Source organism: Calliopsis andreniformis, chromosome 12, assembly GCF_051401765.1.
Source record: "Calliopsis andreniformis isolate RMS-2024a chromosome 12, iyCalAndr_principal, whole genome shotgun sequence".
Classification (NCBI taxonomy): Eukaryota; Metazoa; Arthropoda; class Insecta; order Hymenoptera; family Andrenidae; genus Calliopsis; species Calliopsis andreniformis.
The window spans coordinates 13,846,543-14,828,014 of record NC_135073.1 but is presented as its reverse complement, the minus strand read 5'-3'; the positions used below and the strand labels follow the sequence as shown (position 1 = coordinate 14,828,014).

General features: G+C 40.6%; 71 protein-coding genes, 2 long non-coding RNA genes and 1 other non-coding gene across 121 annotated transcripts; 32 read left to right on the top strand and 42 right to left on the bottom strand.

Annotated features, from left to right (window-relative positions):
• The first annotated feature begins 8,510 nt into the window (after window positions 1-8,510).
• Sim (bHLH transcription factor single-minded) lies at window positions 8,511-16,891 on the top strand. The gene is made up of 8 exons (XM_076388984.1): window positions 8,511-8,700; window positions 10,219-10,301; window positions 10,544-10,633; window positions 10,829-11,035; window positions 13,540-13,751; window positions 14,351-14,457; window positions 15,606-16,091; window positions 16,170-16,891. Exons 1-8 carry the CDS (start codon window positions 8,526-8,528, stop codon window positions 16,889-16,891), a joined length of 2,082 nt encoding a protein of 693 aa, XP_076245099.1. The 5' UTR covers window positions 8,511-8,525.
• A 6,021-nt stretch (window positions 16,892-22,912) lies between these two features.
• LOC143185959 (uncharacterized) lies at window positions 22,913-26,082 on the bottom strand. Of its 2 annotated transcripts, none has more exons than XM_076389295.1 (3): window positions 25,945-26,082; window positions 24,425-24,546; window positions 22,913-23,662 (listed from the first exon to the last, which is right to left on the bottom strand). In XM_076389295.1, the coding sequence occupies exons 1-3, from the start codon at window positions 25,945-25,947 to the stop codon at window positions 23,467-23,469; spliced, it is 321 nt and encodes a 106-aa protein (XP_076245410.1). In that variant the 5' UTR covers window positions 25,948-26,082; the 3' UTR covers window positions 22,913-23,466. The 2 variants fall into 2 exon arrangements, with proteins under 2 accessions (XP_076245410.1, XP_076245411.1); XM_076389296.1 differs by having other exon boundaries at window positions 22,913-23,644.
• Window positions 26,083-26,957: 875 nt separating this feature from the next.
• Window positions 26,958-28,033, bottom strand: LOC143185958 (transmembrane protein 267). Its single transcript, XM_076389294.1, has 2 exons — window positions 27,653-28,033; window positions 26,958-27,509 (listed from the first exon to the last, which is right to left on the bottom strand). The coding sequence occupies exons 1-2, from the start codon at window positions 27,938-27,940 to the stop codon at window positions 27,177-27,179; spliced, it is 621 nt and encodes a 206-aa protein (XP_076245409.1). The 5' UTR covers window positions 27,941-28,033; the 3' UTR covers window positions 26,958-27,176.
• Window positions 28,034-28,291: 258 nt separating this feature from the next.
• LOC143185664 (c-Myc-binding protein) lies at window positions 28,292-29,750 on the top strand. Of its 2 annotated transcripts, none has more exons than XM_076388849.1 (3): window positions 28,292-28,433; window positions 28,847-28,968; window positions 29,052-29,750. In XM_076388849.1, the coding sequence occupies exons 1-3, from the start codon at window positions 28,431-28,433 to the stop codon at window positions 29,194-29,196; spliced, it is 270 nt and encodes an 89-aa protein (XP_076244964.1). In that variant the 5' UTR covers window positions 28,292-28,430; the 3' UTR covers window positions 29,197-29,750. The 2 variants fall into 2 exon arrangements, with proteins under 2 accessions (XP_076244964.1, XP_076244963.1); XM_076388848.1 differs by having other exon boundaries at window positions 28,324-28,674.
• A 3,842-nt stretch (window positions 29,751-33,592) lies between these two features.
• Sev (receptor protein-tyrosine kinase sevenless) lies at window positions 33,593-58,454 on the top strand. 2 transcript variants are annotated; one of them, XM_076388690.1, is made up of 20 exons: window positions 33,593-33,801; window positions 41,431-41,490; window positions 46,342-46,401; window positions 46,527-46,617; window positions 48,006-48,238; window positions 48,342-48,581; window positions 49,219-49,366; window positions 49,452-49,948; window positions 50,041-50,330; window positions 50,404-50,760; window positions 50,833-51,136; window positions 51,206-51,529; window positions 51,605-52,206; window positions 52,394-53,029; window positions 53,108-54,513; window positions 54,595-55,017; window positions 55,104-55,324; window positions 55,384-55,854; window positions 55,934-56,297; window positions 56,859-58,454. In XM_076388690.1, the coding sequence occupies exons 1-20, from the start codon at window positions 33,649-33,651 to the stop codon at window positions 57,770-57,772; spliced, it is 7,794 nt and encodes a 2,597-aa protein (XP_076244805.1). In that variant the 5' UTR covers window positions 33,593-33,648; the 3' UTR covers window positions 57,773-58,454. The 2 variants fall into 2 exon arrangements, with proteins under 2 accessions (XP_076244805.1, XP_076244804.1); XM_076388689.1 differs by having other exon boundaries at window positions 55,101-55,324.
• Window positions 46,735-47,975, bottom strand: LOC143185922 (cAMP-dependent protein kinase catalytic subunit 1). The gene is made up of 3 exons (XM_076389251.1): window positions 47,942-47,975; window positions 47,845-47,903; window positions 46,735-47,802 (listed from the first exon to the last, which is right to left on the bottom strand). The coding sequence occupies exons 1-3, from the start codon at window positions 47,973-47,975 to the stop codon at window positions 46,735-46,737; spliced, it is 1,161 nt and encodes a 386-aa protein (XP_076245366.1).
• A 376-nt stretch (window positions 58,455-58,830) lies between the features above and the next one.
• On the bottom strand, window positions 58,831-60,518 carry LOC143185570 (uncharacterized). Its single transcript, XM_076388691.1, has 3 exons — window positions 60,409-60,518; window positions 59,156-60,310; window positions 58,831-59,074 (listed from the first exon to the last, which is right to left on the bottom strand). Exon 2 carries the CDS (start codon window positions 60,218-60,220, stop codon window positions 59,156-59,158), a length of 1,065 nt encoding a protein of 354 aa, XP_076244806.1. The 5' UTR covers window positions 60,221-60,310; window positions 60,409-60,518; the 3' UTR covers window positions 58,831-59,074.
• Window positions 60,519-61,003: 485 nt separating this feature from the next.
• LOC143185764 (uncharacterized) lies at window positions 61,004-65,761 on the bottom strand. Its single transcript, XM_076389006.1, has 3 exons — window positions 65,744-65,761; window positions 61,920-64,852; window positions 61,004-61,346 (listed from the first exon to the last, which is right to left on the bottom strand). Exons 1-3 carry the CDS (start codon window positions 65,759-65,761, stop codon window positions 61,181-61,183), a joined length of 3,117 nt encoding a protein of 1,038 aa, XP_076245121.1. The 3' UTR covers window positions 61,004-61,180.
• Window positions 65,762-68,508: 2,747 nt separating this feature from the next.
• On the top strand, window positions 68,509-70,738 carry LOC143186048 (methyltransferase-like protein 25B). The gene is made up of 8 exons (XM_076389428.1): window positions 68,509-68,628; window positions 68,817-68,926; window positions 68,997-69,258; window positions 69,324-69,472; window positions 69,531-69,833; window positions 69,904-70,057; window positions 70,125-70,234; window positions 70,305-70,738. Exons 1-8 carry the CDS (start codon window positions 68,509-68,511, stop codon window positions 70,579-70,581), a joined length of 1,485 nt encoding a protein of 494 aa, XP_076245543.1. The 3' UTR covers window positions 70,582-70,738.
• LOC143186050 (uncharacterized) lies at window positions 70,028-71,126 on the bottom strand. Of its 2 annotated transcripts, XR_013002991.1 has the most exons (3): window positions 70,850-71,126; window positions 70,625-70,774; window positions 70,028-70,564 (listed from the first exon to the last, which is right to left on the bottom strand). It is a non-coding gene; the product is annotated as an uncharacterized LOC143186050 (long non-coding RNA). The 2 variants fall into 2 exon arrangements; XR_013002992.1 differs by having other exon boundaries at window positions 70,028-70,774.
• A 15-nt stretch (window positions 71,127-71,141) lies between these two features.
• Sm (heterogeneous nuclear ribonucleoprotein L) lies at window positions 71,142-196,757 on the top strand. Of its 2 annotated transcripts, XM_076389430.1 has the most exons (11): window positions 71,142-71,331; window positions 89,124-89,167; window positions 91,653-91,722; window positions 118,074-118,159; window positions 118,986-119,082; window positions 154,958-155,021; window positions 191,818-191,910; window positions 193,109-193,407; window positions 193,846-194,069; window positions 194,879-195,138; window positions 196,493-196,757. In XM_076389430.1, the coding sequence occupies exons 1-11, from the start codon at window positions 71,269-71,271 to the stop codon at window positions 196,630-196,632; spliced, it is 1,440 nt and encodes a 479-aa protein (XP_076245545.1). In that variant the 5' UTR covers window positions 71,142-71,268; the 3' UTR covers window positions 196,633-196,757. The 2 variants fall into 2 exon arrangements, with proteins under 2 accessions (XP_076245545.1, XP_076245544.1); XM_076389429.1 differs by lacking the exons at window positions 89,124-89,167; window positions 91,653-91,722.
• An 11,684-nt stretch (window positions 196,758-208,441) lies between these two features.
• Stum (mechanosensory transduction mediator stumble) lies at window positions 208,442-230,189 on the bottom strand. Of its 2 annotated transcripts, XM_076389427.1 has the most exons (9): window positions 230,164-230,189; window positions 223,553-223,614; window positions 222,637-223,012; window positions 220,560-222,336; window positions 210,781-211,041; window positions 210,236-210,452; window positions 209,873-209,999; window positions 209,569-209,763; window positions 208,442-209,382 (listed from the first exon to the last, which is right to left on the bottom strand). In XM_076389427.1, the coding sequence occupies exons 3-9, from the start codon at window positions 222,992-222,994 to the stop codon at window positions 209,255-209,257; spliced, it is 3,063 nt and encodes a 1,020-aa protein (XP_076245542.1). In that variant the 5' UTR covers window positions 222,995-223,012; window positions 223,553-223,614; window positions 230,164-230,189; the 3' UTR covers window positions 208,442-209,254. The 2 variants fall into 2 exon arrangements, with proteins under 2 accessions (XP_076245542.1, XP_076245541.1); XM_076389426.1 differs by lacking the exon at window positions 230,164-230,189 and having other exon boundaries at window positions 223,553-223,662.
• Window positions 230,190-234,024: 3,835 nt separating this feature from the next.
• On the bottom strand, window positions 234,025-237,443 carry LOC143185866 (uncharacterized). The gene is made up of 4 exons (XM_076389157.1): window positions 237,040-237,443; window positions 236,372-236,767; window positions 236,224-236,307; window positions 234,025-236,140 (listed from the first exon to the last, which is right to left on the bottom strand). The coding sequence occupies exons 1-4, from the start codon at window positions 237,055-237,057 to the stop codon at window positions 234,035-234,037; spliced, it is 2,604 nt and encodes an 867-aa protein (XP_076245272.1). The 5' UTR covers window positions 237,058-237,443; the 3' UTR covers window positions 234,025-234,034.
• A 3,927-nt stretch (window positions 237,444-241,370) lies between these two features.
• On the bottom strand, window positions 241,371-243,889 carry LOC143185642 (uncharacterized). 4 transcript variants are annotated; one of them, XM_076388813.1, is made up of 3 exons: window positions 243,806-243,889; window positions 241,954-242,658; window positions 241,371-241,858 (listed from the first exon to the last, which is right to left on the bottom strand). In XM_076388813.1, the coding sequence occupies exons 2-3, from the start codon at window positions 242,398-242,400 to the stop codon at window positions 241,505-241,507; spliced, it is 801 nt and encodes a 266-aa protein (XP_076244928.1). In that variant the 5' UTR covers window positions 242,401-242,658; window positions 243,806-243,889; the 3' UTR covers window positions 241,371-241,504. The 4 variants fall into 4 exon arrangements, with proteins under 4 accessions (XP_076244928.1, XP_076244930.1, XP_076244929.1 ...); XM_076388815.1 differs by lacking the exon at window positions 243,806-243,889 and adding an exon at window positions 243,664-243,759; XM_076388814.1 differs by lacking the exon at window positions 243,806-243,889 and adding an exon at window positions 243,595-243,641.
• On the top strand, window positions 243,774-245,441 carry Ak6 (adenylate kinase isoenzyme 6). 2 transcript variants are annotated; one of them, XM_076388819.1, is made up of 5 exons: window positions 243,774-243,918; window positions 244,038-244,105; window positions 244,474-244,547; window positions 244,732-244,883; window positions 244,947-245,441. In XM_076388819.1, exons 3-5 carry the CDS (start codon window positions 244,505-244,507, stop codon window positions 245,286-245,288), a joined length of 537 nt encoding a protein of 178 aa, XP_076244934.1. In that variant the 5' UTR covers window positions 243,774-243,918; window positions 244,038-244,105; window positions 244,474-244,504; the 3' UTR covers window positions 245,289-245,441. The 2 variants fall into 2 exon arrangements, with proteins under 2 accessions (XP_076244934.1, XP_076244935.1); XM_076388820.1 differs by lacking the exons at window positions 243,774-243,918; window positions 244,038-244,105 and having other exon boundaries at window positions 244,411-244,547.
• On the bottom strand, window positions 245,388-246,963 carry Hsc20 (iron-sulfur cluster co-chaperone protein HscB-like protein, mitochondrial). 3 transcript variants are annotated; one of them, XM_076388816.1, is made up of 4 exons: window positions 246,832-246,963; window positions 245,994-246,473; window positions 245,676-245,932; window positions 245,388-245,607 (listed from the first exon to the last, which is right to left on the bottom strand). In XM_076388816.1, the coding sequence occupies exons 2-4, from the start codon at window positions 246,354-246,356 to the stop codon at window positions 245,478-245,480; spliced, it is 750 nt and encodes a 249-aa protein (XP_076244931.1). In that variant the 5' UTR covers window positions 246,357-246,473; window positions 246,832-246,963; the 3' UTR covers window positions 245,388-245,477. The 3 variants fall into 3 exon arrangements, with proteins under 3 accessions (XP_076244931.1, XP_076244933.1, XP_076244932.1); XM_076388818.1 differs by lacking the exon at window positions 246,832-246,963 and adding an exon at window positions 246,652-246,774; XM_076388817.1 differs by lacking the exon at window positions 246,832-246,963 and adding an exon at window positions 246,551-246,643.
• Window positions 246,964-247,311: 348 nt separating this feature from the next.
• Window positions 247,312-248,302, top strand: Mrps6 (mitochondrial ribosomal protein S6). Its single transcript, XM_076389204.1, has 4 exons — window positions 247,312-247,456; window positions 247,644-247,783; window positions 247,889-248,053; window positions 248,123-248,302. The coding sequence occupies exons 1-4, from the start codon at window positions 247,412-247,414 to the stop codon at window positions 248,229-248,231; spliced, it is 459 nt and encodes a 152-aa protein (XP_076245319.1). The 5' UTR covers window positions 247,312-247,411; the 3' UTR covers window positions 248,232-248,302.
• A 1,089-nt stretch (window positions 248,303-249,391) lies between these two features.
• Chd64 (transgelin calponin-3) lies at window positions 249,392-259,963 on the bottom strand. Its single transcript, XM_076389203.1, has 4 exons — window positions 259,800-259,963; window positions 249,935-250,071; window positions 249,648-249,852; window positions 249,392-249,564 (listed from the first exon to the last, which is right to left on the bottom strand). Exons 1-4 carry the CDS (start codon window positions 259,854-259,856, stop codon window positions 249,394-249,396), a joined length of 570 nt encoding a protein of 189 aa, XP_076245318.1. The 5' UTR covers window positions 259,857-259,963; the 3' UTR covers window positions 249,392-249,393.
• A 3,798-nt stretch (window positions 259,964-263,761) lies between these two features.
• LOC143185975 (dystrophin, isoforms A/C/F/G/H) lies at window positions 263,762-695,696 on the bottom strand. Its single transcript, XM_076389324.1, has 54 exons — window positions 695,606-695,696; window positions 680,025-680,086; window positions 679,822-679,914; window positions 679,368-679,445; window positions 679,201-679,293; window positions 679,002-679,091; window positions 678,711-678,909; window positions 678,493-678,641; window positions 678,024-678,419; window positions 676,528-677,924; window positions 676,075-676,442; window positions 675,644-675,996; window positions 675,130-675,564; window positions 674,899-675,051; window positions 674,321-674,482; window positions 673,681-673,983; window positions 673,454-673,597; window positions 673,214-673,384; window positions 672,959-673,141; window positions 672,779-672,895; window positions 672,564-672,683; window positions 670,311-671,744; window positions 669,883-670,110; window positions 669,297-669,812; window positions 668,576-669,213; window positions 668,093-668,240; window positions 667,542-667,655; window positions 667,291-667,467; window positions 667,109-667,216; window positions 666,651-666,765; window positions 606,995-607,206; window positions 598,082-598,180; window positions 581,638-581,743; window positions 562,175-562,426; window positions 542,537-542,748; window positions 539,997-540,151; window positions 539,460-539,653; window positions 514,189-514,215; window positions 368,990-369,003; window positions 353,963-354,135; window positions 330,866-331,010; window positions 325,390-325,513; window positions 320,436-320,602; window positions 269,788-270,047; window positions 269,077-269,235; window positions 268,298-268,434; window positions 267,428-267,628; window positions 267,227-267,337; window positions 266,817-267,144; window positions 266,612-266,723; window positions 265,794-266,432; window positions 265,460-265,574; window positions 265,039-265,146; window positions 263,762-264,495 (listed from the first exon to the last, which is right to left on the bottom strand). Exons 1-54 carry the CDS (start codon window positions 695,694-695,696, stop codon window positions 264,395-264,397), a joined length of 12,786 nt encoding a protein of 4,261 aa, XP_076245439.1. The 3' UTR covers window positions 263,762-264,394.
• Window positions 695,697-697,135: 1,439 nt separating this feature from the next.
• Nop10 (Nop10 ribonucleoprotein) lies at window positions 697,136-698,893 on the top strand. Of its 2 annotated transcripts, XM_076389332.1 has the most exons (4): window positions 697,136-697,266; window positions 697,456-697,498; window positions 697,567-697,679; window positions 698,773-698,893. In XM_076389332.1, the coding sequence occupies exons 1-3, from the start codon at window positions 697,213-697,215 to the stop codon at window positions 697,662-697,664; spliced, it is 195 nt and encodes a 64-aa protein (XP_076245447.1). In that variant the 5' UTR covers window positions 697,136-697,212; the 3' UTR covers window positions 697,665-697,679; window positions 698,773-698,893. The 2 variants fall into 2 exon arrangements, with proteins under 2 accessions (XP_076245447.1, XP_076245446.1); XM_076389331.1 differs by lacking the exon at window positions 698,773-698,893 and having other exon boundaries at window positions 697,567-697,717.
• Window positions 698,894-699,293: 400 nt separating this feature from the next.
• On the bottom strand, window positions 699,294-704,830 carry Sidl (SIDL trafficking protein particle complex subunit 10). Its single transcript, XM_076389325.1, has 12 exons — window positions 704,523-704,830; window positions 703,914-704,131; window positions 703,597-703,790; window positions 703,321-703,516; window positions 703,132-703,243; window positions 702,866-703,053; window positions 702,571-702,789; window positions 701,690-702,453; window positions 700,950-701,616; window positions 700,413-700,871; window positions 699,954-700,275; window positions 699,294-699,843 (listed from the first exon to the last, which is right to left on the bottom strand). The coding sequence occupies exons 1-12, from the start codon at window positions 704,599-704,601 to the stop codon at window positions 699,719-699,721; spliced, it is 3,543 nt and encodes a 1,180-aa protein (XP_076245440.1). The 5' UTR covers window positions 704,602-704,830; the 3' UTR covers window positions 699,294-699,718.
• Polr2m (RNA polymerase II subunit M) lies at window positions 704,710-706,694 on the top strand. 2 transcript variants are annotated; one of them, XM_076389328.1, is made up of 5 exons: window positions 704,710-704,730; window positions 705,340-705,518; window positions 705,588-705,843; window positions 705,917-706,288; window positions 706,348-706,694. In XM_076389328.1, exons 2-5 carry the CDS (start codon window positions 705,367-705,369, stop codon window positions 706,567-706,569), a joined length of 1,002 nt encoding a protein of 333 aa, XP_076245443.1. In that variant the 5' UTR covers window positions 704,710-704,730; window positions 705,340-705,366; the 3' UTR covers window positions 706,570-706,694. The 2 variants fall into 2 exon arrangements, with proteins under 2 accessions (XP_076245443.1, XP_076245442.1); XM_076389327.1 differs by lacking the exon at window positions 704,710-704,730 and having other exon boundaries at window positions 704,967-705,518.
• A 49-nt stretch (window positions 706,695-706,743) lies between these two features.
• On the bottom strand, window positions 706,744-708,566 carry Rpl13a (ribosomal protein L13A). Of its 2 annotated transcripts, none has more exons than XM_076389329.1 (6): window positions 708,450-708,566; window positions 707,869-707,999; window positions 707,607-707,716; window positions 707,278-707,423; window positions 706,948-707,070; window positions 706,744-706,868 (listed from the first exon to the last, which is right to left on the bottom strand). In XM_076389329.1, exons 1-6 carry the CDS (start codon window positions 708,468-708,470, stop codon window positions 706,785-706,787), a joined length of 615 nt encoding a protein of 204 aa, XP_076245444.1. In that variant the 5' UTR covers window positions 708,471-708,566; the 3' UTR covers window positions 706,744-706,784. The 2 variants fall into 2 exon arrangements, with proteins under 2 accessions (XP_076245444.1, XP_076245445.1); XM_076389330.1 differs by lacking the exon at window positions 708,450-708,566 and adding an exon at window positions 708,232-708,250.
• Window positions 708,567-709,611: 1,045 nt separating this feature from the next.
• Mo25 (calcium binding protein Mo25) lies at window positions 709,612-712,458 on the top strand. 5 transcript variants are annotated; one of them, XM_076388598.1, is made up of 8 exons: window positions 709,612-709,750; window positions 710,638-710,750; window positions 710,813-710,980; window positions 711,247-711,365; window positions 711,465-711,633; window positions 711,712-711,876; window positions 711,965-712,069; window positions 712,243-712,458. In XM_076388598.1, the coding sequence occupies exons 2-8, from the start codon at window positions 710,658-710,660 to the stop codon at window positions 712,423-712,425; spliced, it is 1,002 nt and encodes a 333-aa protein (XP_076244713.1). In that variant the 5' UTR covers window positions 709,612-709,750; window positions 710,638-710,657; the 3' UTR covers window positions 712,426-712,458. The 5 variants fall into 5 exon arrangements, with proteins under 5 accessions (XP_076244713.1, XP_076244710.1, XP_076244714.1 ...); XM_076388595.1 differs by having other exon boundaries at window positions 710,638-710,759; XM_076388599.1 differs by lacking the exon at window positions 709,612-709,750 and adding an exon at window positions 710,104-710,140.
• LOC143185525 (uncharacterized) lies at window positions 709,970-710,321 on the bottom strand. The gene is made up of 2 exons (XR_013002935.1): window positions 710,261-710,321; window positions 709,970-710,117 (listed from the first exon to the last, which is right to left on the bottom strand). It is a non-coding gene; the product is annotated as an uncharacterized LOC143185525 (long non-coding RNA).
• A 448-nt stretch (window positions 712,459-712,906) lies between the features above and the next one.
• On the top strand, window positions 712,907-715,614 carry Dnz1 (DNZDHHC/NEW1 zinc finger protein 11). Its single transcript, XM_076388600.1, has 4 exons — window positions 712,907-713,494; window positions 713,773-714,054; window positions 714,505-714,663; window positions 714,765-715,614. Exons 1-4 carry the CDS (start codon window positions 713,376-713,378, stop codon window positions 715,036-715,038), a joined length of 834 nt encoding a protein of 277 aa, XP_076244715.1. The 5' UTR covers window positions 712,907-713,375; the 3' UTR covers window positions 715,039-715,614.
• A 39-nt stretch (window positions 715,615-715,653) lies between these two features.
• Eif3k (eukaryotic translation initiation factor 3 subunit K) lies at window positions 715,654-716,919 on the bottom strand. Its single transcript, XM_076388601.1, has 4 exons — window positions 716,752-716,919; window positions 716,371-716,590; window positions 716,039-716,258; window positions 715,654-715,961 (listed from the first exon to the last, which is right to left on the bottom strand). The coding sequence occupies exons 1-4, from the start codon at window positions 716,802-716,804 to the stop codon at window positions 715,804-715,806; spliced, it is 651 nt and encodes a 216-aa protein (XP_076244716.1). The 5' UTR covers window positions 716,805-716,919; the 3' UTR covers window positions 715,654-715,803.
• Window positions 716,920-719,404: 2,485 nt separating this feature from the next.
• Window positions 719,405-726,152, top strand: Gat-a (GABA neurotransmitter transporter-1A). 4 transcript variants are annotated; one of them, XM_076390074.1, is made up of 9 exons: window positions 719,405-720,054; window positions 721,675-721,930; window positions 722,330-722,630; window positions 722,709-722,889; window positions 723,158-723,425; window positions 723,658-724,032; window positions 724,106-724,408; window positions 724,519-724,686; window positions 724,767-726,152. In XM_076390074.1, the coding sequence occupies exons 2-9, from the start codon at window positions 721,787-721,789 to the stop codon at window positions 724,854-724,856; spliced, it is 1,830 nt and encodes a 609-aa protein (XP_076246189.1). In that variant the 5' UTR covers window positions 719,405-720,054; window positions 721,675-721,786; the 3' UTR covers window positions 724,857-726,152. The 4 variants fall into 4 exon arrangements, with proteins under 4 accessions (XP_076246189.1, XP_076246187.1, XP_076246188.1 ...); XM_076390072.1 differs by having other exon boundaries at window positions 721,661-721,930; XM_076390073.1 differs by having other exon boundaries at window positions 721,595-721,930.
• A 179-nt stretch (window positions 726,153-726,331) lies between these two features.
• Window positions 726,332-728,318, top strand: LOC143186400 (uncharacterized). Its single transcript, XM_076390080.1, is given in 3 exon segments — window positions 726,332-726,734; window positions 727,106-727,819; window positions 727,822-728,318. Coding segments are annotated over 3 exon segments (852 nt in total). The 5' UTR covers window positions 726,332-726,632; the 3' UTR covers window positions 727,858-728,318.
• Window positions 728,319-728,856: 538 nt separating this feature from the next.
• Window positions 728,857-732,957, bottom strand: Sms (spermine synthase). Of its 3 annotated transcripts, XM_076390079.1 has the most exons (9): window positions 732,747-732,800; window positions 732,080-732,127; window positions 731,666-731,958; window positions 730,815-730,926; window positions 730,011-730,133; window positions 729,779-729,933; window positions 729,594-729,683; window positions 729,326-729,517; window positions 728,857-729,252 (listed from the first exon to the last, which is right to left on the bottom strand). In XM_076390079.1, the coding sequence occupies exons 3-9, from the start codon at window positions 731,945-731,947 to the stop codon at window positions 729,106-729,108; spliced, it is 1,101 nt and encodes a 366-aa protein (XP_076246194.1). In that variant the 5' UTR covers window positions 731,948-731,958; window positions 732,080-732,127; window positions 732,747-732,800; the 3' UTR covers window positions 728,857-729,105. The 3 variants fall into 3 exon arrangements, with proteins under 3 accessions (XP_076246194.1, XP_076246193.1, XP_076246192.1); XM_076390078.1 differs by lacking the exons at window positions 730,815-730,926; window positions 732,080-732,127 and adding an exon at window positions 731,210-731,318 and having other exon boundaries at window positions 732,747-732,957; XM_076390077.1 differs by lacking the exon at window positions 732,080-732,127 and having other exon boundaries at window positions 732,747-732,957.
• A 41-nt stretch (window positions 732,958-732,998) lies between these two features.
• On the bottom strand, window positions 732,999-735,579 carry Atu (Another transcription unit). Its single transcript, XM_076390071.1, has 7 exons — window positions 735,433-735,579; window positions 734,917-735,301; window positions 734,734-734,849; window positions 734,262-734,644; window positions 733,604-734,194; window positions 733,314-733,515; window positions 732,999-733,242 (listed from the first exon to the last, which is right to left on the bottom strand). Exons 1-7 carry the CDS (start codon window positions 735,476-735,478, stop codon window positions 733,073-733,075), a joined length of 1,893 nt encoding a protein of 630 aa, XP_076246186.1. The 5' UTR covers window positions 735,479-735,579; the 3' UTR covers window positions 732,999-733,072.
• A 269-nt stretch (window positions 735,580-735,848) lies between these two features.
• On the top strand, window positions 735,849-752,103 carry Naus (cortactin binding protein N-terminal like nausicaa). The gene is made up of 9 exons (XM_076388998.1): window positions 735,849-735,989; window positions 743,443-743,697; window positions 744,381-744,482; window positions 744,604-744,825; window positions 744,921-745,542; window positions 745,697-745,792; window positions 746,241-746,350; window positions 748,455-748,823; window positions 749,834-752,103. The coding sequence occupies exons 1-9, from the start codon at window positions 735,921-735,923 to the stop codon at window positions 749,846-749,848; spliced, it is 1,860 nt and encodes a 619-aa protein (XP_076245113.1). The 5' UTR covers window positions 735,849-735,920; the 3' UTR covers window positions 749,849-752,103.
• Window positions 736,116-741,917, bottom strand: LOC143185921 (chitin synthase chs-2). The gene is made up of 18 exons (XM_076389250.1): window positions 741,689-741,917; window positions 741,343-741,639; window positions 741,055-741,276; window positions 740,624-740,959; window positions 740,102-740,538; window positions 739,777-740,020; window positions 739,388-739,662; window positions 739,097-739,307; window positions 738,783-739,030; window positions 738,524-738,716; window positions 738,299-738,453; window positions 737,924-738,221; window positions 737,631-737,841; window positions 737,231-737,552; window positions 736,977-737,153; window positions 736,726-736,893; window positions 736,396-736,627; window positions 736,116-736,318 (listed from the first exon to the last, which is right to left on the bottom strand). Exons 1-18 carry the CDS (start codon window positions 741,876-741,878, stop codon window positions 736,116-736,118), a joined length of 4,419 nt encoding a protein of 1,472 aa, XP_076245365.1. The 5' UTR covers window positions 741,879-741,917.
• A 544-nt stretch (window positions 752,104-752,647) lies between the features above and the next one.
• Thw (chitin-binding domain protein thawb) lies at window positions 752,648-777,284 on the top strand. The gene is made up of 7 exons (XM_076388992.1): window positions 752,648-754,782; window positions 768,959-769,014; window positions 769,513-769,553; window positions 769,836-769,989; window positions 770,079-770,126; window positions 770,989-771,104; window positions 771,540-777,284. Exons 2-7 carry the CDS (start codon window positions 768,963-768,965, stop codon window positions 775,839-775,841), a joined length of 4,713 nt encoding a protein of 1,570 aa, XP_076245107.1. The 5' UTR covers window positions 752,648-754,782; window positions 768,959-768,962; the 3' UTR covers window positions 775,842-777,284.
• Trnaf-gaa (transfer RNA phenylalanine (anticodon GAA)) lies at window positions 768,729-768,801 on the top strand. The gene has a single exon. It is a non-coding gene; the product is annotated as a tRNA-Phe (tRNA).
• LOC143186277 (transmembrane protease serine 9-like) lies at window positions 777,175-784,137 on the bottom strand. Its single transcript, XM_076389851.1, has 18 exons — window positions 784,111-784,137; window positions 783,810-784,062; window positions 782,549-782,799; window positions 782,178-782,467; window positions 781,701-781,980; window positions 781,609-781,625; window positions 781,420-781,553; window positions 781,206-781,358; window positions 781,052-781,102; window positions 780,964-780,996; window positions 780,764-780,907; window positions 780,537-780,706; window positions 780,257-780,484; window positions 780,107-780,215; window positions 779,860-780,048; window positions 778,396-778,664; window positions 778,019-778,314; window positions 777,175-777,696 (listed from the first exon to the last, which is right to left on the bottom strand). The coding sequence occupies exons 1-18, from the start codon at window positions 784,135-784,137 to the stop codon at window positions 777,402-777,404; spliced, it is 3,189 nt and encodes a 1,062-aa protein (XP_076245966.1). The 3' UTR covers window positions 777,175-777,401.
• Window positions 784,138-785,264: 1,127 nt separating this feature from the next.
• LOC143186276 (transmembrane protease serine 9-like) lies at window positions 785,265-793,527 on the bottom strand. The gene is made up of 21 exons (XM_076389850.1): window positions 793,225-793,527; window positions 792,893-793,138; window positions 792,248-792,448; window positions 791,839-792,089; window positions 791,468-791,757; window positions 790,991-791,270; window positions 790,913-790,928; window positions 790,824-790,843; window positions 790,711-790,755; window positions 790,588-790,598; window positions 790,477-790,500; window positions 790,369-790,431; window positions 790,035-790,234; window positions 789,889-789,990; window positions 789,739-789,828; window positions 789,509-789,683; window positions 789,425-789,462; window positions 789,139-789,330; window positions 787,089-787,342; window positions 786,712-787,007; window positions 785,265-786,402 (listed from the first exon to the last, which is right to left on the bottom strand). The coding sequence occupies exons 2-21, from the start codon at window positions 792,978-792,980 to the stop codon at window positions 786,075-786,077; spliced, it is 2,964 nt and encodes a 987-aa protein (XP_076245965.1). The 5' UTR covers window positions 792,981-793,138; window positions 793,225-793,527; the 3' UTR covers window positions 785,265-786,074.
• A 1,964-nt stretch (window positions 793,528-795,491) lies between these two features.
• On the top strand, window positions 795,492-802,983 carry LOC143185757 (uncharacterized). 4 transcript variants are annotated; one of them, XM_076388997.1, is made up of 12 exons: window positions 795,492-796,029; window positions 797,829-798,474; window positions 799,406-799,568; window positions 799,717-800,033; window positions 800,820-801,016; window positions 801,248-801,416; window positions 801,479-801,708; window positions 801,792-801,900; window positions 802,040-802,105; window positions 802,188-802,291; window positions 802,384-802,605; window positions 802,705-802,983. In XM_076388997.1, the coding sequence occupies exons 2-12, from the start codon at window positions 797,938-797,940 to the stop codon at window positions 802,853-802,855; spliced, it is 2,265 nt and encodes a 754-aa protein (XP_076245112.1). In that variant the 5' UTR covers window positions 795,492-796,029; window positions 797,829-797,937; the 3' UTR covers window positions 802,856-802,983. The 4 variants fall into 4 exon arrangements, with proteins under 4 accessions (XP_076245112.1, XP_076245110.1, XP_076245109.1 ...); XM_076388995.1 differs by having other exon boundaries at window positions 802,381-802,605; XM_076388994.1 differs by having other exon boundaries at window positions 802,040-802,111.
• Wda (will decrease acetylation) lies at window positions 802,974-805,881 on the bottom strand. Of its 3 annotated transcripts, none has more exons than XM_076388999.1 (10): window positions 805,460-805,881; window positions 805,201-805,358; window positions 804,791-805,130; window positions 804,485-804,717; window positions 804,200-804,382; window positions 803,978-804,130; window positions 803,747-803,894; window positions 803,488-803,656; window positions 803,219-803,402; window positions 802,974-803,150 (listed from the first exon to the last, which is right to left on the bottom strand). In XM_076388999.1, the coding sequence occupies exons 1-10, from the start codon at window positions 805,526-805,528 to the stop codon at window positions 803,018-803,020; spliced, it is 1,770 nt and encodes a 589-aa protein (XP_076245114.1). In that variant the 5' UTR covers window positions 805,529-805,881; the 3' UTR covers window positions 802,974-803,017. The 3 variants fall into 3 exon arrangements, with proteins under 3 accessions (XP_076245114.1, XP_076245115.1, XP_076245116.1); XM_076389000.1 differs by having other exon boundaries at window positions 805,456-805,879; XM_076389001.1 differs by having other exon boundaries at window positions 804,791-805,123; window positions 805,456-805,878.
• A 204-nt stretch (window positions 805,882-806,085) lies between these two features.
• LOC143186275 (uncharacterized) lies at window positions 806,086-809,252 on the bottom strand. The gene is made up of 13 exons (XM_076389849.1): window positions 808,861-809,252; window positions 808,633-808,762; window positions 808,289-808,473; window positions 808,005-808,183; window positions 807,779-807,920; window positions 807,666-807,707; window positions 807,459-807,603; window positions 806,996-807,363; window positions 806,639-806,928; window positions 806,459-806,545; window positions 806,362-806,391; window positions 806,200-806,317; window positions 806,086-806,139 (listed from the first exon to the last, which is right to left on the bottom strand). Exons 1-13 carry the CDS (start codon window positions 808,930-808,932, stop codon window positions 806,086-806,088), a joined length of 1,842 nt encoding a protein of 613 aa, XP_076245964.1. The 5' UTR covers window positions 808,933-809,252.
• A 530-nt stretch (window positions 809,253-809,782) lies between these two features.
• On the top strand, window positions 809,783-814,190 carry Mfe2 (peroxisomal multifunctional enzyme type 2). The gene is made up of 16 exons (XM_076388403.1): window positions 809,783-810,143; window positions 810,223-810,360; window positions 810,860-811,012; window positions 811,093-811,365; window positions 811,447-811,563; window positions 811,626-811,756; window positions 811,826-811,885; window positions 811,967-812,027; window positions 812,099-812,262; window positions 812,329-812,452; window positions 812,537-812,712; window positions 812,793-812,969; window positions 813,149-813,266; window positions 813,374-813,580; window positions 813,652-813,749; window positions 813,823-814,190. Exons 1-16 carry the CDS (start codon window positions 810,080-810,082, stop codon window positions 813,940-813,942), a joined length of 2,181 nt encoding a protein of 726 aa, XP_076244518.1. The 5' UTR covers window positions 809,783-810,079; the 3' UTR covers window positions 813,943-814,190.
• Window positions 814,191-814,333: 143 nt separating this feature from the next.
• Window positions 814,334-815,584, bottom strand: LOC143186274 (uncharacterized). The gene has a single exon (XM_076389848.1). It carries the CDS (start codon window positions 815,582-815,584, stop codon window positions 814,334-814,336), a length of 1,251 nt encoding a protein of 416 aa, XP_076245963.1.
• Window positions 815,585-825,164: 9,580 nt separating this feature from the next.
• Window positions 825,165-827,175, top strand: LOC143186273 (DNA primase large subunit). The gene is made up of 7 exons (XM_076389845.1): window positions 825,165-825,321; window positions 825,392-825,729; window positions 825,805-826,029; window positions 826,109-826,246; window positions 826,319-826,697; window positions 826,772-826,927; window positions 827,027-827,175. Exons 1-7 carry the CDS (start codon window positions 825,165-825,167, stop codon window positions 827,038-827,040), a joined length of 1,407 nt encoding a protein of 468 aa, XP_076245960.1. The 3' UTR covers window positions 827,041-827,175.
• An 83-nt stretch (window positions 827,176-827,258) lies between these two features.
• Emc8-9 (ER membrane protein complex subunit 8/9) lies at window positions 827,259-828,647 on the bottom strand. Its single transcript, XM_076388554.1, has 5 exons — window positions 828,432-828,647; window positions 827,950-828,026; window positions 827,807-827,876; window positions 827,651-827,745; window positions 827,259-827,574 (listed from the first exon to the last, which is right to left on the bottom strand). Exons 1-5 carry the CDS (start codon window positions 828,639-828,641, stop codon window positions 827,403-827,405), a joined length of 624 nt encoding a protein of 207 aa, XP_076244669.1. The 5' UTR covers window positions 828,642-828,647; the 3' UTR covers window positions 827,259-827,402.
• Window positions 828,648-828,878: 231 nt separating this feature from the next.
• LOC143185713 (uncharacterized) lies at window positions 828,879-830,295 on the top strand. Its single transcript, XM_076388921.1, has 6 exons — window positions 828,879-829,000; window positions 829,260-829,393; window positions 829,483-829,615; window positions 829,688-829,811; window positions 829,884-829,995; window positions 830,175-830,295. Exons 2-6 carry the CDS (start codon window positions 829,261-829,263, stop codon window positions 830,192-830,194), a joined length of 522 nt encoding a protein of 173 aa, XP_076245036.1. The 5' UTR covers window positions 828,879-829,000; window position 829,260; the 3' UTR covers window positions 830,195-830,295.
• A 1-nt stretch (window position 830,296) lies between these two features.
• On the bottom strand, window positions 830,297-834,398 carry Twy (fas-binding factor 1 twitchy). Its single transcript, XM_076389844.1, has 15 exons — window positions 834,395-834,398; window positions 834,280-834,288; window positions 834,196-834,233; window positions 833,976-834,147; window positions 833,242-833,879; window positions 832,636-833,145; window positions 832,331-832,551; window positions 832,097-832,259; window positions 831,716-832,007; window positions 831,409-831,641; window positions 831,191-831,334; window positions 830,947-831,111; window positions 830,706-830,863; window positions 830,504-830,636; window positions 830,297-830,430 (listed from the first exon to the last, which is right to left on the bottom strand). Exons 1-15 carry the CDS (start codon window positions 834,396-834,398, stop codon window positions 830,380-830,382), a joined length of 2,931 nt encoding a protein of 976 aa, XP_076245959.1. The 3' UTR covers window positions 830,297-830,379.
• Window positions 834,399-834,504: 106 nt separating this feature from the next.
• Atg3 (Autophagy-related protein 3) lies at window positions 834,505-837,091 on the top strand. Its single transcript, XM_076388457.1, has 6 exons — window positions 834,505-834,724; window positions 835,456-835,644; window positions 835,860-836,114; window positions 836,190-836,339; window positions 836,426-836,553; window positions 836,632-837,091. The coding sequence occupies exons 1-6, from the start codon at window positions 834,653-834,655 to the stop codon at window positions 836,792-836,794; spliced, it is 957 nt and encodes a 318-aa protein (XP_076244572.1). The 5' UTR covers window positions 834,505-834,652; the 3' UTR covers window positions 836,795-837,091.
• Window positions 837,092-837,862: 771 nt separating this feature from the next.
• Window positions 837,863-840,449, top strand: Apc7 (anaphase-promoting complex subunit 7). The gene is made up of 6 exons (XM_076389158.1): window positions 837,863-838,125; window positions 838,252-838,575; window positions 838,641-839,050; window positions 839,134-839,548; window positions 839,637-839,911; window positions 839,995-840,449. The coding sequence occupies exons 1-6, from the start codon at window positions 838,057-838,059 to the stop codon at window positions 840,215-840,217; spliced, it is 1,716 nt and encodes a 571-aa protein (XP_076245273.1). The 5' UTR covers window positions 837,863-838,056; the 3' UTR covers window positions 840,218-840,449.
• A 125-nt stretch (window positions 840,450-840,574) lies between these two features.
• Window positions 840,575-843,583, bottom strand: LOC143185868 (uncharacterized). The gene is made up of 5 exons (XM_076389159.1): window positions 842,705-843,583; window positions 842,537-842,600; window positions 842,030-842,430; window positions 841,801-841,944; window positions 840,575-841,729 (listed from the first exon to the last, which is right to left on the bottom strand). The coding sequence occupies exons 1-5, from the start codon at window positions 842,818-842,820 to the stop codon at window positions 841,390-841,392; spliced, it is 1,065 nt and encodes a 354-aa protein (XP_076245274.1). The 5' UTR covers window positions 842,821-843,583; the 3' UTR covers window positions 840,575-841,389.
• A 959-nt stretch (window positions 843,584-844,542) lies between these two features.
• On the bottom strand, window positions 844,543-846,031 carry Selt (selenoprotein T). Its single transcript, XM_076388864.1, has 4 exons — window positions 845,790-846,031; window positions 845,235-845,364; window positions 844,975-845,158; window positions 844,543-844,895 (listed from the first exon to the last, which is right to left on the bottom strand). Exons 1-4 carry the CDS (start codon window positions 845,921-845,923, stop codon window positions 844,783-844,785), a joined length of 561 nt encoding a protein of 186 aa, XP_076244979.1. The 5' UTR covers window positions 845,924-846,031; the 3' UTR covers window positions 844,543-844,782.
• A 504-nt stretch (window positions 846,032-846,535) lies between these two features.
• On the bottom strand, window positions 846,536-850,105 carry LOC143185891 (ankyrin repeat domain-containing protein 13C). 3 transcript variants are annotated; one of them, XM_076389190.1, is made up of 10 exons: window positions 849,269-850,105; window positions 849,059-849,187; window positions 848,945-848,986; window positions 848,765-848,869; window positions 848,563-848,694; window positions 848,270-848,481; window positions 848,066-848,197; window positions 847,822-847,983; window positions 847,363-847,763; window positions 846,536-847,291 (listed from the first exon to the last, which is right to left on the bottom strand). In XM_076389190.1, the coding sequence occupies exons 2-10, from the start codon at window positions 849,174-849,176 to the stop codon at window positions 847,276-847,278; spliced, it is 1,320 nt and encodes a 439-aa protein (XP_076245305.1). In that variant the 5' UTR covers window positions 849,177-849,187; window positions 849,269-850,105; the 3' UTR covers window positions 846,536-847,275. The 3 variants fall into 3 exon arrangements, with proteins under 3 accessions (XP_076245305.1, XP_076245304.1, XP_076245303.1); XM_076389189.1 differs by having other exon boundaries at window positions 849,059-849,200; window positions 849,269-850,104; XM_076389188.1 differs by having other exon boundaries at window positions 849,059-850,104.
• A 353-nt stretch (window positions 850,106-850,458) lies between these two features.
• Btbd9 (BTB (POZ) domain containing 9) lies at window positions 850,459-853,634 on the bottom strand. Its single transcript, XM_076389181.1, has 10 exons — window positions 852,883-853,634; window positions 852,661-852,813; window positions 852,403-852,592; window positions 852,013-852,268; window positions 851,818-851,950; window positions 851,595-851,732; window positions 851,386-851,516; window positions 851,195-851,323; window positions 850,934-851,123; window positions 850,459-850,850 (listed from the first exon to the last, which is right to left on the bottom strand). The coding sequence occupies exons 1-10, from the start codon at window positions 853,195-853,197 to the stop codon at window positions 850,650-850,652; spliced, it is 1,836 nt and encodes a 611-aa protein (XP_076245296.1). The 5' UTR covers window positions 853,198-853,634; the 3' UTR covers window positions 850,459-850,649.
• A 387-nt stretch (window positions 853,635-854,021) lies between these two features.
• Cdc10 (cyclin-dependent kinase 10) lies at window positions 854,022-856,331 on the top strand. The gene is made up of 6 exons (XM_076389182.1): window positions 854,022-854,205; window positions 854,626-854,780; window positions 854,862-855,462; window positions 855,538-855,834; window positions 855,909-856,042; window positions 856,116-856,331. The coding sequence occupies exons 1-6, from the start codon at window positions 854,196-854,198 to the stop codon at window positions 856,149-856,151; spliced, it is 1,233 nt and encodes a 410-aa protein (XP_076245297.1). The 5' UTR covers window positions 854,022-854,195; the 3' UTR covers window positions 856,152-856,331.
• Csp6 (chemosensory protein 6) lies at window positions 856,279-858,359 on the bottom strand. Its single transcript, XM_076389183.1, has 2 exons — window positions 857,996-858,359; window positions 856,279-856,752 (listed from the first exon to the last, which is right to left on the bottom strand). Exons 1-2 carry the CDS (start codon window positions 858,177-858,179, stop codon window positions 856,562-856,564), a joined length of 375 nt encoding a protein of 124 aa, XP_076245298.1. The 5' UTR covers window positions 858,180-858,359; the 3' UTR covers window positions 856,279-856,561.
• Window positions 858,360-860,219: 1,860 nt separating this feature from the next.
• Window positions 860,220-860,741, bottom strand: LOC143186271 (allergen Tha p 1). The gene is made up of 2 exons (XM_076389843.1): window positions 860,579-860,741; window positions 860,220-860,359 (listed from the first exon to the last, which is right to left on the bottom strand). Exons 1-2 carry the CDS (start codon window positions 860,739-860,741, stop codon window positions 860,220-860,222), a joined length of 303 nt encoding a protein of 100 aa, XP_076245958.1.
• A 1,355-nt stretch (window positions 860,742-862,096) lies between these two features.
• On the top strand, window positions 862,097-867,980 carry Mute (gon-4 like protein muscle wasted). Its single transcript, XM_076388744.1, has 15 exons — window positions 862,097-862,211; window positions 862,321-862,764; window positions 862,842-863,141; window positions 863,231-863,502; window positions 863,577-863,752; window positions 863,842-864,041; window positions 864,124-864,441; window positions 864,499-864,691; window positions 864,750-864,875; window positions 864,961-865,614; window positions 865,676-865,832; window positions 865,900-866,455; window positions 866,578-866,806; window positions 866,908-867,642; window positions 867,709-867,980. Coding segments are annotated over exons 1-15 (4,413 nt in total). The 5' UTR covers window positions 862,097-862,209; the 3' UTR covers window positions 867,760-867,980.
• A 551-nt stretch (window positions 867,981-868,531) lies between these two features.
• Window positions 868,532-870,609, bottom strand: Phax (phosphorylated adaptor for RNA export). Its single transcript, XM_076388765.1, has 4 exons — window positions 870,484-870,609; window positions 869,625-870,240; window positions 869,260-869,535; window positions 868,532-869,186 (listed from the first exon to the last, which is right to left on the bottom strand). The coding sequence occupies exons 1-4, from the start codon at window positions 870,532-870,534 to the stop codon at window positions 868,921-868,923; spliced, it is 1,209 nt and encodes a 402-aa protein (XP_076244880.1). The 5' UTR covers window positions 870,535-870,609; the 3' UTR covers window positions 868,532-868,920.
• A 163-nt stretch (window positions 870,610-870,772) lies between these two features.
• On the top strand, window positions 870,773-872,172 carry LOC143185762 (putative oligoribonuclease). 3 transcript variants are annotated; one of them, XM_076389004.1, is made up of 5 exons: window positions 870,773-871,164; window positions 871,311-871,378; window positions 871,463-871,624; window positions 871,705-871,925; window positions 871,999-872,172. In XM_076389004.1, exons 1-5 carry the CDS (start codon window positions 871,095-871,097, stop codon window positions 872,111-872,113), a joined length of 636 nt encoding a protein of 211 aa, XP_076245119.1. In that variant the 5' UTR covers window positions 870,773-871,094; the 3' UTR covers window positions 872,114-872,172. The 3 variants fall into 3 exon arrangements, with proteins under 3 accessions (XP_076245119.1, XP_076245118.1, XP_076245120.1); XM_076389003.1 differs by having other exon boundaries at window positions 870,786-871,164; window positions 871,996-872,172; XM_076389005.1 differs by having other exon boundaries at window positions 870,791-871,219; window positions 871,996-872,172.
• Window positions 872,173-872,507: 335 nt separating this feature from the next.
• Nd-b17 (NADH dehydrogenase (ubiquinone) B17 subunit) lies at window positions 872,508-873,778 on the top strand. 3 transcript variants are annotated; one of them, XM_076389316.1, is made up of 4 exons: window positions 872,508-872,606; window positions 873,066-873,329; window positions 873,405-873,506; window positions 873,586-873,778. In XM_076389316.1, the coding sequence occupies exons 2-4, from the start codon at window positions 873,081-873,083 to the stop codon at window positions 873,721-873,723; spliced, it is 489 nt and encodes a 162-aa protein (XP_076245431.1). In that variant the 5' UTR covers window positions 872,508-872,606; window positions 873,066-873,080; the 3' UTR covers window positions 873,724-873,778. The 3 variants fall into 3 exon arrangements, with proteins under 3 accessions (XP_076245431.1, XP_076245432.1, XP_076245433.1); XM_076389317.1 differs by having other exon boundaries at window positions 872,597-872,727; XM_076389318.1 differs by lacking the exon at window positions 872,508-872,606 and adding an exon at window positions 872,863-872,970.
• A 306-nt stretch (window positions 873,779-874,084) lies between these two features.
• Window positions 874,085-875,533, bottom strand: Rrp42 (exosome complex component Rrp42). 4 transcript variants are annotated; one of them, XM_076389312.1, is made up of 6 exons: window positions 875,400-875,533; window positions 875,137-875,333; window positions 874,853-875,018; window positions 874,584-874,778; window positions 874,313-874,468; window positions 874,085-874,242 (listed from the first exon to the last, which is right to left on the bottom strand). In XM_076389312.1, exons 1-6 carry the CDS (start codon window positions 875,454-875,456, stop codon window positions 874,138-874,140), a joined length of 876 nt encoding a protein of 291 aa, XP_076245427.1. In that variant the 5' UTR covers window positions 875,457-875,533; the 3' UTR covers window positions 874,085-874,137. The 4 variants fall into 4 exon arrangements, with proteins under 4 accessions (XP_076245427.1, XP_076245430.1, XP_076245428.1 ...); XM_076389315.1 differs by having other exon boundaries at window positions 874,384-874,468; XM_076389313.1 differs by having other exon boundaries at window positions 874,313-874,449; window positions 874,616-874,778.
• Window positions 875,534-876,200: 667 nt separating this feature from the next.
• On the bottom strand, window positions 876,201-880,095 carry LOC143185433 (outer dynein arm-docking complex subunit 4). Of its 3 annotated transcripts, none has more exons than XM_076388423.1 (3): window positions 879,472-880,095; window positions 879,157-879,301; window positions 876,201-876,580 (listed from the first exon to the last, which is right to left on the bottom strand). In XM_076388423.1, the coding sequence occupies exons 2-3, from the start codon at window positions 879,286-879,288 to the stop codon at window positions 876,278-876,280; spliced, it is 435 nt and encodes a 144-aa protein (XP_076244538.1). In that variant the 5' UTR covers window positions 879,289-879,301; window positions 879,472-880,095; the 3' UTR covers window positions 876,201-876,277. The 3 variants fall into 3 exon arrangements, with proteins under 3 accessions (XP_076244538.1, XP_076244540.1, XP_076244537.1); XM_076388425.1 differs by having other exon boundaries at window positions 879,552-880,095; XM_076388422.1 differs by lacking the exons at window positions 879,157-879,301; window positions 879,472-880,095 and adding an exon at window positions 877,197-877,442.
• LOC143185438 (uncharacterized) lies at window positions 877,428-878,110 on the bottom strand. Its single transcript, XM_076388434.1, has one exon. It carries the CDS (start codon window positions 877,770-877,772, stop codon window positions 877,428-877,430), a length of 345 nt encoding a protein of 114 aa, XP_076244549.1. The 5' UTR covers window positions 877,773-878,110.
• Window positions 880,096-880,232: 137 nt separating the features above from the next.
• On the bottom strand, window positions 880,233-881,256 carry Nd-b17.2 (NADH dehydrogenase (ubiquinone) B17.2 subunit). The gene is made up of 3 exons (XM_076388433.1): window positions 881,103-881,256; window positions 880,846-880,928; window positions 880,233-880,617 (listed from the first exon to the last, which is right to left on the bottom strand). Exons 1-3 carry the CDS (start codon window positions 881,195-881,197, stop codon window positions 880,376-880,378), a joined length of 420 nt encoding a protein of 139 aa, XP_076244548.1. The 5' UTR covers window positions 881,198-881,256; the 3' UTR covers window positions 880,233-880,375.
• Window positions 881,257-881,956: 700 nt separating this feature from the next.
• LOC143186270 (uncharacterized) lies at window positions 881,957-882,821 on the top strand. Its single transcript, XM_076389842.1, has 2 exons — window positions 881,957-882,210; window positions 882,442-882,821. The coding sequence occupies exons 1-2, from the start codon at window positions 881,957-881,959 to the stop codon at window positions 882,707-882,709; spliced, it is 522 nt and encodes a 173-aa protein (XP_076245957.1). The 3' UTR covers window positions 882,710-882,821.
• Window positions 882,822-882,951: 130 nt separating this feature from the next.
• LOC143185434 (uncharacterized) lies at window positions 882,952-889,133 on the bottom strand. 3 transcript variants are annotated; one of them, XM_076388427.1, is made up of 6 exons: window positions 888,975-889,016; window positions 884,746-885,124; window positions 884,198-884,256; window positions 883,850-884,014; window positions 883,572-883,699; window positions 882,952-883,492 (listed from the first exon to the last, which is right to left on the bottom strand). In XM_076388427.1, exons 3-6 carry the CDS (start codon window positions 884,230-884,232, stop codon window positions 883,326-883,328), a joined length of 495 nt encoding a protein of 164 aa, XP_076244542.1. In that variant the 5' UTR covers window positions 884,233-884,256; window positions 884,746-885,124; window positions 888,975-889,016; the 3' UTR covers window positions 882,952-883,325. The 3 variants fall into 3 exon arrangements, with proteins under 3 accessions (XP_076244542.1, XP_076244541.1, XP_076244543.1); XM_076388426.1 differs by lacking the exon at window positions 884,746-885,124 and having other exon boundaries at window positions 888,975-889,133; XM_076388428.1 differs by lacking the exon at window positions 884,746-885,124 and having other exon boundaries at window positions 884,198-884,278; window positions 888,975-889,008.
• A 59-nt stretch (window positions 889,134-889,192) lies between these two features.
• Rheb (Ras homolog enriched in brain) lies at window positions 889,193-892,743 on the top strand. 4 transcript variants are annotated; one of them, XM_076388432.1, is made up of 6 exons: window positions 889,261-889,619; window positions 890,431-890,549; window positions 890,816-890,887; window positions 891,732-891,939; window positions 892,024-892,153; window positions 892,217-892,743. In XM_076388432.1, the coding sequence occupies exons 2-6, from the start codon at window positions 890,501-890,503 to the stop codon at window positions 892,304-892,306; spliced, it is 549 nt and encodes a 182-aa protein (XP_076244547.1). In that variant the 5' UTR covers window positions 889,261-889,619; window positions 890,431-890,500; the 3' UTR covers window positions 892,307-892,743. The 4 variants fall into 4 exon arrangements, with proteins under 4 accessions (XP_076244546.1, XP_076244544.1, XP_076244547.1 ...); XM_076388431.1 differs by having other exon boundaries at window positions 889,193-889,374; window positions 892,024-892,743; XM_076388429.1 differs by having other exon boundaries at window positions 889,248-889,619; window positions 892,024-892,743.
• Window positions 892,744-893,282: 539 nt separating this feature from the next.
• On the top strand, window positions 893,283-894,262 carry Cox7b (Cytochrome c oxidase subunit 7B). Its single transcript, XM_076389070.1, has 3 exons — window positions 893,283-893,438; window positions 893,844-894,004; window positions 894,083-894,262. Exons 1-3 carry the CDS (start codon window positions 893,393-893,395, stop codon window positions 894,149-894,151), a joined length of 276 nt encoding a protein of 91 aa, XP_076245185.1. The 5' UTR covers window positions 893,283-893,392; the 3' UTR covers window positions 894,152-894,262.
• A 51-nt stretch (window positions 894,263-894,313) lies between these two features.
• Sec3 (exocyst complex component Sec3) lies at window positions 894,314-898,225 on the bottom strand. Of its 2 annotated transcripts, XM_076389066.1 has the most exons (13): window positions 898,159-898,225; window positions 897,934-898,090; window positions 897,561-897,846; window positions 897,321-897,475; window positions 896,962-897,189; window positions 896,648-896,884; window positions 896,321-896,561; window positions 896,034-896,251; window positions 895,774-895,964; window positions 895,333-895,700; window positions 895,113-895,258; window positions 894,841-895,035; window positions 894,314-894,755 (listed from the first exon to the last, which is right to left on the bottom strand). In XM_076389066.1, exons 2-13 carry the CDS (start codon window positions 898,006-898,008, stop codon window positions 894,603-894,605), a joined length of 2,493 nt encoding a protein of 830 aa, XP_076245181.1. In that variant the 5' UTR covers window positions 898,009-898,090; window positions 898,159-898,225; the 3' UTR covers window positions 894,314-894,602. The 2 variants fall into 2 exon arrangements, with proteins under 2 accessions (XP_076245181.1, XP_076245180.1); XM_076389065.1 differs by having other exon boundaries at window positions 897,561-898,090.
• Window positions 898,226-898,660: 435 nt separating this feature from the next.
• Veli (L27 and PDZ_signaling domain-containing protein veli) lies at window positions 898,661-900,323 on the bottom strand. Of its 2 annotated transcripts, none has more exons than XM_076389067.1 (6): window positions 900,248-900,323; window positions 900,135-900,173; window positions 900,022-900,063; window positions 899,685-899,797; window positions 899,183-899,428; window positions 898,661-899,016 (listed from the first exon to the last, which is right to left on the bottom strand). In XM_076389067.1, exons 2-6 carry the CDS (start codon window positions 900,169-900,171, stop codon window positions 898,858-898,860), a joined length of 597 nt encoding a protein of 198 aa, XP_076245182.1. In that variant the 5' UTR covers window positions 900,172-900,173; window positions 900,248-900,323; the 3' UTR covers window positions 898,661-898,857. The 2 variants fall into 2 exon arrangements, with proteins under 2 accessions (XP_076245182.1, XP_076245184.1); XM_076389069.1 differs by having other exon boundaries at window positions 900,135-900,191; window positions 900,248-900,264.
• A 688-nt stretch (window positions 900,324-901,011) lies between these two features.
• On the top strand, window positions 901,012-905,663 carry LOC143186269 (uncharacterized). The gene is made up of 7 exons (XM_076389841.1): window positions 901,012-901,533; window positions 901,612-901,734; window positions 901,806-902,014; window positions 902,107-904,739; window positions 904,808-904,941; window positions 905,021-905,233; window positions 905,315-905,663. Exons 1-7 carry the CDS (start codon window positions 901,012-901,014, stop codon window positions 905,516-905,518), a joined length of 4,038 nt encoding a protein of 1,345 aa, XP_076245956.1. The 3' UTR covers window positions 905,519-905,663.
• A 4,816-nt stretch (window positions 905,664-910,479) lies between these two features.
• On the top strand, window positions 910,480-911,748 carry LOC143185938 (uncharacterized). The gene has a single exon (XM_076389271.1). It carries the CDS (start codon window positions 910,480-910,482, stop codon window positions 911,746-911,748), a length of 1,269 nt encoding a protein of 422 aa, XP_076245386.1.
• Window positions 911,749-922,186: 10,438 nt separating this feature from the next.
• LOC143186268 (uncharacterized) lies at window positions 922,187-923,472 on the bottom strand. Its single transcript, XM_076389840.1, has 3 exons — window positions 923,006-923,472; window positions 922,456-922,948; window positions 922,187-922,333 (listed from the first exon to the last, which is right to left on the bottom strand). The coding sequence occupies exons 1-3, from the start codon at window positions 923,470-923,472 to the stop codon at window positions 922,187-922,189; spliced, it is 1,107 nt and encodes a 368-aa protein (XP_076245955.1).
• Window positions 923,473-973,590: 50,118 nt separating this feature from the next.
• On the top strand, window positions 973,591-977,014 carry LOC143185902 (leucine-rich PPR motif-containing protein, mitochondrial-like). Its single transcript, XM_076389205.1, has 3 exons — window positions 973,591-976,381; window positions 976,446-976,599; window positions 976,673-977,014. The coding sequence occupies exons 1-3, from the start codon at window positions 973,673-973,675 to the stop codon at window positions 976,870-976,872; spliced, it is 3,063 nt and encodes a 1,020-aa protein (XP_076245320.1). The 5' UTR covers window positions 973,591-973,672; the 3' UTR covers window positions 976,873-977,014.
• Window positions 976,864-979,050, bottom strand: LOC143185903 (intraflagellar transport protein 74 homolog). The gene is made up of 2 exons (XM_076389206.1): window positions 978,493-979,050; window positions 976,864-978,387 (listed from the first exon to the last, which is right to left on the bottom strand). Exons 1-2 carry the CDS (start codon window positions 978,822-978,824, stop codon window positions 976,869-976,871), a joined length of 1,851 nt encoding a protein of 616 aa, XP_076245321.1. The 5' UTR covers window positions 978,825-979,050; the 3' UTR covers window positions 976,864-976,868.
• Window positions 979,051-981,472: the final 2,422 nt, after the last annotated feature.

Here is a 981,472-nt window from a genome sequence, read left to right as displayed (position 1 = left end):
CAAGAACACAGTCTGAGAGTACTGTACCAAGAAAAAGAAGTAAAAACAGTCATCCATAAAACCCGTGACGTCAACGAATCACTGGACCCGAATGTCGGGACAGCTGGCCAAAAGCCAAGGTGTAAAATAATGGTATGTTAGTCTCGACACTAATCGTCAGATCGACGCGCTTTAAATTACGGCCTAATAATGCTCTCTGCAATCGAGGAAACTCTGAACCATGCCAGACACCTCTAACTTCAATATTTAAGTAAATCTTCCCTTTTCACACATGGATTGGGAGAGTGCAAAGATAAAGCATTGTGAATTTCCATGCAATTAGACACCGCTCAAGAATGTTTTACCCAACGAGTTCGCTACGACGATGCAGCGATCTATGCAGTCGACGAAGTATGTAGGATGTTATACTTTGCAAGAGGACGACAGTGTGACGTCATTCAACGCAGTGTACGTGTCCAAGTGGAAAACACGGTCGACACCAATTATCCATTTTTGCACGGAATTATCGCAGCAGACCGAGATAACAGTGTCCAAGCTCGCGTGTCGCACAAATCGTTTACAAAGATTACGTACAAATTAGACCGAGAACAAAACTTAGACTATGAAGATCATCCCACGTGGAATTCCATGGCGATGGCCTTGTCCTGTTATCGGCGGAGACTCCTTGAAATATCTCTCGTATGCATAACAATAAACGAATTATTTCATATAAATGAGTTTATAAAAATATTTACTCGTTTTTGTTACTCTTTAGCTCAGTGTTTTTTCGTGGACCTTGGAATCGAAACAAATACATCAGGTATTTGAAAATAATGAAAATGGACTTTGAATCTTTATTAAAACTGACTACAATTTCCCTCACATGATGATTTCATTTTTAGAATTAGTCACCACAAGATCTAGGAATCGAGCACTTAAAGCTTCCTTTAAAATTTTTCTAAACCAACCCTTAAAAAAAAGCAAAAAAGAAGATGAAAGAATACTCATCAGCATACAACCATGGATGGGCGCATTTATTTTCCTTCCCGATTGTCATCGGGACCGGAGATGACGTCGCGTACGTTGGGTGGCCATTTTAGAGGCACGCCTGGACGATCAGTCACACTTAACGTCAGGATTGAAGTGACTTAGTTTAGGGCTGTTTAAGGGCGGGCTGTTCGCGGATGAAAAGCCTGGGGGCCTCGCCCATTCGAGACCGACACGGGGGTGCGAGGCTCACCCCTCGTCTCTCTCCCAACCGTTTCTACCCTCTCTATCCCGTCGACGAGGTACCAACTAACAACGCGAAACGAGAGGGGTGACTGTTCTGCTAGCCTTCGTTCATCCCTCTCGTCTTTTTCCAAAACCACTTCGAAACTGTGTATCTGTTCTTTTTGCCCCCGCAAGTACCTAGAATTTCCCCGCGAAAACTTTCGCCCACGCATGTCGACGTTCGCCTCGTCTACGCGCGTAACAAGGGTGGCTTCTCACGCGCGACGTTTCCTCTTCGAGCACCAGAGGGTTGTTAGATTTTTTCCTACGAGGGAACGCCGAGGGAGCAGATTGTCGTTACACTAATTGTTACCCCCGTGTACGTTGCAGTCCGTCAAAATACGCCCGTTTTGCTTCCACCCTCTGTTCGGGAGAAATTCATTCAGAGGATGAATTGTTTCCCTCTATTGTCACTGAACAGCACGAGTCGCGCGAGTGTACAGGGGATATCGATAAGCAAGATTTCTAAGAAAATACGACGGGTCGAAGTGAGGAGAGCGAACGATATAAATTGGACTGTTTAGAGCTTAGAGCTACAATCTCTGGGCTACCACGCGCGATTAATGATTCGGTTGTTGATTGCCTACGGGGTTACCGACTTCTCACGTTTCAGCGCCGTGATTCTGGCGTCTAAACACGGTTTCGAATTCATGATCGATAACCAGCCCATCAACCATTTATGATGCAACACTAGCATTAAGATACTCCAAAATATTTTACTAAATACCCATGAATCGGAACGAAGAGAATGTTATTTCCTTCCCCAGAAAAGTAGCTTCAAATTAACAACTTAGAAGACCCTAAAAGAAAGACGCAACACTGTTGCACGAGGAACGACTCAGCATCGGCGAGAGTGTGCGCCGAGGTGGGCCGAGAAATCGGGTTACCATGTTTCTCTTAAATAAACGCTTGACCAACGGAATGAGATCAGCTTGTCGCGGGAGTGTATCAACGTTGGTTAGAAGACGCGGAGAAATCTGAGGTGGCGCGGTTATGGGGAGGATGACAGGGGGAGGAAAGTGTAGGATTACCGACTATATATACGTTCTTGGGTTGGCTCGCGGGTGTTGTTTGTTGGGTTCACGAACAACATTGTAAGTAAGTGGAGTACGCAGTTATGGGCGAGCTGGGGACCCAAGCTGATCGAGCCACGTGTTATACCGTCTAAATGTCAGCCTACGTAAGAGCGCAGATATGTCTGCGACTGTTGCCTCTACTCAGGTCCCGTGATTACATATGGTCAGCATAAATGTAATAGAAACACGGGTCGTAGCGCAGTTTAAACGCGTCGCGATTCTTGGTATCAACTGCTCCACGTGGAAACACGCGAGATCAACGATTTCAGCTGTAGCTGAAGATGACCTGGAGTGACCTGCTTCGATGCTCCAGAAATTGGAAGTGAAGACATCTTGAACCACGTTACAGAATATGGCAGTATGGATTTCTTTATCAGAAAAAGATTTGAAAATATATAGATACTTCTTGGTACCCAGAGAATTGACAATACTTATGGGCACAATACTGATTCGATTAAAATAGAGATTTCTTTAGACTTCAATGAAAATAAGCAAAAAGACATCAAAATATTCAACACAAAAAATGTATACATTTAAAAAAGAATTAAAATTGCAAGACGCAGCGAACTTCATTGTTTGTACATCTTTGGAACGACATGGTACAGAAGACAGAGAGAGTATTCGATTCGAGAATGATGGGATTAATATCGAGTGTACCCAATAGTTTTTGAGCAAATATGCAAGATCCGCGCGCCCAGCGAATAGTGACAAAGATAATATTTGTTGAGATTTACACGCGTGCTGTACCAACGTTATTTTCATATCCGTAATATCACTTTACGCACGTGCACGGTCATGTGTGTGTAGAAAATCGCACAGTCGGCGCATCGCGCATGGCATTGCGCTACACTGCATGAAAATGTTGTACTCTACCGATATGAAAATGTAGGATGATAATTCTGCTGATTTGTTTCACTAATTTGCATTAATAGATGCGGTTTAAATGCAAACTGAAATTGTTCGATGCAAATTTTACGCATTTTCCCTCGGTCATTGCAAACTATGCATGTCTAACTACAATTTGCAATTTCAATGAAGGAAATTGACTGAATTTTCAAATATAGTTTTGATAAAAATACAAGAAACCAAGATGAACAAATATTAAAAACGTAGACAGTCACAATACTCTTAAATTGTCGAGGTGACAATAACTGCAGGGGTTAATTTGAGCAATTTGATTATCTCTTCGTTTTTGGTAGGCATATCTAACCATCGTGGTTTATGCTTCGACACGCGATATGCTAATAATTTAGGCTCTACTAATCTACGTCACTATGGGGTTGTCTGGGTCCAGGGAAGTTCAATCACAATAAACTCAAAGCATCGATTTTTCTCAATAAAAATCCCTACTCATTTTAGCATTTCAATTCTACTAAAAACCTAAATTTTATGTGAACCAAATGCCTTCCACAACCAAAGACTCCAGCATCTCGAAACCTCGGCACACCAAATCGCACGGACAGCATCAGGCGAGCCAGAAAGAAACGTTGACGACCTAGAGCAACGACGAGAAGCCAACCTTCATCGGGACTGTTAAAATGCGTGAGCACACTCTCGCTGTCGTGTCGTGAGATCAGTGAATGGATTTTCTGGCCAGTCTGAGGGGGATGATGAATCGCGCGTGTACCGTGTCCCCCCTTGTCTTTTCGCCAGGCGCAGAGGCGTTCTCGAGGGGAGGAGGAGCGTAGCACGGGGGTGTAGGCGACGAGGAAAAAGCGTGGCCGGGGGTGGTTTATGCGTCTGGCGACGAAAATGTAGGTGAGCCCCGATGTTAAGCCGCGACAGAGTTGCAGGCTCGCGCGCCCCCGAAAATGCATTGAGACGGTCACGAACGGCGAGGAGCAGGCGTTTCCTGGCTTCGCCGCGTGGTGCACGTCCTCTGCGTGGAAACCACTGTCGACGAACGACTATTCTGCGTGCTCTGACCCGGTATCGCGTTACTGGTTACGCTCTGGACGGAACAAAATCGATTTGGCAGTTTCCCCGAAGAAACCCCACCGAAGGTGTTCATTAATTCCGATCGCTAGGTCGCAAGGAGCATTCAGGTGTCACGATTCGAAGATTTCCACATTCTTAGATCTTCCTCCGTGATATTCCTTTGGAAATGGGGCGCTGGTTTTGGACAGTTCATCCGTGGACGCGTTTGAGGGGAACATAGATGTCCTGTCAACGTAAGTTTCTGGGAAATCAGAGATTCTTGAATGGAATCGAATTTTGTATATCAAAATTGTTTGTATACAAGTCTCTAAGTTGTCGAGTGTTGATAAATATTGAAAGTATATGTTTAATAATTTTTTAAAAATTGCTTGCTCTGTAATGAAGGATTCCATCGTGGTAAAAAACAATGCTCTTTGCGAAACGTGGAAGAGAATACGAAAATACTTGAGTCTGTATTTCCATAACAAGGATTTTGTTAGTAGAAAAGCATAAATGATCAAAAAGAATGTTTCATGCTTCAGAATTTATTTTACGCGATCTGAGAGCAAGGTACTCAATCAATCACAATCGATTTTTATCACCATCGACTCTTCCTCATTAGTATACAATATCCCAGAAGCGCGAGGGATTCGAGGGAATAGATGAAAATTTTCCATCCGTTTCCGCGCGAATCGACGAGATTAGAAGAAAGATTCGTTAATTGGACGTCGGGTTCGGGCAGCGACGAGGATAAATTGGATCGCCACCCTCCATCCTTCGCTGATTACTTATCACGGATATCGATTATATTCGTAATAGTATATAATGGCATATCCTGAGCGAAGTCAGAAAAAAGTGAAGCAGATTTTATTTATCGTTCAAACAGCTCACGTCAAACTTTACCAAAGCTTCATTATCGCTACAACCCTGAATAAAAAAAGGGTTCACAATTCGATGACCCCGGGCGACCAGTTTCCCACTTTCCCAAAAACTTTTTCTCTGCATCTGGTTAATCCTAGCCAAGTTAAGGTGCAACGTCGTGGGTGCACGTGGGCTCGGAAATAAACGAACCTTTCTCTCTCTCTCTACCCTGACCTCGAACCGTTATGTCGCGTCTTAGCCCCCGAAAAGGTGCGAGGATGACGAGACAGGGAGGACGGAACACATGTTTCGTATTAGATCTTTTCTACCTGTCGACCCGAGCCAGGGCGCATAGAAAGTGTTTAACGAGGAAATACGACGGTAGGAAGAAGGTAACGCTACGGGAGAAGAGAAACACGTGTTCCCAAGCTCGGGTCGTGGACATTGTCCATGGGGTAGCGCCTAGGTCACGGCAGGTTCCTTCCTTTCGGAACATATTGGCAACACATGTTTCCAATTTCGGGATGCACTTTGCTCACGGCCCAAAAAGGTGCATGGCAAGGTGGTTATACTGCCAGTCGTAAAAGGCAGGCTACAACCTGTCAGTTTCGACGCCTCGAGGTTTTTGCTTGGGCCTGAACTCATGCACCAGGGTCACAATTTTTCCAATTTCTTGGCTTGGATCTCCCCTTGAATTATGTGAATACCTAAGAGCTTTCAATTTTACTTTCAACTTCTATAATTAAGTCACAAAAGTATCGAGTAATATTTTATCCTTCCAAAAAATTTCTATTCTCCTTAATTTCCTAAACAACAGTCCTACCCTTATGAACATGTACAGAACTCTATTATTTAAGTCTCCATGGAGATCCAAAGAGCAATCTCCACCAAGTAACCCCAAATCACAGTACATAATGAGAGTAACCCTTTCATCAATTATCACTTCGTCGTTCGCGAAGTTTCGAGGGCCGTCGAAGTGCGAAAATTCCCAGGATTCGAGGGCAGCGTCGGCCGCTGGGTAAGCTATGGTTATCCTATGGTGGCTCGTCAGGGGAACAGTACGGCCACCAGCAATCGCCTTTGCTGTCGATTTTGCCACCCGCCGACTCGTCGTGTATACAACCGTCCGGCACGACCGTCATTCGAATCACTTGGGCTTTTCCCGGCAATCTCGCCTACCACGACCTCACCGTTCGCCGTCTCCTTCGTTCCTTCGCTTCCTTCTCTGTCCTGCGACCACCTCTGTCTGTCCCCTTCTATCTCCCTAGATCGTCCGTCTGTCTGTTTCCCTCTGGGGGAGCTCGCAGACAGCGACGTTCGCACGTGCGTGTGCAGAGGGGTCTTTCCGACTGACCCTGCTCCAAGGGTGGAGCTTAAAATAAGGGTGGTACCTCACGGCTTACCTACCCCATCGAGAAACAGCACTGGGGATGAGATGGAAGCGAAGGAGCAGCGGAGGAGGAGAGACACGCAGACAGAGAGGAAGAGAGAAGGACCAACAGCAGGCACGAGGTCTCCCCGAAACGAACAACTCCGTACGCTGTGCACTAGTCGTAATTTAAGTGCGACAGACACCAGTCGCAGTACGTGCCTTCCTCGTCGACGTTCGGTTCGGTGTTCAAGGTCGTGACAGGAATCGAAATTCGCAGATCGAACCTTTTTTTTGTGCCCCCGTGCCCGGAAGTCCCTGCTCCTGCGTTGCGCTTTCGGTCCAGAAGGGGTGTCGTATGTGGACGCGATCGAGAAGAGATCGAACCGATTGGACACTTTGGGGTGGTCGGAGGAACTTGGCGGAAAGTTTCCATACCCCACGCGACACGTGGTTGATGAGATGTTGTGAGCTGAACGTGGTGCTCTTCGAGTGCCCAAGTGTCGTCGAATTTCTATGGTAGCGATCGTCGTGCAATTTCGTCGAATCAAAGCACGCTCCACGGAGGGATAGAAGATGGCGCCCATGGTTGAGAATCATGGTCGCGGACTTATTTTAGCGAGTGATCCTTATATTGGAAGCTGGAGGCGCAAACAGGCACAGAAAGGTACTTGGATCCAGATGTCATAGGGATTGTCCCGTTTCTTTAGTAATACTGTTCAGTGGTTCGCGTGAGAGTAGTTACTGTGTGTTTTTATCTACTTTGTAAGCAAAACGATAGCGTTTTTTATGATTTAGTGTTGTTCTGTCGGTATTGAGACGTTTTGGTTGCTGATAGGAATTGTTGTTCCTTGCCAATTACAAGCAGAGTTTATTCTGAGCCTGCAGAGTAGCTTTTTCTGAAGCCAGTTGGTTCCGCAATCGCGGTACGGGAGAAAGTTTCACGGTTTTCTAAGTACCGCGTGGAGAACAAACGATTTTTAAACGAACGTTCTGGGAATGCAGAAAATAGGCACGAGCGAGCTATTTCTACGATGCTATGCATATTAGCTTCTCTGTGGTACTTCTGGGTACTGCCTCAATACGCAACGACTCTTCCACGGTTCTCCATCTTCCTTAGTTTTCTTTCTTCCCACTACTGTACAAGTGAAACCAATTAGGACTGAGAACTTTGAGGATGGTTTCGTATTGTTTACCGAGCGAAACGCGATACTCAAAGAATAACATTCAACATTTTGCATAGAATTAACTTAATTTTCTTTAATTTTATAAACATTGAGCAGACAAGATAAGAATAATTTTTGCCAGGTTTCAGCGAGTTTGAGTACACTTTTACAAGCCTCCTGGAAAGATACTGCAAGCAAGTCGCGCGATTGGTGGTTGAAACGACGTAGGAGGAAAAAAATGCATTATTCAAGCGAATTTCCATCCGTGAGAAGTCTCGGTAGATGGGTAGCTACGTCGTTAGGTTGCTCTCTTGCCGGCGTTTTAATGACGGTTTGCTCCCTTTGCTTTCGGTTCTTATAACGAGGAGCTTCGACGTCGTTACGCCTTTCGCACTGTATCATTCCTCGCCGACCTGGACCAGGCTTCCATCGATTGCAATATTGGCAACGTTACTCGATGAATGTATTTCAGCCTCTATATTCTACTTTTTATTCTACAGTATTAATATTAATATTGAAACGTACCATGATCCACGCAATATAAAAAGAGAAGAAGAAGCAAAAGTAAAAGCACACGTTAACTATACATTTGTAGCAGCCGTGTCCTACTTTCCCAGTCGACTAACAGCTTCACCCTGAAGGAGCAATTAGTGGGTTCTGTTTCTGCCTCTTATTTTTATGTGCACGACACTTCTAATCTTCCCTTTCCCCATTTCGACTCATTAGCAAAAGAAATGTTTCACATCGATGGATCTTCTCAAAGTTCAACCTTCTTTTTTTTCCACAGGCAGAAGTCCTTCTGCAGATACATTAGATCTGAGCTCGAACAATCATCATCTAAACAACAATTCGATCCTCGGCAACAGTGGGCCGCAGGAAGTCGTAATGAAGGAGAAAAGTAAAAATGCAGCGCGCTTCCGCCGCGTCAAGGAGAATCAGGAATTTATGGAGCTTGCGAAGCTGCTGCCACTTCCGTCGCCCATCACATCGCAACTGGATAAGGCTAGCATCATTCGATTGACGACTAGCTACCTGAAGATGCGATCAGTATTCCCAGATGGTAATGTTTTAACAATAATAATGATATAACTAGCTTTCTAAAATTTATCACAAGAACCCGAAACGCATAGAGCTTAGAGAATCCTCTGGACTTGTTTTTCACATTTTATGAGAGAAAGAATTTAGACATTCTATATCAATCAAGAAACAAAGCACCAGAGGTAAAAGGAAAATTTAAAAAAGTAGAGCAATATTGCTAGTTTCCAATTTATTGAATGATAACAAGAAACAGATCGATCGGTTTCCCTAGAGTAAAGGTACCACGTGCCGTGTAATAAGCTTCACTTAGCGGTAAACGGATGAAACGGTATTCTTTGTTAATTCAGGCACCGGACACTTACGCGCAAAGGGCAAATAGTATCGGATGAGATGGATGTGATTGCGCACTTAATGCATTGTTAGTCCCTGGTGCTTTGTAAGCAAAGCATGGGGGCTGTTATAGTGTTACAATGGCTTCTCCCGTCTCGCCCCCTCCCCTCTTCTTACGGCATCGGTGAATTGAATTTCAAGTGGCTGCATCCCTCTAGAATACCGCCGCGTCTTTATTCTTCCGACAGGAAAAAAAGGAAGAGGAGGGCAAAAAGACGCGATGCCCTCCCTGCGACACTTTGGGGTCGCTTTCCTCTTTCGCGCGGAAAATTAAAGGGGGATGGGTAAACGAGCGTGAAATCCTATTGAGAGAAACGATACGATTGAATAAGTCAGTGACAAAATACCAGTGGCACCTAAATGAGAAAATACTTTTCGATACTAATTCCTTCTATTCTATAGAATTATAGAAATAATCAGCTGTATAGATCCAGGAGATTTGACGAAAGCTCTAGTATTACTCTCAATTAACTAAATAGTTATGTCATAGTCAATCAATAACTGTTTCTATAGTCTGTATCAATAAATGTTTCGGGCACAATAGTTTACTCACTCGCAAGTACTTAACTGAATAATTCTGTTATGGACACCTCGCAAATGCGATCAAAGTGCAATATAACTAATCTACCAAACCTATTAATAGTAACATGCCCACACACACCGATAAGAGCGGTATCTTCTGCAATTTATCGAACAGCTCAACGAGGTGGCAGTGATCAAGCCATTTTCCGCGAAATTCCATGCGGCTGCAGAAAACGCTCCCGTAGCTGCACGGGCGTGGGTGTATCGTAATTAATGCGTGGACACGGAATACTTGGCTATAGGCTTAGTTACACGTCGAGTACGAAACATCGCTAGAAACATGTATATCGGATCATCGGGATAAGAAGACGAGAGTCGGTACGATGTGTGCTATGTCTGTGGATGTCTTGTTTCGTGTTACCTTTGACTCGTCTGTTTCTGGAATTTGCCGCTATTTAGGGGCTACTGTAATCTCTTCGTACCAGAATTTTTGATAAAGTCTATAGAAATAGTGGTACTCGAGTTTGTGTAATAAAAGTGAAATACAACGTTGATTTCGCTGGCAGCACTTCAGAAAATTGGTCCAGCGAACGACACAGAGGCTGACGGTTGCAAAATAATTTTTCAGGTCTCGGAGACGAGTGGGGCGCCGCTCCGCCACCTATCAACCCCCTCGAATCCATCAAGGAACTGGGTACTCATATTTTACAAGTAAGTGCTCATCGTTCTTTTCGTTACACCACATAAATCAATGTAGCATTTTATCAGACGAACAACCCTTAAAGATTAATTTTGTCCTGCTCTTCTTTAAATTTGAACACAAGTAAAAGCTACAATTTTTCGCTGTTCTATTTAAGTGAAAGAGATTGGCTCTATTGAAAAGCGATCCTAAGATCGACAACAGGGTTATTTTTAGCTCTCATTTGACTCTGAACGACGGTTTCTTGTTTCAGACCCTGGACGGTTTCTTAATCGTCGTGGCGCCCGACGGCAAAATTATGTACATAAGCGAGACGGCCAGCGTGCACTTGGGACTGTCGCAGGTCGGAGATATCCCTTCATTTATTTCATTATTAACTAACTATTCGATCTCAACACTTACATAAACTTTTACCTGTTTATTCGCGCAAAAATAACACACTATCAACGAAAAAACCAAGATTTATCTAATAATAGAAGCAAAAACACATTTTCGCGTAAATTCAGACTCTGCTGACGAAAATTGTTGACGCGTGCAGGTGGAGTTAACGGGGAACAACATCCTTGAGTACATTTACCAGAAGGATCACGAGGACATGAAGTCGGTCTTGAGTCTACCACAGACGGGATTCACATTCCCGCCACCGAATTCGCGAGGCGAGATCTACCTGGAGTGTGCCTTTAGTATAAGAATGAAGTGCATCCTGGCGAAGAGGAACGCGGGCCTTGTCACGGACGGATACAAGGTAATAAAAAAGTTTATTTAAAGTTGATTAAAGTCATTTAAAAAATTGAGAAATTGATCTCAATAAAGTAAACGTATGGTGCCTCCTCATTTAAAAGTGTAATCGAAAAAGGCGCGTGGAATAAATCACATCTTGATTGACGTAAACAATTCACTGACGAAAAAATATTGACTCGTGCAATATTTGCAACAAACAATTGGCGTATAGAGACCGGAAGAGGAGCCAATCGACGATTAGCATAAAGGTGCTTGCACAGGAAATCATAAAACGAATAAAAATTCAAATGCTAAATAAGAGATAAGAAGTGGCGAGCTAAGTAGGGACGGTATTGTCCTGGTCACGTGCGAGTCGGAAAGAAGATGGCCACCAGGTAGATGCGCGTTGCTTAAATTCACCTCTGCTGCATCCGTTCTGTGCAATAAAAACAACAAGCGTGTTTTCTATCCGAAGTATTGAAGTTCAGTTCCTTCTAACTTATAGTCCTTTTTATTTCTGCTATATTTTAATATGTCTATACAGCTCGCTAAGATTCTATCTCCCTTCGAAAACAGAAACAGAGAAATCGAGGGGTACAGATCCGAAATGACACAAATCAATTAAGCTAAACCGAAAACACGTCATCGACTATTTAAACACGAGTAGCATTGTTATTCATGGATCGTCGAAATTGCCACCGTCGATCCGATTAAGCCCATCGCCGTGGCCCTGCTCCAGATTCCACGGGGCACTTGCTAATCTCAATCTATGGTCGTTAATATCGTCGGCGATTCACCGAAATCGGGAAACCCTCGGACATTTCCGCGAATAGTCTCGTTCCGCCAAATGTTCGACATATGTTCGACCAATAACGACCCGATCGTTCTACTTAACTCTGCGCCGAAGGGGTGGGAAGTATCGGGCGACAGGGACGGGAGGAGAGAAAACCTGCGACACTTTGCACTTGCCAAGGAGAGAGAGACAGCACTCGAGAAGGAAAATGTTTGGCAAATAGCTCGTTCAAGCCCGCAGAGCTATGATGACCGTGGCTCTCGACAAAATCGCACACAGAAAGACCCCAATAGGCGTTGAGCAAAGTCATGAATGCAACCCCTGGTAAGCTGTTAGGCGAGCCCCGAGGCCGACCGGGGAACTAAGACAGGTTTTTGTATGGCACTTAGACGCACAAAGGCCGTGCCCGTAGTTGGCTTATCTTTGTGGAAGTGCGAGCACGCGTTTTGTCGGATTTACCACGGACTCGCGCGCCTGGACACAGTGGACCGAATCGACGATTGCGCGACCGTCTTTGAAAGGAGGAAAGAACCTAACAAGGGGAGAAAGAGCGAACATCAATGCCTCAATAGCTGTGATTCAAAGTATTTATTCTTCATTCTTTTATGTATTCTATTGGGAGGAGATAAAGATGCTTAAAAGTAGAGAACGAAAAAGGCGTAAAAATTAGAAAACGTATGAGACTAATTTAGTAAAGAACTCTCAAAAAAGTAAATTCAAACGAGTACATATATCAAGTTAATAAAGAAGGCTGCGGTTACAGTGGACGAGTTTTCTGACGAATATGTTCAAACTATTTATCCTACGAACGAGACGAGTTCAGGCATATTCGTCAGAACATCAGTTCGCCACGAAACATCCACTGTAATCGCTAAAATTAGATATTTGGTCTCTGAAGCTCGCTATTTTATTCCTGCGGGTCGTGCATCCCTCGATCCCGTTCCCAGAGCGAAATCGAGCGTGGTTCGCGCGCCCTTGCCTCAAATTATTTTCTTTTTGCACGAGTTTCGCGGCACCCTCGTGTTCCCGTGCTCGCGCGATGCAGCGGGAATCGCATATATGAGAGAAGAGATATGCAACGCGGGCATACGAATAAGCCTATTTGCTTTACAAATTCGCGGCCCACTCGAGACACAGCCAGGCTTCGAGCGAGGCTTTTTTCCGTTTCATCGGCCATTTAATTAAGCAGGAATTGTTAATTTGCCCCCCGAAGCAGCGTTGTTCCACGCGAAAATCCGCACTTCAGCCGCCGCACAGGGGACAGCCGCCCTCGAGTGTCGCACTTACGCTCTATCACGATTCCTTGAATAACTTTAAGAATAATCGCGTGCACACGTGTAACTAACGATAACGCGCCCGTGTCAAGTGTCCCCTGCTTTAATTGCGGCCTTCCGTTTGAATTCCGCTGTCCCTTCATACATGCTTTCCACCCTTTAACTACCCCTTAGACCTCAATTACTGTTTATTCCTCGGGAGGAGAGAACTTATAGAACAGGATACAGGAATCGAGAATCACGTGAAACTCGAGATCCCGTGGCTCGAATATTTCAATTAATACTACTACGTACAGAATCCCTTATCCCTTGTAATTAAAATAATGACTAATCCAGAGGGTAAATGAGAAGCACATCATTCCAAATAGAAAATTCTAAAATAGTTATGTACTCTTTAAATTACAAAATTGAAAGAATAAAGACCCATCTCCTCCAGCTGAAACCAATCTCTCCCTGTTATAGGTCATACATTGCACAGGTTATCTAAAGTGCGTCGTCGAAAGTCCAGTGGGGACAGACTACGAGAACGGTTCCGGTAGATTCATCAGGAACCTCGGACTACTGGCGGTGTGCCAGTCCCTACCGACACGATCCATCACAGAAATGAAGCTGTACCAAAACATGTTCATGTTCCGCGCATCGTTGGACATGAAATTGATATTCGTCGATGCAAGGTAAAGAAAAAACCAAGTAGCCGCGATCCCGCGAGATTTCGGTGAATCACGTTTATTTGTCCCGCGTCTTTGGGTGAAAGGCAGTCGAGGAACGAAGGGGGGTGAAAAAAGTGGACGTCGATGGGAAGTCGTGGTACGAGACAGATCATTTCTGTTGGTGTAATTACGAGGCGGTGTTGAATTGCATCGGCGATATATTTCGACGCGAGAGGGTCGCCAGCCATTAAAATCAGTTTCGTGTTACCACGTACCCGTAGACGCTTCGTTCGTTTTTTCCTCTTTTTTTTTTTTTTTATTCGCGTCAAATAAATATCCAGAGTGGACATGGTTATATCACGCGTGTTCGTCGTCGTGCCTGTACACGCTGGGAAATGAACACGTGACGAAGTATAAATACAAGGGGGAGGGTACGCGCGATGGAACGCGGGATGAAATTTTATACGCGCCTGGAAAATCGATTTCACCGATGTGGACGGTTATGTAAACGTCGAATTGTGCGCGGGCTACCTTGTAAATCCGAGGAAAAACTAATAGTCTGCGTATGGTTGCTAGAATCCAGGCAGCACTGTATCCATGTGGCATTTTTGATACTGTTACAGCGTGGCGCAGTTGACTGGATATAATCCGCCAGAACTGATTGAGAAAACTTTGTACCATTACGTGCATGGATGCGATGCTTCGCAGCTGCGGTACGCTCATCACATATGTAAGTATTTATAATTGATTTTATCACTGACAGTAAATAGTAAAACTGTGCGACTAGGAAAGTCAGATATTCCATTAAACGTTACGACAATCTGAAAGCTCGACAAATTGAGGACACACGGAACCTCGTCACCCATTTCCCCTCGTAATCAGACAATTCCACTAACTAGAATTTCCCACTGTCACCGAGTTGCATCTCAGCAACTTCGTTTTATCGCCCGCCGCGATCTTCTTTGCTCTCCAAAGACAAGAGGACACACGCCAAGTCTAAGAATCTAAAAATCTCGAGTAGGTAGGTGTCGGTCGAAATACATAGGCCTTATTTTGTCTCGCGAAAGTCCGAAAGCGGTCGTCGGAGACGTCGACGTGGTATCAGAGTGCTCGAAGAAGAGGCTCTCGCAAGGCCGAAAGCAGCTGACGCTGCTTAACGTCGGCGACGCCCTCGCTGACGAAATATCCTTTGATCTTTCCTTTCCCTCGCGCCTCGTCCCAACTTTCGAGCCGAAGCAGCTACAGTGTAACAGCATTTCCCTTTTTCTACTCTTTTTCCTGCCTCCCGACGACACTCCGCGCGCCAACACGTTAACGTCTAAGTATGTGCATACGTAGTACATACAGGGTGTACATTATTGATTGAACAATGCTGCCGCGCCACTATGAGCAGAGAGTAAAAGAGAGGCTGCTCTATCTGTGTCGGTGCGCGGGTTCTCGTGTGTGGGGGGGACGGAGGAGGGGATGGACGTCAGCGTGAGAGTGGATGGAAGGAAGAGGGATGCAGGGGATAGGTGGCGGAAGGGGGGAAGGGTGGTGGAAGAGGGCAAGAGAGGAGGAGGCTGTTACTGCTATCACTGTTTGAACAGACTCGCAGTTTCACGAGCGCAACTCGAAGGGAGCCTGACATAATGCCACTAATGTCTGCGCCTGCGGATTGTACGATCGACGTTACGCCCAAAAATTTTCTTCCGCCACTCTGCCCGGCTAACCTCCTCGTAATCTGCATAGAGATCTAAATCCCGCTCTAAATTACCTACCGCGTTGAATTTCTGTTTGCATCGAATAAATTGCGAACGAAGATTGCTCTGCCTGAACGATAAAAAGATCGTCAGCAGCCGTATGCTAATGTATTTCGTTCTTTTTTCATGTTTGCAGTGTTGCACAAGGGTCAAGCGACGACTAGGTACTACAGGTTTCTCACCAAATCGGGAGGGTGGGTGTGGATGCAGTCGTACGTCACATTGGTCCACAATTCCAGAAGTTCCAGACCACTTTGCATCGTCTCTGTCAATTATGTATTGACTGAACCAGAGAACGCGGATATGGTGCTGAACTGCGAGCAAATATCTTCTTGCTCGAGCCCCAGCAACCCGCCTAACGCACCCCTTGATACCCCAGCGGCTAGTGGAAGCACGAACGATTTAGAGAATCACAGCCCTAGTCCTCCAGCCTATGGAAATAAGACGAAAGAATCGTCTGAGAATGACTACGCGGACAGCATCGCTTATACTAATCCAGAATACATCAATTCGACGAATCATAGTCACTACCTGTCGTCGCCGTACGCGGCTCAGAACTTGAATGGGAATACCCATGACGAAAACACGTATTACAACTCTGGCTTGTACTACGAATATGGAGGTAAGGATGACTAAGATAGTAAAGCCTTAGATTTGATAGTAGACTATTGAAATTGATTGTATGTTGTGTTTATTGCAGATATGCATCAAGACCCTCTAGCACCAGTGCAGCAGCAGCAGCAAGAAGCGCCACGCTCGCACCTGCTGCATCATGCCAGTTCGTTAACGAACCTGCAACAGCACAGTCCCCAAAACGCCCAACAGAAGCGTCAATATCCCCCTCAGATGCTGCACCACGCGACCTCCTTGACGAACCTGCACTTGCAACTGCAACAGCAGCACAGCCCCCAGGGTACCCAGCAGAAGAGACCTTACTCGACCTCGTCGAGCTCCTGCGGCAGCACGGACGCTATGGACACTCATTTACCCAGCCCACTGAGTCTCCACTCTCTACCTCCCAGCTATCATCCCCATCACCGCCACCAGATCCCCGACTCCACGACGTCGAATCTCAACGAAGTCGGTGGCGTGATCATGTACCCTAATTGTGGGTTCAATAACAACGATAGTTACAACGCTGCAGCCACCGCTGCTGGTAACCTCCAGCATCACGAGGCTCCGTACCAGATGCACTCTGGCCATCACAGCACGAATAATACGCCCGTGAAGCACTCAAATCATCATTTGGACACAGCGACTGGCTACACCAGTGTGATCGTGGATTCCCAGCAGTATAGTTTAGGATCGGCGCAGGATTTACACGGACATCCTCATCAGTCAGCGCCAATCAGTGGTGGCACACCGCCACTAGTGATCCACCATCAACATCATTACGAAGCCCATCACCAGTTTGTTCACTGACACCAACTGGAGGTGCCATGCGCGTAGCACCTTGACATCGATTGCGAGGACGAGTCGTGCTACCGAGACGTGACAGGGAGTAACGATCGTCGTGCTGGCAACGATTTGGAGCACCCTTCGAACGACTGCGCGGATCTTGTGATGGATTCGCAACAGTATGGCGGTTTAGGAGATGCGCAAAATGGTGCACAGGTTCACCAGGTGTGCGCTGGGTTAAGGACGTACGTTCCAGAACGGCCTGTTGCCTACGTGGCACCGTATAAGCACCGGTTGCGTGGAAGGAATAGGGTGGAGTGAAAAGTGCGACGATTCAGATGGAGGAGAATTCAACTTCTGAGAAGTTTATATTCTGATTCCTCTGATCTTGGGACTATTGTTTCGTGGGGCGAGCCTGAGTCTCTCTTTCTGGGGTTATGAGATTAAATTCATTTAGTTTTGGAGCAATTGGGTCCTTGGGATGACACCTTGTGTTGAGGAATGTCTAAGGTTTAGAATTTGTAAATTGGAAAGTTAGTTACTGTGAAACGGAAGTACGAAGACGACATTCGAATTTAAATATTGAAGTTTTATTATAGGGGAAAGAGAACGAAACCCACTGAAGATTCGTATTTCAATTTCTCTGTTAAAAAAATTAAATGATGATCTATGTTTTCTAATCTATTGCTATTAGATCTGTTGTGTATACTTTATTCACATATCAGAGTACTTCACTTTTGGGGGTAATATTAATTACGATCGTGTTAAAGTCTTTCTGACTTTTATTTTTATTAAGATCAGTAACATATCTTTGTAATTAACTCGTTATTTATATCCAAGTTTGTTACACTTATTTTATTACTAATGGTATTCATCGGACGAAAAAAAGATTACGTTGTCGTCCTAGTGTATCCCCTATTTAATCAAAATTTTAATTTAATCGCGTAATATAACTTAATCGATGGAATTTGAATAGGCGGTTCGAAGTAGATTTTCGAATCAAGCCCAATTTGATACTCCATCAAAGTAAAAACAGAGATGTTACAGGTTCGAATTCAAACGTAAAAAGGAACGCACGAAATTCACGCTGGTCGTGATTAGTTGAGAGTCCTTTGCTTGTATGAAGCAAGCATAAAAATGTAATTACACGATTTAATAAAGAGTGTGTTTTTGTAAGTACGACTAAACGTAAGCTTGCCAATGTCCTAATTACAGGCATTGTAAATTAAAAAGAAAAGAGAGAAAGCAAAATCGGATTGTTTTTGAAATATCAGTGTAGCACAATGTACATAATCGTAGGACATGTAAATTATGTAGATCATCGTAGTTCTTAAGACATGTACATATTTGATACTTCTTACATAGATCCGAAGACTGACCGGTGCTTGTACCAATCGACCAAAGACACACGCCCTTATCGACAAAAAAAGAAAAAAGAAAAAAAGAAACAGACGAGTATGACCGTTGCATTATATTTTCACTCACGTTTATTTAAACACGTGTGATTTCAACCAATCGAGTTATTATACTTCTTGTATATAGTGTGCCCTGAAGATACCCAGTACATTTAACCACCGAAATATTTTATGATAAATTTCTTAGCGACCTCTCCTCCCTTCCGAATTTTTTCTCGTCATACATATCTTTGTACGAGGAAACCATGTATAAAAAAGCGTGTACACACCCGTTATTATTTATATCGATGTAAATAAAACGCGGTACAATTTCGCGACGCGATCGGATCGTCGCGTTGTACGATAATTTTAATTCTAAGCGATGTAAATATTGTAAAAGTATAGCGCGCGTCGCATACCCATGCGAGAAAATATAATCATATTTTCCTCTGAAGATTCAGTTGACTGTTCATCATTCGTCTCACGAGAATCCTTTTCAGAAAAACAATAGCGTCAGAATTTGTTTGCGGTTGAAAATTATAATTTGAAAATGGAATTGGAAGAAGTTGGAATAAACCAGTTAAACCGTAGTTTTCTTTTGTTTTGAAGGAGACAATCGTTAAGAAGAAGTTTAAATAATAGAATTCGTTGGTTGCTCGAAATCGTTTCGAGCGACCTTAGAGTAAACACGCTTTCAATGGTTGATCGATGGCTCGAATACCTGCACGCAAACCACTCGACCATCGCCACTTTACAGGTGGCGGAGTTTTCCTTTCATTGTGGGGATTTCCCATTACCTTCAATCTGCTTTCCTACAGGTACCGGCGAGAGGCAGATAAGGTACTGGGAGTGCGGCATATTTCCCACCTCACTGAATTATGGAGATTAAGCCGAAACATATGGTGTTCTTCAGTACCTTACGCGACCCGTTAGATGATTTACATTCACTATAAACCGTTTAATTTCTACGCGAAACGGTCGAGGTATAGACGAAAAAATATATTTGAAGAATATGTAGGAAAAAATGGATAGCATCGTTAAAAAAATTCAGGGTACAAAAAAACTTAAAATATGGAATTCGATCCACTTTAAAAATTGAACTGATTACGATTGCAAATAAGACATATCTACAAACTATTTACTCAATATCTAAAAAGAGAGTAGGATCTCTATTGTCTGAGTTTTTGTAACCACAATAAGTATCTGTCTACTAAATATCACTTCTTTATTATTTCACTTGATTCAATGATTTCTTTGGCCAAGAATATAGCATGCTTTTTTATTAAAACTTCTAGTTTAGATACTAGAGATTCTACTCTATTTCAAAATCAAGATATACATACAGATGTAGATTCACCGCACAGGACAAATCGCTGGTTCCCCGATGACAAAAGCGAGGACCACGGGCCAGCATCCGGAGCAGGAACCCCTTCGTTGAACACAGAAGAAAACAACGATCCTGTTTTTCTCTAGCGTTCCCTCGATTGTCAGTAGGACGGCACGAACAATAAATTAATTGTGCCTTGTACGATTCCTGGGCTAGCTTTCGGTGGTCGCGTGCTCGCCTGCATGGGGTCGTTCATGAAGAGAGCCACGTGCCTCTTTATAATCGCCGCCCGCCTAGCTGTCGCTCCTCCATTAAAGCCACTCTGCAAAAAGACAGGTTTCGTCACGACGAGTCACTAATTTTCAAAGACGAAGTCATACCACGAACGAGTAGAAAAATCTATGAGTAGAAAATTCAGAAAATTAACTTCAAAAATATATTTTCATATTAAAATACAGGCTGTACCATAATACGTGGACTTTACTTTGGCAATGAAGCCAAGACGTACAAATAATTGGGTTTATTTCCAAAATACGAGTATTTCTGCAACACTATATGAAGGGTTCGCCTATTTTTAGAAGAATCCTTCAAACTTCCACACGAAATACTATCGATAGGTAAAACTGTACTCGTAAGATACTGAAACATTTCCCCAAACATTGCTCACCTACTAAGCTCATCCTGTACATTGTCTCACAGAGTGCTCGAACCCTTTCACAAAAGCAACGGAATCCCAAAGTTAAATTTTGCAGAAAAGTCTCTAAAAGGACTCGAGCAGCAATCACGACTATTAGCTTTGTCCTCGTTGGACAGTTATAGACGGATCTATGAATATACATCAGCAGTGACGTTGGTGTAACGAGGACACAGCGGCTAAGGGTGTTCACGTTCACGAGGGCCGCTATTATCGGTCGTGTGTGACTGGGACGGTGATCTCGCCAGAGGAGGGCCAGAGCCGCGTGCGCCTCGTTAAATTCTTCGGACGGTGAATGTGACGCAGCCACGATTCTGTGAAATTGCGCGATCATTCATCGCGGGATGCGACCATTGCTGACGGCGACGTCCAACGCTACCCACGATTAAAACCAATGAACCCTATGGAAAGGAAATCGGTTCAAAGAAGTTCTGCGTGGCCCTTAATTCGAGACGTGGATTCGACTCTGCGGGGGGTGTTCGTGAAAATAATTAAGTTGAACAGTTTTCGTAGATTTAAAGAAAAAAGTATATACATAATTAATCCTGGAATGGAAATACTCCAAATTTTTACAGGACTACTCCGAGTAATTTTGTATTTCAAGAGTAATGGTAATTTAATTCAGACCGTATCTGGAAGAGATTTCCAAAGGATTACAGTCTCAGCGACACGTGCAGTGTGTCTCACTGTATTTTCTAGAAAAATTGCAGATCAACAAAATGCTCGAAGAATAACATATGCCTCGTGCGGTGGTTTATGAAAGATAGGGGCGAAACTATCCGTAATCCGGACCGATTAGGAACATAAACGGGGATCCACTGGGAGTGGTTAAGTTAAACACTCGACAAGTTGCGTGTGCAATGGAAACACTTAGGTGTATCCAAATACGAGGGGAGTGATGTTCGATACCACCAAGTGAGCCACTATACAATCTGCTATTTAAAACATTTCCCTCAAATAAAAAGAAAGCAAAAAATGTCTAGTTCAAACCTATAAGAATGAAATCCAATATCATCATTACAGAACCTCGATTAATCGCCTTAACACCAGATTCAATATTGAAACGCCCTCTTAATTGCTAATTCTTTTATTCCACTGCAGACCATTATTAAATCAAAGTCCGAGTTTCAACCAGAGTCTTTCTGTACTCTTATCCTTAATACCTAACCTAAATAAAAGAAAATCATGAATACCTAATTATAACTCGATTAATCGAGCTCCTACAAGAGTAACCTAAAAAATTCTCCATAGTAGGTTACCAGAAGGATTTACAGAAACCACTAGAGCAGAGCATTTCGCCATAGCAGCAGAAGCTCCAGATATTTCCCAAACGATCTCACTTGCAGTGCTACCGGTTGCAGACAGTTTCACGCGCAGCTTGAACGCTACGTTCCACGAAGGACCGTGTGTACGTATTCGTAAATCTGGCGCATAGATGAGGCCAGGTGGCGCTTTCGCGGCTCCACACATACGCACGTGCACACAGTGACGCGTGTTCGCCACACACACGAAACTGGGATTGCACGTATACGTATGAGGGGTAGGCAGGTAGAGGGGATGGACCTGTGCGCAATCAAGACGAAGGGGTGCTTTAGCAGAGTCGCCCCACGGTAACCAGGACGACGGCACGTAACGCCGCCCACAACCCTCGGGCTGTCTTGTCCGATGTGTTTGCTCGATGATTTTATACCAATTACGGCCTATCCCCATGCTATTGCCTACTCCCCGTGGCATAGTCTGTATCCCTACCTACGTCCTCATCGCCACCCACTCCGACGCTGCATGTATCGGCTGGAAGATGCTCCACTTCCGCTCCAACCTGTCGCGATGCTCGCACACGAACGCGAGCTTCTCTGATGAAACGTGTCGCTGTGGATAATTCGCTGCATTTTTCTGTAGAGTTTAACCTCCTGCGGGGAATGCGAGGAACGAGAGGAATTGTCGTGCGTTCTGATTTAGGGTTTTCTTGATTTTTGGTTTTCTACTTACGGTTAATAATATGGCGCCATCAGGAGAAACTGAAGAGCGGGACTAACGTGGCGCCCTCTTGGATTCGATATTGATTTCCTCGATCGATTGTTCTTAGCGAGGGTCGAGTGGGCCTATATTCGAGAGCTCGAAGGATTTAAATTATAAACGAGGTTACTTATGGGATAGATTTAGTATCTTATGAAATTTCGTGTTTCACGTTCGATGTAAATACTGATTTCTTGAATGATTGCGTGTTATTTAAATAAATTTACCATTGAGTGTATAAAATTGAAGACAGAATATAATAAATTCATTGAAAATATAACAAAAGATTAAGCATTGAGCACGTTCTAAATTTTTAGTTTTAAGTCTTAAGTTTCCTGCCCCTCAACACCTAGAAACTGTTAATATTTCTGTTTCTTAACATTTAGGAATTTTTATTCCATCTATTTTTCTGTAGATCCCCACAACATTATGAGTATGTAATTTATTAATGTTTTTTTTATCTGTATTAATACAAACGAGTACACGGGAGTGTTTATTAAGATAGGTGTTATCATCTGTTGCTTTAAAAGTGCGTGGCCTTTTTGATAAGGAGGAACTGAATTCTAAACAATTTTTTATTAGTTTTGTCGAGCCATAATAAGATTTCAGAGGAATATTTAACATAGTAACATTTATTATAAACAAAACAGACAATTCTTTACAGGCGATTACATGAGTTCAATCACTGTCGGTAACTGATGTAAAATAAATAATTGAAATAGGAAACGCACCAGGTGCATGTGTCCCTTAAAGTTATGCAAATCCGATGCATACAATATTACTTGACTATTATAAACTGCTACGAATACCCTTTATTTTTAACATCTTTTACCTGCTGACCGAGACATACAGCGACATCTATTGGTCTATACATATACTATTTTAAAGCGATTGATTTTCCGCGATCCTTAGCGCTTATCTATACGTAAATATATACTAGCGCAATATCTGTTAATTACTCTTAAATTTTTCATTAGCTATTCTAATTAGAATGTTTATATAAATAGACTACGCTCTATGTATATAAATAGACTTTATGGCAAATGATGATTGGATTATCGTGAGTCTTATAGTTATAATTAATCGCTTAATCCTCTTTGTTAAATGATTGGTCAATGTTACATGAATCACGCTTTCGATGAAGTTTCCTGAAACTTATGATCCTTCGTCAGAATTTCGATCGTGCCTCGTGATAGGTCCCAAATTGACAGTCTTTGTTCTTCACTCCATAATCTTCATTAAAAGCGTCGGAGCCACTGTACATTGAGAATCCACGGCGAGATAATAATTCTCCTGGCACAATCGTGGGATTCGTGTAACAAAAGTCTGCCATCATGCTCGCTTGCCTATTTAATTGATTGGACCTGGATAATTTCATTAGTGTAATACAATATGTAGCTCCCATTATACTTAAAATGAATAACACGAAAACAATATGAAATGTATTCAATAAATCGTTTAATATCGATGATACTTAATTTAATCCTTTACAGTTCCACATTGAAAGCAATTAATTGAAGAATATTTTCATTATTGAAGAGAATAGATACGTCGAACTGTAAGGGATTGAAAGGTACCTTCTCCGAGAAAAATAATTAGAAAAAATAAGTAAGAGAGAATCTGGTCGCGTGCAAGCCTCTATTAACTCCTGTATCCATCTCACATTCTTGTACCGAGATAAGCTAAACAATCGTGCCGACTCGCAGTAAAGATACGATATCAATGGCGGTCATAGTGACTCAGATTTAACATAAACGTAGGTACTTGCGTATGATATCCAAGAAATCATGAATACTTGGCGATTGTATTTACTCTTTAAAGTGTAAATCTTACGTGACTTATGTCGACTTTGGGTATATGTCGTCGAGAACGTGGCTCGTCCCAACAAAACGAAACTCCTGCTATGCTACTGATACCCATCATTTTCATAAGAAAAAAACTGGTCAGAGGTTAATAAATAGAAGCTTTAAAAAGAAGCGAAGCTTTCTTCGAAGCAAAGCTCTACAGGATCGACATAAAACAAACTTGAAGGGGGGTTTATTTTGAAGGATCTGAGGAGGAGTTTTGCGTGCGCCAAATTAACAAAAACTTAATACTACTTCAGCTTAGGAAGAAACCATACTCACCCATCGGCAGCCAATCGTTTCACTTTGACAAACAGCACGCAGACCAATATGAAAAGTATTAAGATCGCACCAGCTGCGATCCCGCATGCTATAATGAAATACAGCAATAGCTCATCGCTTTCCTGGAAAGTTGAACAACTGCCGTTAAACATGCCGTGCTGATAAACAATTTCATTCGCTCTGAGTCCACTTTTGTTCCAACTTTAGCTATGACAGTCATCAAAGGATTAGACTGTATTAGAGTACGCGCTCATCTGAGAGATTTCTGTAATTTTTAATCTCTCGAGTTACTCTGCAATTATGTGTCAATCTATAATTTAGCAAAATAGTCTCCACACTATGGACAGTGATAAATTTCAATTTCCAGAGCAGCTTGCGTTATTTCTGCTCTCAGATGGACACGTATCCTCAGCCAGCCCACGAAATTTGCGAAAGGTGTTAATAGACAGATCGGGGGCGTCTAAGAGAACAAGAGGCCGATGGGACGTCGGCAAAGCGAAATGAGAATGCAAGAATGTGAAAGAATCTTTGTCACGCACGGCTGCTTTGCGCTTCCTCGAACCAGCGTTTCGCAACCTGCATTTAACGCGGATGTCAACACACGACGAGGCCAAACAAACACACCGTGCCCTCCGCGACAATTTCACGACCCACGGACTCGTTTCAGTCGTTTCGCTGCGAACACGTTCGAAAACGAAAGGACGACACTCGCGGCTCAATTAGTCAATCCGCCCATTCCTACGCGAATCGTTTATGCGTCCCGCGAATCGCTTTCATCGCACGCTTCTCCGTGATCCTTCTTACGCCAGTCCAACCTTGAAGGCGCATAGTTGCATCTCTAATAGGCGTCCGCTCGAGTGTTCGTAATTCGCGTTACAAAACAAGCTTTATTACGACTCTATGATTAGCCTCGATTCCCTGTGAAAGCACTCATACAAGCGCGATCCAGCTGCATCATTAAAAAGAATTCCTTAATTTTATCGGTCGCCTGCGAATAACCGAGAACAGGAATTAAGAGTCAATTAGATCGAGTTAGAAGGAAGAATCGAAATGCATAGTCGATCGATGACTGAGTCATGGTTCGTAATTATTGTTTGAAAAAGTCATGATTAGGCGAAACGAATTGCACGAATTATTAAAGAGTGCATACGCAAATAAAACGAATCCAAGAGTCGCTTTTCACATTCAATATTTATTAAGTCCTACTGGGGTTATCCTTATCGTCGAACTGCTGACACCCTAAGTGATATCATGCGTGTTGCGATATTAAATAGCTTACCAGCTGAACATAATATCTCTAGAAATGAGACGCGACTGATTCACATTTATAAAAACTGATTTCTTGCTATGGATTCTCTTAAACGGTTACACGATTCTGAAACATCCTAGACGCTCAGAGAATCTATGTCGCGCGATTTGTACACATTAGCAGGTGCGATTTGCGGTCAGGACTCGCACCTTTCGACCTCAAACTTAAACACAACAATAGACAAAAAAAGTAGTAAACAGAGTGTACTTACCATCGTAAATATATGAAGAAGCGAAAGTGACACGGGACTTCTATAGAGACAATACTAGACTGGCACAATCAAGATACCGATATCAGTACGTTATCGTAACCGACTTGATATCTGCGAAAATCTGGTGGCATTGTAGAGTTCTGACTCGTGTTCAACGAAATGGTAAAGTTCTTTCTTATGTCACGTGCGATACGGGAGATTGCACAGCGTGACGAATCCACTGACCATCGCACAGTTACAACTTCCAGTAGAATTTTTTCTCACCGATCTGCTTCTTGATCAGAACGATAATCACTGAAATCGAACGTCGCGCCATAAATGCAAGTTTCCAGTGAAGAAAACGATCGACATCATCCGACGAAAACACGGAAGACACCGCGAAGGATAATAACACGCTTGGTACTTCCGGCTGTTGAATGGGTCTCTTCCGCGGAGAACTGTCGAACACTTGCGTCGGTTCCGAGTGAAATAGGTGGCTAGGTAAACGAACACTAAGGACCTGGTAAGAGAGTGAAGCAAAGTGTGTAACAGTGCCAGCAAAGCAACGCTGAATGCTGATAAACCCCTCCAGACTATGGAAGGTGTAACGTACACGCGTGTGTGCGCACGGCTGCGACTTCTCGCAAGGGTATTCGCGTCCTCCGCGTTCACCGACAAACTCCAATAATAAAGTATGCGTCTTTACGTGGGTATCGTTCAATTTTTGTATCGCAATCGAATACGGACCTGTCACGTAGACATAGGGACAAAAGACGTGAATGACAGACGTCTAACGGGCACACCTGTCTTTGGAAAGAACTATGTAAACAGTTTCGACGCAAGGCTTGTTTCTGTTATGCAAGTAGTTCGTATCTGACGAGTTATCGGTTAAAAGCAAGGAGGAAAACCTTTTTTTTGACCATTTTTTTTTAATTTAGTGGACTTATTTATTCATTTTGATATTTTGCAATTTTGTATTGTATTTGTATCGTGAGTTATCAGGTATGATTGCAAATAAAGAAGTATTTGGGAAACATTGCTTCATCCATGGCATTTATTATGTTCTTTAAAGTTATAAAATTAAATATAAATTTATTTACGCATAACAACTTTCTTTAGTATAAAATAATAATACTAAAGATTCATTAAAAAAATAAGAATGTTTCACAATATTTGTACTCTGACTCATCGTTAAAATTTTATATACGTATATACATATGGTCACATACAATTTGTGAACATCTTTACATTATTTACACAACATCTATCAATGTCACGTTATCATAATCCTTGGACTCATGAATAGATGGTATCATGAGCCATTGCAAGACATGAGGAAGCATCATACTCATACACAGATATAAATAATAAGGAATGGGTTGCGTAGAACCTATAGGATAGAACCATAAACCCCTTCTCGTACCATCTCTTATGTGATGGCTCAAAAAACTTGCTAAAGTTATCCACGAATAATAACTGACTTTTGGATGATTGAATAAGGTTGAATAAAAATTTAGCATAAGCCACAGCGCAATAGGAAGTGTCGTACAATGCATAAACGGTCGTTTCTTCAAATGCGTTGCATCCTATAAAAAAATAAACAGTAATTTAGTTCTTCAATAAAATATAGTAGTCACGAATGAACTAATTACAGATTCATCAAAATGACTCTTACATTTTACGAAAATGGTTAACGTCAAAACAAAAAGAAGGTTATGGTATCACTTACACTTAACTTCCAACTCCAGGCCTCAATAAAGTGATCTGCATCGATAAAAGACGATAAAAAAAAGCACCACAAAACACTTGAGAAGTTTTGGGCAAGAGACTTTTTGGACAAGTTTAAAATAACTGTCCACGTAAGACCTCCAACAATCGCGTGAGTGACATTGTCAAAAATCGCGCGTCTTACAGCGCTCTTGCTATGTTCCAAACCTTGGTCACCAATGTACGAGCAAATACCTATAGCACCAGTCAATATCACCCGCGAAAAAACTTCTCTTTTTCCGAGAAACATTACAATAAACTAAATAAAAACCTTTTCCTAATTAATCTTCTTCTAGGGAAGCTTGGAGGAAAGAAATTGTACTACATAAATAAAACCGCACCATTTTGGCTTATGAATACACTACGCCACACACTGTATGCATATGTATAATCACTGCCCTATACACCATTTCAGCTAACTCTACAATTACAAAATCTTATATCTTCAAATGAATTTTACGATAATTAAAACCATTAATTTTATTTATTACTCTTTACTTTATTGAGTAGATTTTATAATCGTGTAGCTTTTTCTACGATAATAAAAATTCGTAATGATATTGGCCTTTGGCCAGGAGGACGCTTTTTTGACAACATCGATGTTAATCAAAATAAACTATTGTGACACTCGAAGTTTACTATCGAGTGACATGCACAGTGTGTAAAGCATTCCTGCGAAAGTAAGGTGAAAGAGGGAGAGTGCTTTCGTTCGTAGCCACGCGTTTAGTTTACATTGCTCAATGGTAAATTTCTTTTTTGCCTAAGGATTGTTTCGAATATGTGTTGTTTTGAAAATCACATTCGTGACGCGGCTTTTGTTTCAATCGAATGTCACTACGGTCCGGTTATTTACGCTGGACGCAAGATTTGAGAAGCACGTGTGAACTAGATTTCGTTAAACTGTTTAATAAAGTAAAGCTTTCGGAATATTGTGCAAAATAGTCGTGTAAGCGCAGTTCGATAGAAAATATGTCGAATTATAAGGTAATGCTTGTTCTGGGTGTAGAAATGATAGTGAATGAAACAGATGGATCAATTTCGATAATGTGTTCTACGTTCAAAATGTTGTTTTATGACATTTATACAACTTATATATGTTAGATTTTCAGTGTTTTTATGTATTTTTAATGAGCACATAAAAATTCTTTTATTTTAGCCACCTGATTCTAAGAGAGAAGAATTCCGCAAGTACCTTGAAAGAGGAGGAGTTATGGATGCCCTCACAAAGGTACTAGTGTACCTTTATGAAGAACCAGAGAAGCCTGAAGATCCCTTAGAGTATCCTTTTTATAAAATCAAGGGTTATATTGAGGAAACCTTTCGGACAGAATATGTAAAGTATTTCTTTAACCATGTCACAGATACATTCGCCACCATTTAGGAGGCATCACAGAACCTGATGTAGAAATGGATACATTAAAGAAGGAACTGGAAGAAGCTAAAGCGACAATTGCTGATTTGAAAGCAAAGTTGGTGAAATATGAACCAGACGAGGGAGCAGAATAATTACACATGCAGTCAAGTCTTAAACCATAACTGGATACTAGTCCCTGCTGGACACTGACTTTCAGGGAAAGTCAGACTGACTATGTGCCTTAAAAATAGATATAGCAAACAACTTCTATGATATAGTTTAGAACTTAAGACAAATTAAGTGTTGTTTTAAAAATTACATTATTATTTCATCGTAAGTCAGTGTATTTCTAGATCATATTTGCAAAAAAGCACACAATTTTTTCACATATTTGGTTTTCTAAACAAAATTAAAGGAACTTTAAATATAGGATAGTTTGTAATTAAAATACAAATGTAGAATATGATAAATTAGAGAGTGAGGCTCAAATAAGTTTTTTTTATGTGATACTGCTAAAGATGATGTGATATTATTTTCTTTTTTTATACAAGATGTATATATTTTTGTTTCTTTATCAATAAAAGTTGCAAAACTTAGGCAAGTTTAGTATGATACGATAAAAGATCTGAATATACGTAATGTACTAACTCAAAATGTATATCTAGTTCTAATAATACACGTAAATAGAGGAGTATTCAGCTTAGAATGTAAATGTACTTGTCCATTTATTTCAATTCCATTCACATTTTCTACGTATCTTTTTCAATCACACTAGAATTTTCTCACTAAATTTTAGTATCATGATGTCATTTTGAATATTAAATAGTTAAAAAAAATCGTGAGTTAGATCTCATTGGTCTTGTGGCGTCCTCTATGTTTAGCTTACAGTTTAATTTACCTAGTTGACCGCTAGATGGTCATAGCATATCGATTTCTATATAGAAAGAGTAGATTCAAAATCACAGTTCCACACTGAAATGCATATTTTTTAAAATTTGTATTTTATTTAGCAATCCACATTTTCTTAAACGATAAATATACTCGCTTACTATAAAAATAATGGAAGCCACACACTTCTAAAAAAAAAGTTTATAAATACATTTCGAGCATCTCGATCCCCCATGGATCTTACCCTATCTTAAAATTGCTATCCAATACAAAAATTGAAACCGAATTTGCCACCATCATGGAGCTTTCCCCAAATTTCGACATTTTCTTTCTGTAGTCTCCCCCACGCCTCTATTCCTTAACGCATGTCATATTCAATCTAAATTGGCTATCCACCCGCACCCCGCATGTGTCCATGCATCGCCACGGACAGACAAACCGACGTTACATTTACGATTGACGCAGGGCGCATTCCTCCTCTTTGATACACTTTATTGGCCTAATAGAGCCGAATTGTTGCCGTATCGTGTAAAGCAGGGTAAGCCCTGGACTAGCCGTCTAGACGTCTTACACAAAAGATCCTCCCTTTTGTACAACGATTACGTTGTATGCAAAACAAACAACGAAACTCAAGCACGTGTGAATTGGACTGTGCTGCATGGGAACCACCGTTCTTCTAATTAATTCCTCGATGAATCTATTACGCTAGTAACAAAGTAATTACTATCTTTTCAAACAGTCCCTCTCCATTTCATTCGTGGGACTCTTCTTGGGCGCGGTTTACAATACAATTTACCATGGAAATTGATAACGCTGAAATAGGAAAGATCGCAGGTCGTGCTATTATGTTTACATATTGTTTATTACAGAAGATCGTACGAAGGTCTACTGACTCAACTACAAACCAAAAAGTTCAGCGAATGCTCGTTTTCTGCCAACCGAAACTCGGTCTAATCGCGGCGCAAAGTGGTCCCGGGTCGTGCACAGTCGCAACGAAATAATGTCAACTTTCTCGTTCAGCACGAGCGTAGGATTAGCTGGCTAGGACAGATTAAGGATGTAACGTTTGTTGTAGGCGCATAGATCATGATGATGACCCGTAACGAGTACGTGTCGAGCGGCAGGGCGATCATATGGGTACGGGGTACACCAAACAGGAGTGATCCGAGTGAGCGAGTGACTGAGCGAGTTGGAGGTCGGAGGAGTATATTGGCCATTTCCGCAGGAAGCCCTAGGTAACCTGTAACCGCCATTGAGGTTGGAACTAACGTGCCACAGATCACTGCCGTTTCATAACAAGCTGTTCTGAATTCGCCTCTCCATAATCTCTGCTGTTAATCGATCGATCTTTGCTTTTCACCATTCTACGCGAATCTACTTCGCGAGACGCGCGACTTGGGGACATCAACTTGGCAATCGATTCTAGTTGGGGGATAGAACGTATCAGGATAGCACTATATAGCAACGTACAGAGATGCTTGGCTGTGCAGAGATTCTAAAAAGAAATAAATTTCAAGAGGAGAAGGCTGTGAGAAAATGTAAATAATGGAGGCACTTTTTGGATTTATAAAAGCCAGTCGATCCACGAAACTTCGTAGTTTCAGCGCTAAAATAAAATGAGTTCGACGAATCGAATTTTATTTTCATATTTTGGGATGTTTACGCGGGTTGCGCGTACGGAACGCGTTCAAGAGATGTTAATCTAGCGACGTTGGCGAAGGTAAACCGAAGTCTCCTTTTGATCCAATAGATACGCTTTAGCGTTGAAGAATGGATTCCTCTCGGGTCATCGGGAAAAAAGAATCGATGCATGGCTCCGTGAGCGACAATGCCAGCACAAATAATACCGACTGCCTCTTGTCGGCCGCAGATTTAATCTGTCGAAATGAGTCACCGTTTTGACTTGGTCGCGTTTAAAAAAGGCTTAGAAGTAGCACGGAACGAAAAATCGAATTTTTATCTTTTCTGCACCAATGAAACTGACACAACATAAAAGTGAAGAAAATATAAAAAATTTGTAAAGTAGAGGCAAATTTTGGATTAACATTTGCCATTCTTTTTAAATGTACTGTCAATAAAATGGTACCTTTTCCAGTTGTCAAAGCGATGCGTGTGTGCAGAAGTGTTTAGATGGTTTTGAAGGAAGAGTGCATTCTTTCCCGAAATGTCAATATAGAAGATATTTGTTTGATTCTCGGTTTCGAATTTGCTTTGTACTATCCGGCTCGAGCCGAGGCGAGAAAAGAGGGTAGTTTGCTTAACGAAGCGATCTTCGGCCGAGGTGCAATCCAAATTCAATCCTACATTTTCGAGACTAATATTTATTTTCTGGTTCCTCGGAGGAATTTGAAATTTCCTTCAAAATACTTCTCCTACGTTAATTTTTCATAATGTCTTAACTTTATTCTTGTTTTCATTTTCTACTTAAATGTACAAAAAAATTATAGTACCTATATCTACCTATTCTCGAAAATGCATAATATAAAAATTCACATAATAGTCCAACAAAACATTTTGCCCTCGTACCTCCACACTCTTATTAAAGAAGCCTGTACTAAGATCAGTATCACACGAAATTTAAAAAAAAAGATTTTGAACCCTTTTGTTCGAATCGATTTTCCCCCGGCTTCAATGGCACCGACAACGTGGACGGTCGGCTGAAACGGCACGTGCGAATGTATGAATGAAAGTTTACGAGGATAGTAAGAACAGGTCAATCTGCCAATTGACCATTGGTCGGTCGGACCTGCACGAACGAAGGTTCAGATCGTTCCTCCCTTCTGTTCGTCTTCGGGCGTCCACAGGCGCGGCAGGGGCTCACGTGCACACTCGAGCGAAGTACCTACCACCACCGTAGGCAATTGGTCAAGCGGAGTGCAACAGATAAGGGTGTCGTTGGTGGGGGATAGTTGACTCTCTAGTGGCTATTCGGAGTCAGTTGCTCTTATGCTTGCCAGACATTAACAACAACCACGCCGGGCTGTCGCTGCGCGTGCCTCGTGACTCGAACGTCACAGGTGATTCGATGGACTCGAATTTTTTATTACTCGATTTGCAGTTTCAAAGGACCATCGTCCAGTGATCGTACCTCGTGACTGTTTCGTGACTGAAATAGTGCTGGAATTACTTTTTTTTTTATTGACACTCGTACCTGTGGATCATTTCAGTGACTATCGCGTGTGCAAATGAGGAGGGTGAATTTATATTGAACAGGGTGAGTTAAAGGAGGTAGAGTTTAATTAAGTCAGTGGATTTTGCTACCAACAACAGAATATTTTGCTACCAACGACAGGAGACATTAAAGATACAACTGGATGGAAGTAACGTCCCTATGAAAAGTATCTTCACCCCTTTCTACTAAGAGGGCGAGACTTTCGAAGAAGTGTCATCGTGTGAGCTTTCAGCGGAAGAAGGCAATCTAGTCGTTTGACTTCTTTATGTAACTGTTCAGTGCGCGATTCTGCGAGTGATCGTGATTTGAGGCCGTTTCACTGGCAGAACAATAAGAGACCTAGAGAAAAGTGTTGGAAATCCTCGAGCTCGGGGATCGATGTGGAAGAATGCGGAAGAAGCAGGCCTAATTCACGCGCCGTGTCTTTTGTTGAGGCGGAGGTCGTTGGGATCGAGAGAACAATGACGAATGATAGCTGAACGATTTTCGCGAGAATTCTGCGGAGGGTGATCGAGGGCTGGTCTCAGGGGGGGTTGTGGATATTATGTTAGCAACAGGATTATGCGTGCTTCTGAAGGTGCTGGCGTTGGCGGGAAGCGTCTCGGCGCTTCTGCCAGAGGACTTGGAGGACCGATCTGCTCCTGCCAACCTCCAAGAGGAGTGCGCCTCGAAGTGCCCCGATCTCGACTTGAATCAGGTGAGTTTATTGAGTAAATTAGATAGTCATTTCGTTGCTAGGGAACCTGAAGACACTTTTAGTATAAAATTTCGACTATTCAGAATTTCAATTGTTAAATAGTAATCTATCAAAGATAGAACATTTAACAAAGTATTATATTTCGGTTTTGAACCTCGTGATAAGTTAGTCAGGACTCAACTGTATTTTATTTAAAAAGGTCCTCTTCTAAAATGGAATTTGAATACTTTTTTCTCTAGTTTCAAATTTCCCGCTTCTTTAGCTTTACTGACAGTGTCCTACCACTTCAAAGACACTACCTGTTGTGTTACCAACGTCAGCCTCTGTCCTTCGCCCCCCACTATCAAAACACGAAAAACGAAAAAAAAGCAGCTCGATAATACAGATAACTCAGATCTGTGGAAGAAGGTGACAGGTTATTTACATGGATCCCGTGCAAACCGATAAGATCGAACTTTCGTCCAAATAAATTGAAAAGCTGAAGCGTTCTCCTCTTTTTAATTTATCAAGGAGCATTTTCGTGAGCCTTATCGGTCGTCTCCCTGCGATTATACTACGCACGCGCTTATTATGAAAGTAGCAAATAGATAAAAGTCACCGAGAGACGATTGCGTGCGAGCCTCGTCCCAGAAAAAAATCACGCGCGCGACGCGAGCTGGTCGTCAAATTGCCCGTGAAATGCGCGCCTATTTTTTCCGACGCGTGTTTTCCTAACACTGGCAACGATTGTTTACAGCAATAAATAATCGCAATCGCGGGGAAATTTCTTTATCGCGGGGTCGATTCCTTGCGCGAAGAGGTCAACGCAGCCGCGAAGAAATTGGCCCCTTCGATGAGAGTCGAAGCCAGAAATTGATCGCTTCAAGGCCCATTGAATAGCCTTTTTTCGCAAAAATTGTCGATTATTTTGCGCCACGATTTCTGCGCGCGAAGATCGCCTACTCGAACCACAGCTTTGACAACGTCCAATTTCACGGCTCATAGATTAGGAACGTTCTCCAATCGCGTGCTCTGTCGGAAAGGATGACGTAATTTTTGGCAAAAAACAGAGAAACGAGAAGAGAAAAGTATTCGTTCGTTGGAATCGCGAGTGGCGTTGCTGGAGCGAGGCGAGCGTGGCACAAAAATGGCTCCGCACGAAGGACGTATCAATTTAAGTCCACTCTCCATCCCGACTATACCATTCATTAATTAACTTAACTACACGACGGCGCATCATCGCAGTCCATAAGCACGATCTCGAGGATGAAGGAGTCGTAACAGATACAGGAGTTTCTAAACGCTTTCCCTCTTTTTTGTGCCATTTTCCCTTAAGATCGTTATGGTTCGAACTTTCATCGTGCCACGAGTCAGTCTGAATTTTTTCTAAATACCTTTCGAAGTCTCTCGAATAATCGCTGAGTAGCTGATGGTTTTTTTTTCTTTCGTCTTATTCCACGGCTCCCACGAAGAGCGGGGACGATTGAAAGGATGCATCAGGAGAGATGAACGGAACAAAAGGCGGTCTGGAGAAATGATTAAGCCGATCCTTTCGTGGAGACTTAAATTGATAATTGGTACCAATTCCGTTCACGCCAATTGCCGAAGACACTGATTACGAGCTTTTTACATGGCGCGAGTTCGCACGCTAACAGAGAATCCTATTAACAGAAATCTCGAAGAAAAAGAAGGAATCTGTTTGAACGCTCTAAAGAAGGGTCAACGATATTATCGGTAGCCCGTTGGAGAGAGTGATTTCTCCAAACCGTTGCATTTCAATTACCCGCGAGTCAGATAAAAGAAAGGGGTCCAGAATTAACTTGTCCCTTATCTTCTCTTCGACAGCTTTCCTTAATCTAGGGCCCATTTCTCACGTTTTCATGATTTCGAAATTGTCAGTGGTGAACAGAAATACCTCCTCAAAAACATGGCGTAAAAAGTGGCAGATAAGTGAAGCCATGTCAGTGAAAGTACCTAAGTACAATGAAAAAGCACCGAGCGATTTATTAAAGCAGGGAAATTGGTGTTTACGTTGCGTGGTCGACGGTCGACTGGCGCTTGTGTTATTTACTAAATACGAGTCTGTAGTAGCGAAGTCGTTATCGTATCTCGAGGTGATGCCTAGGGTGACCTTACTATGCTTGCATAATCGCGATCGTGCGCTTTCTAAAACTCTGGTTGTGGGCCGGCACGATTTCGACCCTGGCCGATAATTTATCGTACTTTGCCACGGGATGATTTAACGCGCTCCGATAATAATGTTGCTATTGTTGCCAATCTGTCACAAAGAGACGGGAGCGTGGACGGTATGGACGTGGACGTAATTTAGAGTATTGCCCGAGGCTTGTCAATTAGCGTTTAACTGGCGCGAGTCTTCCGCGAGCCGTGGCAGCGCCGCTGAAATTCCTCGATCCTCCCAGCGACGCCGCTGAATTTTTCTCTTTAATTGGAAAATAATTGCTTAAACGGCGCGTGTAATGGATCCCCTAGCCCACGCGTTAACCTACATACGATCTCGTTTCGCGTGAACGAGAACAGGGGACAGCGTAACTCGACGCATACGACCTGTAGGGGTTCGAAAATCTGGCCCAGGGCAACCTGCAGAATTCCCCGAGCTGGCTGGATGCATCATGGTCACGATGGACGCGTCGTGCTGCACGAAACTACGTAGAATCCGCAGGATCGCTCGACGTGCAATATTATATGTGGAGCCGTACACAATGGACTTCCTGCCGGCCACATCCTCTCACCTACAACGCGTGCCTCGTGACTTGCTACGGGTTCGCCTCCAAGTGCATCGATAATCGTGTGAATTTCGAAATCGAGCGAGCACCGTGAGACACTGTTTGCATCGGTGAGAATAAACTGGAAAATCTGAGATGCAGTGAAGTCCCTCTTTCATTATTTATTTACTGTAAATATCTGTGGCTGTAAGATGGAACAACTTAAATCACATTTTTGAAAAATTCTCTCTGCCCTAGTGGAAATCTCCCAGAGGAAATTTTTATTTTTACAGGAAATTGAAGCAAAGGAATTTTCCTCTAAAAAAATCAGAATATAAGACACAGGTCCATAGCACAGTACTGAGATTCAAAACTTTAAACGTCAATATCTCGAAAATAGGAAGAGTAGGATATGTGACCTATACCATTTGGCTTTGCAATCACAAATACTCCGTTCCGTAATTAAGCTTCTACTATATCAGTTAGAATAATTTGAAGTTTTTCTGGTAACGCTGAATTATATTTCAAATAAACAAGCTTTCTTGTTATTTTGGATAGTGGAAGTCTAGCGCGACCGTATCATAGGAAAATTACGAATATTCGTATGACTGGGATCATTACAGCGATACTAGGATTAATTTTAGTTACCCAAAAGATACGCTATCGCGTAGAAAACGAAATCGAGTGATCCGAATAAACGGGACAGTCCGCAGACGATCTTACTAAGTCGATACACATTTAAACTCCATTTGAGTGAATCACACGGCGGGAAAAATTCTGCAAATTCAACTGAATAAGATGTCAGAGTTGCGAGATCGATGATTGATGGTGTCTGAGTTTCTTGAACGAAATTCACGATCAATTGACTGAACTACATGAAAAACTGATAATTCGTGCTAGAATAACGGTCTGACCTGATTAACTATTTAACTGAACGATCTGTGTTATCTCCAACTTTAACTAGACCCAGAAGTAGTCAAAGTGAGATTGGCATGAATGAAACGCTTTCGCGATCCACGATAAGCGAATAAAAGATTTATTGATACCGAGGAAGGATCTATAATAAAATCTAGGGGATGGTCTCCGCGTATTTTAAGACTGAATTCGACCCTACAACTCTCGTGAATCTTGTATATACGGGTGAAGCCCACATCCACGAAGATTTCAAGCGTGAATTCGAGGGAATTTTCAAAGGTGGAAAAACTGCTGACTTTCTCTCACGATCACCAGTCATCCATTACACGAAGACAGCATTAATTGATGGGTACTTCAAGTGGAAAGATCGATCTCTAAAAGGTACTTATAATTTCCTCGTAACCATTGCAAATTGACGACAGTTAGCTCGGAGGTAATTCCTCGAAAGATAGCCATGTTGATGCCTGCAAACAAATCCTGGGAACCAGAGTTTCGGTGCCTTTAGATGACGTCAGATCAATTAAAAGGCATGCACGTTTTACGCACGCGTACAGACCAGTGGTGCACAGTACTTTCAAGATCGTAACGAGTGGCAGCTGATGGCAGTCGTTTTTAATTCGTCCAGCGATCTTGAAGGTAATTAACGAAATTAAATGGCGACAGTGTGTCCGAGTGTTTAGAGACTGTCTGACGAGACTACACGACGACCTAAACTACTGAAGAACCTCCTAAAAGTCACCATAAATCTAACACAATTTTCTCCAGACATTACAACTCCCTTTATACTAAAAAATAACGAAATTGAAGAAATCCATCACGAAAAATTGAACCTCGAAGCTCGAAGAACACTGGACATTACGCAACGCTTACAAGACATGAAAATGTTTTTCCACCGAGAATGCTATCCATGAAAATTACTTCCTGTTCCCCGAGCAAACGAGCACGATCCACGATGCTGGGCGATGTGTATCTTTTTAATTCCCCGCGTAACGCGAGAATAATTGGAAGAACGAATGCAATGTTTGCGCGCGGCAAAACGCTGGGACGTCCGTTGCATCGCGGTTGGAATGAGCCGAGAGAGCGTGGTGGAGAGACACTCGTTAAAGTGTTTGCCAAAGACAAACCTCAGACTTCAAAGGTAGATGTTCCATCCCAGTGGACACCGTCCGGTATACATTCAACACCGTGCGACCATGGCTCGTTCAAGACCACACGAAAAAACCTGACACCTTTTGCCTTCAACTTGAAACACCGTCGAGCGCTGTCAGCGTGTCAAAGGCCCCTTCGTTGCGTCGATTTCAGATAGATATCTGTGGATCTTTGTGGTCTTGCGCGGTATGATTGGTACAGGTGGAGGTTTGGGTCTCCCTTGAAGTATCCATGGTGGTGTCAAGGGGAATGTAGATGAATAATGGAATAATGTAAAAGTAAAAAAGGGGGTGGAATATTTTACTCCAAGGACCTTCATAAAAAAAGGAAATGGAGACTTGGGTATTATAGATGAATGCCATTCTCGTTGCAAAGAGGAGTGTGTAGAGTGATTCAAGGGTAAAAGTCAATATCTATCTTAAACTGTTCGAATCTATAATAAAATTATTAGGAATAACTGGTATGTATCGACTTTTTCTCCTGAATCATCCTGTATGAATATATATAGCACCGATAAACAATTAACTACAGATGAGTTTTCATTTAGACATCTGTAGATAATTAATCTCTCCCTGAGACCACGTGAAATGATTGGCATGGATAGATTTGGACAGAGTCGATAACTTGACGACCTCTTCGATGTCAGCATACACAGCAACGTATAAACATATAATCAGTTACAAATGACAGGTTCTCAGCGAGAAACTCTTACATAATATTCTCCAGAGTTTCATATCGTCAAGGTACATGCTTCATGAGTTGAGAATATCACAAGAATCGGTAGATATGAATAAATAAATATAAAATATCAAGAATCCCCGAAGACCTTGAAAAGGGGTGTCGATCAGAATCTGTCTCGTGAGCATCGAGTCCGAGGGAAGACGGAGGCCGGTCATTAGACCCAATCATCAACGTCACTCAGCGACTTGGAGCGGAGCGCAACAGTTGGCGAACGCTTCCGAGCGTGACGAAGACGTTGAACATGACGGAAGGACGTGCGGAAGGACGAGCAGGTACACATTAGACGATTACCTTAGATCAGATAAAACAGCTCTTTACCGGCTGATTTCCGTCTTGAGAATTCAGCCAACCTCGTGTTCCTCAAAGTGGGAACGGAAGCAAGGATAAACCTGCTGCAATAAAATCGAGTGACTGTGGGAATATTCGATTGAGCCTACCATCTCGAAGGAACTAAACGCTAAATTAAAAATTAACCAACAGGTGCGTTAAGAAAAGTCAAAGAAAAAGCGTGCAAGAGTGCAGATAGGAATTCTACATTTCTGAAAATTAATTTACTAAAACATGGAGTAGTGTTCATTATCGAGAATATTTACAATGTTGGAGACTCGTGTTGTCGCAAGGGTACTCGTTTCACATGGTGTGCCTGTCTGTACGGTTTGATTAATCGGGTGCAAAGTTAAACGAGCTTCGTGTCGGAAGGCAAGGAACGGACAACGAGATGCGTTTTCACATCACAAAGAAGAAGAGAGATGAAAAAATTCATCGTAAAATTGATAGATCCACGCTGGACGGCGATAGTCGCGAAAACACTGCACCGTCTTCTCTTTTTCATTATCAGGTTACTCGTCACTCGCTGTGATCTCTGTTGTTCGCGGGAAAACAGAGAACAGTGGTACCCGTTAATGCTTTCTTTACGTGAAGGCTACTCGTCAGCAATTTCCATCGTGACTATGGACAGAGGCATTTGAAGAGACTTTGGAACATTGAAATGTTGAGGGTCATGTAAACAAATTTATATAACAGAAATGAAGTTTTTCTCTTTCTTTATTAACACGGTGACTACCGTAGAGAGATTGCTGCCTACCAATATTCTAAATTTAGACAAATTGTGACTTAAAACATTTCTTCTTATCAGTTTTCAGAAAGTATTAATATCTTCGCAAATAATGCAAGATAATAACTCTGTACCTGGGAGTCAGATTAACCCAAGTTCATTTTTAAAAAAATTGAGGTTCTTACAGGATCTTATTGCTTTTTTTCATTTTATTAGATTAACAGGTATTTAGTTAAGTTACATTATAAATAAAAGAATCTTAATAGTATAAACTACTTCGAATATTAAGAAATGGATGATCGCATATTTTTCGACTCTCCTGAAAAATGATAAAACACGACTCGAGTTAGTCTGGCTCTCAGGTATACAACTGTATCACTGAATAACAAAGCGTAAAGAGACAGTTTTGAATCCAGTTTACATGCACGTACTGCGTTGAAAAAAAGACAGGGATTCGAATGGCGGTAACGTGCGGTCGCGTAACGCGCAGGGGCCGCAGAAAATAAATTGAATCGCTTGCCAAGCTTTAAAAGATAGTAAATTGTTTCATCCGGTTCAATTGACACCCCCCGTGTCCCTAAGCCTTGTCGCAAATGAATCGCCGAATAATCGGCAGCGAGTCCCAGCTTTTTTCCTATCATTTTCGGGTAACACACTCGTTACACCGTATGCACCTGTACGTTACGTGTTTCCGGTACACAGGTGCGCGTCCGGGTTTTAATGGAAACGAAGGCAAATAGTTGAGGCCTGAAACGTGGAGGGGGTGGCTCGAGGAATCAGCAGAATTCGACTCGCCGATAACGAGGGTGTGTAGCCATGCGTATTTCTATGGGAATTTTCGGAGTCGACTGGCTCCTATGCACATTTCATTAACCGTAGGTCTCATGTTTATGTAAGAAGGCCAGTAGTATCACCTGCCTTTTCGTGAATTTAAATCAACACGCGTGAAGAATATTGCGATTCTATAATAAAAATATTCCCATGGTTTCTTAAATTATTCATACATTAGGGTCAATTTCTACGAGCCCCTTTTTTATATTGACTCGTAACACTCTGTATTGTTTTCAGAATCGAACAGACGACTCAAGTTCAGAAGTGGGCTGCGGTGTCCGATGCAAGATCGATCAGGTGAGATCAGAGACACCACACTAAACTCTCAGCCACAGCTCTCGAATTTAAATTCCCTTTACGAGTATCACATAGTTCAGCAGATAAATCCGACAATGAGATCGAATAAAAAACGACGCCTCTTCATTTACAAAGATCCTGAATGGATCACGTGAATGGCAACGGACTTCCGTCCGAAGCCACTCGTAGATGGCCCAATGACTTAGGACGAGGCTAATTCTCGGGCCAGTCGCAGCGCGAATTTAAAGCAAGTTCGTCGGGGAGCATCGACGAACGTTTATTAGCGTACGCGAACGTCGGAGACGAAAATAAAGGGATGCCGGCCCCCCGTCACAATGAAAGTACTTCCGCTGCCGTCCCGGGGGCCCTGTTCGCTCGCTCGCTCGCCAGAGAGACGGTAAACGGCAAATAAAAACAAAGTCAGGTCTCCACTATTGCCCTTTATCCATCCTTCTCTCTCTATCTCGCTGTCGGCCCATGTAGGTGACCAATGAATGGATGAACGCGTGTACACGTAGTATTGCGCGTATACGAATGAAAGAATGGGCTCGTACGGCTTCGTGACTTTAAATTGGATCGCGTACAAGTGCGGCCTATGGCGGATGTCGCCAAATTGCCGTGCGACTCCGGATTCGCTCTCTCCGTTTGCTCGTCTCTTTCCGCCCCCGTGGCCCTCTCTGTCCCTCCGACCTGTTCCGGAAGTCCCAGGGAAAAACCAGGGAAACTGGGGATGCTCGCGAATTGTCGCTGTTTTTGCTACGCTCGCCGCTGCGGAGATGACATTTTTAGCTTGAATGGTGCAACGAGCCACTTGTACTAGTTTACGGCGATGAAGATTGGGCCATTTTTAGCGAAACTTCCCAAAGAGCGAACCCATTAACGTAATGGAAGCGAACTATCCTGTTGGAAGAAGCAAACTGAGTCTTATCGAAGTTATGGATGATTATTACCCTTTTTAGCTAAAATACTGGTAATTAGGGAGCTTCAAAAAAGAGGATAGTGGGGTAAATGAGAAGGACCCCCGATGTAGCCGGAAGGATATCCAGCAACGCGTGTCTCCAGGCTAGGAAACGAGACCAGCAATTAATGCTACGAAAAGGACAAAAGGGCCCCGATCCGCTTAATTACCACGTGTCCCCGAAAAAAAGAAGCACAGTCATTAAACCGCGACCCTACCTCGTGTCCTGCCACGAGGACATCGCTTCCCTGTGCCTGTGACAGTATTTCATTTTATACAGTTTCGTGGCACGAGATTGCGTGCTGTGGAAGAGCAGCCTCGAATGCCATGGGTCGGTACGTGAATCGCGCTTTAAAGCGATTTCCTCCCTCGCCTCATTTCACGGTTCGTACGTTCCAGTAACGCGCACGAGTAACGGTTAGCCGGTGAGCGACACAATTTAAGAGGAAGACGCTCCACTTTTTGCTAAACGCAACCCTAATTGCCTTCCTCTGCGAATCTAACGATTTACGGTGGAGTTTATTAAATTCTGGGTTAACTCGCCCGTTGGATGACAGAGAAAAGTAGAAATAATGGACGCAGTTATTCCATCAAAAAGACTAATAATTTTCTATAGAAACGTTAAATGCTCTAAATATCGCTTGTGAACACTTGATAGAGTTAAGCTCTTACTATTAGTGTCCTCATTTTATTTACTCCATACTTTAAACACGTTTTAATTCTAATAGAATAGATTAATTTCTAGAAGGCTACAGTTCTACGCAAACTCTAATATCATCCAGGAGAAACGTTCGTGTATATTAATTTTTATCGCAGGCACCCTTGCGCAAGTACACAGTTCAGCTTTGATGCTTCTTCCGGTAATTTCACGGCTCGATAGCGATGAGCCAATATCCGTGGAATTCCTTTTGTACGAAATATCGCGTGTTCAGCTCCCCACACGGAAACCGAAAAAAGAGTAGTAGAAAAACCAGTACATAGTTGATTTTCGAGAGAGCCATTTGTGGCCGAGCAAAAATGTTTCCTAACTCGAAGGATATCTCGAGCACTCGAGAAAAAGACAACCCCGCCAGACTGACTCCAGACAGTCAAGGGTGTTTGGAAAGTGGCGGACCACCGACAGTGAAAATACCCATGACAAATGCAGCTACTTGGCTACCAGAAACACACCACTCATCGGTCGTCTCTGCAAACGAAACTTTCAAGATCCACCCTCTCCTCTGTTTACTAGTAAACAGGCGGAAGCCATGATATTCGATGTATCGAAGAGTTCCTGGGAGCTAAACAGGAAAATTAATGAGCAGAGTCTCGAAGAACATCGTCCTTTCGAGAAGCCTCATCACTCATGGTCCATGTAGCCTTCCAGTGGAAGGGAGCAATCAGCGAACAGGGTTAAAATGAAACGAGGAGAGAACGGATAGATCCTCCAGCACGCGGTAGGATGAAGATCTACGATCTACGGGGAGCCGAGTAGAGCGAGGGCCTGGCTGGGGCGTAATGTGTGTTGAGGTTTTAATGAGGAAGTGAGAAATTAGCGGGCGCAGTGTCGAGCCGTCGCGCTTCGGCCATTTTCCATCGTCTGATAGTTTTGTCAACCCCCTATTACTCGAAGCTGGATCGTTGAAAAATACGGCAATTTAATGGGCTGAGTCGAATTCGGCCCATTACCAGATGGACCCTTTCGCAGCGAAATCGAAGAGGAGCGACGCTGCGTTTTGTACGAGCTAATTGAAAAAGAGGATTCAGCTTGATAGGGGCGGATTAATGAAATGTCACAGAGGAAAATAATTAATTGAGATGTTAAAAATTATCGTCGACTCGGTCGTTAGAGTAACAGTTTCCACTGTCGTACACGGCGTAGATAAATGATCGTTCGACGGCTACTTCGTCTGCGTGTTAAATTCCTTTCTACTTTTTTCTCGCCGGAGACTGATAAGGGAGAGCGTCGTATTTTTAACGCGATCGTGCCTCAAACGAACTCTACGTTCCCCCGACGTTCTGATTCGTTCCGTGTTCGATACTCTTTATTATTTCAATACTGGTATAGTTGTAAACGTGGTTAATAATTGTCGCCCTCGTCAGCCCCGACGACCTCGCGCACCCACTGCGCTTTAAAGCGCCATCGTAAAACAGAACTGCCACCAAATGTTTATTAATAACGTTTATCTAGCGCTGGAGGTCCCTTTCCTTCTAGACTTTTCAGATCATCTGACCTATGTGATACCCTCGAATACCACCGTACGCGTGTATGTAAATCAATGTTGTACAGCGCGAAGTGAATGTAGCGCGACTGCTACAATCTCTCAGTATTTATTTTCGATCTTTTTCGATTGTAGTATCGAAAAAAAAAATTATCGCTGTTTTGGTTATGACTAATCGGATCTATCCAGGAATTATAAATATAAAGAAATTTCAGAAATCTAGAGACCTGTTGCTTTAAAATGATTTAAAAAATAGCGTAACATTTTCTTTATATGTTTTAATAACTTTAGTGAATATAAACTGCTTTGGAGTGCAGTGTACGATGTCTGACGCAGGTGTATCATTAATCCTCTCGAATGAAGTTTTCCGTGTCGCGCTTATTACTCTAAAATGTCGAGAGTGCCATTCATGTGCGGCGCCTCTCGAATGCGGTAGAGTGTCGATCAGCTCGACAATTGGTAAATAGCTCTCTCGTATCTCTATGTATAATGTTGAACTAGAGATTTTGCAGCGTGTAGCATTACGCTGGAGTTGATTGAGTACCAGCTGGAAGTATTCGAAAGTAGCTTAGAAGGCCACCAAGGGACACTTAAAAACAGGAGGAAGGAGTTGCAGCTGACGAACGAAACGTCCCATTCAAGAACCACATATTACAAACTTACTCTTCCTGAAGTCCTCGAGACGGTCAAGCACGCCAAATCGCTTCTGTATATTTATGTTTCGCGTTGCGAGCGAGCAAGATTTCTTTCAAGATGTTCTTAAGGAACAAGATCGTGACTGTCTCCTCCTTGGCTACGAGATCTCTTATTTATCCTAAAGCGAGCATCGGACTTCCTGGACGACCTCCAGCCACTGAAATCTCTACTCCATCTCGTTTCCGTTATTCGATTTATTGGCAGATCGTAAAATCGCGTACAGAAAACAGTCTAATAACTATGTCAAAGTAATAACGCAATTTTCTTTACGATAACATCGTTGATCTTGGGCCTCGTTTATCGCTAAGAAGAAGACGGCTAGACTCGAGGCACGCATCAGCAATATTTGCGCGTTGATTTGAGGGAAAAAAGACTACTTTTACGTATGTATACTACAGACGATGGTGATTCCCTGTTACTAGCAAAAACAACGCGTCTTGGTCGAGTCTCGAGCCGATTCGTTTCCATCGTCCTCTGCTAGGCTGGCCTGTTGTCGCCGACAAATGCCCACATCCTCTCGTGCAGAAAGTTAATGCGTTAAACTTCGGTTCGCAAATCCATGCTCGGCACGAACCAAGCAGACGTCTTATGAACGTGGGCGTTACTTGAGGCACGTGCCATATGTTCTTGTCCGTATCTCTCGAACAGTTCGCCTCGCAGACGTTCCAGTTACTTCAATGCCAAAATAATGCGACACTGACGCTGTGTCACGATTGATTGCCTCGATTAGTGGCACTGCGCGCGAAGTTTGGCCCTCGGGGAATATGAATCGAAAGGGAACATAATAGACTGTATTAAGTTGACACACTGTGAAGGTAAAAATCGTGAAGGAATTTACGAAGAGCTTAGTAAAGAACGAAGTATGTTTTTAAATATCTGGTAGGTTGATACATCGCGTAGGATCGCTAAGTTAGTTAACATTGATACGTTTCCATGCTGGCAGAACTTCTACGGGGAACATCGTATTGTGTAACAAGGCTTTTGTGTCTGTTTCAGTGCACAAAAGGCTGTGGAGCGTGGCAACGAGCACTCGACACGAGCTGTCAAGCCGTCTGCGTTAGTATAATTTGCTAAATCAATGCTACTCCTTAACCTAGTGCTTAACATTGCATGCGTCTTTTTCGTAATTCCACTGAGCATAACTGTCCGCGGAGCCTTAACGTTTGCGATATCGTTTACAGAACGGAACACAAGAACTGCTGCCGCCCAAGGAACTGTACTGTGTTCTGGGTTGTCACGACGCTTTGAATCGGTACTTCCAGCAGTTGAAAGGTAATCTTGCTAGCTAACATTTTGTTTGAGTACTTTACTGTATCCTTGCAGCATGAGCTTTCCTATAACTATCCTAAAAATCTACTTCTCTTACATCCAAAGTCCTTAATACCTCTACTAAAAATTCGCGAACTCTTTAGCATAACGATCAATAGGGTCAATCTTCAGCGGCTCTTCATCGTAGTAATCGAAGTTGCTCGTGTCATCAGGGGTGTTACATTTAGGTACAAAACTAGGCTGAATCTTCTGATGGTAAATTTGATTCCAGTCTGTGGTCGAGAACCACCTGTGCGCCTTTATGTCTAAACTACCATTCTTGAGGTTCCCATACCGTCTAGTTAGATCCACTTGGAGTATATTCTTGATGAGGTCTCTAAGTTCCTCTCCAAAATGGTGAGCGTATTTGTATTTGCCCGAGACGATCTTCTCGTATATCTTCATTGGGTCTCGAGAGTAAAATGGTGGGTATCCAGCATTCATTTCGTAGATGAGAACTCCAAAACTCCACCAGTCGACGGATTTGCCATAACCCTTGGATAGAATGATTTCAGGCGCGAGATACTCAGGCGTTCCACAGAGAGTCCAGGTTCTGCCTTCTACCATTTTGCAGAAGCCAAAGTCTGTCATCCTGATGTAGCCAGTGCTCTGGATTAAAATGTTCTCTGGCTTCAAGTCGCGATAGACTAGGCTACAGTGATGTAAGTACTCGAGGGCGAGTACCACCTGGGCGGCGTAAAATCGAGCCAGAGACTCGTCGAATTTTCCCATTCGTCTGAGGTGTGTGAACATCTCACCACCATTGACATATGGTAGCACCATGTAGATGTATGAGTTGTCTTTGAAGAAGAACTCCATATAGACGAGGAAAGGGAACCTTACGCATTGGAGTATTTTTTTTTCATTGTATGTATGATCCACTTGCTTCATCTTCACGATTTTAGCCTTGTTCAGTATCTTCATGGCGTAGAAGACGGCGGTCGGTTTGTACTTAACGAGGATGACTCGACCGAACGCGCCAGTTCCGATTGTTCGGTACCGTTCGAAGTCATTTAAAGAAACAGTATCCTGTTTTTTAACCTTCCACCTTTGGAAAAACGCTGCCCTTAGTTCGTCTAGAATATGTTGATACTCTTCGAAAGCTCGCTGCTTTTCTAGATTCATCGTTTGTCTCAGTAACATTTGTTGCTAGAAATTCCTTTTCATTTAATACCAACGCAAGCACGTCACTATTATAGGCCAATTCTGGGAATGATTGTGGTTATGGATCGACTGCACGATCTTCTTTTCTTTGATTTCTGTCGCTTTCGAGACCTACACACCTAACCAAGTAATATATCTTTGATGATATTAGTTTTCATGGAATTAACATTGGACGATTCAATTATCAGCGGAAATAGGCATTCCTCCGGCACCAGCGCTGGTGGCGGACTCCTTGACCGCAACATCTCTAAGGCTAGAATGGAATGGAATAGACATCGAAAGACGCGGCGGCGGCATTTCGTACCTGGTGCAATGGAGGTACGAGGAATTAGCTGAAACCTGGCAGTACTGCAGGAACCAGTCCTGGGGCGAAGACGATCAGATTCTGGTTGAGAATTTGCAACCGTACACGAAGTATAGAGTAAGTCACTACATTTACGACTGTCAACTACTTCCTCTCATAAACCTTTTTTTGCTTTCTTCTATCTTAAATATGAGACTTTCTATCGTGTTTTAAATTACAGTTTCGTGTAGCGCTACTCTTAAAATCGTCTCAACACAATCCTGAGCCAATCGTGTCTGCTCCAAGTGTAGTGATAAGAACGTTGGCGGCAGGTTTACCTACCTCAGCACCGGTAATTGTAAGAGCGGCGGTAGTAGACAGCTGCCGCGTCTCTGTGTCTTGGGAACCAGGCCCTTTTCCGAATGGGCCACTTTTGTCTTATGTCCTGCGTCTGCAAGGGGCTGACCACTCCCAGCTTAAGGTATACGCCACGCCAGAACTTCAATACATCATATATCATGTGACAATTCTACCTCTTTCTCACTGTCTATTTTGCGAGAAGCACAATTCTACGTCACAATGTTTCGACTCTTCTGTTCTATGTTGCTCACAAGATATCTATCGATATATTTGCTATTGTTTTACGGTATTTTAAAGCCGATTGCTTTTCTATTCTCTCTAAGCGAACTGCTCTGTGAAACGTCAACTGGTTCTACAAGATCTCCCTCCCTCCTTAGAAGGGATTTTTTTCTAAATGATAAATTGCGAGGGTTGTAGGCATGTTTGGGGCCAAATGCACGCTGTAACTTTTTTTTTTAGGACATTTAGTCTTTTTTATTAATTTAAACACAAATTACTTTAATAAATTTTTATGCTAACTCTAATATTTGTGAAGTGCCTGTTTTAAAAAATGCTCGCTGCTTGAATATCTCTATTAATTTCACCAATATTAATCCCGTTAACACAAGGTTGTTCACTTGTAAGAACCAGATCTTCCATGAAATATGTTTCTGGCATGGCGTTTCTTTTCCTATATTCGCATACTGACTTCCTAGCAAGGGTCGAAAGGGAGAGACACACTGTCAGTGTTTCTAACATACTTTACAATCGATCAACAGGATATACCAGCCTCTGAGAATACGGATCATTACATGTTCCAAAATCTTGAACCGAATAAGAACTATTCTATAAGCGTGACGATGAGGAACGGAGTTGGCGAGGGTCCCCCTGCAGTGCACTACATTACTACTACCCCAGAACCGGCTGGTATGTCTCAGGATATCCACAATTCTTATCTTTACATCTAGATTATGAATTAAACAAATTTCCCACGAAATTTACTATATTTCAGTGAAAGATACGCAACAACCCATCCTAATTCTCGGCGGCCAACACGTAGTCATGAAACAGGACGCTGACATGTTGGATGACCCGAGTGTCGTCTACGAAAACACAAGTACAATTCGTGGTGTCGCAATTCACGTCGCCTCTGCTCAATTATTCGTTTCTGATTCCCTGGGATACGTGTACAGAACATCTATCATAAAACGCACCACGCCAACAGTCATACTCAGCCCTAGTCAAGCAAATTTCAAACCTCTGAGCTTATCAGTAGACTGGTTAAACCTCCACTTATACATTCTGGGCGAAGTGAAACACGCGACGACAGTTTGGCAGATAGCGAGATGCAATTTGGACGGAAGGGGCTTGACCGTGGCCGTAGCTGGCTTTCTAACGAGACCTACTCACATCGAGGTGGATCCCTACAATGGGTACCTCTTCTGGGTCACCAGGGCTGGCTTGTATAGGCTTGACCTGGCTGACATAAGCAACGGAGTGAAGCACGAGGTAAACTTCAGAAAAAGTATCATCTCAGCAATGAGAACTATGTTTTATACTACTTGCAGCATTGGAATAAACGAGTTGGCTTATAATTATAGGTTCAACCATATCTAATCCTCGACGACATTCACCTGGGTGCTTTCACTGTCGATCACACGAACTTCCGCTTGCTAGTTCCCCACCACAGTCAGAACACTGTCATGTCGGTCTCCTTGGATGGTCGCGAGATCTTGGACCTCCGCAAGAACACCCAGCAAGCGAAGTTCAAGAACGTAGTGTCTTTAGCTATGGCGAACGGTCTGTTTTATTGGACGAATGGCGAAGAGGTGCTGATAGAAGGATACCATTCTGGACAGAACAGATACTTCCACAACGCGTACCCTGATAGGTAAGATTTCTTCATTTGGACCCGAGGCACGCTGCTATTGGTATAGATGGCTCGATAACCCTATCCCTTTCAGGTCGAACGGTTCATTTGTCAGTGTCAATGTACTTATGGACGCGAGCCAGCCTGTTCCTGTCCCAGTGAATCCGCCCACGGGCGTGCAAGCTGTTCTGGGGGTGGAGAGGGCGAAAGTTTCTTGGCAAGCGCCTCATTTATTAGGGGGTCAGGGAAAGGGCGCTTGGCAGAATTGGTCCTACGAGCTGGAGATCAAAGACGAGTCTACTGGGGAGACGATACATCAGAAAGATATCGCTGGCTCGTCTCACACTGTGCATAATCTCAGAGAGAAATCAGAATACTCGATCAAGGCTGCGGCCTATACCAGCGCTGGTAGAGGGCCGTGGTCCACTGAGTTTAGGGGTCGAACGTTACGGTAAATTCTCGTCTTTAATATGTTGATGAGTCAACCCTTTGTCATTGATTCTACGTTGCGTTGGCCCTTTAGGGATGGATCACATGCGTCTATTTTGTGGTCTGCAAATGAGGGTCTTCTACGAAGTGACGTGACTGGAGAAAATATCGATACTTTGATATACAAAGCCAGTTTGAAGGAAGCTGAGAGCGATTACCATATCGTCGACGTGAGCTGGTACAAGGATGTCCTCTACATTGTGGGAAATAACTCTGCTTTATATCGGTACAATATTACTAGTCACCAGAAAACTAAGATGAATATTCACTCGGTTGGGAGCGTCGCTGTCGATTGGATATCGAAGAAGCTGTACTGGGCTAATCCAAAGCAACAAATTGTAAGTACAATGATCACTTTTTTAGAGCATCTTTAGTTCTACGAGTACTTATTGTCTAACTATTTTCAGATAACTAGGGCACATTTGAATGGATCTCATCAAGAGCCCATGTCGATCCTAGCCATAGTTAAAGAACTGATGATAGACTCTTTGGAGGCTTATTTGTATTGGTCCACGGGGCACGCGGTAGAAGTTGCGCGGTTGAATGGACAGGACAGGAGGTACTATCACTCGGACGAGATATTTAATGGCAAACAGGTGATGGGTTTAACCCTGGACACAGAGAACAGATACGTTTATTGGATCGTCCGAAGCTACGAAAGTGGATCGATCGTATATCGCGCGCCGACGTCCGAGCGAATCCCTATGAGCCATAAAATTATGCCCGAGAAGGTCCTTATCAACGCTAAACCCTATCAAGCATCATAGATAAATCAGCTCAATAGTTTCTAATATCTTTATCCACAGGTTTCGGCTCTACAACATCCAAATATGCAAGGACCACTCTGCTACTTCTCAGAACACCTTCTATGGCTCCAGGATGACCGAAACGCCGTGATAGGCGATCTCTCTGGTCAGAATACAGCTATAATAAATGGTATCACTTTATCTGGCTTGCACATGGTAGCTGTCATGGACCCAGCACTTCATCAATATCCAAAGAATCTCACGTCAGAGACCGCAGTGGTCTTGCCAAATGCAGTTAATTATAGCAGTATTAGAGTCGAAGGGACGTGGAGGAACTTCAACATATCCTGGGATCCCGTGGAGAACATCAACTATGGCACAGTGTTCTATGAAGTGAAATTCGCGGATTATATTAACACAAACTCGAATCCAGAGATAACGACGGAGACCTCGATGCCTTACAACAATTCCGAGCAAATTGTACCCTACTCAGTTCTGGAAGTGAGCGTGAAGGCATTCACTTATTGGGAAACAGCTCATCACACAAGAAAAACGTTAAGGTCGCCGCAGAGTGTTCCCACTCAGCCAACGAATCCCAGAGCGTTCATAGAGTTTCACAAGGAGCCTCTGAGCGAGAACGTCGATATATTTGTAATATTCAGGTAAGCAAGGGAAATTTTTTGCGCGAGTTACAATTGCGAAACTATGTAGGTAACCAGCAGTGAGAAATCGAAGGATAAGATGTTATCGAATAAATGAATTGCGAAAGTCCTTTCACTTTTAACTTTACATGGGATTTAACTAGCTGAGTTATGCGACATTTAGCGTTACTGTTATCGTGTTTTACAGGTGGGACAGGCCTGAGTTTGCGAACGGCCTGATCGTGGGATACACTGTTCAATGTTGGTTCATGGAAAACCATGAGGAGATCCAGGTCTGCGATCAGTCGCTCATTTCTGATAAACTGCAGCACACTGTTCACGACCTGCTGCCGAATACGACATACTATTTTCAAGTTCGAGCTCATACTGAAATAGGTGCAGGTCCCTACACAGATGTGATCAACGTGTCAACAGTATATGAGAACCCTGTGCCACAGTTGTTGGTCGCTACTATGGATGCAGTGAAGATATCAGACCTGGACCAAGAAAAGAATAACACTATCACTAGGCATATCGCGGTCGAAGTGACTTATCTGGGAGCAGAGAATAAGATCTACTGGATAAACGAAATGCAGGAATTGGTCACGTCAGATTTGGTGGGAGTGAACGCTACCAAGATGTTGACTCTGAACAACAGTGCTTTCAGCATCACTGTCGATTGGGTATCGAGGAATTTGTACTGGTCTGAGTCAGGCTATCATGAGAACGGTAGCCACATCTTTAAGTTAGACTTGACTATGTGGCAGGCTAGGATTTTGAAGTACGAGAACATTGTGACGACCAGCAGACGCATTCTTAATCTTGATATACTACCATCCACAGGGTAATTATCAGTTCTTCAGGTCTAGTTTCATGTAATTAGAGTGTAATTGGCACTCATGGGTATTGTCTATTTTTACAGATCATTGTACTGGATAGAGGTGACAAAAAATGACAGGAGCGTGATAATGCAGTCTGACTTAAACGGCAAAGCAATTCAACCCTTCTTCAATCATATCGACGATTGCTCTTGCCCTTATAGACCGTCTGTGATTCCCGTGATGACAATCGACAGCACCATCCTTGAAAAGCCAGCCATGTATTGGATCTCCCTGGAAGGACACTTGAACATCGCTGACATCAATGGATGCACGTGTAGCTTAATAGTGAGCGCAGACTTTAATAAAGGTCTGCCACCGACATCGCTGACTGTCGATAAGATGAATATATATTGGTCCAACGTCGCGGAGAACCAAATTTACTACATAAACAAGAAATACCCCGAAGATGGAGACATCAAGCACTTTTATTTAACATCAGTGCGCAGTATCAAAGCTCTCGGGAAGTCTCTGCAACCTTACCCAATCACCAATTGCTTGATACCCCATCAAGTGTCCTACAACGTCGAAGAAGTCAAGAAAACTGCGAACAGTATTACTGTGAGGCTTCCTCAACCAGTTCCTCATTTCGGCTGCAAAAAGTACAATCTTCCTACGACTCTGTACACAATATACGTGTCCCAGTGTTTGGAGAACGACCCTACTAAATGCGAGGACACCGAGAGAACAAAATTGCAGACTTATGAGAAAGAATATGAGATAAAGAATTTGAAGCCTTTCACGAAATACAGATTGAAATTGGCGTTGAGTAACTATTATGCTGATCTAGAATCGATGAGCTTGGAGTTTGGCTCAGGGGTCGTTTTGAGAACAGGAGCAGGCGCCCCCACTGCTCCTGAGAACGTGACTGTGGAGGCTTTGACACCAACTTTGGCTGTCGTGTATTGGATGCCACCGAAGATATTAAATGCCGCAGCAGTTAGGTACGAGGTGCACTGGAGGTTGGATACGTTAATCAATGGAGTACGACAGAAAGGGGAACAGTGGATAAAGGGTACTGAACGCACTGGAGATGGTAGATTCTACACTCTATTAGAACCATGGCTACCTGGTCAGGAGTACCTAGTGTTTGTCCGAGCGTATCCTGCTCATTTCAATGACGTTTATAGTGAGAGTCCTGGACACGCAGTGAAAATGTTCCCAGAGCCTAATAACTTAACTTTGACTGGTGTTAGTGTGAACAGTATGAACGTGTCTTGGATACCATCTATTAACTTAACAGTTAAGTACACTTTGGAGTACAAAGACGTTGCAGTGGAGGACTGGCAGGTGGCAAATGAATCTAAAGTGGATAAAGACAGAGTAACTTATTTCATTCGGAAACTGCAGCCGCGTACTTTGTACAAATTCCGACTGCTTTTGAGGTATCCAAGCTATAAGAAGGACTTCGTATGGCCTACAGATGGGAGATTCACATTTCAAACGCTGGGTGAGCGAGGCCACGATTTCTTTAAAACTTAATTTTTTTAGTCTTTAGGGGTAATATTATTTTTAATTATTTGACAAATAGGTGATGTACCAAGTGCCCCAGGAATGCCCACGGTGACTAAACTTCGCGATTCCGTGTATCAATTGAACTGGGAACCAGCTCAAGCTCATGGTTCCCAGATTACCCTCTATCGCGTCGAGGGAACGAAGATAAACGAAATCAACGAAAAAATCGACTCTACGGAGAACGCCAGCTGGAGGCTGTATTATAATGGAACAGATAATTACTGGATCATCACTGGAGACATGGACGATAAATATCGATTTCGTGTTCAAGCTAGAAACGCGTATGGATTCGGTGCTTGGAGTAGATCGAGCACTATCATTGATTTAACACAGACCACAGGAGGGATATTGGCGGCTCAACAACACTTAGGATTAGTGTTAGGACTTAGTGTTCCTATTATTACCATTATCCTTATTTGCTTCTGCTATTTTCTTTGCCGTAAGTATATAATTGTGAAAGTGAACTAGTCTACTCATGCTGGGGCATCGATAGCAAAGCAATAAATAAAGTTTATAATTCAGCAGTGTACAGGCAACGCAAAGAAGATAAAAAGGCAGTCTTACCTCCCTTAGTGAGTGATGTAGAATTAGCCACCCTTCGAGAGATACCACGAGGAAATTTTGTTCAATCCAATGCCTTGTACGCGTCTACTTTGCAGAATGATCCTGATGACTCCTCGCTGCCTAAAATCAGAAGGGAACAGATAACATTGGCTAAGTTCTTGGGTAGTGGAGCCTTTGGAGAGGTAAGTGAAACAAAACACGCGCTAATGATGAATTTGTGATTAATAATAATTGTTTAAAGGTATTCCAAGGTAACGCGAAAGACCTGGAAAGGCCAGGAATCACGCCAGTCGCGATAAAGACGCTTAGAAAAGGAGCATCAGCGCAAGAGAAAACAGAATTCCTCCAAGAAGCGAGGCTCATGAGCCACTTTAGGCATAAGCACGTGCTCAGACTTCTGGGTGTCTGTTTAGATACAGATCCACCGCTACTAGTACTAGAACTGATGGAAGCAGGAGATTTATTGAGCTATTTAAGAGCAAGTCGATCTCTACAACCCACAGACCCACACGCTTTACGTTTGCAAGATTTGTTAGCTATGTGCGAGGATGTGGCGAGAGGATGTCGTTACTTGGAGGAACTCCACTTCGTACACAGAGATCTTGCATGCAGAAACTGTTTAGTGTCTGCTAGAGACCGAGAAAATCGTGTTGTTAAGATTGGTGACTTTGGACTTGCAAGGGATATATATAAGAATGATTATTACCGAAAAGTAAGTATACCCATTATTACAATTTATTGAATAGATTTGTATAGAAGTTGTGATTTATTTAAAACATTTCTCTGTGTAGGAAGGGGAAGGATTACTTCCTGTTCGTTGGATGGCCCCAGAGTCTTTAGTGGATGGTGTGTTCACATCACAGAGTGATGTTTGGGCATTTGGTGTATTGATGTGGGAAATCACATCCTTGGGACAACAACCATACCCTGCCAGAACAAATCAAGAAGTATTACACCATGTACGTGCAGGAGGAAGGTTGCCTAAACCCCTCAATTGTCCACCTGCTTTACATCAGTTGATGTTATGCTGTTGGAGCGCTGCTGATGCCAGACCAAGCTTTAAAGTTTGCCTTGAAAGAATAGTTAGTCTAAGAAGCACTATAGAGGATGCAACACTGAGCCCAGTACATGCTGGTCATTACTTAGCTAGGAAAGGTGAGTTTAAATTGTAATCAAGCAAATACATTTAACAGATAAATAGTTACGGATAGTTAAATGCTTGTGTCTATACATGACTCTTACATTTCTTCAATTACAATTCAACTTCTGAACTTCTAGTCTAATATTAGCTGCTTCATCACCTAATAGAACAATCATGGTCATGAATATCTTCACTTCAATGTTAATCTGTTTACTAAATACAATTTATCTCCATGTGTCGCAACATAAGCATGTTTTTCTCAAATATGAAAACACAATCTTTTCAATAATCATATTCACAGTTTGTCTATTCATCATGACACAGCATCATGAAATGTGTTCAATATATAAATGTAACAATTTGCTTGAATACATATTTATCATTGCATGGCTCATGCTTGCAGGCGTGTCTAACATGGCTTACTTTGCTGACGAGAATCAAAATCATAATAACTCAGGTAGGTTCTTTGTGAACATCATCTATCTATGCTGCTTTCTCTATTTCTTTTTCATTGTGCCTTGTTACAAAATTTAAAGAATAGAAATGTATAGAATATAATGAATTCATTTTCCCAGGAAATTCATGGAAATCTAGCAGTTCAGAAGGTAGCAGGGACATGCAGCCATTCCTTCAAAATTCTCACAATGCTGGGCTTACATCGCATTCTGGTGAAATACCAAAATACTTAGAATTATTAGCAGATAATGAGGATATTATTTTAAGGGAAAATTCAACAAGTGGATATGAAGTACCTCGATCAATACATATTTCTGATCAAAATTTAAGTAATTTAAATAAGGGTAGTACAAATCTTGATTTAAAAGATACTCTGCAATCTAATACTTTACAAGAGCAGAAAGATCTATGCAGTGATAACAGAGAACAATTAGAAAAAATAGGTGATAAGAGATCTTCAATATCTAGTTTGAATTTGCCAGACCGTCGAAGAGCGTCAACTACAAGTATGACTGAAAAATGTAATACCTTAGATAGCGCAAAATTAACCGTTCCAACGATTAAGGCGATGTTAAAGAGAGATTCTTTCACTTTGACTGATCAACGAAAGAATAAACGGAACATAGTTGAGCGACGAGGGTCCGAAGTAAGTTTAGAAGGCAGAAGTTCTAGTTCTCTCAGTTCAAACATTAGTTTAGCCCCACCTACCCGACCAAGCTCATCACTAATCAGTTCGCAAAATGTTCTTCCACTGAAGAGTAGTGTCATTGGTAGCGCAGAAGAAACAACGTTGAATGACAGTAGTGTTACGAAGAACACGTTGCCAAAAATCCAAAGGACTCATTCTAATCTACAAAACGGTAAAGCTAATATTCCTTTAGTGATAAACAGTACATTATTGAATTTATTAAGGCAAACTCCAGTTGAGGATAGTAACAATATTGTTACCTATACAAACATTAATGCAGATGCTGTTAGAGTAAATGGGAGTGACGCCGTTCGAACAAGTCATATTTTTAAATTGCAATTGTAATTTCAGTTCTAATTACATCTAAACTGAAAGTACGTGTAAAGTTCCATAGCTTTAAACTGCCATATTAATGTATGTACATATTTAAATATTAATATCGGAAATTGATTTCACGTGAACCGTGGCAGAATGTTTTTGATTATAAAGCTGCTAGTTTTAATTAATAATCATGGACTTGTTTAGCATTTAAGAAACTAGGATAGTTATAGAGTATTATGTCGGGATTAGAGTTATTCGCGATAGTTTTATACTTGTTATAAAAGCTAATGTATTTATTTAAAGAAAAGTATGATTAAAGTCTCACTATTCATTGTACAAATTTCATATTCGGTGATATAAAGTATGATCTTGAAATTGATATTCATGTTGCATAAGGATTTGTTAAGTTTTGTATGTAAATTTAGTAATTTTTATTGAAATGGTACAACTATGAATAAAAGTCGTCAATTACGCTGAATTTCGTATGAATGGACTGATAATGCTTGAAGTTTATTTTCGAGCTAAAATAATGAATTCGGAATGTACTGTAAATATTTTATTGATACAAATTTCGTATTTTTTTAGTCTAATTCATTATTCTTTTTTACGAAAGTATTAAATTCAAAGAATGAACTAAAAAAGAATGTAGCACTATGACTGGTAGTAGTAAATTTGGATATATACTATTTGAAAATATTTTGATATTAACTATGATAAAAAAAAATGTTTTTTACAAGGGACCAACATTTTTATAAAATTGAAAGGATTGTTTCTAGAAGTCAGATGAAAACAGAGATATTTATAGTCTTCCTATTTAACGATGCTCTAATATGCTATTTACATATTGTTAGTTCCTTAAAAATTTTCCAATTTTTAATTATTAAGCAGGAATTTGTAAATATCTTTTATTGTTGTATTAAGAAATATATGGCTAAGATAATACCTGTATGAATTTTGTATATTTAATATATGCATGTCAATGCACTCATGTGAACATCACTTTGCATAAAAATATACACAATACAAAGTTTGTCAGAGTTTGAGGTAAATGAACTTCCAAAGTGTAAATAAATAAACTATAATGTATTTCAAAAGTGATTTATTACAATTAATTTTCATCTCTAATTTACATAGACTGTAAAACTTATATGCTGATGATTTGTTGCTCTAGAGATTTAATAATTTTATCGTGAATACAACTTACAATATAACTTACAGAAAATTATGTGTACATATTGTTAATGCTAGAAGGTAACATTAAATATAGTCACTAATATATTTAAAATATCACATACTCCATTTCAAATATTTTACAAGAAAAATATCCTGAAACAAAATATGTAAAGATCATAAGAATTTTTTTTAACAAGATTATATTTTTATTAAAATTATAAACTGTTTTATTACCTATGCAGTAGTGGTGGTGGTAGTAGCAGTTGTAGTAGTAGTGAGGGGAACGTCATCATCTAAAGAATCATCCTTGCTATGTTCATGTAACAAAACGTATTCTCTAGAGCTAAATCCAAACCGTACGACATCCCTTTCTAATAATTCATGAAATCTTCTTGGTTCTAATTTTACATTATTTACAAATGTACCATTCGCAGACTCTAGATCTATAAGATATGGGCGAATTCTTCTACCTTCACCGCCACCTTCTCTTTGAAAAGATACCAAACGGTATTGTAAAACAGCATGTTGCTTGGAACACGAAGGATGATCCAAAGGAATATCTGCTATTTTGCGGTCTCTGCCCATCAAATACGCTGACTGTCTATGAACATACAATGTAGGTAGTGCTTTCTCTCCCTTGAAGGGATATAATCTCCATCTGCGTTTAGGTTTTCTAGCATCCGATGGTTCAGCATATTTGATAACTACTCCATTTACAGTGTTCGTGTCTTCTGTCAGTTTACCAGATAACTCAAAGTTTGGCTTCTCTTTTTCTTGCGGTTTTGGTTTAGACTCTGTCTTTACAGTTGGTTTACCCCATTCTGGTGAGGGTTCATTCTTCATCTTCATCTCCTCAAAATTAGTCCTTCTGTCTTTATTTGCAACATCGTGTTTCCTATAGTCTTGAGTTGCATCTCTGTGCTTTTTACCTTTATCTTCGTAATCTCTGTATCTTGAGCGAGTGTCTTCTCTTCTCATAGGAGATCTCTCATACCTTCTTTTACCATTTTGTCTCTCATCATCTCTCCTTGGATGATCATGTCGACTATCCCTATATTCTCTATCCCGTTCACGGTGTAATCTATCACGATGCATATCATTATTGTCTCTTCTTACTTCTCTGCTAAATTTGTGAACGTCCCTACCTTCTCTGCCATCTCTATAAACTCTACTCTTGCTGGCCAATTCCTTTCTCGATCGTTTGTCTTGGTTAGGACTCTCTTCGCGCCTGTGCTTGCGCTTTTTCCGTAACTTTTCGTGACGGCTGTCGTCACTGCTTTCCGAGTTGCTGCTGGACATTTTCACGTTTTCATCAATCGAATTTCTCGAAAGTAATGTGTAATTACACGTTTAACATTTTGATACGTACTAACGCTAACGCAAGATAACCTATAAGAAAAAAGAAATAGCTCGTTATAAATAATCAGTGTAAAGTTATTCAAATATAATATATAAGATGTAGTAATTTATTCAATCAATGCTTACACGCTTTCTGATTCTTGCTTGAATGTCTTGTTATGCTTTAAAGCTTCGTAAAAACACAAAGCAGTCGTCAATGCACGCTACACGAAATACCGCCATTTGTAGCAAACTTAAAGTGACGAATAATGTATATGCAAACTTAATTTAATATGGATATACTCAAATAATTGAAGTTTCAATAGTAATAATAGTAAAATAGAATTTGTAAAATAGATATTTTACAGTCTATTTTAAATTATTATTAGAGATAATTTAAGAAGAAATACATATTAAGTGTTTAAGCTTTGTAGTTGACATTTCAATCAAGTGTACAGTGTTTTTAGAAAGTTCAAATAATAGTTGGATTGTATTTTCTCAATACACGTGCGCAGAACTTTCTCAAAACTTAATTAATGTTTTAATTGAATCGTATTATAACTTCCGATTCTTCAAAAAAAAATATTTTTTATGCATGCACTTCCGGTGTAGGATATCAGAGGGAAACAAGGTAAACAATTTAATCGTACAAAAGAATTGCGTTTATTTTTGTATAAAAAAGTATAAAATCAGTAGATATGTACATAATAATACATAATTAAAATATCTACAAGGTTGCTTATAGTTTTATGTCCTTTACCTCTCTTAAACATTGTTTCGTTTTCGTTGTAATTCTATGATAAACGATGTGGGATGACAGAACGTTTTACGTGTTATGTCCAAACTTGGCACGCTAACACATTTTCTCTGTTGTTTTTTAACATTTCGCTATGTTATGCCGTAGGGTTCGTGCAATACAACTTAGTGCGATGGGAAACTGGAGTCATCGAAGGAATCAGTACTATCGGAATTACTTTCTGCAGCGTCTACGAAGGCCGTAGATAAGTCACCCGAGAGTTTGCTCACGGTCTGCGAAACTACATCATACATGAAGATCTCCTTCTCGCCTCCATTCGTGTCTTTCGGCCTGTAACATTGTGGAATCAATTAATCCCTTAAGTAAGTAAAAGGCTTTTATAAATATTCAGTTAGCGCGAGGTGTATACTGAAGGTTGATGGTCTCTGCAGATTTAGAGTCTCAGAATTAGTGGTACTAAAGGAAACGTAGTGGTTTCATTTCAAAAAATAAGGAGAAAATGTAGAATAAGTTTTGGAGAAAATTGACTCTGAATTTCAGTCGAGTATGTACAATTTTAGTGAACTCGAAGTTGTTAAAATTCAAACTCCACTAATTTTGGGATATCTCTCGTATTCACGATATTCGATAGCTATCGAGTTTCAAAAATTGGAAATATGTATATATCTACTTAAAAAAGAGCGTTAGAAGCCGATGAAAGTGAAGGCAGTCGATCTCAACTCGTTACCATAAATGCACGCGGAAGCAAATTAAAGCGTTCGTGGGATATCGCGACGTAGAAAAATATGCCTCGTTATAGGATAATTGCGCGCGTCGTTTGAATCAAGCGGGTGAGTTAACGAAGGTAAACGACTATAAGCAAGCGTGATTTAGTTATGGCATCGACGCGCGTTTACCACTTACATGGTTACCAGTAGCACCACAGACTGTTTTTGCGGCTCGGTGCGGCTCTCCTGTTCCAGCCACTTCTTGTAGTTCTCCGCGCTCGGCTTTTTCACCAGTTGCTTCAGAGTGTCGCCAGCGAGAAACTTGACAGCCTGGACATCGCTGACCCGTCTGCCTTGTCTCGACTCGATCTCCTTCTCTTCTTGAAAGTTATAGTCGACAGGTGCCAGAACGACCACGTTAGAGATCTTCCGACCGCTCAGCTGAGGCACGTCCGGTATAGGGAAGGAAGCACCGCTCACTTTGAGCGGTAGATAACGATTGTATTGAGCCTCGTCCCTCGGTCCCACGGTCACGGGATCCAGCCTAGTAGCGTCGTCGCGTATGTGCTGATCCGCCAGCGCCTGGCCTTGCTCCGTATTCGGATCGAAGCGTACTACTTTCATCTCCACGCCTCCCGGGCGCAAGGTGGCCTGCTCGAACTTAGTCGAGCTACCAGCAGCCGTCTTCTTCGTCAGAGCGACTGAAGAAGACGCGGTCGCGATGTCTGCCGTTTTCGGCTTCTTCACGATGGACGGTACTGGTTCGCTCGCGGCTACAGCGGAAGCGCCTCCGGCGCCATAGAAATTCACCAACGCTTCGGGCGGTAATTTCTCGATTGGTATGTCGCCGACCTTGTCGTAATCCAGTATCTGTATATCAGCGTTTCCCAAAATACCAGAACTCAGCAGCTGCTCCCTGATATCGTCGGGAACCTCTTCAGGCAGGTTTGCAATGTTCTCTCTGATCTTCGCCTCTTTCTTCGGGGAAAGAGTTGTCGTTGTCGTTGGCGCCTCCGTGGTCGTCGTAGTTGTTGTCGTGGTAGTTGAAGGAGTTGTGCTTGAAATATATGGCCTGACAGTGGATATTGCGTTGAAGTCTTCCGTGTTGGTAACTGGAGTCGCGTAAATCTTCTGGGAAGGATTTGTGTTAATTGCGGAGAAAGATGGACGTCCCCAGATGGATGATCTCTGAGATGACGGTGGGAACCGCTGCTGCTGTGGCTGAGGGGGTTGTTGTTGAGGAGTCTGATGGTTCTGGGAGAAGAATCCTTGTTGTTGGTTTTGGTAGATCTGTTGCTTCGTGTTCAGGTGTTGATCGTTTATGAATTGGCTGGAAGGAGTCCTTAGAATCGGTAGACTTTCTGGCGATGGATTGGGTGGTTGGATAGTAGCGTACTGGGTTTGAGGCTGCTCTTGAAATCCTGTTGGTGTAAGGACGGGGCTAGGTGGGAAAGGGCCTGGGTGAAGAGGGTTTTCTCGAATGGCATAGTGTTGCTCCAATTTCGGAACAGCTTTAAAGATCTCTCCTCCAGGTTTCTGAAGTTGAGGCTGAACCGATAGCTGCGGTATACTTTGCACCGATTGCGGCTGACTATACTTCAACTGAGATCGATACTGCTGTTCTTGCAACAGTTTCTGTTCCTGTTCCTGCTTCCTCCTTCGTTGCTCTTGTAATCTCTGTTGCTCTTGCACTCGTTGTTGCTCCTGTAGCCTCTGCTGTTCCTGCAACCTCTGTTGCTCCTGTATTCTCTGTTGCTCTTGCAACCTCTGATGATCTTGTTGCCTCTGCTGCTCATGGTGCCTCTGCTGTTCCAGCAACCTCTGTTGCTCTATATGCCTCTGCTGTTCCACTTGCCTCTGTTGCTCCAAGAACCTCTGATGTTCCTGAAGCCTCTGCTGCTCATGTTGCCTCTGGTGTTCACGATGCTTCAACAATTCCTGCTGCCTACGTTGCTCGTGATATCTCTGTTTCTCCAGCTCCTGTTGCTTATACAGCGGCAAAGACTGCTGAGCCTGCTGCTCTCCATTAAAGGGACTTCCCTGATTCACCGATAGCCCTGCGTTCTGTATCTGCACGCTCTGATGAGAAACCGAGAGCGTAGGAGGAAATCCTGGTTGTTGCGGGTGATTGATGTTCACGCGGTGAGGAGGGCCGAAGCTGTTGAACGGCGCGCGTTGCTGCACTTCCGGCAAGCCTTGGATCGTTATTGGCAGCCGTTGGGGCCTCGGCAACGGGTTTCTCGCCTGTGGCGGCGATGGAAACGGCGATTGTTGTTGCAAGAAATTTACAGGCGGTTGTTGCGGCAGTTGCTGCAATGCCTGCTGCTGGGGAAACGGGCTCGCGATCCTCTGTTGCGGAAACGCCGCCGGCACTCTTTGAAGCACCGGTTGAATCGGCTGGTAGGGGCCGTGTTGCCGTTTCGGGGAACCTGGGGCAATGGAGGTGGGCTTGGCGTGCTGGGTAGGCGGTGTCTCCAGGTCGCTGCGTTTGTTGTGATTGTTCGGTGGCACTTGTTCCGTGCCAAAGGTGACGCGGATACCGCTAGATCCCGAGTGGTACACTTCGCTGTCGGGTCGTATGATCGCCCTGAGAGTCGTGGAAGGCTCTGACGGTGCTGGCGTCGCTGTATGGACAGGTTCTTCCGGGTAAGGCGCCGCGTTATCCGGCTTGATCTCCTCGTGCTCCTCGACAGGTGTCAGCGCGGGCACAGGCGGGTCGTAAACGACACGGGGCTTGTCCCCGTAACCCTTCTTCTTCTCATACTTCACGTAGAACACTTGTATGGGCTCTTTCGTGGGCCTCGGTGTTGGGGGCGGAGACGGAGGTACTGGGGTTGGTAGAGATTCGTTGGATTCCTTGATGATTATTTCGATGATAGGCTCTGGTTCAGTAGGGTAGTAATTCAGAGGACCCTCCTCGTAGAGATCGTCGCTCTTGGAGCTCGCCAGAGGATTGTAGAGTGGGTCTCTCTGGGAATATTGAACGATCGGTTCCATCTGAACCGCGTAAGGTGGCGGTCTGGCTCCTCTCCTTGGGTAGAATGCCACCTGTTGTCTCTTATCGCGGCTTTTCGAGGACTCATCTTTGGCAAAGGTCGCGACCCCGAAGGTCGCTGCTAGTATGACGATCTGGAAAGACGAGAGGGCGTTGGTGCTTCGGGTGGAGGCGAATCGACCGAGGCGGATTCCCCGTACGACTGCAAACGTGTTTATAGAAACAAACGGTCTCGCGTGTGGTTAACCGAGTGACCCGATTAATAACGAGAAGAAACATCCTGTAAGACCTTATGAGGCCGATCGATTGGTATTCTAGCGTCGCCGAATGGACAGTTACTGGTACCTTGATAAGCGATTCCCAGCCGCGATCGTGTTCCCGATATGGCGAGGCCGAGTTACAGCACGCGTCGGATATAGGATGTTTCTCGCGTTTAAATTGCGTGGTTAGAACAGAAATTCTCGCCGGTCGCTTCACATGGCCATGGAGAAAGAAGGAGAGAGAATTTAGGTTTTAGATTCACGGCGTGCGCGTTTCACCTCGAGAATTCGGTGACTCTCCTAAAGCGGGGACTTCTTAATATTCTTTGAACAAAAAGGAAACCCGTTTCCCAGCGAACGCGATCGCAATGGAATTTACTTGCACGGTTTTAATATTGAACGTCTACCCAATTAATCAACTCCCCGATGGCGTAGATTTCTTTCTTCTTCTCAAAATTTCTGTGCCACACATAGAATAATCTATCATAGGAATTATTTACTTATTAAACATACAGAAACGCGTCGCTAATTCGATATACTTTCCCTGGCCAAGTAGCCGAAGGCGATACGGTGACTGATTACAAATGATAGAACTCCGCGTCGAACGTTTCCCGTAGCCACGAAACGAGACACGCTTATTACGATGAAAGTACAAGCGAGCACCTTCTCCTAAATGAGATCTATCTATCCTGTTAACAGCAACACTAGCGGGAATTTCTCCAGAGTTGAAGACACTGGAACCAAGACGATCTCTCGCATAATTACCAGTTTTAGGAATCGCATGGCGTGGCCAGATCGGTCTCTCGAAGGGCCTCTCCTGTCCGATGGTCAAAGTCACACTTCACCGACTTCACGTGCGTTACTTTATCGAGGGTGGCTAACTCGCGATCGGCAACATGATAACCATCCAGGACCGGGCATGTACTGAACGATATTGAATGGAGCTTCGCATGGGTACTGAGGTACAGATTGGGCCCAGAGGCCCGTTTCTCCCTACCAGATGCCACCACCACTGGACTCTTCAAGAAGCTCCTCTCTAATATCGAATACGGTGGGGCACCTTTCTCTGGCTGGTGCTACCGTACACGTTTGTGGCTAGTGGAAGGCAACGCTGAAGTCGATGCCGTGCAGGACATACAGACGTGGTGGCTTGAGACGAGAAGGAAAAAAAGGAACGACGTTCGTAGCACACGAAGAGACCACGGGAAGGGGAAGGGGAAGTGAGCAAAGTCGTTGTCGACTTTCTTTAAATCCGTCTACCGATCGAAAGGAAAGGAAGATGATTATATTAACCGGGCAGCCTCACTTTTCTGCTGACCTCCAAGGCCTATCGAAACCGAAACCTACCTTTCTTCTAGGAGAAGGCCGTGTCCGCGGCTGGCATGGCACTCATCGAATTATTCGGTGAAAGACTGCCGCTTTATTAAACACAGCAACGCGCTCAACCGATCGCCGGCATGCACTTATCATTACTTTCGCTAAAGCCTTATAGCGGTTCCAAGCGAATGATTTCTCGGGAACGAATCATTTCCTGCGTGTGTCTAATGACCTTTTCCTCTATGACGATAAGCAGAATTCCGTGAGTCTTTCTTTTGATTTATGGGTTCAAGTTTCATAGCTTGGTAGTCTCTATCTCTGTCCCATCTTCTCATTAATAGTACCTAAATTTATCTTTTTTTAAACTCTCCACATATTTCAGAATAATTAATTTAACCTGTTACATAATTTTCAGTTTATGACAGCAAATATTAATTATTGTGACAGTCTAATAACCAGTGAGAATCTGCATAATTGCTCCATTAAAGAACTTAGCTTCGTTAGCGTTGATCTCTAAATGAACATCACTGTCGCATTTCTCTTTTCTCACCGTGACGAAATTGCCCCAGAGATTTTCCAGCAAGTTCGACCGCTGCAAAAAGATCGCGTGCACTGTTTTCCGTAAATCGCGTTCAGCTGCTGTGAAAGGCAGAAATCTAGTATACCAGTTAAATGAGGATGACCTGGTAAAACCCTTCGTTGCAAAAGCTCTCGTGATGCAAAGTTCTCATACTTGCGTAACACGCATACTAAACTGATCTATCACGCAGCTATGTAAGCCTGTGCTAGTGATATGCCTCGGTCTTCCTGGTCCTCCTTAAGACTCACACTTGAACTTTACAGACGTAGGCTGTACAAAAGAACCGCAACGAGCGTTTTCTCCTTACGTATGAAAGTTTACTCGGGGGTTTTTCAGCTTAAACATAAGAGTATTGGCATTTGTCAAACCGAATGGACCAGTGTCCAGTACGTTGCCCGAGGGAGATGAGCGTTTGGCGAATAACGCACTGTTGGGACTCGACGTCGCTCGTCCTACTTGGAAACTTTCACTTACGTTGGCGTAAGAGGTCCAAATAACCACCGAGAGATTCGAACATGATGAGCAAAGAGTCCATTCGAACGGTCAGCGATTTCGAACTGTACGGTCGCATCATTGGCAAGGAGGATCGAAAAAAGAAACTGGTTTCCCGTGGAATAATTTACTTGGTTCTTGACACCGAAACATGGGACAGAGTCCTAATAACCATTCGTTTCACAAAATCCACGAACTGTGGCAAATTGTGCGCGATCTTCGAGAGTTGATGACTGTGTTTGCAACGACCGAGAATGGATTAATAAAGTAGGTGTAAAAAGACAGCCTTATTATAACGTTTAGCAATAATTGCGACAGCCGTTTGTGAAACAACGCTCTAGAACGGATTGCACGAATTTCAGTCGCCCAGTTCTCATGAAAGTCCGAGACATAGAACGGCAGATGATACGGTTCTCCTACGACCGTAGTGTTTGTAGGTATATAGTCCTCGGAGAGCAGTGCGCTCATGAGCAATAACGTAACTGTTGAAGAGTGAAAGTACTGTAAAGTGGGACACCGCGGGAATAGCATCCGATCTTTTAATTAATAAATAAAGCAAGCGAACGGTTCTCATTTTCCCTGTCTTTTGTATTGAAACAACGGAAGATGCGTGCTTCGACCTTGGCCGATGCATTAGAATTTCGGATCGCATTGTGATTGAGTCATGCTCGTCCTTCGACGATTCTCACTACTTTAAAATTTTCTTTGTTTAAAAAATTTGTGTTACGACATTTAGCTGTGCTTTATAATATATGGATAATTCAGTATGCTCGGTTTCACTGTTAACTTTCCTTCAAGCAAGCTTTATTTTATTGACACGTATTGCTACGTTATATAATTGGATAGTATGTACAGACGGTGTTAAACAAAAAGTATCTTTAATCGACGTTATGCTTGCTGTACTTTCTATTTCTGTCGTAGAGAGTAGATTTTGAAATATTAAGTAGCGTGATGTTTCGCGAATATTGATGGGACGAGGGCTTTTGAACAATAATAGCTAGGAACTATTTCATATGCATTTATGAAAATGATTACTTCCGCATAATTGCGTGAAAAAAATTGGATTATAGAATTTCGAATGTTGTTAGATAGGAGGCAGGCTGTAGCGTAAGTCAAATTTTCGCGGTCATTTTGTACAATGATGGCCGCACCTACTGACACTCGGTGCACATGTAAAGTCTGCACAAGAATCCGTCTACAGATCGAACAAATATTTCGCGTTCTAGATATATACGGTTGGCTATTAAACTCCTATGTCGTGGTACGTAACATAACATCTTGCACCTGCGTTTCATTACCGGATTACAGTGTCGTATTCGTTCGGTTGCATTTCAGCATGCACAGTATGCCCTACAGATCTGTGTAATTTGAACACTTAATCTGTGTTGTTACTTCCTCCAAGTAGTGATTTCGATCAAATATAGAAGCTGCTTCTATTTCCTACTGCAGGACGTTTTCGAAAACAAATTGTGGGAAAAATTACCGGAAAGCTGGAAGCTAGCATTGCATGACACATCTCCTCAAGAGTTTGGTGAATGGTTGTCAGGTGACATCTCGTGGTGAGTGCTGATACTACACCATTTAAAATTGTGATTTGCATGCTTTTATATATTTTTAATTGTATTGCAGTACACGTGTCTGGCCGCTGTCGTTAATTACACTTCGTCAAGTGACTAATATTCTGCAGATCAATAGAAATCATGACGATCCTGACAGCATTTTGTCTTGCGAATCAAAGAAAGCAGGAGCAAATAATAATAATAATGAGAAGTTTGAGGAGGGTAGAAAAGATGTGTTCCAGGATTTACAGTCTGAGGATAATAGAATTAATAATTTGTTCTCTAAACACATAAAAAAGAAAAAGAGATATGAGATACAAGAAATAGCTGAAGTAATGCTTTAGCTTTATTCAGTATACATATTTATCTATGTTTTATACATTGTAAACATTTATAGGTGTGTTCAGACTGTGCCTATAAATCCAATTGCAAGTGTATCGTCGATATTGGTTCTGGTATGGGTCACTTAGCTCGTATCTTAGCCTTTCAATATGGATTATGTGTTACCTGTATTGAACAGGACTGTACACTGTTGCAACAAGCTAGGTAGAGTTCTCGTAATAAGGTATTAATGTTACAAATAATAATTAAATGCTTATTACAGGAAATGGGATCAAGAGTTGCTGAAGTCTATAAAGAAATTGTTACCCAATTTTTGTGGAGAATGTCCACAGCATTTTACAGCAAAATTAGAGTCATCAAATTTAGTTGAATCAGAATTGATTGACCATTTGCAACATTTATTTCGGAATGGTTTTGATTTGAGCGATAGTGATATTAAATTTGGTCTTGTGGGACTTCATCCTTGCGGAGACTTAGCTCCATTATTATTGAGGCTTTATTCTTCTACAGATGAAGCTAAATTTATTTGTATCGTAGGATGTTGTTACATGAAGTTAACTTTGAAGTTTGTATATTTTTTAAAACATTTATTTTTATCAAGCTTTTCATCTTGTATAACGTAATTGTATTTTTAGGTCAGAAATAAGTGGATTAATGGGTTATCCACTTAGCAAGTACCTGTTACTACATAAGAATCATACATTAACTTATACAGCTTTAGAAGTGGCTTGTCATGCTATTGAAAAATATTGTGATAAGTTGAAAACTGGAAACTATGATGATTTAATAGTTAAGTGATCCAATAAATACATGTACGGTTTTATATTGTTACTAAGTGAGGTAATTTCTTTTTTAGGTCCACACATACAGAGCAGCTCTAGAAACAATTTTAATTAAAAAAAGTGAAAAACTGCGGCACAGTCAGTTGAGAAATATTAAAGTATCAAAAGGAATGACATTTCAACAGTTGAGTGTTTCTGACTTTAATCAAGGTTTAAATAATTGACAATAATGTAAAAATTATTTTATGTTTCAGGTACTGTGCCACAGCCACGTCACACTTCGACGCTCATTTACAACCACAACATTCCGATATTAACAATGAAGAAATTACTGGCTATTTGAATCGATGGCAACAAATCATACTATTCGGATCATTAAGAATGATGTTGGCACCATTGGTCGAAACGATCGTACTGTTCGATAGATTTCTATTCTTATCCGAAAAAAGTCTATCGCCAACACTGAAACCAGTATTCGACAGCAGACTATCTCCCCGAAATTTAGTGCTCATCTCTAGAAAAAATAATTAACCAATTAATATCAAAATATCTTCCAATGAATTCCATCTCAGACCTCTCCAATGGAAAGCCTCCCGCTCGCAGTTCCCGCGTCCACGAATCAAAGTCGCCCAAGCAAAACCTGTGCCTTTGATTGGACAATATTATCTAATTACAACTGTTGACGAACGATGCATTTTACTTTCCTCTCCCGCGACCGAAGCCTCTAAACCCAGTAAGAGATCAATTTCCAAATAACCATACAATCAAACCATTTCCATCTCTCTGAAATAAAACTCACAATAGCGTTCCTCCAGTTAGCCACGAAGGTTGCAGGAGTGGGCCACAGCCAATGAAGAGGCAGCTCCTACCGCGGGCGGCGCGTGCGCGCGATTCCGCCTTAAGGATTCGTCGGTGTTCGAGTCGCGGCGTCGGTAGGTAGCGCTGCGGTGGCCGGCTACTTGGCTCGAGGCAGAGACGTTCCTCTCCAGCAACATCGAGATCCAGTTTCCCTTAAGCCGCTCTCGCGCGTTTGTCTGTTCTCGTCGCGTTCGCGTCGTGTCCTACCGATTATTTTCTCCTTCCTCCCCCCCTCCCCCGCCCGCGCACGAGATCGTCGACACGGTATAGAGAGCCGCGCGGTATACACACGGACGTGTCGTCGCAGCACCGAGTGTCCCGCTTGAAAAAAAAAGTAATCGCCCGGTGCCCGAGACCAGGATGGCGTTCAACGGAGACGGACCACACTCGAAGAGGCAGCGACTCGAGGAATCCGGTCACAGGGTGAGTAAGTTCACAGAAACGCTCCGACGAGGGTATATCCGGTCGTGTTCAGTGCGTGTGTGTGTTTTCTTTCTCCCCGCGAGGGATCGAACCTCTCTCTCGCCAGTTTACGTCCAGCCGTCCATCGGCCGCGTAGCTGATTTCCGTCGCGGCGCAAAACGCAGCCCGTGGAAGGCGTACTGGGGCGAACGCGTGCGTTTCGGCGTGTCGCGGCGAGAGATTTACAACCCGCGAGGCGTACGGGGCAGCGGAGGGGGGAAAGTCGCCATTTATCCGGTCGCTTTTACCCGTATCACCGCCACCGCGTCGAAACAATGGGCGATGCGCGCGCTCTCGAAAGGAGATTGTCTCGTGTCGCGGTGTCGCGTCGCGTTTAATACGAAACGCCCGTGACGGCGTTCCCTCGGCCACCTTGCTACTAAGCCCGTGCATTTCGCCAGCAACCTGTTATATATCTCTCTATGGACGGTGTGCCTGCGTGCCTCGTTTCTGGTGCTTGTGCGCGCCCCTGCGTCCTTCCCTACGGTTTCGGGATCGTCGTCGACGACGCCGCCGTCGCCACCGTCGTTCGTCGAGAAGGACCGGCTCCATATCGTCGTTATTGGCGACGGCTGGTGCGCGAGGATGCACGGTCAAAACAAACCCCCTGAGGTGAACCGGGGTCGATAATTTCCATTCGCGTTATCAGCGCGAGACGAGGCGTTGTCGCGATGCCCGCCGCCTGCGATCACCTCGATCAGCCAGTTTCGTCTTTGCACCGCGGCCCATGAGTTATTGGGAGATACCGATCGGGGTTTTAACAACGGAGTAGCGGCCGTGCGAGTACCGCGGACTAGAGATATATAGAGGAGCCGACGGCGCCTATGCCCTTGTCAAAACGTTTCTTTGGAGCGGCCTTTTCGTGCTGAGATCGATTCCTGCCTGTACTCGGTTAAGATTCTATATTAACCGAATGTATCCGGCGAGGGTCTCGAAGGTACGAGAAAACACACATTGGTACTTGCGTCTTGATGGCGCGGCGTATGCTTTTTCTTTTGTACCAAATTGTTCGTATTGCTTTGGTGCAACAAGGTGTATCGACGCGCTCGAAAACGAGCCTTGCTTTCGGAGTAGGTACACGTGCTTTTGTGACGTGACTTCGATCATTTCGAGTGTGTTTCTACTGTCGTACGCGGCATTCGAAATTTAGTTTTACTTCGAGAGTGTAGAAATATAGTAATTAAGGGGATCGGTATAACAAAGCTCGGGGCAATTACAATCGTGTGAATTGTTTATAATTTTATTCGATCGTGTGATTCAATCAGAATACAATCATTAAACTGTCATTAAAGGTATTAGCATACGCTATGTGCATTCATGAATAAGAAACCGGGTGCAATGTATTCTCGCTTAGGTGAATCAGTAGTTCAAAGTTCTGACCTGGAAATTGATAATCCGCGATGCGATTGTTTTGCTTTGTAAACTTTTTGTATGGAGCTATAGTTTGCACGCGTGTTATCGCCGCGTGAACGAGCGCTCAGTCGCCTTGAACGATTCGTGAAATCATTGTAAGGTAAAAGTTACACACGCCGTGCAGGAAAGGTCATTGTCACGTCAACTACTTCGCGGCCTTCGTTCCACGGTCGCTAGCATTGCATACGGCTGAGAAACACATGCCACGGATGATGTAACTCTGGCCGTAATACGTTACATATGCGTATAATATAACATTAATATTTTCGTTTTATGTGCGTCGACGCACCTTGAACCAGATATTGAACTTTCGCTTCTTTCCTTGTGTATGTTACTCCATGAAGTCAACAACCCCCTCGCTTGGCATTAAGAGAGCAATGACATTGGAGTAACGTAGACATTAAGTATAATTTCATTGACATTTACGCGATAGTATGATTGATTAATTTCTGTTTCTGTTTACTATGATTACTATGTGCTGCTATTATTAGCATTGCTGTGGTTGATCTTTACTTACTACTTGGAGAATCATTCCTCTTCGTTTTAAGCGTTTTATTAATGGAATTTTAATATACATAGTTATGCTATCACATGCTATAACGATCTTACAGCTAGACTACGATATTTTTACTGGCTCCATTTTTGTAATTAAGTTTGTCATAGTAGACTATTACAGCAATGCTGTAATTGTAGCATGGTTCCATTATAGTACATTTATTTGTGGCTTATAGTATTACTTCACATTATTCTATATTATATATTCTCAATGGTGTTAGGTACTATAGTAGATAATAATATAATATACCATACAAGGTCACAACATTCATATACATTACACACATGTATATCAAACACTATCATTACTTCATAATCTGTATGGCAGAACACTGTAGATACTAATATTCCAAGAAACTCACGAGTCACTTTATATGAAAATCATACATTATGAGTCTCCCTGCTTGCTTTTCGAAAGAACCCTGTTTCATTTATGAAGGATCGATCTCCATAAGGTCAACGTTACGACCAACTTCCAAGCAACTCCATGATAACGGAAGCCGTGGTTATGGCTAGTCTATAGGTCACTATTAAAATATGTATCGACACGTTTCCAAGCCTCGGCTCGTATGTATACCGTGTCCCATTCGGCGGATCGAGTGATACGTATAAAGTCATCGAGCATAGTTAACGAGAAAACGTTTCCATTTACGTTACGACAGGCGAGGATTTCTTGTTCCCTCGCAGACCGTTTCAATTTGCTTCCCGTCGTATCTGACGGAAAAAGGGCGGCCACTAGAATCGCTGTTAATGTTAATTAAGTTGCTACGACCAGAGACGAATCCACGTAACCGGAATATCAATGCGTCCACCTTTGCCGCGGCCACCCTTTGCCATGTCGCGTATAATGCATACAGATGCCAGGCAATCTCTCGATTTCGGTCGCTGTTCTATTCTCACTCTGGATCAATTCGATTCGTCGTATATTTTCGAAAAATTGTCATCGTGCTCGGTCGTTTGACGATTTCTAACACGTGAGATCAAAGCGTTTCGCCTGTCCCCCCTCTTCGCCCATGAAACATTCAACGGGAATGTGAACACAAAAAAAAAAACATTCTAGTAATAGTGTTTGGGCACGATTGAAAATCCCCTTTGCCCGCGATCTCGCTGGTGGCACGGGTTCACCTTGTCCCAGCCCGTCTGTTATTGGGATTCACCCTCGTGGAGATGGGGTGTAGAGTAATCGTGGTTGAGGAGAAAATGGAAAGCCGGCGGAGCACTTTAAGGAGCGTTATCTCGATCCAGGCTCGAGATCCATCGTTCATCTCGTCATTCGTCGCGGCGGGAGTAGGATTCTTCATTAATCTCATCACTCGTCGTGATCCTCGCCATTAATCTCGTCACTCAGATATTTCTCCTCGAATGAAACCGCGTCGGTGTTTGTCATAGCTCCGAGCTGCGTTGAATGAACGACATCAAGGTGTTCATGAAGCATTACTCCGTAATGAGTGGCTTTCAAACGCGAGAATATCGATCAAACTCTGCACACCTGATACTTTCGCGAAAGTTACTGTACAGATTACGTGGAACTTGAAAATTAATGGATTCGAGAGAATCGATCAGTTGGAAAATGGGATCGTATTTTAATGATAAAGAAATCAATTTGCGTCTTCAGCCTATAGCTATAATGGTAGTATAATTACACGCGTCAATAGTAGAACACTTGCAGAATTAGATTACACTGTCGATAGTGAGGCAATTGCATTTGCGTGTCATTCTAGGGGGTATAGGTATCTGATACTAGATACCTGCTGCTCCGCTATCAAACTTAACACCTCGTAATTAACCCTGAGCAAATACTACAGAATTATGTTATCGTCTACATTATATCAATTCCTTTGGCAATCATAGTTCCTTTTATCGCGATCAGAGATCCTTCTCCCAGCTTTTTCGTGGCACTAGTTAGACTTCGAAATGAAGGTTCGTTTGAGCCTTGCCAAGGGGAAGTCAAGACGTCCCTCAAACTTAGCGACACTGTCCGTTCGCGTCTTGGGTGTGTCATACCGACCGAAATATCTTCACTCTTGGTATCCTTGCGACGTAACGCGCACGTGCTCCTCTCCTAACTGGAATGCCTCTTGAACCGACTTCCGTCACCTGTGACGGTGTGTATCCGTTGTAAAAAGATCGATACGCTGTCTGTCGAGTGGATACTCGAGAATCGCAGCGAGTGGATGAAATTCATGAACGCTGCATGGTCGACGGGTCGACGTTTTACGAGCTGCGACCGCCCGTAACGGACGGATATCGCATGCAAGTTTAATCAGTCGGCAGTTAGTTCGACGCTTTGCGTGCTTAAAACGCTCCCGAATCTCGCGTTTTTGGTTTAGGAACAACTGTACAACATCATATTAACGATTTATCTGTTTGCTTTTATGAGCACTTTGACTGGGTCGATAAATCCTTCTGCCTTAAGCCGCGTTTCCACGTGAGCAATGTTGTATCTGCATCAGGTATTTGCTTTCTGCATCGTTTCAATTTCAAACGACAATAATTGTCATTGAATTATAATAAATTACAAAGCAGAAAATTTTCCTGTTATGGGTCACAGATGACCCCCAGCTTTACACTTTCATATGTGTCGCAAATAGAATATTCTGCACGTAGAAACGTGGCTTGCAGTCTCTTCATTCTCCACCCATAATTTCTTGGTGATCATTTTAGCCTTCCCAGTGTCTAATAGTTAGAAATATTGGCTACTTTATTAAGTGACATATTCATCTAAGCACATGCAGTGTAGCTAGACCCGCGAACAGAAATTATGTTCGAATACGCCGTTGGGATGACGGAAAAGTGACGCAACTCGAAAGCTGTAATTTGTCAGCGAAGTGGTTTGAAGCCGTTTATTTCAGGCGGTATGATTTAACGGTAATATAATCTCGAAAGCCTTGACTTTTCGGTCACGCGTCGATTTCCGTGCGCAGGAGCCCTGTATTGTATCACGTACCTCCAATTCGAAAAGTTTCGTCCATGGTAGCTAAAGCACACCCCTGAACGAATAATCGAACGTTGGGGTGGATTCGGCATTCATGAACCGCGATAAAAGGTACTTAAATAGAAAACGCATCGTCCATACAACATTAGCAGGGGAAAAGAGCCGTCGAAAAATGCGCTTGGAAAAGGAAAAAGTCAGTTATACTCTGCTAGAGTAAACTCGATGAATTTCATTCCGAGTTATTCCGCGCAAATTATGTTCGATTCAAAGGGAAGCGTTATTAGCTGTTCAACTGATGCAAAATACACCGCATATGTATACATTTTTCTCGTGACTATATCGAATTGAATTACTCGTCTCGCTGCGAGCACGAGGGCAAGCATCGCTCTGAAATTGTGGAACGCTGTTCATATGCTCGATATAAATTGCTTTTAATATATTATATAATGGAATAATGTCTGTCGTGGATGGGTAAGAGTATTGAATACGGAATAAATTGTCATCGATCATAATGTCATTGTTTTATCAATCACGATGATTATGTTGACGCGAAAATAAACCGTCATTTGATACATCGTGGCTGCTTTGAAAGCCCATTGTTCTCGTTCCCTTGTAAATTTCATTATGACACCTTCACGCGCAGCGATTACTTGTCCGAAGGAGACTCCATTTCTCACCTTCGTCGCTCCTTATATTTCCCTCGAAATTATTCAGTAATATTTTCTGATCGAAACGATCTCTTTCGTAATTAAACGCATTGTTTCAACAATTGAGAAGTGTATTTTTTCGAGCATGCGCTGGAGGTTCGTTCGACTTGCGATGCTCTTTGAAATTTTCTTCCCTCGATGCAAAGCTACGCTGCATTTACCTCGGGAAAAATTCGCTCTGAAACGTATGGATTTTGCAGAAGGTCGACGCGTTCCGTGTTCGTTCAAATGTATTCCAAGATTACAAATCCATCAAGGGCGATTGTCGAAGGTGTGGAAATCGTTCGTCGTTCGAACATTATTTCCACGAGGAAGCGCGTACTTTTTTCCCATCGTACTCGCCATCCGTTATTTCTGTACTCCCGCCTCAAAATAACCTCGCCGAAATGAAAGCTTGTTCTCGTTAGCGTGGAACTTCTTTGAAGGGCGAGGCTGTCAAACAACGACGTTACGCAATGTGTATTCGTAAGGTATGCTGCACGCGTACCGCTGTAGCCTTTGACGAAGTATTAAAGGAGGATGACTCTTAATTGCACGCCAAACCTCGAAGAGGTAAATCTAGAGCAATTTAGAAGGGATCAAAGCGGGATAAGCGCTCTATCGATGTAGGAGGCTTTATTTTACGAGGTGCAACGAGTTGAGGAGCAATGCCTGTTAAGCCACATCTTTGTGTGCGCGATTTGCGAGCTAAAACACATACAGAACTTAGAAAGCGTTAGTTTCCAGACATGTTGCGCATTAAAACGGTATTTTAAGCTACATGTGTATGGGGATAGTGATTTAAAGCGTACTGTAGTGTCTGGTATAAAACGATATCTATCAACTTAATTAAGATTATTCATCTGTCAAAGAACAAAAACAGAGATATCAATATCTAACGTCTCTCTTTATAAAAACCACGGATCAAGTGATAATCCAGCTAAAGTATCAAAATACATAAACACGATTTACGATCTCTCTACCATTGCCTCCTCTATATCTCTAAAAAAGAATATTTTCCATTACCCCGGTGCAGATTTATTTCCCAAAGCATGCAACTCGATCACACCACACCTGTGTCATCACATAAATCCCTGTTGCACGATTCGGTAAAATAGATTTCAGTAAAATTACCGGGTCGCTCGGAAAAAGCACCAATCTCGTGAAAAATGATCGGTTCTTGTCATTCCATAGATACCAACATGGGGTCACAGTGTGTTGTGTTCCTCGCGCCTCAACCCGAGACACAATATAAAACAGTATTTCTTTGGTAGCAGGGTCGTATCCCGAAAACCACCGATTTGTCACTAGGATAGAGATGCGCAGGGACACGATTCGTTCGCGATTTCCGCCAGCAGCCGATTCGTTGACTAGGATGTTCGAGTTAAAGGCAAAAGGCAGTCGGGGAAAATTTATTGGACCGTCCGCGGTCCTGGGACGCGTGATTATTTGCTCGAGGCGGAGAATTTGTCGGTCTCTCGTCGTGACAGAGGAAGGAAGGGAATATCAATCGCCGCGAGGAACTCTCATGGTTCTCTCGTGAAAACTTGCCTAGTCCAAGATCCTGCCCGAGTTCCTGGCCCGTCGCAAACTTATCCGCCGCGTCACGAATTACTCTCCTCGAGGATCGATTCAGTCCTCGTCCCGCGCCAGTCGATTATTATACGATTAATTAAATAGAAAGAGTTTCGACAGATCGGGTAATTAGAGGGTCAGTCGGGGATGAGAGGCTGTCTCCTGACGAGCCTTGGCATTCACTTAGCCAAATCGAGGGCCTATCGATTTGGCATAATTAATAGACAAGTACCAAGTGCCGCGGCAGCACAGAGAATTCTGATTACGCAAAGGGAACGTGCCGCAAGGTTGCAATCAGGGATTCGGTTGCGAACTGAAAGGAGGGGGAGTGTATATTGCAAGGAGCTTTCGATCTGATGGAGTGGTTGACTTGTATTTACGAAGTTTTCAGGAATAAGAAAGCTTCTCGAGTTCTCCGTGAATAGTTTTATTGAGAATTTCGAATAATTCTTACCACACATTATTTTAACATAGTCTAATTTTTGCAGCGTTGGAATATTAAATTATTGAAATTATTTCAGTTCGAGTCGAGTGTTCTACGATTCTAACAAAATTCATTGCAGTGTTGCAGTAGCTCCAATTCCATGGAGTGGAACTTGAGTATTAAAATTCGCTCGGATTTGCGAGCACATATCCGCTCCTTGGGAGCTTCCTTTATCGCGGCTGAATCTAGATTACGAAGCCCGTCCGCGATAAAATGTTTCCGTTTTTAAACGGTACGTTATCGATTCCCCGAAGCGGATGGGCACACGTGTCGGACACGAAAGGTTTCAGAGTTTTTAATCGCGCAAAGAGCACCAGGTTTTTCATATGTGAATCGCTCTTCCCTCATTTCCAGCAAAAAGTAGCTTCGATACGTTCGTGCGCTGTGCTTCATGGGAATCTGTTAGCTGTGCTTCCGCTTCCCTTTTGTTCGCCGACAACCGTCGATTTTCGATATGCATATTCTTCACGTGCCACGTTTTGCTTTCAATTATCGATGTTCCGTATGAACATTTCTTCTATGTATACGACGAGAGCAGAGTGGTGCTCTTTCTTGTATTGATATTAAACCTGTGACGACCCTCTGTAAATGGTCTCAATTTTTGTATGGGCGAGTTCGAAACTGAAATCTTGGAGAAAATTAAGCTGCTGACGGAAAATTGAATTCGTGCAAATATACAGCTTCCTCGAGTAGATTCTCTTAAATGCTTCTCGCTGCGCCAGCTTTCTGCTGATTTGATCCTACGAGTGGTTTCGACTTTGAGGACCATTTTAAATAGCTTTCCTGTAAGAAAGATTCTGTAGGAAATTGAATGAAGTAGATATTTGTTGAACACGGGATTCACAAATATTGAATTTGTACCTGTATTAAGAATTATAAGCAGATATGTCGAATAAAAGTACGAAAAGTCATACTTAGAGTTTAGTCGATAAATAGATACGTATATATTGTTTTACATATCGTTGTAGAAGGCCGCCTCGGTATCCAAAAAATCTCTTTAGTGTGTCGTAAAAATGTTTGCACTCCCCGAAGTGCTAATCTCAGACTTTCTGTCCACAAGACAACGTCTTATCTATTTAATAATTCGCCACGTAATGTTCACAGTAATCCAGCGTGTAACGTGCCTTTGACTTCGAAATTCGAGTGTTATCAGTGACCTAGAATTATTGCGAATCTATCCTAATCAAAATTCTTCGGTGAATAACACTTAAGTCACATTCTCGTGTAAAACATGCAACATGGAAACAGTAATATATCAATCATAACGTCATTCATAAATTCGAATAAAAGTGCCACATTAAAGTCCATAGTCTATAGATAAGCAGATTGCTATCTCGTGGAAAGCTCTATATTCTCCTTTCTCATCCATCACACTCAAATCTTATCAAATCTTATCAAAAGTTCTAAATACTTTTCACAATTCAAAACAGTTTTGAATTCCAAAAGAAGTCTCCACAGACAATTCTATAAAACTTAGCGTCTAAAACACATCCCAAGTCGCACGTGGGAACGTGACTTTAGGCTCCACAATAAACCATTTATAGTGGCCACTTATTTCACTCGAATATCGGTGCTTATCGAGGAAAGCCGTGAACTCCGGTCGTCGCGGGGCATTATCTCATTATCGCCTGTTTGCCAGCCTCGCTGGGAGCCTTCTCGCGGCGTTCGCACTTCCAGTGGTCGCGCGAGCTCGCCTGAAAATTTACAGCGAGCTTAAATGCGGTCCTCGTAGTTCGCAAGACGGGTAAAGCGAAATTAGAACGTCTGAGGCATCGACGATAGGAGGAGGATGGTCGTTGGCTTCCCTTTTACCTTCAACTCTTCCTGCTTCCCATTTTCAGCAGTTTTGCTCGGTCGTAATGAGTCTGGTTGCGTTAGGAAGGCAGAGGTGAATCCTCGCTGAAAATGACCCGGTCGCTCGGAATCGGAAATAATGAAGAGACCATTATTTTCTGCATAACGCGAGTGCGCTGATTTCCAGGGAAACTCTGCTCGTTACTCGGAGCCATGCAAATGCGATACAAAGTAGATACGCGAAATGCAATAATAGTGAGTCACGCTCGCGCTTGATATAGAAGTAGAATCCAAACACGTGTAACGCCCTTGCGTTCATCATAGAAAGTTTGTAATTACGTTGCAAACTTTATCGAACTGGAATTGAATTTTTGTCAGGAGTAATAACAAATTTTCAACTTTTCCGATTCAAATGCACTCTGTAGTTTAGCAAAAAATGACTTTCGAATGAGTTGTCTAGATTCTGTAGCTCCAGAGGTCTTAATTAACTAAATTGTCTTCCATTGAAGTCTTAATCAAGTTTCTCTATTCAAAGCCACTCTATCGATTTACGATAGAAACTCGAAGATTCCACGTCCCCGACCCAAGATCTAAATGAAATTATATTTAACTCACCGAAAGAATTGCATGCATTCAGTGGTCACAGGATTCTCAACCACAAACCGCTACAAAATTTTAACACATAAAACTTTCACACCAGTCCTTTACTATTTACTTCCCCAGTGGTACACCACTTTTCGTTGATCACCGAAGTTGAGCGGTGTCAGGCTTAGTCGAGTGGCTATCGAAGTTCGAGTGCTATTGGCATCAATGGTTTCAAAGTCCAGCTGAAACCGTGAATCCCCAGTTAAATGACTATACCAGCGACCACAGTAAACTACCGTAACAAAGAGAAAGAAGTGAACTTGCAGTTCCATTTGGTGGGTCGCTTGTGCCGCGAGACGTGGAGCAGATTTCACAACCGAAGGTCTCGCAAAACTACGACACGACAATTAAATTCCACTTGGTGCTATCGCGATGTTTGGTCTGTCAAACCCCATTGCTCCAGCTACATTGGCTCTCCCTTTGATCTCATCCTTGTTTAGAATATCCGTATTCCGTTTGTCTCGCCAATCCTCTTATTCGATACATCGCTGCCCCCTCTGACTAATGATTCCGCGTCCATCCTCGCCTGTGCTCGGTGTAAATCTGTCCTTAGGCTGAGCCAACAGCCTAGAAAGAGGGAGGCAGACAGTGACGTTGGACTGACTGATACTTTGGATTCCTCGAGCAAAACACAAAAGCGTGTCGCTGTTCAAGCGAGATGGGAAATTAAGTTGGATCACCGCGTCGCGAGTACTGTTCTGGTCTAATAATTCCGTGCCGATTCAATTAACCACAACCGGCGGCATTCCTGCCTGGCTGATTCTTATTCGGGATCGACCTATCGTGAAGCGAACCCACGACGTGCTAAAGAGCGCGCGGACGCGAACGTTGAATTTATAGAATCGTCAGACGCGACTCAGCACATCGTAAATCGCGCTGTCTTAAAGGGAGCGACTCTTTGAAATTAGTCGAAGGAAAATATTCACTCGTGGTGGAGGTGGAATTTTGACGCTGTGTTCACCGCGCTCGTCTATGCAATTTCCCTTGTCTTGATAGTCTCCAGGAAAGGACAATGTTAAGTCTCTAAGGTGTGAACAGGTCAAAAGAGTGTGCAGTAGGATCATTAGAAAGTAGTATGCATCATTAGAAAGATGTGGTTAAGAGGAGTCGAGTTATACAATTTTTAATTCCAAAATCAGATGAGAACACCGCGAAAAATGGTCTCGAAGTTCGTAGTCTTGTAAAAGGAATCACTAGTAAAGTCCCATCTGGCTCAGGGGTCCAAGGCTTGACACTCGAGGGAGATTCGAGGGTGTAAGTGATACTCCACTGCAGGTTAGGTCACCAAATGTGTCTTCCAATCTTCGATTCATGGTCATACTGGACCTAGAAACAATTTTATACAAGTTTCATCGTTTCCATCATTTTGAATTTTGGAGTAGAAAATTATATACCTGAATCGATTCGTCTTGACGAGACCTTCCCAATAGTGTACAGATTTTACGCAAGTATTTTGATCTCTGTTCACACCTTAGAGACTCAACATTGCCCTTTGTTACAAAATCGATACTTTTTTCTGCCAGCAGTGCAGAGGTCACGTTTTATCCACCGTGAAAAAGTAATTCGAGTTTTCCCTCGGTATTATCCATCTCCCAGCGAAAAGTGATGCGAGCGTTGGAGGAAAATCCGTTACGTTCCTCGCATATTTCCTCTTCGTTGGGACCTTCGTTGAACTAACTGACTTCCTGTGGGTATTAAACCGACCGTTGTTTTGCGTTCGTCGCGCAAACGAAGAAATGAAGATGACTGTACCGGCAGCGCGCATTGTTCTGCTCTAATAAATACGCTCGGAATCAATTGGACGTAACGAAAAGGTTCTGCTACGCCGACAATGATTTAGAAGCCGGCTGGATAGCTGACTCCGACCAGCTCCCAGACGTGACTATGGAATGTTCAAACGTAATGAGGTGACAGTTTCGCGTACCGTGGCAATATTGCATTGTCCAAAATCGTTTAGCTCCGATTCGCCTGCTGGAAATACGAGTACGCTCCGCAGACGGGCATAGAGGGAATCGAATTTGCGCTCGCTGTCTTGGGTAGTTGCTTGTGAACCTGTGTTATGGGTGCCTCGGGGAGAGTTGCTGAGAAAATTGCGTTAGTATTCTATAGGGGCAAGGTAAAGATATTAATAAATAATAGGTAGAGTCAGATTGAAATTGACAATTTGGTGTTTTAGAGGAATTCTGTTCGAGTAAAAAATTGTTGAGTGAGAGATGTGGGTGTAGTGTTCTCTCATGCTGGTAAAAATTGTATGACTCTCCTGCGTGACGCAGAAGTTGATTTTTTTATCCCTCTGACAACACACAGAGGCAAAAAGGAGCCTTGACCTCGAATTTCAAGGACCAGAGAAATTTCTCCATCAGCTCAGACTATTCTGTTCTTCTGTCTACTTTTTCTATATTTCCACGGTCCAATTACTAGAAGATTTCACCGAGTATTACTCCGAAACGTCTTGCGAATGGATTCTCAAAAATATCACGATATTACTCAGCAACCCATACAATAATTGCTTTCCCAAGCGCCAGTTGTATTAGGACACGATTCGTATACTCGAGCTGTTGCTCGCGGTGCCGTTCTTGTCCCTCGAAGCTCGTTCTTTTTTCCTCCCTATCAGCCATTTCGTAACAGCGATACTCCATTGCCTAGAGGGATCGATAAGACACATCAGCAGGCGACAACCCGCGAATATGTAGTTTGCGTTTGGTACAGCTTTCACGACAATCGGTAATCCAAAGTGACGAGACTAATCTCCTCTATTAGGGCGTTATTGTTCGCTTCGGTGGGCGGGAGGCAGCATCCCCGTCTGCCTCGGTATCTTTCGCCGTGGCCTGGTATGCGGCCGTGTGTTTGCGCGCACGAGTGCACACACCGACGGCCTACGGAAACTATAATGCAACTAAATGGATCGTGTAAACACGATCTAACTTGGTGCATGCAATTCCTTGGAAAATTCATGGGCAAAGGGGCGATACGTTAAAGCGATCCGCCGTTTCCGTGTGCAACGCCCCCGCCACCCTCTGCGCGTACGCGGTACGGCTGATCGTGTGCGGTACAATCGCGGTGGCCCAATTATCTTGTCGGGTATGAATTACCTACAGGCTTCTACTTTCTCGTTGGCATCCTCGCCTGGGCATTGTGAGACGAAACTTTCCGTATATTTCGCCTTAATTTTGTTGGGGGTCGCGAGGAGGGAGAACGCGGCAACGCATCGGGGATGGCTCAAGAATGTTCATCTCGACATTTTCGTTGCAACACGTGGGTGGAAGTTTCTTGCGACCACCCTTCCTCGAGGGTAATGCGTTTTCGGGGAACCATGAAAAATGGCTTTCGGTATTAGCGGCTTATAAAAACTAACCGAGGGCGGTTTCTTGTGGTATAAAAGGTGGCCTGAAAAAGACGATCAACAAAGTTCCTACTGTGCTGAGGGGAAAATGGGGGTCGTTGGGGAAAGAAATTAAGTTGTGGTGAGCGGTGAGCGAATTAGGCTGCTCTTCCATGTTGCAGTGTGGGATACAAAATACAATTATAGTACCAGAGGTTGTGTGGTTTTCTTTGTGTTCTGGACCGAGGACGGAAAAACGTCGCTTAGATCGTTTTTTTGACGTACATGGCCTCTATAGGTGTCCAGGGTCCCGATGTCGTGTAAGTAGGGCATACCAACAGGAAACTTATTCAGGTTTAGTCACTTTTTGTTGCGATTTTTTTTTAATCACTTGATCCAATAATAAGACCATGTACCTGCTTGTGGTTCTATTAGAATTACTGTCACTTGTATATGTAGGACCGTGGCTTAAGGCAGAGGACCCCCTGCACCTAAGATCCCCTCTAATAGCCAAGAAAGGTTGATACCAATAAACAAAAGAATGAAGGGTCGAAGATTCAAAGGCAAGTAATGATCCTGAACCTAGGGTCAAATTATCAAATCAACAATAGAAACATTGAAACTTGTAGGGCGTATAATCCCTATCCATAAGTATGGCCGAGCTAGAGTTCGACGAATTGGGCTCTCCAAACCCTTTTAAGAATTGTAAAAGAAATATGTATTAGAAGAGCGACACACTGAGTCATTAGGAGGCATAAGCATTGTTCCTAAGCTTAATATCTTTATCAGCGCGTGGCTGGCGCGCAGCCAATCGACTTTCTGTTCAGCTTTGAGACGATCTACGACAGACACCCTCGCCTTGTTTTGATTTTACTTGTTTGTAGAACTTCTACTCAACCTCTGAATTTCAGCGATGCGACGTTGATCCTCCAGTTCTGATCGTAATCTTCTGTTCAATAGGTTGAAGTGATAGGGCTAGATGCGCCAAATTAGGTTCGACAATCCACATCCAGCCCCTGTAAACTATAAACTACAGTTTTGAAGACATTGTCTTTTACTCCAGGAAATGTATTAATCACAAAATCATGTAGCAAGCGTGAGTCCAATTAATCCATTCGCCTCAGATTTAAATACTTGATAATCGGTAAATACTTGATTGTCCGAAAATCAGAATTATTTATTTTATACGCGCACAGTGTGAGTTGCGGTAGTCATTTGAGTTTATGACCTCGCGACAGTATAACGACCTCAGTTCGTCAAATGAGGCAAATAGGTTAATAAACGACTCCTCCTCGTAAACAACGTAGCATCCAACGTGTATCTAAGACTTAACCTTCCCAAGACTTTAAGCCATTAAGCCTCAAACCTGCATAAACGCATCATTTCATTCACTACTTTTTGTAGTAAATTTACATTATTGAATTCTTCTTTTTCACATTGCTGTTATGCAAGGGAATACCAGAGATCAGCTCAATATGTTTCTTGTTACTCCTTCTCTCTCATCAAAACTTTACAACGCTTTAAAAACTGAAAAAACTACATTATTTAAAACACTAGAGTACACCAGTTGTATATAAATTAAAGACTTTTTTTGTGGATCTTTTTCTTTTAATGAGTGTCTATATAGTATCTATTATTACATATAAAATGTCATTTTTGTCTCGGCAAAATAACGAATAAGATGCATAATGCATAAGGTATACATTTACAATTTTAAATAATATTGCGTTCGCGTAGTTTTTAGCCTTAATGGGTAAAATTATCCCTTCTACTTCGCTTTCCCCTCCCCTTCCAAAGATATGGAAAGCAGGCAAGTGGCGCAGCGTTCTCCAGAAATGAAAATCATCGCGGTCGTGGGAAATTGATGCGTTCAATCGATCCACGGGAAATTGATTGGTGCAAAGCTCGGTCGGCTGCGATATTTTTTTCCGCCAAGCCGGTTGGGGCGTGATCCATTGAGCGAGAAACCACGTGGCTGGCGTCCAGCCAATGCTGAGTTATGTTTATAACAACGTAATTACAGATTCTACGCGGGATTCACCTCGTGTGCCTCGTAACGGCGATACTATGCGAGGCTTCTATACTATACGATGCGACACACTGTCAAGAGATCTTGGACCGCGCCACCGCCGCCAGGCATTCCGTAAGATTCCGTGTTCTCTCCTTTTTCTTCGACGTCGGCGGAGGTTTTGGTTGGCCCGCCGCCCGACAGAACTCTTTCTGCATTCGCTGTTTCCTCACGCGCATCGTTGGAACCCAGGTCCACGCTGGCTAACGTAAACAGGGGACGATAGCGTTTGATCTCGCCAATCGACGACAGTTGCTTGTTTCTTCGACTCTCATATTTTACACTCTTTTTGGCTTGGATTGTTTTTTAGGTATTTAGAGAATTTTCAGGAATTCGTATCGTTAACCCGTGGTCTTGTTACGTTGTTTTTAATCTTGAGAATTTTATAGAACAGTTTGAAAGTTTCGTACACGTAAGATTCGCGAGCAGACCTTAACGACCTGTTTGTCGGTGCATCGACACCAGAACCTCATTTTCTTGCGAAGAGCCGACTTCTCAGCCTGATATATTCTTTGCCCAGCTAATCCCTGAAAGATGCTTAAAGTTTATTCACGAGCAAGTTTGACTTTAATCCTATTAGTCAGTCTTACCGTTTCACCTTCCGACTACTTGGCACCTTCTTCCGGCTCGCTCGGATCCTCGATGGATCAGAGTGCACTGGAACTGGAAATTATCGAGTGTCGTTCACGTCGATGACAATAGTGTTTCTCCATCAGTGTACTTGTTTGAAAATCGTTACACAAAGCGCTCGAAGTTACAGAATTGCATTAGCAATGGCTGCAGTAAGAGCATGGAGGTACGATTAATTATCAATATGCGCTGCGGTCGCTGGAAATAGAGGGGAGAACAATGACGCGTGGAGAAAATTCCATTGAAATTTAAATGACATTTACGAGCGATCTTTGAATGTAAAGGGCTGACTAATTACTGTTCGTCGACGAATAATAATGAATGTTAATTTCTAACGGCGGCTCGTTGTTCAATTAGGATCGTTTTTGCTCTCTCTGCTCTTTTTCACGATTCGCTCGCTCGACAGGTACGAATTCCGTGAGCGATCGAACGAAACGTTTCTGGAGTATCGATTCAAATTATTTCGGCTCGAGCTGAGTTACGTAAAGGAATGGGCCATCAAATTTTGTCGCGTTACGGGGCTAAACAGTGTTTCCGTCAAGTGCGCATGGAACTACCGTGCCCTCGTAAATTATGAAATTAAATTACTTAGGAAAGGCTATCGGAGCGAGGTTGTCGGCGACGCTATTCGTTACATAAAATTTGCGTACATTGAGAATATCGTGGCTCCTTCGGTTTTCCGATGTTTTATAGGTAATATAAAGTGCGCTCGATTAAAGCTTGATTCATCGTGGTCATTATTTACAAAAGATTCGCTGTACGACTAATTTAGCAGGTCGAAGATAAACGTTGTGGGATACAGAGAATTGTGAAAAATTTATATTGGAATTTTTATTGTGTATCTCCATAGATTTAGGAAGGATTCTGTTGCTACTGTGAATTTATTAAGTGAACAGGTCATGGAGGAGATAGATATTTGATTGCACTTAGCAAGCATAAACATGATTATAAATCTCCAAGACAGTCTTTTGAATATATTGCACACTGTGTAGAAAAGTTGGACACTCTGACTACTAACATCTTTGACAGAGGTTCGTTCTCAGAAATGATGATACTGTCGTTTTAAATTCCACGAAACTTTTATGCACAGAAAATATCTTTGTGCATCTCTTCTAAAATCTTCCTGTTGACTAATCAATTCAATAGAATTATATCGTGATGCTTGACGTAATTTGACGCTTTCTAGTAATTTGACGTTTGAAGAGCCCGAAAATTATTTTCCGATAATCGATGGCAGCGGAATCGAAATTCTACGTACGTATTAAGGATTTACCTAGGGTCCGACACCTACCCGCCCCTAAAGTGTCCCGCTGCACTATTTCCGTCGCTTTGGGTGCTGTCGTAAAAAGACGCGTGGACGTGTATTAATAGATTGCCCGAGTACGCATCCCTGGTGACATCGCGTACCATCGAAATTCAGCCAAAACTGCAGCATGAATTTCTCTTATGCAATCTTCGACCACTAATACGAGAGACCATGGTGTGTATTGATACACGGATGACTATAGTCTCGCCTGTCACTCAGAAATCCAAGAAACGTTCGTCCATTATCATCAAAGAACACAAGAAATAAATAATTTTCCTTTCTAGCGATCACAATTTTTTATTGAATTTATTACTGATTTTTTTATTTGTGTTTGTTTCAGAATCACGAGTATGGCGGGTATGGAGATGAACCGCGACGCAAAAGGTATGTTTCTGAAATTAATTTTAATTTTCGTACTTCTAGAATTGTATCCCTTTGCTCAGATTAATTGTAAAATGAGATTTCTATAGAACAGGTTATTTCTGAGAACCAAAAGAAAATCACTTATTTAGTGAAATAATATTTTCACTGGATCTTTAATTTGTGTAGCTATTGGATAGCTTAACGAGCCATAAAGTCACCGGACTAGGCGGTCTTCCAATTATTTTGAGTGGCGTACTAACAATGCCGCCATGAATTTCGCGGTATTTATAAGCACAATCATACTTGCGCCCTTCGTTTCAGCCTAGCAATCGTTCTTACAGTATCGCGTTGCTTAAACCCATTAGCTTCTATAATAGCTCACCTTGTTCGACAGCGCAAACCGACTCGCGTGCTGAAAACAATTTATTGCTCTTTGCCAATCCCTCCGTCTCGGTGGATACATTAAGACAGATTCCTCGTTTGACAGATTTCGAGGTCTAATAATAACATTGTCTACTGAACGGTCCCCCGATTATCCACATAGAGAATAAAAGCCATCGAGCAGGGAAAGAGGGAGGCAAAAGCGCTCTGCGCAGATACTGCAGCGTGAGAGGCGAGGTGCAGAACAGATTACCGCCATGAAACTGAACCATAAAAGAAAAGCACATACTTAGCTTGGAAGGGACGCTCAAAAGACATAAAGCTGAACCTGAAAGTGCCATTCTTTTAAAGGGGGAGTCCACTGGCGAGGGAGAACGGTTATCATCACGAGTAGAATTCAAGTAATTACGATGAAGGGTCAGAGATCAGGTTGGGACCAAGGTGCACGCTACGTCCAGGCCGTTCGGTGTCCGACGCAACTGCATCACCTGGGTTCTATCGTGAGATGCAGCGGCGTCGATCGCGCTCGGAGGAAAGTTACCGCTCGCAAGTTCATAGAGCGGATATCGCTCGATATCAAATTCCCGCCGCTCTGAATCACGCTTAACGCTCGAGTTAACTTCTTATTATTAGACTTGGCCCGAGCCGAGGAAGGAGGCGGGTTCGGATCGGTCTGAAACTTTGGTCACCGTCTGCGACGTTTTAATTAATTTCGATGTATGCCTCGCGAGCGCTCTATCTCTCTCCTCGTTATCACCAGCCAATTCCACGCTCGAGACGTCGTTGTAACGATGTTACCGCTTCAGAAACCGATACCAGCAAGCCAGGAAACAAGCTCGTCGCCCTCGACCGAGGGAAACTTCGTCAGGATTTCTCGAATGAAAATCTGCTGAGTTTTGCCGCTTTAAATAATCGAAGAATTCGTACGCTGGTTATCTGTCGCTTCCTGGGAAATGGAAATAAGGAGACTTAATTTAGTGTTATTTTAATTTGCTAGCGTACACAAAGGGTGCAAGTTTTGCAAGAAGGTTGCATTCAGCACGTAGAAATAATAAAAGTCGAGTCGCGGAGGGTTTCGTGTTGATATAATTGTTGTAAACTCGACCCCGTGCAGCACTTTCGTGGACTCTGTCATTAAAAGTTGCCTGCGTTGCGCAATGCCCAACAAAGAACAAAATTAATGCAAAATAGTATATTAGGTAGTATAATAGTAAAAAGAAAAGTATGACAGTACAAAAAGAGGGTAAAAAAGTATCAAACATTTGGAAAAGCACAGAGCTCTTCAGAAGACCCGCGTCACTAGTTTTGAATTAGAGGATTTCGTGAAAGCAAAGGGGTCGAAGTTCCATAATTTCGAGTGGAAGCAACAGATTCGCGGGGAATTGGTTATTTTGAATTGCAAAAGGACGAGTGCTGCAGCGTCGGGGCTAGGTCTCTTTGCCTCTTCGCGGAAAAATGGTAGGCAGTTGAATTTCCGATTGGTTGCAAAGCGAGACGGAAGAGAGAATGGCATCGACGCCGGCCATGAAAAATGTATAGCTGGCCATCTATCAATAGGTGATTCCCTTTTCGTTGTATCGTGCCTGTCGCGTCGAATCTCGGAAGGAAATTACCGTAGCTACAATTTTTCCTTCGTCTCTCTTCACTTGTAATCGAATATTCGTGCCCTGTGCCCCTTTTTCGCGCGCCAGGCTCTGATTTAATAAAAAAATTTCGCCAACTGTGCCCTGGCTGATGCAATTTGACTGCGATTCAATGTTCCGCTACCTAGCGAAAGCAGAATTTCGCGCTGGCCCGAGAACGCGAGTGCTGCAGCCGAATTAAATCGTTATAATTGTACAGGTCACTACCAAATTACGGAGCAATGCTTATATGGTTGATGAAACTCGCGATAAATCGTGAAAAGCTTTGAAACATTCTGTAGAATAATTGTGTAAATGTAAAATAACTGTGAAAGTGGTCTCTGTCCTTTGACGTCTATTTATCATGAAAATTTAACGCCAGTATTGTTATGAAATAATAAAATATAGAGTTAGTAAAAGTTTCAGCTCTTGATTAGTAAAATATTTAGTCTAATTGAGAAGTAGCTCGAGTAATTCATGTTTTCTATTTTTCTCTGTTACAGGGAAGACAATAATACACCAAATCACGTTCTCCTCTTCACAATTATCAATCCAGTCTACCCCATCACTGTGGTAAGTGTACCTACATAAATATCTCTACCATTTCCGCGATGTCGGAACACGCCTGTTTCGAGTACCATCGAAACGTCATATTTCGTCCAGTGGATCTCGCAATGCAATTTGGTCTGATTCACCGACGTGGTCTCGCGAATGCAAATGTTTGTGAACGTGTTCTAGGCGACGTGACGCTGCATTCTGCCGCGATATCGTTAACCAGAATAGAATAGTACAAAAGGAAAGGCGATAATACAGAATCAGCAATAACCGTTATAGAAAGAAAAGGGGTAGGTAGTTAGGTAGCCAGCGCGCTGAATAATTACGCGTAAACAGAAGCTAAACAATCTTATCGCGTCAAAGAAACTTCGATAATAGAGCACTTAAATCGAAACGGCCCAATACACGACCCTTAAGCAAGCTGTTTCACCAAAGATGCATAAAGTACATTAGCGTGTGCACCGCTGGCGAACGAGAAATAATAAAAATTTCGATCAGAATCGGATAGGGGGAGGTATTGAAAGGAAATGGGAGGGGAGGAAAGTCGTTGGCGCAACGCGAGCACCATACAGGTTTCACAGGCCGTCGCACTGCATTTTATTTCTGTTTTGCGCCAATAATAGATGAGCTCTGTCGCTGTTTCTGTCCCTCCGGATGGTCGATGCTTGCACGATCTGGCATTGTTCGCGCTCCGTCCATTCGCGAGTCCTCGCCTCTCGCATACCTCTCCGGTCACAATGCTTATATTTTTTTTCCTCGCTTTCTCCTCTCTTTCTTTCTGTTTCCTTCGCGTTTGTTTGTCATCTTCGCGACAGACGCACTAATTAAAGAGCCTCCAAACTCTCTGTTGCCTTTTCTACCACGCACACGCAAAGAATCGATGTTTTTTCTCATCCTCTATTTTTCACGAGTTTCGCGTCCTGTGGTCGTCTCATCGACTCGGTAATGGAACCAGCATCGGTTCTACTTTAATTATGCTCGATGATATCCGACGACTCGCTAGTCAATTGAAATTTTAATCTGGCGACGACGTAGCCTCGATTCACGCCTCCTAGAAGCGTCGGGTTGGCGGTTGGGAGGTGATCGTGTTCCATGGGATGGCTTTTCCACGTCGAATCCTTTTACCACCGTTCCCAATAACGCGAATTAATGACTCGTGACGCAGCCGCGCGGGGAATTCGCGAGATGACGGAGGCACAACGCTGAGTGGTCTTGGCGATTTTTTTCTTCGTGGAAAACTCCTTTCAGGGGAATCGTTGCAGCTCGAAAATACGAGAATGTGAAACGACGTAGCCTGATTCTTCTGCGTTCGTGACTCGCAAAGTATTTGTATCATGAAGGGAATTAGAAGGGAATTTAAGCTTCTTGCGAGAAATTTGCTCGACAATAAAGGCATCGTAAAGATGTTCTTGGTAAAATACCGAAAATATCCTTCGCTTCAGCTCTATTGCAGTATTATTGCAGTATTATTGCCACACTGGCGAACACTTTGCATACCGATACCTAGTTACTGTTTCCTTAGGAAATGATTTCTTGCACTTAATTTGTCGTGATATGCAAATTATTCCAATATAATTCCGCGTGTTTAAGCAGCACCGCGTGTCCGTGGCCCGATAAACGTCAAAGGTGGCACGCATCAGGCATCCGTAAATCGTCCCACTAAAGAGCCAGGTACAGCTTGAATTTCCAACGATTTGCTTCATTTTGTGAAAGTACATGGTCGGTTCGATGGACGACCTCATATTGTACGAAAGAAAATGTTTAGAAAAGCGGCCACGTCGCGCGAAAGCCGACCTATATATCATTGCACCGCGTGGAATTTATTGGAAGTGGCGCGTGTGACGTGCGACGCTTGCATTAAGTGGTTGATACACGCTCGAGCGCGTGTGCTTTCCGTCTACGCGATCGGGAGCCTCTTCACGAGGTATTCGCCATTTCTCAGAGGACCAGTCTTCCTTGGCGAAGTATTTTCAGCGCAATTTGAGTGATTAAATTGATCCATCAAAGTATTACCTGGAATTCATCGAAATGGCCCGTGATTCGAGAGCTTTAGGTTTGATAGGCACTTGGTTCCTTAACTGGAGAAGCTGAATTCATTTATTATTCGAAGATTCTGTCGCTTCTGTAGCTACTTCTTCAGATTCCACAGATTTCATTGTTTCACCTTTAACCTTTCAATCTTGAAGACTGGATGTATTGACACAACTGTCTCGGCTGATGGCCAAAGCCCGTATATGGTACGAATCTCCTTGTTTTCACTCAGACCACTGAAATTATGTATATGAATTTTATAGTACACAGAGTGGAATGTCCAAAATTTTAGAACAGTCTATTTCTGTCAAACTACAATTCTTCTTTTTCCTAATTCAAAATTAATCGATTTTATTACATCATGACTTTGGAGTTCTCCACTCATTTACGACAAATTTCCACCTCGACCAGTAGCAAGTCAGTCGTTGCCAGGTTTCCAAGATCGTTCAAAAGAACGACACCATCAATCACGCGCCTGACGCACGTGCCTCGTATACGAACCCACATACTTATACACATACAGAATCGTTCGCACGTATCCACCTTCACCTGCAAGGTGCAGGCATCGAACTATAACAACTATATGCACGAGATATGCGCCAGAATCTTCACATTAAACCAGCCAGCTTGGTGAACTCGGATGCTGCATGCAGCCATGAATTTTCGCGCGTTTTAATCTCCGCGATATCTCATCCTCCCCACCGTTAGCGTCTGAGGATTAAGATTAACATATTCGCCGTCTCGTGAACTCACGTGCATTTCTTCGCCCGTGGTCGTGCTTGTATTTCGAATTCCGTCGAACTATATTACTGTCGACCACGTGATACGCTCTGTTGGATTTAAGGTCCATTTATACTACTGACGAGCTGAGCACGAGCCGAGGCAATATTACGCATACCAGCGAGTAATCACAAATAACGATAAGACACTATCAATGCCTAACAACACATGAGACGCTATCAATACCAATACCTACTAATGCGCAAGACACTGTTAATATTAACACCAGTACTATGTTTCATCAGTACAGTCGTTTCGCTCGACTCGTTGGTATTTAGTATAAATGGACCTTTACGCAGCGCTGTTTGCTGGTTGCGCGTCACCGATAGCTACCGGGCTCCTGCCACGCAATGAAAATATTTTAATTGGCCGTGGTTGGGGTCCGATCGTTTCTCAGACTCAGACTAAACGTACATTAGTTGGAGTTACTCACTGTGAAGTGGTTAACGAGAGAGCTGGGCGCGTTCCGGTGATTTGCAGCTCCGAATTCTATTTAGAGCATCGATGTTTCACTGTTATAGAATAGTGAGGGTGATCTCTGGTGAAGTCTGTGGGGCAAGTCGATGGGAATTTAAGATGTAGAGGGATCGATTGATCATGTCGTTTTTAGCTTCAGTTTTCTATTTGCACTGGCGTACTCTGTGACTTTATTTGTCCATTGTAATTATTCTCAATCTGTACTTGTTTGAAAAAGAAGAGGCGATTATAAGTATCAGTTCAATCGCCTTGGTAGTTTCTAGTTTCTCACTGCAGGCGAGAAGTGTGTAGAAATCGTCGCACACGACAAGACTACAAATCAGTTCGATTTTATAGTATCTTCCTGAGCTCGTAAAACAGTTAATTAATGGTGTACCTTAAAACGATCTTTCCTATTGATCGTGAACTTCTTGCATGTTCTCCAGGAACTTTCACAAACGTGTTCTCATATTTTGCGTATACCAGTAAAGCGAGCCATTAAATCGTGTCCCTTATTAAAAGGCCATTTTAGCCATTTACCCTCTCACATCGGGCCGTGACTTTTCTCATATCTCATCTTTCGAAAACTCGGAGCAACTTAATGATCCGTTTTATTTCCGCATACATGAGGGCAATAACGTGCGGCAGTAATTGTTGGTTTATTAAAAGCCCGTTTACCAGCATATTTCTCGGCGACACCGATTCCAGTTCAGCCGAGCGCTAAACTTGAAATTTATTTCGTGATATCAAGTGGCATTTAAGGCGCATTAACCGAATCATTAAGGCTCGTTCTTGGGCTGTTCAATTTACTCGTTTTGTCCGTAATTCGTGCGCCGCGAAATGAAGTTCTCCTCGAGCCGCTGTAAGTCCTCTGCCTCGTGCCAGACTGACACGAGGGCAGAATTATGCTCCCACACGCCACGACAGAACATTTTACCGCGGTTTTCGTACACGTATAAACGTCTGACGTATTTAATGCCCGCGACCTACTTCGCTCGTCCTCGAGGAGAAAGGCTGTCTCTCGGATTGCTATTTCTTATGCGCTCCCTGCCGATTCCTAACTAACGCGGATCCAAAACTTCCGAGAGTAAATCCTTCGAACACCTAAATGCACGGCCGCGTTGTCTCTTGGCTTTGCATCCTGGGAAGAGCTTCGCAATTTAGCGTGGATTTGAGCCAGTGACAGAAGGCGAATGAAGAAAACCAGTAATGGCAAGTCTGTCGATGGAAATCTTCCTGTAGGTGTCGATAAGGGAAATTGGAAAATTTTTCTTGCAGAATTATTGAAAAGTCGGAAGAAGGTGCAATAAGAATCATAAATCGTTAAGCTCGATTAATCTTAAATACGAGTCTTAAATGTACAATAAGATAGGTGCAACGAAGACGTATGGTTTCATTTAAAGTCCATGAAGTTCGCCGCAAAAAGCTATGATAAATGATCGAAAGAAAATTCAATTATCCTTAACAGCCCGTGAAATAATTCAATGTACACCCCGATGCGGTACTTTCGAGCCAAAAAGCGTCGATAAGAACGGGGAACAGTTTCCGAATCAAACTCTACTTCCCCTCGGCGAGTTCTTTGCCGATACGAACTCGGTGCAGTTCCATGGTATGTAGTTTAAAGTTCCCCCGTTGCTTTTCTGTTCTTTCCCTCTTGCGCGCGGTCAATTGTCGGAGGGGAGCTAGTTTGTAGCGGGGAACATTTTCCACAATTTAAATAGAAGCGTACGAGTAGGATCCGGTTACCGTGTGTAACCGTATCGCCTCGTTTCAATGGCTGTTCTAGAGTTGCTCGATCAAGAAAACTCGCGCAAAATCAGCGTGTGTACCGTTACCGCGAACCTCGGCTTGCGTTTAACCGCTTCACGCGACTTTCGTCTTGTGCTCGACGTTTACGCAATTTTCTAAGGTGACGCGAAAAGAGATCGCCTCTTGCGTCAAGCTGATATCCTTCAAAAGGCGAATGATGCCGAGGAAAATGGGAGAAGGAGAGGGATGTCTCTGTGTTGAGGGTATCATCGATCAAAGCGAAGATTTTGCGTTCTGGATGTCGAAATGCGGTATCTGAAGATTGCTCTGTATCCAAATGGAGCAATCGCTTTAAAATTTGAATATTCAAAAATTGAGAAATTAAAGAACTTGAATGTTTGAAAATTTGGTTGTTAAAAGTTTTAAAATTTGATCGTTACAAAATTAAAAACTTTTAAACTTTCAAATTTATTTAAATGGGACCGTTAGGGTTTCAAAATGTAACCGTTACAAGTTTAAAAATTTGAAAATTTTACTGTTACAGATTTGAAAATTTGAAAGTTTGACCGTTGCGAATTTGAAAATTTGAATATTTAAGGATACCGTCATTTTTTTCAAACTACTCATCTTTTCCCGTTCTATTTCTTCGTTCAATTTCACCCCCAACTGTGAATTCCGCAGTAACTTGAAAGAGTTTATACTTCCGAGGAAATTTTATATAGAACAGTGTAGTATCGTTTTGACGATGGGAATCACTTACGGGAATTGAAGAATCAAAGGCGAATAGTATAAAACTTCTTGTACTAAAAATCGTCTAATACGGTCGATCGCAATTTAAAAGGGTGCACGGTATTGTGGAAGATCGAGGGCGTTCTCATGGACTTTCAAAGGATCGAACTTTTGAGGACAGGCTCGGAGCACTTTAAGAATGTTCGGGGCAAATAAAACGCGAAAGAAGGCTCTTTCCTATGTTAGGCTCTTCTGCTTCCTTTGCCCTCCACTTGTTTTCCACTTATAAAGTACTTTCTGCGGGCCGATTCTTCCATCCGGCGAACTTATGACGCGAGAATCGTGTTCGGTTTTTGAAAACGATGAAATTTCGTGATACAGATACCTCGATCCTTTCTCATTATTACTATTATCTACTATTTTCAAAACATATCTACTATATCTAATTTCTTATCTTTAATATATTATAAAATTTAAGAGTTATTCAAAATTCATAATATTATTTAATCGCTACATATTTGTTTCTACTTCAGTTAGAAAATATTTTTTAAATCATCAGTAGAATTATTATCAAATATTGACATAAAAGCTTCTAAGGTATCCCCCCTATTATGAATGATGTTAGTATTGAAATCCAAGACCAGTCGGCGTGTTTCGAAGCGCTTTTTACGAGCGTGCAGCAAGATTAGCACGGTGCTGGCTCCTTAGAACGGATCACGATTAAGATAGATAGCCGCTGCGACGTGCCGCCCACGTGGCTCGTAGGTCCAAACCACGGGGGAGCTCCTGTGTCGGTATCGAGGCGTTCTGGGAACAGAGGCGCGCGACAATCGTTATGACACACGACCGAAAGCGACGAAACGTCTTCCACGCGTCTAGGTGGCTGAGATAATTAGGAGTAAGCTGGCGTTATTTTATAGTCGTGCGCCGACGTTACGTCGTAACTCGAAACATCGCGATAAATTGTCGGAGCTATAAGATAAACGAGAGACCCTCGAAATAATGAAAACCCCGGGAAAACGAGGACGCTTTCTGCCATGCGGAAATTTATTACACGCGGTAATGAATTTCCGCGAGCCAGGCGTCTTCTTACCCTTCGTTTTGCACCCTTCTCTGGGATTTGTTTATTAAGCCATTAGGTCATTTCCTACGTATAATTGTTCCGCGTTGTATTTCTCCTGCACACGCGAGGCGCTGCTGAGAGCTTATCGGGTGAATAGCTTCCTTTGTTTTCTCTTACCAATTATATAGTAACAATTTGTACTGGATTCTATTAAGATCCGAATACACCAGAGTTCGTAAACTATTCGCGAACAATACGGAAATTAAATGTCCTAGAAATCGCCTATTCGTGTATCTGTTCGCATACTGCTTTTGGTGTTCGCGGAAAGATCGAGTTAGGATAATGAGAAATTTGCAAACAGTGTTCATAAACTGTTCGCTGATATGTAGACCCAGCTTTACATTGCAATAAACACTGTGAAATTAAAGAACCCTGTACCCTCAACAAACCCAATTTAAAAAGACTAATTTTAATTTTCCCATTCATAATTTTGCCCTTTTTTACATTTTCAAAGCAAATAATAAACTTCGTCAATTAGTACCTATTTCGTTAAAGTAGGTACTACATTATCACTACCTACTCTTCATTAGGGATATCGCTCTGTTAGTGCTCCATATACCGCTAATTGCATCACTTTACGAAGCGACCCAGTATTTTCCCCGAAACGTCTCCCCCCTCCACCAGTTACGCAGGATCGCGTTAATTCACCCGAATATACGATCAGGCAGCGGCGTGTTTAATCACACCGGGATGCGCGATTAAGCGACAAATTCGCGTCGACCCGCGTCTTGGCGCGATAAGATTCAATTACAATCGGTCACGCGAATCACGTGCCGGCCACGAAGTGATCCGTGCGAGCTGCCAATCGTGGGGTGGGACAAATCGGTCTCAAGTCGAGCAGATATTCGATGGAATCGTGGGTGGAAATTAAACGACAGATTAGTTGCATCGGTCGTAATTGATACGCGCTGGTGGGCCAACTGAGTCGTGAATATTCGAATATAATAATTGCCACGGTCGCTGGCCGATGGAATCGATTAAAAGTGATTGGAGCGTGGAGGCATGGACCGTGACAGTAATAATTCGATTCCCGAAGCATATTATTGCTTTCGTTTCAGCCGCGCTAAACGGTTTGATTAATGCTTTCGCCGATGTGTCGTGTCCTGCGAAAAAATTCTCGTTGTGAATTAATCATTAGAGTGATATAAGTACCAGCTCGTCGGGAGATCAGTTTTCTTCTTCTAATTAGAAAGAAGAAGAGTTGCCACTTTTTTCTCCATGAATATCCAGGACGCGTTGAAGTCGAGGGAAAGACAAATTCGATGATACGCGAAGTAGAGAGGGTGTTGCGTTGCGATTCACGATGCCCCTAGTTTCAGGAAGCGCGGAAATTTTTCCTCGTCCAACCCCCTTCACTGACCCCCCCGATACTCGTTCCATTTTAACGACTCTCCAGCAGTGTCCGAGGTAGGGTGTGGTTGAAGTAGCAGCAGTCGGGAAAAGTGGTAGGCCGTGTTTGAATCCATCAAGCTGTGCTCTTTTTCCGGCTCTAGTCGATAATCGATAAAGCGACCACCCTCTCTCCCCACCCACTGTCTTTCGCTACACCTCAGGCGGATGGGTGTGGAGAGACAGAGGCAACGTGCCCACGCGTATCGTGGGTGCACCCTACTCCTCGTGAATCGGCAACAAACGAACGAATCCCTCGTAAATCGTACATTTACCACGGCTCCCCTTTCGAGCGGGGGTGGACACACTCGAAACTTGCTCGAAATTCTGATCGATCGCCCTGCCAGCGGTTTTTCCTTTCTCCGTTCGTATCCTCCACTTCAGAGGCCTTGGGTCTCCTGGTGTTTAAGCGTGGGTGAAAGAAAGAGCCATCCGTATTTCGTGGTCTGTTGATGGAGGTAGAGTAGCGTGGGGTGGACACTCTTGAATTTTCCTGGGGAAGATGTTTGATCATCCTGAAATCGGTTTTTCTTTTCATGAATCGAATCCACTTCGGTGTTGGTTTTTCTGCTGGTTTGTTTGAGAGTAAAGTGTACTTGTTGGAAATACTTGGGGTGGAGAATTAATTGGATAGGGAATGCCCTTTGAGTTTATAGTAAGCCACGAATTTGTTCGAATTCTAATAGAATTCTAAATTAAAATTCGAAGAACTGGAGACGAGAAGAGATACACCATAGTAATTTCCATAATTACCACTTTCTGTTTTCAAGGACTACTGCTTAGGAGCAATCACTTTTCCACGTTCCTTCGCCGCAAATATTTTCCTCGTAACGAGTTACCTTGTCAAACATTTCAAACCATCATATTCTTCCCTCCCTAGAGCCAACATCAATCTCACCAACGATTCTCCCAATATCTAAAGTAACTCCTGCTCCCAGTCTCCATCGAGAAGGCGAGTCTTTCATGCTCCTCGTTCCATTTCTCGCATACGCCACGAGCATTTTCGACATGGCTGATTTATGTCCGTGAACTCGGTGTCTCCAGTTCTAGGAGGTTTCCAGGTGGCTGTCTATCGATTAGCCGCCGCGGCTTTTTTCCCCGACCACCCGTGGATGCATTTGTACTCGTCAAAACTCGATTTCGAGAGGTCGACACCCGACGGAGGCGACGTCGGAGGATCGGACCTGCCACCGAAATAGACCGCCAATGAGGAGGCGACAAGGAAAGGGGGAGCAGTTGACACCGTGCCATAAATATTGATTTTTCCGCATAGCGGGCCGAAAGTTCGTGACATAATGGTGGGATTCCTGAGCGTGTGCACGTCGGGGCGAGCGAGCCACGACCTCTCGCACGTCCCGTCGTCGTTTCGAAAGATATATAATCATTTGAAATTTAGGAGACGCTCGTGTTGTGACAGCACTGACCGAAATCATGCATCACGTCCCCTGGGCTTCCCCTGACTCGTGGCGGGACGCATCATCGCGCGTGCTCGTGCTAGTGTCCCGTCTCGGGTGCCTCCTGCGAGACACAAATGTTAGACGTTGGAACGTTTGATGTTAGACAAGGTAAACGTGCCATGTCCCCTAGTATCTGTACACTGACGCTGATTCTAGGGTTTCACTTTAAATTGAAATTCGAGTGTTCATAATGAAAAAAAGGAAACAAGAAATAGTATCTGTTATAAAATAGTATGTTCAGCTACAGGGACATAATTCAAGTTGGAGACATACATCTCAGGTTGTCCATTTACTACCACTGAGGCATTTAACATCTTAAATGTTCGGGTATTGGGACAGTTACGTTCATTAATCATGGCAGGACATTTGTTTCTTCGGAGACAAGAAACAGGATACTCTAGAAATACAGAGCCAGTGTTCGCGGGAAGTAGTAAAAAATGCAATTTTCTGCTCGCTGTGTTCGAGATGATTTATCTGCTTCTGTTAGTCCAGCGAAAATCAAGGTGTCTCGATTCAAGTTCCCTGTATTCTTTGTCCACTGTGACATTTTCAAAATCTCTGCTATATTCGCACGCAATAAATTTAGTTACAGTGGACGGAGAATGCGCGTCAAACGACGCGAGCCAAGCCATAAATTTTTTAAACGACATAGAACGTTCATGTCAGCGATGTCGGATTTGTATTGAAATGGGAGGGCAGTGTGAAAAGTACATCTTTCATAAAAATAAATATGAGGAGGGATGCAGGGATTCCATATGGCTGATGGTAATAGCTACGAGTAAATCACTGCTGTTAATGGAGCACAGTTGCTTTTTACTCGAATGTAGGTCTGTTTTACATAAGAGGATATTCCCTTTTGCAGGTCTGGTATCAAGGGAATTATTTTTTAAATCGTGACCACTGGAATTTTCAAATTTTCAATTTAAATTTATTTCGAATTCACAATAAATAGAACTTAAAAAATAGACAGAATGTATGAATTTTCTGCCTTTACAGAACGTACTTCAAACCTGTCTGAAAAGATAAACCTGTCTGAAAATTTTAAAAATACCGTGCGTTCCAGTGTCCCTAGAAAGTAAATACCACCTCAACTATTCCATTCTCGTTTTTAAGCTAATTAAATTCTACCTTTGTAGCCCTCAAAGCATCCCAAAAAAAGAAAAAATCCCAATTCCTGTTTGAGTCTTCTCCGAATTATTTCTTATCAGTTATGCACGGTTTAATGCATCCAATATGAGGCGCGCAAAATGTATGCAGTTAGGAAGTTCGCGAATATATCGGTCCGTGGCGTAACAATGCTTGCCTACGCCTTCGAAGTACCATTATACACAGTTCGCGAGCAAACGTTACTTTCTCGTTGTATATAGCACACGCTTAAACGTTGCTGCTCTCTTTTCCTGATCCTTTTACGGCTAAAGCTACATGAACGTTCGAAACACGAAGAGACAAACTGGACGGAGTGCATCCACTACAGATGTCCCTTGCACCAAGTGTGTTTGTACGTGTAGTTAAGACCGCATTTCTATTCCCAGTAACGAAATTGCTCTTCGTTAGGAACTACCGTCGGAGTTGCTGCTCTCGATCGTAACAGCGGAAACGTGTTTGTTCAGTCTGCCCTGGACTACTTTAAAAAATCTACCGTTGATTTCGTGTTGTCGAGAATTTTTATCTTCCGTCTGTTCTGTTCTGTTCTGTTCTGGCGGATTTGATACTTGATTGTGAATGCTTTGGAGTAAACCTTGCAAAGCGTCTCATTCTACGATTGTGGTTCATTCGGAGGATAGGAATGGGGGGTGGAGAGATAGGTGCTTCTTGTATAAGGAAGTTGGAATAAAATCTATAGCTTTGTATGGATTTCAATGTTGTTATTGGAGTAGTCAGTTGTCAGTAATTATACTGAGAATTGAAAATTTCGAATATTTGAAAATGCGACCGTTAAAAATTTGAATATTTGAAAATGTGACCGTTAAAAATTTGAATATTTGAAAATGTGACCGTTAAAAATTTGAATTTTTAAAAATGTGACCGTTAAAAATTTGAATATTTAAAAATGTGACCGTTAAAAATTTGAAAATTTAAAAATGTGACCGTTAAAAATTTGAATATTTAAAAATGTGACCGTTGAAAATTTGAATATTTGAATATTCTTACATTGAGACTCGTTTGCCTTGAGGAATTAATAAGAACTCGGGATCACCCAAAGGCAAGCGCAATAAAATATGACTTAACTACAACTTGGGTTCCGAATCCTAACTATAACCGGTCAACTCTGCATGTCAAATACCAGTTCTCCGTATATTCTCTCGACGCCATATCGTAGAACCGAAATCTCCTCCACGTGCATTCCTAGAACTCATTCAATCCCTCCAAACTAATTAGTAATCCAACCAGCTGCTAGATCTCCTTCGCAAGCAGCCAACACACACCAGGTTCATTCACCCTGCACCTTCCTCTCGCACTGTTACGCACCACGGCACAGGTACAAATTCATATAAATTCTGCGCATTCCCGTCTTTTCATCTCTTCCTCCATTCTCCACAGCTCTACCCTCTTTCGTCTTCCTCCAAATGCAGCTCTGCGTCCCCAGGTGCCATTGCGTCACGCTCAGCACGGCTGCTCTCGATATTCCTCCAGAAAAAAATCGGTAAGGACGTATTTAGTGGTGGGCGCACACCTATCGCTTCTAATTTTACCCGTGAAGAATGCTCGAGTGTCTGACTCGCGTCTGGATTACGTCCGCACGTAGCCAGCGCTGTGTGAGGGAGCAGGTTGCGTGACTGCATACAGATGCTCCATTGCATACGGCAAGGCCTGAATTCGCGAAACGCGGAAAACGTGTTCCGTTCTCGCGGCGTCCAGCAGCGAGCTCAGAGTAATGCCCGCGTTACCCGCCATGATAAATCTTTATCAAGTGAATTCCCCGTCGCATTTGCCGTCGATTAATTCCCTCGTGGACAGATTTAATTGATACACGCGTGTAACGCGCTCTAGCCGCGCGGTTTTTCTCTTCTTTTTTCGTGGTCGTCGTTTTCTGGCCGAAACGGTCTCGCTACGTTCATTTAGGAACCAATGGTGCCTATGAATAGCTGCCTGTGAATTACATCCGCGCGTTTCGCGCTGGAAAAATCTGTATTCGCCATTCATATGCCAGATGTTTTCATATGGCGTTCAAATAAGCAATTGAACTGCCTCGCCTAGCTACCTAGAGATGGTCTAAATATACTTGGCACGGTGAAGTAAGTGGTATCGAAATGAACATTTTTATGAAGGTGGGAAGTGGTTCTCAGTAGAGAATTTGGATGTTTAAACGTGGCGAGAGGATGTTGCTTGGTTTTCGAGGAGATTGTGGACTAGGAATTACGAAGTCACGAGGGGGAGAATTGGGAGAAGGGAGTAGAGAATGTAGGTACTTCCTTAGTGGTTAAGGGTCGTGGGATTAGAGTAGAATGTCGGTAGAAGTCATTAGGAATGACAGAGTAGAGAATAGAAAGAAGTAAGTAGGGGTTGGGAAGGGAGTAGAGCAGTGATTACTGAGGAAGGATTAAAAAGGAAGTAGAATAGCGAGTAGTGAGTAGAGCTTAAGAAGAGAGTAGGAATGAAAAAATACACAGAAAAAAGTAGTAAGACCTAATAGTAGGGAGCAGAAACTAAGAAGTGAGCAATAGCAGGGAATAGGGACGATAAATAAAAAACGTAGAACTCATTCAGAAAAGACGAATAGCTCTCTCTTGTCCGTCTACACATCGACTAGAAAAAATTCTACCCGTATTTCTGTAGTCGTACTTCACGGAAGACCCGAGTAGAAAAAACTAGCTTTAAGCTTGTTCCACGTTCCTCTTCGTCCACGCGTCAGACGTCAACCTTTTTTTGTTACCGTGCATTTTTTTATTCCTGGCGTCAGAAAAATCCGACGTTAGCCACAGCTAACTGCGCCCAGTTCCAAGAAACGTCGAGCCCTGCGGCAAGGCTTTATCATACTGTGAAAACAGAATTTACGTAGAAAAATGCATGATATACGTGAATGAAAATTAGAATGTTTAACCCCTGTGACATTTAATATTCAATAACTGTAGCGATATCTCAATATTCTACTGTTGAACGCAATTAAACTTCACCTATACCTACTATGTATATCTGGCACAAACATTAACCAGAATTTTGAATGCAGATTACTAGAAAAGTAAGGCTTTTGTGCAAAATTATTCTCATTTAGAATGCGAATCAGTGTGCACGTTCTAGTCAAATGTTCAGGAAATACGTCTAGCAATCATTGCGGAGTAGCATTCATTAGAATACATTGTGACATTAACGTCTTTGTATCCCCCGTTTATTCTCGACAAACACAAAGGCCTAGGTTAATCAATTTCCCACGCTAATTGTCCAAAAGCGTACACTGTCGCGCTCTACTGTTAATAGCGCTCCGTTCTCCAAGAATATTACTTTCTTCAAAGCTTTGGTTCCGCCAGGCACGATCTGTTATTCGTCAAAGTGTCAGTCACAGGGAGATTATTGCTGCCGACGGAGACTTCGCTTCTGACCATTAACGCTGAATCATTTACGGAGCGATACGATTCGCTCGGATGGCATCGACCTCGGCTAACTGTTTGTGCGTCATCCTCGCGCTCTTCTGCGCGTTCTTCTCGCGAGATTACGGCTCTTGGCTTCTCCTAAATAGACGCGCGATAAATCCAGCACGCGTCTATGCCGCTCTCGAGACTTGAATTCTTTCGTGCACGCTTTTACGAGAATCGTCGAACGATCTGTGGAAAGTATTCGCGATGATGTAATGTTCCACGCTCGAACTATGTATCGGGTGTTCAGAAAGCAAAGATAGCGGCTGAATTAGTGAAAATTTATCAAGAGAATGTAATTGCGCTACTCTTAGAAGATTACAGTTTTTCATTTCTGAGTAGTCTGTTTGAGAAAACAGTGGAGGTTTCTGAAAGAAATGCTCTGTGCCTTGGCCAATAGAGTTAAGGGGTGTGGTTTTCATAGGCGGAACGTTCCCCTTCTCTGACTCCATTTGTGGGCGGTGCTGGTAATATATAATGAAGAAGGGGAAATGTTCTGCCCACTGAATAGTCTGTCGAGAAAATGATTTTTTTTTACTCGAAGAAGTTAAGTATTAATTTTTTACACATTATATATCAGTTTTGTAGCCTTCTTCCTCCGTTTGTATCCTTCTTCCTAAGTCAGTAACATTTTCGAAAGGTCATTCTATTACTGAACCTCAACCAGACACGAATTTATGTTCCATCCGACCTTGGAAACGAATCCATATGTGCAAAGCCTCGCGTGACATAGCACTAGGAATGTTTATACCCCCGAAAAAAAACAAACTCAGTAACGTTTCTCGGAATTATTTATTATATCAAATCACGTGAGCAGATCTACAAGCCTCAAATGCAAATACACAGATTTGATAAAACCTTCGTGGCATTTTTAACCTCCTCCAATTAAATCCGTGTCGTTACAAATAAGATTAGGAAGCAGTTGCATCAGAGGTACCCTTCATGTCGTGGAAGTTCAGGCAGCTTGTTTGTCTTGTGAATAATCCAGCGATATTCTTTTCCCCTCGCCGAAACGAGTTCCGTTCGAACAGCTTCCCAACGGCAGTTGATAAAAGTTCCGACAAGTTCCGCGAGTTTCACGTGCCCGGGAGTAATTCTCGGGGAGACCCACTCTTTTGTCTTCGCAGTGACTTTTTGCCACAGTGGTTCTGGCCTACGTTGACGAAAGCATGAATACATTACTCACCTCCCCGTGGATTTATGAACAGCGCGTAATTAATACCGCGAAGTGGCCCGCGTAGCCAGAAAATGCTTTGGAGGAGGCACACTTGCGCCCTGCTTTTTACTCGGCAACACGTTGCGCAGTTTTAATTTGCTAGGAGCTGACGACGAAATTCGCTCACGTCGAATTAATCCTGCAATCCAACGCGTCAGGTGGAGCTCTACTCGTTTGCAATGTCACTGTGGATTGTGAGGTATTATTAATCCTTTATGATCCGAGCACGACTCCTAGGGACATTGAAATTTGCGTCAGTACTATTTTACACTTCCCTAATTATCACTAGGATTTTCTTCAGACTTAGCACAGTGATTTACACTGCTTTCCAAAAAAGGAATTTGTACCTCGTTTGTTTTACGTCTTAGGATTCTCTGCGGCAGTGGATTTATCTTTCTTCTTCTGTTTTTTCCTTTTTAACTGTTAGTTGACCCAGAATTTCTTTCAGACCCAGCACAGCGGTTCTCAGGCTTTCCGAAATTAATTAATTATTCTACTGAAAACCATCGCATGAATGTATAAAGCGTTACGTTCTTAAGATCCACTATGGCAGGGAACGTGTTAATATAGTAGTCGATGCAGATTCGACATCGTCTCTTTCCACGAACAATACCTTCCTGTCTTCTTTTCCTACCTTCAAACGGGAACAATGTTCCCTCCAACGGTGCTGTCGTTTCTTATCGATGCCTGCTCTCGCTCGACAATTACCCTGCAAGTTTTCAATGGGAAATTTCCATGAAAGTGCGACTGACTGCACGCCTCAGCGACTCGGCTTCAATACGAGCGTAGATTGCGCGCAACTCTGTTCATCGGGGATATCGCTCATATTTCTCGCGACTGTATCGAGAGACATTCAAGGGGAAACGCTTAATCTTATCCGTGGCTTCTAACGCCTCGGACGATGACTTCGTCTGTCTATCGGGCAAGTTTGTATAGCGACTGGAAGCAGTCTAGTGAGATCGTAAAGTGAAGTTGTAGAACCGTTTTATGAGCCTTGGTGTATCGAGAGTATCGAACACACAAAGCATATGATATTTCGTCGGGTATATATTTTTTACTATACCTTAGTGTAGGTGCTTCTTTTATCTTCAATGTTACTGTATTCTTAAGATATTATACTGTTTTTGGTATGAAAAGCTTCTGGTCAGTATTTCAAACAGAATAAAATGCAGTGGATATAAGCTGAATATTCGAGTGAAACTTTTATGACGCATAAATTTAGTTTCGAATATTTTCGAGCGCGTGTGAGTCGAATTTTAACTCCAGGATAAGCAGGAATGGGAATACCCTCGACTCAGTATAACCCCATCGGTATTTTCGTCGCGCTATACCAGGGATTTGCATTCGCTTCGGAATAACAGTGGAAGATATCGAATAATGCCGACGATAGTCCCCTCTGACAATCGATATTTGTCGCAAAACCGTCTAAGCGCTTTGCATCGAGCACTCAAGCCACGAGGATTAGGTCGGATGAGTTTGAAATCCGGATTTAGGATAGACCTTTCCACACGCGCGTACTCCGCGAATCCACGTGCGCATTAAATCCACCTACACACGGTGTACGAGATGGTTCCCACTTGCCACTCCGCGACCAGCGAGCGGGCTCCGTTTTATGGGTCCCTGCCCGCTGGAACACGTTGATGAGTTTATGCACCGTAACGACCCTGGTCGTCGCTACTTGTTGAGGGAACATTGTCTCTGGTGGTTTGGTTCGTTTCGACTGTTCACTTTTTCAACGGTTCTGTTAACTGTTTTCATAGTGGATGAACCTTGATGTCATCTTATCCTGGATCGATGCTTCAGAGAAGGGGTTGAAAAAGAAGGATGAAGGATCTTCTTAACAGGTTTTGCTAAACCTTCAAAGACAAAGGTTCTTCTTTACCTGTAGAAGCAGTGATAATGAGCAAAGGAAAATGAAGATTACGTCGCTAGAAAATTTGTGTTTTTTAAAGAAAAATACTAGGTAGAACAGGTCTTAGTGTATTTGATAGTGATGCAGAGAAAAATGGAAATCCTAGTATCAAAAATTGTAAATTTCAGATTCCCGATTTCGTTACAATCCCCCAAAAGCTAATTTTCCGCCACGGTGGCTGCGTTTACCGTTTCCTTCTCAAACATAAACCGTAAGTCATTCAATATTATCGAGCGTGTCGCGGTTTACTCGCGTAGTTGGGCTCGAAGGGTGCCTTAGTCGTCGGCAGCTCGGGCTTAAACAAATATTGATTTTTGCAACTTGTTGAACCAGATAAACAACGCAGGAACACGGTGGCGACCTGTAAAAACGAGCAAATCGTGTTAATACCCTATGCTCGGCGCTCCCGTTTCGCCGCGAAGTTTATTAAAATTGGATCGACCGAGGTCGCAACAGAGTGTTTGCCGTGGGTTACTAGAATTTGGCGCGATTGAATCGCTGAAGCATCGCTGGCTAAACCAGATTCGATGGCTGGCGTCGCGAGTTGCATTTAGCGCGATGAGCTCGACGCTACCTTTGTTGATACGGGCTCCATTCACGATAAGGTAATGTCAGCCTGAAATACGTAACCATTTTCAGATAAGCTTCTGTGTATCAACCGCGAGTACGACGCTCCAAGTGTTATCGTTAGATACAGAAACGTGGCCATTCAGGAAGCGCATTGTTAACCCTCTTGGAGGAGCCACCCTCTGGGTACAGATACGGCGAGAGACGATTTTCTGTCAAATATCTTGCCACCGTATGCCTCCTTAACTATCAGTGTATTCGACCGTGTTCTCTTTTTCGGTACTCAGCATGGAAGGAAGTGCTCTCGATTCGATTGTCTGGGGGCTCCTCGAGGTTTCCTTGGCTCATGTTTTCCCTGAAAGGGTTGAATGGGACAGATGGGAATACAGAAGATACTTGTACTGAATATTGAATTTATTAACTAGCCTGCAAGGACGTCGTTATATTGGAGAAATGTATAAGAAATCCTCGACAAACACAGTTACAGTATGTTCGCAAAGTTTGACAGGGCCGGTCTTGTATACCTCTACCTAGCTTGTTGAAAGTTTAAGATACTGGGTGGCTTACTAAGTGATAATATCGTTCGTGCAGACGAGTTTCTAACTGCTCTGAGCAGCGCACGTTCTTCAGCACTTAAACTTCTTCATCAGCGCGGAGCCAATTAACGTTGAGCACAGAAACGAAATTTGCTCAATGAATCGATGTAATCACAAAGACAGAAGCTAATATAACTTTCACCAGTCCCTATTTGAAATTCAAAATCGAGCACCTCTCGATTTCCCTACCGTGATGCAACGAGCCCTCGACGTCCAAAAGGATGCCGACAGCTTCCTTATTGCTCCCACGAAAATTCAATCTTCGCGATTCCCCGACCGCGCAAGGATTTAACCTCCCATAAATTCGCGTCCTGGCGCACAGTATAAAATGGAAACGTGATCACGCGCAGCTTTCGCGGGCACTGTGCGATCGCGGAGCCATTGTAAATAAGAGGAAGGAGGGTGCAGCGATCCGGCTGCATTCGAGTCACGCGTCCCCATCACAGATTTAAAAGTTTCCTGGGCCACGATTACATTTCCGTTCGATTCGGTGTATCTGGTTTCCCGGGGACGTGTTGCGCTCTGGCTAGACCTCGATCCCAGCCTGTTACGCGTCCTATGTCTCTGTAGCCTCCGCCCAAGGGTCCCCTCGATCACGTTCCTTCTCGCTGGCAATCGACTTCCTCGTCAGCTACAGCGATGTAGGTACACAAGTAACGACGATTAAGGTCAGCCTGTGCTCGAGTTTTCGGCCCGTAAGCGGAACGATCTTTCCACGGCGGAGTCTCAATGGAATTAGGGGGAAAGCCGCGGTGGATACGGCGGTTTCGACGGCGGTCGAGGTATATGCGGCCTACTCTGAAACTTAGCCCCGCCGCGGTTGTGCTCGCTGTCGTGGCTGGTTAGGACAATGAGAGGAAATTTCGTAGCTGGCCCTCCAGGTCAAACGGCGGTACAGCTTTCGCTCTGAATGGTAATGAGGGACCCGAGGAAAGGTGGTTTTTTCTTCCTTCCTTGGAGAAAGACTGAGGGAACATTTTTGGAACGAATGAGGCGCTTGTGGCCTGGGCGAAACGGAATGGAGGGATTAAAGGAGAAATTCGAGCTGCCTTGGCTTGCGGAGTGTGATATATCGCTTGGATGTTGATGAGCACTCGGTTGGTTGAATTCGTGGAGTCCGTTGTAACGGCGTGGTATTAATGCGAAGGGATACAAATTGCTTGGCCTTTGTAACAGAGTCCTTTCTGTAATTTGAATTCATGGATTCATGGATTCTACACTTTATACATATTTCAACGTTGCTAAATATTCAGAAAACTCGTCTCTATGGTAGCAGTCTCTCATTATAATTGACGTAGAAGCTGCTCGTCTCTCTACGATATTTTCCTTTAACAGAATTTTCGTGTTTGCGGCATATCAATTTTCTGTGATAAGATGAGAAGCGGAGTGAGGAAACGGATGGCTAAAAGATAGTATAAAGAAGCTAATCGCCCCCTTCCTGAAGATAATTAAGAACCCTCTGAGTAGCCTTGAATATCTACTTCACCCTGATTTAATTACCTCCAGCAATTGGATCTCTATAAAGATTTTTATTTTAATTTGTCTCTCCTACAGCAGTATTTCCTTCTTTTTTCGTTTCTCAGTGCTTAATCGGGCCACCATTACATGTTCCCTCCTATTCATTTGAAAAACGTGAACGACACTTGTGCACAAAACTTTTGATCATCAGTGTATTTCTTCAAAGTTACGTTTAATGATTATCGCACGAACGGTCACGTTTCCCTCTGTGTTTTCGGGAAATAATGCCGCTTTTGAATTCCGGTGCACGGAGTAATCTTACGGTGGAAGTTTCTCCGGAATTAGGGGACACCAGGACTACCGGTGCTTTTGGCGAGCGCAGTCTTTCGAAAGTTGGCTTCAGTGTTGCATTTACATGGTTCCTGCAGAGGGGAAATGAGCAAAAGTTCGAAACGAGTGTACCCTATAAGAAAATATATTTGGTAAAAATGTAGTCTGTTGGAAGAATGTTTTTCATCGTTTTTGTTCGAAAGTTAGCTCCAATGCTTTATCATCTTTTCTTCTATTTGTAATTTTGAGCCTTCAGATGCATCTGAAATCAATAATATTGAAGTGGTCATTTTTAGTTGTGCAACAAATCATAGAGCAAAATAAAAAGACACCATTTTGCTTGCAATTACATATGCAGAAGCGTAGTACCATCAATGATCTCGTCGTCAGCGTCAATAGAAATCTATTCCTCGTAAATAAATATTCTCGAGGCATACGGTTACATCTCGTGTCTCTTCCTTTTGCTTCTGGTTCTCGTTCTCTTCCTTTTTAATCACTCTAAGCCCCGTCATTGATGTAGCAGAAAGATCCACGGGTCTCCAGTTACAGAATGGCAAGCTCCGTGATTAAAGACTTCATAGGAATTATGAGGGATCCAGTTGTCGTGGTTTTCACAGCTGCGGCCCGCGTATACACACGTCCTTTGATGCTCCCTCTAAAGTTAACCTACCAGTTGCGTTTATATCAGTCACGGCGCGAAAGAAGATGAAGGGAAGGCGAAGGTGACTGGTACGTGAGGTAGGTCAAACTCGTGGGCTGCGCGAGGCGTGGAATAAAAATGAGGAACTGGTCTAAAGATCCCTCGTGTACCGATTACTTACCTCCGTCTCTTCAAATCGGTCAACGTGGAGGATGTTTTAAGAAAAACTGGTGGGGGACTCTATATAAAAAATACTCTGAGCCCTGCACTCGTTTTATGAAGAGAAATTCTTAAATGGAGATATTCTTAACGACATTTTTACTCAAATTTCAGTGTTAAGATTATAGTAGATCTTCTTTACTATTCTATTTCTGCAACAAGCTTTTTCTGAACCACCCACGGCCGTCTCAAATTCTCTGTAATATAAGAAAGCTTCTTTATTCTTAGTCCCACAATAAATATATTGCCATCTTCTTATCTACTGTGATTTAACAGTCCGCAAACATCACAAAACCTCCAGCATCTTCCACAAGCATTAGAAACAGTGGCCACAGTTGTTTGCTTTAGCTTTCAGCGGTCTCTTTGCAGCGACCCTCGAGAGAATAGCGCCGCCTTTCAAGATAATTCGTCGCCGATATTTATATCGCTTGTAGGAAGAAGCAGGGGAAAAACACGCGATCGGGCTCAGCGTGAGGCAGGTCAGCCACAGAACCACGGGCTCGATGAGATGAAAAAATCAAGTGTAGCTTCAAGGCGTCTCTTCTTCTCATCTCTTTCACAAGATTTTTTTTCCTGTTACTCGCATCTGTATTCGCCTTCCAACGTACAACGGAGCAGCAACGCGTACCGCGTTGGTGATGATGCCCATCGAGGTGGCAGATGCTAGCAAGTGTTTTTCGCCAATTATGAAAATTCCAAAGGCATAGTATTCCATGTCAGAGAGGCGACGAGTCCCAGGACACGTATCTCGCTGCAGATGTTCCGCGCTTCGACGGGAGTTTCCACGTTTCCTGGCGTTCAAATTTCCCACGAGAAATAAAAAGAGTCGAGAGATCTGTCTTGGTCTCCTGCGCTGCGTTATTCCCTCGGCGTGCTCGTCGGAGACATAATACACGGCTCGTCCCTTTATTTCTGCGCGATTGGTCGTACGCGGAGGGAAGAAAACCTGGGAACTGCTGAATGGAGGCTCGAGCTTTAACAGGATAAACGAAGAACTCGGCCTTCACGGCTTTCAATTTGCCCCTTTCAATTCGCCTACTCGCAGATGCGACTGACGGCGTGCTTATTGCGCTGCATATCGCCGAGTTCGAGGCTTCTTCCACCGAACACTCACTTGCATGTTCCCCAGAACACGACGGTATTGTACTCGAGGGAAATACTCCGTTTCCAGGTATATTCTTGGCCACTGTCTTCGAGGAGAAGGTTTCTCGGCCCGTGTCGAGCGAATTCGCGTCGTAATTGCTACGCTTCATCACTTTTTCACGTGCTTCGAGCCGGCTGAATGGAACTGGGATGAGATTACAGTTGTAGCTGGAGAACGAGAACCCCTAATAATAGAAAAGGCTCGCCGACGGGCATCAATCAGAGGGTGAGGGGATAACTACGAAAGCTAGCTTCTTACTTAATTCATCTTCAATATAGAGGATGACTCGAAGTGGTTAGTCTCGGGCCGTTTGGAAAACGACCGATATCATGAAACAGAAATACGATTCACTGGTCACAATGGATCGAGGAGAGCAAGACTGGTCTTTTGGCTCGAGGATGCATGTATATTACTACCTCTGAAGGCTCGTGAATCTTGCAGCCTGTATCGTGAGGTCAGATCCTAGATCGTGACTGCGGCTGCATTAAGGTTTGAGCCTGGGTTAGAGATCCTCGCGGTGTAGGATGTTGGTGAAGTTGTAAATCCTTCATATGACTCTTGTAGTCGAGGATACGAGTCGTTGGGAGTATTAGAGCGAGTGTACAGCTTCAAATATTAACTAATACTGGGCTGGAGCAAGAGGTGCGGTTTATGGACTGGGGCAGAGAATTTGACGCAAATCTGAGACACTAGGTTACTGTCAAGGTTGAAATAAAAGTCGTGGGATCTAATTCTGACGCGTTAGGAATTCTGCTGTTGGTAATGAAATTAGACTAATACTCCAAATCATCGATACAGTGTTGCCTCGATACAAGTTTACAGAATATAAAAGGCTGGTCTTTAAGATCAATCTATGCACTAGAAATCAGAATTTGTCCTTTTAGAATCTGGGGCAAGGAAAGTGGAAGAATAGTTCCAAGAAATCATGAGTGCATCGCTGAACTTATTTCAAAACTGAGGTATAATAAAATGAAGAAATAGCGGAGCCTTTGATACGCCCTCTTCTTCAGTATCTTTGATCTATACTCGTCTCTTCCATTAGATCACTCTAGGTGTCTTTCCCTCTCGTCAGGCAATATTTCCCATTCCTTTCCTCAAGATTTTATTAAGCAATAGATTCCATTACCCTATCTGTCCCACGATAACCGCCGTTTCTGCGAACGAACACGTTTCCGACGAACAAAGAGACGTCGAGGGATTACCTATACCTATATTCTTATCGCGATTCCTGGCCGCTTCTGGTCGTATCGTTTAAGCGGAGGGCGCCTTTGTTAAGATCGACGAGAGACGTCGCGACGGGCGAGAAAAAGGGAGGGAAGACGGTCGTATTGAATTTACACCGCGCTATACAGAGAGATGCAACAAAAGATCTCCTATTCAAGTTTCGGACTGCGCACAAAGGAGCTTTACTTTCTTCGACCCGGATGGAAACACCGGATAATTAAGTCCGCGCCTCGGATACGCGTGCTTCTCGAGATGCAAACAGTGCGCGAGGCGATCCCTGCGAATCTATGCACCAGACATCGTCGTTTATTTGTACGCGAGAATCTTCGTGAATGAGTAACAATCACCCAAAGCCACCGAAGGCCTTCCTTCAGTTTGACTCGAGCAGCCCCAGGTCCTTGCGAGTTGAAATTCTATCGAGTTTAAATTAGGTGGCAAGGCTTGAAATATATGAGCAACACGAGAAGTGGAACCCATGTTGGCAAACTTTGGTAAATGCAACGAGATACTTGTAATTTTCATACGTACATTCGTCTGTCTACGTAATCGAATTTCCAATACAATTTAGAGTAGAAACATAAGCTGCGCGTAATTTGTAGGTAACGCAATCAGCCAGAGAGATCGACTCCAAATATGCTCCTCTGGGAGCCGGAAATCAGATTTCTATGCACGCACCGATTACTGTACACACAATCAGCAGAAGTTGCGCAGCTTGTTTATCAGAGAGATCGCGGGCTAGTGTAATAAATGCGCGCTATTTTCCTCTAGAGTGGCGTTCCGCAAAGCGGAGGAAAATAGAATACGTAGGCAGGCATATTTACTCTTCCTCTTTGAAATGGATGACGCTGTGAGTGGAAGCTCGCCGACTCGAAACCCGAGTAGTTTTTCCGGTGTAAAAGGATCCGTGGGAAGCTCCAATTTTTCATCGGGCAAACGTTAGGATTCGTAAGTCAACTGCCTCCCCCGCGGCTGAACGCAAAGCGCCTCGCGGAAGAAGTTGCAGCTTAAAAGTGGGTTTGGCATGGCGCCATGCTGCGTCATCACGCGAGCTTGTCGCGCGCAGCTACAGGTAAACGTACACCTGGTCCTTCGGGCGTTTTCAATCGCGAGCCCCTCTTTGGGCCAGCGGGTCGACTCAGGGACCCTCCATTCAAACCATTTCCATGTTTCTTTTGGGTTCTGTTTCATTCTGTTGCTGCCTTGCGTGGAATGATGGCTAGGGAGAATTAGGACTGAATTTTAGACTGGAGGTGGAGGTGAGTCTAAGTATTGGAAATTGATCTAGAAATGGAAACATGTAGGTAGTTATATATAAGGATTTCAAAGATTTGAAAATGTGAAGATTTGAATTTGAATTTGATTTGAATTTGAATTTGAATTTGAATTTGAATTTGAATTTGATTTGAATTTGAATTTGAATTTGAATTTGAATTTGAATGTATGCAAAAATTGAAGAGGATCAAAGATTGACCAAGACCTGGATTCTTACAGCAGAATAACCTCAGAGGTCTAGAAAAACATATCTTCAGAGAATTTCACGTAGCAGTCAGTACCTCACAAATGTATCAACACAGATGAGTATGTTCGGAACACTCAGTGTTCACACACATAGAATCGTAACCGGTTTCCATGTTTATTAGTTCTATGATCGACGAAGGGTAATGGATATTAAAATTCATAAACATTTATATAGGCGAGCGTGCCGCGTAATTGTACCGTAACTTCGACTCTCCGCCACTTTGCTGGTTGTGTAGAAATCGAGCATTTCGCAAGCTCGATCGAGCAATTCGTAAACATTTGAAACGTAGTGCCGAACTTGTTGATCGTTTCGCGAGATCGACTCCCAGATTTTCCATCTCGTCCCTGGCGGAACTGCAGCCACGGGAAAATTTAAAAACTTTATCGGTCGTTAAACGTGGATTATATTAACCCTACTCTCCATTCCCTCTTTTTCCCCAGCGAGCTATAAATTACCAGGCGTTGTTCGCTCAAGTACACTCTCTTTTTAGCACCTGCTCAGCATTCAAATTTTGCGAATCCAGAAACGGGACGATAAATTCGCTGACCATTTTTGCAAGATATACGGCGCGTCGAGGTGAACATGCTCGGGAAATGCTAGATGCGAAGCTTTTTAGAGCCTTATTTTGTATGCGCGCGGAATAAGATGTGCACGAGAATGTCCGATTTAAATTTGAGACGCCGCGGGAAATATTTCACCGTGCTTTTACGTGCGATGTGCACGCAGCTTGAGCATTCGTCCTTTTATTATCCCATATGGAGGGTATTTATTCGCGTTGTGAAACGATCCTTCCAACGCCTGTCAGCGACGGAACGATGGACATGGAAATAATGTCCGTGGAGATGATCCACTGTAGGATACGTTTCCACATCCTTGAAGCTGCGTATATTTTGAAACAACGTTACGATGAAATTTCTATTGCAGCCGACGTGAAATTATGGAAACGTACACAGTAGCGAATTTTCATTTGCAGGGATTAAATATTAAAATTCCAAAGCTGTGACCTCCTTTCATTAATTTGCCACTTGGGATATCTTTCACCGCGTAGACGAAAGTCTGCACACTTGCCTCTATACGATACGAATGAAGTATGTAGCTTTAAATGAAATATGAGAAGCATTTCGCAAAAATGTGCTACAGGTTTTTCAATTTCTTTTTTCTCCAGGACATATATGTATAACGTACTCTGTAGATAGAGACATAAATTCCCAGCTCTGCCTGGCAACGTGCTAAAATACGTTTTACATTTTCTGTTGCAGGAAGTATTGCACACGATCAGCGCGCCTAGCGGACAAGTGCGGCGTATCGTTATCTTCAAGAAAAACGGCGTTCAGGCTATGGTGGAATATCCTTTTGCAATACACCCTGCCCATTCCTGGGTGGCTCGCGTTTCATGTACGAGTCGCGAGCTCTCTGCTTTTCGGATAGCAGGATAGATGGGCTTAAACCTCGAGGGGATCTCCATCGCGTGGCACACTTGCCTTGAAGAGATTCAACGCGAAAGTTTGTCGGTCACGTGCCTCCGTTACAATGCGATGAAGATTTATAAGCAGAAGTTGCTCCTGACGAGACCAGGTTACGGGATACACTCTATCTCGAGCATCTTCAGCATCTTGATACTTTGAACCGGATAGTCCCGCGAAGTAACTCGTTTGGCATCTTCAGCGCCCACTTAGCAGACTGCTTTCACGTTTTATGGAACAGCTTCCGAGACTTCAGAAATATTCTTCCTTGAAGTTGTGATTCATAACTTTCCGGTTATTAGATGCAGCTCGAGTCTTCTCGGAGTAAAATATTTATTTTCTTTTATTACCAAATACTAGCGCGAGCAAAGAAACAATATTTCTCTTGGAAAGCACTTCGCCTGCAGCTTTCGAACGCTCCAATGAGAAAAGTTTGAGTGCCAGTATTCTAGAACTATCAGTAGCTTAATTCTTAATTCATCGCATTCAAATCAGTCACTTTAAATTCCCCTTACTCAGAGGGCGCGAGATTTGAAAGTCTCTCGCAAACATGCTATAATATCTCCATTAGAAAACGGAGCACGTTAAGTAGATGGAGATCCTTTCCTGTAGAAGCCAGTTGCTAATTTTTCCCGCAGTAAATGATTCCTATAGCACCCCACGAAACGCAGTGTCTATATATCCTTAACTGACCCTTTCTGGATCCACGTTCGACTCGGTGGAATCAGCAACGAGAGCGAAGGAGACGCTTCACGGAGCAGACATATACTCCGGCTGCTGCACACTGAAAATCGACTTCGCGAAGGTGAGTGCATAAACCTGATTCTCTTTCACAATCCTCCACCCTCGAGGTTTGCTGCGAGAGTGGCACTAGATGGAACCGAGGGTCGGTTTTATTATACGAGGATGGTCCGCGAACGATTGTTAAAGGCGACGAAAAAAATAAGCCTCTCCCAGCGTTAATATTCATGAGAATGAATCTTACAGAGAAGTGGTTACGCAAATAACGAAAACGGTCTAAATTCACGTCCCTCTTACGTAACCGGGAGCGTGCTTAGGGAGCAGCATAAAGCTTGAGGAAATTCGCTCGTTTCATTCATTTTATGTGCTCGTTACATATTCCAATTACAACGCGCGAGCCACGGTGACGACGTTCTTTTCAATATTTCATCCGGCGTCTAATTAGCGAATTCGAAAAAACTCCAGCTCGAAAAACCGCTCCTTATTGCATCTCCCTCGTCCACTTTTTGGAAGACGAATTTCAGAAGCGCTTTCAGGACACACTTGTCCATTGACTCGACTCGCGCAGAGGGAAAGTAATGGCTTCTAATTTCGGTAGAGTCTGCAGGCTCGCTGGCACCCATGGGCGAGAAATGTTATCTTTTCATCGTTAGCGTTATCGATACACGAATGCGACAGCTCCTAGGCGCCTCTTTCACGCCGCCCTCTCTTCTATCGCGGGCAAAGATCGCGAGCGCAAACAGCGACGGTGTGAGGGCGCGAGGAATGAAAAGGAAAATCGCGTGCATTAACGTTGGGCCTGAGGCAGCGAAGCCTCCTGTGTCGTTTGAGCGTGGAAAAAGGGCGATTCGTATAGCGAGTAGCGAGATCTCGCCTTTCTCGTTTAACGAGCGAGGTCTTGTTGCAGGCTCGTCGAGGTGCAGATCGCTCGAACGCGTTTTCAATTAACACCGACGCCACCGTCCTCTTTGCTGAATAAAAGCCTCGTTATACCGCATCGGGGATTGTTTTACGTCGAATATAATTGACCTGGGCTGCGAAGAAGTGCGTTTCATTATCTGCTGGCTTCTAGTAACTTCGTGCGCGCACTCAGGGCTTCTTTGCTTCGATTCAATTTGGTTCAGTAGGTTGTTTCTTTCGGTCTGGCTATTGTCTGGCTTTTCCACTTCTGATGAGAAACTGAAGTTATTTATGAGGGGATTCTTTCGTAGCTCGATGCACCCTTTTCATAGCTAGTTTTCTTATCGTTGCCACTCTATTGTTAAATAATTGTTTAAATGTTAATCAATGCCGTACTAATAGGACTAGGATATTTATGGAATATCTATAATTTGAATAACAGAAAGAGAGAATAATCGAGGTTCAGTTAATGGAAATTCTACTGTCACTCTATAGAATATGTAACTTAGAAAGAAGATAAAGAAAAGAGTACTAATGAGAATGATTGAAAATAGTGACTGTTCCTTCGTTATTTAAGCGTTGACTCTGGAGTCATATTACCCTCCACATTTTTCAGAATCCACCCCTACGATTTCTCCATCCACTGCTTTTGCGTCTGATTCCATACATATCATTAATATCGTTCGGAGCGTAACTCGCACAGACGCGTTCGCACCCCATCTAATTACCGATAATTGCTCACTTCGTGTATCGCCTGCGGTAATTAAATAATCGTCGTGTCTCGTTGGCGGTTGCAAGAGCACGTACGCAATCGAGTTTGCCTGGGTCCTGTGACCCATAAACAGAGCTCATTACTCGTTCCAAAAAGTCTCTGGACAGCGTCGATTTCCAGGCTGCCCATCATCAAGAGCCGCGTGCATTATCGCATGGCTTACGGTGGCTGGTGCAGCTTCCACGATTTTTCGCACACGTAGCGATTGTTTGGCAGATCTTTTCATTGGCAATAGTCGTACGTAGGGTGGGATCGCGCGGCCACGCTGGCTCCGCCTCGAAATCCAATTTCGAACTTTGGGCAGTGGCTTACGCTCTATTTTCATTAGGCGGACTGTCGCTCTGGCAAATACCTTGCATCGCGCTGATCGCAGCCCCCTTCGAAACAAAAGCCCCCGACGACGATTTCCCGCGTGTGTTTCTGTTGGGATCGAAACTGGGGGATCTTTCCTTCCATTTACAGGTCGATTTATAGCGTCGATCGTCGACGTTACGTAACAGAAATGACTTGCATACGATGCAACGTCGGACGCAATTAAAATGAAATTTCCTACGGATCTGAGCGGATCGATCGACTGCAACTCGTTAAACAGACGCACGGGAGATTATATTTAATTCTTGTGTCGTGTCGCGTTCGAGCTGCGTTGAATAGGAGCGCGGAGTGAATGTAGTCGAGAAGGCGTATCCGTCGCGGGTTTAATCTGTTTCTCAATAGCGCTCCTGATCGATTGTATACGGACGAGGGTTTTAAATTATAGTTTGAAGAGTTTCGAGGAAACCTTGACGATGAATAGAATCTTGGGTGAATTCCTTCTCGAGTTTCTTCGTTTAATATTGCTATTGTTACATTATCTCTTATCGATTTCTGATAATTGCCGGTTGTAGCGAGACATTCGTGTTTTAAGTGAAAAGTTGTTACTGTGATCAAGGTCTACGATTCTTAAATTGTGTTTGCAAATCGTTCTTGATGGCTGAGATCTGATGAGACTTTGATCGTTTAAACTGCGTGTTATTATCGATGGAATCGATTACTTTTATATTAAAATTTCATATAGATAGATACTTCCATACTTTCCTCCCTTATGCTATCACTTTCTTCTCGTTTTAGGTTTGATGCAATATCCATTCCCTAGCATCTTCTTAAATAAAATTCTCTCTCGTAAAAAATTCACCAGCGAAAAATAATTTCTTAGGTTGAAACTCTGTGCAAGCTTCTCAAAATTTCCGACAAGACTCGTCCAACACAAATCTACTCTCGGACCAGAAACGTCGATCATCAATAATGACGCGTGTGTAACTGGTAAATAGGTGGCAGGCACGATGGAAATCGCTTGGTATGCAATAAATTTGCACGCTCGTCGCCGCGAGGAAACTGAACGATAAGCGAACACGTAGCAATGCTTTGTCAACCTGTCAGCGTCCCTCGCGATATTTCTCGAATGAACTTGCCATGCAACAGCTACCAATGCACACGTACTTTGTGCAAATGTGCATTAGGTTCTCCCTTCGTACTCTATATAATACAAAGAAAATCATGCGGCTAGGAAAAACGATTAAGGAGATGAAAAATTGCCGTGTAAATCGACTCGATCGTCCTTGATATCATCCACAGAGGAATAAAAAAGAAGAACTCGCGGTAACTTCTGAGAGATAACGACGGGGAGTTTTATGGGTCGCCGATGAAAATGAATGTTAACTGACTGATTGATTGCTAGCTCGGAGGATTGAAAATGAGCAAAGCTTTCTCATATAATGCAATGTAGACAGTAGTAATATTTTAGCATCAAAGTTGAGTGAAATGAATTTTCGCAAACGCAGAAGCTCCTAGACCCACTTACCCAATTTCTACTCAATATCCAGCAAAATACGAAACTTCGGCGAAGGAAGTTGATCGAGCCAATCAGCCAGACAATCCACGTTCAAATATCAGATCCATCAAATCCCCTCCCCGACACGATCATTCGAACGTTACGGCATTACAGGCTTTGATGTGGCCATCAGAGATTGTCGACGGTCAGAATAACCACGCAGTGCGTCCGTTATCGATCGCGACAGAGTCAACCAGCTAGTTGTGCAAACCGATTACGAACATTAACGGCTCGCAGCTGGTTCTTGGTCCGCCGGTATGTCGTGTTCACGGTGGCCATTTTGGCAAGTACGGTAGCTAATGATCGAGTTACCTCGATCCGGGGCCGCCTCTATAATTATACCTCACTTTATACCCAATATTCGCATTAACCGTACGCTGACAATGAAAAACGGTCTGGCAATTATTTTCTACCCGTCTCGCTATAATACTGTCCGAGTGTCCCATGCCCGCGATTCGTTGATCGTTTTATCGTTCGGTTTCATCCCCCCTCTTGCTCCCCGAGCCCCTCTTCTCGTTCCCTCTCTGTTCGTCCAGGTAGTTCAGCGTTATTGCTCTCCCTCGGGGGAACTCGAAAACTCTTTTGTCCCGATAGCGTCGCGTCGGTCGACGAGAGAAAATTAAGAGTAGCGCCAGGGTTGATTACCGGCTAATTAGAACGTCGTTATCTGTGACGTTTTCGGGACGGCGTGGGACACGAATTCACGAGCGAAAAATTCTGAATACGCGGCACACTCGGGTCCCCGTTCGATGGAGTGTCGGAGATTAAAGGGACGGGGCGTGAAGTAAACAGGAAATTAGTTTCGGAGCCTGTCGTGGCAGTGTTTCATTAGCTCTGTCACCCTTTTCTCTGGCTGTTCGCCTTTTTCGCGATGCCTCGTAACGAGCCGTGGTTAGGGTAATACGCTCTGCGCTTCGTGGCTGACTTGTCTAGCGTTCGCTCGCGTTAAGCTATTTTTCAGATCGGTTTTAGGAAATCGCGGGGACGATGTAGATTCTGGAGGATCGATAGTATCTCTAGCTGATACGTGAATGAATGAAACGAAGGGTTACTATGGAAGGATCAGATTCAATTCCGCGACATCCAGGTCGCCGGGGATCGTACTGTTCTCTTGAACTTCGACCCCCCAGTGATGTAACACAGGAACAAGTTTGAAGGCAGAAGTAGCGAAGCTCTCCTATCTCTGCTTTTGCCCTGAAGCCATAAAAGTCTGACGAATCGCATTTGGTATTCCCAAGAACAGGGAATGGTTCAGCTCGTACCAAGAGCTCCATTTCACTCCGAGTTCATGGGTGACCCAAGAGGAAACGATCCGTCGCGTGATTCGATTAATCACCTTCAGGATGTATCGCGTTGCGATTTTATGGACATCGACCGTAGGTTTACCGATTGTACGCACACTTGGATGTAATTAACGGCATTAACGAACTGTGTCGCATAAATTTCCTCGTGCTGTGTCCAATTAGCGCGCGGGCGCGCAGCTACGAAACTGTATGGAACCTTCGTATACAATATTCCTCCCTTTCCAAGCTGTAACGTATTCAATTAACGTGAAACGCGTGGATCGCCAATCATAAAAAATTACTGCGTCCCTCCAATTTCTCGGTGGCTGGACCTGCACGCGCTAGATCTTGATCATCCATGATTCACGCTTATAATCCGATTTAGCGCGCAACGGGTGATTTTGATAGTGCCGTTTCATACGATTACGCTGCCGCTAAACGTTTCGTTTAATTAAACGAAACGATGCTTTGGTAGAATAACGACTTTGTGTTATGATAACGGGGCATTGTTTGGCTGATGAGCCCGAGTCTAGTTCACCCTAGATTTTTTAACTCCAAAATGGAGATTTAGTTGTTAAAGGGATTATTTTTGTGTAGTTTGTAGGTTTCTAGAAAGAAAGCTGGGGAAAATATTGGAGAGGTTAGTGATTCAATAATTGATTGGCGGAATAATTAGTTAATTGGTTAAGTGATTTGATGGTCAGTTGGCCTAGTAGTTAAGTGAGCAGAGATCAACTATGTAGACAGTAGTCAATTGGCCACCTGGTCAGAGGTCAATTGATTATGGGTTATTGATATATGATTAATTAATCAGATAGAGAATTAAGTAATTGATTATTTAAGACTCGTATATTTGTAGTAGATATAAATGCTACTAGTTTGTCTGAATTACTTGCGTTTATTTAACCCAGAGACGTGTCTTGAACCACCCACTCCAAGGGATCCAAACCGCAACACGTCCTAAGCCTAGCGAGTAAATCTCGAGATCTAAGCAAGCCCATTGTTCCTTTAACTTCTATCTCAGCACGCCCCTCAGAGATTACAAATATCTCCCGTTATTCGGTACCTGGCTTAACCTTTCGCCAACGACTCTCGAACAATGAACTTTCCTCGATGCTGTCCTTTACAGAAGCGATTTCCATTACGATTCAACGATGAACCCTGTTACGGAGTTATCGTTGGTAAATTTCTGAAATTTCTGGCATCTGCCAGTCACCTGTGTAGCTCTCTCACACGATGTACCCTCCTCTCTCATTTGAATTGCAAATGGGAGGAACGATTCCGCCGTTCAACTCGGATGGAGCTTTTCTGCAGCGAACTGTTAGAACTCGCTCAGCCAGGAGGGCTGGTGTTCGCTTTGTAATTACACTTTTGTGCTAAAAGATCCGCGAAAGTAGTGCTCGCTGGCCCCGATTATACTTTCATTAGTGATTTAAAGGGACATCGTAGATTACCCCTGCCCAGGTGCAAACTAAGTGTTTCAACGCCAGATTTTCGCGGCAATTATATCGCGTAATTGTTCAATTACACCGTGGCATCCCCTCAGGCTCTACCCATCGCGACGTGTCTCCAACTTTTTGAAAGAACTCGTTATTCCTGTCATTACCGTCGCAAAATGAATTTCCTGCAAGCTAAACTGTTTATGAACCTTCCCTCTTTATCAGGAAAGAAAAATGAAAAATTGTAATCTTCTCAAAATTCTCAAATATTCAAAATCTCCCACTTAATTTATCAATAATTCACCTCTCACTTAAAATATTTTCCCAAAGGTTCGAATTCTCCAACGTAAGACCTTTCTCATTAATTTCCCATCGTCCACGGCAAGAATCTTCAACTCGACCGCTAAATTAAAAACGCCCACAAGAGGAATGCAAAAAGTCGATTTATCCCGCTTTCATCAGAACTTGAAATTACTTCCGACAAGAATAACAGCAATTTTTTTCCCATCAGCGACAACCGTGGTTATAACAGTTAACTTAACACTTCCGGGGTAGGCGAGCAGAACGCGCTCTCCGTCTCGTTGCACCTCGTTCGTAGCTTCGGTGCGATGCACTAATTAAAGGTGGCGGATAAAAGTGGCAGCAGGCGTGTGGAGGAATCCCGATAGTTCAACCAGGGCGTTATCATGAAAGTTTTATCGAGTTGCCTCGAATAAATAGCATTCGCGTGTCGAATCGTCTCCCCCATCTTCGTGGAACTTCCGCGCGGGCGAAAGAGACGAAATCGACGCGGCGACACAATTAGAACACTTGTACCTAGGAACACTCTCGTGTTCTTACCACTGTTTTTGGATGCATTCTAACCAGCCGACCGTAAGCCACTCGCGCAGCTGTTTCCAGTGTAGCTGAAACGGTTGTTGCGCGAATGTTGGCCGAGCGTATCGCGTTTTTAATGGAACGACCGGCGATAGTCGACAATGCCGTCGACTCGTTAACATTACAGCTCAGGATTATGCATTGGAATTATAGTAATATGGAAAGAGCGCCGAGAAAACGCGAATGTATGGGTTAAACAAATGGGAACGGTTATTGGGGCCCTCGTATACTCGCTGAATATTGCGGAATCATCAATTGCGTTTAATGAGTACAATTAAAATTTCAGTCGAGCGAAAAAATGGAGTATTAATGCCGCGATATCGGGGATATTTGCACCGTGCAACTGTGAATTTATTTCTTTTTTTTTGTTCTTCAGCGAGTGAAGTTATTCGTAATTTTCTTTCCATCGATCGGGGATTAAATGTTGCTCGACGTTCTATTTTTCTCCGATCGTTAATTCTCTAATTGATCGAATATCGAGGCTCGTTCGTTTCTGTTTAAAGAAACAGCTGCGTGGTTATTAACATAATCCCCAGTCGCATTTCACAGTGTGTCGTATAGGTTTTCATGGAGCTATGACCAGTATATGTGTAACTTTCGACTAAACGCTCGACCCGTGAAAAGTTATTTGCAGTTCGAGTGCTGATGCATTTTACTCTAATACATTTACGTAATTCCCGAAGCGTAGACGACCCTGTCACGGTGGAACTGTTCTGCAAATTTTCCTGAAAATTCTTCCTTCTCTGTTCGCTACGTTTGACGTGGGTGTCGAGTGTTTCGACACTGTCAGATCCTTTACACCTCTGAATATTGTGGTCCCCAGGGTAATCGGGGTGTCGTCCATTTTTGGACGGTGTGACGTTCGATCTGTCATTTGCGTAACATGAAGGATAGGTTTCGATGGAGCTTTGACCGACTTAGCGAGAAATTAGAGCAAAAGGCTTCAAGTTGCAATCGTTACTTACTGGAAATGTAAGCTGGCCGCCTTAGTATAATCTACTTTAGTTCCATAATTGTTCCAGCAGTTCCATTGTTTTCTCTTTACTAGAGAAGTAATAGTCATTTCCTATTACTTCATTATACATTCCAAGCGCTGAGTCTATGCCATGCAGCTACTGCATATAAGCGCATTTGGTTAAGTAGTTAAACTCAGAAGTCTGCAGTTAAAAAAAAGAAATTAAAATGTCCTATAAACAAGCCACAGAAACCCTGTGGCGATTAAGCCCACAAACCACCTATAGTATCGTTCATTCTACACCACCATAGTGGATTCTCCTTCTCGTGTAATTCCAGTATCGAAAATCCTGCAAATTTTACGACATCGGTCAGGTATAAACACCGAGGTTCCTATCCTCTGGGTCGACCCTAGCTCGCGTGGTTTAGGGATCAAGCGGTTCCCCGGAAACCAGCCACGATCGACGATCAGGAAATTAACGCACACGGTAGTTCGCTCGAGCGTGTCGAACGATTGCGCATAATAAAAGTGAATGGTCTCGGTTGCAGGTCGACACATATAACTGCGACGACGAATGCTCGCTAGAGGTTTCGATTAAACTCACGACTATTACATAAGTAGCGCGTTTCATAAGCATTTCCACTGTGGTATCGGACCTCTAGGAAGCAGTGATCCAGTGTATCTCTCGTTGACAGTTTTCCTTGTCAGACAACTTGTTTGTCCTCGTAGAGGTCTAAAACCACTCGGCATATACCCAAGAATCGTGGTATACTTAGTGGATTGGGATACTTTTAGACAGACATCTTCAGAGTTAGGATTCTATTTCCAAGTTTGTATTATAAGGAATGTCTACATCTATTTATTGAATATATAGGTACTCTAGTATGGTACAGACTACAACATGGACAAGATTGCGTCTGACTAAATACTTATTCTACTGTCAGCGCACACCCTGTTCATCAAACACCCTGCATCCCTACGATTAAACAGCTCCCCCAATATTTTAGAGCTCTCAAAAAGTAGTATTTCTCTGCGCTACGATTCGCTCCAGCAGCCTGTAGTCAATAACTTCCAGACGAATCGCTCTCAAACGTTCCCAAACGTTCCTAAACGTTCTCGACATTCTTGAGAGCCTTCAACGTGACCAAAGCATTGTGCAATAATTTACGACGTTTATGTTCAAGCGGGCACGCAACGTTTTACGAGCTTGTTTCCCGCAAGTTTCCTTGAGAGGCCGCGCGCTCCAGAGTCCTCCGTGTCCCGATTTGTCGAGGGCGAGTCTTTTACGCGCAAAAACTGCGACTGGGGCCGTGCTCGATATGGAGCCGAGCGATGTCGAGCGATTAAAACCGAAATGGCCGCGGTTAATATCTTCCGCCGTGCGATACTCTTGACTTTGTACTTCCTGCCCGAGCTCCGAACGATTTTGTTCTTGGGCCTCGACGGATTGCTGGTACGAGCGTGTTTGTTCAGTTAGCTGAACGCTCGGCAAACACGCTAACGAGACTGCGCCGTTTCTGGCTGAAGACGTTATTACGCGGCTTAATTTGATGAGGTGGTTGGAGGACTCTTTACCTGTCTCTGATTTATTTTAAACATTGTAAGAGTGCAGTCGCTAACTGTTTGGTTTGTGTTCTGGAGCAGCTTGCTTCGGCGAAGCGTTCCTTCCATCCCTCAGCTGTCTTTCTACTGTCTATTTTGGACTCTGGCTTCTTCTGTCCTGAAGACAGCCAGTCCCTGTGGACCTGGGGTTCTACTTGATGACATCCTCTTAGTGAAATGGATCCCAGGAAGTCTACCACTCTGATGAAACTTCAGAGTTTGAGCGTGAATAGGGTGTGCACAAGGAAATCAGAAATTCTTATTTGGAACCCTCAGTTAAGTCCAAGCTAATAGAAATTTAATCACACAAGAGTTGTATTGTATAAATTTCGAAACGAAGAGAAGGTTGAATCCCTTAAGTATCCTAGTATCGTCTGATCTTCAAAGCTCATTTGCTCTGTAGCAACATCCCCATATTCACCCCAGAATGTTGATTTACTTTGCTGACTCCTCAGTCGACTAAACTCGAGTAAATATTTAGCAAACATTCACGATATAGGGACTCGGACAGACCATTAGGAGCAGTAGGGAGTAAACAGGCTGACAGACAGCCTCAGTGATGAGTCTAACCACCTCTTCTGGGTGTTTTAATTGGTAACGAAGCAGCTCGGCAGGGACGCTGCCAGGACGATTGGATGATGACGTTGGTAACTTATTTGTATTAAGTTGCAGCGTCTGTGGCGACGATTAGCCGAGAGTCTCCTCGTAGCCGAGCGATTTTGAGACGAGGATTGTTCACTGAGTCGGTTACTTTCGACCGATTTACTTTTTCCGCTTAAAGAATTTTCGCGTCGGGGATCAAGAACCGCTTACCCGGCGACGACGGGCTCAGGGATCAATCGGACGTGATTCTTTCCTCCTGTTATTTTCCGACTTTCGATTTATCTTTGTCTGGTCGACGGAGGAAGAGTTTTAGAGGCGAAAGAGCAGTTTGTGTTTGGGAAATTGGTCCTCGAGGGGATTGGATAGAATTTCTTTCTTTGTAGTGGCGAAGAATGTATAAAGTGTGTTAAGTTTGTGCATACAAAATTGCAAGTAATCAGCTTTTTCGCTATTTAGGTAACCATATTGTTTATTCCATTCACTGTTGAGGTAGTTCTGTACAAATTTTTCTTTTTTTCTTTTTTGAACAGGACATGTTTGAAGATATAGCTCTTTAGGTATGAATGTTTGTCATACATAAATAACGAGGTCCATGATAAAAAGGGATGTCATAGTTGGAGGACACACATATGCAACGAGTTAATTTGAATACTGAGTATTATATATATAAAAAAAAACTAAAAATTAAAAATTCCATTACTCAAACTTCTCTATTCCAAACAGCTATCTTGTACGTATAACTTCAATACAATTTCCACGTATCACTGAACCCACATAAAAAGAATATTTCATCTACATAAAAATCTCCCCAAATTGTGTAATATCTTTCCCAGTTTCCCGCTGCTTCGAAAAGAGTCTGTGGCCCATACTATCCATCGGATTTCCATAAAGCAATCCGTTTCCGATTCTCCAAAGGCCGTTGGCAAACTTACGATCGATATTAAAATCGAAACAATCTCCCGCAGTATCGTCTCCCGAGGAAAGTTTATGCAAGCAGACTCCCCATTGTCTCCAAGATTCGGTCACCCAGTAAGTTTCTCCTTTATCTCGACACACGTTCGAGGAACTCCGCGGCAGGCTGTCTATCATAATCCCGCGAAGATTACCGAGGGCAACTTTTAATTCACGATTACCAATCCCGAGGCGTTGGGTTCGATCGATATTGCGCTCCATTCTCTCTGTCCAAGGTGAGATCGTCTTGTATCGATCGCGGAGCGTAGGTCGAGCGTGTCGCGGTGACATCAGATCGCAAGATCAACGCAGGGAAAAAGGGGGTCGGCTCGCTCGGGGGTGTTGCTTGCTCACGGTGGAGAGAAAGTCATTAAAAGAGAGAGGGTTCGTTCTAAAAATAGCAGCGCCGACTCAAAGGACGCGGCGCTCGCCGAGACAGTAATCAAGGTGTTTGAATGTTTGACTCGAAAATACCGTTAAAGCTGGGACACAGTGGAGAAGAGCGTCTAGGCGCGAGGATGGCTCGCGCGAGCGCCATACGACCAGCCACCGTATAAATACGCCCGGGCTTAATAACTATCCGTAATTAAACGTCCCCTACGGCTCATTATCCGAAGGACCCTGCTCCATTCGACGTGCATTAATGTGTCGCGCGCGACGTGCCTCGACCGCCCATCAAGTGAGCACGCTCGTGTTCTGGGAAAAGGGAAACGCGATACCAGCGATTTTCTTCTGCTTTTGTACAGTGGCTTCTTCGAATTCCTTCGCATTATCGCTGGAGTTTTCACTGGGAGTTTCTCTTCTTGGCGCGATTCGCGGTAGCGCTTGGAAGAAAATGGATTTTCCAGGTGAAAGGAACTCTGTGCCCTTTTGCGGTATTCGGACTTAGAGTCGTGGTGTCCAAGGTCCTGCCTCGTGAACGGCTCGGGAGCTGAGTTACAGCGGCTCTGAATATGGAAATAGCTATTCCTCTATGGACTGTAAAGGGAATACAGAAATAGGCGAGATAATTTAGTATTGCAAGGGGTTAATACTTGGTAATATCATATTAAAGCGTTTCACCTCTGGCTAGCCGCTGGGGACGTGCTTGGAAAATTGAAATTAAGGTCAACAGTCACGACTGTAGCTCCTTGCATCGCTGGTATTCAAGTGTCTTTTCTCATTTCCTGATGACAAATGACACATTGCTGTGTAGTTCTACTTGAAGGCTGTCTTTTGTTGGGTACTGTACCTTGGGAGGCAAAGAATACACGACTATTCTTCTTTATTATGCATAGATTACAAATGCATTACTTTTGAGCGTCTTTTTGAGTAATTCCAGAAATTATCGAGACATATATGTATCAAGTATTTCATTGTTGTATTATATTTTAGAATAATCATTTCTCATTTAGGCAATTCTTCACAGAGTCAACACTGTCTTTTAATACTCTCTCCAAGGCATCCACCGATTCGATAGTCCCTTTAAACGTATTTTCCATTGTTTCTCTCAGATGGTGCACGTGGAGGACAGACGTGGCCAGCGAAACAAAGCATAGTTTCAGTGGTTGGTTCTTTGTCAATCCGATCACGTACGTATCGACTACAGGAGAGGGTACCCTGTCTTCCCTATCCGAAACACCCTTCGTGCTCTTCTGCCACGCGTTGACCCCGTTCGTCCCAGCTGAATTCGAGAAAAGCTTCAGTTAATTTAAATACCTGTTGCCCGACTTGTGTGTTCCTGCGCAGGGATCGTGAGGATGCTCGCGAAGTTGGGGTATTCAAAATAATATTCTCGTTCCATGAATTGCAGTAAGCGCGAGTATTCATGAACTCCGCTAGGACCGAAAAATAATTGAGGTTCAAGTAACCATTTGAAACACAGAAGACGAGGTCGTTGGAGCAGGCAAATGGAAATTCCTCACACTTAGGGTCGTCTCTTGAGATCCGAAATTTGTTCCAAAAGTGGAAAACGACTTCATCAACTATGTGAATCACGCGCGAACCTTAGCCGGATTAGAGAACGTACGTGCGCAATGGCCTTAACAGGTTGCTGTGATTTTGAAGGGTTCTTTTATCATGCAGTTTCTGGAAAACGGAAACTGACGAAAAAGTGTGATAAGGTAGCTTACAATATGGAGAGTTTCGAAGGTAAAGTTTGATGATTTCTGAGATTTCATGGACTCCACCTTTTTAGAGTCCATTAAGTGTATGATACAATATTACAAGCTTCCATTTTGTATTTGAAGTCTGTTTATTATTACTTTAATATATATTGAAAAGGAATCCATAAAACATAAAATTAATTATCCACTGGAAACATTACTGTTCGGTCACGGAATAATTCTGTATTTTTAGTGACGCTGATTATCTGCGGATCGTGGATTATTCAGTTCCTTCTGTTCTAGCAGACGCATATAAATTACGTGTAACTGTGCACCATTTCAAAGCTAGAATTATACTTGACGTCATTCTACATATTAATTAAATTTAACGTAATTATTCCTTGAAGTTCTCTCAACTTCGGACGAATGATCCTCATAAATCAACATCACTACTGTACAGCTTCTCTAAAGAATATCTTAACTACCCACGAACTCCCACTATCAATCAACATAGTCCGATCTTATTACACCGCTACTTCAATCCCCATTTCACCAGAATGGGTTCACAATTCCATAATTCCATGTTATTCTTGTTTCCTTGAATCAAAACTCGCGAAGCAATTGGCCCGTAAAAGTCGCCAGCGACTCTGAAATTCGAGTCGTGCGAGCGATAACGATGAATCGTCGGCGATCCATATCGAAAATTCCGAGCACGCGAGTCGAATCGCGATCTCCTCTGACGCGAGAACGAGCGTGGGTCGAGCTTCAAAGACAGGGGCGAAAGGAAAGCAACTACCCGCGGATTTAATGAGGAAACATTAAGGATCGAATCTAACGAGCTTCCGGTTTACTGGTTCCCTCGGTTTTATCCGCAGGTAAATAGGTCGTGTCAGAAGCGTAACCGGGGTCAAGCGCTCCGTAGGCAGCCAGCCCGAGAGAAAACCAGTCGTGGTCCTTTTTGCTCGTGCACGCAAAGTCGCGGAGAAAGCTCGCGTGCGCCGCTTTGTTCTCTCCTGTTGGCTGGCCGAGAATGGAGACAGCACGATTGGGAAATGCCCGACCCGACGAGCGAGTGTTCGTTGCCCGTGTGAACGTTCAACTGGCTATTAAATGCTCTGTGCACGAGCTTCGAGTTTCAGAGTGCGTTTGATATTTCGTTTTCCTTGGGGGTAGGTACAGTGTTTCGGTTTAAAACACCGCTGGAGTTTATGGAAATTCTGTTCATTTCGTTTGGAGTAGATTACCTCTTTTAGCGGCTGAGATTTGGAGCAGTTATTGGTTATTTGATTGTACGATCAAATTGTTTACTAGGTGTATTCTTGGCCGCCTGCTTAGAGTTGGTTTTCGTGTTAGAAACTGAATATTTTACATGATGTAGAAGACACTCAAGACGGTAGTCAAACAAGCAGAGCGTGTTTCTGCGGACGTTGATGAGGATGGAATAATCTGAGGAATAAAAGAAAGGAAAACGGTCGGCGACGAGTTCTAGTTCCACGTCGAGCTGTGGGTGCGCATTCGAAATCGCGTGCCGTGACATCTCGACGAGGTATCCGAGTAAATTGCACGCAATTACCTTTGGACCCGTGTCTCGTCACTGTTCTTGAGTTGACGGGAACGTTCCTATGCTAATTTACATCTTACGACATTCCTACTTGTTTCATTCATTTTTCACCGTGTAGCCTGTCGCTATTTTTTCTTCATTCTCTCTGGGAAGCAGGAAAATAGGAAAAAATATACAAGAATGACGAGTCGTCCCATTGGTTCGGTGATTAATCCTTTCTTCCACGTCGATCCAGTTCAGCTATCTTCTACACGGAACTCCATGAGGATAACAATGATTTCGCCTTAATCCTCGTAATAGCTGTAATGGTCTTCTGGCCGCGCCTCGGCACGCGATACGATTTTTCCCCTGCTATTTATTTTTGTGCAGACACACACGTGACCCATTAGCTGCCACCGCTTTCCTCCCCGGCTGCACGGCCGAAAATAGTCGATGCGCCGATGCATCTATGCGCATTGGGAAATGTCGGATGGTGATAACGCCAAGGGACCGCGATATGTGACGCCTGCAGTCACGTATAATCACGAGCCGTTCTGCTACCAGTGCCTGCCCTAGAGATTTTTGGTTTATCGCTGCTAGAGATACAATACACGAACTCTCACCTCGGTAATTCGGTAATTTATCGACGGGCGAAGGAAGCTGCCATTGAACCCATAGATTCACTGGTTGCGGTCGATTGTCTGGGCTCCCTGGGTGTCATTAACGTTTGCATCGATTGATGCTTTCTGTTACTGAAACTGGAAATCGCATTATGGTGTTCTATGTGGGTATTATATGGGTCTGGGTTTAGAGGCTTTGAATCTTGTCCTTGTTAGATATTCTTGAAGTATGTAGGTACAGGGTTTCTAGTTTTGATTTAGAGAGCTGTGGAAATTAATACAGAGTAGGATCTTGATTAACCAGTCTGGATTGAAAAAGTAATAAATAAGTATGAACCACTGGAATTGATAAAATTGGCAGTCAAGAGAATACTTCAAGTTTATCACTTGTCTTAAACTGGTTAATCAAGGTTTCACCGTATAATATTATTAGAAATTGAATAAAAAAGAGTGTCACCTACATTTAGGCAATGCCGCGCATGCAGTGGCAAGAGAAAGTTTAAAATTAGCGTTCGAGTATATGGATATTAGTGACTTTCATCGGATATGTAATTTCATATTGATAACCCATTTATTCAGGAATATCTCCTCAATTCCATCCGACATACATATTCCATAGTTTCTTCTTATAAATACAGTGTATTTTACATTTCCTGAATCCTTTAAGTATCCCTCTCATCCACCTACTATATCTCCACCTATCACCTAAATTTCGCAAATGAATATTTTATTATCAACTCATGAATACGAAACATCCCAGACATCAGAAATCACATTAGAAGTCGACCAAAGCTCCCATCAAAAACAGAACAGTCTTCCCAGCTTCGCTGCCATAAATTCTTGAAAGCACATTAGCATCACCTATCGATCACCCGAGCACCCATCATATCCAAATCGATCGTCGCTATCATACGCACGCAGAGTATCGTTTACCAGGAGAAAAGCAAGTCAATTCAGCTCCGATCATTTCCAACTTACCCACCTCTATATTCCTCTGCTCGATCGAAAACTGATCCACTTAGAGCAGGCTAATGCATTCGCGGGTGCATACCGTGGATAGCTTCCCGATAGAAATCTACACGGGCTCGCGAAAAGGCACGCCAGAGGGGGGCTCGACGCGGGAAAGAGTCCCAATTATCGACAGCCACGATTCGATGGCTACGTCAGCGCGCGGCTAAATTTTACGACAGCCTCTGGCAGCGTGTGCCCACGCCGAGAGAGAGGAACACGTGGACGCCAGCCATTCTGCGCGCGATTGCTCGCCGAAACCGCCGCCGCATCCGCCGCGGAAGTGCACGTGCTTCTGACAGCACTGACGTCAACCAATTGAAATAACGAACGGCCCCTCGTCCCACCCCCTCGACATTATGCATCGTGATTTGCCCGCGGCCTCTGTTTTTCTCTTCCTGCATTCTTCCTTCCTTTCGCTGTTTCGGAGGCCGACTGACTGCCTCCCCTGGCCGCTCCTCGGAGCCCGATCGATCGCGCGAACGGAACTGAATGGTCGTTAGCAGCTTGTTGAGCCAATCGCACGGTACACCGATTCGTGTCGCTTGTTGTACGCGGTACACGTGTTACATCGATTTACAGTTTGGTCCCGCTGTGGCTGTCCCGAATCGACTGGAATTTTAATTTTATATGGGATTGGTGACCACAGTTTTCTTGGGGCTTTCGAATTCACTACGTATGAGGAATTCATGGGCTAATAATTGATATCGCGGAATAGTATTAGTGTTCTAGGTGTCAAGTGAGACCCTAAACGTGAGACATTTGATAATTGTGTCTCTATTTTGTAGGGACGAATTGTGTTACTATTCGTGTGCAATGAAAAGTTCTCTGGAATTTATTAAAGGCGACTTTTCCTGGGACACGAATAGTACCTTATTTCTCGTGTGGGAAGCTGTCTTCAGTGTGTTTCGCATGAGAGAAGAGAGATGTCCAAGAGGTTTAATATAACTCCAAGTAACTTCTAGTAATCCTTTGCTTTTAGACTGTAGGTAATAGATAGAAATGAATGATTTACGATATCGATACGAAGAATCACTGTTCAGCGTGGCAGATTGATTTACAGATCGATATTGACGAGGACTCAGAGTATTAAGTTCTAAAAGTCCGTGAAGCTTTGAACCGCCTTTTTGCTGTGCGTGACACTGATTTATCATGAGGAATCGAGTGCCAGGTGTGATATTAACTTTACAGCAGTTCTTTAGTCCTTCTGGATTCAATCTTACTCCTATTTCTTTAGAAAGTACTTTCGAGAAATACGCGAAGAAGTTCTTTGTAATTTCTTTGTCTCTTGTCTCATGAGATTCAGCACGCTCTGCTGCTCTTCGCGCCATATTTTATTTATATGGTATAATATTGCACGAGCCAGTGTTCATATGCATAATAGTAGAACCAGAGCCAGAGTCATATGCTCACGAGTGGTCGTGGACAACTCTGCATTATATTAATATCATGTACGAGCATATAGTAGAGTATTCAGCCCTCAGTAGTATTACATGTATACCTTCTTCACTCCGAACTTAGGATCACAGTCCAAACAATTCCACTCTACCCTGTCAGCTTGAAAAATTACGTTTCAATAATCCCTCAAGCAGTGACTCTCCACCGAGTCATTATTCACGATCTGGATCGATCCATATCGGCTGTCACGTAAACGAGTAATCGAGTAAATTGCAAAAATCCTCGGTCATAGGGTCCTTCTAGCAGTTCGACGCGTCCCGAGATTCTCGAGCGGCTTACGGGGCAATCTTCTACTTGATCGACGATGTCGGACGCTGGGTAAAAAGCCTGCCGAAAAACTCTCTGCTGAGTGACGAATTGCCCCCGATACGGACCCTCTTGAGGAGATCCCCGAGGGAACGCCGAGTCAGTCTTACCCTTTAACCTCCCTTATTCACCTTAAACGCCGTATCGAATCCAGGGATCCTCTATCTTCTTCTCCCGCGTTGCCAGGGGTATCCCGTGCTGTTAGCAGCGCAGCAACAACCAGATTTATCGGATCACCGACGAGACAAAATTCCATTATTTATCGTCAGCGGCGAACCTCGAACGACCGTGGAGTTTCCACGCGTCGTCGGTTATTCCTTTGCAAACCGTCGAACGTGTACGTAGCGTATAAGCTGCATCGATCCGATCTGTCCATGGCGTGCATCGATCCGGCGCACCAGACTCAGGCTGCATCGTCTTTCCAAGGTATAAGTTTTCTGAACAGTGGTTTACATGTAACTTGATGGTTGGCTTTTCCGATACTACCGACTTGATTCCCTGTTTTCATCATTGCCCCGGGCACAGCTACGTCTGAGGACTCCAGGAGTGATCGTAAACTTTATTCGAACGGTTTGAAGATACTGCCATTTCTCACCTTCGCTGCTCCTCGTAAAATCCCATAAAACAGGGCTGTTTTTTTACTGGGGGATGGTATTCGATAATGGACGCCGTTTGGGCTCTGTTATTCACAGTCAGAGATGGAATTTCTTATTCAGGTCTAGTGGGATTCACGTGGCAGGTACTAAAAATCATAGTGTTGAAAAGAAGATACCGAAGTAGGACCTCCAGTTCGTATTATAAAATAAAAATGCTAATAATCTCGTCATTCGCTATTCCTGACTAATACACTATTTTTCGCGTCTGACCACGACGTTCTTCCTCTACTGTAGACTCGTACGTAATCTCCGCGATCAATCAGAAAATGCATAATCGAGATAGCGAAGTTCCAGGACACTTCGTTTCAATTAATCCTCAGTATCCTGGAATCTCGGTACAAATTAATATTCGATCCCTCTGTCTCGGATGGAGCGATAAGTCCCCCATGGCACCAGCGGATTATCTACGCAAAGATTCCCTCGCCATTACCCTGGCGGTAAGACCGATGTTGTAACAGATAGTCATCATCGGCGCGCGTCCGTTCGTTAGCTCCCAAGAAATTACCCGCACAGATGAGGTGCGGCTGCGAGGCAGGAAGATGAATACAGGGGCGTGCTCTCGAAGACGTATAACCTGCTAAGCCGGGGCTCGACTCGTGCATACTTGATTCGAGGCTTGTCCGTGTTTCGGCGGCTGACGAATATAGCCCGAGTATTTCAGAAACGTGACGTTGATGTGACAGGGCTGGGGGCTCAGGGTTTCGTTGCTCGATGTTTATACAGCGCATCGGCCGCCAATTAATTCGAGATATTTATGCAGGACGTCGACGGTGTACTTAAGAGGCCAGGACTTTCGGGTAGCTTGGAAACCTCGTTCCCTCTGAACGCCTTAGCCGCGGTGTTTGGTTTGGAAACATCGTCGTCGAGTCCCACTCATGCCACACGTTCTGCACACCTTAGAACTGCGCGCTGTTCCTTCGTATTATTAAGAAAATCCCCTGGCGGCGCCTGAGACTGCAGAATCGTCGTGGCTCGTTCAAGCGTTTCTGAGATTAGACGTCTTATTAGAGATCCTGCTTGGAAGAAGTGTATTACTGTTTCTTCCTGTATTTGTCTGGGAGGCATCGTTATCCTTTTCTAGGGGCGGTCAGAACGCTGTTTCATGGTTCGGATAGTATAACTCGGGTCACTCGTCATTTATGTCGACCTCCATAAATGCCTGCTTTATTGCCAGCGATTGTAACGCGGACGTATAGATTCTTTTTCGATTAAGAAAATTGGATGTGGGATTGCTGGCCAGTTGTACTCGCTGAGTGGGCCAGATACCCCTGTCGGTACCATGAACCATACCCATCACTGTTTATACAACGCCATTAAGAGGCTCGAGCTTAACCACTCCCATCACTCTGGACTCCTCAAACAAGGGAACAAACATGTAGTAAAAGATTAGCTGCGTTTGACGATATTTGCAATTCGAGTGGCCTTCAGTCGACATCCCATCTGCATCTAAAATTATAGTTCCCCTAGCAAATGACTAACACTACCACTAAAATCTTAAAATCCTCTTCTATAAAACCCACAGTCTCTTCGCCAAGATATTTATCCCCACAGATCTTTCAAACCCTCTGCCTCTGACACGAATTAATTAACTCTCTTCTCCTCGGCTCCTCAATATTCATACTCCCCGAGAACGTCGCTTTTAGCCACGAGGTCCTCTAGAAACTTCGAGACTTCTGGGTAACGAGAAATCTTTCATACTCTCCGCGAGACTCATCGTCGCCATTTCTCCCACTGTTCCTCACTTTTCCACTTTTCTCCTCGATCTATCAGTCAGCTGAGGCGTGGACAGGAGATGAGGCCAGCGGGAACTGCTGTTAGAGTCTCATTCTTCGAGAGCAGGGAGCGCGGAATAAGGCGGGGATGCTGGGTCGCTCTGGGATTGCTCGAAAATACAGAACGCTGGCCGTCAGCGTGTTAATCGACCATCAGACAATGGACTTCATCGACGGATTTCGCTATTTCCAGGACGACCTATATCCGTCGAACGATCTTCGCCGTCCAACACCTCGCGCTCAGTGGCGGACTGGCCTAAAGCCAGGCGAGAGTTCGAGCTTTGCCCGATACAAAAGGCACCGAGCCTGACTTCCAAGATGGACATCAAAGGAAGTTGGAGATAGATAATAGGATTGTTTGAGTAACGCTTCCTCGACTTTGAGTCTTGCCGCCGCGACGTGTCTGACTACCCTCGCGTCGCTACTAATTGGTTATAGAGCTATTATTACTTACTCGTTCGCTACTGCACCCGTTTATTTATAAAACTCTTCGTGCTGTAATCCTTCGTAGTTTACGAGCGCTCAAATGCTGAGATCCTTCTTTTAGGTGAATCGCGAGGCATGAATGCAACTTCTGCGCGAGGTCCTTGTTTTTTCCTGCGTTTTCGAATTTCTCTCGTTTTCCTTTGGGGATTGAGAAAATCTCGGGGGGTTTAATTTTGCTATTTGTCGCTGAGGTTGGAGAGGAGTCCTCAGTTCCTAGAGGAATTGTGATACTTGGAATTTATCGTCTTCGTATTTAGTTCGTCGTAACTGTTTCCATTTCATTTAATAAAAATATGAAATACGAAAATTTGAATATTCAATTAGTGAAAAGAAAAATTGGAAACAATTTGAAATCCAAAGTGTTTAATCACTGGCTCTCTTTCCTTCGGGACGAAGTTAATTGAACTGGTCGAGGTTGATAAAGAGAGTCGAAACGAACGATGTCGATTTGAATTGTTAAGCGAACTCGTTTGCATACGTGACGCAGTATTAAATTAATAATAATTTTCAGCGGCGGTTGGATTATTCGCTCTGGATCCATAATACTGTCTCATTATCGTATTTTTCTATTTCGACGCAATTTAACGGCTGAATTAAGGCGCGCTGAGAATCGGGGAGAGATTAAATACAGAAACTATCGGCTCGATCGACCGCGAAACTATCTTTCGTCGGCGCGATCACGAGATCCTCGAGCAGCGCACTTTCTATCCCTGGGAAATTTGTTATCACGAAAGCTGACTTCGAAGGCGCGCCTAATGCCCGCGGATCGATCGAGAGAACGAAAGAGATTGTTTTCCTGCGATCCTTACGTAATCCGACTCCGCCCGACTCGTATCTCAAGCGGCAATCCGATTTGCATATTTTCGATCCCACGATAACCCGTCCACTCGCGATTTCGCGCGTTCTAAGTGTTCCCCAGCTTAACTCGTACGGCGATGCGTGCAGCGAATCAAATAGACTTATTTGCAAGCACAATCAGTTATTTATCATAATGATAATCAAAGATGACAAGTAGGATTTGAATACTGGTTGCCTTCGATCTGCATGACAGAAATACGCAAATTGATATGGAGAAAGAATCGTTGAAACAGTACGAGATCAATTTACAAGATTCGTCTTATTAAATTTTTAAGAGGTATCCAGTTTTTCTGCAAAAATGTAAGACATACTTTTTTAAGAAATGCATTCAATTGCCAATTAAATTCCTTTGAAGGCGCATAGCTTCTCTCCATCGTCACTGACACGTAACAAATTTCAGAATGCTCAGATAGTTCAAGTTCAGAGTCAGTAGATTCTTCCGTGCATAAACGGCCAGACTCAAGGGAACCACCTCGCGTTTGCTTGTTTTTCTACATTGAAGAGCTCCTTCGAAGCTCCGCGCCGAGGCATCTTCCCTCGCAAGCCGTGGCTCAAAGAAATTGAAGAACCTTTATCGACGAAGGCCACGCCACTTACCGCAGCCACTTTTTTCCCGACCGAACTCGCGGAGAATATTTCATGAAGGCTGCTGCTCGTCGGTACATCGTTCCTCGTGCCCTGTCCCAGCCAGGTCGACGTGTCGATACGAACGACGACAGCATCTATTTTGCTGGCCAATGAAATTTACGACGTCGATCTTCTCATCGTAGATGAAACCACCTTGAGGCTCACCTACACCGAACGATAAATTTTTCTCCGACATCGAGAAGGGGATGGTGTCCGCCCCCTCGAGTTACATAAATTGTCTTTATCGGGACGATGAAGGTTCTGTCCCTTCAGCGCGACGGAATTATTGAATCTTTAATATTGGACTTGAATCGTTTATTAAAATGCGATACAAAAGAGCGAGCTGGGAATCGGTGCCGCGCGTCTTTCGCTTCCTGGGCAATTTTACGTTCAATCGATCGGATCTGCATACGAAATAGCTTCCATAGGGATGTAGCTCGCAAGCGGCGACCGTTCGGGGATATATTTTTTTAATAAGCTTCGTGATCGAGCAAGCTGGCATTGTTCTACTTTTCCTGGTTCGTGAAGAATAACTTACTGGAAAATAATTCCTGGATAATCCACTCTACTCTACACAATATTAGTAAGAAATACAAATTCTAATATAAGATATTTTCCAACCCCTTTTATCATGAGGTTTTAGATGTCTCGATGAACTCTTAAATATTCACGATTCTTTAACTTCAGCATGCTACTGTCTCGCTACCAGCTTATGACTTGAAATCAGTTAGGTAATAAGGCTGCTATACCTTTCAAAGGTATACTACCTCTATCAGCAATATCAGTTTCTCTCCTCAAAGATTTAGACCAGGTAACGTGAAAGAATAATTCCAAACCGACATGAGCGTACCATCGAGCTTGTATCGAACCAACTCCGCAATTTATGAACGCCTGCTCCAATATCTAGAGTACCATGTATCTATACCTCACATGGACGATACGTTCCCGTTGTTCGAGCCCCATCATCAAACTCTAAAAAGTTCCTCCGCGTCATCAGGTCGAGCAGCGCGCAATCGTAGGCTGCTACGCACGTAGACAGTAAATCAATTATCATCGAGCGGGAACACGGCCTGGAAGGTTTCTGCAAATCTTCGTTAGCGCCATTGTTCCGTGGGGTATATGTGGGTTAATCACCGTTCGCCAAAGTTCGTGGCCATTTCACGGCTGTCCCGACGAGCGAGCGCAACTTCGACCCACCAGTTGCTGGTCGAATCGAATTCGAGACCGATCGTCAACTGGAGTTGACAGCGCTCGAGAGCCCTGTCCACTGTCTCTTTTTTGCCGACTATTTCCCGTGTCCCCCCCACACCTACCACGTTTCTTCTTTTTTCGGCCTCCCACCGTGACAAATTTCACCCGTGTCACGAGTCACGTTTTTGGCCTGCTCCAATTGGGACCAGCAATAAAATCGCTCTAATCCCTACGCGGGACGAGTCTCCGTTCCATTCTGCGGTGTGTCGGTTTCCGTTCCGCTAAATTGACTTCGCGATCGCTCTCGGCCTGGCCTGCCTTCAATTCGCCGTGTATTCGACGCGCTGCGCTTTCTGGGGACATTTGTCGCCCTTTGGAAGCTCGTTTCTCGGGAAATCGTTCGTTTGGACGGACAGAGACAGCCTGGAAACGAAGTGGATACGGTGCTAAGCCCTCCGTGGCGATCGAAAGCGAATTTTCAACTGTGAGCCCTGTAACAGGGTGATCGACAGGCCTAGGGGGAAGGGAAATTGAGAATTTAGGGATAACTGTGAGCTGAAAGATAAAAGAAGTTATCGCGAAAGAGGAGCGATAATTTAATTGAGATTCCACATTGCGAATATTGTATCAATATTGTATTGAGTTCATTCAATGTTTCAGTTCTTCAATCTCAGTAAATTGTCCTCGACTATAGCTTTCTTCACTTGTGAATATTTAGTCCATTCTCGAATGAGCAAAGAAACAATTCTAACGTGCTTCGGAGTCATTATCCATTAAATAGCATAATAAATTCCCAGAATTTGGCAAGCAATCCCGACTATATCGAATTAACTTGCAACCCGAAAGCACTCGATCAGAATCCCAGGGAAGCACTGATCTGCGTGAAACGTACGCCGAGTGCGTCGACCCTGCACACGTTTCTCGCGCTACTCCACGCACGTCCCTATCGATTTTCGTCCAGTCGAGCGACCAGTCCTTCCGAATCGTGACATTTCCTGCCCCGACGAGGGTGTCCCGTTAGCGCGGCGTTGCTTTCGAAAATTGGAAAATTTGAATAAGAAGAAGCGGGGAAAGGTAATTTCGCGGACGAGCCAGCGGGAATCCAATTTTCGTAACGTCAGTCAGAGATTGAGTTTATAATTGGCCCCGCGGCGTGGCTCTCGCGATTCGATTAACGCGCACTTCATTAAAATGTTTATCGGCGCGTTTTTATCATTTCCGCGGTAGACTTTCTAAAGCAGCTGCGTGTCGCTCTCACCTCGATCGCAATGAAACTCCCGAACGAGATCCCGCTACTCCGTCATCTCTACGCGAAAATACACAGGTTCCATTCGTCCCAGCGCATTCCCTTATTTTTAGTCGCGCGTTTCCCGCGTCGTAAACACTCCTCGACTTTATAAGGTTCGCGGAATTGGACGTGCAGGCTGGTTACGGCTGGCTGTAAACGCTAAAACATTGTAGGCGGTCGGAACGCGGGTTAAATGTAGCGCCTTAACTCAACTTCGCCTAACGACACGACGATTCAACGAGGTTGTCTCTTTTGTTGTTCCTGTCCACCTTATTCTCGCCTTGCCATTTCGCGGCGCGTGTTTACACGCGGGCTTACGACATCGCGAACACCGGCAAGACGAAAAAGAAGCCAGCGACGAAATTCTAATGGGACCCCACGTGGGTGGCATTAGACAGCTCGCGCGACCGCTGTCCGTGCGAAGCGTGATTTAGTATCTCCTCGAGGTTTTGATATTCGAAGCGATTCAGAGATACGGGTCGATGAAGCTGGCAGAGAGAGGACACGAGAGAAAGATTTTTCGTCCCTCTTGATTTTTCTACGTAAGCGTCCACTGATGAGCAACCTGTATTTCTGAATGCCTCTTCCTCGTTTCTTGAATTTTCTGAGGGAGAGGTTCGGTGGTCGGTCGATTGAATTATAGCGCCCGGGACTTTGGAATTGATTATGAGGAAAGTAAGTCATCAATGGAGCAGAGATGCGCTTAACTGCCTCATTGAAATATGCAGACCGTCTTCGATTATTCATGGTTTCGCGGCAAGTGCGGCCAGCCGATACAACTTTAAATCCATTTATAACTCGTAAATGTCGTTGAAACGGTTCGCGACATAAATTTTCCGCCGACGCCGTACCCGTGAGAGATACGGTCCTAGTTAGCGTGACCATAAATTCATATTATATCTGAACTGGGGAAATGTCTCTGACTGTTTTAAAAGAGGCTTGGAGATTTTGTAATAATTGCAAAACAATGTTGTTTATGGTTTTGCGAGATTCGAGATGGGAAGGAGCTGTCGAAAATAATTAGGTGAATCATGTGGCACTTGTGTACGGTATTTTTCTGGGGACAGTAAATTCTGGTATTCGTGGAGACACGTTGTGCCATACACGATTCTTCTCCAGTGACTTTGGCACCGTGTCAACGGTCGAATTGGAGTGTGGTTGAATTGTGCCAATCTGACATCTGTTTAGTACTATCAGCTCGAAATATAAGGTTCCAGGTATGCAATTTGTCATCAGATTTTGGTACGTCGGTGAAATAGAACTGAATTCGTGAGAAGTGACTCAAATTTCGAATAGATGAAATGGTGCATATTCAGAAGATTTCGTCTGAAGATATAAATTAAAAGGAACGAAAGTTAATCTCCTGTTTTGAACTACCGAAATGTTTTTATTATCAAATTTATTAAGTCTTCATATAACTCTGTTAAATACTGCTTCCATACCTCTGCTCACCAGTTTATGTATTCTGCAGGTTTATTGTGCCTGTATACCATATCGTTTAAAACGTATACGCTATGCAAAAAGCTACTTGTTGAGATTCAACGCATTACAGTTTTCAGCAAATATTTGTTCGAGTAATCCAACACAAACCTAATTCAATTTAATGAAATTCTGTGTGATACAAATACATAGAAAATAAATGGCTCCTAGGCATGACCAAATTGGTCTGCACCTAACCGCCAGCTAGTACCAAAAGGGCAAATGGAGCAATTACGATCATTCGGACGGACATTTGGTTGGAGCAACCACGCCACAATGCTTGCCGAGGCACGATTATTTTATTAAAGCGTGTCGACAGCTGATGTAATAGTATTGACGTAATATGTTACGCTGAGTGGACGCGTGGCCAGCGTAAAACACTCGGAAATCGTAGGAATTAATGCATTGGTCGCTAATGCTCAGTCGGTTAACCGCACAACTATGCGAACGCGGCCAAACGCTTTGAATCGCGTCATAAATCACGCTACTGAGGATCAGACTGCTTTTCAAAGCCTAATGAATTCTCGTTCGACTCAAACGTAACGTCGACGATCAAGATTAACAGCCTAGAGACTCCCCTTCTGTTACGTAAAACCGATAAGAATGAATGCAATTAACTGATCCAGATCGGGACCTCTTCCTTGCGCTCTATCTTTGACTTGATATCGCCATTATAATTATCTGCCACCCTAATCATTTTCATCGCTGCTGAAACTCCTGATGAAATCTGGAAATCGAGGGGAGATCGAGCTGCAGGTGTTTTATCTTGACACTGTGCAAAATTAGATTTTTGATGAAAGATGATCAGGTACTGTATGCTTCTTCGTAATGGAATTGTAGGTATAATATGCAAAGTAAACATCTTGATATGATAATGTACTTTACTTGTATACGAGAGTGACTTAACACTTATCGTATCAAAGTATAGACAGTCGGAGTTCAAATATGTATAGATTTCCAAGAACTAAAATTCAGGAAATTGAAACTGATATGTACTTAGAAGGATTTTGAAAATTTGTAAATTAAGGATTTGAATATTTGAAAATTTGAAAATTTGAAAATTTGAAAATTTGAAAATTTGAATATTTGAAAATTTGAATATTTGAAAATTTGAATATTTGAATATTTGAAAATTTGAATATTTGAATATTTGAAAATTTGAGTATTTGAATATTTGCATTTATTTGAGTTGCAGTTAATTTACCAGTTTTCCAATGAAGACATAATGTTAACATAAACACAGTTATCGATAGATTCATTCATGGAGTGAGTGCCCAAGGATTGGCGACGAAACCGAGCGTCGACATAAATTCGCCCGAGATTACGACAGAGATCGGCTGCACGTACGCAGACTGCGTGGGCGATCTGAAATTTCGCGAAAGCCGCGTATATAACACCGCGACGGTTGATTCACAGCTGATTCATCGCTTGTCGCTTCGCCTGATCCTCGCAAAAGTATCATAGGTCGCACAGGTGCGACGTCGTTGCAAAAGTTGGCATCTCCCACGCGACTCCGATGCTCGCACGAGCTATTAGAAACGTGCAAGGACGGTGAAATATTGGTGGATGTATAAATTCTCTGGCAAATTTGCACTCGCTGACGAATCGACCGTGAAACGGCAACAAGATTGCAATTAGCACTGCAATCGTAAATACTCCTGTAACTGGCTACATTTTTACGACGAATATTTTAGGCTGAACGATGGGAACAGGCTAAAATCCTGTTTGCAGAGCTCTAGATTACTCGATGCAAACTAACCACTTTGCTATAAAATGTTTCGTACCATTTAATTTAAAATTTCGCGATATAATATTCCAATGGGGGTAAGCACATATGATTGCACATCTGTTCAGACTAATTCCAGTATTGATTGGTTGGTAACGTCACGAGGTAATACGGCAGGCTAATTAATCGAATATGTTGAACGCTTAATTAAAATTAATGAAATCGTACGTGAACAAGGTTGGGGAAATTACGAGACTGTATTTTCATGTACATATGAATTGCAAAACGATACGGTGTTCGTGATTTCAATTTCATCGAGCTAAAAAAAGTTGCCAATTAATGCGATTGGTGATCCGGCAGGAGAGCCTCTTTTCCGCTTGCAATTTACGGGGAAATGTTTGACGCGAATTAACGAAGGACACCTGCACGCAAATACTCCTGCCGATACCCTTTTAAATTCGATTCGGTTCGGTTGTCCCTTAAATTTTTGCATAAATGCCATGGGCTAATCGTGCTGCGCAAACAGGGAAATGAATTTGAAGGGGGATGCAATTTCCGGGGGGTTTCTTTTTTTTTTCATTTTTACCAAGCCCAGTTCAAGCGATGAGAAAACATTTATTGATCACTGATTGAACATTTATTAAAATTTTAACTAGTACATATATGACTTTTAATGAACACTTATTCTATCTTTTAATTATTTACACTGCTCCCCTTATCATGCTAAAAAGACAGAAAGTGCATATTTGTAGTCATAAGAATAGCTTAAAAAGTCCACGCGATTTTGTTTGGACTGTAGTACACAATGTTGGTCTAAGTAGCCTTTGCAGAACATTATTATAAAGAAAGCACTTAGTGAAACTGTAACTAAGATTAAAGAAACTCTGCACTAAACTTAAGGGCGTAGTTCACAACGTTCTCCCATCTAGATCATTCAAAAACTAAATCCGCGACACTGCAGTTCCTAAGTCTAATCGGTATGTCCATGCAAATTAGTTTCGAAAAGTACAGAAGGTGGCAGATGCAGTCAGAGCTTCGAAACTATAATTTTCAATCCAAATACAACTGGAACAATACATTCAAAACCTGCTAGAGACTTCAAAATTACAGCGACAGTTCAAGACAAAATTCATTGCTAAACTTCCGCGCTAAACAGACTTTTATTATTCTATGACAGTATGGAAATTGTCTCACCATTATACAACCTAAGTCTCTCCTGATATAAAGACTTTCGAAGCGCTCGCTTACGCGTGAAGTATCAGACACTTCAGAACGTCGGATAGTCTGGTATTAATTTATGTAGACAGTAACGTTCTCATTAACACCTCTCCGCGTTCGTATGGAAGCGACGGCGCGATGATTCGCGAGAAACTCCCCCAGAAACAAAAGCATCTTCTTCCTCCCCCTCGGTTTCACGCCAGCTCCGATCCTTCATAAGGGAGAGATAAAAGTGGATCGGTAAGAGGCGTACTGGCAGCTCGTTCGAGCTACGCTCCGAGCACGGGTCGTTTTATCATGAAACAAATACTGAAAAATATCGCGCGAGGTAACGACTATTCCCTGACGGAACGGAGCTAGATAACAAGGATTATTTCCCGATAGGGTCGCTCGATTTCGCCCTCGCTCGGTATTTAGATTGCCCCGATAGTCACAGATAACACGTTATCGGGTCCGAATAACCGCGATCAGGCCTCGGCTGGTTTCGCCTCGTCGTAACTCTGATATAAAATCGTAATTTCGATCGAGCTCCGTACAAAGGAAGAAAATAGCAGCCGAGTGGAGAATGGGGTTCGTAAAAGTTTCAGCGTCGAGGAAGTGAAAAAATCGTCAGCGTTTTACGAGAGCAGAGACGAGCAGAGCAATCGTTTGCTTGAAACGAACGAACGAAGATCCTCGCGTGGTTTTACGTCCTCCAGCGCGCTTCGGCGAGATTATACTTGCGGGTCTTCGCGAGGGAGCTTACAACGCGTTGCAGCCTTTCTGGCGGATTTCGAGTTCGCTCGGTTTTTCCTCTCCGCCGTGCTTCGCGGCACGCGCGAGAGAATCGACGAAATGAACTCCCCGCTCCGTGATCCTGTAAATCATGTTACACGAAAATCTCGCTCGTATTTCTCGATTGTCGATCGGCGGCGTTCGTTCAGCTGTCGAGGAGCCTCGTATCGAGCGAGGACGCGAGCAGGAAAGGGGGGCTGACAAACGGGAATTAAACGAGCGCCGGGCTTAAATCGTTTTTTCCGCGGCGACGCGAGATTATAAATCCATAATTCAGCGTCCGTTCGAGAACGTCCGATAAGGCAGCGTCGCTCCGCGCTGCTCGAAGCCCTTTCACGCTGCTTGTCGCCACTCCTCGCCCCGCGAGCTCCACAATAACTCGTCTCGTTCCTCCGTCCCTAACACGGCCACTCGGAAAAGCTTTCTCGAATCGAAGCTGCGCCGGCTGACCCACAAGAGTCGTCTTACGGAGTGCAGTCGCGCACTTTTGTCGCCTCGCCTTTTTGTCGCTTCCCTGTCTCTTTGTGTCTCGCGCGCCCCTTTCGTTTTCTTCCTCTGAAAGGTGTCGCGTGATAAGCGTCCCACCAAATGAGATTTTTCTTCGTCGATTCTCGTTCCAGTCGGAGGGAATTTAGTTTCGAGAGACAGCATTGAAGTATTTCATCGAGGAATTGTAGCTACAGGTTTGGATGGGTATATAACACTGATGGCCGAACCCTGGCGTCACAGAAGTTATATTTCATCTGTCGGATATACTCGAAAGCCACGTCCTGTATTGAGATCACTAATTTTAGACCGAAAAATTGTTGACCTTTCAGCTGCTGTAACTTTGTGAAAAAAAATCGTACAATAGTGTGTCTGAGTTCATTTGAAAGGGTAAAGCCTCTACTTTTTCATCCCCCAGTTGAATTTTTACCGAGGATCATTTTTTACTCGCTTGCATGACAGAGAGGTGAGGGTCACCTTTCTTCACCGAAAAGTTTGCTAGGAGGATTTCTAAGAAGCCATTGTATAAAAAATATTGATTAGGGAAATTTAATTACTTTTCGATGTACATGTAATGAATGCTTTTGGAAGTAGGACGCCAGGGATTTCTGGAGAGTTAACAGAACGTCTGTATCTAATGTTTCCCGTTCTCCTTAAGGGACCGAGTCGGAGCAATACAACAATGTGTAAAGTTAGTGCAACTCCAGTATTGAGTACTCTTTACCCAAACAACACTGTTTGTTACCCGCTGAACAAGTGGACTACATATTCACGACTGCATAATCTTGCATCTAAATTCTCCCCACTACCATTAGATTTGAAGGAAAAAGCGACAGAGGAAGTTCTCGTGGGCCAGCCATTCTTTGAAAACTACTTCGCTGTGCCTTGTAGTGGCGTTTTGTCGCACTCTGAAAGGTTGAAAGAGGTTTCAACTTTCGCCACTTTGTACTTCCCTGTTTTCTCCTTCAGCCAGTTTCCATGTTTCTCAGCGCCTCTTTTAATTTCACCGACATCCACTGCTGTTTCTTCCTGCAGCCGCCTAATGCACGCGAATTCCCGATTCCTTAATTCAGCTTCCGTCGTGAATTCAATAAGAGTTGGAACAGGGGTCGGTGGGAGGCGTGTGCATCCGTACACGGACCTTCTTGCAGCGCGAAATTAGCGTTTTCGAGCGCTTGAATAATTCTGTTGCTACGAATTGGCGCGCCGTATCTCCCCGCTTTAATAATTTCACTTAGGACGCCGCAATTGCGGGATATGCAATATCACGTAAACTTATGTACCAGCTCGTAGATATTCTCTGTTTTTAGCAGCAAGACCGTTTACTGTGGATATATAAGACTGTCTACTGCGATGTATTTATTATATGTATACATTTTCGCTACTTAATTTGCTCTTGGAATATGAGCATCTGTACGTCTAAATAGTTTGAATATTTATCTCTGCTTCTGTACAGATATATCAAGAGGTAAAATTGCTTTGATTTTTCAGAGTAAGCTCTGAAATTACTGAACCGATTTGGAAAATTATTTCACTGTCTAAATGGTTATTTCTTCTCGAATGACATAGGCTATATAAAAGTACAGTTTCTGTCAATTTACTCTTCGCAAAGCACAGATCGATGAGGCCGTATCGACATTCACAGTCAGCTTGCACAAGAATTCAATGAGAATAGAAACCACGAGACGTCGCGAAGCTGTGAAATCTCTTACCAAAAGTTCCGACGTGACGGCTATTTTCGCGTCGAATATTTTCCGCTGCCCCTACCCTCTCTACCTCTGTTTCCGTATATTCTGGTAACAGCACGAAATTTTTATCCGTTAAAAAAGTGTCCCGACAAAAGGGCCAACGTTGCTCCTTTTTTTATCCGCCTCCCTTTCCGCCAGCCGTCACCGCGATAAATCACGCGAAATACCGCGGCGAAAATGCATAGGCTCGGCAGGACGTATCAACTCCACTACGTCGAGCGCAATTACAGTTATTGTCGAGCCCGTGCACGCAGCTGTGAGACCAGATACGCGTGTTTTCTTAATACCACTTTCCTCTTAACGTTTTGATGCGATGTATCGGGAGATTTACGCCTGTTGTTGCTTCTCGTCATTTCGATACTCGAGCATTAGGTGGGAAAATATTTTATGAAGTGTTTGTGGCTTTGAAATGTTCACTGTTTTATAGCTTGTAAATGGGTAACATCAAGATGAATTATTATAATTTTTTTAAAATAGTCTTTTCCTTTTTTTAAGGAGAGGGAGGGATACTGTGTAAATTGAAGAAAATTTCTGCAATTTTTCTTGTTTTTTACTTGCTGTCATCCCTTTCTCAAAACTAAACCACCCCCATAATTCATTCCTGAAGGAGTATAAGAGGTGTGGATTCGATTCAACGCGATCTTTGATTGCATTAATAAACGCCACACCATTGGTCCCATCAGTATATCTTTTTCTCTTGCTGGCGGAGCGTTTTACTTTCTCGTGTCAGGGATCGCTGGAATTATTCTTATGAGAAATAAGGGGAACGACCAGAGGCATTTGTTAAGCGGAGAGCACGTCTGGACGTTTTTACGATCGTTGAAAGCGTGGCCAGAAGAGACTTTCAAATTTACGGCACGCTTCACGCCGACGCGTGATCCGATAAATTTCAAGCGGAAGATCGCCCACCAGTGAACGGTTAATTACGAACGCCTAATTTCACTGCGTTTATGCGACTCCAATGCTTCCCGTGCCTGATCGATCTTTCTCGAGGCGTTTCTCACGACACTGAGTAAACTAATGGCAAATGTCTTCTGGTTTAAAAGAAGCATTCAAAGTACATCATTTATATAGCGCTGTGAATATTCTAACGAGAGTAGAATAGTCGAGTAGCCTGTTCATCTATTTTAATAGGTTATTTTCTGGTGTATTTTAATCCCAAGAAAGTGTCAACGTAGGGTTTGCAAATTTCCCAATGAATACTTAGGTTTCAAGATCTGATTCATCAGCAAAGGAGTTCCAAGTTTCTGCTGACTGTATGCGCTTCCAGTCGCCTGTCCCTTCACCCTGAATAGCGATCAACGTGTGGTCGCCAGAGGACTTTTCATCAGTCCCTGTTCCTTGAAGTTCCTGCGGGGTCATCGATTCCTTCGTGCACAGATCCCCCGTCGCCAGACCGAACCTTTTGGAATCTAAGATACGGGACTGCTAGGTGATCTCACTGACGAATTCACTGAGACCTGGGATTAACCGTGATTCTCTTCCCTTTGCCTTCTCCCTCACCATTCTTTCTCAGCCACTGAGGACATAATCGTAAACGCGCAAATCTGCGGGATCAGTCGGAATTTCGCCAAGTTCAGTCACTTTCAGTCACATAAAGGGCTGCTTTAAAACTGCTGCAGAGATAAAAATACTAAATAGAAATCAACACTAGTCGTATATGAATATTCAGAGACACACAGACTTTCACCTCAGTAGAATACAGATTCACTTCTGAATAATACAAGGCTTTCAGCTACAGGTGAGGGAAAATGGGGAAAGTGACTGTGATAATCACTGCTTTTCTTGATATGGTCCTTGCCACGAGCTTCATGCTGAATTTCAGAGACTAATTTTACTAATTTTTTAAGTGCCTATCATCATTGACAAAGTCTCAACCCCTATTTTTTCTGTCTGACGTTTTTTTTACTTTGATATCTTAAAGCCATTTCTTAACTTTTCCTTACCTATGGAAGAAGAACTTGTACAAGTTTCGAAAGTCAGACAAGTTGCCAAATGCAGCTTCCTTTCGAGTGAGCTATTCCCCGTCAAACCCAATTCAGACTTCCCAAAAGACACTCAACTAGACACGATTAGGAAACTAGACAAACTTCGTAACCCGAAATTCACCAGTCAAACGTAAGTCAGAAGTCAGAGTAGACTCAGCTTGGCAATCTACTGTCAGCGCCAAGTCTATAGACTTTTCCAGACTGCGTGCACAGTTGTAAATAATGCACTTCGTCGGTGAACTCTCCGCGTCGCTATTTGCACAGCAATTTGTCACCAAGTGCATTAGATGAAACCATCTTGCAAAGTAAATTTTCGATTCGGACGTACTCTGAGAAGTGACGGGGACTCGATTGCTCGATGAAAGTAAAATTTTCGGTGGGACACACAGAGGGACGAAAAAGTGCTCCCCCGTTGGGAAGCCTGGAGATTATTCGGGGAAGCTTCGCCGAGCTTTACCGAAGAATTAAATTTTTTGTTCGGGGAACAAAGAGAGCCTGCGTTCCTCTCGGCGAGGACCAGGGGACGAGGAAAGCGGGGGGAAAAAAAGGAAAAAGATCTCGGGGAAACTAGAGAACGCGAGTGCGTGGTCGCGTCAAAGAGGGCTTTGATGTGCACGAGTGACGTATAATAACGTCGAGCTGATTGAAATTTAATAGAACAGTCGTGGGAGGATATGGATTTCAGGCTGCAGCAATTCCATCTGGGATAAACAGTTAAATACCTGCTTTGATATTAAAACGTTTTGCCCCGTGACCCATCGGCCTTCCGTATAACTCCTGCGATTCATTTCGCGCCACCGACGACCGCGTATTTGTATAATTTATTTTGCAACGACACATGCATACCTAATCAGGGATTTACGGGAGGGCGCGCGTTGAATTCTCGCGTTAATGATTCCGTCCACGGTCGCTGAATCACGACTGCATATAGAATATGTTAAATTCAAGTGAGCTCCAAATTGTGGGAACCCAATTTTTAATGAAACTTCCGCGATCGTTCGTGAGCCAAAGAATATTGCACGTTTGTCACACGATAATATCTGTGATACTTTTTCATCACAGTTCTAAAGGTTCACCTGTGAAAGTAGAATTTCGATTTTGGGATATGAATCAGCTTCTGAAAATAGACTTTTCAGTCGTTCCAGAGAAAAATCCAATGGGATTTGGAGTGCATGAATATCTCCATGTATTCACGATAGGGTGGTAAATCACATTTTATGTGTTTTCGATGGTGTCCCGATTCTTTTCAAAGCTGGCTCTAAAATAGAAGCTGGCGAAATAGAAAAATGTGCAACTCAATAATTATTAATACATACACATATATTTTTACACTGCTAAAATTTCTTTTTAATTAACTGTTGATATTTTCTGTTCGCAGCCTACAAAGCTGAACGTCTACAAGAATGACGCAGAGAGTTGGGACTACACGACGCCCACGCTGGGTGAGTTTCACCCCCTACTTCTTACCCTTCTCTATCTCTCCATTTCTGATTTATTTATCTTTTTTTTGGTTATTCACGTCGGCGTTACAGTCGCATACATCGAAAGACGTACACCACGGACGCGTTCACGTTGAAGAACTCTTCAGCCATTGGCGTCACGTACAGTGGCTGCGTAGTACGTGCGTGCATGAATTTCGCCCGAAGTACCAGGAATCGTTCCCTTTCGCGCCTCTGCCTTCGCGATCCTCCACTTCGAAAGGCGGACACGTGTTCCTCCTAATTTCACGGCTTTTCGACCTCTTTTCCCCGTCTTTCGTCTTCTTACCACGCGCTCGCCCACCCACGAGAGATGCTAATTGGATAAAACACGTAGTCCAAACGCGAGCTTGGAGGGTTTCCGTAAAATGCATCCCTCGTTGAGGAGGCAACGCGCACCCCGATCGAAGATCGCGCTGAAATACCAAAAAACTCAGCTGAGACCAAGCTGCTATGAATGGAAGTAGAACGTGTTTTCATTGGAACGAATTGAGCTCGGGATTCGTGTCACGCGAGATTGACACTGGGGTAGAATTTTTTGGCAAATGGAAGATAGTAGATGGACCGAGTCTACGGAATACCTAATCCCTTTTTCGATTTCTGTAGCAGATAAGTAAGGTGACAGTGTTCAAACTTAACCCTTTGTACTTCTAATTTTTCTTAATCCTCTGCACTTTCAAAGGTTGATCATTTTCTTTCCCTATTATCTCAAGTCAATGTAAAAATGTCGAGTCACACTCAGTATAGAAGTGCAGAGAGTTAAAGTTTCAGTAATTAGGTATAGGAAATCAATCCCCCTTTGAAATTTCGATTCCCTTATCGTGAATAGCTATAGAATCTTCAGAAATTCCACCTAAAATTCGCCAGTCTCTATCGTCCCCTGAAATTACCCCGTAATCGACGGCCATTTCGCCGCGTTCCTCACATAAACGAAACAATGGGAACGCTCCTGGTACATCGAGGCGAGTTATTCGGCGCGCAGCTCGTATCGATTCTATCGCGATCAAACGAACAAAACAATTCACGCAGCCGGGCACGTTTAACGCGGTTCACGGAAAGGCGACAGCAAAGGGTACGGTCGGCGCACGCTTCGCTCGAAAGCTCGAGGGATGCTCCGAGCGCTACACCAAAGCGTCCTATCAACGCGTGCGATCCATTGTAGCGAGCGATAAAGGCTGCTCGGTCGGCAGCTGCCGCGATATTTTCCATTTTAAATCGCGATCATTCGGTGACCAATTTGTTCTGTCGTCCATCACGGGACCGACTGGCGCGGGGGGTGAACTTGGATGGAAATGCAATTGCATTCCCCAGCAGCGCGCGCGAATTAACGTTTCGCGCGTGAGAATCTTTCTCTTTGACCCAATTCGAATTTCGCACGCGGCCTGCAGCCGAATCCCAGTTTCGAAACTGAATTTCTGTTGGAACGAAGTTGCACGCGACTCTTCACGCCAGTTACCCTCGTCTGATGGTAATATTGTTTGCTCGAAATAGTTTCGAGCCTTTTGTTCGGGGTGAAAGAAAGGTTGTAATTACTTAGCTGCAGTTCATCGAAGTAGGGAAGCTTGCCGTGGGTGGTTCATTTTGATGATTAATTCTGAGTGAAATTTCATTCCCTGGATCTCTGGCTTGCTGTGTCTCAATTTTATAGGATTTTAGTAGATATGTAAGATTCTCGTGTTGAAATCGCAAATTAGGATCTGAAGTCTCTCCAAAAGAAGACGAACAAGGTTCCAAATCTGACTTCAATCCGATAATGAGGTGTTCAGTGAGCTCGACATCAGGACCCTATAATTGTCCCTTCATCCCCTGTATCTCAGATATGCTTCTAACTTCGTGACCATCAGCCCTTAACCCTCATCAAGATCTCAGGACTCAGAACTGTCTTCATCCTCAACACCCTTTATCATCGACACCCTCCCACCTCAAAATACGATAACCCCCATTGCTCCGAAGTCCCCAGTCTCATTCAATTTCGCCCATCAAACGGTCGACAGGGTTTCATCCCCTAAAATATTAGCAATTACAATTTCCCAAGCATCGAGTACACAGCACCCTCAATTTGCACACAAAAGCGAAGGGAGTCCGCCAACTCCGCGTCGCTTTCGTTTTTCGCCCCTGATCTCTCTCAAGTTTTCGGCCTGTCTCAGGGTACAATTAATTTAAGTACACCGCGGCTGGTTTCTCCGAGTTAAGCGATTCGAAGCAATTAAACCGCAAGAAGTTGAGAGTGAACGCCTAAACGGAACGATCCGCGAACCCCGTGCCAGGTACAAAGCTTCCTGACGCACTATTCCACGTAAACGACAACCGGCCACGGAACTCGAGGAATTCGGTCCAATTACACGCGGCTGACGCTCTCGTCTCGTTTCTGCTGCCTTCGAAATCTCCAACTCCCCTCGAACCAGACGAATTTCCTTTTCGCCGATAATTGGTGTCGACCTACGACTCGTTCCGCCTCGAGGACCGAGTCGAAAAATTTCGCCGATCGCCCATTGTCCGAAAAGTCGTCACGCGTCGAACTTCGATCGCTGTGATTCTTCCTCGAGTTTTTCGGTTGACTACAGCGAGGAAAAACTTTTAGAATCCATGCCTTGGAAGTTTCCAAGGGGGAGGAAAACTTTTAATACGTGACTAACTGGGCTGATTCAACTATTCGCGAACTGGCCGAAGTTTCGGCTGGATCGATACAATTTTGAGCGAGATGAGTTACAGTGACGTTTTTGATGGGACAGCAGAGGTGGTTTTTAGAGCTTTCTCAAGATGAAGGAAAAATGAGATGGAATTGTGTCCAGGAATGAAGTTGAAGTTCGTAATTTCAAGCTTCATGGCAAAGGGAAGTTTGTAGCAAATCCTTGTCTGGTTGGAGGAACTTCAAAGGCACGTTTTATGAGCATCATTGCACGTCGGCAGTCTTTGAGGATTGAACAGGTAAATGTGTTTTTCGTTACTTGTTAGGGGAATGAAATGACAAGGTCTTTTGTTAGCTGGCTCCAGATTATCAACTTTGAGATTGGACTTTATGATCCTATTGGATAACAGATTATTTTACAGACGTAATGTTATCCTGTAAAGGACTCTTTGCGAGATCAAGATTCTGTGATCTAAATATCCTGAATCTACTAAGTATTACAAACTACAGTTTTTAACATTAATATCTCAGTGTTCCTATTCTATTATTAATTGCAATTAGAAATTCTTTATTATACTTGACGTGGCTTCCTTAATTGTTCCAAAATAATTAGTATCTCTAAGAAAGCTCTGTACCATAAATCTCTTGATGAGAACAATTAAGTAATTCGTCCCTGAAATGAAAATCTTCCGCTCTGCCTTTTGTGCCATGGGCTAGCTCGTCTATCGAAAAGGTGCTCGAAAGTTGACCTCGAACAGTCGGTCCGCAACTAAAATTCGAGAATCAAGGAGCGCCGCGTGTAATTTGAATCTCGTTACGCGGAGGGTGACTTGAAGGTGCTAATTTTTCGTAACTCCTCGCGACTCGCGTGAAGTAACCTTTTCGAGTGGTTCCACGAGGAGATCACTAGACCAATTAAGCCGAAGGTAGGTCAGGTCGGCTGCTGCACTTCTAACCTTTTGCTCCGCGCATCTACATGAAGGAGATGAAAGTTTCATTAGATCTAGAGGCTCGGCGGCGAGGCTCGAGCCCACCCGACCGCCTTCATTTCCGTGAAAGAAACGCGTTTTCGAGTGCTCTGGCAACTTTTCGTCAGTAATTGCTCGCGTTCGTCGCGATACCGATCGGCTGTGTTTGCCTTTCGAGACCGACTCGCTTTTTATGACTAGATAGATGCATTCTCTTGGCTTCTTGTTTTCTTGGACCCTGTTCAGACACTGTCAACTGGTCACTCGAGACCACTTTTCTCTGCTGTGAATTGAGTAGATGTGACTTTGAAATAAGACCGATGAAATTAGAGATAATATAAAACAGAGAGGAAACTCCACACTCGTGAATGTAAAATGTTTCAAATAGTCTGTATGTAGGTAGTTTCAAATAATTATACCTTTCTGTCATATGTTATCAATCGGTAAAGTCGATAGCCAAAGACTATTACTTCCCTAACGTCATCATTTTTCCTCGTTGAAGCTTCCGATGATTCTTAAATTTCATCCCATTCTGTAAATGGCAACGATTTGTCTCCCGCGGTGCCAGCTCAATAATGTACGATCATCTGGGTAATCTCCCTCAATATTTCTGACCAGCCCTCTAGGATTACATTAGAGGTGACCAAAAGGTTCCAAATTCAATCATGCTTCAACTTTCCTTGTAATGAGATCGAAGAGGGACTGGAAAGGGTTTAACAAGGTTAGTTAAGGGAAAAAGCAGCGGGAAGACAAATTGCAGCGACCCTTGTATGCAAAAAGGTGATGGAAGAGTTAGATGCTATAAATGTCACGGGAAGTAAAATAGGAGAAGACTATGAATATTAATCTCATTTTTCGCATATTTCATCGGCGTATAATTTTCTTGGGCGAACATGGTTGCATAAAACTAGAGAAACATGGAAAGACAATTTAGATACCGAACACGTGCCTGACAATTTGGATCTTCTATTGTAGATTATCCATACGTAGATGTCTAGAAAGTAAACGGTGGAATATAAATAGGGAGAATACCTCAGAGCCATTTGTCACGGGCACGAATATATTTAAGTTCGCTGTCTCGTGTTCAGCGAAGTTGGATGAAGCCATAAAACCGGAATACTTTTACGGAAATTTTGTATTCCTTCCCTTCGCAACGTCGAGCTATTTGGAACACAACATCGCGTTGTAATTGCATCTGAATGAAGTTCCAGTTGGTCTTGAAGTAATTTCCAGGAAGTTTGACTCTTAAAGATAATTGAGTTTTCTTTAAAATTTTAATGTGATTGGTTTGTGGTGACCTACTACTTGGATTCTCTGGTTTCGTAGTTAAGGAAGAATAGACAAAGAATTCATTTCAAAACTGAAGTATCTAGTAGGAGGAAGTAGTCCAGGGTGAAAGAGTAAACCAAAGAAAAGGGTCCAGAGAAAAAGGGTAGAACCAGAGTGAAAAGGTAGACTAGAGAAAGAGGGGTGGGTAGTCCAGAAAGAGAGAGAGGGAGAGAGAGGTAGACCAAAGACAGAGGGATGAGTGAGCCAGGGTGAAAGGGTAGTCCAGAGAGAAGGGGTAGACCCGAGAGAAGAGGTAGACCAGTGATAAGGGGTAGTCCAGAGAGAAGGGGTAGACCAAAGACAGAGGGGTGAGTAGTCCAGAGGAAGGGGTAGTCCAGAGAGACAGGAGTAGACCAGAGAGAGGGGTAGTCGAGGTTCAGTCCCAAGAGTCCCTCCAGGAGATCCCCAGGACGACTCGCTTCCTCCGGAGGCCCCGGAGCAAGTGAGAAATCCATCGTTCTCCAGGGGTATTTATATCATTCTGATCAAGAGAGGGGGAACCAATGATTGGAATAGTGAAATTAATCGAACGAAGAATAATTTGCGCAAAATCGATATTACCCATAAAATAATCATTGCAACAACAACTTCTGCTACACCTGTTATTAATAACAATTGCACGACGATTACTAACATTTAAAATTATAAACAAATTCACCTTCTTCTTGCTTTGTAATATTTTACAACTAAAATTGCTCTAATCATCATCGATACCGATCGACACTTCTGCATATCACGTTCAAAGCATTGTCACTCCTCCAACAATCTATAGACTAATTAGGGTTTCAAATGTTTCCGAAATTATGAAGTCTCCATCTGCAATTTCTCGGACGCCCTCGAAAATCTATACAGCATCAACTCTAAGATCCAAACTCACGAGGAAACAACTTAGACGCTCCTCTCCTAAGTGCTCCAGGAGTTACTCTCGTGTCAGCAGTGACACGAAGGAGCCTCCAAATGCGATACCTACCATCTTGGTAACGAGGAACGAAATAGCGCCTCTAATCGACCCGATTGTCAAGCTGTCGCAACGCACAACCCTCGAAGAGGCCAGGCGTCGCGGCGTCCACGATACTCGCTGGAGCTCCAAGAATAGCGGCTCCTAACGAGGCTAGTTAATCTCCCGATCGCAGCTAGCTCCAATTTTCTGTCGTCACGTAAGTGTCGTCGATCCAGTGCATCGCTCTGCCAACGATTCGAATTCTCGTCGGCTACATTCTTCCATATAAATGTCGCGGAACGTCGACGTCCTGAGGAGCGTCGATAGACGAACGAACAAAGCCGATGCACGTTGGCCTCTAGGCGAGTAAAAGCGGAACAAAGAGGAAGAAGATGTTCACAAAGGGAGAACTGGTCGCAAAGTATAAATCTGTCAGTCGCCGCGGAGGAGATTCAAGTTTCGCGGCGCGACGGGGCTCGTGATCGAACGACGAACGTACATACGAGAATAAACTTGGTCGACGAAGGGGGATCGATCCTTTTTTGCATGAAACTTTACGCCTCGGCTCGGGGATTGGCCTGCGGTTCGAAGTTCGCCAGATAAATGGCGCGAAAAATCAAAACGAGATGGGACATGGTTCGACTAACTGGGAACTGACATGGGTATCGAGAACCTTGCGGCGTTTTACTTCAGATGGCGAGCAGAGATGAGTAGACGCGCGTACGTGTGCATGTCCCGGTTACAATCGAATCCACGGAGGTCGTCGGGGGTTAATAAACTATCGATTATATGCTCGGCCGAAGGCAAAGCTTGTTTCCTACGCCCGTGGATTTACCTCGTGATTCTTATACCCACTCCTGAGATGTTTCGTCGGGGCACGATTGGATCGGTGGCCATGTTGATTCTAGTTGATACGGTCGTTCGATAGAGGAGAATACAATTTTCTGGGAAATGTTTGCTGAAGGAAGTTTCGATAGGGGATGAGGGCAGACGTGGGCTTACTCGAGGATGCGACACTTGTTCTAACAGTCTATTCTGTTCTTCTATTTTTTCCCTTTTTTTGTCGTGGTAAGAGCATCTCTGGTTTATTCATCAATTTGTAGGGGATTATTTCTCATTCATTTAGAATCATATTTCAACATGATAATTATGCCCAAGGGTACAAGTATCGAATAAATTAACGTTTTAAGATAAGTAGCTTATTAATTCTAAAGCATAGTAGCTTCTTCAATATCTCTGTATGATGCAATCAATTTTTCTATACCTCCCTAAAGGTTAATGGTGGGAACACCCTACCACAGAACAGCCTAATAACTCTAATCCAGGTATCATAAAATATGTAGAAGAAATATCTGCACTTAGACGACCACAACGTTAAATATTCACGGTACACTGCCCTCAAATTCGATTCTGCCAGTCTGCACAGTAGCCTTGTTCTCTGTCCGTGGAAAGTATTGAAATCTACTAGAAGCAAGATGAAGCTCACTCGCGTAAAATGAAATTCTGCCCAAAGCTATCGAATCCCCCGTTTCCCTATAGATTCAATATCCGCCAGCGCTAGACGTCTGTGAAAACTTATTCCCGATAAGCAGCGAGTTTAATAACAGTTTAATGCCAGAATAATTCGCTCTCGACGAATAGACTCGTTTCATTCTGTTCGAGTCTAGAAACTGTAGCACAGAATCCTTCTTCGATCTTGTTAGCTTCGTTTCACGAGCGTCTTGAGAGAGATCATTGATCTAAAGTAGGAATCCTAGTGACGACACGCATGCCTCGGCTTTTCAGTTTAAGTGGCGTCCTTCGTTCCTGAATATCTGGCACGCAAATGCAGTTAGACAGACGGTCAGTCATAACAACACGTGTTGCGCGTCTTATTGCGTTCTGTTGCACGAGCACCGCTGCCCGCGGATTACCACATTGTTTCCTATTTTCGCTTTAGAATTTTGTACAAGGTAACCGTATTTGCCGAGAATCCCAAGGAAAGAGGTTGGGTCAACTACTGTTAACGCGAACAGTTCTATCCATAATAGCCTGCAAGTACATTTTGTACTTGCGTTAAACTAGTGAATACAACGTACACAATTTTCTACGCGAAGAATTCCTACGTCGTTAGCGAATGTACAGTAGAAAATGAGCGGAGTTCTATATTCGCTTCTCCTGCAAAAGCTTAACAAAGATTCTCGAAAAAGAAGAAACTAACACTTAAAACTAGATAGCTACTAAAACTGCATTAACATGCATCTATTTCCATATTCACTTCTTCTAGATGTAGGTACACATATCCTTAACAAAAAAGGAGCCGAAAACTAAATTAATACACCTTTATTTCAACAGAGTCAGATTCTCAGATAGTGAGGTCTCTCTCAAAATTAAAAAAATTCGGCAAAAATTCTAATCCAGCCGCTTCGAAGACTACAGTAATTCCACCCGTAATGAAATGTTCCCACAACCACTTGGTTTTCTGCGCTGTCTCCCTTTTTCCCCATTGGAGACTGTCCCCCCTCTATCCGAACATTTCCAAAAACCATTTCTCAAGCGTGACAGCTAGTCAGGCAACAGGTGCCCGACTGAGTTTCTTTTCGCCGAGCTCGTCTCGCGAGCGATTAATTAATTTGTCAGGCGTGTCCTCTATCGCGTGCGCCCGCGCGCGTCCACGAAACACAATGAGAGCGGTATTTCCGGGATCGACGGCGGTTGTTCGAGTAAACTCTCGACGATGGCGGTGGAGGTGGTCGTATCGTGTCGAATTGGGATTCCTCAGATAGAGAGAGGAGGCTTCACGGAAGATTTGCAGCAGCCCGTCCAGTCAGTCACCATCGTCTACGTCAGACGAGCTGCGTGGCGTGCATCTTTGCTCGATTCGTAAATACACGCCAATGTATGCACGGAACCTAGGAGCAGAGGAGCCGAGAGAAGGAGCCAAATGCGAGCTACGCTCCAGCGTAAAATGAATTTTTGAATGTTTTATCACTCTGCCTGTGGTATCTGGTTTCTTACCACGTTTCGAGGGGCTGCGATGTGCTGTTTTATGAGGAGAGGAATTGGGGAAGGTTGATTTATTAATTAAAAGAGAGACTTTATGAACTTAGGATGAGCTCGATGAGGGGAAATTTGAGAGATTTTCTTGACATTCTAGATTTTTTCTCTCTTTTTTTTTTTAGTGTCGGTGTAGTGGTAATATTGGATCATTTAAAGTTGATTTGCTGTTTAATACTGATTTAAGAAGAAAGAGATACAAATTATGGTAGACAAAGGGCAGACTATACCCTGACTCGTATGAGGCTTATAGAATTCTAAGCAATTTAAAATAGATATATTTTCACTGGGTTTATCAAAATGAGATGTATTAAAAAAATTGAAACTCCTCGTTTCGTTCACCGTGAATTGGAAACAGTCGCAACATTAGCAAAAAGTAGACAGTATCAAAGAGACCGCTTCGCTAGTCCCAACAGTAAGTTTGCTTCGACTAAATATAAAGCTCTCTCTTGTTCCCCTTGATACAGACACATTCATCTCACTTAACTTCAGCATCCAAGCACTCAACTCGTTCCAAATACTCCAATTTCAGTTGACTTTCAAAATTTCCTTTGTTTCGACCGCCATCATAGGTCCCCTCTCGCTAACCGAGGCCATCAAACCCTACATCGACGATAAAACGTTTGCGTTCGCTGAACAAATTGCCAAAGCCCCGAAATGCATCTGTAAACGAATCGATAAAGAGTTTACAGTGGAGATCCTTTAAAAAAACCCACGTGTGATGTAAAATGCGGTCTGTCGGATCCAGGGGCAGGAAATTTCCCGTTTTTTCGCTCGTTCCGCCGCGTTCTTCGCCTTCCGGGGCCAGCGAGAGGACAGCGGGGATGAAAAACGAGCGAGGGTGGCAGGTGAGCGATAAAACGCAGCGTTCCTCAGCTCTACTGTAAAACATGAACGACTCCGTCTACCGCGACGCGCGGCCGTGAAGCAACAGCTTCCGCTCTGAATTCGTTATCAAAGTCGTTCGAGAGATTAGGATCTGCTCGGCGGAATCTTCGTCACGTAGAGAAAATGAGATTGGAAGGACGTCGGTGAGCGGCGCTCGTTAGTCTTCGAGAAGTTTACTTTGACGGGGAAGTTTGGTGAACAAAACAGTCCGCGTCGACGGAGAGGAAAATTCTAATGAATTCCACTCGAATCGTTCCTCTAGTAGCTCTTCTTTTTCCGCTTTTCCCGCGATCTTCCTTAACTCCCCATTCCCTCTTTCATCCCCCACGTCCAACTCTCGCAGAGAAATTTACTTTATCCTGCATTATACTTTTCCGTTCATGGTTACAAGTGGCAAAGTACACGCCCCTCGTAAATTCACTTCGATCTTCCCCTCATGCTCGGCGGAAGTTATTCTTCGAACTTCACCTTACTTCATCCTGCCTCCGATAATAGGTTTTATCGTTCCTATTACCCTCGACGACAAGCACTCGTATAAAATTTGTCTCGAAGCTCCGACATACGATCGTCGAATGATTTTTACGACTTACGTAATTCCGTCGTTCGTTAGCAACGCCACTCGGTACTGTCTCTGACGTGTCCCAGAGTCGACAACGCTAGGTAATAACCCTGCGGCATGTGTTGGGTAATCTCAGATATATTTTTCAGTAATTGGATCGTTTACCACCTGGGCTCGCGTTCACGCCTCCGGGCCCTCTATGTCGACCCTAATGCTCAATTACTGGCTGGACGTCTTCATGGAGTTGCTATCAGGGTAGCCTCTCCAGCCTCTGTAGCCAACCACCGCGTCGAGTTTGTACGTCCGTTTCCCTGGTAAATGCGACGTACGTGCCACACCAGATAAGGAGGAGGGAAGCGTTGCTTCCGTGGCTGTCTTCAACGCCAGATCGACCCGAACTACTTGCTTCCTACGTTTAATCTAGGGCGAGGCGATTTAATTAACCCTTTTGGAGACGGAGCTGTTTTAGGTAGCTAAGTCGGGCTGAGTAGGAGAGCTTTGGAGTTGATAGGGTGATGGTTAGTAGGAACATCATTTCGTTGGTCTTGAGAATTTGTTCCTCTGTGGGGTCTAGAAGTTGGAGGTTCAGTTAGCGCCATTTCATGCTGGAATTTGGGGTTTTTTTTATGAAATTCTAGACATTTTTTTAGGAATTAGATTTTCAACACTTTTTCCTCCTTCATAATATCAAATTTTGAAATAAAAGCATAGCAGTGTGAAATTTTGCTAACATATTGAACGTGATGGACTTAAATCTAGCTCTCTCTCCTTTACTAATGACACACTCACGCTGGGCCACATCCCGATAAAAGTCGAAACTTCCCTCGAAGGAAACGCTCGAGGAACAATCAGGGTCGAACTGATAACTCGATGGATTTGTACATCACGCAGCTATATATTTATCGAGTACGCGACACGAAATAGGCGGTCCGTAATTTTCGGTCGTCAGGCCATTACCTCGCCGGGCCAATCCGTGTGCTGAGACCTAGTCTGATGCTGGCAAATTGCTAATTTGTCTGAAAGTTGGGCGGATAGGCGGCGGAGGAAAGCGGACGGTGGGAGCCGCGTGGTTGCCGATGGGAAACTGGCTCGAAGATAGGCCTCGATCTTTTCCCAGCTCTTGCCAAGTTAAGATGGCGACGGGGGTTCCTGCGCTGCTCCCCAGACCTGTAGAATCTTCTCCCCTGCGCCGTGGCGTTCTATTTTGCGAAGCAGCCGAGGCAACTTCGCTTCCTGCGAACTTCAGAGATATCGAGGCCCTTCGAACGCGAAGATTTTTAATTAAGATAGGATTCCACGTCGGTAAATTAAAAATTTCGTCGGCGCGAGTCGATGAGAATAGATGGAACTTCATCCCCTTGCAGTCGCGAGACACCTCCACTCCAAGCGTCGAAGAAGCCGCGATCAAAACTTCAGACTTGGCAGCGAACAATGTAAATAATACAGGCGAGAGCACTCGAGGGACTTTCCTGCGGGATCAAACAGAGAAAGGGAGGTCTATTCACTCGACTTCGCCTCTTATCGCTTCGAGACCTTGTTCTATTTAGGATCACTTTTCTACTCGTTTCCTGTACATAAGGAGCCACCTTAAGTCACGTACACGTACGCGTTGCACGCTTCGAGTCCTTGGAAAGGACCACTTCGACGAGATTTGTCGTCTTGGCATCATCAGCTGCTTTTGTTGGGAAATCCCTTTGAATTTCTTGTTGCAACTGAACCCGAGCAGCTGGAGTAATTCCATGTTGACCAAGATTGAGGAAAGTGGAGGAGGGACCTTGATTTTCTTCAAAAATTCTCTTTGCAAAAATAAAATCCTTTTCCTCATCCTCCTACTTCTTCCATACTTTTCATCCATTTCCCAAGAAGCTTTTGACTTACATCTTGCGAGAAGATTTCTGATTTTCTGCTTAACCAGTTTTATATCTCTTCAATGACTTCTTCATTTGAAGTAAAATGTCTTCTCGACCAAAAGCGTGAATATCACTTAGAATTAGTCCAGACTATAATCTCTGATAGCGTCACTTTCTCTGATAGAAGAAAAGTATTCACACTTCTTCCTTCATGTAGCTATGTACCCAGCAGAGTATTCATAAATTATCTTGAACCACCATTTCAAGCACACGCAGACTCCACAAACTTACACGAATAGCAACGAGGAATTCGGGTAGGTATTTTCAGCCCCCTAATCGGCAAAATAAAAACGTCACTTAACTTTACGACTCCTCCTAGAAATTGAGAATATCACGTAAGTAGGTTCTCGACGTTTCAAGCCTCTGCGTTGCTTAGAAAGTTGTGGAAAAGGATTACGCGTAACATGAGTAACTTATTGCTCATTCTAACGTCATCTCGTCCAGCATGAAGCCGTGACGCGACGCTCCGCTCGATTTCAACGTTCCTCCGTTGGTCGGCTTCGATCCCCTCTCAGTTTGCACGGAATCCATTTATCTGTGCCGTTTCGTCTCGCGCGAACTTCGCGAGAAGCGGCTGGCAATACAAGTCGTCGCAAATTTCCCATGAAGACAATCTGCCGACTCCCCAAAGCCGTGGCCTGGCGAAGTCGGAGGCTTCTTCGCGTGGGTCGGTCTAGTCGACAGTTCTAAAGCAGCGTCATTAACGTGAGACGTCAAGCTCCTTCGGGATTCAAGGCTGACGTGCACGCGATCCACCGGTCGCACAGGTGCCACGAATTTGTTAAAACCAGCTCGACTGACGAGGGACGTCGCGAGATGTGCAAAGAATCCAGGAGCCAATTAAACTTGGCAAATATTAAGTAACTTTGAGGGAGTATTTTCGTATTTCCCTTTCGTTTTAGTAGAATTAGTGGTTAGGTTCAAGAGAACAAGTTCACTTCAATTACTGTGGATGATGGAAGTTTGAGGTCTGAGAAAAGAAACTTTGACTAACTTTTCCGTTCTGGATTGTAGGATATTTTAGTTGGAATGGCGGAGGGTTGTCTCGAAATGGGGATAAATATTGGAGAACTGTGGACGTTTCGAAAGCTTCAATATTTTCCAATTCGAATCGGACTTCACCGAAAGAGCCATTCGTCTTCAGCAGAGAGACACGATGAGCTATGGTTTCCATGGGACTCGACCCTCGGTCACGCTCGAGTTTCTCCCTAATCTATTTACTCGTTTTCCATACGCTGCACCAAGTACTACAGAGACTTCACGGTCCGTGGATGACTTCCGTGAAGTCGAACCTCGAAACCCGTGAAATCTGGTTAGCTTGGAAACTTGACGCTCTTCGCATCGATCATCCGGTTTTCGCGCTGGAAAAAACGCTCCTTAACGCAATTAATCGCTTGAAAGGGTGAAGTAGGCCAATATAGTCTCAGGATCGAAGTCAAATCTCTCTCGATAACGAAGCTGACTCCGTGCTCGCTGTAAGACTGCGCTGACCCCTTTCCTGGGTCGTTTTTACCGCGAGAAACTGGTTGCGCCGCGAGAAGGCCTCCGCAGGCTTGATTGCGCGAGTGATTCATCCGAGTTGTTGTTACACGATGGCTAACCAGTCATTTTAACCGATGATGCGTCGTTAAGTTACCGTGACAGTCTCGTTGAATAACTGCACAGGATGTTGACACATCGCTCATTTCACTGAGTCTCGAGGGCTGACGGCCCAAAACGCGGACGACAAAGCTTTGTGTTCGGTTAACATCTCGGCGACTGATTGATGGAAGACCAGCGCTGCTCTGATTTGGTTCGACTTATAGCTCTTCCTGGAAAGTATTCTTCTTGCTTGGAACACCAGGTCTGACTTGAAATAGAGTTCACCTATTATAGAAACTAGAAAGAAATCCATGTCTATCTTTAATTGGTTGTTTTCAACGTTATGTAACTCTTGCTACATTTTCCTAAGTCGAATTTATGGTAAAGAAATTTAGTGCAAGATAGCAGTTCCACTCGATGTAATTTTCTGAGCCATATTTCTAGTCCAACTATGCTTCCCAAAAACTGATGTAATTTACGAGCAGTCTTAGGGTATTCAAAAAGGATCCTCCCCGAGAGTCGAGGTTGATGAAAATAGCCATCTTGAATAAATTACCCAGAGAAAGTTAGGTAAAGGGTACCTCATTCAAAATACGAATTTCATTACCCATCACTGCTCGAATCGATTCTGCGGTGATCTCCCAGTACCCGCGGGGCCAGATTTTCCCTTACATCATTAATTCATCGTCCTCGCGATAGTACTCCGAGCGCAGTCTAATTTCTTCCCTTGAACGATCGTGGGGCAGGACGACTTCTCATTGGCCCTCGAACGCGCGAGTTCACCTCCGATTATCGAGGAAATCAGCAGCGCCATGCTCCGCGATGTTATCCCAGCGACAAGGTCGACGGTTCTGCTGGAAATGAACTATGCAAGAGAAGGCTCGAGAGAATGTGCGTGTGTATTGGTGCAGAGTGAGGAAATTGCGCCCAGGAAATGGAATGGCGTCTCTTCTCGAGCGCATCCTCAAATAAGCCACGAAAATGTGCGTTTGATGCAACCGAGGCTGGTAATTGAAAGCCACGGCGCTCTTCAACCGCCGTTTTTCGAACAACGCTTCTTGCTCGCTTGGAGAAAGACTTCTGAGGGAAATAATTTTTCTGCTTCGCGGCTGGGTCATTTAATGAACCGCTTCTTCTGTTTCAGACCGTCCTTCGGTCTGGCGAATTATGCTCTGCTTCACTCTGGCTCGTTAGGATTTTCATAATTTTTCTTCCTCAAATAAGTTCGTCCTATTTTAACTGCGAGCTGCGGGTCCTCGAATGTGTGTTCCTTGGTCCTTATTTGAATTTCAGAACTTTCCAGGGGATCGTTGTGTAGAAAGGATGCAGGGAAATTGTTGGAGAGGACGCTACTCCAATTCCGAGATACGTTTCGTTGCATTATGTGGAATTACAGTCTCACTTCCTTTTATAGGAAGATAAAAGAACATTCATCTGATTCACATCATTAAATTCAGTTAGAGAGCGGTTGAAGTGAAGTCCTGTGCCAAGTTCGCTGCGCATGTATCGTGAAGTTTTATTATTCGTTAGACGATGAGCACCCGACAGGAACCATTTTAATTCGCTTTAAAGAACAGCGGGCGCATTGAAAATAACAGCTATTTTACATTTATAATTTAATTCGCAGTAGAACAAGAAGGTAGTTCTCTTGAATGAAGTAGTAAGTAGAATGAGACGTTTTTGTAGTCAGCCACGGGGGAGTCGGTACGCCAACTTTTCAGAGTCAGCCTTCTCGAAACGAATCCTCTCACGAAATGGAAACCCATGGAAATCCCATTTCACTATTCTTCGACTCATCCCTCGCTCCCTCGCCGAGAAGGTGGAGATCATTGAACACTGTTTCAAAATGGAGATCGAAGCATTCGCGCTCAGTTCCCTCGTAAATCAAAGAAACGAGCGCAATCACGGCCATTAGAACGCTCTTCTATCCAGGACGAAACGAAAGTAGCTGTATTTTTAGTAACGCGAGAGCGCACCAATCACCGTCGATCTGTCCATAGGACTATCGATCTCTCTTACGACGATTATTCCCGACCCATTTCCCGATACATCTCTGCCTGATGTGTTTCCCACGTTCGTGAACTATGTACATGCCAAATCCACCCTCTCTCCTCCCCCTCTCACCGCCCTCTCTGGCGGCTGTGCGCGGCCAGGTTGCCCCGATAAAGGTGTTCCACGGAACGAAAACCTCGGAGGCCACGTCCAAGGAAATCGCTTATCGGAGCTCCCAACTTTTATTTTTTTCCCCTCCCCTTCAGCCACCCCCTCGGCCGTTCTACTCCCTTCGTATCGCTGAGCGCACTCAGAGTTATTGCCGATTCGGAAAGTTCTCGCGCCCCGAACTGATCGCTCGCCTCCGTTTCCAAGACGTTTGACCTATCCGCGATAATGTATCGCTGGCTGACGCGAATTGTATCGACTGATCCAGGAATAAATTGCTCCGTGGGAATGCATCGTCCCGATCCCTTTCTCTTCACCCTCTTCCCACCCCGGGACAATTTCTTGATACCTACATACGTTATCATTCGCACGTTTGAGGTCACCCGCTTGAAATTCAGAGCAAGATACTTCGCGCGAGAGACATTCTTCACGGGCGAGGAAAGGTTCTCTTGGTGAAACCTTTCGAAAGGAGGGATTTCGAAAAGCAAACGTTCCTGTGGAATAGGAGTATATGGGAAGACGAGTGTGATCTGGGTCTGGGAGATAGTAGGACGAACGTGGAGGATCTAGTCCTGTCTGCGAGGTGCTGATAGTTTTAGGAATCCTTTCCATCAAGTATTCTCCACGTCAGTTTGTGCTGATTTTTTTTCAGAATTTTCGAATATTCTAAAATTGGAAATTTAATGCTTATTCCTTCGTGAATTCTAGCCTTTAGAGAGAAGCTGTGGTATTCTATTTTAGAACGATTCAGCACTTTCATGCATACAAATGCACCACACAGAAATCTTCTTTCTAATATTCCTCAGATTTGTTTCTACAGTAAAGTACTCTACAACATGAATATTTGGAGTTTAGTATCCCTCAATTCTGATCTTCAAAAGAAATCCATGAAAAGGACCTTCATAATTGAAATATTCCTATACTAATCTACATTGATAAGTAGTGTTTATGAAAGGCTTGAGTATCTCTAAAATTTGCTGAACAACTTTTTCAATATCCTGAACTTCAGCTGTTTGATGTTAGGCTGTAGAGAAATCCGCGAAATATTATTCAGTAGGTTGTTAATGGGCTGCGTGACACATTTACTTGGACGGTGAAAGATTTACGAGGAATGTTGATGACTGGTCTTAGCGCAAATCTGTTGTCGCGACGTGGTATTTTAATGCACGCCAGGACGAGCGAAAGCGTAAAGGGATTTCGGCGAATGGTAAATCGTCGTGTCTGGAAGAAAATAATTTCTTCGCGCGGGAAAATCAAGGACGCGACGGGATAACTGATTTCGAGGGTAGCAAAGGGGATCAGATGATGCCATTAAATCATCTAGAAAGTGTTGTTGAAATTCGGTAAAGACGCAGTGATGTATGAAACGAAATCTTCAGGCGACGCCTGGCATTCTCGCGCGATTATTAGCTCTCGTGAGAGCTACTAACTGGATCGCCATTGTTGATAGAACGTCAGCTACATCGTGCGCGATTAACCCTTTGCACTCGTAGCAATTTAAGCCCGAGCTATCGGGCTTCCCCTCAGATAACTCAAATTTCTCCTGAGAACGAATCTTGAAGCACAGAAATTCGCGTTTTATCGACAGATGCTTTAGAAAACGCTGGAAACTCGGGCGATATTTTGCTTTATAATTGAGAGTAGCGTCAACTCATGGCAGCTGGGAACACACGAGAGGGAATTTTCATTTCCGGCAACTGACAGTAGACGTTCCCAGCGCGAAAGGTTAAACTTCCATCGCGATAAATTGGAGAAAGAGAAAGACCCTTTCCGTGAACAATAACGATTCGTTGTTTCGCGATATCGAAAGCTTAGAATGTTCGGTTCATTTAAAATTGAAAAGCGCGCTGTACGAGGGTGTAACGAAAAAAAGTGCGAGCCTCCACAGGCGAACGTCGATCCGCGGGGAGAACAATCGAACGCGACGCCCACGATGGGGTGGCTCATGAAGTTCCATCGTTTTGTTTCTCCTGCATGCACAGCCCCCATAGTTCGTACTATATTTTTTTCTGCTTTCCTTCGCGTTGCATTCAATCGTTTCATGTTCCTGTTTGAAACGTAACAGACGCGCGGCGCAGTTTCACGCCGGGGCTGCAAAGATTACCGTCCTCTCGAGCCTCTCGTCCACCAAGAAACCACATAACGACACGTTTACCCTATCAACGTTCCGTTCGACGATTTACACACATTCCACCGAGGATTTCCCGCCGACTGGTTGGGGCCTCTTTGCGCACTTGCTCGAATCGCAGGCTTTTAAATCGAAGACGAGTCGGGGCGAGGTTGCTCGAGCTGCCGAGAGTGGAGGATTCGAGGCAAATCGAGTTAACTTTTCTAGAGGATTAAGGGAGTGCTGGACGAGTGGGTGTGAATTAAGCAGCCTCGAATTCGACGTATTTTCGATCTATAATACTTAAGTAAAATAGCGTCAGAGATTTCAAGGGAAAATGAATAGAAATGACGTGTTTTTAAAAGAGATTGAAAATTAGTATGATCGTATACTTGACGTCATTTTTCCGAGATTTGATGACCACTTGGAAGGCTCGTCTCGGGCAGGTGCGCAATTGGAAAACTCGTTTCCCAGTTTTCCCTCGACTTCTTCCCCTTTTCACCCTTTACATCACACTTTTTATTACATGACCCATCCAGACAGGGAACGTATTAAACGGGCTATATACAGATACGTTCGTTACACTACCCTGTCGCGTAAACCTCGCACAATACAACGTTAATTTAACTCATTAGAGGAACATTATGTTCGCGAGCAAAGTCGCGTAACGACGATAAATTCATTAAACGCCGGGGAGAGGGTAACACACACGACGTGCAGAGCCTGTTCCACTTTGTTCGGTTTCTTCTTTTACCCTTTATTTTTGTTCCGGCGCGAGCCAACGTCACGCTGGCGACCTTCGCCAACATATTTCGCGGCGCACGCGAGGAAGGAGAGCCTGTTTTTAACGGCGAACTGTTTGCGTCTGATCATAATGGGTGCATATTACTGAAAGGTAAATTATCCTCGTCACTTAGCGGGAAGGTAAAATTGTAGCGTTGTAACGGTGTAATTAACGGGGGCTTGGCCACGTAATTGCGTTCACCTGCTGTCACGTATGCTCAGAAAAGAAATCAAGGAGGTCTTGCATTTATGCGCAATTCGCTCTGTGAAAGTTGCATTTTTATTGGTAATTGTTTGCACGGTACATTATTCACAATGAGTGATTATACAGAGACATTTGCATAATTATGTTCCAATTAACGTCAGAATTATGTACCAAAACAGGTAGAATACTGATTCGGGATTCCTTGTGCATATTTGCTCGGTTTTATAGGATTTTGTTCTTGGATATTTATTGAGATTTTTATTGCGATATATGGCTGACTAATTTTATGAATTTACTTTTTCTCTGGAAGATATTGATATAGTAAAGCTAGAGCAAACGATAACTCTAGTGTTAACCTCTTTGACGACCATGTCAGTATCGTGTCATATTCGCCTAAAATCACCCGGACGATTTTCATGGGTAGTAACCTATCTACCGTTCCATAAAATTTTATTGAAATCGTCAGGTCTGGCAGAGCTCCTCCGATAAGAGCAATAGTGTCGATAATAAAAATGATGGGGTTAATACATCTCGTAAAGACATGAAATCCAAGATCCCATTGAAGTTGTGAACGAGTAGGTACACGCACATGTGTTAGAAATAAAAGGTTCTTTGGAGAATTATGTCGGTCTAAATATTCATCTACACCATAGTCTAAAACATAGAACGCAAACAGATTATCCTTCCTCGCGACAACAGGTAACTCCGCCGTTTTCACCGAGCGAAATATGCGTGGCGAGGCTTCGACGATTCATCAAAATTCCGGTACACCATTGTCGAACGTTTCTCGAACCATTTATTATATTGGTGCACCTGAAACGTCATTATTTCAAAACCTGATAGTGTTTATCAGTCACCTTAAAAAATGAGCCATTTACTAATATACTGATATTTCTATGCGTTTAAACTTGGAAAGTGTGCAATTACTGTAAAAGCAACGTTCATAAATTTTTCGAATTCCGAAACGCCTTTGGAACAATAATGAAAATAGTTCTTGAGAGAAATTCATAAAATCAGCACTTGCTCTGATTAGTGTTTCAAAGAAACGATACGTATCTAAAATTCTATTTAAAAATACGACGTTGCACATGCACCAACCTAATATTTTCCACGGGTCTATAAGTATTTCTGTTTCGTCACCGTCTAAGAGAACATCTCGAACGACGTCACATGCAACGCTCGACGAAGCCCATAAAACGCGGGAATCTCAATGCTTCGTCTCTATCCATCGCGCACCATTGTCCCTGTCGCATAATCGGTCTGCAGAGAATCGTAAATGTAGACATAAACGCGTCGGTGTCTAATTTACTGCGGCTTGAGACGAGCTACGGAAAGTAATGTCTCACTGTCTCTGCCGCAAGATTATCAGCGTTTGGTGTCACGGCATAATCTGCTATCGATATTTCGGGTTACACTCGGAAGAGATGCCCCGTCTGGTTCAGAACCCCCGATTTGCGATTGACTAGTCTTGGTTACATTTAGTGAAGTGAAAAGTTGGGCTGATTTTGCTGGACGAGCAACGTGGAGACTTGTGAAATTTATAGCAAAACTGCATGGAGTAAATTGTAGGTAAATGGGGGATGAAATGGATGAGAAAAGAGGGTAGTTAATTCATTTCTTAATGAGTCTATAAGGTCTGAAAAGTGTGGAAATAATTGCTAGATAATTGATAGTAGAATTGGTGCAGACAAAATTTAAGTAGATTGCACCAGTCATTGGTCAGACGCGAGGTTTTCAATAGAGTAATGGGGCGTGGCTGTTTTAGGCGGGAGGGGTGAAATATTTCGCGCGGAAATTTTGTAGAGCACTAGTTTGTGCATGCAAGAAGCGTTTGTCGACAAAGTTTATGCCAATTTTCGATAACTTTTCGCCGTCTAGTTGCGCGGAGTCTCTTTAAACGCTCGTACGCTGCGTTGTTTGATCTTCTAATTATGTCAACAATCTCTCGAGACGCGCAATGTGTTCAGTTAACGAGAGAAGGTGGTCTGTAAAAGCGTTTCTCGCGGTTAAGACCAAAATTGCTGGGTTTTAAAACGGCGAAACCACTTGCGCGAAGTTTCTTCACTAATGACAGCATCTCTGCACATAACAAGGTGCCTTTATCAGCTCGTTCGGTATCTTTTAACTTGACCATAGTAAAAAAGCCTTAATTTCTAAAATATACAGAATCTTAATTATTTGTTAAAGCACCATTTCAATTATTCTGAGCTGTCAAAATTTAAAAAAAAAAAAAAAAAAGATACCATTATTTGTATCAAATTAACACTTCGTATAGACTATAGACTATCTTTAAGAATTATCAGAAAGCAACACGTCTCTGCAGATTTCGATATCACTTAGGCAGTAACAGCGCAATCGATGGAGTTCAAAGATTACAAAGATAGATCAACACGTCGCTCGTTCAGGATTAAAGCCAGCTCGATAGCTTCGATATAGTCGTGTTAAATCAAAGATTAAATTTAATGTGCCACAATTCGGCTGGGTAATAAGAGCAATATCGGGGGATTATTCACGGAACACTGGATTCGTCGTATCGCGGCCGGATAACGTGTTTATATGGAATTAATGGCGACCAGATGGGCGCAAAGGCGCGCTCATCGACCTAGATTTCCTGTTTCCGCGTTTCTTACGTCTCCCCTATTTACCCTACCAATCGTCGTGCACCGGCGAGTTTGTTTTCCCTTTCAATCAGATATTCGGCCGAGGTCTATCACGACGACCAGACGAACTAATCGCGGCTGTTCGACAGCAGTCGGGGCCCGTGCACCAAATTGTCGACAACGAAACACGTTAACACTGTTTCACCATCGCGAACAGACCAGCTCTCGTAGCCATCCGACTATTCAGTGCAACGTGTTTTAAGTGACATCATTATACTGTGCCTTCTCTTCATCCACGCAAGCATCACACCAAGACTTCGACCAGCCACGAGACACAAATCGCCCTCGAGGTCTCGAGAAACAATAGTTCAATAAAAAACATCGACAAATACGTCCTACGAAAAACACCGTGAATCACAAGACAACTGTACCCGTTTTATCGCAACTGGGATAGGCGACATCCATCGAACATCCCGACAAATACGCAGCACAGAAACCAACATAACACCGACCTGATCGATCTACACATGATCTACACGTCGGGCCAGATCGGCCCGAAATGCAAATAAACGAACCAAAGTAGAAAAGGACTGTTCTGTACATCCACCCACGTATGGGGCAAGGCCCAAGCACGATTGCCCCTCAGCACACGCTTGGCTTGCCTCCTCGTCAGTCACTATTTGCAGCCAAACAACACGAATATATCGTGCAACAAACATCGTGCGAGACAGCTACATCGACACGAAACAACCACCGATAAAAATACAGTCTCAAAATACAACCACAGGCTTATCGGTTCTATCGTGCGATCGGAATCGAAGGGAACAATCCATCGACATTAACATGGCCGACGAAGATTACAGAGCCCCGTCGCACAGACTCCCTCATTGCATCAAGATGTTTCTTGTATACGAGTCAAGGTGTACCTAACGAGCGTAATCATCGACAAAGTATGCGGCCGACAGGCGGATCGAAGCTGCCGCGAGACACGATCGCGTTTCTGCTTTTCGACGAGAACTCTCGCGTGAATCTCCTCCCTACCTCTTCTGTGGTCTGTCTGCAGACTCGTCTCTTACTCAGACGCTCCTTTCGCACGTGATCATCGGCGCGATCTCCTTGAAGCACGGTGGCAAATTACGAAGAATTAGAGGGACCGTGATTGTATGTATTCTGGATTCGAAGGAAAGGGAATTGGTTCTCGTTTGGGCTGTTTGATGTATCTGTGGAAAGGTGGAGATTGAAAGGGACGATTTGATCAGCGAGCATAGGTGCCCTGTTATAATTACGTCCATCAAGTTTACGTGAAACTATTCACCTGAAAACGAAGGATTCCGTTTCGAAAATCACTCGAAAGGAAGAGTGGGAAAAGGAATCACAATAGCTCTCAACTGCTCTCGCGAAAACTCTCAAATCTGAAGTAGTATACTCTATAACTGGGCACCTTTGCAGTCAGTTTTTCGATCAAAACCGACGAGCCTAATCGTCGCGATCGCTCATTACCCCTCTCTGAATATTTGAAGGAGCATTGAAACAGGGTTTCGACAAGAGCCCCAATTCGTCGATCGGTGATTCGCGTGGTTTATTCAGCCCGTTTAATAGCGTCTAGGTAATACAATAGAGGGAACGTGTGTCGTAGTCGTCGACTGAAGTGGCGTGTTCACCGAGCGACAGCAGTTTATCCTACTTTTCCGATGAAACTAGATATCGAACAGGTTCTCGTCTCTCTGTCTTCCCTTGTCGTAGTCGCGTTTCATTCGTATGCCTCGTCGCTGGCGGCATGTTAACGATTCTCAGTATAGATGAGCCGTCACGGGGCGCCCTTTTTATGCTCGTTCCAGAGGCTACGAGCGCGTAATCCAGGTGGCGGTTTACCCTCGCGAGGAAATAAAATTCATGAGCACGCCTGGGGATCCTGTATCGTTATCGTGCATGGCAGATTTTTTATGCCGAGGATCGCCATTCGGAATAATATACTAGACGATACCCTGTAGCAGAGTGGTTTAAAATGTAAGTAGATTCAGACATTATAGGAGGCCTGAAATCCGAAGTCCTCCGCTGTTCTTTCGACATTTCTTCGAATCGGTACTGCCACTGGAAAATTGATCTGACTATGTCTAGTGTTGTCTTCCAAAAAACATCTTACGTGGTATAAATGCATCATCAATTTGACCAACTGATTATAGTCAGACGTATCAGTAATCGCGTAGAATAATTTTTTGGTTGAGTGTACCCTGACCTTCAGCCCACCCCTTCACCCACAATCACCCCTCTCATCATCGCTTTCATCATAACGCTCGTTTTATTCGTGGCTACTTGCGCACGTGGTGTTCCGCTTCAGCTTTCCGCAATATAACTGTGAGGACGATGTAGAGGTGTCTCCTCGGTCGCTTTCTGCAGTGTACAGTTCTTAAAACGATCGGGACGAGCTTGTCGCCTGGATTCCAACCGTCTTTTTGCGGCACCCGACGAAGACCGATCGCGATCAAGGTTTTTAGCAGCTTTTAGCTTCCAGCCGTGGCTTTTTCTTCGGCGGTCGTTAGCATCGAAGTTTTATTCATTAGTCGTACGCGGACGATCGATTTATAGCGGGATATTTAGTCGAGTACTTTCTGTTTTTGCACGGTATGCCTTGGGAGCACGGTCTCTTAAGAAATTCTTGGACCCGAGGAAGACGTGAAATGCAGAGCTGCTCTTCTGCGTTTCGCTTGGGATGAAATACGCGGGACTGAAGTTCTTTAATTCCTCGCTGAGTAAACTTGGGAATGCGTAATAAAAATATGCAACCATCTGTTATCATAAAAAAGACAAACAGCGGTGTTGCTCTTTCCAAGCATAATATTCATATCTTCAACGGTCCAAGAAATAATAACATCTGTACCAAGTCACTCGAGAAATCTTTCTAGACATTTCCATGAATTTCATTACCGAACCATTTTTCTCACGATTCGATAGATACCTGTATCTCGTACACTATACAGGGTGGTTTGCTTAAGTAATACCACCAATATATCTGTTCCGAGTGTGATGATATAAAAAATATTTAACTTGAAACTTTACTATTTCAAACTTGTCCCTTCATACTATTCAAATTGAATGTAAGATATTTTTTGTGTTGTCACAATTAGGAAAAGAGATATTTATGTGGCCTTACTTAAGTAGACCACTCTGTATTTACAATATACTCTTACTTTCGAAACGACTTAGTATCCCAACGAAAGCTAATTAATTAATTCAATTTCGCGAAATCGAATCATCGACGAATATAAAAATGCAATCATATATTCAAATGAAATGCCACGTTAAAGATTCCACAGAGTCGGTGATTCGATGGAAACGTAATTAATCATTCATGCATGCGCGCGAAAAGGGCATACCGTGCAATTCAAAATACATTCGCCAATCGTGTTCCTTCGATAGTCGCTCGAAACGTGGGTTCAGTTGTCACTGGCGTAAGGAATATTTCCAAAGCACTGCACCGCGATGTCGCGTTAAAGGGATCAACCAGTTGCCCCGGAAAAGGGTGGGCGTGGAGAGTGTCGCGTAATTGAAAATCCCACGAGCAGGTTTTCCCCGTGTCGCTGGCCTTAATTGCATGAAATCGGCCAAAATTGCATTCGAACGGTTGGAATTCCTATCGAAATTAAGCGATCCCGGAAACGTAACTTCTTTTCCCGACGCGGAAGTTCGTGTTTAATGTCCCTCGATCGTTTAATCCTGCTGGCGGAGTTTATTTCATTGCCGCGAGCGACGATTCGCCAATCGGGGTGCATTTAGCCAGTAAATGAGATGAAAGTTGGGAAAAGGGGATAAATTTCTTGCAACCCTATAGCTGGTTCGATAAGGTGTTCCTGGAATAATATTGGAAAATGAAATGCCGTTGAAAGTGTTCTTTCTTACGTAATAAAATAAAGATTCTAAAACAAGTAGCTTCTATTATGGTTACAAATGAAATGTATCTCGACAGCAGGAAATTTACGAGTCTCGATATTGAATTTCCAAGCCATCTCTGAGCGTTCGCTACCGGCGTTCCAGGAACACCTTGTATATAAATTGGTATCGATGCGACCGAACTGGCAACTGAAACCGTACAAACGTTTAGACAAGCCTCGTCCCGACGGTGACACGCGGCTGTGACAGCCAAAGCTTTACACGCGTTCTTTCATCCCCCCGGACACGCCAGCTGCGCGCATCTGAGAATGCAACATAGAGGCAGACACGGCTGAAGCATAGTGCAAGCAGTAGTAGAGATCTAGCATTAGGAGTCGCCCGTTTTCTGTCGACCTTTGCTTTACGTTGGCCTCTTGACGGAAGGCTGCGATCTCAACGTCACGATGTCGATAAGAATATTCTACTGGGCTATGAAATAATTTCCAGGAAATTCAGATGGAATTCGTACAGTCTCGTTTTTCGAGAGACCGTATTTCAATGTTGGACATTTTCTCGCTTCTTTATGATTTCTATGAATTTTGTGAAAGTAGAAAGGCGTTAGAGTTTTCTTTTTATTTTCGTTCTTGTTTATTAGTAAAAGGGACAGTAGAATAGCAGTTTCAGATAGAACAGACAAAATATAGGGTGATTCTAAACAAGTGTCACAAGACTCCTGTGTTCTACATCCTGATAAGCTCCTTAATAAACAAAAGTACGAATATACAAGGTAGATTCCAGAGACACCTGCTAAGGAATATCCTCTCGAATTTATCGCAAAAACTTCTGCTTGAGAGGAAGCTACACATGACTCATGTCTGACGGAGCACCGCCACATTTCACTTCCGTGGACCGAGAATGCCTCAACCGACCTTCTCCAGAAAATGTTCAGATTCTCTCTGACAGAAGTCTCTCTGATTCTCCTAACTGGTATCCTGAGATCGTTATCTCCAAAATACGACAAGAAGTGACACAGCTTTAAAGTCACCCTATCAAACATTCAAGCTTTCCAATACTCCATAGGAATCGAGAGAATTTCTCTTTCCGTTATCTTCTTGCGATACATCTCCAGAGACTCTTAAGACAAAATCCTCTCGCCCTCGAACGGTTGCTTCGGCGCATCTGAAGGTCGACAGCGAGATCGCAGCCCTTCCCGAGGACACGAGCTAAGAATGCTGTCCGTCGAGGTTAATCAAGAACCGAGGGGAGTCGTGAAAAATCCAGGTTGCTGTAGAGGTCGTCGAGAACTCTCGAACACGGGAAATGAATTCCGTTATCGGCGGGGAGCGTTTTAAGGGCTGCGCTATCGATTACGAGACGCGTCCCCTCGCCTCCCCCTCGTCTTCCCTTTTCTTCCCAGCCCCTCTGACGTTCGTTCTCTCTTGTCTGCCCTTATCTTTCCGCCATTCTTCCCACGCCGACCGCGTTCCCTGTCGCTTAAACGTCGCCGTCGATTCCACGATCGCGATAACGCGTTCACCTGGAGAATGGCTCCTCGCGGCTAACACACGGCCACGCCAGTGACGCCTCTGTCGTTTCGCGACCGAGGCGGCTGTTCGACGTCGGTCGACGGAGGGAAGATTCTCGCACGCATCTCGTTTACGACACACGACACGAGGAATCGTTGGGAAAAGCGGAACAGCGACGGACAAAAGGGAGAGAGAGAGAGAGAGGGAGAGAGAGAGAGGGAGAGAGAGAAAGGGAGAGAGAGAGAGAGAAAGAGAAAGAAAGGGAACGTCTAGGATGAACATTGATCTATCGACAACAGTTACATCCCACCGGTAACAACATGAACAAAAACAACAATAACAAGTACAGTAACAACCACGACGAACATACACTACAATATATATACATATATATACATACATATATATGTATATTTTTGTATACCAGTCTCTCGGTACATGTGCATCCATAGAGAAAGTCTCACATAATTCTCACACATTTATACGCCGTAGATCTGCCGATCGTCGGGAACTAGAAGCCTGAAAATGTGCTCGAGAAAAAAAAATATACAGATTACAATAAAGTAAAGCATAGAACAACAGTATGTAAAAATGTATGCAAAAATGTCGACAGTAGCGCCACAGTCTATAATAATAGAGAGCACCAAAAATACGACTCAGAGTCAACCCTCCTCAAGTATATATATATTTTAAATGCTCACCACCACAACGTTTCGCAAAGGCTACCAGTGCACTCACAGACAAACATTCGATCGACCACTGTTACCGCCCCGCAAAAAAAAAAAAAAAAAGATCAAAAAAATGTTTATATAGAATGTGTACAGATATGTATGTATATATGTTACCACCGTCCACGTCGTGATACGTCGAGGCTCTCGGAGAGGCCACCTACTACCACTCCGGTCACGAACACGAGAGAAATCAGAAATACAAAATGACCGCCCTTTGTCGTCCACCCGTCGGAAAGATATATATATGTATTTCTCTTTTTTACCGCATCTGTACGTCTATATGTATATGTGTATATATATACCTGTCGTCTATACACACCTCTACGTGTATTGTACGTATTACGCACACCGGCCTAGTTAAACCGTCTTCTCGTCGTTCGTTACCATATGCACACCACAAAAAATATATATATATCTATATATAACATGTACATACATACCGGAGGAACGGGATATCGGACCTGCATAAAACTAACCAAAAGGAACAGAGGGAAAAGACACACCCCGGATTCGAAACAACAGAAACAAAACTACAAAAACAACAACATCAACAACAACAAAAGTAACAAAATTCCCCCCTCGAAAAAAAAGTCAAGTGTCTATGTATATATACAAGGTGCATAGAAAAAAAAAAAAAAAAAAAAAAACATACACACGGGACGACCGGAGAGGCAGGACGATCTGCGTCGCAGAATACATATATATACATATAACGATCGTTTCGAGACGAGGAGAGATCGGAAGGATACGTGGAAAAGCGGAAAAATGATATGATGATGATGATGATGGGGGTTGTTATGTTGGAATGTTTGTCTGTGTGCAGATGCAGCCTACTACTCGTTGTTGACTTGACGGTGATGATGGATTCACACGTGGGAAGCGAGATCAGGGCCCGGTGAGAGAATGTGGGGCTTAGGCAGGTCTACGGCTCTTACCTTCTTCCCCTACTACTACTACTGTCTGCGAAGAGTGAGAGTGATAGCCCGGTCTCTGTGAACGCGGACCAGAAGGTCCGTGTTTCTCGTTCGGGTCCAAAGGATCGAGACACGCGGGGGTCGATCACGGTAAGTCTGTCCATAAAACAGTGCCTAAGCGAGTTTGCCGAGAGAGCACGGCGTCTTTTCGCCTCTCTTCCTCTCTGTCTCTTTCTCTGACCACGGGAGTCCAACAGCCGGAATTGCTCTGTTTACCACCCTAATGGGGCGGGCCGGGGGAGGAGGAAGAGCGAAATCGTAACAGTGTAATGTACTTTGATAATAGTTTTCGCTGTGACACTGGCAACGACTATAGCGGAAGCTGTTTAACTGAAGCTGTTGGATAACAGCTCAGTGGATTGAGTATTATTTTGTATTTGAGATTGTTGTTTAGTAATAGTTATGGTGAGTCAAATAATAAAAATGTGTATTGTTAAGGGGAGCAGTTTCGCGAGGCCTTCGGAGTCAGACGTCTGTTTCTACTTTCATTGGTCAGACCTCTATCCTATCCTGTTTTTGAGACATTGAAGAACACTATTGGATCGAAAATTTGGAGTCGTAATTAAACTTGATGTTGAAACGTATTTAATAAATTTTCAGTAATTTTATTTATTAACAGTCACAGTTTTAATATTTTAAGTCAGATATTGAAGTAGTAAACCAGTGTCCTCCCCCACAGAGAATGCTCAGTGAACTCTATTACTACTTTGAAATCCTGCAAAGCTGCTCCCCCAGCATAAAGCTTCACTGTTCTCCACCCCCGCCGAAGCTAATGAGCAAACGAGCCATCGCTAAAGGAAATAACAGCAAACATACCCGCTACGTGAACCCACCAGCTTGCAGAACGACACATTTGACATAACTCAAGGATCCCATCCGAAGCGATGATGTATAACGCGTGCATCGCGGCTGACGTGGAACCCGACGTGCCCGAGGAGCTCGAATCCAAGCACGATTTTTCACGATCGATAATAACCACAGCGACTCTATCAGAAGACAGAAGAGTCTCGCTGCAAGGGCGGTCGATAGCCATCGCGTGAACCGATCGCCAGTTTCTGCTGTCGGTTATATTATCGAAAACAACGGGGGTGATCGATGGAACGTCGGTCTGCTGGGAAGAGCGATGGCCAGGTCCGCCATGGAGATTAAAAACTGCCGCGGATTAAGAAAGTTCCGATGGCGGGATCGTGCCTCCCGATTCGTTACTCGACGTCAAAAGTTCCTGAACGTACCTCGGAATTGTACGTTCCCCTCCAGCCCTCGTTTAAACGACAACGAGCCGTCGAGCAATCGACTGAAGCCTCCTGACTGCAGCGCGCCTTGATCGCTGATCGAACGTCCAATTTTTCAGCGAAATTTTTTACTCGACGCGCGACCTACATCCGTTTCGATTCCTCGCGCGAGGGTGGAACAAGAGGGATGGTCCGATCGAGCCGCTGGAGTGGAACTCGAACCCAGGATTTTCCAGGCGGAACGGATCCTTTCGCCTTGAGTCTCGTACTCCGCCTCCTTCGTGTTTCTTTTATAAATAGAGCTGTGTAATACAGGCCGGCTGGCTGGGCAGTAATTTGTCAAAGCGGGAGGAGATCGTAAGCGGAAGTACCTCGAGCTGTTCAGAAACAGAAACACAGGGCGAGCACATAGAGGCACGCCGCCGATGAGTTAGTACGTACACACGAGGTTATTAATTAACCGCAGGGGGTGGGATCGCGACGCGATTGGCCACGTTGTGTAATCGACAATTCGAAACGACGACGAGCGTGCGCTTCTAATTAGTCGCCGACGTGGTAACCGACTGGGTCACTTGTATCGTTTGGGGATATAAATCGCATCGAAGATCAAGAGCCACGTTTCTGCCTTTGTCGAAATCGACTAGTGGATTCTGTAACTTTTTTACTTTTTACTTCAAGACCCTCATTTTTCTGCGACCCAACGTTGCAAGTTTCATAGTTCCATGAAAAACATGAAATTCTGAGAAAAATACGAGGGAATTCTGTCTGGACGTTTAATCAAATTTCAGAAGCTAAGCATCGAAGTCTCTGCGTGTAAAGATAACCTTACGAGCCCAGAAATGTCAGAGAATCAAAATCGTTGCTCAATCCTGCGAGCTCAGAAGTTGATTAATTTGAATTTCGTACGTATCCGCAAGCCTAGTTAAAATAGTCTGCTAAATTTACCACGCGCGATGTAAATTCGGTCGAAAATAATTGACGCGGCTTCAAACAAACTTGTATTGTTTGAAAACGTTCCAAGGCAGGGGCTTGTCGAGCTGCGCCAGAGGTTCTCCTCGTTATCAAAAATACTCGTTAGGCTTATCCCAACGTCGTTAAGAGCGACCATGTTTCTGGAACGGTCGCGTGGCTGAACGAAATTTCGTTCGTTGGATCGAACCTGTTGCTCCCTCTGCAGCAGCTAAAAACTGCGTGGAACGTCGCGTCTCTGGAGACCGTGGCAACGATCCATGCTGGGAGACTAATTTTATGATTATCGCGGTCGTTGCGTGAATCTTACAGACGTTTTTGAAGCAGGCACCATAAGGCAGTTCCTAGATTCAGCATTGATAACCCAGTGAAAAGGGTAATTATGAATGCATTAAATTCTGAGATGTAGGAGCACTAAGGAGAACCGCCCCTAATTTAAGACCCTTTTCTTTTAGAGGGCATAACTCAGAGGGTACAATTCCGAGGACAGTAATACATGGTCGTGTTGCAACTTTGCGCAGTCGTAACTTTTATCGTGCTAGTTTTTAATGGGATCTTTTTTTACAACACTGAAGTCAGTTCTGATAGAGGAGTTAACAAAGTTGTACAGCTTCTTGGAGTTTAGGACAGAGTTTACGATTTTCTGTAGAACGCAGTTTGTCATTAAACGCTCCGCTCCTTTTATTGTGATAAATCGAAGTACAGGGTTTTCTTCATCCACTCGTAAAATAATTCCACCCTGTCTTCGTTCGTCTCGAGAAGCTACTTACTCTAATGCAATCAAGCAACACTGAACGCACCCTCTTCAAAATGAAGCCTTTGGAAGACTGCGTCAAACAAAACTCATTTGCAGAGCCGCATTCGTATTAGACGTTTCCATCGTAACGGTAAATAGAGCGAATCCCCAAAATGAATGACTGCTAATTAGCGCTGGGTGATTAACTTTTGGTACATGGAGGGAGGGTTACTATTTCTAAATTCTCAGATTTTAATTTTCAAATATTTTAACAATATTTTAAACATCTCGAGCTCTTTAAAACGCCTTCTTCTTCTAATATTAAAAGAAAATACAGCAATAAAATAGATATCGTTAGTGCACAGTGAACATACCAGCAGATTTGATTGTTCTTGATCATCCAATTCACTTACGAACCCGTATTTATGGTTCCGGTTGCGCAACAGTGGAACAGACCCATGCGGTGGCCGTAGCGTTTCTCCATTCCACTGCTATTTTATGGGGTGCGCGATGGTAGTCTGCGTGGCGACTGGTGTTGGTCGATACAGCAAAGGGAAGCTTGTCGTCATGCTCCCAGCTGCGTCCTCCGCAAAACCCTCGCAGGAAATTCGTTCTGACCAGCTTCAAAAAGAAACAATATTACCCACGATCGCACGCAACGTATATAATTACTCTTTCACCATGTAATGGGAAACGAGTGTTTTTCAGCATCGCACTTTCTTTTTTACAGGGTGATACTGCATCACGCGATGATAGGTAAACTGACGTGGTTCACGCGTGTTTTTGCTTGCCCCTAATTGAATACCCTGACAAGCAAGTTGAGGTGAGGTTTCCTTTAGGCGAAGCAAGAGGAAGTATCACTTTAGTGTAAATGCACGGGATGTTATAGAAACCCTTTTTTTCGTAAACCAATTTTAAAACAGATTTTGTGGGTTTAAGTGTAGGTATAGATACTTTTTGAGACTTTTGTAGGTGATAAAAATTAACTAATTCTATATCAAAGTGTTGTATTGTATTTTTTGTTAAAATCTTGTTTCATGGCCAACGAAGTATACTCGTTAATTCGCTCAATACTATTATAGACATTATAATTCTTATTACCAGAGTATCTTATGTGTTCGAAGTAAACTTATCACTCAGATGTCACTCTTCTCACCTCCACTAAAACAACTTTTTGAGACCTCTGAGAAAAGAACGAATAGCAGTATGGAACTTCCTACCTCGTTAAGAAGGAAAAGTGTCAATCGATTTCCCGTCATTCCTAGTCAGCTGTTTCCCCTTAAATCCCGCTTCCATGGCCATAGCTGGCACGGGTATCAGAATTTCGTTAACCTACCTGAGAAGCCATCGGTTCCAATATCCGATTTTAATAGTCTCCGAGGGGGCTGCGTAAGGCAATTTATAAAGTTACAAGGGACGTTATACGCGGCAGGTAATGGATCGTTAGTTTCACGGAGGACGGTAAAATCACGTGGAAGGTTGACGTTTATGGGGGCCGACCTCAACTTCCGGCCACGCCGTGCCTTTTGTCTCGTGATTTCTGGACCAATCAACGGGAAATCGACGACCATCTAGAACTCTCCTTTTTAAATTCTTCATGGTCCTGAGGAGCAATATCGATACCTTCAGCTTCCGACAACGAAACGAAAAGAGAAAAAGGGACGCTCTCCTATACGAATTTCTCGTCGAGCTATCGACGCTCTTTCCAGTTCAATTCCATCGATCCACCGTAAATATAAACTCGCCCACGGTTTACGAGCTTTACTTTAATTTATCGGTCCTGGTCGAGGCTTTATTGTTCCTCCGTTTCGCTCGCGGAATGAACGTTCCAGAGATTAGAGCAAAAAACGGGCGTCGAGTGTAGCTCGTGAGAAATATATTTCAGCAAGTACACGGACACCGCTTGTTTCTATTTTTCTTCGTTTTTTTTTTCCACCTTTTTCGAGCTGTTAAAAGTTGAGAGGGAGGGGATGGAACACCGTCGATCGTGGAACAATGGCGAAACGTTTGTCCGTCGGACAGGATATCTGGAATCGCAATCTCCGCGGTCCTCGGCGAGACCTACAAGTGCCAATATCCAGTTTCATGGACTTGTAAGGGCCTCCATATGACCTGGATGTAACCGTTTCTCGGCTCGCTGTTAAATTCAGTTCGGTGTCCCTGCTGCCTCCGTTATTAAAATGCGTCTGGCTCTGACACGGCTTTTACAAAATTTCGTTCGCGTCGTGAAATATCTGCCGTGTGGCAGTGGTGGGATTAAACGTGTAAGGGAAGACGGAATATTAGCGTGTTACGTGCCGAAAGCATTTTCCGCGCGATGAGTTATCTTTCGTCTATGGTTATCGTTGTAATATCATGCACGTTTTGTAATGACCTTATTTCGATAGTCAGTGGAAAGTTCTTCACGGGTCATTAAATAGCAATCGAGAGGATATTATTAAATATTTCACGGTGACCTATGATATTCTAAGTACATAGCGCAAGATAATTGCGTCTGGATTAGTGACATGATTGAGTGTTTAATGATATTCTGCTTTTATAGCGTTAATATGAAGCTTTCCTTGGGGTCGCCAGTGACCCTCGATATCACGCTACACGATAATTGTCCCTCTGATTGTGCTGTATTTTTAGAACACAATGTCTGCAATTTCTAGAAGAACTCGAGAACAGCAAAGGAAGGGAAGCTTGCTTGAAAAAGTACCATAAATTATGAAGATCGTTCTAAGACTATAAACACCTATACTCCCTCCATCAAATAATAAATTTCTCTCTGAATTCCGATAAAAGTAGTTAGCGAGACCACCAAATTCAGAAAGCCACAGGCTCTAACAATTATTCACAAGAAAAAAATAAACTATTACGGCAATGCAAATAATCGTGCAGCCATGACGTAAACCCACAAACCGTTCCAAACATTATCCATCCACGCCAGATGAAGCAAACGACCTAGAAAATCAGGATGCTTGTTGCGGTCCTATCAAAATTAACATTAAGATCGATGGATCTCATAGGGATCGCTCTAATTTACGATCTATCCAAACTGTTGTTCCGAGAGCTTCGAGATTCCTCTTGAAGTAGAGGAAGAAGATATACGAACAGACATATCTCGTCATGAGACTTAAATAGGCTCCTTGCCTCGAGTGTATTCAAATTTATCCAGCGAACGATCTGTGTCTCCTCGATTTAAGGATACTACTACTGGAGCGGTAGTAGTCGAAGTCGTACAATGAAGTATCGATTCTATTTCGGATGATTCTGTACTTCATAAAAAAATTTGCACCTTGTTCCCCCTAATTTATGAGTTTCATATTTTTCTATCAAAGAGTAGACAGATAATATGTATTTGATTGGTTGGAGCAGGTAAATGCAACCAAATCTCTAATCCTGCACAAGTCTTCAATATTAATTTTTTTTAGAGAATTTAAACCAAAAAAATAGTCACCTAATTTCCCCCCATCAAAGTGTTAGTACTCGTCACAAAATCTCCGTATCCCACAGGGCATCCACTATTTCCCAACCAGAAAAGCCCAGCACGGTACTTCGCAACACATTAACATCGTTGTATCGATCAAATCGTATCCCACAGGCGCTCGTTCCCAAATTTGCATCCGAGATACCACAAAGCAGCCCCTTCAATATGGTCATTTAACGCCTGAAAAACTGGCCAGTGAAAAATTCCTGACACCCTCGGGGAGCAATGAAATAATCGCGATAGGGCCCTGGGTCGACGTCTCTGTCCCCGAATGAAGATGCATGGTCCTCGGCGGGGCACCGATGCGTCGAGTGTCGGCACGCGATATCGAATATTCGAAATCAATATAGGTTACGGTAACCTGGCCGATATCGCTGACGTTCCTGCACACGCCGACGCGCCCTGAAGCCCGCGACTCCTCCTGCACGCCCACGCACACGGGTGTACGTAATGCGGTTTAATATAGACCGATTGTATACGGCGCGGCGGTTTCGCCGCTGAGAGATTGTATCTCGAAGCGACAGCGAGCAGCAGGCCCGAACGAAAACATCTGACAGGCCACATGCTAGCCCCGTGCACCCGTAAGGCGAAATGCTCTGGATGCGTTAACATGAAGTATTTCGATTAACGAAGTCGGCGAGACGGAATTGAACGTGAAGCAATACTTTTGATTATGCAACTGTGGATGCAGCTTTTCGTGTGAATTGTATTTCTTTCTTCCTGTATATCGTTGGGTAGATTAATGATGCATTTGTGTGTATAAAAATGTGAAGATTGAAGAATAAATAGAAGGAAGTTTGTTGGCACTCGGGTACCACCAGGTACCGCAGATCTTTTTTTATTGGTAGTTGGAGCAGAGAAGTTGGAACCTGATTGACACCAAGGGATGAAAAAGAAGGGTTGTTTAGTTTAACTTTTGGTGGCTCAGATTTTATACAGGATATTTGATAACGCTGAGAAATTCTATAGAGCGGTTCTATATGCCAAAATAAGGAGAAAATCAAGAATAGTGAAATTTTGTTTAAGGCTTCAGTTCTGAGTAATTAATTAATGAAGATATATCTGAAGTTCGCGTGGAATGTGTCTGACTTGGGACTTATTCTACTGCTGGCGTGCGTCAAGCAGGAAAGAGGGCAGCGACCTCAGTAGATTGAGCCCCTACATGAGTCAGACATATTTCCTGCACATTTTAGGAGTTTCCTCAACAATTAGTAACTCAGTAATCAAGCCTCAAACGCAGGTTTTTTACATTTTAGCTAGTAGAATCACTGCTTAAAATGTCTGACATTTGTCATCAAAACCCCTGTGTGTTAACCAGGTACAAACTAAACTGCCTCCAACTGTGTCTATGTTCTTCATTACCTGGAACTGCTGAAACCTCTCCTAGTAAAATTCTTAGCGGATCTGAGACTCCGGGAACTCTATTCTATGGATTAAGACCTCTTAGAACTCGGAGCACGTAATCTGAAGACACTTTAATAAGAACGTAGGAAACGAAGTTCCTCTCTGTCGACATTTACGAATAGGAAATAAACAGGATACTTTCGTGCTGTTACAGGATCGAGTGCACACAAAAACGACGCGACAGGAAATGGAAGGCCGGCTCCCCTTTTGGCGGAACCCAGATACGGCGCTGCGCCCCAGCCATACGGTAAATGTCTCCCACTGTCTCTCGTTTTATCCCTTTAATAGCCGAATTAAGGAGACCAATTGCGAAAACCTGGGTGGTTCGTCGGGTCGAGGACGATTATAGATTTTTTCCTGGCTACACGCGAGGACCGTGTCCCCCTAATTACGTAATCGCCGAAGAAGTTTGCGAATGGCTATTCTACATCCCTGTCAGCTTCGTGCGCTTCGTGAATGGCTCATTAATACGATTATTATGTTGATCGACCCATTTCGTAGTTACTTTCAAAGGTGCTTATTTGAATGATTCTGGAGACGATTCCTGGAATTTTTAATCAATATCGTATATGCGGTAATTAAGGGTGTACCGTATCGCGACACAGCCTAATAATTATTGTATTCCGCGTGCATTACGTAATTTGCAAGATTAATGTTAGGGGAGCACGTTTCCGTTACGCAGCGATCGGAAGTTATTACCGCGAGTCGTGGCTAGGGGTAACGAGACCGAAGGAATTTTGACAGGAAACCGATGACGTAATTGCGGCAGAGCTATGTCACGATCGAACTATCGGAACTACAACTGCGGATGAAGTCTAGTCTCCGGCATCGCTACGTTGAATTAAAAAATAGCAGCCGATACGCTTGATAACGAACGGTTCTCGATCGATGACTAGCTGATTGCTAGTGAACAAGTGAACCGACTTAGTACAAAGAAAAATTATTTCTCGATAGACACTGTCATATTAACAAATCGAACCCACAACATAATTCTCATTTTCCAGTACTGTTTCTTAGTGTATCTCTAATCAGATGATAAAACCTGAGATGTAAAATTTTTCAATCGAGATATATGGTCTTCCATATGTGTTTAACTGAAAATGTTGAAAAATTAGAAAGTTATGACATTAGGTTTTGCCATTTGATTACCATACATATCCTAGACCATCAATGATCCATGTGGCCCTCAAAACATGTTACCTCGCGAAACAACGCTACACAGGGACCATGTTCTCTTGAACCTGTTAGCCAGTAACGCGTAACAGAATAATTCGCGTCTCGATTCGTCGCGAACGACAAATATCTCTGTGTGCTTAATGGGAGCAACAACGGTGGCTCGATTTCCATAATTAGCGCGGCTGAATACGGCCCACGAGCCGACAATGCCAGCCGGAATGAAATCTGCCCTACAAAAGACATCAAGTATCCTACCCTTTTGTTCGCAGGATCCACGCCACAGGTAACTTTCCCTCCGGGTGCTGGTCACGATCGTTACGAGGAGAATTTCAATGGACCAGCAACGTATGCGGAGCCGTACGTTGAACGTTATGGTATTAAGAGTGAATTTAGCGGTCGAGAGCCTTTACACCCCACGCCACCGCGGCCAGGTTACGTGCCCACCCTGGGACAGACGCCACCCTCTAGTACGCAAGGCTCTGTGATGATGGTGTACGGTCTGCAGCCGGATAAAGTCAACACCGACAAGCTCTTCAACTTGTTCTGCCTCTACGGAAATGTAACAAAGGTACGTGCTACTCTTTACCTACGTAGCCTTTGCATTTTTGGGTCGTGGATCAAAGGTTACCTAAGAAAAAAAAGGAATAATAGCTTGTTAAATAAGGGAATGCTATATGAAGAACAGTGGAGCAGATGGTGATGGAAACGCAAAGAGAAGCTTCTTTTTTATTAACCTATCAGTGAGATACCTACCGTAAAGTTTCAGAATATTAGAATACCACTATTCAGAGAAACTTCTCAAAGAACAGGTTCCTTTGAATTTAATACTTACTTTGAAAAGTATTGTACATTTATTTGGAAGGGGTTGAACATTCTCTTGGGATATTCTCTTCTTTTCTCGTAGTTTCCTTGAGACTCTGTCAGCTTCCCTAGTAATAGAATCACGCAATCTGACCCTGAAACTGTGTCCAGCGTTTGTTAAACATGGTTCACATGTCTGCCTCAGGTCAAGTTCTTGAAAACGAAAGAGGGATGCGCGATGATCCAGATGGGCGACAGCATAGCCGTGGAACGGTGTCTACAGAATCTGAACAACGTGACGATCGGCACCGACGGCAGGTTGCAGCTCGGCTTCTCGAAACAGGCTTTCCTCTCGGACGTCACCAATCCCTACATTCTGCCCGACAAGACGGCGAGCTTTAAGGATTTCACGGGAAGCAAGAATAACAGGTAAAGTTCAGCAACGCTGTCTGCTAGAATATTCTAGCCCCTGTTTGGAGTGGTTTTCCCTTCTCCCTCCGCGTTCCTATTTTCAGAACGCCTTCTTTTTCCTGGTTATCTTCTTTGTTCGTCGACTCCTCGACCTCGTTTACAATTTTCTCCCATCGTGTCACTATCACCGCCCCTCGTTCCGCCCACCTTCGACTCTCGATTCCCCTGTGACAGAGTCGAAGGGGGTGACCAGCTGTTTCCTGAAATCGTATCGATCCGACGAAGGATCCGCGACGATTCTAATCAGCTACCAGGCGAATGCTTCGACGTTGAATGAACGTTAATGAGAAGCCAGATTCTACGCGGGTGCATCTCTATCCTCCCCCTCCCCAGAGGGATCGCTCCCTATCGGTGAAAATTCTGTACAGAACGAAATTCCGATGTACAGCAATTAATGATGTTCCTCCTTCCTGGAGGCTACCAGCTATTCCCCACGCGCCGCGTTTAATATTTACTCGATGAAAACTTAATTGCGTCCGGGTTTTTGAACGCTCCCGCCCAGCCAACTCGGCGTCCTGATTGCGAGAAATTAATTACGACTATTCCCAACCCTCCACACCGACGCCTACGGACGTTCGAAAAGTTTGAGTGTGTGCAGAAAGCTCTCCTATCCCGATGAAATTCCAGTTTCGATTATAGGACACTGTTTCCAACGCCGAAGATTTGTAATTTAAAGTTTTAGCGAAGAATAGTTCAGTTCTGGTTAGAGGCGAGAAGATTGGGTCTACAGTGCTTGTCTAACGAGTGTCTTCTGTTGTCAATTGCAGGTTCCTAAATCCAGCAATGGCCAATAAGAATAGAATACAACCACCCTCGAAGATAGTCCACTTTTTCAACACGCCCCCAGATTTAACCGAGGAGACCGTGCACCGTGTGTTCGTCGAGCGTGGTATCGAGGCACCGACGACAGTGAAATTGTTCCCCCTTAAATCGGAACGATCGTCGTCCGGTCTTATCGAGTTCAGCAGCGTCGGTATCGCGGTAGCTGCAATCATGGAATGCAATCACACAGCACTGGAAAACAGCAGTAAGTATACTTTCTTATCAGCGGTTCGACAATTACTCGTTGCATGCTCGTAATTTTTCGTACGGAATCTTCGCCATGCGTTGTTTAGTCTGAAACAAATTAATGTTTATATCGTACTTAAAGTATCATGGAGGTAACAAAATCACGGCATTTCATAGAACGAGTCGCAGCAATTTCATTTAACTACTTTACCACCTGTAATTTATGGCAGTGCTGTCCCAGCTTTACTCGCGAGTAAAACGGTCTTCTTCCATGTATATGAAAATCAGTTGATGTCACGTCGAGCGTGTGTTCCCAGACTAATGAAATGCAAGGATTTTCCGTGGACAGCACTGATTTACAGCGAGACAAATAGTCTAGTCGAAGTGTATCCAGTCGTAAAAGTAGCGATTTAGGAAACGAGTCACTTAAAATTGGCATTTAAAAGTACTTGAAATTATTCGTGTTCAGGATTCTGATACTTATCTAGGGGTACGTCACCATCTGAGGAGATGATTAAGATATGTTACTCTCGAGAATTAGGTTTACTGTAATTAAAATTACTGTATAGTGATATACAGAGTGTTCCTGATAGGAGTTAGGAACGTTGAGGGGCGATTCTACACACTAAAATGAAACGAAAATCAAGAATGATGAAAATGCGCCTATGGCTTCGGTTCATAGTTATTAATAGTCCAGAAATCGTCTAAAATAAGTCTGACTGAGGACTTATTCTACTTCCGAGTTCCGTTAACCAGGCCAAGCACAGCAGAATCAATAGAATCAGCCTCAAGTCAGACGTACCATTTCCCTCAAATATTCAGCGCTTTTTCAACATTTAATAATTCTAAAACAAAGCTTTAAACGCAATTTTGTCAGCCTTGATCTATCGTCTTACGTTAAGATATAGAATCACCCTTCAAATTTCTGATACCTGTTGTCGGCGCGCTTGATAAAGTGCATTCTTAAAAGTAAGTATCACAAAAATTCTCAGATGGCATACCACCCCAAAAATCATGCAAACGTGAGCGTGCTAGGTTGAGGGAACGAATTATCAGCTAGAGTCGGTACAATAGCTAAACTAGTCTATAGACCAGGGTTGGCTAACTTCTTTCGTCCGCGAGCCACATGCTCACACGATCAGTCCCTCTTTCTCCCCACTACTTGGGACCCACTGCTACTACACCACAAACGCTGGCATACGTGTGACTGGTGCCTGACGTTGTCTAGTGGGGACAAGCTACAAAGCAGTTAAGTGGGGGAAAGAGCCACACGTGTCTCGCGAGCCGCCAGTTAGCCAGCCCTGCTATAAAGCATAAACGGCCTGTACAGCACAGTACCCATTCTACTAACACTTCCCTCAACTCTGCTTCAGACGGCAAGTTCCCGTACATCATGAAGCTGTGCTTCTCGTCGTCCCGCACCATACCGACCAGCTTCCCGCCCAGCAGCGGCAGCACGTCGAGCAATTCCGCCGGTAACGGCCACGTCAAAATGCAGCAGGACTCGGAATAGAACGGCGAGGTCCAGGGCCAGCAGCGTCAGCGTCAGCGCCAGCGTCCCTCTCTCGCCCTGCACCCGTTGTGTGCCCCGACGGGCACGGCCCTGCACCCAGCCGCAGCGATAACACTCTCCCCGGTCTTACCGCCGCCCGTGCCGCCACCCTTGCCGCCCGCCTGCGTCCTGATCGCCACCCCGACCCTCTACCCGACAGTGCCACCGCCGCCGCCGCCCCCGCTGCCTACGTTCTGGCCGTACTGAACAGGAGGGAAGAGGAGCGGGCCTACCCAGCGAGCAGGCCCAAGGGGCCAGGTTCGCCACTTCCTCCTCTTCTCGTCCGCCCCCTCGTTACGTGACCACCTGCTGAGGATCAGACGCTGGTCGCTGGAAGGCTCGAAGGCTCGAGACGTGAAGGGCGCAGCTCGGCCTGGCGGGCCCGAGGACCAACGTGACACGTTTCAATCGTCGTTCTGCCGCGGTGTGCTCGAGGACTCGTTTGGCAAGGATCGGTGCGACGGCGGGGATGACCGACGCAGGGTGGAGAACGCGTCACCCACGGGCTGGCTGCTCGAAGGTCATCGAGGATCGTCCAGAGGAAGTGCGAACACCGAGAGGCAGCGACTGTGTTGCTTCCGATCGCAACTCTCTTGCGTCTTCTTTTTCCTTTCTTTCTTTCTCGTCTTTCTTCCGCTTCCTTTTCGGTTCTGTTTCATCGTCGCCGCTTCGCCGGGGACCCGCGCGCGATCGCTCGGCGCTCGATCGCCGGGGGGACCAGCGTTGTCAGTATTAAGCGCGCCGCTGCGACGCGACACTTCGCGGAGAGGATTCTCGCCCCGTCGTCTTCGCGGGAGCCTCTTTCCTCCGCGCGTGGAGGACCGATCGCGAAGGATTGACTTGTAAATAGTAGCTCGGTGTAGCGTCGTCGGGCACGGATTACATATCAAGGGCTCGGGGAAGCGAGAGCTGTTCTTCGGGGGGCTAAGTCGCTCGTCGAGGGCCAGAGACGATTCTGGGATCGACTGAGCGTCTCCCGCTTCCGCGATCCAAGCCCACCGTCTGCGTGACGGTTTTCGAGTTTTCGCGGCGAGCCATCAGTTTCCCCTTTCCTTCGTCCCCTGACACCCTCACTCTGCCCTTCGTTTTCGTGGCACGCGCGTGCTGTCTGCATCCACTCTCACGGACACTCACATACACACGTACACTGGTACACACTGAGAAAGGACAGACCTCCACGATTTCGAAGCCGAGCGCACCCCCGTTCCTTGTTGACCATTTCGTGGGATCCAATTTCAGAATCGGAGGTTCCTCATCGACCATATTTAAAGAGACTATACGCGTACTTGGGATTACAGTTTTAAGAGAAAGAGTGAGACAGTGAGAATGTGAGAGTGTTCGGAGGATCTGAATCAATCGTGCTCCGAGACCAACCGCAATATTGATAGCGATCGTTGCTCTACGATCTAACATTGACTCGCGAGAATCTTCCGCTTTAGCCATTTCTGTCATCCCATTCAGTCGTTCTTTCGTGTATATCGATACTGTATTCAAGCTTCGCTACGTATTCACAGTTTTTTAAGGTTCAGACGTTCAGTTCAGAGCTCGATGATCGTACCACCGAATCTCTGGTCTTCGCGGTCCGCTTCTCGCTGATCGGGTCGAACAATGACACTCGCGTGCCTCGTCTCGAATGATTCAACCGCCCCTTGCTTCTTTTCATAGCTTCTCGCGAGTCTCGGCTGAAATGGAACAAGATAGCAGGAAGTCCCCGACTGTGTTTATCGACAAGAGGAATCGAAAATCGTTGCGTTGTCCCGCCCACCCCTCGTCCCCCTTTTGCTTCTTTGAGAAAGGAAAAAGAGAGAGAAAGAGGAAAGAAAAGATGGAAGTCCCCCACCCAAGCTGTAGTGTTCAGGTTGCGACGACGACTCGATACCACTCGTGTGCTGCACGTGTTGCTGATGGACGAAGGAAATTAATGAGGGATTAATTTAAAAGTAGAGGAATAAAGCGATAAGGTTTTAGAGAAGGAAACGAAAAAAGACAAAGCTACCGGAAGGTATTTCTCTTCAAGCGCTCGTACACTATTGATCAGATCGCGGACTGTGAATTGAATTTTATACGAAGACGATGAAGTCGACGACACGCATACACACGTATACACACACGGTTGACACGCCTGAATGACACACACGTGAACACACAGAGACACGTTGAACACACACGATATATTAGCAGTCCCTCGGCAATATTTTGTCGGGCCGGGGTGACGTTTTTATAAAAGAAAGGTTTTAGATCTCCGATTTAAGAAAATAAAAAATGAACAAAATGCTAAGAAAAAAAAATGGTAAATAATAATAATAATAACGATGTTGCGTTTTGCGAAGCGAACCAAACGACTCTACTCTAAATAAATAAAATATAATAGAGACTCGTGACTCGGCCATACGTAACGTAAGATAATAAGGATACATAAAAAAAAAAAGAAATGCACGTACATACACACACGAGAGAATTAAGGAAACAAAAAAATGGCTGCAGTGTTTACCCTAATTAAGATGCGTGAGAATTATCCGCTACACTTTTGTCCATTTGATCAAGTGAGAGAGAGAGAGACCTAAACGAAACGAGATGATGTGAACTCTTAAATAAGCGAACGATAGAGAAAAAAGAAACAAATGTTTATATTCGAGGCAATATTTGTTACAATACAACTAGAGAATAAGTTGTATACCGTTTTAAGGGGCTCAGTAACGCAAAGCGAGGATCCTTGTTGATGATTGCGAAATGGAAATGAATTTAAAATAAAAAAAAAAAAAAAAACGTGGAGAGAAGGGTTAATAAGGGAACGATAAGTCGAACGAAGAGGAAAAGACGAAACGAAGACAGCGCGCGACTTGTAGACGATAAAATACACGTTGTGCGTTGTCAATCAAGTGAACAATTTCGTTCGAGGGCTTATCAAATCGCATAAGGGTGATATATAGACATATATCGGCGCGAATGAAATAAAGGTACTAAGCTAAGAATTTAAGCAAACACAAAAATAAAACACAGATGTAAGGGAAAAAAGGTAAACGAGCAAATGGAAAAAGATGCACGTCAATCGACCTGTGCTCGATAATCGTTACGTTTGAGATCATTCAATAATTGTTTTTTAAATTCCTGTTCAGATTGTGTTCTGTTTCCACAATTTATAGATTTACTCATATTCTTCGTTTCTTTTATCCATCCAGAGCTTCTGGAGGGCTGTAAAATTGTTTTTACATCACATTCTCATGTTTTTATTATCGATACTATTACATTAGAAGGACTATTATTATTATTATTATTAATTATTAATAATTATTCCTATTAATTGACGCTATATTGTATAATTATATATATATATACATACGTATTACAACTGAACAATAGGTTTCACCGTAGAGTAAAATGATGCATCACGTTTTATCTGACGAACCTTTGGGAAATCTCGGTTTCGAATAATTAATATAGTGAGCAGGACCTAAACGCGTAAGGTAAAATACGACGAGAAAAAAAGAACACACACAGACACACAGATGTAGATCGATAAGAGCAGCTAGGACTTATAATCATATCATAACGTTTTGTAGATATATATATGTAACTATATGTGATCCGCGGAGTATGGCGTTTAAATCAATGAGCGTATCGTCTCGTAACCCCCCCGTGATTACATGACAAGAACCATGTGGTAGAAGAATCCCTCGTTCGAACACGACTCGGCTTCTGGCAAGTTCGACTCGTTTCTTTTTCGTTTCCCGACGATCGAATGCATGGTACGCGATTTTATCCTCGACTAATCCGCGGAGCCCAAAGGCAGAGATATTTCGGTCTCTTTTCTGTCTTAAACGCTAAAATTGGACATCGATTTCGCACGCCTCGACACACGAAACTCTCTGTACGTGCCCATTCCTAATCTTATATTCCACAGAAACGGAACCGCAGACGTTAGGTGAAGGGAGAAGGAAAAGTGTAAAACAAAAAGCAGATGCAACTCATAACTAAACGCCTCTACTTTGATACCTGTTACAGGAGACAGAATATTGAAACGTCTATACATATTCGAAAGAGGTCAAACACACACGACTATCGTTTCGCCTGTACAAATTTTTGAGAAACACATTCTACATGTCGTACATCATTAACAACTCACGTGCATACCCCTTTTCCGTTCTTCCCTTCATTTCTCGCTGAAATAGGTCAACGTTCTTTGCATTTAGCTCTTCCCACCGTCGCGCTCGCTGTCAGTTAACTCTAAAACGGATATCAAACTTTGCATCGAGCCTACGAAGATCTCTCTATATAACTACGAACACAATGACTGCATAGCGCGTTGCTCTATAGTCTGTCCAAATTCGACTCTCTGTTCAAAGTTGTCTAGAGCTCCCTAGACTGCCCCATAGCTCACGAGCTCAGTGTCCAGAACAGACAAAGTAAAAGAAAAACTCGGTGGATGTTGGGCTGACTGACTCCCAGAACCTAGACCCCTTCGGACCTTCGAGAAAAACTATCTCTCGAAGGTTGTCTTTCGCAGAGTTGGCGGCCAGTAGGATCGACGACGGGAAGGGTTAAATTTAAAGAGGCATCTAACCGGAAATGCCCACGAGCGCTGTGCCATCGGAGGATGACGGGCCTCCAGGAACGCTTGGAGGCTCGCCAAGACGCCGTGCGTCGTGTTCTAGGCGATGGAGGGACGCGCAAGGTGATTGTTCGTCTTGCGTTTTTCCTTTGGTCCCACTGTACATAGCTTTTTTCTCCATTCGGCGCGTGGACTATTGAGCGAACGCTCTCTTTAGCTGATACGCAACACCGACGCTGATAATCGTCTCGCTTTTCGGAACAGGAACGATGTACAAAGCAGCAGCAGCAGCAGCAACGTAAAGCCGCGTTCCCACGAGTGAAACGCGCAACTCGAAACAGGATTAACAAACCATTGACACGCGTCAATTTTCAATGGCGTGACTCTCTGGAACCTGTTGGCTGGTTTTTGATCAGAAATTATTTAAAATTGGCTATTCTTGGTGAACTCGTGTTAACTGTGACAAATATTGCGCTGACTTTTGCGCAATATATAATATCGTTAAATTCTTGAGACGAGTTAGATTATTGTGAATGATAAGTCGACTCGACTGCTCTGGTTAACAGGTTTATTACTTGTTTCACGTTTAGCGTTCTCGCAGGTGGATACGTGGCTTAAGACTGTCGCCTGGAACACGGTCCAAGGCGTGCGCGCTCGTCCCGCAATAGGAACAGAGATTCTTCTATGTACAAAATGATCAAATTGTAATTGTAGCGTGTAGAAGAGAGTCTGTAACGAATATACAGTATTCCAGGTAGCGTTCTAGCACTGTGTAAACCACGCGATAAATAGACATTATTATTATTATTATTATTATTATTATTATTAATATTATTATTATTATTATATAACACTCAACAATACGAAACTCGAGGTTGTAAAGAGTTTGAGAGAGAGAAAGAATGAGAGAGAGTGCGCGAAAGTGCGAGAGGGAGGGAGAGAAGCCATCTGTGTCGATAATTAGTTATATATTATATAAAGAAAAAAAATAACAAAGAGGCGAACGAGTTTGTTTAAATCTTAAACACGAGAATTGTGAATACATATCCCATCTATATGTATATATTTGCAGTCGCATGAGAATTTCAATTATATCGATGATTGATTGTGTAATTAATTAGTATTATCGCAATGATGATGGTGATGAATTATTATTATTATTATTGATTTATTATTATTAATTATTATTTATGGATTCCGGTTTTGTGAAAATCGGAATCGGATAAGTATGTTACGATCGATATTGCGTTTAAAAGCGTTAGGTTTAATGTTTGTAGTTAGGAGATTTAGGTAGATCGGAGAGTAGGTACATATCGTTAAATATTGTTATTAATTAATAGTATTGCGAGAAAGGTGTTACTGCCGGGTGCGCTTTGGTTTATTTTGTGTACCGAGGCTCCGTCTTGTCGTTTCAAAGCATTTCACTTTTGCGAGATCGCCTCGACTCCTCTTTCCCATTCACCTGATATTAAAATAGGAGAAAGAACCTTCCTTAACTTTCGAAAGAAATAAAAATCAGTCTCGAAGAGGTGTCATCCTGATCTCCTACCAAACTAAATAACTCCTATATTTTTGTGCGGTTGTATGGTGCCGAGAACATGCTCCAAGTCGACTTTCGAAACTTCAGCAGACAGCTAAGCATTGCTATTCAATTTATTTCTATTTTCCGCGGAAGAGCTCGGAGCACGTCGAGGCACTCGTCGATTCTGGTACGAAAAATCAGACAAAACTGGGCTGGACAAAACGAACCAAAGCGCAGTAACCTTTTTAGCCATCGCTCCTTCCCCTCTAAGTATTACCAAGTAACATATACCTGCCCCACATATCAGATCTTACGTATCCCAAGCACCACCATGCGTCATATCAGTGTTTCTAAGCGTTAAGTCCAATAATGTAACCCTTTTAACAATCGTTTTCGTCCCCCCAACCCTTTTTGCCTCTCTTTCGGCGACCCTTTCGTAATTTGTACCCCGAGAATTTTTCGATTGTCCCATCCCTGTGGAACAAACCTGTCCCCCTTTACATCGTTCCTTTCTATATCCTTTCCACCCCCGCCCTCGTTATTGTACATCTGAGCCAAGAAGGGTCTCTATGCTCTGTCTTCCCATCGCTGCGTCAAAAGACAAACTAGATGTAATAAGATTTGTTGACTGTATACATTATTATACATTGATTGTACACGCATCAGCCAACGTCACACGAAACCCAGTCACACTTCACACCGTACACGAAACATGCACACATCGGGAGGGAACATCCTCGCGACATCTTCGACGAGGAACAGACACGACCAACACATCCAGCCACTGCGTCAAGATAGTCCAAGATGGATCGGTAATGCTGACACGGAATCCTGGTGCGACGCCGTGAGAATCGTCGCGATTTCTGGATCGATATGGGAAACGGTTTCGTGGCCCTTGGGGGATGATTTATTTATGTAAGTGAAGTGATTTATTTATCTTTTGTAAGTGGAGTCTTTTATTTATCTAAGAGACTAAAAGTTTAGCGGAAGCAGATATTTTTTATCAGATGGAGATTTTTATTCGACTTTAAGTATTATGTATTTTAGCTATGCTAAATTGTTATTTTTAAGTTTGGTGTTTTGTGTCATGTGTTAAAGAAACATGGGAGGTGTAAATGATATTTTTTGAAGGGATTAAGTTTTAGTACCGTGTCGATCCAAAATGTTGGTATTCAAGAAACGAGCTGTTTGAGGTACATTTCTAGTTGGACCAGTCGAGCATTAGCCAATCCATGATTAGTCTGTGATGCCGCATGGCACGATCATTTCGAGACATTCTGTACATCAAACACGACATGGTAGTGACGATCGTAGATAATACACACCTTGTCCACGCGCCATCAACCACTCAGAACACATTAAAAGCAGACACAGAGGCGAATTGAGCAGAAGACACGTACACACATACATTGTACACACTCCAATTACGATTACTCTTTAAAAACGAAAACAAAACGACAAAAAAAAAAGGAATAATTAATTAATGATGTAATGTGTATATTAATACTTGTATGTCGTACGCTCTAATGTTGTTTGAAGAGTTATTTGCGAGTCAATTATCTGTGCCTAGCAGCCCTGTGCACCCTATCAAATGTACCACCGTTCAGAATGAAGGAATTAAAAAATAATAATGGGAAAACAAGTGAACGATACTGATTGAACCAACAAGCACTGAAACTATTTAAAAAAAAAAAAAGAAAAACAAACAAACGAACGCAAATAAAAAATCACACTCACCATACACGTATACGCCAAAAAGATATAAATGCTAAACATATTTTAAAGCAGACCATGCAGAGTACATACACGTGTGTTTCTCATAACGAAAACAATAACAACAACAACAACAACAATAAACAACAACATATGTTAATCAATCGACAGAAGGGAAAAATGAACGAACAAAAAAAACTACAATGAAGGAAGATGAAACAAAAACAAAAAATACTTGCACCCTGTATACATAGTTCGCACAATGATCTGTTCCTATTTTGGAATCAGTTTTTTCGGATTTGCCAAGAATATGTATATCTACAGATTCTATATAAAAAGAAAAATATATATATATTAATATAGAAAAACTGACTATAAAATATAAGTATTGAAATCCATAGGTCTGGAATTGTTACCCTTTTCGATTATCCGAATCGTGTGTGCACCCGCGTCTCTCCCCTATCAAGGGGAGGCTGACTGAGAGCGAGAGAGAGAGAGAGAAAGAGCGAACGAGAGCGAGAGAAAGAGAGAGAGAGTGAGAGACAGGAGCAACCAAACGCGCGAAAAAAAGACGCTTCTGAAGCTAGCAGCCTAAATGTAACCAAAATATAACGCATAGAAGTACGTCTTCTCTTCGTTTCGTTGCGATCGAACGAGAACTTCGGTAGTCGCGCCTATAACTCGCCCCGTGCATCGAGATTTTATCGCATACCTGTAATCGTGCTCGAGGTCCACTAGAACGGTCCACAGATGTTTCTTCCCCCGACTTTAGGGACGAGGAGCGTTCACGAGACCAAAAAACCTACGATTACGAAAAGGGAAAACACGCTAAACGAAAGGGGAAGAGATACGTGTACATAGAGGCACACAGGCGAGGGTGACAGCTCGTTTCTAGTGGCACTTGGACGACCTCGTGCCCTTCGCGCGCGACCCCCTCTTTCAGGGGGTGAGAACCCCTCTTTTATCACTTTGTACGATGCCCTTTGTAAGCGTAGCACCGTGTCACCGCCTTTAAACGCCGAGAATCCTCGAGGAACCGGACGATTCGCCCTCGTGGTGAAAGAATGCAGAGAATACCGCAGAAGGGGGTGAACGAGACGACCGCGCGACCTCTGGCCCCGCGAGTCTCTCTGCCCTGAAATGAGATACAGATGAGACGAGCACCGAAACTTGAGCAAACTTATGAGCCCCGCGATTTTCCGCTCGACGGTTCGAGTAATTATATTGAAGAAAGGAACCAGAATAAATGAAGTAAAATTAATTAATCATACGTAGACCGTCACACACTGAACACAACAGCACAATCACATCCACAACCACCCGCCACTACCATCACATCCACGCACATCCATATTTATATACGACTAATTATATATATGTATATGTGTATAAATTACGACAGAAGGGAAAAAAAAACAATAATACACCCACTCATTTTGCGTGCGACATCGAACGCTCGATTAGCACGGCCGTTAAAAGTATGTGGGACGCTTGTATGTGTGTCTAATGGGAATCAGTAGAGAACAAAGTCGATGCTTCGAGCTCTCTGTTCCACGAAACCGCGCGAACTTAGGAGACACGCGCATCATTTTATCGAGCCTCGTAGCGAATTGTATTTAGAAGAGAAGGGAGAACAATTAGAGACAGATGAGAGTTGTACACGTATTTTGTCTGTGACTTTTTTATCGCGATCGCTCGCGTACGATCCCCTTGGTCGAGTGGAAGTACGCGAGGGGTCACCTCGCCGCAGCTTGAGCGTTTTTGGTCGACGAGGGAACTCGCGGGACCGGAAACGCGAGGGGGCTCTCGTCGATCGTGGAAGGCGCCAAGATCGGCGAAAGTAGTGGACAGAGACCGTGAAGCGGCCGAATTGTGAATCGATCGATGTTTTTTTGTAGAAGCGACAGGTTGCAAGGACACTATTTGAGAAACAATGAAGGGAAGCTAGATATAGATGGCAGAGACAAAAGGAAATATACAGGAAAACAATAAATAGGGGATACAGTGGGGTACGAAAGGAACATCGAGCACAGAGGAATAATTACACAGTAGACAAACAACAAAAAGAGAGAATGAGAATATGCGTGAGAGAGAGAAAGGAAGAGAAGAGTGAGAAACAGAGAGCGAGAGATTGAGAGAAAGGAATTATATATATATAAATATATTAAAGAAAAAGGAACACACTCACTGAAGCGCCGCTAGTAAAAGACATGGTAGGCTATTATTATCGCTAAAATAGTCGCTAGCCGATTAGTGATGTAGTTTTACCCTTTAGAGTTATTTTTAAGTTCTTAATTATAATGTGGTTACTATTAAATTTATTATCGTATCACATTACACACTGTAACACTTCTATTATATATGATAACAAGGAATATTTACCTGTGCATATTGACATATTGTGGAGTCACATCATTAAAAACATATACTACTCAATATATTCAGCGTCAACGACTCGATTCATTGACACCCACACCATACAACCTCTGCTCGATGATATCCATACATCTTTGTTCTCTTGGAAAATGGAAAATTCATGTTTTTGATTACTGCTATTTTGTTTTCGTTCGTTTTGCGATTTCAATCATTCACATCTTTTATTTTCTTTGCATTTTACTTTAATAGAAGTTAATGAGAATCAGTTGTGAAAACTGATGAAGGTAAAATAATTATTTTTTTTCGTTCTTATTTTATTGAAGATCAGCTGAAATTGGTTATATTTAAGAGGATTCAGATCCCAAGAATTTCTTTCAATGTTTCTGTTACGATTATGCTCTGAAACGTTCGCAGAAAGTTGATTTAAATTCGTTCGAATGCAAATCCTTAGATCTACGTTTATTTAAGAAATTTCTTTCCAACATTCGCAAGTCGATATTTTAACATTATTTTTCTTTTTGAAAGCAATTGCATGTTCCTCGTTATCGAATTATTTACAATACAAACATTATCGATTAACATTTATCACCAATAGAAAAAGCAAACAATATACTGGGTTTATCTGAAACTATCCATTAATTCCACAAACTCATGGAGATTTCTACATAAAATTACACCACTGTAGATCTGTGTTATATAATGTTTATAGGTATTTGGAGAATTTTTTTTATTGACATAATTCACGATTCTTTTTGCAAAGATTAACAATGCATTAAAAATTCAATAAACAAACAAAAGCTAAGCTAACAGAAAACATAGTGTTCATAAAACAACATAGAGGTGAGAAAATTATTCCTCATCCTATTCCTTTTTGCCTCAGATGGAAGCGTACAAGTGAGGGATCGGGACAGTCCAAATGCATGTGCAAGGAACTGCATTTTTCAAACCCTAATCCTTCTTTGCTAAAAACTGGACGAACGTTAAAGTCTGGACTTACCTCTAATAGTCTCTGTAAATGAATACCTACCACCACGCGAGATTTCATTGAATTGAGTGTAAGACAGTCCTGAACCTTCCTCGTAAGACGTTCAATAAAACGAAAATAACGGGATCTTGATAAGGACTGCCTGAAATAAAGCGGCTTGAGCATGCAATCAGTTTGTGCGAGCTTTTATTAGAAGTTTTTGCTAGATGCTGCAAGCATGGCGCACGTTTTTTTAGCAACGAGCATCTTGCTCCCATTTGTCGTTATCCTGGATGTAGTTCGTTGGGAATGCAGCACTTGAAAGGAAAAAGAACTAAAAGTCATTTTATCTATGACACACTACATTTACTGATTTTAAAATCTAAACGTAACACAAAAAAAACACAACTCTGATGAATTATAAATTATAAACTTTACAACTTACGGTCTATGGTATCTCACGTAATTAAAATTCTAAATTATTAAATGATTTCCTCAATTCCTTGTAAAAGAAATTACCCCACAAATTGGTTTACTTGCGTCACTCGAGCAAAATTATTACGACAATAAATCGCAGTTTTAGATAAGGAAAATTCTTACCAATTATTAGGGACTGAGGAGGAGGGAACAATTCCAGAAGCAGCGATTAGATTAAAAACCGGTGTAAGTAATATATTTTCATATTTACAAGGGCTCTTTAGCTTGTAAGTTATAATAATCGGATAGTTGAATATATATGGATGTAATGTATACATATATATGTGTGTTGCGCTTGTAAAAATATAAAGTGCGTTTTTTCAAAACGTATTTATTCCATCGATCTAGAAAACCTTCGTGGAGGATGAAAAAAGGGTGTTCAATATTCAACCAGCGAGCGTTTGGTCGACTCGTTTCAAAAAACCGCGGAAGATAAAACAGAAAAATATTTGTCCATGAAATGTAGAAGAAAGGAAGAACATAAATGAGACTCGATATCGACGCAACGAGTACATTTTGAAAGAACGCCACGAATAGGGATGCTTTCACTGAAAGCGATTAATTTTCAAGAACTTTTTCTCGTTCCTCGATCGCGAGCCGCAAACGTATGGGTTTCCCCGTTTTTCTTTTTTAATCGCGGAAAAAGAATTCACAGATTTGCTGAATCGTGAAAATCCTCGCGAAAGTCTGTTTTAAAAGCTGCTGCGAATTCGTGCAGCCACTTTCTTATGGTTCAATTTTTCTACAATGCCGCAATGGTTTCATATTTAAAACGAAAATCTTAGTCTTCTCACAAAGTAGCGACGTTAAAATGACTATTTATCGTCTTCGGCGCATAATAGAGTTCCTCGATCTCCAAAAAGTACGATTTCTACATTCGCAGCTTTCGAGAAGGCACGTGGTGAAGATATGTAGATATCGAGCTATATAAAAACGTTTTCGCGAAGTCTAGCAAGATCGAATTCATGGATTCGTGACTCGATTATCGCCCTCGTTCCACCCCCCTTAGAGCCTGACTCGGCACTCCAGGAGGCAAAGGAGCTCCATCTCCTCCCCTGGCTTCTGGGTCATTGATGGCCGCTTCAGACGCCTTGAACCGCTTGTATTTCCCTGGAAAAATAGTCCAAATGTTATTTAACATAATACTTTTTATTCCTAGAAAAACAGCAATCGAACTGAGATTATTATACTAGAGAATTTTGCACCCTTCAATGGGATTGTCCTATTTCTAAGAGATATCTAGTTCTCTAAGTGTGGAATTCAATCGATTTCAAATCGATAATTAATATTACTTACTAGCTAAACGGACCAAAGTGACGCCCCACCAAATGCTCCAGCCCCACCCAACCAGGCAGAATAAAACGGTGAATAATTGACCCACCCCAACCACCAGGTTCACTACGAAAGAACCCAGCCTCGATTTCAGTCCAGCTACTGCTGAAAATCTCGGCTGGCCTGTGCACAAGTTGAAAATTCCACTCCAGACGGTACCTGAAAGCAACAGTTCACTTGTAGTCTGACATAGCAGTTCCTCTTTCACTGAGGAAATGCTTTTACGAGAAACTTGAGATTTCTAATGGATAAACAGTCAAGTCTTTACCAGAACCAGGCAGTAGGACGTTCCACACTAGACAAAACCAGGCAAGAGGAACTGGTAGACAAGGGATAGCGCCACGCATTAAGGAATTGTGCTCCACCAGGACATCTGGTATCTTAGCCTTTGGTTCCTAGTTATTTGACAGAAAAGATTGTGTAAAATATTTGAGAGAAGTTTAGAATTCCTCTAGTAAAAGTAATCAAAGAGAAAACAGAGTCTTCTTCAAATATTAGGCACTTCTAAATAAATACTTCAGAAATAGCTGAGTCTTCTTCTCGAGAAAAATAGAAGAAGTCTAATTTAAAAAACAAAGCAAGTGGAAAGTTTAGAAAGAGTATAAAGCAACCTTTTCCAGAAGTTGATTACCTCAGATAAAGGGGGTGGCGCTACGCTGGTAAGACTGTGCTTGGCACGTATGCTTCTTGTGCGTTCCGCTTCAGCGCTCCTCCTGCATTTGCAGTTGCCGAACAGCCGCCTGCAAATCGCGCCGAATCTCCTCTCAGGGGGACAGCAAGTTGTGGCCTCAGCTGGCGCGATCCTCGATCTTCTTGAGCAACATCTGATTTCCCTGAGCCTCTTGCACCTGACAGAAAAAAACATATCTGTATCTTCCAACCCCTAATAAAGTTACATCAAATCAATTTTGCCTTTTGATAAACCTAAAAAGCATAACGATCGCGTGTCAATAAAAGCGCGATCGTGACAGGATTCGGTAACACTGCGTTCTCAAGTGAAAGTTGATCTTTCGACACACTATACTCCCTCAACATGGAACTGTATTAATTGGTCTGTGTTCAACACGCAAATCTCCGCATAAAAATATCGATTACAAAACACTGGGGAGTCTCAGTGTTACCGTATTTTACAGCAAATTTTATTCTCCGATTCATTTATCAATTTCCAAGTGGTACCTGCATCTGTTCTTGAATTTAGGCCAACAGCCAGCAGGTGCAGCGTCCCTCGCCGCTGGCTGTTGACCAGTCTCGTTCCTGTTCGCCACGAACGTGGTCCTGGTATTGTTCCTGGGCCAAGGGAGTCCCTTGGGGTCAGTTCGACAAGCGAGACACCTCATCCTGGGGCAGCACTCGCAGCAACGACTCAAGGACCTCTTCCAGCGAGCGAGAAACTTCTCAGGTGGCCGTTCACCAACGCCGTTCGCAGCTGCTAGCACCCTGCAATCGAAGGGCAGCCGCGCCCCCGTGCTGTTAGTATTATTAAAAAACGCCCAGCCAACCCCCTTCATCGATCCCCAGCGATAAAAGAACATTCAGCGTCGATTAGGAGGAGATGACAAGCGTCGATGGAACGCGATTAAAGGTACGTGTCCCGCGGCTGATTGGGCGATAGTCGGTACAGGGTGCTTCAAGGACGTGGTATAATTTGGGTCGCGAGACGAATGGGAAATGAAGGATTCGTGGATTTAAGTGCCAGGAGGGTGAAAGTGATAATCGATTCGAAATCGTGTGAGATTTAAAGCGTGAAAGACCTACATTTTGCGATTTGTAGAGTACAGACATTTCTTCACAGTAGATCAGTGATACCAACTTCAAGGCACTAATAAAGAAAGTAGACTTCTACCCACTTTCACCCATTTTTCCTAAATTACCCACTTCTCTCAAATGTCGCCTCAATTACCATTAATCATTATTCGCCTTTTCTTGGAATACAACTACAGCCTCACTTTTAAAACACCGTCACCTATCACTCTCTCAAATCAGCCTTCCAAGCAACTCCATTCCAACTACCTCCACTGACGTCGACACCAATGAATCACCAAATCCGCCGACCAAGTCTACCTAAAAGGGAATCCCAAAAGCAACGATCGCGTAGCAATTAAACCTCATCGATTTCTCGCTCTTCGCCAACACAGTCGCCCCATTCGCCATAAATTCACACATTTTGTCGCACGAGCAGCATACAGAAATGTCGCGCAGAATTCCTATCGATCGACCACAGCAACGTAGTACAAAATTCCCACGTGTCTTTCCGCCCTTCTCTACCATCTTCAGCATTTACCCACCCCCATGAATCTCTAAGACACTACTCGAAAAGACTCTTACCTTTTGGTCCCAAATACTGTTGAACCGTCTGGAGAACGATCGAGTGGTCCGTGGTTGAGCAAAAAGTTCCGAATTCACGGCGAGCGGAAGTGTGGAAGGATGATCTGCCGGCAGATCGATTCGAAGTGGTCGCGGACAAGAAGGAATGGTACTGTTTGGCGAGCGAGCATCGCGGCTCCGCTCGTGTCGCACGAAGATTGCAGGTGCCGCAGTCCTCGAGGGTTGGCCGGACCTCGGAGGACGCAGGGTGGCGAAGCAAAGAGGGTGCTCGGCCTAGGAGGCCGTTGGTCACGCAAAGATTTTCTCCTTCGGCCACCTGCATGCACGTACGCCACGGACCTCCTGAGGTTGACCGCGAAATCGATAACCAACCACGCTGATGTTCTTTACCTTAACGTTGCCTTTTTCTTTTCCATCACGCCCACTCGTCAACCCCTCTTCAAAGGATTTTACATCCCTTTTCCCCTGTTTTCCCTGGATTTTTTCTTTTTTCTTTTATATTGTACTCCTTATTTTAGAGAATTCTGATGATCTTTGGGAGAGTGTCTTAAGGACCTCATTCTATTGAATTTTTTAAATAGATATTTGTATGTAACTTCTTTTAAGGTAATTTAGTTTCTTTTTTTTATAGTAGAGATGTCGATTTCTCGTTTTTCTTAGTTCTGTTTTATTGTGATGGTCTTGTTTCCTTGTTTTTCTTTCCCTATTTCGTGCTCTATTTTCTAGTTTTCTTGTTTAGGGAGTATGTACTGTGATTGTAGCCTCCCATTCCTTGCGGAAGGACACTTCTTTCCTCCCTATTCTCGTGACTCTATTGTTTCCCTGTTTGATGCTTTTCTTCGCGTTTTTGTCTCACTGGACATTAATGTCGGAATTTTTATCGAATCGATACATTACTAGAATATTATGCATGCCGTGTGCTTTATGCAGAATCGTGTTTTGAGCCGCGGATTACTGTGATCAGTGTATACATTACATTTTATTTCCGTCTCAAAATAATTTTATTTTATAGAATAAAATTTGATTCGTTTTAAACGATACTCTACGCGATTTTAGTTATTTATTTCGATTATGAAACAAGTGGAAGCCTAACTTGGAACACGAAAGCAAACGCGTCATTTTGCGAGCTGCAAACTCGATGAAACAATAAACCTCGATACAATCTCTGAGCGACGCAGACGAGGAACTTCCACAGCATAATAGAAACGCGTGAATTCATGGCGAACGTTTCAATGGCGCAAAGTTTTAATTACATTTACTTTGACTCCCTTCGTGAACCGTGCGTTCGAATACCATTTCGAATGGAACGCTAACTTTTCCCTTTAAGCGACTATTTGAGGAGTACTGTATAAAATAATGTCTTTTCCTTGGAAAAAGCGCATAAAATACGACCACTTATTTCTTCTTTATTTTTTCCCTTAATTTACTCTCCTCGTAATGACTCTTTCAATATAGGAAGCTTAGGCTCATTTGTTCCCTTCACCATAACTTAATGAACATTAAGAACATGCTTCTTTGCAGAGAAACATTTTCTTTTATGTACAGCGATCAAATGTTCGACAAAATTTTAATGTTGTCGTAAAAGTGCCACCACGTGATAACACGTCTCGTAACTTAGTCGCACGACCGTGACGTCAGAGAGCATATTATTATGCAGTCACAGAATTATGCGAAATGTGGTGTAACAGTATTCTGATGTACATACGCGCTGATATACTGCGCTGGATCACGTGGTACGCCATGGAAATTACCATCTTCAGGCTTTTTCACCTAGACTGTTCGCGACACTGATTTCCATCGTTTTTAAAAACCAGGAAGAAGACGAAAAAGCCTCATCTATCTGCATTTTTCACCATTGTGTTATTTATAGGATGGAGAAAAGTTTTGCTCCAGAATGAAAAATAATTTCTTCTCTCCGAGAGTACGATTTTACGCTTTGTATTAAACACCAAGGCTCGATAGGTGAAACTAGAACCTATTTACCGACATTTCAGGGACTTTCACGCGAAATTGCTTTCTCAATCGCGCGATGAGGCGCGTGTTTAAAGTTGCCGGGTCGTCGCCGCGCGGCGCGTTGAACAAAACCATTAAAAGTCGGCACAAAACGCGAAACTTCGTACATTGTGGCTGAGCTGCAATTTCCCGGTAGCGATTATGGTACGAACCCGCCAAAATCGTGCAACCAGAAGTTCATGGCACGAGGATAGGGCATCGTTAACCCCCCGAGTGTGGAGCAACTTTTAGGGACGCAATTACCTTGTTATTAGTTTCACTCGCTTGCCAGGAGAGAACAATTAATAGCGATCTATGAAACACACGATTATGTTTTTGACCCTGTAATTATCAATTATAAGCACAGTTATTGTATAACACGATCTTCTGGGATAACAGTCTTGCCGAATAAAATGAAATTTGAATCGGTGAGTGGAAAAATAATAAAAAGAGCTACATGATTCCAACATGTACATGCTTCTGTGGATTTTATATATTTGAACCCCAGAGCCACAGTGTATTAAGTCCACTTGTTTTCTCTATAACATAATACACTTTGGCTTTGGAATCCAGATATAGCGAAATTACTAATTTGAAAGTGGCTAATATTAAACTTGTACTGTGCACCTTAGTGATTCATTTGTACTGTATGTTTTATGCACTTGGCCAGAAAAGTTCAATTTCACGGTGATGAGCAAAATTATTACCCTTGAAGTTTCTATTAGACATTTCGCAAAGCAGATAGTAGACTTTCTCTCGTAATTGTTTGCTCAATCGGGTCGTATTACGGTAACTCGGATGGAGTAATTAAAGTAGCGATCAGATAGATTCAACAAAGAATGGAAAGGAAACTAGGGAAAATCTGACACTATATTAAGAAACAGATCGCTTTCTCGATATTCTTTTTCGATCGTATATTTATTTTGCAAATTTTACGTAATTCAACTCCCACCTAAAACCTGGATTCATGCATTTCGGCTATAATATCCTGGTAAAAAATAGACTAAATTACCGTGTATTGTTTAATGTTACGCAAATGTAGCACTTTAGTTTAAAGTTACGTGACTGACACGTAACAGGGTAACAGAACGAATTATCATAAAAAAGAACTAAAACTTAATCGCCTTGGAAATTCAGGTAACATTCGATTACGTTGCGATACTGCTGTCATTCATTTCGGTAGTAAAATTACCTTCATCCTTGGGGGATTGGAAAATCGAAAATAGAGACAAAACGTGCGTAATTTCGCTGTGCCAAAAAATCGATAACGCGATTCCTTGGAACCACTTGCAATGGTCAAAGTTGAGGGTGGAAAAGAAATAAAGGAACTGTGGCATGTGGAGTATTAAAATTTAATTACCCTGATTAAGAATAATTAGAAATATATATTCTCAGCTTATAATACCTATGCCTCGCGTTGCGGCTACCGTGACGTTCTTATCAGAAAGTTATCGCCATGCCATGACTCTGTTTTGGAATTACTACCGCGAACTTTTGAGACAGACGTACTTTCAATTCCTTATTAGAAGAAATATCCTAGATAAGTGTCTAAAAACATTGAGATATTTTATTTTTATACAAATTACGCACCACTTCCAAAGTCCTCAGTCTTCACCCTCTTTTAACCTGAATCTTGTCGAATAAAAATTAGACACCCTTTATATTATTCTACAAAACAGCTCCACTGGAATAAAATTAGTAGATATTGCATTCACACCAGAAATAACTTCACAAACAACCAATGGAACCCTAACACCCCATACAGATACCATATCAACCCCCTTGGGATCAGAACAAGTGGAAGCACTGTGCCAGCAGTACAGCTCCACATCAACAAATAAAAAGCACCAGGTAAACGGTTTTATAAGCGTCGAGTTTGACGTCAATGTCGCGCGAAACTGGGCCAAACACGAAGGGCTAGTTCATCCCGAGCGCCGTCGAGCCACCCCCTCGTCACGCAACTTTTCACCTTCCCTTCCCGATTCGAGAATTCGGCGATTAGGCCAATAATGGCTGGCGACGAGAATAAACAGTTCGTCGAACGGGGTAGCCAGAGGACCGAGGAAACAACGCGAAGAAACGAGAAAATCGGCTGGCAGCTGAGTGAAATATACAAAGGGGTGGTTGGGGCGCGACCTTGGCCGCACGCGACGCTGACCACTCGTCGGTCAATCCACGCCAGCGGTATTACACGTCGATTTTTGGTTATGCCAGCTCCCGTGGCACAGAAGAATTATCCGCCACGGCGATCTAGCATTATGCTGATTACAGGATACTGACCAACCACCATCATTCGTCAGAACTTGATGGGAGACCACTGCGCGGTTTCTCCCTTTAAAGCTACTTTCACGGCGCAGATGATTTAGCTTTGCCGTGTGTTTGATATCCTATTTTTAGTGCTGCGGTAAGAGGAACAGAACTGCAACCCCTAATTAATGGAGTGGGATTGGGCTGAACTGCACTCGTTCATTTTTTTTCTTTTCACAACTCGCACCTTTTATGAGCAGTCTTATACTACTAGTTACTGGGATTATTCATGAGTCATGACCTTGTTTCTAGGGATTATGAGTTCTTTTCTCCGACCCATTTCCTCTTGTGCTCGTCAGCAGGAAGTCTGATTTAGTATTTCTACTACTACTTAAACTAGAAGAGTCAGAATATGGCGACAGTGAAATTTTCTCGTAAAACTGGAACACCTAACATAATTTGTATTCTTTATCATTAGACCTTATTCTGTTAGTTATTAGAACTAGACAAATTTCTCTACCAATTGAGGATTATTCTACAGCTCTCCTCTATGGATTATGAATTCTATCTCCGATTAATTCCCTCTCTTGCTCACCAGTAGAAAGCTTGATCTAGTATTTCTACTACTATTAAAACCAGAAGGGTCAGAGGAAGATAAACACAGCGATGGTGAAATCTCATAAAACTGGAACACGTCGTACACCTATTATCCGAAGCAATTATAACAGCGTTTAAGTATCACACACGACAACTTTCGTCGCAACCTAGAATTCATATCAAAGATCCACGTCCCGTGAAGACATCCTGGAATCTCAGTAATTTTGAGAAACGAGGGGAAAGGGGTACCTTGCGTGTAACATGCGCTTGTTCGCCGTGTCTTCTATGTTAAACGCGGATGGAACGACGCAAGCAACGCGGATATCGATGTTTCGAGCTCGTCCCAGGGGTAAAAAGCGCAAAAACGATTACGATGGGAACCGATGGAATTTTAATACGCGAATAAAATAAGAGGCCACTGGGATCGTACTGGCTCGTGTTTATGCATCGAGAGCCGGAAATGGTGTGCACGTGCAACGGTGTTTTTAGAGGAATCCCGTTCGGCAGGCAGACGATCGACTAATAATAGACGCGATAATATTTGCTCGCTCGTACGGGGCTAGCTGGACCGCGATAGCGCCTTGCACATTTCGGGATGATTATTTTAAGTCCCAGGGTACTCGATGGCTAATTCGATTCCGAATGATTTAGGGAAATGGTTCGTTCAAACTCGGTGAATTAACTGGAGGCATAGTCGATGCGAAAGAGCACTTGGAAAGTAGTCTTGGAAAGCTATTCTGAGACTTAATTCATGGCGGAAGTTAAGAAAATGAAATAATATGGAGATAAGGAAATTATTACGCTATGCTTCTAGTGACTCTAAAAATGTAATTAGAGTCAAGTGAAATCGGAGGATAACGTAATTGGAAACTCGCTTCCTATGTGAATTGAATTATGAAGATATTGATTAAATATGAGCGGGATAAATAATTTATCTTCAGATGGTTCAGGAAAATCTGTCGCAACATCGCTCTGTACGATTATGCTTGTAAAGACGCTTCAGCATTCGAGCACGATATTATACACCATCGTCACGCTATTGCGGTTCTCAGTGAGTCACTTTTAACGCGACAGCCCGTAATAATATCTCGCGAAATTGTTACGGTTCCACGTCGCGTAAAAAGAATTTTATCTCGTTAGAATTTCCGTTAATAACAGACCGTCCACGGGTACACCGGCGGCGTACATCGATACGCGTCGAAGTCACGAGAATGATAGATTAATTATTCCAAGGCGGCCTGAGTCAGCGTTACGCTAGACCCTTTACAACGTCATTCTTGAATACGCAGATATGAATAAAGGTATAACAAATTCGAGAAAGAATAAAAAGAATATCGAAATTAGAAATTGTTAAAGCCTTGTCTATAGAAAATTTGGCTGATCAACAAATTTACTTAATACCATTATCATACCTGATTATACCAAGCTATAGTCACTTAGATGTTAAATACAAATTTCTAGGAATTAGTATTTAAAAAATTGAAAAAAGGTATATAGGGAGACTGAAGATTTGTAAATTAAATATTTGAAAATTTGAAGGGAAGATTTAAAAATTTAAGTTAACCACACCTGGTCAACTAAGTGTTAACTCATATGTCACGCTTCCCCAAAAAACAAAAATAATAGGTATGGCACATGTAACACCTAATTCATTCTATCAATTGAAACTCAAATTCCCTATCGTGCAGGTTACATAAAGAACAGCTAAAAAAGCGGCGATTCATGCCCTCATCGACGCCTCAATGTCACGAGCACGATCATTAATTAACCTCTCCGTTCCGTAATGTTCCGATTTGCATCCTGGTCGATTTTATCGCAGCGTCGAAACGAGCCCCGTCGCAACGAAACGAAAAAGGAAAGAGTCTCGACTCGACGGCGTGAAAGACGGACACGGTCTATCCGCCTCGCCTCCTTCGACGTTCTCCTTTTTTCTCCCACCTCTCATCCCTCGCTCATTTTTCCATCCCCTCCCCTTCTCCTCCCGATTTTCCCTTTCTCTCTCTTTTTTTTTTTTCGTTACCGATTCGAGTTAATTAGCGACGCTCGTATAACGAGGCGATTCGAAATTCTGATTTATAATCCCCTTGAGCGAGGCCGCTGCAACAGCGTCGATGTAAATCTCCGCGGGATCGATAAACCCAGGCTCGGTTGCATCGACCACCGGCGAAGGGTGGGTTGCTTTATAGTCCTACCCGGGGTGAAGGAACTCTGGATCTTAACGCGATGGGCCAAGTTTTCTGCACGACCCTGTCTGCGATATACACTGTAGGAAGCGGCTCCTTGGCAGCACGAACTTGTACAACAATTTCATTGCACGCGGTTTAACGACAGACTTCCGTTCTCAGCTTTTTTCCTACCCTTCTTTCTTCCCTGAGGAGGAAGTCCAAGGAAATCGCACGAGAACCCCCTAGGAACGTGTTAAATGGACGTTCTTTCATCTGATGAGTTTGGGACCTTCAGCCTTCTTCCTTTTTGTAATAGACAGTGACATTTTGGAGAATAAATTTAATTAAGAGCATGTCTGATGAAGGTTATAAATGATTTCCATTTCACACTTGTTAATAAAAAAGTAATAAGCATTTGCTACCCTTGGGAAGTCTATATCGTCTCGAAACACAGTAAACAGGCGATCGCTCAACCCTCTTCAGACTTACGCTTAAATTAATATGGAAGGATTAATTTTACTACTAAAGGGGGAACACACTCTGTCGAGGTTAGATTGCAAGGGTGGCTACGATCTGGAAGATATAACAATGAATAACTACAGTCATAACCCAGTGATACAGCTTATTTGTGATAATCTGCGCTTGATAGAATGCAGCACTTCGTATCGACGATATTTGAGGGCAAATAGTCTTCATTGTCTGAGAGCGTGCCTCTCCAGATAATGATAGAACGCAGAAGGGGTAGTTTCGACGAAAAATGGCGGGTCGAAGCGCAAAACGACGGGATCACGAATTCATAAAAGAAGCATTTCAGAGATTCCGTGTAATTTTTCTGCCGGAAGTGGCGAGCAATTCTTTTCGGGCTCGACTCATCACGAAAGTGATTCGTTTAATTGAGAATGATGCCTCCCTTTCGTGTCACGCGGCCTCCGCTTATAATTCGATTTTCTGATCTGCCTTGCTCCCTTTGCGCTCACCTATATGCATTATATATATATTCTGTGTCCTTTAACGCGGATTTAAATCGTTTCTCGGGGAATTTATTGTCATTTCCGGAACATAAATAGCCCTCGCGCATTCTAGATCCTAGCAGATTAATGCTCGCGATCCTTGCTTGCAGTACAAATATGATTTCGTGAGATTGGCCGATTGCGAGGTACGCAGAACGCTTGAAATCTCTATTCTCGATAAAAACTCAAATTTCTGATGAATTTCGTGGCAGCTTTCTTCCAAATCCTGCGATTCATCAAACCTTTTTTATTCTTAAACATAATCACCCTTCTGAAGTTGAGTTCTATTTGTAGTACCTAATCTTCGACTAAAATCTCCCTCAATCTCAAGATACACATCTACAATCTATTATTCCAACAAATATCTGCACAAGAATTTTACTTCCCCTGCTAATTCTAAATGAATTAACATATAAAATAGCACAAAACAATTTTTAATCCCACCCAGCGTGCCATACGGAGCACAAAAGGACTCTGCTCCACCATTCCCAGCACCGAAGCAGCAACTCTAACCACTCGACTCGCTCCCGTACGAGGGAAGAATCAAAAGATGAGACCCTACAAAAGCCTTCTGCAGCCCCTTCACCAGCAGACAATCGAATAAAAAATTCCTACTCACGCTGGATCGCCGTTCTGCTCCAGGTGCACCACGTTCCCGCTTAGGGTCTCGATCTCCTGGGGCCGTTTCACCACGTGCATACCAGTTTTCTCCCTCGGCGAGGACACACCCCTGACAGTGTCCACGCTCACCCCCGTGTCTGTGGATCGCACGCTCCCCACCGACCCAACAGACATCGCTGTTGACGATTTCACAGACGTACCACTTCCGTGATTATCAGGCCGTTTCACTCCAGCGCTGTTCACGGTTTTAGAGTCGTTCACTGCACCAACCATCGTTGTCACATTGTTCGTTTTCGCGGATGTCGATGACTGGTCGGCGACTATATTATTCGCCATACTTCCAGTCATATTAGCAGCAGTCTTTGTGTCTGAGGCAGATTTTGAAACAGTTTTCACGTCCTCTTGCTTTAGAGTGGTATTTGAGATCGAGGCACCAGGCTTCTGTGGTTCTAAACTGGGAGAATTTTTGATAGAATCGTTTACAGGTTCAGCTTCGTTAGGTTTAGTTGGATTCGTCGCTGGGACAGGTTGCACTGAGCCTGGGTCCTCGATCTTCTGATCACTCGGCTTGGAATTCTTCGTGGATTGATCGTTCATTGCATTCTGATTCCTGCTGGATCTCTGGTTAGCCGAGCCAGTGTTGCTGGTAGTGCCATTCACTTTGCCGAAGTTCTTCACTGACTGACTGATACTGTTGTTCTTCGAGTGTCCAGTAGTTTCTGTAGGTATCGGTGAATCTGTCCTACTGTCTGTTCCACCTTTAGGTCGAGTGTAGTTGGTAGGTTTGCTGGTCTTGGAGCTTTGAGGATTTCCTGAACGCTCATCGCCAGCAGTTTGGGAGTTCTGCATTTGTCTCGTAGCAGAGTCATCGTTCGGCGAGCTGGAAGATTTGTTGGTGACAGGGTCCGACTGACTCTTCGCCTTTTCAGAAGGGTTCCTCTTGTCAGAAGCATCTTTGTCCAAGTTAGCGTCGATGTGCAGCGGCTGTACAGCTGTAGCCGCTGTCGTGGTCACCACGCTGGACGTGCCAGTGGCACCTGACGTTTGCTTCAGAAGGCCTATCAGATCCAGGTTACTAACCCCATCGCCGCTGGAAGAGTTCTTTTCGGCAGATTGGGACTCCTTTGAGCCTGCATCCGTCTGCTTTCCACTTTGGCTAGAACCATTCACTTGTCCATTTCCTGTATTACTGTCTTTGGACCCTCTGTCACTTGCCTTTTTACTTTTCTCAGGTTGACTGGGAATAGTAATGAACCTAGCTGGATTCAGAGTATTGGAACTAACCCTGTTAGTCTTTAGGGGGATTTTCGATGGAGAAGTCACGCGTTCCTTGCTTGGCGTCTTCCCTGGCGCCTTCCCTGGCGTTGAAGTCTTTCCTTGGGTCGCCTTCTTTGCGTTCCAGGCATTCTTCGTTGGAGATGAAGAGACCTTTTGTAGCTTCGTTGATGGTGTCCTCGTTGGATCCTTGGAACGATCTCTCTTCACGAACTGGGGAGTCTTTTCAGGCTTCGTTGGTGTTCCCTGAATGGGCGAAAGTTTGCTGGGTGTCTTGATCACTTGTCGACGAGAAGCGAGATTCGTGGTGCTGTTACTGTTTCCATAAGAATTCATACGATTCCTCGAGTCTGTGGTGTTCAAGCGGGTCCGTGAATCCACTCGACGACCCAGCTTCGGGGAAGAGAGGCGCTCATTCGATTTACTGAGGGACGTCGAGCGCTGTCGTGTTGGCTGGGGTATCAGGCTCCTCCTTGGACTACTCTGTTGCGATACTGAAACTAGGAACCAAAGTAGCGGAATATAATAACTTTAACTGAAACACTGTACACAAAATCCTGCTTAATCCCATCTCTATCAAAATTATACTACAAAATTCCTCCAAACATTTTTTAAGGACACTTAACACATCAATACAAAAGCCTAAAAAAAATTACCTGAAACCTCATACTCTGAAAGAGAGTAAAAATCAAGAAAACAACCAAAAAAAGTTCCACTTCAAAAACAGAAAGAAAAGTTAATCAACTATTAAATGAGAAAATGACTTATGAATCACCCTGTATAATGAAGTAACAATTTACCTCTCCGATCGGTTCTGGCTCTCCTACGTTCCCCATCCGGGGACTGAGGCCTCGATCTGGACCGAGGTGGCGGTCCCTTGAACCCTCTGCCACGGAAGGGCGACGTTCTGCCAGTGGCCAACGTCGGTGAAGGGCTCCTCGCGTCCGGGGAAACTGGCCTCGAGTCCGCGATGATAACGAAGCTAGAACGTCGATGCGCCCTAGAGGACGACGTTGAGGAGGGTGCGATCTTGTAGGGCTCGGGTGCACGCGGCGGGGGTGGCGGCATCGTCGGGGGTGCCAGGTAGTTCCCGTCGGGTGCCGCGAGCACCCTGAACGGAGGCGGTCGTTGAACATGGCCGTCGTCGATCCGCCTCATCCTTTCGAGGCCCCGAAGCTGCAACAGGAACACGCTTTATAGTCAGGGCAAAAGATTTGGCTGACTACAAGGTTACTCTTTCTACTGTGGAGTTAGAAGAAGAGGATGAAGAGAGCTGGCAATGCTAGTTTTTTTATGACAATAAATCACACCAGTGTGTAGCTGCACTGTAACTGCGACCTGCAGTGGCCCAAATCCCTGCCTCGACTAAAGTGACAGTGGGTTACTTGGATGATCTCTAAGAAGATATTCAACACACCCCCCTCCGATTTTGACATGCCTTAGCTTGCCTAAGTTTGCCTAAGATTCATTCTACTGCATACCATAGCCTACTTCCCCAAGAACATTACAATTCCATAATAATATTTAAACGTGATACCGCGTTATCGCTGGATCGCTGACGCAAGGCAAACTTTCTAGTCTTTTTATCTCGATAGTGTGTCACTGTTGCCTGGTAATTTTTGAAGTTCCAAGCGATATTAAACGCGTTAATCGTAGCTGGATAATAACTAGGTTTATAAATAATTTCTACTGTATAAATAAAACGTAAATTTATACCTTGAGTCCTTCATGCAGACCACCAGGACGCGGAAGACGCCGACTTCTATTGTCGCTCTCACCTGGAAACCAAAAGCCACAGATCAAAACAACTGTTATTAATCTATTTTTACATATCCATTGTTCCAAGAAAACTATTCAAAACATGTTCCACAATCTCAGGAATCTACCTAACGCCCCTACACTTATCCAGATCTACCCGAACACGCTCTTATCTCTTCCTTCATGTTAATTAAGTAGTCAAGCAATCCTCGAACAACAGTTCCCCTATTCATTAAGGACTGCCAACAGTGTGCTGATCGAGCCAGATCGTTCCCCCCAGATTAACTCGAGATTTTTAACACCCATTCAGTATGATTACGCCAGAAGCTGGCCAGTCTGCCGGAAGTTGAGGCACGAAGAGCTCCTTGGAGCCACGGGTCCCGGCGAGAAGGGCTCGCTTTCAGCTTCTCCTTTCTCCTGTTTCCGCCCGTGGGTCGCAGCGTAAACTCGACCGAGGCACAGCCGTGTTCTGGCAATTAACAGAGCCGAGTGCAACATCCGTAATTATTCGTTCACTATTGCAATTACTCACTCCAGCTCTGTGGTCTTCGTACGCGCGTTTTGTTCACGCTCTCATACGCGGGAATGCTCGCCCCGATCGCGTCGGTCTCGCTACGCGCGCGATGCTTATTACCGCCATACCGTGACGCTGAACTACATTTTCTAGGCTCCCTCTGCTCGTACTCTATTTTCCTTTATGTTCTCGTATGCGTGGAATGAAGTGAAGAATGAGGGAACTTCCTTGTGTCTTCGGAAAGTTTCAGATTTTGATGTTTGGTTTTTGAATTCTTGTTTTAATGGGCTGATCTGAGGCCCTTGGAATCTTGCTTTTATGGGGTTGTTAAAAGTGTTTCTTCTTGGGAGTTCTTGTGCTTGTTTTATGGAAATATTTTTGTCTTCGATTGCTTAGTGTCTTCAGATTTCTTCGTGAACCCGAAGTGCATGAAGTTAATAGTCTTCCTTATGAAAGTAAAAGGACTTTTTATTTTTTTAACGTAGGGAATTTTTTAAGTATTGCTTCGGATAAATTTTGTTGCTGTTTTTAAACCTGAGATAACATTCTTTCTTAATTATTGAGATGAGATATCAATCTTACTCGCAAATCCGTTACACTGATGCGCGCATTACAAAGTATTATTTTTATGTCTAAGCATATTGTTAATGCAAATGAACAAAATCTAGATAAAATGGGTTAACAGAATCGTACGAAACAGTTATTAGCGGAATAAATCTGTTTGCACAACTTCGCCACTTTTGTATTTCGTTTCCTTCTATAATTAACTGAATTAACAAATAACGGGCTCCTGTTACCAGCCTTGAAATATCAGTAAAGCCTAATTCCGTTTTATTGTTAGCTCCGCCAGGCTGCCTGTTTTATCGTGGCCCAAGTTAATCTTGAACCTTTACGACTGACAAACTACCGAGAGCCAACTCCTACACGTCATCGAAAATACTAAATAAAACCGAATATTTCTCACAATTATAACATTTATCGTGTTTGTCACATCGTTTTCTAAGATCTAAATCATAGCACACAGGCGATGAATCTTATCTACTTTCTAATCGCAAAAGAAACTTCAAGTAATCTAATACCAATTATTTTCGGTAACTAATATTCCTAATCACTCCCACTGAGAACCCTCCAAAGTTCAAATTTCCCACACCACTGTAGTCCTACATTCTAACATCACTTTCAACAAAAAATTCCCTTCCCGATACTCACACTATCATATATACTTCATTTCACTGACACTACTCCATTAAAAAAAAATCATTATTCACAGTAATAATCAAATTAAAAAATGAAAGAATAATCACTGCGACGGTAATAGCGAAGGTGCCATCCAGGAGTGACGATGCCGATAGATCGAGTCGACCTTTTCCGCTTAAATGTCCCTCTTCTGAAGAATCTCGTCACCTCGAACATCCCTCAAACTTTCATGGAACACACGTCTGTCGATAAAACTCGAGGCTGGACGAGAACAGGAACGACCTCGTACGAAATCTAATTCACGAAGGTCCTCTGGCACGTACGAGACAGCGACGTGTTGATTTACGGTGGCTGCTTGTTTCGAATTAATGAACAACCCAATCGAGGCACGATTTGCGAGCTGCGAAGCCGTACGACCGTTTCCAGAGAATTATTGCACGCTTTCTAAAAATCTGTCTCCCGTGAATCGCGACGGAACGCACCACGAGAAGAGAGTAAGGAAATCGAGGAAATGTGAAGAAATGGGTGGGAAATGTATTTTCCAAATGATTCCCTGTGCAGTAATGATGAAGAGTCTTCATCTTGATGGTGTTTGGGTCCATATTGTCACATTTTTCTGGGTGTCTTGTGTTATAATTTTGAGGGAAGAATTATGTAAAAATATGGATAATGGTTATTCACAGCAAAACCTTATTTAATTCGCACAATTTTAAGAACGTCGAAGTCTCAAAGAGAGTACGATTCGAACTGTACTGTTCAGCTACAGAAGCCAACACGAGCGTGTACACGAGATAGTTTCCGCTAATTAGGTTTCAGAAATTCATAATGGAAGATCCTCGTTGATCCTCGAACTAGGACAACCGAATAAAAAACTACTCCATCACTTTTTACCAATATACATTCTCAAGTCTCCTTTTCAAAACACTCCGTTTGCAATTCCGTTCCCAATTGCCGTTTCTCAATCACATCTATCAGGATATTGGCAAACTTTTGATCGCTGGAAGGTAACAAGAGGAATGGAATCATCCTTCCATCTGGAACGAGTAACATCTTTCCCCATTGTTTCATTGTTATTCTACTGAACAAACGTTCTTCGAGGATATTTCAACCTGAGAGCTTATCTGAAATGATTGCCAGGGACAATAGCGCCACTGTCTGTAGCCGTAAAAGTAACACGATTTTCAAGCTACGAACGTTCCCACTTATACCTCTGTTATAGTCGACAAATGTTCAAGCGAAGTTTCGTTATAGCCTCCCCTCCAATCGCAGTAAATTCTGAGAATCGTTGCTGGGATCCGTTCCTGACCTTGACACCGTAGAAACTGCTTATGAGATATGAGCGCGGGGGCAAGTGGCGTGATCGACGATTTTCCAGCCGCGTTGGTGCACTCTATCTAATTGCAATCGGAAATCGAAAACGCTTCGGAGGTATTAACAGTGGGGAACTTCTCAATTTTTGAAAACACGGAAGAAACAATTCCTCTGATTATTCGTGACAGAAAGACTGACACTTTAAGAGATACATCATTTACATTAAGTATTATCAAAGTTCAAGTATAGAAAAAATAAGATCACAGTGCTTGGTTTGAGGAAGCCAAGAAGATAGGATACAAATCTTACTCCAGAGAATAAATTAAAGCAGTAATTCAATAAGTGAAACACTGACCCATGACTCCACGACCCTCTTCCCAACAAAGTACCTACCCATCGCCCAAGAAGAGCACAGCCAGACATTGTCACTCGTCTCGCTTCGACCCATTAATTTTACAATTAGGCACAATGTCCTTAGCCCCGAACGAACACGTCGCTACAAATTACACCTCAATTTTGCACCACCTTAACGCCTGACAGGTTAACGAGGCTCGCTTAACGAGGCCCGAGTTGGAACCACGGCGAAGCGCAACGTCTCCTCATGATCAACGGTTATAAATAACGATTTTGCCGTTGATGAGGCGCGGTAAAGGATGGTCGTCGGTTTAATTAGCTTCCGTTGCGCAACATTTAATTAACCGCGCCCGCCGAGGAGGCAGGAGCGCTTTCTACGCGCGCGAATTTTCCTCCTTATCTGCTTAGATCGAGCAGCGGTCTGTCGTAACGCATTTATCGGTTGGCGAGCAACAAATCGTCGGGCTGGCAACGAGAGTAGAAAACGTAAATCCTCTTCCACCGAGGGGTCAACAACCCTGTTCGTCTGGTCTCGTCGGCCAAGGAAGTTCCGCGCGGCGTAACGATCATGTAATACCCGATTATTTCGAGGGGCAGTCGAGCACGGTCCGTCGAATTAATTGTTACGCAAAGCTAAGCGATTCTACATTTGCATCCTACCGCAACCGTCGCGGAAGAATGATGGCCGAGTCCTTGGAGGAGGATTCATTCGCAATGGATGTAACACTTGTTCATGAAGAATGGACCAGAGTGCGTTGTCGTTTAGACAAACTGAGTATTTTATTTTTAATCGTTCCTGCGATTTTTTTAAGTATATCTACTATTTATTTTTATTAAATTTGGGACCAAAAGAAAACGGAAAAATATTTTTGGTTCATTTGGGAAGTAAGAGGAAACTTTTGTACGAGTAGGATTTACTTGGGGAAATTGTTTTCGTTTCCTTAGAATTTTCGGCACTCCTTTTCCTAGCTCTTTTGAGAAAAGGTTTCTTTTGTAGGAAAGTGTTCTTTTATTCAAGTCTCTCGCAGGAACCGCCTCCTCATATAAAGTGCTTCTAAAATAGAGTCACGAAATTTGTAGATGTAGCTATTCTACACCTGCAAAGTGAGCAGAGATTCGTGAATATTTTGTTTCAAAAATGCGAACGATTTAAATTTCAGAATACGTGATTAAGTTTTTATAATCAGATAAGGATCAGTGGGCTGAAGTATTGTAGTAAATGCACGAAGTAGTTCGATTTAAAATTTTACTACACAGTAAAACGAAGTAAAGCAGTTACCCTATACTACTCCTAAATTGCTATAAATATTGTATCAATATTTAAAAAAAGACGAGTGCATCGAAAAGTAGATTTTAGGAAAATATACCCGAAAAGGAGTTCAAACGACCTGTTTCCAATCGAGCATGAAGAACCGCGAAATCGAATTTAAAATAAGAAAAGGAGGTGCTCTGCCTTTGAACGCGACCCACGTATGCACAGCGAAATGTTAAAGAGCCCAGACGGCAAACGGAGATTGCGGACGAAATTATGCCTCAGTGCGTCGTTTCATTACAAATCGTTACTTCGCAGAGGCGATGAAGTACACGCTTTCTGTCGCCCCACATAAGCCCGAGTACAACGTTCAACGCGGCGCAATTGCAGTTAATTCGTAACAATAAATTTCGACATAGCCGAGATTATACGTCTCGCGTCGCCCCTTTATTCTTTCCCTCTCTCCTTTTTCACCCACACACGGAAGCGATGAAACACATATTTCCCAACCGCGGAACGAAAGTTCTCGCGTGCAAGTCGCTGGACGGTCGCCTTAATCCAAACGTCTCCTCGGCCGTAAGCATCGTGTTGCTTGACAATTGTCATCGATCAGCAGCGAAATACAAGCGCGTGCATGCATATTAATCTGTTGGTTCCGCGTGCATGCCGAAAAGTGGCGTATAATTGAGACAGAAATATAATTCGTAGATCTTGAACATTTCCCTTCTACTTAGGACAGTCCAATGGAATATCGTTTAGTGTAGGAGGACCTATTCCAGGAAGGACTATTCTCTTCCTGCTAAAATTTCAACCTTCGCCAATGAAATAGAAGGTGACACACGATCGAGGCGATATCGAAGGAATCTGTCGCGAAATCACTGAACGCGAGATTCTATCGCGCCAAGGGAATTCCCGAGGATTTCGCCTCCCCGAGTGAAACAGTCGGAGTTTTATCGATCTGATTCGAATCCAAGCCACGAGGGACGCGCTCCCAAGTTTTTCCTCCTCGGAGCGACGACTCGCGAGGATTTACGCGCCAGAGTGCGATCCATCGATCATGCGAATTCACTTAACTTAACTTAAAATTCACTTAACCCCAGGAGAACTCGCTGTAATGAACAGCCATGGGACAATCGGCTTCAAGGTGGTTGCTATACAACAATCGCTCTGGTTTCGCGGCAGATGTTATCCAGTCGGGCCAAAAAAAACGCATGACCCATGAAATTTCAAGTACGACCTCGTGCGCGAGTCACGACAGCGACGCCGAAGCGCGAATTCTGTCGATGCATCGGGGATTTGAAACGCTCGCTGCACCCTCGCGGAAAAGGGCAATTAAAAATCGCCCAGGGGGGAGAAGACGAGAGGAGGATCGCAGAAAGGTCAAGATGGAATCAGATCGTCACGCTGAGCGCGAGTACAAAGAGACGAAAATAGTACTCAAGTACGATTCTATATCCTGGAAGGGTTTCACCTTGATTCGAAGACTCAGAAATTAATCACAGCTGTGTTCTCCAAAAACTAAATTACCTAATACAACTGTTCTCCACTATGAAAACCCATGAAGTGCCAAAGCAACCCCGACCAAAGAAAAAAAGAAACCTAATTGAATGAGTGAATCGAAAAGCAGCACAAGTCCAAAATTATCCACTTTCAAATAATCTCAAAACTATCTACTTACATATAAAATGCATAGAGGGACTTATACAGTCCCTCAACTCTAAGCTCCACTATAGCTCCTGAAAAAGAATCCAGAAAACAGGCCCTGAAGAGACACGAATTATTTCACCTTCCTCGATCCTGCTCCATAAACAAAGTACTTCCTGTTCTCCAAAGAGACTCAGTACAGTCTAGGAAGGACTACTCTCTTCCTCCTAAAATGTCAACTTAATCCCAAGCTACAGCGAAGTGCAAAAGCTGCAGGACTCGACGAGTGCATCTTACCTGTCTACCAGGTGGACAGCGAAGCGTGGCCGCCGGGCAGGGTGCATTTACGAGGGTGCAAGCCTCAGGGAAGGGTCGGCAGTCGACATCGACGTGGTCGGCCGCGGCGTCGGTCCGCGTCTTCGCGTGAGCACGAACGCGTCCTTACTGCCGCGGGGTTGGCCGGCTCGGCAGTTCGTCGAGAAAGCGAGGGTACGAGGCTGGTCACTTGGGAGGCGCTGGCGCGATGACCAGGCGTCGGGAAAAACGTGGACGCGCGGCGATGGGTCTGAAATCAAAGGAGGAAACAGCGGGAAGAAACCGAAGTGAACGGTCGAAGAGAGCGCGTGTGTATAAATAAAGGCCCTGGAGACTATGCTGACCCTATCAACAAGGAACTCGTGGAACGAGCAGTTAATGAATATACTGTTACTTTGTTGCAAACCGCGAGGAACCTATTGACATTTCTAAGCGAACGCTTGAACCCGGAGATATTTCAAACGCGCATCGAGTCATTTGACCCGTATGCGTGTCATGAATAATACGCGCTGCTACCCCCTTTTGTGGTTCGACGCTTGAATAGGTGGAGAGGTACTTAGACTATAAGTACAGAGTATGGGAGTTCACTTTTGAGAGTGGGATAACGTTTCCGATTTGAGTTCCCTGACGCAGAAATATGAATTTAATTCGTGTGACTTGAGAATTGCGTATGTATTATTTATTGCGTTGTTCAGATATCTTTTTAGACACGTAGAAAAAGCATTTATATAATTGCTAGTTTTTGCTTCTTATCGGAAAATGAAATATTGAGTCACAGATTGCCTTGATTTCTATTGTAGTTCTCCAGGGAACTGAAAGTGGAATTTAAGAGAAAGTTTTTGATATGGTGGAAAATGGAATTCACAATATCGATCGTCCAGGGAAATGTGGCTACTTCGTCTACCCACGCACTCGATCGTACACTCTGTGAAATGTACCGGAACGATTGTAGACAGAGTCAGTATCGTCTGCGCGCGTATTGCACTACGCGAGCGTTGCATGTGTGATACAGGCGAGGCCGTTCATTCATCCATTTGGTCGGCCAGGTCTGCTGGATCCAAATTATTGGAACATTAGCTTGATTTAAGCGAGCTGGGCTCGGCCCGATCGTACGATCAGCTTCACACATGCATGTTTTCAATAGCGAACGTGTGTCAGATTTTTTAAGGGGATTACGTATGGCAATCAATCGCAACGAGGAATTCTAAAAATAAAATGATGCATTGAATAAAAATAGTGCTGCAAGTATAAAAATTCATTTAAAATTCAGTGGAAAGTAATTTTCTTGTGCTTGAAATTGACCAAATAAGCATTAAAAATAGTGAATACACTTAACTCTTTTGATTCATAGATTAATATGTAAATTAGAACACAATGTGCCCCTTTTAAACACATTTTATTCGGTCGTATATGTACAGTTTATATAATAATCACCGGTCACGTTACAATATAGTACACCTGACTTCGAGTTTAAACGGGTAACTGTTACACGTGGGTTTATTTCCTGTCGAATCGCTCCGTTTCGATTAGCTTTGGCCGAGATAAATGTACTTTAACGCGAGATCGTTTTCACGCTTGGGAAATCCAGGGAACTTGGTCCTTTCACAGAGGTTCTTTCTCTTCTGTTCCTTTCCCTTCCTTTCGTTAGAATGATTAAAGGAATGCAACGAGGTAGTTGAGAAAGTCGAACATCCCATTCCTACTTCCGGTGCTTACGCTATCGGTATACGTGTTAAGCTGTCGTTTGAGAAATTTTCGTGACAATTTCTTTAACAATCTATATTTGCTTGAATCGATAAAACCTCTGAACGACCCGCGCTAAATTTAATTCACCAATTGAAGTTCTTTTTTCAAATTGACAAACTTTGATGATTCGGTTACTCTTTGGGATACGAATTTTTCTTTGTATATGATAAGAATTTTAATTTACTAACTGACGGAGAGATGCTTCACAGTCTGTTATTAATCGATATTTTTCATTGCTTTTCACATATTTATTTCTAGCGCATTCTTTTAATTAATTAACTTAAAACGCGTTATACGCGATGATTGAAATCAATAAAGATTCAAAACTGGAATCACATAACACTTGACCATAATTCTCAACCTTCTTGATGACTATCTTATGCTGTTCTGTTGAACAGAAAATATGTGATCTCTTCGATCTTAGTTTACGTCGTGAACACAGAACACGCGCAGGTGTTCATACTTCGATTGGCTATTTTTCATTTTACACGCATACGTGTATTATAATAGATAGGTATTTACACAAATGGCTCGTAAACAGTATCACCAACACGATGGTTAATTTTAATTAATTTTAATGAAACAGTATAACTTCCACGTAACGTAGAACTTTTCCCACTGCGCCAATTTCAAGATATGGAACACCAGTGTCCCACAATATGCACTTTCTCAATGTGCATCGAAATGCAATACTGTATTAATCAGAAGAACCTGGATAATTATTTCGACTGTGGATCAATACGCTTATTCAATTCTTTTGTCAGTCGCTGTGGTGGTCATCAGATATTACCTCAATAAATTTATCAGCACATTGATTTGCTCAGAAAGAAGTATTATAGAATATTAAAGCTGAATAAGTTGCCAATCTAGGATTTGCCAGAATACAGTAAGATAGATTCAATTCCTTCCGGTTTCTCGATAAAAGAACGTCAAAATTCGTATAGATATTTAAGGTATAATTAGAAAGATCCATTTCCATGATCTTAATTCCATGCCCATGTTATAATTAGTCCTATTTTCTCTTTTTCATTCTTGGAAGCGTTCCTTGAAAGATGCACGTGTAAAGAAGCATGCAAATGAAACTTTTACACGGTAATTACGTTATTGCAGAATAATTCAAGCGGACCATTAAATAATTACTAAACACATTAACTCTGCGACGATTGCTTTCAGCTTTGGTACCGTGATTATACGTTTAACATGGATAATCTCTGCGCGAAGGAAATTTTTTATTCATAGACTTTTCCCGTTGAATCTCGTAAATATTCCGCATACGTACACGCAACGAAGTTCCTTGAAACAATTGCTTCACAGATACACTTTACGATAAGTTAGATCAACTATTAGAATATTGTCACCTCTATGTCCTGCCGTATCTGCACCAGTACGCAAGGAAAATAGATATATTACTCGTTCTATCGCTACATCTGCGAATTGTTTAAATAAAACTTCGAAATTTACAGTCACAACGCTGTCAAACACCATCCATCGATACTTCCCGTGTAGAACGTGAGCTCAAAAGATCTCACATCGGAACGCAAACACTTTTCCGGCGAATCTCCGAATATTGTCTAGGTTTTTAATACTCGCGAACGTAACTCGTCCTATAATATTCAATCGCAGTAACAAGAATAAAAGTTTAGTTCATCTAATTCAGTTTAGACTATTTCTCTCTATACAAAACTGTAGAGAATCGTACGAACAGAATTCGAACATCTGTTTCCTCTGTTAAAGCAACCCGATCGCTTATAAAATTCAATACGAAACCAATCTTGGTGTCCTTTTGGATCCAATTACGTACGTTTACTATGAAAGAATTGACTAATACAATCGCTAAATAATTTACACGCCAGCAACACTCCGCGACCATCATGCAACCGAGTCTCACTCACCAGGCAATTAAGCTGCAACGCTAATACCGACTATACAAATTAAATAAATAGAATCCTATGTCTGCAGTGGTGTATAGAATGTCATCCTCTAAGCTACTGATCTTGGTACAGCCTTAGTTTCGTATAGTTACAAAAAATAACGCTCTGTTATCGTTAAAGGAACTCCCTGCTGAGATATCAGTAATAATTTCTCTCGAAATATCCGCTGAAATACTTTACATCTTTGATCCCGCCTTCTCGTGGCTCCTTTGAAGTCTTTTGTGGTCTTTCCTATATTTCTCGATCGTCAGATCCGCGCTGTCTGTGCTAGACAGACTTAACGTAACAGGATCTAGGCTCGCGGCGAGCTTTAGGTACGTTTCTTCCATCTCTTTAGTGATTTTGACTTCGTAATCAAAATCCGTGCTGTCCATCTTGTTATTGGAAGCTTTAGGCGAGGTTTTCTCCTCTTCGCTTGGGACGTCGAAAGATATCAAATCTTTCTCTTCCTTCTCTGGCTCCGCGTTATTTACACCGATTGAAAAATTATTTACATCGTTATTTAAATTCCCCTCGCCAAAATCCTGGATGTCCACCACCACGTCTTTACATTTATTCTCTTGAGTATTTTCGTGCAACACCCGCGCGCCTTCGAACAACTTCGATTTGCTTGGCTGCTCGTTTAAATATGTCAATGGACTTTTGTCCATTATATTCTCGACAGGTTTTAATTTCGTATAACTGGCCACAGAATTGTCCATATGCACGGACGACTGAACCCATTCAGCCACTCTCTGCAACTGGTTATTGTCGTGCAATAAGATCGGAGCACTTTCTTCGCTGCTGGTCGAAACTGACCTCTCAGATCCAGATCGAGACAATTTCTTCGAGTGCACCAAGGCAGTATTAGCTTTGTTGCTTCCGCTAGTGTATAATACAGTTTTGTAATGGCCAGCGTTGTCTAGAAGAATGTTCTTCGAACCAGGTGTGACTCTCACGAGACAGTTTCTTGGACCAGGTACTCGATTTTGATTGCTCGACTTCGTGTTGCCAGTGCCGTGCAAGTACGGCCCAGTGAGCGAGTGAACGACGTCACTGGAGCTGCTAGAAGGATCAGACGTGGAGATTACCATGCTATCGCTGCTAAAACTTGGACTAGTGGCCACATCTGTCTGCGGAGAATCATTTTGACTCGCGATGTTGTCGATGTTTTTCACTTCTATTAGTGTCAGTTGTGTGGGGTGCTGAGTATCGTGCGTAGATCTATCGTTCTTCCAAACTCTATCATTAATAATATCAAGTTCAATATCACTGTTGGTCTTGTCCGTATTTTTACCCTCCTTTTTATTGGTTTCCGACTTCAACTTCGTCCACTCGTTCTTCCACAGTCTATCGTTAATAATATCAATGTGACTCTGCTCTTTCCTATCCGAGTAGGGTTTAGAATCTTCAGGAACTATGTGACTATAATTAGAGGACTTCTTTTCTAATCTGTTCCAGTAATTCGAATTGAACTTACTATCGACTTGCGATTCGCACTTTTTATGCAACTTTGCCTGCTTTCCTTTATCGATGTTCATTTTACTGTTGGTACACATGTCGCCGAGTTTCTGAGACATAGCTTGTTTGGTCATATTTTCGCTCTGATTTTGAAAAACGCTTGGCGCTTGCAAATCGTTACGACGCATCGAATTTTTTTTATTCAAACTACTTTTTATATTCATGCTTTTATATTCACGATTATCCTCTTTCGCATTCTCCACGCTCTTACCATTCCTACTTAAAAATTTGTCCCTCATACTTAAATGTTGACTATTCTTTGTACAATTGTTCTGATATTGCATTTTTCCGCTATTAACATTCTCATTCGCTTCGTGGTAAACTGTGTGCATTATAGAATTTTGTGTTTCCTTATTTTGGCAATTTTTATCCATAGTTTTCATATTATCTGAATACTTATCTACGTTTTGTGCATATTTCATACTACATTCGTTGCAAGAAAAAGAATCTTGCACGTTGGTTTGAGTTTCAGCATCAACAGTTAAAATACTCCTATGACAAGTACACGTATCACAATGCTTGGCGAATATTCTTTCCTTCTCCCGATCTTCGAGAACTTTGGCCATTATCGCAGCCGAGACAATGTCTACTGGTGGCTTGGACTCGTCGCTGTCATCGTCGCTATGTTTTTCACTTGCTGGCTTAGTTACATTGTATACCATTGCTGTTGGGGGAAAGGTCGAAATCGGCACTGTAATACTTTTTACATCGGGAGGGGAGTCGTTCGACCGTTTCTTTTGCGCAACATATGTTCTAACTTTGGCTTGTACTTCAGAAGGTAACTGAAAAAAAATAATTATTATGATACAAGAATGTTTCGCAAAACAAGCTATATTTTAATCTGTAGTAAGCAGAAATTACTTACTGAGTCATATTTCTGACCGACAAAATTAGCAGGTTTACATTGAAGAAGCTGTATTGCCAAATTCACGTCATTTCTGTATTTTTCCTAAAGAAAAAAATAATGGTTAGATAATTTCACTTTAAAAAATATTTTTATAGTTGGTACTTACATTATCTTGAGTTAAACGGTGTATAGTATAATTTGCATCTGCTAATCTGTGGGACAAAGTTGCAATATCCTTGGTAAATGCACTTTTCTCAGTTTCACATTTGTCTACTATCCTCAATAATTTATCCTCAAGATTTTGATTTACTTTTTGAACACGTTTATGAGCCTCATACAATCTAGAATATTTGTCCTGCCAGATTAAAAGCTCTTCTTTCATGGAAGCCAATTCTCCATTTGGAAACTTATCCGCTTCATTCAAAAACTGTGTCTCCATACTAGCAATATGAGTATCCCTTTCCATCAGACGCTGCCTTAAATTCTCTATTTCTAAATGCAGATGCATTTCTGCATGTTCCTGATCATTCTGAGTACAGCGGGCGCATTTGCAGCCACATTCCTAAAAAAAAAACATACAATTAGAATTGCTAACATCTGTTTCACATAAGCTAAACAATGGACTTAAGAGGCTTTATTAGCAAATTATTAAGAGGCTTAAAAATCGATCAGATAACACTAATTATAGCTCCTCTTTGCTATCTCCATTGTTTTTCTCATTGTATCAGTATTAAAATCACTTCTATTCCCTATTCCTTATCATTTCACATAAATCTAAATTTTCACCCCCTGTCATTAATATTTGTTTACAGCTGATTATGTTATGCTACGTACCTTACATTTCTCAGCCATCACGTATCAAAAGAATTCTTCTAAAAACACTGAAAAAATATTGACTACTGTCGAGACTTCGAAATTGGAGCCTCATAACCCTGTCGTTCGGTATGTAGCAGAAATGTGAACAGTTTGTACACGTCACACCGCGATTTATTTCCTCAGAGCATTGTCGGAGACAACGACCATGAACGTGGTGAATGTGTTCGATAAAATTCGAGCGATAAAAAACGTTCGAAACGACGGGTCGCGGATTTCCCTGTCGTTCGTTGCACGCATCGAAGTCGTTGGAAGTAACTCAGTTGTCAACGTTCAGGTCGCATCGCGTGCGCTTTTTAACAGCCAGGGAAACCGTGACGTACCACTTCCGGAATTCCCTCATGATGTGTCACAAATTCACGCGAAGGAAAAAACAGTTGTCGAGCAAAAGGAAAAAAACACTTGATAATAAATGCTCGATAATGAAAATCGTACTTAATACAGCACTCAAGCGCGACCAATCAGTTCGCTCCAAGAAACAATCGTATCTCTTATTGGACGCTGATAGGCGGCCATGTTACATGTCAAATTTAGGCGGATAAAATGATAGGAGACTACGCGGTCTGAATTTAAGATAATTTAAGTCTTTCTTTTTTTGAATTTGAATTTGTAACTGAAAGTCGAAAAGAAATCGAGATAGTTTGATTTGCATAAGTATTTATTAAGTATTTGTTGTACCCTATACAATAATATTTGTGGTCATAAAACTGTTAGTAGTTGTTAATATAATAATTAGGTAAGTTTGTAAGGTGTTCTTAATACTTGAAAAATTGTTTATAAAACCTTGTTCCGTTTGAAAATGCTTTCAATGTAAGTCATGAATTAATGGAGATGATTTGTAAGTTTCTGATTTTTTAATTGCGAAATATTAATGCACTAAAAATTTGAGAAATTACAGAAATACTATTATAATTTCTTTTAGATACACTGCAGTCAAATATTTTCATCTATAAGTAATAGTAATTAAATTCCTTGAATAAAGGAAATATATTTGTTGCTAAAAAGCAAGAAAAATGGTCTTTAATTTGCAATCTATCATTAACATGGTTTATTATGATTTCTTTAATTTTTAGTACAAGTATGAGTCACTCTAAATGTGCCATAAAGTTTGATTTATTGTGTTGTAGTAAATTGGTAAATTTTGATTGTGTACTGCTAAAAGTAAGTAGGTTGTACAATTAATGGTCTGTAAGTATTTTTGCTTGAATGTGTAATATATCTTTTATTGTATAACACGAAACAAAGTACTAAACAGAGATATATATTTGAAGTTATGAAAAAATGCGAAGATCAGTATGGTTGTAGAACAGGATAATAGTTGTCATTGCATATTTATGCAAGTATTCTTATAACATATGACACAGCTGTGATAGAATATATGTATATGTTTATATAGTGCCTTACCCTACAATCGAAATGATCCAAACATTAAGAAGATCTATGAAGTTAATCCTTAGATATCAAACCTGCTCCATTTCTGAATAAATTGTTTTTTACGCGGTTGTAAAGTACAGTCTTACTTAATAATACAATGTACAATAATGAAATATTTAAATTTGATCTATGCACCGGTTGTACAAAGAAAAGATGAATTTTTATATATTGAAAATTGAAATCTTGAATTTCTTTTTCATGAAATTGTAAATTCTTTGTTTTACATCTCTCGGAAACGATACAAAGAATTTCAAGTTCCATTCATGGCGTTTTCGTCCCACCTAATGTGTACTTAAGAAGTTACGAATATAAAAGAATACTTTATATAAAAGGGAATATACTTTTTAGCTGAAATTTATGTAACTTTTTGTAAAGTATGCAGATGTTCGTTAATACTACGCATTTTATCACATATTATTTGAATATAGATTTCATATATAAAAAAACTGTATCTGAACATTTTCAGAATAGTTTAAGAATGTTACCATATGAAGCATAAAGTATTTCTTTTGATATTTCTTTATACATGAACACAATTATAAAGTTTGGAACATTTCAAATGTTGAGCTTCATATATATAAATATATATGAAGTATGTATGTATATATATGAATCTTTTTATATAATTATATTAATAAAAGAATATGTCCGAATGCAACATTGCTTAATTCTACATATACATTATATCTATATTGATATAGAATTTTCATATCTTTCATAACAACAAAATGACTCTTTCTGGATAAGTTTCAACAAACTGAACACAAAAAATCACCTATAATAGAGCAAATTTCATGCATATATTAAACAATGTTAAACGTGAAACATGAAAATTTGCAAAATTTATATTAGATATTTGATTAAAATTTTCTCTAATACAGTCTGTTCAATAATATTTATGCAGCATCTGGTTATACTTTTTAGAAATTCATCTAAGGACACTAAGTGTATGTAGTGACAACAATATTCTAATTTGCATCAGAATTAGTTAAACTCGTATTAAACAACGAATGGTAACATTTATGCCACTCAATTTAAATTCTCCACATTGCTAACAATTTTAATGTTCTAAAATACTAATGGAAACATCTTTCAAATGTTCCAATCACATAAATTAATCGTGTAGTATTAAAATTTACTGTGTAAGAATGAAAATCTGTGCCACTGGACCAATAACATACACGTATAAATGTGATTCTTAAAAGTAACCATCACATTAAATTTGCATCTATAAAATGATAGCTACTTTTATGAGTAACCATATGTTACAATATAAATTAAAGAAATTGCACATTTGAAGCACTAACAATACTATAACACTCATGCAGTGTATGAAGGGCGTGAAAACCAAAGAAAAATATTTAAGGACAAGGATTTTCTAGTTCCTAATTGCGGTATGTACATTCACACTATTCTTGTGTATTTAACGTAATTAACTTGTAAATTAACTTGTAATGTTCAAAATAAGGCATTTGACAATTGGAGAAAACAGTATATATCATTTAGTTTTCAAGTCCTTCATACATTGGTAATTCCAGAATAAAGATAAGGCATGTATGTACGTTTTTAACAAAGCCAGAGGAAATAGATTAAGTAGCTATAAATTACTATGGTGTTATAAATTGTCTACAATATACAAGATTGAATGTACATGACACTAGCATTAATATGATAGAATTAAAGTTTCAACTCCAGTGACCTATAGATCTACCAACATCAATGATATATATATATATTTCTTAAATGCTAAGATTATTAGTTTCACTTAAAAACATTAGCTCAATTTATCTCCATGTTGAGCATAATTAAAATAAAGATTCATTTTTCCATAACTGCACATTAGCCATGAAATCCATGCACTTTTTTTCAATAAGGTTCTAGCATAACTGATTATTAACAGAATCTCTATGGAGGCAGTATGTTTACACGTAACAGGCATAGTGTGCTCTTTTAAAGTAAAAATATTACAAATTTCTCTGCACCACAAACCTGTGAAATCAAATAAAATATCGTTGTTCTATCAATTAACGCAATATGATATATAATACAAATAAAAGATGAAGTTATTAATTTGAACTTGTCGAAGATCATCAAATCATTGCCTCTAAAACTTCAAAGTTCGCATACTTTACCAATACTGTTATAGAGTATAACTATCTGAACGACTTAGCAGATTATATCGCTAAATTCTTTGTCTCTCTGCTATGCGCTATAGCAATACCAAAAGATGAAAGAAACTTTGAAGTTTTAATGATCACGAATACATTATATATATACATCAAAGAAAAAGTTATGTGAAACTCTTTCCCTCTATTACATGATAGGATTTAATACATGAAATATTTACTAATGAACTGAGATCGCCTATGAAAGGCATTAAAATTCAATACGTACAATTTAATGAGCAATTGTATCTAATTTTGTGAAACCCGCTTAAAATCAATACTGCTCCCTTTTGAAATATATATTTATATATATATGATTTATCTCTCGCTAAATCCTTTGTCCGAGGATCAATTAGAAAGACTGTCACAAATGATATGACATTCATCTCTTTCTGTCCTACACACCAATGACTTAATTCGTTCTAGTTAAATTCTCACTAAATCTAATATTTTACAAGCAACCTTGCATCCGGAATTAAACATCTATCATCCAATTAATTATTTATACATAACATGTAATAATGCAACATCTCTCGTCATAAAAAATCGTAAGCCTTAGTCGTAATTCGAACAAGGTCATTTGTAATTACAAAATGGATAATTTTCGTCACTGAAATGTTAATAAATCTGTTCCTAATATAAAAATTTTCATATCCAATCTAAGAATATCATGTACCATGTTATTTTCAAAATTGCTAAAAATGTCGAGTACACTTTTAAATTGAAATATAAAATTTTCGAACCTACACAACAATTTTGTTTTTCCTTTTTTTTCTGTTTTATAGACAGGAACAGATTTCTTAACTACTTTCATAAGGAGGGTTTGTTTATACTTTAAGAGCAGCTTTGGGAGACCAATGGTGGAAACGGGCAGGTCCTGTAGGATAAGAAGGTGGATGAATCCACTTATTCCCTCGATGACCCATGAAAGGAGGTGGAGATGGACCACCCAAAAAGTGGGGAGGCATAATGTTATACCATGGTTGATTTATAGGATGAGGACCGTAGCCCATACTGAATGAGTGACTGAACCATGAACGATTTCTATTGAGGTGTAGCCTGGGGCTGTTCAAATTGCGCCTCCTACCTGTACCGTTATTGCTATGCTGTTGATTTTGATTAGCAGAGCTTAATGGTTTTGATTTCTGTTGCTGTTCTGTGTTTGTGGTCAAAGGGGATTTCTAAACAAAAAAAGAACAAAAAGCGCACATTATTTTTGAATGCTAACAAGAGGAAAATCAGAGATAAATTTGCATAAAAAATAATATGTATGAACCTGTATCTTATTCTGCCCCTCAGATTGTTTATTCTCTTTTCCTAATCCTTCGTCATTGTTATGGAAAATTGGTACAGTATTTTCTTTATCATCAAATGACGCCAATGTGCAGTAAGATCCTTTACTTTCTCCAAATCGACAGCAAACTTCGTTGGGATCGACCCACAGCGTTAATTCTACCGGTAACGATAGATCTTCGTACTTCACTCCAGCAGCATTGGCAGCACTCTCCAAAGTAGCATCCCTCCTATTATGACCATTTACGCGAATACATCGATAGCCTTGACCTTTGAACGGCTTGTCGGGGAACCAGTGATTTTTAAAACGTTCCGTCAATAATTCGACCAAACGTCGCTTGAAACACTCCAATTGATCAGGACTAAATTTTTCGTTTTTTTCTATCAGCTGTACTAAGAATAGTACTGCCGCAGTGATTTCGTTGCGCATACTGCTTTTGTCGTGTGCCAAGTTTACGATTCACAGATGACCGTTTCCTCTGATGTCGTGATACAATATTCTTGAAAACTAAAGTACCATTCGCTGAAATCGATGTGGAGCACATAGAGCCCTTCTGCACCGCTGCAATGCTCAAATTTTTTATGATCTATGTTGTTTGTTGTTTTGGTAGAGAAATGTTCGTTACAATATCTTGCTCCTTCTCTGGTGTACCAATGCAGTTGTACCAATTTTCTCTATTACTCTTTTCTGAAACAACAAAAAAAACATTATTGTTAAAAAAAAGTTACTGATTACATCTGTATTTGAATTTTAAACTCTTTAAATTAACCCTATAGAAAACTTTCAAAATAAGCAATCCCTCTTATCTACAGGATGTCCTACAGTTTTGTATTTGAACTTGGCCTCTGTGTTCTATACGTAAAAGTAAGATTAATATAATATTCATACCATCACATATGTTCTAAATTGAATTTTGCTATGATTTTGTATAATTTGTTTAAATGTAGATAGTTTTGTATTACAAATCCCTTCATTTAGGGTGCCCCATAAAGTTCTGTGACCTAGGAAGCCAATGCTGAACCTCCTAGGTCAATGCATCCTTGTGATATTACCATATACTTCGCATTTCATACTTTTAGTACAACTTCTTACAAAGTTTTAAATATTTAAAGTCTTTAAAGTCTGTTTATGTATTTGTTATAAAACTCTAGATTAGATCTCTAAATGGTTAATCAGATGATTCTACTTTCCTACAATAAAGATTAACAAAGCATTTATGAACTTTTTGTTACAATATATTCTCTTACTTTTCCTAGAGAACACACTGGTGAAGTCTGAACAGAAAACTATAGAACACCTTGTATATCAGTACCTACAAGTACCTTGTTTGTTTGTTTCTTTAACACTCAAACTGGATCAAACATTGAAATACGAAAATTTCGATCATATTATGCGCACACAATTTGTTGCATCGTATCATTTATGTATAGACACGCACGAAAACCGATTGATTTCGTTTCACACTGGAACCAGATAACAATATGTTATGGGTTTTAATTAGGTTATAAACCATAATAACGCAGGTTAGGAAAATCGTGTCGAGAAGCAGGGCTCGTAGTTTACATCAGGACCGGGGCGATTAGTAATCAGAAACAAAGCAAACGGCACCATCGTGAGGCGTACTAAATTTCGAGGAACTATCACTTCGAAATAATGAGCGCAACGAATTATGCCAGCTCATTCTTGTCGTACCAGGTCGTGCCGTGAGCGATTGTTCCTGAAATACCACAACTTGGAATCCCTTTGATTATTTATTTATTCCAACGCTCCACTGTCCTGGCAACCGTGCTACCGTCCGATATGTTTAAAAGTTTAATATCAATGTTAAATTGACCTTACGAAGCAGTGACGAAAATTCCGTGTTTCTGGTGAAACTACTACGTCTTCTCTCTCTTTAAATAAACGTACTCAATCCAACACGTGTTACGTTGCATCAATGTCCATGAAGTATGTAGAAAAATATAGACCTTTGATGGTTACTTTTATTTGTAGCTTTCCAAGCGAAGATAACTTAATCTTTCACGAGATAGTCTTCGAAAATATCGATAAATGGTAATTTGTTTTAGGTTCGAGTAACAAATGCTTCAAGCAATATTGAAATCGTGGAATAATATGATCTAGCTATATATCGAAGGTAAAATAATCTGTTTAGATAGATGTAAAATATTTCAATAAATATTTAACAGATTTCTCGCGTCCATAGTTAAATATTTTGAAAGATAATTTTTAGGGAAAAAATTGTAGTTTCTGATTAATACGCAGTATACGAATAATGTAGCGAATGTAGATGAACAATTTTAATTACGGGATAAACGATAGAAATAATTTTTTAAATATTCTGGGATCTATCAAAATTTCACCTACTGCTTACTTCTTGTTTTATTCTTATCTCTTTGACAATATACAGCGCCCTCGTGTTTGAAATTACACATGTGCGATCACCCCTGAAAACGTGTTAGCAATGTTTACAGTTCGTAATTAGGTTCATTTTAATAATTACAGAAGTTAAAAAGGCCGAGTAGGTTGTTTAAAAATGGTTAACATGGATAGAAATTCTCCAAATATCTTAGTGACAGGTAAATATAGAATTTAATATTTTGGAATACATTATAATAATTTCCTTTTTAACGATTGCTTAATGCTTCAACGAAAATACATCGTTTGCCGCTTTTATGAAAAGTCGTGAAACTTTATTTTCTACTTTATGAATCAAGTAGATGAGATCAATGTAAGATCAGACAATAAATTCCTCAATTTCAGGTACTCCTGGTGTAGGAAAAAGTTTAATGTCTCGTCTTTTATCGGAGAAAACGGGGTTAGTTTGGATTGACGTTAGTAAATTTGCAATTGAAAATAAATGTCTAGAAGAATATGATGAAGTATACAAGTGTCCTATTTTAGATGAAGACAAGGTAAATACTTTTACTGTTATAGTTTTCTGAAGGCTGAATTTATAAAAGAAAATTTAATTGTAGCTGCTAGACCATATGGAACCTCTCATGTGTGAGGGTGGAAAAATTGTGGATTACCATGGATCAGATTTTTTCCCAGAACGATGGTTTGACATTGTTTTTGTGTTACGAACTGATAACACAATTTTGTATGACCGTCTGAAGGATAGAGGCTATACAGGGAAAAAATTAGAGGACAATATAGAGTGTGAAATATTTCAGACAATTCTTGAAGAAGCCAAATCATCCTACAGGGAAGAAATAGTTCATGAATTGACAAGTAATAATTTAGATGAAGTTTCAGATAATATAAATAGAATATGTCAGTGGATTGAACAATGGAAAATAGATAATGAGCAAGAATAATATAATTTCATGGAGTCTTGTTATTGTTTTTATCTCATATTGATAGAGAATGTTTAAATATTTTGTAAATAGTGAAGTACTACGTTATAAATTTTATACTGACTATATATACATGTAAGCATATATTTATATATTAAAATTAATTTACAGTTATTGCTGTGTAAGTATATACATAAGTAGAAACTATATTTAGTCTACTATACCTAAGTCATGCTTCAATTTTTTTAGTCTAGTATTTATACTGTCATAATATTTCATTCGTATCAGGAGAGTTTCTGCTTGTTTTATATTATTTTGTCTAAATGCATCCCCAATTTCCCTGAAAGCAAAAGATAAATATTAGCAGCAAATTATTAGATATTTTTTAAGTCAAAAAAGAAGTATTACATTGACATATCATTCAACATTGTCTCGTTTTCCTGCATTATTTTCTTTATTTTTGCCACATCATTCAGTGCATCATCTATTTCTTCATTTTTTTCCATGATTTCCATTAGGAATTCAGCATTCATATTGTCTGTTTCTTCAGATATTGTTATACCATTTAATTTTAACATGTATAATCCTCTTTTCAATGGATGAGATAATGTGCTGTAAGCTTTATTTACCAGTGATGATAAATTTTCAGATAATTGTTTCTCCTTCTGCAGAAAAAATCCACTTTAGAATTGTTAAATAATCTTATCAGTATCAATAATACTTCACCTCGGTTTTGTTGCCAAACTTGTCAGGATGCAATAATTTCTGAAGTTCTTTATACTTTTTTTGAATTTCTGTGACTGTTACATCGTAACTTTTTGGTATGCCTATTATATCAAAATAAGTTAAATTTTCTGGTGGTTCTTGTAGGACTTTACATTTAGAACAAAATAATTCTGACTTATATGCATAATTACAATTCCAGCATTTTAAAGGACTGTTACTTGAATATTGTAATACATTAGGTAAACTTAATGAAGGATAGTAATTATTTTCAATTTTGCATGAATATAAATTTCGCTGTTGCTTTATAAAATTTAAATACAAAATATTATATTTTCTGAGATTCAATAATGATCTTAAATACATGTTTCATTACGAGTGTAATATAACCTATAAATTTGTTAACAATTGATAAAAATTAGAACTGGCGCTCAGCGACTTTTTTTATAATTTGCATATCGCACACAATGTTGTCGATTCAGTCTGAAACAAAATTACAGCAGTATAAATGCAAGGAATTAAAGTAAACTATTTCGGGGAAGATTAAAGTTTAGATCAACCTAAATATTACGATTAATTTCAAGAAATTTATGCTTCTGTTTAACAAATTTACAAGTTCGTTGGAATTTTAGAGGTTATACAATCAATAGTTTGTTCATACTTTTCTCCAAGTAAAAACAACTGATTTTATTATTAGTTATTATTGCATAATGAACTGTGGGGTGTCTTTAATGATTTTGTATCATCAAATTACTTCAAATAAATGAATTTTAACTTAAAATGTGTTGAAACTGAAGCACTGCTTAGTTTAGAATTATTATTTATTCAATCCATTAATTACTTAGTTATTTATATATTTGATAAGCTTTGACTTCTTTCTAAACTATTTCGAACGATTTTGTAAAACAGTATTGCTATTTTATTACTTTTTTACTGATTTGAAAAATGTAATATAAAGGGGCACCGCTCCCTAGAATACGGTCCTGATACTGATTGAGCAGTGCTGCCGCCATCTAGTGGTGACAATTTTTTTGAGTTTCCACCCGCGCACCCCTCACCCTAGTTCTGAAACGGGTGAGGGCCATAGGCGCCGCCATTAAAAATTTGTAGATCCAAAGGCGTGGCCTTCTTATAAATTTCCACAAATCGTTTTTTCACTGTAATTATGCAATATTTCTTCATAGAATTATTATGTAATAAATTATTATGACTGTAAAAGTATTCTGGATGCTTAAATAACGAATAAATTATTAAATAACCAATTTTTACTGATTCCGTGTTTTTTAAATGGTACTATTAGTTCATCAGTTTTGCCGCTAGGTGGTTATAGTGTTTCGTAGTCCATATTTTCGTCAACGCGTTAGAGTAGAATATGTAATTGTGTATTTTTTAATTTCTGAGAAAAGAAATAGTATACGAAAATGCCGACTTACGAAATGCCAATACTATTACGAGTTATGAAAAAGGTATCGTTCTATAACTGACAACATTTAATGTTAATTATATTTTATGCCAGATACACCTAACCTATAAATTATTTACACAAATGTAAACATTTTATACAGTTATTAATAATTAATAGTGCAATGTTTTTAAACCACGTTGTTAACGTTCATTTGTTTTTATTTATTTTAATGCTTACTTTTTTTACAGTCCCAAACTGCAGAAGTTTTGAAAAGAGTAGCAAATGGAATATTCGGAACCGGTGGGTTTATTAGGAAAATCGAAAATTGGGGAGAAAAACAACTTCCTGTCAAAACAAGTAGCCATGGTCAAGTTCATAGAGAAGCTAGGTAAGATTACAATTTGTGTTTACAAATGTTTTTGATCGGTCAATAAGATACTAGCTAATTACTGTTTTGTGTAAATTAATCACAAAAGGATCTTTCTTTTTTCAGTCATTTTATGTTTTGCTTTGATGTTCCACCAGTATCCTTAAAAGAACTTCAAGATGAATATCTCAGGGATATAGACATCATCAGAGTAAGAATATATAAACAAAATTTACCTACTACTCAACGGGAATGTACATTAGAAGAAGAATTACTACCACCACCCTTTAGGTAACTAGTTTTTATTGGTATAAATTAGCTCCATAGACTATAAGAGTTTTATATTCCCTTGTTTTACAGGCCAAGTGTTTTGAATATCATAAAACAGGCTGAGAAACAGAAACTCAGGAGAGATAAATCTAAATTTAAGTATAATTCTGGACTTGATTACTATCCTTTCCTAAAATAGAATGTTTCACTGTAATTTGTAAGATAGTTCTTTGTATACATGAATCCAAAATAAACACTCATTTACAGATAGTTTAGTGTCTTCATTTCTTGGCTATGCATTATAGAGATTTCAAATAAAAATAGTTCTATAAGCAAAGCAATGGTGATTTACTTATTTGTCCATGGGTTGTTTATTAACTCATATCACCGTTACATTATGAAAAATTTTCTTACAATCATCAAAAAATATTTGTACAAAATACTTAATATAATTGTACAGAGTGGGTTAAAAATTGTGGCGGAATTTTATGCTTCAAATTAAATTAAAATATATCTTTTCCAAGTGAAACATTGCCTTCAAAAGATATTGGTCTTGAAAATCGTCACGTGATTTACTCTAATTTCTCCCTTAAAAGCGAACCTTCATTCGAAATAAATTTCTTCTATAGTTTTAACTTAATCTGAGGCATAGCATTATTCCTACTCAATTGCACCACAGATTGCAACCAACTCTGCCATCATCCATCATTACACAATAATTATAATAGCTCATTTATCAATAATTATAATAATGTTCATTTCACGTGCAACATGAATTTTTAATGTATAATCTGGTTACACTGTAACTCGTAAAGGATTTCACAGTAACAGCAACAGAACAACTAGTCAGTCAGCCCAGTCGCTCAGTTTTCATAGTCTATATGAAATATTTAACAAATACACGAGCCACATTGTCCAAATGTAATCGGTGGCTGCAACTTTGTTCTTTACATTTGTAAACAAAAATTGGCATCTCTTCGAAAACGGGACGATATTTTTAATTGCTCCCAATACATTAACAATAATAATGTACTCCTCGAAAATGTATACACATATAAATTTTGAGTTTGAGCATTATGTAACATTTGAGACTGCTCACATCGCCGAAAACGGTGCAAAAGAATTTTACAGCAGATATATTACACGTACTTTCTATTGACTCCTAATATAAATGCATTCAAAGTCATCAGGTTTATCGTACAAGCTCGACTTCCTTTGTGCATCATTTTCATGAATTTGGACCACAACAAGAGAGACACAAATCTAGTACCATCATGGAAATAAAATAAGAGGAAAAGGATGGAGGAAAGGGGGGCGAGTGGAATTGGAATTTCTTCGAGTGACATTAACAACGAACGAGTTTACATATGTCTAGTGTTCCCAAAGTTAATACCACTCTGATTAGCACCCTTGTTACTACCATACTGTAAGCTAATTACACCCTGACCAGCCCTTAATTGCTCCTCAGTGAAGTTACGAATATTTTTGTCCGCCTCTTTGGGCCCAATGCTTGGTTTGCCATAGTTACCAGCCTGGAAAATATTAATAAATAATGAAAATCCATAGCAACCAGGATTTCCATCTAAAAAAATTATTAAATAAGTTGCTTTCATACTTTTCTACCGAGGGATTGTAAACAGATTACAACAGAGTTAAGATTTTGCCTCTCCCAGAGATCGACAGTCTGGAAGGTCTCCTGAGCTGGGACACCCAGTGCCCTCGCAGCTTCCAGAAAGGCGTTTATGTTCTCCATACACTTAAACGCGAGACTGGTTTTGTTAACTTTCTTCACTGAGCCCTCTTTGATATCGTTCACCAATCTGCAAGATAAAAATAACGATCGATATTCAAGCAGGTGTTCACACAAAGTTAACAAATATTAGTCTATGAAGCTCTAAGTACTTGCAAAGAAGCACCCCGTCCTTCAGGGTCTCGTAGAAGTTGTCCATGTCTCCGTTTGTGTTTATATTTTCGCCTGTGATGGTCTTGATCCATTCCAGACACTCTTGCGCCAATTCCTCGCTGTATTTACTGTTTATCTGCAACAGAGGTGATTTGCGATCGTCAATCAATGTGATTCTTTTTAAATTAATCAATAATTAATATTATAGCAGTAGAAGTTTAAGAATGATTATTTTTTAACTCTTTGAATGAAAAAAGTTTTAGTTTTTCTTTTCTTTTAATTTTATTTCATCAAGGGATTCACGAGATTTTCATCGATCTTCCAAGCTCGAAGGGTCAACGAGTCTCGAGCCGCTTGTTATTAATTATGCGGTGTGCCAGTGATCCAAGTAACACATCCTGTAGGGTCTGTGACACGAGTCTGTTCGCTCGAGTCACTGACCCAACTTGTTCGAACACTTCGTTCGTTGTTCCTTCTGCCCACGAATCTTTCCTGTCGTCAACGAAAGCAGCGTCGTTTCGGAGAAGGTTTTTGTGTCGCTCAAAGCCACTGACGACGCACTTCCGCCTACGCTCCCTAAGCCTAGAGGGTTTCCAGAAAGTGGATAGGTCTCCTGGCTTCCTTCTTTCGACCCCAGCGACGCTAAACAGCGTAGGTGTGATTTTAAAGCTGGATTTAGTAAACAGGAGTAATAAAAACAGTCTGGCTTGTCATGTCTGACTCTACTTCCAAGTTATGGGCGCTTCTGAGTCACAGATGATGTTCCTCCATTTTCTGGAACCGATTTGGGTCAAATTGTACAGGGAACTTAGGTTGTAGAATAAAGTAGTGTATATCTTCTATTCCTTTTATATATTTAGTTAGTTAAATAGCTGGCCCTTAGTCAATGAAGTGTCAATGTCAAAACGGAAGTAGTGCAGTCATTGCAGAGGGGTCATTGTAACCCTCCTGCAGAAGATTATTCAAGTCACAGAAACTGTGCACTGCTTCATCAATTTTAGTGGAGTATCTTTTGTAACAAAATGGTACAAAAAGATTTTGTAATACATTGTGAGAGAATAATGTATAAAATATAAAATATTAGAAAACAGGAAATGTTCTGTTCCTACTACAGCTGCTATTAAGACCTGACCACCTGTTTTGAAGCATCCTGTAACTATCTCATCACTTTGAATACCGATTTCGCCTACGTATGGTCTCTAGTCTCTGCTATTGACTTAAGCTACTGAATTACAGAAAGTTATGAGAAGATGTTTGACAAGATTTCTATTCAGAACTCCCTGGGGACTGCTGGAGAAGGTGCAATGGGCGCACAGTTATTCACGTGTACGGCTGCCTAAAAAGGAGAGGTTTGCAAACTCGGACCGTCGCATTCATCCCGGTGCAGTATGCATATTCCGTTAGGCATACGGTGTCTCGATCGTGATGCATTTCGTGTCGTAAAACGTTCAGCATCGTAGCCCCTTGCATGCAATTAGAATAATATACGACCTACATGGACCATAAACTGTTTCCTCGAAATGGAGTCTTGAATTTTCGAAGAATCTACACGAATAAATAAATTGTGGGTTGCATGTGCACTTTTCTTGGTTCGTACATTTTCCCCTTTTTACAGTTCCTGCTGTAATATTTCATTAGAAATTGAATTCTTTCGAATATAAATTTTTAAAGCAGCTAATTTCGGGATTTCTAATTGGTTCTTTACAAAAGCCAGGAAGTCTGCAGGAAGAACAATAGAGGTTCGTATGTTCACTTTCACCAAACGCATAGACCCATCGAAATTGCAGCTCTACAAGGATGTGTACACAGTGATTGTTAATGGCTAATGTGAGTAACAAGCTTTCACAGGAAGAGCCTCTGCCTACCTAAAACTTTGGTTCCCATTGGAATATTTCACGGCATCGTTGAGGCTCGCTCTCTACGAGTTAGTGAAAGAAATTGCGCCAGTGGCTCTGTGTACAGTTATTTCTTTCATCACTTTTTCACCTAAGTCCAAGTACGTTTCTTAATTATATCAATTGTGTTTACAAACGCGAGGACCTATAAATATAGCTTAGTTCCACTCTCTTTTCAAGCAGGAGTGACTAATTTCCTAATTACTCTTGAAAGAAGAAGGGACCTCTTGAATGGCTAGACACTGCTTCAACAAATTTCTTTTCTTTTTATTTGGAGCTAGTTTAAACACTCTACCACGTCAGTCATGCATAAACAACAGTCTCATTTACACGGTTCTAGATAATATTAATTTCCATAGGAGTAAAAATACTGACAAGACCTTTCAGAGAGTTTACGAACAGAATAGCTCTGTGTATAAAATGAATAGAAAAACAGCTTTACTTGAAACTGAAATCACTCTGCATATACTGAAGAATTTGTAGCAAACAGCTTGACAATATGTTTGCTCCACATTCGTATCTACATTAATCAGCGTGCATAATAGAGTCAAAATTATGATAATAACAGCCACTCTAATGAATGAAACGATGGCCACTTGTTGATTTCCTCATCAGAATGCACAGGTGCTGCACAGGGTGCTCTAACATTTAATTATGCACTCGTTAATATGTGTTCCAAGCTTTTCCCATGATTTATGAACATTTACGTTCAGAGAGCGATGCTAGGTAGATAAGGTTCAATATTGTTACAAGTGTCCTCTTGCAAACATTTTCAACGTTCCACGATAATCGCCTGGTGGTCTGCTATCTTCTCTGATACAGTGGCTACAATATAGAACACGATGCGATTTCTATATTTAGGTATTAGGTAAGCGTACGATAATTTCATTAACAGAAAAAGAGTGTGCGTTAATATGGCATATGTTCGCTGGGAAATATTCGCAGCTCGTGGTTGTCGAGTGGAATAAATACTGACTTGAGGAAAATGTGCTGCTAGGTGACTCGTAATACCTATTTGGTACTTAGTGAATTAATTGACAATATGATCTGACGTGACTTACTCGAAAAGAAGTCTCTGATTAGTCCTCATTGATATAGGTATTAATCTGTGGGGTCAATTTGGAGCAATTTATCTTTGAAATTTAGTTGAACTCTAGTAATGGATTCTCGTAAGACACTACAAATTCTCCAAAAATTCGAAAGCAAACAGAGAAGCTTGGGTACAGGGTCTGACACCTACTTATTCATATGTAGATTCCATTGCATGCCAAGCAATCTCGAAACCAACTCTGGAACCGGCTTTTGAAGTTCGAAGGGCGTGGGTGAAGCCCATTGTGGTCAGAATTGTGGGGGATTAACCCTCACCTAAATTTTTTTCTCAGTCTGTCTCTCATGGGACATACCTTGACACTAAAATGATAATTTTCTGATCTGGGACAGTAGAATTGAACCACTGAAGCAACAAATCGACTTTATCATTTATTCAAAACTTATTTATATATTTATCCTCATGAGCAGTGAACCTAATAATAAAAGTAGACAGAGTTGGCATCAGAGTGATTCAGTGTTACGAGTTGCAAGTGGAACCACCAGACCTAGACTCTTCCTGCCACTATCTCCACTTTCGTTTATTAACATAGAAGACCATATGCAAATTGTACTGATTACGTGATAAACGAAGGTAGATTGTGTCGAGTATAAGAGGCTCGAGCACGTTTGAGGGGCAAGTGTTCACGATTAAAGGATCGCCTTGTGCTCCTCCAGCAGCACTCGCGATAGCGAGACGCTTTTAATGGCACGCTCGCTCGTTCACGGTCATGAAAACTGGGTCAGAGGCCTGGGCATCGTTGAACCCATGAACGAACCGAAGGAATCGCCCCCAACTGCACAATCGTTTTCCTCGTTACACCAAGTCATTTCTGATTAATTTATAGGCTCGTAAAATTAACGTTGTTAACAGACTCGTTCATTGGATTGAGTACAAATCTCGATAGACGTTCAATCGACACGAATATTGCCTTCAGCTTTATTTGAAGGAAATCGAGCATAAAAAGATCAATAAGAAATTTTTGAAGATTTTCAATTCTGCGATAATAAAAATTATGATTGGCAATTATATTTTTTAGCAATTATATTTTTCGACAGAGATAGAAGAATCAAGATAAGTAATAGCCTGTAATAAAACTAGCAGTATTTGATCATGATATCACGCTTATTTAAAAAAACTATTATCAATCGAACTAATACATGAGTGATACGAAATCAGTTACACTCGATCGATTTCACGCTGGAGATATCAATAAAACTATTCATTAATTCACTTTCAGTTTCAATCATTCTTATTTCTGGTCTTCCTGAAATAGAACACACGTCTATCTAAAGAGAAGCACTTTGCATCGATCTACCTTGATCGTGGATACAAGGCGAACCACGCTTAAAAAGAAGCCCCCAGCTCGTCTGACCAGTTTCCATTACGGTACAGGCTCGCGTCAATGACAGAAGATTCCCTTCTGAAACCATCTCGACGCCTTCCATGGTATCCGGATTTAACGATCATCCCTTAAAAGGTGAGTCACTTTAAAGGAAGGCTCGATTTGATATGGGCTTAATCGCTGACCCACTTTCCAGGGATTGTATAACATTTTCGAAGCACACTTCAACGCGACACGAATCGATTTTCCATATTTTCCGAACTACAAAATGCCGTCAAACCACGAAACACTTTCTATATAATTCTGCGTAATTCAATCAGTCATACTGCAATTATGGAACACTCGAGACAAATCACTCATAGTTTTGTAGGTCTTTAATCCGCTCATCCTCTTAACAATGCTGTCACCGTGAGCGATGAGGTATCTTTGTCAGAAAAATCGTTGACCCACTTCGCAAGAGGCTTGCATTGAAACACCACATGGTTCGTCCACGTGCACGCGACAGACGTTTTCAATTGAGCCACCTTTCCGAAGGTTGCCCGCTTGCCATCGGCCATACATGGGCCTCTAAACGAGACGAAGCCCGAACAGGTAAGCCATCGCACGTGGAACTTTGCAAATTGAATGAAGTCACTTACTGCTACGCGTCACGGTTACACAATCGCTGCACAACTTTGGTTTAATCCATTTCACGGCTTTACACGCTCTTGGGCAGAATTTGTAATCAGATATGCCAACTGAGCTTCTATTGCTGTTGCTTATTCGAACGTGTAATTTAAGGCACTTTGCCTTCATTCGTAGAACTACGAATTCTGTCTGTGTAACTACCGACTACTGGCTACTGAAATTATTCTCTATTGAAGTTGAAGTAGATTAGGTAGGCAATGAAATTTAAGCGTGAGTCTAAAATGTAAGAAACTTGAGTTTGTTACGAGAATAGTCGTTTTGTAAAAATTGTATTAATTCTATGCTTTTTTATCAGTCTTTTTTTAGACGAAGTAAATTTTATAACTTAATCTTTTCGAGAGTGAATAAATAAATGGAACAGGAAAGACTTGACCGCTGATTCATGAATATTGATGAGAATCCTAACAAGATTCTGTTAGATATGAATTTATTGCATTCAAAGTGAAGTTCACGGCTGCTCCTCGACCGTGAAACGCGTTCTATCAATCGTGGGAATTTGCGAGTGTTAATTTAAAAGAATGCAAGGTCGTGAGGGGGAGATCGTGTCGAGGTTGCCACGGAATCTTGACAAACTCGGTCAGTCTTTGTCGTTTTTAATTGACTTGGGTGTATTCCTGAATCCCCTTAGGATAGACTGCACTTATAGTGAGCGAGGTTGTAGCAGTAACGGTGCATCTAAAACTGCATCTAAATTGCATCTCCACTCAAAATTAAATCGACTTTGTTTTATCACATTTTTCAGAATGTTTTAATTGCAATAATTGGAGCTACACGGAAGCTTAAAAAACAATGGTTTCCAAACACAATTCTCGTTCTACCTCAACATAATCCCTAGTCAACTCACGTAACAGGATAAGAGTGTATTGTTGCGCACAGTAATTTTAACAGAAGACACGATTACCCAATGTTTCCCAAACTTTTCCATCAATGAAGTACTTGAAATACACTCCAAAAAAATGTATGCTCCTGAAAAATGACTGAACCTCTAAATCCCTGAATTCGATTAAGATTCATCCAAAACCATTGCGACATAGACCACTTAAACTAAAACTTGAACCTTCTACTTTTTGGCTCCTCCAGTCAGACACTTTTATCATAAATTTTCTCGAGAGCTCTTCATCGAACTTCATCACCATCGGTTACTCAAGATTCCTCCAAGGCGCCCCGATGAATCACTGCGATGGAAGGAACCTCGTTTTCGCGAGGGGATCGCTCAGAAAGCAGACGTTGGATTCCACGTACCATGTATCTCGACTTACTTTAACGGAATTCGTGCTGCACGCTCGGTGTCCTTCGCCTCTATTGCCATGCTTGGCCTCGCCACGTCAACTAATGATTTGTGTACAAATTTATGTCGGTTCGCGGCCGCGGAATTTCGCGATACGCGGTTGCAACAGCGCCCAAGGTCCTACCGAAACGATTGCCTCGAGCGCAGATGATTTCTTCAAATATTTGCGCTTGGAATCTTTAGACAGGCTTTACACTCCAAAATACGTGCTAGGTACATGATGGTTCTAGATACAAGAACGCTATGCGCAAGAAATAGAAAATTTCAGGAATTAGAAATTTCTGGTGAAGGTGCAAAATTTAGTTTTGGTTTAGATGGCCGAGGCAAATTCGGTGTTTAGAAATTGAAATTCAGAGGAATTAGCAGTTAAAATTAGTCTCAAGTAGTAGTTGACAGTTAAATTGGAAGAACTGTTCAATTTTGTCTCAAAGAAATTAAAATTTTAAATTTGAATTTGAATTTGAATTTGAAATTTGAAACTTGAAATTTGAAATTTCAGTTAAAAATTGTGGCAAATATACTTCTAAAATTCCTTTGCATTTTCGTTCTACTGTACAGAACCTCTCTGCGCGGAGACTTGAATGAGGGAGTAAGACGATGAAGAGCGGAAGTCAGTGTATTTCACGAAAACGATAGAGAGCTCCAGGACGACTGTTAATTGGACGCCGATGATTGAACAGAGGAGAAAAAATTGTAAGAAGAATGGGTTCCCCGAAGGTGCCTTCAGCTATTCGCTCCTAAAACGGAAACCACTTTACGCTGCTTCCGGCGGCTAATACAGATATCCTCCTCGGGGATGAAGCACGCCTATTTTTAGATCCAGAGCATAATGCTGCACATTCATGGCAGCCACGTTCACGGAAACACATGGCTGTAATTGTTATCTCGATTTTCTAACGAAATATCCTTCCTGTATGTCCATCAGCCAAGAGAAATTACATAGATACTATTAAATAACAATTACTAAACACAGTGTCAATTACCTAGGACTACCATAACAGAACATGTTCTAATCGAATTATAATTGACGGTAGGTTAGCAAAAATAGTTACGTCACAGGCGACAGAAAACGATAAAAGCGTGACTCGTGGAAACGAGGCTCGAGATATGTCCACGCAGTATCAAATTCTTGACACTGTCGAACACGTAGACCACAAACTTATTTCGTTCGATTAAGCTTTCTCAGAATTATTATAGAGACTGATAGACCGATAACAGAATTCCTAAAGTATTATATTTCTATTCCCTGAAGTACCTGATAAAAAACTCAACTTCTCACAGTTCAACTTCCCTTTCTTGTTTGCAACTAATTCTAAAAATCTTCAACTCCCTTCATAGAACAATTACATTATAATTACAATTACAGTAAACACGAGAGGGGTCTCAAAAGGGGAATTGCATTACTGTTAATTGCCCCTAAGAACAGCTGCTCCACAGACCATCTTCGAACCTAGGGACCCAATAATTAATGAAAAGTGGTCATGGGTTACGCGTGCCCCCAAGATATCGATAACAGTATTACCAATGACCTCTCATCATCTCGAAATATGCAAATGATCACAGCATCGACACGTTGCATAATGCTCTGGAATCTCTAAAACCAGAGTGCATCGCACTTTTATTACACTTCCACGTGCCCCTCCCCTCTCCTCTTTCGACCTGGCGTCTAATCGTGGGACGAAAGGCGGACTCGAGCGAAATGCATCGGGCGAACCCGTTGCATACCGATGACGATAAGCGTATCTTCGTAATGAGCATGAGTTTCTCCGCTAGTGCCATAATGAGCGTCCTTCGTGCTTGTTACTCGTCGATTGTCTCGCGGGAAACAAAAAGAACCGGTTTTATATTCGAACCCTATACACAAGGAGACCCTTGTGTCCAAGTCGCCCCATTTTCCTTCCCTTTAATTGAAAGATGCTGGGGTCTTGTCTTTCGCGATGAAACGGTGCTCCCCGATTGCAGTGTTATCAATCGTCTGACGTGGATATTTATGTGCTATTTTAAATGTGACACAGTTTTGGCTTTTATCTCCCATCAGGGGAGATTGGGACTCTTTTTATATTATGCGGACCAGCTATTAAACCGAGACATTACTATTTTTGTAGTAAAAAGGAGGGCAAGAAATGATCTTTCAGCAAAAAATTGATGAAGGATACAAATACATGGAGAGCCTCGTATTTATAATCCTAATAATTTGTGTGCCTGGACTATGAAACTCAGACATTAATATTTTTCGTGTAGAAATAAGAGCCTGAAATTCTTTCGTTAAGAAGAAAATTACGAAGGATAAAAATATACGGAGATTTTAATATACTGGTGTTTGCACTTGTGAAAACATCGAGGCTCGACTTGGGCCCAAGAGAAACCGTGACTCTATCGCACAGTAACGCAGGAGAAAAATATTAGGGGGGCCACGGTGAAGCCATCGCGAAGTGTACCATGGCCAGCGAGTTTCGTGAGGGACGCTCCCTTCTTTGGCAACCGAGTCTCATTTTAATTCCCGGGGCCGAAAGAAAGGATCGCCCTGCAGCTGTTGCTCGGCGCGCGGGTTCGTCGGAAAGGTGGGCATATCTCAGGTGTTCATCGGGCCGACACTCCTTGCTTGGTTATCAAAATATTTTGATAACGATTCCGTGGAGCTTTCCGTCTGCACTAGGCTTATCTGCAACGCGTTATCCATTGCACTATTTCACGATTCTTTGAAAAGGCTACAGTGTTCGATAATCTCGTTTTTTTTTCTGTTTGGGATATGATAAGTTGGTTTTCTTGATTGATAAAGAGATTCGCTTTTGATTGGTGAAAGCGAAAAATATTTTATTTTTGAGAGGACTGAGTTGTTATAATATTAATATGTGTTGTATTTGGTGGGTATTTGAAATTGTGTCTGAATTATATTTTAATTGTTTTCGGTTTCGGTATTCCAACTATGGGATTACTGTTACTCTGAGATAAACGACGTATCTCTGACAGTCGTCTTGTAACCCGCAAGCGACTCGTTAGGAATGACATCCAAGAGACACGTGAATCGATCCTACGTTGCCCGCATCACGAAGCGTCATAATATTTACTAGCCATAAATTCTTTGCACCACGTTTCCATACGAAGCAAAATCACAGGGGTATCCAAACATTTTGAAAATATTCAAGAAACGAAATTATTCCTCCAACCCTGTTCTAGTTAAATATAAAATAACAAACTTTCCCCCAAAATAAATTAGACGCTTCACGAAACATCAGTAGACACTCTGCCCATCGAATTCACACCAACTCCAGTATATGTTTCAAAATTAATTAAATACGAGCATCGACAATTCCCCATACACAATCAGAAACACCAATACCAGTTGCACCTCAAACTAGAGCATCGATCCCCCAAATACAATTCCATGCCCTATCCTTTACACGAGTTCAGGTGCAATGAACCCCAGCCACAGCGCAGGCGCTTGCACCCTCACTAGGTCGAATTCCACGGGGGGTGGTCCGCTCACTGGGTCACGGTGGCACTAAGCGAACGTGAAAGGCGAACACCCTCGAAAGAAAATAAAAAAACAGAAATGTCTCACCTTCCTCTGCGCCTCCGCCGCGAAGCCAGACTTGGCAGCTCTGTTGCAGGCCATCATGTGCACCTGGTCGGTCCTCACCGGTTGAAAGAGGGGTATAAAAACGTTCCAACGAACTGAAGTTACGATAATAGAGATCGTAGTCCTCGAGGGGAAACCGAACGACGTTCACTGTTTGACAGACGCGGCTCGACTGACGCGTCGCCGAGCGTAGCGACGATCGCGCGCCGCGCTGGAGAGAGTCCTTTCGTCGCTTATTGGTCGCTGGGTATCGAGTTTTCGTCTGACGCTGTGACACGTGACCTCCGTTCTCCAGTCTGGCACGGGGATGACGTCAGGCGGCGTCCGGCGAATTCCTGGAGCCACTTTCGTGCCGCCTTCGAAAAATTCTACTGTGCAGCCGGTTACGCGTAACGTTTACGATGTAACGGGAGGAACGATGATTCCCTGTGGTAATATGAGCTGTAAAGGGAATAGGATGCTTTTATAGGAGACTTCTCTTGAGGAAACATCAATTTTCGGGTGATGAGAATGCATTTTACTGGCTAGATGAGAAAATAACTTCTTTTTCTTTTTTTTTTGAGATGGTGGGGGGAGGTTTGAAGTCTAGTTAGTATATGTTCTACTGATATAGTAAATGAAATTTTTTTAAAGAGAAAATTGAACTAAAAATTTATTGAAATTTTTTATTATGCTTCCATGTGCCACTTTATATTATACCAGTTTTTATTTTTCTTATCTATCGATCTCCTAACTTAGTATTCATAAAAAGAAGTCACGCTAAAAAAGAACTGGTCTGGTTTTCCTTTTACACAATGAAGAAGCATTTTCCTTCAAATTACAAATTCAAATTCTAAATGGATTTTATCGCGAGTTGGGTACCGCTCATTGATATACCAGCTTTTTTATGTATCACTTTTTTACAACCGCTGCTTTGTTAATTTCTTACCACATGACCGGCGTCCGCTTGATTTGTGTATACCGATGACGCCAGCTTCAGATGTAGACCGATGAGTTCTTTGAATGGCACTCACGTCGAAAGTCTAAAAAATCGTCACTAAAGATTGTGTTATCTCTTTTTAAGGCGTTGAATTATCGCATGCGAAACGATTTTCGTATCTTTTATTTATATTCTGTTTCCCCTGAATTTGTGTATAAATTTTTTTCTTGGTAAAGGAGTTTCTGTCAGGTCGTGGAACTTTGCATGAGTGTGGACTGTAGGGTCCTTCGAGCAGCCTTATCCTGACTGCTTTCTTAAGCCCCTCTGTTGCTTTAGGTCGAGAACTTGTTCTGGAAATGGAACTGGCTGTAGGGCGACAAGAAACTTTTTATGAGCGTATTTTTTGTTATTTCTGGTCAAATAAATTTTAAATTCCTACTATGGGTAGCAATTTTTCCTGCTTATTTCATTTTTATATCCTGGATGTGTATGAAAATTTCATAATTCTTTCTTTTTAATATTCTACTTGAGTTTCTTTTTTAACGTTGAATACTGACTGAAAGGTTTAAACCAAATTTGAATATTATAAACTGTGTCCCATATAAGCTCCTTGCCCCTGTTCACGATAGCACATTGGCTTCCTCACATCTCTACTGTATTCTAAGGACGTTCAATGCCCCGTGAGAAAAGCATTGCCGTAACAGGAGGAACGCATGGAATTCACTTAATAAGTTCTTCGAGAGGCACAGGTTTCACATAATTCATGTAAAACACTGCATCGTGTTTTTTCTTGAGTTGGATTTGCCATTCCACTGATTTCATGCATTTACAAATCGTAAAACTGAAGAATTCAATCGTATGCTTGATGTAATAAAACATGATGGAACAAGGATTAAAATTGATATTTACGGAGTAAAATGTAGTACACTTTCTATTTGGTCATCGAGTAATGAGTGTTCAATGAAACCTGCCATAATAGGGAACGATTACGATCGACCTTCGACAATCTTAGCGTACGCTGAAATTTCTGCTTACGTATTTTCGTATACATGTCACGTATCGATGACTCAATCGGCTGTACTCAGAGCCAAACGAATGTATGATCCTTAAAAGCACGAATATGTTTACTTCCATATCGAGTGACTGGTTCATAGCGTTCAAAAGTTATAACTCGCAGTAAATATCCATAAATTCTATAAAAAGAAAAATTATAAAAAAAAAACAATTCTGTGCTACTCAAAATAAAAATACATGAAACATTTAAAAAATGTATCGAAAAAATTGTAATCATTTTTAACTTTTTTTACCCTCTTGGAAGATGCACTATGCAAAGAATTTTGAAGAAAAATTAATTTAAAGGAATTGGGGAGAGTTCGATAGAAATTGGGTTTCCTTTCGGGGGCACTGTCAAGGAAAAAATTCATCTCACCTGGACGAGTTACGCCACTGCGTGGGACGATGCACAGTGCAGTCGAGCAATGCACCAAGGTCGAGGCCACGCCGGTACCTGAGTAGAGTGCATCTTGCCTGTGTACGCGTGCGACCAACACGCGTCCCCTGTTCACGCTATTCGCCACACGCAAACCAGTGTTAAGTGCAAGGACCTCCCCTTGCGTGTTTCAGAGATACTTGCTAATTTGCCGAACGCGACTCCCTCGAGTTTGCTATGCAATTTGCGCAATAGAGGATCTATTTCTATTAGGCTGCAACCTAGAAAATCTAAGATCGTCATGCACGACTAGTTATGCACAATTAATGTAACTTTTACAGAGTGAAATTTTTTAAGATTGATCAATATTGCTCAAGAAAGATAAGACAATTCTAGTAATCAACCTGAAGTGTAAAAAAGCTTGTAGCCTCTAAGAATTTGTTCTCATGATCTAGGCCTACTAGATCAATTATAAAATTATCAGTTCTATTATCAAATAATTAATATTTTATCTATTTCACATGGAATCTTAATATTTTAATATTCTTTTCGTATATCATTTTTGCTTTGATATCTTATTTTTTCTTATGTATCAAGTTTCATCAAATAAGCTCAAACCGCGGGGAAACGATGTGCAATCCGATTTCAAAATCTTGATGACATTAGTGGAATTCAAGCCACTGGAATGTACTTCGCGACGCGCGAGTTCTTCGACTTCGGTCTTTATTTGTTAGATGATTCGCTTGATATATTCTTGATTTTTTAGCGAAAAAGATAAGATAGGACTATTTTTGTATTATTTTCCAGGGGAGTATCGTCTTTCAATATTTTACGACACTGTCGCGCATTCCAAGAGCAATCATGCTTGACCACTTCGATCCTTTCTTGCTCGTCGATTCACTTACGGTTTCCATCGAAGGATGATTAAAACCGGATCGAATTAAAACCGGTCAAGGTGACGTCCTTGCTATCTGGACAGTCTCCTGATCGAGGAATTCGGTTTTCTGAGAGCTCGTCGATCAATTTGAAGCGACTGAATAATTTTTATCGAATTTCCAGAATTTTTCTACAGCGATTGCTTGAAATTTGGAACTTGAAGTTCGGTTCTTGAAAACTGCGGGAACGAACGATATTATTAGTACTATGGATAAAAATTGAAGGATATTACGATCAAGGATATTATTTTCTAGACAACTTTATTACATATCAGAATACAGCCTACAGCTTGTAAATTAGATACTTATCGATATACTCTTAAATATAAGTAACATCCGGCAGGCTTAAATAAGAGACATTGCCATCTAAAATCCATTAAAAAATATGAAAAAACGATTGTAACCGGATAAAAAATAAATTTGAAAGTCATAATGCACATTGCTTTGCTTCGTTATCGATTACAAAAAGTCCCCAGTGTACGAGTGTATGTATATGATGTATGTACGGGTGCGTACGTGTTATGCGATGATATGTCTGTGTACGTGTGTGTATGTCGATGTAAGATTTAGGATTTTTCAGCAGATGTACGGAAGGGTATAATGGATCTCCTCTCACATTCCTCTCCTCTCTTTCTCTTAATCTTCGTTCTTACGTGTCGTCTAGAATCACAACATGTACATCGTGTTATGTCTGAATAATGTCGAGGAAGAGCCCGTGGCAGTGAACAGAATGGGTATGTAAATATATAACCTACGGTCCTATAATAGATTATGTGATTTGATACATTGCTTTTGCATGCATTTCGTTAATGATATTTCCTTTTCGTGTAATTCTTTATAATTCATTATAATCCATTCTTCGTTCTCCTCTTCGTAATAGTTTTTTTTTTTTTCGTTAACTAGCAAGCATTAATAACAACTGATTTCTTTCATCATACGATTAGTTTCTCAATGATATGATGTGTCAATATGTAGTAATGTTTAGTCCCAGGGAACCGCCCGAAGCCAAACCATAAGTCGTCTTATTGATATAATTTAGCTATACAACGGTGTATATCAAAACTTATAAAATACCCAAAACCACTTGCGGCGGTCCCCCTGACCCTGCATTTGCGCGATAATACCACCTCTCTGATATGCGTTAGAGCCAGACTCTTTATTGGTCATTGATTATGTTTAAAGTTCGTAAAGTATCTCATATGTATGTATTCATATGATCGTTCGAATTGATATTTCGGTGACACATTCTCGGTTATCGTTGAAACTTAAAGTATCCTCGAGTATGGTCGCGTAGTTACTTAAAAGCAGGTGGTGGTGCCCTTTGTCCATTCGTTTTCGCAGAATCCTCGCTGGTCATGACTGTTACCAGTTCACCGACAGCTTTTCCTAAGTCTCCTAAAAGGAGAAAGTTGACATCAGTCTCTCTTCCCACAGACTGCAAATTTCTTAATCATCCACAATTACTTATCGTTAAATACACAAACACAGTTATTTACACTCAGGCGCTTGCTTCCAATTCACCACATGCACACACATGAATAGCGAGAAAAGTGTCTGGCAGAATATTTCAGACATTTATATGACTCTTCAGACGTGAAGAAGCAATGAAACGAGAAAACGAGGAGAAATTTGAACGCAACATGTTATATGATATTTAAATTCCTAGTTCCTAGTTATTCAGTGATTTTGATGTTAAACACTAAACGATTCCCGATTAAATGAAACTAGACACGTTTTATAGTGACTGTGTGGATAGGAAATCCAGCAGGAAAAGAAGCGTTGATAGTCTCACCTTACATCCATCCTGTGGCGTGAAAAACAGGAAAGCATTGTTATTGTTAAGCAGAAATGAGTCGTGCACTGAACGTTCGACGTTGCAAGTTTGATACACTACATGAATGATCAGACAATTAAATAGTACACGAAGAAGGAACGAACCTGCCATGTGTAAGAGATTACCCACATTATGGGCAACGCTGTGAGAATGCGGTGGCGGTGGTGGCCTCTCTAAACTGCTCACTCTTCCCTCGTTCGAGCCTCCACCACCTACGCCCATACACCCATACCGATAAGCTTATGCTAATTTCGTTGGCACATTGTCAAACGCGCATTAATATGCAGTTAGTGTAGCGCTGGCAGAGTTATCCTGCGTCCCCTTATTTTGTATACGATTCTATTTTAAGTATGCCCACATTGTTTTCTCCCCGCGTATGATATGTGTAGCGAGGGATGTTTAAGCTATGTGTGTGGATAAAAACTGAGCGAGTGTCGTGGACTCGAATCTTGAAATAGTACTGGGTTTGATCCGTGAGAGTGTACCAAAAGTATAATACGTAAATTTAGAATAAAACTGACGTACCTGGAGAATCGTGGTAGTGCCCATTCATCTTCGCGGGAGAGTCAGTTGCTAGCTGAGACGCCGTCACGCTTCGCGTCTGCAGCGTGCCCGTCTTCGATGGGGAAGAAGCGTTTGGCTGTAAGAAATATTCAATATTATAGATTCTTTGAGAAAAATATAATACTGTGCAGAGATGAAAAGAAATTTAGCAGGGGCACAAAGCATCAGATCCAATTATTCAATTAAAAAACAACGAAGAGATTCTACCGGGTTCAGACCTCTATTCCTTCCACAGAACTTATCTCTGCACGGAACACTACTTAAATAATTCAAAGATCCATTCAAAGGACGTTACCTCATCAAGAAGTTGTCTAAGTCTCTGCAACTGAGCCTCCAGCTGACGATTATGATCCTCCAGTATCTGCATGCGCGCCTCCAGTCTCCCCTTGTGCTGTCTCAACAACTTCGCCTCAGCGATCATGTCGCAATCAGGTTGTCTATTCCCATGTCCATCTTCGGGCGTCGAACCCGGCGTCTGTTTCGAGCGTAATCGTTCGTACTCCGCCTGCAGCGTCGCGTTCTCCTCCTCCAGTTCGCGGATCATCGCCTCCAGCTCTTCCCTCTGCTCGGCGTCGATCGCAGCCATCACCTGGACAGGACTTCTGGGCACGTTCACATTATCGCCGCCGTTGAGGCTCTGACAGTAATGGGCGATCAGCTGGTGCTCGTCGTCACTGTCCGGCGTGGAGTTGCTTCTTGTGCGCGACAGCTCGACTTCCGCCAGCCTGGAGGCGTACATTTCCAGTCGAGAGTGCATGTCCTGGCTCAGAGAGCTGTGCTGAGGCGACGGAGCAGGACTCTCCAGCGCGTCACCCTCGAGGACAGTCTGCACTGGGAGGTAACCGACTCTTGGGTGCTTCTTGAAATATCTTTTCGACTTGAATTTGTTCCTGAGAGCCCTCGTGAAGTCGCGCACGTCCTCACCAGACGTGGTCTGTGAGAGAAATAAAGGGGTATTGTCGAGTTTATGCACGATGTTATTTTGTTAGATTGTAAACTAAATTTCAGCACATATTTCACTTTAATCGCAATTTTGATGAATATTTACAATAGTTCTGAAATTTAGCTTGCAATCTAATATATTGCAAAGATATATTACGATTCAGGACTCACCGCTGTGCAGTATTCCTGCATCGGATGTGTCAATTTGTGGTTCTTTGCCTTGCGTCCCGAGAAGAAGCAGTTCTGGCACATGTCAAAGTTGAAGCATTTCAAGCATCGGTACCTGAAACAAAAATAAAGGATTGTATTCCAGGTACATCCGACTTCAAACACTTTAACTATGAAACTAAGGTAGAATATACAAATTCTGCTTTACCTGAACCCAGTGATGGGATATTCCTTGCATATGTTGCATTTCGCTTGATGCTTGGCGCTCTCCGCCGCGGAGAGTCGATGAAGCACAGGCAACCAAACCATGCTCTGCGGCTCTTGCTGCAGCCAGCTCAAAAAGTGTACAGCCTCTATTTCATTTTTGTCCTTTCCAGCCTTCTCGAAGCAGCTACGAACGCTGGGCTCGATGTTCGACCCACCGAACGCGGCCACTTCACCCAACTGCCTCGGCACTTGAATGCAGTCGTGCAACAATAAACCCAGTTTCCGTTGATCCACTAGTCTGTTTGGATCGGCGATCAGCCGAAACAGATCTGGAACAATCCCATGCTCTATCACACACCTTGTAGCACTTGGGTTTGCGATAAAAACAAGAAGCACGAACGTGAAACTTACATCTATACTTTTCTTCCAAGTGACCCTTGCATAGCAGAACCAGACCCACTTTGAAAGAGAGCACGCGAATCTGACCAGTTCGTTGACTGAAACAGAGGGAAATGTTTTGATAAGCGTGATAATGTTCGGGGAAGGAAGCTATCTGATTGCACAAGGCTTGAGTTGACTGACAGACAATAATGGTCGAGTACACTCACCTATCGTACACGTTGAGGAGCCAATTGATGGCCAAATCGATGCACAACGGCACGGACACCTGCGTTGGATTGTCAGCCGTTATCACTTCGTAAAGAGATGTTAGCACTGTCACCATGTCGGGAATGTCGATCAGCTTGTCATTCTGAGCGCGTAGACCGTGTGAGTCGAACTGCTCTAATGCGGTGGAGAGACTCAGCATATCCACTGTAAAAGAGGACGTAAAGATCAAAATTGGGAACAAGATTCTTTATTTCATTGGATATAAAAGTTAATTGAATAGAAGACAGAGTGGAAGTGTTTTATTATAGTGTCGCGTCGGTAAAAAATCTGCAAGGGTTGAATTTATCACTCACTTGACGTTGCACAGATTTAGATCACAAATTAGTGGAAAATTCAATATTTTTAAAGTTTGATCTTAGACCACTTTCACATAATTACAGGCACTGATTTAGGAGGACCAAGACTGTCATTCAGAATGTTTGATAAGATTAACGTGGGATGAGCCTAAGTTGACTTCGAAAGATATCACCCGCTACAAGCTCACCAGAGCAGAGTTTACATCAAAGAAACACTGTATTGGCCTAGTAAGTGGAATACTGTTTCCACTTAATCTTACAAGCAAGAGTATTCAAAGACAAGTAAAAAGAAAACGATCTAATCTCTTCAGAAATAAAAATAAGTAATCGGTGTCGACTAATAGAGCAAAACAGAAGTACACGAAAGACTGTATCCATCAACGATGATGCATCGCGTCGTCACAGCCAGACACGTGATTAATCGAGAAAATTATGACGATTAATGAACGCGCTGGCTGGAAGAGACAAATCGTCGTCGATGATGGCAAATCAACGAACAAAACCGGCTGGTACTCACAGCAGAGTCGTTTCTGCACGGTGCGCAGCTTCATGGCTGTCCTGTACGCGGAAAATCGTACTTCGTTCAGGTCCGCCAGAGAGGACATCAGCTCTATCATCTTCGGATGATCCCAATGGGTGGTCTCCGACTGATGGCTGCAAGACGGTTCCAGGGATTAGGAAATGAAACGTCGCCCGTGAATCGCGGTGGCTTAAGAAATTAATGAAATTCGGTAACAGGAAGGGTCGTCGTCCAGATAGAACTTGGGGAAAGTCTAGTCGCGGTGAAGTTTGTTTAATCTTTATTAAATCCTTGGCACCGAGCTGCGTTTTAAGAATTTACGACCCGGCGAATGGGTAGACTCATGGGATCTGGGATCTTCAAAACTACTTCAACCGAAATTAAATTGATTTTAATCCTCCCCTGGATGGGGCATGGTCGAAATTCGTGAAATTCTTCCAAAGCTTCTTATCTGAAGCTCTATATGTTTTAGATTCTACCTGATAAGCTCTTAACAAATAAGTAGATTCTACTGTCGTTCGAGGGATCAAGTTAACTATTGCATGAGTCTTTGTTTCCAGTCACAATCTCCATCCTTTCGTCTCCCAAACACGTCTAGTTAAATATCCTCTCTTTGGACGTTAAATTTAGATTACTAGCGAATTCTCCTTCTGTTGTCCCGAATCACAATTGTCTCATCAATTATTCGTTTGCTCGGCCGTTAAGATCACGCTGGATCCGGCAGGTCCTCGTAAATTTAAGGGGGACTGTCTGAGGTGCAAAGGAAGATCGATTACTTGATATAGTAAGGCACTTTGGCGGGTGTGAGGGCTCTCTCCCATGGTGGTTCCACGCTGCTCGCGAGGAAAGCCTGGCTACCCGGAGTGCTGCCATCCTTTCCAAATCCGCTTAGCAACTTGTAACGCTCGTCAACCGCCACTTGCAGCACCTTCCACCTGCGAAAACACATGGAAAAGTTACCTTTCGTCTCCGCCATCCGAACGACGTCGCGAAATCCGCGGAAAAATAGGCACTCTGCTGGGACGTTGAGCGGAAAAAAGTCCTCGAGCTGTGGATGTAGGACTTGGTGAAGGTAAATAATGAAGTGAGAAAGGAAATTTCGTTGTAATCTACCTCTGACTTCCATCGAGATATAGAGTATTGGAACTTTTTTAAAAAATAAGGGAAGTAGTTCAATTCTCTTTGATTGGAATTTTCATGGTATGGTAAAATACTCCTTCATTTTTAGAATAAATTTGACCCTGTCTTACAAATTGAATCACTCACTTAGAATGAACTTCAGCCCACAAGAAGTTTCATACTATAGGTACAGTAACTTCGATCATTTTTATCTCCAAGAATTCTATCATATAGGAAAATCGAAGGATAACGCGTGTGTCCCAACTTTCTTGAATAAAGAACGTTTTTCCTTGAAGCCCGAGTCTATGGCTTCAAGAAAAACGGGACGATAAATCTCGGTCGACAAAAGGTTCGAAAGTTGTACGTACCTGGTGTTGAGATCTTCGAGTTTCGCCAGCAAAGCATGAGAAACGATGACGCTGCTCGAGGCGAAGACGCTCGCCTGATCGTTGGCGTCCTCGATGTTCCTCTGGATGGGGACTAGTCGTTCCCCAAATTTCTGCAGTTGCTCGAGCAATTCCGTCGCCTCGTTCGCGTCGCTGGGGTTCTGCCAGCCGCTCTGGATCGCCTCTGCGGCGGCCATCCGCGAGGACAGGTCCTCGAGCAACTTTTGGAAGACACATATTTTCTGCAAATGGAAAATCATCTCTCTTTTCATCCGTCCCCCACGAATTCTGCATCGATGACTCTCGAGCCACTCTCCCCGAGGGTTCTACGAGGCGGAAAAATCCTCGTCCGTGGTTTCTCGTTTTTCAAAAACCTTAAACGTTCTCGCAGCGACGCGACTTTATTACAACGTTAAACGCTCTTTTTCTGCCGGTCCTCTCGCGGGGAAATTTTCCCTTAATCCCCTCCCACCGTGTATCTCGCAAATTCCGTGGAACTATGAGAACTAATTTTTCCTCTTGAAAAAAAAGGGGAGAAGAATGTAGAGGAGTAGGTAAGTTTGAAAAAAAAGAGGATGTAATTGCGCGCTGCAGGTGCATCGCTGCACCTGAGAGGGGAAGAAGGTCGTAGAAAGTTGGACCTCGTTAAAACGTTCAAGTTTTTCCCTCAGCGCTTTATTTTCTATGTTCTGCTGGGAAACGAGTATTAACCGCCTCAGGTTGAATGAATCGCTTTGTAAGCTTGTTCGTTCACAATTTCATGCACTGACTTCCCTAGATTTTCTACTCCCTGGGTTTCAAGTAGGAGATGGGCACTGGGAGACTCTGATGGGAGAAAATTTCGAGAATACTGAAACTTTGTCTAATGCTACATTTCTTGTCGCCTTTGACGAGTTATTTTCATTTAAATGAAATTCTAAGCATTACAGGTCTTTGCTTGAGTTAAACTGGGGTTATCTATTTTTAAGGAAATTTGAACTTGCAAAAAGTACAGAATGGGAGCTCCAAAAAATGTCCCAAGAGTCCCAAAGAGATCAAGTTAAACCAGACTAGTAAATTTGATTGTGAGTTACATCTCTACTTAGTCAATAAAATAAGTAGAATAAGAACACGTGAACAGACATGTTATGATTCTTCTCACTATCTTACTATTTACACATGAAATATTCGGGCAATTTTTATTACTCAAATAATCATCTTGGTAAAATTTCCATTCGAACCAGTTTGAATAATAGGGTCCATCTCTGTTTCCACCTGTGACGTAATCATAATTCCACTTGAACGATACCAAAGCCCACAGAATAGCAGCCTGATCAAAGGGAAGAGATATTTCGACGAAGACAATGAACTCGTTCTCCTGTCGGCTCGTTCCCGCGGTCAGGTTTGAAAATAGTGTTTGCCAAACGAGCAGACACAGTTTCTGCAAGAACTCATGTTCACGAAAAGAAAGTTACAAGCGTAATTGTTGGCCCAGAAGTTTATGGTCATGAAAACCACATTTATGGTTTACCGCGTTTCGCGCGCCCGTACCTATACGGGTCAGCTGTGAATAATCGCTGCCATTAAAATTCGTTACAAATTGCGGAGAAGTCGGTTGTACTTTGTCGTCGGTGAAAAGAAACTCCGACTGCATCACGGTAAATATAATTTTGATGGGCCCGACGAGAGTGCCTTGGCTCCCAATAAAAATGCCATGAATGGCGGAAATGGAGACTGAAATTCTCTCCAAAATTCTCCAGCTTTTTCTCTCACTTTCAACAGAGATCGGGAACGAGATTACCTCCAAACTTGTAACGAAGCAGAACAAGGCCATTTTCGAAATTCCCTTTTCGTCAACTCGGTCGCCGCGGAAGTTATCCCAACTTTTAATCAGGGTAATTCGCGAGAATCGAGTTTGCTAAGTGCTGTTTAAATGCAATTTAGATAGCAGACGATGAGTAGCCAGTCTATCTAGTAGCTGAGTGTCCCTTAGGCCTGTCCGATGAGACGAACGAATGCGAATATTAAATCTCTCGCGATGGGAAGGGACACAAGATTCTTCCCCTTGACTGAATTTTTCAACGCAGACGACTCGACTGTAAAAATATGCTTCATCGAAGGTAACGTCTGTTTTCTTCTCCCAGCGAGAAAAGGCGCGAACGATTTTCCTTTCAACGTGTCGCACAATGAGACAGGCTCCAGTCATCAAGGGACGCGCCCTTTTTCCACTCTGATAAATTACATCTAACGCCAGGAACGACGAAACGGATTGCATCATGAAGTCGGCCAGGACAAAAGGGGGATGCAACAATGACCCTTAAACAACACCTAACATCCCTTTCAGCCGGTTCCGACGACTCGAAAGCACCCAGTCGCTCTTTCCATTCATTCGATTACCTACTATTCAACTGTTCCGCCCCTTCCGCCGAGCGTTTTCCTGGTTAAGTCGCCACCCTTTCGCGGTCGTAGCCCGACACGGGAAACGGAGGGGGCTGCGACACGAATGAGAAGCGAGAGGAAAATGGGAAAATTGCAGGGCTGCTAGCGCATTCGCGCGGACCTTTCAGCTGTCGTTTACTGAAGGGGGGAGAAATAATTCTTGATTCTGCTTTGAGATGCAATCTTTGCAGCGGTGATTTTTCTTGGGATTGGAAGAATTTTATTGGATAGGAGAAACGTGGATACAATGGGGAGGTTAATTAAGGTGAAACGTAGAGTAATGGGGGTGAAAATGCTCCAGCAAACCCGAGCAATGACCACTTGCTGCCCAGATTATGGATCAGTGGTGGTCAAACTACATTTGGTATATTCGAAATACAACAGAAACGTAGTCTCCATGGAAATGGTTTCATATAATAGTATAGGTTGTTCAATAACAAATATTGGAAATTTTAAAGGGTGATTCTACTTGCCAAAATTGAAGAAAAATCAAGAATGAGGAAACTGTATTTGAGGCTGTGTTCCAGAATTATTAATTTAGTCAAAAATGCTTGAAGTGCGTCTGACTGGGTAGGGGCTTATTCTACTGACTTCGTTATACCTGACTAGGAACTTAATCTACTGATTTTTCGGTGTCTGGCTCATGACTTATTCCACTAGCTTTACTTTCTCTGACTTGAGACTTATAAAATACATTTCATAATAATATCTTCAAGGGGTAACAAATATCTCTATTCAGATACCATTTTGTTTTCATCCAACTGATAGAAATATAAATTTACATAGACACTCGCAGTCTACTAACAATCGTTACCACAGTCCACATGTACCAAGTATACAACGACCCAGGAAGCGAATACTACGCTCAAACGACTCAAGAATTTGCGTTTCGAGGTTAAGGGGGTTCTCAATAAAGCAGCGCAGAGCAGCGAAGAAAGCAGGAGTAGGTAAAACTGTGGGGAAATAAGGGAACGGGGACAGAATGAGCAGCGAAGAAGAGAATAAAAGAGTGAACGACAGACAGAACGAATAGAAGAAAATGGGGGGAAAGTGGAGGGACAGAGAAGTAGATGCCTAGAAGAGGGAAAAGGGCTCGGTGAGGAAAGAGCAACGTAGAAAGAAGGGAGCCGACGAGCGAACAGTGGAAAAGGGTTGGTAGAAGTCTGCATTTGCATTCCAAATAAACGTCAACGACGGACGCTAAATCGCTCTAATTAGTCGTCCCGCTATGAAAGTACTTTTAAGCGGCGCTTGTTCGGCATCCAGAGCGTGCGCGCGCGAGCGAGCGTTCTTAAAGCGGAGAACGAAGAAAACGGTGGCGAGGGAAGCCGATGCCGGAAGTTGGTTCGAGTTGACGCGAAACGTGAGGCTGATAGAGACCCACAAGGTCGAGATAACGTAGATTTTCTTCTTGACTCTCCAAGCCTGAAAAATCAGAAAGCACTCGCCAATTGATCGAAACGAAATTTGCACTGTGTACACAGTAGTCATTTAAAACACGATATAATTCATTTGAATATCAATCTTTTAGTCTTCCATGCGCTGAATTTGATAAATGTTTGTTAAACGATCTGAAATAATTTAAACAAGACCTTGTTTGCATATATCATCCTTAGGGCAGCAATAAATCTCTCGTGACGCGAAATGTTCGCGGAATAAATTTTATACCGTGTTCAACTGCGACTGAAAACGAACATCGTAAAGCACGACGTTGAGTCAGCATCGACGCAGGGGCAATGAAACAGAGACTCGCATTCTTATCTATAAAAGAAAATCGCTTGGTGGAGCATCTTCTTGTAAAAGGAGGACAGCCAGCTGTAGACAGACCGTCTAAAGCCATGAATATTACCTCGAAGCTTGCAACTTCTCAATTTTATAAACGTTCGGAATGGCTGGCTATTCGAGATGGTTGAACACGATAACTCAATTACTTGTTACTATTATACGTTTCAAAAAGAAGTAACTGATAAAAAAATTCAAACACTATTGTATACATATATTATTCTACAAACTATTTCTACTAATAATGGTATACAGATCGTCGTTTAAAACCCACCAGAGGATCACAACTTTCTAATTAATTCCAACAGCGCGTGAACACAACATGATAATTGTTTACTCCAATTTACTCCTCCCGTTACGACAGTCTTCATACCGTTCTTCCCTGACACCGTTCCAACCGCAGGTGTCAATAAACCTAATTAGCAATGCACTTAGCGACGCAGTAATTGCAACCCTGGCTGTGGTTCAACCCGTAAGCAGACACTAGTTTCATTCTGGGCCACTGTTCTCCACAAAATACCACATAAGTCACTTTTGGCAACAAACGATGGTACCAAACATGATCTCTCCCACTTGGTACAATTATTTCAAATTTATCAGAGCACAATACAAACAGGTCCATTCACGTAGCTATTTATCCTCCTCGCCTACATTAATTAAATTCCTTCTGAACGTTCCAATTTGCAAGGTACGCCTCGACAGGCGATGGCAATCGAAACACACGAGACAAGAAGTCGACCAGCCGATCGAGAGGCGATCTCGCTGGCGGATGGGTGGAGATTTAATTCACGGTAATAAATCCTGGGTGGAAAGAACGCAGCGTTGAAAGTGACGCGGCCAAGATGAATGTACACACCCCGGAAATAAGATTACAGAGCCATCAATACGTCCCTCTCGTCTGGTGTGCGAAATCGTTCCAGCAAACGACTGGATGAGAGCGGTGGAGGGGGATGGGGAGCGTGGGAGGACGAAACAATTTTTCCCCTCGTTGCTTGGCCGTCTGCAATATCATTTATTATGTAGCCAACCGGGCAATTAAAGTTAACTCGACCGTGCTTTCGCTCTTATCCCGTGCCTTTGCTACCCCCGCCCCCGCAGAGGCTCCGAACCTCGGTGTCGCGTCCTGGCGAACTTCTTCGCGGAATTTACTAAGCTAATTGTCTGCCGCCGCCCAATACTCTGCTCGCTGGTCCACGGTCCATTCGGTAATTAGCTACGCGTCGCGGAATTTTCTTGGCTGGATTTCTGCGAGCAGAAATCACTGTCGGGGAAGAACTTTTGGGGATGGTAGAGGGAAACAGTAGCGATGTAATTTTGGGGAGATGTTGAAGTTTGAGTGGAGGTGAAAACGGGGAAGATTGAAATTGTAGTAATTAATGTAGTAATTAATAAAGTAAAATCAGAGGTAGAAGGCATTTCTGTGATTTTGTGGCACCACATCTTGAATTCATTTGTTCTCAATTTTAGTTCTGAGATTCTCGAGAAAGATTGAGATGTCCTCGAAGAGTATTTTTAAAATGAACAATTTTTGTATGTGTTCTCCCATTCTCTGTTCTAAGGTGTGACACACTGTCGAGCTTCTGTCGTCGTATCGATGACGCAGGCGAAAGGTGTGATTTATTATGCGTGTCACGCCCTGAGTAAATCATTGCTGCATTGTTCTTTCCACGTGATCCTAACAGAGAAAGTTCTTGACTGTCTCGAGAAGAGATTCCTTTGACACTTTCAACGAGTTCCAGAGCACACCCAAGCTCTGACTATCACGCACAATTAAATTACAAATGTATCATTATCTTCTCCAAGTGCTCAATCTGTTAACCACAAAATCCTCAGTTACCCAAGTTTCTCAATTTAACGTCAACTTCGAACATTCCACGAGTTTCAAAGAATACACCAAAGATCAATTCACTTTCACCACAGACTGCAAGAATAAACAGAATTAACGAATTAAAAAAAATACCCATAAAGCTTTCAACAGCGCCAGTAATTCGTCAAGTCACGAGTCCAAACGACAGAGGGGATATAAACATCAAAGTGACAACGTCGAAGTCGACATTTTGGTCCCGACTGGCTTAAGAGAAATAAAGAAGATTCAAAGATGTCTACCACCGAATTCTCTCATAAATATTCAGTTTTCCCGTGGTCGTTTCTGTTATTTATTACGTCGCCAAGCAAGAGGACAAAGCAGAGGCCCTGGCCGAGGTGACTAAGCGGCAATATTGTGGCGCCCGGCTGTTGGCAGCACGCCATGCGCATCTATTATAAATCTGGCCTCGTAGCCTCGTCGAAGTACCCTAGACCTTCACCTTACGCGTCTTCGCTGTGATTCTGACCCGCGTTCCATCGGTTCCACAGACGAAACAGCGCTCGTCAGTTCGAGTCACGTCGAGGACCTATCAATTTTTTATTTTTATCGTGGCTGCGTGTCCTCTGGGTCAGTCAACTCGACGCGTTCACCGGAAGCGAGAAAGTTACTAAGGTTCTTCTGGTGGCTTTTGTTGAGGTATAATTAAAAGAGAAATGAATGTAATGTAATTGAGGAGCTATATATGTAGTAGGATCTCACTGAGGTAGAATCTCCTGAAATTGAAGTAGTTACAGAATTGGAGGAATTCGAATTCAGAACATTGAGACAGATATATGAAAAGAGTTCGAGAATTTGACGATTTGGAAATTGCACAGGTTTTCTGTAAGCACAGTAGCGTTTATTACAAATTTGCTGTTTAACAAAGTTTTCGAGGGTCATTAAAAGCTCCGAATAAATTGTTTTGAACATTCAGGGCAATTCAGTAAAATACTGCATTGTGGGAGCATTTCCACGAAAACAACGTCCCAGAACAGAAGATAAATTCATTATACTAATTCATGTGGATAAATTCTGATGGTGTAATTAGTTTAGAGGGTCCGTGACAAGCTGCATAACGAATGATTAATTTCTCGGAATAATCGTTCGACAATTTATCGGAATTATTTGCATACATTATTACGAGGGGACCAGCGTAACGCTGGTGAATCGATGCATGCTGACGAGCTGCATTCATCAATTTTATGGTTAATAAATATCTAGAAGCCCGCTGATTCGGGGAAGTTCACTGAACGAGCAGGCTCGAGGCGTGTCCGGCTCTTGAACGTTTGCTTCGCGCGTGCGGAGAATTTTAAAATCGTCTCGAAGAAGGCTACGCGTTTCATCTCCTCTTACATTTCCGAGCAAACAAAGAATTACTCTAAAATAATACCTAAACTGTCCCCAATCCTATGACACCAATTTCAGAACCTCGTAAGAACACCACGCAACTACTAACAGAGCAAAAATCGCGATCGCCACATAGCGGGTTCCACTCTAATAAATTGAGGCACGTCAAAGTGGTATCTATCTCTCCTGGCAAATAAAATGAAAAAAGATGGTAATAAATATGATTATACCTCATTTACTCGAATTCCTCCTCATGGAAAATGGATATTCATCAGCTTCATTTCCCGAGAATGATTAAGACCGTTCGCTAGGCAGACTTTGTACGCGGCTGCCGCGCTCGGGGAGCGCTGAAATATTCCACGGCGCCGCGGGCAGAGATACGAGACGCTCGGATTGATAAAAATATTTCGCGCGACTCGCAAATGCACGCTCGCCCGGATACGATGGAACGCTTTTTGCCCGCCGCCCTCGTCCCCGCGGCCGGAGACGAAGTATTCCTGTCCGTTCTTGCGTGAAATTCCATTGTACCGACAGATGCTCTTAAAACGAGCATCCGTTTTAGAATACACGTTCGACTGAATGGGACCAGACGCGATCGAACCGCATCGATGGCAGACGATATCTTCGCGTCGAGACGCGCCTTGCAAATATTTATGACGGAGATGGGCACGCGTGCTTTCTACTTTGCGGTAATCCGAGGCGCGCTCGAGTGCCTGAAATGTCGTCTGCTAATGCATTTATCATTTTACACTCTTTTTTATTCAGCGTGACATCGGGGGATCCTATGGTTCGCGATATTTTCTATGAATTTAATATTTGGAACTAGTCAGGTCAGATACATCGATATCAGTAGAATGAGGCAGTAGAACAAGACGAATCAGACACGCTTCTTGTCTCACTTTAGCAGATGAATTATTATATGGGTCGACACCTGTTGTCGAACATTCTATATGTTCTTATATTATATCATAAATTGTAGGCGAGCAATTAGCTTACTAACTAAGCTTTTCTGAAGGTGTCAATTGCTATAATAAAAAATGATATCCATTTCTTGAAACAATCTGCTGAACTTACACGAGAAAATCGAACTTCAACGAGGGATGAAAACTCGATTGCACAGATCTGCGTATTATTAGGCGGTGTGCCATCAAAAGGAACGCGGTAATCGAACAGAGGTTGATCGACGAATTAATTACCGAGAGGTGATCATCGCGATGGCGAAGGATAAAGAGAAGGGGGGCACTCAAACACGTGATACCATGATGATAAACACGACTCCTTGGTGTAATCATGGGTGCCTGGGATGCCTGCCGCAATATCAGCGTTATGAGGATCGTTTCCCCTTTAATGTCCGACGTTGACGCCACTCGGGGCGATGCCGACCCGACGATCTTAATATCGTCCCTTGGATGCAATAAATGCGTATTAAAATTTATTACGCAGCCTCGATACTGTGTTGTTTTATTCCCAGGGTAATAATCTATCATTAGGTTTTATTAATGAAGTTGTGTGTTATTACGCACCCTTCATCTGTCCCTGCTTCGAGATCAAAGTTTGCGCCTAGCGATAACACTCGCACGTGATACTCGAGTACCTAATTATTTCTAGGATTATAATGGCTTTATTGGGTATGTAATTGTGACACTTGAAGTAGAATTGTTTTATTGATTTTTTTAATCAATTTTGGAGCTTTAATGTTAGATTTGGAGTACCCTGAGGTTTTTTCTCTATCAAGTTTAAAAAATAGAAGTAATGAATATTTCAAAGCCTATCAGTATTTAAAGACTTCAAAGGTACGTGATGTTACACAGGATTAAAAGTATTCTAATACAAGTCTCAATGACTCAGCGACCTCGATCAAAGAGCAACCTGAAGAGCATCCATCACGATTACTGTCAATGTCTCAAAACCACGGCGTTACGACACTACAAACATTCAAGTCTCCATGACGCAACAGAAAAATAACACGACAAATAACAGAATAGCCATCGCTCGCTTTAAACCAGATACTCGTTTCAATTCCCCCAGCATCGAACGTAAAAATTTCCTCGTCATCAAAATCCTGTCACAACCTCACCGCTCGAAAGCCGCGACCCAAAGCAAATCAAAACCTGCTCCATCAGCGAGGTTCCACGATCACCTTCATAACGCCGCGTTCCAGCTTTCAGCACGCGAGATCGCAATACGCTTAGGTCGCGTGTACCAGCGTTGGGGCGAGAAGAAAAAAGGCTCGCCTTTCCACGCGCTGCGAGGCGTTTCCTGAAAGGCGAGCCAACACACGGCTCCAAGGAGAACCGTACGATCCTGTGGTAGCAGCGCTGTATCATGTCCGCCCTTATCGCGATTCGGTCATCTATGCCTTATCTGGAATCAGTCATCTGGTCTTAGTCGCAGCCAGGGGTCGCCGCCGCCATGGGCAGAAACGCTGCACGGGAATCGGATTAACAGTCGGCAGAGACGGTAAGAGCAATTTCCGTGATTGTATCTACGACACGAGGGAGGCAACACGAGAGATACCGATACGCCAGCTGCTTTTCCTGCGGGTTGTTCTGCTGCTTCCTCTCCTCCAGAACGCGTGCCACGGTGTTAATTACGCTCGATTGTCCGCTAAACTGACTAGTCCGCGTCTGATTGAGCGCGCCTCGAACTCAACGTTCCGATAGCCCTCGGTCAATTAATTTATCGCCGTGTCCTCCACCTTGTTCTTCAAGCTGGCCTGTGAACCGACTACTAAACTGAAATAAATATTCAAACTTCCTAGGACTCCCAAATCACAAACATTACACCATGTACCTAAAACTCGAATCCTCTATCCATTAACAGATAGATATCTACTTCGAGAAATCTCCCTGCCCCTCCCGATCGAGCCTCGTTCCTCAACCCCTGTCTCTCCTTCCTCTGTCCCAAATTCGAACTTGCTCCCGATACATCCCTCCTCGAAGTGCAATCGGATGTCGAGCTCTCGGGGTACGGTTCCAGCCGAAATTGCCTGACTGTGCTGCCTGTTCGCCGTCATAATACCCCAGCAAACGCGTTCCGATCTTGGGCGCGCCTTCGTCTCCGCGGATTCACCCTACGGGAATCGGATTAGCAGACGCAGAGGTGGTAAGCGCAATTTCCGCGATACTATCTACGACCGCGTGGGAGGGAGCCAGCAACCGATACGCAACTGCTTGTCCCGCGACCGTCGAGACCTGGGCACTGGTGTTAATTACGCGCAATTGTCTACGAGATCACCGGTTTGGTTTCCCTTCCTTCCCTTGCGCCACACTTGCCGAAGCTTATAACAGGCCTGCCAGCCGCCTGGTGTACGGTAACAATAATTATCGCGCTTGTGTTAACGCAACGCCGTGATTACGAGACGAATCTGCTTCTCTTGTTGCTTATCCCTCGGCTTGGATCGCTATTGCGGCGGTCCTTTGGTAATGGTGATACCGAAGGGAGGAGGGCGAGGGGAGTTTCTTGGGAAGAATATGACGCGAGTTTTGATGGGGACTTTTAATGATGATACTAAGAAAGCTGGATTATGAGTAGACTGCGGATGTTTATGCAAATTCTTGCTTGCGCTGGAAAAACGATTAGAAAAATGAAATCCAATTGGATATCTGTTTCGCTCTCTGAAGATTGTAAAGTGTATTAAGCTTCCCATATTTTGTACATTTTTGTAAGGTTGATGGATTCTGTACAGTTTGATTATTAGTCTCACTCGAAAATCTGACTTCATATTCGATATAAGTAAGAAAACTGTCTTTAAATTTAGAGAATATTGCAACCTCGAAAAATTCTCGGTTATGCACAGCTATAAATGTGTCTATATCGAGTAGCCACTGTAGTCTTCCAAAGATAGAGATAGTTTTAACAATTTTTCTACAAGAATGTGGAGTGTGAAGATCGTGGAAATACTATGAAAATTCCAGTATCCTTGGGATCATAAATGTTCTCATTATACTGGGAACTAGCTGTGTAGGCATACCGAAGGCCATCTTCCAACCCAGATGTTCCCCTACGCGTCTTTTCATATGACTCTCAATATACCTCTCATGATTCCTACCTTTTACGACAGTAGGAACTACGTTGCATAAAACTGTCCGCCTTTTTCAAATCAAACCTTCCTGCCAGTGACATTATTGCGCGATAAAAGAGAAGCTTTCCAGGCAGTATTGAAACCAGATACTTGAGAGGGTGGCTTTGATCAAGGGACGTTGCTAAGTCAATAACAGGCCAAGTCGATCACAATGTAAAGAACAGTGACCCTTCGATGTACACGTAGATAAGTAGATCTACTCCCTATGTACACTGTACATACAGTAAAATCCTAAGATCCAGAATAATACGTAAGGTAAATGTCCTTATGCCTGGGCACGTAAAATAGTAAATATAACTTATGACAATAAACGTCTCAAATAAGAGACTTCTTAGAGAACTGAAAAATAAATTCTCGAGACTTGAATTGCGTCTTAATAGTAGAACAGACCTACCTACTATTTTTCCACTACATATATTAGAATCTAAGCTTAAAATTAAATAACATTGGAATCAGTGCTCCAGCATCAGGGCGACATGGTCAACTACCGAGGCATTTACCTCACTTTCCTCAATTTCCCTTCTATCCCTCGAACACACCTCCAACCCAGTGGACACGATTCCTACCCAAAGAATACGCGATGGCCACCAGCCAGAACTGCCTGGTTTGCAATTAGCAGCCACCTTCGAGCGACTCATGAATTTTCCAGGGTCCAGTCGTGTCATGTGCGCACGTAAGAAGGGAGTCAACGATCGCACATGTGTCGGACACGTGCGCAGGAGGTTTCACCGTCTCGTGGAAATGGGGAGAAACTGGAGCCAGCGGGGATGAAAAGGGTCAAGATGGATGTGGAACATGTCGTGGAGGAAAAGGGGGCGGTGACGCGGGGGCGAAAGACGCTAGGTGGAAAACGTCGGATAAAGGATTCCTGCAGTGGACTGCGAGGAAAGGAGAGTTACTGTGCGTCTTCCTGAGAGGGCTGAAGAGCGTGGGCGGAACTTAATTACTTCAGTGTTCTTCTCTTTCTCTCTATCCCTCGTTCTTCTCCCTGAGGATAGACGAGAGCGCGAGCGTGTGATCATTACCAAACGCAATTAAAATCTCGTGTCGTCCAGCAAATTAATTTTGCGGCTAACGGATTCCGCCGCCCCTCAGTTGGACGATCAATTAATCGTTAATTTATTTCCGCAGAATTGTGAAATAACGCGGAAAATCGGTAACGAGCCCGACGTCTCTGGCAAATGGATGGATAGATTTATTGGGTATCGTGTGAGCAGATGTGAGGGAAGGGAGATATGGATAAGATTGGTATCGTCTTTCTCTGTAGTTGGTATGTAAGTTGAGAAGAGAGATTTCTGTGGTCATAAAGCGAAAGAGTGTAAGTCACATATTCTTGGTTTTGAGATATTGAGGTTTGAAGTTTTGTATCTGAGTGCTGGTTTGAGGACAAGTTCTTCTAATTTAATCTCCGTTTATTAGAAATACGAGTTCTGTATGATAGATTTTAATTAAGGCATAATATCAAATCCTTTGCTCTTTTCTATTTTTTCATTGATAAATTTCTACAGCAGGAATTCACTCTGTAACTGATTTGGTTTAATAAAACGTGCTTGATATTAAACAGCCCTCGAAAATCACGAGCAGCGCGTGTGTAATATCGGGAAAACGGGACAGTTAGTTTTAGCTTCAGGGTCGTCTAAAAGGATCCCCACGTTTCGAACAAAGAACTTCTGATCGCTGAGGAAGATGTAGAATTCCAATATTCCCATTGCAAAACTCAACACAAGAGATAAAACCTGCTAATTGAATAAAAATAAAAATACTCATCTCTGACTCTAAGCCACTCGCTAAAAAAATCGAAACACCTGGAAAATAAATATGTCTCTGTACCACGATTTCAAAGTAGCATTCTTATTTCCAAGCACCTCAATATTTCGTATCCAGCAGGATAGATTAAATTAATTTCAGCTAAGGAAAAAACATTTTTAAATCCTCACGGGTCACATAAAATACTTGTAAGTGAAACGAGCCATTTAAAAGCCACGCTCTCAGAAAGAACACAAAAAGAACAATTTTGCAGGGGACACAGTGGCATCCTGATTAGCGACGCTACGCGGCGCGTTTAATTAAAGATTCGGCCCCAAATGAGTTTCACACGCCCCTCGTAATTTCACTCTCGGTCGTTTCTCCGATTCGCAGGAACGTCGACCCGCTTCTCTCTGTCCAGCACGCGCGAAATCGAAACGATCGACGAGGCAGCGAGGAACAGGGTCACGATGCGACCGCAAAAAGTTCGCGACTTGCCAGGAAACGGCGAGCCGTAATTGCGATTATATTAATTTGCCCGACGACCGATGGTAACTCAGGACTCTCAACTTTTTTCCTAAACAGAGCGACGAGCAACTACGCTTTATATTCACCGTCCAGAAATTCAGTTTCGCGAAACATGCGTGTTTTTAATGCGATGCATGTCGCGCGAGCGGAACTTCATAAAAGTTCAACCACTGTCACTGCTCTGGGCGGAGAGAAAAAAATGAGTTCGTTGTAACTTTAACAAAGCGTGGCGGTCGTCAAGGGTGGCCTCCCGATTCATCAAACTTTCGCGAATTCCGCTTAATGTTTTAACGGGCTTCAGCTTTTTTTAAGGGAAGAAAAATTTAACAATGCTTCGCTGGGAATTTTACATTCTGAGTGGCGAGTAATCTGCTGAATTGGATCGATGGTGGAGTTGGGTTTTTTAATTCTGAAATAGTGGACTGCGTTAGACATGGATATATTTTACAATCTTGAGTGGTATTGTCAGTGATGTTGAACTTCTCATTATGAAAAATTTAGAAATATTTTCTTAACTCTTCATGTCTTCATGCCTTATTTTATCAAATATTAATACATTATATAAAATTAGGATTCTAGTTTTACCTCTCACAGGACACAAAGGGTACAGCAAGTGAAACTCAAAATTTCCCTCAAATTCGAAAACTCAAGAAACTTCAATCCCTCCTAAATCAGTGCCTCTATTCCTCAAAACCTCCAACAAAATTCCCTCTTCACCTTCAGACATTAATCAACGTAATATACCTTCCCTCTAGCAGAAGCGTCACAGTAGCCAAACCGTTAAAGGAAGACACCAGCAACTGCAGAGGCAGAAAGCCCCAGTGGCATTTAGCCGAGACGCGAGTGGCCGTAGCACGAATCCAGTGGAAGTCGATTTAGACGGCGGTCTCGACCCTGTTCGCCATTCATCGCGTTCATCCAAGTTGAAGAGCCGAGGTGTAACGAGAAAACAAGGGGTCCAGGAGGCCAGAGTCAGCGGGAGCAGAAGGCTCCTGGGCAGCGAGGGGTGTGGGGCATTTTAATGGGGCAGCGGGGCTGGTCTTCTCAATGGGAAAATTGTACCGGAAGTCTCCGGGGCGAGCGCGGCAGTGGAACGAACGCGCAGGGGTTAAAGGCCCATTAAGTACGCCGCAATCTCGTCCTGCCTCGCGCTATCTGCTGGCGAAAGAAGGATGGCGTGAACGAGGGAAAGGGAAAGGGTGCCGCGTAGCGAGTTCAAGTGTAAAACGCGCGAATGTCGCAGGCTGAACTTGCGCGAGCGTGAAAGTAGGTTCGAGCTCGCGTATGGCCACTTTTCCCTATTTCTCGACGTTATGACTCGATTTTCTGCCACACGCTGCACCCTTCTCGTGTTTTCCACGGTTTCCTTTTTGCACGAGTATTCGCTGCTCCTTTCCCCTGGAACAGTTACGCTTGAACGAGCTTTAATGCTGACATAGGTCCGCGGTAATGTGAAAGTGTGTTGCCAATGGCTCTGCAAATGTGGGTATTCCTTTACCTTTATTGGAGTTTTTACTTTTACTGTTTCATTGAATCGAATTAGGATTTAATTGAGTGAGTCAAGAGTCTAATGAGCCAAGTGAGTGCTAGAGTCTAGTTCAGGATTTCTCAACCCTTTTCCCTTCTTTTTTTCCTATGTTTATTTTTTCTTCTTGTCTCCATCTTCGTTTTTTTTCACGTGACCCCGACAATTCGGTGTCGAGACCTCTACAGAGCGATATTACTCTTGTTGAGAGACCCTGGTCTAGTTAAATGGAAGAAACTTAATATTTCCCATCTTCATGTGACCTGATAGCAACTTCTGACCTCTCTAAGTACTATCTTTCGTACTACTCGAGCTAACTCCAAAAAGTACTATTCAAGTTTACTGTATAAAGTCTGATAAGCGATTATTAGACTTAAATTCGAGATGAAAACTACAATGCTAGCAGTGAATATTCATGTTCGTTGACCAGCAACACGAGGGTCTGAGGAGGCAGACCAACGACGCTCTTGTTCCACTTTGGCGTGGAAAAATGTACTCGCGAGCATTTCTGCGGTGTAAATCTGGAACGAACTCGGCTCTCTCTGCTGTAATACAAGTTGAAAGGACGTTTGAAATCGGAGATCCTTAACACGATTGTCTATCTGTGTAATCTCTGGCCACTTAACCGACGGGCAACTGCTGTCGCTCAAGATAGAACGTGTAACGCGTATGATTGCAGCAATTAAGCGTTTCAACGTCGACGATTGAACATATATTTTCGTATCTTTAATCAAACGCTGCTTCCCTTGTCACGTTAATTGACGTATCTATTAATGTGATCCTTCATTTTTGTGGGTTTTATCTTTGGGAACAAGTGTTGAGGCGATAATGTTTGTCTTATTACTCAGGGACATCTTCTAGAGGAATTAGAGAAGACTTATCAATCTTCTATCAATGGAGTGATTCCATATCATTAAAGTGGAGTTCATTTTTATTATTTTTCAGGAGAGTCGAAAAACAAATGCAATTACTCAGTGCTTAACACAGTATTTGAAGTTGGTACAGTATTTATACTATTAAATTTCCTTCACTAATATTATTATTCTACTAAAACGAAGAGAAAGCAATAAAATCCTGTAAAAATCTGGCTCTGAGGTACAAAATTGATTTAAGTAGCACAAGAATATTCTATTCTTCGATCAACCTAGTAAAACGCAAGGTTACATATCTATCCTGTAATAGAAACCATCTACTGCTCGAACTTGAACACCCACGAGCCATTGCATACGTATTCCAGCGCCGCAAGATAAGAATAGCACAAGTTTGCGAACGTGACTGCAGACATCTTTCTTAACCAGCTATATCAGCGTGTTATATTCGACTTCTCACGGCTCTAGAATAACCGATAACGTCAATTCCTGAAATAGTACAGGCAAAGAGTCGCGTGACGACGTTTTCTGCTCATCAGCAAAGAGTTTCCTAGCGCAAGCCTGACCAGCGTTGGTTCACCATTTTCACGACCAAGAGCGAACCTTCCTTCGCAGCGATGATAAACGCAATCTATGAATTACACGCGATAACAACGACGTTTCCTGCTAATCAGCAAAGAGTTTCGTAGCGCAAACCTGACCAGCATTGGTTCACCATTTTCACGACCAAGAGCGAACCTTCCTTCGCAGCGATGATAGACGCAGTCTACGAATTACACGCGATAACAACGTCGTTTACGGCCACAGCCGATATCTATATCCAGCGATCGAAGTGTCCCAACAGGTTTCGCGGCGCGATCCACATTCGCGAAAGGTCGTTGCACCGACCGCGCTACGACAATGCTGATATTTCGCTGGAAATGCCGAGGGGGTGAAAGTATATTCGCAATATTTTAGCGCGTTTAAACGGAGACTCCGCGGCTGGCAATAAAACGCCTAACATTTCGCGCGGTTATTGAAACGCTTCAACCACTGCGAGCGGTTTCTAAGGGAGTAATAACAAACGTTGCATTCCCTTGTAACAGGTTATGCCCTCTGCATGAATTATTTGCATTTTCATTTAGGGACTACTGCGCATGTTTCTGTTAAAAAATGTGGGTGGTGAAAAGGTATCACTGTTCGGTATGTTTATGAAATGACACAGTAATATAGGTAGTACTAAATATTTTGGTCACTGTGGAATATGAAAGCAAGCACTTGGTATGTATGTACAGTTTAATGCAATTCAATCGATTTTTTATCAAGAGGAAGTTGATTACTGTTACCAATAAAATGAATACAAAAATGTGTGATCAAAAAGTTTACTAAAAAGCTAATAAAGAAGGTAGGAATATGCGATACTAATTCTAAAAAGTTAGATGAATAATTTTCTGACAAGTTTCATGTAAAATGTCCTGCTCTTTCACTATCTCCCAATTCCCACCCTCTCAATCTAAAAACGCAGATCACACCAAAATCAAAGTCTCCTCTGAACAGCCGTAATTCCAGAGTACAATATACTCAATGGCCCCCATCAGGGGTGAAATTTCCGAGCTTTCGAGCCGCGAGACGTCGACTTTCCCAAACACTCGATTTTCTCTGCGAATGAACGCCATTACGCGTTCCGTAGGAATTATATTAACATCAACGATGCTCCCCCTCGCGACAATAGCCGGAGAGCATTTAATCCCGGCAATTGTGAGACTTCGAGGGCTCGTTCTCGCTTCTGCGTGTATCGACGGTGCAGCGGGGTAACTGTTCGAGCGCGACGAAGAGGCGAGATGAAAATGGGGGATGAGAAAGGGGGGGTGGGACAAGCTGGTCCATTGCGAACCGGGAATAAATTATTCATTGTTTACGAGCGACGCGCGCGTTGATCTCGCTCGAAAAGCTAAATGCATCGACAGGGATCGCGACTTCCCTCTCGCTACGGATCATTAAAATCGCGAAGGGAACAATTACCCTGCTGGACCCAGTCACCCTGCGAAATTTCACCCTATCCCCCTCCACTCTGGAGAATGTTAGTCGGAGTTGCCTCGAATAGCTCGCAGCTGTTGATCAACGAAACTGTGAATAACGCGAAACGAGGGCCCTCTCTCTCTCTCTCTCTCTCTCTCTCTTTTTCTCTTTCTCGCCCCCCCTGGACTTGTTACCCAAGCGTAGGTCCGTTTTTCAGAGGGAGCTCGAGCTTTCCAGGGGCGGGGGACAATTAATTTGCGACTGGTTCTACGGAGAGCTTAGAGAATTTGTGCGAAAATCGCTGAACGGTGTTCGCGTTAAGACGCTGTACGACTGAGCGACAATGCTGCCAGTTTGCGAGTGTTAAGGTAAGAAAGAGACGGACTCTGCGTCGAAATCGTCCTGTTCCGGGGACTACTGTGCGGGTTAATTGAATTAAAACCGTGGTCTTTAATGAAAACTGCCTGGGAATTGAATTCTCTTTGGGTGGAGGTTAATACAGAGTGTTTACGAATTGTCTGTATTTTTTCTTCTGGATTTGCGAGAGCGCGGTGTGTTTGAAAAAACAGATGCAGAAATTGAAGAACTTTTTGTACCAGAAAAATGAAACTTTTTACCACGAGTAAATTTTCTATGACAAATTCAGTAATATCGTCCAAATCCCAGAGAACGTAGAAACTCAGAACCTAACCAAATGTCCCATATTTACCTCTGGTAGAAAAAATAGAATTTTTTACCATGTGTAAATCTTCTATGATAAATTCACTCATATCGTCCAGATTCCACAGAAGAACTTAGAAGCTCGAGAAGTCTCAAATACCATATTTACTCCTACCAGAAAAAATCGAATTTTTCACCGTGTGTAAATCTTCTACATTAAACTCACTAACATAGTCCAAATTCCAAAGATCCTGGAAACTCTCGAAACCCCAAGTACCATCATATTCACTTCACCTAAGTTCAAGCCTCGAATCTAGAAATAAAATACTGTAGTGTCGTAGAAGTCACTAAAGTTCTGTAAAATCCCTCTCCAACAGAATTTAAAAAAGGTAGAACAATCTCTTCCCATCCAAGAGCAACTTCAAGTCTAATACCTAAATCCCCGAATTATCGAAAGTGCACTCCAACAGCAAAGTAGTATCTAAGCTTATCAGAAAAAACGTCGCGACAGGAGGCAGTGACAATAATTCGACTCGTCTCCGATCGATTCGGCGAACGCAGAAGAGCGAAAAGCGCGGCGGCAAACAAAAACGAGCAAGGAAGTCCCATCGTCTAATTATCGCAAGACACGGGACACGGGGACGGGGTGGCCTCGGCTTTGCTCATTATTCTGATTACACGACGAGACCGTCTACCCTGCCGCGTAACATCGTGTAACGTCGTATCAAGGATAAAAAGCGGAGAGAACAAGAGCCCCGAAGCCGATGACCTTATAAACCTTAAGAGCCCAGCGAGAAGATCGTCCCCTCGCGCAAAAGTGTGCATCGGCCTTATTACCGCCTTCGTAATTAATTCTGATGTTAAACGGCCTGGGGGAGCGGGGGGGACGAGCACTCTTCTGGGAGAAATCTTAAATTGGGCGTAAGAAAGACGCGTCCCGCCTCTTCCTCTTGTTCTCCGCTTCGATGTCACTACCTTCTTTTATTTTAACTGGAAGATGAATTAAGATTCCCATTTTTCTTGCTACTCGAGCTGTCTTGCTAAAGGGGTGTGTTAAGGTGTTTGTAAATTTTAGTCTAGTTACAGAGAACATTTTTTTTCTTAGCTGCAAAAAATTCTGTATCCGAGAGCCAGACTAAAAGTCCTTTTTTTTAAAGAATATATATTTTATGCTGTATTATTATGGAGTAATAAAGTAATAACACTCTGTATAATAAAAATTCTTTTTATCTTCATATTTCTAATTTATTTCTTCCTGTAACGTAACATCGCTATCTCTACCTTGTCTACACTATCCTCTCTCATGAAGCTCCAGCGCAGTATCGGAAAGCTCGATCACCCGATACGAAATCGATCGTTAATTTCCACGGTCTACCGTCGAAATTCCCTTGTTTTCAACCCTCCAGGCTGCCTTCTGTAGCGAACTTCCGGCAGGGCGGCCTGCCTGGACAGCGCTGGTAACGATTTCACCATATTACACGTCGCATCGGGCATCTCGCCCGTGAAAGACTAATCGACGCAGCCCCGACGACTACGATCGCCTGTTCCGGACACGTCCACTCGATAATTATCCACGGATAATTTATCGCGACTCGTCAGGAAGCTGCGTTTCGCTCTCACCCCCCGAGGGACGAGGCTCCACGTTCCCGAGGTGGCCTCGATACCCTCCGATGGTGAGAATTTCGCGCGAGTTACACGTTTACACGCGCCCCAGGTGAAATATTAACGTTGCATTATGCGGGACGACAAAGTTTTGTGTGCGCGATGCACACTGGAATCCCGCTCGGCTGTTTATCCACCAGCGAGTGAAATATCGACGTAATTTCGAGCAAGATGATAATGCCTCGGTTACATTATCGAGATACGAGGCGGGGCTCCCAGGAATGTTTATGCAATTTCTCGCGGGGGTGGCAAGAGGAGGGTGTCCCCTGTCGTGTAGGACAAGGGGTTCCTTTCGAGGATCTGAGGGGGCTGGATAATGAACCCTCGGGAATATTTTTTCAGAGGGATCGATTTCATGAGGATGTAGGTGGTGGGTGATACGAGAGTGGTAGACGTCTGAGGATGATTAATTATGTGGAGTAATGAGAAGAACGAGGATAGTTATTGATACAGACGGCTGAAGAAGAGGGTTATTGCATTCCTTGCAGTTGATGACTGAATCAATTGACTGCAATTGAAGGGATTGATTAGCGAAGGTCGATATTCTTGCTCTGAATTATCCCTTTATTAATCATACAGAATTTCTACTTGTCAGCTAGCATAGCTTCGACAGAATTTACACACAATTTCTCCCTCGCCCAGCTTCGACTAGACAAGCAGAGTATATCATACAAAACCCTAAGCAAACCCAGCGAGTATCTCCCCTACAAATCTCCTCAATCACTCAGGGCCCCGAAGAAAAGCCGAGAATAAATTCTCCCCTCCAAAGACAAACCCATTCCCCTAAAACCGACAACACTCGGCTATGTCCTCTCCCGAAACACCAACACCCGATCTGTCCCTCATTTCCAAGTCAAACGCTTGTCCAAAGACAATTCATTTCTCATGGCGAGTCCTTCGCGTTGACACGTCACCTGTCCACCTCGAGATACCCAAGGGGACCACTCCCACGAGTCAGACGTGTTATCTTCGCGAAGCAAACAGGGGACACAGAGCGATAAAAGGAGCAGGCGATACGATTAACAGCGGCGTTACACTCGCGATCTGCGGAGCAGCGAGGAGTCGACTGGAACGACAACGGTACTAATTATTACAATTATCCGCGGACAATTACGACGTTAAATTGCATTCCCCTCGGCGACGCTGCGCCTGGGGAATGCCTCGAGAGAATCTGTTGGCCGTGCAGCCTGCAGCTGCACACCAGGGGAAAAGCAGCGAGGCTGCGCCTGTGGTGCGACAGCCAGACCGCTGCCTGGTGGCTGCAGCCTCCGTGACAGTTTGCTGGAGGTGGAGGACGGGTTATGCATACAAAACACGGGAGCCACGCGGCCGGTAGCCTAATGTCTTGCATTAGTTCACGGGTGCTGCGTGTTTTCTCTGATTTAGTGAACGACGCTCGGGAATCTGGGAGCCTTGGGTCGGGGCAAGCAGAGACTGCGGGAGCGCGATTTTGCGGGGTTCTCTGGTGACAATTATTAACTGTGGAGCACAGAGAATCACTGATCTTTGAATCTCAGGGTTTGATGTTTACTTGTTGCTGTGGTGGATGAAAAAAAATGTGAACAGTAAATGGGAACAGAAGACAGTAATGTGGAATAGAAGCTTTGCTATGATAGATATTAAAATGGGTACTAGAACACCATTGTATCTAAGTGGATTTGAATACACAATAACTTGGCCATTTATTATCTTGCAGATGCTTCGAAATATATGAATTTAGAATCGAAGTTCGGAGCAATATAATTGTACTTATGCTCAGCGAGCTAATCTTCTAATATATTGTTTGAGTTCGAGCTGGCGTAAGCTTCCATATAATTGGAATAATGCCCCACCATAGATTAGGTAATAAGGTCTGATCAGAGGTTCATAGAATACTGAATGGAACTCTGTTACAATACATAAGGTTTCAGTGTATTTGAAGATAATTTGTGAAATTTCTTTAAGAATAATTAGAAATATCTACTCAAATAGAAATCGTGGAACTCCTATAATCCATCACTGGAATTTGTTAGTTGATTGAGCAGCAGTGTTCAGATAAATTTACGAGGCATCATTATAGGGAAAACACTACAGGACAACGTGTGAGTGGGTGTCCCCAGATGAAGGAGATAAGGGTCCACGTCGTGACACACAAATAGCCGGCGCACAACCTGTCTGACTGTCTTCGTATGACGAAAGGGAGTGCAGTACGATGCATCGAACGAGGGAATAGGCTCGCTGCATCGCCTTGCACATTCCACGCGTACCGACGCGTCCCACTGTCGAATGCCTCGCTGCATTTTAAGCTTTTGCTCCGTCCTAGCTAATTAAGATCATTTCAGATTGTCGTGGGGAAACATAGCAATCATTAAGATACACCTACGACTTCTAATACGCTATGCAATCTCTCTTGTAATCTCTATCCCCTGTTCCTTCAAGTAATATTACACTTTGAATTCTTAAACCATTTTTCGAGTACTCATACACTAAGTTAATTAATAATTAATTATTTCAGGTGTCCATATTTCACCACTTGACGTATCTGGAATCTAATTTCTCTTATGCAACGATTCAGAAAAAAAGCATCACTGACTGAACGATAGAAATTAAGTCTTTAAAAGCAAACGGAAGTTAACAGTGAATTTCCTTTTCTTTTATTGCAGAAGAAATGCGTCGTTAATCAAATCACTGTCACTCACAGAAAAGGAGTTCTCCTATCGTCGAGCGCGACCAGACGACGATAAATAATCCAATGAGTCAAATTAGAATCATGCTTTACAGCTGTAGTACACAGGGTCGAGGAAGAGAGAGCTAGCGTCTCGCGGTCGCACCATTTCGTGGGCGTTCGTGTACTTGCATTTAAAACGATAATCCTTACAGCAGTCGCGTTACTGCTAACATTATTTATTACGTCGTTTTATCGGCCAACTGGTTCGCCTTGAAATCTAGGCGCTCATCCAGCAGCGGGTTCGTGAACTGTGCGTACGCACTGTGCGAGGTGCAAACAGGGAACAACGAATCGCTAATCGTGGATAAAAGACAGCCTACTTGCCCTCTACCTCGAATCTTTGATACCTACTGTTGCACAGAGACAGCGTGTATCGCGGAGGTAATGCTTTTAGCAAATGTTTAAAGGCTTTTGATAACATATCATTAGCTTCTAAGTGCTATCTAAAGATAGCAATGTGTTGGATTAATCTGTTTTAGTTACCATATAACATTGATTTGCCTTTTTCTTGTTGAGAACTGAGATAAATTAAAATGTATTGATTGATAATACATCTATAATCCTATTTCTAAGTTGTGTTAATTTTCAGTTATATCTATGTAATTATATGCTTTTAGCGAATATTGATTAATGGATTTTATATCTTTTTTTTAAATATTCTTATTCTTAGATTTCTATCTTTTTTATGATGAACATTTTTCTGTTCAAGAGAAGGTAGAAACGAAATTAAAACTTTTTTTTTTATGGTTACTTGCGAAGATTTCGAGGTCATCTTCATTCTTCGTTAATGAAAGTAAGCATTTTTACTGCTCTCAGCTTTTTGCAATGGATTCGACAAGCTAATAATACGTTCCTTTGATCAACCGTTCGCGAGACATCGTCGGTGAAATTGGGGATAAATGCGAAACGAAACTGTGAAGGCCGAAGCAATTGTAACTACGTTCTACGTTGGAAGTCGGTGGTTAAACGTGGTGTTTATCGTTGGATAAGAAATTTCTGGTATTTGCCTGGGTTGGTGGGTTTGGCTTCAAGTGTACATTAAAATGATAGCTTTCGAAAATACCGAGCCTTCTCTCTTAAACTAACTTAATTGATAGCTATACAAATTAGCACCAATCAAATTGGAGTCAAAGAAACTGCAGTCTATACAGGTACTACAAATTTATCAAGTTATTAAAGAAGCTAAAACGCTACTAAATTGTTAAATAATTCTACTAAAGTGGACTGAGTATCCAACAATTTCCCTGAAACCCCTTCTTTAAAAAATTAAGAATCCTTAAACTAAATTCTCCATGAAAATAATATAGCTCATATACTGAAAAGGTATTGTATTATTAAACAAGCTAAAACTGTACTAAATTACTGAATAATTCTACTAAAGTGGTCTAAGTACTCAACTCCAAAAAGTAAAAATATAATCTTCTTTAATCCCCTCTTTAAAAAATTAAGAACTCTCTAACTATATACCCCATTAAATTAAACGACTATTACTGAAGCTACTCAAAGCTCCGTGACACTGAAACGACTGAAAACCAGCTCCCGATCCAGCAAACGCCTCCAACAGGCCTGGATAACACGCGTGCAGACGTGATCGCGAGAGATTAGCAATCGGAATGGCGCGATTTATTAAAGGCATGTCAGCGCGTGTGTAGATACCTCCTCCTGCTCGAACGACGAGATCACCTCGTAGTAGAACTGCTCTGCCATCGAGAGATCGATCTTCAGAGACGTACGATCACCCTCGTCCTGTTGTTCCTCCTCATCCTCCACCCCGTTCTCGATATCGTAATCCTTTATCGCCACGCTCCTCCGAGACAGGATCTCGATCGCGTTGTTCTTCACCAGCTCCATGTTTCCCTCGAGTCGCTCTTTCACACTCCTTAATTTTTCACCTCGCCGCCATCCACAGAGCCTCGGCTGTCTTTGAACGTCAATGGATCGGCCTGCACGAGAAGCACATCACGAAGAAGCACTAGCCACACACGCAACTCGGTTATACAACTTATCACAGCTGATTCACTTTTGGTCGGCTTTCACTATCGTCGCTCGGTCACGATTGTTCGCGTATCGGCAACGCCACCCGTCGTTTTACATCGCGGGGACTCTTGTCACATCGTTAGCGACAATAATACTAACAACGAGGAACTAAGTGTACCTCGGAGATCCTTTGTCTCATATTTTTCTAGGTTCCACTCTCGAACCTCGACTCTCTCTTTGTCTTCGTTGACAGAGTTCGATGTAGATCTCGTGATGAGAATCTGGATCGTTCGAGCGATCGAGTGATCTGATGCGGGTCAAAGTCATCGTTAGCTTTGGAGAATTTTATTCACTTTTTTTATGGTGATCACTGAGTCTTCATCTCTTGAGATATTTATAGTTTGAGGGATTTTGAGATTCCTGGCTCCATTCTGTGGGCTCCTTTAATGGTACGAGTCTCGTTAGGTCGGCGAGCGTCGAAGAAAACGCGAGGAAAGCGAGGCGTGCGTGAGGCGTTCACGCTCGCGGGCGAACTGAGCCGAAGCGACGAAAGAGCACGTATAATGCCGCTTGTGTCGGTCTCGTAACGCGGTTGTCAACCAACACCGACGTTAGATAAGCCCTACCAGTCGACCAGTTCCCTCTGCAGAAGCGGAGCGACTTTCGATGCGAATGGGACCACCCCAAATGGATTAGGTTCCTTTTTTTTTTTAATAAGGAAGGGATGTCGAATTGCTTTATGATTTGTTTCTGAATTCTGACCGTGTTCTCCTTATCTACATTACTTCGGTTTTGGAGTAGTAGTGATATGGAAGCGATATTGATTTATTTAATAATAGAACTACTAAAGCAGAAGATATGACTGGTTCGAATTTTTATATTGAAATTAACTTTTAGATAAGGAGATAAAGACTTGGGCAGAAATTTCATTTTTAGAGTTTTAAATAAAATTCCTCTTTCCTTTTTTCTGAAAATATTTAATTACATCTACGTATCTAGTATAATTAGGTGTAATGAAATGTGAAAATATGTATACTTCAGTTTCTGCCTTCACAACATTCCAGCATCAAATTGAAATAATTAGCCATATAAAAAATTGTAAATTCATACTCCTGTTGCAATTTCTCACTCATGAATGATAAACCTAATCTACTCCAATTTTCAAATCTAATAATTTCGATGGACAAGTACCACGATAAACGTGAAGTAACAGTGGACTCTGTGCTGCAGTGACCAAAAAACAAATCACTTACGAATAGAAGGCGTTCATAAACGATATTCTAAGAACGATAACAGGAAGCGAACGTGAAACGGTCCAGACGCGAAATACGCGGACAGAGGAGTAGATAGAGCACGATCTCGTGAAAGAAACACGAAGAGGGTCAAGCGTATGAAGAAAAGACGATGGAAACGGGTGCAGCGGGCTAGGGACTGTGTTTCTGTATGCTGTCGATTGCAGCAACAAGGGGAACTGGTTTTTAACACGAAAAGTGAAAATGTACGCTGTTTCACGCAACGACGGAGAGAGTAATAAAGTATTCATTTACATACAGTCGGCGCTGTAGTGTAGGAATGTCGAAACGAAAAAAAATTATTGTTGATTTTGCTGTACTTAAAATTCTCAGGGATATTGGAACATGTATGTCTTCTTAATTTACATGGTGAAATTATGGATGCAAATGTATAGGTAATAATTATTGTAATGAATAAACATTCGAGAATTTTTTCCAGAAAAACTGGAATCCTATCTCTCCACGAATAGGTGTGTCTATACCTATACACAAGTACTACTATAACTTGAAAAAAATGAATTACAGTATCCCCAACTCTGAGAAATCCATTCCCCAAAAGACTCACAGTAGAAAGTGGTTTTTCAACGACGACTAGTCCTGTTATGAAGGGCTTAGAAGACCCTAGCACACCTTAAGAAGCCTCTTCCCGCTTGTTACGCGACACCGCACGCACCGTCTGCTCGTCTTTTTGCGCCGCCCACTGATTTCCTTCGCCGATACCACGGATGTTTTTTTTTCGAAAAAGTGGCAGAGTTAATTGGTCGCCGATAAAGTGACCGTAGATCGCGGCAGCGGCATTAAAAATAGAAGCTGATCGCTTGGAAAAATGGAGTTGATAGAAAGTTGGCGAGCGACTAATGAAACAACCGATTTAGAGGACTGATTGGGGCTTTCGCGACCGATATGGTGGCGCTACGTTTTGTTGCTTCTGGGGAACTGCAAGTTCAGCACGTGCTACTAAGTCTTCGCTAGGTAAGAAGTTGGGAAACTTGAATATGTGTGTCTTCCTACCTCTTGTTTCATTATCGTGATGAGTGTACTTCAAATTAATTAAGTTACTAATTTTGAACTGAAGTGTATATGTATAGATAGGGTATAAGTGGACGTGAATTTTTGTGGGAAAGTAGTAATTAAATTGGGATCGCTCGAAGACTCAAATACTACTTTATTAATAGAATTTTCAAATTTTCAAATTTTCAAATTTTTAAATTTTCAAATTTTCAAATTTTCAAATTTTCTTAATCTTTGCATATCTATATTTATTTCAATATTTGGAACCTCGTATTTCAGCTCCGAGTGATCCTCAATACGAGATCTCATCAAACAGATACGTAGCCCATCACGAATTAAATCTACTGTACTTTAACTACGTCAGAGAACTTCCAACTACGAAGATTCTCATAGAAGAGTTTCATTTAAAATGCTCTAGAGGAAGTAAACGGGGAAATAAGAATCGCAACAAGCGCGTAAAGCGTATCAGCGAGTCGTAAAATGGCGTCGTTGAACGGGTGCGTTTTCTCGTAGGAAATCCACAGGCAGCGGGTACGAAAAAGGGTGGAGAAAATACGGAGAAGAGAACATAGAGAAGAGGAAGCGATAAAACAGTCGCGCATCGGCCGCACCTTGCCTCGCGATAAAGCGTTTTCAAGGAGGTGCAAGAGTGAAGAAACAAACGACGAACACCAGGTGCAAGGGGGTGAGGAAACGCAAGACGATGCGTTTGCGAGTCATTGGCTGGGGTATTCACCCTGACATGGTCGATCACGAGATTACGATAAAACACTTGGGGATGATAATACGATTTGAAGCTCTTAACATTATAAAAAGGCTACATTCAAACTAAAAGCTCGCCAGTGAAGTGTAACAATCGCTTTGGATTATGTATGAAGAGATCATTAATTCATTTTTTGAATAACCTGTTGTTTTGAAGAACCTTATAAAATTAGAAATAATAGAAGTTTTAGGTCACTTCGAATATTATTCAAAATTAGATTAAGAAAATTAATAATCTTAAAATTTTGTATCTTTCAGAAGGGTTTGATAATTTTAATAAAATGTGATAGGAGTAATATATAATGTATATGGAGTGTACTATGCCTCAAGACACTTGAAGCTGCTACATTTATTAGAATGAAGTTTCCCGAAGTTTTCAAAGCTTTCACGAGTTTGTGACTTTGAATAATTATTCAAGTGATTCGAAATTCTACGGTGATCGAGAAGTTGCAAGAGGGTACATATAGAATGATCCATCTCTATTAATATGCAGATCAGAGCACTGATCGATTTGTCGTTATTCGAGGACGATAGAAAATGCATTTCCCCTCGTGGAATTTTTAAGATACGCTACGCTTTGATCAGATTTTCCCCAGAAAATATTTCACGAATTTTTGATCACGTTTTTCGGACACAGATGCCAGAGACTACCACCTCGTTGCCGTTAAATTCCAATTTTAATTACACGGGATTACAGGTCGCAATATACCGAATTCCGTGGTTGCACCTTGTCATATATACCATTACACGCTGGGTGTATTACATTATGCACCAGCTGCGTACCATTTTGTAGCTCGTATTCGGGACTTTGTTGTGCGTTTCCCTCGTGACGGGATACGGTCGCGAGAGGGAACTGACGCAGCAATTATCATTCGAACTTCGCGAATGACCACTGGGTTGTTACATCGATATTCAATAGGTACGTTCCTTTCTTTTATTCTCTCAATTTAATTCCTCTCCTATATAATCAATCCCTCCCATTTCTATCAATTAAAAGCTTGAAGTTTAATTGGTTCAGAGTCCACAAAAAATCTACTTCTTCCTACATTCAGAATTATTTTTTTTCACTTATTTTATTTTAAGAGAATACCATAAGTAATCTCCATACCTAACTGAATCGGTGATTTGAGAACATCACAAGTCCAAAACTACATTTGAAGACACTTCAAATCTTCTGAGTGAACACTCCATTCTTCTGAGCCCACTTTTTCCGTGTGACTTAATACTTGCCTCTGCGGTCCAGGTAAGTACAGTTTTAAGATTATTTGACAATGACTAAATTTAGACTTGCACTGTTCTCCAACTCATCAATTCAATATTCACATCTCACTTTCTCACGTCGCGTGATTCATTACCAGCAACCATAATCCATCAAGTAGTATCAACAATTACTTAATCAGCCATTCCCCCAAAGGAGAACGTTCCCTCGTCAGCTATTAGTTTACCAGCTTACTTTTGTGTCAAGTTTCAAAACAGCCTTTGCCTGCACCTATCCTTTACGCAATAATTTCGCGTATCGAATATACCCAGCTAACGTATGACTCTACGTAACACAGACGATATAATAATACTAGTAAGGAGAATTCCGAGCGAAAGTACTGCCAGTGAATGACAACGAGGAGGGGAACAGTCGTGGCGGAGATGAGTCAGGACGGAGCGCAGCGGAGCCATTTATGGGCAGCAACAAGCTAGAAACGATGCTCTTTAACCCCATCAAGCTTAATCGAATCAATTCGTGAAGAAGACTGAACGATCCTCGGAATTGAAGAGCGACCGAGCGCGAATTAAGATCGACGGTCAACGAGAGGACGCGACGGAAGCGAAAAAAAGTCACGACGCTGGCGCACACGTCCCTGACGAGTGGAACGAGCCGCGATTACGACGTGGCTGATTCACGGGCCTGTGGTGAACGCGACTAATCACGAAAATGAACCGACTTCGTAATGACGAACTGCCGGGAACGGTTACGGGCTTGTTCGCTTTATTATATTCAACCACCGCGGCGGGGCAACTTCGCCAAGTTCTGCAATTAGGTTACGGTACACGGTGCGACGTGAATCGAGCTAATAAGATGAATGGAACGAGATTGTCCGTCTGCTTGTAATTAGCCCGAACGAGGATGCGTCTTTCTGGTTGCGTAATTGCGCGGCACGGGACCGTAAATCGACCGATAAATGAGCTGACCGAGGGGAAAGTAAATTGTGAGATGGAAAGTCGCTGAGGGATGTTAAGTTTTTAAGATTCTATGGGCTGAGGGAAAATTTAATGGAGAGTAGTTCCTTTCCAAAGAACTTGGGTTCTAGGTGGTGAGAGATTGAATTACCGATGGAGTAATTATGGTACCAAAATATTCACTATTTGAGAATTCACTAAGAGTTATAATAGGTCCATGATTGCACAAGTTTACTTCTAATTATTTTTTAAATTCATTATGCAGGGACACTTTTCTGTTACCTCTATACAAAATTGACTAACCCTACTACTTGGAAAAGTTGGAGAACTAGGCAATCTTCGTAATAAATTAATGTTACTGATTCGATTTCGGGAAAAATATAGGTCAGTTCATTTTTGCCTCAATTATGGTCCACATCCGTAAATTATACCAAATAGTTAATTACAAACCCAACACATACGAGCTTAATTACCTCGTACACTGCCAATACAGAAAGTCTCTAATTATTAGCAACTGACGCAATCTCCGCCCCCATTCCAAAAAATCTGCCAACTAATAAGATCCACGTTCCCCAACAATCCTCACAATCTCCAGAACAAACACCTACCCCAGAAAGAGTCTCCAAACACAGCCGATCCTCAAATAAAGTCTCCCGCCCGTCCCGTGGACCCTTAACACCTCCCCAGAAACTTCCATAGGATCGTTCGCTGGGAAATCAGCGATAACAAGCAACGAGCGCGAGCGGCGGCGATCTCAATTCCAAAACGAAAAGAGCGAGGAACGAAGGGAAAAGGGGACGATCCAAGACACCTAGTTATCCCCGATACAAGCAACTAGGTGTCCCTGCAGCGTTAGCAGCTCGGTCGGATGCGCGTGCAGGGCTTATGGGCCGTGTGGAACAGCCACGTAGAAAACCATTTGACTGTTCGGCCAATTCCATTTAAATCCCCGACATTTCGCGAGCCGTTATCCCGGATTTGCCGAGATCCTGCGTACACGTGTTTCCGTTCGCGCCTTTATCTCGTCCTGTGCCCACACGATTGTCGTTCGCGAGTCGCGATACGCGAGCAGAGATACGGAGGAGCCGAGGCTGGAATATCTGGGCACTTTTAACGAGTACTGACGTCTAATCGAACATGGAGACACGGTTGAGACTCTCAGCTTGAGAGGCTACAGACTGAGGAACGCTTCTAGGGGATCGTGAGGGGGAGCTTGTAGAGAACAAGGTGGTTACCAGGAAGAAGGAAGATTGAGGTGGGTAGGTGCTCGCGTAGGTTTAATTGAAAGGGTTGTTGTAAAGATATAGTGTGTTTTTTGGATAAAGTGCGTATGAGTGTGCACGAAGTGCGGTTGGATGACGCGAGTGTGAGTACCAGTTGGTCGAGTGTTGGTATTGGGATCTCTGTTGGTCCTTTTGCGACGAAAATAGATGGAGAAATGCGTTGAACCGTGGTGGTTTCATTGGATTTTGTGGGCTGGGCGACTGGCGCCGGGAGGATGAAGGTGTTAAGTTTTAACCCCTTGGCTGAGGCTTCGAATGAATATTCAGCGACCAGTATACTGTACCACAGAACTAACCACGTTACTTCAAACAGTCACATATTTCTTGCAATAAAATAGAGATATAATTTCTGATAAAATTCTACTGTGTCTAAAAAACCGAGATAAATGATTTTCGTAGCTTCGATTTATAATTCGAATGTTTTAACCTGATACAAAATTTAGTAGCAAAAGAAGCATAGTGATCAGTTTCGTGATACCCTCTGTGAAAAGTAGTACCTACCTAGGGTTACTACTATTTTTGTGAGGGGATGAGAACCAGGAAATAATCGTGAAAAGGTTCACACGAGAAAAAAGTTAGATGGAGGGGAATCGAACAGTGTTCCATAACGGAGCAGGGCCAAGTTCTACTTCCGATCAGGTTTCCAAGAGCTGCTTCTCCGTCGCGGGCCCCGCATAAGCGATAAATATGCAAAACTCAACAGGAAGTCGTTTCGAAGGGGCTCACGTTAAACACAGGTTCGTACGAGAAAGTACTCGGAAGACTGAATACGCCCGTGTAAAAAGACCACCGAGCTGAAACGTGACACGAGGCCTAGCGGTATTCTCGAAACTTTGAAGATTCAATTTCAAAACTATGAAACATATGCAGGTTTCCATATAACTAGTATCTTCTATCCCTACCAGTTCAAGTGCCCTTAAATCTATGTTAGATAAAAATGCAATTTCTGCAGAACGTTTTTAAAAGATCAGTTGAATCACTCTTATATCAAAGATATCTACAGTATACTCAAAATTAGATACAGGTATCTAAAGACAGATTACTTTATTTCTGCTATCACACATATTGTACCTGACCCAATACCTTATAATTAAATTTCCCCAGAGAAGAATCTCTTCCAACCTCACTTTGGAGTTCTGTCACACGAGTTAAGAACCTAATCCTTAGAGCAACACCCGAAAAGCCACGAATATTCAACAGAGAGGCTTTCAACGATCCAGAACCATGAACGCAAGACACCTAGCTGAGGGCCTGTTAAAATTTTTATCACAAGATACCTCGGGATTCCCAAGGGACAGCGAACAAACACGCTCCACCCAGCTCGGCGCAGCGCGCCTGAGCTCGTCCTCTTTCATCCGCCTCGGGGAGAGGCAGCTAATGAAAAGCGCGCTCCTTTTGCCCGTGTATTACGCGTTTCCTAGCGGGGTTAGTCAAACACGCGGCATTCTGGACGAAACTAGGCGAGCTATCGGTTTCCACCTTCTTCCCCGTCAGCTCGTCTCTTGACCCAGCCAGTTAATCGGACGCGACATGACAACGGCGCATCAGCTGCCACGAATGGACTGTAACGTAATTAAGATTCCAGCGACGGCTGGATGCGAGTGTCTTCCTCGGTCTGAGGGGAAAACGGCGACGTGGAGAGGAGGAAAAGAGAGGGATCCCTTGGAGCATGCACAGTCGTATCCTTTGTCTTTCCAGAATGATATGCATGCAACGCTCGCTACCAGGGATTACGTGGCCCTGGCGATTAAACCGCAAGAATTGGACCGCGGTTAATGTATTCGTTGTGCAGGATCGCGGAGTTGCTGATCAGGGAACAATAGGGCGATTGAAAGGCTCAAGTGTCTTGGGCTTCTGTTGGGTACTGATTCGCGATGGCATATGGCCTGTTCGGTCTTAGTTCGCGACGCTGTCGTTCCTGTTAACAATGCCTGTCGGGGGGTTGAAGCCTCTCGGAGAGGGTGGTTGTGTTGAAAGGAGCACTAGCGCTCAGTTTTGAGTAATGCTTGAAATGGTAGGGAGGTGCTAGGATCAGGCTTTGATGCTGCGTTTTGGGGGCTGTGGAAGTGGATTATTCTAATCAGATGCTGAGGATGAATTTTGCTACTGCGTTTAGGGTTGAGTCGATATTTGAGCAGATGGAGGAAATATATTCTGAAGGTGTCGAAAGTGGACGAATTTCACGAGGTGTTGAAATTGAATTTTAGTACTGTATGAATCTCGTGTGAAGTCCTCTGAAAAAACATTAGGGATAATGATTGTACGTTTAGAATGGACTCATTACTTTAAGTAGATAGAGTACATTCATACTCAGACGACTTTAAAAGAGTTTCCAAGTTTCCAATCTAGAAACTGAGCTCTGTAAATACAGTATCTCGCGTGTTCAAAATCTTAATGCTGCATTCAGAATGCACTTACCACTCTACCTACATGGAAATCCCCAGAAACAAGGAATACCAAATCCCCTCACCCAATTTTAAAAACCACCAGGATCCCAAGAAACCCAGTCCATGAAATTATAATAGGACAATCCGAGCTACCGAGATTCCCAAGCATCCTGCATGCTTAATTCGCGGCAGCAACAGCTTTTATCAAGCACTTTATATACCGAATGGAGTATTACCCGTGGAATATTCATGGCTGCCCAGGTGCCCCATCGCGCGAGGTGCTACAAGGCGGAAATCACGAAATCTTGATTTACCAACTCGTCAAACGTTCCACGACGATAAACATTAACGAAATTACCTCGGCAGAACCTGCTGCAGAGCAACAGGGGGCGAGCAATCACCGAAACTATCCTGTTGGCGCGAATCGAGGCCTGCTGGTGGTTCGATGGGGAGTCCTCGCGCGTTTGCTTTACGAGAATCATTTCGCTGGCATAAACGCGAAGAGGCTAGCGCGGCAGAGACGAAAGCCAAAAATAACCGAGGCTTACGACGTTAAAAGAGGAAAAAAGAGAGGAACGACGAAATCTCGACTTCTCCCTTCTTCGCCGACCGCTTCCTTCATGCTCTCCTCTTTTCGCCGATGAGTTTCTCGTCTGAGCACGCGGCCTTTCCTCTTTCGAGCCGCTGGAATGCTCCGCGTCGTCAAAAGTGTCTGAGAGGAAGATGGATTCATAATGGTACGGGTCAAAACAATTCGGAGGGTTGACGAGGGCTTTTTTCATATCTCTGATCAAAGGGGAATACGAACGAAGGTGTTTCGAACAGGAGATTGTCAGGCAGGCGAGGTATCAATTAACTGGTTAAGTTCTGGTGACTCTGTTTTTAAGAAGAATTAAGAAGTATTTCAAAGAAGGGGAAACTTTGGGTCTAATAGACAGTTTAAGTGACTTGACTTCTGGGGGGTGGAATATTAACTACTCTATGCTTTTTGGGAGATATTACTATCACTGAGATACTAAATTAAGATAAATGAAGAATCATGAAGATTTTACAAGCGATTCTAGGTTTTAGAGATCAACTACTACTAGCTCGAGTTTCTAATTTTTCAATTTAACTTTTCACAGCTGCCTAGATTAAGAGAAGCTGGTCAAGGGGATAAATATTTATGAATTCCTCAGAGTAGCACCTACTTTCAGGGAATGTTTCACATCATGGAGCGGAAGGAACTGCGAGCGTGTCCAGACGATTTCAGCTCGGCAAGTGGAACACGATGGAGTAACGCGAGATACAAAAGACCGTTATGCTCTCGGAGCATTGCGAAACGACGCGAGGAAGAAATGGGTCAAACGATTCAGCTGTCAGTCTGCTGAGTACAACACGGGATGAGACGTCGAAGGGAAGCTGCCAGACGTATTCAATGCGTCTACATCGGCGATTCCACCATGTCCGATGTATGATCGAACTGAAACGGAATCTGTGTTCAATCACGCGTTTACTTTCAGTCGTGTCGAAAAAGGTTCACGATTTTTCATGGTTCGAGGGAAGAACTCCCTTTTTCAGTCTTTTAGAAAATTCTTCATAAGCGAAAAGATGCTCAGATTAATAACATCGATCATTGATGAAATAATTGTTAACAAATGAATTTATGGATCAGGGGCTATTTAAGAGATCATTTAATGAAAAGATTCTGATAAATATTCTGGGGAATTAGTATGAAATAATAGTATACACATATGAGATAAGTATTTTTCATTTTTTCCAAGTAAAAAATATCGAAATGCTTCGAAGATTCGTGTAGAGCACCATTTTTAGAGCTGCTCGCTGTGGAAGCGAAAATAGAGTTGCAGCAGGCTTTTAGCGATAAACGATGTGTTTCGACAGCTTTTTCTCGAAGCTTGTAAAACGATACCGCCATGGGACCATCACGTTGCAGCGCAAACCGATAGCTGCTGGGCGTACACGATCATGCCTGAGAAGTGTTTCAATGGAGCACACCCGTGAGTATTACTATGAAACAGTTTTACTTATTGATTTATTATTCAATACTTTTTTATCTGTACCTGAGAATATTGCTATAACAATATTCGTGACGAATTTCAGAGTAAAATTTCCTACAGAAGAACAAAAGAAAAATGAGACAGTTTTCTCAAATAATTCACAAGTTACGTATTAGATCGTACACTAATTAATTACTCAGTGTTTCATAACTCACTATTCAATAATCTAATTACTTTCCCTATGCATTATCTCCACCATTGCTTCCCTGCGATCATAAACTCTGCACCACCGCTGGAACTATTTACCTCCCAACAAGACCGTTCGTTACCTTGGACGACAGAAGTTCGTTAATCCGTACTAATTGGGGCGCAGAGACTGTCAGAATTGAAGGAAAATCAGGCTCAACGTGGCTCGAGGATTAACAAGGTTTTCTCGCCAACGATATTCAGTTCTTAACTACCTATCTTCTTACCAAGGAGACCACCTTCTAAAACGGGAATATTATCAAATGTAGCGCCGTTTCGCTAACAAGGAATGAAGCCAAATGAACCAGGGAAGAAAAAAGAATGGTACGAGGGGAAGAGCTGCCTTGCTTGGAATGCAAGGAGCAGGGCTGGAAGATACATCTGGAGGCTAGTTTACTGCGAAAACTGAATTCCGCGTGGGTGGACGAGCAGCGAGGAAAAAGTCACCTCGTCAAGGTAGTCAGAAAGTTTCTGAATTATGAGCAGGCCAGAGTTCACCGTGGCTCTGGATGTGCTTGGATTATGAAGCACAATTAAACCAGTATCCTCTTGAAAGAACCTTATAAAATTTTGACACGGTTCTACGAACTACAGATACACTTGCAGCTTGTTTGTAATGTGCTGTGATGCGACAAGAAACCATCTTGGATGGTGATTGAAAAAGTAAACTTTGACAAATAATTCCATACAAATTCTATATTTTAAAATAAAAACCTAATTTACGGAAAGAATGTAATAGATTAAATATGGATCTATTAACTTCCTGTTAATGAATGCTTTAGATATTTGCCTACTTAATTATCCCAGTGGATCGATGAATATTAATACTATTGGAATAAAATTGTGACCCAATTTCAAAGGTTCGACAAATAATGATAAGTTCAATTAATGTACTCAATTAATCAGAAAATGTTAGATTCTGTAATCCATAATCAACTCATTAATATTGAAATTAATTCATTCCTTAATCTATCATATCCAGAATTTTCTCTGACCATATAGATAAGTTTCTTTTCAAAGGATTAGCGATAATAGTTATCATCAAATTTCGACAGCATTTTCTGATTAATCTTACATTATCTCCGCTCATCTTCCGATATTGCAGTTCTTGCAAAATGGGGGCCAGGAAAGAGCCTAATTCCCAGCCACGAAATTAGAGGGGGAAAAAGAACAATCGAGCGCTTCCGTTCGAGGACATTTCACGCTGATTCAAGGGGATATCAGCGTTTCCGAAGTGTCGGCCATTAAGGAGGAATTCAAGTACCACGGACAAACTCGATGGCAGGGAAAAAACGATGATCGCCTGGACGTTTACGATCTGTAAAGAGATCCATTTCGTCGAGTGCATTTGAACGTCGACAAATACCACGAAGGAGGCGAAGGAACCTCAAGGAGGAGCAAACTCTTAAGCGGTCGAGGAAGCCTGGAAGACTGGAAGCCTTGAAACTTCACTTTTCTCCTTTTTCCTTTGCGCGATATGCCCGGGGGAGGCGACTTTGACTAGGCAACGCGTCTAACCAAATTACTGTCATCCGTGGATAATCTCATATCGGAGAACAACTTCGGTAAATAAGCACTCAATGACGATGCGCTGCGTTCCACGCTCTGGTGAAATCTCGTGGCGCTATCGATACTCGGGTTAGTCATAGAACAAGTTCAAAATGAATAAACCTCACTAATTGTGTAGGAGAAACAACACTGCAGAATAGTGTAGAACACGTACTTTGACTCTAACTTAAATAAAACTGAATTAAGAATGGGGTGCTGTGGTAAAATATTATCAAAATAAATTGTTAAAAATTTGCACGAGGGAGGATACAAAAAAATAGCAACGCGTAATCGCTGTGACAGGAAAAAAACGATCCACGTAAATCGAATTGTTATCTTCACTTTCGCTACTAAAAACTAATGGAACACAAACAGAGCGCCTTTTGATCGTTCCCGCGTGGTATGCAAATCGCGTCGATGGGGGAGGAACAGAGGAGAGGGCAGAGGGTCCAAGCAACCGAGGGAAGTTAGTTTCGCATCGAAATCGGTCGTTTTCACCGCGCAATTTCGGTCGTGTGTCTGTCGCGAGTCCACGCGCCACCGCAGCGTTCTTTGATCGTCGCTCTAATTAGCAGCGACGCGACGCGCGGCGTCGCGACGAGCGCAATATCGCGTTTCGCGGCTACGTTTCAAGGCTTATTTAATCTGTCGCTCGAAAGGCTATATTATTCTTCTTGCACCCCTCTTTCCTGCGGCCACAGTACAATTTTGTCGAAATTTGCTTCTTAGAGAAAGACATCCCAGCAATTTTATTCTTTCGGTAATATACTTTGAACTGAAATAAATTGGAGGTTCGAGGGAGAAGTAGCTGTTAATTGAAATTTCCGGTGACTCACGACGCGACGATTCAATTTACATTTCACCCTCGAATTCTAAATGAATCTATAAATTATTTTACGCGGAAGTTACTGTCGTTGGAATCTCAGAGGAATTAGGGTTTGGTGTGTCGATTTTAAACCTAATTTCTTTCTTAATACTAAATAATTGTATTCATTAACAAGTAGTTAAAAGATGATGCCTAGTAAAAGTCTCTTTCGTAAAAGAACCGAGCCAATCGTGGCTGATATGGTTTCCTCAAGCGATCGCGTTAATTTTAACGACTTATTGAATCGTCACGGTAAGCACGCGACTCAACGCGACTCGAGTCGTCTGCCACCGCAATTAACATTAAATCCCAGACGCGGCACACACGCGTTTTATTCGCCCCTGTGCCCGATCTGCGAATTTACGACGAGCTCTGCCTAACGCGTGCTCGCGTCTGTGTCTTGCTTTAACGGCGCGTTCATCGCGCTATAAAATCATCGATTTATGCGTCGAGCCCCTGGGCTAAGCTCGATCTCCCGCGTCGAGAGAACGAACGCTGGTTCAGGCCCAAGAGAACGAGAAACAACGCGTCTAGCTACAATATAAACGCGATAGCCGCTCATAGAGATCGGCCCCTAACGCTCGGCTCCGTTCGACTCATTATAACGTGCTCTTTCGTCGTGACTTCAGCTCGCGTTTATTACGCTCCGATGATCATTGGATGATTCTCGATGCCCTACCCGCGCTACTGTGGCTAATGGTAAATAAATATCTGGACTCTAGAGATTGAGTATATTCAGTACACTTTCTTACAAAAATAATATTTTAACTCGTCCCTCTTACAAATATGTCTACTCTTTCTGGTGATAAAAATTATCGTGTTCTGAGTGGTGTAATTTCTGATACAAAAGAATGAAAATAATATTGAATTTACAGTAATGCACGCTAAAATTCTAATTGAGTTGTTCTACTTAAATTCCAATAGCCTAGTCGCACTACTCATTTTCTTGAGGATCAGTGTAATTCAAGCTTATTGAAACCCACTCGAACTCAAGCTTCTCCTTACACGAAATCTCCATGCAGGCTGTAATACAAATTACAATGCAGATCTCTGACTCTACTGAAATTCAAGCACCACTGTATAATAATTCACAAAGAAACCACTGTACATGTCTTGATTCAGTAACTCCAAAAACACAAGATTCTTCCACTTTACAATTACTCTCCTCTAAAGCCTGAAAAATGCGACTCAATACTCCGACTCTAGGGTCCAGATATAGAAACGGAGCAATATCGACGCCAGAAGTCGGGCTACACAGTAGAGCGAGAAAAGAATAAAGGAACAGCTGTTTACATGGTCCTCGTTGCAGCTCCTTGCTCGCTGCTCCTCGCATAATCCTCCAATCAGATCCCATCGAGATCCTTTCGAACGGCACGCAATCGACAAAGAAAACTCTTGCGTGTCGCCAGACACTAATCCCACACTTGTTCAACTTTTCTTTTTACGCGTGACCTCCCACACGCATCGGGCGGTTGAGGGACAGAGACGGAGAGCGCGCAGGCGCGATCGCCTTGCGACTAAAATCGCGGCGTTTCTCCCCCTCCGGCCTTTGGAGCCCTGCTGCTGTCACATTTTTCGATCTGAACACTCTCACGTGCACTGTTCTCACTGGGCTGCTGGAGCTGGACAGGAGGCACGAATCTCGCGGTTATCGGAGCCACACGCGGGTCGCGATAAACTTTCGGAGGAAACCGATCGAGAAAGGACGAAACGAGAGAAAAACAACAGACGAACAAGCTCCGCTGTTCGCGCCGGACGAAACGGAAGCCGGCTTGTGCAGCTTGCTAGAGTCTAGAGTCCCCTCGTGCAGAGTCGCCGGCCTTTCGGCCGATCTCGGCTCTCCTCGGCTGATCTCGGGTCCTTTTGCTTCGGTTGGCAACGAGGGAATCGTCTCTATCGATTGCTGGTTCGTTATTGAGTATCAAAGGGCGGGAAATTGAGATTAAATTTGAACATTTGAAATTCGCGCCCTTTTGGAAAGAAATTTTCGTTGTGAGCTGAGATCGCTAAGTTTATCTGAAAATGTATTTTATAATATTCACTCGCTGGAAGTTCGTTATTATCTATACTAACTCCTAGAAGTATTAGACAATTTCTTAATTTCCAGGGTTAACAACTCAGTAAACTCTTCCCTACACAGTAGAAAATATAAGACCACAGCAAGGTGTTCAGTCCTACGATTTAAACGTACTCACCCAGCATAAACACTTTATTTATTCCCACAAAAAATTTCGCAACACGAAAACGCATGTGTAACCAAAAAAAACAAACAGCCTCCAGTTTTCCAACACTCACGTTCCCTGGCGTAAACGATGGCGTGGCGCCGGTCTGGCAAAGGGAAAGCGAGCCGGATAGCAGCGTGTGCTCGAAGACTAATCGATAATTAATTAAAGGTCGATCGAACGTAAGCTAGTTACTAAAGTAATAAGGGTTTAATTAACTATTAATTGGCCGACGGTGGGTGAACCAATTAGCGGTGTTTTATCGGGAGACACGCAGAATGGCTGCGGAGGCGTCGCGTCGGCTGCCGCTATCGCTGTAACAGCGTCACCGAATACAAATTTCCCTCTCGGTCACTGGCTCGATACCAGACCAGTCCAGTGATTTTTTCCGAAGGCTTCCTTTTCCTTCGAACGGCGCCTGTTATTAATCTGAAGCCCGTAAAACGAGAGAATAAAGCGGGCGGATATATACGAGCTGGCTCGACAGGAACAGGCGATGAGTAATGGTTCATTCGTCAATTATAAATACGATTCCCCTGGCTGGCTACGTAGCGAAGTTTAGTATTAACAGAACTGTTCATTTATCTTCGGACGGTTTATTTTATACACAACACGTAACGCATCGGCCGCCTGGTTTTATCTATTGTTGAAATTAATCCGCCGTTTATTATCAAGCGACGCTGCTTATCGCCACTCCTACGCGATCAACGGTCCGGTTAAATTCTATTACATGGGGATGTGCTCGAAGCCTTTCACCGTTTCCCGCCGTTTCATGGCCTGCGCTATTATTAACTCCCGACACGCCATCACGTGCTTTTCCTATTGCGTGGCGGGTTTAAATTTTAATGCGCGAGGGAGAGGATCCTTCACAGTGGAAGCAAGAGGTACACTTTTTTGGGTAGAACACAGAAGTGGCTGGTGTTTTAATTTTGAAACTCCCTGTAGAAAGAAAGGACGTTCTGTAATTTTTCTAGTATATCCCCGTTAATTGAATCTACAACTGATCGCATCACAGCAATAAAAGAGCAATATTTCTAGCAAACCTACCAGAAGTATCAATTACAGTTCTCTGAACCTATTTCCACACGATAAACTGATTTTCAAAAATGTAGCGTCATCGAGTAGGCCACACGCGCTGGATCGCGAGCCTTCACGCGAGAATAAATCCTCGGGGGGATTTTTGTGTCTTCCGCTCGGTTTCAGGGGGGAAACGGCCACGTCTACATTTTCGAACACGATACCGAGAGAAACCGAAACGTGAGATGGATCCAGTTCACAGAATTATGGAGCACGCCACCGTGACATCGCTCGGAGTTATTGCGATCTGGTCGTTCGGTGCTGCGTTCTCCGACCGGATACGGGCATTCGACCCATTCGCACAGGGCGAAGAGCAGTCTGATCTATTTATTCAGCCGTGCTGAAGGTAATCGCGATACGAGATAAGCGCAAGCGACGACGTTGTCCCCGATAAAAGGCGATCCACCCTGTTTCGCCTTCTTTTCCGCTTCGTTTCGAATCCTAGGACTTTTCTTGCTCCCTCGAAACTGGTTTCGTAGCCATCGAATAAACTTACGTACTCCCTACGCTGGTTTCAGGCAACAAATTTGTCTACTCGCAGGCTCTTTCATTTCGCTAGTTCGATCTGGGGATAGAGTTTCTTCCTGAGTTTCCAGGTATTTTAAAGGAACCGATCGATAAGGGAAGAATCGTTTCGAGAGAGGGGACTTTTCCAAGGCGATGGCGTCCCAAATCCGTCGTTCAATAATTGCTCACACGAGCATAATGTAAATTTAACAGCGCCACGGCTTTGTATAGGACACAATGCCGACACGTAACTCATGTTTAATGCACGAGTCAGAGGCGTCAGCGTGCGATATTACAATACCGGTCGAGGCCGATTCCGTGATTTCCGACGGTCTTTTGGAGCGATCGTTCAGCATCGCCGCGCATCCTGCTCCCAAATCGCGGCTCCATCGTCGAGCCAGCTCTGACTTATCGCCATCTACCTTGACAATACCATACTTAGCTCCTGCATCCAAAAGAACACCGCCGAAACATCCATCTCCACGTTCCAGGCTAATCGATCTATCAGTTTCCAGACGACCATCGCGATGAAGAAGATGGAATTAAGGTCCCTTATCGATAATCAACCCTCGATCGCGTCGTTTAAGCCCAGTCACGCCTTTCGTTTATTCAGGCCGTGTCAGAAGCTGTTCCTCGGGACCGTGGTCTTGTCGGAATGCGACTTATCTGGTTATCAGCCGCGCAGATCAGGGACTGGGAGGTTTATTACACCTTGGAAGTATTTGCACGGGAACGTGGAAAGGCGTAGACGTCGCTGTGCGCCAGGGTGCGTTGAACTTGAAAGACGGGACCTCCAGGTATATTTGGCCACGCGGGAATTTCACGCGCGGATGAACTTGGGAGGGCGAATGATAGTCGGTAAGTGCTCGTTTCCGGTTGTGGTTTTAATTCGAGCGCTCGGGATGGAGGGCCTTTCCTGTCGTCAATCCGCCGATGCTTCACGCGTCATCGTTTCGGGACGGAAATGCCGACGTCCTGCGGCCTCGTCTTCGAACAATGAAATCGTGTGGGTGTCGTGGACGTTGTGAATGGGAATTCGTGGGATACTGTAACCATTAAATTATGGATAATTCTAGGTATGGGAATTTTAAAAACGTTGAGTAAAAAGAATTTTAGGCGTAGTAACTTCTGTGGTAAGCCACTGGGAAGTTGCTTCAAACCTTTTGGTTTCAGGTGAAGTTAACTTCTTTAGTATCTGTGTCCGATTATTTTTCATTCTACGTTCATGCTGTAGAAATAAACTATGATTGATTGTACTGGGAACTTTCAGTTACAAAGTGAGATAAATAGTCCTCCTTTTCAGTAAGATTTCAGAGTTACGTCGTAACAGATAATTTGACTTTCCTCGATTCATATGCAAAGTTTTATTCCAGGTGCGGTTTATGAGGCGTCGGCGAGATAGCAGTGTCTTCAGAATGATTTCCTAGGATTCTGTCACATGTAAGAGTGTCTTCCCGTTCTCTTCTCCATGTTTCATCGTAATGTAAGTTAGGATGACTCGAATAAGCTGTAAACTTACTCGAGCATAGTTTATGTGCATTATTCATAACCGGGCACTATGCTTTACTTATTCCTTCGTCTACCGAAACAGCAATACTTCACTCTGCGAAAGATCCTACACTTTTGTCCATTCTTCTGCACACGATGTTGCGTTGTTCACTTTGCTCGACGTTTTTTATCACGAAGAGTGATAGTCTGATAGTCATGGAGAATGGAAGATTTAAATTAAGTTTGAAATTTTCAAGTTTTCAAATTTTCAAATTTTCAAACTTTTAAATTTTCAAATTTTCAAATTTTTAATCTCTCTATTCATTCCTTTATAAAATCTTGATAATTCCTCTTAACTAATAAAAGTCGAAAGATAGAATTGAGAACCACGGGGACCCGATACACGTGGTTTCCCATAAAAATGGTACTGTGTCACGTTTTCCTTACACCCACAACTCTGAACAGACTCGGTAGTTGTAGATTCGTCGACTCTCGTATCTAACTGATCGCAAACTGGTTCATTATGCCACAGTAGCCATAGATCACGCAGATAAATACATCTGTGTCTTAATGCCAGGACAACCGAGGCTGCCCGCGTACCTTTCACCTCCCTCACGTTCATGATACACACGCATAACGTCCCCGATGGCGCAATGGCGTGCTGGCTACAAATTTGCTTGGTAATTAACCAATTAGCGGAACATTGCTAATTGACTGATTAAGTACCCACTCGTCGAGAGCTAGATTGATACGGATGCGGTCGCTGGCTGTGCATTAGCATCGCTGGAAACGGTACCCGTTGGCTTGGGACCCGAAAATATTCATGAGTTGTCTCATAGATCGATACACAAAGGCTTCTTTCTGATATAAGCAATACTTGTAATAATTTTAATAACTATCTCTTGTTCAGTCTCTTATTAAATAAGTAAATAAGAATATCTTGTACCTTGCATCTGAAAATAATAGATAGATACCATATATTACGATATGAAACATAGTTGTCACTTGGATAGGTATCTTTCCATCATTCCAAATTCAGATCTGTCACCTAGTATTATTCAACTCCATATTGAGAGAGGTCAGTAGAAAAATCAATTTCCTGTTCTTCCATGTTGCGAACAGAATAAATTCGTGGAATTAGCTTCGCGGGCATTGTGTACCGGCTGCGACCTCGCATCCGCGAGAGCCACGCGGCACAATCCGGAATAATTCAAAAGATAATCCGTTAGCGTGGTTATAATTTGAAAGATGGTGTTTGAGTTTCTCGGTGGGGCTGTGTAGGCGTTCATTCATTCAGCTGGCACAGCTATAGGAAGCTCGAGCAGGAGCACGTGTGCCAACGTATGCCGCATGTATTTGGACAGAACTGCTGCCGACTATATCCTCTGATTGGGGCTGGCCAAGCTTCCTCCTCTCACGCTACCTTGCTTCCTGCTTTGCATACCTAACTACGAAGGTGAATTCCTCGACGAGACAACCCATGGATCGCTCCGTTCAGCTTAATTTCCACGGATTTAAGCGTGCTCCTATTTACTAGGATGATTATAAGCTGAATCTTTGGGAATTTTTAAGGTGTGACTATAGTGTGTTATATACTTTGAGATTCTTTTGTATAGATTTGTGGATATCTGAAGGATACTCTGGAGTTCTTTTGGTTCATGATATTTTTTGATACTGGAGATATTTAGTTTCTTGGGACCTGTCTTTGCATTGGTGATAATCCAGATGAGTGTGGCTTGTACTCTAGATTCTGGATAGCAGAAAAATTCTTTTACAGAGGAAGCTTCAAAAAAAGAAAATTACTGTCTTCTAGTGATTTCTCAATTCTTAGGTCAGGATATCTAGGATGACCTGTGTATGAGTCTAACCATAACCGAGTACCTATGTTACCTGAAGCCAGAGAAGAAATCGTCGCTGATAAACCAGAAACATTTTTCGACGCACAGCAAAGCGTTTTATCTCTCGTCGACGTCCGTTACCGAACGAACACACTTTTTACTCGGAACCAGGAATCCCTCCATCGTTCTTCCCTTTTGTTCCTCGAATCGTTTGAAACGGTGGCACGCGAGCAAGTATTTACGCGCTTCCTCCGAGCCTCAGCCGTTGTTTATCGTCCGATGCAGTCGCTTTTGACGTTTCACGGAAACAAAGAGAACTTTCGATGATATTTTAGCTCCCCCGGAAGTGCAGCCGCCAACCACGGCAAAGGCGAATCCGCGGCTTGATTCTTCGTAAAAATACACGCTTGTTTTCGGAGCAAACACTGGAGTAGCGTTTGCGCAAACAGCAACACTGTTAGATGCAACTTTTTGCGGCTTTAATTCCTGTATTTTTCGAAGGACCAGTTCTTTGTGGCCTTTAGATCGTTGTAGGAGATATTAATCGAAAGTGGTGGATGTTAATGGGTTGTCTTTAATGTTAACAACGAACGTCATCGTTTTATCTACTCCCTCGACGCGATGTTCGCTGAGGGTGCAATTTTCCTGGTTAAGGATGAAGAGACTTCAGAGGTGGAATTCTAATACAGAAAGAATTCGTGTTAACATTTCTCGCCGCGTGTGTACTTCTGTCGCTGGGTTGCAAGCAGTAGTCCAGCTGGACACACTAACTCCCACGTTCAAATTTATCTGAATTCGAAAATTGTCCTCTCAGCTTTGGCCACATACAAATCTTATAATCTGTGTCTATCCACTTCTATCTTTAGTAGAATGAAATTCGCACCCGCGGATTAATTCCAGTCAGATTAATTCAGGGAAAGGTAAAATACAGGTGTCGTTCGTAATTACCAGACAGTCGATAATTAAGACAGGGAGGAGCACGGGGGCGAGGCATTTAAAAGTTAAATTGTATTTCCTTCATGAATTATGCATTCGCGAGCAGAACCACCCGATCTTCCGTGTATTTCATATCGATCAAACGATCGTAAAAGGATGCACTTTTAATTGCTCCCCCACCTCCCGAGGGGATTTTCATATTATATTGTTTCGGTTGATCAAGCCAGAAATCTTAAACTTTCAGGAGGGTCGACAGGCAGAGAGTCAAGGGGTGGTTCGATGGCGATTAAATACCACGAAACGCTGCTCTTCCGGGAAAAGATTCGATTATTGTGCGCGTTAATTTCGCTCTGAGTGCTTCGGTGATTTCTCGCGTGCACTCGTCTTGACGGACCCAATAAAGGCGAGTAATTAATGAAATGAGAAAGCTGGAACACGTCTGTGTTATAAGTTCGACTTGGGTGCGCTCGAGTTCTGTCACAGAACGAGTAAAATGCAATCGAAACTTGAGGGGAATTGTTCCGAACTGAACAAATTAACAAACTGTTACAGTCTACAGGGTGATCCATTCAAGTTATCTATTATACAAGTATCTCCACTATTTCTAGATACGAGGAAAAATTATTTGAACTTTCTTCTTAGCAATCCTACCATACACCTACAAACACTGTACATATTTAACTTATCCTATTTATAAAGTTCACCCTCTATATAAAATCGAGAACAATAAACGTATAAATACTCTGTTATAAGGATAATTATTCAAAGTGGAAATCGAAGAAATTCATCCCTGAGGCTGTAACGCTCTCCTAAAAACAGACCCACTTCTGATTCATTGAGTTGCGCAATCTCTTTAATTAAGCGGTCTAAAAATCGCTCTTCATCAACGAGAAGGGTTTTTCCATTTTAATTATAAATCCTTTGGCGAGGCTGTTAGGTTCAAGTGCGTGGAGCCAAGAGAGGGAGCATTTTGTCATTATCGTTTCAAATTAAGGCGACTGCTTCCAGCTATGTGTATCGACTCCGAGAATCGACGAAGATCTGCATGAACTTTCGAGGGGAATGGTGAGTGGCCATGTCGGGCCAAGGAAGGATCGCAGAGTGACTCTCGTTTCGACACGGAATCGTCGACAAAGGATGAGTTTTGTGTACACGGATTTCGTTCAAGGGAAAGCTTAGAGACTGTTCCAGTACTTGAATTATATTAAGACAGACTTTTGGGTCAGCCTGACCCGAGGTTATTTAAGCACTGTTGAAGAGAATTATCTTTGTCGAACTCATTAAATTCCAGGTTAAGCAGCTGGCTGACCTTTCAATGCGATTTTCTGTGTTAAAGATAATGCGATGCGATCCTCTCTGAAGCTAAAGGCAACTCTTTTTGGTGAAACTGTTCAGCGACATCGTCCATGTCACGGGGAAGTCTGTATTTTCTCTTGAGCATTGACAATGCACATCTCTGGTGCATTTGTGGTGTAACAAGCGCATAGGAGATCAAAGTGTTTGAGTTTTCAATGCAGCTTCACTTGGTCTAATGCTTTGAGCCGATGGAAATAGTATTTCTGAATAAGTATCTTCCCTCCTTTTTTGAGAAAATCACGTTGTGTGACTCGATGAAGAATTTAATATCGATGCATTTTGCAGTAAATTTTATCTATTCATTTTATGACTCTCAGAAGATTTGCATTTTATATCTAACTGGAAATCTGAACACCTTTCGAATTACTAATAAAATTCGTCACCCTATTACCCTCCCATCAAATTCTCACAATTTTCTCTAAAGATGATTCCCATAAATTCCTAAAATTCACCTTCAAATTATAATAATCTTGTTTAAAGACTACTCATTTTTTTCTGGAAGATTCATTTCCGCAAAGACAAAACTTCTCAGAGAGATAAACGACGGCTTCAAACGGTTCTACATTTTCACTGAGGACATTTTCGATGCTATCGACACGATGCGTGCGATGGAAGCTGCATCCTGCGCACGCATCAGGAATTCCATTGTACATTGCAAACGATGCCCACGACATCCCATTGACGAGCCATCCTTCACGAGCGAGATGTAAATCGTGAAACTGTCTATGAAATCAGGATTCACTGCACTGAAAGACGGAAAGGGAAGAAGGGAGAAGAGATGCAAAAATGCATTCCACCCACGGGGGTGGAACCGACGACAGCATAGGGCCGATTTACACTTCCAGTTTCGTTGGAGCTGGACGCCAGCCGGATGCATCGTTCGCGATTATCGATGCATCGTGAACGTTACCTCTGTCGTACTACCATAAATCCTGGTTTACTGAGAGAACTGACGAAGACTCGTGTGTTCGACGTGTTCATCGTTTCGAGCAGGAATTCCAAAAATGGAAGCTTTACTATAACTGTATTTCAAAATAAAACGAGAAAAAGAATCGCTGAATAGCCAAAATTGATATTACTACAATTATTTAAAGACTCCTCAATCCTTGGGCCACAGTATTCACACTAATTGAATTTTCGGTCTGCTACCAAAAATATATTTCTCCTGAAGGATCCCATCAACTGTACTAAAATTACTATCAAGTCTAAAGAGCTCCCAGGTTCATTATCCCAACCCGAAGGGAAATCCTATCGAGATCAATAGACGGAAGCATAATCCATACCAGAAACTATCGACCCTCGAATAGGGAAGACGGAAGGAAAAGAAGTACCCCGCGACGTCACGCGGGCAGAATTACGAAATATCCATTGAAATCGCGCGGTGGAGCCGCGGACGTGTCGATAATCACCTGGTTTGTCGACGCTGACGAAGCTAATAACGTGCACTCGAGGTCCCTATTGAAGGTAGATCCCAGGAAACGAAGGTAATTCGGTGTACAAAAGAGGGTGGGTGAACCTCGGAAATTCGTCGTCATTAGGTGCAGAGGCGGATTTTGTTCGGAACGAAAAATCGCCTTTGCCGCGGGGACGGTCTCTTTTTCCATGACGTCTTTTCCAGCGCGCGCCAATACAGGGGAGGGAACCTGGCTAGTTTTCCCTCCAGGGCAGACGGTCGTTTCGACAAATGGAACGTCCCCGCGATAGAGAAAATTGTGCCCAGCAATAATAAAGCGATACGACGGAAGGGCTGGGGGATGAATTGGAGCACGAAACGGGATCTATTCTTCTGATACCAGCCGATAAGTCCAAATGTTACATCCACTTGTTTATCCCCCCGCGATGTACCGTTTCATCTGATCGTGTCCTCGCGGGGGTGGGTGCTGTAGCTCGAGAATTATCGTCCACGACTCTTTTCCCTTTACTACGGGACCTGGAGAAGTGGCTCGCTTTGGGCGAGGGTAATGTTATTTCAAGGTCTGGCGAGGGTGTCCTTTGGTTGGTACAGGGACACTAAAATTCTGGGGAGGGTCAATGACTGTTTCCACTTTGGCTCTATAACAGTCACTTCCATGTAGAACTTCATTTTTTAATACTGAGACTACTTAGGTATTTTCACTGAAGCAATCAAAATGATAAATTTATGAAGGAAGTACTTAATTGAAGGAATTTGGAAATATTCTGTCACTGTAATTACTTCAGTAGTTTCAATGTTAATAAATGTACTTTCTACTTTCAAGAATATCGAAACTATTCTTTCCTGTGCTTCTTATGAAAGGGGTATTAATTATAGAAAAAGCTAGCAGTGAGAGGATTGTGACACGATTTCGTCAAAGGGTTGTGAAGTGTCATCGCGAGCTAGGATCGAACAGGTCTGTGGCTGAGGCTGTCTACTTTACGGTCTTTGACGAAATCAAAATATTTGTATTCATATCGGGTAGGACGCTTGGAGGGTAAGTGGCCCTCTGTGTTGGCAAAAGGAGGGTAAAGTACTCACGTTAGCGGTGTCGTCGAGTTTCCGCTTCCACGCATCGCTACGTTCGATGAGGGCGTTCCATTGCTCCGAAAGTTTGTTCACTTCCCGGCGAATGCTGCGCGTCAATTCACGTGCTTGTTCCTCTGCGCTTCTGTAGCCCCTCGAATCACCGTCCAATTCTCTTCCGGCTGGAAACGAACGGTCAAACGTGAATGCTGTGTCCTCTGCTTTTGAAGCACCTCTTAATGGTATCAGTTCAATACGAAGCGGAATTATTTTGTAGGGGTATTGTAATCCTAACTATTTCTAAGTTTGCAGACCAAGAGACCTTAGAATCCTCAGTGGTGACCTCTATAAAGCCTAGTGGCGCCCTCTAGATCTCCAGGAATTACAAAAATCAGACCCACTGATTAAATCTAAGTAATAAACATAAATATCATTCTTCGATTCGTAAACGTTAAATCTCACGTTCATCGTGTGTCACAAAGATCTATTTTTCTTGCAGTGACAACCACAGGCAGTTTCATTGGCAATGGAGAGGGTAACGAAGCATGGAATCGCTGTCCGCGAGTAACGTCCGCGATACCTATGTTGTTCTATCGCCAGGAATTAATTGTCCTATGAATCACGTATCATATCATGCGGTGCAGTTTTTACGCGCATGTTTAGCATTGATAACGCCTACCTGCTCGTTGCTGTCCTATCTGCTGCGTGTTATGATGATTTATGTTTATGGAACCGGCTAGCCTTTACTCAGCGGCTCGTCCCGTGTCGGTTAATCACTCGAACCCGGATTCAGTTGATCGATATGTCGCGGGAAGAAGAGAAAACGAGTGCGATTTTACGACTTCGACTTTTGTCATGATTGCAGGATTTAGAGGTTTAGACGAAGCCTGAATTTATTCATGCGTTATTTGGATTGGTGTTTCGAACATTTTAAGGGAAAATGCTGGAAAAATGTAGCCAGTCTGCACGAGCGACAGGTGGATGGGAAAATCGAGTGGAGAGACGCGGGTAATGGAGAAATTGAGAGAAGTAACTACGTCGTCTACATCGAGGCTGAATGTGACCCACTAAAGAGAGACTTCGTGATTGCACCACAGACGAAAACACCTAAAAACTATTTCCGCCGTATTGAATTAGGCGAGCGTGTTCTTCATTGGTAAGCCATCCATTCAACAGTTGCCGCATTCGATTTCCAGTCACGTACACCTTTCCCCCCCTCAAACCCCCTTTTTACCTTCTCAAGCAGTTTCCCCTTTCCGGCTTTCAATCTCCAATTCTCTTCAACCACTTCTCGCCCACGTGGCACACAATTTAGAAGCTTGTCGAGAAATTTGTACAACTTTAACCAACTTCTACCCTCGTTAACAAACAGACGTGTCTACGTCGACACAGATCGTACCATCGAATTACAATTTTTCTCTTTGGGAAAATCCCCTGTGCAGAAGTCAAAGGGAATTTCAGTGACACTCCAATTTTCTCTCCCCCTCGCAGTGTCCCTTTCATTCTCATATTTTGGAAGGATCACGTCGGAGGTTAAAGTCAGCCAACCGGGCAGATTGACAGCGTTCCTATCGACGAGTCAAAAGCCGCGAGTAACGATTTCGAGTCGACGAACCGGCGGGTTCGATTCGATTTCACGGGCCAAATCCGAACACCTGGTCAGAGGATTCGATAGCAGAGGACGCATCGGGTATGATCTAACGCTGGGACACGGCGTTATATCGGTTGAAATTTATTGACGTTACGACAACGCCCGAGACTGCTCGATGCAGTGCACGTTTCATCGAACGTGACTCCCTGCGGAGTGACTGAAATCGTGCACCGTGAGACGCGGGTTGTCTTCGTGCAGGAGTCCCTCTAATGCCGAGGTCAAATTCAAGATCCCTGTATATGCGCCTCTCGATGACCTCTTTCGATTGATTATCGTACATTCGGGACACCTGCACGTGTGGCAGGCTTGCTGCAGGGTAATATGTCTACTGTTATTAGTTTTAGGTATTTCTGTTAATAAGGATCTTTAGGAACGTTAGTTTGATTGAACGAGTTAGGGACACAAAAATAATAAAATAATTCTTTAGATATATTTGCCTCTCTTAATCTTCTTTTCTAAGTTTTCTAATTTAAGAATATTCTCATTCTAGTCTGACCTATTAGTACTAATTCTACTGTCAATTATTCAGGATTTATTTCTGAAGAACTTGAAGGCTTTAAAATGCTTTGGAACACCCTGTGTATTTAATTCACTTTGTGCTAAAAGATCTTTATCTAAAATAAATAAATGTACTAGGTACTTTACATAAATTTTTGCATACACAGAAACCGTGTCGCAAATTTGCGAATCAATTTTCAGCTACGTTTTCATGGAACTCGAACGATCGGATAATTAAAGCTTGAAACATTCAACAGGGTCTTATGCAAGGAGAACGTCAAAGAGATAGCTACAAGCTAAAAGGGAAATTGCATTGACATTAGGGCGAAACGTATTTTCCTCTAGAGCCCTGTGAGCTCTCCCTTCTAGTTTCCGCTGTCCCTCGGGAAGTCTCTTTTAACCCTAGCAACTTCCGCTAGTTTCGGCATGCTTCGACGCTCCTAACTCGATTGATACCGCTCCGTGGTTTCTCTCGAGAGGATTTCGTTAGCGTGGAAGTTTCTTTTCGACTATGAATTATACGAAATTTGATCTCCTTTCTTCAGGATAAAAATGACGAGGATTATATTAATAAAGATGAATGGCTAAATTGACAGCCTTCTAGTCGCAGTCTAGAGAGAATTAAAGCTCGGTCATTGTTCTTTATTCCGTGAGCTGTATAGCGGACAGACTTTGTTTTCCCGGGTTTTAATGGACGAGCCCATTTTCTGGCAAGAAATCTCTGGCTCTGAATGTTTCCCGGTCAAATAACCATAAATCCCGTGTTTCACTTTTCTTAATAATCCCGCTTTCGAGAGGGCGGAATTATCTAAATGAAATATTCAAGAGGGCCCCCGCGGTTACCACGTTCGCCGCGGGTTATTGTACGTGAAAAGCAGTGACAAGAACGAATGAAGCTCGTTTTCCAAGGGCCGCCCTCTTGTTCCGTGGGTTAAGTAAAAGGAGAACGAAGGAAAAACGAAGAGGAAAAGGACGACGACGAAGAAGCGAAGAGAAAACTTCTCGTATTTTATCAGTCCACTTAACAATCCCCTTCATTTTCAGCGACGAACTCCAACCCCCGGAGGAGCCACCCTTTGAAGCTACGACTTCAATCAATCTCACCGCTTCCAATCCTGAACTCTGACCCCGGAAGTAAAGAGACTGTTGTATGATACATGTGTTACCTTGATTCTTATTTACTTTTCAAGCTTGAGCTACAAAGGTAACGAAGGTATGAAACGTCTCTTTGTAATAGAGGGCAATGTAGTATTTTGTTAGTACATCGTCAGTGAAGAATATAATAACCAAGACATGCTGGCCAGAAAGTTGGGATCACTTTGTGACTTAACGGAAGCAAGGACTTCTTCATTGACCATTTTTTTAATTGCAGGAGAATAAAGAGAATAAAGCTCGTATTAGCTCTGGATCAAAGGAGACTTTGAAGTATAAATACAGTTTGAGACAAAACTACCCAGCGGTTCCAGCCTTCTATAGTAAAATATCATCACTACGCATAGCCTCTTTAATTTCTGCTTTAAAAATTAAGCTACCCCTTTGAACCAATTTCCATCAGAGGTTAAAGACCCCAATTCACTAATGCTTCGCTACGGTTCTTTGCAAAGGGCAGGTACAAGTACTCCAGAATGGAATATTTTTCAACATTCCAAGAACGAATTGTTCGCCACTCTCTTGAACTTTGACGACTACTTGCCTTGCCGAAACTTTTCTCGCTCGAAATCCCGCGCGAAGGCTCAGGGAAGAAAAAGCTGAATTCTTCGAACCGATTCGCCGACTTCTCGCGTTTAATTGGTATGAAAAATCACGGAAAGAAGAATGGCGCGAATTACTGGGATTGAAAGCTCCGACGTCGGCCTCTTAATTACTAGGCCTGCGCTATTGGTGAATTCAGTCGCGCGTTGCCAACCAGCTTCGCGGGGAAACTAACGATTGTACTTGGCCGACTTTCTTTACTCTCTCGCGGAAACTTTCGTCGTCACCCACGCCCGATGGGCTTCCGCTATTCTAGCCAGTTTTTCGGTTCACTGACTGCTGGATTTTACGCGAATCACTCCTCGTTCTATTCTATTTTTTTTTTTTTTTTTTTTTTCGTAATAACTTCACCCTCGCGAATACGTACGCATCAATGGAGGCCTATTTAGCGAGTTTATAAAGGACACGCGTGCGATTCTGTTCCAAAGAGGCATTCAGCGTAATGATTGAGGGCTCCTGATTACAGGAAGGTGATGATTCATCTCTTTTGTTAGGGAGGTATTGAACTTTCAATTGAAAAAGGATTTTTTTTATATCCTTTGTAGAGGATAAATTACTTTTCCGAGAATGAGGTGTAAGAGATATTCTAGGATCGCACTTGAGACTTTTAATTGAGAAGTGGTGCTAGTGAAAGTTCCTAAAATGGGTATATCGTGAACATTGTTAAGCAGGAAGCTTACTTAGTACTCTCAGTAGGATATTCCTCTCATTTTTAAGAACTGAAGAAAACCTGTCTGAATAGAGATTGTAAAGAGACAGTCCTCACTAATTACTCCTCTTTCAACCGAAATCAAATTTCCCTCGTTTCTCCTCGAATCACCAGATATCGCCCACACACAAGAAACACATACACAGAACCAGAACATAAATACTCTTTTTCTTAATTCCATAACTTCTCAAATACTCCTCATCTCAAATTCCTCATCTCCCTTAAAACAACCTCACCTGCTTCACAAACCCTGCCACTGTTATCTCAGAAAATAATTCCGCTGCTATATTCACCTCGAACTGCTCTTCAACCTCCATCGTCAGCGCAACCACAATAAAAAAGCAAAAGGCAAAACTCACCTTCAGAGTCTGAGGTATCAGAGAGCGGTGGCTCGTTGGCGATGTACTGTCGGCCGCTGAGCAGGTTGTTCTCAACGATCGGTCGTTTGTCCTCGAGCTGCCTCCTGAAGCCGCGATGGTCGTCCTGGAACACACAAGGACGGACACCTGTTAAAACGTGGGACAGTCGGGGGTCCAACCAATGGCACTCGAATATTTTTTCCGAGACGAGAGGAATGACTCGAGTCTCGTTCACGACCGAGCAGGTGCGCTCGGCAGGGCAAATAGGCTAATTCGTCGGGCTTTAAGCGGTCGACGACGTGCAGTGCCATCGACGTCGTCTTCATCTCGACGCGTGCATCCGTAATTCCGTTTGGCAAGGCGAAAAAACGGTACCGCCTCGAGTGACTGAAACACGGCCCTCGCGATATCGCGCGGCCTCTCGTTAACGAGATTAAGCCTCGGGAATTTAGACACCCGTAGCGTTGGGGCACTTTTTATTCCCGTTTCTTTTACTCTCGTTTCCACGCGCCTCTCTTCTCGTATCATCGTCGCTGCTTCGCGACTTTCCTAGCCTCGGAGCGAGAGGACGAGGCTATCTTTCGAGTCGCGCGAAATCCCTTCAAAGAGCCCGGAATAATTCACCTACTTTCGCTGTTGCGACGACCGGAAGCTCTTCAGCCGAGATGATGACGGAACGCGGGTTTATTAGGTGGAGCTCGTTTCTTGGCTCTTTGGGGATCTGGTTTTTATGTTTAAGGGTTTCTGGGACCAGACGGAGTTAAAGGGTTTCTTATTTTAGCTTTGTGATGTGGTGACGGTGTACTCGTGCGAATGCTGAATTTATTATTCACACTTTGCAGAGTGGTACAATTGGATTACAGTAGAAGCTCGATTAAAACTCTTGCTGTACTCAAGTGGAGATACTCAGAGATTCTAATACTATTTCGTGTACATAATCAAATTTACAGATTTCTATATTTTCAGCCAGAGTTTCGATGGTGATAGTAGTAGCGCAATCAAGCAATGAGTGTTAAGCATTCTCTGAATGTTACTCGTCTTATGCTACACTCCAGTATGATGAAGATTTTCTGGTGCCACGAGTCGCGGAATAAGGTCGAATTATTAGGAAATAAATTGGGAGTAACTGAAGCATTATTCATCCAATTGAAGCTCTGGACGTTTTCTAACTGCTGACGTCGAGGTAATAGTCTTATCGACTCTGTTATCGGAATGACGGGTTAATTACCAAGTGCGTTCTGTAATGATATACCATCGCATTTGGTGATAATATAGTAGAACATCTATTAACTCCGTCTATGAGTCAAGCTTGATATGCATCGCTACTAAAAAATATAACCTTACTAAACCAGCGATTCCAAGAGCATCATTTACAGTACACTATAATTACGTGGAACACAAGAAAAAATTGGTTCAATTTCCACTAAATTATAATAAAAAAAATTGTCGAAATTTACTTCATCGGATCTACGTTGAATTCTAGAAATTTCAGTAATTAAAAAATTCCAATTCCCTGTAACGATCGAAGAGAAGAGAGTCGTTGTTCCATGCGATCGAAAACGCTCGTCGAAATCAATTTCGCCACGCGATAATCGTCGTCCCGCGCTAATTTCTCGTCCCAGCCATTTCTTTTTGCTAGCTGGCCGTAAGGCCGATCGATTTCGCGTTAAGCTGCATTCGAAGGCAGCCGAGGGTTGTTACGTCCAACAGCAACGACCCGTTTACGACGAAAGCTCGTTCTACGTGCGCAATATTCGCGCTCGCCGTTTCGATTCCACGCACCAATATGGCAGATAAAACGTCCCGCCGATTTCGTGCGTGCCACCGACCCTGCAATATCGATTTATCGCTGTGCAATTTCGCGATGCGTCCCATTCGAGACGAATACCGACGCGTGACATGTCGTCGACCCTTAATGCTTCTCCGCTCGATTTCGTTTTTCGAATCCCTCGAAATGCGAGGCTTTAGTGTTGAATGATTCGAGGCTGAATGCAGTTTTGGTGCTCGATATGCTGTGCATAGTGCATTGTGTATTGTGCACAGTGCAATATGCATTTATAGAGTGCAGCTGCGTGGCGCACTGTGCATGGCCCATCAAGTATCGTGCATCCTTCAATATGCACTTCAATGATGTATAATACATGGTGCATTCTGCCATATGCATTTGCATAGTTTACAGTACGTTGTGTATCTTTCGATATGCATTCCCACAGCGCATAGTGCACTGTACATCCTTTAATTTGTATTTGAATAGGGTCACAGTGCAGCCCGAAATGTGCATTTTTGTAGTGCATCCTCCAACGTGCATTTGCATAGCACATAGTGTATTGTACATCCTTCAGTATGCATTTCCATGACATACTGTGCGTTATGCACCCTCTAATTTGCTTTTGTATGACCGTAGTGTACGGTGCAGCCTAAAATATGCATTTCTATAGTGGCCAGTGGATTGTGTATCCTCCACTGTGCATTTGCAGGATGCATCCTACAACACGCAACTACAGAACGTTCAGCGCGTGTTAGATTATATCACAGTGTCTAAAATGCATTCTATTTCAATTTATTGCACTGTTTTCCCACATGCTATGGAAAACATATACATATTTCGTTTCTTGTTATGTGAGTCAGGTCAATCTGGATGGTTATTTTGGACGATATTTCTATCAGCTTCTTGGATAAAATATTTTAGAAAAAAAATGTATAGATCTAGTTTGTCATTCCATAATATTCTCACTAATTTCATTCGACAGTTTCATTAATTTTATGAAACTAGTGTCTCATTTCCTTAAACGTCGAGGTGAAGTGAATTAGTACATTTTTAGTGGATTGGTGTGTAGCATAATTTACGATTTCTAATAACCTCGAAGCAGCCCGGCCCAAGACTCATTTCATTATTCCCATGAATTATTACGTCGCGCGGCTCGTTTATGCGCAATTATTTGCGTACGAATTAGAGCAGCGTTTGTGCTATTTCCGGAAATTCCAGCATTACGCGGGGCCAGTATATTGTTGAACTACAGTATCCAGCCTGCGGAGTTCTGTTGGATTAACTCCTGGCGCGGTCATTAGTCGGCTGCATTTGGGTCTCCCGTGGGTTCTTGCGCGACGCCGTTAGCCCGTAACTTAAATTTGCGCCTCCAGATTCCGTGGAATATTTACGCCGCGACAAAAATAACCCGTTCCTCGAGCTTGTGACAGGCGTTCGTGAGTAATAGAGAGAAACTGCAGCTATAGAAAGCGGAATTACCGATCCCGTGGAAATTTCAATGGAATCACAGCGGAGCCTCGAATGAACAAGGGACTTTAATCGCTCTCGTAGACGGTCTGGTAAACAATTATATCTAAACGGTCCAGAATGAGATTTCCTCGTTTTGCAACCGGCTACTGCTTGAATACCGTTCTCGTTCGGAGGGCTGCACGGCGTGCAGATAGTGCACGTGTTGCAGCTGTCGTTGCATGTTGTCACGTCGCAAACGACGAGGACCCCGTGCAAAAGCGCTCGAAACGACGAAGAGCAAAAGAACCAACAGAGGACACCGCGCTTTAAAGAACGATATTTGAATTTCATGCATCGCAGATGCGACATTGGCACATCACGTAGACCCCGAAACTCGCTTATTGTTCGAAACACCTGTATACCACGAGCTTTTTGCTCGGTTTTATTTGTTATTCGTGTACGACAGGGGTGGAGGGGATGGTAGGAGCCAACTAACTGATATCGCGTGGAATACATTACGTTTTATTGGCGAAATCGTTCCGATAAAAATTGAACGCCGCTGGTTTTTGCGTGTGCGGAATTGTTTGCAGCCTCTTCGGCCTTTTGGGAACGCCCCGCCACTATCGGTTTTAATTGTGCGTTGTCTGATTTTAAACGATAACACGGGGATGCGATAGTTCGGTTTTCGATGGTGGATCTTTTGTACATTAATCTCTCGACAATTTAGTGGGCTTTGAGAAGAATTGGGGAATACTATTTTTAGGGTAATTATACAATTTAGTTGCCCCAGCTGAATCGAGGATTATCTGGTTTACAAAATATTACTGTAGGTCCTCGATTAACTAAGTGATATAATTCTCCATGATATCTACTATTCATATTCTTAATATTGTATTATATTAATGATTAGAGCATTGGCTGAAATTGAGACCACGTTTGCAAGAAACAAAATGATCCATTTGCAAAGTGTGTCAACTTTTAATTTCATGTTCAATCAGTACATCGAAGTTTCACAGCATTTGTGACCGATGCCTTCAATCATCCCGAAGTCAAAAATTAAACCGAACTATAGTCCCTTATCAGAAGCTATCAACTCCAGGCGAACAACAGTTGCCCTCGCCCATCAATCTCAAAACAACATCCATCAATTCCCCTCAAATCGCCCGCATCTCACATTTCAACCTCCTTCGAGCTCGCTCATCAAATAGATCTACCTCAACCCCTTCACTACGACTATCAATTTCTCGTTCCTATGACATCGATATCGTTACGACTTTATTTATCCCCTAACTAATCCACCACCATCATAGCAACACTATCTGCATTTTAGAAGACGCGGAAACGTTCCCAACAGCCTCGAAACTCTCATCTCGGAACAACTGGGTACGATCGTGTGGGTGCAATTCGCGATAAGTAGTGGCGCAGGTGTCGGGCGTCGATGATATCCAGTGATCAGGATCGCGCGTTACATGCGCCTTATCATCCCTGTACACTCGGAGACTGGACACAGAGAGGTAGTAACGCGCGTTCTAATCTGGATTAGTTCGCGCTAGTACGTCTTTGTGCGTGGAAACTGGGCCGATGGGGGTTGCGTCCAGCCCACCCCTGGCCACCACCACTGACGCGCGTGCCACTTCGTCGTCTGTGTCCACGTACACACTCGTGCCCCTAATTGCGTCATTTTCGTGTAATCCAGTCCATTGCAGTAGGTTACGGGGGTCGCTCGAAGGTACACGAGGCTATTTGCCTGGGGACAAGATTGTGCATAGGCCTAGACGCATACCAAGATGCTAGTGTTCATTTCTTGGGTACAGTCGAACTGAGTTTGACGATGATGGGGTAGATTTGTTGAGGTTTTGGATTTTGGGAGTTTTTAGGATGAAGTAGTGGGATTTCTGTTAGCTGAAAGATATATCTCTCAAAGGAAAGGGAATATAAGTAGACTGAGGTGAGTCTGAGATAGTTTGAAGGGCTTTTAATAAGTTTCAGAAGGTTTGAAGGGGGTTTGAATAAGTTTGAGAGGGTTTGGACAAGTTTGAAGCTATTTGAATAGACTCAAATGAGTTGGAACATATTAAAGAGAGGTAGAAAGGATTTCAGAAACATACTTCTAAGGAAAAATTAATGTCAGCCCAGAGTAACATTGTAACTCGAATAACCTAGGTCCTAGGCACTAGATACTAAACACTGTCCACCGTCCAGTAATCAAGACATTTCTTAACCCAATATAAATAAGGAAAATAACTTAAATAGACTCACCTGTTGTTTTTGCAAGGCAGCTACATCACCGCAGACGGGTCCCAACCCAGTCAGCTCGGTGTCTTTTCTTATCACCCACTCGATGAGCTCTCTCAAGGATAGCAGCAGAGCATTCCAGTGTTCCGCGTTACTCTCCAGTCGATTTCTGTGAACAAACAGACACCACACAGTCAGACCAACAATTCAACCACAAAGACTAACATACCACGACACACAATTTTTCCTCTTATCAATAACAATCGCTACACAGCATCTCCATCAAGGAAACTCGTAGCAAAGAGTCAAAGTAAAATTTCAGACTATCCAAAACGACAGGCGTCGTCGCAGATCAAAGGTGCAGAAAGGCGAAGGGGGAACGCAGACTGCGCGACTTATGCATCATTCGAGGAAACGACTCCGTGCGTGTCTCGGCTGTAAATACTGATAAGGGATGGCTGCGGGGGCGCGACGCAGCAAAGGAATATTTATTCTCGGGAGAAAGTGAAAAAGAGCGAGAAAATGAAAGCGAGCGGTGATGCATAGCCAGGGGAGAGGAGAAACACAGATTCCACATCGGGCGAAAGGGGAGTGGAGCTACCGGAAGCTCGACGAAAGGTGGAGCAGACGAGGCGAGCTTCAGCGAGGGAAACGCACGATGCACAAACGCGGGATAGTGGAAACCTTAAAAATGTTTCGGAAGAGAAACGACGCTACGACACGCTCCATAAAAAAGAAGAAGGAACTAACTCCGAATACGATATAAAAAATACAATTAAAGGTAATCAGAAGCGACGCAGAAGAAACTCCATCCCTCCACGACATCGGGGCGCAAAATAAATAAGCAAGAAAACTAGGGAACATTCCGCGGGGACTTAACGGAGGACAAAACGGCGAGGGGAAGTTATCGAATCGGAAAAGTTGCAGTTGAGAGGTCCGGAGAATGAGAAAAATGAGCGTCGACGTAAATACGGGGGTCGTGGGGATGCGAAATAGGCAAGCTGAATGAATAAGAAGAGGAAGGAATAGAGGGGATTGAAAGGAGTGAAGATCGAGGCGTGAGAGATGGCTGGCAAGGAGGCCAGGAAGGATGGCGCGCGGGATTTAGATTTATATTCCGCCATTGTTGTACCGTCGTCGACGGAGCAGTCTCTCACACCCTTAACATCCAACTCCTGTCTTCTCAACCCCGTCGCGTACAACCCTCCTTTTCATCCTCGAAAGCCGTGGACTCGTCGTCTGGTATCGCGAAGAAACAGCCCCGCGGCCGGATATATTGCAGTTATTGTAACGTCGATGAAAGTCCTGCGGAATTCCGCGAGGCAGCTGTATACTTCCGGCCGATCCCCGCTTCCGTATATACGTATACATGTACGCGTCGAAAGGTATTGTGCTTTCTTCTCCCGCGAGATAAGGAGACCCGGATATATCGCCCAGGGGGGAACGCTGTATACCCCTAAGAAGGATAGTTTGACTTTCTTTTCCTGCTTTTTCCCTTCCTCTACCTATCTCACAGTCGAACTGGACACATCGGATATTCGGGATCTACGATTCTGCTGCGTCTTCCTTGGTTATTCGGACGAAGAAATCGATGTGGGGAAAGGTTTCGGAGAGAATTCTTGTAACAAAAGCGAACCGATGTTGGGAGATCTTGGGTTTCAAGTTTGAATGTGGTTTTATTGATTTGGGGGCAAAGAGAGGGAAATGGCGTTATTTATGGGCTGATATGTTACCTTGTTTGAGCTACCTTCGGCAATGGTATTTTATACTTGACGTCATGAAAACTGAATATATCTTTAAGTCATTTTGCGGAATATGAAACTTTGAGATGTTGAATATTTGAAATTTTGAAAATTTGAAATACTGAAGCTTCGAAAATTTGAATATTTGAAAGTTTGAAATTCTGTAATTTCGAAAATTTAAATATTTGAAAGTTTGAAATTTTGAAATATTGAAAATTTAAATGCTAGAAATTCAAATACTGATATTTTGAAAATTTGAATATTTGAAAACTTTACTGAAATTTTGTAGAATTGAAATCATTAAAGTAGAAAATCGTAACAGTTACCAAGTACCTTCGTAACCAAACTAAAACCTAATTCGTTCAAAGACGACAGATTCGACCAACCAGGCGATCTAACCCCTAAAAGAAAGCGAACTAACCCCATGTAATGAGATCCCAAAAGGCAAGGGTGTTGACTTTAACTGCAGCCTTTCCGTCGCAGGGAAACAAATAGCCCGTCGATCGATAGCGACGATGTCGGCTGTTTAATCGATGCGGTCGCTGGAACGATTAATTGCTCCAAGTTCGGCGCACCCTGATTACCACAGGCTACAACGGAGGTTCCTCGGGGTTAATGGAACATCAACGTAATCCGTGTTCGAGGCTTAGGACACTGTAGTCACGAAAAACATCAAGGATGTCGATTTTCTACTACGTTCTGCAAGTCCCACCCACGCAAGGAACTTCGACGCAGACACTACCCGAGGAAAGGCATGGATTGGCGTTCGTGCAATCGCATTCCAATTGGATGTGCTTCTGCGAATAGAGTCGCGCTATGGGAAACACTGAATGTAGTAGTTTCACTGGGTTCTACGACACGCTGGTCTAATGCAACATAAATCACTTAGAGATTCTTTACGGGGATACGCTTCTCGTTGTGCTGAATGGGAAATGCAATCCTCGAAGAGGATACTAGAAGGAATATGCGATTGGAAGAATGTGTGTTATCAAAATTGACAATAAAAGCATTCTTTTTGATTCTGGGTTCCTTTAAATCTAATTTCTCGCTTAATACACATTTACTCTGGCTTTACTACATTTTTAAACTAGAAATTGGGTTATTTTGATATTTATAAACAAGTGGATATCCAAGAGGATTTCTGGATTTTATCCAACAGAGAGGCGGAAAATATTGGCGCTCCCTAAAATCTGGAAACGACGCTCAGGAGGGCACGAGGAAATAAAGAACGGGATTGGATCAGCAGACTTTGGCGAACGATAACATAACGAGGACGAAATTTCTGATTATAGCACCATCCCCTGTGTTGCTCGACATTTGGGATAATTAAAACGACGAAACGAACGCGCGGAAACAAAACAGACAGGGGCAGAATGTTCCAAGCGAGAACACGGATAGACACTGCCGATTTCGAAGCCAGCTTCCATCTGGGAAGTCGAGCTCTTTTTTTTGGCAACGTCCAAACGCTAATCTATAACTTCTCGCAAGGACAAATATCGTTAGAGAACTGCTGTCATCATTTTCTGAAATTTTCTTACATTTTATAATCGGAGACGATTTAAAATACAAACTGAGGAGTCTACTACTAAAACCCTTTTTCTTATTTCGTAATATAATTAGCTTTTTAGGGACTGTCTTCTACAAAATGAAATAGAATAATTTTTCTCTAAAAAAAGTTTCCATCCAAGACAATGAAAGAGTCGCCACGGCTTTGAAGTTAGAGAAATCAGATTTAAAATATCCCCCTGTAAGAGAAGCCCCGTTTATGGTGTTTTTTAAACGTGCACGGGAATGTTAACTAGATTTCAGAATAATTTACAATGCGGATTAAAAGTTGGTGCGGATTCTGCTGGGAGGACTGCACAAAGGGACTCTTTCTCCCGTTTTCCATCCGCTATATCACTTCCCATTTAAATCAAGGTTTCAGGACACCTCGAGTATCCAGATAACGGTACTAATGAATTTAAAAAGGAAGTCGAGTCTCGCTAAAGAGTGAACAGCCTCGCAGAGAGAATGAGATGACAACAGGGAGCTTTATGTGACAAAACCTCGTATGTTCTAGGTTTGCTTTACGAACATAAAGATCGGATTTATTTATGTTACGTAAAGGACGTTTCAAAATAGGTGACCAGAAAGACAATAGAAAAAAGTTCGATAAATGGTTGTCATATTTACGTTGTATCTGTGTTAACTTATATGTTAGCGTGTAAATTTTTATTTAACAATAAAAATTGTGAACGTTACCGTGAAATGCAGTTGACAAAATGGCTGACTGGAATATTCTGGCTTTTGAGGCTCCTCCATGGCACAATAAACACAGTTCTCACACAAAAATATTAAAAACCGAAAGATAGAGGTTACAGACATAGAAATTTAGTTGGTATAACAGAGAATTAAACGTTTTTTCTACGAAAAAGTAAGGAAAAACCGAGAGACAGTCCTCGCGTCTGAAGGTACGCGGAGAAATTGTCAAAAGCGCCACCACGCATGCGCAGTAGCAGTCATGTGACTAGGTGCGTGCGCAGGAGCGATCACGTGACTACGGTTCAAATATCTGTAGATTCTCCAGGTAATTATGACTTTTTTATAGAAGACGTAGCTAATTATAACAACAATTAGAAACAAATTCGTCGTATAAATTAATAGCAAACATTATAAGTTTACTGTTACTTGTAAAATTATCTCTAGAAAAGTGTGACATAAAAAATTGAAAATTGCAAAGTTTGGCAGAATACAGGGACTCGCTAAAATTTTTTTTGGAGATGCAGTTTGCAGGATCATATAGCTTGAACCTTTCTCTTCAATTTAAAAAAAAGATCAAGTCGCTGCGATTTTTTCTCGCGAAGTTGCAGCACTTTAAAATAAACCTTGCATTTCTGCTATGTATCGTCCGCCTCGATGTACTGTACAAATACAAGGGCTACTTTAAAATGCTGTAATTTTGCGAAAAAAAATCGTATCGTCTTGATTCTTTTTTTAAATTAAAGGGGAAGGTCCCAACTTTATGCTACTATAAGTGAAATTCCCGAAAAAAATTTTGCCAAGTCTGAGCATCCCGTCAAAGTAGACAATTTTCAGTACGACAAATTGCAAAGTTTGGCAAAATACAGAGACTCGGTAAAATATTTTTCGGGAATATCATTTATAATAGCACAAAGTTGGAACCTTCCTCTTTAATTTAAAAAAAAGATCAAGTCGCTGCGATTTTTTTTCGCAAAGTTACAGCACTCCAAAGTAAACCTTGCATTTTTGCCATGTACTGGCACTATCGCATGTGCTACCAAAATGCAAGGGTTACTTCGAAGTGCTGTAACTTTGCGAAAAAAAATCGTAGCGACTTGATTCTTTTTTTAAAATACAGGGGAAGGATTGCGCTATAAGCTCTTGCAAACGGCATTCCCGTAAAAAATTCTAGGAGGTCCGTGCATTTCGTCAAACTTAGGAATCTTCAATACGATAAACATATCTTCAGATTTAAGACACTACAGTACTAAAAATGCAATAAACTTAAAATTGAGGAACAGTATCTTATAATCAAGATTTCAAGCTGTAATTTAAAAAAAAGATCATGATCCTACTATGATTTTTCGCGGAGTTATCGTCAGTCAAAGTTTGCCGATTTTTGCTCAAAATTTTTCTGTGCCATAATTTTTCTGACCATAGTATGTATCTACATAAATCGATGGAAAATGACAACCTAGATACTTTAAAGACTATGTACAATAATCTTAGACATTTTGAACTCTACAATAAACTCGCTCACAAACCCTCACAAATGGAGTCCTCAAATTCACCCTTCGATATCACCCTCTCCCAGAAATATCCCCCTTTATCGCTCCTCAAATTAATTCCCCATCCAACTTACATACCAGAAGGGAGTCCTCGAGTCAAGTTCGATTTTTCGCTCCGCTTTTCGGGACGCTCACGGAATCGATTCGCGTTCACCGTTCGCGTGGATCTCTCGAGGCCATTGACAGACCGCAGACGGGTCCCAGTAATCGACTCTTCGCACAGAAGCGGAAGAGGCGGCGAGAGAGGGTCGCTCCCGACAAAGGCTTTTGATCTATCGTCGCCGCTTCTTCCCCGGCGTTCTCGTGGACAACGGTGCTCGTCCTGGCCCGGTTAACGCAATAAAGTCGGCAAATGGAATTGCCGCGAACGGGCGGAGCGTTATAATTCAACTCCAGGGAACAATTTACCGGCGCAATTCCAATCTGAGCAAGGTCGGACCCGCTTCGCCGCGCAAAACGTCCCCAAACTTCCGCGATAAACAACAACAACGCGACTATTAACGTGCCAACCGCGAATGCTTGTCGTTTACCCCCCTGAAACCATCTACGAGTCCTCCTGTAACTCGTTTGGGGTAATGTAAGAATGCTATTGTCTTATATTTTGAGTCTGTAAGCTTGTTGGTATGATACGTGGGATAGAGGTTGTGCTTGATTCGTATTTGAGCTGTGGTGAGTTTATTACTTTATTAAGTGAGGCTGAATTGATCGAAGTTCTGAAGCTTCAGAGGTTTTGAATTCTGAAGCTGAGAGGGTTGAGAGTCTCTAGAGTTCAGGATTCTTAAATTGATAGAGTTTTCAAGTGCATGAAGTTTCTCAGTTATTAATGGTCTTGAGTTGTTTGAGGTCTTGAGTTTCTAGAGGGATAGAATTCAAGGAGTATAAGATTTTTTAGAGTTCTGGTGTTCTTGAAGTTCTTGGGGTCTTTAGAGGTCTCGAATTTTTTTCAGCTTCTGAGTTCTTCAATTTCTTAATTTCCCACGGTGTTAAGTTTCTAAATATATACTACTTTTAGAATAAAAATTCCCAAGTTCACAAAATCCCTAAATTCTCAACTCTTTAAGTTTCCAATTTCCCAAATTCTACTCTCTCAAATTCCCAAATTCCTTAAATACCTCTAGTACTCTAGTTTCTAAATCTCTTCAGTTCCCAGCTTCTCTAGTTTTTCCCAAGCTCCAGCATAATTGCAGACCATAATTAATCCAAAGAAATCGCAATTAATCCACCGTTCCGATGCAAGGCACTCCATTCTTCAAGTAAATATTTTACGTTCTCTTTCGTTGCTGAATTAAAGTTCACCTGCCTCGCGTTCAGCGTAATCGGTGACCCTAACAGCTACAATTTTTCCAATTCCAAGGTATCTATATACAGCGAAGGCAACTTAATTCTTGGCTCGCTCTTTTCCAGCGGGAAGTTTTCATTTGATCGCCGACTTTCCCCGCCGCGAGAACGAGACGAAACGATCGCCGCGCAGTTTCGCGAGGTTAAAGCTTAAATAAAATTAATCCGCCTCTGCTCGCCCTATTATTCTGGCTGTAATAATAACGGGCGCAGTCGTGGGCGTTTTATGGTGTGTGACGTTATACCATCGATAAACTTGCGTACGTACTACGACCGAAATCAGTACGGTTTTATGGGACGCTCTAATTCCATAACTCCCTCCTTTTATGGCTACGTTTTGTGTATCAAATTAGCAAGGCCGCTGTACCTATATATTATTCCAAATTAGTGTAACAAAAAACCACGTCTATTCAACAGAATCCCTGCATTCGTAAAAACAAGCTCTTTCTACGAAATAAAAGGAGACAAGCCTGAACATCCTCAATTATATCACGACTACTCTTCATAAAACCCTCCAGACTATTTCATCTTTCGACCACGGAGGGTCAAGTTATTTTAACTGCGAAAAACAATACCATTGTTACCGTAAATCAAACAGAGTACAGTGGTTTTGCCAGCTGTGTATACACCACAGGACGGGCCAATAGAATTAGCACGGTGTACGTTTGGTCAGACTTTGTTCTAGATTCGGTGTGACTCAATAAGCTCCCGGTTGGTTTCTATCGTGCTGGAAATTCCGTATTCGTCGGTTGAAAATTCAAATCGTCGCGGTACGAAGCACAATGCCTTTAAAATAACAGTATTTCGACGGTATTGGACCCTGCACGATTTCTCGTCATTAATTTTCCCTTCCTAGCACTCGTCTCATTAGCGTACATTTGGGCCGATATCTCGCCTTGAAGTGCATTCCCCCGATCAGCATGGCGCCAGCCGTCCTAGTATCGATTATATCGTGACCAGGGCAGGATCGATCCACTCGGACGCTGATGGAAGGTCGAATTCATTGGGATCGGTTTGCGGCGATTCCTAATGAGAACGTAAATACTCGGCTGTTTACTGGCGTCGTTTCTGTCCACGTTTAACTCGTCGCGCCGATAATTTGCTCTTTTTCCTATCATCGTGGATCGCGTATCGGCGGTGCGGTCGAATCGATAATTACGTGGGCTCGCTGAACTGAGCTTCATATCGAACGGATACGGTGTATTTATAATCCCGCTAATTTATTGGGTTTCGTTTAATCCGATGATTAACGTCACCCAACCACGCCTGCCCAATGATTTTTCCCTTCCTCCTCCTTTTTTCATACACTGGCTGGATAATTCGGAAATCGAGCGTGCCTGATAGCGATTAATTCGGCGAGGAATGTTTAGTCGATGGAACATCGTGTGGCGGCTTTGATGATGAGGAATTGATGCTTGGAGTTAGATTAATTTTGTGGAAATCAGAGATTCTGATCGTCACAGATTTTACTCTTAGACTGACGCTGGGGGTACAGAGTTCAAAGTTTCACTGGTTTTAGGTGACAGCTTCGAAATTGGGAGGCTCTTTTTTCAGAGATGGAAAGTAACGAAGTTCGTGGAACAATGTAATTGAAGCAGCTTCGTAGCATCAGCAACATAAATTCTGAAGCACTAACACATAGCGATCAAGACACTGAGTTTATGAAGCGCTTCCGCAGTCGGTTATCCCCCTTAATCCCTCTTTCAATGTTGTCTTAGAAACTCTGGCGCAGTACAATGGTCATCTGACAGTAATTACATATCAGACCCAAGATATGACAGTAAGCAGTGAATGCAATGAATGAGTTTTAACCAGACAGGGGATTCAATTGTTCATGTCAAGTCTCTGAATTCGTCTTTCAAATATTTTAAAAATATATTAGCGTATAATTTCATTGAATAATTACCACTGCAATCTACATCAAACTGTGCAGCTTATAGAAACATTCATTTTCTCGAAAATCAATTAAACCAAGTATACGATATTATTCATGGGATGATCTAATAGTAATGAGTTTATATCGAGGGTATAATAAACTTGAAATATTAGCTTTAATAACGCGGTTCGAATTTTCTCAATTCACTAGAGAAGTGATTAATCAGAGAAGGCTCATTTTTGCTCGAAAATAAAGTAACTTCAACTAGGTATACTATTTACGGGATAATTTAATTCTAATGAATTTGTATTGAGAGTATGCCAAACTTGAAATATTAGCTCTAATAACATGTTCCGAATTTTCTCACCTCAATAGGGAAGTGATTAGTGAAAGGTAGTTCGTTTTTGATCGAAAATAAAAAATAAACTTCACATAGGTATACTATTTATGGGATTGTCGCGGCAACTGCACAGCATTCTTTGCTACTAAAGGGACTGTCTCCTATTTACCTCTTCCTCCAAAGTAGTCACCCTTTCCTACAAATACAACTTTCATACCTGATCTAACCATCCCCGTGTCTAAGACAGGGTATGCTAAGTAGCTTTACTGATGAGTCCACTAACAGGTCCAGGACGAAACAATTACCTTTACTCTTTCCCTTTCTCCCTCTTTCACACTCTCGTGAATTACCTCAGGGTAATTAACCATTTGAATTCTCTCACCTCACTAGAAAAACGATTACTGAAAGAAAGGGTCTCGCAACAATTTCTACGTTTCAAGCATCCAGGCGAGAAACACTCGTTCCCCCATGGCGTGCAGCTGAAGACCCCGCCAAGGGTTGAATCGCGGCAGCTTCCCTGCTGAAGAAACACGCCAGCCGCTGGAAGAGGCAGGCCTTTTTCTCGGCTCGCCTTTCACCGAGCGTTCTGAATATTGAATTAAAATCGCGAGATCGCGACGACCCAGTGACCGAACGTGGCGCAGCCTCCTCGGCAGCACCGCGAGCGAGCCCCTCTTTTTGTTCCCAGGAGAAACTCATTTCAGATCTCCCTTTGAGCCATCGAGACCTCACCTCCGGGCACAAAACCATTCTTTCATTTTTTATCAGCGCGCGCCCCGACGCTCCCCTTTTGAAGCCGCGCGTCTCCTTAAACGCTGGAGTACGCGAAAGACACGTCATTTCCTCCGACTCGTTCCGCGCGCGCGCTCCACCGCGGCTTCCGTCCTCCGAGAAATATTTCGGAATAATACGTTTAACAGCGAGCGCTGCCTCGATCTGTCCCCAGGGACGAGCGTCTTTCCGAGCGGAGGAACAATTTCAAGGGATCCCCGAGACGTCCCGAAGACAGGAGACGATACACCCTGAGGACCCTATCTCCCCTTCTTCTCCTCCATTTCCTCCTCTGGCCAGCAGCATCCAGCTGCCTCCTTTTGTTCTCACGAAAACCTCATTTCTGGGATTTTACTTTGAACGTCAACCAACCCTAGAGATCTCGGGGGAGCAGGGTTTTCTTCGGCGGGGAGGGCGACGTGTCAACTTTTGTCTGCAGGCGACGCGGAGTCAAGTCTGAATTTTCATAGACGCTTTTCTCGTCTGCCCCACCAGCCAGCCGGAAATTAGAAATTTCGAGCAGTGTCATCGAGTCACCTGGACCGACTTCACGCTCCATGGGTCGACCCTTTGTTCCTCCTCCAAGGTGTATCGATGAGATCGCCATCGATCCTTCGTGTCTCTGAGATGCTTGAAGCTTGTCCCTTTAGACGCACGAATGCGCCTCGCTGAGCACGAATTTGTCCCTCCATCGCAGAGACCCTCGCACTCGATCGCTTCCCTGATGCGTCGCTATTTGTTCTCCAGATTTTTTCCAGTTGAATATCGAGTCAAAGATGGTGGAATATATAGAGAAGAGGGACGTATGGGGTGTCTTCGGGCGACGTCGAAATATTTGAGGTGGATGGGGATTGAGATGATCTTCGATTTTGTATTTTATTTTATGGTAGAAATTCAACCAGAGTCTAATAAAAATGGAAATACACTCTTCGAGAGAATTATACCATAGACAAATTTTTGAGCGAAAATTGATCAACTTTGACTGACGATAACTCCGCGAAAAATCATCGTAGGATCATAATCTTTTTTTTTAAATTACAGCTTGAAGTCTATATTTTAAGATAATGTATCTCGATTTTAAGTTTAATGCATCCCTACTACTGTAGTTCTTTAAAAATAAGGGCATGTTTGTCACACTGAAAATTGCAAAGTTTGACGAGATGCCCAGATTTGGCAAAATTTTTTTCGGGAATTTCACTTACAGTAGCATAATATTAGGACCTTCCCCTTCAATTTAGAAAAAGAATCAAGTCGCTACGATTTTTTTTCGCAAAGTTACAGCACTTCGAAGTAACCCATGCATTTTGGTAGCACATGCGATAGTGCCAGTACATGGCAAAAATGCAAGGTTTACTTTGGAGTGCTGTAACTTTGCGAAAAAAAATCGCAGCGACTTGATCTTTTTTTTGAATTAAAGAGGAAGGTTCCAACTTTGTGCTACTGTGAATGATATTCCCGAAAAAAATTTTACCGAGTCTCTGTTTTTTGCCAAACTTTGCAATTTGTCATACTGAAAATTGTCTACTTTGACGGGATGCCCAGACTTGGAAAAATTTTTCTCAGAAATTTCACTTACAGTAGCATAAAGTTGGGACCTTCCCCTTTAATTTAAAAAAAGAATCAAGACGATACGATTTTTTTTCGCAAAATTACAGCATTTTAAAGTAGCCCTTATATTTGTACAGTACATCGAGGCTGACGATACATAGCAGAAATGCAAGGTTTACTTTAAAGTGCTGCAACTTTGCGAAAAAAAATCGCAGCGACTTGATTCTTTTTTTAAATTAAAGGGGAAGGTTCATATTTTAAGCTGCCGTGAACGGAATCCCCCGAAAAAATTTTAACAAGTCTATGAACTTCGTCAAACATGGCAATTTGAATATGACAAACAGGCCCTCAGATTTAAGAAGTTACAGTGAGAGCAGATGCATTAAACTTAAAATCGAGACATGCTATCTTAAAGTAGAGAGTTCAGGCTTTAATTTAAAAGAAGAATCATGATTCCACAATAATTTTTTACAGAATGATTGTCAATGAAATTGTGTCAACTTTTACTCAAGACTTTTTTCTCAAATAATGTTGTTTAGCAGCATATTTCTATTTCCAAAATGTTCAAATCCAAGTTCCTATAATTCCTAAAATGCTTCTCCCTTTATTAGGCAATCCCCCATGACTTCTCGTCAAACTTGGCAGCCGTCGTCCAATATACAAATACCATTTCAGGGGGGCAAGAGGTAACGACACGGCGCGATAATTCGAAATCGACGTCGGTCCAAAAGGGGCCGTCCAATTCATCGGCGGTCAGATTTGATTACAGATCGAATTAATCTATGCAGATTAAACGCTTACCGCCGGCTGGGAACTGCGAAACGCTTTTCCCCCGAATGACTCGAACCGGCTTGGAGTTCGATTAAACTCGCCGGCAGGGTTACGTATGAGTTACGGTTCTGTTTGGAATAACGAGTGCTTTAAATCGGTATTAATAGGGGAGATTTATTAAGGAGACGCGGGCCAGCTTCGAATGCCCGCGATAAATCGACTCGCGCCGCTGTTACAAGCGATACTCCACCCTTTCTCACCCTCTCGCCCTTGCACCCTGTAAACACACGCGCTCCTGGATTTAGTCTGGCTAAGTAAACTGCGGCTCGTACATAATTCTAAGAGAACGTTACGTCTCGGAGAACGTAATCCTCGGAAATCCGTGTACACTGTGAGAAGCGACACGACAACGAATTGTTCGTATGAGAGAAAAGTGTCCTAAGTGTTTTCGATGCAGATGCTGGGAATCTTTGGATATTGTAAGCATAGAGACGACTAAGTAGATGAGATTTAGCCTGGGGAGATTCTTTTTAGAGATAGTTCTGAGAAGGTGTTAATGCGAGAGAGAGGAGGCTCGTCAATTTTCAGTTCTCCAATTTTATGACAAATTACCACATTTATATTATGATTAAATATTTATACTAGAGTTCTACCTTTTGTACGTGGTGGATAGTGATGATTCTTTACTGTCAGAGGCTTCTCAGTATTTTACTCATTAAGTTTGTCACAGCTTTGTGTTGATATAGAAGGATATATGCCTTCTAAGTAGTATAGATCAAGCTTTAGTCAGACACAGTGGTCTACAAATACATATTTTCTACTACTCTGGTCTACAAGTTTCTCCAAAAAAGGTTCTTAAGACTGAAAAGAAAGATCTTTAAATGACTGTATAAACTCCCCCTAAACCTATTTCCTATCACAAAAACTCACCCCCTTCGCCTAAAAGAAAGTAACATTAGAACCACAGAAACAGTCTGATCCAACTTTCCAGCCAACAGAGCACCCCAAGAGCGATCTATTTCCCAATGCACCTGAACCAGCAAATACCGATGCATCGAAATCAAGCTGTCGCTCAGGCCGATGCATCCTTCCTTCCTTCCGGTCCACTGGGCAGTCGTAACTCATTACAGGGGCACGATGCCGCGTGATACCAGCGGTGTATCGGATGCACGATAGCGGTACGAGCTTAAAGTATGATAAGGTGTGGCTTAACGTTAATCTCCGGAAGAGCTGTCGGTTTTCCCGCGCTAAATGCGCCTCCTCCTCGCTTACCCGTGTTCCGCCCTATTCACCTCGTCTATATTCTCCAGGCATTACGTCCCGTTTGTGCCAGATGCGACCCTCCGGTTTACTTAGCCGTCCCTGGCTCCTTAGGAGCTCGTGTACATTGACGCAGATCGCTTCGGGGTTGCCAGTCAGCTCGACGACGATACACGTGCGCGTGAAGTTGCGAAACGGGGACAATAAAAGCTGGAAGCGTGAAGCTAACTTTCCGCATGCGATTAGAAACTGCTGAGGTAACTTTCTTGTAATTTTGTGACCTTTTAACTATGGGATAGTGAGGTTTTGTGGAACGAGGGAGAAGATAAATTAATGAAATTAATGATTTAGATATTATATGGGGTATTTTCTGAAAAGGAGCTATTTTTGAAGAAAGAGAAAATAGTGTAATTGGTTTCTAGTCAGAGACTCTGACTCAGAAATTGCATCCTCAGTACCTGCAACTCTGGGACAATCAATAATCCTCTACAGAAAGAGAAACAGAGGTTATGAGTTAATAAAATTGGTAGCCTAGATATTGTGCTAAGTATTAAACAAAAAATCTTTAATAATAGAAACTTCTAAAACTGACTAATCTTCGCGTCAAAATTTCTAATATTAATAATTCTACTTAATCCCAGCTTCAACCCCCTAAATCCTCGCTCTCCAAGTTTCTCTCCGAACCCAATAATCCGCACACTCCAACCCCCAATAATCACGACAATTACTCGTTCGACAACTACGCAATAGTTCCCCCATAAATTCGAAAGCGTTTCGTCGACCGTGAAACAGAAAATTCTCCAAGCATTTCGCGCCCCGTCTCCTGGAACGCTCGCAACAAATATCTCTCGGCAGGATGGCGGTCATTCGTCTCCCGTCCCTTTTCCCAGCCACGTTTCTGTGTCTTCGCTTCGCTGGTCGCCTGCGCGCCGACGACGTCACGTAAAAATAACTTCGATTTGCCCAGATCTGGTGGAAAGAGCGATGGAAAAGGGTCGACGATTCAGGGGGTGAAAGGGGGGTGCGCGTGACCGATTTCGAGGTGCATCTGTGTGTGTATCTGTGTTCGTGAAACGAAAGGACGACGATGTACAGGGCTAACCGATAAGGGGGGTACGACTGGGCGATTCATCACGATCCACGATTATCTACCTGTCACTTCCGGTTCGACTGGCCCGCGACGAATCAACCGCCGCGACTCTTCGATATCTGTGGACACTATTTTTGTGAAATCGCTCTTTCGATATCGTCGCGAATTCAACGCCCCTTCTTCGATCGTTTCTGAATTCATTTGCAGTTTCGCGATGTATAATTGAACGGTTGACAGTACGGTTTTTATTGTGGACAGTTTACGTGACGTCGAGGTCTTGTTTCGGTGCAGCGGTGCGTCGTGCAGATAGAACGCGTTTTGCATTTTAACTGTGCCACAGAATATGGTTTACTGGGATCGAAAGATCGTAGATTGTAAACTGTGACGAGCTCGGTTTGCTTTTCTTCTGCAGGTCACCACGCCAGCCGGAGTTCATATCTTTTGATGAACATTTTTCTCGAGCAGCTCGAAAATAACACGATATTTCGACGAGTCTGTTCCTTTGGTACGCGAAAATAAATTAAAGGGCGAAGTTTGCCAAACAAGTAGAATCACGTAAGTTCCTGAGAAGCCAGGACGAAGTTCCCGAAATATTACTCAGGAACGTTTCGTTGTTCTTAGCTCCCTCTAAAATGTAATTTAGCTTTACAGAAATAAACCCCCGGTTCTAATCTGGAAAGAAATTGCGAACAGTGCTTCGAAGTTTCAATGAGACGGCGGAGGAACAAAAACTGCAGGAAATTGAAATTAGATGCTTTTAGTGGAAAATGAGAATGGCGAGAACTTCAAGCGAACCCTCCAATTTTTAGATAATCAACCTCAAATATTTTCACAATATAATTCCCTTTAATTCTCTCGCTTCGTTATACCGCGATCATTAATTTTTACGCGAAAGCTCGAATTCATTTTCCACGAGTGTTCTATTCCCCTCGTTCCGCTCCGAAGAATCGCCTCATTGTCCCTTCCTTTCCCAGTAGCTAAAGTAAACTATCATTCATAACGCGCGAAGCTCGCAGAAAACGGGCCTTATCGCGGAGCTTCACCCGGGAACCGCCCCCTGCAATTTCTCTCGCGGAAGCATTGTTCGTGAAGAATGCAACAGACGCGGACTGCTCGCACGTAACTCGATTACGACGGTGTCGAAGTCGTCCCTTCGACGAAGCGAGGCTTCGTAACGAGGCCTCGAACGATCGCTTCCGGCGGAGAGCGTTCGAGCTTCCGGGAAAGTCGCGAGAGACGCTTCCACGCGAGAACAATTTCCACGAGGAGCAACGATGACGTAGAACGACGACATTAAAGGAAACGGCGCGCAGCCAGCCCGGAAACGGCCTTTGAAGTCTTTTTCCCAGGAATCACGGCGTAAATGCGAGCCTCTGCAAGCAGCACGAGGGCTTGTGTGTGTCCCCGCCGCCACCCACTCTGTTGCGTTTTGTACTTCCGATGATTTCGTCCACTTCGCCGTGTTCGACGATGCTTCGCGCGAGCGCGACACTCCGACATACGTGAACGCGCGAGTGCGTTAATCGCGTCGCGAGCAGTGCCAGCTATGCACGCGAGTGTACGAGTATATCTTTAATTATTCCTGCTGATTCATGCTCCCTCGACTAGCAACCGTGCGCGCCTTTGCTTCGCAGCGGGAGACATCTGTCATTCCTGCGACTTCCTGCACGTATCTGTATTTCAGGAAGAGCTTGTACTCGCACTCTATGCCTGCGAAATTCTCGATTTCTGGAGCTTGTGTGTCTCTTTCTCTACTGGGTTCAGAGCTTGAGATGTTTCGATGGTTTTTGATGATTTTGGGTGGTATTTCAGAATTTAGAATTTTATTTTCGTATTGGTGAGTTGTTTTTTAAATTCATGGTGAAATTGGATAGATAGTTTTTGGGTAAGGAAACGTTGGAAACTTTGTGAAGTTGAATCGTTCATTAGTTTAGAAGCCTGATAGAGATGGGAGTCCATGTAGCGGTTTCTAAGTAGTACGAGTCAAGTACTGAGAACAGACTGTCTCGCTGGATCTGGTGGACACCCCTCCACCTAGAACACATGCTAAAGGCACAGAAGAAGGGGGTGCCAAAGCAGTGGGAAACTTCTTGAGTCCTCCAGAGGGGGGGAAGACCAATCAGGAAGCCTTGCCCTTTCCCTGACGTCTTCTTGGATAGTAATTTCAAGGGTACACGTCAGAACAAAATTTATATTGAAATAATCAGCAACTCCAGAATACCATAAGCACAAACAAACATTCTCTTCTTTTAAGAGAACTGATCCTTCAACTTATTTAACCTACACTAGGTGCAAATACCATCAAACCTGATCATACATAATTAAAGGCTTATAAACAATTAAAAGTAAATTCTCGCAGACACCTCAAACCTACTAAAATCTTTCTAAATATCACTCTTCCAGCGAGCCAATGAAATGATTTTCGATCCGTGTCCCAGTTCGTGCCTCGCAAATTTCTATTTCGCGGACTTTTTCTCTCGAATGGGGGTTCGAACGACCACGGAGGGTCGAAAAAAGCGGCGGCCGGATGTTGAACAAGTCCGAAAAGTCCGCGCATCCGACTCCCGGATACAGTTCCTGCCCTTTTCGCGTGCGTGCCACGGTAACTAATTGCTCCAGCTATTGATTTTACCTGCTACCGGTATCTTGTTTGCGCGAAACCCGTCGGATGGACTCGCCGACGAAGGTCGGAATCTCCATTTTTTTTTTCCCCTCCCATTCGTGGCCAGACTCCCCTCGTTATAAATCTCCGTCGACGGTCGAAGAATGAAGTTTCTGCGATTTTTATTGTCGTGTACGCGCGACGTTGAAGTTTATACGTCTGACAGACGCGTTGACGCGCGGACGTTATTTATTTTAACGACGAGTGGGCTGTCCCTCTTCCGGTATTGTCAGTGAGATGTTCCGCGTGTCGTCGAAATGTAATTCGGTGGTCGATGATCCGAGAATGGGTACATGTATTAAGTTTCAATTATCGAGGTGGATGTGATGTGTTCTGGGGAAGCATTTTTTAGTGAAACAATTTTAATTGTGTATGAGAAGAGTAACAGAGAAGTGGTGTGGACAGAAGATAGCAGGACTATATTTACCTTTCGATTTTTAATCTCTTAACTGGGTTATTTGGTGATTAGGAAGTTATCAGTGTATATAAAAATTGTATCTATGTTTAAGAAGACTTGAAAGTGATTTAATCAAATTTTAACACGTGTGTCATACTTGGAATTCTTGGTGGCTGATTTCAACCCTCGAATGGTGAACGGTGAGTCAAAAGTGACCCTGAGTTCGCTGGCTGTGCACATAAATGTAAAACAATCCACTGTCCGAGGGTTAATATGTACAACAGGTTGATAAATCAAGCTCTAAATTTACATAGTATTTATTTTATGTTAATTCCAAGGATCGACACTGACCAACTCATCAAGTTTAAATAAGACTAAAATTATGTCTAATAAAATCCAGTAAAATTCAGCCACTCTGGCGACGTTTGTTCCACTTCACTTTAGCTTCACTGAAAAAGTTCACTGTAGCGAGTCATATTAGCAGGAACACAATTGTTACGATGAAATTCGCGAGTTCGAGTGCCTTTCCCCAGGGTTCGCGAAAAAGCTTCGAGCCACCGAATTCGTTGTTTGCTCGCGACGACGTAGTTTTGCCTGTCCCCATGTAAACCTCCTTGAAACACTCTGGTTCCGCTGCGAGAGGGTCGAAGGATTGTGTAATTCGTACGGCAAACAACAACCAGGCAGCTGTTGCGCGAGCAAAAAGGTAACGACATCTGCGAGCGAAGGCTGCCGCTGCTGGAGAGGCGTCGAAATTAAGCTGAACTGTTCTTTAAATGGGAATCAGATGGATGGTCTCCATCAAACGCTGCTTATCGAGCTGAAGGGAGTCAAATTTCGAGGATTAATTTAACTCAGCGAACTCTGAAAAGAGAACGCTGTTAAATGGCGCTTAAATTACTTGACATGTATTCTCAATATAGATTCGCAGCATCAAAACCCTATTTAAAAAAGAAGACAGCAGCTGCAAAAAAAAATCAACAAATCTCATTCTTGTCCTTCCACTAATTCCACTCACGACATTCCCTCTAAAAACCAATCTCGATCCACGAGAGAAAATAAAGACCAGAGGGTGGCTTCCCCACTGCCACACTCGTCCCAGACTTTAACCAGCAAACATAACCTATCGAGTTGGTATCGTTGTCCACAGCCTCGTGGAGATCGCTGCCAGAAACGATCGTCGAATTATCGGGATCAGTGATTCCAGCGGTATTTGTGGCCTGATTGCGAGCCACGTTAAAACCCTGGCCAGAACGATTCGCGGAGACAGAAGGGGCGGAGAGGGAAGACTCTGACTGATAAATATGGCTGGCGTTCCAAAAGACGGATAAGAGAAGGGGATATATAAGCACGCAAGAAGAGGGGAAAAACGAGCAAGAGTGATGGACTAACGAAAGACGAAAAGGCGGATCTCTGAGGGGTAGCTAGGGAAGGGGTGGCTTCCGCTCGCAGCGGAAGCTGCGTCCTGTCCCTGCCCCATTGACGAATACGCTCTTCCGGTAATCAAGCCCCCGCGAGCTGGCTGAAAACCACGCCGAACTAATTAATGGAGACTGATTGCTCGACTCTATCCGGGTTAACCCGCTGCTGACTTCGCTTTTATCGGCGCTACTTAAATTTTCGAGCCCTTCCGCGAACGACGGAACCGTTCCAACCCTTTCTGCGATCACTTGCAGAGGCTGAGGGGTGGGAATTAAAATTAATTCCCCTGGCAGAGGGTTGCTGCCGTTATCGGAATCGCGGCGGGGATTCTGCGCCATTGAGACTGTTAGCGAGGCGAAAGATTCTGGTTCTTTGGTTTTAATACGGGGAACAGTTTTGGTAATAGCGTTCCAAAGAATTTGAGATATTTTGAGAAGTACGAGATTGAGCTTTAATAAAGGGACAATCGTATGGTCTGAAAAAATTGTCGTCGAGGTATTTTTATTTTAAAATACCTATTAAGAATTCTTTACTTATTCTAAAATATTCCAATTTGTAGAGTATATACAACACCCTGTAAGTCACCAGATACTGTACTGTAATTAAAACAATCATTTCCAGCTTCAGTAAATACGAAACCCGATTTCTTTAACTAAAAGAAATCGGCTTAAAGTAACTAAGAAATTCTTCCATTTATGAAGAAAATTCCAGCAGGACACCGACTCTTTTGTAACTCCACCCCAAAGATTATTAAACCATACCCCCCCTGTAGAATCTCAGATGCCTTCTGAGAGTACACAGGATACCAATAAGACACTCGTAGGTATTCTTTAATAAAATAGGGCCGTTTACAAAGCTCCAGAAGGCCTTCGTATAATACCGAAGCAACAGTCTCCGCGAACAAAGACACAAACAGTGGGTCGAATCTTTATTGCGATCCTCGACAAGATTGGAACGTAGAAAACGTGGCCGCTTTACGCAAGCATCGAAATTTCCCTTGATCACCGTCAAAGCGTTTAACTTCCCTCGAAAATTTCCGACTAACTAAAGTTCACTTCCGGTTGAAGGGTGGAATTAACATCCCTATAAACTTCTCTCGGTGAATCCGATTACGGGCCATCGTAGCAGCCGACCGACGGGATTTCCTGCAAGCACTGCCGAAAGTATAAGAACCCCTTACGTAATCGAGCTCCCTTGATGCCTCAGGACACTTTTATTCCCTTGCAGTAAAAGGAGCCCCGATAAAAGCGCGTGCAACTCGTGCGTGGCGTACTCGAGGCGTCACGGAAACAAGAATTCGCAATTTTCACGAATGAAAATTTCAATGGGGGCCGCGGGGTAATCCGTAAGCACACGTAGCTTAGCGCTGAGGGGCACAGATAGGAGCGAGTCTCTCAGAGTTGTTTCCGCGGATTTGAGAAAGTTCCCGCGAGGAAATCCACGAGGGATTTATTATAAACTAGCTGGATGCAAATCGATCGTGACCGCGTGGCCGAGATTCTGGCTACCTTTCGCGTTCCTTCTACGACGCTGGCTTTTATAAAAGGCAAATGGGAAATCGATTAAGCGAACTGGGAATAATAAATGAACATTGACGTTAGGATTCGCCTTCGTTCTCTCTCTCTCTCTTTAACATCGTTCTTCTATCGGAGCTTTTTTCTTCTCCTTGTTTCGGGTCACCGTGATGTAATTTTTCATCTACGAATTTCAGAGAATCAGCAGTGCTTTCTTTTCATACCCGCTTTCGAGAATCGAAAGATAAATGGAGTTTTTCAGTGGGAACGTGAAAGAGTAGAACTTGGTAATTTTTCACCTGCAAGCTTCGAGAAGCGATCAACGTGTTTCCCTTTTGTTTCTCGCTGCAGATGTGGGGCGGTATAAGAATCGTTTTCAAACTAAAATTCTGTGTTTCAGTTTTCTGTTGTAAATTGATGGAGAAATGATTGGGGACTGGATTGATCGAAATGATTGGAACAGAAATTCAGAATTTTTTGACTTTGGGGCAAGTAGAATTTAGAAATCATGAATATCTGTGCAGGCAGAATTCTACAGGTTAAACTACTCAGACTTTTAAGGCATCACAGTGAAATATTCTCAATCACTGAACGATACAACTACGCATGATTATAGAGGGAAACCCGCTGCGTCCCAGTCAAAGCAGCTTTGTCGATTTCGGATCAAAGCTCCGCGTGAAATCCCACGAAGATTTATCCCGTATTACAGACACGAAAATCGAGTCAAAGATTTCACAAGGACCTTTTGAAGCAACCCCTCCCCGTTTTCGCGCCGACAATTTCTGCTTACGAAGGGTATTACCGCGACGCATAACTGCTGCGCTATCAAAGGAGAATGGCGCGCTGAGAATTTCTGGGTTCATAGTTAACCTACTGCGTGTGCACACCCACTGTCCCTCCGCCCACCTTGGAAATCTTTGGAATTGTTCGCGCGTCAAAAGCCATTGGTTCAGCGATGTTGCCACGGGAATAATTTTCTGTTCGTTGCATCGAGGATTTATGAATCCTATTGTAAAATTTCCTGCAGTCCTGCATATTTTTTTATACTTTTCCATCCCTTCTCTTGTAATATTAAAATATACTTCATTTATTCCACTTCAGTCCCTTTTTGTATCTTCTATTTTTTCAAATTTTTATGAAACGAATACCGAGCTAAAAAGAACAGTTTTTACATACATAAATTTAAAACTGAAGCAAGCACAGTTAGCGTTATTAACAATGTAAAATTTTTTGTCAACGAGTCACAGTTTTTTTAGGCGAGACAGTTCACTGTACGCTGACATTTTCCTCTGATTTTTGTAAATCGACTGACACTGGCTTAATGTGTTTTTCCAAATGCGCAATGGATTAATAAATCGATTCGGACACACGGAATGGAATTCAGAATTAGTTTTTTCGAAATGAAAAACCTGGATGATAGGAAAGGAGGGATGAAAAAAACAGAGAGAGTCACTTCGATCGAGGCAGGGTGAAAATTTCCGCCCGCTAGCGTCAACTCGTTTTTACCATTTCCGCGAGATCGCTCTCGCGAAAATACGAAATGTGTTTTGTATGTTGCTCCTATGCCGTCGGTCGTGTTTAAAAGAGACGACGAGGAAAAATATATGGGTCGAGCGTTAAAGTTACGTTTAAAACAGCCGTGCCCGTTTACGGGGGCGTAATATATCAATTCCAGAAGAAATCTAGGGAAACAGACACCCTGAGAACCTTATACAATGCATGAATCTCAGAGCTGCATGCGTTCGCTAAAACCTAGCAGTATTTCAAAATCAAAGCCATCTTATTCTTGTTCCTTTTTCCTGCATATTTTACGTTTACCTATTCCACGCTCCATTCTCTTCGTTTCTCTTTCAAACTTTACTTACGGCCTGATCGGGTGGCAACCATCTGGGTTTCTATTGCATTTTAAAACAGTTCGACAACGAAAGATATTCTTTTGTTTATAGTTATCTGTCTAGACAGCGTCTTGAATAATACAGTATTGGGGGAGTTAATGTGAACAGAGGTTGTTTCATAGAATCTCTCATTGATCCACCCACTTGGGTCTGAATTTTGATAAATTGGTACCCTGTTAAAAATCGGTACTAAAAATTCCACAACAGTTTCTTCATTCTTAATTTGTATTTTATTGTACTATGTAGAACCATCCCTTAATTTCTTTTCTACCCACTTTTTATTTTTTCCATCTCCCCTTTTCTTCACACGCTGTTCTCCTTCGTTCTTTTTCGTTTTCCCTGATCCTGCTATTTTTCAATTTTTTTTCCTCCCTGCTATTCTCTTCATTCTCCCTTTCTCGCCTACCCTCAACTTAGCCCACGTAATTCATTCTTCCAGCCCGATCTCTACGTTCCGAATTCTCGTCAGCCACTTTTCACCGACCACGGTCCCCTATGCACGCAGAACAGAGCGTCCGTCTCTCGAAAGCGGCGCACCTGTTACCGTTCACGGTGGCTGAAAGCTTCGCCGTTCCACCTGTCATCGTTCTCACCGCGAACGTTAATTGGACCGAAAAGGAGGCAAAAAGGGCAGCGGAAGAGGAGAAGAAGGACGAGCGGTGAAAAATAGAAGGGAAGAACGAACGATTTTCACCGTCACTCACCTTATCGCCATGCTTTTCGCCTTCAAGTGATGCCATCTCTGGTTCATCTCGTCCAGACGACGCTGCAGCATAACGGCGTCATCCTGGCTGGCCAGAGAGCTCAAAAGCTTCCGACCAGTGCCGTTCAGGGACGCGTAAACGTCTCGGTGGGTCTCGATTTCCGATTGGAGGTCCTGGAACAAGGGTAAGAGGAACGTTAATATTGGTGGGGCGAAGGGTGAAAATAATTAACTGCTAAAATTAAGAGTATTTTAGTTATATATCTTAAGGTTGCAGTTACAGTGGATGCATTTTTTGGTGAACTGAGGTTCTGACGAATATGTTCGAACTATTTTTCGTACGAGCAAGGCAAGTTGAGATATATTCGTCAGAACATCACAAGACTTGGCTATTCTTCAGCTTATTCTTCATCACTAAAATAATACCATTTATACACTAAATTATGTGGCAAGTCGAGAAGCTCTAACTAGAAAGACGCCCTAATTTGACACTGCTATTTTTTTTCAGTATATGCATGGATTCGCTCCACAGGAACAAGGGGAAGTATTCTCGCGGCGTAGGGAGAACATTTACGGTGTTCCGTCATCACGAAGACATGAATTGCGGTGAACGCTTGGGCCAGAAGTAATTTATGCTTGGTTTCCATGTACATCGTCGTTACGAGCCTCGGCGGTGACGTACGCCGTCGGCGACCAATGAAAATAAATCGAGGCCGATGCAAGCGTATTAAGAAATATTCTCCAACAAAGTTGCAGAGTCTGCTCACCTTGGGGGTAGCTCTGCGTTTCTCTAATCAATATTCTAACAGTATGTGTTCTCATAAATTGGAGAATATATTTTCAATCTGTAGACACTATCTTGTAGGTACACAATTTACAGACGCTATTTTGTAGAATCTATAAGTGCTTTTAATGGGTCGACTTACTACAGCTACATGAACAATAAAATTCCACCAAGAACCTAAGAATAACCTCTTTCAAGTACCCACTGAGAAATATATAGCATTTTCAGATCAGGAGAATTAAAGATCGATAAACACCCTGAAATTCTCCAAAAATAAATGGAAGCTTCCTGCGTTTCCGATTCAAGAATCACTGGCGAAGTTACGTCGGAAAGCGACTAATAATTCAAGAGCTTTCTTCCCGCGGTTCGGGACATTAAGTTCTATAATTCAGGGAAGCAGGAATTGAAGCTCGTCGCGGGATTGAATGCACGAGATCCGGGAATGCTTCATATTTCTCGTCGCGACGAGCAGCGATGCCGCGGCCTTAATCCGACGTCTGCTGCCAGTTTCACGCCAGCGGCGTCTGTTTTCTGATTTCTCGATTTTAAAGGCACACGCGAAGCGATCGCAATCTAGGCAACGATTCGATTCCCATCTGGCCTCGGTGTGGATCGACGGGTCACGCCATCGCGATATTTTTCTGCTTCCAGTTTCCGCGTGAATTGACGCCGTTGACAGACTGCGCGAGCTTGGAAGCTACGGGGTGTGCCAGCAAATGTGATCGAGGTAAGAAGGTGGACTTATGCTACTGGAGACGAATAGAAAATTTGACAATTTTTTATCCTGACTAAATAAGAACTGATTTTGTATTAAAGCGTAGTTAGAGGAGAAGATCTCGAATTTTAATTCAATTTTTATTAAACGACTCGAAAATGGAACGAATTTAATTTACATGAGAAGTATCGTACCCAATTTATATTATTTAATTTTAATCTAAGGTATTCAGCAAACATAGCTTACTAGACTTTTAAAACAATAATGGTAAAAATGGTAAAATAATAATAAAATAAAATAGTGTAGTGAAACATAGCTAAAATGAACCCTGATGATTCTTCCATTAACTTTAATCATTCCATCTCAATACCGTCAGAGAACATATGAGATAGAAATATATTTGTCTCACGTTCCTTCTTAAGAGCCTCATCACACGGAAGGTTAATATATCAGACTTTATAACGTCCATCGTGTCTTTCCTTATTCTCTCAGTTGAAAATAATGAAGACACGTGAAATTGTCCATCAAATTCGACGATCGTCAACGTTCGTGTAACCAGGTTCTAATTGTTACCTTCATCCGACGGATTCACCTCGGAAATTATGTTCGTGTTTTCATAGCGCACACGGTGTACACGAAGGAAAAACGAGCAAAAATGGAGAGAAAATATTGTGGCATGTGGCGTGCAACCATGCAAGGAACTAGCCCCGAAAGCTGCTCGGTACATCCATCAAAATGCTTTTCGTCGGCATCCCCGTGGAAAGTGCGAATCGGTGACGTTTAATTGGAACAGCGGCGTATCTGCGTCGCGGGCGATGAAGTCTGATCGCTGACGTTGGATTTATCGTTCGACGCGCGTGTAGCCTCTGGCGTGTTTCTCGCGGATTAATCAGAGGATTCCCGGTTTTATTGGCTAACGAAGCACAATTTTACCTAACCTGCGCGAGGAGTTTCAAGCATTAAATGCACTGCTCTTGGGAAATTTTTATAAACGAAAACGACTCTACACCTCTACAGTCTAAAAATGAAATATCAAAGTATACTTTCTGAAAGTTCTCTCTATCAAAAGAAAAATGTTGTCGATCAAGAATCACAGAATCCAGAAGCCTTCTGTAACCCCCATTTTAACACCCATTTTATTTCCCACTACCCTCGTACCACATCCGCCTTTCAATTTCCCCATGAAAAACAAAAGCTCCCAGAGAAATGATCCCCCACTATCGATCGCGATTCAGGATAGAATGATCGAAGGCTCTTCGCAGCGAGCCGTCTTAAAAGCACACTTTCGATGCAGATTAGATTCGCCAGGTTAATGAGTAGCTGTGAAGCTGACCCTAGACAGCCAGCCAGGAAGGAAGCATCGTCGGAGGGAAAATTCGACGGGCTCTATGGGCCGTGAAAACACGGGAAATCGTTTTTCCTGGGTGTTTCTTATCGCGGTTACCGCCTGTGCAATTACGCAAATGCAGGTTATCGACGATGTGTCTCGAGCCCGCCTACCCGCAGCCTTTCTCCCCCATTTTTGCATCCCCCTTCTCTCGTCGTCGATAGAGGGGCATCGTTGAACGAGAAATCGGGCGACGTCTCGTTCGTGCGATTTCACGGTCGATTTGCTTGCAGTGCCTGGTCACTCCTGTGGTCGAGCTGAATATGTATTCCGCGAGGACGATAACGGGGCGAGTGACGCTAATTGCGCGACGCCCGATCGTCTACGCGGGCTTTATCGTCTATGGTCGGGGCTGATCGTTCGTTGCCGCGATCCTGGTGATCAAGCGTAGATCGACTATGGTGAACGGGGACATTGACGATGGTAATCTTCGTCTGTCGCGTGTATTATTCTTTGGAGGGTTTAAGGGTTAATTTGATAGGTGAGTGGGGGACTGGTTTCTCGTTTTCTTTGGTAGGTAACTTGGAAGGTTTTGAATAGGTTTCAAAATGGTGTCTGACTTAGAAGGCTTATTCTACTAGGGTGAGTACTAGCTAGGTCTAGCGCAGTGATGCCAGTAAAATAGGTCAACTCATAATCAGACATATTAGACGTTGCTTTAATAATACTAGTAGCTCTGAATTGAAACCTCGAACAGAATGTTGTTACTCTTGAGTTTCGTCTTATTTTGGCAGGCAGAGAAACCTCTTCAAATTTTTGGCACTTGTTATCGAATATCTTCTATACTCTCCTCCATAAATCACATAATATTTCTATTATAGAATATCTTACAGTATCAAATAGAACAAAGCCACACTGACTATATCGTAAATATAAATACAAGTATTAAAACAAGGGAGTTAAAAAACCCCCCAAAAATAAATAAAAATCAGAGCTACCCAAAACTAAATTGAAATTTTTTTACAAATAAAATGAAATACATAAATTTACATCTCCACTATCCTAATTCCCTCTATTCCCCCACTCCCTAAAAAAAACAAAAAAAACAATTCCCTCAGCCAGCAAGCAATAAAATATTCAACGCAGCCTAGACATGAATTTGAAGGGGCGTTTGCGACAATCTTGTTGGAATCGCGCAAACAGTATTAATTAAATCGATTTCACGGGCGTCCGTGCACAGTTCTGATTCAATTACAGCGACGAATACTTACGCTCGAATCGAAGTGCACGTTCCGCCAGCGGCGAGAGGCGTATCGCGTGTTTTGATGCCCCGCCGTGCGCCACGACGTTGACGTAATATTACGTCTCGGGTGGCGGAGGGAGGCTTTATTGCCCGAGCGTCATGGTTCGTGATAATATTCGGAGCACGTGGTATACGTAATTGGCAAAGGGAAATACGGTCGCGAGCGCGACTCGCGAATGATACCCGACGTTTCATTTATCATTAACCGCGGCTGACGAGCCGCGCCGTTCTAAAACATGACTAACGGCTTTGTTACTTAATTAGAGCCCTCGCGGCCGAGGAAATCTCATGATATCACTTTTAACTCGAATATTTCACCCTGTCGCGGAATAGAGAATTTAATTACGCAGGAAACTGCTATAGCAAGCACTCGAATGAAATTAATCTCCGCTCCATTTCGTACCTTTCTGCCCCGGTTTAGAGGGCCTTTACGTTCACCGAGTTCTAATTACGTTGATCTCCAATTCCAGCCGCGTTACACCAGACAATTTCTACTGACTCGAACCACTGAACACGATTTTTTATTCTACAAATTTCACTTGCCCACTTAGAATTTAAATACACAGAGAGGATAGAGTACTTCAAAGCGCTTGCTCTATCGATTCAAGAGCTATTAGAGATACAAGTAAATCGTCGTTCAACGTATCGAGGCTCAATTCGAAGCTAAATAGAGCTCTTTAAATTTTCAAGATTCCACTTCCCCGAGAGCACGGATAGTTCTTCTATCCCTAATAGTTCTTGCATAAATAAACAGTAAACACTTATATAACTCGCTCCGATTAAGCGCTACAGAACTGAACAGCTTCGAACTCTAAACTCGCTGCAGTGCCATGGAAATATCCTCTCGTCAAAAAGTAACTGAGCGATCGTTAAACGTTAGTCATCTTCCTCCTTGAAATTTCTGTTTCCGCGCTGATCTAATTCAGTCGAGGGGAGAATCGATCCCATCTGTACGATGAACATTTTGGGACACGCCAAGGAGCGAATCCTCCGGCGGAAGGGTTCGCATAATTCAAGGGGTGTCGTCTTTCGAACGATTCCCTGTTCCACGTGACGTATTTAATCGGCGGCGCTAGGCTTAATCAATGTCTGACACTTACGCGGTCGCGCACGGTGACGTGCATACCGCCGAGGATTTCTAATGAGGAATTGCCGATTACCCCGTCGGTACACCGAGATTTCACGACGACTCCGCCTCGCTGCGCCTCCCTTACCTTCACCCCCATGAGGACTAAGCCGGCGAATTTACGTGATCTATGGAAGATACCAGCCGAAAGGGATGCACTCGGAACGGAGAGCTCCTTAACAGTTTGTCAGGTTATGGCCTCGTTATTCAGGGGGATTCAGGTTGAAGCTGGACTATTTTTGGGTCCTATAGGCTTTTCAATTTCCGAGAACAGTAAGCCATGAATTTGCAGGAAATTATTTCTATTCTTCTGTACATAATTTTTCTAAATTTATACTTATGAAGTCGTATTATCAGAAAGTTATTTAAAAAAATTGTGGACTAATTGCGTTTAGATTTCCACTTGTTTAACCTACGCTATGGATGAAATTGTTTATCAATCTATTTGTACTCCTTCGCGTTTAATTACTGGCGAGTTCGTTACACGAAAATATCTGAGCTCGGGGTTGTTAAAAATCCGCTGAAGAGGTGCCTTTAATGAACAAGCAGTATTGGAAAAATGTTTTGCCCTTAATTACTCTACCCTGCTTCACCAGCAATATATGACGTCATCAAATATTACTGTTTATTCAATCTATTATCACGTGTGCACCTTCAGAAAAAGATACGCTGAATCTCTCAATTTTTACTCTGTATACTCAGACACAAGAACATTACAATAATTATAGAAATTCTTCCCATGAAATATCCAGTTAAAAGTAAAATAAAAATCATTCATAGTGGATGTTCGCGATTAAAGAACCTCAGCTGGAAAAATACTTGTCACTCCATATAACGTTTCTGTACAAAAACAACACTTCCAGATTTCGCTGATTAATCACGTGTGTTTACCTGTTCAAAGAGATGCAGCTCCGCCAGCAGCGTGTACGAAATGTAGATGTACCGAGCGTCGTCCTGTCTCTTCAGGGTACGTACCCCCCTTGGGGGATACCCCTGTAGGGTGGCACGCCCCCCGGGCCAGGTGCCCCCCTTGCGCGCACTTTCACGATAATCCACCGTAATTAGGTACCCCCTTGCATCCTCATCACCCCGACCAACCCCCGACCCCAGTCGTCGTCCTCCTCCCTTCCCCTCGACCTTCACCTTTTCACCTTCGACGCCGCGGCACTCGACCAATATCCGCACGCACTTACGCCATGGCCCACGCGAGACGAGCGTCCACGGTCCCTCGACACCCCTCGACCAGGCATTTTTGCCCCTCGTGATTCCTCGTTTACACGCTCGCTGCCACCCGATTAGCTGTGGTTTTTAGCGCAATCGGCTCTATGCAAATTCACCAGCGTCCGCGTCAATCATTGATCACCCTTAACGATCTTGTACACACGGAAGGTTCGACGAACGGCTGGAGGGGGTGACGCGTGCAGAGTTTTCAGCTGGGTCGCGTGGCTGAGGGAAAAATGCGGGGTCACGTGCTGCGATTAACCGAGAGCGGTTTAAACGCGTCGGGCTAATGAGCGTTCCGAGTTTCTTGTTCATTGGGGGTGGATTGCTTGTTCGTGACCGACAGCGACTCTGGGTTGAATGTTTCTGTAAGTACGCTGGTGGGAGTGGGGGGGATGGTTTTGGGATTCTGAACTGGGTGTGGGAATTAGTGACGATTTTTGTGTAATCATTCGTATGATAATAGTTGGATTTTTTAGGGGAGTTAGAGAGATGCTTAAAAAAGAGGGATTGAGACAGATTTGTTTTTCTTTCTTCACATATCTCTGGTAAAAAGTCTAGAGGGCTAAGCCAACAAAACTACTATTTTAAAAAATATTTATATAATTAATCAGAATAATATTTTTAAGCAATCTATTTTATTCCTTTTCAACGCTGGCTTCAAATAAATGCGATATTTCTAAAAATATCTTAAGAAACAATTTTAAGTAGATTCAAAGTGTTAACTTTCCTTCAGGCTCTCCTTCCTCCAAATACAAAGAGTACTCAGTGCGACTTGATTCTACAACCTCGTGGGAATTGCAAATGATGAAAATAAAGAACTAAAGTTTTCGTTTCTCTTTGCCATCCCCCATATGGATGGTTAAGAGTGATACAAGTGGGGGCATGTTAAGTAGAACCGCCGCGGCGATATCGCAGGTAGTCCAAGCAATGTAAATTTGCGCCCCTAATGAATTTAAGGGTTGCATTCGGCAAATTTGCACTGCGGCGTCGCTCTTTGATGAAATTTCTTATTAGGGAAAAGTTGGCTGATAAAGTTTCGCGGATGTAGAGCTTACATTGGGTAGCAGACCGTTTGGATAGTTTCAGCGGAAAGTTACGCTAGCTTTTCACGGGTCGATCGGTCTATGTTCTTGTGTAATCGAGAATTCTCTAGGTATTTCGATAATCAGATAGCTATAATAATTGTGGAGTGGAAAATGACTGAGTGTAAGATCCACTGAATGCACAGGATGGAATATATCGCTTCTATTGTTAAAGAGAATCAAATTCCAGGAAGAAAAATCACCCTTCTTCTTCAGAAAAGGTCAAAGGGTGAACAAATTATAGCTTTCATAAAGAAGACCCAAAGAAAAACTACAATCACAGTCGAGTCTCATCTTTTTCAAATATTATTTGCCTCATTTAATAACATTAACCATCACAATTATTTTACTAATATACCCACACGAATTCCCAAGAATCGAAGCTCCTAAAACAAACCAAACCACCACCCCCATAATTTTCAAAGCAAGCACAGAGCCATAGCAGCATCGAATTCCACTTATCCCAGAAATATTGAGTCCCACGAGCAACTTACAGCGCATCGAGCAATGCCAAGGCCATTGTTACGGAAAATCCAATTCCTCGAAGAGGAATTATCCCCTTATCCTCGAAAGGGGTTGAACAAACGACGTTCAGAATAGCGGACACCCTCTATCTTGTTACGAAATCAATGACGCGTGTCCAGCGCTCGCCAACAGAGCTGGGATAAAATGTGGCCGTGAAAAGAATAGCAGACGCATTCCGTCGGATTAGAAATCGAGCCTGGATCTGATTGAAGCTGAGAAGTGGCGAGGGCGCGGAAGGTGGTGGCTCGATCGAAATAAAATATACGAGGCGCGGAAAGGAGCTGCTGGGGGATGAATAATGCATTGGAGGGGGTGAACAGCTTGTGGTAAGTAACGAGGCGGATTTGTAAAACAGCACCACGTCCCTCTCGATGAACCGCAAATAATTTAGTCCCTGAGGCTGCTCGGAGTTGGAGGGTGGACAGGATATAAAGAGAGGAATCTCTGATTTTCCTATTCCTTCGTTCGCTAGCGGTATAAGTAATTTCTCGATATTGGATCCTCGCGAAGAAAAGGTGGCCACAGCGATTACGCGCAGAAATGCAAACGCGGATTTTCTTGGCGACCCTATCCAACACTTTATTGGGTTATTACTATTCTTGAATATTCTTTAGTCGGAAGCTGGGAGGATTTTTGGTAATTAAATTGTTTGGTAAGCCTTAGGTGTGTACGTATTATAACTTGTTGACATATTAATTCTCTTCTTTATTAAAAAAAATATTGTGAAGGCAATTTCGAACGGGGGAAGCTAGAGAGATAGAAAGAGAAAATGAATCTCATGGGATAAATATAATAGAAATTTCCACTGAGGGATAGTGGAAAATAAAGAGCAAATGTTTATTTAAATTTTTAGGATTATTGTAGACATCCCAGTAAAATTTTTAAAGAATGTAGTGGTGAATGCGACAATCAGGTGTATCGACTTCTTGAATAGGAGTTCTTCGAGATGACATCGCGGTTCAAATGTAGCCCATACTTTCACAATCGGAAGAAGTTTTAGAATCAGATATTCCATGGAAAGAGGTTCCCGCGAATTTGAGGAAATTTCGTGAAGCATAAGGCGCGATGTTCTTCTCAGATTGATAACAATTTCCTTCCTCGAATGAAATGCAAAGCAAGCGTTGTACTTTCAAACGAGTTTCCAGGAAATCTCGTCGACTATTTCCACCTTGTATGGATTCAGCCGCGAGAACGTCTTTTTTCTCGAAGAGGTGAAAAGTTGCTGGAGAAACGACTCAACTTCGACAGTCGACGATGATTTTTTTGTTCGATCGCCGTGAGTATTTTCACATAAAATTACCTCGCGCTTCACAGATTTGCAAATTAAATTGATCGTAGGAGGCAGAGCTTCGCTTTTTATTTTAGAAAGTGAACCTTCGATACCTTCCAGACAGAACTTTGCATCCCCCTCGCAAAGACAAAATTCCTTCTCTGTCCCCCTGCATCAAGACCAGAATTCGCGAAAATTTCACCTCCCAATATTCAAAGCGTGCTTTTTTGACTGGTGGAGATCGAAACATGCCCCGTCACTTTTCGACGCGCCACGTCGCACCGACTGTCAAACGCGCGTCGTTCATTTCTCGCGTCGTCGGGGACGAGAGCCACGGATTGCCGTCGACGGAACCCATTAACGGTGTCCACGTTTCGACACTTCTTTCCCCTCCTCGTCTGGAGCCCTTTCTGCGCCAGACGGGGCTGGCCGTCAAAAATGGAAACGCGCCTCGCGACAGGGGAAAATTTCATTTTAATATCGTCTAAATGTCACGCCGCGGGACGCTGGCTCGGGAAGCGCTGTCGTTTGTCTTCTGTCGACAACACGCGGCTGAACTTTACGGTCGAGGGTCAGGTACTGGGGAAATATCGCGTCTTGAATAGTCTCTTGCTTGAGAATGAAAATTCCAAGTGGAAACAGTGTATCTCGAGAAGGGGTGACGAAGAAATGTCGAGAGAAAGATCGATTTTATGTTTCAATAAAAGAAGAGAAAAAAAATAATGAAACTCTAGATTCTAAATAGAAAATTAAATCTGAAATAAAGAATAAGTTTTTTTCTAAGGATAATCTTTCTTACAGCTTCATTTACTGTGATAGTAACTTTATTGTATTACTGAGGAAGGGAAGTGACTTCTACTCTCGTGACGCGATTCCTCAGCGAAGACCGGGTTCAACGCGAGAGAAAATCAAGGCGGATGGTAATGCCAGTGGTTCAGGGTCTGATGGAGAAATTGGTGTACCAACCGCCGCCGTAATGTTACCGAAAGAGGCCGATGCGAGGAAAGGGGTTGGGTTAAGCGGCTTGCGGACGATTAGAGAGCGCCGCAGCAGCCATCGTCGCGCACTAGCTTCATCCCCATTGGCGATCAAAACCCAACTACCTCGTGGTCCCGTTAAATACGAAGTACCGAAAGCCAGGGTCTCCACTTTTCTTGATTCCCTGTCTGCCTTTTCGTTTTTGCCTTCGAAGGATTTACAGCTACGAATCCACGCTTAATGGTTAGTTCATTGTGCTTCAAGTTTTAATATTATCATGGAAGGAATGTAGAAAGTAGTACATGAGTCACAGACGTGGTATTTGATCTTGAATTATTTGTTACAGAATTATTTCACGCTCTTTTTAAATTATGGAATGAAACAGTAGCTTTGACGCGAAAACACGTATTTTCGAGAAGGGTGAAGGTTTTAGGGTGAAAGATGTTAGCACGAAACAGGTCTATATCGGATATGAAACTTCCTCTTGGAGATGGAACGCAGGACACCGTCTAGTGACCGCATAGTCTGGATATCTTCGAGGTTGTGGCCAAGGTCCCTAGTAAAAGTTTCATGGAGGAACGCCGACAAAGCCCGCGGAAATGTCCAGTAAAGCCTGGTCAAGTGACTCGGGAAAGTGCGGGGGCATGCCTTCAAAATCAAATTTCCTGACCCGTGTGGAAATCTCTTTCCAACATATTCTTATTTCCCAATATCTTTGACTTTGAGAAACGTTCAACACTGTTTTGGGAATAGACATATGAAAATAGATGAAGACACAGGGTGACAATGGAACACAAGGTGATTCTATAAGTAAAGATATGACGAAAGGAACGCATGAAAAAATTATGTTCTAGGTCTCATTTTAGAGGTATTAATTATTGCAACTATGTACACTTGAACTGCTCAGGCGTTGCCTGACTACTACTCGACTAATTCTACTGCGACATATGACAAATCGAGCTAATTCGCACTGATAGTAGAATAAGTCCATAGATAGAATAAGTCAGACACATTTTCAATAATCAATAATAACTCGAAAAGGGAGACTAGAATTAGAACACTATTTTATTTTTGATTCCATAAATTCTTCTTCCAAGAATTAAATTCCAAGAATCAATTAGTCCAAAAACTATTTCTAGAGATCTCAATCTCCTTTTTTCAGTATACGTCAGCAAAAGAATCGTAACTAAGGAAGTCAAATCCCGTCCCTTTCATTACTTCTGAGAACGAACTATCGAAGTGATCTAAGTGGATGATAAAACGGAAACAAGACGTTCCCCGAGCACAGTGATTGCGTATCAGATGATCAGCAGGATATCGATGGAATCCTAGTCAAGTCAGAAGTGTTTTTTCGTTCCCCACGGATCACGAAATCCCATTAGCCAGCCTCATGACCATGATGATCAACGATCAACACTTCCTTCGAGCGACTGGCGCCCAGGATTTCCCTTTTTACGATCCCCAGCGAACGAAAGGTTTACGATTTCCTCGATCTCCCGAACGTTTCACGTCCATCTCATCCCAGCCTGGCTGTCGTAAAAATCGCACTGCGTAGGACACGACTCGAGAGGATTTCGCTCCATTGGTCTTCCCTCGGCGCTGTCGCAGCTAGAGGGTCTAATAACGTCGCGTCTTTAAAAATATGACCGATTTAACGAAGTCGAGGCCCGTGGACCCAGCCATGGAGACGAGTATGCAAATGCTAGAAATACTCGTGAGAATCTCAGCCAAGCTCGAAAATCGGGTTCAATTTCCTCGTATCTTTCGACTCTATGACGTTCCATATAAAAATGCTGGAGGAATCCAAATCAAGGCATCCCAATTTTTCGTTAAACATTTTCTGTAAGAATTTCGCGTGAGTAAGAGTGGGAACACATTACTATCACGTCAAGTGAAATCACGTCACACATTACAGCAAAATCGATCTAAAACAAGGGAAAAACCTCAGCTCACACTATGGATTTGCTATAGTTTGCAACGTGATTTCACGTGAGATGACAATAATGTGCTCCTACCATAATCGACAAAGAATCACGCAGCATAATCGTGATGAAATCGAACGTTTCGAAGCATTGAAAGGCTTTTGGCACGCTTTAAACGCTTCGTTAAATGACAATCTATTTTGGAGAGAGGAAGAGAGACAGGGAGGAAATTCAATGGCAATTGTCGACGAAAGCGGCGCGTGTCGCCGGAAATTTCAAGCGTGAAATTTTGAAATTTGACAGCGATTACTGAATCGTCGAACCGACGGTGTTCTTGTTCCTGTGCACGATCGTCAGGGTAAGCTGACGTTAACGACGTCACCCCAGTACACGACGGAACAGTCGACGAATTAACGCCCCATCGATGTTCGCGGAGAGACGGCCTAACTCGAATCAACCATTTGACAGCTGTTTGTTCGACGAGTCTGTGCAATACAGGAGAACTGAGTGTTGGTTGTTGGAGGGAAATGCTATTGTTAGGGGGACTGCTTGAGAGGTGGGAAAAGATTACGCGAACGACACGAGAATCTGATGAAAGCTGGAGCTGCTCTGCATTTAAATGAATAATTAAATAGGAGGTGATTTTCTAGCAAAAATAGAAAAAAGTTGATGGATGATAAAAATATGTTAGAGATTCAGTTTCTGAGTGTCACTGTGTGCGATTGTTAATAATAATGTGTGATCTAGCTCTTGGTTTAACCCTTGAAGTAGCACAATTACCCTTTATAGTGAAGCCTTCGAGGGAAGTTCATGTTCGACAAGTGATACGAACTTAAATAAGTCAGGCATTACTTTCGAGTGACAAAGGGGACTCAAATGTCGTGAAGCATTAATGTAGAGCTGAGAAATTCTCTATTATATCTCTCTCTATTGTTACTTGCTATTATATCTACCTCCTAACCCAGAAGAATTCTCTCAGCTCTAGAATTACAGCCCCTATTTCTTAATACCCACCAACAGAAATAAAAAAAGAAACCTTAGTTCTTGATACGTGGTACAGACTGTAACCTGGAGAACTACTATTTTAAGACGCACATGAACTTAGAACAGCGTGACGTTACCTTGCACTAACAAGAAACAACCTCGTTTCACTTAACTTTAATGACGACCAGTAAAAACCTCCATTATATCCGCCCCTACAATTACTTACTATCACAACTCGTCACGCTCAGGAAACAAAAACTCTTAAAATCCCTATGACAGCAACTGAAACCTAGAAGAGAACCTCTAACAAAATTACTATTATATCTTAATTAAAATCTCCCTCTTGCAAAACCCGTTCTATCTGAAAGCTATCCAAAGACAGGGTTTCTTGCGACTTTGTCTCGCATGGAACGCGATTCGAAGCTGCTGGGAATCGAACGTGACGCAATGGCGCTCGCTCACGTTCCACCAGCACGGACAGTTTGCAAATAAATGAAAATCCGCGGGCGGCAATAGGCCTCGATCGCATTACCGTGTACTCGAACAGAATAAATAGTGGCTAAAACGCGAGCGCGGGGGCGGCGGGGCGAGGGAATTGAATCCAGCCCAGCGTAAAAGCTGTCGGTGATTCACGGAGATGCGAGTGTTTGAGCGCGTTTTCCGCGCGGATCGCTCCGCGTGCAGCCGCTTCGCTACGTGACCCTCTGTAAATGCGCATCAAATATGCCTTTTCTACTCTCCCCCAGCTTGTCCCCCCTGGCCCACCGACAGCACACAACCAACGATCCGCTCCTGGGCTCGTGTTCATCGGCTGATCGATAATTAATCGAAACGACGATCGTTCGTCATGTGTACGAATCGTTCAGAACACTCGAATTCTTTCTTTTCCTGTCCCGCTGGAAGCTGTGGCAGGGGAAATACATCGAGGGAGTTTTAGAATGAATTTTGACGGCAAGAATTTGGCCCTGTGAAAGTTTCGCTATTCATGCGGGGGATTATAACAGTTTTATCATTCAGTCTGAGTGGAAGACCTGTTTCTCTTTTTATGTTTGAAATCAGAGAGAATAGGAGACGGTGAGTAGCTGCAGAAACAACGAGAAGGGTTAATATTGAAATAGCTGACGAATTTTGGAAAAGTTTCTGGATTTTGCTCCACCAAAAACTGTCTGTAACATTTCGAGAATCTTCCTCCGGTTTTCATAGAAATAATTTAATTCAAGAGAAATTTTTTCTCTTGAATTTATTACCTCGCTCTTACACAATTTACTGCAAGTTCAAGCCTGAATTCTGTGGAATTCTTTCATATAAAATACAGGCTCTGCTCCACTCCGTATTTCCCTCCACATACTCGTGTAAAGATAATGCTTCTTGCTCTGCTCAAACTTGAAGAATTTCCCGTGGTTAATATCAGCGAAACTCTCACAGTTCTTCTCTCCAATTTTTGTATCGCTTCGAGTCTAGCACCGCCACGACGTCTCTCCCCAGAAGAAAAGCGGAAAGAAGGCCGCTGGAAGTTCTCCTAGATTTTTGGTCAGGGCAGATTTAACGCCACTTACTCGAGCTACAATTTATCACTTCCCTGGAACGTTTTCATTTTCCGGCGGGCAGAGCCGCTGGACGAACTTCGCGCGAATTTCATTTCGCTCGGCAACGCTGCTCGTAAGTGGAACTTTCTGCCGTAACGATAGAGTCACCGTGTTAGTTGGCCGTCCCCTTGGCATCGGCCCCGAGAGCTTTAGATTTTACTGGAACATCGCGGCTTATTTTTGCGTTATTTTTTTTTCCCACCGTGAGACGAGAGCCTCCGTAGAATCACAATTTTTTTTCTGTTAGCTATATTTTATGCTGGCATTCAACTTCACGTTCAACCTCTATTTTTTCGCCTTCTAACTTCTGGGAATAACTCTAGCTGTGTTTAGGCAAAATTTGTGAGATTTGGAAAAATTCATGTGTGTCTCTTTTTACTACCTCTAAAATTTAACATACACTCTCTATTATTTACCTGTAACTTCTGGGGAATAGCTCTAGCTGTGATTACAGATAAAATTCGTAAAATGAAGAAAAAGGCAACAAGATCCTGTAAAAAATCTGATTTTGAAAAAAAAATCAACTTAGGTTTATCTGTCTCTGAGGTCCAGAGTTTATTACAGAAAAAAGACTTCTCAATTTCCCAAGGTTCTCAATCTTTCCAAATTTCCAGCACACAACCGAGTCCTAATTTTTCGAATCCCAGGCCTCAAGGACTCCCCAGTTCCTTGTCCCATACGGTAACCCACTATCCACGAGCCGCAGCACGCAAACGCGCTCGCGGAGGGCAGCATCTGTCACAGCGAGTGCCGAATCAGCAAGGGGCGTTCGGGGTGCATCAGCAGGGTCGTTCGCCGTTCGGCAACCATAACCAGCAAATGTGTCGGCTCCTCGTCACGTATTCAGCCACCTTGCGCCCTGTTCCTAGCCGCCTGGAGTAAGTAAACTCGGGATATACAGTGCGGAGGCAGCGCAGGCGGAGAAAGATAGCGGCGTGCCGCGGTGAGGCATGACTCTGGCTGCCCATGAATATTTATCGCCGCCACTCAGTGGCACACGGCACACTTCTCGTCAGCAGGCCGCTCTAAGCGCCCTGTTGCGAGGGTACACAGGGTGCTCGAAAAGTATCGTAACCCCGCGAGAAGGGGTGAACGAACCTCGACTGGACGATTCAGCGAACGCTGCAAAATCGCTGGGGAATCTCTGCTGGTTGAATCGAACGCGAGCGAATAAGCGAGAATTATGGGGAATTATAATTAGCGGCGATAGTTTGGGAGCATGGTAAATTGAATTGTTGCGCACGATTTTGTGGAATAGATTGAAATACGAGCCAGACCCTTTTCACTTTGATCCCCGTTATTCGCGTTCGTGAATGGCGTAATGTGTTATTGGGCGCTTCTGGGATAGCCTGAGGGGGCTTTCATAAAAATCATTAGCGCTATTTGTTGGATGCGTGGTTGGGGGGAGATGGGTACTTCGTTGGAAACATTGTGGGTGATACTGTGGCGCCAGTTTGAAGGGTTATTGGTGCTGAAGTGGTGGAATCGGTACTTGATCAGACGTACAGTAAAGTTGCTACTATTGTATGCTTCCTATATAAATAGAATGAAACTGGTGCTGCAGTAATAACACTCTGGCAGAAAGTATTTGACTACATACAATTTAATTACTTTTGAAGTAGAAAAATCAGTACTTGGTCAGACACAAGAAAGAATGCCCATAAAAGACGGAGTACATTATGCATACTCATTCCAGTAGAGGAAGTGTAGAAACTCCATTAACCAGACAATAAACTATTAAACTATTATCAGATCAATAAGACGCTAAGTCACTTCCCTTACTCAGCCCTGCAGAGGAAATGTCCATGCACTATTAAACGCACAATAGCCAATCCTATTAAGTCAATCTCACAGTAGAAGAGACCATACGTGACCAGACATAGAAGCAAGTAGTCAGTAATGGCCCAGCCACAAGTAGTTGCGTCTGTATTTATTCAGACACACACTGCTCTCTATTTCTCTGTCCGTGCTCGCGACAGGCACTGTACAGGTTCGTGCCTGGTCAGACATGCAGTAGACGAAGCCAATATTTGGTCGAGCACACAGGAGATAATTTCGTGCCTCGAACACACAGTAGAATGATCTTTGGCCTGACAGTGCCCAAGAAGACTGGCTAGGTCCACGTACCAGTAGATAAGTCTGTATTTGGTCGGACCTACAGATCAATACTCGATCGGGCACAAAGTGGCTAGGGTCAGTGGTTGGTCAGTGACAGCACTCGGCGTTTGATCAGGCGGAGAGTGTAAAGCAGTATAGCTTGGCAACGAAGCTGGCCTTCCCTTCGCGGAAGTGCACCATCGTAATAAATAATGACCCATCGAAGCCAAGCGATATCTTCTACCTCATAAAGTCGTGTCAGCGGCTGTTTAGAGCCCCGTAGAGGCTGCTTTATTATTCCGAGTGTGGAGGATGGCGGTTTATAAAACTCTGGAGAAACGCTCGTGAAAGTTTTAATTTGTATTCATACTCTTCAGCGCGCTCGTAATTAGTTGGAACAGTATTTCGTGTGTCGATCCTTGGAGACTGGAATAGAATAACCACGAGCCCGCGTCAGAGTTCCTGGCAAGATTAGATCCACGATCCTTGCGTTACGACGTGACCGAGTTTAACGCAAACCCTTGGCGTACCCTGTTTTACAGAGGGTGTTAACAAAAATATGGGATGTTTCCTGGAGAGCGCGTACGAGCGCCAAAATGCTGGGGAAAGTTTGCGTTGGAAGTGCTGCGAGCGGAAGATAAACCGAGGATCACTTTCTATAGCGAAAATAATTAAAAGGCAGTGAACCCAGTTCGCCTATACTAAATTCTACATCACTATATTTCTCTACTAATATTAAATAATACCCAAGCTTCCAGGTCCAAGTAAAAGAAATTGATTTATCAATAGATATCGATTTAATTTTCTTGCATTACGAGCAAAATACTTGAAAGATTTCTGCCCTGACAGGTACTTCATGGGCAAAAGATCCCGAGCGAAGGAAAGGAAATTCAAAGGGCTGTGTAAATAAAGATAAAAAGAACGGTTCGATACGATCGCCATCCATCATACCGCTGCTCTTTTTTCGCCGATCCATTCTGCGGCGCAATAACGTCAAGCTTCGAGCTGGATGTAACATTTCTGGAACACAAGGGTTCCCGTATACTTAATTAATTACTATTTCAGCCACCCTTCGGCGAGCTGTATGACGAGAACAGCCAGCCCTCGGTCCCCGTTCCGAGGATGAACGTACACAATCATTCATTGCGATAACGGGCGATTCATTACGGAAAAAAGGGGTTTTAATTAACGCTCGACCGGCCTGGAAATTCATTAAAGTTTCCACGGAGGGGAGCGGTGTGTGCACCGTTCATCGTCGGAAACTTGAAAGAAAGCCACTGCTTACGATACACTTAATATTTTCCTCGCGGATTTTCTAACTTTCGCGACAGGGGAATTGTTCTTGCCCCGTCGTTACCTTCCATTAGCGAGGAGACCATTGCTTCTACTAAACAGTATCGAAACAAGGCTTGCAAGCTCGATAACAGGCGGCCATTGTGGAGTTTCGAATCTCTGGTAATGGCGACGAGGCATTTTGTATATTAAATGCGCAGTTCTGGACATTAAAAATTAATTTTTTACGCCTGAAGTTTCTTCTCCCTTCATAACTTTGCAAGGAGTTATACTTTCCTTCTTTCAGAAGCTACGCAATTTTTTCTATCTTTATACAGTTTCTTAGTAAATTTTTCTATAGCCTGTTACACTATTTTTCTAGAGTCTGTTAGCAAATAAATATTATAATTTTAGAATCTTTTGTGGTTTTGAAACATCCTTCACACATTTACGAGTTAATAGTGCAAATATGGGATTAAAAATAATGGTTTTGAAAATTGAGGTCGTAAGTATTGTAAGCTCGAAGAAAGAGGGTGATTTCGTGCGAGGCTAAAGGGGCCACAAAATCGAGGACAATCTTTATAGCTGAAAGCTGCAAAGTTCAAGGTGCAAAATCAATAGCTCAGACGCTTGAAGGGTTGAAAGGTTAAAAGCTCGAAACTCGAAGCTCACGTGTTGAGGTTCTTTATCCACGTTTCCTGGAATGAGTTCTTGCTTCCCTAAATGCTACCTTTCTTCGCGCCCCCATTTTCTCATTCTTTATGGAGCGAGGAGATCAAGAAGCGTAGTTCCATGGACGAGTAAAAGCCTATACTTGCAACATTACTCGCCACTCGTAGAATGCTATCAATCTTATTCTGATTCAGATAGCACTATTTATGTTAACTGTTGTGGAACATTTGTCGGAAATTGAACACAAGACATTTTTCAGTAATCACAGTCTTACATCCCTTGGCTATTAAATTACAAGTTTCAATATTTTCTAGTTAATATATCTTCCACGACAAATTTTTTTTCATAAAAATAGTAGTTCTCATTACCCAATTACCTCCTTTTCATAATTGGATATTAAGATAGGTAGTCATGCTTAGTAATTTACAATTCGTTATTTATAATACAGTACTGCAGTTATAAAAATGTTCTATGTAATATCTTTGTAACTCTCAATTAACTCTTTCACTAATAACAAAATTTCGTTATGTTTACTCAGATAAATCTATTTGAGGCTTCTTTTTAATTTATTACACAACCCCCAAGCTCTGTTAAAGTGTGGGAGTGAAAAGGGATGATACGAAGAAGCCAGAATATATGTAGCAAATATTTTCCAGGGTGAAACACGCTCGCTGCCAGCTTCCATCGACGAGACGAAGCCGACTTAGTGGCCCCGACGATGCGGTCGTATTAGATTACAATTTTCTAATTTCGCCCCTGACAGCGCGTCGCGTTTAACGAGGTTACATTACATTACGCTATAATTGCCAGCCCAGCCACTGTAATTCCTTTACTGTGCACCCTTTGCGACGTACTCTTTCGTTTCCACCCCTTCTGTCCTCCTCCGAAGATAGCCCCCGTGCCCCTCATCCCCTAACGGGCCAGACGTGTCAATTAGCGTTCATTTTGCGCCACGAAAATATGGAGAATTTCGCAGTCCACCGCCTCTGGTGGCTCGAATTTAACGCGCCAAGGTATCCCTCTGGAAATTCGATGAAACGATCGCGCAGGATTGAGATAAAACTCGAAGGGGTAGCGTAGAGGGTGTTTCAAGATTTTAGAGGGATGGAGCGAGCAGCTGGAACTGTTTCAAAAGCAGTCACGCGACTTTTTGAGTGTGTAAAGAATTTCTGGTATTACTGTGAAATAATGTACATAATATTTAGTCGAAGTTAGTTAAATTGAGGGTTTAAGGAACCTTGTGAAAGCGATTCTGGATCCCCAGTTTATTTGGTTCATTTCCCACGATCAAGATAATCTTCTCGACACACCGAATCACGGAAAGGAGGTCAAAGGTTCTACGTTTCTGGAGTGTACACGAGTAAAACTGGCTCAGAAGAACAATTCCGCCGAGTACCTCAATTCGAAGGGAAACCACGGAGGATTTTTTTTAAAAGAAGTCGTGTAAATTCTTTAATGGACAATTAGGTCAGAAAAACAGGAGAGAAAAGTACTGTAATATCCTGATAATATTATTTTACAATAGTGAAGGCTCCTCGTACTGAAATACTACGATAAATTCGCCTGGCTGTGCCTCTGTTCTGGAAATGCAATTAAAACTGTCGCTGTAGCTCAGGGAAAGTTTAGTTGTTTGGTTCTCTGAAAAGCCTTTGACTATTAGCGAAGATGACCAATGCTGGAGATGATCTCTGGACTCCTGCCAGGACGGAGGCTGGCCGTTTCGAGGACGTTGGATGGCTTCTGTGCTGAGAATATCGTAAAAACCAACGGCACTCAGCTAGCTCAAAAGATAGGAGATAAAAGATGAGCGATTCGGGGGGTTGATCCTCTTACGAGGCTTGAGATAAAAATGTTGAAAATTTGTGGAAGCTTCATGACACGAGAATGCAGGTAAAATATCAAAGAAAGGAGGTCACGGTGAATCAAGAGCTCAAAATAATCGAGTACAATATTTCAAAAGAACTTGAAACGATGAACCATCGCGTAAGAAGTTTCAGAGAATTCGAAGCTAATATTGAATACCTAAATCGAAAATTTAGGAGCCTCAAAAATGCAGTCATATAAATATTAAATATTAAATATCTCTAGTCAGTGATACAAGTCCAAAAAATTGTTTCAAAACAACTTTAAAAAATCCAGTTGCATCTCAAAAAAATCCTGTTCCACAAATAACCAGGAAAGCAATCGAACCGAGACTGAATCACCTCGAACTCATGTTTCAAAAACCTCCCCATTCAGATTACACGTGCACATCGAGACGTAGTGGTGGGTCCTATTGCGCATCGGGCGCGTCGCGATCCCGCGCGTCGATAAATTAAAAAGCCAGTAATCGATTGTCACGCGAAATTAGCAATTAAGCCGCGATTTATGGGTCGCGCGTTACACCGTGTGCAACAGCATAAAGAAAAAAATATTTGATTATGCAAACGCGGGGCAGGCATGTCGGGGAGCCGCTTTAAAAGCGTCGAATAAACCAGCGAGGGCGGCAGCAGCTTTCCAATTTGCCGCAATCAATAAATTGCGCATCTAATTTCTCGTCCCTTTCGTTTTTCGAGGATCGAGGGACCGGATGGCGGCCATTCGGCTCGCGTTTAAAGCGATACCGCGCCATTTCGATCCACGAAAGCACCATAACCGTAGCCTGCGAGTAACTACGTTATTTTCGATCGTTAGAACAGTCTCGCGAGTTTCGCTGGGCCATCGTCGTTCGCCGAAATTATCCCGTTCGAATTCAATGAAAATCACTTCAATGATTACGTGGTCGTAGAAATTTACAGTTGCAAGGGGCAACAAAAGCTAGTGCAGGAACGTAAACCAGACGATTAGTCTTCTGACAGTTCAATAAGCGGAACTAAACCACTCATTTTTCTTTAGATTTCAGAGAAAAGAGAACAGAGGCAAAGAAATGAGGAAAATTATAGAAAAATCGAAGCACGTAGATATTAGCAAACTTAAATAAAGTAATGAACTAAAAACAGACCTCTGCTTTAATATCACTGAACCATCAGACGGTTAATCAATACAGAGGGATAACACAGTTAATTTTCTCGTAAGCGTCTGCCCCCAAACTCGCAAGAAGTTACTCGCCTGAACCGTGGTCTATGATCGCGATAGGAGAATGGAAAGTTCACAGGTGACTCAAGTCGCTGTTAATTGTTAACTCCAAGGATCGATCGCGAGACTTCCCTTCCGAGTAATTAACATCTTCCTATGGAGGATATAAAGCTCCATCGATCGCCGATTTATCAATACTATTATCTCGACGTTTCTCCGGCTCTGGCTTCCATCAGGACGATCTCGATGATGCATCGCCGTGGGCAAATGCAATTCCTCGGTGCATAATTGCGACTGCACCGTTGCATCCGAGCCCTATCGGTTCGCGGTGCAAACGATCGTCTGCGCGCGCGCTCTGGGCAAACGGACCACCTCCGCACGTTCCTCGGCCACTGCATCAATCATCCTTGATATCTGCGACTGCTAGTTGAGGCGAAGTAATTTGTTGGAGGATATGCTCCTGATAACCGAGGAAACAACCGAGGAAATAGGGGAAGATTGAGATGTACTTTGTAAGGTAACAAATAAACACAGAGTGGAGAGATTAAAAATATGACTGAAGCGGGTACGATGATAGAAAAGGTTGTAATTAAGTCTTGTAATTAAGCTCGTAAGTCTACCCTTATTTCCCACAATTGGAAATTGAGGACTGTCCTCGTTGCTGCAACGCACTGCGACAAATCGCCATGGTGGCAGAAAACGCTTATATGCAGCAGGCCTTCGAAGAGGGAATAACAAATTTGACACAAAATGTGGTAGGACAATTTGTTCCCCCAAAGGTTAACTTCAATAACAAATCTCTAAACCCTATTTCACACCACTCCAATACCCCAAATTCCAGGAGCACCTCTCAGAGAGTTCCCCAAACTCTCACGCGTCCCCCAGAACCATATCCCTCGCCTATAGACTCCCCAGCGCCAAAAGCGTCATAGTTCGCAACACCCCCAATTTCACATCCGCCGCAGCAGTCCAGGAGCATATAAAGCCAGAACCGTAACAAGGCTCGAAGTCCTAAACTATACAGAAACAGGATCCCAACTAACATCAAACTACCTCTCTGTCCATCGGATAATCGATTGCCAGAAAGGCGATCCGAAAATCGGCATGAGCTCGCGGTCGTCCCCGAAACCACACAGTACCTGACGATCATCCGCGATCCGTCATCCGTCGAAGGATCCATCACCGTCGCAATCTCTCGTCGCATAATTGCAATCGCGCCCTCGACAAGCGATACATCGGATACGGAGTGCGCGCGACCGCATACGCTTGGGGCACCCTCTCCGAGAGGATCTCAATCCCTATTAACAGCCGGATAGTCGGGCCAGAGGATGGCCTCGGGGAGGGGAGGATTTGGCAGCGCCAAGAGCCCCGAGCCTCCCTCCATCGAAGGGGCGAGGGAGAAGGAGAGGGAGAAGGAGAGGGAGAAGGAGAGGGAGAAGGAGAGGGAGAAGGAGAGGGAGCGCGTCCATACCGCCACCGCAAATGATTACACTGCGGCCGTCCGCTAACTGGCCAACGACCCTCCGCGGCCCCACGTATCTGTCGATCAACAGGGCGATACCCAGCGAGGTGTTGATGCCCGTGGTCGGAGTTAGTCAACCCTGTACGCCACCGACGATCCACTTTTCGACTTTTCGGTCTGGCACGCCGCGCTGCGGTTTACCCTGTGGGTCCACCGACTCTTGTGTTTTCTTCTGTGAGGGTGCTCCGCTGAGGGTTGACAGTAGCTTTCGGGGGTTGTTTTGGGGCTCGTTGATGGTAGGTAGTTTTTTTTGGATTGGTTTTAGTATGGAATCGATTTACGTTTTATTTTTGTAGATTAAAATTTCGGGGATATTTGTGGTCATTAGCGCTTTGCACTTTTGAGACTTCATTTTTATGGTATAATTAGAATCTTGAGTATAGAGAATGAAGTGGTACAGTGTTTTATATTGACTCTATGAAGCTTGGAATTTTGGAAAATAGAAAGGCCTATGTTGCAGAGAAGTTTTGATTAATAACAATATTATTACGTCCCACGCGCATAAAGCCAATTAGAGTCCCAGTTCTTTCCAAGAATCGAACAACATGAAAAAAAAGTTTAGGAGACAGAGTAGTCAAGTCGCCAGCATCTTTCCTCTTTATTAAAAATTATATACGAGATAGGGGAAGTTTGATGGAAACCAAGTACCAGCGGCAAGCTCGAAGGAAACTCATCGGGTGGAATCAAGAACTTTTAAATAAAGTTCTAGTAAGTTTGCGCGAAGGTTAAATTGGTAAGCGGGCGGACGGCCACGCGTCTCTAATTTACAATTTTAATACAATTGACCGCGTCACGATCAGCACGTTTCCTGCTGTGCCATTTTCCTGGCAGGCTTCGCCATGCTATGCACAGTAATTGCGATTTTGGGTACACCTGTTCCTAATTACCATTTTTATCACTTTCAGTAGCTTTCGTTGGAAATATTGGCCAGCGTGATCTATAATTCGCGAGTAAACGCGACGGGAAGCTTTGAACGACGTTACGCGTTAAGCGACAGGTTGTTAACCAAAGTAACACGTTGCCACGCGATGTGACACGATCGCGTTCAATCTGTCCCCACAATTCCACGTTAATCGCGATGAATCAGTGTCTCTATTGATGCAATGATATAATTCAATTCCCAACAACGTTCAACTGATTTCGACGATTATTATACGATACAGGTGGGAAACATTGGGTTTCAAACACCTGTTCTACGTTCGATTTACTCAGCGTTCTCGGAATCATTCACACGTTCTGTGGTTTCGCGAATTTTTCAAAATTATTGGAAATAATTGCCTAAGGTAAATGCTTCATAACCAGAACGCGTAAGATGGTAAATGTCCCTATAAATTAGTATCGTTAGTGTTCAGCTATCGGGACATGGTCAACTACTGAGATACTTGACTATCTTCTATCTATCTTCAAAATCCTATAATCATTTCTTTTGGTTCAAAAGCTTACCAAAAATTTAACAAAAATATCCATCCCCAGAAATCACCCTCAAAATTCCTCTGACTCCCCCATGGATCAAGAACCTCATTCGAAACCAAATACCTAAACCTCACTCTTCACCTGTACCAATCAACCCGAAAGGCCTGCAGAGGAATCACCAAAGGCTACTCACGATTTCTCATAAGCCTCAGCCACAGAACCAAATAGCAGGTGTTCACTCCGCAGGATTAAATCTGCAATTTCAACGAACTCCTTCCCGCCGCGATGGGGGTCACGGACCTGGTCGTTAACCATTATCTGTGCATCTCACCGCTGTACAGGATGCAGAACAGGGTAGCGTTGCAACGGTTCCTCGCGACCGACGTGCCCCGTGAATTATTAATAACCCCGAGACGGGTCGAGAGAGCTTTCTCTGAAAGCGAATCGGTGTTCGAGAGGGCCGAAGGAAGAACTGTCGGCTGATGGATCGCTCCGCGGGGGTGGAAAACGCGCTGGCTGCGATGATGGATTGCCAAGGCGACCAACTAATTCATAAGCAGCCGCTTATTGTGAATCCGTGGCTGGAATTCTAGCCCCGAGGCGGGGACTGGTAGGAGAAAAACTGGCGAGAGGGTAATTTCAGGGGGGAGAGACGAGGATGTACAGGGTCGCGCAATTATGGCCGTGGTTTTCCAAACTGCTGGCGAAACGTCTGCCGCGGCAGCTATGGGGGCACTGCGCGGTGTTCTTGGGCATCGGCTGGAGTTATGGCGCGATTATGGCAATGTTTGACCGCAATGTTGGGGATATTGTGGCGCACGATGTTATGATGCATCGTTACTGTTATGGGCCAGGCCATCGATGGGTTTCTGTATCGATATGTATATGTGGATACTAGTGCGAATGATTTAATGGGTTATTATTTCGAAGGATCGTGACAGGATCGTGAGTTATTTGGAGTGTGCTGATTGAATCGAGAATTTGAGAAAATTTTGGGTCCTCTGGGATTCCTTTGAGGATTTTTAGAGGCTGTCTATGGAGCAACTGTTCAGTAATGCATAGTAGATCGTAGATAATTAGGTATCTTATTTCTGATCTGCCATAGATGGGCTGATGAGGAATTTTTTCGTATAAATATACTGGTTATGCTATGGAAACTTATAAAATAAAATTACCTTACAATTTTAAGACACTAAGTACATACATTTAAAAATTGTTTTTCAATAAAAGTAAAATAAAGTACCTGTAAGTAACAGCATTTTAACCTCTTTTCTAAACAATGAACTCACTTCCGTCTTTTATCTTCGTAATGCAACTACACCCTAAAAAAAAAATGTGCAACAACTTGATGCATCTCGGAGAAGCTCGAACGACATTTATGATTCACGACGTTACGCAACTATCATATCATGCTGCAGAAGACAGCCGTAAGTCGTAGACGATATGCTATGCAACCGTTCCTTCCTATCGCACTTTCGAACGGAGCGAGTGAAAAATGTGAGGAGCACAGTAAAGCAAGCAACGACAAAGAGAAATTGCCCTTGTTATATCGCATTCTTCACGTCACCCTGTTGATCCATCAAAGGGAGCACGGGATTTTTATTTAACCTGCGGCTCTTTTATCCTAAAATAACTGTTGTAATACAAGGACTTTCAAGCTGTTTTAAAGGACCTCATTGAAATTAAACCAGAAAGGCTTGAAATAAATCTCTTTTGAACCTACTGAATTCTTAGATTGGATCAACTTTTTGGTACCTGGAAAGGGGACGAGTGTATACGGGGGTACTACTCTTTCTGCTTTTCATCGAGATTTCCAGGGAAAAGTAATCACTCAAGCCAGTGGAGCCAGAAATCAGTGGATCAGAAACCGAAAGATTCTTTCGGGGAGAAAAAGATTGCTATATAAAAAGGCATTGAGGTTTTTGAGAAGTTGTAAGATGTAACTGATGAAAGTTGAAACACAGATGAGGTCAGTTTTTAGGAATCTACATCCCAGAGTGCACCTAGTGGTTTGTGTACTTAGGACCTAGTGTATTTAGTACTGAGTACCTAATCTACTTACTTTCTAGTACCTAGTATACCTAGTTCCTAATGCCTAGTACTTAGTATACCTAGTTCCTAGCACCTAGTACCTGGTACCTAGTACCTAGTAGACCCAAGTCCCCAGTAACCTAGTACCTAGTACCTAGTACCCAGTACCTAGTACCTAGTATACATAAGTCCTCAGTAAACCTAGTACCTGATATACATGATACCTATTACCTAATTATTCCTCTCCTTATTCCTCTTCCCACTCCCCCAACCCTCCTAATCCTCATTCTCCCACCTAACACTTTTTCCAGAACCTCTCTCCTTTCTCCAATTCCCACTTTCCCAACCCCCACTTCCCACCTTCTTCGCCTAACTACTCCTCAGTCCTAAAACCGCATCGAAACCCACAAATCACCCTTACGTTTCCCCAAAAACAAAAATCTTCGACAGTATTCGGTCTCTTTCCCCTAAAGGCGTGGCTCGCAAGTGGCTTCCCGCCCGTTTTCCTCGGATTACAAATGTCACACGGCGGTTCCAGCCCTCGGCGGGAGATTAAAACGAACCGCGTGGACTGGATATAAATCAGGGGGTACGCAGGTGCGTTGCATCGATCAACCGAAACAACGGTGGCGGTCGTTCGCCGAGCGGGTAATCTGCGATTCGGCCCCGAAACGAGGTCAGAAACTGCAGCCACCCACTGGCGCGACAATGGCCAGCCAGCTAGCGAACGAATGCAAAGAACACCGAGCCAAGATCGATAATTTCAAAGTGGAGAACGTCGTTTGCTGGATGCAAAGGGAGGCCCGAGGCCAGCCAGAAAGAGTCAGTCGCATCGATGAGAATACATGGATCCGCCTCTCCAGCTTCCTTTCAGGGATCGTTTCGTACTTAGGTAGATGGAAAAATGTCTGGAAGGGCGGTACGCTGACGCGGTTCGTTGGGAAAATATAGCGGGGAAATTAAAAGATGGAAAGGGGGCTGGCTTTTAGCTGATGCGATTCGATATTTCTCCTTTCCCTCGCGGCCCTGCCACCGTCGCGTTTTCCTTTCCCTCTTCACGAGGAAGCTCCTCGAACCGTGTCTCTGCCTCGTGGCTTGCTTCGTCGTGTCGCACGGTGTTCCAAAATGATCGTCTAATCGCGAAAATGAAAATATAAAAATGTTAACTATTCCTGATTATTGAATTCTTAGCGGTGTTAAGTTCCTAAATCCTTGAGAGCCATTACTTGATACGTTATGTGTCTATAAAAATCTCTACTGTCTTTAAAGATACCATTCACGCTTGGTAACCTTCATACAGCGAGACCTTAAGCAGTGTTTATACTCTTTACTTTATTTTTGCACTAAAAGAAGTTTTCCAAATTTATGATACCTAGTTCCCACTACTTGCACCGAGAAATACCTAATTTTTCATTGCACTTATTTCAATTTTAGGAATACAATCCATAGTATCGATAAATCCTCGTCAGAAAATCATTGTAACGAATACCAACACATCTGAGCAAATTCTATGACATCGACTTCGACCTCGCGATCACGAGGGATAGATCGGTTAAATAAACTCGGCTGGAAAATTGAAACGTCCGTCAGGCCCCTGGACCCACACTTTCTGGCTCTGACTGATGGAGACGAATCCCGAGACGTAGATTGATGATGGAAAATATAGTTTACGCGTTTCAGAGTCGTGGAGTCGTGAAAAGTGTTCGATGTTCTTCGAAATTTCCTGGGAACAGTCCTCTCGAAACTCTCTGCCATGACGCAACAATGTTTGCTGGGCGTAGGTGGAGGGCGGTCTCGCGTCCCTCCATCAACGAATCCTTCCCTTTGTCTGGCGCCGACCACGAGGTACACACCAAAGTGCTCCCGTTAATTGCCGACGTCGGAATTTCCTAGCTCGTGGCAGTCCGACGAAAATTCAATGACGACGCAAGGTGTACGAGGCTTCTTTGCTTTGCGTCTTGGGGACTTTTGATCAAAGAAGATGGTAAAAGTGATGGAGGGCATATTTGAAGATGATTGAAATTTGGGGTACTTTTTTCATGGCTGCTGGAGAATTAATTAGTGAGCTGGGGGGCTGGAAGCTTGGGCTGAATATTGATCATTGGATATATTGTTAGTGTTAAGTTCACTGATTGAGTAAAATAGATACTTGAAAGTATTGTTAGTGTGGTTAGAAGAGTAACAGAATTAACAAAGGTAAATTTTTTAGAAGGCCTGTGTGAAATATTTTGCGATAAAAATTATTAAGTAGTCAAGCTTTTAAATATAAAAGATTTGTGTAATAGTCACTGGAGGATTTCGAGAGTCTCTACTACAATATTATTTAGGTGTATAGCTTATTTTAAAAAAAAGAGTTAAAACAGTATTAAAGTTGGAACAGTTATTCTACTTATACTAACAATTTTATTAGTGAATGAAACACTTCTACCGACAATTAATTTGTAGAATTATCTCTAAACTGACAATTTTCACGATATACCACTCTTCTACCAACCCAACCATTATGACCCACTTTACTCCACAGTTTACCAAAATACCCTAGAGCAGTCAGCATGATAGATGAACTCCATTATCAAAGCTACACAAGTCTACTCACAAAATTATAATTCCCATATTTTTCTTTGACCCTACTATACATTCTCCGCCACTAGGTAAACACATTCCACTCTATTCCCATATCCCACATTCTAAACACCAAAACTATTAACTCCGCCTAAATGAAACATTCCCAACAGTCCTAACTACGAAGACGATCCAACTCCAACAGTGATTAAAATTCCTCCAGCAGAGCGTCTCGAAAAGAAGCAGTGGTTCCGCAAGGAAAACAGACAGGCTCTTTCCTCAGCGAAATCTTGGGGTTCAAAGAGCAGAGGGCCGACAACGAGCACAGAATTCCGAGGCTCTTCGAACGGCGTTCACGGGCCCGATTTAGCAAAGCAGAAGTACCAGTCAGCACGAGGCTCGACGTTATCGCGGCTGGGATGCGCGTACGCAAACATTTTCGTTTAATGCAAATGTAAAACAGGCAAGCAGATATAATGAAGAAGATTACGCGGCATGTGGTCAGCATAGATAACGAAGGCACGAGCCGAGCAGCGTGTGTACGCGCGTGTGTGCACACGTGAAAACGATGAAACTATGCTAATGCCACTGTAACTTTCTATATTATCATATTCGATGTACCGCGCGAAGCATTAAGGCCGTGTTCCCATCGCGAATCGATAAAAACTGGATCGAAGATCGAGCTGCTCGACCGCGACGTACACGCACAGAGGACTAATATAAAATCAACGATGACCGTAATTCGAGATCCAAACTACGACCGATGGACGTTTATAAATTGGGAATTTGTCGAGAACTTGTCCCCTGTGACCATATTGGTCGATTATTTAGGAACGACGCCACGTTTCTTTGATTTATTCAAACGGGTGCTCGATGGCGGACCTAGGTTTGCATAGTGTGGCCGATTCGAAATGCTCTTTGAGATGGTGTGTAAATTAGTAACGTGGAAGACGGTAGAGGAGCGCTGTTCTGAAACTGAGAATTCAGTTTTACATCTCGGTGCAAGCTGCGGTATTTTGCGGGTGCTTTATGCCTGTGGAAGCAACATTAATTTTAATTTTTGATTATTATAGTGTTTCCGTGTTGTAATCTTGTTGGTAGATTCACCATGTTTTAGGGTTATTTAAAGCGAATGAAGTTTACTCTGAAATATATTTTCACTTGGACCCTTCATGACAGAAATATGAGCTGTAATATATGAACTTGAACAACGATGCTGCAGGGTATCGTTTACTATGTGTAAGCTCATGATCTGTGAGCCACGAGGCGAAGAAACACTGTGCTGATTCACGTTAGAGAATTGCTTGATTAAAACTATTTAACCCACGATAAAAAATAGAAAAATAATTTATATCGCTTCACCTCCTTTACAAGTACTTCTGTATGCTTCTTATATCCAATTTAAACACTTCCATAATCTTTGTCTCCCGTCGAAAGTTCAAGCTCCTACTCAGATATTCATAACTGCACACCCTGTATATCTACACAAGATGTACCTCGTTATATAGCACATCTACTTTACATCGTCTCGAGGACACGACTGACTCATATTAATTTTATTGGCTGCTGAACTTGTTAACGACACAAGATAAATTATTGATACTCCCAGGCGGAGCGGTCCAGATGTTCTCTTTGAGCGTCGCCACGCGGCTGCATCGGCGCTTTTTACGATCGCGTTAATGGCTGCACGTTCACGCGCGGAACGATTAATCAGCGTTCGTCGAAACGTTACGAGGGAAGTTTACGCGAATGGACGTTAAGCGCACGCAAGAGGAAAAATGCTAGCTGACGTGAGACGTAACGCGCAATCCGTCTTCCCCGCGCTCCTTTTCTTCGAAGAATAAGACAACGGTGCGTTTCTTGCGGAAATTTATCCGTCAGAGGGCAGGGGTGGAAATTGCGAGAGGAGAGACAAATAAATACGAGAACTCAGTAGATGGAAGGGAACTGATGATCGAGAAAAGAAACCAGATCGAATGCTGGAAACAGAGATAGCTAGGGGGAGTGTGCAATAATGATTTACCTGGGAGACATCTCGCATCGATTTCGTTCCTTTCGACTCAGACCGTTTTTCTGAAAATCTCCCTCGCGACAGGGCATTCATTATTCTTTTGCGTGACGGAGGCTCAAGACTCTGCGCCACTGAGCGTCTCATAATACCATTTGTAATTAATCAGAATAGCGATCGATTTCCTTCAGCTGCTATGCTTGATCTAAGGATGGAGGATCTAGGATTTTTATGGCTCCCTGTGTGACTTATTTAGAGTGATGGAGGATTTTAGATGCACTTGAAATAAATAGCTGACGCAAAGTTGAACGATTTCTGAAGTTGCTGAAATTCTGAAGACTCAAGGGACTTGGAAAAGAGAACTACAGAGGTGAATTAAAGATATGAGTACTGAAAGCTTAATAGTTAAACTTGTGGAAGCTATAGTTACACTTAATATCCAAAGGGTTAGAATAATTGATATCCTCCCCAATTTCAAGCTACATATTCACGATTTTCATCCCCTAAAAATCGAATACTATTTTTCTCCGAATTTTTTTCAGAAGGAGCAAACCTTCAGCCAAAATTGTCGCACCATGCACAAACACTCACAGAAGAAAGCACACGACAGCTCCTCCCAGCGCAGCAACTGCGCTCCCTCATTATGTCGACTCGTAATGGATCCGTAATTAATGAAGCATCGATCGGGCACGCAACACTGGTCGGTCGATTTGCCAGGGACTGGATCAGAATGATTTTAATCAACCCAGTTGCCGGCAGCTCCCGCTGAAATTCCCAGGCTCCCTTCTTTCCTGGTGCCGGAAATTCTGCTCTCTTTGATACCGCGCGGCTAAACTTTTCGCGGACAACCTTTCATCGAGTCAAAGGATCGTCGTCTCGTCGCGGGTGATCAGAAAAAATGAAGTACCTGCACATTCTGCCCTTTGATGTCGCGTCTCTGAGTAATTAACGAGTGTTTGAGTGTGACTCACCCCCTCGACGGGGGGTCCAAGCTCCTTGTTACCTCGTCTCGCACAGAGTATCGATACAGTCACGGCGTTAAGCTTCGACTGTGTTTCCTCGAATATTGAATAGCGTCGCTAATTGAAAGCTCGAAAGGAAGGGGCATTAATTAAGACTTCATCTACGCTGCTTTCCACACGATTCTCGTCTTAAGATTTTTCCTGTTGCCCTTTACGATTCTGTGGCCGCCACTCGCTCGTGTCGGATGAAACTGGAACGACTTCCACTGAAGCGTATTACACCTCTGTTTGAAGCTCTCTTTTGACAGTAGTGAAGATCAAGCATACCTGAGGCTAAGAGATTACTGCTCTACGAAGTCTTCTGAATTCCTATGAAGATCAGAACGCTGAAAAGTCTTATTAACTTAACATGACACAGGGACTTCCAGCTACAAAATTCCTGTTAAATAAAGATACAAGAGTTTCCAAGCAAATAACTCTGGAATAGGGCTTCTCGTTCACAGTAATCGCGTGCTCAGGGACCAGTCGCAAGAGTCGATGTGATTACACTGAATTAATTGATCGTGAAAAAAGGAAAATAGGAGACATCGATGGAATATGAAATTTCTGCTCCGTGTCATATATCTTCGTGTTCACAGAACGTCGAGGTTGGCTCATCGAGTTTGCATATTCATAGAAACTGTGGCGCGGTTTTATTTGGAATTTTAATTCGGCAAGAAAGGAGCGGAAACATTGGAGCAGCTACAGCGAGATTTTTCACTCGCTGGATCCTTAGTCTTGGAATATTATTTCCCAGAGACAGCGTTTGGCCCGGGGTGTTCGTAAATCGAGTTACTTTCAGCTTACACGCCCGCGAGTTTGTTAGCCGTATCAAGGTGGAACGTGTGCGTGCTTATTTGAGATGAATGAGGGTACACATTTCGAGGGCAGTCGGGCGAGAGTCAGTTGCTGCGGGAGTAAAAGCGTACGAGTATCAACTCGCGAGATACAGCTGGCGGATTAGAATACGAGGAAGCTCGAAAAGACTGCACGGTTGTTTTGTGCTCCCTGACTCCTGTTTGATCATTAAATTTTCATTCGCTAACACTCAAAGATACCAGTCACTATTATCCTTTACGCTCCACTTCGTAGGAAACGACTGCTGCGAAACAGGCAGCTTGACTCAGAAGCTAGTAATTATAACTGAAAGATGAAACTTTTCAGGAGAAATATCCCCTTTATTTGAACAAGTAAAATGGAGGAGCGAAAAGGTCAATACGAATAAAACTGTTCATATCAAATCGACTGCTAGTTCTGTTGCTGTTGCATGCGTCATGCGTTCTGACAAGTTGAAACTGTGTCCCAAACTGGCGACCGCAGCGCGCTAATCCCGATACGATTTTAATTTGTAGACCCATAAATCGAATCGCGATTCATATTGATGTCATCGAGTTCGAATTTCGCGAAACGACCACACCAGCTAATGTCATCTCGCGATATAAAACGTATGATGTGCCAGAGCATAATTAAACTTTAATTCGAGGCAATTTTTTTTGGCACTCGTCAGAGGGGGGGAAAATAGAGGCAAATGGAAAATCTCTGCAACGCCAAACAGTTGGGGGGATGAAAAAGAGGGGAACCTAGAATAATTGAACGAATATGATGGTTTTCATTTTGACCAATTATAGTAGTGTTACGTTCAATAGTTTCAAACAATTTTTCGATGGAGGATGAAATTTTTCACAGAAAATACGCGCACACAAATGTAGAATTGGTAACTGTATTTTTTCATTAAACGCAGCCTGCTTCGGGCGAACATTTCACGCAGAGAGTGGCTTTAATCTTGCGAAGTTAAACATTCTATTATAGAAGGGAATTTCAGAAAAATAGCACAGAGATGAATTCTACAGAATGGTGATGAATAAGGTGTCGTATATTTCCAGACTATTTTAATGGAACGTTTTAACGACACAGAATGCAATAAATAAATTTGGTTACCTCAGAGCGTTACTACTAATATTACCTCCTTTTTTCCTCGTCCCTTTTTACCTTCACTATCCCTTCTATCTCTTTCTCGTATCCCTTTTACTTTTATTCTTTCTGCATCACTTCATGCAGATCGCCTCATATACGTTCCATAGTAATGAAATGAAATTCCCCACTAAATGAATGAATTAATAAATAACGAATCTGCTACCCCTCCCTTTTACAATTGGGCTGATTTGCATCAGAGTATTATCCGAACAGAAGTCCACTGCATTTCATCAAAGCGAGCAACGCGTCAATCAGGGACAACCCACAAAGCATCGACCGCTCGCGGTGTTTATTTTAATTTGCGAATAAACAGAGGTCTATTCAGCGCGGGGGTGGATCCGATCAATTTTTTAACCAGCCTCGACGAACACTTTTTCGCGATCACGCGCGATTCGCTCGTCGCGCACCGCAAACACCGCTCGATCCGCGTTTTTCGACAAATGTATGCAGGCGCGCGCCAAGTGCGAAACTCTAGAGCAAACATTTCACTCGTTTCACTGGTTCTCGGCCGAAATTTGTTTGCCATTACGTTCTCCGTTCACGCGCCCCCTTGGCATCATGACAAATTTGATACGAGACGATATAATATCTTCTCTGTTTTAGGTGGCATTGATTCTGAAGATTTGAATGGATATTTTAGTGAGGGAAGGATATCTAATTTTTAATCTTTAGTTGCTATGGGGTTCAAAATTTTTAACAATGTAGTTTAGATGAATTAAATATGGAATGAGTTAATCATGATTGCGTTGGTAATATAAAAATGGTATAAGTAAAAAAGTTTGGATTATTTCAATTTTTTTTAGAATGTTGCTTACTGAGATCACTATCATAATTACTGGCACAATGAATTATATTTAAAGTTAGAGTCACTCTCTATGCGATAAAAGTTGCAGTAAATATAGTGCAGAACTAGGAAGCCTTCAAGAGAAAATTTATATTAAAAAAGTTTAATCTAGAACAGTTTAATCTTTCCTATGTGGATTCCTTCGTATTTCAACCACCCTGAGATAAATTTTTTCATTTGCAGTATCACGTGATGATTGACACATTATTAAAAGAAAAATACGTGTAAAACGTTTGAAAATTTCACGAGTTATAGTTCCACGCGAAAAATATTGCGCTGGGTCCCCCAAATGGAAATATTCGTTTAATTCTTATGGGAAAAATAGCACAGATGGTTGACGAGGCAACGCGAATACAATGGAAACGAGAAATTGGCAATTCGGCGTGCAGGAACGTTTAATTGTAATACCCAGTAACCATTAATGAAAAATTATTACTGCCAGATCAATCTGTTTGAAGCAGTCGTTTACGAGGGTCGCATATTTTTCGAGCGCTCGGTAAAACGTGAACAAATTTCCGTTTCAGCTATAATTTACCCTTAAAATTGAACGTCATTCGTATAATTTCAATTAGGTCGAATGACACGGTTCGCTGGCATTTCAAAAACGCTGTGACGCGCGAGCCGGGCTTCAACTCTTTACTGGCGAATTTCACTGGCGTAATGAGTCGGCATCGAGGCCTGCTTGATCAGAATTTACACTAATCAAATTTATACCCCGCTAACAAGTACCCTCGTGCGTGTATTTAATATCCTTTAACACCCTGCCACTGCGCAAACTAGTCAAGTGATGGCGATCGAAGATATTACACGCGCATTAACGAGACTTCAATTTAAGACCCAGTTACGATATTATGCGTGCCACGTCAAACAGGAATAACTCCCCAACGAAAATACTGCATCATCGAAAACCCAACAGAACGGATTTCTTTTAACAGCGGCTCTAAATCAGTACCGAGCGAAACGACACGATCCACTTTAAAAAACGCTTCTGATCGGTGCATCGACCTTAACTTCGCGTTGCAATTTCAGCAATCGCGACCCGTGCGAGTCCTATTCAAATCGAACGACAGACAGGGAGGGAGAATCAGCGGCGGAGGGGAGGAGGGGTGGTCATCGAAACTGGCTCAGATCGTAAAGCATCGGAATCGGGACGATCGGCTGGATTCCAGGGGAACGGTTCCCGGTCAGCGAACTTTCATTTCGTACGTAACGCAAACGAAATCAGCCGGTAGCATCGCGTTTGCATGACTAAACAACCGGTTCAATTTCCTTTCAATGGCGCCGCGCAACAAGGAGCCAGCCATGTCGAGGGACTTTTTTTCGTTGGCCCTCCGACAAAAGATCGCAAAAGCTTCGCTCTCCCGCCATACAATTCCTGCCTTTCAATCCTGCCGCAATCGCTCGCGTTCCTGCAACCCCACACACACCACGTCCCTACTTTTTCGCCATTTTCTCGCCTAATATCTTCTACGTTCTTTCACCCCTGCCGTTCTCCCCGATTTTGGATAAGGGGAAATTAAATTCCTTGATTGGGGTGCGTCGAGCGCGACTGAGTCTTTGAGTAGGGAAGAGTTATGTCAGGTGGTCAGTTTTTTATACTGAGCGAGCTTCTTTTTAATTTCTGAGGAATACTTAAGCTTCAGGTGGTATGCGCCACAGGATCTTTATAGTACAGTAAGACCTTGATTAATTGACATAAGAGCAAGTTCGGAATTATAGTATCCTCTTAAGAAACAATTTCCTACATTTCCTTAAACTTGTTAAAATAGCTATACAAAAGCTGTAGAAATCCGCGAATCTTTAAGTACTTATTTGTACTATCTACATACAATTTCTGAACTTGAGTTTAATATGCTGGACCAAACAATATTGTGGTCTGAGTTACCCCACTTTGCTATAATAAGAATTAACTACTTTCCCATCTGGAGTACAATTTAATTTAGGACCCCACTGTCATGAAGTCACAGAGGAAACAAGTGAACGTAATACACTCAGGTTTCAGGGTCCAAAATTAGAAGCTGAAGGAAATGCAGCTTTACGAAAAGACGTAAAGATGGAGACGGTGGTAGAGGGGCTCGTTAAAAGCACGCAGCAGGTACCTCCCCAGCATCGATCAACTTCCCGAGCGGAAGTGTACGCAGCGAACGCGGAAGACACGGGCCATTGGCAAGCCTGAAATCATCGATACGGCCGGGGGCGTCGCGCGATAAAAGTCCCCCTATTTGAACGTCGGCGTCGTCGGGCTGCTCGGTTGTCTAGATGAAGGATCGCCTCGGTGTTTTCCGCGGGGCTGGAGCACGCGACCCGCCCCCTCCACGTGCACACAGGCATCGTCGACGTGTACAAGAATTCCTTTTGTACGTCCACCAGACTCCAGGACGTTCGATTCAGGCGGATAACGTTGCTCGATCACCGCCGGCTATTTCCCCTCCGAGTTCTACTCTTCTCGATGGCAATGCATCCTTCCGTCTTCTTATCTTTCTGTTTTTTAATCCTCCAGCTTTATATCTCACTTTATTGAATATTTTTTCTGAGTTAACTGAAGTGGGGTCTGATTGAGGAGGGGATATGAGGTATTGAGAGGAATGAAGGACTAACCATATTACTTGGAAAAATAGGTATCTCAGAGCCAGAGTAACCCAAGTCTTCTTTGACTTGAACAAATGCGATTAACCATCTACATATCTATTTCAATTATGATGGTGGAAACAATATTTGATTTGAAACTATTTTCTTTGAGACTTTGAAAAAAACATTCCTTGCAGTACATTGGAGTCTCCATTGTATTTAAATTGCGTGTAAAATATTTTCTGTGTCATTATAGTTAGGAAAAGAGATATTTAAGTGATCTTATTTAAGTGGACAACCCTGTATACTAACAATAAGTAAGAAATATCTTTCGCAATGGCAAGCCTCTACTCAAAATATCTGTGACAAACTTGCAAGGTGTTCCACCCACACAATCTATTACTCCATCCTCTCTCTTCTGAAACATAATTTCTCTTCCTAGTCATCTATGATCCCCTTCATTCATTCTTCCTCACCCCCTTCCCTTATCATCTAAATCAAAATTTTCTCTTTCTCAGACAGTACTTAGCCTCTCGTCTATCCTTTCCTTCTCCCTCCCATCCTCTCTGGTCCTTGCATTAAAGTCACCATCGATTACTATTCCTTCCTCTAATCTCCCGCTATCTGTCTCTCCCTCAGTTCTCCTATCTCATTCTCTATCTCTTCGCTCACATGATCTCTTCGGTCCTCTCGCAGCATTCCTCTTGAATTCCAAGGAAGACGTAGAGGAGCGGTCCTCGAAGGAGCGTCGAAGAAACGGTACACGCGACGTCTTTCAATTTATTAGGTGGACGCGGACCGACAAATAAATCGCAGTGTTTCTGGGATATTGGACCCTCGAATTATTGCGTCCCGCGAGGACGGGGCTTACTGGTATATTTATTTTACGTCGACGGAAGGCTACTTAGCGGCTGGTTAATGGAGACTCGAGATACGAGCCCCACCAAGATTGCTAGTAATTGGCTTAAGACGGTCGTTGGAGCAGCCCGCGACACTGGTACTTAAGGGACGATGAGAATCGTGGCTTGCTGGCCCTTGACGTGTGCCAAGGATATTTCGCTCTTTAATTACCTTAGGCTCTTCGAATTTATTTTGGACCTGTGTTCTCTGCCTCCTTTGGCTGTTCATTAATTTGTGCAAAGGAAAGAGAGATTCCAGATTCTAGCACAACATTCACAAATATGTAGAAAATTATTTTATATGTACTTGAAGGTAGAATCACAGTAGCACTCAAAGTGTCAAAGATATTTGAAACGAAAATTGAAGAACAAATTTTAAGAAATTTGTATTTTCTATTTTTCTAATATTCTATCACATGAAAAACCAAGTTCCTTTTAAAAAAGACAGAAATTCGAATACTGATAAAATATGAAGAAAATTCTTAGTATCTCTCGCCTTTTTTTGTTTTAACTTGCAATAATATTGCAGCTATAGCTGTGAGGTTCCTCAAACACCAGCCTTTAAACTGTCTTTAAAAATTAAATTTTCGAGCTCCCTGCCTCGCGAATACTTCCGCCGTAGACCTCATACAGTGGGGCAAATATTTGGAGAAATTAAAAAACGTTCGGGATCGTTACTGAAAGCAAGCAGAGTCGGGAAGCCTCGGAGGAAGTGCAGCGAGGGTGCAGCAGACAGTTCGCCCACCTCGAACAGGGAAATTGTGTCAGCAGCTTCCGTGGGATTACTTTTCTTTAATCCTCGAGATGTTTTTAATCGAGAGGAAGGAAAACAGGCAGAAGTTACAGAACCGAGTTCGCTGTGGACTCACGCGATACCTGATCGATTGCTTTCAACTCTTTCGCCCTGCAGCTGTTCCCCCAGCTTCCTGGGTCTGTAGAACTTCCAAACTTCTGATGTAATTGCAGCAAGAAGAGGGAGGAATTCTTCACATACAAATTCACGATATTAAGCAAGGAAATCGGATCTTTTGTAGCTGGGGAAAAATTGTTAGCGAAAATCGATAGGGGCGAGACGCTATATTGAAAATCTTTAACTTTACTTTCAGCTGGAAGAAGATGTCTGGGATATCAAGATACCAAGAATACCGAAAGCTGATAGGGTCGAGTGTCAAGAGCACAGCAAAGGCGAAATTCGAAAGACCTTCCGCCTTTTACGAGCAGGACAACGTCAAAAGTTTGTACGATGTGCTGTCAGCTCTGTCACTGGGCAACGATTGGCCAAACAAACTGTGTTCGTGGGGGCGATAAAACTCGACATAAAAGCTAGAGTGGATCCCCTCTCAGTTTCGATCCTCATTCGTAGGAAATGTGTCATTCGAAACACTGATATGAGAAATAAAAATTCTAATGAAAGCTACGGGCACGTGATTGAATTACCATGTACAGACCCTAAAAAATAGAATCTCCTTCACTGAAAACGCCATAAATATACTATTTTAAATACTGGCATAAAATTTAATATAAAATACTTTTAGTCTAAATCGATATTAATCAGTAATATAATTTCCTTTTTATATCTCGTTCTTATTTCCATTTTTAAATCGTAGGCAGTAATAAATCCCATGAATCTTTTAGGTAACGTGAAATCAGAGATTGAGCAATTTCCAATTTAGAAAATATTCAGAAAACTCTGAATTACCTGAAAAATATTATTCCTACTGTCTTTTCTGATTTCCTCCACTGCAGGAAGAATACAGACTTGCTGAAGCATCCTTCGAAGAGGCAATTCAAATGATGAAGCGAACAGAAAGCAGGGAACAATGAACAGCAACCGCTGACACGCGGCCGATAAGCTTAATCGGCAAGCAGTAGCTATCGGTTTTCGTTCGTCGATTTTTACTGGTCGACTTGCGGGTGTATCGAGCCAAACACGCCACGAATAAATGGGAAAAAGGGCCAGGAGGGTTTGACATGCCACGCGGAAGGGAATCGAGGGGCTGCATCGGGGCATTCCGTCTGCCCCGAAAACGCCAATCACTACTGGAAAAGGGGAGGCACAGTCGTTTTCTCCTGGCAATCGATCATCCCTCGCCGGGAGAGCTTCTCCTTTCGGAGAGTGTTTCTGCCAGGTGACGGGGAATTCTTTGAAACTACGTGACAGCTTTATCTCGATCGAAAATAGAAACAAACCCTCGGTCGAGCCACTTGCTACCGCCTAACTCTTTCCTGACATCACATTTCCTATTCTCGTAAAGGGATTTTTTGGTCCCTTTCATGTTTCAGTCTCTGCTGTATACCTATATGAAGATATTGAGAACACTGTTCTATATAGTATTCAATTTTTTTGAGGTTTAGTATGTTATCAGTAGTCTAGTCTGTTTTACATAGAAAAATGGTGTAAATAGTATTTTACATAGTATTCAATTTCTTGTGAGATCTTTTTAGAAACGAGACATTCTTAGAATTCTGTTTACAATTCTTTTTTAGAATATTTTAGAATATACTCGTGCCCAGAAAATAAAGAACTGTCCAACACGAAGGTTAAAGATAGCAAAGAAGATGAAGGTCCAAAAATTGGAAATTATATTATTTGAAAAAATGTCTAACTCTCGCCTACTATTTTAATACGTTATCTCGTTTCCAAATCGCAAAGCTTCCTGTTTCGGCGAAGTTCACGCGGGAGAGCGCAGTCCTCGAAGAGGTACGAAAGGTCAAATTATGCAATCGAGTGGCTCGCAGATGGCTACTTCCACGAGGTTGCCTGGAGAGGACGAAAGTCGCGGACGAATTCAGCGGGCGGGCGTAATTGCACGAGCACGAGCACAATGGGCGGACTGCGAGGCAACGAGAGTGGCGAGAGGAGGATTGACTTCTCGCAGATTAATAACTTCCCTTCCTGGGCGAAGTTAGAGGCCCGTGACTAAATACCGACGGGAAAGAAAGTTTTCGTCGTGAAACATTCACGAGGACCACCACCCACGCCCTCCCCGCGCAGCAGGAAACTTATTTTCGATCCACTCGAGCTTTTTGCCTGGGCGGAAGTTATGAAGACTCTGTTTACTGGTCGAGTGTTTCGCGAATGGGTCTCGGTTGAAAGTAATCCTGAAGACAGGACAGAATCGATCCTTTTGAGTTGTGAGGCGAAATAGGAGGGAATTAGTGTGCTGGAGGATGTACGATGGTTGACAAAGGTTTCTCGGGACGATATTTACATTGCGATATATAAAATTCCATGCATGTGGAATGACTCGTCGAATGAGAGACCGATTCGGAAGCTTGGAGCTTTTTCCAAAGCTGCGTTGATGATTTTTGGGGGTTGCTGGGTGGAGTTTGAAGTATGATTACATGGGAATGGACTTTTGAATGAAGTTTGTGTAGCATTTAGTGTGAATAAAATGTACTGAGTGATGGGAAGTCTTGAGAATCCTAGCACTAAGTGAAAGTACTGACAAAAGTGGTAAATGATTCAGTAGGCACTTAGGAATGGTTCATTACAGTGACTCAAATTTATTCAAAATACTCTGGGGTGGATCTTTTTCCTCCATTTGTCCTATTTTAAATTTTTGTCAATTTGCTGATATAGTGAGAGAACTAAGAAAAGAAAATTCTCCAGAATATTCACAAAATCTTCTTTCTATAATTCAGCCAATAGTCTACATTTAGAAGATTCTCTAGTGAAATAGCTTTTAAATAGTTCCAGTTGGAATTCTGACACTCTCTTAAAATAAAACAATTTTGCTCGCTGATCGTATCACTGTCTTCCTAACATCATTGCAGACATCTCAAAATGGAAGACTTCAGAAGAATGTTACTCTTCTAGCAAACTAAAAATACAAGTAACTCTTCATCACAAAATATACGACTGAACTATTTGCTCGCGACAGTGCAAGTAAGCTACTAAAGCTTCGAATACCAAAAAAGGTATAATTCAGCTCCACAGAAGTACCTCAATATTCGAATCCCTCTTGTAGCCTACGTAGTCAATCTTCCATAAGACGTGAAATAGAATAACTGACAGGGGCCTCTGTGCGTGATATACGTCTTCGTTCGCGAGAATTTTCATTGAATCTGTTCACAATTCACACGTGAAACGCGGACGCCGCATAAATTCAGGAAGAGCAACGATTCTGACCCGAAACGGCGCCGCGATAACTTGGCCCAGGGAAGCGCGAGACTTAATAAGAAAGTTATCGGTTATCGAGCTCACTAAATCCAGCAGTTAGCGAGTGTCACGGCCCATATTGGCTCGTTTATCTTACATGCTCGACTGTCTCCGCTATCGGTCCTATTTGATATTCTGGCCGCGAGCAGGAGGCGTCGCCGGTCGTGCTGGCGGCTTCCTGAATGTTTCCAGAGTGCTTTGTACGCAGCCATTACACCCTGGTCCAGAATCTGCTGTTTTGTTCGTTCCTGTTGCAGCTGAACCGACCATTTGCTGTATTATCGATAGACCAAGATTTTTACTTTCTCTTCTCTTGTTTAAACAGAGAGATTTACGAGTCTTCTACTGAGTGGTTACGTTAAATCAAGAGGGAATTTAAATTGAGTATGTCTGCGGAGTAAAACGCGAATTCTTATTTTTTATTATCGCTGAAACGCTCAAAAATATGGGTACATTATTCTGGAGAGAGTTGAACTATGCTAATGTATTATAGAAAGAGCACTAACAATATAACTCCAACTTTCACTTAAAACTTGAATAAACCGGGACCTTTACTACCATCAAGAAATTTAATTGATCCAGTGCTTTTAATTACTCCCTCCGCCTATGGACCGAGAATAATCAAGCGCGAGACCTCGACGCTCGAAATTACAGTTCAATGAATTTCCATTGCGGAAATCTTTTAATAAACAGAAAGAAATTGCGCAATTACCGGGGATTTAATTCGTCATAAAATACGGCGACTGGGCCCTCAACAATCCGACGTTTAAAATCCATCGTTTCGGCGCAGGTTTGTTTGAGCGTTAACGAAAAGAATCTGAAGTCGGACACGGTCGCCGAAAAGGATGGCTGTAAAATTTAATTGGCGGCGGGGGCTCCTTTCATCGCGATCATTCTGCCAACGAGAACCATCGGCGTCGTCGAGCAAGGATTACAGTCGCGAGAAGAACGACCAAGGGGGTCGTTGGCCGCGCGGCAAACCGAGAAAAATAAGAGCGGAGGATATTCGGTTAATTGAGTCGGAACCAGCCTTCAGGTCGCTGATTTCGGCAACGAGAGAAAGAGGGCGGAAAAACGAAAGTCAGCCTGCCGTGCGAAAGGCCATTCAGCCTTCTTCTAAATTGCTGCACACACAACTGTTGGGGGGAAAAAAAGCGAGAGGGGGAGAGGGAAGGAGGAAGAATGGGAGAGAAGTGTCGCGGGGGGTTGCTTCGAGTCTTAATAGGCCGACAGGAATTAAGGCTAGCGTTTTACGGACATTCAGCGGGCGAAACGCGCGGAAAAGTCCTCCTCTATTTCTGCACCCGGAAACCACGAAAACAAAGAGGCGATTACGCGAAAATCGTGCCTTCGACGTGGCCTCGGCGGCCAGTGAACTCCCGACGACTTTGACTTCACCTGAAACTGCGATTATTTCTTGATATAGAGGATTGGCAAGTGACTCGTGAATGTTTCAAGGGATCTGTGGCTTGATTTGGATACAGGCAGTTTTATGTTGGTACAGACGTGTAGACTGATTCCGAAATATAGGTCGAACGAATTGAAGGGGATAAGAGGTAATAAAGAGTTTAATGGGGGACGATGAGATCACATTTTATGTGGAAGTTTCTCTTCGATTCAATGGAATAGAAAATATGCATGTTTATGGACATATTAAGTTCGGCTGCTTGGGGAGAATGCTTGCTTCAATTTGAAAATTTGAAAATAGAATATTTGAATAGTTAAAAGCCTTGGTAGGTATTTGAAAATTTGAATCTCTATTTGAACTTTTTTAAATTTGAATATTTTCAAAATATAAATATTTGAAAATTCGAATATTAAAGTATCTAGAAAGACTTCTGACGTATTTCAAACTCCTCGATAAATACCCACATCAGCCAACACTTGACGACAGCATACGATTACCCATGGTCGTTAGGTTACCAAGTGGCGCCAGTAGATTACACGCCGAAGTGCGATGTTGGCACGAACCTAGTCGAGAGTAACCAGCCCTGAGGGCTTCATATGTTTACGTTGGTTCAGAATCGAATAAACCATCTCCGCACGCAACAAGAACGCCAGCCTCGAAAGGGACCCATCAATTTTCTCACTGTTCCCGACTGCAGCGAGTTGCCCCACTCGCCACTACAGGTAGCCAATTTTTCAGGGATGAGCAGCTATTTACCGAGCATCAGACGAGCTCATCATCGAGTGCAAGACGCGTCGTTGGATCGGCACTTCCCATCGACTTATCCCCCGCGGCAAATCCTTGGACCCGCGAGGAAATAAGCCGAGGGAACGAACCTGTGTGGCGCCTATAAATAAACCGTCTCTCTCTCTCGCTGAGTGCCGTTCCCTGTTCGCCACCTTCGCGCGTTGCCAGCGTGTTGGTTCAAGGTGGCCAGCCGATTCCCGCGAATATGGAATTTTGATGAAGCCCCGGATATTCCCGATTGCTTTTATCGATTCTGCGTCGCCGAGAATGGCGACGCCGACAGGCGAGAGTGTGGCGTGTACCTGTTGGAAATTGTACTTTTTTGAGAGAACTAGGAACGATAACGATGTGGTATCTCTGGGGAGAGTGCTTTCCCACACTCTTCTTATCGGAAGACACGCCTCTGGCTTGTACCCTGGGTGGGAAGATTCTGTAGGAATGCAGATTCTAGTCGTTAAGCTTGCACGAAGTGATTGTGGGCACGGCGGAGATAAGGATTATTTTAAAAAACGGGAAATGTGTGTAGAATCTTTGTTTGAATTGATATTTTAGAGACAGGAATAAAGGAGTAGAATATATGGAATAATAATTATAGGAAAAATAAGTTTATCACGATTTATTTCGTGAAATAGTAATCCGACAAGAAACGGACAGCAACAGCACAAAATTCAAATGATCCAAATTCGTTCTCGAACTATAGTATCAAAAATGTATCAGCTAGTCTGCAGCGAAGAGCCTCGTCGAAGTTGTCATAAAGTAGAAAAAGTCTCCTGTATCCAGACAGATGCTCCCAGGTCTGCAATAATTAGCTGTTCCCAGCCAGATACCGTCGATCGTCGGAAACGATTAGAGGCTGACGGAAAATTTCCACGCGGGGAGATCAGTCTCTAATTATTCCTGCTAATTAGTCGGTGGCTGGACCAGCTCTCTCGAGTCACACGCGCCTCTGCCCTGATACCTTTATCGAGGATCGCCGATTATTCTCCCTCTCTCTCTCTCTCTCTCTCTCGACTTGAAGCTAGACGCGTCGTCTAAGGATCTCGCGCGTAATTACACGGCCAAGGGGGTCGACGGGACGGGGGGCAACTTAAACTTAATCGACTATCGATGTTGCCTGTAATCCGACCAGCGGAGAGAGCCACAGAGACGTCTAAAACCGAGGGAAATTATACGCGAGACGTCGGTCGGTAGCCGTGTATGGGGGCGTCATTAATTAAAACACGCTGCCGCGGTGCACTTGCCTGTGGAATGCCTTAATAGTTCGCTGCATTATACGGACAGTCCCCCTGGCAAGATGTATTACTAGCGAGCTCTATTATGCGCCACCGAGAGAGCTGCTCGATAAAAGCGAGCGGCAGCCGCTGCTGCGACGCGCCGCGATTTTTGCGCGAGCCTCTGGGCTCGATAGAGGCTCGCCGACCGGTTCTGTCGAGGGATCCACGGGGCTGACTTCTGCTTGGGGAAAATGGACGCGAGTGAAGCTGAGGATGGCTCTTGAATGTGGAGGTGCAGCGAGGCATCTCCAAGGCTAAATGCTGAATTCGTGTTGAGTTGCAAGGACAATCTTCTAGTATGTGGATGTACTATAATTTTTATATGTGATAATTTTCAAAGACAGATTCTTGAGAATTTGCAATTTTGTAAATAGAGATTCTCTTTTCAGAGTTTTCTAGAATTATATGCTTTTGACTTGTGATGATTTTCTTGGAGGAGTTGAGGGTTCGAGAGCTAAGGTGAATGAGGAATGCACGTGATGTAGGGTTTTGAGAAGGGTAGCCTTGATTTAGTGAGGGGTAGTGTTAGCTTCTAGTGTGAAATAGGTTATGGTGAGTATCATATGATGAAGTGATGATAATTGTATCGTAATTTTATTCATGGGCTAAGTAGAATTAGGGGTCTGACCATAGCGGGACATAATCTACTGAAAATAGTCATGTTACATAATGTCTAAGTCTATAGATTTTATTTAAGCAAGCTAGGCCTTAGAATACATATAAATAAATTTTATAATAATTATGAAACGGGAGAAAAATATTAGAAATACTATGCTATTCAGTGTAATCAAACTTTTTGACCAACCTTATACAAGTTTTATCTAGTGATTACACTTTCCTGGGAAGTAATTACGTTCATGTTTAATGAATGAGATCACTAAAGCGATTCTACGTGCTTATAGAAAATGTAACTTTAACATTATGCCATCGACATAAGAGGAAACAGATTTCATCATCAATAAACCCATCCTGCTCAAAGTATTTGAGGGTTAAGTGAGCGAGTTTCGAGACAAATTTCAGTAGAACATGCATTTACTGTAGAACACAGAAACAGCTTGAAATCGGTTTAGTTAGTAAATTACTGCGAATACTAGAAACTATAATTACGAACGAGTTCTTGAATCAAAGTACCCCTAAATGTCTCCATTTCTCTGAATAGGAAGCGCAGAAGTGCATTTAGCATTCTGTCACTCGAATGGCAAAGCTAAATAAGTCTATTTTGATACCTCATTCTCGTTACAATCGTTGAAATAACGAAAATAATTAACGACTACGAAAATTAACTCACCTTCCGAGTGTTAATTCCTAAGAAAATGAACTTTAGTTCCCCCACTATAATCTTAAATCATGAGAATTACTTTCCTACTTGCCTCGCAATTTTTCTTAATGCATTAAATTGCATTGCTCTTATCTCTCTATTAACTATACACATCTATCCCTAACGTAAAACATAAGTATTCCATAGAATACTAAACGCAAGTAGAAGTTCCAAACACCTCAAAGCTTCTACATACCTATTTCATTTAACTTCTCTCATGCTTTGACTTCTCTCCACCATTTCAGACGTACCCAACCATACCACAGTTCGCTCGAATGTGATTCATTGCTGCCCAAACTCCTCAACTCAGTCCCCCCATGACAATATTGTCCTCGCCGAAGAAATACGTCCCCTTCGAGGGAATAATTCGACCAGCACGTCGATGGGAGACGAATGGCAGTGAATAATAACGTTTCGTTGACCCAGCCCGACTCTGTCTGACACGTTATGAACTGCGTCTACTTGGCGCGAGTTACGGCCTGCCAGGAGCGCGCGTCATCGCATATTAAACGCGAAAATGACGACGACGCACGTGGAAATGCACCCTCGCGGCGCGCCCCCAGAATTCCGCGGACAGAAGCATTTCGAGAATTCCGTGGAATGTTCGAAACGCCTCGCCGCTGGTGGAGCGTGTCTCATCACGCGGCGGAACTGTCATCGGGTGGTCATCCTCGTGAATCCCACGGATTAACGTGTCCCACGCGATACACGCCACGATGATGCCTCGAGAGCTTCTTCGGGGCTTAACTCTTTTCTCCACGCTTCTGGGGGAAAAGCGACAGGTGTAATTAAAGCTGTAGACTCGGTCGATGAGAATCGCCTTAAGGTTGGAAGAGAAAATGGTGCAGTGTTTACTCGATATAGAATACTAGCCGAATGACAAGTTATACATAGGGTGAAAGAAGTACTGTGCTTCGTTGAGAAGGAGAAGACTTGAACCAATAACTCTGCATTGCTTCGAGGACTTTTCTTTTCAGAGAGATATATTTATCAATAATAAAAAGTGTCCCCAATCGAAAAAAAGACGAAAGCAAACATTTCAAATACCAAAATGAATGTCAAAACTGTTCCTTCAAAACCCTCAATAGAATCTTCCCAATAGAATCCCAATTCACCTTCTTATCCCAACAACAGAATCCACAAACAGTAGAGACATCCATCATCCCAGCCGCTCGAACCCAGTCAGGTGATTGACACAACCCAAGCGCAGCGAAGGTCCCTCAACCCCGAAACTCTTCACTGCCACCTCCCCGTGTCAATAAATCCCACCAACATCGTGCAGCCGTCTCCCGTGAAGAGGACCCGAGTTACCCAACTCCTTTCACGCAGGCCATCACTGGTTCCCACCGAAAAACGATCCCTGTCCCCGCGAGGGCCGCTGACAACGAAAACCATCAGCGAGGCACGTATCACCAGAACGTTTCGAGCACATTTCGATATCGCGCGCGGGACACTCGACAGTCTCTGCACGCACACGGAGAGACGGACAGGCTGCAGTTGAGGCTGGACTGTGCTGGATGCAGCGACGGCAGCAGCCGACGCCGCAGTGGCGTCGTTAACGAGAGGTAGGGCCATTGTTTGCGGCCTAGTTCTGCCCATCCGACGGCTTTCCATGCCAAAGGGCCCTGTGTGAGCCTGTCGATACTCGGCTGCAGCACGTGGACGCAATTTAAGTATTACCTCATTACGTCACGTCCCCAGGCCACCCCTCCATCCGAGAAACTTGAAAACGGCTAATGGACAGCGTCGGGACGCGGGGACAGGCGACGCCGACGTATTTGTTATGCCAGAGGACGCGGCCACCCCACCGTGGCTGACGCGTTAAAATGCACCAGGCGAGGGTGGATCGGAACTCGCCCACCAGAGATACCAGGCTACGTGTTTTTCTTAAGGTCTGTCTTCTCCCAGCGTGAGAATGGCGTCAGTAAAATTGTGTTCGTGACAGCGGCGGGGGTCCATGTTCTGAGGTGAGGAGAGTGAGTTTTTTTTTAAATTAGGGGAGAAATATGTGAGCGAGGGGTAATGGGTTTGAGGAACTGGGGAGCGTGATTTGGAGATGGGGAGGTCGAAAGTTGGTGGGATTTAATGAGATAGAAGTCTAGAGATTTAGAGATCTGAATACCCTGATTTTTAGGGGTTTATACATTTGTGATAATATAGAGATTTGGAGATTTTGGAAATTTATTGGAGGCTGGGGCGATAGAATCTAGAAGTCTAGAGGTCTAGAGATCCTGAAATCTAGGATTTCATGTAGAAATTTCAAAATATAAGAATCTAAAATCTAGAGACCTAGGTATTTAGAAAATTTGTAAATCCAGACAATCAAGAAATTAAGAAAGCCAACGATCTAAAAATTTATAGACGTACAGATCTCTGCAAGACACACAAAAGTTTCAGCCAAGTACAGTTTACTTTCCTGCTGACAATAGAAACCAATTTTTAGATTCCACAAGCAATCATGAGAACTGACAATCCCTCAAGTTCTCAACCTCACTGATACGATTTGGTAACAGAGTAAAAGCTTGAAGAGATTTCTAGGACCCATCCCAGGTTCTGAAGTTAGCAACACTGCACTTCTGAACCTTGTCGCTCAATCTTCCCACAGCAGTCAACACTCCAGACGACAGAAATGAAACCGATACTCGACGTATAGCCCAGCGCTACGAGTATTTGTACCTCACGCACAATCGATTAGAAGGGGAGAGCTTTCCTCTCAAACCGTCGACGAATAGGTCTTGTTAGGTCCCTAACCTCCTCAACAACAGTGTACCTTTACAGCCCTCAGTCTGGAACGAAACGCACGCAATGTATGCTTCAGACATCAGGCCAGACTGGTAGTTTCATCATCCGAGAGAAAAACGATTCAGAGGTCTGTGCGTGAAAGGTCATTTCTACTGGAACTCACGTCTCGATGCCTTCGTCCATTACATCTCTCTCTTCTCGTGATTCTTCGACTCTATTCTTCAAGAAGACGCTACGAAATGGTATTTCGCAATTTTTAATTGTTAGTAAAACGATTTTCCCCCACTCTGTCTCTATACTGCATACATATAATAACTCATAATTTGTTATTAACTTATGAAAAGAGTTGTACCTGCATTCTCGAATTTAAGAAGATGGAAGGAATAATAGTATCTACAATTAACTGATCTCCCAAATTCGTCTGAACAAATTTCCGAGTTATGCCATGCAGTGCCCCACGCAATATTTACGCTCTATAAACTCCCAAATCGCTAGAAGCAACAAGATCATATAAAACAGAAGACATCGTTCAGGACCGAATTTATGCGTCCATATAACACCATTTATTCCTATGTTTCGACAAAGATAAAAAGGAGATAAATTGAAAGAAAAATTGCCCGCAATAAGGGGAAATAACGAAGAGATCAGACCAGGAAAACACAGTAGATTGAGCAAGGAGAGGGGCGAGCAAAGCAGTATCAGAAGCTCCATCCACAACGCTGAACCGAAGTCCCCGAAAACATTTGTTGCGACATCGTCCGCTCGTAATACGCTTTGGCTGTCGACTGAGGATTGAATTCCGAGTCGGTAATCCGTCAACTGGTCTCGAGGCGGAAAGGTTCGAAGCGACGGCGTCTCGAGAAGTCGTCTCGAGACGTGGTCCTCCCTCCCTCAAGGGAGCTACGATTTTCTCTGTTTTATTTGGTCTCAAAACACTCTTTGGCGAGCTGGTTCGTCCTCTTTGCATTTCCATCGAGCTACGCCATTCCACCACCATTTTGTTCTCGCACCTCCCTCTATCTGTCTCCCTCTCGTCCCACCTTCTCTTCTTACCCCCCTCGGTAACAAGTTACACACCGACCGTGTATCTTCCTTTGTGCCACGAATTTATGTATTTTATAGGATGGTAGCTGAGTTTTCGCCGCAGCACCAGCTGCTGCTCGGCCGATTCTTCATTACGTGTACGTGGCACTCGACAAATGGAGCGCGATGATAGAGGTGAACGCTTGCATCCGCGAATTCATCGACGATGCGCAACATTGTTTCCGGTCTTGCTAATGCTTCTGCTAAGCTGTTAATGTGGGTGTGTTCACATGAGGTGAGCCATTTTTGTTGAAAAAGAGAATTTTCTCGTTCTTCGAAGGTTTGATTTATTTTCCAAAGCTGCAGATATGTGCATTTAACTCATAAAAATATCATATACAAGAATCGCGAAATAAAATTTAAGAAGCAAAACTGAAATATCATCTTAGACATTGCATCTGTATAAATCAAAGATATTCACTGTATCGATGATTCTTCGGTGAGCGTTCGAGGCTAAAACCCTTCGATATATGGAAGAATAGGAGGATATTATGGGAGAATAGGACCCATTCAGATTTAAGTTCGATACAGAATAGAAAATCAGATACAATTGTACATTCAAATATTGGAAAGCATATACTGAATATAAGCCAGACGAAATTTTGCAGGAAAATCTTCGAGCGACAGATCACCCACGCAATTCTAAAATTATTCATCTAAACTCTAAGAATTCTCAAAAACTTCTACATCTATACAATACCTATACTTTTTAATCTCAATTCAACCCAACTCTTCACACTATAAGTTTTAACCATTATCAAATTAAAATCAACAATTCCACAAATTGGCACAAAAAAAAAAAACACCTAAAATTAAAGCGAAAGTAGATAGAACTTTTTCTAAAAAAAAATGGAGCACAAATTCTCCTACAATGTTCGCCACGTCCCACGAAATGTCACTGGATTTATCAGAGACCACGCTCACAGGATATTCGGTAGAAACCAGAAGAATAAAAGAGCGAGTCCCATCCTCAAGAAACAAGAGAAGAATGTGTTTAGTCATCCTTGGTGCTCGAAAGAAATTTTCCTCCCAGGAGATCCGAGAATAGTGGAAAGCGTTGTCCGAGAGTGGAGCGAGTTCGCGAGAAGAATGACGACCAGTGTTTTTCGGATAACTTGCCACGCTTTCGCCCCGTTACTCCCCCGTTTTTGTTAATTCCTTCTCCATTTTACCTGGCGACAAAAGGTAATTACTACCGCTGCACTTTGTCCCCGCGCGATACGCATCAACGTTTCTCCCCTCAGGACCGAAGAAACGGGACGTAAAACTTTTTAACGATCAGATATTAAAAATTTAAAGCTTCCGCGTGTTCCCTTTTTTTTTCTGCTTTTCGTTCGACACTCGCGCGAAGATATACGGGCGACAGAACGTTCCTCGACGCTGGTGCGCCGCGGATGGTCGTATATTACGGATTTTCGCGCGCTCGCAGGGCACACAGATACGCGCGATCGTTAAACGAAAGTGAATATCGATCCTGGCGGCTGGTATCGCGAGAGAAACTCGGCTAACGAATTCTGGAATACAACACCGTCGGCCTGTATATTTTTTCTCTCTCCCCAAACCTCCCCTACCACGATTTTTTCCCCCTGCTGGATCCAACGGACCGTGTCTAAATCAATTTTTATGCAAATAAGGGCGCATCCGCGCGACGCGACACGGCCTTTCCGAACCCCGAGCCCGAGGATTTTTCGTTCATTGATTTACACCCGTTTACACACGTTTAAAGCTGCGCCCGTTGATTTTTCACCGCGAAAATTCGCGCGGGATTTCCCTCGTTCGTTACCCGTATACGCTATCGTTCGACCCGTGGAAAGGTATTGATTTCAGTTTCGACAAATTCTGCGCCGCCTTCTTTCGAAGAGGGACGATTTATTCGATATCAGTTTTTGGCTTTCTGTTTTGGGGCTGCGTTACGACGAATCGCTGGATTTGCTTTTTGGGAATTATTGAATATGGTTTATTGCTTGAGGGAAAAGAAATATGCTGTATGATTGGTATGAAAAATTGTGGAGAACATGTGAGAAGCTTGGAAATTGATTTATCTTGAGAGTAAAGCGATTTTTTTATTGAGTTAAGAGGATATTCCCATTCGGAGGGGTTAATAAACCGAGTTTTGTTATGTTATTTGGGGGATGAAATTGCTTTGTTTTCTATTCTCAGTTACTGTTTTTTAAGAAATAATTTTTCTTGATTTATTCCAGTGAAAACCACTCCTACTAATTGTTTCATCAGAGATAAAGATAACACCCTACACAATGGCAGTCATTAAAAATAGGTTGTAAAGAACAGTATTTCTTCGCGGCAGAAGTAAATAATATGAGAAAGGGAATTGCTAGTGTTTCATTACAGAAAAGTTTCTACTGTCAGTATCTCAATATACTTCTAAATGAGTAGATGGAGGAATAAAACTCTTAACTATAGTTTCGAGCGAATAATGGATGCATTCTGAATTTCGTAATAATAGAAGAGAAGGGAAGAAGACTAAGAGGATCAACGATGCTATTAGAAACAATGGACGTGTCAAGATAGTAGCGTGATTTACGCTCATTATTCTTATCACGTGAATATGAAATTTCGTTCATTATTTCATGCACACGAAATTGCATGTGAAATTACAAGCAGTGCATTTATTTTCTCGAAGTCAGGAAAATAAAAAATTCTATTATCCAAATTTTCACATTAAAAAACACAATTTTAAAAAAATTATTCAGTTACACACAGAATTAATTATATTCTACTAAGCACACCCATCTCCTAAGCGCCAAAAAAGCAATTTTACCCAAAGAAATCCCGAATTCATTAATCCCCGTTTCTATACACCATGCAACCCCTCAGACACAAATGTTTCCTCGTTCGTACCCCTGTACTACACCTCAGTATTGTCCCACAATCGCATTGTTCCCCATCACAGTAATTCACGTTGCAGTTCCAAGATTCGCGAAATCGTCGCCCAAAACAAGAGCCCACAAATACTTCCACACAATACCTGCACCTCAGCCCTGCAACGTCCCGAAGCGCCTCGAGGTCCTCGTAGCATCAACGACCCAAGAAAATCCCCCACCGTCATAATCCTATTTCCGCCTCCTTAACAAGACATCCCCTTAAATCATCGCCTCATTCAGAACACCCAATAACAATCGAGATCCTGCAACAGTACCGCGGCAACATTCATCACCTGCCCCCTAATTAGTTCCATTCACCGACTCCACGATAATCCCCACTGGGACACAGCGATCAGAATCCAGCGTTCGGTTTCCAGCAACGACGAAAGAGCGAAGCGTGACGGGCAGCGTGCTGGCGAGGACTGCATACATTAGCCCCAGCGAAATAAAACGCGAAGGGATCGAGGAAATCCCCTGCAATAATCGTATCGCGCTCGATGGCGGTCGTGTCGCGATAAATCCTCGCGCCATAAATACCGATCGAAATTATGCAACCGCGACGTGGCCCGTTTAAAAGCGTCTGCCCAGGAGCCGTGTCGCAGAGGAGGATGGGGAGCTGCTGCTCGCCGCGCTGGCTGTGCTCGTTAAAATGTAGCCGGTTGATTTGCAATTTCCTGCGCCCGAGATCGCGGCCAGCGCGTGTCCGCGTAGAGGTTCAGCGGGGCCAGGCGTGTTTCCAGCCGTGTTTCCATGCGTCTCACGTGCCGACGCTTTTTCTCGCGTCGCGCAGGTAGCGAGAGCCGAGGAGCTGTCTCTCTCGCTGCCCGACTCGACCGCTTATTGGAACGAGAATATATTGCTGGTTTCGCGGCTGGACAGCAACCTCGGCACGCTGACCGGCGCTCTCTATCGTAAAACGATTACTATACCTCCCAGGCCCGCCCCGCACAATGGCTTTTGTTATAATGGAACGTTTGTTTCGCGCATTCGACCGCGAGAGGGGGAGTCTCGGATTTTTCGCCTGCCATAATTCATCGCGGCCCACGCGGGATTCTTTTAAAGGAGAGATCTACGGGCGGTTCGCTTCTCCGCTCTGCTCGGCCTCGAACGTTTCCCGAGCGTTACAATTTGTTGCGGATCGCTTTTAGGCGGTACGTAACGCTGCCACGCGGAGCCTCTGCTGGAGGGCTCTGGGCTCGATTTATGACTGCGCTCCGTTGCTTTTCTAATGAATACTGGGATTCGAGGTTTGGTTCATGGCAAGGGTTTGGTCTCCGCGGTGAGAGATTCGGCGGCGAGAGCTGAGATTGCGCGGGGAAGTGTGCCTGAGAGAGCTGAGATTCTTGGTGTGAGCTTCGAGGTGCTGATTCTAGGGTTCTTGAAGGTGTAAGAGAGTTTTGGGATGTAAATTTCTTTTAATACTGTATTAAAATTTGAAGGTACACTGTTTCAGCCTGGACACCTTATATACAGAAAATTACTCCTATGTTAACATATATCTCACGTGCAACCTCGCCAGCTCTGCACAGTGCTCTAACAGAGATTGAAAATATACAACCCCATTCATCTACCATCCTGACACAGAGCCATTCAACCACCCCCACCTAACACCCTCCACAAATATTCCATATAATGTGTCTCCCCCGAAGATCGACGACGATCAGCCGAGGAAGCAAAATGATTTGTCGCGCGGCGATAGCAAGGTTCCATCGGGAGCGTCTTGCGTTCCCTGGATCGGGCCTAGCTGCAGGCTGAGCAGACACCGTAACGCAATTACGGTCGTTTACGGTTTTGTCACGGCCATTCATCCAGGGATCGCAGAGCAATGAGTTGACGAGCTCCGCGTATTCGTAGCCAGCAATGATTTCTCATGGGAGGCGAGGCTCGACGACGAGAGGTGTGTATCCTGTGTCGCCTCGATGTACACTCTCTTCTCCTTCCCTCCGTCTTCGTCCATCTGACACAGGTTTCGCCCAGGTTTCTCCTGGGGCCGCACACAGCGCGACGAATCAAGTCCAAACCGCGCTGCCACTGCTGCGGGGATTCCGCTGCTTTGCTTGCCAAATTAATAGGAGAGGGGGCGAGAGATTGAAACGAACGGTTATCGTTATGCTCGAGTAACCATCCCCCAGGAGGGTGAAATGTTTTTCACTCGTGGGGGTTCTTTTCTGAGAAACTCAAGCGAGGGGAGGGGGAAACGAGGAAGGCTTTTGGTGGCAAGGAGGTTCTTGAGGCTTTAAGGGAAGATCAGTTGGTGAGTGGTTGCTGAAGGAATTTAAATTAACTTCTTAATCTAGCGCTATACATTGATGAGTCTGACTCGTGCACTTTTTATACTCGTGAGGATCTCTTCCAAGTAACCGATCACGCACCATCGCGTAAGGGATCCATGCTGGCATTCTCTTGATGGCAGTTTGGAATAGTCACACGTTTCAGATCGAACGAAGGTGATAACATTACGAAAGAAAATTGTATGGGAAGGGGTTAGAAACATTGTCCACGTTCACTATTTTAACACAAAACGTCTTAGCTAACAATAAATCAGTGAATCCAGGGGTACCAACTGATGGTCCACGTTGACAGGGTTTCCACGACGAAGAACAACGATCCTGGAAGATCATAGCATTCCAGAGAAGATGGAAAACGTCTCGCCGCGGCTTTGGTCTCGCGATTAATATCCGTGCGAACGCAGAAAACCGTAAAATGGGAGGAAGAGCTCGCGACTAACTTCTTGCCAGTCCTTTTTCCCCCTTTTCGCCGTGGAAACGTGGGTCTCGAGTGTCTGCGGGTATCGAGTGTCTGTGTACGTGGACGACGTATTGGATTTCTCGATTTCATGCGTGCAGCGTGTCGAGAAAAGAAACGACATTTTCGACGGGTTTTCCAGGACTCTTCTATATTGGGCGGCGCTGAGCGGTTGACACAGCGGTCGAATACCAGCTGCTGGGATAGAGAAGACGTTCAAGCTGAAGCGGGCAGATTTCGCGGTAAAGTAATCCTCGTCCTGGAGGTAAGAGGACTCGATAACGATGTAATTTCGCGGATGTGCCCCCGGCACAATGCCACCGACGGAACTGTGCGATCATTGTGCGAGTTAAGCTTCGGTTCGCGTGCCACGAGGCTGTAGATTGCCTTATATGGAATTATGGGAAATTTGTGAAAGCGCAGTTCCTTTCGCTTTTCTGGGAATCTGCTAATTTATCATTTTGGAAGCTTAATGCCGCTTTCCAAGTGCTCTGATCCTCATAGGTTTCGTTTTCTGTATTTCTTGGGGGATGAGTCACCCTCTTTACGAGCTTGTTGCTGCACGTAGTATAGTTAGAGGAAATCAGTTCCTCTTATTAGGTACTATAACATCTGTAACCAGACTACACTGGGTTACTGTATACGAGAATCAAGTTCAGAAAATTGTCCTTCGCTGTGAAGTTGCAGCTCAATGGAAAGTCTATATTGCAGAGAGCAGTCTATTAGAAAACGACGTTTAAGTATACCAACCTATACCTATGCTGAACGAAAAAAAGCAACATTACAAGAGTACTCTTTCTATCAACTGCGAAATCGAAGGGCTGTCTTTCGATCAGTGTGCTTAGTACTAGAGCCAGCTGTGACACAAACCAACGAGCAACGACGAAGACAGCATTGAATTTACCTACAAGGCGAAACAATTCCCAGCAGTGATAACAATTTCTATATAAAGAACGCGAGTCAGTCACGCACTAGCTCGTTCTCGCGACATAGACGTCGCTTTTTTCTCGTCTTTCCCTACGAGCGCGAGTCCTGCGCCATTGTCGCCGGAACAAACGATCGTCTTCATTCGTGCGGCGCTTCAACCGTTTCGCGAACAGACTCCTTTTTATTTATCCCGGAACAAACGGCCAGCAGACAGCTGACGTAGGCGGACAAAGACGCCGGACAACTTTACCTCGTTCCGCATAAAAGGGATACACGGATCGCCGGAGCGCGACTCGCTTTGCCCTTCGCCCTTGTCGCCCTCCCGCTGCGACGACGAGCACAACGCGCGGATAAGAAGAGGAAACTGCATAAAGGGGAACCGTTGCGCGAAAAGGCCCCGAGATCTCGGTCGTTCCCAGCCCCCGTCTTATTGATTCCTCTCGACAGTGTATTGTAGAGTGTCGTTAAGGTTGCATCTGGACAAAGTGCGGGTCTACGCTGGTCAGAAAGGCATAGAAAAGATTTGGGCAAAATTGGTTAACTTTGACTGAGGATAACTCTGCGAAAAATCATTGTAGGATCACGATCTCTTTTGTAATTACAGATTGAAGGCTTGATTGTAAGATATTATGAATGAATTTTATGTTTAGTAAACCTCTTCTGCTGTAGCGTATTAAATCTGAAGGCATGTTTTCGTATTGAAAATTGCAGAGTTTGATGAAATACATGGGCTACCTAGAATTTTTTTCGGGGATGCTGCTTGCAGATGCGTAAAGGCCGATCCTTCCCCTGTAATTTAAAAAAAGAATCAAGTCGCTGCGATTTTTTTTTGCAGAGTTACAGCACTTCAAAGTAACCCTTGCATTTTTACAGCATATCGGGTAGGGCCAACACATGACAAAATGCAGGGATCACTTTGAAATACTGTAACTTTGCGAAAAAAAATCGTAGCTACATGATTCTTTTTCTAAATTAAAGGGGAAGGATTGTATTTTATGATACTGTAAAGGGCATTCCTGAAAAAAATTTTTCCAAGTCACTGCATCCTGTCAAAATTGGCAATTTTCAATACGGCAAATTGCAAAGTTTGATAAAATGCAGCGACTTGCTAAAATTTTTTTCGGGGATATTATTTACAGTAGTATGAAGCTGGGACCTTCCTCTTTGATTTAAAAAAAAGATCAAGTTGATACGATTTTTTCTCGCCAAGTTACAGGACTTCGAAGTGACCCTTGCATTTTTGCCATATACCAGTACTATCCGGTCTGCTGTAAAAATGTAAGGGTGTCTTTAAAGTGCTGTAACTTTGCGAAAAAAATTCATAGCGAATTGATCTTTTTTTTAAATTAAAGGGGAAGGTTCAAGCTACATGCTACTGCAAGCGGCGTTCCTGAAAAAAATTCTAGGAATTCCCTGCATTTCGTCAAACTTTGGAATTTTCAATACGAAAACATGCCTTCAGATTTAAAGCGCTACAGTATTAGAGATGCACTAATCTTAAAATTGAGTTATAGCAGAGAGATTGAAATCTGGGAGTTTTCGTTTAAGTGGTGCTGAACGGTGATGAGTCCTCAGATTTTCTAGGATTTATGCAAACTAGAAGAAATTGAAGTTGATGGAGCAGTTCGTAAATTTTTTGCTCCAAGTAGAAGGCTAGATTTTGGAGTCTCTAATTTCCTGGGTGATGAGAGTATCAAGTTTTTCTTGGAATTTATACGAAGTAAAGAAGATTGAAGATGGCGGTATAGTGTCAATAAATTTTTAATCCGAGATTGAGGGTTAATACTTAGATTCCTCAATTTTAGTGGCGATAAATATTTCACGATTCCCCGAAATTTACGCAAAATAGCAGATACTGAAATCGCTGAAGTAGTTTATGGATTTTCAATCTAGAATCCAGGGTTCAGCTTTAGATCTTTCAATTTATCGAGCGATGAATGCCTCAAGGCCTCCTAAAACTAATACAAAATATAATAACCTAAATTAATATTGATAAGCAAGAAATTTCTAAACTCAAAACCAGAAATTAAAGTCTACTGCCTCCGATTCTTTATTTCCCACCTAATGAGTCCCTCAATACCTCTCCCTGACACTTCAGATTTTTCACCTTCCCTATTTTAACATTCCCCATTCTGCCATCAATATTCAACAAACTCGTTAAAAAATGTATACCACATAAATCATTAGTCGCAAAGTGGCAAGTCTTTCTCCACTACTTAGTGCTTGTCAATCACCTCGACATTGTCGACCGCGTCCAGACGGCTGCACATCCGGTCTGAAGAGGGCACGCTGGCTATTACTCTCAAATGCGCGTTGTCTAGACGCATCGCAATTGACAGCAGGCCCGCGGCAACTAATGAATAATTTATGGGTTCGACGCGTAATAAGGCGCGTTACACCACGAGAACGGATGTACGAGATAAGAAAAGAAAAGATTCACATACGTTCTCATGGCTTCAATCACCCAGCGAAAGAGACATTGCTCAATCATGGAATGAGTTTACGATCGATGAGACTGCAATCGGCCCGCGTCCTCGCGCGTTAGGGTCGAGTTATTATCGCGCGTGATACGAGATGACGCATCGGTCTCGACGATGCATGCAAATTGTTTTCTGCTGGACGAACTGTTAGAATAATGGAATTATCTGCACGAGCATCGGAGCGGCTGGAGCCACAATGCTCCTCGTGATTTCTTTCATTACGAAACACGGATCGCGGAAGTGGTTACGTAAAGGCGTGTACATGATGTCGACAGTTCGATGGACTGGCTGGGCATTGTTGTTGAAACTCCGCCCGTTTGGGTAACAATGCCATTGGCTGCCATTGCGGATGTTAATTAAGAGTAAGCTGGGCATTGATAAGACGCTTGATATTTGAGGGACCTTTTTTTAGAATTTCTTTACGTATTCATTAGGGAAATTACTGAGTTAGTGTGTCAATTTTTGGTAATTTCGAGGTATTTTTTTTTAGGTAATTTCTCTGAAGATATTTCTTCATTTATTTCGCTTGATTTTTTGTACTCGGTTATTAATGTTGTACTTTTTTGTTAAATATATTGAAGATATGGATACAGAGGCGAGTCACAGGGCTGAGAATCGTTCCGTGTAATTCATCGTAAGCGAGCTTCTCTTCGAGATGAAGGATTTCCTTCGCGCGAAGAAACTTTTTGTATTAACACGTCGAGCCACGGTGAAATATGGGCCGGGTGAAATCTCGACGGAACGAGGGAAAATCACGCAAGAAAATGTTGGCCACATCATTACCAAGTGTATGATTTGTGCTCACGGTAATGGCGACGGTCATTACGAGACTCGTTTACCAGGGAATTATACATTGTACATCATTGGCTCCGCTGCTTCCATTGAAACTGCGAAACTGCAATTAATTGCCTCGAATTCAGAACTATTAGCTTACAGTGGATGAAGGAAGCAATTGAACGTTCATTGACGAGGATTTCAAAATTAACAAGCTAGAGAAGTATCAACAATTTTTGAACAAAATTTCTAGCATATTTATAGAGCTTCCAGCTCTAAATAAAATTCCTTTTGATTCATTTTTATGTTTATTTTATAGTATCTCTTTTTTTTAGCGACTTTCGCTATATCTTTTTATTACTATCATTCATAGTTATGAAAATTAATGTACTCGTATATCACTCGCGAGTGATATGGGACCTAAAAAGTGTCAAAGAATTAGAGAAACTAGAAACCATGGATATTTTCATAAGTGAAATTTATTCTCGACTGCAAACATGTTTGCACATACGTGCTGGTAATTAGGAAAGTGGTTTAAGAAAGTAAAAAACAAGAGGCAATTTAATTTATCCCTCACTCAGTCTAAAGCAACGCGACAAGGTCCCAATTTTTACTCAAACCATTATCATAATTACGACTAGACATAATAATATTTTACATATTTCCAGCTCAGATTAAAACCAACACGTAATTCATTTATCCATTTCTCTCATTCCTAAAAAGAAACAACTTCCATATGACAATAAATCCCAGCAATACACAAAAAACCCCGATCAAGAAATCCCCGACATCCCCCCAAAGAAGCCACGATAAAAAGAAATCAGAAGCTTCCTCCCATCCCGCGAATTCCTATCCCACAGATCGCCAGACAAGCCTTCCTTCCTGAAATTCGAGCGCGGCAGCCTTCCGTTTCCGAAACCGATTTACAAACTCCATATTCAATTCCCAAATAATGCCTTCGCGCCGTCGCCATAGCACGAGCTTCCTGTTCCCGATGCAAACAGAAGAAACGCCAGCGCAAATATCCCTCGTTCGTCTATTTGCTTTCCAATCTTTATCGCGTCGTCGGTCTCGCGTTCCACCCCCTGCGTCGCTTCTCGCGCGGGCTGTCTCGGCGCGCGGGGCGTCTCGCCGTCGACGGACGTGTGGTTCTTTCGCGCGCGAGCTTTCTCTCTTAGAAAACAAAAAGCCCGTCGTCGCGAGCGCGAGAGCCCGCTCGCTCGCGGAGGGTTGCGCGAGCTGCATTCTGCCACGGTGCACGAAATATCGATCGAGCTCTCTTTTTTAGACCGCAACGTCGACACTCGAGCAACCCTCTCCCCCTCCCCCGCCCCTTCTGCCACGCCACCTTTGTCTTCCTTCAACCCTGCCCTTCCCGCTGCTCCTCCGTCTCCCTCTGCCGCGCAACCCTCTGCTACTCGTCTTTGTCCCGTTTCCACGGCATCCTTTTCCTCCTCCCCTGTTTATGTCCCCGACTTCCTGCCGCCCCTCGCCCTATCTCTCAACCCCCCCTTGCCAGCGGTGAACGCAACCCTCGAGGCGTGTAACGCGCGCGCACGTGGTTTCCACATCAAAGAAAGCTATTTGTTAATGAGGCATAATTATCCCCCCTCCTGTTACACAATGCCAGACGGCGACACGCTGCTGGCGCGGGGGTTGAGGGGAACGAAAACAGCGGGAGTGAGAGATTTCGACAGGGGTGGAGGACGTTTATGGGGATGATGGGGGCGAGGCGATTTCTTAACGATCTGCTGGGAGGCTTTCGAGGGTAACCGCGCGGATGAACTTCGAGGTGAGAGATTCTTGGGACACGTGGCGACTGGACAGGGAAATGTAGCGGTGGATGGAGTTAGGGGTGAGGGGGAGGAGAAATGGTTACAGATGAAGTATTTGATTATTATATGGGAGATGTTAAATATGTTGCATAATGTATGCGCGTTTAGCTGTGGGAGAAGCGAGTTTGGAAGTCGGTTCTTATTGTTATCAGAAATTCAAAGCGGAGTTCACATTCCTAATTTTCAAATATCGAAGTTTCGAAGTGGTAGATGAAAGAATATTATAATTTCTGAATATTAATAAATCTCAATTCTGTGGAAACGTACACAATAAAAAGAAACGTGATTCAGGTACTGTGACTTCATGTTGAGGATTCCTTTATATAGCAGTGACTAAAAAATTCACAATTTCCCTGTAAATTATACCTGAATATTTTCCACGCCAAATTTCAAAACCTGAGTCAGTACCACTCTGACTCCACCACATCAGCTAAAAATGAAAATTCATTAAGCAAAAATTCCCTCCACAGACCACCCTACGCAACTAATTTTCCAGCAACTCCAGTCTGCTTAAAATCCTCCACTCAAATATTTCTCTCTTCAAACAACACCCAACAACATCAAATCCCATGTACAGAGAAACAATTCCACAGAACATTCCCAGTAAAAAGAAACTAGCGAAACTACCATCAAGCAACCCTCTGTACGCCCCAACCCCTCGTCTCAATACATTCAGAAATTTTCGCAGCCACGCCAGGGATGGTCGAAAGAGAAAGACGATGAAAATCGAGCGCGTCAAGGTTGAATTAACCGATCCACAGGGCGTTGCGACGCGTTATATAATAACGAGAACGTCAGGTTGGTTCGGGCCGCAGGTGATCATCAGGCGATAATAGTATTAATACATCATCGCCGTGAATACTATGCCTCAGCGCTTTCTGATTGCGCGGTGAGCGCGCGCCGCCGCAATATGCGTTTTATCAGCGGGAACCAGGCCGATAAATAAACAGGGACGAGAAGGATGACCAGCGTCGACGGGAAGATTAAGATGTTACAGGCAGTGACAGCTGTAATCATCGCGATCGATGCGCGCGAAAACAGCGCAGCATGATTTTATTATCTGCTACACGAGCCATCGCATTCTTCCTCGCCACCCCATTAAGCAACTTTTGGTCGGGCAAATGAGTTGATCAACCTGAGACTAGTTAAAATTGTTCGTGCAAAACACAGACTTCCATAGAGAGTGTAACAAATATAGCCTTCGATATTTTAAGAGGTGGTACGAGATTGAAAATAAGAGCACTAAAAATCGTATTACATGGTGTCCGATTTGCCTTCATTATGCTTTATTTTTTCCCTAGTTTGACATAATAATGTCTCAAAGTTAACGTATGTATGTTCTAAATTTTCAGAGAGTTTTGTAATTTTGCAGATACACTGAGGAGCAGAAATAGAGCAAATGAGACTTAATATATTTTGTTGTATCTCTTGTTTGTAACAAATGAATCGCGGATTTTTAGAGAACACAGAGTTCTATATAATATAGAAATATTATACATATAGAAGTCTGTGTATGTAATACACTCTATGTAGTTAGGTTTGGGTTACTTTTCGGATATACTTTGGTACATACTCTCTAAGTAGACTCGTCTTGCAGCCACACATGAGTAGTTATCAGTCAAGTGTATTATACAGAAGTCTGCGATACAAACCCAATTTTAACCAAATTGAAACGACAATTTCGATCAACTCAGTTGTCAAACCAAAAGATTCCTAATAGAAACGTAGCTTAAACTCGTCAAACTTTCGTCGATTCTGAATACCATCCAGCGTGCATTAACGATTTTTACGTAACACAATTAACACGCTAGCGTTACGTTACTGTGTCCCTCGGTATTGCGCCAGCCGATGCTCGATCGAACGGATTTGTATTATCTGGCGACTTTAATTGACACGTCGGATTACCGATCATAATGCGGCACGTTTATGAAGTCCTTGTCACGAAAATATCGGAACAACAGGGGCAACTGGCTCGCATATAACTGGCTTATAAAGTCACCATTATCGCGGGATTACGTCGTGACGTGGGCAGCATCAAGATGGATTCGGAATCGACGGACAATTAATTGTTAAAATGGGAGCGATATCTGTGCAGCTGCAACGACATGCATCCACGATCGATCGGGGCAATAAAAATAATCGTGGACTGTAGGGAAATTGGTCCAGTGATCGAGAGGCTGTCGAGTGGGGAATACAGTGGTTCCGCGTTAGTTAGCTATGGTTCGGGACCAGATATGGCCCAACTATCTCGAGAGATCTACTTCTAGGAATTCCCGAGTGTTTTCTTTCTCCGAGTCGTTCGTCTCAGAGTGGATAAATTATTAATATAATGATTCCTATAATTATAATATAAATCAAGCCTGTGACAAGCTTCAACTTTTCGCTATACTTTCGAGAATATGATATACTCTTGCACGCTACTCGTATCGTTTCGTAGTATGTTGGCTCTTCTTGGGGACGTAAGACGATCAGAGATCAAGTGAAGGTGAAGACACTAGGCCAAGTCACTTCCAAAAAGTGGTAGGGTTAGTAATGGCCAACAATCTTGGCGAAATTTCGGTCAATTAATCAGAAGTTACTGTAGTTTCAGTGTTCCCTGAGGAAGAAAGAGTGATCCGATTCGACGATGTAGTTCGCAGAATTTTTCTATTGCGTTGCGTGTTTACAAGACACTCGGTATGCCAGAATGCATCGCGGTTATCGCGGTCAGGGGAGCAGTATCGCGTTCGATACCGAAGAACCGAACTGGAGCAGCTAAACCTGTCACTGGAGTCTGGTATCTCGCGGCGTGAATCAAGATTCCGTGGCTGCCTTCTCTTCCTCCCCCTTTCGTTGCCAAGACGATTCCTCTCGCGAATATTTGGCTAGAAAGCTGGACCTACAAGGAGAAACGGGTCCCAAAATGGGTGGGTGTAATTTTTTTCAACAGTACACCCAGGAATGAATCTCTAACGTGTCGAGATACAAAAACGTATCTCGTGTAGAACAGGAATAAAAAAATAGTGGCTATTTAAGCAACAATCAACAAGTTAAAATGTGCACTCGGCTGCACAAAAGCTTGCGCAGAAATGGGAGTCCTTGTTTCTTGCACTCACGAATTTATCTCGCTTTATACGAGGATTTTAGCTACTTTTTCAGCGCGTTATAGGAGGGTTACCGCAAATTTTTTACCACCTTGTGCTAGGGCAGTGTTATATGTTTATAGTACACATTGTTCTGCTGCAGCCACCTTTTAGATTGAGAAATTTAGGAAAATAGTGCAGTGGTCCTGGCATTCGACAAATCTTCCCGAGAAGAGTAAAAAGGAAAACTAATGGGGACGTTGGAATACATATTATCGATTAACGATTAACAAAACGTCGTTCGCTTTCGTGCAACGAGCGAAATTGCTGGTAGAACGATGCAATATTTCGCTGCATGGTACGTCTGTGCCTATGCAGTGAATTATCTCTGTTACAGATCGACGATGATCGTCCCACGCCCACGCAGACCGGTCGTGCAGCGGCTCCAGGAAAAGCGGCGACCATAATTTCCATGGAGCCGTTCGTTTCTTCGATTTTGCGCGCGGATCGTTATTTGTTGACGCTGTACGTTCCCCAGCGCGTTCAAATCGAGGCTTCTCGGAACGTATGGCTCTAAAGATTGCTTTGACGTTAAAGTTTCTACCTCGAGGCAGTGGTAGTAGGATTTATTAATATTTTTAAAAATCCCGCGCTTTGGAAGCCCTAAAACAACACTTGATGAAATTTTTGTTTCTTATACTTGTGTGTAAAATCTATTTTAATATAGCAGCTACTATTATCATCATATTTTCTTGTTCTTAATGTACCTATATTTCATTTGAGAATTTTTATTCAGCCCAAAGCAGAGAAATTTTGTTCTAAAAAATTGAGAAGATGGAATAATTGACAATACTTATTTAAAAGTCCATAAAAAGAATTTATATTATTTCCCAAAATTTACCCAAATGTTCCTCGTGTCAATGAAACAATATTGCAAAGGAGACATCTCACCCGAGGTGTGCTTGCTACTGTAAGAATACTAATTTTTATTCACAAAGCAAGCGAAATTATTTCACCTCGACACTCGAAGAAATTACTGCGACCAAGGATAACTGAGACCTCCGAGGAAGTCTCTAATTAATTGTCAGAGATGAGTTAATTTCGTTAAGTCGAGTCCTTCGGAGGAGTGTAATTAATCTCGAATGACACAATTTCCAGCGACTCTAGGGTTCCTTTGCGCCCAGAGAAGCAGACAGCGAGTCTTCCACTCCCTAAAAATGACCAGATCCTAGGAGAACGACGACAGTATTTCTCGCGGAATCAAAAAAGAGATCTGTGGTCTACATTCGAAGGATATCAAAGTCCCGACGCACGTGACCTCGTATGAATTGCTGTCTCGGGCAGATTCGTTACCATACAGCCGCCGAGTCGCTTGATATTTATACTTCACAAAGCACCATGATACATGTCGAGGCTGCATTCATTAGCGTTCAAAGGCCTGGCTCGTGACAGACATTCTTTCTCTGTGTCGCGGTCTCGATCGTTCTCCACGTTGGATCGGCCTCGATTTTCAACAGTTTTCGCAACGATTCAAGTAATGCGTAGTCATAGGAGGGAGTTTCTCTGAATTTTATTCTTATCGAGGACTGGTCGACGTTCGATACTTGGGCGTCTATGAAACCAGGAGGATTAAAGAGTCAGTAGAAGTGGTCTGGTCAATGTCAGACACGGAGGGGGAAAAATGGGTTATCCTTTATGGGATCGGCGAACCTGGCTTCATCTCGCTACAAAAATACGCGGGGTGCTTTAACCTCTGGCATTTGTTATTTTTAATATCTTCGAGAGCGCTGTCTCTCGAGATTCTCGATATGGGAGAGGTATCTGCTTTGGGAGGGGCCGAGTGTTAGTACTCTGCTGGGTCACTTGTATGAAATTAATGATTTTTAGTGGCAGGTATGGGAGGAAGAAGAACACTGTAGATATTAAAAACCACTGCAACCGAGGTAAAGGGAAAATATTATTATTAATTGAAATTGGCACTTTCAATGTTAAATTGTTTTTAAAATCGTTTGTGAAAAATGGAAAATGTACGAATTTATTCTAGCGAAAGTGGAAACATAGGTATATATGTGCTGCAAAAGTGAAGTCATTTGTAAAAAGTTAAAGCGTTGTTTAGCAGATTACAATTTTGTAGCTCTTTCGCGTAATTATAGTAGAGGTTGGATTCCAGTCCCCATATTGACTAGGTTCATTTAAATGTTATACGAGAGAAAATTGCTGTGCCATTCTGGGTATCGACATTCAAAAATGTTGCAAATACAGCCGAGAGAATTGGAGGAATTCGAAAAGCCTCGGCTGCCCAGAGCTGAATGTCCGCGGTAAACGATATTCACATCGAGCTAATTCGTGCAATCAGCTTAAAATTCGTTCGAATCACAACACGAGTAATTGGCCTCGAATTTCGATCGTCTAATTTCATTTGGTGGGAATGCTTGTTGATCGAATCAAGCAACCCGTATGGAATTCCTTTTAAACACAAAATCTGTGATAATTCTGAAGTGGTAAACAAATCAAGTAAAAATAATGTTCTTTAAGAGAAAATTAAAAATGTATGGTATTAATAATGAGAAACACTGTGCAGGAATATTCTCGATTTTACTGCAATAAAATAATCATTAATTGGCACTTTGACTGGCAGGTTACATTTATTGAAAATTATACGAGAGCCACGCACAGTGGTTCAAGTTTTAAATAAAGAATCCTTCAATTAATTTTTCTATTTATTTTACAGAATTATTCCTGCCTCAATAAACTCCACTGCAAATCCTCATTAATATTACCCACGCTCGCGCAGACTAATATTATTCATAATCGCGTAAACGAGAAAAAGTGTTAAACGCTGGAACAGAAGTAAACTTCAAACAACGAAGCTCCCGTTTCATAAACCACACATTAAATTCCATTTTTCCGAATAAAACAGCCGCGAGATGAATCCCTGGAAAATTCAATTCTACCACTTAACAAGTACAAAAGTTTCTCATCGCAACAGCGAACGTCGCAGATTGTGTTGCGCTTTACATTGTGAACAAATCGAATCACTCTGAACTCCCTACCAAGGCAGCAAACAGCAATCCTTGGCGAGCTTCCTCCCTCAGCTTCCTTAGAAACTGATTATCGATTAAAAAGCTCCACGAGTCAGTCATAAAGTTTTCCGTGAAGCTGGCCCGGACGTCTCTGAAAACCAGACTTCAAGCGCATTCGGGATTATCGATCCGCCTTTCTAAAGAGTTTTAAGCCATTCCTAACAAGGCTGTTCCCCAGTACACAAAACAGGAAGAAAAGGGGCACGAAACTTTTAAAAAAGATCCCGCCAGATTCCTAAGATCTCTCAACAGTTGCTGCAAAATTCCTGCCAGCTCGTGGAGGAAAAAACGTATCGACAAGAAGTCGGTCGTGGAAACGAGCTGCAGCTCTTGCAGTGTCTCGAAGGAAAGACAATACCTCCGAGTGCTTCTGGAAAGATATCTTGCTTCTTCGACCGTCCTCGATTGGAAGAAAAAAAAAAAAAAAAGAAGAATAAGAAGAAACGAGGGAAACCGAGCAGAGCAAACTATTGCTGGAAAAACATAGAAGTCTCGGGTTGTTCCACCAGAGGACGAGCCTTAAAGCCAAGAAACCGAGCGATGTTTGAATTCGCGTCGAAGGTAAACGGTGGCGCGGAGGATGAAAATTCGGGAGGTACGCGAAAGAATCTGTTTTCGATCTGGCGTGGAGGAAAGCTCGAGTCGACTGTTCGATCACCGTGTACCGAGCCGTAACCGCCAACCACCGCGCAAAGTTTGGCTTCGACGATCACTGATTGCGTGGGCGACTGTTGATTACTCTCGTCTCGCGCTCTCCTCATGCAATCGATTGCGAAACTTTAATTAAAGCCTGCACCCGTGACCGAAACGACGAAAGCCCACCGATAACGCGCCGCCTGTTCCTTATATACATGCGTTTATCGACCGACTTCACTCGACTCGCGCTGGTTTCGTGAGATAAGGAGGCTGGTCGAAGGCGACAGTTCCGATTGTCTGAATACTTTCACTCGTGTCTACTTGGTTTTAGGAGTCAGTGTGGAGGTGGCACAATCTTCAAATATAAATCCAAGTAAATATTCCTTTATTAATTTATACAAACGTACTTAAACAATCAGGCACATAGAAAGTGTATCCTATAGTGACTTCTTTTTTAACTTGTTAGATGCTTGTAACATTTCGGAAGAATGCTATGAATTTGAAGAATGTTCCCCAGACTTCTTGAAAACTGCTGACGCGCAAGTGTTCTTGAACTCTTTTCTTGACTTCAACTTTGTTGAAGCGACGCGGTTCTTGAAATAAAAGCATCTCTAATTTGAGGCGAAATTGTAATTACACCTAAACGCAATAAGACTAATTATCATCGCCAGTGTGCAACCTAGAATGAGTTCTTCGTTATAACAGAAACTTGAAACAATTTCCCTCTGAATATGAATCGTATTATATCGCGTGCAATTAACATTTCCACGTAATTTCCATCTCTCAGTGAATACATTGAAAGTTGCCACAACGATGGGGAAAATTTTTCATTCTAGCGAGAGAAACTGATTTATTAATTTTCCGCTATGCAGCAGAAAAATCTCGCCGTATTTCGACAATCGTATTATACACGCATTAAACACCACAAATACTAAGCAACACTGAATCTGTTTATTCTCACTTCTCACACATATTTCACCTGTAAAAGCTCAAATAAATTTATTCAAATCCTCCTCAAAATATCCCTTGAACCTTCTAAAACCCAATACAGTCTCTCCTCCCCAAACCAATTAATTAAAAACCGTGTCTACAATACACTGCAGAAAAAGGTAACCGTAACGAGATCTGGAAACGCTTGGAAAAGCCCCAACACAAATCACGGAACAAGTGTAACGCCATTACACGACATATCGCCAACGCAACGCCCCTGCAATTTCCATTCAATGCGAAAAACTGAATCGAATGTCCAACGACAGAGAATTTCCATTACGCGGGTTCCTTCTATCCAAACGCCTCGCGTAACATGCAGGAAACGCGGTCGAATAACTGAAAGCTCGGTGCAAATTATTATATCAGAAACGGGGGGGAAAAAAGAGGGAAAAAGAAACAGAAACGAAACGGAGAGGGGGCGAACAATGGTGAGCGCGTAATAAATTGCGGCGCGCATTTAAATAGGATTCGTGACGCTGAGATGGAAAAGAAACTGTAACGAATCCACACCCACGCGTAGACACAGAGGCAGAGATGGTGGGGAGAATTCGAGCCTCGCAAATTAATCATTGAGATTCGTTTTCACCGCAAATTCTATTTGCACGCGACGAGGTAGAATGCACTCGGTTGGCTCAGACTCCGCGGGGGCGTAAAACAGGCCGAGAGAGGGGCGAAGGGAAGGGATGGAGGGAGAGGGACTGCAAGTTACACCGAAAAGTTTCGAGCTGAAAGTTTCATCGGCTTCTTAGCCCCTCCGCCTCTTTACTATTAACCAGCTCGCCGGGTGTAAACTTTAATAGGTGATTAGTAATAATGAAGACAAATCCCCGCGCGAAACCGCGCGGTTACGCGCCAACTTTTACATCGACGCCCGAAAACTTTCGCCGAACCCTCGCGCAGGCAACCGGCGCACGAAATCTTCGCCTGCTTGTAAAATTTTTAACGAAGCCCCTCTAATTAGACGAGACTCCTCCCTAATTCAGCGACATTGTCTTTTAATGTCTCGCTGCCGTAACACCCAGCGACGATCGGTCGAACCTCTCGTTCCAGGGAACTCCAGCCGCGTTAAAATTCATTCTTCGACAGGGACGGTGATATTTTTTAGGGAAAATTGAAGCTGGGATTTCTGTGTTATCTCTTTCGAGCCTTTTGTGATGGAGAAACGGAAGGGAGTGAATCGGGGAAGATAGTTCTGAGTTCGGGAGAAAATAAACGCGCTTTGAAGATTTCGTTTCTTAGGGAATGAGCGAGCGAAAGATTGGGAAAGGTTCTATGGATAACTAGATGCTGAACTCTGGGTGAATTCATTCGGGGAGGACGTTAATTGGGCGACTCGAACCCTTTTCTGGTTAGGAGCGGGAGATTTGAGTTGAGTTTTGGAGTGATGGAGGAAGGAGGTCTTATGGTGCTTTGATTTTTCAATTTTTTATAAATCAAAATTGTCTATATTTAATTTCCTTCATTTTATGGAGAGTATTTTTATTTAACCTTTAACTATGGACACTCAGTTTTACGATAAAAAGACTTTCATCAGAATTTATTCATACTAAATGTGTTCAAAATTAATGTGGTGTTAATTGGAATATGGAAACGAGGTGCGATATACACACTCAACTTTCATTATGGAGTCTTTGATATTTAAATGAGAGCAATAATAAAAATATGTCAAGCGAAGTCTGCTGGACTCCATTACACAATAATTAAGTATCGAACCATATTTTTCAATTCAACACTCTACAACTGCAGCAAAGAAATTTCTAACAAAACAATTTCAAATTCAACTGAAGCCTTATTCCACCCAAACAGTAAAACATCTTCCAAGTTTTCAATCAGTGGAATACAAATTCTTTTTCCTGCATAATCGGTATAACAACGACAACAAGAACAATGATCATAGTAAGTAATCCACGAGCATCGAGTTTACGAGGCCGCAAATATCGTTGAAAGATCGCGAATCGACTTCCCATTTAGGGAGAAACAGATTCCCTGGGGATCGTAGCAGCAGACTGCTGCGTGAGCGGAAAGTCGACACGAAGGAGCAGTCATTTCCTGAGAGGAGGATCGCGGAAACATTATCCACGGTTCGATAAAACGCGGCCAGCCGCGAGTCGCTGCGGGGACACGATTTTACGCTGCGGGGAACGATAAAATCCTGGGAGTTACGAGGGCTTAATGCGTCCGCGGCATTTTTAATTTGCAAACAGGTAGCGGCGGTGTCAACTTCTTACGTAACCCAAGAGACGACAGCGGCGAGCGCGGCGAGCGCGGCACGCCTTTAATCGCGACTGGCGAGATTACGGGAGGCGAGTTATAGGCTTGTAATTTAATAGGCGAGCACCTGCGGCCCGATTAACCTTGCGAAAAATGCGGCAACGCTTCGACGCTCGATGCTGGAGTCCTCGCGGCCGCGCTGAAAGTTCGCGATTCGAGGCGCTGATAAAATATGACGGCCGTTTCCGCGCCGTCGTGCGCGATCTACGCCGTCGATCACACATTTTTCTCTTCACGCGTCGGGCAACACTGTCACGAAACGACCTGGCTGCTGATTAATGTCGAGTCGACTTCCTGTCACGCTGGACGATGGGGGGTATCTCGTTTTTGGGCTGGACCAATTTTTGATCGTTTTTGATAGGAAAATGAAAATTCTAAAGGTGCTAAAGGTGTAGAGGAACAACGAGCAACGTTTGGGTCTTGTCTACATTTGTTGTCTACAACAAATTGTTCAGAGATAGACGTATAAAGTGCGTTCAATGAAAGTCCCAGTGAGTAATTGTGGAAATGTGAATAGTGGATGTAGGTACTGACGATAAATGATTCAAAAGAAGTAAGTACAACCTCTGCTCAATTAAAGGCAGAAAAGAGTGATGAAAAAGTTGAATGATATATTCATATTATCAATGGAATACGAGGTTCAGAAATAAAAGGGGAAAGGATATGAATCATCGAAGAGAATCGATTGGAACGGATTCCGATAGACATGGGGTTAATAAACCCCATACAGTCTCCTCAAAATACATAGCTATATATATCTAGACACAAATATGTAAAAGCTCTTATGCTAAAGCAAAATTCCATCATCCATTGAACGATAATAATCCTCAAATAAACACTGTACTAAATTAGTCATCGCTTAAGACGAAAGGAATGGCATAAAGAAACTACTGTCGAGCGTAGAGTAGATAATTACTGTATGGTAGTTTTTCAGTCGCAATAAATGGTGCGAACGATAGCGTGAAGGACAGCCGTCCCTCGCGTTTCATTAGAGACTCTCTGCTGAACCGTTCGAAAGGATTTCAAGGGAAAGTTGGTTCACGAGTAAAAAATAACGAGCATCGGTTTAATCTCCCTAGTAATACGATGTCGGTATAGGGAAAAAACAAGCAGGAGGATGAAAAGTACGAGGGAATTACCAGGGAATTTGGAGAGGGAATCGCTGGATCACTGTTGGCTCTCGAGGATGAGTTAAGCAGAGGAGATGCCAGGAATGATATAAATCCGCTCATGAGAGGCCTCGTGGCAGCCCTTAGATCGACCGATACGCCGTGTTAACTTAATGACCACGATGTCTGCCAAGACGAATGGCTTTCCCGGTATCTGGAAGATTCTTGAATGCAGGTACTTGCCTGCCGACTAAATAGCTCGCGAGCCATCGCTAATTCCGCATCCACTCGCCATTTTCCCGATTAATCGGGATCTCAAGTCCAGTCGATTGCCTTGAATCGGTTAAATTGCTCGCCGATTACGATAAACGCGCATCGCGTGCACGCGCACGAGGAAACGATGCCACGAGCACCGCGAAATGAAATTTTATCGCGTTCTTTACATGCAACTGTGATCCAGACGTTTTTCTGGGACGCTGAGGAATGTTGTGGCGATGTTCAATTAAGGGTGAAGGGTACTTAAAGAAATTGGAGGGATATTTGCGGTTTACATTTTTAAGGTATTTTTTAATTAGAATTCGGGAAAGATAAAAATCACGTTTTCTGAGTTACGTGTATTCCTAGAAGAATCTCATATCTCAATAAAAACATCATTTTACTTAACTCCTATTAAACCTCAGTGAAGTCATTTAGAGTTTAACTAAGTACAGATTTTCAGGAATTACAATTCAGAACATTAAAAATAGTATATAGGAGGACTCTAAAAATTGTTTAATCAAATACTTGAGAATTTGCAGGGTTTAAAAATTTCACTTGGTGTGTCAAGAGTTAATCAGCGAATCAAGGGACACAAAAGGTATAACAGTCGCTGTCGATCCAACAATGTCTCCAATTACAGAATCAGAGTCTCAATCCAAAACCCCATTGAATAAACAAATCTGAATAATTACCTCTCACCATTGTCCCCGAAACTGAACCTGACAAAACCACTATTCGAACACTCTTCTCGTATTCGTCACGTCTACTACCGATCCATGGAAGAACGTCGCGTATCCAGCATTAGAATCCTCGCGCAGCGAATACACCAACACACTGTGCACACACGGCCGACTGGCCGTGAGGATCACCACGCGACACGGATCGTTTTCAAGATCGCACAACAGGTAGGATCGAGCACGCACGCGCGTCGACGAGCGTTCGAAAACTGGCGGCGGGATTTCCGCGCGAATCGGCCCCAGCCGCGGAAACACGAACCACGTGCCTCGTGGACCCCACCGAGGGATTTCGTTTTCGCGATCCGCCGCCAAGGGTAAACCGAAGACACTGGCCACGCTGTTCAACACTCGCAATTAGCGCGTCACGCCTGCGCCTCGAGGCTCCAGCTCGCTTGCCACGCCAGAACGATGAGCTTTTTCGCGCACGACTCGAATATTTCGACTGCCACTTCGACCGAGACGAGCCTGTCTACCTAGCCCTCGTCCCCCTCCCCTCTGTCACTCGTCTTCCGGCACTCGACATTGTAGGAAGTGCCGCGCAACGCTGTTGTGTTTGCATGTAGGATTGCACAAGAGCGTGCGGTCGAGAGTGACTCGTGTTTTCGCGGCGACGAGACGGATGGTACGAGTAAACATTCGGCCTGCCTTTTTCTTTGATCACGGGTTTCTGGCTTCGGGTAATAAGCCTTGTTACGTCGTTCGGGGGCGGGCTCGTTACGTGCTTTCGAGCATTGGGAACGGCGCTGGGGAAGAGGAAGACGAGACTTCGATTCGCGGCGTGGAGGGAGACAGTTCTTCGTTGGTTCTGTTGATGAGTTTAGTCTTCTGGTGGCATTTATTTTGATTTTCTGTGAAAGGATCTTCTATTCGTTTTAGATGCCACTATAGAATATGGTAGTTACTAGTTTAGAGGGCATTTTTGAGGATTGCAACTTGTATGCGTGTGCCAGGGGGTCTATGGAACACAAGCTTTCTAATGAAATAAATTGAGACAAGTGGAAGGGTTCTCCAATATAATCAAATAATAATATAAGTTAATCGTGGTTTTGCAAGAAGCTGAAGTCCTCATTTTCCAATACTTTTGTCACTGCACTTTTCATAGTGCTCCAAATCTCTTTTACTGTTTTACGACAATTTTACGACTATGTTTTCTTTCTGGACAAACTATGTAAAGGTTCTTATATCTATTTGCATAGTGTATCTCCAAGGAAATCTTCTCAGCCTTCGGAGGACTAACAAGGCTAATACTCTAGGTGTCCACAGTATTACCTAGACTGGGTACACTAGTATACTGGAATAGAACCAAAACCACTGTGTAGACAAAATCACCACTCACACAATAACTAAGAATCGCCGAAACCAGCACAAACCTCCCATCTCAGAGTCACGTCACAAGTTTCCTCCCAGAACATCACAGCACCCTAATCATTTCACGTCGCGTCACTCCAGCAGCCCTCAGTTGTCTCCACCCTAGCCAAACAGTTCAGCAGCAGGCAGCCCCCTAATCACAGCTCTTTCACACTAAGGAAGCCACTCCCCAGACGCTTCACGTGGCTCCCCAAAACCGCGTCACCACCCTCTCCAAACCCCGCATGCACTTCCCTAAGATCACGTGCTTCAAAAGCAACTGAGGACTCTACTTCCTCTCCACGTTTCCCTCGAACTGATCAGCTGATCGAAGCTTCACAGCGCCGACAAGCTTCCCGAACGATGTCTCAGAGATTGGGAGCACTCGAGAGGGGGTTGCAGGGCTGAACAAGCTCGAAATTTCCAGCGACCTCTTCGAGGACTCGCGGCTTCCAGCGATCTCCTGGCTGCCTGGCGAATTCTCGTCGCAGGGACGAAGCTGCAGCCAGCCTGCCCCGAGCTAGAAGCAGCGTCTATCCAGTCCCTGTCGATCTAGCGAGATGCCAGCGGGCGATCTATCGCGCGAGAACGCGAGGCATGAGTGCGGAACGCTGTGGTGTGTACGAGGCACTGTCGTCCGTACCCTGGCTTCCACACTTCGGCCACTGTGGCGGCTGTGCCACGGCCGTGTGTGCCGACACACGCGAGCGTGCACGTCCGGGAGAGCGTGTACGTGTGCCCGTTGCACACCCACGTGCCACGTAGGCGTGTGTTCGCTGGCCAAGGGAGAGAGAAGGGAGCGGACTGGAGGGAAGGATGAAGGGAGACACGTGGAAGATAAGAGACAGAGAGATCCGGGGACAGGTAAATGGCGAGCGTGGAAGGGAATACGAAACGAGGGGAGGGTACAGGGAGCTGGGGGGATGATGGGGGACGCGGAAGGAAGTTGAAGGAATGCGGCGTGGTGAATGGGAGTTTATTTATTTACTAATGGGATATGACATAAGCCTTTGATTCAGATATTAGAGTACGCGAGTGGGAGAAATACTTGTACAGTGTGAGGTGAAAGATGCAGAATAATTTAAGAAAATAGGGAAGAGAACATGTATTTACAGGGATTAGAGGGGAATAAACTATATTAAAATTCGGTTTAAAGAGTTGTGGGAGGATTAAATGAGATGGAGTGATGGTTTACTGAGTATGTGGGTACAAGCTATATGGATTCTATAGTCTTTGGTAATTCTAAGGTTATATTAATTAGAACATCTTATTCATTTCCTGAAGGGAACATCTGTGTGTAGTTGAACCTGAATGGATTCAAGAAGAATCGAGCTGAGATGACTTAAATTGAATTTCAACAAGTCTAGTTGAATCGAGTTAAAGTGCAATACAGTACAACCTTGACTAACCAGCCTTCGATTATTCACTGTTTTTGTTATTCAATATTCCGCCTATTTCAGTGATCTACTAGTCGATACCAGTGATCTACCAGTAGCACACCGAAGCTCTCAAAACTGGATACTTGAAATCACTTCGGTCCCGCTCCAACCCTCTCCAAAATTCGCCAGCGCTGCATCAGATTCCCCCGACTCCCATTTGTCTCCCCGAACAATGGGAAATAATCTCGTACGAATAACATCAGAGCAGCTTTGAACCCGACCGAACGCATTCGTCACTGTTCCCCATCGGCCAAGGTATCGGCGTCCACGCCGAGGAAAAATTCGTCGGAGGCAAATGCTCGGCTGGTCGACGCGTAATTGTATTGTATCGGGCACCGTGACGCGATAAATAATTGCGGGGAAACTTCGATCGCGTTTCGCCCAGATTGAAACGCCATTGTTCTGTCGGCGATATTTAAGATAACTCGAGATAAGTCGGCCCCAGTATGGTGTACCCGTGCGGAGAAGCAAACGACACAGAACGGTGGACGTTGGGCGAAGAGAGCGCGAGGAACGACGGGGAACAAGGGATAGAAGAGCGGAAGAATGATGATAGCGCGTAGAATACAGAAGGAGAGGATACAGAGAGGGGAGAGGAATGCACGAGGGGAGAGAGAAACGGGAGAGGCGGACTGGGATATGCACGAAGTAGCGCGGTGCTTCGCGTGCTCCAAAGCGATCTTACAAATCAACTGTGGATTATCCTCTCTTCGGAGGTTGGCTTTCGAAACGAGTACCTTGGCGCTTTTTAATTCCGCTACTGAAGTATCGCGTGTGGTTCATCCGTAAATTCTTGAGGGAATCTTGAATGGAACGCGCGGTGGGTTCCTATCTTTTTTTGACGCTGAAGTACGTATGGGGTGATAGTGGAATATGTGGACGCAATTTTTGAGGTGCATAGAAGACAAGGTACCTTTTTTTATTTAAGTAATTATGTGCTTTTTTTCGTTTTTGAACTGTGGGGTAGTATCTAAAGGTGATTCAAAATATGTGGACATAATCTGAAGACCAAACTATAGGCAAATTATTTTGAGGGCTTGAATAGGTATATGAGTCGACCAGTATAAAAAATTGTTTCAAAATAGAAATAAATATTTCTTGTTCTGAGTTTCCAGATCACGATAGACATAAATTCTGAACAAGTATCGAGTCTCAATCATCATCGACTACTATTTGCAATCACAGTATAAAGAAAAAACGTGATTTATCAGTCGGAGAATGGAAGACACAAGGATAGCCTAGTACAATGAGTACGTGACAAAGAATGAGTAAGTGGAACATGAATGTAACAATGCTGGTTCGCGGGTACAAACATTCCCTACAAATCAGAGATAGCAGAGTCCTTTATTTCTGCTCGTCCCCTTCCCTTGTATCAATCTTTACTCTGACTCCACACTCGTGTTCGAATTAACTAAACCATCCTGTTCTTATGCAGCAGCAAATATCTCCTCAACTCAAAATGAACATTGAAGTTATTCCATTTCACCGAGATTTGCTCGTGTAATCCCTGGAACCCATTTAGATGCTTCAAGGTTGACAAGTAGGGCGTTCACTTTCAGTAATTAGCGTGGCAAAATTTGTGCAGGATTGACTAAACGATTTGGAGACTGTAATTTTATTGAAAGGAACGTGCAGAAATCAGAGAAGGGTAATTTCGATAATGATCCCAGGAAAATGATTTTCGATCACACTCGATCGCTAATAGCGTCCTCCTTGTGCAATTATCGTGTACGCGCACGCAATAAGCGGTTTACGAAATCAATGATTCAGTGATCAAATTACGCGTCCGCATTAACTGACACAGGGAATTAGATGATCACCAAGGTATTACCCAATACTGAGTTAATCCCCATTCAATCCCTTTGCTACCTCTGCCATTTAACGAAACTGTTACAGCTGCCATTTGTTTTGCACTCAAATCCGTAGTTTAATTCGCTTCAATGAGAGCGCAATTAATCGACGAAAATATCCTAGCAATGAGAAGACAGAATATAAAATTTAATTCAAGTTCCAGGACTGAAATAGTTTTAAGTGGCACTGAAGGTAAAAAATTCCCAAATTACAATAAAAACCTAAACTAGTGACACAAATTAGCTTTTAGTAGAACTACAAAAAATATCTTGCATTCTAAAAACAAAGCTCTGCATATTTGAGAAAGAATGTATAGAATCAATGACAATGAATTTTTGGCAAATAATTTTTCTAACAAATTCCTCTGCCTCTCTCTGCCCTCAGTGATGCGCAATTGCACTTAGCAAACAGCTACAACACAGATGGAAATGCACACGATGATAACGAAGCCAGAGTGACGTGCTGGGCTCCGAGGCGAAGGAACCACGAAGTCCACTCTGCGTTTCAAGTGGGTTTCGCCTTCGCAGAGGGAAGAAGGAAGAACTGGCTTAGCCCAAAGAGCAGTGAAAAGGGTTTACTTGAAAAAGGAACTGAGACAAAGGAAGGATTCACTGGTCTGAGGGTCGAAAAGGACCCGCCGAAATAATAAACTCCCCTTCTATGCTAAAACGTATTCTTTCCACGCTGGCTGGCGTCGCGAGAAAAAAGACTAGCCCCTTCCACTGCCACCCTTAGCTACCTCGCTTCTTTCAGCCCTTTTCAGGTTTCCATACGTTGCGAATCTGTGCCTCGTATTGCTTCTCATTCTTTGGGTTTGGAGTTAATTAGGAGGTTGACAGTAGGATAAAAGTTGATGAAATGACTGGATTAGAGCTTGTTAAATAGTAGAAGTTATTTCATTTTAGAGTATTCTTTTTCTTTTAAATTCTCTGTGGCTTTAATATGAGAATATAGTACATTATACATACGTGGTGAAAAATAGAGATTTTTGTGTGATATGGAATCCTCTTTTCCATGCATCAAGTATGAGAATAATTATATTATTCTAGCATTTTGAATTACCCCTACCCTTGCTGCAGCTTCCGAAACTTTAAAATGCAGCAGCACATCATCATTATTTTCTCAGTTTTTATCATTATTTAAAGCACGCGCATATAATATCACTTAAATTACCATTTTTATCTACCTAAATCATACTCGGTTCTACATGCCCCTAAACAGCCCGTTCCGAAATATTTATGCTCCGTGACAAGATATTCTAGAATACAATATAAATTACGAAGAAAAAAGTCCTCCGATAATGGAATATTCATAGAACCACCAGCGCTGAATTCGCGAAGTAAAATTTTCACGTTCCTGCAGGATTCTAGACATCCTATCGGTTCTTCAGCGCGAAACGGATCGAGATAATTACTTTATTATCTTAATCGCTGTTTTGCCTTCGACTCGAGAGGCGGGATTTTCATCGTGAAAATCCGAGGGAATGTTCACAATCTTATCTTCGTTCGCGATTTTAACGCCGAACTCCCCTCGTTACAGTTTAGATTTCTTTCTGATCTCCGCGTTGTATCGCTGAAACGAGCCATCGTTGGAACAACCATTCCGAGGCAAACGATTTTTCTGCCGCGCCCGAGAGCTGTGCAACACAGAAAACAAAGAAAAACCAGCCTTTACAGTGACGGGGTTACACGATCCTAAAACTTTCTAACACCCCCATTAATTTATCAACAGGGCGAAATCACACGGGATGCCTTTGCCAGAGGCTCTTTTCAGCTTATCGTGTTTCCACAAAATCAGTTTCACCAGACTTGCAATACCACCCTTCGATTGTGTCGCGCCGTTTCGACGAATCTACTTCCAGAGGACCATAAACCGAAGGTTTATGAAGGGCGATAGAAATCTGTGGTTTTGAGAGACTTGGTATTTTTTGGGGAAGCTTGAGAAGAAATAGTGTAATTACTGAAGATATTTCAGAGGTTTCAAAGAAAGAAATTCTTCAATAGATAACCATGAAGTATTCAGAATGAGTCACACGCGCAGTGAATATTTAACCCTGAGTCATATAGCGAGTTAAGTATTTTTATAACTGTGAATTAAAGAAGATAAATGTTTACGAGTTATTAATTGACAAGCTCCTAACAAAACACCTCTTGTCAATATCTGTTCCTTTCGAGAGAACAAAAAAGAATGCTGTAGCACCTACATTTAATTCTTCTTCAATCGAGAAGTTGTCTCACGCCTGAGAAGTTCGCTCACAGATTTATTCAAGAATCCCCCGAAAACCGACACGAATGGCCTCCACCAGAGTGGCTCGAGCTCCCACCTAATCGATCCAGAAGACGGACACGGCGGAAAGAGAAACTGTGTAGATCGCAACGTGTATACTGTCGCGAATGGCGGAGGTGGTTGAAGCACGGATTCGAGGTATCGTAACCAGTTTAAGGGGCCCGAAACTTCGTTGATATATTACGGACGTAACTCGAGACACCGTCATAAACGGCGAACGACATTTATGGGACCACAGATTTCGGTGCGCGCGAACGACCGTAACTTCGAACAGTTCGGCCTCGTCTCCTGTCGAAACTGAGCGCGGGTGAGCAGCTGGGGGGGCGTGAACTTCCCGAAGCACGCAGGCACAAGCGAGCTGGTAATGAAAATAAAATTACGCCCGGTGTCGTAACGCCGCGCGAATTTGTTGAGAGTACTTCTCGCCCTGTGGCCCGTACAAATATTGGATTTCGCGTGTCTGCTTGGCCACTTAAAGTATTACGCTCGCATGAAATATTGCGAACAGCGCGGGGCTGTTCTTTTGAGTGACGTTTAATCGCTGATAACATTCCTACGTAAGGGGAGGGAAATCTGTGGCATAACAGTGTGGGTATATAAATTCGCGACTGCGGAGAATTTATGGGGGGGTCGAGAAGAAATTAAGGACTCCGCGAAGGAGCTGTAATGTAGCTTTCGGGGGTTCGTGAGTATTACGTACTGAAAGAAGAAATGGATTTCTCGTTGGCGATATGAAATCGAGAGAATTTAGGTCCTCCATGTGTGACTTTGATTTCGTTTTTATCGTCTGAATAGGGATTGCCAGGTGAGATTGAAAATTTAAAGGCTGAGGCTACATGATTCTAAGAATAAATTCTAATGATAAATGTAAATGAATCTTTGAGTCAGTGAAGGAATAAATAGCACTAGAATTCAATGAGCAAATCTTCCTGTAATCCTGCTACAAGAAAGTTGCAGGGAAAATGCAGTTATCATTGGAAAAATAGAGAGAAGTGATTTGAAAAATTCAATTGCTAATAGTTGGAGCAAGTTGGAGCACCCTATTAAGGGGAGCATCGACTAAAGCGGTGGACAACAGTTTAGCCCATTTACGAGGTTCGATATCACGTAACGTCTTCCAGCACAGGAAACAATAATTGCCATTTAGTAATTGTAAAAACAAGCTGGGAACAGGAAGTTTGTGAACAGCCAGCCATCGGTAAACAGGACGTATTAAATAATCCAATTTATGCAGCACAGGGACAAGAAGTATGTTCGCCCATTGAATATGATAATGCTATTTCGTTCTGCCCTCGACTCACGTCGCGATGACAAAAATGATCGCATAAATTATTTACTTACTCTTATTTGCTACTGGCTAAACGTTCTCTGGTTTACGTACCTGAAACAATAAAATAAATCACACGTCAGACAGGGTTGCTTAAATCCACTTGAAAAATGTCGATTATGATTTACGTTTATCAGAAACCTACATACACTCCAGATATTTGCAGTTTTAAAAAAAAGAGAGTTGTGAGAAATTTATTCTCTCGAATACTAAATTAATATATTCAGTCTCTAGTGTTTCAGAATTTCAGTAATTCATTTTCTGCAATAACTACAGATGGTCGTGTACGGTATATATAGGCTTCTGAAATTCTGTAATTAGCATACAATTTAATGCTCACGCAATAATCGTAAATCTGATACGCTTTATAATACTACAATCTGTAAATTCTGAGTCGGCTTTGGAGATTGATTCTAAATAATAGTAGTTCATTAGGTCAGAGTCGAGGAACTGATGATGTTTGCATACGAGATACTGTTTTTGAGTAGATAATTTCCAAAGTCCATCGAGAGCCCGCTTGTGTACTATTTACAGTTCACTTTAGTAAACACGATCGTAGTATAGTAACATTACTGTTTGTATTCAGTTTGATAACGTAGTTTACGAGGATTTTCATTTCCATAAATTCTACTGTGTTAGTTATCGGGCTCTGTCAAGGTATCGCAATACAAAATGATGGTGTCCTCCCGTTGGGAGCACATTGCAGTAATTTATGTAATGCAAATCGAGGTTGAAAATAGTACCACTAACAATATCGTAACTCTTACAATGCTGGAATTAAATAACATCAAAGTAAATCCACACGCATAAAGAATTCATTTGGCATTCACGAATTGAACGTCTATCCAAATTGCTGTACTGAATACCATTAACACGGTCCATGACACCAGCAGTTCCTGAACAAACATCATCCTTTCTCGACAATTTTCTACCACTAAAAACGAGGTCAAAGCATTGTACACTATTTTTTAAAAATTTAGTCATAAAAATTGTTCACATTTCTGTTTGCATAGATCTATATTCCATGGATGTTGAACAGATTTTATCTAGATTTTTAGTAGTGTATAAACTGCTGTCACTATGTTTGTGACTGTGTCTATGACTGTTATGGGTCTGCCCCAAATATTGGAAATTTATAATGCCTATGTTGGTCCCAGTTTTAAACATTTATGGTTCACAGGAAGAACGACAACTTCATTCAATAAATTCAAGCCCAATTGCCGAAAGAAACTGGTTCCTCCTACTTGCTTGCAAATCAAAACCGAGTTCACGAATTTTCACGAGCTCACGCTATAAAATGAGACCAACTCTAACTCTCTCTCTCTCTCTCTCCAGCATTTTCCACGCTTCGTTCCTCCTTCACGTTCTTTTTTCGCTCCCCTCTCTCTGTGCCAGCACTTTTTTTCCCGCCAACGGCGGTCGTTGTCGTCCACCTTGCTGCGAGCGAGCCGAAAAGTCGATCGATAACGAACTCGTTGCCACCGTGACCCGATGAAGACGGAAAAGGGACGAGAACAACGTGGCGTTGAAGTTCGGCCCGACTAATCGAGGCCAGGATCTTTAGAGGAGAGCTCATCGAGCAACTTCCGAAACTGATCGAACGTTTATGGTTTTCGGATAACAGCGAACTGTAATGGAATCTTTTACGACGTTTTTGCGACTGTTTCAAAGAGTTCGGGGCGTTCTTGCGGCGATACTGTTGCGCGGGGTCGAAGTTTGAACGATAGCCGCGGGGGCAAGACTTTGTGTACTTTGGGAGACGCGAAGACAACAGCTGGATGGAGAATAAACACTGTTCCCGATTTTCGATGGTCGTGGAATTGTTGGGCGGAAATTTGCTGGGGAAATGGACGAAACCGAAATAACCGATTTCGAGTCGATACATTGTGGGCTGACTTGTTTTATGCTATTCCACTTCAGGTTAGAACTGTCTGACCACTGACGTACGAATCTCCTGAGAGAATCAGAGTTCACTCATAGGAAAGAAAGCCTAAATTTCCTAGATTAGATGCTTCTAAAGAAGCACATACCTAAGTCGTATTATTAAACAAGCATGAAAGATAAAAATTAAGTTTCTCAAAAAATGAATAAAACTCCTTTTCACAAAACCGCTGACTCACGACACCGAAACAGTCACAGAAAGATGTCCACTCTAACCAGATATCCAGCCTCGAATTTCCCCACGTCCACCCACAAATTATTTAAAAAACGAAGACAGCTCCAAGAGAGAAGGTTTCATGGGAATTTCTCTAGCGTAGAGGTCCTCTCCCCCTGTGGACAGGAAATCTAGGAACCCAGAGAAGAAATCTAGAAGTCTCCCCGAAGAGGGAAGAAAAAAGACGAGCAAAGGGGGAGATAAAATGAGCGGAGTAAACGGAATAATGAAGGGACATCTCTTTAAAGTTCCCTTATCTCGTTCGCTCCCCAGAAAATCATGGAACGTTTAACTGAATCTCCCCTGGTGTGCTTTCAATCCGAGCACAACCTCGGAAACGTTCGCCTCGCTCCGTGTTATTACGCTTGAAGATCCCCGCGTGGACCGAGAAAGGACCGAGTTATTTCCCCTTTTTCCACTGCAGGGAGACTAGTATTGCACGCGCGATTGCTGCGCGAAACCGGAAACGAGATGCAGCCCTCGCACGCTCGTTTTATTAACCGCGGGATCTCGCCAGCCCTTGTCGGAAGAGCGTACAGGCTCTGCTTGTAAAACGCGGAATTAGATGGCTCGTTTGAGATGGAAGGGACCACGGTGGTATACCCTCGATATAAGCTCGTTACTATATTCACCATGAACTGAGACTATTTAGAATCTGGAAACTTTTAGTTGGGAGCATTGAAATTTGTATCTGTGGTGACAGAAAAAGTGAGTCTCTGTTAGCATGAGTTGATTTCAGAAAAGTGTCTTTTCAGTCTTAATTTGTTACTAAGTTAGGAGAGTACATTCGTAACTTGACCTTTTATAGGTTAGCACACCAATGCAGGGTTCAATTAAACCGAGAATTTTCATGAAAAAAGAAAAGAGAAAACGAGAGGCACTTATTGCCTAATACGAACATTTATTTTTCCACTGACTCTTCAAACTCCCTCAACCACCTCTCAACAACAGCCTCTCCAAAAATTCGAGTGGCTTCTGAACTCGTAGCTCAAAGACCTAAAGCTCAGACACCGATACACCGATTATCACTGGCTTTCAGCCGCGACAAGCGGAGGATAATCCAGTTAACGGGTCAAGGAAAGTTTCTTGAAGAGCAGAAACATTGGTCGTCCAACTGGATCGATCAACGTTACAGCGCCAGCCCCTCTCCCCGCCCTCGCGAATCGTTGTTTTACCCGTGGTTCTTTCGCCCTGCTGCTCTCTCTATCTCCGAGAATTGCTTCCCCCGCTCGGAGCGTAATTGTTCGATTCGTAGACGCCCCCCTCTCCCTATCGCGATTAAATTCTCAGCTTATGACGGGACCTTTTTATTCCACTTTCGATCGTCTACATTATCCACGGAATATCGCGAATCGATGATCCCTCTCGGCCGAGGGCCGCGTCGAGGAAACTCCGTCGACGCTTAATTGAAGTTCCGACCCCCGGCGACGACACGAATTCTCGAAGAAGCTTTCACGTCGACTTTATTAAGGACGAGGTAGTATCGCGCGGATGTCGACGGCGCAGGACAATGCCGTTCTTCTTTCTTCCCGTTTCCCTCCTTTCTTGTCTCCTCGGCGCTATTTTCGCGAGTGTAACAAAGAATCGCGGCGCGGCCACGGGGGGCGTGAGTTCGCGTCGCGAAGGAGCCTGGGAAGCGGCACTGGGTCACAGACCAGGACTCTGATTAAAAAGTCGGGCCAGGACATCCGCGGCGGGAAGCTCGAGGGTCCTGAAAAGACTTCGAAGGGGGGGAGAATCTTTTTAGGGCTTCGGTTAGTGTGTCGGTTCGCAATTAGACGGTGCTGGAATTATTATATGGTTGTATGGGCGCCTATGTTTGGGGAAGGATGCTTTTTGAGAGGTTGGAGGATGTAGGTTGTCTGACTTCGAGGGATTATTCTACTTGGCCTCAGGGGAGACAAGAAATTTTCTAAAGATATTATTCTGTGGCGAAGTATGATGAGAGCTGGAGTGGGATTGTGTAATGTTGGTTATGTGTATCTGTTGGAAGGGGGTTTAGGGTCACTTCGTGGAGGAAGAAAAGGGAATTTTTCTTGTTGAATAAATGAAATGAGGGAGGAGGAAAGAAAGTGTGAAGAATAGTATAATAGCTATTCGTATATTTTTTATTGTGGTAGGTTGGAAAAGAGTGTAAATTATATTATTAGGTACACAGGTTGATTTTTTTTATTAAAAGTGATAAATGATCCTCATTTTCTTCGAGATATTTCTTGGAAATTAATATCTGAACTCTAAGTGAACCCACCTTGTCAGAACAAGAGTTAAGTACCTATAGCTACTGTAACTCTCATTTCTGTCTAGTGTATCTTCAATCGTAACCAATTTGTTCCCCTAACGAACAGAGAAACATTGGACAACGCGCTTCTTCCTTCACGCAACGCTAGTGATCGTCGAATTAACGCTTTCGAAGGGTCGCGAGAGGAGCTTTGTTTTCAACGCGACGATTTAGAGTGAGCTTGCCTCGTTACGCTGGATCTCGCGAATTCGCGTCTCTCCACAACGAACTTCCTCCTCTCCTCTCTTTCTCTTCTTCCCTTTTTTCATCTCTCTCTCCCTCTCTTTCCTTCGTCGAGCACGAGAAACCGCACGAAAAAAAAAAAATAAAGAGAACTGGAGGGAAAAAAGGAAAAGACCGAGCCATTACCACTTGACTCGAATTGCAAAGAACTCCTTCGTTACTCGGGATTCCACTTGACCCAGTAACGAAAGGTAACGATCCTCGATTCCTTTTCGCGAGCCCCAACCACGTTTCTTCCCGTTTATTCAATATCTCGTGAATCCTGTGCCGCGATTTTATCATACGTTCTACTAACACGTGGAGGGAGCTTTGCAGCCAGATTCTGGGCACGAAAGGAATTCCGCCTACTATAATATTTCGTGAGCTGGAGTTAGTTTCGTATTTCAGATCACGCTTCAGCCATCTGAGTTGATGTTTAAGAAATGTTCAGTTTTGTGGATCGCTGGTGATAGTGGAAATATTAAGTTAGGTTTCAGGGAAAAAGAAATTCAACAAAATTAGTAAGACTTATATGAGTTAAAATGTATTGGAATTTTTTGAATAATAAACTTACGAAGGATTTGGGAATTAGATCCAATAGTAAAATGATAATTCAGTACTGTAAATTCACTGTGTAATGCTTCTCGTTTTCGGTGGAGTAGGAACATGTTTTCAGGAGCATGTATTAAAACAGAAGAACGTGTCAAGTGTTTAATGGGGGATCGATAAATTGAGGGCTTGAAATACCTGGAACGAGGGTAAACTGATCCGACAATTGCCTTTCTTTGAGGAAACACACAGAATCGCATTAATATGTATCAGCCAGTTTGAAGCAATTTAAGCTGCAGAAAGCACTTTGCATACCAATTCGGACGCAAAACGGGTTATTCGTATCCAAAATTGGTGAACGTGTATCCGGGGTGAAATTAAAACGGACAGGAAGCAGACCTTATTATGAAATTAGAAAACGTGACTGGATAATTGTAACCTACAGTACCTTCCAGAGAGCTTCATAGGTTCTGAGGTTAACTCTTTACATATGCACTCGGTTCAACCCTTCCTACAATACAGATGACTATATTCAATACCTCTGAATATTTATTCCACACCTAAGGATAATTATGTCTATCCAAGCCTACAACATACCTAACTCTAAATTTTCTCAATTAATCAGTCCAAGATTTATGTCTGTTTTAATGAAGAAAGACATAGGTAATCACCAACTCTATTACCATTACATTTTCCCTTAAAAATAAACATCAAAATCACTTCATTTATCTTACAAACACATTAAAATTCTCTCGACAATGCAAGGAAAAATTACAAAAACTGTTCCACCCCAAGAGATCTCAACCTATTTCATAAATCCCAGGATCTTAAGAAATCCAGGGCACTAAATACTCGTTAAAAGGAATAAACACAAAATCCTGTCCGTGTTTTGTCCACTTCTTATTAGGAGATCAATCCTAATAAGTCTCACAATAATTCACCGTGTCCAGGCACCCAAAGACGCAGCGTGCGCGTACGTATCCGCGACCAAACCCCCAGACTAACGGGGGTTGATTACAATATATGAATATTCAGTGGCGAGCTCGCTCTCGGTGTTTCTCGTTTTTTCAAGGGACGCCCGTCTGGGACCTAACTACCTGGCCGCCCACCGTTCGGCCAGCGAACTTTGGAAACCGGCTTAATTAATTCCCACGGACGTAAAATCTTCGTTAACGCCGGTTTGCGCTAATTAGGACAAATTAAGGGAGAGCACGCGCCCCGTTGCATCCCTATGGACGCTGTTGTTGTTGCCCCACAGTCTCGAGTGCTGGCAATTAAAGAAAAAATTCGTTCTTTGAAGGTTCTCTGTGCTTCTCAATGTCTGGGCAAATTTGGGAGTTACTGTAGGAATAATTAATTATGATGGATGGTGTGGTCAAATTATGAAGACTGCAAAGTTAGACTGTGGATCTTCTGATAATAATTGTGGAGAAATTGCAGGGTGAATTTTATATAAATGATAGTAAGGAGAGTCTAAGGTTGGTTTTGTGGGGATTGTAAGTTAATACTGGGGATAAAATTGGAAGACGTGGTAGAATTGAAATGGAAGATGAAGCTTCATGGATGCTTCCAAATCCAAAAATTGGGAAAAATGTTGGAACTCGGAAAACAAATCAGCTGTGGCCTCGGGTCAGGTTCTGTTAAAACGTTCAAATACCCAGTGAACAACAGAAATTCTTCGCCATTCTATCTCTCGCTTATCCGAAATTCCCACAGCGCATAAATCTGCCAGCGGAAACGCAACAAACGCCAGCAAATAGTACAAGGTACCCAGAACGACCGCATGGTTCGCGCATAACGCATTCCCAGCGAAATCTGAGGAATTCGTCAGGCGAAGTCTTCATACACGAAGGAGAAAAATCCAGCAGAACTATTTTAATATACCCCTTCACCCTCTGTGGCTCTATAAAATTCTTCTGGAGGAGACACATGATAAAAAGGAGATGGTAGCTAAATATGTATTCGGAGAATGGAGGCTCAAGGCCCCACGACTTGTCTAGGCTATCCACCATCCACCCTTCGATGCCCGCCCCAAAGAATAAAAGGGCAGCGAGTGCACTGAGCAGAGATAACCAATTGAATTTGATCCCTTCGCCAGCGAGATTCCCGAAATAATTTCGCGACTCAAACAGCCCGCTGGAATCTCGATTTTTTACTTTGCTCGCCAGCGCTGCAAACGCACGTTAAACAGGGAAGTATGCCGTGGACAAACGGAAGCTCGGAATCCAATCAACCTTTGATGGCGGTCCCGTTCGACAAAAGCTTTGACCAGCCACTGGCTTCGCGCAACCGAGCTGGGTCTGGAGATGCGCGCAGTAAACGGTTTCTGAATGGTAAATTCATGGTGGCAAGAGAGATCGAGGAAGACCAGCGGTCTGATCTCGTAACCTGGTTCGAACTTGTAACCTGGCCTCTGAGAAGAAAAAAAGGAGGCAGGCTCGAGAAGAAGCGGCGCTGATTGAGCGTCGAAATGGAATTTAAGCGTGTCTGGAAAGTCGGAGAAAGCTCGACGCCAGAGACGGGGTTATTCTGAAAGTTCCTATTAAGCCAGCGGCGGTCGCAACTTCATTTTCCGCCGCTGGGATATTTTGTTATCGCCTGACAAAGCTCGCCCCCGACGTCTACCCTGAATGGGACATGAGTGTGAACGTTCTCCCTTTTTTTATTTATCAGAGCGTCTAATGAAGTCCAAGCAACCTATATAGCACAGAGATGTCTTAAGAACGTTCTAAAGACGGCAGTGAAGTCCTAAAAATGTCTCTAGGAGACGTCTCAGTATTAGAAATCAGTATGTCTCTAGAATATCTTAAAAGGCATTCACAAGATGTCTTAAAAACGTCTAAATTAGTCTATAAAACGTTCAAACAAAAATTAGATGTCTTTAAGACGTCCAAGTAGTGTCTCTTTAAGGCGTCTTATGGGTGTAAATTTCCCAAGTCTTTAAGACCTCCGCTGTTCAATCTTTTTAACGCGTCCAAATGAAGTTGTAAGACGTTCAGGCATAAAATGGACATAAAATAGACGACTTCAGAACGCCGTGTGCTATCTGGAAAAGGGATCGAGAAACTGGTGGACAGGTTTTGGTCGAGAGGATGTTGATTCAGGCTGACAGCTAACGCGAGGATAAACCAGGAGAAATTGAGCAACGGTGGGGTGATTGTGGCTGGTCTAGTAAAATCAATCGAATGAAATTCGAATGGATTTGCCCAGCGCGAGCAGCGGGAATTTTTAAAGCGAGCGTCGACCACCGACCCAGCCCGATTTTCGATAACTCACTTTCGGATCTGCCGCGTTAATTGTCGCAATGTAATCAACCCGTTCGACGCGCGTTAGCGCCGAGCCCCCTCTCATCTGTGTAATCGTCTGTCCTATTGACGGATGAACGCCCCCGGTGAACTGCACTTTGTTAAATTTGTACGGGACGCTTTGTTCGCGCTCGATAATGCACGCTGACGGCCTCCCTGGAAAATATGATCTCCATAAAAACCTTTAATCGTGGCTATTAACGCGATTATCGCTCGTTGCCGCGAATACATCTCCCGATTGTTTATTTGTGTGTTTTCAAGAGTGATGAGGGGATGGAAATATTGAAAGAGGATTATGGGATATTTTGATGGTCAAATGAAATTGAGGGATTGAGGTGGAGTTGATGGGGATGTGGTCGAGGTGGGTGTAATTGTGTTAGGTGGAAGTTGGAGACTAGATTATTGAAGGCTTGGAGATGGTACCTTGGAGTACTTATAGACAGAAACTTCACACTTTGGTTCTTTATGTAAGTTTGTTTCTTCGTATTTCTTTATGTAAGTAGAAGAAGAATATTTAAATATTATAATATTTGAACTTTTTGAAAATTTGAACATTTAAAAATTTGAATATTTAAAAATTTATATATTTGAATATTTGAGTATTTAAAAGTTTAAATATTTGAATATTTGAAGATTGAAATATTTGACAAAATTTGAAACTTTAAATATAACATTGAGAAGTGTCAAAACTTGAATACGTATCAAGATTAACGTGAGTATTTCTAAAATCACCACAAACTGAATACCAGGCCTCACTAAAATCTGAAACCACCGCCCCAATAAATCCTCGCAACCCAAAGAAACCCAAAACTAAACCAGCCTTCCCCAGCATCCCAGCACCTGGGACCAGAAAACTCCATTCGAACCAGCAGCAACAGCGGTTACAACACTTCTCACTCAGCCCGCCAAAGATTACAGTCCCTTTCTGCCTCTCAATTACCACCGGCCAAATAATTATCGTGCTTTGCGGGGTGTCCCACGCAGCAACGACGAAAAGCACTTCCCATCGTCCCGCCATTTTCTTCCCCCTACGCCTCCACGTTGCCTTTCCCATTCATCGTCGCTTTATCCCAGCCAGCAGACGTGGAACCTGGATAAGTGAGGGAGAGCACGCAAAGCGGCCAACGAAATCATAATTCGTAGTTCGTGAGCGGATTTTGGTCCACGACGGGGCGAGACTATCGACTGCAGAGCTTTCGTTTGAAGGGGCCGAGGTAAGCTAGCCCAGGATTCGAGGCCCTTTGATTACCTTCGTGAACTCCGTCAGCCCGTGTGTGCTCATTTGCATAGGTTTGCCGCGGCGCTCCTCGTTTTCAGCGTAGGACTTCTGGCGCACGTCGACGCCCGTTCACCCGCCCGACGCGTCCCCTCCCTATCCACCTCCTGCTCGGTTGCCTCGGAATAGGTTATTGCGCCGCGGATTTAACATTCCCGAAGCGTTTATCGGAACGCAGCCGCTTACACGGGAACGCGGCGGATATAAAGGTAATCAAAGGGCCGAGGATCCGGTGTTGGCACGATTGATTGCATTCCAGGACCGACCAAGCGGGCCAGGAGCCTGGATATTTCAGAGTTCGTTATTGGAAATCACTGTCCGTCTCCTGCTGCCCGACGGCTGTTTTATTGCGCACCGATCGTCCCGCGCCGAAACAATCGCGGCTGTTTAATCTGATGTTCCTAGGGGCTGGGGGATAATGGTTGCCGCGGTGATCCTGTGGAAGCCTTCTCTTCCTCTGGACTACAGAATATGGAGGAAGATCGCTGCCGAAGGAATGTGGGAAATTTAGGAAGAGGGTGGTCAGGTGCAGGATCGCGGAAGACTCTGCTTGAGCTTCTTTCGGGGATTACTGCATTCTCTTGAGGTGATCTCTTGAGGGGTGGAATGGGTTATTAGATTTCGTTGGGGCATTGTGTAAGAGGGTTTGAAGGCTTGTGGTGTTTATCAGAAGCTTGTGGATGGAGCTGGGAGGGGATGGTCTGGGCTAGACCTGGGTTAGGTACTGTGTTCTCTTGAGGTGGTCTCTTGAGAAATGGAATGGGTTATTAGATTTGGTTGGAGCACTGTGTAAGAGGGTTTGATGGCTTCTTGGTTTCTATGAGAAACTTGTGAATACAGTTGGGAGGGGATAATCTGGGTTAGGCCTTGGTTAGGTACTGTGTTCTCTTGGGTTGATCTCTTGAGAAATGGAATCGGTTATTAGATTTCTCTGGGGCATTGTGTAACAGAGTCTGAAGGCTTCTGGTTTCTATCAGAAACTTGTGGATACAGTTCAAAGGGGATGATCTGAGTTAAGCCTAGGTTAGGTACTGTGTTCCCTTGGGTTGATCTCTTGGGAGATGGAATGGGTGTTTTGTTGGTGCTTTTGGAGCATTGTATAACAGGGTTTGAAGACTTGTGATATCTATCAGAAGCTTGTGGGTGGAACTAAAAGACTATGGTCTTCATCTCTTTAGTAATAACTTCTAATATCTCGCCAATAATCATGAAAAAGTGGACACAGTTCTGTTTCCCTACCCATTCAAGACTTCAAAGCAGCTAGAACCTTATAAAATATTTTAGAAAACTCAATTTTAAGTCAGTTTATGTAACAAAATCTTAAATTTCTTTTTTAAAGATAATGACCAGGTAAACTATTAGTACATCATCGAGCTTGTATCAAGGGAAGTTTAAAAAACCACTGAAATTATTTCACGAGATAGAAGTAATAATCCAAAGAGCTTACGATCTTCTTCCCCACGGATGCTGTGTCGTCCGTTAAACTTCTCTCGGCGTGCGTTATTAACAAACATGGCGGGTCGATCGATCGCAAACTTTACCCTGTACAAATATCATTTCCGATGGTAAACGTAAGCGCCCGTGTCAGGAAGGCAAACAGGGGATGAATGTTAACCAGTAATTTGACGAGGCAACGTTTTCGTTCGATTTTCTCTGTCTTCTCCCGCGCGGTTTTTCGCTTTTATTTCTTTTAAAATAATTTTGTTTCGTTCCGCTACGATTCAACGTTTCGGGCTTTCCGCGGCGTTTCAAATGTAAATTCGCCTCGGAGTTCGCCCTGTTCACGGGACAGAGGTTTCAGTTCTATTTATGGAGAGTACGGGCCCAACGATTCGCGATAAATCGCGCCTCGGCGAGCGCGGCCAACGCTCGTTTCACGTGGAGAGCCCGCGCCGAAAATCGCGCGCCGATAATTAATCGCGTTACCGACGATTGTTCGTGTCCCGGATATTTGGCAGTTTGTTATTGAAAATTGTTACCGATCGATGCTTCTGTTCTGTCGCGACGCGAGCGTAAATTAATGCACACTGTGGCCGAGAAGTCGCGATGAGATTCGTAGCTAGAAACCATGAAGGTTGAGGGACAGTTTTATTGTAGTTGGTATCTTGAAAGTAAACCTTTTATTTTTTGATCTTATGTATGTGTATTTATTCTTTACTTGATGCATCCCCCTCAGACGTTTGATCCATCAAGATAGAAATTCAAAATATAGTAGTCTATTAGAAATTAAATTAGTCGTTAAGAGAGTCTTTTAGAGTTGAGTGTAGCGCTAAGCTGGTAAATTGAGGGTCTATTGTAATCTCCTTTTAAAGGAAGTTACTTTTCTAGGTGCCAGGAAATGGACGGAAGAAGAGATATCAGCGAACGTCCAGGATTAATCGATCCCTAAATTCCTCCTCGAATCAACCCACTCGGACGTTTGAGTCATCCATTTAGGAATTTAAAGTTTCAAGGGGTAAATGTGTTAATTAGATTCTCATAGGTACAGAACCACTTGGATACAAAAACTAAACTAACAAGTGTGTGTATATTTAAACTATAAAGTGTCAATAGCCCCTCAGTACTCTATTACAGTACAGTTTCCAAAAAGATCTCTATTCCATTAACTCCTGAACTAGATACCACTTCAAGAACACAGTCCACCAGTTCCTATCGTCAAAAACAAGAGAAAAAGCAACGAACCAAAAGGAAACTTGACTCCCCCTCTATCTGCATCCTTTGATCACAGCACCGATCAAAAGAAAACAGTGGTAGGACTCCGAGTGTCTTCGCTAATTCTCTTAAAACTTCTCAGAAAGTCTTTGGCCGAAGGAAGCGACATCAATTGAAGCTGACGAGGCCAGGGCAAACAGGAAGAGAAACAGATTCCTCGAAGCACCTTTACTCCCTCGATACGCGTGCAATAAAAATTCTATTTATTAATATCCCGCGATTGTTTCTTCAATCCTCTTTGCCTCGGGAGCAATCTCGTTTTCCAATCTTCGAGCAAGGAACACTATTCGGATCGACATCGGGCGTTTTCATCGTCGGGGCCAGCCCCAGAAGCTGTGCTGAATCATGCACAAGCGGAGGTGCAAAAGGAAGGAGATGGCGTCGACAATATCGAGGAAAGGAGAACGTCCGTGGAAATAAAACCTTCTGGCGAGGTCTGGGCGCGGTTGTCGGCCAATAGGGGGCTCGAGGTGTCTGCAGGAAACGATACACTCAGGAAACAGAAAAACAGCTGGTCAAAGAAAAAGCAGAGAAGCTGGTCAGAGCCTGCTCCTAATTGTAGAAAATTACCGAGAAGGAGCCTGTTCCCACGACTCATTTTCGAGGCTCCGCATTACCCAAAAAAGGAGGAATAAAAAAGGGAGTAAAAAAAGCTTCGAAAGGACCGTAAAACGTGAAGGACAGGAGGCTACGAAAACCTTTGAACAAGGCGAGGAGCGCAAATAAGGAGCGACGATTCGGCAAGAAGAGGTGCAGATTCTGTGGAGAGCCGACAAAAGCCTCGAAAGACGAATGCGAAGGAAAAGTCGAACTTCCGTTTTTATGGCTGGGAACTGCTGTTTCCCCTAGTGCACCCACTGGCATTCTTAACGTAAAGAAGAATCAAGGACCATTCAAGAGACGAAGGAGCAAAAGCTAGAGAGTGTAAGTTTTTCAGTCCCACTTTAATCGGTCGAGGGGGCTGTCGAAACAGAGAGAAGGAATCACGATTTCTCGTGATTAAGACTGAGGGTGTCTTCGAGTCGATCGCAGGCTACTGAAAGAGAGCAGTCGAGCCTCGAAATTTAAGGAACAGTGAACAGCTAACAAAGGATTCCCCGAACAATTCTCAACGTAACGATACACCCTCGAAAATCGGGGCGACAAGGAGGAGTCGCTGGAGGCTCGAACGAGGATGGAGAGTTTCCCTTCCTCCTTCGACCTAGAAGGAAATTCGCTCGAGTGTCCTGTTCGAGGAGCGAAATAAATCACGGTCCTACAACCACCTATCTCGCTTGCATCCTGCACGAGATGATATATCGTTGCGTGCAACACGCGCGCTTAAAAATCGATCCTGAGTGTCTCGAAGAAGAGTGTTTCCTCGAAGGGATGGGGGTGGTGACGCTCGAACGGGGATATAAATTGACCCATTCAACGGGACGTGACTTCTCGGATCGTTCGCCGAGTGAGAAATTCATTCCTGAGTTTAGAACTGAATCGCTAACACTCTAGAGAGTTGCACACGATCGCTTAGATCACTTTGGGGAAATGTAGCCTTGTATTTAAAGAATTTTATGGAGGAGTACTGTGGTAATGATGAGTGTGAGGATATTGTTAAAATTTAGGTAATTAGTGTCAGTGTGTATAAGTAAATTCATTTTTAAGGGACAGATTTTCACGAATAATGTAGAAATTAAAAAACTTGAGAATAGTATTGGAGTTTCTAAGTGACCCAATCTAGGTACAACGAAGATTAATGTACACAATATAAATTAATAGACAATTGCCAAGAATTCCAGAACTATTTTCACCAACTACTTCCTATTAATCAGGCTGAAATTTCAGAACGTCGGTTGAATGGAAGATACTCTTAGCAACATGGAATAAATCGAAGTTCCATCGTAACGAGCACGTACGATAGGGGATCGCTGCAATTGAAGTGCTCGACAGTTTCCTTTCCCGAGCCTCGAGGTTTCCCCGTGTATCGGCCAGTTTTTCCACCAGGCCCAGCGAAACTTCATAATGACGGGGGTATCCAATTTCTAATTGTAAGTGCACGGTGCTTGAATAATCAATAATGCGTAATGTTTTAACGACGGTGTAATTCAATTATAACGAGGCTGCCAGCGAGAATGCTTATTACAGTTAACTGTTCCCAGAGTGCAGAAGTGCCCGTCTGCGGCAGCCAACGAACTCGTTCGAGGAACTAACCAGGGATATCAATGCGCGCTAAAGCCTACGTGCACGTCGAGTTACGGATAACAATGTTCGAAAGTTTACCGCGTAGGTGGACGCCACGTGGAACGTAAAACTGGCAGGAACGACGAAGAAAAAAGATGGCTACGGTCACTGTGAATAGAAAGAGACTCATAAATGCGCGATGAAGTCTGTCAATGCTTGTTCCCAATTTTTAGTAACCCTTTCGGCCCTCAGTTCTATCGATTATTGTGAACAAGGTCTAAGTGAAGGATCTGTAAAAATGAATTCATGACTAATTTTGCGTCGTGTTACTTATGTGAAATAAGTGATGAACTGAATCTGGTAAAATAATTTACTTGGACCATTTTCGTGATTAAAAATACAAGTATTTTCTGTTAGTTAAAAAAACTACTCGAGGGACTTCCGTGGTTCTGTCATACTTAGAAAATTAAATTCCTGCGAAGTACATTCTTTTTATTTATCTTGACTCTAATCAAGATGTCCCAATTCTGAGTACTGCAGTTCCTGAAGGTACAAAATTCTCAAATATGGCACTACGAATGTAGTGAAATTTCTGTTTAATTTTATGGACACGAAAAGGGTTAATAAAGAAGATACTCGGTGCTGATATCCCTCATAAACTTCTCTGAACATATCTGCGCTATTTCGTCATTACTTTTTTGGATGTAGCACAGACATTTTGTCATTGAAGACACTTTTAGAATTTCGCACACTACATCTTCCCACATCGAACTATCCCAACAAGATTATTATTTCCCATGACACGGTAATTTTCCTAATTAATAGTCTGGATAATTTGTCAGGCGTCGCGCCAGGAGCCTCGACGGAGAAAAATTGTGGTTCCAGCTTCATCGTGAGCGTTAATGGGTCTTATTACTGCTCGATCGAGGTGCATTAATTACGACCACGATAGTCGTGATTTAATCAATCAATGGGGGATGATACAGCGCGTCACGAAGACGTATCATCCTTTGGGGACTCAACGATCCGATTAAACGTGCTTTCGAGCTTAAAGTAGTCTACTTGAGCTCCTCGACTGAGGGAAACATTTGAATGGCCGAAAATTGAAAATTAATTTAGAAGAAAATTGGTAAAAAGAATGTACGTATAGATAGATACTGCTGACTATGTAAGAGAAAATCTTGTAAATATTTTGATCACATAGATATTACAAAAATTCTATGGTACTAAATATATGATTATTTTGCAAATTGGTTTTTTAGTTTTTACTTTTTCTACATTTTGTGTGGCTGGATAGTAGATTAATTCTTCAACCACGAGCTTCTCTAAATATTTTGACCAGCATATCTGTAATTTCAGTATCTGAATTCGATTACCACGCGAAACCTTACTCAAACGTCATTGCAAAGCTTCAATAACTCTCCTCATCAGATTGTTACGAGAATCAATGGAATACAAAACTACATGTATCCCGAAAACAGAGAGAACTCAGAGAAATGTTTATACAAATAGTCTTCGTTATTCATACGCCCTCGATTCTCCCTGAACAAACGCTTCCATAATTTGGGATACTCTATACAATCACATCTCGCGAAACTATGAAACAGTATCCAATAAAATCCTTAAAAATGATTTAAAAGAAAGAGCCACCTCCTTGCGCCATTGTAAGCACAGCCGACACGTCATCGGGAGCCAGTCGTAAATTCGACTGGCAAATGAGTTTCACTAATTTGCCAGTTTTACGGGCAACGAGCATCGCCTGTTGGCGTTTTACTGCCTCCAACGCTTCGTCCCCTCGTCCAGGCACTATTTTTTATCGACTCGTGCCATTTACTCGCGCGAGATAATTAGAAAAAAAGTCGCTGGTTCGGTGCAATCGGGCGCGTTCACTGTGCTTCGAGGCATGCGCGTGGAATATCGTGTTCCCATCGAAAAAGAATCATTACTCGGGATTCGATATTTTCCTCGCGGACAATGGGGGCCTCTGAATGCTAGAAAATTGGTAATGTTACATTTTCAATGCGCACGAGCCGCGGGCACTGAATGAAAGGCGCGAGCTCGCGGCCTGACACGCGTTGTCCACGCTAATCAGAAAGAATATGTCCTGAAAATGTCGCTCTGAAAACCCGCGCGCCAGCAAATTATGCGAGCTCGTCGCTGGCGAGGCGGCTGCCGCGATATTTATTGCGAGTGCTTGCGAAATTCGGGGATTATTCGTTCATAATGGAAACGATATTGTCTATAGATTGGACGCTGGTTTTGAAGAGCGTTTCGTGCCAGAAACGGAGGGACATTCGTGGATGGGGACGAAATTATGAGAAATTGTCGGGAAATTAAATAATACAGAAGTGGAGGCATGACAATGTGATTAAACGCTAGAGGTACTGAACAGACCATAGTATTTTTGTTGCTAATTATACGAATGATTATGAAAATTACTCAAGTCAATAATAGAAGAAAATTGAATTCATCACTTATTCCGTGTTGCGTCGATTTATATTAAAAGAACATAGTAAATTCGCCTTTTTAAATTAAACTTTATTATTAGAGGCACAATAGATTTCTGAAAATTCAGTTTTCAATAGAATCAGAATGTTCATTCGAAAGGCTACAGTATCCAAAAAAGTGGAATTTATTTGTAATCCCGAGCAGTTTTATTCTGCTGTCGAAAGTGTGCATAGGAATATTAAAAAATGAATGGTTAAAGTCCTTTCGATGTCAGTTCTAATATTCCATCTCTCTTCGCGAAAGATTGGCAGGGAGAGATCTACGCTCCCACGAACGCGGCAAATCGTTCCAATAAACAAAAAGCCTGGAAAGTGTAAAATATTGTCAGAGGAGATCGCAACGAAGGGAGAGGAAAGCCCCATTTCTCCCCCCAATTTTTCCACCTTCTATCGATGTCGTGCATTGGATAACGAAACGTTCGGTCCAGCGGTTCCAGCGAGTGTCAGCCTGCAATACGTTCGCGTTCTGAAATATCGTCGCCATAAATCACTGGCCGCTCCAGTCGTGCCGCGATTGCATTATAAAATGCAAGTAAATTAATTTCGATAGAGGGTGGAGGAGGGTGCAGGGCACGGATCGCGGAGACGAGGGGAGAATCGAGAACGGGAATCGGCTGGTCCTGCCCTGCCACGTAGATGGGACGCGGCGATTGATCTCCACGTGAGAGTGTTAGTCGCAAGCACGTAGACACCGAAATGGAAATTTATCGCCAATCCGACACTTAGCCCATGCACGCGAATCGAACGATATTTAATGGTTTCCCTGTGATGCAAAGTGCGTCCAGATTTGATTAAATTTCATACGATTGCAGGACACGGAGGTATCAGAGCTACCCTTCACTTCGTACACCAACATTCAAAAATATTAAGACACTTGCTCAGTCACGTCATATGTATTTGGATAAAGTTCTAAAATCAGTGACGAATAGCACTGAAAATGCTTAAAATTTGCGTTAAATGTGTCTGACTTAGAACATATTCTACTACTCACGTGCACTAGCCTGATTAGGCACGCTGAGATCAGTAGAATATGTCAAAAGTCAGACATAGTGAAACCAGTAAAATAACAAAACAAAAATCTCCTATCTAGTCCATGGACCTTCACTCATGATAAATGTATGCATTAAATTAATAGCAATCGAGCAGGAATAAAACTCACAAATTTCTTATTGACTGACATAATTTCCACCATGATCATTTTTCCTAACTCAGACTGCATTGCAAACAGTATTCGATCCCTCTCACTCACAATTGGAGATCACAATCTCAATCACAAGTAACCTCCCAAGCAGAACTCCACATCTCATTTCCTCCCTCAAGTACAGGCAGACATCCAATTGGAAGAAGTCTTCGAAAAGCAGACTCCTTAATTTCGTTCTGCCGAACAGCGAAAGGGTTGAGCGGCAAGCCACGCGCTCCGATTAAAGAGTTATTTCCGACAACGACCTCGCGACGTGCTGGCCCAAGGAAATGGAAGGAAGATAAGGTTCCCGCGTCCCGTGCAAATCCGCAAAAAGCGCGATGATCCAGCATTTCATCCGGGCCAATAATGGCTCGCGGCGTTCGTCCCGTTTTCTCCGATTCCACCATTACCCCGACCTTTGCCTCTTCATCCTCGATTTATCCGACTAATTTTGCGAATTAATGGCCGCCACCGCCGACGAATTACATTGTTTAAGCGGCCGCCCCTTCGATCGTCCCCCGCCCGCGAATCGCCTCGCGTTATTTCGATGCCCCGCGACGCGATGGAAATCTCTGTCCCGGCCAATTACGCCCGCGAGTTCGTTTCAGCTTCCGCGCGGATTCCCGCGCACGTCAGCATGTAATCACGCGAAATTACACGCTGGAAAAAGTTTCCAGCCGAACGACCGCGCGGGTTCCTCTGCTCTTAAACGCCCCTCGCGCGACTACCCTTCCGCGTGGAATTTCGGGCGAGGCGAGAACCTGGCCGAAGTACGATTACCCGATCGGCCCAGAGATGCTGAGGTCTTTTCGGAGATAGGAAAAATAGGGGTAATTGATTCGGAATGGGTATGCTGGATTTCGTGGATTTGATTAAGCTCGAGAGGTGTTTGCTCGAATATTCTTCGACGGTTTTGCGATGATGAGATTCCTGGTATCTTGGAATAATTAATTGTGTAATTAACCCTTATCGCGCTGAGGAATCTCCTAGATTGAACTGTTGGTGCTTGGATACAGGGTTTCTAGAAATTGGAATCTGGAAACAGGGGTAAATGGGAAGGACTTAGAGGATTTGAATATTCAAAATTTGAATGTTCGAAATTTTGAAGTTTTAAGAATCTAAATTTTTAATATCGACCAATTTGAATATTGGAAGATTTATATTTTAAATACACGTTTGAAAATTTGAAAGTTTTGATTATTCGAGAACTCAACATTTGAGAATTTGGAAATTTGTCTGTCTAATGTTTGAAAATTTGAAACAATTTTAGACACTATCCAGAAACTACTATATATCTATACGATAGTACATGTCAGTGACCTACACAGGAAGCTCACCTAAAAGTTCATATAGTAAAGGCTGGCCTCAAGTCGTTCGGATAAACGAGGTTCCACTGTACTCTAATCTCCTCAAGAGCCCGCCTGAAACCCTCACCGCCCATCCCGAGCGATACTCCAACAATTAAACGCAAGATCATCCAAATAGTTATATTGCTCCTTCAAAGCAGTGCTCGTTACCTTTAAAAAAAAGAAGGAAAGAAAAGAAACGGGGTAGTAGATCGTGCACAGAACTTCCTGTTCGATTCACTGTCCTCGACTCAACACGCAGCTTGGAATTCCCCGCGAGCGTCCCGCCTCTGAATTCCCTCCACGATGATACTTTATTGAAATTACAGAATTTTAATTGGGATCTCATGCCCTGGCCGCTCGAGGGTCGCGATCTCTCTCGTAACGGGCGTAAAGTTAATGAACCACTCGTAATTTAAGTGGTCCCGCTATGTGGAGCACGTTACTAACGTCGAGACGCCGCCATTCGCGCAATAATCGCAATGATTTCGCGTCTAACATTTTTCCCCGTGTTCGCAGGTGAATCCTGGCCGATGGGATCGCGAACTAATTTCCGCTCGGCGGTTTTGTTTGCCAGCTCGGCCCCTCGAGCTGACCAGCGATCGTACTTTTCCATCGTGGATTAACGTAATTTCATTCCAGCCGCTCGCAGGAATCACGGGATTCTAATTGGCCGCCGCGAATTTCACGGGGTTACCAGCCATCCCGTGATCTTTGCCCCAGTCGAAGCGCACCGGCTCGTAATTTCGGGATTACGCGCAGCGTGAACGCCGTTACACTGAATATCATCCTCTAATGCGTTGGGAAACCGCTAACGCGTCTGTTTCTTGCCACGATAATTAATTTATCGTATTCGACTTTCGACGAGATCGCTGCTGCTCGATGGTTTATCGTGCTGAGAGTATGGATCGCGTGGGAGGTAGAGAGTAAGGTACTTGATACTGTATTGGGTTGTTTTAAAGGATTTTGCGAGGTGCATGATTTTCTGCTTATATCGTGGTGATTAGGTAGATACTTGCTATTGCAGTTTTGGTAGAAAATCATTATGAACGAAGGAGTTTCAATTTTTAATTTTCTAATTGTGGAGAGTAGCTTCTAATTCGTAAATTTGTATCAGTTTTTAGTTTAAATGGGAGGACTCACAGAAATATTAGTAGAATAAGCTCTCAATCAGACACAGAAACATCAGTAGAGTAAGTATTAAGTCAGGCAGAGTGTATCAGTAGAATAAGTCCCCATAAAACATAATTTTTGTATTGTTCGATTGCTCAGAGTACTGAACAGTATTTCTCCTACAGAATTCATGAGCTTCGCAAAGCTGACAGAACGACTCCTTGTAACAATAATAACGGCAGGAATGATTTAGAATTGGAATATCGGGAACGATACCTACACCAAGGAGAAAGACACAAGAGAAAGAAAGAAAGGTGCGCTGCACAAGAAATGACAGCACGTATATTCTATAAAATTTCTCTAGCATTTTCTTTAACGAGGCTCTTCAATAACCCCGCAATATGCGCGTGAAGAAAATTTTATCATGAAAGGAGCAGCTGCAGCTGTGCGACTACAACGCCCATTATTCGACTTCCCAGCGATTTATCTCCAGGTTTCTATTGACTGAAGAAAATATCGTGCCGTTTGTTCGGGACGAGCGACAAGATGGAAGGAGCCTTTCAAGAAAACACAAGTTATCTGACAGGGGAACGTTACCGCAGATCTCCAAGATGGTCCACGGTTTGCACGGGAGTTTTATCTCTGCCGTGAACCGCTCAATGAAAGTTATCGTTGTTATTACAGCGCGATATAATTTCAGATAGAAGTAAAACGGGCAATTTCGCTGCTTGAATGGACAGTCAGTAATTAAATCGTCCCTCTCGAAGTTAATTGTTTCCAACGATTCGGCGATACGAGACAATCCACAGTCCCGATTTTTACAGACACGACCCCGACGCGGTTCATTGTTTGATAAAAGTTTAATGCTAGGAAAACGCCGAGGATATTATTCTACTATCGGGGATTTAGAGGCACTCTCGTTGGGTGAGAGTTGTTTTCGCGGGAGGAAGTACCTCTTTCGCGAACGAACCGATGAAATACTTAAAATAATTCCACAAACGAGCAACTAGAACGCTCGAATCAAAGCCTAAACCGAGATACTCCATGGTTTCAACAAATAAGTTCCACGCATAGTTCGAGAATAGTTGCGCTATTATGCGCTGTGGTATTTGTTTCCGTGGTATCTGGCTTCCTTTGTAGCTCCTCTGATGCAAGAAGCGTGTCTGTTGAGGTGTGTGCCACTGAACTTCATTGGGGAAAAAATGAATTAAAAAGTTTAAAGATACTTAACACGAGCGTTACATATACTGACGATGTAGGATATTCATCGTGAATGGAAATTTCGTGAAATTTTTGTGAATACGATACCATTCAAATTCCACGTAAAATATTTCTAGTCTCGTCGCAATTAGAAAAAGATATAATTAAATAGCCTCACTTAAGTTGACTGCCTTGTATAATAGAGAGATGGATAAGATCGATAGAGATAAGGACACCAGCCAGCAAGGCTTGAGAATTCGATTAAACACAGGATCCCCCGATTCCTCTCCGATCTGCAAGATGTCTGTCGCGAGGCTGGCCTACATAACGCCGCCCTTAATATTTTATCGACGACATTCCGGATTCCAGGGTGGAAAACAGCCGCCGAGTGGGATGGTACGTGCATTGTCATGAAGTGGCGCGGTAGACGATGCCGACCGAGGGGATAGCTGAGAATCCAAGGGCTCGCGGTAAAAGGGAAGGAATAAGGGGGACTCTGAAAGGTGCGATATCTCGCTGGGCGTTCGAGTACCATCGACCCCTCGCGCGTCTTGCTAAAAGGTGATACGACACGGCTGCATTTAACAATCGGCTGTCGTCGCTGTGACAGTATCCGATGCACCGTTATTATATTCTCTACTTTCGCTAATTTTATTCGCTCCTGACGACCTGGGGTCATCGACATTCATTACTTCAACACTGGTTCCGTTTTAACGATGTACTTAATAATATGTCGAGTAATTAAGCCATCTCATAATATCGTTTCTCGTTTCAAGTTTTCTCTTAAATAAATAGGAATTTATTGAAATGTTATACGAAAGATGGAAGGAAATTGTAGAGAGTAATCAATGATTGGGCGTAATAGAGAATATTAGTCTGTTTAGAAGGAAAGGAATATTCAGAGATATTATTTATGAGATGACTGAATTACAAGTACGGACTGTAATTCAGTAAGATACTTAGAGAAACGTAGATTAACATAGTCTAATTATTGTAATAATAGCGAAGTGTGATACACAGTGAAACACAGAGCAGAAGAAATTGAATTTCAGATGAAATATTTAAATAAATAATGTGTAAGTTATCTCGAAACGTATTCCTCCATCAATTTCAGAAACATTAAAACAGGAAACTCACTGAAAATATTTTTTTAGAAACCGATTTTTTGACAAGTAAAAGTACTTCAGATCGCGCGGTACAAATTTGCATAAGATGATAGGTCTGTGCTGTATCTCGCTTATAGCTGAAGTTCCATTCAATTTGATTCAACTCGAGTGTTTCTCGCGCCTCAAGCACCTCTCATTCACTGAAAGTATCGCAATAGCCAAGCTCGTTAGATTAACTACGCTGCAAAATGGACTTACCGGTCGCTGTGAGGTAGCAGAGGGAATGGATCCTGGTCTACATACCTGAAACAAAGAAAAAGAGAATTTAGCTGAAAGATCTTTAAAAGAAAAAACTTGCGACTTGTCGAATGAAATGTTTATAGAATGTAATTAAAGCGACATCCACTCCAGAATTACTGCTCTCTTTTTCTATTTGCAAATCGAACCCCTATTTATTTCTAGTCCCCTGCAGAATTAATCAAATCCCGATAACACGAATTGCAAACGAGAGAACAGTCGATAGTTCGTCCACTAAGCGGATGTGATCCACGGTGAACAATTTGGGTCCGCGCAAACGTCGCTGCCCCGTTGTTTAATGGCCGTTGAATCCTGTTGCAATAATAATGTCTACGGGTTCACTAACCTAACGATTCGTTTCCTAACTGGGCCAGGTAGATGCGCTAAAGATGTGAGCTAACATGAATTACGCCACAGGGCGGAATAAGAGATCGTCTCTCGTTTCTCAACCGTGGGTATCTTTACTCTGGAGTTCTTGCGTGAATATATTCTGTCACAGTAAAAGAGAATATGGTTTCATTAAGAAACGCCAGAAATCTCGTATGCAAAAACTGAATTCCAGGATATTTTATAACAGATCCCCGTGAAAAATCCTGTTACATATTTTTGGCTAAGTTATAAATAAGTGTTAATTTAAACCTCTTGGTGCCAACCCTTAGTCACAGGTGAATCGAAAATTCCCAAGCCAATATTTAGGTAGGTATATATTCTCCATGTATCAAGAAGAAAATTTTATGTTCACCATAAACGTTGTACAGGAGAATAAATTTTTGCCCACGCATATAGACAAATACAAGTACAGTAGATCAACCAAAAGAAAATTGATTTTTGCCATACATTTATCATAATAAAAAATAGTGAGAAGTTAAAAGAATTTTAATGCAGCGCACTGTTACAGGTAGATCAGTGCCCATACACTGAAAAAATCAAGCAAGAGACTATTCTTGTCTCCACGTAACCTCGTCACTTTTCTTTTCAGGTCTCCACAGTACAAAAATTTCTCTCTCAAAAAAAATCGTCGAATAAAACACAATTTTATCTCGCCACTGGCTCATCACTCCTCGATCTCACCCAAACATAAAGACCCACAATAAAGTAAAGAAAAGCGGCCGCGTGGAAAGAGCAAGTAATTGAAGCATCCCAAAGTCCCAACAACTAATTCCACCTCGGCGTCGCGAAAGACAGAAATTACCCGAAGCGGCAAGCCAGAAACGTTATCAGCCATCCGCGGTGACACTTCGGTTATGGCGGTAATGGCACCGTTTAGAGACGAGTTTTGTCACGGACGGCGGTTTCGAGAGCTTTTACAGGGGCCTGGCGTAAAATCGTGTACACGTGACCGATCATGTGTGGGTGCACGGCCCTCTGTGTTTTCGTCTGCGCGCCTGTGTGGGAGAGAATTGTCGAGGCGCTCTCTCCACGAGTGCGCCCGGTTCGCCAAGTGGATCCTGAAATATGCAACGGACTATCATAGTCATATACCACTTCCAGGCTCAAATCCCGTGACTCTCCGTCCCTCCTTGGCTTCCACGCTGTGACTCTGTCCCACCCCGACCCCTCCACGTCCCTAGTCCCTTTATTTTCGACTGTATCTCTTGTCAGGAGTGCTCGAAGGGGGATTGTGCACGGTTGCGCTCAGGATGTGCTCGTACAATGGATCGGGGGCGAGGGAGGGGAAAAGTGGACTAGTCGGGCAGAAGATGACGATGTTAGGTTAAAGTGGAACGGAATACTGAATTCTGGCCGCAATATACGAGAACGGGGTGTGTTTCTGTGGACGAGGCTGTTGGGTCGCCTGATTTTTGGATTGCTGAGAGGGAGATTTTGCTCGAGGCACTACACTAAGTGTGTCTGACCAGGCTTTTCCACTGGCTTATTTTACTGATGCCGCTGCGCCTGGCCTGGCCTGTGCTCGCTGGCAGTAGAATAAGTACTTGACTCAGGCATGTAGTTTACGCTCGTTTTAGGTCTATTTTATATAATTAATAACTTTGATGCGAAGGTCTCAAATAGAGTTTCATTATTGCTTTGCATTTAGTACACTGACTTATGTATTAATATCTCAATCAAAAGAACTCTAATTAAAATAGAAACCACGACCAAGCACAAGCTCTAAAAAAATTCATTTCCCTTCAAGTAGAAGACAAGTATCTGAGAATTCTGTGAAGACAAGTATTTGAGGACCCTATGCTAATTGAATTCTCCATACATTAAGTATAAAATGTGTCCAATTATCCCGTGGATTTCGTTTAGCGACCAACATACGACAGGACAGATTAATTCGAAACTCGTATGCGGCACCGATATCATCGACTTGTCCTATATGCTTGGAATTCGTCCAACGTTTGCGCGAGAACAAGCGTACAAACGTACGCATACATTGGACACGTAACAATATCGCTATCAAAGCTCCCCAATGGCATTAATTTCACGAGCGTTTCGTTCGGCCAGAGGACGTAACGTTTAGAACGACGAGAGCTAATCTCAGGGTCATCGGTGGCTGGCCTGAAAGCTCGTTTTACGAGGAAAATTTCGCCACACTGTTGATGGGCCATCGTCGATCACGAGATCGAACGCGACGCGAGGTATCAATGGCTTTGACAGACATCAAAGTGTGTTGCAAATTGTTGCAGAGAAGGAACTGAGTAATGGAGGATAGCTGCAGAACTCTGCATGCACTTCGATTTTATAAGACTATAGATAAATAGATTAGTAGAATAAATTACGCAGAAAATACAGGAGTTCCTTTGGATTATAATTTTTTCTCTAAATGTCTCTCACTAAAATGACAAAAAGTCCAACATCCAGATCATAATTAAATACTTTACTAAAACTTGCCAGACCCTAGACTAATTTCGTTCTTCTCGCAGCCCCATCTGTACCATCACTCAACATTCACCACGAAAAACGTCAGACAGGAGACACCAGCCATCCCGCCCCACCTATCCAATTCCTTCCAAACGCAGACAAGGGTGAAAAGAAAGCGGAAGATTCCGTCCCAGCAAGGAAGGCTCGTCGCTTCCAAGAAAATCTCAATTAGAGAGTTCCGCTGAACGACGATGGCCAGCGCGAACGTGACACGCGGCTTTTGTGTCTCTGGACCGTCTCAGAGTACGCGGGGAGAGGCGAAGAAGCCGAGCCCCGTGAAAGGAGGACAGGCACGAAGAAGCGGAAGCGCGTCGTAATGGAAAAAGGAACTCGATCCATTTCGTTAAAGTCCCTTTCCCACCGTCGCCGCCTCTTCCCTCGACTATTAAAATTATATCGAGAGCTGGTTTAATACGATTATTCGAGTCTCTTTGATACGCTCTCGCTGGCATTCGCCTCGAAGCCGGCGCGATGGCTTCGTAATGCGATAAAAATCCTTGCCAGCGCTTTCCCCTCGCAAGAACTATCCAGCTAATAAGATCGGGCACATTTGCAAGGCCAGTGCTGCCTTTTGTTCCAGCCACAGTGACGCTTGTAACATTATTGCGAACATTCCGGGAAGATGCTGGAATCGTCTAATGGCAAGGAACGCCGACGTGGCAAGGGGTGAGCGACGAGGGTGGGAGGGGGAGAAGAGAAGCAAGAGGATCCTTTAAACGTAAGCTGCCCTCACGGCAGGCGCCAGGAGATAGGTGCACGGGCACTTAAGATGAGAAAACCGTCATTTTAAAGGCTCACGCGAGCTCTCCCTCGCCTCTCGAGATGGTAAAAATCCCGGATGTACTTTCCTGATAGAGGAACGAGGGGATGGGGAACGGGGGGAGGGGCGAATTCGACGCAACGAAGCGGAAGGAAGCGGTGGTGGTACGCGATTACGAACAAAAGCGTTTGGCGTTTCTAACTCGACGCTCCCTTTTCTTGCACTTCTCTCGCGTGAAGGTACTGGCGCGTTTTCAGCTGCCGTGGGCGTGATTCGCGAGAGCTAGAGTTGGTTAACGAGTCTGGGCCATGTACCAAAATCTCACTTTTTAATTATAATAGAATTTTGTGATAAATAATAGAGAATAGGGGGAATCTACGAGATATACAAAAATAGACGTATATGACTGGTCTGCTCAAAAGTGGAACTCTTAATTATCTTAAAGGTAGTATATTAAGCAATTTTTCATTTTGAATCGCTCATTCTATGGAGGAGAATATTTCACAAAATATTTAAAATTATGGTAAAGCAATTTAACTGAACCAGCGTCGCACAACGATAGCTACCAAAAATAACATTTATTCATTCCAAGCAGATTAATAGGGGATCCACAACCACAAATGGTATCCAGTTTTTTGATACACGAAAATTCGATGAATTGTACTCGATTTAAACTACAAACGTGGAAATATTCTCGTCTGGAGGTCCACAGAGCCACGCGCGCTGGAAAAACGCACGTTCGTCGAGTCTATATGGAATTTTAATACGCGATTCGTAAATTTCGTATTTCAACCCAGCATGATTTATCGAAGGCATAACTCGGCCGAGCGCGCGCGATTTTGCCATGGAAAATGCATTCGAGTCGGCCGAAAATGGAATGAAAGAATGCAACAGATGCATTACGTTCCTCCTGCCCGACGACACGCTGAATTTCGAGTTCTGTCGGCGAGCGAAGCTCCACCGCTGATGACATCTATCTCGTCTGTTTTCTCTCTGCACGCCCGCCCATTGGAGAACATTTTCCCCCTTTTTAGCTGACGCTTAGTTACACTGCTCTTCTAATTATTTTCGAAAAAATGCTGATGAAACTGTAGCGTGTTCTCCACTGACTCTTCAACAATCGAGAACCACTAGTCCCTCTCCTGTTCCACAGCTCCACTCTCCCGAAGGAGCCACAAAAACCAAAAGACCACAAGCCACAGACCGTCAAACTTTCCACTTGCGAGGCTTCTTCAGGCGACCGTGACATCGCTGAAAACACCACCCAGTCGCGGTTTTCCGCGCTCGTTCACCCCCAAGACCCAGGGGGGACCGCAGGTTCAGGATCCTCGCGAGCCACGCGCACAGGTCTCGAGGCTCCTCTCCAGCGGAAGGGCGGAAAGGGAGGAGGCGAAACGAGGGACAGCGAGGCATAAAATTGCATTTGCCTGGCAGATGGTCGACGCTGGCATCGATGCGCGACCGTGGCGAACCGCCACCCCAGCTTTTGTTCCACGGCTGCGAACGGTCCGTCGTCCTCTGTTTGCTCGTTTAAAGGACTGTCCCTCCAGCCTGGCGATTTAATCAAGTTTAGCCGCGGAAAAATATTACCCAGCTGAGTTTCAATCCGAACGGCGATGAATAGCCGACGGCGGGCCGATTCATTGTGCATTCATGCCGCGTGCATCAGCAGCGCGTGCTGCAGCGACGAGGCTCCGTGTCGGGAGGAAAAAAAGAAGACGACGTAACAATTGAAAACCAGAGGGAATCCGTCGTTGGTATTCACGTCGCGTCGCGTGTAACGTTTCCCGGGTAAATATTTGGGAGATTAAGGGGAATGATGTCGGCTGTCGCTACCTGGCCCGTCTTTTCAACAGTAATTGCGATAGCGGATTAGGACTTCAGCTGGGGCAGAATGGTGTCTAATTAATTGATTCGTCAGGTGTTTTGTGCTTATTGGGAGGAAAGTGGGTTTCGAGTGAAATGCTTGGAATCTTTGGGAAGAGGTGTTCAGTTTTATTGAGGGATGATGAGAAATTGTGAGGGCCTGTGAAATGAAGTGTTGATACGAAGTGTTATGGAAATCTAGGGTTGTAGAAATAGGACCTATATAGATCTAGGGTTGCAGAAACAGGGTCTGTGTAGAACTAGGGTTGTAGAAGTAGAATTTATGTAGAACTAGGGTTATAGAAATAGGGTCTATGTAGATCTAGGATCACAGAAGTAGAATGTATGTAAAACAAGGGTCCACGTGGAACCAAAGTCTACAGTGGGTAATAAAATTACTGTGAACACTTTGAAGTTAAAGTGAAGAATAAAAGAAAATGAATAATGTTGAAAAAGATAAACCTGTGGTCAAGCACGAGGGATGATAAATAGATACACGACCAATATAACAAGATGAGTTAGGGCTTGGGGCCAATAATGGTTTTATGATACAGCTTAATGATAAGCCAGATCGATGGGTCCTGGATGGGTTCATCGACACCGACTTCATGCTCAAGCAAGAATTGACGGTGTGACTCACGGTTTCATCAAGAGAGTTACCTGGAAATCCTTCATCGGCGTAGACAATTAGACTGAAGCACCCATCTGTGACATAATAGGCACAAAAGAGGGAACGAATTGGAATCGTTGATGGGGAACTGGAATTAGGGATTGACAAGCGACACGACCTTCCTTATTGGAGTCTTCGGTGGGGAACTGGGCCTGATGACTGTCAAGTGACGCATCCCCCCAGATCCCTACTCCCCACACATGACTCCAATTTATACCCTCTCTACTCCCCACTACACAACGCCTGTGAATAACGAGACGTTATGTCTGATATATTGTGTCTAATATTTTATGTCTATAACGTTATGTGAATAACGAGAGTTCTGGATGCAGTGAATCGCACTATATTGTTTTCTCGTAGTTGCGTTCACACATGTGTATCTTAGCTGTACGCCCGTCAGTGAGAAATAACGATCGAAGTATATCAAGCTAAAGTAACTGCCTCGCATTTGAAATTATAACATATATCCCAGAATCTCATCTGCAATAAAATATTCCCCAAAACCCCATATTAATTTACGACAACCACGAGCGTATCCTCATTCCTAGATATTAAGTCCCCTCACGTGTATCTCTCCTCGATTACCCATAAACTCAAAGAGCAAGTTGCGCGACACGCGCAAAGCTCCCGTAGTTCCCCGTGAATCTGTGCGAAATCGCGAGTGGCTGCAACCCGTCGCATATTAATGGTAACAAGCACCCATAACAGGATAGCACTCGAGGCAACGACCGACTCCGTCTGGAGCGTCACTTGCCTCGCGGAACTGCAAACCAGATGGGGTGGGGACGGTGCACGAAGGAGGAAAGTTAGGGTCGAAATTCACCTTATATTGTTTGGGAGGCGAGGCACTCCGCGAGAAGTGGCATCGATCGTCTCATGCATTCTGCAGCGTTCGAGGCACCGCGACCGAAGGAAATTGATATTGGCTCCTTCGACCAGTCTGACTAACTTTCAGCTCGTCGAATCGAGACGATTCTATTATCTTCGACCGCGGGATGTTTCGAGTATCGGCGGGCCAGGGGATCCCCGCCGTCGATCGACCGTTTAATCGCGGCCACCGACTGTGGGAAACTTTCGAGGTTCCCCGTGTACTCGTTTCGGATTCGAGTCCCTCCGCTGAGGAGCCCGGTTCAATTAAGATACTTTCGCGAGCACCGCGTGGGATTATGAAAGGGAGAAAGCTGCTGGCCACTCGCTCTACCTATTCACTCTTCAAACTTGGAGCCACGAAATTCCCAAGTTCACTATGACCTATTGAGCCATACTTTCCTCGCGGAGGCTCATAAATATGGAAGAAGGAAGCCATTATAGCGTTGTAATAAAATACGTGTAGAATAGAAGGGAGTGTAATGTGTGGGCAACGAGAGTTTTAGGTTTATGTACGATATTCTCTCTTATGAACGAAAGTCTCACATCTCTCACAATATTGTCATAAAATTGTTGTTAAATTTCTTCTCTATATTGCTTCCCGAAGTAGAATAGTGATATAGTAGTTTCTGATGCACTATGAACTCTGAATATATTAATTTCATAATTACAGAATCACAACATAGTTTGATTAGCTTCCTTGTCTGGGTAGAGATTTGATTCACTAGATATAGAGATAATTTTATTTCAAGCCAAACCTCAAAGAAGAAATGTCTAAAATTCCATCAGCACTATCCCAACCCCTCTAACATCTCAATCACAGTTACTTTCGATACTCGGTCCAACTGGTAGCCAGAGAGCAACGCGTCTATTTCTCGCCAGACGGTTCCTTGTTTTCAACAGACCGCTTTATCTCGTTAAAATTTTCCAGGTCGAAGGGACTCTTTCGGCGCGAACAACATTTCCGCCGCTTCTCGACGAGCGCGAGCAAGACCGCGTTGCCTTTCGAGTTCCCCCTCGTTCCCTGTTCCTCTGGCTCGTGGATGAACTCGTCAACGGGGTTAAGTGCGCCTTTCACGAAATTCTTTCGACTTCCGCCACGAGGAAGGAGGCTCCTCGAGGCGTGCGCGGTTAGACGGACTCACAGGATCGAGCCTCGATCACAGCCGACGTCTAATTAACACAATGCCTGTAATTGGTCAAAGTTAAGGGACGCTCGAGGGTCTCGAGAAGCGACGGCGCGACATCAATTCGCGAGGAAAGGATGGGCCAGAGTGAGGGAGTCGAGGCACATGTGAAGACTACTGGGAAGGATTTCATGAAGGTCCATATTTTTGGATTTTTAAAGAGTTTATGAAATTTTTTTGGTAGATAAAGGGAAGTGCTTTGATATATCTGGGTTGGAGAGTGATAAATTTGATGGGTTGTAAGGATATAGATAATTTTATAGTGAGTGTGAGAGGAAATTATTGAGAAGCTTAGTGGAACAGGAAAATAATTTTGATAAAGACGCAAAATTGTTGAATAGTAGGCACACATTAATCTTACATCAAGGAATAATATACGAAAAAATGACTAATAGAGGAAAGTGTTGATACATCCAGGAAGGGAAGGACTAGTACATAGAAAATCAATTACTTTCACACTTTTAACAGAGAAGAATAGATATGTATGTAATCTAAAACCCAAAGAAAATCCCAGTTTCATTAACATAAGATTAGTTTAGAAGATTTTCAATTTTAAAATAGCTCTCCTCTAAAACCTGAAAATATGGCTTATCGAATTCCTCTTCTCTAGCCTTCACATGTTATTATATTTCCACAGTCCGAACTACTTTTGCCTCGCCCAGCCTTTGAAGTCTCCCTACATTCATCAGAACTCTTCCCCTCTATTTCCGTCTCCAACAGCGACAAAGAAATTCCAGTCGCGACTTCTGCTGTTACTTTGCTCTCTGCGTCGCCTATCGAGTCGACATTTCCAACTTCCAAGCCGTCGACTGTGCGTGAATCGCGGAACGGAAATAACGAATCGGTTCCACGAGGTCGCGAATCGCTGGCCGCTCCAGGGACGCGTCCCGCGGTAAACGAGCACGTAGGGTGAAAAATCGTAGTAGTGACTAATGATTTCTCGCTTGACCCGCTTTCCATTCTCTGTAAACACACGCTGTTTTGTGCCCCCGCGTGTTCGTCTCCGCGTTTTAACTACGAGGGCGTCCCCAGCCCCCGGGAGAAAGGGATGAATTGCGAGGAAGAGGGGCGAACGCTCTAAGGGCCATCCGTGGAGGTTCATCATTATTTCGTGCACGTCGCTCGCTACCAGGCCACGTCGAAAGCACGCCTCCTCTCGCTTCCATTCCTATCTCTACTTCGGATTTCTGGCTCATAAATTACAAAGATTTTTCGGGGTCTAAGGTTAACTCGCGCCCGCTCGACGGATTATACCGTAGGCTGGAATTTCCCGAGGTCTGCCACTACACTCGGGGAGGCCCTCGAGGAGGCAACGCTTCAGAGAATAAAAAATTACCCGCAGACGCCAACAATGGCGCTGCTCTCCACTTGTCTGGACCGGGAATAGAAACGGGCTGCGCGAAAACCAGGACCAGAGACACGTTCTAAGTCCGGTTATGTTATGCGGAATTTAGGAGCGGATCTGCGCCAGCGGTCCTGGGTATGAGTTATGGGCCGCTGTACTACTTGAATCGCTGCACAACGTGTACCTTTCTACTGACCCTCTGGGCGGAGCAGCGTTATTGAGAGTGAAGTCAGGCGAGGTTTCTGATATTTTAACAGTGTCTAGGCTCCTTTCAAGACTCTATGTAAAACAGTGTTTATAGTGTTTGTACGAGAAATGAACTTACACTGAGATCTTGTTCAACTTTCAAAAATAATATAGCATGTATACACTAGCATACATATGTATTTGGATAGTTCCACATTATTATAGTTTTGGCTAGAAATCTCTTCTCAGATGATTATATAAGGTTTACAAATACTGATGAGAATAACATTTGATATTGAAGACTGAGAGAGCTCTTTCTACTACATAAACCCTCTCAACAGATCGCAGTTTAGTCTCTCTAATATTGTCTCCCTGTTACAAAGCCCTTATCCAATGTCAACAATTTGTGTCTCCATCCTCCGAGCAACAGATGAAAAGAACGAGCCCAGAGGCACAGGCGGAAGATCAACAGTAACCAAAAGGCAGCGATGGCTAATGCAGAGGGTCTCCCCTGGCAATCTTTTTAATCTAGGAATCCTGCTCGACTGGACTTCGCTCAGAGAAAGCAATCACAGTGGATGTTTCCAGTGGATCCCAGCGATTCCCCTCGCGTCGCCTGGAATCCATTCGTCATAGTCGCTGGCCCGCTTCCAAATACGACCGATAAGGAGGCACTTAAGTGCGAACACAAGGAATCAATTTGCACGTGCCCACCCTCGGTGCTTTTCTCCGCTCGAGGAGGAGCCTCGCGCGGGAGACGATCGAGGCCAGGATTTCGCCGCGCGAACGTGTCCTCCGAAGGCGGCGCCGCGTCTCCTGGATTATCGATCAACCGTTCCGAGGGGCGCCGTGAAAAATGAAGGCGTGGAAAGCAACGACCGAAGAGAATCGTATGCACTTGTGCCAGCCGTGAGAGAATTCTTCCACGAGTCACTCTCCTCCACGGCTCGATGCACTTTTTCCCCGGGAATTTCGACGATTCCTTCGCAAGCCTTTCTCCACCTCTTTCTCTTTATCGCTCGAACCCGTGATTTATGGAGGAGATCGAAGAGGGAGGCAGATACATTTGCCTCTACTAACATTTCGTGTCTGCGTGATTTGCTCCCTCGAGCGGCGGTTTAAGGTCACTTGTCGTTAATGTTGGGACTGATAGCTTGTTTCAATACTTACTTATGCTTCCCAATGAGTGCTTTTGTAGCGAATTGCTTGAGTATCGTCAGTAGTATCGGTATCGATCTTATCACTACTTGTCGCTAGAGTTCAGTTGTCGATCTAATGAGGCATTAGGTATTAGATATTTGAGATAACGATGCTTTAAGTGTAGTATTGTTTGGAGAGTCTCGAATTTCAGTCTCGATCTTCCCTTCTGCTCGTTACTGTATACTTAATTGTAAGTGTTTCCATTTTGAATGAACTGAAGTAGATTTTCAGCACTGCGAGACTATACTTTAGACGCGTAGCGCGAAGCACAAAGTAGATTTTCAAGTTTCGCAACACATATTACGGTTCAGGATAGGGAGTAGATGTTGCTCTTGTGATAACTTGCCTTGAATGCTAATTAAAACCGAAAGCGATGTAACGATGAGAGGGGATGCACCCTTAAGACACTGCTGCAGTCTGAAAATGAGTGTAGTATGTTTGCAGACGTGTAATAAGATTGACTCTGAACTTTTAATTCAGTTTAATAACATTAGAATACTATTACCCAAGAAATCTTAATTTCCTAACCAGCAGAAGCCCTAACTAACACCACTATTGAATTAATAATAAAGTCACAATAACCTACATTCAAGATTCAAAAAAGTATGTACATAATAAGAATATGAAATATGTGCATAATAAGTTTTAAAAAAATTCATAATAAAAAAATCCACTGTTTCACTGAATACTGTTCAAAGCAAATCTGTTTCCAAACTGAATTAGCTACTCAGTAGTCCACAAGCTATTATTACCTTTCGTAATACAATAACCATCATCTTTAATGGTATTCCAGAGATTTATCGCCATTAATTTTGAATGATTTATGCGACGCAGCGCGTCACAGGGAAGCTGGATCTGAATAGCAGGCAGGGTGCATCGTCGGTGGCGCGCAAAAGGGCACAATGCCGCGAACTATCAGTATCCTCTCTATCCTAGAAAACTCTATTATATTCGCGACAGCCCGAGGGCACAATACGAAGAACCGGGACTTTTTTCTTCCTGCGTCCTGCAGCGGGACTGCCTCGTTACTGGAAATGTTCCGTGTCGTATATTCGCCAAATTTCCGGCACGTTCGCCGATAACCGCCGAGTAGAAGAATGAAAAAACATTTGTCAGCAGCGGGAAGAAATCTCGCTACGCGCTGCAAGATTTATACCCGAGATTCTGTTGAATACATTATGAAATAACATCGATCTGCTTTGGAATTTCTATTGGATATTACAGCAGTGATTCAATATTCGAGATGAGTTTGAGAACTTCCTTACGAGATGTACTAACATTAAGAGGGTGAACTAATAGAATTAGTCAATGATTGAGTTTCACGTATTCTCCTAGCCTCTAGATTTTAGTTCTTATTTGATCTAGAACGAAGTTAATATTATGAATACTAAACGAATGATTTTCTACGTTCAGATACTAAGGTTTAATATTAAGAATCTCTGTTTTCAGAAAATTCGTATTTGTTTCTCATTTAATATAGGACTCTACATACTGGTTCAGAAATGAGTTTTGAAAGAATCCCCTCCCAATTCACAGCGTAGAATATCTGAATAGTAATATTCTGATTATTTCAGCCAAGAAAGCAGAAAAATAATGAAAGAAAATATTTCTCCTCTAGCGAGCTTCCCAATCCTTACGATAACACTTGGCGCTGATCGATACTTCAGATACGCCTGCGAAAAGAAAACGTATATTCAAGTAGGGGGTAACTTTCGAACGTCTCTTATCGAAGTTAGATGGAGGACACCATCCAGCATGGAAATGACACAGAATCCACGATCAACCCAATGAAAAAGGGGGAGTCATCGATATTGAGTGGAAGTTTGAACCATACTCTTGATCAAAGGGAAGACGAGATTCGCAAGTTCCGTTTGTCTTGCCTAGCAAGTGCAAGAGCCAGATCGATGTCGAATATCCGCAACACGTGGCCCGTGAATCGAGGGAGAAACTTGCACTCGAAGAACTTGCTCGCGTTTCGTTGCCCAGGGCCGTACCAACTCTCCAGACTTCCTGCTTCCAACACGAGAACAACGAACCAGCAAGCTACCCTCCTCCAAAGATTCTCTGCTCGAGATATTTATTTCATCGAGAAGGAACACCCGTGGCCTGGGGGAGTGAAATTCTTCACGCGTTTGGAGCTCCTTGAAATCAGAGCCTCGTGATAAGGAATTTTCTATGCTTGCTCACGTTAATTTAGAAATTTAATGACGCTACGATAAGTGGTTCTTAGTAAGAAAATGGAATACTGAAAACAGCTTAAATTCTTCGTATATTATCCACTAAAAATTTGGAATCATTTTCTAAGTTAACGAAATGATAGAAAACAAAACTCAACGAATCTGTTAAAAACACAATTTAAGTGTCTATAAATTCCTTACATTGTACTACAGTAAAAGACGTCAAATGTCTTTAAATTTCTCCTTCAAAAGGCTCTCATTTCCGAGGCAAAACGTGGAACCAGATACACTGCTTACGAGATATACTCTGACACATCTACATACTTAAGAAATGCGAAATAATGTCAAGCCCCCTCGAGAAAGGCGTATCAGTAACACACCTCTCATTTACCACGCAACCGCAACCAATTACATTACCCAAGTCGTTAATAGTCTCTTAGGTCCGCGGCACAAACGAGAGCCGACAGAAACAAAAGGGACAGTGAAGTAGGTCCAGGAAGAAAGGAGTGCTGAAACAACGTGGAAAGGTGGAAGAGAACGAATTAGCGGACACAAACGAATAAACAAGCGTCGAGAGAGGGGCCCGCGCTAAGCGTGGAGCGTGGAAACGTAAGAATTCGCAACAAATCGCACTCGAGGAAATTCCTGCCTCGGCGGAGGTGGAAGAAAAAGTTTCGACAAGAGGAGTACGAGCGGAAACGTTCGACGTGGAATTAGTTGTATTCAGAGCGCGTTTCGAAACTGAAGGATTTGATTCGTTCCCGCCGTGGGAGCGGAGTATAATTTATACGCTCGCTCCAGTTAACTTCGCAACTTACGTCGAACACCCGTTGGATACATTTTAAATCGCTCTCACGGAGAACAGGCAACTTTCCGTTCGCGGGGCCGCGTAAGCTATAATCTAAGTTAGGCGAATTCAGCCTCGTTACGCCGGCCTGCGGAAAGAAATCCGAAAATTTCTGCGAAACTTATTGAAAGAAAAGAGGATTACCTTAAAGCCCCTTGAATAACGAGTAATAAGATATAAGTTGCAGATACCGACCGTCATGAATAAGAATCACGCATAATTATGCTTTTAATTTGCCTCCGTCCTCCATCCTGGACCATCCTTCTTCTCGTCCTTTTCTTGAGAAGCTTAATCCGAAAATTGCACGATTTTTTAATACCCTTGTCCCAACCGAGGTAAAATATTTTCTGAGGAAACTTTTCTGGGGTATTTTAATTTCAGTCATTTTTAGGGGATTCTAATTGACCAAGGTGGGAGAATATGAAACTGCCAGGAAGATTTATTCATTCATTTTTTGGATTTATTAGATTCCCTGTGTAGGTTTATCAACACCTTCGCCTATAATTTTTCTTTCGTAATGGTATCACTTTCGATGCCTATCTGAAAGGCACCAGTCAGACTCGTCAAAGTATGGCAAGGGTTTCAGGATTAATTTATGCATTTAATGTATTTTTGTTGAAATCCAGATATTATAAGAAATGGTATCCAAAAGAAAATACTTTCTTTCAACATAATTTTCTTAAAAATATTGATATATTTGATTGAAGACTTACTGCCTATCTAACAGAAGATTAACCACGGTCAAACAGTCAGCAGGTCGATGGAGAGAGCTCCAAAAAGCGAGCATTAAAATTGGAGAAGCCCAGACACAGAAGCATCGCACATGGCAGAGCAAGTCCCCGAATCCCAGCGCTCTGACCGAAAATGATTGCTCGAGCGGAGTTCTGGCGGCGCGTCAGCCGATATTCCGCGATCATGAATATATCAGCGAGTCCACGGGCTGACGTTCGTCCCGCCGTCAGAGGAAACGAGCGTCTTCCATTAGGCTTATTGGCTAATCCCGCTCGCTGCATCCGCGTTCGCAAATTGTTCAAGGATCGCAGTCCAGTGACCAGCAGCTAGACGAATGCAAACGTTCCACCTGCTACCGCCCAGACTGTATCACACCACCAGGGATATGGGTCTGCCCATCTGGACAAGGAGCAGCTCCTGTTTTGCCCTCATCCATCTCGACGCTAATGATGCTCTACTTATCCTCCGCCTCGTCTTCTCTCTCGCTCGCCCTGCCACGTTTCACCCACTTCAATCCCCCCTCGTGCTCCCCTCGCTCGCTCTAGAACCTCTAGAAGCTTGGACTGTCTCTGTTCCACCCATCACCGACTTCATTTCAAATGGAAGTACAAGGGAACCGATGGAAAGTTTCTTAATATCGGATGGAGCCACCTCGGCGTAGGGAAAGTTCACGATGCATTGGATCCACCCCCGCGAGCATTCGTTATGAGGAGGCTGATGGCTGTTCTCGACGTTAGTTGGGATCATTTTTCGGTGTTACGTGTGGGATGGAGTGGACTAGGGAAGGATTGATAAGGGGCCATATGAACCTCTACAGGGGAAAAAATGTTAAGCTGAAGTCAGTGAAGTCTCTTGTAGGATTTGCAGAAGTGCTCTAACTGCTCTTACTGTAGACTATTGTTAGACTATTAGATTGCTAGACTATTCTAGCTATCTTCGTTAATTTTTTAATGTTCTTTAATAGATACTACAGTCTACCCTGTTTAAATGTATTTAAGAGACTTTTGCAAGATCTGTAAGGCCATTTTTTCTCGTATAGAGGTCCCGATAGTGAATTTTTGAGGCCACGTGAAAGAAAGAAGATGGAGTCATGAAAAAAATGGGGATAGGAAAAAAGAAAAAGAAGAAGATGAGACTGTAGAGGTGGCTGATGTTCTGAAAAGAGCCACAAGCCAGAAAGGGTTGAAAAGCCTTGGACTAGGGCAATCTATGGGAAATTCGGGAATTCTGGATTTACTTGAGGATGTTAAATAGGAATGGAGGTAAGACGATGCGACGAAGCTCCTTGTTACACTAATAAGTTATGTTTTAAACTTGCAAGACAGTAAGAAAAATAGTTAACCCCCTCTAATTATGTTTCTCAAGGCACATGCCATCAATTAAAATTATTTTAAACTTTAAGATAGCTATCTTCAAAAAAATAAAATATCTAATGCATCAACTTGCCCCTTTTCGATCCCCTTTTAAGAAACCCCATTTGGCTACCTTCAAAACTACTCGTGAATAATATAAAATAATAATTAGCCAGGAAAACTTGAAAAATGAAGCTTTTAAAGCGTCGCGACAGGAACGATGAGCCGTTCATGGGTATCAGGGTTCATGAAAATTAGCCAGCTAACTGCAATAGGATAAGGGCTGCAGGGGAGGAGCAGAGACGTGCAGAGGCTCTTCCACGGTGCATTATTTAGTTACTCGCGGCGAAAGATTGCGGTCATAAAAAATGTGCACGCGTCCGGGGAGAACGATTTTTCAGAGTCATTATATAAGGGGAATATTCATTGCGTCCATAACTCTTCTGTAACGTTGCATTTTAATAATACACGAAAAGACTCTCAGAATTGAAAAATCGCGCCGCTTAACTCCATCGCCAGCCGGATGGGCCGAAAGCGAGCCTCGACTCAGCTCCAGTTCCCTCGCGCTTCCGTATCGCCTTGTAATATTTATAAAACCGTGTTCCTCGTCGCGATGCATTTATTTCTGCTCGGTGTAAAAAATGCGACGAGCTCGCGTTCGAGTGTAAAAGCGTAAAACTGGGAGGGTAACTTTACATCGACGTGCGCCAAGGAATATCCTTACAAGAAGAAAATAGACGGAAGTATCGATCGTGCTGAAAGCCAGACTGATTGACTTTTAGTAGCACGTGACAGTAACACATTTAATTTCCCACACAGCGAGTACGTGAAAAACGAAACCTTTCAGCGCACTCGCAGCTCTCGACTACTGTGCTGACTCGGGAGGAACACTTTCGGCATGAACGAGGACCATTGGGACCGTTCAGAAACATGGCAAGGAACGTGTCCTCTTCGTTTGACTTGCCCCACCCTTTCAGCGAAGAACCGCAGACGGGAACGATAAGAAGCGTAAAACGGTCCTTCGCCAACTGATCGATGCGAGCGATTGCTGACTGGAATCGACAAGCGCTAAACTTTACAGAAAGAGGAGCTTGTAAAATTATTTCTTCTTCAGAAAATAATAGGGAAAGAATGAAGAAGTAGAAACCAGAACCATAGAGAATTATAAAAATAACACCGATTCTCTTGGGACTCCCCAGGTCGTAAGAGGTAAAGAGACTCGACGACATTCCACGTAATGCCATATTATTGACTTACCAGCAAACACCATTAAACGAGACTTCGCGGATGCCGCTGTGGTATATCAATATATTTGTCAGTAAATATCGTCGAAGTAAACAAACGTCAAACAGTGTTGGTGCAGCAGCCTAAACTCGTCAGTACCCTGAGCTGCCTCCCACGCGTGGCGTTTTCTGTCTGCGCTGATAAAACAAGTGGAGGTAAACGAACAACTGACATTACTCGTTTATCGAGCCCTATAAATCTGTGAATGATCGAATACATTAGTATCAACTTCACAACGAGCGAATCCATCACCCGTCTGACCATTATGCACCTGTTTCTACTTGCATGGCTGACCAATATCACTCTATACTACTTAAATCTATCTCCCCTCAATCATTTAAAATTAAAGCCCAGCTGATCAATACCTAATCCTACAATACAGAGATTTACAAATCATATTTCAAACTATTATTCATAGTGTCCCACTTGGAATTGAGCCTCCAGCAGGCAGAGAAAAAGAAGAGGCGAGCCGTCACGCGAGAGAAGCGGCTTTCACTGTCGCGGCTGACCATATCCGCGGCGATTCCACTTAGGTGCAGGAACGCGCAAAAAGCACATGTGCAGAGAGAGATGTAGGTCAGTTTTCTCGGGCCACCGCCTATAGGCAGGCAGGCACGAAATAATTTAGCGGCGATCGATGCCACCTTACTGAAAATAGAGCCCTGCTCGCGGGGATGTAATACCACGTGACAATCCAGCCACCGATGTGTGCACACGTTACTAATAGCTATCTCGCTTTCTCTAGCGCCAACCCTCTCCTACATCCAATTATGCTGACATCCGACGTCCACATTCTCTCTACCCGACCCAGCACGCACGTATGCGTGCATAGCACACACGCGAAGTCCTCGAAGTAATACTCGCACGTTAAGTTGTCCACAAGCGCGTGAAAGGGCTAGAAAGTTGACGTCGCCGATGGAATTTTCATCCTCGTGTTCTTGGGCGTTTTGGAAATTGAGTTTGCGATGGATCACCGTAGTGGACGCCACAGGGGAAGCTTTTACGCGCTTGTTTTACCCTCTGACCCTCTCGGCTTGTCTGGATTCCACATAAGACTGGGATATATCTGCAGCTGCGACACGCGGGTTATGGCCCAGTTTAACGAAATTTCCCTGACTCAAACTCGCGTCGGATAGATCCTCGCGGATTTTGTGCGTGATGAATTTCGTGATTTTGTTGGTCTCTGAGGAGAGATAATGTGATGAGTATTTGTCAACGTGACGAGGGTGGAGGAGATGAGATTGTGGGGAATTTGTTTTAGAAATTTCTTTCAGAGGGTCCTGCTGCTCTTGGGGATGTTTATTAGTGGATCCTGCGTTTCTCAGAATTTCTCTGTTGCTTCTGTGGTTTAGAATTAGAGCCCGATTTTCTTAACAACGACGCACAATATCAACAAACTTAATTTCACATTTTTTACGTGGAATCACTATAATTGTTTTCTTCTGCAGTTAATTCTAGGACATTCTGTACACAATCGTCAACTTATCTCTGTGTTCCTCAGACTTCGACTTTAAGTCCTGTGGTTTCACTAACCTTCTGGAATTGAAGCTCAATTTTCTCAACCACAAAACACGTCAACAAATTGAATTCCCCCTTTCCTACGTATACAAACTTTTATCACGCAAATCGTCGTCTTTCTTCTTCTACCATTAACTCTGGAACATCCTATACACAATCGTCAACTTGTCCAGACACCTAGATGGGCCCAATAAATTCAAGGAACGAAGCCATCTGGAACGAACATTCGGATCCCGAGTGGACGAAGCGGCGACAAGTGCCGCTGAATATTCATCGGCGTCAGCTTATTACGATGCAGTCGTCGGCACAGTTATAACGAACGCACTAACGCCATCATTACCGTCATAATAATGCACGCGGGCCCGCGGTTTATCAATTGCGGGAACGTCGTCGTCCCACCGATCGGGTCGCTCGTGCAACGACCGAAGAGCATCCTTCTCCTCCCAGACTGAGCCATGGTGCATCTCTTTCCTTCGACGAGGTGTAATTATTATCCCGATAAATTACAGCCAGCGAGCGGGCTTGATTGCGTGTGCCAATTAGCAGCGACGACAACCAGTGAATCGCGCGAAGGCAAATGCGAATATTTAAACGGGACGCCCGCGCACAGAGGGCAGGGGCAGTATTATCGGTACGATGGTAATCAATAATAAACATTACGTTAATTGTATCCCTGCGAATTTCACGGGAGATAAAATGCATTACGAAAATAATTCTCTTTTCGAGGAATTTGTAAGGCATTCTCGCGCAGTCTCGGCGTTCGACCGTTGCAATATTGACCTTAATTTTTCGTATAAATATTCATAAAGAGGAAGTATCGACCGTACCACTGGTAACCTAAATACGAGCCAGCTATTGGAGATCGAAGATTATACTAATTATCCGTTTTCGTTATTCCATGGTATTAGTTTAAGTACTTACAATGGGGAAGGATAAATAAATGAAGTAATGGTTTTTAATAGTGCTTGTATGGATCTGGTGGGATTGATAGATGGAGAGGGTGAAGGGAGAATACGGGCTTGGGGAACAGGATAATTAATCTTGTAGAGAAGGTGCCTGTGACGTTCTGGGCGAGTGTAGAATGTTCCTAAACGAAATTAGTCTAGTGGTATCTGCTGAACTAAAAATCAAGCATTAGCACTCCATTACAGAAGTGGTCCTCAATTTAGAAGATATTCCTTCTCGGGTAAAGACAGCAGCTTCAGTAAAATTAATCCTGCAAAATTCACACACGTTCATCACACAACTAGCTGTGTCATTACAATCTACTGTTTCTCTGTAAAACGAAGGCTCTGATAAAGATGGAAGTTTTTATTCGAATAAAATCCCGACATTCATTTAACAAAACTAACTCACAATTAAAATAACCTTCAACCACTTCTCTGAAAATAATATAAATAATAATTCTCTGATAATAAACATACAAAACAAATAAAATAATAATTCTCTGAAAAAAATATACGAATAAATACACAAACTTGTAATGAACTATGAACATTAATACAAATTTTCTGTCTCACAAAATCGTTAAAAAAGTTCATAAAAAATCCCCCAGGAACAAACTTAAATGTACGAACAATAATCCAAGAGAATTTTCACGAGCATCGAGTCCCCTCGAATTCGAGATCAGCCAGAGGGAACACCCTCGCGCATCCAAGCCCCAATTACTGCGATTCGCTTCATAGAAGCCGACAGTCATGAACTACCAACGATTAAACTAATCCAGGAAGTCTCTCAATATATTGTCGCGCGATAACTCGGTTCCAGGTAGATCGCCGCGTGGATAACCACGCGCGGAATCGGGCGTTCCGCTTCTGGAACTCCCGAAGTCGGCTCAGGGCTCGCGGCGGCGCGCGGCTCCTCGTTTTCACGGGGCTGAATCGCGAACGCAATTGGCGCCGATTGTTTGGCAAGTATTATGCAAGCAGTACCACCCAGCGGTATTAACGCGTCGTTCCTCGTCGAACCAGACGATCCCGACGCTCTCATCTCTCTGTCCTCCGCCAGAGCCTCGTCTCTCGAAACTTGGAAGACGGAAATGCAGATTTAACAGGCAATGTCCAACTTGCCGCGGAGGGTAGACAGAGTGCTTGGGCAGAGAGAGCAAGGTGTATGGAGCAGAGGGAAGCAGAGGGAAGCTGAGAGAAACAGAGGGATGGCTAAGGTGGAAGGAAAGAGAAAGACAAGGGGAGAGTCCACGGAAATGCGGCTGGGCTAATCTCCCGTTAATTAAATGAACTGCTTCCTCGAGCCGAGCCTGGAACCCTTTTCCCCGCAGACAGTGGATCGTCTGTTCGACTGCCACGCGTCTGCGTCGATGGGGCGACTGAAAATATCCCTGGCGTCGGGGAAGTGTCTCGCTGAACCGATCGTTCAGACGTGAGAACCGGAAGACTCGACAATACATCCCCAGCGTGGGTTGTAATTAGAAGGAAACTTGACGATTTAGTAGCCGTTCGCGCTACGCTTCGTTGGCTAACCAGTAACTGCGAAAGACACTTTAAGGACCCTCCTAATGCACCTGACTACAGTGACTCTGCCAGCTCCTCGCCATTACGCAACCGTGTCGGAGCGGAGGTCCCTAGGATGAGGGCGAGGAAGATTATAGTCTTGGTGGCTCGTGGAGCTGGGGATCCAAGGGCTGGGAAACCACTAAATCGTTCGTTGGGAATTCTGGGAGAGGTGTTAATGAACACTCGATGGAAAGTTAATGAGACAACAGGTCTTTAGTAGGGATACGGTTTGGTGTTGAGAAGGCTAGTGATTTATTATGATGACTTTCAATTGTACAGTATTTTTTATTAGAGATTTGAGTTAGAACTTAAGTTCAAATAGAGATCTTCTTTTTTGTAATAAATTTGGAGATGTTGAAAAAAATAAGGAAAGGAAAAAAGAAAAGAGGAGCCCCTTTATAAAAAAAAAGACTGCAAGCCAAAAAGAGATTAAGAGACTCTAGTCTAAGTACTCTGAAAAAATTACACTTGATTTATCTAGATATGTCACATAAATCATAAAATAAATACACTTTTCTCTGGAAAAATAGGAAAGAGTAAAATTCACCCCCAAAAAATAGAATTTAACGTGCACCATAATTAATAATTATCAATTTTAAGCGAACGTTAAAGGGTCCACAGCCACAAATGTATTCAGAGCGCGAGGGGTAAGTGAATGAGAATAAGGGAAAAATGTTCCATGAGATGCGTCCAGGTTCTCCATGCACACTTAAGGGGCATTCTTTATTCAAGGAAGAGCTGGCGGGCCAATATTCATTCTTGTCTACGTTGTTCTGGCATGCATCCAGCTTCTCCGAGCAAGGTTACGTTCGCGAAAGTCGCTCGAGATTTATGCAGCTATTATTTCCACCCAAATGCGCCGAGCTCTCCCTCTAAACATGAACACACTTCATAACCATTCGTTTCCTCGTTCGCCATCTTCGCCAGCTAATAATACACCATTAACGCAACATCGCGACGCGAAAATGTGGAGGCACGCAACGAGATCGAGCATTACCAACGAACGTATAAAAAATATCGTCGTTTAAAGCACAAAATGCGCACTTTCCCAGATTAAACTACTCTCGATTTTCTTCCCCTCAGAAAACCAGAGGACATTAATATAAAGTATATTCTTTCCAATCGAATCGAGGAAAAAACCTGCGGAGAGCTTTCTATTTGCAGAAGAAATTTCAAATCCCACAAATTAATATGAAAAATCGCTCGGGAGGGTAGACGGGGCGGAGGGGGGATGAAGAAAAAGCGAGAAGTGGAGAAAAGAGGGAAGTCAATTGGCGGAACGCGAAAAAGGAAGGATTCGACGAGTCAACCGAACGAATTAATTCGCGGAGCTCTCGACGGAGACGGTCGACCGCGTTTTAGTGCAGTTCCTAAGCCCCGAAAGCCCGAACCGTTTCGAAAAGTACGAAGTTCGACGTGCGTCGCGACACGCCTCGGAAGTTCGAGCCCTTCGGGAATTTCAAACGAATCGAGGGTGGAGCAAAGGGGGGATCGTTAAGTACCAGCAATACTTGTAACACTCTCGCGAAAAATTTACCCTGAAACGATGCACCTGTAACGAAAGTCTCCTCCCTCTAAATTAAGCTCTAAGAAAATCGCCCCCAAATTGAGCAACTGTTAATTGCTTTCGATTAATGGACGGAGAGTCTATGAATTTGCCTCTCGAATACTCTCGATCAAGAAACAATTTCTTTACACGCTTTACTGTGTTCGAAAATCCCCAACGTAACTTCAAGGAAGTCTTCTTCCCAAGAACGAAGTTCATCGCAGTTTCAGAGCGCTTGTCGAGTTTCCCAGTAAGCTTCAACAAGAGACGTTAAAGATATAATGGTGAACTCGTTCACTTAATAACTTAACGCATCTCTGTTGTGATAGGAGGCTCCTGGAATTCTGGGGTTAATGTTTCGTCATAAAATATATCGTAGAATTTGATATTTTGAGTTGTTTAAGACTGAGGAGCTGGCGAACGGAAACGAGGGAACCCAGCGCGAAAGAAACCGCAACGAGAGTAGTAAACTCTAAACAGTAAAACAGCCACGAGTTCCAGGCAGAAATAACTCTGCAGTCGTTAGAATCCTTTAGAGATGATAGGGCAGTAGGGCGAGTGTCATGGGCGAAAGTTTTACCACAAACTATAGAATAAAGTATCGATCATTACGTTTGATTGTTTTGGTATACGCAAGTAAGATTGCTGGAGTAGTTTCCAGGGTAATGGTCAAAGAAGTTGTAAAACATGAGTACATGTAACAGTAGTGTGTGTAGATAAACTATGATTTTAGTTTCAAGAAATCTGTGTAATTATGGTTTGAAGAAAAAATGAAAAATAATTATTTAGGTTCAACATTCTAAGGAAGGATTTTAGGTGATTATGAATTACGAATGACAAGTAAGGTAAAAGACCCTATTACTGTATTTAAACCTGTCAGTGTGCTTTTTCATATAAAATCTATATAATAAAGTCTCTTAACCTAAGTTAAAAAATTATGGGTAAATGAACTAGGAGAAGAGATTTACTATAAAATGAAACTAGAAATGAGGCAAAAAGAATTTTGTTTGAGGTACTCAAGATGCCAAAAATAGTCTAATTTACGAATTCAAGTATCTCATAGATATAGTAAAAAATGCAAACTTTCACACATATAGAATATAACAGAGATAAAAATCTGTTAAAAGATATCTTCCTAGATGGTACCACATAAACGACCCACCCTGTATATTCCCCCGAACTTGCGACTTTTCACGTCTAAACCTACCCTTCATCCGCAGATCCCTCACAATCGAAACTTATAGCAGTTCCACCCGCGGATCAATATCCTGTTTTCACCGCGAGCTTAAAAATCATCCCTTCGAACTTCCGCTCGGTGTTTCGTGGCCAATAGGAGGCCGAAAGCGGAGAAATCTCGAGGAGGAAGAGGGTTGGAAGGGTTCGACGTATTTCTGGCTCGAACGCGACACGATATCCAGCAGTCGGTCCAAGAGCGTGGAGAACTGTGGCGGTCGTGGCTCAAGGTCCCACGGGAATTCCTGATTACTGATTTACGAGGTCCCGGCCCTGAGAGGAGCCGATCCCTGTTCGAGAAGGCACAGGCTAGCCCAGACCCGTGGGCGCAGATGCCACGAATGCGCTTCGAGAGAGGTAAATCCTATCAGAAGTACTTAGAGTTCGGCATTGCCACTCTCTTGCTCCGTGGCTCGTCGTCCGTAACTGGCAGCGGTTCCACCCTAGTTAACTCTCCCTCGGCTCGTCCTTTATCTCCCCTCTATCGGGCTTGATTGGGCTATGACCGAGAATTAACTTGGCCCCCTCTGCATCGGTGTTATGGCGGCTGTCTGTGTGACAGGTGTAATGGAAAGGAGAACTCGTCCAGGAAGCGGATCTTAAGTTTACGGGGTCGTGGAAAGAAGAATGAGTAACGAAGGCTATGCTGATCGATGGAATTCTCATTGAGAAGTGGAGATTTGGAGATTTATGACGCTTAGGTAGGTATATGTAGAAAATTAAATATTCAAAAATCTCAGTAGCCAAATATTTCAATTTTCAAAGTTTCAAATATATGAATCTTTGAAAGTTCATAATATTCGAAAGTACGAATATGGTAATTTAAATATTTTCTGATTTTCAGATTCATTTGATTTTAATCAGTTTCCGAATTCTAATTCTTATTTTTCCTCGATTCCAATTTCACATCTCCACGAAGAGCCTCTCGCGTAAACCCAAAAAGTGGTACTACAATGGAGCACCTGTATACAAAGGAAACAAGGTTGTTTCATCACAGAATCTGAGCACAGAGAGCGTCTACAAATTAACAAAAATCTCTTCACCTTCCCCTTAAAATCAACAACGAAACAGGGGTGCAATTTATACGCGCCCTATACTCAACCGTCTTCATTGTCGGTACTTTCTAGTACGCTAGTTGCGGTTAAGAGCGAACGAGGCCACAAAAAAGGAACGAGCCCTTTTATTCTCGCAGCAGCAGAAACGTTAAAGAAGCGTGTTCGTTATTCCCGCGCGGCAACAGTGAAAAAGGAACAGAACGCAGCAGCAATGGCCCCCAGTGACCATCTTATGGACCTGGCCATGAATGGTCAGTACCTAAACCTGTACGTGCGCGAGGCAGACACACGCGACAATGAAAGAGGACGATAAGAGGAAGGGAGCAAGAACGTCGACGTGCGTTGAGAACCCAGTAAATGGTGCACCGTGTTACTTGGCTTTTAACGAGAATTAATACGAGTTACGGGCGTCCAACAGCGATGTTGTGAAATTCCAGAAAACTTTCCCGTGATTACTATTCCAGATTAAAAAGATACGTTCGGAACAACTGGACAACAGTTATATTTAAAAGTTGAGAACTGGCGGAGATTAAACTGGAAAATTCATAATCGCAAATCTAAAATAAATTGGAACCGCTGGGACTGGCTCTGTTTCACCTCCGAATCCAACGTGAAATTAAATTGATTTCCTAATGGCGAGAGATAATGTGAACTGCAAAGTGGAACGGAGACGTAAAGTGTGGAGCAATAAGAATAGAATCTAATCAATCAACTACTGTGCAAGAAATCCATGAAATCCATGAAATCTGGAAAATGCAATCGTATAGTTTGCTAAGAAATACAGTGTCGTAAATTGACAAAAGAGACTGAAGCCTTCACATTCTAATACATCTGCCACTTAGCTTATCTTAGTGCCTCGAACATGTTAATTCCACTGTTTGATTAATTTCACGCCTACGCTATCTATTCATCAGTATATCCGCGAGACCTGATCCACAGGTTAAAAATATTCAAGTCTTTGAAATATTCTCCATTTCTCGCAATCTGACATTAAGATGGATTACTTTCCTGTCGCTAAATCAACAGAAAAGAACCACTGTCGAGCACGCATTTCTAAACAAGCTCGGTGCTACAGTATCCCAGCGTGAAATTGTTAAACGCGCCACGTTGCGACACAAGAAGCCGCTTCCTTCTCCGCGTTAGAACTAAAATATTACAGCCACACCGCGAAAGTTTTCGCTTTAGAGCGGAAACGCCAAAAGTTCCAGGGTAACGCGTGGAAAACCAGCACTAGCTGAGCAAAACGCTGCGCCGCAGAGTCGCGAGAGCATGGTCAACTACTTAGCATTATTTGCAATTTAACGACTAAACAGTTATCGTCCACTTCGCTCTGTAAAAACGCTCGCTGTGTATTTGTTGCCTCTCGTCTTTGGCACTATCAGAGGGTAGACGGAGAAATATCGAGAGCTCGTGCAAACACGAGGGGATGGCAGCGGGTTCGCTGCTCTTCGTTCCAGTTGCTCGTGACACGCGCGAGAGGCAACGCTCCCGCGTACGTGTCGCTGAGACGTCTGCGATATCCCCGGGATATATCGACGTGACGCGTATCACGTCCTATATTACGCGTTCCCGCTAGAACTGACGTTTAAAGAATGCATTAGGAGCTTGCAAATAAGACTCTGAGTGAAGACTGTCGAGGCAGAGCGATCGACGTGGTTTGGCGAATTCTTGTCTCCTGTAGCTTGATACTTAAAGTGTACACTTGCGTTATTTAATGTACTACCCTTGGCAAAAAGCTTTCGATGATTCCTTCAACTTAGGGATTCCCATCACAATTATTATCTATTTCCTATGACTGCAACCTTAATTTTACTGACGTCTAAGTGACTTAATACACTTTATTCCTGGGTTCCAGAGAATTTAAAATTTCAAGAATATTTAAAAGCAATTAATTTTGAATTTGAACCGTTCTTCAACTCACCGACTCAATTTCACCCCTAAATATAACATTCATAGAATTCTGCTAATCTCATAGGTTTCCCAAAACCCTCACCTGCGACCACCCCTTATCTCGCGTAAAAAATTGAACAGCCTATCAATCGTCGAAACGAGCGCGTATTTGTCAATGCGTTTGAAACAGGCGCAGTCTCGCCAGTGCAATTGCCCGTAATTTCCCGGGGGCGCGATTTGTCACCTGATTTTACAGTCGCAACCTAAACTCCGAATTACTTCTGAAAGGGACGCATAATTTAGTCTTAATCGATGAGCACCGACGGCGCTCGCGAATTCCAGCGAACGGTGGAATTGTTTAATTAAATCGTTCGCGCCTCCCTCGAGGAGACCGACCACCGTTGGCGCCGCGACTGCTAATATTTTCGCACACGCGGAATTCAATTCGAAGTTTCGCGGTTCCGCGGCGCGCGATGGAACGAAATCAATTCGGGCGAAACCAGATTGCAGCTATGAATTTTTATGGAGGGAAAATAGGGCGACGCGCGCTCGCTCGCCGAGAGAATCTGATGGGTTTGTTCGTACAGATTTCAGGGGGATGAATGGTCTTGGGAAGCTGCTTGGCTGTGTTACCCTGATCAGTTAGTACTCAGTGTGGAGGTTTTCTTGCTCTTGTGGGAACAGCAAATTGGTGTGACTGGATCAGTGGATAGTAGAGAAGAATTTTGAATGACCAGAGTTTGAAGTGATTTCTCACTTTTGTTAGAAATTCTAGTTGCCTAGTGCTGAAATTGTTATAGGAGGTGTTGAACAGAAATAAAAATTGGAGATTTATTGTGGAGGAAGTACTGTGGCATGTTTTACCTCTTCTATAGGTTTTTACTCAAGAAAGTTGTCAGACACTTCGTGTCTGACCACATACGTCTGGAACTACTTACTCCTCGATCAGCTTCAGAGGTGACCAAATCAAAACATTCTTAACTAAAAATAGTAACCAGATAAAGTCGTTGCAGCCCTTTAGCGAGTAAAGTTATCATTCTCTTTGCGTCTGACTATATACGTCTTCAACTACTTACTCGTCGAACAGTTTCTGAAATCTGACAAGATTAAAATATTTCTATCAAGTTTCGTATCGAATCCCTAATTGTAGCATCCAACAGCAAAAGAATTCCCTCGAGAAATGATGATGAAACGAAACGATGCGAATCCAACCGGTGAAATAACTAAAAACCCAGACCACGTAGGCGGCTGAAAAACGCTTGCGCAAATTCTTGGTCTCACGGGGGGGAAAAACGAAATTCCAGCGAATCATCGATTAATCCAACAGTGAGGAATGCGAGAGATGGTTAGGCATGCTCGTCGGCGAACGGATATTTGCGGCCACGATCCGGAAGACTTCACGTGGCGAGCGCAAATGTGGTCGGCCAATTAGCGGCGTTATTTTCGGCCTGAATAGCAAGAGAGGCTGCACCCCGAACCGATACATTATAATTATCTGTTCATTTAACGAGCGCGCATTTTTAACGTTCCAACGATTCGACTGGTCGTGATATAGAAATTGAACGAAATACGTACACCATGCATTTCAGACGATAATTGAGGTTATTTTTGGTAGACTATCTACTATTAAATCAGAGTTAAAGTCTCAATCTGTATTCTCTTATACTCTTACTGTTGTTCATTTGGAGACTCGCAATCGTGAATAAACGAAGCTGTCCATAATTGAAACTTCAGTTAACACGTCACAGTTCCATGACACATGTACAGGCCATGGCAATTTCTGAGAGACTAATAATTTCTGAAAATACTTTCATTAAATTCCTCTCGAATTTCAGATAAAATAATACATAAATCCTGTTGGAAACACTACCTTCTCGTCACTATTTTTGACTTGACATTTCTAATAATTTCGCGCGAACGTGATAATCTAGACTAATGAAGCAGAACGTGTATAACGCATTTAACTTGTATTAAAAAAACACAAATTTTCCAACGATAGAATTTTCACTCACGTTTGCACAGGGCTTCGTCGTGAGGGAAAAACAACAGGAAAGAAACACAAACGTTGAAGGGTTAATATCGCTCGGAATCGGATTATCGGACGCTCAGCCATCGAACAACGTCAGCAGATACCACGACACGGATTCTTCTCGTCCTAAAACATTTCCGATCGTGACTCGCAGGTTCCACGAGGCTGCAACCGGCCGAGCAGTCGATGTATCGATAATTTCAGCGGCGATGCTCTGCGGTCTCAGGCGGCGTGCAGAGCTTTCCCTCCTATTATCGGTCGCCGCCCGGAAAAACGATAGCGACGCGCCATTAACGCCACTGATAACCGTTATTTAAGGGGAGCTCTGCCCCTGTCGCGAGCGGCTTTTATATTTAACGGAAGAAAAAGTTTGTAATAAAAATCAATTGGGAACGGGCGATGTCCGCGCGAAACCGCGCCAGCTGACTCCGGAGGGAAGCAGCCTGCTGCCAGCGTGGAAAAGCGCAATGAAATACGGCCGTACGACGTTTTACACCGATAGGCCGCGATTATTAGACTGGAACAAATGAAAATGCATTATCCCCACCTTGCTTTTCGCCAGGGGGGGACCGCAAACGACACGTGTCACTGATAAAAACAAATCTACGGCTGTCGATAAAATTCCACCGTGTTTGGGAAAGGTTTGGTGGACGTTTGAAAAACTGGAAAATTGGGAAGTGGAGGAATTTTAAAACTGATGGTCTGATTACGCCTAATCGTCTCTGGGAAGGTCTTTCTTAGTTGTGGATCATGAGGGAATTTGAAATAGAATGTATTCCAGGGGAGATTGAAGGTGGACGATTATTGGTCAGATATGAGTAGATATAAATAAGTAAGTGTGAACAGTGCAGTGAAAATCAAGTGGACACACAACAGAACAGATGGGAAAATCGAAAGTTACAAAGTAGGTTTATAATAGGATAGAGAGATCTTTCAGTTATTGCATGAAATAGATTTATAAAGTCGAGAGATTCTGACCACAAAACTACGGTCACGAAACGGTACAAAAACACTGCCAGCAACGTGTCCCATGATTGCAACTACCCCTTTCTTCCAATCCAACAGTCCCTCGAATTGACAATGCGTTTGTATCAGAGGGCAAGATATTTTCTGGCCGACCAGCGACTGTCCGCATCCACTTTGGGGAAATAAAACACGGAAGACGATCCCTGGTCCCGTCCACGAGGGATCGTTTTAAAAAAAAACAGCAGGCAAAGGAACATCTGCGCTCATTCATGTGGGTCCATCGGAATTCGAGTCCAGATGCACTCGAAAGTGAACGAACCAATTTCCCGGTGCGTTGCAGCCGACACGAATGGCGCAGGTGCGGCGCGCCGCAACAGCGGCTTGAATTAATCACCCTGATAAATAATAATAAGTGGTGGCGTTCTCGCGCCTAGTTAGTTCGTTATTAATACGCAATTCATATTAAACGAACCCTTTGCTCAGCCATAACGACGTCCCCGCCGACCCTCCTAACGCGAGGGCGCGAAACGCGCTTAACCTCGTCACGTCCATCCGCGTCCGCCTGGAACACGGCCGCAAGCCCGCCGCCGAAACGCCACCATCGCGCGTGTTTCATAGTTAATGTCTCGTAATTAATCGATGGCTGATAGCTGGAGAAGCTATATCGTCGCCGCGGGACGCCCGAAACGGCTGGCCCATTACAAGTTTTCGACTGAACTTTCCACTCCTTCGTCTGACCCTGCCGACTGTTACCTACTTGCTGTTGCATAAAGACCGAACGCGGGAGAAGTTGGAAACTGTCTCGCGCGACGCCTGACGCGAAATACACTCTTCCTTTTCTGGGGATATTGCTGAAGGTATATTAGCTTGTCCATTAAGTAATGAGGTCGCGTTTATCACGAGTGTACAGATACAGTACTTATTTCTGGATTGTTGTTATATCGTTTGGTGATGTATGCAGTGGAATCAGTGGACGTTTTCTGAGCGGAATTCATTAGGGATTGGTTTTTAGTGACGCCCTCTTCTCTGAGAACACTTGGAAGAGTTTGTCCACAGTTTTTCTCTTAGCGTTTGATGAATCTTAATAGTTTCAGTGAAATTATCCCACATATTGGTGACACAACAGTCAACGTGCTAAAACCTGAGCCTTATATTCGCCGACGTCTCCTCATTAATAACAACCATAGAACTAATGCCCCACCCAGGTTAATACAGTTTCAATTAAAAGAATGGCCAAGCATCTGACCCTACATAAAACGCACAGTTCAAGGAAGCCACGCCAGCAGTAATAAAACCTTCAGCCTCTCCACCACCAATCCTCAAGAAGCATAGTTACCCTTATCACTTAACGAACAGACCACGTACAATAAACTTCTTTCATTCTCTCCGTTCATACAACTTCGATCCCGCTATGGAACAAGCTACATAAGAAAGTCACGAAAATTTCTATCCGACAGAGCAACCCCAGCAATTGATATCTATGAAAACCCTTAACATCCTGGAAATACATCCGACCGTTTCCGAGAATTTGTTACACGTGGATCCCAGCCACTTGTTTGGCGCAACGAGCGATTCAATTGGCGGATATTGGACAATCGAGACAGGTAGCTCTAAATAAACCGCATTGACGGGAAACGATCCGTAATATCGAGACGAGCTGAGTTAAGAAAAGAACGGTAATAACGTTCGGGGTATCGTGCAAGTGGTCGTAGAGCGAGCGTCGTTCGGATGAGGAAGACGAGCGTCTCCGTGCCTATGGATCTCTGACAGATTCCCTATGGTGCATAGTATTCCAAAACGACTGCTTGGTAAAAATTATTTCATCTTAAAAATCTGGAAATCGCTGAGAATAGTTTAGTTTCCGAATTGAAGACTGAAATTTCTGTTTCTAATCAGTTTTTTCATGGGAAATACTTAGAGAAATATGGATACAATAATTGTATATTATATGCAAATTATATGCAAGTGACAGATCTCCAGAAAAGACCCTCAAAATTTCATTTTTGTCTTGATAACACAAAAACTGAAATGAACTATACAGTCTAAATTTTCTTATCTCGAAGCCAAATGACTACAGAATACTGCGTGACGTATCGATTTCGAGATTACCCTGCGCCGTCCATCCACAGGAAACTACATTTTCCTCGACGTGTAGCGACAGCGAAGGGACACGCGTAATGCTCGAGGAAGAAAGCGGCTGACTAACAAACAATAGGGACGGAATCAGCGTTCAAACAATTACTATCTAGCAACATCGTCGCCGCTGTTGATAATAATTCCGCGACGAGACAATGGCGGGCTCAGGCGTCGAGTGTGCTCCCCGCGTCGCGAGCAGCCGAGGGGAAGGAAGGAAGGAAGGACCGAGCGAGATAAGCTTTTAATTTTCCCAGGGCCTGACAATGCCTCCAAATTAAAGCACCCCTTCGCGAGCCGCGACGCCGCGCTTTGCATAATCATTTTACAGAGCCGACAAGATCCGCGGGAGCGGCCGATTTTTCCAAGCCGCGGCTCGCGAGACGAATCCACGCGATTTCCTCGATTTCATGCTCGATCTGCTCGGTTCGACCGACAAATCCTACGCCGCGTACGCGGGTCCTCTGATGTACGAACGACTCGCGATTCCTTTTCGCTTCGACGCAATTCCACGGTTCTTTGAGTATTTCCTGCTCAGATCGTTCGAGGGATGATGGGGGTGGATGGGAAACTTGTATAGTAATTCGAGTTTTAAGAGCACTTCGACGACCGTTTTACGGGCACAGTTGATGGCAGAATGAAGGAGGCGATAAAGAATGGTGAATTATATGATTGAGTGAGGAGAGTGAAATAGAACATTCTAGGTCAGACTATTCAGATTTGGGGACTGTAGAAGATATCTCGGATATACGATCGAAGTGTCAGGAAAAGTTTTCAATTTTCCTTTCATTCCGAAAAATATCCTCCGCTATCAATCTCTTTCTAAACATTTGATTTTACCAACTCGAGGATTGGACACTAAACCCGCGACAGAAATCAAATCCCTCGACTACCAACTACCTCCATCAAAAAATTCCAGAAGCTAGAGATTACTTCTCCCCGAATAAAACGAGCAAGTCTCCCTTTAATCGTTTTTAAATATGTACACTCCAGCTGTTTCCAGGTCGAGAACCGAGCCCGTTCAGGCGGTTAATTAGAATTTGCATTCGTTTAGAGGGAATTCCGCGGCAACCGTGTCGTTCAAGTGTTTCCATTCGAAGGAAGAAAAAAATATTTCTATTTAGTGTAGCAGACCGAGGCGTGCGGTGCCTTGAAACGGGACCAGCGATGCCTAGTCGCGGCAGGGGGGTGAGAAAGAGGGACGAGAGAACGAACGTAACGAGTTAACAAAGATAAAAGGCAGCGAACAGGAAAGCCTCTATTTTTTACTCGACTCGCGGCGACAATGGACTGGAATTAAAGCGAGGCACCGAGCTTGCGTAATTGTTTTACGACCGGATAAAATTCATGAACGTTCGCGTAACGCGACTGGATATTTTCTTTCGAGAAGGTCCGCGCGAAACCTCGCCCTTTCGACCATCGAAAATCCCATGGACGCGCGACGAACCGCCTCGATTCGATTCGTCGGTGGAGGACAGGGCAGCTTCGACCAGTAATTAAATACGCGAGAGGATATTTCTTTGCGCAGGCTGCTCTCGAGCCGTCTCCTTAATACGCGGAACGCTCGACGGCGTGCAGTAATTCCAATTTATGGAAGTTCTGGCCAAGTATTCCCGCGTTCGGTTCGTTACTTTGTTAATTGCGTCGCCATTCTAGCCGCAGCATTCTACCCTCGAATGAGAGCAAAATATATCGTCCCCGATATTCCAATATTCAGCTTAAACAATCTACCCTCCGCTTCGCTGTACTTTCATCGTTCGAATCGATCTCGCGCTCAGGTTGCTGGATAGAGAGATCGCGGAGAGCAAGGCAACCTCGAAATTTCATTTATTTTAATTCATTAATGCTGCGTCGCGAGTCTACTTTCACGATTCCACGGAGGCAGGTCGGTATGTACTGCAATGGTATTGTTTTTTGGATTTTTTCGAAACAGATGAAGCTTAACCTGATTGATGTCATGAGATGGGAGGAACGCTTCTAGACTTGAGCCTTGGTTGCAGAGTTATTATTGTGGAGGATATGTGTCAAATGTGGCTGATATGTTCTACTAGTGCTGCTGTGTCTGACCAGTGGCAGTAGAATAAGCCTACGCAGTAGAATACGTCAGTCACTGGTCTGACATCAGTTGGACAGTTTTGTAAGCTTTCTCAATAATTAATAACTCTGAAACGAGACCTTCTACATACATAATTTAATTATTCACGGTTTTCTAACAAGAATTTTGCCTTATAGAATCACATCCTAGGTTGCACAATCTGCCCTGCAGCCACCCAATCTTAAAATTCAAAGCAACTAAATTTCCCCAACTCTATGCACTCTAACCCACCACTACATAAGCCTCTTTCGAAAACGTGTCCCTTATTATAACATATCTCCCCTAGTAACCCACAAGCCTGCATAAGAAACCACTGTACCCCAATTCAAACTTCTCCACCCCCTGTACACCCTCACCATACCCCCTCCACGCTCCATCGATCCACCCTCTCACATTGACTCCACCATCACAAAACAGAGCATCCCGATAAACCTGCCCTATCTCTCCCTCATCTCGTCTCCTCCCACACGCAACACAACCATGCGCAACAGTACCGCAGACCAAGAAAAACGATCTTCCCTCTCCGATCCGCTTCGAAATTCGATGGACACTCTAGCCAGTGTCAGCGTGGAGATTTATGAGGACAGGGTCCTCCTCGGTGCGTGATTCGAGCTGCCCTCCCTGTTGCTAGTAACATCGTAATGATATAGTGTCTCGCGGCGAAGTTCACGTTAATGGGACAGGGCCGAGGTAAAATGTGTCCGAAGTTTGGACGTCAGCGGCGCGGCTTTAAGAAGTTGTCTCGGCCGACGCCCGACGTCGGGATAGGATCCATTGTGCGAGAAAGGTCGGCTGGTAGGTGGTCCGCTGGATGAAGCTTCAGCAGGATGTCTGAGGGTGACGGGGACGTCGCGGGGGCCTGTATAGGCTTTTGTCGGCAAGTTCCTCCGCGTTGAACTTCGCCGAGTATATTGGCTTAGTTTCGAGTGACGTGCTTGGATACACGGGTTAAATATATTCGCGGACATCTTCGTCTAAGCGACAACACACCCCCTTCGGCTCCTGCGACGCCACGCGAAACTTGGAATGCTGCGGGCTGACTCGTTTCGGGGCAAATACGAATCCGTCCTGTTCGATTCGGGACGTGTTTGACGAGAAACTGGGGAAACCTCTTGAGGAACTGCGCGCCGAAGTGGTTTCATAGGAATATTGATCTTGAAGCGCGCGTTGTGCGAGGAAAAGGTCCCTGGAATCGGGACTTTTCGTCGGTAGAGTTTTCAGCTAATAGAGAATCCTGGAATGAGGACGTTTAGGGGGTGGGAGAAGGGAGATCGATCGATGAGAGTGGATATTATAATTGAGGTGGAGGTTTAAATAGGACAGTGGACTTGACTTTGTTCAAGCGAGTGTGACATTAAGAAAGTGGCCCGCCTCGAGACAAGTACTAAAAATGGTAGGGGCTGCATGTTGCATGCGCAAGGTTTCACGTTATTCCTGGCACGGGCATCAGCTGCTCGAGCCTGCTAATTTCCTTCCTGTCCGACTACCTCGACAACCTGCTCTTATTGATTTCGATAGAATTATCTGGGGAATATGTATTGAACACATATCAAGTGCTGTTCATTGTTTAAGCTGAAAGTCCAATGAACTATTTTTATTTTTATACTGAGCATTTGCTTATTTTTAAAGCCTGAAGAGGAAGGAAAAATAGGAAGCTTATATTAAGAAGATAAATCCAATTGCTTCGAGAAATTGTAATGACATCACAAGTGAAAGGAATGTCAGGATATAACGTAACTGAGGTTGCTTAACTTCACAGAATTCCTCAGGTACTAGAATCATACTACTTTTAAAAACTACTTTCCAAAACTACTTTTATCAAAAGTCACTACTATTCATTAAACTACAATGCCCATACTCGAATCACACAAGTTTCGCTAAAAAAAAAAATTCTTTCACTCCTCCTCACATAAAACACCAATCATACACAGAGACTTCCCAAGTCCATAGACCTGAACATCCAAGGCTGACCACAAAGTGCCATCTCCATACGCCAGCATCACGCATGAAATTCTAACAAGCACTTCATCCCTCCCCAACCCCTCCACCCCAGAGCTCTCTACTTCCAAACATCGTTGTCTAAATCAAATTGAGACACCCCTAGCAAGCAAGCAGGCTCGTTTGAACACAAGTCCCGCGAGCAAATGCAGCGATCAACGACAGGTCATTCGACAGTTGATGGAGTCATTCGCGCTGAACTTCAGCAAATGAAGATGAAAATACTCGATGGCAGTGGAACAGAGACAAATGGAGAGGAGGGTGGATTCCCAAGGAGCGACGAAGCGGAAGTAGTGTCGTTACAGCAGAGCCATGGCCCTCGAAAAGTTATGGAACGACTCAGACGTTGTTTGTAAACTTTTAACGCAACTCTGGCAGCCATACTCCTCTGGTTATAACCCTTTAATCCAGCCGCGACTGAAATGCATCCGAGCGCCTCGCTGCACAGCCGGGATATACATATTTAATAACGGAAATGCATAACAATGAGCACACTTCTAGACGCAGCTTCTTCGCCGCTCCCAACGCCAACCCCGTTTGCCTTTCCGCGTCTTAATCCCCTTCGCGTAAATTACTCCTCCCCTCGACGCCTCTTTGAACCTTTACCTGGCGTCTTCGCGTTCCATCGGCTGACTTCCTTTGTCATCGACGCGTCGAGATGCCTCGGGGTGACGAATCGAGCAGACACAGAGGGAACAGGTGGAAACATCGAGGAAACACGGCTGTGAACGCTCCTGCTCGAGTGGAAGTTAATATCTGTCGCGGTTTCGAATTAACTTTGCTGTTTAAACCTCTCTGGATAAAGGGATGTAATAGTCTCGGGAACTCGGAATGCTGCTGACTCTTGGTGAAACAGGGGGTGATTAACTGTATAGGTTTGTGGTTGTGAATGAAAACAGTGTAAGTTAGAAGCTCCTATTTTTTGAGATATAGGTGTTTGAGGTTCTGAGCCTATTCAGTGTTCTAAAATTGTAGTTCATTATATTATCTTTTCGTGAAAGATCTTAAATTCAATCTACCTTTGCAAATTTTCAGAGTGAAAAATCTACTTCATCGCTAACCTTTGCAAGTATATTAAAATTGAAAATTGTCGAGGTACCATTTTTCTGAGGGAACCGACTAGAAACTTAATCTCAGTAGTTAAGTGTTGGACAAGTGCGGCGAAAGGATAGCAATTCCGCAATCAGCGGTTCAGAGGATCCTATAATAGATGAAGGGGATGGTGCAGGCTTGTAATGGGCGATTAACATCGTATCGAAGGCGATTTGGAAAAAAAAGAAGAACAGGCGGAGGAAGGAGAAGAAGCGTGCCGTTCGTTTTAGCCGTTTTAGCTCGCTTTAATGATAGCCCTCTTCCCTTGCCCCTCTGATAGAAATTTTCCAGGAATTTCCATTACCGGGTGGACCTGATTTCGTGCCTGGCATAACATTCTCGGTAACCGGTGCATTGTTTCGCGTTAACTCGCCACTGTGGCGCAAAACTTTCCTCGGGCCAATAACGGGAAATAGAATCCGAAAGTACGAACCGGAGGAGAGTTTTCGTTCGACTGCTGCGCGAAAGCCGGATGTGTTCTCGTTAAAATAACGAAGCGATTTATTTTTACGCGCTCGCGCCTCCTAGAAATTCGCGTGATCACGTGAAAAGAGCGAAGACTGCGAGGAATGCTCGTCGATGTGCTCGTGCATTCGGTTATCGAATTGTACAGAGTGGTTCAGGATTATAGATCAGGGGAGAAGAGAGTACCTTTGATGAGACAGAGAAACTACATATGTATAACTGATTTGCTGCATTAATGACATACCTAAGTTCATATTCAGACATTTTGTAATTTTAGAGCAAGTCACAATCGATCTTTGATTGTATGTATGAGGACTAGGTTGCTAGATGCATACACCTTGCATTTAGATATTAATAAAAATAAATAAAATCCAGAATATATACTTTCCTATTTTCTACTTGTCCCTCTAATTTACCTACAATTCTGGCATAACCCATATCTCAATTTCTTCAAGTAATCTCCAAGATCCTCAAGCAAAAACTATTCAGGTATCATAGAACTTAGACATCCCCTCTCCAGGAACTCTATCATTAAGTTCGTCCAGCACAGTAGGAACGCATAATCTCCACATCGAAACGGTCCATCAGAGGTTCTTGCTAGCCTCGCGATCCATTACACCCTCGTTAATTTGGTACAAGAGGTGTCAGCGGTGGACTCCGCCAAAAACCCCATCCTCGTCCTCGTGCCGAGATCTCGTTTACATTTATCGTGGGCGAGGAGGGGCAGCGTGTACAGACGAGCCCAGAGCATACAGCACAGAGTACAGAGGGAGCATGAGTATGCATCCTCGTATTCATGTTTCTTGCAACACGGTGCGATCTTGTTGCTCGACTATTCGTGCTTTGGGACGCGATATTAAGACTTCAATTAAACACGACCGCGCCGACTTGGAAACTAATATGCCATTGCGTGACTTTGAAGGATTCAAAGAGCACAGGGAAACTGGCGAGGAAGGAACGCGACTTCCCTTTCCCCAGGCACAACCAACAACGTCTCATCGAGCTGGTATAAGGGAGCGGGCATCGTCAGAGCGCGTGGCCTTTGAAACTGCCAGTGATAAACACCAGGCGCTGGGATCGAGGCGAACGCGAAGAATCTCCTGGAATTTCTGTACACGGCGGCCAATCTGAACCACCGACGATTTTCGTGAAATTTAATCCCCCGAGGGCACCAGAAACGACGAGGAAACGATTTCTCTTGGAGAATAGAGAAATAACAGGAGGCGAAAGAAAGCGGGGATGATCAAACAGTGGCGAGGGAGTGGAGAGATGGCTCAGAAGGTCTGAAGGATCTGGAAATGCTGTCTTCTCTTCGTGTTGCTACTACTTGATATTTGGTTTCGAGGAAAGTTGACTCTCTTCTTCTATAATAATAGTAGAGTTATGCAAAATAGGTCTGTTCTTCGGGGTAAGGTGAAATATATCAAGCTTCGGTTTTTAAATTCTTATCTCATTGTTTTGTGGACCTAGACACTTCTTGAACTTTGTCCAACTTGAAAAAAGTATATGAAAAAAATTATATCTGATCCCTACATATTAAATGCAATTAATATTCCTTCTACTAAAATTACAATTTCCATTCTCTAGTTCTCAACTAAGGCAAAAACTCAAATTTTTAAAAATCTATTACCTACACCATATACCTTTTCGCCACGGAGTATATTTTCCAAGAAGTGATTTGGATTCCTCTGTTAAGGGCTTCAAGCAGCCGAAGGATTCGATTTCCTGAGCCCACAGGGAGAATATTTGTCGACTGCATCTATTTTTATAGGAGCTACAGGATCTCTTTATAACCCTCCCATGTCTGCTTTGCAACAGAGAAGAAAGAAAATGCGACGCAGGTTGTGGCGGAGTATCTAAATAATTGTTCCACGAGATACCTCTTAAAAGCACTTACCGAACAAAAGGAACGTACAGAACGGGCATCATTTTTTATTCCGCCTCTATTGTCGGAGCGATTCGTTTACAACATTCCCGCGACGCGAGACGTTGGAACAATTGAAAAGGGAATCGCGAGAACGAAGAAGTTTTAATGATATCCCTCATTGCCTCCTCCTCCCAGGAACCAAGTTTCCACCTTTTAGAAGGAATCAAAAATTGAAACCACAGCGAGACTTCGGAGTAGATTACTTCGGGACACGAAATCCGTGCTGTTATTGCAACTCTGTGATCGCTGTTGCGATTCCACCAACTCTGAATCCTGAAACCGCGATGATAAACGTGGATCATGCAATTGCAGTACCGCGCAAGAGTAACATCGCGTCTGCTTGCGAAAAAGTAATGGAAAGACAGAAATGGGGTACGAATGAATACACAGAATGTTCCATCTATCAAACTCAAGATCTGAATCTCTACGATGCTTATGACAACTGCGAAATAATATCTCGAGAAGAGTTCGCCTGGAAGGAAAGACCATTACGATTGATTTATGCGCTTTCTTCAGATTACACTCTACCACTCTGAACACGCTACAATAATCGACTCTGCGAATTATTTATTCACAATTGCGGAATTATTTCTCTATTACAGATCCTCAAAAACGGAATAAAATTTCAAGCTCGCAGGCTCACGAAATGCATAATGAACATCGCTCAGACCCCATCGCCGATTCGGAATTCCATGAAGTCCTGAATCCCGCTAAAACCCAAAGCCACGGTATCAACTTTTAAATACCCCGATCGGAATAAATAAATTCCTGCGCGGGAACAGTAGAGCCGCAGCGGCGGCACATACCACGGTGGCTGGGCAGGAAGTCGTTTCATTTTTCAGCAACGATCGCCAGCCAGCGGCGTTCAGCCCCAGGAATGGACTTTCCACGTGTTAACGTCGCAATTTCCTCCTGCATTATGCACCACGCACACGCGCGTGCACACTCATCGCGGCGGAAGCGGCGGTAAATCGGATCCCGAAACTAGCGATACATCGTTCACGCCGTCTGCCGCTCCTCCCCCCTCCTCGACACCCCTCGAACGAACCCAGGAGGAACGCGCTTCAAGCTTTTGCATATAAATAATATCGCAAGATGGCGGCGCGAAATCATAAAGTTAGCCGCGGAACGAGGAGTTGCGGTCTCTCTCAAGCCCTCCTCTCCCTGGCTGGCTCTTAGCCTTTCGATCGATCGCCCGTAAGCGCGCATCGTCGTCCCGAAACGCGGCGAACGCATTTATTTTTCAAGGGCGAAATTTATGTATGACTGGCACGCGATGGATGCCACGGGGAGGATGGGATCCTGCTCATCGTCGGCCCGGCTGCATTATCGATTTAAGGCGAAAGCTGACACGGACAGGGAATCGCTCCTAAATTCGGAGGGGAAGAAGGTTTCGCGATCAGACAATCGACCCTCGATGCCGCGCTTTTAATGCAGGGATAACGGAGACCGAGGGAATTTCCGCGGTGAAACGGTGAGGCGGATCGACGTATTGAAGCGCGGGACGAATAGTGATTCTGTGTCTGGACAGGGCGTGGAAGAAGATTGTGGCGAACTTCGAGGGGTGTGTACAGTGTTTGGCGATGCATGAGTGTTCTTGCACTGGGCGAAATTCGTATCGAGGCTTCGAGGTGGGATTCGAGGATTCGACGAGAATAGGAACCTAAATGTTACGTCTATGGAAGGTAATTGATATATCGTTCAGATATCGTGGGAATAGTTGGAAACGATTCATTTCTGTATCTATCATTATTAATCATTTCTTTGCTATAAAAAGGCAGGAAAGAGAATTCTTTAGAGAATCAGCTCTGCCTCTCATTTGTAACCCCCCATTCACAAACCTCCAATACCTAACTCAAAAGGAGCACATTACTCAATCTCCCCTCCCACCATCCTGTCCCATTCCACCATCTCCAGCTCCTCCAGTTAAAAATAAATCGGCCGCGACCGCCTCTGTAATTGAGCGGACACCGAGAGTCTCTACCCGCTTCCCGAGTCGATCTAAATATACCTGGCAGTGTGCATGCATCGCAGACGGTATCAGGGAGCAGCCACTGACCTTGGCGAACCTCTCCTGCGTGTCGAGGATCTCTATGAAGAGCGAGACCTTATCGTCCACTATCTTGAACCCATTCCGCGGCTGTGCCAGCAGCTGCTGTATCGCCTGCGAGGTGGTGAGCGGCGTGGCAGGGCTGGTCGCAGGCGTGGAGCTTCTGGTTCCGGTGCTGGTTGTTCCGGAGCTGCTGTTGTGCAGATGAGTGCACCCGAGAAAGATAGGGTTGCCATTCGGCGAGACTCCGCAGCTGAACGGGCGAAAAGGCAAGCCGTGGAAGGTCGGGCTGGGTCTTGGCGCGGACGCACGAAGCAGAGACTGAGCGGAAGGCAGAGACAGCCGACGTACAGCGCTCTGTTGCTGGTGCTGCTGTTGCTGCTGCTGGGTCTGCGACTGGGACCTCGACGGAGACTTGAGAATCTGATAATCGCTGGCTGCAGACGGCAGAGATCGATAGCCAGAGTCAGATGGAGAAGCAGGCGGCATCGGGGCAGTCTGAGGCGTCGTCGCGATGCTGTGAGGCCTGGGTCGTAGAGCTGCCCCAGGGGTCCACGTGTTCGAGTTCCCTGGATTAGTCAGGATGCTCAGAGCGGGCCCTTGTGACGTGGGCGTAGGTGGCTGGGGATGTGGCAGGGTCGAAGCGTACGCCCTGCGAGGTATGGGTTGGTGCAGCACCATTCCAGAGGAGCCCCACTGTATAGGCTCGCCTGTTGTACGAGCGGACGATGGTACGCTGGTTGCTGTTGTTGCTGGAGCTGCTGCAGGCAGGCCTGCTGCAGCTGTAACGGGTGTCGAGGCGATGCTGTGAGGCCGCCTAGGTACGGGTTGCTGAAGCTGCCCGTTCCATAGAGACTGGGGTGGTACAACGCTGCGAGTCGTGGGTCCCACTGGACCGTTGACGGGTGCACCGTTGCCCCGTGGCTCCTGTTGCCCGTTGACACCATTGACGCCGCCATTGTTGTCACCGTTGGCGGGTAGAGATACTGGAGTCCCGGCGACCGAATGGGCGCGCCGTTGTACCAGCCCTGGTACACCTGAGGCTGCGGTTGTGCTTGGTGGGCCAGCGCCGCTCCACGGTGACGCTGCTCCTGGTGGGGGGCCTGCTGGTGCTGGTGCTGGTGCTGGTGCTGGTGCTGGTGCTGATGGTGCGGATAGGGCTGACGTTGCGTTTGCTCGACCACCGAGCTGACCAAGGGAGTGGTGGACACTTGAGACATGGTGGTATGGTGGAGCGGTAATACTATGAGGACGCCTCGGTGCTGCTGGCTGGGGTAGACCGTTGGGAGTAGAGCGAATTTTATTTGCGCCGGATGCTGGTATCGGGGCTGGTGGGGTGTACAGTGGGAATCCGTGACCATTGTGACTCGGGCTACGGGAGGGCAGCTGGTTGACCGGGGACGACTGTACGTTGTTACGCTGCTGTTGTTGCTGTTGCTGCTGCTGCTGCTGCTCGTGATGCTCGTTGACGCTGGCTGCTCGAGGCGTGGTCGCGGGATGTGCTGGGGCCGGTGGAGGCGGGGGTTCCAGCAGATTTTCAAGTTCTGCTGACAGCGACCACGCTGAAGATAGTGCTGATAGTGGTGGTACTGGTGGTAGAGCTGGTAGCTGGACGGCTGCTGAATTGCCAGCGGATTCGGTATTGTTGACTGAGACGGCAGGGCTTGGCGATGCAGACTTGTTGACGCGTGCGGCGCGCTCACCGCCGACGACAGCGGTGACGTGCTGTAGATGACGATCATTCAGGCTCGCACGTCCGTTGACATTGCGATAGAAACCGGGAGCCGGCGCGAGGTTCAGGCTGGTCGGCTTCTGTTTCACGCCGCCGTTGGGCTGCGGAGACGAAGCGGGCTTCGGCTCGCCCATTTGGGTTTTATCCGCGTCAGGACACGACCGACTAGGTGCCCAGCTGCACGATCATCGTCGTGTACCCTTACACCAGAAACCTTCCCTCCCCTCTCACCCTCTCTACGATCCTCGATCCTCCAATTCAATCCTCGACCTTTCAACTCTTATTGTCAATCGTTCCAACAACGTCGGGGAAACGCATGCTTCCGACAATCCAATCTAATTCTAGTGGTTAACGCGTATTATCCTGAGACGCGAAAGACTCGAGCTTCAACGTCCTGGTTACCGTGGTTGCATTCTCTAGTTCGCGAAGTAGCTCGAGCACATTTTACGCGCGACATGTTGCCGTGCGTGGATGAATCGATAACTTTCGTCTAGAAGTTTAAACAGTTGCTGCTTCGTCTTCGTGACACTGTCGCCCGATCATAGCCGTATGCCACGACGATTTCTTCTTCATGGTTATTCGTTGAGGAATGCTTCTCTTTGGGTTCGCGATTTAGGCTCCACTTTATTCGCCAGTATCGTTCGTTGCATCGGTCGATATAGGCCGTTCGAGCTCTACTCCTCGTTCCCAGAGATATAATATTTTGAAATAACACTTGATTAATTGTATGCCGACGAACGTTAATTTAACGGGCGAAATTCTCCCGCGAATCGATCGTTATTAATTATTCGTCGATTGTTACTCGAATCAAAGTGCGAACTCATGACCATTATTGTATTTAGGAGTGCTGGCTCGTTAGCCGGGACTATGCTCCGACAGATATCCGATCCTCCGAGCTGGCGATATTTTTTCAATAAATCTCTCTGAACTAGCTTCACACTGACCGTGAACAACGGCATAAATCTCTCAAATATATATATCTATAATAATATATATCGAAGGATCCTCGATTAATAAATTTTCACTATAACGACAACGATCACTAAATCCTCTAATAAATGACTTTAATAGAACCTCGATCTAAGACGACTGCTCGGGGTTTACGTGCGCCCCAATGGAGACGATTCTTCTATAATCAACAATTTACTCCTCTATCAGTCAAATAACGAAGACCAAGCTTGCAAGGCGTGTTCACCCGAACACGTGGCCGATCAACTTCGATCAACCATCAACCGCAGCTTCGCACCAACACTCAAACGCTCCCTCTAACTCTCTACCATTTCACTACCTAACTTCGATAACGATACAGGTCGATGTGCTTCGTCGAATCTCGCGGACTTACGGTGAACGCGCGCACTGAACACCACCCGGAGACACGAATTTCCACGGTGTAAACGTCCGAAAGAAAGACTGTGCACGATCCCCTCGGCAACCACGCGCTCCACACTGTTTCCCTCCTCGTTGACAAACTCGGTCCCCCTACTGTGCTCGAATCTGACGCGAGAAAGGCTCGTCAGGCACCGCCGATCTTTGGTACGCTTCCGTCTTCTGTACCGTCGCCTCCATCCTCTCGCTGCTCAATTTCTCCTCTGCTCTTGTTCGTCTGTCGCTGGCACGTCTACCATCGTCCTCGAGCACCGATCGCGTAGCGTTGATCTTCCTTCATCTCGAGCCCGTCCAGGTGGTATCCCAGCGCGGAGCGAGCCAGCGTCGCCAGCATGGTTCCAAGGCGGTGTCAGGCGGTGTGTCCGAGCGGAGTCGAGCCGAAGGGAGCCGCGCGGCGTTCACGGCCGGTGCTCGCCGCGTGTGTTGAATGCGCGCGGGTCAGGAATCGAAGAGGGAAGTTAGGGACAGGAGGTCAGTCGGTTGAGACTGACGCGTGGCTGCCGTGCCGGGGGCGGAGTGGCGTGTTCCTCTTTGGAATACGGCGGGATTCGAGCCGCGAGCAGCCGCACGCCTGCGCCTCGCGACCAACTGCTGCTCTCTCGGCCTCTCCCCTGCCTCCTCTTCCTCCCTCATCCCTCCCACTTGTCCTCTCTCTTTGCTGTTCCTGAGGGAACATTGGTACGGCCCTGCTGTACCTTCCCATCCCTCTCCTCCTCTCTTCGGGAGGACAGAGAGAGAGAGAGAGAGAGAGAGAGAGAGAGAGAGAGAGAAAGAGAGAGAGACAAGAGGTCTCTTGGTCTCCGTTACTCTTCCTGTCTCTCTTTGGGAGGCTGTGCTGCCGTCGACGACGACGACAACGACCATGCCGATCCTCGCGCGCCTGTTTCTTCTCGCCGCTAAGCCGACGTGCTAGCGTTTCCCCGCGCGCACCGTCAGAGGGAGGGACGGCTGCAACAATGGGGAAAGGGGTGCAAAAACACGGGGAGCAAGAACGACTCTCTGTGTTCGTTTGTCTCTTTGTGGATGCACTCGGTGCGACGCGGAGGACACCCCTCCCCCGTTGCTGTCTTACACGCGTCGCGGCGCGTCTGCCTGCGTGCCACCTTTCAACCCCCGTTTCGGTGGAGGAACGGAACGGATCCAGTTTCATTTGTGGGTCCTTTGGCTTCGTGGCGCATTCACTTTAGGGTGGTTTCGCTCAAGGGTCTGTCTACCAATTAGTCAATTCGTACAATGCCTACTTTGCCGTCTTGTTTAAACGAACTCTGATAAATACAATCAAAGAAACATTGCCTGACGAGGGGTCGAGCATCACGGGGGATGGTGTATGCAAATTTTCGCTCATTAGACCACGCGAAGCGAAGAGGGAGCAGTTACGCGTATCATCCCCCAACTGTTTCGACCCAGCTCGCGTAAGCCAGAATTGGTCCCGTGTTTCTTCCAGGCTCGCGATTCGTCAAATTGGCAATGCGTTTGTGTTGGAGCGCGGAATACTTTCTGGCTCGCTGTACGTAATTATTCGCAGTCGGCGGAGAGATAAAGCGAAATAACGGGGTGAAAAAGAGGCTTTTCCGTGTCTGCGCGCGGGTCCACGGCGCTGACAACCGGCGTTTCAACGCGAAGACGGGCATAAAGGCGAGAGAAATAGACAAAAAAAAAAAAAGGGAACGGAGATAGTATCTTTCAGTGGAGGCCGTACGCAGGGCACATTGCCCTCCTGCCATCTATTCGCTGCCACCCCCTCGCCTCCCTCTCCCTTTCTCGTCATTGCCCGTCATCCCCCTCCCTCTGTTTATCTATCCACCCCTTCTGCTGGTGTTTGCTGTAATACGAGCAGCATGCGTCGACCGACAACCCCCTTTTCGCGATCTGGGTATGTGGGCCTTTGACCACGCTGCCTGAAGATGCTTGTGGATCAATGATAACGACCGCGAGCAGGATAACGATACGATTATCGATAATGCTGCGATCGATGGACAGAAACGGAGCACTGTATTTCATAGGAGTTGTATTACCAAGAAAAATGACACTTTGGTTCATTTGTTAACATTTAAAACAGAATACAATCCTTCTTGCTGACAGTATTTAAACGAGTGGATTCTAATTGTTAGGGGTGGAATTCACAAATCTGACAGTAAGTGCCTTTGGTTTCCTTTCCACGGCGAAAAAGTGTCATAGAATCATCGAAAGCGAATAATGCTCGTGACAAGAATTTTTGCAAGCAGGCACAGTAGTCTCCGTGTTCGTATAAACTGTGAGCGTTCCTAAAGTCGGAAATACATGGAGCACAAGGATAAAGCGGATTAAGAGACATGTTTGTAATGAAAGGAGGGAGTAAATCCACGGTAGAATGTAGACACGCTGGAGACACTGGAATTTCTTAATTTTTTGCGGGCGAATTTATCCGCGTCGAAGAATTCTAGCAAGAAGATTCTCTCGGATAGGAAGACACTGCGCTTGTTCGAATCGTGGATGAGACGGGGAAGATTAAAGGAGAATGAAATGTGTAAATAAAATGCAGCTTGGTGAGGCTATTGTCAACCTGCTTTTAACCGAGCCAAAGCTATTGTGAAAAATAATCCTAACATTCAGAGGATGAGATGAGAGTTTTAAAAAAATACAGTACTTCTCTCGCATTATCGTAACAGAAATTCCTCGCTGCTGTGCAATATCCAGCATTGCATTATGTCAAATTTAAAGAAAAGTGAAATAGGATTTCCAGAAAGCAACAGATTCCGCGAAACGAACTGTCTTGCCTGTAGGTGCTCTCGATATTTCATGACTCGTATAACATTTTTCCGTTTTCAATATAACCGCGCATCGTTGTGCTCGACTTCTGTCACCGCCACGATGTAACGTATCCCGCGAGCAGGAAATGCATTCCTGCACCACCGATATCCAGAAAAAGTTCCGCGGACTCGCCGTCGGCGTCAAACTTTTCGCATAAAGGCATCGCCGACACACGAGAACGTCTCGAACTTCACCGACAACACAGAACGCAACCGAAAAGAAACATATACTCGCGTCCCGCGCACACATCGACATACCCACACTATCTTCTCGCCAAATCCACCTAACATATTTCCGAATCTGAACAAGACGATCGAAAATTCAGAAGAGAGTTTAGTATTGCATATACCGCACGTGCAAAGTATTGTAACGCTGATCTTTTCTTGGAGGTTATTTTTCTTGAAGGCCGTTCGTGCAAAATTAATAGAGAGGTTCTTTTAGTGTTCTTCGACCTCAGCTTTTCGTGGAATATCTACTTCGGTGCTTGAGCATATTTTCAAATATTATAGGTAACTAGATTTAAGGAGAACAGAAAGTTTCTTGAAGTAAATTCCAAGAGAACAAGAAGGTTAAACATGCACTTCCATTTGAAAGCTACAAGAGTTACAACAGTAAAGTTTGCAAATTTTTTGCTAAGAAACTAGAGTAGATAGCGGGTAGCTGCGTGAAATTTTCTTACGAAGACTTATCAATATTTAATGCACAGTATAAATTTTCTCAGCTATTCAGCTTTCTCGTTTTACAAGTCTTGCATAGCACAAAACGCAAAAACTTAAAAGAAAGTCTCAATATTTAGCCCATAAAACAGTTCACGATTATTCCCCAAAATTTTAGAATACCCCTCTCACACGTGTCTAAATAAATACAGAAAATTTTAAAAAACTTCCCAAAGCTCCCACCCACAACAGTCTCAAAATATGAACACTACTTTACCACCAAAGATTGAGGAACACCGAGCTGTCTTCCAATCGCAGAAGGGAGTTGGTCGCACGCCAAAATCTATTACATTCCGCAAATTATGCCGCGAGACGACATTTCCGTGTGCCTACATTATCCATGATATCAGGCTGGCGCGAGATGCTAGACGCAACTTCCCGTCGAGGTGGATGGATACAAATGGAATCGATGCAGGGCCTCGAAACTTATTCGATCTAGCGGCTCCCGTCGAACAGAATTACTGCAAGTTCCGATGAGAGACAGCTACGCGGTTCTTGTCGGCAGATAAATCATTCGCTATAACGCGGGACACAAAGCGAAGTAATAAAAGCGCGTCGCCCAGCAAATTGGCCGACTGCGAAAAAGGAAGTAAGGAGGGAACATGCTCGACGAATTTCGTTTTGGTGCAAAGAAAATTCTGGCAGTTTGAAGACGGAATGCAAGTGATAATAGATAGCGTGAATGTGTTCCACTAGACTATTTTGGGAATAGAGAATGACACCGAGTCGACCTCGTGGCACCCTCAATAGTCGATGGAAATAGGAATCTAAATGTGACAGAGGGAAGTGGGATACTTCTGACACTTGTCGATTTCTAGCAGAGAATCTTATGTTCAGTGATGTTGTCTGTAGAGAAATGGTAGATTTTTCTGGGTGTCTCAAAATTTGAATATTTGGAAACTTGATAATGTGTCCTGGTTAAGAAGAAATTAAAACTACTTTTAGAAAGGCTTACACTTTTGTAACTCTACCTAGTTAATCGTAACTAAACTTTTTCACAGGTTTCAACACCTCTACTCCCAAATTAAATTATTCACAAGCAAAGTTCCAAAACCTGTTCACTGATTCCTATCGACGACCCACAAAAAAGTGAATACTGAATTCTAAAGCTACGTTCACATTAAGCAATCTTTTATCGAACAACCAAACTGATCAGCCTCCTAAAGTCGATCAAAATTGTCGTTTCAATTAAACTGACCCGAAATTCACAGGGACAACTTCGATCAATTTGAGGTCGAACAACTCGATTATTTGTAGCAAAAATTGGCAAATATGAACGTAGCATAAACGAGCCACGACTATCGCCTCCACAATCATTTAATTGGGCACCAGTGCTGTTCAGGACGAGTCACCAATTTCGCTCGGTCGACAAAGGGGCAACAACAGTCCCGGTGGAAAAGCGATTGCGCGTTGCGGTGCGCAGCGTCTGCAAATAAAGAGGAAAGGAAACAACGTAGGAAGCCCTGTGAACAGAATCTACGGTGCAAGTTACGGTAATGGCGCAATGCATTGAGACAATCCGAAGTACTAGCAAAGTCCTCCGCCGTGCGGTCTGCGGTTCGAGGACGGGAACGTGGGGCTCGTAGTCAACTAATATGATGTACTACCGCTTTATTACGTTGCAGAATCAGCAGGAGCCCAGTTCCGTCGAAATTCGAAGGCATCGTCGCGACGGGCTCGCTATCTTCTCTCTCCCCCTCTCTGTCACGTGCCGCACACGTACCTTCCATATTCGAAACAATATTAACGTAACGATGTTTTCCACTGGAATGGATGCGCAAATTGTACCACGCTAATGCAAAATGGTCCACCGAGATCCATTTTCTCGGTGGAACTCGTCACAATGATTCATATCAACCGACACTTTTGGGAACCATGCTGCAACACACTGTTTCTGGGAGACTGCACGCGGAATGCACTTTGTAATTATCGAAGTTACTATTTATCTGTGAGACTTTCGAAAGCGTGGGGATTTTAGGCGCTACGCGGGTTAAATGATTCTTGAGAGATAGAGCCCTGGGAGGCGAGATGAAATGCAAACTAACGTACAGTGTTTCCCTTGCTATGGGGTTACAAATTGTACAGTGGTTTCCTTGTTATGGGATTGCAAATTGAATGCACAGTGTTTCTGTCGCTATGGAACTGCAAGCTAAAGCTGGGTTTACACTATATGTTATATAACGAAGTTATGTAACTTTTTAGAAAGCAGAAAAAGACATAGGTATAACATTTCACTTTCTTCTTTAGGGTAATACCTAAGGCTCTTCTCTGCTTTCTAAGAAGTTATATTACTTTGTTGTATAACATGTAGTGCAGACTCAGCTTAACAATGAGTATACAGAAACTCCTAAAGATATATCTACACACACTACATGTCATATAATAAAGTTACATTATAACAAAGCTATATAACATGTAGTGTAGACCCACCTTAAGCACTGAAAATTCTAATCGAAACTCGAACTCTGATTTTTCATCTGAACATACGACTCTAGCCGCGAACCCAGTGACTGGATTCCCACCTTCTCAGTTTAATTCCAAAAAAATGCCAGCGGCCCATCCCGCGTCTAATCCTCGAGCAGATGAATTTGGCAAGCCACCCCGACGAAAAAGCATTTTTCCATGGGCCCGAGCCGGCCAGTAGCCAGGCGCAAATTGAAACGGTGACGACAAGAGGGACAAATTGGCGGGATCCCGGCGGAGAGCCCGAAGACAGAACGCACTTCGAAATTTTGCATGCGCGCCATTGTGCGCGGCGGAGTATTAAAGCTGCAAGTAACACGCGGGGATTAGTCGAGCAAACGTTGGCCGAGTTGCCACAATGGGTTCGTTAGCGAGTACACGCTAACCGTGGCAGAGACGGGAAGCGCGAAATGAGGAGAACGAACAACAAGCAGCCATCGAACTCCAACTCGATGCGTTTTCTCCCTTCGACAGACGCGGCCCTTCCGACTGTCTGGCTCTCCCTCAACTTCCTTGGATTACGACCGCTAATCCCGATCCTCTAAATCTGCTTCGTTTGCTCGCGACCGAGATTCCTGGACATGGACAATGCTTTTGTCGATACCAGTGTGGACGCTGCGGCTGTTCCCTTAATTATGTTTAGTTATGAACTTTCGTTTCATTGATGTTACTTTGGGATTCTGAACGAGGGATCTGTGGAAAGGGTTATTGATGAAATTTTGGGGGCGATTGGGGACCTCAGAATAAGAGGAAAATTAATTTCTTTAGTAATGCTGCTGCTGTTCAAGTCATGGCTCGAGCGCTACTCTCAGTCGTATAGGATTTTTATTGTTTATACATTGAATCATAGAAATCCTGAAATTCTGATTAGTAGTAGGTGAATACAAATAATTGCGTGCTAGTGACAACGCTCAAAATCGAATCTGAATGTATTTCATGTTAGTTTCATAAAATTCTCTAAACTTATGCATTTCTACTGTTCTGAAGGGTATCACGCAACAACGAGAGCACTCCTCAATTTACCCATAAACACTGACACTAGACAGCACATTAACCAACTGATGATACTGTTCCCAAATACCCTATTCAGATCAATAGAACCAGGTCGCAACTCATCTGCCCCCAACAGCGTTATGCGACCAGAATCAATTGGACTGTATCATGAAGGGACCCGTATCGGTAGCCTAAGCAAACAGGCTGCTTTCCAAATATGCATCACTAAATATACATCCTCAAGTGCATCGTGATCTTGCACCTAACTCGCAACTTCTGTGATTGGTTAGGAAGACCAGAACCATACCCATCGACATGACAATACATCAAAGAATTTTATAGAGATACTTTTAGCCAATGGTGTATACCTAATAGCTATATTTAAATCGACAAACAAACAAAAAAGATCCTACATGAAAGATTGATCTTCCACGATATTTCTCCTTCGAAAGGATTCAAAGAATGACATAGAAGATTTTCATGTTACTAAGAACAGAGAAAATATTTAGGTGTCCCTGCTTCAGTATGGAAACCCTATACACTCTGGCTCTGAGGTCCAGAACAGCACAATGCCCAGAACTGCAATCTAGGGTCGAATACCTCAGAATGTGGTATGTGGACTTGCCCTGTTCTTCAACTCGCCGATTCATTTGATACTGCTTCCAGCAGACCATGGTCCCAGGGAAGAAGGTAGCCTAGGTAGGAGGTTACGCCGCGACTCTTCGCGAGGTTAGGAGTGCCCAGGGCGGCGGCGACCTCGGCCGAGTATTTTTGCGCGGAACGAGTGGCTTTGTGAAGGAAGAATGGCCGGAGTAAGTGCTCCCGTGAAATATGGGTTACCGAGTTAAGGGCGAGAGGGGACAGGGGAGGGTCGCGCTCGCTTTAATGATACATCCGGGCTCGCTTCTTTCGCGAAATCCCCCTCAATTAAATTTCAGCCCAGATCTTCCTCTCCACCGCCCCTATCCACGCCTCTACCCTCCTGTCCCCTTCCCATCGCGGATCGACCCCCTCCTCGAGGCTCGTGGTCCTCTGGAGGCGCCCCCCTCCGCCAGATAAATTGACGCGAAGAGGTATCAGTTCAATAGGAATCCTGAAAGCCAGTCGAGCTTTCTATCTTACGCCCTTTCGACGAGTGCCCAGGGCGGAAAGAGGGAGAAAGGGGGACGGAAGGTGCCGTCTCGACGGCCTCGATGGAAACATTCCTGGAATATGACGCCCTGGGCTGAGGGACGGCCCCGTGACCCGGTGCAGAGGAACTGCTGGGTGATTTGAAGGGTGATTCAGCCGATTGTTTCACGCAGGGATGTGACGGGGACTATTGAAGCGAACGTCGAAAGGGGAATCGCGATTTTTTTGCTGGCCATTGTGAGAGGGGTTCCATTAGGAGGTGTAATGACGAGGAGAGATAGTGTGATGTTCGTTTTCTTTTTGTAGGTCTTTGTTGCTTTGGAGGGCTACTCGAAGTTGATTTTTCGATGCTTTAGGGGTGTGTGGATAGTGGGTTATGAGATGTTTGCGATTGAAGTCAGTTTACCTTGGTAGAAGATTGGGAGATATGGTTAGTTTAGTATAGGAACACTTATTTGAAGTGAACACGTACTTGAATAGTTGAATATTTAAATATTTGAGAATTTGAGTAATTCAGTACTTGAATATGTGAGCACTTGAAAATTTTTAAATTTGAAAATTTGAAAATTTGAAAATTTGAAAATTTGAATTTTTGAACATTTGAAAATTTGAAAGTTTGAACATTTGAAAATTTGAATATTTGAAGATCTTGAAATCTTCCACAAAGGTAATCTAAAAATTCTCTCCCTTACCCTCCTAGTAGCTCGCAAACTCAAAGTCAATCTACCCTCATTAATAAACAGTCCTATATAAAAGAAACAGTTCCAAATCCCGTTGACACTCCTAAACTAACGACGAAACTTCGTCGCAGCCCAACTAGCAGACCCAAAGGGTTAATTTCGCTCAACGACTCGCGCTACAAAACGACCGACAAGTTCCTGAAACGGCCCATTCTTTTGAAGCTCGAAATAGCGGATTTCTTTGACGCTGCGCAACGATACTGAAACCTGCACATCGCGGATATACGTGAAAGCATTTTCGAAAAGGGGATGAAACGACAGCAGGCCGGTCCAGCCGTTTCGAGTGATTTGTATAGCAGCGATAGGGCGTTCCACTTTAATCCACCGGAAATCTCATATCGTCCATTAACGCCTAATTGAAATTCTCTTTCGGCTGGATGGATACGGCCAGCTCGTTGCAATCAAATACGCATTCCACGTCGTACTCTCTTGTGGCGATCGTATTTTAGAACAGAGACAACGTCTCCCCCACCCCCGCCTTTCAATTACCGATAAAACCAATTAATATTCACGGCTAGCTCGTAAGAGTTAACGACTCGTGACCATCCGCGGCCACTTGCTCGCGGTTTAACGCCTACACCCGCCGCGACAAGATCGAAGGTCCTCGGTTCCACGTCGCCAGTTCCTGGCTGCCTCGCGAAAAAGTGTTTCTCGACTTCTGATTCCATGGAAACTCTATCCTCTACCCTCTGTCCCGATGGAACGGACGGTCGTATCGAATTGAATTAACGCCAGTCGTTATTCGGATTACCTCGTTATACAAAGTGCATTGGAAATGAAGCGGCTATTAATTCGACACCCGCGAGAAGCCGCCTGAAATATTCGGTGAGCGTGTCGGTGACGTGTTCGACTTACCGATTCGAATTCGATTCTCTCTGGGCGAAGCTGGGTGAAAGAAATTGTCTCTTACCTGTAACAGAAAGACAGAGGATTGTTAGAATAGAATTCAAAATCTTGTTAAAATAGAAGTATTTTACAGCAAGGTAGATTCAAAATATATTAGGTATAAGTTACTCTTTATTTCTTATCCTTCGAAGCTTCTTATCTATTTTCGTAGATCCAGGTGAGTGCAATCCTCTATCCAAATTGTATCCAGATCAAGCGACAGATACTTGAAATATGTATCTGAGCAGTTCGTATTTAAATGGTTAGAAAATGATATGGACACATTCCACTGTGTGCAACTTCATTAAACAGACAGGTTTGTATATTTCCTCTTCGATAAAACAATTTTTCTCGACGCCCCTCGATACCTTCAGAAATAATTGCGAGCACACTTAAGCCAGACCCACCGTGTGTCACTTAGCGTGAATTATCGCTATCGAAGAGCTACTAATTAACTCGCGAATGAACAAAAAACGCGACGAAGCGAACAGCCAATATATTCTACGTTTCACCAGCGGCGTCGAGCAATAAATTCCCCGTCCGTGTTCCACCAGCTATTGGACGCAACGTGTCGGGCATATATTAACGATGTATGAAAATAATAATGTAATATCAATGTTATCGCCGACGCTCGCGGTAATACGCGTCGCGCGTCAGAGGGCTAACCGAACCCGAACGCCTCCTGGCGATGCAATAATCTAATCATGTCCCTGACGCGATCGTGATTGAAGACCACCGAGCTGTTTGTTCGAGGCTACCACAGCCTCGAAAAACCGCTGCCATTTTTCTGGCGAAGCAGCCACCGAAATTCGACGCTCATCAACCGACGACAATAGTTGACACGAGTCGAAAGAATCTGAGAGCGAAATTGCCAGCATTTTCGTAGCATTTCGCGTGTGTGGCCTCCACGGTTCGCCAAGTCGATTAACACGCTTTTTAGAAAACTGTTCCATCTGGCCATTCATTACTGACCATCTGGATGGTAAGGTAATGAAGTTGCCAGTCTAGCTAGTGAACAGCCATATATAGAAAAAAAGTGATTTTAGGGAACAATCTCGTAGATTGAAAGGTTTGGGAGTTTCTTCATGCGAATTTTCTGTGATAGAAAAGACAGGGACACAATTTTTGTGAACTGCAAAGCTGCAGCCGCTTGTGAGCTTTAAATTCCCGAATTTCCAGATTTTCAGATTAATTAAACACTCAAATCTTTCAGAAAGAGGTAATCCACAAAAGGCAACCTTAATTAGGTATTAATATGTCCTGAACCACTGACCATACGCTGCCAAAGTACAGTACTGACATGCTTGGCTTAATGTGTTTTACAAAGTAGCAAAGATTTTTCAAAAAAAAAAGTACACTTTACACTCGAGCAACTACCCTCATTAGTTTTCCTGTCTTTGTATACGTGCAGCCCATTTGGAAAGAGAAATTGTAGAAATAGCTGAAATAGGGGAAATTTCTTGGGATCTGGATATTTAAGAAAAATGATTGTTGCAGAGCAGAGGGAACGCGCCATAAAAATGCGGTGAAAAGAAAACGTTGCTCGATGCTACGTCTCTGAAAGTTCCCGGGGACCAGAAGAGTTTTAACGATAGCAAAAAGCGATTTCTCCGCCTCCGCCCTCTTGGTACGCGCACGGCCGATCGGAAACTACTTCGAGGTTACGCAAAGTTTCTCCATCGCTCATCAGCCGTCCCTTTTCCGGGCGAACCATTGAAACCTGGGAGTTGGAGCGCGAGAATCGACGCCAAGAATCGGGGGGAAAAAGAGCTAAAAACTCTGACGATTGGTAGGAAAAATAACGCGTAAAAAAATATTGACCTTTTATACTGAATGAACCATTCCATTTGGTTTCATTAATATTGGAGTAATATGGTAATGCAAAGCCAACAGCATCGCGATACAAATTAATATAAGTGGCGATGATTACGAAACTGGTCTCTGTGAAAATTTACGAATATTGAATTTTTCATCTTTTTCAGGTAAATCGAGGCAACGTGATTTTTTTAGATTTTCAACTAATTAGATTACAGTCAGAGTTTCTAGACATATATCTGAGGTTGTAAGGTCGAACGACAGATGCCAGATTTTCGAAAAGTTCGAGTTAAAGTCTTAATTGAGATATGAAATGTAGAATTAATATTTGAAGAAATAAGAACTAATAAAAATAAGAACGAATAAAAATAAAAGTTCGAAAAGGCACGACTCCATAAGACAGTACTGAATTTGAAAACTTTAAATATTAATATCTTGGAAACAAGAACATGTGACATAAATAATTCTGCCTTGCAACCACAGATATATTTGCGAACAAGTGGATTTAAAGTAGAATAATATGCAATTTTTATAGCCGTACAGTGAATTGGAGAAGTATATTCTACAAATTGAGGACTAAAATCGACATCTGAAACTATAAATACAAACTAGAAATAGCAATCCATGTCTCATATGAGCCGCTATCGAGAGCAGATACCTCAAAACAGTCTCGTTCAGGCAGTAACTGAATTTTTCTGCCAGCTAGCTGCCGGGGGTTTCAGGTTTCGCATAAATTCCAGGCGTAGATACGCGTCGGATAAGGAGGCCGGCGGCCGTGGCACAAATCTCGTTTGGAATTTTTCATTTCCTCGATGGCGATCGGTTTCACACAAAGATGTCATCCGTATCCGACATAAACTCTCGATATAAGATTTCCTACCCACGGGGACGATAATTCCGTCGCTGGATCTTCTACCATTTAATTCCACGCGCAAACACGTCGGACGATTTATGTACAGCGGCGTATTTTAGTGAAGGTAAATTTCTAATAACTAAAAGTCAACTGATAGGACGCCTGGAGCGTCGATCACTTCCAAGTAGAGTAAACAGTAATACGTCAGACGCTGCAGAAGCGATATTCTATAAATTTTTCAGCTTCCAAAAAATGTAAATCTGTCACTAATATTCTTATTGATTTCTTCACGCTCACCCAGAGTCACAAAATAAAACTTAGTTGCAGAATGTGATAAATCAACACAGCTGAATTTTAAGATAAAGCTCGATTCCCGGTATAAAAAAAAATATTGCACTGTGTTTGAAAGCTCTGTGAACACTCCTCGTCCAAAATGTTTAAAAAAATACCATTGAAATCCCCTAAAAATCAGCAAGATCGTCCAAACGCCCAATAATCGCTCGCAACGAGCTTTCAAAGGGGAAACTTTGTCGGGCGAACGCAAACAAATGAAAAGACAGAGAGGGAGCGGGATCGCGTCGAAAAATCGCGGAATTTCGCGTGCACGGGCACGCACAGGATACACGGGGCAAAGCCGAAATAACAAGAGGAAAGGGGGAGGTACCGATAGAAAGGAAGGTCGCGTTATCGCGTGCAAGTACAAAGCTAAGCCCTTTCATCGATATTCGCGGCGATTGTTCCGCTCCCGGCAGTTCGCTGGAACGCTGATTTGACAGCTCATCTGACCTCTTGATTCGTTGTTCCGATTCCTTTTTTTTCCCCTGCAACAGCCTTTGTCGAAGCTTGCCATCCTATCGAGCTCCTATTGTAAGCGCGCAACTATGCCAGCGCCATTACCGTAGCCCACGTTTCCACACGCAGCCAGGCGCAGAGGTAGACCTCGAATGAAATCATTAAAAATGAAGAACCGCGAACAAAAATTTCTCTTCTCGTTCATAATTTACGATGTACGAAAATGGTTCGATGAACCATTCGCTTATTTTTCAGATCGTAGAATTTATTTCATTTCCTGCTGTAAGGTTTAATTAAAATTGAAGTCGGCAGAACAGTAGCAGCACTGAAGCTTGTTTAATTTTATCACTGATTGAAGAGAGGAAGTGGGTGTTACAATGCTGTAGATTATAATTCAGACATACTTTCTAATTTATTTATGCCAGTAGAGGTCCATTAGAGCGCAGGTGCACTTGAGTGCATATCGTATCGTAGTTCAGAGGACTACCTGTTTCTCTAATTTTTATCATTTTTCACCTTCTCCCACGAAAAGTGACACTGTCATGTGGCCATGGTCACTAAAATTCCAGTCGTCTCTAGAAATTTGCCTGATATTCATCGTCCTACTCGTAAATACATAGCAAGTCGAACCGAACTCAACCTATTCAGCACGTATCGTTTTAATGACATGCACGTGACGCGAGTGATGGTAATAACTAAATGAACTTTGGATCACGTTCTCCTATGATCACATCCTGCTCGGGGATCTTCTTGATAGCAAACGAGTTTTGCTCACTCATATCTTCAAGAAGACTATAACAGATTACCAGTAGTATATGTGTATTCGGAGTGTTCAGTGATACAGAATTTGCTTCAGAGTTCAGAGTAATGTGTCTGACTCGAGACTTGCACCTACGTCCAACACGGAAAAACCAGTAGAATATACCCCGAGTTAAACACAATAAACACAATAAAGCCAGTAGAATAAGCCTCGTGTTAGACACAAAAAATCAAGCAGATTAAGTCTTGAGTCAGACACAAAAAATTAAGGAGAATCAATGTCGAGTTAGACTCAGAAAATCTAGTAGAATAAGTCTCGGGTCAGACGTAAAAAATCCAATAAACTATGCCCCGAATCTGACTAAAAAAATCTCGCAGAATCAGTATCGAGTCAGACATAGAAAAGCCAGTAAAATAAACCCCGAGCCAGACATAAAAAATCCAGTAGAATAAGTTCCTAGTCAAACACAGAAAAGCCAATAGAATCAGTTCCTAGTCAGACACGCTTCACACGAATTTCAAATACCTTTTAAGCAATCAATACCTCTAAAACACAAGTTTGGCATTCCCAAAACTTCTGACACCTGTTATCGAACAAACCATATAAATAGAGCTTGATCTATAATATAGATCGCCCTCAGCTATAAACTCATCACCAAGCCTACACCAAAAAAAAAAGAGAGATACTACATTTCACAATAAAGATCAACGACCTTTTGGAATTTTTATATCGAAATAACCCGCGGCGCAAAAACTGTTCACATTTTTGAACGTGAAACGCAGCGAGGGCAGTCAAAAACAGGATCATCGAAGCGGATTTCGTGAACGTTCGGCGCGCAAATAGAAGATGACACGTCAACTCGTCGCGACGTCGCTGGAATAATTCTGCCCAATCGCATCGCTCGCATATTTCCCTTCATAAATTAAAAATGCATGGAAAAACGTGAAATATCTTCGGCGATATGTGGCCCCCGAGGCTCGAGGCGCGCGGGGACAGCGAAACGTCGATAGTTTGAAAATTAAAATGTAACCCTGCGCGCGGCACTATCCAACGGTGGTGGGTAATCAATCCTCGAACGGCATGTATAGAATTCGTCGCGCGTTTTCGCTCCACAACGAAACGGCCGCGGCCGACTGGCAATTAAATCACCGACGAACGGATTTCATTACCGTGAGAATTAAATCTGAAACACGAGCGCGTGATCAAAAGTCGACGATCGTTGGGAACGCGCGACACGTTCCTCCTGGTCGCTGGGCAAAAATTCTATATACCTGTAACTCGATTCCGTGATGGTTATTCTACGGCTGTTATGAAATAGTCCTTAGTTCGAGGACGAATCGAGGGCTGCAACAGTGATTGATTTTATGCATTCGATTCTTCGCGGTGAATACAGAAATCCTGCGTGCTAAATACGAAAGAAATTTCGACCATTTCGAATTTCGTTTCGCAGAATTCAATATTAATGGAAAAATGAGTGAATAACTGAGACGATAGGAACTTTTATTTCAGTCTGTATATTATGCTACAGTATCGAAGAATAAAAGCTGCGGAAACGGAATGCGAAAGGAATAAAAACTGTTACTGTCCCTCAATTCTCTACCTTTTTCTTTCCTTTCAATTAGGCCTGAAGCATCGGCGATGTTACGTAAAAATTGCAGGAGATCTGAGGAAGAATCGGATCGAAAGATGAACGTGTTTCGTCGCGAGCGGAAGGGGGACAATTTCTCGTGTCAGGGACGAAGAAATCCCGCGACGAAGTGTTTTTCAATTTAAAGCCCGACAGAATGGAACAAGACGAAAAACGACGACGGAAAAAAGAGGGAAACAGAGGGAGGCGGGTGGAGAGAAAGATATTGGGTAAACGAGGGAAAAAGCGAGTGGTGGATCCTCCAGTCGTCGGCGGCAAGATAAACGACGGAAAGGCTTTAAACCTCGCACGAGAGATAAATTAGTCTGTCCGGCAGGTGGTCCCAGTTTTTAGAAGCTACCCACCGACAGGAATTGCGGATGGGAACTCCTGCTCGCGAATCAAGACTGCCAGTAGACCATTGATCGTTCTTGCAGGGAGAAGGCACAGCCGTGACGAGCATATGGAAACCCTTTCGCAGATGCCTCAGGCTCGTCTGGGATCGTATCTACCAGACGCGTGAACTGAGAGCCTGGAAAAGGGTTGCTGCAAGCGAATCGCGATAAGAAAGGGATCCCTTCAAATATAACACGTGTGTCGGTGGTGATCCTAATGCTTAGGAAGGGGGTTGTACGGAAGTTAGGCTGTGCAAGGTGGTAGATAAGACGGGTGTTAACTATCGTCGATGAAGACGCGTGAAGCTGTTTCTTTCGAGGTGGTAGGGCAGACCATTCGAGACAAATTTCAAAAATTTAAATATTTGAGACACTGGAATTCTAAAAATTTTAATATTTGAAAAATTGAAATTTTGAAAATTCAAATATTTAAAAAATTGAAAATTTAAATATTTGAAAAATTGAAATTTTGAAAATTTAAATATTGGAAACATTGGAAACTTGAATATCTGATACCAAGGCTTTCCTGAAAAAGAGGAGTTGCTCCTGTCAGACGTAACTGTCCCCTTAAGTGAAAATCTCAACCATAAGTCAGACATTTCTGTCCTACACTTAACACCTAAAAATTCCTCAAACTCCCTCTGCTGCACTTACACCGTAGAACCAAATGGACCATACCTATAAATGATCGTACATTGGATAGGACAGAGAATCGAAGGCTAATTCAACAAAACTGTAGACAAACTGTCGGGCGAAAGCCCAGAAACGGGTACAAATTGAGCAACAAGAAAAGGAAACCATTTCTCAGTGGGATCGGGGCGAAGGATCGTCTACAAGGGCTGGAAACGAATCTGAAATTACAGAAACGACATGGGCCGACGTGTTAAGCAGAGCAACTGAGTACACAAAAAGAAACTGGCGAGTGTCAAAGAAAATATTGAAAGCGGTGGGCGGCTTGTCGGAAAAGCTCCAAAGACGTGAAACCAGCGAGACGAATAACGAATCTCTGGGCGCCATTAGTTTCGTATTGCAGACGATTGTCGATATCGAGGAGTCCGTTTCGTTTTACGTCAGGAACGAGAAAGGAAACGAGCGGCTGGGCAGGGGGCGTAAAGGGTGAGCGAGTCGACTGGGCTGGACGAAGTCTGAAAGTAAAAGGGGGAAGAAGGGAAAGGGAGAAAAAGAGACGCAGGAATACACAGGCGGATGGCACGGTTCAATGACGACCGCCCAGAAATGGCAGCTTTGATGTCGAAATAATTGAATCTATTTTTCTCGATTTATAGAGCAAGCCTGCGCGAACCTTTCCCTTTACACTTTCCAGTAACGCAAATTTCTATAAAATTACTCACTAAGGAAACAAATTCTACATATCTGCAAAATACTCAGCTGATAAAATTGTATCTATGATTTTCAAATAATCTTTTCACCATTGCACATACGAATATATAACATGTTAGAACTTTCCAAGTAGTACAGCTCAAGGATATCGCAAACTCGATAAAATATAAAGCAGAATAAGTGACATGTAAACGTCCAGACTGTATACGTACACTAACACTAATAATAGTCAGTGAGTCAGTGCCCTAAAACTGGAATAATAAATGAACTCTGGAAATGATTATTGATTCAGTAAGTGTCTAAATTTAAACCCCTTCAAAGCGAGATTTGCTTCAGATTAAAATGAAGAACTTCGAGTTCAGTCTCGACACAAAGTTGCACAACTCGTACCCTCATTTGTAACAAAGTTTTTAATGGTATCCTATAAAGAAGCCTGTCGGCTCGAACTTCGAGACGTACTGCTTCGCGTCTAAAGTCAGTCGAGGCATTGATTTGCATAGCACGAGGTCAATCTTCAGGGTCCAAGATGGACGAGCGAGTCGTGTTTGCAAGTTGAATTTTACGAGGCGATTTTCGCCCCTGTAACGGATATTAAAAACAGTGTACCCTATGGTGAGAAATCCATTGGATACAACTGGGCTCTCGCGCAACTTGCGCCGAGAATCCTTAAGGCGTCCCGACAATGTCGACGGGGCATGATGGATGGAAGAGCGATTCCAGTTCGACGCGCGTAAAAGAGGACGGAAATTGAAACGCTCGTGCAAGGGAGCATTGGCTATCCGATTTGCTCTTTAAAACTGGCATCAGAACTTCGCGATGAAGTCATCCAGCCGCGAAATGTACGGCCCAGACGTGCTGCCAACAACCTCGCAATAATGGAGTTCGCGATTTCAATTGATATATTCAAATATTTAAGTTTCCAGTTTACTAGATCCTCCAGTATTCAAATTTTGAAATTTAAAATTTTTTATACTTTTAAATTCTCAAATTTTCAAATATTTGAACTTTTAAATTTTCAAATATTTGAATTTTCAAGTATTTGAAATTTCAATTGCATTCCATAATACTGTAATTTATAGAGCAATATTTAGTCTCGAAGGTTTCCAATGAAGTTTACGATACCTTCCTCAGTAGAGAATCTCAAAAACAAGTCAGACATAAACTCCCTGCATGTTCCATCATCCCACAACCCTGATAACCAACACGATGCCCCAGAAACCCAAAATCTCTATCCAAATCGCGTCTCCTTTTTTGATCTAGGATACGTTCCACAACCCTGACCTTATTCAAATCACGATCCCAGGTTCAGTATCCAACGACCCAGGTCTCCCCAAATTACGCTCTACGACCTCGAACTCCCCAAAACTGCAGAGTAGGTTACCCCCAATAAATTATAAAAAATTCTATTCCCTTATTACTGAACTATCAAAAACTTATCCTAGTTATTAAAAACGTGACATAAGGAAGAGCGTGGCACAACTTTTGTGTTACACCCTCCAAATCTGTATACTCAGAAACTTATAGAATGCAATCAATGGGGAATCGACGATAACCGACAACGATGTAATTCAGTCTCTTCTATCGTAGTCGCTCGAAACGACGCAGAGCAATTTTCAGGCGCGCTCTCCGGGAAAAACTGAGTATGGTAATACACATGGAATGCGCGAGGAGGTGATGCGCGTCCTCCGGCAGTTTCCTTTTAACCGAAACCTCGCTTCCTTATTTCGGTGCATCGCTCGGAGGGACTGGCCGACGATGCAGCGAGCGTTTTTGCCGCAGCGTCATCGCCGATAGCTACACGCTGCATCCATTCTCTTTACCTTTACACCGACACCGAGCATTTCTTCCTGGAATTTAAATAAAGCGACAAGATTCAGACGAACGCCCGCGGCGTCGTTCAGCCTCTGGCGAACAGATTGGTCGCGTGCCCCCTGTGAGGACGCTGTCCTATCTTTCCTCGTTTCACACGACTTCGACGCAACCCTCGACGTCGTTTAAAGACCTTCTCCGAGGGTGTGTTAACCCTCCACTTGGAGGAAGGAGGATAGGGTTTATGGCAGAGAGAGTTAGTTGGGATGTTGGATTCGGGGGTGGTGGATCGTTTTGAGTATGGTGAGAAAGGATTTGTCGAGTGTAGGATGGGGATTCTTGGTAATATGTTCTGGGGGGATATTTGAGATGCTGGTGACATTGCGTGGAGTACTGGGGAAGATTTACTTGTTTTATGAAAGGTGATTGAAGGACTAAGCTGGATAATATGAATATGCTAGACTTACTGGAATTTTCTCACGAAAAATGATTAATAGTAGTATGTAAAAAATTCACAATTCTTCAGATAATAATTCTCAGAAAGTTGAATCAGTATAAATACTATAACCCTGCCATGTCAACTAAGGGTTAAAAATTACGAGTCTTCTCTCCAAGTTCCTCTACTCTCTCACTTCATATCCCACTTCAGTTGACACGCCCAACCCAAGGAAGAAATATAACAAAACTCGAACTTCACAAGAGAGACATTCAAATCCAATGCAAAGTTAATAATCCCTTGGACAGTAAAGCGAGCCATGATTCAATGACGACCGTAAGCAATAATACGTCGCCAGGTGGTCGTCGTAAATTGTAAGAGTTTCGAAAGTGCGTTGAGAGAAGTTCAGCCCTTCTCGAGTAATCCCGTGCTTCGGCGAGTCAGCTTCACTGACGCTAATATTTTCCCCGTATAAACTGGGTCCATTCCGCGGCAGCGTTTTTCGCGTTGAATAACAAATGGGGAACGAAGAATAAGGCGACTACGGAATACGTAATACGCGGGAGGGAAGAACGCAACGAAGCAATATTTACGCGTCCACGAGAATCGCGTCGGTGAATCTATATTCAGCCTTTAGAAAATACGTAAAACGAGGGAAAGCGAGCGGTCGGTCGCAGACGTAACGCCGTCGCGATGGCCCCTCGGGACACGTCAACGTCCATATTCAGACGAACCCCCGCGATTTTTCCACGGAATTTCTTATCTTACGCCCCTGGCCGCGGGAGTCGCCCAGGGAGTTCAAAATGTCGGCGTTTCAAAGAACGCGACTGACCTGCTTCTCGCCTCTTCCCTGTGCGACGCCTTTGTGGGCCAATTTCGTTTTCTGCGTGGCAAATAACGAGAAGGTGAACACGAAAAGGGGTTTGTAGCATTCAAGTATACAAATGCCAGTTGAATATTTAAACGGTAGTTGAATATTTGAACACTCAAATCTTCAAAATCTTAAATATTAGAATTTTATATACAATATTCGAGAATTCAAAAATTCAAAAATTTCAAATATTCAAATATTCAAAATTTCAAAAATTCAAAAATTCATAAATTCAAAAATTCAAAAGTTCAAATATTCAAACATTCAAATTTTGAAATATCGAAGTCTTCAAAAGCCTACATCTCCAAATATGCAAATTTGTAAATTCTTGAAGATCGCCCAAGGGATCCAAAATATCAACATTCCAAAGACCACGACTGACCCCTTTGACACATTTCAGCCACGCAGTCCCTTTGTGCTCCAATTTCGTTTTCTCCGTGGTAACTAACCTGAATATGAGCACAAAAAAAGGGGGTTCACTACGTGAAATTCCACGTCGCTAAGCGTAGAGCCTAGTGTCCCAATTATTTGAAATTTTTGGAGAGCCACCAGAAGTTCGAGAAGCGGAAATCAGGTATGTCCCTTGGGAAATGACGTCGATGGAACCGTGTGTGAAATTTCTAACTCGTGGTAAGTTATGGGATTCAACTTGTTATGGAATGGTGAAAAATTGAGAGTCGGTTCCAGGGGAAGTTGGATGAAATTTTTCTAATTTTGGTGCATTAAAATGTGTATGGAAAAAATGGCAGAGCAATTGCTTTTTTTCTCCTCGCTACGGTAATTAAACTCTTTTTTACAGTACCTCGAACAGTTATCCGACAGTTTTGCGGGGCTGCTTTGTCCCCGTTTTTGGACGACCGTACAAAGACCTCCTGCCACGAACATACGGACTGATATCGTCCGGAATGCACTGAGAGCACTGTCCCGTGTTGGACGAAACTATATAGGGTGAGTCGCTCAAGAATATAGGAGTACTCCAAACCCCTTTGACTGTCCTCGAAAATGCCGCTACGTTATAAGATTTCAAAGATTTTAATAGCTATGCTCACCTGACAGAAAAAATAACAAAAATTCTACAGCTAAAAAAATGTAAAGCACTCAAAACTTTAAAACAAATTTTCTAAAATTACCCTCTCTAATAATCACTGGTAGACGAAGGGGAATATTATTTGCAAAATCATGGCTGACACAAATTAGAAACCAGAACCACAGTTTTCAATTACAGTAAAACAATTACTGTGAGTCTAACGTGCTGTAAGTTAAAAGAAACTTCGACTTACACCTACAGATATAGCGCAATAGTGAACACATTAGAGGAAGGAAAGAACGCCACGCAACATCAGAGTGAAAGTCGGTGACTACTATGCGCCGTGCAAAGTGCATTTCCTTCACTCTGTATTTTTAATCCAACCACAGCAATCGTGGTTTCTAAAACTGCACTTTGCCACAATGACCATTACGAGAAAATTACGAAAATACAGGGGGTTGGAGGAGGGCTTCAGCAAGGATTCAGGCAGCAAGTTCGACTCACCCTGTGTGTGCGCACGCGAGCACGGTATCGTTAGGTGGAAGCGGCGAGCGGCGACATCTGCTCGCAACGTTATCTCAGATATCCTCGTTGTATGCCCTCAACCCTCCAACCCCCTCCCAGCAGAGAGCTACCAACTATTGGATTTGTTAAGTCGCCGACAGACCGAAAGGAGGAACAGGAACTCGGCGACTGTGTAAATTATTGCACAGCGATTGTTTGGTTAATCCTAAACAATACCTTCCCCTATCGCGGAACCGCAAACGATTTTCGCGTAGTCGAGGACTTCCGCTAAATGAGCCTCGAGAAATTCTCTGATGAAAATTCGCTCGGCGTGGCGTTCCGTGTGGGTGAAATTGCGAACAAGAGATTCGGGTATTAGAATATAATATTCAATTAAGATCTAATATTGCATTGTTTTGCAGCTGATCAAGAAGTTAGACATTTTCACAAAATATAAACTTCAATCAGTTTGACTCCTGAGAAGATTGATTTCGTGGAAAAGTGTTTCTGAATTTACGTCAATTTTGTGTCGTTTAAAAAGTATTAAAGAGAAGCCTTGTTTGCTGTAGATTTCGTTGATAAATAAAAATGGACGAGGAAGGGATTTCTCGAATGTGTCGGAACAGCGATCTACAAACGACTGTCTAATTACTGGTGTAATTTGCCGTGGTGCTAAGTATTATGACTAACAGTCCCTCCCCTCGCGATGTAATTACATGAGTAATTAGAGCAAATAAACGTTGCTTTTACAAGCCACGACCGCCTACCCAGTAGATCCAACAAAACTAATTTTCCCAGGGATAATTTCTGCGGTCACGTAGAAGCACGAGTGACGAATTCATTAGCACACAAGCATTTGTAAGCGACCACCTTTTATCCTTATCCTGCTGGAGAGATTTTCCGAGGGAACCTTTAAAAATGCATTTACCCCTCATAAAAGAATTATTATCGTATTAATTTCTGAAAAATAGTTTAATAGTCGTTTTAATTGACCTATCTTGACCTCGTAGATACGATCGCTTTGAAAGTTCCGATGGGCTAAGTGGAAGTTTAATTACAGACATAACGACGTCCAGGTTCATTTTTTCCCTTGATCTAATCGAGCAGCTACAGGATCTTATATCGCGAGATAAAGGGACGCAGCTGATGGGATGTTCAATGGTTAATCCAATGAAGGGCGAAGTGCTTTTACGTGAAGTTTCGTCGTAAACCGCCGAGGGAAACAGAGTTAAAAAAATATTTTCGAAAACACGTGAACGCGTTGCGCTGCCCTATCCGAAAATAGTGAAATATTGCTGCAGGTGAAAAACGTCGAAAGCAATAAAAGCACGCGTTGTAATTGCAATGATAAATGGGGAATTTGGTCTGGTGAGTTTCAACAACCTTCGAAAAGAGGTTGGCAACGTTTATTTTAATTACCGCTTGTTAGAGAGGCGAAACGATCGTCTATTTCGCTTGAGTAAAATTTAAATAACACGCGTGTTTCCTAAAAATAAGAGGTAAACGTGAAAAACTTTTTCCAGCGAATATCACACGCGCGACGTAATGAACATAATCTTCCTTTTAAAACGAATGGAACAATGGACTGTTATTTATCGCGGCGGCATCAATGAGCCTGGCGGAAAAGCTGTGCTCAACCAATTGGCGATTTATTGTTGACACTGGAAGTTATCGCGCGAGGCGAGTTCCGGAATTATTACTAGATTGCTTTTTCCGAAACAATGAAGATGACAGAGTGTCGTGTTTAGTGATGTCACTGAGACCGTCTGCGAATCGATACAATCTTTAATAACCGTAAATCCTCGATTTTTCTGAAAATTCTTGCGAAATGCTCGATAAATTGTGAGGAAGTAACACGCTCTAGAAATGTGGATAACGTATTTCGAAGCAACGTAGAAAGCTAAATATAAAAAGGTAGAAAGAAATAAGGTTAGTAAATAAATAGTACTAAAATTGTAAGTATATGAAAACTTAAAAAAAGATACTAGCATTCCTATAACACTATTTGGTTTATAAAAGTCAATATTAACCCAAGAATTATCTACTTTTAACACAGTAGAAGCTTGTGCACTATGTACCTTCTTAAATTTCACAAATAAAAATGTCAACTCCTTCAATATCTAGCGAAGAGAAATACAAGAAGCCACTGAGATAAGTGATCCTCTAGAAATAATGAAACTCCTTGCAATATTGACACAAGGTAAGCTATCGGCAACTATGGCACAAAATTTTAGCAGAGCTCCTGTTCCTTCCTGACCAACAATGGTTAAACTTCCATCCCCCAGATACCCCAAGAGATCCACCCTTGTGTATCATACGAGCTGCACCCTCTGCCTGGAGAAGAACCAGTGGATAACGTTTCACCACCCATTGTCGATAAAAGAGAAAACTGGCTTCCTGTGAAACTACCCTTCCAGGAAGGGTAGCATCCCTTCTACATTACCGACCTCTACATTTTACGAATATTGTAGACTGCTGCCCTCTGAGAGGACCGAGAGCGCATGCGCGTACCGTTTCGATCGCGAACAACCCCTTCCTCGCTGAATTCGAGGTAACATCTGAAATCGAGGGGGTGGAGAAACTACATGAAAGAAGAGACCGATGGAAGGTGGAGATTGGACTTTTTTTATATAAAGGAAACTGTAATCCTCAACGTGGCACACAGATATTGCTATATCTAGGCAGATGAGAAAGTATCAGCGTTTCAGTGAGACGCAAAAACTAAAAATTTCTGTAGGAATACAGGAATACACTCTTTTAAAACACTTACTGAGATTGGTTACCTCAAATAGTGTATCCCTAAAAAAAAAGTTCAAGAAAAATCAAACCAAGTGGATTGAGTAATAAGAAAGGGAGCACAAGTATCGATTCAAGGTCCCCTATTTATCTTGCAACCCCCAAAGGGGTGGGCAGAGATGCGACCGTGTCGATCGCAAAATACCGCCTCTCGAATTTTGCCCTTAATGGAGAAACTTGCCGCCACCCCAGCAGGAGCCTTTATTCCCTGCTTTTTACGAGATTTTCCCTCGACCTATCCCCTTCCTCCTGTCAAGGCTCCCGCAACACGTTCACGGCTTCCGCGTTTTATTTCGCGCCCTGGCCACCCCCTCGCGTGGTCCACTACTCCACGAAGAACGAGCCTGTGTTTAGTCCACATTGGCGTTATGCAAAAGCGAACAGAAAGCAACTCCATTAGCAAACGCCGCGCGGAATCCCCATCGCGTCGAGGAGCTGCTTAACGCGGCGGAGCGTGAAAAGAAAAAAGGCTACAGGACCAGTGAACAACCCCCTGAGCGGTCATTATCCGCTCACCGATTACACGTGCGACGATCAAACAGCGGATACGAAACATTCGTTCACTGCAACCCCGTGAGGCTGATTAAGCGATGCAAAACGTTTCTGCTTGGGCGCAATGGAAGAGGGCGATCTGGGGGATGCTTTGGCGAGACGTGGAATATGGCCGATTGGAAGGTCTTAGAATTGGAGAATTGAAAGTCTGAGAGGTACAGGGCTGTTCAAAAATTTCGAAACAGAATTTGGTGTCAAGCTGAGTCTACGCTACATGCTATATGACGAAGTTATATAACTTTTTGAAAAACACATGTCTTTTCCCTCTTTTCTAAAATGTTTTCTAACTTTCTTGCATAAGAAGTAGTGTAGACTCAGGTTAACACCAGATTCTATCTCCAAATTTTAGAACAGTTTTAGAATTCCAGAGGAGAAATTCGAGTCGACCGAATAATGTGTTATACTACTAGAAATATTATTCTGCTGTAGTAACAGGAGAGTAATTAATTCTAATTAAAAATAAGATAATCAGAGACAGAGTTACAAGCCAGATACTTCGTACAAAAAAGTCCTTTTCTTATCAAAACAATCATTTCTTCTTTTTAACAATCACAAGGCATAAACCCTACCTTTTCATAACCACCAACCCTCACCCCTTTACTTCACTCTGCTCAAGTGATTTATAAATCTGCATAAGAGTCCCCACACATGCGCCTGTCCCGCACAATATCAGAACCTGAATATGAATATCGTGACTCGACCGAGCCAGCTAAGAATTAATTTTAATTTTTTCAGAATCCCCGGCAAATTTCGCAAACGAGACGCAAAAAAGGGTGAAAGAATACGCAAGGCAGATGATTACGCGAAACAACGAGGCAAAAAACTACCTTCCTACCGGTGGCTCTCGCGGCTTTCGGGTATAATTTCTGCAACGAAGTAAAAAAAAATTCCGCGTCGTGATTTAGTGGCGCGTTTGGCGGGTTCGCGTACGCCTCCCTCTATAAATTTCCGTTATGCGATGTCTTTCTGGCCGCTCGCGCGAACCGGAATTCGCCGAGTACGAGGCAGAGGCTCCCATCGGGCAGAACTACCCCGCGCTATAATGGAATAACGGCTATTACGAGCGGAATATTATCGTCGTGGCGCTCGCCGCGAAGGCGTTCTATCGATCGGCGTTCGGCTGCGTTTAGCGCGGCTGGCAGAGAAAGGGAAAGTGGCTAACTTGCTTCGCCGATTCTTTCGCCTTTTCCTGACCTTCGTCGTCCCACCCCCGAAAACTCTGGCTACGGTTTCTGACCCTGCGCCATGTGCCCCGTCGCGTGAATGAAACTTTTCGCCACTGAGAGAATTTCTGCCGAGGAACGGCCGGAGTTTCGAAACCCTGATTGATTATTGAAGTATAGAAGCGCTTGTGGGCTGGAGGGAAATATGATGGAATGGAAATCAAATTTGTGGGAACTTTTTTCATTATCTTCGGAACTTTTTTGGAGTCTTCAAGCGGTGTGTAGGGTGTTTCATGAGAAGAAATGGAAATTTTAAGAAGTGATTTTACGTTTTAAATCTTGAGAATGAGGTCTTAAATGGAGTTTTGCGATTTGGCGTATTGAAAATTGGAAACTTTAATGGGATGCACAGACTTGGAAGAATTTTTTTCGGGGATGCCGTTCACGGTAGCATGAAACTCGAACCTTCCCCTTTAATTTATAAAAAGAATCACGTCTCTATGATTTTTTCTCGCAAAGTTACAGGACTTCAAAGTAACCCCTGCATTTTTGTCAGGTGTTGGTACTACCCCATGTGCTAACAAAATGCAAGGGTTTCTTTGAAGTCCTGTAACTTCGCGAAAAAAAATCGCAGCGACTTGATTCTTCTTTTAAATTAAAGGGGAAGGATCGACCTGTATGCTCCTGCAAACGACATCCCCGAAAAAAATTCTAGGAAGTCCGTGCACTTTGTCAAAACTTGGAGTTTTCAATACGATAAACATACCTTCAGATTTAAGGCGCTACAGTAGTATAGGTGCACTAAATTTAAAACTCATGCATAGTATCTTACAGTTAAGACTTCAAGCTATAATTTAAAAAAAAAATCATAGTCCTACGATGATTTTTCACGGAGTTATCGTCAGTCAAAGTTAGCCGAATTTCACCAAAAAATTGTCTACGCCATAATTTTTTTGAGCAGTGTGTAATATAAAGCTATCCAAATATTTATGCACAGTATTATAATTTAAGAAAAAAACAACGTAGTAGTTCATGACATGTAAGCTTCCCTACCCCCAAAAACTAAAAAATGATAACACACCGGTTCTGTCATCCGACTCCAGTACACATAAACTCTGCTTGCCGCTATTCATCGACAAAAAAAAACGTAGGAATAAAAATTCGCAGAGATTGTTAGTTTTCCCGAGAAAAATAAAATTGCCTGGTTCCCGTAGCTGGGTGTCCACCAAAGGGGACAAATTGATCGAATGAAAAGGTTACGTCGCCGCGGGCGAAATTCGTTACCCTCGGCCGACAGCAATTTTGCACATCCCATTTGCGACTAACAACGAAAGGGTGCCGCGGACGAACAAGAGCGCATTTCCAGCGCGTGCAGGGGGTTCGTTCGCATGGCTCGTTGAAAAAACCAAGTGAAATTGCGTTAAAACGAATTAGCCACGCTAGGCTTGACTTAACGAGGCACGGGCCACGGTATGTTTACCATGAATATGAGAAAGGGCCAGCCTCTTCGTCCAGCCAAACGCGAAACGAAAGTTCAGGTCACGTAAGCGGCTACCCCTGCCGATCGATGAACTCTACTTCCCGTGTAAACGGTTCGCAAAGCCATCGAACCCGAGGTTCACGGTGCAACAGCGACGAGAAGCCTAAAACGACACCCGACGCGTTGCACTCGGGGATAGTCGTGACCCAGTTCCCTCCACGCCCACATACCGCCATCAAGGTTCTTGTGTCTCTTCGCAAGGTAAACAACATTTCGATGAAACAGCGGGCGACAGAGTCTGCTCGCAAAGGAAGTAGGTGTCGTTACTACTTTGCGTGGAAAAGGTTCGATATTGTGTCTATCGAGGGAATTGGAGTGCAACAGATTGTGTTCTTGTGAGCTGGGGTGGACTGAGGTCTGAGATCGAGGAATGTTGATATTCTGTATCTGTAGAGATCCTAAGAAAACGTCACTTGATTTTTTAAGGAAAAATTTCTGTAATTATTGAATTTCCTTCTGAAGAATACGACAAAAAAGACTAGAGATAAAGAATCCTATAACACAGTATAATTTTTCCACTGATTTGTGTTAAATTAATATTTACTAGTAAGATGCAGTATTTTCCAACCCCTTTCTGGTCAAGATCCCCCTTTCTTAGAGTCCTAGAGTATTCCTCAGTTTTCATAAAAAATTCGAGAAACTTGGCCAGCACCATACCTCATGCAAGTCTCATAAACCATCCTCGAATTCTGACCAAGAAAAATCCCAGATCCCCAGGCTCCAGTGAGATCTCGGGTGTCACTCGAGGAAGTTTCAACTTCAAAGGTAAATATTAATATCGTAAAAGAATCACGGTCGCAATTTCCTGGGGCGTACACTTATTTTCATCCCGCGGGGAATATATATCAAGGCAGGTCGTTCGTCCTATTTCGATTTCAAGTAATTCTGCCCGCGATTCAATATCGGGGAGCCATAACTCGAGCCCGACAAATCGCAATTCATGCGCACCGATACACGATTCCGCCGTGGACCGAGGTATTAGGGAATTCCTTCGAATGCACATACTCAGGGAAGACGACGACGCTATGTATGCATGAGTTAGGGTCCCAGGCCCGGTTAGGTCGATAAGTCATTAGCGGAATCGCGTTGGCAAGCGTGAACCGCGTGCAGAAACACCTTGTTACGAGCATTGCCCTGGCTACAGTCGCATCCAAGAGTACAGGATAGCTCGATAGTTCGATAGTTCGATAGTTCGACTGTAAACGTGTATTCAAAGGCCAGGACATGGCCATTTGCACCCTTTGTGCGGGGGAAACCCAATTTACAATAGGCAGATCGAGGCGAAATTGACTGGAATTTTTAACCTCGAAAGAAAAGGTACAGGATGGTTCAGAAATGGAGATCCTAGGTAGAAGCTAATAAGAAGAGGACACAGAGAGATAGAGACTAATTTTGAGGAAGTTTTAGTCGAAGAATCTTTGACGAAAATAAGTTGACGAGTATTTGAGCGTTTATTCGAAGAAGTCTTAGTAATCGAGATATTTGCGTGTAGTTTGTATGGTTATGTAAAATGAGGACTTACAATGTAAAATAAGTAAAAAAGAAAAAATCATTTTACATATACTGGAAATCGAATTCACGAGTATGAAGTGTTTAAGACTTTACACGCAGATATCAATTTATTTCCGATAAGAAATCACCATCTAAAGGTTCGTCAAAAATGGTCTCTATCTTCCTGCATCCTCTTCTTGTAAATCAAAGAATGCAAAATAACATTTTCCAGTGAAAGAATTCAATTTTATTTTGTGTAATTAATTTCTAAGATTTCTAGGTGCCAATGCTTTACTTATACTACTGCTTGCTAGATATCCTCTACACAGATTCAAAAGAAGCATGAAAATGAGAATAATTTCCTCCCCACTGTACTCTTCAGCCGCCAGGTTTTTCGCCAATCAATACCCTCGTTGCTAGTCAAAGTTTAATGAGCGGGAGCAGCTGTCCAAGTGGCATTAGTCACCAGAATGTAATTTGTAGCCCACACCCTATTCTACGTTTGCGTATTCTCTGCAGAGTTTGCCCCCACTTGAATAGTTCCCATCATTTCGTAGACTCTTTTGCAGATTCTATTGCTCGGTTCTGTTCGAGTGACCGTAGAATTAGTTTCAGGAGAACGAAACGACAGAAGGGAATTATTCCTGGCCTGATCAACACACAATACGACAGCACAGCGGTGGCGATAGTGCAACGCTGATGTGCACAGTCGAAAAGCCTCGCTGTAGTGTTCGAAATTAATTCCTTTTGCAATCGACGTTGCAGTAGTAACAGGAGCGCAGTTGCGACCGCAATGGTTCGCGATACGAGAATGAAGTTTGCAGACTCTGCGTGTCTCGATAACTCGAAACCACTGCTCGTTCTGACTCCCCCAGTTATGCACGCAAATATGAACGACTTCTCGGTTACCCAATGTCGCGGACAAATGAATAAGCGGGGTCCTAAGCTCTGGTTGATTAAATGAAAATCTGAATATAGAAATAAGACGAAGTTCAGAGAAAAGGATGTATAGAAGATACTGTTAATTGTACAGTGTATGAGAATTTTCTGAGGTAGTATATAGAACCTTTTTACTGCTACAAATTTTAAGGGAGTATTAAAAATTCAATACGAGTTTGATGAGAATGTCATCCGAAATATTTGTTAAAATGAGCCTGGACTACGCATGGGACGTAAATAGAAAGAGTTAAAAGTCGATGTGGAAGGGAATAAAAGGGAAATACTTAAGCTGAAGAACAGAGCAGTATATTTAAAAACGATGAAAAGTGAGATAACTCGCCAATCAGTGATGGAACGATGGCTGTTAAGAATGAAAACAGAAAATTGGAAGATATAATAGAAGCAGAATAGCTAGCTGTTATTGTACAGTGCAGAACGTCGGAATAATCAAATTTTCTGGCAAATATCACTGATTTTCAATAGCCAGAGCTATCAGGGGAGTGACAGAACAGTGTTAAATTAGTTGTTGCGACTTTTCTCTGTATGTCTCTGATTCTCGGAGCTCGCTGGCTGCCTATTCCAATCAGCTGCTCAACTGTTTATCGAGCAATCAATGTCGCCGTCTACTCTCTAATGAGATGCACGGAAATGATACTTGCACACTGTTCCTCTATAGACAGCGCAACTAGTCCAAATTTCGGCAAAATTGTCAAACTTCCAGTGACAACAGAGATAGAATACCCAAACTACATCTATAGGATGAACAATTTTAATATACAAATGTATTTAACTACGGCAATAGAAAAAATCGAAGAACTAGTGTCGTTATTTTTTTATTCTACAAATTTCTACCCTCAATATCAAATTTTTATACCCTCAATATCAAATAAATTATTTAGATACTTCACACACGGCCAGCTAATTACTTTAACATTACACCCTCACCGCACGTCAACCAATTATCCCTCATTCTCCAATTTTAAATATGAACCGTAATTCCACTCCAACCGGAACGTCAGGTCAAGCAAAAAAAATACACGACTCCTCATATTACAGTACGCTCCAAAGCCAACAACATCCGCTCCTTTTTCAGTCAACAAACGATCCACGAGAGCAAGCGTAAAAAAATACGGAATAAAATCAGAGACAGAGCGTCCATCGACTGGTTACACGCTACTATATAACACGACAAACAATAATTATAAGCTAATTTCCCAGCGTCGCGGTGACGTGTGTTCGTTACGCGATCGCCTGGGCCGTGGATTAATTTCATCGTGACGGGCGCGATAGGCCGAGGGCTGTACACGGGAATATCAGTTTGGTTACGTCGAACGGTCCATCAGTTACAACGCTGCATTGTAAACAAAAGCAACGCCCATCCCAGGGATACGCGTTCTGATCAGTCTCATGAATTCGTTACGCCGAACCGTTTAACTTTCTCATCACCGTCGACGCGGTTCGCGCCAGATTATTTAAACAATGCCGCCCGCGTTTCCGCGTCATTTACCTTCGCGCAGGCAATTATTGATACGCGAAAACTTCTAACGAGCCGCGGCGCGTCACGATTTCGCGCGAGCGCGAATATTCGCGGAGTTTCGGTCGAGGACTCGTTTGCATGCGGGAAAGAGCGTGTACCTGCGTCGCTCCAAATTGCGAATCCCGCCGTGCCTTCGCTTTGTGATTTTACAGGGCCATTCTTGTGGAGTGACCGACTGGATTAGCCGCAAAGTTCGAGCGCCGGCGGAAAAGCTGTGTACGGAGGTGCACAGTTATGGTTATGGTTTACGGGTTCGTACGTGAAAGTAGTTCGAGGAGAGGTGAGAGACTTTGTTCTAGGAATTAGGGCTTTCGGAGAATTTCTAGGGGTGGAGGGTTTAAAATTTTCAATAGCGGGGAGCTTTGGATAGCTACAAATGTGAGGGTGTGAGAATTTGAGATTTTAATATTGGAGGGTGTGGAATCTTGGACTATTGAATTTCTGAAAATCTCTATATTTGAGAATCTGAATATTTGAGCATCTAGGTATATGAGAATCTGGATACTTAAATATTTGAAAGGCTGAATATTTGAAAATCTGAATATCTGAATATTTAAATATTTGAAAATTCGTATATTTAAATATTTGAAAACTTGTGTATTTAAATATTCGAAAATCTGAATATTTAAATATTTGAAAATACGAAAGCTTGAATGTTTGAAAACACACGTCGAAAGAGGAAGTAGAAATTGATGGACTGCCAGCACATTGCACCGACATCCAATATCATACTGCTATCTTTTAATGGATGCCACTATATGTCGATTGCTGTCTTCAACAAGCTTTTATGGCAATCAATCGAAGTCGTAAAACCTTCACCAGATCCGGTTTCCCGACCTGACCACCGTTAGAATGTCCGAGAGAATCTTACGACTTTGCTGGTCGCCACTTCGCAGTTATCGCGTTTGACTTCGATACGTGTTGATCTCGGCGACACGATACCCTGATCTATAAAACGAGCAGCACGTTCGTTCGCGATTTCTCAGGTCTCGAAAAATTCAAAACGTCATCGGCAAAAAGAAGAAAGGGTCTCGTTTGCCTTGCTCGTTGCTTTTCTGCGTCTCTCCTCTGGGCGAGAGAAATTATTAAATTTAATTTGCACCAAAGCCATTAACGACCTTTCAGACTTCAAGGGGACTTTTTCCTTGGAATTCGAAGTCGTTGCACAAATATTTCTTTTAATTCCACGGGTAAGGGAGACCGTTTGTCCGCGAAAAGTTGAAACGTAACGAGAAAACTAGCGGTAACTACAATTTAACTTTTTTAGCTACTGTGTACATGAAATTGGAAGTGAACTTCTGATACTTGTATTCATTTATTTATGAACACTACTTGGAGTCTCGTAAGACCTTATATTTACAAAAAAAGAACTGACATTTTAATCGAGATTAAAAAATAACATTTAACGTGACAAGTTTGCCAAATACCCTTCCAAGGAATGAGAAATAATTCGAGATCTCAAAAAGTTCAATTATAGTCACCAACATGTTCAATATCCTAGTACAATTTTTGCATACTTCCAGTAACGAAAGTGAAGAAAATAAAAATCAGAAAGAGGCGATAAAAATGTCGATAAATCGGCATGCAGAAAAATGGAACTTACCTTTAGTTGATGCTGAGGTCGTCTCAGCGCGCCCTGGTCCCGTCGTCCTCCCAGTCGATCAGCATCCGCTTCCAATCCCTCCATTGAGGACTCAGCTTCGCTCAGCCAAGCTAAGAACTTGTCCAGGGACCGGTCGAAGTTGTGGAGGGAGTTCATCGCGGAGTGCAGCAGTTTTCCTCGATTGATGATACTATGAGGGATTTAATAGACACAGCGTTACATGACCGCCCAAGGAATATATTCAATGCAAATACTGGCTGCCACAGCTGAATAAACACAGCGCTCAGAATCTCGGCGAAACGCTAACATCAAATTGCAGAAACAACAAATTTATGGAGGAATAAAATGGCATTTATCAGTAACAAGACTTGTTCAATTTTTTTAATTATTTCGAGTATTCAAGGGATGAAACTACTTGCGGTAAAAATGAGAAATAATAGTTGACATTTTCTTCACGTGTGCACTGAACCAGCTCGCAAGATCTCTACTTAATATGCAACAGGAAATGGAGGGTATCTCTTTAGCCAACGTACCTGGTGTTCAGATTGTTGTATCTCTGATTAATGGTCTCGGTCATCTTTTTCACGCGAGTCGTGTCGTCCTGCTGATAAACGGCTATCAGCTTCTGCGTGAGCTGATTAAACAGTTCGATCTGATGCTTGTACTGGTGCAGATCCGCGTGGAACGACTGCAGGAATGAAATGAGATGAAAAGGGTGGGTAACCATCGCCTCTGGGAGAAACTTATCTAAGTCAGACTTCGTATCAAGTTAAAAGTCGCGCTCGTGCTTCGATAACTTAAAGAAGTTAAACCTTCGGTCGGGGGTGGCTCCAAGTTTTATGCCCACCCTGGAAACTTTTATTCGACCACCAACCCTACGACTGATTTATGCCGATAAAACTTATAATCATTTAGATTATGGTAGAGTAACAACACGTCTATCGAAAACGCTGTGGAGGCATTATTGGGTGCATCTGATTTAGGTGAAAAATTATGGTCAATAGAATCACAATTTTTAACTGTTACCTAAGGGCTAAATATTCTAATCATTTCTAGATACACTACACTTCAATACTACTTTTTCTTCAAGACTATAAGGAGATTCTATTACCTACGCTCCTTTCAAATCAACTTTTACCTACTCTCAATATCGAAGGATGATAAATATTCATGTGCAACAAAGAACAATCTTTAACTATCAGCTGAGGGTCAAAATTCTAATAATCCCTGTATACACTACACTGTAACACCCCCTTTCCCAAAACTATCAACTGAACCTACCTCCTATGCTCCTCTCGAATCAACTTTCACCTACTCCCAAACATCAGCCCAGTTTCACCCCCAAAATCCCCACGTCCCTTCGAGATTAAACGTCGAGGCCAGTTAAAGTAGCAAACCATTCGATTCATGAATATTGTAACGCCAGTGGGAAAAGTATCCCTGGCTGATGGGTCTGTCGAGGTCCAGCAGAGGAAAGACAACATTCGGGTATAACCGTGAGAATCGAGGCGAGCTCATAGGATGCCAGGGATCCGGAAGATACAGTGGTCTCTCGTCGAAATAAATTATTCCATGAATATCTCATTCGGCTCTTTTGAATGTAAACAGAGTTCCAGCCGCGTGATGTACCACGTCGCGACCGCGATCCCGTTGATTGGGACTTTGGTCGTTCCCCGAACCCTCCCTCCGTCCCATTTTCCACGGCCAATTTTTCCCTGGGTCGCGTTATTCCCGTGCACAAAGCGTGGCGTGGCTAAAAAGAGGTTAGTGGTTGGCTGATGAATACCGAACCGTTTCGTTCCTTCCCTTTAATCGCGACCGCGGTTGTAACGAACTCCTAGCCTATTTCTCTGCACAGCCTCTTCGTTCGGTATTTATTCCTACAGAGTATAATAGCAAGAAGGAGCTTTCAATTGAATTACACGAGGGCAGGTACTTCGTTCTGTCGTTCGCGTAATTGCTTGCTTAAAATTAGATCTCGTGACTGTAGTCCTGGTAACGGATGAAACTTAATATAAACGTTTGAGAAGCGAAACGGGGCGCTTCGGCGACGAAAGGGAGCTTGTGTGTGATTCAGGGGACGAGAGAAGCTCCGCGGAATATTTATTGAAGGAATATATCAGGAAATGTGTGATATCAGGAAGGAAGGATAGAGAGATGAGTATTAATAATTGTGATATGTGCTCGTGTAATGGGTGTATTAAATTGGGGGATTTTCAAGGGGCGACGAATTGCATATTTGAGAATGAAAATCGTGTGACTGTTATTGAGTACGAAGCGATTTATTGATGGTCGGTTCAAGGCCACTTAGTACTTGCTGAGCTTGGATAGGTGGTTTAAATGATTAATTAGATGTATTGGAGAGATGGGAATTGAATGGATTTGCAAATTAAGGATGAGTGGAGTATTTTCTGTAGCTTTTATTGGTACAGCGACCCAACTCTCAATTCTAGCTTCGACACACCTATCAATTCTCTGAAACTCATTCTACAAAAAGAAACATTAACCAAATGATCAAAAATTAAAGACGCTATAGTATTGTCTTGCTATCATAGTCAATCCCCCAATTCTACATTTCTCCAGCAACATCGAGTCACACAACTTTTCAGCTGTTTCAATTAACCCTCGTACGACTCACTTTTTCAGGACCACTTTGTCCCTAAATACACTACAAGATGTCAAAAGTGTAATAAAATCTTATCTCATATATCAGGTATATAGAAACCAAAAAAGAAACAAAATGTTACAATATTCAAATGCGTTTTCCCATAAAATTCCTTCCCAAAACTAGCCAGCAATACAATTCTACTACGAGTGAAAGTAACCCTGCCCTCGTCCGCCGCCAGTTAAGAAACTGCAATTCTATCTCGAAGTCGCGCGATATTAAAGCACAGTGTCGCAAGAGAAGTAACCCGAAGTAATCAGTCCGCGAAGGGAAGCGAAGGGCAGATAAAACCTGCGATCCCCGACCGATGGGAAGCTCGGTTAACGCGCGGGGGTTAATGCACAAGTTCGAGGAAGAAAAGGGGGCGAGATAGGACGAGTCAGGGGGGAGGGAAAAATTCCAGCGTACCTTTTGTTCGCGGAGCTGCGCCTCGAGAACGTCGGCGGTGTGCCCGACGGCTCGCATTTTCTCCAGCCGAGTTTCCATTCGCGCCAGCCAGAGTTCCACCTCGCTCCTCTTGGCCTCGTATCGCTGGCTGTCGCCGAGCATCGCGTCCAACTGCGTCTTCCTTTGCATCACTTTCGAGTTCGTCTCGTCCCAATGCTCCCTCAGCTTCGTAACTGCAACAACAATCCGTCGGACGCACGTTTCAGATTATCTCTCACCGAACAGCCTTCACTTCTTCCACGGAATCGCGACCAGTCGACATGATTATGTCTCTTAACGCGTGCACTCAGGGAAAATCGCGAATGGAATGGTTTTTGTATTTCAGAGCGAGCTCTGGTGATTCGAGAATAAAATATTTTCAATGAAACACGGCTAGGGGTTGCTGAATTTATATGCCTGGAGGTAAATCGGGAATTTAAAAGTAAAGTGTTTAATGGATTACTATTTTTCGACACTCAGAAATCACACACAATTAGGAGTCACTAAAGATAGGTCCTTGAAGGATTTACTAGACGAGTATTTTTCAGAGATCGGAAATCACGAACAATTAATGGTCACTAAAGTTAGACACATGTCTTTTAGTAAAACTGTGATTTAAAAGTAAAATATTTAATGGATGGATATTTTTCGAAGCTTAGAAATCACACAACGAGTTAAAAGTCACTAAAGTTAGGTGATTGGAAATAAAACTGTGACCTAAAACTATCTATCAGAGTTCAAAGATAGCACACAGTTAGGAGTCACTAAAGTTAGGTACAAGTTGCTAGTTAAAACGGTGATTTAGTAGTAAAATATTTAATAGAGAACTGTTTTCCAAGACACACTTGAAAATGGAACTAAATTACACACGAGACACAGGGCACACACGGTCAGAGATCACTAATATTATTAATGATATGCCTGACACATGATGTTCACTCGATAAGGTGTCAGAGGTGACTGAACGCTCGTGCGTTATTTTGGTGGTGACCAAGTGTCCTTGCGAATTGGTAGGGGTATGTTATCGTCTCGAGGAAAGGGAAATAAAGTTATGGAAGGTTCTGTTACCTGGGGCACTGTCTAGTACAAAAATTCTTGATGTAAAAACGAATATTCTTAATTAATAATATTAACCCTCGAAGTCGGGTAATTCCTGACTGAGATCTTGAGGGTTCACGTTCCTCAGCCGAGGTTTAATGTTACCTTTCTCAATATTCAAGTCTATTCACAACCCAATGAGTTTCAAAGCAATAAAATATCTTAAATGAATATTTACTCATCGGTCTTTAATTATGCTGCAGAGAAGTACTCTTTTAAGCAATTATACTCGTTCGAAAAGGTCTTGCCAGTTTATACAACATAAAATATTACAACTATACCTGAGTCAGACCGAACGATTCAAAGGAAGGCTTAAAACAGATTCAAATGTTTGGAACCGACCAACTGATCATTGAATTTTCATCACATTATGAGGTCCCTGACAGAAACTGTATGAATAATGCATCGGAGCTTTTAAAGAATTACTCCAATTAATGGTTGGTTGAATTTTCTCTCGTTAAGAGTTTCATTATTCATAATGAATCTACCAGAGATTTTAAATAAACTGAAGAATCGTACAATTGATGTAGGTCAGGAGATTAAAGGATGGAATGGTTCAGGGAAAATGGAAAGACAGTTTCGAATGGAGGTGTATGGATTCAAGCGTAGACAGATCAGATGTCGATGAGAGTATTGGAAATTTTGCTAGTATTGTCCAATAGAATTTCGATTTAATTAAGAATCAGTCATTTTAAATAAATCGAGATTGTTTTGGATGCTTACGAAATATAATATTCAGATAAATTAAATCCCACCATTGAACAAAATATAATTCCCTCTCTGTGATACGTAAAATGCATTGTTGTAAGTCATTTAATCGAATAGGACGCGAAGCAAGGCACTGGCACGTGTTCGTTGTTTCAAGGAGCACTTCTGCAGCTGGGAGCAGGGGCTAAAATCCACGTTGAAATTCGCGCCAGGCGCGAGGAACCACCTGGAAGCTGTCCAAAGCTGGAGCAGCTTAGCGAGTGGGACGCAGCTGGAAAAGCAGGCGTAAAGCACTGGCAGCGTTTCAACGACCGTAACAACAAAATTTGCACGCGTGGACACACAGTTTAATGTACCTTTTAGAATGCATCGCATGAGCTCGATGTTACGCGAGTGCGTGCCCTCGAACAGCACCGAAACTAAAACGAAAACAACTCGAATGAAAACGTTCATGTAGCTCTTAATAAGTCGGGTTCTCGGTTTCTGATTAGTTAAACGAAGCTTAGAAGAGCTTTCTATATTTGAATTTTTGAAGTCAAAAATATGTGTAATATAATATAAACAAATATCAGATTCACGGGATGTGAGATATTAATTTTGTCAAATAGTATTCGTCTTTGTGGTTTTCGAGTGATACTCAGGTAGAAATTGTCGACTCGACTTACAATTTCGTCGAGAGGGTTGTCAGGAAATTCTTCACGCGTCAGATAGAAATTGCTAACGCGACCCAGGACTTTGTCAAGAAGGTCATCAGGAAATCCTTTATCAGTGTCGTCTCCCTCAGTGCGACGGAGTCGTCGGTGGGGTACTGGGACTGGGGGGAATGCGCAGCTTGGCAACCACCAGGCCCAGTTCCCCACCAATGACTCGATTACTCCTTCTTCTCTACTCCCCACTACGTCACATCGATGACGAATTTTCGGATAACCCTGATCGTCAGTCATTTCTGAGCCTTCGAGTAGGTCGAATGGTCTTTCGATCTGAGTCGAAAGCTCGGTCATCCCTGACCCTTGACCATCTCCCACTGGTCTTCCCTGACCCTTGACCATCTCCCACTGGTCATCTCTGACCCTTGACCATCTCCCACTGGTCTTCCCTGACCCTTGACCATCTCCCACTGGTCATCCCTGACCCTTGACCAGCTCCCACTGACCAGTGGTGACCACCCTCTACTCTTGACCAGCTCTCAACTGTCAACCTCTACCCTTGACTACCTCCTACTGGTCACTCTCTACCCTTAAAGGATTTACTGAAAATGCAAATGGAATACTCCACAATATCTTATCATGTGATTCTACTGTGGGGATTCTAAATGTGTCAATGAATTGTGACCAAGAGTACCTTGGTCAGCTGTCTACAAGAAAAAGTGACAACAATGACAGTTATGTAATATGAACTGTGCGATAGTCAATGGAAAAAAAACAATCGAAGAATACAGAACTCAGATAAGTTTCTTGTATTTGAAATATATTTCATGTAAAATACTGTGAAATTTGTGTAGTTTATTACAATCCCTACGAAACGTACACACACTGCGACCAAGTTCGAACTGCATGCGATTATCGTATAACGATTGATCAAATTATTAGACAATAAATATACTATAATAGTGAAGTATATAACTAAAATTTAATTATATTTTGACATATTCGCAGCAGTGTTTTGTTTAATCAATACGTACTATACTCATATTTGCGACAAGCTATTATTTTACGTTACCATTGATCATTCCCGAGCGTGGCGAGTTTCAACCGACTGCCTATACTATTTCGTATTTTATTTCGATCCCATTCCGCCCCAAATCTCAATATAATCCAGTCAATAAATATTCTCTCCGCTCAGTTCGAACCAATGGCACAACTAATTTCCTCGAAGACGAGCAGGAAAAATTACGATCAGAGCGCGTTCACACGTAACCGGAAGGGTATGTGCCACGTTCGTGGACTGATATAATCCGACAAGCCACGCATGGCAGACTAATGTTGCGAGGCTGAAGGGGTCGGCTAGGTGCTCGGCCTACGTGCATTCGGATGTCGGGACCGGAAGTGAAGTGGCTTGATCTATCACCTCACTTTCTGAAGAGTGTACCGAGCAAAAGACGAGGACGACGTTGTCTCCCAGTGGCCTCCTCTCAATGACTTATTACGAGAGCAATTCGCCCCCATCGACCCCTACAAGGCACATACCCTCGTGAACTCTAGACACGAGCGTGACAAGTGTTCGACGGGGCATTAAAGACGGCACGTACACTCTTCATCCTCGCCACCCAGCCGATCTTGTTACTTAGCTGTGGACAAATGGCCGATTGACGAGGTCTTTCGCGTTAAATATTGGCTATTAGAGATTATAGTATTTCTTTATTAATCGTATTTCATCCCCTATATTCCCTATTTAATTTGTCTCTTAGTATTAAAGTGATGCAATGGTGAAAGCATTGGTATAATAAAAGTATAAATAGGTAAATGTGTGATCTCTTTTGTTGGGAATTAAAAAATGGATATTGTAGATACATTTTTCGCGTTGTTCACAAATAATAAAGCAATGTGTGGAGTGTACGACCCTTTTTGTAGTTATCTATAGTCTACAGCGAGGAAGCATTGTAGTAATTACCTTTGTGAGTCAAAATTATTTATCTTCTCGAACCTGAATATGCATTTATTTAGATAAATTTTTGGAAATGTTTTCAGCTGGCAATATTTATGAATGTATAAGGTAGAATAATTTGTGGCACAGCTGAAAATGATTTTTTAATTAAAAAATAAACTAGCAAGAAGTATTAACCAGCGTAGATTTATTTTTCATAAAGAAATGTTTGCAGATATCTCTCTGACACTGATCACATCTTCGTTTTAAATGCTGTTTGCTTATCTCTAGCTTCGTGCATTACGATTCTCGAAATTGCAGTCACGCCGACAATAGAAACGTTCAGTAGGTTAATGTACACGTCAATCAAAAGAAGTAAACGAGTTACACAAACGCATTACATGCCGCGATTAATCCGCGTACAATAAACACTCTGCGCGCCAATCGAATCGACAGCCATCTCATATCCTCTGGAGTCGTGTCTAGTTACAACCAACGATCGTGATATTCCCTGCAGGCAAACAAGAACATTTCGCGAATCGACGTACGCATGAACTTCGATAATTGTGCGTTTGCAGAAGCAATTTCACGGAAACACGGGAAACATTCCATCCGAAATGGAACTAAACCGAAGTGCATCTTGCTTAGAATACAAAATAAATGTTTTGGGCGGAGAATAAGGTACGCTGCATTGACAAAGGGGAATTACAAATTACCTTCTGCTGTAGACACTGTACTGTAATTTCTCTAAGTGAATTGTAGCCAAGTTAGTAGCGAGCTCATAGTTCATTCATTCTATACAGTACACTATGGGTACATAATAAATCAGCAGAAAATGGACAAATTTAGTCTTTCAGGAGATACAATTGTGGATTCGAAAATTAAATGCAAAGTAGATTCTTCGCGGAATCAGTCCCAAATTTTTTAGTGAATTTTCTAAAATTCACTTATTACTAAAAAAAAGTTCTTTAAAGAATTCCAATTCTTTTTAACCATCAACGATTTAAAATACACACAGAAACGAGTTACCATGATATGTCGACAACCCACCAGATGGAAAGTGGTGTCTGTCCCTCCCTCGCGTGTCTTTTATTGCGCGGATGCCTAATGCACCTCTATTAAATTCAGATGAATCGCCTAATATATTCAAATTGGCGCCCTCGCGCCCCGACAAAGTGAGCGGAGAGAGGTATTTGGATTGAAATCGATGAAATACGGAAGGCAGAGTAGGAGCAGGACACACAGGGACAGCGAAGGGGGTGAACGAAGCGGAGGGAAGTATGGAAACGAGAGAACGAGAAAAGGTAGGGGTAGGTTGCTTCTGTCGAAATGAAAATTGAAATCGAGCAAAACCCTCCTCGAGCGTTATCTCCCTTCGAACTTAGGACTCTCCTCGTTTGCCAGCGATGCGCTATTTGTCAAACGAGCCGCGGCGCGATGCATGGAATTTAATTGTGCAATCGCGACGCCAAGACAAAACGCTGGTAACCTCGACCAACGATGAACTCTCTGCCCTCGTCTAACCGCGAGCTTAGTCTCTGACTCCCGCTATGAGAGGCAACAGTCGGTCAGCGTGGTTACAATCACCTGGAGCAGTTTTACAGCTGCTTGGATATACATTTTGGATCTTATTAGCTGGGCTCCGAGGTCGAAGTTTGAAGAGGGTCGAGGAGAAATATCTTGAGAATACGACGTTAAAAGGTTGTAGAGGAATTATGGTGAAAGGGGTTGAAATCTGCCTTGGTGTTTTTTTAGCAGCGAGGAGAGAGTGTTATCTCGTGTTAATCCTCTGAAGGTGGTTGAATCTCAATTAGGAGGATGATAACAGGGGCGAAAATAATGAAGATGTATTAGGCTTGTTACTTTCGAAGCAGAAAAAGGGTTCAGTATGTATAATAAAAACTGACAATTATGATGAACGTCAGAGAGGAGGAAGCAGAGAACAATATTTTTCAGAATTTTTTCGCTGCCAGTATTGGTCATTAGCGATCCCAAAAAATATTTTTCATCAATGATTATTAAAACATTTTAATTACTCTAATGGTTATGCGCGACCAAGAAAACCCAAGTGGAAAAATAATTGTTACTGCACGATGTAATATTCTTGAATGAAGGTCACAATATTTCTAGACTCTGCTAAAAATAAATTGCATCAAGAACGAAACTCTGAAGAGACTAAAAATACCACTTTCCCTTGTTCATGCACCTGCATATTAAAACTTTTCTCAATTATACGTTCTCAGAAACTCCCACCCTTCGCCGAGACACCTTTCTCAACGATTTAGTTATCACAAATTCACGGGCAAAATATTCCTGTAAGAATCAAATTACGCAAATACCCGAGCTGAAAGCAGAGGTTCCAACTTTTTTATAGCGGCATCAAACAACAAAATCCCCGAGCATGAAAGACGAGTAACACACGTACAACGTGCACACAGCAGCCGTCGTTTCGAATAACGTTCAAAGTTCGACCGAACTTCGTTAAGCAGAGTTCCACGAAGATTTCCAGGGACCCTCGGCAACTGGATTATGTTCGAACGTGGCTGGACAAAGTTGGTCGAAAGTTGTGCGCTTTGTTGTCCCTGTGACTAAGGGTGCCTGGTATCCGAATGTCCGAGCAAATAAAGAAAGTCAGCCGACGAATCGGGCCGAGAGAAAAGGAGCATAGAAGAAAAAGTACAGTTTCGGCGATCCTAGCCATCGTTTCTCTTCCGTGCAGCAGGTATCTCTTAAAAAAAAAAAGAAAAAAACGCCGAGGGTTTTTTTCGAGTGTCGGTAAACAGGCAGCAACGAACCAGCAGAGTATTCGAGTACTACTTCGAGCCGCTTGGGGTTCGAGAAATTGAAGAACTTCTACTTGTTAAGATTCTAGCGCGCTCTGGAAAACTTCGCCCTTTCGCCTCGCGGGAAAAACTTCAATTAAACTCAAAGAACGCTCCACGCCCAAGGAAGATGTACATAGGGGTACTTAAGCATCTTTAAATTATTGAGGAAAATCTGCGGTGTCGTATTTGCGCGCTGAAACTGTTAATCCTGGGAGCTAAAGCTACGCAAGGGTCCTTTAAAAGTTTAGTCACACTTTTCTCTGCGACTAGGGAGATGTTGATTTCTGGAACTTTGTTAAGTTTAAGGAACTGTATTTCAATATTTTTGGTACTGATTTTTCTTAGATTAAATTGTGGAGTTACGTGCAGCATCTTACACTGTGTTAGAATCTGAAGTTTGTAATTACTTACTTCGCAAACTATAAGAAAGTTCTTGATACTGAGGCAAAAAATATTGCATTTTGAGGCAGGAGACATCTGTATACCTAATTTAAATTTTTAATAAGTTTCTAGTAATAGTCTAGTATCCTAAAATTTTGAGATATGATATGAAATTTTTGCTCTGAAAATTAAACAGATTTTACTCCAGCGTGAGATTCATAAATCGCGAAGTTTTAGATACCTTTTTTGATAGCCTCGTTACATTACTTTAAATTTCAGAAACTGGTCGAAACTATGCTCCTTCACGAGTCGTAACTCGTTACGAAGTGAAGGAAATTACAAAGAGACTATACTCGCTTGATTTGTCTCCGTAATTTTGTTTTACTTCCTCGAATAAAAAGGGCGATAAAAGGAACGCATTTTCAGTCATTTTCTGAAATTTGAAGTAATGAAACGCGGGTGCTAAAGCAGGTAACCTGAAAGTAAGTGTCAGAAAAGTTACGATCAATGGTTTCAACTTTAAAATAACTACCTACGTCGAAAATTAGGAATTAATTACCAGAAACCTCTGTCTAAATTTCAAAGCACATGATTCACGAATGAGTTCCAGGGTTAACAGAATTACTACAGTATTCTATAGTAAAACTATTTTAATATAAAACTAGTTTAACACCTAAACTACTAAAACTCCCAATCTGTTACTCCTCCTATATCTATGTAACCCTCCAAAAGTATTCATCTCTAACTAGATCCCCCAAGAAGTTGATAAACACCACCACTCAATCCATAACTGCACTCAATAACACATGAATTTTGCTATGACAACGTTTCATCGTCAAGTGATAAAGATAACGAAGATCCATCCGCTGAAAAGAGCAGAACTAGCCTCTAATGGAACAGAACAGGCGTACAGAGACAGAAGAACAGACAACAAGAGGCAACGGTATGAAACTTTACACGAGCGAAATGGAATTTCCGATAAACTTCGGACTCGACAACTCCGAGACGACGTCTGCCTCGCGAGATCCTTCTCTTCCATTTCCTGTCTGGCGGACGAGTTTCTTTCACTCTCTGCTCGACCGATTGAACCCCAGGACGAGGCAAAAAGGAGAACGAAAATCGCGACCGCCCGAATGGGGCAACGACGAAATACATAAGAGAAGCTGGAGAGAACCGTAGAGCCACGGGATACGTGAGTCGTGTGCAAAGCGTGACGTTCGTGAGCCTCTTTATAAGCGATCCGAAAACGTACAGTATCGTCTGGAAGTATTGAGACACTTTGTGGAATCTGATCAACACTGAGTGCTACGCTGAATTCATTAAACGTTTGATCGTGTAGTGACTATGTAAGTGTCAGCTAAAATTGTTTTTCATTCATTTTTATAGTTATTCTAAAGTATCCTCTTTGCTTTTTGATTGTAGGTAATAGTAGCACTCATAGTCGTGTAAATCATGATGAAATTACTCAAAGCTCAAATACAGAGTTTCAGAAATTAGAAACCAGCAATGGGGAGCCAGACACAAAAAGGCTTAAAAAATTTGAAACTTTCAGACTTCAAAAATTTGAAAAATTTGAAAAATTCAAAACTTTGAAAGCATTCAAAAATTCAAAAAGTTTAAAAATTCAAAGGTTTGAAAATTTCAAAAATTTGAATAACTCCCCATGAATGGTCACCAGCAACCACCCTGACAGTGAGCCTATGAATCAAGTTTCCACAAGCGGTCAAACCCTCATGAACAATACTGTACATCACCTCTCACCACCTTTGCATCTCAGCCCCGTCTGTCTTCCATATCCATCTCCAAAAGGATAATAAAGAGGCTAACGGGTCCCGCGTGCCCGCCACTTTGCCAACCGCCTTGGAATTCAGGACGCTCTTTCGCGAGCCTGTTTTTCGCCTCCCTTTTTCTCCCCTCGTTCCTCTGGAGATCTCGACGCGCTGGAGGTTGCTCGTGAAGGGTCTGTCTCGCGTGAAAATCGTTGCCCATGGCCTGTTTGAGCCCTGTCATTGTCTAAAACATCGCTGGAATCGCTGTCTGTGAGTACACGTGTCTCGTAACGGTCAACGAGCCGCGCGACACGCAGCTGCAACGGAGATTTCGTTAATGAGATTCGGATTCCATTTGCGTCGCTGCACGAGACGACTCGGCTTCCCTTTGTCTTTGACGCGTTCCGTTCCCCCTTTGCGAGCCACGGCTACACGGAACTTTCATTTTTCTCCCAGTCGTTCTATATTATTACACTGAGCACCGACTCGAGAAACTTCCTAGAAACTTTTATTAAGCATCCTCGCGTGTTTTTATCATCCGTTCTTGCGCTGTTCGACCTTGTGAATTATTTTCAGTATCGTCTTGGAACGAGGACAACCGATTTAGAATGTTATTTCGATATGAGCTCAGAACTTGACGAAGGGAACTCGCTAAGTCTGAGGATCAGTTTTCTATGAGACTTTGAAAATGTACAGGGTTGATTGGACTGCATGATATTCTTGAGCCTACAGAGAGACACTTAGTTCTATACCACCTCAACTATCCCCAAGATCCTCCAAGTATTACAGTATTTTAGACGCTTCAGGTGAATGTGGGATAAGTAGAATACTCGGAGTCTGACCACTGACCTTATCTACTGCAAAATGGAAGCGCTCCTTCGCCCATCGCCTTACGTCTGTCTAGTCATTTACAATTCTACTTCGATACGTATTCGACTAAAACTAAGGAACGACTACTTAGAGCCAGAATAACCCAAGGCAATTTTTTTTCTAAATTAAGTTTTTTACAGAATCTTATTGCTTTCTCTTCGTCTCATTAGAATAATATAATTTTAGTTAAGTTACATTGTAAGAGAAGGAAATTTAATAATATAAAGTACTTCGAATACTATATTAATAAGTTTTCGACTCTTCTGAAAAATAATAAAAAAGGACTTGGGTTACTCTGACTCTGAGGTACAAAAATAATCTCCAATACTTTGGATAACAACCACAGAATTTTACCACACATGTTCAACTTGTTTGTACACACGGAATCACTAGCCTTCCACTAATATAACATTATCGATTCTGGAACACCTTGTGTAATCAATGATTATTTTTGTTAGAGATCGTCGAAGGTTTGCTGAAATGAGAATAACGTTGTTTTGGAAGCGTGGGAGGAGTAGGCAATCAAAATATTGGCTGGTGTTGTAAACAGCATGTAAACAAGAAGTTCGATCGGGAGCGTGCGTTACACACGTCCCAGCGGTCTCAAACTCTTCGAACTTTCGCAGGGATTCGCGGTGGTATTTCATTAAGCAAACACGAGCAGAACGAAACTCGTTAGACGAACCTTATTATCGTGGCTTTGCTAGGACGTGGTTGCTTCGAGGCTCGCGAGGATCACGTTGAATGCAAACGAAACGAGGGAGGAAACAAAAACTTGCTCTAAACAATGAGCAGCAAGAATTTAAAAGTTTACACCGAGATAAGGGGAGTTGAAATACCTAATTATTTCTGCAAACTTTCCTCAGCTTTTGGAAAAAAGTTGAAGCAAACGGGGACACTAAACTATTTATGCACTTGGCATGTGGTCGCGTTAAGACTAGAAGTGAACAAATATTAATTAAGAAGTTAATCAAAAGTTTGAAAGCACTTATTAATTTCTATTTGAATTATAAATATGTCGTTTACTGTAATTGGAAAATATCGTCGAATTTTTTCTGTTAAAAAACTTAAATTATTTTGCATTCTTTTAATAATATAAAAACAGAAGTTTCATAATAGATGGAGAACAATCTAATAATATAAACTAATGAATCTATATCGAGAAAATTACTTATCTATAGAGGCGACGTTATTTCACTGTAGTTGAAAGTTCCTCTCGAAACGCCCCAAAAAAAAATAACCACTCGTTTCCTCCTTTTTCTTTCTCGCGCTCTATGATTGATCGATTTAACCGCTTCCCCGTCACGCGTTCGACGAAATTACCCGGCAATTCCTGCAAATTGTTTGCAAATTGCGATCGATTTCAGGACGTGGAACGAAACGAATGGAAATTGGAAAAATGGAAACGAATTTGACGACCGTGTCGGCGCCGGTCTCGTGTTGGCGATTTTTGCGACTACTCCGTCTAGTAATTGCTCCAACTTCAAAGTGGATTTCGTGGAACTTAAACGATCCCGAATGACAGAGAACCGAAACTCCTGGTCCAGGTTGAAGTAGCGCGCATGGGAATTTGTCGAAACGCTACGTGTCTACGGATTTCCCGAGAATCGGAGACGATCCACGGCAGTATTGCAAAGAGAAGCAACCCTGAGAACTTTCAGTTGGTTTTAATGCGATTAAGTTGCGAGATGGCTGAAAAGACAGATCAACCTACCCCCTCAACCCTGTCGCCAATAGTCAGAGGCGACGGACTGGAATACATAATTCCTTTCTAAATAGTAAACTGGGAGGAAGAGGTATCATGGGGATTATTCGATGAGAATCCCCAAGTGTAATGCTGAAAATTACGCAAGGTGAGCTACAATTTACAATAGTTAGAGAGGGAGGATTCTATGAACCAAAAAAAATTAAAATAATAGAACAATGTTCCTTACAGTGACTACTGTAGCTGTCCCATGAGTAGACCCTTGGAAGGAATGCAGGTCGTATTGGTCAGAGTGGAAAGAGCACGCCTAGTTTCACACGCATCTTCAGCTGTGGCGTATTATTGGCCAAAAATGTCACATGTACTAACTGGATTGAGGGACAGGTGGAGCAAGCGAGAGACTCCTCTTGCCCCTGTGTCGTCTCGAGAAACTACTCATGGGACAGCTACGGTACCTGTTTCTTTACAGATGACTTAAGAAGAATAATTGACCTACCATGCTTCAGGAACTTAAGTAGCAAGTAGTTTTTATAGCTCTATAAAAATAGTAGATCGATTGATATTGCACAAAGAAAAATTAAACAGGTCTGCTTAATTGGGTTTTTCAATGATTCCAGTCGAAGAAGTTCGCTCGCTGTTCTCTGAAGCTGAATGTTATTCGCTAACGACTAGAGACAGTGGATCACGAAATATCTCGCGAGAAACCATTCGAACGGTACAAATTGAAGGCCCCGGAACTAATTAACGCGGTGTCGTCTTGGCTTCATCGAAAGTCTGGCTAAGAAAAGTTCTAAAGTAAATGGCTTAACGAGAATCCCGTATTAATTTATCCAGTGAAGAATTTCAGGGAAATTGGATCAATTAGGGCACCTGCGAGTGCTGAATTACAGAAATTAACGTCGGAGATAACATCAATCTTCCCGACCAATTGCAAAGAAGGGCAGTCAGTTGAATCATCGACCCCTTCCACTGTAATAAAGCGAACATTTACTTCGGTGTAGAATCTTTTGCTCCAGGGCTTCAAATAGAACTCAAACTTAACAAAAGGACTTCACCTTTACGTCTTCCTACTCAGTCAGTAAAATTAATTCCAATCGTGTTATACTCTACTTTCTTAATAACTTAAATTCAATATGCTAATTATAAGCTTCTGGAAGTCTCAATTCAGAATAGAAGCAAGGCGCAAAAAATCTCCAGCAGATAAACTCCCAGTAACAGAACGACTCGAGAATTTCTTAATAACTTAAACTCAACTTAATTCAACTACACAGGAAAAAATACTAAGCTGAAGCTATTGAAGTCTCTTGTAGAATTTACAAAAGTATCCAAACAGGTCCGAGTTTAATAGAATCAATAAGAGTCGATTTTATAGATTTAACAAAGCAGCTCTGACTCTGGTCAAGCTACATTTATTAATTTTACAAAATCCTGTAACAGATCCTACAAAAATCTACCTTGCTTATATCCACTTAGGAGACTCTTGCAACGTCTGTATGACCATTTTTTTCCATGCACTTCTTTAATAATCCAAATTCAATATAGCAGTTTCAAATTTCCAGAAATCTCAACCCAGAATAGAAGCAAGGCGCAAGAAATCCCCAGCAGATAAACTCCAAGTAACAGAACGACTCGAGTACTTCGATCCTATTGCCATCAAGAGAAATATTCCAGCAGCAGGAACTCTTATCCGTTTCGAGAACGTTCCGTCCAATAGCGTTGGACACCCGCTGCCAATACGCGTCTCTATCCGATTTTCAGGTCGCAGGTTACGTGGCCGATTCCATGGGACGTGTCCACTCACTTTTTCGTTTCTTTTACGGTCAGCCGAGGCGGGCACGGAGCGAACGACAGACGACACGAGTGTCGGAGCACCGAAATTGGCTGGCTGGTCGAACGACCAAGCGCCAGCTGGACCGAGACATCCAAGGGGAGCGAAAGAAGCATCTAGCCGAGGAAATCAATGACAGAAATCATCAGCTGTGGCTGCTCCTACGCACGTTGCAGCCAGACGATTTTTCTGTTTTATTGTCCGCGTCAACGACGCTGCTCACGACTTTTTCCAGGAAAATTCTATGGTAACGAGGTCCAGGGACTCCTCTTTTTTCGGGTCGGATCGAACGAGGCGGAAGTCGAGGATCGTGGCTGCGGAAAATGCGCACGGTATACACCTGAGAGCAGCCAGTCGTTAACTGCTTACGAGAGATTCGAATGTTTACTGGACCGAGACCCTCGGGAAAAATGGGATAACCGTGAATAACGAAGAGAAACAAAGAGGAGTCGAGATCGTTTCAACCGCGTCTGTCATTCCAACTTTGCTAGTAAAATTGCTGTAGAACAGCTGTTTGGGCCAATCGTTGATAAAGTTTAGAACATAAGCATAAAGAACCTTCTATTTCTGAATTACGGAACTTCGGTTTTTGATGAGTCAGTAAAATGTCAGTTTAAGCTAACTTGTTTGGAATAACGAACTACCTCAAATCCCTAATCAAGCTTCATCGTTTTAATCTGACTAAGAGGCAGACAGGAAGAACTCGGTACTTAGAAACAGTGATGAAATATGCTCGAATCAATGAGAAGAGAATCAGAGAGTAATCAAGTTCTAGAGAAGTTAATTAAAAAGCACTCAATCTTCAGCCACGCAATTATTTAAAAAAATGAGTGCAAGAAGAAACTAGGATAGTATGAGAAAGTATGCACAGTAGTTCTAACTTCAACCAATAATTCCGTGTCCTCCAATAATTATATGTCCTGTTGGAAATTTTACTACAGCGCTGCTTGGCATGGGTAAAGGGCGAATTGTATAAATTGTACCGAGAAGGAAGATTCAAGTGGCGGGTTTTTTCCATGTTTTCCACGATTGTCTCTTTAAAATGGAGAACGCGGGATAGGCATGTCAGCAGAATGAGATGAAAACGGTCGACTAGACTAGACAGAACTGGATCGCTATTTTAATTGGCTCTCCTTGCCCCGCGCAGATCGTACGTTCTTTCTGAAGCTGCATTTCTACTCGGAACGGACACTTTCTATGCAAATCGATACGAGGCTAAGGAGCTTCTCCGACTCTCTTTCTTGTGTGTTCAGCCTCTTGTTCGGCGTCTTAATACTGCGCACAACAGTCACCGGAGACGGAGACAATATTTCTGTGTTGTGTCTGCGATAATGGGACGTTGTAACAGTTTGTCGCTGGATTTTCTTAAGTGAAGAGAACTGTACAACTTCTGTATAATTAATGATACAGAATTTCAGGTGTCATTGAAATTTGTGGGAGTTGCTCGGAGTTGCTTCTTATCTTCAGACTTTTGTAATTCGAGATAAAAATTCTTTATAAAGTGCTCGGTGATTCTAACACTGAGTGAAATTAGTTTTAATTTCTTTTATATTCTGCTTATAATTCTCCTTTTCTTCCTACAATTTTTGTGAAAGATTTTTGTTCGTGATACTGAGGCATCACTTATTATCATATAATATAAGTGTTAGAATTCATTATCATGCAAACAACCTATGCAAGTGTAAGGTAGTGTATATATATCAGACAATGTATCATAATAATAAACACCATAGGCCCTAGATAATATCTAATTTACCACTAAATAAATTAAGAAGCCTCACTACCAATACCCTCCCATCCTAAATATATTTAATACTGCAGCTCATGCACTACCTTCAGGTACTTAAGAGTTAATTAACTCGACCTTAAATTCTAAATACAACGCTGAACCCAACAATGAACCCAAAAATCCACAAGCCTACGGTTTGAAACCCACAAGAAGCTAATTCATCGGATGACATAGGGGTTTAATAAGGGCGCGTCAGACGCAAATTTAATACAGGCTGAGGCCACTATTTATTACTGCCATCTTATTAGATTTTTATCCCTTCCCTCGTTCCCTCGTTCCCCTTAATAATCCAGAGAGTAGACGACGGATCGAAGAGAGACGAGCTCCCTTTTTCTGTTTCCTCCCCGCCAGTCGGTGATTCGAAAGGTGGTAAATGACCTCGATATTGCAGATGACTTCTGTCTAAGCGGAGCTCTCATTCGTCTCATCGTAATTTATCCCAACTTTTCGCCCTCCTTTTCTTTCCCTTAGACAGACGCCCCGAACGTGACAGGAAAACGGCATACGTCTGCGTGCACCGACTCAGTCACGTGTATCCCTCGAAAGGAAACCTCTGCTCGGTGAACAACCTTTCGTCCCTTGTCAGCGAAGGTCGCACAATTTTTTTCTAGCATTTTCCCCGAGTCCTTTGTAATGAAATCCCGGGTATGAGCTCAGGCTCCGTTTACATTTCACGGAGGTTACAACGCGACGCTTTACCTTTGCCCTTAGGAGACTCGACTTTCAGGAACTGGCACTTCAAAACTGTTATTTGATACGAGCTTCAATTTATATCCAATGTACTGTATATTAGGGAAATGAAGCTCTTCTTTAATCAAATTTTTGAAAAATACTGTGGGACATTGATGAAAAGTTCAAATACATGAAGATTTCTAAGAATTAAAATTCAGAAAATTGGAAGTATCATTGTACTGACTAAAAAGTACCTTATTATAATCAGATTTCTTTTGTATAATATTTTCACGGACATAGAAACTGGGATAGTAAAAAAAAACTATGTTATTTGTTGCAGATTTCCTCACAGCATCATTTCCAGGCCAACCTACTATTCTGTCTCTATACTCAATACAAATTCAGAGAGAACACTGTCTACACAGAGGCAGCGAGTACATACGTGTCACTACACACATTTCTGCGACCTTATTCGAAGAAGATTCATTCACAATTCTGGATCTCCCTTTTAACTACACTAAATATGTCCATTGTTCCCCCTAACAAAGAGGGGAAAAGAAAAGCTCCACCGACACAGATATTTAGGGTGGTCAGAATAAAAGATGCGCGCCACTGTCTTACGAACAGGCGAGTTTACTGAACCTGGTGTCTCCGTACGAGGTTCAATTAACCTGATTCTGTTTATGAATGAATCACCCATGCTTCCGTAGCAACGCGACCGAACGCATCAACTGGTTGAGTGGCAGCGAAAAATGCAGCTGGATGCAAATGGACGTTGCACCAGCGAAGCAACGGAAGACAGAAAAACGTGCAGACGGTTCGGTGCTCTCTGCGACACTGTTTACTGTCTCATTACCATGCCTGACAGTGATAAACTCACTCTACTGTGAAAGCAAGGCCACGCGAGAAGGGTGGCTCTGCACGCAATCGTAGCTACGAGTTACGACGCCCTCTTGCCCCCTCCGCTGGCTCTCGTGCGTGCGATTCTACGCACGGACACCCCCTACCCTCTGTTACTCAACCCCTCATTCAACCCTTTGAAGTGTAGACGCGGATAGTTTTTTGTGGAATGCCACCGAACAATGGGAATGAATGACACTGGAATAAACGGCGTTCTCAAACGTGACTGAGGTATGCGCCTTTCAGCCAGACCACCTTCGAGCCCCTTCTTTCTGACTCCCCAGTAGGTTCTTTCCCTTTTGAAGGTTTGATGGGCTGGTGTATGATGCATCGTGTTTCGAAACTTGTGTGCACTTCGATATAAATCTATCATTCAATAGCTGGGAATTTTATGAGAAGTTAGCTTCGATGGAGTTTTGAAAAGATTTATGATAAATATTCTAAGGAAAACTAAAAATCATAATTTTGAGAAATCAGCAATAATTCACCAACTTCTCCCATATGTTCCACCTCGTTTCTTCACAAGAAACGCCCTCATCTTTGAATATTTATTTCGAATACTTAATAGAATATTGCACAGAGAAACGTCGAAGCGAAGAGTGTAATTAATTATTCGAAACTTAAATAATTGAGATAGTCGTTTGTCGATCGATGGAACGAGTTTACATGTTCCATAACAGCGCGTGTGTAACGTGGGTGTGTACCTCATCAATAACTTCGATTCCTCGCTTTGTTCTCATCGGGCTCGAATCCATTCCATTATGAAATATATTTCCCCCGTGACTGGTAAAGGGCGATGACGTAAAATATAAGATAGCCACTGAATCACGGTTTCGGAACTCGTAGTCACGCGACGATTAATTAACCCGGAAGTATCTAGTCGAATATTTACGCGAGCTTTCATGGCTCGCCGTTCCGCGGGCGCACTTTTATTTTATTTTAATTCTCCGCCTCCCAGCTGCCGTCCATTCGCTGCATTACGAAATGAACGCAGGAATTAGCGTTCATCAACAATTTGGTGCCTCCACATAGGCCTTTATCGCGGAACGCTTTAATGCCCTGGTATTTTCACGGTTGCGAGACAGGCGAATTTTCCCTGGATGATTTTCCGACAGAATTTTCCGCATCCGTGCGATCGTTTCATCCTGACCGATTCTCGAAACCTAGAAACGTCACTCGTCAAAGGAAGGCTCGCTACGGACGCGAAAAAAGATTGCCAACACGCGAATTGGAAAACCATCTCCCGAGCACTTATTTAAGGATTCAAAGAGAGCCTCGGGACGAGACGGGATGAATATTTCAAGGGAAATGCCGAGCTATTAAATTGTACACGCGATTCGCTCAAAGTCACCGCGAGATTTCCTTTGACAGCCAACTCGGCTATAAGTCGTCGATACCGATTCAGACTGGGTTGCAGAGTTGTTACTCGGTGAAATTATTCTTGTGCCCTCGACGTCAAGAGTGGCCTCATGCGGAAGGAACGTACTGAGGGAAGATCGTGGAAGGAACTTGCTTTTGTAGCTGACGATAGTGACTATTAAATTGGAGATGTGCTGGGAGTTGTATCTTGATCAATTATTTCTTTCTGCGTTTGTGACAGTGTGATGGTGATTACATGAGATTTCTATTACTAGCATTGCAGTTTATGCTTAGACCACAAGTATCAGAGTTAATTTGCGAAATTAAAAAATACAGAAATTCGCTAATTGGTGAGCGAACCGTAAATGGCTTAAAAATTCTACGATTCTTCTTTTTTTTTTGTTAATGATAAATTCGACAATGTGACAATACATAGGAACGTAATTTAGGTCACAAGTCTAGCTATGATGAATTTTTTAACCTACCAGAAAGCAGCAGCTCGACATTTCAATAGGAGAAACAGATATGAAACACCGATAAAAAAAATACAAAATTCTAAGCCCTTCCAAACAATGAAGACCTCAAAGGAACGTCTCTATCGTCATTCCTCCCATGTGCACAGACCCTGCATCGCCAATGCCCACCAGTCACGTATCGCCAGATCAAACGGAGGATTTGAAAACGCTGCAGAAAATTCATACCCAACAGTTGAGGTCGAACCGACGAATTCGCGGTCAGGTCGGTCGTGCATACATAATACGAACAAATAAAACGGATCCTGACTAAATCAACTGAATTGAAATTGACTCCACAGAAAATAAGCTTTTCGTATCTAAACACTAACCGCGTCTCACGAGAAGTCTCCTGGACAGCATTATCCCTAGTGCTTTTCAGAGGACTTCTCACAGAACACGCAAGTAGTCAAATCAATAATTCAGACGCCAAAAACAGAACTATGTAACAGAAGCAAATTGAAATTAAAATATTATTGGAATATTATTGGAATTCGTCTCCAGAATAATTACTCACTATTTGTAGCACTTATACGAGGAAATAATCCCCATTAAATACCCGCTGAGTTGGTGGTTCCCAGCTAGATCCCAGCTTTACGCGAATGACAAAAGAAGACATACCCTGATGAGGACTGTAGTCCGATCGTCGACGAGCTCGTCCGTCCGGCGATCCAGAGGGACCTTCCGGCAGAGGCGAGACGACGTCCGACGAGCCTCGCCTCGAGCCAACGCCAGACGAATGCTCCGAGTCCCTGCGATGCCTGGCGACGTGGGGCGAATCTTGGGGCGTTCCATGACCGGAACTCATTGGCGTTCTCAGCGGAGAGCCGTGGGACGAATACGGAGAGCCTGGTGGCTGGATCTTCTCGTTGCCTTCAATCGAACGTCCGCGTGAGGGATTGCCCGCGAGACTGACGACCTCGCCGCGACCGACGAAAGACTGGCGTGGAGCGGACAGTCGACCTGGCATCGGTCGCGAACGTAAACAAAGCAAGAAGCATTCGAGGCTACCGAACAGATGCTTCAATCTACTGTTCGAATGCATACTCGCGGCTAGCAGCGTGATATACAGTGGCTAGAGCTGTTCTGGACCAACAAAAAATCGCAATTTCATTTTCCCACCCGACCATATTCCCGCGCTGACTTTTAGGATAATTGAAAACGACCGAAGCCCGTGTAACGCTGAGTAAGCTTTGAGGTGACCCTTTCAGTCGAGATTGGCCACCCATCCACCCACCTTGGCTCTTTTTTTATAAATATACTCGCGTTGAAAAACTAGCGCGCTTCAAAGAATTATACCGCAAACAGCGACAGGGGATTTGATACTTTTGCCAGGGGATAATGGCGGCGGTTTTGGTGAGATGAAAAGTGTGGTGGAGAGTGGGTTCGTTTAAAATATGGGAGAGATTGTAAGATTGAGAGCATTGTGTGGGTGAATGTGGGTTGCATGCTGAGCGTTTGGATATCTTTTAATTAGAGACACGTCGGACACGTCCATATCTCATCCATCGACGCGGTTCAATTACTCGGACCGACGATCACCGCGAAATCAATGAACGTCCAATGACGGATTTCACTCGTATCACCCGACACGAGAGCTTTGATCCATCCCGCCATCGATGGATATTCGAGCGGTTTCACCGAAATGCTTCACTTGCCCGCGGATCAATTTCAGATGACCGTATCTATTACTTTCTTTCGAAAAGGGAAATTTTATAGGGAAAATGGGACAAACCTTGATGAGAACGAAAATACAATTCCCTTTAAGATTGAACCAAAATTGCAATTTTAATTTATCGTTTGATGTTCGACCGATTTAACTGAAACGCTTCAAAGATTCTCAGATCAATCTCTTCTGACCGTACTAATGTATTATTTTCCTCCCAAATAGAGAATAGCTTGCACAGGACAAATACCGAAGACCTCAATGTAATCTAAGGTAAAGTTTCCTCCAGAATCCAACTAAAATTGCAACTTTAAATTAGGTACTATGTGATATTCGATGGATTTGATCGAAATTCTTCACAGATTCACAGATCAATCTCCCAATGACCGTATCTCTATTACTTTCCCCCCAGAAAGAGAAATGCTTTCCCAGGACAGACACTCGAAACTCTCAGTGCAATCGAGGCCAAGATTTCCCTCAAGTCGCACAAAAATTGCAACTTTACGTACTCCATTTCAAAAATGCATCCCCCAGACCAAAGCTTCGACCCACGCCACAACCCTCAGACACTCGACCGATTTGCCCGAAACGCTCCACTTCCCCACAGATTCACAGATCAATCTCACGCGACCGTACCTATTACTTTCCCCCAAGCCCAGGGACAGCTTTCCCAAGTCAAACAACAAAAATCAAACAACCCAAGACCCCCGTCGAAATCAAACTAAAATTGCAATTTTAATTCACCCTTCCTAAAAAATCCACCCCCATCCCCCTCGCGCCGAACAGCTCCACGTTCCCACCTTCGACGGTTACACTCCACGCAAATACGCCGCCGATAAAACGAACCGCAAACACCCTACTCAACCGAGTAGAACGTTCTAAGTGCAACTCAAACATGGTCTAGAACGGGTCGATCTACCCCGAAATCACTGTCAGAGAGCATCCCTCGGCCAGTCGTTTCTTCAAACGCGAAATCCTCGCTCCACCGCCAATCTTTCTTCCCCCAGAACCGAGGGTACCACGATCCCCCCCCTCGATCGTTCTCGGTTCTCGGTCGCAGGATCAAGTGGCTGGGTAATACCTTGGTGAACAACCGACGAGTGATGAGAAATTCCGGACAGGACCGCTTGGTGCGTAGGCGGAGCATGAACGAGACCAGCCGGGCCGAGAGGGTTGACGAAGCCGTGAATCGGATTCCCGTGCATGGGATTGCCGTGGATAGAGCGCGACGGTACCATTCCAGGCAAAGGTATCCCCCTCGTTTGTACCTCGTGAGAGGCGGAGACGGGCACGCTCGTGGCTGGATGACCAGGAACGGGACTACCGCCATGTATGGAGCCTCTACGGTGCTGCGACATAATTGGAATTCGATGACGGCGACGAGGACGAGAACGGCGAAGCTGCGTGATGGAAGGGGACACCTTAATGTTCCCCCGAGATCGACGACATCTGTACGATCGAATTCGCCGTGATGATCGCTCGGGGCTCTTCTCTATTTATCGCTCGATATCGATGGAATCTGCGCACCTCGATGCTCCAGCATGCGATAATTCTGGCGGTAAATTGGTCCTTGATGCGGGGTCCCTTCAAGCTCGACGTATTATCTCTTTCGATGTTGGTGAATGGAAAAAAATGGTCCAAAGTGAATCCTCGGGGATGTAGAAAAAGTGAGGAAATTGGTCGATGTTTGGGAGACTTCAGGTCGACTTAGATTGTTGTTGTATGATATGTGAGAAATGGAAGCTTGTTAATTTCCATCCAAAGTATCCAAAATGAATGAATCCTCAGGGGTATAGAAAAATTGGTCGGTGTTTAGGAAACTCGAGTTCGAGTTAAGTAGTCATTGTTTGATATGAGAGAAGTAGAACCTTGTTGATTTATATATTTGGTGATTATTAATAACAAGGTCCAGAGGTAGCTCGTTGATAAGTGGTGTCCAACGCGCAAGGATTACCATGCATCCTTTCGCGAGAATAATTAACGTCGCTCGGTCCTGCTGGATGATGGTCCCTCTGTGTGACACGAATTTCACGGACTCTGCGTGCAGAGATTTATCGCGAAGCGTTTACTCCCGTGAAGAGTCGGGCTACGCCATTTACATCGCCCTGCCGCGTAGCAAGGCAATATAAAAGCTAGGGTCAAAATCGATATGTCCTATATGCTCTCGTCGATCTATCGTTGCATCAATCTCGTGATAACTCGTTTATCCAACGAACGCAAGCTCATAGTAAGTCAGGATTGTCGGCGTCGAGCTTCGTTAAATCTACTCCCTGTTGCCAATATTCGACAAAAAGCGACAAACTTTCAGTCTCCCTCTGAAATACTTCAGCCTTTATCCGAGACTTTATTCCAGGAAGTTTTCGGTACACGTGACACAGAGGGAAAGAAAAAGCTCTAGATGTCTATCGACTGAAAGCTTCCCTAAATTCTCAAGTCGAGGCATAAATTTCTCTCCCTTTTCGCGGGGTTCCCAGTCCAGAGTAGCTCGCTCGGAGCATTAATTATTAATGAAAGCAGCGCACGCGTTTTAGAAACAGGTCGCCAGCACGTGTTGGCACCTCTCTGCGTGGCTCTCGAAGCCGATTGTTCTGCCACCGACAACAGCTGCAGCTCGTTCGATCGTTTCCTTATTACCCGACACGTCGTGTCTCGGTCTTATCCGCTCGGCGAGCTTCCTTATCACTCCCACTGTTCGTTATCCCACGATCAACCACTCTCCATTAGCGGCACCAACGAAAACTTTCCCAGCTCCTACTGTCCGCCGTGACCTTGCCACTCTCGACTTGTTGATTTAAGACACTTGTTGGTTTCGACCGTTATCGCGGTCACTCTCGATATGTACTTCGATCTTCCAAGACTTCGCGGAGTCGACGCGAAGAGAGTCAGACGAAACGAAAACGCGGAGTCGGAACAGGTACTGGGGGAACAGAGAACACTTGGAGCGAAGAAGGTATTCCCACGGAACGTAGAATTTCCAAGCTCGCTGAACACTCGTAGAAAATTCCTCAAGAGAAAATACTCAAGTAGAAAGGGTAATAGTTGGGAGAGAAGGCGAACGATACAGCACAATAGAGAATTATCCACAGGTGGAAACACTGACCCTCGCCGCGAGCAGAGTGCACTTCCACGGAGCCACAGAGAGTCCACGTGTCGGGCGACGCGAGAAAAAGCGGACGAGCGAGTTGTGGCAGCGGAACGCAGCGTTTTCCACGTAACACCTGGCGCACTGTGCACGCTTTCCGCGAAGCCTTCGCGAGTTTGTCCGACCGAGGGACGCTGGTCAGAGGTCCGCTGGAGAGGCGCTCGAGTCAGAAAGGAACTGGTCGTATTTTCCGCGGACACGTTTTTGGCGGCTGCGGGAGCGTCGCGACGCCGGTAGCGTCGGGGTGACTCGTCCGTGTGCGACAGGGAGCGGCCGCGCGAACACTGAAACCAACCCATGCCTCCTCCACCGCCGGCAACACAACCACCATCGACGATGCCGCACCCTCCACCGCCACCCCCCGCCAGCAGCGTCACTGCCAACCAGCCACTACCACCACCGCGCCGCCGCCACCTGCCTCTCTCGCGCCACCACCACTATCACCGGCCACCGTCCTTACAACCACCATCAGCAGCCCCGTCGGATTCTCTCTCTACCCTTCAACCACTATCCATTGCCACCGCCACCTACCGTTTCTCTCTTCCGTGCAGCCGAAGCGCAACCCCTCGCTTCTACCCCTCGGCTAGCAGCGGTGCAGCAGGTAGATACTGACGACGCTACTACTATCTATCCCCCGTGTCTCTCCTTCTTCCCAGGCCCTCCACCTTCGAACTCTGCCATCCAACGCGATATATACCGACAGTCTACTGCTCCCTTTCTCTTTCGCCGCCACCCCCTCTCACCCTCTTCAGCCCCGCGAGCCCGCAGAGCCTCTATCGTTTCTCTTCGCTCTTTCTTCCCGCATCGAGGCACGTCGAGGCCCGGCTCTCGCGTGCACCATTCGCCTCTCTGTGTGTACAGACGCGCGTACACGCGAGACGGTTGAAGGAGGAGGCGGGGGTGGCTCGTACACGGGGTGTTACGGCCACCTCTCGGTGCCGCGATACACAAGCGCGTTAGGCGTGCGTAATTACTCGTCGACGTCGTTGCGCCCGCGACGATACCGACGACGGTTCTATGTTAATGAACGAACGAGCTACGCTAGTTTCTCGCTCTGCCGCGGGTCGATGGACTTCGCGAAGTAGTCGAGCGGAGAAGCTAAGCGGCACGGGGTGCTGGTGATCGAGGAAGGTTGACGAGCTGCTGGGCATTTGGTTTGAGGAGGGAGAGGGTGGTTTTGGTTGATTTTTTGGAGATTGCTGTGGGGGAAAGTAGGGATACAGGATAATTGGATATGAAATTCTATTTTTAATTTTTTTTTTAAGTGTTTTAAAAACACCTGCAGTAGAATTAGGTGTAAAGTATATTTGCATTATCTTTGCCTCAGGATCAAAGGATAGGCAGTTGTCCATATTTCTGTATCTTCCTTTTTACCATACGATTTTATCTGTTTTAGCAGCACTTTTATTCTATATCGAACAACAGCAATCGGGAATATACTTCGTGCTATTGTGCATGCCTCATAAATGCACCTGATATACGAATGTATTTTTAGGACCTCGACCTTTGTAGGACTAGCACCACAATGATCGTTAATTATTGCCCGTCGACGCGGAGCCTCGACGACGATTCATTGTTGTCTCGGGAATATCGTCCCGCCCCTTCCTCCCAGTTGTCACGGGAATATCGTCCCAGGGTTATCGTTTCAACGTCAATCCTGGCGTTTCAATGGACCGTTTTGTAGCTCTGCATTAGCGCGGGCTTGATAAATCGAGCCCGAGGAAAATGGAGATTTGTTTTTCAATTGAATATTGATGGCGTGGGTTAGTAATGGGTTGTGTAGTTTTTGGCAGCGATTCCGCGCGGAAGTTTAATGTAACGGTCGGTAAATATCGATTCCCTTGTTTTCGAAAGTCAATCTCGATTTCGAAGGGAGCCGAGGGCGACGATACCGTCGGCAACGCGAAAAGCTTCCCAGGTGAGGTAAATTTAAATATCGATACGTTTGTTGGAAATTAATCCGCGCCCTTTGCGTGCTGGATGTTCCATCGAATAAATTAAGGAGACAACGAGGGGGGGTGGTTGCACTTACTCGCAGCCAGTAATCTCTGAACTGTAATTAACAAGCAGCAAGTTTAATTCCATCGAGGACTGACTCGCGCGATTAATCGTCGTAACGAGGATGAATATTAAATTTTCCGCGAGACGGTGACAATGACTGTTGCGTCGCGGGAAACAACGAGGGTGATCTGGAAAAAAGGTGGGAAAAAGGTGATACGCGTGGGTATTGATTGACTGAAACGCGTCGCGCCGTGCTCGACTGAAAAAGCGCCATTTTGCGGCTGTCGAGGCTGATTTCCGTGTTAAGCGCGAGCGCAGCGATTCGATCGACGATCCATGTCTTCCATCAACCACGCGGACAGTCGTAAAGCTTGGCTAGAAAAGGAACGATGCTGGCACCCGTTTTGGTAATGTCTTTTTACGAAATGGCAGGAGAATATTTCGCAGCGGCGCGAACTCCAGAGTACCAAGACGAGCCAAATCCCCCAAGTAGTTTATTAGCCGTGGAGAAAGCACATGAGATTGCCAGGGGCTTGAGAAATGTGAGTACCCAATTTTCACGCAATGAAATAGTTTGTTTTTATTGTGTGGGAAGAGTGGCACGATTTAAAGATAAAGAATATGGATACGAGTATGATGCAGTAAGAGGAATTTCGAAAAAAAAAATGAGACAAAACTAATTGAGGATGTTCTCACCACTTTGGAAAGCACGATAGATGCTTCATTTGCCGGACGTTTTGTGTCCAAGGTGGGATATTAAGCATTCGAAATTGGATATTACAAGTTGGAGGTTGAACACGGTCTAATAGAAGTCGGACGTTCGATGATAACATCCATGTAGCTCAAGCTACAGGTGAAATATATCGTGTTCTGAAGAGACTAAAGAGACACCTGAAGCTTGGAAAGTGCAATCTGCTGGACGTTCTATGTTAGAGATTGGATATTAGGCAGCAGAGATTGGATGAAACTTCAAGTACCGTAACATACGTATCAGACACTGCTAAATTCAGCTAGGATATAAATCAGAAAGTAAAGGTTTACCACGCGCTTTCAGATTTAACATCCTTCTCTTTCGAGTCCATCAGAACATTACCCCCTAATACAACTAATTTAAAATTCCTTTCTCCACGAAGGCTAGGAATGTTTCGTAAGTGTACACAGAATTTTTCCACCCCGTGATTTACGTTTCCTTGTTCCACAGAGGCGTTGCTTTCATTGAAAGAAGCACAAACGGAATGGAATAAATGCAATCTTCTATCGCGTCTGAGTCTTTCTGTCTAAAGGCAGCGAAATCGCCCACTTACATGAAATATACGGCCAGGCAATATTTTAAGATCTCCAACCGTAATAATACTATCGTACCTTCTGGGGCGTTACAGCTGCTACGGCGAACAACCATAAAAATTCAACGAACGAGGATCGTTTCCCGTTGGTGTGGAACGTTATATGGAAGAAGTTAAGCACTGTGCCTATACGTAATCTACCCTTATCTTCGCTGGCAGATTCGAGGATACTCCTATTCCGCAAAATGGCTTTCCTGTAAATCGTGGGGGAATCGTTTCGCCGCGCTTGGATAATCTTGTCCAGCCGCGACATTAATTCACCCTGGTACTACCATCATAAATACACCCCCTATCGAGCTTTTACTTTCAGCCAGTTCATTAGCGCCGACACTGCTGACCAGAAATGGGATTTGCAAAAGCAATAGACAGAAGAAACGCGAAATAACTGGACGATTAACACAGCAAAAATTGCTTCACAATTTCCACGTTTACTGCTTCAAGCCTATACTTTAATAATAATTAATATCTAGGACACTTGGAAATACTGCTTCGTCGCGTCGCATAACTTGCACTTTTTTTTTTTCACCCCAATGTAATTACCTTCTCGCGCCCCGTATATTCGCTTTTCCGTAATTAAAGAGTTAACGCTGCTAAAACGATCCTTTATCAGGGCTATACGCAGGATATTACCAGGGCACTGTGATGAGTCATAAAATGACAGCAGGCGTTGCTGGGTCTGTCGATAATCACGTCGACGAAGCCCGCGAGCGCAGCATATTTCTGCGAATCAGATAGGAATTTGATAAGAGAGGATTCTGGATCAAGCGTCTCTGACGGGGATGCCGACGCGCATACCGATGGCTCATTTGTCCAGGAGAAAATCGTTAGCATTATTGGAATTTTCAACGAGTTTTGGGCGAGTGCTCTCGTTCGATCTCCTCCGCCGCCCGTAAAACTCATAACCGGGACATTCTCATTCCTTAAACATCCACCAGGGAGTCATTTCTAACCCTACGTGCAAAGAAACTTCGATAACTTTCTCCCATGAAATCCTTTTGCCTGCCCTTAACGAATGCTCCACCTGGTCTTCGTAGTTCGTGCACGAACTTGCTCGTTAGCATGCGATTTTTCTTCAACTATATTTCCCGAGTCTCGCTCGCGGAGGAAGGCATTAAACAGAAGAATTGTATAGAGAGTGTTCCGTTCTCCCCTGGCCTCTTGGAAGAAAATGATAAGAGAAATAAAATTCAGAGGAAAGATGAATAAGTACACCAATCACAGCGCCAGCAGTGCGCAAAGGGCGCTAGATTGGAATAATACCCAGCTCCGCGTTAAGAATAAATAATAAATAACGTTAAAGATAAGGATGGAAGAGTCAAGAGAAAAGAGCAGAAAAATGAAAAGCTTGAGGGTGCTCCAAGAGGCAGAATAAATTGAAAAATTATGGATGCTGGAAAGAGAGAAAGTATCTTCTTCGAGTTTGAGTTACCGAAGTAATGTCCTAGGAATCTTAAGGAACTTTTAAATAAATGAATATTTATTAATGTAATCGCTAGCTTCTACACTGAGTATGACTAATGGAAGGAAGAAATGACATCTCTAAAATGACTCCTTCAAGTGGGAGTACCCACTGAAGGATTGTCCCAGTTTCATAAGATACCCAAATATACATCAACCATGCTCCAGCCTCCAGATTCACCAGAATGATCAAGATAATCGAACCATCGTCGAATAAACCGCGCTACCGCGCCACTGATCCCCCGATCGGCCATTCATCCTGATAAATTTACGCGTGTAAATGCGGCGTAATAAATTCCCACTTACATATCGTACAGGGTTATTGTAATTTCACCGCAAATGCGATGTCGGCATTCGAAATCCGACTAAGCGAACGAACGGATGGATCCTCCATCCCCCTGCCTCTGCCTTCCCCCTCCCGTGGATCGCGGCGATACGAATAATCGGATTTTCCACGGTTTTCAGCCACGTTTGCGCCTGCCGGAAGCACGGATCGCGATACGTCCCGGTGACGACGATGGTATTGTGTTCGCGTCCCGCGAACAGCCGGCCCAGAACCGTAATTACAAAACGCAACAATCTCCAGCGTGGCCGCGATTGTTCGGTACGTCGACCGTCTCTACTTGCGACTAGGAAACGCCAAGTATAATCGGGACGATAAAAACCAGCCGCACAATTAACCGAGGAACGAGAGGGGTAAACGCGTTCGCGATTCAATTCTGGCAAGAATTTCTCCCTTGAAAATTGTCTATTGCCTTTTGTCGGTAAAAAGGGGAACAAAAACCGACTTTCTGTCGGGGAATATTGCGGCATTTTTGCGATGTCAATCTGGCGGAAAATTGTTACGCGACAGAGAGTGGGACCGTGGAATGTCTCTATGGAAAATCGTGGGGGTAAATGAAGTGTTTTATAAACGAAAAGCGCTGATATATGGTACTGAAACGTAAATATATAAGTGAAATTAATTTCAGGTAAATAATTGCTACGATTACGCTAATTTGTATGATACTGTATTCTTGGGGGTGTATGTGATGCGTAATTGTTCAGTATTTCCTTCAAGGGTTCCTGAAGTTTCTATTGAGGAATATTGAAGCATTTCCTGAAAGTCGGAACACGAAAGAACTCCATGTAAGAGTCACTGCAAGAAGACCCTTCCCAGTGAAATTAATTTCTACAGGAGTAAGAGTATCTACCTTCTTTTTAATCCTCACCAGAGAGCAAGATCGAGTAGTTCCCGAGGACGAGACTTCAGCGAAAGGGAGTCCAGGTTTTTAGCAGCGCGACAAAATATCGTCGCGAGGGAGGCAAGAGATAAGTCGTTTCTCGCGGGGAAGAGATTGCCAGAGGTGGGATCAAGGTTAGCTCAAACATCGCGTTCGACCCTTTTTACGCTCAGACTCTTATTTCTTCCAGCGAGGTGGAAAGAGGAAAAAATATATAGACGATGTTACGTCAGAGGATGCAATTTATGGCGGAGGGGGAGGAGCCTTCGTCCCAGGAATATGTGAACGAAAATGAAACGGCCAAGTGCCGTGTCATCGCGAGGCGACTCGGCATAATAAGAATAAGTGGCAATCGCGAGACGCGAAATGAAAAGCGATTGCGGGACGCCTTCGGTCGCGACTTCCTGCGCGGCCAAGGATCCTCTTCCCGTTTCCCTCGTCTTCGAGAAGCGTAAAGCATCGAGTCGAGCGACACGATTTACAGTGCCTTCGGGGTAAAGCGCGGAAGAATGAATGCGCGCGAGTTAAGCAGATGCCGAGGAGTGCTGGAAGAAAATCCATAGATCTCCGAGTGACGAGGAATCAATGGAAGAAGGAGGGCAGTAAATAAAATATATCGACACGCGGCCGCTATCCGTCTATCCCAGCCAGATTCCCCACGAGTATTTCCTTCGACCGCGTATCGGGGATTGCGTGACGTGAAATATTAAACCCGAATCCACGGGAGAAGCCCAAAGATTTTTTATCGCGAAAGTTGCGGCTGAATCGAAGTCGGTTTCGTTTAACTGGGCCAGTAATTGTGAGAGTGCTTTAAATTTTATCTTGGAAAATGTGAAACTATTTACAATTCCTTAGTTTCTAAAATTTTTAAATGTTTGAATTTTTAAGCTTTGAATTTTTAAATGTTTGAATGTTTGAATTTGTAAGCTTTGAATTTTTTAATTTTTGAATGTTTGAACGTTTGAACGTTTGAATTTTTGAATTTTTGAATTTTTGAATTTTTGAAATTTTGAATTTTTGAATTTTTGAACCTTTGAATTTCTGAATTTTTTACTTTTTTCTGGTTTTCAATCATAAATTTTCAAATATTCCCGTTTTCAAATATTTCAACTCTGTAATATTCCAACACTCAAATACTCCACTCCTCAAACATTCCAATTCTCAAATATTTAAATTGTCGTAAATTTGTATGTTCAAATTTTCATATTTCCACATTCAAAAATATACAAATATTTCAATATTCAAATCATCGAACCAAGATAATAGAATAATTCCAATCTCACTGTAATTCTCCTGTGGCTACATAATCATAGATAGCAGAAATTTATTAATACCTACTATCCCGAATATTGTTTCCAATGGCCCAGAAGCATGGATCAATCCCCAGCATCGAATCACCCCCACCCCTGCCAGTAATTCTGCGCGCACCAGAAGTGGACGTATTACAAATGACTGTTGTGGATACGGGTGGTAATGGATGTGTGCAACTTTAGCAAACTTTTCCCCAGAATAAAGGATCTTCTATCTGACCAGGAGAAAAGTCACGCAAAATCATCCAAGCCCCAGACTTATGAAATCATTCAACGATAAACAATTTTCCAAGATTTCCAACCCCCTCACTGCCCTAATTTAAATACAGCCATGAAAGAACGAAGAACCTTGCTGTCTACCACGTTTCTTATTCGGCGTATTTTCATGCTGTTTTCATTCTCTTTTTAGCCTTCCACTTTCCTCCATTCAGTACCATTCATTCCTGATTCCTCAGCATTCAGTGAGGATGAATGACGTATGAATGCTAACTACCCGAGCATCCCGTAATTAATATCGCGGCTCCTTCCTCGCGTTTATCTCATGAAAGGTACGCGGATTTCTTCTCGTCCCGCGACTTTTACCTTCGCGTCGAAAAAAGACCGCGAACAATGTAGCCGAGACGCAAGACCGCGGAGATACTTTCATACAAACAAGGGCTGTGTGGGAAACGTGTAAAACGTCAGGTACACCCATGATTTATGACACGTGCAACCAACAAAATGGTTCTACTGGAATACCGAGTCTAAAAATGAAAATGGCTGAATGACGCGTCCGTAAAATTGCTTCAGATGCATCTACTACGTGACGAGAATAAAACCTGGGTCGCGTCAGTTTTTTCCTTCAAATATCATGCCGATGCAAAAGGATCTAGAAATCAGCTCTGCAGAATTTCTGAAGACTGGCTGTGTTTCTGGTACACGAGCAGATATCTACAAGAGTGCTAGGGTAATTTAAATGGAACAAAATTTCGCAGTAATGAGGCTTTGAAGTTAAAAAGAGTTCCTAATTGGGGCCATTGAAATGGAAGAAGTACGATTTGCTCGAAAGTCTATCTTAAATCTCATGGAAGAGGAAATTTTTGCAAATTTAGGGAAGCTTGGAGAACCTAGAAATAATTAGAACACATCCTTCAGTTGTTCGTAGAAACACCAATTAGTCTCTAATGAAAGAAGAGAGTTCTTCCAAGAAGAAATGCAATTTTTTCAAACACTGTCAGCCCTTGAGCAGCCCATTCTCATCGTGTGCATTGGACGAAGTATAATGTCTCCATCAACGATTTCCCATTATGCTTGTCGCGGCGGCTTCTTTTCCACCCCTTTTTTATTTCGACCCGTCTATCCCACTGAGTAGCTCGCGCGATTCATGGAACAAAAGCAGAACGAAAGCACTTCCTCCTCGGAGGAAATAAGTGTTTTTCGTTGAGAGTGTCCTTATACTGAGCGACGTACATACCCATCGATCGATAGACCAGAGGATTCTGATAACGAAGAAAACTTTTATCAGGTCCATTCACCACCTTGCAACTTCTGGGGACCACCTTTGTGCGCTGCAAGGGTGAGAAATTTTGGCAATCGATCTTGTGGGTCACAGAGATATCGAAATTTGAAGAAATATGAGAAAATGAAATGTCTTTTAGTTTTAAAATTAAAGAAACTCTATCTTTTAGAATCTTTCCCACATTTTCTTATATTCTTGACTTTAAAAATAGATAAAAATTCTGGAGAAAGATATTGGTCTTTGAAGTTCTCAGAACGTATCAATTCTATTCAAATTTCACTTCAAGCAGGTACCTAAAACTCGAAACCTATTCCAAATAATATTCCTCAACAGTTACAGAACATGATTCAAACTTCCAGAAAATCAACCACACGTCGCCTTGCTCTGATTTCACAGAAATTACCCACTCTCGACAAACTGCATACCATTCCCTATAAGCTCGATACCTCCACGAAGCTACAGTGCTCTAATTCCAAGCCCTCGACTCTTTTCTCCCTGGAAAAGGGTGAAGCAAGTCTGCGCGCCGGCTGCCTCCCATTAATTGACATAATTAAGCAATTTGGCGAGAGGGCTGGGACGTATCCCGATGCCTAAGTTGCAGTAAGTTACCCGAAGTACGTATAATTTAGGCGATATGCAACGCCTAAGTCGCCATAGATTTGGGGTAATTGCCAAGTGCCAGGGCGATGGGACCGCGTAAGTTTTGTCTGGAAAAGTACGCTGGGCCGCGGGCAGGACGTTCTTGGGAACGGCGTTCGCGTTTGGGAAAGATAAACCATAAGTAGCTCGCGGAAAAGTCCAGATGCGCCGAGCTCTGGAACTTATTAGGGAAGCACTTAAGGAAATAGAGCGGCTCGAGACGCGTACGAGTTGGGACGATGATATTTTCTTACCGTCCTCCGCGATTATGCTCCCTAATTGGCAAAACAACTTGCGAGGGTTTGTTCTGGGAGATAAGGACGAATGCTGCGCCTGGAATTTGAGAATTTCTTACTGTCTGCGTGAGCCTATGGAATATTCAGGTTTTGTGCTTAATATGTGTATTAATGACTAATAAAATTAGAGCTATCTTTCAGAGGTTATTAAATAAGCAATTATCCATGACCCTTCACCTTTAATTTGCAATATTTCTTTAAAATATGCTCACCTGAAAATTGGGTAATTTTTGGGCAAGTTTAATACGATTAAGGATAATCAAAATTAGAAGATTATAGAGTGAAGAAAGTGCAGTATTTCATGAGCACTAGGTACTCATAATTGATTCTTACGAGATTTTCAATCGTCTTCTCTTTGCAAACTCAAATCAACTACTTGAACTTCCATGTAACCTGAAGTATCTATCCAATAAAAGTCGGCTGGTGGATTAATTAAAAAGGTAAACATAATTATCAAGTGTCCACTTCAAGGGAATATTCGAAAAGCAAAGAATGCCAGGCTCATCGAATACTTCCGCTCCGCGACTCGTCAAAATTGAATAACTCTTAGCTCAGAGCGAGTGGATTTCTTCCAAGCCTCCCCGTGGCTCATCGGCTCCATTATGAAACATCATCCATAAGAGAGAATGCCAAGTCCCGAGTATACCGCAACAGGTTGCACTTCTCGCGCATCGATACCTCTAAGTAGATTTCCAAAAGACGAGGAATCTAAGAAAACTCTGCAATTCATCGCCGTAAAACGAGTACCTCCTTCGAAAATGCACCAAGTTATTGAAACACAATACGAACCGATTCTCTGCTCGCTGAACCCACAGAAATCTAGAAGAATCTCGAAGCTTCCTGTAACTTTATCGAACGTCGCGCAAGTACAAGTTTCTATCGAGCTCCTGTTCTCGCATTGTGCGGCTCAAAAACCCGGAACGACTGGTGCATCTATGCGTTGACTGCGTTACGCGACAAGAATGGGGTGCGTTATTGGCACGGTTTATCGCCAGAGGCTGCGCGCACGTGTATCCATTCGAGTGTGGCGCACATCGTGCCGTGCACAGCTACACGCTCAGTCAGCTTTGAAGTGGCTGTTACCTGCATTCCTAGGGTACAAGTCGACTGCTATCTCCCACACACCGTGCTATCGCCAAACGCGATGGATTTGTGTGCCAAAACTCGCACGCCTGGACGATGGCTTTCACTGCGCCTGTCTTTAGAAGGCTCTGCCCAGTCTGTGTTATCGTAAACCAATTTGAGGGTGTACTGGTTCTATTAGCCCTTTCGCTCAACCCACGGTGTTTCAGAGCGTATGCATAGTGGTCTGAAAGGGGGTAGTTTTTGGATAAAGGCCAAATTTTCGAGCTCAATATTTTGGGCAAAGTTACATTTTTTAGTGGTAAGGTAGACTTCAGGCAGAAACTATGTAGTAATTCAGAGACAGGGTATTTAGAATCATGATTATTAGAAAAAATTGATGTGTTAAGTGATTTTACAGAAAATCTCATTAAACTGGAACTAAAAGTAGAAGCTTTTTAATTTTTAATTTAATTGCTTCACCTTGCTGTGAAAAATAAATTTTGATGTAAAATAATCGTCATGAATGTGTTTGCTAATTTTGACCAAAAACTATAACGAAACTATAATTAAAAGCTTTTTCAGACCACTGTCATGGGAACAATTTTAGAGAAGCATTGGAACGAGAAAAAAATGTCTATCTAGGAAAAAGGAGCAGTCACGTACCAATTCTTCGACTATATAATGTTTTGCCTTCAGCAGGGTCCTAAAATTATTCTTAAGCACCCTCATCTTTTACAAGCAGCCTCTACATAATTCAAAGAAATAAAAATTCATTTACGAGAACTGTCTGTATCTCCTCTAAACTATCTCTCACATTTATTTTTTACGTTTCCTCATAGTAGCCACCTTCAAATCATAAAAAGGAAATCAAGCAAGGAGTTATTGTACAAGATACGCCCCAGCCAAGGGGTTATCAATCCAGGTACCCTCTACAGTCGAGAGACACAAGCCTCGAGAACGAATGTCTCGCGTAATTCCTCTTCAGGGTTTATTTAAGGCGACATAGAGGAAAGTACAACGTAAAATTCAACGAGTTACTGCAACTTAGAGAGCCCTCCGACCCCTTGCGCCCTCGAATTAACTGAACAGGGTTTAATTAACGGGCAAGGGAAGAATTTAATCTGGCAACGAGTAGAGTCCCTGCAACAATGCCGAAGAAGATAAAGTATTCGATTAAGCGACGTCAGCCCCGCGGGCACACCTAAGGACAATGCACGGAATTTCACTCGAAGAAAGTTCCCTCCGCGAGTGCGTTACCTAGCGTTCGAGACAAAGGCAAGACGATGGCTTATCTCGCGACATTTTCCACCGTATCGTCTCGTTCCACGACCATTCGTCAGAAGTCGCTAAGGCACCAGCGACGAATACGAAATCCTGTCCCAGAAAAGAATCAATGCGAGGGTATACGCCAGCCAGTTGCATCCATCTGCATGCATCTTCGGAAAATAAACTAGCGTCGATGCGGGAGATTGAACGACTCCGTGTTGCTCGATAAAAGAATGTCTCCCTGAAACATTAACTGTCGGATATGTGCCTTTGCGCGAACGGGACCCTTCGAATGGAAAATTCAAAGCGTCGACAGGGAAAGGAAACGTCTGTCCAAAAGAAGAGATATTGAACGACGTGATGTAACTTTGAAGTTTGCAATTTTGTCGGTGCAGACGGTGGATACGTGCAGTTGCCACAATTTTGATTAAAGTTTCAGTGGGTAGAATAATATCCTGCACTACTATTGGGAAAGATTAATCTACGTGTCACACTTTTCTTTATAAGATCAGTTAAGGAATAGATAGTTAGTGGTAAATTCTTGACTTGCCTTAAAATTGCTATTTGGTATTATAAGATACTTATAATTTCCTTTATGATCCTCATATAAGGGTACTATTATATCTAAGTATTGAGAAAGGCAGTAACTACAGAAAAATGTGAAATTCAGTTTCCTGGATTTCTAGATAATTCGTAAAATTTTGCATCTCGTTCTAGTGCAAAATAGCAGTAAAACATTTTCAGTAAATACTGCTCTTTTTTATTCAACACTGACTGTTCGAAGCCATGTGAAGAAAAAGAAGATGAGGGCAAGAAAAAAATAGAGAAAAGAAGGAGGAGTGGCAGGAAGCCACACTTGGTCGATGTTCAGAAAACAACCATAAGCCAAGAGAGATTAAGAAACCCTGATCTAATAATAAGATCAGTCATAAGAAACTTACAATTACTCTCGAAATTGACTTTTCAAGTGAGTGAAGCAGCATAAAACAAGCAGCGTCTGGGAAATCAAGGACAGGTTGAATTGCCAGGGGCGAAACGCGAGATAGCATGCGCCGCGTGTTTCGTGCTCGTAATTAAGGCCTGGAAGGGAACAGCAACGCTTCATCGTACGTGCACATTTACCGCGGCCTGATAACGCGACCGTTATGAAAAATCTGCACGTAGAGGCCGAAACACGACCGCTTCTCAATACAGGGAGCGGCTAGCTTCCGTGTCGAGCCACTTCACCTCGGTTCAATCTCGAGGAGACCAATGCACGCCAGTTCACGACTAAAAAGTAACCGCCAACTTCCCGAGCCGTGAAAGCGGCAACCTGCGCGGGCCAGCGACTTTTAAATCGATAAACCGCGCTCGCTTATTTTTCCGTTTCCCGCGCCGGGAACACGGCTTGCTTTGAACGCTGAGGACCATTTTTCGCGACTTTCGACCTCGTTAAGAAGTGGAGTGAACTTGGGATAGAAGGGACTTTGATTGAGGTGGTTGCATCTAAATTTCAGTGTTCCAAGATTTCAGTTAGGAAATTATCAGAGTTGAAGATGGGCATGCATATTGTCAGTGTCGGAGGTTATGTAAGTTAGTACTACTTTGATTAGTCTATTTAAGGAGACGCCTAATCGATTTGTACAAGGTGTTCGGTAAGTGACAGAAATTTTAAGGGATGATTCTATATGCTAAAATACGACGAAAATGAAGATAGATTATTAAGTGTTCAAAAAACGTATGCAAGGTACGCGTGAAATGTACGTCTAAATTGGGACTTGTTCTACTGATTTCTCTGTGTCTGACTCATGACTCATTCTACTAGATCCACTGTGTCTGATTTGAGACTTCTTCTACTGCTTTTCTTATGTCTAACGTGAGACTTATTCTACTGCTTTTCTGATGTCTGACTGAAGACTTATTCTACTAGTTTTGCTACGTGTGACTTAGGGCTTATTCTACTATTTGAGACTTCTGTATTGCTTGTCTTTAAATGTCCTTTAAATGTCACAAAACTTCTACCACTTGACAGCGTTTAGAACAGACCACTGCCATTCAGCCTGCATCGTTAATTACGCGTAAAAAGACAGATTCTGTAGTTGCTAGGCATATTTGAATAAAGGATGCAAGCAGCGATACATTACGCAAGGGATGGTCACAACCGGTTGATACACCTCGGTACAGGAACCCTTTCCCCCTTTCTCCCTTTCTTTATTTTCACGTAGAATAGGGGTAGACTGAAAACAATGGAGGAAAGAATCGTCTGGCTGTAATACACGACCGTAGACGGGACTGACAAGTACCTGCACGCTAATACAGAAGGAACAATGCGACATCGACGGGCGAGAGTTTTCCAGTGCTCTTGAAACAATTAACGGCACCGCTGTTAATCTCCCGCTCAACCCTCTATTGCGTCAATCCGCGCCAGATTCGCGGGGATTTCGAATAGTCGTGAAATCGAGCGAATTAAATCCTTTAACAACTTCAATTTCGAATTAGCTGAAGTTCCAGTTTGTCTTAATACGTTGAAGCAAACGTTCCCCTTTCTCTGGAAAGATTTTGGATTCTGAAATGAAGACAGGTACTTTAGAGTCACCCGTTGTGTATTCGAAGAATACCATGCTAAAGCTGGAGATCCTTTGCATAGGATCCATTCAATCAGAGCTAAGGGACGATTCAAAAGGACAAACCAGCAAGATACTTCCGTAATGGGTAGCTGTCTCGAGGAACAGATGGTTCAATTTATTAGAGACTGTGGCCGAGCAATCAAGGCCGATAATTAAACTTGTGAAATTTGTTCGGGCCTCGAAAAGTGCTTTGCAAGCGGAACGTCGGTCCAATATCAATTACGAGGATAAAAACTTATCAGGCTGGTTAGATATCGATGCGAATATCGATCGCCCATAATTCCATATCTCCATCAGGAGTTTAATTCGCTATGGAGCTCCATTTAATATTTTAGGGGAATATTTCACGATCCTCTACCAGGTCACATTTTATACGTGGTCATTATCAGTGAGTTGTCACTAAAATTGTTGTATTAAACAATTCAACTACAATTCCTAACGATAGTGAGTCGAAGTCCATGCAGGACTCGAACTCGCATTAAAATTCTATCCAACGACGCGAAACGCCGAGTGGCGAATTCGAGAATTCGCAAAGTGCTGAGATGGAAAAAGAATGAGTGCACTAACTTACCTTTACCGTGCAGCTGCTGTCGGTTCGTGTCCGCGCGAAGGTTTTCCGCGGTGTGGACCAGTTCGTCCAGCTGCGGTTTTTTCTGCTCCAGCTCTCGTAAAACATTCTGCGAACACCAAACATTTTCGGATCAGCGTGGGCCACTCGAAAGTCGTTAAATAATTTTTTAATCCCTGAATATAACACACTCACGCCCGACAGTATAGAAGTACTCATTAGGTTTCATTAAAATTATGCTATGAAAACAGACTGCATATTTCAACGCAGTTAAAAAATAATTACGTACATGGATGTAAAAAAAAAAGTAATGTCAAGCTTGTGGTTACTAATATAGACAGAGGAAAAAGGGAATTGCTGTAAAATTCTTATCGCGACGTGAGTTCTAATAATAGCAAGTAGAACGAATCGAAAACGAGCAGCCAGTAAGTAGTTAAAGTCAGCATTGATCAGACATATAGGTTGGGAGGAAATATTGAAGGAAGTATCGTTTGATTAATTCTTCTTCCTTTCTGTTATTCAAGTGGGTAGACTGATTGAGAAGCTGGGACATTATTATTTGGAATATTTTCTTTTATATTATATAAAGACTGAATAACATTCCGAAACCCCAGACAAGCATGAACGTTCAGCGAAAGACTCAGGTCGATCACCTGTTTCTGGCTCTCTGTTGTAGCTGCTTTCTACTGCACGGACCTATCGATCGGTCGTAGGCATTCTAGAAACCAACCTACCATTTTCACAGTCCATTGTTACGAGTGGCTTTTTCGGCAGCTTATTAACATTCAACAACCCGAGACACATATTATCCGATTATACTGTTTCATGCAATCGTATGCACGATAAAATAATGTGAAAGCCCAACCAATTAAAGCTTTCTGCCCCATAATTGACAGAAGATAACAATGCAGAATACATAATTGTAATCCCATTGTTTTCTAGCGTCCCTACAAAATCATTACCATAATTTCAAAAATTCTCTCCTCTGCTCCCACGACAATAATCTAGAAATAAATAAAGAAGAAAAATGAGGGGTCACTGTTTCAAGAAGAAATCAAGTTCAGTCACAAAGCAAGAGGAAATCAAGCCTTCCACAGATTCTATCGCTGAAATCAACGCAAATTATTCGTTCACGTGATAAACAGCTATTCCCCGCTTCCTACGCACTCGTCGTTCCCTTAAAAGTCTAATCGATCGCACGGAAACGTCCATCACAATAGGAACAGCACGATATACGCTCGTTACGCTGTCGACGGCCCTGCCCTCGGATGTAGCAGCCGAGAAAATGTTTGCCGAACCGGCGATTCCAACAGGATTACGAAAACAATAACCGTGTTAAGTCTCGCTAATCTGCAGCAGCCCGAGATAAAAGGACACCGAACAAGCATCTCCTTCTCGCCCCACTACACCAGATCCTAATCCCATTCTCGCGCACGCCTAACGATCAAATTAATTTTCCCAAAGTCGACTAACCGTGAAACGTCCTCCCACGCCGCCTTTCATTTCGTTTCGTTAGCGTTTCACTCGTGACAATAGCAAACAGTGAACCCAGATAAATCGACGGAAGAAAGGAAAATCGTGTAGCGACACGGTGATGCTGTGAAACTTCTACGTTGCTTCTCTCGTGGATTAATACTGAAAGGGATACTTTGGAATTGACAGCTGAGGGGGATGGGAACTGATGGTAACAGTGGTATTTATATTCTGGGGAAAAGTAGAGTAATTCTTGAAGATACAGTGCAGACTAAAAGCTTAGAATTGTTCAAAAATTCTTAAATAGTAAGAAATGTAGGGGAGTGAATTAAAATATTTTTTTTGCTTGAAATTGGTACTTGGAAATTAAAAAAGGGAAAAATTGATCGCTTTGAAAATTGTCTCACTGAGGTCATTATTTAATTCTGCCTTTTCGTACCTATTCCATCTATAATCTACTGTGATCTTTAAAGTGTTTGATAACAAGTGTCGCGAATTTTAAGGAATAATTTTACTCGAAAAAGTAAAATGAGAATTAAGGATACGAAATTGAAATAGTGAAAAGCACACCTAAAATTCGCGAAAATTGGCTGCCTGAATTGGGACTTATTCTACTGCCAGCGTGCGTTAGACAGGTCAGACGTAGTGATATTAGTAGAATGGGTTCTCGAGTCAGACACACTCACGCGTGTAGTCTAGACGTTCATTCAACAGCTAATAATTTAGAAACGAAGCCTGAAGCACAATTTCAACATTCTGTTCATTTTCCTAAATGAATCATTTCTTAAAATTATATGTTCCTGTTGTTGAACACTATACACTCACAATATTAATTTTACTTCTAATTACTCATACACCACATATCATACTTTATAATTAACTATCTACTGAAAGTATACTCAAAAGCACACCGTCTCGAAATAATTTCCATGTCCCCAGGATTATCCAACCACTCAAGGCAGAATTAATTAAGCCACCTACCCCATCGAACCCCCAGATTTAAAGACTACTATATCAAACATCTTAATGGTACCCAAAGAGTGCGGTTTTTATCAGAGTTCGGTCTGATCCAATTTCGCTGGAGGATGAACCCAACCCGACAATGTTCGAAGTTACGAGTCATCGAATTAGCCCGATCTGGGCCAGAAGTCTCATCAGATTACTCCGTTAATCTAGATAATCCATCTTCCTCTCCCTTTTTCGCGATTTCTCTCCAACTGCGCCACTTCCAACGTCCACGTTCGATTACCAGCTTCGCGATGTCCTCAAGCATTTATGTCACGAGGACACGTCGTCGAAATATCTTTGTGATCCTGTCGAGATCGCGCCGCCAGGAATTCTTAAGAGGCTCTCCCTGTGCCTCGATCTTTTTCCCCGCCTCTTCTAATCCCAGCTACGTATGGGCCGTGCAAACGAAGTTATTTATAAGCCTCTCGTGTAATCGATCGTGCGTTACTTCCGTGTCACCGACGACTCGGAAAACGGAATACACGCGCACGCTCGGTCGAGAAGGCGCAACGAAGCGGGACAGGGAAACGTGGAACAGTCAGCTCTACCATCCCACGATTATAATGTATGTTGATGCATCGCGTCGTTATGTAAATACGAATTTAAATACGAGTGCTGCCTACGTGGCTGCAGACGGGGATAATGGCGACTGTGCGTAGAAAGTCGAAGTTTCTTGATGCAAGGGCGAATCTGGGGGAATACTTTGATGCAAGCGTTTGGATAATGTATTAAAAGTAGGGTATACAGTAATGCTCGTAAGTATTCGAACGATGTCGCGTGTTGAGAAAAATACAGATTCCTTTTAGGTAACTGATGTGTGCTCTTTACATGTGTTAATATTTGCTGTGCAGCTGTCCTCGTGGAAGCAAATTTATTTAACGAATATTAATTACATAGTGATCATTTAATTCCCAGAAAGTGTGCCTCCCAAGAGGGTACCACAAACGAGTGGAAGCATGATCCGTTCCGCAAGCAGAGGTAGTTGAATTGATAAATAAATACTCTTCATTTATATGCAAGCCGCTCAGCGCGCGATTTCAATTTTATAAATATTGAAATTTCGAAATACATGCTGCTAAAGAGCAGCGTTAAATGCATGTGGCTGTTTATTTTTTCAGCTTCCACGCTGACGTTCAATATTTTTTAAATCGCGATCCGAGGATGCGAGAAAAATACGCAATGTTGCAGAAAAATTGTTAAATTATTTCTACAAAAGAATTTCAAAATAAAGTAGAACATATGAGGATCGAGATTATCTCACGAACACTGAAGAAACAGCAGAACAAGTCATAAAAACAAAAAATAAGTATAAAATACAGGAAAATCATGATGCAAAAGAAGAAGAAAATTCCTGAGAAGTGTAGATACATCTACTTTCCCTTGCAAGTATTACATTCGCATCAATATCAATTCGTATGTCTGTTTTCCCAATTCGCCGCGAATTCGCTACCGCTGCAGAGACTTCACATTGCCTGTGGGAGCCTCAATACTTTTTTAAGAAAGCTTCAGGTCTATCTCCTACATTCAACTATACTTAAAACTACTATTCACTATTTCCCAAAATACTCAATTATAAAATACTTAATTCAAGCTCTGATTATGTTCGAGCCTACTCGCCACGCACTCGATTCCATCCCCACAAAATGGAAGATTGAATTCTTGAGTAACCGCGTAAACGAGAGCAGCCTTTAAGCGTTAACAAAGCACTCGACGGAAATCTCGTTAGTTTTCGCGGTCATACGTTCACCGTTCTCGTTCAAGGTAACCTCGTTTAATTCCGCCCGCACGAGCACGAGCCATTCGGACATCCTTCGGTGCTGTTTCGAACAAAAGAGATTCTCGACGGTGAATGGAACGGGGCCGACCATAGGTGGAGCGCGTTAACCGAGCGCTACGCTCCAATTCATCCGAAAGAGGCAGAGGGGCCAATAGGCTGTCACATTCTCATTCCCCAGTGATAACCATTCGAAATCCCGTAGGATTTTGCCCAGTGAAACAGGACTCGCGGGAATTTCAATAGATACTCGTTGCCTCCGACACGCTGAATGTTATCGTTTAACGCTGGAAAAGTGATATCCCAGCTAGGCATCTAGGCGTCGCGTCCATTTTAATCCCCTCGGTCAACGGACTTGAGCTTCCAACATTCCTTTTCCCTCGGCTGTACACGCTGGACGTCGTAGACATAATCTTAACTAGTGCTCGCGAAAATGGAAGCACAGGAATCTTTTTTATCATGTGTCAGCGACGATGCATATTAAACAGAGTTTGGGGCAGGGAGATCCTTAGATTGTATATATTTATGGAGACGGCTTCAGATAACTTCCTTTAGGCAGAGATAAAGTTGTGTACGTGATGTCACAGACGGGCAAGATGTATAAGCTATGCTAGTATGACATATCTGCAATTTGGAAAATACTTAAGGTAAATATCCTAGTAGTTGAGCATGTCCCAATGTCTGAACACTAACATTAATTTTATCCAATTACAGGCTTAAATACTAATGTATTAGGTAACTTAATTAAAAATGAAACTAGTGTCTTAAAATAGTATCCACAGTTTCTCGAACCTTATAGTTCGAATATGCTTCAGAACTTTCGAGGGATGTACGCCTTGAGCAAATTTCAGCTACTTTTTTACGGTTTTTCTGACACATAGGACAGCTCCGATTCAGATTCATTCAACGAAAAAAAAGCATCGTCGTGGCATGGTCTTCCGTCGCGTTTTGAAGCCATTGAGCTGACTAATCTTTTGAAAAATAAGGCATTCAGGCGCTCTGGTAATTGCGTCCCTCTGACCTATACTCGCGCGGTGCATGTCGTTGCAGATAAGTCGAGAGCAATTAACGTGTTGCATCGACGACCGAGTGAAACAGAGGAAGGTCTACTTTGGCGCGATAACGGGGTCCAATGTGCTGATAAAATGAAACGTGTTGCGCTGTTGTTGAGTAGACTACATTATTTCCGGGCTTAATTGGACTGAGGAGTGGTGAGGTCGAGAGTAAAATATTTTTCAAAAATAACTAAAATGAAACTGGCCCTCGATGAATGTGCCTCATAATAGACACGTTAAATGTACAGAACTATCGAGTAATATTTTAAGGAGTTAAGTACGTATCTTTAAAATGACAACGAAAGCTGCCCACCAAAACGAAAGCAAATAATCGCAGGAATTGTATGGCTATGAATATTTTCGTAAAAGGATAAAAACGACTTTTGTTGATGCTATAAAACATTGTTAACCAAGTCGATGGCAGCTCTGAAGCAAGAATCTGAAAGAGCAGAATCTTGACGATGCTGATAAACACAATCGTGTAAAGTAGCAGGGAACTATCTCGAGATTATTCTCCACTTGGGTAAAAATAACTGAAGCGAAGTTTACTGGCGCATCAGCGATGCAGCAGCAACCTCTCTAACGATCCCCTTTCCCTGAAACTCCAATTCCGCTCGAATAATCGGGCTGACAAAGCGACGACGTTTACGTCTTTCCCTCGAAATCCAATTAAAAGGTGATTGAAAAGAAGGAGAAGCTGCCTTATCATAGAGGATCTTATCCTACCTCTTTGTCTCTGAAGAATGCCCCGAACCCTATGGACGGAAGATAAATTGCCGTTTAAAGTCACCGTCCTACCTGCTTGCTCCAACAACTTTTCCAACTATGAAATATTCCCTCATAAGCGACACGACGCGTCTTACCCCGTAATATCGTTCATTACCGAGAGGTGGCGAAGATAACCGTTGTAAAGTATGGAAACTTACTCGATCAGCTCATGAATTATTCAGTGCGTCCTTCTCTGAAACAAACACACAGAATCCCCAGATTCCTCGCGCTGAGTAGAGGCGAGTGCCTCACGCCTAACACTGTTCGGGATGAAAAGTGTCAGTGGACCTAGAATCATTTGTTCTTGAACAGTGACGGGTCAAGAGGGACTTTCTAAATGTTGTCAGAATGAAATATTCGCGATCTCGAGCGGGAGAACGACGAACGTGGCAGCTGTTGCCTAGTCAGCTCGTCGGTCTGATTATATGGTTATTCTACTGCATATCCTGCCAAAAGGTGCTGTATACTACTACTGGACTGGACTGGATAGAGTAAGTTAGAAATTTAGAGTTAGTTCTAGGTATTTCTGAATAGAGAAAACTTCAATTAATCGTGTCTTTATTATTCACAATGTTTGTCATTTAAAGTGCATATTGGATAGTAATAATAGGATGGTTCTTGGGATTATACAAGGTGGGCAATAACTGGTGGTACAACCGATCAAGAGGTGACTACGTAAAAAAAATTCCTACAAAAACAATATATTTAAAAAATAAGTTCAATCGAACAGGAGAAAAAGGTGTCTCTGAGACCCTAAAGCTGTACATGTAAAAAGAATCCCATAATCCTAGTAATAACTAGTGCAATAACGATAAAAGTATGCTAATAAGAATATCGATTAAGACTTAAACAGTGAAGTACATAATAGCTACTCCCTTCGTGCTGAACCCATTCTTATTAAGATTCCCACGTGTTAAGGAACGCCCTATGTATTTCTTTCTTAATGCGTTACTATCTCAGCCACAGGCCGACGAAACTAACGATCACAGTGACGAAAATAACGAGGCATGCTGAGGCCGCAGCATAAGAAACTTGCATTACACGATATGCGGGCAAGAAAAAGTACCGCGTCTCTGACCGGACGCAGCGTTGCTTTTACGCGAGCTGCGAGGAAGAGGGAAGCTTAAAGAAAATGAGGGTGGGCGAAGCTGTAGAAAGGAGCCGAAAGAAAGGAGAATTACGACGTAACAAAGGATATCCTTCTAAACCGAGCTAACGTCTTCAACGAGGGAAAAAAACTCGCCGCTTTCCCAGCCTCGGTGTATCCAGCAAGGTTTTTGGTAAGGAGATTTTCACTGACGTCGTTAATTTTCTTTTCTATTTGCGCGGCAAAGCGGTCTCTGTCTCTCGTGGAACGAGAACAGCGTCAAAGGCTGCACCGAAGAAGGATGTTATCGCATTCCATCTGGTAAATAAGCGAATGACACGGGAGATGGAAAAATTGAAACTATTGGGCAACGTTTGGAATTTATTCCAAGAGGATCGCGAAGAAAAGTGACGCGTTCACGTCGGACAATATTCGCGTGAAACTCGTTTTGCGAGGCGTCAAAGGGAACGTTCTATCTGTTCGAGTCGATAGGACGTGAAGTGAAGTCGAGCCGTGTAAGATTGCGGCCTGTGCTTTCGATTCTTCGTCTTCTTCGATTCGAGGGGATTAGGGGCAACCAGGGACGGCGAAAAGTGGAGGGAACTGGAAAGTTTAACTTCAGATGAAATTCGTTTTGTGAGTAATAGAAATCTCTAAGTTATACTTTCCAATTTTTTCAGTCACAAATTTTTCAACCTTCCGATGCTCAAATTTCCAAATTGATATTTTCTAAGCTCACTGAAATTCTCTGTACAAAGCATTTCAAAAAGAAAACAGAAAACAGCTAACACTTTACGAAACACACTTGATACTAATCCCCCGATTCCCCTCTTCTCGTTCACTTATCGCCAGTAGCAGAGTCGCTTAGCGTCCAACCAATAAACTCTTGTTGCCAGGACAGTCATTAAGCCCGTTAAATGCAAGCAAATATTAGTAAGAGGTGATTCCACGTTACTGCGAGCCAGTCTCACAATTTCCCCCTCGCTTTCTATCCTTGTACTTACATTGAACCGTAGCTGCAAAGTGCCAGAGTACACGGAGGTGCTCGAAGTGCTCGGCTGAGCTCCCTTTCGATCCATCGCGAGGAGCTCGTGCACAGACACACTCGAAGCCGCGGCTAAACTCGTTCCGCGTGTTTTTCGCTGGCAACAGACACGACTACTCTGTTGTGCGAGGGTCTCTCCGTGCTCGCTGCGGTATTCATCACAGCGCACTAATATTTGTTTGGGTCCCTTCGTAACTCACGCCCGTGTTTGCCCTTTTCAGAGTCGCCCGACAAGAATGCACACACCGTCACGCAGCTACGATGCTCCTGATGTATTTTTCTGCGATACTTTCGCCACCCACGTACGACAATTTCACGCGAGTTTATCGTAATGCCCCTAAAAACGATGCTCCTGTTTCTGGCTGCACTCTTTCCTCGTAAACGTGGAGATATGGGGAACAAAGGAGTTCTGGAGAAAAGAGGGGGTTCGGGGGCAAGTGAGCAATCGTTCAATGATATTTCTTTGTGCTGCTTTGGAACTGTTTCCCTATTCTATGGGGAAGGGAAATTTGTAACAATTTCTTTTCCTGTGCTGCTAGTGGTGAAAATCTAATTTATGGATTTGATTGTTGATTTGATTTATTGGAGATATTACTTATCATCTTTAACTTAGATTAACATCCAGATTAACAACATCTTTAACTTTATTTAAAAAAAGGAGATACTATTTTTACATCAATTTTGCCGCGCTTGATTTCAGCTTCGAAAGGATCTAAATTGGAAAATATGGATTAACGTAGCCGAATATGTGGGCAAAAAATCTTTCTTCCTGGGTTAATACTCGAGGGGGGTTCGAAATGACGAGACGTCAAAGCAACGTCTGTCAGCCTGTCAAATTGCGCGCGCCTCCGTGGGATCAGCGGAGGCAACGGATAATGTGGCCTGCCGCAATGTCAAAACTCCTAAATGAGCAGTGACAAGACGAGAGAAAGGATTCCAGACAGCGCTATTCTATGTAATACAGTAACTACAAACGAATTTATAATTAACGTTTATTTGCCTCGATAATTTCATAAATTGATGTTGATCGACGATGAATCGTGCCACGTCGAAACAGAAAGGGTGTTTATCTGAGAGAATTGCCTGAACAGAACTTCAGTAATCAATCATTATTGAAATGGTTTCTTTTTCAAACGTGGAGAAGATGAAAAGAGAAATTCATTTATTAGAATACACAAGGAAAAAATAATAGAATTGCAAGACCATTTGATGAAACTGCAGAATGCTTAAATATGTCCTATGGCGTTCCTCGAAGCTTTCAGAACTAATTAGAGCCATCAGAATAATGAAAAGAGTTTCTAATACCATTTCCAAACAAACACATTTTCCTTTCACCTTAAACTTCGACAGGTGTCTTACCTCCACCCTCTACAATCTCAATTAATTACACATTATCTACAACAATAACTCATTTCCTACACAAGGGTTGAAACCATGGAAAAACACTGCACGCGTCGAATCCTCATTTCCCCAACTCCGAACTATCTCTAATCCCCTTTGAGAAAACCGAGAAGCCAATGGCAGCTCGGTGAGGTAAATACAGAGGCAGGACGATCAGAACAGGCAGCCACAATCCTTTTGTTACGAGCAGACATCCCGAGGAGTAACGCCTGGCTCGTTTCGCTCCATCTTTTTACGAGCCCGCGAAGAAAGACACCGAAGAGCAGGGGCAGAGAGAAAGCCGAGCAACGCTGTATCGATTTTCGTTTCGTTTGGTATTTCGCCGACTGCATCAGCGGCGAAATTCCATTGGGCGTCCTCCCGTCAAAATCACATCGCGGAAATCGCGTGCCGATAGCTTAACCCCAGCTCTTCGTCGCGTCAGAAGCGGCGCGTCGACAGAGATTCGCTAACGATTTTCAAATTAGAAGAACTCTGATCCCGCGCAAAACCAAACACCGCGCAACAGAGGAATTCTCATTAATCTAACGTAACGAGTACCGTCGATACGAGCGTCACAGGTCTCAGCTCTCAGCTCGTTTCTTTTCCCAGCGGCTGGCAATTTTCGTTCCGCGGGAATGTAAATTAATTAAAGAGACGTTCCAGCGCTGGAGACGCGAGAACGTTTACCATTTACGAACCCTGTCCCTGGGAATAATTCGATTCTCTCCTGTTACGTCATCGCGGCGCCGAGTAAATTGAAAACGACGAACGTTTCAGAGACGAAGGTTACGAATCTTCGAACTGTGATTTTATCAAACGTTAAATATTCACTAACAAATTTGTACAGAGTTATTCCTTGTGTTGAATAATATTCCTTGTAGAGAATTAAAGGGAAAACGCAGTTCCATTGACGAACGAACACTGTTTGGATAGATGAGGCGTAATTAGGCGTAAAAGAATCACGCAGGCGCACGAAATAATTCACACTGTTGTAAAGAATCGTGGATGAGAAAGGATACGGAGGTAGATAAAAAGAATGCCAGATAAAATGGAATCGGTACGGCGGGCGAATAATTAAAATTTAGTTGAACATGGCTGCATGAAATTCGACCGCGTGTACTTCGCTGGAAGCACGTCGAGAAACTGACGGAAATTCGCAGCTTCATGGGTATCCATGGTAGCTAGGGAATGGTTATATATCGTTCTCTCTCCTCTGTCCTATGGGGTCTGGAGCCCACGGGGTACGAAATTCGCGTGGCAGAGGGTGCCGTTCAGTAAACGCTTTAAACCGTTTTCAAAACAGAAGAGACGAGGTCCTGACTTATGCTGGATTTTAATTAAATTTCGGAATGTTTTCCATAAGTCGAAGACAATCTAAGTAATGTCAAAATCATGCTGTGAATTTGAACTGATTTTTGAAAATTAAACATTTTCCAACTCTGAAAATTTAGAGGATACAGTTTCTACAGAATTACATTTTTTAGAATTTTTTACGAGGAACTGAATTTTTAAGTAATCCTCCTCAAAGTATGAAGTTTTGTGCTTTCACCCTGTGTTATATATGGTACAGAATAAATAATATATTTTAAACTGAGTAGATGGGCTGTTTCTCGTAGTATTCCCAACTGAATTTGACGAGGGTATGTTCGTATCTATCACTGCTTCAGTGCTTAATCGGATGTCGAAGGGGCCGACAAAGAAGATACGCACTGCGCATTCGCGATCCACCCTCCGTTGTAATTGCTGAATACCAACGTTGACGAACCATTTCTCCTTCAGGAAGTCATCTCGAAAATTATTAATGAGGGAAACCCACCTGGATAATGCGTCATAAATATAAAATTTTAAGTGGAGCCAGAGGGATAACGCGGAACGAACCTCCACCATTTCGCCAGAGCGGAAACAGTAGCGGGGATTAAATTCAAATATCTTCGAAATTATTATATTCGAGGGTATGGAAATTCCGTGAGCGCTTATCGCGACGCTTAGACTCGAAAAAGCAGAATTTTACGTCCTCTGTGCATCTCGTTGGGTCGTCAACGTATTATCCCGCAACGCTACGTCAGATATCATTTGCGCATCGCTCGACGCCTTCAGGCTACATGGCAAGGGGTGCGAAACGCGATAAAGAGATGGTAGGAGTAAATATAGATGCAGGGAAGAGACGGGATCAAACAGTGAATCGTATAGTTTTCTAAATCACAGAAAAACAAGTGAGTTATGAAGTTATGGGTGGATTAAATTTTAGTATTACCCGTAGTGCGAAGAGAGCTTCAAACTTTTAAGCTTCAAATTTTTCAAGCTCTCAAATATTCATATCTTGCAATTCTATACCTTTAAAATTTCCTAGACTCTGTCAAACATTTTTCACAAAACACTGAAATATTTAATACACCAACCATCCCACCACAAAACGAAAATTAAACATTCACCAAAGCTACTCCCACATGACCACATGCCCTCTGTCCTAATACTACATTCGCCTAACTAAATCATTCACAGACATAAACCTATAATAACTTGAAGAACCCAATACCCACCAAGAACCTAATTTTTTCAAGAACTAATTTCCACTAATTTTCTCTCCAAACAAAATTAAAAAAATTCAAGAATCCAAATAAACATAATCTACAATAATCCTAAATCGATTCTCTGCAGACGATCAAACCTGCATCCCTCCCCTATGCACGTCTATATGCGCAACTCGAAAAAAAGAAAAGTGAAAATAACGAGTGAAACAAACAAGGAAGCCAGATTCCGTGACGCAAGGATACGAGGACAGATTAAAATGGGTCGGGCGGTTACGAGCGTGCACGTGACGAAAAACGATGATCCGAGGCGCGTTCCATCCTTGATATTACTTTAATGAGCTCAGCGTACACTGTTGTCCCTACGTCGACGCATCGTTCACGGCCAGAGTCACAGAAAATGATCGTGAAAATGTTGACGGGACGCTAACGAGAGGCGACAATTAAATATCCAGTTACGAATGGCAGCTAGACTCGAACTTGAAACTTCGACCAGACGTGCGCGACGCGCGAAAGAGGCGATCACGTGCAGCAGGATCCTTTCAGACGGCGAGGCGAGGCTCTCTCGCCTCGAATCGAAAGTAATTCGAAAGTAATTTCAATTTAACGGGCCAACTCGCGAGACACTAATTACGGGAATCGTAGCAGAAGTTGGGCGGGGAAAGTTCGTCAAAACTCGGTATAATTAAATAGCGGACGGTGCCCGTCTCTTTAAGGGAATTTCGCTCGACTCGGGGACGAAAGTGGAGCGACGGGGTCTTCTGATATTGGGGAGGAGGAATAAGAGGGGTGGGAGAGTGTTGTTACATTGTGGACGAATTGGAGATACTGATAGATTTTGTGGAATACTACCAAGAAAATCCACTAGGTTTTAAATTATCTCTGTACCATATTCAAATATTTCTTTATTAAATAAGATCCTAAACTACTAGATATTTTACGATTCTGTCACAGTCTCATATTAGAGAACAGAAATAGATAGAGGGAGCATCCCCTTGTTTCGATTTATTTTTCCTCTCGTCTTTTGTTTCTTTTTTAAAAGCAATTTGTGCAAGATGAATCCTGCGAATTTACTAAAACTACTAAACTCGTGTAAAGAAACCTTGTCCTTCCTACTGCCATTAGCGAATAGAATGCATTTCATTTTAATAAGTACACCCTGCAAACGATAAACAAAAGTAACTCTCCAGCTTCCTGAAAGTCCCCTTGCCTTTATAATTTACTAACACAAAACTTCAAACTCTCAACAAGCTACCATATTAATCTTGCATTTTGCATAAATTTCCCTCGGCAAAAATTACAAACGCTCCCTTTCCATCTTTCTTCCCTCCAAGCCCGTATCAAACAAGATTTAACAAAAAGACTGAAAAGAGAAGATGAAAAAACTATCCCGCATACACTTCGTAAATGGACTGCACAGCATTTCGCGCGATAAAAATCCTCGTCCACCGCGGGGAACCTGCTCCACTCTAAATGTGCAGAAGCGTGGAGCATCCGAGATGCATCGCAATGCGCAGCGGCAGCGTGCATCGTAGAATGGAATGGACTGTTCGCCGAATACCGATGTAACCGGGAAATTGCGAAGTCGAGGAAGCTTCCTCATAGCTACGACTCTCCGGTGTTATTGCTCGGCAGCTTCCGACAGGATGTAAGGAGCAAGCGCGGTAAGAGAGGGGTTGGAATTCGCGTTCGTCGAGGAGAACCAGCCGAAAGGGGCGATACGATATGCCAGGGGAGTTATCAGAAGTCGAAGAACAAAGGAGTGGGACGAAGGAAACTATGAGGAGGACGTTTATCGATGCCTTGTACGCGGCGAGTGTTGGAAAGAAGAGTTTCCGCCTTTGACAATGGGAAACTGTCGTTCAGGCAAAGGGAGGCCCAATGTTTACGATTTCTTTTAATATTCTCTTTGCCAGCACGTCTGATTACGAAATGACCGCTCCCCTGAAAAGGTCTTGATTCTTTCGTTTCGTTTAATGAAAAAGATGCCCCGAAGCGGGGCTCCTTTAAGCGTAGGAAAACGTAATTTCGCTTCGCGTTTTTACTCCCATCATTCCGCGAGACGTTCGCGGAGGTATGGGTTTATTATGCAAATTCGGCAGAGCTGAGGGTGGGCTCGTGTAGACCGTTCTGTCAAGCTTACGTGGAGGACGTGGGCTTTATTCAGAACGGTGATAAATTCGAATTGAATCACAGGTGATTTAGGAAAGTGCTATTTTACTACTGACGTTCCTTTAACATCATATTGAATGGATGTTCAATTAGAAGTTCGAAATGGAATATAAAATAGGATATAAAAATAGGAGGATCGATGGCAGATGGGAAGCTGGAAATGGGATATAAATGCAATAGTTTTTACTGCTAGGACTTAATCAGCAGGATTGAAAATACTGTATGCACGTTATGGAAGACATCCTCTATCTGTGCCCTTCTCTTCCACGGTTCTTTCATTTCCCCATATCTTTTGCTGCAGCTTCCCAATCGGAAATCAATAACAACACCGCCCCGTAACAAACCCATTGTTTTCGACCGTCCCTTGAAATCGTATTCCAAAAATTTAGGACCACAAACTGGGTTGACGATTCGATACAGGAGCTCTGCATGATCTCGCAGAGTTTTCATTAGTCAATGAAAAGCGCCATAGCTTCTTCGCAGCTACTGGTAGGAATAACGACGAGCAAAGTAATCGAATTCCCTGTTGAGAGTCTGCAGAGTGCTTCAGACAACTTTCGAGCAGATGAAAAATTTGAAATATCATCGACGGACAATTATTTCCTCGCGAGAGTTCGCGACTCGGGACGAAGAAAGTCGATAAGGACAGGTAGAAATGGCAGACAGGGGAAGTGATCGTTCAGTTAGGAGGCTGCATTGAAAAGGTCGCGAAAGGGTTCTCGATAAGTCTTAATTCATTCACTACGAACTTGAACAATGTAACACATTGTGATTGCAAAGGTTCCCTTAGTCGCGCAGAGATCCTCGTGTATGATGAAAGATTCATGAAGTCTTCGACCCTATGGAAAACGATACCTCTGTATGCTATACATACTTCAGGAATGGGGTCTGAATATGCAAGCATGATATTTAAATTGTTTATGAAGTCGGAGATAAAGCTTCTTGGTTAACCTCTTGTCATTAAAATAGAATATGAAGTACTGTGTGAGAAACCCAAGTGTGGATATAATAGCTTTCTTAATTTCTAGACATTCAAATGAAGCAATGCTAATTTTCCAATAAAAGCAAAATCATTAAAAATTATTGTATGTAAAAAACTGTAAGAAACTCATCGATAGACACAAGTTGAGATAAACATCCAAGATCTACAGTCTCCTTAGATTCAAAGGAAGGTGAAACTAGGATCAAGTCAAGATCAACTTAAGTTCAAGTCAGGGTCAAACGAGAATTACGTCAAGGTCCAGACAAGGTCATTTCACGTGACCTGGAGGTCACTAAGGTTACTCAAAGATTATCCAAGACCACTAGAAGGTCACACAAGATCACTTTAGAGTTCTTGGACGCTACACGCCTGTCCTAAATAACAAAATCGATAGCCTGAACATAACTATTGCGCGAAAAGCAACAATGTATCGTCGACGCACAGAGGAAGGCGTGGCTGCGTTCATTGGACCCTTAATGCCAATGCCAATGTCAGGGTTTTCCCGGTCAGTAACCTAGAAACCCCCACCCTCGACGCTTAGAAAACTGACACGACGACATCACCACCCAACTTTGAGAACCGTGCCAAGACTTTTCTCGGAAGAACCCGCGGCTGATAAGGTTCTGAGAAAACCGAGGGTTGATAACACAGGAAAGTTTAATCGACTTTACCCACTGAACGTACAGAGGGGTTGGAAGTTGCAGGAGCGGTGCTTACGACCCTTGTGGATATTGCAGATCGCAGTGTTATCGACTTGAGAGGTTTCAGCTTCAGTACTGGCGAGGTATAAAACAGATCTATCGTTACAGGATTTTGTATCATAGGGTCTGTAATATTTACCTTGTAAAACATAGTTAGCTTTTTACACTTCCTGCTTTTAGAGATTACATAGACTTTGGAAATTACACACAAAGCAACCATCACAGTGGGTGAAGTTAGAAAATTTCTACTTTGTTTTTAAGCAATGAAAGCAATTTAAAATTGTCAAAGCTGTTAAAAGTGGTCAAGTTGTTCTGGTTAAGACAGTTCGAAAGATTGCATTTAGATCAAGGGCTAGACCAAGGAATAGACCAAGGGCTAGGCTAAAAGCTAGATCAAGGGTTATAGACAAATAGATCAATGGTTAAATAAAATGAGAAAAATTAGAGACAGAAGCAGAATAATGTTCTTACCTTTTGCTTATCGAGCAGCTGCATAATTTCGTCGACATCGCCGACAACCACTACCTGTTGACGTAACATCTCTTCTTCGACTGTTAACCAATCTCGTATCTGAAGCAGACAGACGCTACATTAGTAAAATGATATTAAATACATCATACTTTATTTTTTATTAAACATAAATGAGATATTATACTTTAAATTCTGAATTATTTTTCATTGAATTTCTGTGGTCCTACAAACCTACAATTTCTTTTTCTTTAAATTAAATTTTCAATAATTAAAAATAATAGCAATGCAAATTGCAATGACAGATATGTCTTGAGCTCTGAAGAAGTGATAATGTGATATAACAGAGAACAAAAGCTACATTTCAAAGCTCAGAAGTATCGATTGGAGCAAAGTGTCCATCGTCGAACGTGATGGAATAGAAACGGAAAGAAGTCATCGATCAAGAGGAAAAGGGGGAGCAGACAGGATAGGACCGAATCGAGTATTTACAGCCGGAAATTAGCTGGGAGTGTCTGCCCGTAAGTGGCCGACTCTGTATCCTAATATCACAGAAGAGACCCTTCGATCCAAACGCCAATGCTCAATTGTCACGAGGAAAATATCACGAGTGTCACGCAATATTCTCGAATACTATTTCCTCAATTATGGTCCACTATCTTTTATAACGCAATCATTTTGTACGACTGCGCGACACGATCCACCAAAAATACGCTTTTTCATATAAAAAACAACAGGTTTTTTTACGTTTAAGAAGACCCATCGACGCGTGCAATGAAATATCGCGCGTGGTCCATTAATTATCGTCCCGTTCAAACGAACAGTTGAAAATCAATCAATGCAATTGAATACCGATTCGTCGGCACAGTATTTTTTATTGAAATAACAGAGAGCCCAGCCCATCAATTCTTTAACTACATCAGATTTGCTTCACGCGAGGTCAATTCACGGTAAATATTTATCGTAAAATAAAGTAAATTTTCCTTTCGCCTTCTAATTTAAATACAGAAATTAAATGAATGTGAAACGTCCAAGATCCCGAACAAACAATCCCCTAAAACAAAGAAATAACTTCCTGCAATAATTCTTATCTCGACTTGCCTCCCTATAAGGCGATCTATAAAGACAGCAGTATTTACACACACGAGCAGTGGGACAACTTCCACACAAAAGAGCTCTCACGCTCCGCCACTTACAGCTCAATAAAAACAAGTCGCAAACAATTACGACCCCGTCGCAGTAGAGCAGAGCCAGGAAACGGGTGCTCGACTACGAGCAATGTTTCCTCGTGCCGCGAGCGTGTAACTTTCGTGGAGGTCGATAAATCGCGAAAGAGATAAGCCGGAATGCTACAGGAAATTAAGGTCTCGCTCGATTCGACGTCCCCTAAGTCACCGCCTTCCGAGTCTGAGCCAGTGTCCTTCCCTCCCCGTGCTTTCACCTTTAGCCCTCTGGCCCCCGACATAAAGCAGGCCTGATTAAGTGCGCGTTGTCGAAGAACGATCATATCTCTCGTGTGGTTTTCTTCGCGGCGGACTTTTCCCTCTGAAAGGACTCGACACGGGGGCGAGAGGGGGGTTGGCTGAGGCACGATGAAAATGAAAGGCCTAGAGGTCCCTCGGCCCCCGAGGGACCACCGCGAAAGAGGGTGGAAAGAATATATATTCGAGTAAGAAAATATTCCTGGGAGTCCTCGTATATATGCCATGAGACTTTTCACGCGACAGTAAGCTTGATACCTGACCCGCTGAAATATGACTGGGATGACGATTATCGTCGCGTATCTGTCATACTGAACTTTGGAGCGGAGGAAAATTCTGTGATACCCTGGCGGGGGTGAGAAGCGAGTGGAGACAGGAGTAATGCTGAGGAGTGGTTGCTGCAGTTTTTGTTGATTCGTAGAGATCTAAATGAGCTTGAGAGATAAGTAGATGCTGGTGAGGGTTGATACACGTTTTTATGGGGGTTCGATCTCTGAGATCTTTGCAAAAATCTGGACATGATCCAGACCTAACTGAGAGCTTTAATAAACAAGCTTGAATAATAAGTAGAAGCTACTAAGGGTTGACTTAAGTTTTCGGGAAGCCTCACACGTACGTGGATTCGATCCCTAAGGCCCTTCAAAAAATTTGAGACAGTTATGGAAGGATAGTAAGAGCCAACTCACTACAATTTAATTAAAAATATCGGGAGTCAGATAATGGGCCCAGGTCTGGCCTATAACACGCCTCTTCTACTTACTCCATGACTCCACTTGAAATAAACGAGCTTAATTCGAAACCTAAACGCAGCTGCGCTGAATCGATACAGACTGAACGATGATGAAAAGTAGACAGGAAACACTTCACCATCAAGGTGACTGGATAGAGCAGATTCCACAGAAAGAATTCAGGCATATTTTCAAGAGGATCGCCGTAATTAAAGCTTATGTCATTAAATGATCAATCTGGAATCTCTAAAATCACAAACATAAAATACTATCAGCACGTAGGATATTAAATTCTTCCATAAATTCGAATAGTTGCATTTCCTGTCTCTGCTTCTTTATATTTTATTCTCCTTCAAACGATTCACCAAAGAGCACTCGCATTCAGGACGCACTTCGAACGAAGTCGAGAACTGTGCTTCAATCTCCCAGCTGAGACGAGTGGCTTCCATTTGCGTCCCGTTGTTTCGCTTCCCTTTCGAAGCGTTCGAAACAACCCCCGCGCGTCTACCGTGACTTTTTTCCTCCCCTCGGCTTCATGGGAACGCCGAAGCACTCGAGGCAGCGCGGCGATTGTCGCGGGAACGAGGTCCAGAGAAACGAAGGCACAAATTTAATATCAAAGGACACGTGGATGGCCACATTCTGCCAGGGCGCGTGGACTCGTCGAATGAGGAAACAGCTCGCTGCAGCAGCCAGCAAGAATCTAATAAGCTGGGTACCATGACCGAGTCAAAGGAGCATGGAGTACGAAATAGTTTCTGCGCCTGGAGACTAGGTGAGGGGCTTCTGTAGGTGGCACGAGGCTCAGGGAAACTAATCTCGAAACGTGACCCTCGATCGAGACAAAACAGATGAGTTTGCCGCGAAAGTAAATAACGCGCTCTGATGCCTCGAAAGGGCTGGGTATGGTTTCACCTTTAGTGTCTGAAGTGTATTATTTCTAGCTTTTTGTGGTGTATTTGTCTTGGGGACTTGAAGGATTTGTCGAGTACATGCATACAATAATAGAAATATTAAAGTGCACATTTTTCCATAATAATAAGTAGACTGTGGGTGTTTGTACAGATTCACGTATCTTTGAGAACTGAATCTTTATGAAACATGAGTTTGGTCAACCTGTGTGAGTATTGAAGTGGAAACACTGGCAACTAGCAACACTTCCTCCTGAAATAATTTTATCAACTTAGAGAAGTATATTACTACTGTAACACAAAGACAAACATGACATGTTACACCCCTATCTTACATCCCTATCGAGATAAGGTTCAGGTTTCCCGAGGAGGCCCCTCCAGAGATTAGGAATTTCATTTTTCCCGTTCGTTTCGCGGAACTTCCACAGGTAGCGCGTACATAAAACGCGGCCCCAAGATGAGGCGAAATAGAATTTCATTGGCAACTCGATTCCTGCTCGAGTCTCGTTACCTCGAAGCCTCTCATCGCTTTATGCAAACAGCACAATACTTGTCAGCAGAGACAGCATAGCCGGAAATAGAAGGAGGGAGATAGCTGTTATGACGTCGCTCTGACTGGCTCGAGTCAGACTCTGTTGACTCGGCAAATAGGAAAAGCGTAGCTGTGGAATCGACACGATACACCAGACGACGATGAAACTTATCCGAAGAAGATAATTGGTAGACTTTTATCTAAGCCCTGGGATCAAGACTAAATTGCTTGTGAAGGGAAATGGCTAGAATAGTCGATTTTGAGAAGGAACCATTAAAATGTAAGTACAGACGTCTAAGGACACTGAGAGGAACTAAGTTTGACAAATAGGGAGGTTCTGTGGCTATATTTGAAGATATTGGATTTCGTTTTCTAAAACGAGGTTCACTGACCTACTAAAAGAGGAATCTTAAATCTGTTCCTTCTTTAATTAACAGGAGTATTGAATTATGAATCAGCAACATAAAATTCAGCTTTACACGATTTGGTATTTAATTTGATTAACTTCGTCACAACTTCGGAATTATTAATAATAGAGGAAGTGATACCTAAATTGATATTTGTTTGAACTCTGAATAATGAACAACTGAAATAAAAATCCGCTAAAAACAGAGAATGTTAAACGACATTTGAGAGCACTATAGCTGCTTATTACGCTCCATCGTCGTTTTCAAACACGTACCAGAAAATCATCAGAGTAACAACATTTCCGTCGAATGCGTAAAGAGCCGAGGGTCCACCAGTTCCAAACATATAGGCGCGCTGCGAGGTTTCGTACTCTGAGCACCCTCAACAAGCATGAACAATGTGCCACACGCAAAGAGTTAAAAGGGGCTTGATAAAACGCTGCACAGCTCGCTGCACAAAGGTTTATCCTGAAGGAACATCCGAGCAGGATGCAGTACCCAAGAAATTACGTGGTAAGAATGAGGTAAACGAAAAGGATACACCCATTTTATGCGCTAACACGATGTCAAAGAAAACAAAAAAGAAAACTCTGCTGTGAAAAGAAAAAAAAATATAGAGTGATTGACTTTTTCTCTATTGCTGAACTAATTACGTGGTTATACTACTGAACTCAAGACTGACATGTTTTGCTCGCCAATTCGTCGTATCTACATTGCTTCGGAGTACTATAAAGCATACTGTACAATTCTACGATTGTAACTTCATTGTCTGGAGTTCCTCTTCAAAGAATTGGCTTGCAGAACTCGCGAAGCCCGCAATAACGAAACTTCGAACTGTCAACAAGAGACTGTTCTGGAACTAAAATTCTATTTCTCAATGTAAATAAGCCCTAAAAGTAATCCCGCGTAAGTAAACAGCAAACAATAATCCGAGAAGTCAAGCACGAGGAGCCTTTCGACTGTTTACACGCGAAAAGAAACTCCACAAAGAGTGTGCGTTTTGTGCAAACGAAACGGAGGAGCTGCAAGTAGTAGAACCGCGCAATAAGGCCGACACTGTAGGTTAGGGCGCAACAAGCTGTAACCTGGGCGAAAATTTTGCAACGAGACTGTGGGAACTCCCCTCACACAGAGTATACTTTTTATCAATATTAGATATGAAATTGACACGCCTTTATATTAAATGTAGAATATTACTTTTACTTTATATTAAACGTGACATAAAATACTAAATGTCAAATGTTTCGTGACTCTGATACCTTGCTTAATTAATATATCTACGAGCCTAAAACTCGTATATGGGTCAGAGCAAACTGTAGAGCTTCCACCAGATTTTTGTTTAACTTCAAATAAAAAAAATTTGTGGATCTTGTTTCCACTTTTTTCATTCAAGATTTCTCGAGTCATTTTATGTAAGCCAAATTTTTTTAGTTTTCCAAGCTTCAAACAGACTAACAAAAATTATTTAACACGTATCACAGTGTGTAGTGGATTTACACTCGCTCATTAAGTCGAATTTTTGAAAGCTTTTTCATTAAAAATAGAAATTCGTAGGAAAATTCTGGAATATACACAATTTCGCTAAGCAAGGCCCCAGATTGCACAAATAAAAGAAATAGACTCAGCTCTTTAATATGATGTGATTCTAACATTATAGAAAATAAATGCAGGGTGATATAAAAATCCAGCCCTGAAACTTCGCGAATTTCGATCGGCCTCCACACGAACCCCTTCCCTCAGCCAGAGCATTTGGGCTCGCGTATGGGATGAATGAAGATCAGGGTGGCGCGAAGGCAGAGAAACGGGAGAGTAACTCGATAAAATTGACCGAGTTATACGGCTGCATGAGCGAGCGGTTCGGCCTCACACGCGCCAGTTTCCGCGCTGTCCACCGCCGTCACACAAATCTAATTCCTGTCCCTGATAACCGAGAGCCGACGCCGACCGTGGCAGAATATTCTGCCAGGCTCGCGTCCCGCTTCTTCGGAATTTTCGCCCGACGACGTATTTCAGGGCTGCGCCTGGCTGACTGAGTAAGTCGATCGTGAAACGTCGTACGACGGAATCTCCTTGTCGCAACAAATGAACGCTGCTGATGCTGCGGAAACAAATGCGATTCGATGTCGAGACCTGGCTGCGCGGAAAAATATATGTGAGGCCTTTCACTACAGTTCACTTCGATCGAATTTTTAAAGAACAACTGAGTCCCATTGTAGTTGCGATCTTCTTTAAGGAGTGCAGTCTATGTGTGATATAGAAATGGAATCGATAGAAGAAATAATTGTAGAAAATGCTAATTACAAATGGCGACTGACTAATCATCCTAACACGCTAGTTAACAATGTTTATGTTCAACTTTCATTGTGAAGATTAATCAAAAAGTATATCATAGATCTAACGTAATAACTAGTGGTGACATAAATGTGTGACATAGCATAACATTTAGAAACCTTAAAATTTTAACTACAATTTGAAAACGTAAAATTGTAGCTAATATTCAAATTCCCAGATTTTCTAATACTCAAACTTGAACTCTTAGAGCTTCCAAATTTTTAGAACCAATGTCATCTGTAATATATCTGACGATAAATTGAATTATAAATGATGAAATATTTCCAACATATCAGTTAAGGATTAACCACGTAATTAGTTGCCAAATCAATCATTTAATTACCTTAAGCGACTTATTTGCTTGGAACATGTTTTTCGGTCGACCAAGTATCAATCGGTGTCCGAGAACCGAATATCGAAGGGGAATTAATTTCGCCGACACGCTAGGTAATCTAGTTAGATCGTCCCCTCTAGTTGGAGGAGCATACAGCGAGCGTTACCCCTTATTTCGAGGGGCAGATTGCCCGATGCCACGGCGTGTGAATTTAAATGTCCTCGACGAGCCACAGTGCTCTGAACTAAATTCACCGGTAGTTCTCGAAACGCGCGCCAAATCTAATTCTAAGTAACGTTCGCCTGTATGCTCGCCGACTCTCCACGAAGCAAGATCTCGACAAGGCTCTCGGTCAGATCTGGGTTAAGTTGCTTCTAGATCAAGAAAAATGGGATTAGCTTCTTCCATATGTTCTTCAACATTTTCAAACAGTTTCTTTGTCAATTCAGTTCAAGTTTTATTCAATTCTCTGACTCCCACAATTTTAATTTCTAGAAATTCTGATTTTTAATTTTATTTTAGCTTCAATTCTCTCTATCGTTAGTATTTTATGCAGAGTACTGTACAATTATTATTTAAATGTAAGTCAACATTCTACTCTAATCTAATCGATAATAGAGAGTATCCCAGAATTAGCAGAACTGATGATCTCAGAATACCCATAGTCTGACCACTGACTTTTTCTACTGTAAACTAAAAACTCCTCTCCCTGACTAATCTCCAAATTCTAAAAATTATATTTCAGTCCTCTCAATCCTGGCTAAAATTTAAACTCAAACTTTACTCTATTCTATATCTTGGACTAATTTTATCACATAAAATCACCATTCTTCTGCTCCTATCACCAGTTCTACGATATCCTGTACAATAAAGAACCAGTTAACAAAGCTTCTACTTAATGCAAATCAAAATTCCACTTCACCCTCCCGCGTAATTTACCAGCTCCTCTCCAATTACATAACAAACGCGAAAACATATGTAACAACCAAATATTATGAGAAGAGGAGCTCCATAGGAAATGGTGCAGCCGTCGAGGAAATTTAGAGGCTCGTACGCGGAATGCGCTTAACGCGTTTTTCGTCGACGTTCAACTGCTCTGCGCGTTTCGCTCGCACCCTCCGGCACGTTCGTCCGTTCTTTACCATATTCTCGTCAGTCTCTTTCCACGTTCGCGTAATTTATGAACTTTAATTAGCCAAGATGCCCTGGGGTAGACCAGCGCCCGCACTATCGTAACTAACCCTACCGCCATTGCTCTGTGCCGCCCCTCCCATCTCGCCCCCGCCGATTGCTACAGTGTCCCCGGTCGTTGTCGTCGCTATTAAAAGACGACGAACTTTTACGTCGTATTTCACGGGCGTTGGACTTTACGTCGGATTTTCGCTTCGGGAAAGAGGTTTAATGGCGATCATTATTCTTCGAACGTTATCGTCTCGATCCTGCGGGACGAGTCAGTGACCCTTTGTTCAGCGATACAGCCTGTTGCTTGGAAGGGTCCCCTCGACGAGCAAATGCACGAAAATTTTCGAATCCCTCCCCCTCTGGCGTGTGTAATAAGGTAATACTGAAATATTCGAGATGCCTTTGAAGATAGAGGAATCTTATCAAAAGGAAGGTTCACGAAGTTTGGGAGACTAAACGTTGCCTTCGGAGACACGTTTCAGCTCTCAACTTTGATTCTAGATTAAATCTTCCTCTTGATCAAATACTGATAGACTTCCTCCTCGAATTTTTCAGTCGAAATTTAAGTCTCTGCGGTCCAGGGGGAGAATAATCGCGAGAGAGATTTATTCTACCTTATCTCATGGACAGACTGCGAATTTTTATGCAATTACATGTTTTGCTAGACAAAACTAAACGCAGTTCAAGATATGAAAAACCAGGGAAGTCGAAATTTGACCCATCAGAATACTTTCCCTCTGTTATTATATTATAACATTGACGAAAGTAAAATCGAACCTAAATAAGAATTTCCTTCATCTTTCATGTACTACAATTTGCACTTTATTCTTCACATTTCCTATATTTTTGAATATTACATGCATTCTCTACCCTCTTTACGTATTCAAAATCTCCATAAATGCATAGAAGTCTGCAGTCTATTCATGAACGTTTTTCTAGCCACGAGGCATTTGTTGTACACTCCTGGGCAAAAATTTGAAGCAGATGAATGGGGAAAAAGTGAGACTTACCTGTAGCACCGATTTATCGAAGCCCGCTACGAGGGCAGAGGGCGAGGAAGAAGGTGAAGGTGAAGACGAAGGCGAGGCGGTGGAGAACGAGGGACTACTGGTAGCGACGGGGGTCGAGGGTGTCGAGGGGGCAGGGGAAGGTGTCAACCCCCGAGGGCCCCCTGCAGTTGCACCCGCCGCCCCCGCTGCAGCGCCTGCACTCCTGTCGACTTCTGCAACAAAAAAATAGTAGCAACACGTTAGTGGAGAATATTACACTCTGGAAGAATTTTAACTTCATTTGAAGACGATTTAGTATGATAGAATTAAAGGCTGACTTGACGCTGGAACATTCTACTGATGGATAATTTCACTGTTTTTAGGAGAATATTATTAGGTAAATCAAAATTTCGAATATTTGAAAAGCTGTAAAGAAATTTTCATTAAGAAATAGTGCAGGGGATAGGGATGCTATCAGCAATAACATGTATATATTGGTTTTACCTAAAATTCAAGAAGTCATTGTGGAAATTTTCCTCAACCACATCTATGCAGGAAAAAGTACATTTTCCTAGAGAAAGTAGAAAATTAAAATTCATCTACCAAATAATTGCTCTTAACCACAAGAACTCACATGATTCCTCTAAATAAGAAAAGTAAAAAATTCACCTCGAAGGAGATAGAGAATTCACGTTACTCTAGATACACTGATTCACGACCCCAAAACCCGCAACCAGTGAAAATCGATATCCGCCAGGCAAACGGAAATGCCACTCCAAAGATATCGAGAGAGCCGTACCGAAGGTCTACGCGTGAATTATGCACGATAGGCGTATTAAAAACCGCCGTGGCCTATTTGATCGTGTCAGGAGAGATCCGACTGGGGAGTTCGCCAACCACAGCGAGAGAGAACTTGCAATTTTCCGGTCGGTCGGCAACATTGTATTCTTTCTCACGCACGGCGATAGATAATAAAAACGACGGAGGGAACTCCTGAAAGAAGTCGAGGCGGAATGGTTTCGAGGCACGTACCGAAGAAGGCGCACGGTCAATTCATTGAATGGAAGAGTAACTTCCATAGTTTATAAGTTTACCCTCCGAACTCGCTCTCTTCGAATCGAGTTAAAGGGATGGAAAGGAAGAAACGAACGCCACGAAGAATCAACGAAGATGCGTTTAATATGCCTCGCTCTAATGCAATTGGAAACTTGTAGACTCACTTTCGACGTAGTTCATTCGTGACGAGGAGGGTAGCAAACTTCTCGGGGATTTCAAGTACCTCTAATTTCGAATTATGTCTAATGCGATTCGATGCTTCACGGTTCAATTGATCGTCGAGTTACAAATTTAAAATACATTAAAATAAAATTTTAAGTACTACCCTGACGAAAAGTCTTCGATCAAACCCAACAATATTAAATTACTAAAAAATGAAATTAAAAACTAAAAAAAAAAATTATATGGATTTATATTGTTGACATATTGTTGCATTTGATCGAAAACTTCTTACGAGGGATAATATCTCTGATTCCAAATTATTATATATTGCTCGGTAGAGATGATTTAATTACTTGAAAAGTTTCTCTCGAGTTGCAAAATTAAATAAGTGACTAGGTAGGATATTTAGATGTCAGACGTTCTTGTAAACACAAGGCAGGATCTCAATTAGCGTAGTGGAGTGACAGTATTTACTGGAGATACTACTGGATTTACAGTGGTAGTTATTCTACCACAACTGTAGCTCTGTTGAAATGTGTTAACGCAAACTGAGTCACGATCACTCATCAAAGAGGTTCGTTCTTGCTGAATCCTCAACGTTCAACAAGGACACCTCTCGAAAAGTCGAAAGCCCGCGAGTACCCCATAAATTACTGTCCTCGATAATTGCGAACGCCGAGGATATTCTCTTGGCCCGTTTACTTTGCGCTTTCGACAAGATACAACGTCCTCGACCGTCCAATTAGGAACGATCCCCGATCGTGCCCGACGTCCTCCTGATTTATTATCCGTTGCGAAATTTTCCATCCGCTAATAATTTCGGGGCACGTTTTCATCAAAGCAAACGTATTCCTCGGGACGAGAATGGTATTAAACCAAGAATAAAGTCGGAAAGGAAGCCCACCATCCCCTTTCCCAGTTTATTACTCCTTTCAGTGAGGGAAACTCTGAAGTCAGTCTTCCATGTTTACGATCTTCATATCTGGCTACGTGTTTCGATGGATTAATCTCGTTAACGTTTTGCTACCTGAAATGGCAGACGTCGGGTTACAAGGGCTAGGCAATGACTGCTATACAGCCGTATAAGTTAAGTCTATATACGCTGCTTTTGATTACAAAGTGTGAACCTGTTTATGAAGTTTGTTGAGAGAGTGAATGGGAGTGAGAGATCTTGTACATAGTATAACATAGTCAGTGATATTACTTGAGATATTTCTCTGATGTCTATTTTGTGGATTTTAGCCCTTCCAGAAGTACAGGTTTAGTTTCAACTAGTAGTAGAATAGGTACATGGTAGGTGACAGTGAGTTTGTTGTCAGACAAAATTCCTCATAAATTGAGAACTCTCATCACACAATTAAATAGTACACTAAATAAAAAGAAAGTTAAAAAACAGAGATAAGTAGAATATTCCTTCTCGGTTTAAATAAAATGATACTTAAAAATATTAGAAAGGGTTTCCCCTCGAAAAATAAAAGGCAGAATAAAACTCAAGTGTCTAATATAGAATCGAGGCTGCAACCTCCGAATACCAATACCTCTAAAACGAAAATATGATTCATAGCGCGTTGCCTTACAGCCACAGACATAAGGCAGCGGTGAAAGTGTTAAATCAACCACTTTGCAGAATAACTTTACTACCCGGAATTAATCATAAAACATCCCCGTCACCACTCTGCGCCCCTCGCCGTGGCGTTTCAACGACCAAGAACAAATAGCACGGTGCGCTAGGAATTCTGAACACGCGGCTGATACTCGAAATACGTCTCTGGAGATCGTAACTTATGTAGGAAGGCTTCGTGAATCCAGTTTTACGGAAGCTATTATATTTTTATTCCCGGGGTTTCGCGCTCGCGACAGCGCCAGAGCCGGGACATTATCTTAACAACCGTCGCTGGCTTTCGTTTTATTGCTGAATTTCGTTACATCCCTCGCCCCCTGCCAGAACAGCCAGCAACAGGGGGACAGCGTGGGCGGAAACGGTTAGGGAGAGGAGCACGAGGCGAGGAGAAGCGAGACAAATGGCAGAAACTCGTTTGTCTCGCATAATTACTCACGAGCCGCGAAACTTTCACGGACAAAGAAATATTTCTGGGAGAACGACGATATATCTTAATGCGCTCTCTAGACTTTCTGTCACGAGGGCCGTGTCTGTGTCCCTAAGGCGGAAGGGATGATTCCTCCTTGGCGGTCGACGAGATCCGGTTAACCCTTATTATACTACTGTAGAATCACAGTAGGTCACAGGTGAAATATAGAGGTCTAGTGATTGAAATTTGGAAAATTGAAACAGATGAGTGTATGTGGAGAAATTTTGAAAGTTTAAATATTTGAAAATTTGAAAATTTAAAAATTTGGAGATTTGAAAATTTGAAGATTCAAAAATTTGAAAATTTAAAAATTTGAAAATTCAAAAATTTGAAAATTTGAAAATTTGAAATTCTGAAAGCTTTGAACAGTCAGTAATTCAAAATTTAGAAAATTTCAATATCATCATAAAGGAAAAATAGTATCGACGGCACTGAATGGTCCCAGCTAAGTGTACTAATTGTTAATCGAGAAAGAAAATAGTCATGCTAACTTCCAGTGTTCCCAGCAAAATGAAGCTCGAATTTATCTTCCAAGGGGCCCGAATTTCTCCGCGGAAACTCAAATATTTGCCGGGATCCCTGGACGCGTAATTTATTTAAACTCACGGCAACTTTAAGGACACCCTTCATGGATATTTTAGATTGTAGGAATGTCGAGTGGGACGTGGACGTTCCGAGATGGAACAGTGGACGATTAACAAGTAAAATAGCTGAACTCGCCGGTGGAAGAGATTCTCTGGAAATACTGATTTGAATAAAAATAACTTGGATGAATATTGTGAAATTTAATTCTGGAGATCCGAGATGTAAAGTTTCATAAATAAAAGCATAAAGATTCGACCTTTTACGACCACAGAAATTTGAATATTCAGTAAAATGCAGAATGCACAAAATGATTAAAATCAAAGTTAACACTAAATACTGTGACCTCCCAATACCAGCTAAGGATCAATTACCTCTCTCTTATTTAGCGACAATCTATTGCTACAGGTGTCAGCTGAAGTTATCCTCGACTTGAAAGTTGAACAGCCGAAATACCACAGCAAGTCAATGTCACGCGATTTATACAGCGTCGCGAAACTTCGTGATACATCGTACCCTCGTATCTCACATGCACGCACCTGTATTCGAGCCGGATGGGACAAAGTTTCCAGGCAGGTGAGACGCAAGGCGCGTTGGCGAACTTCTATCATAAGTTGGCCCAACTACTAAGTCCTTCTCGCATTCTAGAGTTGGATAGTCTCCGAACTAGTCGGCCAACTTGAGTTACACACTAAATACATAATAACAATGCTCGCATAAAGCCTGTGCACCCCATCCACCCTAACCACCTATCCCTTCTCTCATATCCCGTTAGATTATGCTAATCAAGAAGAAAATCCTGCTGGTAGGCGGAAACAGAACGCAAAAGGCTCCGCTTAAAATTCACCTCGGCTTTTATTCTTTAAGGGCTTTAGAGGCTGACGCGAAGTCATACGTGACCCGTGTTGCAAGGTGATTTTTTTCCAAAGAGTGCTCGTAGAACAGAAACAAATTCCTCTCTACGATGGTGGCCTGTGTTATACAGGGTGTTCGACAACAAGTGTCAGAAAATTTCAGAAGAGATTCTAGACGAAATCTAAAATAAGATGAAAATGAAGAATAATGAAATTGAATTTAATGAAGACATCCAAGATTCATGGAAATTGTGTCTGACTTGACTTATTCTACTGAAATCGCTTCGTCTGATTGGGTTAATTCAAAGTGACAGTAGAATAAATCCCCTAGTTAGACACACTGCATTCACATTATAGATACAGCTTTAATAATTAATAACTCGGAAACGACGACACAAGCGTCCTCTGTCATTATTAATTTTAGTCTTATTCTAACAAATGAAGTCAATCTACCACATTTCTGACACCTACAGACATTTCATGAAGGATTTATAGAAGTTTGCATTTTAAGTATTCGAAAATCTGAAGACATAAAAGTTTGAGAACCTAATCAAATAAAAATAGCTATCTAACTTAATACGAATCGAACGTATGAAGAGTGTTCAAGTCTAACAAGTGTATCACAGGATCCACGTTCACCTTTAATTTAGAATCCATAACGCAGAAGCTGGTCCATGGAGCGGCACCGAAAGCGAGGGTGCTCCCTGAAGAGGACATTCGTAACACTTGCCGCCGCAGCAGCTGCCAAGAGGGAGTTATTGCTCTCGTAACAACGGCAACAGGGGGTGGAACTTTTCCAACGACACATACACGTCGACGGGAATCGCACGCTTGCCCACCGTTGGTCTTTGAAAACGCGTCAGCTCTTTATCAAAGCTAACAAGAAGCGTCGACTCCCGTGTCGCCAGCACTGTGAGTGCTTGTCGAGAAATCCATCTTTCCTTGCCGCTCTCGGAACCTCTTCAAAATGAATCGATCGAAGAAAATGAGAGGAATGAAAACTCTGATAGCATTCCTTGGCCTGCATACGTAATTCTATTCAGAATACATTTCTCCTTAAGATCATATCTTTTGGACGTGGAAATAAAATAAAATTTATCGTGAAATAAAATGTGGAATATTTGACGGACGATTCTTCAAATCTTTATTGAAGACTTTTACTACCTTAGACTCTGCAAATGTTATATCAACATTTGTAGAAATACTTAAATCCCCATATGATGAAAAAAAATAAGAGATTTAGCAACTAATGCGAACACCTCTGCACAAAACAGTGAACCAGAATTAACTAACCAATTTCAACCCAAAACGTTCTTCAGTGGCTCGCGCAAGACCCACGTAGGCAAGAACTATGCAACGCTCATCTCAAACTAATTAACTAACAGCCAACAACCGTCGAAGGCAACAGCGGTGCGCCATACTCAACGTCTCGAAACTGTAATACCGAATACGTTTGGGATTTCACGAACAACTGGCCGCAAACAATGCCCCCAGAGCTGTGCAAGAAACAAGAGGAAGCTCGCGCGATTTATTCCACGTACGGTGGCGGCGCAGGGCGAAAGAAGAGCCCGTGGCTAGGAGAAAGCAGCCGAAAGGGAGAGACAGGGAGGGTAAGGGAGGCAGAAATCCCTTGTTAGCGTCGGCGTGGGTCCGTCGAGACAAGTGCCGCGGGTGGTTCGCGGTGAAAAATAGGACGAATTTGCCGCGAGAAACATCAATTCTCGGAGGCAGCAGTTTTATTCCGCCGAGACGGCGCGGCGACTGCGCCCCAAAGACTGAGGGAGGAAGAAGCACAGGGGTACTCGAAGCCCACTTTCTTCTGAAAAATAGGAAACCGTGGCGAGCTTAGCTGGGACACGTTCGTCTGTCCGACTACTCTCGCGAGGGGATAACGGTCGCATCTGAACCCCGAGGCGAACAGCTACGTCGCTTTTCCACATCTGCGTCTATTCTTGAGATGCGGGCAGGAAGGCGAACTAAGAGATTACTGGCTCTCTAAGGGAGGGCGTAAGCTGCCTCTGTACTATATTACCATGGTGTATTGTACGTTAGAGAGAAACGTTAGAAAATTGGTAGAAACGAGAGAGGAAAATGTTATACATAAGTTATACAAATGATTATACACAGTGTGAAGTATATGATTAATATTGTTAGAGAAAATATGTTGCACATAAGATGGTGTACGTGTACAGTAGCATGAAAAATATCCGAAATAAAGATCAAAGGTCGAGGGTCCAAGGTCGAAGGTCCAAAATCGAGGGTCCAATATCGAGAGTCCAAGATCGAGGGTCCAAGATCCAAGGGCCAAGGTCGAAGGATCAAGGGTCCAATGTCCGAGGACAAAGGATTTAGGATCCAGGATCCAAGATCGAAGGGTCCAGGATCCAGGGTCCAAGATCAGAGGTCAAAAGTCAAAGATCAAAGATCATAGATCCTTAATTTCTTTTAGAGGGATTTTAGAACCACCATTGTCTGCATTACATCCACCACTGTTTTGTTCTACAGACATAATATTATCCCCCCGATTGTTCATTACTTCCAGATGGCAAGGAAACTATTGAACCATCCGAAACCTCTACACGCAATAAAAAACCTCGAAGGTACGATACATTTATAGGACGTGCGATTGAAGGGACAATGCCAGGACCAGGATCGTGGGGGACGAAGTGCCTCAACGAGAGGCTTCCTCCAGATCCAGAACAGCGCGGCAGTTAGGTGGGTAGGTGGGCACAGCCAGTGAATGAAAGTGATAGATTGCGCGACGCCATCCTCTGACACTCTTCCAGCAAAGGGCAACCCGCCCATTGTACTCCACGGTCCGGAATCCGACCATTGGAGAATCTAGACTTCCGTTCCGCTAAACGCGACGATCCCTGCCCAACGCTCCCGCTTGTTTCCTACCGAGGACTCTGTATTCGAGACCAGGGAGTGGAATAAAACGTCGACCGACTTTTCTCGTGGAAATAATATCCTTGCGGCTGGCTCCTCCTGTGATTTATGTTAATCGTCAGTCTGTTGCTGTTTCAATATCGTTCGATTCAACTGCGGGGGAGTAGTTACTCCGGCGTTTATGTTTTTTCCCTTTTGTTCCTAGCAGAAGCTACAGCAAAACGTGATGAATTTACAAGGCGTGGCGAACAACACCTGTCACCAGTACGAAGTCCGTATTTTAACTCCAGCTGAGATTTACTAGTTCGATATCGCTGTTAAACCGACGCGGAGCAATATATACATCCCGATTGTTTAAAATATTGTCGTCGAAACGCCTGGTACCGTCAGTTCGATTCTGATGGAGAGATAGAGACGAGACTCGACGTTTTAAAACGGTGTTTAAGGGAGGAAAATAAAAATAGAAAATTCAGAAATGCATACGAAAATCGTCTGAATTACAGTCCTACTTTCTTCACCGTCTCGTAATCGCGTCGAGAACAATGCAATGGGAACAGCATCGAAAGAACCGCGGTTTCGCCAATGGAGCGTGAAGTGGAACGACTGTTACAGAGTCATTAGCGAATCAGAGTAATTAGGGGGAGACGAGCGTCTGGTTTGTCATCGGCGAGAAACAAAGCGCGTAAATCGTCGTCGGTGAAAAGCGTGTCCGCGAGAATTAGTAACGCGCGGTTGTAGCCGGTTCAGCCAGACAAATCGCTGTCAATAAAACAAATAGATTGCCTGCGTCGATACGAATGTAAATGAATCGATAAAATCTTGACGAATGAGACGGGCCCGACAGGATTAAAAGATTTCCATGGATAAACTGGCCTGAGCTCTTTTTCCCTACGCGCCACGTAACAAACCGCCCCGACAAAGCTTCCCTGGTGAATTAAAATAAACTGCTCGACCCCTATGAAGAATACTAACTTCGCGGAAGCTTAAACCGCCTCGGCTTCCTGTTAATACACTTCCTCATTTCCCGGCGAAATCGCACTGGCTGATTCAGAATTACACGGCGAGCAGACAGATAGCGGGGAAGGTCTAAAGAAATGCATAGAGGGTGTTTCAAAATACGAGGGCACTGGAAAGGGCACAGAAAATGTGACTTGGAAAGATAAAATATGAAATATAAATAGCTAGATAATAGAAAGATAGTGTTTCTTTGTAAATACTTATGTTCATATTTATGTAAATATAATTAGAGAAAGGGAACCCAGAGAGAAATTTATTTCAGCCTAGAAATAGTATAATTGATGCTATGTACCTATTCCCTACCTTGTTTGTTAATTTAAAAAGTCCTATAGTTTCCCTTACAAATCTAAATTGCTCTACTACTCAATACTCACTTAAAAACAAATACCTTATTCTTATATAAATTTTACGATTGGGATAAATAATACCACAACCAGTAATAGATAGCTGTACGATACCAATTGCGTGTACAGTTTCTCGCGCGAACGAAATCTGCTAACTATTCCATCGAAAGTAAGAGAGGAAGAAAAAAAGGAGGAAAAGGGAGCGTGTTTTTTCTCCCCGTGGAACCATCACAGCAAAGGACGAATTAATCTGGCTTCACGCAGAGCGAGGCGGCCCTTTTGCCCCGCGTTTTCGATGTAATTGAATCTCTCGTCTTTGCCAAGGCAATTGTTCCGCCCTTCTCACCCCCGAACGAGAATTTCAGGGCTGCTCTCTTACCGCGAGAAATTAATCTTCTCTTCCGCAGAAACGATCCCAGCCGCTTCTGTGGGAGGGTAGGAAAAAACAGAACTAATAGAACTTGGTTCGATCCTCGATCGCCATTCGTGCTTTCCCAGGCTCGATTGGAAATAGATTCCTGCCACCATTTTTTTCGGTCCTTGCACGAAATCGCGTGCCACTTCTGCTTTGCTGATTCTGATATGGCTAGTTGTTTTGGAGAGGGGGACACAGATAAATTAAACATAGGAAGCATGGGGTGATAGTACTAATGAAAGAAGTGACAATTTGAAGACTTGGAAACTGAGAATATTTCAGAATTCTGATATTTGACAATTCCATAATTTGAGAATTTTAATACATGAGAATTCCATAACTCAAGAATTCCAATGCTTGAAAATTCCTACATTGAAAGCTTTAAAAATGTGCAAAATTCGAACATTAGAATCTTGAAAACCCAACAACTTCACAAGGACCTGTTGAAACAGGGGATCCCAAGTTACAATACAGAATTCATCCATAATCGCATAACAGTGATTAATGCAATAATCAAAGGCTAACGAGCGTTTGATGTACGAAGGTGTTCGAAAGGAAACGGCGTGTAACAAGGAGGCGTGGGGCAAGGATCGTGTTAGGAAATCACGATTACCTTCCGAGAGAAGAAAGGAGGATCCCAGCTACCGACCAAACTCCATTAAACCTTATCATATTAGGATAATAGGATTGCTTTTATTACAATGTCCTCGAACCAGGATTTCTGTTTATCAGCGCAAGACACTCCCTTCTCGTTCTTCGGGGTGTACTTCGCTCGCGAGGAAGCTTGGCGAGACGATGAGAACGAGCGACGAAGCGACGAGGGGACGGAGAAAAATTACTTTCGCGGCAGGACGTGACGGAAATGCCGGAGCAAAGATTGCAAAATTACGGGGCGTATTTAAATATTGCGAGAGCACCGTCGGGGAAAGTTTATCGGCCGAGAGACTGGCTCGTCTCGAACGACAGCGACGCAGTCACAACTTTTAACGTAAAAGATGGCAGCTGTAGGTCGAAATTGCCGGGATTTAATAAATCCTGGCGTCTTTCGAAACGCTGGAAAAAGTTTGACGGACTCTCGAGGATGCAGGGACCGAAGAAATATTTCAAAAATGAAATTCACGGTAAACGTGGCACTTAGGCGAAATTGAAAATATTAGTAGGTACTTTACTCTGATGATAGGAAGCAATTAACCCGAATTTCATGTCCTGGTTTCACTAATGAGTGAAGTTCTTTACATCCTTACTAGTAATACTTCAATTGATATACTCGAAAGTATGTACGAACTAACATTTATATGCAAGCTTTAATATTCCTGAATAGAATGAATAATTCTGTACCTCAGGACCAGAGTAATCCAAGTTCTTTTCGTTATTTTTCAGGACAGCCGAAAAACAAATGCAATTACTCATTGTATAACATAGTATTTGAATTGTTTCATCCTATTAAATTTCCTTCACTTGTAACGTAACTTCACTAAATTCCTACTATTCTAGTAAAAAGAAGAGAAAGCAATAAGGTCTTGTAAAAAACTTAATTTTGAAAAAAAAGGACGTGGGCTAGTCTATCTCTGAGGTACAGAATTTTTGAGCACACGATTTTGGCCAATGTGTCTCAGTTAATAAGCGACTCCCGCGAACATGATAAAAGAAAGTAATTTTTGACATTGAAGACATAGGGCTGCCACAAAATTTTTACGAACCACCTCGCGGTCTCTTTGCTGCCAGGAAAGTCCGACGAAAATGGCGCACGTCAGGAAGCACCTACCTCGCGCCTAATACATCTTCCCGCCGTGTTTCATAAACGATAAAAGAAAATGAAAAACGTTCAGGGCCGGCGACGTACGAGAGAGTAAAAGGCGCCAAGTGGAACTCCTTCATCTCGTTCGTCGACAAAGAATATAAATCATATGCTTAAGGAAGTAGTTCGGCGGCACGCTGGTTCTTTTGTAAAGAAGATTACGGTGCAAAGGAGTTTCCTCATTTTTCTCCACGCCCGTGGCCGGGGCAGGGAAATTAACATATTCATAAGATATTTATCAAAAATATACCTTTGACACCTATTTTATGAAACGTACCCAGCCGCTTATGAAACGAATAAATTAGGCGCATCAACACGGGGACAGCCTTCACGCCGACGCGTGAACTCTGCTAAACACTGTACTCCGTCTGACGACCGACTCTTTTAGTTAAAAAAATGGGGAAATGCAAAACGGCGTGCACAGAGGAAAAATTCAAAGGAAAAAAATCTTTGCAACGGTGTTTAACAGGATAATGTAGTCTACGCTGTGAGAGTGTGCATGTAGTGGTCTATAGGGTGTGTCAGGAAACAAGGACAGTGTGTACCTCCGAACCCAGGTTGCGGGGAAGGAAAATTCGGTGGCTTTTAAGGCTCCTAATTTTGTATGGAAATTGACACAATAGAGAACATTAAAATATTCAAGTTGTTTTACTTTTGAATATTCCAGTTTCTCAGTGTTCAAAGCTTCCAGTACTCAAATTTTCGAATGTTGAAATATTCAAATATTCAAATATTCAAATATTCAAATTATCAAATTTTTAAATTTTCAAATATTCAAATTTTCAAATATTCAAATTTTCAAATTTTTAAATATTCGAATAGTCAAATTTTCGAACTTCTGTACCGTTACATAGCAATAACATCACACAACAGAAATTATCCAAATTTTCCCAAAAACGAGCCAACGCTCTCACGTAAACACACTCACTCCTCCTCCTGAAAAATAATCACAAAAGCTTCTTCCAAGTCATCATAAAAAAATAACAAGAGAGACATACAGCTACATAAGACAGTAAATACCCTTGAACCTTTAATGCCCCCGCACCCCTTTGTAAAACACCAAAATCCACAACCCACCTGAACCCACCTCCCCTTCACATCCCTCCTTCGCGTCTGCACCGCTGCGTTTCCCGAGACACCCTGTACGTGCACACAGAGACGCATACATAATTCCACAGTGTTGGCGGAGTCCCGAGATCTCGAACAGGTCGTGTTACGCAGTCGTCTTAAACAGGCTACGTAATGGAACCGTGGATCTGACGCGATCGCCAGTATCGCGCTCCCTCGTGCACAAGCTCGCCTGTAGACGCGTATACGCTCGCCTGTGTTCAAACACGAGCCTCGGTCGACGGGGTATGCATAATTCAGGAATGCGCGTGTCGTCGATACGGCAGGAAACGACGCACGATAGTTATGCATATGCTCCACGCGGCCTCTGAGCGGCACATCCACCCACACAGCCTCCGTGCCTCGCCAGCCCCTCGCTCGAACACGCCCCGCTGATTTTTTGGCCGCTGGCCAACACCGACGCCGCGGAAGAATCTGTTGTGTTACGCGGTGGAAGTTGTTTCCGAGCGTTCGACCTCTCTGGGGAAAAAACTTGCCCTCAAAAACTTTCGTTGGGCTCAGTGGAATGCTTTCTCTGGGAGGGATTAGAATCGAGGGTGGTACTTGTTGAAAATCTAAGGGTAGTTTTATGGGTGGGTGAAAGGTCGTATGGCTCTGCTTTGGTTTGATTTCGGGGGTACTTTTTGCAAGTTGTGGTTTTGGGATGTTTCATTTATGAGAGATTTGGAGGTGTTGCTTGTTGGAAATGTGTTGGGTGGGTTTGTAGGTGGTTTATCGTGGCTTTGATGTTTTGTGGATCAGTGGTTTTAGAAATTTTAACTTGTGAATTTTGAGCATCTTTAGGGTCAAAAAGGATTTCAGGAAAGAGAAGAGTTAAGAGTTCTTCTGGAAGGAAGGATGAAGAAAATCCTCAATTTTTTCACGACCCAAGCGACAGATATTTTCAAACCACCCTCGTAGCAGTACATCAGCGAGAGCTTAGCGAAGCTGAGACCAGAATTCTTATCCGAGAGTATAGCTGTGTTCATTTTTTGTACCGCTCGGTAATCGTCTTAAAGAATAACTCCAATTTCTCCTTCTTCTACTGTCGAAGCTTTGTTTCTACCGTACCAAGCTTTCTCCAGGACCTCAATCTCGGAAATTGCTAGACTCTCATCTCCTACTAATAATAGTTATCAAAATTCTTGAGCCACTTGCCTGAATAGACATATGGCTGAATAATCCCCAGGGTGTACTACTTGCAAACTGTCTGACTGTCCACAGGGTTATACTACTTGTTTGATGTCTAGCTATGCACGATATTTTACTACTTACTAAGTGTCTGTCTACATACAGGAGAACTGAATATCTCATTTCACGACCAAAATCTCTCCACTGCTTTTGATAATAACACTTTCTAAAATCTGACTCAGATCAAATTGTAGTTTAATCTAACGCAGAGTTTTCACAATTGAAAGAGTCGAGACGTCGAATGAATAGGAAAGACTCGTATCTCAGATTTTTACGGTTCAACTGAAAACTCAAAGATAAAATCCACATTAAACGCTCGAGAAGTGTCTCCTCTCAATTCTAGAGTTTTGTACGCACCAGGGAGTAGGGGGTTGCATAAAGATTCCCAAAAACTTCTGACAATATTCCAGCGTCAGTGGCGCGACATTTAACAAACCACATAGGTGACAAAGTTTACGATCTCCTCTCGCCAGCGTTATTTAGAAAGTTTCTGGATCGCGAGACATCGCCGCAGTCCTCAAGTCGATGCACGCACACGCACAATGGTGCACAGGGCTCAAACACACCATAAAAGGGAACTCACCCTCGGCACTTCAGTAAATAATTAACCGTATAGCTGGGGCTCGAGTGTTCGCTCCTCGAGTGAAGGATTCCCCTCGCCACCATCTTTCGTCGGCAGACGTTACCTGACCGAAGATACGAGCAGCCCCTCCTCGGGATTCTCATTAAAAATACCATCTGAATTCTCTCTCATTGTACACGCGCGGAGACCTGTGACGCCTGATTTGCTGGGAGGACCAGAAACTAAGGCAAGACTGAAGAGTAGATTTTTGTCTTTAGACTTCAGAGGTTCTTAAGTCTTGAGTTCCAAGACCTTTTCGATTATAAGATCAAAGTGAGTCTGCGTTGCTGAGATTACAAGGAGTCTGACCATTTATTTTTGCATTATCATTGCAACAAGAGCTACAGAAGAGATGGAGAATTCCACCTAATGATGCATTCAGAGCACAGAGATAATTCTATGGACATTGTTGAAGATGAAAATGTTAATGCATCCGCTGTGGTGTCAATCCAGTGAGTGACATTGTTCTATTGAATCATATCGCGTCATGTAACACCGTGAAACAGATATTCCTTCTTTACCAGAATTAATATAACGACCATTTGACGGAGATACAAATAACATACTTATAACATAATAATAAGAAGCGGAATTTCTGATTATCTCCAGTAATGAACATATTATATTAATCCTGGAAAATTTCTTATTCATACTACATGTTTCAAGCAAACAGTAATATAAATAAGAACCTACTGGAATATTTATATAATGTATTACTTCACAGACTTCTACATAAAAATTGAAAAATATTAAGTTCGTCCTGAAAAGCAGTGATATAAATAGGAACCTACTGAAACATTGATATATCTTACTACAGAACCTTCTACATAAAAATTTTACGCAGAGCTACTTTCGTTCTATTAAAATGCTAATTAATAATTCCCTTCGACAGCAGCGATCAGAAGAAACCCTGAAATGAACGTCTGATGACGGGCCCCGAGACAGAAATGACTTTTAGAGAAGCAGCACTTTAAGGAGATGAAACCGTGCCTGTACAGACATTACGCGATCCCATCGCTTCGCCGAGCAGAGCGTACAAATACGAAATGACGTCGTTCCTATATTCGACAGCAAAGAACTCGGCATTTGCTCGTGAAATGCCGAGGCGAGCAGGTAGTGCTTTTAGTTTACGGGTCTCGTTACTATTTTATCGTGTGTGTCGAGATCGATAGCGCCCCGAATATAACGATACATTTTCCCTTGGTGATCCCTGCACCAGCTTCGATAAATCTCAGCCGACGAACGAGATCTTCTTTACTGCTCTATCTCGCCTTACATCATTTTACAATTTTCTATGCTGGGTTCCATCTCGTGCCAAGACATGTAGTAAACATAAATAAAATTGAAGACAAAGTTAAAAAGTCTTAAGTATCCTGTATACTATGAAGCCTGATTCGAGGCTTGCTTCTCGACTGGTAATAAGAGTAGACCACTTCGAATCACTTTGACTCTCATTCGATCTTTGAAGAGACAAAGAGATTCAAAATAATTCCAAGTGATCTCAAATCCATCGCTCGCCTGGAGACGTGTCTCGAGATAAGTCTCAACGTGTAGGGGATACTTTAGACTTTAGGTGATTATACTTGTCAGTATTGTAGGACACTGGAATGGTGCTACATGTATTTGTGTGGGTAATGTGTGTGTATGTGTGAATAAATAGAGGCGAGTGTTTGCCGATACATGATTAGTCAACTGAGAACGAGAGCGATAAGGGTCGGTGCACACAAGTAATATTTTGGCGTACGATTTCGTTGCGATCGTACGATCGATTGTGCGTCAAAATATCGATCGTGTGCATTGAGCTTAAAAGTAAATATTAGGGTAAAGAGCGTATGACGAATGCTTGTGACAGAGTAGAGTGTGGTGTGCTTTTTTCTTGCAGTGGCGTGGTGTGTGTGGCTCTTTAAGACGAGTGAAGACAATTTGTAAAAAGCAGCAGTAAAGCGTGGTTGCTTTAAAAAAATACGTCCTAAAAGAAGTATATACAAATGAATTTTCTTTGCAATCCCTACAGTATTAAAGATACACTTTTGCAAAATTGTGAATGAATCATTCCGACCCGTCTGCTTCCCCTCCTCCCAAAAATGGAATCAAGTTGTTCACCTGCTTTAGAAACCCAAAATGTCGAGGAGATCGAGCAAGACGAAAAGGAAGGTTTTTTAATCGTGGTCCTTACATTCCACTTCTGCGAGCGTATTTTCCACAGTGCGGAGGAGAACGCGATGAATGCGAAACTCGGTAGCTTTCAGAGTCAGGGGGAAAAAATTCCTGCGCTCTTTCTGCTGGTTGCCTTGCTTTCCTACCGATTTCCTGCCTCGGCAACGCGGAAAATCTACGGTGAAAAGGCGGCTCCTTGAGTCCCCGATATCCCGCGGAAATCAATGAGCCTCAGAAACAAGAAAAACCGTATTTACCTCGAAGAGGTACGCGCACTGTAAAACCCTGGCTAAACGTGGCTCGAAGGATCCCCCAAAAGGGGGTGGAAAAGTAGGAATCTGTATCGAAGTCCTCGAGTCCCCCTCGCGAGGCGAACGAGGTATAATATAAACTTTTTATGGGGCGAAGATGTTAAGTGGATGACTCCGTATATTAAGTTTGCTTAAATCTACCCGGAAGAGTGGCAGATAAGGAAACCTCGCAGTAACTAGCCGCTGGCAGCCTCTCAATCTAATAACGCTCATAAACGACAGCGTTACTGTGTGCACGTGTTCGAATATTAATGCTCTGTAGCATGGGGACGGGCAGGGGGAATGGGCTGCTCGCGTTTACTACACAGGGGCAAATAATACGCAATGGCGTCGACTCTGGAATATTGTCGTTCAAGTGATTATCGACATTTAGGCATTCCCAGCCACCGATAGCAATTTCCGACCACGCGTGTACATGAGGCGCAAGCGGTGTGTTCTGGAAACTCCAGGTGTGCTATTAAACTGATCCATGGTGGCCTGGATTGACTCGTCTGGACGGAGGAATTCGACTGGGAGAAAGGGGTGCAGTTTCAAGACGAAGACTTCAAGGCACAAGAAATATCTACGAGACTGATAAGTGAAATGGTACTGTTTATGCGTGGGCAGGAATTTTTAACATGCAGAAGTGTATAGAATCATCTAACATGCTAAAATATGTCAAATAAATCTCGATGTAGATGGCCTTTCTTTGGTTCTCTTGATAAGACTGTGAATTTAAATAAACTTTCTAAGTATACTGATAAGAAATACAGGGTGAGATTTTCATTAAGAGATAGCCGAAGATATACTTAAGAGGAGATTTATAGAAAAACTCTGCAATGTAATAAAGTGATACTAAAATGATTTCATTCGTGACAGAAGTGACGAATTGGTGCAATTATTAAAATAACTGAGAAATTCTCGCCTATCCATTAGAAAAATTCCTGTAACTCTTCGTCTCCCGTGTCTCGTCCCCGGGACAGCGAAAAATAACTTCGGTTAAGGGAGGGAAAACAACCCCAGGAAATGCTATTGTCGATTCGAGGCCAATTTAAGTCCGAAAAAACTTTTAACGACTTTCACCCCATCGCTGAGGCAAGAACAGCGAAAGGAGCAGGGAAATGCAAAGATCCAGGGTGTGAACGCAATTTATTCGAACACCATCTTAACGATATTCTCCTCATCTGATGCTTAATATCGCGGGGAGGATCGGGAGGTTCAGCCTCTGCAGGAATATATTAAGGGAGCACGTGAAAAACGTACCAGTCGAGGAGACGTGAAAGACAAGCTGCAGAGAAGACTGAATTAATCTTTGGAACCAGTGAGCATGTTGGCTGCTGAAGAGGAAGTGGTCTGAAATTTTGAGCACTGCTGAGAGAAAATTAGAGAGAGTTTGGAGTTCGTATCTTCATCAGGAATGAAGAGATGAAGAGATGAAGAGATGAAGAGATGAAGAGATGAAGAGATGAAGAGATGAAGAGATGAAGAGATGAAGAGATGAAGAGATGAAGAGATGAAGAGATGAAGAGATGAAGAGATGAAGAGATGAAGAGATGAAGAGATGAAGAGATGAAGAGATGAAGAGATGAAGAGATGAAGAGATGAAGAGATGAAGAGATGAAGAGATGAAGAGATGAAGAGATGAAGAGATGAAGAGATGAAGAGATGAAGAAAAATTGAAGAAATAAATAGTCTCCAAGGGAATGAAGAAATCACTAGTCTTCAAAGAATTAGGGACACAACACTTGTCCAAAGAAATAACATCTATACGAAGAAAAAAGATCATTTCAAGAAGTGAAAAAATAAAGTACTCAATATTACTTGAAGAAACAAAGAAATGGCCATTCTACAATGAAACACAGAAATTACAAATATCTGAAAAAGTCAAAAAGAAAAAAAGGAAAAAAGAAATGACAAAAAAATATAAAACAAAGAGTCTCCGTTCCACAAAAAGAAAATCGATTTCCAAGTGACATCAACTGTCCAGTTTTGCAACAATATATAAACCACATAACACGTCCCAGGGGCTAACTAATTCCTGAGCGGTCTTTATATATGGTAACTCGGAAAATTGAAAAAGAATCCAGTCTGTCGGGCGTTCATGTGACACACGCTAGCCGAGGAACAAAGGGGCCGCTTTGAATAAACGAGGAACACGGTTCCAGCGTTGTGTATCGTCCGTGGGATGATCGAACGCGGTCGAAATCCAACTTCCGCTGGAGAAACTACTGCGTTCGATGCTCGGTTCCACGGTTCGCAGCGAGCCGAGGCAACCACTGCAGCCGTGTCACATAAGAGTGACGAGAGGCGGGCAGAAAGTAAGAGGCAACGTGTGTTCGTGCATGCCAGTACGACGGGAGATGCATTCAGAGAGGAGCACCGTCGTGTATCGAGCAAATATTGATTCTGAAGCATACCTGTTTGCTTGACGGCCGCTCCGTCGTATTCCCGTACGTTTCTCTCGTCTCTTCGACGATTTCGGATCTCTGACTCGCGCTGCCGAGCACACATGCGCGCGTGCCTTTAGAATAGCCATACGAGCGGGGTATTATCAATGTAAATACGCGGAATTGTTACTTTGGAGCCGTGCTGACTAAGATCATGGGCAAAAGGTCGAGTCTAAGAGATAGTTGCTGATCATATGATTCGAGAAAAGGGAAATTATGTGGAGAATGAAAAAGATGAGTGAATTGTGAGGACTGTGGAAGAAGAAGAGAAATCGATAGATATTATATAAATTTGTTCATATATTGATTAGAATACTTCATAATTTTAGATACTGATATCTTTTGAAGTGACTAGAATATAAATCTTAAGTGAGAAGAAAGATATCCTAATATTTGAATGAATTAAGAAGTCTACTAAACACTGTTTAGAGTTTGAGATACAACAGGGCGCGTGATTAAATTTGTAGCGAAAAGAGAATAACAAAGTAGTCTCGCCAAAGGGCAAAAGCGTCTTTCACAAATTCCTGCCACATGCATGTCCAGCATGCCTTCGCGGTACACAGGAGATACCTACAGTTTAAATGAACGTCGAACAGACGAAAAAGTGGATCGACGAGTCCCAAAGCTATTAACTCGTTTAACCGCGAACATCAAACGAACCACGGAAAGCGATCGCGCAGCTTTGTGTGCGGGAGGAATCGATTACTTGCCATTGCCAACACTTTAAGCACGTAGAATCCGACAGTTGCCTTATTGACGAGGGAGGATCCATTAATTGCGTTTATATCCTCCACCGATTCCTGCATCTCTTTTATGCAATCTCACGCGCGACAGAACCGAGGTTGAAAAAAAGTAGCTGGAAGGATTCGACGTAAACCGAGACCTCGGGAGAACGTGCAAGATGTACCAAGCAGAAGGTAAAAAGGAAGAAAAGAGAGGGCGAAGAAGGCGAATAAAAGCTGAGAGAAAGCGCGAGTGGAATCTTCGAACGACGTCCCAGGCATGTGCCGGATGAACGAATTTATTCGAGTTTTTACGATGCCACTGTTCTCCCTGCGCTCCCTCTTCACCTCGTATTCACTCTGGCTCCTTTGCAAGCAGCGATGCACAGCGAGAACCCGCCATTAGACCGAGGCCCGCGTATAAAGAGAAGTATCTCCGCAACGTAAAAGCACCTGCCGCGGACCCGTACAAAAGCCTAAAATGCATATTTCACGAAATCCACAAGACGGGACAAGACGCGCGTATAACCGCCCGCGCTTTACTTATGGATGCCTATTCTGCACCACCTCTCGAACACAGGTTACTGGTTCAACCCTGGGACATCGAACGTTCGGAACAGAGCCTTGTACTCGTTTCTCTAGAAAACGGGATTCGGAAGAAACAGATTTACAGTGGAATTCGGACTTAGAGTTGTGTAATAAAATTCAGAGTAAATACCTCTAGCTCTAAAATAAAGTAATTTACAAAATAAAAGACTGATTACTGCAGATAAAAATTGTTGAATTTTCAATTCTTAGAGCTTCTCAATTCATTGTTCATGTCACTGTAGATGGAGAGAGCATCTACTTTCCATAAAAATTTGACTATTCCATCTAAAAGTAATTTTCCTAAAATGTATATCTCAAGAAGTGAAGAAAAAAGAAAAAAAATTGCATTGAAAGCATGGAGATAGGTTTCCTAGAGTCTCCTCTTAAATTAAAGTGAGTTCCATACTGTCACCTAGCACAGAAAAATGGTTAATCTCAACAGGAAAACACTTGTCAAGGTCCACGAGAAGAGCAGAAATCCCCGACTCCGAAACAGTACTTGAAAGTGAAAGAGATTGAAGCGCAGACTACGCGAGAGAGCGGAAGGGTCGACGACGTCTTAACACGAAGCTCGAGCTTTCCCTCCGCAGACGCGCGAAGCTTCAGTGTCAGCGGTGCACAAGTGCGGGGCCACGTGTGGATGGCGAAACGTGAAAGACAAGAATGCGAGGGATTTTACAGCGCGGTTTCTACGATCCCCTCGTGGCCTGCGGTAAAATAATCCCGTGCGGCTCGTATCACATGCGTAACAACCCCCGAAGAGATCGAAAAATCGAATCGTGGACTCGTAAAGTTGCTTGGCTTCGGTGGCCTATGAAAACCAGAACCCGCCCATCTCACGTGACACGTGTTCCCACCACTGCGATTGACACTGACTAACGAATGCACGTGCAAACATTTACTCGAGGCGATTTTATTTTATACCTCGCGCAGAAATGTTTTAGAATTGGGAATAGAATTTTATATTACTTAAAGGAGTTTCTCAAGAAGGTGAAATTTATATTATCTACAGATTTTCAGAAAATTTCGACTCGTATCTTGATTGAAGTCTAGTGAGCAGGATTTATACTTTTAGTAAAGAAAAATTGTAGTGAAGGAACTATTCCCTTCAAAATAGACGATATATGTGAAAGAAGTGGAACTTCTAATCTTAATAATCTGGAAAATATTCAGTAGAATAAGTCTCAAATGAGACACAGTGAAGGCAGTAGAATAAGTCCTAAGTCAGACACAGAGATATCAGTAGAATAAATCTCAAATGAGACACAGTGAAGGCAGTAGAATAAGTCCTAAGTCAGACACAGAGATATCAGTAGAATAAGTCCTGTGCCAGATACAGAAAAATCAGTAGAATAAGTCCCAAGTCAAACATATCGAAATCAGTAGAATAAGCCTCAAAAATCAGCCACCTTTCACGCAACTTATAATTCACGCTGTTTTGCTATACGATCACAGATTGAAATATAAAATATTTTCTACATTAATGAAAAATATTTAATGATAACACCGACTTTCAAATTTCTCTTCTACGTTGCTTGACCATGAATGCTCAATTCTAGAATGTCCGAGGTGACTGAAAACCCCGTGAGTGAAGTCCCAACGACGCAGATAAAGCAAAAGATCCGCCAGGTCCACGAAAACGACGCTTTAATGGGCCTGCACGGACCAAGTCCACACGACGAAGGGTGAGCGATAAAGAAAGGGGGCTAGTGCATCTGGTGCGATTTGTCTCTGACATCGTTCCAAGAGGAAAAGTCTTGTTCCGGTACTCCTGGTCTAAGCTACTTCACTCGAGCTATCCACTAGCCACGCGGTTGGACGTTTTATCCCACCGACGACAAGGGATGTCTACCGTTGACATTATTCTGGACCGCCAGCTTCACGAGCAAAAAACTGGGACACACTGGCTCGCAAGAACGACGTGAAAGAACGTTCAGGTTTGAATCTTACATCGTGGCAAAAATGCGTGTAATCGATTGTCAAAGGGGCAATGAAACTCTATGGGCTTTGATCAATCCTATTCATTAGAATCCTTCTTCTAGGGCTAGCATTGTGAGATCTTTTAAGCAGCGATTTAAAATTTAAGGGTAGTTTTCAGCATTGAGTAGTGTGATGACTTGAAGCTTAAATAAACTTAGAGAAATAATATTCTACATTTTAATATTGGGAACACAGAAGTTGTCAGTAGACCTGATTGGCACCGCAGAAAAATACATAGAGATGGCACACATTTCCCTTATCAGCAGAATTGATCACACCTCTTATTACTACTTACAGAGACCTGAGCACTTCTCTTGCTCCTCTGTCGTCTCACTGACAAACTTCTAAGCTCTCAACAGTACCTAGTTCCTAGTCCCTCGTACCTATCTCCTATATCCTTCCCAATTCCAATCCCCCAATCCTTCCTCCTCACCCAGTTCTTCCCCAGCGCCTCCCCAGTTTCTCCTCTAATTTTTTCCTCCGCGTTTCTCCTCGAAATTCAAGCCCAGAACTCGAGACCCAGCGACGTCTCGAATATTTCCGCGCCATCCCTCCCTCTGGTAACGTGACCCAAACAATCAGAGCGGCGCTCCTCCAACTGGCGTTTTTCATCTTTCAGTTTCCGCTACCTTTTGTATCCCGCGAGCGCGCACGGCGCAACCCCTCTTTTCATTCTACCCCAATTCTGGAGAATACAAGAAACCCCCGCTCGAACTCGCGCCACCTCCCCTCTCCTCTCGAGCCCCACCACGATCGCGCGGCGCTTTGAATCCGATGATGATGCTCCAGGTAAGGCTCGCCGGTGCAATAACGAGTTCCAGCCTCGGCGAGAGATCTACCATTGATTTTTATATATGTAGCCCCGGATATCCGGGCAGCAACCGCCTACAACACCTCCCCAGCCGTCCCTTTTCTCTCGCCACCGATGCTCGTCGCCCTCTTTCGCCGAGTTCAACCATTGTTCGCGGATTTACCAGCCCCCGCCATGGGGGTACTGCGGATTGCTTCGTTCCAGGCTCCGCACACTAAGTAGCCCCCGTCCTGCTTTCCACGTCCATGCTCTCGCCTACCACGCCGATAAATTACTCTAATAGCTCTCCTCCAGTTAATTAACCTACCGTCCCCCCTCTCCGCGCCAGCTAGTCCCCTTTCGACGTCCATTGTTCCGGGACGTAAGAAATTTCGTTGGACAACGGAAAGACAGCAGGGGAAAACGGAATCCGATTGATTTCCTCGACAATGCTGGCTATCTGCGCGAGTGTATTGTACGAGACTGCTTTAGTTCGGACGAGCTCGATCAATTCGATGGACGAGGGATCGGGTAATTATTCGGAGGGCACGGGGGGTTGTAATTGTTTAGTAATTAGCGAGTGGGTTTGGGGAACTGCGAGAGCAGTGGTGGAATATTATAGTTGGTATGATTATTAGGTAGTTGTGCGTTGAGAGGTGGATTTTCGGGGTGAGCTTGTGTGGGGGGTCTCAGTGTTTATTGTGATTTAGGTTTTAATATTTGGTGGGAGAAAAATATAGTAGTATGGAAGATAATATTGGGATTACTAGGGATTACTTGCCTATGAAACGATTTGTAGGTTTCTTTGAAAATAAGTAAAGCTGTGTACAACTAAAGAACTATGTAGGTGAAAAAATATATATTTTCATTTTCAGGATACAGTCTAAGAATTTCATCTTCTAGAAAAAATCTAGGAATTTCATCTTCCAGAAAGACTGTAGGAAATTGATCTTCCAGAAGAAATCGAGGAATTTTATCTTCAAGAAAAAATGTAGGAATTTCGTGTTCCAAAAGAAATCTAGGAATTTCATCTTCCAGAAAAAAGTCTAAGAATTTCCTTATAGAGACTCTTAGAAAATTTTAAGCACGCCACATCTAAATCAATTAAAAAGAATAACTATACACCTCTGATTGACTACTTTTTTAGGAACCTTAAGTAGAGAATCGTCGACAGTCCCACTTTCAAGCAAACTGATATTTTAATACGTACGTACATATTAGAGTAAAGGTTAAAAGGAATGCAAGGAACGACTGGCACTACCTACTTCGTCGGGAATTTCGTCGACGTAGCAACGAGGAGAATTTTGTATACGAGCGAAGTAACTTGCCGCGTATACCAAGCACAGCACAAACAGGCCTTAAGCTGTGCAGGGATGCCCGCGTAAGCGTGTAACATATGTGAAGCTAACTGTAGGATTACAGTTCGTGGCAAAAAGGGTTCAAAGATTTATTGTTTAGAACCGCTTAAACGCGGTCATTTTGTACTGGTCTCTGTTAGGCTGTCTCTCCCCTTCGAATTTAGTTACACCAGCTCGAATCGATCAGAGTTTAGGAGCATCCTCCCCAGAAAACTATTCTCCCTCGATTCAACGAAGTCGTTGAAAAATGCAGACAACGAGGCGCTCGTAAAAACGATTTGAACGTCCTCGTCGTTCGTCATTTAGGGCATGGCGGAGATAAAAGCTTCTGCAAGATATTCTGCGTGGAAAACGTCGTTAATTGGGCTGAAAGAAAAATGCAGATGCATTCTCGCCAACGTTCCCAACGACGACGTTTGTCCCTCGTCAAACCGTTTATCGCGTAATGTCCGTTAACAGCCTTTCCTGTTCGTAAACGAAGTTGAATGAAATTTCAAAACGAACCGTCGTCCATGGTAAGCTTATTAAACTTTCGAACGAGCGACAAATTTAACGGGACACCATCCATCAGGACATGAACTTCGAATCCCGATACATGCTGCACAACCATTAACGGTAAATCACGGCCAGCTTCTATCAATCCACATCAGCCATTATCGTTTGCGCGTATAGGGCACTACTGGCGACTCGTTCCACTGAATCTCCTCTAAATCCTTCGTATTGGTCATCAGCTAATTAAGAGGTCCCTTTGATGAGACTGACGGAGGACCAGATGGAATTAATAGGCAGAGAAAGAAACCTGCTCGGTTGGGATTATTTCTTGAACTCGATTCGATACAGTCACTGGGTTTTGGTTTTGTATTCAGAGACGAATCTTCGCCCAAGGGTACTCTGAACATTTGATAATTTAAGTACTCAGATTACTGCAAAATTTAATAATTGAAGAATTAAATATTTGAGAAATTGAATATTCGAAAATTTGAATATTTGAATATTTGAAAATTTGAAAATTTGAAAATTTGAATATTTGAAAATTTGAAAATTTAAATATTTGAATATTTCAATACTTAAAAACCTCTCGATTCAAAACTGCGATAAATTGAAAACTTTAGGTCCAGAAAATTCAAACCTTCAAAAATAAAAATATCTGAATATTTAGCAGAACACTGAAGCTTCAGAGAACGTCTAATTGCACTTAGAAGAGAAAGGTAAAAGCGGAGAAAACAACGCGGAGCAAGCGTAGACATAAAACTAAAAGTATTTGAGTTGGAGTTTAACATCGTTAAGCGTCTTGTAAGGCTGTAAGAAGGGGGCGAGAAATCAAATAGGGCAGTGAGATCAAAGACGTTATACCCTTGATGCCCAATTAACGCGTTTGCCAAGCTCACAAGAATCTACGAAATTCGAAAGGGCCGTACAGAGGGAGGTAGAAGTGCGTTCGAACGACACGAAAAGAGAAATCAAAAGGTCGTTTTAACGTGTCTAGAGAACGCGGGGTTTGCCTAAGGTTTCATTAACTGAAATCCCTGTTCCACCTGGAGGTTGTAGTCGGTAATTAAAATGTCGTCGACAGGGACGCAATTTGAGCTTTTAATTCCAAGTGCTTACTGTACGATTATACGGCCTAACTCTGCTGTATTTAAGCTAGATTCATACTTTCCCTTTAACTACCTACTATTAATATTTTATAGCTTCACTTTGTCCTACATCTACAAATACAGAATTCTACGTACATTAATCCCAAAACTATACATTCTACCAGTAACAGTCTTTCAAATAGTACATCAAAAAACACAAACCATTCCAACCTACCAAAGCCATAAAATTATCTACCAACTAGCTCTAAGTATATTTCAAAAAAGTACCAACTAAAATTGAATCAATTCACCAACAACCTAGACAAAATAAAACTGACTTCACCAGCCAGTAGATCAGGGACAGCACCCAGTCAGACGAATGATGTGAATCCAGCTTTAACGCTCAAACTTGGCCCTCGCTGGCCGAAAGCTCGTTAAGTGCATCGCTACAGACGCGTACACGCGGCGATATCAAGGGAAGAAACTTCCAGCAACGTGAACACGTCACTTCTTGTACGATGCTTTCGATGCGCCTCGTTCAAGCTCGGCCCGCGCTGATAACGGAACGCGTTGCTTACGATAACGAAGGTTCCAAAGTTCAGGGGGATGGGCGTTTCACGCCGCGAAACTTACTCGAAACAGAGAAAACAGACGGACCGATGAATGCAGCCGCCTCGCGTTCCCTGCACGCTTTCGCCCCAGCGCGTGAATAATGCCCGCGCGCAGCTGAACACCTTAACGACTCACTTAAGCAGCGCACCAGACTATTTGTTTATGTTAAGTACGCGATTTATGGCACGCTAACTGGGGCTTAATTTATTTCCTCCAGCTTAACCCCTCGAGGACTTCCGCAGTCTTTCGGCCGACCTCATGACACTTCCGTGTTACTTGGAACGCGCCTTCTTTCTTTCCGCTGCCGGAACTTTCCCTGCTGTCTGCGAGAAGTTAAGTGGAGCTTATTTGGAGGAGCTCTGTGATAGATTTCAATTATTCCTGGAATTCGCTCGTTGCGAAGTTCGTCGGGGTTGTGTTCAAGTTGAAAGTTATTGAGGAGGTAATTTCGTTAGACGCTGTTAAAGTCGTTTATGGGCGAAAACTTTCAGGGCTTGCAGTATTTAAATTTCCACTTATCTACGAACATTCTCTAAGTTAAAATTTCCACGGTATTAAACACTGATGCTTGATAAGTTAACGTTTAGGAAACCTCGAAAATATTATCAAGATGATCTATCATCCTACTAAGCTTCAAATTTTCCACGAAGTGGGACAGACTTTTAATAGAAATGGCCTTTCCACCTGTGGACCTCTTCTCGTTAAATCACCTTCATTAAGTGACATAAAAGTCAGAGTCCTCCTAACGAAGAAACTCCAATTAGACCTACTATAGAGCTTCTTATAGCTGAGGTGACTGCTGCCAGAATGGCCGCTCGCTAATTGGTGATCAAATCCATGACACGAGGGCGCGAAGCGCAAAAACGTCCCGCGGGAACTAGTGACAAGCCTTCGCTTCGACGTGAAGTAGAATAGAGCGCGATAGAAGCGACTGAGGCAGAAGCCAAATGCTGGAAATAGGGACGGTTCATCAACTAAAAGCAACAGGGCGCCATTCCACTGGCCCACATACGAGACGAGAACGTAGGAGCGCATCGTCTCCCTGTAATCATTCTCCAGCGCCTCTGCCGAGAAAAAAGGCTGGAATATTAATGGGAATACGAGAACCGCCGTTGGATTTCTGCCGTTCTCCCTGTCCCTTTGACGAGCGACCCAACTCTCGCTCCACAAAGTACCTTCGTTACCATTCACTCGACCGCGCAACGCTTCGAATATCCCCGCAACTGTGCCTACTATGGATAATTGAAAATACAGGCTATTCAATTCGAGGGCTCGATATCGTAATAGAACTCCAAGTATTGTTATTTCATTATATTAATTGTACCCTTTGTCGACTGACACAATTTTTCGCACCCAATCGTTACAATTAAAAAGAACCATTGAACTGTTAATTTTCTGGGGAAATAAATCGACAAAGCTGCAAGCTCGCGGGCGATCGGTCGTAAATCTGTGCTTAATTAAGAGGCTGCGGATATTTGTATAGCTAAAGTGTAGTGGGATATGCAAACAATATGTTAAAACTATATAGAATATTTATATATATATATATATATATATACGGTGCTTAATAATAGACGCTAAAATAAAACGAGAATTAAGAATCACTGACTTGAGGCTAATTCTACTGTTCATGTACATTAACCAGGTCAGACAGAACGAAGTCAGTAGAACAGGTATTAAATGAGGAATAGTACAGCCAGTAGAATGAGACGCCCTAAGTCAGACACAGAGAAATCAGTAGAATAAGTCATAAGTCAGACACAACGAAATCAGTAGAATAAGTGCTAAGTCAGACACACTGAAATCAGTAGAATAAGTCTTCAATAACATACATTTCTCCTTGTATAAAAATTTCTCTAAATTCTTCTGCCAATATTATCTACTCGATAACTGCTTCCCTTCCAAGCCCATAAATATTTTACATAAATATCCGCAATGAATCAATCACCCATACACTCCATACGAGCATTCAATATCAAACCAACGTCCCGAGCAGAAAACTGAATTCGAAGCTCGCAAACCGCAAGAAAAATAACCTCGAAAGAATAAGGTATTACGGTTCACAAGTTCAGCGAGGGGCAGCGGGAAGTCACAAACAGGTCCCTGGGAAGTCGGGGGATGCTCGCCTTTGAACCGTCGCCCCCTGTCTCGATAGGCCATTGCCGAGTTCCGGCAAGTTTTCGCGCCGTTTGCCCCGTTGTTTCTTGCGGGAACGGTCGAGAAAGAGATTCTGCGCGGTGCGTTCGGCTTTTTTATGTAACTGTCGTCTGGCGTCCACCCACATCCATCCCGATTCGCACGCACAGCGGAAATAAAGCCGCGAATAAACGTCCCCCGAGCAGATGGACCGAACGAACGCGTCGGGAAAATACGATATTAGCATGCCGAGCCTCTACCCGCCTAGTTCGTGTTTCTTCCCTCTTCGACCCTCCCTTGGCTCCTTCATCCCCCTCCCCCGTGGCACCGACGCGTTTACTGCCGACCCGTTTTTCTGCCCCTCTAATTTCCTTCTCCACTCGGCCGCCTCTATCGCTTACTTCGACGCACGCGGAACGGCCCTGGATACGCACTCGAGCATCCATAGAAATTGCCCCTTAACTACCCGCCCGTATTACCATATACCAATCAAGATAACCTGGTGCCTACCTTCGACCCACACTCCACCCTCGCCAATGCTACTCTCTTTTACCGAGAGATTTTCGAGTCGTAAATAGACTCTCGCTGGTGAAAGTGCGAGACCGGAAGCTCGCGAGAGAGTGGAACAGTGGAGGCGAGAGTGGAGAAGATTCGGCGAGGATCATCGGGGAAGGCCTTTGGGATTTTTAGATGGTAACGAGGTTTAGAGCGAGGGAGATTAATTTAGTGTTCTGCGGGGAATTTGGAGGGGGCTTCTGGGGTAATGGTAATGAAGAGGATGAAATATTCGGTTCCTAAGGTTTTATGCGCAAGTTTTAGAGGAATGATGCGACGGAGTTGGTTTTAGAAATTATTTAGAAATATGGATATTATAAGTGTTTAAGAGATAAGATGTTAAAGGTGGGTTTTAGTAGTCTATACTGTATCGATCCACGAAAGTTACTCAGAAAGCAAGAAACTGAAAAAATTTTTCCTAGCAAGGCTGATAAGACAAGGTGCCCCAGAACTGATGGTACAAGTAGAAAATTGTCTTTCAATTTTGACCAAGTACAAGTCTACCGAATTACAGTTTTAGGCGTTCGAGAGGTAAACTAGGAAAGGGGAATGCTTCTAACGTACCATAGAGACAGACAGTGGTCAGACCAAGTTATTTCCCTTACCTCGTGTCCCCTTCGAGAACTACCCTATATAGAATAACCACCTTTCCGCTTGTACCATCAGTTTTGGCACACCTTGTATACTGACTACAACTCTTAGTACTCCTTCTCACAACTCCTAGACCTCACAAGTATATTTATTCCCCAACTCCTAGCAAAATTCTCGCGTATAACCAAAAATCCAATTTCCAGCTATTCAGCCTTCTGCGAAGAAGCCTGGAAAACAGCAAGTTTTTCCTATCCCTGGAACACGTGGAATTGTCCAGAACGAAACATTCGCAGGATCGAAGTTCGCGAAGGATCTCGATGTCATAAAACTTTGGGAATGGTTCCCCGACCCCAGTCCCCCCAGCGACCAGATAATTTCCACGGAGTAATGAAATATGGATTTGGAATATCAATACCAGTTCAGGCGAATCCTGGCAGCAGCGGGATCGATGAGAGCGCGCAGTTTTCGACGCCTCTTCCTCGCCAAGGGTCGTAACTGCATACACACGGAGGGATTAGGCGGAGCAGAGTCTCCAGAGAAATTATTATACCGCGTCAAAACAGCGTGAAGTTACCATTTCCCTGACGACGAACGCTGGGGAATACAGAGGTATCGACGTTCCGCTGAGATTGTATGTATTGCTGCATATTGCTGATGAAATCGAAACGGAACGTGTTACCTAATCGCATTAATGCTTGTCCCTTGTCAATTCGACGTATCTTGATATTAGCGGATAATATTTAGTCAGAACTGATTCTCTGGTTGAGTCAGAGTTAATCTAGAGTTAATTCAAAGGTAATTCAGGGATAATCCAGAACTAATCCAGAGTTAATCCAACTTTAATTCAGGGTTAATCAGGGATTAATTCAGAGTTACTCTAGACCTAATCTAGAGTTAATTCAAAGTTAATCCAGTACTAATCTAAAATGAACCCAGAGATACTCTAGTGTTATTAGCTAATCGACCGTAGTGTTGTGTCTTCAAACAGCTAAAGAGTGATGTATCGAAAAGGTTAATTGTAGCTTAAAACACTGAGCCTCTATCGATTAAAAGTAGAAAGCAGAAGGTCGACCAATAACTCGATACAGACAACCGAGCCTAAAAAGGCATCGAGGCAGTATATCAGCAGCCTGGGACAACGCAACGCTTTTCAAAAACCGATCACGCACGCAGGTACGCGGCCGTGGAGCAGGTTCGCATTCTGTGTATCCTAAAACCCAATCCCCGCGCAATATCCACTGTAAACAAATGATCGACGCGTGACAATGCCGACTCCCGACTGTTCTAGGACGTCTAAAACCCACGGAACAAACAACCCCCGTTGTTTACTGTTCCACCGATTCGAAAACGATCCGATCGTCCTTCGATTTAATTGCGTGACACTACTGTCCCGAGATAGGAATAGGTTTGCTCTACCCTTGTGATCACACTATTCTTAGACACGTGTGTTTACTTAAGCATTTTCAAGTTCAGATAATAGGAAAACTGAAAAATTGGAAGAATTGGAAGAATTAGAAAAATTAGAAAAATTGTAAGAATAGTTCTACTGTTGAAGATTACAAAAAAATTTTTTTTAAATGTAGAAGAATTTAAAAAATTCATAATATACCTTAAAAACGGTTGAACTCTAAAATTCTACACTCATTCTAGTTCTACACTCTCTCAAATTCTACACTCACTCAAGTTCTACACTCCCTCAAGTTCTACACTCCCTCAAGTTCTACACTCCCTCAAGTTCTACACTCCCTCAAGTTCTACACTCACTCAAGTTCTACACCTCCTCGAAGTTCTACACCCCTTAAAGTTCTACACCCCTCAAAGTTCTACACCCCTCAAAGTTCTACACTCCCACAAAATTCTACAGTCTAAACTCCTACATCCTCAAATTCTATCCTCCCGAATCCCACGTTTAAAAAAATCCTTCAAGCCCAGAATCCACCTCTCAAGCACCAAAGGTCCCAAATTCTACACTCCGTGGTGCCCGAAAGGAAAAGTGCGGGAAACCTTGAAAACCTCCTCCTGTCGTGCATACCGCCTTAATTACGCCACAAGACCGCACGTGGGCGGGCGTATGCATTACGCAACACGCGTTACGACGTCTCGCTAGACAGCGTAGGTATGCAGTTAGGTGAACACCGTAGGACGCGGAATGGGGTCGGAAGGCACGCGTGTCGGGGTGGTTTACGAGGAGCAAACACGCTCGGCTATTTCGCACGATAGGGTCGAATGGACAGACACGCGTGATTCCCTCTTCGTCCACCCTTCGTCCCGCCCCCCCTGTCCGCCTGCCCAGGTCGGCTATCTCTATATCTATCTGCGGCCGCATCCCGACACGCATTATCTGCGGGACGCACTGATAACGCCTGCACCGTCCCCCTCTGCTCGATTAATCCGCCAGCTACCGAGCAAATCCTCCCCTAAAAACGGATACACAGAGCACAAAGCCGTTCGGTATTCGGATCACAGACGACGACTGCATTTGGTAATTAAACGAGTCGACCGACCATCGTCTGGGATCTCTGCGCCGAACGATAGCCCTCGCCCTTCCAGCCGCGCTGCCTGTTTTAATCGTCTTCACTGCGAGTTACTGGATAGCGCCGCCGATACCGAACCACCCTAACCTATGCCGTGCCACGGTGCGTTCTTGCTTTCTCTATGTCAGTGAACTCGCGTGTTCAACCACGTATTGGGCTTAGCTCATCCCCCTTGTTACGCTGGGGAACTTGAGGGTTGATTATGTGCTAGAGCTTCTGAATTTGATTTCTTCTGGGAGATGCAATGTAGTGCGGTGTATACTACAGGTTAAATGAGTATTTAGAGTCACTTGCTAATTTTTCTGTAAGTAGAATTATAGAATTTAACTATGTTACATTGTAGTGTAGTTAAAATTCTCTAGGCTGAAAAGCGAAAGTGTTAAGTGGACCTCTAGTTAGTAACTTAGGTGATTTAAGGATTAATTTGCTTGTTTTTACTTAAGTTCCTCAATACTATTTTCCTTCAACTGGAATCTGTTCCTTGTATTATCCACCTTCAACCACCATGCACTTCCTGGGAACTAGCTTGGGGATTTGAACAGGAAGTTCACGTGGGTTGACCAGATACTAAATGTAATTTAAAACCCAAATGCGTGTGTCGCTTTTTCCCTGGTTTCCATAGGACAATGAACCTGTAGGCTAAAAGAATATCCGAACTATCCATCATTGATTTTCTGGGAGAGCACACGGGGCCGTGGAATAGTGGGACCATTGTTTATGCCGTGTCTCGGGTGGGTGATTCCAGGGAAGAATCGCGCATTGTTTTAGCCAAGGCCTGGGAGAGGAGGCCGCAAAGGGGATTTGTCGTGTATTGTCCCTAGAACTAGCGCGAAACTAGTCTATTCGCCCTGCTTGTTTTCAGCTGGAACTGCTTAGTTCCATTAACGCTCCTAATTTGCACGCGGAACTTGCCCCTGTCCGATCCGAATCGAATTATGCGTTGCTGTGATAAATGAAGGTGTCAGTCGGCGAATTAGAACCTACATCTGGGTGTTTCGAAGACTTAATAGAGAAACTAAGGTATGAACAGGTATTTTATTACTTTAATGTTTTGACGAGAGTAGAAGGGTAATTTATTTAAAAATTTGGTGTGGGTCATTCTAGTTTATCTTTAGAGCTATGGAAATTATATTATATATTTGTCATACAGGGTGATCAGTGTAACTGGAAACCTTCTAATGAGTGTTGGTAACACTTCCAATGCTAACAGCGTTCACAATAAATGCTGCCAACACTGGGAGGGTTTCCAGTTAAACTGTTTCTCCTGTATAACATATAGTGTAAATCTATAACCCAATACATGTTTTTAAAGCTCACGTTTTCTTCAACTTCTTCGACCCTTCAAAATCTGAATTCCTCAAAGTCCTCCCTCGGCCACTCTCAAGTACCAACAATCCAAAATAATTCCCCATGTGATCCATTTCCCATTCAAAATCCCTAAACAAGCCCTCTCCCATCTCCCGTCTCGTTGTCCACAGCGGATATAAATTAATTGCCCTTTCCGAATCGGCGACTCGGTTGGCAATTAGCCACCGCGGGGTGTAATAATTAGAAGTTACGTCGAAATTCCCCGGCAGGAGTCATGGCTGCTCTCAAAGTGTAACGCGATGCGTCAGTGTGTGCCAGATATATAGGAAGCTTTCATCGGGCGCTGGGCGAACGTTTAATTCAACACAATGGCACACAGGGAAGCTGGGCCCAGCGAGCGACGCGACGCGGGTGTGTTGCATTCAACGAGAACGAATCGATCCCGCGCTTCGAATCGGACGAACTTTGAATAAGACCCGCTCTGCAGAGAGATGATGAGATGATTAATGGAAAACTCGTCATAAAATTCGCCCAACTCGCGGATGGCCCGATTCACGCGCCCGCATCCAATGCCCGCGGCTCTCGCGACGAGCTGTTTTTATTTCCAGGTCCTCTAATGACGCGCTTGGCTAAAAAAAATCGACGACCCCTTTTACACACGGCAGAATTAACGAATCTCGGTGGCGAAGTCGGATTATTATAGCGATTATTTAAAATGAGGAAGATTCTGAGGGTGTAATTAATGGATTGATTGTTTGGCTGGCTGGGGGAGAAGATCGAGGTTTGATAAGGCTTTGGTCTTTTGACGAATTGAGGTTTTCATTTGAGTTGAACTGGGATGAGCCTGTCGCGAGGTCTTTTTATCTGGAGGTTCTCCAATGACACGGTGGGTTAAAAAAAATTGTGAATCCCTTTCACAGACGGTGAGATTATTGAAAATGAGAAGGATTAATAGATTGATTGCCTGCGTAGACCTTCTGGTTTTTTTTACCCTTGATGCAGACGGCTGAACTTTCGTATTGCTCTTCTACTTGAAATAAAACGAAGTTGACTAACTATCTCGATCTTAAATTTTAACTATGCCTAATTCTTAATATGGAAAAGGTGCGTACAAAATGCAAACACCAGAATATGTTAGCAGTTGAAACATGTGTATACTGCTAGTATGCAGCGAGGTTTCGAACTTCTAGCTCAGCTAGTTTCCCAGAGATGTGTACCTAAAGTCTTGCATGTAAAGCAAACTTTTTCTTACACAGCTCCCACAGTTGAAACCGCCCAAAACAGAATATTAAAATAGTCTGTAAACACCCACTCATAAGTATGCTCCAAAGCATGTGGACACAGCTTCCTGCAAAATACTTGACTTTACATCACACGAATTTTATCTTCCCATTAATTCAAACTCTACTTACAACTGCGCTAAAAGAACCCATAATACCCTCAAAGAAACTCGCCAATAAATCCAGCAAAAATTCGAAGGCTTCATAGAACTGGTTTCAAGAGAAACCCAAACTGAATCAAGAGACAGAACTTAAGCTCGAGTAGGATACCTAAACGTTTCCAGAGAAACGCACCGCGTGATCGTCACGTGCGAGCAATTTCTCCCTCGTCTTTGGTCCGTGACTAACGTCGCGCTTTGACTCCTGACATGTGCCATCGTCCCACGGAATATTTTGTTTCGAGAGCCTCGCTTCGTCCCTCCAGAGCGAGTTGCGCAAACACCGCCATCAGCGAGAGTCTATACATGTGTACATACACTTTTTGGGGAATTGAAAAGGCGCTCGTCGAGGGACGAAGGTTCAAGCTCAATGAAAGTGACCACTCGCCGCGATTCGCAAAGCCTCGTGGTAACATATTAATACTGGAGCCTCGATCGAAGGATTTTAGGCCACCCAGAGAGCACCCGAGCCAGAAATAAGCGTGGCCAACGCTCACAAATGAGGCGGAAGAAAAGGGATTCAGGGTCGTTTAAGGAGGAAAAGGAAGAGGGAGCTGTCCTGACATTAATACCAGAAGCTCGGGGTCTTGGGAAGTTACGTTCCATTCCTCGCTTCTTATCTATGCATGGAGAACAGGGAATAAATTTAGTTCCATGGTTGGACAAATCAGGCAGAGCTTCGGTGACCGAATTGCGGAATAATTCATTGATTGGCGCGGTACACATATATGGGTCACTGTATTTATTTATAGAATCACGAATAATAGTAACCCTCTGCTTGTATTGGGGGTTCACAGCTCGTGACCGCCATTTAGTGGTTATTGATGATCGACGATGGTAAAAATGGGTGGAAGTAATTGTTGAATAAACTGAGAGGTACCAGAAATAGCTGAATTTGAAAGTTGAACTATTGTGCTTGTTCTTAGAAAATTTCTAATAAATACGAACCATTGAAGCGACTAATTTCTTTCTTGCCACTGAACTGACGACAATTTTTCAAAGTAATATATCGCACATGCACATCAAAAGTGATACAACTCAAACAAGTTATGCACACAGATTCTCCATCGTTCCTAATTTTCCCAAATAGATTTCCCAAGTGCGACAAGCACTGAAAGAGTCCCTCACATCCACAGAAAGGGCTCGAAGTGCACAGTGGACGCTACAACTCGTCGCGATTGTGACTCGAAAAATCTGCCTCTCCCAATCCACCGCAAAAATAAACAGCAAAACGAGCCCCGAAATTTCAGCGAAATTCCACGCGTGACGCAGCTCGTGCAGAAATGCGTTCGCTCGAGCGCAGCGGCGATAGTTATCGGCGAATTCGAATCAACGCGTCGCGTGGCTCGTTTAGCGCGTTAAGTGTGAAGCTAATTGCGCGGAACGCGTGTCGCTGTCCGCTGAAATTTCGTGTTCGACAGACTATCCAGGTCGGCGAAGGACCGCGGGAGGAGCAGACGCAGAAAAGGACCGATCCCCGACGAGTCGAGCCGAACGATGACGTCCTAATTTCCGCGCTGGTAATTGAATCGACACGAGGCTTAACCGATAGCGAGGACCTGGTCGTTCTCGTCGAATAAATTAATTTCGGGTTATTACGACAGCCGCGTGAATAATCTATCGAGCCAGAAGCGCGGTTAATAATGCAACCACCGTCGTCGACGAGCGAAACGAGGTATATCCGTCGGGGCCACGGTTTTACATGAGCGCGCGGTGTTGGCCCTGCTCGTCGACGGGGAATTTTCAAACGTAATCGATTGAAGGCAAATATTTTATCTGGCCGTTTAGCGACACGCTGGCGTTGAAATTCCGCGCGGAGAACCGTCACGCGCTGCTCGCTTCGACCGAGCTGCTGCGCGGTAATTAGAAGCTTCATTTCAATCAATTAATAGGGAACAATTACCCCATTACAAATATTAGTCGGCAGCTCGACGTCTACGATGCGATATCGAATGTTTGTTAACCGGTGTACCTGGCGAAATAAAACGGTACGAGGTAATGTGTATGGGGAAATATCGATTGGCTTCGACTTCTCTTTATGAAACAGGAAGCCACGCTGATGGGGGATCATTTTGAAAATATGCGTCCTCGGGAAACTGCGAGAGAATCGTGAATAACGTATGGATACGTGAAATTGGGAAATCGTGTTCGTCGAGAGATAAATATTCTGCGGAAAAATAACATGCATTCTAGTGACCACGAGCTTCCTGCTTTTGATGAGCGTACACTTTAGCGAATGAATTCTCTGTTCAAGCGGTTGTCAATTAAGAGTGATTTCGAGAGGAGCTAAAAGGTGGGGGAAGAAACTTAATTAACTGTCAATAATTGTGTACATATATTTGCAACCTATCTGCGAAAATGAAATATCGATCGAATAGTGTTCAATTCTCAATTTTGGAACGGCTTGGGAAAATGTATGGATGCAGCGTGCTGGTATAACTGGCGAAGATTAACTATTGTCTTCGAGCAGGAGACTAATCGAAGGTTCGATAGCGCGAGTCGTGCATACGAATCGTCGAATATGAGCCTGTGGCGTCTATTCAGCTGCCTCGATATGCAGAGAGAGTCGTGAAAAGACCAGTGAAAGCGAGGGCAAAAAAAAGCACGGGAAATCAGCGTCTTATTCAGGGTAGGCTAGTAGGCCGAATTAAACCGATAAGGTTGGGTCTATTGAAGCCACGTATCCTCTTTTTTGTGCACGCTGCCCTGCACCGATACACCCATTATATCGTAAATTACCCCCGTTTCGAGATATTACATTATGCACGTACACATCGACCGAGAAATTGTACGATAAAAGCTATCGTGAATAATTTAACTCTTTATCTGGCCATATGAATACTCGTGTCGATATAATAATTACTCTTCGATTATTTATTGGAACCAGGAAATGCTCATTGAATATACACGAAATGACTTTTCAGGGCCTCCAATAAGTTCTTTAATCATCAGCTAGTGATTATCGAGAGTAATTTAATCTGTAGAATCCATGGAATTGGTTTATCAATTTCAGTATCTAGGTTGGTATGTTCATGGCACTGCACACTTGTATTATGTTACAGTCGTTTGCGAATTAATGCGAGTATAAAGCAGTTTAATTGAAAATACAGTATTTTAATTAAAAAGGACTGAGAGATAAATACCGCTCAAAACTGACTACAGAGTTGAACAAGTTTAGAGATTTACAAGACCAATTGACATTCACGTTTACATATGTAACTTGTGAATTTAAATTTCTTAGAAACATATTCAAATCCACAGTCCACTTATAAAATCACTTTAAAATTGAAATCAAATGCACACTGCACGGCCACCATCTGCAGATCTTCAATTTATTTTAAGATTATTGAACTATGATTTGAATTTATTGCTCTTGAGAATCCCCAGGTCTGCCTACAAAGAAACTTTAAAATTTCCCAAGTGGAGAATTCCATATAAGTCTCCTCAAATATTCTCCTTCAAACTTATTATAAGAATCTTACAGACACACACTCCTCAGTCCTCAATTACACAAAAGGCTCAAAGCTCCCCTCAAAGAAATAAACAAACCACACCTATCCTCAAAAGCTCCTCAAACAAATACCCACCAAACACACAAATACACGCCGCCCATTAAAGAACCCACCGAAACGAAGATCAGTTCAAAACCCCCAACCACGAGGTGTCTCCTCGCGCCCCAGTAAACACGAGCCTTCAAGCCCCGAACACGCATCCTGCGCAGTTCTACTTACATGAAATATTTCATACTAAAGCCATGCAGCTCCCCAGGAATCGCTGGCACCGGTACCACGCACGTCGACACCACAGTCACCCACCAAAGGAGAACCGACACCGAGCAAGGTAGCCCTGCCTTCGAGGACCAGCGGCACGACCTCCGCGGGTCGTCCCGTGAGCGGAACACGCGCGTGAGTGGACGCGGAGGAGGCACGCGACAGGAAGCAGGCCGCGCACACACGGGTCCACGCACTTGGAGAGGCTCGAGCGACCAGCGAACTGTCCGCGGGAACCGTCGGGCGAGGGAAGACTGGGGGGGTCGTCTAGCAGACGTGTCGTTACCCCTTGGCCGTCCGGGGTCGTACTGTGTTTTACCCCGTCGCCCCTTCCTTCGCGAACCCGGCTGCACGAGAACGCGGCGTGCGCACGCGCCGTTTCCACGCGCCAGCGAAAACCTCGCCGCCAACCCTCCGCGGGGGTTGCTCCCGCGGTCAATGTCACCCGACATCCCTGACTCCGGCTCCTGACACGGAGATATAGCCACTTTCCAGCCAGACGGACCGAACCGTCCCATTTTCGAAGTCGATTCCTGCAGGATTCTGTGGGAGCCTCGGCGAGCCTGTGTTTTTCATGGGGAACAGGAGGATATGGTTTTGGGAAGGGAAGGGGACCGAGGGTGGGTTTCGAGGAGCCAAGGGACAGTAGTTGGTGATTTTGAGGATTGGGGGGATACTATAGTGGTGTATAGTTTTGGTTGGTACAGTGCTGAATGAGTAGGGGTCACGTGTTGAGAAAAATAGAGGTTTCTTTAAGTCTCGGTTGAGAGAGAGTTAAATTTGTTTTTAATGAGAGTTTCATTTAATTATTAGTAACTGATGTATGTTAGTTACGTTTGTTTTGTATTTCTATTATGGCTTAGAATTAGGTATTTCTGGCAGGAAATTATGGGTTCTTTAAGGAGTAAATATTAGTTGTTATTAATGAATTTGTAACTTTACAAGTTTGTGAAATCGTTCGGGTACTTATGAGTGGATACTTTTCTTGGAACTATTCTGAAGATTGTATCTCAACCTTGGTTTTGAGAAGATACGCTCAAGTTATGTTTTAATCCTAGAACGACACCCTGCGGTCGCCAGTGACCCCACAAAATCACCTACAATCCCAGTATTATACCGAAAAGTAGAAAGATGTCGTTCTGAAATTAAATAATTAGACTGACTTCTAACTTTCGGTAAGAAAACGAAAAAAGAAGATACTGAACGTAAATAAAAAGTAAACTTGTAAGGTCTTGCAGATCTCTATAACCGTGACTTTCTTACAGACACTCGATTTTCGCAAAAATTATGGTGAAAAGCTGCGTAAAATCCATCAGAATGCAACGAGAGCATCATATGTAAATGAACGATCAAGTTTATAGTCCAGCTTCAACGAATAACACGTGAGATGGAGGTAAGCGGCCGCAGATATTACTTCTGAATGTTAATTCGTGCATTTAATATCAGCGGCTTGAAGTTGAAGTAATTAATTCCATCCTCAGAACAGACTATTAGACATTAATTCGTCGGACCGTGGCGGACTCAATTTGCAGAGCGTTTCTAGCGGAAATGATCCCAGTCGGAGCGAAGTGCTTGCAGTCGATTAACGGGATCGACATCCTCCCGGTATTTCTCATTCGTTTTAAACTTCGATGACAACAGCATCAATTATGCATGCAATATACGAGAACTGTAAGCCATCTTGCATAATCATGGGTATTTTGATGAAAGTCAAATCGACAACTGATTGGCATTCTGATAATTATAAAAAGTGTTAATCAACTTTACCTCGGGGAACTCGAGTTTTTTAATTATTCAGTGGTAAATTGTTTAATGAACTGCAAAATACAGCAGTAGCATAGAAATCCATAAGTCAAACATTGTGAAAATCAAGCGAAATGACAGACACTAATAATATTAGTATATTTTGTCTGCAAAATGTTTCATATTCCAGAAATGTAAAGAACTCCATCAGCACGTATAAAAGATAAACTCTGACCTTCGTTTTATACTTTGCACATTGCGAAGCTTGAAATATAAAATTGGTTTATATACTGTGATAGGAAAATCCTTTCATTTTTTGATAAATAAAACCAACATAAAATTCTCAAACACCATTCATTTATTTAGTCAATATACTTTCCTTGATTATTTATAACAATCCTCTATCTTTCTACAAACTGATTTACCCCACCGTCACAGAAGTTTATTCAAACAAAAAGAACAATCTCTTTAGAAAGACCAGAGTAAACGAAAGAATAAACGCAGACCAGAAATTACAATTTCAACGAAAATGAAGTTACTTTCTCACTAACCCAATAGAAAGGTCCAAAGAATATTTGCTATTTTTTATCCCAGGCACTTTACTGATATCGTTACGTGACCAGAGCGATGGGCGTCAAAAAATAGAGTTAATCCCCGATCGAGATTCGTTCAGTGAACACAGTAGTCGAGATATGCAATTTTCCCTTGAAAGGGGGCCAGATATCGAGTTCCTTTCAATACCTCCCCCTGTTGCTTGCGTCCTAACAACAGCCACGGAAGGACTTGAATTTGTATCGAACAATAGACTATATTCTACAGCGACAACGATACACGCGCGACCCAGATTACCTCAGTCCCTCGATGAAAAATTCGATTCCGCTTTCCCCTATTGGAGCAGCATTGCTCCCGTATATCGGAAGCATCTATTTTTTCACGATCAATATTTGCAAAAGAGCAGACGTTACCCACAGCCGGCGAAATTACTCGTGCACACACGACGAACGCCGCGAGGAAAGACGCGCACAATGGGAAGAATCTGATGCCTTTACCCCAGATTCGCGGCTATCCTTATTCGAGCATCGCGGCTGCTCGCGCCGCCGAAAAATCAGTCGAGGCGATGAGAGGGCCGACACGATGAGGAACAAAACGAAACCGACCTGTCCTCAGAAGCGAACGTGGGGTCCCCTGAAAGGCTTGCTTCTGATGGAGGTGTACTTCGCTGTGATGCTAAAGGGAGCAGCTTTGAAATATCCGGATGGAAGCAAATTCACAGAGAGCTGAGAGCTGGCGGAAGTCACGGACATTAGTTTGGAGGAAATTGAAGACAGAGGAAGAGATAGGGTGAAAAAATGAGATCTAGCGGGGGTAGGGGGATTTACTTAAGGGAAAATACTTGTTTTGTGGAAAATGGAATCTTTTACGTTTACTGGGACAACTACTAAGTCAAATATCTGGAGATTTTTTATCAGATACTCTTTTTTAGCTTCTCAATCTTAATATTCTTTTCTCAATATTTTGTACCTTACCTCTCTTCTGTTCCAAAATTCAGATCACCTAGTTTTCCAATTTTCTACTATAAAAAATCTCCCTCGGAAATAATCCATACCCAGAAACAAAGAACACGCGTCTCCCTGCAAGCGGGAAGTCGTAAAAAATGCACCATAAGCCACATAATAAAAACAGGTGGTATGAAAAAAAAATTATCCGATTCAGTGGTCGTTTCCACGTTGGCCGATAATTCCAGAACGAACGATCGTCGTATCTCAGGCTCGACTATAAAGATCTGCTCGGACGGAGAGGGAAAAAATAAAAATGGCAATAGCTCAGAACCACGTATAGGAATGCTTCTGCTACTGAGGGGGGGTCGAACGTTCTAAAGTCTCCTTTCTGTTACGACTTCTGTTTCACGGGTTAACGATAACGCGATTTTTCTCGGATTTCCACGGATTTCGCGCGCCAGACGGACAAAGACGTCGAGATAGCGAGACGCAGAGGAGACGCAGAGGAGACGCAAGGGCACGGAGGCGAAGGCGAGGGAAGGAGCACGTGGAAAGGCGCCAACAACGGGGTGCACGATTTACGAGGTGTCCCCAGGGGGAACGCACTGATTTCAAATGTTTCCAACGTCTCACCTTTACTTCCCTCCCTTCTTTGACCGTGCCAATATCGGCAACAGTCCTTGCGCCAAGAATATATCGCGTTTATGAGCGCTGGCGTCGATACACTCCCTCTACTGCGTGTAGATTTGGCAGCGGCCTTCGGGGGTGACTGTTGCTGGGATCGTACTGTGGTTTCGAGGTTTACTCACTGAATAGTTTCTAGTAAAAGGGAAATATATTGGAAAATTAGAATATGAGAAATTGTTTTTGCTCCTATTTCCAACAAATCTACCCCAGCAGTGGGCTTAGGAAAATAATTTTCTATTTTATTTCTAATCAACTGAATGCTCAGAAAAGTAGACTATACTAAAGAAAATTCATAATAGCTCAGATTCAGGTACAAGACTAGTAGACATTATACTACTATCTACCAAAAAGTAGACCATCTCCCAATATAGTTTCATCCTTCGTACATCCCCCAAAACCTGAATCTCACGTTCAGCCTTCCCACCCTTGCAACCAGCATCCACCTCTGAATTTAATACCTCGACGGAGCATATCACGTTTCAAGTGTATAATAATAGAAAAAAAGGAAATTATGTTCTCCAGAGGACTTTTCCTTCAGGAGGATCGCAGGGAGCTCGAAGGAATCGATCATCCCTGATGAAGAAAGAACATTTCGATACCCATCTCGCGCCTCTCCTTGCCACCCAGGAGTATCGATCACTGACCGATGGGAGGGGTGAACTCTTTCGGGCGATTCAAATCACAAGCAGGGCTCATAAGTCGAGCTCCTTCGCCGCGATAAATTCACAGGGCGCACCTGCTACCATTCGTGGCACCCTTGCACGCATTCATCCTCGGCTGCCGACCCAGGGGGCACGAACGAGGAAGAGCAAAGACGAGAAGGCAGGAGCGTGTCAATGTAAGGCGGGGATTTTTCAATATCCTATTCTCTGGTTCGTCATAAGCGCGGGAACCGCATCATCAATGGCTCCTCTTCTGAACATGGCCTTGGATATAGCTGAATTCGCATTATGTGGACTGTGTGCACTTGAGTGAACTAATCAGGTCCTTGGGACCTTTGTTTCAGGTGAATTAGGACAGAAGAAATTTCTGTGGTATGTATTATAATAGAAGTGTTAAGCTTTGAGCAAAATTCCAGAATATATTTCAAATGAATGAGTGAGTTGAAGTACAGTACAAGTTCAAATGTATAAAATTAGGTACACGCTGAGATAAAATATTTGAAAATGTGGTTTTTGGACTTGCAATGTTCTTCACCTCACCAATTCAAATATAAATGAACCTTTGAAAAAAAATTCGAGTTACTACACATTCTATGTTTTCATAAAAAAGAAACTTCCTTTTATACCTGAGCCTTCATTAATGCAAATATTCCCCTAAACCACCGAACGTGTAAAATCACAAATAGTTTATCCCTTGGTTCCTTTCGTTTGCGTGCCAATTCGCCATCGAGATTTCTGTCGGCAGATCTTTGACAAAGAACCATGAAAACCAGTGTTCAATCAACACGGAATTATAGTCACCGATTAGAACTCTCGGTTTGCAAAAGGGAGGCAGTTACAACGATTCGCTGTAGACATCGACAAATCGTTTGAAGCCATGCGGATAAAACGAACGTCAATCTCGCGCGATCAATTTCCGCGTTCCTCGCGGACGGAGGAACGTAAATGGGAAACCAGAACTTTTTTCGATAGTCCATTTCAGGGCTGAGCGAAATGCGTAACAAGAACGAGTCTTTTTTTTTTAAACAAGGAAGTAAAACAAGCACTTGCAGCGTTCTACTACAGTAATCCAAGAATAAACATTCTAGATGGAAACGTTCAAAATTCCCGCGTTAAGGGTTCGATAAAAAGTATGAAATACTCCACTCATGATCAGGTCTCGAAATGGGAATAATCTCCCTTAATTAAAACACTTTTATCTCTGGGCGTTGCAGACTGCTCCATCTCTCAGTCGCCATTAGAACCAAAAATTGTTCGTAGACGAGTGAAATATGCATCGAGATGAAGAGGATTTTCAAAGTGATTCCGAGGATCATCCCCGTGATATCAAATTCTCTCCATAAATGTTCCAATAATCCCGCGTCGCGATGCTCCCAGCAATACCGCAAGACAGATTATGCAAGACCGACCTATCGTTATGCTTGTGTTAGGATCCTCGGAACTGCCTCTCCGCTCACGCCATTTGCCATTAATCTTGTCCATTGTTCCCCTCGTGCGAAACTCCGGATTCTGGAACGCTCGCGTATTATTCCCCCGTGCCCTTCTCTCTAGCCCTCCGCGGCCACAATCGCGCTAACTTTTGCTGGGATCGTCGTGAATCCGAGGGAAGTGTCAACCAAAAATTAGAAGGACCTGCGCTTCCTCTGGGTTCGATCTTCGATCGCGGTGAAAGCAAAATTAAATTCCATTTAGTGGGAGTGGAAAGTCCTTGCAAGTTGGATGGAACTGAGATAGAATTTCAGATACTTTGAGGCGGAAGTTTGGAGGAAGATAGTTATTAATTTTTGTGTGTTTGGATGTAAGTGCACTTCAGGAAGCATGCATTTTGGATCACAGTGTATTTTGTGGTACGGTGCACTTTGGGACACTGCAGTTTGGGATATAGTGCAATTTGGAACTCGATGCATTTTGGGACTCCGTGTACTTTAGGAATCGATGCACTTTGAGCACTTGCAAACACGGCAATACAATTTAAACGATGAAAATTCTTCCCCATCGCAATTCGGAGGAAAATCAATGGAACAGAATCGGTAACACGTGTTCCCAAGTAGAAGTTCAGATCGATTTCAGCCGCAGACAAGATTTCTAATTCCAGAGGGCCACTATTACCTGTTCGATGATGAAGCAGCCCCTGTACAACTTGCAAACCGCAGCCTCGTGCGAAAGCGGTCGCGTGCAAGTCAAATCAAAGTTTCCCCTCTAACCCGATGCTGCCTCTTCAGGAAATATCCTTTTCCACCCCCTCTTGGGAACTTGGTCTCGGGGAAGTTCTCTCAGCGGACACCAGCGTTCTCGAATTAATTACGTCGTCGGTTTGGATGAAGACTGAAACGATACTCGTCGAGCATGAAGGAAAATAAATCTTAGCGAAAATTGAATGAACACCGAGTATTTGAGGAATACAAATTATAAGTCCCGCGATAAGACTGTTGGAATGAAAAAGCATAGCTGGACGACATGATTAATTGTAGTTGGAGTTGCTGTCAACGCGGAAGAAGGGACTCGTTATATCGTCACGACATATCGACATTACCCAGATTCGTAAATGTTATCGCAAATGGTGGTAGGAGGAGCTCAGAAATAACAGAATGAATAGGACATTTTAAGGTAACCTACTAACCAGAACAGACTAAGGCTTCCTTACCCTACAAAATTATTTCTCGCCAAGCAAAAGGAATTCATTTAAAGACCCTACGACTTTCGGCCCGAGGATAAAGCATCCCAAAGGAAATTGAGGAAGACGAAATGAAAAGGGAAGAGAAGCCAAGACAGTGTTACGTCTTTTTAATGCCACCATGAAAAGGTCGTCATCCTTCCGCGACAGACCTTTTCTACAGCGAAATGCTTACAGAGATCTATTTCAAAATGATCGTATACCCCGAGAAACGACCATACGAGGACACTCATACGTAATTTAATACTTTCTAAACACAGATACACCACAGATACAGGGACCTAATATCAGCCTAAATTTCCAGAAAAATTTCAAGCTTGACACTACACCAAGACAGAGCAGACACGTGATACCACGTAATGCAGACAAACGATGCTAATAATGAGAAAATCAATACACGTGGAGTAACCTTACCAGTAAAATCACCTGCTACGATGATACATAGTCTGTCCAAAGTGATTTAGAAACTACACTAAGGTATCTTCCTCAATAATTAATTTTTTCCTCGCGAAAAGGGTCACTAAACACTCTAACAAAAATTCCTAGAAATCCTTAATGCAAAATCAGGAAAAGGTTCGCGAATTCCACCATCGAGAACGTATCGGGTTCGCCAGAACTGTACGAATTGCGCTTCAGTCGTGGTTCCACAGCGAAAACAGTAATCAAAGTTTGGTTCGTGAAGGCGAGGCACCCCCAACCAGAGGCAGACGCGTTTAAGGGGTGTTCTTCCCTCCGCATCGGTAACTTCTGCTCACCCTCCCCACGTGCACGGCGCAGCCAGTACGCGTAATTTGTTCGAGCATACACACGTACCGATAACATCGTCAACCTGGTGTCCAGGCGTTCAGGTTACGCCAGGTCGAAACTTCCCGACGAGCAAGGGTTACACGCGAAAACGATTTGGCGATAATTCGTCGTTAAGGCACGCGCACCCCTGACGATTCTGGGGCGAGGGGTTCGTTATTTCGTAACGATGGAAGTTCGTAACTTGTCGAATTAAGTGGAAAGTATGGCGTCAGGCTTGAATCGTTTTGAATATTATTTGGAGCTAGGGAATTTTAAACTGTCGAGGGGAGAAATGAACTTGACGTGCGAACAGTTTTGGATGATGGGTGAAATGGGGTTAATCTGTTAAGGAAATTTAAGTTATCAGCAAAAGGTGAGAGGAAACGAGGTGAACTGTTGAGAGCTAAGAAGTTGTCAGTGAGAGGGCATAGGGGCAAGAGAAGTGTTTGGTTCGTTGCAAGCAGTAATAATAGGTGTGACTAATTTGGCCAATAAGGGAAATGCCTGTGAGCCATCTCTGGGTATTTTTCTGTGGAGCCAATTGGATCCACTGACAACTTCTGAGCTCCAGATAGTAAGTAGGGCATAACCTGAGCAAAGTGATTTAATACAGTAGGGGTAGGTATTATTACAGTGTAGGACTGTGTTATTTTTTAGGGACCCTAGAATCGAGGAAAATTGAAAACACATTTGTACCTATATTATCAGAATTATTAATTAAAAAAGGATTCTTTTTCTGTACACTTTTCAGATTGTGAATTCTCTGAGATAATAGTTATCTAATAATGTACCCAAGTACCTACAGATTTTCTACTACTTCAATTACAAGGTGACTCAAAATCATCCTTCCACAGAATCACTAATTCCCCGTAAATTTGATTCCTAATCACATTACAGTCTCCAGGCAGGAGGAATAAACCCTAATACACCCTTTGAGAGGACACAAACCGACGCATTAGAATACCCTCGAAGACACTGCATTACCCACCCCATGTCCAAGACGATATGAAGCATGGCCGTTCAAAGGGACAAGGGAGGAACGAACGTAACGCAACGAAATTCAACTTTCGCGAGGGCCAGGTCACCCTTAGGGCTGACCTCGGTAACGGCCCTTGCGGGGATACCCCCAAACCCTGGCATTAGTAAGCTGGCTGCTTCCTATAGCATGCCCACTAACTGCTACCCAGTCTTAATGGACCGTTTTACCCCGACCAACCGAACGACCCACCACCGTCAGATTACAAGCCTGACCGCCGTGGCTACACTCGCTTAAACCACCCCTAACTCCCTTATCACCCCCGTGCCGCCCTGGCCTGCCCTTTCCCGCCCTCTTGACCATGGAGCAGCTCGATTGTCGGTACAGTAATGAACGCGGCTTAGACGCGCGTCGACCAGACGAAACCAGAGACCAGAGGACCTCTTCTTCTCCCCATCCCCTCTCCGCCACACCCACAACCCCCCTGGTAATTGTTAAGGTCTTCTCGCGGATCTGGAGCGATACGATCGCAGTCTCTTATCTCACTGCGCTGAGTCCCTTGGTAAGATGTTCGACTTTGCACTGAAGACGATTGCATTAACCCCTTGCCTTACTTTGACGAGTCTGGCTCGTGTACTTTCTACAATATCTTCGCTGCCGATTACGCGGTAATGCGTGATGAGGATTCTTCGCAAGTAACCGATCACGCACCATCGCGTGAGAGGTCTATGTTCGCGCAATGGGAGCTTTACTGTTGGCAGTTTAAGATAGTTACACGTTTCAGATCGGCAGCAAAGGTGATAATATTACGACAGAAAATTGTAAGGGAAAGGGTTAACGCTTTGAGCGTGACGATGATGGAGACGGTAGGGCTCTGATTGTTTCAAGTATCGCGAGATTCAAATTTGAAGATCCTTTTTAGTGGCTAGTTTTATAGTTTCCTGGGCGAGCTAGTATTGTTTCACTGTTTAAGTTCTAGGTCAACACGCAGATTTCATAGATTTGTCGGTAAAATGATGTTGAACTTGAAGCTGATATCGATAGACAGAAGAAATTCGTTTCCCAAACCTCGAGATACAATTTACACTCCCCAGAGGCATCGAAGTTAAAAGATTCAGCGAGAAGTGAAGCGTTTGAGAAATGGTGCTCGTGGATGGGGGGACGATGGAGGGGGAACGATATTTTCCATAGACAAAAGAAGAACGTGGACTGGAATGCTCGCGTCGAAATGAATCGACGTGAAACGGGCTTCTGCGAGAAGTGCATACAGATAATGCGAAATTGGAAGTGAAATCAGGAGGTAAAGCTACTCGTGATTGCGAAGGAATTGTGATTGAATGAACCGGGAAACGTGCACTAGATGAATGTTGATGGCAGCGCAGATGCAATACGGTGAACTATTATAGGTTATTCGCGCCATCAATTTTTTTGAAACCTCTTTTTTTAACCTAGAAAAGCTGGGAAATTTGATACACTAATAATACATGCAATTAATTACAGTTTCATTACTGCAACTGTAAAATAATATTTTCAAATTAGATACAAAATTTCACCCACTTCGAAATCCCAACTATAATCAAACACTAATATACACTACATCCACTACACACACTAATCGAATTGAATAAATTTTAAAAACCTACCGACACAAAAAGGGAAACAAATATAAAAGAAATCTAGAATAACACCCTATTCCTCACAGCAGCGTTCTGGGGTTAAGAAAAGCTGGAAAATGATAAATCCCCGCGCATCTCGAACAGAAAGCCCACCCGCTCGTAGTCCCATGAAACGAGATCACGATCATTGTCGCGTGGAACAGTGGGGGGTATTTAGAACCGCGAAAGCGTTATTATCATTGAAGTTGCGTTAATGAGGGGGGTCCCATTGTTTATGAAGCACCCGACAATTCACTAATGAATTGCAAGAATAAGGGTGGGATAGAAGAAAAGGTGGAGGGATGGGCGAATGAACGAATAAGCGTCGGGTAACTCAATAGGTTCGTATGAATAGCGGTGGATCAGAATGGAGACGCGAGAGCAGGGCAAACTTGGCGACTTGTCGAGCGATCGTGTTTGCGTAATTTATCAATCCGCGACGGGAGTCGAGCCTCGGTGAACTTTCGCTGGAAAAGAACGTATGGAAATTTGCAGTCAATGAAGGAGAGCGCGGAGGTGACGATCCTCCCGTACTGCTGGTTGGCCGTTTGCAAAGCGTTCTTCAAGCGCTACCCGAATCCGTACTCCTCTCACGTGCTATCGGAGGACACGGTGCACCGAGAAATTAAGGATGGCAAGTTCCTGAGCACTAGGCTCTTCTCCAAGTCCGCCACGACCTCGATACCATACTGGATCGAGAAGATTGTTAAGAAGCCTCAGGTACTGCCTTTGAGAAATGAACTCATGGGCCAGAGTGATTGACTCTAGCTTTTAAATTGTTGAATTTTAGTTCAATTTTAGTGTTTAATTTAATACACTTGACGCTTAACTTTTTGTACTTGGAATAATATTTAGAATAAATGTGAACATTTTTCACCTGTGGAGTTAATCGGTTTGGCAAGGAGTAGCTTAATTGCAGGTTTTAATGGGTAGTGCACTCTTAGCTGTGGCTTTCCATCAAATTTTTAAGCCTCTTATACTCCTTAAGTAGGGTTTCAGAATCCTACTTTTAATTAAAATTGAATTTGGCTGGAATTAACAGGTACTGATACTAGAGAAGGCCATCATCGATCTATGCACGAAACGTTTGATTTCACTGACGAAGAATCTCGATCATAAGAAGATTGTGATCGCCTCGGAGACCACCGAATACACGCCAAGCTACTTCGATCCGAATAAAACTGTGATGACTCGACGTACCACCGTTCGATCGCCACTGAAGGGTCTCACGGGGCAAATGGTCGAAAGGGTTTGTCACGTTGGCGCGATCAGGAACGCCAAGAGAGCAGTACAGGTGAGGATGGAATACTTTCAGGGATTTTAGTAGAGTAGTTCGAGTTTGCTCGACAGATTGACTATATCAGGTCGATAGGAAAGTATCAACTGGATGTTCTATTGAAAACTATCAATTTTTTATCAGAATTTTCAATTCTTCCTTCCAGAAGTAGTTAAATAGAAAAAATAGGATCCTTGATACAATAGATAGAAGACAGAGAAATACATTGAGAATATACAAATATAAATAACGAAAAATTAAGAAACCCTAAAAAATTCACAACCTTTTACTTCATTAATTTCGATAGATTACTTAAGAGGTATTTTTTTATCTCAAACACCAAAAACTGAGTCATATAATAAATACTTTGAGCCCACTGATTTTTCACTCAATAGTTTTCCAGTATTTTCTAGCATTCCATACTAATTTCTAACATTTTCAGGGATTTTTATTCGTTCTCGCTGAAGACAATGGAGGACCTGCAGGACAAGACATCGTCTTCGGTTAATTTCGTACTATGGATCTACCTGATCTACATCTCACTCCATCTGATCGTCTTCTTATTCGATTATTTTTTATGGAAGATTAAATTCTAGTGAAATATGTACTGGTGAATTGTAAATTACATACATGTATCTTTACGACAATTATTTTAAGTAAAACGTGCTTCCATACATACAAATATCGATCGAGCATTTTACTCAGTACTTGGAAATCGACATTGTCATCTGGTAGAGAGATGACAGCGTTCTCGCGAACATTTGTATTCGTTTCGAAATTGAACTCGTCCAAGAGCCGAATGTACCCAGCGAACGAAATGGAAGCGAATATAAGGGAATGCAAAGCTCCCTAGACCAACGTGTCCCAATCGGTTCACGCTGAAAGAATCTATGCTCTTCATCTCATCGTAGACACGAAATTGTATTTCTACGTTGAATCGAATCATCTTTTCTTTGAGAATGCGACATACCATCGTCGAAGAGAGATCAGATGAAACGCTACCTGTCTGGAAAGTGCAGGTGTCTTTGCAGAGACACGAAATTAGAAAAAAGAAATTATTTATAACACTGATATTGAAACTCCTACACGGATCATACATTATATTCGCTAGAAATTGAAACAGAGTATGCCAAAATCCTAATTCTAACTAAAATTATTTTTAAATTATTGTTACTTGCTTTCGGAATATCTGTGTTAGAAATTTTGATTAATACCAGAGATATTCGGAAAAATTAATAAATTACTGAGCAGTGGATAACGTGTAATACTCAAAGTGTTAAATAAACAGAAAAAATAGGAAATACTGAAATCCACGAAAATACTAAACCTTTGCACTGTTATTTATAATACAGTAGATACATGGTCGATTTCGAGAGCATCAGAATGCATCGAGGCTTATGAGACACCCTCATATGGTTCCCAAAGCCAACGAGAAACGAGCGAATAAATGCATCGTTCTAGATTAATATTCAAAGTAAGTCTCGAAACGAGAATTTAAATGACAATTTCACGTCGGGCTTTAATACGAAATCTCATTCCAGTAATGTGTGGCCACCGCAAAGTTACATATTTCAGCGTCCAACACACCCCCCAAAAAACCATTATTTCGCTCATCCGTCCACCCCTCGTCATTCGTCCTGTAGAACCTGGCCAGGCCAGTGTTGTACACCGCTGTCCCATATTACGCACCACCCACGCGTGTATTCTACGAGCATTCATGCGTAGCAGTAACGTATGGCCCTATACGAAAATCATCCCCGACCCACTACCCTCCCGCAGCCTGAGGCTCTCTCCTACACCACGATAAAATTTCACGGCTAAGCTGCCTCTTATTAGATCCCAGAGAAGTGCCTCTTCGTCTTATTTTCGACGTAAATCCTCGACCATCCTTTTACTTCCTTTCCCGCGCGTCGATAACGCATCCCTGATATTGATTCGTAAGTCACGATACGTGGGTGGAAAACGCAACAACCACTGACGAGGAATTTTCAAGAGTCTGGCACTGGTGGTCTGTTGAGTCGAGGATGCGGTGAATAAATTATTCTGATCGCGGAAAAATGATCGATGTGTGTAGATTACTGTGCATGAGTATTTTGGGTACTTTTATATTATGGGAAATGTATGATATACACTTCGAGTACAGTTCTCTAATGTACACTGGTGAAAAAAATTGTGGCATAGAAGAACTTTGGGCAAAAATTGGCCAAATTTGATCGACAATAACTCCGCGGAAAATTATTGTAGGATCATGATCTTTTTTTTAAATTAAAGCTTGAAGTCTTGACTATAAGATACTATTACGAGATTTTAAGTTTAGTGCACCCCTGCCATTGTAATTCCCTGAATCCAAGGACTTGTTTTTCATATTGAAAATTGCAATGTTTGACACAATGCACGGAGTTTCTAGAATTTTTTTCGGGGATGACTTTTGCAGGAGCATACAATACGATCCTTTCCCTTTAATTTAAAAAAAAGATCAAGTCGATACGATTTTTTTTCGCAAAGTTACAGCACTTCAAAGTAACCCCTGCATTTTTGTCATGTGTCGACACTACCCCATCTAGTATCAAAATGCAAGGGTTACTGTAAAGTGGTGTAACTTTGCGAAAAAAAATCATAGCGACTTGATCTTTTTTTTATATTAAAGGGAAAGGATTGTACTTTTCGCTCCTGTAAAGGGTATCTCCGAAAAAAATTCTAGGATGTCCGTGCATTTTGTCAAACTTTGCAATTTGGCGTAATGACAATTGCCAATTTTGACGAGATGCACAAACTTGACAAAATTTTTTTCAGAGACGCCCTTTACAGGGACATCAAATAGGAATCTTTGCCTTTAATTTAAAAAAAAAATCAAGTCGATACGATTTTTTTTCGCAAAGTTACAGTGCTTTAAAGTAACCCCTGCATTTTTGCCATGGGTTGGCACTATCCGACGTGCTGTAAAAATGCAAGGGTTACTTTGAAGTGCTGTAACTTTGCGAAAAAAAATCGCAGCGACTTGATCTTTTTTTTAAATTAAAGAGGAAGGTTCAATCTATATGCTACTGCAAACTGCATCTTCGAAAAAAATTGTAGCGAGTACCTGCATTTTGTCAAACTTTGCAATTTGTCGTATTGAAAATTGCTAACTTTGACAAGATGCACGGACATCTTAGAATTTTTTTCGGAGATGTCCTTCACAGGAGCGTAAAATACAATCCTTTCCCTGTAATTTAAAAAAAAGATCAAGTCGATACGATTTTTTTTCGCAAAGTTACACCACTTTACAGTAACCCTTGCATTTTGATAGTACATGGGGTAGTGTCGACACATGACAAAAATGCAGGGGTTACTTTAAAGTGCTGTAACTTTGCGAAAAAAAATCGTATCGACTTGATCTTTTTTTTAAATTAAAGGGAAAGGATTGTATTTTATGCTCCTGCAAAAGGCATCCCCGAAAAAATTCTAAGAACTCCGTGCATTTTGTCAAACATCGCGATTTTCAATATGAAAAACAAGTCCTCGGATTTAGGGAGTAAGTATACTAATTATATGCAGCTTAATGAACAATACAGTCATTTCATCAGACAATCTCCTAACTTACTCCAAGTAATACAATTCATTAATTATCCCAAAATTTTCTTAGAGTCTCCTGCCAATCCTGAGAAAGAATTATCCATCTCCCCAGAGTTAAAAAAAAAACGTTTTCCTGAGCCTAGAGTATTTCCCCAAAACCACGACAATTTCACGGAACAAACGGCACTACAAATTCGGTATTAAATCAGGACAGAGAGGGCTTTTCCTCTCCAGGTTCATTATTCGGTCAAGAACTCGAATTATCGTGGCGGAGCGACGTTTATGAGGAAGGTGGGCGAGCGGAGCACGCGAGGTCGAAAATTCGGGGCAAGATAAATACGCGTGGCTCTTCTGCGAGGGGCTTCGGTCGTTCGATAGGAAAGCGTCGGTGAGAAATAATGGAGGGTCAGCTGCACAGGGCGGATGTCATTACCAGTCGCGGCATAAAAAGCTGTCTCTCGTACAACACCGTGGCGCAATTAGCACAGCGTCATACAGTACAATCCCTGTGTCAGCGCGCCAGTACAACATCCGATATTCCCCCATCCACGACGTGCGCGAAAATTTTATCCGTTTTTTATTGTCGCTGCCTCGCCGAGAGACACAGCGTATCGCGAACGCGATCCTCGACTGGCATGACTGATATTTGTTTGCAGGTTGAGCATCGAACGATGAGGGATGAAAAGAAAGGAAGAAATAGTGGGACAGAATAATGGCCTCGAGAAATATTTATATGTTTAGCTTTTACTATAACAAAGCAGAGGCATATTCAGTGAGCTCGAAAATCAAACATGGAGGTTTAAAAATAGGAAACCTGTAACGAGTGGATGCATCTAGGGAAGACTTGAAAATAAAATATGAATAGTTCTAAGCTTTGAATACTTAAAAATTAAATAATTTGATATTTCCAAGTCCTCTAAAAAGATAAGGTATTATTCGTGTTTACCATGAGAGCTTTTCAGGGGACTTCTCATGGGACACTCATGACAAAGCAATTCTACTAATTAATATAATTGAAGCTACAAAATAAGTTTTACATTCGGGGAATTCTGCTTCGTAAGAACATTGAATCATCTTGCACCAAGATTCATGAACAAGTAATTACAGTTACCTATTAGTTTCTGATTTACCCTGAATTCTAGAAACTCAGTTCTAGGTACTCAGTTCGCGAATCAATGATCAATGAGTATTCAAGCGCTGGTCCTCTGTGACTTATCAATTAACTGGCGAGCAATGCGCGTGCAAGCAGGTGGGGAATTAGGCTGATTAGCGGGATGGAATCCACAGCTCTCGCGCAACATAATATTTCGTCGTTCTCCTGGCTGCGCGCGGATTGGAGATTGATTCGAGCTGACGCGATTAGCGTGCTATATTGTGAGCAGTGATCACGTTAACGCTGAATTACGCCGATCCGAGAAAAGCCGCTTTCAACGAGTCTAGGGCGCGTCGGGGACGGAATGATGTTCACCTGAACAAACTCGTTCCTCGTTAGCGAGAGAGCTCATTAAGGCTTTCGTGTTCCTGTGGTCACGTTTTGTGCCTAGCGTAGCAACATGGATCCGAGGGAAAAAGAAGACGAAAGGGTGGAAGGGAGGAGAGGTACCAGCGCAAAACTCGTCTCTTGCGGAATGCGTTTTTAAAATCCACTCTATTCGCATGCATCAGAGAATCGCTCAGCATTTCTGTACACAGTTTTCGTTTGTTGCGCTGATACACGGGTAATCTCGTTTTTTTTTTTTTTTTGTTGTTACTCAGATTTTCTCGTCTCTTTCTTTTTTATTAATCCTTTGAACATGTGGAACTTCATACGAATGAGTTCTACGTGTTATGAAGCAATGTATCAAAACCTAATATAATTAACTTTTGAAGTACTGAGCTGGGATTACTCAGGGCTCCGTTCTTCAATATCAACTATTTTAAACACTCTTTTAAAGACTTATTGCCTGTATTTTTCAATTTTCAGATGCCTAGTAAAAGCTCCAAAGAATGAAATACTATAAAATTTCAAGCTTGAATAATTCTATAATAATTACTTTCAGTACACAAGGGGCCCAAAGAGGTTTCTCACGTTTGAAAAGCCCTCTTAGCAAGATTTTCTATACACAATAGTGTTGCAACTTGGTGAGATAAGATATTTATACCACACAATTAGTCTGCAAGTTGCTCTCAGCGGTTCACCAGTTTCTTTTTTGTTTCAGGATCGATTGTTTCGAAGCGAAGAACTCGCCCACCCTTGCCCGACCCACTCAGCCGATGAACGCGCAACTTTCTAAAGTCTACGTTGTGAATTCACGCCACGCACGCTCGCGATGAAGACAATAGAGGGGGAAAAAGCCTAAAACCATTGATACAGAGTACGCAGAGAGCGTACGTAACTCCCTATGAAAAGTTGATGAACACTGAATTAGAAGATCAGGAAAAAAAATGATTTATACTGCCTTCTCGGAGCGCTGTATCTAATACTATATCACGTACAATTTATTTTCTAAGAGAATTCGAAGTGAATCCACCCCCAGCTGTGCAACAGAACTCGTTTCGTTTTTAGGATTAATATACTGGACGAAAGTGAAAGCGTTAAAAAGCTGCCTTTCCCGAGATTTTTCACGAGGGACTTTAAAGGATGGTTATTAACGAAATTGAAGGCATCAAAGAGTGAAGGGTTACATAGCATTTTTGTGAAAATTGAGTTTTCGTAGGGACCAAGGGTGGTATAAGATATTCTTTTGAACACGGTACCTTATTTCACTTTGTACCATCACAGAATAAGAAAATATAGCCAATTCTACCTGCACACGAATTTCCACACTAGCTTTAAAACCACCCTTTTTCACAAACTATATTTCTTACAGTGTTCTCAGAAACCTATCTACCGCAAGAAAACAAAATCGACTTCACCAAAGAAACAAGTAAAAAATAATTCTAAAAAAGCTTCTTTTTCTACCAAAAACTGTCCTTGCCCAACTTTGAATATTCTCAGGATAACACCTCTCCCTGAATCCTTTAACTTCCAATGATCACTTTCGCTTCCCCTGAAACATAATAATCACGACAGACTGCCTAACGCGAGGTGATAAAATGATATCAGGCCACGCATCAAAGCGCAAGTTTAATCCATTTGTGGCCCCGGCGAACTTTCGTCAAACGAGACTGATTTCATCTCGATGCAGCACCCACTAAACGGGACTGCAGAAGACAATGGAGGAAGGAAGCCTCGAGAACAGAGGCGAAAGGGGAAGAGAGAGGGCAGGGGACCCGTGATATCTTTGGTCTGGCCGATGTTCTACCGCGACTACATTAGACGGCTTATCCTCTCATTATGCAGCACGACGATCAAGCTCATACTACAAACCTACGACCTTTTCGTTAAGCTCTATCCCGGTTCGGGATCAACAAACCCGCCGTTCTTCCTTCCAGAACCTCTCGCGATTAAACCGACACGATCCTGAATTATGCGCCTCGCCGCGAAAATTTAATTCACCGTATTAATGCTTCCATAACCAACGAACCGAAAGCGCGATTCCCTCGCTAATCGAGACCGCGATCTTTGCTGTTCCATCGAACTTTCGTTACGCGTGAAATCTCCCTCTCGAGGGAGAGTCCCTACTGTGACTTCCTGAATACTAAGGAAAACTTTGGGAATTCATTCTGGAAAAGTACAGACAGAATTTTATTCATTTTTGGGGTTTTGTTAATATTCATCAGAAATGATAATATTCATTGAAATTATGGAACTTCACGTCTAAGTTCTAAGTTTTAAGTGGAAATAATGTATAAATCCAACTCTGTTCTTAAATACAATTTTTAATAAGAGCTTCTATCTAAATTTAACTCTGAAAAAATACTTTAAGATTCCTATTTTCAAATATTCTCTCATTAATTCCTAATATTCGATATTTCACTTTTTCGTGCTCTATTCCCATCATTAATATCACGCGCAAAAAGATGTCTTCAAGCTCCCCGCCCTCCAAGTCTTCGCCAGGCGTTCAACCTAATTAAGTGACCCAGAAATACCGAAATTAAAAGAAAATTCTCTCCCCTAGATATATTCATTCGCGAGTTAAAATGGCAGCAGGGCGTGGGATGAAATTTAGGACGCGTTGACGCGTCGTGCAGATTTACTGCCCCGTTCGTTTGTTATCAAAGTATTTCGCCCCGGTTTATCGTGCAAAGGAACGACGGATAAAAGCGCGATGAGTCGGCGGAATTCATCGCCATCGGCGATTCTAAATGCACGAATCGATCCAAGGACGATAGTAGAAGAAAGGAGAGCGTTGCCCGATGAAAAGACTGCACTTAACGTGGCGGATATATATCGCTTCACGGGATGGAGTGGAAGTGATATGTGGCTACGCTTACCGAAACGACTAAACCTGCTATTTCTTGTTCGGTCGCCAACCTCCCTTCGACATCCCTGCGACGCGACGGTTGCGAAAACGCGCATTTAGCGAGAGTTACGATTGCGTTCGATTCGACAGAGTCCCTAAACGCGAATCAATCCTCCTAGTAATTGTTTCCTCGCAACTGTTTTCACAACGAATTGTGAGAGCACTTTCGTGGCGTTCAAATGCAGAGTGAAACGCAAAAGTGGAGGATATTTTTGTTGGCGATAGGCTTGGGCAAATTTTATTTGTAATAAAGATAAAAGATTGTGTTTTAAAGTAATGACCCACTTTGACTGGTTTATTATTTTTATGTTAGAAATAACGTAGAAGTAGAAACATGGGAAAGTATCAATTAAAATAGAAGATTATTTAATTTGATAACTAAACGATGATATTCGAGAAAAGATCCTTCTTTAATTAAGTAGCATCTATAGTTTTTCAAATACAATAAAAAATTACCTTGACACAAAATATTTAAAAACGAATTTCACATTTAAAAAATTCACACAGAAAACATTTTAGATCGAGAAAAAAGAGTACAGGGTTTCGAATCTGTCATGAAAGAAGACTAAGGCGCCGTCTAGCGGCAGTTGTTGCAACTGCGCAACTAATTTCAAATTTAAGGTCTTTCCCGCGCCTAGAACAGGATCGAACATGCTCGAAATGTTACAGACATTGAAACGCTAAAAATTTGGTTATTGAAGGCACAATTTGAGTTCAATCTTTCGAAAACCTGTACTTATGCGAGTATTTTCTTGTCTGAGTAAGAATTGAGAAAAATTAGATAAGATAAAAGACTCACCAGTTTCTGGAGTCGTAACCGCAACCACCACTGCAGTTTTGACCTCATAATTCTGCGAATCGCCTCCGCTGGACTTCACAAACTGCCAATCCTCCCTCAGTTTCTTCAACTTTTCCTGTTAGACACAAATTCCAGATGCACACACTAATTTAAACGCGAAATTTTTAAAAAAACTCGAGGAGAAAAAAGTTCGACCATCCCGCGCAACTGCTAAGATGGAAAGAGAAAGGGGTGTCAGGGCGCCACCTTTCGAACATGCTTTTCCCCCAAAAATGGTGGGGATATTTTCTATTTACATGGTTGGCAATTCACTATGGCGGGAAATACAGATATTTCAAAATCGAATGTAATTATGCAAGATCAAAGAACTCTAAATTATCAAGATATAATTAAATATAAGAAAAGATATATATTTGCCTTGGAAAAAAATATAAAAAACGAACATTTTGTCTACTTACTTGTAATTCTACAGAAATAGGTTGCTTCGCAGATTCGCATTCTTTTTCTAAGTTGGTGTAATTCTCCAACACATCTTTCACTTCCATTTCACGATCCTCCACTTTGATCTGCGATGATAATATTGAATAATTAATTTTTTAATCATTTTTTTTCTCTATCAGATAAATATTTAGATACTTACCATAACATTATTGATAACCTCGGTTCGTTCTTGTTGAGATAATTCTCGGGATATACTTATTCTTGTTCGTGTTTCCATTACCCATGCCATGACTGCATCCAAAGTGCAAATATATTTTTTGAGAGAGGCAAGTTTATTTTCAACATACTCCCGATGATTGGCCAGGCTTGAGTTAGCCTGCAAAAATTAATATTTACAGTTTATATGCAATTTTCATTATTATAAATAAATTAAGAATCAAAAAATAATACCTTGTCCATGTCAACAAGGAGTTTATTGCACTCCTCTTCTGTAGCAGGTATGCCATTTTGATTTACTAGATTTTGCACTGCTCTTTTGCGGGAAGACAGTTCTTCTTGCCTTGCCTGAAAATGTTAATGTTACGTTCAAATATTAATAAAGTTGAATATATATAAAGAAGCCGCCGTTTATGTTTAATAGTAAAGTAAGCAAAAAGGGAGAGTTCAATGCTATTTATGTCTTGGCACAGTTTCGTTTGTGCGGACATGACATGAGATGGTATTATTAGGTCCAGTTTCAATTTCTTTAATAACGTAATAGGAGCTACTGGATTATAAAATTAATTTTTTAATAAATAATATACTTAGTAATGATGTATAATTTAGTCTAATAAAAATTAAAACACGTTATCATGATTGGAGTTTGTCGAGTTTTTAAAATAACTTCGCGTAAACATTTTGATACGAATGTTAATGAAGATTAAACATTCGAGCTTTAACATAACATTTTCCATCCTTTCTAGAAATTATTTTTTGTTAACTTCATGAACACTTCAACTTACCTTGACAAGTGACAACCTTATTGATAAGGAAGTTTCGTCTGAAGGATTAGCTGCTGAAACTAGCAAGGAATTTATTTGCTCCAGAATGTTGTAAGCACTTTCTAAGATTCTACCCTCATTGTTCACTTTTCTTTCCATAGCAAAGTTCCTTAAAAAAATAAGCTTTTTAAACACAGTTTAAAAAAATAAAAGAATAATATAAATGATATAAGTAGCTTAGAGTCTGATTAAATTTTTAATAATATTCAATTAAACAAACTTTAAAGAGTATATTTCAAAAGATGGCTATGTTTTTGTTTATTAGATTAGGGAGGTTATTCTACGTTGATCACTACAGCTGCAGAGGCAAATCACAACTGAAATAGCTCAATAGGAGGAAGAGCTTTGCTTTAGATGTAACGTGTCCATCAAAATCTTTGGATTCTATTCTCAATGTTAGGGTGTAGAATTACAGAAGTACAATGAACTCAGATTGGTACATACTTTTCTTTTCGTGCATTTAAGTCGACTAAGATATTTTGCCAACGACGTTTTATGGTTTCGATCATTTCTTTCAGTTCCATCATATCTTCAGCTTTGGTACGCGTTAAAATACTAGCGCTTGAAATATTAATATTATTCATAGTTCTTTGCATCCTTGAAATCTCTTGTTCCAATTCATATATCTTCGTTTTCGTCGCTTTAGAGTGACCAGCAGAATTTAATTTCTTCAGTGACTCTTCTGCTTTATCGAGCCACTCAGAAAAAGATCGACACGTTGTGCAAACTTCTTTCCACTTTTCGTAACACTTATTCCAGCGATTGTGCCTTTCTACGTAACACTGATTGACATTAATCCATTCCTCTCGTAATTTGTCACTTAAACGCCTGATTTGCTCAGCCTGTTCTCTTCTTAATTGAGAAGCAACATTTTCGAAGACAGAATTAATCTCTTCTATACTCGGTTTAAGAATATTTAGGGCATTGCTGATCTTTTTCAGACACTCTTCTTGGTTTGCAAACATTTCGTAATCATCGCCATTCAAAGGCATTGAATTCAGAGATCTTGTCACTGTCACAACAGCTTCTCTAATCTTGTTCACTCTTGTAGTAAACTCTTGCATATCAACTCCACCCACATCCTAAAACCAGAAAATTAAAATCTCGTAATTTTAATAAAAATTTACAGAAGAAAATATTAAAAATTATATACTCTTCTACGCACCATTTCAACTTTTTTGTCAGTCACGTGTTTATCCTTATCTTTGCTACCACTATATCTCTTGAACTGAGAACTGACTTCTTGCCACCTACTATTAATACTATATCGTACAGTTTCAGAATATCCAACATTTAATCTCTTTAATTCTACAGCTAAATCATTTAACTTATGTATTTGCTCTTGTTTGGCGTCGAATTCTACTGTGAACGATTCTAACTGTCCTTCGTAATTATTAACTTGTTCGAGTTTTAATGGCACATCTCTAAACCAATCTTCAAACTCTGCTATTATATTGTTGTACTGCCGCAATAGTTCTTCACCTCGCTGTGCTTGTATCCGTCTCATTTCAATCTCTGACATAACTTGATGCCATTTACTCCTCAGCTTGTCCTGATGTTCATTCTTTATCTTTTCAGCCCTAGTAGGATCAGATGTATGCACTGTCATGACTAGACCGTCACCTTTGCTAATCAAAGCTGCTGCATCTGGTGCTAGAGTACTAACTTCTCCCTTTAGTACCTGAATTACAAATACATAAATAAATAAACATACTATCCTGTTTATCTTAATAAAGTACGATTGTACAAACCTCCAGACGCTTAGAAGGATCTTTTTCATTGCTAATACCACTTATGCTCATCAACATAACATCCATTCTGTGCAACATTAGCTGGGCAGCTTGCTCAAATTCCAAAATGCTTTTTTCCAAACCTGTCCTAGATAAACTCATCATAGGTTTATAAGCTCTTTTGTCAGCCGAGAATTTTGATTCAGCCTTGTGATGCTGCGCTTCCTGTGACAATTTCTCGGCCTGTATCTGTACACGATAAAATCATAAAGAAAAATTTGATACATTAAACTGTTTCATGGACACAAATGTTAGCCTTCACCTATCATTTATCTAAAAAACTATGAAATCTTCATTGTCATATTCACTAGAACATGTATATTATTAATAACATATTATATACATAACGAAGTACAATGCAATGGCGAGACAGGTGATACTAAAATTACCTTGTCCAAGAGGTGCTCAACATGTTCTCCTAAATTTGGGTCTTCCCCTTCTGAACTGGAACTCTCGACATCAATTTCAGTGTCGTCAGAAAATATTAATATATCGTCAGTTTCTTTGTCACTTCCATAAAAACTTTCGCAATCTTCTAATGTATCATCTTTTGACATACTTCTTGCACGTTTAAACAGCAAGGATCTTATATATTTATCAGAATCTTGATTTTCATTCCCAACACTAAGTGACTTAGCAAAGTCAATGCCCTTTTCAGATATTAACTCATGATTCGCGTGCTCTTTCCTTCTTTTTATACGATCAATTGATGATGGAGAAGCAACATCAGTAACAGAACTTTTTACATTTATCTTTGACTCAGTGTCATCGAGTATAAGATACTCTGCAACACTATCTTTATCTCTCAATGAGGAAGTACTTTTTCCACTTTTACTTAATTTACAAGACAATTGTGTATTCATTGAAATGGATTCGTGTATTTGCATTACAGTATCGCCCACCTTTCTTGGCCTATTATTCGAAATTTCACGCTCTGATTGTACACTCCCGGTATCTAATTTAACAGTTAATTTCTTAATATTCTTTGCAGTATATGGATCTACTGACTTGTTTTTCTTTAAAATAGGAATGAGTTCCCTTTTCTTATTAATAATTTGATTTCCACTGCAAATTCTCCCCCTAGTTTCTTTATCTTCCGTGTCTGTATCTACTGACTCTGGTTCGGTTTCTGTATCCTCAACAATTTCTACTCTTTCAACAACTTGTGGCATTAATCCTACACTGACATTCGCACTTGGTAATATTACATGGTCTTCGGGAGAGGCAACCGATTTTTTAATCTCCATTTCTTTCACTTCTACGATACGGAAAGGATTCGTTTGCGTGTTGTATACGTATGGTTTCGATTCTGTTGTGACCAATGTATTGGAAGAAACTTGGGAGAATAAAGTACTATTTTTTGATAAAAAGAATTCTTCGTCGGCCATGTAAACGTCTGTGTCAGGGGATGAAGAAGTTCTATCGTCGTCGATATGAACAATTTGTGGCTGAGACGTTTGTACCACGTCAGGTATTGAGCTCATGTCTAATTTTCGTCTAACAGTTTTGCTAACGTCTATGATTTTAGTTTTTACTTTTTCAGACTTTATAGAAGACTTTCGGCTTCGGTGGACGATATCGATTGGCGAACTTTCAGGTGTATTTACGACATTACATTGATTATCATCGAATGCAGGATTAAGATATCCTATGCCATATATTTCCTCATTCTCATCTATTAACTTATTCTCTTTTTTAACTAGCTGCACCGAAGTTTGATCCGGCTGTTTAGACGTTTTAATGCGTCCATAATTGTCTCTCCCCTTATTCTCTCCCATTTTACTTTTTATTAATAAATTGTCTGTGATTTTGTGGATCCATTCCTGTGAAAATACGATAGGTAACAGAAAATTCATGGACAGGCGACAGTTAATTGAAAGAGCATGTTAATAGTGTGACAATATCAAGCATGGCCAGATGAAAGTGACAATGCATTTCATTGTGCAAACAAAGCTTTGTCTTTGCGTGTATCCATCACCAATACATAAATTTGGAACGCATTTTATTAATTCCATATTGTTTTCCTTTGCAAATCGTATTCAGATTTTTCTATGAAACTTTTTACAAGGGGAGAGACAACGTCACGAATAACTGACTGATAATAGTTGTTCCATTCACCAAAGTTGATATCTGCATTTGACTAACATTGACAGTATTATTTACATAGCTAGAGACACCTCTTGGACAGAATTAAAGTATTCCACAAAATTCATTGATACGTATCAATGTAACTTATGTATAATCAATAAAAAAATGTTAATTATGTATGTAATAACAGTAAAAATTAAAGTATATGTGTAATTAAGCAGTTATGTGTAATTTCAAAGAATATTGTTTGAAATTCAATCATTTTTCTAATTATTATGCAGTTATTGATACTTAAACAATTATTTAACAAAAAATAACTGTGCAAGTATTAATATGATTTAATACTATTGCTAATAATAATTAATATTAAATAATAATTAAATTAATATCATGTATATAATATGTAATAACAAACTTCTCTTCGAGATATACGTAATGGTACTATAAAGCACAAGCTTTACATATACCGATTGTTAAGATAAAGAACAAGCAATACAAGCCATGAGAAAATAAGCAATGAATGATGTTCAAACTTATTAAATAAAGTTACATACTTGTATTCTGTTAGATATTTCTTCCCATTTATCGCAGACTTCTGCCACTTTCGGGTAATACGTATAGCGTTGCAACTGATTCACTTTTGGTTTGGCTTCTATCATTTCACTTTGTACAGCCTACAAATGAATATAAAACATTTCACCTTATATAATCTTTTAAAATTAAATTGACAAATAATAATATATGTTAAAATCTCAAATAAATAAATTACCTTGCACTGTTCAAAATGATGTTCCGTCAATTGATCAACCGGAACAGTATCCAGTTTATTCAGTTTTTCTTCGACTTGCAGAAGCCATGCATTTATTTCGTCGACATTAGGTTCCTCCTAAAATTACACATTTGTCATTTTCAAGTTACCATAATCTTTTCTTGCATATTAAACACTCACTTCCTGCGCACAGCAAAGTCTTAATCTCCTTTCAGTGTTTGCTAATCTGGTAACAACATCTGACAACTTTTCCTTAAGTTGCTCTAGATACATAGGATCGCAGAGTTTGGAAAATTCGTCTCGAGATTTTAACAACTTATCTTTCACAACATTTAGCCTTGGAATGACTTCTGTTAGTGTTTCCTATTTAATCAATTATAATGTGTAACACATTACTCATATTATGGTCGATTTTACTTATATTTATATACGTACTCGCACATAGATCGCATTGACTGGCAAATCAGGCATGTTCTTTTGTGTATCCAGTTCCTTGTTAATACTATCAATAGACATGTTAATGTAGGACATGTTTTTATACATGTCGCGTGACAAATCTAATGCCGACTCCAAAGACGACTTTGATTCAGTTATATGTAAACCCAGCTGCAATAGAAATTAAATATTTCAATTTGATGATTATTATTTGAACACAAGGTAATGAATGTGCTGTACCTTATTGTATAATTCCTTCAACATATCGATTCGCCTTGAAAATTTCTCTGGTTCGTGAACACTGTTTTCCTCGACCAATTTTCTACCAGTCAGGATAATGTTTTCAATCTCGCTCTTAATTTCGCTCAGTGTTTGGTAAAAGCGCTACAATGTTGCGATACATAGAGTTCATTAGTCTTTACGACTTAACGAGATATATCAGATTTAAATAACAAATAATAAATTACCAGACAATGTTTAAGTTGTCCTTCAATAGCCTCTGGATCTTCAGATGATAGTTCCAATAAACAAGTTGCTTCTTCTATACCTCTGAGTTCTCTTAGCGCTCTGGATAATCTCGGTTCCAAATTGGTTGGACAACGAAAACGCTGAAATTTCTTTTGGACTTCCGAAAACTTTTGTTCTATGAGGGACAATTGTTCCTGCAATCTAAGCGCGGCTTCTTGCTTCCCAGAGGCTTTATATGACTCAATTTGCAAAGCCATTTCTTGAAGGGTTGATCTTTGATGTTCCATTTCCTCCATCAATTTCTAAATTTGAAATAGATTTTACTAATGTTATTATGGAATTTACATTTATTTTATCTTGTTTTTGCCATATTAATTAGGATCATAGAATTATAAAAGAGATTGTATTAACATATATTTGATCATTTTCACACAATATACAAATAACATTCTGTAGGAAAAAACAACATTCTCTCTGCCATGCTTTCTCGTAATAATGCTTTATATACAATATGGAAGCAAAGAATAAATTTAGCAGATACATTAATTTTTTATTTTTTTATATGTTCATTTACATATGAATGATATTTCCTGTGTTTAAGAATTCAGTGAAGGGATAACAAAAACTTGGCTAACAGACCTGATAATCATGAGGCAAATCATCAGCAGTAAGGTCGCAGTCAAGACGTGCAGTTAGTACAGAATCTATTTGCGTTAAGGAGCGTTGAAGAGCAAGAATGCGTCCTTCTGATTGTTGTGCTTGCTTCACTGATCCTTCCAGCAGCTTGGCTCGCTGCCCTGCCTACTCAAAATACAATTCTAATTTTCTGCATAACTTTATTAAAGCTATTCTGTTATATATGCTATTATTTAAAAATATTTAAATAGTAAAACATGTATTTATAAGAAAAATTATTGAATTGCAAAAAGGGAAAAAAATATCAAAAAGAGTATGAGCAGTATCGTAAAAGCAGGAGCAATTTTTTTAAAGCAAAAAATAATTTCGTCGCATATCGTTTTTTAATGGATCCATATCGACAAATGTCTCAAAGTTTCTTTAGTAATAGTACATGCAGTTAAAAGTGAGTAGAATTTTTTGATGTTATACACAAAATTTAGAAAAGAAAATCAATGTATCAAGCAGTTTTTAATATACACACATTATAATAAAGATTAATATGTTAATACCATTGACGCACACGTAATGATTCCACATACCTGATTATTTAAACTTTCCCAGCGATTTGTCAAGCTCTCTACGTCTGCCTGAATAGACTGTGTCATGATATTACTTTCAATTAATTGTTTTCCAATCTCTTGTATTTTTTCAAGCCTTAACTCTGGATGATTTCGAATATAGTTTTCCAGATCCTTTTTTTCAAAATATAATGTTATTATCTTCCTACACAGTTGCAAATCTTTTTCTATTGTTAAAAGATTCCCACTTACATCAAGTTCTTCAGATATCTCCTCAGCATCTGCAGCAGTTTCTGTTGATCTTCTCAATCTTTTATCTAGTTTATCCAACCAATCACTTTCTTGAGCCACTAAAGCACGAAATTCACCGTATTCGTGACTAGCATTTTGTAAATGTCTGTATCGTTCATAAATACGATCGGTAACATCAGTCCATCGGGCATTCAGAAATGTGAAACGTCTACCAAGTTCCTGGACTGAAGATCCTTCCGAACTTAACAGTTTATCATTGCCCATTTCATTAAGATTTCTAAATTCTTCCACTCGTTTATCGATCTTTTCTTTTAATGATTGATACCGACCACGAACTTGGAACAGCTCAACTGATGAAGTAATTTTTGTTTCTGCAGGTATTTCTTTTTCTAAGACCGATAACCACTTTGTAAAATCTTCTATTCCATTTATTATCTGTTAGAATATAATACAATATATTATTGAACCCATAAAATATGTTTAAAAATGATAAAAATGTATGTTTTTAACTCACTTCATCATTTTTCTTCAAAGTTTCCTCATATTTATCATTTAAACTCTTAGCACCATCTACAATAGCATTCCATTTGTGTGATACAACTTCTAATTTATTATTTAATACACTCGCGAATTTCGGTTCAGAATTTTCAAGTAATTTATTTGTGGACGTTTGAAGTTTCTCTATTTTTGGCTTGGTTTGATTTATTTCGTCGCAAAGCGATTGAGTTTGCTTCAATTTATGTTCCATAACTTCAACATCATTTGACGCATCGTCTTTTGATAACTCTTCCAAATATTGGTACGATTTCTCGAGCCAGCATTCAAGTTCGGAAAGTTCGTTATTAAAGATTTTCAAAGCCTGCATATCTAGATTATAATAAAATACATTTAGAATAAAAAAATTTACTGAAAACAAAAAATGTGAATAAATCCATATCTAAATACCTTTCAGTAAATTTTGTTGACGCTCTTCTAAAATTATAGGTATATCGCTCCATTTCGTATTAAGATCTTGTAGCTCGTCCTTAAGTCTCTGTCCCTGAGATTCTCCACTAGTTTTCAGTATTAATTCATGGCCAACACTATTTACATAATTAAAAACCTCTTGATGTTCTTTCAAAGAGTCTTGCAAATCACTGAATTTTTTCAATTGCTCTGCCATTGTCCTATCATCTGACATCACTATATGTTCTGATAATAGTACACTTTCCACATTGTTTATAAAAGACGTGAGATTAGCAACTGCATCGGTATACTTCTTTGGTGGAGTCTTATCGATAGCTTCATTTAATTCAGTTAATCTTTCAGACAACCTATACAAATATCATTAAAAGAGGGATTATTTTGACAGAAATATAACATACTTCTTTTTACTGAGTATATAAAAGAATTACTTACATTTTATATAATGTTTCCCAACTAGAAGAAAACGTTTGTATGTCTATATTTACGTTACTACTCTCATTAGTTTGATTTTCCGATAAATCTTTGGCCTTTTCTATTAACTTTTTTATACGTTCTTCGTGAGATTTCATTGATTTCATTTTTACCCTAAATGGTTCGACTTGGTTGTTTCCTTTATTTAAGTCAAACCATTTAGAATAACTATCTAGCATTAGATTTAAGCTGGCTAATTCGTTTCGGAATTTTTTCACTTCTTCCAAATATTCTATGCGACTTTTTATTTCGTCGAGTCGATTATTAATTGCCATCCAACAGTTCTGTACATCTTTAAGTTTTGATTCCTCTGCTTCAATTGATTCATTTGCATTTTTCAACTCCTCGAGAAGTTGCTTTCCCAAGTCCAAGACTTTATTATAATCGTTTCTGTGCGAGTCTATATCAACTATTGTATCATTATACACTACTTTTTTTTCTTCAACACTTAACTCGTCGAACACTCCTTCGGATCGTCCAATTTCTAGATCGACATAATCGAGCCACTTGTAAAGATTATGTAAAGCGGATTCAAATTCATGCCTAGTCGTACTATCTACACGACGTTTTTTGGAATCACTGTGCGGTGTAGACGTTGCAGTAATTTCTTCTTTATAAGCGATACTCGTCACTGTTTCAGACATCCATTCGTTACCCGATATCACCGTGGTTTCCCTCTCAGACTTCAAGTCAAATTCAAATCCCGAGCTAGTTATCCTTTGAGATTGTACTTCCATTATTTGTCCTACAGCATCCCATCGATCTTGCAGATTTTCAATCTTTTCTAATACGTTAACGCATTCTGGTGATGTGCTTTGCCCTTCTAACTCCTGAACTGATTCTTGCAAAGTCGATAATTTCTTCTGATTCGAATCCATTTCCATTTTTAAAATCTGTAACTTCTTAATTCTATCCAGTACTTCACCAATTTCGGATGCTGGGTTCGCTTCCATTTGTTTTAACGTAATTTCAGTTTCGTTCAGCCACGACATCAGTCTCTTATAATCGTCATTGATATTTTGCCAAAGCGACAGCAGAGACTGTAAGCGCTGCCTCCTTTCCTCTTTCCATTGACAAATATGGGTCCACCGTTCTCCAAGCGCGGACAATTGATCTTCCATTTGAGCATAAACCGCTTCCGAGTTGTCTTCATCCACTACAACGACCATGTTTCTCATGCCATCCACTACTCCTTGCTGCGCCTCGATATCTTGCTCCAATTCACTTAATTGTTTCAGTTGCTCATCTAAGGCAGATGGATTCAATTCAACAGCTGCCATTAGTGAAATCCTGTCTTCGGTTCTCGTTAACCATTGTCGCAATGCGTCCAGCTGACCTTGTTGCATCTGCATGAGAACCTGCAATCGCAAACAGACAATAAACAAAAGTAAAATTCAATAAACCAAAGTGTTTGAAAAACTCTAAAGTATATAGATATTTATACAAACAGAACACACCTCGTGAATTTTAGTTTGCCTCTCCATCGCGCGCATTCGAAGTCCCTCCCATCGAGAGTTCAACAATGACATTTGGACACGAACTTCGTGCTCCTCATCTTTATGTAAGCCACCCTCTGCTAATAATCTCGCACCTTCCTCCAATACAGCACCGACTCCGTCCTGATGTCCGGATAGTTCCATTAAAAACGTTTCGTGTTCGTGAAATTGTTGCTTCAACATTTCCAAAGTGGAACCAGGCTCTGGAGCATGGTTTAATTTATCTTCTGCCTCTAGGAGCCAAGTCAGAACATCTTCCAGAGCGACTTGATAACCACCTAGCTCCACCGACACATTCGTCGCTAAACTCATCGGTCGTGAAGTCGGTGTTCCGAAATTCGTGAAAGACAATGTATTCTGCGGATAGATATATCTTTCATGAGCAAGGAAGACACATAAATTATGAATAGTATGAAAGAATTTTATGCACCTCGGCTCCTGGTGTTGCAACTGGACTATTATCACTTGCCACTGAGAGATCTAGCTCTCCTATATCATCACCAGAATGAGGTAGCGATTGAAAGAGACACATAACGTACATCATTATCGACTTTTTATCTGGCACTGATGTATTCACATCTGCAACAGAATATTAAACGTGTAAACTGCAGATTATTCACCTATATTAAACATATTTATTTAATTTACCTTCGGGGTCTAATAGCCTTTCGATGCCTAGCTGCTCCTGAGCTATACGAAAAGCGTGATCTAGTCTGGCATTTGGATGCTTGCGGGCTATATTATTAAAATCAAATAAATGCGGTTTCCATCTGTGAAGAATCGCATTGAACGCTAGGCCGTCTGACCAAGAAGTCGTAAAATTTTTTATGTCAACTCCAGAGTAGTTCTAAATAAAAAATTGTGCAACAAAAATATTAGTATGCACTTATTGCCTTAGTAAATAGAAAAATTGTGCATTTTTTGCAACCAATTCTCTACCTGTGAATTCTGACGACACCATGCTAAAAGTGTCTTCTCCAAATTCGTCTGTTGCAACTCCGTCATTAAGTCTTTTAGATGATAATGTACCTGAATAAATAAATTTCAATCAGTTTTAAAATAAAAATTCAAGAAAGACGCATCAAGCATTTACTGACAAATTCTATTCACAGGGAAACGAGCCAATCATGAAACTGACCTGCCAGTGTAGAATGATACTCCACACTAATCCGAGTGTTAGCTTAGGATTACCGTCAACGATATCGTTGCTACTAATATTTACAAGTTTCACCTAAAACGACGAGACTGGATGAATTAACACATTCATTAATTTGCTACTCGAAAAAGTACCAAATCCTCACTTACATTGTTCTGCTCGAGAATCTGCAAAGCTTTGTTAACATTGTTCAAATGATGAACTCTCATTCGGCCACGTTCTCTTTTCTGCAAAGATGGGAATATTAGTTGCAAAGTTTTGTAAACTGAACGCTACATTTGACTGAAATATCCATAAGTTGTACGTCTTAGAAAAGAACGTTTAAATGGAAGAGAATCTTCAGAATAAAATAGAGATACTTATGAAACGACGTAAATACGCGGAACAAGACGCACTTTTCGCTTGGAATGCTCTTGCGCCTACCGCGCATAGATAATCGCCACTCTTATGCAAATATTCGTAATACACGATACGCGCACCTGCTTGGAATTCTATTAGCAGAACCCGTAGCGTAAATGCAAACGCACTACTATATGAAAGGATAAAAATGAGATGATCATCTCGCAATTAGCCACTTACACATAGTAAAAGTAATGTACTTACGTAAACTTTCGACGTGAGGACTTCTAAGAGGGACAGTAACCGATTTCCATCTCTTAAGTCGACGAACAAGTCGGAAATCGGTTCGTGGTGATTCTACAAAAATTAAGAACGAAATTTAAAAAAAATTCTCTAGCATAAGAATTTCTATATGTGTTTTTTATTTTTATGCGAGCAAGGTTTTGAAAAATGTGTGGGATCTCTACCTTGAGTAACTGCGAATTTATCCATTTTGCAAACGTTTTTTTCTGCACGTCTTCTCGCTCATCTGCAATACAAATACATGATTACCTCAAAAAATAGAATTCTACTTTAGTCCTAGGTTGACTAATAGACGATTTATTATAGCCTTCACGCTCTTTAATTAATGTAGATCTATGTTACAAAAAAGGAAGAATGTATCATTACTGGACGATAAACTCGTTACTTCTAGTGACACTAACATTACTCAAGAAGTGACTATTAGTATCAAGCTTTATTTCAAGTTGTTTGAAACGTTTCAAGAAAACACTCAAAGTTCAATGAACTCCAATTACAAGTCAACGACTTAAAGAATCTAAAAGAATGCTTCACTTAGCTCTAACACAAGAAAAACTGTCTACGAATAAAGATAATGGTTCCTAATCGCAACAGAAAGAGGAATAATAAGCTGTTGCTTAGATCATCAAAAGAAAGATCCGCATTTCTATTAAGGAAGCGTCTGGTTTTTATAGCGATAGTGGTGACTACATCGTCATTTCGACACCGCCGCGAAATTATTGTCGGCATGGCAACGACGGCTCGTCATCTATCGCGTTGACACTCATTGACCTCAGATGTAGCAGTAAACTCTCCAAATTTAGGTCGTCCACCAGAAAGTCATAAGCGCAGCGTTTAAATACCTGCGCTGCTACACAATCATCCATAAACAATCTCAATCACACGCTTATGAGATGCTTGATTATGCAACAATATGACTCCCATTCATAGTGCAATGCCTGAAAATGAGCAAGTTCATTTGGAATTGTACAGTATACAGAGTGATATCGAAATACGTGATTCCACTTTGGTAGAATATTTTACTTTTTTAAAGAACAAAAATGTCATATGAAGAGATTGAAAATTTTAAATGTAAAGTACAAATGAATAATGATGGAATTACGATTAGGGTTTTGTTTAAGTATTAATTGATGTAAAAGCGTCTGAAAGTCATGTGAAATGTGTCTGACTTGGGACTTATTCTACTGCCAGTGTGCATTAGGTCAGGCACAGCGAGGGCAGTAGAATAAATCTCGAGTCAGACAGATTTCATCCGTATTTTAGGCGTTTTAAACACTTTTTATTAATAGTGGAGTATTTTAAGAACGTCCAAAGTTCAGACTGAAAAATTGTAGAAAGTGATTGTCTCAAAACTGTATATCTCCTCTTGAATACAGAGAACAGAAAAACAGATCCAATAATTTCAGCCTACAACTTGCAGAAAACTGATATTAGTATCGCAATTAATTGACGTAATACACAGATTCTCACATTCACAAATATAAATCATAAAAATTGACGATATCTGGAGATATCTTGTGTTTGTATCCCAAAAAGAAAGAGTTCCAGGACTTTTCCATCCTTACTTCTCAAGAAAACAAGAATACTCTACTAGAATATGACCACTTATTTCTGCCTCATCCTATACATCCCACGTTTCATGAATGAACCTCACCTCAAATATAAAATACTCCAAGAACTCGATGCTCCGACACTCCCACGAGTCCTCTAAGATCTCCAAACCATCACGAATTCCGCCCGACCCCCTCCGACTCGCATTTTGCATAAATTTGTATTCGTCGTCCTCGTTCGCATTCCCTTATCTATCGGACGCTCCAAATTGCAGCGGGATGAAACATTCAGCGCCTTCTGACTCGATTTCTATTGGCGTGGCATTAATCAACGACTATCGGGGGCCCCTCTCGACGGCAGCGCTACATTTTTCATTCCGCGTTTCGACGAAACGCTGGAGCCGAAAGAAACGCAAGTATGCAGACGTCATCGTGGCTGCGCTGAATGAATGAACGCGGCCCGTGCTTATCGTACGTTACAAGGGGTACGAGATAGCGACGGGGTAAAGGGGGGGAAGGGACACGAGAGAATCTCGAATGGCGATCACGTCGCCGAAGTAAAGTATGCCGTAAGATACGCGTGCAAGAGCGTGGTGTCTTTCTTCGACGAGCATCGGCCAGCGACGAGGCTTTCCTTACGAAACGGTGCCGCTTCCGAATATGGTGCATCGAGTTCTTTTACGCGACGACGACCGACAGTTTTCTTTCCGCGGTGCTCGGCTCTGCTCCCCGAGGGAATCGCAGTCGTTTTGTGTCGGGGGAGCTGGATCGCGATGGACAGGGCGCGGTCAGACAAACGAGCAGAAAAGAGGCGAATTCTTGCGCGAACAACCAGCGAAAGTGTCAGGAGAAGGTTTTGGGTAGTGTCCTGGAAGGCTATCGTGGGAGACCAGAGGATCTGCTACTCTGGGGGACGAAGTTTATCTGACGAGGGAACTTTGCGAACTGTGCACGGAGTTTTTTGATTCGATTTTTTTTAGATGTAGGGGGGAATGAATAAAATACTTTCGCGAAGTGGGAAGGAGTACCTTTGCCTCAGTTTCGAGAGTTTCGATTAGTTATTGGAAGTGTGAACATTTTTATAGGCGTGTACAGGTGTCCATAAAAACAGAAGAAGTTAATATATGTGAAATTAATTGGTATTTTGTCACTAATATGCAAGTTTTATAGAGAATTCTAAATTGGCTTTCTGGTTAGGATGTATTTCGAAGGTTCTGTTCTTAACAGCTACAAGATAAAGATTGTTAAGAAAGTCCCTCTTCGATGCGCTTATCTACACTATAGTTATCGGTGTTTGATTAGAGTATTTTAAGATACGAATTCTTACATTTTATTCTACTTACACTATTCCCCAAAGATATCTATATAATTATTACATACAAAATCATTTTCAGAAAAATTCAATTCTGGGATGGAAAGGTAACTTTAGCCACCACTGTAAAGGGGATAGCAAGAAACCAAAATTTCCAATAATTTCAATATCTCAACCCCATCCATAAAGACTCTCCCTAATGAGTTTCATTTACTGCATCCAAACCTGTACAGTAGACGCAAGTGTTTATAGATGCACATGTGTTCGTTCATTTTCGGGGCAACTAATGTAAACAGTCGAGCCTGAGAACGAAGCGAACGAGAGAACTGCAGACGTGGAGCCACTTCATCTTCAGTCCGCCATGCATCTCGGAAAGCCGATCAGAATTTCCAATAACAGATGAAATAAAATGTTTTACGAGCGTTTCGTCCGTGCCGAAATTGAAATCGGCAACTTTTGCGACTACTTTCGCGGGAGCTTTTCGTTTCCTCGAAGTCAATACCTGAGCTAGCTGGGACGCAAGTTTCGATACTCTCGGCCGAGTGGCTTTCGAACCGCCAGCAATTTCCACCCACCCTCGCCGATTGCGATTGCGAGGGGTTGAACGAACCGCAAGTTCGAAACACGTAACGTTGTTAACGCCTCGATAACACATCGTCGAGGAAACAGTGCCAGCCATCTGAAACCACCGCTAAACTTAGCTAAACGCGCGCTAACACGCGGTCTCTTCTCCAGCTATACACACATTCATTAGAGCAAATCAACGAAACAAACATTCCCTGCGGTGAAGAGCCTTTTCCTGCCGCTGCATCGACGCTCGGTTATCCGCGTCTCACGGAGAGAAACTTTACACTCTGTGTCGACAAACTTTGGTCATTTGCGCGGAATTATGCTGGAGCTAGGGTTCACACAATCATTGGACTCGATTAGGTCTCCAATTTTTCGAGTTCTACCTTTTCTAGTTGGAGATTTGAAGATTTTGTGACTTGGCATCACAGTGTTCTCATTGGTGAGGCTTTCTATTATAAATAATATCGTTTTGGTTCTTTATTCTACTGTGTATATATGTATATCTTGATTCTGATGTTAACACGCCTTGGTAGCAGAATTATAAATTATGAGTAATATCTGTTCGAATATTTGTGAGTTTAGTAAGACTGATTTGAATAAAAATGCTCGTGGATCGTTCAGACCTATCGCTGCTTCTACTATCATTAGATAGTAATGCCCAATTTCAAATATTCAAGCTACCAGCCAAGGAAATTAGTTGGCAAAGACTTCCCCTTGCTAGAAGTGCGAGGACTATGAGAGGTCTCCAAAGTCGATTCTTACAGCGACCCTAGGATAGTAGGGTAAGTCTGAAAAATGATCCTCATTGGACTCCAAAGTACACTATCCTTAAAGAATTACGACAGTCTGCCAAGAAGTTCGTTTATCATGCCATCTTCCTTTAAAGCATTGACTGAAGTATAAAAACTATTCTCTGGCAACTAAAATAGACTACAAATGAGTATTTCCTGAAATTCCCCATTACTCTGAAACTTGTTACTCCATCGATTTGGTAGAAGTAAACACACTTCAATCTTCACTAGTCCCAGTGTAGTAGTTCCAGTGGTAACTCAAATTCAACATTCCCAACAAATCTAATCGATTCCATGGTTTACATTTCACTAACGACCAATTCAACCCTAACACAAACGCGATCGCGTATTTAATCAGGTCAAGTGTACATCCCTCCTCCTATCTCTTCAATCAGTAGCAAACCGACTCTAATCTCCCAGCTACGTAAGTGTTTCCTCGCTCCAAGACCGGAGGATCCATCCTCAGCGGTGAGTAAATAGAAAGGGAGAAGCAGAGAAAGAAGAGCGAATCACCGATTTAGTGTTTACAGTCGTATTAATGTTCCGATTACATCAGTGACCATTACGCCACCGATAGTGCGCTAGGTTTGCAGTATCGCTGTCGCGGCGCGATCTCGAGTGTCGGTTACCTCAAGGACGCTGCATTTTTCGCGAGTCGACTTCCACTCGCTGGAGAAATGCTCTCCATCCGTGTTAAGTCTACAGTACTCTCTCGATGTAAACTCGTCCATGTAATTTCTAATTATTTTCAACAAACATCTGCTGTTTGTACACTGTTACTCAGGTCTTCGATAAAACCACTCTGGACAGCCAATGGTTCAGGTGACTTTGAAAACCTGTCCCTCATTGTTAACTTATTACAGTGGTTCCTTACCTATAAGCTCATAGTGCACTGTAAATGGTATTACAGTAGAGTAGAAACATATTTTCACAACAGAAGTTTAATATTTAAATCTCAGACGATCTAAAAATGATTTCTTCCTATTTCAGAAGCGGAGCTTTAATGAAGGCTGACTCGATTGTAGGTATAACAATATGAGAATTTTGGTGAAACACACTAACCACTTCCTGACTGTCCTCTGAGCTATGGCTATATTACTTTCCTCATACACAGGAGAAATATTTCTAACATTATTGGCAGCACTGACGTCTATTGAACTTTGCTGTACAAGAATAGGTGTCAGAAGTTTCGACACACCATCATTTTATAAAATGGAATGCAGCACTTCCAGCAATGTCACCCCAATCTACACAAGTCTTGGATACATTTACTTCAATGCTGAAACTCGACACACCTTTTCTCCTTCACTTGCCATTACTTAAACACCAGAATGCATATAGCTCGACGACAATCAGCTGACTTTCTAGACACAGAATTTCCATCAACTGTATCCCAGCCTATATCCAGCTTAAAAACACACGCCAGTTTCTTAATAAACCCAACACGTATCAGTTCAAATGCATGACCAATTCCAGCAAGAGAAAAACGGGAGAAGTGACTACCAGCCCAATATCTCTTCTCTGGTATCTCCCCGACAAAATTACACGCATCTAGCCCATAATTCCGCGTCGATCTAGCTCTTGCTCAATTCCTCGGGAACGCGTTTCGCTCGGCCAAGTCGAATTAACGATCCCCCCGCTGCCCCTGTGCCCCTCGTTCTGTCCCCCTCGCTGCAATCGTTGAAGCATCATCGAAAAGGCTTCCGAGCGAGGGCCATCGAGTCGCCTCGACGTCGGCTCTTCATTAAAAAGATGCAGATGTTGAGAAAATGGGGAGAGGCAAGCCGAGGGGGGCCCGAGCGATGCGATAAAGACGAGCCATGGAGAGAACGCACATCCACGTCGTTTCGCGATAAATTACCTCCGTTTTCGTCGTAAACGCCCGTGTCGCGAGATCACGCTACTCTTAATCCTGGCGCTGGGGGAAAATTAGTCTATAAATATCCTCGACTCGATCCACTGCTGCGCTGGTTATTAGAGATGGGATGAAGTGTATTGTAAGTAGCTTTGAAGTTCAGTTCATGGTTTGGAACACTACATGAACGTGTACTTCGAGGAAGAGATATAATGATGCTGATTGGAGTCGAACCTAGGTGAGACAGATTTCAGCTCTTTTTGAGGATCTTGAGAAATGTGAGAGGTACATTTTTTAAGATGAAGATCGAGATGCACGAATTTTTGCAAAGAGCGGTTTAAGTTAGCAGGGTTCTTATGAAGAGGCGATACTGTATTGAAATTGATCCCATCCCTACTGATTACACGCGCTGGTATGCTCATATCGGAAGCTTTACGAGACTGAGATACCCTGTGGGAAAAGAGAATAAAAGTGAGCTGTGGAGCTGATAGCAAGCATGCTGGGTACTACTGGTCTTATTTCTGTACCATACTAAAAGGTTCAAGGGAATGGTTTCTTTAATCCACTCCCCTTCTGCTGAAACAAATTCTATGTCTCCTAAGAGAGCTTTCCAAGTAACATTTCCAAGAAAAATATTCTGTAACTATTAAACAAAGTGACATATCTTCATCATAACTCACATTTTCGAACGTTTCAATTCTGCCTCAATCCCAGGCACCCATTTAGAACATGAGCAAGTTGAACTAGAGAAACTTCTCCCTTGGAAAAATCTCAAATAGAAGAAAATGAGATAAAATAAAATACCAAAAATTGTTTCTACTAAAAATGGCACCTCGTTCTACCCTATTTTTCCCTGTATCGACTTGCAAGTCCACAATAAAGAATTAAAATTCAAACTTTGAACCTCCACATCTCAAGAACAGGAATACATGACTTCTGTCATTTAGCCACAGTGTCGTGTCACTAACAGTGCTCGAAGTTACCATTGTCACGCGCTTCGACTGTCCCTGTGCCAAAATCGCGCGGCAAGTGTCGGTGTAAAAAGGACGCGAAGCTTTTAGCCAGTTTTCGAGCAGGAACGACTGGTGCGTCGCCTTTTCATTCATTGGCGCCAGTTTGAATGCACGCAGAAGCACCGTGTGCACTTTGCATAGGCCGATCTCGTGGCGGCTGCCAGTGTGCCGAACAATCGTTTAAACGAGATGACAATGCGGACTACCAACTGCGTCTCCTCTCCCGCGTACACGAGTATGTACACAGTGGAACGCGTGTCGTTGGCCCTAAACGCATTGCGCGAAGTTCATGGGTCAAACGAACTGATGGGACCGCATAGCGTTAGACCGCGGCCTAGTATTCAACGTGGACCCTCTGTCACGCGTTTGAGTCGGGAAAATTGAATAACTCTGTGGAGAGTTACAGAACCGCGGATTTTCAGGCTTTTAGGAGAATTACGTGGGATGAATTCAATGAAATATTTAATTACGAGAAATAAATGATCCATTCTTAACATAAAGTTAGATATTTTCAACTAGGGTAAAGTGAAGAACTGGAAATCCTGAGTTATACGTGGATGGTGATGAAATTTGAAACGCTTCGACTTCGAAGGACTTTGAATCTGTTTTGAAAGTGTAGCAACAAATTCGAACCACGCGTACATAAGTAATTTATATTTCCAACTTCATTAAAATTATCCCCGAAGAGAGGCCAATTACGATAACTGTCTAATAGATAAACGATTCGAAACGGTGTAGAAATTTAATGAGCGCGTTTTTAAATGTCAGAAGAAGCTCTCGTTAGTTGAGCAGCAATTAAGAGCCAAGAGTATTTCAACGAGAAACAAGCGTATTTAATAAAGGCGTGCCGTATCGAAAATTAGTTTACACAAAGTACAATAAAAATTCGACAGTATGAAATTAATTGTGAGCAGACACGAAGCTCTGCTTTGGTCTCATTAGTCGGCCCCCGCGCTGGATCGATTACACGGATTATGTCAAGTTAATCCGTTCTGAAATTACTGATCTGTTCATAGATACGATGTAATAAACTGCATAATCCCATGAATTCGTGATGCTTTGGAAACGGGCCCGTAATTAATCATATGCATCGCTCGAGTGTTACAGATGCGAAAGAACCTTATTTTAACTACTAATCGATTTCGCGTTAATATGATAATAGTAATATAATAAAGTCACGTGTGATCCCATTCTATGCAATAATTCAACCTATTCATCACGCCTCGAAAGCATTTGGAGCGAGTGAATTTCGTTCTCTCATACTCTCACTCACATTCTCGACGAGATGAAAGTCGAATTATACATAGCACAGTGAACCTCAGATATCTACTGCTCGCTATAAGCTCGTCGATCAGCTGTGAATCCCTACGAAACAATAATTCAATTGATTTCATACTTTATATGTTCTTAATTTTTTTATAAATGTAGATTTTCTTAGAGACACTAGGGTTGATCTTGATTTATGGCTTAGAAAAGTCGTAGAAATAAAATAAAATCCAAGTCGATTTTCTACGACTCCTACTATTTCATTTTCACGCGTTTCCTCCCACGCGCAAAATTCCTCGGATCGAAAATACTGGCAATTTCTGTCCAAGTAAATTCATCGAATCCAAAGGAACAAAGAGTCCATTATTTTGACAAACGTGTACCGTGAGTCATCAAGTGCACAATGCTACGCGCTAACTCTTAGACAGGAGAACGTATCTACGTTTTGAGCCCGTCTACAGTGCATTCGAGAGGTATTCACGTTTCACAATTTTCTTCGTGTAGGTTAAGATTAATAGACAAAAAAAGTTAGTTTGATGATACGATTGTTCACGGTCGGTGGACTCGACTTTTGCACAACAGCTAAAACAAAGAGGCGAAACTGCCACGCTAATTATGTACCCATCGTAATAATTACATGACTGTTACTCGTTAAAGAGGCAATTAACACAATCTGCGTTACGTGTGTTATTTAACAAACAAGATTGATGGTTTGTTATGGAAAATGACCCATTAATACGACAATATTTATAGAATAAATCATGAAAATGAAATTCAGTTCCAAAAATATGGACGATTATTGCGCATAAATTGCTGGAAAGGAAATTTTGCAATATCTCTGTTAAAAATTGTTTACTCCTCTCATTGTATCGCTCTTATCGCAAATGAACGATATGCTCTAGGTAAAAATTGTGTATCAATCTGTACACATGCAGCTACTCTGCCAAAGAAATTGATGATAAACAGGATACCTGATGATGTAGTAAATATTGTAGAAAAATTCCAAAAATGCAAGCTTCCCTCTAAGAGAATTAACAAAAATTTTAAAAAATCAATCACATTACTAAGAAACTTGAAAGATCCACTCGTTTTTAAATGTCTCTGGAAATTAATATTCCCGCCAATTTTGTGAAAAGCTAAAAATTCTCCTGCAAACTTACGACAGAATTATTTCACTAAAATTGCAAAGTTTCTGAACAATTTGCCTCTTATTTAGCTTCTAATTAGAATTTTGTTGAATTTTGGACAATTAGAATTTAAAACACTGATTAGACCTCCCTGTACGATAAGCACTTTAACAAACCTAACAGTACTCGTGGTTTCTTATTGATTCTACGCACGAACGAGCGAGATGAAACGAAATTACGTTAAGTTTCTACGCAGAATTCCTTCGGATCGTTTCGCCAATGATACGTTCAGTGAACCTTCCGCGCGAAGCGCCTGTTCTAATCTAAATGACGCCACTTACGCAGCCCAGTTATCATCCTTGACGTGCACGTGTACCATACCTCTTTCTTGACGTATACATGCGTTTCGCGTACACGATGAATAAATATTTCGAAGATTAGATAAGGTGTACCTTAGAACACACAGATAACCCCGTTCCCTACTGACGGTGAAAGTAGAAGAACCTACAGGTGGGTAATAAAATAATCTAGTTTACATTTAATATCGACACGCTTCCCAGCTTGTTTACGAATACAAACACCGTGGAGCAGAGTACTCTAATCGATTCCAGAAAAGAAACAAAATCGTATAAGCATGACACCAAGAAGTCGAAACAATCAACTTTGTTAAAATGACTGGCTGTTAAAAGTTAAAATTTCTGTAGTACTTATGTTTGATAAAAGTTGGAGAATATTTGGAGATTAAATACACTTAAGTCAAAAAATTGTAAAATAAGAAACCAGAAAGATAAATATTCCAGAAGACGACCATTTTACAGTACCTGAACCTTAACCCTAATTTTATAGAGCAGGTTTAAGGCAGATTAACACATTAGGCTAGGTTTTAGTTGTACTTTATCTTAACCTTAAATTCTAATGTATCTAATCAAAAACAAAAAGTAATGTAGAATAGTAAATTCAGCTACTGGGATGTAATTTAAGTGTCAGAACATGCTACTTTTAGTTCGTTCACTCACTGAGATATTTGACATTTTAAGCATCGAATATTGGAACATTTGCTTCAAGATGTCCAAGACTTTTCGAAAGAAATGGACTCGAGGTACTAAGGCTCTCAGGTATAGAACGTAAACCCTTTAATTCGAGTACTTCGTAGCCCAAAAAAGTCCAAAATCCCTTCATCACGAACCACATCGTTAAACGCCCATGAGCCTCCACTGCACGCATTACACCGATCGCGCCTAAACGCTGGCGCCGAGAATTAAGGCGATGCGCAATGGGCGTTCAATTATCATCGTTCAAACATTAAACCACCGAAGCAGCAGCAACAATATCCTCGAACCCTCCCCTTCCAAACCTTCGATTCTCCCTTCCCCATCCAACCCCAACCGAAAAGCCCAAAAGCATCCTCCCTACCGGCATCCTTCTCCCCCAAAAATAAAACTCGAACCCAACTCGTGGCATCAGAGGAATCCAAAGTGCAGCCCCTAGAGTCGAAACGTCACCCAGCGTGACGTTAACAGACACTCGCTCCACACAGCCTAAGACGTTCGAATTCGCTCTCGGCGCGTTATAAAAAGCGACGATTTCGAGGTGACGTACCTATGTAAACGACTTCCATCTTGAGACGCAGCCAGCGGATCGGCGACGTAACGATATATCCAAGGGCACGTAACGAGAGAAAGAGCACGGTATCACATCGATTACGGCCGCCACGGCGAGCAGCGGCCCGTCACAGCTTGCACGGGCGAAACGCGAGCACTGTGGAACAACGAGGAGGAATGCCGCGTCGAAACGGGCCCAGCCGATCTCGAGGATGAGGTTAGAATCGCGCGCGCGCACAACGCGCGACAACGACGCTCCGTACGCGACACTTGTTGATTCGACACTGTCAAGAAGACCGCTGCACCCGTATGCTCCTCGCCACACATGGACTTGTTCAACTCTCTCTGTCTTTCCCTCGATCCTCGTCCCTCTGTCTCTCTTCCTCCCTCGATCGCGTTCCCATCGACGATGGCGTTTCTTTTTCGACTCTCCGCGATCCTCCTCGCCGCGATCGGGACCCGAATGTGACGTGAGACGGCGATTATCGGTCCTCGGTTAAAGGAACGACGTATGTTGGCCTGGGGGAGAGAGAGACGGAGCGTTTTCGCGACGATAATGCTCTCGGGAACGAGGCGGGAGAACGGCACGTAATCCGCGATGGAAAAATGAAAAAGAATGACAGACGGTGTTACTTTCAAACGTCGATGGACCGCCGAGCGAAACGAGCACCGGCCGAGTCGCGAGCGAACTGGCAACAACGGAGATGGAAAGAGTAAGGCCCAACTTCCCCCTCCAAGGCCCGCCCTCTAGCGATGAACACTCGAGTTTCTGTCTCGCTTCTTCTTTTGGGAGTGTCTTGCTTTCTTTTACTGACGATCGGTTGCTCTCTCTTTCTCTGGTGTACTGGGTGCTCTGGAGTTTCTCGTTTTGACTCCCTTGGTGAATTTTATGAGTAAAAATCAGAATTAAGTATTACGTAATGAAGGATGGGTAAATACTTTAGTAAGAATTTGTAGCAGAGATCAGAAACGTGATTCGAGAAATATTCGTCCTAATTTTGTAATGTCTTTAGTTTCTTTATATGTGATGTTCATTTTTATGTTTCATTCATTTTGAGTGGATATTTTTGTATTATAAACCTTTTTTTTTAGAGGATCTCAAGATAATTCTTATCTTTACATGTGGAAGACACTGGCGAAGTTTGAATGGAAAATTATAGAGCACCCTGTATAGTGGGATTTCATCCAAGCGCAGGAGAGAAAACAATGAAAGGATTACAGTGTTTCTTCGATATATGCTCGCTGTTCACTAACGAGTTTATAGTATAAGACACCTTTTTAAGATCAGTTCATCTACACTAGCCTTATCTAAATTGTAAAACTCGAGCTGGTAGACTCAAGAAAAACTATTTTGTTCTAAAGAATTTCAAGTTACACTAATTACATCATCGATCTTATAATAAGAGGATATTACATAAAACTTTTGTATAAGTCAATTTTAAGGTAAAATTCTGTGAAGACTAATTATATTATTATTCCTTTTAGAGATACCCCTGGGCAACCGTGTTCGTGTTGCAATTATTATGTAACATCTGACGAATGGGATTTTGGTATTATTATATGTTTATATTATTCTTAAAGAGTTTGCAAAAGACGATCGCTTTTGTGATAAGCGGAAGAGTTATTTCTCATTTTCGACGAATTTAGAGTTACAGTTTCGTGCTTAAAAGAGACGCAGAAAAATGATGTGTAATGTACGAGCATCGGAACAGGGCCTCGGGCTCCTCCCTTGCGGACCGTAAGGCCCAATGCATCACAAGTAAGCAGGATCTCAGGAACCGAAAGAAGTAGTCACTCGAACGGGACAGGTAGGAAGAGGTGGGTCGTACGTCCCCGCAATACCAATTTTCGATCCTACGTCACTGCCAATTATCGTTCCGGGATTAATTCTCTACGAAAACAGGAGTGGCTCAACTTTCGCTGAGCAAAAAGAAGAAACGATAAAAAGGCGATGTTTCACAAAAAAATAAGTTTATCAATGTACTGTCCCAATGGGGGTAAGATTAGTACAAGTAAATATTAAAATGTAAATATTTTGTAGCTAGTAATACCCAGTATCTCATCTTTTCTTACGTGTCTGAATTATTTTGGAAGATCACGCATCCTTTTAGAAACTGCGTTAAATCGAGACGTAACGAGATTAATACGATTCTTGGAAATGCGTCTACATCTTTGTATCGGGGGACCTCCCACGACGTCGCGTCTTCCATTCTTACGCTAATCATATTAATTCTAAATAGAGATACATTACCATCAGCTATCTGAAATTCTAATCGAACATATCTATCTGGATGAATTGAGAAACTGATTTATAACTGTGTACCTAATCAATCGAACTTATGTTAGAGAGAAAAAATAGTGTGACTTAATTACTTACAAATATCATCATCCATGCTTAATTCCAATCAGGTCTGCATTTGAAATCACTGAATATGTTACACATGTACTCAGTTGTCACACACAGAACTTCTCACACTGCTACAAATGTTGTAGACTTCACTGAATCACAATTTATTTTAGAACACTCAACACCACAAGAATCTTTTCCATAATTATGATTCATTACTTTCTGTATTTCATTTCGTGCACGTATCAATGAAGTTATGCTAACAAATCATTCACTAAATTATCAGAGTACACATATTAGAAAACTTGTTTGAATGTTCACGATTTAGGTCAATGACATCCAAACACGAATGATCAGCGTTGTAGTAAAACTGATATCGTTTTATTTTCTCGATAAATGTGATATCAATTTGTTAATTCCCTCTTTGACAACTAAGTAACTCAGATATACAAATTGACGATAAAAACTTAATATTCTGAATATTCTAATTCCAGATATTAAAAATTGATTGATGCTGCAAAAATTGCCAAGATTAAAACCAACAACAGATACGAATCTTAAGTGAATTTAAATGAAGAAACTGATTGTCGAATGCAAGATTTAACGCGTGCCCGGAATTTAATTTGCATCAATCAGATTGCAATAAGCACCGTACAGAGTGATCGCGTGTATGGTTATCGTTGAAGAGAAACAACCTCGTTCGATGCAGTCTGTCACGACACTGTGAGGTGTTGGGAACCTCGCCTCGTGGGCGATCTTCTTTCCAGAAGTCAGCGCCGACGCATCAAATATCAAATTTGTTCGAACACCGAAATCATACCGGTATCATTCGTATACAATAAAAGCAAATGGACATGCAGACATCTAAATAGCTGATCCAAAGAATCATATTTCACCTTGTACCAAAAGAAAATTTGTGAAATGCATTTCTCTACATATAGATTTATGATTAATAAATTATAAAAAGGAAACACTACTATAAATAATTATAAAATAAAGATTCAAATGACTTTGTTCTTAAGATATCCACTTATAACGCCAGTGTTGTAAATTGTAGTTCGGTAATAGTACTACTGCCAGTAATTCGAGTAGAGCATGCAATGTATCGTTCGTTACTTCCTCCCCGACAGCATCGATGACCTTAACGTGAAACTTTTTTCCCTTAGGAAGGTTCAACGTGAAGAAGAGACACTATCGAACAGTCTGAGCGACGTGCAATTAAAACGTTCAATTTCAAGGTTTACGCGCGTCCAACGCTGTTCCTCCGCGAAATACACCTACCAGAAATACCGCACGTGCTCTAAAAATACCATCACGTGCAAATTACAGGAAGGGAAAACGAACAAAGAGTAATGTTCGCTAATGGGGGTAGCGCAAGAAATGGCGCGTATAATAAACACTGAACTGAAACTCTAAATTGAACACTGATCTAATCTCAATCATCTCAAGTGTATTCTTCAAGATACGCAAATATACAGTAGAAGATTTTAGAAAAGAGATTTATACTCGTAACTCGGATTTCCAGAGTGTGATTAATCAATACTGACTAGAAATCTCTGATTGAAACGTGAAAAGAATGCTTTGTACTATTCTTTCAAAAATAGTTTCACAAGCACTTGTAAGGAGGCTCTTCAGTTTGATACTTTAATGTTTCCCGATGCGATAAGGCACATCATCGACGACATTCAATAAGTCTGCTTCGCCTTGAACCATCAGAAATACAACTGAAATTACTTTATCATGCAGTAGCACGCAGAAAATGTGTAATAATTATGCTTTTAGCACTTTCTCTAGGCACACATTTTTTTGTGGCAAGAAAGAGGTGTTTTTCCTTTCATTTCGAAGAAATTCCTATTCGCTCTGACATTTTGGAGTTGAACTATTAGGTACATACGTAATAGTATGACAACAGTGGCTTTTTCTGTAGATACTGCATATCTTCGCGCTACGAGACAAGGTGAAACGTGGTGTGAAACGTGATCACGTTGATCATTTCTATTTATAATTACGTAAATGACATGCGGCGTCAGTAGTGACTGTGTTTCCCTAACGAATGAATGAAATTGTACTATTGGATGCGCATTGTGACTAATGAGGCCCCGTTGTAGCACTCGAACGCTGTTTGTCCCGTTGCTTTAGTTATACAGAGGCAACATTCCGTGAAATAACAAATATTTTCATCGCATTTGGAATTCAAAATTCAAATATTTCGTCTCGTTAAATTTTTCAAATTCAATTCCAAAATATAAAAAATGTGAATTTTCTTTCAATTCCAAAATATAAAAACATCTTTTTTTAACTACAAAGAAAACTTACCTTTGATACAGCAAATCTGCTCTTCGACACTTTCACCTTGCCATGGATCATCCTCGACTTGAATAATCCAACGAATTTTTCTCGGTTGCATCTGCAAAAAATCAATTGTTTCACTAAAAACTTGTTAATCCTAGGACGAGTGCACTCGAAACAACACATTGCTCGTACAACATCGAGCTACACGAGATTACTAGTTCGCTGCTAGATTTAAAGTCGATGTATCAGTATCAGAGCACGATTATTTTTTATGGATAGAACATTTACAGATAATGCGAGCTGAAATGCGCTTCCTCGACCATAATCATAACTTGAATACTTATACAATTTTTTATCACTTTCCTTTTTCTTTCAAAAATACATACAACTAAACTTTTCATCGTTCAAAAAATTCATAAAAAAATAATTTTATTAATTTGTGACAGTAATAATACGCATACAGGCACATTTTTAAATTTTTAAATATTTCATTTAGTCACATAGGTAGTTGACCTATAAACTTACAAATTTGACAAAAAATAGGATTGACTAGTTCTGCTTTTAAAAGTCCCAATTGTAAACGATCAGTACACTTGGATAAGTCATGAGAATTGTGAAACCGAGAATGTACAGAAATAATTACCTTGCCTAGCAGTGAAGAACATTAGAAAAGTAGTAAACACGCGTTGGCGGATCTGCTGCTCTATACGTTATTGCGGGCAATACCCGTTCCACACTGACAATGATTTGTCTGTCAACGGAAGTGACACCCTGTGCTGCTGAGCGACTATCTGGCGGTTCATTGCATCGGCCATGCGTGCTCGATCGTCGTATTCTCCAAAGAAGAATCGTCAGAACTTCTCCACCCACGTAACTGTCACTTAAACGTGTGAACAATCAGTTCTCACACCGACGAGATATTCCGGCACAAGCACGATCCAATCGTAAATTCTCCTCTGTTATTAATTGAAGTACACCATTCATCGTATTCAATCGCATCAACGGGCCTAACATGTCGGTGTAACAGCTAATCTTGATCAAACGTGATGTAATCAGTCCGAATTTCCACTCTGAGATTTCATTATATCTCACATTACAATCTATTGTATGATCTCGAGAATTTCGTTCTTTACAGATCAAACGTGATGCGCAGATATATCATAGCGAGAAGATATACATTGCTAAATAGTATCTCTAAAAAAATTATCAATGACTATTTGTTATACAGAGGAGAATTTGATCGCGTTAGAAAACAACTTGCGTACAGTAGAACTTGGGACCGGAAGTTGTTAGATAATGCGCAAAATATGCGTTTCATTTAAGTTGAAAAACGAATTCTTGCTTAATCACTCTTTAAAATATAGTTACAGCTATTTTAGATTACCTTTTACTGGGAATATATCCTTCATACGCTGTACTGTTTTTCTTTTGCTAACGCCATTCTTGTAGTCGTAGTTTTTCGAATTTAAAGTCGAACAGATCGATTTGCGTGGTCGATTAACCTACTGTGTTCTCCTACGCATGCGTCAAAGAATCACGACGATTAACCACGAGGTAGAATTTGAAGGTGGATGGGAAACATAACCTACGTGAGACGCTTTGTTAATACGTGTAAAAATTAAAACGCAAAAATGTATTTGATGTATTATTTGAATGAGAACGGAGAACGAGTGTATACTTTAAAGGTGAGAAATAACAAATTTTATTGATTACAGATTTTTTATTATTCAATGTTTACCATTTTTTGAAAAGAAAACAAGAATCGAATATTAAAGAATCATTATCAATATAAAATACAATATAGAATTTTCCGTCTTTTTTTATTGTTTCTTCTAGAAAAAAATTGTATTTATATTTTTTATCTTCTTTTACAGAAAACAGATCCAAATGGAAATCCTACATTATCAGCACATCCAGGTAAATAAGACATTGTATTTTTTTAGTTATAAGAGTTATAAGCTATTTAACGCTGGATATAATTTCAGCCCGATTTTCTCCTGAGGATAAATATTCTAGAGAGAGAATAACATTAAAAAGGAGATTTGGCCTGTTACTCACACAACAACCATTGCCTACTTATTAATTGTACCTGTATTGCGTAAGAATGAAATTAAATTTTATAGTATAAACCATGAACATGTGTGTTAGCGTGTAGCTCTTGTTACTCAGTATTTGATACAACCACTTAAGCTTTCAGCACCCACAACTTCCCTTCCTGATAATCTAAGTGTTTCAGCAGATTGCTATGTTTATGACTAAGTATATTTAGTTTGATATAAATTTTTCTGTAATTGAAGTAAAAGAACATTTTTAATCTTATATGTGATTAATTAATTCATATTATTTAATACAAATACTTCTTTATTCAGAATTCATTTCATCTTAACATGTACATATAAAAAATAAAAGTTATTTTAATTTATTATACAGTATCTAATGACTTTAAATAGGATACAATTTTATTAGAAAAATGTGTTAACAGGATTACATTAGTCTTAATATTATATCTAATGATGAAATTTTCCTGAACCAGTACATTTAATAAATTCATTATTCCAAACTAAAGAAGTTGTACTAATATTTTAACACTGTACCCTTACATATATATTTATGCCAATCATTTTTTTTGTATTAAATATATTATTTTGCTTTAACTTAAGATGGTAAATAACAATGTAGGTATACCATTTATTATAATTATGTACATACATTTGTACACACACATCCACCATGTATACACGTGCCTCTTGCATTTTTCAATATTTAAAATATTTTACATTTTATATGTAAAATCACTCTATGAGCATTATTTATATCTCGTTCTTTGTTTCATTTGCAAACAATTAAACGAATACATCCCTTATCATTTATTCATGGATAATTATTTATCCATCAATGAATAAATAATATAAAAACAAGTGTTTTAGCATTGTGTTATTTTACAATAAATCGTTGAAATTCTAAATTAAATACAGAAATATCAACTGTTGAGTATTATACGTTTTTTTACTTATATAATTAAGGAAAACATTTCAATTAGCCCAGAAGTAAGTTATTAATTAACATGGCAACATAATGATACGCAATATTGATATTTTGAATAACAAACAGTAAGAGATATATGTAATGTAAATAATATTTATCTTATCCTTTTTACATATACTTACATTTTACACAATTATTTGTTACAGAATACTACATCTTTATCCTTTGGACAGATGTTAATTATTCCTTACAATATCTGCATATAAATTATGTGGTATTTAACTCTCATTTCTATATGAATATATTGTTGATAAACATTTGTACAAATTTTACAGAATTATATTCAGCATGGGAGATTTCATATTTGATCACCTTAATACTAACATGACACTCTCTGAGAGCTTTGAAATCAATGGAAATTATAAACTGATTCATCATGAACATAGCAGAAAATATGTATGCTACATAGAAATTAAACATTTGGAAACTAGAAAACAATCTGAAATATGTATGTTATTATATGTACACAATGTAAAAAATATAAGTACATAATTTAAAGCATAAATGAACAAATTCTTACAACTCGCTTTAAAATTAAAGCAAACAAATAGAAAATGTTGGTCAAATTTCGCACATGGACTGTACAACATTTTTAAATGAATATTGTTCGAAAAATTCACTAGAATGTAAATCACATTATTTTCCAGGACATAATTGTTATCTTGTAATAATTCGATAATCAACAATTTTTCAACTATGCGTTTTCATTCTAATTACAGAATTGTCTTAATATTACTTACTGTTTAAATATTGTCATATATTTGCTTTCAATGGCAAAATCTAGTAACTAATTGAAATAAATGATGACCTAAATTGCAATTTGGCTTTTAGGCAAGTATACGAGTATACAATTTTAAATATACATATACTTGACTCTACTCATCTAAAATTACACATTTCGATTAAAAAATATAAAAAAGAACATAAAACAACCAGTATAAGAATGATTGACAAAATGAATGATAAATGAAAATATTAATCAGCATTATAGAAGTATACCAAACAACATAAAGAATCTTTATCAAAATGCATACAATTAGCATTTTGCAATACCATGGATATTATATATTTTTAATATCAATGTTTCTGCATTTAATTTGCTTCTGAAGGTGCTGCTGGTAGAACGTGAACTTGCTGAGCTTTACTAGCATTATAAACTTGTCCAGGACTGAATGGTTCTAATCTTGGAACAGAACTTATTTCACTTTTACGATTATCTTTAAAAAAAAAATTAACAAACATTAACAATACTAGCATAAACACGTACGAAAACATAAAAGGAGATTCTTTGTCTAGTTATGTTAAAAACAAATATAAATACACTTACCACTCTTTGATTCTGGTGCTGGGATGTACCGAGACAATCTAACAACGGGAAGGGGTAAATAACCACTGGTTAATGGCATCACGTCTAATGTGACACTTTGTTTTTCTAAGACTTCCAATGACACAATACCAGCAGTACGACCACATACAGCCCACATTGCTTGATCAGCAAGAACTTCATACATTAATTGAGGTGGGGGATTTGGAGTAGGACTGGGTAACATACGTGCTACTGTGAGATAAAGATGGCACATACTATTAGCACGACAAAATTCCCCTCCATTCCCAGCTGGTTCAACTTTTGAAGATAATGTAAACAGAGTCTGGAAAATGATGTCACATGTAGAAACTTATCTTTTTAAACTATTTTCAGATAAAGTCCATGGCAAGATTGTACAACTTGACTTCAAATTAACAAACAGAAATAAAATTACAGAAAAAAAAATACTTATTGTCTTACCACATAATCTGTAATATCAAAATTGCATCTATAAACACTAGATGCCTTTTCCACTCTTTGCAAATTATGTATATGCAGAGGATCGTCTTTATGTAGATCGCTTAATTCTTCGGTATCGTTAATTGGTATATATTTAACACGAAAGTCAGTCTTTATAGGCATCATAGACTTCTCATCCTTACCAATTTCAAGTTCCCACATAAACGAAACATTTATTCCATTACCTATTACTAATCTCTGGCCAGCAACTGGATTCAAACTTTTGAAGTTGACGTCTATTGACGTTACTGTTGTTAACTCCGGTTCAGTTAATTGCAAAAGTTGAGTCGTTAATCCTGTTACTATTATTTGAAGGAATTTTCTTCTTTTTGCTGTGTGAAGTTTCATATTTGACATTAGGGGTGGACCAAAGTTCAATGGTATACTTTTTTCTGCACCCCACGGACACTGTATATTTAACTGAAAAAGAAATAATAATACTAGTTACGGTTATTTAAAAAAATATTATTATAATTAAGTAAATTAAGTAACAAGTACCTTATGTTCCATTGATACAGCATCTTTCTTTGGTGGAAGCTCAGCTAGAGCTTTTAACTGTAGCTTTACAGTTTGAAACGGCTCACAAACTGGCAGTGGTACCTCTAGTTCTTTAGACATTACTTCTTGCGAACCATCAATTTGTATCAGTAATCCTCTAGATGTACGTAATTTAAGCTTCATTTCTTCGATTATTTTTATACTCCCGCTCATGATAATTAGTTCTATGTCTTGGACAAGACCTGCTAATAAGTCCCTACCACATTTCAGAGAAATTGTTGGCTGGGTCTTGGCTACCTCATAGCATAACCGAGGATTTAAAATGGATGATAAAAACTCTAATTTGTCTTCGATAATTAACGATAATTGACCAACTTTGTAAAAACCGGGCTGATCAACGCTTCCAACCAATGTAAATGTATTCACACCCGGATTCATTATAAATTCATTACATGTTAAAGCTAGAGTAAAATCGCCTTTTGCATTTACAGACGGTTTCCTATGTTTTGTACTATCAGAACGTCTCACTGCAGGCTTAATATTTCTGTGTACGACACTAGCAGATCCAAGACTCTTATCTTCTTTATAATCTAAATATGAATACACTTGCAGCTGAAGTAAACTTGGATCGTGTGGTTTCATATCTTCCAAAGTACATTTCGATAATCTAGAAAATAGAGATGTTTCATAAAAATCAATTTATAGAACATGAACACTATAATACTGAATGTATTACGCACAGTTGAATCGTAGGTTCAGGTACAACTTTCGAACCCTTTTTCTTATTAGGTGCCAAAGGTATTTGAACTTCTTCAACAGATATAGATGCCTTGCTACATTTCACTTCTCTGGGAAGTAAACTTTGTATAGAGATTTCGATATTAACTACGCAATCTTGAACCACTTTATCCATCACTTTAACTTCCATACTGAGTATTACAAAAACGCATCCGAGTTCTACAAGTAATGGTTGAGGTGACGAAATCATTTTCATATATCCGAACATCTCTTCGAAATACGTGTTACGGACAGTAATGTGCAATACATCCAAGCTAGCAATCGCTGCACAAACTTTTGTGTATTTTTCAACATCGTCCATCCTTTTGTAACACTGTGCCAGTTCCAATTGCGTTTGCGCCGCTAAATGGTGCCATCCTTCGTCGGTATAAGTTTTTAAAGCGTCAGATAGAAATGCTACAGCTTTTTGATTCTCTCCAAGTTCGCTATAAAATTGTGCTAATTCTTTTCCTATTAATCTGGCTGATCGAATGCGGCCCACGTGTTTGTAAGTACCCATAGCCAACTCTGCATGTTCGAGGTATTGTTTTTTAAACGCCTCTTTTGATGAGAGTGCTTCTTTTAGTTTATCAGTTGGTGTTAATTTTCCCTTTACTTGTGGTTCAGAATCTCCCATCCCAGCTATAAGATAAACAACTGTGTGCAGTTGTTCACTAGATGGTTCATTTCCAGGCATTAGACCACATAATTTTCCCAGATCTCCTAGCTAAAATAAATACAAATATTAAATTTTTACTTTTATCTTTTTCATCAGTTAGTATTAATTTATATGATTATGAAATATGATATGATATATGAAAAGTTTTTCGATTTAGCAACTTACTTTATCTCTCGCGAGAGCCCATAAACTGGCTGTGTGTAAGGAGCAAAGATCTAATTGTTGATTATTATCAATATTATGAGATGATAATTGACAAGCTTGTAATACCTCCAATGCACAGAGGAAGGACCAACATTCAATTGATCCTTCAGGTCGTTGGACTTCTAAGATACGTAATTCACTTAATGTATTATGAACAAATGATAAACACCTCTGTGCAACCTGAATAAAAATTCCAAGTACATAAATAATTTTTTTCACAAATGAAGAAATTGCATATTGATATTAGCTTACATACCTCCCATGGTTTGTTAAGCGCTAGTAACATGGCACATTGTCTACTGAATAAATAACTTCTAAGGTCTAATAGTGATGCTTTACATTCTGCCAGGAGATATCTTAAATGGTAATTTGTACCATTACTTAAATTAACACCTGCCCAACTATTTAATGGAGTTTGAAATAAATTTAACCAAATTGGAATATCTACGAAAAATTTCGTCAAATTATTGATTTTATGATTCCTAAGAAAGAAAGGGCTGTTTAAAAAACAGAATCACATACCTCCCACATTGGAATTAAGCACAAACTGTGTAAAAAGAGCATCTAACTCATCATATTGCACTAATGCTTCATCATACAAACCCAACATTTGTAAAACAAATGCAAGCTCTTCCTAAAAAAATAACAATATTTTATGATACTGTTGCACATACTTAATAGCATTCAGTAATTGATGTATTATTATTTTACCTGTAATAAAAAATAGTGACAAAAATTCCAGTTTGGATGGTTTCGATTTTCTCTTTGTTCTCTAATGATATCTTCAAAACGAGAAAGTGTCTTATCATAAGCAACAAGCATTAGATGACGTATACGATTAATTAAACCTCTCCATGATTCTGCTGAGCGAATCTCTGATTTTACTGAGTTTATTACAGAAAAACATCTATTTAACATATAAGGTATAATAAAGCAATTTATATAAATAATATTCAACAAATATTTATCAAACAATTATCACGTTACCTATCTCCATTTTTAGAAGCAAAATCACTGCGAATTTTATCTAGAACTGTTGTTCTAGGTAATAATTTATTAGTCTTTTTTATATCATAAGTTTCTACTACAACAATCATCCAATCTTGAATATGATATTGTGTTAATGTTTTTAACCAACTATCTATATCATCTCTGACACTTGTTTTGTAAGTATCCACATCCTAAAATCATAATACACATATCAAAAGAATATAAAACTTGCCATGTTATACTTTAGTAAAAAAATACATTTTTTCTAAAATAAAATAAGTAATTCTAATGTAATTACAGTGACATGTACTTACAGAACATTCACTCCAATAAATATGAAATATTGGCTGTTTTATCAGATGCCAATCCTTTTCAGTTGGTAAAATATCCTTGGAAAATGGCACAAATGTTGCTCCAAGTATAACTTGCTTGATTGGTCTACTAAAAGACCTACGCCATTCCACCAAATCTGCAGGTATAGCTTGCAGCAATCCATTTTCCAATGTCGAAAATAATTTTTCATCTCCTGCATCTATATAAATCATATCAATGTATATTCATTAACAATTATCAATGTACACCATACATTCATTGATGTTATTAGAAATATTACAATTAATAAAACTGGAACAGAAATCAAAAATTATAAATAAAAAAGGATATTTTACATAAAAAAAACATTAACCTATTTAAAATAACATATGTTCATTGAAAATAAATTCTTATCGTTAAAGAAGCCACTGTTTTTTATTACAACGTTTTATATAAGCAACAACATATCACGAGTAATTTCAATCAGTCTAGAACGAGAAAAAGAAACGTCATGAAGATTGACAGTTAGCTGAGGGCGTCAATAACAAAGCCTAACAGTGTCATCGCTAAAAGGAGGTTAAATAAATTAATATTCCAATTAACGAACTTACATGTGACAATTGATTTAGCATCCATAAAGGTATTGACCTTACGTTCACCACCCAAAGACGACCCCCCATTGCAATTCATTTCTAAAGATTGGCAGTTGCTTCGAGAACTTGCTTTCAATCATTACAACTTTACGTCACTTTTGCCACTTTATACAGAAATTACTTTTCAAAGAATTTCCCAACAATACTGCTACCACTGCGAAGACAGGTCTGACTTAAGGGAAGAACAATATTTTCATTCGTCGCTAGTTGACAAGACCTTAACACAGTTCGACAAATTTAACATTTTATTTCAATCTTTCGCGATGAGTCCTATTGAGGTTGGAATCTTCGTTTAACATGTCGCATGATATCGATTCTCTTAAAAATCTCGATATCTCGTACTTATATATATGTATATTATTTGTTTGTTGCAATGTTCTGATCGTTGGAAACAGTCGTCTCTTGCTTCGCTTGGTTCGAAGAATTTTTGAAAGAGAAGAATGTATGATGATTGTTTGTTTGTAATGTGTATACAAAATAGTCGTAAAATATAGCTTTCTATTGAAATATAGGAGAATGTTGATGATTTACATGAAGTGTATAAAGGACGTTCGTATTTGCGTATAATTCGACGACGAAGGAATTTCTTGCCGGTTATTCAAAGAATATCAATTGTCAAATAATGAACATTTGGTTTTTGAATACCTTATCGTGACGTTTATAAATTGATGTCATATTAAATAATTTTTAACTCTGTAGTTATAAAATAATACATGTATTAATCTACAACAAGTCAGAGACTTCATTGAAGATAATCTATATTTTTGAATGCAAGTGATTTATATGCGGAAAAGGAAAACAAATGTACCCAAAACAAATAATCAAGAAAATCCCAGGTGAACTTCCACCTCCATCTAGAAAAGAAAGTCAAGGATATGTAGAAGATTTGGGAAGAAAACAGAAGTTTGAATTAGAAGAACTTCTGGAGAGACAAAATAAAATTCTTGCTAATAAGTAGGTAAGGTCTGAGGCACATTTTCTATAATTGTATGACTTGTTTTAATGTACATCCTTTCTTTCTAGATCTTTTATATCAAAACTTCCTGATAAAGGTGCAAAAATTAAAGCTTTTCGTGATAGGATAGAAAAAGAATTACAACACAAAAATGAAGTTGAAAAGGCAGCTAATCTTCTGTCAAGATTAAATCTAGCTTCTGAGGGCAAAGCTGCTATGAATGAATTAGAATGGACTGGTAAATATAGTGAAACAAAAAGTACAGTAAAAGTTGTTGAACTTGATAGTGATGATGAAGAAGATCCTTTGAAGATACTGGCCCAAGTGAGTTCTCATAAATTAGAAATTATTTTGTAATATTGTGTAATTCATTTATTAATATATTTTTTACCACCAGCCTACAGGATCTGGTATCCATAAAAAGAAGATAATACATTTACCCCCTGAAGAAAGCCTAATTAAAGCAGAAGATTTAGCAGAAATTGAATCTTTCAAAGAGGAAGAACCTACAGATGTGGAGCATGTTAAATATATTGTTGATAAAGTAGAAAAATCTACAGATGAGGAAAATAAAAAAAGAGAACCATTTAAACCATACAAAACAACCAAATCTAATGTGCATGATCCAGAAAAAGAGAAATATAGAAAACAACACAAAAACTGGGAAGTTACAGCAGCTACACCACCACTTATAGTTCATGGTGCAGTGAAAGTTATAAACTTAAATGAGTCCTTAAAACTGCAGAAAGAACAAGCCGAAAAACTCCAGGTAATTAATTTGATTAATTAATTACTTAGCTATTTAATAATAATTGAAATATTTTCTAGGAAATTCAAGCTAAACATGCTGCAGAGAGACTAGCTGAACAACTTGGTTTCCATAGTGTTGGTGTTCCACCTGAAAGTGTAGGTAGATATCGTTTACCGGATGAAAAAGGTTCTAGTTCATCTTCTTTATCCGAAGATGAGGAAGAGAATGAAATACATGATGAAGAAGATAATGATAAAAGAGGAACTGTTGTTTTTACAGTAGATAGTATAGAAAATTAATATATTTTACGATACGTACATATTGAATACTCTGTAAATATGTTTATAAATAAATTCGTATATATTTTTAAAAAATTCAAATAGCAGGGAATTTTCTTTCTTCTCTCCAGACAACTTTATATTATTGGGAGGGTTCGTAAAAAAAAAGTTATATGAACAATTAATAACTCAAACTAAAATGTTTATGGAACTTTATTATTTTTATAATTTTTGTATTACTTGTACCAAAAACTTTGAATAATAGCTGTGTATGGTGCTGCTGCTTTGGCAACGGTCTGTTCAGCTTGCTTAGTAAGTTTCTGGAAAAAAAATAAACATGTGTGTAAATATAAAGCTATTCATTTACAAATATAACTTTCTTATGTTTGTTTCTTATACCTTGAGTCTGTCCCTCTTTTGAACTTCAAGGATTGATCTGACGCGTCTCTTGTTCTCCAGTGTGCGTACAACAGCCTTGTATTTCCATCCAACCTCATGAGATAATCTACCTACATGACAGTACTGGAATATAAAAAAAAAATTAGTACAGCATAATTTTTTCATACATATGTTATAGTAAATTTCTTTAGATATTTACTCAGCAGAATGTGACATCATAGAATATAAAGCAAATTTTGCTCAGGCGCAAATTACCATACCATCATTGTAAAGTGAAACCAAATGCAGGGAATACTATTACAATAATTACTAAAATTCTATCAATCTTACCTTCCTTCCAGGCTTGAGACACATTACTCTCATAGCACTTGGGACAACAACACGTTTCCTGCGGTCATATGGTGGTGGACATCCTTCATAAACCTTCAACCTTCTTAAGGCATCCTTCCCCCTTTGTGTTTTATGGGGAATCATACCTGATAAATAAATTTCTTTTTAACTCTTTGATATTCATAGACACAATTTCTTAAAATTCCATGAAGTAGAATCTCATTAAAATGTTTGTTTCATTAGGTCATCAAATAATGTAGGTAAGTAATAGATAATCATTGATATAAATAAGATACAAAATAATATAAGCAGCAGAGAATCAAACGTACCACGAACTGTCTTCCATAAAATTTTACTTGGGGCACGGAAATGAAAAGGCCCACGTGCTGGATTTACATTACATCTCTTACGTAAAAATGACATGAACTTCAATTTGTTCCTAAAACATAAATTCCATGTGAAATTGCAATAATTATAAATTAAATCCTTTTTAACAAATATATCATATGAAACAGATAAATCAGACGTTAAAAATAAACTACAGAATTCCACGTAATTCACAAATGAGTCATAAATTCATCTTCTACAAACCTGAAAAAGTTACCAGAGATATTAAGTTGTTCAGTACGAACAACGATCACTTTGTTGCCCTGTAGAATCGTTTTGGCAATAATTGTTGCCAAACGGCCAAGTAGATGGCCACGGCCATCGATTAATATTGGCTGTAAACACACAATAATAAGAATTAAAAAACATTTGTCTACGATACAAACGTATGAAATACTTCTTTCATACTAAAGTGAAATCCCACGAACATACTGCATACGACGCTGTCAATAATAAATGCACGTGTCAAATAAACAAGACTAATTAAGAAAGCATCAAATACATTTCCAATGTTATGTAATATTCATTATAACGACGCTACGAAACATCAAAGTGCATGATTTTTACCATTACGTTATAAGAAATGAAATAAAGTTACAAGAAAACACGTGTATATGGACACAGAACCCTACAACGATCGCATATTTTTTTATAGAAACTCGCATCAAATACACATACGCAGTATTTATTAACTTCTTCTATACATACTAAAGATTAAAATAAATATATTTTACATGTACAAATAATTCTGTGCAACTTAAAATAATAAAACTTAAGATACATACCTTATTACTGAAGCCAGTCATTTTGTTACCCTACCGGAAAAGGATCCATGAACGTTAGGAGATATGCGACTTCTTACCGGAAGATATCGTTACGAAATCAGTGCATCCAACATTACATTTCTCTTTTTTACTGAACATTATATTGTTTATCATTTCGATTTCTAGATTCCTTTTAAAGTATAAATAAATTTAAACATATTCGAAAATGTATTAAATTTTCAATTCCACATGGATAAATATTTTTCTTTTTTGAGAGCTCAATTAAATTTTTTAATGAATTTATATGTAGCAATAAACTCAATATAATTTTTTATTCAATTTTAGAGATTCTTTAATAGTTTTAGATTTTAAAGTTGAAAATGAATATACGGATAAATAAGTTTTATTATTAATTTTGAATGTAACGACTTCATTTATGAACGCTGCCAATAGATGGCTACGATGTCGTATCCATAAAATGAACAAATGTGTAGAACGTTTTTATAGCGATCATTAAATTAATTATGTAAGGAATTATAGTCTGTAAAACCTTGGACTCTGAAAATACAAATCAATACACAAGTAAATAAATTTTTATTCTGTAAAACTAAATTATAGACAAGCTTAAAAATACAATATTTAGAAGTTTTCCTAATTTGTCTTTCTAAGTTCTAAGTAGCTAGATTAGATGTTGTATCATTCTTAAAACAAAAAGGGTACGATTATTGCATTTTCGCGCCATGATGACTGAAACACAAAATGAATTTGTATGAAAGTAGCCTTGAGGATTCGCTACCTTTGGACATTCAAAAAGCTTTTACAGTTCTTCACTCCAAGTATTTTAGCAAAAGTTTCTTAACAAATAGCAATTAAAATTCCCGGTAAAAAAAGGTATAGAAAATAATATTTAATTCTGTGAAACAATAAGGCTCACGTTATAATTAAACGAATCCAGTGACGAGTTCGCTTTCAAAGCTTTTGGATTGGTTGAAAGGAAAGTTTCTAGATAGTCAAAACCAATAATGTTTTTGCAGATTCGGCGTTAGTCGCGAAAGAATTTTGATAAGAGACGTCACAGAATCGTGCAATTAGTCAAAAGTTTTCAAAGATAAATAATTTATTCGTAGCGTTCGAAAAAGAAGCTACATCGGACTGCGTAGCATTGAAATCCGTCGTTGGGCCAATTGTTGCAACCGTGTAAACTGTGTTTTTGATACGAAATATTGAATTGAAAAGTAGCTGCTTTGTATGTGCACTTTCAAAAGAGTTGCATAGGATACTTTGAACCGAGGCTGAGGGTTCGTTCAGGGTCTGACTGAATGGTAAGATTATTTTAAGGCTCACAGAGGTGATTGAAACGCACAGGTTAAACATTTGATATATCGCCTTCGAGGAACTCGCATTCTTGCAAGTCGCAATTCAGCTTTCTCCTGTTTTCTTTAAATCCTTCGATTTTTATTATCTGCTACTCATTGTTCTCATAAAAAAAAAGTACGAATCTTGTCGTTGTCTTGTTGATCTCTTTTTTTTCCTTGTCACCTGAATCTATCTATCATCGTTATATCGTTGATCGACCTGATATACGACCTCCATTTTTGTTGCAACTATTTCATTCGGCGTATTTGTCGTACCATTACTTGATTTGTATATATTTTTGGATCGTTTCTCGATTTGCACAACAGCAACATACTGCGAAAATAAAAACCTTTTAGGTTAAATCTTATGTATATTTTCTAGATGAAGGGAATGCAAATTAATGTTTATAAAATAACGTTTGATGATAGTAGATCATAGCCTACAGCAAATTTGACATTTACAACTATGAGTCTAACCTGATGGATGATTGACTGCAAGCTTTCTACCATATGAAAGATAGATCAATGTAGAATGCGCTTTTATAGAACAATACTTTGTGCACGTACACATGACAATAAGGCTTTTATAATTTTGGAGTATAACAGTTTTTAAGTATGATTCTTTTTCATTTGCAATCTGGAGTTTTTATCATTATAGGTTTTAATTAAACAATTGTTTGTGATTTATATTTTTAATACAGCTTAATTTATTTTAATTTATTTATTGAATACATGTTATATGTACATTTAATGACAGGAAATGAAGTCACTGGTTAACAATTTACATAATTTGGAAACATTTAGTTGATCAAAATATCTAATGTATTTTTCATTATTTCCGTGTGCCTCGCAAGGTCTGTACATTGTGAGAAACATGCCTCTGTTTGGAAAGTCTCAAAAGAGCCCGGCGGAAGTAGTGAAAGCTCTTAAGGAGGCGGTAAATGCATTGGAGCGTGGTGATAAGAAGGTAGAAAAGGTATGTTGTGAGTACACATTTCGGTTTCTATGATGCAGTACGTTGGTTTTTAGGCCCAGGAGGATGTCAGTAAAAACTTGGTACACATAAAAAATATGCTGTATGGAACAGCAGAAACAGAGCCACAAGCAGATATTGTTGTTGCTCAGTTGGCACAAGAATTATATAATAGTAATTTGTTACTTCTACTTGTGCAGAATCTTAGTCGCATAGATTTTGAGGTATGTTTCAAAATATTAATTTTTAGTATAATAGGAAGTATAAAATTATGTTTTTAAACCAGTTTGTTAACTGTACCTTTTAAAATTACATAAACTGATAAGACACCTAATAAATTAAAACTATTATTATACTAAAAACAGTAAACCATTATTAAACAATTTTTTAATGCACATCAAATTAACAATATTTATTTTAGGGTAATTTTTTCCTTTATTTTAAAATACACTTATCATTTTTCTATCAATATAACAACATGTTTCAATAGGGGAAGAAAGATGTCGCTCAAGTATTTAATAATATACTTAGAAGACAAATTGGAACTAGAGCTCCAACAGTGGAATACATATGTACTAAGCCTGAAATATTATTTACCCTTATGTCTGGGTGAGTTTTTGTTTAAAATAAAATATAGCACAGAAAATTTCAATATGTTCTTCAATTTATATCAGTGTTAAATGATTTAATGATACTTAACAATTGCAGATACGAGCACCAAGATATTGCCTTAAATTGTGGCACTATGTTGAGAGAATGTGCAAGATATGAGGCCTTGGCAAAAATTATGATCTATTCGGACGACTTTTACAATTTTTTTCGATATGTTGAAGTATCGACCTTCGACATATCTTCCGACGCGTTTTCTACGTTCAAAGTAAGCGATGATAAGCGCATGATATATCGTACTTAAAGTAAAGCATACTGTTGGTGCATCCGGTACGTTGGTTTTTAGGAATTACTTACCAGGCATAAAATACTGAGTGCTGAATTTTTAGAACTTAATTACGATAAAGTTTTCTCTCATTATCAAAGGTTATTAGATTCGGAAAACTATGTAACACGACGACAGAGTTTGAAACTACTAGGGGAACTTTTACTCGATAGACACAATTTTACTGTATGTATAATTTTAAATACTAAATATCAGAATACTCGTATCTCTACACACTTAAGAACATTATAAATTAGTCGTTTCGAAATTTCAGGTAATGACACGATACATTTCAAATCCTGATAATTTAAAATTAATGATGAATATGCTCAAAGAAAAATCACGTAATATACAATTTGAAGCTTTTCACGTTTTTAAGGTATAGTTATGCACATTATATATCAGCTTATATGTAATTGGCAGAATGAAATTTGTTATTATAGGATTCCCAACATTTTTTAGAACTCCAATATTTTTGAGATCTAAAAGCCAAACGTAATAAGTATCAATTTTTTTACGTTCATTTTCTAACATGTAATCACGATTGTGTAGGTGTTCGTGGCGAATCCAAATAAGCCAAAACCAATTCTAGACATTCTACTGCGCAACCAGGAGAAGCTAATCGAATTCCTGACGCGCTTCCACACTGATCGTTCAGACGACGAACAATTTAACGACGAGAAGGCGTACCTTATTAAGCAGATTACAGAACTCACGCCTATACATGAGAATTAATAAGTCCAAAATACAAGTTATTGCTACAGCTACCGTTAATTAATACTATTGAAGTCTATTCAGCTGCTGTTGCCACTGTTACACCATCACAGTCACTGATGTAGCCAGCTACCATTATTTTCTTCCTCTCTTTTTGTCTCCTTATCTCCCTTTCTTTTACTTGTTATAATTATCGTTGATCGATTCATAATATCCGATTATTATTATTATTATTATTATTAATTATTAATTATTATTATTATTATCGCTATTACTTTTATTTGCGAGTAGTTCTGTAAATAAAGTTTTTCGTTTAATTACGTATTATTGTAAATTACATAAAGGTAATTCTGTGCCACATACATATACTTCCACCTAAAAAATATCCTAAATTAAGAAAATTTCGTAATATCGAAAACAGAAATGAAGCATCCCTTTGTAACACTGACGCTTTTTTATGATGGAATATGCTAAATAACACTATCATACTTATAGCTGTGATAGTAAATTACGTAATACACACTGATATCAAGGTTTCATAATTACGATACTGATTAATGTATTATACTGAAAAGTGAGGATCCAATGGAGGGGATAAACTACAAAATTTCAGTCGAGTTTAATTTAAGTGGTAGGGGGTGTCACGTGGTTCTTCGGTGATAGTAGCATAATGGCGGTCAGTTTAGGCTAGTCAATAGAGTTTAAGAGTATCGGTCACGCAAGATTTGACATTAACATTGACATTTCAACCACTGTTTATTTAATAAAAATTCAATCATTTCTTGCAAGTACATCCGAATTTGGTGTTTCAGTGCAGTTTTAGAATAAAAAAAGGACATGAATGTAGACGAAAGTAATAGAAAATGAGCTCAGTTTTGTATGAAGTAAACTCGATGGAGAACGAAATCACATGAGATCGTTCTGGTTTGTGATGATAGGCGATTCCTTCACCCATAAGGATTATGGAATAAATGAAAATGTTCGTGAAAGACCCCTGCGGTATCGTGTGTATCATAGTCACGTACATCGCTGTCTTTTATGCAGATTACGTCGTTGTACGTTGGGTTATTCTGCATAGTTTACAAGACAGGTGTGCATTTTATAGCTTTTTTTGTATTTCATTGTATTTCGCTGTAACTCTTTGTTTAGAACTCTGTATGTATTTATAATCATGATAATGTAGACACATGTATTTTTAAACATTTTTTACTTAACCTAGTAAAGTACTTTTAAACAAATGGATTTCTCTTCTAATTCTATCACGTTGCTGTATTTCCAACTGGTACTATTTAAGAGAAAGTATTTTGCAATAATTGTGAGTTTCTTTTTTATTACTAACAGCTTTTTTTTATATATTATTGTGTACAGTTTGTGGGGTCCATTTCATGTAGTGGCTTTCAATACTGTCGTATTATTATTGATAATATCACATTTGAAAGCAGTATGCAGCGATCCTGGTGTTGTACCACTACCACAGAGTCGTATGGATTTTTCTGATTTTCATACAGATAATCCAGAGACAAAAATTGATTGTGATGAGAGAGACAATTGGACTGTTTGTACTAGGTGTGAAACTTATAGGCCACCTAAAGCACATCATTGTAGAATTTGTAAGCGATGTGTTAGAAGGATGGATCACCACTGTCCATGGTATGCCATAAGTTTACCATTCTAAACAGCTTTTTCAGTTTTTTAATATTTAAGAAAATTCAGTTGATATTTACAAAGATACCACAGATGCTACTATGATTTCATTATTAATTAGTGTTTCTCTTTTTATAAATCCTCTTCCACTTTATAGCACTCTTATATTTTCACATTTTTATATCTTTTCTTTGGTTTAATAAAGGACATGAATTATGGAAATTCTTTGTGATCTTTAAATTTTAATATTTCTTCTTTTTCCAATACAGAGCATTCCTATTCATTATGAGAAAGTAATATATTATTATTATTTATAAAATTATTTAAATTGACAAGAGAAAATTTAAATATATCTTACAAATATTAGTAAAACTATTCCTTTTCTATATTATTTCCAAAATACAGAATTTGATATAACAATTGTTATAATAAGATTATTTCTAATGTTGCTCAAAGGATAAACAACTGCGTTGGAGAAAGAAATCAAAAGTTCTTTATCCAATTTCTGGTGTATGTTGGAATATTGGCCATCTATGCAATAGGCTTGGTGATAGCATCATGGATTGTAGACTGCTCTCGCTGCAATAATGAAGTAGCTGTGAAACAGAATCGCGAGTACGTGTAGTTTTTAATTTTTCAAAAAAATATTTAAATTTGTAAAGTTGTTTCAACAATCACAGAAGGAAAGAAAATTAATCAGGAAGTTTTTTCTACAGCTTACATTGCATTATATTGGTGTTGGAATCAGCACTTTTTGGCATGTTTGTCATCGCGATACTGGTAGACCAATTTCAAAGTATCCTGGGAGAAGAAAATGCAATGGAACGTATGCAAACTAATCACCATTATAAGAAAAACAGTTCTCAAACTTTGATGTTGCTTTCTCAGGTTTGTGGTAGGAGTCATCCAATTTTCTGGATGCTCCCTTGCCAAAACCCACCGCGATATACTTTCCGAAAAGATGCGTACCTGATCGATCACGAGGTTTAAAACAATGTATAATTTATTTCTGGATAGTGAATGCTTTTTTATGGCTTTGCATACCATAAATATTTTTTATATGCATAAAGAGGTTTCTATTATTTAATATATTCAAGGTGCAATTCATTAATACTTTAAGATATTAGGTATTACAGAATTTTGAAAACTGGAAGGGGAATTGTTTATTATATAAACTGTAAAATTATCTTTCTTCCAATAGTATGTTTCATTAAGATTTTTAAACTGTTTATTTTTTATGTGATATTTATCAGTAAGAATGTAACTGAAGTATTGAATTTTATTCTGTATTATAAATCTGTGAGTCATTCCATAAAATTGAATAAGTCCAGATATACGTACAAGGTTGAATACTCATGCAACTGAACCAAGCATTAATAATTATAGTAAAATAATACCATCAAAGAGTGGATGTGAAAGAAACCTTTAATGAAGCTTTGAAAATTGCATTGTAGAGAACTTCCTCGATAAAGCTTTAACTTTCTTTCACATACTTATAGAGATACTTCAAAGAATGTGAAATCAAATACTAGTCTGTATTAATTTTGACAAATGTTGATAAAATCAATTCACATTAAAACTGTGCAAAAATATTTTAAATAATATGTATATTTTTCATGTATCATGGAATTATTATATTCTAAGAAGCATTACAGAATTATAAAAAGGAAATCAGGATCAATGAAGTTGAAGTTATTTACCTAGAAACAAACTTATCCTAGTTTGTATACAAAAAGATTTATTTGAAATACAAGTTTAAAGGCAGGCAGCCATCAAGCCAGCAACATTTTCGAAGTCTATCTTTTCTGTAATATTTTTTGTTTTGATGTTCTCATCTTGATTAGCGATAAAGATGATTGATTTACTTTCTTCTTTCCATCCATATTTCTTTACCCAGTGTTTCAAGGTTGTATCTAAAATGATAAATGTATTATATGTACATAAGCAGGCATAAATATAATATATTAAAAAATATAAAAATGAATATTACCATCAACACCACCAAGAAGTTGTGCCAGGAGACTCTTATCTATTGTTTGGAAAGTAATTCCCACTACATGGCACACGAATTTTCTGATTGAATCTTGGAATCCTACAATCCTGTCACAAAGATCAGACATAGAGAGAACTCTGTCCCAAAAGTTCTGGAAGTCACACTGTTCCAAAATATCTCCCAAGTACATAATTTGATTAATGGGACTTTCCTGCATCTGTAAAATTAGTTTGTCAATTAATGACCACTACAATGCATTTTATTTAGAATCATTCAAAAGAGTCAGAAAGATTTAGAAAGTTATAAAAGAAGAATTCCATTAGACTTACAATCCTTTCACTAAGGAGACATTTGCATAAAACAAAATCTGTGTGTGGCAGATTTGTCAAAGCCTTCAACAATATTTGACATGTAATATCCATGTTAAATCTATGAGGATTCAATTGATACAGCTTTAAAACTGCCAAATTAGCTTCTAAATCGTACGCATTTTCTCTCGATTGTATCTCAACATATTTTTCGAGAGTTGCTAAATGATCTGGATTGTATCTGAAAATATATTCGGTTTATGTAATTCACATACGATTTTGATAAATTAGAAGATCCATTTTGAAATGTTATACACAATTCTTGATTAATTTATCGTTATATTAAAGTAGACGAAGAGTGGGCGAATTTGGTTAAACGTTTAGTAAACTAAGAACGCATACCTTTCAATTCCTTTCAACATTCCAGCAACAGTTTGACGCATCGCCTCAGCCATGTTGACAGAAGAAATACTACTTCACTGACGTTCGATTAAAATGAAATAAATGCAAAGTTTTAGTTTAATTAGTTAGAAACCAATTTTTTAGGTTGGAAAACGCAGTCACGATTAATGTTCACGTTGTGACAGGATCTCGCAATGCTGCCAAATTCGATAGTATATATTATATATAATACCAACTTTGATAAATTTGTCCCTAGATGAAACTTAAGTGCCATCTACTTAATTCTGTGAATTAAATGAGAAAGTATTTAAATTTCCCGCTTATCGATTCGAACATTCTTTTACTTGACCCATGTGGTAATATGTATTCTCACTGACTAATGTTTCTATTAAAAAATAAGCTTAATTATACAATAATTATAATATGTTTGAGATTGCTGGGAAGCCTTATATGTTGTACAGGTATGTATTATATTATTATATGATGTACAAACGCAAAGAAAGACTACATATAATGCAACTGCACATAGTTTTACTATGCTCTAAATAGTGTACAATTATTCAGTATAAAAACGTATAATCGAGTATACTACTACTTAATATACTCAAAACGAATGGACTTATTTGTGTTTCCCTTTTAGTAGCTACTTTCATCTTCGACAGACTACTACTGTACTCATTATTATTAAACCGAATATGGACAGTATCAAATAACAGAGAAATAGTAAATAATCGAGGTTCTACTATATGAAAGTATTAAAACTGGTTAAAAATGACGTATCTCATACTGATACAATACAAGCACTAATTATACGCTTATGCTTTTTTGTTAAAAGCAAAAACATGACAAACATTCTATTTTGTCAAATTTTGGAGTCTTTCATGGTTAAAATGTGAACATAAATGTTGCAAGGTATTTACTGAAGCTAAAGGTGAATCGACTTGCAGAAAAAAAAAAGATTTGACCCGCAAAGCAATTCTTAACGCGGTTCCCGCGCCACTTCCCGCACATCCTCTAGTCATTGGGGATGCTCCCCTCTGCCATACTGCCCGTTAACGAGCAATCAAACCGCGTACTTGCGCGCGCGCGTCCAAGGTATACAAATTACTAGAGAAATTTCCTGTTTTATGAAAACTTCACCAGAAAATTCGATGGTTCTACCTCGATCCACTCTTCTACGCCCAAAAAATCGAGCCCAGAATTATTCAGTTCGATTACCAAATAAGGCGTTTCACATCATTCCCATCGAATTAGGAACGAATCACGAGAGTTGGTAAGAAAATTCTTGTCCTTTTAAATATCAATTTTAATCTATAGATTGTTAACGACCGGTTTCTAAGTATAGTAAATGCTTCGGGATTTGTGTGAGTTAATGTCGATCATCCTGATGATCTATATTACAGAGTGTACCCAGACCGGATGTAGCGATAGATCGGTGTCACGTGAACCCTCCGGATATACTGGCTTCCTAGTCTTGCTCACCTACTTTATCACGCTCTTCCATTTCGTCAGAAAGCATAGAAATTTGGTCTACGAAATAATGCTTTCAGTAATGAGCACAATGGTAAGAAACGAAAGACTGTATTGTGGTTTTCATAATTGTGATACTCTGAATAATTTTTAGCTAGATACCAGTTAATAATTTCTGAGCAGCGGAAATACTCCTATTATAAAAATCAGAAAGTCTTTTCGTGTATTCTGAAGTTCAATAGTTTCCATGGGGAAGACCAAGATTCAACACGTGGGTAAAAGCATTGCATATGCAAAGGGGCAACTCGAGCACTTTTCTGCGATCTGTATCTCAATCTGCTTCAATTTACGACTGGAAACTCGTAAACAGGATTTAAAATTTGTAATTTAGTTCTGGAAAATCATACACAGAAAATAATTGAAGTAATTGAAATTATCCCCATTAATTTCGATTTTATTCTCACAGGAAAATGGGTCAAGTAAATATTGCGTTAATTTAAAGGGGTCATAAGGTACTGCTTATGATTTCTGATTTTTGATGTCCTGAATTAAGTATTATAGACTTTTTCTTACGACTGTGTTTATAGGAAGGACTGAATAACGAGAAAAAGGAAGCTTCAATAATGGAGTCATTTAGGGATAGTAAACGATTACGAAACTCTACTACCCTCATAATATTAATTCCTTCTTGACAGAACGAAGGTCTACTCCGAGTTATCAAGAGTCTTCCACTTAGAACCACTTCCACGTGGATTTCTTCAATGGTTCTCTGTTAATATTCAAGAACCATACGATCAGCGCAGTGTCGCAACTTAGGAGCACTGTAATTACGATTAACATTCTAAATAATTATCTCTCAACCTGTAGCAGTACACTATTACAATCTGTTACTTATAGATCATCTCATCATCTTTTCTCATCAAGACTGCACCAAAGCAAGGTGGCAATTCAAAGTGCCTCACCCTGTAGAGGCGCGCACATGTATCGGAACAGTGACAATAAAGAGAGTGTAGCCTGGTCGGGATAGCCGTCAACTTGATGATGATATACTGTTGCGATCTTGGGTGACCCTCTTTCTCCTTGTTTTCCTCGTCCCCTCTTGCTTTCTGCGCGCGAGCGAGCAGGCACGAGTGAGCGCGCTGGCGCGCGCGGAATAAACGCGTGACACCGATGTAAACGCGATGCAAGGGTGGACCGCGGGGGAAAAAAAGGAAAAGGGGGATCCCCCGATATTTCGTACCCCCGATATTTCAGCTAGTTCGCCGTCGAAAGCGCACAACTCCCGATTCCAGTTCTGAGCGGGCCGGCCGAGCACACGCACCGTCTCTCAGACCTGCACCTCGGGGCAGAAGCCAGGCCTTCAGGCAGAAAGTTGACTGAAAAGGGCCAGGCCAGTAGATAAAGGAGACGTTACGATAACCAGGTCGTTTAATGTAGATCCCATGCGCGATAATCGATGGTCGTTACGCCGCTAGAACCGTCAGGATCGAGAGAACTCTTCGCCACTTGATCGCGACGCCAAGGATCGAGGATCTGCGAGTACACAGTGCGCAACAGGCTCCCTTTGCTTCGAGGATTCGCTTTGACAACCGAAATGCCGCCCTTTCAACTCGAACCTGTCGCGTGAAGGATCAAGAGTGCGCAGTGCAGTGCATAACGATACTCGAATTCCTCAGGAGCGAAACACAGTTCGGGAATCGTTGTTTCTTTCGCGCGACCTCTTTCATCTGCTACCTTGCACACCGGAAACTTACGAAGAAGAGCCTTAGCTACGAAACAGGAAGTTGCAAACACCTTCACGTAGTGTGGTGGAATCAAGGATCATTTAACTAGGTTTGTATACCGCAGCTTTGCAATGATTTACCCATTTGCATAAACGAGTGTCGAGGATTGTGACAAGCGTGGTACAGTATCTACTACCTCGTTATAATCTCATCGCTATGGTGATTCAGAAATAGGTAGCCTCTGGTATCGTATACTTGGTATAGGTCCAGAAACCCTTCCTTATCGAGATATAAACGCTTTCTGTTTGTGAGAGAATATTTGAGAAATGCTTGACATCGACGTCTCGATGTCGACTGTAGAAGACCTTTTTTTGTATATGACCTTTTTTCATCGTTAAGGAAAGTAGAATACGATACCAAAGTTTGACCACCCATTTCTGAAGCACCCTGTATTTACCACATCTTCAAATTATATAGAATTTAAAGCCAAGATCAAAGTGGGACCAAAGGTACCAGCACGTAAATTGACTCATGAGCCTATAGTAAGGGAACACTGTATATAGTTTCAACTATGGTCATTCATAACGTCGATTTTTGACCGCGTCACTGACCGAGAAATCGATATGGATCAAACAGAAAGATCGCGTTAAGAAACTTTAGAACCAGATCGCTAAGATCGATCAAAATTGCCCATTGGAATTCAAGATCACAGCGATGTCGGTTATGCGGAACAACGCGTTCTCGTTTAATTAGAATATAGCTGTTTTTTATGAGCGTGGAAGAGGAAGAGGGAGCCGAGCAATAGGTCGGGACCGCGAAGGGGCCGGGGAAGGATGAGCTTTGGGGGGAACTACGGACTCGGATATTCATTACAGGGTATCCCAGCCGGACATTCTTATTTAACCACATCGATGCTAGCTTTGCTGCGCCTTAATTCTTTCTTATTGATCTCTGCTCCTCGCAGTCAGTATCACGTTGACTTTCGTTTGCTACTGAGATGAAGATAACGACTCCTAACAAGAATCATTCAGAAACGAGGGAAACGCGTATTACTGGAACACTTGCTAATTGTTCTGATTGTAGCTTCTAAAACGAGGACTGTTTTATTTTTACGATCCGTGAGCTAATTTTGATTAGTAATATGCATGCTTTATGACCTAGTCTCTGCTCCTCTTCTTAGTACTGTTAGATACAAGTACATATTTAGTCAGATCATATTTCATTTTTTGTAATCAGTATAAACCCTTTAAATATTACGTGAATAAATGATAAATATATTCGAGGGTTGATAAAGAGTAATGTTCTAGTCTTTCATTCAAGGGTTGATAGAGAGTAATATCAGACAGGTTTGAAAAATCCTTGCAAAATGTGCAAAGTTGAATTTTCTATGGATTTGGTAAAAATTTGTCTTCTCGAAAATCAGAGTCTGAGAGCGTCTACGTCGCAGAGAGTCGCTAGACTTCGACGCCATCAGGTATCCTTGAATTTCGAAGGATAATAGCCTTCCGCAGATTTTCCACGGGACGAAAGGCAAATCGCATCCGGTGTCGGAACGGTAGCCCGGTCGAATCGTTTCGCGGAAAATTGCGGCCTTCGGAAGAACCTTGAGGATATCACGAACAAAAGGTCTCACCATGTTTCCCTTGTAGAACTTGCCGAAAGTTCGATCCCACTTTCTCGAGCACTATCAAGACGTACGAAAACAATCAGAACAGGTGATTGTCGACAGAGGCACTGTTATGTCTTCGCGATAGTTCCGCAAGCTGTGGAGGAATCTGTGAGATAGGCCGAGGGAAAGCAAGAGGGTACCTTTTCACGGCAGCCGAAGAGGATCGAGCAAAATGACAGAGGCATCGAGGGAACCCGACCTCGCGGATCCTGAAAATCCCGACAAAACTGTTTTGAATATAGCACCCTCGTCCAACAAAAAGCCGCTGCCCGAACGTGGGACATGGAGCACCAAGCTGGATTTCATTCTCAGCGTGGTAATTGACCAAACTTATACGTAAGAAGACACGAACTCTGTTTCCCTGAAATATCTTTATTACTCCAAGAAATGAGCAAAAATTCATATTACTTAAAATTAACTATAAAAAAACCATTGCTGTCATATCTTTTTTTCTACCTTAGAATTCTTATAAGTAAACTGTGGATTTTTATGCAAAATCAAGTTTTTGTAGATACATTTTAAAAAGTAGAATTTGAGTAAGAACTTATTTGTTGCTTTTAGTATTTTATAGATTTTTGTATACAGCAAGCATTGTTTAGTTTTTTAAGGAAGCAAGGAAGATATTTCAAGTGGACAGAGTTGGTGGGACATTCTATACGCTATACAATATATAGATATAAATTCACTAATTTAATTTTCCAAATTTCTCAAAAAGGTCGGTCTGGCGATTGGCCTGGGAAACGTCTGGAGATTTCCCTATCTCTGTTACAAGAACGGCGGCGGAGCTTTCTTAATACCATACTTTCTGACTCTGGTGCTCGCTGGAATCCCCATGTTCTTCATGGAACTTGCTCTCGGGCAAATGCTCACCGTGGGCGGCCTCGGTGTCTTCAAGATAGCGCCTCTCTTCAAGGGTATCGGGTACGCTGCCGCCGTCATGTCCTGTTGGATGAACGTGTACTACATCGTCATCCTCGCCTGGGCCATCTTCTATTTCTTCATGTCCATGCGCAGTGGTTCGTTCTACTCATTCCTTACATTTAAATACGCAGGATAATATGTGTTACTTTACTTGATTATCCTCGTTTAATCAGAACTACCATGGGGAAGCTGCAATAACTACTGGAACACGAAGTACTGCGTGAACCCTTACGACAGGGATTCGCTGTCATGCTGGAACGAAATCACCAGGCACAATGTTGTGAGGATGTGCACTGTTAATGATGTTAACATGACTGTATCGGAGCTTACTGACCCTGTGAAGGAATTTTGGGAGTAAGTTTAATGAGATAAATCAGGGCTTCTTAACTTCTTTTTTTTGGCTTATGGCTCTTTTTAGAACATCGATCACATCTACAGTCACCCTCTCCCTTTCTCTTTTCCTATCTCCATTTTTTTCTTGCCTCTATCTTCTTCTTCTTCTCTTGGCCATCAAAATTCGAAGTCAGGATCTTTAGAGGGTAACATGGCGCTTGTTGAGAAACTCTGGAGCTAAATTGAGGAACTATTTTATCGTGCTTATTGCGAATATATATGTTCGTAGACGAAGAGCGCTTCAGATCAGTGAAGGTGTGGAGTACGTGGGAAATATTCGCTGGGAATTGGCTGGCACTCTCCTGCTGGTCTGGATCCTCTGTTATTTCTGCATTTGGAAAGGAGTGAAGTGGACAGGAAAGGTCGTTTACTTTACTTCCCTCTTCCCATACGTTCTATTAACGATCCTCCTGATCCGTGGAATTACTTTACCCGGAGCTATGGAAGGTATTCGATTCTACATCAGTCCAAACCTATCTAAATTAAGGGAGTCAGAGGTAGGTGTACTTACTTATTGAGGTAGGTGACTACAATTTCACCAGTGCTTTCAAATTCCTCACCCATGACAAACCCTTAGGTTAATAATTAAAGTCACAAAATAATATAATAGTGTTCTAGGTGTTAAACAAGACCCTAAACTCGTATTTAGAAATTGGTGAAATTGTGGTCACTTACATTATTATTCTTATTTTATCGTTCCTTCGTTAATAACTCTCTTGGACTTCCCAGGTGTGGATAGACGCAGTTACCCAAATTTTCTTCTCTTATGGACTGGGTTTGGGTACCTTAGTAGCTCTCGGTAGTTACAACAAATTCACAAACAACGTCTACAAAGACGCTCTAATAGTATGCTCAGTAAATTCGTCGACGAGTATGTTCGCTGGTTTCGTCATATTCTCCGTGGTGGGATTCATGGCCCACGAGCAACAGAAACCTGTCGCAGAAGTCGCCGCTTCTGGTCCAGGATTAGCGTTTTTGGCTTATCCTTCCGCGGTGCTTCAGCTTCCTGGCGCACCTCTTTGGTCCTGCCTCTTCTTCTTCATGCTCCTTCTAATCGGTCTGGATTCTCAGTTTTGCACCATGGAAGGGTTCGTCACTGCTATGGTGAGTCTTTTTAACTGTTTTTTATTATCTCTATTTGATGAAAACAGGTGTTTTAATTTGTTTGTGGCGCTAGGTGGACGAGTGGCCACAGTTGCTTCGTCGACGCAAGGAGCTCTTCATCGCGATCGTCTGCGTGCTCTCCTATATTATAGGATTATCCTGTATTTCCCAAGGTGGCATGTACGTCTTCCAGATCCTCGACTCTTACGCTGTCTCCGGTTTCTGTCTCCTCTTCTTAATTTTCTTTGAGTGCATCTCGATAAGTTGGGCCTTTGGCGTCAATCGATTCTATGACGCTATTAGAGATATGATTGGATATTATCCTCTCATGTGGTGGAAACTCTGCTGGACTGTTACCACTCCATTGATCTGCGTTGTAAGTTGAATGTGTAATTTTTCATAAAAAAAGAAGAAATCTACTCTTTTCTATAATTTAAGTTTTCTTGAATTTCTCTCTTTTCTAATTCAATTTTTTTTTTAATCCAGGGCGTCTTCATCTTCAATTTGGTACAGTGGACACCTATAAAGTATTTAGACTACGAGTACCCATGGTGGTCCCATGTCCTGGGCTGGATGACTGCCTTGTCCTCGATGCTTTGTATACCTGGTTACATGATCTACGCCTGGATGACAACACCAGGCGATAACTCAACGGTAAGTCGATCAAATTTTAGTGATATTTTCTTATGAATATAAATGAATCTTCAAAACGTGATTTTTTTCTGTGTTCACAGAAATTCAAGTTATTAGTGCGAATAGAAGACGACGTAGCGAGTCTGCGAATGAAAATGGGTCAACCGTCGCTTGAGTTATCACAACTTTAACTGCCACGGATTCATTTTGATTCTAAGTGGAATGTATTATTCTAATTTTTACTACTTCCCGACTATCATGAATTTCAAATAACGTTATTTAACGTTACTACTTTCGCGTGTAATTTTTTGATTTTTTGTTTTTGTAGGACTATCTTTTTTCATCGATTCAGCAAGAGTTTTTACCAGTGTGTTCCTTTTTGCAAACAAAATTTGTATCTATTATTTAGACGTGTTCTCTTCTTTTTTATCGTCTAGGTAGCTATTATTAGTGTTCTGTTCATCAAATGCGATTAAAGTGTTCAAAGTTTGTGTTTAGTGCTTTAGCTTAAGTGTATTTAGTAATTTATATGAGTACAAGAAATTTTCAGAGTACTTACGCGAATAGTTCATTAAAAAAGGAATGAAATACAGCCATTAGAAAATGGCTGACAGAATTTTACATTTTTGAAAATCGAATCGAAAGATTTTTTCAAGCACACGTTTTTTTGAAAATTATTCGCGTAAGCCTGATTACAAATCTAGTTGCTAACTTATTTTAGAGATATTGGACATGTACGATAAACGAAAATTACCACACGATTTTGAGTTTATTTATAAAAAAAATACATATATTTACGCTGCCATAACGATTACGTTTCACTGTATGATCGATCGACAGGCCGTGATATTTTCTAAGATTCCAAGAAGAATAAAAAATATCTCAGCTTGCACATGACTTTTCGCGGAAGATATAAGTGCAAATGTTATTCTTAATAAAAATTGTAGATTCGCGTAGCGACAATATGATAACAATGTTCGCTACATAGTAATAAGAGGGAATCATTATTAACATCTATATAGACTAAGATGATGAATACTTTAAAAGGCTTTTGACAAAGCCTAGTGTATATTTAAATGAAGATTACTATAATTAGTTACTTTATTAGCATCTATGTAGCTACACGTGTTACGTGTGTTTTTTTCTCGTAGGAAATGCGAATACACAAAATGTGAACTTCGCTGGATGACAGAGAAAAGGAATGATAGGATCTGTAGACGACAAGATCTTCTTTTGGTAAATAAAGATGATCACTGAAAACCTTTTTGAAGTTTTAGTGTAACATGCATAGTTTCTTTGATCTTTCATTAGTTTTAGTCACACATAACCTATTCTTACACTTGAATTTAAAGATCAACGAAGTGTGGACATGAACAAACAAAATGTTCTGAACATGAAATATTTTTTTTCAAGAACATAGTCAGGAACTAAAGCAATTAACAATTATTATTTGAATAATCTTGCAATCATTATTCAAGTAAGTTATCCACAAGAATAATAACAATTATTTTAAATTACATCCAAATATTTAATCAAAACAATTCGAAAAATACTCAACTCTGTTAGATACCATAGACTAAGTAAAACATAGTAGGGATACACGATTCTTACTGGAATTTCCTTCTGACGTTTCATTTTACGTTTACCTTTTTTCTAAATTCGCACATGTGTGTTTTTGGACAGCTGTCTCTGACAGAATAATTAGACATTCTAGTGAACGATATTTTAAACATATTTAACAATTATACAGAATTGATCAAACTCCAAGATGGCAGTATAGTTAATCTAATGGGTGCAAATGGGTGCAAAAGAGGAAACGAATAGTTTATGATTAGATTTCGAACCTTGGGGCGAGTTAAATTTTATCACATGTGTTTGAAAAATAGCTAAACACTTGATAACATTGATTTTTGTGTTTTGGTGCGTAGTGAAAGTGATTTTTTCACTGAATATATTAGGTAAATAACATGATAGAGAAAAATGAAGATAATACTGATAACGACGACAGTCTTGACAGGATAAAGCAGATAGCGGACAAGAGGACTTTTTTAGAGAAACAGTTTCTTCAGGTACTTCATCTATTTAATTTTTCTTTATTTATATAGCAATTATTTTAAGGTTATATCTGTTGATTTTTTTTATAAGAAAGTTAACATAAAGAATTAATGTTTTTTTTTAATTTTCAAATTTCTGTGCAAATATAAATTACTTTGCTATAAAAATATTGTACAATATTCAAAGGCTTATCCAGCTCTATTTTAATTGAGTTGAAATTAATGTCAATGGATTTGTCAATTTTCTAATAATTCTAGTTTGTAGATGTATGATTATTATTTCAAATTTTATAAATTTGTTTAGTTTTGTTAATTACTGCTAATCATTTGTCAATATTAAAGTGTAATTGCTGTCAGTATGAACACATCTATTATGTCCTTTTAAGGTCCAAGAGGAAATTAAACTATCTTTTGCACACCTGGCAAAAGCATTACATGCTAGAGAGAAACTGCTTCTGCGGCAGTCAGAAGCAATCTATAGACAGCAAGTATCATTGGCATTGTCTAGTCAGGAAGTTCTCTCTCCATCTATAATAATATTAGATGAAAGAAATACCCTTGAAGAACAGATCAAACAATTTGGAAAAATAGAGCTCATAGGTTCCAATTCAACAGTAATAACTGACTTAGAACCATATAAAATCCAAGAATATCAAGACATTGATAAAGACCATGTCAGCTTTAATAAGTCTATTAAAAGTACAGAAATTATTTCTTCCAATACAGATATTGAGTTGTCTTCCACAGTGGAAGAGAGAAAGACACAGAATGCTTCCAATGGATTAAAGACTTTTAGTGTAACAAATTTAGCAGAAAAGTGTGGTCACATTCTTGAACTCCAAGAAGAAGATACTAAAGAAGACTGTGAGCAATCTCCAGAAATGCATACAGAAATTGAAACAAATGATTTTAATCATCAGATTTCTGATATAAATGAACCAGAAGATGACAAAGCTTTAAAGAACTCTGAGAAAAATAACATAGAAGAACAACATAATTCTTATGGACACCCAAAGCAAGTTCAACAGTGGTTAGATCAGATACTTCTGGAGACAGAAATTGAACCAACCATTCACGAAGTAGACAAGTTACCTGAATATCTGAAATATCAGAGACCTACATTTGTACCAAGCTTTAATTAAAAATCTTTAAAGATATTTAAGTAATCAGTTAATCCATTATAAAATATTTTCTTTTTTTATCATTTTAGATGTGAATGATATTTTGGGGTCAAATCTTTTATTTCACCTCTTTATATGTTTAAGTATATTTATTTATTTGTGCGTTAAGATAACAGTATTTAATCACAAAATGTTCATTTTAAATTAAAAACCGTTATTCACGAGATATGAATCAAAAATTTGAAATTTATTAACTGTAATTTTAATATACGAGAACGAAAAAGAGTGATAATTGAATGTTATTTTACGAATATCAGTATACACAACAGTGATATTAAAATAATTTTAAACATGTTAAGTACATTGTCGTAATGTTAATGATACTACAATGTCTTTTAATTAATTAATACTATTTATAATAGTCTTTAAATTAAATAATACCATTAATAATAATGTATTTATAATCAGTCTTTGTAGCTTTAACTCAAATTCCTATTCACTCACAATTAAAAAATTCTTTAGCTCTTATTCCTATCAACTATTCTTACATACTTCTCACAAAAATAAAAAATATAATGGTTTTATAGACTTCAAGTTATTAATAGATAACAAAAAACAGCTTTTCCAGTGTTAATCTATTAGTTCAGTGGGCATTATTTAACCCCTTATTGCCTAGTGTATATTTCCAATATTCCAGTACCTTATAAAACTGTTCTAGTGCAAATTACTATTTATTCCCTAGCTATAATTCAGTATAAATAAATATAAATAAATATAGCTTGAGCCTGAGATCGATCTAAATCTATCTTTAAGGAACATGTGTGTGTTATGTGTTCAATTCTATCTAATTTAGTTTGTATTTATATTCCATAAATGATAAATAAATGAAAGCAGTAAAGGGTTAATTATTGACATATATTTCTACAGTAATCTCTTTGTATTGCTTTCTTTGGATGCGTGTGTATTAAATCATAGGGAGAATCATTTTGATTATTGACAGTTATTAGAAAAAATAATTGAGCACCTTTGCATAGTTTATTAGTTACTAAACAATTAAATAAGGACAGATAACCACCACTTTTTATATGTACAGACGCCAGCGTAGTAGTGTCAGTTGGGATTTTATGTCCAGCATCGGGATCTTTTTTTACAGAAACCGATTTGTTAGCAAAAAATCTGCGACTAGGGTTGAATCTGGGTCATAAGGGAGGAAATAGGTTGTGAGCATGCCTCCCCTGAAACCTCAGGGTTACACATTTAATCCATCATTTTAACGATACTTGGTAGAAGACCCAGTCCTCGAAGAAAGAGGGCACAAAGGCGCTAGTTTTAGTAAAAGTGACTGGTATGCAAAGCTGTGAAAGGACCTCCTCATACATTTCGAGTGCTTCTGGACAAGATGTTCCATTACCCTTTAAAATATAATAAACGTTACGATTAAGCGTGACAATTTAGCGAGGAAAAGTAGTATTCGAATGTACATACATGGGTCATGTATTTCCCTGTAGGTTTTAGAACCTTTACTGAGGAATTTAGGATAAGTCTGATGAAGTCCCAGGCATCACCATGTGGAGTAGTACTGATCGGTATATCCGTAAGATCGCCAAAGACGTAATCAAACTGCCGACCCTCTTCAATCATGTGTGCCAAAGCTTTTGCACAGTCTCCAACTATAATCTACAAATTTCCATTTATCCATTAAGTAGTTTTGTTTTCTCAGTTTGAGATCAATTTTTGTTTAATTCAACTATACCTCATAATTTTCTCCCTTTCTTTTATCTAGACAATCTCCACATATGCTTCTCATATGCTGACTGCAGGCTTTCATAACGATATCATCAATCTAAAAGAATAAAAATCAATTTTTAATGAAATAAAGTATTACATTTTTTTTAATAGAATCACAATTTATTCTTTTATAAAAATAATCCAGCATACTTCTAGCATGGTAACGAATTTCGGCTTTTCTTTAAGCAATTCCCAAAGCAAACCACCATCTCCTCCTCCTAAAATCACTATTTCTTTTCCAGCATAATCCTCTTTTCCACGCTGCATTAAAGTTTCTGTATATATAAGATCTGCTTCTGACATATCTAAATAAATGTATTTTACAATAAAAAATTTATTTCAATGAAATTAACTTTGTTTAAAAATATTTTTTATTTCTTACTTTGCAATTCATTGAGGACCAGTAGGTTCCCTAATGATTTTGAGTGAACAATTTGCACCTTTTGGTAAGGAGAGCGTGCCTCAAAAACCAATTTGTCTATGTCATATTCAAGTAGTCTGCCGTCTTAAAAAAGTAAAATAATTCTATAACAACTTAACAAATGTCTCAAAGATAATTAATTGCATAAAGAGCATTTAATAAATGCATGCAATGCAAAGCATAACTTTGTGGGAAAAACAATACTTTTTTTTAATCTAAATTAAAATAAATAATAAAGCATGGAAGATTAAAAAATATTCATACAAATACCACTAAATCGTTTTATGTATATTAAACATAGCTGTAAAAAACAGTATATTATGTAGTATTAAAAGCTACAATTCTTCAACCTTATCAAAACTTTTAAAAATGATTGTTATCCTCATTGTAGTTACTATTCACTTTACCATTTACCATTTACTATTTACTATTTACAAAATTCATAAGGCATTCAATGCAAAAAAATGTACACAAACCCTTCTGAAGTATCAAATTACAAAGGGTAATGATAATCATGTATCTTGAAAAGGAATGTAACAATAACTGACGCACAGTTGTGATAAATAATACGCGATTAAAAATGAAAACCTAATGAACATCGATATTTCTATCCCACGAGAAATAATGGAAATTATATTAACAGCTCAGAAGAATCAGTTACATAATTTCTGAATTTAAATTTTCGTTTGTAGCACTTAAGAAAATGAAAAGTAGTGCGGACAGTGTTTTACGTGTACCCGTAAACAGAATAATAAATAAACTCACCGGCGGTAGGAAAGTATCTGCCAAAATGTTCGCCGCGTTTAATCGGTGTAAGCGTGTACGAACGTGTAGAGGCTGCCGCCGCTTGTAACGCTCTCTCCAATTCTCTGGCCAACTAAAGGTGACCACGACAAGCGAACCGACGAATAAAAAAAAAGAACAGAAACTATCTTGTTAAACCAATCGTAATAACTCTTCTGTTTAAGTGAAAATCATTTGAACATCCCTTTTGCACAACTAAAAAGAAACACCGAGGGAAAAACACACGTAGACCGAAAATAAATGAATGAATCGGCGCTGTTAGGCGTCTTACAGTGCAACAGAAACGATTCGCACGTCTGTAAGGTGCTCTAGATATGTAACTAAATGTGGGAACTAATTGGGGAAGCGGTTTCTACCTGATAGGGTCATATAGAGGTCATATATGGTTCCTCGCCTTATTGGTGGTAGGCACTTGCTACGTTGGCTATTCAGAGCCATCGCAACGTCCGCTTCCAGGTATTGCCACTGCCACAAGGTTCTCTTTGTTACACGTGTTTCTTCCGCGTATAATAAAACTTCTACTTATTTCTATCATGTTACTCATCAATTGATGATCTTTACAAACACTGAATTTGTAACTATAACTTTCAGTGATAGAGCTAACATACAATTGTGTATTATTACAAGAAATGTATTTCTACAGTCTCTTAAGTGTTCAAGAATATCTTTACTATAGTCATTCATATAGGATTATCAACAATTTGATATGTAACAAGATGTACCTTGTAATGACCCCGTATTTGAGAAATACCAAAGCTCAGTTTTTATTTGATACCCATAAAAGGCAAATGAATATTATGAAATTTGCATACCTCAAAGTTTAAGAAGGCTTCCTCATCATCTCTTTTATAATACTCAATGTTTAAGGTCACTAAGCCTTCAGTGTAGCCCCGTAATGTTATCAGACTACCTTTGGGACCAGAATAAAGGACTACCATACTTCCATCAATATTTGACTCTGTTAATGTTTTCACCCCATCCAAGTGTTCTCTAAGAACATTAGTGATTGCTAATTTTAGATCAGAGCGTTTCTCTACATCAGTTAATACGTTTGATGGGACGGTAAAGTCAAGGAGCACAGTATGAGCAACCATTGTGTATAAACCTAGAAGAATTTATTGTTTATTAGTATAAAAACTATTGTTTATGTTGATATTTTTGTGTAATTGATTTTACAATTTAATATGAAAATGATTTAGTTGTGTATGTTATTTTAATGTTAATACCTGTGTGTTGATATTAAATTATTGTAAATTCATGGAATCCTTTCTGCACTAAAAAACATAAATAAAATCATAAAAAAGAGGACACTAAACGATTTCTATAACATACAAATTTCAAGGTTATGTCAAAAAACATATCACAAAAAACAGATTAAATTAATTATTTTATAACTTGATTTTAATTAATAAAATCATTAATGACATAATTACATCCAACTTTTATATATTTTATAATTATATCCTTAAATAATAAAAATTTTACACTATATTTCTTTGTTAAAAGTAATATATCAAAAATTACGTAAAACCATTTCAAACATCTATTTTTATAAGAAAATTAGGATACTTTAATATAAATTAATTTTACGTTTAATCGATTCGCGAAATTTATTTACAGAACCAAAAGTAAAAAATTATTTGCAAAATTAGTTAAAGCATTAGCAATTATGGATTACATGTTCAATTAAACTGTTGAATAAGCTAACAAACAGCAATAAATTTAAGCCTTAATTAATGAAACATCATTTGACAATTTATTTTTATAAAGACGAAAGTGTAACAATTGGTTGTTAGAGCTTGTCACTCAGTGTGGTAGTAAAAACATTTATAAACACTGTTACAATCAACTAGTCTGATTACTACTGTTATCGAAGACAGTAATTATACTCACAAATTGGAATATAATTCTCAATTACAAGAATATCGGTTCGTAAGATAAAAATGCTTTCGTGGCAAAGGTCACTATGTCGCCACATTCGCTTCAGTGTTGCCAATTATTTGTGCCAGAAAATTTCTAGATCATCTATGCAGTCTTCAATATAATCCTCCTTAATTTGCTAATTCCATTGCTATAACACGCTTTACTACATAATTGGATTTATATAACTCATAAACATATATATTTTACAAGCAACTACACTAGTCAATGTTTCAAAAAAAGGTTTAATTTATTTACTTATATTACAAAACTGCATGTCTGAATGGAAAGTTAATAACTTAATCGCTAGCGTTATCGCCTTGATTATCCTCTTCCCTTCCGCTTTCTGAACCGCTTCCGGAATTTGATTCTTCGTCCGAGTCTTTCAGAACTTTTCCTTTAATGTTCTTCTTCGGTCTCATAGCTTCAAAATCTGAGCCCTCTTCATCTGACGAATATATATTCGATGCTAAAAAACATAAACAAGTTAATATAAATATCCGGGTTACGGAGACGGAAAAGAAAATTATTCGTATTTACCTTTAACTGGAGCATTCATTCCTTTCTTATACTTGTTTTTAATCGCCGCTAGAGAAATAGCGCCTTCGTCATCTGAACCATCGTCGTGGTACGTATCTGCACCATATCCACCAACAGATCTTCCAGCACTTCTGCTACCTGTAGTACTCTTTTTCGTTTTACTTTGTACTCTCATTGCCATACGTAATTTCTCTTCTTCTTTCTAAGAAGTACATAACAATATTAATGTAGAAAAAAATTCAGTTCTGACAAACATTCGTCACGATAAGAGTAAACTAAACGTAACTGACCTTGATCATTTCGTATCTGTTTTGATCTGGATTGGTTCCTACTTGCGATAATACTTTTATGCCAGAAGTCTTTTGTGACCTATCTGCAAGCGACATTGTCATTTTTCTGTGAGTGAACGATTCAGTGGAATGCGGACGGAACGTCAACTTCGTTCTGAAAACCGCTTGACCCTGAAGACCAGTTCCTTGACGGATGTACAGATGATTGTGATCACCCTGAAGAGGCTGCTTGTAGACGTCGAAGATCTCAGAGCCCAGGTGTAAGGACATACTACCATCAGACCACTTTACAAATCTGGCGTTGCTTTCTTTAACAACTTTACCCTGATCATCAAAAGTTTCTTTCCACCGAAGTGTATTTTCAACTTTTAATTTTAATCTAGCACGCCCTTCTTCATCCAATGTTTCCTCCTCGTCAATTTCATCTTCGTATGTTTCCGTATCGAATGGCCGCGTTTCTACTGACAGGAAATTTGGAAGCTTTACAAAGTGTATCTCGCGACCCAAATCTGTCGAAATTTTCGGTATTTCTACATCGATTCTAGTTTCTGGTGGAGGCTCAGGCTCTTCTTCCTTTTCTTTTTCCGCATCCTGAAAAAAAACAAATTTCACATTTTCTTTCAAGTAAATTTTTAATGTTGATGTATTTTGTACATACATCCTCAATGACTGCCTGACTAGGGCCTTCACCACCGCTATCAGATCTCTCTGGACTCCTACTCCTGCTTCTGCTCCTGCTTCTGCTTTTGCTTTTGCTTCTACTCCTACTTCTACTTCTACTTTTACTTCTACTGCGACTCTTTTCTCTTTTATCATCTTCTTTGTCTTTTTCATCATCTGTACTAATATCACTAGCATCTCCAAAAAGAGCATCTGCTGTTGGAGCTACAGCTTCTTTTTCTGCTGGTTCACTTTCTGAATCACTATCTATCAATGGTTTTACTCTTTTCATTGCATCTTCTGGCTCAGAAGCAGAACCACTATTATCTTCTTTTTGAGCTGGGCTAGCTTCTCCATCGCTATCATTTGATTTTGTACTACCTGTAGAATAATGAACAAAATGACATAGAATTTACTTTCAAAAGGGGAACTGGTTACTTGCTGTTAACTGGTTGCTTTGATTTTCAAACCTCTAATCTTCAAAGACTTTTCAGATTCATTATCATCCTTATTTTCTTCAGAACTGTCCACTTTTTTCTCAGAATCTGCAGGCTTAGCTCTTTCAGTGCCAGGAGAATTTAATACCCTAAAATATTGCTACAATATATAACCAATATTTTCAAAAGTATGTTACAGTAAAATGATTTACAAACTCTGTGGATTTTGGGCTCTCTGATCTCCTTTCTTGTGGTGAACCTGATTTTGATCTTTGTGAATCACTATTATTTGATGCAGCTGATTTTGGAGTACCACTTCTAGATCTTTGAGAACCAGATTTTTCACTTCGTACAGATCCAATGCTTGAGCGTCTAGAGCCTGATCTAGCAGGAGATGGACTTCTGGAATTTTGTCTAGAATCTGCTTTTCCATCTCCAGATTGACTACTGGATCTAGATGATCTACCACTAACATTTGATCCTACTGATCGAGTATCATTTTCTTCATCAGAATTTCTATCGTGTGGAGAATTTGCAGTATTAGATGGTGTACCACTGCGACTTGACCTAGAGGAACCTGACTGATTATCAGATTCAGAACCTAGAGAAATGTTTTTTTTTCTATATTAATCCAGGAACGGTAATAAAAAATAATTTTAATGATTTTAACCGATGATTTTAGGTTGTATACAAATAGATACAAGTATTGTATTAATATTGTTGTTAATATACCTGAATCACCACTAGAATCACGCAGGCTTCCTCTCTTTGGCGACATGTTTTCCCTTATTTTTTAAACAGGCTACTTTTTAAAAATAAATCTTTGAAAACATTATTTCGAAGAGCCCCGTGAAGTCGATAAGTTGAAAGACAAGTCGATAGAACCAGCGTTTAGAATTTAATTCACGATCCACAGGAACAAACGTAAAAGTTACTATAGTGTGAAATATAGAGATTTTGATAATAAGAAAATGGCTGAAAATCGCCAGAAGCTATGATTGGTTATTGCTATTTTCCAGAAATTGTTAGTAATTGTTTACACTTAGAAATATATATTTCATGATAATAACATGATTGTTATTGACAAAGTGATAAATAAAATTAATAGAGTTAGTTCTAAACAATATATTAGCAAACGACAGTTGATTAATCATTTATTATGAAAATCGATCAATTATTAATTCCTAAATGTTGTGTGCTTCTCCACATTTTTTAACAAAATGATTAATGTGGTTAGAAAATTTAGACAAGTAAATTGGTTTACAACAAATACAGCGTATTTTTACAAGGTAATTATTTCTAAATATACACATGTTTCATGGGTTTTTCTTTTAAAAAAGTAAATTTAAAATTTTTGTATTATAGTGATAAAAAAACTAAAAATAAGTACACATATTATCAGTAAATGTTAAACATTATTCATCATTTAAAAATGTTGGATTGTCGTATTGATAATTGTACGGATTTTTACTTTTCTTTTTGCCATTAGTATTTGCTACTTCTCCATTGCTTTCATATGTTTCATTCGGAGATTGTAATTTTTTGCGTTCAGCTATAATTTTAGAACGATGATTTTCAAGTACTTCCATTGCATCTTTTGGTACATTTGAAGAAAAACCTATAAAGTTAATAATTAATATTAATAAAATATAAATGTAATTAAATATAATAAAATATTGATTTTAAACTATGTACCAGAAATCTCAGGTTCACGTAATTTTTTATGAAAAAGTGTTTCTAAATTATCAGATATTATTGGAGGACTTTGAACATCTTCTACTAGTTCATGAACAGTATTTCCTGTTCTTGAATAAGTCAGAAATTTGTTTATATTAAGCATTACTTCATGTTCTACTGCATTTTGCAATCCCTCTGCTATATCTTTAGCATGTTTATTAGTGACTAAAACATTTGATGATTTGTTTACCTAAAAAATTAAATATAATCTTACGAAAATTCCAAATTGATAAAAATCATAAATGCATTTGAATCTATCTGTGTAATTATATAGAGTGATTCTCTTACTTTTTCACAGCAAAACAGATTTAATTTAACATTAGCAAGTACATGTGTAAATGTGCTAAATCTGTGAACACACATTGCTAAGAATTGAATTAGTAAAATTAAGACATATGCACAGATAAAAAGGCATCCAATTGGTTCCAGATGCATATAGTTTTTAAATATATGAATCTGAAAAAAAATATATTCTTTTTTAATAATATTAATTAAAACTAATAATGGATTTATCTTCATACTAAGTAAATAATATTTACTTCATCTCTCTCCTTTATAAAAGTGATATTATAATGAACAGCAAAAGGCCATTGAATGTATAAAACTTCTTTGTTAATTTGTAATAGGAAAATTGCTACCACAAACAGAGTATTTATTGTAAAGAATTTTAAAAGGTATTCATTACGTATATCTATCAATTGCCGTTTAATATTTCGCTGAAAAAGAGAATTTAGATTTTATAAGAATTCTAGTTAAATTGTCCATCAATAATTTAATGTTTAAAAAGTCATACTTGTTTTTCAACATCATTTTCTATAGGATACAGATACTTTTCAATTAGCTGTTTCCAAAAATTTTCTTCTGTGGTAGAAAGAAAATCTACCTGTCCATTTTTTATACATTCATTCTGGAACCAATAAGGGTTGACCAAATAATTGGAATATTTTTGGTAACAACTTTCTGATACTTCAGCTGAAACTTCACTTTTTGAATCTGTATCTTGACATAAACTATCTTCAGTAACTTGCAGTTCTACATGTTTCATGTATTTTGTATTTTCTTCAATATGTTTTTCTTCATTATTATCTTTGATTATGTTAATATTATTACAATTCCTAAAAAGTATCATTGATTTAAATATGATATGAATTCTTATCTTTTTAATTATGGTCATATTATCATTAATTTAATACCTTTCTATTTGATCTAATCGAATGTTAATTTCATTTATAGTGTTATAAATGAAGTTTAAATATTTTTCTTTTTCTTTTGAATTTGTATGTGAAGGACAGTAACATTTGAATAAATTACTAAAAGAGGAATGTAACCATGTATCTTTACTGTTTTCTTTGCCTTGTTCAGAATGAGAATTATTAGTTTTTGTAGATTTTGTTTCTGATGCCTGTAACAGAAACAATAAAGAAATATATAAAAAAATGTATAAATTAAATGTAGACATAAGTATTTTGATTTTGTGATACTATATTTGTACATACTATAGATTCTCTGGTACCCCATGTAACATTGTGAACATTGAAGATAGAGTAAATGATAAGTAACATATACATTGATGGTACAGTGATATAATAAATTATTGCATTATTTATGCATGACCATTCTTGAGGATGCATGAAACTTGTTAATATAAATTGACCAATTACAATGAAAAAAAGAAGAGTATTAGGTGCAAAATACCCTTGTATTGCTACCTGTAGAATTATTCCAACTAGTACAACAATCATTATCAAACCATATACAACAGTCATAATTTCAGCAGTTATTAGCTGTAACAAATTTTAAACATATTTTCATTAGACATTTTATACTTCAATTAAACTACTAAAACAATCTAAAAAATTACCTGAATGTGTTCACTAGTAAAAGAACAAATCAAAAGAAAGATGATAAGTGGAATTGTATTATACCAAAAACTAGTCCAATTGTCTATATGGAAACACTCAACAAATGCACCAACCATCATTAAATAGATGAAAGATGGTCCTATAATTGTACCACCTATAATATAATAATACATTATAAACTAACAACTTCTTATAGCTTATATTAATTAATTATAGTGAGTTACCTGTTAAAAGTGTTTGATAAATTATGTAAAGCCATGAAATATTATTATTTAGCTGTCTGGTTTCTTTTGAGCTGCTTAACAAATCAAAGATATTTGCTATAGTTGATGGAATCCACCTACGGCGTTGAAGATAGAATTCTTGGAATGATTCTGGAGCATGCGTGTAAGCATCACTAGCTGCACAATATTCTACCTAATTGAATTAAAAGAACTAAGTAACATTGAGTGATAAAAGACTTGTTCTACAACTAGAACTTACTCTACCACCAGTTTGTAAAATTAATGTGCAAAGCCATCGATCTTCTCCTTGATCATACTGAATAAAATGTCTGGGTTCAGTGGATTTAGTTGCATACTTGGCTAGGACATTATGTTGCATTAAAGCTTTTGCTCTAAACAGAGAAAAACAACCTGGACTGCAAAGAACAGAACCTGTTATATGTTCTGTTGATTTTTGAAGCCAGTGTCCTAGTGCATATTCAAATTTTTGGAACCAAATCATTGGACCTGTATATACAAATTCATACTGAGTTTCTTCATTCATTTTGAATCCAATTTATAAATATAAATTACCTTTCCCTACTGGATGTATTCGACCACAAGCTGCACCTAATTCTTTATCTTTTTTCATAAAATCTATTAATGATTTAACAGCTGCTGGTCGAAAATCAATATCTCCATCCAATGTTAGAATGTAACTGTTTTGTGCTAATAATTCTTTCTGATCAACATCCATTGATGAGCTCATTAAACGGTAGCCAAGAAGGTAATACATGTACATGACCTAGAACAATGTTTGTAGGACCATGCAAAAAAATAATTAGAAACTAATAAAAATTCATTTTAACTATTCTTCAAATATACCTGACTCCAGCGTTTTCTATGTCTTATTTTATTTTTATCTTTGAGATGCACTGTTAAGCGCGTTTTTCCAGGTAAAATCCAGACTAATTGACCACCATAAGGTGTTGGATATTTAATTGGCATTGATGAACATGTACCAAGATTTCTTACTTTCTCTTGCATAGTTTCTATGAATGTTATTACATATTCATTCATTTGTACTTCATTTTCATTGTGATCACAAGATCTAGAGCAACAGTGCACACAGCAAAATGCATCATCAAAAAATATATGAGCTAAAATAATTATGAAATTATTTACCTTAATTTTTTAAAGATTTATTCAATTAATATATTCTAGATTCATTTGAATATTTATTTGTCATTGGGTAATAGTTACGAGCTACTTACTCTCAAGTTCATAATAATCTTTTATGAATATTTTGTAATATTTTTGTGTAACTTTCAGAGCACATTGATCTTTATCTAATCGTAAAATACTCCCAATTAGTTCATTCATTTCTTGCTTTTTTTCATGCCACATAGTAGCACAAGCATAAATCTGTGTAACACAAACGTTTTTTTTATTGTTTGCACTTTCTTTTGAAAAATCTGAAGTGGATATAGGTCTGCACATATCGTTTATGCTATTAATCTGAAAAGAAATTTATGCGTTAAAATCGACTGTTTATACAAATATATAATTATATGTTTTACATAAAAAAAACAAATACACCTCAAAATCTATGAAGGTATCCTCGTCTTCTTCTTCTTCAATGATAGTGTAAGACTCATGCTTTCTCTTATTCAATCCAAAGAACTGGTCAATAATAAGTGAATCATAAGTTGAATTGTAAAATATTTTTTTTGTTGAAGCAAGTCGTTCATTTTCACCTAGCCATAATTGTATTGTGATCCAAATTTGTGATAACCACCATATTATCCAACACCAAAGACGCCAACTTAGAAGAAAATCTGTAAGTCTGTTATAACTAGGAGCCTTGAAAAATAGAAAATCTGGTATCAATGTATGGAAAACACATACATCTTGTTTTCTAAGAATACAAAACATAAATATAAGAAAAATTGCTCCAGGTGTAGTTAAATTTATTGGTAAAGCAAAGCTGAATTTGTGCATCTGTGTTTTATATGCAAATTTTGCTGTAACAATAAAAATATATAATTATTATAAAGGGAAAACGTTTGAAACGTAGAATTCTTTATTTAATTCATTGATAATAAAAAATCTTAATCTTACCTGCTTCATATACAAAAAGAGCACAGAAACTATGAATTAAAAAAACATATAAAGGTGTAGAGATATTGTCATTTAGAATAATTGCATCTCCATTGGAATAATGTGATGTTAATCCACTTGTCAAAACAGAAGAACTTGAATTTTCAACTAATAGTATACTATATGTCTTTTTTGGTATAAATTTAAAAAATTCTCCTATCTGAACTCCTTTAAACGTTGTAATCACAGCAACACTTAAAATGAAGATAAAAGATCTCCAAAATGCTATACATCCTTGTAATAAATGAGGTCTGTTCATTAGATCCATTTTCACAGATGCTAAATACCTTATAAAACCTGTTTAAGAAATCAAACATTGTTGGAAATGGAGTAAATTCTTATTATTATATATTGTCAGAAGAACAATTACAAGTTATTTAAAAATAATTTACCACAGTAGCTATCTATAGAAACATAATTATTCCACCAACGGCAAGAAGATAGCAGAAGAGATACAGGAAGTATCCATCCTAAGGAATGGTCAACATTATAATATAAAATGAATTGTATTATTATCCCAGAACCTTGAGATGCTAATGCCAAGATATTGCACATTAAAGTTAATATAAATAGTTTAGGTGCACTTGTGTAATTACAGTTTTGAGAAAGTAAATCTGTAAAGAAGAAACCCATATACGTATAATTTTTTAATAACTTAATTTATAAGTAACTTTACTTACTTAATAAGGCAGGAATAAAGCAAATGCAACTAGAAATTGCTGCAACATCTACAGAATTAATTTTTGGGAGGCTGTAGAAAATTAAAAGTGCTAAACCAACTGGATGAAGAGTTTCCAAGAAGAAAAGGATTATAATGCTTTGTTTTTTAGGCATTTCTTCAATTTTTTTAAAGATAATGTTCCATACAGTATACAAGACAACAAAACATTCTGGTATAAGAAACATAAAAATTATATACCAGGTCCAAATTATTTTACCCTCTTTAGTATTTTTTGCATTCATGCTTACATGATAATCTAAAATATTAAAACTCATACAAGTGTCTTGAAACATAAAGTACTCTACCAAAGTTTGTAAAAATACCTGAATAATAGTCACAGTATTCCACAGAATTTTCCTCTTCGAGCTGTGCAATTGAGAAAATTACTGTGCCCTTAGCAATTAAGCTACTACATAGAACAACACAGAAAATGACTCCATATAAAATTACTTTAATAAGACGAACAGAAATGTTCAACCACTCATTCTTCTGCATTGATGCACTTTCAGTCTTAGGTGGAAGATATTTAAATGCATCCCATGCTAGGCTTTCTTTTTGAACTCTAAAATCCAATTATCAGTAGATTCAAATAGTTTCTTTAATAACAAACTAATTGTAATTACATTTGTAAGTATAAGTGTACTCATTCACTCAATTTATATTGAAATAAACTTATTATTATGTGTATAATTGAATTGTCTTACAATTGTTCAGATACTGCATTCTCGTTTTCCATCTTATAAAAATCATCTTTGTAAATTTCAAAATCAGTGAGCGATGACGGATTCGAGTTACGCTCTTCTTCATATTTTGACATATTGAAAAATTAGTACTCGACTGATACTTCTTCAGATGTGATTCATCAAACCCGAAATTTTCATCGGCATATCAACTATATCGATAGAATTGATAAGATTCCAAATTTGTCGAAAATAGGCCATTCTTATCTTTGATTTCACGGTAGGGTCATAGAGAAAGTAGATAAGAAAAAATAGTTCTCTCGATAATTTTTTTAATGTGAATTCTATGATCTTTTTTATTTTCTTGTTGATAGCTTTATTATGAGCTTTATTATGACCTTAGAAAATTGAGAGATATGAAGAAACATAAGTTTCTCTAGAATGTCGCTATTTTTATTTTGTTAACATAAAAAAAGGTTTTATTTAGAGATCAAATTTGAATTCGAAATTCGAGTCGTAGCACTCGAGTATCCAGACTTTTATTCGAGTACTTAAGTATTTGAATTTGGACCCTAGTACTCGAGTACCTGAGTTTGTTTCGTTGATACAGCTTTTCCTGTCTAGATTAAGATTAATTAAACTTTGTAATTGAAGAATACAAAAACTAGTATATATAGTATATATATACAGGTTCGAATTTCGAATCCAAGGTCATATTATAATGAGTACTTCGAGTACCCAGTTGTCAAGACCCAAATCAAGCAAGTACTCTTATCCTCCTATAGCTATATTCTTAGAAAATATTTCCTTGGCACACAGTAAATCCTCGAATCATCTCAGTTTATTAAAACATACATAAATACAAAAGAAATTCTAATATCGAAAGAAGCTACATAACAGCGATACAATCGACTCCTCCGAGTCGTTCAAATACAAAAATTCAAGTTTGCCGCGGTTCGAAAGCTCGAAGTCGAATTGAGGCTGGTGTCCATTCGATAAGAACTAATCGATAATAAATGATCCTGTAGCACCTTTCACGAGAGAGGCTCCTATCCGTGAATTACGCTTTGTAGTTGATTTGTCAATAATCGAGGATAAAGTTAAATGCCGGATTAATTCGTTCGGCATGCTTTGAGGAAGTTCGCGGAGGGAAGAGAGAATCGAGGAGCGATGTCGCGCATCCCGAAGCTGGCTCTGGGGGCCGGAGCCTTTCTTGTACAAACGAAAGTATTAATACCGAAGGTTGAAACGGTTTAACCGCGGGATACTTTCCACAAGTACTGTTTTAAGTACTTTCCCTCCTGAAACTGCACGTCTTCTTCGGGGACTGGCGCTTCCGTGGTAATTCGCTTTTTCTCATTTCGAAAATGGCATCGCAGAGTCAGGATGCCGCGACTGTGAGCTCCGCTGTCTCACCGGCGAACGGGTCATCCGGATCGTCGACGACCATCTCGGTCTGTGCCACGAAGATGCAGTCGCTCGCCTCTGCACCATCCTCGCAATCCTATCAACAACACTCGTCGCCGTCGTCCTCGCCGTCGCCTTCGCCGTTGCCGATGCAGCAGCAACAGCAACAGACTCTTCAACCTAACAATGTAGAGGCACTTGACAAGAATTCTTCCAATACGTTAAAGGTACGTACTTGTTTACGTTCGTTAGTCGCGCTTTGGATTGGGAGTAATAGTTCAATCTGAGAGTTGAAGAGCAGAGCGAGTCCAAAAGACAGATTTTGAGATAAGGGGTCCTGGCGTGTGGTTCTATGCATTTTACGTGTACATTGTTTGGGGATTTGAAAATGGCTAATTTTGAGATCACGGAGTTCATTATTCTGTGGTTTAATTGCTGCACTTAGCATTAGAAAGACCTTAGTTTCTATATATTGTAAAGTGAACTCATGTCACTTTAACCCCAGCGTATGTTTTTGTTACTCCAACTTTGAAATTTCTTAATGCTATTCTTCTGCTATTATTGTAATTTAATTCTGAATTCTTGTGTGCTTGTGGAAGATTTAAATGTGTAAAGAAGTATATGGTACACATAATATGTAAAAATACACGTCAAACAAATCTTTGCTTAATAGATTTAATATTGGATTCAAAATTGAAGCACTGTGTTTATATTATTATTCAATTGTACTCTTAGTATTAATTATAAGTTAGTCAATGGAAATTCTATTATATTGGAACTTGTGTTATTGTAATGTTTCTTTGTATGTACAATCTACTGATATATTTTTTTTGTTTTTATCCTGACTTACTATTTTGTACATGTTATAGTACATACTTTTCATTAATAACTCTTTAACTTTTGTTGACAGCGTAATCCAAAAATGGAATTGAGCAAAAGCGATTTATTAAAACTATTAGGACATCTTGAAGGAGAATTACAGGCAAGGGATATTGTAATAGCAGTATTAAAGGTAAATTCTATTTATCAATTGAAAGAAAGTTATTAATATTTTATAAAAATGACCTAATGGAATAAAATTCTTGAAATTAACTAAGCAAGTTTTTATAATGTCTGTGGTTTCTATTTTATAGTCAGAAAAATTAAAACATCTATTAAGTACTCGATATATGAGTGGAACAGCTGATCCAAATGCTGCGCTTGCTCGTGATGCAGCATTAGTAGGTGGTATGATACATGAACCAAATCAAATAGATTCACAAGTTGCTAGTTTAGAAGCACTTGTGATACAACAAAGACGAATGCAGTCTAGAATGACCAAAATTCTTAAAGATGCTGAACTCAGGCATAGAGCAGTATGTATTAATCTTCAAATTAAAAACTTTGTATCATAATAAGAAATTTTATATCATATACCTTAAATTGTCTAATTGAATTTAACATCTTTTAGGTAATCAAGGAATTAGAAGAAGAAAAAAGGAAACATGAACATGATACTGCCCAAGGTGATGATATTACATACGGATTGGAAAAAGAAAGGACACGATTGAAGAAAGAATTAGAATTAGAGAAACAAGAAAAGAAAAGACTGGAATTAGAATTAAAAAAAGCAAACGATACTTTAGAAGAAGAAAAGACTCGCCAGAAGCAAATAGTACTTCTCCTATTGGCCGAACGTAAAAAAATAATAATGAAATACATAGAAGAACGAAAGAGGTCGGAAGATTTGGCACAGATATTGAGCGAGGAAAAAGTACGAATAGATTCTATGGCGGAAGGACTTGAAGAGGAAAGTAAAAAATCATTGCAAATGGAGGCAGAGTTGGAGAAGCAACTTGCGCAGTTTGATATGGAAAGGCAGCAGTATAAACAAGCATTAGCAAAAGAAGAAAAGAGGGTTAAAGATCTCGAGTTAGAATTAGATAAACTTAGAAGCGAAATGGATGTATGGAAAGAGTCTCAAACACGAGGTTCTCCCAGAGGAGTGGGAACGACCCCACCACCTCCTCCAGTGAAACCAGCTAACTTAGTTGCTATACCTACAGTTAGGCCTGCTAGTGCTCCACAGACAAGTATGTAATACACAATAATTACTATAAAATCACTTATTAAATATTTATCAAACGCGAGTAATAAACAAATAACAATATTTGTGTTGTAATACTCAACGTATAATTGCAAAGTATAGTAAATTGAATAATTAGTACAATTACATTTAATGTACAGGTAAAGGCACAGTATTGGGCACTGGGACGCCAATGGTTAGTAGTAAAGTCGTTCAGCCCACTGCCACGGTATCTAGTGTTCCTGTCAGCGGTCCAAGTAAGAACAGCACGTCTTACCCTAAAGTTGAAATAGGATATAAACGATTAAAATATTTTGGATATATCTTCTCTAAGAGAATATTCGTATCCCATGACAGTGGATGAATTAACAAATTACATTTTCACAGTTAAATGCAAATAAATGGTAATTGGTGTTTTTGCTCTTAAATGTATCATAACATGTTTGACATTGATACAAGATTGCTAATTTTATTAAAATGATGCTAATATATTTACGATCTATTACTCAATGCTGGTTCATGCAAATCCAGGTTTAACATAGAAAATAATTCGTATATTCGTTGAGTTCTTATTTAAGATTAGAAATTGTGTATCCATTATTTTAGAAATGTGATTGTATATATTATTTTTGTAATTATAGTTATACTGTATAGGTATTTTTAAGTAAAAATTATTTAGTGATATGTGTAATTATTTTCGCATAGCTACTGGGATTGCTAGATCGGTAACTCCTGGACAGGCACTACGCGGGGTCACCTATACATCCAATATTACATCTACCAGTGGAGAAACTGCAGCTTCTTCTGAAACCCAGGTAAATTATCCTCATTTTCCTTCTCATTCTACTTTAATCTGAGGATATTATAGATTACAAAATTGTGCATAAACTTATTATAACAATTTTTTTTAATAATATAGGTTTTATGATTTAAAAATCTTTTGTATGTTTCATTTCAATGGTTTATGCTGACATTTATTATGCACCAAACTTGTATAAGAACTTTAGAGAATGCATCAGAAACGATAATTCGTAATTAATATATTTTGAATTAGGAACTAAAAGTATATGCAGACAGTGTGTGTTTCTCTGCTGCAAATAGCAAGTGTCTTAAAAAGTTTTATCAAATGTGAGGTTTCTTGCAAACTACTAAATTGTAAGTTTGGAAGATTGTCATATTAATATACTAATTTGTAAATCAATAGTAGTATATTATTATAATTGGTTAGAGAATTGATTCTTTTAACGAACTAATCATATACGGAAAAAGTATGCGAAGTGTGTAAGACAAATTTCATTATAAATTTTTAATGAAATATTCTATAACGCCTATATATTATTTATAATAATATTTATAATTTGTAATAAGTGCTTTCATGATTACTTGAGAAAATATTATATTAATTTATTAGATATACTGTCTGATATTATTTTATGTGCATATTATGATCATAAGCTTTTCTAGTCTTCTCTTTTATTACAGTTGAATGTTATATATAACATTTTCATTATATTATTGTTGCATGATAATAATGATAAACATAAATGTCTTGTCAACTTTCTCTAAAGAGCACAATTATTACATATTTTTTGACTTTACTCATTTTCAATGAATCAATGTAACAAACAGAAACTGCTTTGGGAAAACTGGTTAATTTCTTCCTCTAACATATGGGTATGTTACTGATTGTACTTATTGTGATGTTACATAAAAAACAATGAGTACATTTGCTAAGGTAGTAAAAAGAAAATCGATGTATATATTCAGAGTAACAGTATACTGTAATCTCTAGATACTTTGTACATTTTTATCCAAGATACGATAGTAAACTGTAAAATACGCAGAGTAATATTAAAAATACATAAAATAAAGGTAAAAAGTAAATCATTATACATTAGTGCTGCATGGGCACATCTTGCAGATGCGCTGCATGTACGCATCTCCAATCTATTTTAATTATTATGACGTTATTTTGAAATATTTTTGATATATTATATAAAAATGATATATTATATTGAGTGCTGATGCATATGTCAAAGTCTATATAATGGTGTACAGTGATAGTTGCAATTAGATGTTCCTTTATCGTTTAGGTAACATCACATCGTCGTTTAGGCAACATAATCGTCTTTTTATTTCGAATTATACACACATGCTATTTTCATTATTTGTAAAATTTCATTCATACTGTTTATACCACACTATATTATTTTGTATAAGTTAGTACACCATCAAATTTTAAATTTAAATTGTATTATGCTATTCTTATTTTGTATATAAGATTACTATTTAGTATGTACATTGATTATTTCCTTAATTAAAAATTGTATGCAACTCACTTTTGAGCCTTATTTACAAATTTTCCCTGCTTGCCCTCCTAATTGCAACCCTGTATATGCTACTGCTAACTTTATATGATTTAGTCGTTTACCTATTTCTTTATATTTCTTTTCAACTTGCGTGATGTATTATCCTAACAAAGACAGTAGAACATCCTGCAAATTCTACAGTACAAACCAACAAATTCTTCGAGTTGAGTTCATCTTCTGCTCACCACAGAAAATCTAAACAATATCTGACACGATCTTTGCCTACAAGATGACCAGAATATACATAACATATTTTTAAACTACTCAGTATCAACATATCAATAGAAACTATTTCAAATTTCGAAAACTATACATCAGACAACACGCTTAGGTAACTGACCTCTATTTATTTCGAACACTTCCACTGTTCACTCTGAGCCCATTCAACTTCTTTATCGCTTTGGATCGGTGTCTTGGTGTATAATTCTTCTTCCCTCTTTTAGTTCACATTAGTCACAGCTACGTTACCTGCGTGTACCCTTATACGGTGGGGTGTTTCAAAGGGATAGCCTGAAGGCTAACTCGGTTCTCGTGTGTATTCATTCCTCAGGCTGTAGACAAACGTGTGGTTGTGCCTGCTCCTGTTAATCCTGGAGGCACGGTAAAACTTATACCGTCGACGCAAACTACAGGAAAGCTTGGTTTTCATGTTGGCTCTGGTTCGACGGTTCAAGCATCTGGTATGCTGCCCTCGAAAAAGCCACCGATTTCGCGCGGCGTTCCTCCTCCAGTACCGCCGAATAAGCCTGTAGTACCACCTAAAAAGGAGGCAGCTTATCTTAGAAGGACCGAATCGTCACAGTCGACGCAGGACGCCGTGAAAATTAATAAACAACCCGCGGCACATCCTGCCACTGGACCTACCGCTCCGCAAGTTCAACAGGCAATAGCGGCCTTTACTCAAGCCTCCGATGAAGAGGTCAGTAATATAATATCTCTGCTCTGCAGATTTCTATTTAACTCTGGGAATACCGAGGGAGGGGTTCCTCGAGCCTATAACTCGAAACGTGATGGATTTGTGTTACAGTATTGTTTCGTTACAAACTCGCTGATATGTTCATTATATCTCAGAATTATAACGTGTTCAGGTAGACTAAGCTTTTAAGGGGTGATTTTACATGCTAGAATAAGAGAAAGATCTGAGAAAATCATTGAAACTTCCTTTCAGAGTTACTGATTGTTAAAGATACGTCTAGAGTGCGCGTGAGATGTGTCTGACCAGGGACACTTTCCTGGCTTATTCTACTGGCGCCTCTGCGCCCGATTTGGCTTATGTATAATCGCAGTAGAATAGGTCCTACGTCAGACACATTTCACGTGAACTTTAGTTATGAATTTATAGCGAGGAAACAGTGCATTACTTTTTGATAAAAAATTATTTATTGTTCTGTCGTAGCAGTCTTCATTTTTCAGAATAAGTAAGGTAAAAGATGTGGGTTTGAGGAACCTCAAGGAAGGACTTGGGCTTCTGTGTGAGGGCTCAGGACTCAAGATCAGTATTCCTGGGGTTAATTATTCATATCATAGTCTTTTACTAACACGTTCATTCTATCTTTTTATACTTGAGATGAATCGTCGGGTTCCCAAGAAAACTACCTTCTTTACCTGAACAATAATTATAAGAGTGGAATTGTGTTTATCAGATTCTGTAAAAATTGAAATTTATATTTTAATGGAGATCTACAGAATAATACAATCTTCATTTTTATGTTTTATCACTCTTCATCCGAGAAAGATATTCTCAATCATCCTACTGACAGTGAGTTCTAATAAAAATCATTTCTTTACTTCGATGACATTTCCAAATATGAAGCATAGAGATTGTATACTCTTACAAACTTATCTCAAGTAATTTTGTTGGGTGCCCGACGAATCCACATTTAACACGCAGGCATGGCAATACAGAGCTCCTTGTAAATATGATTTCAGACAAAGCCACGTTGATTTAACAGCGGCTAAAAAAAGCAAAAAAAAAAAAAGAGAGTAAGAATTACTAAAGCTTAAGAAAGTCTGAATCCTGTATACCGTGAAAATCACTTGGGGTAGCGTATTTGGAAGAAACACGTCGCCGGGATCCCGTAACAACGTTTCTGTATCAACGAAAAGAAACGTGCGTGATCGTTCATCGATCGATTTCGACTCCGCGCGCATCCGATGATCCATAAATCTATTATCGCTCGTTCTCATAGTTACACGGACCAATGGTACCCGTAACTACGATCATACCGAACAACCTTATCGACAGGAATCATGCTTGTAACATTGTACTATAGCCGAGAGATCCAATCGAGATCGGATATTTGAACTATTTAAGGTAGTCTCTGTAGATTCGTAGTTTATTATCCGCGATTTTCTCCGAATTACGTTAAAGTCATTAGATAAATATTTAGTATCGTTGTAAACGTGCTACCCGTAAAGAGGAACGATGACTGTTGCCGACAGTGGACGTGAATAATAAATGTTTATGCGACAGGGAGCTAGACCGTGTAACATGTTAATGAAATAAAATAAAATACTTCTAGGTAGGGAATGATACAAAAGGGTCATTTAACGTTCAAGTCTTCTGTTTTACAATAATCTTTTCGTTACAATGTGTCTCTTCGTTTACTCAAAGTGACTAGATTTAATTAATTAGAATTCTATTTGAGATCGAAACTAAAGCTCCTAATATGACCATATTCTTCTTTTTATTGAAATCAATTTTTACGAATTGAAATTGAAGAAATATAGTAAAGAAAATAGTTAAACTTGACGTGAGGTGACCCAAAAGTATATGCTATAATCACTGCCTTGCCTGAACTGCGTGCATCGTCAATATACAAACGTATGGTAAAATGTACCGATAACAAATTTTGAGCAAGTTTACTCGAACAGACGAAAGATGAAGATGGATCATCTGACATCTTTACGTTCCGTACCTATCGATCGTTCCTGTGGACAGGCATTTAAACCAGAAACGAAGTTGCTATTGGAGAAACCGATTGATAACGCTATACTTTCGACAATACTTGTGTGCAGAGTTGTATCATTTTTAGATTCACGCGTCCATCGCATTCGTTGAGGGTTCTTGAGATATCGTACCTATCGACGAAGGCAGATCTAATCATAGGCGATTTGTTTTCTACCTATTTTTATGGGCGCATCATTCATTTGAGAAGAACGAAATTTTTCAGTAATGTGGGCCAGTCGCGCAGTGATGTATGTTGATCATTATCGATGATAAATTCATGGCATTTTGTGAGACGCATCGGAAACGAGGTAGAAAAATTCCTAATTTTTTCTGTAAAGATTTCTCAAACTTTTTTATTTATTATTGTCGTACTAATTGTCAGACACATTAAGGACGAGACTTTTAATTACCTGCCCGTGAGATTGATTTATTTTCATAATGCTAATTAATATTAAAAGAAATCCAATGCAGACTATAATTGGGAATCAAAGGACTCACACTTACTTACATCTTGCCGAGTACTTAAATTATTAAATGGGACTTAATTAAAGGAAAAGGTGAAGATCATTTTTAATTTAACAATCCTTTGCCTCCTCATGCGACGCGTCTTGCGAAATTCCTGCACGAATTTCGTTCTCACGATGTGTAGAGTTTATAATAACAAGGACACACGAATAAAACTGTTCATTTGTACACACAGTTTCTCTTGTATAAATTATAAATGGTTAGAATATTGCGTTCTCATAAACGTGGAATGATGTACACGAAGGCGTATCGGGTCGTTTAAACATGTATCTCATCTCCCTTTCGTACTTTTAAATGCGACCGTGATTTCACGAGACGTGTGAAATAATTCAAACATATATGTAACACGACGATTGTCTTTATGCAAGTTTTTAGAGATCATGTATTTCGCCCCGAGCTCCCCCTCTTCGACTCCCCCGTGCTAGTCGTTCGTTTCAGTTCCGAAAGGCTTTTCGAGAGGATTTTCGTATCGGAATGCGTGGAATATTATACTGCGTTTCGCAACGAAGGGATGCGCAATCTCCTTGATTTCTTCATACTTTGGGAATTACTGTAGACGAGCGATTCAAGACGAAATGATTTCGTGTAAAACGTTAGTTGATCAAAATGGATAATTAAAGAGCGAAACCATTCTTTAAGTTCAACCATTCGAGTTGGTTATTGCAAATACAAACGGCGCGAAGTGGTAGTTCAAAGAAAATGCGTATTTGCTTAGTGATGGGACCAAGTATTATCTCAATTGTGTATTAAATAGATTGAACAATTGCCTCTTTAAATGATATTCTTTTTAATTGTTATTTTCACTACTATTTCTCAACAGCTGTTTCACATTTCGGACCCTTCTCTCGTTAGCTCTTTCTACTGACGGCCGTTTCCTTGCCAGATGAGACAAGTAGAGACGTCCGGTATGTAATCAGGCACAGATCAGTAATTCATACCGCGCGTACGCGTAATACTATGCTTCAATCTGTTATCAGGCTCTCATTGATTCATTTCGATCGATACATGGTGATTCACGAACTTGGTCTCACCACCCGTATCGCTTCTTGGGTGTTTTAAGCAAGTGGCAAGTGGACCTTACACGATCAGCAATACTTATTCAATGATATACTATGTATGCAGTATTTATTTTAATATTTCAGATACTTTTTTCTTGGTGAGAAAATATTTATTGAGTTATTTATTATAAATTGTGGACATGTATTTCTTATTTCAATGAAAAAATAGTTCTTTACTTATGCAGAGTGTTTGACGATAGATGTTAGGAATTTTAAGGGGTGACTCTAAAATAAGATAAAAATGTTTGGAGTTTCATTTTCACATTATTGATTATTGAGAAGTCTAAAATACGCGTGGAAGGTGGCTGACTTGGGACTTATTCTACTGACGACGTATACCAAGCACAATGGAATAAGTAGATTAAGTCTCGAGTCAGACACTCTTTCATTGTCAGGTTTAGGCATTTTTTCAACAATTAAAGTCTCGGAAATGAAGTCTGAAAGACAAATTCGTCTTATTTTAATATGTAGAGTCACTCGTTAATATTTTTGACACCTATTGTCGAACACCCTGTATTTATTTAAAGTATTCTTATTTATGGCTCAGAAATCTTGAATCAGTATTAGTGTATCTGTCAACCAATTACTATTACCCACGAACGCGATCCCTATTGCTGTTATCACCTGTTATCACTGGACTGTGGATATTTATGCAAATTCGTGTTTTCGTAAACAGAACTAGAGAAAGAGAATTTAATGAAGATTTATTTTATTTTGCAAGTATTATGCAAGTTCGTTTAAATTGAAAAACTACATATTGCATTTTTGATGGAATACCATAGCTTCCACTATATTCTGAATCCCTTTTCTGACCACTAGAATGTGTCTTTATTTAAAAAATCCTAAAATTTGACAAGTTCCTTTACCGAATTGCTCAATTTCCCACAAATGCACAGACATCCACAGTCCCCACGAATCGTCTGAGGTCCAAAGACCCCAATCAGCCCCGAGAATACGCATTTCTTTCAATGCATCTTCCCCAATTCCTCTTCCCTCATGCGTCATGCAAGAAGCTTCCCGTTTTACGCAACCGCTGTCATATGTCGCGTTTGCTTTCTTTCAACGCAACAGAAAGTCAGCTAGCTAACGAGAGAGGCAGGATCTCACAGCTAGTATCTCTCAATCAGACGTTCCACCATCATACGAATCTCACTCCAAGAAGAACTCAATCCCTAATCAATCTCCACAAACGAAACACTCCCCCAAAGAAAAATTAAAAAAAATGAAAGAAAAAGGAAACCGAAGAACACCGAAGACCGCGCTGGAAACGAGCGCCAGATTAATTTCCGCAGACCGCCGCGGCAATCAAGGAAGCCTCGTCTCCACGCGCCCGAGGTAATTAAAAGGGAAGGTGGAATACTGAACGAAAGCGCGACTGTCGCGAATACGAAAAGGTCAGGCAGGAAGAAAGCCGCGCAGAATCGACTCAACAAGTGTAACAGTGCCAAGAAGAGCCGACAAACCAGACACCAGGAAGTAGTAGGAGGACCTCCCGAGGACATCCTGTATCGAGGTCGCCCCGAGCATCGCTCCTCTCGCGCCTACTGAACCCAAACAACGTGCCTAAAACTGTCTCGCAGACGAAAGAGAAAGCACCGCCGATAGCATCGGGTCGCATAGGAAGATGACCAAGGAGAGGGTTCTGCGCGCGGGGGAAAGAATTAGAGGAGGACAGACGGAGGAAGAGCAGGGAAGAGGCGCGTTGGGGGAAGGTGAAAGAGTGGGTGTGAGGTTTTGAGGATGGTAAAAGGTAAGCAGCGCGTAAAGCGCGTGCGCTCCTCGGCCAGGCTCCCTAGCCCATCGGGCTAGGGGTTAGAGGGGACGGTGGAGAGAGAGCGAGGAAGAGGCCAGGAGAGAGCAGGCTAGCGACAGAGGGAGGATCAGCCTAACGAGGAAGCGAGGAAGCGAGAAACCGAGGAAGTGAGCGGGGCGAGAGCGAGCGAGACGGGGATAAGCGGTTGGAAGCGTGAATGGTAGAGGGATAGAGACAGCGGTCCGTGACAGTCGATGGGCAAAGAGGCGAGGATCGAGAGATCCTTGCGCGGTATGAGGTCTCCATGCCTGGCGGTCGGCCCCTCAGTATCGTCCTACGTCTCATTCGCGCCGCGACCCTTGCACTTTGTACTCCGCGCGTGGACGCGATCCTCTGATGCGCCTCTGCTGCACCGGCACACGGGTCTCTCACACGCTAGCCGTCTCGCGTCTCGCGCTCCCGCGGCCAGTGATAACGAAGAGGGCCTGGGAGATTCTTCCGGTCACGGGTGATGTGTGCTTTTTCGTATTCTTAAGTAATCGCCCCTAGGAATACGAGGAAGTGTCCGGGGTGGCTGGAGTTGATCACGCACGTACGTACAGTATTCCCTCGTTATTGTTTCTTTATTGTCTTTGGTACTGTTTAAAGATGAGGGGCGAAATCCTGGGAGCCGAACTGAGCCGAGCTCTTTTTTCGTACTTTTAGGGAGACCAGGGAAACTCATGTGATTACACATTCTTTTTTATGTGGTATCTTGAAGTAGGTTTTACTATTAAGTTTCCTTCGCTTGTAACGTAACTTAAGTATGTTGGGGTGGAATGAAGATTGAATGAATTCAAGTTTTCGTTGTAAAATGAAGAGAAGGTTGTAAAGGGCTGTATGAAACTTAATTTTGGAAAAATGGAGTTGGATTAGTTTGGCTCTCGGGTACAGAACTGGAGTCTTTCGCTGATTATGAAAATTAATTAATGAGGAGAATTTGGTGGTCTTTGGTGAGCGAAAAATAAGTAGCTTAATGGCTACTATTTGTAGCATATTTTGAGAAGAAATTTTTTGAGTTCTTGCTTTTGAGTCTTCATTCAACTTCACTTTACTATAATTTTCATTCAACAAATTTTCATACTCAGTTAAAGACTCTCTATCAACTTTCGCTCGTCACAAACTGTTATTTGCATTTCCGAGACTACATAAACTGATCTCAAAAGGGTGTCCCTCGCTACAGACTCATCGAAACTATGAGTCTACAGCGTGAGGATACTGTATAGTCTCGATACTCGATAGATCCCATCACGATTGATCTCGTTTCTAGTTGTCGTAACGTCAGAGTGTCCCTTGGGGTAGAATTACTCTATAAAAGGGAAGCACACTCGTTAGTAGATAAGCAATCGTAATAAGCAATATTTTTACTCGTCGTCAGGGGTGGTTCACCCCCTTCCCTCGAACTAGAGTAAGTTCAATGTATTTTGCGCGCTGTTTACGTGTTTCCCGGCTAGGAAGCTAAAGGTGATAGAGCATCGGACAGTGGTGAGAAGCGATAGAGTACAATCTAAGCTAATGAAGTACTTATGTAGTGTTTGAGTAGGTTTGTCTTATAATTTATCTATGTACATAATTTAGGCGTAGAAGATATTCTTAAGATTGTTTTGTTACACTTTGATGCTCCCAGTCTTTTCTTTTCTTTTAATCAGGACTCTAGTTTCGTAGACGTTTCTATTATTTCTTACTACGTTCGTGAACTTACAGTTTGCTGAATTTTAACTCGTCGAAATAATAAGGAACATTATGTATATACAATAACAAATGTTATATATATTAAAAATTGAATATTTGTAAGACTCAAGGCGGGCGGTAGTAAATAGCGCGACCATGTTCCTCGGTTACATTGAATGTCCTCTTGAAGCGCACAAAAGTGTTCGATTTTGGATTCTGAATGTATTATAAATGACTCGAACTTTGAACGTGTGAAAGATTCAACAAAATGTACCACTAAATTACGAGAATATATGGTATTAATGATACGAGAAGAAATCTCTTTTAAAAGAATTTTAAATCAACCTCTAATCGACTCCACTTCCTCTTCTTCTCGTTGACTATAGTCGACGCGGCTTCTCTCTTTTCTTTCTCCCCTTTTCATTGGTATTCCCTTGGACCGTGGCATGGATTAAAAACTAAGTTGTTCCAACAGAGGATGGGTCTAAAGGAAACTTTCCTAGAGGCGGGAGATCATAAAGGTGTTCCTCAGAACTTCCGACTCATAATTAGGGTAATATCGCTTTCGACGTGTGCGATTACCATCTCTTGCGATTGCACAAGGCGTATGCAAATTTCGTAGTGAGATGATCCAGAAAGATCTATTAAATAATATGCTTATTTAATAAAGGTTTTTCAAATGGAAAGGGACAGAAGATTGACTGTAATTTATTTTAATTAGTACTGTTCGCAATTCCTATTTTATTACCATTTTTATGAAGAGATTTGCTTTTACAATTTGTACAATTTTTGATCCAAAAGAACAAATAACAGAAATTATTCCAATTTTTTGAAAAAGCATTTAAAAATAGAATTTTCATATATCCCATTTTCCTTTACTCGAGAAAAATCAAAAGACCGTTGACCCATTTCGCGTGTATGACGTAAATAGCACATTAAACAGTAAAACAATACGACTCCTCCGAACAATATAATTATGACTGTGATTAATTAAACATAAAGAAAAGGGGGTTCCCATGGTCGACATTGCGTTGCATCTCACGATGGAAGACACACTCTTGTACATACACTGCGCCTTGTTGGCAACGTCACGCACGTCAAAACCTATAAATCCGCGATACATACTTCCGAGTTCCGGTTTCCACGCGTATAATCCATTTTTCTTCCCCTATTGCGTTATTTCGTCGCGCTGCAGCGGGAGAAAGCACCAGCAGTTACGGATAAATAACGTAAGATGCATAATTCTATTTGTCGCGGATACATTTCATTAGCATTCGAAGACGTAACATTTTACGTCTTCCTGAGAAACGAACAGATTACGTGGAAGGCATCATACCCCTTGTGGGAAAACGGAAGGAGGTTTAATTAATATATAAACCATCTCGAGCTCATCTCAATCGGTCTCAAATGAGACTTCATTCTTCAAGTCCCGAATGCAATTTTGTAATTCCTGATTTTTATCCCACTTTTACATGTAGAAGCATCCCTTAACATTTCTGACACCTACAGTACTGGCAAACAAAATTACAACACTCGCTAAAAATACTATGTATTGAATATGAAAGTAACTGAAAACATATCTAAATACCTATATCTAAATTGTTATACAGATCAGAATTTCAATTAATAAAAGGGAACCAAATTAATGACAAATATTACAGACAATTACTTCTGATATAACAGTTAAACCAAAAGCATCGACATTTTTAAAGTGCTGCAATTTCAGTGACCATCACTGTACCCTCAAACACCTCCTGCATCCCTCGTACCAAAAGAGTCAAACCATTTTAACTACCATCTCCCCAGAGACTTGCGCAAAATATCGAATTACTAGGCAACGTCTCCCCATCTCCTCGTCGTTTAATCTTCCCATGGCGCAACAACTCAAACAATGTCATAATTAAGTGCTCCAAAGAAATTGACATCCAGACAACCCAGCAGCTCTAGCCTCTTATCTGTCCAAATTTTTCTCTCGCCTGGAACGCAATATTTCACAAGTATCCTGGAAGATGATCCCCTCATTACCCTACGATTACGTTCGTAATGGTTAATCGCAGCAGGAGGGGATGGCGCGATAGCATCGCGAAAAGTCCTCGCTGAAAGCGTATCTGCGTGTGTATCGGTAGCTGGTGCGCCGCTGGTAATTTCACTTATGTCATAGGCTCCTCTCCTCGGCCACCCTTCGCCGCGGCAGCACGCGAGAAAACGCGAGGACAATCGGCGTTTCTCTGGTCTGGAGAGGAGAGGTCGCGGCGAAGTCACTCGCAATCCGCATGTGTGAAGCGAGGCGAGTGTCCTGCGGGGTCGCAGGTAGCCAGACGTGTGCTACAGGCTCGATGTTCTAGCGGCGAAAGTGGGCTCCTCTTCCGGATCAACGTCTGCTCAATAAATCGTACGAGTCGCTCGCGACGCTTCCGTCTAGTGCAATGATGCGCGCGATCTGCTGAGAGATACGCCGAATCGGCTCCAATGGGAGCGCTGTTTTCTTTTTATCGAGAGAGATTTATTCTGCTTCTCTCGTGAATTTATTTATTTAGTCGTTTATTTAAGGGTGCTTCAGCGGCGCGGGAGGCAATTCAGATAGCGATGCATCGGGAGTATTGTTCCATAAAGAGAAAAGAGAAAGGGATGCGCCAGGGGCTCTCGTAAATATTTATTAGAGATGTTAGTGTCGCTTTTTAAGTCTTGGTTTCATGCCTCGAGTAAATGGGAAAGAAGCATAGCAAGTCGAAGTAAAGAAAATTATTAGTCTGTTTATACCTGTGCCTTTAATTATGAAAGTGATTTAAGTCAGAAATGTACAGAAGTTTAATTTATTACTTACTTTAAGGTGTAAATAAATACCACTTTAAATGATGATTAATTTAACTTTTAATTTTAACTTTAATTAATTTAACTTTTTATATTCTTACTTAGGTCGTTTTCATAATCAGTGACACATGCGGTTGTTTAAATAATAGGTTCGTGTATATTCGAGCACTTTGAAAATTGAGGTCAATAAAGTAAAATAATATTTCATTTTATTAATGAGAGTCACCGTAATTAATGATTATAGTCATAGTACCACTATGATACAGCTTTAATTCGTTCATGTTCTGCGGCCTACATTGTTGAGGCGACACATTAAGAAGACTTATGCAGAGAAAGGCAATTAGCCTCATTTCCTAGTGAATATTACTCCAAACAATTTTTATTACGTAAATTTGAAGTGACCCTAAAGAGATCAAGTGAAACTTAAATCCAACAATTTGAATTTGAATATTTCAAAAATTACTTAAAATTATCTATTATATTCCCTCAGTAACAAGGAATTCTCACTTCTACCCAATTTCTGCACGCCATTTCCATAAAGCAAGTCATCTCTCGAATACCTTGAATATATTCTTCATTCAAATCCCCCATTCCCTATTCAACCCATGTTGCAATGCCCTACGTAAGCAACAATCTACAAGCAGAGAACACAGAAACTCTTAACGAAGCAACCTAATAATATTACGCCACAAATACTACATTTCAATTTCATCAGGCGCCCCAGGAAGGAGAAATTCCGCTACAACAATATCTCTAATTTGTCTACAGTATTCTGCTCGACATCCCCGAAACATCTCTTCGCTCCCATCCCCGATTGAAGAAATCTTTAAACGCAGCTCCCTCGCTGATATTCCCAGCTATTTATTATCGCAGTGAAAAGCGTTGCGGGGAACCGCTTCTGATCGTCTCCAGTAATCATAACGCTACCGTTTCAACATTCCTCGTCCGAGACGACAATCTCGCCGAAAATTATACAGCCTCGAGAATCTCCACAAATATTCGCACCGACGGATATTGCCTGGCCGCGCCGCGGCGACACGACTTTTCAGTTAAACGTTAGATTGCAGCTAAACGCGGCGTCGCTCGCAATCATCTCGGATTCACGACTCGTCCCCTACATGACTCAATATCGGTTTATAACCGCTTTCTAGGATCCGCTGGCAGGGACGGCAATCAGATTCGTTCCTCCTCGAGATATCTCTCGAGGATCTTCCCTCGCGTCGGAGGCGTCGGTGAGTGGCCCCAAATGACCTTTCTTCTGCTGAGCCTCGGGATCGGTACTAGCGGGCGGGTTCTCCCTGGCTTAGGGCACTTTAAATAGCCTCAGTTTTTCGTGACAGGTAATGGTGATGGTATGGATAGGTAAGGTTCATGACAGGTCCCACTACGTGGTCACTAACGCTGGTTTTATTTCATTTTGAGATTAAATTTCTGTGGAGATAATAGGAAAGGATATTTACAGAACAATAATGGTATCGTGACATAGAATATTTAGCTACTGGATTGTGATTCAAGTATTGAGGCATGCATTTTTAGGTTGTGCACTTACTGGGACACGTATTTTAAGCGTGCAGGTATTGAGATATTTACTTTATTTTTGGGAATATTCTTAATACTGTATGTCATCGTTAAAAAAAAGAAAATAGGAAAAACACTGAAATCTAAAGGGGCCTGTAAATGATCAATCTGCTTCAATCTTTTTGAGACTACACACTATTAATAATATTAATAATGTACATATGTGCATATAGTATCTATGCATTATTTACTCTTGTCATGAAGGGAGAAGGAACCTAAGAATGACTAAATTGCATTTATAGTCTCGTTCTTGAGTTATTAATTATTGAAGAGACGTCTAAAGTATGTCTGAAATGTGCCTGACCAGACTTATTCCACTGACTTATTTTACTGATGTCGCTGCACCTGACCTGGCCAATGCTCGCCGCAGTAGAATAAGTCCTTGACTCAGACGCGTGGTTCACACGCATTTTAGGTCTATTTTTACCAATTAATTACTCTGATATAAAGGTCTCAAATATAGTTTCGTTACTACTTTACATTCATTTAATTACAAGCTGCAGTTTTCAGTCCAGAACCATATTTAGTCTCTTATTTGAGTAGATGAATTTTGAGGATATAACCCATTACAGGGGAAAGGATAGAACAAGTATAAGTGAATCCAATTCAGACTTGATTTGATAGTTCATAAAAATAAGTATATACTACCGTGCATAAGTATTTAGACACTTTCACATTATTGGAAATATATGATATACTTACATTTTTTCATTCATAATAACTGATATTAAACCTCATTTTAAGTGGTATTTATAACTGTTATATAACAGTCTGAGACGAGATTTATAACCACATCTATATTATAGAATTTTATTTGGCGTATCTTACACGTTTCAGTAACGTAAAGGTATCCAAATATTTATCCACAGTAGTGCAGGTACCTTAGCATTGAACACCTCTTCCAGGATTCTATTTCTGTCATTAGATATGAAGTTCAAAGCTCACTCGTAGATTCCATTTTCAAGAATTGCTAGAAATACCAGCGGGCATCAGTGACGAAAAATCCAGAGCTCAAACCTTAAATGGAGCATCACTGTACATCGCAACCACTCCCCAATAATTGAACGACACTCTCGAACAGCCTCTCGAACACATTGTCCACTTTCTGAGAAATCCTCCCAAGAGCAGCTCGCAATTTTACTTCGACATGGATACCCAGCTTTAGGGTCACCACCGACACATCGCCGCGGTTCCACGACGGCAGGAGGTCCGTACTTCCGCTTCTCTCCTGCCAGTCTTCCCTAGAACGAAACAGAGAAAGAGAAGAGGCCAGGACCGAAAGTCTTCGCCTTGTTCGCATGTGTCGGACGCATATTCGTGAACAGGATGTTTCATAAGGTGGCTGCTCCATAACGATCCACCGTCGAGCGTTTCCTGTACCGAAAATACCCTGCGCCTTCATTTTCTCACGCCGCTCATCCGCGACCAGAGCGGAACCGCTCGAAGAGCAGCCACTCCGAAATCTTCTCTCCCGCTCGAACTGTGAATAATAATTATGGGATCGTAGTAACAATCACGTTGCAGAGGTGTTCGCTATTCTTTTGTCGCGATTTCCATACGGAAAATTCAAGTGCTTGGTGTCGGTCGCTGGAACGCTGGAGTCTTCTCGTAGAGCTCCTAGAAAATCTGTGTTTCTCCTAGTAGAGGAATATCTTTACTATTAGACTGCAGATTTTAATGCATTTATGGGATTATGCAAGTATGGAATCTATGTGGTATGGAAAAATGTAGAAATTTATAGAAATTTATAGAAATATTTATAGGGTGAAACAAGCGTTTAAGTAATTGCAGTCTGTCTAGTTTTGTGTTTAATAAGTTATTGGAATCTAAATTCTTTTTCTTTAATCTTGTGTTTGAATACAGGGACTTGCATAAATATTCACAGTCTACTTATTATTATCATTTTTATTGCGGCATATGTGGTGTAGTGAGATGAAATTAGGAGAAGAAAATTGAAGAAGAGTGAGAGACTTATTCTACTGAATCAGGTTCTTGTATATTACAGTGGGTCAAATATTTTACACTTTTTGTCTCTTTTATGATTTCAATAATAATGGAGTATTCTTTTTTATTCCCCACATGTAGACAATTTATTTATATTTCAATGTGTCAATGACACTGTTCTATTTCACTAGTTCACAATAAGGTACTTCACGTATAAGGCACTTAAGTAGTCCCATGTCGAAAACTCTCCCCTATACAATGAAGCATGGAGATTCCACTGGTTACTCCCATTGGTATTCTCCGCGGATTTCTTCTGTTTACATTGAAATCGGCGGAAGTGACACGTCTTTATCAAGATAAATGGTGAAAAGAAATGTACACCGTGCCAAATAATCCAGTATGAAAGGATTATGGCACCAAAAGTCAGTCACGAAAGGAACGACCAGTTACAAGAACTCTCCCATATTGAATACAATGCTTTACGTAAGGTGGCACTCGTACATGGGAAAAAGCTTCAAAAAACATGACGCTTCTTCAACGAAGTTCGCAACAACGTCAAATGGGCGGGAGGCAGATAACGTTAAAGGTAAAGACGCATAATGAATATTTCTGCGCGCAACGAAGTATGAAATATCGTTACACTTTCCTCGTTAAAAAAGTTTCCTCGTTCTCGCGAGCTTGCCTGATTATTTCACGTCGGGCCATTGTGATTGTATACAGAAACGGCAACCAGAGAAATAATATAACAAACGATACGTTTTCGCGCAAGCAAGAACTGTAAACGCGGTGAATTTTCTAAAATTTACGTCAGAGGCGAAAGATGGAAGAAATGTTACGCGAGTCAAGGAAAATGGTGTGTCTTACACACAGATGCATAAAAACGAACGCTGCTCGAAACCGTAATAAAATGGCTGGAGAAATATTACAGCCGGCTCACGTAATTAACTTTATCATTACTCGCCTCGATGAAGCTGAACGAACGACTGGGAGAGATCTCATTGTTCGTTTCATTATCACGAGCAGTCGGTACACAGCGCAAACAGAATTTCAATTTCACTGCAACGCTGAAAACCGTCGGGGATTCCAACGGATTCGCTAATTAGCAAATTGTTCCAGAGGAACGAGGTCGTGTCGATTTTTCTTTCCGCAAGGAGTCCACAAATATTTCAAAATTTAAATAACAGAGTTCGACAGCGCAATGAGAATCATGATTTCTTACTTGAATCATTAAGCAAGAGTTAGTTGCCACTAAATTCAAACCAGAGAATGATCGTGCAAGTTCGCTCGCAGGATAGTCATTAAGGGATTTCGACAGCTTGATAAGATAGCCGAGCAAAGTTTCCTAGCTGACGTGGCCACGACTGTCAGCTCATTGCGAATTTTTTAACAAGAGTAACGATTATAGAGCAACCTCGTAAATCATGGATAGTTAAATAGGAGAATGCCACAGAAATAATAGGTAGAGTAAAAGAAAATGAATTAATTAAGGAGAAGGAAGGTTTCCATTTATACAACAGTACTAACATTGTTAACGATACACAGATTGCGGATTTTTATGCATTTAGAAGAGTGGGCAAAAGAAAGTTGAATACTTCGAGAATGAAGCGAATCTTTAATTAGATTCCACTTCTCTGTGTTTATGAAAATATGAATCTGCATAAATATCCTCAGTCTAATTATGAAGATTATAACGCCCTCCCACAATAGCCATTGTTGTCCTCTTGTTGGATCCAGGTTTCTAGTTAAGCCCGTAACAGAAAGTTTTTGCATGTGCATATTTAAATGAAATTTCCTTTAATTTATTCCCTGATTTTAGGAGAAAGGAGGAAAGTAATTTATTCTATAATAATTGCTTAATTGCATTGAAATTCTGTAAAGTTATTCGTTGTGATTTATTTATTTGAAACTATTCTATGACTTCCTAGGTCAAAAAATAGAACGTGCACTTTCATCCTTTTCTTTACTTCTTTCTTTTTTTTTACGTAAACTAGTAGTAATTCCTCTTTTGATTTTGCGTCACTCTGCATGGGATTTCGCGAATAAAGGTCCCATTCAACCAGCGAGTTACATCTCTCCGAGCGTTCTACGATCTCGTCTTTCCTACTTTCCCGATTCAACCTCATTGGGAAAAGTAATCTATTTCTCCCAACACGCAACTAGTCTACGCGATAATATCTAGTGGCTCGATTCGTTCGCCATTGGATCGTTACCCTTACACGATTTTCCCGTGTCGCCTTATTGCTCTCAAAACGAGCGGAGGTGAATCGACCGGAAGTTAAGCGCGTAAGGCACTAGAGAAGAATCGATTATCTCTCTAGTGACCTTTCGATCGCCATTATACACTCGTTACGCGATAGTAATTTGCATGTAATTAAACGTAACGATAAAAGTATCTTTGACACGCGGAAGAAGCCACGATAAATAACGCCTGACAAATGACATCTGAGAATAGTTAGCAATTATGCTAACTAAAGACAGTATGCATTAACATACTGTCTTCTGAGAAATCTTGAATAATATCTAATCAGTTACTTTCGTTGATTTCATAATACTTTTTTCGTTTTAATAGACTTCTTTTTGTATTTTTGGTAATTTCATTCATAGTCTTGTAATTTAGGATGATTCATAGACACGTTGATAACACTGATTTGTATATGAGTGATATGGTAGTTGGAGAGTATTGTAAACTTCAGTTGCTTTTTATTACAGGAAATAACAAATTTTCTGGAGTATTCTTCATCTGATAGAGAATACCAATTAACTGGATTTTTCCCTTATGGAGAAAACCAGATTCCTTCTTTATGGAGAACGGAAAACACAGTGTTATGTCACGCGTGGTTTACGAGAAAAGTAGATTGAGTCATCTTATAGACGAACTCATCACCCAATTCAACTTTTCCTGAATACTGAATATTTTAGATACACTAATTGCAGGCTTGATGAATACAGTAAAACAGTGGTTAATTGTATTCCAATTGTTTATGACCTATTTCTAACTAATGTTAAGATTCTAGAATATTTTATTAAGAGAATATTACATTAAAAATGTTTTTCTCCAATTGACTCTGTATCGTTTCGCGTCTCTTCAGTTTCAATAATTGCTTAGTAGTATAAATAAAATAAAATAAGTTACAGTACAAAATAAAAATTAAACAGACCTCCAACTAAAGAAGAAAATAAACCATAAAAAATATCCACCTTTCTAACAATATTTTCTTCGGACTACGAGAAAACATCATTTTGTTACTATAGCTTAAATGAGGATCACATAAAATTAGCTAATGAAAGGCTTAACGACAAGAGTATAACAAGACTTTCAACATCAACTGGCATTAAATTAGTCACTTAATCAATTCCTTATTACAGCTATTTCATGGAAGCCGTAAATTTACAATAAAACGAAATGTAAATCTAGAACGATTCGGTAACACGTAAAAGAATATTTCTTCCAAAGAACTTTTCGGTCTGCTTTCGCGCCCATTTTTCGTATCCTTCGTCTGCTGAGGACGACAGGCGTTCGGTGTCGTTCGAGAAACCAGAAGGTTACCAGTTACTCCTGAAATAATTGCCTCCTTTGAATTAGCATTACAAAAGAGGAAGGCGGTACGTATGCGAGTACGCGCTCGTTAAGACGCCAAGTTTTGTTTCGCTATCTGCCGGCTATTGTTTCAACATCGCTCTATCCGCCAGGGCCCAGTGCGGCAAGCTTCCCTTCTCCGTCGGCGAAGCCATCGGGGACCGATTACTGGAAATTCGAGATACCCTTATTATAAGGCACGATGCATTTCCGCGAGGAAATCATCGTGATCAGGGATTATCGAATCGATGGAACTGTAATCGTCCCTGGGACCCCTGGACTCCTCTCATGGGACAGTGGCGAGCAGAAATTGCTCTTCGATCGTTCGTCTTCTTTTATTGTGAGAGAGCCAGCATTGTTCTTAAGAACCACTATTGCCGGGATGAAGCTGTTTCGTCATTATCGCTCATTTGTTATTAGACTGGCACTGTTTGAGGTCTGAGAGGCTCGAAATTAACACATTGACTGCCATGCTACGCTGGGTCACGAATTATGCTACACTTTGCATACTGATTAGGGCGGTCGTGAACCTCGCTCTTTATGCGGAAATTTAGCGCACGAATTTGCGTAGAAAATACCAGGATGCTTGCGGGGTGAAGTTATTAATGGGAAAATGAGAAGGGAATAAATTTCTAGATTAAACTTCTTGATTAAATTATTTCGAGACAGTAGGTAATGTCTACTATATTATAAATATATTAATAAATTTACATCTACGTTTAACCTATCTGCGATCCACAAGACTATCTGCAATTTTTCACTTTCTGATAAGTTTGATTAATCACGTGCTTCAGCGATAAATTTGCAATTTCAAGCGCGCCATCAATCTCAGCGCGCACTAAATTCCAAAACCTCGGAAACCCATTGTGTTTCGCAAATACCGTACCCCCATATTTAAAAGAAGATCCAAGCCTCTAACAATGTGAAGCTCGTTACGTTGAGGTGCGTTGAATGCACAAAGGTTCGTTAGTCGAAAAAATTTCGTCGCTCTTTCGTCCAGGCTCCTCGACGAGGCGTTCAGAGTCGCCGCGGGAAATGAAAATTCCTTGCTGATTCTTTCCCTAGTCGCCAGTGATAAGGTATTTTCTACTGTACTAGAATATTCCCTACGTATCGAGAGAATTTCATAAAGAATAAATAGTAACTATTTTCAATCCTTGAGTCAGAGTGAAACTTTTAAGGTTTATAGTAAATATGGCTTTTGAAGAGACCCATTAATCAATCGAAAATAATTTTTTTTATAGTGTTTATAGCAATTTATTTCAGGACGCATGAGAGAATGAAGTCTCTTGAAGGGTGAGGACTAGGTTTAGAATCTCCATTAGCGCTATCTTTAATCCAGATCTGCTAGTCGACAGGATTCTATATAGAACAGGACTTCTCAATCATTTTTGGCTTATGGATGACTTGCTCCTCTGAATACTGGTCCAACTCTGTGGCTCCCTCTCTCTTTATTTCTTCCTTACCCCCATTTTTCTCATATCCTCAGTTTTTTACACCCATTTTTTCTTACCCCTATTCTTTCTTAGTCCCACTTTTTCATGTCCCCATTTTATTTTTCACCCCATTTTTTCATACTCCTAATTTCTCTTATCCTCATTTTTTCTGTTATTTCCATCTTCCTCCTCTTCACATGGTCCCAAAAATTCAGCCTCAAAAACCCTTATGGGACCACAGTGCCTCCACTGAAGAACCCTTTTCTAAAGACCAGAAAGACGTCGCTAATACCACGGGCCAGAGACAATTCTTGAAAGTAAACATTTCGCGACCAACGACAACGATCCTCGAATCATATCGACTGATGTTGAGTGGAGTTCCAGAGGAGAGTGAAAGTACGTCATTATAATACCCATCGCGGTTCGCCCGAAAGGATTAACCATAAATTGCGCGTCGCATCAAATGCCAACTGCCAAGCTAATGACTACCGTAATCATTTTGAAAGTCCGGTAAATCGGTGAACCGTGAGAATGAACAAGATGTTCCCTACCGTCTTCGTCGGTTGCGTCACACGCCGACAACGTGCAGGCTATTTGTTCTTCCGACAACGAGGGGCCCCAGTGATCGTGATGTCCGATTGAATGTCACCGAGCCACGGACACGGCTCGGATAAGGGAACCTCGCGTTCCTGGTCACGATGGAACCGTGGCTAATAGAAACCCGATTGGCACAATCAGCTGTTCGATCGGCATAATCGATTTTATGGATAATCACAGGGTATGGGTATCTGATGGCGCACTATCGCGATTCAATCGACCCTATCCTCTGGCCATCCTTGCCAGTGATCCATGAGAACGGAGATCGGGGAGTATCGAAATGTGAGCGCTGGTGGTTTGTTACAAGTTGAATGTCCTTTTACTGGGGATCTTTAGATGGTGATAAATTACGGCGGATTGAATGAGATGGAGAAGAGATAAGCGTGGAGTGAATTGAGGACAAATGAAGGAGATGGTTTAGTATCTGAATGAGTTATATAAGAATGGGTTCTGGTTGACTTGTTTGAGCTGCAGTGAGTTTCCGTGAGAACTGAGGTAGCGTTAGTTTCGGGGATGTAGGGGTGGAGAGGGTGCGGTTGGTGTGGTCATCTTGGGTTTTGGTATTGATTTTTGTATTGAGACACTTGGGCGAAGAATCGATCAACTTTGTGAAATGAAAGAGTGAGAAAATGACGATTAAATAAGTGATGTATTTTAAAATTAATTCTCGAGTGTATTTTAAAACTTATTACGTTTTCAGTCAGTTGATTATTAATCGCGCACTTCGATCATAAAATTAAAATTTAAATTAAATTTTGAAAATTTAAATTTAAATTTAAACTGAATTTTGAAAATTTAAATTGAATTTTGAAAATTTAAATATATTTTAAGTTAATATAGAAGTACTGACAATATCACTGTCCATGAAAGACGGAATTTCCAGAAGCCGAAATAGCTCAGTTGGGAGAGCGTTAGACTGAAGATCTAAATGTCCCTGGTTCGATCCCGGGTTTCGGCAACTTCTTTTTTTCGCTGACAAATTATATTTTTGTTATTTCTATACATTAAAAGTATCTCATATCAGTCCTTCATTAAAAATAATAGTATATTCAATGATTTTTGACAATTTGTTTCAAATTCAAAAATTAACTCCCCTTATTTTCTTCTCATTACAGAACGATGCACATGGAATTATCAAGAATGGCTTACCTTGAACTAATCATATTTTTATGTACGTATAATACTCCACAGTTATCGCAAATAAAATATTTTAAATCATTATGATAAAAAAAAGTAAGTGTAGATCCACATCAAATAGATTTAAAGATTAAATTACTGTAAAATTAGTCCACAGTATCTAAAGAACAGAAAAAAGTAATAGAAATCTATACATACTTCGTAACATTTCATAAATATAGAGCAGGAAAAGATTAGCGACTAATTTCTTAATAGATAGGTTCTTGATAGCAACTAATCTCTAGTTAGATGTAAGATCTTATTCATTCAATTTGTAGCTATCCATGAATAATTCATACTCCACGTTGTCGTATCAGAAACTAATCATTAATAAATGTAAACTCCTTGACCTACGATCCTCAGATAAACACTTCCACAAACATATCATCAAATATTAATCACTCCAACAACAAAACCTACCTTACATTCTAAGAATCCACAAACACCATTGGTTCCTAAAATTCAATATTGACACAGTCATTCGTTTTTACAGGTTCAGCAATTACCTTCTTACCAGGCTACTGCGAAGCAGAGGTGACTATTATATTACATCAACTCATTTACACTTTCATCATAGAGAGTCACAAGAAATTAGCGCCGAGACGCAATGAAATAAACGCGATACTAATTCCCCCTTGAGCTGTTGAACAACAGAGCAAATACCTGACCGAATTAAAGCAACGCCTACGTCTTACGAGACACTAGAGACTGACTATTAAAACCACAAATAAAAAGCAGAAATTTCTCTGAAAGCCTTTCAGTGTCACTGCATCGAATTTCGAATCTTGTTACAAATCCTTTTGTAACCCATTTCAGCCACAGAGCAGCGACAAAAGGTCAAGCCAACCAGAGTTCCTATCAGATGTGGGTCCATCAGGCAAGGAAGCATCGGAGGAGAGTGCAGAATCCTTGAAGAGAATCGTGAAAAGACTGGCGCCAGAGAAGAATGGCGAGTACCAAGTTTACCAAGGTCCCAAAACTAACTTACTAACGTCGAACGTCTAACTACTAACTCTTCTGTACTGTCTCTAACGTAAAGTCTTCGCGTTTCTTTCCCAGTCTTCTTCGGCAATGCGGATCTTCTCAAGGAATGGCTCAAAGGAGCGGGTATTATTATTAACACTGTACAAGTAATGCGTCGGTCGCTTTCTCTTCCAGCTTCCTATCTCTGCTAGAAGCGTAAAACGCGTTTGTCTGTCTGGTATTCTTTTGAAACTGATCAACGCGACAACTGATCCCTCCGATCGCGTGGAAATCGATATCAAATGGATGGGAAAAGGGAACGAGTGATGGAACTGCGGCGCAGTTTCTTTAGTTTCGTTCGGAGTTTCAGAAGAATACACTTTCGTTATTCCTTCTGCACAATGCTGCTTAGAAATATTGGAGGAGTTTGTTTCTCTGAAATTTAACTTTGGGAAGAACTGAGGACTGGAATTAGAAGTATAGTGAGAGATAGAAATTCGAGAAAGATATCACGAATGAAAAATGGGGATTAAAAATAAGTTCTGAAGTCCAGGTATAGTTTTGATATTGCTTGAAAATGGCAATTTTGATTTTGTACTATGTTCTCGAACTCGTCTATTCAATTGATTCTTAATCTTCATTTTGCATAATTCTTCAAGGTAAAAGTTTCTTTTTCCTTAAACATAAATTGAAAGAAAAACTTTCTTTTTCCTTAAAGATAATTTCTATTGTATATTCTTCACTCAAGTCATTACTTCAATTTTTCGAAAATACTACTTATGTCATTTTGCTTAATAGTCGCAAAATTAAATGTCACTTCGTAGTACTTCTAGTGTTAATTACTAGCCACTTACCCCTAATTTAAACAAACCTTGCATGCACACTAGTAACAGCTTCCCAATCGTATAGCTTCCACTCGCTCAAAAATAAATAATACCGAAGAAAACAGAAATATATCTGAAGGTAAGAAGATCTGGATGCATAATAAAACCTACTTTTTCGATAGGCGTGACAGGACAACCTGGCGTTGATTTTCCAGCTCTCACGACAATCCCAGCCACGTCATTCAGTTGTCGAGGCCTGAAAGGCGGTTACTACGCGGACTTGGAGACAAATTGTCAAGTAAGTAATAGACAACCTTGATACATCTTAACTCGATAACAATAATCAACTGCATGATTTATAGCCTAGTGCATAATCAGAAATCTCTGGTACTGACCATCCCAGGAAGAGAAAGACTCCTCTTCATTTGAATCTTTTCACTTTCTCGACTGTCATAATATAGGAAGGGAATCATAAGAAGGGAAAGCATTGCTATTGATCAAATTTTTGCTTCCCCACTGTGGTTTCAGTTTCATTTTGAGATCTCCTGGTCTAAAAATACCAAAAAAACCTACGACTAAATTTTGTATACGACATATGTATCTTAGTGTCTGAAAAAATGTTCAGAAATTTCAAAAAATTTGGTCAAGGGATTGATTAATTTGGTCTAACAGGTACTGTTAATATTTTCTACATTAAAGTTGCATGTATCAGCGAAACGACTTTCCTCCCCAGGTATTCCACATCTGCGACAACGGGCGAAAGATCTCCTTCCTCTGCCCCAATGGCACCATCTTCCAACAGTCGCAGCTGATTTGTGACTGGTGGTTCAAGGTGGACTGCAGCAAATCCACGGAGCTGTACGAGCAGAGCAGCGAGCAATTGCTCGAGGAGGAGCGCAAGCGAGCAGAATCACGAAAATCAAAGCTGGATTACCAGCAATCGATCGACGGAGGTGGTCAGCAGGACTACTACGACGTCCAGAACCTGAGCTACGATGGCAAGCAGAATGGAAGAATAAAGACCTACGAGGAGCCTCCGTTAGAGAACCAAGTGCAGCCCAATCAGGGTAGGATAAAAGCTTCCAGATACTTCGACTCTGGCAGCAATTACGGGCAGGAGTCGAAGGGACAGAGGGATGGCAATCAATTTCACAGCACGAGTGGGTTCCAGTCCAGCCCCACGCCTAGCACCAGGCAACCATTCAATCAGTTCACCAGGAACACCGAAGAAGGGACAGTGAAGTACTCTACGACCCAGGATTACCATGGCACCCCGAAGAAGGTCCAGAATTACCATACCAGCAATAGAAACTTGAATCCACAGAGGGATGAAAAAGGAGCCCTGAAGAGGCAGAAGTTTAAAAGCTCAGCGAGGAACAATGCCACGTCCACTGTCTCTCAGAGAGTCACTCCAGCTTACACTGAGTCGACTACCTTCAGAGCTGGTAGCACAACTCCTGTTAAGGAGTCCCAGCACTTCGCTGAGAGCGCCGCGTTTGTCAGTAATCGAGGGAACAGATTCAATGAAAATACTGGGAACACTCATCAGTACTACTATCAAATTTATAATGTTAATCGCGATACCACGACTAGGAGTCCTGTTTACGAGCCAACTACTACTTATAGAGCCAATGATGTTTCCACTCAGAGGAATGACTACTTCTTCACTGGCACCACTCCCTTCGATTCGACCATTCAGTATGGTACCACTTTAGCACCTCCTTGTAACGATGACGTTACTACTGAGAGTAGCTTTAGTATCCCCTCGACTAATCCTGATATTCCACCAAGAACCAGCGATGATTTTGATTATAGAGGACCGAGTACTGTGGATGGTAGAAACACCTTTGCTACTACTAATTATTATAGTAGGTTCGAGGATAAAAGAGTGACTAATGCTGGCTCAGGGACTGGTATCCCTCCCACGACTCGTTCTTATGTGACGACTGATAGCTATCGACAGAACAGCATAACACCGAATTCTGTTCAGAAGTACAGTACCAGTCAAGTTACCTCTCTGCCTACTTCGACTGTTCGTAGCAGCTTTGGACGCACGGAGAGCCCAACCACTGTGAGCACCTTCGAGAACCAATATGGTAGAGTAGCTGACAAGAATCCCTCGGTGACTTCGCCAGGGTATCGACAGAACTTTATTAGCACGACTACGGAGAAGTCTTTCAGGACTACACCAACTTATCAACAGAACACTGTGACTGAGAAAGACTTGAGTCCTTATGATAGAAGCTTTACTTACAAACAGGGCAAAGTGATGTCCACTTTAGGACCCTATATTCCTTTCACTAGAAACTATGCTTACACTACTGCTAGCAGTTCCACGTCGAAACCTACTCCATACAGTCCTACAGTACCTACTTACACCACAGCGAAGACCTTGATACCGAAATTGAAACAGGCTTTGCCTAGCAAGAGCAAGTCGAATGTGAAATTCTCTGAAAAAGAGCATGCTTTAAGTATGCTGAACTCTTTGAAGAATCTAGAAGACAACGTGCCTAATTTAGGGTCCAGTCCCCCTGGCCCACCTGCACCCTCTACGCTTCATTCTCTGGCTCTGTATTTCTCTACAGCCACTGAGAACTTCGATTCGAGTGAGACCACTGACTCGGCTATTAACATCGAATCTGAAGAAGATATCGAGAGATCTAGTATCTCCAAGAAGAGTAATGGTACAGCTGAAGTGCCTAAGAGTATCTTAACTCAGCATACTCTGAATTCATATGCTGAGTTGTTTAAACTGAACGATGCTGTGGAGAATAATAACGTGACTACTGAAGATCGTTTAGATGATAGTAGCGTCTACAGTGAAGACTATACCGAGGATCTGGAACTACAGCAAAGTGGAGGATCCTTGGATGACCTCAGAAGAACAAACAGCACTCAGCTTAGAGAACTGGCTCAGGTCTTCACCCATGCTTTGTCAGCGTATCTCCTAGATCCAGACACTTTCAAAAGAGTTCTGACAGAGATCAGGCCCACGGAGCCACCGAAGACGACGACTGAAGATGACCAGTGGAGGACTACCACAGCTTATTCGATCTTGAATGAGGATTATACTACGTCGATTAGGGAAAAAGATGAGGTTCTGGACTTCTCTGACGATGGTAATGATTTGAGGCAGAAATTGACTACTACGTATCCTACCACCTTCGAACCTCCAACTACTATCCAGGATGTCTATGAGACTATGAGTACCCTGCCAAATACTTACTATACTACATCCAGGCCGAATCAGGGAAACTATGAGTCTAGCACTGATTTTGTGACTAATTCCTATTTTGAGACTTCGGTGCCAACCACAGAGAGCGTCTTCCAGCCAAGTAGTACACCTTCTAGTGGCGATTCGAGTGTGTTTTATGGTCAGAATAACGAAGTGGATAAAGGCAACGTGGGACCTGTGACAGAAACTGATGTCTCTTCTATAGAAACTGGGAATCGGAACAGAGTCGGTGGCTTTCAGAATAACAGTGTCACTGGCTTCACTGAACCCTATGGAGAGAAGCTATTTGCAACCACCCCCATAAGCGATAATTATGTAGTCTCCCCCACAGCTTCTCCTCCATCGCTGCTAGTGCACATGGTAAGCTACAACTGGAATAAAAAGTCCACCAGCAAGAAACCAGAGCAGCAACTGACTCCTCCTTTCTTCGAGACACATGCAGAGACAGTTCGAAGAGAAAATGAGAGGAACTCCAAGTCCCTGAACCCTGAAAACTACCCCAGCACTCCTATGTCTGTTCATAATGTACGATCGACGACTTCTGGGCCCACTAAGAGCTACGATACGTCCACCAGTCAGTCTTTTAAGGCCCAGCATCATAAATCTCTCTCTCAATCAAAATCTCTTGGGATTTCCCATCCCACAGCAAGGACCAGTTACATGAAATTCAGAAACCTGTATAATAGCCTAGGGGAGCGCAACATCGAATCCACAGACAGGTCAATGACGACGCCTAGGGCGACAGAGTCAGTGACCTCGACGCCCAGCGTGGAGACTACACCTTGCTCTCACGGAGATTCCACTGAGTCAGTGGAGCCAGAGAAGGAAGAGAAAGTGCTGAACAATAATCACTGGACATCTTCACCTGCCGTGACGCATCTCTGGGAGACCTCCGTCTTCGTGGACCCCCAGCGCATCAATCATGGCCTAGAGTCAGACTCGACTTCAACAGTGTCCATAGACAGCGCCACTGACAGCCAAGAGAGCTTGGAATATGGAAACACTCCCATCGACGAGGACTCAAGGGAAGCATTGTCTCTCGACGAATCTGACTTTTCCCTGCAGCAGAGACTCTCCAGGGGCAAAGACTCTCCCACTACCTTTTCATTACTACCAACTACGTTCTCTGAGAACACAGTGACGCCGAAGCCCATGATAACCACTCGTTCCAGCATCACGACTACCATAACGTCCTCCATCACCTCCACCAACACCTTGCCTCAAGATGGTCTAGTGTCCTCTGTCCTGCCTTACACTGTGAGTGGCTCGAACGGGACAGAGAACGAGATCGCGGAGAAGCTGTTCGGTAAACTGAACGCTTCCAGCACCAACGCGCTGATGAGAGTGATGAAGCAGGCGGACAGTAACGAGACCGTGAGGCAACTGGTCCTGCTGCTTGTGAGACACTGCAAAGACCCAGTGAACAAGACGATGCAGAGGGAGAAGGAGGAGTTGCTGAACGCGCTTCTCAGATTACCTGTTAATGAATTCGCTTCTGAGGAGTCGAAGAACGTGGTAGCTGAGATTAATCAGCTCAGTCTGCCTGCCACAAGGTCGAGCTACGTGACTGGAGCGTCGACCTCTTCGATAGTCACTGAGCCGCCGATTACCACGTTCAGAAGCAGGAAAAGCAGGAAATTCCGAACGACCACGGAAAATTCTGCGAATATTGTCAGGAGAGCGGAGAAGGGAGTGACGTCAGATGGGAATAATTCGGTGCAGGAGGAGGGCTCTACTTCAGACAGTAGAGCGCTCGAGCTTCTTAGATCACTGTACACGATAGCTACCAAATGGGGGTGAGATTGTGTAGGGTGGGACTAATGGAAATTGGGGTTTGTTTCGTCTCAATGGGCTTTGAAAATAAATCCCTTCCTGAAACGCGTCTCTTGGGGAACGAGTGATTCGATTACTGAATTGTTGTAAATTGTGGGCTTGAAAATTCTGAATTCGGGGCGCGAGAGTGGAGGGTTTCTTATCGGTGTTGGGAATACTTGTAGGTACTTGACAAAAATAGTTTTACTTTCTCTTTACGTGCACGTAATTTCTGAACCTTGTGAGGGGAGACAGATTTGTTGTGTTGTAACTGATCCTGATTTTTTATTGGTAAGTAGTGTATGTTATCGATAATATCTCCATGGAATTAAAGTTTAGACTACTTCTTTCCTAAAGAAGAGGAAGAAAAGTGATCTCGATGGGTGCTGTAGCCCTTCAAATTGAAGTACTTAATTAAAACACTTCTAAATTCGAAATTTCCATGGATAATTATTACTTAAAAATTACGCATTTCCATACGTGAAACTTCATGTGTACGAAAGAGTTCAGAGTGCAAATGATAACACAATCGACCAAGAATTATGAAAACACTATTTATAGACGAGAAATCAAGGCAGCGTTGGAAAACAACAAAGCTGAACTCCTCATTCTTAGAACTTCCATGGCTAGAGAATCGCAGAACGACTTCCAATTAATTTCATTCGAGCAATATCTTAAAATAATCAATGAAATTTCTTGGAATTCGTTCGCTAGGCAATATGCAATCTGCATGCCTGCAACTGCACCTGATCTTGACAGTATTACATACCTTGCATCGCGTACAAATACACTGTATTATAATCGTTATAATGATCGTCTAGAGTAAACGACTTGCCTGCAAAAGTGGAACGCAAATCTGTACAGCGCGACGAACAGAGATAAAAGTTCGTCCATCATTCGATTATCCATAATGTACCTTAGATTAATCGAAGCTACTATAAAAGTTGGTGTTGGTCCGCTACGTTTGGGTATCATAAAAGGATTCGTCGAAGAGGATAGAAGACTCACAATGCTCGTCGAAATTCTTTACTTCACTTTTACACTGATAACGTGCTTGAGATCTTTTGGAAGGACGTTGTCCTCCGACAACCGTCTTTTATCTAGATTTCGTTAAACGTCCAATCTTATTGACTGTACTTCACATTGAAAGTATTCGAGACAATGCTTGATTACAGATCGCCGTCCATTGCATTAACCGGGCACGGTGTCGACTCTTTGTGTAAAATACATTTGTACAGAATGTGAATGAATAAAAGAGGGTTTTGTTAATGTTTACACCACTGGTTCGTCCCTCCTCAATGCATCGTGCAAGATTGCATATAACAAAAGATGTCGTTTAGAACACAATTAAAGACACGTGAGAGTAATTTCAAGAAAATATCATTAACGAGTATGTGAAATGAAAATATAATAAAACCTTGATTAACTGGACTTTTACACTGAAACTATTACTGGGGACTCGCCACGGTTTCATGATGGTATAAAGAAAATCCATAATTAGAGTTTTACTACCCTATGCAGTTTTGGGTTTATTATTGGATTGATTAATCAAAATCCTGCTGTATTTGTCCACACCTGCTCCTCGATCCAGTCCAGGTAAGAGTACACTGAGGTGTAAATACCTGGAACAACAGATCCACATCCTGACCCAAAAGCTGTAACACCGACTACACTTTCGTCAGATTTGGCCAACATCAACATTGGCCCTCCACTGTCACCATAACATGCATCTGATCTCCTGGAACTGTTATTGTCTCTTGCACAAAACATAGTGTCGTCGATCCCGCGTGACAATCTGAACGATTCAGGGTAGTATTTCCTGCATTCCTCTTTGTTCACGAGACTGTAATTCGAGAAAGTAGAGATTTGAATTAGAGACAAGAGACATCATGAAAAGGTTGAGTTTATTAAAATGTACTATTTACGTCTTTAATTTTATGTCTATTAAAAATCTTCTTACTTTGACTAAGGTTCGTGCAATAGAATCTCGATTAATAAAGGCTAAATCATAAATCAACTGCAAATCTTGATGCATTTATGGAAATCTTAATTTTGATCAAAATTATAAGGAAAGTACAATTAATCACCAGAGTGAGTTTCAAGCTTGTCTCGTGTTCACCTGGTTAATCGAAGTTGTGTTGCGATTATAAAAAGATATACTCTACCTAAGGCTAGGTGTTCTCATCAACTTATCTGAGGTGTTTTCAGCGACGCCAGTAGTTCCCCATCCAACTGCCACCAAAGACGTGTCCGATGTCATACTGAGGCTATTCACAGGTTTAGTTTCGAGACAGATAGGCTTAGCACTGTTAGACATCTGTACCTTTGTCTTTAGTTTAATGATAGCCACATCATGATACACTGAGTGACGCCTATATTCTGGATGAGAAATTATATCACTTATTGGAATACGTTGCACATTATACGTAGTGCTTTTTATGTCTACATCCCCAAGACGAACCTGCAATGATTCACAATATTTGCAATTTTTTACACCTATAATGTTTTACATTCTTTTCCAGTGTTATTCAATAGAACTCACTTCGATGGGAACAGAGTTCTGTATATTATTTACACAATGTGCAGCTGTTAACACATGTTGTAAGGATATCAGGGTACCACCACAAGTATATTTGAGTGACGATGAATTAGTATCCGTATTAGTATCTTTGTATCCTAAAGCCACCGCGTAAGGAAACTCGTTGACCTTAGCTTCGAAACCATTGTATAGGTAATATACTTGATCAAAATAGAGACCAACTGTCGGGTCCAGTTTAATTACTTTTCCCCTTCCTTTGTACTCCTGGCAAACTGAATAAGGCAGAATAACAACTTTCAACAATTTCTGAAGTGAAGAAGATCTATGTACTTTTAAATGTCTGACAGATGTAAATACTCGAGCAGATGCATATGTTTTATTAAACGCGCATCTTGCTCGTTTCACGTCTGAACCTACTATCAAGGGAAGGTCGGATATTTTAATTTTATATGGAACATGCAGATGAGCTGTATCTCGGATGACAGATGCTTCCAGAGTCATAATATATCATCGGTAAACCTCTCTGGTCTTATGTTTCAATTGAGGTGAACCTATTAATTTTGCTTCACGTTTTCCTTTGAATAGATTAAAACTCCACTTAAATATAGCATTCAGCATTCTTTGCAAATGTTTTTCAAGTTCAACGCTCGTTGCAAGGTTCAATCTTCGTCTTGCCGAATGAGAAGAAAAAGTGTTACTATGCAAATGCATTTATTCTTGAATCTCCCTTTTTCAGGCATTTAGGTAACAAGTGAAATGCATTCCCTCGCTACGTTTCACGGAAAATGAAAGATCTGAATTTTAAAGAAGTTTTTAAATTTGTAATGTAGTAGATGGAACGACACTATACCACTTGATAACGTTAGAGTTACCAGAGCAGTAAAAATAACTGGTACGGCTATTGTCTATACACGGTCTTCATATATACTTTTATCTTAGTTAAATATTAAGACTAAAAAGTGTATAAATATTCAGTTTTTTAGAAATTGTATAACTCTGACACACTGTTATAAAAGATATTTATGTGTGTTAACTTAAGTCGTTCAAGTGTCTATTGAGTCACTAACTTCGCAAAAGAGCTGTTTCTTTTATTTATTTGAAATATAAAAAGTGAATCAAGTTTAGTTATCAATGATGACACCTGTTATTCAATGTGCTGTATTGTGCGTGTTTTCTACGCAGATCGTCATGACTCATTCGGCAGCGTGAATTTTCTGTGTTCCATACAGTTAACACTATTATGTCATGCGAATAACTGCTAACTTTCACGTTACTATCGTTATAATTTTCCTCAATGGTCAGCTTTGAAACAGGTATGTCCAAAATAAATGTAATGAAATAAAAGAAACGTCGAAAGGTGACACTTTCGCGATCGTTCGATATGGACATTACTAAAAGACCATCCTCTTAATATAGCTATTCAAAAGTAATGTTTTCTTCATTATGTAGATGTAAAGAGAAACGTACCAACTTCGGCAGGTCGCTGCAGAATCGTCTTAGGACAGCAAACGATCTCCATCGGTCCATCCCATCCACACCTTCCCGTAGATCCCGCGTTCCTCCTGCCCTTCCGGACCTCCTCCAACCTGGAAGGACAGTCAGTGAGCTTCTTGCAGACTCCATCGTCGCCGTTCTCCATAACACACTCGTTTCCCTCTGCAACAACCCAAAGAATAGATGATTCAGCATTCTCGAAAACCTTATCATAGCAGGCCCTCTATCGTCTCTATCACATCCACAAACTTCAAACCACCTGAACAATTTCTGGCAAACACGTCTACGCAAACTCTACAGAAGAAGCAAATGATCCGACAAGGTGATGTCTCAAATCACACATACACACTTATTTCTTTCTCATTTTCACGGGGAAGACTTTCGTCGTTTGGCATTCATGCAAGTTATCTCCTAAAAATACAACAGTCGATCGTAATTCCTGTCGTAGCGTGAAACTACCCGAAAAAAGCACGAGAAGCAATGTCCTGAGAGATGTCATCCCCGATGAAAGATCAGTCTCTGTTAGTACGCCTCGAGTGGATCGTGAAACCGCGAAAAGAATCGATTTAGTTACCATCGAGCTGCGTGTTGACATGGCCTACGAGCAGAAAGGACCCGATGATTAGGTGGAACAGGACGATAAACGAGACTTTGCCTCGCATCCCTGGTATGGTAATTAGCGCGATCGAGGTGGAAGACGGGTCACTGAGAGAGCTATCCGCGTGGCGTACAGCTCGGGACTGAACTGACGATGAACAGGCTGAAGTGATATAGTGAATCAGAAGGGAAACACTCGTAGGAAGATTCATGCTCGAGTCCCCTGTCGAAGGAGCCTTATCGTAAGAGGATAACGGCGACGCTGAGTGTGACTATGTACATGTTACATGCCCAGTGTTTCCTTGTGTAGCAAACCGAATCCAATTGACAATTTGCAATCGCGTTGCAGGCGATGCTTCTATAGGTGCTGTTTTAAAGATGGAGTGTGCCGAATAAGTTAAGTGGCCCACTTGATGACCTTGTTCTGGTATCTAGACAATGACTAATTTTATTTCATTTTCAGCTTCAATTTTAATATACCTAATGAGAAATATAAAATAGCGTCTTTAGGTACTGGGAGGCCGTTCATGTGTTGGGATATGTGGGTACTTTTAGGCTGCTCGGTTACTGGGAGATTTGAGGATTTGACATTTTATGAGCGTGGGTATTGTGACATTTGCTTTATACAGGCTTGGATTTTAGAGGTAGCCGAGGTGTTTTGATGGATAGAGAGGTTTTTAATTATTTGTTTCTATGTAGTAGTATAAGTCCACTTCACTAGCTTTTGGAAGGGAGTTTGAGTTTGCCTAATTTTGACGCTTGAAGAGTACACGGAGTAAGGAGATCACTTACGGTCTGACCACTAATTGTCTCTTTCCCCTTTCGTCGATTACTTCTCAAATATCTAAAGATGAACTTCGGCACACTCATCCTCGCTTAACATTCAAAGTCAATCTTCTCGAAAATTTCATTCTATATTTTGTCATGTGAAATCACCATCCAATAAAAGTGATACAACTTTGAATTGAAATAAAATAAAAACTACGAAAGATAATCTACTATGCATTATATTATTTTGAAGCATGTTCGATGACGTTACATATGAAATACAATTAGATCGATTAATCCAACTATGATAATGAAGTCAACCCTACTATAACACAGTTAATGCGTTTTGTGTTATACGAATATGGTGTTACGTGCTGTCCAAGACGTCTTATGTCGAAACCATGTTATCAGAGGGTTCAGTGTATTGCATCGAATAGTTCATGTTATACTGGATTTGGCCACACTTGCTCCTCGATCCAGTCTAGATAAGAGTGCACCGCCGCGTACACATCTGGAACATCGGTACCACATCCTACTCCAAAAGATGTAATACCAACCAAAGTATCACCAGTTTCGGTCAACATCACCAATGGTCCTCCACTCTCATGCGGACAGATACTTGTCTCGACAGCGTTAATGCCTTTCGCACAAATCATGGTGTCGTCGATTCCGTGTGGCAATCTGATAGATTCATTGTAGTATTCTCTGCATTCCTCTCGACTCACGAAACTGTAATTAGAGAAAGCAGAAATTTGAATTTAGTTGATATTATATGAAAACGTGAAAATGGAACAGTTTGAAGAAATAGAAGTTATAAAAATTTCTTCTTCTAGAAATATTCCCTTTAAGTCTACAATTTTGTGTCAGAATCTTTTTTCGACTGGTTAATTAAAGTTTTGTTGCAATTATCAAAAAATACACTGTACCTAAGCCTAGTCATTATCAACAACTTGTTCGCTTTCTCGTCGTAGAAGTCCATCCATCCCCTTCCTATTACCACCAAAGGCGTCCTTGGTGTCATGGTGAAGCTATGCAAAGGTTTAGTTGGAAGACAAACAGGCTTAACGCTTTCAGAGATCTTCGTCATCAGCTTAATGATAGCCACATCGTAATAGATTGAGGGAGGCCTATATTTTGGATGCAAAATTATATTACTTATTGGAATACGTTGCACATTAGACGCAGTGCTTCTTATGTTTACGTTTCCCAGATGAACCTGCAATGATTCACAGTATTTACAATTTTTTATACCTACAGTGTTTTACATTCTTTTCAAGTGTTATCCAATAGAACTCACTTCGATGGGAACATCATCCTGTATATTATTTACACAATGCGCAGCTGTTAACACATGTTCGGAGGATATCAGGCTACCACCACAAATATATTTGAGTGACGATGAATTAGCATCGGTATCAGTGTTTTTGTATCCTAAAGCTACCGCGTAAGGAAACTCTCCAGGCTGAACTTCAACACCACTGAGTAGAGGCGATGCAACTTTCGGTTGTTTCCTGGGTTTTATTTCATTCCTTTTGTACTCCTGGTAAGCTGAACAAACGATAACAATTGCGATAAATAATTTTGGCTAAAGAGAAGAAGAGCGATGTACTTTTAAATGTCTGACACCAGAAAATACACAAGCAGATGCATGTGTTTTGTTAAACGTGCAGCTTGCTCGTTTCACGTCTGAACCTACTATCAAGGGAAGGTCGGGTATTTTAATTTTATATGGAACATGCACATGAGCTGTATCTCGGATGATTGATACTTCCAGAGTCATGTTATATCATCCTTAAATCTCTCTGGGACTAGTCTTCACGTCCCATGTTTCAATTCAAGTGAATCTATTAATTTTGCTAAACGCTTTCCTCTGAATACATTAAAATTCCACTTAAATACAGCATTCAGCATTCTTTGCAAATGTTCTTTAAGTTCAGCGCTCGCTGCAAGATTCAATCTTCGTTCTGTTGAATGAAAAGAAAAAGTGTTACTATATAAATGCATTTATTCTTGTATTTCTGTTTTTGAGGTATTTGGATGACAAGTGAAATACATTTCCTCGCTATGTTTCATGGAAAAATATAAACTGCAATTGAGAAGAATTTTTTTAGTTTTTTATACCTAGAACAGACGTATGAATATAAACTTTCAAGTTACGTTGAGCTTCAGACACTGTGCTCTAGAAATAAAATAATTGAATCGATAAGTTGAAGAGCAGTAGAAGTATAAGATTAGCTATTTTCAAGGAATCTCTAAACTATAAATATAGTGAGACTGTGGATCAAGTGTACCCCAGAGTAAATATATATTAAATGATTAACGGTACGAACACACTATATATTATCACGTCACGTAAACTCACATTACATAGTATAGCAAATCCATAGTGTGAGCCCACGTTTTCCTCTTGTTTTAAATTTATTAAGTCGCAAAAAAAACAACTGGACTCAATACACTCTGACTCTGGAAACCACGTATGTAAAATTCACAAAACTACACATCAGATTCAATAGCAGTCATTGGACTTCTCCTATTCTTCAACTCACCGATTCAATTACCTGAAGAAAAACGTGCAGGTCGGTGCAAAATCTTCTCCGCGCGACGCGTAGGACAGCAAACGATCTCTATCGGTCCATTCCACCCACACCTTCCCTTTGATCCAGCATGTCTGTTGCCCTTCAGGACCTCCTCCGCCCTGGGAGGACAATGAATGATCTTCTTGCAGATTCCTGGATAGCCATTATCCAACAGACACTGGCTTCCTTCTACAACACCCAAGGGTACCAAAGATTCATTACACGGAACAACTTTCTTACAGAGTACAGTCTACAGTCTCTAATATTTCCAGAAACTCCGAACCACGCAAACAATTTCCAGAGAACACATCTACGCAGATTCGCGATGGAAGAAGCAAGGGATCCACCAAGGTGAGGTCACAGAGTACATGTAAATCCCCCTTTTACTTTATCTCTTTATTTCCGCGGTGTACCGTGTCCGCGGGGAAGAACTTCCTCGTTTGGTATTCATGCAAGTTCGTTCCAAACGAAAAATAACTCGGTCAATCATAATTCCTATCGCAGCGAAAAACAAACTGGCCCTAAAAGGAACGAGGAACAACGTCCCGCGAGATGTCATCTAGACCGACAAATCGTCTCTGTTACTGCGCCTCGAGCGACTCGAGAAACCGCAAGAAGGACCGATTTACTTACCAACAAGCTCCTGCCCGTCTTCGAACTTGAACGTCGAGAAACCGATGATTAGCTGAGAGAGGATGATAAGCGAGACTCTGCCTCGCATCTCTGGTATGGTAATTAGCGCGATCGAGGTGGAACACGGGTGGCTCAGAGAGCAATCTGCTTGGCGTGCAGCCTCAGACTAAACTGAAGGCAAGCAAACTAATAGGATGTGGTGAACAAGAGCAGAAAGACTTGCAGAGAGATTCATACCTGATCTTCCTGTCCAAGGAATCTCATCAGTCGAGGATGCTGCGTGTTGCCAGTGTCTGTGTACGTGAAATGTATTTGTAACTTACTTATTCCGTAAACCGGAACCAATGAGTGGCTTGGAACCTTGTCAAAGACGATGTTTCTGTATGATATTTGAGATCTGATGGAATCTGAATGATGGTGAGTAGAATTTTTGTGGTAGAAAGGTGTTTCGGTGGATAATGGATGGTGGTGTTTCGGTTTGGAACTTGGATTTGGTGGGGTTATACAAGACCACTCGATTAGCTCGATGAAATGAATTTGAGTTTGTCAAGTAAAATATTGGTGGTGGTCGAGAAGTTTTGGGTAGTTTGAAGTAGATTTGATGCCTGAAAGTAGTACAAGACCGCTTCACTAGTTTCTGAAAATGAGTTTGAATTTTTCAATGTTTTTAATTTATGCTTAAGTACGTATTACAAAGTTAAAAGATTGGATTGTATCAGTAGACACTGTGAATAGAAGCTGAAAACGAGTGCACTATTTAATGTTCTTGAAAAGTAGAAACTTATGGGTTCAGAAAAAAAAAATTGAAAAAATAGATAAAATTATGTAGTGGAAATTATCTTCTTGTAGAACATAGTAACACCATTGTATTGTCTAACATACACTCTGTATATTTTAAAACAACTTGCAAAGTAGAAGATGAAATTCATGGACAGACACAACGTAGGTGCTAATCGAACCCACATGGGCTTTGAAAATAAATCCCTTCCTGAAACGCGTCTCTTGGGGAAGCGCGACGAACAGAGATAAAAGTTCGTCCATCATTCGATTATCCATAATGTACCTTAGATTAATCGAAGCTGCTATAAAAGTTGGTGTTGGTCCGCTACGTTTGGGTATCATAAAAGGATTCGTCGAAGGAGATACAAGACTCACAATGCTCGTCGAAATTCTTTACTTCACTTTTACACTGATAACGCGCTTGAGACCTTTTGGAAGGACGTTATCCTCCGACAACCGTCTTTTATTTAGATTTCTAGATCGCCGTCCATTGCATTAACTGGTCACGGTGTCGACTCTTTGTGTAAAATACATTTGTACAGAATGTGAATAAATAAAAGAGGATTTTGTTAATTTTTACACCGCTGGTTCGTTCCTCCACAATGCATCGTGCAAAATTACATATAATAAAAACCGTCGTTTAGGACACAATTAAATACACGTGAGAGCAATTTCAAGAAAATAACAGCAACGAGTATGTGACATAAAAATATAATAAAACCTTGATTAACTGGACTTTTAGTACACTGACACTGATACTGGAAACTGATACTGAAACTGATACTGGTTTCATGATGGTATAACGAAAAACCAAAATTAGGTATCTACTGGCCACTACAATTCTGGGTCTATTCTTGGATCGATTAATCCAACTCCTGCTGTTTTTATCCACACCTGCTCCTCGATCCAGTCCAGGTAAGAGTACACTGAGGTGTAAACACCTGGAGTAGCGGATCCACATCCCGATCCAAAAGATGTAACACCGATCACACTATCGCCAGATTTGGCCAACATCAACATTGGCCCTCCACTGTCACCCTGACAGGCATCTGATCTTCTAGAACTGTTATTGTCTCTTGCACAAAACATAGTGTCGTCGATCCCGTGCGGCAATCTGAACGATTGATTGTAGTATTTTCTGCATTCCTCTATGTCCACGAGACTGTAATTCGAGAAAGTAGAGATTTGAATTAGAAACAAGAGACATCAATGAAAGGTTGAGTTTATTGAAGTATTTAATTTTGTCTTTTAAAAATCTGCATACTTTCAGTAAGGTTCGTACAACAGTATCTCGATTAATAGAGGCGAAATTATAAGTAGACTGCAAATTTTGATGTATTTATGGAAATTTTAATTTTGATCAAAATTATAAGTAAAGTACAATTATTCACCAGAGTGCGTTCCAAGCTTAAGTCTCGTGTTCAACTAGTTAATCGAAGTTCTGTTGCAATCATAAAAAAATATACTCTACCTAAGGCTAGGCGTTCTCATCAACTTATCTGAGGTGTTTTCAGCGACGCCAGTAGTTCCCCATCCAACTGCCACCAAAGACGTGTTCGATGTCATACTGAGGCTATTCACAGGTTTAGTTTCGAGACAGATAGGCTTAGCACTGTTAGACATCTGTACCTTTGTCTTTAGTTTAATGATAGCCACATCATAATACATTGAGTGACGCCTATATTCTGGATGAAAAATTATATCACTTATTGGAATACGCTGCACATTGGACGCAGTGCTTTTTATGTCTACGTCCCCAAGACGAACCTGCAATGATTCACAATATTTGCAATTTTTTACACCTATAATGTTTTACATTCTTTTTCAGTGTTATTCAATAGAACTCACTTCGATGGGAACAGAGTTCTGTATATTATTTACACAATGCGCAGCTGTTAATACATGTTCAGAGGATATCAGGCTACCACCACAAGTATATTTGAGTGACGATGAATTAGTATCCGTATTAGTATCTTTGTATCCTAAAGCCACCGCGTAAGGAAACTCGTCGACCTTAGCTTCGGTACCGCCGAATATGTGAAACAACACATCTTTCTCTTGCTTTTCAATTCGTTTTTCCTTTTTTTTGTACTCCTGGCAAACTGAATAAAGAAGAATAACAGTTTTCAACAATCTCTGAAGTGAAGAAGATCTATGTCCTTTTAAATGTCTGACAGATGTAAATACTCGAGCAGTTGCATATGTTTTATTAAACGCGCATCTTGCTCGTTTCACGTCTGAACCTACTATCAAGGGAAGGTCGGATATTTTAATTTTATATGGAACATGCAGATGAGCTGTATCTCGGATGATTGATGCTTCCAGAGTCATGATATATCATCGGTAAATCTCTCTGGGGCTAGTCTTCACGTCTCATGTTTCAATTGAGGTGAACCTATTAATTTTTCTAAACGCTTTCCTTTGAATACATTAAAACTCCACTTAAATATAGCGTTCAGCGTTCTTTGTAAATGCTTTTCAAGTTCAACGCTCGTTGCAAGGTTCAATCTTCGTCTTGACGAATGAGAAGAAAAAGTGTTACTATGCAAATGCATTTATTCTTGAATCTCCCTTTTTGAGGCATTTGGGTAACAAGTGAAATGCATTCCCTCGCTACGTTTCACGGAAAATGAGAGACCTGAATTCTAAAGAAGTTTTTAAATTTGTAATGTAGTAGATGGAACGACACTATACCACTTGATAACGTTGGAGTTACCAGAGCAGTAAAAATAACTGGTTTGACTATTTTCTGTACACGATCTTCATATATACTTTTATCTTAGTTAAATATTAAGACTAAAAAGTGTATAAATATTCCGTTTTTTAGAAATTATATAACTTTGATCACTGTTAAAAAAGACAAATATGTGTTAACTTGAGTAGTTCAAGTGTCAATTAAGTCACTAACTTCCCAAAAGAGCTGTTTCTTTTATTTATTTGAAATAGAAAAAGTGAAGCATCAATCAAGTGCTTTGGCTGTATGAAAAAGTGCTTTGGCTGTGTTAAAAAATTGTAAAAGTACAGTGAATCATTTCGACGTGTGAATGGCTCAATTATAAGACTCCGTTAGTGAATCATGAGTCTGCAAGGATTTAAGGTCATCAGATCTCGAAAGTAGAAACCGTTCTCGGCGTTTCCGCCTAATCAATTTTAGTTATTAATGATGACACCCGTTATTCAATGTGCTGTATTGCGCGTGTTTTCTACGCAAATCGTCATGACTCATACGGCAGCGTGAATTTTCTGTGTTCCATACAATCAACACAATTATGTCATGCGAATAACTGTAAACTTTCACCTTACTATCGTTATAATTTTCTTCAATTATCAGCTTTGAAACAGGCATCTCCACAACAAATGCAACGAAATAAAAGAAACGTCGAAAGGTGACTCTTTCGCGATAGTTCGATATGGACATTACTAAAAGACCATCCTCTTAATATAGCCATTCAAAAGTAATGTTTTATTCATTATGTATCTTGGAATGATACTTCACGACATTAGTGCCAAAGCAGGTAACTCAATGCAGGAGATGGTATATTAAATATTCTCTATTATATCTGACAACTGCCACAAAACTTTATCTATGACTGTGAGGAAAACCCACCTATGTCACATTTTCCAGAAATTCGAGGTGAAGACTAAACAGAGATGTAGAATATAAAACTCATCTTTGCTCTCTAAGAATAAAGAGCATTAAAAAAATTGTTCACTTAAAAATAAAGGTCCAAGAAGACACAAGTCCATAAAACAGTATGAAAGTTGAAAATCGAAATACCAATATCTCGAAAGCAAAAATTTGTGACTTAAAGCATTTCACAGATGTAGCCAAGTGCTTGGTATTTCAACTCATAACATTGTTCTCTAGTAATCGACCAGCAACGAAAAAGAAACGTACCAATTTCGGCAGCTCGCGGCAGAGCCTCCACCTTAGGACAGCAAACGATTTCCATCGGTCCATCCCACCCACACCTTCCCGTAGATCCCGCGTTCCTCCTGCCCTTCAGGACCTCCTCCAACCTGGAAGGACAGTCAGTGAGCTTCTTGCAGACTCCATCGTCGCCGTTCTCCATAACACACTCGTTTCCCACTGCGACACCCAAAAGAATAGATGACTCAGTATACTCGACAACTTTATCATAGTAGGGCGTCTATGGTCTCTATCATATCCACAAACTTCAAACCACGCGAACAATTTCTGGCAAACACGTCTACGCAAACTCTACAGAAGAGCAAATGATCCGACAAAATGACGTCACAAAGCACACATATACACTTTCTTTCTTATTTTCACTGGGAAGACTTTCGTCGTTTGACATTCATGCAAGTTATCTCCTAAAAATACACCAGTCGATCGTAATTCCTGTTTTAGTGTGAAACTATCCGAAAAAGGAACGAGAAGCAATGTCCTGAGAGATGTCATCCCCGATGGAAGATCAGTCTCTGTTAGTGCGCCTCGAGTGGCTCGTGAAACCGCGAAAAGGATCGATTTAATTACCATCGAGCTGCGCGTTGACGTCGCCTACAACCACAAAGGAACCGATGATTAGGTGGGAGAAGACGATAAGCGAGACTTTGCCTCGCATCCCTGGTATGGTAATTAGCGCGATCAAGGTGGAAGACTGTGAGAGCTATCCGCGTGGCGTACAGCTCGGGACTGAACTGACGATGAACAGGCTGAAGTGATGTGGTGAATCAGAAGGGAAAGACTCGTAGGAAGATTCATGCTCGAGCCCCCTGTCGAAGGAGCCTTATCGTAAGAGGATATCGGCGACGCTGAGTGTGTCTATGTACGTGTTACATGCCCAGTGTTTCCTTGTGTCGCAAACCGGATCCGATTGGCAACTTGCAATCGCGTTGCAGGCGATGCTTCTATAGGTGTTGTTTTAAAGATGGAATGTGACGAATAAGTTAAGTGGCCCAGTTGATGACCTTGTTCTGGTACCTGGACAATGACTAATTTTATTTCATTTTCAGCTTCAATTTTAATGTACCTAATGGGAAATGTAAAATAGTGTATTTAGGTACTGCGAGGCAATTTATGTGTTGGGATATGTGGGAACTTTTAGGCTACTCGGTTACTGGGAGATTTGAGGATTTGACATTTTATGAGTGTGGGTATTGTCACATTTGGCTTATAGAGGCTTGGATTTTAGAGGTAGCTGAGGTGTTTTGATGGATAGTGAGGTTTCTAATTATTTGTTTTCATGTAGTTGTATAAGTCCACATCACTTGCTTTCGAAAGGGACTTTGAGTTTGCCTAATTTTGGTGCTTAAAGAGTACACGGAGTAAGGAGATCACTGACGGTCTGACCACTAACTGTCTATTTCCCCTTTCCTCGTTTACCTCTCATATATCTAAAAATGAACTTCGGCACACTCATCCTCGCTTAACATTCAAAGTCAATCTTCTCAAAAATGAAGCATAATTTCATAAAATTTCATTCTACATTTTTTCATGCAAAATCACCTTCCAATAGGAGTGATAGAACTCTGAATTGAAATAAAATAAAAACTACGAAAGAGAATTTGGTATGCATTATATTATTTTGAAGCATATTCAATACATAATTGTATAAATACAATTGGATCGATTAATCCACCTATGATAATGAAGTCAACTCTTTTATCACGCAGTTAATGCGTTTTGTGTTATACGAATATGGTGTTACATGCTGTCCAAGACGTCTTATATCGAAACCATGTTATCAGAGGGTTCAGTATATTGGATCGAATAGTTCAAGTTATACTGGATTTGGCCACACTTGCTCCTCGATCCAGTCTAGATAAGAGTACACCGCCGCGTACACATCTGGAACATCGGTACCACATCCTTTTCCAAAAGATGTAATACCAACCAAAGTATCACCAGTTTCGGTCGACAACACCAATGGTCCTCCACTCTCATACGGACAGTTACCTGTCCCGATAGCATCAGTGTCTATCGCGCAAATCATGGCGTCGTCGATTCCGTGTGGTAATGTGATAGATTCATTGTAGTATGCGCTGCATTTCTCTCTACTCACGAAACTGTAATTAGAGAAAGCAGAAATTTGAATTTAGTTGATATTATATGAAAAAGTGAGAATGGAACAGTTTGAAGAAATACAAGTTATTAAAAATTTGTTTTCTTGAAATATTCCCTTTAAGTCTACAATTTTATGTCAAAACCTTTTTTCGACTGGTTAATCAAAGTTTTATTGCAATTACCAAAAAATACACTGTACCTAAGCCTAGTCATTACCAACAACTTGTTCGCTTTCTCTTCGTAGAAGTCCATCCATCCCCTTCCAATTACCACCAAAGGCGTCCTTGGTGTCATGGTGAAGCTATGCAAAGGTTTAGTTGGAAGACAAACAGGCGTAAAGCTGTCAGAGACCTTTGTCATCAGCTTAATGATAGCCACATCATAATACCTTGAGGAAGACCTATATTTTGGATGCACAATTATATTATTTATAGGAATACGTTGCACATTAGACGCAGTGCTTCCTATGCTTACGTTTCCAAGATGAACCTGCAATGATTCACAGTATTTGGAATTTTTTACACCCATAATGTTTTACATTCTTTTCAAGTGTTTTACAATAGAACTCACTTCCGTGGGAACATCGCCCTGCATATTATTTACACAATGCGCAGTTGTTAACACATGTTCAGAGGATATCAGGCTACCACCACAGGTATGTGCAAACGACGATGAATTAGCATCGGTATCAGTGGTTTTGTGTCCTATAGCCACCGCATAAGGAAAGTCTCCAGGCTCAACTTCAACACCACTGCGTAAAGACGATGCAACTTTTGGTTGTTCTCTGGGTTTTGTTTCATTCCTTTTGTACTTCTTGCAAGCTGAACAAACGATAACAATTGCGTTCAATACTTTCGGCTAAAGAGAAGAAGATCGATGTACTTTTAAATGTCTGATAGAAGAAAGTACTCGAGCAGATGTATATGTTTTATTAACTATTCTTCAACTCGCCGATTCAATTGCCTGAAGAAAAACGTACCAGCTTCTGCAGGTCGCTGCAAAATCTCCCTCGCGTGACGCGTAGGACAGCAAACGATCTCTATCGGTCCATCCCACGCGCACCCTCCCTTTGATCCAGCATGTCTGTTGTCCTTCAAGTCCTCCTCCGCCCTGGGAGGACAATGAATGATCTTCTTGCAGATTCCTGGATAGCCATTTTCCAACAGACACTGGCTTCCTTCTACAACACCCAAGGGTACCAAAGATTCATTACATGGAACAACTTTCTTACAGAGTACAGTCTACAGTCTCTAATATTTCCAGAAACTCCGAACCACGCAAACAATTTCCAGAGAACTCATCTACGCAGATTCGCGATGGAAGAAGCAAGGGATCCACCAAGGTGAGGTCACAGAGTACATGTAAATCCCCCTTTTACTTTATCTCTTTATTTCCGCGGTGTACCGCGTCCACGGGGAAGAACTTCCTCGTTTGGCATTCATGCAAGTTCGCTCCGAACGAAAAATAACTCGGTCAATCATAATTCCTGTCGCAGCCGAAAACAAACTGGCCATAAAAGGAACGAGGAACAACGTCCCGCGAGATGTCATCCAGACCGAGAGATCGTCTCTGTTACTGCGCCTCGAGCGACTCGAGGAACCGCGAGAAGGACCGATTTACTTACCAACAAGCTCCTGCTTGTCTTCGAGCTTGAACGTCGAGAAACCGATGATTAGCTGAGAGAGGATGATAAGCGAGACTCTGCCTCGCATCTCTGGTATGGTAATTAGCGCGATCGAGGTGGAACACGGGTGGCTCAGAGAGCAATCTGCTTGACGTGCAGCTTCAGACTAAACTGAAGGCGAGCAAACTGATAGGATGTGGTGAACAAAAGCAGAAAGACTTGCAGAGAGATTCTTGCCTGATTTTCCTGTCGAAGGAATCTTATCAGTCGAGGATATCGGTGATGCTGCGTGTGGCCAGTGTCTGTGTACGTGAAACGTATTTGTAACTTACGTATTCCGTAAACCGGATGCAATGATCAATTTGGAACCTCGTCGCAGACGATGTTTCTGTATGATATTTGGGAACTGATGGAATCTGGGTGATGGTGAGTAGAATTTTTGTGGTAGAAAGGTGTTTCGGTGGATAGAGGTTTTGGGTGACTTAAGGTCGATTTGGAACTCGGACTTGGTGGAATTATACAAGACCACTCGATTAGCTCGAGGAAATGAATTTCAGTTTGTCAAGTAGAATATTGGTGGTGGTCGAGAAGTTTTGGGTAGTTTGAAGTAGATTTGATGCCTGGAAGTAGTACAAGACCGCTTCACTAGTTTCTGAAAATGAGTTTGAATTTTTCAATGTTTTTAATTTATGCTTAAGTACGTATTACAAAGTTAAAAGATTGGATTGTATCAGTAGATACTGTGAATAGAGGCTGAAAAAGAGTGCAATATTTAGTGTTCTTGAAAAGTAGAAACTTCTTATAGAACATACTAACACCATTGTATCGTTTAACTTTGATACACTCTGTATATTCTAAAACAACTTGCAAAGTAGAAAATGAAATTCATGGACAGACACTACGTAGGTGCTAATCGGACCAAATTTCGTAGTATTCGGGAATGATCTCCGCGAGAATTGTCATGTTCAAGGTGAAATATGGTCATCAATCGTCATTAACTCGATGCTGACGACTGTCGTACTATTAATTGAGATAATTGACTCGCAGACGAATATCGAATCATTCAACAATTGATCTCGACTTGGACAATATCCTTATACAATCTTAAGTTACAGGAAACTATCAGAGTCTTATAATAGACCTTGACGAAATCATCGAATGAATATTCTTCCAATAGTTCTTGGTATCATAACAATTGACTTTTGCATTTCTTCAAATATTTTAAAAGAAATGATTAAATTACTCGAGAAGGTAAAAGCCTTATTTTTAAAAATGTGAAAAGTTTTTTATTATTAAATTAATAAATTCAACAAACTCAAACTATTAATCTCTGTAAATTTAAAAAATTAATTGAAATTCACGTCAGTTAGAACAGCTAGTAGGCTCAAAACTCATTGTCACAGATCTAATCTTTCGAGCATAAAAAATGCAAATGGAAAATGCAAAACTAGCGCGTAAAATGGGAAGTCGGGTCATCGTTGGATGACCATGAACGATAAGTATTTATTCTCGCAACAAAAGCCATGTGTATAGAAGTTTGTTTCCTCAATCCTTTCTCCTTGGCGAGTTTTCTTTCACTGAGAACTGAGAACTAAAGTTCACGAATCTAAAATTGAATTCCTCTGGTCGGCTCTCTTTGGAAGTGGCTTTCCACAGAATTATCTGTTTGTCTCTCTGCCTTCTGTATTACTCAGAGCTTATTTCTCAGTAGTTCCAGTTTAAAGTCTCAGTTACGACGCCTCTGTTTCCACGGGATATTCGCTTATAAAATCGTACACTAATTCGTTCGAGGGTTTCCCATAAAAATAGATTTCCAGAGTCGTTGCCTGTACGACATTGACCCGAATAGTTTCTTTAAAATGCATCCGAATAAAAATAACCGAGATTTCTCGAGATATATTAGCAATGAAGAACTTTACGCGCGTATTAAGATTATCGTCGAAACTTTATTTAATCTCTTGGATACTGAACCAAGACATCATCCGAAGAAAATTATATGAAGATAAAAATAAGTATTGTTCGAAGGAGCAAGTGGAATTCCTCTGAATCATTTTATTGTTCAGGTGTAAACAAGTGAGCATTTTATTTCATATTCGAATAAATATCTCTTCAAATTTATTTATCCCAAATTTCCATAAATGCATAAAAATTCACAGTTCTGTCGCTTATTTGACTAACTGTACGAGTGGTACAAAGTTTAGAATATTATTATCTCATAAATTGAGCAATATATTCTGTATTATTTATTCACGGTATACTTTACTTATACTTTAGACACACACAAAATACAGAATCTCAAGCTCAACATTCCTCGTCATTCAAAAGCCAATAATTATTCCAATTACCACAAACTGAAATAACATTTCTTAAGTAATCCTCCAAATATAAAAACACAACTTTTTACTCCTCGCACGGAGTAATTGCTGACTATGTCTTCTGCATACTAGCACGCAACGTCGATCATTATCAAACAGCTTACTACAGCGCCTCGTTAATTATCCTCAGTTCAAGAAGCCATCGATAAATCAAGAGCGACGCGCACGCGAAAGCCACAGCCGATTTCTGGTAGCAAACTCTGCGACATATCCTTCGTGCACTTTTCACCTTCGAGAAGCAAATGGAACGGGCACCGTTATTCCCCGATAGCTTCCAGAGACATGCATTCATTACATCCGCGTGCATACACACGCGCGTGAATCGTGCATTTTGCTCGTAAAAACGTTTCAGGCTCGATCAAAAGAGCAAGAATCGGCGGGAAAAGGGAAAAATGACAAGGTGGCGCGGCAGTGGAATAAGGACAGTCAGACACAGACAGAAAGAGGCGCACAAGGGGGACAGGAGAGAAAGAGAGAGAAGGAGAGCCGTTTTATAAGCCTTCGCGTTCAGTCTGCCCGCGGCGTTCGTGCCGCTCGTATTCCGGTTGCTTCCTCGAGCTTTTATTGTTTTCCACGGTCCTCGTTTTCTGCAGTCACCATCGTAGATAAAGGATTAAAAGGCGAGACAGGAGTCCCGCGAGACACGTGGCTGCTCGGTGGAAGAAAGCAGAGCCTCGACGACGATTGTTCGCGGCTGCCCTGCTCTCTGTTCCATTCTATGTTGCACACTAGTGGCCTGCGTAGACAGAGCTCGATGCCTGGGTAAGAGGACAATTTTATTCTAAGAAGTCGTTCAGCGTCCCGACGAACGTGAGTCAAATTTCGCGAGGAGACGGCGGGAAACCCCTGTGTCTCGGCACCAGCATTCCGCAAGGCCGCTGCACGAGTGAAAGTTGATACCGCGTTGCTTAATAGGAATATCGAAATGTGATCGTAACGCAGCCACGGATGCACCTGATCGATCTGAATTCGAAGCGGGAGACGTCCAGCCCGCGCTGCAGAGGACGCGTTTCCGGTACCGACGGACGCGCGGAACATTTTAAGCGCGCGAAATCTTAGAAATATTTAATGTCGTTAACGACTAAGTGGATTCGCTGTCTGGGATGATATTATGGACGAGTGGGGAACTGAGGGGGCTAAAGTGAAATCTAGGGGAAGGAAATGCATTTGGGAGATTGCGATTTTTTTTAACTTTCAGTTGTGGTGCCAAAATATATGCCTTATAGTTCTTGCAGAAAGAATCGAGCAATTTCTTTGAAAATAATAGAATTACTTTGACAAAGATTTAATTTTAGTTTACCTACTTTGAGTTGTGGCGCCAGAGGGAATAACCTTAGAGAAGATTTTTATAGAAAATATTCAAAACCAGAGTAATTGTAGTTTCATTTTCATTTGACTCAAGTAAAGTTTGCTCTAAATTAAAATTTTTCCTATATTCAATACATAGACATTCTCAAAATTTGTATTTTGAGTCAATGAATTGAAAAATAGTACCTACAAGTCCCAACGTGTAGGTCCGTGCATTTTACATACCTATCTGGATCCCAAAGCCAGAGTGCATTAAGTCCACTTTTTTCCCTCGCAACGATACACTTTAAGTCTGGAGTCCAGTTATAGTCCTCAGACTACTTAAAAATGGCTAATTCTTCATGTATTATTCTTCAACTTATCGATCCAACTCTACAATCGAAGAACTCATACCAAAAACAACCCAATCAATTTTTATCCTCTTCTAAGAAAGCGAAAAAATACTCCTTAATTCTACAATACACATATTATTTAATTTCCATAACAATTCTAAATCTCGTTTCTGGTCCCCAGAACGTGTTCTCGCTAGAATCACAAAATTCGACAAGCCCTGTCTCTGTTATTACCTCTTCAATTTGAAACGTCCCCACAGCAGCGAACGTACTTATTTCAAGCGCTCAACACGTGCGTTCACTGTTCCCTGAAGTTTTTAATTTTGCGCCAAGGTGATAAACACGGGCCCTCGATCGCAGAAGTTTCGTTTACGTGAACATTTGTGCCGCGGTAATTAATTGAGACAAGCCGATTCGCGAGCAACTGTCAGCGTTACGTCTTAATGAATTAACGCGATGCTTAAGAACATATGCTGCCGTTTAATGTGCCGTGAACGTTTACTATGTCGCAGGCAAGGACGAGCCAATTTATCGCCTCAATGATATGATCGCCGTGCTAGATTGGATACGCTGCACAGTTCTAATTAGCTATCCGCGTAATGTATGCGGATTGTTTATCTGGCCCGACGGAAAACGCGTGCATTAAAACCGAAGCCAAGTCCGATCGGTTAATTAAAACGTTCTGGTTAACGTTCTGGTTCATTAGACGCGGGTCGACGGGTCCGTCGTCCCCGTCAGAGCCGTCGATACGACGTTACGTAATAATCTTTTTAACGACTCGCTGCCACCGATCAACTTTCGCGGGCGTTTCGTGAACTTGCGTGCAGGGGCAAATTAGATTCGTAGGATGTAATCGCCGAGTCCGTGGCTCGACTGAAATCTGAATTCCAATCGTCTAATCTTCCTTATTGGTCGCTGCAGCGGCGAGGACGTCCTGGTGTCGCTGTCGAACGATTTAGACGGGTAAACAGAGCTGGAGAGGAATACTGAGTGGGAATATTTTTAATAACTGATAGAAGAGCGTCGACAAATGGGTGAGCCCGCGAGAGCGCCTCAGAAGAAGCCTGAAACGGTCCAATCGAGAGGCTCTGACGATTCTACGTGTTTGACTGTGGCTAATTACGTGGAAGTTGAGAATCTTAGCCTGCCAAAAGTCCCGAAGAGGAAGCTGTCAGTGTTTTATAAATCCTTCGACGTGATCGCGAGGAATCAGGGAGAGTTGAGTGAGTTTCGGCGGACCTCTAGTAGCCCCTCTGTTCGTATTGAGAGGACGCCGGAAGTGGAATCGAGGGGGGAGGAGATCTACCAGCAGACGAGCCCCTGCAGGAAGGGTTTGGTTAATAATTATCGTTTGCTGATCGAGAGTGGAAAATTTTTGAGTAGTTCCTCGCCTGATAGACTCACCAGTGAGGTTCCATTGGACGGCGCGCAATTTCCAACGAAGGTTGCGCCCCAGTCTTCAGCAGCTCTGAAACTACCCCAGGTCCGAGAGAGTAAAAGTGTTGATGACTATTCCTCGAGTGGGAGTCAGACTGGATCGAATAGTGGCGAGAATGGAGAGTTTAAGGTAAGCATTAGGCGTGGAATTTAAATTGGATGAAATTACATAGCTGTCTGCTCGAGGGAATTATCTAGATGTTTGTTAGAGAGCTCCTAACAGACAAAGTGTGCAGAAATAGAATACAGAAATAGAAATAGAAACAGAAATAGGAATAGAATACAGAAATAGAAACAGGAATAGTAACAAAATAGAAGGTTTTTTAGAGTGACTATATGGTGACTATACAGTGACTATAAGAGGTGACTACAAGAAGTGACTATACAGTGACTATAGGAAGTGACTATACAGTGACTATAGGAAGTGACTATACAGTGACTATAAGAGGTGACTATAAGAGGTGACTGTAAGAGGTGACTGTAAGAGGTGACTATAAAGGGTACAGTGACTACAATAAATTTTTATTCAGCAGAAGCTATGAATAAGAGAAAAACTACTAGTATACTTAGTCCCTATGTCTGTGCCTTCAGATTAAAATCATTTATTTAAATAAGAGAACTTTTATAGATAAATTGAAAACTGATTGTGTATTTTTTTAAGTGTATTTATTCACTGGGTTGAAGAAAAAAATATTACATTTATACCAAAAATTCTTTTCTTTATAAATGATTTGAATCCACAAGGACAGACACCCTATGCAAGTCTAACTTGGACAAATTCCAAGATATGGGGATATAACAGCGACCCCATAACGAAGGAACACTGTACTCATTATTCACAGGCCTAAATGAACAAGTATTTCACTAAAACCGATTCAAAAATAGCAGCCACTTGACAGGGGCATAACCCGGGGTCACGAAGTGTCGGAAACAGAGACACTAAACGTTAAGTAACAATTTGTCGAATTTATGGGGACCTCTAAAGTTAGATTCCAACGCTGGACCGTTATAGAGTTAAAAATAATTTCCTCGCGAAAATAACGATTTCTATTTCCAATCAGGATGCTGACGAGCGTGTCTCTACGGAGTCATTGAAACCCAGCAAGCTTTGCCTCCTGACCAGCGCCAAGACATCCGCCAGTGAAGAGTCAGAAAATGGTCAGACGTCCTCGCAGACGCTACCGAAAGTGCGGGCTAAGTCGACGAGCGCGATTCTACGCAAAGGTGAACTTAATTAGTTCTCAGTCTTACAAATTTCACAACAATTTTCCCTCCGTTAAACCTCGATAAAGCAGCAGAATTTGCAGAAAAATTCTAGGACACCCTGTATAATAAATGTATATTGTTAGAGATCTAATCCCCTGGTTCGCAGATCTGGTTAGGATCAAAGATTCGCCAAATCCCCGCCCGTTTGCGAACTCATCGAGTGCTAGTCTCCAAGGAAGGTACACATCAGTCGATCCCGAAATGTCGAGTCAGAAGGATAGCTCGATCGGTTCTGACAGCAAGGAAGATCGATTGCAGCGTGGCGCGAACGTAGAAAGAAGCGTGGAGCTGAAGGGTAACATTCCCTTGCGGCCCTCCTCTTTTTCGAACGGTGGACTTCCGACGAAAGTGGATTCAAGCGGAAGTGCTTTAGAGAAGACGGGAGACCTCGTGGGATGTCATTCGAAGCAAGAGAAGCGACAAGTTGGTAATCCTTTTAAAAGCAGATTTTTTTTTAATAAAGATAGTGACAAAGTAGGAAAGGATTATTGAAGAAAATCGTGACTATGTTATGGATCAATGTATATCAGAAGGATAGTGCTGAATTTAATTTCAAAAATTTCTGAGCGCTATCACGTTCGCGTTTCAATTGAAAAATAGTGAAGAGAATGTATTATCGCTAACAAAATTTACCTACTTATTTTTTTGCCAGAGCAAAAGTCTGATAAAAATATCGTCGAAAATCATTGTGAAAATTACCTTGACCCATATACGGGTCATAGGACACTGAACGTGTTAATGTCTCACCCTTGAGAAGGTGATCTCAGTTTTTTCGTAATTCTGATCACTTTGGTAATCAAATCACAAATTTAAGCTCCTTATAATAGTAACAAAAAAACTTAATTTCCAAATAGCTCAATCTACCTTAAAAGAATTCAAAAATACTTGCATATCAGTAGATCCTCTAGATCATCAAATACTCTAAATATTATACTATGATATATGCATCCATTTCAATCGCGATGTGTCTGGCGATCTATTTCGTTCGATAGGAAAAATAATATTTGCTCTGGGAACCATGCAAACGTCCGAAATATATTACTGGGAAATTTGAAATAAAGCCACAGACTGCTAAGACTTCCTTTCAGCTTCGATCGCGTAATGAGATATTTATAGTCCAAGACGTTGAAAAGCTGTGCACGTAGGAAAAAGAAAATATTCATTGAGATACGCTTAGGACAACTCGAATCTAACAACAATATTATTCAGAGACTGTTCGCTGCGAGGAGATCCTTATCCGAGGGCGACAGCAAGCGTTACCAACTTGTCAGGCACAGCTGCGGATGTTCCAAGTGGAAAAAGTCGCCTACTGAACAGGAAAAAGTTATTGCTTTCCCATGTTTCGAGGATCTTCAACTACAGTCCATGGGATTATCTACTTCCCAAGACACGGACACTCTATTCAGGTGAGAAAAATGTATGAAACACAGAAAATACGCAAGGTACAAGTTATAAAAATTAATAGGGTGTTTGAGGGGTGAAAATGCTTCATAATAAGAATTAAGAATTGGTTCTCTAAACAATTAGTTCTCTAACAATTAAAAATAATAATACAGATTTAAAGAAAGAAGAAAGAAAAAATAGTACAGTATGACCTCGATTAATCGGCTTTTATTTAATAAATTTTTTTCTTGCAGAGAAAATATACCAGAAAACGAGCTGGAGCGCAAGTACCTCGCATTTTCGATAGGACTCAGCACAGACAGGATCACATTACAACGAAGGATGTCCTTCTCCCGTCGCAATCGAGACCTGGCTGAACGAAATCTAATGAGCGAAATTCAGCAAATGTACGAAGACATAGAGGTAAGTGTGCATTTTATTAAATTGCAACCTGAATAGGACTCACCTTTTGGAAATAAAAATAGGAGCTATCGCCACTGTGCACGGACAGCGAGTCGATAGAAAAGGTCGAAAAGGTTCGACATAGGCTGGACATGGTGATGCGATGTGCTCATAAGGTTTCTTGCGCGGCTGAGACTCTTGGAGCAATGTGTCAAGAGCAGAAGGTTTCCAGGGCAATCTTCTTTGCTGATAAGTATCTTCAGACACTGCGTTTAAGGTGTGAGAATTTGACCAGCGAAATCGCTGAAGCAAAGTAAGAGAATATCCTACTTTAAATGATTGAAAAGCTTATAATTTAAACAAAAAATGGAATACTAATTATATTACTGATTTTAGGCGAGTTTTATTAGAAAACAATATCGTGATGGAAGAAACCACAGAACTGGGCGATGATTTACCTAAAATAAGATACAAGAATGGATTGTCCTCCAATAATCGAACAATGGTTGGCCACTTTTCTTAGAACTTGCATTAATAAAATTACATACGGTTATGTAACATATGTTTTATAGAATCATTTTTATTCTACATAATCAGTAATTTTCCTCGTTGATAAATTTCTTCTTCATTTATTTTATTTATAGATAGCTAGAAGAAGAGCGAGCATCGCAACTATTCCACGACCTTTGACCTCGCAAGACATAATAAAGGCAATGGTTTTCATCTTATTTCTTATTTGCTTTTTTTCGCTTAATTTAAAATCTAATATGCTACTTGAATATTCATTTTTAGGATGGCCCCAGACCTTTAAATTCTAGTTATGGTAAAATTATAAGGAGGCCATCGTTGTGCTCCGAAGTGCCGAGATGGGAATATGAAAAACCCAACCGAACAGAGTTCGTAATATAATTTGCAGTTTAATATAAAGAGATGTGAATTTCTTATGAAAATAGAAAATATAGAAGCTAATTTTTATGCATTGCAGCAGTTTCAATAGCATAGTTGAGTTACGACACATCTTCGAGCAGATGGAATCGAGGAGGAACTCTGTTGAAGAAAACAATAATCTGCCGAGAAACAATCAAAATAGTAATAGTGATACTGTAAATATTACTAATAACGTGGATGAAGCAGATCGATTAAGCAATCAACCGAACTTTTTCCTAGAGTCTAATGTTACTAAAAACGTTGAGAAACAATTCAAATTATGGTAATTGCTCGTTTCAGTTACGATAAAAATAAAAATCGAATGATTATAGAGATGAAGAATATTTGAAAAGTATTTAATATTCGTCGAATTTTGTTTCAGTTCACGAACTGCTGAGTCTCTACAAATATTTAGAGATTTCAAGGAATGGCAACAAATACTAAGGTACGCATTGATGTTCCTCATTGGATTTTATATAAAACACATTATTTCGTCAAACACGAGCGTGATGGATCACTCAAACTCAGCTTAGAGTAAAGAAATTTTACGGTGAAATTGAAAAACTGATTTTTCCTGTTACAATATCCCAGTATTAAATATTTGCCCAGTCTGTAACAATATCTGCGAGAACAAAATAATAAAAGACCTAATTTACAAATATATCAACATTTAATTTATTTTTTCTTTTAGTATGTTACAAATTGTCTACCGTTCCGATACACACGAGCGAATTATTTTTATTGTAATAACGTAAAGAAAGAATACTCGAGCAGTAGGTTGAGTATATTTGCGGCGATTCCGTTTCAGGTACTACATTTGACGAATTGCTGAAACAGGAAACAGTTAAAATAGAACACTGCGATGAATTCTGTCGATGTGTACCATTAAAAATTACCTATTGATAGTCTTGATATAATCATGCGTAGGCCATAAACGAACGATACCATCCAAACTTCCGCTAGCAATGTACTGACCGTCAAAACTCCAATCCAAATACATAATCGTGTCTTCGTGGCCCTTGAGTTCAGTTAGTAATGCATTGGTAGCCAAATCCCAAATACAGATGGACTTATCATCACCTAGGAAAACAATACTAGTAATATAAGTTCGTGTTATAAATATGTTGTTTATTATTTAATGTATCATTAAAACAAGTCATATTACCGGCAGCTGCCAAATACTTTCCATCTGGACTAAAGGCTAAACTATAAATCGTTGACTGTGCACCAATGTATACTCTTAATAAATTTCCATCATCTTTATCCCACAATCTGACAGTCTTATCAGCGGACCCTGTTGCTAAATATCGAGCATTTGGGTGGAATTTTACACACTGCAAGAGAAGACAACATAAACATTTTCAGAGAAACATTGTAAGAAAAAATATGAACTTATTCTGTTTCATTTTTATTTGTCAACGTACATTTATATCTAAAAAATGACCAGCAAATATTCGCAGTGGAAATATCCTATCTAAAGACCATAATTTGGCAGTTCTGTCGTGAGAACCAGTTGCCACGTACAAATTAAATACACTGAGATCCATGCACCATATAGGATAACTGTGGCCACTGTAACAGAAGGTATAAAAAATAGAGTTATGAGAATTTTGTCTATATATTTACTGCCACTGATGTAGAATAAGTATTCATACCTATAAATGGCAGCACATGTGTAATCATTAAGTCTCCACGCCCTCATGTCATTATCACTAGATACAGAAAGTAGAATTTCTGATTCTGGAATAAACCTTAAATCATGAACTATATCTGTGTGTCCTCTAAGTATCACTGCCCCTCCTTCAGTCCTTAAATTGTTCAAACTTAAGCCTAATGTGACCAATCATTATGCATTACTTAATAATTAGAGAACTTACATCCTGTCAGTAGTTTCATAAAACTTATCTAAAAATGGAGTATCAGAAGCAAATGGAAAGGAAAGTCCTTCATACTTTGGCTTAATTAATACTGTTTCGTTTATACCCCACAGTCTAATCTCTGTAGTACTAAATCCTACTGCTAATTTATCCATATTTGGTGGAATATTCGCACTACTCGCACTGAAACAATAAAAATGTTATTTAACACGTGTCTTACTATATAACAGACAGAATTATTTTGTCATACACGCAAAATATAAAATTATATTCGTATGTAATTACTTTTCAACAGCATTATTCACTGCAAATATTCGTAAAGGTTGATGCGCGTTATTTCGTATTAATCTTATTGCTTCTTGCAGTTCTCGCATTTCACGATCGGCTCCAGTACCTGACGGTTGTTCCACGTATCCATTAATTACTAACTCGCAACGCGGACCCGTTTCCTCACATCCTTCCATGTCTGTTTCAGGCACATCCATTTTTTTAATTATTGTCACATGTGTATTTATTATCTAAACAACAAAATTACAATGTTATGAATTATCCATCTTTAGTAATGGTAATTTTATTTACATACACACAAACCTGCATTAATATAATGTGTCCATGCTTTGAGAGAAATTGTTGAAGACATAAATGAGCAATATCGGACATGTCCACCTTATACTTTCTAGTTCTGAATGAATTTACCAAAGGTCTCAATTCAATGTCTTGCACAGAAAACACGCTAGACAATTCTTCCAAAAAGTCTTTCTCTGTCTCACTGTTAAATTCATTCTGATGAGACTTTAAAAACTGAATCGCTGCTTGTCTGTTACCAGCGTGTAGCATTTCTAGATACAAGTGACAAAATACAGGGTATAAAAGCCCTTTTAATTCCATTTTCAACTTATCATTGAGTGCAATATTTACCCACATCTTTAATCTGGAAAGAATTTGTACACAGCTTAAAGGAAGGAAGAGATATAAAAGCTTAAATGAAAGAGTAGACATACCGTTGATACGCTTGATCTGCAGCTGCAACATCAATGCTAATAGCACTGAAAATGACAGAATTATCTTGGGATGTAGCAGAAGCAGCAGTCGCATTCAAAGTCATTTCATCGCTGGTTCGGCAATGCATTTGATTACTTTTGCAAAAAACGTCACTTGTCTGTAATTCATTCCCATGAGTAACGAAAGGTTATGTCATGTTTATTATTTATATGCTGGTTATAACTAAATATTTGTAGTAAATAGAAAAACGTAACCTGCCTGATAGTGACGTCGTTTTAAATACGACTCAATTGTTGCATTAATTAATTCACTCTTTAATCGTTTCATCTTTTCCAAATCTCACGTTGGTTATATTTGAATCTTTTAAAAGGCTCGATCATGCGAACGACGTCAAATAATAAAAATCATTGAAAGTATATTGTTTTAACAATTATTTAAAGACCGAATGATATGTGGACATTATTGATAGTTCGTAAAAAATTAATAAAAAGGACACTGGATAAACGTTTAAACGTTTCCATCAATGAAATAAACCGAATTCAATGAAACTTCAACCGGTAATATTCGGTATACTGTTTTCGTCACTAATTTTTTTTCTTCGCTAAACTTTCATGGTTTGTATTTTTATATAGCCTTAATTGCAACATATAAATCTATAAACAAATAGTTGGCGCCTCTCAAGCATTCTGAAAACATAGACACCAGTGGAGGCAAAAGGTGATAACCCTTTTCCCTAGAAAAACATTGGTTCTCCCTGTATTACTAGATACTTACCAAAATTTAAAGAGAAACATTCTTAAATACAGTCATTTCATTTAAATTAATTATTAAAATTTAGTTCTACACGTGCTTTTATGTAGTTTTGTATTTATAAATGTAGAAAATTAATGATTGAAGAACCAATAACAAGCCACGATTCTTGTAGCCATAAATATTAACTGAAAATAATTTCGATAATAATATAATTAAAATATTTATTAATAAAAATCAATTTCTACATCATATAAATGTCGTTTTGTATCCTCTTCCCCTTGTTTTATATATGCTAGTTTCGTTTCATCTGAGTTCGACGTTGATCTAAAACAAACAACTCTTTGACACCGTGATACATTTATACTTATGTAATCATAATAAGTACAGAGTTGCCTGATTACATTTACGCTTGATAATTCAAATTTTTAAATCTCCCGCTATCAGTAAACGAAAAACAAAACGATGAAAATCGAAATTAAATTACTTTTTTAAATAATTACTTACAATACTGAACACAATAAATTTAAGTCCTGAGGTATTACATAACGCATGTGCGGAGATAAATCGACAAATAGATTATCGTTCTCACAGCTTTCAAATTCTTTTATTCTGCAAAAATAAAGTATAAGACAATTACATTATATATAAAAATTGTAAGCAATTTTCTGTAAAGTTTCTACTCACTTCACAACAAAATGCCTCTGTTGTTGTAACGCTGATTTTTCAATATCTTGTTTTGCTAAATTATATATCACAGGAAGTGCTATATCGCGAAAGTCACCAATCTGTGTGAGATCAAACTGGTCAGAACTACTGAAGAAATCTGTTTTGAATCTACGTTTAATTAAAGATCGCATTGTCGGGGTGTCTATCCAAATTACACGACACCCCTTATTGAGCATTGCGGCGAACCAGTCATAAGCGCCGATTTCGGCCACACGATTCCACTCTGTTCCATTATGCCAATCGTGTACCTTAAAACATGAGCTCTTAAGTAAAATGCAAATACTATTGCATTATATAAAATTATTAATAACTTACATGGCACTGACAAGCTTTACTAAGTATTCCACGAAACTCTGCCATTAAAGCCATAACAGATTCAGAACTTTTAGGATACAATAATATAATATCTGTCTTTACTGTGCAAATACTTTTGAATGATGTCATTTCCTTGTTTTTTAAAATTTTTATTTTATTGTACTTCTTTCTATTACTTTTTACGATACTATTTTTACTTGTATTAAATTTATTTTGCTGTATACCAACAGTATATACAATACAACCAAGGTATATAATTACAAGCATTGCAAATGCAATGAATAAAACGATAACAATCCACAGAAATATGTAGAAATTGTTATCAGAGTCAAATGATACACCAACATTTGTATTTCTAATTTGGCATACTGTAAGAAAGTTTCCAATTGATATTAACAAATTTATAAATATCTTAAAAATATTTAAATACGATTTCTTAGCAGTGTATAATTTTGCTATTTACCTTTAAACCCTGCACAGTACGGATTGGAATTTTGAAGATTATTTTTGTTACATCTGTTATCACGTAATATTACTACAATACAATAATTTGTATCTTGTAAAGTGTGAATTGTAAAATTTATCTTCTCTTCAAACTTATTTGTGATCTAGCAAAAGTACATAAATTAATAATGATTAATATAATTGATAAATATAATATAGAACTCACCATAGTTGTATTATAATTATTTATATTCTTTGTATATTCTTCCTAGAAATGGAAGAATATTAATTAATGTTGGTAAATATTATCAAAATACTACTGAAATATTAAAATATTACCGAAACATTAAAACTCCAATTCTTATCTAGATTCCTATAATTACATTGTTGTTTTTTGTTGTATTCATATGTGGTTCCTAATGCTAGTATTGCTTGTTTAACTACTGTTGTAGAAAAATCAACTTCAAAATATACTGTCTTACTGCAAAATGAAAATACAATCTTTTTTACCAAAGTAAAATTATCTTTATTTCAAATTATAATACATAATAATTGTTTAACTTACTTCTTTGTATCATCAGGTACAACTTCATATTTACAGTCTACTTTTGGTTTTACTATTTCTGTACGATTATGATTTGTTCTTAAAAATTTATTATTCCTCACATATCTACCACTACCAAAATAAATTTCTACAGTATAACATGCTGTAAATATGTATTCAACTGGTATATGGATACTGTTCTAAAATACAACAAAGTGAAAAATGCACAAAGTTACAGAAGAAGATTATATAAAAGTTAAGCATATTTTTTTAAATTTCTATAAAAATATTAAAAAATGAGTTACCTGGAATTGATTATTGCCGGGAATAAAACATATAGTATGTTTAGTATGAATTTCTGTTTCATGAACATTACGAAAATTATAATTCATACAGTTTTCCTCCTTAACTGATTCATTTACAAATAATGTCAATGTCACTCCACATTCATGTACTATTCTTGGCAATGTTAAATTAATCTGTAATGTCGCTGTAAAAGATTCAACATTATTTAACAGATACTGTCCATTTAACTTACACTAAATATAGACAAACTTCAATATATTTGTTGCAATATATAATATTTCTATAACTATTTCGCATAAAATTATACTCTTCAGAACTCCATTATATATACATTATTATTTACCAAAAGGGCTAAAAATATTGTTGTCGCTTATCAATGCAAAATTGACATCATTCAAAATATTATCAAATGGGCAAGAACTTGTCAAAGGATATTCATCTATCTCTTTGCAACCTTCTGTGTCACAGACGAACTATAAATAAAAGCATTCAACCATATTAGGTATAATACATACGACACAAAAAGAAAAAAAGAAAAAATATTTTTTTTTTTCTAAAATTTCGTACTCACATTGCATTCGTCTGTTTCCATTGAATATACACGTACGACGAAATACGTAAATACAAGATAACCCAAGAACATAACTGGCTCTATATTCAAAAGAACTGCGTTTGATTGCAAACTTCATCAGTAATTATCGATCAATGATTTCTTCGTGTCCAAAAATTTGAATTCCAAAAAGTCTTGTCCAAAAATTTACAGGAGCAAGAACAGCCTGTCTCTTTTGTTGAAAAGTAGAACAACAGCTCGCGCGTGTTAATATTATTCGATTCGGCACTCTCTTTTTGGTGCAACATTTCAGTTCGACGCGCAACTGTATATTTCAGAAAAAATGTAAAAATTCAGTGGCGATAATATAATCGTCGAGAATACGGTGAATAACAAACGCATGCGTGCATACATAGCACAGGGAACTTCAGAATTGTGGCTAAGAATTTGAATAGGTAATAGAACCTACTTAGAAAAAGGCATAAAAAACCTCGATGACGTAAATCTGATTAATATTTTTTTACATCTTTATTCGTTGAATATAAATAAGAAATACTTTTAAGGTTCCATGAGGAACTAAGTTCAGAATTCAATTTACTAATACATATTCATATTTACATACATATTGATTTATTTTGTAATTTGCAGGTCTAATTTACGTGCAGTTATTATGGGAACTCATTAATTTAATAAACAAGGATATCGACCACTATTATTGTTTAATTAGCAGCAAACACACCCTTTGAAGACGAATTATACAAAAAACGATAAATTTTGTATATTAATTAATTTATTTACAGTCTGAATATTTAAAACACTTCTTGAAGCATAGCGAATTATTGCGCAACAATGTTGAAGGAGTAGTACACTATTTCATAGTTATAAAAAACGAGTTTTGTAAATTCATGAGTGTAATGTCCTTGGATTTACAAATTTTTAATGAATACGCCTATGTTTTTCTCAAAGACAATATTGCAGATACTGATTTTACCGATAGTGATGATAAAGATATTTTATATTTCGTCACTAGATGGCAACATCTCGATGTTTACGTGGAGTTTTATCAAGCAGGTTTTAAGAAACATAATTATCATCGAAGTAATTTAAAAACACAGTGGACTTTAAACTGATTTAAATATTGCTGCCTCATTACGAAAGTATCGCATTTATATAAAACTTCCAGTCGGCAAAGATTTCAGTTTTTGACTTACCTTGTACAGATACGAACTTAATCAAAAATATGAAAATGCCGGAGGAACTTCGTTTCGATGGACGAGTAGTTATAGTGACAGGAGCAGGAGCAGGTAATAATTGAGTTTTCATTATAATTGTTTTTGTATAGATTTCATCGTTTTTTGTTTTTTTTTTTTTTTTTTTCTTCAGGTTTGGGTCGCGCATATGCCTTGCTCTTTGCATCAAGGGGAGCAAATGTTGTAGTAAATGATTTAGGAGGAGGAAGACATGGAGATGGGAGCAGTACAAAAAGTGCAGATGCAGTTGTCGAAGAAATCAAGAGAAACGGTTAGACAATACATTCAAGATGATTTGTTTTTACATATGCATGTTTCCTGTTACATTTTTACTCCATATGGATGAATTTAATGTTTGCATTTGTATATTCATAACTATTTATTGCCTTTATTTGATTTTTAAATTTTATATACAGTGATTCCCAAATTTTAGCAATTTAATTTTCAATAATTATTGTATTATTATTTGCAATTTAGATTTCTCTTACAGTAGTAATTAAATTATCTGTTGAAGTTCACCAGAGACATTAAAAATATTTTGTATTTTGGAGTTCTGTATATATTTTACTTCTGTTGATAAGAGTTTCTGATAATATGTTTATCTCACATTTCATACTTTTTAATAAGATAGTATTTCATTTTTTATTTAGTTACATGATAAAAAGTATATGTATGCATTACATCTGGGAATGCAGTTGTATTCATAATTCAGTATTATACATTGCAAATGACATAATATAATATTATTTAACTTAAAATTCTTTTCTCAGGTGGAAAAGCTGTTGCCAATTATAATTCTGTCCTTGATGGAGCAAAAATTGTTCAAACAGCCATTAATGCATTTGGACGAGTGGATGTTGTGGTCAATAATGCTGGGATTTTGCGAGATAAATCATTTGCTAAAATGTCAGATACTGATTGGGGTATGCCTAATACTTTATTATTAATTATATGGATACTTCTATTTTAAAAGAATCAAACTTCATTCATTCATATTTTTCAGATTTGATACAAGATGTCCATCTAAAAGGTGCTTTTAAAACAACCCAAGCTGCATGGCCATACTTTTCTAAACAAAATTATGGAAGAGTAATAGTGACATGCAGTAACAGTGGATTGTATGGAAATTTTGGCCAAGCTAATTACAGTTCTGCAAAAATGGGTCTTGTTGGATTGGCTAATACATTAGCTATCGAAGGCAGGAAAAAGAATATTCATACAAATGTGATAATACCAACTGCTGCCTCCCGTTTAACAGAGGATATTATGCCACCAGGTTGAAAATTATTTTATATACATATATCCTAACTGCAACTATTATAATTCAATACTGACTGATTTTGATCTCTTCTTATAGATGTCCTCGAGCACTTAAAACCTGAATTAATAGCCCCTGTGGTTGTTTGGCTGTGCCATGAGAAGTGTACAGAAAACGGTTCTATTATTGAGTCTGCAATGGGTTGGGCTGGAAAGTGTAAGTATAGAATATACAATTATTTATATTTACATTTTATTTACCATAATACCACCTTTTAGGTCATGTGATTCGGGCGTCGGGAACCACTTTGAGACAAAATTTATCCGACAGTGTTACTCCTGAAGATGTTGAACAGAGATGGTCAAGTATTACCGACATGTCGTCCGCTAAACACTTTGATTCCATTGAGGTACAATATACTTTACAAGAACTATCCCTTTAAAATTATTTTACATGCTACGTTCACACATTTTTCCAGGAAGTAACAGGGCAATTTTTAACAGCAATTGAGAAAATGAAGTCTGGAAATTCTATACAGGTAATTCAATTTTACTGAATTGAAACCGAGTTTTAATAAGTTTCAAATTTCTTCCATATGCAATTCTTATTGACTTTTCAGAGTAACAATGTCTTTAGACACACTTACAATTTCCGAGATGTCATTTTGTATGCATTGGGAGGTATGATACAAGTTATTACAACAATTTCATGATTCCTCGTAATATTACTATAACTGAAATCTTTATTTTAGTTGGTGCTTCAGTTCAAGAACCCTCTGACTTAAAGTATTTATACGAGAATCATGAAAACTTTGCTGTACTGCCAACATTCTATGTTTTGTATGGTCCAATGTTTTCAATGTCATCTACTTTGCTTCAAGACAGCTTACCCAATTTTCAGCTAGACCCAACAAAGGTAATTCGTTATGCAAAAATCTACTCAAGAGATTTTTAATAGATTCAATAGAAATTTTAATTTCAGATATTACATGGAGAGCAATATATTGAAGTTCTCAAACCCATACCAACAGAAGCTACAGTAGAAACACATTTCAAACTTCTAGACGTTCTCGATAAAGGAAAGGGCGCTGTATTTGAACTACAAAGTTCGTATCTAGTATTTTCAAAAATCACAGTATTGTTTTTTAAGTGATATGTAATACTGAATTTGCTGCAACTCATTTTTACAGTGGAGACATTCGACACTGCAAGCGGAGACAAATTGTCTACAGGGCAAATGACAATTTTCGCGTTAGGAGCAGGTGGTTTTCAGGGAAAACGAACATCTACGAATATTATACCCACCATAGAACCCCCAAAACGAAAACCTGATGCCTCTGTTACTCAGCAGACTAGTTATGATCAGGTACATAGACACTTAGTCATTTATACGATTATATAATTGTTTCTAATCTTTTAATTGAAGTTTCATTCCGTAATTTGCAGGCGGCATTGTATAGATTGAGCGGAGATTTTAATCCTTTGCATATCGACATGAATATAGCTACGCTGAGTGGCCATAAGAGACCGATTCTACATGGACTCTGTTCCCTTGGATTTTCTGTTCGTCATGTTCTTCAAACTTATGCCGATGGTGACCCAAGCTTATTCAAAGCTATTAAGGTATATTATATATTCATGTCCCTTTATGAATATGAAACAATATACATGTGTGAATATAGAATAAGCTCATGTTAATCCATTCGTTTAAACTGTACGAGCAGTAGTCAGCCATTTTCGTTTTAAGACCAAAAACAATAATTGCATCCTTCATATAATTGGTATTCATTGTCGTGCATTAGGTTCGTTTTACTAAACCAGTACTCCCAGGACAGGCATTGCGAACCGATATGTGGCAAGAAGGAAACAGAATTCATTTTGAGACGTATGTTACAGAGGGCAACTTAGCAGTCATAACAGGTCTGTGTAAATGATAAATAGCACAAAATTCAATGAAATATAATTTACGATGAAGGCTTTAAGCTGAATAGTATTTGCACAAAATAAAATTTGAATTCTTTGCATAGGCGCTTATGTGGATTTGAAAGGCACAAAAGTTAAGCAACAAGTGCAACAATCAATGGCGACTAGTATCTCTACCGAAGGTCTTCAAAGCGATTCAGTATTTACGACAATGGGCGAGTATGTAAACGCAAATCCCGAAGAAGTGAAGAAAGTTAATGCAGTTTTCCTCTATCATATTTTGGTGAAAGGAGATAGAAAGTCATCATGGAGTAAGTATAGCTAAAATGTAATTTAATTAATTTTGTATTAACTGTTTTGTAATTAATTTTACTGTTTACAGCCTTGGACCTAAAAACACCTAAAGTCTACAGAGGAGAACCAGAATCAGGAAAAGCTGATGCAACCTTGATAATTGAAGATTCAGACATGGTTCAAATGGTAAACTTTTTTCGTAATTTCTTAACAATTCACTTTCACAAACCAGTGTTATATTCATTTGATTTATTTATAGGCCTTGGGTAAAATTAATCCACAAATGGCGTTCATGCAAGGAAAGCTAAAAATTACTGGAAATATTATGCTCACTCAAAAACTGAAAACTCTTTTGGATACAGCAAAATCAAAATTGTAATTATTAAAAGCAACTGTTGATCAGTTACTATATCAGAATTGTAATTATATGAAGATGTATCTTCATCGTTAAAAACTTTTATACTTTTATAATGTTTAAATACCACATGGCCTGAGGTATAATTTATATAAAATCTATGTTAGTATTATGAATTTAGAAACTATTTTACCTGAATTAAATTTTCACGGGTTGATTCTATGTCATTTTTTCTGATATTTTTTATTGTTAATAAAAATATCAAAAACTTACTTTGACTTGTTTCATTTTATTGGTAATGCAATTTACATTTATACAACAATTAACATAAAGTACAAATAATATCTTAGTAATACTGTTTTGTGTAAAAAAAGTTATGTACATTTATATATATGTATATTGTATAATTCTTTACTCATGATTCAGATTCTGACTTCTCTTCTGAATCATTTTTCCTATCAAACTCATTCTCTACCTTTTTTTCCAGTCTTTGTTTTATTAGATCTATGAAGTCTGATCTAGCATTACTCTGTTTAATTCTAATTGGTTTCTGAGGAAGTCTTTTAACAGTTTTTTTCTTTCTTTTACTGTTTAGTTCCACTTTAGACATTTCTGCTTTAGGTTCCACAACTTTTATATCATTGATTTCACTCAAATTTGTACTATCTCTTGCTTTATCCAAAAATTCTGAATCTTCTTTTTTCTGAGATACATCATCTTCAAAAAATGTTTTAATATTTCTATCTGTGATGTATTCCTCTGAATCTTCCAATGGCTTAACTTCATTTGTATCACATGCTTCTTTGGTTTCACCATTTTCATTGGATTCTATTTGCTTCACAATAAATTCAGTGCTATATGCTAATGCCACATTCTCATCAGATGTATCTAAACATACAGTGTCTTTATTAGCAATCCTACCACCGCGCAAAAAAGCAGATGTGTCTTTCCTTCTCCACATTTTTGAAGTTCTTGGTATGAACTGCTTGCACTTGCCATCGAATGAAAACTCTGTCATGTCAACATCTTTGACCTCTCCTTTCAAAAATTGCAAATATTTTTTCAAAGAGGTAAAAAAGTGCAGTTTATCCATCATCCTAGGAAAGTTTGCGCAACGAGCACTACTTGAAGGAGTCACCCAAAATGCAGTATCCCCAATGACTTCTGGTTGCAATCCAAAGTTAAAGTTCCCCATCTTATTGGCAAACACTTCATAAATACACTTGCCATTGAAGACAGCAATCTTTGGCTTGTAAAGCTTCAGTTTCTCCTCAACAATCTTAGAACCTTCTTTGATCTCCGTACGCTTTAGATCAGCAGAAGATTTTGTGGCCCTTGTAACTATATTCGTTAAACCAATTCCATACTGAGGAAGCTTATAATCTTCCTCATAGGTCAAACAGCGCGGCGTTAAACCAGACTCGTACAAAAGCTTATAAAAATGATTACCTGGGCCTGCATAGTATCTACCACGATAGGCTGCCATTAAACCAGGATTTATCCCAACGAACACTATATCCAAATTCATTTCGAGATAGTCTGGCAAAGTATGTTTCTGAACTTCTTCTTCGGTCAATCCATCGAACCGATCTATCTTCTTTTTAGGTTTATCAACTTTTTCTGTCGGTGCCTTCTTTCTCAATTTACTGAGACACAGAGAAGACATTTTTCTACATAGATGCATTACTGAATCTCACAACAAACACATCACGTTATTTTGAAAATATCGAATATACGCATTTCGCCGATTGTTTACTATCATATCCAAATCATGTTATAAGAGGACATTTTTCCCGCTGTTGTAGAGTCAGGTTAGGTTTGATCGTGCTAGAGGTTACATTAACTCTGCAGTGCGCAATTTTTTATTTCGAAATAAAATGACTATTTTCTTTTTCAAAATGTATTGGAAAATACGGAAAAATAATACAAAAATTATTTTTCTGTTCAAAATATATTATGGTTCATTTTTGCATCACTACATAGTGCGCACTGTAGGGTTAAAGCGCTCCTGATTTATGAATTCAAAATATCGGTCATCCAAAATCGTCATGAGAGTGAATGTATTAATATTGTAACAAGAAATGAAGAAGAGAAAAAGTTTATATTTGAAGAAGCTTTTCTACTTACAAATCTTTCGGTATAATGATGTATTACACATGCCAGATTCTAAATAACTACTAGGTTTGGATTTGATATTAGAACATTTGTAATCAGGTGACATAAGTGCAACCGGAAGTTCCAGGAATGCATTCCTTGGTTGAACTGGTTACCTTAGAATTGCATTTCATATATTTTCCTAACCGAAAACGAGCAACCCTCGCCAGGAATGCATTTATGCTGGTAAAGTAATCGCAATTATACGTCTAATAAATTACACTTTATTATTTGATAACGCGTATATGTAAAACGTGGTATATGTACTTCTCTTACTCACAAAGATTTGTCTAGGATAACTATCAATTAAATAACATATTTAGCTTTATTAAATGTCTCATAAAAAAAAGAAATTGAAAAGTTGTATTAAAAAAAGTAAGCAGTTTTTCCTAAAATTTTTTGTGAATTGTTATTGGAAACCATTGTTTCCCTTTTGGTGTTTATGCGCAGTGTGTGCATTTTGAATTTACCGCTCTAAGTTCGATTCTTTGGCGCCAGTTTCAAAAGAGAAGGGAGGAGAAAGTTCAGATGGAGAAAGTGGAGGGGAGGCTGTGGTCCAGAAAGGGTTATTATCAGTTCATCTGAGTCAGTCAGCGCTGCGACTTCGTTCGAAGAGGGGTTGTACTCTTCTGCATCTCAAGATCGTCGACACGTGGTCACTCGACAAGTTTCTATACATTTATAAACACAAGGGAAAGGAACATGTGTTATTTAAATGAATCCTGCTAACACAATTGCAGTGTTTAAAATATTAACATAAGGAAGCTTAGGCAAAGTGCAATGTTGAAATATAATTTTTGAGAAGGTGAATTCTCCAGGAATGATCTCGAGGATTCATCACAAGTGAGTTCTAATTATATTCCAATTTTCTTTTATATTTTATCTACTCAATTTTGTAATACAATACAATTTATTTAGAAAATTAGAACACATATTTTTAAATACAGTTTAATTTAAATTTAGTATTTTCTATATTTTAACTAATACCAGTGTAATTCAATATTATAATTAGCCCAGGATAACTGATATTTTTCCTTCAATAAAAAATAAGAAATTATCTCCTTTGGAACTTTCTTAATAAATTTTGTTTACTAGTTTAATTTTCACGTTTATTTTGGTAACGATCGATCGAACCACACGAACAAGTAAAAGTTGACATGGATAATTAATTTAATAAAGGTACACGAAATTGTTCAGAGTATAACTAATTTTGGAAAAGCACGACCGGATTATCGAGTAATTCCTGTTTTAATGAATTTCAACACTGTTGGCGCATATGACACTCGTTTGCCTGCGTCACAGACGCTGGCGGTATAATTCGAATAAATTGTGCATCTATATGCTCCATATACGAACACATCACCGTATGTAATCGAATCACTTGGATTATAGTATTTTCTCGTTGTAATTTCGCAGATATATTATCAAAACTTTTTAATTACTCAGAGCAAATGAGCTTTGTACTCGTTTATATCTTCAAGAAGAGAAAATTGAGCCATCAGCATACGAATTGCTTTTTATAAACGTATTCCTCTCGTGTGTCTATAGCGAGACATTTCTACAAATCCTTATAAAATATCACAACTCGAATGACTGTAATTACAACCGAAAGGTTTCTGTGCTGAAACTTAATCATAAAATACTTCTCTCAGAAAGGAGACACTCTCGAGAAACAGTTATATCTCGTTCGAAAAAAGAATACTAATCGATAGTTCTCTAATTCCCTTTATTCTCTCTAATTTTTCCTTTCTCTATTCTCCTTCGTGCGCGTCTTGATCACAGACCCCCTTTCAAAGGGTGCAGACGTACGAGGTTATCAGAAAAACTCTCTGTAATTAACTTATGTAATTAACTCTCCAATGGGAAGAGACCGACGGAGAAACGAAGACGAAGATCAAAGAAAGAACGTCGGGTGTTGAATAAACGTATAAACGCCTGGAAATTAGCGCGACGCCTTCGCCATTGGATTACTGACACAAACGCCGATGAAATTTCATTAATTGACTAATTTTCCTTTCTCAGGGAATTCGTGTGGAGACTATCCTCGATTTTGGTCGCTGGTTTTTAAGGGAAATCGATGAAGCCGATAGAAAGATAATTCCTCCTTCCTAAAATTAGAAAACCTCAGAATTAAGGATTTATAAAATTGGAGAACCTGGAAGCGAAAATTAGAAAACTCTTAAATATCAGAGAATTGTAAAGTTGTCAAAGATTCACAATTTCACTGAAGCTGAAATTGTGTTCACGAGTTCCAACTTGGTGAAGAGTCCAAAATCGAAAGCGATGATACTTGAAAATCAGTCAAAACACCTTCGGCAGAGGATTGTCCAACTATTCAAAGATTCATCATACTTGAATTAAAAATCTTGAGGAACTGTTGCTACACGAGGCAGTGTTTAATAGATGGATAGAGGGGCAATGAAAGTCAGTGGATTCCTCAGAGTTTGAAGCATTTGGAAGGTCGCAGCTGGAGGGGACGTTGAGGATGTCCTGTGAGAAGGCGACACGACGTCTTAAATCCTTGCTCAGCAAGGCTAGAAGGCTCGGTCTGAATCCTGAGGAGATCGCGGAGCTACCAGCTACTAAAAAGCTCCTGTCCACTCGAGTGACTTCTGTCTCCTCTACATGGACAATCTTTGCTATGGTTGCTTTAATCTTAGGCGGTACTGTGCTTGCCTTCTTCTGCGTTCCCTGCGTCATTAAGAACAGAACGTGAGGCCTATTAATGAGCGACAATTGTCTGAAGGTTTGTCAGGTGACAGTCTTATTACCTGTACGATAAAAAATATTAACAAGTAATACCTATATCTAACACCTATCTCTTTTTGACAAATTTACTGTATTCAGATTATTATTCAATCCAGTAGGTAAAATATTGATTATTAAACTGATCATTTCTCAATGGTTATTTCATTATTGTTCAAGCATATTTTTTAATGATTTTTTAACGATTGCACAGAAATTATATAAAAATTGACTCCTGTATTTTGAAGGAATAAATTTTTAGTAAAATGACGCCTTCACGATTTTCCTTTTTCCTTTATAACCCACAGTTTAAGGCTTCAATAGAAAAATAAACTGGAAAAGAAAAACTAAAAAGAATTGTTTAACTGATGAAAGAAATAAGAAACATTTTTTCTCAGCTATTATTGCAGTTTTGCCTTTTCTATTCAGATACTTCCATCTTATATCAATAATCACCCATTCGTTCATTATCTGGTTCGAACTACTCTTAATATGAACACCATCACCTAACACAGATATCATCGAGTAACTCCTATTTGATTACCCTCGTAGATACCGAGCTCCTTTACGAGCAAGGTAATACCATGACCATGTATGTTCATTCGAGTAACACGAGTCTATTAATCCAACATCGATTAGGAACTCGCTCGGATATCGTGTTTCGTGTGACAAGTATATCCTGTTTGATATCACGCTGAACACTGGATATAATGGTCGAATAACGTGGTAGCTAATTAACAGAGGGTCTACGCGATCCTCCCAAAAATAAATACAGGAAGATAATTCCCTCCCGCGATAGATAATATTTACAGTGATGAAATGAGTACTGAAAGCTACAGGCTGATTCAGGGACAGAGATTCAAATAAGCTTGAAATCAATCTTGTGAGTCTCGCAACTCGCAAATGAAAATTGCTTGGTATAAGAAAAATAATTATTGTATGCTCCTTTCGATACCAAACAACTTTCGTTTGAAACATTTTTTCATATAACAAATAGTTTACAAGAAAATGCAAGTGATACAATTGTTAACTCACTTTGTATATTATTAACTCATCAAAGATAGGAAAATTCGAATGTTAAAACTGTATCATACCCTCCGTGAAAAGTTTATTAAAATCCCACAGAAACTTCAGTGACGATTACTTTTCCACGATAGCAGACTATGGCAGATTGCTCAATAAACATTAGTGTATAAAAGGTTACTCAACTGTAGGGGCACTAGTGTATAAAGGGTTACCCAACTGTAAGGGCACTAGTGTATAAAGGGTTGCTCATCTGTCGACACCAGTGTCTAGAGGGTTGCTGATCTATAGGCACCAGTGTATAAAGGGTTGCTCATCAACAGGCGTTCGAAATTTACATTTGTCTCGTATGCATGATACAGGATACACATAAAAGACAAAAATAAGTCGCAATTTTCAACTGACCTCCAACTCTGAACCGTCCTCTACATCCAAAGACACTTTCATTCGATACCGAATTGCTTTGCACCTCACACGAATGCACTTTGCTCGTTACAACGATCAAAAAAAAAACGAGACGGCAGAAAAAAGTTGATGTTACAATCGCGTTTATCTCCTGCATCCGCATAAAACGCGCGCACACTGTCGAATACTGCGTGCATGCTTCACAATGGCTCGAGATTAATTGGAGAACCGAAGCAAAGGGAGTGTACTTGCTCTTCGGCCAGTAATTGACAATTTCACACTCGAGCGTGGGCGGTAATTAAGCTGCCACGCGTGTATCCAGCTGCGTCATGTTTTTCTCTTTTACTGTCCAGCCACGGATCTCCTGGACTTCCGTGACCAATCCTTGCCAAGGCGGACTCAATCCATTCGAGCCTCGTCTTTTTTCCCCCAGCGTGTTCACAGAAGCGCGGCAATTCGTTTTTGCTGGGCTCTACGATCGAGGGGCTTTACGAAGGGTGATAAATCGCATTAAAGCGGGGCTCAAAGTATAGAAAACAATGATTTCGGTGGATTGTTGGATGATTTCTTCTCTATATAGACTTCGACTGTTTCTCATAATAAATATTGAGAATTAAATAAAGTGAGAATGTTACTCAGAATTTTAGAAAGAAATTATATTCAAGTTCTACTTCAATTTTTCTTTAACTCTTCCAGAACTAAACGAAACTGTGAAATATGAGATTGCAATGGTGGTTCTAGAAGTCATATTCTTTTTTTCGCGATAAAGTTAGAACCGCAGGAATACGCCACGATGTAGAATACAGACTGCAAAAGTCTTCGAGTTGGATTCACACGAGTTGAATCTGTGATGTGCTGCTGACACGTAATTTCCTCGCCTTTCCCCTTTGAATCTAGCGGCGTGAAATCCGATCCGCTCGAACTTGTTCTTTCTACCACGGAATGGAAGGATTTCCTTCGATGCGCGAAATATAATTCTAATCAAATTAAATCAATTGAAATCACGCAGAAAGAGCTAGTAATTCGCGAGGCCAAGTCTACGAGGGCAAACTTGGAAATCGAATTTTGCTAGGACAGTTCACGCTATCAGAACAAAGATTATTCTAGTAGCATGATGATGATACACAAGGATGACATTTGGATGCGTGGCTGATAAGATTTCATTTGCATATTCGGTGACTGCGTGACACTCGTAATGTACGTGCATCGCTATCTACTGATGAACGCCATGAAGACCCGAGAGTGTTTCATTAATTAGAATATCCAGAATTACTGGGACGTTGATTCTGATCAAATTTAAACACAACGCGGGAAATTCAAAAATACAATATCTCTTAATTACAAGGATTGATGTGGATAAATAAATCCATCTTGAACGATTCAGGTTAAATCTGAAATTGAATTTTTGAACATTCTACTTGTTGTACGACTTTGTATGTATACATCATTTTTGCATGTTAGCTGCTAATTAACACACTAATTTCGAGCATCTGAAGATTTGGAAAATTCTGTACTCCGAATAAATTTGCCTAAAATGGCCTTTCGGTCAAGTGCCTTCAGGACCTTCGTAATACCATCGATAATTACATCGTCAAAGTTGATTAAACGCAGTTTGAAACTCCTTCATCGCCAATAACGAAATTTTCACCACCTAATTTCTCTGTCAGTTCGCGCCTACTGGCACCCTTTTGTCCTGGGCTCATGTCCAGCTCGAAAGGGTGACGAGAGATTGCGACGTAAACGTTCGCCAAGGTTCAGCGTCTGCCCTCATCGACACTGTGACGTTTGACACGTAATTTCCTCGAAACGAGGTGCCCTATAAACTCTCATTTCGGATAGCAGAATTGGAAATTTGTTGCACTGGAATCAAAGAACAAGATTTTCGCGCGCATAAAACATTCACCATATCAGAAATTTCAAAATATAGAGTCAATGAAACTGTTCGAATTTGCTACTCTTAAACAAACGAAACAATCTTCACATTATATTAGAACAGAAAAGAAACGATGTAAAAATATATAAAAACGAATTAAAGGGTCACTGTACATATGATAAAAGTTTTAGAGAATATAGCGAGACACTCAGTGTTAAATTCACGCAAAAAAAGATACCTCTTTTTCTTTCTTCCGCGTGAAAGTCATTCCTTGGATCTCTGACTAATTTACTCTTCGGGGAATAATAATTTACTCCTGGTGTTATGAGTACGGGTAATTAGTCGCCGGCCATCAGGAGCTCGCTGAAGCACAATGGAAGCCAACGCATTCTAGCCATTTCCTTGCATTATCTCCGTTACACAGCGCTATCTAAGCCGACCTGTGCCCACTGTGCCTGATAGCACGGTTTACGACAAACGTAATTGATACACACGCCGTGGAAGTAATCTGATTACAATTTCGAATCCAACCCTTTGCGTCGGTTGGGAGTTTTAGTTGGTCAAAGATCATCTGTAGGACACTGTGGCGTAATTTGGCACGAGAATGCGCGGTTGCTCGGGGTTTATGGGAATCTACAGGTCCAAGTGCCAAATCTTTAGGCCCAAAATCGCGTAGACATTGTATGCTTTACATGATATATTATTTTGTTGAGAGAAAAAACATATTATGTATTACTAAACACTAAATGAAAAAGATTCACAAAAAGTTTGACTCATAAAAAACTTTTGTACTTTAGTGTTACAAATATTTCAATTTAATATTTCAAAAAAATATTAAGCTAATCTTTAGGATCCCCTTTCATAACACTAGCATAAAGAAAAAAGATACTGTAATGTAAATCCACTAAAAAAAAAAATAGGAAATAAAATATTACATTTACAGAACTTTGGGTTTTAATACATAGGTTATAATTTATAATAACACGTGTACCAAGTGGTACTCACTACTCAGTTTATTAGCTAATTAATGGAAGCTTCGTAGAAAGTGAATTCTACGTTTTACAGTGCTACAATCCTACAACCTAAGGCACACTGAATTTCCAAAACACAAATTGTACTACAACGTAACTGCCCTGGATGAAACGAAGTTGTATCTTTGTCCTTTACGCGGGTACTTCGTTCATAGCTATAAAGTCTCAAGTAAAGCAATAAGTATGCCTTTCAACAACGGTAGTTCCCTCATTAAGCTCATTAGCTGATGCTTCGGTTTCATTAGCGAAAAGGTAACAAACGAACATTGCGCAAAGAAAATTCTAATTGTCGCGCATTTTGTGCTCGCTAGACATGTTCAACGTCCCTTTGAGGTTATCTTGATTTGTAGTCAACCAGAGGCGAAACAATTTTTATTTTTATTTTTATAAATACAAGTAGCACGAGTTACATAAACAAACTGATGCAAATATAAATCTATATAATAATTATTGGAAAAACCTCCAGAGATTTAATGTCAGATCCTAAAATCCTCATTCGCCACAGAAATGATTTAACAACAAATAACTATTTATTTAACTACAAATAAATACCGAGTCTCTTTCTATTTCCATGAACTTATTCACAAGTAACAAGCAGAAATTCGAATGTAATCAACCGCGCCGACAATTCGTGTCTGTTCGTCTTGCTGATTTGTCTCTCACGCACTTATGTCGGGACAAACTAATTAATCCTCAACATGATTGCAAGTAAATCGAATTCAGCTGGTGTGCTGGAGTAGCGGGGTTGGGAACGCTGGGGAGCCGCGCTAAAGGAAAGGAAGGCTGATGGTTCAGCACGCTCGTCGAATTAAATATGCAAATTAAGTTGCACTTATGTCTTGGGCCGTGGAATCTGCGAGAGAATTTACCATTCGGTGTGCAAACACTGCTTTCGAGCATCTGTCTACCGACGCTTCGAAACCTCCATGGCTGTGTATGCAGCCTTTCTACTGTCTGTTCAATTAAATTTCGTCCGTGAGACGAACAGATTTCCTTTGTCGATCTAAACTTTCTGCTCCTGCTAATGAGTACACTGTGTTTCATAATTAACGTGCAGTGGTAGGCGAAAGAGCATTTCATACTAATACTGGTCTTATACACGCAACAATTTCATTTTAGGACTTTTATTTTCTTTTTTCAGGATTACTTCAAGATTAATAAATTATTATTTAGTTCAAAATGATCAGTATAGATCTGTGTAAACTGACTAAAATCAGTATAGACTGATTTTGAACACAAAATTAAATTAGCAGTCATTTGGTTTTTAATTCTATACGAAAAGAAGGGAGACGTTTTCTTTTGTTTTTTTTTTTCAGTCGAATAATGGAATGTTATATTCGATACATATGTAAATATCTATAGAAGCTGCTAAATATTTTTGTGACGATTTTTTGTCTTAATTTCCCTGCTTTAAAATTATAATGTCTTTAGTAATTATTCAGAGCTCTAGAAAGTGAACAAGTTAAACAATTTTTCATTTCTTTGTTCAAATCGAGCGGGCTGCTTTAGTTCATAGATGTCACTGGTGGCGATTACGTTTCGCGATCCATGAATGAAACGAATATTAAAGTTCGTTACTTTAATATTCTTTTGACAACAATGAACTAATATTTTTGTCTAATACCACAGTGTAATAAGTGTAGATATTCCAGAAGAAGTATTAAACAAATTTATAAACTTCTGGGCGGAATTGAAACTTCAAAATATGCTTATGAAACAAACTTAATTGAAAGTATGAAACTGAAGAAAAGAAGAAACAAAATTTTTGTGATACCAGAGCACAAATTGTTTAAACAATGTAGTCACACTTTATTGACTTAATCCAATTTTTGAAAAGTTCCTAATTTTTATTGATATTATTTTTACATGTTACTTAGGTAACTGTCTTCTAATTCAAAGTTTTTACTTTAATATTCTAGTGATAATTATTAAGTAATAAATAGATTCAATAAAGTTTTTGTTTTCATATTATATTTTTCATAAATCCACAATTTATTTCAGGTTTTTAAATAAATATGGCTAATTTACCAGTTAGGCAACAAGTTAAAATAGAGGTAGAGCAACAGGTTGCTAAGAATACACATTCCCACACTTTACAAATGTACAATGAAGTGCCATTTGGGTGTATCAAATTAGAAGAAATGCAACAGTGGTGCATTAACAGATTCAGAGGTAATATGAATCCCACTATAGTTTCATTAATGTTTCATTAGTCCTATTATTCTTCCATTTTATTTTACAGTTCTGAAATTGGTAGATAGAATCTCAATGAGAAGTTATAAAAAGTCATCTAAGCAATGTCTGGCTATTTTAAGTAAGAAATTAGAAAACAGTGGTCTCCATGACTTTGCAAAACTAATAAGTGAACATGATAATGAATTTCATGGAGAAATACAACAACAGTTAAAAAGAAATGACTGTATGTCGCATTTCATATTAAGGTCTGCATTTTCTTTTGAACATCAAAAAAGAGTGTGGTTTTTTAGACAAGAAGTAAAACTGTTTAAATGGAGAATTTCATCTTTGGATATAGAAAGTATTGAAGCATTTAATCATATCAATGGATTACAGTATGCTATTGTTAGTACATTAAATATTTAGTGAATACTAAAGGATGCAATATTTCGTTTTACTAACAAAATTTTCTTGTTTTAGGTCCCTGAAGAAGAAACACAGAAACTCCAAGAAGATTTAAAAATATCCTGTAACTTAGAAGATATTAATAATATAAAATTTTACAAAGTGCATTTCACTACTGTTAACTATTTAATTGCAAAACGACGAATATTTTTAAAAGATGGTATTGCTTATGTACCAAATACAAAAATATCTTCACTACTTCTTTATGAATTTAAAAAAATACTAAACAAAGGATTTGCGGTAAAGTATAGAATGATATATTACAATTAAATACACTTAAAAATTGTATACTCTCACTAAAAGTTACATATTGTTTTAGTATTCACGAGAAACTGCATCAAATGTTTATGATGATGAAAGGATAACTAATATTTTCAGTATGCTTTCAAAATTCTTTAATGCACAAAATTTCAGATATGATTCACATAGACAAGTGTTTATTAGTGAATTAGATGAGGTATATTAAATTTTTTATGTTGTTTAATAATTAATCGAAGTTATTACTGTTTAATATATATTTTGCATTCAGTTATCAAAAACGTCTTATCCATTGTGCATGAGAGTGCTCCACGAAGCATTAAAGACAAATCACCACCTTACGAATGGTGGTAGGGTGCAATATTGCTTATTTCTTAAAGGCATTGGCCTTAATGCGAATAACGCATTACAATTTTGGAAAGATGAATTTACCAAAAAGATTGATGAAATTACTTTTCAAAAGAAATATAGGTATGGTGTAAGGCACCTATATGGACAAGAAGGAAAACGGGCAAAATATGACCCCTTTTCCTGTTCTAAAATATTCAATTCCACTCTTGGTGTACGAGATAATCACGGTTGCCCATTCAAACACATGACACACGATGTACTTAGAAAAACGCTCTCTAAGTGCGGATTAGTACAATTAGGTAAACTAATAAAAACAAATTAGAAACAAAAAGCTTAGGAAAGTGTGTTTTTTAAAAGATCATGAATTTTTTAGATATAGAATCAGTGATGCAATCTTCAAAAGAAGGCTCTTATCTTGATGCATGTAGAAAGTATTATGAGATTAGCCACAATTGTATAACAGAAAAAATTTTTGAGCATCCCAATGATTACTTTAATCAAAGTCGTAAGATTATTGAAAGTACTTCAGGTATGTGTTATTAATATTCTGTGACAGAAGTACTTCTATATAAATGTATTAAAATCAGTAAAAGACAATCTTCTTTAATGGATCAATTAATTGTTTTAGATACTGAAGACTAAATGAAAAGCAAAAATGAAATGAATCTTTATGAAATGAAGTGAAAAAGAGTAACTGAGGGCGCATAAAATGTTGTATATGAAATTATTTATTATATTATTTTTTTTAAACGTAATTTTTAATTTTGTAATTTAGATATTGTTAAAAATAAATAAAATGTTATAATATTAATAGATTCTTGTGTCTTATATACTTAAGTTAACTTTAATGTAGTTAAGCGTATTGTGTTACACGAAATTAAACTTTTAAGATATATTTTATATTCATTCATGTATACTTAATTGTTTATTTACATTACTTGTACCTAAATGCATTTAAAAATGTTACAATTTATTCATATAAAATTAATTCTATTTAAATACCGCTATTTATATTTTTCCACAGCCTCACTTATAATTTTATTAAGTCTACGATTTTGCCAATCAAGGGAAATATCATCAAGATGATTGTCAAAGTCAACAAGATTTCTATACTGCTCTGTTTTTAACAAAAAATATAGTGCATCTGTATCTGTTACAGCCTTCTCATAAAATATGCTGCAATAATAGAAAAAAAATATTTTATCCAAATGTAAATAGCAAACATTAAAAAATATAATGGAAATTTCATTACTCGACTATGTCTTGTGCCTTCCACTTGCCATCTACAAACTGTGAGACCCTTAATGGATTTGAATTCATTTCAAGTGTTATTTCTTTGTTATCTATCTGATAAAAGGAAAAAATTAATAGTAAAATCTTTTGGTACATTTAGTTCAATAATACTTACCACAACAAGTAAAGCGTTGCTATAGTTTTCTGCTATTTTATCTGCTATTCTATGAGCAGGTTTATCTGTACTATAGAAAAAAAGAAAACTTATTAAATAATTTACAAATTTAATGAAACAATATATTTAAGCTGATAAATTACCTTAAATCATTTAAAGTCTCATTTGCAAGATAATAACCAGCAAGTACTAGACCTTTGCTTGCGGCAAACTGATCAACCTGCAAGTAGTTTTACTTATATTAGTACAGCTATTATTTAAACAAACACATGAGTTTTTTATCATCTATATTTATATAATAAACATTCTATTTGTCATTTAGTTCTCAAATTTATAATGATTCATTCAATTACATATTCAAACTAATTAAAAATATGTTCAGTAATATTTAAAAAAAATATGAGTTCCCGATTTTTGTGTTTGTAAGAAATTCTAAAGAATAATTAACAATTCAGAATTGTCATGTAAACAAAATAACCTAATAACTGTTATCATTCGAAAACGTAATTTATAAGACTATTAATCCCACGAACAAATAGTAGTTGTTTGTGCTTATCAAAAGCATTACTAATAAAAAATTGATACGCGCAGGAAGTAGGTTTCGTTTAAATATTTAAATATGTACCATGGTCAAAGCGATTTCCGCCATGGGCGAGACGTGCAGGCAAATGTGAAATAGTGGAATCACATCTTCGATACGTAATTCTACAGATTTACCATCACCTTTGTTCTTCTGTTTAGCCAACAACAAACCATTTATTGCACAATGAGGGTACTTGACTGCATGTAATATAATCTTACAATACGCTCGACTAGAGAACGAGATTTCTGCCATTTTGACGTAGATACATTTACACTCTAGCAGACGTATATTACTATCGACAATCGATAGTTTCTTCGATATACAGGTGTGCTCGTTATCACGAAAATTTTACTAGACTTCAAATGTTGGCGAACATGTTTAAATAAAGTGACTGTTTGAATTGAAATAAGCTCTGTAAGCCATTTAAGAAAAGAGGGAAAACAGTGAAATTATTGTAAAATAGTTTAGTGTAAAACAGAAATGTTTAACTTTGGAATTTGTGTAAATATATAAACGAGTTATCCTTGAAAGCACACAAGGTATTATTATGTAGTAGTGAAGCAGAATTGCATAGTCCATAAGAGAATAACATAAATAAGAAGAATTAAAATGCAAGTATTAGATTACGAATATTCATGCACATTCATATCTTTATAAATATATCTAACGAAATAGAGTCTAAGTAAAGATTGGTTTCATTTTTCAAATACTATAACATATATTTCATTTTCAATGTTTTCTGAGTGTTTTTTATTCAGGGTTATGCTTATTGTCTATGATTAAAACTTGATTTAGTGATATTATTTAAGTTTGAGTCTCAAGTTAAACTAGTATTGTATTTTTATTCCTGTATATTGTAATGTTTTACAGAATGGAAGATATAGAAAAAATTGCTGAGCTTTTGAAAAAAAGAAGGGAAATCCGTAATGCACAATTCAAAGAAATGGAAAGAAAGCAGACTACAGAATATGATCAACTGTTGCAAATACTGCAAAGTATAAAAGGTCCTTACTTTTTTATGTAATAAAATTATTTTGAGTAATTTCAGAAAAAACATGATAAGTTCAAGTCTAATCATATATGTCTCTTCTAGAGGAAAGAAAAGAATGTATAGAAACTGTAAATAAAAATATGCAGTCTCTTATAATGCATGAATACTCTATACATAAACTGATCCATAATCCTGAACAAATTCTTGGGCTACCAATCTCTCATGATTACCATAAGTATGAGAAATTTTTTAGATTATTTTTTCTATTATAAAAGATTTCTAAGGATTTTCAAGGTTCTTTTTTCAGGCAAGCAATTACATTTTTGTCTGACGGATCTGACTTCATAAATAAATCACAGAATGTATTTAGAAATTTAAATAGTGACAATAGAGAAAGTAATATTGATTCCACGAATCTGCTTAGTGGCATAGTAAGATTATTTTATAATTATTTAAATAATAAACAATATCCTGTTATTAATATTTTGTTTATTCTTTTTTAGGTAAATTGTACAAGTAATATAGAAAGTGAAGTATATGCAATAGAATCACAAATTGCTACAGTAAAGGCACTGCAAAGGAACACAGATGTAGGAATAATGCTTAATTGTAATGGTAAATATAATTTTAATGTAATGACTAGATAATAGCTTCAAAACTAATTAAGTATTTGTTTATAAACAATTTACAATGTATATAGTCCAAAATTACTGTATAAGTTCTGAATCATTTAAAAGTGTTTGTATGCTTTCTGATATATTAATTATATATAAAAATTTATCGTTTAATTATAGATGAGGACCTGGAAATTTGAAGGATGTCTTACATTTACGACAATGATGTCTGTATTGACAATTTTATACACTACTCATCTTGAAAATATTAATCAGAACTTTGAAATATTTAATACTGAAACGGAGTTTCATTTAGAAGTTATAAAACTATTTACTGTAATGTACAATATTAATTATCATGAATTTATTTCTGTTAAATGATATACTAATTATCGAGATTCAGTTTTAGCATAATTAGGTTTGGATCTATAATATTCTGTAATAAAAAATATTTTAAATAAGTCATTTTTATATAAATAAATTACTTTTAGTAAATACTGTTCTATTACCATTAATTCTGAAGTGGTTTGCGATGACGAATGCATAATAGAAAAGGGTAATGTTTGACTGTGAAAATTATGTGGAATATTTATGTCTCTTTCTGGTTTCTCAGTTTCACACATGAGTGAGATTGTTCTTCCCCTTTGAAATACCAATATTTAATAAAAAATAATTATAAAAAGAGTATACATATAATATACATATACTTACTTTGTAATATTATATTGTTCATTAACCACTTTCTTCTCTCTCGCTATTAATGCTTTAAACTGCGTTTGTAGTAGGCCCAATTTTTCTTTATGTTGATTTTCTAAATGCTTTGCATCTTTTAAAGCTTTTATTCCTTCTTCCTTTTTTATTAAAGCTGACTGTGTAATTCCAAAACAATACTAGTTATTACAAATATAATCAAATAGATACATCATTATGAGAATAAATAATAAATATACACCTGTGTAAGATTTTCAAGTTCTTTTGCTCGTAAAATAAGCAGATTTTCTTTATCTTGTAAAATCTGCTTTTGAAGATCAAGTTCATTAATTTTTGCTTGCCATCTTAGTTTTTCTCTATTGGCACAAGTAGTTGCTTCTTGGGCAGTTTTAATAGCTGTTTCCAACTACAATAATAATTGATATCTTGAATTTTTATAATTACTAAATTGATAATATTACTACTAAGCATTATTATTATTATACCTCTACTTTAGTAATATCATCACTATTAAGTTTAAGCCTATTTAAAACTTCAAGTTGTGCTTTTTCTGCTGTTACAGCTTCTCTTTCTTCTGCAAGTAATTTTAGCTGCCTTTTTTGCTCTTGCAACCAAGATTCCTTCAAGGTCTGGTACATAAAAATATAAATAAATTCTTAAATACGAAATACATATTTTTTTAAAAACGTAAAACAAAAAGTACCTGCAAATAATCTCGTTCCCACTTTACTTTTTCTTCAAATAGTTCTCTTTCTCGTAAGAGTTGCGCTGTTTTTTTCTCAAACACTTCTTGCATTTGATTATTTTGTGCATTTTGTTTCTGAAGTTCAGTTAAGAGTTGCGTAAAACGAACGTCAAATTTCTCTGATGTTTCCATAAATTTATTACGATGTTCTTCCAAAGTTCTATTTTGATTTTTTAATTCGAGTTTCTGGGCTGTAAATATTTATTCATTTAAACATGGTGTATAATGTTCACACCTGTTCAATTTTAGTAAAAATGAGGGATACCTTGTATATCCTCTTCGTGTACTTTGAAGTAATTTTCTTGCAGTTGTGTTATTTCATTACTTTTAAGTTCTACCACTTCCTCCTTCTCTTTTATAGTTTCAATTATAAAACTAGCTTTCTGCAATATATCATCTATATCAGCCTTCCGACTAGTTACAGTTTCTAATAGCTGGTCTTCCACCTGCTTTGTTCTAGATATACTTTCCACAATATTGGAATATTCCTTTTCTAAAAGTTTTATATTTTGAGCATGTAATTCATTAAGTTCTTTTATTCGTTGAGCATGTTCAGTCTGATTATAAAATTTGAAATAATATATAAACAGTTAATGCGCTAAAGACAATTTTATACATTATGAAATACATTATAAAAATGATTAACCTTTAAGTCATGAATTTCTTCCTTATACGTATTCTCCATTTGTGCCTTTTCATTCTTTAATTTTTCAAATTTTGTTGTGTAATCTGCTTCTAATAGTTCTACTTCTTGGTTTGCTCGTTCCTCTAATTTTATCATAGCTTCTTTCAAAAATGAAATTTGTCTCCTGAAAAATGAATTGTACCATAAATTCTCTAATAAAAGTATTGTCTATTTTACATATTTTAATAAACGTACTCGTAAAACTCTGTTTGAAGTGTTACTTCACTTTCATGTCTTTCATTTATGGTGGACAATGTATTCTCTAATTTAAATTTTTCTGCCTGCAATATTTTTATTGTATTTTCCATTTCTTCTTTTTCAGTAAACGAATTCGTTCCTTTTTCATTTTCATCTGACTTACAGCTTGTATAAACTGATGTAATACTTGATACCGAAACAGGCTGAGCCATCAATGTCTTAAAGATGAAATAATACATTTTAATTTCATTTAATTGCTTCTCTGTTTAACTTGCTAGAATTTTATGATCAAAGGCTCTTACTTGTATATATTGATTAATGCGTTCTTGTTGTAATTTTATCTGCTTCTCCAATAAAACTTGTTTTTCAAGTTGTAATTTTAAAAGAGCATTAAATTGTTTCTCCTGATCCTGAAGCAAGGAGTGTTGACTGTTTGATACTTTACTTAATTGTTCATTTTGCTGAGAAAGCACTGCTGCTGTTCTTAGCTCGTGTTCTTGTTGTTGCATAGTCATAATTGCAGCTTGTTGATTAAACTGTGTACCAAGTAACAATGACAAATGTTCTGGAACTTGCAAAGCTTCTGAGTTAATTTCACCTGCCACTTTGGATCCAGTTGAACTTTTGACTTCTTCTGTAGATATTCTCTCAACTTTATTAGATGATTTATCTTTTGATGTTTCTTCTTCTTTTACTTCTTTCATTTTCTTATCTTCCACATTCTCTTTGTTGCTCAACCATTCTGGTAAATTTTCTTCTGACTTAGAATTTTGTATATTGGAGTTTTTAGATAGCATATTCTCGTTTGTCACCTAAAAAATTGAAGAAATATATTAAAGGGCACAGATACCAAATACATTCATATAATATTATTATAAATATAAACTGATATACCAATTGGTAATTACCAATTCCAAATTTTGATCAGACAACAGATCAGAAGAAAGCAAGCCAAGAGGATCATTTATGATTTTTGTGTTCCTTCTACCTCTCCGAGGCTCTCTCATGGGCAGTTTAGCTGATTGGTCAATAGATTGAGCTTTTGGTTTTTGTAAACTACTCAAAAAGTCTTCTGATTCCATGTTTATATTATTTTTTTGTTTACCAGAGTCCATAGTAATAATAGAACGAGGTTTATTCTCAAATAAACTCTCTCTTAGTGATAATCTTCTTGGTTTGTCATCTGTTGTATCTGCTTTATCAATTAAACTTGTTAAAATATCCTCTTCATTTCTGGACACATTTTTCTGTCTTTGTACATCTTTATCTTTAGATAATTCATTTTGTAGTAAATTAGAATTACTTTTAGAAGCCAAAGGACCACTTGGTTTCTGTGAAAATAATTGATTAACATCTCTTTGCTCAAAATTAAACCTTGATTCCAACTCATTATTTGATTTGATACTTGTTGCAGATGGTGTTTTAGTCTTAAATAAGTCTTCCATCAGGCTAGTTTTACTACTATTTGTGAATAAACTTTTCTTTTCTTTTGAAGAAGTATCTTCATTAAACAGCAAGTCAGTTAACGAAGTATCTTCAGCAGAATCTATAAAAAAAATATTTTTAATTGTTCAAAAAGAAAAAACCAATACATATTACTTAATTAATCAATTCTTTCATTTCCAATATTAAATCAAATCACCTTTGAAGATGACTCTTTTTTTCACATCCCCATCAAATGCATTAGAATCTTTGAATATGTTTGTAGAGGACTTTGATTTTTTAAATGAATCACTAAATAACTCCATATCCAAACTGTCCAAATCTTCTAATGCCTGTGTAATTTCTTCATAATTTGTATTTGAAATAGCCATCTATAAAATAGAGTACAGTAAAAATAAATGAAATAAACAGAAACTTGCATTAAACAAGCAACAACATTTTACAATTTCAACATTCCCTTATTAAGATTACAAATTTTCTCGTTTAATGACTGAGTGAAAAACGTTTAATACCTTCCAAAAAAATATAGATTATTTAACTTGTTTTCGATTTATTCGTTATATCTAAAGTTAGAAGAAATATGAACATCAGCGATTACCGCTAAATAGTTTTTCGCACGCATGCTCGTTCTCCAGGTGACTCAAAAACTGTTAGTGGGGGGAAAAACAAACGCTGGTAGGGGAAGTTGAAGTTGATGGAAAGGGAAGCATTTTGGTACCGCATATATGACTCCCATGTTACAGTTGGGTTACAGTACAAATCGATAACACGGTTGGGAACTGTTGATATTGTACGAATGTTTTCGCTCGACGAACATCACCTTTAATTTCTTTAATACTCCACGAAATTTGTGTCCCTCGATCGGACGGATCTGCGATGCAGAGTGTCATTAATTCCGTAAAAGGCACTGCACTTGGTGTCGCCGAGTACTTAACCCCTGTGCTAAAGGTATGCTCTACGTAAATACGGTATCTCGAGAAAGGGATATCTCTAAAAAGTAATAAATAAGATATGTTATAAATAATGCATAATTATGTATAATAAATATAACAATCTCTGCTTATTGTTCAATCGTACATTTATGTTAGCACCATTGTATATTTCTGACATTGATCAGCTTTCATATTTTTAAGATGTTTTCTGAAGAGATTTCATCGTGATATCTTAGATAATCTTGTTCTTTTTTATTGTCATAATAACAATATTTATATTTCACATGCGTATGTGTAAGATTGTTGTTTCTAATGTGTAAATAAATTGATGTACAAATGTCTTTCTGTAATGTTGTTAAGTGGTATGTTGTATTTGATGAATCACATATTTTTTATGTAACAAAACAGGTTCACAATAAGAATAAAATGGATTTTTAAAAATAACTTTCTTTGTTGTATATAGGCCTTTGTTTTTGTAGTATTTTCAGGGAAACATGTAACTTGTATTTTTTTTTACATATGTTTCTGGTCTGTTATAAAAATTTAATATTGAATATTCATTGTAAATTTTTTCTTGTTTGTTATGTTACTAATATTTCTATATTTTGTGTTTTATTATTTAATAACACTTATAAAATATCTTTGAGCATTTGTTTATTGCTTAAATTAACCAAATTTATGAACAAAACGTTTTTGATTGAAAGAAATATTTGTATTATATCTCACCTGTAACTTATACCATTAAAGGAAAGTAAATTTCGAGAAACTGGAGTATTAACACCGGAGGAGTTTGTGGCAGCAGGTGATCATTTGGTACATCATTGTCCAACATGGCAATGGGCTACTGGTGATGAAGATAGGGTGAAATCATATCTTCCCAAGAACAAACAGTTTTTATTGACCCGTAATGTTCCCTGTACCCGTAGATGTAAACAGGTACTTCCTAATAAATTTCTGAATTATCTACTATAAGCTTTGAACATATGAATTAATAAATTTCAAGGGACTATAAATTCAAAATATTGTTTAAGAGCAAAAAATTAAAATAAAAAATATCTAAATCTTTATTACTTAAAAAATTTAAGAAATTTCATACTTGATAATAACAGTCAACAATAACACTTTAAATAATTTCTTTCATTGAATTTTAGATTGAATACAGTAAAGAACAAGAATGCATTATAGAAGCAGATGACCCAGAAGGTGGTTGGGTAGATACACATCATTATGACACTGGCCTTGGAGGAGTTGAGGAAAGAGTAACAGAAATGACATTGGAAGAAACACAACCCTCTCAGTCAATTGATACAGGAGAAAATAATGAAGATGATGATGATGATGATGATGGAGATGCTGCAGATATGGAAGCTTTTGAAGTTAGTGGAATGTTAGATGAACAAGACAAGGTATACTCAAGTTTTTCATTTAATTATTATACTACACTTTTAAAAGCCTTACCTAATTACATGTAATTTAAAAAGTATGCAGCAGAAAGTACAAAAAAGCCCACCAAGGAGAAATGGGAAGCATTTTCTGAAGGAGAGATCATTCACACACGTACATATGATTTATATATTACATATGATAAATATTACCAAACACCGCGATTATGGCTGTCAGGATATGATGAGGTTCGTCTTTATAATCAACTATTTCGACTATATTAATAATATACCATGTAAAAAATTTTAATTTGATGTAATGTTTTTTATAAAAGAACCGTAAGCCTTTAACAGTAGAAGAAATGTATGAAGATGTTAGTCAGGATCATGCAAAGAAGACTGTCACAATGGAAATTCATCCTCATATACCTGGACCACCAATGGCATCTGTTCATCCTTGCAGGTAATTACAATTAAATTATGCCTCTAATTAAATATTGTTGATATAACTACTATAACTTTTATTTAAATGAATTTGCAGGCATGCAGAAGTAATGAAGAAAATCATTGAAACTGTAATGGAAGGAGGTCGTGAGCTCGGCGTGCATATGTATTTAATAATATTCCTCAAATTCGTGCAATCTGTAATTCCCACAGTCGAGTACGATTACACGCAAAACTTTATGTTGAATGCCTCTGGTTAAGAGCTTTATGAATTTTCTATTGTACCTCAAGAATGATCGTGATTTTAGTTTATAAGCGTATAATAAGTAATGAAGTTAAGAGGACTATGAGCTGTACGAATAAACACGTTTAAGTTGAACAAACTCTGACGCCTGTATCTTTGCACGATGCTTGGATATAAAACTGAATTTGGCCAATTCTATTTTTATATGTGATCCCTTAAGATTATTTGTAATTTGTTATTTTGTTACTTTATTGCCTTTTATGTAAATGGCAGTGAAACGATACTTCTTGAATAAACAATGAATTGAGCATGATATTGTATATCTTTACTAAAAAAGGAATGACAAGAGTAATATGTACCTTATGGACAACTAGTGTCTTCTTACAGACTCTACACTAGGAAACCACTACTAAAAATTATATAATAATGATTAAGTGAAAGTTTTGCTCTTTGTTTATATCAAAAATTAAGTTTAGATTAAGTTATCTACTGAGCCTTGCTTTTTCAAAAGAAAAGGTCAATTTAAGGAAAATGTTTTAATATTTTAACACCAGAGTTCGTTACCTTTCCTTGATTTTACAAAGGCGGCAGTTTCAAATTACAAATGGTTCTATAAACAAATAAAAAAAACCTTAGGATTAATGAATAAGTATCTACATATATTTTTAAATACTTACTAATACTGGTTCCAAGAGTTTTTATGTTTTGCATAAGAAAAAAATGGGAACATCTAAATAGGTATTTGTTTATGTTGCTTATCGTGGTCAACCACAGACAAAGTTATAATATAGATATGACACCTTGTAGATTTTCGTGTCTTACCTACTGAGATACCGACTCTGCAAAAAATCTCTGCTTTTTATTACTGACGTTGATAAAATTCATAAACGAAGAAATATTAAAATGAAAATGTTATTTTAACAGTAATTCCTATCATTTTATAGTACTACACTTTTATAGAAGAGTAACTTTCACAGAAATGAGATTTACGAGTCCCAAAACCAAGAGACAGAAAAGAGCCATTGATTGTTATGTCTATTGTACACTTCGTTTGTGGTTCAATATTTGTGAGTGAAGATTTTGCTCCAAAGACGGTTTCTTTTACTAATTCAAAGTTTATTTATGAAATATTTAGGATACGTTATCGTATGCAATGTAAAGTGTTCATCGAACTTCTTTCATTATATTCGATTTTCCGTAGGTTAAGGAGAGTCGTCAGTAATAAAAACTGTTCAGTATTCTAAATACATTATATATCAGAAGAATATTTTAAAGATAATGTCGACTTTGTATGATCAGATCAAACTTCTTTATGAACAAGGATTATATTCAAATGTTATTTCACTGGTAAGTAAATGTAATAAATGACTCAAATTATTTCTCCCTTTAGAAATTTAATTAGAAAGGAGTTAATCTATCGATTAACAGATTCTTCAATGTTTCATCATTTTCGTGTTTATTTTTATTGCACAGGCGAATTTAATATTTTCACTCAGTGAAAACAATTCAGATTTATTACCCATACATGGAAAGTTCCATATGTATGTTTATTATGCGGATGCTCACTTCTATTTGGGTAAATATGAGCGAGCTGAGGCACTCTATAAAAAATCCTTGCAATTTCGCAAGTGTCTACTAAAATCCAAAGGTGCCACAAAACCTTTGGAAGGTCAGAAGGACCTTCCAACAGATGTTGATATAAAGTATCAGATTCATTTATGTTTAATAAAGTTAAAAAATTCTCAAGAAGCACTTCAAGTATTACAAAGCATTCCTGGCAAACAAAGAACTCCAAAGGTAAAATTAATAGACTTAAATATCAATTTGCAATTACATTTCTATAAAATTATTTACTTTTTAAGGTAAACATGGCTCTTGCAAAAATGTGTCAAGAACAAGGAATGGAACGTACTGCTATCACAGCTTATAAAGAAGTCTTAAGGGAATGTCCATTAGCCTTAGAAGCTGCTGAAGGCCTGCTGTCCCTTGGTGTGAAAGGGATTGAAGTAAATTCATTAATTGTAGGTTGTGCATCCAGTTTGCAAAATTTAGATTGGTTAAATACTTGGATCAAAGCTCATGCACATATACATAATAGAGATTATACCCATGCGGTATCAACATTGAGATCTCTAGATAATGGTATTCTACTACGAAATAATGTGGATTTACTGACAACAATAGGAGAATGTTATTACTATGCTGGAGATTATGAAACTGCTCTGTCATACCTAAGGAGAGTTAGGATCATAGAACCAGATGTTATGAAAGGGTAACAGATAATTTAGTTAATCATAGTTATGTAACAGAATATTCATAGAAAAATATATGGTTAAAATTATTATTATTGAACAGGGTGGATGTTTATGCTGCAGTATTGTACAAAACTCATCACATTAAGGAACTTGGAAGACTGATTCTTATAATAACAGCGAGCAATGAATACACTGGACAAATATATGTTGCCATGGCGTATTCTCTCTATGCTGCTAGGAAACTCGGCAGAGCGAATGCATTGACAGCGCAAGCATTAAATTTGAATCCAAACGACATAGAAGCGACGATACTTCGAGGAAATATTCTTATAGAACAGAAAAAGTATCAAGATGCATTATTTTTCTTCAGACACGCCGTGCAATTGAAACCATACCGTTACGAGCCACATAAGGGTTTAGTGGATTGTCTTGTAGGTATGCACAGATTAAAAGAAGCTCTCAATATTGCAAGTGGATCTTGCAAGCAACTTGGACACACTGCAAGACTTCTCACGGTAATTACATAAATTTATATGTATATACAAGACATGAAATCAGTTTTAAATTTTATGGAACATGTATAACTAAGAAATTTCTTTACAGCTTTATGCTTCTGTACTTATGAAAGATCCAGTTTCTGTTGGTAAAGCAAAGAATTTATTAGAAAACGCGTTAATTCAGGAAGAAGGGTATTTGCCTGCAGCTTATTTATTAGCTGAGATATACGAACAGGAAATGAATTTGGAAGCTGCAATTGCGTTGCTTGAGAAACGAGTACGATTTCAGTCAACGTGCAAGCTGCATCAGATGCTTGGAGATCTTTGGGCAAGAGTTCACAACGAAGAGAAAGCTTTGGATCATTATGCCATTGCTTTAAAGTAAATTTTCTAATTTTTGTAATCACTAGAAGGGGCATTTAATTCTATTAGAATATTTAATTGAATATATTTTATTAAATTAGTCTAGATCCAAACAACAGGAGGGCACTGGAAGGTATGCACAGGTTAGATAACTCTTCGAATAAAATAGATTCGGCTTATTACATGGCAGTGGGCGAAGAACAAACAGATACAACTTACGATGTTGGCGATGGCCTACCAGATACCGATAACGATGAAGCACCTGATGAAAGTGAAACTGAGGCTGTATGGTCAGACATGGATCTTGAAGCAAATAGTCAATAATATAAAAAAATGTTATGTATTTAAATGATTTAAGTTAGAGTTGTAATTAGCTTTTATTTTGTGTAATATTTTTTATCGTTATTTTCTTTGTAATTTATGAAACCTAAAAGTAGGAACAGATGTTACTTTCTGAGAAAGGATTCTTGTTATCACAGACTCTTTAAATTATTTTTGCAAAGAACTGTCAATAGTCTTTTGTAACTTTTTTCATATGAATAAGAAACTTCGTATTAAAAATATTGTTACCAATCATGTCTTAGAATAAATTATTTTGAAAATTTATATCGTATCCAACTTTGAAGCTATTATCCAATCAACTGTTTCTGATCACAGTTGTAGAAAAATGCTAAAAAGGGTATTATCTAATGTTTGATCTTTTTCGTTTATTCGTCCAAAAAGTACAGTTTTGTTTTCTACGATATCATTCGTTTTCAGAAATACCGTGTACACAGAATAAAACTACATACTACACATAGTTTATTTACACATTGTACAGGATTGGAGATTCATGGAATCAATAATACTATTAATGCGCGAATTTATCAATTGACGTATATCGTACATATACATATTTTATTCACCTATTTCGAGAAAAGAAAAGAGATGTCGCGCAAAGAGCAAATTAGCAAAGTTCTTCGATAAGGGCGAAGGGCCGTAATTGTATGACGTATTTCATTCACTTTTATATCTCCTAAAATAGGTAATGTCATGTAAATGTACCCTCTACGATAAAACAAGAATTTTTGGATTCGATGTATTAGAAAACGCAGAATTCAGTCTTAAAGGTAGGAAGCACGCATATTTCCTAAATAGTTCGCTTTGGTCTTCGAACTGCGTTCACATTACGTGTATGTATATGTTTGTACATGTATCTCAACGCATCATCCCTCTCTGACAATGCAATACGAGACTCTGAGAGCATCATCTACACGATGCATTTGATGTACATATCCGAAGAATTTTCACAACGCGAAAATTAATAAATAGGAATGACCAGAAAAATAGTCGGGCACTAAATGTTTAAGAATACCCGTGGGACAGAATCAATACGTACAATTGATCGCTATAATGATCATTCTTTACTGTCTGCAGGAATAAGTTCATTTATCGCAATGATACGTGTGTTACTCTTTAAATATTCATCTATATACTTTCCTTTAGCTATGGTTCTCTTACGTGGTTTGTTCGTTCTGTACTTCTTCTAAGGTTCTAACTTTTACCCCCAGTCCATCGAAAGAAGAGGTGGAGGAAGGAGGGGTCATTGAAGAAGACGAAGAGGTAGAAGAGGAAGAGGTGATCGAAGAAGATGATGAAGACGAAGAAGAAGACAGCGAAGAAGAGGACGAAGAGGATAGTGATGGATCGTCACCAACGATTGAAGTAACACCTGGACCAGGTGATGGACTATCCACTGGTCGAAATGAAAAGCCAGGAGAGTCGAGACTGGAACAAGATTCCGGGGTCCCGGTAGAAGTAATAGTTGGATGTAGACTAGATATTGCCACGTCCAATCTGATTAAAAGAAAAAAGTACATATAGAGATTTAGGATACAAAATTGTTTTCCTACGAGTAATATATTTACCTAGAGGCGGCCGAAGTTAATAAGCCAGAGGTACGTTTTGTCGGTGGCTGTAATTGATGATCCATTGTAGAATCGTCCAACTCAAATTTTCTTTTGACCGAAGCCAAGCAACTCGGTCGTATTGCGATAGGACTTAGACTTCGTCTGGACAAGAAACAGAATAAACAATTACAATTTGTAAAAATTGAATTTATAATAAGGAATCTATGCAATCTTTGTATAAACATACCTTGTAGCGAAAGCTTTTCTAGTAGGGCTAGGCGATAAATTATTTTTCCAAGCAACTGCATGAACTCCAGGCGAATAACACTGTCTCTGACCAAAACTTGTTCTCGTCGGCGACGGTGAAGAATAGGTAGTTTGTCCACTTACCGACAAATTGATACTGAGCGGATCGAGAACTCGTTTCGCGATTGGTCGTGATTCTATCTTAAACTGTAATGAAGCTGATTCTGAATCTTTGAAGGATAATCCTTCTGCTTCAATTGTAAGATCTTCCCAAGATTGAGAGATCTGCATGGCACTGTGTATTTCTTTCTCATGAGCCGCTTCGCGACCAGCAACATCAATGCATTCTTCTTGCCTCAACTGACTCACACGTGGAGTTAGCCTAGGAACAGTTCCAGAACTCTGTAAAAATAAATATCCCATATTTCACTTTCTGCTTTACAACAATGTTTATACAGCTAGTTTTAAGAATAATTTTTTCTTATAACTAAGAAAGATATATTCTTACACTAGTGCTGAAGCGCCTTATGCGAGGTGAATTGGAAAATATATTAAAATTTGACGGGACATCCCTGAAAACATTTCATAGAATTAGTATTCCTCTAAAGGATATCAGGGCCATTTATTCTCTAAGATCTAAGCCATCTTCCAGACTATTTCAAGGACAAATAAATACCTTGGTGCAGTAGCAGAAGGTGATGTTACAGACATTGTTGCAGTGATCTTGTTGATCATGGGCGCGCTACTAGACCGTTTTAAACTGACTATCGTACAGTCAACATCCATGATCATCCAGACCAGCTATCTGTTGGCACATCTGTGTGGATACGTTATTCAAGGAATCAAAGAACATTTGAGCATACGCAATAATGTAGATCACCAAGCAATACAACAACTAATCCTTGGCACAAGATACATGTATATCGTGCCCTTTCCAGTTGGTGTTGCCTGTAGATTCAGTAATAGCGAATCCTGTTCTTTGGCACGAAAACCGAGAAGATGCCGCATTTGAGCTATCATTTAAACCCTGCCGCTTCGATTTTCGTCTCGCTATTTGACGCGCTATTAGCGCGAAATCTTCGTGCCTTGTCTTCAACTTCGCTGAGCGAAACGCCAGGACTAAAAGAATTGCCAAGGAATGCAAACGATCGACACGAAAGTATGCATGGCAAGAGAACGAAGTGGGCAAGGTGCGAAATGATATTAATTCTTCGTTTCTGTTTCCTACATGAACCACCGTCCAGAAACTGGGTTAGAAATCGTGATTTCGTTTAATATTTCGTAACGTCTAATTTTTCCAACAGTATCACTGATTAGTAGAGAATCGTAAACTTTTTTCGCACTACTGACGAACCCCTATCGTTCCTTATCGTGAAGCACGCGTATGTCAGACCTGGCTACGATCCCTCTGCTTCCTTGCGAAAAATCTTTCACGATTAAGCACACCGAATTCGTTGGTAGCCTTGTGCCTTTCGTTAAGTCCATGGACCTAAGAATACATAAACGATCGTAAAACTTAGCTACTTGTATAAATTATCGGTAAGGGGAAAGCAGGGAGGAGAATTGTAGTATCTTTGGTGATCCTTTTCTAAAATCATTGTTTCTCTCTCTTTCTTTCAAAAGGCGCAACATTTGAGTATTTTCAATAATATGCCATGCATAACGAAACAATTCGAAGCGTTATTATATACGCTTCGGAATAAAATAATCTGAATTTAGCGATGTATTCGTTTTAAATTGAACAATAATCGTATGGGGAAAAAAGTTTAATGCATCGATTGTATAAACATTTTCGTATTATGATTTGTATGATCCATGGAACGAAATAAAGGCGGTTAAAATTTTTATGAGGATGAAAATTTGAAAGGATGAACGAAAGGTAAGGAAATTTGTATTTTTTACTGATTGAGTGGAAATAAATTGAAGTATTTTTGATTAAGAAAAAATAAATGAAGTATACACGTTGTTTTGGTGAATGGAAATAGCCATTTTAGTCCAGAAATATTTTTTAATTTTGTTCTTAGGCAGTTATTCAAAATTTTCTGAAACTTGTTTAGCTTATATAATACCAAATATAAATTTAATTAAACTTCGTAATATTATAAATCAAAAATATTTTTTTTTCTTTGATATTATAAAGAAAATTTGTAGACAAAAATAGTTTTAATACGATTTTATTGTTATATACTGTGTTTTTATCATTATGTAATGTGATTTATTGAATATACGGTTAACTAATTAGATAAATCGAATACATAATGTCATAAACACGTGCGTATCTTCAGGTTGATACATATCGCACTTATTCAAACTCTTGAATAATTTTCGATATACTTCTTTACACGAAAATTACTCAAAAATTTAATTTTTATTTATCAATAAATATTAAGATATTGTTCTTTCACGAAATTCCTTGAAAAGTAATCAATAACACTGTTTTAATTCTGTGAATTATGTAAAGTACTGTATATTTTCTTTTCAATATTTGAATTAGGATTGAAAATTAAAAATATCTCTGAGCAATGTTAAAAGGTTTTATTTTAGCTTCGCTCTTGCGAACTCTATCTATTTCTGTACATACCGTCTTAACGAAAACAAAATATCTTTTATAAGATACCGCAACAAAACATACGCGAAACATGGAAATGACGGTAGCGTTTGAATGTTTATAGAGTTGCAGAAACGAAAGCTTCTTAATTATAAATGATTAACATTTGGTACAAATAAAAAATTGAATTTTTCATTAATATTACTCTATCTTATATCTACATCTGCATACTGCATGTTCAAATGAGTATCTATTATTTGGAAAAGCTCAAGCGGTTGTGGTATTCTGCCAGTTTCCAGTTTAGACCACACAGGAACGTCTGAAACATTAAAAAGAAGTATTTCAGATATAATCATTAGAGCTTTTGTGCTTATATTTCTCAGAAAGTCATTAATTACCATTAAAATGTATTTCAAAAGCTCCTGATGATATAAACTGCCATTCTATTGCATTAAAAATAAAAAATATCATGAAACAAGAATAAATTCGATTGTCCATACACCATTGCCAAAGTGATGGTAACGGCTGACCCAGATCAAATCCACTTATTATTAACATTATTAAAGACATCTTAGCAAGACCCTAGTAGAAAAATATTATTATGTTAACAACCATTAAATATTATACACCTACTTAGGTATAACAATATTATTCTTACTAGTATTTTGGCAATAAACATATTATATCCAGGTGGATTATAGTTCTCTCCTTCGATTTGTAACTTTGGATATTTCTGTCTAAGAATACTAACATAGTCCTCATAAACTTTTCTATAGCCACAGGAGTAACTGAAAAAGGCAAAAACAAAGAATCAAACTATATTATTATTAATTATATATACAACACAAGGAACATGAAATATGTAACAAGGTGATACAGTATGTATCGCACATGTACTTCGAAAGTAACACAACTCAATAAAATATGATTTTTGGAGCAGTTGGTAAAGACACTCTATCTATCTTAAACATTTTACTAATTATCAACAAACTTATTTATTGCAAATAACGAGCAATTATTCTTCAACTGAATTATTTCAATACGATAACTTTTGTCAAAAAATTCTGTTTCTGTCAATATGATTTGTTTCGAAAATAACGTTATTTTAAGCTTCTAATTATTTGTTGCCTGTCCTGAAAAACATACCTTTTTGAGTCGTGTCACTTTTGAAAAACATGCGCAACATATTTGTGACTAAATATTGAAGGCTCACCAATAAAAGAATTTTAACGTCGGTCCTGTTTTTGTACCGAGTTTGGTTAATGAAACTTGATTGTCATCAGCTTTGGTGCTCAGCGCACATAGAAGGATATAAAGACACAAAGTTAATTTCATAGAACGCATCATATTTTTTTAAGTCATTGAAATCACGTCAAACGTATAAATCTTCCTTAAGGATAATTAATTCGATTTAAGTTTATTGGGAAAATATCAACCTCTGCTTCTCCGCGACTATCTATACTGGATCCATTCACTATCCGCTACTAAGCAGAACGACGCCGAATCGAACCGACCTGAGCCGAATCGAGCGAACAGAGCTCTAATAATATTTATCAGTTGTGGATTAAACTGATAACGAATGGAATTTGGCTTTTAATTATTGTCACGTATTTTAGTTTTCCAATCAAATTCGAATTGAACCAAAAAATTGTTTCGAAATTTTTTATAACATTTTTAAAAAATTGTGTCAATTGTAAAAGACAATTTAAAGCTGTTATTTTTATGGAAAATAGTTTTCAAATATAAGAAATTCAAAATCATTACAAAATTATAAAAATAGTTAAATACATTTTATAATATTTGGAGGGGGAAACAAATGCTTCATTTATTTGAAATTGGAGAGAATATTTCAAATCAAATTGAAAGCATTTGAATTCAAGTAACTTGACTAATTTAAGTAAGGTGTTAGTTATATGAATTTGTAATACATTCTAAGTAGATAGAATAATGTATAGAACATTATGATTTGCTATAATCTTTATTTATAAATTTTTGTACTAAACACACACATATAAGTATCACAATTCTAGATTAGCTAGCGAAATAGAGAATGTGTGATAGAATGATGCGCTTCAAATAAAGATGATCTTAATCTACATTTCAAAGACCATAATTGTAATAATGGAGTAGGATGGGAGACATCATTTGACTGTTATCTTTAAAAAGAATGCAAGTATGCAACAGATGCCTCCCATATTTTCTACAATGTGTAGGAGACATATTCTCTTTAAAAGAGGCAGAGATTTCTCTCTGATTTATAAATAAATACTGCCAGTGTTTCTATTTCTTAAATAAAATACTTTTCAAGGAGTAATAGCTAAATGCAAGAAAACTCAGAAGCTGAACGAGGTAAAGCGAAGTGCTGAACGTAGTGATTATCTTTTATGCACTGAGTGGAATAGATTATCTTCACGTGCATAAATTTATTATGTTGCTTTCCTTCTTAAGGATTTAGCATACAACTTTGTAGAGTATACCACAATGTAAGCTTACTGTGGACTCTCCTCATCAAGAATACTTGCTACATTTAATACTCAAACTCAGAGCAATCTTTCTTCAAAATGTACTGTGCAACTTTTCGAGAAATCATCTTGGCAACAGTATATCCAAGAAAATTCAGAAGTTATATAGCTTTCCAGAGGAAAAACGGTACCTTCAATTTCATAATTGACATGTGTTGTTTTTAGAATGTGAAGCCGTCATAAATCTGGAAATCTAGGGAACAAAGGTGCTGAATTAGTAAACGGAATTCTAAGAGGTATGGTACAAAGGTTTCCAAAATTCACCTCATAGGATCTTCGAAATAGTCTGATGGTATTTGGAACAGTTGTGGGTCTATATCGTTACGGAAGGAAAATTCTTGAAAAGTGATTTTTGCCGTCACTGTAGGTAAAATTGGTATGTCAATTTTTACGGGAAATCCAGGTGGTAGTTTCATGAGAACGAACTGTCGCAATTTGCTAAAATGTTTGAATGGCGCGATCACTTCCAAAACGTTTAATAACATATCGACTGTTAGTGGAAAATCTGGACTCATGGCAACTGTTGCTTTAAATGATTTACTGCTTTCTTTGTAAACGAGATTTCTTCCTAAAAGAGGACACTGGCCTGGCGGTGCTGAAATATATTCTTCCCAAGTTATGTTTGATTCAGGTGGAGGGTTTAGAGAAGCTCTTCTAACTTGAGGCTAAAAAATTGATAAAAGTAAATACAAAAAATATAATTAAAAACTTATATTCTTTTACCTCGCCATTCGCGAATCCTTGTGAATTTCCTTTTGTTAAAGATTCCATGATAGCCTTATTTTTTTGTAGATCTTCCTCGCTTAAATGTTCCCGTCTTTTCCTACTTTCCAAAACAATTCCATTGATTTGATAAAAATCCGCATGGAAAGGTCCTACCATTTCCTTCAATAAATATTTAAAATAGATCTCGAGCATATGTTAAAGATAACAATAAACGAAAAGGATAACTGAATGCTAATAATACCCTTTTGTCCTCACGAAATATCCACCCTGTCTGAGCTCGTGAAAATGTGATACCTTTTGTTGACATTTGTGCTGCCATGATATCACTTGACATGAGAATATCAACTTCGTCTTCTATTTCTAATTCTGTTTCCTGAAAAATAAATAAGTAATAGTAAGTACAAAATTAGAAGCAATAATAAAGGTAATAATAAAGCAACCTGACCTCATATCTCACTCTTTGATACAGTTTAGCCTTGTTATCAAGTACTGTTAAGGATTTACTTGGCTTTTGGTCACCATTAAAAATGAACGATATGTCTCCTCTTTCCCATCTCATATCATTAAAATCTACTAAAGTGGTATCCATTCTAATGGATGCTCCACTTTTATGTATCTTACAAACATCAGAAGGAAGTACACGAGAAACTAATGGTACTGAAAAGTACAGAATATGAATGAAAAATGAACATACAATAAGCAAAAAATTAAAAAATTAAATAACCAATGGAAAAGTACCCCAACTTTGAAAATCCCATTTTAGTTCCATATAGAAATCACCCATTTGCCGTAGTGTTGCAACTAAATTTGGTCTTCTCTCTTCCATTTGCTCTCTAGCTTGTTGCTTCAATTTCCTTACCAGAGAAGATACTATAAAAAACATTAGATCAATGACAAGTATTTTTTCTATCACAAATAGCTTGCAATTACGTCTACTGACTGGTTTGTCTATCTCCATAACTGATTGCTTCTGCAAGTGGACTCCAACCAGCCAAGTTCTTTACTTTCACAGGTGCGCCATGGGCAAGCAACAATTGAACTGATTCTAAAAAGTTATTCAGAGTTTAATAGACCTCTGCTTCAACAATTACAGATCATGAAGTTCAAATATTTTTATTACCTTTTCTCCCTAGCATAACAGCTAAATGCAAGGGTGTGTTCCCTGAAGAATAAATTTAAATTTACTATCATTGAACCAGATTTAACTGTATTTAAAATATAAATTAGTATTAACCTTGCTTATCTTTCTCAGCAATATCATAGGTTCTGATCAAAGAGCTCAAAGTTTTAACATCCCCTTGAAATACGCATTTGTGTAAAGGATATTTTTCGTTCTCTGAGTTCTCGGCCATGGCCGTTTACCCTTATCAAGGAAACTATAGCAATAATGGCAATGATTCCTTCCTTTATCTGATTGAATCTCTTTTGATGTAATAACAGTTACCTTGTATTCCATTTCCAAAAAGGAGCATGCTATATTTAATAGTCATGCTAAGATTCTTGTTATGTGTGAGCCATTTATAAGCAACAGCTCACCGTTGATTGTTAAACTCTTAACTGTTAATAACATTAATAAATATCGCCCAAGTTCTATTAAATATTCTTAAAGTTTCAATTGAAATATCGAAAAAATTGTCATGTTTCTCAGGGCGTAACACTTAGAAGGTGTTCGCATTCCGAAAAGACCCCTAAATTGTTTCCTAATGATTGTTCGTGTAAATGTTATTGTTAATTCTGCCGCTGTTGTTTTTAATCGTATCTATGCCGTTCGTATTCGTGTTAGGTGGTCGTTCCTGTAATTCAAAGTAGTTGATCACTTCATTACTCTTGCTGTTCAATACCTCTTTAGAAGTATGAGATAATGCTACGTTCGTGATGCGTATGCCCTTCTTTGTGATTTACAGTTTCTTTCAATAATATTTATCTTTGATTATAAAAATGTATACTGCGCTACTACTACCACACTAAGACGGTACTGCGTTGTATTACTACTGCCGTTTATGTATGTATCACGGTGTGTATCTGATTTCTATGTGAATGTATACATGAGATACGTATATGTATATCAGATGCAGTTATCAAAACATCATTTTACGCACAGATCTAAACTAAATTTTAGTAACTAACGATTTAGCAGAGCGGGATCTCATAATTTCTGCTTTTCATTTTTTTCTTCAGTGATAATTTAATTTAAGATTGCGACTTCAATAACACATAGGAAGATCTTATCGTTAAGTGATAAAGATGAAGTTACTAGAAGTGTAACTTTATAATACTCTATTAATACTGTATATAATTGGTACAATGTTATTATCGTTTGAGACTGCTATTTTTAATTAATTTACGCACTTCAAGATCACGAGTCTGCGTCGATGTATAAAAATATATTCACACATATATGCGATATTGAAAAGAAATTTAATTCTTCTATGTTTTTATATATGTACTGTTGATTATATAACTTCACAAAATGTATTTAGGTAGTTTTGAAGAATGGAAAAATTCATAATTGCTTATCTTTATCCATTACTTAGGTTTTATACAAGGAAATATGAATTTATGTATGCGCAAATGCCTGTTTTTTTTTTTATTTTTATCAGTGAAGCAATGGAATGGATTGTAATTTATTAAAAATACACCTTGATCAAAAATTTATTATACAGCTATTTTTACAATCATAATTTATTCAATATCATACAAACGCGAAAAGTTTTAACATTAAAGAAATAACTTAAAATTCAAAATTTCATTATTAAACCTGTAATTTCAACAGTATAAATGAAATTTTGCGTAATTATTCCTAAATATTTAAAAAATACAGATGACTATGAGAAACTACTCTGATAATCAGAATTAGTTTCCTCCTGATCAATGTTCATTGCTTCTGTAGCCGTTTCTGGAGGTGGAGGTGCTACTGAAAGCGGAAAATCATTGGTTACTGCGTGTCTTCCTCTATGTACTGGAGATTTAGTGACGTTTTTATCATTTATCTGGGCAGGACATTCAAAATGAACACAGTGGAAAACCTATAAAATAATCAGAATATTTTAAGCCATTGTACATAATTCTAATATTACATATAGCATAGGTAATATTTTAAAATAAAAACCTCATTTGCTGTATTATGTGTTCCTACAATACGTATAAAAACAACAGGACGAGGTGGTTCGAAGTGTATTGTTTGCCATGAGCGGCAAGCTTCTCTGGTCCTATCGGCAACTACAGTCCAAGACCAAGCGTCACCAGATACTTCGATATAATAAGAGTATGAACGATTGTCACAATCCCAAAGCAATAATCTAGAAAATGAAGTAATAATTCTGATCGTATCGATTCAGTTTATAAGTACATTTTAATATACAACGTATACCTCATGGAATCTATAACATATGGTTGTCCAAGTTGTACTGAAATGGATCCAGAACCAAGTTGATGACAAGTGTATCCAATGTCCCAATCATAGTTTGATGTATCACCGTTCAGTAAAGCGTTGCGTGTTCTAGATTTACAAGTGCATAATATAGTGCAAGGGTAATGCCAAAACGTAGTTAATTTACATACCTACAAACACCCTCACTAACTGTAGCACTTCGATTCATGGTAGCAACATTTTGTGTTGGAACAACAAAGCCATTGCTAAGCTTTTCTGTATGATTCGTATAATAAGCTTCAAAACTTACTACATGAAATACCTGTAAAAATATAAATTATATAAATAAATAACGAATATGGGACTAAAAATATTCTTAGTGAAAATTTGATTATCTTACTTTGTTTACAGTGTTTTTTGTTCCAACAATACGAATATAAAGAACTACCCTTGGTTCAAAGTATAAATACTGCCAACTACGACAAAAGTATTGCGTGTGATCAATAACTTTAACCCAATCCTTTTGATCCATAGACACCTATTAAAAAGTACAGAATGTACTTTTTCACCACAGTGAAAACAATCAAGAATAAAAATTGGATATTGGAAATTCTTTGACTTACTTCTAAGTAGTAAGAATATGAACGCAAATCTTTATCCCAAAGTAACATTTTAACATGATTAATGATGCTTTGAGTGCCTAATTTAATCAATATACCATGTTCTTGTGATTCTGTGATAGTGTGTCTGGTATACCTGATACAAAGTCAAAGATTTAGTTTAAATGAATAAGTTTAGAAATGAACTTATTAACTTACCCCTTTTCCATATCATAATCTTTTGTGTCCCCATTTAAAAGGTAGCTGCGCATTTCCCCTTGTAAGACTTCGGCACCGTGCATAGGGTGAGCAACGTTTTCATCCACAAGTAGTAAACCGCGATAATTAAATTCTGAATCTCGTAACTGTGTTCTTGTAGCTATTGCATCTAAAATTGCTTCAGGAGAAACCAGTCCAGTTGATCGAACAGTATGTAAAAGATCCGTAATAGAAATCAGGCTTAATCGTACCTTATCTATAAAATTAATTGCATTATTTTGCACTGCACAATGCATCATAATTTTTCGTTTAAAAAATATTTTTGGTATTATAGTAAAAAATTTGTAGAATAATTTTTTTATTTCTACATCATTTTGTATACTTACTTACCCAAAACACTTTTGCCATCAATCTCAGGATTTGCCTTTATCCATGCTTGCACAGCTAAAAAGATATCAATCTCTGGTGCATAAAATGAATCTCTTACAATAAGCTCATTCAAAGCAGCAGTGCTTAACTGTAAAAAGCTCTCATGCTGAATCACTTCGCAAGCATGTTTGTCCATATACTCATGACAAACCTAGAAGAGATTAATTCCTCTATTTTCAAACATTCTTTTGGATGTCAATGTTGACATCATGATCATACCCTGGTAAGAAACTGTAGTTGGTAAAGAAGCGCTGCATCAAATATTAGACACACATTTTTTATGCTCAGTATCTCTTTTAGATAATCTGATATAGAGGTTCCCAATTCTGAAAACCCATAGAGATGTGCTAATCCAAGAATATCCAAAACTGCCTAAAAAAAAAATGATTTATGTGGTAATAAAAACATAATTTGAAAGTGAAATATTCAAGTAGAAGGTACCTCTTCACGTCTGTCTGTAAGGGATATGCGTCCTAAATATATATATTCAAGTAAACCTTTGAATGCTGCTAAATTGGCATCTTTAAGTTCAATTTCATGTTGTGTTGATTCCTTTAGTCCGCCAAATAAAAGGGCCCTAAAATACTGGCTGCGTGCAGCTAATATAATTTTATGAGCACTAAATCTCTGACCACCGACAATCAAAGTCACATCTGAATACTCATCTGAGAGATACAGTGCACCAATATCCTCAGATAAAAGATTAATATGTTCAATGTCACCAGATGATGGATTCAACCGATGATGAGAACTCATTTTTTATATTCAGATTTGCTGAACAGCAGAACTTTATATAGCTTCCTTTCAGCTGACTTTTTTGTCTTTTAAAAAATTGCCTTCATTATTGACTATAGAGCATTGTCAATATTCAATGACTTTAATGGCAACATATTTAAATACGTCTAAGAATACCATTTCTTCAATACTTTTTCATTTAGAATTAATTACGAAGTGAAAGTACACCGGTTTCATGGAACCTTAGCAACTGAATGACAGCAAAACAGTTACTTTTAGCATCCGAACCTTACTTTCAAATTTCATTCGTATTCTCCAGCTCTGCTACGATTTTATTCATAAGTGGACACACTTAATTACGCTACTATTCACTAATGGTACCTTATTTAAATTTAAATAGATTTTACAGAAAGTATACACTATGAAAATTAGAACGAATTCCACTTCGAAAGTTCGTCATTTCACATTCCTTAAATAACATACGTCCATTTTAAAAACATATACATATTCTACAGTTTCCCCTCAAAAAAAAACATTGCACGATACTATACATTTAAATATATTGTGCGTTTGGCCAATAAGATTGTTGGGTGAAAGTTGCGATTGGTTCTATACTTTTCTTACCACATAATTGATGTAATTGACGATTTATTTTTGGTGTTCCACTTCATATATTTCTTTCACCAATTAAATAACATTTTTTGATATTTTCTAAAAGAATTTGCTTTGAATTTTGACCTTGCACAACCCTCTATATTTGATTTTACAAAATTTAACTTAAGAGAGCGCTTGCATCAAAATTTCTTAATAAATGATATCAGTTCACTCTCTTTAATATCATCAATGGCACAAACGAATGATTGAAATTTATTGCAAGCTTCAGCAAGCTTTCTGTACCCGGTTAAAAGTAAAGGAATAATCGATTGCTTTCATAATTCTACTTTTTTATACACGAATGCTAAAGGAAGAGATTAACATATCGTGGAAAATATCGCGTTGAGAAAGAAAAATAAGCCATAATGACAAAAGGTACAGTTTTGTTTCATTCATGACTATAATATAAACACTACTCAAATAGGTTAACTGGTTTAATTTTGTTGTTGTAGAGGTTTTAAAAAATGTGAATAGTGTACTTATAAATTAAATCAAATACACTTTAATTCAGTTTGAGAGTTTTTTTTTAAACATGATATCTTTATCGATAAATGTAACAGTTTTTTAATAATACTCGTAAATACTAAAAAATCCTTAAATCAGTTTTGTTTAAAAAGATTCAGTTTAAATAACAACTGCTTTAAATATTTAAATATGAATTCATCATTGAATTTTAACTGTAAAGTAAGAACTTAATACTGTTGAAGTATCAGTTTTTACATAATGTTAGCAATAGTCAGAGACAAAATTTTCTAAAAACTTAGAATAATAACTTAGAATAATATGTTATTTTAGACGAGTCAGTAGAAAAAAAATCAGCAGAAAATAATGACAGTGATAAGAAAGCTTCATCTGAAGCTGGTCCTGATCCAACAGCACCAATAACAAGAAGAGGAGTATTAACATCATTTTTGACTGGCAAGCCAATGGAAATACCAGAACAAGATATTGTAATGATAAGATCATTTTTGTTATAGTTTTATTTATATTACTGTCACTGAATAATGCTAACAAATTTTTCTCCTTTACAGCTGGGTAAATGTAGATTTGTTTCTGAGTTTGAAAAATTAAATCGTATAGGTGAGGGAACATATGGGATTGTTTATCGGGCAAGAGATACCAAAAATGACAAAGTTGTAGCATTAAAAAAAGTTCGAATGGAACATGAAAAAGATGGCCTTCCAGTCAGTGGTCTCAGAGAAATCTCTGTTCTCCTATCTTGCAGACATGAAAATATTGTACATTTAAGAGAAGTAGTAGTAGGCAGAAGTTTAGAAAGCATATTTCTTGCTATGGAATATTGTGAACAAGATTTAGCAAGTTTATTAGACAACATGCAAGCTCCATTTTCAGAGAGTCAAGTGAAATGTATTGTTTTACAAGTATTAAAGGGTTTACGGTATTTACACCATAACTTTATTGTACACAGAGACTTGAAAGTCTCGAATCTTCTTATGACAGACAAGGGATGCGTAAAAATTGCCGATTTCGGACTAGCCAGGTGGTTTGGTTTACCTTTGAAACCTATGACACCTAGAGTAGTAACATTATGGTATAGAGCACCAGAGTTATTGTTACAAGCAAAAACTCAAACAACTTCGGTTGATATGTGGGCTGCTGGTTGTATTTTAGGTACAGTATTTCAATTATTTTACTTCCCTATGTAATATTAATTCTATGCTAATTCGAACGCAATTTTTACATTAGGTGAATTACTTGGACATCGACCTTTATTGCCTGGACGATCAGAAATCGCACAATTAGAATTAATTGTTGATTTACTGGGTACACCAAGTGAAGCAATTTGGCCTGAATTTAATACCCTTCCAGCATTACAAAATTTCACACTGAAACAGCAACCATATAATAACTTAAAACAAAGATTTCCATGGTTAAGTGCAGCTGGTTTAAGATTACTAAACTTCCTGTTTATGTACGATCCAAAGAAGAGGGCTACTGCTGAAGAATGCTTACAGAGCAGTTACTTCAAAGAAGCTCCTTTACGTAAGCAGAGCTAATTTATACATCTGTAATTATTTAATTAAAACTGTTGGTACTCAGTTTTATTATTTTTGCAGCATGTGATCCAAAACTCATGCCCACATTCCCACAACACAGAAACATGAAAAAAGCTGCACCACCAAAGGAAAACAGAGAACCAGAAACAAATGTAACAGATCAGACCAATAATTTACCAGCAATATCTGATCTTGTAAGTTTTTTATATTTTTTACGTTACATTTTTAAAAAGAAACATGAAACTAACACATTAATATCTTTTTTAGCTTGGGTCACTTGTCAAGAAGAGAAGAGTCGAATGAATTAAAATTGTAACTATATTCCTAAGTATCAGTTCAATCTCAATTTCCTTTTATTTCTTAGTTATAAAAATACCTGACTCTACAATTTGTATCCTATATTTAGGATGTACAACTTCTACCACAAACAGACTTTTAAATAAATGAACTTTATTACTAAATACTTAAAAAAGAATTACAAAACGTAGGACTTGTTTTCTTTAAACAAAACATGCATCCGTGAAAAAACAATGTGTATATTGTGACTAAATATGCAAATTCAGCATACAAGTTGAGGACACCGACGAGTTTCATGTTTCATCAGTGATGCAATGAATTGTGTACGTTCCAAATTTCATTGGAATGATTGGCAAATTACATTTGATTAGTTGTGATGCATTTTCATTGTAAAAATGATATTGCAATCCCGTATTTTATGTTTTTTTAGCAGGCTGGAAATCCTCGAAACGCTTCTTGTACTCGCCATTTGGATCATACTTTGCGGAGAGTCGCTCCCAATCCCTCGGTCTCTTAGCTCTCAAATGATTTATCACCTTCTCTGCAGTAGCCTTTTGTTTTTCATTGCACTTACTACAATTGCTGGATAAAGCGTCCGGCAAAGTCTCTAGAATCACAAGTGCATCAACCATTTAATATCTAATACAACATTTCATCCCTAAATCCTTACTTTAGGAATATGTGTAAGACGAAAATACAGAAAATAAGAAATATTTTGCATAATAAGACTTTTACACAAAAATAAAAATGCTTTAATGGACTAAAAATTAATCACTAAAACTCTCTGTTACCATCTTAAAAATCAAAAAAAGTTTAATATAAACTTATGAAATACTTCAGTGTATACTCCTTTCATTATTGATTCTTCAATGTCTCAATATTGATTCAAGGAAACATACAGAAAAATAAACGTGACATCCATAGCTTAACATCGTGAATCCACGAAAACGTGCGGAGAATAGAAAGTGCTTAAAGATCATTTTGCACTGCAGATTTTTTATGCTATATGAGTAATTGCTATTAGAAAATTACTACCATAAAAAATGTTTTTTAACATAGTTCATTTTCTTCGCGAATATACATAGATAATTACCTAGTACAAAATCTATTTACTATTTTAAGGTCAAACAGACTTTTAGACTTGTCGATCGTCATTTGTTAGATGTAATAATTTATAACGTGTTAGTAATACCTTAGACGTTTATAGGAGTTCAATGCACTCCAAACGAGAAAGTTTAAACCTACTTATGTAATAAAGAGAGGGAGAGTGAGGTGAACTATTTCGTAATCGTCGCCGTGGATGCATGTTGAAATTTCCAAACGGAACCAACGCGGTTTTTGGTCACACACCTAAACACAGACTTATTCCACGTACTATTTCTACCATCCCAGAAACATTTATCTACGAGATACAGCAGAACGAAAGCGATTTTTCACGAAAAATGAGATGAAAAAATGGAATGGATTTTCCTCATATGAAATTCTGTTTCAAAAAATAATACGATTTTTATTCAAAACATCTTATAACTCTAATCTCTCCGTATTATATAACTAATCATTACTAAATATCAGAAAATATTAATCAAAGAAGAGTGAGTAATTGAAAGAAGGAAATCTGAATTTAAATTTCTTAAGATCTCTGTGAAAAAAATTCAAGTCTTTCCAGAAACGTAGAACAATATTTTTAATAAGATTAACAAGTTCCCTTAATTAAGATGAAAAAGCTGAAGAATAAAAAAAAATACAAACTATAAAAAAAAAAGGGAAAAAAAAACAATTCTTAGCAGGAAGAATAATATATCACTCGATATCAATTTCAGAATTAATATTCAATTGCTATAGGCACTTACTCTTCAATTCCCGACCCTCGTTGGTGCACGGTCCCTCATCCAGCATACATTTAATATAATTAGTGAGGACACGACCGTTTTGGAGAATCCTGTCCACGTCGACGTCGTCGTATTTGCTGGGATATTTTTCGGCGGCGACAAAGGCGATTGCCACCGAAACGAATAACAGTAGACAAAGCTTCATGGTGCGATTAAAGAGCGTTCCTCGAACGCAACTCCTGTTCGGGGAAGACAAGAAACGAAGAGGAAGGCTTCGGTAGCTACCCTCCGCCGTGAAAAGGTACGTGTACTATGAATGATTCGAGCAGGCTACCGAATTATATAGCCGAATGCAGAGGACATTGGAGGGAGTGGATAAACGCGTTAACCAAACATCTTGCAGCGGCTTCGTTGAACCGTAGATGGTGAACAGTGGTTGTGGAACGGGTAGAAGTCGGTTTAGTATGAGGAAAAATTCCCGAATAATATTATCTGTTGTTTCCTCCCTACGCGATACTTTATTTTCATGAACTCTATTTTTTCCTGCGTTAGTTCAGAGAGCTGTTCAAATTTTGTCTACGTTGATCTTGGAGTTTTACGAATTTAAGACGAGAAGACTTCTGAGACGGTCCTTGAAAGATGGAACTGATTTCTCTAAGTACCTAGAAGTTGATTATTTTTTGTTTTAATTTTAATTTCTATTTGTTAGAAAAAATATAGTTTTAGTTTGTATCTGTACTATTTTATGTCTCTGATATCTGTGACATCAGCTGATTGATAATTGTTTCACTCGTTGCTTGAAATTTTGCTGACAGTCGATTTCATTGACCCAAAAAATACTGTCAGTTTGTTTTTCTTTTGAGTGCAGAGTTTTTTTGTTAACTTAACTCGTTTTAAATTGTCGGGATGCTTCGTGTTTATCTGCGGATGGAATTTCGATTAGAATAGCGAAACAGATGATAGAAACTAATAATAATATGAGAAGGAAAATTCCAGGAAGGAGTGTTTTGTGGGGCATTGTTGGAATTTTCTTATTCATCGGCAGTAATCTCACGTATTAAACAAAATACGAACGGTGAAAATGTGCTATTAATTCCGCGTACTTTTTCAAGGATTGTCGTTGACGATAATGCAATGTTATGCTTGGTGATCGTGTAGTCTGTGTTAACCAATCGTGCGCATAAAAAATTAAACAATTTATATATCCGATTGTGTATATTTTTCAAGAACGTGATGAATATTTGAATATAGGTTATTGAGTCATACGCATGTCACTTTTTTGGCAGTATAATTTAAATATAAAAATAATAAACACAAAATTTGTATGATATAAATAACCTAACAGTGTTCAGAGAATAATAAAATATAAAATATAAAAATTCGTTTCACTCTTTCGATTTATATGAAAATAGTGGTTGCTCTTTGCGTGATAAATAATAAATAATTCTAAAGGTTCTGTTGCACGATTAAATTCCACTCGTTCAATGAATATGATAGCGCAGCTTTTGTCATTAAACAACCCTGAAATTGTTCTTGAGAACACTACAACATCATTAAGCATTCTTTGCTCGGCGTACTTCAATGAATATCCTATTAGCTACTGATTTACAATATACGAACACATATTCGTTTCGACATTAGGCATCATCGTGTAGGCATTAGAATGCAGATCCTATCGACTTCGAATCACTATCGTTCTACTATATTGCGAAAAAACGACTGTTGAAGGTAAACTTTCTATTTTATCCCTTAGCCTTCGTATTATGCAAATGAATTCCCTAATTAGAATCTAATTATGACATAATTACTTTGTAACAGACACCCCTAAAAATGGGAAATGTCGATAAAGAAGAGATTTAAAATTTGCTTTGTAAACAAAATTGTATACAGCGACATCTGTGTAGCTGAAGCTGAATAAATGTAGTAGATTATTGACTTGGTCCATAAATGATTTATAGACTGCGAATATTAATGAAAATTCAGATTTTTATAGATATGTATGGATAAAAAAGTGTAACGATATTAGATCACTTGGTTTGGAATGTTTCAGTATATTTACTGTCTTATATAGTGATGTCTATAATAATGAAGAGGAATAAGGTTGTTAGATATCATTTCTTCTTTATCGACAGAATTAATTCGAATTTTAAACACATGTTGCAAAGTATTTTTTTTATTCATAATTTTAGGTTTAACATTTAACAGTGTGAGTCATTAGTTCTCTCCTTTATTTTATTAAATTATTTTATTCTTTATAACGGCGTATCATTAGCTTCAATTCGCGAGGATAATTTTTGCTCATGAAGTCCAACAAAGTTCGAGCATAATACTTGTGTTGAGGTGAGCAGTATTTGCAATTGTCATTCAGGATTTCCGGTATGAATTCTATAAAAATAAAAATAACAAATTTAAGTACCATTAACGCAACTTTTTTCAATATTTTATCGATAAGAATATATTCAATTTTTGATCTTTATTTTAGATATTTTATTATTTTCTCTTAATTTTTCACCAATCACCTCAGGTACAAAACTCTCAATCTCAATGGACCTAAGTTTATTAATCTCAAAACGATTTAAAAAATGAACGTGTCTCAAAATTTACCTATAAGTCTTTTTCCCACAACGTCACAACGTCCTCGTTCCAAAATGCAATCAATTTGTTTCTCCACGAAACGTTTGTTATTCAGAAATTTCATGATGCCTTGTGCATTGGCAAAATTTGCCAGTGTAATAACAATGAACAGTAACACGATTTTAAGTGTCATTGTTAACAAAAACTGTTCAAGTATATCTGATCGTGAGTCCTACTTGAAACACGACTGATTGTATCGAGTTCCTGACTCGTCCTTATATATTTCGATTCCCCATTAAGGGTAATGTTGTTTGGCAAAAGTGGATAGATATTAAAATATGCATTCCTACTTTTCACTTTCTAAATTGTTTGACAAAGGTGCTTATCGGAAGATCAAGATAACATTTGGCTAACATGATTTTCAGGTGAGCACCTTTGTCAAACAATTTAGAAAGTGAAATCTAAGAAAGCATATTTTAATATCTATTACAAAATTACCTTTAATGAGGAATAGAATGTTAATTAGATTATTTGGAGGAAAATGATCCCAAAGAATTCGAGGAACTGATAAATCGTTATAGACTACTGACAATAAAAAAAATTAAATTGTTTAAGTCACAAATTCTTTTATAACAAATGACTCGCAATATTAAAAGTAAGACCTAAAATTATGAATCATAAAATAAAAACTTGCAATATATATCTAAAATTTTTATTACAACTAAAATTTCTATCGTTAATGTTTTTTTTCAAATAATGTTCGATTCGTTATGTAAGAAACCATATAGAATATAGAAGAACATCATAAGTGTAATTAAATCAACTTGGATAATCAGTTGCAATGATTTATTATATCCACTTTGCATATATTAGATGTAGTTAACTTTGGTTAAGGATGGATATTTGTCTAGAATAAATAGAAATCCTGAATTTTTTGTATCGCATTTATGGATATTATTAAGTTAGTAAAATATAGAAGGATTTTAGTAAACTCCTGTTTTATGCTTTGTAAATTTGACTTTCATCTAAAAGTGCAGTTATTTTTAACTAATTTAACTTTGAAGGAATTCGTTCGATTAATAGAAGTTAGTGGAATTACTGATGCAGGCTAAGGTAGAAGGAGTCATGAATTTCGATATTTTGATCTAATTAATGTTCTTTAACAATCCATACGTCGCTAAGTTAATCTAAAATATTTTAAGTTTACATTTTTTATTGGGTTAAGTCATATTAAATGTTCACTATTTTGTATATTTATCATGTCGATGAAAATATTACGACTCGTGATAAAAGGTTCTAACGATTGAGGAAAATGTTAAAGCATAGATGCTCAACCCTTCGAATCGAACGCACAAATGCATAATGAATCAAATAATTAGAATTTTCGCTCGATCTTCACGAACGATTACACAATAACAATATAGTTTATTTTATAACCTGTCAATTGATGAATTAGGAACATAATTAATCAGTTTATGCTCGTGTTAAATTTGTTAGAGACGGATTTATGCAGTGCAGTTGAATACATTTTTGTTTCTCCAACAGATACAATGCTTGAAACTCTTTCTGGCCAAGTATGGTACACATGAAACCTAAAGAATGATAGTTCTACTAATATGCATGAATGAATTCCATGAAAAACGTTTTTGGAAAAAAGGATCATGTTAGTTTACATTCTGACAATTGTTTTAATATTTCTTTATTAAAAAATATGTTATATTTATAAAAATATAATGTATAAGATTAGGTATTAACTCTGAAATCATTTTTAGGGAAGAGTGCTCTGTACAAAATACTATTGATGAAGGAGTCAGTCCATCTCCCTCTTGTGTTTCCTTAAACGAATCCCCAAGAAAGTGTAATCTCTCATTTTCGTTTAATTTTGACTTCGATGATGTTAATAGCGATGATTCTTCAGATTCAGAAAATGCAGACCTGCAAATTGATGTTTCTGAAGTTGACAATAATGAACTCCCAAGTAGACATAAGAGAGACTCTGTCGAAGAAACTTCTTCAGTCATTAATGAAATGGAAGAAGAGATTGAAAGGCAGCTGGATGCTAAAGCAGCTAAAACAAACTTAACAGCCGTAAATGTAAAAAATATCATAAAACACGTTATTACTAATGAACATGTTATGGCAATGGTTAAAAATCGTCTTCAGGATGCTGAGGATGACATACCTTTTGAACCTAAATTAACAAGAGCAAAAGCCAAGTATAGTGCAACAAAATGTATTTATAGTGGTATAATTATACTAAATAACTTCTTTGAATGGAAACATTTTTATGCAGAGAGTTAGCTGCAGCCCAAGTTAACATACCATGGCCAATTACTCCATTGAAGAAAACTACATCAGAGGTACAGGCTTTAATCGAAGAAGAATTACCAGAGGACTCTTCAGATGAGGAATATAATCCAGAACAGGACAAGCAGAGTGATGATGAAAGAGAAGTGGAAGTAGAAAATTCTACCAACAGTGATGTAGACTCTCAGCCCCCAACACCAGTTAATCAGTGTGATTTATCTTCAGTTGAACAACTTAAATCTCCAGATATTCAATATGATCCAGAAGGGATTTTTAAAATTCCTGGGTAATCTAGATGTTCATGCATTTGTGCAATTTTCTTAACGTTTCTGTAAACTGTAATCATGATATTTTAACTAACTAAATATTTTTTAGTATTCCACATGTTCCAACAGAAGAGGAGAGTATAGGTCAAAGAACAAGATCAAAACTTTGTTTAAGTGAAACACCATTAGAACAAATTGAACAGGCATTTATACCACCTGATATAACAACTGACATGTATGATTGGGACTGTGAAGTTGACGAAGACTGGGATAATTTCTTAAAAGAATTCACTCAACCATTACCTCAAGAACTTGTGGTAGAAGATGACCCTGAAGCAGACCCTGAATATAACATTTTGGAGGATGAAGAAACAGATCTTTGTATGTGTACTTTTCATTATAAACTTCTTAGTCTGGAACAGATTAATAAAACAATTAAAATACGATATTTGCAGTGGATAAAGAAGAATTACGAGCTGATAAGGCTGTAAAAATTACTCGCAAGGAATTAAATAATTTAATTGCGGAGTTATTTGATTATACTGATACGTTTTCCGAACAAGAGCAGGAAAGTTCAAAGAAAAGAAAATCTCCTGAAAATTCAAGTCCATCTAATGAAAATAATCCCGTGGTAAGAAAAAAGTGTAATTTCCATATATTACTTACAGTCAGCAATATTTATATATTATTATAATTAACAATATAATCTTCTCATTTTAGAATGTTTCTGCAGTAGATTTGCTACCCGCATATAAAGAACCTGACCAACCTGACATAATAAATTCTAGTCAATTACAGTTATTGGCAATACAATTTCGCCAACACGTTCAGTTAATGGTGCAACATTTTGTCATGACTTATATGCAACCAGAATTACATAATTATGCGAAAACATGCAAAGAAAATTTAATTAGTGTAAAGTAAGTTTACAATTTTGTAATTTGTAATTTATCAATATGTAATACACGGTAATCATGACATTTTTTATATTATTTATATTAGGAATCTGAGCACTGGTCCTAATTCTGCATTTAATGTAGCAAATTTACCACACGCTTTAAAGTTAATGTCCGACTGGGAAGATAAATTTTTAGATAATAAATTTTGCGAAGACTTCAAAAAAACCATTGCAGATGAAGACACAGTAAAAAAGATATATTTGTCAAATAAGTGGAAATATGTCCCTAAGTTTCATCCAGAACTAAAAAAATTATTCATGGAAAGTAAAGCTTTGATGTATCCACAGCTTTTGCCTGAAGTACCTTTTAGGGGTGATTTGAGCAAATATGTACGTTCTCCATATCTAAAATCTGAAGAATGGTAAGTGTACATAATTTAAATATCCTAGTGTGTGTCATTAACAAGTTTCTGTTTCAGTTTAATTGCAATGGGTCTTGAACAGTTTGTTCCTTTTGTTGCATCAAAGCCAAGAAAATTTAAAAATAAAAAAATTCAGCTAATGGATGCAGTGCAATTGATCATTCAATACTTAATACCATGTAGAGAGCCTCAGGGATTACTTTATCACATTCAAAAGCGTCGATGTGCGAAAGATGGGAATCCAATAAAGGTATGCGCTGTACGCATTATTCAAATGGCAAAATTTAATTAAATAAATATTATTGCAGCATTACTTCGAAAAGAGTTTTGCTCCTAGAACAATACACTACATAACATTGGAATGTGATATTAAAGCACCGAAAGATCAACCAATAGAGTGTTTACCTTCAGAGTGGCAGACCTATTTTAACAATGTAAGTATTTAAAAATTAGTATGAATTATAACAATATAAAATTTGATAAACTCTATATAATTATTTGAAATATTTATCCATACAGGCAGAACAGAAAATTGACTTATTAAAACGAAAGCATATATTGAATTCGTATAATGATCTCATGAAAAAAGACTGTTTAAAAAGTGGGAATAATAAAAACTATCCAATTATTCCCCATAATCATTTGCGCAATCCTATTGTAAATGCATTACCAAAGATATTACCTGCGACAATGAATCAAAAGAACTCGAACAGAAACGTTTCCAAAAGTGGTTCATCTGTAAACGAAGCCACTAGTTTTAAAGACTTGACAAAAACGGCAAACGTTGAGGCAAATGTCCCATCACGTAATTTTGATATAGCTAATAAGGATCGTACATCAGCTCGTAATAATTATCTAAAAAGCATGACTATGCAAAAAGAAAAAGAAATGGGTGTAGAAAGGAATGAATTGCAAGAAGAAAATCAAGATGATAGATTTACAAGTTCAACTATGTCAAATTCTAAACTTTCAAAGAAATCTGAAGCGATTCAAGAATTACCGCAATTGCGGAGAACTACACCTAGATTAGCGAAAACAAGAAGTGCTCAGAATATGAAGCTGATGGCTCAGGTCTTGGGACCAAAAGGATTATCGTCCAGTTGCAATACTTTAAAATCTAGAGAAAAAAACGAATCTGAGAAAAATGTAGAGAAAATGTCTTTGCCAAAAATTGTAAGTAAAATTATTGTGTACTGTGTAATAAACTTAGACTTAGATGTTTGTTTTATTACAGGATAATGAAGATGAAATAGCAGAATTGATGTTAGCTAGCACGACCATAAAAAAAGACTCTATCAGTAGAAAGAAAGCTAAAGAAGCTAGAGAAATAGAAAATATTAAAAGACTTTTAGAATCAGAAAATCCGCTGAACGAAGAGGAAAGAGGATCAAGTACGTCACCCTTAATAAAGCTACTGAATGTCAATGGATTATTAATTAACTTGTATCGTTTTATTAGAATTTGCAGCATCATATCTTCAGAAGTTGCATTTGACATTAGAATCCAGCAACCCAGAAACATTTCGATCTGTGATAAAATTATATTTAGATTATTATGAAAAGCTAGACAGTATTAATCAAATCGAAAATGAATCATCTTTCTCCAATACGTCCAGTCCATCACGAAGTGACAAAGCAACAGAGGAAACTGTAAAGGATAAAGACACAATAGCTATTAATTTATATCGAGACATGTGTGAAAAATTACACGAATATCCAGAGCTCTGTACAGATTTCATATTGTTCCTAAAACCATATCAAGCTGCAATGATAGACAAATCGATGGAATACATAATGCTCCAAAAAATGAGCGAGTTCATCAATGTAGCTCAAATCTATTTCGCCAAACAACCCTCCCGGATTGCAAAAATGATGCAAGCCATTACACAACTTTCAGCTGATCCTCAAACGACACTAGAACAAGTTCATACGACTATGAACCCTATACTTAAAGGCCATCCCTTAATCATGGACTTATTTTTGCAAATATTACCCACTGCAAAACCACCAGAAAGGTAGTGGTTCTAACAACGTTATTAAATGAATTAAATCCTGAATGAAATCTAAAAGTTCTATTCCTTGTAAAATAGAACATCGGTAAAGTAGACTTGTTTTAAAACGTTTTATTAATTCGTAGCTTATTTGCATCGCATATGTTTGAGAACTTAACATGTCCAGTGGGACCTCACGACAAAAACAAAGTTTATAGCGAAGATGCTCCGGAATTGTATGAAAATATTGACTTACCTGTGTTAGCATCTCAAGAAGATCCCTACGGTGGAGAAAATTGCAGGTGCAATTGCCATAATGGAGAGGATTCTACTTGTAAAAATAATTCAGAACACTGTGTGTCTTGTGGTACAAGGGTATGTATTTCTTGAATTAAGGAAAATACATTTTTACTAAATTAAAAAACTTCTATCCATATTCTTTTTAATAAACTCAATTAAAAAATTCTTCTGTACAGTTTCTCAATGGAAAAATTTACCTTCAAACGTCTGAAGGTCTAAGACCAGCTAAAATAATTTTCCCTGGAGCTGATGAGGAGAAGTTAGAAAACATTGCTCGCGTATCTTTGAAAACAACTGATAAGTTTGTCCCATCTATTCCGTCTAGACGAAGGAGAAAATCTTCAAAAAACGAATGTAATACCGATGAGCAGTATCAAAAATCTTGTATCTCAAAAACTTCGCCGATCAAGGAGAATACTGAAGATGGAGGAAAAGTAGTGGTGAAGTCTAAAAGAAATACTAGGTCTCCCTCAAAAGCTGCAGATCAGAAGAAAACTTTAAAACGAGCAGGAAGTCCAGATCAGGTGGATTTGAATACCAAAAAGATGCGTATGACACAACACAAAAGTAAAAGAGAAAGAAGAACCGACAAACAAGAGACGAGATTAGAATGGACAGATACTATCGACGATGTAAAATCAAACGAATCGTGTACAGACCCAAAAAGTTCTGTTCTAAAGGAAACAATAGAGAAAGCTGCGTCAGATGTGGAAGAAATTATCGATGATAATAGGCATAAAGCCAACTCATCTGACGAAACAAAAAGTATTGATAAATCGGATACTGATACAATATCTAAACCATGGACACGTCAGGAAGACATGATTCTTTTGCAAGCTATTAAAAAAGAATATTCTGAAAGTTCATTTGCTATGGTCAGTGAAACATTGGGAGATCGTACAATTGATCAAGTAAGTTTTATACTATTTTTTACCTATTTTTGTCAAGGACATATCTAATTAATGTTTTTTTTATAGGTGAGAGAAAGATGCGAAACGTTACTATCATTGTTACAAAAAATGATGTAATTTTATGTTTTTCATACAAAAGATGTAATCATACTGCATCTACCATACCAAGAATTGGTAGATGCCTTTTTCCGTGAAGTGGAATAAGAATGGTATGAAATTATGTTTCAAGTACTTAGAATTTTACTCATTGAGGTTTTTCTAATGTATCAAAAGTTTTTTTATTTTGCACCAATAATGAACAAAAACTTATAATCAAATTGCGTGGTAATTCTTGCATACAAATTATAATGTAGATAATTTCTAGTACATATTTATTTAACTATCAATCAAGATTTATTTTTCTTTTTATACTTTATCAAAATGTTATTTAGTATGTACATGTTATTAGATAATTTGTTGTCTATAACTTTTTTATTAATATTAAGAAATATTGAATAAAAACAAAAGTTTTTGTAGGAATAAGTTTTGTACTCATTTCTGTGAATATATAGATTGATAAAGAGTACATAATACATACAAGTTACTAATTGTGAAGATTTTATGATTAATGAGATTCATGAACAAAAAATCAGCTTAATCGTTAACATAAAAAATTAAAATACTTCTTTCTATAAAATATCATTCTGAATTAATGTTCTCAATATTACTTATTAGACAAAACAGTCAAAGGTGTAACATGGTACACGAGTACACGAGAGAATTCATTCATTATACAAAGTACAAATAGTCTAATATTTATTTTCATAGTGACTTTTATGTACATAAACAATCTTCAACAATGAAAATTTCATAAAAATTACGTAATGCATGTCTTCCGCCGTAAATTTTATGAAATTTTATACTTGTTACGTCTCTTACATTTTTTACAATTATCATAGTAATAAATATAAACATGTTAAATGAAACATAAGAAAGAAGTACACAAACATTCTTGTTTTCCAAAACTTGGGAAAATGACAAAGTATGTTACCATAATATATACAATCGATAAATTATTTTATCACGATATGAAACATCGTTGCAGTAAATTTGGACTGATCGTTGCTCAATCGTGTCCAATACTTTTAACCGTATATATTGTAAGCAAACGTACAAACTGTAGATTGTATTCACATAGTGTGTGTATATATATATATATATGGATATTCTTGCAAAGATTAGAACTTTTTGTACAAATTATCTGCGCAATACATATTACAAAAACATAATAAAAATATTTTAAAGTACTTCCATACTATCTATGTCTATTCCAATGTCAAGAAAGTCTTCTCCATAATCCTGAACATGCCTTTGTACAGGTGGATGTTCTGAATGATCCGGATCATCTGTTACAGGGCTAGGTGGAGGATTGGTCACTGTGCAATCAGAATCCACAGGCATTCTATCCATACCTTCTCCACGTCTCAATCTTGCTTCCTCTGCTATTTCTCTTGTAGAAAGTTCTGCCTTTGTCAATAAAGCAGGCAGATCTTTCTCTGAGCCATCTACGAAAATTAGAAACGTTTTTCTTACATTTTAATCTAAATCTATTTTATTTAAAGGGAATATAACACATACTTTCCAAACATTTAATCAATTCCTGTGCTTTCTGTCTTCTTGCAGAAGCATCAGCTTTTTTTTGTTCAGCAATTTCTTTCTTGTCATAGTAAAAAATCTCTCTTATTTTTTCTTGAGGAATATGCTCATCGTTTTTTACTAACCATAAATATATACCCCCTGGAGTCCTTCTTCGTGATCCATTCATTATTAACATGCCACCTCCTTCTTCAATTTTCTTTGTTTTGTGAAAGAAATCGATAGCTTTTTGTTTACCAATTATATCTACAATTCTCCCTAAAAAATACAGAAATTATTCAAATAATTTTATAAATACAAAAGTACACCTTTTTATAAATTGAACTTGTGTTTTTTATATTTCTTACTTATGAGAACATCCTTCTTTTCACAGAGTTTTGATGTTATATCAGTAGCCACATCTGCCTCAGTTGATTCGGCTGTTGCACTTAAATCTGCTATGTTCCGTGCAGCACCCTTAGGGTTATCTACATCCATTGAATTACGTTTCTTTCCTAATCTTAATTTGACATTACTTCTGTCTGAATTTGTTCTTTTGTTCGTGAACCTTCTTTCACTCTCTTTCTCATCCTCTGAGCTATTATTGTTATGATTTTCTGTGTTCCATCTACTATTCAAAGAGTAATGATGCGGAATGTTGTAACTTTCAACACTACGTTCCTGAAATCGTGTCTTTGTTACCCCACATGATACTAAATCTTCTGTTAAAGAATCCTCTTGTAATTGAGTACACCATATTTTATATTTATCATTTTTGTCTTTCCAATCCTTGGGCATATTTTTAGTTCGTTTCAATTTTAACTTTGGTCTTTTACTTTTAACACCTCCAGAATCTGAGTCAGAGTCACTTTCATAGTCCACAGAATCATCGGATTCATCACTGTAGCCCAATTTTACAGGTTCCTGTTTGTCTAAAGCTGCATGAGGTCTTTTCAGAACATTGTACGTTTCGATATCACTTGCCTAAATAGAGAAACATTGAAATTATTCACAAATATGTATTAGTGTTAAATAAATAAATTTTCAGAATATTTCAAATACTCTTAACATAACGATCACGTAACACAAAAGAAACGTCGTAGTTATGTTACTATCGTTCAAATTAATGCAATTTTAATTTAAATGTGAATTTTATCGATATATTATATCCTTTTGATTGCAATAGGTTAGACTCCTGTCAAATAATAAGATTATCACATATCTGACCTCGTCATCGATAACTTCACCTTCCTCAAGTTCTAAAGGTTCTGCTTCCATATTCTCGTTACTTAAAAATTATAGCTTCTTCGACAATTAATTAATAATTCTGATCAGGGTTACTGAATAACTTTGAACAAGTTCTTCCCTTCCCTTCTACCAGCTTCTACCCACTTCTATCTTAATGTTAATTTTTCTCTATACTTCGTCATTGTTGCCAACGAACCACTGCCACTAGTAGGAATCCATAGTATTTTTCTGTCCAATTGCCTCCACGAGTCAATCTGATTCTTTTTCTCCTACATGAGAAATGTTTAAAAATCATTTACAATTGTAATATCCATGTAACTTTACTTTTAATTTCTTTTACTTGATTTCGCTTATTTCCTTTATTTGAGAAAATGATAAAAATCACAAGGAGACAAATTACAAAAATATAATATAGCATAGTAGTTTACAAAAGCCAATAGGAGCAATGTATTTCAGTGCTTTACAGTTACGAATCAACTTCCATGGAATTGCTCATCAAATCACAAATATTCGTATTGAATAACATGTGTTCGTGAAATATAAACAATTGTTAGATTTTTAAAAAATAAACCAATTTTTACTGAACAAAAATGCTTTGCGTACGTGGTGTTAGATGGGCAAAAAATTGTTTCCACTTGATTGTAAATAATTCTCGACGGGGTAACTTGAACTAAGTTTTTATTTTTGAAAGGATAATTTATTTCAAAATCTAAATGTAAAGTATTTGTAACATTGTATAAATATTACATGTTAATTTTCTTGAAAGCATTATGTATATTTAAATGTTATAAAAAATTCTTCAACAGCTTGTTCCTTTACACAAGATGTGGAGAAAAAAGACTGTAGTGATTACATTGTTTGGTTGGATATGGAGGTATAATATTATTGATAAAAATTTGATTTGTTTATGTACTTAAATTTACATTCTTTAATATTATTTCTCTATTATATGTTTCAGATGACTGGGCTAAATATAAATACGTCGCACATTTTAGAAGTGGCATGTGTAATCACAGATAACAATTTAAGCATTGTGAGTGAGGAACTTGATTTAGTTATACATCAACCAGATGAAATATTAGAAAATATGGAAAAGTGGTCTATGCAAAACCATAAAAGAGTATATAAATATTGCAGATTTTATTAAATGCAGCTGCATATAAATATGTACATCATCAGAAGCATTATTCTTTCTTTTAGACTGGATTAACTGATGCATCGCGTCAAAGTATATTTACAATACAAGATGCTGAACAAATTCTACTGAAATATTTACAGAATTATGTAAAAGAAGGAACATGCCCACTTGCAGGAAGTTCAGTTTATGTGGATCGTATGTTTTTACAAAAATATATGCAAACAGTTGATAATTATTTGCATTACAGAATTATTGATACATCTACTATACAGGAATTAGTTAAGTAAGTGTTGCACCTGCAAAGATTTTTTGAATATTTAATTATATAATCAATTATTATCTCTATTTTTCAGAAGATGGAAGTTGGATATTCCAAAAATATCAAAGTGCCATGATCACAGAGCATTGTCAGATATAAAGGAAAGCATAAGACAATTAGAACATTATAGAGTACATTTGTTTAATCTGTAAATAACATTTGAATAAATATTATTTGTATATAGCAATAAAAAACATTATTTTTAATAATAATAAAATTTATTGTTAAAAAAACAATTTCACCCTTAAATTGATTAAGATATCATTTTTTTGTTATAAATCAAGATAAAACTTTATTTTATTCTATCTACTTTTTTCAAATTAAGACTTACTTGGTACTTTGTTCTCTAAAAAAATTAATTTGTTATTAAATATTTGATTTGAAAAAATAGTAAAATAAGTGTGAATAAGATTTAAAATAATTTTTCATATAAATCTAATATGTTTCAATTATCTTCTCTAATATTATAAAGAAAATATATATGTACTAAAAAGATATAAAAATATTACATTTGTAATTCGTAATTACCATAAAGTACGATTTCCACCGATCACCACCTATTATACGAACGTTCGATAGAAGGGGTAGTTCGCTCGTCGCTCATGTCGTCTGTGATGTAATATTGTGGATTAATACTGACAAAAGGTTCGCTTCTGTTAAATAATAATACATATACACATAATATTGCATATAACATTTCACATAATTACGAATATACTATTGTTAACAGATTGTCATTTTAGTTTATTCAAATTTTCATATTGTGGTACGTATAAAAGTATATGTGTATATATGTCGCGTATTAACAACAGCAAGTATTGTAATTTTTATGAAGATTCATAACTCTATATATTAATAATTATGCGTATATGCATACGTATATACAAATAAAATAGATTATCCGGATCATATGAAATACACATATATCTTTTTACCAGACATTTGATAGGTTATTAATAACGGGTTATTGAGAAAGTGCTAATGCCAATGAACAATTATTATTCCAATTGTTCGTTATATTATTAATCCTTTGTAAACAGAGCTATTTAATTTCAAATGATTTTGAGCGGTTGTATTTTTCATAATTTGTAATTTTAATGTCAGGTAAAAACAGTCACAATGGGAGGGCCTCACCAGGGTACGTCAAGGGTAATGAATATTGCTGGCCGTATGGCCCATGAAAGAGAACGTTTGATTGGTATGTCAAATGAAGAACGTGCATGGAGAGCAAAATTTGTGGACAGCCAGATTCTTGACCCAAGTGAGCCAGTAGTACCAAAGAATTATTACAAAGAACGTTATAATCCAATAAGAAGATTTTATAGATTTCCATTGGACCAATTGGAACGCATGCTTGTACCTCGTCTGGTAAATTTATTATGATTAATGAGAAGCATCAGAGAGAATATATTTCTGTAAACAATTAATATCTTATGTTTGTAGGGTGTAGGACCAGCATATGTCATACGTGGTTTCATAGGAAAATCTATATTGAGTATTCTAGGAATATATGGTGCATGGTATTATTTTAAATATAATACAGGGGTATGTTAGTTAAATTAAAATATGGAAATATTATAATGTCAAATATTTAGTGTAGCATTATTATTCTTTCTTTTAATAGACATGGATGCGTAAATCTGGCTGGAGAGTAACGCAAACACATAATACTATTTTACCATGGGATAAAGACTTTGAAAACTTTAAACGTAAAAAAGCTAATGAATATGCTACACTACGCTTTGAAAAGTCCCCGATATAAATCCTGATAATTGTATACACATATAGTATTTAAATACATTAAAATCTAACATAAATTGTGAGTATAATTGCAACATTAGTGTCATGTAGTGTACATAATAGTTAAATTACAAATTATCCATCATGATAAGAAATAAATGTTCTTTATTACAGAATCTAGACATACTATAACTTTATATACATATACCTATGCACATATATAAAGTATTGATTAAAGAAATCAATTTTTTTTTAATTTTACTGAATTGTATTATTTGATTATTGCTTACTATATTTTTTCTCTTCGAAATTTTTCTTAAATGTTGATGTTGGAAAGACAAATGTGAAACAGTCAGATATATATTAATAATAGATGACGCATAATTGATAAAAAAGTAGGTATATTTGAAAATAAAATTTTGTTATGTTACATAATTCATCTAAGGAATCCAAATATTTGCCTCTGTCGACCAAGCTCATTTTCTTGTTTCAGAGCATTCATAAGACTTTCATTTAACCGTAATCCTATGTCTTGACCCGCCTAAAAATATAATTTTGTTATGAATATACGTTAATTCTTACCGCAAAATACTATGTAATGAAATTATTACTTTTAACATTTTATTCAAAGTAATAGGTTGTACGCTGCCATAATTCAGTTTAACCACCGACGAAATTTTACCATTTGGTAACACCGACATAACTAAACTGCTTGCACTGCATACTTCCTCCTCTGATGTTGGATCCACTACATAATTATCACCAATCTATAATAAAACGCGTTTAAATTTCCAAAAATAAATGAAAGTACGCATATAAAAAGTAATTTTTAACTTTCTTGAAGATTTAAACAGATAGAATCTCTATTGTAACTAAACATACTTTGCATAATGTTACAATGACTGGATAATTACTTGTATCCAACAGAATACAGTCATAAGCATCATCTGACAACTGAATATCTGGTTCTCCACCATCAAGTGTTGCAGTTTTAATCTTTGGAATTTCTGTACTGTATAGTGCAGCTTTAACTGCAGCTCCTACTGCATCAAACAGGTTGCCACCACATTGAAGAATCTATATTGTCAATATTCTGTTCTAGAAGTATTTTCTTCAAAGTATTTAGATTAATATACTCATTGTCAACTTACCAAAACATCAACATAGATTTTCCAACATTTTTTATAAGGTAAAATGCATAGTGTACTTAAATCAAAAGCATCACGTGTTTGATAAGCTGTTGCAAGAGTATTACTTATTTCAGTTGCTAAATCATCACCACCTTTACCTTCAAATTCTGGAGTTGCATTGGCAGAACTACAAATGAGAGATAAAAAAATATAATATTGACATAAATTTTCATTATCTAGCAATTATGTAATTAAAAAAGAAAAGAATTAGAGCCAACTAATGACAAAATAATGATATTGCATACCAATCAACAAAAAATTCTAATTTTCCTTCATTTGGTTTATCAAGATGAGGCGTATCAAGTTCTACTTTAATACCAACAAGCGTATCAGTACTTCCTATCCGTAATCTTGCAGATCCATGAGTCTGTGGCATTAATTTTGTTTCAATTTCTATAGCGCGATATTCGTATCGTCTTCTACCATCATTTCTAAAATCTGCCTATTTGCGAAAATAAATTAATTTTTAAAAAATGAGAGTTTCATATTTGTATACAAAGTAGCTTACATCAACTCCATGAAGAATAAAAGTCTTTTCACCGGAACTTAAACTAATTTCTGCCATAGCGAAACTTTTTCACTTTCACGCAAAAATATGCTTTTTTTAGTAGAACTCAAAGATCAAATAAAATTAGCAGTTCGATCATTTCTTAGCGGTTAATAAATGTAGAACGACGTGTAACGAGGTTAATATAACCTCAAAAATATAATATTCAAGTATTTCTGACTGAATAATAGTGTTTAGAAAATGTAATAACAACTACGTGAATTTTGAAATTACTTAAACCTCCTCGTAATTTTTATTAACTCTATTAATAAATGTCAATTTGATTTTATTTAAATTAAACAATTTCAACAATACTCGTTCAAAACGTGAACTACGTGACCAAAGATAATATAAAACAGAATATTCACAATATCAACTATAATTATAACTATTGTTGTTTAAATAAATTCAAATTTTTTGAGTCATGATTTTTCTATATGTATATATTTATTGAATAATTTATGAGTTTTTTCGGTAAAAACAAATTGTTTTAGTAATAAAATCAAGTATGTTATACTGTTGGTAACATTTGTTTATTTTCTAATATTTTCCTCCAAAAATACTACACCCATTTTTATTTTTAGAATGTGTATTACTTTAATACTCTTACTCTAATTATTACTATGTACAATGTCTTACTGTTTTATATAAATTTTTGATTACTACTGATAAGCATTAAATATTAAGATTTATTGATTCCAAAACATGCCAAACTTAAAATTCTTTCTATGTTTCGAAGAGGTAATTGAATAGCAAATAATACTTGTTTTAAATATATTATTAGACTTAACATTACACATTACGTATTAGACTTAAAAGTATTTTAATGGTTTAACGATTCAATCTTTATGCAACATATTTTGTATTGCATCTTTCGCCTTTTGGACACCCAGACGAAATTGCCCGCATTCCGGACGGATCTTCATCCCACGATAATAGTACACAAGGCTCATCTCAAAGTCTCCAAGATGATACAACGCTTCCGCTTTGCAATACATCGCTTTTGCCATACTGGCGTTCTTCATTTTTTGTTGTAACGCGTTTTCAGCATCTTGCAACGCTTTCTGTGGCTCCCCTAATAACAGGTGACACTTGCTCCGCGCTATTAATGCATTTTTGTCATTCGGTTCGAGATCCAGTGCCTGTGTAAACATAAATCTTGTAGGATTCTAAAACACAGTTTAAATCACCTGAAAGGATCGATAAAGCATCTTCTATATGTTTCATGTTACCACACGCTATGCATGGGCACAAGAACGATATTTTAAGCGTGTATGCTGTGCATTGTGTATGTGAGGCATAGCTCTGTGCGTTCTGTGTAGTTGTAAGCATGTTTATATCACGTACAAGTGAGGCTAAAGGATATGAAAAATGTAAGTGACAATCTGACAATTGATAATATATAATTAGTAAAGTTAGATGAAAGCTATTAATATTCCCAGTATATAGGATAGAGAATTTAAATGAGAGTACCTAACTAATTTCTGTTATTTATAGTTTTAGGAAGAAAATCCTCGGGACAAAATTACTGTATTTAAAAAGGATTCTATTAATGAGTTTGAAATCTAAAAAAGTAATCTTAAGAAAAAATTCTGTCGTCTATTACATGTGCTTTTTCAAATAGTGTGTAGCTTGGTTCTAAGAGGATTTTTTCATAAAATCATAAATATCGAAGATATTTAGTTCCCCTTTAAATATTCCACCCTAAAATCAGACATAGGGTAATACGTAAAAACACCGAGAATAAAAGACATAAACCTTATTAATACAATTCATAGCGACTTTAATATCACCAATGCGCATCTCGCGTAATCCTAAAGCGAGCATGGCGCTCGGCTCAGTGTCTTCCGGCAATTGTAAATTTCGATCCTGTTTCTGTTTCATTTTTAACGACTGCTTGATGTCTCTAGTACCCATATTTACAGCGGCAGCTCGATCTTTGTCGGTGTAGACTTCTTCCTGGCGACGAGCGCCATTGTCCTGTCGGCGTCATTTCTTTTTCTTTTGAATGTTCATCTCCGACTCGACAGACAATTTGTCATTGGGCTTTTCCTTCTGCTGCTTCTTATTGTTCTTCTTCTTCCTCCTCTCAGTATTGGTGCGACTTTCTCTGTCAACGTCCTCGGCGGTCTCTGTGGCGAGGCAGGTGTCCAAGGAGGAACTTTTATTCACTGGTTCTTCGAACTGTTTCGAACCGGAAGTACCCTCCACTGGAGCTCTCACGTAGCTTTGCAGGAGATCGTGATGGTGTAACGTGGGATTTAGAATGCCTTTGATCTTAGAATCAATGGCATCAGAAGTGTCCGTGGATTCGCGTAAAATTACTTCGCTCATTGTTGAGCTTTTTATTTTTCTAATATTGTTAATTAGTTTGTTTATCGTTTGGATTTATTTTGATACTTTTTTGTTAGTTCTATCTAAGCTCTTTCTATGTGGATTGTACTTCACTGTTTTTATTTTTGAGTATATATGAAATATTTTAGATTTTTGAGCAAGATATTATAGTAAAAGAATCACTAATATTTCGCCTGTATTGCCACACGATAAGACACCGCGAATCACTTGCTGTGCTTCATTCACAAGACTGTTTTAGAATAGCAAGTTACATCCGTATATCTTGCGTGTGGAACAGACGTGTTGTTGCCGACACCTTTGCCAAAGGGGTTGTTACCTTAGAAACAGTCAACAATGCAGACAAATTCGGCACACGAGATTATTTGATCGCATGTGTGCGAAGGTATTCTGGATTTATTTGAATTTTTTAAGTCTACTCACTATTGCTGATATCTCTTATGTATTATCAAGAACTTGAAATTCTTTGGATTATAAAGCATATGTTGACCTGGTATGATTTACACAGTCAATAAGAATAATTATAATGTTAGAGCAATTATTCGAATTTTTTTTTTACAAATAATAATCATTAAAAATTTTTTTAATAGAAGTTTGAGGTCTTAGAATATTAGAGGTCTTAGAAAATTTGAATTGCTTAAATTTTCAAACATATTTTACAATATTAATCTTTTTGAGAGCAAAAAAGGGAAGAAAATGGTTTAATGCTTTCTTTATACTTTCCTTTTTCTTTTATAAGTACTTTATGGAAGTATTATTAAATTATTTTATGCATTTTGTTTTCCATGGAATTCTGTTTTTCATTTGAAAGGAAACAGCCGCTTATTTTTGCATAATATCGAACTATTTTAAGAGATAGTACACATTGGAAGAAGTTTAATGAGTGAAGTTCTGAAGTTTTGAATGGGCATGATAGAAACAAAGATCAGTTTATAGATATAACTACTTCCACAGCGGTGAACGAAAGTGTAACATGCAATATCGTGATCACGACAATTTCTACTAACTGTTACTATCGTTTAGTCAAACTTTACTTGCGTGTTTTACAGAAATTAGCAAATTAATTCCTAACCAAACGAACATAATTTGTAATTCGGAAAAAAATTAGGACGAGCAAAATTTGTCTATCAAAAATGAATTGAGAGGAACATACTCAAATAGTTATTTAATTTTTTGAACTTAAAAATATTATACATTAATTATTTATTTCTAAGCTATATATTTTTCTAAATACGATAAATGCTGCAATACTAAATTACCTATATTGACATATTCAATGAGATTTAAGTGAAAGTGTGAAATAAGATTGCTTTCTAATCTTATGGAAATTCCAAAAAGCTAACGAAGAAAGTTTATAAAAACTTACTTGATTAAACAGATACATAGCTTTGTAATAATTCTCATTTTTCACGTGCGCTATTGCCTCATTTACCAATAGTCTCTTTTGCGAGGATGCAAAGTATTTGATTTGAGATTTAGTCTTACGACGATTTACCATATTGATAAAAAGCCTACAATATATTTTATTTAATGAGGGATAGATTAAAAAAATTTTAAATCGCGAAATCGAAATGGAATCAGATAAAATTTACAAACAGAAAATTATTATTCACAAATAAAACAATAGGTAATTAAATGATCACAGTAGTAACATATACGAAAGTGGCAAAAAAACACTTACTATTAGTAGAATGGGAGACTATGCGAATTACGTTCACATCACTTTCAATAATTCCTTATCCATAGCTTGATATCACTCACCTATTATATTTCTAGTTTTTGTGTTAAACGGAAACTATTACTGTATTAGAATATTTTCTTCTTTTTCACATAATATATTCTTATATTCCGCCGTCTCGACGTTTATGGGGGGGAATCACCGCACAATCGGATGCCATAACTTTCTCGTGGTATCTTTAATTCGTAACTTACGACCAGAAGTTTTCTGTCCATACATTTTGTACTGTCTCCCTACCACTGGTAATCAGGGCTAATCAATATGAAAGCAGTAACAAGGGACAAAGATAACGACATTCTTTCACGATTTCTTTCTCCCTCCGGTAACCCTAATGGGAATGCCAATAAACTATTATGGTTATAGCCATTTAAGACGATATAGCGAACTTTACGATATACATTAAAGTCTATGAAACTCGAGTTCCTATAACTGGTTTATACGTATTCTATAAAAAAATATTGTGTTATATTTCCATTCAAAATGCATAAATTTAAAGTTTATACAACATAATTTAATAGTGTGAAAATTTTAATTCTACTTTACAGAAAAGTTTTGGTAAAATAGATATCTGTTGATGGAATACAAATAGCAGATAATGTTCTAAGTTTGATTAAAAGAAAGAAGAATTATGCACAAATGGTATTAATCTTATTGGCAGTATATATAATATACAAATAGTAAAATTAAATAAATAATTATAACTATTCTGTTTGTCTACTATGTATACATTTGTATATTCTTCACACAAATAACTATTTTATTTACATTTAATTACAAGGTATATTTATCACTGTTGTAGTTAGTCTAGACAGTTCTATTACTTAATCACAAATGCAACAGATGTGCATTACTGTGGTGGCTTCCAAGGCTCAATTTTTGGCTTTGTAGTAGTGTAAGGCATGTAAGCCTGATCAGTACCAGACAGGTTTGGTTTATGTTCTGCAATCCATTTATATTTCGGTCTTGTTGGGTCTTTGTGAGGGGGCAGGTCTGTCTTATAATGTAACCATCCAAACCATTCTGGTGGGACTTGAGAACCATCGTATTCGTAATTTACTTCTTCTGCGTATATCACCCATCTGTTACTAGCTGTTATAAAATATAATATTCTTTGTGAATGAACTAGTAACATATCAATACAGTAGTACTTGTAAAAAGTTTTCTAAAAAGGTCATTGAATTACATATTCTCAACAAAACAGCAAACTATCACAAATAATGGCTCAATATTGTTAATTAAAAGAAAAAGTAGCTGCTATGCTACTAATTTTAAGTTTAACTATAAGTTACAATTGCATATTTTAAATGTCTAACTTACCATAGAAATATGAATTATTTTCATAGTACTTGTTTCCAAATTTATCTTCGCCTACTAAGGTACCGCTCTTTAAAACATCAACTCTGAAACAATCAGAATATGAACAAATAATGCAATGACAGAAATGATTATTTTTGTGATTCGAAAAATATTAATTACGACCTATTATTAGGTTACTTAGGTAATAACAATTGAACACGTGTATGAGACTTGTAAACATAAATTTTACTTAGATAAATATGTAGTATTATATTAACCTTTGTAGAGTACGCAAAGAGTTTAAAATACCGCCGTTGTCTTTTACTATTTCCCAAAATCTAGCGAGTTTATCTAACCCCAGTAACTTCGCCATGTTTGTTTCTGAAAGTATTAAGGATCGGAGATATAAATGAACGACTTCAACTATGCAAATTTTAGACTCTTCTTATTGACATTTTATTTAGAATTGTATATATTATTGTGCCTAATTTATTTTTAATAAGAGATATATATGTACATTTGATATAATTTTAAAATTTCGCAACCTTTGTGTTGCAAAGGTAGCTTTATGCAGTAGCATTAGAAATATTTTACTACTTTATTATATTATTATTTATTATTTTCACATTTTTTTAGAAATTCTATAAGGGAAAACAGAAAATTTAGGTACATTTTGCATTGAATTGTAACGCTGTATTCTACGTCATATCATTGGAAACGAACCTTAAATCGATATATTCGTACGCGCGGGAATATTCAACTTATTTCAAATTTCTTGAACTTACTTCAAGGTGTAGAGAAAGAAAATCGAATTACGCGAGAAAATAAATTTTCATCTGTATAAAAATAACTTATCAAAATGATCTGCTTTACCAGAAAAAAGAATTCTTTTAACTTTGTACAATAATTCTGTTCAGAGAATTTTTCTAGAATTCTGAAAATACTTTATGCTTTTGAATCTGCTAAATTCACGCGTAAAATAAAAATTTGATAATACTTATCCAGTCATGTGCTGTTTTTGAATACTTTCGAAATTAAAATAATGATCAGTGACATCATTGTGATAATACGAAACAGTTATACATATTAAATGGCAAAATTGTGAAGTAGTCAGACTCAGAATACTTGCACTATGCAAGCAACTACGATTCAAAAGTCACGCGTGAGAAATAACCAAGACAATGAGAAAAATGACGCAGAAAATAATGAAAATGATATGCAAATCAATGAAAATGACAATAAAAATGCAGAAATTGCAAATGTGAAAAAGAAGGAGACGATTAGGCGGAGAAAGTCAGTAGAAGTTGTACAGAAAATATTCATTACCACCATTGACCCTTTCGACGTACCTTTAAAATGGTGGGAAACGGAGCATTTAAAATACGCGTAAGTTCTAAGGTTTCCAGAGATTCTTTCGTAAAAAAGATAAAATAAAAATATAAAACTCATCAATATGTAACAATCTGAGACTTCATTCTTAAAACACAAGTAATTGATAAAGTTTGGAGACGCGATAAAAAGTTCCTTGTCGAAATTCTATTATAATCCCTTCTGAATGACAATAAGGTGTAATTTTAACAATTTTCTCAAGTATTTAATCGTTCCTGGGTTTCACAGAATAAATTATCCACCAGTAAGATCGCGGTTAGAGAAAGTGATGGGATGTCACATTGTGCGTCTAACAGATCGCAAATACATGTCACTGCTTGCACGTAATTTTGAAATGGATCACCAAGAGTTGCAAAGGATTCGTATCGAGGAAAGAAAGTTGGCACCACCTTCGATAATAACTCGATTAATGGAAATATCGTATAAAGCGCTCACTGAAAGAATACGACTTAAAAAGCAACAGAAGTTGAAACCTTCTGAGCAAAAAGTATTTTAAAATTGAAGGGTGATCGAACTTAAAATTGAATCGAGATAATAGTGATGGTCAATGTCCTACCTTTGTTACAAAAAGTGGGCTTATAATTAGGACTTATAACATAGCATTTCCTGCTTTTTAGAACTGTTTAAAAAGGCACTGTTTTCTTTCTTTAGAACTATTACATCATAATACAATAATTATTATTTTTAATATTAATCACACTACTTCTTACACCTTAGACTACAAATGAACAAGTAATGTAAACATTCTAAACATTCTTAGTATTGTTACATGTATAATAGCATTATTTAACATCCATAATTATAAAAGGAACAATATATTTGTACACTACTAAGAAACTAGGAATCTGTCGTCAATTATTTCTGACTCGTGATGTTCCTCATATTGCGAGGTATTGCAAAATTCTTTGCAAGTCAAATTACAAAGTCTACTCTAAACAAATCTTAATTCAACAAACTGGCGGTGTACGTGCTCGATCTTACTTTTAAAAAGCTTCATTTTTGTCATTTCTCTTGCACTCTCGACGTACTTAAAGCAACAAATCAATTGTTACTGTTGCTAACATTCCTAACATGGGGCGATCTTACGACACATCGTCCTCTAAATTCTCATTTCATGAATGCAAGTCGTTCTTGGAATCAAACTTGTGAAAAAGTGCTGACCATAAGCTGGATTTTGATTTTTTGAGCCCAGGTTCAATAATGATTTTCTGATTAATCGGAACTTCGACAAGTATAGCTTCGTCCTCGCTGTGAGCCTTTATTTCTGGTAAATCGGATTCTGCAAAGTTATTAAAAAACTTTCTTCAGTATAAAATAATAATTCAGTATAAAAGTAAGAGGCAGTTCACCGAACTTACCCAAAATTTCGTGTTCCCATGGTGAAGCTTCAAAGAAGGCCCCTTTTATTTTTGAAGGAATTCTAATTTTCGGTTCGGGGATATATTTATATTCGTGATCGCTCCATCCAAGCAACGACAGATGTTCGCTGAGCATTATTTTCTCGTTATTAAACAATCGATAAAAAAGTTGTAGAAAATGAAGAATTCGTGGGCAGAGGTAAGTTAAATTGAGTAATTTAAGACTATTGGATTTTCTGCGATAATTGTTGAAATTGGTTTATAGTAGTACTACATACTGGTGAAGATCTTCTAATTCGTGTTTTTTAGGCGCTTTTACTGGTGGTTCGTATATTACGTGTGGATAATAATGGACATGATAATGCTGTACGTGATGAGGCCATTTCTTTGCTTCTTTCTTTTCCTTTAACGACTGCCACAAGTTCATTAGAATCTTTTTAGGGCTGAAATATAATGTTTCGTTTAAGTTGTGAGATTTCTTCGCGCCAAAAATTTAATTTAAATTTGAATTTGAATTTTTAATTTAAATTCAAAAATGTTGGATTTTAATTCTGTTAGCAGGTGTTATCAGACATTACTAAAAAAATTTCGAATTATCAAATGAGAATTATTTCTATATTACTCACAATTCAAAAAAAAATCCTTCAGAGGATGTAATCATCAGTGCCGTCGAGAGTAAGATAATCTAAAAAAAAAATTCGATATACCTGAATTTATAATTTCAAAAACCCCACTTCAAATTCCTAATATCAATTAATTTCCCCATTTTCAAACTTAAAAGAATTAGGTATCAATTTAAAATTCATTTTCATAGAAAAAAAAGTACACTTTCAAAGTCACAATCGAATCAAAACAATTTTCTTGGAAACAGTTTAGAAGACAATTTTACGGCAACTTCGCAGATTGTTTTATCATAAATAACAATTTATAAAATCACACACTGTATGTTCACAGAATCGAAGAAAGAAAAAAGGGACGATTAATTAAAATCTCTATGAATATATTAAGCCTGAGGGTGAACACGCTTGTGAATCTGTTTCACGATTTACTTGCAACAGTAATTCCGTCCTCATGATAGCGATTTAGCTCACAGACTCCGATGGATTGTCTGCAGTACGTGATTCGCGTAACTAACTGTGAATTCCTATGATACGGTATCCCCTTTATACCTTACCCGCTTACTCTCGTTTCTTGCAAGCCCCGAGGACCCTGATTTTGTTTTATTCCATTGCGATTCACGTTAGATTACTCTATATTGCTCGGGGAACTCGGCACGTGCTGGTGTCGGACTGGTCGCTACCACTTTCGAACTTAAGTCTTCGCTACACTGTTTTCTTATCAAATATTTTGCCTGAATTTGTATTATATCTCAGCAAGAGTTCCTAATAGTCCACAGGGAGTTACTAAATTTTCCATTTCATGATTTCTCTGACTATAACTGATAAAAGGATCGTTTTCAGTAGTGCATTCCGCTTGTTGATTAGTAATTTACTTCCAGCTTGCTGTTATCGTTGATTTTAGTTTCTTGTTATTTTTCCTGAAACTTGAAATACCTGTACTGGGTTTTCTAGCTTCAGTGTTAAAAAAGGATGTGTTCAGATATAGTTTCGAAATTATGTAAAAACAGCGAATTTTGGACTTGTACTGTTCTTCAACTCACTGATTCGATAGATAATAGAATAATAGAAAAATAGAAAATTGTGTTTAAAGTAGAAGTCGTTCGTTTAAAAATAGCAAATTTTCCAAGAATAGGAAATTAGAAATAGATTTAGATTTAGATTTCTAAAGCTTGTGGAAATTCGATCATGTTTTATTGTATTTCTGCTCATCAACTCGCTTTTCAAAGTGTTCTAAACTTACGTACAGTAATTCTTTTTCTTTTTAACCGAAAGTAAAACATGATATTGATTCAACTTGTCGTAGTTGAATATTTTTAATCTGGAGAGTGATAATAATAAATGAAGACGATGGAGCATCGATGCCACGTATAAATATGAATCCTGCTAGTTCACTTTCGCTTCAACTCCGTTTGATCTCGCGGATAAATGAAGAAAAGGACGAAAATGGAACATGCAATGCTTAAAGGGGAAACTGTCCGCGTTTCTTGGGCTCCATCGATGACTAGAAGAGATAAGTAACTGACATTATTTCCATTATAATTATACGTTGTAGCCATAACTCTATCAATCTATAGATATTCTTTGTAGTCTCCTCTATAATTATATTAGAATATTACAAAGTAATAATTGCGAGAAAAGAAGCAGTCTTTGCCAATTAATCAAATAGCATTCGCTACCTAATCAGCACATTCGACATTAATTCTTACTATGATATTTATGTGAAACTCGTGTTATCTTCCTGTATGTGCACAGGAAATAGTTTCGATACGTTATACAAGCTTCCTAAATAAATACTGTCTATTAAAAAAAAGACTGATGCAAAAATCAATTTATTATTCAAAATAAAACAGTATCCAATATTTAAGTGTTCTTACTAATATTTGCTTATCGATATATCAGATATCTTCGAAATGTAGAATAAATACTGAGATTTGTTAGTCATTAGTTTCTACATTTACAGCAGCAATAAATTTAAAACAACCCATAAGTAAAAGACCTGATTCCTCTCATTAGCGAAATACCTCATAAATTGTCACAAGAGAAAGACATCAAATTATATCATTTCTTATCGTGTTATCGAAGCAGTCAATCAGTTTCACATCGATGTCCATGGCATGAAGAGATCGATAGAAGAAAGTGGTTCGATAATTACGATCCTTACCGGAGGCAGGTATCACGGTTTATTCGTTGTAAGTAATAGTTACCGATCAGCAATCGAGTTTTTCAAAACACAGTTTCCATTTTCATATGCCCTCCAGTAACTGTGAAAATTGCACTACCTGTAGGTAGACCAGCTACTCTGCTATGTGTTCAGAAGATAAACAAGGGTTCTATTTATCGAAACACTATACATTTGGGTGCACTTTAACTCTATACATATTCGATTCACCAGTAGTTATTGTTGAATTTTTAACAGTAGGTGAAAGTCCTTAGTTTATTTGTTTACAAAGTTGCTAGCGTTTTCTCGATGGTTTCCTGAGAGTAGGTAATTCCTTTAACGAAAGGCTGATCACACAACCAAGTGATAAGTATTCTATGGTGGTGATAAAAATAATTCAAAAATTGAAATTATTTTACGCTAGATTTTATTAAAAAAGAGAGTTCGAATTTTTTAACGAAGAACTAAGATGATTTTGTTTCGTTTCTGATAAAGAGATCATAGATCATTAAAAATCAAAGTCATTTACAGAAATGTGGCCTCTTGGGTGACACGACTGAAGTAAGTTTGGAAAGACGATATGTAAATAAAATAAAACATACAAAGTAAATGAAGCTAAATAAGGAAAAGTTGTTGAGAACAGAAATTACGGTCTCATATAATATTTATTTAATAGCATGACCAGTTATGTGTTAAAATACTAAAAGCCCATGTAGTTGTGTATGTATGAAAATGAAATGTATACTTCATTACTTATAAAGTTACACACAGCGTGTGAATTTCTCCACTATATTGATTACTATCGTTTATTTAAGAGAAAACATGACTTGCCCCTTATACACATACAGTTTCCATTAAAATGATTTTCGAAAGTACCTCTTTTGCATTTGCAGCTCATTTTCGTTCCCATTTATTTTATAAATTTTATTCTATAACTGCATATGAATCTAAATTTAGAACAGCTTGAAAATCAACGTTTTTTTAATTTCAAGCAGAGAGGTTTCGTAATGAGTAAAACATTTAAATTTAAATCTTCGTTCTAGAAAAAAAAACAAAAACATTCACACATCTTTTATTGCTTTTCATGTCGCGCACGTGTCGCTGCATTATCAATGAGTGAAATCGACTGTAAACTCAAGAAAGATGTGGACAATCAGGTTGAGTGACGCGTACTATCGTTTTTACGAGTTAATAAATAAATTAGGATAACTGGATGATTATTATTTGATAACAAAACTTTCAATCTAGTTATTTTTCAGACTCTACAGATTCCTAATTTCCCTTTACTTTCACAGATTATGTCTCTAGTTATTCTAAAAAAATCTAATAATCTTTAGGTTTTAAATATTCTGGCCCATTTATGCTCGCCTGATTGGCAACGTGAATTGCATTGATCACGAAATACTCTGTAATTAAAATCGACGCTTTAATGAATAATACGTATCGAATATTTACACTCATGCTCGTTTTACAATTATTACAAACTACCGATTTCACAAAATTAATCGACATAATTACACGAGGAAACGCAAAAGTCTATTCAAAATTGAAACCTCGGCGATGCTATCTTTTCTTCCAAGCACGTAAACTTTCTTCTTGATCTGTCAGAGAAAGCTTCAAGATGTAAAAAGAATAGTGCTCTTAGCAATTAACACGGTATTGCTACACCGGTTCCACATTTAACTTCTATAAATAGTAAAAAAATATTAATATTAATGCACACTTTGTTACCAAAAAATTTGGTAAAAACCACAATTACTGTCACTTTAAAGATTAATTCACTCTAACATTGCTAGAAAGTCACAGAATGCATCTAATATGCAAAATTATTCAGAATACAAGAAGTCAAGTGGGTACAAGTCTCAGCATTTGAAAAGTAAAATGAATCTTTAAATTTGTACTTTGACTTCGTTTCTTCATAAATTCATAAATTCATTGAACGTGAAAATAAAAGAAACTTCGGCTTCCGAGGAAAGCTAGGCTTATCGAAAGGGTACCGAGAGGAAATAGCCGCTGGCTCGATTCGCGAGACACACGGAAGAAAAATAAAATACAAGAGAGTGAGAAAAAATCATGCAAATCCTGGCATCTCTCGCGATCAAGTGTCTAGCCGCTCCGCTCACCTTTCTCTTTACTGGTGCAAAATAAATACTCACACTGAATAATAAATAAAACGGAGTTCAATGTCAAACATTCATTTTTTTATTCATCGTTTCCTTCGATAAGAAAATAGAAAGCGCGAGGATCAAGTATTACTGTGTGATTGAATACATCGAGAGTTCATTGACATTAATCTACAATATTTTCCACATAACGATTTAAACCATTTTCCTCTTCCTCTTTATGAAATTGTATTTTTTAAAATCTTACTGACCAATAATGAGTCAACAGAGCAATACAGAATAAAATTGCAGACCTTTTTACTTACCCTAAAATATCATTAATATTCCTCTTTGAATTCTTACAATTAAAAAATAATAACCTTTATTCAAAGCCAATGTGTAATTTACGATAAAGGTAAAAATAAAGAATGCATCATGTGCAGTACACGAAACTTAAATTCCACAAAAGCATTTAAGAGTTAAGGATCCTTACAGAACTACCAAAAAAAATGACCAAACTCACGATTTCCTCGCGATCAGTCCATCTTAAAACCCTCTGTGTCGCTTCAGTAAACTCCTTTCCCACATTTTCAATCCTCTTCCTCCGAACGATCCCAAATCTCGTCGTCACCGCAGGAACCGGAAATAGCCGCGAGAGGCGAAGAACAACCGCTGCTGGCATTCAAACTCGTTAATTCCCGAACGATTCGAGCAGATGGCGCGTTATATCGGAACATCCGTTGGCAGGCACTCGCGAAATCTCGTATTGTTGTAGATTTTTCAGTACAAGTACCGACCCGATAAATGAGAGATCGTTACGAAGATATTTTTCGTGGAACGTTCGCAAGATTAACACGGTGCCTCGCGATACACGATAATCGCTGGTAAACGAACACCAAGGCGTTTGGTCCGCCTCGTTCCAAGTGCGTAATACATCGTTTCCCCGTGAAACTTCGTCTCTCTGATCGGAACGTTGCGCTCTTCGGTGGGACAGTGGGCGCTTAATTAACGCGTTGGCGAACGAAAGAAAAACAGTCGTGCTTTCGTTTGGTGCTAGAGAATCGTCTGTGAGATCGTTGCTCGAACGTTTCAATCTCGTCGGTCGAATGTTTGGCGAGCCGAGATGTCGATTAATATGAAACGCATCTAATGTGCCTCGTCTCTCTCGGTGAGTAGTGCATGTGCATTCGATGCGTAGTTCGATGGACGCGGATCGAACTGCAGGGGTTTGTTTTGATGAGAGATGAGAGGTATATTTCTGTTGTGAGGCACGATGGATGTATCGACATCTGTATATATACTACTCTAGAGTAAATAATAATTTTCTGGTTCATAGGTCGTCAGGTATTGCACACCGATGTGCAAGAACGTAATATACATGTACGCACATGCATTCGTATATAAATGCATTTACATACGTTCACACGTGTGTGTTTTTTCTGTTGCTTCAATTTAATGATTTTATTGAGAGAATAGAGAGTAGCCTTCTGCGAGGAAGGACTACTGTGTCTGTGGTGTCTGTATATGATTTTTTTTGTTTTTGTAGATTCTGTAGTTGGTTTGTGGTAACTGCTTGCATGAGGCAAGGAATCGCGAATATGCAAATGATAACCCTATGTATTTAAAAATATCGCAGTTATTATTTGTGCAAAACATTTGTGATGTAATCGTAGTTCATAGTGATCAAGGAAGCATATGCAAAGTGTCATCGAATGCATATGTATATCTTCCTATCTTTAGTCTAGCTGAGTGGAAAACAAATGAAGTGAAGCTTTCGTGTGTACTTTCTTTTGTGGAAGTTTTAATGTTGTTTTACTTGTTTCACGTAAAATGAAGATTATAATTGGAATGAATGTGGGATCAGCGTTAAGAGCAGTGATATTATTGAATGTTTACTTACTATTGGATATTCTTATTTTAATGCGAAAGAATGTGAAGCTATCTACTTTGTTATGTTTTACTTTTTATTATGTTCTCAGATGGTAACTGGAGTATGCACCAGCTTTTATGGAATATCATTGTAGCCATTGTGTTCATAAATGCTGAAAGATGCCACCAAAGCAAAGGAAAATAGCTATTATGGGTTATAGATCCGTAGGTAATGGAACAGTACTTATAATTGGAGATTTTAACTTTCATGCACCAATAATTTACTAAAACTTAAGAAATTTAATATTGGTGATGTCATTGACTTTTTTATTCCTGTTGTTTTCCTGTTTTCTTCTGTCTTTTAGAAAAAAAATTTGAATAAAGAATCAGTCAATAAAATTATAGATATTTTTAATTCCTGATTTAAATTGTTTCTGAAATATAATATTTGAACAAATTTACTCAGTACTCTTTCATTTTCATTAATGCAAACAGGCAAGTCGTCGCTGAGCATACAGTTCGTCGAGGGACAGTTTGTGGATTCATACGACCCCACTATAGAAAATAGTAAGAAGTACCTGTCTTACACGCTACTTCAAAGATTTCTAATTACACTGTTAGTAGTATTTTCTGCACATTCCGTTCATAGTTCATGCTGTAAACAAGAAATAAATTCTTGAAAAATTACTATTTAATTAATAGGTATTGTATGAGATCTTTTGTATCCAGCAAATGAGCAGTTTCTAAACCAGAAATAAAAATTGTTAAATGTTTTTACATTATAATTTGGAATTGTGTAAAAATATTAATAATGCTTTATTTTTTATTCAAAAGAAATCTCATTTGTGGTTGATACAAGACATTATATATTACTAACAAAAAAGTAAGTAAAAAGTTAATTGGAATCTTGATAGCTTTCATTAATATATCTAAGTATTCATGATGTAAAACTACTCTACCCAGTTCCATCAATTAAATCATCCAAATTAAGTTACATTTCTTTCTCAGTATTAATTAGTTACACAAAGTAACTAATTTATCACAGCATGTACAGACATTGTTAATAATATGCATGAATCTTATTTCAGTTAGTATGTATTTATGTTCAAAATAAAATTCAAGTGCTCATTTCAATTTCTATTTGTTGCAATTAAATCTACCTAATGTAGTAGCACCCTTCATCTTGCTATCTGTCTTCTTTACAAATTTGTTAAAATGTAATTTGCAAGTAAAATGCTAAAGTATATGGTAGTAGTATCTTTTACAAAATTCTGTACTTATTTTTGGAAGTTACATCAACTTTGAATCTTCAGAAAATTATGAAATCTTTGATGCAAAATTTAAAAGATGAGGATCCTATTAAATTCAATATTACATATTTTCTGATACAATTGGTTTGTATCTTTTTCAGCATTTACTAAAAGCACACGGGTAAATAGCCAAGATTATGAAGTTAAGTTGGTAGACACAGCAGGTCAAGATGAATATAGTATATTTCCTACACAGTATTCAATGGACATCCACGGTTATGTCCTTGTGTATAGTATAACCAGCGCAAAAAGTTTCGAAGTTGTACAAATTATTTATGACAAGCTACTGGATATTACAGGAAAAGTCCAGTACGATATTTATTTAATTCTGAATTTTTTTATGAGAAAATGTGATATATAGAATCTAATGTAATGTTTCTTAATTTATTTCAGTGTTCCAATTGTATTAGTAGGAAATAAAACTGATTTATATGTAGACCGAATGATAACAACAGAACAGGGCAAGCGTTTGGCAGACTCCTGGCATGCAGCTTTCCTAGAAACCAGTGCAAAACAGAATGAGGTACATCCCCTTATTTTTTATAATTCTGAATGCCTTTCATGTACATTTTTTGTTCTGTTCCAGTCTGTTGCAGATATTTTTCATACGTTACTGATAGAGATCGAAAAAGCTGATGGAAATGTACAAGAAAAATCGAATTGCATTATTTCCTGAGCTATATTAGCTGGAAATATATACAAATATGATGCAAATGTATAAAATGAAGCGGTGAAATTAATTGGCATTATATTAATACACGTCCGGAAACAAATTATATGTACTATTATTGAAAATATAAAACGGCGGATGTAAAACAATTATATCTTTCCTTGCTGTATAAGTAAAATATTATAAATATTGTCTATTTCAGAATATATAATGGTAATAAGTATTTTTATCATTTACTTTTATAACCATTATCTCGTGAAAGAGACACAAGTTCATTTTGTCTTTAATTTTTACAATATAAATATGTAACGGTCAATATTTTAGAAAATAATTTTTAGTGGTAATAATAAAATAACGGTTGATTTAAAATTGTTTTATGTAACTTCTACCTAAGACTTATATTTTTTCAAATGTGTTAAAATAAATATGAACTGGAAAGCCTGTATGAATTGTTCATTTCTACTCCAAAATTAAGAAGCTCCAAAAATTGTAAGTGCACAGAAAATCATAAAAAATTGAGACAGAGTATGCTTAACTCTTACTAGTGGAAATAATTAGTAAATTTAAAAAAAATTATGAATCTACTTACTATATTTTAAACTCCACAATTTTGAAGTTCAACCAATAGTATTTTAGCGATGAATAGAAGTCTGTTTTTTAAGTTATGTCACTTTTGAAATACATAAATATGTACAATAATAAATTAAATCGTTAGCTCACTAATAGTACAAGTATTTTCGTTAACTAAAAGTATCTCAATACAGAGTAATTTAAGTGTCCAAACAAATTAGAGTATTCCAGAAAGTTCATTCGAACTACTTAAATAACTCAATATTCAGTTCGATTCAATAAAAAGTTTTTCTTAAATTTCTTCCATACTTACTGTTATTTTTGCTGTCTTTTTATAAAAAAATACTTTATCAACATTTGAAAGATTTTGACAAATGACTTTCCTCTCTACGTAATATACGTCGTCATATGCATTATGGTGGCTAGGCTAGTATTGAACCTGCTGTTTGAACTACGTTGTCGTCCGCTTTACACTTGAGAAATTTGCGTTTCGTTTGAGCTCAAAGAGCTTTAATCCACAAAATGTTCCGGCAGATTTTGCGACCAGTTATTCAAACAGCACGTAGCAGTAAGTTAAACAGTATTTCAATATTTTTTATTAGAATATTTGAAATATTTTTTTCGTTGTAGATCCCTTACGTAATATCAGTTCATATTAATTTGCTTATACTTTAAAAATATTGCGAAGTAGAAATATTCTGACTTTTAATTAAAATCTTCTCAGTACACCTGTGCCTAAAATAACCCGGAATTATAACCGAATATTCAGTAATAAATTGTTATTTCTATTTTTTGTGATTAATTAATAATATACATATATATATACTTAGATAATAAAAGGTAATGGAAGATTTAATTTTAGTAATAACCAATTATGTGGGATTTAAAATATTATGTATCATTTGAGTAGACATTTTAATTTCTTTTTCTTATTAGAACAAGTTAGTGACTATAATTGCAATTATAATTAAAGGTACTCGATCGTATCATGTACCTCCTGAATTGAAACCACCACACATGGATGAATTACCTATACCATGTGGTTCATGGAAGGAAGCTCACAGTAAAGCTGAGACAAAATATAATCTACAATTGTTAGTTGGCATTGTGACTGTGATTGGTACCATTGCAGTTGTACGTGTCAATATTGTAAGAGTTTCTTCTTTTATATTTTATTAACCCATTTATTCACAATGATATTTAAATTTTCAGGGTAGGATGAATGGACTTTTCTGGCTTAATTTCAGTGCACCAGTTCCAAAGAAAGAAAGTGAATCGTAAATGAATAAAAATAGATACACAAAGTGTTGTAGTATATAAAAAATATTGTAATTTAATGTAATTATTCTATTTGAAACAATAATACAACATCTTCATTTATTATAAATAGAATTTTTTTATTATATTTGCACATTTCTGTCAAGAAGAAGCATAAGAATTAATACTAATTATTCATTTGAAAGATATATTCTTCTGTTTCTTTAATAAACTACATTGTTATCTTTTATTTTACAGAATCACAACTTTAACCATTAATAATATTATCAAAGTAAATTTCATCAATAAATAATATTTCATTTTGTCTTTTATGAAAAGACAATTCAAGTTTGCATGGCTCTTGTGAAAACTGAATATTTACATTTTGTGACTAACAAATTATATTATTTTGGTCTAAATATTAAATTGTATTGCAAACTTTCGTTTATTTTACAGCTTCCAATTATTAGGATGTTCAATGAGATCGCGCTATTTCCGAGAAAAATTCCAAAATATCCTGTATAGTAAATTCAAGTGTTACCATACTGTCTGGATAACACCGCTGAATCAATTCTTGTATGTATATATATTGTGTAATGAATTCACCTTGCATTTCACGCCAAACAACCTAGTGATGAATAATTGAGCAATATATATCGATGACTTACTGAAAAGAATAAGACCTGAATGAATTGACAAGGTTTTCTATTTACCTGCAACAAATTTTCTTCTTCGCACAAGTGCTTCTCAACTTTTCTGTACAAATTTTCCAAGCCCTTTTTAACTTCACGGGCTGGATATTCTTTTACAACGCGCCTAAGTTCTTGTTTACTAAACGCCATTTGATAACTAACTTCAGATTCTTTAACTCCAGCCCCAACTTTGGCTTGCACACCTTCGAAAAATAACTGTAAACAGGGCCATCGTTAAAATAATTAAAAGACAAAGAATTGTAATAGTACTGTGAGAGATTTGGGAAACAAACATTAAGCTTTTCCAAAGGTCTTCCAAAGTACTGTGTTACGTATGCGCGCAAAGCGTCTTGATACTTCTGTTTAGCTTCTTTACGCTCGTGGTCAAGCACAGATATTTTTAATTGTGACAGAAGATCATATAAATGATGAAAGTTTTCTAGAATGTAATTTTTGCACGATTAGCATTACCAAATGTAAACTTATCGATAATCATTAATACTCTAAGCTTACCCATCTTGACAACTTCTTGCGGGGTTTTATGATGTTCTTTACTATGAATAACAATAGCTTCGAACATCGTGCTCACTAATTTCGTGTACCACTTTTCAAGATCAACCTTTCTATCAGAGTTCTTAAAAATTTTTTCTGCTGTTCTTGCAAACGGCCCAAAGTTTTCTACGTATGGTAGTATGCCACATTTATTTCTACGATTAACTTTTGTGTCACATAAAATTGACTGTAACTGTGTCTGCATGAATTTATCGAATGCTCTTTTAACTTGAATCAAAGCAGAAGCGAATGTCATGGATAAAAAGGAGCCAGTGTCTTGCGCTGACATCACGTGCTGTGATAAACGGACCAAGACATACATACACCAGCTGTAAACATTTATGTATGATTGAAATTATTTCCTAAAAATCTCGTTTTCCAAATCTCAGCAAACGAACTCACAAACTATCGATTTTATCCAGGAACGCAATAAAATTATTCAATTCAGCTTCCAAGGATGGGAATATAGCTGCCATCGTCGCACGCACTTCCTCGTTTACTTGCCTCTCCAATTTTTTACTTGCTGTGGAAGTTACTGAACCAGGACTCGCGGCTCCGTTACTGGTACTATCAGTTTCCTCCATTTCACTACTCTGGTGCATAGAGTAATATACTTAGTCATTTTTATGTTGCAATATTCTGGAGCAGTATGATCTACGTACTTTCGATGGAGAAAGAACAGAATCCAGTTGCAGAAACGAGATACAAAAGGCCTGTTCCGCGAGACATACTGGTTGCATTTGTGACAGCATGCAATCAAGAACTGTATCTAACAAATTTCCATCCCCTACAGGTGCCCAAACTTCACCACTCAGGAGACAAATAGGCGCTGGGTTCAATAGGTCCTCTCCTTTTTGTCCACTAGACTTCGATGTACTCGCTTAAAGAAGCTTTTCATTTATAAAAAATAAACCATTTTTTATGAGAATATGAAAACATACTATTATACCTTGAAGACGTTTGCAAATAAGTTTGTTCTTTGCTTCCTCAAAGAATCGTTTCAAATCCCTCTTATACAGTTTGCTCATAGTGTCTGTATAAACTTTAGTTAACTGTACAAAAGCCTTATTATCTAATGCTCTTAATAACTGCATTAATTCAGTGTATGGTTCGAGTTCATGATGAACTGCTTGATGTGTGGGAAGAATCAAGTCTGTCATTGACATTGACATATCTCCAACATCGTTGCCCTATAAAATAGGCAGTGTGAAATAGATTGATAAAGCGTGTCTTCTTTTTTTCTATTGATTTATGTTAGTCACGTAAACACATGTACCAAGTGTATGAAAAGATTGTTTAGATGCCTAGCCACAATTACAGAAAACTTTGCTTTAAGTTTATCGAGTCGTCTTTTCTGTTCGTTTACTGCGCTTAATTTGTCGAGTCCTGGTGGTAGAGGAGCTGTTATTGCTTTCAGAAGTGCAGCACCTGCTTGACTAAGTTCCTCTTTTTCTCCTGGGAGTTCGGCTTCACTCAAAACGCGCTGATGAGTTGGTGCTATATCTAACTGTGACTGATAAAATCAATGGATAAATTCTTAAAAATTTCTGTACTGTTTTAAGAAAGATAATTCTACATAAAATAACTTACAATTACTGTATTTAATTGATCTAACAAAAGTCTTGCATTATTATTAGCTGTGTGGATAGCTTGATTTTTCTGACCCACACGAGCCATAACTTCTCTAATTCTACCAAGTGCTTCATCATAAGCTGCAAGACGAGCTTCTACAATTGAAGCTTCATTTATTGCAGCTTCTATACTGTTCATCAATTGAGTTACACGAGCTTCAGAGGCCAAAACTGACTGTACATTTTCCTGTATTCAGTTATTACAAAAAATTAATTTCAACTCTAATCTAAATCTCTGGAGATTGTAATTGTTGTAGTAGTTTTAATTAAGAGAATATGCAATTTATGTATAACAATTCTTTGAAAACTATAATTTACCCCATCAAGAATGGAGAGGTCTTTGGAAAGTGTTTCCATAAAAAGTTCAGCATTAGAAACTGCATATTCACAGTTTTCCATCATTTGTTTTAAGTCAGCAGCTTCTTTCTCGGTAATAGGTTGATAGTCTGATGAAATAGGTGATGTAAGAAGTTCTAAAAGTATTTTACAATATTATAAAAATGATAAAATGTAGTATACTAAATACTCATTCATTTCAACTTCAATTTCACTATGTACCTGGAGTAAAAGTGATACTATCACTTTCTTTCAATAAACTAGGATCTATAAGCCATTCCTTAGGAATATTTTTGAACTGTGGTCTTTGAGCTAAACTACAAGAATAAGTATACAAATTGCTGATAAATGTTCTCCGCTCTTGAGCTGTTGTCACAGACCATTTGTATACTTTATCTATATGCAATTCTAAGTCCATAGAATCATTCTTAACTCCATCAACAATTTGAATATCACTTAATGACCAAGACTGCTTCTTCTTAAATACATTTTTATCATTCTTTTTAACCTGATACAACAGCAATGAGGAAGGTGTGTCCGTGGTTGTGGTCAGACATAAAAAGCTCATTTTCTTTTTCTTATATGCCTTACTCACATAACACACACTTAGCAATTTTTCATCGCTAGGTGTAAACACTTCCCTTTGCAGTGTGTGTCTTATTGCTGCCATGACTGTCGTTAGATCTTTCAACTAGTTTTCATATACAACTATTACTATTATATTACAGGTTCATCAGCTAGTGTGAAAACATCTATAAAAAAAAGAAAGATATTTACGAATATATTCTTGATTTTTAAAAAAATTATATAATCTTTATACCTTCTTGATAACCTCCTAAAGTATTTTTAGTTGGTTAGGTCACCTTAATTTTTCACACATATCTTTACATTTTATGGTCGATAACCGAACCTACATAAAATAACTATTTATTTCCGATCCAATAACACAATATATTAATTTCGTTTTCTTAATTAAGCTCTATCAAATACAATGCTTCTTTTTGACAGCTACCTGCCTCGTACATACACATAACCTATTTGTGTTAAAACATATGTGCGAGTACACAAGTGAGCTCATCTGATTTTGACCTCTCAACTACAAGTGTGTCACAATCCAACCAATCGTGTAAAGATATAAAGCGTATAGACCAATTCCATACGTTTTCACTAACATACACTTGTGTTGTAAGGCCAGAATAAAATGGGCTTATTGGACGATAAATTTAATCTCACCTTGCTGCTAGTATTTTTAAAAATACGCGTTGCAGTTTTATTAGCGTTTGCTACGTAAAGAAGGAAAAAGAAATGACTACAAAGCCGTGTAACATTTATACATAACGTTTTTTTTAAAACATAGAACACAGATAGTTACAATATAACAAGTGAGATTTCACTAAAGTTACATTAGTTAGAATAGTTAAAAACTTCTATAGTTCATGAACAATGAAGGGGAAATTAAAATGATGATAATATGTATATAGTTAGTTCATTGAAAGGAAAATAATAGAGATTTTTGATTTTATTGCATGAGCTGGCGCCTACGCGCTGCTCTTTGTTTATCGAATCGCAATTCCATTTCTTCCAAAACGCGAGGAGTATATCGCACAACCAGTTTCACCGAGTTTTGCGCCTGTTTTAATAGTTCTACGGCCTTCTCGTGGTTTTCTCCTTCGACACACTGTAAAAGTTGCTATATAAGTATAATGTCATTAACAGACTGTGGATATTTACGCAAATTCACAGCTTTATAAACATGACTAAAAAAAAAAAATGGAATCTAAATGTAAACATAAATCCTCGAGTCTAGTTATTAAGTAGACTCGATTTACAAATGTAAAACCAACCACTCCGTTCACAGAGAGAAGCTGATCGCCCCGTTTCAGGCCACCATGTCGATCGGCAACACCTCCGGGAATGATTCGTGAAATATAAATAGGAGAGTTTTGTTCTTTGCCTCCCATTACATTGAAACCAAGACCTTCCTCTGTTTTAGGTAATTCTACGACTCGTGGATGAGCGTGACCCTCGCTTGCTGCAAAAGCTGCAACTGTTGCTTTTGCTGTGGCTGATGCACGAACATCTTGAGAACCCTGTAATTACTAATCTTAGTATCACATTTACCAAATCAATTATTATTGAACTGCAAATTTTTATACATTTATGGGAATTTTAAATACGCAAAAAGTTAGAAATATTCCACAAACTATAAAAGTGAAATACAAATTAAAGTACTTGACAAATAAAACAGATTTTTATCTAAGTTCCTTTAATATAGCTGTGTTTATGAGAATATGCATTTGCATAAAAATCTGCAGTTCATGTATTAAGAACATATAGATACGACACCTGAATATCCACAGTCTCATAAACATGTTCGTATACTTCTCTTACAGCACTGAGAAAATCACTTTGTAAAACTTTCTGTAAGGCAGCCAATTTTGTAGCAGGTACTTCACCTCCTACAATGAATATAATTGGTTAATATAGATCTATTATTCGATATTGAATGACATTTATCACATACATGGTTCTTACAAGAAAATAAATCAAACCAAGAATGTTACGAGGAAATAACTGCTATGAAGTCCTATATATAAAAAATAGTAATTCTCAGGATAGTAATTAATACGGTAGCTTCATTCTGAAACACATCCTTGCCCTTAAGATACATCTAAGTAATTACCTTTTTGTAATTTGTCTAACAACTCAATGGACCTCTTAACATCTGCAAATAAATATGATGGATAAGTAAGTTGAAATTATTGTACATTATATTGTTAGAGTATACTAAATTACCATTTGCTAAAGTAAGAGGTTCGCCCATCGTAACCATTTCTACAAAACGTAAGTCATCTTAAACAATATTGTATAGTTATAGTTTAGTATCATTAAAAACTAAAATAACTTACGGAGTGTAACGCTTCTTTCTACTGTACTCTTACCACTCACTCACAAACTGTCATAAAAATACGTCAACAGTTCGACCTATCGATCAACAATCGTGAACTTAAAATATATAATAACTTGAAGGGCGTCCGAATCTATTCTTTAAAGATTGAAATAGTAATTTAATGAGAGCAATAAAATTTCCTAGATCTCATAAGAATTTTCAATGAAAACTAGATAAGAATATTAAGTTAATTCTCATTAAACGATAATTACTTTAATAATACAGGATGATCAGAAATTATTATTCTGAAGGACAGTATTTTAAAAACATAATTAATTAAGTTTATTTTAACTCTAAGGTTGTATTAAATGAATATCACAATAAATAAAAAAAATTTTAATTAAATAGTGCCCCCTAGAGACATTAACGCGAAGTAAAATATGTCTCTCAACAGTTTCGCGCCAAATTTGTGGCTAAGTGTATTAATTCTGTTAGTAATCCTCGAGCACAATACACACAATAAAATGTCATAAGATTTTTACCTGAGTTAAGCATATTTAGAATAAAGTGGATACTTTTAATTAAAACCAGTTTTTGTAGGATTAATTTAATTTTTTGCTTGCAACTGCATCCTTTTGTGACCGTGATGTTATACATAATTTTGTGATAAATATATTACATAAATAATATAGATTTGTATTTTGTTGTAAATATTCATATAAAGAAGAGCAAAATACAAATTTTTATTTCAATCTTATAAAGAGATACTTAGTATCTATAAAAATGAGTGAAGACTATGATAGTAAGGATACAAATAACGAGGAGTGCAATATGAATGAAAATGCGAATGAAATAGATGCTAAGGAGAAGTCAGAAGAGTCTACAGAGAAGGAAAATGAAAGCTCTCCTCCTGAGAGAGAAGAATTTAAAGTTTCTTCCAACGAAGATGCTAATACCAATATTATTAATAAAAGCTCAGGAAAAGAAGATTATCTAAATTGTATAAAAAATGATACAGATGAAAGTGAAAATATCAATGCTCGTAAAAAATTTTCTGCAATAATAGACAGTGATTCAGAGAATGAAGACATGTTTACTGTAAAATCAAAAAAGGGAATACCTGTTTTTAATAATTCAGAAGATGAAGAATCTGAATCTGAGCTTAACATTTCATTTAGAAAGAAGCCCCAAAAGAAAAGTACTGCTAAAGCAGTTTTAAATAGTGACTCAGATGATGCTTCAAGTATTGTTAGTGGTAGTGACAATGAAGAAAGAAATTTGGATGAGAAGAAAGATGAGAGCAATGTGAGTATTACATGTAATAAACATATGAAAATAATAATTAATATTATTACATTAATAATTAATATTGGTATTTTTTAGATATCAAATAGATTTCAAACTTTAGTAGATTCAGAGTCAGAGGAGGAACATGAAAGACAATTAAGTCCCAAGAAAAGTAATAAGACACATAAAGAAGGAAGTTTTAAATCTGCAGGGAGAAAAGTAATCCTATAATTGTATTTTCTGAACCATTATTTTAATCTTACTCTGTAATACATAATTTTGTATTTTAGATTTCAGTAAGAGCTTCCAAAGATGAAGCCATGAGAGAGATACAAAGAGAGACACAGCGGTTAATAAGAGAGTCAGAAATTTCTCTTCCTTACCATAGACCTAAGCAAAGAACACTGCAAGAATTTCTGAATAGAAAGAAAGTAGTGACAGTACTTCCAAAAGCACCTACAATGGCAGCAAAGTTAAAAATGTCCTCTGCTATAGTTGAGTAAGTATTTGTATAATTTAAAAATATTATTGTGTTAAATATTTTTAGATGAATAAACAATCTAAAGCTTGTGTAATTGTTTTATTGAACAGTGAAGTTTTAAAAGAAAAAGAGAAGGAGGCTGAAATATTTTATAAGTCTTCAGACTCAGAGGAAGAAATAGAAAATCAGTCCTTACCAGAAAAAGACAATGCGAATATGGAGTGCACACAGGAACCTAAGAAAGACCATGTTTCAAGGAAATTATTCCTGGATGATAATTTACCTATAAATAATAGTGAAGACAAAAATGAGAAAGTGAACGAAGTTTTAAGTGAAGTAACAGGAATCGAAAATGAGAAGCAAATAGCAAATGATACGACGGAAAGCAATACAAATGAGTTGGAGATACTAAAAGCTCACACTGAAATAAATAATATACAGGAAGAAAATGAACTAGATAAAGAACTAGATGATATGTCTAAAAATATGGAAATAGATTTGCTACAAAAACAGAATGTTATCACAGATATAGATAAAGAAGAAAATGCAAAAAGTAATATCGATAAGAACGATGATAATGAAACTATTACTCCAAATGCTGCTGATGAAACTTTACTTTCAACCACCTCGAATATGAATGATAGTTACGCAACGCTTGTAAAAAAATCATTAGGAGTAAATGCGGAAGAATCAGACGAATATAATGAATATGGTTTACCACCACCTCTCATTGATGATTCTCCAAACATCAATGAGAAGATAAAGTTATCAAATATGAAGAATCTGAAACCAAAACTAAAGGGTACACCAGGAACAGTGATCGATTTGTCAGGTGATGTCAAGCCAAATAGGAAAGGTATAAATTCTTTGATAAATCGATTTGTGTGTAAGCATTCAAAACCCTCAGAACAAAGCCAGAATACATCAGATGTTACAGTAACACACGTAAAACCATCTATAAATGGGTTATCAATTATCAAAGAAACGCTCCCATACAAATTACCGAAATTAGTGAATGAAGATCCTAAGTTAAAGAAACCTGGAGCAAAATTGATGCGTTTGAAGGAAGAATTAAAGCATAAAATAGCATTGAAGCGAGATGAAGAGTGGAAACAAAGAGAACAGGATATGAAGGAGCAAGAAATAGAATGGAACGAGTCCATAAATACAGAAGACAATGTAAGTGAACCATATTCGCCGAGTATAGAATCTTATATTAGTAAGGAGGACGATGAATTAGAAGAAGATGATGTGTATACGAAAAAAGAGAAGAAGAAAAGTAAATGTGCCTTTGTGGATGATGAAGCTGAAGTCAGCGAAGATGAATTTGACGACAACGATGAAATTATAGAAGAAGATGAAGATGAAGTTGAAAATGAAAAGGAAGAAGATGAAAAAGGAGCTGGAAGTCTTGTTTCAGGAAATGAAGATGAAGATGAGGAAGATGAAGACGAAGATGAAGATGAAAGTAATACTCGCGATAGCTCTAATGCATTTTCAACACGTAAATCGTTTAAACGAATTGTAAAGCTTTCAGAAGATGACTCAAGATCGTGTGATACTGATCATACTGAAGAAGGAATAAATAACGATAAAAAACCATCATCTTCACAAACAGTAATAAGCGGAGACATGTTTAGCGGGAGCATTACCGAAAAGAAAGAAGCTAGTGACGATGAAAGTGATCTTCCAGTTTCTCAAGCATACATAGAAAATAATCGAGAACATCGATTGAGTCAAACACCGCAAACGAAGACTAATAGCTTTAAATTTATTTCTCCTTTGACACAATTGACAGCATTAAATGTAAATTTAGACTCTGAAGATGAATCAGAGAAATCATCTCAGCAAATATTTGACTTCAAAATACAAAAGACACCACAGAGGAATTTGTTTACCACTGAAGACAAAGTAACAGACGAGGATCTTATGCAGATATGCTCAAGCAAATTCACTGACTGTGAAAGTGGTGCTTTAAATTTACCAAATGAGCCACGTGTAACCGATTCGCAATTATTGGACATATGTTCAGGATCATTTAACACTCAAGAATCTAGTATCAAAAAATCGATAAATGACATTGTAGACGGGATATCGCTTAAAACTGATACACCAGATAAAGAGAAAGAGTCTAAGGAAGAGAAGGAATCTAAGCAAGATAAAAAGGCTTGGAATAAATTTAGTATTGTATCTTCTGACGAAGAAGACATAGTAGACAGAGGAGTTAGTAATCGATCAAGAAAAAAAGTGAAGAAATTGAATCTGTCAGAGGACGAGGACGAAAATGCTTCCTCGGAATCAAGCGATAAGGAAGATGAGGAAGATGAGGAAGATGAGGAAGATGAGGAAGATGAGGAGAATGAAGAAAATGACGAAAACGATGAAGATGATGGCGAAAAATATGTAGAATATGATTCAGACGAAAACGAAGTAATTGTTCCAAAGAAGAACATACAACAATACGCGGCGACATTTTTAGAAAAAGAAGCCGAGCTCAGTGAGAGCGATGGCGATGTGTCTGCAGACGAGGACGAGAATGATTTAGACAAATTAGAGATGGAAGAAGGAGACAACGAAGACATCGATGAAGCACAAATGAAGAATCAGTTAGGAAAACTTCATATGAGGCAAATACTAGACCAGGATCAAAAAGAAGTGAGAATTCTTAAAGAGCTACTATTTGAAGATGGAGATTTGTACAGTGAAAGTGGAAGAGAGCGAAAATTCAAATGGAGAAATATAGGTATGGAGTTGAATATTTAGTAACAATTAATTGAGTACAATTGCCATTACAATTTTTATATTCTTTAGATAAACAAGAAGATAATGACCAATCTCAACCAATGGATGACAAAGATGGTTGGGTTGATGTATCAGACGAAGAGGATGAAGCGAAGTGGCGTAAAATAAGACACGAAAGAGAACAATTTTTGGCACAAAATACGGTAATACATTTTTTCTTGACATTGACAAAAAAATATTTATAACTGTACATATTTGTATATTTTGTATATTTTATTTTAGAATAATATAGATACTGAAATTGAAAATGACTTGAAAAACAGTCAAATATTTAAGTTTGGTATGAAAATTCTAAAGAAGAGACGAATTGATGAGTCTCAGAAAGAGGACACTTTATTAGATACAAACGATTCTAAGATGGAATCACATACACCTCATACGATAGCGGACATGTTAAACAGTTCAAATTTGGAAGGAAAATCGCGTGTGATACATGTAAGATATTTGAAAAAATATTTTCAAGGATTATTGAATTGTTATTATAGTATTTACTATAGTAAGGTTTCAATGTTTTAGAATGTTATGCAAAAACGTTCATTTCTCGCGAAAGGAGAGGAGACGTTAGCTCGTCTGGCAACTTTAGCAAAGCAGAAGGATGTACTACCTTCAATGAAGGCAAAGAACTTCGTTTTTGCACATATTGATCCATCTATTGAAAACGAAAATATCTCAAGCACAAAAATAGAAATTGTAGATAGTAAAGGGAAAAGAAAACGATGATACACATCCAATTTAAACATTTAGTGTATATAAATCTGCGAATTGTAAATATAAGTTAAGTAGGTAAATGAAAGTAATTGAAACTATGTGTAGAATTTTTGTAGTCGTAATTAAGAGATGTATTTTTGCAAATAAAATATTTAGGATACGAAAATCAAGGATATGTTTATAGTGTAATTTAGTGTTCCCTGTAAAATCAAATTCCAGAATACTGAGATAGATAAAACAAATTATACATGTTTCTACATTCTTTTTAATAAAAAAAGAAGCATTTAAACCGAGGAAGAGATCTGTATAGGGGATGTTTGTTTAATGTAATTCTATCCAATAATGCGCGTGTTTGCCTGAGGCAACTCCCTCGTGCGGCACTGCGTATGCGTATACGAATACACGGTACTCACAATTTATCAAATAAATTGTTCCATTTCAAACCAACATATGAATGAAATGTTACGTTCCTTCAACGTAGTAAAAGATCAGTGATTTATACACACAATGAAACTGACAATAAAAATAGAATTAACAGTGAAATAATCGCAAAAATTTTAATGGAGAATTTCAACATAAAAGTAACGTAGATTTATGTTTGTATATTCCATTGGTTACCCCACTTCTAGTCGGGAAGGTATAAATACCTTTGTAGAACCACGAGTGTCTCACTTGCTTCGAAGTCACCGATGGGTGCAGATTTTCCTGGCAGCCCTCTGGAGGGACATCTTGGACTACCTCTGGGACGAGTGTGCCCCTTGAACTAGCTTGCCCCTTGGACTAATCTGCTCCTTGGACTAGGCTACCCCTTGGACTAACCTGCCCCTTGGACTAGGCTACCCCTTGGACTAGTCTGCCCCTTGGACTAGTCTACTCCTTGGTCTAATCTACCTTTTGAACTAGTCTAGTTCTTGAACTTATCAACCTTAATTACTGGTTAATCTTGAATTTACCAGCTTTACCGACTTTAGTGATAGGGTTGTATCTGTTTCCTATGTCCACCGTTTGTATACGCAGAGGATGGAAACTTATTGTGTTTTGCGAAATCAATATTGCCGACCATGTGACACGAAATCCTATAAAATAATAGGATTATTCTATATCTCTGTGGTGATAATATTATAATTGTTACATTTTTTATTTCAAAAACATGTAGATGGTAATAACAGTTAACTGATAAGGTAGAAATTCGGTGATACAAGAATTTACCGATTAAGTTAACACTTCAGATCTGTCTATATTTCGTATTTGGATGAATTAAACATGTTTTAAGTAGTCTAAGTATTTTTCTATTCCAAATTGTACAAGAATTTGAGATTGGTAAGGTAGGAATTCATTGCCATTCGATTTTCTACATACAGAATGCAACGTAGTTAATTATCGATTAAAGTACGATTATTATGCATATTTGAACAGGTAATGAAGTATAAAGTGTAATCTAAATTCACGGAAGATATTACATTTCATAGCTGTGTTCGTAATTACCATATTTTATAACGTACATTTCAATACAACTCCTCTTTAAAACTATGAATATTCTTAATACAAATATATCCACAGAATATAAATCTGAGAAAAATGTTGAACCCTTAAAGAATTAATACTACTCTCACTACACTACACCTTTATAACACAGTTTCTACATAGCACAACTTAATAAACCTGAACTACCCTCATATAACAATATTCTCACAACATAACTCCAATACAACACCAAACAAATGAACCCCATTATTCAAGGGTTGTCTCTACAGAATCTCTCTCCACATCAGAATAAGTCTCCACCAAATTCCAAAATCACCCAATCCCCCCTCAGTACGACCTCACCCTCCTCATCCTAACTCCCACTTAAAACTCGAAATCAGAGCTAAAGAAGAAAGGAAACGCTCGCATCCCTTTTGTCACAAAATAATGCCAGCAATTTCCTATGAAAAGAGAGAAAGAGAGAGAAACGAAAGAAGGGGTGAATGCATCCATATATTCATAGGACAGGAAAGATTCGTAGCCAGGAAAGCAGCATCCAACCGCAAAGTAACAGCCGTCGTTCAAGGAAGTCGATGGTTTGAGGGATGTCGTTGATTCGCGGGCGAGATGGGGGCGCTGGGACTGCGATGGGAACTCGAGGATAAGGGTGGCTTGTTGCGTAAGCCGATTAGAGCATCACAGCAGTCACTCCTACCTCGTTGCGGCGGGCTGCTGGTGTTCCTGGTGCCATTGGTGCACCGGGATACGCCAGGCAGAGACATTAAAATCGCATCAAATATGTAGAGAGCCGCCCTCTCGCCCCTTCCATGACAGCGGATGCGAAAGCACTCGTCGACATCCGAGTGCAAGCGAAAAGCTTGCCCGTCCTGAAAGTCGCCTCTCCCTCTCTCCATCTGCATGAATTTCAGAGGAAAAAGCTTCAAGGGGGGAAAGCGGTTTTTCCATTTTCTTATCGACTGAAAACGTAAGCTGCGTTATAGAGGAATTAAGCTTCTAAGCGAACGTTTTCGTCTTTGCGTTTATCGCTGGACGGTGACTGCATTTCGGTGGGCGTTAGATAATCCTTGTGCACTGTTCAGATAACTACGTATAGGTACAGTTGAATTTACTTCTACTGCAGAAAAGAAGGTAAACTGTATTTTGTTAGAAGATTGGAGGTATTAAAGTAGCAGATATTAATGTTAAAGAGTTTTGAAAAATTTGGAGTCCTCAATTAAAAATAGTATTAAAGATTGAGATTAAGTTTCGAGGAAAATTGACTGGAATAGAGTGGAATTAATGTAATGGAGTTTATTGTATCAGAATTAACAGGAAAACAAAAGTGATATGTAATAGGGAACATCCAGTATAATGAAATAAAGGAACTTCTTCAGGGAAAATAATGAATAAAGTTGAACTGGTGTAATATTTAAGGATCCTATGTCTTGTAGAATTGGGTATGTTTTTTCTGTACATTTTTCTGAAGAAATATGAAGGTGTTGCAGTGATTTAATTTATCGCCTCAGTGTTTTCACGCGGTCAGTGCATATGTAGCCGGAAGCAGAGAATGCAACACGTGGTAAAATGTTTCGCAGGGTATCAAATAATCATAGCAAATCCGTATCGACCGACTTATCCCGCGTTAATGCCTATATTTTACTGTTCACCGCAACTGGCATTAGTGCGCGCGATGTTTGTACGTAATAATGGATCATACGCCATTTGTTTTTGTTCCTTCCCGCCGACAAAATGCTTACGTCAGCCATGAAATTTTGAATCTCCTTCCTCTCTACCTTTAATACAAAAATAATTATGCTGCACGAGTTTCAATTATTTTACGCTGACATTATATCTGTGGCAGTAAGGCAAAACGAGGAAAATGACTCGTATTTTCGATAAATTTCAATTTATCCCTTAATTAATGCCTCTAATGCAGAATCTGTATTTTTAATCAAATACGTGGGTTTCATTACTCATGAAAATTCTTTGTTTGTGGAAATACTTTGGGAACAATTTTCTAAGGTAACCAGAGAATAGTGGAGAGGAGTTCATCACAGAGGATAACGATTTAGCGATGGTTTTCTTGATTGTTGATTGCCTTCAAGCGTCTTTGAGGAGATCTCGACGGACTCTTGTCCAATTAGAGCGCGCTATTGTGAAGGCTGTAGCAGGTTCCCAGCATCCGGAAGATTAACCACAGAGGAATCAGCTGAAGACACTACATGTTCGCGCGCTTAAGTACATTCGACGATGTCGACAGGGTAAATATGGAGTATGGAATCGTAGCGCAGCGAATCCATCAGTGTCCTGAAATTATTTATGGCGATTAACCGAACATACGCCTCCCTCCTGTTAATTAAGTAAGAAGATCAAGGGATTACAATGCTCGTGGAATTGGTAAGTCTGAGGGACTTTTGGACCTATCGAATGTTCCCAAAACTTCATGCATTCTCTAATATAAGGGTAGTTCAGAGGTGTAAAAGTTCTGTAGAATCAATTTTTCCAAATTATTGTCAGCTTCTCATAGATAGATAAGAACATCTGTAAAAAAATCCTACTTTTTTATTTGACTCAGAATCGTTAACACATTTTTAAAGTAGGTTTTGTCTGTTTCAGGAAACATTTTTCTCAAAAATATGCTAAATCTTCATATAGCTATTTAAAATAATGTAAATGTTTTAAATTGTCCCTTGAAGACATATACATTTTACTCGAAAAAGCATTGTGCAAAAGAAAATAAAAGCTGCACTTTTAGAAAGCTTGTATTTTTTAAATTAAATGATTTGTACACATTTTATAATTGATGGTCTCATAACAAAGCCTTTGTCAAATTGTCTTCCCTCGAGGGTATTAAATAAAAACCCACCTGTTCATTAAAAAAAGGCAACATTCGTTTGGAGCCAGATTCATCAGTGATTAATCACACTCGAGCATTTCTGTCTACGCCCGTAATGCATGGCAAGGAAGATTGTTACGCGTGTATTTGGTTGAATCCTTGCTCAGGTAGCAAGGCAGTCTATCGCGAGCACCTACATTCATTAGTTACGTGGTCGACGGGGCGGTGAGCATTTACACGAGCACGCGCCAGAATTCAAGTGAAGTGGTGGCAGCCGCGCTGGCTGGTGGGAGATGGGGGCTGGAGGTACGTCGACCAATGGGAACGAGGATAATAATGAGATCCCGGGCGGAGCGTTCGAATATACCAGACGCGATGCGGGCGACTTTCCGTCAAACGGCGCTCAGCCGTCGAGGGAAGCGATCGTGTGCTAGTTTCCTTGGTAGAGCCACCAGAAGGCCTCGAAGGTCCGGGTGACTCGAGTGACGGACAATAAGAAGCCTCATCAGAAGCAAGGGACTGAAATTAAAGGCAAACCACGCTGTGAAGGAAGATTCGACGAGTCTATGAGACAGAAAGAACCGAAACGATGGAAAGCATTGAAATCCCGAACATATGGTCCATCTAAAAGGAACTCTGGGGCAAGAAGCTTTTACCAAAGGAGGACGCCAATATGTTACACAGTTCTCTGCCGCGAGCGTTCCTGGCTCCTGGACTGAACTACCTGGGCTACTATGGCGACGAGATCCACCAGCATCCGTACAGTACGCCTACCACCTGGCACATCCCCATAGAGAATCCCTCGATCTACTCGAGGATTCCTGACAACCATGTTCTGCAGACCTGGGACCTGTCCAGGTCGTCGACGCCATGCCCCCTGGACCTGTCTCTGAAGACTCCATCTTCGAAAACAGAGGACTCTACTGGACCAGACTCCAAGACGGACCAGAGGATCCTGGATGACTCCGAGAGCGTCAGGTACAGAAGCACCGAGGAGGTCAGTTCTTTAATCGTCGATGACTTCGATACCACTCCTCGAAGCTCATCAGTGCACAGCCACTCCAGCTATGAGCAGGTGCTGCCTAAGAAGGAGCCCCAGCTCCATGAGGCAGCGGAGAACCCATCGAAGTCCTACTACACGCCCAACCCGAAGCTCCTGCTGAGCCCCAACCACCTGCAGTCGGTCCAGGGCTACCACCAGCAGCTCCTGCTGACGCCCCAGCACCACCTGCAGAGCATACAGCACGCGCCAATGACTCCTCCCAGTACACCATCGCCTCCTCAGTGTCCCAGAAGGAAGATCAGAGAGGAGGACAGCAGTCCAGCCTCTACCACTGGCTCCAGGTCCAGTTCCACCGAGAAGCTTCTCCAGAGACCGAAGAAGAAGCACGCCAGGAGGCTGAAGTTCGACGAGGACACCAGCAGCCCCGTCTCTGGGACTGTCATCCTGGGCCCAGACGAGGCAGTGGTCACTGGAGACATCGATCCAGCCTTCAACATCGTTGAAGTCACCGAGGAGGCGAGGGCGGAGCTGGCGAAGATCGAGAACAGGCTGGGCCCGTATCAGTGCAAGCTCTGCAGGCAGTTGCACGAAGATGCGTTCCAACTGGCCCAGCACAGGTGCTCCAGGATAGCCCACGTCGAGTACAGGTGTCCAGAGTGCGACAAGAGGTTCTCGTGTCCTGCCAACTTGGCGTCACATCGCCGCTGGCACAAGCCTAGGCCAGCCAGCGGGGAGCAGTCCTCCTCGGCGACTAGCATCGAGATCCCCTGCACAAGGTGCGATGCTAAGTTCACGAGGCAGGCTGCGTTGAGGAAGCACTTGGCCACGCAGCACCCAGAGGCTAATAACAACGTTCTGCTGGAGGGACAGAGCACTGTGGGTAAGATTGACGTCGTTCAGGTGGTGCCTGAGGGGTCTCTTAACACGGAGATCCCCTGACACGAGTTCCCCGCGAGACCTTTGCCAAGAAGACCGGGACTCTATTGGAGATTCGGGCTTGATCTGTAGAGTGGGTGTTTTTTGAGGTTTTCTTGAGGGGGTACTCAGGTGAGAATTAATTAATGGTTGTCTTTTCGGAGAGATCTTTCAAGAATAGATTTTTATTCGATTTTCTGGGCTGAGATCAATTCTATGAAAATTAATTTTGTAAAATATATACCCTTATTTTCTTTCCTTAATAAACACATAAATTGTATAAGAAATTTCATCTCGAAGTTCTTATTCTTGCTACAATTATTTTAATTTTAAAATGACTTGTTCACAAAAATGTAGAAATTCATGTTCTTCCAAAATTTTAAGTAGAAAAGAATCTAGTAACTTATTTTCATCTGAATACCCCCTAATTCAGTTTTTGCTCCACGAATCTTTAATTTAGGTTCCTTTTTAAGTTCCTCAACATTGTTTCTATGTTTTTTTTATTAGTTTTATTTTGTTCTATTAGATGGAGGTAGAGTTGATTAAATTTTGGTACCATTTTAAAGTTACTTTTTTCTTCAGCAGAATTAGAGCAAGTACAAAGTTAAATATTAGTTATCTTGATTTGTGTACACTGTTTAGAGACAATAATTCCCAGCTACTGTAGAATATTCTGTGTATCGTGGGAATAGAATGAGAGAGTGACGCGAGTTGTAAATTACTGTAAAGTTAGGAAGACAGCAAGATTAATATGATAATGTTGCGTCCGATGTAAATCTGTAGATAGCAAAGATAGGTCGGTTGTGAACCGTAGCTGTGCGTGTACATATCAATTCTCGCTTAACTGTGCCCTGTAATATTTATTTGACAGTACGACACTGTCATCTCTTTGTTAGTTTATGTCGACGTTAATGTATTAGGATAGACACTGCAGTAGAGCCATGCATATGCAAATTAATAGATAGACAGAAGTGTTTGGATAAAGGAATTTTCAGATATTAGAACAAAATGGAACACTTTGAAACTAAAAATATTGGATTTTATTTAAAAAAACAAATATTTTCAGTTTAATACTGCTCCATTTTATTATATGTGAAATTAAAATAATTGGAAGGAGAAGGGGCAGAGTAATTGGTTAGCACACATTAATCAGCACTCTTACTCAAACTAATAATTTTATAGAATTACATTTTTTTTTGTTCCAAACCACCCTTCCCTTAAAACCCTCTCCAAATTCCTCTAAATGCCTCGAATACTGTTTCAACTTCCCTAAAATGTATGTGCACAATATCTCTGTTCCTATCGTTATCTTTATCTCAGGAAGTATATGTGTACCATATATACTTGATACTGTGGATACAGGAAAGTATATATTGTATGTAAATACAACATATCTCTAACAGGAAAAGGCCAGGTTGTTAGAAAACAGTCTGTTAAGATATGGAAGGCTCTACTGTCGTTAGAAGACAGTCTGTTCAGATACGGAAGGCTCTACTGTAGGTACTTAGAACGTAGATTTCAGTTATCGATCCGAGGGATCGTTATCATACAGCTACACATCAAAGACATTAAAATAATTGAGGTTTAACCTCGGTTCAAAAGTATCGCGCCTCGCTGCCACAGATGCGTCATCAATCTAACCAATTGCGTGCAATTGGAACTAGGACTAATCCTGTGGATCAAGTTTGGTGCTGCACTCGTGGCTAGTGTCGGGCAATATCTTTGAACGAATATAAGCGCGTGTATCTAATCGAAACGTTAGTCTAGAAACTCTTAGGTTTAGAACTTTAGCATAAAAATAAAACTTAGGTAGTTCATCTTCGTTAGATTGAACCATTAACGCGAAATTAGAAGGGTAATATTCATAGGGACTTGTAATTATCACTAAATGTCGTATATAGAGAAAATTGTCACTAGGATTTAAATGTATATGTAGCAGTTTAGCAGATCAAGGAAAGATACTGATATACGTAAATTCGTCACTAAATAGGGATGAATTATGGGAATGGTATACCATTTTTGTAAGGATATAAATTCCATAGACACAATCGTTGGTAAGATCGTTTCTGGTGCTCGAATTGAATGTACTATGCATACGTAGGCACATTGCTTCTGTCTTAGCTTTTCGTCAGACGTAGTTCAACTGATTGTCAGTAAATCGTAGCGATTGTATTCTAGTCAAGAAATGATAGAGATATCGTTGTCATTAACTGTAGTATTGTATAATATGTTTAGGTAGAAATATATGTATGAGTCTTTCGAAGTGTTCTCACGCGGAGAACTATCCTGGAGCGATACGACTGAAGAGGGATTTTTCTTAGAGCAATCTTTTTGCTATAACCCCTGATTTTTATATTTATCGACCTGCACAGTGAATATACAGATATTGTTATTATATTATACATTTATACATTGTTTGTTAATTTTTTTTTTTAGTTATTGTGTGCTTCAATGTGTTCAGGTGACTTCAGATGACATTAAAATATTTTTTTGGTCAAGAATAATTGAATATTTTGTGCTCGAGTAAAAGTCACTATAAAAAGCTACTGTAATTAGTCCATTATTTAAATGAATTTTTAAATCGAATCCATTCGTACTAAATTTTTGAATTTTCATGTCATTTCAAGTTACCAATTAAAACACCGCAATTTTTAATTCGATTTATTTTTTGGTTTCGCATTATGCCTTATTCTATTTATTTAGAATAAAAGAGTACAATCTAGTCCAAGAAGATAGAGAGCATGAATGCCCATCCAAGGGTTGTAGGTAGCAAATCGATAGTAGCAATCGCGAGGTATCGAGTAATTATTTATAAGTGTACATTTAAGTCTTCTGATATAAAATACGTAAATCATTTATTAAGACTCGAATTAGAGGACACAAATAGATGCCATAGTCGGAGCAAAATCATTGCAAATGAGAAATAAAAAAGATTGTACCCGATTACCTTTAATAGACAATTGATTCTGTCTCGACTATAGACATTAGAAGCGCACCTAGTGGACGCAGTAGATCTTAATTAATTAAATTCTAGTCGAAGCTAGTCATAACTCTATAAATAAATAATGTATGAAATGAAGTCTGGCGAGGTACTGAAAGATTGAATGAAATCCTGAGACACGAAACCCTCAAAATTACTGTCTACAAGTGAGCTTTATGTAACTTTGAAAAAATGGCACTTAGAATGAGAAGCATAAAAACAGAAAAAAAATAAAAAATGACAGAGCATAAGGATAATTGAATTAAAATTTTTTTACCTTGTAGCATTTTTACTTTTGAGGGTTCGTGTGAGGACAATTTATCAAGATTAATGATTAAAAAACACGTAATTATTAATTATCGTTAATTATCTCGTATTATTGCTGTCGAATACAGCAGCCAAAAAACGAAACCATTGTAAATACGTATTCGTTGAGTTCTTACAAAGAATTTGCCGAATCCATCGTAATAGATGTAACAAGTTTTTAAAAAATTATTTATAGCATTCAGTTAGGCACTCGTTTGTAACTATAATTGGAATTTTGAATATTTTGGAGCAGTAAAGGAATGCAAGGTGCATTCCAAATGGCGTGTTTGCTGGCGAACAAAAAGGGCCCAAGTTTTAAGCTGAAATTAATCAAACAATGTACTTTCATCGTTTCGGTTGTGTACTGATAGAATATCATGATTAAATGTACTTGATAAAACAATTGTAGCTGTTTTGTCGACGAGACACGCAATGGTATCTATAAATATGTATAATAGTAGAGCGTTCGTGCGAGTTTGTAACCATCGCGTACAGTTAGAATTACGATGTAATGTAGGTCCATTTTTTGGAATGTACTTCGCTGTTCATATCTGTATATAAAAGTTTCAATTCTCGCAAATATACATATCTCGAAATCAATCTTCTCCTCTTTTACTTCTCACTTCTCCATTAAACGATTAAATAGACATTTATTCAACCAATTCAGATATTTGATAATCTCTTACTATCTTCCTTTTCCAAGGATACAATTTTTTATTCTTTGTGTTAATTTTTATCCCTCTTTATTAAATTAAATTATTTTTATTTTAATTAATTTCTTAAGTCTTTTAAATTCCTCATTTTTTATCTTGATTTCTCAACTCCTCCTCCATATTTACTTTCGACATAAATTAATTAACATCAGGCTGAATAAACCTACTAAGTAACAAGTTAAATTCCAACAACATTAAACACCTGCAGTTCCAATCCAGTTCCATTAACAATATTCTCAAATACAGATAATAAATATTAATTATCTGAGGACTTCTCGATACAAATTCCCCTCAAGAGGATCAATTTCCATACAACAATCTGAAGTATAAACCTCAAGCACGACTGAAAAGATTAATTTCTAACAGGTCTACTAAATTTCACGCGAAAGAATCCCTGAAATTTGTTCCTCAATGGCGTCCCCAAATCTGCGAATTAGCCCGTCGCGATGCAGGGATGATTGATTTCCAGTTGATCCGTGGAAACTGTGGAAAGATCAATAAAGCATCGGTGGAGAAAAGACGAAGGACCTCCAGCGATGTTCAAGCCAGTATTGTCCAGGGATGATGTCCTTGGACGTTGCTTCGTCGCGTGCCCCTCATAATGCCGCGCAGTATCCATAGAGGAGGGATCGCTGGCTCTGTAATCTGCGCGGTGCCTTTGTGCCTATCGAATAAAGAGATCTGTCGCGCCTTTACCGTTCGATGGGGACCATTAAATCCACCAAGCCGATTTTTTCTTTTTCTCTCCTTTTTTTTTTCGAAACGCCAGGGTGACGAGGCTCTTTGAACCGAGCCGATCGCGAATTCCCCTGTTCTCTTGTCTATGACGTGATTAAGATTATCTGCTGGGACCCAGAAGAGCTCTGCTTACTGGTGGGCTTGGTATGAGTTCATCTGAGAACTTTTCTGCAGTAGACATACAGGGCGTTCGAAGTCAGAGATTGTAAGGGGCGTGGATTACTGTAACTTCGTAAAAGAAAATTAATATATCAAATTCTTGGAGTCATTTTAAAGGGCGAATCCTCTACTAACAGATTCCTAAGTTGAATATCTAGGAAGATATTTCTACACTAGAAAGCAAATGGAAAAGTGAAGATAGCTTTCTAGAAATTGTAAAAATTCAAGGATCTCCAGTTTCCTTAAAAACTGTCCTATTCCACTTGAAACATCTTCATGGAAATTCAATTTAGGGATGTGCAACTAGAGGACTCGAATTTTAAAATGACCCCAAGGAGCTTAATATACGACTTCTTTTCACAAAGTCACAGTAACTCAAAAATTAATAACAGGTATTTTAGTCTAGCGTTCGAGTACTTCCATAAGAGAGGGAATGCTTCAGTCAACAGAAGTAGATCTACGAAAGTATCTCATTTCACAACTTCAACATTATATTTCATTAGTTGTCCAAGAAATATTCTCCACTCTCGATCTCCCCTGCCATTCCCTCGATCCCCTTTGTGCTTCAGGAATTCGATTGACAGTGCATTCGGGGCACATCAGAGGAGCCCACACCCGAAAAGGTCGCGGGTTCAAAAAATCTACTTAGTCTCTGTGGCTGCTGTGTTCCACATCCTTCCATGACGGATTGATCGACAGAGAGAGGTAGGTGCAGACACGAAGAGGGCACACCTTCGAGGTGTGCGCCGTTGCAGGAAGCAATTTCACAATTTTTCTTCGTGACTTTGTCATCTTCGCTTTGCTATTCGCCAAGGCCGAAATACAATTTTCTCGGCGCGCTGGATAAGAAAGTGTCGACGAAAGAGAGAGAGGGAGAGAGAGAGAGGAGCTCTCCCGATTGTAGCACCATAGTCCTTTATTGACGTGTCTTCGAAGAATTTTCAGAATCGCTTTCTCCCGTGGGAAGCTTCCCCTTGCCGTGTCATACGTATTTATCTCCACTTGTCTGTGAGTGCTTGTGTGCGCGTTCGATTCTCTAGTGTGCGTATCATCGCGAGAAATTTTCTGAAAGACTATTTCCCCGTCGATCGAGCTACCATGTAATTCCTTGGAGCTTGAAAATTCGAAAGGTTTAGGTGTGCTGATCTTCGTTGAATTATTTGCTCGGGCTGAGATTTAGACAGAGATTATTTATTTCTAAACATCTAGCTCGTAGGATATGAACTTTTCAGCTTAAAAAAGAAAAGAAATTCCATCCTCTTGGAAATTTTTAATTTCTAGTTTCTTGTCTCTCAAAATATGTTGTATCTCAAATATACTCATGTTGTTATTTAAAAAATAAGAACTAAAGTAATAGAGTACTTTGTTTCTTCATGCTTCATTGTTTGCAGGACTTGTCTATTTTCTTCTTTCAGAGAAAGTTTCGAATCCCCTTTAATAGTGCAAACCTTGTGGCGTGCATGAGAAATCTTAAATGGAATCGCTGATAAATTTACACATCCTTGCGAGGCTCGTGTTAATCTGAACGACTTTTACTGAGAGCGATTTTGAAAACGCTATGCGCCTTACGATTTAATCATAAAGCGAAGCGTGGAAAAGTGTGATTGATTCGCGAGGAGAGCGTGACAGAGACGCAGGCAGTGAGGGGAAGTAGATGGTATATGGTCAGACGCCTGGCGGATTAACATTGTGATATTCTAACCGTTCACGCGCGCTTTATGGGCAAATTAAGCTCGTTACACTTTTTAGAATTTCTAATATACAGGGTGAGTCTTATAACTGTACTATTATAATTTCCTTTAAACTATTTATTGCATGAAAAAATGTTTTAAAGGAAAGGAGTTTGGTGTCGAAGAAATGCCCCTCTTTCCTATGCTTGTCTTAATACTAAACAACTTTTATTTGAAGCATTTCCTCATGCAACAAATAGTTTACAAGGAAATTGAGGCGAAACAGTTGTGAGACTCACCCTGTATGTATGTTGTAAAGTAATTGTAGGCTTAAATAGCAATGCGTTTAATTAAGTATTCTATTGATTCTTCTAATTTAACTAATTGAAAACAGTTAGTAGTGGAGAGGCACTGTAAGATAAGTAGAGTAGAAAGAATAAAACACTGAGGTGGAGTAGAAGGTCGAGTATCGTGCTAGAAAGAGAGCCGAGCAAACAGAAAATGATGCTTTTACCATTAGGTAAACAATCGCGGGTGTAGCGAGGAGCTGTGGCGCAATATCGCTCGGATATCTCGTAAACGACAAACATCTGCGGGATAATAACTGTGAAAGCTTTGGGAGAAGCACGTCCTGGGAATCTTCGCTCGCTGGAACATCGGATTTCTTCGAAGAGAAATGTTCCATCTCGATCGGTTCCAATACCTTCTTCAACCTCTTCGTTCAAGTAGTTGAACATCGTAAATCTGTTGTCTTACAGTCCTACCACTGTGTTAGGATTAAGCAAAAGACACCTAACAGTTTTGAAAGAAACATAAATAAATATATGCTTTTATATTAAAGAGATTTATCTTGAAAATATAAAAATTGCTTCCAGAACTTTCGTTTCTACTTAAGAATTACATATTTCTTGCTAGAAAATATTGAAATTTTTATACTGTCTTCAGCAGTATGTAATACAGTGTAACAGAGACCACTTAAAAACTTTACAAGTTTCTTGTTAAAAGATCAGATTAATGGTAGTCTCATTTGTACATCGAGTTAATTTAAAATTGAGTCAATCACCTTTCAGTCGTGCCGTGTTTTCTATCTCATTTAAGGGTATTAGAGTACGATTGGCCCCCGAAGCCGAAAATTGCTTTGACCCGACCCCAAGGATGTCTCTGTTTGTCACCAGATCTCATCCTTCGACCGTTCTCTCGAAATATCCCCGTGGATCAATTGATTCTTTCGGTAATCTTTCTCCTGGTCGAATCCTCGTATAGAATGTCTATAGAAGACCAAGGGTTTTTCTAGTAATTGAGATAAAACGATCTTTCCCGCAATTAGTATATAACGAATTTTGCTTTTCAATCACAAGAATTTAATAATCTCATACCTCTGCAAGAAATTGACACACAAAAGTAGAAAATGTTCAACTCTCAAATTTCTCACAGTCCTCCAGCACTAAATAAAAAGTCTCACGAATTCAGACCACGGTAATCATCGCTGCGTCAAGCATAGAATATTCTTCCTTGGTAATCCTTCCATTAGGTGGAGCTCCAGAGCCGAGGACACCGAGGATAAATTCCGTGTCGTGGGTTAATAAAAATCACACGCGGATGGAGCATAATTACAGCGGCAGTAGTCGAATGGCGTATCGAAAGAGACACAGGGGGTGGTGAAAAAGAGGAGCGACGTGGGGGTGGTGTGGGTCGGGCACAGCGGTTGGATTCAACCACCCCAGAAATCCGCATTCACGTAAAGGAGGATCAGCCGTGGAAAAGCATCTTACACCGAGTCTACGTAATCTAATTCCCCTGGAGTTCTTTGATACACGCGGCCCCCTCCGCCCGCCCCAATCGCCTACTCGTTCTGCCGCGGAAGAGAGTCTATACAAAGGGAGAAATAAATATCGCGGTAATCTCGAGGATCCGCTATGTGGGACACGCGGATATCTTCGACGTCCCTCTGTCGCGGGTGCGCAGCGGGAAAATGTTCACCCATTTTACTTGGTTTGTCAGGGAGCAGACACGCTCGACCATCATCATCCATCGTCAGCCACAGACTAAATTTTAGACATAAAAATTACAGGTTCACTATGGTAATTATATCTAAAAAATAAGCGGTAATTATATCTAATTATATCTAAAAAATAAGTCGTAGTGGATAATTTTCAAGTAATAATATTGTTTCTCAGATATAATCGCTATATTGAATCTGTCGTTTTTACGTTTGAAATTTGGCTGTCGATTGGGGGTGATGGTCGAGTGACTTATTCTACTGCCGACGCTGGATAGGCGAGTCAGACACAGTGGTCGAGGTAGAATAAGTCCCCATGTCAGAAACAGTGGTCGAAGTAGAATAGGTCCCCATGTCAGACACAGTGGTCGAAGTAGAATAAGTCCCCGCGTCAGACACAGTCCTCTCATTTCAGGTCCTCACATCTTCAAGAATTAATAACTTGGAAAGACAGCCTCCAACATAATCTTATCACTCTCAATTTTCATCTTCTCTCGACTTTTAGAATCACCTCCTGCTACCTTGTATAAATTATCCACCTACATTTCTTATTTTATAGATTACTGTAAACCCATACCCTCTGCATAAAGGAACGAACTATTTTAACTACAATTTCTAGCAACGTACGCTTCCCTAGTACACTTTCCTAAGACCAGTTTCAATAATAAATACGTTTATTCATCAACTATCAGAAAACAAGAGTCATCAAAAACACGCAAGCAATCTCTTAATCGTATCTAAATAGGGGCACCAAAAATTGGACGCAAATAAGGTAGAAAAAGAAAAGACGGAAATCGAAGATGAATTCCCCGAACAGGACGTCCGGTGATGTGCATACGCTTGTTACAAAGAGAGCTATGTGCTCAGAGGAAACAAAAGAGGAGGAGGGGCGAGACAGAGGGGAAGTAATTTCTCGGGAAATCAAAACCATCGGGCGTTCTCGAGAACACGAGTGGATTCCTTTTGATCGGCCGTCGCCCGTTTTCCCAGCGCCCCTCGTTTGAGAAATCGTTGTCAGAACAATGTCTTCCTCCTTCTCGACGCGAGGGAAAATGGTCAAGCGCGCTGGCGTCCCCGTTGGTCGTTTATGCATTTCCGCTCGGCTGGGTATCGAGTACGCTTGTTCCGACTTCCCCCCTTCAAAGGAAACCGCAGCACAGAGACGGTCAGCCTGGTCTAATGATGTGGTCGAACTTTCTGCCAGCCTCGAATCCGACGTGTCTCTACATTTTGATTGTTGTCGCCGCATCCACGAGCATTTCACCCTTGGACACCTCGCGTCTTTTTACGACCCCTTAGTGGACTGCCTTTTTCGTCTGGTTTGCTCTCGGGGACGCTGCATCATGGGGGAATTCTTTTTCTGGGCAACAGGGATTTAATTAAGTTGTGGAAACTGAAGAGGAATAATGGTACACTGTATCTTAACCCTTTTAGTGCCAAGGTAACCATTTTTGGGTATTAGAACACAATGCTAAAATTGTGGCGGATCCCTCCATCTGAATCTACTTGAAAATTCTACTAATTTCTAATTTTGTTTACTGTTAACCCTTTGAGGCCAAAAGTTGAGTAAATATTTTATTTACTATTTTTGTAGTGAATTTATATCATTGAATTTTATTTCATAATATTACTCTCGTGAAAGGGGATTTTTTCATTTTGCGGTGACCACAGAATTGTTTTTTAATACATGTAAACTAGGTAAACATTGATTTGGGAATTCTTGCTATATTTGTTGTTAGGGGGTTGGTACTAAAGGGGTTAATATTTCTGTTGTAAGAGGCGAAGGAATTAGGGATTATTGGGTGTGAATATTAATTAGATATATTTTGAAGTTATCTTGCTTATTAGTACCTTCTTTTTAGGCATTTGAGTGATGTAGGAATTTCTGATTTTGAAGTTACAGGTGATCGATTTCAGAGTCAGAAAATGAGAAAACTGGGGGGGTAGAACTGCTCAGGAATCTGTCATCGTCGGTCTGCCATTGTGGAAAGTCGAACTGATACGTGGAACTGTATTTTGAGGAAGATTCTGATAGTTTCTTAACCTGGATGTCAAGTGTTACCATAAAAAATCTACATAAAACTTCTCTTAATTCAGCTAAACTCAGGAATGAAAAATTTAAACAAAAATCCTATTTATTTAAAAGCAGAGCAAGCTGTAACCTACTTGTCGCCCAGTTTTCCACCTCTTCCTCTCCTGCCTATGCCTGGGCAGGTTCTGCAGCCTCCTCAGCTTAATCTTCACCTTCCTCTCCGTGAGAATCAGATTCTCAGTGAACTTCCTCACCGCCACATCAACTCTCCGATTCAGCGAGTCATCTGAATAACTACTGTCTGTATTAAAATCATACGTAGGCAATAAATCCATCTTCCTCTCCCCACACCTTCGTTTCCCCAAGTCCTTCCTCTTCTCTTTTAAATACTCCTCAGACGCGCGAAAACAATCCCTAGAACAGTCTGTCAAAATCCCAGAATCCAGCGACTCTGTGACGCGTCTCGAGGATTTAGAAAAATTCGGAGTGGAGTTTCTCGGGCAACAGCAGACAGTGAAACAATTCACCACTGTCTCATCAAGAAATTCCCCACCATTCTGACTAATCGCGTTCTCTTCAAACGTCATATCGTTTGACAGAAACGCCTGGTCCAGCGAGGCGTCGAAGCTGCAGTCGCAGGAGGCGTCAGTGTCCACCGAACAAGTCTGATGCGCTGTGTCCAACGAATTATCTATAATGGATTGAAATTTTGTTAGAGAAATGCTGCTGGCTGTGCAATATTCGACCGAGGAGCTAGGCGTGCACTCGTCGTCTCTCATAGACTGGTAGTAGCTGCTTTGGGAGCGGACCAGGTCCAAATTCGAGTAGCGGGAGGAGGAGGTCCTAGTTCGACCAGCTTTGATCGATCGGCTCTTTGGTTCTTCGTGTTCTGTGCTGTTCAACGTCGACTGCCAGACACGGTTCCGCGATTCTTGATACTTCGCCACTGTCAGCACGGATCTCGAGGTCCTCAGGCCCTCCTGAGACATGTGCTGATCGATCCTCGTCTCAGAAGACGTCGCTGAGCATTGATTGCTGCAGGATACCTTCCTTGGCGCCTCGACCAGGTCGTTCTCTATATCGATCTCGTTCACTGAGAAGTACTCGTCGTAGTCCTCCTCTAAACGCTTTTTAACCTTCCCTAGGATCATTATCTCTGAGATTTTGTCTTCGATTAGGTAGTTCCTGGCTGAGTAGCTTTTGCTGGTTCTTGAGAGTATAGGGCTTTTGGGATTCATTGACTTTGATGATTCTGTGTCACTTGTTTTACTGAATAAGGTTGTCTGGTACTTCTTTTTTACTTTGTTCTGGAATCTGTCGGTATTTCTGCTTCTTTTGGCTTTCGAAGGTTTTCCTAAGTGGGAAGATTCATTGTTTTCGTTTGGTGCTTTTGTTGAGTTCAGGTTTGGACTTTCTGTGGCTTGATCTTTCGATTTTCTGGGCCTTCTAGGTTTCGAGGATTCTTTTTTGGATTTTTGTCGAATTTTCAGGGGGCTGAAGTTGGTCTTGCTTTTCCTGTCGTGGAAGTCGGCGTCGTTGACTTTGAAGATGGTTTTGACGTCTTTGGAAGATGACGTTCCTGTTGGTAGCATGAAATTTTCTTTTTCACTGCTTCCCAGGTCTTCGTTAAACTTCTTACGAGACCTGTGTCTTCTGGATGTTTGCACATAGACGTTTTTCTTCGATTTGCGGGCGGAATAGTTGTTAGGACCAAAAATTGCAGAGTCAGACGATTCGACTGTTAAAACTGTGCAGTTGGCGAGACTTTCTTCCATGAAATTCGAAGCTGGTGAATTATCATCTTTCCTAGGGGAAACACTAGTTCTGGGAGTGTCAGAATCAGTATCTTTTTTTACAACTTCATGATTTCTATTGTTATCGGGATATCGTCTGTCAGTTCGGTTTAGCTTATACGAATTTTTCAAAGAAGATTCAAAATTGTACATTTCTGGTGAACGTCGCTGCTGCTCGTGACGTCGAGACGATCGATCCTTGTTACTAAAGCATTCCCTTTTGGTGAATTTCTTTGAACATTTTGAAATGATGGAGAGGAAAGAGGTAAACGAGAATGCTCTCCATTCGCAACTTTCATTGGAACCAGGCTTCCACGAAATATAAAAGTAGCTTCGATATCTATAAATAGTTAAGAATTTTTAAGCTTTAGTAGATTCTATTTTTTTTAATTCAAGTATTTATGAAAAATATATAATATATAATTATCTTTAATTCTTCCTCAAAAACTCAAAGAATCTACAAAAGTACCTTCGAATAATATTAAGATACTGCTGCAAAAGTTTCTTCATCTCCACGATGCTCCAAAATGGCGACTGATTCGCGTTCATCTTATTAGGACGTAAACCAATCGCACAGATTTTCGGCGCTTTAGACACTCGAAAACTGGTGCAGCCATTTCTCGTTTGAGCTTGCAGGCAAGTGTGACACTCCTTGTCACTGTCATTAGCCAAGCATTTAACAAAAAACTTAGGGAACCAATTTTCCTTCGCGTGTGCTCGTGGAAGTGGCCGATCGGTCTGTTGGAAATTACTCTTCAATCGATCGATGTACAGAACAGCCATGTAAATTTCTGTTTGTTCTATTCAGCTTGAGAACGATGCAGAGTGGCTTTTTTTCAGAGAATATTTTCCTGAGGGCAACGATACGAGTTCCACTTACGAGATACTCTATTTTTCAAGGATCTTCTCATCTTTCGCGGCAAGTCTGGCCACTGTCGTTCGTTAACACTCGATTAACCTGACCAGGTTGAACCGATAGTAGCGATTAATTGAAATCATTTCCTGCCACAGTCGTTTGGGTATGTTTTGGAGGTTAGCTCGTGTAAACTGGTGAAATCACATTTTGCCCGTCATCGAGTTTCCAGCCAACCGAACGTGATCCATCGCGACAAATGAATTCGCGACCGCGAGATTGTTGCAGCCTGTCTCCGCTGCAACGAAACTGCGCGCAAATGGCCAGCGGCTCCATTCTCGTATTTCCGTTCGATTCCACACGCGTAAATAATATAATATAACATAACAATACGCTATAAAATACCAATAAAATCGCAACGAGGTCCTAGCTCAGCGAAATACATATTTCGACAGGATAGCTGACCGCTTTTCGCGTCCATTTTCGGTGTTTGAAATACTCTTTCGGACAGGAAGTTCACATTTCTCGACAGAACCTAGTGGAACGAGTTTTCGAGAGAAATATATTGGTAGACTGGATATTTATCTGAATTTATATTTTTTTAAATGCAATTAGAGGAGAGGAATTTAATTAGAGATCTATTTCAAGGAAATGATATTATAAATGTATACAAATTCGTAGTCTAGAATTTTGAGAACGATCAATTTTCGCTGTTTTTTATTTAATATCTCTTAGAGATTAAACTTGAGAAGTTCTGGCTTCTTTAACTTTTCTAGAGAAGAATTTTTTATTATCGAGAAATTTCAATTTCATTTATCTGAACATAATTGAAAAAAAAATTGAGAAATATAACTAAAGAGGCTTCAGAAATATTGAAGAAAAATTGAATATTTTAATAATCGTGAATAAAATTAATCAGCACAATTGCAAAATTATTACTATTAATCAGAGCTTCCAGCAGAAATTCCCACAAAAAAGAAGAGCATTTGCAATAAAATGAATGAAAAAATGAATCGAAAACGGCTTCGTTTAAAACTGGAATCACTGTGCACCGTCAGTGTAGGTATTAAACAGAAAAATAAATAAATCGACGCCCATAGGTGGTTCGAACGCGTTAAACAAGCGGGAATTAATTTACGTTCTGGCAAAGGAACATGGACCACCAGCCTCGTTGTAAGGGTATATTAAATACGTGTACTAACTACCTGCGTCACGTGATGAAGCATTCCATTGCACATGACTTAACATTACGACGATCGTCGGACGGGGAGCGTCACAGAGGGAATTTCATAGCTCTCCATTAGCTCCTTCGCCAGCGCGATAATGGCTCTTTGATTACAGAGACGCAAATGCATTTAGCCGATGCATCCCTCCAGGCTATTCCACATCATTCGATACACGCTCGATCCCGAAATTATTTGGATGGATCATTTTTTTGAGCTTTCGATTGTTCCTCTACTTATTTCCACGCTTCTATAATCGTTCAATATTATCGAGAAACAAGTAGATTATTCATTTTTTTAAAGCGAGGCAATGTGGAGTTTTGTCACGGGACAAATTTTTGTCATTTACTCAAATTAATTATTAGAATAATTGAGAGAAGTATTTAAGGAGGTAATGAAGTCACAGTAATTGGAATGTTAAACTTGTTTTTAGAATATATTTTTTTTCTTTTTTTTATGGTTTAAAATTTGTTGATAAGTCTGATAAGAAAACTAGGGAAATATTTCAGAACTAAATTAGTTATAGTTAGGAGATATTAAAATTACATAGAATAATATCTCGAATAAATATTTATCTACAGTGATATTGTGAATAAATTCTCATTAGATGAATATTTCATTCACACAGGTATTAATAATTCATTAGCCCCTATTCCAACCGATTCCCCAGCAATACTCATCTAGAATAATTATTCGAGTTAAACTTCTTTCAGTCGACTATCTCACCCACCCAAAAACTATTCAAATAGAATAATTTTCTTACCCAATTCCTTCTCCATAAATTTCGTTCCATCTCAGTTCACGCAAACAAGATATCCACTCGTGGATAACGTGGCACAGCGATAATCAAGCTTTCAGAATCACGAAAGATAGAAACTATCGCGAGCTTTACTTCCAAGTGATTCATGGCGAAGCTAAGAATTTCGGACATTTCGTGACGAAGCAACAAGTGCACGATGAGAATGGGGAAGACGGAAACGAGGGTGCGAGAAGGGGAGGGGGAATGAGAGAAAGAAAGGGAGGCGAATGGAACACGATGAGAAAAAGGTCGCGAAGTAGTAGAGGCGAGGAACAAAACCGACACGAAGCCAGCCCGCTTTGACAAGTGTGCAAGGGCGCTCTTTGTTTTACAAGTTGATCGTGTCAGCCACGAAACAGCGTGCAAATAATTTAACAAGCTCCCAGCAACACGCGAAACCATGTGTCCCCTGAAGAGACGTTATAAAACAAACATTAATAAAATATTCATCTTAGCACCTCCAGATATAAGTACATAACAAACAAAAATTAATAAAAGAATCCTTTTTGAAATACACAGGTGCACAGATTATTAAACTTACTCTATGAAATCCTTTCACCAATTTTTCACACTCATCAACCCCATTTTTACCTTACATCAACTTAAATATTAAGTAATTCCATAAATAATATCTCATAATAATTCAAGAGTTAATATTCACATTTAAATATATTTAATCACTCACAGACTGCAGCTCTCTAGGACCATTTTCCACCTTCCAGATAACTTTCCAATCGTTTCCTCAAGAAATGTCAGCTCATCTGAACTCTCAAGTCCATCTAGAACCTGAAACAGAATATTAAACAAAAACCTACATTATCTAATTTACATATCCCAAAGTATTAACTTCTCCCTTTTCCCTGATGACTTTCTTTCCGTACTCCCTAAGTCTGTACCATAAAATCGTCGAATCTACGCTCGATTCCCTTTCTTTTTTCCGCGTCCAACGCCGCGGAGATTTCTTCGAGACAAGGTGGGGAGAAAGAAAGGCCTTTTCTCACGATATGCAACATTTACCGAGGCGGGCACGAGGCAAAGCGTGCCCCCGACTTTTTATCAGGATCGACACGGCGCGAAGTTTGAGGCCGAACGGTTCGTGCGACCTCGCTTGGAAAAAAGTTTTCCCGCGACAGGGCAGATATCTCGGCTCGCCTCTCGTTCCGTGTCATTCTGATATACATATCTGGCCTGACTGCAGCGGGCTTAATAACTCCCGTGACGCAATGGATCGCGACTGGAACGCGTATACGTTCGATGATTTGCACTGAAACGTTGGGCGCCGCGGATCGCTGGGAGAAATCGCGCTCGCTCACGATCCCTTTTCTGGGCGAGTGGGAATGGAAAAACGGGGATCTTGCGACGGTTCCATTGCGAAAATCGATGGGAAGGTTGCTAGGAAATCGCGAGTGGAAGGACTGTGTTTATTTGCTTAAAACCTTGGATACCTTTTTTAAGGACCATTCACTTCTTTAATGGATCTGGCTCTAAAGATTCTATAAAAATAGCCAGGTAACAATATATGACGTAAAAAGTATGTATTCCATATTTGAAAAAAATAGAGTTCAAGTAAAAAGATTCTTTTTTGATTAATTTATGCATCAATGGTCCATCTTTGAGGAGCTTCTAACGAGCAAGTGAAGTAGCCAAAAAATTAGTACAATTAAGTTATAAAAAATCTCTTGCCCTGCTTTTTACATTCTACCTACCATTTTGACAAAAATTGTAAAATCACTGAATTTCAGTAACAGCCTCTCTATAAAAAATCGCAAGTGCAAATATTTGGTACATGATTCCTGGGAGAAGATAGCAGAATGTTCATCTTGTAAAAGTTACCATTCCTGACTTAATGGCAGATTTCTGGGTTAGCCTGGCGGTAAATATGTTCCAAGGCATTGCTCACAATGTTATTCCTTTTTCTTGTTATCTACATCGGCTCGTTCGATAAATTACAGCGTGCCTTGGTCCGAAGTGTAAGCGCGAATAATATAGTCCGCCCTCGCATGTAGATCGCGCACACACAAAACGCAACGACAATAACCGTAATGCCAGGCGATTTACTAAGAATTTGCTAATTGACCGCTCGTGCTGTCGCCACGCTCGACCGGCAAACTTTCATTCGACAACCACCGAGACTTTTGCTGGTGGCGTCTCTAAGGTCACGGAATGGAATTCCTCCTTGATTTTTCGATATTTTTTCAATTATTTTGAAATCACTGTGCGAGGAGTCAATAAAAAGATACTCTTGGTGCTAGGAAATTGATGAATCCTCTAGAAGCTGAGGAGATTGGAGAAGTAGAAGAATCATGGGCAGGGCTTGTGCACTTGTGAAAAAAGAAAATTAAGTAAAAAAAATTGAGGGACTTATAAAAAGTGAGATTTGTCAATTTTGATCCTTTTTCAAGAGAAGAAAGAAATATTTTAGTGAGTATCTAGAATCTACAGTCTAGAGTCTAGAGGTCCCACTATATTATGAATCTCTCACAAGTGAAACTTCGAATAAAAGAGCTCTATATTTATATTTCAATTAAAAAACAGAACGTAGCTAAGATTGAAGTTCTTTCCTAGAGCCACCACTTTCTGGTCCACTTTTCCCTTGACCTCTGACCCCTGACCTCCGACTCCCTTCTTCTAAGCCCTCCATGCAACGCTTTATACTTACACCCCTTCTAATATCAAGGAACAAGTAAACTACTAGTTGTAAGTTCACTTTCAACAAGAAAAAGGAAACGATTCTACGCTTTGCTGAAATATCAGGAGGAAAAGTGCACCCTTCTGGCAGTAACTCGGCGAAAGGTGGTTAGCAGGTGCATTTACGAGCGAATCGCGAGAGGAAGGTGTTCCTAAGAGTATTTCGAGTACCAGTTACAATTCAGATAAGACGTCGCGACGGTATTCAATTACAGGGAACGAGGTGCAGAGCGAAGGTTTCGCCCTGGCAATCGTTGGCCCAGATAATGCTTCGACTCGTTCGCCCTGAGTCGACTTAAGTCGCATTCTTCTTCTGGAAGCTTTCCTTTCTTCGTCCTTCGTCCAGCCATGTGTAATTACTAATTATTACCGCGTAATTATCCGACATTAAGGCCCTCGTCCACCCGTTTTCTGTGCGTGCGCAGTTCGCATAAGGGAGCGGAATACGTTACTTGCGATCAAGTTTCGCGGCTGTGCTGTGTATTGTTTCGCATTTCCTGCGACCTCTCGAGTACCAACCCTTCAGCCAGTCTCGCTAATTGACGAGATATTGGAGCGCAGAGGTTCCTAATGGCGAAATTTCAGGTAAAAAAGAGTTTTCCATGGATACAAGCGTGGAGTTATTGTATATTATAATTTCAAGTGAATGCACTTTGCATTTGGGGTCAAACTAACGTAGACTCACCCCTAGTGAGATTACAAACTGACATCACCAATTGAAGACTAAAGCAAACAATTGTTACAATTTTAATAGGTATAAATAAAAAAAGGCACACATATTAGAGTCCCATATAATATTCTAACGTCAAAGAAATAAATTAAAAAATTTCCTGTAATTAAATTTAAAAGCAAAAAAGGAGACTCAATTACCTCCTCAGAGACATTTACCGATACCATCCCCCTATTTCACTTCCCACACAATATTCGCCACAGTCAATCCTCCATCCTCCCCAAGACAGAACAGTCGCTTATCAATACCAAGTACTTATCAACTCTGAATAGTAAAATAAGAAGGGAGGAACGAAAACCAAGTTTCTAAAATAAGTCCCCTCCCAGATGATCGAACTCAAAAGCATTCCCCATCGGTGTCCTTTCATCATCATCCCGCGCTCATCAGCGTCTTGGCAAAGGCTATCGGGCGCTTTTCAATTAGGAGGACGTGGGCCATTGTCTCGTCGAACCCGTTCAGGCATTCAACGGTAGTTTTCGATCTCCACAGGTTCCCATAGAGGCAGGGTGCTCCTGTGGGAACTCGCTTCTCAGCGATGTGCACAACCACCAATTCCTGTGGGAAATATCTTCACCCTCGGCACCGACCGACAGATCGCTATCAAAGGGGATTCATGGTGTGCAAATTGGTTTACATGGTCGGTGTTTCACTCTCTACTAGCGGCGCGATCGTCACATCCCCTCCCATAGAAGAAAGCCCTGCCTCGATCCTGGCGCGGCTAGGAGCCGACACGTGCTGGAAGTATTGCTGTTAGACGAAATTAAAAAGCGGTGTCATCGGAGTACGCACATCCCTCTGTGTTCTGTATTTACTGCTGGCTGCTGGAAGTTTCCCCCTGGTTGAGACTCGAAGCTTTGGAGGATGGTTCCGCGTGTTTCAGTGCAGTGGATGTTGTGTTCACAGGGTTCTGGATGGTTTGAGATAAATTTCATTAGGGTGATGAAGAAATATGGGGATTCACTTTGATGAATGCTGCTGGTGAAATATAGTGTCTCAGAAGATAGTTACGAGTATGAAACTCTGGTTGGTGGTGTGTGTTTTGTGGTCATAGTTTGTGATGAGATTATAGCGTGTAAGGAATGTCTATGTTTTAAAACCTTGCTGATAGCAGTTTAGTTTTTTCTTATCTATGGAGTGAGTGAGGGGAAACAAGAGTAAAGGTCATTTCTGGGCGTTTTCCAATGATTAAAGAATTTTCTGTCGCATGAACATGATTAACAAGGTGACAAAGCACGACGAGACCCTCGGCCAAACTCATTTTACAGTCCGTGCACTCCGTTTTCGTCGATTACGACTAACGTGCGTCGTTTCCCTTCGTGGACACCATAGAGACCGTCTCAAATATCGTGAATCAACCCGCGTACGTGATGGGCCGTGCGCGTGTATGTATTCGGTTGCCTCATCATGGGAATAACAGGGGCACGGTTCACCAGAGAACACAATGCATCGAGGAAGGTAGAAAATTTGCGATTTCGACGCGTGCACGACACGTGCCGGCCTCAACATCCGACTAGATTAACGAAGCACTTTCTATCCGCCTCCTTCCTTTTCACTTCTTCGCTTTTCCTAACTAGAAATTTGTCATGGTTCGGTACGCGTGAAGTATTCCGTATCGACTATGGGGGAAAGTAGATACATAGATATATCTACAGTCTACTAAATTTATTTCATTTTTTACTTGGAAAGGATCACTGATTTCTGTATCTAACTCACAAGAAAATTTGTTAAATTGGAAAATCTTTTTTTAAAGAGATTTTGAACATATTAAAACCCCCTTTTTTGAAGTGACTTCTAATATGTTAAAATCCTCCCTTGTTTAAAGAAATTTAAAACATGTTAGAACCTTTTTTTAAAAGGGATTTCAAACATGTCAAAACTCTTTCTTCTTAAATTTCAAACAGTGGCAAACTGATTCCACAGCTGCTAGAGTGGAACAGTTAATTCAACCCAAAGAACCCAAACCAGAAAGCAGAGTGCAAAGCACAGAAGAAAATTCTTCCAAGGGGATCGGAATAAAAAATGCACCCTCAAGGTGGCGAAACATGACAAGCAACCAGCAAACGATCTACCAAGATTAATGAACTGACCAAGCGTCGTAAGAGCAGGCAAGCAGCGTATCAGCGTCTCGGCACCGTCGAAATCCGATACACAGGAAGTCCAGTGCAATTTCTCGTCACGGGGGCAAAATCAACAGAAAACATCAAAGGAAATGACCCCGCCTTAGGCAGAGCGCGGCGCATGCTCCCGCGTAAAAACTTTCCCCCGTGTGGTGGTGTAAATATATACCGTCGCGACGCTCGCACGCGTCTACGCGCGACAAGGCGACGCGCGACGACGCTACCCATTGGAGCCAGAAACTGACTCATAGGCCATGGTCGTGGACACCAGTTCATTAGGACAGAACTGTGGTTGGAGCTTGTTTAAGTGGGTCTCAATTTTGGAATTACGTGGCAGGATATAAATCACATTCTTTCTTAAATAAATTCAGGTTACCTTAATAATAAAATTTTATGAGCCATGATTAGTACTTTTGATAATATGGGATATAGATTCGACGTGTGTATTATACGTGCATATGTATTAACATGTTAGAGATCAGTGTATGTATTTCGTGAAGACTGTCCTGAGTGACTGATAACTGAATTCCAAGTACAAACTGACTCAAATGTTGTGTCCTTGGTTATTGAAGAGAGCTATCCTCTGACTCAGTCGATGGATCATGGGTCTACAATCTAATGAAGAAAATTTTCTTTAAAAAAAAGGAATGTCTATTAATCTTCCCAAATGGAGCTGGAACTTTCGCAAAGTGTAGATTACTCTCTAGAAATTTTATTTAAAGATGTCTTATATAATTCCTATTTTCAACTACTGTAAGTAATATACCAGCCTACTGTCTCTACAGTTCTGTACAGTTTTGTACAGTATCGAGGTTCTGCATATCGTGGAACCACGCACCCCGCGATCGTTTGTTCGATTCAATGAGCCTTCGCTGGAAAGACGAACGAAAGTTCGGTGTTTGGCGCAAGGAGAGGGGTACATATGGGGTTGTGGCCGTGTGGAAGCACCCCATGAGCAAACAGCCTCGCAGCGTGAATGTACAACGACCGAAAACACGCGCTCCTGACTCATTTTGAGGTCTTCCCAGCGTGTTTGATCAGATCGACTGTAGACTGGCTTTCTGGGATGAGGGTTCCTGGAAAAGGCACCAGGTCTGGTAATTTTGTTAGCTTTCTGCTACCATGTTCTTGATTAGGTTAGACCCTCTAGCTCAATCGGCTCTATCGAGCGATCTTGGTGCTGTATGATGACTGTTCTGAAGGTGGATTGATAGAGGCTAATTATTATTTGATTATATGGCGATAGCTTGGTAGGAGTTTAAGTGATTTATTTTGGGTGTTTAAGAATCTTTTTCATTCTTTATCTTATGACAAAGTAAACAACAATAGTAAACAATATTCGAAAGCCATCAAGTAAGAAGACTCAAGAATCCACTATCCTATAATTCCTCCTGAAGCTACACAAAACTACGACTATCTACTCAAGAACCAAGAATCCTTCATTTGAAGTAGCTCCAACAACAAAATCTAATGTTCCACGAAACAATTCCTTGAATTCTAAATAAGAATCATCAGATGAAAAGACTCAAGAGTCCACTGCCCTATGACTCCTCCTGGAGCTACACAAAACTACGACTATCTACTCAAGAACCAAGTATCCTTCATCTGAAGTAGCTCCAGAACCAAAATCTAACGTTCGACGTAACAATTCCACGAATTCCAAACGTGAACCATCAGCTAACAAGACCCAAGGCTCTTCTGTCCCAGAATTCGCTATGGAACCACTCTCAGCGCCCGCGTACTCGATGTTTTCAGCTATCCCACGCAGCCAGAGTCGCATGGCGCCTGCAGAGAGATCGCTACGGCAGTTACTTTGAATAACTTCGTTACTTCGAGGAGGAGAGGTCGCGTCGGCTCCGTTTAACCCTATTAACGCGCGTACGCCGCGCTTATTTGCCGGATATTTGCCCGACTGCTCCCAGCCTTTCGCCTCTCTGTCCCTAGGAACCTGCTCCGCTGATCCCGAGGTGTTAATTGCCGTATTCACGTACAATTCGAAAGGGTTGCCTCCGCGTGCGCCGATTTCTGAATAGTGCGACTAATACACCGTCGTAATTCGTTTAAAAGGGGAACAGCAAGTGTCGCGCGGACTATCCGCCGAAGAAAAGTCGGGAAAGTTCCTATCTCCGCGGATTTTCGTTAATTGCGACGGCCCAGGGTGGGGACAGATGCGAGACAAGAAACGTTCGAATGAAGAATAAAGACAGATTGGTAATCGAACGTTCTCTGACGAACGAATAAAGTGTATTCAATTTGAGGGTGTAGGTGCTGAGGAGAGGGGGTAGATGATAGAATGATTGAATATTTAGGACTCGAATGTACCTACATGCTTGATGCATCGACAGTACCTACACTTGCTTGAGAATATATTTAGGTACGTACACTATTTTGCAGTTTTTGGACACTTTTACTTACTGCAATATATACAGTTTCAAATCACCCCCTGAATCATCCCTTTCAAGGAGCTGCAACATTTTTGTTACACCCTGTATACCTATAGAATACACCAAGTAAAATTCTATGCTCTAATTTTGGCTACAAACCTCATCTCAGACGATTATACAGGGTAACCAAGCTAATATAATACAATAATAATAATGGAGAAATTTTATAGGCTAACAGTTTCAAAGTGCAGTTAAGTCAGTTTATTCTGACTATAATAGGCACTGAAAATCTGTGGAGCATCTTACATAATAAGTACCTACATAGAACAAAAAAATAAATGAAAGAAACAGCAAGCTACAGTAATAAAAATACCTATTACACAATTTAAATCAAATTGCCAACAAAATGTTTAAAAACCCAGATTAGAGAATCTCTCATCGTGCTCATGAACAAAGTGCAACAAACGTTTCCTATTACTTTTGTCCGTTTCTGAGTTATTTATCTCCTCTCGCTGCGATGGTAGCAGTGAAAGGAGATCGAGACAGTAGAGAGTCCCCATTAGGAGACATTTCGGAGGCAGATTGTAGGTTTGCCATTCATAACACGGGCTGGGGATGGATTCTTTATTCTGGATTTTTCTTTTAGACTTTCCATTGACATCGTTTAGTTCGAAGGCAACAATGACGGCACGGTCTCTAATGAGCGCGTGCTACTGACAGAAATACGCAGGCATTATGTGTGCGTGCCCCTCGTTGTTATAAACGGTGCACTGAATACGTATACACGTGCAGATTTTGGAGGGAACGTTCTCCTTCTGATTCTGTTTCCAACTATTTTTATTATGATCTTTAGAGACATTTGTCTGAGCGTATCAATTCTTGTAAACATGGACAATTATCGGGGATAGTTACATTTAATTATGATTCGTTTCACTGAAGTGATAGGAAATAAGAATCTTGGGAATTTAACCAAAGGTGACATAATACATAATTATTAGTCTTCTGAAAATATAGAAGGTATAAAAAAGAATTTATAAGCACATATAACGTTTTTATAAACTTGTGCTCTTTATTATATCGAAATATTAAATGTAATCGCTTTATTCGAACGAATGTCACTCGCTGTCAGTGCTTCATTGAAGAACAACCTTTTCCTGTGCGAAAATGATGCACGTAACGAGCGCAGGTGCGTTCCACAGCAAGCGTTACGAATTCAATCGATGGACGACGCACTCGTCATTAGTATGAATCACCGATCAACCGTCAACTACTTCCAGGGGTTCCTAGCTCACGTTCTGAGATCGAAATATCTGAGTCTATGCTAACACCCACAATTTCTAATTTCTATTTAGTGCTACTCAAAATATAAAATTAATTTTCTGAAGCAATTTCAAGATCAATATAGAATTCATAAGAAATAGATGAAAAAGGGAGTACATGGATAATCAAATAGCTCAGAAGAAGAATAAATAAAATATCTTAAATGCAGGGTACATGGCGAGAAGAAATGGAGAGAAATTCGGTTTACTTATTTTTTGGTAAATTTATAAAAATTTGTATATTTTCGCGCGAGGAACATGAAAGTGCGTATTCGAAAATTGCTGGTCGAATTGCCCGAAATTGAAATGACGGCGATGACCGACCCCGTTTCAGAACGAAACAGCTGGCACCACTGAATGCACGTGCAGAGTGATAGCGGTACGTGGGAATATCAAAATTTGTCTTGGACGCACCATTGGTCGCGTTTCGATCGTTCCGACCGTTAGTTCGAATTCCAAACGAGTTTTGGGGTGGGACGTTGCTGTTAATTAACGCATCGATGTTCACTTGGGAGACCCCCAGCAAACAGGCAGTTACGATCACGTGGGAAATTTTACGTTCGACCACCTTTCTTGCAGGATGTTTACAGTTTAACAGTCCCCATTCGTTTAATGGCCATCGCACGTTGTCCATTCTCAAATGGAAAACAAGTTTGCCCTTCGAGAATTCTAGGGAACATTAACGTTTCATGCGCTACATACAGTTATCAATGTTCTAATTTTGAATTTTATGATTAATTTTGAAATTAATATTAGGTACTTTAACGTACTCAAAATTAGAAAGTGATATCTCTGTTACTGTCTGACTTTCAAATTTTTTCAACCCTTGTACACTCTTTGGGTCTCTTTGACTCTAGACATAGAAATACATAAAATAATAATAATTCAGAAATATATAAAATAACAAAACGTAAAACAGTAATTAAAATTCATTCTCTTTATAGCAAGTATATTTAGAGCGTAGCTAAAGACCTCAGAGCCAATCAGCTGATCTACTCTAAAGATGCTGCATGAGTTCATACTAAATTCTTAAATTAACCATTAACTAATTAGGATATAGGTACGCTCTAATTAAACGACTGCCTACATATTTTTTGTACAGCGTCCAGAAATTCAATTTTCTAGAAAGGTACGTCGACATAGGAACGAAACGGTGGTAGATGGAAATGCAGCTCCATCGAGTTCCGTTTTTCCCATCTCGAGACGATGTCCCAGAAACGAAAGGAGTCCTCAAGCGTCTATTATGGCGAATCTATTTTGGTTGACGCCACCCGTGTAGGAATTCGCTCCCTGGCACAGACCGTACGCGACCCTGACAAAGACCACTTGATCTCTTCACCGTAAACAAGATTAAGGGTCCAATTATAGAATTCTTTTGTAAAATATTACACGCCTCTCCCTCGAAAAGGGAACTCTTCCGAGACGTATCAGACGCGTGCAAAAACGACACATTCTTTTCCTTAGAACGAACTACTTTCTTGCAACTAATTTATTACCATTTTTGTTATCCATTTCTCACTACCAAATGCAATGGAAATACTTCAGTGGGCTATTAAGACTATTAGTAGGTACTTAATTACAATTAATTTTGCTCCATGCTTTACTGAGCTCTTTCGTCAGCTTATGATTGTGGTACCTAGCTACCTACCCCATCTTGCACCTATCAAAGATGTGAATAACGAGGGTAGATGTCCTTCAAAGATTCACATTATCGACCACCTTCGATTTTCACAGATGAACCCGCAGTTTTAATCTGTCTTTAGAGAACACAGTACGTATTTTTTTCATTGTGCAAAGCTTGTAAGTGAATCATGGTGGGCTCCGAACGATATCAGTGCCAATAATTCACGTGACCCTGAAAAGAGGGAAAGAGAAGCGAGGGGGGAGATGCAGCGCTGAATCAACACGCTGTGGTCTTGTGGAACTATTTCAAAGCATCGTGTGTCATTGCGTGCACGCAATATTTAGCCGTACCCCCTGCCGTCGGATGTCGGCGTCGAGTGAGTCAGTGCGACGACGACGACGACGACGACGACGTCAACGACATCCACGACGGCTACGTCTAGACGCCATCGCCCCACCGTCATCGTCACTGATTTGTCCTCTGTCCTTCTGTTCTTGCTACCTCGTAAAATGGGTGAAGTCATTCTCGAGTCCAAAGTCTAAACCAGTGGCATACGTAGTGGAGGACTCGTGTTTGCTCCAGGGAAACGATAATGAAGTAATATAAATCTGATTTTAACCCTTCTGAAGCCACAGATGAAATTTGACGACTTTAGACGTCTTTAGGTTTGAAATTATAAGTACCATTCGAGGATCAATGTTGCGTAAATGCAACTGCATTGAAAATGAATACGTATATGAGTATTTATTATTGGATTTATGTGTTTTATGAAAGGGTTAGTGAAAGTGAAGACACTCTCATCTTCTTAGATATTCTTATGGAATATGTCTGATTGTTTTTCCTTTTAGGTTTTCGAGGGATGATGAGAAAGTTCTTTTTTATACATTTTTGGAAGACCGCCTTTTAAACGTAGGGTAATTTTGGACAGAGGTGAGTGTGGAATTTAGAAGACTGTGACGAGAGCTCCAGAACGAATTGTGAATGGAGCAAGGAACATTCCTGAAGAGATTTCAAGTTACCCACGCCAATGGACTTCTTGAAAATATTCTTCGAGTAGAACTTCGCAGAAGTTTCGTTACACGCATCCTAGTCAAAGCCTTGGCGTATACTTGCAATGCACGAATACGAGCACAACGAGTAAAGTCTACTAGGGAAAATTACGCGATATTCAGAGAAAGCTTTTTATAGTATTCACTACCCTACATTCATTTTTCATAAATTTAATACCATCTTCTTGAGATTCACACTCAATGTACATTAACATCATCTCTGAAAATAGACCCCACTCCTGCCCTAAATAAAAGACTAAATATTCTATACAAAAATAATCTCCCCATAAAATATTGTTCCTTCAAAGTCACAGGAATTTTTTGTCTAACCCTTTTCCCAAAATTTCTATTTCGATTCGTCGAATTTTTTCCCTTGGAATGACGATGCATTAAGGGGTGTCGAACAGACAAAACTTTCAGCCTTCCTTGCGAGTAGCTGTATCGAGTAACTATAGTAACACGATGGCTCAGGTGAATCATAGCAGGGTACGGAATAAGTTGCGTGTGGCACCCTCCTGGTGAACGTGGCCGTTTCCGACCGGGTGCGTAAAGACACGCATCCCCTGGTAATTATTGTGGCGACGCATGCCTCGTCATGCCAGGTATGCGATCAATCCCGATAAATATCGAATTCTCGAGGCCCAATACAGTGGGACGCATGTACGCTGTATCAAGATGAAAATAAATTCTAACCGAACATTAGAACTCCACTTTGCTCATGTTAAAGGGGGACACTATTTTTATTCTTTCCTAATGAAAATAGCAAGTAACAAATACACTAAAATAGTAAATATATAAGTACAAGAATTCATGAAACTCAACAAAGACACTTGCTTTTCTTATTAATCAGTTCTAAGTAGTTAATTAGATAAATTCATACTTCAGAAAAATGAATGAATTCAGATATATGCAATTCTATTATTCTCAGTCAAAAGAATATTTTCCTCAAAAATATCCATAGCATGATGAGAAGAATCTAAAAAATTCAAAGAATTCATATTTTCTTTCTGCTGTTAGTAATTGAAGGAATTTCGAGAGATATAATGGCAGAACGATAAGGATGAATGTTCTGCTGTCGCTAGAAGAGAAAAGAGCACGATGGAAAATCAAATAACGCTTTCCCTAGCGTGTACTCAGCTCGAAAGGAAAATCATATCCCGTGTTCGGCGCTCAATTCCGAAGAAAAGCCCCTCTAAAAGTGTCGGGGACTCAAAATCTATTACGTCTTCGACACTTCGCGTTGAACCCTAACTTATTCATGGACCTGTTGAGGCGTTCAAGATGCGTTTAGAGTTGGGAAGGGAAAGCACCGCGTCCCTACGTAGCGAGTAGATATAAGGGTAGTTAGCGCCCTTCCGCGTCGTTCAGGGGATGAAATCACTACAGTGACCAAGGACTCGTAAAATTGCCCGTTTAAAATACAGCATGCTACCGTTTCGCAGCATCCGCTCGTAAAGAACTGATGGCTCTTTAATATCCTCTATGAATGTTAATGTCCATTCGATTTTTGCGAAGCTTCTCTGATCGACTGGTGCTTCCAAGCATTTTGCTTCGAACACAATTTGTTGCAATATGTAGATTAAGAATATTCAGACGTAATATTCTGTAAGTAGATTCGAGGTGTATTGATGTGAAAGAGTTTTATACAAAAATTGATCGATATCAAATCGAAATCCATTATTTAGAATTTAGAGAATGTGACTTGTATTGAATGTAAATTAGATGCAAATTTAATGTGAAATATGGGAAGATGGGCTAACGAAGGAAAATATGTTATCTACTAATAATCTACTAATTTTTTAAGGTGAGTTCTACTTTTTTGGAGTGGTTGACTGGGGAATGAAAATTGTGAAATATTTGCTGAGATGAATGGTCGTGATAAAGGCAATTATGTACAATATAAAAATGAAGAAGACAGTGGGGTTAAGTAGCCACGACAATCTCATGAAAAATAAATTGAACAGTGCCCCAAGATCGAAAGTTGATACGAAGCGTAAAATGGTTGCAATGAATTTGCATTGAAAGTGCCTCTTAAACGGTTTGCGCTGGCTACCCCTCACCACCTTCGCTCCCTTATCGATACCATGCTAATCTTCGAACAGATTGTAAAGGAAATTTCTCGCGAATTCGGTATTAAATCGCTGAGATGTATTCAGTTTTTTCGTGGGCGTTCTTCACGAATCTTTTCTTCACTTTGCTCTATTGGAAATTTTTTAATGATTCATCTCAAATAAACAATATCGATAACAGAAGAAGTTTAATGTTGCTAGAGTTTCATAAGTAAAAAATAATTTTGATACCAGATTTTATTCACCTTGGTATTACTGATTTTAAGCAATTTCTTAACACTGGAAAGTACAACCCTTTCTTCAAAGTTTTTATAAACTCAGGAATAATGAAAACATATAAAAATTAGTATTGAAAAATTCTTCACAATTCTACCACAAGGTAGGAAAATATTTGAGTATAAAAAGGTCAATAGAAAAAGTGAAAACTTTCAGTAGAGAGATAAATATTAGACTACATTTTTCAAATTTGTATCAATCTATGAATCCTTCGAATTCAACTAATTTATTCATTCACTTAAAAAAGAAATTAGTCTACACTAGATGGAAATCGTCCAATCGCCAAGGATCAATTAATTGCCCCTGTAATCAAACATCACGATATCAAATCCGAAAAATATGTCGACGCGACGCACGAAATGTCACCAGCGGATAATCGCGTTTCCGGTTGTTTCAGAACGAATCTATCTCCGAACGAAACGTATCGCCTGTCGGGCTTCGATGTCTCCTCGATAATTCATCGCCGTTCTCCCCTGCCAGCCATTTCGATCTCTCTGTATTTAATCCCACGTTTTTTTACACCGCAGAAACGGCATCGACACTTTTGGTACCATCGTAAGAAGAATATCGCGAGCATGCTTGTTACTGTCCGCTAGAAGGCGCAGGATTATTGCCATCCTTTCATTATTTATCGTGACACCAATCGGAACTTGGAGACAGAAAGAGCACTGTTTTGCTCTGCACGAAGCATAATAACTGAATGATACTTATATCAATCGGTGTCCATATATTCTTGGGGAAAACAAAGGACAGACCTTTTTTCCAGATCTAGTTTTCATGTAACAAAGGTCTAATATTAAGTAGGATAATGAGACCTCGATTATTTAGTGTACCGCGAGATTCGAATCTGAAGCACTTTTCTAATAATTAATATCTAGTTTAATTATCCTTGGTGGATTACTAGTAGACTTTGCATCGAAACCATAAATTTGGATTAATCGTAAATTGTGGTATATACCTGTATCACTATGGGTAGATCATAATTTAAGGCTCGATTGATATTGTACTCACTGTTCAATTATTCTCTGTCTTTTTTGTTAGCCTGTCGTTGCTGGGGTACCTCGTGGCATGAGAATTTGAAATTACCCCGAGACGTAATAACATAGCAAGTGTCCAGCGTAAAATTCTTTTTCCGCTTCGTTTCGTTCTCGAATTCAACGCAGCCCATGACAACGTTAATTAATAAAATCTTATGGTTGCGTACCTATAAGGTAGAACGGGGTGCCGTGTAAATCATTGCCCCGCCATAGGTGCACCATATGGCCAATGTTCAAAAGGCGTGGCTCCTGCGTAACACTCATAGAAGGATCCAGAGGGGTGTCCATGACGACCACGTGTCTTGAAAGTCCTGAATAGGTACTATTCTCTATGAAATTTGAAGCAGTCAAAGCGTTTGATTCCCTCGGCAATTATTCCTCGAATGAGTATGTATTTTTTTTTTTTTTTTTGAAGATAGTGAAAATTAGGAATAGGTTTAACTTTTTTGGCCCTGAACTATCTTTCAGTGGTTAAAAAAATAATTGGTATTTATGAATTTTCTAGAATGAATTAATACTGTATTGAACTGAGTATCATTTTCATGTGCTTTTTTTAATAATTATGGAAGGAAAAGAATTCCCCATAAAAGAAACGGAAAAGAACGATTGAAAATAAGGGTGCATATTTTCTCTAGACACGCATTAACCCCCGCACGTGAACCTACCTACACGGATGGAAAGTATCGCCTTTCATTAACATTACCGTACAGCTTGTTAATCGATCTCCATTATAACGTGTCTATCCTACTGAATGCATGGCTACGTTGAGCTTTGTCGTTATTACTCCAAAGAAAAAAGTGAATTACTGTTTCAAAGAGAATGATCAAACTTGTTCCTTATTAAACCCTTCTGTAATAGAGCAATACAAAATTCCTGCAAGTTATTTTAATAAACCTAAATATAATAATCCTAATAGTCCTCAAAATGGGTAAATTCATGTCATTATATCAATTTTTCCAGAAACCTGTCGCTTACACTCTCAAAAAAAGTAGTTACTATCCTAGCAATAAGTATCGAAAGATTCTAGTTTCAAAGTTCAAGAGGAAACAGAAAATAATCATAAGATTGCTTTTCTGTAAGCGCTCAATCTTCTAGAAATTGAAAAAATTGAGCATTAGAGTTTTAAAGTGCAGTTTATCTCATAGTAACATCAAAATCGAAGAAATTGAGGGAGAGGAGAGGTGAAGACTATAATGGACAGTGAGCTTATGGTCTTCGATCGATGTCTCAATACTCTCGATCTCTAAACGCCTCATCCAGCGTCAGGTCGAAAGCGATCGAGTAGTACGACCACGAACCTGGCATTCAATTTACTCAGCACGTTTCGCGTACTACATGCACGCACGTGTACACGTGCTCCCACCTGCATCGATCGACAGTCGTGTGTGGATTATGTGCATAGGAAATTGATTAGACCTCTGGAATTTTCTGTCCTTCAAAATTGAAGTCATAAAACGGTTTTCCCATTTTCTTTTACTTCTACCACTGAAGTAAAATTTCTGAAGCTTGCCTTCTATTCAATATTCTAGAGAACGATGCTAGATTTTGTCATACTAGTCGTACATGAAGGAAAATTGATTTTTCTTGAACTACGAGGACTATAATCGTTCTCAATCTATGTTGCAAAAAGTCTTCGTTTTTCCAGAGCATAAACTTTGAAGTATAATTATGATTCTTAACTGTTTGAAAGTTTGTGGAATGGTAAATGGATTTTTATAGGAAAAAGTCTTCATTGGAGAGTTTCGAAATGAAGGTTGAATGGAAGTAAAGTGCAGGGGTTCCTCGATGTAAGTTCAATAAGTGGAGATTACTATGATTTAATAATGAGGCAAATGAATGTGTATATTTGAAGTATAATTAATCATAATTTGAATAAGGTGGCCTAAATTTATCCTCAAATTTTCAATATTTAAACCTTTCTTAAAGTGTCACTTAGGGGAAAAATATCTCGTTTAACTCCATTACTCATAAACAGAATTCTTTAATCTGTTATCAAACTCTGAACTCATAATCTATTATTCATAACACATTGTTGCTCATCCAGTTATATTTTATTTCATTTTCTCGCATATTTTCCCCCATTCTAAATGCCACAGTTCGATCGTAAATGAAGTAAAACGTGTTCTCCGTCATATCACGCAATCTACAACTATTTTAAAATTCTAGCAACAGAAATAATACATTCAGCAAAACTTCCCCTCAGAGCAGGGGTAATAATTTCAGTTGTTTCGAAGGGATGTCGGAAAAGTTGCCGTAACGAAAAAAAAATTCCCATCGATTGTTTGTTTACTACCAACCGAGCTACATGAAACTTTTTAATTGGCTCGAATTCAAGGTCCATTCAAAACTTTCAAATCTACTTACTTCAGACCTCGAAGTTTCAACCTCGAAGCTTTTGATTTTAATTTCTGATGTATCGATCGCTGCTTGTTTTTCATTTTCAAATGCAAAATATTAATACATGGGGTGTATCTATTATTTCAACTGGACCTGCAGTAAATATTTGGGTATCAATACTTCAATAAAATGATATGGAGAGAAAAATAAAGGGATTTATTGAGAGGATTTAATTGCTTTGAAGTATTATAGGATGTCAAGTGTAGATATAGTATGTACTGAAAGAAGGATTAACAACGAAAACTCAATAGAGTAACAGAGATTTGTGATCTCCTAAGTCGTGACACAAAGCTGAATTTCACATTTTTCTGTTGTTACCACCTTTCTCCATAGTTGAGCAGAAGACCAATTTTATTTAACTGTAACCTTAAATTTTACTGTAATTTAAAAGAAGAGAGAAATAGTATCATATAATACCATATACAGTTTCTGGGACATTATAATTTAAGTACTGTAACATAGCTTTAGTAGCATGGCATAGTACTGTAACATTCCATTTATTAGGACATTTGAAATCTGGAACATTCAGATATTAAGACACTTACGAGCTTCTCATTCACTCCTATACGAGAATCTATACTATACTCTTTTATACCACAGAAAAAAAGACAAAAGAAAACGCGAAATGCTCCTGCAAAGTAGTAGCAGTCCACCTAAGTGCTCCCTATCACTGTAGGTGCGCCCGTTTAGCTCGTGCCCTTATCCTCACCTGCCTTTTGCGGCACAACCACCCGGAATCTCATCCGTGCTCCCCTCGTCCATGACACGACAGCCCTATGAGCCCAGCTCCCCCCCCATTATGGGCCGAAGCCAGGTGGTGACTCACCCCATAACTCCGCCAAAAGGGAACCCCGTTACTCCTTCCACGCAGTTTTACTGGGAGCGTACCAGCGTCCTTTCTCCTTCGTCCCCCTCCACGTCCCGCCGACGTGTTTTCGAATACACGCGTGTCAAACGCGTCCAGATACCGAGCCGTGCGTGAACGCGCGCTTGGGGTGCATTGTGCACCCCTTCGCTCACCTCGAGGCGGAGGATCGGATTTGGGTATCGCAGTCTGTTATGACTGCGCTGGGAAATGGACAGCGAATCGCTGAGCAGAGGAGAGACGTTTTTCGTGCTCCCTCTACTCTGAGATTCTTTTTTCTGATGGCCTCTTATCGCACCCTTGCGAGAAAACTGTTGCAAATTGAATGTTTTCTTTTTGCTTTTTGATATATAGATCTACTGTCATTTTGAAGTCTAGGGAATCAGTTTTTGTTGCGTTTTATTCAGATTGATGTTGCGCGTCTTGGTATTTGTAAAATAATTATTGCGACAGAGCAGGGTTGGGGCTGTAGGTATAATATTTCAGGGTATCGAGAACCTTTCTAATGTGGGCTCCCCATACCCTGTGGAACAATGTGGAAACAGTTTCAGTGAGAGACCTTTAGCTCGTCTGGAATTATTTAGAGTTATTTTAGCCGGGTTAAGTTTCGTTTCCAGGACTCTGAAACTCCAGGACATTCTGAATGTATTTCTCAATGAAACGAGATATCAGGCAGCTATTTCTTGTGCATGAATTTTTGTAGCTGTTTCATTCGAGGTTCATATCTTCAAGGATTGTGATCAGCGATAGCATACATTTTTACTTAAAAAAATTAGTGACTCGTGAGTATCGGAAAATGAGGTAAAAGTGAGTGGTTCTGGAGACTAGTTATCAGTTACTAACCATAATAATTTTTGCCTCGGGTCATTTTCCCACTGGCTGAGGATATTACAAATGAATCCATTTCATTTGAGATAAATAGAATGGAGATATGCTTATGTATTATAGCTCGAAGAATTATTCCCCAAGTGGTCCCCCTCAGATGTCTATCGTACCGAAACAAGGATGCCCAAATAATAGGCAGGCATTACCTTACAGGTTTCTTAGGGTCACTGGCAGGAATCGAAGACAGTGAGACCTGCTCGTGTCGCGTGCCTAGTGTAGCACCTTGTGCTTGCCAGATTCTCTTTACACGACGAGCCCTCGACCCAAGAGTCGCACCCCAAGGAAGGGGCCTCATATAATATTTTTCAAAGGAACACCTCCTTTCAGCCCTTTGGGATCTCCTTCCATAAGAGAAGGACAGAGTCTTTTTACTCGATGCTGTCTTGGTTACTTGTGTGAGTTCATTCAGGTGGACACCATTTATACAAATAGTAGAGAAAAAGTCTGTGGAAATAAATAACGACTCGATAGATAGTCAAATTTGTATTTTTGGATTTTTAAGGTAGTACGAGATTTAAAAAACTCACTAATTTCTGTTTTCAGCAGTGGAGTCAGGGAAGTAGTAGAAATTACTGATTTTGATTTTTCAATGAAAATTAGTTTGGTAATTTTAGAATATGTATTCTATTATTTGAAATAATTTTTGTGTTAAGTAGTAAGTGCAAAAATTCATTCATCTATCTGTTTATCTACAGCTCTAGAACCCTAGATTCCTGGATCCCTAGAATTCCTAGAATTCCTAGAATCCCTAGAATCCCTAGAATCTCTAGAATCCCAAAATTCTTGGATTCCCAAATTCCTGAATATACAATATCGATATCTCACTATCATCACATCAAAGATATTATAAAAGCACGAATACACAGCTCCAAAATGATAATACCAAACAACAAGGAACCTCTAGCTAGAGACACCGTACTCTACTTACAGAGTTAATGTATTCCATTCACGAGCACATTACTCACATCAATCTCTTCTCTTCCCAAATTGCATCAGGCCTCTCCCCTTCGAATACTGCCTGATATCAATCCCCTTTCTTGGCAAATTGCATCAAACCTCTCCCTCGGATCACGTCGTCGCCGTAAATTCTTGCAGTGTCGTCCGACAATTGTTACGGTTTCATTCATCGTCACGTTTCGGATGCTCGAAGGCCACGGGGTGAGACCTGCTTCTCTATGGTTTCTTGTCATAGGTCGTATTACGTCTTTTTCATTCATGACTAGCGTGCACGTTCATGAATACGCGTGTACAGGTCGCGGGATAACCAAACACTACGTGGGGCAACTTTAAGGCCTCCAGCTTCTCGTCTTTCCTTTCGATTCTACGTTGTTCCATTCATTTCCTTCGAGGGGGAGCACTTTGGGCTTAGGTAAAAGAACATTTGTTGGAGGAAGGTGTTTACGGTTTGTCTAGGGTAGAAAAAATTTGACACTGTCTGTCTGAGCGAATGGAAGCATTCTTTAGGGGTGTCTGTGATTTTCAGGCAAAGTGACACAGGTTACATTTTCATGAAATTCGAATTAAAGTCTTAATTGAGATCTAGAATATTGGGCTTATAATTTTTTTATTTTAATATAAGGGTTCTGGGAGACACTAATTTATGAGACAGTATTGCAATTGAAAATTTAGGTCATTTTGCTTTATAACTACAGATATTACTTATTTAGTAGAAAAAGATGGCCTCAGGACTTGGGTTGTTTACGATCCTGATCATGTTTTATGTTTGAACTTTTTCCAAGGGCAGAAGGATACGAAATGTATACAGAACCTTAGATGACATATAGCAATACAAGTTATTGGATGGTCGAGGTAACGAATGAAGAAAGTAATTCAATTTCTTATTTGTCGCGTGCTAAAATATTCTAGAATCACAGAATCGATCGCAGAGAAGCTCGCCTGCGGCAGCCCCGCATCTGTTCAACGTGTGCCAACGCATCCTCCTGAATGGATTTATCCAGGTGCTCCATCGGATTCTAGCATCGCGTTTCGATTCGTTGCACCTTTTTTGCGACGTTTTCAACTCTTTTCGAGAGGGTTATTCAGAGCCAACCCTGAAGCACTGCAATTCAAGCCCTTCGGCGAAAAATTAAACCAGAAACTCGGAAGAAAACAGAATCCATCTTCGATCAGAGTCGATACACGATACAACATTCTCTCGCTATAAACTCCTCACAATCGAATTTCAAAAAATAGAAGAATAAGAAATAATTTCAGGAAATGAGAGGGAAAAAACACCAACGACTTCATAATAAAAAAAAAAATACACTGTACACTTTTTCAAATCGAAAAAAATTCCATCATCTGTTTCGAAGCCATTCGAAGAATCGCTGCCACCAGATACCAGGAAAGGTGATTTAATAAAAGGGTCGAAAAAAAATTAATGGATCTCAAAAAGCGGCTGTGCAAAGAGGCAGCAGGGATCGATGAAGATAATACTAGACAAACGAAATTTCAGTAACTATTTGCTCTTCCTGCAGACACCGCGGCTGGGATTGGAGGACCGTGACCACCCCTAGATCGGCTGGGACCAGTCGAAGGGGGATGACGAGGGGTCCACGAGGCGGAGGGGTGGGCAGGAAGCACGCAGCTGCCTGAACTCAATGTCACAGCTTTCCGACTTACAATGCGAGCCGCCACAATGCATGATTTTCGCCATTGTTTGCATCCCAGGCTGCCACGCGTCCAGCACGAACACGGACGCATTCCTGCAGCCCCCGAGTGGCGTGTGCCGCCACTCCAGAGGAGGTCGACACGAGCCAATTCCTTTCTATGCGTCGAGCAATGGCGACCCCCTGTAACCGAGTGATTTCAACGTCGACGCTAAATCAGCGAACAGGGAATTCATTATTCTTATCGATTCGATGGATGTTTCGTAACCCTGGGCGCAAACTTGCTTGGGTGACGAGTCTGCTGGAATGGGGCAGAGAAGGTTTAATAGTTTAACTATAACACCATGATAGACACCTATATTTAAATTGTGCATCTCGTTGAGTACAGTAGGTACGAGGTATTTTGTAATTTGTATGTATAAAGGTACTAAGGAGACTTATTTCACAGCTTTATAATTAAAGTTAGCTGAAGGGTTTTGATCGAAAAATTCATTTGAGATGGTGAGGAGTTCTTTTGGAAATTTAATGAAACACGAATCTTATAATATAGAGGTTATTGGCTATTTGAATATAGAAGAATTTAAGAAGTTTAGTAGTTGAGAACTTGAAAATTTGAAAATTTGAATATTTAAATATTTGAATATTTGAATATTTGAATATTTGAATATTTGAATATTTGAATATTTGAATATTTGAATATTTGAATATTTGAATATTTGAATATTTTATAAAGCTGCAACCGTCCAAAAATACATAGCAAACAGAACCGAAAATTTCACACTGGATTACCTTCGAAACTATTAAATCCATCACAACACATCGTTCACAGAACGTAAAAAATTCAGCTGTAATCATATACAGTATTAAAAAGATATCATCGTCGAGTGGACAATCTGCCATATGGATCAAAGGGTGCTCACAATTCCAACTATCGCCTTCTCCACGCTTTTCACGCTTCCATCGCGCTACGATGCGTATCGATAGCCTCCACTTTCTGCCACTTTTTAATTACAGTCGAGTGGACTCGCAATCAGCTCGACATTCGTAGACGGCCGTAATGAGTCCCTCGCTCGCTCTTAATTAAGCCCAATATTTGCTCCTGTCGCATCGCGAGCCCATATGGCTCCTTGTTTACAAACGTGTGTATAGCATTACGATGCTTAGCTATTAATTAATTGGATGCGTACTTATTTAGCATGCAGACAAATGTATCTTGAGCCGTCTGTCGACGTGGCTCGTGCCTCCGAACGCGCACAGCCCACGCACGGAAGCTACGATCCTCTTCGACGATGACGGCGCGAGTTAAAACGCCGAACAGGTGGTTAATTTAGCGAACGACCAGCCTCGCCATCTCCACGCTCGTAAAGCATGCTTGGAACGATCTAGAGCAGCAGCAACGCGTACCTACGTGTTAATTAACTACACGCCTCGGTAATCGCGCGTCATTAAATAACGCCGTGTGTCTTATTTCGCGGGGGGTCGGTGGAATCAAATTTGAGGGTGATATTGAGAGTTCAAGACCTGTCCTCGGTTTATGAAACAATATAATCTACTATTAATGGTCTTTTTCTGTGATTTTTTGAAGAGGTAGTGATATATGCTATAAGTACTTATTCACCACATTTTGGAATCATTTTTAAGGCTCCAGAAATCTAGATTTCTCTATAGACTCTGATTTTTCTTTAAAAGATATTTTCTTACATTCAGATTTCATTATTTCGTAAAATTTGGAATATTTGATATTGAGTGTGCTTGAAGGTTGTTTTAGATAGGGGATATTTCCGGGAGCAGGTTCAACAATTTCGAAATAGATAATTGGTTTCGATTTGTCAATTGGCCTCGAAGGTCTGCTCCCTCCTCGAAAAGGCGATTTTCCCTTCTCTCCCCCTTCAAAGGAACAGGTTTGACTACTCGTAATACGTCCAAGAATACGCTATTCAGACCCCTGAATTCTTGGGTCACTTCGCACACTTGCAACCACTGTGCGTGTCAGCCACTGTCCCGTGGAGGGAAGTCATTTCCTGTGTAGGGATTTCTTGCAATTCCTTGCGACCAATAATGGATTTTTGTCAACTGAATGGAATAAGAATAGAGTTACTAAACTTGAATTATATTTTTGGAGAAAAATCTTCAAATTTAATAAGCACATTTTTTGAAAATTTAATATACTAAGAGCTAATTTTTTGTTGTAATGATTCATGTAAAAATAATGGACAAATTCTAGATATTCTATTGAAAGAAATAAATCATATTAAGGAGAAACATTTGGTCTAAGTGCAACAGAGATATTAGGGTTGCTTGGTAAACAGAGTAAATAACAGATAGGAAGCTAGATGGATCATGGAATAATTTTTCCTGAATTGTCAATATTTGCACCACTATATGGAGTTTACTGCGCATGGTATCAATAGCAAAATGTTTGGTGCCTATTCGACAGTTACCCCATCAGTGTGATTGCACCATACTGATGCCATTAACTAGAATTACCCGACCATTATTGACGAAACAATGATTTCGAAGGGTCCCATTACGCTACCAACCATTTTCTCCATTTTCATTCTTATAACCATATATCATGTGTCATATACCATTAAATATTTTATGTAGATTATTACAAACGAAACACAAATAGCAAATAAGAACTTCATAAAAAATTAGACGATTTTTTTTTATATATCCTGTGTCAGAATTTAAAACTTACACTACTATTATTGTATAAAAAATTTTACTATCACTTTATTTTAATTTACTCTTATATAGAACCTTGTCACACTTTTTTTAGGGTACTCAGTATATTACAAACTTCCTCAACCACAAAAATTCACGCGTATCTTAACCTTATCTTGAGGAAACACCCGGAAGGACAACATTAGTCAAACAAACACCTTGCGCATTCCTCTGAATCGAAATGCCCGACCCAGATAGGGCGCGAAGCAAGGTAAACAAACACATACACGCACTCGATCAATCTTCGTGTTTGCCATCTGTACTTAACGTCTTAAACGCTTTGTGGTCCCCCCTCTGTGAAAGAGAACACGGTGAATAAGACCTTGCTGCACCTTAAGCTGCTACCCGAGCAAGCTTCAAATGCAACCTGCTTCCTTCTGACGTGGGTACGGTGACGTCACGGGGTTCTTACGAACACACGCGTCTTCGAGGCTCTGTTCAAGGTGCGCGTGACGTCTTTGGTGCTCGCCATTGGCGTAGGGGTAGCTCAGAGAAATGTGAATCGAAGACTTGAAGGAAAACTCGAATATATTCAGATATGCACTTGGTGTGGACTTAACTATGTTCGAATATTCTCTCACTGTGAATTTGAATCAACTTGCTGTATTCTTTAGACATAGTTTGGGGTCATTTGTTAGAGTTTGAGCAGACTTTAGAAACAAACCTCGTACTCGGTATACACTCACTGCTTTGCTCCTACTATTTCTTGTATTATAATCTATTGTAACTTATATTTATGTTAGCTATATGTACTGTTATAATCTATTACATTCAGTGTTCTATTGTCTCCCTTGTTTCTACTCTTATTATTGACAAAGTAAACTCACTTCAGAAACGTCCTCTGTTCTCCACAAACTCTCTCAGCATCAACTCCATAAAACCATAACAAACTGCTAATCTACTCGCACCCTTTACTATCCTCCTCTTCTATCCCCCTCTCTCACTAAACTCTCCAAAAACTCAAAAATACAACACTTCCTTGCTCCAATCTCATCCCACCTCGATCCTCCCTCACCTCCCCTGACCCATCAAAAACTCTCTCCGATCTCAAAAAAATGTCCCTCCCCTCCCACAACGCGTGACGAGCTCACAGCGAGTGACGAGCGTATAAGAAACTAAGTGGAATCACGGTCGAGGATTCCGCAGCGAGGGAAGTGGCTATGCCTATGGCAGCCCCCCTTTCACCCTTCCCTAATCGTGGTGCCGCGAAGCCACGGTGGTCTCCTTCCTCGGAGCTTTTTTTGTGCCAGTGCATTGTCGAGGCTACAGCTGCCTGCAGAAGAACCCCCATACGCGCCCCCATAAGAGAGCCACGTCATACCACCTGGCCCTATCTGCATGTGTCTACACGAGGGGGGTCGTACGCCCTCGGAACTTTAGGTACACCGGGCTCCGACGTTTGCAGGGGTGTGTACATGCCTCCTCTGTATATGCACGCACGCGGCTCGCGGTGGTATTCGTCTTTCCTCCCGTCGGTGTGTCGCTCGTGCAGCGGCACGTGTGCATTTTCACACACGCGCGCGCGTCCTAGGTGCACGCGTGCAGACAGACCGAGAGGGAAACGCGTGAATCGCTTCGGGAGCGGATTTGTTTTGGCACATCTAGGCGTGAACGGGACGAGATTTTTCGGGACGAGGGAAACTGAGGGTTTGTTGGATGGAGGTGAAGGGTGAAAGCTGGAGGAGGTGTGGATGGAGCTTTGTGAGCCACATCTGGTATACAAAAGTTGTGAGGCATAATAACTTTTCTTTAATGAGTTCATACATACAGACGCAACAGAGTACGTAAAATTTGCAAAGTTACAAATTTTTAAAAAAGGAACCTTGTGTATATTTCCTACTATTTTATATTTTAATATACATACGTATGAGCAGTGTTTATTCTGTGGATAGAAATGTGTCGTTCGTACAGAAAACAAAGACAAATATCGGCTCTATCTAATCCCAGGAAGATTAACCAACGATAACTATAACCCATCATGCAAACACTTTCGCAGGGAAACACGTCTGTATATTCGACCAGCACCCCATCAATAGATATAATTTTTTCTTCGCTTCCCAAAGCCTATTGGTTATTATGCACTTATGGTTACCGGCACGTACTGATACGGTGGGCTATGCACCGCTTATTTTCATGTGTTTTCCATAGATAAGATCAGGCAGCACGTGGCCAGGCACGCGTGCACCCTCCTCGTGGAACAATTCGTCGACTAATCAGAGTGCATACTATGCTTTCTCACATTTTATGAGAGAGAAAGAGAAAATTTTGGAAAATGTAACTATTTAATTGTGAACAATTTTAAAAAGAGGGATTAATTTTTTTCTGTACTTTTAATATCTCTTTTTTTTATATATTAATCTTAAAATTTAACTATGTAAATAATAGTAACACGTACGTGTATCAAACTCTAAAATAAATTGAGATAATATCTCGATAGTTAAGACACTAAAATTCTTCCCTCCAAAAAAAGGAATTAAAAGGACTTCATAAAATAAGAACGTGTAAAATCTAAAAAAAAAATAGAAGAAAGATTTACCAATTAACCCTGAATTACCCTACTACCTATCAGAGCACAACTCTTTGGACCTCACAAAACGATCTCATGTGTCTTCGCTATCCGGATAATTGTATTTGATCGGCGATTGATTGAAAAGAAGGAGGGTTGATTACGCGGGTAACTTTCAGGCTAAACGACCACAATCAAGACTCGTCGCTCGCGATCCGATCGACACGTTCAGGGAAATTAAATTTCATTTCACCCTCCTCTAGCCCATCGTAGGGGTGGCAGCCTCTGTGAAATTCTGACACAGCGTAAAAACGTTTATTTAGCCCCGGTTCGCTGGCGCTACTCGTTTGATCGTGGTTTCTGGAACTTCTGAACGTGAAACTGACTCGTTATTAGATTGCCTATCAGGGAGCACTTTTTTGAAAATTGTGCAATAAATAAATGAACAGAATATAGGAGAGCATTGATTAACTGACTTAACACGAGATTTATATTTGAAGTACCTACTCTTCTGAGGCATAATTTTATGACTTTTAGTAGGCTATTATTGAATCATAATTCAAGTCTCAGTTAACGAAAATTTGAAGATCGTGAACTTAGTTACTGACCATAAGCATCACATTGCAGCTATACCTACTTATTACATACATATGTATACCTGTATGAATTGTTATTGTTACGCAAGTCCTTGGGTCTGCGTGGAACTCTCCAAAAACTGGATCAAAGAAAGGTCGACATGCATCGGTGTGGGTACCCGCAATATCAGGGCCACTTCTAACGTGAAATCACTTGCGTACGCATCTGTGCATAAGCTTTCACGCGTCAAACAAGCGCGACGAGCGTCGAGGCTCGTGTGCTTCCGAAAGGACGCATTTAACGTGTTCTTGCGTGCGTATTCCTTTTCGATGATTCATTGCGTAACGGGTGATTGTGCACGCATGCACTCGAGATTTCATGGTGGGCCATTCATGTCACGCATTGCAGCGTAGAAATTGGAAGGATCAAAACAAATGAGAAATTTTTATTAAACCGAAAACTGTTCGAAGAAGAGTGATAAACCTCTTAAATGATAAGCCCCTAAGGAGAAGAGGGTGTATAAAAATGACTAATATTGTAAAAAAGTGTTCAGTGAAATAAGGTGAATTTGAAAATTTGAAAATTTAAAAATTTGAATATTTAAATATTTGAATATTTGAGATGTGCATATTATCTTAAAGACGTTTCTATTATTATGTAGAAAGTTTTATCCTGATATCAGAAATTCATTTCGACTCTGGATATAGTATACTCTACACATTCATTTTATTATCTAATTATGTATAGCTATGTATACGTATTCGTGTGGTTATCTAATCAGCTTGAACCTATTGATTTTTAAATATAGCGAGCGCAGACATTTTTATACTCATAACAGAGACCGATAGCGAGCGCTCTTAGTCTGGGACTTCAATTTTCAAATTGTACCTACTCCTTCAATTTCGAACAATCAGTATAGCTAAAATTAAGTGATTTGTAAAATCCAAAAATTTCTGACTTGCCGATAAACTATAATAAATATTGGATTTAAAATAGCTACTAGAAATCGAATTAATTTACACATTTAATATTACCTATAGATCATTATACTATAAATGAATGTACCTATATATCTATGCCACTTTTTGTAAAACAACTACGAAAAAGAGATCGAGAGACCTCCTGTCGAGGAATTAATAAAATCTCGTGGATTTGAAGCGATGGAGTACTTGGGGAGTCATAAGGAGGTGGTCACTGGAAATTCCCTATACGGGGAGCGCACCCACTTACGCATCTGTCCACCAGCATCCCTCGGTAAATACGCGATGGAACACATAGAGAACGCGAACAACGGGGGGAACATTAGAAGTCCCCGTCATTGAAAGCGCATTGACCACATGCCGGGCGTGTCTGGCCATTGGTACCGGCAACAGGAGAAACAAGGCGAAGGGGAGAAGGAAAACGACTCGCTGATGTGAGATCTTAATCGCAGATTAGCCATCCGACAGAGGCAAAGTCGATTACATCTCTGCATGCGATGACCAATATTTGAATTTTTTATCACCTGTGCGATATTCATTCTGAGCCACCAAGAGGGCTTTGACTTTCACTTCGACTTCACTTTCGTATTTGGAAGTAGAAGGAATTGCATATGATCGATTTTTATAAGCTATGACTAGATGTGATATGTTTTGTACTTTCAAATTTTTAAGTCTTCAAGTTTTCAAATTTTTAAATATTCAAATATTCAAATATTCAAATATTCAAATATTCAAATTTTCAAACATTCAAATATTCAAATTTTGAATTTAAAAATTTTTAAATTCTTTGATCTTCAAATGTATCAAAAAGGTAAACCATACAAAACAACTTTAATCACTAATTAAAGGACTACTAATTCCCTTACCTAAATACCTTAATTTCACCTTACCTAAATACCTATAACTACTAAACCAACAACAAACTTACAGTATTATAATAAAACTAATACCAATACCTATTCAATGCTCTAAAGTACTATAAAACATGACTGGATCATTGCCTAGATCAGGACTACTAAAACAGCCCACCAGAGAATTCTAGTTGAGCAACGAATGCCATAAATATTTCCAGGCGATTCTAAACAGCCCGCAGAATGTGGGTCGCAGCAGGTATCCTTGGAGCACCGATCTTCATCGTGTTCTCTCCACAAAGTACATTAAAGACCATCTAAATCGATAACTCGAATACTCCTGGACGCATAGGGGTAACAGCAGAGGAAGATATTTCCAAGACGGCTCGAGTTTTATTTTTTCTTTTCCAGGGGATTCCCGAGTACCCATATTACTACTTAACTATATTCAATGGCATGGCTATAGGGGCCCAATTTGCGCGAGACGTTTGAGAAACGTCGTCACTGGATTATACAATTGGTTCCTTTTATCGAACGCCAAGGGATCCTTCGCTACCAGCATGAACCGTGAACAGACGTGTTATAATGCTCGATTGCGAGACAGGTAACACGTGAATAGGTAATCCTTCAGTTTGGGGGACTTTGGACACTTGGAGGCTCGATGGAAATCTGTGTGAGATAGGCATGAGGGCAATCATACTAGGAATCACGTTAAAATGTGATTTATGTTACCAAGATGGCAGTAGAAATTAGTAAGAAGACAGTGGAAGAAGCACTATAATGTATAGATAGAATATAGATATTGAAAGATAACTATATTCAAGATCAGGAATTACTGTAATAATTTGTGAGAGAATTTAAAAGAAAAATCTAATAAAAAACCATTATATAAGATCCATCGCGAGTGATTAAAACTGGGTTATTATTAAAAGAAAAGTGGAGGGTACAATGGAAAGGAATTCCACTCGAAAAATGAATTCTCTGTAAAAGGAATCACTGTCAGGAACTGTCAGAAGGAAAGATAAAAAAACTGCGTGGAACAGATAAAATGTCTCGTAACTCGTAATAGTTTCGCAAAGAACGAAAGAGGGAGTGGCGTGAGAAAAATGGCCAGTTATTATTATCAAATTACGCGCAGTCGAGTAATCAAAATTACCGTACTCTTCCATATAGTCTGTTTCTTTCTTCAAAAATTGAAAGTTATTTCGCGACGACGGAGTTCTCATAAAGCGCTGAAGCATCTCTTCGAAGGATATTGCTTAACTGTTCGTGGAAAACTCGTAGCGATCTCGCATCCAACACGATCCTCCTCTCTTAATTTGTAACTAGGTAAGTGGCAGGCGTGCCAGGCCTAATTGCAATTAAAATTCCAGTCAAAATGAACTTTTAATCGCGAATTATTAGCATGCTGGGGCGGAATGACTGGTTCTGCCGGTACAATGCCCTCCTCCGCCTCTTAAAACGCGATACTGCAACAATTTGCCAGGACACTTAATGACAGCATCGTGTTTCCCAGAAAGAGGACATTTTTTAATATTCTGGAATGAGATTTCTGGAGAGGCTTCTAAGAACGTTTCTCCAGTTACAATATTATGGATCTTTTCTAAAAAAAAATATCAGAAAGCAAATATTATATACTTTCTGATTCATAAAGAAACAAGACTTATTTCACGATTCTATTTTCGTCTTGAACTGTTTCACATACTTGGCCTAATTTCCTTACCCTTAAACATTTCTTGTACATGGAATCGTTATTCTAAGTAAAATAAAACCAGCAGAAATTGTTCGATTCTCAGTATACGATAAAAAGAGGCAAAGCAGATGTTTAAATAAAGCTGAACGACAAGGGTGAGCGAAAAAAAAAAGGAGACAAAGTAAATACAATATTTATCCAGATCCTAATTATGAGCCACGAGGTATTAAATGAAGCCCCTGATGCCCCCCCTCTCCCCCCTCTATGCTCCGGTAGTAATGGCACTTGTACGGTGTCCTATAGTGGATTACTTTACCCATAGTAGCTATATGCGCCGACATCCAGGGCAGCTGCCCGGAAGAGCGACCACGACACTTCCTTCCTGAACGCCTCCTGCCTATCTACTTTCTACGGTGTCCCTGTCCTACGCTCTCTTGAACCCGCACGAATGCTGCGAACGATATTCGTCACCGATACTCTTCCTAGCGCGGCTTTTCTGTCCTCTGTTTTCATTTTCGACCGAGGAATCGAGAGGCAGTCAATTACGAATAAACGAGGAGAGACAGATCAGCTGGCGCGAAAAGTGGATTAGGACGTCTGATTGGTATGTGGAAAGTTCAGTTTCGAATCTAATGTTTGGAAACAGCGGCAGCGAGATTCACATTATGGCGGAAATATTTTATGAGAATTCAGAAATTTATAATACGGTATTGCGCTAATTCGTGTGAACAGGAGTTATTTCACTGAAATGTTTTAGTTTTGGTGAAATTGATTTTAAGTAGGAATTTAATATAGTATGTTGGCTGTTTGATATAAAATGTGTTCTTTGTGGAATTAATTAATAGGTACGTGTCATATTAAAAATCTGAAATAATCGCTATGCTCACGTTAATTCACTGTTTACGTAGTACTGTGAAATTGTATTGGCAAATGAATTGCATTTTATTGAAGAAATGATGAAATTGCTGATTCACATCCCATAATCATGTAGATAATAATTTACTGTTCTTATGCAGTAGAGAAATAAGTTCCCATGGTGCATAGGGCACATGCATCGAGAACCATGAAGTTGTTCATTTGCCCCACCTGTGCAGGGAATGTGCACCCCCATTGCTCTAAGTGGAAAATCGCATACCATCATCCCCTTCGCTATCATATACCATGGGAAGAACACACTTACTCATCGATTGTCTTTCGACGTTTCTATAAACGAAATAAAAATATATGAAGGCCACTATTGAAAGGGCTTCTCTTCCAATCTTTCCAATAGATCATCTTGTCCTTCTGGACTTCAGTCTATTAATAGAGCTCCTTGAGACTGTAGATTCTGTCAATTAAAAGCTTAACAAGCGAGCCCCAAAATTAATTTGGGTTCGACGAGGCTACTTTGGACTTGTATGGTATCTTTGATGTTTTCAGCATTTTTAAAAAGGTTTCTGGAAGTTTGGCACGAGTGAAGTAGACTCTAGTATAGAAAGTATAGAAGATGATGACTACTTTGGTTCGATAAAGAAAAGAAGTGTGCATAGACTTGATATTTGCAATGGCATTGCATTCTGTGTCCTCCTGGTAATTTAAAGTTGGTAATTTTTTGATTGAGAAAGGATATATTTTATGTATAGTTTTTCCTGACACTCTATTTTTCAGTTTAAGTAATACCATCGATTTTTAAACCTGAAACTCTTTACATGGAAGAAATACGAAAGGTTTCTTTCCTTCGATGGCTTAATTCCCAAGGATAGGAGTTTGCGTGACTCTTTCATAAAAGTCTCAAAGGGAATACAGTATTCAAGACATACAGACCTCTCGTTCGAACAATTTTCATTGAGTGTCTTTGATGATTCGCGTTTCTTTAACCATGGCAGCCTAAATTACAGCACGTCGAAGCAGAAATCCTTTTACGAGCCCTTTCATAACACAACTCCACGCACGCCTTTAATAATCCAAAACGATTTCGTAAGAACTATATAAGTATATTTCATTTTCACGCTCAACAGCAACACTTCGAGAGTCCGATTTTGCACTTGATAGAAAGAGTACCTAACATTCTATGCCTCTGTCTATCTAATACAAAATTGAACTCTCCCACTGTTGTTGTTTCTCCTTCAGCATGGCTAGCGTCAGAGTCGGCTGTGTACATATATTTCGCGAAGGAAAGAATGCAAAAAATAGAGGAGATAGCGTGTGCCAAGAGAAAGATTGCCCTACGCCCAATTTCTAAACCTTAAAGACACGTAGGTTCCCCCAGATCGATGGAATAGGTATCATGCACTTGGCAAGACACGCATCCTGGCACGTGCCAACAAGAATCCCTTCGCCCCGTTTCCTTCTTGTCGACGTTGTATATGTAATAACAAGCTGGGTGTATATTCGACACGGATGGGCCCAGGTGGATATACATAATTCCGTGAACCAGATGCATCTTAAGGCTATAATGTTTCCTGGAGGCCATCGGGTTTCGATACCTTCCGCACGTGCCTCTACTTCTATGACTCGCTCAGGAAGAAAGGGATAGTGAGTCGGCGGAAAGGGAGACTTAACGGCGTATCTTCACTATACTGGTTTCTCAACATTTTGGGGGGACCCCCTCTGCTTTTTTTTTCTTGGAAAAAACGGCGTTAGTCATTAAGCAAGGGACTTGTAGGTTTTGGAAGAATAGTTGTACAGTCTTAAAGATTTTTTTATACTGCAGAAAATAGGTATAATAATAATACGATATCTCATTTTTTTAACGATTCTCAGATTTTTAACGATATCTCACTAGTTTCGTTAAAAGATTGAAACCATTAAACATCGTAAAAAGCACAAGGAGATAGAAACAATTGTATCACTAAAAAAATTCCAAAAAAAATCACAAGAAATAAAGAAAATTGTCGAGGCTCTGATTAAGGACTCTTGGGGATAATTTAAGATAGAAATAGCTTGATACACCTTGTGAATTAAATGGAATAAGTTTCGTTCATTGGCCACGTTCGATCTAGGCAGAAGAGGCTACCGTGAACCGATCGTTAGACTAGTAGAAACATTATCTTAGGTGGCAATCCAGTAGATTAGTCTTTAATGCAGTTAGTTCACGGCGACGCGGAGCAATTAAAACGACGCTCGGATGAAAATTAGCAGCGTGACCGGTACTCGATACAGATCTTGTTATGTATACTTGCGCGCGTATACTGTCGCCTAGCACGAAGGCTCTCCACGATGATTGCTTCGTGAGGACCGCTTACTTCAAACCCGCTTTTGCGTTAATTTTTCGCTTGTAACTCGAAACTCGGGATCTCCCCTGTTCGGCTAGTTAAACATGCAGTGATAAGAGTAATGAGGATGAAACAAATCAGAGTTAAGTTGAGTTACATCCTTCAACTCTTCCCTTTTTAAGAGAAATTAGAGGGAACTTGGGTTCAAAGTTCAAATTTTCGACAGAATGAGAAATACCTATAAAATTATCAATTCTTGCTTCTTCATAGAAGACTCTGTTTTCCTTTATTTTAATTTTAAAAAAAGAACTGAGGTATATTCAGTTAGACTATTGTCAGAAACAAGTATTTATAATACTGTTGTACGAAAGGAATAGATTAGATGTTAGTCTGCAGAAAGGAGTTCTTCGTTACATTTGTCGGTGTTGGTTAATCAGAAGGCAGAAAAATGTGAATTAGTTGAAAAGCATAATCGTCAACGGAGCATTTTCGCTGATTGGGGATACGGCATTAGAATGTCACAGAATCCCCAGCAAACTGTCAGTCAACCGTCACATATATGTATATAGAAGACAGAAAGGGAGTACTTTTGTCGTAGCACCCTTCGTTTGCCTAACTGTGCGTAACAACGAACGCGACAAGACAGGAGATGGTTGATCAAATGAAAACCAATGGTGGAAGCTGTGCCCAAATCTCTTCTCACTTCTAATCTTTCACTGTCTTATTTAATCGGTTTGCTACTGATACTTCTGGAAGAGGGAAGGGGACACAAGTGGATAATGAGAAGATATAGTCACTAGTAACTATTTTAATTGGGTACAGCTACGTAGAATGTTTAAAAGAATATAAAAATTTGTGTTACTATGATCCAGAAGAAAATGATCCAGAATATAAAGAAGTAAAGTAAGAATCTCTGATATAAGGACACTAAAAATTCTAAGGACCTCGAATACAAGAATTCGAAACAAAAATGCAAGATCCATTTTCAAACTGATACAAACAAAATCACGTTTTCACGCTGTTTTCAGATAAGTTCAGTGCAAGCACAATCAGATACATCTCGCGTGATGCGTATCATCTTTGCTTATACGTACTTCACCATGATACATTGTACCGAAAGAAGAAAAAAAGAGAAAGCCATTTTTTTTGTAAACACCTCACCTGGAAAGGCTATCGTGAAATCACCGTCCTACATACTGAAGGCATAATCTACCATCTATTTAGCTAGGATGCATGAGAAGCATGCACGAGATATGCCCACCTTCGAACTAAACGAATTTTGCACCGTGTTGCGGGTAAATGATTAACAGAAAATTGCAGTTTCACGGAGGGCCACTGCAGTGCTGTTTCGTGGATCGCTATGGATCGCCTTCTCGCTTCTTATCAGAATTACAGGCTTTCTGAAAGGTCGATACATTCACTAAGAGTATTTTAAAAACGTTTTATATTTCATGAACACTCACAGAATTCTATTTTTTTAAATATAGGTACATCTTACATTTATTTTTTCATTTTTTATGTCTTATTTATTTTGTGTAATTAGATGCCTTGAAATCCTATAACTACTTTATACAGTAAATTGAAATTTAATAATATTTGAGATCTATATAATAATTCCATTTTCCTTATTTCAATTTTTCACTATATGAATATGCTATAGTACTGCTGCTTTGGTATTCTGTTTTACTGGACCACCTATATCTACTTATATCAATATTTTTTAATACCTGTTATCCCTTATTTAAAGTATTTTTATTTGAAGTACCACTAATCTCAGTGGATATAGTCACAAGTACTTGGTATACCAATCACGAGAGAAATCTAAGAGAAAAGAGTACACTTACTATGATACAAATACGGCTTATCTAAAACTAGTGCATATCAAAAATGATACAAGGGCTACGAAGGGGTTAACGACGTAATTCATAAGATCGACAAACTAGGCGGAATCAAAAGCTCGGATCTCGTAGTTTCATAAAAATTTAGCAAAATCTTGTAAAAGTTTCTAAGCAGTTCTGTGGCTCAGTTGATTGCATGCTAGGCGAACCTACCAGCGACAGTTTTACGGTACTTTAGACTTGGCGCGAAGATTATCGTTAATTACTCGTAATAATGCAACGGAGGTCGAGCTTTCGATAAAAAATACGCGGCTGGTAGTTATTTTTCATAACACGTCTAGATTGCGATTCACTCACGAAGGAAAAATTCTATCCAGTAGTGCAGCCTACAAACACTTTGTTGCTGTAAGAAATACGAGGTCTGACATACAAAAGAACAACACTATGACCACTACTTTTTATACTTAAAAACTTTCTTTGACTAAAGTATTTCTCTAAAAAAAATTGCATTGTGAAAGAGTTTTTAAATTAGAAAAAAAGAATAATATTTTTGAAATTCAAACACTTCGTATATTTAATCCTAGAATCACCTGACCCTTTTCACTTTTCAAAAATTTGAAATTTTAAATTCAAATCAGATCTGTTATTTTAAAAATGACCCTGTTTAATTAATTGATTTAATTTTGTGTGTAATAGATATTATAGTCACGATCTCTATTTTTCTTTTTCGATTTAGACCCTCGTAGGCTTTGCCCTAGGGGAAATATTAGAACAGTTGTTGTACGAGTATCTCTAGATTAGGTGCCTCTCACGACGGGGACAGTGTGAAGAATTTATTGGGAAAATTCCCACAGAATCGTGGCGCACCATCAACGAACGTTTAAATGATCCCAGCAGAAAATTACAGACCCCTAGCAGGGAGACTAGGGTTTATAGGCCTAACCATAATACTTTTCTCCACAGTGTATCATACTCCTGCGTACCGAAACGACGTCATATGGTCCGCTACCTTGCACAGTAGTTTTCGTTCTGTGCAAATTACTCCCACGCGGATATCAACGTTTAGGGACACGCGAACTTTGGGTCTGATTTCCGTAATTCTCGTCAAAATTAAAGTTACTAAGTATAGATATAAACAATTGAATAAAATGAACGTTAGACATTGGACCATGGTCAACTGCTACAACATTTATCTTATATAAACAGATACGTGAACAGACAATTTCTAGAGAGTTGAATCTTGTTACTGTTCGCGAACTCAGGTATATTTGTAACTTAATATTGCTGAAGCTATACACATCATGTAACACTGTGTATATAGCTTCAGCAATCGTAGCAGTCTCAGCTAATTTAGGGCTCAAGCCCATGAAGACCACGTCTCAAATAAAGCGTAGAGCCGCGGCACAGCGGGAAAGGATGTTCAGCCACAAGTTCTCCCGTTACTGCATCGCTGCTTGCTATCGGTGATAAAATTAGGGCTGTCCCATGGCCAGCGACAATGCAGACTTCGAGATCGTTGGCGATGATACTCGTGGTGGAGGACCTTTGTAATTTCCCCGAGGCAACGGTGACAATAGCGGCCGCGATACGATAGAGCCACTCGTCAAACAAAAAGGCCACTTCGTTTCCGAGTGGACATCCGCGCCGTTTTGTTCCTGGGTACACCACCTGTTCGTGGGAAATATTACTGGCACCGCCTCTCGGAAATCCTATGTTAACGGATCCTTGCTGCAGCGTTAGCGAATGGCAGAGGGTGCTGCACGTTAACCGACGCTGGGTTTTACTGGAATTTCGATTATTGTTAGTGTTCACCACTCTGTGTTAAATGCAACTGTTAAGGCACGGATCCACTGAGGCAACAACGAGCAACATTTTGTTGCTTCCTGCTGCTGCGTGACCTAACAAGTTTCCAATCTACTGTAATTTATGGAAACTTTTTGCCCACACTGGAGCAAAACTAAGAAACATAAGATAAGACGAAATGTGTCTGACTCAGGAGCTATTCTACTGACTTGTGTCAGACCTGGCTGATGCACGCTGGCAGTAGAATGAGCCCCAAGTCAGACACATTTCACACGAATTTTAGAATTTTAGTCTTTGCAACACTAAATACAATTTCTCTACATAATTCAACACGTATAATCACTCTTTAAAATTTCTGACACTTATTATGACACAGCTTGTAGGAAATTGCTCTTGACAGACGCTGTTAATGAAAAAATTGCCTTCAGCTATTTCTGATTAGAATTGAGTTATTAGTTGTTAGTGTTATTAAAATGTTTGTTCTATTTACTTTCTTCAGTTCATTAAAACGCGAAGATGTCTGAGGTATTTATGTACATCGATGGCCCCCACGGAAGAGGATTGGTACGAGAAGAAGGGAACTACGATTGAATACGATGCTTCATTTTGCGTAACAGCTGGTAAGGGAAGGGGTACTTTTCTCCTATGGAAATTCACAGGACTCCAACGCCGCTGGGTTGATCAGGGTGTTGGGCTGTTAGGGCAGTCGCTGCAACAGGTGGGTCCTTTCGAAGTATCCACCGATCCCTTTCGCATCTCCTTCGCTAGTACAATGACGTCGTGTCTCGTGTGAAAGACGTCATTGAATTCTGTGAATGCCACGCGGCATAATAAGCGAGGACGCGTAAGAGGATTGTTATACTGGTGCAGATAGTTGTCACTTTAATGAAAAGGGTTATTTCTTCTCTATTGTTTCCTGATGGTAATTAAATCTGTCTTTTCTTACTTTCCAGGTGTGATTAATTGGATGTGTTGAAATAAATTTGGACATTTTTCCATTGAAAATATTGGGACGTTTAGAAGAGTGAAACTACTTTGTGCATTTCACCTTCTTGAGAGGTGTAAGGGAGTGGAGAATTAAATATTTTTTAATATTCAAATTTCAATTTTTCTGACGCTAATGGTAATATAACTGAAAATATATTATTTTCATATCCATCGAAAATATTTTGCCTCTATACTGCATATCCAACTTCTGAGCAGCGGAAATTTAAACGTCAGATGCTAGAACTGATCGCTGGACGATACATCACAGACAAGATAGATAATATGGTCGCATATTTGATCTTCCACCCTCCTAGACAACTTTACTTACTACATCTATGAAACTCGAAAGCAATTAACTCCTACTATTACCGAACAATAAAGAACGATAGATTTATAGACTCATATTAAAATAACTACAGTAGGGAAGCAACACTTAACAGATGTTCAAGACTGCTTTCTACTTCCCACTGTTACGACAAAAGAAGAAATCCACTCTACTCTAATCCAAAACCTATTTTATCAACAAATGAGAAAACATCTCTTCCTTTTTCTAATTTTCTAATGTTCTCACGTTTCTTTTTATACCCTACCTTTATTACATAAATTATAAATATGTATAGTTATTAATTGATCCTTGGAAATGTACAACCTAATTCCTCATGGAAATCGATATTTCCAGCGAATCGATGAAGGAGGAAGGAAAGCCTTCCCAGATACGATTGTATCGAAAGCAGCCGTCTCAACAGCGTTTATTCCATTTCCTAGCGTGACTGGAGATTTGTACGCGACCCTTTCGGGCTGTTCATCCGTGCGCTGGACGAGGAAAAAGGGGAACTGAAACACTATTGCCTTATGGGTAACAAAATGCGGTGTAACGATGCCCCGCCGCGGGCATACTTAGCTAATTAAACCGTATCGTGGATAGTAGCTTCAAGATTAAGTTACGAGAGGGTATGGGATCTTTGCAGTGGAAACGAATGCTTTGGGGACATGTGAGGAAACGTTTTGCATACTTCCAGTTATGCAAATGGACAAAGAAGTATGTGCATGTATGGTACGATTTGCCAAAGCTGTTTTAAAAATTGGACACTTAATAAAAAAGAAAGGCAATATTCCTTGAAATCAACTGAGATTAACAGAAACTTTGAAAGTACCAGCAGATGTCAGAAGTATAAAGAAGAAGAGCCAAGAATGTAGCTAGATTTTTTATGAGAGTATGCATAAATAATTTCTACCATTGAAAAAGGTTATAGAAAATGTAGCTTATTTCAGGAGAGTATTTCGCCAATTTCAGAATGTGTACTTTGCTCCAATGCGTCACAGCAAAGTGTCTGTCCTGAAAAATGATGGGGCATGCCTGGCATACCACGCTCTTTCGTCCCTGTCTTTATTTTCCCATTATTTCGATTATGGAGACCTAACTTCGCAATTTTCTACCAACCTGTTCTATATATTAATTTTTATCAACCTACTCTTAACTGGTAATTCAGCTTTCCCCCATCTTATCTACGACTAATGGAGCATAATTTTTGCAGACCTTATACATCACTTGTAATCTATGTAAATCGTGTAATGTGATATTTAGAGCGTCAAGAAGGCTGTATTCGTTTATATAGGTACTAATATTGAGCGATTCTGACACCTGTAACTCCTTTCTGCATCGTCATCTGCTGACGACCGTCAAATTAGCAATACAAAAACCGTGACATGGTCTGGCAATGCGGGCTCGACATTGGTATTCACGGTCGACCTGCAACGTTTCGAGGTTCGACCGCATTATCGAATCCCTGTTCGATTCATGGACGTTAACGATAACGATTACCGCGACCTTCGATGTTCTCTTTCGCGAGGTGCGTTGGAATTTTGACAGAGACTGTAAAGAACCCATAGTTTCATGACAGTTGTAGAGAAATTACAATCAATTCATAAATAAATATATTGGATCACTATTTGAAGAATTAGTCGACAATTAATAGATACTTATCCTTCTTAAAGAATTTTGAGGTATTGAATGGGGTAAAAAGTTTTGTTTGGTCAGAGATTTTAAAACATATTATTCAGCACTAAATTGCAGACTTTTATGCAAATGCATATTTTCATAAACAGTGATAAAAATTGAAATCTACATAAAAAATTTGTATCGCTTTTTAAATACTATAATTTGTGGTTGCAATTCCCATACATGCATAAAAATTTGCAATCTATTCATCACTATGATATATTGATGATTATGATAGTGTTATACACTATTATATTATTGAGGTTTATTTTTCTCATAGACTTCAACTTTGAAAATAATTTCCTTTATCTGTAAAAATAATTACAGAAACACCTGCATCGCATAAAGTGGACGAGCAACTCGGTGCTCACAGCGTCATCTGTTACTGAACTTCAGAGCCATAGCGTATACCCCTACGAAGTTTACTTCTTGCACTTGAAGATGGAAAATCAATGCTACAGATACCTTGGTACCTACTCTACGCAAGAAAATCATTAAAGATAGAGATAAAAAAATTGACGACAATTAGAGACCATCAAACATCGGACTACAGTTCTCACTGTTAAAGATTTCGAGTGGGGTCTTTTTAAAAGAAATTTCCTACCATTTCCCAAGTTTTGGTCCTAGATCTGATTAATTAAAAAGACTTTCGATTGCAAGTATTAAATTAGAACGTGAGCGACTAAATACATTTAAATAGTGGATCCCCATTGGGTACACATCAATATCATATCTGAAATATAATCCTCCTAAAAAAGAAACACTCAGTTCCCCAAAAATGTCTCAAAATACTAGAAAACATCAAACTCAACAACAACCCTCCCTCTCCCCCCAAAATCAAAATACTAATCTTCCCAAAGAAAGGACCACACAGTTCCCCAAAAATGTCCCAAACTAAATACATTTCTGCATACCCAAACACGCATGCAATCAAAATCTCCCGAAAGAAAGCATCCCTCCGCGAGTCTAGCTCTGAAAGAGACGGCACGTGGTTCCCCAGGAGGGTGCATGCGCAGAAACGCACCCCTAAAGGTGAATCTCCCGATCGGGCTTCGCACAATAGCGCATTATGTACGCTCGGTTAATGGCGCGGTGCACACATGCATACGCGCGCACGCGTGCCGAAAGGGGAAGAAATCTTGGAAATTGGCCGAGTGGAGGGGATGAGCGTGCGAATCCCGAAACGACGTGACGCCGCGGCGCGTTTCTATAGGGTGCCAGCGACGATCCACGAAGAGGAGAAGAAAATAGTGGGGGACGCGAAAAGCAGCGCGCGGAGAAGTGGAGGGGAGGCACGTGCTGCTTCTATAGTTTGTGGGGTCAAGGGTGGGGGAAGAGGGAACAGAGTGGGGAGACACGCATCTAGGGACAGGGCGCGCAGAGTTTACGGTAGTCAGCGAGGAGGCGAGCGACTGTGCGCTTGCGTGGCCCTCGGAGAACACCTCTCGGTACCTTTATTCCCTTTTCCTTTTTTGTTTTCTGATCCACCTATACTTGGACCATCCATCCTCTCTTTCCCACAGATTCTCCATCTCCGAGGGCCCACGCAGTCTTCTCTCCTGCTGTTCCCGATTCGACACATTCGAGCTGGAGTCGACGAGTTTGAAGCCAATTGGCGACTACCAAAATTGAACTGGAAGTACCTGGACCACTGACACGTCTGACCATAGAGTGACCATGGAAAGAAGTTGTACCGAGGCTGCAGACAATAATCACTGTGAGTACAATAGAAAAGAACATTTATCGCTATGTCCATGAAGAAGTGAAGGGATTGAAATTATACACGAGAGCTCGTCGATGGAGAATTGCTCAAGACCGAGTGTCGGAATTGGGAAAGCAGAGAAGATGAGAATCAGTCTGTACTATCGACCCCGAATTTTCGGGATTTGTATATATGGAATTGTACATAGGCGACTCAGCGTAGTTTGTACAAAGAGGAAGGGGCGGAGAGAGACGTAGAGTACTGATGCTAAAAGTACAACGCTACTCAAGTCACACATTCGGTGAATTTCCTGAGAAGGTTTGCGGCAATCAGTCACAGATCGTGAAATTGAATTTCGAATTCAGAGGACGAACAATCGGCAAAGCAGTCACGGACCTTACCTACAATCGATACGTCAAGAAATCAGATATTCAAGATTGATAACGAAAATATTATCGGCAGTTGGACACATCATTCATCGACGGAGCACAGCTTCGCAGGAAAAGTTCATCGACCTGTACGATCCTTGGCACTAACACTTTATTTGGTATGCAAAATAGCTAATTTAAGTTCAGTATTTTATTTAAGTATCTATTCCGAAATAGAAGTTCAACGAACAATTTTCTTTTAACTCGCGTCGATTAATAAATAATGTATGCGTAATTATAACTAGTCATTGTAGAGTTAATTATACTTCGCGGTAATTTAATTATTTGTAATCGTATTTTTAAAAATATTCTAAAACAATCGATACACCAAAGGAACGATCTAGTCAATAATAAATTTGCTCGGTATCACAATCAAAATGTAGAATCTAGTCAATGAAATAGATATACGTCATCTAGTCAAAGTTAAGGTATAAATCTAGTCAAAATTACGAATTAGAAAAATGAATATTCTTCTCTAATCAGATGCATAAGTATCCCAAATATGAATCTCGGAAGAACGTGAAGAATTTTCTCGCAAATAATGATAGATTAAGTTCAAATTATGTGAATAGTCAATTAATCGAAATTGAAATACTAAAATATGTATATATTTTACGCTTCTAGTCAGCTCTGTCTCTAGTCATTTCCTTTAACGCGTAAGTATGTATTCTTAAATATCAATTTGTATCCAGAAATAATTCTGCAGGCCAAATATGAATGCAATTTTGATTTTACTTCGAAACGTTGTACTAATAACTTATTCGCGTATTCACGCACCTCGTAAAACGAATATTATCCGTGGATGCGATGCCATATGAGGGATTAAGTCACAACAGTAATACGTACTTGAAGACTCGCTGTTTTTCTGAACATATGTAAATGACTGCGGGATGTAACTATATAGTTTCTAGTCATAGAATAGTTTCCAATTTTCAAACCGATTCTAGTCAACAAATATACGTAGGTATGTGAATACAGAGTATAACAATATGAATACATTTTTCTAAGTATAATGGGAAACGTGCCAGTATTTTAGTTTAATGCCGCGAGCGTATGAAAACTTCTGATAAAAAAATATAGTAAAAAACATTCAAACTTCAAAACATGGGTAATAGTTCATAAAAAAATTAATATTCTATGGTTACTACAAATGGTGAGAACAAGTGATATGACAATAAGGGTAGCTATACTTTTATGTATGTACTTCTTTCAATTTTTTTGCTTTTTATTTCACGTTCATACGATCCGGCAAAATTTGATTAATTTTCTAAGTTCATTTGACGAATTTTCTCTGTGGAAAATATGTCCAAATCGGCAGCTACTTAATTAGGATAACTGTACTTTAAGTTCAGCTATAATTTTCATCAACCACGTACAAAACTGCCATTAGTTGTAAATTATTTTTTATAAGTCGAAATGCCTAATAAGTACAAACAAAGTATAGTGTGTAAGGTCGAAACACGAATTATCAAAAAATTTCGAGGCTGTGTCTATTAATAACTAAGAGTAAAAATCGAAATCTTATTGCACCTTGCGCGCATCTTGAGTTATCGAATTTGTATCGAAGAAATCTAGTCAGAGCATCTAAAGTCATAATGGAGCAGCTAATCCAAATGATAATTTATTTAAAAAAGACTGAGCAGTAACTTTATTTCTTGTATACGTACTATATCTCATAAAATTATGACGAATTCTAGTCAGGGAATATTAAGATTTGCGTGTAAATCTATGAAGATATAATATTAGGAGTGGTATCTAGTCAACGCGACCACGGACACTAACTCGAACAGTTTAATCCAGATGCATAATTTATAAGTAATTGAAAGGAAAAATTTTTCAAAATTATTTTCCATAGATTCTACAACAAAAAAGATGTAACATATATTTCGGTTATAAATGTAATATTTTTCTAAGATCTGCTTTTAAATTTGACTGGAAAAACTTAGTAGAGTATTTGATCTCAGTCCGTGGCTAATAAATCTAGTCTATGATATAAGTCAATTACACTGATAGCTTTAAAAGTATTAAAATTTGAAATGTATGAAGCTTCAGCGGGAAAATTTCCAATACGATGTACGTAGATATATTTAAAAATTAGTGGATTGCGCGTCAGAATTTGTAAGTTGTTAGTATGTAAGTCTTATAACGAATTAGGCTTCTTATGTAATTATTTAATTAAGTATTTAACTATGTAAGTATACATTCCTAACACTTTACGTATCCATGTCATAATTAATATTGTGTGAGCGTGTGCGTGTTTGAATTATTTAATTATTTATTTATTAACATATTTATTAATTCTATACTCATATAAATCGCGATTTATACTCTTTTTTCCCGTATTTAATCATAATTTTTATCAACTTTGCGTGTCGTATGTTCAGTTTTTATATTAAGTATACTTCTTTATTTACTACACAGCAAAATTCTATTTTGTACTCTTAATTATGAAGTTGTATGCATTTGATTCCATGTATCCATGCAATTTTTTTTCAAATTCATAAATACTGTATCCAACAACTCTGTAATGGTGACTTGAATATCACCAAATGCAAAAATTTGTCTACAAAACGCCAAAACTGTGAATAAAATTGTAACCGAAAAAAATATAACCGACATTTCTTCACCTGAATATACGTTCTGATTTTTACTACCTTTAAAATTTAACACTATGTTTACAACTGCATTATTTTGTTAATCAGAATAAAAGATAGACCTCAAGAAAACATGTGAAACAATTAAATATTTAAATCATTTAAATTGTTCTCAAAATTATTCAACTTTTGTATAGAATAATTTTTCAAATACATTACATAAGTATGTAGTTGAAGTTAGAATTTTAGAAGTGTTGTGATGCATAAGATGAACACACCTCCACACAAAAAGTTATAGTAGATACAGAATATTTCAAAGTAATTAAAATAACTAAAAGAACTATTCTGTTTTACCGGAAGGAAACAGTTTAAATAATTCAAAAATACAACACGTAATAGATGTGCTCCTAATTTCCTAACCTAAACTACTGAAACATTAAGTGAAGTATATTCTACTCTAATTAAACGGTTATTTGTTGCACAATCAATGTCACCTAAAAAATTTGAACAAATACTCAAAGATTATTAATGAATAAATTTAAATTTGTTATATACACCCGTGTTGACTGTGCGTGCGTACGAAGTGATATTTTTTATAGACAGTTATGATTATTCTGATGTATTAAACTAAAAAAAAAATTTGTTTAATAAGATTGAAGGTAATCTGACGTGAGTTATGCTCACTAAGAAATATGTACGTAAATGTGTTGCAGAATCAATAAACAGGACATTATTATGCAATATCTGTGAAAATAAATGAAAAGCAAGAGAATAATTACGTTGATAATGTATAGCAGACTATATAGAATAACAGCAAGGTGCCTGTCCTTTTACTCAAAAACTTCAGTATTGTCGCCATACAACTTGTTTACCAGAAACTACACTGTGTTAACATGTGATGTAAGAAAAAAAATACATTTATGGAATATAAGAAATTTGAGTAATAGCACACAAATAAGCGATGCAGAAACGTTCCAACAAAACATAATAATGCTTCAGAAAAGCATTATGTACCAATATGTGAAGTTAAAAAACTTCTTACAAATTGTCACATATTTAGAAAATACTAATTGTGAATTAACACCAAATTTAGGTAAAAGTTTACTTAATTGCTGTGGAAAAATTATGTTTGATGCGTCCTTTAAGACAAAAGAAACCTTGGCTAATCATGTGTGGGAGTTATTGGAGAAAAAACAATGTAAATTAACATTAGATCACTATCATGCATTATTACAAGCTTACATTGATAATGAGAGTCAGATTTCTCCCATAAAATTTTTAGAAACTATGACTATCAAACCACAATATGATACTTATCGTCTTCTGCTGAAAGTAGTAGCAAATACAGGAGATTTTCAGACAATTGAAACTTGTATGGCAAAGATGCGTAAAGAAGAAATACCTTTGACTGAAGAAATATATAGCTCATTAATATATGCATATGCTACAACTGGAAATATAACAAAAATCAGAGAAATATTAAATAATATGGAAAATGAAAATATTCCACCATCATACAAGAGCAAGTCACAATTAATATTTGCTTTTGCAAAAAATAATAATTTTGAAGGTTTAATGACACTTTTAAGGTCTATAACAATAGATATATCGGATATTATGAAGCTTGTTAAATTTCTTAGTTTATTAAAACATGAAACACAAATATCAAGTGTTTTAAGATTTGTGAAACCATTAGAGAAAGTAGAAACAGATGTTCTGTCTACAATTGTACAGCTTGTACGCTTAGGATTCCCTTTAGATGCTTATACAATTGTTACAGAAATCCCTATAAGCATTAAATATAAAAGTTTAAGAAATACTTTTGCATTTGTTCTTTTAAAGGAAATGGTCAGATCAAATACAGACCCAAAAGTGTTATTTAATATTGCAAATAATTTTGTAATGAAGCAAAATATGGTAGAAGTTTGGAAGAAGATAGTTCAATTTGCTTTGGAAGCTGATAATCAAATGTTAGCTTTTATGATATTTGAGGAAATGAAAGCTAAAGGTATAACTATACAGTCTTATTACTATTGGCCTTTACTGTTACATGCCTCTACAAGTGTTGATGAAAATAACATATATGAAGTTATTAAACACATGATGGCTGTAGATGTTACAATAGACTCCAATACATTTCTAAATTATATATTTCCCTACATTAATACCAATAATCCTATTAACACAGTTAATAAAATGAAATTTAATGGAATAGCACCTATCTATGTAATTGAACCATTTATGAATTTTTTATTACGCAAAGGAAGAGTATCAGAGGGCTTAAAAATATGCAAAGTTTTTAAGAAAAAAGTTGATTGTCAGGGTATACTGAATCTTTTGATTATGCATTATAAAATTTCAAAAGATATTAGTCATTGTGAAGAACTCATATTTAAATTATCTTACAATGGTCGTGGTTTTGCTGGGACATTTTTGAGAATGTTTGTAGATAGGATTGACATTAATGAATGTGATATAAAGAATTTAATTACATTTTTAATTACTATGAAGCAGCACAAGGCACTAATGTCTGAAACTGATGTAATATATGTACAAGAGGGAATTTTTGATAAGGTTCAGAATGAGCAACAAAGAAAATATATTTCACAACTGCTTCTTAATGTAACTACAAATATAGATATAGACAATTGTAATGTTGAAACCTCTGTTCATCCAGAATACATGAATGAGAAGCAATTAAATGCACATTTATATGAACTTCAAATTTCACAGAAAAATACTAGAGGTGTTTTACGAAAGTTACTCTTAGCTACCATTAAAAAAAATGATGTAGAGCAGGTAAATGAACTTGTGGCAGAGATTAATTATAATAACTTTGAATGGTCACCCAGCATGAAAGCAACCTTGTTTAATTTTTACACAAAGAATAAAAAATTAGATAAAGCTATGGTTGAGTTCAAAGAAATTCAATCTTCTTTTCCTACTTTCGAAATTGATAATTTTAAAATTCTGGAATTTGTGATTCTGCTAGTGCAAAATGATAAAATAGAAGAAGCTTTCGATATAATACAAAAATGTACAAATGTTAACCATAAACCAAATGCAGTTGCAAGCTGTGTACTATTATTGAGTTTGCTAGCAAACAGTAGTCACTTTATCTATACTGAAAAGATGGTGAATCTTCTTATTGAAAAAGGCTATTGTACATACAGCACTAATATACTTAATTGGTTGGTATTTGTACCAATAAGAACAGATAACATTGTGTCAGCCGTAAATGTATTTAAAGACTGTGTTATAAAATATAAAATAGCACCAGAGAGGCAAGAATTATTAACACAATTAGTAAAGTGCTCTATAAAATCACCTCAAGCATATGATCAACTCTTACAAGAAGTTTATAGTCTTATAGTGGCATGTCTTGGGAAAAGTGTTGCAGTTACAAACCTTGCAATATCATTAGCCCAGTGTCATAAAATAGAACAATTACAAACTTTATTCAAAGTAATATATTCTCTTTAATATGTAATACTATATAGTATAAATGTATAAGTCTGTTTCTTTCCAGAATGAAAATATATCTACAGAACATTTATTGCAAGAAATTAAACAACTGAACGAAGATGAAATTGTAAAAACTGCATTAACTATATTAGAAGTAGGAGGAAAGATACTGCAAATAGATTTAGAACCCCTGTGTAATTTAGTCCTGACTATATGTTGTGAGTAAATGTACTTTTAATTTAGAATTAATGTTTCTATAAAAAACTTTATTTTGATCATTTTTATTTACAGATAAAAGAAGCTATCATGAACAAGCTACAATGCTGAATGAAACGATGCAAAAAATAGGTGTGACACCTAGTACAGATTTTCAAAAAACTTTTACTGCATTAATATCAGAGCATAAGCCACAAATATTGACTTCAGATAGTACACTCAATAAAATAATATTAGAACAGAATAAACAGAAAAATATAAGCACTTCTACCTAATAGATGGTCTTCAAGTTTTCTTTTAACATAGTGTTATAAGATGTCATTAAATTAAGCGCGTCTGCTTTTATTGGACCGTAATTACCGCGTTCCTTTTGCATAATAATAAAATCTCTAATATTTGTATGTTCTTCTATTAATTTTTCTAGAGTATTCTCTAGTACATTAATGTCTCTGTATATATCATTGTGTTCTAATCGTTCCTTTATTTCATCATACTCGAGCTGAACTGATTTAAGTTCTTCTTCATACTTCAAGTGCTGTTCATTTAGTAGTTCACAATCTGATTTCAGTTGATCTTGTTTAATTGTCAATTCAGCTTTTAAATTATCTAAATTCCCCAAAGCTGTCATTTTATTATCTTTCTTATTCAATCGTTCATTAAGATCATCAAATTCTGTTTTCAGCTTCTGTTCCAATATTTCCATTTTGCTCAAAACTTGCTGTAACTTTAAATTTTGCTTTGTCAAACCTTCAAGACTCCGATCATTATTATCTCCGTCATTATCAAAAGGTATACTGTTCAAAATAGACATTTCATCGCCGCTAATCAAATCTACATCAATATCTGATACACTTGAAATATTTTCCAAATGTTCAACTATTGTTTCTTCTAGTTTATGCAATTTATTTGTCTCGTCCTCTTTATTTTGTTCGAAAGACGACATAAATTGTTCCATAATTTCCTCTCGTTTACGAAGTTCTCTATATTTAACTTGTTTTTCAGATTGCGTATCTTCTATGTCAGTTTCCAGTTGTTCTAGCTCTTGCTCCATTTCCTGAATCCGTTTGTTCTTCTCAAATAACTGTGCTTCTGCGGCTGCTATGTCCATATTGTCCTGTTTAATCTTTTGTAATAAGTTTTCCTTTTCTTCCTCAGGGGAAATTCTATGTTTCTCTTCTTCCTGTAATTTATTTCTCTTCTCTTCTGCTTCTATGATTTTAAGATGTAATTTAACCGCTTCTTGCTTCAAAGGAGATAGTGCTATTTCTTCCTCTAAATAAGCTTGTTCTCTGGACAATTCATCCAATTCTTGCTGCATTTTATTTACATCTTCTTGTATAATTGCTTTTTGCTTTAACAAATCATTGTACTTTTCTTTTGTACTTGAGTCCATTGTTTCTATGAGCCTCTCTGTTCTATTCTTTTCATTTTCTAACTGTTGTTCTAGCCTACTTAATTTTTCTTCCAATTGTTTCCTTTCTTCGAACACACTTTCAATCCTTAATAAAGTTTGTTCATTCTTTGCCATTAGTTCTTCAGTTTCCTGTTCTATAATATCCTTTCCAACATCTGAAGTCATCTTGTCTACAACTATATTATAGTCAGCTAATTGTGCTTGCAAAGCTGTTAACTCTGTAGCTAAATCTTTGGCTCTTTTGTCATAATGTAAATAGGTGGCTCTTTCTTTGTTTTGATCTTCTATATCTTTTGTAATAACAGCAATTTCTTGAGTCAATTCTCTGATCTTTAGTTGCATTAATCCAATGTAATATCTCTTATCCTGAATTTGTCTATCCAAAAATATTATATGTTAAAAATGAAGAAACTAAAGGGCATAGTTGCAACTGTTGCTTATAACTACAAGATTACAATTACCGAACTCCATACAAATTTACCTGGTCATTGACAATCCTCTACATGTTCCAGGTCTAATACTTGCCACTCCATGCTGAGTGATTGGCCTTTCCATAATATTTATATTCATTTGATTAGGTAATGGAAGGCCAGTGTTTAAAGAACCAGAACTAATTGAACTCATAGTAGCTAATCGTGCAGTACCTGTTTGAAGTAAGGTTGATGGTGGCCTTGCCAAAACATTGGGACCAGGTGTACCTGGACGATTAGCACCAGGAGTCATATAAGAGTCCCCAAATTCATTTCTCATTGCTCTACGAGACCTCTCAAATCTATTTTGTGGTACAGCTGAACTTGTAGATGGTCTCTGCATTGTGTTTAGATTATTTGTAAACTACTTTTATGATCCTAATATTACTGATGCTTCTTCTATTTTATTACCACTTGCAACTGTTTATTGCGAGGTATTACGTATCTTCATCAACTTTCTTACTAAGAATTAAGAATGTGTTCCTTTTGTGTTGTGTATTTGTTACCATAGAAACTAATATATGTAATAGCTTATGGATGCTGAATTGCAAATGCAAATCTTTGCAAGATTAAGAGTACGATTATAATATTTATGATTGCGAAACCAAATTTACAATCATTATTGTCTATAATATATACTTGATGAGTGTATTTTTGTAATTGTAATGTAGTCATATAGTATTTCATTGAAAAATTAAACAAAAAATGTGTACTAAAAGAGTATCTTTTATAGGGTATCTAAAATTCATTGTGCAGTAATACTGAAAAGCATAAGTTGTTTATTTATTAAAAAATAAGCTGTTTAAAGTTTAATTCACTTTAGAGACAAGTAGTGCCATCTAGCGTGAAATCAATAAAGTAACATGTATTCAAAGATTGCTAGACCTTTGAAAACACTATAAATTTTTAAATAGTTTTGTTGTCTAGGGTCATTGCCAGTTGCACAATGAATTATAGAACTGCAATAATTATCAAATTATTGAATAGAGCGTATTGAGTATTTCAATATTTAGTTTACACGTTCCAGTACTCACGGGCATTTATCAAATTGCAACACTTCATAAATGAAACTTAGTTCACAGAACTCATAAACGCAGAAAAAATAGGAACAAAATTTAAAAACGACGAAAAGGCGCGTGACCTTTCGCGACAAATTTAAGCCGTGAAAGGTAAAATTCGTGAAAAGAAGTTAATTGAACTTTCATTTAGAATTTTCATAAAATAAAATAAAGTAATGTTTACATTACTCCTTTCGTTCCGATGCACGAACTCGCCAACTCTCGAGCTTTTCTTCAATACCTCCGAAAATCGGGTTATCAAATTTCCTGTACAATAATAAAAAGAAGACTATTAATTTACAGTTATTTATGATAGTTAAATATATTTACTAAATATATAATACTATTCACTACACTACTCTACAATATAAAATGATATTTGATAATAGCAGTAAATTGGGTATACTAAAATTCTACTTAATACCAGAGTTCAGCGAGAAATTCTCAAAGCACGAAAACATCGCATTAAATGTGTACGTATAAAGTTAAAATGCCAAGATTTACTAAACTCGCAATATTATGGTTATATAGATATCGTCATTTTTCATTATATAATACAGTATTTAAGAGTGACAATTAACCGTAATACAAATAAAAGATGCGTGACAAAAGAGTATGTTCGAAAAATTCTAAAACTAAGAAAACTATCTTATCCACCTACCAGTATTTCTTTCTCCATTGCAAAATAAACCAAATTTTTGCAGAATAATACGAAAAACTGAAACACTGAGACGACAAAAATTAAAACTACCTTGAACTACAAATAATTGAATGTTTTTTATTCACAGAAAAATTAAATTTTAAGACGAGAAAAAATTTGACGCGTCGCGGTCGCGAGAGAAACGATAGAAAACTGTCAGATGCGTGATCAAGTATGCGCAAGGAACACAGTCATGCGCAGTGATTGCAGTTCAAGCGATCTAATATTCTTCGAAAAATTGTAACGTCAATTAAAGAACACGAAAAATAGGAAACTTAGGAAAATAGACAATGCATGAATCAGGATTTATTACATAAAATATGAAAATGAAAATGACATTCGCTAGAGATTTATTCACTAAACTTAACTATATCAAAATATGAATCAGTTTTTGGCTGATTCTATAATTGAGTGGTGAAGAGTAAAATTCTTTGAACACGTATTATTCGCGAGAACGAACGAAATTAAAATCAATTTCTTACTACACAAGTTCTACTACGTGATAATTAAGTGGGAATACCTTTATAAATGCTGAAAATCCAGCTATTGCACGATCAAACACGTTAAACACCAGACCACGTACACGCGTGTAAACTGTACTGCGGCGATGTTCGCGCAGGAAAGGAAACCGCGCGTAATTTCAAAGAATTTGCTTACCATAATTGGCAATAATGTCGTAAAAAAAATATATGATTATGTACAAATGCAAAATAGTGTAGATATTATTTAATTTATCGATTGAAATATTTAAATGTTCGTACGATATTGTTCAATTACATGAAATAAAGGTATTCAACTGCGTAAGTAAAGTACCTTGTTTTACTGCAAAATAAAAATATACGTTACGTTATTTTACAATTAAGAATTAATCACATAAAATATGAAAAAAATCAAAGTTAGAATTTTAATAAAATGATAGAAATTTATTTTTAAATAGTAAATACAATAATACTCTTATATCTAAGCACAGCCATTAGCTCGGACAGAACTGGTGGAGTAGAAATTGTTGCTTATAGGAAATATCAACCTTTTGCAAGTAATTCTTCGTTCGGTTAATCTTGCAATTTCCACCACCGAAGAACTTATTTCATTGGCTTCCCCGCTTTTAGTCAGGAAGATATACATATCTTTGGAAGATCACGAGTGTCTCACTTACTGCGAGGTCTCCAGGGGGTACAGATCCTTCTGGTCATCCTCTGGAGGGGCTCCCTGGACTGGACCTGGGCTTCTTTC

What these genes read in the sequence shown, in the direction of transcription:
- Selt (XM_076388864.1), bottom strand. Translation starts at nt 845,923, where the DNA reads ATGATGCGTTCTATGAAATTAACTTTGTGTCTTTATATCCTTCTATGT. An exon ending in TGTTTATTGCCAAAATACTA is followed by an intron (nt 845,159 to 845,234) that starts GTAAGAATAATA and finishes TTTTTCTACTAG; the next exon opens with GGTCTTGCTAAGATGTCTTT. An exon ending in TTTTGAAATACATTTTAATG is followed by an intron (nt 844,896 to 844,974) that starts GTAATTAATGAC and finishes TTAATGTTTCAG; the next exon opens with ACGTTCCTGTGTGGTCTAAA.
- Dnz1 (XM_076388600.1), top strand. Translation starts at nt 713,376, where the DNA reads ATGAAAATGTTCGTGAAAGACCCCTGCGGTATCGTGTGTATCATAGTC. An exon ending in CTGCATAGTTTACAAGACAG is followed by an intron (nt 713,495 to 713,772) that starts GTGTGCATTTTA and finishes TATTGTGTACAG; the next exon opens with TTTGTGGGGTCCATTTCATG. An exon ending in GCTGTGAAACAGAATCGCGA is followed by an intron (nt 714,664 to 714,764) that starts GTACGTGTAGTT and finishes TTTTTTCTACAG; the next exon opens with CTTACATTGCATTATATTGG.
- Cdc10 (XM_076389182.1), top strand. An exon ending in GGCTGCTGGTTGTATTTTAG is followed by an intron (nt 855,463 to 855,537) that starts GTACAGTATTTC and finishes TTTTTACATTAG; the next exon opens with GTGAATTACTTGGACATCGA. An exon ending in TACCAGCAATATCTGATCTT is followed by an intron (nt 856,043 to 856,115) that starts GTAAGTTTTTTA and finishes TATCTTTTTTAG; the next exon opens with CTTGGGTCACTTGTCAAGAA.
- LOC143186271 (XM_076389843.1), bottom strand. Translation starts at nt 860,741, where the DNA reads ATGACACTTAAAATCGTGTTACTGTTCATTGTTATTACACTGGCAAAT. An exon ending in TGTGGGAAAAAGACTTATAG is followed by an intron (nt 860,360 to 860,578) that starts GTAAATTTTGAG and finishes TTATTTTTATAG; the next exon opens with AATTCATACCGGAAATCCTG.
- LOC143185868 (XM_076389159.1), bottom strand. Translation starts at nt 842,820, where the DNA reads ATGATCATGGATGTTGACTGTACGATAGTCAGTTTAAAACGGTCTAGT. An exon ending in TAAGGCGCTTCAGCACTAGT is followed by an intron (nt 842,431 to 842,536) that starts GTAAGAATATAT and finishes TTATTTTTACAG; the next exon opens with AGTTCTGGAACTGTTCCTAG. An exon ending in AGAAAAGCTTTCGCTACAAG is followed by an intron (nt 841,945 to 842,029) that starts GTATGTTTATAC and finishes TTTCTTGTCCAG; the next exon opens with ACGAAGTCTAAGTCCTATCG.
- Sev (XM_076388689.1), top strand. Translation starts at nt 33,649, where the DNA reads ATGTTAGCAACAGGATTATGCGTGCTTCTGAAGGTGCTGGCGTTGGCG. An exon ending in TTTAGGGGTCGAACGTTACG is followed by an intron (nt 50,761 to 50,832) that starts GTAAATTCTCGT and finishes TTGGCCCTTTAG; the next exon opens with GGATGGATCACATGCGTCTA. An exon ending in CTTCTGCTATTTTCTTTGCC is followed by an intron (nt 55,018 to 55,100) that starts GTAAGTATATAA and finishes TTTATAATTCAG; the next exon opens with CAGTGTACAGGCAACGCAAA.
- LOC143185570 (XM_076388691.1), bottom strand. Translation starts at nt 60,220, where the DNA reads ATGTCCAGCAGCAACTCGGAAAGCAGTGACGACAGCCGTCACGAAAAG.
- LOC143185713 (XM_076388921.1), top strand. Translation starts at nt 829,261, where the DNA reads ATGGAAGATATAGAAAAAATTGCTGAGCTTTTGAAAAAAAGAAGGGAA. An exon ending in ATCTCTCATGATTACCATAA is followed by an intron (nt 829,616 to 829,687) that starts GTATGAGAAATT and finishes TTCTTTTTTCAG; the next exon opens with GCAAGCAATTACATTTTTGT. An exon ending in CGAATCTGCTTAGTGGCATA is followed by an intron (nt 829,812 to 829,883) that starts GTAAGATTATTT and finishes ATTCTTTTTTAG; the next exon opens with GTAAATTGTACAAGTAATAT.
- Ak6 (XM_076388819.1), top strand. Translation starts at nt 244,505, where the DNA reads ATGGTTAACATGGATAGAAATTCTCCAAATATCTTAGTGACAG. An exon ending in TCCAAATATCTTAGTGACAG is followed by an intron (nt 244,548 to 244,731) that starts GTAAATATAGAA and finishes CCTCAATTTCAG; the next exon opens with GTACTCCTGGTGTAGGAAAA. An exon ending in CTATTTTAGATGAAGACAAG is followed by an intron (nt 244,884 to 244,946) that starts GTAAATACTTTT and finishes ATTTAATTGTAG; the next exon opens with CTGCTAGACCATATGGAACC.
- Nd-b17.2 (XM_076388433.1), bottom strand. Translation starts at nt 881,197, where the DNA reads ATGGCGAAGTTACTGGGGTTAGATAAACTCGCTAGATTTTGGGAAATA. An exon ending in TCTTTGCGTACTCTACAAAG is followed by an intron (nt 880,929 to 881,102) that starts GTTAATATAATA and finishes TGATTGTTTCAG; the next exon opens with AGTTGATGTTTTAAAGAGCG. An exon ending in AAATAATTCATATTTCTATG is followed by an intron (nt 880,618 to 880,845) that starts GTAAGTTAGACA and finishes ATTTTATAACAG; the next exon opens with CTAGTAACAGATGGGTGATA.
- Rpl13a (XM_076389329.1), bottom strand. Translation starts at nt 708,470, where the DNA reads ATGACTGGCTTCAGTAATAAG. An exon ending in TGACTGGCTTCAGTAATAAG is followed by an intron (nt 708,000 to 708,449) that starts GTATGTATCTTA and finishes GTGTGTTTACAG; the next exon opens with CCAATATTAATCGATGGCCG. An exon ending in TTTATGGAAGACAGTTCGTG is followed by an intron (nt 707,424 to 707,606) that starts GTACGTTTGATT and finishes TTTATTTATCAG; the next exon opens with GTATGATTCCCCATAAAACA.
- Csp6 (XM_076389183.1), bottom strand. Translation starts at nt 858,179, where the DNA reads ATGAAGCTTTGTCTACTGTTATTCGTTTCGGTGGCAATCGCCTTTGTC. An exon ending in CGAGGGTCGGGAATTGAAGA is followed by an intron (nt 856,753 to 857,995) that starts GTAAGTGCCTAT and finishes TTGTGATTCTAG; the next exon opens with AGACTTTGCCGGACGCTTTA.
- Veli (XM_076389067.1), bottom strand. Translation starts at nt 900,171, where the DNA reads ATGGTTACGATGGGCGAACCTCTTACTTTAGCAAATG. An exon ending in GTTAGACAAATTACAAAAAG is followed by an intron (nt 899,798 to 900,021) that starts GTAATTACTTAG and finishes TATTCATTGTAG; the next exon opens with GAGGTGAAGTACCTGCTACA. An exon ending in TTCTCTCTGTGAACGGAGTG is followed by an intron (nt 899,017 to 899,182) that starts GTTGGTTTTACA and finishes CAACTTTTACAG; the next exon opens with TGTGTCGAAGGAGAAAACCA.
- LOC143185664 (XM_076388848.1), top strand. An exon ending in AAGCCTGAAGATCCCTTAGA is followed by an intron (nt 28,969 to 29,051) that starts GTATCCTTTTTA and finishes ACCATGTCACAG; the next exon opens with ATACATTCGCCACCATTTAG.
- Hsc20 (XM_076388816.1), bottom strand. Translation starts at nt 246,356, where the DNA reads ATGTATTTAAGATCATTATTGAATCTCAGAAAATATAATATTTTGTAT. An exon ending in AGTTTGGCAACAAAACCGAG is followed by an intron (nt 245,933 to 245,993) that starts GTGAAGTATTAT and finishes TTTTTTCTGCAG; the next exon opens with AAGGAGAAACAATTATCTGA. An exon ending in ATGTTGAATGATATGTCAAT is followed by an intron (nt 245,608 to 245,675) that starts GTAATACTTCTT and finishes TTTTGCTTTCAG; the next exon opens with GGAAATTGGGGATGCATTTA.
- Emc8-9 (XM_076388554.1), bottom strand. Translation starts at nt 828,641, where the DNA reads ATGGCAGAAATCTCGTTCTCTAGTCGAGCGTATTGTAAGATTATATTA. An exon ending in GAGACTTTAAATGATTTAAG is followed by an intron (nt 827,877 to 827,949) that starts GTAATTTATCAG and finishes TTTTTTCTATAG; the next exon opens with TACAGATAAACCTGCTCATA. An exon ending in AAGGCACAAGACATAGTCGA is followed by an intron (nt 827,575 to 827,650) that starts GTAATGAAATTT and finishes CTATTATTGCAG; the next exon opens with CATATTTTATGAGAAGGCTG.
- Sim (XM_076388984.1), top strand. Translation starts at nt 8,526, where the DNA reads ATGAAGGAGAAAAGTAAAAATGCAGCGCGCTTCCGCCGCGTCAAGGAG. An exon ending in TGCACTTGGGACTGTCGCAG is followed by an intron (nt 10,634 to 10,828) that starts GTCGGAGATATC and finishes TGACGCGTGCAG; the next exon opens with GTGGAGTTAACGGGGAACAA. An exon ending in TTGATATTCGTCGATGCAAG is followed by an intron (nt 13,752 to 14,350) that starts GTAAAGAAAAAA and finishes ATACTGTTACAG; the next exon opens with CGTGGCGCAGTTGACTGGAT.
- Mrps6 (XM_076389204.1), top strand. Translation starts at nt 247,412, where the DNA reads ATGCCGACTTACGAAATGCCAATACTATTACGAGTTATGAAAAAG. An exon ending in CAAGTTCATAGAGAAGCTAG is followed by an intron (nt 247,784 to 247,888) that starts GTAAGATTACAA and finishes TTCTTTTTTCAG; the next exon opens with TCATTTTATGTTTTGCTTTG. An exon ending in TTACTACCACCACCCTTTAG is followed by an intron (nt 248,054 to 248,122) that starts GTAACTAGTTTT and finishes CTTGTTTTACAG; the next exon opens with GCCAAGTGTTTTGAATATCA.
- LOC143185975 (XM_076389324.1), bottom strand. Translation starts at nt 695,696, where the DNA reads ATGCAACCGAGAAAAATTCGTTGGATTATTCAAGTCGAGGATGATCCA. An exon ending in ATTTGCCTCATGATTATCAG is followed by an intron (nt 673,984 to 674,320) that starts GTCTGTTAGCCA and finishes TTTCAAATTTAG; the next exon opens with AAATTGATGGAGGAAATGGA. An exon ending in CGTGCAGAAACGACTCTGCT is followed by an intron (nt 267,629 to 268,297) that starts GTGAGTACCAGC and finishes CCTCTTTTACAG; the next exon opens with TGGATATGCTGAGTCTCTCC.
- LOC143185922 (XM_076389251.1), bottom strand. Translation starts at nt 47,975, where the DNA reads ATGAAAACTAATATCATCAAAGATATATTACTTG. An exon ending in CATCAAAGATATATTACTTG is followed by an intron (nt 47,904 to 47,941) that starts GTTAGGTGTGTA and finishes CAGAAATCAAAG; the next exon opens with AAAAGAAGATCGTGCAGTCG. An exon ending in CCCAGAATTGGCCTATAATA is followed by an intron (nt 47,803 to 47,844) that starts GTGACGTGCTTG and finishes AGGAATTTCTAG; the next exon opens with CAACAAATGTTACTGAGACA.
- Chd64 (XM_076389203.1), bottom strand. Translation starts at nt 259,856, where the DNA reads ATGATGGCCTGCAACAGAGCTGCCAAGTCTGGCTTCGCGGCGGAGGCG. An exon ending in CGGCGGAGGCGCAGAGGAAG is followed by an intron (nt 250,072 to 259,799) that starts GTGAGACATTTC and finishes CCTCTGTTGCAG; the next exon opens with ATAAACAGTAAATACAGCGA. An exon ending in TACAATCCCTCGGTAGAAAA is followed by an intron (nt 249,565 to 249,647) that starts GTATGAAAGCAA and finishes AATATTTTCCAG; the next exon opens with GCTGGTAACTATGGCAAACC.
- Rheb (XM_076388431.1), top strand. Translation starts at nt 890,501, where the DNA reads ATGCCACCAAAGCAAAGGAAAATAGCTATTATGGGTTATAGATCCGTA. An exon ending in CGACCCCACTATAGAAAATA is followed by an intron (nt 890,888 to 891,731) that starts GTAAGAAGTACC and finishes TATCTTTTTCAG; the next exon opens with CATTTACTAAAAGCACACGG. An exon ending in GATATTACAGGAAAAGTCCA is followed by an intron (nt 891,940 to 892,023) that starts GTACGATATTTA and finishes AATTTATTTCAG; the next exon opens with TGTTCCAATTGTATTAGTAG.
- LOC143185642 (XM_076388813.1), bottom strand. Translation starts at nt 242,400, where the DNA reads ATGCGCAACGAAATCACTGCGGCAGTACTATTCTTAGTACAGCTGATA. An exon ending in AGGGGCAGAATAAGATACAG is followed by an intron (nt 241,859 to 241,953) that starts GTTCATACATAT and finishes TTTTTTGTTTAG; the next exon opens with AAATCCCCTTTGACCACAAA.
- LOC143186270 (XM_076389842.1), top strand. Translation starts at nt 881,957, where the DNA reads ATGCAAGCAACTACGATTCAAAAGTCACGCGTGAGAAATAACCAAGAC. An exon ending in ACGGAGCATTTAAAATACGC is followed by an intron (nt 882,211 to 882,441) that starts GTAAGTTCTAAG and finishes TGGGTTTCACAG; the next exon opens with AATAAATTATCCACCAGTAA.
- Gat-a (XM_076390074.1), top strand. Translation starts at nt 721,787, where the DNA reads ATGACAGAGGCATCGAGGGAACCCGACCTCGCGGATCCTGAAAATCCC. An exon ending in TGGATTTCATTCTCAGCGTG is followed by an intron (nt 721,931 to 722,329) that starts GTAATTGACCAA and finishes TTTCTCAAAAAG; the next exon opens with GTCGGTCTGGCGATTGGCCT. An exon ending in AAGGGTTCGTCACTGCTATG is followed by an intron (nt 724,033 to 724,105) that starts GTGAGTCTTTTT and finishes TTGTGGCGCTAG; the next exon opens with GTGGACGAGTGGCCACAGTT.
- Cox7b (XM_076389070.1), top strand. Translation starts at nt 893,393, where the DNA reads ATGTTCCGGCAGATTTTGCGACCAGTTATTCAAACAGCACGTAGCA. An exon ending in TATTCAAACAGCACGTAGCA is followed by an intron (nt 893,439 to 893,843) that starts GTAAGTTAAACA and finishes TTATAATTAAAG; the next exon opens with GTACTCGATCGTATCATGTA. An exon ending in TGATTGGTACCATTGCAGTT is followed by an intron (nt 894,005 to 894,082) that starts GTACGTGTCAAT and finishes TTAAATTTTCAG; the next exon opens with GGTAGGATGAATGGACTTTT.
- Atg3 (XM_076388457.1), top strand. Translation starts at nt 834,653, where the DNA reads ATGCAGAGTGTCATTAATTCCGTAAAAGGCACTGCACTTGGTGTCGCC. An exon ending in ACTTAACCCCTGTGCTAAAG is followed by an intron (nt 834,725 to 835,455) that starts GTATGCTCTACG and finishes ATACCATTAAAG; the next exon opens with GAAAGTAAATTTCGAGAAAC. An exon ending in GGCTGTCAGGATATGATGAG is followed by an intron (nt 836,340 to 836,425) that starts GTTCGTCTTTAT and finishes TTTTTATAAAAG; the next exon opens with AACCGTAAGCCTTTAACAGT.
- LOC143185762 (XM_076389003.1), top strand. Translation starts at nt 871,095, where the DNA reads ATGCTTTGCGTACGTGGTGTTAGATGGGCAAAAAATTGTTTCCACTTG. An exon ending in TTGTTTGGTTGGATATGGAG is followed by an intron (nt 871,379 to 871,462) that starts GTATAATATTAT and finishes TATATGTTTCAG; the next exon opens with ATGACTGGGCTAAATATAAA. An exon ending in ACTATACAGGAATTAGTTAA is followed by an intron (nt 871,926 to 871,995) that starts GTAAGTGTTGCA and finishes TCTATTTTTCAG; the next exon opens with AAGATGGAAGTTGGATATTC.
- Sec3 (XM_076389065.1), bottom strand. Translation starts at nt 898,008, where the DNA reads ATGGCAGCAATAAGACACACACTGCAAAGGGAAGTGTTTACACCTAGC. An exon ending in TATTTGCAAACGTCTTCAAG is followed by an intron (nt 896,252 to 896,320) that starts GTATAATAGTAT and finishes AGCTTCTTTAAG; the next exon opens with CGAGTACATCGAAGTCTAGT. An exon ending in CTGTTCTTTCTCCATCGAAA is followed by an intron (nt 895,965 to 896,033) that starts GTACGTAGATCA and finishes TCTATGCACCAG; the next exon opens with AGTAGTGAAATGGAGGAAAC.
- LOC143186276 (XM_076389850.1), bottom strand. Translation starts at nt 792,980, where the DNA reads ATGCGAGGCAGAGTCTCGCTTATCATCCTCTCTCAGCTAATCATCGGT. An exon ending in GCAGCGACCTGCAGAAGCTG is followed by an intron (nt 792,090 to 792,247) that starts GTACGTTTTTCT and finishes TCGTTTGTTCAG; the next exon opens with CTTGCAAGAAGTACAAAAGG. An exon ending in TGCCAGAAATTGTTCGCGTG is followed by an intron (nt 789,331 to 789,424) that starts GTTTGAAGTTTG and finishes TGGGTGTCGCAG; the next exon opens with TGGGAAACGAGTGTGTTATG.
- Mfe2 (XM_076388403.1), top strand. Translation starts at nt 810,080, where the DNA reads ATGAAAATGCCGGAGGAACTTCGTTTCGATGGACGAGTAGTTATAGTG. An exon ending in AGTGACAGGAGCAGGAGCAG is followed by an intron (nt 810,144 to 810,222) that starts GTAATAATTGAG and finishes TTTTTTCTTCAG; the next exon opens with GTTTGGGTCGCGCATATGCC. An exon ending in CGCTGTATTTGAACTACAAA is followed by an intron (nt 812,453 to 812,536) that starts GTTCGTATCTAG and finishes TCATTTTTACAG; the next exon opens with TGGAGACATTCGACACTGCA.
- Nd-b17 (XM_076389316.1), top strand. Translation starts at nt 873,081, where the DNA reads ATGGGAGGGCCTCACCAGGGTACGTCAAGGGTAATGAATATTGCTGGC. An exon ending in GCATGCTTGTACCTCGTCTG is followed by an intron (nt 873,330 to 873,404) that starts GTAAATTTATTA and finishes TTATGTTTGTAG; the next exon opens with GGTGTAGGACCAGCATATGT. An exon ending in ATTTTAAATATAATACAGGG is followed by an intron (nt 873,507 to 873,585) that starts GTATGTTAGTTA and finishes TTCTTTTAATAG; the next exon opens with ACATGGATGCGTAAATCTGG.
- Sms (XM_076390077.1), bottom strand. Translation starts at nt 732,831, where the DNA reads ATGTGGCGACATAGTGACCTTTGCCACGAAAGCATTTTTATCTTACGA. An exon ending in GGTCCTCAATGAATTGCAAA is followed by an intron (nt 729,934 to 730,010) that starts GTAAGAAATAAA and finishes ACATTTATTTAG; the next exon opens with ATATGTCAGAAGCAGATCTT. An exon ending in CAGGGAAATACATGACCCAT is followed by an intron (nt 729,253 to 729,325) that starts GTATGTACATTC and finishes TATATTTTAAAG; the next exon opens with GGTAATGGAACATCTTGTCC.
- Sidl (XM_076389325.1), bottom strand. Translation starts at nt 704,601, where the DNA reads ATGAATTGCAATGGGGGGTCGTCTTTGGGTGGTGAACGTAAGGTCAAT. An exon ending in TGCTAAATCAATTGTCACAT is followed by an intron (nt 704,132 to 704,522) that starts GTAAGTTCGTTA and finishes TGATTTATATAG; the next exon opens with ATGCAGGAGATGAAAAATTA. An exon ending in CGCTTAACAAACCATGGGAG is followed by an intron (nt 702,790 to 702,865) that starts GTATGTAAGCTA and finishes ATTTTTATTCAG; the next exon opens with GTTGCACAGAGGTGTTTATC.
- LOC143186277 (XM_076389851.1), bottom strand. Translation starts at nt 784,137, where the DNA reads ATGTGTTCTCTGGAAATTGTTTGCGTG. An exon ending in ACCTGCACGTTTTTCTTCAG is followed by an intron (nt 782,800 to 783,809) that starts GTAATTGAATCG and finishes TCGTTTGTTCAG; the next exon opens with CTTACCAGGAGTACAAAAGG. An exon ending in TATTTTATATTTCTCATTAG is followed by an intron (nt 780,908 to 780,963) that starts GTATATTAAAAT and finishes TCTAGATACCAG; the next exon opens with AACAAGGTCATCAAGTGGGC.
- LOC143186275 (XM_076389849.1), bottom strand. Translation starts at nt 808,932, where the DNA reads ATGTTCTTGGGTTATCTTGTATTTACGTATTTCGTCGTACGTGTATAT. An exon ending in TGGAAACAGACGAATGCAAT is followed by an intron (nt 808,763 to 808,860) that starts GTGAGTACGAAA and finishes TTTTATTTATAG; the next exon opens with TTCGTCTGTGACACAGAAGG. An exon ending in CAGAGGCATTTTGTTGTGAA is followed by an intron (nt 806,546 to 806,638) that starts GTGAGTAGAAAC and finishes AGAATTTGAAAG; the next exon opens with CTGTGAGAACGATAATCTAT.
- Mo25 (XM_076388595.1), top strand. Translation starts at nt 710,658, where the DNA reads ATGCCTCTGTTTGGAAAGTCTCAAAAGAGCCCGGCGGAAGTAGTGAAA. An exon ending in TTAGTCGCATAGATTTTGAG is followed by an intron (nt 710,981 to 711,246) that starts GTATGTTTCAAA and finishes ATGTTTCAATAG; the next exon opens with GGGAAGAAAGATGTCGCTCA. An exon ending in TCGATAGACACAATTTTACT is followed by an intron (nt 711,877 to 711,964) that starts GTATGTATAATT and finishes TCGAAATTTCAG; the next exon opens with GTAATGACACGATACATTTC.
- Rrp42 (XM_076389312.1), bottom strand. Translation starts at nt 875,456, where the DNA reads ATGGCAGAAATTAGTTTAAGTTCCGGTGAAAAGACTTTTATTCTTCAT. An exon ending in AAATCTATGTTGATGTTTTG is followed by an intron (nt 874,779 to 874,852) that starts GTAAGTTGACAA and finishes TTGACAATATAG; the next exon opens with ATTCTTCAATGTGGTGGCAA. An exon ending in CTTTGAATAAAATGTTAAAA is followed by an intron (nt 874,243 to 874,312) that starts GTAATAATTTCA and finishes TTATATTTTTAG; the next exon opens with GCGGGTCAAGACATAGGATT.
- LOC143186269 (XM_076389841.1), top strand. Translation starts at nt 901,012, where the DNA reads ATGAGTGAAGACTATGATAGTAAGGATACAAATAACGAGGAGTGCAAT. An exon ending in AGAAGAAAGATGAGAGCAAT is followed by an intron (nt 901,534 to 901,611) that starts GTGAGTATTACA and finishes GGTATTTTTTAG; the next exon opens with ATATCAAATAGATTTCAAAC. An exon ending in ATGTCCTCTGCTATAGTTGA is followed by an intron (nt 902,015 to 902,106) that starts GTAAGTATTTGT and finishes TTTATTGAACAG; the next exon opens with TGAAGTTTTAAAAGAAAAAG.
- LOC143186274 (XM_076389848.1), bottom strand. Translation starts at nt 815,584, where the DNA reads ATGTCTTCTCTGTGTCTCAGTAAATTGAGAAAGAAGGCACCGACAGAA.
- Nop10 (XM_076389332.1), top strand. Translation starts at nt 697,213, where the DNA reads ATGTATTTGATGTATTATTTGAATGAGAACGGAGAACGAGTGTATACT. An exon ending in AACGAGTGTATACTTTAAAG is followed by an intron (nt 697,267 to 697,455) that starts GTGAGAAATAAC and finishes CTTCTTTTACAG; the next exon opens with AAAACAGATCCAAATGGAAA. An exon ending in TACATTATCAGCACATCCAG is followed by an intron (nt 697,499 to 697,566) that starts GTAAATAAGACA and finishes ATATAATTTCAG; the next exon opens with CCCGATTTTCTCCTGAGGAT.
- LOC143186048 (XM_076389428.1), top strand. Translation starts at nt 68,509, where the DNA reads ATGGCCGCACCTACTGACACTCGGTGCACATGTAAAGTCTGCACAAGA. An exon ending in TACATGAAGTTAACTTTGAA is followed by an intron (nt 69,834 to 69,903) that starts GTTTGTATATTT and finishes TTGTATTTTTAG; the next exon opens with GTCAGAAATAAGTGGATTAA. An exon ending in GAAACTATGATGATTTAATA is followed by an intron (nt 70,058 to 70,124) that starts GTTAAGTGATCC and finishes TTTCTTTTTTAG; the next exon opens with GTCCACACATACAGAGCAGC.
- Thw (XM_076388992.1), top strand. Translation starts at nt 768,963, where the DNA reads ATGCACATGGAATTATCAAGAATGGCTTACCTTGAACTAATCATATTT. An exon ending in CGAGTACCAAGTTTACCAAG is followed by an intron (nt 769,990 to 770,078) that starts GTCCCAAAACTA and finishes TTTCTTTCCCAG; the next exon opens with TCTTCTTCGGCAATGCGGAT. An exon ending in GGAATGGCTCAAAGGAGCGG is followed by an intron (nt 770,127 to 770,988) that starts GTATTATTATTA and finishes CTTTTTCGATAG; the next exon opens with GCGTGACAGGACAACCTGGC.
- LOC143185938 (XM_076389271.1), top strand. Translation starts at nt 910,480, where the DNA reads ATGTTACACAGTTCTCTGCCGCGAGCGTTCCTGGCTCCTGGACTGAAC.
- Apc7 (XM_076389158.1), top strand. Translation starts at nt 838,057, where the DNA reads ATGTCGACTTTGTATGATCAGATCAAACTTCTTTATGAACAAGGATTA. An exon ending in GCAAACAAAGAACTCCAAAG is followed by an intron (nt 838,576 to 838,640) that starts GTAAAATTAATA and finishes TTACTTTTTAAG; the next exon opens with GTAAACATGGCTCTTGCAAA. An exon ending in CATTATGCCATTGCTTTAAA is followed by an intron (nt 839,912 to 839,994) that starts GTAAATTTTCTA and finishes TTATTAAATTAG; the next exon opens with TCTAGATCCAAACAACAGGA.
- Atu (XM_076390071.1), bottom strand. Translation starts at nt 735,478, where the DNA reads ATGTCGCCAAAGAGAGGAAGCCTGCGTGATTCTAGTGGTGATTCAG. An exon ending in TGATTCTAGTGGTGATTCAG is followed by an intron (nt 735,302 to 735,432) that starts GTATATTAACAA and finishes ACATTTCTCTAG; the next exon opens with GTTCTGAATCTGATAATCAG. An exon ending in AATGAATGCTCCAGTTAAAG is followed by an intron (nt 733,243 to 733,313) that starts GTAAATACGAAT and finishes TATGTTTTTTAG; the next exon opens with CATCGAATATATATTCGTCA.
- Twy (XM_076389844.1), bottom strand. An exon ending in CTGATCAAAATTTGGAATTG is followed by an intron (nt 833,146 to 833,241) that starts GTAATTACCAAT and finishes TCAATTTTTTAG; the next exon opens with GTGACAAACGAGAATATGCT. An exon ending in ACACGAAGAGGATATACAAG is followed by an intron (nt 831,642 to 831,715) that starts GTATCCCTCATT and finishes AAATATTTACAG; the next exon opens with CCCAGAAACTCGAATTAAAA.
- Polr2m (XM_076389328.1), top strand. Translation starts at nt 705,367, where the DNA reads ATGTACCCAAAACAAATAATCAAGAAAATCCCAGGTGAACTTCCACCT. An exon ending in CTTTGAAGATACTGGCCCAA is followed by an intron (nt 705,844 to 705,916) that starts GTGAGTTCTCAT and finishes TTTTACCACCAG; the next exon opens with CCTACAGGATCTGGTATCCA. An exon ending in AACAAGCCGAAAAACTCCAG is followed by an intron (nt 706,289 to 706,347) that starts GTAATTAATTTG and finishes AATATTTTCTAG; the next exon opens with GAAATTCAAGCTAAACATGC.
- Naus (XM_076388998.1), top strand. Translation starts at nt 735,921, where the DNA reads ATGATTAATGTGGTTAGAAAATTTAGACAAGTAAATTGGTTTACAACA. An exon ending in ATACAGCGTATTTTTACAAG is followed by an intron (nt 735,990 to 743,442) that starts GTAATTATTTCT and finishes ATGGCATCGCAG; the next exon opens with AGTCAGGATGCCGCGACTGT. An exon ending in ATTCTTCCAATACGTTAAAG is followed by an intron (nt 743,698 to 744,380) that starts GTACGTACTTGT and finishes TTTTGTTGACAG; the next exon opens with CGTAATCCAAAAATGGAATT.
- LOC143185434 (XM_076388426.1), bottom strand. Translation starts at nt 889,133, where the DNA reads ATGCCAGCAGCGGTTGTTCTTCGCCTCTCGCGGCTATTTCCGGTTCCT. An exon ending in GAAGGATTTTTTTTTGAATT is followed by an intron (nt 884,015 to 884,197) that starts GTGAGTAATATA and finishes ATTATATTTCAG; the next exon opens with CCCTAAAAAGATTCTAATGA. An exon ending in GAATTAGAAGATCTTCACCA is followed by an intron (nt 883,700 to 883,849) that starts GTATGTAGTACT and finishes AATAATGCTCAG; the next exon opens with CGAACATCTGTCGTTGCTTG.
- LOC143186273 (XM_076389845.1), top strand. Translation starts at nt 825,165, where the DNA reads ATGGCTAATTTACCAGTTAGGCAACAAGTTAAAATAGAGGTAGAGCAA. An exon ending in TACTAAACAAAGGATTTGCG is followed by an intron (nt 826,030 to 826,108) that starts GTAAAGTATAGA and finishes ATATTGTTTTAG; the next exon opens with TATTCACGAGAAACTGCATC. An exon ending in GTGCGGATTAGTACAATTAG is followed by an intron (nt 826,698 to 826,771) that starts GTAAACTAATAA and finishes TGAATTTTTTAG; the next exon opens with ATATAGAATCAGTGATGCAA.
- Btbd9 (XM_076389181.1), bottom strand. Translation starts at nt 853,197, where the DNA reads ATGAGTTCTCATCATCGGTTGAATCCATCATCTGGTGACATTGAACAT. An exon ending in AACTACAGTTTCTTACCAGG is followed by an intron (nt 852,593 to 852,660) that starts GTATGATCATGA and finishes AATCTCTTCTAG; the next exon opens with GTTTGTCATGAGTATATGGA. An exon ending in TATGTTATAGATTCCATGAG is followed by an intron (nt 851,124 to 851,194) that starts GTATACGTTGTA and finishes TTCATTTTCTAG; the next exon opens with ATTATTGCTTTGGGATTGTG.
- LOC143185866 (XM_076389157.1), bottom strand. An exon ending in ACCGTTTAACTCAAGATAAT is followed by an intron (nt 236,308 to 236,371) that starts GTAAGTACCAAC and finishes TTTTTTCTTTAG; the next exon opens with GAAAAATACAGAAATGACGT. An exon ending in TCGGTCAGAAATATGACTCA is followed by an intron (nt 236,141 to 236,223) that starts GTAAGTAATTTC and finishes ATTTTTTTTCAG; the next exon opens with TTACCTTCTGAAGTACAAGC.
- LOC143185438 (XM_076388434.1), bottom strand. Translation starts at nt 877,772, where the DNA reads ATGAGCGAAGTAATTTTACGCGAATCCACGGACACTTCTGATGCCATT.
- Stum (XM_076389427.1), bottom strand. Translation starts at nt 222,994, where the DNA reads ATGAGGCGGATCGACGACGGCCATGTTCAACGACCGCCTCCGTTCAGG. An exon ending in AGCCAGAACCGATCGGAGAG is followed by an intron (nt 222,337 to 222,636) that starts GTAAATTGTTAC and finishes TTTGGTTCCTAG; the next exon opens with TTTCAGTATCGCAACAGAGT. An exon ending in CGCCACCCCCTTTATCTGAG is followed by an intron (nt 210,000 to 210,235) that starts GTAATCAACTTC and finishes TCAAATAACTAG; the next exon opens with GAACCAAAGGCTAAGATACC.
- LOC143185902 (XM_076389205.1), top strand. Translation starts at nt 973,673, where the DNA reads ATGAAAAGCAAGAGAATAATTACGTTGATAATGTATAGCAGACTATAT. An exon ending in AATTACAAACTTTATTCAAA is followed by an intron (nt 976,382 to 976,445) that starts GTAATATATTCT and finishes GTTTCTTTCCAG; the next exon opens with AATGAAAATATATCTACAGA. An exon ending in TTTAGTCCTGACTATATGTT is followed by an intron (nt 976,600 to 976,672) that starts GTGAGTAAATGT and finishes TTTTATTTACAG; the next exon opens with ATAAAAGAAGCTATCATGAA.
- LOC143185921 (XM_076389250.1), bottom strand. Translation starts at nt 741,878, where the DNA reads ATGCAGAAGAATGAGTGGTTGAACATTTCTGTTCGTCTTATTAAAGTA. An exon ending in AGGTATTTTTACAAACTTTG is followed by an intron (nt 741,640 to 741,688) that starts GTAGAGTACTTT and finishes TTAATATTTTAG; the next exon opens with ATTATCATGTAAGCATGAAT. An exon ending in TTCTATAGATAGCTACTGTG is followed by an intron (nt 740,960 to 741,054) that starts GTAAATTATTTT and finishes TTTCTTAAACAG; the next exon opens with GTTTTATAAGGTATTTAGCA.
- LOC143185764 (XM_076389006.1), bottom strand. An exon ending in GTGGTGCTACTGGTAACCAT is followed by an intron (nt 61,347 to 61,919) that starts GTAAGTGGTAAA and finishes ACAATGTTACAG; the next exon opens with GCCGAAAGACACGAATGGAG.
- Phax (XM_076388765.1), bottom strand. Translation starts at nt 870,534, where the DNA reads ATGGAAGCAGAACCTTTAGAACTTGAGGAAGGTGAAGTTATCGATGAC. An exon ending in AAAGAAGGATGTTCTCATAA is followed by an intron (nt 869,536 to 869,624) that starts GTAAGAAATATA and finishes TGTATTTTTTAG; the next exon opens with GGAGAATTGTAGATATAATT. An exon ending in ATTGATTAAATGTTTGGAAA is followed by an intron (nt 869,187 to 869,259) that starts GTATGTGTTATA and finishes TAATTTTCGTAG; the next exon opens with ATGGCTCAGAGAAAGATCTG.
- LOC143185959 (XM_076389295.1), bottom strand. An exon ending in AAACGATTGGCTGCCGATGG is followed by an intron (nt 23,663 to 24,424) that starts GTGAGTATGGTT and finishes GAAATTATCCAG; the next exon opens with GTCCAATCAATTAAATAGGC.
- LOC143185891 (XM_076389190.1), bottom strand. Translation starts at nt 849,176, where the DNA reads ATGGCCGAGAACTCAGAGAACGAAAAATATCCTTTACACAAATGCGTA. An exon ending in TGCTGAGAAAGATAAGCAAG is followed by an intron (nt 848,987 to 849,058) that starts GTTAATACTAAT and finishes TTTATTCTTCAG; the next exon opens with GGAACACACCCTTGCATTTA. An exon ending in TGTTATGCTAGGGAGAAAAG is followed by an intron (nt 848,870 to 848,944) that starts GTAATAAAAATA and finishes ATAACTTTTTAG; the next exon opens with AATCAGTTCAATTGTTGCTT.
- LOC143185903 (XM_076389206.1), bottom strand. Translation starts at nt 978,824, where the DNA reads ATGCAGAGACCATCTACAAGTTCAGCTGTACCACAAAATAGATTTGAG. An exon ending in AGAGGATTGTCAATGACCAG is followed by an intron (nt 978,388 to 978,492) that starts GTAAATTTGTAT and finishes ATTTTTGGATAG; the next exon opens with ACAAATTCAGGATAAGAGAT.
- LOC143185958 (XM_076389294.1), bottom strand. Translation starts at nt 27,940, where the DNA reads ATGTTTCTCGGAAAAAGAGAAGTTTTTTCGCGGGTGATATTGACTGGT. An exon ending in CCTGGAGTTGGAAGTTAAGT is followed by an intron (nt 27,510 to 27,652) that starts GTAAGTGATACC and finishes ATTTTTTTATAG; the next exon opens with GATGCAACGCATTTGAAGAA.
- LOC143185757 (XM_076388993.1), top strand. Translation starts at nt 797,938, where the DNA reads ATGGGTGAGCCCGCGAGAGCGCCTCAGAAGAAGCCTGAAACGGTCCAA. An exon ending in GCGAGAATGGAGAGTTTAAG is followed by an intron (nt 798,475 to 799,405) that starts GTAAGCATTAGG and finishes ATTTCCAATCAG; the next exon opens with GATGCTGACGAGCGTGTCTC. An exon ending in AAATGTACGAAGACATAGAG is followed by an intron (nt 801,417 to 801,478) that starts GTAAGTGTGCAT and finishes AAATAAAAATAG; the next exon opens with GAGCTATCGCCACTGTGCAC.
- Wda (XM_076388999.1), bottom strand. Translation starts at nt 805,528, where the DNA reads ATGAAACGATTAAAGAGTGAATTAATTAATGCAACAATTGAGTCGTAT. An exon ending in TAAAACGACGTCACTATCAG is followed by an intron (nt 805,359 to 805,459) that starts GCAGGTTACGTT and finishes AATGAATTACAG; the next exon opens with ACAAGTGACGTTTTTTGCAA. An exon ending in AAAGTATTTGGCAGCTGCCG is followed by an intron (nt 803,403 to 803,487) that starts GTAATATGACTT and finishes TTGTTTTCCTAG; the next exon opens with GTGATGATAAGTCCATCTGT.
- Mute (XM_076388744.1), top strand. An exon ending in GGATGAAGAAACAGATCTTT is followed by an intron (nt 863,503 to 863,576) that starts GTATGTGTACTT and finishes CGATATTTGCAG; the next exon opens with TGGATAAAGAAGAATTACGA. An exon ending in CGAAGAGGAAAGAGGATCAA is followed by an intron (nt 865,833 to 865,899) that starts GTACGTCACCCT and finishes TCGTTTTATTAG; the next exon opens with AATTTGCAGCATCATATCTT.
- Eif3k (XM_076388601.1), bottom strand. Translation starts at nt 716,804, where the DNA reads ATGGCTGAGGCGATGCGTCAAACTGTTGCTGGAATGTTGAAAGGAATT. An exon ending in GTCTCCTTAGTGAAAGGATT is followed by an intron (nt 716,259 to 716,370) that starts GTAAGTCTAATG and finishes CTAATTTTACAG; the next exon opens with ATGCAGGAAAGTCCCATTAA. An exon ending in ACTTCTTGGTGGTGTTGATG is followed by an intron (nt 715,962 to 716,038) that starts GTAATATTCATT and finishes TTATCATTTTAG; the next exon opens with ATACAACCTTGAAACACTGG.
- Sm (XM_076389430.1), top strand. Translation starts at nt 71,269, where the DNA reads ATGGCGTTCAACGGAGACGGACCACACTCGAAGAGGCAGCGACTCGAG. An exon ending in GGCGTTCAGGCTATGGTGGA is followed by an intron (nt 118,160 to 118,985) that starts ATATCCTTTTGC and finishes TTCTGGATCCAC; the next exon opens with GTTCGACTCGGTGGAATCAG. An exon ending in ACGGGAAGCAAGAATAACAG is followed by an intron (nt 194,070 to 194,878) that starts GTAAAGTTCAGC and finishes TGTCAATTGCAG; the next exon opens with GTTCCTAAATCCAGCAATGG.
- LOC143186268 (XM_076389840.1), bottom strand. Translation starts at nt 923,472, where the DNA reads ATGATCCTAGGGAAGGTTAAAAAGCGTTTAGAGGAGGACTACGACGAG. An exon ending in CAATCCATTATAGATAATTC is followed by an intron (nt 922,949 to 923,005) that starts GTTGGACACAGC and finishes CTGCGACTGCAG; the next exon opens with CTTCGACGCCTCGCTGGACC. An exon ending in GGTGGAAAACTGGGCGACAA is followed by an intron (nt 922,334 to 922,455) that starts GTAGGTTACAGC and finishes CTTGACATCCAG; the next exon opens with GTTAAGAAACTATCAGAATC.
- LOC143185433 (XM_076388422.1), bottom strand. Translation starts at nt 877,355, where the DNA reads ATGGGTACTAGAGACATCAAGCAGTCGTTAAAAATGAAACAGAAACAG. An exon ending in CTATGAATTGTATTAATAAG is followed by an intron (nt 876,581 to 877,196) that starts GTTTATGTCTTT and finishes ATGTTTACACAG; the next exon opens with GCACTGGATCTCGAACCGAA.